At 42.8% G+C, this 1,127,315-nt stretch overlaps 9 protein-coding genes, 2 long non-coding RNA genes and 1 pseudogene across 21 annotated transcripts; 7 read left to right on the plus strand and 5 right to left on the minus strand.

Annotated features, from left to right (window-relative positions):
* Window positions 1–279: 279 nt before the first annotated feature.
* Window positions 280–57,880, minus strand: UVSSA (UV stimulated scaffold protein A). The gene is made up of 13 exons (XM_081911748.1): window positions 57,734–57,880; window positions 56,288–56,618; window positions 55,560–55,680; window positions 54,632–55,048; window positions 53,573–53,682; window positions 49,571–49,699; window positions 29,275–29,377; window positions 16,180–16,345; window positions 13,164–13,289; window positions 12,434–12,617; window positions 9,848–9,959; window positions 5,364–5,547; window positions 280–679 (listed from the first exon to the last, which is right to left on the minus strand). Exons 1-13 carry the CDS (start codon window positions 57,829–57,831, stop codon window positions 586–588), a joined length of 2,175 nt encoding a protein of 724 aa, XP_081767874.1. The 5' UTR covers window positions 57,832–57,880; the 3' UTR covers window positions 280–585.
* Window positions 57,881–65,769: 7,889 nt separating this feature from the next.
* On the minus strand, window positions 65,770–141,466 carry MAEA (macrophage erythroblast attacher, E3 ubiquitin ligase). 3 transcript variants are annotated; one of them, XM_081911822.1, is made up of 11 exons: window positions 141,462–141,466; window positions 93,830–93,929; window positions 83,543–83,725; window positions 81,281–81,484; window positions 78,133–78,255; window positions 77,584–77,595; window positions 73,111–73,187; window positions 70,967–71,075; window positions 70,464–70,597; window positions 69,117–69,312; window positions 65,770–67,110 (listed from the first exon to the last, which is right to left on the minus strand). In XM_081911822.1, exons 2-11 carry the CDS (start codon window positions 93,896–93,898, stop codon window positions 67,015–67,017), a joined length of 1,203 nt encoding a protein of 400 aa, XP_081767948.1. In that variant the 5' UTR covers window positions 93,899–93,929; window positions 141,462–141,466; the 3' UTR covers window positions 65,770–67,014. The 3 variants fall into 3 exon arrangements, with proteins under 3 accessions (XP_081767948.1, XP_081767950.1, XP_081767949.1); XM_081911824.1 differs by lacking the exons at window positions 93,830–93,929; window positions 141,462–141,466 and adding an exon at window positions 86,559–86,668; XM_081911823.1 differs by lacking the exons at window positions 77,584–77,595; window positions 141,462–141,466 and having other exon boundaries at window positions 93,830–94,303.
* On the plus strand, window positions 78,262–80,522 carry LOC309370293 (peptidyl-prolyl cis-trans isomerase-like 3; annotated as a pseudogene). Its single transcript has 2 exons — window positions 78,262–79,878; window positions 80,086–80,522. The product of its transcript is annotated as a peptidyl-prolyl cis-trans isomerase-like 3 (transcript).
* CTBP1 (C-terminal binding protein 1) lies at window positions 141,403–199,116 on the plus strand. Of its 5 annotated transcripts, XM_081911801.1 has the most exons (11): window positions 141,408–141,574; window positions 163,637–163,719; window positions 167,774–167,994; window positions 175,694–175,848; window positions 183,657–183,801; window positions 187,086–187,292; window positions 189,100–189,314; window positions 192,283–192,413; window positions 194,676–194,803; window positions 196,209–196,326; window positions 198,034–199,116. In XM_081911801.1, exons 3-11 carry the CDS (start codon window positions 167,988–167,990, stop codon window positions 198,218–198,220), a joined length of 1,293 nt encoding a protein of 430 aa, XP_081767927.1. In that variant the 5' UTR covers window positions 141,408–141,574; window positions 163,637–163,719; window positions 167,774–167,987; the 3' UTR covers window positions 198,221–199,116. The 5 variants fall into 5 exon arrangements, with proteins under 5 accessions (XP_081767925.1, XP_081767926.1, XP_081767929.1 ...); XM_081911803.1 differs by lacking the exon at window positions 167,774–167,994 and having other exon boundaries at window positions 141,407–141,574; XM_081911802.1 differs by lacking the exon at window positions 163,637–163,719.
* Window positions 199,117–235,342: 36,226 nt separating this feature from the next.
* SPON2 (spondin 2) lies at window positions 235,343–829,928 on the plus strand. 4 transcript variants are annotated; one of them, XR_014168480.1, is made up of 7 exons: window positions 235,343–235,670; window positions 236,281–236,539; window positions 236,885–237,108; window positions 239,521–239,712; window positions 245,992–246,166; window positions 252,489–252,792; window positions 829,779–829,928. XR_014168480.1 is itself a non-coding variant. In XM_081911861.1 (6 exons), exons 2-6 carry the CDS (start codon window positions 236,317–236,319, stop codon window positions 252,665–252,667), a joined length of 993 nt encoding a protein of 330 aa, XP_081767987.1. In that variant the 5' UTR covers window positions 235,343–235,670; window positions 236,281–236,316; the 3' UTR covers window positions 252,668–252,943. The 4 variants fall into 4 exon arrangements, 1 of the variants encoding a protein (XP_081767987.1); XR_014168481.1 differs by lacking the exon at window positions 829,779–829,928 and adding an exon at window positions 805,974–806,088; XM_081911861.1 differs by lacking the exon at window positions 829,779–829,928 and having other exon boundaries at window positions 252,489–252,943.
* On the minus strand, window positions 782,506–948,493 carry FGFRL1 (fibroblast growth factor receptor like 1). Its single transcript, XM_081911793.1, has 7 exons — window positions 948,407–948,493; window positions 947,098–947,206; window positions 867,908–868,180; window positions 798,831–798,911; window positions 792,206–792,490; window positions 786,797–787,150; window positions 782,506–784,094 (listed from the first exon to the last, which is right to left on the minus strand). The coding sequence occupies exons 2-7, from the start codon at window positions 947,156–947,158 to the stop codon at window positions 783,673–783,675; spliced, it is 1,476 nt and encodes a 491-aa protein (XP_081767919.1). The 5' UTR covers window positions 947,159–947,206; window positions 948,407–948,493; the 3' UTR covers window positions 782,506–783,672.
* A 54,335-nt stretch (window positions 948,494–1,002,828) lies between these two features.
* ATOH8 (atonal bHLH transcription factor 8) lies at window positions 1,002,829–1,034,664 on the plus strand. Its single transcript, XM_081911896.1, has 3 exons — window positions 1,002,829–1,003,583; window positions 1,016,551–1,016,742; window positions 1,031,659–1,034,664. The coding sequence occupies exons 1-3, from the start codon at window positions 1,003,065–1,003,067 to the stop codon at window positions 1,031,662–1,031,664; spliced, it is 717 nt and encodes a 238-aa protein (XP_081768022.1). The 5' UTR covers window positions 1,002,829–1,003,064; the 3' UTR covers window positions 1,031,665–1,034,664.
* Window positions 1,034,665–1,042,753: 8,089 nt separating this feature from the next.
* LOC309370299 lies at window positions 1,042,754–1,044,729 on the minus strand. Its single transcript, XR_014168498.1, has 2 exons — window positions 1,044,601–1,044,729; window positions 1,042,754–1,042,945 (listed from the first exon to the last, which is right to left on the minus strand). It is a non-coding gene; the product is annotated as an uncharacterized lncRNA (long non-coding RNA).
* A 2,948-nt stretch (window positions 1,044,730–1,047,677) lies between these two features.
* Window positions 1,047,678–1,053,523, plus strand: TPT1 (tumor protein, translationally-controlled 1). Its single transcript, XM_081911910.1, has 6 exons — window positions 1,047,678–1,047,827; window positions 1,048,366–1,048,439; window positions 1,048,844–1,049,034; window positions 1,051,015–1,051,120; window positions 1,051,318–1,051,434; window positions 1,053,298–1,053,523. Exons 1-6 carry the CDS (start codon window positions 1,047,800–1,047,802, stop codon window positions 1,053,298–1,053,300), a joined length of 519 nt encoding a protein of 172 aa, XP_081768036.1. The 5' UTR covers window positions 1,047,678–1,047,799; the 3' UTR covers window positions 1,053,301–1,053,523.
* Window positions 1,053,524–1,056,239: 2,716 nt separating this feature from the next.
* Window positions 1,056,240–1,057,353, plus strand: LOC309370298. The gene is made up of 2 exons (XR_014168497.1): window positions 1,056,240–1,056,572; window positions 1,056,854–1,057,353. It is a non-coding gene; the product is annotated as an uncharacterized lncRNA (long non-coding RNA).
* On the minus strand, window positions 1,057,007–1,116,234 carry GTF2F2 (general transcription factor IIF subunit 2). The gene is made up of 9 exons (XM_081911848.1): window positions 1,116,046–1,116,234; window positions 1,108,820–1,108,893; window positions 1,106,883–1,106,901; window positions 1,105,198–1,105,342; window positions 1,101,786–1,101,824; window positions 1,087,398–1,087,479; window positions 1,073,577–1,073,676; window positions 1,070,663–1,070,806; window positions 1,057,007–1,057,657 (listed from the first exon to the last, which is right to left on the minus strand). Exons 1-9 carry the CDS (start codon window positions 1,116,109–1,116,111, stop codon window positions 1,057,538–1,057,540), a joined length of 789 nt encoding a protein of 262 aa, XP_081767974.1. The 5' UTR covers window positions 1,116,112–1,116,234; the 3' UTR covers window positions 1,057,007–1,057,537.
* Window positions 1,089,955–1,091,330, plus strand: KCTD4 (potassium channel tetramerization domain containing 4). Its single transcript, XM_081911862.1, has one exon. It carries the CDS (start codon window positions 1,090,123–1,090,125, stop codon window positions 1,091,101–1,091,103), a length of 981 nt encoding a protein of 326 aa, XP_081767988.1. The 5' UTR covers window positions 1,089,955–1,090,122; the 3' UTR covers window positions 1,091,104–1,091,330.
* Window positions 1,116,235–1,127,315: the final 11,081 nt, after the last annotated feature.

Consider the following 1,127,315-nt stretch of genomic DNA (forward strand, 5'->3'; position numbering starts at 1 on the left):
AGCACTGCAAAGCGCTTGTATTCTCAGTTAGTCACAAGTGTGCTGACTACAGAAGAACACCTTCTCACCTACTGGACAACTGGACAATTGCCGAATCGCAGGAATGAACTCACACATCCAGAAAGACATAAAAGCTGCTCAAGGGGAGTTTGTCCTTTGTTGCCAGATGTTATTCTTTCAGGAAAAGTAAATGCAGGTGTTGGAAAAGGAATGTACCAAAAGAAAAAAGGGGGGAGTGTGGGCCCTGTAGCAGAGGGTGGGGAACATGTGGGGTGCTAGACTACAACTCCCATCATCTGTGACCATTGAGTCAAGGTATTAAAAGCTGAAAATGTGCAGTCCACCAAAAAGTAAAAAATCTAGAGTGGTGTTAGAATATAAACAAACCACAAGTCTTCTGTTTAAAATGAGATCAGAACAGTTATCAATATAAGCACACACAAAATTATGTGTACAATTCATCTTCATTGTAAAATGTATTAGATTACGCCAGTTGATCCTAAGTAAACTAGTCCAATAAAATGCTTTGCTCTACAGAGTGGCAGTACTGGCAAACGTCCTTGCAGTTTTGCCATTGACGGCAACTCAGTTTAGTGCATAGTTAAACTGGTTTGCAAACTTTTCGTGTTTTCTTTGATCCATTTGATTCATCGCTTTCACCACCCGCTTCATGGCTGTTCTGTAAGAAGAAAACAAGACAAGATGAAAAGGAGAGAACGAAACTGAGGTTACGCACAAATGTGAGCAGCATTTATGAACATGTGAGCAAATATAAGGAAGTGGGATGTGAATAATTGCTAATCAAGCCTCCACAACACTGCACTGATGACGAAGCCGAGCAAATTTATAATCTTAATTAAATTAGCTACAGAAATAAGTTTTAATTTAGCAATGGGCTCATTATGAGAAATAAACAAAGCAAAGTCCTTCACTGTAATGATCGCACACCACACCTTTTATGGCCACATTCATTTTTACACAACTGCTTTAGTGAAATTTTAAACACCGAAGTGGGAATATACGGAACATGTACCTCTAGGGGGCAATGTTTGCGATCTTCTGCAGTGAGCAGAAAGCGTTTTGCACATTAAAAAGGAATTAACCAGAGCAATATAAACAAACAGCAACTATTTTGAAACAATCAAATTAGTTTAACGGGGCCCCTAAACCACAAAGTCTTAACAACAGGCACTGTGCATGCATGCGTCCATTCAATTCATCCCACAAACCTGCAAATAGCTGTTTTTAACAGAACTCAAAACATCTGCATAAAATCATTTCTGGAAACAAATTTTGTTTCACCCCCCGCCCCCAAGCATAAACTGAAAAGAGTTGTTCAGATCAGAGGGAAGGGCTTTAGCAGCCCTGAGCCCGACTCTGGCCAGGGAGAGTGTGGTACAAATAAAAATGTATTATTTATTATTATTATTATTCTACAGACCACACAAAGGGAAGGATCTCAATCCATTTCAATAAACTGAAGCCACTGAATCTTATTGCCATACTTATTCTATATGTGTTAAACTACACAAATTACAGACCGGGTGTGGTCTAGCAGTTAGAGGGACAAAAATCCCACTCAGTCCTAAAGCTCACTTGATGAACTAGGGCAAATCACACTCTCTCAGTCAAATCGACTTCACAAAACTCCTGGCTCCTACATTTCATGTGGTTTTTTTCAAGTATAGGCTCGAAGATAAAAATTACTGTATATATGTCAACCCTTCACCAAGTCAGCTTTAGAATTTCTGGAAATCTCTAGTTTTTGAGACAGGTGCCTAGTTTTCCTACTTGCCTGAAACAGGATGCCCCTAAAGTTTAGCTTCTCCAATCTGCAAATAAGGTAACAGAGACAATTTTTCTATGAACCTGTACTGTAATATTCCAGCACAACCATCCCCTCCAGTTGCAAGATGCCTGGCAGCTGTATGGGCGTAGACACCATATGCCCAAGTGTGCTGTTCACATGCATCTTGGCTGAATTCTCACACCCAACTAACTGATGGCACCAATTAGCCATCAGTCACTGACGACAGTCAATCTGCAGATGCCCCAAACCTTGCACACTTCGTTATTCATAGAATCACAGAACTGTAGAGTTTGAAGTGATCCCAAGGGTGATCTAGTCCATTCCCCTGCAATGCAGGAATCTCAACTAAAGCATCCCTGACAGATAGCCACCCAGCCTCTGCTTAAAAAGCTCCCTGTTAGATACCACCAGCTACTGAGCTTGCCATCATATTTCCTGGAAACTAGAACAACAATGGAGATAGCTTTGGGCACGTTTTTGCTTTAAACCTTTTAAAGTTGTCTAAGGGCAGAGGATGCATGGAGCAAATACAACAGATTAAAAGAGGTGCCCCTTTAAGCGAAACTCCTCTGGCTTGAGGAGTTTACAGGAGGCACTGCTATAAAAGAACGACAACTATGTGGTCATGGTTTTGGAGCGGGAATGATATTTAATTGGCAGGAGAAAAGTGAGTCTTTAGCACGGCACAATGGCCTTGGCACTTTCATGTCATGTAGGTTTTACATTAGCAGCACTAGCTTGTGAGATACTGTAAATGAAATGAGATCCCACTCTGATGATCTGTGTGCAATTTCACTTAACTTTATTGGCAGACTAGAGCCTGGGTTTATCACCTGTACATTTCAAGTAATTTGGGACTGTTATATAAAGCCAAGGTTATCATCTTGTTTAGTGCTGCAAACTATGAAACCTATTAAAACATGACAGATTGAATTCCCACGCCTGGCACTAACACACATTCAAAATCATTAGCACGAAGCACAGTAAACTAAAAACAACTTTTAAAATTTATTTTCTAAAGCTGATGTGAAATTCTGCTTATTAGAACTTTATGGCTTATTGACTCCTCAAAATAAGACCAGATAATACAAGATTGTCATGGACAATGTGTTGTTCTGCGAGGAGAAGAAAAGCAAGGCGAGTTTTCATTACTCATAACAACCATTACATCAAGACAAGGAAAGCAACACCATTTTAAAATAATGAACATCCCTCAAAACTGGCTCATTCGGGCTTTTGAGGTTATATAATATTGTAAACACTAGTATTTTTGTTGCAAACAAAAAGTGTTTTGCTTCTCGATTTCATAGCATTTGTTTTGCTCCACTTGGATTGATCACACTTGCTGTTGTTCTGTCACACGGAGGTTGGCTTCAAACAGTCACTGTGGCACAGCTGGAACATGCACTGGTTGCAACATGCAACCAAGGCAGATCTGTACGTCTGGGAATGAAGCTTTCATGTCACCAGCCCACATTTGTGGTGGTATTGGCTGGCACAGCTGTGGAATGAGATGTGGGTACTCAGGCACAGGCCCATAGCCACAAGGATGTCATTTCAAATCACAGACACTGTGGATGTGTGTGTTGTTTGAAAACAGCCGCTGTTTACATATTGGTGCTACTTTAATGTTTGTTGCGCTGGACTCCTTTTAGGAATAAGAGCGGGATAAATAGTAATAGGAAGATGCTGAAACATTAGCGATACATTTTGAATGTATGAATAAATTGTGTTAAAACAACAGGTCAGACAAATGATACATTGCGCACCAGGGCTTCGTTGCAGAAAATGCAATGCCAGATTCCTTGAACAAGAGTGAGCTGGAGAAGAGGGAAATCCCATTTGAGAAAATGTCTGGTGTGCACTGCTCATGCAACTAGATATTTCACACATAATGGACCCAATTCAAAGGGTATGAAAAGTCTCAAAGTTTCCTAACTTTTTTACTCTGAAGAAAGATGGATAGAAGGCCTTTCCTTACTCCATCTCATGTGCAGAGCACTCTAGAACGTTCTTGGCTTTGGCCTGTATATGCCTGTTCCCAAAATATAGGGAAGAAGCAAGAATGGGAAAAAATGGAAAATGATCGAGGTCCCAACTAAACAGGAATGGCAACTTAAACTGATGGAATATGTGCAGCTTGCGGACCTATAATATAGAATAAGAGAACAAGAAGAAAAGATGTTTAAAGAAGATTGGAAAATGTTTGCTGAATATATGGAGGGAAATATTTGAAAACGTGGGCAGCATTAAGATTAAATTCAACAGTGTAAGTAAGTTTTGATGGATGTAATAATGGAATACTGAATGGTTTAGTTTATATAAAATATGCCGGGATTTATGTTATGCAAAATGAACCATGGAAAAAGAAGAATGGGTCACTGATATTTTAAGGTTGTTTAAATGAATATTCTAAAATATAAAACAGAAAATTTAATAAAAATTATAGAAAACAAAAAAAGGAGAAAGAATTCTTATTTAGTGACAGACATGAAGCATATATTTTCTGCACAAACATGCTACAGTTTCAGACTTGTTGCTGCCTATTTCTTGGGACCAGATTTCTAAATGATCAGCGCCCAGGCACTGAGCAGGTAGTTGCCCTTGTGTATAGTCAGATTTGCAGAGGGGTTCAACATACTGGCTTGCACAGGATTACAGTTTTGAATTGGGAGCGCTTAGCTATTTCGTAAGCATAGATTCCTGTGATCTAAAGAACAGACTCCTCACACAAAGAAGCAATCTATACAACCAGCAAAGCTGTTAGCTGACCAGTTTGGGAATAAGGAAGAGAGGTTGGAATCCAACCCTAACACTTAATAGCTCTGTTGGGTATAAATGAAAATAGAAATATGAGCATGTGCCATATTATTCTTAATATCTCTTATGCTCCATCCCATTTTCCTTTAAAAAAGTAGCATGTTTTATGTAATCAATGAATGTTATTGTATTTATTATGTATCTTATGCAACTGAATATCAGATGTATGCATAAGCTGCTACTTTCTTCTGTAACACTGTCAAGGAAACCCAGCACTTCCACAGTCTTTTGTAGTAGAAATAATGCTTGATAAAAATGTGTATTAAAAACAGATATCCATTACTTTAAGCCAAACACAAAGCACAGAGATATGGAATACATACAATGTGCAATAAAGTCCAATCACCACTGTTCAAATGATGACAATGATGTTACCAGTAACATACCTAATATGGACAGCACAAAAACTAGCTGTTCTTATGTAGCAATATTCTATGAATCAACACAAATAATTTTGAAATAAATATTATCGTTAACAGTTTTAATACTGTGTGTAACTTCATATTTTTGACTCAAGTGACATAATTTCAGATTTCCAGCAACAGCGTTTCTGGTACCAAAACCTGTATTTTCCTTGCGAATGTATATAAAAGGCACACTCTAAAGAAGTAATTGCATTTCAGGGGGTTGGACTAGATGACCCTTGGTGTCCCTTCCAATTCTATGATAAAAACAAAACTAAATTAGCAGAGCAACAAACAAGATAGGCATTATAAGCAAAGTAGCCTCTTACTTATCAAAAACTTTCTTTTCCAGGCGGGAGCGAGAAGTGTTTGCCTGCTGCTTCAGGTCTGTAAGGTTTGCATATTTCTTTTTCTTCCCTTTCTTTTTTCCTCCTTTTCCACTGTACCGAGAGGATCCAAGATCAGCCCCAGTGGCTGCTTCAACTTCTCTCATGAACTCTGGGTCTTGCCACTCTAGACAAAGGCAAAAACGCCAACAAGCGTTTTATTGCTGAATTTTCAGAATGGCAGAACCGAATTCAAAATGGAGGCTGAGTCAGAAAAAAAATCAAACCATTCCACACTGAAGAGATGTCATCTAGAGCAGCTTCCCTCAACTTGTTGCCCTCCAGGTGTTTTTGGTGAATGACGTCCATCAGCGCAGCTGGTGTGAGCTACATCCCAAACATCTGAAGGGCACCAGGTTGGGGAGCGCAGATGAACCTTTGCATTAAGTGCAAATGGAGCTCTAGAAAAATTCCAAGGCAAGAAGCCTAGAAGGGCAAAATTAAAGCACTCACTTGCAGCAGATGGATGACACAGTTTACTTTTTTTGAAGTAAAGGAATACAAAGCAGAACAATTCAGATACAGGAACTATTAATCCAAGATTAACAAAAACTAAACAGTTTATCTCCCAGTAAATAAGAAGGCAGCACAGACACACAGTTTAGGAACCCTGTGAATGGAGCGATTGTTTAAACACAACAAAAAATCGCTGGCGTTCAGTAGAGATGAAATGAGCATTTGAGTAAAATGAAGGAGCAATTTAAAAGCCTTTGAGAAAAATCGATAGCGTGCCAGGAAGAGCAGCCTTTTTGAGCACTGATGGGCCCCTAAAGCTCTTCATACATTGTTACTGGTTTAGCAGCAGGGAAAAGAAAATTACACAGTTTGCAAGGGGTAGGGCGGAATCAATACTGTAGTTAGTAAAGAGATACTATTTCACATCTGACTGGCCAGGGGCTGCCTTCACTACCTTGTCCTGATACCTGTTTGTTAACAAGTCACTAAGGGTTGGAAAACCAGATATTCTTCAGGGCTGACAGAAAAAATAGGCACTTAATTTGCTCCTCTGTGTGAACTATTGTAAAAGGATGAACACTGCAGATTAGCAGGTCAGCCTAATCCCTCATGATTCGTCGTTTCAGGAGAGCCTGAAGCTCCGTGGACACTTGGGCTAGGATGTAATATTTTTAAAGAGTCAAGAAACAGAAATCAAGGCTTCATCACTATTAGACTGCAGCATGAGAATCGCTTTTGCTTTCAGTTACCTGGACGGGAAGATATAAAGGGCACAAGAGGGGCCTCAGAAGGCTTCGCCTTTTACTTTGCCTTACGTCCCAGCTCTCTATTTCTAGTACTGCAAACATGGCAGATGCCATTATTTTCAGGGGACCCAGATTCTGAAAAAAGGGGATACGCTTTGTGAACCCTTGAGGCCAGTGTCCATTTGAGGGAGGGTCAGGTGTCTTAACAGGTGGAGCAGAGCCAGCTGATTCTATTTTGCTAGACATTCTCCTCCCTTGCAAAGACACCAAGGACCACGTAGAACAATTGCTGCCTTATTCTTGCCAAACCATCCCTTTAATTGGCCCGATTGCACTGGCTGCCAATTAGTTTCAGGGGCCCATTTCCAAGCGTTGGTTTTGACCGATAAAGCCTCAAGGGGCTCATGACCTCACTACTTCAAGGACTGCCTCTCAATCAATCGACGTATGAACTGACCTGGCCCCTGAGATCCATCTTCAGAGGCCCTTCTTTGTGTGCCCTCACCACAAGAGGTCCGGAGGGTGGCAATACGATGATGGGCCTTTTTTTGCAGCGGCTCCACATTTGTGAAATTCTCTCCCCAGGGAGGCTTGCCTGGCGCCTTCCTTACACACCTTCAGGAACCAGGCGAAAACATTCCTCTTCAACCGGGCCTTGGGCTGACTAACATCCTATATCCTTCTAAATGTGTTTGTCGGAGGGGTTTGATTTTGTTCTTGCTTTTATTATGCATTTTGTGTTTTTATCTTTACGCTCAGAACCACCCGAGATACAAGGATGAAAGGCAGTAAAGGTAAAGGGACCCCTGACCATTAGGTCCAGTCGTGACCGACTCTGGGGTTGCGGCGCTCATCTCACTTTACTGGCCAAGGGAGCTGGTGTACAGCTTCCAGGTCATGTGGCCAGCAGGACTAAGCCGCTTCTGGCGAACCGGAGCAGTGCACGGAAACGCCGTTTACCTTCCCGCCGGAGCGGTACCTATTTATCTACTTGCACTTTGACGTGCTTTCGGACTGCTAGGTGGGCAGGAGCTGGGACCGAGCAACGGGAGCTCACCCCGTCGCGGTGATTCGAACCGCCAACCTTCTGATCGGCAAGTCCTAGGCTCTGTGGTTTAACCCACAGCGCCACTCGTGTCCCTTGAAAGGCGGTAGGCAACTTTTTTAAAAAAACAGAGAAACAATCCAGGAGTGGGAAACCTTTTTGGCTCCGTAGGTGACATTCCTATCAAGAACTGCCTCATAGGCCAAATTTGACAGGTGGCGTCACCACAGAGCACCTCTCAATCAATTGACATCACAAATGATTTCAGAGGATTTGGTAGTGGTCACCACGGCAGTGCTGAAGGGAAGTTTCTTTCCTTCCTTTCAAGGGGAAAAAACCTTCCCGTTGGCAATGTCTTGCTTTATTTCTGCAATTGTGCAGCCAAACAGATCAGTCTGGGTGCACAGGGGGAAAAAAACAGATTAAAAAAAAAAGGATTTTTTTTTATTTAAATAGGATTTTAAAAATAAAATGCTTTTGGAAGAAAAATCTTTCTAAAGATAGTTTTCTATTTAGGTTACATTATAGTCCAAAGGCTATTCATCAGGGAATAAGGATTTGTTTTAAGCTTTTCATGTGTGCTAAAACTCAGTCTAAGTTTTTGTTTTTTAAAAAAGTTAACCACATCAGTTAATAAACATGGATACATATGCCATAATGTTATTGCTTTAGCTAAATAAATTGTTTAAACTGTTATGAAGGAAATGATTGTTTTTTCTCCTTCCACTAAAGTACAGCAGAAAAGTTGTCCAAATATAAACAAACTTATTGAACCTCACAATAATTTCATAATTATCTGTCTATGTATTTCTAATGGCATAAGCAAATCAGTAATTTTTGATGGAACTGTAAAAACTGCTCTGAAAATTTATTATTCCAAAAATGAAACTATCATCTGGTTGTAAATATTAAGATTATAGAGCAAGAATGAATCTTTCCGTAAATAAAAAAAAATGATTTAAATCAAGTCTTACTGACTAGTGATTTAAATCCAGTCTTACTGACTAGTGATTTAAATCAATTTGATTTAAATCAAATCCACCCTGCTGGGTAGCGAAGGTTTCCTGCTAGGTTTGGGGGTGTGACCAAGCTCTCTGAAGAGAGCTCTCTTGGGCACCTGGACCAAACAGGATTGAGCTCCTGCAATATCACTCAGTGGGAAGAGGGAAGAGAACCTGCTTTGTGCTTGAAGCATTTTGCAAGTGTTTCTGCAAACAGCTTGTATCTCTCCTTTAGGTGACTGGGTGGCCAGAGGCAGAGGGGTGCTGAGAGAGAGGCGTGAGGTGCTTCAAACGGTGCTTTTGCTAAGGAGCATGTGTTAAATCCTGCTGGGGAACAAGGTGTAAAAGCCAATGCAGGATTAAACCCTCTCCTCCCGCCCAATCAGCTAACACAGGCATAGGCAAACTCAGCCCTCCAGATGTTTTGGGACTACAACTCCCATGATCCCTGGCTAACAGGACCAGTGGTCAGGGATGATGGGAATTGTAGTCCCAAAAAAAAAATATCTGGAGGGCCAAGTTTGGGGATGCCTGAGCTAATGTCACTAGCGATGAGAAGTTGGGTGTGGTTTGGGGGAAATAGCCTCACGGGCCAAACTAGACCTTCTGGCAGGCCAAAACTGGCCTGGGGGGCCAGAGGTTTCCCACTCCTACTTTAATCCAGATCTGAATGGCATTTGTGCTGCAAGGCCTCAGGCACAGGGACCTTTTCAATTCTGCTACTGAGGATCTGATAATTTAGTTTCTTTCTTGTTCCAATTATGACTTTGACGGTAGCTATACTTAGGCTATGAAGTGTAGGAAGGTAACATTTCACCCGAAATTAATTTGTTGACGTTTGTGCACTATTATCTGAAAGCAGCAAAATAGTCATTTCCTTTGGAATTTAGAAAATGGCTTATTGCTACACAAAATATAGAGCTTTCATTTATGAAAAGCATTTTGGGTACAACCAAAAGGCTGTCAAAAAAGGTATCAGTAAAGATTACTTGTCCTTTCTAGCACCAGGAATAATCTATTTTTTCTCTAAATTTCCACCAAGGATAAATTCATGCTTTAATTTATAAATTAATATTGTCTGGCTTCTTCTCCTTACTCCCCATGGTTATAGTCATATTCAAAGGTAACTTTGCACATATTTTAAACTCAATAATCACAGATTTCATTAAACATACAAACCTGGTTGCTTTTCTTTTTTCTCAAACTCTTGCTTTGCTTCTCTCTCTCTGTCTTCTTGATCAATAGGAGTCCCGGAATCATCCCGGGGGATTATTTTTCCATGAAATGGGCACTTCAGAAAGAAACAATGATATTTGTGCTGTTACACAAACATTCTCTCTCTCTCTCTATATATATATTTATAACAAGTTAGGCCTGATTAGGAACATTTTTTGTAACTTATCGACAGAACAGAGAAGCTGCAAGTGGGTTTATTTGAGATACACGGCTGTGCTGACTGATTCATATCATTCTGGATATGGGAATATCCCAACAGCAGGTGGTCATGAAATCCAGGGAACTTTGCTCTGCTATCACTGGAACCACAGTTCACCTCAGTTCTGAAAACTCCTATTTGTAGTTCTCTGAAATGTTTATTTGAGCCTAGGGTTTGGTACAAATTCTCCGCACTCAACATACATGTAAGCTCCAAGCTTTTTCATCCACCTGCAAATTCCCAATATACAAAAACCACTGAGAAAGTGATAGTGAAATGAAAGGGGTTTTTTTTAGTATCTTTAGAAGATAGAGAGGTAGCTTTGAGAGATATGAATTTGTGGATTCACTTAATCGCCTTCCTTCCTTCCTTCCTTCCTTCCTTCCTTCCTTCCTTCCTTCCTTCCTTTCCTTCTTTCATCTTACTCATATGTGCATTTTCTTTGGAGTATGTTGCCTGCCTTAACACAAAGTACTTTCTGCTTGAAAAAGTAAGAATGGTCTTAGTGGATCAGGCCAAATATCCAACCTACAACCTATAAATGTGTCTGTTCCTTCTGGGGAAAAAATCTGGTCATCCCGATTTGAAGGGCAAGGCTAAAGCATTTGCTCTACAAAGAAAGGCCTTAAATTATTTGTGTTCTTAGTTTTGGGGTGGGGGAAAGGATGTTTAAAATGAGATTATACTGCAATGAACATCAATGTGGAAAATCTGAATACAAACTATTATCATAGTAAATGTGCAATCATGTGCCTACTCAGAAGAAAGTTCAACCAAGTTCAATAGGATTTAGTCCCAGGCAAACAAGTACAGGATTGCAGCTGTAGTCTTTAAGGAGTGATCGGACCCTTCATTGTTTTGCTGCTGCAGAGCATAGCTATCCTCCCAGAATAGTTTTTTATTTTAAAAAACTACCTTGCTTTTCCTTCTGCAAGAATGCTAAAAGTACCTACATTTCAAAAAAACAAACACCCCACAAAAGCTACACTCATCAACAAAATGCAACCCCAAACTCCAAGATTAAAACAACTACAGTGGTGCCCCGCAAGACGAATGCCTCGCAAGACGAAAAACCCGCTAGACGAAAGGGTTTCCCATTTTTCGATGCACTTCGCAAGACAAATTTCCTTATGGGCTTGCTTCACAAGACGAAAACGTCTTGCGAGTCTTGCGATTTTTTTCGCTCCCCCCCCCCGCCTTTTTCTAGGCCGCTAAACCGCTAATAGCCTTTTAGCCGCTGAGCCGCTAAGCCTTTAATAGCCGCTAAGCCGCTAATAGCGCTAATCCGCTAATAGGGTTGCTTCCCAAGACGAAAAAACCGCTAGACGAAGAGACTCGCGGAACGGATTATTTTTGTCTTGCGAGGCACCACTGTAATGGAATTCCTTCACTATTTCAGAGCAGTAGAACTTGAGGTCATTCCCTCTTTTAGGAAAACAGAGAAGCATTTCTTCAAACAGTTCTTTTACGGCTGGTTTTAAGTTTAATATACCAAACTGAGGACTTGAAATTCTTCATATTCAAAGTCCATTTTCGCATTCTCAGTGATCTTACACCACAAATCCTATGGTCAGAAATATCCTGAGTAGACATTATAGTGGTACTGAATTATTCAGCATCAAACTGTTAAAACCCTGTGCCCAGGCCCCCAGTCCTTTCCATTCTGCAAGTCTAATTTTGCTCCATGCTGGTCTGGCAGCAACAAGATTATTTTCCATCATTTAATCATGAATTACGAAGGCAGGCCTTTAGAGAAAGGAGACCTAATTCAATTCCAAGTAATGCAACAGGTGTACTATGTGGGACTTCATTTTGGATTACATTCAATTCTTCCTTTCTGGAGTTTCCCTCAAACTGCTGCCTCATATCTCTGGCCAAGAACATTAAAGTTAAAGGTAAAGGGACCCTTGACCATTAGGTCCAGTCATGACTGACTCTGGGGTTGCAGCACTCATCTCGCTTTATTGGCCGAGGGAGCCGGTGTACAGCTTCCGGGTCATGTGGCCAGCATGACTAAGCCGCTTCTGGTGAATCAGAGCAGCGCACGGAAACGCCGTTTACCTTCCCACCGGAGTGGTACCTATTTATCTACTTGAACTTTGACGTGCTTTTGAACTGCTAGGTTGGCAGGAGCAGGGACTGAGCAACGGGAGCTCACCCCATCGCGCGGATTCGAACCACCGACCTTCTGATCGGCAAGTCCTAGGCTCTGTGGTTTAACCCACGGCGCCACCTGCGTCCCCTGCCAAGCACATTACAGTATTAATATTTTAAAGAAATGGCAAAATAGGACCAAGTGGAATGCTCTAGAGGTGTTATTAAGCACCCACCTTAAATCTATCCTGCCTTTCACAAAGTCCTCCATTAGGCATTGGTGCCCGGCATTTGTGTTTCACTGGCTCAAACTTGCCAGCAAACGTTATACACCTGCTCTTCAGCATCTCTGCAACTTCTTTGTTTTCCACTTCCTCTTCCATTTCGCTGGGTGCCCAGAAGCGATGCTGAGAAGAACATCTAGAAAACAGAACAGTTACATCAGTGTTTGGCCATGAATATAAACATAAATTCTAGAGAGACATTTTAACACTTTCTCCTGATATATGACATACGCTTTTAAAATATCTAAACACTGCTTGGGCTCAAATTCCTAAACCACTTTGATTTTTTAAAATATCGAATATATTTAATTCAGCTGCAAGCTAAAAAATATATAATGAAACTACTATCTCAAGAGGATTGCAAGTGATTCACTTCTCCATAAGCAGCTTCATCACATATTTTGTAAGGTCAATTTATCATTTTGTGTTTTTACGTTGTAAATAGCCTTGTGATCTTTGGATGAAGCATGGTGTATAAATTAAATAAAATGAATTCTAGAAATGGATCAGGTTATGTCAGAAACGCTGTCTGTCATCAGACGGCTCACAAAATTTGCAAGTGTGCAGAAAGTTTTTACATTTCAAGGTTTCAGTAAAAATGAGCAGATAAGGCTTGATGCGTCACAATTTAAGACAGGAATTTTTTTTACATATTTTAAAAGAAAACATGCAGTATATTTACTTAATAATCTTCCCAGAACCTGGTTGCTCTTGGCCCCAGTAGAAAAGATCTAACCCAAATGGTACGACCGGGGCCTTGGCTTTTTCTTCTTCAGACGTATTGTTGGGTGCCGCTGGTTCAGAATTTCTAGATTTGTAGGATAAAATACAAATGATGAAGAGACAACAGTTACTATCCAGAACAACAAGAAACATTCAACAATTGGCATCCACTTCACGTTAGGCCTACTTCAACTTTTAGCAGGTCAAAATGCTGTGAAAAGCAAATACTTTACTATGACAAGGAATTAACGATTCATGAGAAGATGTGCATAACTCTTAGATGATTTTCCAAGGTACTTGAACAAGAAAAGCTAGGAACAATACAACACAAACCGAGCAAGAACCGCGATGCTGATTAAATATTGCCTTTGTCTTTAGAAGTCTAAAACAGTGTTATACCACTTTAAGCAGCCATGAGTTCCCCCAAAGAGTTATGGGAACTGTAGTTTGGGCTGGGAGTTGTTCAGAGACTCCTATTCCCCTCATGGAGCTACAATTCCCAGAGTTCCCTGGAAAGAGGAAATGACTTTTAAATCACTCTGTGAATTGTAGTGCTTTGAGGGGAATACAACCAGTGTTAGAAACTGAGATATGAAAGCTAGGAGCTGAATGGCACCTTAAAACTGAGTTATGGGTGCAATAATGGAATGTCAAGATCTTGTCCAAGTCTTGTCCAAATGAAGAGAACAAAAAGAAACATAACCTTTGGCAAAAAGAAAAGTGGAAGCCGACAGTAAAGCTAAAGGGACCCCTGACCATTAGGTCCAGTCGTGGCCGACTCTGGGGCTGCGGCGCTCATCTCGCTTTACTGGCCGAGGGAGCCGGCGTACAGCTTCCGGGTCATGTGGCCAGCATGACTAAGCTGCTTCTGGAAACCAGAGCAGTGCACGGAAACGCTGTTTACCTTCCCGCCAGAGTTGTATCTATTTATCTACTTGCACTTTTTAAAGTTCTTTCGAACTGCTAGGTTGGCAGGAGCAGGGACCGAGCAACGGGAGCTCAGCCCGTCGCGGGGATTCGAACCGCCGACCTTCTGATCGGCAAGTCCTAGGCTCTGTGGTTTAACCCACAGCACCACCCGCGTCCCTTAGACAGTAAGGGATGCTAAAGAATAATTTGAGGAACAAATTGCTAAAAACATTGAGACCATCAACAATAAGTTCTTTAAATATACAGTGGTACCTCAGGTTAAGTACTTAATTCATTCCGGAGGTCCATACTTAACCTGAAACTGTTCTTAACCTGAAGAACCACTTTAGCTAATGGAGCCTCCTGCTGCTGCTGTGCCGCCAGAGCCTGATTTCTGTTCTCATCCTGAAGCAAAGTTCTTAACCTGAAGCACTATTTCTGGGTTAGCGGAGTCTGTAACCTGAAGCGTATGTAACCTGAGGTACCACTGTATTAGTAGGGGTGTGTGTGGAGCAGTTGGACCTTAGGATGACAAGAGAGTCAAAGGTGTGCTAGATGAGGTTAGGGAGATTGCAGAACTGAATCAATTCTTTGTGTCTGCCTTTACTATTGGAGCCAGAGTATATCCTAGTGCTTGAACTAACTTTTGTAGAAGAGTCCGAGAAATTAAGTTCTGGAACTAACAGGCAAAATAAAAGCATTCACCTGGACGTTCTCGGAGAACTCAAATGTATAACAGTTCATCTTCTAACAAAAACATGTAACTTGTCCCTCAGACCAGCCCCCATACCCAAGGACCGGAAAGTAGCCAATGTAACACAGTTAACACATAGTTAAACCATTGAACTTGCTCCAAAAAGAGGCAGTAAAGAATACATTACTGGAAACCAGAGGAGGGGCAGAGTGCTCTCGTGCTCAGCCTTTGCTCAAGGGTTTCCCAGAAGCATATGGGTAGACCCTTTGAGAACAGCATGCTGGACTAGGTAGGCCACAGGCCTGATCCAGAACGCTCTTATGTTTTTATAATACAGCTAAGGGTATGTGTGATGCTGTACAAGGACTGCAAAATTAACAAAAAGTTGTATGTGCTACTCAGACGGTATGGCATGAGGCCTCGAAGGTGGGGGGCGGGAGATTCAACAGCGTATGCATTCCATGCTGGAAATTGCGGCAGAGCTGAGGAGAATTGGGGAGGAACCCAAAGACAAACATGTTGCGGCCCTACTGCTGTGCTGCCTCTATGACTCATGCAATGCCCTAAATGGCCTCAGCCCAGTATACCTGAAGGAGCGTCTCCACACCCATCATTCAGCCCAGACACTGAGGTCTAGCGCCGAGGGCCTTCTGGCAGTTCCCTCACTGCAAGAAGCAAAGCTACAGGGAACCAGGCAGAGGGCCTTCTCAGTAGTGGCGCCCGCCCTGTGGAACGCCCTCCCATCAGATGTCAAAGAGATAAACAACTACCTGACATTTAGAAGACATCTGAAGGCAGCCCTGTTCAGGGAAGTTTTTAATGTGTGACATTTTAATGTATTTTTAATCTTTGTTGGAAGCCGCCCAGAGAGGCTGGGGAAACCCAGCCAGATGGGTGGGGTACAAATAAATTATTATTATTATACCTGTGAAACCAGACCTGATCCAAGAATACGTTCAAGGCAGGCTGATTGATGAGTACAGCCACAGGAGGGAAAAAAGGGCAGGCAAGAAGACTGAGGGACTAGAGACAGTTCAGAGGATCCCCTTCCTCTCAAAAAAGGGAGACAGACTGCCTCCTCCCTGGATCAACAGCATCTTCTCCACAGCTTTACCCAAAGTCTCCTCCTCTGCCATGAGGGTGAGCTTGGTGTAGCAGCTCAAACTTGACCTTGCCCTTTTGGTGGTGGCAATCACTAGCTCCCGGAGGCATCCTAGTTGGTGAGGGCAACCAGGGCAAAAATCCCAAACACTAAATAAAACCTCTTCTCTGCAGGAGAGAAGCAAGGTTAATGCTCTGTAAGTATTAAGGCCTTTGTTTTGGACGTGAAATGCAAAGGGTAAGATTGCCAACGGAATATTGGTCTCCTTACAAGCTGGCAGCTGGAAGATGTAATCTAGGCAGTTTATCTTGCATCATTTTCCATGTTGCAGCTGCACAGGTTGGGTCAAGTTCCTCATCGTTTCTTTTAGGTTGGGAGGTTGCTGCAGATGCTCTTCCTGTCGCAAAGGGTTTTGAAGGTGGTACTGGTTCCAACCCTACCAAAGATAAGAAAAGTTGGGGTAAGCACACTTTTGCTGACACATACTTTATGAAGGAAACCTATATCTCTGAAAAGTAACAGCTGGTCAGTTTGTACAGCACGTTTCAGAAATGGAATACTGATTAAGGCAAAATTCTGGTCTTCACCAAAATGCTAACTCTAGCTGTATAGGACAAAATTTCATTTGTACCCCCATTTCTTTAGAAAGTCCAAGAAAAAGCACCACTGCCCAATTTAGACTCCACATTAACAAATGTCTCCAACCAAATACTTTCCCCTCTCTGTCAGCAGCAGAAAATACAGAAATACAGCGTCTGATCTAGCATATCTGAGAACTTGTGACACTGTTAGAGGAATGGAAATAGAATTGGAAGAGGCCAACCCAGGGGACACTCCTAACAGAACCCTCTTGTTATACAGTGATGGGACAACAGTTAGTGTTCCAAGACCTGTATTTGCCACTGTGGTTGCAGCTCCAATAATAAGGAAGCCAAATGATAGCGCCAAGGAGTCCTGAACTTTGTCTTCTGCCAGTTATGGAGCTGGTCTGGCCACCATATTCTGTTGGCTATTGTTAGTAGGTTAAGCATTTTGTGATTTTCTATGCCAGGCAAAGGCAAACTCGGCCCTCCAGATGTTCTGGGACTACCACACCTATCATCCCTGACCACTGGTCCTGTTAGCTAGGGATGATGGGAGTTCTAGTCCCTACACATCTGGAGGGCCAAGTTTGCCTATGCCTGTTCTATCCAATCCTTGTTTCACTGCATATAGTGAGACTGCCCACAACAATATCCCTTTTGTTGCTTTGGTAGGAGAGTCCCATGGACTGCAAGAAGATCAAACCTCTCCATTCTGAAGGAAATCAGCCCTGAGTGCTCACTGGAAGGACAGATCCTGAAGCTGAGGCTCCAATACTTTGGCCACCTCCTGAGAAGAGAAGACTCCCTGGAAAAGACCCTGATGTTGGGAAAGATGGAGGCCACAAGGAAAAGGGGATGACAGAGGACGAGATGGTTGGACAGTGTTCTCGAAGCTACCAACATGAGTCTGACCAAACTGCAGGAGGCAGTAGAAGACAGGAGTGCCTGGCGTGCTCTGGTCCAGGGGGTCACGAAGAGTCGGACACGACTAAAAGACTAAACAACAACAAACCCAACTCTCTTCAAAACAATGGGCTCTTCTTTGCTACCTATTATCATTTCCCCGCCCCCCCAACTTTTCAACTTCTGCTAAGTTTGAAAGTGTTGTTTATGCAATGAGATGGGGTGGGAGACGCTGACATGCAACTCTTTTCTCTCCAAGGATGAATCTACAGGTAATACTGACCCACCCACCCCCAACCACCTGCTACTGTTCAGGACACACTACAATCCCACATATGGGATCTACTCATGAGTAGGTCAAGTCACTGGATCTTCTAGAGCTTGGAGCCCCCCTCCCTTTAACTGATGATTGCTTTGGTATCAGAGACCTCAGCTGAAGGGCCAGGTCACCACCTCCCCTCCCCCCAGACACCACTAAGGTCAAGTTCAAATGAGAGAAGACTCTATGGGGAGGAAGTCAAATGGGCTGCAGAAAGACTTTCAAAGACCAGCAAGTTACATGTAAGTGAAATAATTTTCTCTTTCATGGGCTTTGGCAGTCTCATAATTTTTTGGGGGGTGGGGGGAGACTAGAGAACTTTTAGCTAATGGAGGGGTAGAGGCTCGGTCAGTTGAAGATAATCTGTTTCCAGTAAATTAAACCAAATACCTTCTAATAATTAGGCATCAAATTAATTTTGATTACATAGAGAAAAAGCAAATACTCAAAGAAAAATACTCTTTTGGGGCAGAAAGCATGTCTGTACCAGAAACAGAACAAAGCTTGATAGCTAAAACTAATCCCCCATCCAAACCCCTCCGTTTTCAAATATCCTTTATATTATCACTACTACAATACCCTGGTTCAAATTTATTGCAATACTTGGTTTTAGGAAGATTTTTTTTTTAAGTCCAATCTCCTGGTGGTGTTTGTTGTTGTTTAAATTGACCAAATGGCACCTATTTGCCTGAAGCAATAAAGTAGACAGCGTTAAAGAGATAAATCAATAGTAGGAAATAGAGAGGCTGGGATTTCAGCTGAAAGTTAGGCTGCTGAATGCTGACATTATTGATTTTAGCTAGTTCAGCTGGCCTTGTAATTAAAATGTAAATTTGAGAAAGAGATTGTGTCCTGACAGAAATGGTGGGATTAAGGGGAGATAAAAGCTCCTCAATGAAAATTCAGAGAAAGTAAAAGAACAGGTTTCATCAGCCATTTGGACTTAGGAGAATCAGAAGTAGGTAGCAGTATATATTTAATTGAAAAGGGGGGGGAATCCCACCGAACTAGAATGTAAATAATATGAACAAAAAGATTTGAAGAACAGGTTTTGCTCCCTTTCCCCCATTCTGTTCTGCGCATAGCCCTTGCTAATCCAAAATACATGTCTATCAACACAACACGGCACACAAATGACTACTTCAGGCATGCCGAAGGGCAAGCGTGTGCTGAAGAGAATTTTTATTACCTTTTTCCTTTTAACATAAACATGTACGCACACACATGCACACACACTCCTTACCAGAAATGGATTTTCATACTTCCCATGAAGCTAGTTACATTTTTCTTTGGCTCTTGCCCACAGTTGTCATTTTATCCTAAACGATTTGGGTGATGAGTTTTGATGACTGTGTAACCAAAACTGGGCTACTGAGGCAAGAAAGGGATATCACTATGCTCAGGGAAGTCCCAATGCATTACTACTACTACTACTACTACTACTAGGTAAAGGTAAAGGGACCCCTGACCATTAGGTCCAGTCGTGACCGACTCTGGGGTTGCAGCGCTCATCTCGCTTTATTGGCCAAGGGAGCCAGCGTACAGCTTCCGGGTCATGTGGCCAACATGACGAAGCCGCTTCTGGCGAACCAGAGCAGCGCACGGAAACACCGTTTACCTTCCCGCTGGAGCGGTACCTATTTATCTACTTGCACTTTGACGTGCTTTCGAACTGCTAGGTTGGCAGGAGCAGGAACTCAACAACGGGAGCTCACCCCGTCACAGGGATTTGAACTGCCAACCTTATGATCGTCAAGTCCTAGGCTCTGTGGTTTAACCCACAGCACCACCCGCGTCCCTATATAATGATAATGTTTGCCGAAAGAGGGGGGAAATAGGAAGAACAAAACTAAAGGAGGAAACCAGCCCCCCACACCCCCCCTCCCCAAAAAATCCATGTATAATGGTGATTGGGTATTCTGTGGTCACAGAATGCTGAGTATCTGGTGAGGGACAGGAGGAACAGAACAGAGTGGACTTTCTCCAAAAAGGCATGGCTGGCCGGCTGACGTTCTCAACAGAAGCACTCGACACTGTAACCGTTCCTTGCAGCTCCCGCTATAGTTTGGTTAAAAATGTTCTGTTGGGAAAATCTTGTTTGTATGTGCATGCACGAACACACCATGTGGTATTATATTTACTGAAATCATCATTCCTAGGGAGGGGCAGATGGGGCTCGACCATCTTGAAGGTGGCCCATCTTGGAGAAGGAAAACTGTGATCCTAAACCTCTGCTATGAGGGAGGCAGGTGGCGCTGTGGTCTAAACCACTGAGCCTAGGGCTTGCCAATCAGAAGGTCGGCGGTTCAAATGCCCACAACAGGTTGAGCTCCCGTTGCTCAGTCCCAGCTCCTGCCCACCTAGCAGTTTGAAAGCACATCAAGTGCAAGTAGATAAATAGGTACCGCTCCGGCAGGAAGGTAAACGGCGTTTCCGTGCGCTGCTCTGGTTTCGCCAGAAACAGCTTAATCATGCTGGCCACATGACCTGGAAGCTGTCTGCGGACAAATGCCGGCTCCCTCGGCCTATAGAGCGAGATGAGCGCGCAACCCCAGAGTCGTCCACGACTGGACCTAACGGTCAGGGGTACCTTTACCTTTTTCAACCTCTGCTGTCTTGCATGATATCTTCAGGAGAAGGAAAGGCTAAGGTAAGGGTAGGCAACCTAAGGCCCGTGGGCTGGATGCGGCCCAATCACCTTCTCAATCCGGCCTGTGGACAGTCCAGGAATCAGAGTGTTTTTACATGAGTAAAATGTGTCATTTTATTTAAAATGCATCTCTGGGTTATTTGTGGGGCCTGCCTGTTGTTTTTACATGAGTAAAATGTGTCATTTTATTTAAAATGCATCTCTGGGTTATTTGTGGGGCCTGCCTGTTGTTTTTACATGAGTAGAATGTGTCCTTTTATTTAAAATGCATCTCTGGGTTATTTGTGGAGCCTGCCTGGTGTTTTGACATGAGTAGAATGTGTCCTTTTATTTGAAATGCATCTCTGGGTTATCTGTGGGGCATAGGAATTCATTCATTCCCCCCTCCCAAATATAGTCCGGCCCACCACATGGTCTGAGGGACGGTGGACTGGCCCACGGCTGTAAAAGGTTGCTGACCCTTGGGCTAAGGAGCAAACCCTACACAAATCCAGAGTGGAGTCCCTAAGAGGGTTGGATGGCACCTTGTATGCCTCCTTCCAGCAATTCCTGAAGCCAAGATGGTGCCAAATGTCTTGTTCTGCTTTACTTTGGATCATATCAATGGGGCAGAGGGGGATCTTGTTGTCTTGACAGCTCAGGACCCCCATATACACTGCCCAGGCTTATGGCTTGGGGAGGCCACTTCACTGCTGCTAACACAGTGGTCTGGCTTCACCCCCAGAGGTGCACTCCGTGGTCTCTCAAGACAGACAGATGCCAACAATCATAATCTATTAATGACTGGAAAGTGGCCAATGTAACACCAATTTTAAAAAAGGGATCTGGTGTGTGGCGAGGTCCTGGAAATTACAACCAGGAAGCTTCAAGTTTCTTCTGGGATAATTCGTGGTAAGCCTTCTTAAAGATAGAATTACCAAGCATATAGAAGAACAAGTCTCACTAAAGCAGAACCAGTAGGGCTCCTGTCTCACTAACCTAATTGAAGTATTTGTCAAGAAGCAGTTAGATAGAGGTGATCTGGCTGATAAAAGTATACTTGGACTTTTAAAAAGCATTTGACAAAATACATCACCATATATTTCATCCGACTCCTGAATAAGCTTAGTAGTCATGGAATAAGAGGAGAGAGTTTCTTGTGTATCAGTGAAGAACCAGGAAACAGAGAGTATGAATAAATGGATAAGTCTCCCATTGGTGGGATGCAGAAAGTTGAGTTCCTCCGGATTTAGGTTTGATGAGGCCCTAAGCTGCTGAAGGTAATGGGGCCCTTTATATGTCCAGCTGTCCTTTGTCAACAACAAATTGTTGCTGTTTTTTTGTGTTGAACATATGCTATATAGTAATTTATGGACCTAATAGGTATCTAAAGCCATTTGCACATATCAAAGTAATTTGTTTTTTTATCTTATATTTTGGAAATGGCCATTCAGTTTTTGTTTTCCTTTGAATTTTTGGGGGGGACCCCAAGAGAGTGGGGACCTAAGCTGTAGCTTGTTTAGCTTATATGTAAATCCAGCACTGCCCTCAAGGATTCATATTGGGACCTATGCTTTTACATAAATGATCTAGTTAAAGGTGCCAAGGCACCCAAATTTGCAGCTAATAATGCATTGTTCAGGGTGGTTAAAACAAAAAGGGTCTGTGAGGAGCTCCAAACAGATCCCTCCAAACTGGGTGAATGGGAAGTAACACGGCATATGCAATTCAATACAAGCAAGTTTAAAATGACGTACACTGTGACATAAAATCCTATTGTCACATATATACACTAATGGTGCCTGAAAGAGAAGTAACTGACCAGGAAACAGATTTGGTGATTGTATTGGATAGCTTTGATGAAAATGCCAATCCAGTGTGTGGCAGCTGTAAAAGAGGTGCAGCACTGACAATGAAGTGGAGACATCAGGATCATACTCCACCCAAACAGTTTTTGGCAACAATACATGTTTAATGGATAGTGCACTCTGAGCACGCAATTGGTCCACCATGCAGAAATTATTTATCAAGTAGCACCTGAATGAGTCCCGTCCCCCCTTATACATGGTTCTCTTGTAATTTCCAGCCTATTTGTTTTAATTACTTTGACAGAAGTTTTATTCTTTATACAATGTCCTTAATCATATGTTCTCCTTTGTATGTCTACAAAACCGTGTCTGTACATCACATTGTTTTGTAGCTATACAAAGGAGTATACATGTTTAGGGAAGTTTTTAATATTTAATGCTGTATTGTTTTTAACACTTGATTGGAAGCCGCCCAGAGTGGCTGGGGAAACTCAGCCAGATGGGTGGGGTATAAATAATAAATTATTATTATTATTATTATTATTATTATTATTATTATTATTATTATTATTATTATTATTAGATTAAGGACATTGTATAAAGAATAAAACTTTTGCCAATGTAATTAAAACAAATAGGCTAGAAATTACAATTCCAACAGAACCGCATGTAAGGGGGGGGATCTGCAAGAAAATGTTGCAATGGATCTTCTCCTCTCATAGGAATATGAGGGAGTTGCCCTACTAGGTTTATTATTTAGTGAATTTCTGCAACCCTAGAAATTTCTCCAGGCATTCTGACCTTTCAGTCTTGCTTATCAGTGGCCCCTTTTTGGTTCCATTTCTGCCTTCACCTGTCACCTGAGTTTGCTAGTGAGAAGAAGTGATAGTCTGCACCCTGGAAAATTATTGATCTACTATTGCATATTCAGTATTGCATTACATACAGAGGTACATATTTTTTTTTACACACAACAGTTTTTTGCCTGAGAACATATCCATCTATTGTTGTTACAACTGTTGCCTGCATGCTCTTTAAAACCACTCTTTCACAAGTCAAATCTCTCTTGGTGTCCATTTACGTATGCATTCCAGACAGAGGAAGACTGGGGTGTCAGCTCATATGATACAGGCATACAAAACAACAAGCAAACTGCAACACTTCAAAATGGTTGCCACCCTGAGAGATCAGGTGCAAGTGTAAATAAGGATTATACAAATGAGAGGTCATTAAAAACCCTGGTAATGTTAATTTGGCATGACACCCCTTAATGGGTTATGTCTTCACACTTCAGTTGTCTAATCACCTAAATTCTTTTACAAATTTACATTTTATCTTGCACATGGAAACTCACTCCTCCTCTCTCTCTTATTATAATATCTATTCAAACTCTCAATTCTTGCCTTAAATTGCTGTTAGAATGTACTTTTTGACATCTTAAAAACTATGTAACTATTTACCTTAGTGGGGGGGAAAACCCCAGTGCAAAGCAAAAAATAACCAAATCAAAACATATATTTTGTCCATTAAATTAAGACTCTGACTTGGCGTATTTGAACACTGACTCACTAAGAAAGTATTGCATAGGTCTGTGGGTTTGTGCATGTGTGAATTGGGATTGGTTAGTACAGGGATTGTGAACTGATGGCTTTAGACACCAACACAACCCCCGCCCACTGATTGCACAAAGAGCCCAACCATTTTTAATTCATTTATTTTTTAAATGGTTTAAGTTGTAAATAAAACTTGCCTGCTTGGTATCTCATCTTGAGTCTTTTCTAATGCTTGGGCAACAATAAGTACCGTATTTGAAGCAGGGGTGGATAGCCTGTCTCTGCTCCATACGCTGCTGGATTGCAACTCGCATTAGTCCTGAGCACTGAACATGCTGGGTGGCAATGGCGGGAGCTTCAGTCCAGCAGGTATGGAGGGCCATCCCTTATTTAACGTACTGAGCCACTAACTCTATATTCCCTGGCTAATAAAACTTGTTTCCCCATGGTTCAGGAGCCCTGCCCAATTAAGTTAAGGTAAAGGTAAAGGTACCCCTGACCATTAGGTCCAGTCGTGACCGACTCTGGGGTTGCGGCTTTATTGGCCGAGAGAGCCGGCGTACAGCTTCCGGGTTATGTGACCAGCATGACTAAGCTGCTTCGGGTGAACCAGAGCAGTGCATGGAAACGCTGTTTACCTTCCCAACGGAGCGATACCTATTTATCTACTTGCACTTTGACGTGCTTTCGAACTGCTAGGTTGGCAGGAGCAGGGACTGAGCAACGGGAGCTCACCCTGTCGCGGGGCTCGAACCGCCGATCTTCTGATTGGCAAGCCCTAGGTTCTGTGGTTTAACCCACAGCGCCATCCATGTCCCCAAGCACCACCTGCGTCCCCTTCCCTCTTATTTGTGTTCCCTTAAAGAAGTCCTAAGCACATTCTTTCTTAAAATATTCCATGTTCTATTCAAGGATTAGAAGAATGAATTTCGAAGAATCCTGTTTCAATATAGATTGTGGTCATATAATGCTAGTCCTTGGAATCATAATACAGTGGTACCTTGGGTTAAGTACAAAATTCGTTCCGGAGGTCCATTCTTAACCTGAAACTGTTCTTAACCTGAAGCACCACTTTAGCTAATGGGGCCTCGTGCAGCTGCCGTGCCGCCACATGATTTGTGTTCTCATCCTGAAGCCAAGTTCTTAACCTGAGGTACTATTTCTAGGTTAGCGGAGTCTGTAACCTGAAGCGTATGTAACCTGAGGTACCACTGTACATGTACTTTAATATTCTATCTTTTATTGTAATTTGGGACATCACCTTCTTCTGATCAGTTTACTGGGGTATTCAGATGAGACTTTGGTTATGAACTGTTTACCATACAAGGTCCTATATATTACTGAGCAAATGGCTTTTTTTTATTATTGCTATGTGTACTGAGCTCATTTTCTTTGGATAAACTGCAGGGTCCACTTGCCTACTTTGTTGTTGTTTATTTGCATTATGTGTTCCAATCTGAAGACCATGATGAAGATATTTCATTCATTTAGAAAATAGTCCATACTTTATTGTACATGTCACATGTCTTGTTTATAACTCTCATGTGCGTACACAGTGTGCAATGCTGTGCATGACTACATTCGGTCCTAATTAATGCTTGATGGCGGTAACTTTATTAAAACAGTCAGTTTGCGCAACACATTTCCAACACCCATACCAATGAAAACTCAATATATCTCGATGGAGGGTGTAACTGAGAAACTATATATATATATAGAGAGAGAGAGAGAGAGAGAGAGAGAGAGAAATAATAATAAAAAAAGAATAAATCAACATATCAGCCATCTAGACATGAAGCAGAATTCACTGATTGAAAAATCACAATGAAACAAAGACTAACACTGATTTAAATCAAGTTTCCCATTATTATTGTTTACTGAATTTATATACTGCCCTATACCCGGAGGTCTCAGGGCAGTTCCTATAGGGTGGTATTCACTGTGAGGAGAAGCCCTTCACAAGAACTACCACCTGAGCTTTGCCCCCTTTCCCCACACTCCCTGGAATTGGCTCGAGGCGGTGGGGGTTGGAGAACCCCCAGATCACTGTTGGGAGGGGGTGGGAAGGACAGGGAGACAGTTTCATCTGGCAAGCTCAGTGGTAAAGTCTGCTTTTGATGAACAAATTCCTATTCCCCACAAATAACCCAGAGACGCATTTTAAATAAAAGCACACATTCTACACATGTAAAAACACCAGGCAGGCCCCACAAATAACCCAGCAATGTATTTTAAATAAAAGGACACTTACTACTCATGTAAAAACACGCTGATTCCCGGACCGTCCGCGGGCTGGATTTAGAAGGCGATTGGGCCGGATCTGGCCCCTGGGCCTTAGTTTGCCTACCCATGGTCCACTTGATGGAGTACTCTAGGAATAATCACTGTCACTTGAAGTCCAGGTGATCTCAATGGCTAGGAGTGCCTACATCTACTTTGGTTGGTGAGTCACCTATGGTCCTTTCTGAACACAGATAGCCTAGCTACACATCCATTATTTATTATTTATTTCATAAAATTTAGGGAAGCTTTTAATGTTTAATAGGTTATTGTATTTTAGTGTTCTGTTGGAAGCCGCCCAGAGTGGCTGAGGAAAACCCACCCAGATGGGCGGGGTATAAATAATAATAATAATAATAATAATAATAATAATAATAATTATTATTATTATTATTATTATTATTATTATACACCGCTTGATTGGAAGAAACCTCTATGTGGTTTACAAAAGCAGTTTCTACTGAACTGCTTTCAACAGAAGTACAAAAACCAAGACTATCGTGATTTCATGTATGTGTGCATATGTTTCAGTCACTATCATGTGCCACTTCGACGCACAAACCACTTGTTAAAAATCAGCACACATAAGTGAATACGAGTCTTATTTTGGTTAACGTGCCCTTGGAAACAGCCCTATTTCTTCAAATGGGTTTCTAAGCTTAGACTGCTAGATATATAAAGCACAGGGGATGTCAGCCAGAATCTTGACTAAGCTCTAAGAACAGGAAAGGGCTGATGAGTGTGAAAGCAAAGATTTCATGGAGGTAGAAAGCTCTAAATGTCATTGTTAAATTAGGGCTGCAGGCTTTAATTGATTAATTGGTGTCATCAATCAATGAAAGCCTTAAGCACACCTTAAAAATGTCCTCAGATTAATCAGTGAAGCTGAGAATAAAGATTATGGACTCTTCAAGGGCCTGCCATATTGCTGTCTTCCTCATACCACTACCAAATTTGAAAAAAAATTAATTAATTAAAAGCAGCCTTTTTCTTCAAGTCTGTATCCAAAGTAATCGGGAATATTATCCAATTAAGTGATTAAGTATTAAATATCACCTTTAATGCCAAAAAGCTTTTGCGCAATACACTGCAAGTTTTCACCCTTAAGAGAAATCTCAATTTCTTCTAGAATCTTCAAAACAAACCTTAATTGAAAAAAATCTTAGTGTGTATACTCATTTAAATGTGATTCATTAATCAATCAACTGGTTGGAAACAAAGGCAAGAAAGCATTTAAAAGTTCTTTATGCAGCTGATATCCACATATTAAATATGAACACTTATCAGAACAAGAATATTGGAGCTTAACTCCAATATTGGTGCTTACTCCAATCCTATGCACACTTACCTGGAATTAAGTATCACTGAATAGAGTGGGATGGAAGTGAGAGCTGAACCATAAAGAAGGCTGATCGCCGAAGAATTGATGCTTTTGAATTATGGTGCTAGAGGAGACTCTTGAGAGTCCCATGGACTGCAAGAAGAACAAACCCATCCATTCTGAAGGAAATCAGCCCTGAGTGCTCACTGGAAGGACAGATCCTGAAGCTGAGGCTCCAATACTTTGGCCACCTCATGAGAAGAGAAGACTCCCTGGAAAAGACCCTGATGTTGGGAAAGATGGAGGGCACAAGGAGAAGGGGATGACAGAGGACGAGATGGTTGGATAGTGTCTTCGAAGCTACAAACATGAGTCTGACCAAACTGCGGGAGGCGGTGGAAGACAGAAGTGCCTGGCGTGCTCTGGTCCAGGGGGTCACGAAGAGTCGGACACGACTAAACGACTAAACAACAACAACAACGAATAGAGTGGGACTTACTTCTGAGTAAAAATGCACAAAAATGTGCTCTGAAGATTCCACAAGGGAACAATAAGAAAGATTGAAATTTTACAAAGAAGAGTAGCAAACATTCCAGAGAGCAGAGAGAGCCGGCTAGGCTTTGGAACGAGTGGCAAATTTAAACTGAATTTATCATTTTTACTATTCTAAAATTGCAGTCACAAAAACTGAATGGCATGTGATTAATAGAACTCAGGTCACTAAGAAGCTTTTGGAGACCATATAGTTGGAATAAAGACAGAGGAGTTAAGGTTATTTTGGAAGTTAATTTTAGACAGATAAAGAATCAAGTATATAGAATTTTAAGGATCATTAATAAACATGCACATCTTAATGGCAATTCCATTCTGACTGGAATCTGAAGACATGCATGAGAGCGAAAGAAGCTGTATTAACTCACATTTCACATTGGGGTGGGATAATTAACTCCTTGGGTTTGGGGGGCTATGACATCTGGAGATTTTCCTGAGCCAAATAATTTGAGCAAATGTGGTGCCAAACTCTGGCATATTAAAGATTGACAAAACATGGCTTGCTTATGCATGACCAGGCTTGAGATCACTCTGAATAGATGCTTAGGTGACAAACAGTCAAAGATTGCTGCTGCTCACAATGTCACTATGAAATGTTGCAGCCTGTCCTTTCTGCAGTTATGTTACAAACATCCCTGAAAAAACACTCGTTACTGGAAGAAGTTGTTTCAGTTTATCATAGCATTGTTTCAGCAAGTCCCACGGTATTCTAAAATATGAACCAAAAACACGCTCAGCAGTCAAAGCTCTAACTGTTTCCAGATTAAAACATTTTCTTCCTCTGTGATATACCGAAAGCTGCTAGGCTTTGAGAAGCCACAGACCCACGGAAAAAGAAGATTACAAATAACTGGGGATAAACACAAACAGTGGCCTTATACAATGAGGGATGTGATCTAAAATGCATGTGACTTTAAAAAAAAACAAGGCTTTAAAATAAAGGCCAGGAGAATATTTTTCTTCTCAACCTTTGTATGAAGTTTTGTACAGACACCCTGGTTTATTGGTCCCCTGAAAAAGTGGCATGACCTGCAAAAAGTAATACAAATTCTACACTGCTCAATCAGATGGTTGTATCCTGTTCTGTGCACCTGAGTAAACAGTTATCCTGTGCATGGACACACACACACACACACAGGTGCACACACGTACGTACGCTGCAATTCTTGGTTCAAAGCTACAGTGAAATATGAGTGAATAAAATAAGCCTCCTGGCCTGACCAAAGTTGACTCCTAGAGGATTTCTGTTTTTGTAAAGTCGGTCTTGCTCCCCCTATCTATGTACTGATTTCCTCACGGCAGTCGGAAAGATTACCCACCCCACTGATCGCTTTATTACCTTGTAATGGCTGTTTATTTGCTTTAGCGCAGTAGTAACATGCAGTGATGAAGCTTTTCACAGCTGAGCAAACTCACCGTATTCATTACGAAGGTGGTCTGGAATGTAGGGCTCATAGCCCTCCTTTTCAGGCACGTCGACAAACTCATCCTCCTCGTCACTGTCATCTGTTGCTTTCATCTATGAAGAAGAGTCAAAAGCACTGAAGAAACACGGAAAACACCCAGCGGCCACCCCATGTGAACATCCCTCACATAAACGCTTCAGCTACAACAGGCACCTCTGAAGATCTGCCATCTGGTTTTATTTTCAGCGTTAACCAGAACACTGTATGGAACATACAAAGCACTGTTAAAAAGAACATTTCAAGTACAGTATTTACTGCCTTCTCCTGTAAGGGGATGAAATCTTCCATCCTACTTAGGCATGAACTTTACTGCTGCTTCGTGTTTTGTCAGGAACTGGGTTTCCTCAATAAGCAATGTAACATAAACAAAGCCTGAGGTGAAGGTACCCCATACCGTTTGGTCCAGTCGCGGACGACTCTGAGGCTGCGCGCTCATCTCGCTCTATAGGCCAAGGGAGCCAGCGTTTGTCCGCAGACAGTTTTCCCGGGACATGTGGCCAGCATGACAAAGACGCCTCTGGCGAACCAGAACAGCGCACGAAAATGCTGTTTACCTTCCCGCCAGAGTGGTACCTATTTATCTAATTGCACTTTGATGTGCTTTTGAACTGCTAGGTGGGCAGGAGCTGGGACCGAACAATGGGATTCGAACCACCAACCTTCTTATCGGCAAGCCCTAGGCTCTGTGGTTTAGACCACCGCGCCATCCGCGTCCCTCAAACAAAGCCTGAACCATCAATTTGATTGTGTGGGGCTTCGTGCACCTACCTTGCAAAAGCAGCCTTAGGAAATCATTTACAAGCAACATTTTACTCCGGTGTATTCCCATTACATCTTTTAACTACAAAAAAATTACTTAAGCACTGCACAAGAACGCATGCCTGCAAGGAGTTTCTGACTCTGAGATTTCATTTTTTAAAAGTCTGTCTATTGGCTTCCTAGAAATAAAGTGAGGAAGAAGCAGGTAAATTAGCTCGGCTGCTCCTGCCTTTCACTGATTTTAGCCAATGAGAGAAGTCAAAGTCGTGATTGACAAGTTAGCTGTTTCAGTATCAGGCGATAGGAAACCCCAATTTCGGAAGAGCTGCTATTTCCCCCTCCTTTTTTGTGCAGTTTCTATCTCTGTTTTTGGCACATGGAATCTGTAGTTTGCCCAAGCCCAGCACATCTGTCAGCCAGGTCAGGGAAAACTATGTACATTTGTAATTAATATAGTACAACTTTATTTATTCTAAAGGTTTTGGGTATCACTCCACAGAAAAGCAATATAATAAATGGGGAGAAAGTTTGGAGGTGGGAGAACAGGAGAGAGGCACAAATACAAGATGGGTGACACCTGGCTTGAGAGCAGTACATGTGAAAAGGATCTAGGAGTCTTGGTTGACCACAAACTTGATATGAGCCAACAGTGTGACGCGGCAGCTAAAAAAGCCAATGCAATTCTGGGCTGCATCAATAGGAGTATAGCATCTAGAGGAAGTAATAGTGCCACTGTATTCTGCTCTGGTCAGACCTCACCTGGAGTACTGTGTCCAGTTCTGGGCACCACAGTTCAAGAAGGACACTGACAAACTGGAACGTGTCCAGAGGAGGGCAACCAAAATGGTCAAAGGCCTGGAAACGATGCCTTATGAGGAACGGCTAAGGGAGCTGGGCATGTTTAGCCTGGAGAAGAGGAGGTTAAGGGGTGATATGATAGCCATGTTCAAATATATAAAAGGATGTCACATAGAGGAGGGAGAAAGGTTGTTTTCTGCTGCTCCAGAGAAGCGGACACGGAGCAATGGATCCAAACTACAAGAAAGAAGATTCCACCTAAACATTAGGAAGAACTTCCTGACAGTAAGAGCTGTTCGACAGTGGAATTTGCTGCCAAGGAGTGTGGTGGAGTCTCCTTCTTTGGAGGTCTTTAAGCAGAGGCTTGACAACCATATGTCAGGAGTGCTCAGATGGTGTTTCCTGCTTGGCAGGGGGTTGGACTCGATGGCCCTTGTGGTCTCTTCCAACTCTATGATTCTATGATTCTATGATTCTAAGTGATTTTGAGTATTCTGGGCAAGCAAAGTTTAAGAGTTTGGCTAAGTATAATCTGGACAGAGTTAGGCTTTGCCTCTTAACTTTGTATTGGGCTTCTAAGAAAATTGATAAAAGTGAGAAGTGTGTAGAAAACAGAGGGTTATTTCTAAAACATTTAAGGTTTTCATTATTATGATTTTCTTGTGACTAATCTCTGGAAGCCTTTTCTGGCTGAAGAGTGGTATAAAAATGTTTTATTTTTCTGCTAGTTATGTAGTATGCCAAAAATATTGCTGCTTGAGAACAGTGGAGTTTGCTTGGGTTCTTGAGGCAATGAGATGTATTCACAGGTTCGTAAAAAATTGGACTCAAGAAACCAAAAACAATAAATCTTATTTTAAAAAAAAATAGGTGGGGCAGCGCTGGGAAAGTCTCCCTTTGAATATAAGAGCAACCTAACTGGATCAAGCCAAAGGTCCATCTGCTCTAACATCTTGCTTTGTACAATGGCAGCCAGAAGCACCAGGAAACCCTGTTATCTGTCTCTCCTACTTCAGCATACTCAGATAGACTGCCCCCAAACCTGAAGTATAAAAGGTGTCCATCAATGGATATTTAGCAAATGTTGCTACATAGAACCTCAAGGTTCACAGGCAGTCTACTACTGAAAAAGCTGAAGCTGTTGAGGCTAATGGCAGGAAAATGCACAGTGTAAAGAATTATTTTCTCTTAATCTATTGCTCCTTTTCATTGGAGGATCCAGAGTTCTAACATTGCAGAAATTAAGAAAACTTAAAGAGTACCATTAAAACATTTGCACAAGGTAGTGCTTAGAAAGATATCCAAAATGTAATCTCATATATACCCAAATCTGTGCCATGCAAACCTTTGTATGTTTACTCAGAATTCAGACCCACTAAGTTCAATGTGGGAGTTTGCTTCATATTACAGTGGTACCTCTGGTTGCGGACGGGATCCGGAGTTCCGGTCAGATCCCGAGGTTTCTGCAACCAGAGGTGCACATTCTGCGCATGCACGCTGCGTGCAGAGCGCTTCTGCCCATGTGGCGAAACCCAGAAAAATACTTCTGGGTTTGCTGTTTTTGCAACCCGAAGTTTACGTTACCCAAGTGTAACATAAGCCCAGGTGCTACTGTAATTGTGTTTGGAATGTACGGTTGAATCTGGATAGTTTGAAGGCTATCAGCACAAATTCAGCACAATCAATGGATCAATACAATTTCACAGTTTTGTATACACTTTGGTTCAAGCCCCACTAATACTTGATTAACAAAAACCTAGAGCTGCCTCCAAGTTTTCCCCTCCTTTCATCCTAGCAGCCATGAGGCATCTTTCCTGTGGTGGGTTCAGCTGATATCAGGTACTCCCTAAAACTTATTTTCTGCAAACTATTACATAAATTAAAAAATTAAAACATTGTCCAGTAGCACCTTAGAGACCAAAGCCTCTCCTCCTCCCAGGAGGGAAGGAATTGTGAGCGGGAGACGATTCCCGCGTTTTGCAGGGGCCTCTCTGCCCCCTGCTTCAACTCCAGGGCTGGCGTGCCACGCCCCTCCCCGGTTGGGCACCCAATAGGGAAGCTCGGCGGGGGCGTGGCTTGCTGCTCAAACACAGCCGCACCAGCCATCCCCGCCATTGCACACACATTTTCTTCAAGTCTCCCACCCTCCACTCCCTTTAGATTAGCTGTTCCTGAGACTTTGCTATGGACCTCTGGTTGGTCGCCCTGTTTAACCAGGGGGCCTGGTAGGAGTTTTTTCCAATTGGCTAAATTGGCCCAGCCTCTTGGTTTTTTTCGCCTACCTCGTAGCAACCGTCACAACTTTTTCGTGATATTTGGCGGTTAGGCATTGGAATGTGTTGTTGGTGTTTCGGGGGGCTAGGTGTGGCCATCGCCTTCCCCGACAATTTTGGGTATTCCGCTAAAGGAATCCGGCGGTCGTGGATCCTGTCCGATGCCCATGTGGCGGGGGGCCATGGCACGACCCTCGGTGAGATCAGGAAAGAGCCTATAGTTGGATTAGCATCAACAGGCTCCGCCTCCTGGTGGTTAACCCTTCCTCAGACTCACCCCTCTTCGAGTGGGTGGAGTCTAATGTTCCGTGGTCCAATGCCTAAGCCAATACCTTCTCACATGCTGTAATCAATAAAGTTGTGGCCTTTACCTTACCCATTAACCTTACATTCTGTGTCCACGTGTCTTTATTCCCCAAGCAGGGATCGGGTCCTCGAATCACAACTAAATTTGTTCTGGGTATAAGCTTTCGTGTGCATGCACACTTCTTCAGATACTCTCTTATTACACAATAAGTGCAAATACAAAATGTGAAAGCTTTCCAAAAAGGCAAAGGCATGTCTCCTGCTGTGCAGGAACTAAAGTCCAGGCACTCATTAAGAATTTACTGTACTTAAAGTACAACTCTATACATTTTTACTCAAAAGTAAGTCCCTTTGTGTTTAATGGAGCTTACTCTCAGGTAAGTGGGTACAAGATTGCAGCCTTGACTTTCTTGTGAGGAAGAAGAAGAACTTAAATACTGGCAGTCCACCGCGTTTAATGTCATTTTATAACAGAGGGGTATAAAAACCAAAAGTTAACACACTAAATTAAATTATTATCATTAAAATAAAATATATTTTATAACATTTTAAAACCCTGTTAATATAATTCAGTGATTTTGCTGCTGGGGCAGAAACTGGAAAGTGGCAGTAAGCTTTATTATTTTACTGAGCTATTAAGGAAAATACTAACTGTATGTTTTTCCTTACTACTTTACCTGTAAAAGTAAAAAAGTAAAACACGAATAAATAAAACTTAAGGAATTTTAAAAATGAAAACAAGTCATTCTGCTTTTTGCAGTCCCTCACCCCCAGTGGTAACAGGCCTAAAGTAACTCCTTAAGAATTTCCAACCACCATAGAAAAGTCTTGCAGGAAGAATATATACAAGAGGCATACTGTACATTGATTAAACTGAATTGGGGAAAAATGTAGCTGATAGGTAAATCTTATATCCACTGGTTATCACTTTGTGAACTCACTGTGTCTCCCTGGGAAACATCCAGTGCAAAAATAGAAAGAAACATACAGTAGTGCCTTTTAAGTCTCTAACCCAGAGAATTCTAAGCAATATGCAAGTTCAGGAATTATGCAATTTAAAATATATATAAAACTAGGGGCAGCCTCCCATCCTCTGCCAAGTCCCCACCTCTCCCTTAACACTTCACCTAAGTCCACATTCCTTCATAGCTCCTTTGTATCCCTCAGCCCATGACTTATTCCAACTTTTGCTGTCGTTTAAATTAACCTGCCTTCTCTTTTGCTCCCCTGCCCATACTAAATAGTAGGCTGCTAAACTCTCAGGCTAACATTCATGCCAACTGTTAGTCCTTAAATTGCAAGAGGAAGACGGGATTTCCCACTGCTGCAGGGTCTGAGACCACTGAGGCTGAACTATGATACCTAGTCGATGTGGGACGGCCCTTGAAGAATATTCAGGAACAACAGTTGGTTCCCATGGTTGCTGCTGGGCTGTTGATAAGAGCCTGTTATTTCATCGGTATTTGATAGGCATTTACTCCCAGTAGGTTTCCAAGTCCATATCAAAGCTCGAGTTATCACTTTTATCCTCTCCCTGCCCCCATTATTATTTTTTAAAAAAACCCGACCAAAATTCTGACAATATAAACAACAGTGCTCAGTTATGTTTATTTGACTTACAGCATACAAGGAAAGCTAGAAATTGCACATGGAAGCTTAAGCCCTTGCTCTGAGGCCCTTTGTAGACTTAGCTTACAGTTGCAGAGGACTCTTTACTTCTGTATCTAATAAAGGCAAAGGAACCCCTGACCATTAGGTCCAGTCAGGGACGACTGTGGGGTTGCGGTGCTCATCTCGCTTTACTAGCCGAGGGAGCTGGCGTACAGCTTCCGGGAGCATGACTAAGCCACTTCTGGCAAAACAGAGCAGCGAAAGGAAACGCCATTTACCTTCCCGCAGGAGCGGTACCTATTTATCTACTTACACTTTGACATGTTTTCAAACTGCTAGGTTGGCAGGAGCAGGGACCAAGCAACGGGAGCTCACCCCGTTGCGGGGATTCGAACCGCCGACCTTCTGATCAGCAAGCCTTAGGCTCTGTGGTTTAGACCACAGAGCCACCCACATTCCTTCCATATCTAATAAATGGTAGTAATTGATTGTGACTAGTCTCTCCTCTGCATAGACTGTGGTGCAGAGTTACTTTTTCAGACAGTGATCTGCCATATTCTAGCTGTCCAGCCTAGGAATGCATCTAATTGTGCATGCAGAGGCAGCCTTACTTACACACTTACACTTATACACACACACACACACACACACACACACACACACACACACACCTACCTTTCATTTCCTACACTGGATCAAGCCCCTGAGCTGCTGCATTACTCATGAACCAACAACTAACCCACACTTTTATAAAACATACTGTGTTTTTAGAGAGAGAGAGGAAGATTTTTGGGAAGAGGATGTTTAGAGACTTTTATATAACAGTAACTTAAGACAAAAAGTAAGGCGTGGTTTAACACTAGATTCAGAAGGCGTTCTTTCCTACTCTCTTTTAAACATTTTAACTTTTACCTGGTGATGAGAGAAAGGCAATTCACCTATAACAGTTATCAAAGTTTCTCCTAGCTTAACTAATTATAGGGTCGACATTAAACTCCAGTGCTGAGTACATTACTTTTTCCCAACTAGTTGAGAAGACTATATATCGAGATGTAACAGCTTCTGTCAAATAAATTAGAAAATAGAACTCTTAGGGACATAATTACTAGGCAATTCTTTTATAGGCAAATGTGGTTTTTTAGTGCATTTCATAGGAAAAGTTTTAACTCAGAAGTATAAAAACCCCCTTTCAAACCAAAAGCAAAAACAGTCAAATTCTCCTTTATTAAGGACCACTGGCAAGCAAAGCATCCATGTATGATGGCAGAATACAAATAATTTAAATTGTGTACGGTTTTGGGGAATACGGCAAATGTCTTTTTTAAGGTTGCCTGTTCTGTAATTGGTGGGTAAATGTGAAAAAGTCAACGCAACGTTTCTAAAGACGTTCCCAGATTTTATTTCACATGGACACACAGAGAAGCCAGGCTAAAGAGGCCTCAGTCAAATTCCTAGTGCAAGAACCTGATCGGAAACCAGAGGCGTCAACACTGCTGCACACTTGAGGGTTCCCAAACTTTGAGACCCTCGCAGAGCTCTGCTGAGAAGAGAAATAATAAGATGCAAAGTCACTTTGTTTAGGCACAATCCATGAGCAGTGCATTTAGGCACTATAGGAAGCATTAATCATAGGAAACTGTAATTTTTGTTATCAGTCCAACACTAATCAAAAGGGAAACCTGTCACTAGCACTGACCTGTGAAACGTCCCAATTATACTCTTTGGAAATGACAGGAGCACTTAACTTCCTCACTGAGTAAATGACGACAATCAATCACGTTTGAATAACAATGAGCCACGGAGCTGAAAATTATTTTTTGTATAGAATCTACCCAGGAATTTATGAAAGGTGAAAAGCAACCCAAGGTTTTAGGGCCATTATAGCTTTCAGCTAGTGCAGTGCATATCAAACACTAAACAGAATTTATGTGTTTTAATTTTCTAAAAGGTAGATGTGGACTTGGTGCTACAATGCATAACATATAATGCCAGGTTTTAAATATGAGGGTCATTTTCATAAAATATTATGCTTATTGTCTGCACCCTTGAATTCACTGAGGAATTTATTAAATTCATATTTCCTCTAAAAAATATTTAACTGCTTAGCTAACTATGAGAAATTAAGCCTCAGCTCCTAGATAGGAAAAGATTCGTTTTTGTATCTTTTTAAAACAAGTCACATTTTTCTTCATTTGTAAGTAAGCAAAGATAAGTGCTTAAAAGAGGCACGTAAAAGGAGGTAGTAATGAACAAAGCTACTTTACTATTTCAGTTTGCAGCATCAAGTTCCCTTTCTTTCCATAAAAATCTGCTTACTTGATGCAAAATCCTGTACTGTGTAGCCAGAAAAACCTAATGCCTAGGATTCCAGCCCTAAACAGCAGGTTTGTGTCAACAAACACTCATAGGGCTTCAGTTTCCCTCTGCTAACTCACTGTACTTCAGCCAGCCCAGCACTCCAGTTCTGACTCTCTCCACCGAAAGCACACACTTGGCAGCCACCCTTGAGGGCCAGTAAATCCTTAGCAATAGTCCCTTAAAAAGTAGTCCCCAAATCCATTAAGAAGCACTAAGTAATGAAGTAAGTAAAGCTCACACTCCATCCAGCTAAGATGAATAAGCAGGATTTAGCTGGGGCATCCCTTGCGGTACAACAAACATGGCTGAAGCTCACCCAATGCACATCAGAATCCACATTCAGCTGTCAATTCTGCCAATCCACACAGCATTCTTTTAACGAGGAAGTGCGCTCCCACCTTGAGGCAGCTAGTTAACACATAAATGCCTTTTTAAGACAACTACAGTGGTACCTCGGGTTACAGACGCTTCAGGTTACAGACTCCGCTAACCCAGAAATAGTACATCGGGTTAAGAACTTTGCTTCAGGATGAGAACAGAAATCGCACAGCTGCGGCGGCGCGGGAGGCCCCATTAGCTAAAGTGGTACCTCAGGTTAAGAACAGTTTCAGGTTAAGAATGGACCTCCAGAACGAATTAAGTTCATAACCCGAGGTACTACTGTGTTGTGGAGCACTGGGACAGTCACTTTAAAATGCCCCTATTGTACATTTACTTTCAAATATAAACCAATAAAAATTATGGTTCAGGTGACACTCATTTAGTTTCAAACCATTATGCTTGCCAGTATAAGGTTCAATTTGGCCACTTGCAATTTTCAGCTTTTACAAACAACTCGTGTGTGTGTGTGTGTACATACACACACATATCTCCTGGGTTTTGTCCTACTCCTAGAAAAACACAACTGTTTAAGGAATTATTTCCACTCCTTAAAACCACTATCCAGAATGAGGATGGAAAGCAAATCACAACTCATATAGAGACTAAACTGTGGACGTGCCCAAGGATTAAGGTTTTCTGGGAAATGATCTATAATGAATTGAAAAAGGTACTTAAGTACACGTTCCTTAAGAAACCAGAGGCCTTTCCTCTGGGCATAGTTGGCCAATTGGTGTCAAAGAAGGATAGAACTTTCTTTATGTATGCTACAACAGCAGCAAGAATACTCATCGCAAAGTACTGGAAGACGCAAGATCTACCCACCGTGGAAGAATGGCAGATGAAGGTGATAGACTATATGGGACTGGCAGAGATGACGAGCAGAATCCGGGACCAGAGAAGAGATACGGCGGAAGAGGATTGGGGAAAATTTAAAGAATATCTAAAGAAATACTGTAAAATTAATGAATGTTAGAAAGATGCTGGATTATAAATTAAGGGGTTAAGTGTGGCAAAGGAAAATTTAAAGAAATTAAATAATATTAAAATTAAGTCAAAAGTAAGGGAAGAATTTGCTGACAATTTAATCAGAAATTAGAATACAGAAAGGGGAGGTATGAGGAAGTCGGGAAAGTAAGTTATAAGAAAGGAAAATCAGAATTTATACGTGTTTTATGTTTGTATTTTTCTTCTATATTGTCTTTCTATTTTGTTTTCTTTTTATGTGTGTTGTGTATAAACTTGTGAAAATCTGAATAAAAAATTATTTTTAAAAAAAACATATAGAGACTAAACTGGTTGTTCTCATCACATTACTTGTGAACAAAACAAGCAGCTGGGATCCATCGAAGCAGTTCAGTTAGTGCATGGACTTCTGGCTGTGCAACTGAACTCGCCCCAGGTCTGTTCTGGGGTTTTCCCCAACCTCCCAAATCAGATTTGGAGAGGACCTGGTGGCAGGTGGTAGAAGAGAGAGAGAAATTTCCATAGCACAGTCAGAATTCCTTGCACTAATGAAACTGCTTCGTCAAATACAGCCCTTTATAATTTTTAGTGGAGAGCTATTTAAATATAAAATACATTTCTCCTATATATTTAGCAACATTTCTTTTCAAATATCCACAACCTAGCTCAAACCTTACTGTTTTCTGCTAATCAAGCTTCGGAGGTTTTCTAGCCCACCAACTTATTATTGCATCCTCCTTTGGAATCTTAATAATATTTCCCCAAATGTTAATATAATCTCATTATGTGTTCTTCCCACTGAATAACCAGGCACCTCCTACAATTATTTCCTGTGATCTTCCCGCACCATCCATGGCAGCTGGTGCTACTGGGGGGCATGTCCAATGAGAGGTGGCAGGGCCGTGGCCAAGTTCTTCTGGTTTTCTACCCATCCTCCTTTGCAAAAATACTGTGAACATAACATTGCAGTTTTGCAAACAGCAGTTAACTGAACTACAGGGTTTTACTTTGCTTCAGAAGAGGGTCTCCAATGACACAATCTTCCAGTGTGGTTTCATGCCACAATAACTGTACATTGCTCAGAAGTAAGCCAAACTGAACTCAATGGGGACCGCTCATAAGTATGTAAAAGATTGCAGCCTGAATTGGTTAGTCTTAATGGAGCTACACATGGGGCGTGGGTGGCGCTGTGGGTTAAATCACAGAGCCTAGGACTTGCCGATCAGAAGGTCGGCGGTTCGAATCCCCGCGACGGGGTGACCTCCCGTTGCTCAGTCCCTGCTCCTGCCAACCTAGCAGTTCGAAAGCACGTCAAAGTGCAAGTAGATAAATAGGTACCACTCCAGCGGGAAGGTAAACGGCGTTTCCGTGCGCTGCTCTGGTTCGCCAGAAGCGGCTTAGTCATGCTGGCCACACGCCCCGGAAGCTGTACACCGGTTCCCTCGGCCAATAAAGCGAGATAAGCGCTGCAACCCCGGAGTCGGTCACGACTGGACCTATAATGGCGCTACACAAGATGGTTAACAAGGGGCCTAATAAATTTCTAGACTTATGGGGGCAATATTATGCCCCTTCCCTAGCTTATTAACTTTTTCAATAATGTGAAATAAAATGGAGAGGTATTAAGTACACTAGAACCCGGAACACCACGGTTAAAATCAGCTATGCCCCCGAGCACAGCTGAAACCAACCACCACCTGATGGCAAACAGAGTCTCTCTCCCTTCCTAGTTCTTCCTCTGAAAATAGCTCCCTCATGAAGAGACTAGGGCTAGAGGGTGGAGCCTATGATCAATCTTTTGATCAATGTGCAGTGGCCATATTGCCAGAGACATAGCATTTCAATATTCACTTTTCTTTCTACTGCAAATAACTCTGCTTCTGGAGCCGACTCTGGAAAAAACTGTATTATACAAGCAAAAGAAATGGCCAAGAATTCACAGATCTGGTGAGGTGCATGTGTATATAACAAGAAGCTACAGCTAATTGTTCACTGCATCTGGGCTCATTAACATTTTGTTGCCAGATTTCTTGTTCTGCCTTTCTGAGCACTTTTCATTCCTTTCCCCCCAGCCCGAGAAATCTCTTTCTTTCAGGTATGGCTATGTGGCAGGCTTGGTTTTCCTTCCTCTAACATGATGTAAGGCCTCCTCAGATAAGTGAACTCTAAACTTCATTTGTCTTTCAGCAGGCTTGATGACTATGCATTTAAAAACCCATTTTATCTTATAAACTAAAAATTAAATGTACTCAGCTGTGATGGTCATCATTGCATCTGCTATTTATATGCTAATACCCTCACTGGAAGATCTTGCAAATTATTCCACCTACCAATATTTCATGTGCATCTACTCACAGTCAACTAAATATTTTTTCCAAGAGGAGAGAGGATTTTTTTTTTACCAAGGAATTAATACTTACTGCAGTGGAACCAATTTATATGGGCAACTTTATGTGAATGCATTTTGAATTCAGCCATGATGTAAAATATAGTCAAGTCATCTTAAATGAAGGAAAACTACAATTTGTGTAACCAAATCACGTAGTGTTCATTAGCAGAGTATAAAAGCCTTTTGGAATGACTGACAATATAGGGCAAAACAAGGTACCTTGCTGGAAATGAGATTTTTACAACTTCTACACCTGTTAAATCATAAATGTAAATGTCACATTAACCAATCTGTAAACAATTTGCTTTTCTCTTTCTTAAAACTGCAGTAAAACACTGGGCTAGGAATTCGCTGTGAATTCAGAATACTACCTACTGTATTTGTATGCTGCTTTTCTTGTACAAAATTAAAAGACTGCTCTCTTAAAGAGCTCTTTATCTGCATAGGCAACCCCCAATTTGCACCTGGGTTGCATTCCAGGTCATCGCGCACAACAGCGAAGCCCCCATAAGCTGGTTCCACCTCCTTTTCCAGCCACTTCCAAGTTTCTGCGATGCACACGTCTGCGGTCGTGCATCAATTGGAGGCACGTATATCTGTTGTTGCCTGTAGTATATATCAACAATGTATGGAGAAGGGTGGTGATGGTTGCAGAACTTCCAGGTCGGCTTTATGGTACTAGAGCTTGTTCCTCTCAATGGGCAATCAGTGTCTGACCATTACAGTGGTACCTCCGGTTGCGGGTGGGATCCATTCCGGACATCCAGCCGGATCCTGAGGTTTTCGCAACCGGAGAGACCGCTTCTGCGCACGCGGTAGTAGAGCGCTTCTGCACATGCGCGTGTGGCAAAAACCCGGAAATATACTTCTGGGTTTGCTGCTTACGTATCCTGAAGTTTACGTAACCGGAGGGCTACATAAGCAGAGGTACGATGGTATTTCCCTTTCCCCTTCCCTTTCCTTCCCTATTAAGTAGCTCCAAATTTGTCCAACAAGATCCTGTTGGGAACAATTTTATTGCTTACTGAGATAAAGGAGTATTGTATGCACTACCTTGCTTAAACACAAAGCGCTAAAAAGTATTGTTACTCCTCCTCCTTTTTGCTATGAGTTAGTTCTATGGTGGAGTTCTAATTTTTATCAGACAAAAAATATATAACTTTCTTGATCATCCATGTAACCAGGAAAAATGAGGTTGTATCCAATTAAGTTCTACTCAAGAGAAGGCCCACTGAAATTAATGAACCTAAGTCAGTCATGCCCATTAATTTCAATAGGTCTATTTTGAGTAGGACTAGCATGGAAGACCGGGCACGATCCAGCAAAAAGTGACCCACTTATACCCATGTTGAGATGAGCAAGATGTTTAAGCAACATCCTGAAATTCTGTTTCACACAAATGTTGCTTTGCCTAATTATTTCCCTAGGCATGTTATGTTGCATAAATGTTTTGATTTGGCAAGCTTTAATTACCAACAACATCGTTTAAGTCAGAAAGAGAAGACTGCCTAGAACTGGAATGTAGGCAACTTTGGTTAATGTGAAACAGACAAGAGGCTGGTTTTGAGATCTGAGCTAGAAGGAGGATAGGAATGTTGGGACCTCTATGATGTACTTTAAATTATTCCCATAGTCAACCCCTGCCGTTTACTCCTATGAAAAAAAGTGTAGCAGTTGAGGACACCACTGTAATTAGGCAAGATCTCTTCCCTCATCTCTAACAGGGAAAGAAGGGTGGTCTCTACTGAGAACATACCTGGACTGTTTCTTTAATCTATCCATCACAGAGACAAGCATCTTAATAATTTTCTTTAAAAGTAGACTGCAGTGGGAATCATCTGCTGTAAAAGGCAGTTAGGGCTATGATCTGCCCCCTGAATATTAGTTCCCTAAAATGGACCGCGAAGTTGAGCAGTGTAATGGGGTACTGTAAGTTCTCCCATCCACCCAACTTGATTCAGGTTGCCCAAGATGGCAACTCCTCCCTGGGCCAACACTCTCCTCACTGAAGAAAAACCACCTGCAGCCAAAAGAAAAAGGAAGGGGGGGCAGTCAAAATGAACCTGTTTCCTTCACAGAGGAGCAGCTTCTAGAGACTGTTAGGTAGAGAGAAACAGGTTTCAGCAGCGACCCAAGCAAGGAGGAAAGTCATCAGCCCCGGAAAGCTACGGACTGAGATGCCACCAAAATTCAAGTCTCCATTCTTTGGGAAAGAGAGCCAGACCACAAGGCGAAAGGGCAGGGGGAGCAAGACTCTAACCTAGGAATAAAGAAACTTCCATTACTCCCCCTCCCAAATTAAAAAAAAAAATGCTTTATTTTTCTTGCCTTTGCCTACCCTCTAGTGGACACTGCCACAGTAACTCCAAGTTCTTTTATAGCCAAGGCTTATTTTTTGGGATTAAACAGCTTTTGCCTGCTGCCCCCTTTCTCTGGAGAATGAGGGAAGACCACCCCTTGTTTTCCTCTTGCTGCATTATTAAATGCTGTGCACCACTGGCTTAAGAGTCAAACAAAGGCTAGCCTTCTGGAGCCAAGAGCCCAGCAGAGCCCTACAGAGCTATCTGCTCTGGCCCTGCCTGTGACCTCTGACCCTTCAGAGGTAGCATGCTACATAAAAAATGGGTGGAGAATGTCAGCAAAACCACACAACCAGTTCACGGAAACGAAGGCGCAAGGCACACCTAGAACCATCCTCTACCACAAATACAAACCCATCCAAGCCATGATGTGCTACAAGCAGACAAATAATTCTAGTTCACTGATACAACACAGCCAAATCACAGGCTTCAAAAGAAGGTACCCACACATACAGACAGTATAAACTTGCCAAGCGCTTAGACAAGCTTTGAAGACAGATGCTTCTTAGGAACTACAAACCTGGGCAGAATGCCACCTTCATGCATCTATTTAGCTGTGCCACACTTTCTTCCAAGGAAAAGCTTTTATGCTCAGAACATCTTAAACCTCTTTCCAGTATGGATGTAGGCGAGTATTACTTACTAACCAAATACCCCTATGTGATTCAACGCAGCTACATAGCAGTGAAATTGTATTTCACCTGGCCATTCTAGAGTCAGGGTGGCATAATGGTTAGAGTGTTGGACTAGGACCTGGGAGACCAGGGTTCAAATCCCCCCTCAGCCATGAAACTCACCGGGTGACCTTGGGCCAGTCACCATCTCTTAGCCTAACCTACCTCACAGGATTGTTGTAGGATGAAATGGGGAGGAGAACCACCTTGAGCTCCTTGGAAGAAGAGGTGGTATATAAATATAAATAATAATGATGATGATGATGATAATTCCATAGCAATGATAAAAAGCCTGATCTGCAATCTAGCAAGCCAGATTTTAATAGAATAATAGAATCACTTATTTTGAGCATATAACAGAAAACTGGCCTGTAAAAGCAATATTCAAAGCATCTTACAAAAGATAAACAAAAAATCTAAAAATCTAAAAAAAGAGAAAAAAGACCAGAGAAGAAAGACCATTTTTTCTCTGGGAATTATAATAATGCTATTATTCCTCTGCTGTACCTGATGCAATATGCTAGTAAGTTACATGGTACCTTCAGAACAGTGTAGTAAAAAAAAAAAACGCTTCGAAATCTGACACAAATCTTAGCAATCTTAGTTCTATGAATGTTTTGTGGGGGAAGGACTGTAATTTATCCATATGAGTATTACAAAATAAGTGAGGGGTAACTATTAAGGGATATACTTTTGCCAAATTATTAAGTGACACAACCTCATTTCTAATCACCCCAAGACAATCCCTCCCTCTATGTATTAAAATGCCTTTTAATCTCATTTCCACCCCTGATTGCACTCATTCTTGTACCATCATATTTCTGACCTGTACTGTACTAAGACTACCAATATTCCTTAGAGCCAGTTTGCACATTACACAGGAGTGGGGAGAAGAGACGTCTCATTGGTTCACCCTTTGCCTTGTTCTACCTTTGCTGGGACTGATGAGGACAGCTGGACCAGTCACACCTGCACTGAAAGCATCTTTGAAATTTAGAGATCACATTTCTCCCCAAGGGCAGAGAAAGAGCTGCCCAAGAACCCTGAAATTCTCATGTTATAGCCTATATTATGCAGAGAATTCGCAGAAAATAGGTGGCACCCCTTTTATGTACTAAACCAACAGCAACCAGCAACAACAGCAACATTAATCGATATCTTGACCAGGGAAAAAGTTGCCATTTCCCCTAAGTTTATACTACATGTGTGAGTGGATATGGAGGAAAAATGTAAAAATACAGTGGTGCCTCGCAAGACGAAATTAATTCGTTCCGCAAGTCTTTTCGTCTTGCGAGTTTTTCGTCTTGCGAAGCACGGTTTCGCATAGGAATGCATTGAAAATCAATCAATGCGTTCCTATGGAAACCGCCTTCAGACCAGGTCCGGGGACAATCTGTCCCCCGACCTCTTCTGAAGGCCGGCGGGGGGCGAAAGTCTTTGCTCCCCCCCCCTGCCTTCCCGGGACAGCGGAGACTTCTCCCCTGTCCCGGGGCGATTTTAAAATGCTGGCGGGCGGCAGCGAAGTCCTGGACCTCTTCTAGAGGCTGGCGGGGGGCAAAAGTCTTTGCTCCCCCCACCTGCCTTCAAAAGCCGTCCGGGATAACGGGAAGCGCTTCCCTGCTATCCCGGACTGCTTTTAAAATGCTGGCGGTGGGGAGCAAAGCCTTTCGGCCCCCGCCGGCCTTCCTGGACCTCTTCTGAAGTCCGGAGGGGGGGGGGAAGGCTTTGCTCCCCACCGCCAGCATTTAAAAGAGGTCCCCGGAGATTTCCCTATGGGCTTTCTTCTTGCGAAGCAAGCCCATAGGGAAAATCGTCTAGCGAAGCGACGCAAAAACCGAAAAACCCTTTCGTCTTGCGGTTTTTTCGTCTTGCGAGGCATTCGTCTTGCGGGGCACCACTGTATGCACTTCTTTGCAGAACTTTCATGTAACGTTAAAACATAGTTTAATAAACTATAGGTAATAAACCATGGGTGGAATTCAACATCCCACTCTACTGAATATCAGCTTGCCAGATGAAACAAATCTTCCACTTCTGCCAATTGGCAGATTAATATTCTACAGTCTTTTAAATGAAGCTGTGGGAAGAAGGAGAGGCATTGCTTAGTTTTAATTATTTACTTGTGTTTTTATGTTGCATTTTATTCTGAGAACCACCCTGAGATCTTTCGATGAAGGGTGGTATATAAATTTAAATAACAACAGCAATTATTACAGTCAGCACGGGGGTGGGGGGGAGCTTCTGCATATGGGTTTTTTTGGACTAGGACTTGCCAATCATAAGGTCGGCGGTTCGAATCCCCGCAATGGGGTGAGCTCCCGTTGCTCGGTCCCTGCTCCTGCCAACCTAGCAGTTTGAAAGCATGTCAAAGTGCAAGTAGATAAATAGGTACCGCTCCGGCGGGAAGGTAAACGGCGTTTCCGTGCGCTGCTCTGTTTCGCCAGAAGCGGCTTAGTCATGCTGGCCACATGACCCAGAAGCTGTACGCCGGCTCCCTCGGCCAATAAAGCGAGATGAGCGCCGCAACCCCAGAGTCGGCCACGACTGGACCTAATGGTCAGGGGTCCCTTTACCTTTACCACATGCTTAACATTATGTGTACACTAGGTCAGTTCAATGTGACAGCTTTTTATGTGTGCCTTCATTTGTAAACTATTCTTCAGCTCTTATTTACAGAATTTGTGGATTATCAATGCTTCATAACACAATTTTTGATAAGAAGATTACTCTTAACAATATCCTTCACAAAACTAAAGCTGGGGAAGAGAAATACTGCTATTTTTATTTTAAGCTACAAAAGCCGATTTCTTTTGTGTTTTTATGCACTGGAAATGAATTAGATGATAAGTAAGCATAACTACCGAGAAATGTAGCACAGGTAAAAAATACTAGGCAGTTATGAGATATTTTGCATTTAACACTTTAGCCTCATGAAGATCTTTGGGGAAAGATTCATGCCATACATAAAGATAAGAACATTAGTTAAGAACGGCTAATTTAAGGTACTGTCTAGAAATGAGTGCATTTTCAATTTAAATATTGATGGGAGCTATAATATTCTATTCACCACAAACACACACATTCAAATCATGTGGGCAGAAGCAGCTCCCAGAATGCTGGATGTGCTCCCTCTACTGGCCACCTGAAATAATTTTAGCTACATATTCAGATAGAAGTTGCATTGATTTCAACAGGATCTACTGCCAAATTAAGTGTGCTCTGAATTGCCTTAGAAGCAAACGAAAACAAAAATCCAGTTCCCAGAAAAATTGAGAGGGAGAAAAAAGCACAATGTAGCTTTGGGGTGGGGGAAGGATTCAAGTCAAATTTAAAACATCTTCAAAAATACAGCTCTCAGCAAATGCTAATATTTATTTTCACTAAGAGTATATGAATTCATGCCAGTGTTCACATATGCCCAGATAGAAACTTGAAATCTAGTGCTGGCCTGACCTGATCATGCTTTGCAGAATCTTATTGTATATAAGTCTAAGGACCTAGAGCCAACACAGTTCTGGCATATGAAGTGCCAATTTAAAAAGATAGGTAAGGTTCAGTTCAGACATTTCAACAGATAATGGTTAAGAAAAGTTAACCATGGCTTAGCATAGGGCCCAAATTGACAACCTAAAATTATGAGCATTGCTTCATCTGCCATGACATTTTACCATCCAGATTGCCAGATGGGCGGGGTAGAAGTAATAAATTATTATTATTATTATTATTGAGACCTTTGTGAATCTTGAACTTAATACTCTGTTTACAACATACGGACTTGTCAAATGTGTTCTTATAAAGATCTCTGTGGCATCACTGTACGGGCAACTGATGGCAAGAATGATCCACCATTGCATGTGTTCTGTTTTCACCACTGTCATAACTGCACCCCTTCATTCTGCAGTTTCTCTTTGCTAGTGAACAAATAGTAGTATTGCCCTGCATGTGAAGAGGGGTTCCTCAGTCGAATTCCCTTTTGCTGGAGACTCAAATGTCTGAACATTTTTTGGGTAGATCATAACTTCTTTCATAAGCCAGTGAGAACTTAGTGCTTTCTATATTTTCTTAGACTTGCTGATCAGAAGGTTGGTGGTTCGAATACCCGCAATGGGGTGAGCTCCCGATGCTCAGTCCCAGCTCCTGCCAACCTAGCAGTTCGAAAGCACGTCAAAGTGCAAGTAGATAAATAGGTACCGCTCCAGCAGGAAGGTAAATGGCGTTTCTGTGCACTGCTCTGGTTCGCCAGAAGCGGCTTAGTCATGCTGGCCACATGACCCGGAAGCTGTATGCCGGCTCCCTCGGCCAATAAAGCGAGATGAGCGCCGCAACCCCAGAGTCGGTCACGATTGGACCTAATGGTCAGGGGTCCCTTTACCTTTACACTGTACCTCTCTATGCGTATACCAAACAGGTGGGAAGAGGGAAGTAGGACTGCAGCTACTGGCCTCAAACCCACCCACCCCATACCCACATGTTCAATATGTAAGCGCATAGGCTCTCCTTTCCTACGCCCTGTCTAATCTGTGTTACTCAGAAGTGACTTCAAACTTATTTTAGACATAGAGGACTAGTGTGTCAACGGCTCCTCAATTTTAGGACCAAGCTCAATTGGTCCTAAATTGGCTGACCATAGCCCTCTCTAGGCATTGTGGCCCCTCATATAATGACAGGTAGAATGTGGGTACAAAAATGTGGAAGCAAAAGTAGAAGTTATTAAAATGTAGTTTTAATAATCATGGAACATTATTCTTTAAGATTTCACACTATGGGAAACCCTTCACTAAAAGACTAACTATACTGCGTGTTGACTAGGACTAATGCATGGCTGATTTTATGATATGTGAAATTACCCAATACAGCAGCTTTAGGGGACAAGTGAAATCAGTTACCCCAAGAAAAGCAATTTGATAAAAAGATGAGACGACTTTGATTTTTCTACAGCAATCTCTCACCCCATCTCGGTTACCACTGTGTTCAGTATATATTGCTCTGTGTTCAGTATATATTGTTCAGTATATAAATGCTCTGTTATTTAAAGACACAGCAAGCTATGAAGCTCAGAGAGAAATCTAGATAATTAATACAAAGCAGGTTCAAAGATATTAAGTTTTATGAAAAGTTTAAAGAGATTTTTAAAAATGATTTGCATGTTAAATTTATAATCCCGCCTTTTATTGCAGCATGATTCTGGCATGAGTTACAAACAGTTCAAGACAATGAAAGATCCTGGTCTCTAGAAAGGAAACCCCCCCCCCCCGGAACCAAGGTATATATACAAGACTACGATATGCCATATTGAGGCCATATTGTGACATTATGTTCTAAATTCAGGTCACGTATTCCTCAAACTATACCAGAAATATTTAACTTAACTCACCATTGTCATCTTCCTGTCTTTAAAACCAATATTCATTTCCTTACATTTCTCTGTTGCACGCTCCAATTTGTTTTTAAGATCAATGGCTTGTCTTAGATGTTCATCATTTATTCCAGCCCTTGTGAACAACTATAAAATAAAAACCTCAACATTAGCTGACTCAGCATTCACATACATGCCAAAATTTCATGCACATTTTGCATGCCACAGGAATTTGTAATACAGATAACTCACAACTTTTGCACATTTAATTTGTGTGCCATTCAGCTTCACACACCGCTGGTTAATAAAAAGTAAAGGTAGCCACCACCAAACTCATATTAGGGAAATACATTTATTAGATGAGATGGCAAATAATGTGGGGGGTAGGATCTGGTTGCTTATAATGTTGTGATTTTAGATGAAGATATTGGCAGGATGCTCATCCAATGTGCAGATGACTCCTAACTGGGAGGGGTAGCTAATGCTGCAGAAGACAGAACTGGGATTCAAGATGACCTTAACTGATTGGAGAACTGGGCCCAAACTCACAAAATGAATTTCAGTAGGGACAAATGTAAGGTTCTGCACTTAGGCAGGAAGAACCAGCTGCAGAAATATAGGATGGGAGACACCTGGCTTGCCAGTAGTACATGTGAAAAGGATCTAGGGGTCTTAATAGACCACAAGTTGAACGTAAGTCAACAGTGTGATGCAGAAGGGGAAAGCTAATGTTATTCTAGGCTGCATCAACAGAAGTCTAGTGTCCAGGTCAAGGGAAGTACAGTGGTGCCTCGCAAGAAATAATTAATCCATTCCGCGAGTCTCTTCGTCTTGCGGGTTTCTTCGTCTTGCGAAGCACGGCTATTAGCGGCTTAGCGGCTACAGGTATAAACTCGTTCCCGCAACTGCAAGCCTCGACCCCTAGGGAGCATCTGGCCATTGCATAAGCCTCGTCTGGCCTCTTAAGCAGTCCCTCCTGATGCGCTTACATAACACAAGCCCTGACCGCCGCCATCCCAGCGACCCCGGAAGATAAGATCTGCAGCAAGCACCCCGCACCTCCGATCCCGGGGCGCGCTCAGCCAAAGCGTCCCCGGACAGGGAGAGAGCAAGGCCCAGAGGGAGGAGTCTCCGGCAATGCCATCAACGGCTCCGCCGCAGCTCCGGGTCCTGGAGCCCACCGGCTGCCGACTGCCTTTACTGTATTTTGCTGCAGGAGCCTCCTCTGCACCGGGATCCTGGCGCGCTCCCTCCGTCTCTCCATGCCTTTTTGGTGAGTGGCATGCTCGGGCTGACTTTAGACGACCCACAGCGGGGCTTCCCTCGGCCGCGCGACCGGAGCTCGCCTTTGCGGTCACTTTGACAGGCGATGGCGCCACCCTCAGCCTCGGTTCGGGGGCACCGGCTGCTGGCAAATGGGTGCCCCCTTCTTCCCTTGACAGGGATCATCTCCCCCCGCTTCCTCGGAGATGGGCAGGCAAAACTTTTCATGTCCCCCCCCCCGCCCAGTCTGCCGTCCTCGGGATCTAGCGGTCGCCGCGCGCGCTAAGAGCGCATATGGGGAAATCCCACCCCGAGCCGGGTGTCGCCGCCAGGTCCCCTCCCAGTTCTAAGGCTGAAGCCTGGGAACTTTTCGAAGCGGCGCAGGGCAGCATCACCACCGGCGGTGTTTCCGGACGCTAATACTGTAATGTATCGATTGCTATTACAGTAACGGCTTAGCGGCTTTAAGAAAAACGAAACGTCTTGCGAAGCAAGCCCATAGGGAAAATCGTCTTGCGAAGTGACGCAAAAACCGAAAAACCCTTTCGTCTTGCGCGTTTTTCGTTTTGCGAGGCATTCGTCTTGCGGGGCACCACTGTAATAGTACCACTCTATTCTGCTTTGGTCAAACCACACCTGGAGTCCTGTGTCCAGTGCTGGGCACCACAATTTAAGAAGGATATTGACAAGTTTGAATATGGGCAGAAGAGGGTGATCAAGATGATAAAGGGTCTGGAAACTAAGTCTTATGAGGAACGGTTGAGGAAGTTGCTGAGACTGAGACTGAGATGTGATATAACAGCCACCTTCAAATATCTAAAGTGCTGCAGATGAAAAAGCAAACCAATGTCTTCAAGTTACAAGAAATGAGATTCCAGTTAAACATTAGGAAGTACTTTATGACAGTAAGAGCTGTTCACCAGTGGAGCAGACTCCCTCAAGAGGTTGTGTATTGGAGGTTTTTTATGCAGAGGTTAGATGGCCATATGTCATCTATGCTCTAGTTGGGATTCTTGGATTGCAGGGGGTTGGACTAGATGACCCCTGAGATCCCTTCCAACTCTGCAGTTCTGATTCTATGTAATGCCAGTCCTCCAACAGTGATTTCCAAAGCAGAAGTATTCTGATATCAAGAATTTTTAGAAAGGAAAGGCTTACCTTCAGGTCCAGTATACCTGAAGGAGCGTCTTCACCCCCATCGTTCTGCCCGGACGCTGAGGTCCAGCGCCGAGGGCCTTCTGGTGGTTCCCTCATTGCGAGAAGCAAAGCTACAGGGAACCAGGCAGAGGGTCTTCTCGGTAGTGGCGCCCGCCCTGTGGAACGCCCTTCCAGCAGATGTCAAAGCGATAAACAACTACCTGACATTCAGAAGACATCTTAAGGCAGCCCTGTTCAGGGAAGTTTTTAACGTGTGGTATTTTACTGTATTTTTGGTTTCTATGGAAGCCGCCCAGAGTGGCTGGGGAGGCCCAGCCAGATGGGCGGGGTATAAATTATTATTATTATTATTATTATTATTATTACCTAAGATTAACTATATTACAAGCATCCTGGAAACCACCCAAACCCTATTCTCGTCAATCAAAATACAACAGAGTAGGGGCCAAGTAACTCTGTCTTACCACCAGTGCTTACTTTTCCCAATCCAAAAGAACGATGACTGGCTAGATTTTCCTGTTGCATCTGATTAAGATCCTAGTACCAAGGATTACAATAAATGTCCATTTTCTGCCTTAACTAGCGTTACTGTACTTGTCAGGGAAACTATAACGCTGACTGCACCATTAAGAAAGCGCACACACACAGAATCTTCTCTCCACTGGGTTAACTTTTTGAATAGAAATTTATGAAAGCTTTTTAAACCGTGAGATTATGAAAGTTTTGGTTGAAATCCGAGGAGATGGAAATAAAGGAATGTGTGACACCTCCCTCGAATACTGAACACAGCTCAGAAATAAAACATCAGTACAGTGGTGCCTCGCAAGACGAAATTAATTCGTTCTGCAAGTCTTTTCGTCTTGCGAGTTTTTCGTCTTGCGAAGCACGGTTTCCCATAGGAATGCATTAAAAATCAATTAATGTGTTCCTATGGAAACCGCCTTCAGACCAGGTCCGGGGACAGTCTGTCCCCCGACCTCTTCTGAAGGCCGGCGGGGGGCGAAAGTCTTTGCTCCCCCCTGCCTGCCTTCCCGGGAGAGCGGAAAACACAGCGCTGCCTTCCCGCTCTCCCGGGAAGGCAGGCGGGGGGAGCAAAGACTTTTGCCCCCCGCCGGCCTTCAGAAGAGGTCCCCTGCTATCCCGGACCGCTTTTAAAATGCTGGCGGTGGGGAGCAAAGCCTTTCGGCCCCCGCCGGCCTTCCTGGACCTCTTCTGAAGGCCGGAGGGGGGGGAAGGCTTTGCTCCCCACCGCCAGCATTTAAAAGAGGTCCCCAGAGATTTCCCTATGGGCTTTCTTCTTGCGAAGCAAGCCCATAGGGAAATTCGTCTTCCGAAGCAACTCGCAAACGGAAAACCCTTTCGTCTTGCGGGTTTTTCGTCTTGCGAGGCATTCGTCTTGCGGGGCACCACTGTATAAGTTTGCAAGGCTCCAAGTTCACAAAAAACAATGCTAAATGTGCTTTCAATTCAAGAATGCTGAAGTTAGTGTAGAGCCCAGGGGAACTAAAACACCACATGAGCATATTAGCATTTTGACACACAGAGAATAAACAAAATACAGAATTTATTTTTATTCTCAATGGAAGAGTTTTTCCTCACCTGAATCCATGACTGAACAGAAGGCATGAATTTGTTTCTGATGAGCTTATAAGCGTCTGTAGCGTTATTTATTATAGCTGTATTGTCTTCATTCTCCTGCAATTTCACATCTAGCAGGGGAAAAACAGACAATGAGCAAATGCATATCAGATTCACAGAATGTTTTGGTACTGTATTAATTTATTTACTTATTTATTACATTTATATCTCACCTACCCTCTAACCTCAAGGTGGCATACATGGTTCTCTTATCTTAGCAGCCTCCAACTTAGTAGGTTCACCTAAAAGCAATAGGATATTTCTCCACACAATCTCTCCTCCCACCAATCTGGTTTTATAATTCAGTGGCTGCCACCACAAGAGTTTAGTGAGTAACTAGACGCTTAAATAACTATTAGTAATACTAATGCATCACCTTCCACACATTTCTCAAGGCAATGTACAAAGTACAGTAAACAACAAAAAACAACAAAGAAAACAGCAGCAGATATTTTTTTAAAAAGCAATACGAAGTAGACACTCATGCTATGGTGCTAAGCTATGACCTATTCTGCTATGACTAGACACTTGAAATAAGGAAGATACTGAAAAACAGTAGAAAAAAGGCCGAATGATCTCTTGATAGGTCTTAATTTGAAATCTGTGACTTCCAACCTTTTTTTCAAGCCCTACTCGCAAAAATCAACAGTCAGAGGAAAGCAGGCCAGGAGAAATATATTTTCCACCCAGGAACGGCAACATACAGTGGTACCTCTGGATACGAACGGGTTCAGTTCTGGAGCCCCGTTCGCCTCCTGAAGTAAACGTAACAAGTGTCTGCGCGTCTCCAAGCATGACATCATTTTGAGCGTCTGCTCAAACATGCTCCGTTACTTCCACGTCGCCGCAGAGCACAACCCAAAAATATTTAACTTGAAGCTACTTCAACCCAAGGTATGACTGTACTTATAACAGATTCTAAATACTTGGTTATTAGCTGACCAGTGAAGATGATCATTTAAACTTTAATTAAAAGCAGTGTATTGTAATTAATGATTACGTTCCACAGAATCCCAATACCTGTGGCTATTTCAAGATTGAGACTGTATTTATGAGATCCAAGACCATGGCTCCGAACAAAGGTGGCATAGTCATCTTCTCCACTGGCGGCAGCAGAAGTCAATTCGGAATTTAAAGAGTCTTCCATGCCTCCATTCTCCTCCATTTCGCTATTCAAGTCTTTTTTGTTACCAGCTTTCGGAACCAGAGAGATGGAAGGAAGGTCCTTGCTGCAGCAAGGCTGCTCATTATCGTCAAGGAAATGTGCCTGTTGAGCTGCCCTCTCCACAGAAGAGCAGGAAACAGTTTTGTCCAGTTCAGCCGTCCTCCAATTGACTGTTTCCGTGTCATTTGCCATGAAGTCAAAGGGATCTGGCATCAGAAGCTGAAAACAATTCTCCATCTCGGTCAGCACAGCTTCGATTTCTTGTGACATATCTGTCAAGTGGTGGTAGTTTTAAAATACTGCCATAAAAATACAGAAATATCACATACACCAAAATAAGCTTGTTCCCACAGAAGTTATTTTTGGACAGAGTTTAGTCTACTTTTTGCCTATGAAACTCTTTCATAACGCTATTAAATGTTTTCATATGTATTTTTTTTATCTTGTATTTTTATTATGTGAACCGCCCTGATATCTACGGATGAAGGGCGATATACCAATTTAATACATAATAATATAAATAAATAACCACTTTCCTTATTAAAATTACTAGTACAGTCGAACCTCGAAAGTCGAACGCCTTGCGAGACGAACATTTTGGCTCCCGAACAGTTTGTGCTTCCTGCAGCCAATCGGAAGCAGCACCTTGGTTCCTGAACATTTCGGAAATCGAACAGACTTCCGGAATGGATTGCATTCGACTTCCAAGGTACGACTGTATTGACATCTTCAAATGAAATTAGGACTAATGAACCACCCATTAAGGCACTAAACTCCACTCACCTGCCATTTCCCTCTCAGCTTTTTTGGCTTTTTCTTTGTAAATATTATCCAACCTTTTTTGTTTCTCTTCATCTCTCTTCCTTTCTGCTAGAGTTCTGGCATTTGTATCTTGAAAATCTACCTACAGAATTGTAGAATATGTTTCATTATTTTTGCCGTTGCTGAAAACGTATCGTGCATGTCAAGGCAAATTTTCTTCGGTGGTCAACATCTGAAAGGAACCGACTGCACAAAATAATACTTTCAGATGTTTCTAAAGCATCTGTTTTTGAGCTAACAATAAAAGCTTCTTCTCAGAAGCTTAGGGCAAATCTCACAGCAAGTCCTTACTAGAAGTAGCACAACGTGATACTAATACGGATTGTGTTCTATGATTTTCTGTTCACAGATTTTCTTAAGCCATTCCGGTTTAAGAATACTTACCTTTTTTGTTTCAAATACTTAAACGATGCAAACTTTCAGTAGAAACACACATCTGATGCAGGAAATTCATTTTTCAGTGTCGTGTTTGTTAAATAATGAGTATTTTAGTATTACCAATCAGTCTATGTGCAGCAGCACTTTAAAGTAATATAATATGGGTCTTTCGTCTACTTATTTATAAAGAACCATTTTTTTTTGTTCACATTTAACATATTTACGTCTGCTAGCAATGAACTAAACATTTCCAACACTTTATTCGTATAAAGCCACTAAGCACTCAGTCAAGAAAGTGAATATTTAAGTACCTTCTTATTCTGTTTTAGGAAATGGAATCCTAGTGAAAGTTTCTTGTAGGCCTCTCCATATTTCTCATGCCACTCCTGTACAGATTTAATGGCAGCTCTTTTTAGCTTTTGTGCCACTTCAACCGGTGGGGGAAGTGGCTGATCATAGTCTGTTTCCACTGTGAGCTCCAAGAACTCTTGGAAGTTTGAAATGATTAAAGTCCTAAACTGATGGGAACGGGTGAAGAGTTCATCCACAACTTGAAATGCTGACAGCCGAATCTCTGCGTGCTCTTGATTCAGCTGTGTCATCAACAAGTGATAAACATGAGTAATATGCTCATCGGAGGACCTTTGGGAAAGTAACCAGCATGATTAGCAGGAAAGCAAATACAGTACCGTCAACAGTGAAGTTTTTGTTTTTTTTAAAGTAACACCCGGCACAAGAAGAAAACTAATTCTCCCCAATTGCTTAACTTACTTCTGAACAAGCATGCGCAGGATTGCACCGCCCTCTCCAAATAATAATATAAAGAACAGCAGACAGCCACCATGGAAACGTTTGTTTTTAAAAGAAAGATTCCCAGATTTGCTTTTTATCATATTCTTTTTAAAAGAAAGGTTCCCAAATTTGCTTTTTACAGCAGCTGAGATTCTTTATGCACAAAAAACGGAAAGATGAAGAAGTTCCCACCAAAGGAGGACGGATAAGTAAAGAGAAGGACTATGTGGAATCGGCAAATTTAACAGCTAAAATAAGAGAACTCAACAACGATTGCTTTATGAAAGAACAGAAGCCCTTTTTGGACCATTTAAAGAAATATTATAGTATGATGAATTCGCGAGCAGGGTTTGGACCACAAGTAACAGAACTGGATGAGAGATTGTTGCGTTATTGTGATGATAATAAAAGAGGGGAGACAAGGTGCAGTAAAGAGGAGGAATAAAACACACCATGGAAAAATTACGGTAGATGGGAAGCAGAGAACAAGAAAATAAACGTATTGGAATGATGTGAACTTTTTGGAAATTTAATAAAAATATATCCTAAAAGGAAAAAAAGAAAGAAGAGGAAGGAAAGGTTCCCAGATGAAAATGATGGACTTTGCAAAACTGGCCAAACTGACAGGAAAAATCCCAAACCAGCATGATCAAGTATTCCAAAAGGACTGGAGTAAATTGTAATTAACCATTGTAAGCAATTAACATCGCTAGTAGGGGTTGTAATGAGGATTTTCCTACCATGCTATATTTAAATTTTGAGTTCTTCTGCAATGAGTGCAATTAGAATTGGGAAAGGTACAAAAGGCAAGGATTATAGTGTAAAGGTTGATTTTGAAAGCCATGAGGCGGGAGGGAAATAGGCTTTACAGGGAAGTAAAGTGGATAATAATGATGCGAATGTATATTATTAAATGGAAATATAATAAAATAAAGGGGGGATATTCTACATCGAGAGGTTCCTACTTGCACATCTTCTTCAGCTCCTTGAGCTTGGCGGGGTCCAGGCGCGGCTCCCCCGACGTCGTGAGCTCCTCCACCAGCTGAGGCAGCTTGCCGTCCATTTCTGAAGGGGAAACGCGGCTGCCCGAAGGGACGAGGGCGAAGAGACGGGCGCCTTTGCTAAGGCAACGAAGCCGCGGCTCTCTCTCGCCCGGAGCCCATTCCTTTCTGCGCTGGGAGACGCAGGCCGCGGAAGGAGCCGGAGGAAGGCCTCGGCCTCTCCCAGCCGCCGAGCCCGCCCCCTTCGTCAGGCTGCCGGGAGAGGAAGGCGGGGAGGAGTCCGGAGGGGAAGGGGAGAAGGGAAGGGCTGCCCCCGCCCTACGGTCGAGCCGCGGCGGCCTCAAAGCAGCCGGGCGAGCGCCGGGAAGGACGGGGGGCTTCTTCTTCTTCTGCCGGCTGGCTTCACTTCAGCTTCGCACGGCTCGCCGGCTGCGGCTGTTGCCGGGCGGAGATAGTCGTGTCCCTTTATCGGCAACTTTGAGGCTGGATTACAGCCGCACGTTCTGTTTGGGCTGCCCTTGCCGCAGAAATTCCAGTTCCAGGAAGGTGGAAGCTAAGGCTGTTGCCCCCCTAATCCATAATTCAGTTGCTAAGGCTGGTGCCCCCTAATCAATAATTCTATTGCTAAGGCTGGTGCCCCCCAATCCAGAATTCTGTTGCTAAGGCTGATGCGCCCTAATCCATAATTCTGTTGCTAAGGCTGATGCCCCCTAATCCATAATTCTGTTGCTAAGGCTGATGCCCCCTAATCCATAATTCTGTTGCTAAGGCTGATGCCCCCTAATCCATAATTCTGTTGCTGAGGCTGATGCCCCCCCTAATCAATAATTCTGTTGCTAAGGCTGATGCCCCCTAATCAATAATTCTGTTGCTAAGGCTGGTGCCCCCCTAATCAACAATTCTGTTGCTAAGGCTGATGCCCCACAATCCATAATTCTGTTGCTAAGGCTGGTGCCCCCCTAATCAATAATTCTGTTGCTAAGGCTGGTGCCCCCTAATCAATAATTCTGTTGCTAAGGCTGGTGCCCCACAATCCATAATTCTGTTGCTAAGGCTGGTGCCTCCCCAATCCATAATTCTGTTGCTAAGGCTGATGCCCCACAATCAATAATTCTGTTGCTAAGGCTGATGCCCCCTAATCAATAATTCTGTTGCTAAGGCTGGTGCCCCACAATCCATAATTCTGTTGCTAAGGCTGGTGCCCCACAATCAATAATTCTGTTGCTAAGGCTGATGCCCCCCTAATCAATAATTCTGTTGCTAAGGCTGATGCCCCCTAATCAATAATTCTGTTGCTAAGGCTGATGCCCCCTAATCAATAATTCTGTTGCTAAGGCTGGTGCCCCCCTAATCAATAATTCTGTTGCTAAGGCTGATTCCCCCTAATCAATAATGCTGTTGCTAAGGCTGGTGCCCCACAGTCAATAATTCTGTTGCTAAGGCTGATGCCCCCTAATCCATAATTCTGTTGCTAAGGCTGATGCCCCACAATCAATAATTCTGTTGCTAAGGCTGATGCCCCCTAATCAATAATTCTGTTGCTAAGGCTGGTGCCCCACAATCCATAATTCTGTTGCTAAGGCTGGTGCCCCACAATCAATAATTCTGTTGCTAAGGCTGATGCCCCCCTAATCAATAATTCTGTTGCTAAGGCTGATGCCCCCTAATCAATAATTCTGTTGCTAAGGCTGGTGCCACCCTAATCCATAATTCTGTTGCTGAGGCTGATGCCCCCCCTAATCAATAATTCTGTTGCTAAGGCTGATGCCCCCTAATCAATAATTCTGTTGCTAAGGCTGGTGCCCCCCTAATCAACAATTCTGTTGCTAAGGCTGATGCCCCACAATCCATAATTCTGTTGCTAAGGCTGGTGCCCCCCTAATCAATAATTCTGTTGCTAAGGCTGGTGCCCCCTAATCAATAATTCTGTTGCTAAGGCTGGTGCCCCACAATCCATAATTCTGTTGCTAAGGCTGGTGCCTCCCCAATCCATAATTCTGTTGCTAAGGCTGATGCCCCACAATCAATAATTCTGTTGCTAAGGCTGATGCCCCCTAATCAATAATTCTGTTGCTAAGGCTGATGCCCCCTAATCAATAATTCTGTTGCTAAGACTGGTGCCCCACAATCAATAATTCTGTTGCTAAGGCTGATGCCCCACAATCCATAATTCTGTTGCTAAGTCTGATGCCCCCTAATCAATAATTCTGTTGCTAAGGCTGGTGCCCCCTAATCAATAATTCTGTTGCTAAGGCTGATGCCCCCACTAATCAATAATTCTGTTGCTAAGACTGGTGCCCCACAATCAATAATTCTGTTGCTAAGGCCGATGCCCCACAATCCATAATTCTGTTGCTAAGGCTGATGCCCCCTAATCCATCATTCTGTTGCTAAGGCTGGTGCCCCCTAATCAATAATTCTGTTGCTAAGGCTGATGCCCCCACTAATCAATAATTCTGTTGCTAAGGCTGGTGCCCCCTAATCCATAATTCTGTTGCTAAGGCTGATGCCTCCCTAATCAATAATTCTGTTGCTAAGGCTGATGCCCCACAATCCATAATTCTGTTGCTAAGGCTGTTGCTCCACAATCCATAATTCTGTTGCTAAGGCTGTTGCCCCACAATCAATAATTCTGTTGCTAAGGCTGATGCCCCCCTAATCAATAATTCTGTTGCTAAGGCTGATGCCCCACAATCCACAATTCTGTTGCTAAGGCTGTTGCCCCCTAATCCATAATTCTGTTGCTAAGGCTGACGCCCCACAATCAATAATGATGCAGGCCTTCCAAGTATCCCTATTTTCCAGGGGCAGTCCCAGATTTGCAGAATCCATCCCGGTTTCTGATTTGATCCTGGAATGCCCTGCTTTTCCTTAGGACGTCCCTATTTTCATCAGAGGACGTTTGGAGGGTTTGGTGGGATGTCCCTATTTTCATTGGAGAAATGTTGGAGGGAACATCTATATTCATCAAGGAAATGTTGGAGGGTATAAACCAGGTTGCGCAATGTCATAAATCATGCTTGCTCTCAACTTACCCTCCATGCTGCTCCCACACTTCCCCTCAGTCCTTCAGGCCCAAATCCCAATGGGGAGAATGGGGTGCCTGGACCAGCAATAAAGCCTCATGTTGTACTGGCCCTATATTGCCTTATTGCTAGAGAAATCCTCTTGTGTTGACTCATGCTTGTTTGCAGGCTAGTTAAACCAGACTTTCTTGTCCTTGATGTTCTCCATTGTGTTAAGACTGTGGCTCCCATGCCAGCTGCGGATGATGGGAGTTGTTATCCAATATTTCTGGAGAGCAGTAGCATTGAGAAAGTCTTCACTAAACAGTGTTCCACCAGGCCGGAGCCAGAGTTGAAAAGGCCCTGGCTCTGGTTGAAGCTAATCGAATTTCCTTAGGGCCCGGGACCACTTTGTTGTTGTTTAGTCGTTTAGTCGTGTCCGACTCTTCGTGACCCCATGGACCAGAGCACACCAGGCACTTCTGTCTTCCACTGCCTCCCGCAGTTTGGTCAAACTCTTTTTTTTTATATATAAAAGTTTTTATTAATTTTTCCAACACATAATAAAAGACAAACACATTACAAAACAAAGACATACACCACATTAAACATATACTGACTTCCCCATACCTCCCTTTCGCTGCATCCTTGTTCCAAAGTTCTTTAGCAACCCTTTAATCAGTTTATCTATTAGTTCCCTTTCATTAAATTTCTTTAAACTTAATATTTACAGCTGTATTTCTCTACTTCTTACCCCTTGACATCTCAACACTCCTCAATTTTACAACAGTTTTTAAGATATAGTTTAAACTTCTTCCAGTCCTCTTCCACTGTCTCTTTCCCCTGATCTCGGATTCTGCCGGTCATCTCTGCTAGTCCCATGAAGTCTGTCACCTTCGTCTGCCATTCTTCCAGAGTAGGTAGTTCTTGCATCTTCCAATACTTTGCCAGAAGAATTCTTGCTGCTGTGGTAGCATACATAAAAAAGGTTCTGTCCTTCTTTGGCACCAATTGGCCAACCATGCCCAGGAGAAAAGCCTCAGGTTTCTTAGGAAAAGTCCATTTAAGGACCTTCTTAATTTCATTATAGATCATTTCCCAGAAGGCTTTAATCTTTGGGCAGGTCCACCAAAGGTGGTAAAAGGTACCTTCAGTCTCATTACATTTCCAACATTTATTATTGGGCAAATGATATATTTTTGCTAGTTTGACTGGGGTCATGTACCACCTGTAAATCATTTTCATTATGTTCTCTTTTAAGGCATTACATGCCGTGAATTTAACACCGGTGGTCCATAACTGTTCCCAGTCAGCAAACATAATGTCATGACCGATATCCTGTGCCCATTTAATCATAGCTGATTTCACCGTTTCATCCTGTGTGTTCCATTTCAACAGCAAATTGTACATTCTAGACAAGTTCTTAGTATTGGGTTCTAACAGTCCTGTTTCTAACTTTGACCTCTCCTTCTGAAATCCTATTTTCCTGTCCTGCTTAAATGTCTCATTTATCTGACGGTAATGTAACCAATCTCGAACTTTGGACTTTAGTCTCTCAAAACTCTGAAGTTTAAACTTCTCACCATCTTGTTCTAGGATTTCACAGTATTTTGGCCATTTAGAATCCATATTAAGTTTTTTCACCGCCTTAGCTTCCATTGGTCAAACTCATGCTGGTAGTTTCAAGAACACTGCCCAACCATCTCGTCCTCTGTTGTCCCCTTCTTCTTGTGCCCTCCATCTTTCCCAACATCAGGGTCTTTTCCAGGGAGTCTTCTCATGAGGTGGCCAAAGTATTGGAGTCTCAGCTTCACGATCTGTTCTTCCAGTGAGCACCCAGGGCTGATTTCCTTCAGAATGGGGAGGTTTGATCTTCTTGCAGTCCATAGGACTCTCAAGAGTCTCCTCCAGCACCAGAATTCAAAAGCATCAATTCTTCGGCGAACAGACTTCTTTATGGTCCAGCTTTCACTTCCATACATCGCTACTGGGAAAACCATAGCTTTTACTATACAGTCCATTCCCAGGACCACTAGGGTGTTGCTATTTATGGACCTTGAGGCTCTCCGTGGGGCATACCGGGAGAGGCGGTCCCGTAGGTACAAGGGTCCTAGGCCGTGAAGGGCTTTAAAGGTCAAAACCAGCTGGAAAAGCACTGGGTGAATATGCTCCCATGGCAGATACCCCGTGAGGAGCCTTGCTGCAGCATTCTGCACCCGCTGGAGTTTCTGGGACAGCTTCAAGGGCAGCCCTGCGTAGAGCGAATTACAGTAGTCAAGCCTGGAGGTGCCCGTCGCATGGATCACTGTGGCCAGGTCGGGGCGGGAAAGGTAAGGGACGAACTGCTTGATGCGGCGAAGGTGGAAAAATTTCGCCTTGGCTGTTGCTGTAACCTGCGCCTCCATGGAAAGGGAGGCATCAAGGATTACACCCAAACTCTTAACGGAAGGCAATGGCACTAATTGGGCCCCTGCAAGAGAAGGGAGTTGGTCTCTCATCCCCATGCCATTCCTACCCAGCCATAGGACCTCTGTCTTCGAAGGATTTAGTTTCAATTGGCTCCCACAAAACCATCCAGCCACAGCTTCCAAGCATCTGGTCAGTGATGAAGTAGGGAGTGCTAATGACATGGGATGTGGGGGTTGTAAACACAATTGTGACCGATGATGGTTCCAGTATTGAAAAACGTCAAAGCAAGTTTCGAAAAAAATAATCCTGTTGCACAGATTTTGAAAAGGCACCCTGGGCTCCTTTAGGAGGAAGGGTGGAATATTGATTTAAATAAACTTAACGGGTACATCTCAACAGTGTACGGTGAGGAGCATACCGATTCTGAGCAGGAATGGGCTGCTAAATTATTTGTATTTCAGTGCATATCGAAGGTCAGTGCTGCTTCCCCTTTAAACGATGCTCACCTGGATTTCAGTGGAATATAAAGCAGAGTTCACAAATCTTCACCCACTTTTTTCCCCACTGCAAATTGGCACTGAGTGGACACAATTTGAAGCAAAGAGCAATCTTGAACCGTCTATTCATCACTTCTTTTCAACTACAACACCATGCCACCCAGCCTGTTTTATCCCCAACAAACATCTCAGGTTCCAAAGTAACCACAGATGTCTTGCAGCATACCTGCTGGGGGAAATTTCAACATGTCAGTGAATGAGTATTGTCTCCTTAATCACGCTGCAATTCCAAACTCGTAAGAAGAAACTTGAACTTTTAAGTTATTCAGTCTTACTCTGGTGACACACAAAAACCTCCCCTGTGCTGCACCAGTATTAAAGATGGCGAATGGCTCCTGTCTCCCAGTTTAACCTACCCCAAATGCATGCAGTGGAACTGAATAGCACCAACTGTTCTAAGAAATGGCTGCTATAATACACCAAGATGCATGTTTTATACTTACATGGCACTGAGGTTAACAGCAGACCTTTAACTTGCAGTTTATCCTTACGTTCTTGGTGCATGATTAATCTAAAATTCCTGACCCTTCAGGCCAAGGAACACAATGTGCCTTCACTAAAATGCTTTAATTCTTTAAAAAATAGCAAAAACTTTTGAAGGCAGAGTTAGGGAGCCCATAGATCATAGATGTCAACTTTCCTTTTTTAAAAGGGAAATTTCCTTATTCCGAATAGGATTCCTCGCAAGGGAAAAGTTGACAGCTATGCCATAGACAGCCCTCTAGGTATTTTTAGACCTCAGGGATAATGAGAGCTCTAATCCAGGTACAACTGGAGGGAAACAGGTTCCCTCACCTGAAAGTACTTTGTACATGGTCTTGCAAGCTTATGACAGAAATAATGGTGATTAAAAATGGCCTATAATCTTCACGGGTTCGTTCAAAAGCCCTGTTAAGACATTCAGTAGTCCTTCACTCAGAGGGGTGTGTCTGCAAAGCTGGGTGTTTTAAAAACAAGAATGTAGCCAACTCTTATCTATCGATTTGCGATTTGTTATAACAGATAAATCTCAAGAGATGCAGAGCAATTGAGCTAAGCCAGGCTGCAAGATAAGTGAAATTGTGGAATTTCGCCCCCTTTCACAGGTAGATGTACCTGGAGCAGTGCCCCTTCTCATTCTGTAAAATATTACATAGCTACAGTCCGTTCCCTCCAGCAGCAAATGTTGTTTCCCCCTGTGGGGAAACAATGTTTATCAGAGATGCTTCACTGCCAGAGAAACACCAGTTGAGCTACTTGTTTTTAATTAACAGGTTTAAAATGGGAACTTTTAAAATCTTGAAACTTTAAAAGTGTTGAAATTATGAACTTTCACCAAAACAGCCAAAAGCATAGCATTGCGATACTGTGACTTCAACCATCTGAACTGCCAAAAAGAAAGATTTCAGCTAAGTTTTGGGTGACCAGCATTTGTAAACATAAGACTTGGGCCTTCCAATGCAAAAAAATTCAAAACTGTTTAACTCAGCCATTTTTCATGAGAGTTTTCTGGCTTAGGGTTACATTCAGATCTGGGCTTGTGGCTTATCTGACCTGAGACAAATCACAAGCTGTAGCCAAATATTAAAGCTAAAGATCAAAGCTGCATCAAGTGTGTTCTATTTGTTTAAATCACTGCTTGTCTATGATAATTAGAAAATCAAGTCTCCCTACATTAGTCTTTCACTTAGAAACATAGATTCTGTATTTAATTTTGTGATCATGTGAGTATCCCAATCCCACATCTAAATGTATCTCCTAGCCCTTCCCAGAATTTTGAAGGTGTACTGGATCAAGTGTTTAGAAGAGATGAGCACATCTCTCCCTTTACTTATTGATAGCTGTTCAGATTTCAAAAATACAGTATCTGTATAATCCAATAATCAGACAAGTATCCAGAAAATACTGAGTTGTCACCAGTATTAGATAAAATATCTATAATGTGACCATTTTAGTAGTGAAGGTTAACTCCCCGCACCAATTCCTAGTTTCAAGAACAAATTAACATTCCACTGTCAACTAAGGAAAAGAAACAATGATTATAAAAGGGTTTGTGTTTACAGTCTTTATTAGCTAATCAACATCAACATGCAAAAATAAATGCTAAATACAAACTTCTACCATATGGTTTTTTCCAACTACAATGGTTTTATTTGGAGAGTGATAAGGATGTGATTTGCAGCTGTTAAAACTGAACTAATCTCTTGTGTAATGAATACCCTAAAATTACATAATTAATCCTGCAAGGCATCTTCAAAATTTGCCCAACACTTAAGGTTACCAGCTGATCTTTATGTGAGTACATTCTCAAAGTAAGAAATAAGGCAGTAGCACTAATGGTTTGATATTGAATCCTATGCACATAGTAACTAATAAATGAAGAATTTTAACACTATGGTCAACTGGAAGGACAGACATACAAGCAGTGCATTGTGCCTGTAATGTTTTCAGTTACTTCGTATTTATGCAGTCTTCCCAAGATGGTCAATGTGTGGAGGGTTTTTGGAAGAGAATAAACCCTTGCAGTACTTTTCAAAGAACTCCTAACTGATCCAGTTAAATCAGCCTTGTGTTAGTGTTGTCGTCAAGCATCTACTATGGCCCATGGGATCATTTCAAAGGCAGAATGGAAGAGGATTTCAAACAAAAGGGTCTTAGCCAATTGCTAACACAGAAAAAGGAAGCACACGGACCTACATCACACTTTGACATTGCAAATCTATTTCCAGTTTATGTGTCTCATGCTGACAACCACATTTGAAGGGGAGATGCACGTGTGTGCGTGCGTGCACACACTTGAGGCCACAAGGTCGACACACATTCAGAGGCCGTGACTGGCCCCAGTTCCCTGGTGCATGTATCACAGTTTTGCATATTTGGCCCCTTCAAATAATAAGTTCTTCCATACATGGGCACATATTGGTGATGTTGAAAACAGGTCTGGAAGTGTGAAATGGCCCTTTGAGGTTCACTGTAACTTTTTTTCTCATGTGAAACTGTCCATTTTTTGAGCTGAGTTTTTGCTGGATGATTATTTGAGAAAAGTCCAATTACTGTAACAAAATCCAAACATTCAATATTTGTTCCCTCCAAGTACAACCTTTTAGTCACACTTCCTCAGTTTCTAAGAGTGTATATTGTTGTTCATTGATCTTTGGTCGCAATAAAAAAATGCCACCAACCAATCTGATTCCCACCCCAGCTCTCTTAGCCACACTCAAGATCTTTCTCTACAAGTCATGCCAAAATATATTATGTCAAATTCCAGCGGCACTTCATTGTATGTACGAGGGAATTACATAATGTAGACCTTCTCAGCTTGTGAGAAGTTGAAGACTTCTTTGGTTCTTGGGCAAACTACTTTATCATCTTGACGAACAGAAAGCAAAGACTGAAACAAAAAGAAGAGAGATTAATTATGATAGTCCCAGAGTGAAATAAAGTGTTTATCCATTCTTCAGTTTCTGTTATCTTAACTGCAAAGTTTTAAGAGCTGACAACAGCTATACACAATCCATGACTCCACACTGCTATATACACACACTAGCCAATGTCTGTTCAGCCTTTTTTGTAATCCTATTTTGACTGATTTTTTATTATTATATACAATATTTATATATTGTCTAATAAAGTTTATTTGGGTGGTTTAAAGGTTTAAAACAAGTAAGAGACATGCTAACACAGAATAAAACTAGGAAATACATAAAACCCATCTAAAAATTTGCAACAAGTTAACATTAACATAAGAATCTAAAAAGCAATAAAATATAAATATTTAAAAGCTCAGGAATATTTTTAAAAGGTTTCACAATGTAGGCACCAGGCAAGTTTCTCTATGGAGGGCATCCCACAGTTTCCTTTGATAGGAATCTAGGGAAGGGCATTGAAATATGATTTTAAGTTCTGGAATAGGTACATGTAGGAAAAGGTGATCTTTCTGGTAAACTGTCAGCCAAAGCCAATCAGAGCTTAAAATGGTTCCTAACAACCCTTTGAACTGGACCTGAAAATGGACTATAAAGCTGGTGAAGTCGGTGAAGCACTGGTATATGAGCATTATCAATCTGTCTCAGTTGCTTGCTGCTCTGTGTTGGAGCAACTGAAGATGCAAGACAAACTGAAGTTTGTGGACCATCTTCAAAAAAATCCCCATGTACAATGCATTCAGCAATCCAAACAGGAGGTTAACAGGTATCAAAAGTTGTAGCAAAGCTATCTTTGTCCACATCAGCTTAAGCTAATAAAAGGTTTCTGAGCTAGAGTCTACTTATGCCTCTAGTGACGATGAAAGTGTAAACCAAAACTGCATGTGAGCCCTTAAGGCAGGCATGGCCAAACTTGGCCCTCCAGTTGTTTTGGGACTACAACTCCCATCATCCCTAGCTAACAGGACCAGTGGACGGAATGATGGGAATTGTAGTCCCAAAACAGCTGGAGGGCCAAGTTTGGCCATGCCTGCCTTAAGGGGAATGTAACCACCTGTAGCCCACATGAGCACCACTCAGCCAGGCAGACAAACCACCCTATCACAGCATTCAGTGTTGGTTAGATTGAGTCTGAGGTCTCAGGGCCCATTACTGTGCTCAAAACCAAAAAGACAACTAGATGCAGGAGAAAACCCAGAGAGAATAAATTCTCAAAGTGCCAAAATGTTTTTATTATGCTCAACATATTCATTAAGAAGTTATTTCATCCGGAGTGTCTTAAACTTTTTAACATTAACCCGCAAAGATAATTTTCTGAAGCTTTGTCCTCTGCTGAATTCAACTAAAGGCCTAAGCAAATTATTGAAGGCTTTTGTAGAATTCAGCAAAGCAGAAAGCTGTACAAGTTAAAGTTGGAAGGTTCAGTAAGTTCCTACATTGGCTCCCAGTTGTTTCCGAGCACAGTTCAAAGTGTTGGTGTTGACCTTTAAAGCCCTAAAGGGCCTCAGCCCAGTATACCCGAAGGAGCATCTCCACACCCATCGTTCAGCCTGAACACTGAGGTCTAGCGCCGAGGGCCTTCTGGCAGTTCCCTCACTGCAAGAAGCAAAGCTACAGGGAACCAGGCAGAGGGCCTTCTCGGGAGTGGCACCCGCCCTGTTGAATGCCCTCCAAACAGATGTAAAAGAGATAAACAACTACCTGACATTTAGAAGACATCTGAAGGCAGCCCTGTTCAGGGAAGTTTTTAATGTGTGATATTTTAATGTATTTTTAATCTTTGTTGGAAGCTGCCCAGAGAGGCTGGGGAAACCCAGCCAGATATGCGGGGTACAAATAAATAAATTATTATTATTATTATTATTATTATTATTATTATTATTATTATTTCCAAACCAATTTAACGCCATTATCTGTTTTAGGAAGCTACATATATCACAGTAGTTTGAAATATCTATGGAAATACACTTACATTGTATCCATACACATATCCATTTGGAAGCATCATGGGAGGATTATTTTCATTCATCACATCTCCTGAAATCTTGCAGACTAGTCGGGAGTTGGCACAATGTGCCATTGGCAGAGGCTGAGCCAGCTTATTTAGGGATTTGCTACAAACAGGGCAGTCAGGGTTTTTGGAACTGCCATCCTCTTTATAACATTGTCTATTTAAAAGTGAGTTAAAGGATAATAGATAAATTACATATTTGAATAACAGACACTGAACAGAGAACTCATTTGTTACAGAAGACGGCTTTTAGGCTTATATGAAGAAAGTGGATCTACAGGTGCAGATGTTGATTTCAAGGACAACCAGTTTTATTTTTGTGTACTTCTGAGCCTCCTAAACCTGTTAAATTTTCAGCTCACAAAAACAGCGGTCAAGACACCCGATGGCTCAGGCTTGCTCGATTTTTTTTACCGAACGCGTAAAAATGCACGAGTCTTTTCTGAATTCTGATATTACAAAAAAATTAAATAAAATCCCAATTTATATCAAGATTAAGAGTCTGTGTGTCATGCAATCTGCATTTTGGAGAACACAAACAATGAAAGATGGCTGCTGTTTTTTAAAAAAAAGTATTCAAGGCATAAACATATGTCTTAAATTTGGGCATAAATTTGCCAAATGCAGATAGTCTACAAAAAACTGAACTATTTAATTGCTCATTGTCTAACATTGTGTATGCCATCAAATGCCAACAGTGTCCTTCAGCTCTCTATATTGGACAAACAGGCCAGACCTTACGCCAAAGAATAAACGGACATAAATCGGACATCAGGAATCACAAGACAGAGAAACCAGTAGGAGAACACTTCAATCTCCCAGGACATTCTATACAAGATCTCAAAGTAGCTGTTTTACCACAAAGGAATTTCAGAAATAGACTGGAAAGAGAAGCTGCTGAATTGCAACTTATCACCAAACTTAAAACCATGGAGAGTCCTGGTCTGAACAAAGACCTTGGATTCTTATCTCATTATACATGACAAAGCCATTTTTCACCTTCTCACCCCTTGCTTTTTCCTGTAAGACCTATTGCAGTTGTTAAGAGTCGTCAACAGGCTCATCACAGCTATCTGCCAATCACCCATTCCCACCACCCTTCTGAGTATACCCCTCCCCACCTTCTCACTATATAGAAGGGTCTGGTGACTTCTGTTTCAGTGTATCTGAAGAAGTGTGCATGCACACGAAAGCTCATACCAAGAACTGACTTAGTTGGTCTTTAAGGTGCTACTGGAAGGAATTTTTTTTGTTTTGAATTTTTAAGGACCAAGTTTCAGCATCCCACTGTGATGCACTGAAGGATACGGTGTTTTTATAGCTGAAAGCCCGGCCTGGAGTGTTATAGTAAAGACAGAGTTGTTCCCCAGCTGATGCAGCCTGTAGTTATCATATCTAAACTGCTGGATTAGCATCCTCCACCGGGCAGGGTCCAGAAGATCCTGTGGGGGGAACACAGAGACACAAAAATGCAAAAGGCAGACTGTGATATTTCAATAGTTTCAAAGTATTGGGAATGTAATTATGCAACCAGTTGAACCTGGAATTTTTTTTGTGCATCTCAGTTTTAATACTTTCAAATATTCCAGCGGGGAATCACAACCGTTCCCAGCTGTCAATATCGAGAAGCAGATTAACAGAACATTTTGCCAATAGCAACAAGCAGGTTAAATGCATGTTTGAAATCCTCAATATTTAATAATGGGCATCAATTTAGAGTCAGTAAGCATTGGCGCATCAGTACACTGCAAAAAAAAGAAAAGAAAAAAATCCTCTGCCCATCTTTTTAGCTTAATTAAATTGACACATACCTTGTAAGGAGAGATATGAGTATCTGAAGGGAAGGCCAACATTCCCATCACCTGTCGTACCTCGTCCAGTTGATTTCCTTCAGCCTGGCTGAAATGCTTCCTTGCATGTCTGTAATTCAGAACGCAAAATTACTCTGCTTGCATCTCAACATTTGCTTTATGTTCTTTTTAAGAAGTACCAACCCTTACCTGCAAAGAGAAACATTTTTCGAAGCAAATCTTACAACCCCAGGAAGTTTTCTCACTTATCTATGAAAGTACTACATTTCTGAGCCACAAAGTTTATTCCAGAAGAGAATCCATGATCATCCATCAAAACACAATTTTTGTTGCAAGTCCTAGGGAGTGTCTGATGCAAATCTAGTGCTAAACATTGTCAAGAGACTGAGGGGTGTGTACACCCCTCATCTACAATGTCACCACCATAGCAAGAATGGTGTGGAAACACTTTTGATTTTCCTGTAGCAGTGTTAGGGCTGATGAGGACCAACATGCTGTCAAGTCTGCTGTTGCAAGAACAGCAAGAATTGCTGTTGTGGCAACAATCAGATGCCAGAAGAAGAGTTCTGGCATTCGGAACATCAGCTGGTCCATTCAATGCAATCATCTCACAACCTCTGCTTTTGATTCTGTGTGACCAACACAGCTAGTATGTCACCAGTCTTCTTCCTTGCAGCACCCCTTGTCCTGGAATAAGACGGTGTTGAGTAAGAAAAACAAAAATTTGCTGAATACAGCTACAGGGAACTCACAATATAGGCGCATTTAACCTGCACACATTCAACTTTATTGTCATTTTTTAAAAAAAATTAAAAGAGGGCAGAAAGAGGGTGGGTGTCTGGGAAAACAGACTTTGGCAATCCCAACTGCAATTGAACAAAACGTGTTTTGGTTTTTACACACTATCCTTGGAACATACCCCCATGTAAGTTGAGAGTTGCCTGTATTTTAAGGGATTAGTTTAGAGACACAACATGTCAGTTTGACAAAGCAGTAACGGTGCTGTACAACAGCTCTAAAATGGTCTAAAGGGGAAAAAAATCTAAGAACACAGAGTTACACTAATACACAGTGAGTCGTTTATCTAACTCCAAAAAGCAGGACTCCCTCAATACAAGGCCCGATAGGTGTTTAGCTAAGGTTATCTGAGCAAATTCATTCTATCTGCTGGCTTGCAGCTAGAAAAGTCACATATTCTAATGACTCCTCCTAATAGTCTACTGTATTGTGCCTATTCAATGACTCATCATGCAAACTGAGCTCTACACATTCATATCAAAGTTCCAAGAGTTATATCATACAACTCCAACAAATGGCAAAGAGGGAAGAGTGATGATAGAGACTGGATCAATTCTCAATGGTTCCCACAGTTTACTTTTATCGTATTTAAATCAATCTGCAACCTGAGATACAATTGAGAAGGGGAAAATATTGATCCTCATCACAGTTTGAGTAACTTGGGATAGTTAAACACTAGCCCAATGGTGTTCAAGTGTAGTAGCTGACACCTTCTTTGACATCATGTTCTATGATGGAACTTATTTCTACCTCATCGCCTTTACATTATCCTACCATCTACAACACTACTAACACCAACACTGTCCCTAGCAGAAAAATATGATGGCAAGTCTTAACGTATCATGCAGCAAAGGCCTTTCTAGCTATCTATTATTTCCAGTTTAGGTTTGGAAAAGTGTAGCTTCTTGGACCATCGTCTCTGCTTCCTTAAGGAAGGATTTTTGGAAAGAGATGGGTTGCACCTTGAAGTGGTTGGCAAGAATATATTTGCTAAGAGTCTCACAAAGCTGATCAGGAGAGCTTTAAACTAAATCCTATGGGGGAAGAGGACAATAGTTGGTCGACGGGAACACTTGGTACTGGGGATAATAGCTTCACTGACGCACATGAAACTGAGGTTGTGCTCCAGAAACCTGCTAAAGGGCAGGAAGCTACAAGGAGGAAGCAGCTGGAGGGAATGACTTGTATCTATATTAACGCACAGGGTATAGGAACCAAGCAAAACAATTTTGAGCAAATATGGTCTAATAGGCATCACTGAAACCTAGTGGGATGAGACTCATGACTGGAATGTAGAAATTGAGGATTATAACCAGTACAAAATTCTGCACATCCTATTTCCATACCTGACAGCATCCAGTCTCTTGTTCTGTCGGATAAGTTCAATGAACTCCTGAATCCTTAGGCTGAACTCCAGACAGCTCTAAGATTAAAGATAAGACAGGATCTTAGATGTGGCCACATTTAAGCTGTGATCTTAGACATACTTACTTTACATTATGTTACACTGAAATCAATAGGAATTTTGAGTTAATATCTTTAGGATTAAGGTGTATGCAGTTCTATTTGTTGGTGTTTATGTCAATAATGATGTGCCACTAGATTACAATAATATAATATAATATAATATAATATAATATAATATAATATAATATAATATAATATAATTAATATAATATAATAATATAGGTTTGAGTTGCATAAAAACAAATCTATTTGCACCTCAGAATTGAATGCTATTAAAAATCCTGTTACTATGACTAAGGTCTCATTTCTAGCCAGTGTTACCTCTCTGCATTTTAAATTTGAATTTTGTGCCATAACTGAAAATACTTTCTGAGAAGCAACAATCAGAAATAGGAGGATCTGCATCTTTCAGCGAGACCTCTTTGAACAGGAATAAGTTATTATTCCACACTACTTAATTAAGTTTAAAGAAAACCAAAAGGCATTTGTTCATCGGGGGGGGGGGGATTAGATGGACTGAGGTCATCCGCAGGTTAAATGTTTACAGTACTTGGTGATAACAGATCAAATTACTTCGTACTGAAGTTCCCTTAACATTTGTTCATTGTAATGCGAAGGGCTTGTATTAAAACTAACCTTCACTTAAAACTGATCCTAATGTTCTCTTTTTATATACAATCATTAATCAATTGCACTGCAATATTATCCATGTGGCTAAAGTTTTTTTAAAATATCAGTAAATGGGGGCGGGGTGCTTTTTTTTAAAGTTTCTTTCAGTTTAAAAATGCAATCTGCTTACATCAAGGCAAAGTTAAAACACCCTTCCCCAACCTAATGCCCTCTGCATGTTCTGGACTATAACCTGTACGTGCCCTATCTGCTGACTATGCTGTATGGAGCTGATAGGAGTTGCATTACAAAACATCTGAAGGGCACCAAGTTGCAGAAGGAAGAGTTAAGGAACACATTGCAACGTGTGTGAAAACTTAAAGGGATCCCTGACCATTAGGTCCAGTCGTGGCCGACTCTGGGGTTGCGGCGCTCATCTCGCTTTCTTGGCCGAGGGAGCCGGCGTACAGCTTCCAGGTCATGTGGCCAGCATGACTAAGCCGCTTCTGGCGAACCAGAGCAGTGCACGGAAACGCCATTTACCTTCCCACTGGAGTGGTACCTATTTATCTACTTGCACTTTGACGTGCATTCGAACTGCTAGGTTGGCAGGAGCAGGGACCGAGCAACGGGAGCTCACCCCGTCGCGGGGATTCAAACCGCCGACCTTCTGATCGGCAAGTCCTAGGTTCTGTGGTTTAACCCACAGCGCCACCTGCGTCCCATTTTAGCAACGTGTGTATTTATGCATAAATGCTACAACTTGCACTGCACCAGACATTATCACTATGGCAGCTCTCCTCCTTCACACCACTGCGGCAAGTTAAAGTTTCAGGATCACATATCTTGCAATTTTATAGTTAACTGCACTATAGTTAACTGCATACTGCACTATAAAGAGGTCCCCTCCCCCTATGAATTTAAAGGACACTACACATTCATATTCTGCTCTCTTCTGCTTATCTTGTAGTAAACCTTTTCCAATAAAACATTACGTAACGATTGTATGCCACTGAAATCCTATACGCCAAAGTCGACAGGACCTTGGGCAGTAAGGTTTCTGCATGCAACTAGACTGCACCGAGAATTTGCAAAACAAAGAGCTGGTGTGGCAAAGCAAATGTTGGCACTTACCATGGCAAGTTCCTTCTCTGGAGGGAGAAAGGGGATCCTGTGTGGGTTATCACTGCCCACTCCTCCACTGGCAGGAACTCACCCTTTTGAGAGGGCACGCCTGGTGGGCGGGAAAACCCCCTCACCAGTTCAATTTGTGCTTAAGAAAGTAACTGTATAGCCAAAAATTAAACAACTTAACAGGACAGGGAGGGAAAGGAACACAACTTGTCAGGAGAAAGGAACTCAGCTGTCCCACAGTGGGATATACCACTCTGTTCCTGAGGCCCAAGAAGAAGAAGAAGAAGTTTGGATTTGATATCCCGCTTTATCACTACCCTAGGGAGTCTCAAAGCGGCTAACATTTTCCTTTCCCTTCCTCCCCCACAACAAACACTCTGTGAGGTGAGCGAGGCTGAGAGCCTTCAGAGAAGTGTGACTAGCCCAAGGTCACCCAGCAGCTGCATGTGGAGGAGCAGGGAATCAAACCTGGTTCACCAGATTATGAGTCCACTGCTCTTGTAAGGCAGCCCAGGTGAAGAAGAGATTAATGGTATGGGCTAAAGAATAAGCGAAGGGAAAACCAGGGTGGAGGGAGAGGGAGAGAGAAGAGGCCCCGGAACATTGGTGGTGGGGGGCCCCAAACCCCCGTTTATCCTCAGCTCAGTGACAGTGGTCACTTGGGAAGACTGGATCCCCTTCCTCCCTACAGAGAAGGAACTTAACACGGTAAGTACCTGAACTAGATCCTGATGGGCCTGCACACATCTAGAGAGCATCATTCCTTCTCCCTAGTGGACCTGGGCTTTGAGCAGAAGGGAGGGAGGACCACCTCTTGAGCCTTGTGGAGGTTGGAGTTAACCTTTGGGATGAAGGTCTAATCACAGCGTGGCAGACTCCTTCGGAATAATACATAACTCCTTGTGGACAGAAAGGGCTGCAATCTACAATACCTGCCGGGCTGAGGTGATAGCAACTAGGAAGAGAACCTTCCAGCTCAGGAACTTCAGAGGTACCACCTGCAGGTGCTCAAAGGGGTGGGGGAGACCAGTGAGCACCTTCAGTACCATATGGAGGTCCTAGGTGGGGAACCTGTGCACTTTAGTAGTACAGTGGTACCTCTGGTTACGTACTTACCATATTTTTCGCTCTATAAGACGCACCAGACCACAAGACGCACCTAGTTTTTGGAGGAGGAAAACAAGAAAAAAAATATTCTGAATCACAGAAGCCAGAACAGCAAGAGGGATCGCTGCGCAGTGAAAGCAGCAATCCCTCTTGCTGTTCTAGCTTCTGTGATAGCTGCGCAGCCTGCATTCGCTCCATAAGACGCACACACATTTCCCCTTACTTTTTAGGAGGGAAAAAGTGAGTCTTATAGAGCAAAAAATACGGTAGTTCGAGGTCCGTTCTTAACCTGAGGTACCACTTTAGCTAATGGAGCCTCCTGCTGCCGCCGTTCTCATCCTGTTCTCTGTTCTCATCCTTAAGCAGAGTCTGTAACATGAAGTGTATGTAACCCGAGGTACCACTGTAGTAGTAGTAGGAGGAGTAGTAGTATACCACCCTTCATCCAAAGATCCCAGGGCAGTATTAGCAGCACTGCCAAGAAGCATTTGACCAAGGAGAAGGAACTCAGAGGGGCTCCTGCTGACCTAAACACTGAGGCCAAGGCTGCTACTTGTCTGCCAAGGGTGGAAGAGTCCTCTTCCAGGCTACAATGTCCATTGTCTGCCCTGCCCGGGTTCCCAACGACTCTTCTGATGAGTCCACAGAGAGCTTCATCCTCCTAAGCAGCTCTCCTCCTGGGCAAAAAACCCTTCCATCACTTTTCACCGCTTTCTGAAACCTTCTCCCCATCATGGAAGGTCCAGAAGCCTCCAAGGGCTGTAGGCCTGAAAGGAAAAGAAAAGGGATACCCGAAGGAAGAAGAGGAGAGATCGATGGTGCTAGGAGTAAGCGAAAAAGAGGCAGGCAGAAGAGGAGCGGGAGTAGAAAGATGATCCAGGAGCAAAGCAAACAAAAGATCAAAGGGAAATGCCTTTCAAAATGGTGTTCCCACCTTCTCTCTTTTGCAGTGCCTGGAGCTCCCGGCAGGAGCAACCTTCAGTGGAGCTAGCAGGAAGTTGAATTGACTGGGGGGGGGGTGCCCTGCCTGCCCACCAGGTGTACCCCTCAAAAATTTGACTTTCTGCCAGTGGAGAGGTGGGCGGTAACAACCCACACAGGATCCTTTTCCTCCTCTACAGAGGAAGAACTTATCATGGCAAGTACCAATGTTTGCTTTACACCACACCAGCATGTGGTGGGGCAGAGCCGCCCTGCTAACTTAGCACTGCTACTTTTTACCTAGATGGTGCTGGGACGGAGTGGAGGCTGTGTGTGAACACCAGCAGCCTCACTGGTAAAACTGCCTTGCCACATTCCCATCCAGGTAAAGAACAGGGGTGCCGGTACTGGGATCTTGGCTCTGCAGCACCACAAACACCACTTCTGGCTAAGACACAGCCATGGATCAAGAGGTACCTGGTTTCAATCATCGTCTCTGCCAAGAACTCCTTAGGTGGCCTTAGGGAGCTGAAGTAGACAGTGGCTTGCCTATCTGCAATGTGTAGATAATGTTGACTTACCTTAGAGGAATGCTGTAAAAACAAGGATTACCTATGTTAAGTGCACTCAACACTTTTTAAAGCACTATAATTATTTTAAAGCAAGGAAATGTAACTGCATGTGGTTATGCTGCCCAGAAACGAACTTCTACCAAAGACACCTTTCCCCAATATGAAATTACATTCAATTTTCCTACTATAAAATTTGAGCTTTGCTTACAGAAAGCTTCTCAGTAGAATACAAAATTGTAGCTATGTAAGCCCTGTACTTCTCCATATACTTGCCCAAGTTATTTTTACACACAGGATTTATAAAACTTGTTTTGTTAGGTAAAGGTAATTTAGTAAGTATACTTTAATCAACTGGAAACAAATTTTGCCCATGAAACAGCTTCATCACATGGGACAACCTCTAAGAATCAAGCTAGTTTACATTAAATGCATTTTTTACCAATACAGTTCCTGGTGGTAGTGATTATTGTTTATCCATTCACCTCTGCTCATTCAGGCATAATTTTTTTGCAACCTATAAAGGTTACATTAAATTAAAGCATCATCCAGTTTGCATACCTTCATCTTCCTGAGCCTAGATTTGTTATCATGACACCAAGCTAAGCAAGTCATTGTTTCTTGTCTTTCCAAGGATTCCTCTACTTCTTTGGCAGTCAGGAACATCTCAATATTTACCAGATCCTAAACAGAGATAGGAGTGTGGGAGAGAGAAAGAAAAAGTGAGACGACGTAGTTACTCACCAGAGCCAGAAGAATGACACTATTTACAGCTTTCGTTAATATAACTAACAAGCTTTTAAAGATGACCCAAACATTGAGGTTTTTCCTTTTTGTGGGGACAAGGGAGGGATTTGCAGAGCACCAACATAAAGACAGTCAAACTCCTTTTCCTTAATGAAGAAAGATTTTTATCCAAATTCTAGTCGTCTATGAAATAAAAAAATTATACTGGGCAAAATCTGAAGAGCTATTTTAAGTACACTCAAGGGCTTGGATGTGTCTAGGGAATCTTAGCTTTTTCCCTTTGAGGAATAGACCCCAATAATCTGTCACAAACTGCTTTTCAAAACTTCTTCAGTGTCAAAGAATGTTTGCCATGTACAGTGGGGGGGCCTGCTGTTCAAGAAGCATAGCTAAAGTTCCCTTAACATGTGGAACTAGTTGTGCAGTGCTTTGGTTCCAAGCTTTTAAGTATTTCCTTTTAAAATAACCTGATTTAAAATACTGGAATTCAATACATACGGAAGTCTACATCCAAACAAAAGGAATCCCTGCCTCTCTATCAAACACGTTGAGTTAGTCTGCTTTCCTGTACAAAAGAACAGAGGCAAAGATGTGCGACTTGGAAGTCAAGCACTGCAAATTACACAATACAATGTGCATTTCTTAATGCCAAAAGCATATTTTCATTGCATGGAAAAATAACCCTGCTTCTGGCAAGTTTGGGGCACTTTACCTTCAAGTCCTGACCTGTGTCTAGAGGACCATACAAAATCTTAATTCCACAACTGTTCACCAAAGAAGAGAAATTTTGTAAATTGGAAGCATGTGAATCAGAAGATTAAAGACTTTGGATTTTTCTCCAGAGTGTCTTCAGCAGCAGAAGGTTTGAAATAATTAAGCTATAAGATACTACAGGTGCAACAAACAAGTTATTAATACAAGTACTGTTATATAGTTACTGCTTAAAGAAAAAATAAAGAAAAACAATAATGAGGTTTAGAGATCTCCTCTTTGAGAGCACTTTTCAACTCTTCCCCTTCTTTGACCTTGGGGTTGTCGACACTGTATAGGCCAATGAGAATTTTTATATATACTGTATATTTTGGAAACTTGTTTGTTTTCTAGGCATTTGGACTCCTCTTATGATATTGAAACCAAATTTTTGCATGATGATTCCTGAGACCAAGAAGCAGGTTTTTGTCTAAGTGGATACAATTGGATTCCATACTGAATCAAGATGGCAGAATGAGCCTTTCAAAGAGGAGCAAAGGCGTGGCAAGGCTGCCTGGAGTCCCATCTGCACCTTTTTAGAGCTGTGAAATCTTGAAAGATTCAAATGGTGTTGCCCCTTCTGACTGATATGCTCTGCATTCCTAGTCAGCAAAGATGACTGTGACCCTACATACCAATGTGGGAGAAATTAAAAGAGAGCTATTCTGTGGAAAAAGCACCTAAGGCTTGTGAAAATTTTCTGGCACTCTGCACTAGTAACTACTACAACAGCTGTTTTTTTCACTGGAATATCAAAGGATTTATGGTGCAGACCAAAGATCCAACAGGTTCTGGAAAAGGAGGAACTATGTTAATAACCAAAATCAAGACCTTGTACCAACCACTCAATATTCTCAGTGGAAAGGTTACGTTAAGTAATTTGTTTGAATGTTGAATTTGTCTGGAGACAATGGATAAAACTGACACCATTAGATATACTGCTGGATAAGTGTTGAATGGATATTGTATTTGTATAAAAACCATTAAAAATTTGTTTAAAAGAAAAGGAAGAAAGAGCTTTTGGGGCATAAGATTTGAAGATGAATAGAGTGAATACTTAAAACACAGTATTCATGGAATTGTTTCCATGGCAAATAATGGTCCCAATTCTTCATCACCTATGACAAACAGCCACACCTGGACAAGAAATACACTATTTGGGAAGGTAATCAAATTGCCAGTGAGCAAGAATACATTCCACCCCCTTAACGACATGTTAAAGATGTTACAATTCATGCTAATTCCTCTGCTCAATAGCTAAAAATGCCAATGTAGATTTCTGAAGGACTGGCTTGAAAAACTGCTGGTAAGTCTTTGAAGACAGATGGAGCTTGTGCATTTTCTCTTGGGATTATGGACTTCCCAAGCTTTTCAAATTTCAACATTTCACAGGACAAAAAGCCACTTTTTGATGTGTGAAATTGTACACACTTAAGAAAGCTGGGTTCACTTTTAAAAAATAAAAGAAAGAAAGAAAGAAAGAAAGAAAGAAAACGAGCCTTTCAAAACTGCCGATTCTTTTTGGTTTCTTAGAATTCCCAATGCCCAAGTAAGAAGCTGCTACTATTTTATATCCGATACATAGTCAGATACAGCATCGGTACTTAAAATGGTATATGAACTGCAGTTTCAAGCAGCAAGCCAGGAAAATGTACAATTTCTCTCCAGTATAAAACCTTCCTGTTCTTGGAAACCGAAGGACAGAGAGGAAGACGCAAGCTTATTACTCTCTTTGATATGCTGTAGTCTTCCATTTGTTGGTTATGTTTGGTTTTTGATAGCTGATCCCGTCAGGCATAGGGTCAAATACAGAGTGAAGAATGGGGGAAGAGGCATGATCGCAGGATTGCAGAGTTGGAAGCAACCCTGTGGGTCCTCTAGTCCAACCCCCAGCAATATAGGAATAACAGAAGGCAGTGAACATAGTTTGCTTCCGCCTTGTGGTTTACCATGCTTTACCATGCCTGACCCTGACAGGAAGCTGCCTAAGGCTTAAAGACTCAGCAGGCACCCCAGCACTGAACGATTGCCTTTGAGGTCTCCACGACAACCTTTCATTTCTCAAGGAAAGTGATGTCTTCCAGATAAGCAGTAGTAATAACAATCTAATAACTGGAAGTAGCCGGGGGGGGGGGGGGAGCAGATAGCTATCTAGATTCCAGACAGTAGCAAATAAAGCAGCCTTTTGTACTTCATCACAGCAAATACCAACCTCAATACCGCTTTGCCTGGCCAGCTTTACAGCTGTATTGTAATAGCCACATCGCAAGAGATGCTCCACCATCATACGATCCATGCGTTTTTTCTTCCACATGTTAGCAGCAGCTGGTTGGTCACTGCTGTGCTCCTTGAGATGCTCAATCCTGCGCTTGCATAGTTTTGCACTCTCGTCTTCAGCCTGGATTGATTCCACTGCCTATATCAAGAAACCCCTCGTTCAGTCAGAAGTTACATTGAACAGGTCGGTACTCCACATTTCACATTTTCTACCATGTAAATGTAGAAAAATATATACAACCTACTAAGAAATACAACACCAAATACAACACCCTCACCCCACCCTGGCAACTGTTAGAATTCCTGCTCCATGATTGCAGTCATGGGATTTTTGTCTATCACATGACGGTGTATGTTTTGACTCCACAGAGTGGGAAGTGACGGAGACAGGATGTTTGTGTCATTGTGTTCCATGAAGTGGGACTATCATCCTTTGTTCTTTTTCTCTTTGCTGTCTGATGCTAGAGGGGGGGGGGAGCCATGTTGCAGTGCTCCATGTGTGTTTATATGTAAATAAGGTAGATTAGCCAAAATGCTGAGTTGCTGAGGTCTGTTACGCAAGCTGCGAAGACTCTGCGGATCCCTAAGAGTGCCGATGTCTGTTAGCATTGGTCGCTGTGATGTTCGGGCAGAAGAAAGCTTTTGAAGCTCCCGAACGATCGACCAGGATAGAGAGAACATGCCAGTCGGGCATGTGTCTCTGCCAGGGTCCTACTCGAGAGTAGGATGAGCTCCTGACAGCAACAGTCAAGTCACAGTATTAATGCATAGCTGAAACATATACTATTCTACCCAGGACTATGGGACACACACAAACAGCCATTATAACCATTTACCACTTATTTGTTAACATCCTTGTAGTTAACGAAGATACTGGAGGAATCAACTGTCATACCATGAACGTACAACTGTTTAACAAAGGAAGATGAGGCTTCTGACAAAGGGCAGAACATGACTTTTCAGTAACACACGGTGCTTATTTTGCAGTCATCATACACATATAGTTAAAATATTGGTGGGACCAGAACCTCGTGAAATGTTCCCATCAAAAATTTACAACCCGAATCTAATACAATGGTAGACACATCTCACTTAAATCAATGGGCTTAACTACAGCCACAATTGTGCTAAATTATGGTCCAGAACCTGTGCAACACTATGTACAGTCGACTCACAATCTGCACACATTTAACTTGCACGACTGCAACTTCAGTGCTTGGTGGCCAACCAGCTGATATCGCACAAATTAAGCACACGGAAGGACGAGAGCTTAAAAGCTCTCAGGCTTGCATACTGTGTTCTGGGAAGGTACCACATGGGCTCTGGAAGGCTCCTGCAAGACCTCGCAGGAGCCCCCCAGAGCCTGGTAAGCAGGCAGAAGAGCTTAAAATCTTTAAAACTCTCCACCTTGCTAGGGTGGGGGTAAGCAAAGCCAATACATGATTTTGGTTTTATGTGCAAAAAGGATTTGCATTTTTCCAACCTGGTTTGCTCCTCATTTTTTCTGCATAATGTTACTTCTACGTTGAGCTCCTTGTTAGGTCATTTGGGGGCTGAAGAATATTAAGCTTTTTAAACAAACATTTAGAAGTTACCGCATTTTTTGCTCTATAAGACTCGCTTTTTCCCTCCTAAAAAGTAAGGGGAAATGTGTGTGCGTCTTATGGAGCGAATGCAGGCTGCGCAGCTATCCCAGAAGCCAGAACAGCAAGAGGGATTGCTGCTTTCACTGCGCAGCGATCCCTCTTGCTGTTCTGGCTTCTGAGATTCAGAATAATTTTTTTCTTGTTTTCCGCCTCCAAAAACTAGGTGCGTCTTATGGTCTGGTGCGTCTTATAGAGCGAAAAATGCGGTAAGTTTTCATCGAAAATAAATCTGTAGCTTCCTAGACCTTTTAAAAGATGACACCTCTTAGTTAAGTCCTTGTGTTTATGATGTAATCTCTTTCTTGGCATAACTCTAAAGAACATAAGAGAAGCCTGCAGGATCAGGCCAATGGCCTCTCTAATCCAGCATCCTGTTCTCACAGTGGCCAACCAGACGTCTTATCCTCCCATGGTTCCCAGCAACTGGCATTCAGAAGCTTTGCTGCTTCTGACTGTAGAGGAAGAGCACAGCCATTGTAGCTTGTAGCAGCTGAGAGCCCTCTCCTTCTTCACGAATTTGTCTAATCCTTTTTTAAAGCCACCCAACTTACCTTTCTTTTCAGAACACTGAGTTTTTCAACTACTCCGTCAAGGAGACTAACCACAGAATCCACAGCTGGGCAGCTGCTCAGCGTCTTCTCCAGCTCTGCTACAACCATAGTTACGTGGCTAGTCTCTCGGTCAATGTTTTTCTGAGCAGCTCGGAAACGTTTGTTCAGCGTTTCGTATGGCACCTTTAAGAAGAAGAGAAATTAAAACAGTGTAAAAAGTGTTTACATCAAAACTCTTGTGCTTTCTATTTCTGTTTAGGAAGACAGGAAGCATCCATTGGCCCACTGGTCACACCATTGGCCCACTGAGCTCATTACACCAGCCTTTGCCCAGTAAATTTCCGAGCACAATTCAAAGTGTTGGTGCTGACCTTTAAAGCCCTAAACGGCCTCGGTCCAGTATACCTGAAGGAGCGTCTCCACCCCCATCATTCTGCCTTGACGCTGAGGTCCAGCGCCGAGGGCCTTCTGGCAGTTCCCTCATTGCGAGAAGCAAAGCTACAGGGAACCAGGCAGAGGGCCTTCTCGGTAGTGGCGCCCGCTCTGTGGAACGCCCTTCCAGCAGATGTCAAAGCGATAAACAACTACCTGACCTTCAGAAGATATCTTAAAGCAGCCCTGTTCAGGGAAGTTTTTAACGTGTGATATTTTACTGTATTTTTGGTTTCTATGGAAGCTGCCCAGAGTGGCTGGGGAGGCCCAGCCAGATGGGCAGGGTATAAATAATAAATTTATTATTATTATTATTATTATTATTATTGCACATATTCCAAGCTGGAGAAGCCTGGTCTCCACTCATAGACAACAACTTTCCATAGATTTGAAGGTGTGTTTTCCAGTCCTACTTGGAGATGTTTACTGTATCTTATGTGGAAAACTCTCAACAAAAATTTTAAAATAGATTTTTAAAAAACCCAGTTGGCTCTCCCTCCATAAAGGTGTTCTAATAACTGTATCTCTAGCTGCAGGTCTCACTCAATATGTCAAAGTACTTAAAGCACTCAGGCGTTTGATATGTTCTATGTAGTATCCTTTGCTGTATTAGTCTTGATCAAGTATCTAATTAAGCAGATATAAATGTCTGTAAAGCTGCCTTCCAATCCAGAAGCTGCAATCTGAGTTTAAATTTTGTGTTCCACTTACTTCTGATAGTCTAAATTAGGTGTTTCTATTCCTCAGCATATGAAATGCTAACATTTAAGACTTATTGTGAAAACCACAGTGCAGGCCTCCTGCAGCACGTCAAGTGGGTCTACCACAGTGAGCACACATCTGGACCAGATTTTGCCTCAAGCTATATGCATTGCTTGAGAACGCGGGTGGCGCTGTGGGTTAAACCACAGAACCTAGGACTTGCCAATCAGAAGGTCGGCGGTTCGAATCCCCGCAACGGGGTGAGCTCCTGTTGCTCGGTCCCAGCTCCTGCCAACCTAGCAGTTCGAAAGCACGTCAAAGTGCAAGTAGATAAATAGGTACCGCTCCGGCGGGAAGGTAAACGGCGTTTCCATGCGCTGCTCTGGTTCGCCAGAAGCGGCTTAGTCTTGCTGGCCACATGACCCAGAAGCTGTATGCCGGCTCCTTCAGCCAGTAAAGCAAGATGAGCGCCGCAACCCCAGAGTCGGTCACGACTCGACCTAATGGTCAGGGGTCCCTTTACCTTTACATGCATTGCTATGCTACCTCGGGGGCAGGAATTGAATGCCTCCCAAAAGGCTACAATGCTATAAATGCTTTAAATTTATTGCTTTCACTCTGAATTTATGGGAGATTTAGAACAACTTTATATAACATCCACAGGAATGGTTTGCTTGCTAGTTAAACATGAGATGCCACAAATGATTAAACAGGCATGAGCATAAGAGTCAAAATGAAGTTGGACCACAATCAACATCTAGGCTTGTACAGCAGCTTTTGTAGGAGCATAATGTGCAGGGCACCTTAAATGCTTAGAGCCTAGAGCTACTTAGCAGGGATACTAAAAATAGAGACTAGGTAGATAAAACATAGGTATTGCCCTTATGACCCAACTGTGATATATTAGAACAAAAGAGACAAAAGATGCGATATTTTTTTCAGAAGTTGGAATCCTCTTATTTAATAGTGTTTGAAAATAAATTCAGTGCTCTTTATTCAAAGTTTTGATTCAAATTGTAAGTAACTGCAACTATAAAACCACAATTAAACAGTACATTTTTTACATTTAATATATTTACATTTACTGTATCTTTTAAAAGTATGCATTGATAGAAAACTAATAAACTTCCCCTCCATTCATATTTGAAAAACAATACAGACCATTCTTTCTTTATTTGCTTCCTGAAATCCAACACACTCTAAAGAATTCTTTGTATTTATTCGTCTTGACCTTGTCGCTCAATAATCCCAGCCTTCAGAAATTTGTCTAGCTGAAGGGCAGTATGAACTACGCAAACTATTATGCTAGTACAGAAGTGCCAGCAAATACCTTTTCCTCCAACTGTTATAAAACAGTTGCCTGTGGGTATAACACAGCAGACATAAGAAACCTAACCCCTCCCTCCTTATGGTCTACGGCCACAATAAAGTAGTGTTGTTTTTGTTGTAACCAAGTATTTGCCTATATAATCAACATTTAGCCAGATTTTTGAATAGTGCTTCAGATAAGCACCATTATATATCGAGGGGGAAATGGGATGGGATGGCACAGAGAAGCGATTTCCCTCCAGGGCATCAGATGGCCACCTACTTATGGTGGCTGTGAATTCGGCCTCTGCGTGAAAGGAAGCCTACACATGTACAATGTTGTCACAGAGCTGCCTCCCCTTCATAGACACAAGGCCATGGGAGAGGGGAATGGCTAGTGGGAGCATGAAGAATGGTTTCTGAGCACAATCTCACTATTCCTCCTATGTTCACCCACTGCACAAGGTCACCCATCTAAATATCCCTATTATTCTTTTCAGAGTGGATTAAAACACCATAATACCACTGCTGAGCAAAAAATGGGAGAGAGGATTTCCAGTTCCTCGACACAAACCCAGAAGCTGTTCCAACTGTCTTACAATCCACCTTAGTGCAAATCCCAGAGGATTCAAAAATATTCCACACGCCAAGACAACCAACATCAAGTAGCGCCATCTCTGTTTTCCCAGTACAATGATTTTTGCATCACAATGCAATTGTTTCATATCAATGGGTGTAGCTGAGCCTCTCTCTATCTGCTGTTAAGACAAGACCTCACACAGGCTGGGCAGAACCTCTGCACCCTTAAAATGCTTCTGTCAACTTGAGTAGAGGTTAAACTACAGGGAGCCCACTGAGCAGCATATGCAATCTGAAGGCAGCGGGATCTGGAGAACAGAGAGAATGGACTATGCTGCCATGGGAAAGGAGGTAATAGGATCACACAATGAATAGGATCAGCCCTACAAGCTGTTTTATCTATTTATTTAATGTATTTTTTTCTTAACCACCCTTCATCAGAGGATTATACTGCAGTGCACACAGCGTTCGAAACTCCCATTGTTCTAGGCGCATTTTGCGACAGGGAATTACATAAACGCAAGCAGTTTCTGAGCTCTGGGCGCAGTACTGCGCCTAAGATTTCAGATTAAAATTGCCACTGTGACTCAGAAGTAAATCCCAACCAAGTTCAATGGGGCTTCCTCCCAAGTAAAACGTGCATGGATTGGGAACCTGAACACTTTCTTTTCTTTTAAACCCAACATGCCTTGTTTAGGTTTTAGTTGCCTTGTTTAATGTACTTTAAATGTATGGTGTGCTTTTAATTTGAAATATACTAGCCAGTTAGTTATGATGGTCTAAGTAGTGCATGTTCAAGTGTTATCTACCTCAGTCACATAAAAGGTAAAGGGACCCCTGACCATTAGGTCCAGTCGTGACCGACTATGGGGTTGCGGCACTCATCTCGCTTTATTGGCCGAGGGAGCCGGTGTACAGCTTCCGGGTCATGTGGCCAGCATGACTAAGCCGCTTCTGGCGAACCAGAGCAGCGCACGTAAACGCCGTTTACCTTCCCGCCAGAGCGGTACCTATTTATCTACTTGCACTTTGAAGTGCTTTCAAACTGCTAGGTTGGCAGGAGCAGGGACTGAGCAACGGGAGCTCGCCCCGTCGCAGGGATTCGAACCGCCAACCTTCTGATCGGCAAGTCCTAGGCTCTGTGGTTTAACCCACAGCGCCACCCGCGTCCCCTCGGTCACATAGCGATGCTTAAAATCAAAACAAATTTTGGAGCGGGATCATTGAAAGGCCCTTAAATCTTAGGTTTGTTTACTGGACCCTCAAGGTGGGTGCCTCTGCCATTAGTTGCACAGGCCTTTAATATGTGTTAATTGTGGTGCCAAAAAGATATGTTTATATGCAGTGCTTTTTTTCTGGGGGGACGCGGAGAGATGCATACCGCTAAACATTTTATGAATCTAAGTTTGGCCTCACTGAGGGGCAGTATTTCAATATGAGTGGGAAAATGAGAGTACCCCTAAACATTTTTTAAGGGGGGAAAAGCACCGTTTATATGAAGGAAAGGGTGTGTGGGGAGAATCGAGGGCTTCTCTGCAGAGTGGAAGAAAAGGAGGGCCTTTTGCTGCCTCCCCACTTCCAGCCACTCTCTGAAGACTGCAGAAGGGACCCCCTTAAGAATATGGCGGGGGGCGGCGGCAGGGGAAGCATAACTTTTGAAGATGAGGACTAGACCATGTGAAAAACAAACATAATATTTTAGCTGCAGTTCATTCATTTTCAGCTTTGTATTCTTGTTATAAAAAAGGGTGACTAGACATTCCATTGTTGCACCCATAACCTAGGTTTAAGGTGCCATTTGGCTCCTAGCTTTCATATCTCAGTTTCTAATACAGAGTGCACAGTATGAATAAAAATATTCACACAACCTATGAATACAATTAGTAAAGTGCAGAGGATTCCCCTGCCATAAAGATGGACATTAACAGTTCAAATAATTTTAAAATATTGTCATTATAGGAACAAAGATAAAAAAATTATATGATATACACACCCTGAATAAATTTGCTAGCTGTTACTGCTAAATTTCATTTTTAAAAAGCATAACAAATGTTTTTACCTTTTTATTCAGCCATTCTCCAAGACGTTCAGAACAACATACACAGTTATCTGAGTGATTTTATACCAACAGCATGGTGAGAATGAGAACATGACTGCCCCAACATTACCTAATGAGTTTATTGTCAAACAAGGATTCGAATTTGGGTCTCCTAGACTTGGTTCATTCAACTATACCAGGGAATGAAAATCTGTGGCTCCCAGGATGCTGCTCAACAACATCTCGAGGGCCACAGATTATCCACCCATGAACACACTGATAATGTAAAGGGGGTGGGGAGGAGATGAACAAAGCAATTGATTACTCAACTTCCAAGAACTGGGTGAGATGGGAATCAGCTAAAACAACCTAACATCTGGATAGGGTGGTGCCACTCCAGAGCAGTACTACACAGTTGATGGGATATAGGCAGCACTAATTTAATTGTATTTCATTATTTTATATGTAAGCTGGCTTCCAGAGCTTACATATAAAGACATGCTTGATCAAATAAATGTAGATTCAGCATTCTACCCATAAACCTGGACCAAAAGACCCCCTCATGAAGCAAAATATCTGGTAATAAAACTGAATTTCCTTTGATTAATCTTTTTTTACATAAAAAAATCCAAAAAATGGCATCACAAATATTGCCATTATCAAAGATAAAGTAAAACCTATACATAAGATAAGCAAGAAAGGGAAATCTACAAAGACAATAAAATCAGTGCTATATATGTAAGTAAATAAATAAAATTACAGACCAAGTATGACTAATGCTCCAAGCATTCATGCCACTTCTATCAAGAAGAGAGATTGCTGGGTACCAGCTTGGGGGAGTGCAATGACCTACAATGTTTTGCTTCCATCCACACAACTGGTTTGTCAGAAGGAAACGGTATTGTATTCCTTTCATTGCTTTCTTCAAACCACTAGGCCTGATTGTCCACCACCATTTTCTTAATTTCTGCTCCAGATAGACAGATCAAACTAAGTTTCTAGACATATGTAACATTTTTAAATTTCAATATATCATTACCACTAAACCTTTTATATTTTATACACTGTTGGGCATTTCACTCGTTTCACACAATCCTCTTGAGATTCTGGAACATACTGCAGCATGTCATCAACTGAGATCACTATAGGAACCTAAGGAGCATTGACGAACGTACTAGAACTGTATTAGTCAAGTAACTGACAACACAGATGAAAAACCAGGAAAGATGTAAAATGAACTGAGTTCCTTTATGTGTGGACTGTTCAAAGAAAATGCCCAAAGCGGAGATGTTTCAACTGCTGCTTGCTGGATGGACCACGAAAAGGATATTGCTTTGCTTTCTGCCTACTTACTCCTCCTTGCCCTTTTCTACCTAACCGTAAAGTATAATTAACAAGAATTACCTATTGTCTGATTATTTTATGATGTTTGTTGCCTTATTTTAATGCTGGAAACCATTTTGTGATTTCATTTTATTTGTAAAACTAAAAAAGCAACGCATCAGTGGAAATATGTATATGTGTGTGTGTACACACACACACACACACACACACATATATATATATATATACACACACACACACACACACTCAGCAATCCCATTGTGCTTTGTTTTTACTTCTGAATAGTTTTCTATAATATAGTACAGTACTGTAAATAAATAAATGGTGGTATTCATCAATAGAAAATCTGAACGATATAAACAGCAATTCTAACAGTAACCGATGATAACCACCAAGTAAGCAGGTTTGAATTGTTCAGAGTTCATTTCCTTAAATGTAAACAGCAGCTTAAACCAGGGCAGTCCAACAAACTGCCCAAGGGCTGCATGCAGCTTTCGGCAACTTTTGGCACATGCCCCAGAGCCCTCGTGCTGCCTTCCCAAAGCCAGGTAAGCAAGGCTCTGGGCTTTGGGAAGGAGGTGAGAGGAATCTAGGACACTGTTAGAGCCCTCCCACCTCTTCCCCAGAGGCCTCTCACCTCCTTCCCAAGCCTAATTAGCAGTTTCCCAGCTTTGGGAATAAGTTGGAAGAGCTCTAGGACACGTTTCCTTCCAAAGATCCCACATCTTGCTTAGCTGGCTTTGGGAAAGCACCATGAGGGCTTGCAGTAAAGGTAAAGGGACCCCTGACCATTAGGTCCAGTCGTGGCCGACTCTGGGGTTGAGGTGCTCATCTCGCTCTATAGGCTGAGGGAGCCGGCATTTGTCTGCAGACAGCTTCCAGGTCATGTGGGCAGCATGACTAAGCCGCTTCTGGTGAACCAGAGCAGCGCACGGAAACGCCGTTTACCTTCCCGCCGGAGCGGTACCTATTTATCTACTTGCACTTTGATGTGCTTTCGAACTGCTAGGTTGGCAGGAGAAGGGACCGAACAATGGGAGCTCACTCTGTTGCGGGGATTCGAACCGCCGACCTTCTGATCGGCAAGCCCTAGGCTCTGTGGTTTAACCCACAGCTCCACCCGCATCCCTGAGGGCTTGCAGGGAGGTTATCAAATTTTGGCCTCAGTCCTCCCCCCCCCCCTTTGCATATGACAAGGCCCATGGGTTCCATGGTGTTGGGTCACCATTAAACTGTTCTCACTAAGCCAACACTGCAATAACTGAAAAAGTGTATTAATTCTGATGTTTAATTCATTAGCTGGAATAGACAACTAAAAATCCTTAGTAAAAGGGGTATTTTAGAAAAGCCTTATACAAACAAATAAGTATACCTGGTTTTAAATTGACTTCACTCAACATTCATAACCCCACTACGAAATAAAAACACATGTCCTCTGGAGCTAAAACACAATGACCAATATCTTTAAAATGGACTGTAGTTCTTCAATTTCCCTTCTGTTCCTAATGGACATGGATTTTAAAAAGTTTGTAAAGCTCAAGCAGGAGATCATGTTGATTCAGCTATATGCTTTAAAAAAGAGGAAAGGTGCAGAAGAAAGGGAAAGCAGACAGATGATGTTATCAATATATGAGAAGTTCAAAGAGAAAAATGAGGCTTGTTTTTTTCCAGTCAATTGTGCAATTTTTACTACACATACCTAAGAGATGAGGCCTTTCCAGTTTTCATTTTCTATCACTAATCATGACGGAATTATTTCCATCCCAGCTATAAGGCTCCTATATACAATATACAATTTGATTTACTCACCTTATGACTATACTATGATTCAAGCCAACATACTTTTGACATCACTATTGTGTACTAGGAAGAGCTACACCTTTTATTAATAGCTCTCTTCCATTAAAATGTTTGTGCCTTGTTATCAAGATCCTCCGTTTAGGCTTTAAGACAAAGGCCATGCCAATGAATCATTTGCCTCTTTTCTGCATCAGTTTAGTTCTAAGGAGCTTTCCCCAGGTAGCCCTTGGCCTCCCTTTCTGTATATCAACACAAGAAACATGCTCTTGGAAGCAACCTTTTATTTCCCCCCTCTAATTTATATTTATTCTTCTTCTAGTCTGTCCCTGCCTCTATGGAACCCTCAAGATTATTCCAAGCATTAGCTGGTCAAAAATAAAGCCTTTGGGAAAAAAGGTGCTCATTGAGCAGGTGGTTACACTTGGATTTTGGAATTTTCCATAATCTGATTTCCAGCTGCATTTTGTTACTGAAACAGTATTCAACATCCTGGTGTAGGCAAATAAACGTCCTATTAATGCTTCTGGACCTCCTGGTAGTTTTTGGCAACTATCAAACTGGTATCCTGCTCAATGTTTAAAGTGAGGAGTAGAGGTACTACATCTACATCAGCAATGGGGACCCTGTAACCCTCCATATGTTGTAGGATTTAACTCCTAGCAAGCGTGTCCTATGGTAAGGAACATCAGGAACCACGGTCCAACATCTGGATGGCCATATGTTCCTCCTAATCGTAATGAAAGCACTGAAGGTCATCTAGGGGTTTGGGGGCCAGACTCACCAGTGCTCTAATGGCACCATATCCACTTCTTTGTTTCATCAAATTCAGAGGATGCTGTGAAAATTTGAAATGGATATTCAAACCTCGGTTGTTGAACGTAAGCCTTTTTGGCTTCCGAAATGTTCAACAACCAAGGCGCAGCTTCCAATTGGTTGCAGGAACTTCCTGCACGCAAGTGGAAGCCGTGTTGGATGTTTTGTGTGTGTGATTTTTTGTGTGTGTGGTTTTTTTTAAAGGTAACCTAGCAAGATAAATACCATGAATAGCAAAGACAAGGCTGCATGGGTGAAGCCTCTCGCCACATCACATACACACACAAAATGAAGATTAAATCTCTCACCATATGTGTGTGTGTGTGTGTGTGTATATGGGGGTGTTTATGTGTGTGTGTGTGTGTATCATGGGGGTGGGGTGTATATACAAATGTATATATTCTTTTGTGTGTGTGCACATTGTATATGTGTGTGTGTATATAAGAAAAGGTAAAGGGACCCCTGACCATTAGGTCCAGTCGTGACCGACTTTGGGGTTATGGCGCTCATCTTGCTTTACTGGCCAAGGGAGCTGGCGTACAGCTTCCGGGTCATGTGGCCAGCATGCCTAAGCCGCTTCTGGTGAACCAGAGCAGTGCACGGAAACACTGTTTACCTTCCCGCCAGAGCGGTACCTATTTATCTACTTGCACTTTGACGTGCTTTCGAACTGCTAGGTTGGCAGGAGCTGGTGACCGAGCAACGGGAGCTCACCCTGTTGCGGGGATTCGAACCGCCGACCTTCTGATCGGCAAGTCCTAGGCTCTGTGGTTTAACCCACAGCGCCACCCGCATACACACATATACACTGTATATACACACACACTGTATATCATGTGTATATGTACATGTATATAGTGTATACATATATATAAAATCATATATATATATATATATATATATATATATATATATATATGCACACACACACATATATATACACACACACAATGTATACACACACACACATTGTATATTAGATTTTATATATATATGTGCGTGTGTATATATTTGTATATGTGTGTGTGTATATTTGTACATATATACACACATCCGTATCTAAATACGTATACACCCCCCCCCCCACGATAACAAGAGAGGCGTCTCTCGTTCTCTGGCCCCCCTTTCCCCCCGCTCCTCTCGGGAGCGCCTCGGAGGCCCCCGGCCGCGTTGGTGCGAAATGCCGGGAGGCGTCTCCCCCCCCCCCCGCCAGCCAGGGAACGGAGGCCTGGGAGGAAGCGGGGCCTCGCCGCGGAGAGCGGCCCACCCACCTTGAGCGTCGGGTACTCCTGCACCTTCAGAGTCATCGAGAGCTGAGCGGCCGACTCCTGCACCGCCATCTTGGACCGAGCACCAAACGCCGCCGCCGCCGCCGCCACGGCGCCGCCTCCGCCCGCCCGCGCCGCTCCTTCTCCTCACAGAATCCTGAGGGAGCCTTCGGTACCCCCTCGCGAACTGCACCCTGGGAGAGAAAGCGCTTCCGCCTCCCCCCCCCTCCGGCCTTCGGATGACAGACGAGTCCAGACCAAGGGCCCTCGCTCGCTTCCTTCCTTCCTTCCGCTCCCCCCCTTTCCCCCCCTCAAATGGTTCGTGCCACCAGCGCGACGCGCTGACGCAAGGAAGCAAAGCAGCCAATCAGAGCGCTCCTCCGACACCCGTTCTTCTCTTCTCTTCTCCGTCTCTCTCTGTTTGCGATCTTTTTCGCTTTCCGAGCAGGGATCTGTAAAAGCAGGTTGGGTTGGGGAGGAAGTGACGCGATGGGAGGGGCTTAACGAATCGAGGCGAGGCTTCGGGTTCGACCTGATTGACATCTTCCGGTCGCTGCGCGCCGTCGGCCAATCCAAGCCGGCGGTGGGCGGGACTTTCTAGACGTGGAGTCTGAGGCGGCGCTTTCGAGTTCAGTTTGGCGGCGGCCGCTCAGCGAGCGAGGCGGCTCCCTCGATGGTCTCCTTCGTCGAGCAGCAAGGACAGCGGGCCTGGTTTGTTCCACAATTGTTTCTTCTGGTTGGCGCGACGGGAGTGTTTCTGAGCGTGTACAGAGTTGTTTTCTTTCTAGGCTGGGGGAGGGGAGAGTTTCTTTGTGTGTTTAATGGCCTTAATGGGTTTATTAAACTTATATACTGCTTTCTCATAGTGATTGGTGTGTGTGTGTTTGTGTGTGTGTGTAAAATGAAGTCAATTTTTTTTTAAAAAAAATACTTTATTAAAACCTTGTCATAGTTCAGTAAGATGAAAGAAACAAATCGAAATAAAATGAAATGAAAACACAGAGAAAGAAGAAACAGCGAAGGGAAGAAAAGAGGAAAAATAAAAAGGACTTCTGATTTTCTGTCTATTGGTTACATAAATGAAATTGTTCCAAATGCTCACTTTAGAATGATATCCAACAGATCTACTTTCTGTTAGTTCTTATTGGGTCTCCGTAAAAGGCGGATCTACACGGATCCTCGTGGATCCTCCACTTTTTAAAAAATAATTCCAACAAATGCAATGTCAAATCACACCTAGAAGGCACGCCTACAAACTGGACTAGAAAAAACGTGGATCCAACACTTTGTCGCGCTGCAGCACCACAAAAACATGGATCCGAGGCACGGATCCTCATGAATTCATATGATTTTTATATTGAAACAAAATAAAAACACCATGCTACTGTAGACCACATCTTAGTCTGTAGGAGGAACCAAAAAAATCACGCATCCACTGTTTCGTGGTCCCGCAATGGCGCAAAAACATGGTTAAAAAACACGGATCCTCATGAATCCTAATGATTTTTGCACTAGATCAGCCCAAACTCACTGTCAAATAACACATCATGTCCAGGGGCACAGCATCCACCACAGAAATCACGGGTCCATGGCTTCCTGACCATACCGTGGCCCAAAAACGTGGTTTTCAAGAACAGATCCTCATGGATCCTCACACTTTTTGCATTGGGCAAACCCAAAGTCACTGTCAAATCACACATCATAGCCAGGGGCACAGCCTACACCACAGAAAACTCGGATCCACTCCTGCCTGGCCATACTGTGGCCCAAAAACGTGGTTCCGAAGCACAGATCCTAATGGATCCCCATGATTTTTGCACTAGATCAGCCGAAAGTCACCACCAGATCAAACATCATGGCCAGGAGCACAGCATGCAACACAAAAAACTCAGATCCACGGCTTCCTGGCCACTCCATGGAACAAAAACGTGGTTTTCAAGCACGGATCCCCATGGATCCTCACGCTTTTTGCGTTGGGCCAACCCAAACTCACCGTCAAATCACACATCATGTCCGGAGGCACAGCCTGCACCACAAACAACTCGGATCCACGGCTTCCTGGACACTCCATGGCCCAAAAACGTGGTTTTCAAGCACGGATCCTCATGGATCCTTACGCTTTTTGCATTGGGCCAACCCAAATGCACCGTTAAATCACACATTCTGTCCAGGGGCACAGCCTGCACGACGAAAATCACGGATCCAAGGCTTCCTGGCCACTCCGTGGCCCAAAAACGTGGTTTTGAAGCACGGATCCTCATGGATCCTCACGCTTTTTGCATTGGGCCAACCCAAACTCACTGTCAAATCACATATCATAGCCAGGGGCACAGCATCCACCACATAAATCACGGATCCACGGCTTCCTGGCCATACCGTGGCCCAGAAACGTGGTTTTGAAACACGGATCCTCATGGATCCTCACACTTTTTGCATTGGGCCAACCCAAACGCACTGTTAAATCACACATCCTGTCCAGGGGCACAGCCTGCACGACGAAAATCACGGATCCAAGGCTTCCTGGCCACTCCGTGGCCCAAAAATGTGGTTTTCAAGCACGGATCCTCATGGATCCTCACGCTTTTTGCATTGGGCCAACCCAAACTCACTGTCAAATCACATATCATAGCCAGGGGCACAGCATCCACCACAAAAAACTCAGATCCACGCCTGCCTGGCCATACCGTGGCCCAAAAACGTGGTTTTGAAGCACGGATCCTCATGGATCCTCACACTTTTTTCATTGGGCCAACCGAAAGTCACCATCAGATCAAACATCATGTCCAGGGGCACAGCCTGCACCAAAAAATCACGGATCCACGGTTTCCTGGCCATACCGTGGCCCAAAAACGTGGTTTTGAAGCACGGATCCTCATGGATCCTCACGCTTTTTGCATTGCGCCAACCCAAACTCACCGTCAAATCACACATCATTCCCAGGGGACAGCCTGCACCACAAAAATCACGGATCCACGGCTTCCTGGCCATACCGTGGCCCAAAAACGTGGTTTTCAAGCACGGATCCTCATGCTTTTTGCATTGGGCCAACCCAAACTCACCGTCAAATCACACATCATTCCCAGGGGCACAGCTTACACCAAAAAATACTCGGATCCACAGCTTCCTGGCCACTCCATGGCCCAAAAACGTGGTTTTCAAGCACGGATCCTCATGGATCCTCACGCTTTTTGCATTGGGCCAACCCAAATGCACCGTTAAATCACACATCCTGTCCAGGGGCACAGCACCCACCATATAAATCACGGATCCACGGTTATCTGGCAATGGCATGGCCCAAAAACATGGTTTCGAAGCATGGATCCTCATGGATCCTCACGCTTTTTGCATTGGGCTACCCCAAACTCACTATCACATCACATATCATGGCCAGGGGCACAGCATCCACCACAAAAATCACGGATCCACAGCTTCCTGGCCATACCGTGGCCCAAAAACGTGGTTCCGAAGCACGGATCCTCATGGATCCTCACGCTTTTTGCATTGGGCCAAACCAAACTCCCTGTCAAATCACACATCATAGCCAGGGGCACAGCCTACACCACAAAAAACTCGGATCCACGCCTGCCTGGCCATACCATGGCCCAAAAACGTGGTGCCGAAGCATGGATCCTCATGGATCCTCATGATTTTTGCACAAGCCCAGCCCAAAGTCACCTTTAGATCAAACATCATGGCCATGGGCACAGCATCCACAAAAAAATCACGGATCCACGGCTTCCTGGCCATACCGTGGCCCAAAAACGTGGTTTTGAAGCATGGATCATCATGGATCCCCACGCTTTTTGCGTTGGGCCAACCCAAATGCACCGTTAAATCACACATCCTGTCCAGGGGCACAGCACCCACCATATAAATCACGGATCCACGGTTATCTGGCAATGGCATGGCCCAAAAACATGGTTTCGAAGCATGGATCCTCATGGATCCTCACGCTTTTTGCATTGGGCCAACCCAAATGCACCGTTAAATCACACATCCTGTCCAGGGGCACAGCACCCACCATATAAATCACGGATCCACGGTTATCTGGCAATGGCATGGCCCAAAAACATGGTTTCGAAGCATGGATCCTCATGGATCCTCACGCTTTTTGCATTGGGCTACCCCAAACTCACTATCACATCACATATCATGGCCAGGGGCACAGCATCCACCACAAAAATCACGGATCCACAGCTTCCTGGCCATACCGTGGCCCAAAAACGTGGTTCCGAAGCACGGATCCTCATGGATCCTCACGCTTTTTGCATTGGGCCAAACCAAACTCACTGTCAAATCACACATCATAGCCAGGGGCACAGCCTACACCACAAAAAACTCGGATCCACGCCTGCCTGGCCATACCATGGCCCAAAAACGTGGTGCCGAAGCATGGATCCTCATGGATCCTCATGATTTTTGCACAAGCCCAGCCCAAAGTCACCTTTAGATCAAACATCATGGCCATGGGCACAGCATCCACAAAAAAATCACGGATCCACGGCTTCCTGGCCATACCGTGGCCCAAAAACGTGGTTTTGAAGCATGGATCATCATGGATCCCCACGCTTTTTGCGTTGGGCCAACCCAAACTCACTGTCAAATCACATATCATGGCCAGGGGCACAGCATCCACCACAAAAATCACGGATCCACGGCTTCCTGGCCATACCGTGGCCCAAAAACGTGGTTATGAAGCACGGATCCTCATGGGTCCTCAAGCTTTTTGCACTAGATCAGACCAAACTCACTCTAAGGGGGTATGGGGTTGCTTGTGCGTAAAGCGCAAACTGCACCGAGCTGTGTAGTTTGGACAAAACTTTCACCCCAGGCTGGACAGTCAGTACACCAGGACTGTCTCAATCACTGGAAGAATCCGTCAGTGGGCGTTTCCTGAATTTCTTCCAACATAAGAGTTCTTTCACACCCAATCATCGTCTCCCTTCTCTGCGCGAAAGCTGTCTGCGCAGAGTGGGCGTCCCCAGAGGAGGTCCTGTGCTCTCCCCGCTGGTTTCACTGGCAGAGTCCTGGAGCCTTCTCTCCGCAGCTCCCTCGGACTCCCCTTTCTCTCTGGTGTCACCTCTATCTCCTTCCCCAGCGGAAGCGTCCTTTCTCCCTCTGCTGGTTCCCTCTCCAGCGTCATCATTTGGGAGCCTCAGCGCCACCCTTGGCTCCGATGGCAGTTCCCTGACAGTCACCATCAAATCACACATCATGGCCAGCGGCACAGCCTGCACCACAAAAATATAGGATCCACGGCTTCCTGGCCACTCCATGGCCAAAAAACGTGGTTTTGAAGCACGGAACCTCATGGATCCTCAAGCTTTTTGCATTGGGCCAACCCAAACTCACTGTCAAATCAGACATCATGTTCATGGGCACAGCCTGCACCAAAAAAAAAACCCCGGATCCACGGCTTCCTGGACACTCCATGGCCCAAAAACGTGGTTTTCAAGCACGGATCCTCATGGATCATCACACTTTTTGCATTGGGGAACCCCAAATTCACCCTTTATTCAAATATCTTGTACATAACTACAGATCTGACCACAAACATCATGGATCTACTGCTTCATGACCCTGGCCAAATGCTACCCTGGATATATTGGCCAATTTTTAGGTGGTTGTGCTGGGATGGAGGAAACGGAGTCGGCTGAATCTCTATCCATTAAAGATGGGCGTCCAATGGCTGGGCCAGAATAATTTCAGTTTGGTTTGCCAGCTCCCAGCTCTTCATGTGGTGCAATAGTCACCTGTAGCTGCCATCAGGAGTCCCGGTGTGATCCTGGATGCTTCTGTCTCTATGGAGGCAATGGTCACAAATTTAGCCAAACTGGAATTTTTGAATCTATGTCAGGTTAGGCGATCGGTACTGTACCTGTCCCTTTCCAACCTAGCCATGGTGATCCATGCAGTAGTCACTTGCAGACTAGACTACTTTAACTTGCATTACACCTGAGCCGGGGAGGGCAGGGTATAAATGCGAGAGAGAGAGAGAGAGAGAGAGAGAGAGAGAGAGAGAGAGAGAGATATGCAGGCTACCCTTGATATCCAGAAACTCCAAATGGTCTAAAATGCAGATGCATGAGTTCTTACTTGGACTTTGTGGAGAGCCCACATTCAGTTGGTTGTTCATCAGCTGGATTGGCTCCAGTTGGAGTATCGAATCAGGTTCAATGTTTTTGTGCTAATCTTTAAAGCTCTAAACAGTCTGTGACCTTTCTTATCTGTGGGAATTATCTTCCAATACAACCCCCATGAGTGTGACGCTCATCTAACAGCAACCTACTGGTGGTCCCTGGCCCAAAACATATCCAGCTGTCCTCAACCAGAGCCAGAGCCTTTTTGGTGGAATGCTTTGTCTAATGAGACCAGGGCTCAGTGCAATCTATCTCGGTTCTCTCACTTGTCATGGTGAGTGGGCTTGCACATTCCTATGACCCTTGTGAGCGAAGCCGTTGGGAATCTCGTACTCCCAGCAGGGTCACCCAAGGTGGTAAGGTCAAAGAAAATTAAGTATGCTCAGAGTCCTGTAGTGATTTCATGCTCTTTATTGCAGCTTGTAAAACAGTGATTGAATTTCCCCCCCAAACCTCAGGCTTTTATATACATTATTTACACAATGAGTCCCGTCTGACTGGCTGATTCTGCTTCCCTCCAGGAGCCTGATTGATCTTTTCCTGCAAGCCAATCAGTTCTTGCGTTCTAGGATCCTACTTGCCTATTGTTCTAGGATCCAAGCTTAGTACATAACAGGGAAGGAGCTAGACAAAGAATGATCCAAGAAGTCCTCAACGGCAGAACAGGCGGGTGATAACAAGCAGTGTGTTACAACGGTTCTGAAGGCGGATGAAGGCTGCAGCAGATAGGATCCACCAGTTTGTCGTGACTACTCATGCCATCAGAACAGAGCCCTACTGCGAAGGCTGTGCGTTGGTCAGCGTGCACTGATCCACACACATAAAACAAATTCACGCACAGGCGTCTCCCAAAAACCCAACCCAAGCCCCCCAAACCCTCCCCCCATGGCGATCACTAAATGGCTACGGGGGCAGGAATGTGAAGCCCCTAGTCATGAACCGACACATGGGCAGTCAGTCGTTCTGACTCAAGGAATGAGGCAGTTGAGCAGCTGAGCAGCTGTATCCATGACTGAGCAGCCCTTTTTAGGATCCACTATGCTCACCCCGAAAAGGGGAAGGGGCTGGAAACGGTGCCCTAAACATAGTATGCCTCCCTTTTTCCCTGACTGGATTACGGCGCCTGGGTGGAATCTCTTTTCCCATAGTTTGAATCCATTATTCTGCATCCTAGTCTCTAGAACAGCAGAAAACAAGCTTGCTCCCTCTTCAACATGACATCCCTTCAAATATTTAAAAATGGCTATCATGTCACTCCTTAATCTTCTCTTCTCTAGATTAAACAAATCCAGCTCCCTAAGTCTCTCCTCATAGGGCTTGGATTCCAGACCTTTTACATTTTGGTCACCCTCCTCTGGACATGCTCCAGTTTGACAATATCCTTCTTTAACTGTGGTGCCCAGAACTGGACACAGTATTTCAGGTGTGGTCTGACCAACCAGAATAGTGTGGTAGCATTCCTTCACTTGATCTAGACACTATACTCCTATTGATGCAGCCCAGAATCGCATTGGCATTCTTAGCTGCCACATCAGACTGTTGACTCATATTCAGCTTGTGGTCGACTAAGACTCCCAGATCCCTTTCACAGGTACTGTTGTCAAGCCAAGTGCCCCCCACCTGTGCATTTCATTTTTTCTATCCAGGTGGAGTACCTTACATTTCTCCCTATTGAACTCCATATTGTTGGTTTTGGCCCAGCTCTCTAGGCTATTCAGGTCATTTTGAATTCTGACTCTGTCCTCTGGTGTATTAGCAACCCCTCCCAGTTTGCAGTCATTTGCAAATTTGATTAGCACACCCTCTATTCCATCATCCAAATCATTTATAAAAATATTGAATAGCACCAGGCCCAGGACAGAACCTTGTGGAACCCCAATAGTCATTTTTTTTCAAGGATGAAGGGGAGCCACTGATGAGCACTCTTTGGGTTCAGCCCGTCAACCAATTACAAATCCACCTAACAGTAGCTTTGTCTAGCCCACATTTTACTAGCTTTTTTGCAATAATATTATGGGGGACCTTTTCAAAGGCCTTACTGAAGTCAAGGTAAGCTGGTACAAGGGAAAGCAGGATTGTAATTACCATAAAAATTACTGATCACTTTGGATCAGCAGTCTCAACCTAACCCGCTATGTGGGGAGAGCCACGTATTCCTTTGGAAGGCAAGTGGAATACAGTGTGATATACTGACAGCTGTTTTAAAAGATGTAACTGTAACTTTAAATCCAGTATCAGAAAAAAATAAAAATAGATGGTCCCTGTGTGGATAGTCATGTTTGCATGATGGGGCCACCTCTAGTGACCATGTGGCCTGATATAAGAGTGTTCTAAAATCATTCCTGAAAGTAGACTGATTGAGAATGACACACGCATAGCTTTTGCTCTTCCATTATCAGGGTGAGCTGAAGCAAATTCTTTGGGCTTAGCAATATTTCCTACAGCATTCTTGCTGAAGGACATTGGAGAGTTAGGTGAGGGTCACTTTTCTGTTTTTCCATCAAGCCCCCAGACAAGAATGCTACAGCATCAGCCCCAAACACTCAGTCTCATAACAAAAAATACTCAACGGGGTTAGGGCTGAGGGTAGGGGAAGTACAATCATGATCTTTCCAGTCCTCTAGAAGCTGACCCTTTTGGTCATTTTGGTCATGGAGCCAAATATCTGTTCCCAAGTTTAAAGATCTAAACAAGTAAAGAACAAGCTTGCCCTTTACATGCAAAAGCCCTGAAATTCAGCCCATTGGGCAACGGATCATGGGGCTGGGAGGAGGGAGGTAAGGACTAGCACCTTCTCTGCCCTCCAACTCCCACAGCTACACCTGAAAGTTTCATGATGGAGTTCTATTTGAGAAGCTGAATGTTTATAAAGGCACTTAGCCAATTTCTGCCACGGAAATTCTGAACAGAAACACTCTGCAGGTTCAGCCCCCAAAAGAAACTGCTCTATGGTCTCTGTGTTGGGAAATGGGAAAGGATCTTGCTCATCACCAACCTTCCCTCCACAAATCAGTATCACTATGAGGCTGAACTGAACAGCTTGCTCCAGAGTTTTAAGAGATACGTTTCTGTGGTGTAGTGGTTAAGAGCAGTGGACTCTAATCTGGTGAGCTGGGTTCGCTTCCCCGCTCCTTCACATGCAGGCTGCTGGGTGACCTTAGGCCAGTCACACTTCTCTCTGAACTCTCTCAGCCCCACCTACCACACAAGGTGTCTGTTGTGGGGGTGGAAGGGAAAGGAGATTTTTAGCCACTTTGAGACTCCTTCAAGTAGAGAAAAGCAGGATATAAAAACCAACTCCATGAATAAGAATTCGATGGAAAAGGACCATCCCTGCCATGATGATGAAAACTATATGTTTGGATTTTGCTGTATTATACCAACCTGTGGAATATGACAGTTTGCAGTTTCAAAATCTATTTGGCCACAGTGGATTGACAGTCTGGACACACGAAAACCTCTGGAAAATCTTTTGAATCAATGCCTATGCGAAAGCAGTGGTACCAGTCCTTGCAGTTTCCTTCACAGTAAACCATAGTTAGGTCACCACTGGGCCTCCTGCACTCTTCCTTCAAGAAACATAGTGACCAGCAGCCTTCAAACAAGGAAGGTAAAATATCTGAGCAATAGGTTAGTGGGCATGATCGAGACACAGTAATGTGACTCTCTTTCAATATTTGTCTCTTCTTGGGAGGAACAGCATCAATTTCCACTTGAAAATATTTGTCTTGTCCTTCAAAATAGGTTTTCCCACAGTACTGTATTATTTCTTTTGCAAGCCAGGGTCTAGTGGCAGCCATATCCTTTTGTATGAACTGTAATTGGGCAGCAGAAGCAATCAGATGGGCAATGGTACATGTGAAAGGACTGTAGTCACTGGAATTACCTTGCCTGGGTATATCAGTTGGTGTAAAAAATGACCAATCCACAAAACTATAGGGATATTTTGAATCCATCTCATACAGACATGCTAAGAAGGATGTTATTGCATCAATCACAGAGTGGTTCAATCCGTGTTTGGAATCTAGATAGAGCATGGTCTTCCTTTTAAAAATGATTACTATCAGTATCCAGTGGACTTCTCTGTCATCTACTGAAATAATCAAAACATCTTTCTTTAGCACTCCAAATCTCAAACAGTTCTTCAGAGCTTGCACTGGCAATCTTTGACATATCTGCATGAAGTGGCAAGTACGGTAAGTGGGAAAATTGTTCCATTGTGACCCAGCTCTTTGGCCATGATCACCCTGGAGGCAAGAAAGGCATCTATTATGCGATCATTTTTCCAGTTTGATCCTTTCAGTGTGGTTATGTCATAGTCATACACACAGATGTTGCCAACTGAACCCACAAGTCCCATGGTTTGTAGACTGAGTGTGGGGAAGGTACAGTTGTGCCATGGGGGAACTGATGTACAAATCAGAGATTTGTCCAAACACTTCTCACTTTGTGTTGAGAATATGGGGCTGCTATCAAAAGAATCAATATTGGTCACTGTCAAATCCTCTTCCCACTTTGTGGAGTGGAGGTCATCTGAGGTTGAGTGCTTTCCGGGTGTCTCATAGTCAGTTGGTGATCTTAAGGAGTCCAACCCCTCAGCAGCCTGCACTGAATTAGATGCTGGAGCTACTGTTATCTTTTCCTGCAGTCTGGGGAACTTTCTTCCTGATCTACTCTTCTGTCTTTTATTTCATTTCAACTGTGTAAGCTGCAACTGGCAAGGCTTCCTTGGTTCTGGTGGCATGCCGATAGATTTTGTGGCAGCTATAATATGGTAACAAGTCCTGGATGATGAGTGTGCACACAATGTCCTGTACGGACTATGCATGCATGGCAGCCCATATGGTTGCCAGGAGAGCGGCTGCCCATACAGCCTGTACGGCCGCCGTGAGAGGGGCTGCCTGTATGGACGCTACACGAGCAGCAGCCTGTACAGTCGCTGCGAGATCAGCTGCCCGTACTGCCCATACAGTCGCTGCGAGAGGGGCTGCCTGTACAGTTGCCGCAAGAGCGGCAGCCCACACAGACGCCACACAAGCGGCAGCCAGTACAGCGACCGTACTGTCACCCTCCCCCCAGCATGGCCCCTTCGTATGCCCCTGCAGTCAATCAAATGTACTATAAACAATCTGAAGTCATGCTGGGCACAATTCACCACTAATCCCGTTCTTTTTCTAAAAACACGTGGTGGACTCCAGGAAAGCTGTCAGCAGGCACCATGATGCCCATGGGCACCACGTTGGAAACCCCCTATTCCAAAGTTTGCACTGACAAAATCTGTTGGCAAGAAAACTTGCAGTTAAACCTCCATTTATAATTACCACCCCCGCAAAGCATCCAACTTTTGTCCCAAAACCATTTGTAGCTGAATTGACGCTAGACATGTGATTGTTTTTCATGGTTACTTTGGTGGTCTCCACCAGGTTGGTTTGATAATTTACATTCACAGGTAAGATCATCACAATCTCTGCCTTGGATATTCTTGAGGTTTAGCAGCATCAAAAATTTCCAGGTGCAGTTCTTCACACTGGAAGCTATGGATATGAATGTCATTTTAATTCAATGTTCTTGGTAATGCAGAACCATTTCAGATAGTGTTTGTATGAATATGGGGTGACCCAGAAAACTGTGGAGCCTTAAATTATATATATATATATATATATATATATATATATATATATATATATATATATATATATATATGCAGGTTTTGGTGTCCTCGGGTGTCTTCCCGTGTAAAAGTTGGGGTGTCTAGGCGACGTTTCGACGAGGTCTCACTCGTCATCTTCAGGCTGGTGCTTTCGGCTTCTTGTTATTGGAACAGAGCAGGATCTCAGTGTTTGAGTTCCTATAAATACTGTTGAGGGGGTGTGGTGTATAGCCTCCAATGTTCTGGGCAGAGAGGAAGTTCCCAGGCTAGTGTGCCTTTTCTTCTTTTGTTCCTTAATTACTTGAGGGATATCTTGAGTGATTTCTTGAGTGATATCCTGAGTACCACTTAGGTGGGTCATTAGGTGTGGATTAGTTGCTAAAGTCTTTGTGTCTTGACCTCTTGAACTTTGTGAAGAGTTTTTCTGAGAAGATGGCTGTACTGCACTTAGTTGTGCTCTGGCTTGGCTTCGTGTATAGGGGCGAGCTGTGGTTTTGTGGCCTGTGTCAGCCAGAAACACCCTCACAACATGAACAAGCGTGACGACACATCCCGCTTGCCAGACATCTGGAAATTAGCCCTCCCCACAAAAACTGACACCAGATCCAGAGGCACACAGAACGCTATCACCAATCAACCACACCAGACCCAAACCCAGACCCTCTCCACAGATAAATTACAGACACCATCCAGTAGCCAAACCATGGTGGCACCTCCGGATGCTGCACCCCCCTGCAATCCCTACACAGATCTGGCTGACACAGGCCACAAAACCACAGCTCGCCCCTATACACGAAGCCAAGCCAGAGCACAACTAAGTGCAGTACAGCCATCTTCTCAGAAAAACTCTTCACAAAGTTCAAGAGGTCAAGACACAAAGACTTTAGCAACTAATCCACACCTAATGACCCACCTAAGTGGTACTCAGGATATCACTCAAGAAATCACTCAAGATATCCCTCAAGTAATTAAGGAACAAAAGAAGAAAAGGCACACTAGCCTGGGAACTTCCTCTCTGCCCAGAACATTGGAGGCTATACACCACACCCCCTCAACAGTATTTATAGGAACTCAAACACTGAGATCCTGCTCTGTTCCAGTAACAAGAAGCCGAAAGCACCAGCCTGAAGATGACGAGTGAGACCTCGTCGAAACGTCGCCTAGACACCCCAACTTTTACACGGGAAGACACCCGAGGACACCAAAACCTGCATTCCTGTACCCGTGAAAATCTACGAAAGCATATATATATATATATATATATGCAGGTTTTGGTGTCCTCGGGTGTCTTCCCGTGTAAAAGTTGGGGTGTCTAGGCCAGTGTTTCCCAACCGGTGTTCCGCGGCACACCAGTGTGCCATGGAACTTTGCCTCGTGTTCCGTGGCGGCGGGCGAGTCGGGCAGTGAGAGGCGGGGCGGCGGCGGCGAGCACACGCGGTGCGGCGAGCGAGCGAGCTCCCACATCCCATTGCCGCTCGCTACTGGGCCTGCGCATCCGCTCGCTACTGGGCCTGCCCTTCCCCACGTGAGCGGGGATTCTCTTCCGCCCCCACGTCAGCGGGGAATCCCATCTCAGCCCCCGCGAGAGCAGGGGAATCCCATCCGGCCACGCCTCCTGGCCAGGCAATCGGCTGGCTGGAGGGGGCGTGGCTTGCCCTTTTTAGGGCCGGAGCGGAGGGGGCTCGCCCTCTCCGGCGAGCCCCATCGCCGCTCGCTACATCCGATCGCCGCTCGCTACTGGGCCTGTGCATGCTCGGTGAGCACACGCGGGGCGGCGAGCGAGCGAGCTCCCACAGCCGACGGCACCAAGCAGGGGCCCTTGGCCGTGCCGGTGCCCACCGTGCCCGCCTCCACCCAGGAGGGCGGCAAGCAGCCACCGCCACCACCACCCCCGCTGCCCGGCAACCGCGCCGCCGCCCCCGGCTCCCCGCGGCGGGTGATCGTGCAGCAGCCACCGTGCAGGCTTCGACGGGCGAGCTGCTCCGCTGCCTGGGGGATTCCCTTCAACAGGCATCAAGCAGCCTGCCTCCCTGCTTTTTCCAATTAAGGGAACCTCCACTCTCCTGCCCCTCCGTGTTTCTCACCCCAAAGCCTTGTGGGCAGCAGGAAGTGGGGCCGTCCTGCGCCGGGTGGCTGCTGACACGTCCCTTGGGCAGGAGAGGCATCCGGCTGGATGAAGGCAGCGACGCCGGGGGAACGAAAAAGCACGGCAGGTCTGAGTTGGTGCCTGGAAGGACACAGACTGCTTCATGTCGCTGCATTCCACAGCTCCGAGGCTGGCAGGTGAGTGCGTGCACTCCTCTCTCTCATTTTATTTAATGTGCATTTTTGAAGCATGTGGAAATATCCTGCGTCATCAACCACTTTGGGGAAAGTGTGCGTGTGTGTGTTTGGGGCTAGATTTCATGCATGCCTTTTTTTTTTTAAGTTCTCTTCCTGCTTCATCCACATTCACCCCCCAAAAGGCCATTTTCTGTGTGCTGAATAAATTCTGCAACTCAAACGGCACGAGGTGCCAATGCATCGGGGCTGTGGAATTTATTCTGCTTGCAGAATTCTGCAACTCAACCGCATTTTGATGTTTAAATGTTGTATTTTAATCTTGTTTTTAAGTTATATTTCAATCAACTTGTTTTATTATTTTTTTTTATTTCAATCAACTTGTTTTTTATTTTTTAAACATTTGCTAATGGTGGTGTGCCTCGAGATTTTTTTCATGAAACAGGTGTGCCTTTGCCCAAAAAAGGTTGGGAAACACTGGTCTAGGCGACGTTTCGACGAGGTCTCACTCGTCATCTTCAGGCTGGTGCTTTCGGCTTCTTGTTACTGGAACAGAAGACACCCGAGGACACCAAAACCTGCATTCCTGTACCCGTGAAAATCTACGAAAGCATATATATATATATATATATACCGGTATATTCAATTTTATAAGGATAGGGAAGTACAGAAAGGGAAATGGGGGAGGGGATAGATAGATAGATCGATTAGAAAATTAAAAGACCTATAAAGAATATCAAATCCTACAAAGTACTACTACTACTACAATACTACTACTATATTTGTACCCTGCCCATCTGGCTGTGTTTCCCCAGCCACTCTGGGTGGCTTCCAAAAAAAGGAAATAAAAATACATTAAAAAGTCACACATTAAAAACATCCCTAAACAGGGCTACCGTCAGATGTCTTCTAAATGTCAGGTAGTTGTTTATCTCTTTGACATCTAATGGGAGGGCGTTCCACAGGGCGGGCACCACTACCAAGAAGGCCCTCTGCCTGGTTCCTTGTCGCTTTGCTTCTCGCAGTGAGGGAACCACCAGAAGGCCCTTGGTGCTGGACATCAGTGTCTGGGCAGAATGATGGGCGTGGAGATGCTCCTTCAGGTTTACTGGGCCGAGGCCATTTAGGGCTTTAAAGGTCAGCACCAAAACTTTGAATTGTGCTTGGAAATGTACTGGGAGCCAATGTAAGTCTTTCAGGACATGTGTTATATGTTCTTGGTGGCCACTCTCAGTCACCAGACTAGCTGCCGCGTTCTGGATTTGTTGTAGTTTCCTGGTCACCTTCAAAGGTAGCCCCACGTAGAGCACATTGCAGTAGTCCAAGCGGAAGATAACAAGAGCATGCACCACTCTAGTGAGTCAGTCTCCGGGCATGTAGGGTCTCAGCCTGCGTACCAGATGGAGCTGGTAGACAGCTGCCCTGGATACAGAATTGACCTGTGCGTCCATGGACAGCTGTGAGTCCAAAATGACTCCCAGGCTGCACACCTGGTCCTTCAGGGGCACAGTTACCCCATTCAGGACCAGGGAGTCCTTCACACCATCCCACCCCCTGTCCCCCAAGAACAGAACTTCCATATTGTCAGGATTCAACCTCAATCCATTAGCTGCCATCCATCCTCCAACCGCCTCCAAGCACTCACACAGGACCTTCACCGCCTTCACTGGTTCTGAGTTGAAAGAGAGGTAGAGCTGGGTATCATCCGCATATTAATGGACACCAAGCCCAAACCCCCTGATGATCCCTCCCAGCAGCTTCATGTAGATGTTAAAAAGCATGGAGGGGAGGACGGAACCCCGAGGCACCCCACAAGTAAGTCTGAACACTCATCCCCCACCACCACTTTCTGGACACAGCCCAGGAGGAAGGAGCAGAACCACTGTATAACAGTGCCCTCAGCTCCCAGCTCCTCTAGACGGTCCAGAAGGATGTTTTGATCGATTGTATCAAAAGCCGCTGAGAGATCCAGCAGAACTAGGAAACAGCTCTCACCTTTGTCCCTAGCCCCCCGGAGATCATCAACCAGTGTGACCAAGGCAGTTTCAGTCCCATGGTGAGGCCTGAATCCCGATTGGAAGGGATCCAAATGGTCGGTTTCACGCATCCAAGCAACCTGCCCACATTCTCGGGAGTAACGGATTGAAATTCGTTCCATGCAACTTGACCAGACAGGGCTCTAGCACTCTCCTGCCCCGACCCTGCTACCTCCTTCCGAATATTAGCAACTTTATCTGCATAGAAATTTGAAAAATCGTTGCAGGAGATCTTGGGGTCTTTACAAGGCCCCAGTGGTAAAGGTGGTTCCGTTAAATTGCAAACCACCTGAAAGAGTCTCCAGTACTATTTTCTACAGATGCAATAGAGGCGGTGAAGAAAGTCTTCTTCGCCGTCGCTATCGCCACTTCGTAGGCCCGACATTGAGCTCTAACCTGTGTCCGGTCCAATTCAGAATGAGTTTTCTGCCACCGGCGCTCTAGCCGTCTCAGCAATTGTTTCCTCACCCACCGCTCCAAACAAAACCACGGGGCTGTCCGGGCTCCATGCAGTCGGAGAGGGCGCTTCGGAGCCAGACAGTCGATAGCCCTGGTTAACTCCGCATTCCAGCGTGCCACCAGGGAATCAGCTGAAAGGCCATCAACATGGGATAAAGCATCCCCTACCACTCTCTGGAAACCATTTGGATCCATTAAGTGGCAGGGGCGGACCATCCGCATTGGTCCCACCTCCCTGCAGAGGAGAAGGGTCACGGAGAAGTCCAGTTGCACCAGGAAGTGATCTGACCATGGCACTTCTTTGTTTCACTTTTACCTAGTGTCACATCACCCACGTCACTAGAGGTGAACACTAGGTCTAAGGCATGTCTGTGACTATGAGTTGGGCCAAACTTAATCAGGGACAGCCCCATGGGGGCCATGCTTTCCACAAAGTCCCAAGCAACCCCTTGTAAGGTTATGTTGGCATAGATGTTAAAATCCCCTAGGACAACCAAACTAGGTATCTCCAGGAGAACATCCGCCATGACCTGGAGCAGCTCGGGCAGGGAATCCTTGGTGCAGTGGGGAGGTCGGTACACCAAAAGGAATCCTGTACTGCCCCTATTGCCCAACTTCCAGAACATGCACTCAGAGAACTGGGTCTTCCCAGTAGGACGCCTGATGCAAGCTAGTGACTTCCTAAAAATCACTGCAACCCACCACCCCTGCCCACATGACCTGGGTTGCTGTGTGTAAGAGAAACCGGGTGGACAAGCAGCAGCTAGGACAGGACCATCTGCTTCATCCAACCAAGTCTCTTACACATGCGAGGTCAAGTCCTCCATCCACGATCAAGTCATGGATGGCAGTGGTCTTATGAATCATTGACCTAGCATTGCACAGCAACACCTTCAGGTCATGTGGGTTTCCCTTGTTGAGCGCAAATATAACATTGAATCACAATCGTACAAAATAACTCAGCAAGCTGACATTTATCAAGAGTTAATCAAAGGTTAGTGTACTAAATATTATTTCCAATTCTAGGTAGTTTGCTATTGGAGAAATACCATATATGATTATAAAAATCTAAAGCAAGAATTATTTTAAAATATGATTTCATTTCTAGATCAGACAGACAAGATTTGTTCTACTATATATTTCTTTCTTTATCATATACACACAAAGCTTCTATTTTTAAACAGGAAATATTTTTGTAACTAAGGTCTATTATACAAATCCTTACAGACGTGGCACTTCAGGATGTGAATGCTGTGGGTTGCGGACGTGCCTCATTCACGGGTTATGTCTGCAACCCGAGGTTCCACTTTACCAATTTTGATTTAGGGCTTAACTTGCAGTAAATTTTATTCCTTTATTCATAATTGTTCTCATTGTTCCACTGTGAACTGCTCTTAAAATTTTTGCATCCATTGTGTCATATAAGGTTTTGCTTGTTCGGGCTTGGTGTCATATTTGAGTAATAGTTTATAAATTTTACTCGAAAGGTAGAACTCTGTTATGATCGACTCAAATTCTGTCTTTTCACTGATTTAAATGTTTGCCATACAGTCTTTCTTGAATCCGTATATTAGTTGACAGTATGTAAACAGTTTCATATTTTTTCTACTCTTTAATGCTTTGGCATGTATTTGATTTGTTCTTGAAGATGAACCATATCTTGGTACAATATATACCGTATTTTTCGCTATATAGGACGCACCAAACCATAGGAGGGGGAGAACAGGGGGGGGAATTCTCCCCCTATCCGCTCAGCGCCTCTCCAGCGAAGCAAAGCCTGGAGAGCAAGATGGATCGGTGTGCACCGACACCTCTCATTCTCCAGGCTTCAGTTGGCTATCTGAAAGCTTGTGCTGCACTCCAAAGGCTTCAGGCAGCTATCCCTGAAGCTTGGATAGCGAGAGGGGTCGGTGCGCACCAACCCCTCTCGCTCTCCAGGCTTCAGCGAAAGCAACGCGTAGCCTCTGGAGGGCGGAGGGAGCGCTCCCTCTGCGCTTCAGGGGCTTCATGCTGCTTTTTCTGAAGCCACGTTTTTGGGCCACGGTATGGCCAGGAAACCGTGGATCCGTGATTTTTGGGTGCAGGCTGTGCCCCTGTACATGATGTTTGATCTGATGGTGACTTTGGGTTGGCCCAATGCAAAAAGTGTGAGGATCCATGAGGATCCGTGCTTGAAAACCACGTTTTTGGGCCACGGTGTGGCCAGGAAGCCGTGGATCCGTGTTTTTTGTGGTGCAGACTGTGCCCCTGGCCATGATGTGTGATTTGACAGTAATTTTGGGGTGGCCCAATGCAAAGAGCGTGAGGATCCATGAGGATCCGTGCTTCGAAACCACGTTTTTGGGCCACGGTATCGCCAGGAAGCCATGGATCCGTGATTTTGTGGTGGATGCTGTGCCGCTGGCCATGATGTGTGATTTGACGGTGAATTTGGGCTGATCTAGTGCAAAAAGTGTGATGATCCATGAGGATCCGTGCTTCAAAACCACGTTTTTGGGCCACGGTATGGCCAGGAAACCGTGGATCCGTGATTTTTGGGTGCAGGCTGTGCCCCTGTACATGATGTTTGATCTGATGGTGACTTTGGGTTGGCCCAATGAAAAAAGTGTGAGGATCCATGAGGATCCGTGCTTCAAAACCACGTTTTTGGGCCACGGTGTAGCCAGGCAGGCGTGGATCTGAGTTTTTTGTGGTGGATGCTGTTCCCCTGGCTATGATATGTGATTTGACATTGAGTTTGGGTTGGCCCAATGCAAAAAGTGTGAGGATCCATGAGGATCCGTGCTTGAAAACCACATTTTTGGGCCACGGAGTGGCCAGGAAGCCTTGGATCTGTGATTTTTGTGGTGCAGGCTGTGCCCCTGGCCATGATGTTTGATCTGATGGTGACTTTGGGCTGGTCTTGTGCAAAAATCATGAGGATCCATGAGGATCCGTGTTTTTTAACCATGTTTTTGCGCCCCTGCGGCCCCACGAAATAGTGGATGCGTGATTTTTTTGATGCTGTCTACAGAGTAGGACATGGTCTACAGTATCATGGTGGTTTTATTTAATTTGAATGAAAAAATCATATGAATTCACGAGGATCCGTGTAGATCCGCCTTTTACCTTTTTCCGTTCTTATTTGCCCAGTCTTCCAGCCCAAATGACTCAGATTAGTTCATTTTTCTTTTTACACAAAAAATCCAAAAGGGGGTTCTCTATCGTTATTAATACATTTCAACAGTGGTTTTTCTGTAATCAAAATTAATTAATTTGTATACTTCCCTATAGACCTGTAGTTCTCAGTGTGGTTGCAACATAAAATCACAACATAAAAACACAAAATGCATAATATCAAGAGCCCACTGTGAGTGTATATTAAAATAAGATTCCACAATTCTCTTATTTATTCATTAATTTGAATCCAGTGCCATATCTTCCATTCCCATTTCCTGTTGCATTTCCTGTGGTTTTCCATCCTGTTTTTTAAAATCCCTTCCATTTATGTTTCTTCCATTTCCCTTCCCCTAAAAAGTGCTAGAGGTTTGATAGCTTTTTCCTCTGAATTCACTCCAAGTCGTGCACAGAGTACTTTCTCTCTCAACTCTGTCTCTGCCAGATCAGTATATCTCTTCCGCTCCCCATCCATCGCTTCTTTCCACCTCTGCAACATCACAACTCTCATTTCTCTAAGCACCTGTGTGAAGGACTTTTCCACTTCACCTGCTGTTGCCTCCAACTCTACCATTTCATGTTCCTGTTCTGGCACTCCTTTTTCCATATTGAGCTTTGAAGTCTTGGTGTCCTCTTTTCGCCTTCATCCAGGCCTGGGCAATGGATCACAGCTTGTCTGCCTACTTGGCCAATGGCAGGTGCGCTGTGATCTCTACCCCTGGCTTCACTCTGGTCCTCATCTGCCCCATGGGCTTACTTATGTAACAAAGAGTTAAGTGTAGTGGTTACTTTATTTTCCAAGTAAACACACTGATCAGTGGTCAGGTTCGCTGACAGGGCTTAGCAAGCAAGTGTTGGCAAGTGAGTATGTCGGACATTGTCAGGAAGTCCAGCATGCATCAGCAGGAATGTGTTGCGTGTAATGACTTGTTTATGGGACATGGGTGGCGCTGTGGGTTAAACCAAAGAGCCTATGGCTTGCCGATCAGAAGGTCGGTGGTTTGAATCTCTTGACGGGGTGAACTACTGTTGCTCAGTCCCAGCTCCTGCCAACCTAGCAGTTCGAAAGCACGTCAAAGTGCAAGTAGATAAATAAGTACCGCTCCGGCGGGAAGGTAAACAGCATTTCCGTGCGCTGCTCTGGTTCGCCAGAAGCAGCTTAGTCATGCTGGCCACATGACCCGGAAGCTGTACGCTGGCTGCCTCGGCCAATAAAGCGAGATGAGCGCTGCAACCCCAGAGTCGTCCGCGACTGGACCTAATGATTGGGTCCCTTTACCTTTAATGACTTGTTTACAATATAATACTATAAATAGGCAACACACATGGAATCTAATTAAGATTGTTTCTGAATTGTGTGACAAGCAGTTAACAGTTCTGCAAGTGCAATAAATTTTTAAAAATTAATTCATATTTGATACCTTTTATCTTTACGGATTACAGAGCACATGCAAATTGTATTATTATTGTCTCAATAAAATAGCAATTTACGCTTGAGTATTTTTATACATTTTCTTACACATCTACCATATCCTTCCCCCGAGACACATCCTAACTATGGAAAGCTCTGCAAAACAAAATATATTACAGTGTGGTCCCATCTCATGTGAGGGTTCTGCCCCAGAAGCAGTACGTATTTGCAAAACCACACATAGCCAAAAACTGCTGGCTCTCAAGGGAGGGAACCATGACACCGAGGCCCTCCCCGTGTCTCCACTTTCCTCACTCCTCCATAAACAGTTAGCAGCATTGAGAGGACCATAGCAGATTGATTTTCCTCTTTTCCTCCTGTAAAATTAGCAGCCTCCTACAGCTGTGAGATGAGCAGGGAAGCAGTGCAACGCAGACAGAGGGGGAAAGAAATCTGGCTCTCTTGGCTGCAGTAGGGAGGAGAGAAGCGTGCAGAAGCTACAGCTCCACTGCAGATCCATGGTGTCAAGCTCAGTACCAAGGAAAGCAAGTTATGGGGCCTCAAATATCCAGATAGCTAATCAGGCCTGCGGGACGCGGGTGGCGCTGTGGGTAAAAGCCTCAGCGCCTAGGGCTTGCCGATCGAAAGGTCGGCGGTTCGAATCCCCGCGGCGGGGTGCGCTCCCGCTGCTCGGTCCCAGCGCCTGCCAACCTAGCAGTTCGAAAGCACCCTCGGGTGCAAGAAGATAAATAGGGACCGCTTTCTAGCGGGAAGGTAAACGGCATTTCCGTGTGCAGCTCTGGCTCGCCAGAGCAGCGATGTCACGCTGGCCACGTGACCCGGAAGTGTCTTCGGACAGCGCTGGCCACTGGCCTCTTGAGTGAGATGGGCGCATAACCCCAGAGTCTGGCAAGACTGGCCCGTACGGGCAGGGGTACCTTTACCTTTACCTTTAATCAGGCCTGCAGAACCAAGTGTGCACACTGACAAGGCTATCCAGATAACAGGCCTGGCTAAACCCTCACCACCCATTCAAGGAAAATAAAGCCCTTGAAGGCTGAACAGGAGGCAGAGCAGCTCATGAGCATAGCTCTGTCAATAGTACTGACCTTGAAACAGGACGTCCGACAGGTCCCTGGCTCGTGGGTGCACAGGCAGCAGCTGAGAGGCTGGCTTGATGTCACCTTTTGCCAGCAGCACGCCCCTTCTGAACCGCACAACCCCCACTGCCTCCTCAAAGGGTATGTATTTCACAGAGACCATTTCCTGTGCAACCCCTTTAGGGAAGGAAAGAATATGAATGAGTGGGTAAAACCTCAGCACCTAGGACTTGCCGATCATATGGTCGGCGGTTCGAATCCCCGCGGCGGGGTGAGCTCCCGTCGTTCGGTCCCAGCTCCTGCCCACCTAGCAGTTCGAAAGCACACTTAAGTGCAAGTAGATAAATAGGTACCGCTTTATAGCGGGAAGGTAAACGCTGTTTCCGTGTGCTGCGCTGGTGCAGGCTCGCCAGAGCAGCTTCGGCACGCTGGCCACGTGACCCAGAAGTGTCTTCAGACAGCGCTGGCCCCCGGCCTCTTAAGCGAGATGGGCGCGCAACCCCAGAGTCGGTCACGACTGGCCCGTATGGGCAGGGGTACCTTTACCTTTTATATTCCCCAGGCAGGAGGGAGGAAAAGGGTCCAGAGTTCCTATCCAGGTAAGGACCTTGGCTTCTGTCCCCTATACATGGGACACCAAGAGGGCACCAAACACAGCCCTGCTTTAATAGTGGGAACAACATTCCCTAGGCAGTCTTGATACAGCCACATGACCATGTGCTGTCTATCACATTTGAATAATTTAGTAATATTTATTTCTGCTTTCAGTAAGCAAAAGCAGCTGCATCTTAACTATCTGCATCTGTATGAATACAGAGACTGAAAAGCATTGATGACAAATGCAAATATTCAAATATTTCCAAACTGGAGTTACGGGCATGCAAGTTGCAATGGCATTGTTATGTGTGGAAACAATATAATAACAATGAAATCATTTTCTTGATAGCTTATTTGTTCTAATAATGTGGTAAGACATTGAATAGATGGCGCTCTAATAGGAAGAGTAGGAGTTTATAATTAGGCTGTGCGTTTTCATGTTGCTCAAGATAGGATAGTTACTTCATGTTTAGTTAAAATGTACCAATATTGTCAATAAAATATTGTCTTGTTTAGCATATCTAGGACATTATTTTGATTTCCCTACAGAAACATAGTGATTGTTTTAAAAAGAGCAGCAGGCTGTTTATACTGGCCGAATCTGACAATATAATTGATGTTTCACATTTATAGCTTGGTATTTGGGGCTCAATAAATCATCTTCAAAATGTTGCCGGTAAGATTGGGAAAATGAGAAACAGAACCTGAAATTGATAGGTTTATCTATTTCTCCCTGTGCCGTCCCCAGGTTCCTGACTGGCCACAATTCAAAGTTTTCCGCCCTCTTGGCAATGTGTTCAGTTCCTTGGCTAAGTAGCGGAACCACATGCTGTGCTAAGGTGATACCAACCTCTAAGTTTTGATTACTTAGATCACCTGCCTTTCCGTGCCTTCCATTAACTGTGTATTGCCTGCTGTCCACCAATCTCAACATTAAAGGCTTTGGAAAGAATCCTCCTTTGAGTTCTTGTTCTTTTGCAACTGGCAGCCAGGACTTTAACTCAGAACTTGAGATTCTGGCCATGCATGGACCTCCCCCCACTTTCTCAACCAAGCCTGGAGATTTTTATCCTGACTTTGGGGAGCGGGGAGTGCTTGACCAAATAACAACTATGAGCTGCTTCTTCCTCTAATATCCAGCAGATGGTGCTGGAATAACATAACTCAGGTGACTTAGTTTTTTAAAAGGGCAGGCTCAGCCTTCTTTCAAAATCCACAAACCCCAAAGACTCTCTTTTCCTAGATCATAAAGATTAAGCTGTTGTCAGTGGGGGGGGGGGGGGGGAGCTGAAAGTTTCAGCTGTCAGTGCAGATTTAAAATGTCTAAAATCTAGGCTACTTGGGGTAAAGTGCAAGGTAGTGCACAAATCTATAGGGTAACTGGCACTTTTAAAAGTGTGCCCTTGCCAGTAAATGAAACAGAAATAAAGTAATAATAATAAATTTTATTTATATCCCGCCCTCCCCAGCCAAAGCCGGTCTCAGGGCAGCTAACAACAATAAAACGGTACAACAGTACAACACAACACTCTAAAATCATTCATTATAAAATTAATTCAAATCAAACCAATGGCAACCATAGGGCCAGAGCTCTGCGAAAATTGCCAGAGGAGGGAGTCAGGCTGTGCTCTGGCCAAAGGCCTGGTGGAACAGCTCTGTCTTGCAGGCCCTGCGGAAAGATGTCAAGTCCACACACCAAGGAGTGACGCGTTGACAATTCCCCCCAAGCGCCACCCTCTGTCCCCGACCAGAGAGAAACGAGCGCAGCCATTGAAGGACTGTGCCCTGGATCCCCACGTCGGCAAGGCGGTGGTCCAGGAGTTCATGATCGACCATGTCAAAGGCTGCTGACAGGTCTAGAAGAATCAGCAGCCCCAACCCGCCTCAATCCTGCTGCCTGCGGAGATCATCTGTTAGGGAGACCAGAGCCGTCTCAGTCCCATGACCTGAGCGGAAGCCGGACTGGAATGGATCCAGAGCCGATGTTTCATCCAGAAACCCACCAAGCTGTTCAGCAACCACTCTCTCAATCACCTTACCCAGGAACAGAAGATTCAAAACCGGGCGGTAATTGGTTAGATCTAAGGGATCTAATGATGTTTTCTTTAAGAGTGGGCGCTCTTAAAAGCTTTTCAGTAGCATTACTAAGAGTGATGACCATCCAAGTGTCCCTGTTCTCCAGAGACAGTCCCAGATTTACAGAAGCCACCCCAGTTTCTGATCTGATCCCAGAATGTCCCGCTTTTCCCTATTTTCATCAGAATTTGGTTTTTCTCGATGTTGCAGGGTGTGGAGTTATGTGACCCCCGAGCCAAGGAGATAAGTAACTATACAACCTTTAGAAGACATCTGAAGGCAGCCCTGTATAGGGAAGTTTTTTTCGTGTGTTATGTTTTTTATATGTTGGAAGCCGCCCAGAGTGGCTGGGACAACCCAGTCAGATGGGTGGGGTATAAATAAAAAAGTTGTTGAATAGGATATCCCTGTTCAACTGGACACTGAGGTCCAGCACCGATGGCATTCAAGCGGTTCCCTCGCTGCGAGAAGCCAAGTTACAGGGAACCAGGCAGAGGGCCTTCTTGGTAGTGGCACCCGCCCTGTGGAACGTCCTCCCACCAGATGTCAAAGAGAAAAATAACTACCAAACGTTTAGAAGACATCTGAAGGCAGCCCTGTTTAGGGAAGCTTTTAATGTTTAATAGGTTATTGTATTTTAGTGTTTGTTGAAAGCCGCCCAGAGTGGCTGGGGAAACCCAGCCAGATGGGTGGGGTATAAATAATAAATTATTAATATTAATATTATTGTTATTATTTTCATCGGAGAAATGTTGGAGGGTATGTGAGTGTACAAAACTGGACTCTCAGGAAGAAAAGCAAGTTGATTGAATTTGAGCCACGCCTCTTGGCTCAAATTGGCTCCTACAGAAGCTAGAGTGAATTATAAAGGTAAAGGGACCCCTGACCATTAGGTCCAGTCGTGACCGACTCTGGGGTTGTGGCGCTCATCTCGCTTTATTGGCCGAGGGAGCCGGCGTACAGCTTCCGGGTCATGTGGCCAGCATGCCTAAGCCGCTTCTGGTGAACCAGAGCAGTGCATGGAAACGCCATTTAGCTTCCCGCCGGAGCGGTACCTATTTATCTACTTGCACTTTGACGTGCTTTCGAACTGCTAGGTGGGCAGGAGCAGGGACCAAGCAACAGGAGCTCACCGCGTTGTGGGGATTCGAACCGCCGACCTTCTGATCGGCACATCTTAGGCTCTGTGGTTTAACCCACAGCGCCACCCGCGTCCCTATAGGGTGAATTAGCCAGGCATATAAATTTGGAGCCAGCTGCACCGAGAGCTAGGAGGAGCCCCAGCTGACAGAGCTTCTTGGCACCAGCCGACAATGCGTAAAGCGGGGTAAGCAGTTGTGCGAGTTTGGTAGCAGAGCAAAGAGGTCAGGGCACCCCACTCTGCCCCTTCTTTCTTTGACATTGAGAAAAACCAAACCCTCAATAAAGTCAGTTATACTACAAAAACAATCGTGCAGGTAGAAAGCCAGCAAGGGTGTGGGGACTTTCCAGTGTTTTGCATTGTCAGTCACAAGTTGAACTATCACCTTTTTGGCAAACTCCACAGCTGTGCTTAAGAGACAGCGAGTGCCACACTCTCCGGGTACAAGCTTGTTTGCTTGGGGGCTTGGCACTGTCAGATTCACGTATAAGCTAAACAAGCTATAGCTTAGGACCCCATTCTCTTGGGGGTCCCCAAAAAATTAAAGGGAAAAAACCTGGAAATGTACATTTCCAAAATATAAGATAAAAAACAAATAACATAAAACCGACATACAGCAACAGGGTTTTGTGTTGCGTAGGCTCCTATGATGTAAGTCATGGGCCCTGCCTGCTAGCCTGCTCCCTAAAATATCACTGGTTTGCTCATTTCTATATATCAGGTGCCTACATTCTGCATGTGCAGATGGCTTTACGATACGATAATCTTTATTGTCATTGTCCCATGCAGAACAACGAAATTCAAAAATCTACTTAAGACATTCAAAACCCCAAAAACTTGCTATCCCAGCTATCCCAACCTGGTTAGCCCCCTAAAAACTCTGATACCCCATTTTTAAATACAATGTACTTCCATACAGACTCCTTACACTGCGTTTAAAACCAAAATTGCATTTGGGTTTCTCAGGCTGCTAGTCCTAGTCTTTATAACCCTGTACCTTCTTCCAGAAGGCAGAAGCTGATAGCTAATAGGTCCATAAATTACCATATAGCATATATTCAACACACAAAAACAGTGACAATTTGTTGTTGACAAAGGACAGCTGGACATATAAAGGGCCCCGTTACCTTCAGTAGCTTAGGGCCTCATCAAACCTAAATCTGGCCCTGGGAAAGCTAACACAGGTGTTGAGAAGGCAGGTGATTATCCTGACCTGCCTGCTCCACCCCACCGACTGCTGCTGAAGATGGGAAAGTTGACTTCCATATTCCTGACAGCTTTTTGTCTCCCTCCCAAAAAAATCAGTGCAGAGTAGTCTTAGTGATTTTACACACAAATTATTCTTACATTATTTTTTTGAAGTTGTTTGGGCATAAACAGACATTGTGAAGGCCTCTAGCATTTTTAAGTAAATATGGTGCTGGATTTTTCAAAATACCATGATCAAATAAACAATATGGTATGTTGGAGGATGACGACAAGGTGTTGACAGATGAGGAGGATGAGGAGTTAGCAGATGTTCATGGCACTTTTGGCAGGAGAGGGATAGAAAGAAGAACAAAATATTACTCAGGCTTCATGGTAACAGAGACCCTATTCAATAAACGTTGCATAGCTTTTTATGGCTTTAAATGTTCTGAAGGAAGCAGTTTGGATCTGAGCCCTTGGCCTTGATCTTCAGATACTTATGAGATGTTTCATGTAACTCAGACAACAGTAAATAAATCCAGAAATAATGCTTCAGGTTAAGAACTTTGCTTCAGGATGAGAACAGAAATTGTGCTCCGGAGGCACGGCAGCAGTGGGAGGCCCCATTACCTAAAGTGGTGCTTCAGGCAAAGAACAGTTTCAGGTTAAGAACGGATCTCCAGAACGAATTAAGTACTTAACCCGAGGTACCACTCTACATCATAACCTATCCTGTCTGCGGGTACCCTTCTATTCTGCCTTGGTCAAACCACACCTGGAGTCCTGTGTCCAGTTCTGGGCGCCACAATTTAAAAAGGATATGGACAAGCTGGAACATGTGCAGATGAGAATGAACGAGATGGTCAAGGGTCTGGAAACCAATGAGGAACGGTTGAAGGAGCTGGGTAAGTTTAGCCTAGAAAAGAGGAGACTGGGAGGAGATATGATGGTCATCTTCAATTACAGTCATACCTCCGGTTGCGAACGCGATCCGTGCAGGAGGCACGTTCGCAACCCGCAAAGTTTGTAGTCTGAAGCGCTGCGTCTGTGCATGTACGCGACGCGATTCAGCACTTCTGCACACGCGTGTGATGTCATTTTGCACTTCTGCGCATGTGTAAGTGCCGAAACCCAGAAGTAACCCGTTCCGGTACTTCCAGGTTCAGCGTGGTCCGCAACCTGAAAACACGCAACCCACAGCGTTCGTAACCCGAGGTATGACTGTATCTCAAGAGCTGCCACATGGAAGATGGAGCAAGCTTGTTTTCTCCTGCTCTGGAGGGTAGGAACTAAACTAATGGCTTTAAAAGAAAGGAAGATTTTTCTGATGATAAGAGTTGTTTGACAGTAGAACGGACTCCATTGGAAGGTATTGAAGAAGAAGAAGAAGAAGAAGAAGAAGAAGAAGAAGAAGAAGAAGAAGAAGAAGAGTTTGGATTTGATATCCCGCTTTATCACTATCCGAAGGAGTCTCAAAGCGGCTAACATTCTCCTTTCCCTTCCTCCCCCACAACCAACACTCTGTGAGGTGAGTGGGGCTGAGAGACTTCAGAGCAGTGTGAATAGCCCAAGGTCACTCAGCAGCTCCATGTGGAGGAGCGGAGACACGAACCCGGTTCACCAGATTACAAGTCTACCGCTCTTAACCACTACACCACACGGGATTCCTTTCTTGGAGGTTTTTAAGCAGAGGTTGGATATCATCTGTCATGGATGCTGTTATGTACTGAAGTTCTCACCCTGGGCCAGCAGGGAGATACTGCAGATAGTTCAGGTCCACATATGCAAATAAGGGATTGACAGTGACGTTCAGTGATTGGATAGTTACAGAAAATGGTTACTGTTGCGTTCTAGTGGAGCTCTATATAAGCAGGCTGGCTGAACCCTTCAGTTCAGTTCTGTTCTGGCCTGTGAATAAACAAGAGCTGTTTGAAGAATTGCTGTGTCGTCTGATATGTTTACCCACAACTTAACAGATGCTTTAGTTGAGATTCCTGCCTTGCAGAGGGATGGACCAAATGATCCTAGGGGTCACTTCCAACTCTACAATTCTAATACTATTCTTATGTAAAACTGAGCTTTTTTTTTTTTATTTGCAAATAAAAGTTAAGTCTGCACTTCTGTGGTTCTCTACTAGTTTAGAGCTGTTTTCAGTGTTTTTATTGCAAGTACACAGATGGTGATATTTGATTTCCTGTCAGATTTAATGAACACAAGACAGGAGGAATAAGAACATTTGTTTGTTCAGCAAAGTTCATTTTGTGACTTTTGATTCATAAATTGCTTACCGTTGTGTTGCTGTTTTATTTGTACAATGTAGTTATATGTTTAACCAAATACAGATGTTAATCATGAGGAATTTTGCAAATTACAGATTGCTAGGTTTTTGTAGCAGGTTTACTCAATAATTTTTAATGATATTGTATATTTTGTATTGTGTATTTCATTGTTGTACACCACCTAGAAATGTGAGCATGATAGGTGGTATATATATATATTCCAAACATTTTATTGGTTTTTACAATATTATAAACAAACAAACAAACAAGCACACAAGACAAACATAAATCATAGCCTTATTGAAAATTACAGTTATTACCTTTGTTAAATGACTCCCTCGCTTCCCCTTGGTTGAATTTCATTGCATGTCCTTTTAACGGTTTTCCAAATCCCAATTTTTTTGAAATTTAAACTTAAACATTAACATTCTTAAATCTTCTCCTTATAGAGTTAAACATATTAATTAATCACTTAACATAAATAAAAAGCCCATTAAGCATCTGCAAGCTATCTCCGGTTGGTTTAACAAGAGGTGGTATATAAATATCCCTAAAGAAATATATGCAATGTCCACAACAAAACATCATTGAACAATACTTTCCTTTTTTAAGCCCCTCAGCTGCAAAAAACCTGTGTCTCCCAGTTGCCTGGCAGTGACACAGCAGGCAAAGTCAATGTTTTTTGACCCCTTAGCCCTTGCCCAGTTGAAAAGAAAGGCCCTGTTAAAATTAGATGCTGAGCAGGTCCTTAGGAGCGTTTTCCCTAATGTTTTACTGTAAACTAAGGGGAAGGTGATGTTGAAGCAATTGCTTCTTATTCTGCTCTCCCTGGTCCAGGTAAGCAATAGTTTGTCTTTCTTTTTTCAAATCTGCTTTGCAGTTATTATTACTGAAAACCATTGTTCCTAAATTTTCTTTAGGGGGTAATGCTCAGTGGGTCAACCTTTCTTTCCTTTATTCCTTTTGCACAGGAGAATCTCTTTTTCCACAACCATGGCTACTCCAAGAGATGCAAATTAATGGATACATAACAAGAAAAGTAACATGGAATAATATCTCAAAATAGGATCACAGCAAAGACACTCTGATATGGACAAAGACAAAAACATTTATTATTGTGTAAGATGGAGGAATGTTTGTTGATGTTTTTTTAAAAAAGTGTTTCTGCATTTTTAATAATTTGATACATCCACTTACATCTCTGGGTTATTTGTGGAGCCTGCCTGGTGTTTTTACACAAGTAGAATGTGTGCTTTTATTTAAAATGCATCCCTGGGTTATTTGTGGGGCATAGGAATTTGTTCAATTCCCCCCCCCCCGAAAAAAAAATATAGTCTGGCTCACCACATGGTCTGAGGGACGGCGGACCAGCCCAAGGCTTGGAAAAGGTTGCTGATCCCTGCCTTAAGATGTCCACAGCCAGAATCAGAATGAGATAGACTGGGATAGATTTGTCCATTCCTAGCGACGCATGGAACTTCCTCTTTTGTTTTTTCTTGTGGAATGAACACTGTATCTTCAGAAGCCCAAGAGTGTAGGATTGTTTGTGTACCGTATTTTTCGCTCTATAAGACGCACTTTTGCCCTCCTAAAAAGTAGAATCATAGAATCATAGAGTTGGAAGAGACCACAAGGGCCATCGAGTCCAACTCCCTGCCAAGCAGGAAACACCATCAGAGCACTCCTGACATATGGTTGTCAAGCCTCTGCTTAAAGACCTCCAAAGAAGGAGACTCCACCACACTCCTTGGCAGCAAATTCCACTGTCAAACAGCTCTTACTGTCAGGACGTTCTTCCTAATGTTTAGGTGGAATCTTCTTTCTTGTAGTTTGGATTCATTGCTCCGTGTCCACTTCTCTGGAGCAGCAGAAAACAACCTTTCTCCCTCCTCTATGTGACATCCTTTTATATATTTGAACATGGCTATCATATCACCCCTTAACCTCCTCTTCTCCAGGCTAAACATGCCCAGCTCCCTTAGCTGGGAAATGTGTGCGTCTTATGAAGCGAATGCAGGTGGCTCGGCGCTCCCTTTAAAGAGCCACGTGGAGCGTGTGTGCGGCTCTTTGGGGCTTCTTCCCAAGGCTGCCCTTCTCCCTCCTGTGGAAAAGCCCCCTAAAGCTACATACCTGCCACACGCTCTTTAAAAGGAGCGCGGTTCTTGGGGGAGCCTTAGCCGTGCCCAGCCTCTCCCAGGCAGGGGATGAAGGGTCCCCTTGCCCGGGAGACGCTGTGCGCAGCTAAGCCAGAAGCCAGGCTTCTTGTTTAACCGTGCACAGCCTTCGCAGGCCAGCGGGGAGCCTTCATCCCGCTGCCCTGCGGAGGCTTCGTGCGGCTATCCCTAACTTTTGCGGGAGGTGGGGGAAGGGACAGAGTGTGTGGCTCTGTCCTGCCCCCACCTCCCAGAAAAGCCCCCAAGTGCCGGGGAAAAGCCTGCAAGCGCCGCACACATGCTCCACGCGGCTCGTGAAAGAGAGCACTGAGCGGAGCCTGGGATGCATACAGGCTCTGCTCAGCGCTCCCTTTAAAAAATACTTTTTTTTCTTGCATTCCCCCTCTAAAAACTAGGTGCGCCTTATCGTTCGGTGCGTCTAATAGAGCGGAAAATACAGTATGTGTAGTGGAGCAGAGTATCAAAGCACAATCCGTAGGACATTGAGTTATCTAATCATAACTCTAATGTCGGCTATCACCAACCATTTGCTTTTGACTTGCCTAGTGAATAAAAAATCTAGATGTAGAGTAAGAAAAGAACAAAAATAATAGTGACGTAGATTTAATTTTTAATTTAGCAGAAAAAAGATGTGCACGTAAGCACAGAAGTCACTGAACAAAGAAGTATTAATTGCTCTCCTTTAACAAAACTCTTCGGCATTTATCTGCACTTACGGAGGAAGACAGCAAGTGCATTTGATGTGGTTAATGACAACCGATTGTATAACAAAGTTGCTTATTTCGTGCTATATAAATGCTGTTTACTATTAAGCCTGGATAGATTGTAACTCAGTAGGTAAAAGTCCTTTTGAGATTTATCCAGTTATTAATTTTGTCTCACTAATTATTCTCGTTGAGCATATTGCACATATAAAGGTTGCATGATTTCTCTTTTGTCTTTTGCACAGTACCTTAGAAAGGTGTTTAGACTGGGCTTGGTTCCTTTGTGTTATGCCTGATATAATATGTTGTCATGATAGGAAAAGGAGGAACATTTTGTACAGCTTCCGCTGGCCCAGCCAGGAATGCAAAGATGACGATCCAGTTAGTCTGGCATCTATTCCAATGGTTAGAATATCACACTATTGCTTTCTGAGGCTAAGATTATATGTCACTCAGTCTTGTCAAAAATTCTATGAATATTCAATGAGGATTTTAATGTATTGTAATCAAGGAAGCAATTTCAGTAGAGAAATATTAAATAAGTTGTCATCTCCTCACTTTAAATGCATTGTTTTGCCCATGAAGTGACCTTAGGCAATTTTTAAACAGTGTTTCTCTTCTCTGTTTGGCTTGCACCAAATAAATTATTTTTACCTAATGGGAATAAATTCTGATTTAATACATTCATAAAGGACGAGGTAGTTTTCTAATAAAACCAGGTTTTAATATCTCAGTTTGTTTTTGCAATTTACACTGAAACAAAAATGTAAGTCCGTATATTTAGTCTGACACTTGGATAGCTGAAGCTTGCAGTGTTGTGCTTCCTTCCTTCATCCCAGCATTGCTTCAATGACATTTGCATATTTAAGCGTACATGATGTTTTTTTTAAAAATATATATGTTAAATTGTACCTCTTCCAATGGAGTATAGCTTAGCTTTCCTTTAAATTTTGCTTCCTGGTTTTCATATAAAAGGGTGGAATTTTGCTCAACAATATTCATTCTGTTAATTTTCAACATACAGTGGTACCTCGGGTTAAGTACTTAATTCGTTCCAGAGGTCCGTTCTTAACCTGAAACTGTTCTTAACCTGAAGCACCACTTTAGCTAATAGGGCCTCCTGCTGCTGCCGCACCACCAGAGGACGATTTCTGTTCTCATCCTGAAGCCAAGTTCTTAACCCAAGGTACTATTTCTGGGTTAGCAGAGTCTGTAACCTGAATCGTATGTAACCTGAAGCGTATGTAACCTGAGGTACCACTGTATAATGATTTTTAAAAAGGGAAGATTTGTGTATTGAAGCTCTCTTAGAATATTTGGATTTCCCACTAAATGTACATATGCTTTATGGTTATGTAAGCCAAAATGGCAGGCTATAAATAGATATATAAATGCATATGATTCTTTTGCAGTATTTGGCCATTTCCCCCCCCTACGTAATTACGCCCGACCACACCAGCTTGGATGCTGAGTTAGTGGATAGGTAGTGGGACGGGGCGGCACTGCGGTCTAAATCACTCAGCCTCTTGGGCTTGCAGATCAGAAGGTCAGCGGTTCGAATCCCCGCAACGGAGCGAGCTCCCATTGCTCAGTCCCGGCTCCTGCCAACCTAGCAGTTCAAAAGCACGTCAAAGTGCAAGTAGATAAATAGGTACCGCTCCGGCGGGAAGGTAAACGGCGTTTCCGTGTGCTGCTCTGGTTCGCCAGAAGCGGCTTGGTCATGCTGGCCACATGACCTGGAAGCTGTACGCCGGCTCCCTTGGCCAATAAAGCAAGATGAGCGTCGGTCACGACTGGACCTAATGGTCAGGGGTCCCTTTACCTTAGAACTCCCTCTGGAGATGCATCGAGAAGCACCTACAAATGAAGATGATGATAAATCTGGAGGTGTATCAGATGGCAGCTAGGAGGAAACTCTGTGCTCAACACTCAGTAAATAGCAGCGCTGGATCTACTTGCACCGCATAGTGATCCCACACAACTCTTTGCCACTTCTGTGGTGAATCATTAGACTGGATGCTTTCCATTCAAGTGGGAGGTGGGTCAGTGCCATCACAGGGGAAGTGGAGGTATCAGAGGAGATATCTCCAGATGGCACTGATGGAGAGTCTGCTTGCCCTGATGCCCAGGAGCTTAAGATAGCCTCAGCCAAGCTGAAAATAGCAGGCAGAGAGTCAGAGATGCCAGTCTCCATCACCAGGCCGGTCTCCTCCTCCACCACAAGGGATATCCCTCACAGACTACTGCCACTCAAGTAGCCCCCTGGAAGTTGGAGCTGGCTTGCTCCTACCACCACCACAAGCAGTAGGACAGACTAGCCTGACTAGGAGTAAAGCAGAGCAGTTGTGTTGCTGCTACTGCCAGCACCTCTACCAATTATTGGGGCACCACGGCTGCATAGATGTCTCCTGCTGGTGCTCATCTTATCACTGTATGTGTCCTTGTGCACTGTGTATTACCGTATTTTTCGCCCTATAGGACGCACTTTTCCCCCTCCAAAAATGAAGGGGAAATGTGTGTGCATCCTATGGGCGAATGCAGGCTTTCGCTGAAGCCTGGAGAGGCTCCGCAAGCCTTGGGAGCCCGCAGGAGTTCCCGCCAGGCTCCCACAGCTTGCGGAGAGCGCCTCTATCCCGAAGCCTGGGGCGCGCTGAGCAGTCGCGCCCCGGGCTTCGGGTAGCTCTCCCACGGCTTGCGGAGAGCAGCCTGTTCCGGGGGGGGGAAAATAAAATTTCCCCCCTTTATTTCCCCCCAAAAAAACTAGGTGCGCCCTATGGGCCGGTGCACCCTATGGGGCAAAAAATACGGTATATTATTATTATTATTATTATTATTATTATTATTATTATTATTATTATATTTATTTATATATACGTACATACCCCACCCATCTGGCTGTGTTTCCCCAGCCACTCTGGGCAGCTTCCAACAAAAGATTAAAAATACATTAAAATATCAGTCATTTAAAACTCCCCTAAACAGGGCTGCCTTCAGATGTCTTCTAAATGTCATATAGTAGTTTATTTCTTTGACATTTGGTGGGAGGGCATAACACAGGGCAGGTGCCACTACTGAGAAGGCCCTTGGTGTATGCATGCTGCTTGTGGACTGTGTACAATGTACTTTTTGACATTGTACAATGTACTTAAAAGATGTATACACTCACGCACTCACAAAAGACAAAGTACTACTACACAAAGACACACAAACATGGAAGATATACCTGAAAAATAAGGGCCATTTTTTTGGGGGGGGGGGGAAATCAGAGGATTAGGCTTAGGGTTAACACACATCCAAGAAACATTTTTTATATAAATACAAGCTGAATACAACTTTGTTGTTGTCGTTTAGTCGTGTCCGACAATTCGTGACCCCATGGACCAGAGCACGCCAGGCACCCCTGTCTTCCACTGCCTCCCGCAGTTTGGTCAGACTCCTGTTTGTAGCTTTGAGAACACTGTCCAACCATCTCGTCCTCTGTTGTCCCTTTCTCCTTGTGCCCTCCATCTTTCCCAACATCAGGGTCTTTTCCAGGGAGTCTTCTCTTCTCATGAGGTGGCCAAAGTCTTGGAGCCTCAGCTTCAGGATCTGTCCTTCCAGTGAGCACTCAGGGCTGATTTCCTTGAGAATGGATAGGTTTGATCTTCTTGCAGTCCATGGGACTCTCAAGAGTCTCCTCCAGCACCATAAATACAACTAGCTCCAAGCTATTTTTAATGTTCAATGAACCAACAAAAGAATGGAGCCACTGGGAGAGGCCTGTGATTTTTAAAGTCTTCACCAGCCTTGCCCTCCTGATTGAAGAGTGCTGAATGAGATTCTAGTCCTTAATTTGGAAGTTAGATCTGTCAGTGCTCAGAGTCTGGCTCTCTTCCTCCAGGCATCCTTCTTTATAGTATTGCAATTAATAACGGAAGATAGGTTGTCTTGCTTTCTTTACAGAGTGCTTTGAACTCTGGGTGACTTTCAAGAACTCTGGGTGGATCCAAATTGCTCTGGAGCAATCCAAGGCAGCCTCAATCCACTCTGGAACAGCCCCGGTTTGGTCCACATCATCCAATTTAATTCGCGATTCAGCTGCACAACCCTGTCTTATTTGTATAGTTTTTGTTTGTGCATTTGATTTTGTTTGATGAAAACAATAAAACAGCAACTTAAAATGGTTCCATTTGTTTCCTCAGTCAAATGAGAAAATTACGAAAAGTTAATGTGGAAAATGCTCAAAGCAAATGTTCTTATTAGAGGGTTTTAAAAGTACTCAGAGAAATCTCGATCCATGAGTGATTTGATAGTAATTCACTTTGACAGATTTTTCTCATTTGCCAAAAGGCAAATGGAAGCTACTCAAATAAACCTTTTATGTAAGAAACCAGAGAGCTCTTGAGCAAAATTAACTGAAGAAGACTGATAGTTCTGTCCCATCCTGAAGTTATAGCAACTGGACAAGATAACATTAAAAAGGCAGGGAAAGTGTCTAATAGGGGTGTAAGAAGACTGCAGCTTTAATTCTGACCTGTCTTTGACACAAGCAGTGCTGTTTCAGTTTCTACCGCAGGAAATATTGGCAATAATTTGCATCTGGTTCCTGCTGGGCCAAAACTTGCAAACTGCAAACAGAGCCCTCTTTTTTTGAGGTGCTCTTGCTCACCTGAGATTCAAGCCCTTCTCCTGGCCACCATATTCCTGGCGTACTACTTTTTTGAGTCTTCATATTAACTGTTTAATTTTCCCTGTTGTTATGTTGTGTAACACGCTCAGTATTGAGACTCAAGGCCCTTTTGTCTAATGTTCAAAAAAGTGTTCCTTAATTTATAATGCAAGTGTTAGTCCCTGTTATGATATTAAAGTAGTTACAGCACTCAAGTCCAGGCAAAAATTATGGTTAGGTGTTTAAGGCTGAAGCCTACTTAATGGGGAGCCCAAAATGATTATGTTCTTCCCTTAAACTCAGTTAAAAAGACGACCTATGCATGAAATTCAACAGTGATAGCAATCAGTTTTATGCAGGGGGATGCAAAAAAATATGTGGTGGACATGCAGTAAAGTAAAAGGCTTTTGGGAACTGATTTACAACGAACTTTAAAAAAAATTAAGTATACTTTTCCCAAAAAGCCTGAAGCCTGCTAGGAATAGTTGGCAAGGAAATAAAAAAGAGGACAAAAATCTGTTTCTATATGCCACAACGGCCGCTAGAACTATGTTAGCCCAAAGCTGGAAAATGGAATGAATACCTACTATAAATGACTGGCAGATCAAGATGATAAATTATGCTGAACTAGCTAGAATAACAGGAAGACTAAGAGACCAGGATGACCAGAAGTTTCATTAAAATTGGAACAAATATCTGACGTATATAAGAGATAAGTATAGAGCTTCGATGACTCTGGCAGGGTTGGAACAACTCTAACAGTGTTTGGTAAATATGTAAAGGAGATAAAACACATAACTTTAGAAATTATCTGATACTTACCAATGAAGTGAAGGGAAGTCCGAGGCTCGGCAGAGCCCAAAATAACTGTGTACTATATATATGATTCTTGTAACAGCTATGTTATATGCAACTTATGTAATCTAGACTGTATATATTTATAATCAATGGAAAACCAATAAAAAATTATATGAAAAGAAAGAAAGAAAATGTAATGTTTACAGACGTTTTATTGCATCGTTACATAAAACCCATATTGCCGTTACTATTTTATGTTGATTAAACAATTTCCTCATTAGTGCTAGAGTGTTTTCTAATTAAGCATTAATTAAGCTATTTGTTTTTAATCTCATTGTTCAGGGGTAATGGCTTAAATTACTGAATTGCTGAAAAAGTACAAGAGATTTTGGTAACACATAAAGTGAACATAGTTGGTCTGTGAAATATCTCTAACTGTACATTTATTTCACCATGCCAATTCAAAGATGAATAGTAATAAGTCAACAATGTCTCATTGTTGTCCAAGAATAAAACTGGAATGACTTCACATTGCTATTGGGTTGTGTTCCGTGTAAGTCAGTGGTGGCCAAACTTGGCCCTCCAGCTGTTTTGGGACTACAACTCCCATCATCCCTAGCTAACAGGACCAGTGGTCAGGGATGATGGGAATTGTAATCCCAAAACAACTGAATGGCTAAGTTTGGTCACCAATGATGTAAGTCCTACTCAGAGTAAACCCATTCACATTCATAGGCATGACTTTGAGCCATCAATTTCAATGGGTCTAGTCTGAGAAAAGGTTGAAGGCAGTGGGTGTGAAAAAGCAGAGACATCACCTTGCCAACAAAGGTCCATATAGTAAAAGCTATGGTTTTCCCAGTAGTGATGTATGGAAGTGAGAGCTGGACCATAAAGAAGGCTGATTGCCGAAGAATCGAAGCTTTTGAATTATGGTACTGGAGGAGATTCTTGAGAGTCCCATGGACTGCAAGAAGATCAAACCTATCCATTCTGAAGGAAATCAGCCCTGAGTGCTCACTGGAAGTACAGATCCTGAAGCTGAGGCTCCAATACTTTGGCCACCTCATGAGAAGAGAAGACTCCCTGGAAAAGACCCTGATGTTGGGAAAGATGGAGGGCACAAGGAGAAGGGGACGACAGAGGACGAGATGGTGGGACAGTGTTCTCGAAGCTACCAACATGAGTTGACCAAACTGCGGGAGGCAGTGGAAGACAGGAGGGCCTGGCGTGCTCTGGTCCATGGAGTCATGAAGAGTCGGACACAACTAAACGACTAAACAACAACAATGAAGAGAAGCTAGACATCCTCTTGATTGCTCAGTTTAGAACATCTGATCAGCTCCTCAAGAAGTACAGAAAGGTATTGATGAGGTAAATCTTAAGAAAGCAGTGATGGGAGGTATGGAGCACACGATGTTAAGAGATAACTGGAGGAACCTAACACACCCTATAAGGGCCCAGTCGCCAGTGCCAGTTTTGTCCTGGGAGGACTAGGATCAGCCAAGACATCAGCTTCATCCATTGGGTTCCTCTAAACCAGGCATGGCCAAACTCAGCCCTTCAGCCGTTTTGGGACTACAACTCCCATCATCCCTAACTAATAGAACCAATGGTCAGGGATGATGGGAATTGTAGTCCCAAAAACATCTGGCGAGCCAAGTTTGGCCATGCCTGCAAACAGTGGGCTTCTCTGATTTTGTGAATGGAGTGCAACAACAACAACAGCAAAGAGAAAGTGTGCCCCAAAATGAAATGATTAGTAAAAACAACATACAAAATGCATTGCCTGTGGAAATGTGTATATTGCAGGAGAAACGCAAATTGAAGAGCTGCAGAATTTTTGTGAGGACTTCCTCCCCCACTTTTAATGGCAAACTGCTGTGGAAAAGCAGCAAACAGAACTGGAAAAATTAGAAATGGAGAAAGGCCAAATTTGAGAGATTCATCCATACCTAATTGCAAAAGCTGCAAACAGTGTATTTTACCAGCTCCTTGTGTGCTGGGGGACGCGGCTTAATTTAGGATGCTGGGTGTCAGATTGTAGTTTTAAATGTAGTATTTTTAAAATATTTAAATATTTAGTATTATATATGTGTGTGTGTGTGTGTGAAAGAGAGAGAGAAATTTAATTTTTAAAATGTTTTACTGATGTACATTCTTCAACGTAAACTACTTTGAGAGACAGTCTTGCCTGAAAAGCTGTAAAGTTGTATAGCACCCTTTAATTTTTTATTTTATTTTATATACATGCATATTTATGTATAGGGTACATAAGGATAATCCACTGGCTCTTCTTTGCTCTTTGCTAGTTTCTGGATTATACGATACTACACTACACTAGCTAACATGATGCATAATCTATCACATGTTCTCTTTAAGAATCATTTTGCTACAAATCTGCTAAATACGCAACTCTTCAGTGAATTTATGCAGATAATTTTTTGCAGAGCACTTTCTTGTGACTGGGTCTTCTGCTTAATTCATACATATAGCGGTATGACAGCCCCTTTCAACACTGTATATAAACTCTTGTCAGAGCATTGAGCCATTCAGAAATCAAGGAATTCCAAAGGGGCTGCGGAGAGAATCCATTACCGATAATACAAAAGTATTTTCAGTGCTACTGCAGTGTTCTGGCAGATATAGAATCACCTCACCCCGTCAGATTATCTTCCTTGCTTGAAGATTTCACCGACGGAATTAGACAGATTGGACGGAAAGCTCAAAATCGAGGTGTTGGATTTGTCAGGTACTGATGTCAAGCAATACAACCGTTTATTCTCATGTGCCATTTTTAGAGCCTTTTGTTGTTATTTTCGGATTTTTGCATGTTTCTCCAGTCCTCAAAATCATTGGTGGCTAAAAGGGCATAGCCAGGATTTGGGGAGGGGGCAGAACTTCAGATTTCTATTGATTTTTATTGATTTAGGGAGGCAGCTCCTCCCCTTGGCTACGCCCATGGGATGCTATCCATTTTTAACCCCCCCTTTTGTTTTTAAAGAGGACATTTCTAGCCTGATAAAGGAATGGAAACTGTAGAAGAGGCGAGGACTCCGTTTTTGTACAAGGAAGTTGGAAGGTGTGCCCTGATCAGAGGAGTAGTTCATTAAACAAAGCAAAGTAAGAAAGTAAAAGTAAAGGGACCCCTGACCGCTAGGTCCAGTCGTGGACGACTCTGAGGTTGCAGCGCTCATCTTGCTCTATAGGCCAAGGGAGCCGGCATTTGTCTGCAGACAACTTCTGAGTCGTGTGGCCAGCATGACTAAGCCACTTCTGGTGAACCAGAGCAGCGCACGGAAACACCGTTTACCTTCCCGCCGGAGCGGTACCTATTTATATAACTTGCACTTTGACGTGCTTTGGAACTGCTAGTTTGGCAGGAGCTGGGACTGAGCAACAGGAGCTCACCCCGTCGTGGGGCCTTGAACTGCTGACCTTCCAATCGGCAAGCCCTAGGCTCTGTGATTTACATCACAGCGCTACCCTAGTTAGTTAGGCAGATAGCAAAGGGGAAGTTCCTGAAGGGATTCCTGTATGAACCTCCTTTGTGTTAATTGTGTTAAAATAGATGTTTCTTCTTGGTTCTGGATCTCTCCTAGCTCCTTGCAAGGGGGGGGGGGGACACTCTGTTGCAACAGAAAAATAAAGATCTGCCTTGCTTTCACTGCATCCTGCCTCCATTCATCTCTGACCGATCATGGACTTAGGGCAGGGCTTGGCCCATGGGGGTCCTTTAACCAGCCCATGGACCCCTGCCACCCGCTCAGTCAGCTCCCACGCGTCGCGCTAAACCGGCGTGGAGCAGAGGGGGACTGCCTTCTGCGACGCTGGCCGGCTTCCCACTGGGAAGCTCTACACTCCTCCTCCACACCAGAAATAGCATTTGCGCAGTAAAACTAGCAAAGATTTATCACAAGAGTGATAGCCTCTGCTGGAAATGTAAAGAAAAAGAAGGTACTTTTTTCCATATGTGGTGGACTTGTCCCAAGGTGAAAGATTTCTGGGAGAAGATTTATAATGAACTGAAAAAAATGTTGAAATATACATTTATTAAGAAACCAGAGGCCTTTCTTCTTGAAATAACAGGTTTAGAATTTCCCAAGAAAGATGTTAAATTATTTTTGTATGCCACAACGGCGGCTCGAATATTACTTGCTAAAAATTGGAAAACACAAGAACTACCAACAGTGGAAGAATGGCAGATGAAGATGATGGACTTTTCGGAGCTAGCTGACCTGGCTGGAAGAATCCGCGACCAGAAAGAAGAAGAGTTCCAAGATTATTTTTTTTAATCATTCATATGAATTTCTGTACCCACTCTAGTCTCTGCTTCTCAATTTGTATTGTATTATTTTATGTACTGTGGCTTGCCGTTGTTTTATTGATTATAGTTTAGAAATTATTTATTGTAACTGTTGAGTGGATTTCTGTTCAACTTTTATATGTTGATATTATTATTATTTTATACTATCCTAATGATTTTTGAATGTCACTTTTGTGATGTAGGTTGTTTGTTCTAAAGTTATGTTTTATTATCACATGTACTATTGCATTAGATTGTTATAAGATGTACATTTGTTTGTTTGTTCAGCTTGTAAACCAACTTGAGTGTTGTAAGACAGAAAGATGGTAAACAAATTAAAAATGAGGAGGAGGAGGAGGAGGAAGGACAGGGTATAAATTTTAATAACAGCAATGGTAGCAATGATGATGGTGATGATAACCGCAATTGCCAGGGTGTTTAAGGAGCTGGATCTTGAAGTTAGTTAATTCCACTCTGAGGGCGGGGTGGCTCCCCACTCCTCAGTCAGTGAAGAGAACATTGCTTGAATCCATTGATTTGTGATAACTATAATCAAACCTGCCATTCTCTCAACTTAAGTTGGTCTTGGAGAACAGTGATATTTGGATCCCTTCCAATCTACGTAGTTTGTGGCCACAGCAATTTTAATATACTCAACAAATTATTCAGATTAATGATTTTTTGGGTTTTCTTCCTTCAGATTCCTTTGTGCATGAACTGATTTTTAAAAAAAAAAAACCCACACAAAACTCAATTCAGTAGAAAGGTTTGCAAAAGAGACCCTTTCAACAAATTGTGGCCAATTAGGAATTTTGAGGCTGACTGGAATGTAAACAGTATTCTGTTAAATTGAATAGCATAATTAGTCGGTGAATCTTTGGGCACCTCAAGAGTGAAATGGTCTCTGATGGTGAATGACGAAATACATAAGATCCTGGAGTGTGACTTAATGAAGAACCTACGACATCGCCCCATAAACATCTCAACAAACCCAGTTTCGGATATTCTACAAATCAGCATGCTCCTCAGACCTTATCTAGGTAAAGGTAAAGGGACCCCTGACCGTTAGGTCCAGTCGTGGACGACTCTGGGGTTGTGGCGCTCATCTTGCTCTATAGGCCAAGGGAGCCGGCATTTGTCCGCAGACAGCTTCTGGGTCATGTGGCCAACATGACTAAGCTGCTTCTGGCGAACCAGAGCAGCGCACCGAAACGCCGTTTACCCTCCCGCCAGAGCGGTACCTATTTATCTACTTGCACTTTGACGTGCTTTCAAACTGCTAGGTTGGCAGGAGCAGGGACTGAGCAACAGGAGCTCACCCCGTTGTGGGGATTCGAACCACCGACCTTCTAATCGGTAAGCTCTAGGCTCTGTGGTTTATCTAGTCAAGCACAATACCACAAATAGCATACAAGAGAAATCAAAGAGGCTGGTTCGATGGGCAATGTAAGGATGCAAAGAGTGATCTGCTAAGGGCTATTAGAATCTATCGGGGGAAATCTTCCCTATTCGCCATTTATTGTGGCTGTGTGCATGTGTGTGTGCGTGCACATATTAAATAATACCATTTCCCCTTTCAAATAAGAGAATTTTACTCCCTTTTTTCCAGACCTTTAAGGGCAATGCCTACTGCATATTCAAAATGTCTGTTACTTTATGATGACTGAACACTGAGATAAATGACACATTAGAATGCTCCAAAATGGCTCCAATGAAGGATCATGAGAAATATATCTGGTGACAGGCAAAGAAAAGGTTTGGGGATATATGAAGCACTGGCTTTATGGCACTGCATCTAGGTTATAGCTAGCTTTCTGGCTATCAAAACATGAATGGCAGAACGAAAATAGCCATTCAGGGAGCGAACCTGTCACAGTTTAAGCCCTTGTAACTCTAATTTTATCAGTGTAGTCCTACACATTTTTCTGGGAACAAATGCCCTGAACTCAATGGAACTTACTCCTGAGTAGACATGTCTAAACTTGGTCTACAAGTTATGCTGTATAGGATTGCACCTTAATAATGTTTAACTCAATGTGGATCATTAATTTGCAACAGTGTAACTTAATGCAGTGGCGTAGCGTGGGTTATCAGCACCCGGGGCAAGGCAAGTAATTTGCGCCCCCTAACCCATGGATTTGCGCCCCCTAACCCGTGGATTTCCCTAACCCCCAGATGTTGCGCCCGGTGCGGCCGGACCCCCCTGCACCCCCCACGCTACGCCACTGACTTAATGCAGAGACAGTGGAAGACAGGAGTGCCTGGCGTGCTCTGGTCCAGGGGGTCACAAAGAGTCAGACACGACTAAATGACTAAACAACAACAAATTTAATGCAGGATTGTTTCTTTCCTATAGTACAGTGGTACCTCCGGTTCATACGTTTCAGGTTACATACGCTTCAGGTTACAGACTCCGCTAACCCAGAAATATTACCTCGGGTTAAGAACTTTGCATCAGGATGAGAACAGAAATTGTGCAGCAGCGGCACAGTGGCAGCAGGAAGCCCCATTAGCTAAAGTGGTGCTTCAGGTTAAGAACAGTTTCAGGTAAAGAACAGACCTCCAGAACAAATTAAGTTCTTAACCCGAAGTACCACTGTAGTGATAAACCTTTTAAACTAAAGGTTGTCTCTATAATAGGAAGTATAATCTATTCCTATTTGCAATGGCCTGACTAGTGGTAGATCAAAGGAGACCTGAATCCCTTAGTCAATTAAAAAAATAAAAAATAATTAGATGATCCCCTATTCATTATTATTCCCAAAATTTGTAATACTATGTGTTCTGGAGAGTATTGTGAAATCTGGTGATTGATATTGCTGGAACTCTTTTTGCCCTAACACAAATTTATTGACATAATTAAAAAAAAAAAAAACCTGCCTCTTCCTGGCTATCTAACAAAAACTGCTTTCTCAAGCTTTTGTTTTGCATAACAGCAAATGAGAGGCACTTTGGAGGGTGTGAGTGTGTGGGTTTGTGGGTGTGTACAGAGTCAGGTTTTATTGATGAATAGCAAAAAAAATACACGTTTTGATTTCCTTTATTGCTGTCTCCTGATTGAAACTGAAAGCAATACAAAGGTATTTTAAAGCTGTTGACTTGACTGATCCTGCTCCGATACTCGTGCAACAAATGTGAGAAGCTTCCTGAAAGCATCAGATTAGAAATCAATGGCTACATCTCCAGTCAGGTAAATTATTAGGCCTTGAAGTGCACAGCCATTCTGAGAGTTAATTGTATTCTTCTATAGTATAGTGTGTACTGCATTATGCGTCAGCTGACCCAGCCAGGCAGCGGAGCTGAACTGAATACTTTGTTTGACATCCACCTCCTCAGCTTTTCTCATAAAGCCCATACAATCTAATTGGAGGCAGTTTTGCTTTTCTTAATATATATATATTTACATACTTTTTACATACATAACTGATGCTCTAGGGAACACAAAAGGTCTCCTGATTAGAGTTGTCTTGCAGTCCTCTTACTAGTTGTCCTAGAACAAAAGCAATCTCTTACTTAGAACATTGTAGTTGCCTTAATAATAAATGAAAAGAAATGACTGCACTTTTAGCAGAAAATATAATTAAAATCTAGTAGGGTGATTTGAGCAAAGGGCTTCCCCCCCCCCTTTTTAATTTGGAGCTGGTAAGACTGATACATTTTTATGTGTAGACCTTGCCAAAGCACTTTTTATATTTCTCAAATTTATCTCTTTCCCTTAAATGACCTATAAGTGGTTCCTTAGGAATGTGGAAAGGAGTTTGCTTCTCTCTTAGAAATTTCTCTTACCGGATGCCAACTTTGTGGCATTGTCTAGTATTTGGCTTTTTGGTGCATTCATACGATTGCACTGAGATAATTTATTACGGTCGGAGACCAGCTTATAAAACACACTTGGGGGTACAGTCACAGGAGAAAAATAGACAATTAAAACAATGTACAACAATAAATTTAAAAACAATGTACAACAATAAACTATCCCATGGAGTTGACCCAGAGTCACCCATGGAACCGAGTTTGGGGATTTTCATGACGGGCTATTTTGAGTTGGGAGATGGTCTGCGCCTACAGATCTGTACACAGAATCTGGCGACCATCCAGGTCATCTTCTGATCTTTGCCTGACCGGAAGAGGTCAAATTTTTGCTTTTGCGGGAGGTCGGCGAGCCTCACCAGTAGGGGATCAATCATCTTACTACGTGCCTCTTCATAAAAGGGACATCTAAAGAACAAGTGTTCTGGGCTTCCTATCTCTCCCAATGGACAGGTGCAAAGTCTCTGAGCATATGGTACTTATAGGTGGTCCACGTTTCACAAGCACACAGCAAGGCCGGTAGTACAATAGCTTTGTAAACAAGCATTTCGGTTTCCCTGCTGCGAATGCCCCGGTCCTCACCCTGCGCTTCAATCGTTGCACTCGCAATTTCGGCATCAATGTCGGCCCTTGTGGGAAGATAACTGCCCTGGTTGTTGTTGTTTAGTCGTATCTGACTTCATGACCCCCTGGACCAGAGCACGCCAGGCACTTCTGTCTTCCACTGCCTCCCACAGTTTGGTCAAACTCATGTTGGTAGCTTCGAGAATACTGTCCAACCATCTCGTCCTCTGTCGTCCCCTTCTCCTTGTGCCCTCCATCTTTCCCAACATCAGGGTCTTTTCAGGGAGTATCTCTTCGCATGAGGTGGCCAAAGTATTGGAGCCTCAGCTTCAGGGTCTGTCCTTCCAGTGAGCACTCAGGGCTGATTTCCTTCAGAATGGGTTTGATCTTCTTGCAGTCCATGGGACTCTCAAGAGTCTCCTCCAACACCATAATTTAAACGCATCAATTCTTCGGCGATCAGACTTCCATACATCACTACTGGGAAAACCATAGCTTTAACTACACGGACCTTTGTTGGCAAGCTGATGGGCTTTATGTGTGTTTATGTACGGAATGATATGTTTTTTTTTCTGTAGATGTGTGCTTTTTCGTTTTTGTTTAGTTTAGTTTAGTTTCCTTTGTTGTTTTTTCCCCCTTTTCTTTTCTGGGTTTTTTTTTGTATGTTCCGGGGTTTTTTTTGGTATAGTATTATTTTGGATTCAATGTTTGTAATTTTTGTTATGATTCTGCACTGAAAATAAAAAAATTCAAAAAAACACACAAAAAACTACACGGACCTTTGTTGGCAAGCTGATGTCTCTGCTTTTTAAGATGCTGAACTGCCCTGATAGGAGAAGTGTATGCGTGTGACTGCGCCCGCGGCGAGCCTCTTGCGCTTGCCAACGGGACGCTTGGGGTCGAAGAGCGCCTCCCCTGCGCGCGCTCCCCTGCGCGCGCTCCCGCCTTCCCGCGCTCCCTCCCGCCCCTTCTGCTTTCCGGGGACTTTGGCGAGGCAGGAACCAGAAGACCAACGCCTGCCTGGAGCTCCTCCCGCGCCGCCGCCGCCGCCGCCTCCTCCTCCTCCCGGCCTCCGTTCTTGGCGAAGCGTCTGGGCCGCTTGGCGAGCGGGGAGAGCGACGGCGCCGCCATATGCGCCGCACTGCGCCCCAGACGCCGCCGGAGGAGCCGTGCCCCTGACAGCGCGGTTCAATGGGCAGCTCCCACCTCCTCAACAAGGGCTTGCCGCTCGGTAAGGACCCGCCCGGCCAGGCCCGGCCTTGCCTTTGCCCTGCCTTGCTTGCCCGGCCTGCCTGGGTCGTGGCGCGGCCGGCGCGCGCTTGGAGAGGCCGGCGAGGCTCCCTCTTGCCTTCCCTTCCCTTCCCCCCCTCGCTGCCGCCGCGCGCGCGCCCGCCGCCCGCCGGGCTTTGTGCTGCGCGGCATTGTGCGTCTCGGGGCGCCTTTCGGAGGCGCCAGCCAGGCCCCCCTGCGCCTCTCCGCCGGGCGCGCGCCGGCGCGCAAAAGGGGGGACTTGGAGAGGCTCCAGCGCGCGCGCGCGGGGCTGGTCTGCGCGGTAAGAGGGGGAGGCGGCGAGGAGGGGCGGGTGGGGAGGCGGCCCTGGCTTCCCCCAGGGCGGGCGAGGGGGTCGGGGCCGCGGCTGGAGCGGGAGAACAAGGCCCACCCGCCGCCTTGCCCGGCCAGGCTGCTTCTCCGCGCGCGCAGAGGTTGCCAGGCGCGGCGGGGAGGAGGAAGGAAGGAAGTTGAGCGGGGACGCCGTGTCCCTGTTATTACAGCCTCACGGACGGGAAAGGGTGGTTCAAGGCCTTTGGGGTGGCCTTCTGGAGTGGGTGGGCGGGCGGGCGGCCCCGCGTGTGCGTGTGTATGCGTGGACCCGCGTGCAGCCGGCGGGCTTCTGGTCCGCCGACGTTCCGGAGGATGCGTTTGTTGTGAAAGGGCCGCGATGGCAACCTGCGCCAGTGGCGTAGCGTGGGTTGTCAGCACGCGGGGCAAGGCAAGTAATTTGCGCCCCCTAACCCGTGGATTTGCGCCCCCTAACCCATGGATTTGCGCCCCCTAACCCGTGGATTTGCGCCCCCTAACCCGTGGATTTGCGCCCCCTAACCCATGGATTTGCGCCCCCTAAACCGTGGATTTGTGCCCCCTAACCCCCAGATGTTGCGCCCGGTGCGACCGGCCCCCCCTGCACCCCCAAGCTACGCCACTGACCTGCGCCCCCAAGCCCCACTGGCTGGGCTGGCCTCCATCTCTGCTGGGATGCTCCGCTCTTCCTAACCCTGCAGCTAGGATGAGATCTTGACACCGCATGGATGGAAAGGGGCTGTAGAATGGAAAGGGGTACCATTCCCGACTCGTAACTCTTTGTAATAGATGGCATGCTGTAAAAAGGCAACGAGGGGCTGGCGCTGCCCTTTTGGTTAGGGAACAAGGCAGGAACCGTGCTTTGAAAATAGGGTTTTGTGAGATACTTTTGCCAGAAAGACATTTGCTTTCCTGCCGAGATGGAGAAACTGCAAGCAAATCAATCCCCGTTTAGTTAGTTTTCAAAAATGAAGCATGATGAATCGGGTGGAGGGGTGTTGTTGTTGCGTGCCGCCGTCCCCTTCTGTTTTTTGCAATGAAGCAAAAGAAATTTGGTGATGGTGTTTTTGGCTGCTTATGATATGATTCATGCACCTTATACTCAGCAGGGCCTGTGTTCTGTGATATTATCGAGTTCAGCCTCTTCGCAAAGCGAAGGAACAGAAAGAGCCACGCTGCTTTAAACAAATAATTCGCAGCAGTTTGGAAGGATCTCCTAGCATGGCATACTTTCAGGCTGTTCAGTAAATAACAGTTGAGGAACTCCTCCAGCTGACAAGAGAGTGCTTGTCTAATTCTCATCTGATTAAGTGGTGTATCTGCACTGTTACACCGCTAACAGAGCACAAGGCTAATATTAGCAACACAGTCGGCATAGCTGCTTTAAAAATACTGCTCTCTATAAACAATTCTGATCAATCGCTGCAATGAACATATTTTATACTATTTGTGTGTTAACAAGCTTTGTTATTTATTAGATAAACTGGACAGATTTATCTACTACCTTTTTTGCACATTAGCAGCTTCCTATATCAAATAATGCGCTTTTGTTTATTTATGTTCTAATAGAGAAAGTAATCTTCATGCAGTGATTTAAAATTCAGACTTTGCCCTAGCACTCGTTTTATTTTATAAAATGTAGACACTTGTTATATTAGGTTGGGTTATTATTGATTAAACATAGGCCAGTATCTCCACAGAAACATCTGATCTGACGCTTTTGCAGTTATATACAGCTTCATTTTAAAAGCAAGTTTCAAGAACTGCTTTTTTAAAAAAAAATTACATATGGCATAGTTATAAATGCATAACACAACAGAATCAAGCTGCTTTTTATAAATTCTTGCTCCAAGAATATTATTTTTTTAAAAATTACTATTGAAATGCAGATTCTGATCTTTTTAAAGGAGATATGTCATAATTGCTCATTTTTACATGAAATATGGTGTCTAGGATTAAAATTATTAATATGCAGATGCCATGGGTAAACTACTAATGGTTTTCGTGTTGCAACCAATTTGTCACATTCACAAGAAGAAAATCTGTCTTCATTTATGTTTAAGCAGATCGCCCCAAGAATACCTTAGGAAAGGATTCCATATATCTTACTATTTATTGGGTAGTTGTTACCTAAATACTCAACGTTCCCATTTATTTTGTAACTTATAAGAACAAGTTAATAGTTTCATATTTTAATTGGTGCATTAAATTACAAAAGGAAATCCCCTATTCACTACAGTAAAATGGCCTGGAAACATAAAATATGAATGCTAGAACAACTCATTGCTTTATCCAGGATTGTATTAGCCGATGAAGTTGTCAAGAACGATCCAGATGTTAAAGGATGACAAAGCATCTTGTATAAGGTAGCACTAAAAAAGGAGAAGGAAATAAATGCAGAAAGGGAAAGAAATATAGTTTGGTATAATAAAGGAAATCTAAATCAATGCAATGAAAAGCATTCGAAGAAGGGTGACTCCACTATTATTATTTTTTAGAACAGGCCCACATTTTCTTTACAGCTAAGGTCGGTTCTTCTAACTAGTCAAATATTTTGATGATGTGCAGAGCACGAAAATCTTGGTTTCTGGAGGTTATGTTCAGCCACCCTTTTACACAACCAGCTTGATGTAGTCTGCCTCTAGAATTAAACTGGCATATCTATTATAGCCGAAAGAAATTGTTGAACATCGTTAGAATTGGTTTCAAACCTTTACCACTGATCAGAAGATAACCCACATCCTTTTTAGTTGCTGAATTGGCTGAAGTTGGATGCACCCCACCCCCGAGACTGAATCAATCTTAAGAATGACTTTCACTGCCTTGATGTAAGGATTCTAGACATTGTGCAGGGTTTTGAAACTCTCTAGCATAACCATGGATCTGGAAAGGCGGGCTGAATTTCTAAAGCAAACCAGATTGGGAGTAGAGTAGCTCTTGCATCAAATATATTAACTAAAATTTCATTTGCAAGATTACCATTCCTACTTTAAATGCATGCTCTTGTCCTAATGCAGAAAACGAATTATTTGACCACATAATAAGTAGGACACTGGTGGTTTTCAGACTCTGCTCCTTAGAAGCTTATCAAGGGTTCTAAATTGGCAATGGCAGACAAGTTGCTCAAAAGAGAGCTTTTCCGTCATTACCAATATTCTTTGCAATGTGCAGTCATGTGGGGGCAGTGGGGTTAGGAGCAGAACACCCTCTCAGTTGTGTTGAAAAGGCTCCTGGAAAATACTTCAGAATCTTTACAAGCAGGGATTCTGTGGGGTTACTCAGCAGAAGAATTACTGTGCAAAGATTTACTGTATTTTTTGCTCTATAAGACTCACTTTTCCCCTCCCAAAAAGTAAGGGGAAATGTGTGTGCATCTTATGGAGCGAATACAGGCTGTGCAGCTATCCCAGAAGCCAGAACAGCAAGAGGGATCGCTGTGCACCGATCCTTCTTGCTGTTCTGGCTTCTGAGATTCAGAATATTATCTTTTCTTGTTTTCCTCCTCCAAAAACTAGGTGCGTCTTATAGAGCGAAAAATACGGTACTTGGTCATTTGAGTTTTGAAAGCCATTTATGCAGGGCGTGAATGTTTTTTCTAGCAAGACCTAGAACAATATTGTCCCAAGTCAAGGTCAGTAGATCCATAGTGGACTGCCATGAAAATCTATGCAAAACAGACTTTTGATTGGAATTTGGATTTTCAGTGGGACTGGACTGGTTTTCAAAAGAGCTGGCCAACCCAGCTGAATTGTAAATTTCCAACAACAATAACAAAAACCGAATTTCCCAAGGGGCAAGGTGAACTGTGCAACTTCCAAAAGGAAATGATTATTTTGGAATCTTACTATTCCTGTGGAATTTCTGGAGAAATCTGCATTCGAAATCCGGAGTGGAGACTACATTTCCACAGAACTCATGGATCATTTTCTGCTCTTCTCTTTTTTGCCAGACACTCCCAGCTGTGGCTGCAGTTAGAGAGCTCCAAAAATCAGCAGCAGGTCTGAATAGCTTGAGTCGGGACAGATAATGAATAATAGTCCATTTTTAAAAACTGCATTTTTGCGCTGATGGTCAGTTGCGCACTAGGGACTTGTAAGTCAAGGGTGATAACGTTTGGGCTTTTATTTCACGGTCCAGAACACTGATGTGGTGATGCGCTTGGCCACTAGGCTTGCAGCATTTCAAGATTGTAAAATCCTGCAGTAGTTGGCAGCGGAAGGAGCACCGCAGTCAAAACCAAGAGCTTCTTAAAACCTCCTGTGCCCGGCCAACATTTGTTTAACGAAAATGTAGTAAAGCGTTACCCATGCAGGTTGCAGCAGAGTCTAGAGCAGGAGGAGAACATGAAAATCCAAAGTTGGAACAATAACTGTAGTCAGTTGATTCTATATTGCAGAACAAGGTCATTTGCATTTGGGACGGCTTCCAGCTGAACATGAGAAACGAGTCTCTGATAAATCCTCATAAGCCTTATGGGGAAAATGTCTTTAAAATGTTAACATAATAAAAGTACTAAGAATTATTCCCATTCCTTCTCCTGTTTTGGGATGGAAGAAGTGGATGAATGCCTTACAGTCGTACCTCGGGTTAAGTACTTAATTCGTTCCGGAGGTCCGTACTTAACCTGAAACTGTTCTTAACCTGAAGCACCACTTTAGCTAATGAAGCGCTATTTCTGGGTTAGTGGAGTCTGTAACCTGAAGCGAATGTAACCTGAAGCGTATGTAACCCGAGGTACCACTGTACTTACTTGGCCAAACCTTTTATTAAGCATTACAAATACAGGCCATCATAAAACAGCCATATATACAATTTTAAAATATATATAAATAAACAGCCACGTAAAAATATGTAACAACAAGGATATTCATTGGAGTGGAGGATGAAAACCAACTTTTGAATATGTGCTTTATTGTGGAGTCATAATCTTGTTTTAAAAATGTTTAGGAAAATGAATCGAAGGCCTGGATCTAGATTTTAAAAGCATTTCTTTTACCTTGGCATTTTATAAAAAAGATACCTTGTATTGGATATGAACTTTTGTATATCTTTGGATAAGTACTAATTTAAAAAATGGCATTTAAAATAAAAGGGAAGTGGGCATGATAGAGGTCTATACAGTTATGCATGGTTGGGAAGAAATTGGCGGATAATACCAGAACCTGGGGTCATCAAAACACATCGATTGACCGCAGTTTCATAAAAAAGGAACAACTTTTTCCAATGTTTCCAAATTCTGGAAATATTTGCTATAGGATGTGGTGATGTCAATTAGCTTAGATAACTTTTAACTGGGCAACTGGGCAAGTCCAGCTGCAGTGTGCAGTTCAATTGCTGAAGAACAACAGTCGGACAGGACTTTTGCCCTTTTTCAGGTTCCTGAACGCATCTGGTTGGGCCACCGTGGGAAAGAGGAAGCTGGACTGGATAGACCTTTTGGCTCCAGCAGGGTTTTCCCCTACGTTCATGGCATGCGATGTGACGTGGGGTTGGGAGAGGCCTGCCATTCAAAGGAGGAAAGTATCCATTCCACTTGGCACAGCACAAACTAAGTAGTTCGCTTTGACTACTGCAATGTGCTCTATGTGGGGCTACCTTTGAAGGTGACTCGGAAACTGCAATTAATCCAAAATGCGGCAGCTAGACTGGTGACTGGGAGTTGCCGCCGAGACCATATAATACTGGTCCTGAAAGATCTGCATTGGCTCCCAGTACATTTCCGAGCAGAATTCAAAGTGTTGGTCCTGACCTTTAAAGCCCTAAACGGCCTCAGTCCTGTATGCCTGAAGGAGCATCTCCACCCCCATCGTCCAGCCCAGACACTGAGGTCCAGCTCTGAGGGTCTTCTGGCGCTTCCCTCGCTGCGAGAAGTGAGGTTACAGGGAACCAGACAGAGGGCCTTCTCGGTAATGGCACCCGCCCTGTGGAATGCCCTCCCAGCAGATGTCAAGGCGATAAACAACTATTTTAATGTCTGACGCTGTATTGTTTTTAATATTCGGTTGGAAGCCGCCCAGAGTGGCTGGGGAAACCCAGCCAGATGGGCAGGGTATAAATAATAAATTATGATGATGATGATGATTATTATTAACCTTGAACATGTCTGAAGTAGCACTCTGGGTCCTGTAAAAAAAATGCAGCGTCCTTCAACAATTATGGCTAGTACAGTTGTACCTCTGGTTACGAACTTAATTCGTTCCGGAGGTCCGTTCTTAAGCTGAAACTGTTCTTACACTGAGGTTCGCTTTTGCTAATGGGGTCCGGCGCACAATTTCCGTTCGCATCCTGGGACAAAGTTCGCAACCAGGAGCAGCTACTTCCAGGTTAGCGGAGCTCGTAACCTGAAGCGTTTGTAACCAGAAGCGTCCGTAACCAGAGGTACCACTGTATTGCAGTGCTTGGATTCCCAACTGGGATGTGCGAATGTACTGCCATCTGATAGGACAGAGATGAATTCACAGCCTGCCAGTAATTTCAGCACCTGATTTCTGCAGGTGGTGTGGCCATTGGTGATGCATGCAACCACAAATGCCCCTTCATTCATTCCCTAACCCACGCAACATGTTTTGCTCTCTTTTCAGAGTTCACTGGCATTGAACCTCAACAGATTTCCAGGTAGCATGTGCGCCGTGCCATATTCTTTTCATCAGTATTTTAGCTAAGGAGAGAGAGGAAGGCTGAGTGGGTTATGTCCGAGAAAAAGAAACCTACCTGCATAGCAGTCTTTTTTATACATCATTAGTTTCCTCTCTCTTAAGATGGAGGGATACACGGGGAATGCCAGATTTCGGGGGCACAGTGCTGGGATAAAACTGCCACAAGAATAAGTATTTTCCCTATCCAGATTGGCCTCTGTCTGTGGGGAAAATGGTGCCTACGGCAGCATCAGCTTGCAGTGCAATGTGCTGTGACTCATTTTTCGAGCAGCTGATGGAGAGCAGTCTGCAGCAGCGTTGCTGCTGGTCCATATCCAATGGAGCAGCTGGCACAGAGAGAAGGCAACAGTACTGCATCTGTCCTATGTGCTCAGAGCAGCTGCCTTGGATTGAAGAATGCAACATGTTGGCCTGCATGAATTCTGATATCAGTTTTTGAGTTCCCAAACCAGACAGCTTGCCTGCTTTGTCATATAGACGTTTTGTCAGGACTGTAACCTTAGCCCAGGGGTCGGCAACGTTTTTGGGGCATGGGCCGGTTTGCGATCCTGCAGACGTCATGGTGGGCCGGTCTGCGTGTGTGTGCGCACTCATGCATGCACGCATGCACAGTAGCCATTTCCAGCACTCCTGGGGCAGAGGAGGCAGGCGCAGCTTCCCATTGGCTGGAGGAGCTTCCTGCAGCCAATGGGAAGCCGCCCAGCTTCGCGGAAGGCGGTCCTGGCTCTGCTTTGCGCCGGTTTTTTGCGCGGCACACGGGAACCGACCGAGCGGGCGGCAGGGGTCCATGGGCCTTAGGTTGCCTATGCCTGCCTTAGCCGAAGCAACATGGTTTAGCACTGATAAAAAGCCTGTCTTCGGATTATTCTGACATTAAAAATATAATAATTAAATTAACAGAGATTAAATGTGTTATCTTCGGCTTAATGTTGTACATGTGTGCCATTATTACCAATTCCCTTCATTCATTTAATCTACTTTGCAAATAACTTTAATGTTTGCTGCTGCACATCTCTTCTCATATCATTGCCTTTCCTGTTTATAAGATGAGATAAATAATTGGATTTGCTGGTATAAATTTTATGTGTGTTTTTATGCATATTCTGGAGGAATATTCAAACTGGTACAAATGGAGGTGGTGCCAGCTGGTCACTAGATCTGGAGTTGATGATTGCTGCTGCTTTTTGATGGTGGTAGTTTTATCTGCGCGATTTGGTTTTTAGTGCTTTAAAACCAAGAAAGTTAGTTGAATGCAGCCCAATGTATTTTCTTAGGGGAAGAGAACATTTGAGAATTCCAGAGGGGAAAGCTTAACGATAATGGGTTCATTGTACTGTTTGTGTAGGAAATAACTAATTCAGGACGAGGCTGTTTGGGAGTGCAGTAGATAATCTTCTTGATTCTCCAGTGTACTGTAAAGTTTCTGAAACATTCTCAATGGGATTAGATTCACCTCAGCATTTTCAAAGGATCACGTATTAGTTTCCAGTAGCTTAACCTTTCTGCTGTTTTGTCTGTTCTGACCAAGATGAAACTTTTTTTTATTTAAAAAAAAACCTGTTTTCTTTGTAAACAAAGGAAAACATCTCTCCTGTGAAAGTGGAAAGATGAGAACTTGGCTATATATCCACACATGCCTTCATTCATTCATTCATTCATTCCGATAGTATAGCACTTTCCTGCCAAGTCTTCACCTACATTTCTGCAAGGCTATTCCATCCAGGAACATTTTCCTTGTTCTAAGCATCCCCTGAGAGTGAGATTGACTAGATCAAAAGCTTGTATATGGTCTAGTCCGGTAATGGCCAAACTTGGCCCTCCAGCTGTTTTGGGACTATAGTTCCCATCATCCTAGACCACTGGTCCTATGGGAGTTGTAGTCCCAAAACAGCTGGAGGGCCAACTTTGGCCATCACTAGTCTAGTCAACTTTGCACTCTACTTAGTACTTATTGTTGTTGTTGTTTAGTCGTTTAGTCCTGTCCGATTCTTTGTGACCCCATGGACCAGAGCACGCCAGGCACTCCTGTCTTCCACTGCCTTCTGCAGTTTGGTCAAACTCATGCTGGTAGCTTCAAGAACACTATCCAACCATCTCATCCTCTGTCGTCCCCTTCTCCTTGTGCCCTCCATTTTTTCCCTCTGTTTCTTTGCATTGCTCGTTTAAGAAGGCCTTCTTGTCTCCTTGCTATTTTTGGGAAATCTGCATTCAATTTCCTGTATCTTTCGCTATCTCCCTCGCATTTTGCTTGCCTTCTCTCCTCCGCTATTTGTAAGGCCTCGTTGGACAGCCACTTTGCTTTCTTGCATTTCCTTTTCATTGGGATGGTTTTCGTTGTTGCCTCCTGTACAATGTTACGAGCCTCCATCCATAGTTCTTCAGGCACTCTGTCCACCAAATCTAAATCCTTAAACCTGTTCCTCACTTCCACTGTGTATTCATAAGGGATTTGACTTAGATTATATCTTACCGGCCCAGTGGTTTTTCCTACTTTCTTCAGTTTAAGCTTGAATTTTGCTATAAGAAGCTGATGATCTGAGCCACAGTCAGCTCCAGGTCTTGTTTTTGCTGACTGTATAGAGCGTCTCCATCTTTGGCTGCAGAGAATATAATCAATCTGATTTTGATGCTGCCCATCTGGTGATGTCCATGTGTAGAGTTGTCTCTTGTATTGTTGGAGAAGCGTGTTTGTGATGACCAGCTTGTTCTCTTGACAGAACTCTATTAGCCTTTGCCCTGCTTCGTTTTGATCTCCAAGGCCAAACTTGCCAGTTGTTCCTTTTATCTCTTGATTCCCTACTTTAGCATTCCAATCCCCTATAATGAGAAGAACATCCTTCTTTGGTGTCACTTCTATAAGGTGTTGTAAGTCTTCATAGAATTGGTCAATTTCAGTTTCTTCAGCACCAGTGGTTGGTGCATAAACTTGGATTACTGTGATGTTAAAAGGTCTGCCTTAGATTTGTATCGAGATCATTCTATCATTTTTGAGATTGCATCCCAGTCTCAATCTTAGTACTTATAACGAACTGCAATGGGATGTTAAGACAGGAACAGCCTCTTTCCGACAGACGGTGGTATCCATCTGTCTCAAGAGACAATGGAGGGCGTGTGCCTTCAGGGATTGAGAGTTGCAGGACCTGCTGTGGCCGTAGGGCCAACACAAGGGAGACCTGTTTTGTTGCAGTGGGGCAGATGAAGGGTGTGCTGGTGCAGGTGGACTATGGCTTTTCTTCTGCGCTCCTCCTAGTGGTCATTTCTCCTCTGCTTACTGCTGCGGATACACAACCTGACGTGAGGGAGGCACCAATTTTCTGCATAATGTCTCCATGGTTGTTAAGCTAAATTGGAGCATTAAGGAGGAATTTATGCCTGTTGCATCGGTCCTGTATTCCACCCCCTTGTTCTGCCCGGACACTGAGGTCCAGCGCTGAGGGCCTTCTGCTGGTTCCCTCATTGTGAGAAGTGAAGTTACAGAGAAGCAGGCAGAGGGCCTTCTCGGTAGTGGCACCCACCCTGTGGAACGCCCTCTGGTGAGATGTCAAAGATGTCAAAAATAAATAACTAGCTGACTTTCAGAAGACATCTGAAGGCAGCCCTCTATCAGGAAGCTTTTAATGTGTGATGTTTTACTGTGGTTTTATAATTTGTCACTGGGGCAACCCAATCACTTGGGTGCCCTATAAATTATCGTTATTATTTATGGATGGAATAATAATAATAATACAGTCATACCTCGGGTTACAGACGCTTCAGGTTGTGTTTTTTTCGGGTTGTGGACCGCCGAAACCCAGAAATACTGGAACGGGTTACTTCCGGGTTTCGGCGGTCGTGCATGCGCAGAAGTGCTAAATTGCGCTATGCATAGAAGCGACGAATTGCAACGTGCGCAGACGTGTCGCTGCAGGTTGAGGACGCTGCAGGTTGCGAATGTGCATCCCGCATGGATCACATTTGCAACCCAAGCATCCACTTTAATGATAATAATAGTTTTTATTATTAATCTGTGCACAACCAGGTGGGAAGGTAACTTTACTGTTTCAGTGATGCTCAGTGTTTCTCAAGCTGTGTTTTCGGTTACTTTACTGAGGAATGAGAGCACATAATTAGTTGACACTTAGAATAATAAAATTGTAGAGTTCTGGGCACTTAGAATAATAAAATTGTAGAGTTCTGGGCACCACAGTTCAAGAAGGACCCTGACAAACTGGAACGTGTCCAGAGGAGGGCAACCAAAATGGTCAAAGGCCTGGAAACGATGCCTTATGAGGAACGGCTAAGGGAGCTGGGCATGTTTAGCCTGGAGAAGAGGAGGTTAAGGGGTGATGTGATAGCTATGTTCAAATATATAAAAGGATGTCACATAGAGGAGGGAGAAAGGTTGTTTTCTGCTGCTCCAGAGAAGCGGACACGGAGCAATGGATCCAAACTACAAGAAAGAAGATTCCACTTAAACATTAGGAAGAACTTCCTGACAGTAAGAGCTGGAATTTGCTGCCAAGGAGTGTGGTGGAGTCTCCTTCTTTGGAGGTCTTTAAACAGAGGCTTGACAACCATATGTCAGGAGTGCTCTGATGGTGTTTCCTGCTTGGCAGGGGGTTGGACTTGATGATCTCTATGATTCTATGAAAGAACCACGAAGACCCCCTGCGATCCAGGAAACTCTGCAAAAGCCACCCAGCCTCTGCTTGCAAACCTCCAAGGAGAATCCATCGCCCCCCCCAAGGGTACCCAGTTCCACACTTGAACCGCTCTTGCTGTCAGAAAGTATTTCCTGATGTTTAGTTGGGAATCTCCTTTCTTGTAACTTGAATCCCTTGGTTTAGGTCCTCCCCTCCAGAGCAGGAGGAAACCAGCTTGTTCCATGCGACAGCCCTTTTGGATATTTGAAGATGGCTATCGGTGCATGTTATTCCCCAACTAAAAAAACGCAAAACAACAACGATGATGTCACCTTTCCCCATATCTTTGTAGCCTGGGGCAATTGGTAATTAGCCCAGACAAAGATATGAATGATGTATTACATGGTTGTAACAGTCAGTTTGAACTTTCTAAAGTATGCGTGAGAGATGAGAAGGCCGGTTTTTTCCCCCCTTTGCCGGAAGAGCCCAAAATTGCTTCTTCCTTTTACAATCAATGCTTTTGATGGCTCTGAGGCTGATCATAGAGTTGTAGAGTTAGAAGGGACCCCTAGGGGTCATCTAGCCCAACCCCCTACTCCGTTGGAAATACATAGGTGTCGTACCCAAGTTACACTGAAGTTATACTGTGGGGTGGAGAATCACCTCAGCCCTGAACAGATGGCTGGTTTCGAAGTCTGATAGTGTCCGTTGTGTCTGTAGATGCATGCTTGAAGTTGCTGCATTATTAAACATTCTTCTCATAGTCTTAATAGATAAGAACTTCTTTTTTTGTGTGTGAACGCTGTGAATTCAAAGAAAGCTATGCATATTGGGAGGGCAAAGGTGCCTTTATGATTCCAGAGAAGCTGAAGTAGTCAGTGCTGCAGTAGTTATCAGTGATGTTGATTCAGAGCCTGCCTGAAAAGTGTAGCAGGATAGAGCATGGCCCATGTACTGAGTCAGATTTTGGCCCAGCTAGCCTAGGGGTGTCTGTTCTGCCTGGCAACAGCTCTAAAAGGTCTCGGGCAGAGCTTGGTACTGGCAAAATGTGTATCATCATCAACCTTTTATTTGACCGTCAGTCAGATTTGTCAATACACAGTTAAAAACATCCAGGAAGATTTTAGAACTTAGCCAGCACTAAAATGGGCTAAACAGATAGCCCCATATCTATACAGTCAATTATAGTCTTGCGACGCTTAAAAGCTAAAAAGAGAAATTTGGCCACCAAGGAAGGTGTAGCTCTAGTGACATTATTCAGCAAGTGTAAAACCTGGTTTTCTCCGGGTAGGAAGCTAAATTGACATAGGAGTGGGTCTATAAAATTTTGTCTAAGCTCTGCATAAGAAGGTCAAGTCAAGAGAATGTGTTCGGTGGACTCAACCACACCCATGGCACAATGACAGGTTCTCTGGGCATATGGTACTCCCCTGTACCTTCCCCACAATATCGCAGAGTGAAGGACATTTAATCTAGCCGCTGTAAGAAGTCTGCGGTATTCCACATAGTGGATTTCTGCAAGGTAGGGGGCTGGTATGGTCCGAAAAATCTGGTCCCCTAGGAACATCCATGGTTTTACCTGGGCTATGTCCTCTTGTCTGGCAATGTCACTCAGTCTCCGGGAGATCACAGCTCTAGCTTGATTGTACGTCATAGACTCAAAGTGTGGCAAAATGTGTAGTAGACCTCTGTGTGTTCGTTATTGGGGGCTGCGGTCCTGTGTTCTGTAAGGTGCAGGATCCCCTGGTTATTTATAAAGGGTGATATATAAATGTAATATATAAAATAAATGGAACACAGGTGGACGTAGGAGTAAAAATACCTAGTTCTGTGCATAGTTGGAGAAATTTAATAACGTCTTAACACAAATAACATTTAAACTACAGTGGTACCTTGGGTTAAGTACTTAATTCGTTCCGGAGGTCCGTTCTTAACCTGAAACTGTTCTTCACCTGAAGCATTACTTTAGCTAATGGGGCCTCCTGTTGCCACCGCGCCGCCAGAGCACCATTTCTGTTCTCATCCTGAAGCAAAGTTCTTAACTCGAGGTACTATTTCTGGGTTAGCTGAGTGTGTAACCTGAAGTACCACTGTATAGCTAAATTATTCCTAAACTTTGTTCTACCGAGAATCACTTTTCTGGTGTCCATCCTTTGCAAACCACCAGATTTTCCCCCACTCCCACACAGGAGAATGTCTAAAAGCCTGTTGAACAAATATGCTGCTTTCTATTCTGGTGCAGCTTCACTGTACAGTGGTACCTCTGGTTACGAACTAATTTGTTCCGGAGGTCCGTTCTTAACCTGAAACCGTTCTTAACCTAAGGTACCACTTTAGCTAATGTGGCCTCCTGCTGCCGTCACACGATTTCTGTTCTCATCCTGAGGTAAAGTTCTTAACCCAAGGTACAATTTTTGGGTTAGCGGAGTCTGTAACCCAAGGTGTTTGTAACCCGAGGTACCACTGTACACTGAAAGAACAAAATGAACGGAAAGTGGACTCAGTAGCAGATAGACACAGTCAGGTTTGTTGCTGCTGCAGTTCTCCGAAATGCTTGCTGTAGTTGGTCTCGTGACGAACTAAGTGGATGGGTGCTTTAATGGCCTCTAGGCGATACCTATATTGTTGGTGTGGCCAGTAGTGCTGGAATATACACCTGTACCACTGCCAGACTCAAAAGAAACCTTCAGACCACCAGCGTCTTACCACATTCGTCTTTTTAATAAAGTATTGCCGAAGAATTGATGCTTTTGAATTATGGTGCTGGAGGAGACTCTTGAGAGTCCCATGGACTGCAAGAAGATCAAACCTCTCCATTCTGAAGGCAATCAGCCCTGAGTGCTCACTGGAAGGACAGATCCTGAAGCTGAGGCTCCAATACTGTGGCCACCTCATGACAAGAGAAGACTCCCTGGAAAAGACCCTGATGTTGGGAAAGATGGAGGGCACAAGGAGAAGGGGACGACAGAGGACAAGATGGCTGTACAGTGTTCTTGAAGTTACCAGCATGAGTTTGACCAAACTGCGGGAGGCAGTGGAAGACAGAAGTGCCTGGCGTGCTCTGGTCCATGGGGTCATGACGAGTGGTCATGACTAAACGACTAAACAACAACATTGTACATTGGGGTGGCTTACTCTCAAGAGACTACGATCTACTTTCAGAATTAAAAAGGGGGGTCAGCTCTAAGTTGCTGAGCTTTATTTAGGGAGGAGAAAGGCCCTTTTTAAGGGGTTAAAAAAAAAGCTTTGGGGGGTGGATTTAAGGCAAGGGACAAGGGGGTAAAGTCACTTACAAAAAAGATCACTATGGATCAAAACAGCAGCACAGAGAAAGCTCCGTCTTCCCTTCCAGAGAACATACAACAATGGAGGGCAGGGTGAGGGAGCAGGGCAGGAGTCAGTTTTAGCGACACTAAGGAAAGGGAGCCAGAGATCGACTGTGATCTACCATAACCTGGTGGGGATCTACCAGTAGATAGCGATCCACCTGTTGGACATCCCTGTTGTGGATCATCTGAAAGCATTCTGAGGATGCTGATCTGAGCTAAACAAGCGATATCTAAATTTGGTCTTAGCCAAAAGACCGGGAAGCATTGAGTAACCCACAGCAAGTCCTTAAAGCAAACAGATACCATTGTGGCCTTTCTTTGAAGATGCTGCACAATTTCCTGATGTTTATGAAATACTTACCTCCCTTTATGTTAAGCCTCTTTCTTTCTGTCCAAAGGGGAAAGATTATGGCCAGCCGAGTTAAAATTATGCTGTTTTTTTTTGGGGGGGGGGAGCAAAATATTAATTCCCTGACAAGCTTTCTCATACAGTGGTGCCCCGCAAGACGAATGCCTCGCAAGACGAAAAACCCGCTAGACGATGAAAATGTCTTGCGAGTCTTGTGATTTTTTCCCGCTTCCCCCCCCTTTTCTAAGCCGCTAATAGCCTTTTAGCCGCTAAGCCACTAAGCCTTTAATGCTAAGCCGCTAAGCGGGTTGCTTCGCAAGACGAAAATACCGCTAGACGAAGAGACTCGCGGAACGGATTATTTTCATCTTGCGAGTCTTGCGATTTTTTTCACTCCCCCCCCTTCTAAGCCGCTAATAGCCTTTAAGCCGCTAAGCCTTTAATAGCCGCTAATAGCGCTAAGCCGCTAATAGGGTTGCTTCACAAGACGAAAAAACCGCTAGACGAAGAGACTCGTGGAACGGATTATTTTCGTCTTGCGAGGCACCACTGTAGCTATATAAATCAATTCCTGGATTTGGGGGTGGGTGTTGACTAGATGAGCCTTGGGACTCCTTCCATCTCTACAGTTTTATGATCCTAAGTTTCCCAAAAGGAAACTGTGCTGTAATTAATAGCAGAGCCTGAAGAGGTTTTTATAAGGAGCTTGATTTGAGATGTCAGATTGCTTCTTACGTGAAGGTAACAGGCAGTTCTGCAATGCATCGGCCGATGGTTAGGTCTCCATGTGCCAAGCTAAGCTACTCTTCAGCCACCGCAACCGGCAAGAAGAAAGTAACAACAACAATTTATTTATACCCCGCCCATCTGGCTGGGTTTCCCTAGCCACTCTGGGTGGCTTCCAACAAAACACGAAAATACAATAATATATTAAACATTAAAAGCTTCCTTAAACAGGGCTGCCTTTGGATGTCTTCTAAAGGTCACCTATAAATGGGTAAATAAGCAAATTTTGCAACCAGAGTTGCACTCTTTTTATACATCTACTAAGAGGTTAGCAGCCCACATTTTCACAGCCAGAATGGAAATGTAGGATACCGGCTTTTTAACAGGCAAAAGCCTTCTGCCGGACTTGACATCTTTCCGCAGGGCCTGGAAGACAGAGCTGTTCCACCAGGCCTTTGGCCAGGGCACAGCCTGACTCCCTCCTTTGGCAATCCTCACAGAACTCTAGCCCAGTGGTTGCCATTAATTTGATTTGAACTGATTTTATAATGAATTGATTTTAGAATGCTGTATTATTTTACTGTTGTTAGCCGCTCTGAGCCCGGCTTCGGCCGGGGAGGGCGGGATATAAATAAAACTTTATTATTATTTGTTACTCTACCGATCAGGCTGGCGGATGAGGAAAGTCTTCCCCTCTTTTGCAGCGAACATGGAAAACCCAAGTTGACTGATGCCAGTGGAATGGAGAGATCCACTCCTCTTCCACCAGCAAACTCGCTTGCATGGGATTCCTTGTTGCCTGTGGCTACCAGGTTAAAGGGGGGGGGGGGAAATCTCTGCTTATGTGGGGCTTCCGTTCCCAACCACTTCACATGTCAGCAGGGCGCATGCAAGTCTGTCCTGTCCCCTTTCAGTGCTGAAAACAGTTGTGCTTGTGTTGATCAGGCGCAAATGGAGAGGTACCTATGGAAGTCTGCTTAGACGTCAACACTGAACTGAAGGCGTCTGAATGGAATATGCAGCAGCCAGACCTCCTCTAAATGTCCATGTGTGGGGATGAGGATGCACAATCACATAGAACCATAGCTGTTTGTGCAAAGGCAGGGCCAATGTAGTTCATGTGACGTAGGGATGTGGTCAGCAGCGTTTTCCCCCTCCCCACCTTCTTTTACTTATGGGAAATTGCTGATCAGGGCTCATGCAGATCAAAGAATTCCAATTTAAGTAAAGGTAAAGGGACCCCTGACCATTGGGTCCAGTCGTGGCCGACTCTAGGGTTGCGGCGCTCATCTCGCTTTATTGGCCAAGGGAGCCGGCGTACAGCTTCCGGGTCATGTGGCCAGCATGACTAAGCCGCTTCTGGCGAACCAGAGCAGCGCACGGAAATGCCGTTTACCTTCCTGCCTGAGTGGTACCTATTTATCTACTTGCACTTTCACGTGCTTTCGAACTGCTAGGTTGGCAGGAGCAGGGACCGAGCAACGGGAGCTCACCCCGTCGCGGGGATTCGAACCGGCAACCTTCTGATCGGCAAGTCCTAGGCTCTGTGGTTTAACCCACAGCGCCACCCGCGTCCCTAAAGAATTCCAATTAGCTTTGTCTAAAACGGCCTGACAAGATACCTCTTTGCAGCTGTGACGTATCTGAATAAGAACACAAGCTGTCAAGTTTCTTTAGAGTTTAGATTTTAAATGCATTAAAATCTTTGGAGTGTCTTAGCAGATGTGGCACAAACAATCAGCGTGCTTGGATTTTGAGACCCCCCCCCAGCAAAACAGAATATACGTTTTGATGATTACATAATCATAAATGGGCACAGAAAGTAAATAGGTCAGCGCTATATTCAGGGTTGGCTGATTTTAATCAAGGAGAATTACTTAGGTTATTTCAATAAGAAAATAGAATTAAATAATGAATTTAAATCATTTCACGTACAATAATATGTATTGCTTGCTTGCTACGGCAATGAAGATGTATTAGTTTACTAGTGTAAACTAATACATTTTCGTTGCCGTAGCAAGCAATTAATACATATATTATTGTACATGAAGTGGTTTAAATGCATTATTTAATTCTATCTAGAAGCATAATGCAAAATCTCTGGTCTGCAGCAAACCTTGTGTAATGCACAGTTATATGTGATGTAGAGAAAGGAAGGAGGTGTGAGATGGAGAGTTTTCTGTCTGGTTTTCTTTGAACATACAAGGACATCAAGCCAGATCGCTGACTTGAAGAGCCAGAACATAGCACAGTTAAATGTGTTGGATAGTGCATTGAGTGCCTGTAACTTCCCCAGAGGGAGGCTGGTAATTACTAGGTAAAAGCCGTCCTTCAATATGAAATGCAGTTGCTTGGAGAAATATTCCCCCCACAGCGTTTTTTCCCCTCTTGCGCAAAGCAAGCATTAATGCAGCATGTTTGATAGAGCTTGGTTGAAGAGATGAATTGTGGATTTAATAAAGGGTCATGAGCCCATATAGCAGAATGGTTCCAAACATTTCTTTTCTGATGCCCTCTCTTAATAGATTTACGGTGGTTTAGATTGATTATGAGTTAAACATCTGGCTAGTTCAGATGAAAACTTTGAGCTAGGCTAAGAACTTTGAGAACTGAAAGAAGAAAAGTCACTTGATCCACATACATATTGACTAGTATTCTGACCTCTTTTTCTTAATGGCGACGGGAACCATTCATAATGTAAGAATATTCTTCATAACTGTTAGCAGGGCAGTGGGGTGGGGTAAGTGAAGAGAAGCGACAACAGTTAACTAGAACATTGTTCACCACTCCTGCTCAGATTGCACAGAAAAAGCATTTTGGTTCCTGAAATTCATCCTGGGGCCCAGGCATCATCACTTGGCTGCAAATGGCTGCACAAGGGGCAAAATGCGCCTTGCTAATTTCGAACAGTGATTAGATGGCACATACGACAGCAGCCTCCGTCAACCTGGTGCCATCCAGATGTTTTGGGATGCAGCTCCCATCAACCCTGACCCTTGGTGGCTGTGGTTGATGGGGGAAGATGGGAAATACAGTCCAAAACATCTGGAGGGCACAATGTTTACAAAGGCTAGTAAAGGTAAAGAGACCCCTGTCAATTAGGTCCAGTCGTGGCCGACTCTGGGGTTGCGGCGCTCATCTCGCTTTATTGGCTGAGGGAGCCGATGTACAGCTTCCGGATCATGTGGCCAGCATGACTAAGCCGCTTCTGGTGAACCAGAGCAGCGCACGGAAACGCCATTTACCTTCCCGCCGGAGCGGTACCTATTTATCTACTTGCACTTTGACGTGCTTTCGAACTGCTAGGTTGGCAGGAGCAGGGACCAAGCAACAGGAGCTCACCTCTTCGCGGGGATTCGAACCGCCGACCTTCTGATCGGCAAGCCCTAGGCTCTGTGGTTTAACCCAAAGCGCCACCCGTGGTGTTCCATAGTAAATTCTAGTGCCTTTCCATTTCGTACATGGCTGCCTGGCTCTACCCCACTTCCTTTGATTTGCAGCATTGCAGGGCCCAGTTTCACAAGAATAACCTGTAGCACTTAATCACAGAAAGCTTCGGAAAGCTGGGCTGTAAGTGATTTTAATAGGCTCAGATGGCATCAGGGACTAATGGTGGGAGGGGGATACTAGATGATTTTAAACGTAACATTTTTCTTTTTATCTATTCTGCCACAAATAGCAAGTTTAGCTAAGGGGGAGATGAATCACAGCGAAAGCTTTACTACAGAGAAAACCTTCAGAAGTTGATGTCTCAAGAAAAGGAAAGTTTGTCTCCCTCAGATCAGATGAATTAGCTCTGAGGTGGCTTCCGAATGTGCCGCTCAAAATCACAAGTACAGAACAGGTTTGATTTTGGGAAAACGCAGATTTTATTTTATTTTTTTGTAAAACAAGCTAGGATTGGCCTGTGTAATAATAATATGATCCTTCAAGATGCCATTCCGCTGCTCCCTAGCATTTCTGCTCGAGTCATGGATGTAGAAACCCAGGTGTAGACCCTGATCGAACTGTGCAGCTCTAAAACCAGTTTGCATGTCTGAAACCATTTCAGGCATTGCAGTTTAGCCGTCATTATTCAAATCAGCTGATTGACGGGAAAAGCGTTGAGCAGGTGGGGACTTAATTCCCTTTTCTGAATAGTTGGTGGATGCCATTATTCCTCACAGTGAAAACAAATAGTTCAATATGTTTAAAGTTATTCATATATATATTTAAAAAAAAACAACCCTCTGTTCAAGGTGTGTCCGAACTTGTTCTGAGGTGATAGGATGAACGCCGGTTTTTAGGAAATGATGCCAACAGAAACAAAAAGAGTGCAGTGATTGACGGGTATGGATATATGAAAGTCATGCCCTCTCCTTTTGTTGGCAATAGAGGGGAAAACTTTGCTTCTTTTTATTTATCTCTTCTTGGTTCCTTTGTGCTATTTATCTGAAAATTTTGGGAAGGAATTTGGAATACCCTTGAAGATACCCTGCTTTCATGTGGCCGTATGTTAGCCAAAACATAAATGTAAGTAAAATTATACTTGTGCTTTTCAGTCTTTTATTCAAAAATCTGTGCAAGTAGATTGGAGATCTGAGCTGAACTTTCAAAGGATCAGTAAGACCATGACTTCTCCTTACTTGCAGTGATAAATGCCTTTGTAGTGTTTTCCATATTTTAGTGGGATGGCAGAAGAAACCTTACAAGTGTGTTCTCCTGCATGGTATTGTGTGTTGTGAAGCTCTGTGTCGGGAGTCGCAAACTTTTTTTTGGACCGGTGGGCACATTGTGAATTTTGAGAATGCTTTGGGTGCCAGTCACAAATGCGGGGCATGGCAGAACTAAATTAGATAAGAGTACAGTCATTGACTTGGGTGGCACTGTGGTCTAAACCACTGAGCTCATGGCTTGCCAATCGGAAGGTCGGTGGTTTGAATCCCTGTGACGGGGTAAGCTCCCGTTGCTCGGTCCAAGCTCCTGCCAACCTAGCAGTTCGAAAGCATGCCAGTGCAAGTAGATAAATAGGTACCACTCAAGTGCCTTTGCAGGCAACTTGCAAGACAGACACTCACAAGACAGGTGTCAACTGTGCCGGTTGCGCTGCTTGCTTGCTGCTAACATGAACACAATGACAGGGTCAGTGTTGGGGCAAAACCATCAAGTACCTCCTAGGCTCGGTAACAACAAGTATCTTGTCCGTTAGCTGTTTTCCTACGTTTTGTGGAGCTTTTGCAAAAGAGGAAGCTAACATCCGGAGCGCTTTAAACAACCACCGTATTTTTCGCTCTATAAGACGCACCAGACCATAAGATGCACCTCGTTTTTGGAGGAGAAAAACAAGGGGGAAAAAAATTCTGAATCTCAGAAGCCAGAACAGCAAGAGGGATCGCTGCGCAGTGAAAGCAGCAATCCCTCTTGCTGTTCTGGCTTCTGGGATAGCTGTGCAGCCTGCATTCGCTCCATAACACACACACACATTTCCCCTTACTTTTTAGGAGGAAAAAAGTGAGTCATATAGAGCAAAAAATACGGTACTTGGAATAAGAGATTCACCCAGGTAATCATTGTTTTTAAAGCACCCAGACGTATAAGCAGCAAATGATAAATGATTTACAACCTTCAGGTGCCTGGAAGAATTGGTAGCTTAGTGGGATGAAATTAAGAGATCACAGGGAACATATTACAAGTTGGAGTGCAAGACTTTTCTAAGTGTCTAGCATATGTTCTGTGCCAGCAATGCCATCTCTAAAAAGTATTTGTTTTTAAATGTTTGCATAATGCATGTTAATTTCAAAAAAAAAAAAACCATAGTTCATTTCATGTTAAAGCAAAAGTAAACTAAAATTCAGCCTCTTAAAAAAGCAGTGCCCACAAGGAAGATTATGAAGATTAAGAATCCTAAAACATTTGTGCACGATAACTTCTATAGAAGTGAAAACATGGGACTCCGTTCTGTTATGTTACCCTTCATTTCACACACTTGCTGGTTTGTAATTTATAGGGTTACTCATAAGTGTTGTGCTTTTTTGGCATTTATATATTTTTCAGAAAAAGGAGAATTCAAGCATTTGTTTTGAGGAAAAAAGAAAAAAATTCTTTGGACTTTGCAAACAGATGTTAGAAAATGAAAGGTAGGTCAAATGTTGGGCCTCCAAATCATGGATTTGCAGAGGGATGCAGTGAGCTATGTAATTATAGTGGTCTGTGGAGAAGTGGCGTACAAATCAATTTAAAATTTAACTCTAAATTGTGCATTTCATTCCATTCAGACATGGGTTGAAATGATAGTGGCCAAATCCAGAGAAAGTCACTCAAAGCAATAGGACCAGTTAGTTGCAACTAATTTATGCCCCATTAATTTCAATGGAACTTAATATAACCATATAATCCTATTCATATTTACTCAGATAAGCTTGCATATTTCACATAGAGGGCGCCACTACCGAGAAGGCCCTCTGCCTGGTTCCCACTTCTCACAGTGAGGGAACTGTCAGGAGGCCCTCAGAGCTGGACCTCAGGGTCTAGGCTGAACAATGGGGTGGAGATGCTTCTTTAGGTATACAGAGCCGAGGCCATTTAGGGCTTTAAAGGTTAGTACCAACACTTTGAATTGTGCTCGGAAACATACCGGGAGCCAAAGTAGATCTTTCAGAAACTGTGTTATATGGTCCCAGTGGCTGCTCCCAGTCACTAGTCTGGCAGCTGCCACATTCTGGATTAGTGGTAGTTTCCGAGTCACCTTCAAAGGTAGCCCCACATAGAGCGCATTGCAGTAGTCCAAGCAGAAGATAACCAGAGCTTGTATCACTCTGGCAAAACAGTGTGCAAGAGGTAGGGTCTCAGTACCAGATGGAGCTGGTAGACTGCCGCCCTGGAAACAGAATTGACCTGCGCCTCCATGGACAGCTGTGAGTCCAAAATGACCCCAAGGCTGTGCACCTGGTTCTTTAGGGGCACAGTTGCCCATTTCAGGACCAGGGAGTCCCTCACGCCTGTCCGCCCCCTGTCTCCCAGAAACAGTAATTCTGTATTGTTGGGATTCAACCTCAATCCATTGACCACCCTCCAACCATCTCCAGACACTCACACAGGATGTTCACCGCCTTCACTGGTTCCGATTAAAACCAGAGCTGGAGCTGGGTGTCATCCGCATATTGGTGGACACCCAGCCCAACCCTCCTGATGATCTCTCCCAGCAGTTTCATATAGATATTAAAAAGCATGGGGGAGAGGACGGAGCCCTGAGCATACATATACCAACCTGCCATTACCACTTTCTGGACATGGCTCAAGAGTAAGGAACGGAAGTCCAATTCCCAACCCTCCTAGATGGTAGGATACCGTGGTTGAAATGTAGTAGGATTGCATCCTATCTCCCTCTGGATTTGTGCTATTATTAAGAGAAAACTACATTTTAAATAAAAAAAAATATGATTTTCAGTATTCAAATTTTAAATATTTAGAATAGCGCCTAAAACATTTGCTAAAGAGCCTTGCGATTATGCCTTTAATGCACTGTTCAGAATTTAATCGGAATATAATAAAATATAATAAAACCATCCAATGTGCTACATTAAAACTAAGCAATAGCATAAGGGGTGCTATCGTCAGATCAAGGTGTGGTGGGGATTTTGTTGTGAAGAGGTTTTGCTTCAGGAATTTGTTGATTTATCTGTTCTGTATCAGAAAAGAAAATCATTGCTATGAGCCCACAAAATTTATTGTAATTCCACTCACCCTTAATTCCCTGGCAGGGGGGATGGGGCGCACAATTTTGTGGTTTATCTCGGGTGCCAAAATGTTTTGGGCCGTCCCTGTATATTGGTGAAAAATTGTTCTGGTCCTTGATTTTTACCAAATATCACATATCAAGAAAAGTTTTTAATTTTTTTTTAATCTGTTAAATGGTTAACAGTAGGACGGTTTGCAGAATATCTTGAATAGGCTGACAGTGCCCTAAACACTGCAAAAGAATGTGAGAGTGGTTAAATATTACCCTTGGATCATAAACACATGCATGGTAGGGCTGTGCTAGTGGTCTGCTTCATCAGTGGTCAGTAGACTAAAGGCTGTTTAATAATTGCATTGTTAGATACATAATTAAAAATACATTTGGAAGACATTAAGGGTTTAACTCAGGCATAGGCAAACTCCGGCCCTCCAGATGTTTGGGAGTACAATTCCCATCACCCCTAGCTAACAGGACCAGTGGTCAGGGATGATGGGAATTGTAGTCCCAAACATCTGGAGGGCCGGAGTTTGCCTATGCCTGGTTTAACTTCATTCCCTATGTACAGGAAATTCAAAGTTAAGCCTTCTCACTGGATCTTTAGTTCCTACAGCTGCAGTAAAGTTACGAAGGTCATGTGCTGTATCTTTACGTTCCTCCCAGTTCGTACGGCACGTTTTAGTGCATTTATGACATCGCTACCCAGCCCCTCCATATATATATATTCTGTTGAGTCCATAGGCGCCGACTCCATGGGGCCTGAGGGGGCCCGAGCCTCCTCAAAAATTCGTTTGGGGGGGCTCTGCCCCCCCAATAATTTAAGGAAATTATTAGTTATATTATGCTTTGTAAAATCACAAAATTATGTTGGTATTTTTTATTTTCCTTGTTTGACAATAGTTACCTTTTAAAATACATTCAGTAATGAGTTAAAACAAAGCCACTCCCGATCTAGAGAGGGGGTGGGGTTGCGGGCTCTCGACCCATCAACAATCTTGCGGGGCTGGCGTCAGCCCCGCGAGAAGCGGGGATTCCCCCTAGCTCATTAATATTCACCGCCCACGGCGGCAGCCAATCGGCTGCTGCAAAGGGCGGACCCTCACAGGTTCACTTAAGGTCGGGGCAGCCCGGGGCCCGCCCCTTTTGTTCCCCCAGCAGCAGCGGTTTGGAGGTCTTGGGCCCCCCAATATTTTTTATAAGTCGGTATGGGCCCCCACCCCCCCCCAATATTTTTTATAAGTCGGCGCCCCTGTGTATATATTTATAAACGTACACACATGCACACGCTACGTCATTCTTAAACATCGCTGTTGCTCCTCCCAAATGTGTTCTACAGACCTTACAAAGATATTGCTTTTCAGATGATAACATAAGCGAATGCCACCCTCTGCTGTCAATCACAGTTTGCTCCTCTTGGTGAGTGTGGGCTATTCAGCCGTTCTTGCCTTGCACTGTTTTCCTTTCTGCTTTCCTTCTATAACAGGGGTGTCAAACTCAAATTCATCGGGGGCCGCATCAGCAGTTTAGTCACCCTCAAAGGGCCGGTTGTATCTGTGGGACTCAATATAAAAACAAGTGGAGGTTTCCTGAATGCATGTAAAGTGGAGGTTTCCTGTGTAGAACAGCCGGCGCTGCTAGAGGGCAGACGTTCTCTGGCTTGTAGGCTGCCGCGCATGCGCTGAAGGGGTGACTTTCTTGTGTCAAAAAAAGAAAGAAAGCGAGAATAAAAGGTGAAGGCCGGCGGTGGCTACACGGGCCACGTGACGAGGTCTGGCGGGCCGGATTCGACCCGTGGGCCTTGTGTTTGACACCCGTGTTCTAGAAGGTAGGCTCAAGTGCACTGGCAACAATTTTCGACCAACATGAAAAAGTGTGTGTGTGTTGTTTCTAACTTTTGTCTTTAATAATAATAATAATAACAACAAATTTTTATTTATAACCCGCCCTTCCCGGTTTAAAAATCGGGCTCAGGGAGGCTAACAGCAAATATAAAACATTGATTAAAATGCGACTTAAAAACAGCATAAAATGCAACATAAAATGCAGCATCAATATCAATACAATTCAAAAATTCAGGGGGCATTGGGGGGGGGGGAATTAGCTCACTCTATGGATAGGTGTTAACTTAACCTAAAGCAGCAGGGACTAAACCAGGCATAGGCAAATTCCAGCCCTCCAGATGTTTGGGACTACAATTCCCATCATCCCCAGCTAACGACCAGTGGTCAGGGATGATGGGAATTGTAGTCCCAAACATCTGGAGGGCTGGAATTTGCCTATGCCTGAGCTAAACAATGCCATGTTACCATCAGCACTTAATTTGTCTTCCTGTTCTGCTCATTTGCAGTTGGAAAGTAGATTCAGTGAGAACTTTTTAAGTTTGAACTTGCTGGCTTTTGCAGTTGTCAGACCCTTAATGTTGTCTTACTGTATTTTTTTGTTTTTTAATTTTTTAGTAAAAATTTGAACCCGAGCCCAAGATACAGAGCTTGCACAGTGGATAAGAAGTTTTAAAAGCTTTGGTTCAAGATTGCAGGAGGCTGAAAGAAAAATTAAAGACATGAGAAGGAGGATCAAATGACAGGTTGCTGTGTTGACTTCCAGCACTGAAGATTGTAAATAGCTGAGAAGTGGAATTAATGACTCTGAAACTGAAACCCAGTTTAAGAAATGTCAGGTTGGTAGGGGTTCCTAGAACTCTGGAACTAGCTTACAACTGTTTTTAATCAACTTTTGACTTTGTTTTTAAGGAAATGCTTGTCCAGCTATGGAAACTTAAATGCTTGCTTGTGGCTAAAGTTCTATTTTTAATTTAATTTGATTTTCGGTTCTTGCAAGTTGTGTTGCAGTGAGGGTTTGATCTGCATCCTATTTATGGCCATTGTTGTGTTGGGGACTTTTCAGACACAACCCTAAGCTTACTGGAGTTCCCTGCTACATCTGAACGTAGAGGAACTCTGGTTAGCTCAAACTGGTTTGTTCAAACAAATGAGGATAAATCCATGGTTAATTTTCATCACGGGCTATAATTGAAACCAGCAGTGGGAAATAGTTTTTTGTCAAGCACCACATTCCCTTGGGGTAATTTTGTTTGGGGGCTTTGGAGCCAAAAGTGATTGCGCACCCCATTTCCTTTCTCTTAAATAAATGTATTGATACTTATTCAAAGATATACAAAAACACCCCCCATTACAAAGTATCTTTGCATGATATACAGAGATAAAGCAGCTGCTTAGTCAAAAAGAGAGCAAAGTCAGAAGGAAGAAAAGACGAGAGGAGAATACTAAGGAAACAGAAAGCAAGAGAAAAGGAAAAGAAAGAAAAAAACTAAAGGATAAAGAAGAAAATTAAAGGACTTCTGGCTCTCTGTCCTGCAGCTACATATGATATTCATTCTTTAAGACCCAACCAGTACTAGTGTTCAAAACTTCCCTTGTTCTAGGCACATTTTGCAACAGGGATTTTCATTAGGGCAAGCAGTTTTTGAGCTCCGGGCGCAGTACTGCGCCGAAGATTTCAGATTAAAACTGCAGAGTGGAAGGAAAGGGCGATCTTTTTCTGCCTCCCCACTTCCAGCTACTCTGAAGACTGGAGAAGAGACCCTCTTAAGAATATTAGGGGGGTGGGCAGGAGAAGGACTGGGCCATGTGAAAAACGAACATAATATTTTTGCTGCAGTTTATTCATTTTCAGCTTTGTATTCTTATAAAAAAGTGTGCCTGGACATTCCGTTGCTGTGCCCATAACCTCGGTTTAAGGTGCCATTTAGCTTCTAATTTTCCTATCTCAGTTTCTAACACTGAACCATTCTATCTTCTATAAACCAGTCTTTTTTCAATCTTCAAATCCAGATATTACAAGTTCATTTTCTCTTCTGAGCAAAAAAGTCCATAAGAAAATTCCAATCCTTAACAAATGTCCGTAATGATTTTTCTCTTAATTAAACATGTTGACTTTGCCGTCTCAGCCAATTCCGGTAGTTTTAACAGCCATTCTTTTATAGCGGAGTAGGGTTGTGTCTTTCCATCTTGGCTCATACAGTGGTATCTCAGGTTACATATGCTTCAGCTTACATATGCTTCAGGTTACAGACTCCGATAACCCAGAAATAGTGCTTCAGGTTAAGAACTTTGCTTCAGGATGAGAACAGAAATCGTGCTCTGGTGGCGCGGCAGCAGCAGGAGGCCCCATTAGCTAAAGTGGTGCTTCAGGTTAAGAACAGTTTCAGGTTAAGAACGGACCTCCGGAACGAATTAAGTACTTAACCCGAGGTACCACTGTATAGCAGTCTCACCACTGTAACCTAAACCTTTTCCTCTCTCAATGTAGTCCTCCCTCTTCTATCTCACCCCCCTGCCCATGAGATTAGGCCAAGGGGGGCAGTTGAGCCACTTCTGGCTTAAGTGAACTACGGTTCCCAGAGTTCAAATGTAAAATAATATGGGATTGTGGTTAGTTTAACATTAGAAGCAGATGATTCAGATCTGCTCATGGCTACTACAAGACAGGGGATGCAGTAGAACAGAAGCCCACAGCTTTGGGCAAGATTGTTCGCATAATTTGTGTAACTCGATGAAGATGTCAGCCCAGGATGTGGCAGCTGTGAAAAGGGAAAATTCCATTCTGGGGATTGTCAGGGAAAGGAATCAGAAATAAAATTGCCAATATCCTAATGCCATTATACAAAACTATATACAGTTCTAGTCGCCTCTTCTCAAAAAGGAGCTGGAAAAGTTTCTGGGAAAAAGGCCAGCAAAACGATGAAGGGCAGAAAGGGACTTTTGGGGGACTTTTCAGTTTTAGAGAAAAGACAAGTGAGAGGCAACACGATAGACGTTTATACAATTGAGCCTGGCTTTGAGAAAGTGGATAGAGAAAGGGGGGCAAATTGGGATTTGTATTTAATCAGTTTTTCTTTTAAAGAAAAGAACCAAAGGAGAAAATATTTGCGCTGGGAGTGGGGAATGGAGAGATTGATGCAGTGGATAATTTTGTGGGGAAAGTATTCCACAAAAAGCGCACTAGCCTCATTTCCCAGTATATTACTTAGATTGGGAATTAATGGCACACTGATAACCCGGGGGGTGGGTGAGAAACTATGCAAGTCCTTTCCACTTTGCAGAAACTTCCCTGTATAGGTTTGTGGCTATTTACAAGGTTTATGTTAAGAAAAATGGTAACTGTTTCGTGGAAAGAACCTGTTACATTCTTTGTGCTCTTTTCGGCAACCCAGGTGCTAGACAAACCCAGGTTTTAAATTGTCAGTGGTGAATGAGTAAAGGTAAAGGTAAAGGGACCCCTGACCATTAGGTCCAGTCGTGGCCGACTCTGGGGTTGCGGCGCTCATCTCGCTTTACTAGCCAAGGGAGCCAGCGTACAGCTTCCGGGTCATGTGGCCAGCATGACAAAGCCGCTTCTGGCGAACCAGAGCAGCGCACGGAAACGCTGTTGACCTTCCCGCCAGAGCGGTACCTATTTATCTACTTGCACTGGCGTGCTTTCGAACTGCTAGGTTGGCAGGAGCAGGGACCGAGCAACGGTACCCAGATTCTTTTCCCTTCTACCTGCTTCTGAGAAAATGAATCACCCAGGGATGGTGATTTGGTCCTCTAAATCAGTGTTTTTCAACCACTGTTCCGTGGCACACTAGTGTGCTGCGAGATGTTGCCTGGTGTGCCGTGGGAAAAATGGGAAAATTCGAAAGATTAAAAAAAAAAGTCAAATTTTCGGCCACTAGGCTGGCGCCAGACTGTGTCCACCCTATTTTCCATCCGTCCTGGGTGGGGATCAGATCGGATGGGATCGGATGAGAGCGAACAGGCGGTCCGCTCTCAGCCGATTCCCCATAGAGAGCAGCGGGGCTCTGACATCTCCCTCTCCACACACAGTGGTGGTGTGCCCCGTGATTTTTTTCATGAAACAAGTGTGCCTTTGCCCAAAATAGGTTGAAAAACACTGCTCTAAATGTTGCTGGACTACAACTCCCATCATGCTGCCAAGGGCTGATGAAAGATGTAGTCGAAGGATATCTGGGGGGGGGAGGCGCAGATTCCCCATCCCCACTTTAGCCCAAGGGTTGCAGAATAATAACAACCCTGAGGGATAGGATGGACTAAGAGACACAGAGATATTCAAGGTTGTGCACTGTCAGAGGTGGGATTCGAACTTGCCTTTCCCCGTTTTGCGCAAGTCTGCAATAGCTATATTGTTGGTCTTCAACAGGTGGGTCACTCTGATTGACACCACAACCTCCTTTTAGAGCGAGAGGGAGACAAAGGGGAGCGTCATTCTAACTGGGTTCCGTATTTTAGATTTGTTCGTCGGCCGTTAAAACCCTGGGTTTTAGTTTTGAATGGTTGAATTATTGCTAGGCTCTTGGGCCGTAAGTTATTCCTGTGTCCCTTATGGTCCTCCAGCACTGTCTGTTCTTGCTGATAGCACTGTGCTCCTGCTACTGAAGGCAGCTGTTTCTTAGGCAGCCTGTATCCTCCATGTTGCTGTTTGTAAGTTCAATGTGTCTGGACAGTCCTAGACTAGAGCCTGTGATATGCAACTTTCCATGATGCTGTCTGTTCCACAGATCTTTGCGGGACTTCTTACCTGAATGACTGTGAACAAAACTCAGTAATTTTGTGTGTGTGTGTGTGTGAGAGAGAGCACACCATCTGTACAAACTTTGACAACTAAATAGGAAAATAACTATTAAAAACTTCCAGTGAAGGAGACAAAACACCCGGGTTGCAGTACCCACTACTGCCCCATCAAGCCAATCCTGGGGTAATTGGAGGTCATCCCTGACCTCCTTTTGCTTTGCCGACTCTGGGGTTGCAGCGCTCGTCTCGCTTTATTGGCCAAGGGAGCCGGCGTACAGCTTCCGGGTCATGTGGCCAGCATGACTAAGCCGCTTCTGGCGAACCAGAGCAGCGCATGGAAACGCCATTTACCTTCCCGCCGGAGTGGTACCTATTTATCTACTTGCACTTTGGCGTGCTTTCGAACTCCTAGGTGGGCAGGAGCAGGGACTGAACAATGGGAGCTCACCCTGTCGGGACTCGAACCGCCGACCTTCCGATCGGCAAGTCCTAGGCTCTGTGGTTTAACCCACAGCGCCACCTGCATCCCCCACCTACCCTCGTGCATATCCCAGGCATTAGCCTATATTGAGTCATAAGTCGTCTTTATTGTAAATTGAACTCTTGGGATATTTGGCAAACTGACATTCTTTTGACAGAAGGATTCTTGGTCATTGACATGTGTTACCCATCCTAAACATGGCAAATTGCAGAATACGAATCGCATTTACAAGGTTTGCCCAGGTATCTTAACAGCCGTCAAATCTAGCTAGGTTCCGAAAGCACTGTTAAGAATCCACGATTAGCTCTGCTTAACCCAGAATTGCATGTTTAAACTATATTAAACTGAAACTATGTTGAAAAAATTCCCCAAACCTAGCTCTGGGAATGACAGATTGAGGAACTACCTCTGCTCACTTGGCTTCATGTCCAGCTGAGGTGGTTATTATTATTATTATTATTAATCTCTATGCTGCTTCTTATTCAAATAAATCCCAAAGCAGCTTACAAACAAAAGATAAAAATAACATAATGGAACATCACGAATACAGCATAAATTGTATAGAATACTGAACACATCATCAGTAAAACATTCACAAATCACAAATAAAACAATTGACCATCTTTTTAACACTATTAACAAAACAACTAAAAAATTAGCTAAACATCACAGTTACACCAAAAATCATAGTGTAAGATTCACAAAGCACGACAGCATTCATATCTATAAAACAACGTTAACATAATATCAACAAAACAAACAAAGCCCTGTTGAATTTGTACCTTATCAACCTGTTGAATTTGTATCTAATCAACCTCTTCAGTTGATTAGAGCCTGGTGCTGAGAACGCCAAGGTTGCAGGTTCGATCCCCGGATGGGATAGTGGCATATTCCTGCATTTCAGGGGGTTGGACTAGATGATCCTTGGGTTCCCTTCCAACTCTACAGTTCTATGATTCTGTTATTCTCAGGAGCTCAATGAAATTGGGAAAGTTGGGCATGGTTGGGTGCGGTGCTGATTCTGACCATCTGTTGCCTCTGGTTCCGTAAGCTTCATCAACCATACCTGCTTTTTCCCTATCAGAGTGTGATTGTAGAAGACCCATAAAACCGCTTGTGCCTGGAGTGTTCTTTCTTTTTACAAATAAGCAAAATAAATTTTGTTCTTATTTAATTAGGCTGGTTTTTATATCGTAGTGCCACAGATCAGTGCATTATAGCACTGCAGGAAAATCTCCCCTCTGGTCATAAGAATTCAAAATGAAGCTTTTAAAGTGAATAGTCTTCACTAATTAAATGTAATATAACCACAAACAGGAATATCACCAATTGTCCTCTTTGGTTATTCATTTTTCTTCATTCTGTCATGTGTGCCAGCTTATTGTGCGGCAAAGTATGTCCGTGGGTTTGGGGGGAGGGCAGTGAGTGTTAAATAACGACTAGGTAATCTCTCATGACAGGAATCCTACTAAAATATCATTTACAAGAGCTGAAGCATCTCTTTATTGCGAGGCTTGTAAATAAGTCCACCCAAGTCCCTAGCCTGCTTGCCCATATGTGCCATTATGGACAATGTTTCAATGTCTAGTCACCTGAAGGGAATTTTTAGTTCTCCAGTTGTTGGGGAGAGCAGGGCTGGGTTTAGGTTTGATGAGGCCCTAAGCTACTGAAGGAAATGGGGCCCTTTATATGTCCAGCTGTCCTTTGTCAACAACAAAACAACTACAAAACTATGCTACATGGAGGGACGCTGGTGGCGCTGTGGGTTAAACCACAGAGCCTAGGACTTGCCAATCAGAAGGTCGGCGGTTTGAATCCCCGCGACGGGGTGAGCTCCCGTTGCTCGGTCCCCGCTCCTGCCAACCTAGCAGTTCGAAAGCACGTCAAAGTGCAGGTAGATAAATAGGTACCGCTCCGGCGGGAAGGTAAACGGCGTTTCCGTGTGCTGCTCTGGTTCGCCAGAAGTGGCTTAGTCCTACTGGCCACATGACCTGGAAGCTCCCTCGGCCAATAAAGCGAGATGAGCGCCGCAACCCCAGAGTCGGTCACGACTGGACCTAATGGTCAGGGGTCCCTTTACCTTTATATGCTATTTGGTAATTTATGGACCTAATAGGTATCTAAAGCCATTTGCTTGTAACAAAATATGTATTTTATCAAAGTAATCTTATTTTATTTGTTTTTTATCTTCTATTTTGGAAATGTACATCCAGGTTTTTTTCCTTTAAATTTTTTCGGACCCCCCAAGAGAGTGGGGCCTTAAGTTATAGCTTGTTTTGGTTATACAGTCATACCTCAGGTTACAGACGCTTCAGGTTGCGCACTCTTGGGTTATGGACACGCCGAAACCAGGAAGTACCGGAATGGGTTACTTCCGGGTTTCGGCGCTCACGCATGCACAGAAGCGCTAAATCGCGCTATGCGCAGAAGTGCCGAATCGCAACCCACTCGCGCGCAGACGCGGCGCTGCAGGTTGCGGGCGCTGCGGGTTGCGAATGCACCTCCTGCACGGATCGCGTTTGCAACCCGAGCGTCCACTGTACGTAAATCCGGCACTGGGGGCGAGTGGCTCTGTACACGTCATAAGTGCAACAAAAGAATATTCTTGGTGACTCTTTGTATCGTGTCTTTGCAATTTCACTATCCTGAAGCACATAGTCTGGGATTTGAGGTGATTCGGTTATTACCATTTTCTCTCTCCTTTTTTTAAAATAAAATTTTATTAAGATTTTTGCATTACAGAAAATGAAAGAAAGGAAAAAATACAAAATACAAAATAAAAATTGTTAAAAATATTCAATCTTTCCATCACATTATTTTTCATTTACTTGTTTCTCGGACCTCCTCATACCTCCCTTTTTTGTATTCCAATTCGATTTATTAGCTCAGCAGTTTCTTTCCCTCTTTATTCTACCCAAGTCTTTATTTTTGAATTTATTACACTCTTAAATTTTTACTTATATAAACCCATTTTTTTCATATTCTTTTAACCCATTAGAGCTAGAAACCACTTAATTTCAATCCAACATTATTCTAAAATTCATTAATTTTACAGTATCTCTGTAAATAGTCTCGGTTATTACCATTTTCTCATATGGCTTCAAAAGAAGTCGCTTTTAAAGGTCTGCCAGCGACTAAATGCCTTTTTTCTGTGCTTCAGCTAGTCAGATTTCAGTCTCTCTGCCACCGCTTTACTTCCGATGACCTGTAAGCTGCTCAAGAAAGATATTTTGTTTACATTATTTCACTTGGAGATGTAACTTAGCATGTGTATAAAGCACCGTTTCCCCTTTTTGTTTCAGGCATTCGACCACCAATCATGAATGGGCCCATGCACCCGCGTCCCTTGGTAGCACTGCTGGATGGCCGGGACTGCACAGTGGAAATGCCAATCCTGAAGGACGTCGCCACTGTTGCGTTTTGTGATGCACAGTCCACGCAAGAAATTCATGAAAAGGTGCAGCTGAACATTTATTTAAATTACCCGTCTAGGAAGTACCACATTTTTTGCTCTATAGGACGCACCGGCCCATAGGAGGGGGAGAACAGGGGGGGGGAATTCTCCCCCTCTCTGCTCAGCACCCCTTCAGCGAAGCGAAGCCTGGAGAGCAAGAGGGATCGGTGTGCACCGACCCCTCTCGCTCCTCAGGCAGCCATCCGCAAGCCTTCACAGCGCAGCGGGAACTCCTGCTGCACTCCAAAGGCTTGCGGATAGCTGCCTGAAGCCCCTGGAGTGCAGCAGGAGTTCCCGCTGCGCTCCGGGGGCTTCAGGTGGCTTCAGCGAAAGCAACGTGAAGCCTCCGGAGCGCGGGGGGAGCTCCCTCTGCGCTTCGGAGGCTTCACGTTGCTTTCGCTGAAGCCAAGGAGCCTGCATTCACTCCATAGGACGCACACACATTTCCCCTTCATTTTTGCAGGGGAAAAAGTGTTTCCTATAGAGCGAAAAATACGGTATTGTGAACACCGTGTACCACTACCACTTTCCCTATATTCTGCGCGGCACCTGAAAGGATAATCTGAAATGGCAAGCTGTTTTACTGATAATGCGTAGAGGAGTATACAGCCCTGCACTGTGTTCATCCTGGCAAATCTCAAACATGGTAAAAAACAACAACAACCTTAAGCAGGCTTCCTCAACCTCGGCCCTCCAGATGTTTTTGACCTACAACTCCCATGATCCCTAGCTAGCAGGAACAGTGGTCAGGGATGATGGGAATTGTAGTCTCAAAACATCTGGAGGGCCAAGTTGAGGAAGCCTGACCTTAAGCTTAACTAATACAGGCGTACCTTGGAAGTTGAACGGAATCCTTTCTGGAAGTCCGTTCGACTTCCGAAACCTTCAGAAAACAAAGTGCGGCTTCTGGTTGGCTGCAGGAAGCTCCAATCGGACATTCGGCTTCCAAAAATAGTTTGCAAACAGGAACAGTCACTTCCGGCTGCTTGGGTGACAAAATGTCCGAGTACCAAGGCATTCAAGATCCAAGGTACGACTGTAAATATTTAGGACTCTCAGATATCTGGGCTCTGGTGGCATGCCCTTTCAGACTGGGGAAACCAGTACCAGGTGCTTTGTTTCCTAGTTGGTTGGTTGGATGGTTTGGTGATTGCTCCAACCATTTGCAACAATAACAGGAGAAGGGTTTTAAACTGAGCTAGGGGTTATGAGTGCAAAATCAGTAAGTCTGCTTTGTTGATGATCCCTCTAGTTCTTCCAAGAGTCATGTATGTGCTTGATGGGCAGATGGGCGGGGTATGAATAATAAATTCTATTCTATTCTATTCTATTCTATTCTATTCTATTCTATTCTATTCTATTCTATTCTATTCTATTCTATTCTTCTCAACTCTCCTCAGGCCACAGCCACTCTCAGCACCCTCTTGTAGTGCATTTGCTTTCCCAGAATGCATTCCTGAACTGTGATTAGGGCCTGTTACTTGCCTGGATAAAAGGGATGCGGGTGGCGCTGTGGTCTAAACCACAGAGCCTCTGGGCTTGCTAATCAGAAGGTCGGCGGTTTGAATCCCTGTGACGGGGTGAACTCCCGTTGCTCGGTCCCTGCTCCTTCCCGCCTAGCAGTTCGAAAGCATGCCAAAGTGCAAGTAGATTAATAGGTACCACTCCAGTGGGAAGGTAAACGGTGTTTCCGTGCGCTGCTCTGGTTTGCCAGAAGCGGCTTACTCATGCTGGCCACATGACCTGGAAGCTGTACGCCGGCTCCCTCGGCCAATAAAGTGAGATGAGCGCCGCAACCCCAGAGTCGGCCACGACTGGACTTAATGGTCAGGGGTCCCTTTACCTTTACCTTACTTGCCTGGATGGAGGATAGAGGATGGAAATGGGGTTTTGTGTTTATAAACCTATGACTTCTGTGTGGCTGGAATATAGCCCACTCTACATATATCAGCGCCGCATGGTCCCTCTGTGTTCCTTTTTTTTGCCTTTGGCACTGCTCACCACTAGCCTGCAACTCCCAGAAGCTTGCCTTTCAGGAAGACAGTTGCCCTCAGGCTGAAAATAAGACCCATCCCGATTTATAGCAATGCTGGCCTTGCAGAGAGTTTCTTAGAGGCTATTGGGACAGTGTACATTTTTTAAACAGATGAAAAAAAGCTAAACATTTGCTTTTTGGAACAGCCCAACACAGAAATGGCTAGTGTCTCTGCAGAATAAATTTGAACTAGTATTGAACTATAGATCCGGATCTATCTGTGAAGTCTCATAAAAATAAAAATAAAATTGGTTCCCTACCAAATAAATTAGTGTAATTTCTATAAACTGCTAATGGCTGACCTTTTCAGAGAAATGTCAGGTTTGTTTCCTCTAATAGATGGAAGATTTCACCAGAGATGTTGGCAGCATCTCACAGGATAACTTGCTTCAGATTATAGCTCGTCAGAAACACTCAGATGTTTCCACTCCAATATGGGCGACTGACCTTTAAATCCAAGGTTACCATAGGTCAGACCTCATTTTTTCTGAAGATAAGCACATTCAGTTTCCTAATTCAGTGAAGGGAGAATGTTCAGCACTGCGCTATTTCTCCTATCTAGCTTTTTTATTTGGGCGGGCAGGGGTGTGTGTGCAGGGAATCAGGGCCTTTCAGACGAGATGCTGCTTCAAAGTCGTAGAATTGTAGAGTTGGAAGGAATCCCTTCTAGACCAACCCCCTGCAATGCTGGGGTGTAGACAATAGACTCACTTTCAGGTCCACTAACACGGTTGCTGCTAAATACCCTTTCCTGATCGCCAAAGAATTGATGCTTTTGAACTATGGTGCTGGAGGAGACTTTTGAGAGTACCATGGACTGCAAGAAGATCAAACCTCTCCATTCTGAAGGAAATCAGCCTTGAGTGCTCACTGGAAGGACAGATCCTGAAGCTGAGGCTCCAATACTTTGGCCACCTCATGAGAAGAGAAGACTCCCTGGAAAAGACCCTGATGTTGGGAAAGATGGAGGGCACAAGGAGAAGGGGACGACAGAGGACGAGATGGTTGGACAGTGTTATGGAAGCTACCAGCATGACTTTGACCAAACTGCGGGAGGCAGTGGAAGACAGGAGTGCCTGGCGTGCTCTGGTCCATGGGGTCACAAAGAGTCGGACAGGACTAAACAACAACAACCCTTTCCTACATGCGACTCATGGCCTACAGAGGAACTGGGTTCAAAAATGTTAAAAAAGCTTTGGTCAGATTTCATTACAAGTCTCTGGAATGTTGCAACCCATTGCTTTCAGGAAGTGGTAGAGTTTGGGACGTGGTGGAATAGCAAAGGCCATAGGTGGCAGACGGCCAATATTTGTATAGAGCTTCTGGGCGAGATCACCCATGGCTACAGCGTGTGATAGCTTTGATCTGTTAATGACAATACATTATTACCCTAGGAGCACGGGTGGCGCTGTGGTCTAAACCACTGAGCCTCTTGGGCTTGCCGAACGGAAAGTTGGCGGTTCAAATCCCTGTGATGGAGTGAGCTCCCATTGCTCGGTCCCTGCTCCTGCCAACCTAGCAGTTAGCAGTTCAAAAGCACACCAGTGCAAGTAGATAAATAGGCACTGCTGTCGCTGGAAGGTAAACGGCGTTTCTGTGCGCTCTGGCTTACATCACAGTGTTCAGTTGTGCCAGTAGTGGAAAGAAGCCACATGACCCAGAAAGCTGTCTGTGGACAAACGCCGGCTCCCTCGGCCTGTAGAGCAAGATGAACGCCGCAATCCCATAGTCACCTTTGACTGGACTTAACCATCCAGGGGTCCTTTACCACCTGGTATCTGGTACCAGTGTACTGGGACCTGGGACCAGTGAATGCTGCCTATTGTTAGTGGACAATAACAGCTTATCTCCCTCCCCATGTGTGTGTGTGTTTGTCACACAAATATTGTGTGATTGTCACAAACACAGGACACAGCACTGACTTCCCATGGTAAACATGAGATTGGGCGAAGGCAATCAGCAGGAACTCTCTAATTTTGTGCAATGCTTTGCCTTCACAGAAGACACACCCTTCAGTGGCCTTTTTGTGACCGGTGCCCTTGGCACTATTCACAGTTTTTAATTCTTTTAAAGCAATAAACACGGTGCAAAAAATGTTAACCATTTCGGGTTTTATTTCGTAATTTTGATTTTTATTATTCACATTTTAATTAAACGTTTGTCACAAATTCAGTAGGGAAGGGAAGAGAGGCATTTTATAATTTATCAAAATGTGAGGACTGGCACCCCCTCCAAAAAAAAGCACTGCCCTTAATATGGTACATTATTTTCATGTGTTTTGTACGCCATCTCAGGAGCTTTTAGTGAGCCATCTGGGAGCTTAGGGCTAAAATGTGAAGAAATGAGGCCTGTGCAGATTTGAAAAGTGCTCCTTTAATGCACGTCCTGCTGGGCAGAAGTCCCTGGGGGAAAAGAGTTAATATTTTGGGGGAGCTCCCATGCTATGCTTTCCTTTGTTTTTCTGAAACAAGCTGTAGGCTTTCTTCAGCCTCTTGGATGCAGGTAGAGTTGGCAGCCAAAAGAAGAGGCAAAGGAGAACTTATGCTGAAGAATGGAGAGCAGCCAGAGGTGTGCATTAAGCCTAGCAGCTGATCCTATTCATCTCTTCTGTCTCTGCACAGTGGCTGCAGCAACAGTGTGATGGGAACAAGGTGGAATTGTTGTTTAGTCATGTCCGACTCTTCATGACCCCAAGAACCAGAGCACGCCAGGCACTCCTGTCTTCCACTGCCTCCTGCAGTTTGGTCAAACTCATGCTGGTAGCTTCGAGAACACTGCCCAACCATCTCATCCTCTGTCATCCCCTTCTCCTTGTGCCCTCCAACTTTCCCAACTTCAGGGTCTTTTCCAGGGAGTCTTCTCCTCCCATGAGGTGGCCAAAGTATTGGAGCCTCAGCTTCACGATCTGTCCTTCCAGTCAGCAGTCAGGGCTGATTTCCTTAAGAATGGAGAGGTTTGATCTTCTTGCAGTCCATGGGACTCTCAAGAGTCTCCTCCAGCACCATGCTTCAAAAGTATCAATTCTTTGGCGATCAGCCTTCTTTATGGTCCAGCTCTCACTTCCATACATCACTACTGGGAAAACCATAGCTTTTACTATATGGACCTTCGTTGGCAAGGGGATGTCTCTGCTTTTTAAGATGCTGTCTAGGTTTGTCATTGCTTTTCTCCCAAGAAGCAGGCGTCTTTTAATTTCGTGGCTGCTGTCACCATCTGCAGTGATCATGGAGCCCAAGATTTTGGATTGGATTGATCTTTATTACGGCCATTGGCCCGTCACACGACAGTTTCCCATACCACCATAATGTACTTGAACCTCCAAATTTAAAACTGCCAAAACTTAGAAAAAAACAGACAAGAACCAAAGCAAAACAAAAACAAAAGACCAACATCATACATTACAATAAATTTGTAACATAAACATCGCCCTCTGCTCATAAATTAATAGAAGACATCAATGGTGATATCACCTAATTACATCCTAAAACATAGATCATGGTTTAAAGGGATTATCCGAGCCACACAAGAGTCCGTTTCTCTTCTTTAGGGATAGGACGCTGATCAAGAATCTGGCAACCATGAGTGATCTTAGGGGGTCATCATCATTTAATAGATATCTCAGTTTGGCTTCAGTCATATCATCGGCAATTCCCTTAAGATATTGAGCAAGATAAGTGAAAAGCACAATCAAGAATTATGTGATGCAACGATTCCGGTGCCCCACAGAAAGTAAAATCTCTCACTGCCTCCATTTCTTCCCCTTCTATTTGCCAGGAGGTGATGGGACCAGTGGCCATGATCTTACTTTTTTTGATGTTGAGCTTCAGACCATATTTTGCGCTCTCCTCTTTCACCCTCATTAAAAGGTTCTTTAATTCCTCCTCACTTTCTGCCATCAAGGTTGTGTCATCTGCATTCCACAAGGTGGAATGGGAGATGGCAAAACCCCAATTGGTACCAGTTGTGCCATTGGATGTGCTTATGGCAATTTTGATCCTTATAGAGGTGTGGTTTCTTTTTGTTACTCTTTTCGAGAAATAAGGAAACTATTGACAGCAAGAGAAACTCTTGCCAGCCGACCACTTATTGGAGAGCTGATGGGAAATTCTTCGTGACCTTAGATGCCTCTTGTATAAATTGACACCAGATGATGTTTTGGAACATAAAATCTTGGCTCGCTTTGGAGCTCTTTGCATAATGCCTATCTCTAGAGTTATTTTACTTCGAAGGATAGGTAGGGATGGGACCTGCCTTTCAGTTGTTTTATTTGTGTTATGCTTTTTAGTAAAAGTTAAAGGATCAGAAAGGAACAACCGTTCTCCACAGTGCTAATAGCTCCACAAGAAAACACTTCGGTTGCTTTGCTCTATTTTTCTATTTTGCTTTATTTCCCCAAAGGCTTTTTTCTTGCCTTAAACAACTGATAAATGTCTTGAGATTTGCCATGATGCTAAAAACAAAACCTGCACCTCAGACTGTTGGTGGGCACCGGGTCCAGAGCAGTCAGATTACCAAGTACGTAACATCTTAATCCATGGTATTTTGCCAGGTTAAAGGTAAGGGGGCCCCTGACCATTAGGTCCAGTCGTGACCGACTCTGGGGTTGCGGTGCTCATCTCGTTCTATAGGCCGAGGGAGCCGGCGTACAGCTTCCGGGTCATGTGGCCAGCATAACTAACCCGCTTCTGGCGAACCAGAGCAGCGCACGGAAATGCTGTTTACCTTCCTGCCAGAGCGGTACCTATTTAACTACTTGCACTTTGACGTGCTTTTGAACTGCTAGGTTGGCAGGAGCCGGGACCGAGCTCACCACGTCGCAGGGATTCGAACCGCCGACCTTCTGATCGGCTAGTCCTAGGCTCTGTGGTTTAACCCACAGCGCCATCCACGTCCCTATTTTACCAGGTTAAAACGGCACAAAGAAAGTAAGTGTAAATCCTGTACACTGTCTCTTCAGAAATAAGCTCCGTTGCATTCAGAGGAGCTTACTCTGACGTGTATGAGCACATTGCGTTGCAGCCTGGTTTTCCCATTGAAGTGTCAGGGCTGAGAGTGTGTTCAGCCGTTGGCTAAACTCTTACGCTTCGGTTTTACTTGTGCAGGTGGCGCTGTGGGTTAAAGCCTCAGCGCCTAGGACTTGCCGATCGAAAGGTCGGCGGTTCGAATCCCTGCGGCGGGGTGCGCTCCCGCTGCTCGGTCCCAGCACCTGCCAACCTAGCAGTTCGAAAGCACTTCAAAGTGCAAGTAGATAAATAGGGACCGCTTACCAGCGGGAAGGTAAACGGCGTTTCCGTGTGCGGCTCTGGCTCGCCAGATGCAGCTTTGTCACGCTGGCCACGTGACCCGGAAGTGTCTCCGGACAGCGCTGGCCCCTGGCCTCTTAAGTGAGATGGGCGCACAACCCCAGAGTCTGGCAAGACTGGCCCGTACGGGCAGGGGTACCTTTACCTTTACCTTTAACAATGAATAATAAGTAAGGGCCCATTCACACTGCCATTTTATTATGGGTGTATGCAGCGACATGCCATTGATGCTCCTGCCTGGTGTACCTCCCAGGGGGAACTAGCAAAATATAGTAGCATTTGTGAACAGGTTTCTCAAGTGAACAGTAAGTCTCAGGCAATCATTTTGCTATCCATTCTGCTGCAACCGCACCTTGAAATTCTCCCTTGAGAGATGACCAGACTATTGGAGGCGATGGCATGTACCCCAGGAATTGGGATTCTGGAGGGCGTGTTGAGAACGTAACCAAATTGTGTTTGCCTTTGTTTTCCAGGTACTAAATGAAGCAGTGGGCGCCCTGATGTACCACACCATCACTTTAACCCGTGAAGACCTGGAGAAGTTTAAAGCACTTCGAATAATCGTTAGAATTGGAAGTGGTTTTGATAACATTGATATTAAATCTGCTGGCGATTTAGGTATGTCATTAATTCACGTCTGTGAAATTTTATGTAGAAACTCAAAGGGGGTTGGTGTTCAAACTTTGCTGACGTGTTTGAAGGTTGCACTTAAGTGTGGTACTCTTGAAATTAATTAAATAACTCAAGTAAGGGTACTCCAGTTGGTGCTCACAAAAATAAATAAATCAAAATAAATTTTTATTTATATCCTGCCCTCCCCAGCCGAAGCCGGGCTCAGGGCAGCTAACAACCGTAAAATAATACAACATTCTAAAATCATTTCATTATAAAATCAGTTCAAATCAGATTAATGGCAACCATTGGGCTAGAGTTCTGTGAGGATAGCCAAAGGAGGGGGTCAGGCTGTGCCCTGGCCAAAGGCCTGGTGGAACAGCTCTGTCTTGCAGGCCCTGCGGAAAGATGTCAAGTCCCGCAGGGCCCTAGTCTCTTGTGACAGAGTGTTCCACCAGATCGGGGCCACAGCTGAAAAGGCCCTGGCTCTGGTTGAGGCCAGCCTAACCTCTCTGTGGCCTGGGACCTTCAGGATGTTTTTGTTTGAAGACTGTAAGTTCCTCTGTGGGACATACCAGGAGAGGCGGTCCCGTAGGTACGAGGGTCCTAGGCCGTATAGGGCTTTAAAGGTTAAAACCAGCACCTTAAACCTGATCCTGTACTCCACCGGGAGCCAGTGCAGCTGGTATAGCACCGGGTGGATGTGATCTCGCAGCGAAGACCCCGTAAGAAGTCTCGCCACGGCATTCTGCACCCCTGGAGTTTCTGGGTCAGTCTCAAGGGCAGCCCCACGTAGAGCCAGTTACAATAATCCAGTCTGGAGGTGACCGTCACGTAGATAACAGTGGCTAGGTCAGGGCGAGAGAGGTAAGGAGCAAACGGTTTAGCTTGGCGGAGGTGAAAAAATGCTGCCTTTTTTATAGCTGCAATCTGCGGCTCCATGGAAAGGGAGGTGTCGAAGATTACACCCAAACTCTTAACGGATGGTGCTGGCACTAATTGCGCCCCCGCAAGAGATGGGAATTGCCCCCCAATCTCATATCATCCCAACCCAGCCAAAGGACTTTTGACCCAACGTAAAGGTAAAGGGACCCCTGACCATTAGGTCCAGTCGTGACCGACTCGGGGGTTGCGCGCTCATTTCGCTCTATAGGCCGAGGGAGCCGGCGTTTGTCCGCAAACAGCTTCTGGGTCATGTGGCCAGCATGACTAAGCCGCTTCTGGTGAAACAGAGCAGCGCACAGAAACACCGTTTACCTTCCCGCCGGAGTGGTACCTATTTATCTACTTGCACTTTGACATGCTTTCGAACGGCTAGGTTGGCAGGAGCAGGGACCGAACAACGGGACCTCACCCCGTCGCGGGGATTCAAACCGCCGACCTTCTGATTGGCAAGTCCTAGGCTCAGTGGTAAAACCCACAGCGCCACCCGCTAATGGAAGAGGAGGGGAGGGGGATTTTTGCCAGTTTGTCCTTTCCCCCCCCCAGCCATGGCACCTTCCATCCTGTTGGAGGATCCCCCCACTCTGGAGCAAGTCTTCAGCGTTTGATGTGAGCTGGAGGTTACAGAAGGGAAGGGGGAATATTCTTCCTTTCTTCTGTTAATGGAGGCATGCACTGGATCAAAAGCACATCTGTGAACACAAGGGGCTTGCACTATTTATATTTAGGCGTTGACTTAGGCTGCCCCCTCCCAGCGCACTCTTGCACCAAAATCTCTGGCTGTGGACATTGACTCAAAAACTTATGGAAGGTTTTGCTGTGGTAACGTTGCTGTGAAGCGTAGCCCAGCTTCATTGCATGTTTGTGTCATCTCTGTTGCAGACAGTGAAGGTATAGGTGGTTAACTTGTGGCCTTGCCTCCCAGCTCCTGCTGGGCTGCACTGCCCCATTAATCCTGACCATAAGTCATGCCGGCTGCGGCTGGTAGAGCATTATTATTATTTATTTATTTATTACAGAGGTACCTCGGGTTACATACGCTTCAGGTTACATACACTTCAGGTTACAGACTCTGCTAACCCAGAAATAGTAATTCGGGTTAAGGACTTTGCTTCAGGATGAGAACAGAAATCGTGCTCCGACGGCGCAGCGGCAGCAGGAGGCCCCATAAGCTAAAGTGGTGCTTCAGGTTAAGAACAGTTTCAGGTTAAGTACGGACCTCCGGACCAAATTAAGTACTTAACCCGAGGCACCACTGTATTTATACCCTGCCTGTCTGGCTCGGTTTCCCCAGCCACTCTGGGCGGCTTCCAACAGAATATTAAAATACATTAACCTATTAAACATTAAAAGCTGCCCTAAACAGGGCTGCCTTCAGATGTCTTCTAAAAGTCTGGTAGTTGTTTATCGCTTTGATATCTGCTGGGAGGGCGTTCCACAGGGTGGGTGCCACCACCGAGAAGGCCCTCTGCCTGGTTTCCTATAACATGGCTTCTTGCAGTGAGGGAACTGCCAGAAGGCCCTCAGCGCTGGACCTCAGTGTCTGGGCAGAATAATGGGGATGGAGACACTCCTTCAGGTATACAGGGCCGAGCATGAGATTCTTAACCCAGGGCTGTAGATTCGAGCCCCACATTGGGCAAAAGATTCTTGCACTCTGGGGGATTGAAGTAAATGATCTTTGTGGTCCCTCCCAAACTCTTATGATCTGTAGCAGTGTTGGCTCTGGGTTTTGAAGGGCTCTTGGTCAAGGCATCTTCCATGCCACCTCCCATCCACCTCCATGACTCCCAGCTCCTCACAGCCCCACGTCATGGAGGGTTCTTGAGCCCTCAGCAGATGGCTGAGCATGCTGACCATGCCTGGTCTGGAGGACCACAGGTCAGCTACGCCTGGATCACAACCTTGGAGCATCCTAGAAACTAAATTCTGTCAAGTGAGTCTTGGTCCCATCCCTGGAGCAACTGTTTATATCTGGCTCCACTCTCCCCTGCCCTTCCCAAAGCAAGAGTTTATTTCTTAATCGTTGGAAAGGTGCATAGTTTTGCTTTAGGTCAGGCATCAGAAAACTCGGCCCTCCAGCTGTTTTGGGACTACAACTCCCATCATCCCTAGCTAACTGGACCAGTGGTCAGGGATGATGGGAACTGTAGTCCCAAAACAGCTGGAGGGCCGAGTTTGCCTATGCCTGCTTTAGGTGGTTAATAGTATATGCCTTTCCAAACATCTCTGAGGGCCAGGGGCTGGTTGAATTCATAAAGATGCTGGGGCGGTGTGTGTGTTTCCGTGGCATTCTGGAGCCACCCTAGGATTCAACACATTGTGTTTTTTTCTAATTATTATTTAAGGGATTGCAGTGTGCAATGTTCCGGCTGCATCCGTGGAAGAGACAGCAGACTCTACAATGTGCCACATCTTGAACCTGTACAGACGAACCACCTGGCTTCATCAGGCCTTGCGAGAAGGCACGAGGGTGCAGAGCGTGGAGCAGATCCGGGAAGTGGCTTCTGGGGCTGCAAGAATCCGAGGGGAGACCTTGGGCATTATAGGGTTAGGTAGGCCAGCCCTGTTGTCTTGCTCTCTGCTCTTTGCATATAAAGTCTGTCTGTTATTTAAATGCATCCACTGTTGTGGCTTGAGGCTAATCGGGACCCTAACAAACTGCTAGGGATGATGGTATCCTATTTAGAATCGCTGCCCTGGGTTAGCTAGTGCCCTAAGATGCTCCAAACCTATTGTCTGCGTTACCAAGACCAGGTATCTACCCCTCTACAGTGGTACCTCAGTTTAAGAATAGTCCTGTTTATGAACGATTCGGTTTACGAACTCTGCAAAACCGGAAGTAGTGTCCCGGTTTGTGAACTTTACCTTGGTCTACAAACAGAAACCGAACTGTGGAAGGGCACTGGCGGCGGGAGGCCTCATTAGGGAAAGTGCGCCTCGGTTTAAGAACGGATTCAGTTTAAGAACAGACTTCAGGAATGGAGTAAGTTCGTAAACCGAGGTGCCACTGTATTTTGCTCAGTAAGGTAAAGGGACCCCTGACCATTAGGTCCAGTTGCGGACGACTCTGGGGTTGCGGCGCTCATATCACTCTATAGGCCGAGGGAGCCGGCATCCAGCTTCCGGGTCATGTGGCCAGCATGACTAAGCCACTTCTGGCGAACCAGAGCAGCGCACAGAAACGCCGTTTACCTTCCCGCCAGAGCGGTACCTATTTATCTACTTGCACTTTGACGTGCTTTGGAACTGCTAGGTTGGCAGGAGCTGGGACCGAGCAACAGGAGCTTACGCCGTCGTGGGGATTCAAACCACCGACCTTCTGTTCAGCAAGTCCCAGGCTCTGTGGTTTAACCCACAGCGCCACCCGCGTCCCATTTTGCTCAGTAGTTCATTTCTAAAATGTATTCCAGAACCGCCCTGTCACTCTGTAGCAGAAATAAGTTTGTTGAACCATAGTGGGCAAAAGTCTACACAAAGTTTGGGGAGGGGTGGAAGAGTAACAGTGATGTTTTCCTAATGGAACTGGAAATTTCTCTTCTCCATTCCCTGCCCCTATGTTTCATTAGAACTCTTTAAGTTGGACTACTGTGTACGTACTCTGTGACCTCATTCTGACGTAACACTAAACTATGGCTTAGCATAATACGAATGGTCCTCTTCTTTGTGAGCTCCCTTCTCTTCTTCCGCTGCAACCATGAGGAGGAGTAGATGAGAAGGGTTTGCTTCCACTTCCAACTAATTATGTCCACGCGTTATCCTTGGACCCAGATAAACTGGATATTCTTAACTATGGTTTAGGGAAAGAAGCAAACGTCAAACCCTGGTTTACGATTCTGCTAAACCAGTGTTCTTCAGCCAGATGTTGTTGGACAATATCCTCGGCCAGCTTACCCTCAGGTGGGACCCACAATCGAAGAACACTGTCCTAAACCATATTTAAGATCCAGCTTTGGGGATGATGATAATAAACCATGGTTAATTGAAAGCAGAAGCAAAAGCTTTTCCTTATAAGACTCACTTTTTCCCTCCTAAAAAGTAAGGGGAAATGTGTGTGCGTCTAATGGAGCGAATGCAGGCTGCGCAGCTATCACAGAAGCCAGAACAGCAAGAGGGATTGCTGCTTTCGCTGCGCAGCGATCCCTCTTGCTCTTCTGGCTTCTGAGATTCAGAATATTTTTTTTCTTGTTTTCCTTCTCCAAAGAACTAGGTGCGTTTTGTGGTCTGGTGCGTCTTATAGAGTGAAAAATACAGTAGTTTAACATTGCATCCAAGCCCCATCTGCATGAATGGGTGGGTTTGTTTATACCTGCCTCAACAATATTTGTTGTAAGACAAAACAAATTCTCCCCCTCCCCGCAGGACGAGTTGGCCAAGCGGTTGCACTACGTGCAAAAGCCTTCGGCTTCAATGTCATTTTCTACGACCCGTACCTCTCAGATGGCATGGAACGCGCTCTTGGACTTCAGCGGGTGACGACTTTGCAGGATTTGTTGTTCCACAGTGACTGCGTCACCCTTCACTGCAGCCTAAACGAACACAACCATCACCTTATTAACGACTTCACCATTAAACAGGTATGTTTCGGATAATGTCACAGTGACGTTAAGAGTTAACACTTACATAGCAATTTTTGTGTGTTCTAAGAACTTCACAAACATCGCCTTAGAGATACTTACTTACTTACTTGCAGATATATTGTGACAGTGTATATTGAGAGGCGGGCGGTTCTGCCAGGCAACCAGGTATCAATTTTGTCTGCCGTCTGTCCTATTAATAGGTTCTACTTAGTGAAGAAATGTCACATCCTACCACTGCAGTTTAATCATGTGGATCTTTGTTTACTCGTGAACCGAAAAGTTGCCTTCTGATAAAATTTCTGCACATCTCAATTCGTAGATTAAGTGGCTACTGCCCCCTTGTGTTCAGTGCTAATATTTGCCAGGCTACTGGCGGAGGAGAGTACTTGAAATAATTTTGGACTTTCACCTGAAACGTTTGCAGATCACCCATACCATTTACAGCCGTAATTTTGTTTTTATTGAACTTACATTATCAGAAGTGGATGCTTGCCAATCAAAACAACCATTTCTTAAAAAGCAGATACATCCCCTTGCCAACGAAGGTCCGTATAGTTAAAGCTATGGTTTCCCCAGTGGTGATGTATGGAAGTGAGAGCTGGACCATAAAGAAGGCTGATCGCCAAAGAATTGATGCTTTTGAATTATGGTGCTGGAGGAGACTCTTGAGAGTCCCATGGACTGCAAGAAGATCAAACCCATTCTGAAGGAAATCAGCCCTGAGTGCTCACTGGAAGGACAGATCCTGAAGCTGAGGCTCCAATACTTTGGCCACCTCATGAGAAGAGAAGACTCCCTGGAAAAGACCCTGATGTTGGGAAAGATGGAGGGCACAAGGAGAAGGGGACGACAGAGGACGAGATGGTTGGACAGTGTTCTCAAAGCTACCAGCATGAGTTTGACCAAACTGCGGGAGGCAGTGGAAGACGGGAGTGCCTGGCGTGCTCTGGTCCATGGGGTCACGAAGAGTCGGACACGGCTAAACGACTAAACAACAACAACAATTGTTGTATTATGCAGCCACTTCTCTGAGGTTTGGTGATCAGACCATCCACTTGATGCATTGGCACCTAGTTCATGGAAACTCGTGCTGCAATAATTCCAAGAATCTCTTTTTCATCTGTGAACCTGCACGAGAACATGAGAATTCAATCCATTTCTGGGTGCCCCCCCCCCCCGCTTTAAGAGGTCTGGTGACTGGGCAGAAGGGCTTTTCAGCTGTGATGAACAGAATATGGAATAGCCGCAGGCAACCTCTATTTAGGCAGGTTGCAAAACCACCTTGATCTCAGCAGGCATTTTCAGGGCACATTAGTTTTTCCACTGATTTTTAGAGTTGTGCTTTGATTCCCAGAAAACGGGGTATTAACATTTAGAAAAGCTGCTCTGAGATGTCTTGAGCCCGTGGGACAGAGCAGGATGTCAGATAAAGAAATATAAAGGCATTAGTTAACCTGTTGCTATCTTGCTGCTCCTGCAATCATATGAGGTACTTCAAATTGTCGTTTTATTCTTTTTTTTATATTAATTACAGTGTCAATTCTGTGCTGCAGAAATGTTGGTATGAATGAATGCTCTGATCTTTAAGGTGCCATAAACCTTTTCTTTTCTTTATTTCAACCAGCAGAATTAGCTGCGCAGCTAATTCTATGGATTCTCTGTTGAAGCAGTTCATGATTTGTCTTTTATCTAGTCATACGCTTCACATAAACTGGTTTCTACAGCTTTCTGGGTTTCAGGTTAATTGGGTTTCAGCAAGCAAGAAATCTCAACATTATGGGCTGGCCATTTGTTGAATCACATTAACATAGTTTTATGGATATGTTTGCTTGCAAGTTACTGAAAGCCGTGAAACTTCTTGATGAAACAGGAAATCGACATAAGCGTATTACTGAAAACTACAATTGTCTGTGTCAGTTTTATAATTTATTAAATATTTCCACTTTCCTAAAGGATCTTGGAATGCAAAGGTGTTCTGATAAGTTATTAATATGTCGCTTATTTTTATGTCGACAGCTGTGCTGTTCTACTTGGTACAACTTTTAAGTGTTTCCATTGATATGTTAAGGCAAGTAGAAAATTACATTGTTGCCTCAGTAAGCAAACACATTTTGTTTGCTAATGGGTGCTTGTTTTCACACGTCTCGTTTTTAGTAATTTCTATTCACTTTACCTTAAAAAATGTTGGTTTTTTTGCAGTAAATCGGTTCAGTTTCTTGTGAAAGGTAGAGGAAACAGCCTGTGCACTTTCTCCAAAGCCACGGCAGTTCCTTTCAGCGATTCAGTCTTAAATTTCATAAATTGTCATCTGACTTCAGTGCAGTACAACAGGGCACACATTTTAAAAGTCCTGTTAACTAGACGGAAAGTATTTTTAAAGCATCAAACTGCCCATATTTTTAAGGTTTGCTTTCAGTATTGCCTTAGGCAGAGAAGAAGAGTTTGGATTTGATATCCCGCTTTATCACTACCCGAAGGAGTCTCAAAGCGGCTAACATTCTCCTTTCCCTTCCTCCCCCACAACAAACACTCTGTGGGGTGAGTGGGGCTGAGAGACTTCAGAGAAGTGTGACTGGCCCAAGGTCACCCAGCAGCTGCATGTGGAGGAGCGGGGAATTGAACCCGGTTCACCAGATTACAAGTCCACCGCTCTTAACCACTACACCACACTGGCTACATTATAGCATTTAAACATCTATCAAATGCAAAAATTAATCTGTTTGATGCTCCTACTCCTCACCCCCCCGGGCCTTGTTCAGTTTAACCATGATAAAGATGCAGTTTCGCTTGGCTATTTTCACCTTTTAAGCTTGGTTTATAAGAAGATTTTTGTAGCATTTTTCCAGCGTGTAGTAAGGCGAGTGGTCCACTTTGGGGTGTAGGCTGTTCCAATGACGGCTGGTTCCTCTACTAACATCAACTTTATTTCGCGCGTTTTTAATCTTGGCATTTTAACTTCCCGCAGATGCGACAGGGAGCCTTCCTTGTGAACATGGCTCGAGGAGGGCTAGTAGATGAAAAAGCACTTGCACAGGCCCTGAAGGAAGGAAGGATACGAGGGGCAGCCTTGGATGTACACGAGTCAGAACCATTCAGGTGATTCGGTTTCCTGTTTAGTGCCTGTTCTATTGCTAAACAAAAATAAAATTTAAAGGGACCCCTGACCATTAGGTCCAGCCGTGGCCGATTCTGGGGTTGCGGCGCTCATCTCGCTTTATTGGCCGAGGGAGCCTGCGTACAGCTTCCGGGTCATGTGGCCAGCATGACTAAGCCACTTCTGGCGAACCAGAGCAGCGCACGGAAACGCCGTTTACCTTCCCGCCGGAGCGGTGCCTATTTATCTACTTGCACTGGTGTGCTTTCGAACTGCTAGATTGGCAGGAGCGGGGACCGAGCAACGGGAGTTCACCCCATCGCGGGGATTCAAACCGCCGACCTTCTGATCAGCAAGTCCTAGGCTCTGTGGTTTAACCCACAACGCCACTTTCCAAATGAAGATTTTCTGGTCCTTCCTAGAGTGTCTCCTATACTTGCATCTCTGGATTATTATCAGAATATGCAGTGACCCAGAATATGTTGTTTCCTGCTATTTATTAAAAAGAAAATATCAATTATGTGCCCCTGGTGACCAGTCTTTGCTCACCTTTGGCCCACTGGTTCGAGTAGCAGCAGCTTCAACTCGCCCTTGCTAATGATTAGTAGGAAATTAATGGTTCTACACAATCTTCCAAGGGTAAAAGGTGTATTTCGTAGCAAATGGCTTGGCCTGTCCTCCATCCATATTCTCTGTCCTGCAGGGCTCTGAGATACTGGTAGTGTTTTTGGCTGATGCGTGAGCACCTAACAGCTCCACACAAAAGTTTAGACAACACCTTGATAGCTTCCATGGATTCAGTCAGCAGTGAGGTCGTGAGGAACAGATACTTCAGAGATGCCGTTTGATCCCTTTCCACCCACGCCAGTATACAGCTCACTCATACTTTCAAAATCTGTTTGGGGTGCCAAGATATTGACCTGGTTGAGACTTGATATGAAGGCAAGGAGAAGCTGTTCAAATGAACCATGTTCCTCTCATATTACCACAGAACCAGCAACTCCAGAACTAACTCTCCCCAAAGTTTACCACAAATACAGTATTTTTCGCTCTATAAGACGCACCAGACCACAAGACGCACCTAGTTTTTGGAGGAGGAAAACAAGAAAAATAAATAAATCTGAATCTCAGAAGCCAGAACAGCAAGAGGGATCGCTGCGCAGTGAAAGCAGCAATCCCTCTTGCTGTTCTGGCTTCTGGGATAGCCTGCATTCACTCCATAAGACGCACACACATTTCCCCTTACTTTTTAGGAGGGGAAAAATGAGTCTTATAGAGCAAAAAATACGGTAATTATGCTAAATAACCAGGCATCAATATAACTAATAGCACACATAATAAAAGATAAAGGTAAAGGGACTCCTGACCATTAAGTCCAGGGCTGCCCTCCTCCCTCCTCAGGGAAAAGCCCCCAAGAGCCACACACACACTCCATGTGGCTCTTTAAAGGGAGCGCTGAGCAGAGCCGCCCACCTGCATTCGCTCCATAAGACGTACACACATTTCCCCTTACTTTTTAGGAGGGAAAAAGTGAGTCTTATATAGCAAAAAATACGGTACTTCTCTGTATATCTAGGCAAATGGCTGTCTTACTGTTTTATTACATATATCTTCCTCCAGCGAACTCTACGGAAGCATCTACTCTGGGCTTTCAAACCCCGTCTCAATACTGTTTCCTCAAATGCACATGTTGTTGTTCCCATTGTCCTCAGCACTGGCTGTGCTGTTGAGAAATGGAAGTCGTGGGTGTTTGCCGTTCATTTCTGGCTGTGTATACTTATTCTTGGGGACGCGGGTGGCGCTGTGGGTTAAACCACAGAGCCTGGGACTTGCCGATCAGAAGGTCGGCGGTTCGAATCCCCGCCACAGAGTGAGCTCCCATTGCTCGGTCCCTGCTCCTGCCAACCTAGCAGTTCGAAAGCACGTCAAAGTGCAAGTAGATAAATAGGTACCACTCTGGCGGGAAGGTCAACGGCGTTTCCGTGCACTGCTCTGGTTCGCCAGAAGCGGCTTAGTCATGCTGGCCACATGACTTGGAAGCTGTCTGTGGACAAACGCCGGCTCCCTCGGCCTATAGAGCAAGATGAGCGCCGCAACCCCAGAGTTGGTCATGACTGGACTTAGCTGTCAGGGATCCCTTTACCTTTTTATACTTATTCCTAGTAAACACACAAAAGCCTCTGTTCAGGAAGATGATGATGATGATGATTAATTACAGTATAAGATGTACAGTATATGAGACCTTTCTTTCCTTTTTCTCTCAGCTTTAGTCAGGGTCCCCTGAAGGATGCGCCAAATCTGATCTGTACCCCCCACGCTGCGTGGTACAGTGAGCAGGCCTCAATAGAGATGCGGGAAGAAGCAGCCCGAGAGATCCGGAAAGCTATCACAGGTGCCAGCCATGTTCCCCTCAGTGTTCGTTTACCGACTGTTTTACTGACTGTTCCTTTGGCTTAACAGAGCATGCCGTTCTTCTGTATGTAGAACATCAGTAGTACAGTGGTGCCTCGGGTTAAGTACTTAATTCATTCCGGAGGTCCGTACTTAACCTGAAACTGTTCTTAACCTGAAGCACCACTTTAGCTAATGGGGACTCCTGCTGCTGCTGCCGCGCTGCCGGAGCACGATTTATGTTCTCATCCTGAAGCAAAGTTCTTAACCTGAAGCACTATTTCTGGGTTAGCGGAGTCTGTAACCTGAAGCGTATGTCACCTGAAGCGTATGTAACCCGAGGTACCACTGTACAAAGGATACCAAACTGGCTCGGAATAACATTTGCTAAGTGTGGCACTACTAACTTTGCAAACGTTGACTTTTAAGCACGACTCTGAATGGGAACTGAACACCGCTGAGGTTACAAAGCTGGTGGAGCCTCACCAAAGTCAGGTTGTGTGGGGTCATTTTGTTGCGGCAGGTGGTGTGGACCAGGTGCACACCTGATCCTAGGTGTATTACAGTGGTACCTCTAGTTACAAACGTTCCGGAGGTCCGTTCTTAACCTGAAACTGTTCTTAACCAGAGGTGTGCTTTCGCTAATGGGGCCTCTTGCTGTTCGTGCGCGGCTGGTACACGATTTTCGTTCTTATCCTGGGGTAAAGTTCTCAACTTTAGGTAACTCTTCCAGGTTAGCGGCGTTTGTCACCTGAGGCGTTTGTAACTCAAGGTACCACTTCATAGCGATTAATATCAAACGCAGGAGAGAACTTGCCAAATAATAATAATAATAATAATAATTTTTATTTATACCTCACCCTCCCCAGCCAAGGCCGGGCTCAGGGCGGCTAACAAGCAATAATAAAAACAAGTTGAATTAATACAACTTAAAAACAAAATTAAAATACAACATTAAAATATTGAAACATTAAAATATTAAAATGCAGCCTCATCACAGGAGGAGAAAAGGAAAAAGGAAAAAGAAAGAGGGGGAGAGAATCAAATTGGCTCCAAGCCAAAGGCCAGGCGGAACAACTCTGTCTTACAGGCCCTTCGGAAAGAAATCAGATCCTGCAGGGCCCTGGTCTCATGAGGCAGAGTATTCCACCAGACCGGAGCCAATGTTGAGAAGGCCCTGGCTCTGGTTGAAGCTAATCTAACTTCCTTAGGGCCCGGGACCTCTAGGGTGTTGCTATTTATGGACCTTCAGGCTCTCCGTGGGGCATACCGGGTGACTGATAACAGCCAATGAAAAACGGCCATTATTAACGTGTCGCACACATTTGCGTGCATTTTATTTTTAACCTGACGTTATTTGCACATGCGAAGTTTACTTACGCTGCAATATTTAACTGTCTGGCTAGGTCGCATTCCAGACAACCTGAGGAACTGTGTCAACAAAGAACATTTGACTGCAGCTACACATTGGGCCAGCATGGACCCAGGAGTTGTTCACCCAGAGCTCAATGGCGCTGCATACAGGTAAGAAGGTTATCTCGCAGCCAGTTTAATGGCGTTCCCTTTTGTCACCTCTAGACAGTATCCACTATGTATATCTGTTGACATGCTGACGGTGAGGTTTCATTGTGAAGCGTCAACTCGGGGAGAAGAGATTCAAAAGGTTTTAACATTTTGAGTCAAATGCCACTCCCATCAAATGCTATTGCTATAACTACCAAATCTCTTGTGGACATGTGGGGGTGGGGGTGGGGCAGCTGGTACTCCACAATAACCAGATTTTATCGGGGGAGGCTCTAGTGCAGGGGTCTGCAAACTTTTTCAGCAGGGGGCCGGTCCACTGTCCCTCACACCTTGTGGGGTGCCGGACTATATTTTGGAAAAGAAAAAAAAATTGAACGAATTCCTATGCCCCACAAATAACCCAGTGATGCATTTTAAATAAAAGGACACATTCTACTCATGTAAAAACACACTGATTCCCGGACCGTCCGTGGGCCGGATTTGGAAGGTGATTGGACCGAATCTGGCCCTCGGGCCTTAGTTTGCCTCCTCATGCTCTAGTGACTGATCTCCCATGTAGTTGCTGCTAAATTGGGGGGGGGGGGGACACTCCATAACCTCCCCTCTCCCGAGAGGCAGCAACATTATCTGCAAGAGTGTCAGAATAGTTAACAGCCCTCCTTTAGTAAGCGAGCTATTAAATGTGGTATTAAGCTACTTTTTCCTTTTTTAATGGGATTTCTACTTCTGGCTACCTATGTACACAGTTGCACTCCTTTGCAAGATTTCATTTCTGATTAAAAGCTTAAAAGTTGCCGGTTGGAGATCTTTTGTTCATGTTCATGCAGTCAGTGAATCTGACTTCCAGGTCGATAGATATGCCTTAGACAACAGTTGTCATGTGCTACAAGTTAAAGGTAAAGGGACCCCTGACCATAAGGTCCAGTCATGACCGACTCTGGGGTTGCGGTGCTCATCTTGCTATATTGGCCGTGGGAGATGGCGTTTGTCCGCAGAGTTTTTCCGGGTCATGGGCCAGCATGACTAAGCCGCTTCTGGCAAACCAGAGCAGCACACGGAAACGCCGTTTACCTTCCCGCTGGAGCGATACTTATTTATCTACTTGCACTTTGACGTGCTTTCGAACTGCTAGGTTGGCAGGAGCAGGGACTGAGCAATGGGAGCTCACTCCGTCGCGGGGATTCAAACCGCCGACCTTCTGATCAGCAAGCTCTAGGCTCTGGTTTAACCCACAGCGCCACCCGCGTCCCTGTGCTACAAGTTACCGTATTTTTCGCCCTATAGGACGCACCGTCCCATAAGGCGCACCTAATTTGGCCCGAGCTTCCCCCAACCCCAGCCCCCAAACAGGCAGCTCTCTGCAAGCCGTGGGAAAGGTCCGTGAAGTCTGGACGCGCTGAGCTCAGCGCGCGCAGGCTTCGGCATGCAGGCAACTCTCCGCGAAGGCTGGAGAGCGAGAGGGGTCGGTGCGCACCGACTCCTCTCGCTCTCCAGGCTTCAGCGAAAGCCTGCATTCGCCACATAGGACGCACACACATTTCCCCTTCATTTTTGGAGGGGGGAAAAGTGTGTCCTATAGGGCGAAAAATACGGTACTCTTCCTTAAATTTTGTAGGAAAGCTTCTTCACCCACACGCACAATAAAATAAAATAAAAAGTCACACTGGGTCTCAACAGATCTCTGACGCGTGCTCTCCTTTCTCTCAGCAGGTATCCTCCCGGGGTCGTCAGCGTGGCTCCACCTGGCCTACCTACCGCCGTAGAAGGAATAGTCCCCAACGCCATGTCCTTATCGCATGGGCTTCCTCCTGTTGCCCACCCTCCCCACGCTCCTTCTCCGGGCCAGACAGTCAAACCGGAAGCTGATAGAGACCACCCTAACGACCAGTTGTAGCCTAAGAAAACATCATTCCCAGCACGGGCAACTGTGGAAAGCGTGCGGAAAACCGATTGGACTTTGAATAGATGCAAAATCATGAACATACAGAGAGGAGGCCATATTATGTTTTAGAAAGTGGTCCAAAATGCAGTATAACGAGAAATGGTGGGAGATGAAAGATTTGAAAACTTTATTCCTCCATATAAAAATGTAGTTTGTCCCTGTTCAGTGACCTGACTCACTGTTTCTGTGTCCTATGGGTTCTTTGTTAAGCCAGAGAAGTTAGTAGTTTAATTATATCATGAATGTACTTGTCTGTGTACAGTTTTTAGAACATTAACAAGGGTTTGTTTGCTTAGTTGTCAACAAGAAAAAAATATATATATAAGGGAGGCATTCGACAAACCATTTTTGAGATTTGGGATCCTTTTTTTTTTATATGTTTAAAAATGCCTAAAAGCGAAGCAGTTGGTGAACTTCTCAGGACAACGATTTTTCCCATTTTTCTTTCTATGCCACGCAGTGCATTGTTTTTTCTACCTTCTTGTCTTATTTTTTTAGAATAATTTAATAAAGTAAAAACAGTTTCTCCTAATTTCGGCACAAATTCCCCTTATTTCAGAATGAAGACATTTCAAAGAGATTTTGAGGTGCAAAATAAAGTTTTTTTTATAAACGAGCATTATGCTTTTTGTCACCGGTTAATATATATTATTGGTGGGATGCAGAGAGAGAAAGAGAGAGCGATTGAGAGAGGCACTAGACTACTGAAAAGTAGCTGCATTTCATTGCCTACATGGATTCCTTCCTGGTAATGTGGTAGGCTAGCAATATTTTGGGTTAAAATCATGTTTGTGACTGTGTCCATTTGTATGAATTATTATTTTCAAGAAATAAAAATTCCAAACAAATACCCTGTGCACCATATATATGTATATATACATATTTATTTCTGGGTGATTGTTTATCTTTTATGAGGATTAAGGGATACTTCACGCCTAGGTTTATTTTGCTCTGATTATTGTAATGCTTTCTCAGAAGAACAACAACATCATTAAAAGCAGTTCTTTTAAATACAGTATTTTACAGCAAGGATAGGAATATGTTTGGTCTTTAGCTCGGACTCCCCGTACTTTGCAGCCGTTGTCAATGGTTAAGGAAAACGGAAGCTGAAATCTAACAGCAAATGGAAAATGACTGCTTCTACATCCCTGTTTTTACTGACTGGAAAGCTGGAAATGATGTATTGGAAAAGAACAGCTTTCGTTTCATTTTTTCCAACTACGCGAATCGGTTTTCTTACATCTTGGGACATAAAGTTTTGGTTTTGAAAGAGCATTAAATATGGAACACAATCCTACTGGAAATATTTCCATATTTCATACACTCTTCCCCGCCATCCTTTCTTCACCTCAATCAGCCACTGAAGCAAATTATGGTGAAGTAAAAACCTGGTGAAAGGATCACTCTTTATTTTACACTATTTTCTGCAAAAGGAGCAGCCTGCAATACTGTTGGGTTTTGAATATGCTCTGTTGATGCCCATAAATTTTCATTTTTCTTCTTCCCCTTAGATCTCGTAATTACATTCCTATCTTTTGATTAAATGATGGCTTCCACATTTTCGTATCATGGCTTTGTCCCTCCCTTTCCTAACTCCCTCTTAACCCTCATCCCTCCAGATTATTTAGATTTCAGACAATCTACTATATATTTGGGAAGCGGCTTGTCTGCCTGCCTGTCTTATTTTCTACAGGCTTGGCTGCCTCTCAAGATATTGCCAGCAAACTCAGCTCAGGGTTCATCACCATTTCTATGCATGGTGCCATTTGGTGTCAAGATGGCGGCCCCAAACGTCACTTTGGTGTGACTTTGCCCGTTTTCGGTCATAGGTTCAACCGTCTCTCAATATATTGTCACCAGGCTTGGCACAAGGGTCCCCAAGTTGGGGGTAGCAAGCATTTGGACACTGGCCCCGTTTTGAACCAAGATGGTAGACCAAAATGTCGCTTTGGCCAAACTCTGCAGACGGGTACCCAAAGTGGGGGCAGCAGAGGGCTTTGTTGCCACATGGATGCCAGGTGCCATTTTGATTCAAGTTGGCAAACCGAAACATGAGTTTGGCACAGCACCACCTGATTTTTGACATGACCAGTCCAAACTCACAAATTATACTACCTGTTGGAAACAAAAAACAAAACCCTCAAATGTCTTTTGCTTTCTACAGATTCCCCAGGCAGCCCAGTCACTCCCTAAGGTAAAGGGACCCCTGACCATTAGGTCCAGTCGGGACCAACTCTGGGGTTCCGGCACTCATCTTGCTTTATTGGCCGAGGGAGCCAGCGTTTGTCCGCAGACAGCTTCCGGGTCAGCATGACTAAGCCGCTTCTAGCAAATCAGAGCAGCGCACGGAAACGCCGTTTACCTTCCCGCCGGAGCGGTACCTATTTATCTACTTGCACTTTGACGTGCTTTCGAACTGCTAGGTTGGCAGGAGCAGGGACCGAGCAATGGGAGTTCACCCCCTTGCGGGGATTTGAACCGCCGACCTTCTGATCGGCAAGTACTAGGCTCTGTAGTTTAACCCACAGCGCCACCCGCGTCCCTACCCAGTCACTCCCTACTAGTCCTTTTATATCGGGAAGTGTGGAACTGGTTATCATTACACCCCAGAGTCAGCTAAGAAATGGTTTCGTTTGATTCTGAGTGATGGATCGTGTGGTGGTCCCGAAGCTTGTCTGAAAAAAATACTGAACTTTGGCAGGATCTTGCCACATATTTCCCATGTTTCCCGTAAAGGTGGAGATGCTAAAAATATTTAAGCTACTGGTAGTTACCACTAGGTGGCAAAAATACTGTATTAATGTATTGATGCTGAGATACGTTACAAAATCATCTGATTTTGGGGTGCGACACACAACCTATAATTAGAATACAGTATATTCTTTGCAGCCGGCATTTTGCATGTTACGATGCCCAAGACCTATAGAGACAAGAAGGCAGATTTACTGTTATCGTTCATTAGCAACTTGACAAAAGAGAGACTAACCTTTCTTCTGTCCTGATGTGATTTTGCACGTCTTGGAAGCTTGATAGATTTCCCCACCTTATCCAGAGCGGGAGAAGCAAAATCACCTAATTTCTAGGGACTGGCTTAACTGTTAAAGGAGAAAAAGACCAACATGTGAAAGTGTTCCATACCCTTGTACTTCTTTAGATACCTTTAAGCATTTTTCTTCTTTCCCATTTAACTTAAAGATACCGTATTTTTCGCTCTATAAGACGCACCAGACCATAAGACGCACCTAGTTTTTGGAGGAGGAAAACAAGAAAAAAAATATTCTGAATCTCAGAAGCCGGAACAGCAAGAGGGATCGCTGCGCAGTGAAAGCAGCAATCCCTCTTGCTGTTCTGGCTTCTGGGATAGCTGCGCAGCCTGCATTCGCTCCATAAGACGCACACACATTTCCCCTTACTTTTTAGGAGGGAAAAAGTGAGTCATATAGAGCAAAAAATACGGTATGTTAAGAGTAAACCTGTCCCAGCTTGTGTGGCTGCAGCAACAACGACGACAACAATAAATCAAGATAGTGATCAAGGCTAAGTGAGAAAGTACTGCACAATTCTTTTGGTACGGGTGCCAGCAGCGGACCAAGCCGATCGGGCGCCTAGGATGGCACACCTGCCCTGCGCCCAGGGGCAGGGCAGCCATCCTTGGGGCGGGGCCAGCGAGGCAGCACACTCTGTGGGGCCTCTGAGGAGTCTGCCTGCCTCCTCCCACTCAGCTGCCCTACAGCTGGGGTGAAGGCGGGCGGACCGTTTGGGGCAGCACAGAGCCTGCAGGCACTCAAGCCACCACGTCACTCCCAGGAGAGACACGTGGTTCGGGCGCGCTGCAAGCCCCGCAGTGAGTGTCGCCCTGGCATGTTGTCACCCCCTCTGTGGTGACACCTGGGGCAACCCACCCCCACCGCACCCCCTTCCTCCGCCACGACTGGAACTGCATTCAAGGAAAAGGAGGATATTAAAGACATAGGAAGTCAACAAATCGTCTAAGCAGCACAATGCCTTGGGCCCGCTGAATGGTGTTGAGTATGCCATTGCTAATCCCTGCTTAATGGTAAAGGTAAAGGGACCCCTGACCATTAGGTCCAGTCCTGACTGACTCTGGGGTTGCGGCTCATCTTGCTTTATTGGCTGAGGGAGCCGGTGTACAGCTTCCGGGTCATGTGTCCAGCATGACGAAGCAGCTTCTGGTGAACCAGAGCAGCACACGGAAACGCCGTTTACCTTCCCGCCGGAGTGGTACCTATTTATCTACTTGCACTTTGACGTGCTTTCAAACTGCTAGGTTGGCAGGAGCAGGGACCGAGCAACGGGAGCTCACCCTTTCTCTGGGATTCGAACCGCCGACCTTCTGATCGGCAAGCCCTAGGCTCTGTGGTTTAACCCACAGCGCCACCTGCGTCCCTACAGCACCACCCGCATCCCTGATACCTTCTTATTGTGTATGAATTGCCAAAGAGCAAGCAGTAATGGGGGGGGGGGGGAATTAAATGCAAAGACTGCAACCTGAAAATGGATATTTTTTATTTATTTAAAAATTATGAATGTGTACGCGAATGTTCATGTTGCCAAGTCACACAGCATTCGCATCTGGCTCCGTGATTTCCAGCTGCTGGAAAAGACACACACTCATTTGTCACAGAAACGGCTCCTGCTTCACACAAACTGTTCTCCCAGCAGACCTGGGAACACGGAATTTGTGAGAGAGGCAGAGCTCAGCATTCCCTTCCTCTGATTCTTCCTCTGTTTTTCCTTAATTGAAAAAGTATAGTTTTAGTTCCACAGGACATTATCGCCATAGCTGTTTCATTTGAGCTAAGCAAGGAAGAGGATGAACTATCGCCCTGCGGGATGACGCATAAAAGCCACCACCATCTGGGACTTCTCTGCTCTTTGCTTAAGACAGAAAACTGGTCATGTAAAACAGTTCTCCCCAACCTTTTTATCGCCGTGGACCGGTAAACGTTTGATAATTTTTCCATGGCCCGCTTGTTTTGATTTAATAATTTTAATTTAATTGTATTTAAACATGCCTTCAAAATAAAATACAGCTACACCAAAAAATGAATATAAAGTGATTTATTTTATTTAACTCACTAGAATGCCAAATCAATGAGAACCCTGATCTTTGCAACGAGACGGTTCCATCTGGGGGTAAAAGGAGACAATGACACCCGAAGTATAATGAGATAAGAATCCAATGTCTTTGTTCAGACCAGGTCTCTCCATGGTTTAAAACAATGGAGAGACCTGGTCTGAACAAAGACATTGGATTCTTATCTCATTGGATTCTTATCTCATTGGACATTGGATTCTTATCTCATTATACATGACAAAGCCATTTTTCACCTTCTCACCCCTTGGTTTTCCTGTAAGACCTATTGCAGTCGTTAAGAGTCGTCAACAGGCTCATCAGAGCTATCTGCCAATCATCCATTCCCACCACCCTTCTGAGTAATACCCCTCCCCATCTTCTCACTATATAGAAGGGTCTGGTAACTTCTGTTTCAGTGTATCTGAAGAAGTGTGCATGCACACGAAAGCTCATACCAAGAACTAACTTAGTTGGTCTTTAAGGTGCTACTGGAAGGATTTTTTTTTGTTTTGACTATGGCAGACCAACACGGCTACCTATATATATTTTATTTGTTAGCCGTCGCCTGGCAGCAGTCATTCCATCAGGCTGCAGCAGAGGAAGGCAGGCAGGCCTGCGGAGAAACCAGCAATGTTTGATGCTTTATCTGCTTGAACTTTCTATCCCAGCTGGTCATTAGAGGATAGGGTTGTACTCCTGTACGTTTCCAAGCTCAATTCAAAGTGAAGGAGCGTCTCCACCCCCATCGTCCAGCCTGGACACTGAGGTCCAGCTCTGAGGGCCTTCTGGCGGTTCCCTCGCTGCGAGAAGCCAAGTTACAGGGAACCAGGCAGAGGGCCTTCTCGGTAGTGGCACCCGCCCTATGGAATGCCCTCCCACCAGGTGTCAAGGAAATAAACAACTACCTGACTTTTAGAAGACATCTGAAGGGAAGTTTTTAATTTTTGAACTTTTATTGTGTTTTATTGGCCGGGAGGCCCGGCCAGATGGGAATGGTATAAGTAATATTATTATTATCATTCAACTTTGTTGCTTGTGGCTCAGATTACCTCAGAGGTTGGTGTGCATTATTACCAGTTTCGACTCGTGTGTCTGTCAGTTATGACTGCAACTGGACTGGGATAGCTTGATGACGGGCTCAACCCACTGGTGACCTGAAGGAGACATTGATGTGACCAGATGACGCTTTGGGTCTCTTCCAATTCTACAATTCTGTGATTCTATGTGAAGCTGCAGCTGGTGGAGAAGTCCAACTGCTGTTAGGCATTGACTACCGACTGCCGGATTGGCCAGATGAGGAAGAATAGTGGGAGACCGCCTCCCTATCCTGACCCTCCCAGGGAGGAGGAAGAGGAAGACAGTATAGATTTACAACAGGGGTTTGAGGGGCGGTCACAGCTCAGAGGCAGATGAGGGGGAAAGTTAGGGAATCATAGGAGAGCCAGAAGAATACCCAGCTGACACGTTGTCATTAGAAAGCATTCGAGACCATCCATCTCCCAGGACCCGGCGAGCCTTAAAAGTAGGAGAGTAAAGAGCTCAAAGACAGAGGGCACGTAGCAGTACCCGTAGAGGAGAGGATGAGAATGACGAATGAAGACATGGGAGAGATGGGGGTGTGATTCACTCGGGACGCCATTATCCAAGAGGCTATAGTCCAGGCTTCCTCAGCCTCGGCCCTCCAGATGTTTTGAGACTACAACTCCCAGCATCCCTGACCACTGGTCCTGATAGCTAGGACTCATGGGAGTTGTAGGCCAAAAACATCTGAAGGGCTGAGGTTGAGGAAGGCTGCTATAGCCTCTCTCTGTATCAATTGAAATAAAAAATGACTGTAAGAAACTTTTCCTTGTTTTTATAATTCCTGGGCAACCAGCCGGGAGCCGCTGACAGCATCCTGACACCGACAACATGTAATACCAGGGTTGTGGGAGCTGCACTGGCTCTCTAAAAGGTTATGGGAGAACAGGAGACTAACGTCCAATACTAAGATGAAGGTCTACCAGACTTGCTGCTTTATGGAAGTGAGCCACAGGCAATTTACAACCGGCAGGAGTGACATCTCATTGCTTTCTACATGCGCTGTGTCAGGAAGATTTTGGGCATCACATGGCAGGACAGAGTCTCAAACAAAGATGTGCTCTTCCAAGCCCAGCATGTTGGCACTCCTGTCTCACTGCCTATACTGGCTGGTCATATACACAGAATGGAAGACGGCTGGCACCCCAAGGATGTGCTCTATGGAGAGTTCAGGCCTCAGGCCTGTTGGCAGACCAACTCTGTGTTGCACGAGACATCTGCAAACATGACATGAAGGCTGGCAACACAAACCCTGCATCAGCAGAGCCAGACACCTTCACCAGCTGCAACAAAACATGTCTCTCCCATATCAATCTCTACAGCCACAGGAACTGCAACCTTCAAAACAGTTTGACTTTACCACCAAAGGCGCAGTCCTCCATTGTTCTGCCCAGACACTGAGGTCCAGCACCGAGAGCCTTCTGGCAGTTCCCTCACTATGAGAAGCCAAGGAAACCAGGCAGAGGGCCTTCTCGGTAGTGGCCCCTGCCCTGTGGAACACCCTCCCATCAGATGTCAAAGAGAAAAATAACTACCAAACTATTAGAAGACATCTGAAGGCAGTTCTGTTTAGGGAAGCTTTTAATGTTTAATAGGTCATTGTATTTTAGTGTTTTGTTCAAAGCCACGCAGAGTGGCTGGGGAAACCCAGCCAGATGGGCGGGGTATAAATAATAAGTTGTTGTTGTTGTCTCCCAAGACAGACGGATAGTGACAGCTGGCTGATAGGACTCCACTATACATACGAGTATGAAGACCTAAACAACCTTGGCTCTGTGTACCCAAATGATTGCCTTATTCACTCTGCCCTGTCCGATAATTGTGATTTGCCACTGAGGCACATTTAACAGTGGTGGAACTGGTTTCTTTCCACCTAATGGGATCGGGCTGATTCCCTCTATAATGAGCCTTAGGTGCCAGCTTAAGACTGTATTGTTCCAGCAAGCTTTCTTATAAAAACAATGTTTTTAATAATATTGTCAGAGGACCCATTTTGTACTTCTGTTTCTTTAATATATTTTACTGTGACTTTATTTGTTATGTACTTTTGGTCTGAGGTTCAGAGTGCTGCACTGCATAGATATATTTGCATGTGCATTTGTGATATAGAAATGAAAAAACCAAAAAACCAAAAGACAAATAAAACCTGTAACTAAGAACTTGTTTACTCCCTCCACAATCTGTTTTCCTTCTGTGTCATGGCTATAATCATGAGGGCAGGGACTGACTTTCTTTTGTGACCCATAAGCCTTTCTTGGCTGAAGAGTGGTATAAAAACTCTTTAGATAACAATAACAACAACAACAATAATAATAATGTATAGCATGTTACATGTCCAGCAGAAAAGCACCTATCATTTAAAGGTGGATTGTTGCTATGGCTTGGAAATTATTTCAGTAGGTCACTCTCTCCCTGGAGTGGAATCACTTTCCTCTTTCAAGTATTTTAGGGGAAAATCCACCTAGGCTTTTCTCTGTTTTTCATGGCATGAAAAAGTGAACTTAGAGGTGAAACCTCCTCAGCACTCAGCAATGCTCTCAATGTCATTTGCATCTGGAGAGCACATTGGAGGGCCTGCCCCTGGGGCAGTCAGCCTTGACTAAAGACATAATTGTAAGATGAACCTTGCTCTGGAAACCTACTCCGGACACAATTGCCAATTGGCCTTTCGCTGCTCAGAGACTTACAACGTCTCCTCCTTAGTATATGATTAGAAAAACAGTCCAGCAGCAACATTTAAGGCACGGCTGCACAGACTAAAGTTTACCTGGGTTTACTAAGACCGTTACGCATAGTTTCAGTGGCTCACCTTGTAGCAGAAAGGGACGCCACAGCAATAGAAAAGGGGCAATGTTTTTAAATTAAAGCTGATTTCACCTTCTGCAAACCCAGTCCTTGCTCGTTCAGTCAGCTGCCCTTCCAGAACCGCTGAAGTTGGATCTTTTTCTTTCTTTAGTCTTATTTTCTTTTCTTTCTCCAAGTATGACTGGGAGCCCTCAAATCCCTTCTTTGCCTTTTATGTTTATTCATTTATGCGCTTCAATCAAAGGTTGTCACAAAAGCAACAGGACAGGGGGGAAATGGCACATCCTTTACTGTTGTAGGTCAGCATGTAAGGGTTGCAGTCATAGAATCAGGGAATCACTTAATCATAGAGTTGGAAGGGACCGCAAGGGCCATCTAGTTCATTGGTAGGGAAACTAAGGCCGGGGGCCTGATGCGGCCCAGTCGCCTTCTAAATCCGGCCCGCGGACGGTCCAGGAATCAGCGTGTTTTTACACGAGTAGAATGCGTTTAACATGCATCTCTGGGTTATTTGTGGGGCCTGCCTGGTGTTCTTACACGAGTAGAATGTGTCCTTTTATTTAAAATGCATCTCTAGGTTATTTGTGGGGCATAGGAATTCGTTCTTTTTTCCTTCTTTCCAAAATATAGTCCGGCCCCCCACAAGGTCTGAGGGACAGTGGACCGGCCCCCTGCTGAAAGAGTTTGCTGATCCCTGATAGTTCAACTCCCTACAATGCAGAAATCTCTGCTAAAGCATTGATTGCAGGTGGCCATATAACCTCTGCTTAAAAATCTTGAAGGAAGGAGAGTCCACAACCCCCTAAGAGAGTCCATTCCACTTTCAAACAGCTCTTACCGTCAGAAGTTATTCCTGATGTTTAGTCAGTTTCTTGTAACTTGAAGCCATTGGTTTGAGTCCTACCTTCTAGAGCAGGAAAAAAGATGCTTGCTCCATCTTTTGTGGCAGCCCTTTAGATATTTGAAGATAGCTATTGTATCTCCTCTCAGTCTCCAATCTTCCAGGCTAAACCTGCCCAGCTCCTTCTCCCCCCTTCTTTTTTTCTCTTCGTTTTTCTTTTCTTTTCTTTTTTAAAACTTTTTAAATTCAAAATTAAAACAAAACATATTATCCAGAAACATATCGTCCTTATTTCCCCCCCATTTTTCCGCCCTCCCCCTCCCCCACAAAACCCACCCACCCCACCCCACCCCCCGACTTCCCTCACTTCCAGTCTTTGATTTCTCTAAGAATGCTGTTTTCTGCATGTTACACAGTTGTATAGATCCTCAAACTGTTTAGCTGATTATTATCAATAAAAAGTTTGTCAATGTTTATTCAAAACCTGCCAAGGAGTCCAGTTCGCTTTGTTGCATCTTCAAATACTTTGGTAAAGGGTTCCCATTCATCTTTAAAGTCACAGCTATCCTTGTCCAGTAGCTTGTACGTCAGTTTTGCCAGTTCTGCATAGTCCATCAATTTTCCTTGCCATAATTCTTTACCCAACTAAACATGCCCAGCTCCTTCAACTGTTCCTCATAAGGCTTCATTTCCAGACCCTTGATCATCTTGGTCGCCTTCTTGCTGCACATGTACCAGTCCATAAGGAAAATGGGAAATCACTACATTTTGATAATGATGGAAACAGCAAACTAAAAAAAAGAAGATTTCCATTTGCAATAATATAATGGATTGGGGCATTTATTTAAGGAGTCAAGTTGTGCTTGCTTGTTGCAGGAGCTGGTCTCACCACCTGGTGGCTGTGCACATAAACAGCACATAAACAGGCCTGATGCATATACCACTGTTTGCATCTAGGTGTTCCTCCATAGGAAAAGGTACACAGGCCAATGTCCTTGCTCATCTAGTGGACCCGATACACACAACTGATGATGTTAAGTGCATAACTGCAGGGTGTGGGGCTAGGCCCAGGGTCACTGTCAGGGACCGTGCTGAGGAGGGCTGCACTGAGGAAGAATGGTGGGAGCCACCCCCTCCCCCGATCCTAAACCTTCCCAGGAGCAGGAGGACAGTATAGTCTTGGAACAGCGGTTTGCAGAGGGGCACAGTTCAGAAGGCAGAAGCTGGGAAATACTGGATGGGGAACAGCTAGGAGAAGAAACGCTGGAAGAGAGCGAGAGTTAGCAGATACACAGTCTCTGGACAGCATTCCTCCGCTCAGCGCAAGGTCAAGGAGAGCGCAGAAAGTCTCAGAACAGAAAGTGCAGAGGGTATAAATTCAGATTACAAGAGTGACGTAGGTTAATAAGGGGGGGGGGAGTGAGCCTCAATTGGGAGCACCGCCATTTCTAGGGAGACGTGTTCTTTTCTCTCTCACTGTGATTATTAAAGAATCTAACTGGTAAGACGTTCCTTTTGTTTGATCTTCTTGTTTACTGCCACGAGGGAGGAAGCCAATTCCCCGAAGCCTGACACTCACTGACTAGACGATGCGATCCTATTTCCTGCCCACCATGCATTCCATGCCAACATGGGCAATCGATTCCCCTATAAAATTCTTATACTAAAACTATTAATTATTATTGTTATTGATTGTTGTTGTTGTTGTTGTTGTTGTTGTTATTTATTACATCTATCCATTGCTTAAACAAAACAAAACAAAGTCTCAGAGTGACAAGCAAAAGCAATTTTAAACCAGAAAACTTTAAAACAAATGAACAATTACAAATTAAATTGTTCTGGAGGTCTGTTCTTAACCTGAAACTGTTCTTAACCTGAGGTACCACTTTAGCTAATGGGGACTCCCGCTGCCGCCGCCACACGATTTCTGTTCTCATCCTGAAGCAAAGTTCTTAACCCGAGGTACTATTTCTGGGTTAGTGGAGTCTGTAACCTGAAGCGTCTGTAACCCGAGGTACCACTGTACCTCCGGTTAGGAACTTGATTCGTTCTGCAGGTTCGTTCTTAAGCCGAAACCGTTCTTAACATGAAGCACGCTTATGCCGCCGCTGCCACGCAACTTCTGCTCGCATCCCGGGGCAAAGTTCGCAACTGGGAGCATCTACTTCCGGGTTACCGGAGCTCATAACCCAAAGTGTTCACAAGGAGGACGGTACGTAACAAGAGGTTCCACTGTAACACATTAATACAGAAATCTTCTCAGCGGCAGAACATCTGCTTTCAATGCCTGGCCAGTGTGGTGTAGTGGTTAAGAGCGGTGGACTCGTAATCTGGGGAACCGGGTTCGCTTCCCCGCTCCTCCACATGCAGCTGCTGGGTGGCCTTGGGCTAGTCCTACTTCTCTGAAGTCTCTCAGCCCCACTCACCTCACAGAGTGTTTGTTGTGGGGGAGGAAGGGAAAGGAGAATGTTAGCCGCTTTGAGACTCCTTCGGGTAGTGATAAAGCGGGGTATAAAATCCAAACTCCTCCTCCTCCTCCTGGCATCTCCAGGTTGATTGCTTTCCTGAAAGCCTGGAGAGCAACCAGCCAGTGTCGACTATACTGAGCGAAATGGACCAATGGCCAGGCAACTTTTTGTGTCCCTATGGTCTACCCACCCCACTAAAAGATTATCACCACTGCGGGAGGACTGAGCACACACAAATGTCTTAGCTTGGCTCCTGAAGACTGACAAGGTTGGTGGCAGGAGCGTCTCCCGGGGGAGAACATTCGCTAGGCCATGTGCTTGAGCAATCTATGTGAGGGGAAAACAATGTTTGTGCAATCTTTATTGCAGTGAATGATTTAGGGTTGCTCCATCGCCTATTGCAGTCACAGAGCAAAGGCCCCCACTTCCCAAAAATTGTTAGCTCAGCAGCTGAAAGTTATTCTCTTGAAGGTGTCCATGGCCGGATTTAGGTTTGTTGTGGCCCTAAGCTACTGGAGGTAATGGGGCCCTTTATATGTCCAGCTCTCCTTTGTCAACAACAAATTGTCACTATTTTTTGTGTTGAATATATGCTATATGGTAATTTATGGACCTAATAGGTATCTAAAGCCATTTGCACATAACAAAATAGAAGCCTACATAACACAAAACACTGTTGCTATGTGTAGGTTTTATTTTATTTGTTTTTTATCTTATATTTTGGAAACGTACATCCAGTTTTTTCCCTTTAAATTTTTTTGGGGCCCCCAAAGCTATAGCTAGGGACACAGGTGGCGCTGTGGGTTAAAGCCTCAGCGCCTAGGACTTGCTGATCGAAAGGTCGGCGGTTCGAATCCCTACGGCGGGGTGCGCTCCCGCTGCTCGGTCCCAGCGCTTGCCAACCTAGCAGTTCGAAAGCACCTCCGGGTGCAAGTAGATAAATAGGGACCGCTTACCAGCGGGAAGGTAAACGGCGTTTCCGTGTGCAGCTCTGGCTCACCAGAGCAGCGATGTCACACTGGCCATGTGACCCGGAAGTGTCTCTGGACAGCGCTGGCCCCTGGCCTCTTAAGTGAGATGGGCGCACAACCCCAGAGTCTGTCAAGACTGGCCCGTACGGGCAGGGGTACCTTTACCTTTAAAGCTATAGCTATAGCTTGTTTAGCTTATACATAAATCCAGCACTGAAGGTGTTTTGTGCCAATAGTGTCCTGCCTCAATGACTTCCTGCTCTCACTTGCTTTTACAGTCATACCTCGGGTTGTGAACGCTGCGGGTTGTGGGTTTTCAGGTTACGGACCGCGCTGAACCCGGAAGTACCAGAATGGGTTACTTCCGGGTTTTGGCACTTGAACATGCTCAAAAGCACAAAAATGACGTCACGCGCAGAAGCGCCAAATCGCTTCACGCATGTGCGCAAACGCAGCACTGCGGGTTGCGAACGTGCCTCCCGCATGGATCACGTCCGCAACCCGAGGTATGGCTGTACTGTATTTGCAACATCTCATCCCATTGAGCCATTTCCCCCATTAAGTTTCTCTGACCTCAGACTTTTGGGGAAGACAAGCTTTAAAGTCAGGCAAGGTTAGAAGCACGTTGTCTGCATATAAAATCAGTTTATTGTGCCGGTTACTTCACAATTTCTACATGCCAAGCACTTGTAGGCCAAATCAAACAATAATACGAGCAATGGGGTGTGTGCACAGAGTGTGCGCACTAGCGGGGGGGGGGGGGGAGAGAGACCATCCATAACAAATGGGGTGATTAGGGGGCTTTAACCCTTTGCCCCCTGCTGTGGTTCAGATCCAGTGCAGTATACAGTGCTACTCCTGAAACCCTGCCAACTCTTGCCTGCTACACTAGGGTGGGGAAGTGGATTTTTAAATATTAAAAAAAGGCTTTTTATTAATTTTTTCACTGAAAAAACAAACATACAAAATAAGATCACCAAGATAAAAAAATGACAACTACAAACGAAGATATAAAAAAAATAAGGAAAAAATAAGAAAGGGGAAAAAATAAGAAAAAAACATACGTACAACCATAAATCCGTAAGTTCTTGCATATGGACTTATGCCACCATATTCTTTAAAGCTAATTCCTTTTCTTCTCAAACAGACTTCCATCTTCCTCTAAATGGGTCTATTTTAACTACTTGTTAAACTGCTCCTTTTGTGGATTTTTTTCTTTGGCTGTGTCGGCTCCAAGCTTTCACAGCTGAACAATCCAAAGATACAGTCCGTATCTAAATCCTCTGGTGCGCTGTCCTGAAATGCCCTGTTTCAGCGTTTTTTTGTCCACCTTCACCATAAGACTCCCCCCTCCCCATCCTCCGGGAGAGAGGTGAGAGCACTGCATCCTAACTGCCCCCCCAAGTCCTTGACATTGGGGAGTCGGAACTGCAGGCTTATGAAACCTTTTCGGCAGAAGCCCTCGAAGCAAGCTATTGTGAAGGCAGAACTATTTATATCTTCAATGTAACAAAGGCAGAAAAAGCATCCATCAGCTCCAAGTCTATTTTCTAGCAACAAACTCTTGCTAACTTTTATGTCACATTAAGGGAGCTAGTTACATAATTAAAAACAAAACAAACCATAACAAAAATGTTAAAAAAAACACCATGTAACTCATTGTGAATACTGGTTAGCTGCATCAGGTGACTAAATATAAAGCTGGTTTCAAAGTCAAGATAGACAGACTGTAAAATGCTGAAAGTCCCAACATACCGTATTTTTGCTCTATGAGACGCACCTAGTTTTTGGAAGAGGAAAACATGAAAAAAAAAATCTGAATCCCAGAAGCCAAGACAGCCAGAGGTATCACTGGGCTGCGATCCGGCTTGCTCTTCTGGCTTCTGACTTACCATATTTTTCGCTCCATAAGATGCACTTTTCCCCTCCTAAAAAGTAAGGGGAAATGTGTGTGCGTCTTACGGAGCGAATGCAGGGGGGAGGCAGGCGGGAAAAGCCCCCAAGAGCCGCACACAAGCTCCGCGTGGCTCTTGCAGGCTTTTCCCCAGGAGGGAGAAGGGGCTGACGCGGCCAGTCAGTCCCTTCTCCCTCCTCGCAGAAAAGCCTTATGGTCTGATGCGCCTTATGGAGCGAAAAATACGGTAGCCACACGCAGCCTCTCCCGGGCAGGGGGAGCCTTCTTCCCCCTGCCCAGGAGAGGCTGCGCATGGCTAGGCTCCCCCAAGAGCCATGCTCCCTTTAAACAGCCCTTCTCCCTCCTCGGGGAAAAGCCCCCAAGAGCCGCACACACGCTCCATGCAGCTCTTTAAAGGGAGCTCTGAGGAGAGTCTCCCACCTGCATTCGCTCCATAAGCCAGTGCCACTGACTGGACTCATCCACTTCAGCCCCGACTGGGCTAGGCGAGCTGGGTAGCACTTCCAGAGACCACCTTCTGCACAGGAACGGATCAAAGTGCTGTGGACTCACAGCTTAGAGTTGTGAGCACCGGATTCACTCCAACAAGTAGACAGTCGCACAGCAGAGTATAGCAGAGCATAAACGACTCGGAGAGCAGCTCTGTAGAATATCTTCTTTTATTTTATCTACAACTATAATACACAACTATGTACAGAGTTAAACGAGGTCTAAACGAAAATGCTGAACTGCACTGAGTGTCTGCAGCTGCTCTTAGCAGCGACCTTATCTATACACACGATCTCTAACACTCAGTCTCTCTCTCTCTCTCTCTCTCTCTCTCTCTCTCTCTCTCTCTCTCTCTCTCTCTCTCATTGATGTGAGGCTGGAGCGGAATAAGTAGAGAGTAGAAACCACCCCCTCCTCTCTGGAGAATCAGCAGAGAACATCAGCAGATTCTTGGACATGGGAGGGGTGAAATCTCCTCAGTAACACTCTTTTTTCAGGATTCTCCCCTTCGTCCATTTGATATACAAAATCCTTTTAAACCTCAGGTCACCTGTGAGCTTCTGCTGCAGCCACACGTGTTTCTTCAAATGCCTCCCCCTTTTCTTTCTTGTTGGAACGGCTTGCAGTTGTTCCTTAAATATCTCACCTTTGGAAACTGCCATCCATCTTGGTCTCCCTTCTCTTTGGGTACTTTGGCCACCTCATGAGAAGAGAAGATTCCCTGGAAAAGACCCTGATGTTGGGAAAGATGGAGGGCACAAGGAGAAGGGGACGACAGAGGACGAGATGGTGGGACAGTGTTCTCAAAGCTACCAGCATGAGTTTGACCAAACTGCGGGAGGCAGTGGAAGACAGGATTGCCTGGCGTGCTCTGGTCTATGGGGTCACGAAGAGTCGGACACGACTAAACGACAACAAAGGCATGGGATCTCACTCAGTAGTTCCTTGAGCTTTCTGAAATCAGTTTGTTGAGCAGTGAGGAGCTGCTACACTGTGTGCTCCCATCCCACCCACCATGTTATCTGTTTCTAAAAGCTTGCTACAGCTAGGATGCCTGCATCTGTTTGAAAATTAAACCCTCAAAAGATCTCCTGCGCTCTTTCACAAGTCAAATGGTGTGTTTGTTTGTGTTTGCTTTTTGTTTTTCGTTCGCGGTCTACATTCTCCTCTTGTCCCGATTAAGCAGTCAAGCTTCACATCCATTTCTGTAGGTTTATATATATGAAAAAAATTGCATGTGACATACATCTTCCTTAATTTTGGGGGTGATACATTTCTGATACAAGATTAATCCCTGAAACAGAATTCCCATAGGAAGTGAACTTTCTTGGGCTTGCAGATCAACATGAGCAAGGTTCTTGCTAGGGAGAGATTGTGTTCTTCAGGAAAAGCTCAACAGATTTTACAAGCTATGACGCAAGCGACAAAGAATTTTAGCAGTGGTACAACACAGACAGATTTATGGAAGCTGGAGGAATCAAGGATTAAACCCTCTTCTGGCTGGTGTAAAACAGCCTGATCTTTCCCGCCAGCTGGAAAGGGAGATTGTGGTAATGTCCAACCAAAGAAAATTAATCTATTTTCATAGTGCAGTGCAGTCTAGAGATGACGACAGGCAGCAGTTGTGGAGACAAACAAATGGAGTTTATTGCTTATATGCACAGAGGTCAACAAAAAAACAAGGTTCATGAGGACAGAGGGCCACATGTGTTAATTTTATTATATTGGCGGTGGTGGGAACCAGAAAATGGAATGTAAGTAATGTCTTCACTGACTGGGGTGTATTGGGGGAGGGCAGAATCTCTGCTGTGGGGGACAGACACATCGTGCTTCTTCTAGAGTAGTTCCTCCATCTTTGATCCCCACCCTGCTCTCAGCTCGCATTTGTGGCTCCTGGCAGCCACATCCTGAGAAACAGCTTTGACTGGCTGTCTAAACCAGGTGAGCGTAGCTGATGAGTTAAGGACTTGCCAGTGAGTTAGGGACTTGTCCATCCCCTGGATGTGAAGACAGGATCTGGCAGATTGAGCAGGTGAGACCAATAGTGGGCCCAATGGTCCAGAAGGAGGGGGAAATGAGGGGCAGGTGGGGTTTGTCCCATAGCTGTCAACTTACAGATTTGAAAATAAGGGACCAGCAGCCTCGAAAATAAGGGATCAGCAGCCAAAATAAGGGATCAACAATTACTTTGATAAAATACATATTTTGTTGCGTGCAAATGGCTTTAGATACCTATTAGGTCCATAAATTACCATATGGCATATATTCAACACAAAAAAACAGCAACAATTTGTTGTTGACAAAGGACAGCTGGACATAGAAAGGGCCCCATTACCTTCAGTAGCTTATTAAAGGGACATCATCAATAAGGGACAGCAGCGGGACATGGCGCTGGGATAAGGGACTGTCCCGCCAAATAAGGGACGCTTGACAGCTATGGTTTGTCCACCTGGAAATGTAGCCCATCTAGGAGAAAGAATATTCTGATCCTAAATCTCCGCTGCCTTCCGGATATTCGCATTCTCGGCAAAGGCTTCAGGAATAAACCCTGAGGAACAATCCATACTCGCTGCCGTGTGGGGCATCATCAGGAGAAGAAAAGGCCAGAGTGGAGTCCCTAAGGCTGTTGGGTGATGCCTTGCCTACCTCCTTCCAGAAACTCCTGCAGCCAAGCTGGGGCTAAATGTTTTGCTTTCCTTTGGACCACATCAGCAAGGCCGAGAGGGGCATCTGGGCAGCCCCAGGACTGCCGCACACACTGCCCAGGTTTGCGTCCCAAAGAAGTCACTTCAGTGTTGCTAATGCAGCAAAAACAATGTGGGAGGTAGAAGTTATGAGCTCGACCCAATTGGCATAAAGTATGAGCACTAGAGGTTGCCTTTATTATTATTCACTTTTTCCAATCAATACAAACACCAAACTAAAAAGATACGTACAACAAAAAACCATAATAACAATAATAACACAAATTGACAACACAAATTTAAATACAGTAATATCCCTATGCCTACTCCTTGTTTATCACCACTCTCTCCCCCCTCTATTTCCCACTGTTATCCTCCTTGTCACTTAGATATTTGTTCCATTTATATTTATCCATTTATATTTTGCATCGACAAGCAATTCTTTTGTATGAAGCTAATCTGTCCATATTCTCAATCCATATGCTCAGTGGAATCTTTTTGCGACTCTTCCAATTCATCAAAACAAGTTTTTTTTTGCTTCTAATATAGTGTAATACAACCACTTTTTTTGCCCTTTGAGATCTTCCAAGTTTTTGGAATATAATTTAGAATTGAATTCAGTTCCCCTAAATAACAATCAGAACCAGTGAAGGCGGTGAAGGTCCTGTGTGAGTGCCTGGAGGCGGTTGGAGGTTGGATGGCGGCTAACAGATTGAGGTTGAATCCTGAGAAGACAGAAGTACTGTTTTTGGGGGACAGGAGGCGGGCTGGTGTGGAGGATTCCCTGGTCCTGAATGGGGTAACTGTGCCCCTGAAGGACCAGGTGCGCAGCCTGGGAGTCATTTTGGACTCACAGCTGTCCATGGAGGCGCAGGTTAACTCTGTGTCCAGGGCAGCTGTCTACCAGCTCCACCTGGTACGCAGGCTAAGACCCTACCTCCCCGCGGACTGTCTCACCAGAGTGGTGCATGCTCTAGTTATCTCACGCTTGGACTACTGCAACGCGCTCTACGTGGGGCTACCTTTGAAGGTGACCCGGAAACTGCAATTAATCCAGAATGCGGCAGCTAGACTGGTGACTGGGAGTGGCCGCCGGGACTACATAACACCGGTTCTGAGAGATCTGCATTGGCTCCCAGTACGTTTCCGAGCACAATTCAAAGTGTTGGTGCTGACCTTTAAAGCCCCAAACGGCCTCGGTCCTGTATACCTGAAGGAGCGTCTCCACCCCCATCGTTCAGCCCGGACACTGAGATCCAGCGCCGAGGGCCTTCTGGCGGTTCCCTCATTGCGAGAAGTGAGGCTACAGGGAACCAGACAGAGGGCCTTCTCGGTAGTGGCACCCGCCCTGTGGAACGCCCTCCCATCAGATGTCAAAGAGATAAAGAATTATCTGACATTCAGAAGACATCTTAAGGCAGCCCTGTTCAGGGAACTTTTTAATATGTAATGGTGTACTGTTTTTAACACTGATTGGGAGCCGCCCAGAGTGGCTGGGGAAACTCAGCCAGATGGGCGGGGTATAAATAATAAATTATTATTATTATTATTATCTTACTGCCTCCATTTCTTCCCCTTCTATTTGCCAGGAGGTGATGGGACCAGTGGCCATGATCTTCGTTTTTTTGATGTTGAGCTTCAGACCATATTTTGCGCTCTCCTCTTTCACCCTCATTAAAAGGATCTTTAATTCCTCCTCACTTTCTGCCATCAAGGTTGTGTCATCTGCATATCTGAGGTTGTGGATATTTCTTCCGGCAATCTTAATTCCGGTTTGGGATTCATCCAGCCCTGCCTTTCACATGATGAATTCTGCATATAAATTAAATAAGCAGGGAGACAAAATACAGCCTTGTTGTACTCCTTTCCCAATTTTGAACCAATCAGTTGTTCCATATCCAGTTCTAACTGCAGCTTCTTGTCCCACATAGAGATTTCTCAGGAGACAGATGAGGTGATCAGGCACTCCCATTTCTTTAAGAACTTGCCATAGTTTGCTGTGGTCGACACAGTCAAAGGCTTTTGCATAGTCAATGAAGCAGAAGTAGACATGGAGGCTGGCAATAGCAACCGCCGTCTGTGGAAATCCCTTGCGGATGACTGCCATGCCTGGAGGTAGTGTACCCATGGCAGTGATCAGAGGAGGAATAACTTCTAGGAGGAGCACAGAGAGAAGAAATGCCATGGTACAGATGCATCAGCATAACTGGACGCCTTCATTTGCCCCAGCTGCAACAAAACATGTCTCTTCTGTATTGGTTTCTACAGCCACAGCAGGAGATTATGTAGAGGGCAAAGGAAGAAAGATAAGATGGATCGGGTGGAGGGGTGGAGAAGGGGAATACCTTCTTCTGGAGGAAGTCACAGTGCACCTGATAATGATAAAAGCTTTGGGGGTAATTTATGTGTTATATACTGAAGTTCTCACCCTGGGCCATCAGGGGGATACTGTAGATGGTTATGCAAATGAAGGATCCAAAGTGACGTTCAGTGATTGGATAGTTTTAGAAAGTTGTTACAGTTATGCTGTACTGGAGCTCTATATAAGCAGGCTGACTGAACCCTTCAGTTCAGTTCTGTTCTGGCCTCTGAATAAAGAAGAGCTGTTTGAAGAATTGCTGTGTCGTCTGATATGTTCACTCACAACTTAAGATTATGGATCTAGCTCTGCCACTGAATGATAGGGAACCACCCAGTTTCCCGGGGCTACATGCAGCGTCTTGCTCTGAACATCAGCTGTAAAAAGCACAGTAACTTGGAGCAGGCATTTTCAGTAGTGGCAAAGAAACTCCCTTTCATTTCCAGGTGAGGTCAGAAGGCTGGTAAAAGACCTTCCTGTTTTAGAACCACCTTTGCACATTAATTCCAGGTCTCTGTGTTATCGGTCTATCTTGTTCATCAGTGGTCTTTTCTGTTTTCTGTTTTCTTCTTCTCTTCTTCTTCTTCTTCTTCTTCTTCTTCGGCCTGTCTAGGGTGCCGTTGCAGCCAGAATTTTTATACCATGGTTACAGAAATCCTAGACGGACTCTGCTTTTGCAATATGGTAGATTGCATAATCTTTTCCCGACACAATCATTTCTCCTGATGTGCTTGGACTTCTTCTGTTCATTAATGTGTTCCTTTCACAAAATGGCTTCTTCTAAAAAACAATAATAATACTATAAACACTTCGCCAGCCAGTTTACAAACTGTGACTGTCACTCATTCAAACTGCTCTCTGTGTATTTGGCTGAAGTTTTCCGGAGATTTATTTGACTTCCCCTGAAATAACCTTTACTTTCTCTTGGTACTCCTCTAGAGAAAAAGATTAGTGACAGACTGACACCATGTAGTGTAACAGAGGCATTTGCCACCATGATCAGAAACAGGAAATAGAGAGTGACTTCTGACCTGCAAGTCCTTTGGAATATAACACTAGGATCATTCCACAACAGGCTTCACCACACTAAAGCAGAGATAACAGTGTTCAGCTTGTTGATGATAAATTATGAAATATACTCAGAGTCGAGAGTGGATTTCATGCTCTTTATTCAGCTCATAGTGGTGAGGAGGAATGGAAGTTCCCCCACAATATCTGCTTTATATATATTATTTACACAATGGGCTGCATGTGATTGGCTAATTCCGGGATTCTCCTGTAGGCCAATCAGGTTGTGGATTCACTTCCACCTGGAGCTGGATTGGGTGGCTCCTGCAGACCAATCATACTGCTGCATTGTTCTAGGACCAATCAGACTGCTGCATTCTGAATCCTATTGTTCTAGGACCAGTCAGACTGCTGCATTCTGAATTCTATTGTTCTAGGACCAATCAGACTGCTGCACTTTGGATCCTATTGTTCTAGGACCAATCAGACTGCTGCACTTTGGATCCTATTGTTCTAGGACCAATCAGACTGCTGCATTTTGGATCCTATTCAACTCAGTACATAACAAAATCGGTCTGATGAGCTGCATGTCCTTTATGGATTTCGCCTTTCCCCAGAAGCTCTGTATCCTTCAGTCACACCCCAAACCTATGAAACCCTTTCTGTGAAGCTGAATTGGCATGACAGCATATTTTAATCTTAATTGAAGAGTTAGTTTTCCTTGCCATCTGCTCTTCTATCATTTATGATGGCACAAGGAACATATTTCGCAACCACGTCAGTAAAATAAAGCCTAAACGTCTGAAGTAACGCAATTTTGATTTTGTGCGTCTTCATAAAGAGCATCATCCAGATGCCAATAAGGACTATTTACTCATTCCTTCAGGCAGAAATGGAAACTTTCTGAAGCTTCAGATATCACCAGGGCTGTTAATTTATTGCGGCAAAAAAGGTTGTTCATAGGGAAACTTCCACTGAATGTAAAACTATCTGCTGCAGCAAGCTAAAAACTGAAGCTTTAACATTACAAAATATTGGAGGGCAGAGGAAACCATCCTTCTTTTCAAACGACTTTGGGAAACAAATACTTCCTATGTCTCCTTGTCTGGTTTCTAAGAGCCAAAGCAGCAGAACCGAACTTGGTGGGATTGGAAGAAGGCGCAGAGTCAGGTGTTCTTGTTTGAGCAATCATGGAGGGTCAGGAGGAGGTGGGTCTTCCAGGACAGGGTTAGAGGCTGAGAGTCACAGGCTGAACACAGACGCAGACAGAGAGGGATCAGAGGTTGCCCTTGCGCCCCACCAGCAAGACCAGGGCTGGATTTAGGTTTGATGATGCCCTAAGCTACTGAAGGTAATGGGGCCCTTTATATGTTCAGCTGTCCTTTGTGTGTTGAATATATGCTATATGGTAATTTATGGACCTAATAGCTTTCAGCTTCTGCCTTCTGGAAGAAGGTACAGGGTTATAAAGACTAGGACTAGCAGCCTGAGAAACAGTTTCTACCCAAATGCAATTTTGGTTTTAAATGCATTGTAAGGAGTCTGTTAGGGACGCGGGTGGCGCTGTGGGTTAAACCACAGAGCCTAGGCCTTGCCGATCAGAAGGTTGGCGGTTCAAATCCCCGCGACGGAGTGAGCTCCCGTTGCTCGGTCCCTGCTCCTGCCAACCTAGCAGTTCGAAAGCACGTCAAAGTGCAAGTAGATAAATAGGTACCGCTCCGGCGGGAAGGTAAACGGCATTTCCTTGTGCTGCTCTGGTTCGCCGGAAGCGGCTTTGTCATGATGGCCACATGACCCGGAAGCTGTACGCCGGCTCCCTCGGCCAGTAAAGCGAGATGAGTGCCGCAACCCCAGAGTCGTCCACGACTGGACCTAATGGTCAGGGGTCCCTTTACCTTTACTAAGGAGTCTGTATGGGAGTATATTGTATTTAAAAATGGGGTATCACTTTTTAGGGGGCTAACCATGTTGGGATAGCTGGGATAGCAAGCTGGTTGGGTTTTGACTATCTTATGTAGATTTTTCAATTTCGTTGTTCTGTATGGGACAATGGCAATAAAGATTATTGTATCGTAAAGCCATCTGCACATGCAGAATGTAGGCATCCGATATACAGAAATGAGCAAACCAGTGATATTTTAGGGAGCAGGCTAGCAGGCGGAGCCCATTACTTACATCATAGGAGCCTAAGCAACACAAAACACTGTTGCTGTATGTAGATTTTATTTTATTTGTTTTTTCTCTTATATGTTGGAAATGTACATCCAGGGTTTTTTCCCTTTAATTTTTTGGGGGGCCCTCAAGAGAGTGGGGCCCTAAGCTATAGCTTGCTTAGCTTATACGTAAATCTGGCACTGAGAAGGACAGTGCCAGCCCTGCTGGCTCTGCCCCCCCTCTGACACCCCCACTGAGGAGAGCGCTGCATGTTGCTGAGCAACAGACCAGACAGGCCCAGAGGAGGATCCCACCCCCTCAAAGCAGACTTCCTCTGCTTGGGAGAGACCCAGAGTGAGAGGCTAGAGGGGAAGGGTGGAGCTACTGGTCAGTTTCAGTTAATATCTCATCTGGAGGACTGAGCTGTGTTGTTTTTCTCCTTGACACCATGCAACATACTGATGTCTGGGTCTTTTGTTTTCAGTAATATTCCTCCTCTTTTATGCTGTAGTAATATTGCTATTAAGGGACGTGGGTGGAGCTGTGGTCTAAACCACAGAGCCTAGGGCTTGCCGAGCAGAAGGTCGGCGGTTCGAATCCCAGGGTGAGCTCCAGTTGCTCTGTCCCAGCTCCTGCCAACCTAGCAGTTCGAAAGCACGTCAAAGTGCAAGTAGATAAATAGGTACCACTCTGGCGGGAAGGTAAATGGCATTTCCATGCGCTGCTCTGGTTCGCCAGAAGTGGCTTAGTCATGCTGGCCACATGACCCGGAAGCTGTCTGCAAACAAACGGCGACCTATAGAGTGAGATGAGTGCTCAACCCCTGAGTCGTCTGTGACTGGACCTAACGGTCAGGGGTACCTTTACCTTTAATATTGCTATGAGTTGGGGGTGTAGGTTGTATATGCCTGAACTGCCTCCTAATTCCTGGATCCAGTGCCGATTTAACTGTCGGAATAGCCAGGCTAGCTCCCTGGAGAGGAAACAGCCCTCTAAATATGGGCCATTAAGATAACAAAGGAAGTGGCTCTGAGCCAGAAAACAAATGGGTGTTCCCCGCTCCCTCAGCTCGATGCTAGTTAGAAAGACAATGACCAGAGCTGAAAGTTGAGGTATGTAAACTAGAAGCTGGCAGGCTGCAGGCTGGGCAGCTGGGAGACAGAGCTCTGCATGATTTCTGTTGGAATCCAATGCTGTCACTATGGGAGAAGCAAGACCCCCTTAGGGTGTTAAGGCTGTGAACCTTTCTATTGTAGGCTCAGTGTAAATAAGCCATATATCACAAAGACACCACAGTCTCTGCTGTGCCTCATTCCCGAAAGGAAAGATGAGCCCCGGGTAAGCGCATGGAACCTTTGGAGTCTCGCATCGCTCAGAGATTGGGGTGCCATGCAGAAATATGTTTAAAATTGGCTTATGTTTAAAATATGTTTAAAATCCTGCTTTGGGCTGTCACTGTCAATGCACTTCATCAGTCAGTGAAAATACACTTACGGAGCAAGAGAATGTAAGGAACCTGGGCAGATACCAAGTGGTATATTAATTGTTTGAAATTTGATAATATTTTTATGTTGTGTTATCTAAGCTGCCTTGAATTCACTTGGTTAAGCAAAGTGGGCTGAAATTTTTAAAATTAATGAATACATTCTATCCCCTCCATGCATATAAGAGCCTCACGTTTATTTTAAATCACCCTATTGAATATTTGCAGCCCTCGTTTAATTTGTACATGATCTTACATGTTTCCCAACCACTCCTTTATTCAAGTAATCAATAAAGGGATAAAAGCTGCTATATAGTAAATATGTTTTGAAATCAGTATTGTCCTGCTATTCCCTTTAAGGGACAGCAAGGGGGTTCTATGAATTCTGTAAAAGGCAGCCATGCAATGAGAACTGCCAAGTGATGTGTTAATCTGTTTCAAAGATGTCAGCTGCTGAACAGAATGGAATATAATGGGCAATTTTCCTACTCTGAAAACTAAGAAGTAGGGCAGCTTAGCTTTACCCTATATGCATGAGGGCGGGGGTGTTGAAATTTGTGGATACTCTGTTATTTTGCTGGCTTGCTTAATATTCTGCCTTTACATAATTGCTCAAGGCAGCTCACAATATTGATGAAAACAATTTATAAACAAATAAATTAAACTAAATAGACTCAAAAACCGGAAATATTAAAACAAAAACATTAGAAACCAGAGTACATTCTTCCTTGCCTCTAACTATAAAGGGTTTCCAAGCGGGGTAGTCCTTGAGAGACACCTAAAATCACAAAGAGGGAAAGACTTCTCCAGAAGTGGGGCAGCCACCAAGAAAGCCCTGCTCCTAATTGACAACTTAACAGGTAAAGGTAAAGGGACCCCTGACCGTTAGGTCCAGTTGTGGATGACTCTGGGGTTGCGGCGCTCATCTCGCTCTATAGGCTGAGGGAGCTGGCGTTTGTCCGCAGACAGCTTCCGGGTCATGTGGCCAGCATTACTAAGCCGCTTCTGGCGAACCAGAGCAGCGCACGGAAACGCCGTTTACCTTCCCACCGGAGTGGTACCTATTTATCTACTTGCACTTTGACGTGCTTTCAAACTGCTAGGTGGGTAGGAGCTGGGACCGAACAACAGGAGCTCACCCTGGGATTCGAACTGCCGACCTTCTGATCGGCAAGCCCTAGGCTCTGTGGTTTAGACCACAGCACCACCCGCGTCCCTCTAATTGACAACTTAGCTCCCCCCAAAGGAGGCATGCAGGGTAGAGAAGTCTCAGTGCATTAAAAAGGTGGGTAGGCTCATATCAATAGCTGGACTTTCTAAGATCATTTGGTCAAACTTGTGGAAGGATTTAAAGATAAGAACCAGCACCTTAAACGAGACCAAGAAATGGAACGGCAGCTAGTTGGCATAAGAGCCAACTCCTAGGGTCCCTTCAGCCTCCTCCAATAAAATATCCCCCCCCCCCCGTTTATGGGCATTGCTATTCAAATGGTGTCTATGTGCCATGTCATGTGATTGATTTTGCAGGGTGGGGCTTACCTGCCCCCCCATATTTTATTCAATTTAGCCCCCCTGCTAGCTGGATATGTTCCCACATGGCAATGCCCACCAACTACCAAAGCATTCCTTGTATAATAGGCCAAGGAGAAGATTCTTGGAAATTCTTGTTTAATTTACCAACCTGTTCAGCTCAGGAAATTCATCACTGTTTCCTAGAAGATTACTAAAGGCAGGGTTGCCATACGTCTGGAATTTCCTGGACTACTGTATCCGAAAACAGTGTCCAAGCGGAAATCAACTAGATATCCAGGAAAATCCATAGGCAGTGTCGCTTTTGCCGATTTTCCTAAAAAGTAGCCAAAAAACGCCCAACTTTGCCCCCCAAATAAAACATCAACAAGTGTGCACCTCCCCCCCCAGAAAAAAGCTCAAAAATTTTGCAAAAAAAAAAGGCTTTTCTGTCCAGATTTTCACTTTTTGAAATATGGCAACCTGACTAAAGGGTTCTGATAACATGGGGAGTCTGCACAAGCACAGTAGACTCTCTATTGCAAACTTTTGGCCTGAATATATGTCAGGAGTCTTGCAGCAACAGAGGGTGGGCTAAAGTCATGGTCCCTTGGGATTTAACTGAATATCGTTGAGAAGGGCAAGAAGTTATTCCAGATACTGAACCCCGCATCCTATTTTCATTTGGCTACCTCTCTGGTTCCTTAGATTTCAACAGGCATTGCCCACACAATCTCAGGCGTATCTTCAGAGCCCATAAAAGCTAGAAAACCCATTTGTTTTTAATGAAGGCTGAGATTGTCTGCTCTTTTCTTTGTCCTGTAACACATTCTACGCTGTTTCAGCACAGTCGAGGAATAACGATATATGCAACAGTTCTGCCTGTTAGTTCCTTAAAAAAAAAAATCCATTTCCTTTACTTTCTATAATGACAAAAAAGAGTTATGGATGCGTGAACCTCCCTTAGCTACATTCAGAACTGGGCTTTCACAAATTATTGCACACAGAAGGAGGCAGGGAGGCAGCGATAGAGCACAGTATTCAACCAAGTTTTACACAGAGCAGACACACTGGAATTAATTAACATGGGTAACTTAGGTCCCATTTACTTAACTGCACTTCCTGTTACATCATATATCAGTGCAATGAGCCAGTTTTCTGCTCCTAGTGCCCTACCTGTTTCTCCCTGGCGGTAACAGTGGCAGTAAAGCATAGGCAGATTTATTTCCAATAGTAACACAAGCTGTCTTGATATAATTATTAGGATAGCACAGCTCCAAGGATCACATCGCAACAGGCACATAAATAGTTTTAGAATGTCCATATCATTACGTTATAAGGGACAACAGTGACTCAATTTCTGTAGAACTGAAAACAAATGCTTTCTGAATCTGGTCCAGTTAAGCAAAACATTGCTGTAGAAAAATTTATTGCGGAAAACGTTCAAACCTCTTTGATGAATAGCAAAGTTCAAGGGGCTATAAAATAACTCATTTTCTGGAACACTGACACTGTTAAGCTTTTGTTACAGATGCAATTTTGAAGATTATATAAAACCAGTGCTTTTTTCCTGGGGGTATTCAAGGGTACGCAGCACCGGCACCTTTTTTTTCTAGAAGAAAAGCCCTGTGTGATGGCCTGGGATCTGGACTCAGAGGCTGAACCCGAGGAATCCCAGCCTGCACAGGAGTCCCCGCCTCCAGAACCAGCTGAGCCGGGGCTGGGGCTTGAGCCTGAAGGGTCCTCACCTGTGCTGAATCCTCAGGTGCAGGCATCAGCTGAGTCTGCTCTGGCTCCTGAGGTGATGGAGGACCCATTGCCTGCAGGTGCTCCACTCTCAGCCCCGTCACAGGAAGCTGAGGTTGCCTCTTGGTCCGGTAACCCTCCAGCCTCTCCTGAGTTGCAGAGGCTCAGGGCAGAAAGGCGGAGGGAACTAAGTTCCCGCAGGAGGAGTGCTCGCCTCCAGGCCAGGAGAGGCGAGTCACCTGTGGACCGGGGCCGCCCTATGCCTTGGGGCAGATAAAAGCCAGCCAGCCCAGTCCCAGGTTGCGGGAGCAACATTGTTGGTAGCCTGTTCCTGCCTGCACCCTGTCCTTCTCTCCTGCCAGAGTTCCTGACCTCACCCGACTCCCTGGCTTGGACCCAGCCACAGCTTTGACGGACAGCCTCCATACCATACCATTGACCTCGGACTGGACTCGGATCCCGCCTCTTGGTTAGCCCCCAGGACCAGCACACCCTGGTTAAAAGTGTGGCCAGCGCAGGCTTTAGCATATGCGCCACCGGGGTGCAAAGATCTGCCCAGCGCCCCCAAATTTAGTTTAGCCCCCAAATTAACTTTATTATGCTTATGCCAGACACCACGCTTACGCCTTATCTCTTGTTTACCAAAGAAGGGAGGAAAAATGAAAGAAACTTTTTTATTTGCTCATTTATTTACAATACACTTATACTTAAGTATGCAACACCACGACACTTAGGCACCTACTTAGGAGAAACATCAGTCGTGTCAAAGGTGCCGCTGACACCGCTGCCTCATAGCAGCGCAGCTCAATGCAATACCTAATATTTTGACATAAGAGTTAATTTTGCATGCATGGCACCGTTGTGCACGACAAGTGCCGTCACTGAGTCAGACCCCGTTGTGAATGACAAGCACCACCGCTGTTGCGGTGCGTCTTTCGTAAATGAGCGCACAAAGTCGAAAGTGAAACAGTAGGCATACATTTCGGTAATACCTAGGTATATATGCATTTTGTCTTTCTAGCTTGATCAAAACTGTTTATTATTTCGTAACAAGTAGATAGTTAAGAGCTTAGGCAGCTTCAGCGGCGGACGCCTGGTGCCCCCTCCTGAATTTGGCACCCGGGTGCCCTGCACTCTTTGCACCCCCAGGTAAAGACGGCCCTGAGTGTGGCAACTACTGTAACAACATCATGGTGAGGTACCAGCACCATTTTCTAGAAGAAAAGCACTGTATAAAACATACACGATTGCTGAATTCTGACATTTTGCAGAATCATTCAGATCAGGCCTATTTCTGTCCTGGGTCAATGAAATCTTGAGTAGCTCACTGTTCTGTACATGTTCATCTTTTGATCACATTATTGCGTGTCGAGGTCCCCAAGCCACCCCCCAATAACTCACACATCACACATCAATTTTGATTTGGGTTTTTGGCACGATTTTGGCCACAATTTTATTTAAATACACACAAGTGAGTGGTTGCTTAGGCATTGGTTCTGACTATCTGTCCTTGCCCAGGGACAGAATTGACTTCTGGATTCCAGCGGAAGCCAGTGAGGGAAACAATTTTGGGGAGAAAATGAAGCTGGGCCTCAGTCCCTCACTTCTCACCCTCATGCTCCTGGTGGCTTGCACGGCCCAAGTCCGATGCCAGGGACAAGGACAAAAAGAATGGCAAGCCCCTGGATTCCTTTAACGGAATTCCCTTTCTGCACCACCATTGGAGGGGTAGGCACTTACTCCTCCACCAACCAATTTGAACCAATGCCTAAAAACCAAATGGCACCAGCCAGTCAGCCAAATGGACAAAATTCCTACCAGGCTCCTGCCTCAAAGCTGACGACCCCATGACAGGCATAGCAAGGTCAAGCGAACAACCCCCCCCCCCAATTCAGGGAGGGTGGGCGGGTGATTTGGTGCAAGCAGCCAAGAGGACGCCCAAAGTTGGGCGTCCAATATTTAAAACCTCTGACCCCTCCTTCAAAATTGGCAACAAGCAATTCTCCCCAGCGACCCAATTAACCAGTGGCGTAGCGTGAGGGGTGCGGGGGGGGGGGGGGCGGCTGCACCGGGTGCAACATCTGGGAGTTAGGGGGCGCAAATCCACGGGTTAGGGGGCGCAAATTACTTGCCTTGCCCCGGGTGCTGGCAACCCACGCTATGCCACTGCAATTAACCAATTCACTGCCTGGGTCAGTCCGCAAATCCGCCCAGCAACACTGGGGTGGCTTGTATCCCCCACCGCAAGACGTGCTCTCTGCTAGGGAGAACATGTTTTGTCATTCAAACTCTGTCCACTGTGGTTTGCATTCTGCTGAATCTGTATGATCATGACCCACTATAGCAATTTGCAAAAATAATGTTATTCTGTTTGAATCTATAGAGGATGGCACAATCACCTGTTACATATTATTATATCCCTTTCTTTATTTTCTTTGCTATTTACCGTGCTGCCGCTGCTATCGAGTGCCCCATCATCAAGTAGCTATCTGCCCCCAGGGCAGTTTTTAAGCCTTATTTACTTGGGGAGGGAAATGAAAAGAAAAAACTTGAAATCGTTGTGTGAATGACGCAGATCAAGGCAGCCCCGTGGGGGGGAAACATTGCAACACAGCAACAGATCCTTCTTGCACAGCTTTCAATGGACACATGTAGATGAAAGGTTGCCATGGGCAATTGCTGCAAGAGGACTGCAGCATTTTAAAAACAGACCTATATTTTGGATTATGTTGTGTGTGTGAGTCTGGGACAGGATGATGCTCATGAATGACGATGATGGTGGGAAGGACATGAAACACATGGTTCAGATTACATCTGCCCCCAGCCCCCAAAACCCACAATGAAATGATGCAGAGGTTTGATTAACTGGACTGGCTGATTTTTTCCACAGTATTTTTCAATGAGGAAACCAACATAGTTTTTGTTATGAGACTCTGACTCTGAGAATGCATTTATAAAAAGCACAGTGACTTCACCTTTCCCCCTATTGAAAACTTTCAATAATATATATATATTAAAAAATCTAGCTCCCCCAAAAATTCAAGAACCTTTTTCTCCCCCCGCCAAAGTCAGTAATTGAAATATATGCAAAAGAAGAAAAAAAGTTTGCTTTTTACAGGCTGATTACAGCAACACATTCAATACTGTGTGGATTTATTTAGTTTTATATGGTGTATTGGAATAATTGTCTGCTGCAATCTATGGTTTCATGACAGGGGGCAGAGAACAGAGACCTGCTGTTCAAAAACCGAGACCCCTGCTCTTAGAGGGGACAGTGCTCCTTTGGGGCATAAGATTACCTCCTGTCTGACTATATCAAATGGGTCTGCTCTTGTTGCCTCCATCTTTTCCGTGGGAGCACCCCAGTTGAATATAAACCTTCCTTCTGAGTTGGTTAGCATATTCACTTCATTGATAACTCCTTATATGGCCTAACATTCTGTTCCTGCATTGGCCAGTCTGATGTGTATAAGCCACAGGGACATGAGCAGTTCTATTTTTCTAGAAAAAGAGGTGCCAGAACTCACCACGAACTCACCCTTGTTCTCTTATACAGTGGTACCTCCAGTTATGAACGGGATCCATTCCGGAGGCCCGGCCGTATCCCGAAATCTTTGTAACCGGAGGCACCCTTCTGCGGACAGGAGTGGTGCAATTGAGTGCTTCTGCGTTCGCAACCTGAAAGTTACTTTACCCAAAGGTAATGTAACCCAAGGGTTCAATGTAATGGCAATGGCGCTCACTTGAGAGGTGCCAGAACTGAGTTCCGGCGAGTTTCGGCTGGACAGGAGCACAACATTCTCCCAGTCAGTGCTGCCTCTGAAATGGGAGGTGGTATAAAGCTAACTGGACTGGAATCTGTTGATAGGCTTTCCCTCCATTCAATTCTCTAATCCACTTTAAAAACCAGTGCTTTTTTTCCCTTAAAAAAATGTTTAAGGGTATTCTCATCTTGACTTATGAAAATCACCATTTTATAGTTCAAATCAGGGAAAATAAATACAGTAAATACAACGAAACAGACGGATCACCATGCTAGATTCCAACTCCTACTTCACACATTAAACGCTCGCTTCCATCTAAGATTCAGGAAACACCGTGACAAGAAATGAGGCCGCCATCAAAGGAACTGACGATTCACCGTGCTAGAAAAGAAACTAAATATATATATATATATATTAGTTTCTTCTCCCGTTAGATTCACAAAATGTTTAGGGGTACCGTCCCAATTTGGAGTCCTCGCTACGTCTTGTGAGAGTGAATCCCATCATTCAGGAGTGGGGAATTGGTTTCAGTTGGATCCAGACTTTACCCAACCGTGTGGGCAATTTTGAAAGGCGGATGGGCTGCCTGCCTGCCATCGCTATGGCATTAGGTGAAACCTTCTCATTTGCCAGGCAGGGTTTGCAGGGGCCAGCAATCAGCTGATTGGTGGTCCTTGCCAACACCACTTCCTGCCCCTGGGTGGGCCGTTTAGAATCAAACTACTGTACAAAGATAAATAAGCATCACTTCCATTACTAAGCCCACTTCACTCACTTTGTCTCTGGCCCCACCGACCACAGCAAATAATAATAATAATAATAATAATAATAATAATAATAATAATAATAATAATATTTATATCCCGCCCTCCCCAGCCGAAGCTGGGCTCAGAGTGGCTAACAACAGTAAAAAATAACACCGTTTACATAAAATCATAATCAATTAATTGAAATACATTCTAAAATCAACTCATTCTAAAATCAATTCAAAATCAAATTAATGGCAACCATTGGGCTAGAGTTCTGTGAGGATTGCCAAAGGAAGGGGTCAGACTGTTCCTTGGCCAAAGGCCTGGTGGAACAGCTCTGTCTTGCAGGCCCTGCGGAAAGATGTCAAGTCCCGCAGGCCCCTAGTCTCTTGTGACAGAGCGTTCCACCAGATCGGGGCCACAGCCGAAAAACCCCCGGCTCTGGAAGGATGTCCATGAGGGTCTGTGGCCCTTTGGTTCCCCACTCTTACTTTATCAGATGTTTTCAGCCCTACACAGGTGAGACAGGAATGATCTAGGGCTGCTGCATCCTTAGGAAAATGTTGTGATCCTGGAAATGCCATGTGCACCGACGGTAATTTTCACAGGGGGCCCTCAAACCATAGCTGTCAACTTACAGATTTGAAAATAAGGGACCAACAGCCTTGAAAATAAGGGACCAGCAGCCAAAATAAGGGATTTTAGTCAACCAGCTGAAATACGAAGTTAAAAGGGACCAGATAATTTGGGAGAGCAGCGCCGGTTTTTAGCCCTTCGTTTCCAGAGGTTGCTGCTCAAGACAGCCGCCGATGAAACACTGCAATTAAATAACTACAAGTAGCAACCACTTTTCGCGCAAAACAAAGTCCAAGCTACGAAGATGCTGCTGCAGTTCTGTATCTTTTCTCTTGTACTCCATCTGCAGCTCTCAATTCCATCAGGTGGGGCGGGAGGAAGGGGGGGGGGAAATAGCGCCCGAAGTAAACCCGCAGATCAGACCATCTATGCTAGTCTACCACTACAAATCTGTGGGAGAAGCGCTTGCGGTCCTTCCCTTGTAGCCCTTGGAACACCTGCCCGCGCCTCCGCCTCCTCCTCCTCCTCTTCCTCCTCTCTCTGAATTGCTTTCTCTGTGGTTGCCCTCACTCTCCTCTCAGCTCCTCATCAATTCATAGGCCATGTCAGGCTGCCCATCTCATCTGGGTCCTTCGGCGGCACAGCCGCAGTATGGCCTAGCGGGAGCGGGACCAGCGGTGACGGGCAGAGGGGAGGTCCCAGGCAGAGACGCTCAGTTCAGCGGCCGAGAGGAGGATGGCGGCGGAAGGGTCCGAGGCTCTCGCCAGTCCCGGCGGGGGTGAGAGGAGGCTGGAGGGGGGCAGGCTGGGCAGCCAAGCAACACAGTTGGAGCCTCCCTCCCTAGCCGGCAGAGAGGGAGGGAGAGGAGCTGCTTCCTTTGAAACCCGGGAAATTTAAGGGACAACCACCAATAAGGGAGAGCCTTCAATAAGGGACAGTCAACCTTAGTATCAGCCCCCTGGTATTATCCACATACAACACAAGGATAATTTGCCTCCTAGAGTGCAGAAACCTCAGGATATACCCACAGAGGGAGAGCAAATAAGCTTGGCTTCAATACCTGCAGTAAAAAGCTCCAACCAAAGATGTTCTGTGCTAGCAACCATAGAAGAAGAATGCATAAAGTCTGTTGAAAAAGTATAATTTGCTCTTGGAGTGGCATACAAAAGATGAACAGCTTAAATCTGTAATGATACAATGGGCAAAAGACTTGGGAAATAATATAGAAATTGCAGATTGAGAGAGGCTATGGAAAACAGTACCGGAATTCACAGCATGTTGTCCACTGAAAGAAAATTATATGAAAATGATGTGTGGGTGGTATCTGACACCTGACAAGTTAGCAAAAATGTACAGAACAAGTTCAAATATTTGCTGGAAATGTAAAGAAAATGAAGGTACATTTTAACATAAAGTAACTAAAGTAAAGTAAACTAAAGTACCGGTAACTAACAATTTCTGAGAGATGGTATATAATGAAATGAAAAAAATGTTTAAAATAACTTTTGTTAAAAAACCAGAAGCTTTTTTTTACTAGGAATTATAGGTACTGAGATACCAAGGGACCATAAAAGATTGTTTATGTATGTGACAACAGCTGCACAGATGCTACTAGCCCAGAGATGGAAGGAAGAAACTACCCCAACCAGAAAAAAATGGCAAACCAAGTTGATGGACTATGCTGAAATGGCAAAATTAACTGGGAAGCTCAGAAATCAAGAAGTCAAGAACTTGAATAAAGAACGGGGAAAGTTTACAATTTGTTTACGGGACCACTGTAAGCAGGTTAAAACATTAGCAGGATTTTAACCACACTTGTAAAGTAATGAAAAGTATGGATAATTTAGAAGGATTAAAAATTTGGATAAATATTGATAAGGTAAAGGTAAAGGGACCCCTGACCATTAGGTCCAGTCGTGGCTGACTCTGGGGTTGCGGCGCTCATCTCGCTTTACTGGCTGAGGGAGCCGGCGTACAGCTTCCGGGTCATGTGGCCAGCATGACTAAGCCACTTCTGGCAAACCAGAGCAGCGCATGGAAACGCCGTTTACCTTCCCGCCGGAGCAGTACCTATTGATCTACTTGCACTTTGATGTGCTTTCGAACTGCTAGGTTGGCAGGAGCAGGGACCGAGCAACGGGAGCTCACCCCGTTGCGGGGATTTGAACCGCCGACCTTCTGATCGGCAAGTCCTAGGCTCTGTGGTTTAACCCACAGCACCACCTGTGTCCCAAATATTGATATGCAGTTGTAAATAATACTGTTAGGACCCATGGAAGGGATGGGGGGAAGTCAGGAGATTCAGAGTAATCTCGATATTTGGATAGGGAATTGTTTTCTTGTTCTATGTTTATACTTTTTAAAACCAAATAAAAAAATTGTATTGAAGTGCTATACGTTCAGCCTCCTTGGACTTCGGCTCCTCCCTCTCCTCTGCTTTCCTTCAATCTCCAAAGACATAGATGGGTGGAAAGAAGCTTGGCTTAATGAGATGACATTATTAGCAATTAATGGGTGTAACAGGCAACCTGTTTAAACCAATGGGAGGAGTTACATGGGTTTTTAATGAACGTAAGTTATAGTAAACGTTTGTATATAATTTATTTATTTTTCTGTTACAAGTTTATTTGAAACATGACAACTGTGACACTTTTTCCAGAGGGGCGTCCTAGTGGCACCTTGTCAAACAAGGATGTCTTATAGAGCTTCTCCAGATAAGGTAAAGTAAAGGGACCCCTGACCATTAGGTCCAGTTGTGACCGACTCTGGGGTTGCGGCGCTCATCTCGCTCTATAGGCCGAGGGAGCTGGCGTTGGTCCGCAGACAGCTTCCGGGTCATGTGGCCAGAATGACCAAGGCGCTTCTGGCGAAACCAGAGCAGCGCATGGAAACGCCGTTTACCTTCCTGCCAGAGCGGTACCTATTTATCTACTTGGACTTTGATGTGCTTTTGAACTGCTAGGTTGGCAGGAGCAGGGACCGAGCAACGGGAGCTCACCCCATCGTGGGGATTTGAACCGCCGACCTTCTGATTGGCAAGTCCTAGGCTCTGTGGTTTAACCCACAGCGCCACCCGCATCCCATGCTTCTCCAGATAGTGTACAGCAATTAAAATGTACACAGTGTATAATTGCTTTCCTAAAGCATATTTGTAGTGACAATATTTTCCCTAGGCACCTTTGGTTTTCTTCTTCCAGCTGAGACGTGCGCATATGGGTGAATTAGAGGGGAGTGCTTTCAGTCAATACTTCAAAAAGCCATCTGTCAAACAATAAAACTTACAAAAATGTGCTTCTCATCTAAAACTCTTCCACGAGAAAGGTTTTGTCTTGGAAGCAGTTTGTCCTTAGCTTCGGGGCATGAAACCAAGAACAAAGACATGTGCAGTCTTCAGAAACCTTGAACTGATGGCAATAACGTAAGGTTCTCTAAAATCTTGTTTTATCTGTTCGGCACCACAATTTTAATAGGGTTTTTTTTTTATTAATTCTCATGAAACAGTGAAAACGTTTCAAACAAGGACAAGATGCATTCGGCTCATCTAGTCTAAAGGTTGCAATCAGCCTTGGACCAAAGGGACCTAACTTCTGGCATAAATAGCAGCAAGCACTCTGGTTTCTTCCTTTTCTGTGGCAGAACAGCTCAGCTGCGAGAACAAGCAAGGACTCTCAACTTTCCAGGGCTTCACAGGAAACACCACCCAGTAAGTGTGAAATATTTGTAAGTATTACTAATGTACATTCCTGCTATCTTAGCTGCTGTTTTTAATTCTGTCCAATTCTTAAAGTAAAGAAGTTTTTAAAAATAATGTTAAAAGTTATTGTTTAAAACAATCATAGTTTGGTGTTTTATTATCAAATACCTTGTAAAATGTGCCCTAATTTCTACATCGTGGGACCTAGCAGCTAGATTATGCCTTAAATTTGCATGTACTAACTCCAACCCACAGTGTTGTGTGCCAAGAAGCAGTTTTTAAACTCTATTTTCAAGGGAAGTATGTCTCTGGGCAAAATGACATGCAACTTAATATTTTAAAACATATATACCATACGCACCGAAACAATTGCTAACATAATTGGGCCAAGATGTGATTCCAATAAGACTGAAAAGGCAAAACTGTAAACGGATCTTGAAAAAACACGTCACCAGAAACATGTTTCATTTTCCAATCGGAAACATTTGTTTGGGGTACTATTACAACTTCAGCTTATTTGAAAGTCTTACGATTCTTAAATGCAGCAGAGTTTTTGGCAGTTGACTTCCTGCATGCTCAGAGTCTAACTGTATCAAGCTTTCATTTATTTAACCCACAGAGACGAACGTGGAGGGTTTTCCGCACGGGCGAGGAAATGGAAAACTTGACGGCTGTCTCCAGCTCCTATAGAATCATCATAGCATTGCTCTTCACTGTTCTGAGCTTTGTTAATTGTTTGCCTCTTGAGGAAGACTCTGTCTGCACAGCAGAAGAACTTGCAAGGTACACCATTGTTTTCACAGGAAAGTGGAGCCAAGCATCGTTCCCTAAGCAGTACCCTCTGTACAGGCCTCCAGCACAATGGTCGTCACTTCTGGGTAAGTCAAGCTCGTGCAGTTACTAAAGGCAAGCTAACTCTCTAAAAACCGTACCATCTTTTCTTAATTAATTTATTTATTTTGTAATCAAGTTACGTCTAAGTTCCTATGACTGAGAGACCCAAACGTGCACTCTCAGCATGCTCCGTGTTATACAATGTAGGGCTGGTTTCTCCGGCTAGCTTCTGTTTCCAATTTTGCTGCAGCTAAAGTAAACAACATACCTTACTTCTTTAAACATAGCTTGTTCCACTTCAGAAAGCGAGGAGAAGGAACAGAATACAGTATATTATTAAGCAAATCTAAACCAGACTCCTGCCTGCTGCAATGTCTTCCCTTCCACAGGAGCTGCCCATAACTCAGACTATAACATGTGGAAAATGAACGAGTTTGCCAGCAACGGGATGCGTGACTTTGCCGAAAGAGGTGAACCCTGGGCATTAATGAAGGAAATAGAAGCAGCTGGGGAAAAAATCCAAAGCATTCACGGAATATTCTCCGCTCCTGCCATTGCCACTGGCACGGGGCAAACGGCCGCAGACCTGGAGGTCCACCCTCGACACCCGCTGGTAAGTAGGGAAAATGCTCATTGGCCTATTTTTTGGTAAAAAGATAAATTTAAAAATAGAGCCATCACCTGATTAAAGAAATGGAAGTCGGTTACTTAAAACAAGTGTGTTATTCAATCAGTTGCTTTCCACCCAAAATTGCATGCAATTAAAACAATAAGCGGGCATCCTTCAATTTTAGATGTGTACGTCACAGAAAGCACCTTTGAGGAGAGGCATGTCGTTGTGTGGCTGTCCGCAGGGGGAATGCCTTTTTTAAGATGGTTCCTGCCACCTTCATGTGTTTTTTAAAAAATATAAGTAGTTATGAAATATACGCGGAGTTGAGTGTGGATTTCATGCTCTATATTCAGCTCATAGTGGGGAGGAGGAAAATGAAAGTTCCCCCAAACTGCTTTATATACATTATTTACACAATGGGCTGCACATGATTGGCTAATTCCGGAATTCTCCTGTAGGCCAATCAGGTTGTGGATTCACTTCCATCTGGAGCTGGATTGGGTGGCTCCTGCAGACCAATCATACTGCTGCATTGTTCTAGGACCAATCAGACTGCTGCATTCTGAATCCTATTGTTCTAGGACCAGTCAAACTGCTGCATTCTGGACCCTATTGTTCTAGGACCAATCAGACTGCTACATTCTGAATCCTATTGTTCTAGGACCAATCAGACTGCTGCATTTTGGATCCTATTGTTCTAGGACCAATCAGACTGCTGCATTTTGGATCCTATTAATTGGGGTGTCAACAGCCCGTGCAGAGCTTGTGTGATGCCCGGGGCAAGAGTCTTGTTAGAATAAAGTTATAAACTCAAACAAAAAAAGCAGCCTGCTTGGTCACATAAGAGCAAGGTAGCTCAGATAAACCAGTTTGTTGCACCAGTCATGTGGCTCCGACAGCCCAGGACATGCGCCACTGTGGTGGCGGCAGCGCCTAATCAGATCCTAAACTGCTAGTACGCAGTAACGCAGGTCCAGATTTTACTATCAAAGTCTTGCAGCACATAAAGTCCCCAGTCAGCTGGGAGGTACGGGTCCAGTGGAAGACTGAAAGTGCAACCAGATTGGTCATGCTAGGCATAGAGCCTTGGGGTGGCGCTGTGGTCTAAACCACTGAGCCTCTTGGGCTTTCCGATCGGAAGGTTGGTGGCTCGAATCCCCATGACGGGGTGAACTCCTGTTGCTCTGTTCTAGCTCCTGCCAACCTAGCAGTCTGAAAGCACACCAGTGCAAGTAGATGAATAGGTACCGCTGCGGCGGGCATTTCCATGCGCTCTGGTTTCTATCACTGTGTCCCGTTGCTCCAGAAGCGGTTTAGTCCTGCTGGCCACATGACCCAGAATGCTATCTGTGGACAAATGCCGGCTCCCTCGGCCTGAAAGCCAGATGAGTGCCACAACCCCATAGTCGCATTTGCCTGGATTTAACTGTCCGGGGGTCCTTTACCTTCACCTTTTTTTACCTTGGGGGTGCCGCAACTACGACCACCTCTGACAGGGTGCTCTTGGCATGACAGCCTAAGTTTGGCAGGTCGCTGGCAGGGCCCCCCCAACCAACTTAGCCCTCCAAGGCCTATCACAAATGTATCCAGCTGCCCCCCTCCCCCTGCATAGGCCTGAGGGTCAATTGAGCCATCTAACTGATTTGTCAATCAAAGGTTGCAGCTCTTGGAAGCATGGGTGGAACTGCGTGAGCAGATGCCACCTTCCTCTTTTCACCCACTGCAGATTTTGAGGGTGGAGCAGAGACTGCCAGGGGGAGGAGAGGAAGGAAATGTCCCATTGCATTAGAAGTCTGCTCTACTCTTGCACAAATAGATTTGTACACAGCCCAATATGCGCATGACTGAAACTATTTGAAGAAGAGTCTCTTATATAAGCACCGCAGAGTTTAATATATTTTGCTCAAGAGGCCGCCAAGTGTGATGTGGGAAAGGGCCGTATTGTGCGATAATAAATAAAAATAAATAAAGTAGATTATTTCTAAAACAGGATTACGACAGACCCTCCAAGTGTCCCTGTTTTTCAGTGACAGTCCTGGATTTACAGAAGGCGTCCTGGGTTCTGATATGATCCCAGAATGTCCCGCTTTTCCTTTTCCCTATTTTCATCAGAGAAATGTTGGGGGTATGGAGTTCTGCGACTCCTGAGCCAAGGAGATGCAACCTTTAGAAGCCTGTATCGGGATTTTTTAAAATGTTTAATGGGTGGCATATAAATAATCAACTTTTTATGATTATTGAATAGGACATCCCTATTTCCATTGGAGAAACTTTGGAGGATATGTTATGATATTACTGTTACACTGGTTTATTTACATGTGAAGTTGTGGTGCAATAATCTAAGGAGGCCTAATCTAACGTGCTTAATTCGGGTTCTGAAGTAAGCCTTTTCTCTTTTTTTTTAATTGCTAGGTGTCCATTGCGGTGCGAATTGTGCCCAGCCCTGACTGGTTCGTGGGCATTGACAGTTTAAATCTGTGTGAAAAAGACCACTGGAAACAGAAAGTATCTTTGGACCTTTTCCCGTATGATGCTGGCACTGACAGCGGCTTCACGTTTTCCTCCCCCAATTTTGCCACTATCCCACAGGATCCTGTCACAGAGGTAAGTTTCTAAGACGTGCCTTGACTGGTCAAACACACAATTCCATTCAACATTAGTGTGATCATTATTTTATATCACAGCCGTAATTGTGATGGTAGCATAGGGACACGGGTGGCGCTGTGGGTTAAACCACAGAGCCTAGGGCTTGCCAATCAGAAGGTTGGCTGTTCAAATCCCCGCAACGGGGTGAGCTCCCGTTGTTTGGTCCCTGCTCCTGCCCACCTAGCTGTTCGAAAGCATGTCAAAGTACAAGTAGATAGATAGGTACCACTCCGGCGGGAAGGTAAACAGCATTTCCGTGTGCTGCTCTGGTTCGCCAGAAGCGGCTTAGTCATGCTGGCCACATAACCCGGAAGGACATGCTGTGCCATAACTTTATTATTCCACATTTCAGCTGAACCATGCTCTGCTGTATTGTTTTGTAGTGGGGACGTTCCGTCAAAGAAGTGTGAAGCGACCCAATCAAAATTATTGTTTAATTGATTAATCTACATTAATCAATTCTACTTACTCAATTAATTCAACTTAGTTACGTAATAATGAATTCTAGCGAAAAGAAAGCTAATATGGAAATTAAATTTGCTGGCATTATTTGACTGTTGGCTTATATTTTGAAAAATTATTTATATAGAAACCTTAACGTTTAATGATACAGGGACTCTGCTTTTCATCCAATTATTTTTCTATAAGACCTTGATGGTGTAATCAGGGGTGTCTCCCCGCCCCCCTCCCCGCCTTCCCAGTTCCATCTTTTCCATTATAGATGCATCGTAATAAAATTTTAAAATCCCCAAAACACACAAGAGCAGATTTGACTTAAGCCAGGGAGGTTGGGATCATGGCTGTTTCCTCTGTCCCTCAGTCTCTACGTTGTCTATATTTTGGGCAGGTTCTGCATGTGTTGTAGAGGGAAGTGTGGGGCAGATGGGGCTCATCAACAGGGGAAGGTAACTCATTTGGGAGAGGGAAAACTCTAGTTCTAAACCTCCGCTGCCTTAAGAGATATCTTTGGGATGTTGTCATGTGGGCGGCTCAGGATCTCCATACACACTGCTCAGGAAGTGACCTGGCAGGTCACTTTGGCGCACTAATCCAGCAAACACAATGCAGGAGGGAGCAGTTATGAGTTACTGCTGGTCTCTGCAGCCACAGCAAGTGCTGTGAATCTCAGTGGTTCGACTTCACCCCCACAGGCGCACTCCATTGTCTCTCGAGACAGACGGATGCCAACGACAACAAGAGACGTTCATTGGACATCTGTTTAGAGGTCAAATCACATAAGCCTCTTTCACAAGAGCACTACCTCCTGATTTTAAGAGTTAGCAATTGAGGGCATCAAGCGATGCACACAACTCTGTGTATGTAGGCTCCCAGTCAAATGTGATGTCATAAAGTATGGGTTTTTTTTAGTTACAGATAGGTAGCCGTGTTGGTCTGCCATAGTCAAAACAAAAAAAATTCCTTCCAGTAGCACCTTAAAGACCAACTAAGTTAGTTCTTGGTATGAGCTTTCGTGTGCATGCACACTTCTTCAGATATCTGATATGGGTTCTTCAGATATGGGTTTTTTTGTGACTCCAGAACAAGTTGATCACTATCCCAACTCTCAAACCCAGTGCATATTCTGCAGTTGGCACCTTGTCTGCTGACAGCTAAGTTGCAGCAGTTCTTGTTGTTGTTGTTTAGTCATTTAGTCGTGTCCGACTCTTCGTGACCCCCTGGACCAGAGCATGCCAGGCACTCCTGTCTTCCACTGCCTCCCGCAGTTTGGTCAAACTCATGCTGGTAGCTTTGAGAACACTGTCCAACCATCTTGTCCTCTGTCGTCCCCTTCTCCTTGTGCCCTCCATCTTTCCCAATATCAGGGTCTTTTCCAGGGAGTCTTCTCTTCTCATGAGGTGGCCAAAGTATTGGAGCCTCAGCTTCAGGATCTGTCCTTCCAGTGAGCACTCAGGGCTGATTTCCTTAAGAATGGATTGGTTTGATCTTCTTGCAGTCCATGGGACTCTCAAGAGTCTCCTCCAACACCAGAATTCAAAAGCATCAATTCTTTGGCGATCAGCCTTCTTCATGGTCCAGCTCTCACTTCCATACATCTCTACTGGGAAAACCATAGCTCTAACTATACAGACCTTTGTTGGCAAGGGGATGTCTCTGCTTTTTAAGATGCTGTCTAGGTTTGTCATTGCTTTTCTCCCAAGAAGCAGGCATCGTTTAATTTCGTGGCTGCTGTCACCATCTGCAGTGATCATGGAGCCCAAGAAAGTAAAATCTCTCACTGCCTCCATTTCTTCCCCTTCTATTTCCCAAGAGGTGATGGGACCAGTGGCCATGATCTTCATTTTTTTGATGTTGAGCTTCAAACCATATTTTGCACTCTCCTCTTTCACCCTCATTAAAAGGTTCTTTAATTCCTCCTCACTTTCTGAGTTAGCAATCGAGGGCATCAAGCGATGCACACAACTCTGTGTATTTGGGCTCCCAGTCAAATGTGATGTCATAAAGTATGGGGTTTTTTTGTGACTCCAGAGCAAGTTGATCACTATCCTAACTCTCAAACCCAGTGCATATTCTGCAGTTGGCACCTTGTCTGCTGATAGCTAAGTTGCGGCAGTTCTTACTCCTTGCCAAGATCCCAAATCTGGTGTTTCAGACCACACTGGTCTTTGTTTTTACAAACCTATGGATTATAGCCGCCCTTCTAAACCCCTTTGCAGTTATCTGAATCCTTTTGCATCTTGCTGTCTAAAACTGCCTAGTATCTCTTTGGAGAGCATGCTATGCTGCTTACGATCAATAATCTCTCTTCCTGTCCCTACCAAATTCTACCCCTCTTTTCACATTTCTCTAATGCTGTTTTTAAAAGAGCATTCCAGAGGCAAGAGCTTTTTTGCCGCAACAAATAGGTGCAATTAATTTTTTTTCTTTCTACATAGTGCTCCCTGCCATGCACAGAGGTCTGCACATTGATACCAGTTTTTAGGGAAACAGCAAAATTTCACATCTAAAGCCATTCTTAGGCTGTAACATGCAACCCATCCATAGGATACAATGTGAGGGGGAGCTTTATTGGTGTTTTTGAATTATTAAAATTCATGGCACTTCCCCCCCCAAAAAAATTCAATTTGTTTATGTAGGTGTGAACCCTTTACTAATGGCCTTGGAATGCACATACTTAATAGTGTTTTTCTTAGCACTTTTGCCTTCTTGAAAAACCTTCAACTGCTGACTGGCCTCCTACAGGTGAGAAACGAACCATGTTACAGCATGGTTTGTTGCTCAGACAAACCATAATCAATAAGTCAAGAATTTACTTTAACTACAGATCATGGTTTGTACAGAGTGTAACAAACCATGATCTCCAGTTCAGACAGAATACTAAGCATGGTTTGTTTCACTTGTACTCTAACAGGCAGGAACAGAGTGGTTAAGATTGACATTAATATGGTTTACTGTGATGTGTGAACAAGGCCACTCAGACATTGCCCTACTATGGGAAAGAAGCAGGCAACTTTGTCAATAGCTGCCGGCTAATTCGGAGAAGGTGTAACCTCAGGTACAGCTTTGCTATTGGTTAAAAACTGTTTTATATATTTATTGAAACACTTTCACAAAGCTTCACACACACATTGCACCAAGCAACAAAAAACAATCGTAAAACCACAATAAAACCACTAGGGCTGTGTAGACATCCCTGATCTGATTTATAACCCTGATTTGTAAATCTGGATTGGGCCAGATTTCGTCCAGACCAGATTCAGCCAATCCCAGAACTGAACCCAGCTTGTGATCCAGAAATGACAGATTCCCCAGAAATCTTATTGCAAAACAAGAGCTTTCTTGTTTCTTCACATAGAGCAGTGATGGCCAAACCTGGCCCTCCAGCTGTTTTGGGACTACAGTTCCCATCATCCCTGACCACTGGTCCTGTTAGCTAGGGATGATGGGAGTTGTAGTCCCAAAACAGCTGGAGGGCCAGGTTTGGCCACCACTGACATAGAGGCATGAATTGTGGAGCTGTGTTTGCTGCAACAGAGGCACAGATGAATAGCTGTAGGGCATAGCTGTCAACTTACAGATTTGAAAATAAGGGAGCAGCAGCCAAAATAAGGGACCTGCAGCCTCACCTGTTCCAGGCACTCCAGTCTTCCTGTCCTCCTACAGTCTGGTCAAACTCATGCTGGTAGCTTCGAGAACACTGTCCAACCAACTTTGTAACCAGAGATTCAACTGAATAGAATCTGAATCACATGCTTCACAAGGCCTATGCAGCCTCAACTTAAGATGGCTCCCCGGCCTGGCTTTGCACTGCAAAGTTTGCAGCAGCATGTGCAACAAAATGGCATCCAGCATTCAAAAAACCCCTCAGCTTGCATTAACTAGCCACACACAAGGCATGCAAGCTTCACCCCCCCCAGTCGTTCTTAGACTTCTTATTGGGTGAGCAACACAGCCAAGCAACACAGTTGGAGTCTCCCTCCTCCCTGGCGGGCAGAGAGGGAGGGAGAGGAGCTGTTTCCTTTGAAATTTAAGGGACATCATTTAAGGGACATTTAAGGGACATCCATCAATAAGGGACAGCAGCGGGACATGGCACTGGAATAAGGGACTGTCCCTTCAAATAAGGGACACTTGACAGCTATGGCTGTAGGGGGTTGCATTCTAGCTCCTACGACTGCTCCCCGCCCTCTGCTTTTGATAGTTCTGGATTACCCTGGGTGGATCTGCCACAGGGCCATCCTGGGCTCCTGCTATCCACACTGGTACAGTTCCTGGTTCAGTTCAAATTGGTACAATTTGGTTCACTGGCATTTGTTGGCATGTTGAGATTGTGGGCATCTGTCTGTCTCGGGAGACAATGAAAGGGTGCACCTTTGGGGGTGACGTCAACTAGCTGGAGACTCTGAACTCCAAGCACCCACTGAAGTAGGTGGACAGTGGTGGGTCAGCACTGTGTTGACCAGGGTCTGCCTGGCTTAACGAGGGCAGTAGCTGAACAGTGAAACACAATCATCTCTCTCACTGATGGAAGGCAACCTGTAGTGCTCATCTCTTACGCCAATCAAGTTGAGCTTAAGGTAAAGGGACCCCTGACCATTAGGTCCAGTCGTGACCGACTCTGGGGTTGCGGCGCTCATCTCGCTTTATTGGCCGAGGGAGCCAGCGTAGAGCTTCCGTGTCATGTGGCCAGCATGACTAAGCCACTTCTGGCGAACCAGAGCAGCGCACGGAAACGCCGTTTAGCTTCCCACCGGAGTGGTACCTATTTATCTACTTGCACTTTGACGTGCTTTTGAACTGCTAGGTTGGCAGGAGCTGGGACCGAGCAACTTGTCCCAAGACTTGAGGAATGAGATTATTACCTCTCTTTTATTGTCCATTCCAGGTCACCCAACCACTGCCACAGTGTCCTTTCTCTTTGCATATCAAGATGAGCAGGTGACAGCAAAGGTTGCAAGGTTTTTAGCCGGGGCAATCAGAATAAGATCCACCATTTGACTAGTGATTCAAAACCCCAAAATGTATTTTATATAATTGACTTTTTATTTCTATCCTTTGTATATCGTAACTTTGTTTTATTGCTATGGCTGATGGCTGACGCAAATAAAGATTCATTCATTCATTCATTCATTCATTGGGGCACAAGCCTGGGCAGTGAGCATGGAGGTTGTTAAGTTGTGGGTGAACATATCAGACGACACAGCGATTCTTCAAACAACTCTTGTTTATTCACAGGCCAGAACAGAACTGAACTGAAGGGTTCAGTCAGCCTGCTTATATAGAGCTCCAGTACAACGTAACTGTAACAATTTTCTAAAACTATCCAATCACTGAATGTCACTTTCGATCCCTTATTTGCATAACTATCTACAGTATCCCCCTTGCTGGCCCAGGGTGAGAACTTCAGTACATAACAGAGGTTTTGGGCTCCCCAAACCACAAGACTGGCATATATCTGGCCAGAGCCAGTGCACTCTCCTATTCTATACTGAGAGCTATACTAATAGTTCTCTCACTGCTTGTATTTATGCAGCCCAAACGTGCCATCTATTCACCAGCAGATTTGATGGAACCCCAAGATTTGTAAAAGATCAAAAAGAAACCTTTAGGGGAAAATGAGAACTGAGCGTGTTCAATGGGTGCAGATCTATGATGGATGGTGATGGGACAGAAAATGGAAGTGGTGGAACCCTGCACAGGAGCAACCCACGCTGCAACATTTTGCTGCAGATTCCCTTTGTAAATTGGTATCTTTTGTATATGTGTTTCAATTCACAGATCACTTCTTCCTCTCCAAGTCACCCAGCAAACTCGTTTTATTACCCCAAGCTTAAAAAATTGCCACCTATCGCTCGAGTAACCATGATAAAAGTGAAAAGAGGCAAACTAGGATTTCCTCCTGCTCAGCCCAATGTGACTTCAATCAGGAATGAAATTGATGATTCTGTTTCAGGTAAGTGTTTAACACTTTGATAACGTGGACTGTTTTGGTGTAGTGGTTAAGAGCGGTGGACTCGTAATCTGGTGAACCGGGTTCGATTCTTCGCTCCTCCACATGCAGCTGCTGGGTGACCTTGGGCCAGTCACACTTCTCTGAAGTCTCTCAGCCCCACTCACCTCACAGAGTGTTTGTTGTGGGGGAGGAAGGGAAAGGATAATGTTAGCTGCTTTGAGACTCCTTCGGGTAGTGATAAAGCGGGATATCAAATCCAAACTCTTCTTCTTATAAGTATGTATGTAATGTGAAAAAAATGAATGCACAGGGAGATCATATGGAGAAATGGCAAAAATAGATTTATATAGATAATCCTTGTGGGATAATTAATAAAAGCATTGGCTGGATCCCTAGATCCAAAGTGCAAGGCTAAACATAAAGGTAAAGGTAAAGGGACCCCTGACCATTAGGTCCAGTGATGGCCGACTCTGGGGTTGTGGCACTCATCTTGCTTTACTGGCCAAGGGAGCCGGCGTACAGCTCCTGGGTCATGTGGCCAGCATGACTAAGCCGCTTCTGGCGAACCAGAGCAGCACACGGAAACGCCGTTTAGCTTCCCGCCGGAACGGTACCTATTTATCTACTTGGCATGCTTTCGAACTGTTAGGTTGGCAGGAGCAGAGACCGAGCAACGGGAGCTCACCTCGTTGTGGGGATTAGAACCGCCAACCTTCTGATAGGCAAGTCCTAGGCTCTGTGGTTTAACCACAGCACCACCCACGTCCCTTAAGGCTAAACATACTCTCCAGCAAAAAAAGAGCCCCCAACAGACTTTAAAAACACAGAATCATGCAGCAAAGTTAAGCAATGGAATAATAGACCTTTTAAATATTCTGTTCTAGCTGCTTATTATGCTTCCCCTTTCTATCCCTCTCACAATGAACAGACCATACCATTAGTAAGTTTGAATGCTTTACTTACAAACACTGAAGGTCAGAAGGTCAGATTCATGTGTTATTCCATGCAGTGGCGGGTTGGCAGAAATCTTGGGGTACAAAATATAGTGAAATAGCTCTAAGTACGTGGTCTGAGCTTGTAGTGAGCTATCTTGGTGAGTTCACATGGTGAAAAAAGAACAAAGAAAGGAGGGGACTTAACTTCCTTCCAGTGAGGGATGTTACCCAGCTGAGCCTAGGAATGCAATTTTGTGGCCTTAACCCCTTCATGCATTAACCAGCCCTCAGCTTGCTAGTTATGCTTGACTACAGTTTCCCACACAATTTCCCTTCTGCAAGTGGTAGTGAAGTTTACTTCCAAAGGAGTACAGTGGTACCTTGGGTCTCAAACTTAATCTGGAAGTCCGTTCCAAAACCAAAGCGTTCCAAAACCAAGGCACACTTTCTCAAAGATAATGCAAAACGAATTAATCCAGGCTTTTAAAAACAACCCCTAAAACAGTAATTTAACATGAATTTTACTATCTTAACAAAACCATTGAGCCATAAAATGGAAGCACTAATCAATGTACTGTGCTATAAAATAAATAAGACTGTATTGTAGATGATAAAAAATAAAATTATTATTTTTTCCTTACCTGCACTGATAGTCAATGTTTGGATGGGGGGCTTTTATCCACTTCCGCAGTCACACAGTCAATCTATCAATAGCTGCATAGCTGTCAACTTTTCCCTTTTCTTGCGAGGAATCCTATTCGGAATAAGGAAATTTCCCTTAAAAAAAAGGAAAACGTTGACAGCTATGGTAGCTGAACTGGGTTCCACAGTCACAAAAAACAAATTAACCAAAAAAGCCTCAAAAGCCAAAATGCAAAATAAATAGCAATAACAAAAGCACCAAACTTAATCCGTTTGACTTCTGAAATGTTCAGAAACCAAGGTTCTGATTGGTGCGGGTGTTCCAGAAACAATAGCCAACAACTGCATCGGATGTTCGGCTTCCGAAAAATGTTCGAAAACTGGAACACTTCTAGGTTTCTGGCGTTTGAGTACCCAGGCGTTTGAGAACCAAGGCATTTGAGAACCAAGGTACCACTGTACTGGCTAGAGTGGAATTTCATCAGGCAGATCACATGAAGTCCTTTATGCTGATGCCACACATCTGCTGGCAGATTGCTGCCACTGCCCGCTGGACATTCATATGACCAGCCACAACAAAGCTGATTTTAAAAAGCTGCAGGTTGTGCAATGGTACCACAGGCATGTGGAAGGATGGCTTTTCTGCAACCAGCCCTCACCGAGTGTGTTAAATTATTTGACTAGATGAAAGAGTGACCATTAGTGCCTCTGCTTTACTTTGGTTAAAAACTGTGCAGACTACTGCTTCATTCATACCTTAGGGCAGAGGTCCTCTCACAAACACCCCTGGTCCATCTGAGAAGTTTCTTTTACCTTCAGCTAGTAAGTGTTTGGGGATGCATAAACCACAGAGCTTAGGGCTTGCCGATCAGAAGGTCGGCGGTTCGAATCTGCGCGAAAGGATGAGCTCCCATTGCTCAGATCCTGCTCCTGCCAACCTAGCAGTTCAAAAGCATGTCAAAGTAGATAAATAGGTACCACTCTGCAATAAATAGTGGTAGATAAATAGGTACCACTGTTGGATAAATAAATAAATAGATAAATAGGTACCACTGTTGCTTGGTCCCAGCTCCTGCCAACCTAGCAGTTCAAAAGCACGTCAAAGTGCAAGTAGATAAATAGGTACCACTCCAGCGAGAAGCTAAACGGTGTTTCCGTGCACTGCTCTGGTTTCGCCAGAAGCGGCTTAGGCATGCTGGCCACATGTCCTGGAAGCTGTATGCTGGCTCCCTTGGCCAGTAAAGCGAGATGAGCGCCACAAGCCGAGAGTCGTCCGTAACTGGACCTAACGGTCAGGGGTCCCTTTACTTTTTAGTAAGTGTTTAGTTAAGGTGCTTACAAATTCACCCACATGTTAAACAGCATGGAAATTGTAATCACCACCAAGGTGATTAGCATATTTTGCAACACGTCATGTACACTTTCCCTTGGACTTTCAGCCCCAGTGCTGCTTATGTTCAGTCAGAGTTAGCCAAAACTGGCATCATAATTTATCATTCCCATGCATTCTGGTGCTTGAGTGAACTTTCAAGGGCCTTAACTCTTTCCTTACACCAATGGTTGTTTGAGCCTAGGATTTCCATGCCTAGGAATTTCCTAAAAGGAAATTCAAGGCAATCATTTATGCATATTATACCTTTAGAAAGTGAAAGCATTTAGCACACATTCTCTTAGGAATCTTCATAGTTTGCCAAGTAGTTCATAACAGCAACAGCAACAGCAACAGCAACAGCAACAGCAACAGCAACAGCAACAGCAACAGCAACAGCAACAACAATTTATTATTTATACCCTGTCCATCTGGCTGGGTTTCCCCAGCCACTCTGGGAGGCTCCCAACAGAATATTAAAAATGCAATAAAACATCAAAACTTAAAAACTTCCCTCAACAGGGCTGCCTTCAGATGTCTTCTAAAAGTCAGATAGTTGTTAATTTCATTGACATCTGATAGGAGGGCATTCCACAGGGCGGGCGCCACTATCGAGAAGGCCCTCTGCCTGGTTCCCCGTAAGCTCACTTCTCGCAGGGAGGGAACTGCCAGAAGGCCCTCGGTGCTGGACCTCAGTGTGTGGGCTGAACGATAGGGGTGGAGACGCTCCTTCGGGTATACTAGGCTGAGTGTTATATGGTCTCGGCGGCCACTCCCAGTCACCAGTCTAGCTGCCGCATTCTGGATTAGTTGTATTTTCTGGGTCACCTTCAAAGGTAGCCCCACGTAGAGCGCATTGCAGTAGTCCAAGTGGGAAATAACCAGAGCATGCACCACTCTGGCGAGGCAGTCCACGGGCAGGTAGGGTCTCAGCCGGTGGTCCAGATGGAGCTGGTAGACAGCTGCCTTAGACACAGTATTGACCTGTGCCTCCATGGACAGCTGTGAGTCCAAAATGACTCTCAGGCTGCGTACCTGATCCTTCAGAGGCACAGTTACCCCGTTCAGCACCAGGGAATCCCCCACACCTGCCCACCCCCTGTCCCCCAAAACAGTACTTCTGTCTTGTCAGGATTCAACCTCAAAAAAACTTTCTGAGCCTACAATGTATTCCATTGTTGCTTAACTTTGAGAGTGAAGGAGAAGCTAAGATAGGAAGCCTGATGCAAACCTTGGACTATAGACCACTGCTATCAGAAACAGTGAACTGAGAGATCAAAAGAGATGTTAGAACAGATCACTAGAGCAGGGGTAGGCAATCTAAGGCCCGGGTGCCGGATCTGGCCCAATGACCTTCTAAATCCGGCCCATGGACGGTCCGGGAATCAGTATGTTTTTACATGAGTAGAATGTGTCCTTTTATTTAAAATGCATCTCTGGGTTATTTGTGGGGCATAGGAATTCGTTCATTCCCCCCCCCCCAATATAGTCCAGCCCGCCACATGGTCTGAGGGACGGTGGACCGGCTCTCTCTCTCCTCTCTCTCCATAGACAGACTATTTCATTCATATATATATATATATATATATATATATATATATATATATATGCAGGTTTTGGTGTCCTCGGGTGTCTTCCCGTGTAAAAGTTGGGGTGTCTAGGCGACGTTTCGACGAGTGTCGCCTAGACACCCCAACTTTTACACGGGAAGACACCCGAGGACACCAAAACCTGCATTCCTGTACCCGTGAAAATCTACGAAAGCAAATATATATATATATATATATATATCACGGGACGCAGGTGGCGCTGTGGGTAAAACCTCAGCGCCTAGGACTTGCCGATTTCATGGTCGGTGGTTCGAATCCACGCGGCGGGGTGCGCTCCCGTCGCTCGGTCCCAGTGCCTGCCAACCTAGCAGTTCGAAAGCACCCCCGAGTGCAAGTAGATAAATAGGGACCGCTTACCAGCGGGAAGGTAAACGGCGTTCCGTGTGCTGCGCTGGCTCACCAGATGCAGCTTGTCACGCTGGCCACGTGACCCGGAAGTGTCTGCGGACAGCGCTGGCTCCCGGCCTGAGATGAGCGCACAACCCTACAGTCTGTCAAGACTGGCCCCTACGGGCAGGGGTACCTTTACCTTTACTATATATAGCACAATTTTTATTAGTTTAAAAAGACTACCAGCTTTTAGTACAGTTCCATGCAGTAGCTTCAATACAGGTGTACAGTAACAGACAATCTCATAAAGTTGAGAAAGATTGCAGAGGAGGGTTGTGGTTTTTGTTTCTTTTGAAAGAGTAAGAAGAAAGCAAGATGAGCTGGGAATGTATCAAGTTGTTTAAATCACAGTTCTCCAGAGCTTTTGTTTTAGTTTAAACAAAACCTATGCAACCATACATTGTGACATTATGTTAGGGAAAATAGGGGGAAACACTATGGAAAACACTTGTTGCGAATTCTGACTGGAAAGACTATTTCATATATGTGGAAATTTCAGTTAGTTTAATACAAGTCACCAGATCTTGAATTTTATGGTCTTAGATATATGGTAATGTTCATAAGTGTACCAACCAAGCACGTACATAGATCAGCACAGGAAGACCGACCTGGAACCATTTTGATTCCTAAACTGAGCAAATGTTTTCTCTGCAAGGTCAAAGTGGGAAACCTCCCCATTGTCTCTTTCCTCACAAATCCTGTCTTAAGGGCACATTTAAGAAATGAACAGGGTGTGAGTCTATGACCTGGCCCAGGAACTAAGTATTTATCATTACAAAAGACTGGCAATCCAATCAATTAACCTGCCAGACAGGAGATAAACAAGGACAGGAGAAAAACAACATTCAAATTTCTGTTTTAAGACCGCCTTTTCTGTGATGTAGATATGATGTATCTGAGGGGTGGTCTTAGGTTACACCCCTTCTGTGATGTATGTATGATGTTTCTGGGGGTGGTCTTGATCTACAGGGTGGCAATTTCAAAAGTCCATATAAGGCCTTGCGCGCCATTGTTCTGGGTCCTCCTCCTCTCCTGCGAGTGAGGGGAGCACCCTGTTGCAACAGATCAATAAAGATCAAGCTTACTAGCTGCTTTGCTTCTCAATATTCTCTGGTTGGCCTCTGTTATTCTCTCCTACCAATAGGGAACCTATGTAAGGACTCTCTATGGGCTCTTGGATACCCCATAAGGGAAAAGGGCAATTTTTGTTTACAACAACATCATACCATAGCTGAGGAAAGCAGGAAGCTTCCATCGCCTTCTCCTGGCCTCGAGGGACAAGGATGGAGGCAGGATGCTTGATATTGTTCATGTAAACTTGGCTACTGGATCTGAAGCAGACGCCTATTGCTTTATCAATTTCCTGTATATTGCAGAAACTCCCCTGGATTGTGAGACATCGCTGTGGTCTTCTTGGGGCCTCTGTAGAGGCACGTGTGGACATTTAGGAACTAAAAGACGAACTCGGTATATACGCCTACAGCCGGCCAATAATGGAATACCCTGCCCAGAGCTGAATGAAGAAAAAGAATGCGACCCGGATAACTGCGTGTGAGGGGGACAATAATTTAGATAATTTAAATATAGGATACACTTGGTTAACACCACCTATTCCGGTTAATATTCCTTATTTTTCAGAATAGTTGTAATATTTTGTTGAAATGTTTTTGCTAAACTTGAGTTGCTAGATAGAAAACAGCCTTTTTATTATGGACTACTGCAGTGCCACCTGGTGGCAGAAACATTTCTCAAACGTATGTACATCAATTATCAGACATGCATATCTGTAAAAAACAAAAAAAGTAAAGGTCACTACCTTTAAGAATTAGAATGTGTTCTTTTGACATGTATTTATATTCACTGTACTCCTCTGAATTATTTTGCTGGGATTTTTGAGATTTATGGTGTGTTATTTGCAAACATATTTAATGCACACTTGAGAAAACAAAGCAAAAAACCAGACAGGAAAGGCAGAGAATAAAATACAAGACCAGTATCCTCGTTGGTGTACAAAATAAGAGGCGTGAATTTCTCAGGGATAAGAAGAATGCCCCGTGACAAAATAACTTGGCTAGCCATTATCACATGTTTATGTGTGGAGAGAGACAAATACTATGGTCTGAATGCCGCAACAAACCATAATTCTCTTGTTTGGCTGCTGGCTGGCATTGGTTTGCTAAATCGCCTAGCACCAGCCAACTCCTCCAAGCCATCACTGGACTGCCATTTTTATTCATTTCATTCATTTGGAAACCATACCTCATCAGGTAAGATCCTCAGGTGTTTTCAAGAATTACATTAAAGCATCGAAATAACACATCTCATATTAAGACCCTTTGAACTGTCAAACAACAATCTATACAACAGAACATCAACTGCTACATCAATTTCTAGGGCTCAATTCAGCAAACCCAACCCTAGAATCTCCAGACCCAATCTGACCCCCAAACCCAAATTGCAATCCGGAGGAGGGGGGAATCTTTGGAAATCCAACCGGCTTGTATTAGGAAACCCAAAATGGCTGCAGCTTCCTTGGTCCCCCCCCCCCCCACATGGGGACACGGGATTTGGAAGCAAACTGCTCTGGTGGGGTGCTTCTATCTTGCTCGCCACAGAAAACATCCTCCCAGTTGAGACATTGGTTGATGGACAAGAAAGCCTTTCCTGGACAACCTGAGGCAGATCCTGCCAAACAGGCCACAGGCTGACCAGAAGGCCAGGGGGTCGGAGGACAGCTCCTGGCACTCAGGGTTTTGGTGGTCTTTGGAAAGGACATGAGGAGCACTGCAAGCTGAGAAGTGGTGCCCTATTGCTCTCTGGCCAATAGGCCAATTTTTCCATCAATGGAGATTTCATTCTTTTGTTCTATCATATGCTCACGCAAGAGTTGGGTAGTGTTCCAGAATCCTACAAGAAAGAAAGCAAAATGAAGAGAAAGTGGGGGGTGGGGAAGAGAAGAGAAAAATAATCCAATAGGTTTGAGGTTAGGTTTACGTGTTAGGGTTAGATTTAAGCTTAGGGTTAGTTATGTGTTAGGTTTAAGGGGCTAGGGGATAGGCTTAGTGCTAGGGAATAGAGTTAGGGTTAGTGGTTAGGGTTATGTTCTTGGGTTAAGTGTAGGGTTGGGGCTTTGGATTAAGGTTTGTGGCTGGGGCTGAGGACTGTGGTTCATGTTAGGTTTAAGACTAGGTTTAGAGTTGGGGTTAGGGTCAGGATTATAGGTTGGGTTAGGGAACAGGCTAGCATGAGGATTTGGGGGTAGGTTTAGGGCATGGGCTGGCCCTGGCCCAATTGCCTTCTAAATCCGGCCTGCGGATGGTCCAGGAATCAGTGTGTTTTTACACGAGTAGAACGTGTGCTTTTATTTAAAATGCATCTCTGGGTTATTTGTGGGGCAAAGGAATTCGTTCATATATTTTTTTCAAAGTATAGTCCGGCCCACCACAAGGTCTGAGGGACAGTGTGTGTTGGTGGGCAAAAACAAGAAGGGTTTGGGATTTAAAATCTGGATGATGTAGCTGGAGGAAACAGTTTTCACTGGGTTAACTGTTAAGTTGTGGGTGAACATAGCAGACTATTAAGTTGGGGGTTGACATAGCAGCCGGCACAGCGATTTCTTCAAGTAGCTCTTTATTTTGTAAGCTGGAATAGAACTGACTGCAAACAGCTCAGCCGGCCTGCTTTTATAGGCAGCCGGCTGTCAACATTGTAACAACCACAGCCCAGAGTTCCCGCCTAAAATAACTGCTGCGGACCTGAGTGAAAACTATCTACAGACCTGAGTGAAAACTATATACAGTATCCCCCTGTTGGCCCAGGGTGAAACTACACTACATAACACCCCTCCCCACCGAGATAAGGCGTTAGTTACAATCGTAATGGTTTCCTTATATACAGCACTACGCGTAATGGTTCAATTAGGCACAAAAGCATATCGGTTACATTTACCATACTTAGACCAACAGTGATACATGTCCAACAACATAGTCCTTTAAATAAGTTGGGCGCTTGGAAACTCTGCCAGACCGCCGGGGACTGGTAGCCAAGTCCGGAGGGCCACACAGTTCTCGCTGAGGCTGTGGTGCGACCCTAGGTGGCGTTGGGACCAACTCCCCTGGATCCGCTGCTGTGGGTGGAGCCTCCGCAAGTGGAGTGGTCTGAGTCTGTTCTGAAGCGGCTTGGTTCGGCTCCACGCTGGTAGTTTGCGAGGGAGGTGTAGGTGGGGCCTCGCCATCTGTACGTGTCTCTTCTGGAGCTGCAAGCACAGTTGGGGGCACCTCGGTAGTGTCCAAGTTCCCAACCCTGCGCCTAAGCTGGTCTATGTGCCGTCGCCACAAGCGTCCATCTTCGAGTGCCACCTGGTACGAGCGAGGTCCAGTGACTCCCACTACTGTGGCTGGCACCCAAGGAATGTCCCCCACATAGTTCCGGGCAAAGACCTGGTTTCCTGGGACAAATGACCGTGGCGCGTTGGCACAGCCTGGGGGTTCAGCCACGGCAAAGTCCGGGTGTAGCCGGTCGAGCGGTGACCTGAGGCGGCGGCCCATAAGCAGTTCAGCAGGACTCCTCCCTGTGGCCGCATGAGGGGTGATGTGTTGCACGAACAAGTATTCGGCGACCCGCTCATGCCAGTCTCCCCGGTCCAGGCGCGCCAGTGCCTCTTTTGCCGAGCGCACCATTCTTTCCGCTTGCCCGTTGCTGGATGGATGAAAGGGTGCCGTTAGGGCATGGCGGATGCCCAGTCCCAAAAGATACCGCTCAAAGGTGCCTGACGTGAACTGCGGTCCGTTGTCAGAGACAAGGACATCAGGACACCCATGCGTTGCAAACAGGCCTCGCAACACCCGGATGACAGCTTCGGTAGTGGTGGTGGAGGACACAGCGATTCTTCAAACAGCTCTTGTTTATTCACAGGCCAGAACAGAACTGAAGGGTTCAGCCAGCCTGCTTATATAGAGCTCCACTAGAACGCAACAGTAACCATTTTCTGTAACTATCCAATCACTGAACATCACTTTCAATCCCTTATTTGCATATGTGGACCTGAGTGAAAACTATCTACAGTATCCCCCTGCTGGCCCAGGGTGAGAACTTCAGTACATAACAATAACAGTGAGGGAAAGAAGGCAAGGCCCTCTTAGGCTGTGGCTGCTCTGCACTCCCTCCATCTAGACTAAGATTGTATATATATGTAAATAAAGCCATATGTCATAAGCACACCACAGTCTCTGCTGCACCTCATATGGAATCTGGGAACCCTGGAATCTTGCACCGCTGTGGAGACAGGGGTGGCGTGTAAGAATATCATTTCTCAATATGGCTTTCTCTTAAACTTTGGCTTCAGAATACGAGTGTATGTGTACTAGGGGTGCAAATACATTTAACCAGGAAGCAACCCCTCCTTAATTGAATGCGAATTCTGCTTAATATTTATTTTTTTGAGACATGGCTTTCCCAGTATGCTTTCCGTCAGATTTATTTTTTTAACCACAGTGGAGATACAGCAGAGGGCGCCATGTTACCTTAAAATCAATACCCTTTTGCGGTAGACTCGATGCAGACCTTCATAACTGCGAGAGACATTCTGATCTCATTTCTGGAGTCATGTAGTAAATCTTCGCTGTTTAATATCCAGGGGAAAGGGTAAACTGAAGCTACAGGATACGTTGTGTTTAGAGTCTGTGAACATTTCTAAAAGGTCACTTCCCCAAACTAGCTATTGTAGAATGGGCAATCTAACCCAACTGTCTGCATTGCATGAAGCACAGCTAAATCAGTTTGCATGTAGAGAACTCCATAGCTGCAAATTATTTCTTTTCTTTATTTAAAGGAAGTGAAGCAAGTGCTCCTTTGCATGTATGTATTTACTTCTTGTGAGAGATTGTACTTTCTTGGGCTCCGTGATCACTGCAGAAGGTGACAGCGGCCACGAAATTAAAAGACGCCTGCTTCTTGGAAGAAAAGCAATGACAAACCTAGACAGCATCTTAAAAAGCAGAGACATCACCTTGCTAACAAAGGTCCGTATAGCTATGGTTTTCCCAGTAGTGATGTATGGAAGTGAGAGCTGGACCATAAAGAAGGCTGATCGCCAAAGAATTGATGCTTTTGAATTATGGTGCTGGAGGAGACTCTTGAGAGTCCCATGGACTGCAAGAAGATCAAACCTCTCCATTCTCAAGGAAATCAGCCCTGAGTGCTCACTGGAAGTACAGATCGTGAAGCTGAGGCTCCAATACTTTGGCCACCTCATGAGAAGAGAAGACTCCCTGGAAAAGACCCTGATGTTGGGAAAGATGGAGGGCACAAGGAGAAGGGGACAACAGATGACGAGATGGTTCGGTGGTGTTCTCGAAGCTATGAACATGAGTTTGACCAAAGTGCGGGAGGCAGTGGAAGACAGGAGTGCCTGGCCTGCTCTGGTCCATGGGGTCCTGAAGAGTCAGACACGACTAAATAACTAAACAACAACAAATTTACTTCATCCTTTGGCAATAAAAACAAAGATTGCTTGTACTAGAACCACAGCTGTATTAAATACGACAAGGGCCAAGCACACAGTGCTGCCTTGTCTCAGACTGCCATTTCTGTTCTTAGGTGAAGTGTTACATTTTACCGGGAAGCAGGGCAGAGAACAGATCAGTCACCCTTGGCCTAAAACATCAGACTCCCAGCTTGGGACCATCCTTTGTTCCACTCCTGTGCTCCAGCAGCCTCTTTGGCACCGAACACTTTTCTCCCGTTGTGGCTGATAACTCTGATAACATCTTGCTTAGGCTACTGCATATTGGAGCTGGAAAAGATGGAAGCAGCCTTATATGGAGTCATGCCACAGAGAATAATAAATGAAAACAATACACCATGTGGCCATTATCTTTATATGTGGCCTGGAACATATAAAGAAACATTTCCCACTTATCCGTTCCTTGTCTGCACCACCTGGGAATGAGCACAAAATAGTGTTTAAACTCATGGCAGAGTGGAAAAGACAAATCTCAGGAACACAAGTTGTCTTTCTGTTGGAAAAGCAAGGCACAGTGGAGTCTGCACCGTCTTAGAAATATGATTTTTATTAGGAATTATAGCTTCGGATATTCCAAGGGAGCAGAAAAGACTTTTTATGTATGTGACGGCAGCTGCCGGGATGTTTTTAAGCTGAGAAATGGAAAGAAGAGAAAGTCCCTTCCAGAGACGAATGGCAAATTAAATTGTTGGACTATGTCGAAATGGCGAAACTGACCGGAAAGCTCAGGGACCAAGGAAACCAAAACTTTCATAAAGAATGGGAAAAATTTATAATTTATCTTAGAGACTACTGTAAGCAGATGAAAACAATGGCAGGATTGCAATAACACTTGTAATGTAGCAAGTACTAATGGAGTTATATAAAATATGGATTATTGAAAAAGATGCAGTCGAAAAGGTTGTTGTTGTTTTAAAACACCTTTATTGAAAGTTCAAAAAGCACATAACCATATGTGTGGCAGACATGGTGAGACGCAAACAAAAAAGAGAAAAAGAAAATAAAAGTGGGAGGAAACCCAAAACGGTATATCTTACAAGGTTGTTTTTTGTACTTGACCAGATCTTAACCTATTACAGCATTTGTAAGAATGGATTCCAAATATCTTTTTTTTTAAAAAAAATAATTTTTATTAACCGGCCAATCAAATCAAATCAAATCAAATCACATCACATAAATTCTGAATTACAAAGCCGAATTTTAAATTTTGTTGAGGGGACCTATATTTCAAGATCCGAAGGGGGATTCTGATCATCTTCTTGCTACTGTGTTAATGTCCAAATCAGTCCAAACAAAGTTCATAATTCTATCCAGTCTTACCTTGCTGTTTCCACATGACATCTTGTTCATATATTTTCTCTTTTTTCTTTATGATCTCTTCTGATAATCTCCTTAAGCCGATAAACACCAATAATAATCCTGTGTGAATTTTTCCGTTCTTCCAATCCTCAAATCGAAATGGTTTCCATATATCATCACCTTCATAGATAACATCGCTCTTTCCATCATTGATCTCGTAAAACTGTCGCTCTTAAGTCCCACTGAGGAGTTTCACCCACAATATAAAGACAGCTCTATTTCTCTATTTCTCCTCCCAGACTTAAGTCCTCCGACAGAACTTCCCAATATGGCGACGGTATTTTTAACTGCGTCATTCCAAAGCCCTTATACATTCCACGCTCTTCTTAAAACATGCTTTGGTTAGAAAGTTTATCTCCACACAGCCTTAAATCCACAGTTTAAGTCATTAAAATGACATTTCTGACTTGTGAGGGGGGGGGATTCTTGTTTAATCACATAAAGGAAAGAAAGGAAAGTTTTTTCCCCCTCCCCCATCAGTCCCTTTGCCATACCGAGTCTTGGCGTATCTTCTCATGATTTCTCTTGTTCCTCCGACTCGTTTTGTTTTATCAGAGATCTCTTCTGTTAGCAGTCCCCCCCCTTCTTCCTTGAAATATGTGCATTTGCTTCATCCAAATTGTTTCTTTTGAAGTTCTTGCAGCTAGTAGCGTGGATCAGAGACGGCATCCAGGAGCGCCGAAATCCCACAGGAGGGCATTGAGCCTAATGCCCCCATCCCCACAAATTTGGGGGTGGTATAGGGCACAGCAGGCAAGGACAGCCCCTCCACAATCCTGGGTGGGTAGGGAGGCTATTTACTCCCATCACAGCCTTCAAATTACCTCGTGTGGGTCGGAGAGATGTTATTGTCAGCCATCTTCTGATGCGCCCCTAGTGGCCCCCGGGATTCCAAATATCATTGAGTTTGTCCATGGCAAGTCTGTGTTTATATGCAAGTTGTTCATATGTTGCAAAAGATGCTGCAGAAAAGGTTAATAATAGGGCCCATGGAGGGGAGGAAGGTGGGAAGTCTAGAGATTAGGAGGAATCTTTAAATGTGGATGTATATGGTTGTATTGTTGTAATTTTATACTTGTAAAATCAAACAAAAATTATTTTTAAAAAAGAAAAGGAAGAAAAGAAATATGTTTTTTTTCTCACACACATTTACACCTGGAAGCCTTCAGTGAGGTGTATATGTGTGTGTGTGTGCGCGCGCGAGCATAACATTATGTCCCAAGAGTGTCTCTCACTGCCCTGATCAGTGAGCCTGGGTCCAAAACAGCAGCCTGGCCTGGCCCCTGGTCTCTCAGTGCAGCCTCTTCCTGCTGGCATGGCATGGAGTTCTAACTACCGTATTTTTTGCTCCATAAGACGCACTTCTTCCCTCCTAAAAAGTAAGGGAAAATGTGTGTGGGTCTTATGGAGCGAATGCAGGGGGGAGGCAGGCAGGAAAAGCCCCCAAGAGCTGCACACAAGCTCTGCGTGGCTCTTGCGGGCTATTCCCCAGGAGGGAGAAGGGACTGACGCAGCCAGTCAGTCCCTTCTCCCTCCTCGTAGAAAAGCCCACAGGAGCCGTGCGCTCCTTAAAGGGTGCGTGGCTCCTGTGAGCTTTTGCGGGAGGTGGGAGAATTGCCATAGCAGCGCAGCCTCCCTGGCCGGGAGAAACTGTGCGCGGCTATGGCAGAAGCCAAGACAGCCAGTGGGATGGATCCCGCTTGCTGTCTTGGCTTCTTTGCTCTTTGGGGCTGGGGGGGGGGAATAAATTATTATTTTTTTATTTCCCCCTCTAAAAACTAGGTGCGCCTTATGGTCTGGTGCACCTTATGGAGCAAAAAATACAGTGATTCAGTGGCGTAGTGTGGGGGGTGCAGGGGGGGTCGGTCGCACCGGGCGCAACATCTGGGGGGGGCGCTCGCACTCGCAGCTCTCTGCCCCTACCTGCCCCTACCTGGGTTAGGGGGCGCAAATTACTTGCCTTGCCCCGGGTGCTGACAACCCACGCTACACCACTGCAGTAATATCCTCCTCTTTGTTCCCAGAACATCTTGCTAAAACCTCTGGGCAAAAGGACATCTTTTTTTTCTGTGTGACATCACTCCCACATCCCCCTCCTTTACTGGTAGGGTCTTTAGTCTTGTAGATGGCTTTTGCAATGGGTTAATGGCAGGGGCATATTCTCCCTCTGCCCCTCTGTCTGGCAAGAAAAACAAGCCCAGCCTGTCAGCTCTCCTTGATTATCAAAGAGGTCAATTTCTATTGACCTTATAGACCTTATTTCCACCGTATCAAAACTAAACATAAAAAAATGATTTACACAAACTATCTACCTGGTCAGATGGTGACAGCAGTCATGAAATTACAAGATGCCTGCTTCTTGGGAGAAAAGCAATGACAAACCTAGACAGCATCTTAAAAAGCAGAGACATCACCTTGCCAACAAAGGTCCGTATAGTTAAAGCTATGGACCATGAAGAAGGCTGATCACCGAAGAATTGATGCTTTTGAAGTCTGGTGCTGGAGGAGACTCTTGAGAGTCCCATGGACTGTAAGAAGATCAAACCTCTCCATTCTGAAGGAAATCAGCCCAGAGTGCTCACTGGAAGGACAGATCGTGAAGTTGAGGCTCCAATACTTTGGCCACCTCATGAGAAGAGAAGACTCCCTCGAAAAGACCCTGATGTTGGGAAAGATGGAGGGCACAAGGAGAAGGGGACGACAGAGGATGAGATTTTTGGACAGTGTTCTCGAAGCTACCAGCATGAGTTTGACCAAACTGTGGGAGGCAGTGGAAGACAGGAGTGCCTGGCGTGCTCTGGTCCATGGGGTCACAAAGAGTCGGACATGACTAAGCGACTAAACAAAACCTGGTCACCAATTTATGTTAGGCTATACCATTAGACCAGATGCAAATGATATAATAGCAGACTCATCTCAACACTTGCACTTTAAGGATCAAGGTGTAAAAATCGGAGGTTGTGAAGTGATGAAAATTTATGAATTCTGAGCTGAGCAAAACTACCATTTTGTTACAAGGTTTGAGCCTTAAAAAAACCAAAACAACTTCCAAACTTAAAATAGGCTCAGTATAATGATTAATTCAGGTTACTTTCCAAAGATATCTGGCTTTGAATATAATCACACATTAGACTTGTAAAGCTGGAGGAAATGTGATTCTGTTTCTTTCAGCCAATGGCCACTTCATCACTTTGTATGGCAGCTTTTCCATGTTGAGAGATGGAAGCTGCCTTTTTCTAAGAGGATTGTTGGTCAGTTGAAGGCAAAGCCAAGCAACCCCACATGCATTTAAGTGTGGAACAGACACAGAGGCCTGATTGTCATAATTCTGAGAATCGGGCCTCTGGGCGGAGTGCTCAACTTGTTTGTGCCCAGTTGGCTTTGTAGGTGTTTAAACTGGCCCATATCATGAGGGGAAACAGAATAGGACCTCACACAACACCAGCTCTCCACGCTAACATGCTTCAGAAACACCGAATCAAAATTTGGAGTATTGTCAAGTGGTATGAAGATCAATAAAAAGGTAAATACATATTTTATAGATAAAGATCCCTCTCCAAAGCAATTTTCTTTTCTCCTGGTTGGCTTGGCAAGGTATTGAAGGGATATTGTAAACACGAAAGGGGGGTGGGAATGGATTTATTTCTGCCCAGACTAAAGGAACTACATTTCTGTAGCTGCAATCTGGTATTCATGGTAAGGATGGCCAATTATTGCACATAATCTAAATGATTATGTCTAATAAAGTCCAAATAAAACAAACCATTTCTATTTCTGAGAATCCTTACAAGGCTTTTATTGTCTCACATAACTAACATTTTATATAAGGCTCCTTGGGAATGAATTATTAAAACAACTCTGACCTATTTTCTAATAATGTATGAGATTACAGTCTTGACTAGGGAGCTAGCCATTACTTATTTTCTTTATCTTTATGTTGTATTAATATTCGCCAACTAATTTTCTTGTCTGTTGTACAAACAGGTCCCTGTGTCCTGCACTTTTTGCCGTCATGCTTCCTTTCGCTTTCTGCTTCTCATCCAAAGCCCCCAGCTCCGTACACTTCCCCTAAAAAAAGGTAAAGGACCTCTGACAGTTAAGTCCAGTCACAGACGACTCTGGGGTTGCAGCGCTCATCTCACTTTACAGGCCGAGGGAGCCATCATTTGTCTGCAGACAGTTTTCTTGGGTCATGTGGCCAGCATGACTAAACCGCTTCTGAGCAGTTCACGGAAACGCCGTTTACCTTCCCACTGGAGTGGTACCTATTTATCTACTTGCACTTTTTGCCGTGCTTTCGAACTGCTAGGTTGGCAGGAGCAGGGACCGAGCAACGGGAGCTCACCCTGTTGTGAGGATTTGAACCGCTGACCTTCTGATCAGCAAGCCCAAGAGGCTCAGTGGTTTCGACCACAGCACCACTCACGTCTGCTCTACACTTCCCCTATTCAAGCCTAATATAAATTTTGCAATGCAAACATTGCCAGTAATATACACTGGTGATCAACCAGACCTTCCATCATCTACATGGTGGTCCAGTCCGTGACCAGCCTCACCACAGCTAAGCATGGTGGGGCAAGGAACTGGTGTGGTAATGGATGCTGCTCTCTGAGCATCTTGGCGCACACCGAAGGCCAAGCGTGAAATCCTTTTGTAGAAGGGCAGAGAGAAAGAATACTGCAATGGAGATATACAGAAGAGGGAACTGACGGGGGCAAATCTAGGGGAAGCTACAGTTCCCACCTGCATGATCATTCTGATCTTGGGCAACACCCAAGCAAGGTTTGATCATTGTGCCCAGAGAAACATCCCACACTGATGGGGCGAGTCCTTTGTGTTCTGCCATAACATGGTGGCTAAAACTCAGAAGCTGCTCTTATGTGTCACTCTCACTAGGGCATAAACATGAACGTTTGTGCAATGGCTCTCAACTGATAAGACACTTTTTTATCCCTTTTGTAAAATAATTTTTATTTGGTTAAAAAAAATATAAACCTATAACAAAATCAATTACAAATCCATATGAAGAGATTACTCTGAATCTCAAGACTTCCCCTCATCCCCTCTATGGGTCCTAATTTCAATGCTTACAACTGCCTATCAGTTCATTATCCACATTTTTAAAAAATTTGAATTATCCATAGTCTTTGTTACCTTACAGGTGAGATTAAAATCCTGCTAATGTTTTCATCTGCTTACAATGGTCTCCTAAATAAATTATATTTTTTCCCCCATTTTTTTTTTAAAGTTGTTGTCCTCTTGGTTCCTGAACTTTCCATCTGAAGAATTGTGCATGCACACGAAAGCTCATACCAAGAACTAACTTAGTTGGTCTTTAAGGTGCTACTGGAAGGAATTTTTTCCATCAACTTGGTTTGCCATTCTTCTTCGGTCAGGGACACTTTTATTTTCCAATGATATTTGGTTGTAACTGATTAAGAAGCACTCTTTGTATGTCCCAGAGAGAGGTTCTGCCTTTGTACAGAAATTCCTTTGGGAGCAACTGTTTGTAATAAACGTGTCAGGATCTTTTCGTAAATACTGGGAGCATCAATTTTAGGGTGGGCTTTTGTGCATTGTAGGAATGAAAATCACGGGAGACGAGTAGTAGGTGTCATGTGAGAGGCGTCTGCCGGGGAAGTCCCGGGAACTCTCTTTTATTGAATATTACAAGCATTGCCACAGGTGTGGTTGTGGCTGATTGGTTGATACAAACACAAAGAAACTCATTGCCTATTGGTTAATGCAAATGCAAGGTGGGAATTACATGTGAGGGGTGGGAATTACATGTGAACATTAATCACTGGTAGATTAAAGGCTGGGAAACGAGGTTGGGACTAGGCAAGTATGAAACCTCCTAATTAATTATATGGCATAAAACAATTACTAATGATTGATCATAACACGAAAGAATACAACAATCAAGTTCTATAGATGTGCTCGGCTATGCATGGAGAACAGGTCAACATGAACTTAAGATGAATTGAGCAAAGGAAAGAATGTCTTGGTGTTTGGAACAGGTTCGTACAGTGTGTGCAGAAACAGAGAAAAGATCATGAGGGAGAGTTCCCAGAATGCAAGAGAAAAGAAGCAATGCTTCCCATAGCAAGACTTCCCATAAGGCCACAGTTATGTGTAGAAAGAGATGCAATGCTTTCCTATAATGCAACAATTATGTGCAGAGGGAAAACATATGTGCAGAAGGAAAACTTCCCTTTATCTCCCCCTTTCTTTTCTTTTTTGCGAGGCGTACTGGGTAAATAAGGCAAAAATATTTCGGGATTAGTGGTGTGCCAGCAAATGCCCAAAATAAGTTCGCCAGGGAGGATGGGACAGAAGATACTACGAGATACGTGGTTTGCCAACGCATGCTCGAAATAAATCTGCCCATATCTCCCCTTTGGTTTACTGTTGGTGTTGCCATTTCACAAAATAAGCAGCAAGGATTTTATTGGGTGGCTGAGGGGGAGAGAGAAACCGAGAGAAAAGACTTATGAGGCCAGGAATGCATTGGAGGAAGCAGCATAGTAGAATCAATATACAAATTATGACAATAGCATATTGAAAGAGATTACGAAGCTAAGTAAGGTTTGGCAGCCAAGCGGTAAGCCACTGGGTGAAAGAATCCCAGAAAGCAGGAAAACCAACATCCTGTTTGATGTGATGTGTGAGATTTTGCAAATGAGAGATTTGTTTTTGAATAGCCTTAGAGTTGTCAGTGATGTTAAAGCAGCACATGTTTTCCACTTGTTCGCATCCGTAGTGATGGAGCATCAATAGATAATCGATAGCAGCGCGGTTCTGCAAGACGCCATGCTGGAGTTCACTCTGCTCCTTATTCAAAAGATGAAGGGCTTGTGATGTAAAGTTCAGAGCCTTTGCTGCGGAGCAAGCTAAAGAGTTAATATTTCTGCTATTCCGGACAGCCAATCCAGGAACTCCTAAAAGAGAGACAGCTAGAGAAATATATTCAGATCTGCTAGGGAGAGAGACAGCATCATCACAATCATTATTTAATTCTACAGCACGTCGATATCGAGAGCGGGATAAATGATGCTTCTTGGGTAAAATAATAGACATACGGCTTAAGCAGCAGGGCGTGCCATGGCTGATGTTTGCAGGAATGTAATTAAACGTGAAGCCTGGACACGACCAGAACCAGCCTTCAGGCATATATATATGAAATATTTACATAATCAGAACAATTGAAGTTATCCTTGCCCATTTTTACACTGTTGGTTTTTGTGCAGTTCACCATACGGGCACAAGTAACATTAAAGGAAGCCACGTATGGGGTCATGGAATTGGCTGCGTGGAGAAATGATGCAAAACTTTAACAGCAGCTGCCAGCTCAGAATGCTGGGCAAACTTCTGTAGAAGAATGTAGAGGCTGTGCCATTTATCATTTTGTAGCCATGCAACGACCCCCCTGGAGGGGGCTCCATTAGTAAACACAGTAAGGGCATCCAACGGGACAGAGCTACTGCGCTATGCTTAAATTCACTTTGGTTGGCTGCCAAATTTGGATTGGCTCTGGCAAGCAAGGACATGGCATGGCTCTGACTAATCTGTGCCAGAGCATATTTAGGACCGTTAATAATTGACTGCAAAGCCTTCTTTGCATTTTCAAAAGCCAATTTTTTCATCAGTTCATTCTGGGCGGTAGTATTATCAACCTGCCTGGTGACTGCTTCTTTCAATCTATCTATAAATTGATGGTAGGGCTCTGAATGTTGTTGTTTAATATTAACAAAAGAGCTAATAGGGAAAGCAGAAGGCAATTCCCCAGCCCACACAGATTCCTCCTCTAAGGACAGAATTCCTTTCTGCCTAGCCAGGGAAAGTGAGGTGCGCACAGCTCCTGTAGGAGAGCACGCAGGGGTTGTGGCAGGCAAAGCAGGCAAAGGAGGAAGGGGAGGGGTGGATGGGTTTGTGGGCTGAGGTGTAGGGAGGGGTTGGCAAGGCTGCAATGGAGGCAAAAGCTTAGGATAAGGAGGGGAGGGATTGTCTGCAACAGCCAGAAGGGCAGGAGCCGAAGGAGACGCCTGGGGTCCTAATTTAGCAACGGCAGCTGCACATTTCTGCCAGGTGAGCAGACAATGAATTGAAGCCCTCGGTTCTGCAAAGAGGGTCTTCCCGATCTTTTGCCAAGTCCCCACCTCAAGGGACCCCCTTTCAGGGTAGGAGGGAAATTGGCAACTGATCTCGCCAAGCAGTTGTTCAATTTCTTTTAAGGAAACATTGACACCCACAACCCGCTGTTTAACTAGAGAAAATAATTCCCTGGCATGTTCTTTCTGCAATTTTGTCAAATCGCCCCCCATACTCACGAAGTAAGCGCGCTGAGACTTTTCCAGTCGAGTGAAGTACAGGGGCTTGGCTGCGTAAGGGATCTGGCACGTCGGGGTCACCAGATGTAGGAATGAAAATCACGGGAGACGAGTAGTAGGTGTCATGTGAGAGGCGTCTGCCGGGGAAGTCCCGGGAACTCTCTTTTATTGAATATCACAAAGCATTGCCACAGGTGTGGTTGTGGCTGATTGGTTGATACAAACACAAAGAAACTCATTGCCTATTGGTTAATGCAAATGCAAGGTGGGAATTACATGTGAGGGGTGGGAATTACATGTGAACATTAATCACTGGTAGATTAAAGGCTGGGAAACGAGGTTGGGACTAGGCAAGTATGAAACCTCCTAATTAATTATATGGCATAAAACAATTACTAATGATTGATCATAACACGAAAGAATACAACAATCAAGTTCTATAGATGTGCTCGGCTATGCATGGAGAACAGGTCAACATGAACGTAAGATGAATTGAGCAAAGGAAAGAATGTCTTGGTGTTTGGAACAGGTTCGTACAGTGTGTGCAGAAACAGAGAAAAGATCATGAGGGAGAGTTCCCAGAATGCAAGAGAAAAGAAGCAATGCTTCCCATAGCAAGACTTCCCATAAGGCCACAGTTATGTGTAGAAAGAGATGCAATGCTTTCCTATAATGCAACAATTATGTGCAGAGGGAAAACATATGTGCAGAAGGAAAACTTCCCTTTAGTGCATGCCTAAATTGCGGGTGGCACTGTGATCTAAACCACTGAGCCTAGGGCTTGCCAATGGGAAGGTCAGCGGATCGAATCCCCGCGACTGGATCAGCTCCCGTTGCTCGGTCCCAGCTCCTGCCAACCTAGCAGTTCGAAAGCACGTCAAAGTGCAAGTAGATAAATAGGTACCGCTCCAGCGGGAAGGTAAACGGCATTTCCGTGCGCTGCTCTGGTTCGCCAGAAGCGGCTTAGTCATGCTGGCCACATGACCCGGAAGCTGCATGCTGGCTCCCTTGGCCAATAAAGCGAGATGAGCGCCACAACCCCAGAGTCGGTCATGACTGGACCTAATGGTCAGCGGTCCCTTTACCTTTACCTAACTTCCCTGAGCTGTCAAGTCGAAAGGATACATTTATGCATAATATTTGTAACATTTAACAATTTTAAAGAAGTGCCCCCCCACCCGTAATTTCCGTAACAAACACAAAACAGGATCAGAGGAAGGGCAACAAAAACAGTAGCGGGTTATGCAAGGGTAAGGCACCTTTTCAGGTGTGCTACTCATGTGAAACGGCTGAACAAGAGGAGGGGGGGGGTGAGGAAGCAAGCCCCTCACTTTCCATGAGTCTGTAAGGGGAGGCTGAGATCTCCCCACACAATTCAGGACACTTGCATGTAGCCTTTGCATGCCAGCAGCATGGCGAAACCGGGCTAAGATGCCCATAATCCAATAAAATGGAATAAATCCAGCCTACTGAAATAGAAAATACATTATTTCTTGTGCAATAATTGTTCTCACAACGAGCCCTCCTAGAACTGCATGCCTGAATATCAGTTTCACATGGTCCCCTTTGATTTATTACCATTTTGGAATGGTTCATTAAACTCATACTGGTGGAACAGATCTGTCCATTTCTACGCACAGGAGAAGCCTTTGTCCCTCATATCTTTGATCACTAGTTTGAATGGGTGCAGGGCGACAGAGAGATAACAGGTTTTTTTTCCTGGCTGCTCTAAATGCTTCAGCCTCTCTTTCCTCTTTGTGATTGGCACATCCAGGAGTGAATGTTACTGTGAACACCGTTCAGTTTTCTCCGCTTCTAGATAGCATCAGAAAAGCAATCCTTAAAGTGGTCTGCAATCGCTGCAGTGAAAATTTATATACAGTATTTCAGCTGAAAAGCAGAAGGGGGTCTGGATAGAAGGCTGAATCCTCTGCTAAAGAAAACCCACGCTTTTTAGTCACACCAGGGAAAGCAGATCCAATGTTATTCAAAGGCTTTCCATAGAAGTTCAGTTTCTCAGGCATATATTCCTTCAGACTGGACCCCATGAATAGCTAGGAGTCTTATCCCACAAAAAGTGACAGATTCCTATCTAGGTTATAAACATTACAAACCCCATTTTGCTTCTCTGCACAAGTTGTATAAAAAGCTGGCAATTGTGTTAGACAAGCGAAAAGTAATTTGCTTCATTTTGCCAAACAATGAGGCTTTGTGGTACGGAAATGTAGATATGTATGTTTTGGAAATGTGAATGAGTCTTGTGTTCTGTAAGTCGACGATTGGATGAAGCAATAATAGAATTTGGAATGGTTTGCATTGCAGAAATGTTGTGTGTTCCCAATGAGCCTGATACTTATCAAAAACTCTGACCACTCAGTATTGTACACTGAATACGCAATTTCATTGGACAAGTATACTTTGATCTGTGTTGAATTGTGGTCATACTGTATTGAGAAGGAGTTCATGGTCATTTATCTTGGCAAATTTGTTGAGGGATCTTCCTGGAAAATAAATGTAGATGAGAAGATAAAACCAGAGCTTATGAACTAGCATTTTCAGAAATGATTTGTGTGGTAGAGATATGTACAGTCATACCTCAGAAGTCAAACAGAATCCGTTCTGGAAGTTCATTCGACTTCCGAAACGTTTGACTTCCAAAGCGTGGCTTCTGATTGGCTGCAGGAAGCTGCCGCAGCCAATCAAAAGCTGCGGAAGCCCCGTCGGATGTTTGGCTTCCAAAAGAATGTTCGAAAACTGGAACACTCACTTCGGTTTTTAATCGTTCAGGAGCCAGAACGTTCAACTCCCAGGGCATTTGGGAACCGAGGTACGACTGTATATTTGGAAGAACCGAATGTGCGGATGAGATATAATGATTTGGATTTGTTAGACACTGAGGAAGAGTTTAACAGCTCTCCTTGAAGTTTAAAGAGACCCAACTGCCGGCAATTACAATAATAAGGGCCGGAGAGCATTGTTTACCTTTGCTAAAAAGTGTTTGTTATAGATGGAGAGGCATAACGAATGACCTAAAAGTGAGAATTGCATAGAAATAGAAAACAAGCAGAGAAGAATACAAAAACCCCAATGAGAGCCATTTGGGACACTTATAATGTCACAGGAAAGATTACATGCAACAAAGACATATTAAAAAGGGAAATGGATTTATAAAGATGCCAGAAGCTATGAAGCTACATTGATTAATTCAAGGTACTGGAAGTAAGTGAACCTGCATCTGTACCTTCCAGGTAGATGTAAAATTCAGGCTTTTTTCTTTTCTTTTGTGAGCTCCAGTGCAACTCAATTTAAAAGGTAAAGGTAAAGGACCCCTGACAGTTAAGTCGTGTCGCAAACGACTCTGGGGTTGCGGCGCTCATCTCATTTTACTGACTGAGGGAGCTGATGTTTGTCCGCAGACAGTTTTTCCGGGTCATGTGGCCAGCCTGACTAAGCTGCTTCTGGTGAAACCAGAGCAGCACACGGAAACAGGGAGCAGGGACCGAGCAACGGGAGCTCACCCCGTCACGGGGATTCGAACTGCCGACCTTCTGATCGGCAAGTCCTAGGCTCTGTGGTTTAACCTAGCTTTAAAAATCATATAAAATCAACTCCTTTGCTAGTTTCCTTCATTCCACCGCCAATTTGCTTCATTGGCCAAGGACTTGGAAACCACTCGGTCCCGCCATAATCCCTCAAGTGGGAGGTCACTGTACTCACAGGAAGGTACTCATAGGTGTCAATCGCTGGGCAAAGGCACTCCTCTGGACTTGCCCAGGTGGCAGACTATGCAAACCAAGGTTCTATTCTCCCTTTGTAGTAGGTGCTTAGAATATACTTCCCAATACATATCCTGTATCCGCCTGTTGCCCCAACACATTCCTGTTAATCATGTATAACCCTCCGCTTTTCTGATGTAGCAATGATGTAGTGATGATGCTTAATGAACTGTATGCTGGGATAAGATAGAAACTTTTAAAAGTCCTTGTCACCCCATCCTCGGGGTTCAAATTCCTCTTTGAACCTGTTGCGCAATAAACTTTGGTCTACAGCTGTTTGCTCCAGTTGGTGGCTGGGCTCCTTCCTTTATTCCGCAGGGACCCGCGGGCTTTGCCCGACGAGCTGGGTGACTGAGCAGCCTCACACCTAGATTTTTCCGTAACAGTGTTTAACTGTATTCTCACATTAATTATAATTATACTTATTTAGACTTGTCAGTGGATGGTTACCCAAAGGTTTCCAAGTGATGAACACATTTGAAAACCTAAACGGCAGCACACTGGTATAAAAAAACAATTATCAGTCTATCAAAAGCCTGGGGAAAACAACAGCTAGAATGGTAATAGCAAGAACTTGGAAAACCTTGCAATGAATGAATATTGATCAGCGGTATAATAAAGTCTGGCAAACTGCCATAAGGGAAAAGCTGTAGCAAAAACTGAAGATGGCAAGGAGAGAGGGGAAAAACCAGAAGATTTCTACAAAGTACGGTGTGATTAAATATACAAATGAAACAACATGCGCATGAGAAATAGCTACAACATATATTGCAATAAGGTGTAGATAAGCAAGTAGTATTCTCTTGTTCACTTCTATTCCTGTGTTTTCCAAGATGACTTATTGAAGAACTTGCTCTATTGGTAATCACCTCATTGTGATGCACTGTAAAATTAACGGTTTAGTATTTTTGCCTCCCTAGTGACCCGTTTTTTTTTTTTGTTAGTCATGTCATGCTTTATGATTTATATGTGTATATATGTGTATAATTTTTTTTTAAAGGCCTGGAGGAAGGTAAGTTTTTACCTGTGCCAAAAAGAATTCAGTGAAAGCAGCCGGTGGACTTCATTGGGGAGAACATTCCACATAGGAGGAACCACAACAGAGAAGGCCCTCTTCCTTAGAACATAAATTGCTGCATTCCTGGAGCACTTTATTCCATTTCCCCAGTGTTTCCTTACCTAATAATTTTCATGTTTTATTTGATCTTTCACACAATGCAAAAGCCAATCTTAGAAATTTAGCAGGATCTAGTAGAATTTTAGTGTTTCATTTCCCCCAAAAAATCTGTTTGCGAGTTTTGCATTCTACAAGTGTAGACTCTTCCTCATGGATAGCTGAACACATCCAGTCATGGATTATTTAATGGCTGAAGGCCTGTGTAAGGATGAATGGCTCCTAAAGACATGTCATGATGGTGCCAGGCGATCCTGTCTGGGGAGAGCTTTCCACAGATGGGGAGCCACAGTATTGGCACTCCAAGAGGGTCTTGCTTCACCCATCGCCACAGCCTTGGATGTGAGCAGAAATCAGGCATGTCTCTCCCTTACAGGCTCCAGCCTGCTTCTTCCTCCATCTTCTAGCTTACACACACACACACACACACAACTCAGCTCTGGTCATTGTCTTTTCTAACTACCGGCGAGTTGAGGGAAGGGTTGAGGGTTATCTGGCCCATATTTTGTTGTTGTTTAGTCGTTTAGTCGTGTCCAACTCTTTGTGACCCCATGGACCAGAGCACGCCAGGCACTTCTGTCTTCCACTGCCTCCCGCAGTTTGGTCAAACTCATGCTGGTAGCTTCGTGAACACTGTCCAACCATCTCGTCCTCTGTCGTCCCCTTCTCCTTGTGCCCTCCATCTTTCCCAACATGAGGGTCTTTTCCAGGGAGTCTTCTCTTCTCATGAGGTGGCCAAAGTATTAGAGCCTCAGCTTCAATACTTCCAGTGAGCACTTAGGGCTGATTTCCTTAAGAATGGAGAGGTTTGATCTTCTTGCAGTCCATGGGACTCTCAAGAGTCTCCTCCAGCACCATAATTCCAATGCATTAATTCTTCTTATCACATCAGGGAGCTAGCCTGACTATTCCTGGAATCAGATTATATCTTAGATTTTATCACTTGCTGCATCCAGGAATTAGAAGGCTCTCGGCCTATGGTCTACTCCCCTCCACATCTCATAACAGTATCTTTCTGATGAGAAACAGGGAAAGGGTATCCGGTGTGAATTGCAGGTGACTGTATATACCTCTTTCCTTTTCCCACCAGCTGCAGGTTAACTGTCTATGAAATCCTTATGAGTCACTCCCTGTCCTGTTCCCCATTCCTCACGGTAAAATACAAAAAGCAAGTCTTTTATCATTGCCTGCATACAATACAAAGTGAGACAGCCTGCCTGCCTTCACAGAAAAAATGTATATATTTCTTTGTAGGGAAAAAGTTTTCTCAGCTTTTGATCTCCTGTTCCTGAGAAGTAAGGTTCCGAGCGAGTAACAATGTGTGTTTATATAACTTTGTGTTGCTGAATAGCTCCACTGCCAGTGAAAAGGTGCACCTGGTTCTACATGAAATGCACACAAGCCTGAAAGGTGCATACAAAATGCCATATAGTCTCTGAGGTCAGAGTCAGGTTCTAGGGCTCAGAGAAAGAAGGAAGGAAGGAAGGGCTCAGCACCAGAAGTTTGTCATTGTCTCCTCCTGCTGCTCCCTTCCTCCTTTTCTTAGCTGATGATGAATATTTGAGTAGATCTAGTTCTACTCAACTTAGCATTTGCCTAGCAAATTGACTAAAGGTGTTGATTCACATTACACCAGTCTTGCAACAGCTGCCCTGCTTACCAATCTGCTTCTGAGTTGGAGAATTCAAAGTGTTGGTGATTTCTGTCCAGGGTACCTTGTCCTCTGTAGCCAGAAGGAGGGACCTCCTCTGTGTCCCCTCTAGCATGGGAGTGTGCTTGAGTAGGACAATAGCGAGAGCCATTTCAGTTGCCACACCTAAATTATGAACACCCTCCTCTTAAAGTAAGGGATGTGGGTGGTGCTGTGAGTTAAACCACAGAGCTGATCAGAAGGTTGGCAGTTCGAATCCCCACGATGGGGTGAGCTCCCGTTGCTTGGCCCCTGCTCCTGCCAACCTAACAGTTCGAAAGCATGCCAGAAAGTGCAAGTAGATAAATAGGTACCGCTCCGGCGGGAAGATAAACGCCGGCTCCCTCGGCCAATAAAGCGAGATGAGCACCGCAACCCCAGAGTCGGTCACAACTGGACCTAATGGTCAGGGGTCCCTTTACCTTTACCTTTACGTTTAGCCTTGCACTTTGGATCTATGGATCCAGCCAATTATTTTATTAATTATCCCACAGGGATTATCTATATAAATCTATTTTTGCCATTTCTCCATATGATCTCCCTGTGCATTCATTTTTTCACGTTACATACTTACTTATAGCAAAACAGTCACAATGGGCTGAGGAGGAGGAAATCCTAGTTTGCCTCTTTTCACTTTTCCCGAAGTCTATTTTATTTCAGCTTTTGAAATGCACCGCAGATTATTTCATTATGTTTTTGGTTCCAACTGATGTTCTTTCTTTGGTTTGTTGTTTTATTTTGCTGTTTTTATAGAATCACAATTTTAGATGTAAGAAGCCCTGAGTCGTGCTTTTGCAACAGAAAACTGGGATAAGAATTATTTAAATAAAAATAATCGTATTCTTACACCCAGGACTAATTTCTCCAAGGTGCCTTACAACTTGCTACTATTACTAATTACCTGCCCATCACCTTAAGGTCCCAGGGCAGGTCTCAACAATTAAAACACAATGTTAAAAATAGTTGAAAAGAAATAAGGTGGGTCCTAAAAATATAGGGGACGCGGGTGGCACTGTGGGTTAAAGCACAGAGCTTAGGACTTGCTGATCATGAAGGTTGGCGGTTCAAATCCCCACCACGGGGTGAGCTCCCGTTGCTCGGTCCCTGCTCCTGCCAACCTAGCAGTTCGAAAGCACGTCAAAGTACAAGTAGATAAATAGGTACCACTCCGGCGGGAAGGTAAGCGGCGTTTCCGTGCACTGCTCTGGTTCGCCAGAAGCGGCTTAGTCATGCTGGCCACATGACCCAGAAGCTGTACGCCGGCTCCCTCGGCCAATAAAGCGAGATGAGCGCCGCAACCCCAGAGTCAGGCACGACTGGACCTAATGGTCAGGGGTCCCTTTACCTTTACCTTTAAAAATATACATTTCAAGTGTCAAAAGCCAGCCTAAAGATGTGCGTCTTCAGCATTCACTGGAAGGTGTATCATGAAGATGTCAGGCACACTGGTGTGGGGAGGTAATACTACAACTTACAGGCTGTCCCAGGGAGTGCCCTCTCCTAGGTTCCTTCTAAGCACCTGAGGATGGTGGAACAGCCAAAAGGACCACTCCACCAATCCTAATACCCAGGAAGATCTGTAGGGAAGGAGGCGATTTGGGGCCTGAGTCATTTAGAGCTTCAAACATTAACGTGAGCCCCTTAAATTGGCCTCGGAAATGAACCAGGAAACCAATGCAGCTGTTTTAAAGCAGGGGTTACGTGAGATCTAAAGGTGCGCAGTAATCTGGCCACTGCATTTTGACCCAACTGCAATTTGTGAGTGGTCTTCTAGGCAATTGTCTGTAGAGCACATTGCAATAATCCAATCTGGAAGGTACCAGAGTATGGAGTACAGTGGCCAACTCATTTCCACCCAAAACAGGCCATCGCTGGTGAACCAGCAAGAGCTGGGAAAAAAGGGCATTCCTAGCAACCAGTCACCTGAGCCTTCAGGGCCAGTGATCAATCCAGAGAATGGCTACAATCAGTAGACCTGCTCTTTCTAAGGGAGTGCAGCCCCATCCAAGACACATAACATCTCTGACTCTCAGGATTCAGCTTCAGTTTCTTGGCCCACATCCATCTCTAAGCAGCAGTCTTAACTCCTCGACGATCCCTTCCGATTCAGATGAACAGAGAGACAGAACTGGGCGCTACCTGTATATTGGTGGCACTTCTGACAAGACAGAAGTACTGTTTTGGGGGGACAGGGGGTGTGGGGGATTCCCTGGTCCTGAATGGGGTAACTGTGCCACTGAAGGACCAGGTGCGCAGCCTGGGAGTCATTTTGGACTCACAGCTGTCCATGGAGGCACAGGTAAATTCTGCGTCCAGGGCAGCTGTCTACCCGCTCCATCTGGTACTCAGGGTAAAACCCTACCTGCCCGCGGACTGTCTCACCAGAGTGGTGCATGCTCTGGTTATCTCCCACTTGGACTACTGCAATGCGCTCTACGTGGGGCTACCTTTGAAGGTGACCCGGAAACTACAGCTAATCCAGAATGCAGCAGCTAGACTGGTGACTGGGAGTGGCCACCGGGACCACATAACACCGGTTCTGAGAGATCTGCATTGGCTCACAGTACGTTTCTGAGCACAATTCAAAGTGTTGGTGCTGACCTTTAAAGCCCTAAATGGCCTCGGTCCTGTATACCTGAAGGAGCATCTCCACCCCCATCGTTCAGCCCACACACTGAGATCCAGCGCCGAGGGCCTTCTGGCGGTTCCCTCATTGCGAGAAGTGAGGTTACAGGGAACCAGGCAGAGGGCCTTCTCGGTAGTGGCCCTGTGGAAACCCTCCCTTCAGATGTGAAGGAAATAAGTAGCTATCCTATCTTTAAAAGACATCTGAAGGCAGCCCTGTTCAGGGACGTTTTTAATATTTAACGCTGTACTGTTTTTAACACTTGATTGGGAGCCGCCCAGAGTGGCTGGGGAAACTCAGCCAGATGGGTGGGGTATAAATAATAAATCATTATTATTATTATATTCACTCCAAATATCTTGATAGCACAAGGGACAGCACAGGATAACTCTGAGGGTGCCAAACAGTAGTCTTGCATAACTACTTCCTGGAAACTGCCTTGGAGGCCACAGCAGAACCATTGAAGTACAGCATCCACCATCTTTAAGGTAGCATTTAATCTAACAATCTGAGACTGAATGATATAAGGTTTAACAGATTGCTTCTCAAGAAAACCAATGAATAAGAGGCATTTTAAGCAGACCAAGTGCCCTGCTCACAGACCAGAACCTTATCTAGCTCTGCAGCTGCGGAATAATGAAATAGAAAGGTCTAAAGAAAAAAAAAATGTTGAGAGAAGATTTCTATCTTCAGTCCAGCTTTGGAAGATGAGCCCTGAAAGGGCCAAGAAAAACACTTGGGCTGCTGTTGTTTTAGCTCAGTGGAAGACTTTAAAGTCTTGGCAGGGAGCCAAGGTAGAATACTAGATGTTTTGGACTGTCTGTCTCTCTCACTAGCACTGAAACATAGTGAGAAAGGGATAATGTCAATGAAAAGGTGCACACCTTGCTTTCATTTGTCAGTTCTTCATGACTTCTATCATCGTCCAAAAGTGACACCATTAGAAATTCAGCTCGGCAACATATCACTTCATAAGAAGGCTGCGAAAGAAACTTGTGTTCCACAGATGCACCCAAGCGTATATATTTCTGTTTCGGAATTTCTTGAGCAGTTTTGCCTCTGAGAAAACAATTAGAGAGAAGACCATGGCTTTTTCCTTCACTGGGAAAGCTTTGTTGAGCTAAACTGGGGCGGGACATTCATCAAAGAAATCTTCTCTTGATAAACCTGCACTTGTGAGCAGCTGTTCAGTCTTCATTTTTCTTTTATCTAAAAAGTGCCACAATTTATTGTGCCCAAAGTGCACTTCAAGGCCAACCTGACCAGGTGCCAATTGTGCCATGCCATTCAGTATGTTCCCTATTGATCTAGCTGGGCAATACAGGAAACACAAAAAAGGTGGGCATGTATTGTTACAACTGGTCAAACAAAACAGCTTTTTAAAAAACCACTGAGTGACAGGTGTGCTTCCTTAAACCATTTAATATTGACGCTGTAGGCTTTTACGGATATAACTGGGGGATGAATCAGCGAAAGTGGGAACAAATTTTAAGAGGCAGGGCAGCACACACATATTTTTAAAAGTTATTTTGAATTTTATTTGTTCCTACAGAATATAAAACAATATCGTTCCCTTCTAATTACATGCTAGATTGCATTTATTAAATTTTAAAATGTCAGTTTCTTCCTAAATCATAGTTATAGTAAGGTATATATAAAGCATAACTGTCACCCCTGTAGAATCATTGGAAGAAATGATTCTTTGAAGGATAGCGTGTTATTCTGAAGCTACCATAGTGAGAAATAATTCACCTTTCAAAATGCTCAGACAGTTACACTTTGTGGCTGTATTGATGTGAAGGTTAATGGAGGGAAAATGAACCTTTAATAAAATATAAAGTAAGCTTACACAATATTTCAGTTCCTGTTTGTAAAAGACATTTGATTTGGCAGATCTCAGAAGCACAAGCTGTGCCGTTTTAAAACGAAGTTAGCTTCACTCACGGAAAGTTTTATTTTTAAAAAGGAACAGAAATATTGTAATATGCACTATGAGTCAATAAAGACATCCTCAGACGACGAACTGGCAGTGGGCAGCATTTTTACCCCGGTAGAAGTTAACCTCTGGGAATTCTAGCTGTGTAACTCAAAATGACATGCCTCCAGCACTTACTTTGTCTTAAAATAAAAAAGAGAAGTTATGTCCACTTAAGTATCTTTTTTCCTTCCTTGAGCTGCTGTAATCAGAAACAGTCGCCTGCAAAAAATAAATAAAGCATAAAATGATTCATTTCGGAGTACAATCCATACGCCGTTGCATGAAGGAAAACTTCCGCCTCCACAAAAACCTTTAAGAATTCCTGGGAGAAATGGAACGGAAAATGAACTGGAACTAGAAATGTGCAGAAGCTGTTACCACGTTAAGTGGCAGTTCTTTCTAACCTGGTCAACCTCACTGTGTTTGAGAAAGGCTTTTTAAATCTTTGAAAATTAGCCTGCAGTCCGAACCCCTCTCTTATCTGAGAGTAAGCCCTATTGAATTAAATAGTACTTGCTTCTGAGTAGACATGGTTAGTAGGATTGCACTGTTAATCACCAAGTGTCAGGGACTGGCTGGATGATGGAAAGCATAGCTGTCAACTTACAGATTTGAAAATAAGGGACCAGCAGCCTCGAAAATAAGGGATCAGCAGCCAAAATAAGGGATTTTCCCAGCACAGGTATGTTCAACTTCTGAGCCCCTCCAAGCCAAAGGCAGAAAGCCCAGCCAGCAGCCAAACGAAGCCTCAAGCGGTGGTTCCCACAGCGCAGCAACCTGGCAAAGGGGATGCAGCAAGGAAAACCACCGTCACCTCTCCGCTGGGAAGCGCTGAGCAAAGGCGAGTCCCCAGGCAACGTGGCCGATTTGATCGGTGCAAGGCATGCAAGCTCCACCCCCCAGTCATTCTTAGACTCCTTATTGGGTGAGCAACGCAGCCAAGCAATGCAGTCGAGGAGCCTCCCTCCTCCCTGGCCGGCAGGGAGGGAGAGAGAGGAGCTGCTTCCTTTGAAACCCAGGAAATTTAAGGGACATCATCAATAAGGGACAGCAGCAGGACACAGCGCTGGGATAAGGGACTTTCCCGCCAAATAAGGGACGTTTGACAGCTATGATGGAAAGGGGTGAGAGGCTCCAGCTGAGGAACCTCCAAGTGAAGCCACAGAGAATGAAGGCTCAGATCCAGGGGGGTGGGGGTGGGACACAGACCAGAGGAGGGAGGAAGACAATGGGGTGGGAGAAACAGGGGCTTGAGTGAACAAGAAGAGCCAAAGGCAGAGAGCTCTCCTAGGACAAGACTGGAGGCAGAGGGACACACTTCGAATTCAGAATCTGAAGGAGAGGACAGAGAAAGGCCAGACACTGCTACAGCTTCTGTCTTGAGCTCCCTTCACCCTTTGAGTCAGGTCTCGCAGAGCTAAGCGGGGCGGCATCTCTTCCTCAGAGTGTGTGTCTGCTTGGAAGACACCACCATCATCATAATTTATAATAATGATTTATTATTTATACCCCGCCCATCTGGCTGGGTTTCTCCAGCCACTCTGGGCGGCTCCCAATAGAATATGAAAAACATCAAACATTAAAAACTTCCCTAAACATGGTTGCCTTCAGATGTCTTCTAAAGCTTACGTAGTTACTCATACTTGACATCTGATGGTAGGGCGTTCCACAGGGCAGGTGCCACTACTGAGAAGGCCCTTTTGCCTGGTTCACTGTAACCTCACTTCTTGCAGTGAGGGAACCGCCAGAAGGCTCTCAGCACTGGACCTCAGTGTCCGGGCTGAACGATGGGGGTGGAGACGCTCCTTCAGGAAGAGGAGGGGTAGCAGGAAGAGGAGGTTCCAAGAGCCAGTCTTGGCAATGTCTTTATGGAGGCAGCCGTGCTTGTGTGATCTCTATTGTGAACTAATCTCCTAAATAAAACATCTAACTTTACTTCAAGTCCCTGAGTCTCCCTTCTAGCCTGTTGAGGAACCTGCTCCCCGTGATAGCTCTCTGACACCAAGACACAACATTCAGACTCAGTTGAGAATCCTATAACCAAAATGTTTTCTATCACTTGCAAATATTGGCCACCATTTAGTACAAGTACTAAAATTCATCATCGGTAACTGCAGAAGCCAGAGACATTTTATTTGAGCGGATATGACTTTGTTACACATGTAAATGATGCACAAATGCAATCTAACAAAGCAACTTGGGGCGCTTGGGAATGCAAAGACCAAAGACGATTTTGAAAAGTTTATGCATAGTTTATTCATAAACTTACTTCATGTTTGACTGTATTAAATACATTACATATGCATGGCATATTTCTTGGGGGTGGAGGTAAATGTGGATTATTTGTATATGTGTTTTTAGTAACTGAAAAACAAAGAAGGAGTTGTGTCTGCCATTGCAGCCAATAACTGCCCCTTCTCATTTTGTGTGTTGGATTGCAGAGATGTTGTGCAGTCCAAATCACACCTAAGGTTGAGATTTCCTTTTAAGTAAACATAATACTAAAGCTGCAATCCTAAACCCACTTACTTGGAGGTAACCCCTTTTTTAATTCAATGGCACTTACTTCTGAGTAAACACATTTAGGATCCTGTCCAACAAAGACTCCCGTTAGGACCTATATCTAAGGAGACATGGTTAGGATTGTGCTGTAAGGCTACACATGCCATATGCAGCAATTAGGCAATAGTTATTCACTGTGTTGAACAGTAGGACTATAGGTGAAAAGGCTTACCTGGAAGTAAGACTCACTGAATTGAGTGGGACTCCTTTGAGTTGACATGGTTAGGATTCAGGCAGGTGGAGGCTTCACCTCACTCGCATAGGGCCCCTGAGGGGATAAGGCGCAGCTACTTCTAGAACAAAATGGAAAGTTGATTAAAGACTAAAAACCTGTGCAGCAGAGGGCGACCGTGATGATCAGGGGTCTGGAAACCAAGCCTTATGAGGAACGGTTGAAGGAGTTGGGTGTGTTTAGCCTGCAAAAGAGGAGACAGAAAGGAGTTGTGATATCCATCTTCAAATATCTTAAGGGCTGTCACATTGAAGAAGGAGCAAGCTTGTTTCCTCCTCCTCTGGAGAATAGGACCCAAACAAATGATTCCCATTACATGACTGGAGATTCCAACTAAACATCAGAAAGAACTTTCTGGTGGCAAGAGCTGTTTGACAGTGAGAACTCCCTCAGGAGGTGGTGGACTCTCCTTCCTTGGAGGTTTTTGAAGAAGGGTCGCTCCCAACTCTACAACTCTATGAAACTATGACCAGCCATTGAGAAACACACCGATTCAATTGTGTCCTGTTATGCAAAATGGTTTTCCCAGTAGTGATGTATGGAAGTGAGAGCTGGACCATAAAGAAGGCTGATCGCCAAAGAATTGATGCTTTTGGATTATGGTGCTGGAGGAGACTCTTGAGAGTCCCATGGACTGCAAGAAGATCAAACCTCTCCATTCTCAAGGAAATCAGCCCTGAGTGCTCACTGGAAGGACAGATCGTGAAGCTGAGGCTCCAGTACTTTGGCCACCTCATGAGAAGAGAAGACTCCCTGGAAAAGACCCTGATGTTGGGAAAGATGGAGGGCACAAGGAGAAGGGGACGACAGAGGACGAGATGGTTGGATAGTGTTCTCGAAGCTACAAACATGAGTCTGACCAAACTGCGGGAGGCAGTGGAAGACAGGAGGGCCTGGCGTGCTCTGGTCCATGGGGTCACGAAGAGTCGGACACGACTAAACGACTAAACAACAACAACAAATGCAAAATGTTAGAACAATAAAATGGGAATGACCTTTTCAGGACAAAATTGACAACGTCTTAAATTCCTAGCTAAGTATTTGATCAATTCTGGGAAGGAATGGAAGAGAACTTCTGGGCAGAGAATGAAAGTACAGGAAGCAGAGGCCAAGGGAGAAAGTCAGGCAGAGACTTAGTTCCACAGTCTGAGGCAGCTGAAACTTCACCTCACCATCGCTTTTTGTATGTTATGTCTTTTCTTTGATAACTATGAGTGCTAGAAACATGCAGTGTTTTGAACTAACAGAAGCTGGAATTCTAGTGCCATTTATATCAGCTGCTTCAGAAAGTCTACAATTGCTCCTGGAGAAATAGCTTAAGCTCCAAACTACATTGAGCTACAATGCCCTAATAGTTGGCAGTTTTAAGCACCATTCTCCATTTTGCATTATTCCATCTGTGCCAGACACAGCCTACAGCCAGGCTATTTAAGACTTTTCTGTTGGCTTAAAGCTAAAACAAACCGAGAGAGAGCAGAGTCGAAACTAGTTATGTTGTCTTTCCTTCCTAACTATCTTTCCATCGCAGTTTCTACCAAAGCTATATCCTGCTCTTAAACATAACTTCTAAAATAAAAAGGGTGATCGAGACTAAAAAATTAAAACCCTTGGGGGGAAATGGAATAAAAACAGAAACAACTTCAAAGGCTTATAAAATCCAAAATCTGGCAATCGACTTGTTTTTCATGGAACGGGGATTCGTATAGTTTTCGGTTCAGAACAGTAATGAATGGACTTTGGTTTCCATCCATGGATTTCTGCCTTGAATTCAACCTTCTAGTGTAGCTCAGATGTGAGTCCACAGTCAAATAGGCTATTACTGAAGAATCTTAGACTACAAAATGCCCCTTCTTCAGCTGGAAGGAATTTGAGTAGTAATCATGCAATGAAATGCAAAGGCAAAAATGTCTATTCATAGGCTAAATGGGTATCGCAGGTATAGCTATGATGCAGTCATTATCCGAAACAATTAATGCTCAGTATCAGCATTACATTCTCTTATTCTCCCCTCTTATTCTCTCTCAGGTGCTTCATATTCTTACAATATTTGAAGAGTTCAATGGGAGCCCGTGTGATATATCAGCTAGGGTGCTGGACTTGCACGGATGAAAACTGGGGAACGGCAGGGCCTGAGCTATGAAGATCACTGGATAATCTCAGGCTAGTAACTCTCATAGTCTCACCTACTTCACAGGTCTTTTGTAAGAGTATCATAGAACAACCCCACATACACTGCTCTGAGTTCCCAAGCTACAAATGTGTGTGTGTGTGTTTGCGGGGGGAATCACAATCAAATAAAAATACCAAAGGAAAAAATAAAATGTCATTTCTAGACCTGGTAGATTTGGGGTGTTAAGTTGTGGGTGAACATATCAGACGGCACAGCGATTCTTCAAACAGCTCTTGTTTATTCACAGGCCAGAACAGAACTGAACTGAAAGGGTTCAGCCAGCCTGCTTATATAGAGCTCCACTAGAACGCAACAGTAACCACTTTCTGTAACTATCCAATCACTGAACATCACTTTCAATCCCTTATTTGCATATGTGGACCTGAGTGAAAACTATCTACAGTATCCCCCTGCTGGACCAGGGTGAGAACTTCAGTACATAACATGGGGGACAGGGGTCTCCTTACCGAATAATCCCCTTTGTGCATAAGGACAATAAGAAGAATTGCAGCAGATTGCCACCAGACACGATGAGCCCTGTGTGCTCTGTCTCTTGGGGTTTCTGAACCCTATTATGTAGCTCCCCTCACTTCCGCCCAACATATATAAAAACATGAAACATTAGAACACTTCCCTAGACAGGGCTGCCTTCAGATGTCTTCTAAGGGTTGTATAGTTCCTCATCTCCTTGGCTCAGGGGTCACATAACTTCATACACTCCCCAACATTTCTGCAATGAAAACAGGGACGTCCTAAGGAAAAGCAGGACATTTAGGGATCAAACCAGAAACCGGGACGGCTTCTGCAAATCTGGGACTGTCCCTGGAAAACAGGGACACTTGGAGGGTCTGTGATCTTTAGTGGCATATAAATCATCACCATATTATTAACAGCAATGCATTATTATTATTATTATTAGTAGTAGTAGTAGTAGTACCCATGCAGTCTAATTCTCTGGGAGGACCTATATAGGCTGGATCTACCCATCAAAATGTATTGTAACCCTCATAGTGGGAAACCACATTGGAGAAAGATGGGAGTCCACAGCTCCATTATAACAGTGTTATAACGTGTATAAAACACTTCTCCTTTACTAATGTAGAAGAGTCTACAATTTTCATTTAAAACCATTTGCCTTCCACTTTGCATGCAAGAGGAAAGCCCCCGCTGACAGCATTATTATTATTATTATTATTATTATTATTATTATTATTATTATTATTTATCATCACAATAAGCAAGTGAGTTTGACAGTTGTGGAAGGAAAAGGTAAGTACGCCCCATCCCATTTATATGTTAAAGCATCCACTGAAACCGTAACAAGGACACAGCAAACCAGGAACTCAGGCTCTGGGGCCGAATCCTGCATACATGTGCAGTTAGGGAACTGAATGCCAGGCAGCAAGCCTGCAGTGTAGATCTAGTTAGTGGAAGCGTCACTTTGAAACGAAAAATAGTCTAGACGTTGCTTTCCGTTCCAACACGGTATATGCCTCAGTGCTGGGTTATAAAAAGCAGCATTTAGATATACTCCAGGTCTAGGTCTAGGCCTCGGTCCTGGTTAAAAAAGTTCAGTTTTAAAAACAATTAAAACTAGCTCAGCTTTTTTTTAAAAAAAAATCAACTGTTGTGGGTTTTTTTTTACTGCTTTGAGGCTATTTTGGTATAAATTTTATGAAACAAAATGTATAAGTTATAACACAACACTTGAGGTAATTCACACTTTTTAAAAAAAGCCTCAGTTCAAGCTCAGTGTACGTTTGGGTTTGTTAACCAAAGCAAATAAACTAAAGGGCAAAGACAGGCTTCAGTCCACTTCAGAAGGTCAACTTTTGGTTCAAGTTTTATTTTATTTTATTTTATTTAAAAAAAAAAACTTCCACTGGGAGTTAGGCCCTTGTGTTACCAGAATGGCCACAACTTCCCACTTATGGACCTTAATCCCACTTAATTGTCTTCTTAATCCCACTTAATTGCGGAACCCTGCTCCTCCTGGTGACTCATTAGATGACCTTGTTGAGGACTGGAATAACCGGCTCTTGGCAGCCATTGATGAGATCGCGCCTAAGCGCCTTCTGCGACCCCGTCGAAACCGGGCCCCTTGGTTTACTGAGGAGCTCCGGAAAATGAAGCGGGATCTCAGATGGCTAGAGCGAGTATGGCGACGGACTCGTGACGGAACCTCAAGAACATCTTATAGGACGCTTATGAAAGCCTATGAGATGGCTATGAAAGCTGCTAAGAAATCTTACTTTGCAGCTTCCATTGCATCCGCTAGCTCTCACCCGGCACAACTTTTTAAAATAATTAGGTCAATAACGTCCTTAGGAGGACAACCAAATTTAAGCACAAATTCGACCCACAGCTGTGAGGCATTCACGAGTTTTTTTGCGGAGAAAGTCCTGTTGCTCCGCCGTGACCTCCCTGCCAATTTAGATACAGTGACTGAACTGGAGGCCCCTCGACTGACTTCAGGTCCAGTGTTGGACCATTTCGATCGGATACTCCCTACTGATGTGGATAAATTCCTCCAAGTTGGTAGGCCCACCACCTGCCTCCTTGATCCGTGCCCGTCTTGGCTGATTAGGGAGTGTCCAGATGTTGTGCGGACCCCCCTGGTTGAAATTATCAATTTGTCCCTTGACACGAGGACATTCCCAGGGGAATTGAAGGAAGCAGTGGTGTGTCCACTCTTAAAAAAAACTTCATTAGATCCCTTAGACCTATCCAATTACCGCCCAGTTTCAAATCTTCCATACCTGGGTAAGGTAATTGAGAGAGCGGTTGCTGAACAGCTTGGTAGGTTTCTGGAGGAAACATCGGCATTAGATCCATTTCAGTCCGGTTTCCGTCCTGGTTTTGGGACGGAGACGGCTCTGGTTGCCCTAACAGATGATCTCCGTAGACAACTGGATCGAGGCGGGTCAGGACTGCTGATCCTTTTAGATTTGTCAGCAGCCTTTGACATGGTCGATCATGATCTTCTGGACCACCGCCTTGCAGACGTGGGGATACAGGGCATAGCCCGTAACTGGTTGTGCTCTTTTATCTCTGGTCGGGGACAGAGGGTGGCACTAGGGAGGGAAATGTCGTCGCGCCACTCCTTGGTGTGTGGAGTGCCGCAGGGCGCAATTCTCTCCCCAATGCTTTTTAACATCTTTACGCGCCCCCTTGCCCAGATTATCTGGAGCTTTAGGCTGGGCTGTCACCAATATGCTGATGACACTCAGCTCTATCTGCTGATGGATGGCCACACTGACTCGGCCCCGAACACACTGACCAGATGCTTGGAAGCTGTGGCTAGATGGTTTCGTGCGAGCCGATTGAAACTAAATCCTTCGAAGACAGAGGTCCTATGGCTAGGTCGGGATGGCATGGGGATGAGGGACCAACTCCCTTCTCTTGCGGGGGCCCAATTAGTGCCATTGCCTTCCGTTAAGAGTTTGGGTGTAATCCTTGATGCCTCCCTTTCCATGGAGGCGCAAGTTACAGCAACAGCCAAGGCGACATTTTTCCACCTTCGCCACATCAAGCAGTTGGTCCCTTACCTTTCCCACCCCGACCTGGCCACAGTGATCCATGCTTGACTACTGTAATTCGCTCTACGCGGGGCTGCCCTTGAAGCTGACCCAGAAACTCCAGCGGGTACAGAATGCTGCAGCGAGGCTCCTCACGGGGTCTCTGCCATGGGAGCATAGTCACACAGTGCTTTTCCAGCTGCACTGGCTCCCGGTGGAGTACAGGATCAGATTTAAGGTGCTGCTTTTGACCTTTAAAGCCCTTCATGGCCTAGGACCCTCGTACCTATGGGACCGCCTCTCCTGGTATGCCCCACGGAGAGCCTCAAGGTCCATAAATGGCAACACCCTGGTGGTCCCGGGCCCTAAGGAAGTTAGATTAACCAGAGCCAGGGCCTTTTCAACTCTGGCCCCGGTCTGGTGGAACGCTCTGCCTCATGAGACCAGGGCCCTGTAGGATCTGATTTCTTTCCGCAGGGCCTGTAAGACAGAGTTATTCCGCCTGGCCTTTGGCTTGGAGCCAATTTGATTCCCTCCCTCTCTTTTTCCTTTTCCTTCTCCTCCTGCGATGAGGCTACATTTTAATATTTTAATGTTCCATTATTTTAATGTTGTATTTTATTTTTGATTTTAAGTTGTAATCATTCATCTTGTTTTTATTATTGCTTGTAAGCCGCTCTGAGCCCGGCCTTGGCTGGGGAGGGCGGGGTATAAATAAAAAAAATATTATTATTATTATTATTCTCGCCTGGCAAAAATCTGCATCCTTGGGGGCTAAACTGACTGAAATCAAAGACAAGAATTTGGCAGAACCCAAATGCCTCCTTCAAGTTTTCAAAAGTGAGGTTCTGACAATCTACTTACCCGCAACAACATGGATATAAATTTAGGGCAGCTTTGAAAGGGGAACGTCTGCTCTCTGCGCCAAAGGAAGTGCCTCAGGCCTGTGGGCAAATTATCAGGGTCGCAAATGAATTATCAGCTGTGCAAGTTCAGCATCAGGGTGAGGCCAGGGGCAGCTGGCGGCATTTTGACTTGTGCATTTTAATCTCGCTGTTTCCCCCACAATAGAACTTGTGGAGCATTTATTTAAGGAAATGCAATGGTTGAAGGGGAGAGAGAAAACTTCTCTCTGTCTGACCAAGTTTGCCCATTGCTTTAATTTAGAGAAAGAAGCGTTGTTATTCTTATTTATTAAATTTGTACATTGCCCTCCACCTGAAGATCTTAGGGCAGTTCAAAATAGGAATAGTGAAAAGCCAAAGCCGTTTTTATTTTTTATTGCTGTGGAGGGAAAATGAAAACTGTGTTTAACGGGAAACAGGTGTTCCGTCCATTTTAAACATTTGTGTGTGTTTGTTTAGGTTTCCTTTTTCTCCCCAATGGACGTGTAGGTGTATTTAATATATGAATTAAAACATGTATGTCACATGTAATTTCTAAGTGAGAAAATGGAGTCAACTATGTCAGCAAATCATAAAGGTAAAGGGACCCCTGACCATTAGGTCCAGTCGTGACCGACTCTGGGGTTGTGGCGCTCATCTCGCTTTATTGGGCGAGGGAGCCGGCGTACAGCTTCCGGGTCATGTGGCCAGCATGACTAAGCTGCTTCTGGTGAACCAGAGCAGCGCACGGAAACGCCGTTTACCTTCCCGCCGGAGTGGTACCTATTTATCTACTTGCACTTTGACGTGTTTTCGAACTGCTAGGTTGGCAGGAGCAGGGACTGAGCAACGGGAGCTCACCCCGTCGCGGGGATTCGAACCACCAACCTTCTGATCGGCAAGTCCTAGGCTCTGTGGTTTAACCCACAGCACCACCCGCGTTCCTGCAAATCATACTTGGACCCTATTCCCTGCAAACTCTTACCCAGTGCTTTTTTTTGCTAGAAAAATAGGTCCCGCACTCACCATGAAGTTGTTACAGTAAGCGCCACACTTTTTAACAACAAACAAAGAGGTGCTGGTACCTTTGAGCATCCCCTGGGGGGGAAAGCACTGTTTTTACCATGGGTAGGCAATCTAAGGCCCAGGGGCCGAATGCGGCCCAATCGCCTTTTCAATCAGCCCCATGGACGGTCTGGGAATCAGTGTGTTTTTACATGAATAGAATGTGCCCTTTTATTTACAATGTATCTCAGGGTTGTTTGTGGGGCATAGGAATTCGTTCATTATTATTTCCCCCCAAAATATAGTCCGGCCCCCCACAAGGTCTGAGGGACAGCGGAGCGGCCCCCTGTGGGAAAAGTGTGCTGACCCCTGGACTTTTTACCCTATCCACAGATAGGTAGAGAATAATTGGGTGACCCCCCCTCCATGTGGAGACAATGAGATTCTGTACATATGTAATGAATGACACACTTTCCTAAACAATTGTTTCCTCATCTCTCTAACATGCAGTCAGAACCCCCCATTTCTCCCTCTATTGCGCATGTGTGTGCACAGACATTATGTTGAGCAAGTTGACAAAGCGTGTTCTCCTTCATGGAGAGCACGTGTTGCGGTGGGGGCCGCCAGGACACTCCAAAGTTGGGGGCGGGCTAATTGACCATTGGCCACTGATGCGATTGGGGCTTCCCTTGTTGTTGGGAAGAAGTTAATGTTGCCATTTATTGATTGACAGCCAGAAATACTAAAACTCCTTGCACGAGGCTAGGGCTTCCTCTTTTCGCCCGTGCAGCGGATTGCCCGTCCCTCCCTCCCTAGAATTAGGGTTGTTTGCTTTGACCTTGCTATGCCTGTCATGGGGTCGTCTGCTTTAGAGCGGCGGCCTGATAGGAATTTTGTCCATCTGACTGATTGGCTGGGGCCATTTGGTTTTTGCCTACTATGTAGCAAATCGTCACAACTTGTAAGGTTGCGGTTAGGCATTGGTTTATGGTCTGGTTGGTTGAGGGGCATGGATTGGCTGTGCCCGCCCCTCTAATGCTGCTGCTGCAAGGGATTCCGTTAAAGGAATTGGGGGCTAACTGTTGCTTGTCCACCCTATCAAGGGGGCTCGGGCCATAGCAATGAGCTCCTGGCTGCATTTGGGGTGAGGGCAAGTTCCCTGCTCCGCGTAACCCCCAAGTGTATTCCCCTATTCTGACTTTCGCAGGCGTGCGGAATGTCAGTCTGTCCCCCATGGTGGGGGCAGATAGTCGCAACCAATGCCTACGCAACCATTCACAAATTTGTATTTTAATAAAGTTGTGGCCAAAATTATGCCAAAAATCTTAAACAAAAAATTCTGTGTGATGTGTGAGTTATTGGGGTGGAGCTGGGGACCTCGACACGCAACACCAATGCTCTGTACTAAGACATGCCGGGGGGTGCATCAGGAAATAAGAGGCAAGCCCACTTTAGACTCATGGTTATCCCAGTAGTGATATATGGAAGTGAGAGCTGGACCATAAAGAAGGCTGATCTCCGAAGAATTGATGCTTTTGAATTATGGTGCTGGAGGAGACTCTTGAGAGTCCCATGGACTGCAAGAAGATCAAACCTCTCCATTCTTAAGGAAATCAGCCCTGAGTGCTCACTGGAAGGACAGATCATGAAGCTGAGACTCCAATACTTTGGCCACCTCATGAGAAGAGAAGACTCCCTGGAAAAGGGAAAGATGGAGGGCACAAGGAGAAGGGGACGACAGAGGACGAGATGGTTGGACAGTGTTCTCGAAGCTACCAGCATGAGTTTGACCAAACTGCGGGAGGCAGTGGAAGACAGGAGTGCCTGGCGTGCTCTGGTCCATGGGGTCACGAAAAGTCGGACATGACTAAACGACTGAAAAACAACAGCCATATGGACCAGACAAGTGGACTGTTGTCCAACTGTCCATGTGCAATTTCAAGTCCACACTTCAGATGTTCAGCCGCCACCATGTGCGTACAGTGGCGGACCAGAGTCATGACAGCAGGGCTTATTCCATGAGAAAACTTGGAGACTGCTTGCTCAACAAAACCAAAATACCTCACCCTCCAATGGTAGGGTGTTGTTGCAGATGTATGAGTGATGGAATACCCCAAAAGAGTTACATATATAGTACATTGTGTGTGGTGTGTTATGCCTAATAAAGGATTTTGAATTGAATTGAATAGTACATTCCCTCTGCCATGCACACACACTAACACCAGTTCCTGTTAACCTGGATGGGGAAAACCAGCTTTGGAGTGGCATCGATGCAGCAGGCTGGAGGAACTCTAACCATCGTTTTCTTGTGATCCACTTGCATTTAGACGATGGTCCTGTATGAACACTTTACCTGCAACTTTGCCTCTTTCAATGTTGACAAACTATTCTAATTAGCAGAATCTTATTTTAAATGAAATCTTTATTAGAACAGTGTTCCAGATGGAGCTTTATAAGCCATGGAAATGTTTATTGAGTACACTCAAATATTTAATATGAACACTGACTCATCCACAGAAGAACTGAGTCATACTGTGCGTTTTATAAATCAAGATGTTGTTAATAAATAGGTGACTTAATTTGCAGCAGTTGAAGTGAATGCTGGGGTCTGATCCTGGCATCAGTCGGTTGCTTACTGGAAAGTGCTGGGAAACTTTTCAGCAGAATATAGAGGGCACATTCCCTCAGGATGCAGTGATGGCCAAGGTGGAAAATTCAGCTAGCAACACCCGTTTTTACTAATTAATACGGGCAATAATCCACTGGAAAATTCTGCGCAAGGTTCATTGAAATGAATGAGATATTTTACATGGTTTTCATTAAGTTCAGGGAAGAGTGTTTAGGACAAGTTCCCAGTGGATTGCGCCTCATGGGTCCAATCTGTGCATCTTCCTTGTGCTAGCCTTGATGTTGTGATACCTCTGCTAAAACGAAGAGAGGATCACCAATTGTGCAAAAGAAAACAGGCAAAGTATTTATGAGTATACAACCATTATGTGAAATGAACGCACACATGAGTGACAGCCACAATACACAGCCACCCACACAACCATAATCCAATTGTGACATTTTCAAAAAAGAAAATTATTCAAATAATATACAAATACTGTAATGTGACTTGAGATCTTATATAGGGTGATGGAAATCAGCTGTCAACCTATAATAAGGTGTAATCCTCAAAAAATGGCTATTACTTTTGAGTAGAACAATTGCCAAGAATCCTGTATCATAGAATCATAGAGTTGGAAGGGACAACGACGATCATCTAAGTCCACTCCCCTGCTATGCAGAAATCTTTTGCCTAATGTGTGGCGTGAACCCACAACCCTGAAATTAAGAGTCTCATGCTGTACTGAATGAGCTAACCCAGCTGTTATACAATTCTTTAATTCTTGGATTTAATGTCCTCCAATGCAGGAATTTCAGCTAGAGCATTATTGACAGATGGCCATCTAACTTCTGCTTTAAAATCTCCGGTGAAGGAGACTCTACCATCTTCCAAGGGAGCCCATTCCACTGTTAAACAGCTCTTGACAAGCTTGATCCATCTTCCATGTGACAGCCCTTTATAGCTTTGCAGCATCTTGCTCTTTTTTCCAAGATGATGAGAAACCATTCATGAGCATTTCAGCTAAAAATCCACCTAACAGTTACCTTGTCAAAAGCCTTACTGAAATCAAGATCCACTACAGCATCAAACTTGAAGCTCTTATATATATATATAAAAGTAATTTCTCTGGCATGATTTGTTTTTGAGAAACTCATGCTGGGTCTTCATAATTACAACATCCTTTTCTAAGTGCCTGGTACCTTCATTATACACCTTTGGGCGCCAGACAAAAAAAATGTTCCTTTTTAACCAGGCCTTTGGTTGACCTGATCAACATCATATACCCTTTAAAATGTGGCTCTTTGGGGAGCGGGGATGTCATTGATTATTGTTTTTATTTTTATTTTATATATTGTGATCTTTTTGTGAACCACCCTGAGACCTCCAGGTATAGGGCGGAATATAAATTCAATAAATGAATGAAACCAACCATTTATTATCTGTTCTAGGACCTTTCCTGGTATTGACGTCAAGCTAACAAGTCGGTAGCTACCTAGATCTTATTTTTCCCCCTTTATGAAGATGGGGACAACACATGCCTGTCTCTGGTCTGCAGGGACCTCACTTGTTCTCCAAGAATTCTCAAATTTCCCACTTAAGATAATATGGATATAATGGTTTTTCTTCTTATTATTTCCTTATCGCCCAGGCTTTTCTAGATGACCAGGCTAGACTTCCCAGATGCTCAGGCTCAAATGTGATCTTTCAGCCTTAACATTTATTGGGGCAGGGATGTTATTTCAAGGCTGGATTACTGCAATGCTAAGTGAACTTCATCACAACTTTGGCGGGTATGGCCTTGGGTGGAATCCTTTAGTCTTTTCTTCCCTATATTGGGGGGGGCGTGAAGTGGTGACTCACCCCCCTGCGGCAGTGATTCCAGGATCCCCTCTTAAAGGGGTTATATATATGGGTGTCACTGGCCATATGCTGAAAGGTCATCAGTGAACTACCCTGCGTGCGGGGATATGGGCTGGGCTGCCTGCTACGTCTCGCAGATCACCCACATATCCATAGCTGTCAACTTACAGATTTGAAAATAAGGGACCAGCAGCCTCGAAAATAAGGGATCAGCAGCCAAAATAAGGGATTTTAGTCAACCAGCAGCCAAACGAAGCCTCAAGCGGTGGTTCCCACAGCGCAGCAACCTGGCAAAGGGGATGCAGTAAGGAAAACCACCGTCACCTCCCCGCTGGGAAGCGCTGAGCAAAGGCGAATCCCCAGGCAACGCGGCTGATTTGATGGGCACAAGGCATGCAAGCTCCACCCCCCTGTCGCTCTTAGACTCCTTATTGGGTGAGCAACGCAGCCAAGCAACACAGTTGGAGCCTCCCTTCTCCCTGGCTGGCAGGGAGGGAGGGAGGGAGGGAGATCCTTGGGGGCTGGGGTTGTCGCCGTCTGGTCACGCAATGCTCTCTAAGTGCACTTGATCCAGAAACTGCAGACAGGGAGAACTAGGAATCGACCCGAAGAAAAATACCAAAAGGACTGGAGCAAATTTATTTATTATTTGAAAGAAAATTGTACTTATATGAAAACGTTTGTAGCATTAACGTGATATGTTTTGTAATGAGGAATTAAGATGCTGATTTATAAACAAGAATGTGATTTCTTAAGGCTAATATATGATAAAGAAGTGATGATGAGAATGCGATAGATATGTTAAATGTTATAGGGATGTCAGAAAGAGAGACGGAAGGAACTCAAAGCTCATTTTGAGCAAATAATATAAGTTGTGAATATGTGTATGGAATTAAGATGAAATACAGAAAAAATCAATAAAAGTATGTTAAAAAACAACAACAAACGGTAGTTAGTGCTGAATGTTAGTGCACGATTGCTGACTGGGGTGAGATCTTGTCAGCATATAACACCTTTGTTTAGAGATCTTCATTGCTTGCCAATTCGCTGTCACGCCAAGTTCAAGGTGTTACTATTAGTATATAAAGCCCTTAACAAATTGGGACCAGTTTACCTGTGATATTGCCTTACCCCAGATATGCCCACTCTACTGCTTCAATCTATGAAACTGGCACTATTACAGATGCCACATAATACCCCTTCCGCATTTGTAAGAAATTAGTCTTTTAGCGTCGCCGCACCTATTGAAATCAGGTAGCCATTTTCACTGATCTCTTTTCAGCGCCTGCTAAAAGCATTTTTGTTCAGACAAACCTGCCCAGATATGTAGAACGTTGATATGTGTTTTGATCTAGTTTTAGTTTATTGCTGCTTTTTAAAAATTGTTTTTACTTTTTAAAAAATCAACTTTGTGGCAGGTTTTGAACCTATGATACACTAAAAAGCAAAGCTAATATCTAAAGCGGGCAAAATAATCAAAAGGGAAAGAAAAGGGAGAGGCAAAACAAAGAAGAAAAAAGAAACAGAGACACAAAGCTCTACATTCTATCAACCTTCTATCTTAATCTTCATTTCACAGACACAAATCAACGTCTTCCCAGCTTCCACCTGGGACAGCTCCAATCTTTCTCAGCCTCACACCCTGAGAAAAATCACTTTGTCTCTCGCACAGATCTCTTCTATCAATCTTCTCTCTGTGTCTCTTCATATCATACGATTCATATCATACTTATAAATAACATTAATACAAAACTATCAAAAAGTAAACAGGAAGCAGAAAAACAAAAAAGATGAAAAAGAGGTCTTTCCACTCTCCTATCTGCCAATTATATATAATACAGTTATATTTGGCAAATTGCTTTTACTGATAATTTTATAGTTTTATTCTCTTCGTAAACCACCTTGACATTTCTTTAATGATCAAGCAGCATATGAGATTTATGGAATAAATAAAATAAAACCACTCTCAGTTCCAGCCTTAGCTGTGGCCTTGTTAGGTAATGTGTAATATCCTTTCCTTTTATCTTCTGAAATTTGACGTCTCCAAAATAGTGGTGCCATTTGAGATGATGCAACCTTCCTAAAACACCTGCTGGAGAGCGCATCAAATCTTTTTTTGTCGGCTTGCATAATGCTCCAGGTCTCTGCAGCGCCAGGGAGGAGCTGACACCACACAGCTGTTACCAGAATCCCATCTTTTCGTTTTGCGAACATGTCGCTACCTCACACTTTCCCCTTTGATTCATCCACATCGCTCTTCAACCTCGGCCAGCCATGCCCTTGATGGCATCACACTAAGTAAAAGAAAACCAGCCCCAAACTTCTACTGGAGAAATGGGAGAAAAATGCTATTCAATTCACATTTGAAGACAAACCTACCAAATTTACACTTAGCTCAGTTGGTTAGAGTCTGGTGCTGATAACCCCAAGGTTGCAGGTTCGATTCCCATATGGGAAACTAAATGATTCTCAGGGACCCTTGCAACTCCACAATTCTATGAAGCTAAATAAAGTTCTGTCTCCATTAAACTTCCCAGTATGTGAACGGAAATACAGCCATCCTTTGAAATTTGCACTTTTCAGAATCTCGTAATTCAGGTCAGCAACCAAGTAATGTACAGAAATAAATAGGGCCAGGTAAAGGGTACATAAAAATGCATAGATTAGTGGAAATTGCAGGCAAATATGGAAGATATTGGGGGAAATTGCTTTGCCAAACGGTGTTTATTACAAGTAATATGCACTTCTAATATGTTAAGAAGAGGAATCAGAAGAATCTTTATTTGCATCAACCACTAGCCATAGCAATAAAATAAAATAAAATAAATAAAATAAAATAAAATAAATAAAATAAAATAAAATAAATAAAATAAAATAAAATATAAAATAAAATAAAATAATAAAATAAAATAAAATAAATAAAAAAGATAGATGTAAAAACTTAACTATAGAAAATACATTTTGGGGGTTTACATCAATGATCAAATAATAGATCTTATTCTAATGTTGATCTTAATTCTAATGTTATTCTTCTAGATCTTATTCTAATGTTGAGAAATTTTCATGAGGATTCTTTTAAAAATGTATTGCAAATTGCTGCAGTAATGTAGAGAAGAGAATTTAAGATTGGGGGAAAATGAGAAAGTGGGAGAACCGAAACAGACAGATTCAAGCACTCCTACAAGATATTCACCAGAAACTCTTATAATGATGGGACAGAGTATGAAAATAAAGTGAGAAATGTCTGGAGTAGATCAACTAAGGGATCAAGCAAGACTTACGTATGATAAAAACGTATGCCATATTGAGACCACACCAATATTTTGAGTTTAGCTATTTTGACGTAACAGTAAAGCATTACAAAAGAGGAAGAAACATAGAGAAATATTGGTGTGCAGAATTAATTTCAGAAAGAAAAAAATACTGAATATTTTAATATATATATATATTGATTGATTTTTCCTATAATTCACAGTGTAGAGCAACAACAGCATGCAGCTTCTATCCTATTACACACATTTCCACATGAGAATTTGACAGGATCGTGAGGGGACAAAATAACAAACCGAACTAACCCTTTGGTTAAATATCTACCTGATATTGTATAAAAATATAAACATAATTTAAATGTAATGCTCATTGCCATGTTTTTGAAATGTTTCCCTTGTACTCCTTCTTGAAACAATTGTAAACTGAATCCTAGAATGAGGATTATAATTAAAAAAATATTTTATTAATTGTGCAACTTATTTAATTATCTTACAGATATTTACAAAAATACACATTTCTTAATATTCTAAATCAAGAAGGTCTAAGCAAATTTTCAAACTTTATCCCTGACAAAATAAGACCGGCTGTCAAGAGAGAAATCAGCAGCCCAGTTCTTTGCATATTTATTAAGAAGAAAGTTCTGTTATGTTGGCCTCACTTGCAATTCAGTCAACACAGAATTATAGCCTTTAGTGTGAGTAAATATTTAGATGCCGAATACATGTTTATGCATACATATTAATGCAGGTACGCAAAAACCGTCTTGTTGTTCCATTAGATAAATGCTGAAAGCTTCGGGCAATACCTGCCACAAATTAGTGAATAAGCTTTTGGATTCTTCAGACTGAATGTTATGCAAAACAGTAGGTATTAGCTACATATTTAGGGTAATCTGTAGTTTGACCCCAATATTGGGCTCTGCAAGATACAAAACTTCCAGGTTCCCCTGTTTTAGTTGTTCCTTAGAGCTCTTTCCATCGTGAACACTTACGTCTCTTTTAAGGCAGAGTGATGCAGTAAAGAGAAGCGTGGAACTTGCAACTGTACATACAAATAAATTTTGATAGAATGCAGAACTCTTCGGTCAAATAATCTGAACAGGAATCTGAAAATTCAGTACGAATAAAGCCTTCTGTGGGAATGCAGTCACTGAGCTGTGAAAAATGCTTTCAAAAGCATCAGTTTCGATTCCATTAAAAATAATAATAATCCGACAGTCAGTCTTTAATATTTCTTTCCATCAAGTCTGGACTCTCCATATTCAGGTTATTAACATCAATAACTGCATTTTAATATTATGCTGACTTGCCGAAATATTTCTAGATTCATCCTGGTTTTGTTCCTGATAAAGTAATACCCGTTTGTAAAGAGTTTACAGTAAAACATGGCAGCTGAACAAAACTATTGCAAAATATATTTTGAGGTATTTCGGTTGTTTTATCTTGATCGAACCCAAATCTTTGCCTCCTCAAAAAATCTAGAGAAAGACTTTCCTCTTAGCAATTTCAGCATTTACTTGGCAATTTCTCAACATTTTCAGCTTAGTGACAACTCCAAGCACCTATTTCTGAAAAGAAAAACAGGATCCCTCACTCAATAACTTTCCCATCATTTAATTACTTGAGGTTCATAGGATGATTCCCCAGAATAATAATAATAATAATAATAATAATAATAATAATAATAATAATAATAATAATATGAATATCTATGCTGCACTTCAACTGAAAACCACAGTCTGGTTTACAATATAAAATACCATAATAACAAACTAAATCAATACCCCCCTACACATTATTATCATAGTTTTTCTATAATTGTATAGCTGTTATTTTCTGAGAAATCAGCCCAACGCTCTCATCTTGAGCCTACTTATACAGATAGCAACCACATCGGATCACTGGCATACAGCAGGAAAATAAGGAAAATTTAGTAAATTAGGACTAAATTGTTGGCCCCCAATACGTAACCAGAGAGCTAAAAAGTGCTGCTTTCACTACCTTTAGTGAAGATTGTTCGAGACGGAGTTGATTATTGTTTCCCTATACTCTTGATCTATGGAGCTCTCTTTTCAAGATGAAAAAGCTTCTGTCAGAGCAACACACACGTTCCTAACGAAGGCAGAAGCACTAATAAAATAATGTCATGCTTATATATGTTCTGTCAGTCAGATGTGTACAGAATTATACATAGATTTCTATGCTCAACTGCATCTTTCTAGGTCGTCTCGTCAAATACAGTGATAAGTTGGGTTGTGGCCTTTTTTTATGTGCACCATTTTGTAGTTATCCTTTTTCTATTTCCCCCACTCATATATGTCATTAAATTGCTGATTTGTTTTCTGATGTATAAATTATTAAGAAGCGAAACAAATAAGAAAAAAGAAGTAATATTAGTGGGGTGGATTATTGTTCTAAATAATTCTGGAGCCCAAACAAAAAATTAACTGTTTTTTGGGGCTCTCAAGCAATAGTCTTCTTGTTCTCTTAGAATGGCAATGGCGCCCACCTGAGGTGTCGGAACTGCTCCCCACATTAAATGGGGGCGCCCTTTGCTCAGCCCCCTGGACCTATGCGGCACCATTAGCACAGGCTTGGCTTTGCCTTCTCCAGGTGGGGTACCTGGAGGTCTCCGCCTACCTCAGCCAGTTGCCCAATCCCACCTGGGGAGGCGTTGCCAAGGTGATCAGACCAGGTAGGGGGTGGGACCACCCTGCCCACACAATAGGGGGAGGATCTTACCTGGGAATCGTCAGTTGGCTCCAGAGCTTCTCCCACCCTACCCACCCTCAGTTAAGAATTCTTTTAGAGGGACGCGGGTGGCACTGTGGGTTAAACCACCGAGCCTAGGACTTCCTGATCAGAAGGTTGGTGGTTCAAATCCCCGCAACGGGGTGAGCTCCCGTTGCTCGGTCCCTGCTCCTGCCAACCTAGCAGTTCGAAAGCCTGTCAAAGTGCAAGTAGATAAATAGGTACCACTCCGGCGGGAAGGTAAACGGCGTTTCTGTGCACTGCTCTGGTTTCGCCAGAAGCGGCTTAGTCATGCTGACCACATGACCCGGAAGCTGTACATCGGCTCCCTCTGTCAATAAAGCGAGATGAGCACCGCAACCCCAGAGTCGGTGACGACTGGACCTAATGGTCAGGGGTCCCTTTACCTTTACCTTTTTAAGACTTCTTTTGTAGGTTAACCTTTTCTCCACAGGTACACGGGCGCTGCTACATCAAGGTCGCCAATGAAAGGAATTCTCCTGCATTGGCAGGTTTGCCTTTCCCGTAGCAAAACGTCACAACTTTGGCGGTATCAGGCCTTGGGCAGAATCCTTTAGTCTATCTTCCTTAAATGGGGGTGGGTGTGTAGCAGTGGCTCACGCCCCCCTTCTCTTTGCAGCGGTGATACGAGGGTTCCCCATTAAAGGAGTTTTGAGGAGGTTTTGACCATATGCCCAGAGGTTGTGATGGCGGCATAACAGGGGCTGCTCTCTTTGCTTGAACATGTGTTCTCCAGAGCGAGCCCATCCCCCCCCCCACTGAATAACCCTGATGTTCCCCAGATCCCTGGGGGGGGGACTGGGAGGGATAATCGCCCAATGCCTGAGCCAAGGTCTACCCACATCTGAAACATAATAAAATTGTGGCCAATTTTAATCCCATAGCATGTTGTCTTGAGTCGTTATTCCACACGGGGGCCTCCCAGGGTTTGGGGGACTCTGCCTGTCCACACAAAAAAGCCCTTAATATTTATATAAGTTGCTTTGAGTCATTTTTAGAAGTGAAGCGACTAATAAATATAAATGATTCATAGAAGAGAAACTTTTTGAAATTCTTTTTAGGTAATAAATAACTTCCTGGTTCTCCAGACCCTCAATTATTTTGGTCACCCTCAATAACAACAACAACAACAACAACAACAACAACAACAAGTCAGTGTCGGTTAAGTCGCCATGGCGTTATACCAGATGCAACCCCCCCTCCATCAGTGCTACTGCTTCTCTGCTGAAGCCCGAGAGAGGGAAATTATCGCTCACCCCCTCCAAGAGGTGGGCGGGGTTTGTGACACTGCGCAGGGCTTCCTGGGACCAGGGTGCCACTCACCTTGACTACAGGGTGGCCATCGCCCCATCCCCATCTCAGCGGGCCAATGGGCTGCAGGCTGGGGGCGGGATGAGGGCCGGAAAAGGGCTGATGCTCCTCGGCCCAGGCTCACGTTGTTCTCTTTCCAGGTTCTCCCACCCAACCCACCCCAAAATATAACACGGTCTTCTTGGGCAGACTAAACTCAGGTTACCATATTTTTTTTTCAATGAATCTGGGGACACTTTTCAACTTCAGTAGGAATGATAGGATTTTGTCAGGGGACTGGTTTGTAAATCCAGAGAATGTCCCCTGGAAATGGGGACGTCTGGTAACCTTAGGCCAGGAGTGTCCAGCTCCCAAGAGACTGCAGTCTACTCACAGAGTTAAAAGTTGTTGAGTTTTTTTTAGGAAGGAAAGCCCTGCTTTTTGGGGTTCAGATCAAAATTGTTGAGCTTTTTTGGGGGGAGTCAAAGTTGTTGAGCTTCTTTGGGGGGAGCCAGTGAGCTGCCAGTGATCTACCACAGACGTCCAGTCATCTACCAGTACTTCCTAGGTCAGTGGGCGCTACTATGTTTGCAAGATGGTTGCTGTGTTCAGAGCCGGGAAGGAATTTCCCTGCATTGGCAGGTCTTGCCTTCCCCATAGCATTTCGTCACCACTTTGGCGGTTTTAGGCTTTGGTCGGTATTCTATAGTCTATCTTTGAGATGGGGCGACTCAGCTGGCTGAAGAAGAAGAAGAGTTTGGATTTGATATCCCGCTTTATCACTACCCAAAGAAGTCTCAAAGCAGCTAACAATCTCCTTTCCCTTCCTCCCCCTACAACAAACACTCTGTGAGGTGAGTGAGGCTGAGAGAGTTCACAGAAGTGTGACTAGCCCAAGGTCACCCAGCAACTGCATGCGGAGGAGCGGAGAAGCGAACCCGGTTCACCAGATTACGAGTCTACCACTCTTAACCACTACACCACACTGAACCTTGGTGAGCTCCATTGAGCAAGTTCTGTCGGTGTATCTTTAGCTGAGCCAGGGTTAGGGATTGACTTCACCCCAGCAGAGCCTAGCTGAGCTGGAAATCAGCAAGCTATGTCAGAGCGCCATTGAGTCGTAGGGTTGCTATTGGTTTCTCCCCCCTTGGAATAATGAGCAATATTATAGGAGTGGCAGTTGAGTGTTGGTCAACACAAAGTCATTGGCAGCATTGCCAATAATATAAGACTAGCCATGAATTTTTCACAGTTAGTAATACAATATGAACATGGGTGTTATGCTACTTAATTTTTATTTTAACTAATATTATATATGGATGCTGCAATGCTTTTTTTTCTTTAAAAAAATGTTTAAGGGTACTCTCATTTCCCTACTCATATTGAAATACTGCCCCTCAATGAGGCCAAACCTAGATTCGCAAAATGTTTAGGGGTATGCGTACCCCTGCGTCCCCCCCAGAAAAAAAGCACCAAAATGAACATACAGTATACAATCATACAAGTGACATACAATTTAACACTTAATGAAGTGAGGCCAGATCGTTTCCTGTTTAAGCAAGAAAATGAATAGTCCTGACTTTCAAGAACAGGAAACCCAACAAACCCTCTGAGCAAGAATTGTAACCTTTCTGTCCGTTTGATAAAGTAACAGGCTCAGTGTGGATATCCGCAAGCAAATTAATTCGGGTTGATGGATGGAATGTGAAGTGGCAGAATAACTGACAACACATGATTTAGAAAGCGTATTTCTCTTATAAAAACCTGTTCAAAGTCTATGATTTAAGATGAAGATTTAATTTGTCACCTTTGTTCTTCTGAAACTGATTTTCTTTTTTTATATATTTTACTGTATAGGCTACTTCTTAAGTGGCTGGTTGACTGTAATAAACATTTGCTTGCTTGCTTGCTTGCTTAAAATGTTTCATTTTTAAATCCCAATAAATGCCATTGATAACAGCTGTTTAATGAGCACATTATCTTTATATATAAGTGTGTGTGTGTGTGTGTGTGTGTGTAATTTTATTTCTTTAGTGATCTAATTATTTGCAACCTCTATAATTTTCTCTCTTTACCAGACTTCCCACTCACTCTTTACCATAAGATCCCAGGGTTAAAACCATAAACTTATAAATTAGATAATACAGTTAATTATTTGCTTATTTTTATAGTTGTAAGTAAAAACTAAGTGAGACTGTTCTGGCCAGTACAGAATAGTAAAAATTCGACATAAGAGGTGGGCCTTAACAAAATACCTTAACTGGCAATGGCAAAAAGGTATGCTATAGACCACTTCTGTGGGGAGAGAGTTTATAATTTAGGGGTGAATGGATGACCAGTCTCAGCCCCACCCTAATCACGTCTGCTGAGTTCAATGAGACTTACTTCCAGGTAAATTTGTGTGGGATCACAGCCTTATCATCTTTTAAACATCACCAAATATGCAAGAAATCTGCCCCCTCTTGCTATGTTTGTGTTTTACAGTGTGTATCTTTCTCCCATTTTGCAAATCTACCGATCTCTCGAAATAACAGTTTGCAGATCCTTCACCTATTCTTATATTTACTATTTCAAAGTATTCCATTGGTGCTAAAGAAGGATAGAACTTTCTTTATGTATGCTACAGCAGCAGCAAGAATACTCATCGCAAAGCATTGGAAGACACAAGATTTACCCACCTTGGAAGAATGGCAGATGCAAGTAATGGACTATATGGAAATGGCGGAAATGACTGGGAGAATCCGAGATCAGGGAGAAGAGTCAGTGGAAGAAGACTGGAGGAAATTTAAAATTTATTTACAGAAACATTGTAAAATTTTTGAATGTTGATGACATTGGAATGAAATGAAGGGGTTCTAGTAATAAGGTAAAAGATTATGCAAGAGTGGATTGATATTAGATGAAAGTTAAAAGTTAAATATGTGATGAAAAACAAGTAAAGATAGACCAATAGGATGAATTTGCTGAACTAAGTTCTTAAATGGAATACAAAAAAGGGAGGCGTGAGGAAGTCAGGAAAACAAGTTAATCAAAGAAGAGAGATTAAAAAGTGGGATTTTTTGTTATTCTTTTTTCTTTTTCTTCTTTTTTTCTCTATTATGTTAATTGTCTGTATTTTTCTATTTTTCTATTTTTGTGTTTTTGTGTTTTTTCTTGTGTTTCCCCCCGGTTATTGTCTTATTTTGAAAACTTTAATAAAATATCATTAAAAACACACACAAAGTATTCCATTGGAATTACTATGTACTGTAGAGAGAAGACACTTAGGTTTGTGTGTTGTAAAAATAAGTCGTTTCTTCCTTTGTGAGCTACTTTGTACCTTGGTAGTCAGCACTTAATTTTTATAATGATATGGTTTATGATTATTATTGTTTCATCAGCCTACATTGTTGTCCTTAAGAATACAGGTAATGACGAATATGTGTCTGTAATATACATATGTCCCATTTAATTTATTGGTAGTAATTTCTGGTTCTAGGCATATTCGATTTAGGGGCAATATTTCTACTAAGAGATATGCAGCTGGAATCAGAAGATGAAAGAAGAAGCTACTTTTGTTACAGATCAACATATGATTATAATGTAGTCTACGTTATCACATAAATTTGTGTGATCATCTTGGCATTTTTATGTCCTTAAATATTTGGGAATGGACGTCAAAATATCTCCTAAAAACGCTACTATACCTTTCTATCAAAAACAGTTTTAATAATAGTAAGCAATTAATATAAAATTCAGCAAGAAGAATTAAGGAGGGCACTCATAATAATTGTGAAACAGGAGGCTGCAAAAAAGTCTACAACTGGTTGATGATTTTCCTTTACGTGGGTGCTGAATATTTAGAATCTGAATATTGCAATGCTTGGTCTTAAAAAGAAAAAGAAATAAAGAAAAACCCAGACCCAGTTTAAGAATATTGAGATTTAAACTACAAGGAAAAAAAAGGGGGGGGGGAATTATGGCATCTAGAACCAAACAGAAAGATATGCAGAAAACAGCTATGAAAAGAAAATAACTTTAACCAATGAAGCAAGTAAGGTTTAAGTATTCTAATAAAGGGTTTCACAGTTCATTTTGCCTGTGAACATAGGTCAATATTGCTATGTGGCAGCATGAAGCTATAAGGGGAAAATAAAAGGTTTTTAGAAGTTTCTTGGTAAAAAGTCTTTCTTCAATTCTATTCATTAAGTTGTAAAGACATATGAATAAGGACTGCAAGTTCAGATGCTCGGACCCATTAGATAAGGAAACATCATTTAACGTTTTACTGGATCGGTGATGAAAAAATATATTCTTGAAATCTTATGAAAAGTAAATATTTAAATTTTCTGAATAGGATTTCTTCCCAGAATTACAGTAGCATTCTAATGAAACGGGGCATTTTAATAGCTGCAGAGCAATGTCTGGATATTATAAATGTGTGATTTTATAGCAACAATGACCTCAGATGAAGGGGCTTACGAACTGTCCTTCCAAGCCAAGATTATGTCAAAAACAACCCAAAAGAGATATTTTGATGATGAACATGTATATGCATGCCTGAGATCATTATTTTGGATAATGAGGTAACCAACTTCCCTGGGAGCAGTTACCTGGCCTGCAATGCAGAACGAGCGTAAAATACCAGCGAAACCAAGACGCTTTCACTGGCCATGTGCAACTTTGCTTTCATTTAAATCATGCATATTTCTCGAAAGCACAGTAACAGTGCCAGAACTTCAGAGTCGTTCACAATTGCTGTAACTAAGCTTAAATGTACTGGAACATTGAACTTTGAATCAGAAGAATTAGACTGGGGAAAGGTCTGGAACATTTTGCATTTAAGCTTCGAAACATAACCATTTGCAGTGACAGAACACTGCAGTGCAGTTTCCTGCACTAGTTGCCATAAACCGGTCCCCAATGAAATTTAAAATTAAATAGGCGAAGGCTGGAAGAGAGTAAATAAATGCTTGAACAAGTTTGGTGAACTCAGTAGACTGATGATTCCACAATGTGAAGCCACATTTTCTCGCTCCTCAGTCCTCATGTTAGACCTCAGCACTAAAAGAAATTGTACAACAGCAGCAATTGGGGAGTGTTTTTTAAACCAGACCTGCTATTTGGATGATCATTTTAGGCTACTCAAAACTCTATGTGATAAAAATGTTTTCTGAGCTTCTAGCTCTTGTTTCTGATGCCTACATATACAAGCTGAAAAAAATGCAAAACAAGCTTTCGAAATATAACTGAACGATACGAATATGCATCTATTCTTTTTGTGGGGCTAACAGAAAACAGTAAACAACCCCCCCAAATAACAAATAATAGTAATAATTGCAATTTAAAGTGCTCTTCCAGGCCTACTCATGCATTAACAGCGCTGGCTATAAGGTTCGGGTGCCTAGCATTAAGCAAGTACAAAGAACCTAGAGTTATTTTGCCCACTGCAAATTGACTGCCACTCTCCAACGTTAATAAATCTGATTACATGGATTCTACAAAATGCATTCTCCACCTTCAGTTGGCATTTGTGTTAGGTCAGACATTCTAATCTTAAGCAGCCCAGGAATTAATTCAGTTTCTCAAAAAGCCACCTACCATGGCCAGCGTCTGCCTAGGTTTTCTGTGAGCTTTCCTCACATCCCACTAGCCCTGGGTAATGATCTGAAATGTGGCCACAAGTTATTGCTCCAAATTACTCATGTGTGCTCACAAGCAAATTCTTTCCCAGAGATGCATTTTAAATAAAATCACACATTCTACTCATGTAAAAACACCAGGCAAAAACCCAGAGATACATTTTAAATAAAAGGACACATTCTACTCATGTAAAAACACGCTGATTCCTGGACCATCCACAAGCCGGATTTAGAAGGCGATTGGGCCGTATCCAGCCCCAGGGCCTTAGTTTGCCTAACCCTGGCATTAGATTGACACCTACTTTTTCCTTGCAGGTCTTAACACCCACACCAAAACACTGGAGAAGACAGTTTTGTCCTCCATTTCAAGCTCAACTCCCCTCCCTTGAAGCCAAGGGAGTATGATATGAGCTGCTGGCTGAGCCTTTTGCTGCACCCTCTACACCAGGGGTAGGCAAACTAAGGCCCGGGGGCTGGATTTGGCCCAATTGTCTTCTAAATCCAGCCTGCAGACGGTCTGGGAATCAGTGTGTTTTTACATGAGTAGGAAGTATCCTTAAAATGCTTCTCTGGATTATTTGTGGGGCCTGCCTGGTGTTTTTACATGAGTAGAATGTGTGCTTTTATTTAAAATGCATCTCTGGATTATTTGTGGGGCATAGGAATTTGTTCATTATTATTTTTTCCAAAATATAGTCCGGCCCCCCACAAGGTCTGAGGGACAGTGGACCGGCCCCCTGCTGAAAACGTTTGCTGACCCCTGCTCTACACAATGGTGTAGAAACAAGATCCCACCTGTGAAAAAAAAGCTTTTGGATCAGGACCACAGCTTTTGATTATGAAAGTAAGATGATGGGTAAATGTTAAGTGTCATTCCCCTACTTTTCAGTGCTTGCTTAAGGATATCAAATCCAGAGTATTTCACAAATTGGATGCAAGATTTATATCCATCATTATGTTTATCATCTTTTCTTTCTCAGCTGTCTTGGATGCTGTTCTCCATATTGCATACGTATAAGAGACAGAGAGAAAGAGACACAGATATACACAGAGAGATTATTCTGTTTCGTTAACGGGTGGTTAAGTTAAGTACCATTTAAAATAATTCCCTGTAGCCTCATTTCCTGACATTCTTTACTATAAGATCGTCATATATTGAATCCTTCTACGAAGATTTCACTTTGAATAGTCCTGTCACACGTCCTGCCTGCCTGTTCCTCTTCCTGAACCTGAACATATAAGACGGTCAGAAACATTAGGCATTTCTGACTTCTCAGTGTTTCCTTGCTCACGTTTATGTGAACAATATTTTGCAAATTTCAGTTAGTTTAAAATGATATATTTTAAAATGAGGATTTTAAGTTACTAACGTAGGCAACATAAGAGTAGCAGGCTGGAGGTGGGCCTCTTTCAACCTTAAAAGTATGAAATGTTTTGGTGTTTTTTTTTTGGAAGTTAGGAAAATGTTAAAATCAGGAAATTGTGGAAAACTCTAAATGGAATTCAAGAAAAGAATGGCATTTCTGGGTGGCATTTGAACCCACAATGCTTGCTGCAGCAAACCGTCCAATTAACTACAATTAATGTTCCAATTCAAGGTAGTGGCTTTAGAATCTTAAGGAAAATTACCAACTCATGCTCAGTTCGTAGGTCATTTTTTTCAGTGTATTCAAGTCACATAAAGCGATTGAACGTTTTCCACAATGCTTAACATTTTCCATAACACGCAGGCTTTATTTCTGGGCAGCAGTAATTCTGTCATGTAAACAGGCTGATACAGAACTCTGTTTTTATTAAATAATTTGTGTTGAGTTTATGAAAATGCTCAATGCTGAATTTGGCGCTATTCTAATTACAACTGTAAGCTTGGGAAGAATTAAGTAACTAACATGAACAACAGGTTGAAAATAGGCTGAACATGGTGGTTCCCATGTTTGAGGTTGCACTCCCTCCGAAGGAGCAACTTTGTAGCTTGGGGGTAACTCCTGAACGCATCTCTGTCTCTAGAGGCCCAAGTATCTTCTGTGGCTTTATATTATATTTGAAAGACAACTGTAAGCGATTAACTGAAAATTTATACAGTGGTACCTCGCAAGACGAATTCCTCGTAAGACGAAAAACTCGCAAGACGAAAGAGTTTTTCGTTTTTTGAGTTGCTTCGCAAGACGAATTTCCCTATGGGCTTGCTTCGCAAGACAAAAACGTCTTGCAAGTTTGATTTTCAATGCATTCCTGTGGGAATCCGTGCTTCGCAAGACGAAAAATTCGCAAGACGAAAAAACTCGCAGAACGTAAGATGAAATTGCTACCTATTCAGGTTGAGTAATTTTAGGTAATGATACAACAAGGATAGGAAATGAAGCGAAATGTAAAAATGTAAAGTTTAATTTTGTAAATCATCAGGCGGGAGGGAGGGAAGACAGTTGAGCCAAAGAGATAAAATAAGAGGGTACGATGTTACGTAATGTGATTATATGTAAAACCAATAAAAATCATGTATTAAAAAAAGACGCTGGAACAGACCTCCCCCCCTCCGCAAAAAGTGTCTTCTATGGCTAGGAGTCCCTTTTACCAGCCTCGTCTGGTTCATCTTTGATAAAGGGATAACTTGTGGGTCTAATGTTATTCAACATTTGTACCACTAACCTGCAGAAAGATTAAACAGTAAAGGGACCCCTGACCATTAGGTCCAGTCATGACCGACTCTGGGGTTGCAGTGCTCATTTCACTTTATCGGCCGATGGAGCCGGCGTACAGCTTCCGGGTTATGTGGCCAGCATGACTAAGCCACTTCTGGCGAACCAGAGCAGCACATGGAAACACCGTTTACCTTCCCGCCAGAGTGGTACCTATTTATCTACTTGCACTTTGACATGCTTTCGAACCGCTAGGTTGGCAGGAGCAGGGAACGAGCAATGGGAGCTCACGCCGGCAATTCGAACCGCCGACCTTCGGCAAGCCCTGGCCAAGTGTCCAAACTTTTTTCAAAGAGGGCCAGATTTGATGAAGGGCCGTGAGGGCCTACCAAAGAACCTACCAAAGGATCGATGTTGTCCACAGGGGCTGGATTAAACCAACTGGTGGATTAGGCCCCCAAAACAGACTTTGGACATGCCTGGATTAGACGGTAACCTAATCACAGCCGGATATTCTTGTTATTGCTATTTACCATTACCCATTACTTGTAAAAATTATATAAAATGAATAGCCAATCTATGTCTCTGGAGCTAAAAAGCACAGAACTATTTTGCCCTTGCACCCACCCAGTGGATTTTTTTGTTTCTTTTTAATCATTGATATCCAGTTTGCCACAAATCATAGGCTACCACCATTTAATAAAAGCTAGCTGCTTAACGTCATGGAACTGGTTCCACGGAAGTTTGGGTGTGGGCCAGACAGTAAACAATAATCTGCAAAATATATGAACAAAATGTGATTTGATTCTTTGAGTGAGATGCACTTTGCTGCAACTTAAAAACAGGGTGGGAAAGCTCACCAGAATAAGGAAACTTGCAAAGTAGTTCATTGTGATACTCACTTACCTGGGAGTAAGTAGACACGGTTGGGATTGTACTGTAAATCACAGAGGAATAACCTACAGTATGTAGAGATTTCTGCCTACCAAACACTTAAAAAAGGAAAGGGGGGGACCAGCAAAATAATCTGCTGTGCTTCAAACATATCACATTATTCTGAGGACCAAATCAAAAACAAGGAAGAAAACAGTGTTAGTATGGTTTGTAGAAATGAGGGGGAAATTTGGTTCATATGTTGTCTTCAAAAGAATACATGAATTAAATGCAGCTGCCCTTTGGAACTGGCACTTCTCCGAATTTTGCTATACAGTTTTCTAACCAAAATTTGTGCATATTAGGGGAAAGTGCAAATAATAATAATAATAATAATAATAATAATAATAATAATAATAATAATTACTACTGCTACCACCCTTCATCCGTAGATCTCAGGCTATTCACAGCATAAAAATACAAGATAACACCACAAAATACAGAATAAAAACAAGAACAAACCAATAACCAATGAAAATGCATATATCAATGAAAATAACTTACAACTTACATTATATTAGGGGAAATTGCTTGCAAAAATGTGCTTATTAGAACAAATGCTCAGTAAAATGTTGACTTCTTAAAAAAACCAAAACTTTCACAAACAGCTACGGAAATGTGGTGAAGTGAATTTAAGATGAGAAATTGAGAGAAAGTGAGAACCACAGATTTGTACATCCCTAATTTGAGAAACATTTCTCTGCCACAACTGACAGTATTGTGTAGTGTGATGCATGCACTCAGACTGCTTGGAACACCTGAATTTGTGAATTTGTATCTGGTTTTCGTTTTGTTACAGAACAGTAAAGTCCTCTAAGGGCTCCCCAGTACTTACCATTGTTCTGAGTTTCTAGGCAGGTCTGGGATTCCCAGCTTCCAATGTCAGAGCTCCCCCAGTTCCTGCTTTCCTCTGAAAACCCACTCTTGACGACTGAATCGGAAAACCCGAATTGCCATTTGCTCTGATTCAGCAGTGAAGATTAGGTTTTCCTGGGGAAAGCAGTGGGGACAAAACAAACATGTTCAGACACGGAGAAGGAAAGCGCAGGCGTGTACCTAGAAAGCATTGGGCAAAAGGTAATTGTGGATAAACCCAAAAACAAGTAAGTTTTTTTGGGGGGAGGGAGGAAAAATCCCATTTGTTCCACTGGGAAGCATCAGGGTTCCAGTGTGCAATATTCACAGATAGCCTGCTTTTGGCTTTCTGAAAAGGCGAAGCAGTGTGTTAGTATATTTCAGTGCAGAGCTGTGAACCACAGGCAGACAACATTTCATTTATCAAATATGTTATGTGACTCAGTCCTGACTGAGTGTTCCCTGGCCCCGTTCTGTCCCAGATTAAAACTGACTCACAAAAAAATATGATGTGTTTTTTTCCTCATTCAGAGAACAAACTACTAGTACTAGTCATTCTTCTAGAGAATATCAACAGGAATTCTAATCATCAGGGTCTTATATTCTGCAATGCATAACTCGAATGCATGTGAGAGACATCGTTTTACTTCTCTATCCATAAATTATGAGCATAATAGCAGCAGAAAGTGACAGTTTAATGAGCAACATGTTTTTAAACGACTTTCTTCAGTCTTTGATGTGTCTATTTCACTGTAGTCAGCAGCCCAATTGCAAACACGCTTTCGCTTTGACTGCTGGCCGGGCAGGAAGGCATGGGGTTTTTAAAAAGGTGTTCTTGGCATTGTTTATTAATAAATAACATCATTCGAGTCTGTTGGCATTGCGGCATTGCACTGATAAACGCACGTATTTCTTGTGAAGCAGTGTTGAGAATGCATCGCGCTGCCCAGAGTAATACTGATATTGCTAACAGTCATGATAACATGTTTGGGGTTCCTTATTTTTGGTGGATTCTATGATTCAGGATGATTCCCCGTGGGCTCTGACTTAGCAGCAGCTTTCCTGCTACCTAAGATCTTTACCTGGATATGTCAAACGACGGAACCCAGGATCTTCTGTTTACACTCTACCATGTTTTTTCACATTTTCTCACTCTTCCAAATCACCACGCTGCCATCTTTTCAAATACAAACAGCATGGTTTAAGTTTTCGTATTTTTGCAAGCATGGCAGTTTTCACTCTACTTTCTGCACCCGTAATCAAGGGACCTGAGTCAAAGGGGGAAGGGAGAATTCAAAAAATGGTAGACCGTTGTGAAAGTGACCCTCTGTAGTTTGCAAATATAAAGTTTGTAGATTTGCAGTGTCCTATTTCACAGCCATACAGGAATGTAACTTTTAGGAACTGTCAACATATTGGCTGGGGTATCAAAAGTGAGCACTGCAAATTCATGCATACACACATACATACATGGGGAGAGGGATGTACAGTAGTTTCTAGGCTTCCGGAAAACAGGGCCAGATTCTGGGAACTACTGCTAGCAGAGAGGGAATTGTCTTCCTGCAACCTTTGAGTGGTTTGACGCTTGAGTAATGGTGCAGGATAAACCACTGGGCTACTATGCCAAAAGGTAACTGCCGTCTATATTGTGTGTAATGGAGGAAAGAGATAAATGGCAAGTACTCCCGGAGAAATTCAGACCCTAAGGGAAAGCTTACATACAAGACAATAATGACTGGGTGTGTGTGTAAATATGTCACCAACCATCCAAGCCTTCGGAAGCCCTCTGATTTTTATAGAGGTTATTTGAGCTAGTGACCAACTTTCTGAGTTTTCAGCAAAGAAAAACATAGTTAAATATCAGACTGGGAGAGGAATCTGTTTTTGACACCTAAATTACCTTCTCGGGAGAAAGGTAGGCATTTTTTTGAAGGGCGCATTCCACCAGGAAGCTCTGCTGTGGGTGCAGAACTTCAACTGGAATTCGTGTCTATTTTATTTATTAATTTGCAATAATTTGAATACATTTGCCTCCACGCTTTTTCACAATTCCACTTCCCAAACACCCAAGACGGCATGTGTGTGGTTCACAGGCAGTCGGACCAACTTAGTGGTGGCTCCTCGTATATGTCATTTCCTTCCCAAGGAGGCTTACCTGACACTTTCCGTTATTAACTTTTGTGTACCTGATGAAAACACTCTCTCTCTCTCTCTCTCTCTCTCTCTCTCTCTCTCTCTCTCTCTCTCTCTCTCTCTCTCTCTCTGTCTCTCTCTCTCTCTCTCTCTTAATTCTCCAAACTGGTTTTAGCTGCTGCTTTTAGTGCTCTTATGATCTTATGAACACAATATGCTTGCCATTGTCTTTCCCTCCCCACTGAGGCTGCATATTCCCACTGTGTCATTCAGATATTGCAAAAGGTGCACTGGCAGCAGTGTTTTCATGAGGGTTTTTCTCAGATTTCACCCAGAGAGGGCAAATAAATCTAAACAGACTGGAATATGGGGTGGCATGTTTATGCTGTCAATGCCCTATGAATGTTGTGAAAAGCTTCCATGCGTGAGTTGCACCGACCCACAACAAAACCTGCATGGAAGTACCCTCAATTGCCAACATCCAGCCCTTAAGAGGGTGGGGTTTCCTGGCAGCTTGACTGCAGCCCTTCTCTTCCGAAAGATCAAATGAAATATCATCATCATAAAATTTTATTTGCGCTAGCCATGGGCCATGGCATCATTCAGAAAAATAACAAAAGGAAAAACAGCAGTAACCATAAAAATCATCAGGCACCACACATAAAGTGGCACCTCGGGTTACATACGCTTCAGGTGACAGACTCCGTTAACCCAGAAATAGTACCTCAGGTTAAGAACTTTGCTTCAGGATGAGAACAGAAATCGCATGGTGGCGGTGCGGCAGCAGCAGGAGGCCCCATTAGCTAAAGTGGTGCTTCAGGTTAAGAACAGTTTCAGGTTAAGAACGGATCTCCGGAACGAATTAAGTACGTAACCCAAGGTACCACTGTACAATATAAACCACGGTCATAACTACTAAAATTGTTTGTTGCATAAAATAGAATAGCAGAAGATTCTCTAATAAAATTAAATATCCGAATCTCCTTTGCAGTTGACCGCTATTTTATCTAGTTCTTTCCTCCTGATCTTCTTAGCTGCCAATGCATAGAGTGCTACTTTATAAGTTACAAAGTCATCAGTATTGTTCAGCAGCCATTTCACCCTTTCCACCCTATTCAAGTGAGTTCCATTCAGAAACAGGGCTTTTATGAATCGGTCTCTTGGGTCTATATATAACGGGCACTGCAATAAATAGTGGCGCAGGTCCTCCACACAGGGTTGCCCACACAGACAAAGTCTGTCTTCATAATGTACTTTGCTGTAGCGTCCATCCAACACCGCCGAGGGCATCAATTGGAATCGTAATTCTGTGAAAGCGATTCTAAGCACTCCAGGTGGGAGCTTTGACAGGTAAGTTGCTACCCAAGCTGCTGTGAACTCAATGTTGCCTGAAGATGAGGCTCATCTGCCACTCAGCTGCATTTCCTGACTCCCGCAGGGACCCAGAACTGTGTCCTCCCTCCCTTTAACCAAATTTGGGAGTGGGAAGGGGCAAAAGAGCGCCTTGGGACTGCCCCTGCTCCTCATTGGTAGGATTCGGAGCTCAATTTGCATTACTATGGCTTCTGGCTCAGGAGGGAAGGAGGGATGGCACCCTTGAATAAGAAAATAAACTTCAAGTGTGAACAGACCATGGGAGCAGAGTAATTTCTAGCTCCCTCCTCTCAGAAAAAAAAAATTAAGTGTGTGTGGCTGTGCTGCCTCAGCCTATGCTGCTGTTTTTGTGTTGAAAAATCAGTGATATTGACTGCATTCAACAGCAATATGTTCACATTCATCCAAGTTGCTTGAACTAATGCAAACTGATCTGCAGAACCAGAGTTAATTGCCACTAAGCATGATTTTAATATTTCACTATTACCAAATTTATTGTCTTGAAAAGTTGAAGGGAAAGTACTGAATTATGATCAAACAGGGCCTTTTTCCAAATTTGCAGCAGCAAGACTACATCTGTCTGTCTCCTATCGCTCCCTAACTTTGATGTACTTCACAATAAAGTCTATTTCTGTAACTAATTCCGTCTCAATACATGATTAATAATGGTGACAGGGAGCTTCTGTGCCTCACAGATTTCACTGAAAATATGCTGGTTCCGTCTATCAGTCTTCCGATTTAAAAGGCAGGATGCCAGCAGACTTTGTCCCAGGGCTGTGCAGCTCCTGCTGAGTTTTAGAACAGCCAATTCTGAACTGCTCTCTGATGCATTCAGTCCTCAGTCTCAACAGTGACATTTCCTCTGGCATAATTAGAAGAGGTGAGTCGGGAGTACTATCTATACAGAATCCCAAACCAACTTCTCAGTGAAGTTATGAGCGTATACTGTCTCTTTTAACAGCAAAGCACACCAGTTGGTCCTGAGCAGAATCAAGATCTCTCCCCTAGTAGAATTCTTCACATCTTAATCAACGCTGGACCTGACTGGGCTACAACTAGATGAAATCCTGCACACAGGTTGTTTAAATCCCATGGGGATTTAAACAACTGGAAAGCATGCAGAATTGCAGCCTCTCTTTCTTAGGTTTTCAACCACAATTAAGATCATACCCCTACCCTACCTAGTAAATTCTTTTAATGAAACACTTGCTCTTTAAACCAATGCCCAATAAATTTCCTGCAAGGGGTTATTCGCAATAAGCAGAGCATGTTCACATGGACACACATTAAGTTAGCAAGTATAAATGCATTAAAATTAATATTTAGTAGGTGTTACATCTGAAATGTAAAGAAAAATATAGCCAGGAATATACTTGCTTGAGCCGCACATGGATCATCTAAACGTCTGTGGTTCTTGGGGGAGCGAAATGACCTCTTTCTACAGATAGTAAGATCAAAGCACTCAGTTTAGCTACTCCAGCTGTCTTTCCCATTGGCATTTGACATGTAACGGCCGTTTAAATTCAGGGGGTATGTAAACATTTTAACCCTTGGCAGTGGCATCTGAAAAACACGCAGCCAGTAAATGGACGCTGGCTACCCTGGGCTGCCTACATGCTTGGTGCGCCTCCTTTGAAGTCTAAGGAATGACGCCAGCCAGTGAGCTTGGCTAAATGACTTGAATGGAAACTATCTGATAACAAAGTGCCTCCTTGCAAACTGAAACACTGACATTTGGAAAGGGCTCCCACTCCTGCTGTCTCCGTGGTGCTGAGAAAGGGAGATGTAGGGCTTCTGATACTGCCTTGAAGCCAGTGGCGATCAAATTCAGGCATTGATTGGACGCCAGGCAACAGAATTTGTAAATCTAGTTAAGCAGTCTGAGCCCGTTTCCTGGAGGGCAAAGAAGCAAGAAAGTAAACAAACAAACATGAGGTCACTGTTGGGAAATGCCCCCCCCCCTTGTTTTATACGGCCTACTTAAAGACCAAAGGTGGAATTTGCTATAGAGGCAAGAAAGAGGGCAGTTCCTCGGAAACTTTGCTTCCAGTACAGTACTTTTGAAATAATCCTCATGGAGGCAGGATTGATCTACTAGAATAGGTCTTCTTTGCAGATTTTTTTCTTCTTTCTGGAGTGACCTCTGGAAAGAGCAGTAAATACATACTGACTCTTTCTTAAAAATATTTCCTCAAGAACCTGTTCCAAAATAATTTTTCACGTATTATTTTCCACCCTCTGAAGGCAAGATCCGGAGATGCAAGGCCTTTGCGCCTTTGCAGGCAATTGGCCCTGTAGACTGAATACCTACCATAACTATGATTGAATTGCCCACTACCACGATCCTGCACCCCCAAAGAATGTTTCTCTCTTCCTCAAAGCAGTTCTCTTCTACTCTGAGACCTTCATCTCCTCAATATTTTGTTTTGGGGGGGGGGACTATTACTGTGAGAGATTTTACTTTCTTGGGCTCCATGATCACTGCAGATGGTGACAGCGGTCATGAAATTAAAAGACGCCTGCTTCTTGGGAGAAAAGCAATGAGAAACCTAGACAGCATCTTAAAAAGCAGAGACATCACCTTGCCGACAAAGGTCCGTATAGTCAAAGCTATGGTTTTCCCAGTAGTAATGTATGGAAGTGAGAGCTGGACCATAAAGAAGGCTGATCGCCAAAGAATTGATGTTTTTGAATTCTGGTGCTGGAGGAGACTCTTGAGAGTCCCATGGACTGCAAGAAGATCAAACCTCTCCATTCTGAAGGAAATCAGCCCTGAGTGCTCACTGGAAGGACAGACCCTGAAGCTGAGGCTCCAATACTTTGGCCACCTCATGAGAAGAGAAGACTCCCTGGAAAAGACCCTGATGTTGGGAAAGATGGAGGGCACAAGGAGAAGGGGACGACAGAGGATGAGATGGTTGGATAGTGTTCTCGAAGCTACCAGCATGAGTTTGACCAAACTGTGGGAGGCAGTGGACAGGAGTGCCTGGTGTGCTCTGGTCCATGGGGTCACAAAGAGTCGGACACGACTAAATGACTAAACAACAACAATTACTGTGAGAGTGGAATGCAGCTATAATGTCCCCGAAGGCCTCACCCCCCTCTCTGCTGTTTCCAAGGAAGGGAGCAGGACCAACAAGTCCAGAAGCCTAGAGTGCTCTTAGCAATGTTGGTTTTTTTTTTTGGGGGGGGATATCCCCACAGTAACCCTGTAAGGAAGATTAGGCTGAGAGGCATTGACAGGCCCAAGGTCAACCAGTGAGCTTCATGTCTGAATGGGGTTTTGAACCCGGGTCTGATACTCTAACCACCATACAACACTAGCCTAGAGCGGACAAAGAAATGAGAAAGAGGGTTTCAGGGCAAAAAGAAAATGTGCGCAAGTATGGCCCCACTAAACAATGAAAGCTGGGATTTTGCAAGAAAGCGTGGGTTGGCCCTCAAAGAACCCAGACCTTTGCCTTTGGCCTATATCAGATGTTCAGTTATTTTTCCTTTCTGAATGGAGACAAGTTGTGGTTGTTTTCTTCCTTGTCAAGGTTATGGAAAGAATCAACACTGAAAATCTATTAGTGTCCTTATTGCTCCATGCCTCAGTTATTTCAACCAGTCTGCTCCAACTGTTCAACTTTTGCGTCTTCAAAATTACACTCAAAGACAAGTGGGTGGCATTTAATCTAAAGAGACCTCAATCAACTTCTGCTATATTTGAATTTTAAAGGCAATGACAGCCCCTATTAACTATAAATAAAGCTGTTATTGCTATCATAAGTGCTGGAGAATGTATTTGCATTCAGAGTCTATCATCAGTAATACAGAAACTATTTTATACTGACAAATGATCATGGGGAAACATGATACATGAATGGCTGATAGTTTGAATGGATATGATGGTAAAATATTATCAATTTATGGAGTTCTTTGGTTTTTGACTCCGAATAATTGGAGTTATAAAATGACTTCTTTAGATGAACAAACTTCTAAATCCATTTACACTCAGTTACATTTTACACAAATTTCAGTAACGATCACAATAATCACTTGTAAAAATAAAACATGATTATCAGCTTACAGACGCTGATCAGATTAAGATATTTTTCAGCAATAATTGTGTCCTAATTGACCTAATAATGTTTTACATCTATGAAGGTAGCTAGTATGTCAGCTGAATAGAATTTATGGCTTGGTAAGTGGAAATGCACGTGATGGATGGATGGGAGAGGAATTCGTTTGATCTGCTTCACACAGCAAACCGATCTGATTTCACACTCCCAAACTTGAATTTGGATTGTAACACAATATCCAGTTGGATGACAACACTTATCCAGAGTTTGCAATGCATTTTTGGTTGTGTAAAAAGAGCACACAAAAATATAATTTTGTATATGTGTGCAAAATGCATGTTGTTGTTGTTGTTGTTGTTTAGTCGTTTAGTCGTGTCCGACTCTTCGTGACCCCATGGACCAGAGAACGCCAGGCACCTCTGTCCTCCACTGCCTCCCGCAGTTTGGTCAAACTCATGCTGGTAACCTCGAAAACACTATCCAAAAATGCATGTTATAGGTGAACAAATGGGAAAGCACTGAAAACTGCATGTTTTACATTAAAAGGCCGCACAGAATGGCTGGGTCCATTGCTTGGTGCCCAGCAAGATGTGCAGTCAAATTAACTGACCTTTCAACTGATTATGTCCTTTCCCCAAAAGAGGTCACGCCGGAGTCTAGGATTCAAAATAGTTAAATCTTAGGATGGCCTGGATTCTGTTACAAAAGACACAGGTCTGATAACATCCTGTGTACCTTCCCTTTTACTCTACCTGCTACCTAATTCCTACTTTGGATAAACAATAACATGAGAGAGAGAAGGGAACAGCAGAAAGTGCGAGGGCATCAAGTACAGTGGAACCTCGGTTTTCGAATGTAATCTGTTCTGGAAGACCGTTCGACTTCCGGAATGTTCAAAAACCGAGGAGCAATGGGTGGTTAGCAAAATCCATTGAGAAAAAAGAAAAACACGCAGCGGAATCCGTTTGACTTCTGAGACACCTTCGAAAATGGAAGCAAAAAGCCTTTGACTGTGTCAACCACTGCAAACTATGGCAAGTTCTTAAAGAAATGGGAGTGCCTGATCACCTCATCTGTCTCCTGAGAAATCTCTATGTGGGACAAGAAGCTACAGTTAGAACTGGATATGGAACAATTGATTGGTTCAAAATTGGGAAAGGAGTACGACAAGGCTGTATATTGTCTCCCTGCTCATTCAACTTATATGCAGAATTCATCATCCGAAAGGCTGGGCTGGATGAATCCCTAGCCGGAATTAAGATTGCCGGAAGAAATATCAGCAACCTCAGATATGCAGATAACACAACATTGATGGCAGAAAGTGAGGAGAAATTAAATAGCGTATTTTTCATCCTATAGGGCGCACCGGCCCATAGGACGCACCTCATTTTTTTGGGGGGGGGGAAATGAATAATAAAAAAAATTATTTCCCCCCCAGCCGCAGCTGCTGCCCCAAGCCTTACGCATACCTGCCCGAAGCATGGGGCACCCTCCGGAGGGCTCCACGTGCTTCGGGCTGCAGGCTGCCACCCCAAGCCTCGCGCGCCCGGCAGGAGGTCCCGCCGGGCGCGCAAGGCTTGAAGACACTCGCCCGAAGCCTGGCGCGCTTGGCAGGACCTCCTGCCGGGCGCGCGAGGCTTGCGGACACTCGCCGGGGCTACAGGCTGCTGCCCGCAAGCCTTGTGAGCCCACGGGAACTCCCACCGGGCGTGCAAGGCTTGCGGATAGCTTCCTGAAGCCTGGAGAGCGAGAGGGGTCAGTGTGCACTGATTCCTCTCACTCTACAGGCATCAGCGAAAGCCTGAATTTGCCCCATAGGACGCACACACATTTCCCCTTCATTTTTGGAGGGGAAAAAGTGCATCCAATGGGGCGAAAAATACGGTAACCTTTTAATGAGGGTGAAAGAGGAGAGTGCAAAATATGGTTTGAAGCTCAACAACAAAAAAATGAAGATCATGTCCACCCGGCCCATCACCTCCTGGCAAATAGAAGGGGAATAAATTAAGGCAGTGAGAGATTTTACTTTCTTCGGATCCACGATCACTGCAGATGGTGACAGCAGTCACGAAATTAAAAGACGCCTGCTTTTGGGGAGAAAAGTGATGACAATCCTAGGCAGCATATTAAAAAGCAGAGAAATCACCTTGCCAACGAAGGTCCATATAGGTAAAGCTATGGTTTTCCCAGTAGTGATGTATGGAAGTGAGAGCTGGACCATAAAGCGAGCTAATCACTGAAGAATTGATGCTTTTGAATTATGTAGGAGACTCCTGAGAGTCCCATGGACTGTAAGAAGATCAAACCTCTCCATTCTGAAGGAAATCAGCCCTGAGTGTTTACTTGAAGGACAGGTCCTCAAGCTGAGACTAAAATAGTTCAGCCACCTCATGGCTGAAGACTCCCTGGAAAAGACCCTGGTGTTGGGAAAGATTTCAACAAAATTCCTGACGTTCTGCAATTCACTCAAAAATGGTCCCAAACTGTTGCAAACGATCCCCTGAAAGGTTTTTCGGTGGAAAAAGATGCATTTTTATCATCGGAAACAGAACTAGCCCTCAACGTCTGAACAACTTTTTTTGAAAAAATCCCTAAGCCGCGCGGTCACAATTTCAGCAAAAATCTGACATTCTGCCATTCTTTCAAAAATGGTGCTGAACTGTTGCAAACCATCCCCTGAAAGGTTTTTCGGTGGAAACAGGTGGGTTTTTATCATCGGAAACAGAATTAGACCTCGATGTCTGAACAACTTTTTTTTGCAAAAATCCCTAAGCCGCGTGGTCACAATTTCAGCAAAAATCTGACGTTCTGCAATTCACTCAAAAATGGTGCTGAACTGTTGCAAACGATCCCCTGAAAGGTTTTTCTGTGGAAAAAGATGCATTTTTATCATCGGAAACAGAATTAGCCCTCAACGTCTGAACAACTTTTTTTTGAAAAAAATCATTAAGCCGCGCGGTCACAATTTCAGCAAAAATCTTCCGTTCTGCAATTCACTCAAAAATGGTGCCAAACTGTTGCAAACGATCCCCTGAAGGGTTTTTCTGTGGAAACAGGTGCGTTTTTATCATCGGAAACAGAATTAGCCCTCAACGTGTGAACAACTTTTTTTTGAAAAAAATCCCTAACCCGCGCGGTCAGTATTTCAACAAAATTCCTGACGTTCTGCAATTCACTCAAAAATGGTGCCAAACTGTTGAAAACGATCGCCTGAAAGGTTTTTCGGTGGAAACAGGTGGGTTTTTATCATGGGAAACAGAATTAGACCTCGACGTCTGAACAACTTTTTAATGAAAAAATCCCTAAAAATTTCAGCAAAAATTTGACCTTCTTCAATTCACTCAAAAATGGTGACAAACTGTTGCAAACGATCCCCTGAAAGGTTTTTCTGTGGAAACAGATACATTTTTATCATCGGAAACAGAATTAGACCTCGACGTCTGAACACCTTTTTTTTGCAAAAATACCTAAGCCGCGCGGTCACATTTTCAGCAACAATCTGACGTTCTGCAATTCATTCAAAAATGGTGCTGAACTGTTGGATACGATCCCCTGAAAGGTTATTCGGTGGAAACAGGTGGGTTTTTATCATGGGAAACAGAATTAGACCTCGACGTCTGAAAAACTTTTTTTTGAAAAAATCCCTAAGCCGCGCGGTCACAATTTCAGCAAAAAGCTGACGTTCTGCAATTCTTTCAAAAATGGTGCTGAACTGTTGCAAACGATCCCCTGAAAGGTTTTTCGGTGGAAACAGGTGGGTTTTTATCATGGGAAACAGAATTAGACCTCGACGTCTGAACAACTTTTTTTGAAAAAATCCCTAAAAATTTCAGCAAAAATTTGACCTTCTTCAATTCACTCAAAAATGGTGCCAAATTGTTGCAAACGAACTCCTGAAAGGTTTTACGGTGGAAACAGATACATTTTTATAATCGGAAACAGAATTAGACCTCGACATCTGAACGACATTTTTTTGCAAAAATACCTAAGCCGCGCGGTCACATTTTCAGCAAAAAGCTGACGTTCTGCAATTCATTCAAAAATGGTGCTGAACTGTTGCAAACGATCCCCTGAAAGGTTTTTCAGTGGAAACAGGTGGGTTTTTATCATGGGAAACAGAATTACCCCTCGACGTCTGAACAACTTTTTTTTTGAAAAAATCCCTAAGCCGCGCGGTCACAATTTCAGCAACAATCTGACGTTCTGCAATTCATTCAAAAATGGTGCTGAACTGTTGCAAATGATCCCCTGAAAGGTTTTTCGGTGGAAACAGGTGGGTTTTTATCATGGGAAACAGAATTAGACCTCGTCGTCTGAACAACTTTTTCTGTACAAATCCCTAAGCCGCGCGGTCACAATTTCAGCAAAAATCTTACGTTCTGCAATTCTTTCAAAAATGGTCCTAAACTGTTGAAAACGATCCCCTGAAAGGTTTTTCGGTGGAAACAGGTGGGTTTTTATCATCGGAAACAGAATTAGCCCACGACGTCTGAACAACTTTTTTTTGGAAAAAAATCCCTAAACCACGCGGTCACAATTTCAGCAACAATCTGACGTTCTGCAATTCATTCAAAAATGGTGCTGAACTGTTGCAAATGATCCCCTGAAAGGTTTTTCGGTGGAAACAGGTGGGTTTTTATCATGGGAAACAGAATTAGACCTCGTCGTCTGAACAACTTTTTTTGAACAAATCCCTAAGCCGCGCGGTCACAATTCCAGCAAAAATCTGACATTCTGCCATTCTTTCAAAAATGGTCCTAAACTGTTGAAAACGATCCCCTGAAAGGTTTTTCGGTGGAAACAGGTGGGTTTTTATCATCGGAAACAGAATTAGCCCTCGACGTCTGAACAACTTTTTTTTGGAAAAAAATCCCTAAACCGCGTGGTCACAATTTCAGCAAAAAGCGGACGTTCTGCAATTTATTCAAAAATGGTGCTGAACTGTTGGATACGATCCCCTGAAAGGTTTTTCGGTGTAAACAGATGCGTTTTTATCATCGGAAACAGAATTAGACCTCGACCTCTGAACAACCCTTTTTTAAAAAAAATCCCTAAGCCGCGCGGTCACAATTTCAGCAAAAATCTGACGTTCTGCAATTCACTCAAAAATGGTGCCAAACAGTTGAAAACTATCCCCTGAAAGGTTTTTCGGTGGAAACAGGTGGGTTTTTATCATGGGAAACAGAATTAGACCTCGATGTCTAAACAACTTTTTTTTGAAAAAATCCCTAAGCCGCGCGGTCACAATTTCAGCAAAAAGCTGACGTTCTGCAATTCACTCAAAAATGGTGCCAAACTGTTGAAAACGATCCCCTGAAAGGTTTTTCAGTGGAAACAGGTGGGGTTTTATCATGGGAAACAGAATTAGCCCTCGACGTCTGAACAACTTTTTTTTTGAAAAAATCCCTAAGCCGCGCGGTCACAATTTCAGCAAAAAGCTGACGTTCTGCAATTCATTCAAAAATGGTGCTTAACTATTACAAACGATCCCCTGAAAGGGTTTTCGTTGGAAACAGGTGGGTTTTTATCATGGGAAACAGAATTAGACCTCGACGTCTGAACAACATTTTTTGAAAAAATCCCAAAGCCGCGCGGTCACAATTTCAGCAAAAATCTGATCTTCTTCAATTCACTCAAAAATGGTGCCAAACTGTTGAAAACGATCCCCTGAAAGGTATTACGGTGGAAACAGATACATTTTTATCATCGGAAACAGATTTAGACCTCGACGTCTGAAATACTTTTTTTTAAAAAAATCCCTAAGCCGCGCGGTCACAATTTCAGCAAAAATCTGATCTTCTTCAATTCACTCAAAAATGGTGCCAAACTGTTGAAAACGATCCCCTGAAAGGTTTTACGGTGGAAACAGATACATTTTTATAATCGGAAACAGAATTAGACCTCGACATCTGAACGACGTTTTTTTGCAAAAATACCTAAGCCGCGCGGTCACATTTTCAGCAAAAAGCTGACGTTCTGCAATTCATTCAAAAATGGTGCTGAACTGTTGCAAACGATCCCCTGAAAGGTTTTTCAGTGGAAACAGGTGGGTTTTTATCATGGGAAACAGAATTAGCCCTCGACGTCTGAACAACTTTTTTTTTGAAAAAATCCCTAAGCCGCGCGGTCACAATTTCAGCAACAATCTGACGTTCTGCAATTCATTCAAAAATGGTGCTGAACTGTTGCAAATGATCCCCTGAAAGGTTTTTCGGTGGAAACAGGTGGGTTTTTATCATGGGAAACAGAATTAGACCTCGTCGTCTGAACAACTTTTTTTGTACAAATCCCTAAGCCGCGCGGTCACAATTTCAGCAAAAATCTTACGTTCTGCAATTCTTTCAAATATGGTCCTAAACTGTTGAAAACGATCCCCTGAAAGGTTTTTCGGTGGAAACAGGTGGGTTTTTATCATCGGAAACAGAATTAGCCCACGACGTCTGAACAACTTTTTTTTGGAAAAAAATCCCTAAACCACGCGGTCACAATTTCAGCAACAATCTGATGTTCTGCAATTCATTCAAAAATGGTGCTGAACTGTTGCAAATGATCCCCTGAAAGGTTTTTCGGTGGAAACAGGTGGGTTTTTATCATGGGAAACAGAATTAGACCTCGTCGTCTGAACAATTTTTTTTGAACAAATCCCTAAGCCGCGCGGTCACAATTCCAGCAAAAATCTTAGGTTCTGCAATTCACTCAAAAATGGTCCTAAACTGTTGAAAACGATCCCCTGAAAGGTTTTTCGGTGGAAACAGGTGGGTTTTTATCATTGGAAACAGAATTAGCCCTCGACGTCTGAACAACTTTTTTTGGGAAAAAAATCCCTAAACCGCGTGGTCACAATTTCAGCAAAAAGCGGACGTTCTGCAATTTATTCAAAAATGGTGCTGAACTGTTGGATACGATCCCCTGAAAGGTTTTTCGGTGTAAACAGATGCGTTTTTATCATCGGAAACAGAATTAGACCTCGACCTCTGAACAACCCTTTTTTAAAAAAAATCCCTAAGCCGCGCGGTCAAAATTTCAGCAAAAAGCTGACGTTCTGCAATTCATTCTAAAATGGTGCTTAACTATTGCAAACGATCCCCTGAATGGTTTTTCATTGGAAACAGGTGGGTTTTTATCATGGGAAACAGAATTAGACCTCGACGTCTGAACAACATTTTTTGAAAAAATTCCTAAGCCGCGCGGTCACAATTTCAGCAAAAATCTGACGTTCTGCAATTCACTCAAAAATGGTGCCAAATTGTTGAAAACGATCCCCTGAATGGTTTTTCAGTGGAAACAGGTGGGTTTTTATCATGGGAAACAGATTTAGACCTCGACGTCTGAAATACTTTTTTTTGAAAAAATCCCTAAGCCGCGCGGTCACAATTTCAGCAAAAATCTGACGTTCTGCAATTCACTCAAAAATGGTGCAAAATTGTTGAAAACGATCCCCTGAATGGTTTTTCAGTGGAAACAGGTGGGCTTTTATCATGGGAAACAGAATTAGACCTTGACGTCTGAATAAATTTTTTTTTTGAAAAAATCCCTAAGCCGCGCGGTCACAATTTCAGCAAAAATCTAATCTTCTTCAATTCACTCAAAGATGGTGCCAAACTGTTGAAAACGATCCCCTGAAAGGTTTTACGGTGGAAACAGATAAATTTTTATCATCGGAAACAGATTTAGACCACGACGTCTGAACAACTTTTTTTGGAAAAAAATCCCTAAACCGCGCGGTCACAATTTGAGCATAAATCGGACGTTCTGCAATTCATTCAAAAATGGTGCTGAACTATTGAAAACTATCCCCTGAAAGGTTTTTCGGTGGAAACAGGTGGGTTTTTATCATGGGAAACAGAATTAGACCTCGACGTCTAAACAACTTTTTTTTGAAAAAATCCCTAAGCCGCGCGGTCACAATTTCAGCAAAAAGCTGACGTTCTGCAATTCACTCAAAAATGGTGCCAAACTGTTGAAAACGATCCCCTGAAAGGTTTTTCAGTGGAAACAGGTGGGGTTTTATCGTGGGAAACAGAATTAGCCCTCGACGTCTGAACAACTTTTTTTTTGAAAAAATCCCTAAGCCGCGCGGTCACAATTTCAGCAAAAAGCTGACGTTCTGCAATTCATTCTAAAATGGTGCTTAACTATTGCAAACGATCCCCTGAAAGGTTTTTCATTGGAAACAGGTCGGTTTTTATCATGGGAAACAGAATTAGACCTCGACGTCTGAACAACATTTTTTGAAAAAATCCCTAAGCCGCGCGGTCACAATTTCAGCAAAAATCTGACGTTCTGCAATTCACTCAAAAATGGTGCCAAATTGTTGAAAACGATCCCCTGAATGGTTTTTCAGTGGAAACAGGTAGGTTTTTATCATGGGAAACAGATTTAGACCTCGACGTCTGAAATACTTTTTTTTGAAAAAATCCCTAAGCCGCGCGGTCACAATTTCAGCAAAAATCTGACGTTCTGCAATTCACTCAAAAATGGTGCCAAATTGTTGAAAACGATCCCCTGAATGGTTTTTCAGTGGAAACAGGTGGGCTTTTATCATGGGAAACAGAATTAGACCTTGACGTCTGAATAAATTTTTTTTTTTGAAAAAATCCCTAAGCCGCGCGGTCACAATTTCAGCAAAAATCTGATCTTCTTCAATTCACTCAAAAATGGTGCCAAACTGTTGAAAACGATCCCCTGAAAGGTTTTACGGTGGAAACAGATACATTTTTATCATCGGAAACAGATTTAGACCTCGACGTCTGAACAACTTTTTTTGGAAAAAAATCCCTAAACCGCGCGGTCACAATTTCAGCATAAATCGGACGTTCTGCAATTCATTCAAAAATGGTGCTGAACTATTGAAAACGATCCCCTGAAAGGTTTTTCGATGTAAACAGATGCGTTTTTATCATCGGAAACAGAATTAGACCTCGACGTCTGAAATACTTTTTTTTGAAAAAATCCCTAAGCCGCGCGGTCACAATTTCAGCAAAAATCTGACGTTCTGCAATTCACTCAAAAATGGTGCCAAACTGTTGAAAACTACCCCTGAAAGGTTTTACGGTGGAAACAGATACATTTTTATCATCGGAAACCGATTTAGACCTCGACGTCTGAACAACTTTTTTTGGAAAAAAATCCCTAAACCGCGCGGTCACAATTTCAGTATAAATCGGACGTTCTGCAATTCATTCAAAAATGGTGCTGAACTATTGAAAACGATCCCCTGAAAGGTTTTTCGGTGTAAACAGATGCGTTTTTATCATCGGAAACAGAATAAGACCTCGACGTCTGAACAACTTTTTTTTTGAAAAAATCCCTAAGCCGCGCGGTCACAATTTCAGCAAAAAGCTGACGTTCTGCAATTCATTCTAAAATGGTGCTTAACTATTGCAAACGATCCCCTGAAAGGTTTTTCATTGGAAACAGGTCGGTTTTTATCATGGGAAACAGAATTAGACCTCGACGTCTGAACAACATTTTTTGAAAAAATCCCTAAGCCGCGCGGTCACAATTTCAGCAAAAATCTGACGTTCTGCAATTCACTCAAAAATGGTGCCAAATTGTTGAAAACGATCCCCTGAATGGTTTTTCAGTGGAAACAGGTAGGTTTTTATCATGGGAAACAGATTTAGACCTCGACGTCTGAAATACTTTTTTTTGAAAAAATCCCTAAGCCGCGCGGTCACAATTTCAGCAAAAATCTGACGTTCTGCAATTCACTCAAAAATGGTGCCAAATTGTTGAAAACGATCCCCTGAATGGTTTTTCAGTGGAAACAGGTGGGCTTTTATCATGGGAAACAGAATTAGACCTTGACGTCTGAATAAATTTTTTTTTTTGAAAAAATCCCTAAGCCGCGCGGTCACAATTTCAGCAAAAATCTGATCTTCTTCAATTCACTCAAAAATGGTGCCAAACTGTTGAAAACGATCCCCTGAAAGGTTTTACGGTGGAAACAGATACATTTTTATCATCGGAAACAGATTTAGACCTCGACGTCTGAACAACTTTTTTTGGAAAAAAATCCCTAAACCGCGCGGTCACAATTTCAGCATAAATCGGACGTTCTGCAATTCATTCAAAAATGGTGCTGAACTATTGAAAACGATCCCCTGAAAGGTTTTTCGATGTAAACAGATGCGTTTTTATCATCGGAAACAGAATTAGACCTCGACGTCTGAAATACTTTTTTTTGAAAAAATCCCTAAGCCGCGCGGTCACAATTTCAGCAAAAATCTGACGTTCTGCAATTCACTCAAAAATGGTGCCAAACTGTTGAAAACTACCCCTGAAAGGTTTTACGGTGGAAACAGATACATTTTTATCATCGGAAACCGATTTAGACCTCGACGTCTGAACAACTTTTTTTGGAAAAAAATCCCTAAACCGCGCGGTCACAATTTCAGTATAAATCGGACGTTCTGCAATTCATTCAAAAATGGTGCTGAACTATTGAAAACGATCCCCTGAAAGGTTTTTCGGTGTAAACAGATGCGTTTTTATCATCGGAAACAGAATAAGACCTCGTCGTCTGAACAACTTTTTTTGAACAAATCCCTAAGCCGCGCGGTCACAATTTCAGCAAAAATCTTACGTTCTGCAATTCTTTCAAAAATGGTCCTAAACTGTTGAAAACGATCCCCTGAAAGGTTTTTCGGTGGAAACAGGTGGGTTTTTATCATCGGAAACAGAATTAGCCCTCGACGTCTGAACAACTTTTTTTTGGAAAAAAATCCCTAAACCGCGCGGTCACAATTTCAGCAAAAAGCGGACGTTCTGCAATTTATTCAAAAATGGTGCTGAACTGTTGGATACGATCCCCTGAAAGGTTTTTCGGTGTAAACAGATGCGTTTTTATCATCGGAAACAGAATTAGACCTCGACCTCTGAACAACCCTTTTTTTAAAAAAATCCCTAAGCCGCGCGGTCACAATTTCAGCAAAAATCTGACGTTCTGCAATTCACTCAAAAATGGTGCCAAAGAGTTGAAAACTATCCCCTGAAAGGTTTTTCGGTGGAAACAGGTGGGTTTTTATCATGGGAAACAGAATTAGACCTCGACGTCTAAACAACTTTTTTTTGAAAAAATCCCTAAGCCGCGCGGTCACAATTTCAGCAAAAAGCTGACGTTCTGCAATTCACTCAAAAATGGTGCCAAACTGTTGAAAACGATCCCCTGAAAGGTTTTTCATTGGAAACAGGTGGGGTTTTATCATGGGAAACAGAATTAGCCCTCGACGTCTGAACAACTTTTTTTTTGAAAAAATCCCTAAGCCGCGCGGTCACAATTTCAGCAACAATCTGACGTTCTGCAATTCATTCAAAAATGGTGCTGAACTGTTGAAAACGATCCCCTGAAAGGTTTTTCGTTGGAAACAGGTGGGTTTTTATCATGGGAAACAAAATTAGACCTCGACGTCTGAACAACATTTTTTGAAAAAATCCCAAAGCCGCGCGGTCACAATTTCAGCAAAAATCTGATCTTCTTCAATTCACTCAAAAATGGTGCCAAACTGTTGAAAACGATCCCCTGAAAGGTATTACGGTGGAAACAGATACATTTTTATCATCGGAAACAGATTTAGACCTCGACGTCTGAAATACTTTTTTTAAAAAAATCCCTAAGCCGTGCGGTCACAATTTCAGCAAAAATCTGATCTTCTTCAATTCACTCAAAAATGGTGCCAAACTGTTGAAAACGATCCCCTGAAAGGTTTTTCGGTGGAAACAGATACATTTTTTTCATTGGAAACAGAATTAGACCTCGACGTCTGAACAACTTTTTTTTGAAAAAATCCCTAAACCGCACGGTCAGAATTTCAGCAAAAATCTTACGTTCTGCAATTTATTCAAAAATGGTGCTGAACTGTTGGATACGATCCCCTGAAAGGTTTTTCGGTGTAAACAGATGCGTTTTTATCATGGGAAACAGAATTAGACCTCGACGTCTAAACAACTTTTTTTTGAAAAAATCCCTAAGCCGCGCGGTCACAATTTCAGCAAAAATCTGACCTTTTTCAATTCACTCAAAAATGGTGGCAAACTGTTGCAAACGAACCCCTGAAAGCTTTTTCGGTGGAAACAGATACATTTTTATAATCGGAAACAGAATTAGACCTCGACATCTGAACGACGTTTTTTTGCAAAAATACCTAAGCCGCGCGGTCACATTTTCAGCAAAAAGCTGACGTTCTGCAATTCATTCAAAAATGGTGCTGAACTGTTGCAAACGATCCCCTGAAAGGTTTTTCAGTGGGAACAGGTGGGTTTTTATCATGGGAAACAGAATTAGCCCTCGACGTCTGAACAACTTTTTTTTTGAAAAAATCCCTAAGCCGCGCGGTCAAAATTTCAGCAACAATCTGACGTTCTGCAATTCATTCAAAAATGGTGCTGAACCGTTGCAAATGATCCCCTGAAAGGTTTTTCGGTGGAAACAGGTGGGTTTTTATCATGGGAAACAGAATTAGACCTCGTCGTCTGAACAACTTTTTTTGAACAAATCCCTAAGCCGGCGCGGTCACAATTTCAGCAAAAATCTTACGTTCTGCAATTCTTTCAAAAATGGTCCTAAACTGTTGAAAACGATCCCCTGAAAGGTTTTTCGATGGAAACAGATGGGTTTTTATCATCGGAAACAGAATTAGCCCACGACGTCTGAACAACTTTTTTTTGGAAAAAAATCCCTAAACCACGCGGTCACAATTTCAGCAAAAAGCGGACGTTCTGCAATTTATTCAAAAATGGTGCTGAACTGTTGGATACGATCCCCTGGAAGTTTTTTCGGTGTAAACAGATGCGTTTTTATCATCGGAAACAGAATTAGACCTCGACCTCTGAACAACCCTTTTTTTGAAAAAATCCGTAAGCCGCGCGGTCACAATTTCAGCAAAAAGCTGACGTTCTGCAATTCACTCAAAAATGGTGCCAAACTGTTGAAAACTACCCCTGAAAGGTTTTACGGTGGAAACAGATACATTTTTATCATCGGAAACCGATTTAGACCTCGACGTCTGAACAACTTTTTTTGGAAAAAAATCCCTAAACCGCGCGGTCACAATTTCAGTATAAATCGGACGTTCTGCAATTCATTCAAAAATGGTGCTGAACTATTGAAAACGATCCCCTGAAAGGTTTTTCGGTGTAAACAGATGCGTTTTTATCATCGGAAACAGAATAAGACCTCGACGTCTGAACAACTTTTTTTTTGAAAAAATCCCTAAGCCGCGCGGTCACAATTTCAGCAAAAAGCTGACGTTCTGCAATTCATTCTAAAATGGTGCTTAACTATTGCAAACGATCCCCTGAAAGGTTTTTCATTGGAAACAGGTCGGTTTTTATCATGGGAAACAGAATTAGACCTCGACGTCTGAACAACATTTTTTGAAAAAATCCCTAAGCCGCGCGGTCACAATTTCAGCAAAAATCTGACGTTCTGCAATTCACTCAAAAATGGTGCCAAATTGTTGAAAACGATCCCCTGAATGGTTTTTCAGTGGAAACAGGTAGGTTTTTATCATGGGAAACAGATTTAGACCTCGACGTCTGAAATACTTTTTTTTGAAAAAATCCCTAAGCCGCGCGGTCACAATTTCAGCAAAAATCTGACGTTCTGCAATTCACTCAAAAATGGTGCCAAATTGTTGAAAACGATCCCCTGAATGGTTTTTCAGTGGAAACAGGTGGGCTTTTATCATGGGAAACAGAATTAGACCTTGACGTCTGAATAAATTTTTTTTTTTGAAAAAATCCCTAAGCCGCGCGGTCACAATTTCAGCAAAAATCTGACGTTCTGCAATTCACTCAAAAATGGTGCCAAACTGTTGAAAACTACCCCTGAAAGGTTTTACGGTGGAAACAGATACATTTTTATCATCGGAAACCGATTTAGACCTCGACGTCTGAACAACTTTTTTTGGAAAAAAATCCCTAAACCGCGCGGTCACAATTTCAGTATAAATCGGACGTTCTGCAATTCATTCAAAAATGGTGCTGAACTATTGAAAACGATCCCCTGAAAGGTTTTTCGGTGTAAACAGATGCGTTTTTATCATCGGAAACAGAATAAGACCTCGACGTCTGAACAACTTTTTTTTTGAAAAAATCCCTAAGCCGCGCGGTCACAATTTCAGCAAAAAGCTGACGTTCTGCAATTCATTCTAAAATGGTGCTTAACTATTGCAAACGATCCCCTGAAAGGTTTTTCATTGGAAACAGGTCGGTTTTTATCATGGGAAACAGAATTAGACCTCGACGTCTGAACAACATTTTTTGAAAAAATCCCTAAGCCGCGCGGTCACAATTTCAGCAAAAATCTGACGTTCTGCAATTCACTCAAAAATGGTGCCAAATTGTTGAAAACGATCCCCTGAATGGTTTTTCAGTGGAAACAGGTAGGTTTTTATCATGGGAAACAGATTTAGACCTCGACGTCTGAAATACTTTTTTTTGAAAAAATCCCTAAGCCGCGCGGTCACAATTTCAGCAAAAATCTGACGTTCTGCAATTCACTCAAAAATGGTGCCAAATTGTTGAAAACGATCCCCTGAATGGTTTTTCAGTGGAAACAGGTGGGCTTTTATCATGGGAAACAGAATTAGACCTTGACGTCTGAATAAATTTTTTTTTTTGAAAAAATCCCTAAGCCGCGCGGTCACAATTTCAGCAAAAATCTGATCTTCTTCAATTCACTCAAAAATGGTGCCAAACTGTTGAAAACGATCCCCTGAAAGGTTTTACGGTGGAAACAGATACATTTTTATCATCGGAAACAGATTTAGACCTCGACGTCTGAACAACTTTTTTTGGAAAAAAATCCCTAAACCGCGCGGTCACAATTTCAGCATAAATCGGACGTTCTGCAATTCATTCAAAAATGGTGCTGAACTATTGAAAACGATCCCCTGAAAGGTTTTTCGATGTAAACAGATGCGTTTTTATCATCGGAAACAGAATTAGACCTCGACGTCTGAAATACTTTTTTTTGAAAAAATCCCTAAGCCGCGCGGTCACAATTTCAGCAAAAATCTGACGTTCTGCAATTCACTCAAAAATGGTGCCAAACTGTTGAAAACTACCCCTGAAAGGTTTTACGGTGGAAACAGATACATTTTTATCATCGGAAACCGATTTAGACCTCGACGTCTGAACAACTTTTTTTGGAAAAAAATCCCTAAACCGCGCGGTCACAATTTCAGTATAAATCGGACGTTCTGCAATTCATTCAAAAATGGTGCTGAACTATTGAAAACGATCCCCTGAAAGGTTTTTCGGTGTAAACAGATGCGTTTTTATCATCGGAAACAGAATAAGACCTCGTCGTCTGAACAACTTTTTTTGAACAAATCCCTAAGCCGCGCGGTCACAATTTCAGCAAAAATCTTACGTTCTGCAATTCTTTCAAAAATGGTCCTAAACTGTTGAAAACGATCCCCTGAAAGGTTTTTCGGTGGAAACAGGTGGGTTTTTATCATCGGAAACAGAATTAGCCCTCGACGTCTGAACAACTTTTTTTTGGAAAAAAATCCCTAAACCGCGCGGTCACAATTTCAGCAAAAAGCGGACGTTCTGCAATTTATTCAAAAATGGTGCTGAACTGTTGGATACGATCCCCTGAAAGGTTTTTCGGTGTAAACAGATGCGTTTTTATCATCGGAAACAGAATTAGACCTCGACCTCTGAACAACCCTTTTTTTAAAAAAATCCCTAAGCCGCGCGGTCACAATTTCAGCAAAAATCTGACGTTCTGCAATTCACTCAAAAATGGTGCCAAAGAGTTGAAAACTATCCCCTGAAAGGTTTTTCGGTGGAAACAGGTGGGTTTTTATCATGGGAAACAGAATTAGACCTCGACGTCTAAACAACTTTTTTTTGAAAAAATCCCTAAGCCGCGCGGTCACAATTTCAGCAAAAAGCTGACGTTCTGCAATTCACTCAAAAATGGTGCCAAACTGTTGAAAACGATCCCCTGAAAGGTTTTTCATTGGAAACAGGTGGGGTTTTATCATGGGAAACAGAATTAGCCCTCGACGTCTGAACAACTTTTTTTTTGAAAAAATCCCTAAGCCGCGCGGTCACAATTTCAGCAACAATCTGACGTTCTGCAATTCATTCAAAAATGGTGCTGAACTGTTGAAAACGATCCCCTGAAAGGTTTTTCGTTGGAAACAGGTGGGTTTTTATCATGGGAAACAAAATTAGACCTCGACGTCTGAACAACATTTTTTGAAAAAATCCCAAAGCCGCGCGGTCACAATTTCAGCAAAAATCTGATCTTCTTCAATTCACTCAAAAATGGTGCCAAACTGTTGAAAACGATCCCCTGAAAGGTATTACGGTGGAAACAGATACATTTTTATCATCGGAAACAGATTTAGACCTCGACGTCTGAAATACTTTTTTTAAAAAAATCCCTAAGCCGTGCGGTCACAATTTCAGCAAAAATCTGATCTTCTTCAATTCACTCAAAAATGGTGCCAAACTGTTGAAAACGATCCCCTGAAAGGTTTTTCGGTGGAAACAGATACATTTTTTTCATTGGAAACAGAATTAGACCTCGACGTCTGAACAACTTTTTTTTGAAAAAATCCCTAAACCGCACGGTCAGAATTTCAGCAAAAATCTTACGTTCTGCAATTTATTCAAAAATGGTGCTGAACTGTTGGATACGATCCCCTGAAAGGTTTTTCGGTGTAAACAGATGCGTTTTTATCATGGGAAACAGAATTAGACCTCGACGTCTAAACAACTTTTTTTTGAAAAAATCCCTAAGCCGCGCGGTCACAATTTCAGCAAAAATCTGACCTTTTTCAATTCACTCAAAAATGGTGGCAAACTGTTGCAAACGAACCCCTGAAAGCTTTTTCGGTGGAAACAGATACATTTTTATAATCGGAAACAGAATTAGACCTCGACATCTGAACGACGTTTTTTTGCAAAAATACCTAAGCCGCGCGGTCACATTTTCAGCAAAAAGCTGACGTTCTGCAATTCATTCAAAAATGGTGCTGAACTGTTGCAAACGATCCCCTGAAAGGTTTTTCAGTGGGAACAGGTGGGTTTTTATCATGGGAAACAGAATTAGCCCTCGACGTCTGAACAACTTTTTTTTTGAAAAAATCCCTAAGCCGCGCGGTCAAAATTTCAGCAACAATCTGACGTTCTGCAATTCATTCAAAAATGGTGCTGAACCGTTGCAAATGATCCCCTGAAAGGTTTTTCGGTGGAAACAGGTGGGTTTTTATCATGGGAAACAGAATTAGACCTCGTCGTCTGAACAACTTTTTTTGAACAAATCCCTAAGCCGGCGCGGTCACAATTTCAGCAAAAATCTTACGTTCTGCAATTCTTTCAAAAATGGTCCTAAACTGTTGAAAACGATCCCCTGAAAGGTTTTTCGATGGAAACAGATGGGTTTTTATCATCGGAAACAGAATTAGCCCACGACGTCTGAACAACTTTTTTTTGGAAAAAAATCCCTAAACCACGCGGTCACAATTTCAGCAAAAAGCGGACGTTCTGCAATTTATTCAAAAATGGTGCTGAACTGTTGGATACGATCCCCTGGAAGTTTTTTCGGTGTAAACAGATGCGTTTTTATCATCGGAAACAGAATTAGACCTCGACCTCTGAACAACCCTTTTTTTGAAAAAATCCGTAAGCCGCGCGGTCACAATTTCAGCAAAAAGCTGACGTTCTGAAATTCACTCAAAAATGGTGCCAAACTGTTGAAAACGATCCCCTGAAAGGTTTTTCAGTGGAAACAGGTGGGGTTTTCTCGTGGGAAACAGAATTAGCCCTCGACGTCTGAACAACTTTTTTTTTGAAAAAATCCCTAAGCCGCGCGGTCACAATTTCAGCAAAAAGCTGACGTTCTGCAATTCACTCAAAAATGGTGCCAAATTGTTGAAAACGATCCCCTGAATGGTTTTTCAGTGGAAACAGGTGGGTTTTTATCATGGGAAACAGAATTAGACCTTGACGTCTGAACAACTTTTTTTTGAAAAAATCCCTAAGCCGCGCGGTCACAATTTCAGCAAAAATCTGACGTTCTGCAATTCACTCAAAAATGGTGCCAAATTGTTGAAAACGATCCCCTGAATGGTTTTTCAGTGGAGACAGATGCGTTTTTTTCATCGGAAACAGAATTAGACCTCGACGTCTGAAATACTTTTTTTTGAAAAAATCCCTAAGCCGCGCGGTCACCATTTCAGCAAAAATCTGACGTTCTGCAATTCACTCAAAAATGGTGCCAAACTGTTGAAAACGATCCCCTGAAAGGTTTTACGGTGGAAAGAGATACATTTTTATCATCTGAAACAGATTTAGACCTCGACGTCTGAACAACTTTTTTTGGAAAAAAATCCCTAAACCGCGCGGTCACAATTTCAGTATAAATCGGACGTTCTGCAATTCATTCAAAAATGGTGCTGAACTATTGAAAACGATCCCCTGAAAGGTTTTTCGGTGTAAACAGATGCGTTTTTATCATCGGAAACAGAATAAGACCTCGACGTCTGAAATACTTTTTTTTGAAAAAATCCCTAAGCCGCGCAGTCACAATTTCAGCAAAAATCTGACCTTCTTCAATTCACTCAATAATGGTGCCAAACTGTTGAAAACTATCCCCTGAAAAGTCTTTCGGTGGAAACAGGTGGGTTTTTATCATGGGAAAGAGAATTAGACCTCGACGTCTGAACAACTTTTTTTGAAAAAATCCCTAAGCCGCGCACTCACAATTTCAGCAAAAATCTGACCTTCTTCAATTCACACAAAAATGGTGCCAAACTGTTGAAAACTATCCCCTGAAAAGTCTTTCGGTGGAAACAGGTGGGTTTTTATCATGGGAAAGAGAATTCGACCTCGACATCTGAACATCTTTTTTTGAAAAAATCCCTAAAAATTTCAGCAAAAAATTGACCTTCTTCAATTCACTCAAAAATGGTGCCAAACTGTTGCAAACGATCCCCTGAAAGGTTTTTCTGTGGAAACAGAAACATTTTTATCATCGGAAACAGAATTAGCCCTCGATGTCTGATCAACTTTTTTTTGAAAAAATCCCTAAGCCGCGCGGTCACAATTTCAGCAACAATCTGACGTTCTGCAATTCATTCAAAAATGGTGCTGAACTGTTGCAAACGATCCCCTCAAAGGTTTTTCGGTGGAAACAGGTGGGTTTTTATCATGGGAAACAGAATTAGACCTCGTCGTCTGAACAACTTTTTTTTGAAAAAATCCCTAAGCCGCGCGGTCACAATTTCAGCAAAAATCTTACGTTCTGCAATTATTTCAAAAATGGTGCTAAACTGTTGAAAACGATCCCCTGAAAGGTTTTTCGGTGGAAACAGGTGGGTTTTTATCATCGGAAACAGAATTAGCCCTCGACTTCTGAACAACTATTTTGAAAAAATCCCTAAACCGCGCGGTCACAATTTCAGCAAAAAGCTGACGTTCTGCAATTCACTCAAAAATGGTGCTAAACTGTTGAAAACGATCCCCTGAAAAGTTTTTCGGTGGAAACAGGTGGGTTTTTATCATGGGAAACAGAATTAGCCCTCGACTTCTGAACAAGTTTTTTTTGAAAAAATCCCTAAGCCGCGCAGTCACAATTTCAGCAAAAATCTGACCTTCTTCAATTCACTCAAAAATGGTGCCAAACTGTTGCAAACGATCCCCTGAAAGGTTTTTCGGTGGAAACAGGTGGGTTTTTATCATGGGAAACAGAATTAGCCCTCGACGTCTGAACAACTCTTTTTGTGAAAAAATCCCTAAGCCGCGCGGTCACAATTTCAGCAACAATCTGACGTTCTGCAATTCATTAAAAAATGGTGCTGAACTGTTGAAAACGATCCCCTGAAAGGTTTTTCGGTGGAAACAGGTGGGTTTTTATCATCGGAAACAGAATTAGCCCTCGACCTCTGAACAACTGTTTTTTGAAAAAATCCCTAAGCCGCGCGGTCACAATTTCAGCAAAAATCTCACGTTCTGCAATTCTTTCAAAAATGGTGCTAAACTGTTGAAAACGATCCCCTGAAAGGTTTTTCGGTGGAAACAGGTGGATTTTTATCATGGGAAACAGAATTAGCCCTCGACTTCTGAACAACTTTTTTTTGAAAAAATCCCTAAGCCGCGCAGTCACAATTTCAGCAAAAATCTGACCTTCTTCAATTCACTCAAAAATGGTGCCAAACTGTTGCAAACGATCCCCTGAAAGGTTTTTCGGTGGAAACAGGTGGGTTTTTATCATGGGAAACAGAATTAGCCCTCGACGTCTGAACAACTTTTTTTTTGAAAAAATCCCTAAGCCGCGCGGTCACAATTTCAGCAAAAAGCTGACGTTCTGCAATTCACTCAAAAATGGTGCCGAACTGTTGAAAACGATCCCCTGAAAGGTTTTTCAGTGGAAACAGGTGGGGTTTTATCGTGGGAAACAGAATTAGCCCTCGACGTCTGAACAACTTTTTTTTTTAAAAAATCCCTAAGACGCGCGGTCACAATTTCAGCAAAAAGCTGACGTTCTGCAATTCTTTCAAAAATGGTGCTAAACTGTTGAAAACGATCCCCTGAAAGGTTTTTCGGTGGAAACAGGTGGGTTTTTATCATCGGAAACAGAATTAGACCTCGACTTCTGAACAACTTTTTTTTGAAAAAATCCCTAAGCCGCGCGGTCACAATTTCAGCAAAAATCTGACGTTCTGCAATGCACTCATAAATGGTGCCAAACTGTTGAAAACGATCCCCTGAAAGGTTTTTCGGTGTAAACAGATGCGTTTTTATCATGGGAAAGAGAATTAGACCTCGACGTCTGAACAACTTTTTTTGAAAAAATCCCTAAGCCGCGCGGTCACAATTTCAGCAACAATCTGACGTTCTGCAATTCACTCAAAAATGGTGCCAAACAGTTGAAAACTATCCCCTGAAAGGTTTTTCGGTGGAAACAGGTGGGTTTTTATCATGGGAAACAGAATTAGACTTCGACGTCTAAACAACTTTTTTTTGAAAAAATCCCTAAGCCGCGCGGTCACAATTTCAGCAAAAAGCTGACGTTCTGCAATTCACTCAAAAATGGTGCCGAACTGTTGAAAGCGATCCCCTGAAAGGTTTTTCAGTGGAAACATGTGGGGTTTTATCGTGGGAAACAGAATTAGCCCTCGACGTCTGAACAACTTTTTTTTGAAAAAATCCCTAAGCCGCACGGTCAGAATTTCAGCAAAAATCTTACGTTCTGCAATTTATTCAAAAATGCTGCTGAACTGTTGGATACGATCCCCTGAATGGTTTTTCAGTGGAGACAGATGCGTTTTTTTCATCGGAAACAGAATTAGACCTCGACGTCTGAAATACTTTTTTTTGAAAAAATCCCTAAGCCGCGCGGTCACAATTTCAGCAAAAATCTGACGTTCTGCAATTCACTCAAAAATGGTGCCAAACTGTTGAAAACGATCCCCTGAAAGGTTTTACGGTGGAAACAGATACATTTTTATCATCTGAAACAGATTTAGACCTCGACGTCTAACAACTTTTTTTGGAAAAAAATCCCTAAACCGCGCGGTCACAATTTCAGTATAAATCGGACGTTCTGCAATTCATTCAAAAATGGTGCTGAACTATTGAAAACGATCCCCTGAAAGGTTTTTCGGTGTAAACAGATGCGTTTTTATCATCGGAAACAGAATAAGACCTCGACGTCTGAAATACTTTTTTTTGAAAAAATCCCTAAGCCGCGCGGTCACAATTTCAGCAAAAATCTGACGTTCTGCAATTCACTCAAAAATGGTGCCAAACTGTTGAAAACGATCCCCTGAAAGGTTTTTCGGTGGAAACAGGTGGGTTTTTATCATTGGAAACAGAATTAGACCTCGACGTCTGAACAACTTTTTTTTGAAAAAATCCCTAAGCCGCACGGTCAGAATTTCAGCAAAAATCTTACGTTCTGCAATTCTTTCAAGAAATGGTGCTAAACTGTTGAAAACGATCCCCTGAAAGGTTTTTCGGTGGAAACAGGTGGGTTTTTATCATCGGAAACAGAATTAGACCTCGACTTCTGAACAACTTTTTTTTGAAAAAATCCCTAAGCCGCGCGGTCACAATTTCAGCAAAAATCTGACGTTCTGCAATGCACTCATAAATGGTGCCAAACTGTTGAAAACGATCCCCTGAAAGGTTTTTCGGTGTAAACAGATGCGTTTTTATCATGGGAAAGAGAATTAGACCTCGACGTCTGAACACCTTTTTTTGAAAAAATCACTAAGCCGCGCACTCACAATTTCAGCAAAAATCTGACCTTCTTCCATTCACACAAAAATGGTGCCAAACTGTTGAAAACTATCCCCTGAAAAGTCTTTCGGTGGAAACAGGTGGGTTTTTATCATGGGAAAGAGAATTAGACCTCGACGTCTGAACAACTTTTTTTGAAAAAATCCCTAAAAATTTCAGCAAAAAATTGACCTTCTTCAATTCACTCAAAAATGGTGCCAAACTGTTGCAAACGATCCCCTGAAAGGTTTTTCTGTGGAAACAGAAACATTTTTATCATCGGAAACAGAATTAGCCCTCGATGTCTGAACAACTTTTTTTTGAAAAAATCCCTAAGCCGCGCGGTCACAATTTCAGCAACAATCTGACGTTCTGCAATTCATTCAAAAATGGTGCTGAACTGTTGCAAACGATCCCCTCAAAGGTTTTTCGGTGGAAACAGGTGGGTTTTTATCATGGGAAACAGAATTAGACCTCTTCGTCTGAACAACTTTTTTTGGAAAAAATCCCTAAGCCGCGCGGTCACAATTTCAGCAAAAATCTTACGTTCTGCAATTATTTCAAAAATGGTGCTAAACTGTTGAAAACGATCCCCTGAAAGGTTTTTCGGTGGAAACAGGTGGGGTTTTATCGTGGGAAACAGAATTAGCCCTCGACGTCTGAACAACTTTTTTTTTGAAAAAATCCCTAAGACGCGCGGTCACAATTTCAGCAAAAAGCTGACGTTCTGCAATTCATTCTAAAATGGTGCTTAACTATTGCAAACGATCCCCTGAAAGGTTTTTCGTTGGAAACAGGTGGGTTTTTATCATGGGAAACAGAATTAGACCTCGACGTCTGAACAACATTTTTTGAAAAAATCCCTAAGCCGCGCGGTCACAATTTCAGCAAAAATCTGACGTTCTGCAATTTATTCAAAAATGGTGCTGAACTGTTGGATACGATCCCCTGAAAGGTTTTTCGGTGTAAACAGATGCGTTTTTATCATGGGAAACAGAATTAGACCTCGACGTCTAAACAACTTTTTTTTGAAAAAATCCCTAAGCCGCGCGGTCACAATTTCAGCAAAAATCTGATCTTCTTCAATTCACTCAAAAATGGTGCCAAACTGTTGAAAACGATCCCCTGAAAGGTTTTACGGTGGAAACAGATACATTTTTATCATCGGAAACAGATTTAGACCTCGACGTCTGAACAACTTTTTTTGGAAAAAAATCCCTAAACCGCGCGGTCACAATTTCAGCATAAATCGGACGTTCTGCAATTCATTCAAAAATGGTGCTGAACTATTGAAAACGATCCCCTGAAAGGTTTTTCGGTGTAAACAGATGCGTTTTTATCATCGGAAACAGAATTAGACCTCGACGTCTGAAATACTTTTTTTTGAAAAAATCCCTAAGCCGCGCGGTCACAATTTCAGCAAAAATCTGACGTTCTGCAATTCACTCAAAAATGGTGCCAAACTGTTGAAAACTACCCTTGAAAGGATTTACGGTGGAAACAGATACATTTTTATCATCGGAAACAGATTTAGACCTCGACGTCTGAACAACTTTTTTTGGAAAAAAATCCCTAAACCGCGCGGTCACAATTTCAGTATAAATCGGACGTTCTGCTATTCATTCAAAAATGGTGCTGAACTATTGAAAACGATCCCCTGAAAGGTTTTTCGGTGTAAACAGATGTGTTTTTATCATCGGAAACAGAATAAGACCTCGTCGTCTGAACAACTTTTTTTGAACAAATCCCTAAGCCGCGCGGTCACAATTTCAGCAAAAATCTTACGTTCTGCAATTCTTTCAAAAATGGTCCTAAACTGTTGAAAACGATCCCCTGAAAGGTTTTTCGGTGGAAACAGGTGGGTGTTTATCATCGGAAACAGAATTAGCCCTCGACGTCTGAACAACTTTTTTTTGGAAAAAAATCCCTAAACCGCGCGGTCACAATTTCAGCAAAAAGCGGACGTTCTGCAATTTATTCAAAAATGGTGCTGAACTGTTGGATACGATCCCCTGGAAGGTTTTTCGGTGGAAACAGATACATTTTTATCATTGGAAACAGAATTAGACCTCGACGTCTGAACAACTTTTTTTTGAAAAAATCCCTAAGCCGCACGGTCAGAATTTCAGCAAAAATCTTACGTTCTGCAATTTATTCAAAAATGCTGCTGAACTGTTGGATACGATCCCCTGAATGGTTTTTCAGTGGAGACAGATGCGTTTTTTTCATCGGAAACAGAATTAGACCTCGACGTCTGAAATACTTTTTTTTGAAAAAATCCCTAAGCCGCGCGGTCACAATTTCAGCAAAAATCTGACGTTCTGCAATTCACTCAAAAATGGTGCCAAACTGTTGAAAACGATCCCCTGAAAGGTTTTACGGTGGAAACAGATACATTTTTATCATCTGAAACAGATTTAGACCTCGACGTCTAACAACTTTTTTTGGAAAAAAATCCTTAAACCGCGCGGTCACAATTTCAGTATAAATCGGACGTTCTGCAATTCATTCAAAAATGGTGCTGAACTATTGAAAACGATCCCCTGAAAGGTTTTTCGGTGTAAACAGATGCGTTTTTATCATCGGAAACAGAATAAGACCTCGACGTCTGAAATACTTTTTTTTGAAAAAATCCCTAAGCCGCGCGGTCACAATTTCAGCAAAAATCTGACGTTCTGCAATTCACTCAAAAATGGTGCCAAACTGTTGAAAACGATCCCCTGAAAGGTTTTTCGGTGGAAACAGGTGGGTTTTTATCATTGGAAACAGAATTAGACCTCGACGTCTGAACAACTTTTTTTTGAAAAAATCCCTAAGCCGCACGGTCAGAATTTCAGCAAAAATCTTACGTTCTGCAATTCTTTCAAGAAATGGTGCTAAACTGTTGAAAACGATCCCCTGAAAGGTTTTTCGGTGGAAACAGGTGGGTTTTTATCATCGGAAACAGAATTAGACCTCGACTTCTGAACAACTTTTTTTTGAAAAAATCCCTAAGCCGCGCGGTCACAATTTCAGCAAAAATCTGACGTTCTGCAATGCACTCATAAATGGTGCCAAACTGTTGAAAACGATCCCCTGAAAGGTTTTTCGGTGTAAACAGATGCGTTTTTATCATGGGAAAGAGAATTAGACCTCGACGTCTGAACACCTTTTTTTGAAAAAATCACTAAGCCGCGCACTCACAATTTCAGCAAAAATCTGACCTTCTTCCATTCACACAAAAATGGTGCCAAACTGTTGAAAACTATCCCCTGAAAAGTCTTTCGGTGGAAACAGGTGGGTTTTTATCATGGGAAAGAGAATTAGACCTCGACGTCTGAACAACTTTTTTTGAAAAAATCCCTAAAAATTTCAGCAAAAAATTGACCTTCTTCAATTCACTCAAAAATGGTGCCAAACTGTTGCAAACGATCCCCTGAAAGGTTTTTCTGTGGAAACAGAAACATTTTTATCATCGGAAACAGAATTAGCCCTCGATGTCTGAACAACTTTTTTTTGAAAAAATCCCTAAGCCGCGCGGTCACAATTTCAGCAACAATCTGACGTTCTGCAATTCATTCAAAAATGGTGCTGAACTGTTGCAAACGATCCCCTCAAAGGTTTTTCGGTGGAAACAGGTGGGTTTTTATCATGGGAAACAGAATTAGACCTCTTCGTCTGAACAACTTTTTTTGGAAAAAATCCCTAAGCCGCGCGGTCACAATTTCAGCAAAAATCTTACGTTCTGCAATTATTTCAAAAATGGTGCTAAACTGTTGAAAACGATCCCCTGAAAGGTTTTTCGGTGGAAACAGGTGGGTTTTTATCATTGGAAACAGAATTAGACCTCGACGTCTGAACAACTTTTTTTTGAAAAAATCCCTAAGCCGCGCGGTCACAATTTCAGCAAAAAGCTGACGTTCTGCAATTCTTTCAAGAAATGGTGCTAAACTGTTGAAAACGATCCCCTGAAAGGTTTTTCGGTGGAAACAGGTGGGTTTTTATCATCGGAAACAGAATTAGACCTCGACTTCTGAACAACTTTTTTTTGAAAAAATCCCTAAGCCGCGCGGTCACAATTTCAGCAAAAATCTGACGTTCTGCAATGCACTCATAAATGGTGCCAAACTGTTGAAAACGATCCCCTGAAAGGTTTTTCGGTGTAAACAGATGCGTTTTTATCATGGGAAAGAGAATTAGACCTCGACGTCTGAACAACTTTTTTTGAAAAAATCCCTAAGCCGCGCACTCACAATTTCAGCAAAAATCTGACCTTCTTCAATTCACTCAAAAATGGTGCCAAACTGTTGCAAACGATCCCCTGAAAGGTTTTTCGGTGGAAACAGGTGGGTTTTTATCATGGGAAACAGAATTAGCCCTCGACGTCTGAACAACTTTTTTTTTGAAAAAATCCCTAAGCCGCGCGGTCACAATTTCAGCAAAAAGCTGACGTTCTGCAATTCACTCAAAAATGGTGCCGAACTGTTGAAAACGATCCCCTGAAAGGTTTTTCAGTGGAAACAGGTGGGGTTTTATCGTGGGAAACAGAATTAGCCCTCGACGTCTGAACAACTTTTTTTTTTAAAAAATCCCTAAGACGCGCGGTCACAATTTCAGCAAAAAGCTGACGTTCTGCAATTCTTTCAAAAATGGTGCTAAACTGTTGAAAACGATCCCCTGAAAGGTTTTTCGGTGGAAACAGGTGGGTTTTTATCATCGGAAACAGAATTAGACCTCGACTTCTGAACAACTTTTTTTTGAAAAAATCCCTAAGCCGCGCGGTCACAATTTCAGCAAAAATCTGACGTTCTGCAATGCACTCATAAATGGTGCCAAACTGTTGAAAACGATCCCCTGAAAGGTTTTTCGGTGTAAACAGATGCGTTTTTATCATGGGAAAGAGAATTAGACCTCGACGTCTGAACAACTTTTTTTGAAAAAATCCCTAAGCCGCGCGGTCACAATTTCAGCAACAATCTGACGTTCTGCAATTCACTCAAAAATGGTGCCAAACAGTTGAAAACTATCCCCTGAAAGGTTTTTCGGTGGAAACAGGTGGGTTTTTATCATGGGAAACAGAATTAGACTTCGACGTCTAAACAACTTTTTTTTGAAAAAATCCCTAAGCCGCGCGGTCACAATTTCAGCAAAAAGCTGACGTTCTGCAATTCACTCAAAAATGGTGCCGAACTGTTGAAAGCGATCCCCTGAAAGGTTTTTCAGTGGAAACATGTGGGGTTTTATCGTGGGAAACAGAATTAGCCCTCGACGTCTGAACAACTTTTTTTTGAAAAAATCCCTAAGCCGCACGGTCAGAATTTCAGCAAAAATCTTACGTTCTGCAATTTATTCAAAAATGCTGCTGAACTGTTGGATACGATCCCCTGAATGGTTTTTCAGTGGAGACAGATGCGTTTTTTTCATCGGAAACAGAATTAGACCTCGACGTCTGAAATACTTTTTTTTGAAAAAATCCCTAAGCCGCGCGGTCACAATTTCAGCAAAAATCTGACGTTCTGCAATTCACTCAAAAATGGTGCCAAACTGTTGAAAACGATCCCCTGAAAGGTTTTACGGTGGAAACAGATACATTTTTATCATCTGAAACAGATTTAGACCTCGACGTCTAACAACTTTTTTTGGAAAAAAATCCCTAAACCGCGCGGTCACAATTTCAGTATAAATCGGACGTTCTGCAATTCATTCAAAAATGGTGCTGAACTATTGAAAACGATCCCCTGAAAGGTTTTTCGGTGTAAACAGATGCGTTTTTATCATCGGAAACAGAATAAGACCTCGACGTCTGAAATACTTTTTTTTGAAAAAATCCCTAAGCCGCGCGGTCACAATTTCAGCAAAAATCTGACGTTCTGCAATTCACTCAAAAATGGTGCCAAACTGTTGAAAACGATCCCCTGAAAGGTTTTTCGGTGGAAACAGGTGGGTTTTTATCATTGGAAACAGAATTAGACCTCGACGTCTGAACAACTTTTTTTTGAAAAAATCCCTAAGCCGCACGGTCAGAATTTCAGCAAAAATCTTACGTTCTGCAATTCTTTCAAGAAATGGTGCTAAACTGTTGAAAACGATCCCCTGAAAGGTTTTTCGGTGGAAACAGGTGGGTTTTTATCATCGGAAACAGAATTAGACCTCGACTTCTGAACAACTTTTTTTTGAAAAAATCCCTAAGCCGCGCGGTCACAATTTCAGCAAAAATCTGACGTTCTGCAATGCACTCATAAATGGTGCCAAACTGTTGAAAACGATCCCCTGAAAGGTTTTTCGGTGTAAACAGATGCGTTTTTATCATGGGAAAGAGAATTAGACCTCGACGTCTGAACACCTTTTTTTGAAAAAATCACTAAGCCGCGCACTCACAATTTCAGCAAAAATCTGACCTTCTTCCATTCACACAAAAATGGTGCCAAACTGTTGAAAACTATCCCCTGAAAAGTCTTTCGGTGGAAACAGGTGGGTTTTTATCATGGGAAAGAGAATTAGACCTCGACGTCTGAACAACTTTTTTTGAAAAAATCCCTAAAAATTTCAGCAAAAAATTGACCTTCTTCAATTCACTCAAAAATGGTGCCAAACTGTTGCAAACGATCCCCTGAAAGGTTTTTCTGTGGAAACAGAAACATTTTTATCATCGGAAACAGAATTAGCCCTCGATGTCTGAACAACTTTTTTTTGAAAAAATCCCTAAGCCGCGCGGTCACAATTTCAGCAACAATCTGACGTTCTGCAATTCATTCAAAAATGGTGCTGAACTGTTGCAAACGATCCCCTCAAAGGTTTTTCGGTGGAAACAGGTGGGTTTTTATCATGGGAAACAGAATTAGACCTCTTCGTCTGAACAACTTTTTTTGGAAAAAATCCCTAAGCCGCGCGGTCACAATTTCAGCAAAAATCTTACGTTCTGCAATTATTTCAAAAATGGTGCTAAACTGTTGAAAACGATCCCCTGAAAGGTTTTTCGGTGGAAACAGGTGGGGTTTTATCGTGGGAAACAGAATTAGCCCTCGACGTCTGAACAACTTTTTTTTTGAAAAAATCCCTAAGACGCGCGGTCACAATTTCAGCAAAAAGCTGACGTTCTGCAATTCATTCTAAAATGGTGCTTAACTATTGCAAACGATCCCCTGAAAGGTTTTTCGTTGGAAACAGGTGGGTTTTTATCATGGGAAACAGAATTAGACCTCGACGTCTGAACAACATTTTTTGAAAAAATCCCTAAGCCGCGCGGTCACAATTTCAGCAAAAATCTGACGTTCTGCAATTTATTCAAAAATGGTGCTGAACTGTTGGATACGATCCCCTGAAAGGTTTTTCGGTGTAAACAGATGCGTTTTTATCATGGGAAACAGAATTAGACCTCGACGTCTAAACAACTTTTTTTTGAAAAAATCCCTAAGCCGCGCGGTCACAATTTCAGCAAAAATCTGATCTTCTTCAATTCACTCAAAAATGGTGCCAAACTGTTGAAAACGATCCCCTGAAAGGTTTTACGGTGGAAACAGATACATTTTTATCATCGGAAACAGATTTAGACCTCGACGTCTGAACAACTTTTTTTGGAAAAAAATCCCTAAACCGCGCGGTCACAATTTCAGCATAAATCGGACGTTCTGCAATTCATTCAAAAATGGTGCTGAACTATTGAAAACGATCCCCTGAAAGGTTTTTCGGTGTAAACAGATGCGTTTTTATCATCGGAAACAGAATTAGACCTCGACGTCTGAAATACTTTTTTTTGAAAAAATCCCTAAGCCGCGCGGTCACAATTTCAGCAAAAATCTGACGTTCTGCAATTCACTCAAAAATGGTGCCAAACTGTTGAAAACTACCCTTGAAAGGATTTACGGTGGAAACAGATACATTTTTATCATCGGAAACAGATTTAGACCTCGACGTCTGAACAACTTTTTTTGGAAAAAAATCCCTAAACCGCGCGGTCACAATTTCAGTATAAATCGGACGTTCTGCTATTCATTCAAAAATGGTGCTGAACTATTGAAAACGATCCCCTGAAAGGTTTTTCGGTGTAAACAGATGTGTTTTTATCATCGGAAACAGAATAAGACCTCGTCGTCTTAACAACTTTTTTTGAACAAATCCCTAAGCCGCGCGGTCACAATTTCAGCAAAAATCTTACGTTCTGCAATTCTTTCAAAAATGGTCCTAAACTGTTGAAAACGATCCCCTGAAAGGTTTTTCGGTGGAAACAGGTGGGTGTTTATCATCGGAAACAGAATTAGCCCTCGACGTCTGAACAACTTTTTTTTGGAAAAAAATCCCTAAACCGCGCGGTCACAATTTCAGCAAAAAGCGGACGTTCTGCAATTTATTCAAAAATGGTGCTGAACTGTTGGATACGATCCCCTGGAAGGTTTTTCGGTGGAAACAGATACATTTTTATCATTGGAAACAGAATTAGACCTCGACGTCTGAACAACTTTTTTTTGAAAAAATCCCTAAGCCGCACGGTCAGAATTTCAGCAAAAATCTTACGTTCTGCAATTTATTCAAAAATGCTGCTGAACTGTTGGATACGATCCCCTGAATGGTTTTTCAGTGGAGACAGATGCGTTTTTTTCATCGGAAACAGAATTAGACCTCGACGTCTGAAATACTTTTTTTTGAAAAAATCCCTAAGCCGCGCGGTCACAATTTCAGCAAAAATCTGACGTTCTGCAATTCACTCAAAAATGGTGCCAAACTGTTGAAAACGATCCCCTGAAAGGTTTTACGGTGGAAACAGATACATTTTTATCATCTGAAACAGATTTAGACCTCGACGTCTAACAACTTTTTTTGGAAAAAAATCCCTAAACCGCGCGGTCACAATTTCAGTATAAATCGGACGTTCTGCAATTCATTCAAAAATGGTGCTGAACTATTGAAAACGATCCCCTGAAAGGTTTTTCGGTGTAAACAGATGCGTTTTTATCATCGGAAACAGAATAAGACCTCGACGTCTGAAATACTTTTTTTTGAAAAAATCCCTAAGCCGCGCGGTCACAATTTCAGCAAAAATCTGACGTTCTGCAATTCACTCAAAAATGGTGCCAAACTGTTGAAAACGATCCCCTGAAAGGTTTTTCGGTGGAAACAGGTGGGTTTTTATCATTGGAAACAGAATTAGACCTCGACGTCTGAACAACTTTTTTTTGAAAAAATCCCTAAGCCGCACGGTCAGAATTTCAGCAAAAATCTTACGTTCTGCAATTCTTTCAAGAAATGGTGCTAAACTGTTGAAAACGATCCCCTGAAAGGTTTTTCGGTGGAAACAGGTGGGTTTTTATCATCGGAAACAGAATTAGACCTCGACTTCTGAACAACTTTTTTTTGAAAAAATCCCTAAGCCGCGCGGTCACAATTTCAGCAAAAATCTGACGTTCTGCAATGCACTCATAAATGGTGCCAAACTGTTGAAAACGATCCCCTGAAAGGTTTTTCGGTGTAAACAGATGCGTTTTTATCATGGGAAAGAGAATTAGACCTCGACGTCTGAACACCTTTTTTTGAAAAAATCACTAAGCCGCGCACTCACAATTTCAGCAAAAATCTGACCTTCTTCCATTCACACAAAAATGGTGCCAAACTGTTGAAAACTATCCCCTGAAAAGTCTTTCGGTGGAAACAGGTGGGTTTTTATCATGGGAAAGAGAATTAGACCTCGACGTCTGAACAACTTTTTTTGAAAAAATCCCTAAAAATTTCAGCAAAAAATTGACCTTCTTCAATTCACTCAAAAATGGTGCCAAACTGTTGCAAACGATCCCCTGAAAGGTTTTTCTGTGGAAACAGAAACATTTTTATCATCGGAAACAGAATTAGCCCTCGATGTCTGAACAACTTTTTTTTGAAAAAATCCCTAAGCCGCGCGGTCACAATTTCAGCAACAATCTGACGTTCTGCAATTCATTCAAAAATGGTGCTGAACTGTTGCAAACGATCCCCTCAAAGGTTTTTCGGTGGAAACAGGTGGGTTTTTATCATGGGAAACAGAATTAGACCTCTTCGTCTGAACAACTTTTTTTGGAAAAAATCCCTAAGCCGCGCGGTCACAATTTCAGCAAAAATCTTACGTTCTGCAATTATTTCAAAAATGGTGCTAAACTGTTGAAAACGATCCCCTGAAAGGTTTTTCGGTGGAAACAGGTGGGTTTTTATCATTGGAAACAGAATTAGACCTCGACATCTGAACAACTTTTTTTTGAAAAAATCCCTAAGCCGCGCGGTCACAATTTCAGCAAAAAGCTGACGTTCTGCAATTCTTTCAAGAAATGGTGCTAAACTGTTGAAAACGATCCCCTGAAAGGTTTTTCGGTGGAAACAGGTGGGTTTTTATCATCGGAAACAGAATTAGACCTCGACTTCTGAACAACTTTTTTTTGAAAAAATCCCTAAGCCGCGCGGTCACAATTTCAGCAAAAATCTGACGTTCTGCAATGCACTCATAAATGGTGCCAAACTGTTGAAAACGATCCCCTGAAAGGTTTTTCGGTGTAAACAGATGCGTTTTTATCATGGGAAAGAGAATTAGACCTCGACGTCTGAACAACTTTTTTTGAAAAAATCCCTAAGCCGCGCACTCACAATTTCAGCAAAAATCTGACCTTCTTCCATTCACACAAAAATGGTGCCAAACTGTTGAAAACTATCCCCTGAAAAGTCTTTCGGTGGAAACAGGTGGGTTTTTATCATGGGAAAGAGAATTAGACCTCGACGTCTGAACAACTTTTTTTGAAAAAATCCCTAAAAATTTCAGCAAAAAATTGACCTTCTTCAATTCACTCAAAAATGGTGCCAAACTGTTGCAAACGATCCCCTGAAAGGTTTTTCTGTGGAAACAGAAACATTTTTATCATCGGAAACAGAATTAGCCCTCGATGTCTGAACAACTTTTTTTTGAAAAAATCCCTAAGCCGCGCGGTCACAATTTCAGCAACAATCTGACGTTCTGCAATTCATTCAAAAATGGTGCTGAACTGTTGCAAACGATCCCCTCAAAGGTTTTTCGGTGGAAACAGGTGGGTTTTTATCATGGGAAACAGAATTAGACCTCTTCGTCTGAACAACTTTTTTTTGAAAAAATCCCTAAGCCGCGCGGTCACAATTTCAGCAAAAATCTTACGTTCTGCAATTATTTCAAAAATGGTGCTAAACTGTTGAAAACGATCCCCTGAAAGGTTTTTCGGTGGAAACAGGTGGGTTTTTATCATCGGAAACAGAATTAGCCCTCGACTTCTGAACAACTATTTTGAAAAAATCCCTAAGCCGCGCGGTCACAATTTCAGCAAAAAGCTGACGTTCTGCAATTCACTCAAAAATGGTGCTAAACTGTTGAAAACGATCGCCTGAAAAGTTTTTCGGTGGAAACAGGTGGGTTTTTATCATGGGAAACAGAATTAGCCCTCGACTTCTGAACAAGTTTTTTTTGAAAAAATCCCTAAGCCGCGCAGTCACAATTTCAGCAAAAATCTGACCTTCTTCAATTCACTCAAAAATGGTGCCAAACTGTTGCAAACGATCCCCTGAAAGGTTTTTCGGTGGAAACAGGTGGGTTTTTATCATGGGAAACAGAATTAGCCCTCAACGTCTGAACAACTCTTTTTTTGAAAAAATCCCTAAGCCGCGCGGTCACAATTTCAGCAACAATCTGACGTTCTGCAATTCATTCAAAAATGGTGCTGAACTGTTGAAAACGATCCCCTGAAAGGTTTTTCGGTGGAAACAGGTGGGTTTTTATCATCGGAAACAGAATTAGCCCTCGACCTCTGAACAACTGTTTTTTGAAAAAATCCCTAAGCCGCGCGGTCACAATTTCAGCAAAAATCTTATGTTCTGCAATTCTTTCAAAAATGGTGCTAAACTGTTGAAAACGATCCCCTGAAAGGTTTTTCGGTGGAAACAGGTGGGTTTTTATCATGAGAAACAGAATTAGCCCTCGACGTCTGAACAACTTTTTTTTTGAAAAAATCCCTAAGCCGCGCGGTCACAATTTCAGCAACAATCTGACGTTCTGCAATTCACTCAAAAATGGTGCCAAACAGTTGAAAACTATCCCCTGAAAGGTTTTTCGGTGGAAACAGGTGGGTTTTTATCATGGGAAACAGAATTAGACTTCGACGTCTAAACAACTTTTTTTTGAAAAAATCCCTAAGCCGCGCGGTCACAATTTCAGCAAAAAGCTGACGTTCTGCAATTCACTCAAAAATGGTGCCGAACTGTTGAAAACGATCCCCTGAAAGGTTTTTCAGTGGAAACAGGTGGGGTTTTATCGTGGGAAACAGAATTAGCCCTCGACGTCTGAACAATTTTTTTTTAAAAAAATCCCTAAGACGCGCGGTCACAATCTCAGCAAAGAGCTGACGTTCTGCAATTCATTCTAAAATGGTGCTTAACTATTGCAAACGATCCCCTGAAAGGTTTTTCGTTGGAAACAGGTGGGTTTTTATCATGGGAAACAGAATTAGACCTCGACGTCTGAACAACATTTTTTGAAAAAATCCCTAAGCTGCGCGGTCACAATTTCAGCAAAAATCTGACGTTCTGCAATTCACTCAAAAATGGTGCCAAATTGTTGAAAACGATCCCCTGAATGGTTTTTCAGTGGAAACAGGTGGGTGTTTATCATGGGAAACAGAATTAGACCTTGACGTCTGAACAACTTTTTTTTGAAAAAATCCCTAAGCCGCGCGGTCACAATTTCAGCAAAAATCTGACGTTCTGCAATTCACTCAAAAATGGTGCCAAATTGTTGAAAACGATCCCCTGAATGGTTTTTCAGTGGAAACAGGTGGGTGTTTATCATGGGAAACAGAATTAGCCCTCGACGTCTGAACAACTTTTTTTTGAAAAAATCCCTAAGCCGCGCGGTCACAATTTCAGCAAAAGTCTGACGTTCTGCAATTCACTCAAAAATGGTGCCAAACTGTTGAAAACTACCCCTGAAAGGTTTTACGGTGGAAACAGATACATTTTTATCATCGGAAACAGATTTAGACCTCGACGTCTGAACAACTTTTTTTGGAAAAAAATCCCTAAACCGCGCGGTCACAATTTCAGTATAAATCGGACGTTCTGCTATTCATTCAAAAATGGTGCTGAACTATTGAAAACGATCCCCTGAAAGGTTTTTCGGTGTAAACAGATGCGTTTTTATCATCGGAAACAGAATAAGACCTCGTCGTCTGAACAACTTTTTTTGAACAAATCCCTAAGCCGCGCGGTCACAATTTCAGCAAAAATCTTACGTTCTGCAATTCTTTCAAAAATGGTCCTAAACTGTTGAAAACGATCCCCTGAAAGGTTTTTCGGTGGAAACAGGTGGGTTTTTATCATCGGAAACAGAATTAGCCCTCGACGTCTGAACAACTTTTTTTTGGAAAAAAATCCCTAAACCGCGCGGTCACAATTTCAGCAAAAAGCGGACGTTCTGCAATTTATTCAAAAATGGTGCTGAACTGTTGGATACGATCCCCTGAAAGGTTTTTCGGTGTAAACAGATGCGTTTTTATCATCGGAAACAGAATTAGACCTCGACCTCTGAACAACCCTTTTTTTAAAAAAATCCCTAAGCCGCGCGGTCACAATTTCAGCAAAAATCTGACGTTCTGCAATTCACTCAAAAATGGTGCCAAACTGTTGAAAACGATCCCCTGAAAGGTTTTACGGTGGAAACAGATACATTTTTATCATCGGAAACAGAATTAGACCTCGACTTCTGAACAACTTTTTTTTGAAAAAATCCCTAAGCCGCGCGGTCACAATTTCAGCAAAAATCTGACGTTCTGCAATGCACTCATAAATGGTGCCAAACTGTTGAAAACGATCCCCTGAAAGGTTTTTCGGTGTAAACAGATGCGTTTTTATCATGGGAAAGAGAATTAGACCTCGACGTCTGAACAACTTTTTTTGAAAAAATCCCTAAGCCGCGCGGTCACAATTTCAGCAACAATCTGACGTTCTGCAATTCACTCAAAAATGGTGCCAAACAGTTGAAAACTATCCCCTGAAAGGTTTTTCGGTGGAAACAGGTGGGTTTTTATCATGGGAAACAGAATTAGACTTCGACGTCTAAACAACTTTTTTTTGAAAAAATCCCTAAGCCGCGCGGTCACAATTTCAGCAAAAAGCTGACGTTCTGCAATTCACTCAAAAATGGTGCCGAACTGTTGAAAACGATCCCCTGAAAGGTTTTTCAGTCGAAACAGGTGGGGTTTTATCGTGGGAAACAGAATTAGCCCTCGACGTCTGAACAACTTTTTTTTTGAAAAAATCCCTAAGACGCGCGGTCACAATTTCAGCAAAAAGCTGACGTTCTGCAATTCATTCTAAAATGGTGCTTAACTATTGCAAACGATCCCCTGAAAGGTTTTTCGTTGGAAACAGGTGGGTTTTTATCATGGGAAACAGAATTAGACCTCGACGTCTGAACAACATTTTTTGAAAAAATCCCTAAGCCGCGCGGTCACAATTTCAGCAAAAATCTGACGTTCTGCAATTTATTCAAAAATGGTGCTGAACTGTTGGATACGATCCCCTGAAAGGTTTTTCGGTGTAAACAGATGCGTTTTTATCATGGGAAACAGAATTAGACCTCGACGTCTAAACAACTTTTTTTTGAAAAAATCCCTAAGCCGCGCGGTCACAATTTCAGCAAAAATCTGATCTTCTTCAATTCACTCAAAAATGGTGCCAAACTGTTGAAAACGATCCCCTGAAAGGTTTTACGGTGGAAACAGATACATTTTTATCATCGGAAACAGATTTAGACCTCGACGTCTGAACAACTTTTTTTGGAAAAAAATCCCTAAACCGCGCGGTCACAATTTCAGCATAAATCGGACGTTCTGCAATTCATTCAAAAATGGTGCTGAACTATTGAAAACGATCCCCTGAAAGGTTTTTCGGTGTAAACAGATGCGTTTTTATCATCGGAAACAGAATTAGACCTCGACGTCTGAAATACTTTTTTTTGAAAAAATCCCTAAGCCGCGCGGTCACAATTTCAGCAAAAATCTGACGTTCTGCAATTCACTCAAAAATGGTGCCAAACTGTTGAAAACTACCCTTGAAAGGATTTACGGTGGAAACAGATACATTTTTATCATCGGAAACAGATTTAGACCTCGACGTCTGAACAACTTTTTTTGGAAAAAAATCCCTAAACCGCGCGGTCACAATTTCAGTATAAATCGGACGTTCTGCTATTCATTCAAAAATGGTGCTGAACTATTGAAAACGATCCCCTGAAAGGTTTTTCGGTGTAAACAGATGTGTTTTTATCATCGGAAACAGAATAAGACCTCGTCGTCTGAACAACTTTTTTTGAACAAATCCCTAAGCCGCGCGGTCACAATTTCAGCAAAAATCTTACGTTCTGCAATTCTTTCAAAAATGGTCCTAAACTGTTGAAAACGATCCCCTGAAAGGTTTTTCGGTGGAAACAGGTGGGTGTTTATCATCGGAAACAGAATTAGCCCTCGACGTCTGAACAACTTTTTTTTGGAAAAAAATCCCTAAACCGCGCGGTCACAATTTCAGCAAAAAGCGGACGTTCTGCAATTTATTCAAAAATGGTGCTGAACTGTTGGATACGATCCCCTGGAAGGTTTTTCGGTGGAAACAGATACATTTTTATCATTGGAAACAGAATTAGACCTCGACGTCTGAACAACTTTTTTTTGAAAAAATCCCTAAGCCGCACGGTCAGAATTTCAGCAAAAATCTTACGTTCTGCAATTTATTCAAAAATGCTGCTGAACTGTTGGATACGATCCCCTGAATGGTTTTTCAGTGGAGACAGATGCGTTTTTTTCATCGGAAACAGAATTAGACCTCGACGTCTGAAATACTTTTTTTTGAAAAAATCCCTAAGCCGCGCGGTCACAATTTCAGCAAAAATCTGACGTTCTGCAATTCACTCAAAAATGGTGCCAAACTGTTGAAAACGATCCCCTGAAAGGTTTTACGGTGGAAACAGATACATTTTTATCATCGGAAACAGATTTAGACCTCGACGTCTGAACAACTTTTTTTGGAAAAAAATCCCTAAACCGCGCGGTCACAATTTCAGCATAAATCGGACGTTCTGCAATTCATTCAAAAATGGTGCTGAACTATTGAAAACGATCCCCTGAAAGGTTTTTCGGTGTAAACAGATGCGTTTTTATCATCGGAAACAGAATTAGACCTCGACGTCTGAAATACTTTTTTTTGAAAAAATCCCTAAGCCGCGCGGTCACAATTTCAGCAAAAATCTGACGTTCTGCAATTCACTCAAAAATGGTGCCAAACTGTTGAAAACTACCCTTGAAAGGATTTACGGTGGAAACAGATACATTTTTATCATCGGAAACAGATTTAGACCTCGACGTCTGAACAACTTTTTTTGGAAAAAAATCCCTAAACCGCGCGGTCACAATTTCAGTATAAATCGGACGTTCTGCTATTCATTCAAAAATGGTGCTGAACTATTGAAAACGATCCCCTGAAAGGTTTTTCGGTGTAAACAGATGTGTTTTTATCATCGGAAACAGAATAAGACCTCGTCGTCTGAACAACTTTTTTTGAACAAATCCCTAAGCCGCGCGGTCACAATTTCAGCAAAAATCTTACGTTCTGCAATTCTTTCAAAAATGGTCCTAAACTGTTGAAAACGATCCCCTGAAAGGTTTTTCGGTGGAAACAGGTGGGTGTTTATCATCGGAAACAGAATTAGCCCTCGACGTCTGAACAACTTTTTTTTGGAAAAAAATCCCTAAACCGCGCGGTCACAATTTCAGCAAAAAGCGGACGTTCTGCAATTTATTCAAAAATGGTGCTGAACTGTTGGATACGATCCCCTGGAAGGTTTTTCGGTGGAAACAGATACATTTTTATCATTGGAAACAGAATTAGACCTCGACGTCTGAACAACTTTTTTTTGAAAAAATCCCTAAGCCGCACGGTCAGAATTTCAGCAAAAATCTTACGTTCTGCAATTTATTCAAAAATGCTGCTGAACTGTTGGATACGATCCCCTGAATGGTTTTTCAGTGGAGACAGATGCGTTTTTTTCATCGGAAACAGAATTAGACCTCGACGTCTGAAATACTTTTTTTTGAAAAAATCCCTAAGCCGCGCGGTCACAATTTCAGCAAAAATCTGACGTTCTGCAATTCACTCAAAAATGGTGCCAAACTGTTGAAAACGATCCCCTGAAAGGTTTTACGGTGGAAACAGATACATTTTTATCATCTGAAACAGATTTAGACCTCGACGTCTAACAACTTTTTTTGGAAAAAAATCCCTAAACCGCGCGGTCACAATTTCAGTATAAATCGGACGTTCTGCAATTCATTCAAAAATGGTGCTGAACTATTGAAAACGATCCCCTGAAAGGTTTTTCGGTGTAAACAGATGCGTTTTTATCATCGGAAACAGAATAAGACCTCGACGTCTGAAATACTTTTTTTTGAAAAAATCCCTAAGCCGCGCGGTCACAATTTCAGCAAAAATCTGACGTTCTGCAATTCACTCAAAAATGGTGCCAAACTGTTGAAAACGATCCCCTGAAAGGTTTTTCGGTGGAAACAGGTGGGTTTTTATCATTGGAAACAGAATTAGACCTCGACGTCTGAACAACTTTTTTTTGAAAAAATCCCTAAGCCGCACGGTCAGAATTTCAGCAAAAATCTTACGTTCTGCAATTCTTTCAAGAAATGGTGCTAAACTGTTGAAAACGATCCCCTGAAAGGTTTTTCGGTGGAAACAGGTGGGTTTTTATCATCGGAAACAGAATTAGACCTCGACTTCTGAACAACTTTTTTTTGAAAAAATCCCTAAGCCGCGCGGTCACAATTTCAGCAAAAATCTGACGTTCTGCAATGCACTCATAAATGGTGCCAAACTGTTGAAAACGATCCCCTGAAAGGTTTTTCGGTGTAAACAGATGCGTTTTTATCATGGGAAAGAGAATTAGACCTCGACGTCTGAACAACTTTTTTTGAAAAAATCCCTAAGCCGCGCACTCACAATTTCAGCAAAAATCTGACCTTCTTCCATTCACACAAAAATGGTGCCAAACTGTTGAAAACTATCCCCTGAAAAGTCTTTCGGTGGAAACAGGTGGGTTTTTATCATGGGAAAGAGAATTAGACCTCGACGTCTGAACAACTTTTTTTGAAAAAATCCCTAAAAATTTCAGCAAAAAATTGACCTTCTTCAATTCACTCAAAAATGGTGCCAAACTGTTGCAAACGATCCCCTGAAAGGTTTTTCTGTGGAAACAGAAACATTTTTATCATCGGAAACAGAATTAGCCCTCGATGTCTGAACAACTTTTTTTTGAAAAAATCCCTAAGCCGCGCGGTCACAATTTCAGCAACAATCTGACGTTCTGCAATTCATTCAAAAATGGTGCTGAACTGTTGCAAACGATCCCCTCAAAGGTTTTTCGGTGGAAACAGGTGGGTTTTTATCATGGGAAACAGAATTAGACCTCTTCGTCTGAACAACTTTTTTTGGAAAAAATCCCTAAGCCGCGCGGTCACAATTTCAGCAAAAATCTTACGTTCTGCAATTATTTCAAAAATGGTGCTAAACTGTTGAAAACGATCCCCTGAAAGGTTTTTCGGTGGAAACAGGTGGGTTTTTATCATTGGAAACAGAATTAGACCTCGACGTCTGAACAACTTTTTTTTGAAAAAATCCCTAAGCCGCGCGGTCACAATTTCAGCAAAAAGCTGACGTTCTGCAATTCTTTCAAGAAATGGTGCTAAACTGTTGAAAACGATCCCCTGAAAGGTTTTTCGGTGGAAACAGGTGGGTTTTTATCATCGGAAACAGAATTAGACCTCGACTTCTGAACAACTTTTTTTTGAAAAAATCCCTAAGCCGCGCGGTCACAATTTCAGCAAAAATCTGACGTTCTGCAATGCACTCATAAATGGTGCCAAACTGTTGAAAACGATCCCCTGAAAGGTTTTTCGGTGTAAACAGATGCGTTTTTATCATGGGAAAGAGAATTAGACCTCGACGTCTGAACAACTTTTTTTGAAAAAATCCCTAAGCCGCGCACTCACAATTTCAGCAAAAATCTGACCTTCTTCCATTCACACAAAAATGGTGCCAAACTGTTGAAAACTATCCCCTGAAAAGTCTTTCGGTGGAAACAGGTGGGTTTTTATCATGGGAAAGAGAATTAGACCTCGACGTCTGAACAACTTTTTTTGAAAAAATCCCTAAAAATTTCAGCAAAAAATTGACCTTCTTCAATTCACTCAAAAATGGTGCCAAACTGTTGCAAACGATCCCCTGAAAGGTTTTTCTGTGGAAACAGAAACATTTTTATCATCGGAAACAGAATTAGCCCTCGATGTCTGAACAACTTTTTTTTTTGAAAAAATCCCTAAGCCGCGCGGTCACAATTTCAGCAACAATCTGACGTTCTGCAATTCATTCAAAAATGGTGCTGAACTGTTGCAAACGATCCCCTCAAAGGTTTTTCGGTGGAAACAGGTGGGTTTTTATCATGGGAAACAGAATTAGACCTCTTCGTCTGAACAACTTTTTTTGGAAAAAATCCCTAAGCCGCGCGGTCACAATTTCAGCAAAAATCTTACGTTCTGCAATTATTTCAAAAATGGTGCTAAACTGTTGAAAACGATCCCCTGAAAGGTTTTTCGGTGGAAACAGGTGGGTTTTTATCATCGGAAACAGAATTAGCCCTCGACTTCTGAACAACTATTTTGAAAAAATCCCTAAGCCGCGCGGTCACAATTTCAGCAAAAAGCTGACGTTCTGCAATTCACTCAAAAATGGTGCTAAACTGTTGAAAACGATCGCCTGAAAAGTTTTTCGGTGGAAACAGGTGGGTTTTTATCATGGGAAACAGAATTAGCCCTCGACTTCTGAACAAGTTTTTTTTGAAAAAATCCCTAAGCCGCGCAGTCACAATTTCAGCAAAAATCTGACCTTCTTCAATTCACTCAAAAATGGTGCCAAACTGTTGCAAACGATCCCCTGAAAGGTTTTTCGGTGGAAACAGGTGGGTTTTTATCATGGGAAACAAAATTAGCCCTCAACGTCTGAACAACTCTTTTTTTGAAAAAATCCCTAAGCCGCGCGGTCACAATTTCAGCAACAATCTGACGTTCTGCAATTCATTCAAAAATGGTGCTGAACTGTTGAAAACGATCCCCTGAAAGGTTTTTCGGTGGAAACAGGTGGGTTTTTATCATCGGAAACAGAATTAGCCCTCGACCTCTGAACAACTGTTTTTTGAAAAAATCCCTAAGCCGCGCGGTCACAATTTCAGCAAAAATCTTATGTTCTGCAATTCTTTCAAAAATGGTGCTAAACTGTTGAAAACGTTCCTTTGAAAGGTTTTTCGGTGGAAACAGGTGGGTTTTTATCATGGGAAACAGAATTAGCCCTCGACGTCTGAACAACTTTTTTTTTGAAAAAATCCCTAAGCCGCGCGGTCACAATTTCAGCAACAATCTGACGTTCTGCAATTCACTCAAAAATGGTGCCAAACAGTTGAAAACTATCCCCTGAAAGGTTTTTCGGTGGAAACAGGTGGGTTTTTATCATGGGAAACAGAATTAGACTTCGACGTCTAAACAACTTTTTTTTGAAAAAATCCCTAAGCCGCGCGGTCACAATTTCAGCAAAAAGCTGACGTTCTGCAATTCACTCAAAAATGGTGCCGAACTGTTGAAAACGATCCCCTGAAAGGTTTTTCAGTGAAAACAGGTGGGGTTTTATCGTGGGAAACAGAATTAGCCCTCGACGTCTGAACAATTTTTTTTTAAAAAAATCCCTAAGACGCGCGGTCACAATCTCAGCAAAGAGCTGACGTTCTGCAATTCATTCTAAAATGGTGCTTAACTATTGCAAACGATCCCCTGAAAGGTTTTTCGTTGGAAACAGGTGGGTTTTTATCATGGGAAACAGAATTAGACCTCGACGTCTGAACAACATTTTTTGAAAAAATCCCTAAGCCGCGCGGTCACAATTTCAGCAAAAATCTGACGTTCTGCAATTCACTCAAAAATGGTGCCAAATTGTTGAAAACGATCCCCTGAATGGTTTTTCAGTGGAAACAGGTGGGTGTTTATCATGGGAAACAGAATTAGACCTTGACGTCTGAACAACTTTTTTTTGAAAAAATCCCTAAGCCGCGCGGTCACAATTTCAGCAAAAATCTGACGTTCTGCAATTCACTCAAAAATGGTGCCAAATTGTTGAAAACGATCCCCTGAATGGTTTTTCAGTGGAAACAGGTGGGTGTTTATCATGGGAAACAGAATTAGCCCTCGACGTCTGAACAACTTTTTTTTGAAAAAATCCCTAAGCCGCGCGGTCACAATTTCAGCGAAAGTCTGACGTTCTGCAATTCACTCAAAAATGGTGCCAAACTGTTGAAAACTACCCCTGAAAGGTTTTACGGTGGAAACAGATACATTTTTATCATCGGAAACAGATTTAGACCTCGACGTCTGAACAACTTTTTTTGGAAAAAAATCCCTAAACCGCGCGGTCACAATTTCAGTATAAATCGGACGTTCTGCTATTCATTCAAAAATGGTGCTGAACTATTGAAAACGATCCCCTGAAAGGTTTTTCGGTGTAAACAGATGCGTTTTTATCATCGGAAACAGAATAAGACCTCGTCGTCTGAACAACTTTTTTTGAACAAATCCGTAAGCCGCGCGGTCACAATTTCAGCAAAAATCTGACGTTCTGCAATTCACTCAAAAATGGTGCCAAATTGTTGAAAACGATCCCCTGAATGGTTTTTCAGTGGAAACAGGTGGGTGTTTATCATGGGAAACAGAATTAGACCTTGACGTCTGAACAAATTTTTTTTGAAAAAATCCCTAAGCCGCGCGGTCACAATTTCAGCAAAAATCTGACGTTCTGCAATTCACTCAAAAATGGTGCCAAATTGTTGAAAACGATCCCCTGAATGGTTTTTCAGTGGAAACAGGTGGGTGTTTATCATGGGAAACAGAATTAGCCCTCGACGTCTGAACAACTTTTTTTTGAAAAAATCCCTAAGCCGCGCGGTCACAATTTCAGCGAAAGTCTGACGTTCTGCAATTCACTCAAAAATGGTGCCAAACTGTTGAAAACTACCCCTGAAAGGTTTTACGGTGGAAACAGATACATTTTTATCATCGGAAACAGATTTAGACCTCGACGTCTGAACAACTTTTTTTGGAAAAAAATCCCTAAACCGCGCGGTCACAATTTCAGTATAAATCGGACGTTCTGCTATTCATTCAAAAATGGTGCTGAACTATTGAAAACGATCCCCTGAAAGGTTTTTCGGTGTAAACAGATGCGTTTTTATCATCGGAAACAGAATAAGACCTCGTCGTCTGAACAACTTTTTTTGAACAAATCCGTAAGCCGCGCGGTCACAATTTCAGCAAAAATCTTACGTTCTGCAATTCTTTCAAAAATGGTCCTAAACTGTTGAAAACGATCCCCTGAAAGGTTTTTCGGTGGAAACAGGTGGGTTTTTATCATCGGAAACAGAATTAGCCCTCGACGTCTGAACAACTTTTTTTTGGAAAAAAATCCCTAAGCCGCGCGGTCACAATTTCAGCAAAAAGCGGACGTTCTGCAATTTATTCAAAAATGGTGCTGAACTGTTGGATACGATCCCCTGAAAGGTTTTTCGGTGTAAACAGATGCGTTTTTATCATCGGAAACAGAATTAGACCTCGACCTCTGAACAACCCTTTTTTTAAAAAAATCCCTAAGCCGCGCGGTCACAATTTCAGCAAAAATCTGACGTTCTGCAATTCACTCAAAAATGGTGCCAAACTGTTGAAAACGATCCCCTGAAAGGTTTTACGGTGGAAACAGATACATTTTTATCATCGGAAACAGATTTAGACCTCGACGTCTGAAATCCTTTTTTTTGAAAAAATCCCTAAGCCGCGTGGTCACAATTTCAGCAAAAATCTGACGTTCTGCAATTCACTCAAAAATGGTGCCAAACTGTTGAAAACGATCCCCTGAAAGGTTTTTCGGTGGAAACAGGTGGGTTTTTATCATTGGAAACAGAATTAGACCTCGACGTCTGAACAACTTTTTTTTGAAAAAATCCCTAAGCCGCACGGCCAGAATTTCAGCAAAAATCTTACGTTCTGCAATTCTTTCAAAAAATGGTGCTAAACTGTTGAAAACGATCCCCTGAAAGGTTTTTCGGTGGAAACAGGTGGGTTTTTATCATCGGAAACAGAATTAGTCCTCGACTTCTGAACAACTTTTTTTTGAAAAAATCCCTAAGCCGCGCGGTCACAATTTCAGCAAAAATCTGACGTTCTGCAATTTATTCAAAAATGGTGCTGAACTGTTGGATACGATCCCCTGAAAGGTTTTTCGGTGTAAACAGATGCGTTTTTATCATGGGAAACAGAATTAGACCTCGACGTCTAAACAACTTTTTTTTGAAAAAATCCCTAAGCCGCGCGGTCACAATTTCAGCAAAAATCTGACCTTTTTCAATTCACTCAAAAATAGTGGCAAACTGTTGCAAACGAACCCCTGAAAGCTTTTTCGGTGGAAACAGATACATTTTTATAATCGGAAACAGAATTAGACCTCGACATCTGAACGACGGTTTTTTGCAAAAATACCTAAGCCGCGCGGTCACATTTTCAGCAAAAAGCTGACGTTCTGCAATTCATTCAAAAATGGTGCTGAACTGTTGCAAACGATCCCCTGAAAGGTTTTTCAGTGGAAACAGGTGGGTTTTTATCATGGGAAACAGAATTAGCCCTCGACGTCTGAAATCCTTTTTTTTGAAAAAATCCCTAAGCCGCGCGGTCACAATTTCAGCAAAAATCTGACGTTCTGCAATTCACTCAAAAATGGTGCCAAACTGTTGAAAACGATCCCCTGAAAGGTTTTTCGGTGGAAACAGGTGGGTTTTTATCATTGGAAACAGAATTAGACCTCGACGTCTGAACAACTTTTTTTTGAAAAAATCCCTAAGCCGCACGGCCAGAATTTCAGCAAAAATCTTACGTTCTGCAATTCTTTCAAAAAATGGTGCTAAACTGTTGAAAACGATCCCCTGAAAGGTTTTTCGGTGGAAACAGGTGGGTTTTTATCATCGGAAACAGAATTAGTCCTCGACTTCTGAACAACTTTTTTTTGAAAAAATCCCTAAGCCGCGCGGTCACAATTTCAGCAAAAATCTGACGTTCTGCAATTTATTCAAAAATGGTGCTGAACTGTTGGATACGATCCCCTGAAAGGTTTTTCGGTGTAAACAGATGCGTTTTTATCATGGGAAACAGAATTAGACCTCGACGTCTAAACAACTTTTTTTTGAAAAAATCCCTAAGCCGCGCGGTCACAATTTCAGCAAAAATCTGACCTTTTTCAATTCACTCAAAAATAGTGGCAAACTGTTGCAAACGAACCCCTGAAAGCTTTTTCGGTGGAAACAGATACATTTTTATAATCGGAAACAGAATTAGACCTCGACATCTGAACGACGGTTTTTTGCAAAAATACCTAAGCCGCGCGGTCACATTTTCAGCAAAAAGCTGACGTTCTGCAATTCATTCAAAAATGGTGCTGAACTGTTGCAAACGATCCCCTGAAAGGTTTTTCAGTGGAAACAGGTGGGTTTTTATCATGGGAAACAGAATTAGCCCTCGACGTCTGAACAACTTTTTTTTTGAAAAAATCCCTAAGCCGCGCGGTCACAATTTCAGCAACAATCTGACGTTCTGCAATTCATTCAAAAATGGTGCTGAACTGTTGCAAATGATCCCCTGAAAGGTTTTTCGGTGGAAACAGGTGGGTTTTTATCATGGGAAACAGAATTAGACCTCGTCGTCTGAACAACTTTTTTTGAACAAATCCCTAAGCCGCGCGGTCACAATTTCAGCAAAAATCTTACGTTCTGCAATTCTTTCAAAAATGGTCCTAAACTGTTGAAAACGATCCCCTGAAAGGTTTTTCGGTGGAAACAGGTGGGTTTTTATCATCGGAAACAGAATTAGCCCACGACGTCTGAACAACTTTTTTTTGGAAAAAAAATCCCTAAACCACGCGGTCACAATTTCAGCAAAAAGCGGACGTTCTGCAATTTATTCAAAAATGGTGCTGAACTGTTGGATACGATCCCCTGGAAGTTTTTTCGGTGTAAACAGATGCGTTTTTATCATCGGAAACAGAATTAGACCTCGACCTCTGAACAACCCTTTTTTTGAAAAAATCCGTAAGCCGCGCGGTCACAATTTCAGCAAAAAGCTGACGTTCTGCAATTCATTCTAAAATGGTGCTTAACTATTGCAAACGATCCCCTGAAAGGTTTTTCGTTGGAAACAGGTGGGTTTTTATCATGGGAAACAGAATTAGACCTCGACGTCTGAACAACATTTTTTGAAAAAATCCCTAAGCCGCGCGGTCACAATTTCAGCAAAAATCTGACGTTCTGCAATTCACTCAAAAATGGTGCCAAATTGTTGAAAACGATCCCCTGAATGGTTTTTCAGTGGAAACAGGTGCGTTTTTATCATGGGAAACAGAATTAGACCTCGACGTCTGAAATACTTTTTTTGAAAAAATCCCTAAGCCGCGCGGTCACAATTTCAGCAAAAATCTGACGTTCTGCAATTCACTCAAAAATGGTGCCAAACTGTTGAAAACGATCCCCTGAAAGGTTTTTCGGTGGAAACAGGTGGGTTTTTATCATTGGAAACAGAATTAGACCTCGACGTCTGAACAACATTTTTTTGAAAAAATCCCTAAGCCGCACGGTCAGAATTTCAGCAAAAATCTTACGTTCTGCAATTCTTTCAAGAAATGGTGCTAAACTGTTGAAAACGATCCCCTGAAAGGTTTTTCGGTGGAAACAGGTGGGTTTTTATCATCGGAAACAGAATTAGACCTCGACTTCTGAACAACTTTTTTTTGAAAAAATCCCTAAGCCGCGCGGTCACAATTTCAGCAAAAATCTGTCGTTCTGCAATGCACTCATAAATGGTGCCAAACTGTTGAAAACGATCCCATGAAAGGTTTTTCGGTGTAAACAGATGCGTTTTTATCATGGGAAACAGAATTAGCCCTCCATTTCTGAACAACTTTTTTTTGAAAAAATCCCTAAGCCGCGCACTCACAATTTCAGCAAAAATCTGACCTTCTTCAATTCACACAAAAATGGTGCCAAACTGTTGAAAACTATCCCCTGAAAAGTCTTTCGGTGGAAACAGGTGGGTTTTTATCATGGGAAAGAGAATTCGACCTCGACGTCTGAACAACTTTTTTTGAAAAAATCCCTAAAAATTTCAGCAAAAAATTGACCTTCTTCAATTCATTCAAAAATGGTGCCAAACTGTTGCAAACGATCCCCTGAAAGGTTTTTCTGTGGAAACAGAAACATTTTTATCATCGGAAACAGAATTAGACATCAATGTCTGAGCAACTTTTTTTTGAAAAAATCCCTAAGCCGCGCGGTCACAATTTCAGCAACAATCTGACGTTCTGCAATTCATTCAAAAATGGTGCTGAACTGTTGCAAACGATCCCCTCAAAGGTTTTTCGGTGGAAACAGGTGGGTTTTTATCATGGGAAACAGAATTAGACCTCGTCGTCTGAACAACTTTTTTTTGAAAAAATCCCTAAGCCGCGCGGTCACAATTTCAGCAAAAATCTTACGTTCTGCAATTATTTCAAAAATGGTGCTAAACTGTTGAAAACGATCCCCTGAAAGGTTTTTCGGTGGAAACAGGTGGGTTTTTATCATCGGAAACAGAATTAGCCCTCGACTTCTGAACAACTATTTTGAAAAAATCCCTAAGCCGCGCGGTCACAATTTCAGCAAAAATCTTACGTTCTGCAATTCTTTCAAAAATGGTGCTAAACTGTTGCAAACGATCCCCTGAAAGGTTTTTCGGTGGAAACAGGTGGGTTTTTATCATGGGAAACAGAATTAGCCCTCGACTTCTGAAAAACTTTTTTTTGAAAAAATCCCTAAGCCGCGCAGTCACAATTTCAGCAAAAATCTGACCTTCTTCAATTCACTCAAAAATGGTGCCAAACTGTTGCAAACGATCCCCTGAAAGGTTTTTCGGTGGAAACAGGTGGGTTTTTATCATGGGAAACAGAATTAGCCCTCGACGTCTGAACAACTCTTTTTTTGAAAAAATCCCTAAGCCGCGCGGTCACAATTTCAGCAACAATCTGACGTTCTGCAATTCATTCAAAAATGGTGCTGAACTGTTGAAAACGATCCCCTGAAAGGTTTTTCGGTGGAAACAGGTGGGTTTTTATCATCGGAAACAGAATTAGCCCTCGACCTCTGAACAACTGTTTTTTGAAAAAATCCCTAAGCCGCGCGGTCACAATTTCAGCAAAAATCTTATGTTCTGCAATTCTTTCAAAAATGGTGCTAAACTGTTGAAAACGATCCCCTGAAAGGTTTTTCGGTGGAAACAGGTGGGTTTTTATCATGGGAAACAGAATTAGCCCTCGACTTCTGAACAACTTTTTTTTGAAAAAATCCCTAAGCCGCGCAGTCACAATTTCAGCAAAAATCTGACCTTCTTCAATTCACTCAAAAATGGTGCCAAACTGTTGCAAACGATCCCCTGAAAGGTTTTTCGGTGGAAACAGGTGGGTTTTTATCATGGGAAACAGAATTAGACCTCGTCGTCCGAACAACTTCTTTTTTGAAAAAATCCATAAGCCGCGCGGTCACAATTTCAGCAAAAATCTTACGGTCTGCAATTCACTCAAAAATGGTGTTGAACTGTTGGAAACGATCCCCTGAAAGGTTTTTTGGTGGATACAGGTGGGTTTTTATCATGGGAAACAGAATTAGACCTCAACGTCTGAACAACTTTTTTGAAAAAGTCCCTAAGCCGCGCGGTCCCAATTTCAGTAAAAATCTGACATTCTGCAATTCACTCAAAAATGGTGCTAAACGGTTGAAAACGACCCCCTGAAAGGTTTTTCGGTGGGAACAGGTGGGTTTTTATCATGGGAAACAGAATTAGACCTCGACGTCTGAACAACTTTTTTTTGCAAAAATCCCTAAGCCGCGCGGTCAGAATTTCAGCAAAAATCTGACCTTCTTCAATTCACTCAAAAATGGTGCCAAACTGTTGCAAAAGATCCCCTGAAAGGTTTTTCGGTGGAAACAGATACCATCGGAAACAGAATTACCATCGGAAACAGAATTAGACCTTGACGTCTGAACAACTTTTTTTTGCAAAAATACCTAAGCAATTTCAGAAAAAATCTGACGTTCTGCAATTCTTTCAAAAATGGTGCTGAACTTTTGCAAACGATCCCCTGAAATGTTTTTTGGTGGAAACAGGTGGGTTTTTATCATGGGAAACAGAATTAGACCTCGACGTCTGAACAATTTTTTTAAAAAAAAATCCCTAAGCCGCGCGGTCACAATTTCAGTAAAAATCTGACCTTCTTCAATTCACTCAAAAATGTTGCCAAACTGTTGCAAACGATCCCCTTAAAGGTTTTTCGGTGGAAACAGATACATTTTTATCATCGGAAACAGAATTAGACCTCGACGTCTGAACAACTTTTTTTTGAAAAAATCCCTAAGCCGCGCGGTCACAATTTCAGCAGCAATCTGACGTTCTGCAATTCATTCAAAAATGGTGCTGAACTGTTGCAAACGATCCCCTGAAAGGTTTCTCGGTGGAAACAGGTGGGTTTTTATCATGGGAAACAGAATTAGACCTCGACGTCTGAACAACTTTTTTTTGAAAAAATCCCTAAGCCGCGCGGTCACAATTTCAGCAAAAATCTTACGTTCTGCAATTCACTCAAAAATGGTGCCGAACTCTTGGAAACGATCCCCTGAAAGGTTTTTCGGTGGAAACAGGTGGGTTTTTATCATGGGAAACAGAATTAGACCTCGGCGTCTGAACAACTTTTTTGAAAAAATCCCTAAGCCGCGCGGTCACAATTTCTGCAAAAATCTGACGTTCTGCAATTCACTCAAAAATGGTGCTGAACTGTTGCAAACGATCCCCTGAAAGGTTTTTCGGTGGAAACAGGTGGGTTTTTATCATGGGAAACAGAATTAGACCTCGACGTTTGAACAACTTTTTTGAAAAAATCCCTAAGCCGCGCGGTCACAATTTCTGCAAAAATCTGACGTTCTGCAATTCACTCAAAAATGGTGCTGAACTGTTGCAAACGATCCCCTGAAAGGTTTTTCGGTGGAAACAGGTGGGTTTTTATCATGGGAAACAGAATTAGACCTCGACGTCTGAACAACTTTTTTGAAAAAATCCCTAAGCCGCGCGGTCACAATTTCTGCAAAAATCTGACGTTCTGCAATTCACTCAAAAATGGTGTTGAACTGTTGGAAACGATCCCCTGAAAGGTTTTTCGGTGGAAACAGGTGGGTTTTTATCATGTGAAACAGAATTAGACCTCGACGTCTGAACAATTTTCTTTAAAAAAAATCCCTAAGCCGCGCGGTCACAATTTCAGCAAAAATCTGACCTTCTTCAATTCACTCAAAAATGGTGCCAAACTGTTGCAAACGATCCCCTGAAAGGTTTTTCGGTGGAAACAGATACCATCGGAAACAGAATTACCATCGGAAACAGAATTAGACCTTGACGTCTGAACAACTTTTTTTTGCAAAAATACCTAAGCAATTTCAGAAAAAATCTGACGTTCTGCAATTCTTCAAAAATGGTGCTGAACTTTTGCAAACGATCCCCTGAAATGTTTTTTGGTGGAAACAGGTGGGTTTTTATCATGGGAAACAGAATTAGACCTCGACGTCTGAACAATTTTTTTTTAAAAAAATCCCTAAGCCGCGCGGTCACAATTTCAGTAAAAATCTGACCTTCTTCAATTCACTCAAAAATGTTGCCAAACTGTTGCAAACGATCCCCTTAAAGGTTTTTCGGTGGAAACAGATACATTTTTATCATCGGAAACAGAATTAGACCTCGACGTCTGAACAACTTTTTTTTGAAAAAATCCCTAAGCCGCGCGGTCACAATTTCAGCAACAATCTGACGTTCTGCAATTCATTCAAAAATGGTGCTGAACTGTTGCAAACGATCCCCTGAAAGGTTTCTCGGTGGAAACAGGTGGGTTTTTATCATGGGAAACAGAATTAGACCTCGACGTCTGAACAACTTTTTTTTGAAAAAATCCCTAAGCCGCGCGGTCACAATTTCAGCAAAAATCTTACGTTCTGCAATTCACTCAAAAATGGTGCCGAACTCTTGGAAACGATCCCCTGAAAGGTTTTTCGGTGGAAACAGGTGGGTTTTTATCATGGGAAACAGAATTAGACCTCGGCGTCTGAACAACTTTTTTGAAAAAATCCCTAAGCCGCGCGGTCACAATTTCTGCAAAAATCTGACGTTCTGCAATTCACTCAAAAATGGTGCTGAACTGTTGCAAACGATCCCCTGAAATGTTTTTCGGTGGAAACAGGTGGGTTTTTATCATGGGAAACAGAATTAGACCTCGACGTTTGAACAACTTTTTTGAAAAAATCCCTAAGCCGCGCGGTCACAATTTCTGCAAAAATCTGACGTTCTGCAATTCACTCAAAAATGGTGTTGAACTGTTGGAAACGATCCCCTGAAAGGTTTTTCGGTGGAAACAGGTGGGTTTTTATCATGGGAAACAGAATTAGACCTCGACGTCTGAACAATTTTCTTTAAAAAAAATCCCTAAGCCGCGCGGTCACAATTTCAGTAAAAATCTGACCTTCTTCAATTCACTCAAAAATGTTGCCAAACTGTTGCAAACGATCCCCTTAAAGGTTTTTCGGTGGAAACAGATACATTTTTATCATCGGAAACAGAATTAGACCTCGACGTCTGAACAACTTTTTTTTGAAAAAATCCCTAAGCCGCGCGGTCACAATTTCAGCAACAATCTGACGTTCTGCAATTCACTCAAAAATGGTGCTAAACTGTTGAAAACGATCCCCTGAAAGGTTTTTCGGTGGAAACAGGTGGGTTTTTATCATGGGAAACAGAATTAGCCCTCGACTTCTGAACAACTTTTTTTTGAAAAAATCCCTAAGCCGCGCAGTCACAATTTCAGCAAAAATCTGACCTTCTTCAATTCACTCAAAAATGGTGCCAAACTGTTGCAAACGATCCCCTGAAAGGTTTTTCGGTGGAAACAGGTGGGTTTTTATCATGGGAAACAGAATTAGACCTCGTCGTCCGAACAACTTCTTTTTTGAAAAAATCCATAAGCCGCGCGGTCACAATTTCAGCAAAAATCTTACGGTCTGCAATTCTTTCAAAAATGGTGCTGAACTGTTGCAAACGATCCTCTGAAAGGTTTTTCGGTGGAAACAGGTGGGTTTTTATCATCGGAAACAGAATTAGACCTCGACGTCTGAACAACTTTTTTTGAAAAAATCCCTAAGACGCACGGTCACAATTTCAGCAAAAATCTTACGTTCTGCAATTCACTCAAAAATGGTGTTGAACTGTTGGAAACGATCCCCTGAAAGGTTTTTTGGTGGATACAGGTGGGTTTTTATCATGGGAAACAGAATTAGACCTCAACGTCTGAACAACTTTTTTGAAAAAATCCCTAAGCCGCGCGGTCCCAATTTCAGTAAAAATCTGACATTCTGCAATTCACTCAAAAATGGTGCTAAACGGTTGAAAACGACCCCCTGAAAGGTTTTTCGGTGGGAACAGGTGGGTTTTTATCATGGGAAACAGAATTAGACCTCGACGTCTGAACAACTTTTTTTTGCAAAAATCCCTAAGCCGCGCGGTCAGAATTTCAGCAAAAATCTGACCTTCTTCAATTCACTCAAAAATGGTGCCAAACTGTTGCAAAAGATCCCCTGAAAGGTTTTTCGGTGGAAACAGATACCATCGGAAACAGAATTACCATCGGAAACAGAATTAGACCTTGACGTCTGAACAACTTTTTTTTGCAAAAATACCTAAGCAATTTCAGAAAAAATCTGACGTTCTGCAATTCTTTCAAAAATGGTGCTGAACTTTTGCAAACGATCCCCTGAAATGTTTTTTGGTGGAAACAGGTGGGTTTTTATCATGGGAAACAGAATTAGACCTCGACGTCTGAACAATTTTTTTTAAAAAAAATCCCTAAGCCGCGCGGTCACAATTTCAGTAAAAATCTGACCTTCTTCAATTCACTCAAAAATGTTGCCAAACTGTTGCAAACGATCCCCTTAAAGGTTTTTCGGTGGAAACAGATACATTTTTATCATCGGAAACAGAATTAGACCTCGACGTCTGAACAACTTTTTTTTGAAAAAATCCCTAAGCCGCGCGGTCACAATTTCAGCAACAATCTGACGTTCTGCAATTCATTCAAAAATGGTGCTGAACTGTTGCAAACGATCCCCTGAAAGGTTTCTCGGTGGAAACAGGTGGGTTTTTATCATGGGAAACAGAATTAGACCTCGACGTCTGAACAACTTTTTTTTGAAAAAATCCCTAAGCCGCGCGGTCACAATTTCAGCAAAAATCTTACGTTCTGCAATTCACTCAAAAATGGTGCCGAACTCTTGGAAACGATCCCCTGAAAGGTTTTTCGGTGGAAACAGGTGGGTTTTTATCATGGGAAACAGAATTAGACCTCGGCGTCTGAACAACTTTTTTGAAAAAATCCCTAAGCCGCGCGGTCACAATTTCTGCAAAAATCTGACGTTCTGCAATTCACTCAAAAATGGTGCTGAACTGTTGCAAACGATCCCCTGAAAGGTTTTTCGGTGGAAACAGGTGGGTTTTTATCATGGGAAACAGAATTAGACCTCGACGTTTGAACAACTTTTTTGAAAAAATCCCTAAGCCGCGCGGTCACAATTTCTGCAAAAATCTGACGTTCTGCAATTCACTCAAAAATGGTGCTGAACTGTTGCAAACGATCCCCTGAAAGGTTTTTCGGTGGAAACAGGTGGGTTTTTATCATGGGAAACAGAATTAGACCTCGACGTCTGAACAACTTTTTTGAAAAAATCCCTAAGCCGCGCGGTCACAATTTCTGCAAAAATCTGACGTTCTGCAATTCACTCAAAAATGGTGTTGAACTGTTGGAAACGATCCCCTGAAAGGTTTTTCGGTGGAAACAGGTGGGTTTTTATCATGGGAAACAGAATTAGACCTCGACGTCTGAACAATTTTCTTTAAAAAAAATCCCTAAGCCGCGCGGTCACAATTTCAGCAAAAATCTGACCTTCTTCAATTCACTCAAAAATGGTGCCAAACTGTTGCAAACGATCCCCTGAAAGGTTTTTCGGTGGAAACAGATACCATCGGAAACAGAATTACCATCGGAAACAGAATTAGACCTTGACGTCTGAACAACTTTTTTTTGCAAAAATACCTAAGCAATTTCAGAAAAAATCTGACGTTCTGCAATTCTTCAAAAATGGTGCTGAACTTTTGCAAACGATCCCCTGAAATGTTTTTTGGTGGAAACAGGTGGGTTTTTATCATGGGAAACAGAATTAGACCTCGACGTCTGAACAATTTTTTTTTAAAAAAATCCCTAAGCCGCGCGGTCACAATTTCAGTAAAAATCTGACCTTCTTCAATTCACTCAAAAATGTTGCCAAACTGTTGCAAACGATCCCCTTAAAGGTTTTTCGGTGGAAACAGATACATTTTTATCATCGGAAACAGAATTAGACCTCGACGTCTGAACAACTTTTTTTTGAAAAAATCCCTAAGCCGCGCGGTCACAATTTCAGCAACAATCTGACGTTCTGCAATTCATTCAAAAATGGTGCTGAACTGTTGCAAACGATCCCCTGAAAGGTTTCTCGGTGGAAACAGGTGGGTTTTTATCATGGGAAACAGAATTAGACCTCGACGTCTGAACAACTTTTTTTTGAAAAAATCCCTAAGCCGCGCGGTCACAATTTCAGCAAAAATCTTACGTTCTGCAATTCACTCAAAAATGGTGCCGAACTCTTGGAAACGATCCCCTGAAAGGTTTTTCGGTGGAAACAGGTGGGTTTTTATCATGGGAAACAGAATTAGACCTCGGCGTCTGAACAACTTTTTTGAAAAAATCCCTAAGCCGCGCGGTCACAATTTCTGCAAAAATCTGACGTTCTGCAATTCACTCAAAAATGGTGCTGAACTGTTGCAAACGATCCCCTGAAATGTTTTTCGGTGGAAACAGGTGGGTTTTTATCATGGGAAACAGAATTAGACCTCGACGTTTGAACAACTTTTTTGAAAAAATCCCTAAGCCGCGCGGTCACAATTTCTGCAAAAATCTGACGTTCTGCAATTCACTCAAAAATGGTGTTGAACTGTTGGAAACGATCCCCTGAAAGGTTTTTCGGTGGAAACAGGTGGGTTTTTATCATGGGAAACAGAATTAGACCTCGACGTCTGAACAATTTTCTTTAAAAAAAATCCCTAAGCCGCGCGGTCACAATTTCAGTAAAAATCTGACCTTCTTCAATTCACTCAAAAATGTTGCCAAACTGTTGCAAACGATCCCCTTAAAGGTTTTTCGGTGGAAACAGATACATTTTTATCATCGGAAACAGAATTAGACCTCGACGTCTGAACAACTTTTTTTTGAAAAAATCCCTAAGCCGCGCGGTCACAATTTCAGCAACAATCTGACGTTCTGCAATTCACTCAAAAATGGTGCTAAACTGTTGAAAACGATCCCCTGAAAGGTTTTTCGGTGGAAACAGGTGGGTTTTTATCATGGGAAACAGAATTAGCCCTCGACTTCTGAACAACTTTTTTTTGAAAAAATCCCTAAGCCGCGCAGTCACAATTTCAGCAAAAATCTGACCTTCTTCAATTCACTCAAAAATGGTGCCAAACTGTTGCAAACGATCCCCTGAAAGGTTTTTCGGTGGAAACAGGTGGGTTTTTATCATGGGAAACAGAATTAGACCTCGTCGTCCGAACAACTTCTTTTTTGAAAAAATCCATAAGCCGCGCGGTCACAATTTCAGCAAAAATCTTACGGTCTGCAATTCTTTCAAAAATGGTGCTGAACTGTTGCAAACGATCCTCTGAAAGGTTTTTCGGTGGAAACAGGTGGGTTTTTATCATCGGAAACAGAATTAGACCTCGACGTCTGAACAACTTTTTTTGAAAAAATCCCTAAGACGCACGGTCACAATTTCAGCAAAAATCTTACGTTCTGCAATTCACTCAAAAATGGTGTTGAACTGTTGGAAACGATCCCCTGAAAGGTTTTTTGGTGGATACAGGTGGGTTTTTATCATGGGAAACAGAATTAGACCTCAACGTCTGAACAACTTTTTTGAAAAAATCCCTAAGCCGCGCGGTCCCAATTTCAGTAAAAATCTGACATTCTGCAATTCACTCAAAAATGGTGCTAAACGGTTGAAAACGACCCCCTGAAAGGTTTTTCGGTGGGAACAGGTGGGTTTTTATCATGGGAAACAGAATTAGACCTCGACGTCTGAACAACTTTTTTTTGCAAAAATCCCTAAGCCGCGCGGTCAGAATTTCAGCAAAAATCTGACCTTCTTCAATTCACTCAAAAATGGTGCCAAACTGTTGCAAAAGATCCCCTGAAAGGTTTTTCGGTGGAAACAGATACCATCGGAAACAGAATTACCATCGGAAACAGAATTAGACCTTGACGTCTGAACAACTTTTTTTTGCAAAAATACCTAAGCAATTTCAGAAAAAATCTGACGTTCTGCAATTCTTTCAAAAATGGTGCTGAACTTTTGCAAACGATCCCCTGAAATGTTTTTTGGTGGAAACAGGTGGGTTTTTATCATGGGAAACAGAATTAGACCTCGACGTCTGAACAATTTTTTTTAAAAAAAATCCCTAAGCCGCGCGGTCACAATTTCAGTAAAAATCTGACCTTCTTCAATTCACTCAAAAATGTTGCCAAACTGTTGCAAACGATCCCCTTAAAGGTTTTTCGGTGGAAACAGATACATTTTTATCATCGGAAACAGAATTAGACCTCGACGTCTGAACAACTTTTTTTTGAAAAAATCCCTAAGCCGCGCGGTCACAATTTCAGCAACAATCTGACGTTCTGCAATTCATTCAAAAATGGTGCTGAACTGTTGCAAACGATCCCCTGAAAGGTTTCTCGGTGGAAACAGGTGGGTTTTTATCATGGGAAACAGAATTAGACCTCGACGTCTGAACAACTTTTTTTTGAAAAAATCCCTAAGCCGCGCGGTCACAATTTCAGCAAAAATCTTACGTTCTGCAATTCACTCAAAAATGGTGCCGAACTCTTGGAAACGATCCCCTGAAAGGTTTTTCGGTGGAAACAGGTGGGTTTTTATCATGGGAAACAGAATTAGACCTCGGCGTCTGAACAACTTTTTTGAAAAAATCCCTAAGCCGCGCGGTCACAATTTCTGCAAAAATCTGACGTTCTGCAATTCACTCAAAAATGGTGCTGAACTGTTGCAAACGATCCCCTGAAAGGTTTTTCGGTGGAAACAGGTGGGTTTTTATCATGGGAAACAGAATTAGACCTCGACGTTTGAACAACTTTTTTGAAAAAATCCCTAAGCCGCGCGGTCACAATTTCTGCAAAAATCTGACGTTCTGCAATTCACTCAAAAATGGTGCTGAACTGTTGCAAACGATCCCCTGAAAGGTTTTTCGGTGGAAACAGGTGGGTTTTTATCATGGGAAACAGAATTAGACCTCGACGTCTGAACAACTTTTTTGAAAAAATCCCTAAGCCGCGCGGTCACAATTTCTGCAAAAATCTGACGTTCTGCAATTCACTCAAAAATGGTGCTGAACTGTTGCAAACGATCCCCTGAAAGGTTTTTCGGTGGAAACAGGTGGGTTTTTATCATGGGAAACAGAATTAGACCTCGACGTTTGAACAACTTTTTTGAAAAAATCCCTAAGCCGCGCGGTCACAATTTCTGCAAAAATCTGACGTTCTGCAATTCACTCAAAAATGGTGCTGAACTGTTGCAAACGATCCCCTGAAAGGTTTTTCGGTGGAAACAGGTGGGTTTTTATCATGGGAAACAGAATTAGACCTCGACGTCTGAACAACTTTTTTGAAAAAATCCCTAAGCCGCGCGGTCACAATTTCTGCAAAAATCTGACGTTCTGCAATTCACTCAAAAATGGTGTTGAACTGTTGGAAACGATCCCCTGAAAGGTTTTTCGGTGGAAACAGATGGGTTTTTATCATGTGAAACAGAATTAGACCTCGACGTCTGAAAAATTTTCTTTAAAAAAAATCCCTAAGCCGCGCGGTCACAATTTCAGCAAAAATCTGACCTTCTTCAATTCACTCAAAAATGGTGCCAAACTGTTGCAAACGATCCCCTGAAAGGTTTTTCGGTGGAAACAGATACCATCGGAAACAGAATTACCATCGGAAACAGAATTAGACCTTGACCCTCTGAACAACTTTTTTTTGCAAAAATACCTAAGCAATTTCAGAAAAAATCTGACGTTCTGCAATTCTTTCAAAAATGGTGCTGAACTTTTGCAAACGATCCCCTGAAATGTTTTTTGGTGGAAACAGGTGGGTTTTTATCATGGGAAACAGAATTAGACCTCGACGTCTGAACAATTTTTTTTTAAAAAAATCCCTAAGCCGCGCGGTCACAATTTCAGTAAAAATCTGACCTTCTTCAATTCACTCAAAAATGTTGCCAAACTGTTGCAAACGATCCCCTTAAAGGTTTTTCGGTGGAAACAGATACATTTTTATCATCGGAAACAGAATTAGACCTCGACGTCTGAACAACTTTTTTTTGAAAAAATCCCTAAGCCGCGCGGTCACAATTTCAGCAACAATCTGACGTTCTGCAATTCATTCAAAAATGGTGCTGAACTGTTGCAAACGATCCCCTGAAAGGTTTCTCGGTGGATACAGGTGGGTTTTTATCATGGGAAACAGAATTAGACCTCAACGTCTGAACAACTTTTTTGAAAAAATCCCTAAGCCGCGCGGTCCCAATTTCAGTAAAAATCTGACATTCTGCAATTCACTCAAAAATGGTGCTAAACGGTTGAAAACGACCCCCTGAAAGGTTTTTCGGTGGGAACAGGTGGGTTTTTATCATGGGAAACAGAATTAGACCTCGACGTCTGAACAACTTTTTTTTGCAAAAATCCCTAAGCCGCGCGGTCAGAATTTCAGCAAAAATCTGACCTTCTTCAATTCACTCAAAAATGGTGCCAAACTGTTGCAAAAGATCCCCTGAAAGGTTTTTCGGTGGAAACAGATACCATCGGAAACAGAATTACCATCGGAAACAGAATTAGACCTTGACGTCTGAACAACTTTTTTTTGCAAAAATACCTAAGCAATTTCAGAAAAAATCTGACGTTCTGCAATTCTTTCAAAAATGGTGCTGAACTTTTGCAAACGATCCCCTGAAATGTTTTTTGGTGGAAACAGGTGGGTTTTTATCATGGGAAACAGAATTAGACCTCGACGTCTGAACAATTTTTTTTTAAAAAAATCCCTAAGCCGCGCGGTCACAATTTCAGTAAAAATCTGACCTTCTTCAATTCACTCAAAAATGTTGCCAAACTGTTGCAAACGATCCCCTTAAAGGTTTTTCGGTGGAAACAGATACATTTTTATCATCGGAAACAGAATTAGACCTCGACGTCTGAACAACTTTTTTTTGAAAAAATCCCTAAGCCGCGCGGTCACAATTTCAGCAACAATCTGACGTTCTGCAATTCATTCAAAAATGGTGCTGAACTGTTGCAAACGATCCCCTGAAAGGTTTCTCGGTGGAAACAGGTGGGTTTTTATCATGGGAAACAGAATTAGACCTCGACGTCTGAACACCTTTTTTTTGAAAAAATCCCTAAGCCGCGCGGTCACAATTTCAGCAAAAATCTTACGTTCTGCAATTCACTCAAAAATGGTGCCGAACTCTTGGAAACGATCCCCTGAAAGGTTTTTCGGTGGAAACAGGTGGGTTTTTATCATGGGAAACAGAATTAGACCTCGGCGTCTGAACAACTTTTTTGAAAAAATCCCTAAGCCGCGCGGTCACAATTTCTGCAAAAATCTGACGTTCTGCAATTCACTCAAAAATGGTGCTGAACTGTTGCAAACGATCCCCTGAAAGGTTTTTCGGTGGAAACAGGTGGGTTTTTATCATGGGAAACAGAATTAGACCTCGACGTTTGAACAACTTTTTTGAAAAAATCCCTAAGCCGCGCGGTCACAATTTCTGCAAAAATCTGACGTTCTGCAATTCACTCAAAAATGGTGCTGAACTGTTGCAAACGATCCCCTGAAAGGTTTTTCGGTGGAAACAGGTGGGTTTTTATCATGGGAAACAGAATTAGACCTCGACGTCTGAACAACTTTTTTGAAAAAATCCCTAAGCCGCGCGGTCACAATTTCTGCAAAAATCTGACGTTCTGCAATTCACTCAAAAATGGTGTTGAACTGTTGGAAACGATCCCCTGAAAGGTTTTTCGGTGGAAACAGGTGGGTTTTTATCATGTGAAACAGAATTAGACCTCGACGTCTGAACAATTTTCTTTAAAAAAAATCCCTAAGCCGCGCGGTCACAATTTCAGCAAAAATCTGACCTTCTTCAATTCACTCAAAAATGGTGCCAAACTGTTGCAAACGATCCCCTGAAAGGTTTTTCGGTGGAAACAGATACCATCGGAAACAGAATTACCATCGGAAACAGAATTAGACCTTGACGTCTGAACAACTTTTTTTTGCAAAAATACCTAAGCAATTTCAGAAAAAATCTGACGTTCTGCAATTCTTTCAAAAATGGTGCTGAACTTTTGCAAACGATCCCCTGAAATGTTTTTCGGTGGAAACAGGTGGGTTTTTATCATGGGAAACAGAATTAGACCTCGACGTCTGAACAATTTTTTTTTAAAAAAATCCCTAAGCCGCGCGGTCACAATTTCAGTAAAAATCGGACCTTCTTCAATTCACTCAAAAATGTTGCCAAACTGTTGCAAACGATCCCCTTAAAGGTTTTTCGGTGGAAACAGATACATTTTTATCATTGGAAACAGAATTAGACCTCGACGTCTGAACAACTTTTTTTTGAAAAAATCCCTAAGCCGCGCGGTCACCATTTCAGCAACAATCTGACGTTCTGCAATTCATTCAAAAATGGTGCTGAACTGTTGCAAACGATCCCCTGAAAGGTTTTTCGGTGGAAACAGGTGGGTTTTTATCATGGGAAACAGAATTAGACCTCGACGTCTGAACAACTTTTTTTTGAAAAAATCCCTAAGCCGCGCGGTCACAATTTCAGCAAAAATCTTACGTTCTGCAATTCACTCAAAAATGGTGCCGAACTCTTGGAAACGATCCCCTGAAAGGTTTTTCGGTGGAAACAGGTGGGTTTTTATCATGGGAAACAGAATTAGACCTCGGCGTCTGAACAACTTTTTTGAAAAAATCCCTAAGCCGCGCGGTCACAATTTCTGCAAAAATCTGACGTTCTGCAATTCACTCAAAAATGGTGCTGAACTGTTGCAAACGATCCCCTGAAAGGTTTTTCGGTGGAAACAGGTGGGTTTTTATCATGGGAAACAGAATTAGACCTCGACGTTTGAACAACTTTTTTGAAAAAATCCCTAAGCCGCGCGGTCACAATTTCTGCAAAAATCTGACGTTCTGCAATTCACTCAAAAATGGTGTTGAACTGTTGGAAACGATCCCCTGAAAGGTTTTTCGGTGGAAACAGGTGGGTTTTTATCATGGGAAACAGAATTAGACCTCGACGTCTGAACAATTTTCTTTAAAAAAAATCCCTAAGCCGCGCGGTCACAATTTCAGCAAAAATCTGACCTTCTTCAATTCACTCAAAAATGGTGCCAAACTGTTGCAAACGATCCCCTGAAAGGTTTTTCAGTGGAAACAGATACATTTTTATCATGGGAAACAGAATTAGACCTCGACGTCTGAACAACTTTTTTTTGAAAAAATCCCTAAGCCGCACGGTCACAATTTCAGCAAAAAGCTGACGTTCTGCAATTCATTCAAAAATGGTGCTTAACTGTTGCAAACGATCCCCTGAAAGGTTTTTCGGTGGAAACAGGTGGGTTTTTATCGTGGGAAACAGAATTAGACCTCGACGTCTGAACAACTTTTTTTTGAAAAAATCCCTAAGCCGCGCGGTCACAATTTCAGCAAAAATCTTACGTTCTGCAATTCACTCAAAAATGGTGCCGAACTGTTGGAAAGGTTCCCCTGAAAGGTTTTTCGGTGGAAACAGGTGGGTTTTTATCATGGGAAACAGAATTAGACCTCGACGTCTGAACAACTTTTTTGAAAAAATCCCTAAGCCCCGCGGTCACAATTTCTGCAAAAATCTGACGTTCTGCAATTCACTCAAAAATGGTGCTGAACTGTTGCAAACGATCCCCTGAAAGGTTTTTCGGTGGAAACAGGTGGGTTTTTATCATGGGAAACAGAATTAGACCTCGACGTCTGAACAACTTTTTTGAAGAAATCCCTAAGCCGCGAGGTCACAATTTCTGCAAAAATCTGACGTTCTGCAATTCACTCAAAAATGGTGCTGAACTGTTGCAAACGATCCCCTGAAAGGTTTTTCGGTGGAAACAGGTGGGTTTTTATCATGGGAAACAGAATTAGACCTCGACGTCTGAACAATTTTTTTTTTAAAAAATCCCTAAGCCGCGCGGTCACAATTTCAGTAAAAATCTGACCTTCTTCAATTCACTCAAAAATGTTGCCAAACTGTTGCAAACGATCCCCTTAAAGGTTTTTCGGTGGAAACAGATACATTTTTATCATCGGAAACAGAATTAGACCTCGACGTCTGAACAACTTTTTTTTGAAAAAATCCCTAAGCCGCGCGGTCACCATTTCAGCAACAATCTGACGTTCTGCAATTCATTCAAAAATGGTGCTGAACTGTTGAAAACGATCCCCTGAAAGGTTTTTCGGTGGAAACAGGTGGGTTTTTATCATGGGAAACAGAATTAGACCTCGACGTCTGAACAACTTTTTTTTGAAAAAATCCCTAAGCCGCGCGGTCAAAATTTCAGCAAAAATCTTACGTTCTGCAATTCACTCAAAAATGGTGCCGAACTCTTGGAAACAATCCCCTGAAAGGTTTTTCGGTGGAAACAGGTGGGTTTTTATCATGGGAAACAGAATTAGACCTCGGCGTCTGAACAACTTTTTTGAAAAAATCCCTAAGCCGCGCGGTCACAATTTCTGCAAAAATCTGACGTTCTGCAATTCACTCAAAAATGGTGCTGAACTGTTGCAAACGATCCCCTGAAAGGTTTTTCGGTGGAAACAGGTGGGTTTTTATCATGGGAAACAGAATTAGACCTCGACGTCTGAACAACTTTTTTTTGAAAAAATCCCTAAGCCGCGCGGTCACCATTTCAGCAACAATCTGACGTTCTGCAATTCATTCAAAAATGGTGCTGAACTGTTGCAAACGATCCCCTGAAAGGTTTCTCGGTGGAAACAGGTGGGTTTTTATCATGGGAAACAGAATTAGACCTCGACGTCTGAACAACTTTTTTTTGAAAAAATCCCTAAGCCGCGCGGTCACAATTTCAGCAAAAATCTTACGTTCTGCAATTCACTCAAAAATGGTGCCGAACTCTTGGAAACAATCCCCTGAAAGGTTTTTCGGTGGAAACAGGTGGGTTTTTATCATGGGAAACAGAATTAGACCTCGGCGTCTGAACAACTTTTTTGAAAAAATCCCTAAGCCGCGCGGTCACAATTTCTGCAAAAATCTGACGTTCTGCAATTCACTCAAAAATGGTGCTGAACTGTTGCAAACGATCCCCTGAAAGGTTTTTCGGTGGAAACAGGTGGGTTTTTATCATGGGAAACAGAATTAGACCTCGACGTTTGAACAACTTTTTTGAAAAAATCCCTAAGCCGCGCGGTCACAATTTCTGCAAAAATCTGACGTTCTGCAATTCACTCAAAAATGGTGCTGAACTGTTGCAAACGATCCCCTGAAAGGTTTTTCGGTGGAAACAGGTGGGTTTTTATCATGGGAAACAGAATTAGACCTCGACGTCTGAACAACTTTTTTGAAAAAATCCCTAAGCCGCGCGGTCACAATTTCTGCAAAAATCTGACATTCTGCAATTCACTCAAAAATGGTGTTGAACTGTTGGAAACGATCCCCTGAAAGGTTTTTCGGTGGAAACAGGTGGGTTTTTATCATGTGAAACAGAATTAGACCTCGACGTCTGAACAATTTTCGTTAAAAAAAATCCCTAAGCCGCGCGGTCACAATTTCAGCAAAAATCTGACCTTCTTCAATTCACTCAAAAATGGTGCCAAACTGTTGCAAACGATCCCCTGAAAGGTTTTTCGGTGGAAACAGATACCATCGGAAACAGAATTACCATCGGAAACAGAATTAGACCTTGACCCTCTGAACAACTTTTTTTTGCAAAAATACCTAAGCAATTTCAGAAAAAATCTGACGTTCTGCAATTCTTTCAAAAATGGTGCTGAACTTTTGCAAACGATCCCCTGAAATGTTTTTTGGTGGAAACAGGTGGGTTTTTATCATGGGAAACAGAATTAGACCTCGACGTCTGAACAATTTTTTTTTAAAAAAATCCCTAAGCCGCGCGGTCACAATTTCAGTAAAAATCTGACCTTCTTCAATTCACTCAAAAATGTTGCCAAACTGTTGCAAACGATCCCCTTAAAGGTTTTTCGGTGGAAACAGATACATTTTTATCATCGGAAACAGAATTAGACCTCGACGTCTGAACAACTTTTTTTTGAAAAAATCCCTAAGCCGCGCGGTCACAATTTCAGCAACAATCTGACGTTCTGCAATTCATTCAAAAATGGTGCTGAACTGTTGCAAACGATCCCCTGAAAGGTTTTTCGGTGGAAACAGGTGGGTTTTTATCGTGGGAAACAGAATTAGACCTCGACGTCTGAACAACTTTTTTTTGAAAAAATCCCTAAGCCGCGCGGTCACAATTTCAGCAAAAATCTTACGTTCTGCAATTCACTCAAAAATGGTGCCGAACTGTTGGAAAGGTTCCCCTGAAAGGTTTTTCGGTGGAAACAGGTGGGTTTTTATCATGGGAAACAGAATTAGACCTCGACGTCTGAACAACTTTTTTGAAAAAATCCCTAAGCCCCGCGGTCACAATTTCTGCAAAAATCTGACGTTCTGCAATTCACTCAAAAATGGTGCTGAACTGTTGCAAACGATCCCCTGAAAGGTTTTTCGGTGGAAACAGGTGGGTTTTTATCATGGGAAACAGAATTAGACCTCGACGTCTGAACAACTTTTTTGAAGAAATCCCTAAGCCGCGAGGTCACAATTTCTGCAAAAATCTGACGTTCTGCAATTCACTCAAAAATGGTGCTGAACTGTTGCAAACGATCCCCTGAAAGGTTTTTCGGTGGAAACAGGTGGGTTTTTATCATGGGAAACAGAATTAGACCTCGACGTCTGAACAATTTTTTTTTTAAAAAATCCCTAAGCCGCGCGGTCACAATTTCAGTAAAAATCTGACCTTCTTCAATTCACTCAAAAATGTTGCCAAACTGTTGCAAACGATCCCCTTAAAGGTTTTTCGGTGGAAACAGATACATTTTTATCATCGGAAACAGAATTAGACCTCGACGTCTGAACAACTTTTTTTTGAAAAAATCCCTAAGCCGCGCGGTCACCATTTCAGCAACAATCTGACGTTCTGCAATTCATTCAAAAATGGTGCTGAACTGTTGCAAACGATCCCCTGAAAGGTTTCTCGGTGGAAACAGGTGGGTTTTTATCATGGGAAACAGAATTAGACCTCGACGTCTGAACAACTTTTTTTTGAAAAAATCCCTAAGCCGCGCGGTCACAATTTCTGCAAAAATCTGACGTTCTGCAATTCACTCAAAAATGGTGCCGAACTCTTGGAAACAATCCCCTGAAAGGTTTTTCGGTGGAAACAGGTGGGTTTTTATCATGGGAAACAGAATTAGACCTCGGCGTCTGAACAACTTTTTTGAAAAAATCCCTAAGCCGCGCGGTCACAATTTCTGCAAAAATCTGACGTTCTGCAATTCACTCAAAAATGGTGCTGAACTGTTGCAAACGATCCCCTGAAAGGTTTTTCGGTGGAAACAGGTGGGTTTTTATCATGGGAAACAGAATTAGACCTCGACGTTTGAACAACTTTTTTGAAAAAATCCCTAAGCCGCGCGGTCACAATTTCTGCAAAAATCTGACGTTCTGCAATTCACTCAAAAATGGTGCTGAACTGTTGCAAACGATCCCCTGAAAGGTTTTTCGGTGGAAACAGGTGGGTTTTTATCATGGGAAACAGAATTAGACCTCGACGTCTGAACAACTTTTTTGAAAAAATCCCTAAGCCGCGCGGTCACAATTTCTGCAAAAATCTGACATTCTGCAATTCACTCAAAAATGGTGTTGAACTGTTGGAAACGATCCCCTGAAAGGTTTTTCGGTGGAAACAGGTGGGTTTTTATCATGTGAAACAGAATTAGACCTCGACGTCTGAACAATTTTCGTTAAAAAAAATCCCTAAGCCGCGCGGTCACAATTTCAGCAAAAATCTGACCTTCTTCAATTCACTCAAAAATGGTGCCAAACTGTTGCAAACGATCCCCTGAAAGGTTTTTCGGTGGAAACAGATACCATCGGAAACAGAATTACCATCGGAAACAGAATTAGACCTTGACCCTCTGAACAACTTTTTTTTGCAAAAATACCTAAGCAATTTCAGAAAAAATCTGACGTTCTGCAATTCTTTCAAAAATGGTGCTGAACTTTTGCAAACGATCCCCTGAAATGTTTTTTGGTGGAAACAGGTGGGTTTTTATCATGGGAAACAGAATTAGACCTCGACGTCTGAACAATTTTTTTTAAAAAAAATCCCTAAGCCGCGCGGTCACAATTTCAGTAAAAATCTGACCTTCTTCAATTCACTCAAAAATGTTGCCAAACTGTTGCAAACGATCCCCTTAAAGGTTTTTCGGTGGAAACAGATACATTTTTATCATCGGAAACAGAATTAGACCTCGACGTCTGAACAACTTTTTTTTGAAAAAATCCCTAAGCCGCGCGGTCACAATTTCAGCAACAATCTGACGTTCTGCAATTCATTCAAAAATGGTGCTGAACTGTTGCAAACGATCCCCTGAAAGGTTTCTCGGTGGAAACAGGTGGGTTTTTATCATGGGAAACAGAATTAGACCTCGACGTCTGAACAACTTTTTTTTGAAAAAATCCCTAAGCCGCGCGGTCACAATTTCAGCAAAAATCTTACGTTCTGCAATTCACTCAAAAATGGTGCCGAACTCTTGGAAACGATCCCCTGAAAGGTTTTTCGGTGGAAACAGGTGGGTTTTTATCATGGGAAACAGAATTAGACCTCGGCGTCTGAACAACTTTTTTGAAAAAATCCCTAAGCCGCGCGGTCACAATTTCTGCAAAAATCTGACGTTCTGCAATTCACTCAAAAATGGTGCTGAACTGTTGCAAACGATCCCCTGAAAGGTTTTTCGGTGGAAACAGGTGGGTTTTTATCATGGGAAACAGAATTAGACCTCGACGTTTGAACAACTTTTTTGAAAAAATCCCTAAGCCGCGCGGTCACAATTTCTGCAAAAATCTGACGTTCTGCAATTCACTCAAAAATGGTGTTGAACTGTTGGAAACGATCCCCTGAAAGGTTTTTCGGTGGAAACAGGTGGGTTTTTATCATGGGAAACAGAATTAGACCTCGACGTCTGAACAATTTTCTTTAAAAAAAATCCCTAAGCCGCGCGGTCACAATTTCAGCAAAAATCTGACCTTCTTCAATTCACTCAAAAATGGTGCCAAACTGTTGCAAACGATCCCCTGAAAGGTTTTTCAGTGGAAACAGATACATTTTTATCATGGGAAACAGAATTAGACCTCGACGTCTGAACAACTTTTTTTTGAAAAAATCCCTAAGCCGCACGGTCACAATTTCAGCAAAAAGCTGACGTTCTGCAATTCATTCAAAAATGGTGCTTAACTGTTGCAAACGATCCCCTGAAAGGTTTTTCGGTGGAAACAGGTGGGTTTTTATCGTTGGAAACAGAATTAGACCTCGACGTCTGAACAACTTTATTTTGAAAAAATCCCTAAGCCGCGCGGTCACAATTTCAGCAAAAATCTTACGTTCTGCAATTCACTCAAAAATGGTGCCGAACTGTTGGAAAGGTTCCCCTGAAAGGTTTTTCGGTGGAAACAGGTGGGTTTTTATCATGGGAAACAGAATTAGACCTCGACGTCTGAACAACTTTTTTGAAAAAATCCCTAAGCCCCGCGGTCACAATTTCTGCAAAAATCTGACGTTCTGCAATTCACTCAAAAATGGTGCTGAACTGTTGCAAACGATCCCCTGAAAGGTTTTTCGGTGGAAACAGGTGGGTTTTTATCATGGGAAACAGAATTAGACCTCGACGTCTGAACAACTTTTTTGAAGAAATCCCTAAGCCGCGAGGTCACAATTTCTGCAAAAATCTGACGTTCTGCAATTCACTCAAAAATGGTGCTGAACTGTTGCAAACGATCCCCTGAAAGGTTTTTCGGTGGAAACAGGTGGGTTTTTATCATGGGAAACAGAATTAGACCTCGACGTCTGAACAATTTTTTTTTAAAAAAATCCCTAAGCCGCGCGGTCACAATTTCAGTAAAAATCTGACCTTCTTCAATTCACTCAAAAATGTTGCCAAACTGTTGCAAACGATCCCCTTAAAGGTTTTTCGGTGGAAACAGATACATTTTTATCATCGGAAACAGAATTAGACCTCGACGTCTGAACAACTTTTTTTTGAAAAAATCCCTAAGCCGCGCGGTCACCATTTCAGCAACAATCTGACGTTCTGCAATTCATTCAAAAATGGTGCGGAACTGTTGGAAACGATCCCCTGAAAGGTTTTTCGGTGGAAACAGGTGGGTTTTTATCATGGGAAACAGAATTAGACCTCGACGTCTGAACAACTTTTTTGAAAAAATCCCTAAGCCGCGCGGTCACAATTTCTGCAAAAATCTGACGTTCTGCAATTCACGCAAAAATGGTGCTGAACTGTTGCAAACGATCCCCTGAAAGGTTTTTCGGTGGAAACAGGTGGGTTTTTATCATGGGAAACAGAATTAGACCTCGACGTCTGAACAACTTTTTTGAAAAAATCCCTAAGCCTCGCGGTCACAATTTCTGCAAAAATCTGACGTTCTGCAATTCACTCAAAAATGGTGTTGAACTGTTGGAAAAGATCCCCTGAAAGGTTTTTCGGTGGAAACAGGTGGGTTTTTATCGTGGGAAACAGAATTAGACCTCGACGTCTGAACAACTTTTTTTTGAAAAAATCCCTAAGCCGCGCGGTCACAATTTCAGCAAAAATCTTACGTTCTGCAATTCACTCAAAAATGTTGCCAAACTGTTGCAAACGATCCCCTTAAAGGTTTTTCGGTGGAAACAGATACATTTTTATCATGGGAAACAGAATTAGACCTCGACGTCTGAACAACTTTTTTGAAAAAATCCCTAAGCCGCGCGGTCACAATTTCTGCAAAAATCTGACGTTCTGCAATTCACTCAAAAATGGTGCTGAACTGTTGCAAACGATCCCCTGAAAGGTTTTTCGGTGGAAACAGGTGGGTTTTTATCATGGGAAACAGAATTACACCTCGACGTCTGATCAACTTTTTTTTGAAAAAATCCGTAAGCCGCGCGGTCCCAATTTCAGTAAAAATCTGACATTCTGCAATTCACTCAAAAATGGTGCTAAACGGTTGAAAACGACCCCCTGAAAGGTTTTTCGGTGGGAACAGGTGGGTTCTTATCATGGGAAACAGAATTAGACCTCGACGTCTGAACAACTTTTTTTTGAAAAAATCCCTAAGCCGCGCGGCCACAATTTCAGCAAAAATCTTACGTTCTGCAATTCTTTCAAAAATGGTGCTGAACTGTTGCAAACAATCCCCTGAAAGGTTCTTCGGTGGAAACAGGTGGGTTTTTATCATCGGAAACAGAATTAGCCCTCGACGTCTGAACAACTTTTTTTTGAAAAAATCCCTAAACCGCGCGGTCACAATTTCAGCAAAAAGCTGACGTTCTGCAATTCACTCAAAAATGGTGCCGAACTGTTGAAAACGATCCCCTGAAAGGTTTTTCGGTGGAAACAGGTGGGTTTTTATCATGAGAAACAGAATTAGACCTCGACGTCTGAACAACTTTTTTTTGAAAAAATCCCTAAGACGCGTGGTCACAATTTCAGCAAAAATCTTACGTTCTGCAATTCTTTCAAAAATGGTGCTGAACTGTTGCAAACGATCCCCTGAAAGGTTTTTCGGTGGAAACAGATACATTTTTATCATGGGAAACAGAATTAGACCTCGACGTCTGAAGACCTTTTTTTTTCAAAATCCCTAAGCCGCGCAGTCACAATTTCAGCAAAAATCTGACGTTTTGCAATTCACTCAAAAATGGTGCTATACGGTTGAAAACGACCCCCTGAAAGGTTTTTCGGTGGGAACAGGTGGGTTTTTATCATGGGAAACAGAATTAGACCTCGACGTCTGAACAACTTTTTTTTGCAAAAATCCCTAAGCCGCGCGGTCAGAATTTCAGCAAAAATCTGACCTTCTTCAATTCACTCAAAAATGGTGCCAAACTGTTGCAAACGATCCCCTGAAAGGTTTTTCGGTGGAAACAGATACCATCGGAAACAGAATTACCATCGGAAACAGAATTAGACCTCGACGTCTGAACAACTTTTTTTTGCAAAAATACCTAAGCCGCGCTGTGACAATTTCAGAAAAAACCTGACGTTCTGCAATTCTTTCAAAAATGGTCCGGAACTTTTGCAAACGATCCCCTGAAAGGTTTTTCGGTGGAAACAGGTGGGTTTTTATCATTGGAAACAGAATTAGCCCTCGATGTCTGAACAATTTTTTTTTGAAAAAATCCCTAAACCGCGCGGTCACAATTTCAGCAAAAATCTTAAGTTCTGCAATTCTTTCAAAAATGGTGCTAAACTGTTGCAAACGATCCCCCGAAAGGTTTTTCGGTGGAAACAGGTGGGTTTTTATCATCGGAAACAGAATTACCCTTCAACGTCTGAACAACTTTTTTTTGAAAAAATCCCTAAGCCGCGCGGTCACAATTTCAGCAAAAAGCTGACGTTCTGCAATTCATTCAAAAATGGTGCTGAACTATTGCAAACGATCCACTGAAAGGTTTTTCGGTGGAAACAGGTGGGTTTTTATAATGGGAAACAGAATTAGACCTCGACGTCTGAACAACTTTTTTTTGAAAAAATCCCTAAGCCGCGCGGTCACAATTTCAGCAAAAAGCTGACGTTCTGCAATTCATTCAAAAATGTTGCTGAACTATTGCAAACGATCCACTGAAAGGTTTTTCGGTGGAAACAGGTGGGTTTTTATCATGGGAAACAGAATTCGACCTCGACGTCTGAACAACTTTTTTTTGAAAAAATCCCTAAGCCGCGCGGACACAATTTCAGCAAAAAGCTGACGTTCCGCAATTCACTCAAAAATGGTGCCGAACTGTTGAAAACGATCCCCTGAAAGGTTTTTTGGTGGAAACAGGTGGGTTTTTATCATGGGAAACAGAATTAGACCTCGACGTCTGAACAACTTTTTTTAAAAAAATCCCTAAGGCGCGCGGTCACAATTTCAGCAAAAATCTGCCCTTCTTCAATTCACTTAAAAATGGTGCCAAACTGTTGCAAACGATCTCCTCAAAGGTTTCTCGGTGGAAACAGATACATTTTTATCATCGTAAACAGAATTAGATCTCGACGTCTGAACAACTTTTTTTTGCAAAAATACCTAAGCCGCGCGGTCACAATTTCAGCAACAATCTGACGTTCTGCAATTCATTCAAAAATGGTGCCAAACTGTTGAAAACGATCCCCTGAAAGGTTTTTCAGTGCAAACAGTTGGGTTTTTAGCATGGGAAACAGAATTAGCCATCAACGTCTGAACAACTTTTTAAAAAAAAAATCCCTAAGCCGCGCGGTCACATTTTCAGCAAAAAGCTGCCCTTCTTCAATTCACTCAAAAATGGTGCCAAACTGTTGCAAACGATCCCCTGAAAGGTTTTTCGGTGGAAACAGATACATTTTTATCATCGGAAACAGAATTAGACCTCGACGTCTAAACAACTTTTTTTTGCAAAAATACCTAAGCCGCGCGGTCACATTTTCAGCAAAAAGTTGACGTTCTGCAATTCATTCCAAAATGGTGCTGAACTGTTGAAAACGATCCCCTGAAAGGTTTTTCGGTGGAAACAGGTGGGTTTTTATCATCGGAAACAGAATTAGACCTCAACGTCTGAACAACTTTTTTTTGAAAAAATCCCTAAGCTGCGCGGTCACAATTTCAGCAAAAAGCTGACATTCTGCAATTCACTCAAAAATGGTGCCAAACTGTTGAAAACGATCCCCTGAAAGGTTTTTCGGTGGAAACAGGTGGGTTTTTATCGTGGGAAACAGAATTAGACCTCGACGTCTGAACAACTTTTTTTTGAAAAAATCCCTAAGCCGCGCGGTCACAATTTCAGCAAAAATCTTACGTTCTGCAATTCACTCAAAAATGTTGCCAAACTGTTGCAAACGATCCCCTTAAAGGTTTTTCGGTGGAAACAGATACATTTTTATCATGGGAAACAGAATTAGACCTCGACGTCTGAACAACTTTTTTGAAAAAATCCCTAAGCCGCGCGGTCACAATTTCTGCAAAAATCTGACGTTCTGCAATTCACTCAAAAATGGTGCTGAACTGTTGCAAACGATCCCCTGGAAGGTTTTTCGGTGGAAACAGGTGGGTTTTTATCATGGGAAACAGAATTACACCTCGACGTCTGATCAACTTTTTTTTGAAAAAATCCGTAAGCCGCGCGGTCCCAATTTCAGTAAAAATCTGACATTCTGCAATTCACTCAAAAATGGTGCTAAACGGTTGAAAACGACCCCCTGAAAGGTTTTTCGGTGGGAACAGGTGGGTTCTTATCATGGGAAACAGAATTAGACCTCGACGTCTGAATAACTTTTTTTTGCAAAAGTCCCTAGACCGCGCGGTCACAATTTCAGCAACAATCTGAGGTTCTGCAATTCATTCAAAAATGGTGCCAAACTGTTGAAAACGATCCCCTGAAAGGTTTTTCAGGGCAAACAGGTGGGTTTTTATCATGGGAAACAGAAATAGCCCTCAACGTCTGAACAACTTTTTTTTGAAAAAATCCCTAAGCCGCGCGGTCACATTTTCAGCAAAAAGCTGACCTTCTGCAATTCATTGAAAAATGGTTCTGAACTGTTGAAAACGATCCCCTGAAAGGTTTTTCGGTGGAAACAGGTGGGTTTTTATAATGGGAAACAGAATTAGACCTCGACGTCTGAAGACCTTTTTTTTTCAAAATCCCTAAGCCGCGCAGTCACAATTTCAGCAAAAATCTGACGTTTTGCAATTCACTCAAAAATGGTGCTATACGGTTGAAAACGACCCCCTGAAAGGTTTTTCGGTGGGAACAGGTGGGTTTTTATCATGGGAAACAGAATTAGACCTCGACGTCTGAACAACTTTTTTTTGCAAAAATCCCTAAGCCGCGCGGTCAGAATTTCAGCAAAAATCTGACCTTCTTCAATTCACTCAAAAATGGTGCCAAACTGTTGCAAACGATCCCCTGAAAGGTTTTTCGGTGGAAACAGATACCATCGGAAACAGAATTACCATCGGAAACAGAATTAGACCTCGACGTCTGAACAACTTTTTTTTGCAAAAATACCTAAGCCGCGCTGTGACAATTTCAGAAAAAACCTGACGTTCTGCAATTCTTTCAAAAATGGTCCGGAACTTTTGCAAACGATCCCCTGAAAGGTTTTTCGGTGGAAACAGGTGGGTTTTTATCATTGGAAACAGAATTAGCCCTCGATGTCTGAACAATTTTTTTTTGAAAAAATCCCTAAACCGCGCGGTCACAATTTCAGCAAAAATCTTAAGTTCTGCAATTCTTTCAAAAACGGTGCTAAACTGTTGCAAACGATCCCCCGAAAGGTTTTTCGGTGGAAACAGGTGGGTTTTTATCATCGGAAACAGAATTACCCTTCAACGTCTGAACAACTTTTTTTTGGAAAAATCCCTAAGCCGCGCGGTCACAATTTCAGCAAAAAGCTGACGTTCTGCAATTCATTCAAAAATGGTGCTGAACTATTGCAAACGATCCACTGAAAGGTTTTTCGGTGGAAACAGGTGGGTTTTTATAATGGGAAACAGAATTAGACCTCGACGTCTGAACAACTTTTTTTTGAAAAAATCCCTAAGCCGCGCGGTCACAATTTCAGCAAAAAGCTGACGTTCTGCAATTCATTCAAAAATGGTGCTGAACTATTGCAAACGATCCACTGAAAGGTTTTTCGGTGGAAACAGGTGGGTTTTTATAATGGGAAACAGAATTAGACCTCGACGTCTGAACAACTTTTTTTTGAAAAAATCCCTAAGCCGCGCGGTCACAATTTCAGCAAAAAGCTGACGTTCTGCAATTCATTCAAAAATGTTGCTGAACTATTGCAAACGATCCACTGAAAGGTTTTTCGGTGGAAACAGGTGGGTTTTTATCATGGGAAACAGAATTCGACCTCGACGTCTGAACAACTTTTTTTTGAAAAAATCCCTAAGCCGCGCGGACACAATTTCAGCAAAAAGCTGACGTTCCGCAATTCACTCAAAAATGGTGCCGAACTGTTGAAAACGATCCCCTGAAAGGTTTTTTGGTGGAAACAGGTGGGTTTTTATCATGGGAAACAGAATTAGACCTCGACGTCTGAACAACTTTTTTTAAAAAAATCCCTAAGCCGCGCGGTCACAATTTCAGCAAAAATCTGCCCTTCTTCAATTCACTTAAAAATGGTGCCAAACTGTTGCAAACGATCTCCTCAAAGGTTTCTCGGTGGAAACAGATACATTTTTATCATCGTAAACAGAATTAGATCTCGACGTCTGAACAACTTTTTTTTGCAAAAATACCTAAGCCGCGCGGTCACAATTTCAGCAACAATCTGACGTTCTGCAATTCATTCAAAAATGGTGCCAAACTGTTGAAAACGATCCCCTGAAAGGTTTTTCAGTGCAAACAGTTGGGTTTTTAGCATGGGAAACAGAATTAGCCATCAACGTCTGAACAACTTTTTTTTAAAAAAATCCCTAAGCCGCGCGGTCACATTTTCAGCAAAAAGCTGCCCTTCTTCAATTCACTCAAAAATGGTGCCAAACTGTTGCAAACGATCCCCTGAAAGGTTTTTCGGTGGAAACAGATACATTTTTATCATCGGAAACAGAATTAGACCTCGACGTCTAAACAACTTTTTTTTGCAAAAATACCTAAGCCGCGCGGTCACATTTTCAGCAAAAAGTGGACGTTCTGCAATTCATTCCAAAATGGTGCTGAACTGTTGAAAACGATCCCCTGAAAGGTTTTTCGGTGGAAACAGGTGGGTTTTTATCATCGGAAACAGAATTAGACCTCAACGTCTGAACAACTTTTTTTTGAAAAAATCCCTAAGCTGCGCGGTCACAATTTCAGCAAAAATCTGACATTCTGCAATTCACTCAAAAATGGTGCCAAACTGTTGAAAACGATCCCCTGAAAGGTTTTTCGGTGGAAACAGGTGGGTTTTTATCATGGGAAACAGACTTAAACCTCGACGTCTGAACAACTTTTTTTTGAAAAAAACCAAAGCCGCGCGGCCACAATTTCAGCAAAAATCTTACGTTCTGCAATTCTTTCAAAAATGGTGCTGAACTGTTGCAAACAATCCCCTGAAAGGTTTTTCGGTGGAAACAGGTGGGTTTTTATCATCGGAAACAGAATTAGCCCTCGACGTCTGAACAACTTTTTTTTGAAAAAATCCCTAAACCGCGCGGTCACAATTTCAGCTAAAATCTTACGATCTGCAATTCTTTCAAAAATGGTGCTGAACTGTTGCAAACGATCCCCTGAAAGGTTTTTCGGTGGAAACAGATACATTTTTATCATGGGAAACAGAATTAGACCTCGACGTCTGAAGAAATTTTTTTTTCAAAATCCCTAAGCCGCGCAGTCACAATTTCAGCAAAAATCTGACGTTTCGCAATTCACTCAAAAATGGTGCTAAACGGTTGAAAACGACCCCCTGAAAGGTTTTTCGGTGGGAACAGGTGGGTTTTTATCATGGGAAACAGAATTAGACCTAGACGTCTGAACAACTTTTTTTTGCAAAAATCCCTAAGCCGCGCGGTCAGAATTTCAGCAAAAATCTGACCTTCTTCAATTCACTCAAAAATGGTGCCAAACTGTTGCAAACGATCCCCTGAAAGGTTTTTCGGTGGAAACAGATACCATCGGAAACAGAATTAGCCATCAACGTCTGAACAACTTTTTTTAAAAAAAATCCCTAAGCCGCGCTGTCACATTTTCAGCAACAATCTGACGTTCTGCAATTCATTCAAAAATGGTGCCAAACTGTTGAAAACGATCCCCTGAAAGGTTTTTCAGTGCAAACAGTTGGGTTTTTATCATGGGAAACAGAATTAGCCATCAACGTCTGAACAACTTTTTTTTAAAAAAATCCCTAAGCCGCGCGGTCACATTTTCAGCAAAAAGCTGCCCTTCTTCAATTCACTCAAAAATGGTGCCAAACTGTTGAAAACGATCCCCTGAAAGGTTTTTCGGTGAAAACAGGTGGGTTTTTATCATGGGAAACAGACTTAAACCTCGACGTCTGAACAACTTTTTTTTGAAAAAATCCCTAAACCGCGCGGCCACAATTTCAGCAAAAATCTTACGTTCTGCAATTCTTTCAAAAATGGTGCTGAACTGTTGCAAACAATCCCCTGAAAGGTTTTTCGGTGGAAACAGGTGGGTTTTTATCATCGGAAACAGAATTAGCCCTCGACGTCTGAACAACTTTTTTTTGAAAAAATCCCTAAACCGCGCGGTCACAATTTCAGCAAAAAGCTGACGTTCTGCAATTCACTCAAAAATGGTGCCGAACTGTTGAAAACGATCCCCTGAAAGGTTTTTCGGTGGAAACAGGTGGGTTTTTATCATGAGAAACAGAATTAGACCTCGACGTCTGAACAACTTTTTTTTGAAAAAATCCCTAAGACGCGTGGTCACAATTTCAGCTAAAATCTTACGTTCTGCAATTCTTTCAAAAATGGTGCTGAACTGTTGCAAACGATCCCCTGAAAGGTTTTTCGGTGGAAACAGGTGGGTTTTTATCATCGGAAACAGAATTAGACCTTGACGTCTGAACAACGTTTTTTTTTAAAAATCCCTAAGCCGCGCGGTCACAATTTCAGCAACAATCTGAGGTTCTGCAATTCATTCAAAAATGGTGCCAAACTGTTGAAAACGATCCCCTGAAAGGTTTTTCAGGGCAAACAGGTGGGTTTTTATCATGGGAAACAGAAATAGCCCTCAACGTCTGAACAACTTTTTTTTGAAAAAATCCCTAAGCCGCGCGGTCACATTTTCAGCAAAAAGCTGACCTTCTGCAATTCATTGAAAAATGGTTCTGAACTGTTGAAAACGATCCCCTGAAAGGTTTTTCGGTGGAAACAGGTGGGTTTTTATCATGGGAAACAGAATTAGACCTCAACGTCTGAACAACTTTTTTTTGAAAAAATCCCTAAGCTGCGCGGTCACAATTTCAGCAAAAATCTGACATTCTGCAATTCACTCAAAAATGGTGCCAAACTGTTGAAAACGATCCTCTGAAAGGTTTTTCGGTGGAAACAGGTGGGTTTTTATCATGGGAAACAGACTTAAACCTCGACGTCTGAACAACTTTTTTTTGAAAAAATCCCTAAGACGCGTGGTCACAATTTCAGCTAAAATCTTACGTTCTGCAATTCTTTCAAAAATGGTGCTGAAATGTTGCAAACGATCCCCTGAAAGATTTTTCGGTGGAAACAGATACATTTTTATCATGGGAAACAGAATTAGACCTCGACGTCTGAACAACTTTTTTTTGAAAAAATCCCTAAACCGCGCGGTCACAATTTCAGCAAAAAGCTGACGTTCTGCAATTCACTCAAAAATGGTGCCGAACTGTTGAAAACGATCCCCTGAAAGGTTTTTCGGTGGAAACAGGTGGGTTTTTATCATGAGAAACAGAATTAGACCTCGACGTCTGAACAACTTTTTTTTGAAAAAATCCCTAAGACGCGTGGTCACAATTTCAGCTAAAATCTTACGTTCTGCAATTCTTTCAAAAATGGTGCTGAACTGTTGCAAACGATCCCCTGAAAGGTTTTTCGGTGGAAACAGATACATTTCTATCATGGGAAACAGAATTAGACCTCGACGTCTGAAGAACTTTTTTTTTCAAAATCCCTAAGCCGCGCAGTCACAATTTCAGCAAAAATCTGACGTTTTGCAATTCACACAAAAATAGTGCTAAACGGTTGAAAACGACCCCCTGAAAGGTTTTTCGGTGGGAACAGGTGGGTTTTTATCATGGGAAACAGAATTAGACCTAGACGTCTGAACAACTTTTTTTTGCAAAAATCCCTAAGCCGCGCGGTCAGAATTTCAGCAAAAATCTGACCTTCTTCAATTCACTCAAAAATGGTGCCAAACTGTTGCAAACGATCCCCTGAAAGGTTTTTTGGTGGAAACAGATACCATCGGAAACAGAATTAGCCATCAACGTCTGAACAACTTTTTTTAAAAAAAATTCCTAAGCCGCGCGGTCACATTTTCAGCAACAATCTGACGTTCTGCAATTCATTCAAAAATGGTGCCAAACTGTTGAAAACGATCCCCTGAAAGGTTTTTCGGTGGAAACAGGTGGGTTTTTATCATCGGAAACAGAATTAGACCTTGACGTCTGAAAAACTTTTTTTTAAAAAAAAAACCTAAGCCGCGCGGTCACATTTTCAGCAACAATCTGAGGTTCTGCAATTCATTCAAAAATCGTGCCAAACTGTTGAAAACGATCCCCTGAAAGGTTTTTCAGTGCAAACAGGTGGGTTTTTATCATGGGAAACAGAAATAGCCCTCAACGTCTGAACAACTTTTTTTTTGAAAAAATCCCTAAGCCGCGCGGTCACATTTTCAGCAAAAAGCTGACGTTCTGCAATTCATTCCAAAATGGTGCTGAACTGTTGAAAACGATCCCCTGAAAGGTTTTTCGGTGGAAACAGGTGGGTTTTTATCATGGGAAACAGAATTAGACCTCAACGTCTGAACAACTTTTTTTTGAAAAAATCCCTAAGCTGCGCGTTCACAATTTCAGCAAAAATCTGACATTCTGCAATTCTTTCAAAAATGGTGCCGAACTGTTGAAACCGATCCCCTGAAAGGTTTTTCGGTGGAAACAGGTGGGTTTTTATCATGGGAAACAGACTTAGACCTCGACGTCTGAACAATTCTTTTTTGAAAAAATCCCTAAGTCGCGCGGCCACAATTTCAGCAAAAATCTTACGTTCTGCAATTCTTTCAAAAATGATGCTGAACTGTTGAAAACGATCCCATGAAAGGTTTTTCGGTGGAAACAGGTGGGTTTTTATCATCGGAAACAAAATTAGCCCTCGACGTCTGAACAACTTTTTTGTGAAAAAATCCCTAAACCGCGTGGTCACAATTTCAGCAAAAAGCTGACGTTCTGCAATTCACTCAAAAATGGTGCCGAACTGTTGAAAACAATCCCCTGAAAGGTTTTTCGGTGGAAACAGGTGCGTTTTTATCATGAGAAACAGAACTAGACCTTGACCTCTAAACAATTTTTTTTTGAAAAAATCCCTAAGCCGCGTGGTCACAATTTCAGCAAAAATCTTACGTTCTGCAATTCTTTCAAAAATGGTGCTGAACTATTGCAAATGATCCCCGGAAAGGTTTTTCGGTGGAAACAGGTGGGTTTTTATCATCGGAAACAGAATTAGCCCTCGACGTCTGAACAACTTTTTTTTGAAAAAATCCCTAAGCCGCACGGTCACAATTTCAGCAAAAATCTGACGTTCTGCAATTCACTCAAAAATGGTGCCGAACTGTTGAAAACGATCCCCTGAAAGGTTTTTCGGTGGAAACAGGTGGGTTTTTATCATGGGAAACAGAATTAGACCTTGACGTCTGAACAACTTTTTTTTGCAAAAATCCCTAAGCCGCGCGGTCACAATTTCAGCAAAAATCTGACCTTCTTCAATTCACTCAAAAATGGTGCCAAACTGTTGCACACGATCCCCTGAAAGGTTTTTCGGTGGAAACAGATACCATCGGAAACAGAATTACCATCGGAAACAGAATTAGACCTCGACGTCTGAACAACTTTTTTTTGCAAAAATACCTAAGCCGCGCGGTGACAATTTCAGCAAAAATCTGACGTTCTGCAATTCTTTCAAAAATGGTGCTGAACTTTTGCAAACGATCCCCTGAAAGGTTTTTCGGTGGAAACAGGTGGGTTTTTATCATCGGAAACAGAATTAGCCCTCGATGTCTGAACAACTTTTTTTTGAAAAAATCCCTAAACCGCGCGGTCACAATTTCAGCAAAAATCTTAAGTTCTGCAATTCTTTCAAAAATGGTGCTAAACTGTTGCAAACGATCCCCCGAAAGGTTTTTCGGTGGAAACAGGTGGGTTTTTATCATCAGAAACAGAATTACCCCTCAACGTCTGAACAACTTTTTTTTGAAAAAATCCCTAAGCCGCGCGGTCACAATTTCAGCAAAAAGCTGACGTTCTGCAATTCATTCAAAAATGGTGCTGAACTATTGCAAACGATCCACTGAAAGGTTTTTCGGTGGAAACAGGTGGGTTTTTATCATGGGAAACAGAATTAGACCTCGACGTCTGAACAACATTTTTTTGAAAAAATCCCTAAGCCGCGCGATCACAATTTCAGCAAAAAGCTGACGTTCTGCAATTCATTCAAAAATGGTGCTGAACTATTGCAAACGATCCACTGAAAGGTTTTTCGGTGGAAACAGGTGGGTTTTTATCATGGGAAACAGAATTAGACCTCGACGTCTGAACAACATTTTTTTGAAAAAATCCCTAAGCCGCGCGATCACAATTTCAGCAAAAAGCTGACGTTCTGCAATTCATTCAAAAATGGTGCTGAACTATTGCAAACGATCCACTGAAAGGTTTTTCGGTGGAAACAGGTGGGTTTTTATCAGGGGAAACAGAATTAGACCTCGACGTCTGAACAACTTTTTTTACAAAAATCCCTAAGCCGCGGGGTCACAATTTCAGTAAAAATCTGCCCTTCTTCAATTCACTCAAAAATGGTGCCAAACTGTTGCAAACGATCCCCTGAAAGGTTTTTCGGTGGAAACAGATACATTTTTATCATCGGAAACAGAATTAGACCTCGACGTCTAAACAACTTTTTTTTGCAAAAATACCTAAGCCGCGCTGTCACAATTTCAGCAAAAAGCTGACGTTCTGCAATGCACTCATAAATGGTGCCAAACTGTTGAAAACGATCCCCTGGAAGGTTTTTCAGGGGAAACAGGTGGGTTTTTATCATGGGAAACAGAATTAGACCTCGACTTCTGAAAAACTTTTTTTAAAAAAAATCCCTAAGCCGCTCGGTCACAATTTCAGCAAAAAGCTGACTTTCTGCAATTCACTCAAAAATGGTGCCGAACTGTTGAAAACGATCCCCTGAAGGCAACTTCCGGTGGAGCGCGATGTCGTTGCAAGCGGGGATTTTTCCGTGAGTAGAATCCCGGGCTATTTTGGAGGTTTAAGGGGTGCTACAGGGCGCGGTGGCCCCCCAAATACCCCCTGGTGGGTGTCCAGAGGGTCAAGATCCCAGCGGGACCAGGAGCGATCAGCCCGGCCGTCAGGTAGCCTCGAAAGAGGCGAAGAGAACGGCGGAGCCGATCGGCGGTCGAGGGAAGCCATTATCTGCCTCCAAATAGCGAAGCCCCGAGCTTGCCGAAGAAGCGCTACGCTCTCAAAACCAAAGAAATCCGGCTCCAAGCAAGGTAAAATCAGGAGATAAAAAATAAGGGAGTCCTGGAGCGTAAGGAGAGGTGTGCGGAGCTCAGCTGTCAGCCGAAATCAGCTCCGACACAGCATTAACTACAGGGCTGAGGAAAGTGAAAGTGAGTCGCCCTAGCGGAAGCCGTTTTTTCCCCTTTTCTGAACTCTGCTAAAAAGTAACTTTCTAGGAAGATACATTATATTAAAGATACTACTTCAGTGAAAGGGGGACAGAAGATTAATTGTTGCAAGCTGCAGTTCTGGGTGCAACGGAGGGTGTGAGTGATAAGAAGGAGCGCTTCTCTACTTTCACTTAAGAACAAAGGGGACAGCGGAACGGAAGAGAAGGCTCCGACGCCATTAAGATATTTCAAGCGTTCACGTACTGACACAGCAGTCTAATACATTTGAGTATTATTACTTGACTGGTACAAGCCGTCTTTTTTTTTTTTCTATATAGATATTTCCTCCTTCGCTTTTTTTCCCCTTCTTTTACATAGTTTTTTTTCCTCACGGATTGGCTTTTTTCTGGATTCTGGGGGTATGGAGACTGACAGAGACTGATACATTTTGTTACACCTTCTGCTCCATTTTTTTTCTTTTCTCTCTCACTGAAGATAACGCCACACTATTACCCCTAGGAGTCAAAGAGAGACTGCACAAATCTTCTCCTTCTCTTTCCCTGGGGAGTTTTGTTTTATACTCCTTTTTGAAGGGTTTTGATGGCAGATTACTGGATTTAAACCTAATATTGGATATTTAAATTTTAGTAACTCTCACGGAACGTCTAACTGCTCTACTGTTTATAACAAGTGAAGAGGGCCTGGAAAACAGCTTTCCTGCTATTTCCCAACAGAACTTGGAGAACCAACCCTCAACTGGAAGGACAAATACTTTATTTCCTTTTCTCTTGTCTGATTAGACCCCACTAAGAGAACAACTTTACAAAAAGGATTAGCCTGAGTGGAGGCAAGAAGATCACAGTCGTAAATTTAAGTAACTGTATAATTTGTAACAAGTGAAGAGGGTCTTGTAAATAGTCTTCTTGCTATTTTCCAACGGAACTTGGAGAACTAACCTCCAACTGGACGGACAAATACCTTATTTCTCTTTCTCTTGTCTGACTAGATCCCACTAAGAGAACAATTTCACAAAAAGGATTAGCCTGAGTGGAGGCAAGAAGATCACAGTCGACCCTTATGAACATTTGGTGATAAATATAGGTTACAAAGACTATACAAATTTGAATAACTGTATAATTTATATTAACTGCGGAGTAACGGGGAAAGGGTAAAACTGATAAATTTGATAAACCTCGGAGGGTGGGGGGAGTGGTAGGGGTTTGACAAGAGGTTGCTGTTGAGCGGAAAATAACTGGGTAAAATGTCAAATCCAACAAAGAAAGGGGTGGATGGTGGGACACCCGCCGAGAGGAAAGGATCTAAACAAGAGACAGATTTTAAGGCAGACATTTTAAGGATGTTTGCGGAAATTAGGCAGAGTGAAAAGAACTTAGAGTCTAGATTAGAACAAGTGGATAATAAGATTGGAAAAATGGATAAAAAAATGGATGAAACAGTAAATGAGCTGAAAGGGCAAATAAAAGAAGCGTTCAGAAGAACGCAATCTGTAGAAGAGGGACTGAAGAAGACAAAATTAGAAATAAAAGAGGTCAAACGGGAGGAAGAGAAATTAAAAGTTGAAATATTGGAACTAAATAAAGCTCAGGAAGAGATGAAGGATGTAATTGCGATGAATGAACTCCGGCAGCGGGAGGTGAATCTGAGATTCAGAGCGGTACCAGAAACTCAAGGAGAAAACATTAAAGATAAGTTGATAATAGAATTGGCAAAATGGCTAGAATTGCCTACAGAAGAAATGGCAAAGGCGGTACAAAATGCATTTAGAATGAAAGTGAAAACAACTAAAGCAAAAAGATTTACAGGGGATTGCCTGATCACATTTAGAGATAGACATATGAGAAATATGATCTTACAGAGGAACAGAGAAAAAAGATTGAACATAGATGGGAACTTCATTATTATTTTTAAAGATATACCGATTAGATTGCTTAAGCGAAGAGACCCTTATAAACTGTTGATTCAGACGTTGAAGAGAAACAACATTGAGTTCAGGTGGGAGTTCCCAGAAGGAATTTCATTCATGTACAGGGGCAAGAGGCATAGATTGACAAATCCAGAGGAAACCGGGAAATTTTTGAGGAAATACAAAGAACTAAAAACAGACCAGGAGGAATCTAAAGGAGCAGAAGGAAGAACACCAGGAGAACAAAAACCAGAAGAGGAGGAAGGAGAGAACGGCAAGACAACGGAAGAAGAGGAAGACGAAGAAGGAGAGACTGATAAATTATAGGAAAACAACCAAATCTTACTTAAATTAAGACACCATGGCGTTAAAAATTTGGAATTGGAACATAAATGGGATGAACGAAAAAAGGAAGAGGAATAAAATCGAACAGTTCCTAAAAAAGAGAAACTTAGATATCATCTGCCTACAAGAGACACACGTAGCCAGAAGACACAAAAAAATATTAATCAACAAAAGATTGGGAAACGAATTCGTATCTTTGGATAAGGTGAAAAAAAGAGGAGTGGTTATATATATTAGAAATCAAATTGAAGCCCAACAAATTTTTAAAGACGAAGAGGGGAGGATAATAGCGGTTAGAATCAACTGGCAAGGAGAAAAATTGATAATAGTCGGGATCTATGCACCGAATGGAAATAAGACAGAATTCTTCAGAGTTTTAGAAGAAAAACTATTTGAATATGCAGACCAGAAAATCATCTTAATGGGTGACATGAATGGAGTGATCTCATCAGAAATGGACAGACTTAGGGAAGGAACAAGTAAAGATGGAAAATTACCAAAATCTTTTTTTTCAATGATAAAAAGTTGTAATTTGATAGACATCTGGCGATTCAAGCACCCACTAGAAAAACAATTTACGTACTACTCCGAACCAAATCAGTCAATGTCTAGGATAGACCAGATCTGGATCTCAAGCGAATTGACAGTAAGAACACAGCAGATAGAAATTCAACCGAAAGTAATCTCTGATCACAACCCAATAGAATTTGAATTAAGAAGCCTTGAAGAAAGAACTTTCAGATGGAGAATGAAAGATTACCTCTTAGATGACCAGAAAATAGTTGAAAAAGCACAAAAAAAACTAACAGAATATTTTGTAGATAACTGTGACAAAGGTACAGAGGCTAAAGTAGTGTGGGACGCCAGCAAGGCAGTAATGAGAGGATTCTTCATTCAGCAAAATACAATTAAAAATAAAAATAGAGAAAAAGGAACAAAAGAAATTTTGGATCAAATAATGGTAAATGAACAAAAACTAATTAAAAAACCAAACAATGGGAAGATAAAAGAAAGGATCAAAGCCCTACAAGCACAGTTTGCTATCATAATTAATAGAGAAGTAGAATGGAATATAAAGAAATTGAGACAGAAAAATTTTGAATTTGCGAATAAATCAGGAAAATGGCTTGCATGGCAATTAAAAAAAAGGAAAGAACAGAGCACAATAAACAAGATTATAGTAGAAGGAGAAGAGGTAACCAACCCGAAGGGAATCAGAAAGGGGTTTTTGGATTACTACAGAAGACTTTACAAAAAAGGAGAAAGAAATAATCTGAGGAAGATAGAGAGATATCTAAGAGATAAAAAGGTGCAAAAGATCCCGACTAGAAAAAAAGAGCAATTGAATACCCCAATTGAGATAGAGGAGATAAGAGAGGCGATTAAGGAATTAAAAAGGGGGAAAGCTCCAGGACCGGATGGATTCACCGCCTGTTACTATAAAGAAATGGAATCTATTTTAGTAACGCCACTGAAAGAAGTGATGAACAACATCTTAAGAAAAGGAGAAATCCCGGAAACATGGAAGGAGGCATTCATCACTTTTATCCCAAAACAGGACTCAGATTCAACCCAAGTCAAAAACTACAGGCCGATTTCACTCCTCAACTCAGACTACAAGATATTTGCTGCGATCCTTGCAAAGAGGATGAAAAAGATCTTATCAGAAATTATACACAAAGATCAGGCGGGCTTCCTTCCAAACAGACAGATGAAGGACAATATAAGAAATATAATCAATATGATGGAATACCTGTCTGTTAGGATTGACAAACAAGCTACAATGATGTTTGTCGATGCCGAAAAGGCATTCGACAACATATCATGGGACTTCATGCTGAGGAACTTGGAACATATGGAAATTGGTAAAGAGTTTTTTAACGGAATAAAAGCAATTTACACAGAACAAAAAGCCAAATTAATCATAAACAATGTAGTCACAGAAGAAATAAGGATACAAAAGGGAACAAGACAGGGGTGCCCGCTCTCACCGCTACTTTTTATAACGGTATTAGAAGTTCTTTTGAATTCGATTAGACAAAACAAGAAAATAAAGGGGGTGACACTTGGTCAGAACGAATATAAGATCAAAGCGTTCGCAGATGACTTGGTAATAATGATTGAAGAACCAATAAATACGGTAAAGGAGGTTTTGGAGGAAATGGAACAGTTTGGAAGTGTGACAGGTTTCAAATTAAATAGGGAAAAAACAAAAATGATTGTGAAGAATATGGATCAAGACCAAATAGAAATAATGCAACAACAAACACAAATAGAGGTGGTTAAAAAGGTGAAATACCTGGGAATATGGATAACTCCCAAGAATATAGACTTATTTAAAAACAACTACGAACCAGCGTGGAAGGAAATAAAAAGGGACATGGAGGTGTGGGGGAGGTTGAAATTGTCATTTTGGGGAAGGATCTCCACGATCAAAATGAATGTCCTTCCAAAGATATTATTTTTATTTCAGAGTATCCCTATAATTAAAGGGAATAAGATCTTTAAAGAGTGGCAGAGAGTGATCTCTAGGTACATCTGGCAGGGCAAAAAACCGAGAATCCAATTTAAATTATTAACAGACCTAAAAGAAAGAGGAGGCTTTGCCCTGCCAGATCTGAAACTGTATTATGAGGCATCATGTCTCTGCTGGGTGAAGGAGTGGATTAAGCTAGAGAATAACAAATTGTTGGACTTAGAGGGATACGAAAATAGATTTGGATGGCATGCCTATCTATGGCAGGAGAAAAAGAGAGTCCATAAAGGCTTCGAGAACCACATCCTCCGAGGTCCCTTAATAGAGGTCTGGGACAGGTATAAAAATCTATTAGAACCTAGAACACCACGTTGGCTATCACCTCTAGAAGTCATGAGTGTAAAGGGAATCAATATGAGAAATACTTGGATAACATATGGCCAATTGCTATTTAAAGAGGGGGGAAAGTGGAAAATAAAACCGTATGAGCAGGTAAAAGAACATGTATATGATTGGCTGCACTACTTCCAAATAAATGAGATGTTTAAGAAAGATGCTAAAGATCGAGGCTTTGCGGATAAGGAATCGAAATTTCAAAGTGAGATTATTGATAACGATGGCAAAAATTTATCTAAAATGTATAAGCTGTTGTTACATTGGAATCTGGAAGACGAAGAAGTTAAGTCGGTGATGATCAGCTGGGCCAGGGATGTGGGTCATAATATACAATTCGAAGATTGGGAGAAACTGTGGAACGAGGGATTAAAATTCACTGCTTGTATGACGTTAAAAGAAAACACGATGAAGATGTTTTATAGATGGTACATGACGCCGGTAAAACTGGCAAAAATGTACAAGACATGCAATCGGTGCTGGAAATGCAGGGATAAAGAGGGCACTTTCTTCCATTTGTGGTGGGATTGTAAGAAAGTGAAAGACTTCTGGGAGAAAATATACAATGAGTTAAAGAAGATTTTAAAATACACATTCACGAAAAAACCAGAAGTCTTTCTGTTGGGAATGGTAGGAAACGAGATAAAAAGGGAAGACTGCAAATTCTTTAGATACGCAATTACAGCTGCAAGAGTGTTGCTGGCCCAGAGTTGGAAACAGCAAGAAATACCGACCATAGAAGAGTGGAGAATAAAATTGTTAGATTACGCAGAGCTAGACAAATTGACAGGAAAGATCAGATACTTAAGAGACCAAAAGTTCATCGAGAACTGGGGGAAATTTGTGGAATATCTGGAATGTTTAAGTGAAGGACAGATGACGCTTAAGGGATTTAAAGAAGCTCTGTAAGAAAAGTAAGAAGTATTGTCTAAAGGGAATAAGAAAAAAAGAGATAAATAATGTCAATACAAATTTGAGAAATGTGTAATTAGAACTACGACTATGAATGATTTACGGAACAGTTGAGGGAAGTCTAAAAGAGAAATAAGTAATGGAAAAGATGTAAAACTTATGCATTTTATTTTGTATTATTTGTGGATTAATAAAAATTATATGCAAAAAAAAAAAAAAAAAAAAAGAAAACGATCCCCTGAAAGGTTTTTCGGTGGAAACAGGTGGGTTTTTATCATGGGAAACAGAAATAGCCCTCAACGTCTGAACAACTTTTTTTTGAAAAAAACCCTAATCCGCGCGGTCACAATTTCAGCAAAAATCTGACCTTCTTCAATTCACTCAAAAATGGTGCCAAACTGTTGCAAACGATCCCCTCAAAGGTTTTTCGGTGGAAACAGATACATTTTTATCATCGGAAACAGAATTAGCCATCAACGTCTGAACAACTTTTTTTAAAAAAAATCCCTAAGCCGCGCGGTCACATTTTCAGCAACAATCTGACGTTCTGCAATTCATTCAAAAATGGTGCCAAACTGTTGAAAACGATCCCCTGAAAGGTTTTTCGGTGGAAACAGGTGGGTTTTTATCATCGGAAACAGAATTAGCCCTTGACGTCTGAACAACTTTTTTTTGAAAAAATCCCTAAACCGCGCGGTCACAATTTCAGCAAAAAGCTGACGTTCTGCAATTCACTCAAAAATGGTTGCGAACTGCTGAAAACGATCCCCTGAAAGGTTTTTCGGTGGAAACAGGTGGGTTTTTATCATGAGAAACAGAATTAGACCTCGACGTCTGAACAACTTTTTTTTGAAAAAATCCCTAAGCCGCGCGGTCACAATTTCAGCAAAAATCTTACGTTCTGCAATTCTTTCAAAAATGGTGCTGAACTGTTGAAAACGATCCCCTGAAAGGTTTTTCGGTGGAAACAGGTGGGTTTTTATCATCGGAAACAAAATTAGTCCTCGACGTCTGAACAATTTTTTTGTGAAAAAATCCCTAAACCGCGCGGTCACAATTTCAGCAAAAAGCTGACGTTCTGCAATTCACTCAAAAATGGTGCCGAACTGTTGAAAACAATCCCCTGAAAGGTTTTTCGGTGGAAACAGGTGCGTTTTTATCATGAGAAACAGAATTAGACCTCGGCGTCTGAACAATTTTTTTGTGAAAAAATCCCTAAGCAGCGTGGTCACAATTTCAGCAAAAATCTTACGTTCTGCAATTCTTTCAAAAATGGTGCTGAACTGTTGCAAATGATCCCCGGAAAGGTTCTTCGGTGGAAACAGGTGGGTTTTTATCATCAGAAACAGAATTAGCCCTCGACGTCTGAACAACTTTTTTTTGAAAAAATCCCTAAGCCGCGCGGTCACAATTTCAGCAAAAATCTGACGTTCTGCAATTCACTCAAAAATGGTGCTGAACTGTTGGAAACGATCCCCTGAAAGGTTTTTCGGTGGAAACAGGTGGGTTTTTATCATGGGAAACAGAATTAGACCTTGACGTCTGAACAACTTTTTTTTAAAAAAATACCTAAGCCGCGCGGTCACAATTTCAGGAAAAAGCTGACGTTCTGCAATTCATTCAAAAATGGTGCCAAACTGTTGCAAACGATCCCCTGAAAGGTTTTTCAGTGCAAACAGGTGGGTTTTTATCATGGGAAACAGAAATAGCCCTCAACGTCTGAACAACTTTTTTTTGAAAAAATCCCTAAGCCGCGCGGTCACATTTTCAGCAAAAAGCTGACGTTCTGCAATTCATTCAAAAATGGTGCTGAACTGTTGAAAACGATCCCCTGAAAGGTTTTTCGGTGGAAACAGGTGGGTTTTTATCATGGGAAACAGAATTAGCCCTCGACGTCTGAACAAATTTTTTTTGAAAAAATCCCTAAGCCGCGCGGTCACAATTTCAGCAAAAATCTGACATTCTGCAATTCTTTCAAAAATGGTGCTGAACTGTGGAAAACGATCCCCTGAAAGGTTTTTCGGTGGAAACAGGTGGGTTTTTATCATGGGAAACAGAATTAGACCTTGACGTCTGAACAACTTTTTTTTGCAAAAATCCCTAAGCCGCGCGGTCACAATTTCAGCAAAAATCTGACGTTCTGCAATGCACTCATAAATGGTGCCAAACTATTGCACACGATCCCCTGAAAGGTTTTTCGGTGGAAACAGATACCATCGGAAACAGAATTACCATCGGAAACAGAATTAGACCTCGACGTCTGAACAACTTTTTTTTGCAAAAATACCTAAGCCGCGCGGTGACAATTTCAGCAAAAATCTGACGTTCTGCAATTCTTTCAAAAATGGTGCTGAACTTTTGCAAACGATCCCCTGAAAGGTTTTTCGGTGGAAACAGGTGGGTTTTTATCATCGGAAACAGAATTAGCCCTCGATGTCTGAAGAACTTTTTTTTGAAAAAATCCCTAAACCGCGCGGTCACAATTTCAGCAAAAATCTTAAGTTCTGCAATTCTTTCAAAAATGGTGCTAAACTGTTGCAAACGATCCCCCGAAAGGTTTTTCGGTGGAAACAGGTGGGTTTTTATCATCGAAAACAGAATTACCCCTCAACGTCTGAACAACTTTTTTTTGAAAAAATCCCTAAGCCGCGCGGTCACAATTTCAGCAAAAAGCTGACGTTCTGCAATTCATTCAAAAATGGTGCTGAACTATTGCAAACGATCCACTGAAAGGTTTTTCGGTGGAAACAGGTGGGTTTTTATCATGGGAAACAGAATTAGACCTTGACGTCTGAACAACTTTTTTTACAAAAATCCCTAAGCCGCGGGGTCACAATTTCAGCAAAAATATGCCCTTCTTCAATTCACTCAAACATGGTGCCAAACTGTTGCAAACGATCCCCTGAAAGGTTTTTCGGTGGAAACAGATACATTTTTATCATCGGAAACAGAATTAGACCTCGACGTCTAAACAACTTTTTTTTGCAAAAATACCTAAGCCGCGCGGTCACAATTTCAGCAAAAATCTGACGTTCTGCAATGCACTCATAAATGGTGCCAAACTGTTGAAAACGATCCCCTGGAAGGTTTTTCAGGGGAAACAGGTGGGTTTTTATCATGGGAAACAGAATTAGACCTCGACTTCTGAAAAACTTTTTTTTAAAAAAATCCCTAAGCCGCTCGGTCACAATTTCAGCAAAAAGCTGACTTTCTGCAATTCACTCAAAAATGGTGCCGAACTGTTGAAAACGATCCCCTGAAAGGTTTTTCGGTGGAAACAGGTGGGTTTTTATCATGGGAAACAGAAATAGCCCTCAACGTCTGAACAACTTTTTTTTGAAAAAAACCCTAATCCGCGCGGTCACAATTTCAGCAAAAATCTGACCTTCTTCAATTCACTCAAAAATGGTGCCAAACTGTTGCAAACGATCCCCTCAAAGGTTTTTCGGTGGAAACAGATACATTTTTATCATCGGAAACAGAATTAGCCATCAACGTCTGAACAACTTTTTTTTTAAAAAATCCCTAAGCCGCGCGGTCACATTTTCAGCAACAATCTGACGTTCTGCAATTCATTCAAAAATGGTGCCAAACTGTTGAAAACGATCCCCTGAAAGGTTTTTCGGTGGAAACAGGTGGGTTTTTATCATCAGAAACAGAATTAGACCTTGACGTCTGAACAACTTTTTTTTGAAAAAATCCCTAAGCCGCGCGGTCACATTTTCAGCAAAAAGCTGACGTTCTGCAATTCATTCAAAAATGGTGCTGAACTGTTGAAAATGATCCCCTGAAAGGTTTTTCGGTGGAAACAGGTGGGTTTTTATCATGGGAAACAGAATTAGACCTCAACGTCTGAACAACTTTTTTTTGAAAAAATCCCTAAGCTGCGCGGTCACAATTTCAGCAAAAATCTGACATTCTGCAATTCTTTCAAAAATGGTGCTGAACTGTTGCAAACGATCCCCTGAAAGGTTTTTCGGTGGAAACAGGTGGGTTTTTATCATGGGAAACAGAATTAGCCCTCGACGTCTGAACAACTTTTTTTTGAAAAAATCCCTAAACCGCGCGGTCACAATTTCAGCAAAAAGCTGACGTTCTGCAATTCACTCAAAAATGGTTGCGAACTGCTGAAAACGATCCCCTGAAAGGTTTTTCGGTGGAAACAGGTGGGTTTTTATCATGAGAAACAGAATTAGACCTCGACGTCTGAACAACTTTTTTTTGAAAAAATCCCTAAGCCGCGCGGTCACAATTTCAGCAAAAATCTTACGTTCTGCAATTCTTTCAAAAATGGTGCTGAACTGTTGAAAACGATCCCCTGAAAGGTTTTTCGGTGGAAACAGGTGGGTTTTTATCATCGGAAACAAAATTAGCCCTCGACGTCTGAACAACTTTTTTGTGAAAAAATCCCTAAACCGCGCGGTCACAATTTCAGCAAAAAGCTGACGTTCTGCAATTCACTCAAAAATGGTGCCGAACTGTTGAAAACAATCCCCTGAAAGGTTTTTCGGTGGAAACAGGTGCGTTTTTATCATGAGAAACAGAATTAGACCTCGACGTCTGAACAATCTTTTTGTGAAAAAATCCCTAAGCAGCGTGGTCACAATTTCAGCAAAAATCTTACGTTCTGCAATTCTTTCAAAAATGGTGCTGAACTATTGCAAATGATCCCCGGAAAGGTTCTTCGGTGGAAACAGGTGGGTTTTTATCATCAGAAACAGAATTAGCCCTCGACGTCTGAACAACTTTTTTTTGAAAAAATCCCTAAGCCGCGCGGTCACAATTTCAGCAAAAATCTGACGTTCTGCAATTCACTCAAAAATGGTGCTGAACTGTTGGAAACGATCCCCTGAAAGGTTTTTCGGTGGAAACAGGTGGGTTTTTATCATGGGAAACAGAATTAGACCTTGACGTCTGAACAACTTTATTTAAAAAAAATACCTAAGCCGCGCGGTCACAATTTCAGGAAAAAGCTGACGTTCTGCAATTCATTCAAAAATGGTGCCAAACTGTTGAAAACGATCCCCTGAAAGGTTTTTCAGTGCAAACAGGTGGGTTTTTATCATGGGAAACAGAAATAGCCCTCAACGTCTGAACAACTTTTTTTTGAAAAAATCCCTAAGCCGCGCGGTCACATTTTCAGCAAAAAGCTGACGTTCTGCAATTCATTCAAAAATGGTGCTGAACTGTTGAAAACGATCCCCTGAAAGGTTTTTCGGTGGAAACAGGTGGGTTTTTATCATGGGAAACAGAATTAGACCTCAACGTCTGAACAACTTTTTTTTGAAAAAATCCCTAAGCTGCGCGGTCACAATTTCAGCAAAAATCTGACATTCTGCAATTCTTTCAAAAATGGTGCTGAACTGTTGAAAACGATCCGCTGAAAGGTTTTTCGGTGGAAACAGGTGGGTTTTTATCATGGGAAACAGACTTAGACCTCAACGTCTGAACAACTTTTTTTTGAAAAAATCCCTAAGTCGCGCGGCCACAATTTCAGCAAAAATCTTACGTTCTGCATATCTTTTAAAAATGATGCTGAATTGTTGCAAACGATCCCCTGAAAGGTTTTTCGGTGGAAACAGGTGGGTTTTTATCATGAGAAACAGAATTAGACCTCGACGTCTGAACAACTTTTTTTTGAAAAAATCCCTAAGCCGCGTGGTCACAATTTCAGCAAAAATCTTACGTTCTGCAATTCTTTCAAAAATGGTGCTGAACTATTGCAAATGATCCCCGGAAAGGTTTTTCGGTGGAAACAGGTGGGTTTTTATCATCGGAAACAGAATTAGCCCTAGACGTCTGAACAACTTTTTTTTGAAAAAATCCCTAAGCCGCGCGGACACAATTTCAGCAAAAAGCTGAAGTTCTGCAATTCACTCAAAAATGGTGCCGATCTGTTGAAAACGATCCCCTGAAAGGTTTTTCGGTGGAAACAGGTGGGTTTTTATCATCGGAAACAGAATTAGACCTCGACGTCTGAACAACTTTTTTTTGAAAAAATCCCTAAGCCGCGCGGTCACAATTTCAGCAAAAATCTGACGTTCTACAATTCACTCAAAAATGGTGCTGAACTGTTGGAAACGATCCCCTGAAAGGTTTTTCGGTGGAAACAGGTGGGTTTTTATCATGGGAAACAGAAGTAGACCTCGACGTCTGAACAACTTTTTTTTGCAAAAATACCTAAGCCGCGCGGCCACATTTTCAGCAAAAAGCTGACGTTCTGCAATTCATTCAAAAATGGTGCTGAACTATTGCAAACGATCCACTGAAAGGTTTTTCGGTGGAAACAGGTGGGTTTTTATCAGGGGAAACAGAATTAGACCTCGACGTCTGAACAACTTTTTTTTGAAAAAATCCCTAAGCCGCGCGGACACAGTTTCAGCAAAAAGCTGAAGTTTTGCAATTCACTCAAAAATGGTGCCGAACTGTTGAAAACGATCCCCTGAAAGGTTTTTCGGTGGAAACAGGTGGGTTTTTATCATGGGAAACAGAATTAGACCTCGACGTCTGAACAACTTTTTTTTGAAAAAACCCCTAATCCGCGCGGTCACAATTTCAGCAAAAATCTGACCTTCTTCAATTCACTCAAAAATGGTGCCAAACTGTTGAAAACAATCCCCTGAAAGGTTTTTCGGTGGAAACAGGTGCGTTTTTATCATGAGAAACAGAATTAGACCTCGACGTCTAAACAATTTTTTTGTGAAAAAATCCCTAAGCAGCGTGGTCACAATTTCAGCAAAAATCTTACGTTCTGCAATTCTTTCAAAAATGGTGCTGAACTATTGCAAATGATCCCCGGAAAGGTTCTTCGGTGGAAACAGGTGGGTTTTTATCATCGGAAACAGAATTAGCCCTCGACGTCTGAACAACTTTTTTTTGAAAAAATCCCTAAGCCGCGCGGTCACAATTTCAGCAAAAATCGGACGTTCTGCAGTTCACTCAAAAATGGTGCTGAACTGTTGGAAACGATCCCCTGAAAGGTTTTTCGGTGGAAACAGGTGGGTTTTTATCATGGGAAACAGAATTAGACCTTGACGTCTGAACAACTTTTTTTTTAAAAAATACCTAAGCCGCGCGGTCACAATTTCAGGAAAAAGCTGACGTTCTGCAATTCATTCAAAAATGGTGCCAAACTGTTGAAAACGATCCCCTGAAAGGTTTTTCAGTGCAAACAGGTGGGTTTTTATCATCAGAAACAGAATTAGACCTTGACGTCTGAACAACTTTTTTTTGAAAAAATCCCTAAGCCGCGCGGTCACATTTTCAGCAAAAAGCTGACGTTCTGCAATTCATTCAAAAATGGTGCTGAACTGTTGAAAACGATCCCCTGAAAGGTTTTTCGGTGGAAACAGATACATTTTTATCATCGGAAACAGAATTAGACCTCGACGTCTGAACAACTTTTTTTTTGCAAAAATACCTAAGCCGCGCGGTCAAATTTTCAGCAAAAATCTGACATTCTGCAATTCTTTCAAAAATGGTGCTGAACTGTTGAAAACGATCCGCTGAAAGGTTTTTCGGTGGAAACAGGTGGGTTTTTATCATGGGAAACAGACTTAGACCTCGACGTCTGAACAACTTTTTTTTAAAAAAATCCCTAAGTCGCGCGGCCACAATTTCAGCAAAAATCTTACGTTCTGCAATTCTTTCAAAAATGATGCTGAACTGTTGCAAACGATCCCCTGAAAGGTTTTTCGGTGGAAACAGGTGGGTTTTTATCATCGGAAACAGAATTAGCCCTCGACGTCTGAACAACTTTTTTTTGAAAAAATCCCTAAACCGCGCGGTCACAATTTCAGCAATAAGCTGACGTTCTGCAATTCACTCAAAAATGGTGCCGAACTGTTGAAAACGATCCCCTGAAAGGTTTTTCGGTTGAAACAGGTGGGTTTTTATCATGAGAAACAGAATTAGACCTCGACGTCTCAACAACTTTTTTTTGAAAAAATCCCTAAGCCGCGCGGTCACAATTTCAGCAAAAATCTTACGTTCTGCAATTCTTTCAAAAATGGTGCTGAACTGTTGAAAACGATCCCCTGAAAGGTTTTTCGGTGGAAACAGGTTGGTTTTTATCATCGGAAACAAAATTAGCCCTCGACGTCTGAAGAACTTTTTTGTGAAAAAATCCCTAAACCGCGCGGTCACAATTTCAGCAAAAAGCTGACGTTCTGCAATTCACTAAAAAATGGTGCCGAACTGCTGAAAACGATCCCCTGAAAGGTTTTTCGGTGGAAACAGGTGCGTTTTTATCATGAGAAACAGAATTAGACCTCGACGTCTGAACAATTTTTTTGTGAAAAAATCCCTAAGCAGCGTGGTCACAATTTCAGCAAAAATCTTACGTTCTGCAATTCTTTCAAAAATGGTGCTGAACTGTTGCAAATGATCCCCGGAAAGGTTCTTCGGTGGAAACAGGTGGGTTTTTATCATCAGAAACAGAATTAGCCCTCGACGTCTGAACAACTTTTTTTTGAAAAAATCCCTAAGCCGCGCGGTCACAATTTCAGCAAAAATCTGACGTTCTGCAATTCACTCAAAAATGGTGCTGAACTGTTGGAAACGATCCCCTGAAAGGTTTTTCGGTGGAAACAGGTGGGTTTTTATCATGGGAAACAGAATTAGACCTTGACGTCTGAACAACTTTTTTTTAAAAAAATACCTAAGCCGCGCGGTCACAATTTCAGGAAAAAGCTGACGTTCTGCAATTCATTCAAAAATGGTGCCAAACTGTTGCAAACGATCCCCTGAAAGGTTTTTCAGTGCAAACAGGTGGGTTTTTATCATGGGAAACAGAAATAGCCCTCAACGTCTGAACAACTTTTTTTTGAAAAAATCCCTAAGCCGCGCGGTCACATTTTCAGCAAAAAGCTGACGTTCTGCAATTCATTCAAAAATGGTGCTGAACTGTTGAAAACGATCCCCTGAAAGGTTTTTCGGTGGAAACAGGTGGGTTTTTATCATGGGAAACAGAATTAGCCCTCGACGTCTGAACAAATTTTTTTTGAAAAAATCCCTAAGCCGCGCGGTCACAATTTCAGCAAAAATCTGACATTCTGCAATTCTTTCAAAAATGGTGCTGAACTGTGGAAAACGATCCCCTGAAAGGTTTTTCGGTGGAAACAGGTGGGTTTTTATCATGGGAAACAGAATTAGACCTTGACGTCTGAACAACTTTTTTTTGCAAAAATCCCTAAGCCGCGCGGTCACAATTTCAGCAAAAATCTGACGTTCTGCAATGCACTCATAAATGGTGCCAAACTATTGCACACGATCCCCTGAAAGGTTTTTCGGTGGAAACAGATACCATCGGAAACAGAATTACCATCGGAAACAGAATTAGACCTCGACGTCTGAACAACTTTTTTTTGCAAAAATACCTAAGCCGCGCGGTGACAATTTCAGCAAAAATCTGACGTTCTGCAATTCTTTCAAAAATGGTGCTGAACTTTTGCAAACGATCCCCTGAAAGGTTTTTCGGTGGAAACAGGTGGGTTTTTATCATCGGAAACAGAATTAGCCCTCGATGTCTGAAGAACTTTTTTTTGAAAAAATCCCTAAACCGCGCGGTCACAATTTCAGCAAAAATCTTAAGTTCTGCAATTCTTTCAAAAATGGTGCTAAACTGTTGCAAACGATCCCCCGAAAGGTTTTTCGGTGGAAACAGGTGGGTTTTTATCATCGAAAACAGAATTACCCCTCAACGTCTGAACAACTTTTTTTTGAAAAAATCCCTAAGCCGCGCGGTCACAATTTCAGCAAAAAGCTGACGTTCTGCAATTCATTCAAAAATGGTGCTGAACTATTGCAAACGATCCACTGAAAGGTTTTTCGGTGGAAACAGGTGGGTTTTTATCATGGGAAACAGAATTAGACCTTGACGTCTGAACAACTTTTTTTACAAAAATCCCTAAGCCGCGGGGTCACAATTTCAGCAAAAATATGCCCTTCTTCAATTCACTCAAACATGGTGCCAAACTGTTGCAAACGATCCCCTGAAAGGTTTTTCGGTGGAAACAGATACATTTTTATCATCGGAAACAGAATTAGACCTCGACGTCTAAACAACTTTTTTTTGCAAAAATACCTAAGCCGCGCGGTCACAATTTCAGCAAAAATCTGACGTTCTGCAATGCACTCATAAATGGTGCCAAACTGTTGAAAACGATCCCCTGGAAGGTTTTTCAGGGGAAACAGGTGGGTTTTTATCATGGGAAACAGAATTAGACCTCGACTTCTGAAAAACTTTTTTTTAAAAAAATCCCTAAGCCGCTCGGTCACAATTTCAGCAAAAAGCTGACTTTCTGCAATTCACTCAAAAATGGTGCCGAACTGTTGAAAACGATCCCCTGAAAGGTTTTTCGGTGGAAACAGGTGGGTTTTTATCATGGGAAACAGAAATAGCCCTCAACGTCTGAACAACTTTTTTTTGAAAAAAACCCTAATCCGCGCGGTCACAATTTCAGCAAAAATCTGACCTTCTTCAATTCACTCAAAAATGGTGCCAAACTGTTGCAAACGATCCCCTCAAAGGTTTTTCGGTGGAAACAGATACATTTTTATCATCGGAAACAGAATTAGCCATCAACGTCTGAACAACTTTTTTTTTAAAAAATCCCTAAGCCGCGCGGTCACATTTTCAGCAACAATCTGACGTTCTGCAATTCATTCAAAAATGGTGCCAAACTGTTGAAAACGATCCCCTGAAAGGTTTTTCGGTGGAAACAGGTGGGTTTTTATCATCAGAAACAGAATTAGACCTTGACGTCTGAACAACTTTTTTTTGAAAAAATCCCTAAGCCGCGCGGTCACATTTTCAGCAAAAAGCTGACGTTCTGCAATTCATTCAAAAATGGTGCTGAACTGTTGAAAACGATCCCCTGAAAGGTTTTTCGGTGGAAACAGGTGGGTTTTTATCATGGGAAACAGAATTAGACCTCAACGTCTGAACAACTTTTTTTTGAAAAAATCCCTAAGCTGCGCGGTCACAATTTCAGCAAAAATCTGACATTCTGCAATTCTTTCAAAAATGGTGCTGAACTGTTGCAAACGATCCCCTGAAAGGTTTTTCGGTGGAAACAGGTGGGTTTTTATCATGGGAAACAGAATTAGCCCTCGACGTCTGAACAACTTTTTTTTGAAAAAATCCCTAAACCGCGCGGTCACAATTTCAGCAAAAAGCTGACGTTCTGCAATTCACTCAAAAATGGTTGCGAACTGCTGAAAACGATCCCCTGAAAGGTTTTTCGGTGGAAACAGGTGGGTTTTTATCATGAGAAACAGAATTAGACCTCGACGTCTGAACAACTTTTTTTTGAAAAAATCCCTAAGCCGCGCGGTCACAATTTCAGCAAAAATCTTACGTTCTGCAATTCTTTCAAAAATGGTGCTGAACTGTTGAAAACGATCCCCTGAAAGGTTTTTCGGTGGAAACAGGTGGGTTTTTATCATCGGAAACAAAATTAGCCCTCGACGTCTGAACAACTTTTTTGTGAAAAAATCCCTAAACCGCGCGGTCACAATTTCAGCAAAAAGCTGACGTTCTGCAATTCACTCAAAAATGGTGCCGAACTGTTGAAAACAATCCCCTGAAAGGTTTTTCGGTGGAAACAGGTGCGTTTTTATCATGAGAAACAGAATTAGACCTCGACGTCTGAACAATCTTTTTGTGAAAAAATCCCTAAGCAGCGTGGTCACAATTTCAGCAAAAATCTTACGTTCTGCAATTCTTTCAAAAATGGTGCTGAACTATTGCAAATGATCCCCGGAAAGGTTCTTCGGTGGAAACAGGTGGGTTTTTATCATCAGAAACAGAATTAGCCCTCGACGTCTGAACAACTTTTTTTTGAAAAAATCCCTAAGCCGCGCGGTCACAATTTCAGCAAAAATCTGACGTTCTGCAATTCACTCAAAAATGGTGCTGAACTGTTGGAAACGATCCCCTGAAAGGTTTTTCGGTGGAAACAGGTGGGTTTTTATCATGGGAAACAGAATTAGACCTTGACGTCTGAACAACTTTATTTAAAAAAAATACCTAAGCCGCGCGGTCACAATTTCAGGAAAAAGCTGACGTTCTGCAATTCATTCAAAAATGGTGCCAAACTGTTGAAAACGATCCCCTGAAAGGTTTTTCAGTGCAAACAGGTGGGTTTTTATCATGGGAAACAGAAATAGCCCTCAACGTCTGAACAACTTTTTTTTGAAAAAATCCCTAAGCCGCGCGGTCACATTTTCAGCAAAAAGCTGACGTTCTGCAATTCATTCAAAAATGGTGCTGAACTGTTGAAAACGATCCCCTGAAAGGTTTTTCGGTGGAAACAGGTGGGTTTTTATCATGGGAAACAGAATTAGACCTCAACGTCTGAACAACTTTTTTTTGAAAAAATCCCTAAGCTGCGCGGTCACAATTTCAGCAAAAATCTGACATTCTGCAATTCTTTCAAAAATGGTGCTGAACTGTTGAAAACGATCCGCTGAAAGGTTTTTCGGTGGAAACAGGTGGGTTTTTATCATGGGAAACAGACTTAGACCTCAACGTCTGAACAACTTTTTTTTGAAAAAATCCCTAAGTCGCGCGGCCACAATTTCAGCAAAAATCTTACGTTCTGCATATCTTTTAAAAATGATGCTGAATTGTTGCAAACGATCCCCTGAAAGGTTTTTCGGTGGAAACAGGTGGGTTTTTATCATGAGAAACAGAATTAGACCTCGACGTCTGAACAACTTTTTTTTGAAAAAATCCCTAAGCCGCGTGGTCACAATTTCAGCAAAAATCTTACGTTCTGCAATTCTTTCAAAAATGGTGCTGAACTATTGCAAATGATCCCCGGAAAGGTTTTTCGGTGGAAACAGGTGGGTTTTTATCATCGGAAACAGAATTAGCCCTCGACGTCTGAACAACTTTTTTTTGAAAAAATCCCTAAGCCGCGCGGACACAATTTCAGCAAAAAGCTGAAGTTCTGCAATTCACTCAAAAATGGTGCCGATCTGTTGAAAACGATCCCCTGAAAGGTTTTTCGGTGGAAACAGGTGGGTTTTTATCATCGGAAACAGAATTAGACCTCGACGTCTGAACAACTTTTTTTTGAAAAAATCCCTAAGCCGCGCGGCCACATTTTCAGCAAAAAGCTGACGTTCTGCAATTCATTCAAAAATGGTGCTGAACTATTGCAAACGATCCACTGAAAGGTTTTTCGGTGGAAACAGGTGGGTTTTTATCAGGGGAAACAGAATTAGACCTCGACGTCTGAACAACTTTTTTTTGAAAAAATCCCTAAGCCGCGCGGACACAGTTTCAGCAAAAAGCTGAAGTTTTGCAATTCACTCAAAAATGGTGCCGAACTGTTGAAAACGATCCCCTGAAAGGTTTTTCGGTGGAAACAGGTGGGTTTTTATCATGGGAAACAGAATTAGACCTCGACGTCTGAACAACTTTTTTTTGAAAAAACCCCTAATCCGCGCGGTCACAATTTCAGCAAAAATCTGACCTTCTTCAATTCACTCAAAAATGGTGCCAAACTGTTGCAAACGATCCCCTCAAAGGTTTTTCGGTGGAAACAGATACATTTTTATCATCGGAAACAGAATTAGCCATCAACGTCTGAACAACTTTTTTTTTTAAAAAATCCATAAGCCGCGCGGTCACATTTTCAGCAACAATCTGACGTTCTGCAATTCATTCAAAAATGGTGCCAAACTGTTGAAAACGATCCCCTGAAAGGTTTTTCGGTGGAAACAGGTGGGTTTTTATCATGGGAAACAGAATTAGACCTTGACGTCTGAACAACTTTATTTAAAAAAAATACCTAAGCCGCGCGGTCACAATTTCAGGAAAAAGCTGACGTTCTGCAATTCATTCAAAAATGGTGCCAAACTGTTGAAAACGATCCCCTGAAAGGTTTTTCAGTGCAAACAGGTGGGTTTTTATCATGGGAAACAGAAATAGCCCTCAACGTCTGAACAACTTTTTTTTGAAAAAATCCCTAAGCCGCGCGGTCACATTTTCAGCAAAAAGCTGACGTTCTGCAATTCATTCAAAAATGGTGCTGAACTGTTGAAAACGATCCCCTGAAAGGTTTTTCGGTGGAAACAGGTGGGTTTTTATCATGGGAAACAGAATTAGACCTCAACGTCTGAACAACTTTTTTTTGAAAAAATCCCTAAGCTGCGCGGTCACAATTTCAGCAAAAAGCTGACGTTCTGCAATTCACTCAAAAATGGTGCCGAACTGTTGAAAACGATCCCCTGAAAGGTTTTTCGGTGGAAACAGGTGGGTTTTTATCATGAGAAACAGAATTAGACATCGACGTCTCAACAACTTTTTTTTGAAAAAATCCCTAAGCCGCGCGGTCACAATTTCAGCAAAAATCTTACGTTCTGCAATTCTTTCAAAAATGGTGCTGAACTGTTGAAAACGATCCCCTGAAAGGTTTTTCGGTGGAAACAGGTGGGTTTTTATCATCGGAAACAAAATTAGCCCTCGACGTCTGAACAACTTTTTTGTGAAAAAATCCCTAAACCGCGCGGTCACAATTTCAGCAAAAAGCTGACGTTCTGCAATTCACTCAAAAATGGTGCCGAACTGTTGAAAACAATCCCCTGAAAGGTTTTTCGGTGGAAACAGGTGCGTTTTTATCATGAGAAACAGAATTAGACCTCGACGTCTAAACAATTTTTTTGTGAAAAAATCCCTAAGCAGCGTGGTCACAATTTCAGCAAAAATCTTACGTTCTGCAATTCTTTCAAAAATGGTGCTGAACTATTGCAAATGATCCCCGGAAAGGTTCTTCGGTGGAAACAGGTGGGTTTTTATCATCGGAAACAGAATTAGCCCTCGACGTCTGAACAACTTTTTTTTGAAAAAATCCCTAAGCCGCGCGGTCACAATTTCAGCAAAAATCGGACGTTCTGCAGTTCACTCAAAAATGGTGCTGAACTGTTGGAAACGATCCCCTGAAAGGTTTTTCGGTGGAAACAGGTGGGTTTTTATCATGGGAAACAGAATTAGACCTTGACGTCTGAACAACTTTTTTTTTAAAAAATACCTAAGCCGCGCGGTCACAATTTCAGGAAAAAGCTGACGTTCTGCAATTCATTCAAAAATGGTGCCAAACTGTTGAAAACGATCCCCTGAAAGGTTTTTCAGTGCAAACAGGTGGGTTTTTATCATCAGAAACAGAATTAGACCTTGACGTCTGAACAACTTTTTTTTGAAAAAATCCCTAAGCCGCGCGGTCACATTTTCAGCAAAAAGCTGACGTTCTGCAATTCATTCAAAAATGGTGCTGAACTGTTGAAAACGATCCCCTGAAAGGTTTTTCGGTGGAAACAGATACATTTTTATCATCGGAAACAGAATTAGACCTCGACGTCTGAACAACTTTTTTTTTGCAAAAATACCTAAGCCGCGCGGTCAAATTTTCAGCAAAAATCTGACATTCTGCAATTCTTTCAAAAATGGTGCTGAACTGTTGAAAACGATCCGCTGAAAGGTTTTTCGGTGGAAACAGGTGGGTTTTTATCATGGGAAACAGACTTAGACCTCGACGTCTGAACAACTTTTTTTTAAAAAAATCCCTAAGTCGCGCGGCCACAATTTCAGCAAAAATCTTACGTTCTGCAATTCTTTCAAAAATGATGCTGAACTGTTGCAAACGATCCCCTGAAAGGTTTTTCGGTGGAAACAGGTGGGTTTTTATCATCGGAAACAGAATTAGCCCTCGACGTCTGAACAACTTTTTTTTGAAAAAATCCCTAAACCGCGCGGTCACAATTTCAGCAATAAGCTGACGTTCTGCAATTCACTCAAAAATGGTGCCGAACTGTTGAAAACGATCCCCTGAAAGGTTTTTCGGTTGAAACAGGTGGGTTTTTATCATGAGAAACAGAATTAGACCTCGACGTCTCAACAACTTTTTTTTGAAAAAATCCCTAAGCAGCGTGGTCACAATTTCAGCAAAAATCTTACGTTCTGCAATTCTTTCAAAAATGGTGCTGAACTATTGCAAATGATCCCCGGAAAGGTTCTTCGGTGGAAACAGGTGGGTTTTTATCATCGGAAACAGAATTAGCCCTCGACGTCTGAACAACTTTTTTTTGAAAAAATCCCTAAGCCGCGCGGTCACAATTTCAGCAAAAATCGGACGTTCTGCAGTTCACTCAAAAATGGTGCTGAACTGTTGGAAACGATCCCCTGAAAGGTTTTTCGGTGGAAACAGGTGGGTTTTTATCATGGGAAACAGAATTAGACCTTGACGTCTGAACAACTTTTTTTTTAAAAAATACCTAAGCCGCGCGGTCACAATTTCAGGAAAAAGCTGACGTTCTGCAATTCATTCAAAAATGGTGCCAAACTGTTGAAAACGATCCCCTGAAAGGTTTTTCAGTGCAAACAGGTGGGTTTTTATCATCAGAAACAGAATTAGACCTTGACGTCTGAACAACTTTTTTTTGAAAAAATCCCTAAGCCGCGCGGTCACATTTTCAGCAAAAAGCTGACGTTCTGCAATTCATTCAAAAATGGTGCTGAACTGTTGAAAACGATCCCCTGAAAGGTTTTTCGGTGGAAACAGATACATTTTTATCATCGGAAACAGAATTAGACCTCGACGTCTGAACAACTTTTTTTTTGCAAAAATACCTAAGCCGCGCGGTCAAATTTTCAGCAAAAATCTGACATTCTGCAATTCTTTCAAAAATGGTGCTGAACTGTTGAAAACGATCCGCTGAAAGGTTTTTCGGTGGAAACAGGTGGGTTTTTATCATGGGAAACAGACTTAGACCTCGACGTCTGAACAACTTTTTTTTAAAAAAATCCCTAAGTCGCGCGGCCACAATTTCAGCAAAAATCTTACGTTCTGCAATTCTTTCAAAAATGATGCTGAACTGTTGCAAACGATCCCCTGAAAGGTTTTTCGGTGGAAACAGGTGGGTTTTTATCATCGGAAACAGAATTAGCCCTCGACGTCTGAACAACTTTTTTTTGAAAAAATCCCTAAACCGCGCGGTCACAATTTCAGCAATAAGCTGACGTTCTGCAATTCACTCAAAAATGGTGCCGAACTGTTGAAAACGATCCCCTGAAAGGTTTTTCGGTTGAAACAGGTGGGTTTTTATCATGAGAAACAGAATTAGACCTCGACGTCTCAACAACTTTTTTTTGAAAAAATCCCTAAGCCGCGCGGTCACAATTTCAGCAAAAATCTTACGTTCTGCAATTCTTTCAAAAATGGTGCTGAACTGTTGAAAACGATCCCCTGAAAGGTTTTTCGGTGGAAACAGGTTGGTTTTTATCATCGGAAACAAAATTAGCCCTCGACGTCTGAACAACTTTTTTGTGAAAAAATCCCTAAACCGCGCGGTCACAATTTCAGCAAAAAGCTGACGTTCTGCAATTCACTAAAAAATGGTGCCGAACTGCTGAAAACGATCCCCTGAAAGGTTTTTCGGTGGAAACAGGTGCGTTTTTATCATGAGAAACAGAATTAGACCTCGACGTCTAAACAATTTTTTTGTGAAAAAATCCCTAAGCAGCGTGGTCACAATTTCAGCAAAAATCTTACGTTCTGCAATTCTTTCAAAAATGGTGCTGAACTATTGCAAATGATCCCCGGAAAGGTTCTTCGGTGGAAACAGGTGGGTTTTTATCATCGGAAACAGAATTAGCCCTCGACGTCTGAACAACTTTTTTTTGAAAAAATCCCTAAGCCGCGCGGTCACAATTTCAGCAAAAATCGGACGTTCTGCAGTTCACTGAAAAATGGTGCTGAACTGTTGGAAACGATCCCCTGAAAGGTTTTTCGGTGGAAACAGGTGGGTTTTTATCATGGGAAACAGAATTAGACCTTGACGTCTGAACAACTTTTTTTAAAAAAAATACCTAAGCCGCGCGGTCACAATTTCAGGAAAAAGCTGACGTTCTGCAATTCATTCAAAAATGGTGCCAAACTGTTGAAAACGATCCCCTGAAAGGTTTTTCAGTGCAAACAGGTGGGTTTTTATCATCAGAAACAGAATTAGACCTTGACGTCTGAACAACTTTTTTTTGAAAAAATCCCTAAGCCGCGCGGTCACATTTTCAGCAAAAAGCTGACGTTCTGCAATTCATTCAAAAATGGTGCTGAACTGTTGAAAACGATCCCCTGAAAGGTTTTTCGGTGGAAACAGATACATTTTTATCATCGGAAACAGAATTAGACCTCGACGTCTGAACAACTTTTTTTTGCAAAAATACCTAAGCCGCGCGGTCAAATTTTCAGCAAAAAGTTGACGTTCTGCTATTCATTCAAAAATGGTGCTGAACTGTTGCAAACGATCCCCTGAAAGGTTTTTCGGTGGAAACAGGTGGGTTTTTATCATGGGAAACAGAATTAGACTTCGACGTCTGAACAACTTTTTTTTGAAAAAATCCCTAAGCCGCGCGGTCACAATTTCAGCAAAAAGCTGACGTTCTGCAATTCACTCAAAAATGGTGCTGAACTGTTGCAAACGATCCCCTGAAAGGTTTTTCGGTGGAAACAGGTGGGTTTTTATCATGGGAAACAGAATAAGACCTCGACGTCTGAACAACTTTTTTTTTGAAAGAATCCCTAAGCCGCGCGGTCACAATTTCAGCAAAAAGCTGACGTTCTGCAATTCACTCAAAAATGGTGCCGAACTGTTGAAAACGTTCCCCTGAAAGGTTTTTCGGTGGAAACAGGTGGGTTTTTATCATGGGAAACAGAATTAGACCTCGACGTCTGAACAATTTTTTTTGAAAAAACCCCTAATCCGCGCGGTCACAATTTCAGCAAAAATCTGACCTTTTTCAATTCACTCAAAAATGGTGCCAAACTGTTGCAAACGATCCCCTCAAAGGTTTTTCAGTGGAAACAGATACATTTTTATCATCGGAAACAGAATTAGCCATCAACGTCTGAACAACTTTTTTTTAAAAAAATCCCTAAGCCGCGCGGTCACATTTTCAGCAACAATCTGACGTTCTGCAATTCATTCAAAAATGGTGCCAAACTGTTGAAAACGATCCCCTGAAAGGTTTTTCGGTGGAAACAGGTGGGTTTTTATCATCGGAAACAGAATTAGACTTTGACGTCTGAAAAACTTTTTTTAAAAAAAAAACCTAAGCCGCGCGGTCACATTTTCAGCAACAATCTGAGGTTCTGCAATTCATTCAAAAATGGTGCCAAACTGTTGAAAACGATCCCCTGAAAGGTTTTTCAGTGCAAACAGGTGGGTTTTTATCATGGGAAACAGAAATAGCCCTCAACGTCTGAACAACTTTTTTTTGAAAAAATCCCTAAGCCGCGCGGTCACATTTTCAGCAAAAAGCTGACGTTCTGCAATTCATTCAAAAATGGTGCTGAACTGTTGAAAACGATCCCCTGAAAGGTTTTTCGGTGGAAACAGGTGGGTTTTTATCATGGGAAACAGAATTAGACCTCAACGTCTGAACAACTTTTTTTTGAAAAAATCCCTAAGCCGCGCGGACACAATTTCAGCAAAAAGCTGAAGTTCTGCAATTCACTCAAAAATGGTGCCGAACTGTTGGAAACGATCCCCTGAAAGGTTTTTCGGTGGAAACAGGTGGGTTTTTATCATGGGATACAGAATTAGACCTCGACGTCTGAACAACTTTTTTTACAAAAATCCCTAAGCCGCGCGGACACAATTTCAGCAAAAAGCTGCCCTTCTTCAATTCACTCAAAAATGGTGCCAAACTGTTGCAAACGATCCCTTGAAAGGTTTTTCGGTGGAAACAGATACATTTTTATCATCGGAAACAGAATTAGACCTCGACGTCTCAACAACTTTTTTTTGCAAAAATACCTAAGCCGCGCGGTCAAATTTTCAGCAAAAAGTTGACGTTCTGCAATTCATTCAAAAATGGTGCTGAACTGTTGCAAACGATCCCCTGAAAGGTTTTTCGGTGGAAACAGGTGGGTTTTTATCATGGGAAACAGAATTAGACCTCGACGTCTGAACAACTTTTTTTTGAAAAAATCCCTAAGCCGCGCGGTCACAATTTCAGCAAAAAGCTGACTTTCTGCAATCCACTCAAAAATGGTGCCAAACTGTTGCAAACGATCCCCTCAAAGGTTTTTCGGTGGAAACAGATACATTTTTATCATCGTAAACAGAATTAGATCCTGACGTCTGAACAACTTTTTTTTGCAAAAATACCTAAGCCGCATGGTCACAATTTCAGCAAAAATCTGACGTTCTGCAATTCATTCAAAAATGGTGCCAAACTGTTGCAAACGATCCCCTGAAAGGTTTTTCGGTGGAAATAGGTGGGTTTTTATCATTGGAAACAGAATTAGACCTTAACGCCTGAACAACTTTTTTTTAAAAAAAAACCTAAGCCGCGCGGTCACATTTTCAGCAAAAAGCTGACGTTCTGCAATTCATTCAAAAATGGTGCTGAACTGTTGAAAACGATCCCCTGAAAGGTTTTTCGGTGGAAACAGGTGGGTTTTTATCATGGGAAACAGAATTAGACCTCAACGTCTGAACAACTTTTTTTTAAAAAAATCCCTAAGCTGCGCGGTCACAATTTCAGCAAAAATCTGACATTCTGCAATTCTTTCAAAAATGGTGCTGAACTGTTGAAAACGATCCGCTGAAAGGTTTTTGGGCGGAAACAGGTGGGTTTTTATCATGGGAAACAGACTTAGACCTCAACGTCTGAACAACTTTTTTTTGAAAAAATCCCTAAGTCGCGCGGCTACAATTTCAGCAAAAATCTTACGTTCTGCAATTCTTTCAAAAATGATGCTGAACTGTTGCAAACGATCCCCTGAAAGGTTTTTCGGTGGAAACAGGTGGGTTTTTATCATGGATAACAGAATTAGACCTCGACGGCTGAACAACTTTTTTTTGCAAAAATACCTAAGTCGCGCGGTCACATTTTCAGCAAAAAGCTGACGTTCTGCAATTCATTCAAAAATGGTGCTGAACTATTGCAAACGATCCACTGAAAGGTTTTTCAGTGGAAACAGGTGGGTTTTTATCAGGGGAAACAGAATTAGACCTCGACGTCTGAACAACTTTTTTTTGAAAAAATCCCTAAGCCGCGCGGACACAATTTCAGCAAAAAGCTGAAGTTCTGCAATTCACTCAAAAATGGTGCCGAACTGTTGAAAACGATCGCCTGAAAGGTTTTTCGGTGGAAACAGGTGGGTTTTTATCATGGGAAACAGAATTAGACCTCGACGTCTGAACAACTTTTTTTACAAAAATCCCTAAGCCGCGGGGTCACAATTTCAGCAAAAATCTGCCCTTCTTCAATTCACTCAAAAATGGTGCCAAACTGTTGCAAACGATCCCCTCAAAGGTTTTTCGGTGGAAACAGGTGGGTTTTTATCATGGGAAACATAATTAGACCTCGACGTCTGAACAACTTTTTTTAAAAAAAATACCTAAGCCGCGCGGTCACAATTTCAGCAAAAATCTTACGTTCTGCAATTCTTTCAAAAATGGTGCTAAACTGTTGAAAACGATCCCCTGAAAGGTTTTTCGGTGGAAACAGGTGGGTTTTTATCATGGGAAACAGAATTAGACCTCGACGTCTGAACAACGTTTTTGTGAAAAAAACCCTAAACCGCGCGGTCACAATTTCAGCAAAAAGCTGACGTTCTGCAATTCACCCAAAGTGGTGCCGAACTGTTGAAAACAATCCCCTGAAAGGTTTTTCGGTGGAAACAGGTGGGTTTTTATCATGAGAAACAGAATTAGACCTCGACGTCTGAACAACTTTTTTTTGAAAAAATCCCTAAGCCGCGTGGTCACAATTTCAGCAAAAATCTTACGTTCTGCAATTCTTTCAAAAATGGTGCTGAACTATTGCAAATGATCCCCGGAAAGGTTTTTCAGTGGAAACAGGTGGGTTTTTATCATGGGAAACAGAATTAGACCTCGACGTCTGAACAACTTTTTTTTGAAAAAATCCCTAAGCCGCGCGGTCACAATTTCAGCAAAAATCTGACCTTCAATTCACTCAAAAATGGTGGCAAACTGTTGCAAACGATCCCCTGAAAGGTTTTTCGGTGGAAACAGATACATTTTTATCATGGGAAACAGAATTAGACCTCGACGTCTGAACAACTTTCTTTTGAAAAAATCCCTAAGCCGCGCGGTCACAATTTCAGCAAAAAGCTAACGTTCTGCAATTCATTCAAAAATGGTGCTGAACTATTGCAAACGATCCCCTGAAAGGTTTTTCGGTGGAAACAGGTGGGTTTTTATCATGGGAAACATAATTAGACCTCGACGTCTGAACAACTTTTTTTAAAAAAAATACCTAAGCCGCGCGGTCACAATTTCTGCAAAAATCTTACGTTCTGCAATTCTTTCAAAAATGGTGCTAAACTGTTGAAAACGATCCCCTGAAAGGTTTTTCGGTGGAAACAGGTGGGTTTTTATCATGGGAAACAGAATTAGACCTCGACGTCTGAACAACTTTATTTTGAAAAAATCCCTAAGCCGCGCGGTCACAATTTCAGCAAAAAGCTGACGTTCTGCTATTCACTCAAAAATGGTGCCGAACTGTTGCAAACGATCCCCTGAAAGGTTTTTCAGTGGAAACAGATACATTTTTATCATCGGAAACAGAATTAGACCTCGACGTCTGAACAACTTTATTTTGAAAAAATCCCTAAGCCGCGCGGTCACAATTTCAGCAAAAAGCTGACGTTCTGCTATTCACTCAAAAATGGTGCCGAACTGTTGCAAACGATCCCCTGAAAGGTTTTTCAGTGGAAACAGATACATTTTTATCATCGGAAACAGAATTAGACCTCGACGTCTGAACAACTTTTTTTTGAAAAAATCCCTAAACCGCGCGGTCACAATTTCAGCAAAAAGCTGACGTTCTGCAATTCACTCAAAAATGTTGCCGAATTGTTGAAAACGATCCCCTGAAAGGTTTTTCGTTGGAAAAAGGTGGGTTTTTATCATGAGAAACAGAATTCGACCTCAACGTCTGATCAACTTTTTTTTAAAAAAATACCTAAGCCGCCGCGTGGTCACAATTTCACAAAAATCTTACGTTCTGCAATTCTTTCAAAAATGGTGCTGAACTGTTCCAAACGATCCCCTGAAAGGTTTTTCGGTGGAAACAGCTCGGTTTTTATCATGGGAAACAGAATTAGACCTTGACGTCTGAACAACCTTTTTTTGAAAAAATACCTAAGCCGCGCGGTCACAATTTCAGCAAAAATCTGACGTTCTGCAATTCACTCAAAAATGGTGCCAAACTGTTGAAAACTATCCCCTGAAAGGTTTTTCGGTGGAAACAGGTGGGTTTTTATCATGGGAAACAGAATTAGACCTCAACGTCTGAACAACTTTTTTTTGAAAAAATCCCTAAACTGCGCGGTCACAATTTCAGCAAAAATCTGACATTCTGCAATTCTTTCAAAAATGGTGCTGAACTGTTGAAAACGATCCGCTAAAGGTTTTTCGGTGGAAACAGGTGGGTTTTTATCATGGGAAACAGACTTAGACCTCAACGTCTGAACTACTTTTTTTTGAAAAAATCCCTAAGTCGCGCGGCCACAATTTCAGCAAAAATCTTACGTTCTGCAATTCTTTCAAAAATGATGCTGAACTGTTGCAAACGATCCCCTGAAAGGTTTTTCGGTGGAAACAGGTGGGTTTTTATCATCGGAAACAGAATTAGCCCTCGACGTCTGAACAACTTTTTTTTGAAAAAATCCCTAAACCGCGCGGTCACAATTTCAGCAAAAATCTGACGTTCTGCAATTCACTCAAAAATGGTGCTGAACTGTTGGAAACGATCCCCTGAAAGGTTTTTCGGTGGAAACAGGTGGGTTTTTATCATGGGAAACAGAATTAGACCTCGACGTCTGAACAACTTTTTTTTGCAAAAATACCTAAGTCGCGCGGTCACATTTTCAGCAAAAAGCTGACGTTCTGCAATTCATTCAAAAATGGTGCTGAACTATTGCAAACGATCCACTGAAAGGTTTTTCAGTGGAAACAGGTGGGTTTTTATCAGGGGAAACAGAATTAGACCTCGACGTCTGAACAACTTTTTTTTGAAAAAATCCCTAAGCTGCGCGGACACAATTTCAGCAAAAAGCTGAAGTTCTGCAATTCACTCAAAAATGGTGCCGAACTGTTGAAAACGATCCCCTGAAAGGTTTTTCGGTGGAAACAGGTGGGTTTTTATCATGGGAAACAGAATTAGACCTCGACGTCTGAACAACTTTTTTTACAAAAATCCCTAAGCCGCGGGGTCACAATTTCAGCAAAAATCTGCCCTTCTTCAATTCACTCAAAAATGGTGCCAAACTGTTGCAAACGATCCCCTGAAAGGTTTTTCGGTCAAAACAGGTGGGTTTTTATCATGGGAAACAGAATTAGACCTCAACGTCTGAACAACTTTCTTTTGAAAAAATCCCTAAGCCGCGCGGTCACAATTTCAGCAAAAATCTTACGTTCTGCAATTCTTTCAAAAATGGTGCCAAACTGTTGCAAACGATCCCCTGAAAGGTTTTTCGGTGGAAACAGGTGGGTTTTTATCATCGGAAACAAAATTAGCCCTCGACGTCTGAACAACTTTTTTGTGAAAAAATCCCTAAACCGCGCGGTCACAATTTCAGCAAAAAGCTGACGTTCTGCAATTCACTCAAAAATGGTGCCGAACTGTTGAAAACAATCCCCTGAAAGGTTTTTCGGTGGAAACAGGTGGGTTTTTATCATGAGAAACAGAATTAGACCTCGACGTGTGAACAACTTTTTTTTGAAAAAATCCCTAAACCGCGTGGTCACAATTTCAGCAAAAATCTTACGTTCTGCAATTCTTTCAAAAATGGTGCTGAACTGTTGCAAACGATCCCCTGAAAGGTTTTTCGGTGGAAACAGGTGGGTTTTTATCATGGGAAACAGAATTAGACCTCGACGTCTGAACAACGTTTTTGTGAAAAAAACCCTAAACCGCGCGGTCACAATTTCAGCAAAAAGCTGACGTTCTGCAATTCACCCAAAGTGGTGCCGAACTGTTGAAAACAATCCCCTGAAAGGTTTTTCGGTGGAAACAGGTGGGTTTTTATCATGAGAAACAGAATTAGACCTCGACGTCTGAACAACTTTTTTTTGAAAAAATCCCTAAGCCGCGTGGTCACAATTTCAGCAAAAATCTTACGTTCTGCAATTCTTTCAAAAATGGTGCTGAACTATTGCAAATGATCCCCGGAAAGGTTTTTCAGTGGAAACAGGTGGGTTTTTATCATGGGTAACAGAATTAGACCTCGACGTCTGAACAACTTTTTTTTGAAAAAATCCCTAAGCCGCGCGGTCACAATTTCAGCAAAAATCTGACCTTCAATTCACTCAAAAATGGTGGCAAACTGTTGCAAACGATCCCCTGAAAGGTTTTTCGGTGGAAACAGATACATTTTTATCATGGGAAACAGAATTAGACCTCGACGTCTGAACAACTTTCTTTTGAAAAAATCCCTAAGCCGCGCGGTCACAATTTCAGCAAAAAGCTAACGTTCTGCAATTCATTCAAAAATGGTGCTGAACTATTGCAAACGATCCCCTGAAAGGTTTTTCGGTGGAAACAGGTGGGTTTTTATCATGGGAAACATAATTAGACCTCGACGTCTGAACAACTTTTTTTAAAAAAAATACCTAAGCCGCGCGGTCACAATTTCTGCAAAAATCTTACGTTCTGCAATTCTTTCAAAAATGGTGCTAAACTGTTGAAAACGATCCCCTGAAAGGTTTTTCGGTGGAAACAGGTGGGTTTTTATCATGGGAAACAGAATTAGACCTCGACGTCTGAACAACTTTATTTTGAAAAAATCCCTAAGCCGCGCGGTCACAATTTCAGCAAAAAGCTGACGTTCTGCTATTCACTCAAAAATGGTGCCGAACTGTTGCAAACGATCCCCTGAAAGGTTTTTCAGTGGAAACAGATACATTTTTATCATCGGAAACAGAATTAGACCTCGACGTCTGAACAACTTTATTTTGAAAAAATCCCTAAGCCGCGCGGTCACAATTTCAGCAAAAAGCTGACGTTCTGCTATTCACTCAAAAATGGTGCCGAACTGTTGCAAACGATCCCCTGAAAGGTTTTTCAGTGGAAACAGATACATTTTTATCATCGGAAACAGAATTAGACCTCGACGTCTGAACAACTTTTTTTTGAAAAAATCCCTAAACCGCGCGGTCACAATTTCAGCAAAAAGCTGACGTTCTGCAATTCACTCAAAAATGTTGCCGAATTGTTGAAAACGATCCCCTGAAAGGTTTTTCGTTGGAAAAAGGTGGGTTTTTATCATGAGAAACAGAATTCGACCTCAACGTCTGAACAACTTTTTTTTAAAAAAATACCTAAGCCGCCGCGTGGTCACAATTTCACAAAAATCTTACGTTCTGCAATTCTTTCAAAAATGGTGCTGAACTGTTCCAAACGATCCCCTGAAAGGTTTTTCGGTGGAAACAGCTCGGTTTTTATCATGGGAAACAGAATTAGACCTTGACGTCTGAACAACCTTTTTTTGAAAAAATACCTAAGCCGCGCGGTCACAATTTCAGCAAAAATCTGACGTTCTGCAATTCACTCAAAAATGGTGCCAAACTGTTGAAAACTATCCCCTGAAAGGTTTTTCGGTGGAAACAGGTGGGTTTTTATCATGGGAAACAGAATTAGACCTCAACGTCTGAACAACTTTTTTTTGAAAAAATCCCTAAACTGCGCGGTCACAATTTCAGCAAAAATCTGACATTCTGCAATTCTTTCAAAAATGGTGCTGAACTGTTGAAAACGATCCGCTAAAGGTTTTTCGGTGGAAACAGGTGGGTTTTTATCATGGGAAACAGACTTAGACCTCAACGTCTGAACTACTTTTTTTTGAAAAAATCCCTAAGTCGCGCGGCCACAATTTCAGCAAAAATCTTACGTTCTGCAATTCTTTCAAAAATGATGCTGAACTGTTGCAAACGATCCCCTGAAAGGTTTTTCGGTGGAAACAGGTGGGTTTTTATCATCGGAAACAGAATTAGCCCTCGACGTCTGAACAACTTTTTTTTGAAAAAATCCCTAAACCGCGCGGTCACAATTTCAGCAAAAATCTGACGTTCTGCAATTCACTCAAAAATGGTGCTGAACTGTTGGAAACGATCCCCTGAAAGGTTTTTCGGTGGAAACAGGTGGGTTTTTATCATGGGAAACAGAATTAGACCTCGACGTCTGAACAACTTTTTTTTGCAAAAATACCTAAGTCGCGCGGTCACATTTTCAGCAAAAAGCTGACGTTCTGCAATTCATTCAAAAATGGTGCTGAACTATTGCAAACGATCCACTGAAAGGTTTTTCAGTGGAAACAGGTGGGTTTTTATCAGGGGAAACAGAATTAGACCTCGACGTCTGAACAACTTTTTTTTGAAAAAATCCCTAAGCTGCGCGGACACAATTTCAGCAAAAAGCTGAAGTTCTGCAATTCACTCAAAAATGGTGCCGAACTGTTGAAAACGATCCCCTGAAAGGTTTTTCGGTGGAAACAGGTGGGTTTTTATCATGGGAAACAGAATTAGACCTCGACGTCTGAACAACTTTTTTTACAAAAATCCCTAAGCCGCGGGGTCACAATTTCAGCAAAAATCTGCCCTTCTTCAATTCACTCAAAAATGGTGCCAAACTGTTGCAAACGATCCCCTGAAAGGTTTTTCGGTCAAAACAGGTGGGTTTTTATCATGGGAAACAGAATTAGACCTCAACGTCTGAACAACTTTCTTTTGAAAAAATCCCTAAGCCGCGCGGTCACAATTTCAGCAAAAATCTTACGTTCTGCAATTCTTTCAAAAATGGTGCCAAACTGTTGCAAACGATCCCCTGAAAGGTTTTTCGGTGGAAACAGGTGGGTTTTTATCATCGGAAACAAAATTAGCCCTCGACGTCTGAACAACTTTTTTGTGAAAAAATCCCTAAACCGCGCGGTCACAATTTCAGCAAAAAGCTGACGTTCTGCAATTCACTCAAAAATGGTGCCGAACTGTTGAAAACAATCCCCTGAAAGGTTTTTCGGTGGAAACAGGTGGGTTTTTATCATGAGAAACAGAATTAGACCTCGACGTGTGAACAACTTTTTTTTGAAAAAATCCCTAAACCGCGTGGTCACAATTTCAGCAAAAATCTTACGTTCTGCAATTCTTTCAAAAATGGTGCTGAACTGTTGCAAACGATCCCCTGAAAGGTTTTTCGGTGGAAACAGGTGGGTTTTTATCATCGGAAACAAAATTAGCCATCGACGTCTGAACAACTTTTTTGTGAAAAAATCCCTAAACCGCGCGGTCACAATTTCAGCAAAAAGCTGACGTTCTGCAATTCACTCAAAAATGGTGCCGAACTGTTGAAAACAATCCCCTGAAAGGTTTTTCGGTGGAAACAGGTGCGTTTTTATCATGAGAAACAGAATTAGACCTCGACGTCTGAACAACTTTTTTTTGAAAAAATCCCTAAGCCGCGCGGTCACAATTTCAGCAAAAATCTGACGTTCTGCAATTCACTCAAAAATGGTTCTGAACTGTTGGAAACGATCCCCTGAAAGGTTTTTCGGTGGAAACAGGTGGGTTTTTATCATGGATAACAGAATTAGACCTCGACGTCTGAACAACTTTTTTTTGCAAAAATACCTAAGTCGCGCGGTCACATTTTCAGCAAAAAGCTGACGTTCTGCAATTCATTCAAAAATGGTGCTGAACTATTGCAAACGATCCACTGAAAGGTTTTTCAGTGGAAACAGGTGGGTTTTTATCAGGGGAAACAGAATTAGACCTCGTCGTCTGAACAACTTTTTTTTGAAAAAATCCCTAAGCCGCGCGGACACAATTTCAGCAAAAAGCTGAAGTTCTGCAATTCACTCAAAAATGGTGCCGAACTGTTGAAAACGAACCCCTGAAAGGTTTTTCGGTGGAAACAGGTGGGTTTTTATCATGGGAAACAGAATTAGACCTCGACGTCTGAACAACTTTTTTTACAAAAATCCCTAAGCCGCGCGGACACAATTTCAGCAAAAAGCTGCCCTTCTTCAATTCACTCAAAAATGGTGCCAAACTGTTGCAAACGATCCCTTGAAAGGTTTTTCGGTGGAAACAGATACATTTTTATCATCGGAAACAGAATTAGACCTCGACGTCTAAACAACTTTTTTTTGCAAAAATACCTAAGCCGCGCGGTCAAATTTTCAGCAAAAAGTTGACGTTCTGCAATTCATTCAAAAATGGTGCTGAACTATTGCAAACGATCCCCTGAAAGGTTTTTCGGTGGAAACAGGTGGGTTTTTATCATGGGAAACAGAATTAGACCTCGACGTCTGAACAACTTTTTTTTGAAAAAATCCCTAAGCCGCGCGGTCACAATTTCAGCAAAAAGCTGACGTTCCGCAATCCACTCAAAAATGGTGCCGAACTGTTGAAAACGATCCCCTGAAAGGTTTTTCGGTGAAAACAGGTGGGTTTTTATCATGGGAAACAGAATTAGACCTCGACGTCTGAACAACTTTTTTTTGAAAAAACCCCTAATCCGCGCGGTCACAATTTCAGCAAAAATCTGACCTTCTTCAATTCACTCATAAATGGTGCCAAACTGTTGCAAATGATCCCCTCAAAGGTTTTTCGGTGGAAACAGATACATTTTTATCATCGTAAACAGAACTAGATCCTGACGTCTGAACAACTTTTTTTTGCAAAAATACCTAAGCCGCATGGTCACAATTTCAGCAAAAATCTGACGTTCTGCAATTCATTCAAAAATGGTGCCAAACTGTTGAAAACGATCCCCTGAAAGGTTTTTCGGTGGAAACAGGTGGGTTTTTATCATCGGAAACAGAATTAGACCTCAACGTCTGAACAACTTTTTTTTGAAAAAATCCCTAAACCGCGCGGTCACAATTTCAGCAAAAATCTGACGTTCTGCAATTCACTCAAAAATGGTGCTGAACTGTTGGAAACGATCCCCTGAAAGGTTTTTCGGTGGAAACAGGTGGGTTTTTATCATGGATAACAGAATTAGACCTCGACGTCTGAACAACTTTTTTTTGCAAAAATACCTAAGTCGCGCGGTCACATTTTCAGCAAAAAGCTGACGTTCTGCAATTCATTCAAAAATGGTGCTGAACTATTGCAAACGATCCACTGAAAGGTTTTTCAGTGGAAACAGGTGGGTTTTTATCAGGGGAAACAGAATTAGACCTCGACGTCTGAACAACTTTTTTTTGAAAAAATCCCTAAGCCGCGCGGACACAATTTCAGCAAAAAGCTGAAGTTCTGCAATTCACTCAAAAATGGTGCCGAACTGTTGAAAACGATCCCCTGAAAGGTTTTTCGGTGGAAACAGGTGGGTTTTTATCATGGGAAACAGAATTAGACCTCGACGTCTGAACAACTTTTTTTACAAAAATCCCTAAGCCGCGGGGTCACAATTTCAGCAAAAATCTGCCCTTCTTCAATTCACTCAAAAATGGTGCCAAACTGTTGCAAACGATCCCCTGAAAGGTTTTTCGGTGGAAACAGATACATTTTTATCATCGGAAACAGAATTAGACCTCGACGTCTAAACAACTTTTTTTTGCAAAAATACCTAAGCCGCGCGGTCAAATTTTCAGCAAAAAGTTGACGTTCTGCAATTCATTCAAAAATGGTGCTGAACTGTTGCAAACGATCCCCTGAAAGGTTTTTCGGTGGAAACAGGTGGGTTTTTATCATGGGAAACAGAATTAGACCTCGACGTCTGAACAACTTTTTTTTGAAAAAATCCCTAAGCCGCGCGGTCACAATTTCAGCAAAAAGCTGACGTTCTGCAATTCACTCAAAAATGGTGCCGAACTGTTGCAAACGATCCCCTGAAAGGTTTTTCGGTCAAAACAGGTGGGTTTTTATCATGGGAAACAGAATTAGACCTCAACGTCTGAACAACTTTCTTTTGAAAAAATCCCTAAGCCGCGCGGTCACAATTTCAGCAAAAATCTTACGTTCTGCAATTCTTTCAAAAATGGTGCCAAACTGTTGCAAACGATCCCCTGAAAGGTTTTTCGGTGGAAACAGGTGGGTTTTTATCATCGGAAACAAAATTAGCCCTCGACGTCTGAACAACTTTTTTGTGAAAAAATCCCTAAACCGCGCGGTCACAATTTCAGCAAAAAGCTGACGTTCTGCAATTCACTCAAAAATGGTGCCGAACTGTTGAAAACAATCCCCTGAAAGGTTTTTCGGTGGAAACAGGTGGGTTTTTATCATGAGAAACAGAATTAGACCTCGACGTGTGAACAACTTTTTTTTGAAAAAATCCCTAAACCGCGTGGTCACAATTTCAGCAAAAATCTTACGTTCTGCAATTCTTTCAAAAATGGTGCTGAACTGTTGCAAACGATCCCCTGAAAGGTTTTTCGGTGGAAACAGGTGGGTTTTTATCATCGGAAACAAAATTAGCCATCGACGTCTGAACAACTTTTTTGTGAAAAAATCCCTAAACCGCGCGGTCACAATTTCAGCAAAAAGCTGACGTTCTGCAATTCTTTCAAAAATGGTGCTGAACTGTTGAAAACAATCCCCTGAAAGGTTTTTCGGTGGAAACAGGTGCGTTTTTATCATGAGAAACAGAATTAGACCTCGACGTCTGAACAACTTTTTTTTGAAAAAATCCCTAAGCCGCGCGGTCACAATTTCAGCAAAAATCTGACGTTCTGCAATTCACTCAAAAATGGTTCTGAACTGTTGGAAACGATCCCCTGAAAGGTTTTTCGGTGGAAACAGGTGGGTTTTTATCATGGGAAACAGAATTAGACCTCAACGTCTGAACAACTTTTTTTTGAAAAAATCCCTAAACTGCGCGGTCACAATTTCAGCAAAAATCTGACATTCTGCAATTCTTTCAAAAATGGTGCTGAACTGTTGAAAACGATCCGCTAAAGGTTTTTCGGTGGAAACAGGTGGGTTTTTATCATGGGAAACAGACTTAGACCTCAACGTCTGAACTACTTTTTTTTGAAAAAATCCCTAAGTCGCGCGGCCACAATTTCAGCAAAAATCTTACGTTCTGCAATTCTTTCAAAAATGATGCTGAACTGTTGCAAACGATCCCCTGAAAGGTTTTTCGGTGGAAACAGGTGGGTTTTTATCATCGGAAACAGAATTAGCCCTCGACGTCTGAACAACTTTTTTTTGAAAAAATCCCTAAACCGCGCGGTCACAATTTCAGCAAAAATCTGACGTTCTGCAATTCACTCAAAAATGGTGCTGAACTGTTGGAAACGATCCCCTGAAAGGTTTTTCGGTGGAAACAGGTGGGTTTTTATCATGGGAAACAGAATTAGACCTCGACGTCTGAACAACTTTTTTTTGGAAAAATACCTAAGTCGCGCGGTCACATTTTCAGCAAAAAGCTGACGTTCTGCAATTCATTCAAAAATGGTGCTGAACTATTGCAAACGATCCACTGAAAGGTTTTTCAGTGGAAACAGGTGGGTTTTTATCAGGGGAAACAGAATTAGACCTCGACGTCTGAACAACTTTTTTTTGAAAAAATCCCTAAGCCGCGCGGTCACAATTTCAGCAAAAATCTGACGTTCTGCAATTCACTCAAAAATGGTTCTGAACTGTTGGAAACGATCCCCTGAAAGGTTTTTCGGTGGAAACAGGTGGGTTTTTATCATGGGAAACAGAATTAGACCTCAACGTCTGAACAACTTTTTTTTGAAAAAATCCCTAAACTACGCGGTCACAATTTCAGCAAAAATCTGACATTCTGCAATTCTTTCAAAAATGGTGCTGAACTGTTGAAAACGATCCGCTAAAGGTTTTTCGGTGGAAACAGGTGGGTTTTTATCATGGGAAACAGACTTAGACCTCAACGTCTGAAGTACTTTTTTTTGAAAAAATCCCTAAGTCGCGCGGCCACAATTTCAGCAAAAATCTTACGTTCTGCAATTCTTTCAAAAATGATGCTGAACTGTTGCAAACGATCCCCTGAAAGGTTTTTCGGTGGAAACAGGTGGGTTTTTATCATCGGAAACAGAATTAGCCCTCGACGTCTGAACAACTTTTTTTTGAAAAAATCCCTAAACCGCGCGGTCACAATTTCAGCAAAAATCTGACGTTCTGCAATTCACTCAAAAATGGTGCTGAACTGTTGGAAACGATCCCCTGAAAGGTTTTTCGGTGGAAACAGGTGGGTTTTTATCATGGGAAACAGAATTATACCTCGACGTCTGAACAACTTTTTTTTGCAAAAATACCTAAGTCGCGCGGTCACATTTTCAGCAAAAAGCTGACGTTCTGCAATTCATTCAAAAATGGTGCTGAACTATTGCAAACGATCCACTGAAAGGTTTTTCAGTGGAAACAGGTGGGTTTTTATCAGGGGAAACAGAATTAGACCTCGACGTCTGAACAACTTTTTTTTGAAAAAATCCCTAAGCCGCGCGGACACAATTTCAGCAAAAAGCTGAAGTTCTGCAATTCACTCAAAAATGGTGCCGAACTGTTGAAAACGATCCCCTGAAAGGTTTTTCGGTGGAAACAGGTGGGTTTTTATCATGGGAAACAGAATTAGACCTCGACGTCTGAACAACTTTTTTTACAAAAATCCCTAAGCCGCGGGGTCACAATTTCAGCAAAAATCTGCCCTTCTTCAATTCACTCAAAAATGGTGCCAAACTGTTGCAAACGATCCCCTGAAAGGTTTTTCGGTCAAAACAGGTGGGTTTTTATCATGGGAAACAGAATTAGACCTCAACGTCTGAACAACTTTCTTTTGAAAAAATCCCTAAGCCGCGCGGTCACAATTTCAGCAAAAATCTTACGTTCTGCAATTCTTTCAAAAATGGTGCCAAACTGTTGCAAACGATCCCCTGAAAGGTTTTTCGGTGGAAACAGGTGGGTTTTTATCATCGGAAACAAAATTAGCCCTCGACGTCTGAACAACTTTTTTGTGAAAAAATCCCTAAACCGCGCGGTCACAATTTCAGCAAAAAGCTGACGTTCTGCAATTCACTCAAAAATGGTGCCGAACTGTTGAAAACAATCCCCTGAAAGGTTTTTCGGTGGAAACAGGTGGGTTTTTATCATGAGAAACAGAATTAGACCTCGACGTGTGAACAACTTTTTTTTGAAAAAATCCCTAAACCGCGTGGTCACAATTTCAGCAAAAATCTTACGTTCTGCAATTCTTTCAAAAATGGTGCTGAACTGTTGCAAACGATCCCCTGAAAGGTTTTTCGGTGGAAACAGGTGGGTTTTTATCATCGGAAACAAAATTAGCCATCGACGTCTGAACAACTTTTTTGTGAAAAAATCCCTAAACCGCGCGGTCACAATTTCAGCAAAAAGCTGACGTTCTGCAATTCACTCAAAAATGGTGCCGAACTGTTGAAAACAATCCCCTGAAAGGTTTTTCGGTGGAAACAGGTGCGTTTTTATCATGAGAAACAGAATTAGACCTCGACGTCTGAACAACTTTTTTTTGAAAAAATCCCTAAGCCGCGCGGTCACAATTTCAGCAAAAATCTGACGTTCTGCAATTCACTCAAAAATGGTTCTGAACTGTTGGAAACGATCCCCTGAAAGGTTTTTCGGTGGAAACAGGTGGGTTTTTATCATGGATAACAGAATTAGACCTCGACGTCTGAACAACTTTTTTTTGCAAAAATACCTAAGTCGCGCGGTCACATTTTCAGCAAAAAGCTGACGTTCTGCAATTCATTCAAAAATGGTGCTGAACTATTGCAAACGATCCACTGAAAGGTTTTTCAGTGGAAACAGGTGGGTTTTTATCAGGGGAAACAGAATTAGACCTCGTCGTCTGAACAACTTTTTTTTGAAAAAATCCCTAAGCCGCGCGGACACAATTTCAGCAAAAAGCTGAAGTTCTGCAATTCACTCAAAAATGGTGCCGAACTGTTGAAAACGAACCCCTGAAAGGTTTTTCGGTGGAAACAGGTGGGTTTTTATCATGGGAAACAGAATTAGACCTCGACGTCTGAACAACTTTTTTTACAAAAATCCCTAAGCCGCGCGGACACAATTTCAGCAAAAAGCTGCCCTTCTTCAATTCACTCAAAAATGGTGCCAAACTGTTGCAAACGATCCCTTGAAAGGTTTTTCGGTGGAAACAGATACATTTTTATCATCGGAAACAGAATTAGACCTCGACGTCTAAACAACTTTTTTTTGCAAAAATACCTAAGCCGCGCGGTCAAATTTTCAGCAAAAAGTTGACGTTCTGCAATTCATTCAAAAATGGTGCTGAACTATTGCAAACGATCCCCTGAAAGGTTTTTCGGTGGAAACAGGTGGGTTTTTATCATGGGAAACAGAATTAGACCTCGACGTCTGAACAACTTTTTTTTGAAAAAATCCCTAAGCCGCGCGGTCACAATTTCAGCAAAAAGCTGACGTTCCGCAATCCACTCAAAAATGGTGCCGAACTGTTGAAAACGATCCCCTGAAAGGTTTTTCGGTGAAAACAGGTGGGTTTTTATCATGGGAAACAGAATTAGACCTCGACGTCTGAACAACTTTTTTTTGAAAAAACCCCTAATCCGCGCGGTCACAATTTCAGCAAAAATCTGACCTTCTTCAATTCACTCATAAATGGTGCCAAACTGTTGCAAATGATCCCCTCAAAGGTTTTTCGGTGGAAACAGATACATTTTTATCATCGTAAACAGAACTAGATCCTGACGTCTGAACAACTTTTTTTTGCAAAAATACCTAAGCCGCATGGTCACAATTTCAGCAAAAATCTGACGTTCTGCAATTCATTCAAAAATGGTGCCAAACTGTTGAAAACGATCCCCTGAAAGGTTTTTCGGTGGAAACAGGTGGGTTTTTATCATCGGAAACAGAATTAGACCTCAACGTCTGAACAACTTTTTTTTGAAAAAATCCCTAAACCGCGCGGTCACAATTTCAGCAAAAATCTGACGTTCTGCAATTCACTCAAAAATGGTGCTGAACTGTTGGAAACGATCCCCTGAAAGGTTTTTCGGTGGAAACAGGTGGGTTTTTATCATGGATAACAGAATTAGACCTCGACGTCTGAACAACTTTTTTTTGCAAAAATACCTAAGTCGCGCGGTCACATTTTCAGCAAAAAGCTGACGTTCTGCAATTCATTCAAAAATGGTGCTGAACTATTGCAAACGATCCACTGAAAGGTTTTTCAGTGGAAACAGGTGGGTTTTTATCAGGGGAAACAGAATTAGACCTCGACGTCTGAACAACTTTTTTTTGAAAAAATCCCTAAGCCGCGCGGACACAATTTCAGCAAAAAGCTGAAGTTCTGCAATTCACTCAAAAATGGTGCCGAACTGTTGAAAACGATCCCCTGAAAGGTTTTTCGGTGGAAACAGGTGGGTTTTTATCATGGGAAACAGAATTAGACCTCGACGTCTGAACAACTTTTTTTACAAAAATCCCTAAGCCGCGGGGTCACAATTTCAGCAAAAATCTGCCCTTCTTCAATTCACTCAAAAATGGTGCCAAACTGTTGCAAACGATCCCCTGAAAGGTTTTTCGGTGGAAACAGATACATTTTTATCATCGGAAACAGAATTAGACCTCGACGTCTAAACAACTTTTTTTTGCAAAAATACCTAAGCCGCGCGGTCAAATTTTCAGCAAAAAGTTGACGTTCTGCAATTCATTCAAAAATGGTGCTGAACTGTTGCAAACGATCCCCTGAAAGGTTTTTCGGTGGAAACAGGTGGGTTTTTATCATGGGAAACAGAATTAGACCTCGACGTCTGAACAACTTTTTTTTGAAAAAATCCCTAAGCCGCGCGGTCACAATTTCAGCAAAAAGCTGACGTTCTGCAATTCACTCAAAAATGGTGCCGAACTGTTGCAAACGATCCCCTGAAAGGTTTTTCGGTCAAAACAGGTGGGTTTTTATCATGGGAAACAGAATTAGACCTCAACGTCTGAACAACTTTCTTTTGAAAAAATCCCTAAGCCGCGCGGTCACAATTTCAGCAAAAATCTTACGTTCTGCAATTCTTTCAAAAATGGTGCCAAACTGTTGCAAACGATCCCCTGAAAGGTTTTTCGGTGGAAACAGGTGGGTTTTTATCATCGGAAACAAAATTAGCCCTCGACGTCTGAACAACTTTTTTGTGAAAAAATCCCTAAACCGCGCGGTCACAATTTCAGCAAAAAGCTGACGTTCTGCAATTCACTCAAAAATGGTGCCGAACTGTTGAAAACAATCCCCTGAAAGGTTTTTCGGTGGAAACAGGTGGGTTTTTATCATGAGAAACAGAATTAGACCTCGACGTGTGAACAACTTTTTTTTGAAAAAATCCCTAAACCGCGTGGTCACAATTTCAGCAAAAATCTTACGTTCTGCAATTCTTTCAAAAATGGTGCTGAACTGTTGCAAACGATCCCCTGAAAGGTTTTTCGGTGGAAACAGGTGGGTTTTTATCATCGGAAACAAAATTAGCCATCGACGTCTGAACAACTTTTTTGTGAAAAAATCCCTAAACCGCGCGGTCACAATTTCAGCAAAAAGCTGACGTTCTGCAATTCACTCAAAAATGGTGCCGAACTGTTGAAAACAATCCCCTGAAAGGTTTTTCGGTGGAAACAGGTGCGTTTTTATCATGAGAAACAGAATTAGACCTCGACGTCTGAACAACTTTTTTTTGAAAAAATCCCTAAGCCGCGCGGTCACAATTTCAGCAAAAAGCTGACGTTCTGCAATTCACTCAAAAATGGTGCCGAACTGTTGAAAACAATCCCCTGAAAGGTTTTTCGGTGGAAACAGGTGGGTTTTTATCATGAGAAACAGAATTAGACCTCGACGTGTGAACAACTTTTTTTTGAAAAAATCCCTAAACCGCGTGGTCACAATTTCAGCAAAAATCTTACGTTCTGCAATTCTTTCAAAAATGGTGCTGAACTGTTGCAAACGATCCCCTGAAAGGTTTTTCGGTGGAAACAGGTGGGTTTTTATCATCGGAAACAAAATTAGCCATCGACGTCTGAACAACTTTTTTGTGAAAAAATCCCTAAACCGCGCGGTCACAATTTCAGCAAAAAGCTGACGTTCTGCAATTCACTCAAAAATGGTGCCGAACTGTTGAAAACAATCCCCTGAAAGGTTTTTCGGTGGAAACAGGTGCGTTTTTATCATGAGAAACAGAATTAGACCTCGACGTCTGAACAACTTTTTTTTGAAAAAATCCCTAAGCCGCGCGGTCACAATTTCAGCAAAAATCTGACGTTCTGCAATTCACTCAAAAATGGTTCTGAACTGTTGGAAACGATCCCCTGAAAGGTTTTTCGGTGGAAACAGGTGGGTTTTTATCATGGATAACAGAATTAGACCTCGACGTCTGAACAACTTTTTTTTGCAAAAATACCTAAGTCGCGCGGTCACATTTTCAGCAAAAAGCTGACGTTCTGCAATTCATTCAAAAATGGTGCTGAACTATTGCAAACGATCCACTGAAAGGTTTTTCAGTGGAAACAGGTGGGTTTTTATCAGGGGAAACAGAATTAGACCTCGTCGTCTGAACAACTTTTTTTTGAAAAAATCCCTAAGCCGCGCGGACACAATTTCAGCAAAAAGCTGAAGTTCTGCAATTCACTCAAAAATGGTGCCGAACTGTTGAAAACGAACCCCTGAAAGGTTTTTCGGTGGAAACAGGTGGGTTTTTATCATGGGAAACAGAATTAGACCTTGACGTCTGAACAACTTTTTTTTGAAAAATCCCTAAGCCGCGCGGACACAATTTCAGCAAAAAGCTGCCCTTCTTCAATTCACTCAAAAATGGTGCCAAACTGTTGCAAACGATCCCTTGAAAGGTTTTTCGGTGGAAACAGATACATTTTTATCATCGGAAACAGAATTAGACCTCGACGTCTAAACAACTTTTTTTTGCAAAAATACCTAAGCCGCGCGGTCAAATTTTCAGCAAAAAGTTGACGTTCTGCAATTCATTCAAAAATGGTGCTGAACTGTTGCAAACGATCCACTGAAAGGTTTTTTGGTGAAAACAGGTGGGTTTTTATCATGGGAAACAGAATTAGACCTCGACGTCTGAACAACTTTTTTTTGAAAAAACCCCTAATCCGCGCGGTCACAATTTCAGCAAAAAACTGACCTTCTTCAATTCACTCATAAATGGTGCCAAACTGTTGCAAATGATCCCCTCAAAGGTTTTTCGGTGGAAACAGATACATTTTTATCATCGTAAACAGAATTAGATCCTGACGTCTGAACAACTTTTTTTTGCAAAAATACCTAAGCCGCATGGTCACAATTTCAGCAAAAATCTGACGTTCTGCAATTCATTCAAAAATGGTGCCAAACTGTTGAAAACGATCTCCTGAAAGGTTTTTCGGTGGAAACAGGTGGGTTTTTATCATCGGAAACAGAATTAGACCTCAACGTCTGAACAACTTTTTTTTGAAAAAATCCCTAAACCGCGCGGTCACAATTTCAGCAAAAATCTGACGTTCTGCAATTCACTCAAAAATGGTGCTGAACTGTTGGAAACGATCCCCTGAAAGGTTTTTCGGTGGAAACAGGTGGGTTTTTATCATGGATAACAGAATTAGACCTCGACGTCTGAACAACTTTTTTTTGCAAAAATACCTAAGTCGCGCGGTCACATTTTCAGCAAAAAGCTGACGTTCTGCAATTCATTCAAAAATGGTGCTGAACTATTGCAAACGATCCACTGAAAGGTTTTTCAGTGGAAACAGGTGGGTTTTTATCAGGGGAAACAGAATTAGACCTCGACGTCTGAACAACTTTTTTTTGAAAAAATCCCTAAGCCGCGCGGACACAATTTCAGCAAAAAGCTGAAGTTCTGCAATTCACTCAAAAATGGTGCCGAACTGTTGAAAACGATCCCCTGAAAGGTTTTTCGGTGGAAACAGGTGGGTTTTTATCATGGGAAACAGAATTAGACCTCGACGTCTGAACAACTTTTTTTACAAAAATCCCTAAGCCGCGGGGTCACAATTTCAGCAAAAATCTGCCCTTCTTCAATTCACTCAAAAATGGTGCTAAACTGTTGCAAACGATCCCCTCAAAGGTTTTTCGGTGGAAACAGGTGGATTTTTATCATGGGAAACATAATTAGACCTCGACGTCTGAACAACTTTTTTTAAAAAAAATACCTAAGCCGCGCGGTCACAATTTCAGCAAAAATCTTGCGTTCTGCAATTCTTTCAAAAATGGTGCTAAACTGTTGAAAACGATCCCCTGAAAGGTTTTTCGGTGGAAACAGGTGGGTTTTTATCATGGGAAACAGAATTAGACCTCGACGTCTGAACAACGTTTTTGTGAAAAAAACCCTAAACCGCGCGGTCACAATTTCAGCAAAAAGCTGACGTTCTGCAATTCACCCAAAGTGGTGCCGAACTGTTGAAAACAATCCCCTGAAAGGTTTTTCGGTGGAAACAGGTGGGTTTTTATCATGAGAAACAGAATTAGACCTCGACGTCTGAACAACTTTTTTTTGAAAAAATCCCTAAGCCGCGTGGTCACAATTTCAGCAAAAATCTTACGTTCTGCAATTCTTTCAAAAATGGTGCTGAACTATTGCAAATGATCCCCGGAAAGGTTTTTCAGTGGAAACAGGTGGGTTTTTATCATGGGAAACAGAATTAGACCTCGACGTCTGAACAACTTTTTTTTGAAAAAATCCCTAAGCCGCGCGGTCACAATTTCAGCAAAAATCTGACCTTCAATTCACTCAAAAATGGTGGCAAACTGTTGCAAACGATCCCCTGAAAGGTTTTTCGGTGGAAACAGATACATTTTTATCATGGGAAACAGAATTAGACCTCGACGTCTGAACAACTTTCTTTTGAAAAAATCCCTAAGCCGCGCGGTCACAATTTCAGCAAAAAGCTAACGTTCTGCAATTCATTCAAAAATGGTGCTGAACTATTGCAAACGATCCCCTGAAAGGTTTTTCGGTGGAAACAGGTGGGTTTTTATCATGGGAAACATAATTAGACCTCGACGTCTGAACAACTTTTTTTAAAAAAAATACCTAAGCCGCGCGGTCACAATTTCTGCAAAAATCTTACGTTCTGCAATTCTTTCAAAAATGGTGCTAAACTGTTGAAAACGATCCCCTGAAAGGTTTTTCGGTGGAAACAGGTGGGTTTTTATCATGGGAAACAGAATTAGACCTCGACGTCTGAACAACTTTTTTTACAAAAATCCCTAAGCCGCGGGGTCACAATTTCAGCAAAAATCTGCCCTTCTTCAATTCACTCAAAAATGGTGCTAAACTGTTGCAAACGATCCCCTCAAAGGTTTTTCGGTGGAAACAGGTGGATTTTTATCATGGGAAACATAATTAGACCTCGACGTCTGAACAACTTTTTTTAAAAAAAATACCTAAGCCGCGCGGTCACAATTTCAGCAAAAATCTTACGTTCTGCAATTCTTTCAAAAATGGTGCTAAACTGTTGAAAACGATCCCCTGAAAGGTTTTTCGGTGGAAACAGGTGGGTTTTTATCATGGGAAACAGAATTAGACCTCGACGTCTGAACAACGTTTTTGTGAAAAAAACCCTAAACCGCGCGGTCACAATTTCAGCAAAAAGCTGACGTTCTGCAATTCACCCAAAGTGGTGCCGAACTGTTGAAAACAATCCCCTGAAAGGTTTTTCGGTGGAAACAGGTGGGTTTTTATCATGAGAAACAGAATTAGACCTCGACGTCTGAACAACTTTTTTTTGAAAAAATCCCTAAGCCGCGTGGTCACAATTTCAGCAAAAATCTTACGTTCTGCAATTCTTTCAAAAATGGTGCTGAACTATTGCAAATGATCCCCGGAAAGGTTTTTCAGTGGAAACAGGTGGGTTTTTATCATGGGAAACAGAATTAGACCTCGACGTCTGAACAACTTTTTTTTGAAAAAATCCCTAAGCCGCGCGGTCACAATTTCAGCAAAAATCTGACCTTCAATTCACTCAAAAATGGTGGCAAACTGTTGCAAACGATCCCCTGAAAGGTTTTTCGGTGGAAACAGATACATTTTTATCATGGGAAACAGAATTAGACCTCGACGTCTGAACAACTTTCTTTTGAAAAAATCCCTAAGCCGCGCGGTCACAATTTCAGCAAAAAGCTAACGTTCTGCAATTCATTCAAAAATGGTGCTGAACTATTGCAAACGATCCCCTGAAAGGTTTTTCGGTGGAAACAGGTGGGTTTTTATCATGGGAAACATAATTAGACCTCGACGTCTGAACAACTTTTTTTAAAAAAAATACCTAAGCCGCGCGGTCACAATTTCTGCAAAAATCTTACGTTCTGCAATTCTTTCAAAAATGGTGCTAAACTGTTGAAAACGATCCCCTGAAAGGTTTTTCGGTGGAAACAGGTGGGTTTTTATCATGGGAAACAGAATTAGACCTCGACGTCTGAACAACTTTTTTTACAAAAATCCCTAAGCCGCGGGGTCACAATTTCAGCAAAAATCTGCCCTTCTTCAATTCACTCAAAAATGGTGCTAAACTGTTGCAAACGATCCCCTCAAAGGTTTTTCGGTGGAAACAGGTGGATTTTTATCATGGGAAACATAATTAGACCTCGACGTCTGAACAACTTTTTTTAAAAAAAATACCTAAGCCGCGCGGTCACAATTTCAGCAAAAATCTTACGTTCTGCAATTCTTTCAAAAATGGTGCTAAACTGTTGAAAACGATCCCCTGAAAGGTTTTTCGGTGGAAACAGGTGGGTTTTTATCATGGGAAACAGAATTAGACCTCGACGTCTGAACAACGTTTTTGTGAAAAAAACCCTAAACCGCGCGGTCACAATTTCAGCAAAAAGCTGACGTTCTGCAATTCACCCAAAGTGGTGCCGAACTGTTGAAAACAATCCCCTGAAAGGTTTTTCGGTGGAAACAGGTGGGTTTTTATCATGAGAAACAGAATTAGACCTCGACGTCTGAACAACTTTTTTTTGAAAAAATCCCTAAGCCGCGTGGTCACAATTTCAGCAAAAATCTTACGTTCTGCAATTCTTTCAAAAATGGTGCTGAACTATTGCAAATGATCCCCGGAAAGGTTTTTCAGTGGAAACAGGTGGGTTTTTATCATGGGAAACAGAATTAGACCTCGACGTCTGAACAACTTTTTTTTGAAAAAATCCCTAAGCCGCGCGGTCACAATTTCAGCAAAAATCTGACCTTCAATTCACTCAAAAATGGTGGCAAACTGTTGCAAACGATCCCCTGAAAGGTTTTTCGGTGGAAACAGATACATTTTTATCATGGGAAACAGAATTAGACCTCGACGTCTGAACAACTTTCTTTTGAAAAAATCCCTAAGCCGCGCGGTCACAATTTCAGCAAAAAGCTAACGTTCTGCAATTCATTCAAAAATGGTGCTGAACTATTGCAAACGATCCCCTGAAAGGTTTTTCGGTGGAAACAGGTGGGTTTTTATCATGGGAAACATAATTAGACCTCGACGTCTGAACAACTTTTTTTTAAAAAAATACCTAAGCCGCGCGGTCACAATTTCTGCAAAAATCTTACGTTCTGCAATTCTTTCAAAAATGGTGCTAAACTGTTGAAAACGATCCCCTGAAAGGTTTTTCGGTGGAAACAGGTGGGTTTTTATCATGGGAAACAGAATTAGACCTCGACGTCTGAACAACTTTATTTTGAAAAAATCCCTAAGCCGCGCGGTCACAATTGCAGCAAAAAGCTGCCGTTCTGCTATTCACTCAAAAATGGTGCCGAACTGTTGCAAACGATCCCCTGAAAGGTTTTTCAGTGGAAACAGATACATTTTTATCATCGGAAACAGAATTAGACCTCGACGTCTGAACAACTTTTTTTTGAAAAAATCCCTAAACCGCGCGGTCACAATTTCAGCAAAAAGCTGACGTTCTGCAATTCACTCAAAAATGTTGCCGAATTGTTGAAAACGATCCCCTGAAAGGTTTTTCAGTGGAAAAAGGTGGGTTTTTATCATGAGAAACAGAATTCGACCTCAACGTCTGAACAACTTTTTTTTGAAAAAATACCTAAGCCGCCGCGTGGTCACAATTTCACAAAAATCTTACGTTCTGCAATTCTTTCAAAAATGGTGCTGAACTGTTCCAAACGATCCCCTGAAAGGTTTTTCGGTGGAAACAGCTCGGTTTTTATCATGGGAAACAGAATTAGACCTTGACGTCTGAACAACCTTTTTTTGAAAAAATACCTAAGCCGCGCGGTCACAATTTCAGCAAAAATCTGACGTTCTGCAATTCACTCAAAAATGGTGCCAAACTGTTGAAAACTATCCCCTGAAAGGTTTTTCGGTGGAAACAGGTGGGTTTTTATCATGGGAAACAGAATTAGACCTCAACGTCTGAACAACTTTTTTTTGAAAAAATCCCTAAGCTGCGCGGTCACAATTTCAGCAAAAATCTGACATTCTGCAATTCTTTCAAAAATGGTGCTGAACTGTTGAAAACGATCCGCTAAAGGTTTTTCGGTGGAAACAGGTGGGTTTTTATCATGGGAAACATAATTAGACCTCGACGTCTGAACAACTTTTTTTTAAAAAAATACCTAAGCCGCGCGGTCACAATTTCAGCAAAAATCTTACGTTCTGCAATTCTTTCAAAAATGGTGCTAAACTGTTGAAAACGATCCCCTGAAATGTTTTTCGGTGGAAACAGGTGGGTTTTTATCATCGGAAACAGAATTAGCCCTCGACGTCTGAACAACTTTTTTTTGAAAAAATCCCTAAACCGCACGGTCACAATTTCAGCAAAAGTCTGACGTTCTGCAAGTCACTCAAAAATGGTGCTGAACTGTTGGAAACGATCCCCTGAAAGGTTTTTCGGTGGAAACAGGTGGGTTTTTATCATGGATAACAGAATTAGACCTCGACGTCTGAACAACTTTTTTTTGGAAAAATACCTAAGTCGCGCGGTCACATTTTCAGCAAAAAGCTGACGTTCTGCAATTCATTCAAAAATGGTGCTGAATTATTGAAAACGATCCACTGAAAGGTTTTTCAGTGGAAACAGGTGGGTTTTTATCAGGGGAAACAGAATTAGACCTCGACGTCTGAACAACTTTTTTTTGAAAAAATCCCTAAGCCGCGCGGACACAATTTCAGCAAAAAGCTGAAGTTCTGCAATTCACTCAAAAATGGTGCCGAACTGTTGAAAACGATCCCCTGAAAGGTTTTTCGGTGGAAACAGGTGGGTTTTTATCATGGGAAACAGAATTAGACCTCGACATCTGAACAACTTTTTTTACAAAAATCCCTAAGCCGCGGGGTCACAATTTCAGCAAAAATCTGCCCTTCTTCAATTCACTCAAAAATGGTGCCAAACTGTTGCAAACGATCCCCTGAAAGGTTTTTCGGTGGAAACAGATACATTTTTATCATCGGAAACAGAATTAGACCTCGACGTCTAAACAACTTTTTTTTGCAAAAATACCTAAGCCGCGCGGTCAAATTTTCAGCAAAAAGTTGACGTTCTGCAATTCATTCAAAAATGGTGCTGAACTGTTGCAAACGATCCCCTGAAAGGTTTTTCGGTGGAAACAGGTGGGTTTTTATCATGGGAAACAGAATTAGACCTCGACGTCTGAACAACTTTTTTGTGAAAAAAACCCTAAACCGCGCGGTCACAATTTCAGCAAAAAGCTGACGTTCTGCAATTCACCGAAAGTGGTGCCGAACTGTTGAAAACAATCCCCTGAAAGGTTTTTCGGTGGAAACAGGTGGGTTTTTATCATGAGAAACAGAATTAGACCTCGACGTCTGAACAACTTTTTTTTGAAAAAATCCGAAAGCCGCGTGGTCACAATTTCAGCAAAAATCTTACGTTCTGCAATTCTTTCAAAAATGGTGCTGAACTATTGCAAATGATCCCCGGAAAGGTTTTACAGTGGAAACAGGTGGGTTTTTATCATGGGAAACAGAATTAGACCTTGACGTCTGAACAACTTTTTTTTGAAAAAATCCCTAAGCCGCGCGGTCACAATTTCAGCAAAAATCTGAAGTTCTGCAATTCACTCAAAAATGGTGGCAAACTGTTGCAAACGATCCCCTGAAAGGTTTTTCGGTGGAAACAGATACATTTTTATCATGGGAAACAGAATTAGACCTCGACGTCTGAACAACTTTCTTTTGAAAAAATCCCTAAGCCGCGCGGTCACAATTTCAGCAAAAAGCTAACGTTCTGCAATTCATTCAAAAATGGTGCTGAACTATTGCAAACGATCCCCTGAAAGGTTTTTCGGTGGAAACAGGTGGGTTTTTATCATGGGAAACATAATTAGACCTCGACGTCTGAACAACTTTTTTTTAAAAAATACCTAAGCCGCGCGGTCACAATTTCAGCAAAAATCTTACGTTCTGCAATTCTTTCAAAAATGGTGCTAAACTGTTGAAAACGATCCCCTGAAAGGTTTTTCGGTGGAAACAGGTGGGTTTTTATCATGGGAAACAGAATTAGACCTCGACGTCTGAACAACTTTATTTTGAAAAAATCCCTAAGCCGCGCGGTCACAATTTCAGCAAAAAGCTGACGTTCTGCTATTCACTCAAAAATGGTGCCGAACTGTTGCAAACGATCCCCTGAAATGTTTTTCAGTGGAAACAGATACATTTTTATCATCGGAAACAGTATTAGACCTCGACGTCTGAACAACTTTTTTTTGAAAAAATCCCTAAACCGCGCGGTCACAATTTCAGCAAAAAGCTGACGTTCTGCAATTCACTCAAAAATGTTGCCGAATTGTTGAAAACGATCCCCTGAAAGGTTTTTCGGTGGAAAAAGGTGGGTTTTTATCATGAGAAACAGCATTCGACCTCAACGTCTGAACAACTTTTTTTTGAAAAAATACCTAAGCCGCCGCGTGGTCACAATTTCACAAAAATCTTACGTTCTGCAATTCTTTCAAAAATGGTGCTGAACTGTTCCAAACGATCCCCTGAAAGGTTTTTCGGTGGAAACAGCTCGGTTTTTATCATGGGAAACAGAATTAGACCTTGACGTCTGAACAACCTTTTTTTGAAAAAATACCTAAGCCGTGCGGTCACAATTTCAGCAAAAATCTGACGTTCTGCAATTCACTCAAAAATGGTGCCAAACTGTTGAAAACTATCCCCTGAAAGGTTTTTCGGTGGAAACAGGTGGGTTTTTATCATGGGAAACAGAACTCAACCTCAACGTATGAACAACTTTTTTTGAAAAAATCCCTAAAAATTTCAGCAAAAATTTGACCTTCTTCAATTCACTCAAAAATGGTGACAAACTGTTGCAAACGATCCCCTCAAAGGTTTTTCGGTGGAAACAGATACATTTTTATCATCGTAAACAGAATTAGATCCCGATGTCTGAACAACTTTTTTTTAAAAAAATCCCTAAGCCGCGCGGTCACAATTTCAGCAAAAAGCTGACGTTCTGCTATTCATTCAAAAATGGTGCTGAACTATTGTAAACGATCCCCTCAAAGGTTTTTCTGTGGAAACAGATACATTTTTATCATTGGAAACAGAATTAGACCTCGACGTCTGAACAACTTTTTTTTGAAAAAATCCCTAAGCCGCGCGGTCACAATTTCAGCAAAAAGCTGACGTTCTGCAATTCATTCAAAAATGGTGCTGAACTATTGTAAACGATCCCCTGAAAGGTTTTTCGGTGGAAACAGGTGGGTTTTTATCATGGGAAACAGAATTAGACCTCGATGTCTGAACAACTTTTTTTTTTAAAAAAATACCTAAGCCGCTCGGTCACAATTTCAGCAAAAATCTGACCTTCTTCAATTCACTCAAAAATGGTGGCAAACTGTTGCAAACGAACCCCTGAAAGGTTTTTTGGTGGAAACAGATACATTTTTATCATCGGAAACAGAATTAGACCTCGACATCTGAACAACTTTTTTTAGCAAAAATACCTAAGCCGCGCGGTCACATTTTCAGCAAAAAGCTGACGTTCTGCAATTCATTCAAAAATGGTGCTGAACAGTTGCAAACGATCCCCTGAAAGGTTTTTCAGTGGAAACAGATACATTTTTATCATGGGAAACAGACTTAGCCCTCGACGTCTGAACAACTTTTTTTTGAAAAAATCCCTAAGCCGCGCGGTCACATTTTCAGCAAAAAGCTGACGTTCTGCAATTCTTTCAAAAATGGTGCTGAACTGTTGCAAACGATCGCCTGAAAGGTTTTTCGGTGGAAACAGGTGGGTTTTTATCATCGGAAACAGAATTAGACCTCGACGTCTGAACAACTTTTTTTTGAAAAAATCCCTAAGCCGCGCGGTCACATTTTCAGCAAAAAGCTGACGTCTGCAATTCACTCAAAAATAGTGCCAAACTGTTGGAAACGATCCCCTGAAAGGTTTTTCGGTGGAAACCGGTGGGTTTTTATCATCCGAAACAGAATTAGACCTTGACGTCTGAATAACTTTTTTTTGCAAAAATCCCTAAGCCGTGCGGTCACAATTTCAGCAAAAATCTTACGTTCTGCAATTCACTCAAAAATGGTGCCGAACTGTTGGAAAGGTTCCCCTGAAAGGTTTTTCGGTGGAAACAGGTGGGTTTTTATCATGGGAAACAGAATTAGACCTCGACGTCTGAACAACTTTTTTGAAAAAATCCCTAAGCCCCGCGGTCACAATTTCTGCAAAAATCTGACGTTCTGCAATTCACTCAAAAATGGTGCTGAACTGTTGCAAACGATCCCCTGAAAGGTTTTTCGGTGGAAACAGGTGGGTTTTTATCATGGGAAACAGAATTAGACCTCGACGTCTGAACAACTTTATTTTGAAAAAATCCCTAAGCCGCGCGGTCACAATTGCAGCAAAAAGCTGCCGTTCTGCTATTCACTCAAAAATGGTGCCGAACTGTTGCAAACGATCCCCTGAAAGGTTTTTCAGTGGAAACAGATACATTTTTATCATCGGAAACAGAATTAGACCTCGACGTCTGAACAACTTTTTTTTGAAAAAATCCCTAAACCGCGCGGTCACAATTTCAGCAAAAAGCTGACGTTCTGCAATTCACTCAAAAATGTTGCCGAATTGTTGAAAACGATCCCCTGAAAGGTTTTTCAGTGGAAAAAGGTGGGTTTTTATCATGAGAAACAGAATTCGACCTCAACGTCTGAACAACTTTTTTTTGAAAAAATACCTAAGCCGCCGCGTGGTCACAATTTCACAAAAATCTTACGTTCTGCAATTCTTTCAAAAATGGTGCTGAACTGTTCCAAACGATCCCCTGAAAGGTTTTTCGGTGGAAACAGCTCGGTTTTTATCATGGGAAACAGAATTAGACCTTGACGTCTGAACAACCTTTTTTTGAAAAAATACCTAAGCCGCGCGGTCACAATTTCAGCAAAAATCTGACGTTCTGCAATTCACTCAAAAATGGTGCCAAACTGTTGAAAACTATCCCCTGAAAGGTTTTTCGGTGGAAACAGGTGGGTTTTTATCATGGGAAACAGAATTAGACCTCAACGTCTGAACAACTTTTTTTTGAAAAAATCCCTAAGCTGCGCGGTCACAATTTCAGCAAAAATCTGACATTCTGCAATTCTTTCAAAAATGGTGCTGAACTGTTGAAAACGATCCGCTAAAGGTTTTTCGGTGGAAACAGGTGGGTTTTTATCATGGGAAACATAATTAGACCTCGACGTCTGAACAACTTTTTTTTAAAAAAATACCTAAGCCGCGCGGTCACAATTTCAGCAAAAATCTTACGTTCTGCAATTCTTTCAAAAATGGTGCTAAACTGTTGAAAACGATCCCCTGAAATGTTTTTCGGTGGAAACAGGTGGGTTTTTATCATCGGAAACAGAATTAGCCCTCGACGTCTGAACAACTTTTTTTTGAAAAAATCCCTAAACCGCACGGTCACAATTTCAGCAAAAGTCTGACGTTCTGCAAGTCACTCAAAAATGGTGCTGAACTGTTGGAAACGATCCCCTGAAAGGTTTTTCGGTGGAAACAGGTGGGTTTTTATCATGGATAACAGAATTAGACCTCGACGTCTGAACAACTTTTTTTTGGAAAAATACCTAAGTCGCGCGGTCACATTTTCAGCAAAAAGCTGACGTTCTGCAATTCATTCAAAAATGGTGCTGAATTATTGAAAACGATCCACTGAAAGGTTTTTCAGTGGAAACAGGTGGGTTTTTATCAGGGGAAACAGAATTAGACCTCGACGTCTGAACAACTTTTTTTTGAAAAAATCCCTAAGCCGCGCGGACACAATTTCAGCAAAAAGCTGAAGTTCTGCAATTCACTCAAAAATGGTGCCGAACTGTTGAAAACGATCCCCTGAAAGGTTTTTCGGTGGAAACAGGTGGGTTTTTATCATGGGAAACAGAATTAGACCTCGACATCTGAACAACTTTTTTTACAAAAATCCCTAAGCCGCGGGGTCACAATTTCAGCAAAAATCTGCCCTTCTTCAATTCACTCAAAAATGGTGCCAAACTGTTGCAAACGATCCCCTGAAAGGTTTTTCGGTGGAAACAGATACATTTTTATCATCGGAAACAGAATTAGACCTCGACGTCTAAACAACTTTTTTTTGCAAAAATACCTAAGCCGCGCGGTCAAATTTTCAGCAAAAAGTTGACGTTCTGCAATTCATTCAAAAATGGTGCTGAACTGTTGCAAACGATCCCCTGAAAGGTTTTTCGGTGGAAACAGGTGGGTTTTTATCATGGGAAACAGAATTAGACCTCGACGTCTGAACAACTTTTTTGTGAAAAAAACCCTAAACCGCGCGGTCACAATTTCAGCAAAAAGCTGACGTTCTGCAATTCACCGAAAGTGGTGCCGAACTGTTGAAAACAATCCCCTGAAAGGTTTTTCGGTGGAAACAGGTGGGTTTTTATCATGAGAAACAGAATTAGACCTCGACGTCTGAACAACTTTTTTTTGAAAAAATCCGAAAGCCGCGTGGTCACAATTTCAGCAAAAATCTTACGTTCTGCAATTCTTTCAAAAATGGTGCTGAACTATTGCAAATGATCCCCGGAAAGGTTTTACAGTGGAAACAGGTGGGTTTTTATCATGGGAAACAGAATTAGACCTTGACGTCTGAACAACTTTTTTTTGAAAAAATCCCTAAGCCGCGCGGTCACAATTTCAGCAAAAATCTGAAGTTCTGCAATTCACTCAAAAATGGTGGCAAACTGTTGCAAACGATCCCCTGAAAGGTTTTTCGGTGGAAACAGATACATTTTTATCATGGGAAACAGAATTAGACCTCGACGTCTGAACAACTTTCTTTTGAAAAAATCCCTAAGCCGCGCGGTCACAATTTCAGCAAAAAGCTAACGTTCTGCAATTCATTCAAAAATGGTGCTGAACTATTGCAAACGATCCCCTGAAAGGTTTTTCGGTGGAAACAGGTGGGTTTTTATCATGGGAAACATAATTAGACCTCGACGTCTGAACAACTTTTTTTTTTAAAAATACCTAAGCCGCGCGGTCACAATTTCAGCAAAAATCTTACGTTCTGCAATTCTTTCAAAAATGGTGCTAAACTGTTGAAAACGATCCCCTGAAAGGTTTTTCGGTGGAAACAGGTGGGTTTTTATCATGGGAAACAGAATTAGACCTCGACGTCTGAACAACTTTATTTTGAAAAAATCCCTAAGCCGCGCGGTCACAATTTCAGCAAAAAGCTGACGTTCTGCTATTCACTCAAAAATGGTGCCGAACTGTTGCAAACGATCCCCTGAAAGGTTTTTCGGTGGAAAAAGGTGGGTTTTTATCATGAGAAACAGCATTCGACCTCAACGTCTGAACAACTTTTTTTTGAAAAAATACCTAAGCCGCCGCGTGGTCACAATTTCACAAAAATCTTACGTTCTGCAATTCTTTCAAAAATGGTGCTGAACTGTTCCAAACGATCCCCTGAAAGGTTTTTCGGTGGAAACAGCTCGGTTTTTATCATGGGAAACAGAATTAGACCTTGACGTCTGAACAACCTTTTTTTGAAAAAATACCTAAGCCGTGCGGTCACAATTTCAGCAAAAATCTGACGTTCTGCAATTCACTCAAAAATGGTGCCAAACTGTTGAAAACTATCCCCTGAAAGGTTTTTCGGTGGAAACAGGTGGGTTTTTATCATGGGAAACAGAACTCAACCTCAACGTATGAACAACTTTTTTTGAAAAAATCCCTAAAAATTTCAGCAAAAATTTGACCTTCTTCAATTCACTCAAAAATGGTGACAAACTGTTGCAAACGATCCCCTCAAAGGTTTTTCGGTGGAAACAGATACATTTTTATCATCGTAAACAGAATTAGATCCCGATGTCTGAACAACTTTTTTTTAAAAAAATCCCTAAGCCGCGCGGTCACAATTTCAGCAAAAAGCTGACGTTCTGCTATTCATTCAAAAATGGTGCTGAACTATTGTAAACGATCCCCTCAAAGGTTTTTCTGTGGAAACAGATACATTTTTATCATTGGAAACAGAATTAGACCTCGACGTCTGAACAACTTTTTTTTGAAAAAATCCCTAAGCCGCGCGGTCACAATTTCAGCAAAAAGCTGACGTTCTGCAATTCATTCAAAAATGGTGCTGAACTATTGTAAACGATCCCCTGAAAGGTTTTTCGGTGGAAACAGGTGGGTTTTTATCATGGGAAACAGAATTAGACCTCGATGTCTGAACAACTTTTTTTTTTAAAAAAATACCTAAGCCGCTCGGTCACAATTTCAGCAAAAATCTGACCTTCTTCAATTCACTCAAAAATGGTGGCAAACTGTTGCAAACGAACCCCTGAAAGGTTTTTTGGTGGAAACAGATACATTTTTATCATCGGAAACAGAATTAGACCTCGACATCTGAACAACTTTTTTTAGCAAAAATACCTAAGCCGCGCGGTCACATTTTCAGCAAAAAGCTGACGTTCTGCAATTCATTCAAAAATGGTGCTGAACAGTTGCAAACGATCCCCTGAAAGGTTTTTCAGTGGAAACAGATACATTTTTATCATGGGAAACAGACTTAGCCCTCGACGTCTGAACAACTTTTTTTTGAAAAAATCCCTAAGCCGCGCGGTCACATTTTCAGCAAAAAGCTGACGTTCTGCAATTCTTTCAAAAATGGTGCTGAACTGTTGCAAACGATCGCCTGAAAGGTTTTTCGGTGGAAACAGGTGGGTTTTTATCATCGGAAACAGAATTAGACCTCGACGTCTGAACAACTTTTTTTTGAAAAAATCCCTAAGCCGCGCGGTCACATTTTCAGCAAAAAGCTGACGTCTGCAATTCACTCAAAAATAGTGCCAAACTGTTGGAAACGATCCCCTGAAAGGTTTTTCGGTGGAAACCGGTGGGTTTTTATCATCCGAAACAGAATTAGACCTTGACGTCTGAATAACTTTTTTTTGCAAAAATCCCTAAGCCGTGCGGTCACAATTTCAGCAAAAATCTGATGTTCTGCAATTCACTCAAAAATGGTGCCAAACTGTTGAAAACGATCCCCTGAAAGGTTTTTCGGTGGAAACAGGTGGGTTTTTATCATGGGAAACAGAATTAGACCTCGACGTCTGAACAACTTTTTTTTGAAAAAATCCCTAAGCCGCGCGGACACAATTTCAGCAAAAAGCTGAAGTTCTGCAATTCACTCAAAAATGGTGCCGAACTGTTGAAAACGATCCCCTGAAAGGTTTTTCGGTGGAAACAGGTGGGTTTTTATCATGGGAAACAGAATTAGACCTCGACATCTGAACAACTTTTTTTACAAAAATCCCTAAGCCGCGGGGTCACAATTTCAGCAAAAATCTGCCCTTCTTCAATTCACTCAAAAATGGTGCCAAACTGTTGCAAACGATCCCCTGAAAGGTTTTTCGGTGGAAACAGATACATTTTTATCATCGGAAACAGAATTAGACCTCGACGTCTAAACAACTTTTTTTTGCAAAAATACCTAAGCCGCGCGGTCAAATTTTCAGCAAAAAGTTGACGTTCTGCAATTCATTCAAAAATGGTGCTGAACTGTTGCAAACGATCCCCTGAAAGGTTTTTCGGTGGAAACAGGTGGGTTTTTATCATGGGAAACAGAATTAGACCTCGACGTCTGAACAACTTTTTTGTGAAAAAAACCCTAAACCGCGCGGTCACAATTTCAGCAAAAAGCTGACGTTCTGCAATTCACCGAAAGTGGTGCCGAACTGTTGAAAACAATCCCCTGAAAGGTTTTTCGGTGGAAACAGGTGGGTTTTTATCATGAGAAACAGAATTAGACCTCGACGTCTGAACAACTTTTTTTTGAAAAAATCCCAAAGCCGCGTGGTCACAATTTCAGCAAAAATCTTACGTTCTGCAATTCTTTCAAAAATGGTGCTGAACTATTGCAAATGATCCCCGGAAAGGTTTTACAGTGGAAACAGGTGGGTTTTTATCATGGGAAACAGAATTAGACCTTGACGTCTGAACAACTTTTTTTTGAAAAAATCCCTAAGCCGCGCGGTCACAATTTCAGCAAAAATCTGACCTTCAATTCACTCAAAAATGGTGGCAAACAATTGCAAACGATCCCCTGAAAGGTTTTTCGGTGGAAACAGATACATTTTTATCATGGGAAACAGAATTAGACCTCGACGTCTGAACAACTTTTTTTTGAAAAAATCCCTAAGCCGCGCGGTCAGAATTTCAGCAAAAATCTTCCGTTCTGTAATTCTTTCAAAAATGGTGCTGAACTGTTGCAAACGATCCCCTGAAAGGTTTTTTGGTGGAAACAGGTGGGTTTTTATCATCGGAAACAGAATTAGCCCTCGACGTCTGAACAACCTTTTTTTGAAAAAATCCCTAATCCGCGCGGTCACAATTTCAGCAAAAATCTGACGTTCTGCAATTGATTAAAAAATGGTGCTGAACTATTGCAAACGATCCCGTGAAAGGTTTTTCTGTGGAAACAGGTGGGTTTTTATCATGGGAAGCAGAATTAGACCTCGACGTCTGAACAACTTTTATTAAAAAAAATCCCTAAGCCGCGCGGTCACAATTTCATCAAAAATCTGACGTTCTGCAATTCATTAAAAAATGGTGCTGAACTATTGCAAACGATCCCCTGAAAGGTTTTTCGGTGGAAACAGGTGGGTTTTTATCATCGGAAACAGAATTAGCCCTCGGCGTCTGAACAACTTTTTTTAAAAAAAATCCCTAAGCCACGCAGTCACACTTTCAGCAAAAATCTTCCCTTCTGTAATTATTTCAAAAATGGTGCTTAACTGTTGCAAACGATCCCCTGAAAGGTTTTTTGGTGCAAACAGGTGTGTTTTTATCATGGGAAGCAGAATTAGACCTCAACGTCTGAACAACTTTTTTTAAAAAAAATCCCTAAGCCGCGCGGTCACAATTTCATCAAAAATCTGACGTTCTGCAATTCACTCAAAAATGGTACCAAACTGTTGAAAACGATCCCCTGAAAGGTTTTTCGGTGGAATCAGGTGGGTTTTTATCATGGGAAAAAGAATTAGACCTCGACGTCTGAACAACTTTTTCTTTAAAAAATCCCTAAGCCGCACGGTCAGAATTTCAGCCAAAATCTGACCTTCTTCAATTCACTCAAAAATGGTGCCAAACTGTTGCAAACGATCCCCTGAAGGGTTTTTCGGTGGAAACAGATACATTTTTATCATCGTAAACAGAATTTGCCCTCGACGTCTGAACAACTTTTTAAAAAAAAAATACCTAAGCCGCGCGGTCACAATTTCAGCAAGAATCTGACCTTCTTCAATTCACTCAAAAATGGTGCCAAACTATTGCAAACGATCCCCTGAAAGGTTTTTCGGTGGAAACAGATACATTTTTATCATCGGAAACAGAATTAGACCTCGACGTCTGAACAACTTTTTCTTTAAGAAATCCCTAAGCCGCGCGGTCACAATTTCAGCAAAAATCTGACGTTCTGTAATTCTTTCAAAAATGGTGCTGAACTGTTGCAAACGATCCCCTGAAAGGTTTTTCGGTGGAAACAGGTGGGTTTTTAACATCGGAAACAGAATTAGCCCTCGACGTCTGAACAACTTTTTTTTGAAAAAATCCCTAAGCCGCACTGTAACAATTTCAGCAAAAATCTGACGTTCTGCAATTCACTCAAAAATGGTGCCAAACAGTTGAAAACGATCCCCTGAAAGGTTTTTCGGTTGAAAAAGGTGGGTTTTTATCATGGGAAACAGACTCAGAACTCGACATCTGAACAAGTCTTTTTGAAAAAATCCCTAAGCCGCGCGGTCACAATTTCAGAAAAAATCTGACGTTCTGCAATTCTTTCAAAAATGGTGCTGAACTGTTGCAAACGATCCCCTGAAAGGTTTTTCGGTGGAAACAGGTGGGTTTTTATCATCGGAAACAGAATTAGCCCTCGACGTCTGAACAACCTTTTTTTGAAAAAATCCCTAAGCCGCGCGGTCACAATTTCAGCAAAAATCTGACGTTCTGCAATTGATTAAAAAATGGTGCTGAACTATTGCAAACGATCCCGTGAAAGGTTTTTCTGTGGAAACAGGTGGGTTTTTATCATGGGAAGCAGAATTAGACCTCGACGTCTGAACAACTTTTATTAAAAAAAATCCCTAAGCCGCGCGGTCACAATTTCATCAAAAATCTGACGTTCTGCAATTCATTCAAAAATGGTGCTGAACTATTGCAAACGATCCCCTGAAAGGTTTTTCGGTGGAAACAGGTGGGTTTTTATCATCGGAAACAGAATTAGCCCTCGGCGTCTGAACAACTTTTTTTTAAAAAAATCCCTAAGCCACGCAGTCACAATTTCAGCAAAAATCTTCCGTTCTGTAATTATTTCAAAATTGGTGCTTAACTGTTGCAAACGATCCCCTGAAAGGTTTTTCGGTGCAAACAGGTGGGTTTTTATCATGGGAAGCAGAATTAGACCTCAACGTCTGAACAACTTTTTTTAAAAAAAATCCCTAAGCCGCGCGGTCACAATTTCATCAAAAATCTGACGTTCTGCAATTCACTCAAAAATGGTACCAAACTGTTGAAAATGATCCCCTGAAAGGTTTTTCGGTGGAATCAGGTGGGTTTTTATCATGGGAAAAAGAATTAGACCTCGGCGTCTGAACAACTTTTTTTTAAAAAAATACCTAAGCCGCGCGGTCACAATTTCAGCAAGAATCTGACCTTCTTCAATTCACTCAAAAATGGTGCCAAACTATTGCAAACGATCCCCTGAAAGGTTTTTCGGTGGAAACAGATACATTTTTATCATCGGAAACAGAATTAGACCTCGACGTCTGAACAACTTTTTCTTTAAGAAATCCCTAAGCCGCGCGGTCACAATTTCAGCAAAAATCTGACGTTCTGTAATTCTTTCAAAAATGGTGCTGAACTGTTGCAAACGATCCCCTGAAAGGTTTTTCGGTGGAAACAGGTGGGTTTTTAACATCGGAAACAGAATTAGCCCTCGACGTCTGAACAACTTTTTTTTGAAAAAATCCCTAAGCCGCACTGTAACAATTTCAGCAAAAATCTGACGTTCTGCAATTCACTCAAAAATGGTGCCAAACAGTTGAAAACGATCCCCTGAAAGGTTTTTCGGTTGAAAAAGGTGGGTTTTTATCATGGGAAACAGACTCAGAACTCGACATCTGAACAAGTCTTTTTGAAAAAATCCCTAAGCCGCGCGGTCACAATTTCAGAAAAAATCTGACGTTCTGCAATTCTTTCAAAAATGGTGCTGAACTGTTGCAAACGATCCCCTGAAAGGTTTTTCGGTGGAAACAGGTGGGTTTTTATCATGGGAAGCAGAATTAGACCTCGACGTCTGAACAACTTTTATTAAAAAAAATCCCTAAGCCGCGCGGTCACAATTTCATCAAAAATCTGACGTTCTGCAATTCATTCAAAAATGGTGCTGAACTATTGCAAACGATCCCCTGAAAGGTTTTTCGGTGGAAACAGGTGGGTTTTTATCATCGGAAACAGAATTAGCCCTCGGCGTCTGAACAACTTTTTTTAAAAAAAATCCCTAAGCCACGCAGTCACAATTTCAGCAACAATCTTCCGTTCTGTAATTCTTTCAAAAATGGTGCTGAACTGTTGCAAACGATCCCCTGAAAGGTTTTTCGGTGGAAACAGGTGGGTTTTTATCATGGGAAGCAGAATTAGACCTCGACGTCTGAACAACTTTTATTAAAAAAAATCCCTAAGCCGCGCGGTCACAATTTCATAAAAAATCTGACGTTCTGCAATTGATTAAAAAATGGTGCTGAACTATTGCAAACAATTCCCTGAAAGGTTTTTCGGTGGAAACAGTTGGGTTTTTATCATGGGAAACAGACTTAGATCTCGACATCTGAACAACTTTTTTTTGAAAAAATCCCTAAGCCGCGCGGTCACAATTTCAGCAAAAATCTGACGTTCTGCAATTCATTCAAAAATGGTGCTGAACTATTGCAAACGATCCCCTGAAAGGTTTTTCGGTGGAAACAGGTGGGTTTTTATCATCGGAAACAGAATTAGCCCTCGACGTCTGAACAACTTTTTTTTGAAAAAATCCCTAAGCCGCGCGGTCACAATTTCAGCAAAAATCTGATGTTCTGCAATTCTTTCAAAAATGGTGCTGAACTATTGCAAACGATCCCCTGAAAGGTTTTTCGGTGGAAACAGGTGGGTTTTTATCATCGGAAACAGAATTAGCCCTCGGCGTCTGAACAACTTTTTTTAAAAAAAATCCCTAAGCCACGCAGTCACAATTTCAGCAAAAATCTTCCGTTCTGTAATTATTTGAAAAATGGTGCTTAACTGTTGCAAACGATCCCCTGAAAGGTTTTTCGGTGCAAACAGGTGGGTTTTTATCATGGGAAGCAGAATTAGACCTCAACGTCTGAACAACTTTTTTAAAAAAAATCCCTAAGCCGCGCGGTCACAATTTCATCAAAAATCTGACGTTCTGCAATTCACTCAAAAATGGTACCAAACTGTTGAAAACGATCCCCTGAAAGGTTTTTCGGTGGAATCAGGTGGGTTTTTATCATGGGAAACAGAATTAGACCTCGACGTCTGAACAACTTTTTCTTTAAAAAATCCCTAAGCCGCACGGGCAGAATTTCAGCCAAAATCTGACCTTCTTCAATTCACTCAAAAATGGTGCCAAACTGTTGCAAACGATCCCCTGAAGGGTTTATCGGTGGAAACAGATACATTTTTATCATCGTAAACAGAATTTGCCCTCGACGTCTGAACAACTTTTTTTTGTAAAAATACCTAAGCCGCGCGGTCACAATTTCAGCAAAAATCTGATGTTCTGCAATTCACTCAAAAATGGTGACAAACTGTTGCAAACGATCCCCTCAAAGTTTGTTCGGAGGAAACAGATGGGTTTTTATCATCGGAAACAGAATTAGCCCTCGACGTCTGAATAACTTTTTTTTGAAAAAATCCCTAAGCCGCGCGGTCACAATTTCAGCAAAAATCTGACGTTCTGCAATTCATTCAAAAATGGTGCTGAACTAATGCAAACGATCCGCTGAAAGGTTTTTCAGTGGAAACAGCTGGGTTTTTATCATCGGAAACAGAATTAGCCCTCGACGTCTGAACAACTTTTTTTTGAAAAAATCCCTAAGCCGCGCAATCACAATTTCAGCAACAATCTGACGTTCTGCAATTCATTCAAAAATGGTGCCAAACTGTTGAAAACGATCCCCTGAAAGGTTTTTCAGTGCAAACAGGTGGGCTTTTATCATGGGAAACAGACTTAGCCCTCGACGTCTGAACAACTTTTTTTTGAAAAAATCCCTAAGCCGCGCGGTCACATTTTCAGCAAAAAGCTGACGTTCTGCAATTCTTTCAAAAATGGTGCTGAACTGTTGCAAACGATCGCCTGAAAGGTTTTTCGGTGGAAACAGGTGGGTTTTTATCATCGGAAACAGAATTAGACCTCGACGTCTGAACAACTTTTTTTTGAAAAAATCCCTAAACCGCGCGGTCACAATTTCAGCAAAAATCTGATGTTCTGCAATTCACTCAAAAATGGTGCCAAACTGTTGAAAACGATCCCCTGAAAGGTTTTTCGGTGGAAACAGGTGGGTTTTTATCATGGGAAACAGAATTAGACCTCGACGTCTGAACAACTTTTTTTTGAAAAAATCCCTAAGCTGCGCGGTCACAATTTCTGCAAAAATCTGACCTTCTGCAATTCACTCAAAAATGGTGCCCAAGTGTTGCAAATGATCCCCTGAAAGGTTTTTCTGTGGAAACAGATACATTTTTATCATCGGAAACAGAATTAGCCCTCGATGTCTGAACAACATGTTTGAAAAACTCTCTAAGCCGCGCGGTCACAATTTCAGCAAAAAGCTGACGTTCTGCAATTCTTTCAAAAATGATGCTGAACTGTTGCAAACAATACCGTGAAAGGTTTTTCGGTGGAAACAGCTGGGTTTTTATCATGGGAAACAGAATTAGCCCTCGATGTCTGAATAACTTTTTTTTGAAAAAATCCCTAAGCCGCGCGGTCACAATTTCAGCAAAAATCTTCCGTTCTGTAATTGTTTCAAAAATGGTGCTGAACTGTTGCAAACGATCCCCTGAAAGGTTTTTCGGTGGAAACAGGTGGGTTTTTATCATGGGAAGCAGAATTAGACCTCGACGTCTGAACAACTTTTTTTTTTAAAAAACCCCTAAGCCGCGCGGTCACAATTTAATCAAAAAATCTGACCTTCTCCAATTCACTCAAAAATGGTGCCAAACTGTTGCAAACGATCCCCTGAAAGGTTTTTTGGTGGAAACAGATACATTTTTATCATCGTAAAAAGAATTTGCCCTCGACGTCTGAACAACTTTTTTTTAAAAAAATACCTAAGCCGCGCGGTCACAATTTCAGCAAGAATCTGACCTTCTTCAATTCACTCAAAAATGGTGCCAAACTATTGCAAATGATCCCCTGAAAGGTTTTTCGGTGGAAACAGGTGGGTTTTTAACATCGGAAACAGAATTAGCCCTCGACGTCTGAAAAACTTTTTTTTGAAAAAATCCCTAAGCCGCGCGGTCACAATTTCAGCAAAAATCTGATGTTCTGCAATTCTTTCAAAAATGGTGCTGAACTATTGCAAACGATCCCCTGAAAGGTTTTTCGGTGGAAACAGGTGGGTTTTTATCATCGGAAACAGAATTAGCCCTCGGCGTCTGAACAACTTTTTTTTAAAAAAATCCCTAAGCCACGCAGTCACAATTTCAGCAAAAATATCCGTTCTGTAATTATTTCAAAAATGGTGCTTAACTGTTGCAAACGATCCCCTGAAAGGTTTTTCGGTGCAAACAGGTGGGTTTTTATCATGGGAAGCAGAATTAGACCTCAACGTCTGAACAACTTTTTTTAAAAAAAATCCCTAAGCCGCGCGGTCACAATTTCATCAAAAATCTGACGTTCTGCAATTCACTCAAAAATGGTACCAAACTGTTGAAAACGATCCCCTGAAAGGTTTTTCGGTGGAATCAGGTGGGTTTTTATCATGGGAAACAGAATTAGACCTCGACGTCTGAACAACTTTTTCTTTAAAAAATCCCTAAGCCGCACGGGCAGAATTTCAGCCAAAATCTGACCTTCTTCAATTCACTCAAAAATGGTGCCAAACTGTTGCAAACGATCCCCTGAAGGGTTTATCGGTGGAAACAGATACATTTTTATCATCGTAAACAGAATTTGCCCTCGACGTCTGAACAACTTTTTTTTGTAAAAATACCTAAGCCGCGCGGTCACAATTTCAGCAAAAATCTGATGTTCTGCAATTCACTCAAAAATGGTGACAAACTGTTGCAAACGATCCCCTCAAAGTTTGTTCGGAGGAAACAGATGGGTTTTTATCATCGGAAACAGAATTAGCCCTCGACGTCTGAATAACTTTTTTTTGAAAAAATCCCTAAGCCGCGCGGTCACAATTTCAGCAAAAATCTGACGTTCTGCAATTCATTCAAAAATGGTGCTGAACTAATGCAAACGATCCGCTGAAAGGTTTTTCAGTGGAAACAGCTGGGTTTTTATCATCGGAAACAGAATTAGCCCTCGACGTCTGAACAACTTTTTTTTGAAAAAATCCCTAAGCCGCGCAATCACAATTTCAGCAACAATCTGACGTTCTGCAATTCATTCAAAAATGGTGCCAAACTGTTGAAAACGATCCCCTGAAAGGTTTTTCAGTGCAAACAGGTGGGCTTTTATCATGGGAAACAGACTTAGCCCTCGACGTCTGAACAACTTTTTTTTGAAAAAATCCCTAAGCCGCGCGGTCACATTTTCAGCAAAAAGCTGACGTTCTGCAATTCTTTCAAAAATGGTGCTGAACTGTTGCAAACGATCGCCTGAAAGGTTTTTCGGTGGAAACAGGTGGGTTTTTATCATCGGAAACAGAATTAGACCTCGACGTCTGAACAACTTTTTTTTGAAAAAATCCCTAAGCCGCGCGGTCACATTTTCAGCAAAAAGCTGACGTCTGCAATTCACTCAAAAATAGTGCCAAACTGTTGGAAACGATCCCCTGAAAGGTTTTTCGGTGGAAACCGGTGTGTTTTTATCATCCGAAACAGAATTAGACCTCGACGTCTGAACAACTTTTTTTTGAAAAAATCCCTAAGCCGCGCGGTCACAATTTCAGCAAAAATCTGATGTTCTGCAATTCACTCAAAAATGGTGCCAAACTGTTGAAAACGATCCCCTGAAAGGTTTTTCGGTGGAAACAGGTGGGTTTTTATCATGGGAAACAGAATTAGACCTCGACGTCTGAACAACTTTTTTTTGAAAAAATCCCTAAGCTGCGCGGTCACAATTTCTGCAAAAATCTGACCTTCTTCAATTCACTCAAAAATGGTGCCCAAGTGTTGCAAATGATCCCCTGAAAGGTTTTTCTGTGGAAACAGATACATTTTTATCATCGGAAACAGAATTAGCCCTCGATGTCTGAACAACATGTTTGAAAAACTCTCTAAGCCGCGCGGTCACAATTTCAGCAAAAAGCTGACTTTCTGCAATTCTTTCAAAAATGATGCTGAACTGTTGCAAACAATACCGTGAAAGGTTTTTCGGTGGAAACAGCTGGGTTTTTATCATGGGAAACAGAATTAGCCCTCGATGTCTGAATAACTTTTTTTTGAAAAAATCCCTAAGCCGCGCGGTCACAATTTCAGCAAAAATCTTCCGTTCTGTAATTGTTTCAAAAATGGTGCTGAACTGTTGCAAACGATCCCCTGAAAGGTTTTTCGGTGGAAACAGGTGGGTTTTTATCATGGGAAGCAGAATTAGACCTCGACGTCTGAACAACTTTTTTTTAAAAAAAACCCCTAAGCCGCACGGTCACAATTTAATCAAAAAATCTGACCTTCTTCAATTCACTCAAAAATGGTGCCAAACTGTTGCAAACGATCCCCTGAAAGGTTTTTTGGTGGAAACAGATACATTTTTACCATCGTAAAAAGAATTTGCCCTCGACGTCTGAACAACTTTTTTTTAAAAAAATACCTAAGCCGCGCGGTCACAATTTCAGCAAGAATCTGACCTTCTTCAATTCACTCAAAAATGGTGCCAAACTATTGCAAATGATCCCCTGAAAGGTTTTTCGGTGGAAACAGGTGGGTTTTTAACATCGGAAACAGAATTAGCCCTCGACGTCTGAAAAACTTTTTTTTGAAAAAATCCCTAAGCCGCACTGTAACAATTTCAGCAAAAATCTGACGTTCTGCAATTCACTCAAAAATGGTGCCAAACAGTTGAAAACGATCCCCTGAAAGGTTTTCCGGTTAAAAAAGGTGGGTTTTTATCATGGGAAACAGACTTAGAACTCGACATCTGAACAAGTCTTTTTGAAAAAATCCCTAAGCCGCGCGGTCACAATTTCAGAAAAAATCTGACGTTCTGCAATTCATTCAAAAATGGTGCTGAACTATTGCAAATGATCCGCTGTAATGTTTTTCGGTGGAAACAGGCGGGTTTTTATCATGGGAAACAGAATTAGCCCTCGGCGTCTGAACAACTTTTTTTTGAAAAAATCCCTAAGCCGCGCGGTCACAATTTCAGCAAAAATCTGACGTTCTGCAATTCATTCAAAAATGGTGCCAAACTGTTGAAAACGATCCCCTGAAAGGTTTTTCAGTGCAAACAGGTGGGTTTTTATCATGGGAAACAGACTTAGCCCTCGACGTCTGAACAACTTTTTTTTGAAAAAATCCCTAAGCCGCGCGGTCACATTTTCAGCAAAAAGCTGACGTTCTGCAATTCTTTCAAAAATGGTGCTGAACTGTTGCAAACGATCGCCTGAAAGGTTTTTCGGTGGAAACAGGTGGGTTTTTATCATCGGAAACAGAATTAGACCTCGACGTCTGAACAACTTTTTTTTGAAAAAATCCCTAAGCCGCGCGGTCACATTTTCAGCAAAAAGCTGACGTCTGCAATTCACTCAAAAATAGTGCCAAACTGTTGGAAACGATCCCCTGAAAGGTTTTTCGGTGGAAACCGGTGTGTTTTTATCATCCGAAACAGAATTAGACCTCGACGTCTGAACAACTTTTTTTTGAAAAAATCCCTAAGCCGCGCGGTCACAATTTCAGCAAAAATCTGATGTTCTGCAATTCACTCAAAAATGGTGCCAAACTGTTGAAAACGATCCCCTGAAAGGTTTTTCGGTGGAAACAGGTGGGTTTTTATCATGGGAAACAGAATTAGACCTCGACGTCTGAACAACTTTTTTTTGAAAAAATCCCTAAGCTGCGCGGTCACAATTTCTGCAAAAATCTGACCTTCTTCAATTCACTCTAAAATGGTGCCCAAGTGTTGCAAATGATCCCCTGAAAGGTTTTTCTGTGGAAACAGATACATTTTTATCATCGGAAACAGAATTAGCCCTCGATGTCTGAACAACATGTTTGAAAAACTCTCTAAGCCGCGCGGTCACAATTTCAGCAAAAAGCTGACTTTCTGCAATTCTTTCAAAAATGATGCTGAACTGTTGCAAACAATACCGTGAAAGGTTTTTCGGTGGAAACAGCTGGGTTTTTATCATGGGAAACAGAATTAGCCCTCGATGTCTGAATAACTTTTTTTTGAAAAAATCCCTAAGCCGCGCGGTCACAATTTCAGCAAAAATCTTCCGTTCTGTAATTGTTTCAAAAATGGTGCTGAACTGTTGCAAACGATCCCCTGAAAGGTTTTTCGGTGGAAACAGGTGGGTTTTTATCATGGGAAGCAGAATTAGACCTCGACGTCTGAACAACTTTTTTTTTAAAAAAAACCCCTAAGCCGCGCGGTCACAATTTAATCAAAAATCTGACCTTCTTCAATTCACTCAAACATGGTGCCAAACTGTTGCAAACGATCCCCTGAAAGGTTTTTTGGTGGAAACAGATACATTTTTATCATCGTAAAAAGAATTTGCCCTCGACGTCTGAACAACTTTTTTTTAAAAAAATACCTAAGCCGCGCGGTCACAATTTCAGCAAGAATCTGACCTTCTTCAATTCACTCAAAAATGGTGCCAAACTATTGCAAACGATCCCCTGAAAGGTTTTTCGGTGGAAACCGGTGGGTTTTTAACATCGGAAACAGAATTAGCCCTCGACGTCTGAAAAACTTTTTTTTGAAAAAATCCCTAAGCCGCACTGTAACAATTTCAGCAAAAATCTGACGTTCTGCAATTCACTCAAAAATGGTGCCAAACAGTTGAAAACGATCCCCTGAAAGGTTTTCCGGTTGAAAAAGGTGGGTTTTTATCATGGGAAACAGACTTAGAACTCGACATCTGAACAAGTCTTTTTGAAAAAATCCCTAAGCCGCGCGGTCACAATTTCAGAAAAAATCTGACGTTCTGCAATTCATTCAAAAATGGTGCTGAACTATTGCAAATGATCCCCTGTAATGTTTTTCGGTGGAAACAGGCGGGTTTTTATCATGGGAAACAGAATTAGCCCTCGGCGTCTGAACAACTTTTTTTTGAAAAAATCCCTAAGCCGCGCGGTCACAATTTCAGCAAAAATCTGACCTTCAATTCACTCAAAAATGGTGGCAAACAATTGCAAACGATCCCCTGAAAGGTTTTTGGGTGGAAACAGATACATTTTTATCATGGGAAACAGAATTTGACCTCGACGTCTGAACAACTTTTTTTTGAAAAAATCCCTAAGCCGCGCGGTCAGAATTTCAGCAAAAATCTTCCGTTCTGTAATTCTTTCAAAAATGGTGCTGAACTGTTGCAAACGATCCCCTGAAAGGTTTTTCAGTGGAAACAGGTGGGTTTTTATCATGGGAAGCAGAATTAGACCTCGACGTCTGAACAACTTTTATTAAAAAAAATCCCTAAACCGCCCGGTCACAATTTCATCAAAAATCTGACGTTCTGCAATTCATTCAAAAATGGTGCTGTCCTATTGCAAACGATCCCCTGAAAGGTTTTTCAGTGGAAACAGCTGGGTTTTTATCATCGGAAACAGAATTAGACCTCAACGTCTGAACAACTTTTTTTTGAAAAAATCCCTAAGCCGCGCGGTCACAATTTCAGCAAAAATCTGACGTTCTGCAATTCATTCAAAAATGGTGCTGAACTAATGCAAACGATCCGCTGAAAGGTTTTTCATTGGAAACAGCTGGGTTTTTATCATCGGAAACAGAATTAGCCCTCGACGTCTGAACAACTTTTTTTTGAAAAAATCCTTAAGCCGCGCGGTCACAATTTCAGCAAAAGTCTGATGTTCTGCAATTCACTCAAAAATGGTGCCAAACTGTTGAAAACGATCCCCTGAAAGGTTTTTCGGAGGAAACAGGTGGGTTTTTATCATGGGAAACAGAATTAGCCCTCGACGTCTGAAGAACTTTTTTTTGAAAAAAATCCCTAAGCCGCTCGGTCACAATTTCAGCAAAAATCTTCCGTTCTGTAATTCTTTCAAAAATGGTGCTGAACTGTTGCAAACGATCCCCTGAAAGGTTTTTCGGTGGAAACAGGTGGGTTTTTATCATGGGAAGCAGAATTAGACCTCGACGTCTGAACAACTTTTATTTAAAAAAATCCCTAAGCCGCGCGGTCACAATTTCATCAAAAATCTGACGTTCTGCAATTGATTAAAAAATGGTGCTGAACTATTGCAAACAATTCCCTGAAAGGTTTTTCGGTGGAAACAGTTGGGTTTTTATCATGGGAAACAGACTTAGATCTCGACATCTGAACAACTTTTTGTTGAAAAAATCCCTAAGCCGCGCGGTCACAATTTCAGCAAAAATCTGACGTTCTGCAATTCATTCAAAAATGGTGCTGAACTATTGCAAACGATCCCCTGAAAGGTTTTTCGGTGGAAACAGGTGGGTTTTTATCATCGGAAACAGAATTAGCCCTCGACGTCTGAACAACTTTTTTTTGAAAAAATACCTAAGCCGCGCGGTCACAATTTCAGCAAAAATCTGATGTTCTCCAATTCACTCAAAAATGGTGCCAAACTGTTGAAAACGATCCCCTGAAAGGTTTTTCGGTGGAAACACGTGGGTTTTTATCATGGGAAGCAGAATTAGACCTCGACGTCTGAACAACCTTTTTTTGAAAAAATCCCTAAGCCGCGCGGTCACAATTTCAGCAAAAATCTGACGTTCTGCAATTCATTCAAAAATGGTGCTGAACTAATGCAAACGATCCGCTGAAAGGTTTTTCATTGGAAACAGCTGGGTTTTTATCATCCGAAACAGAATTAGCCCTCGACGTCTGAACAACTTTTTTTTGAAAAAATCCTTAAGCCGCGCGGTCACAATTTCAGCAAAAGTCTGATGTTCTGCAATTCACTCAAAAATGGTGCCAAACTGTTGAAAACGATCCCCTGAAAGGTTTTTCGGAGGAAACAGGTGGGTTTTTATCATGGGAAACAGAATTAGCCCTCGACGTCTGAAGAACTTTTTTTTGAAAAAAATCCCTAAGCCGCTCGGTCACAATTTCAGCAAAAATCTTCCGTTCTGTAATTCTTTCAAAAATGGTGCTGAACTGTTGCAAACGATCCCCTGAAAGGTTTTTCGGTGGAAACAGGTGGGTTTTTATCATGGGAAGCAGAATTAGACCTCGACGTCTGAACAACTTTTATTTAAAAAAATCCCTAAGCCGCGCGGTCACAATTTCATCAAAAATCTGACGTTCTGCAATTGATTAAAAAATGGTGCTGAACTATTGCAAACAATTCCCTGAAAGGTTTTTCGGTGGAAACAGTTGGGTTTTTATCATGGGAAACAGACTTAGATCTCGACATCTGAACAACTTTTTGTTGAAAAAATCCCTAAGCCGCGCGGTCACAATTTCAGCAAAAATCTGACGTTCTGCAATTCATTCAAAAATGGTGCTGAACTATTGCAAACGATCCCCTGAAAGGTTTTTCGGTGGAAACAGGTGGGTTTTTATCATCGGAAACAGAATTAGCCCTCGACGTCTGAACAACTTTTTTTTGAAAAAATACCTAAGCCGCGCGGTCACAATTTCAGCAAAAATCTGATGTTCTCCAATTCACTCAAAAATGGTGCCAAACTGTTGAAAACGATCCCCTGAAAGGTTTTTCGGTGGAAACACGTGGGTTTTTATCATGGGAAGCAGAATTAGACCTCGACGTCTGAACAACCTTTTTTTGAAAAAATCCCTAAGCCGCGCGGTCACAATTTCAGCAAAAATCTGACGTTCTGCAATTCATTCAAAAATGCTGCTGAACTATTGCAAACGATCCCCTGAAAGGTTTTTCGGTGGAAACAGGTGGGTTTTTATCATGGGAAGCAGAATTAGACCTCGACGTCTGAACAACTTTTATTAAAAAAAATCCCTAAGCCGCGCGGTCACAATTTCATCAAAAATCTGACGTTCTGCAATTGATTAAAAAATGGTGCTGAACTATTGCAAACAATTCCCTGAAAGGTTTTTCGGTGGAAACAGTTGGGTTTTTATCATGGGAAACAGACTTAGATCTCGACATCTGAACAACTTTTTTTTGAAAAAATCCCTAAGCCGCGCGGTCACAATTTCAGCAAAAATCTGACGTTCTGCAATTCATTCAAAAATGGTGCTGAACTATTGCAAACGATCCCCTGAAAGGTTTTTCGGTGGAAACAGGTGGGTTTTTATCATCGGAAACAGAATTAGCCCTCGACGTCTGAACAACTTTTTTTTGAAAAAATCCCTAAGCCGCGCGGTCACAATTTCAGCAAAAATCTGATGTTCTCCAATTCACTCAACAATGGTGCCAAACTTTTGAAAACGATCCCCTGAAAGGTTTTTCGGTGGAAACAGGTGGGTTTTTATCATGGGAAGCAGAATTAGACCTCGACGTCTGAATAACCTTTTTTTGAAAAAATCCCTAAGCCGCGCGGTCACAATTTCAGCAAAAATCTGACGTTCTGCAATTCATTCAAAAATGGTGCTGAACTATTGCAAACGATCCCCTGAAAGGTTTTTCGGTGGAAACAGGTGGGTTTTTATCATGGGAAGCAGAATTAGACCTCGACGTCTGAACAACTTTTATTAAAAAAAATCCCTAAGCCGCGCGGTCACAATTTCATCAAAAATCTGACGTTCTGGAATTCACTCAAAAATGGTACCAAACTGTTGCAAACGATTCCCTGAAAGTTTTTTCAGTGGAAACAGGTAGGTTTTTATCATCGGAAACAGAATTAGACCTCGACGTCCGAACAACTTTTTTTTGAAAAAATCCCTAAGCCGCGCGGTCACAATTTCAGCAAAAATCTGACGTTCTGCAATTCATTCAAAAATGGTGCTGAACTAATGCAAACGATCCCCTGAAAGGTTTTTCAGTGGAAACAGCTGGGTTTTTATCATGGGAAACAGAATTAGCCCTCGACGTCTGAACAACTTTTTTTTGAAAAAATCCCTAAGCCGCGCGGTCACAATTTCAGCAAAAATCTTCCCTTCTGTAATTCTTCCAAAAATGGTGCTGAACTGTTGCAAGCGATCCCCTGAAAGGTTTTTCGGTGGAAACAGGTGGGTTTTTATCATCGGAAACTGAATTAGCCCTCGGCGTCTGAACAACTTTTTTTAAAAAAAATCTCTAAGCCGCGCGGTCACATTTTCAGCAAAAAGCTGACGTTCTGCAATTCACTCAAAAATGGTGCCAAACTGTTGGATACGATCCCCTGAAAGGTTTTTCGGTGGAAACCGGTGTGTTTTTATCATCCGAAACAGAATTAGACCTTGACGTCTGAACAACTTTTTTTTGCAAAAATCCCTAAGCCGCCCGGTCACAATTTCAGAAAAAATCTGACGTTCTGCAATTCACTCAAAAAAGGTGCCAAACTGTTGAAAACGATCCCCTGAAAGGTTTTTCGGTTGAAAAAGTTGGGTTTTTATCATCGGAAACAGACTTAGACCTCGACATATGAATAAGTTTTTTTGAAAAAATCCCTAAGCCGCGCGGTCACAATTTCAGCAAAAATCTGATGTTCTGCAATTCACTCAAAAATGGTGCCAAACTGTTGGATACGATCCCCTGAAAGGTTTTTCGGTGGAAACCGGTGTGTTTTTATCATCCGAAACAGAATTAGACCTTGACGTCTGAACAACTTTTTTTTGCAAAAATCCCTAAGCCGCCCGGTCACAATTTCAGAAAAAATCTGACGTTCTGCAATTCACGCAAAAAAGGTGCCAAACTGTTGAAAACGATCCCCTGAAAGGTTTTTCGGTTGAAAAAGTTGGGTTTTTATCATCGGAAACAGACTTAGACCTCGACATATGAATAAGTTTTTTTGAAAAAATCCCTAAGCCGCGCGGTCACAATTTCAGCAAAAATCTGATGTTCTGCAATTCACTCAAAAATGGTGCCAAACTGTTGAAAACGATCCCCTGAAAGGTTTTTCGGTGGAAACAGGTGGGTTTTTATCATGGGAAACAGAATTAGCCCTCGACGTCTGAACAACTTTTTTTTGAAAAATTCCCTAAGCCGCGCGGTCACAATTTCAGCAAAAATCTTCCGTTCTGTAATTCTTTCAAAAATGGTGCTGAACTGTTGCAAACGATCCCCTGAAAGGTTTTTTGGTGGAAACAGGTGGGTTTTTATCATCGGAAACAGAATTAGCCCTCGGCGTCTGAACAACCTTTTTTTGAAAAAATCCCTAAGCCGCGCGGTCACAATTTCAGCAAAAATCTGACGTTCTGCAATTGATTCAAAAACGGTGCTGAACTATTGCAAACGATCCCCTGAAAGGTTTTTCGGTGGAAACAGGTGGGTTTTTATCATGGGAAGCAGAATTAGACCTCGACGTCTGAACAACTTTTATTTAAAAAAATCCCTAAGCCGCGCGGTCACAATTTCATCAAAAATCTGACGTTCTGGAATTCACTCAAAAATGGTACCAAACTGTTGCAAACGATTCCCTGAAAGTTTTTGCAGTGGAAACAGGTAGGTTTTTATCATCGGAAACAGAATTAGACCTCGACGTCTGAACAACTTTTTTTCGAAAAAATCCCTAAGCCGCGCGGTCACAATTTCAGCAAAAATCTGACGTTCTGCAATTCATTCAAAAATGGTGCTGAACTATTGCAAACGATCCCCTGAAAGGTTTTTCGGTGGAATCAGGTGGGTTTTTATCATGGGAAACAGAATTAGACCTCGACGTCTGAAGAACTTTTTTAAAAAAAAATCCCTAAGCCGCGCGGTCACAATTTCATCAAAAATCTGACGTTCTGCAATTCACTCAAAAATGGTGCTTAACTGTTGAAAACGATCCCCTGAAAGGTTTTTCGGTGGAATCAGGTGGGTTTTTATCATGGGAAACAGAATTAGACCTCGACGTCTGAAGAACTTTTTCTTTAAAAAATACCTAAGCCGCGCGGTCACAATTTCATAAAAAATCTGACGTTCTGCAATTGATTAAAAAATGGTGCTGAACTATTGCAAACAATTCCCTGAAAGGTTTTTCGGTGGAAACAGTTGGGTTTTTATCATGGGAAACAGACTTAGATCTCGACATCTGAACAACTTTTTTTTGAAAAAATCCCTAAGCCTCGCGGTCACAATTTCAGCAAAAATCTGACGTTCTGCAATTCATTCAAAAATGGTGCTGAACTATTGCAAACGATCCCCTGAAAGGTTTTTCGGTGGAAACAGTTGGGTTTTTATCATAGGAAACAGAATTAGACCTCAACGTCTGAACAACTTTTTTTAAAAAAAATCCCTAAGCCGCGCGGTCACAATTTCATCAAAAATCTGACGTTCTTCAATTCAATCAAAAATGGTACCAAACTGTTGAAAACGATCCCCTGAAAGGTTTTTCGGTGGAATCAGGTGGGTTTTTATCATGGGAAACAGAATTAGAGCTCGACGTCTGAACAACTTTTTCTTTAAAAAATCCCTAAGCCGCACGGTCAGAATTTCAGCCAAAATCTGACCTTCTTCAATTCACTCAAAAATGGTGCCAAACTGTTGCAAACGATTCCCTGAAAGTTTTTGCAGTGGAAACAGGTAGGTTTTTATCATCGGAAACAGAATTAGACCTCGACGTCTGAACAACTTTTTTTCGAAAAAATCCCTAAGCCGCGCGGTCACAATTTCAGCAAAAATCTGACGTTCTGCAATTCATTCAAAAATGTTGCTGAACTATTGTAAACGATCCCCTGAAAGGTTTTTCGGTGGAAACAGGTGGGTTTTTATCATCGGAAACAGAATTAGCCCTCGGCGTCTGAACAACTTTTTTAAAAAAAAATCCCTAAGCCACGCAGTCACAATTTCAGCAAAAATCTTCCGTGCTGTAATTATTTCAAAAATGGTGCTTAACTGTTGCAAACGATCCCCTGAAAGGTTTTTCGGTGCGAACAGGTGGGTTTTTATCATGGGAAGCAGAATTAGACCTCAACGTCTGAACAACTTTTTTTAAAAAAAATTCCTAAGCCGCGCGGTCACAATTTCATCAAAAATCTGACGTTCTGCAATTCACTCAAAAATGGTACCAAACTGTTGAAAACGATCCCCTGAAAGGTTTTTCGGTGGAATCAGGTGGGTTTTTATCATGGGAAACAGAATTAGACCTCGACGTCTGAACAACTTTTTCTTTAAAAAATCCCTAAGCCGCACGGTCAGAATTTCAGCCAAAATCTGACCTTCTTCAATTCACTCAAAAATGGTGCCAAACTGTTTCAAACGATCCCCTGAAGGGTTTTTCGGTGGAAACAGATACATTTTTATCATCGTAAACAGAATTTGCCCTCGACGTCTGAACAACTTTTTTTTGTAAAAATACCTAAGCCGCGCGGTCACAATTTCAGCAAAAATCTGATGTTCTGCAATTCACTCAAAAATGGTGCCAAACTGTTGCAAACGATCCCCTCAAAGTTTGTTCGGAGGAAACAGATGGGTTTTTATCATCGGAAACAGAATTAGCCCTCGACGTTTGAATAACTTTTTTTTGAAAAAATCCCTAAGCCGCGCGGTCACAATTTCAGAAAAAATCTGACGTTCTGCAATTCATTCAAAAATGGTGCTGTCCTATTGAAAACGATCCCCTGAAAGGTTTTTCAGTGGAAACAGCTGGGTTTTTATCATCGGAAACAGAATTAGACCTCGACGTCTGAACAACTTTTTTTTGAAAAAATCCCTAAGCCGCGCGGTCACAATTTCAGCAAAAATCTGACGTTCTGCAATTCATTCAAAAATGGTGCTGAACTAATGCAAACGATCCGCTGAAAGGTTTTTCATTGGAAACAGCTGGGTTTTTATCATCGGAAACAGAATTAGCCCTCGACGTCTGAACAACTTTTTTTTGAAAAAATCCCTAAGCCGCGCGGTCACAATTTCAGCAAAAATCTGACGTTCTGCAATTCATTCAAAAATGGTGCTGAACTATTGCAAACGATCCCCTGAAAGGTTTTTCGGTGGAAACAGTTGGGTTTTTATCATAGGAAACAGAATTAGACCTCAACGTCTGAACAACTTTTTTTAAAAAAAATCCCTAAGCCGCGCGGTCACAATTTCATCAAAAATCTGACGTTCTTCAATTCAATCAAAAATGGTACCAAACTGTTGAAAACGATCCCCTGAAAGGTTTTTCGGTGGAATCAGGTGGGTTTTTATCATGGGAAACAGAATTAGAGCTCGACGTCTGAACAACTTTTTCTTTAAAAAATCCCTAAGCCGCACGGTCAGAATTTCAGCCAAAATCTGACCTTCTTCAATTCACTCAAAAATGGTGCCAAACTGTTGCAAACGATTCCCTGAAAGTTTTTGCAGTGGAAACAGGTAGGTTTTTATCATCGGAAACAGAATTAGACCTCGACGTCTGAACAACTTTTTTTCGAAAAAATCCCTAAGCCGCGCGGTCACAATTTCAGCAAAAATCTGACGTTCTGCAATTCATTCAAAAATGTTGCTGAACTATTGTAAACGATCCCCTGAAAGGTTTTTCGGTGGAAACAGGTGGGTTTTTATCATCGGAAACAGAATTAGCCCTCGGCGTCTGAACAACTTTTTTTTAAAAAAATCCCTAAGCCACGCAGTCACAATTTCAGCAAAAATCTTCCGTGCTGTAATTATTTCAAAAATGGTGCTTAACTGTTGCAAACGATCCCCTGAAAGGTTTTTCGGTGCGAACAGGTGGGTTTTTATCATGGGAAGCAGAATTAGACCTCAACGTCTGAACAACTTTTTTTAAAAAAAATTCCTAAGCCGCGCGGTCACAATTTCATCAAAAATCTGACGTTCTGCAATTCACTCAAAAATGGTACCAAACTGTTGAAAACGATCCCCTGAAAGGTTTTTCGGTGGAATCAGGTGGGTTTTTATCATGGGAAACAGAATTAGACCTCGACGTCTGAACAACTTTTTCTTTAAAAAATCCCTAAGCCGCACGGTCAGAATTTCAGCCAAAATCTGACCTTCTTCAATTCACTCAAAAATGGTGCCAAACTGTTTCAAACGATCCCCTGAAGGGTTTTTCGGTGGAAACAGATACATTTTTATCATCGTAAACAGAATTTGCCCTCGACGTCTGAACAACTTTTTTTTGTAAAAATACCTAAGCCGCGCGGTCACAATTTCAGCAAAAATCTGATGTTCTGCAATTCACTCAAAAATGGTGCCAAACTGTTGCAAACGATCCCCTCAAAGTTTGTTCGGAGGAAACAGATGGGTTTTTATCATCGGAAACAGAATTAGCCCTCGACGTTTGAATAACTTTTTTTTGAAAAAATCCCTAAGCCGCGCGGTCACAATTTCAGAAAAAATCTGACGTTCTGCAATTCATTCAAAAATGGTGCTGTCCTATTGAAAACGATCCCCTGAAAGGTTTTTCAGTGGAAACAGCTGGGTTTTTATCATCGGAAACCGAATTAGACCTCGACGTCTGAACAACTTTTTTTTGAAAAAATCCCTAAGCCGCGCGGTCACAATTTCAGCAAAAATCTGACGTTCTGCAATTCATTCAAAAATGGTGCTGAACTAATGCAAACGATCCGCTGAAAGGTTTTTCATTGGAAACAGCTGGGTTTTTATCATCGGAAACAGAATTAGCCCTCGACGTCTGAACAACTTTTTTTTGAAAAAATCCCTAAGCCGCGCGGTCACAATTTCAGCAAAAATCTGACGTTCTGCAATTCATTCAAAAATGGTGCTGAACTAATGCAAACGATCCGCTGAAAGGTTTTTCATTGGAAACAGCTGGGTTTTTATCATCGGAAACAGAATTAGCCCTCGACGTCTGAACAACTTTTTTTTGAAAAAATCCCTAAGCCGCGCGGTCACAATTTCAGCAAAAATCTGACGTTCTGCAATTCATTCAAAAATGGTGCTGAACTAATGCAAACGATCCCCTGAAAGGTTTTTCAGTGGAAACAGCTGGGTTTTTATCATGGGAAACAGAATTAGCCCTCGACGTCTGAACAACTTTTTTTTGAAAAAAACCCTAAGCCGCGCGGTCACAATTTCAGCAAAAATCTTCCGTTCTGTAATTCTTTCAAAAATGGTGCTGAACTGTTGGAAACGATCCCCTGAAAGGTTTTTTGGTGGAAACAGGTGGGTTTTTATCATCGGAAACAGAGTTAGCCCTCGACGTCTGAACAACCTTTTTTTGAAAAAATCCCTAAGCCGCGCGGTCACAATTTCAGCAAAAATCTGACGTTCTGCAATTGATTCAAAAATGGTGCTGAACTATTGCAAACGATCCCCTGAAAGGTTTTTCGGTGGAAACAGGTGGGTTTTTATCATGGGAAGCAGAATTAGACCTCGACGTCTGAACAACTTTTATTTAAAAAAATCCCTAAGCCGCGCGGTCACAATTTCATCAAAAATCTGACGTTCTGGAATTCACTCAAAAATGGTACCAAACTGTTGCAAACGATTCCCTGAAAGTTTTTGCAGTGGAAACAGGTAGGTTTTTATCATCGGAAACAGAATTAGACCTCGACGTCTGAACAACTTTTTTTTGAAAAAATCCCTAAGCCGCGCGGTCACAATTTCAGCAAAAATCTGACGTTTTGCAATTCATTCAAAAATGGTGCTGAACTAATGCAAACGATCCCCTGAAAGGTTTTTCAGTGGAAACAGTTGGGTTTTTATCATGGGAAACAGAATTAGACCTCGACATCTGAACAAGTTCTTTTGAAAAAATACCTAAGCCGCGCGGTCACAATTTCAGCAAAAATCTGATGTTCTGCAATTTACTCAAAAATGGTGCCAAACTGTTGAAAACGATCCCCTGAAAGGTTTTTCGGTGGAAACAGGTGGGTTTTTATCATCGGAAACAGAATTAGCTCTCGACGTCTGAACAACCTTTTTTTGAAAAAATCCCTAAGCCGCGCGGTCACAATTTCAGCAAAAATCTGACGTTCTGCAATTCATTCAAAAATGGTGCTGAACTATTGCAAACGATCCCCTGAAAGGTTTTTCGGTGGAAACAGGTGGGTTTTTATCATGGGAAACAGACTTAGATCTCCACATCTGAAAAAGTTTTTTTGAAAAAATCCCTAAGCCGCGCGGTCACAATTTCAGCAAAAATCTGATGTTCTGCAATTCATTCAAAAATGGTGCTGAACTATTGCAAACGATCCCCTGAAAGGTTTTTCGGTGGAAACAGGTGGGTTTTTATCATGGGAAGCAGAATTAGACCTCGACGTCTGAACAACTTTTATTTAAAAAAATCCCTAAGCTGCGCGGTCACAATTTCATCAAAAATCTGACGTTCTGCAATTCACTCAAAAATGGTACCAAACTATTGCAAACGATTCCCTGAAAGTTTTTTCAGTGGAAACAGGTAGGTTTTTATCATCGGAAACAGAAGTAGACCTCGATGTCTGAACAACTTTTTTTAAAAAAAATCCCTAAGCCGCGCGGTCACAATTTCAGCAAAAATCTGACGTTCTGCAATTCATTCAAAAATGGTGCTGAACTAATGCAAACGATCCCCTGAAAGGTTTTTCAGTGGAAACAGCTGGGTTTTTATCATGGGAAACAGAATTAGCCCTCGACGTCTGCAGAACTTTTTTTTGAAAAAAACCCTAAGCCGCGCGGTCACAATTTCAGCAAAAATCTTCCGTTCTGTAATTCTTTCAAAAATGGTGCTGAACTGTTGCACACAATCCCCTGAAAGGTTTTTCGGTGGAACCAGGTGGGTTTTTATCATGGGAAACAGAATTAGACCTCGACGTCTGAACAACTTTTTTTAAAAAAAATCCCTAAGCCGCGCGGTCACAATTTCAGCAAAAATCTTCCGTTCTGTAATTCTTTCAAAAATGGTGCTGAACTGTTGCAAACGATCCCCTGAAAGGTTTTTTGGTGGAAACAGGTGGGTTTTTATCATCGGAAACAGAATTAGCCCTCGACGTCTGAACAACCTTTTTTTGAAAAAATCCCTAAGCCGCGCGGTCACAATTTCAGCAAAAATCGTCCGTTCTGCAATTGATTCAAAAATGGTGCTGAACTATTGCAAACGATCCCCTGAAAGGTTTTTCGGTGGAAACAGGTGGGTTTTTATCATGGGAAGCAGAATTAGACCTCGACGTCTAAACAACTTTTATTTAAAAAAATCCCTAAGCCGCGCGGTCACATTTTCAGCAAAAAGCTGACGTTCTGCAATTCACTCAAAAATGGTGCCAAACTGTTGGATACGATCCCCTGAAAGGTTTTTCGGTGGAAACCGGTGTGTTTTTATCATCCGAAACAGAATTAGACCTTGACGTCTGAACAACTTTTTTTTGAAAAATTCCCTAAGCCGCGCGGTCACAATTTCAGCAAAAATCTTCCGTTCTGTAATTCTTTCAAAAATGGTGCTGAACTGTTGCAAACGATCCCCTGAAAGGTTTTTTGGTGGAAACAGGTGGGTTTTTATCATCGGAAACAGAATTAGCCCTCGACGTCTGAACAACCTTTTTTTGAAAAAATCCCTAAGCCGCGCGGTCACAATTTCAGCAAAAATCTGACGTTCTGCAATTGATTCAAAAATGGTGCTGAACTATTGCAAACGATCCCCTGAAAGGTTTTTCGGTGGAAACAGGTGGGTTTTTATCATGGGAAACAGATTTGGACCTCGACGTCTGAACAACTTTTATTTAAAAAAATCCCTAAGCCGCGCGGTCACAATTTCATCAAAAATCTGACGTTCTGGAATTCACTCAAAAATGGTACCAAACTGTTGCAAACGATTCCCTGAAAGTTTTTGCAGTGGAAACAGGTAGGTTTTTATCATCGGAAACAGAATTAGACCTCGACGTCTGAACAACTTTTTTTCGAAAAAATCCCTAAGCCGCGCGGTCACAATTTCAGCAAAAATCTGACTTTCTGCAATTCATTCAAAAATGGTGCTGAACTATTGCAAACGATCCCCTGAAAGGTTTTTCGGTGGAAACAGGTGGGTTTTTATCATCGGAAACAGAATTAGCCCTCGGCGTCTGAACAACTTTTTTTAAAAAAAATCCCTAAGCCACGCAGTCACAATTTCAGCAAAAATCTTCCGTTCTGTAATTATTTCAAAAATGGTGCTTAACTGTTGCAAACGATCCCCTGAAAGGTTTTTCGGTGCGAACAGGTGGGTTTTTATCATGGGAAGCAGAATTAGACCTCAACGTCTGAACAACTTTTTTTAAAAAAAATCCCTAAGCCGCGCGGTCACAATTTCATCAAAAATCTGACGTTCTGCAATTCACTCAAAAATGGTACCAAACTGTTGAAAACGATCCCCTGAAAGGTTTTTCGGTGGAATCAGGTGGGTTTTTATCATGGGAAACAGAATTAGACCTCGACGTCTGAACAACTTTTTCTTTAAAAAATCCCTAAGCCGCACGGTCAAAATTTCAGCCAAAATCTGACCTTCTTCAATTCACTCAAAAATGGTGCCAAACTGTTTCAAACGATCCCCTGAAGGGTTTTTCGGTGGAAACAGATACATTTTTATCATCGTAAACAGAATTTGCCCTCGATGTCTGAACAACTTTTTTTTGTAAAAATACCTAAGCCGCGCGGTCACAATTTCAGCAAAAATCTGATGTTCTGCAATTCACTCAAAAATGGTGCCAAACTGTTGCAAACGATCCCCTCAAAGTTTGTTCGGAGGAAAGAGATGGGTTTTTATCATCGGAAACAGAATTAGCCCTCGACGTTTGAATAACTTTTTTTTGAAAAAATCCCTAAGCCGCGCGGTCACAATTTCAGAAAAAATCTGACGTTCTGCAATTCATTCAAAAATGGTGCTGAACTAATGCAAACAATCCGTTGAAAGGTTTTTCATTGGAAACAGCTGGGTTTTTATCATCGGAAACAGAATTAGCCCTCGACGTCTGAACAACTTTTTTTTGAAAAAATCCCTAAGCCGCGCGGTCACAATTTCAGCAAAAGTCTGATGTTCTGCAATTCACTTAAAAATGGTGCCAAACTGTTGAAAACGATCCCCTGAAAGGTTTTTCGGAGGAAACAGGTGGGTTTTTATCATGGGAAACAGAATTAGCCCTCGACGTCTGAAGAACTTTTTTTTGAAAAAATCCCTAAGCCGCGCGGTCACAATTTCAGCAAAAATCTTCCGTTCTGTAATTCTTTCAAAAATGGTGCTGAACTGTTGCAAACGATCCCCTGAAAGGTTTTTTGGTGGAAACAGGTGGGTTTTTATCATCGGAAACAGAATTAGCCCTCGACGTCTGAACAACCTTTTTTTGAAAAAATCCCTAAGCCGCGCGGTCACAATTTCAGCAAAAATCTGACGTTCTGCAATTGATTCAAAAATGGTGCTGAACTATTGCAAACGATCCCCTGAAAGGTTTTTCGGTGGAAACAGGTGGGTTTTTATCATGGGAAGCAGAATTAGACCTCGACGTCTGAACAACTTTTATTTTAAAAAATCCCTAAGCCGCGCGGTCACAATTTCAGCAAAAAGCTGACGTTCTGGAATTCACTCAAAAATGGTACCAAACTGTTGCAAACGATTCCCTGAAAGTTTTTGCAGTGGAAACAGGTAGGTTTTTATCATCGGAAACAGAATTAGACCTCGACGTCTGAACAACTTTTTTTTTAAAAAATACCTAAGCCGCGCGGTCACAATTTCAGCAAAAATCTTACGTTCTGCAATTCTTTCAAAAATGGTGCTAAACTGTTGCAAACGATCCCCTGAAAGGTTTTTTGGTGGAAACAGGTGGGTTTTTATCATGGGAAGCAGAATTAGACCTCGACGTCTGAACAACTTTTTTTCGAAAAAATCCCTAAGCCGCGCGGTCACAATTTCAGCAAAAATCTGACGTTCTGCAATTCATTCAAAAATGGTGCTGAACTATTGCAAACGATCCCCTGAAAGGTTTTTCGGTGGAAACAGGTGGGTTTTTATCATCGGAAACAGAATTAGCCCTCGGCGTCTGAACAAATTTTTTTAAAAAATATCCCTAAGCCACGCAGTCACAATTTCAGCAAAAATCTTCCGTTCTGTAATTATTTCAAAAATGGTGCTTAACTGTTGCAAACGATCCCCTGAAAGGTTTTTCGGTGCGAACAGGTGGGTTTTTATCATGGGAAGCAGAATTAGACCTCAACGTCTGAACAACTTTAAAAAAAAAAAATCCCTAAGCCGCGCGGTCACAATTTCATCAAAAATCTGACGTTCTGCAATTCACTCAAAAATGGTACCAAACTGTTGAAAACGATCCCCTGAAAGGTTTTTCGGTGGAATCAGGTGGGTTTTTATCATGGGAAACAGAATTAGACCTCGACGTCTGAACAACTTTTTCTTTAAAAAATCCCTAAGCCGCACGGTCAGAATTTCAGCCAAAATCTGACCTTCTTCAATTCACTCAAAAATGGTGCCAAACTGTTTCAAACGATCCCCTGAAGGGTTTTTCGGTGGAAACAGATACATTTTTATCATCGTAAACAGAATTTGCCCTCGACGTCTGAACAACTTTTTTTTGTAAAAATACCTAAGCCGCGCGGTCACAATTTCAGCAAAAATCTGATGTTCTGCAATTCACTCAAAAATGGTGCCAAACTGTTGCAAACGATCCCCTCAAAGTTTGTTCGGAGGAAACAGATGGGTTTTTATCATCGGAAACAGAATTAGCCCTCGACGTTTGAATAACTTTTTTTTGAAAAAATCCCTAAGCCGCGCGGTCACAATTTCAGAAAAAATCTGACGTTCTGCAATTCATTCAAAAATGGTGCTGTCCTATTGCAAACGATCCCCTGAAAGGTTTTTCAGTGGAAACAGCTGGGTTTTTATCATCGGAAACAGAATTTGACCTCAACGTCTGAACAACTTTTTTTTGAAAAAATCCCTAAGCCGCGCGGTCACAATTTCAGCAAAAATCTGACGTTCTGCAATTCATTCAATAATGGTGCTGAACTAATGCAAACGATCCGCTGAAAGGTTTTTCATTGGAAACAGCTGGGTTTTTATTATCGGAAACAGAATTAACCCTCGACGTCTGAACAACTTTTTTTTGAAAAAATCCCTAAGCCGCGCAGTCACAATTTCAGCAAAAGTCTGATGTTCTGCAATTCACTCAAAAATGGTGCCAAACTGTTGAAAACGATCCCCTGAAAGGTTTTTCGGAGGAAACAGGTGGGTTTTTATCATGGGAAACAGAATTAGCCCTCGACGTCTGAAGAACTTTTTTTTGAAAAAATCCCTAAGCCGCGCGGTCACAATTTCAGCAAAAATCTTCCGTTCTGTCATTCTTTCAAAAATGGTGCTGAACTGTTGCAAACGATCCCCTGAAAGGTTTTTCGGTGGAAACAGGTGGGTTTTTATCATGGGAAGCAGAATTAGACCTCGACGTCTGAACAACTTTTATTAAAAAAAATCCCTAAGCCGCGCGGTCACAATTTCATAAAAAATCTGACGTTCTGCAATTGATTCAAAAATGGTGCTGAACTATTGCAAACAATTCCCTGAAAGGTTCTTCGGTGGAAACAGTTGGGTTTTTATCATGGGAAACAGACTTAGATCTCGACATCTGAACAACTTTTTTTTGAAAAAATCCCTAAGCCGCGCGGTCACAATTTCAGCAAAAATCTGACGTTCTGCAATTCATTCAAAAATGGTGCTGAACTATTGCAAACGATCCCCTGAAAGGTTTTTCGGTGGAAACAGGTGGGTTTTTATCATCGGAAACAGAATTAGCCCTCGACGTCTGAACAACTTTTTTTTGAAAAAATCCCTAAGCCGCGCGGTCACAATTTCAGCAAAAATCTGATGTTCTGCAATTCACTCAAAAATGGTGCCAAACTGTTGAAAACGATCCCCTGAAAGGTTTTTCGGTGGAAACAGGTGGGTTTTTATCATGGGAAGCAGAATTAGACCTCGACGTCTGAACAACCTTTTTTTGAAAAAATCCCTAAGCCGCGCGGTCACAATTTCAGCAAAAATCTGACGTTCTGTAATTGATTCAAAAATGGTGCTGAACTATTGCAAACGATCCCCTGAAAGGTTTTTCGGTGGAAACAGGTGGGTTTTTATCATGGGAAGCAGAATTAGACCTCGACGTCTGAACAACTTTTATTAAAAAAAATCCCTAAGCCGCGCGGTCACAATTTCATCAAAAATCTGACGTTCTGGAATTCACTCAAAAATGGTACCAAACTGTTGCAAACGATTCCCTGAAAGTTTTTTCAGTGGAAACAGGTAGGTTTTTATCATCGGAAACAGAATTAGACCTCGACGTCCGAACACCTTTTTTTTGAAAAAATCCCTAAGCCGCGCGGTCACAATTTCAGCAAAAATCTGACGTTCTGCAATTCATTCAAAAATGGTGCTGAACTAATGCAAACGATCCCCTGAAAGGTTTTTCAGTGGATACAGCTGGGTTTTTATCATGGGAAACAGTATTAGCCCTCGACGTCTGAACAACTTTTTTCTGAAAAAAACCCTAAGCCGCGCGGTCACAATTTCAGCAAAAATCTTCCGTTCTGTAATTCTTTCAAAAATGGTGCTGAAGTGTTGCAAGCGATCCCCTGAAAGGTTTTTTGGTGGAAACAGGTGGGTTTTTATCATCGGAAACAGAGTTAGCCCTCGACGTCTGAACAACCTTTTTTTGAAAAAATCCCTAAGCCGCGCGGTCACAATTTCAGCAAAAATCTGACGTTCTGCAATTGATTCAAAAATGGTGCTGAACTATTGCAAACGATCCCCTGAAAGGTTTTTCGGTGGAAACAGGTGGGTTTTTATCATGGGAAGCAGAATTAGACCTCGACGTCTGAACAACTTTTATTTAAAAAAATCCCTAAGCCGCGCGGTCACAATTTCATCAAAAATCTGACGTTCTGGAATTCACTCAAAAATGGTACCAAACTGTTGCAAACGATTCCCTGAAAGTTTTTGCAGTGGAAACAGGTAGGTTTTTATCATCGGAAACAGAATTGGACCTCGACGTCTGAACAACTTTTTTTCGAAAAAATCCCTAAGCCGCGCGGTCACAATTTCAGCAAAAATCTGACGTTCTGCAATTCATTCAAAAATGGTGCTGAACTAATGCAAACGATCCCCTGAAAGGTTTTTCAGTGGAAACAGCTGGGGTTTTATCATGGGAAACAGAATTAGCCCTCGACGTCTGAACAACTTTTTTTTTAAAAAAACCCCAAGCCGCGCGGTCACAATTTCAGCAAAAATCTTCCCTTCTGTAATTCTTCCAAAAATGGTGCTGAACTGTTGCAAACGATCCCCTGAAAGGTTTTTCGGTGGAAACAGGTGGGTTTTTATCATCGGAAACTGAATTACACCTCGACGTCTGAACAACTTTTTTTAAAAAAAATCCCTAAGCCACGCGGTCACATTTTCAGCAAAAATCTGACGTTCTGCAATTCACTCAAAAATGGTGCCAAACTGTTGGATACGATCCCCTGAAAGGTTTTTCGGTGGAAACCGGTGTGTTTTTATCATCCGAAACAGAATTAGACCTTGACGTCTGAACAACTTTTTTTTGCAAAAATCCCTAAGCCGCGCGGTCACAATTTCAGAAAAAAACTGACGTTCTGCAATTCACTCAAAAAACGTGCCAAACTGTTGAAAACGATCCACTGAAAGGTTTTTCGGTTGAAAAAGGTGGGTTTTTATCATCGGAAACAGACTTAGACCTCGACATCTGAATAGGTTTTTTTGAAAAAATCCCTAAGCCGCGCGGTCACAATTTCAGCAAAAATCTGATGTTCTGCAATTCACTCAAAAATGGTACCAAACTGTTGCAAACGATTCCCTGAAAGTTTTTTCTGTGGAAACATGTAGGTTTTTATCATCGGAAACAGAATTAGACCTCGACGTCTGAACAACTTTTTTTTGAAAAAATCCCTAAGCCGCGCGGTCACAATTTCAGCAAAAATATGACGTTTTGCAATTCATTCAAAAATGGTGCTGAACTAATGCAAACGAACCCCTGAAAGGTTTTTCAGTGGAAACAGCTGGGTTTTTATCATGGGAAACAGAATTAGACCTCGACATCTGAACAAGTTTTTTTGAAAAAATCCCTAAGCCGCGCGGTCACAATTTCAGCAAAAATCTGATGTTCTGCAATTTACTCAAAAATGGTGCCAAACTGTTGAAAACGATCCCCTGAAAGGTTTTTCGGTGGAAACAGGTGGGTTTTTATCATCGGAAACAGAATTAGCCCTCGACGTCTGAACAACCTTTTTTTGAAAAAATCCCTAAGCCGCGCGGACACAATTTCAGCAAAAATCTGACGTTCTGCAATTCATTCAAAAATGGTGCCAAACTGTTGAAAACGATCCCCTGAAAGGTTTTTCGGTGGAAACAGGTGGGTTTTTATCATGGGAAACAGACTTAGATCTCCACATCTGAAAAAGTTTTTTTGAAAAAATCCCTAAGCCGCGCGGTCACAATTTCAGCAAAAATTTGATGTTCTGCAATTCATTCATAAATGGTGCTGAACTATTGCAAACGATCCCCTGAAAGGTTTTTCGGTGGAAACAGGTGGGTTTTTATCATGGGAAGCAGAATTAGACCTCGACGTCTGAACAACTTTTATTAAAAAAAATCCCTAAGCTGCGCGGTCACAATTTCATCAAAAATCTGACGTTCTGCAATTCACTCAAAAATGGTACCAAACTGTTGCAAACGATTCCCTGAAAGTTTTTTCAGTGGAAACAGGTAGGTTTTTATCATCGGAAACAGAATTAGACCTCGACGTCTGAACAACTTTTTTTAAAAAAAATCCCTAAGCCACGCGGTCACAATTTCAGCAAAAATCTGACGTTCTGCAATTCATTCAAAAATGGTGCTGAACTAATGCAAACGATCCCCTGAAAGGTTTTTCAGTGGAAACAGCTGGGTTTTTATCATGGGAAACAGAATTAGCCCACGACGTCTGAAGAACTTTTTTTTGAAAAAAACCCTAAGCCGCGCGGTCACAATTTCAGCAAAAATCTTCCGTTCTGTAATTCTTTCAAAAATGGTGCTGAACTCTTGCAAACAATCCCCTGAAAGGTTTTTCGGTGGAAACAGGTGGGTTTTTATCATGGGAAACAGAATTAGACCTCGACGTCTGAACAACTTTTTTTTAAAAAAATCCCTAAGCCGCGCGGTCACAATTTCAGCAAAAATCTTCCGTTCTGTAATTCTTTCAAAAATGGTGCTGAACTGTTGCAAACGATCCCCTGAAAGGTTTTTTGGTGGAAACAGGTGGGTTTTTATCATCGGAAACAGAATTAACCCTCGACGTCTGAACAACCTTTTTTTGAAAAAATCTCTAAGCCGCGCGGTCACAATTTCAGCAAAAATCTGACGTTCTGCAATTCATTCAAAAATGGTGCTGAACTATTGCAAACGATCCCCTGAAAGGTTTTTCGGTGGAAACAGGTGGGTTTTTATCATGGGAAGCAGAATTAGACCTCGACGTCTAAAGAACTTTTATTTTAAAAAATCCCTAAGCCACGCGGTCACAATTTCATCAAAAATCTCACGTTCTGCAATTCACTCAAAAATGGTACCAAACTGTTGCAAACGATCCCCTGAAAGGTTTTTCAGTGGAAACAGCTGGGTTTTTATCATCGGAAACAGAATTTGACCTCAACGTCTGAACAACTTTTTTTTGAAAAAATCCCTAAGCCGCGCGGTCACAATTTCAGCAAAAATCTGACGTTCTGCAATTCATTCAAAAATGGTGCTGAACTAATGCAAACGATCCCCTGAAAGGTTTTTCAGTGGAAACAGCTGGGGTTTTATCATGGGAAACAGAATTAGCCCTCGACGTCTGAACAACTTTTTTTTTAAAAAAACCCCAAGCCGCGCGGTCACAATTTCAGCAAAAATCTTCCCTTCTGTAATTCTTCCAAAAATGGTGCTGAACTGTTGCAAACGATCCCCTGAAAGGTTTTTCGGTGGAAACAGGTGGGTTTTTATCATCGGAAACTGAATTACACCTCGACGTCTGAACAACTTTTTTTAAAAAAAATCCCTAAGCCACGCGGTCACATTTTCAGCAAAAATCTGACGTTCTGCAATTCACTCAAAAATGGTGCCAAACTGTTGGATACGATCCCCTGAAAGGTTTTTCGGTGGAAACCGGTGTGTTTTTATCATCCGAAACAGAATTAGACCTTGACGTCTGAACAACTTTTTTTTGCAAAAATCCCTAAGCCGCGCGGTCACAATTTCAGAAAAAAACTGACGTTCTGCAATTCACTCAAAAAACGTGCCAAACTGTTGAAAACGATCCACTGAAAGGTTTTTCGGTTGAAAAAGGTGGGTTTTTATCATCGGAAACAGACTTAGACCTCGACATCTGAATAGGTTTTTTTGAAAAAATCCCTAAGCCGCGCGGTCACAATTTCAGCAAAAATCTGATGTTCTGCAATTCACTCAAAAATGGTACCAAACTGTTGCAAACGATTCCCTGAAAGTTTTTTCTGTGGAAACATGTAGGTTTTTATCATCGGAAACAGAATTAGACCTCGACGTCTGAACAACTTTTTTTTGAAAAAATCCCTAAGCCGCGCGGTCACAATTTCAGCAAAAATATGACGTTTTGCAATTCATTCAAAAATGGTGCTGAACTAATGCAAACGAACCCCTGAAAGGTTTTTCAGTGGAAACAGCTGGGTTTTTATCATGGGAAACAGAATTAGACCTCGACATCTGAACAAGTTTTTTTGAAAAAATCCCTAAGCCGCGCGGTCACAATTTCAGCAAAAATCTGATGTTCTGCAATTTACTCAAAAATGGTGCCAAACTGTTGAAAACGATCCCCTGAAAGGTTTTTCGGTGGAAACAGGTGGGTTTTTATCATCGGAAACAGAATTAGCCCTCGACGTCTGAACAACCTTTTTTTGAAAAAATCCCTAAGCCGCGCGGACACAATTTCAGCAAAAATCTGACGTTCTGCAATTCATTCAAAAATGGTGCCAAACTGTTGAAAACGATCCCCTGAAAGGTTTTTCGGTGGAAACAGGTGGGTTTTTATCATGGGAAACAGACTTAGATCTCCACATCTGAAAAAGTTTTTTTGAAAAAATCCCTAAGCCGCGCGGTCACAATTTCAGCAAAAATTTGATGTTCTGCAATTCATTCATAAATGGTGCTGAACTATTGCAAACGATCCCCTGAAAGGTTTTTCGGTGGAAACAGGTGGGTTTTTATCATGGGAAGCAGAATTAGACCTCGACGTCTGAACAACTTTTATTTAAAAAAATCCCTAAGCTGCGCGGTCACAATTTCATCAAAAATCTGACGTTCTGCAATTCACTCAAAAATGGTACCAAACTGTTGCAAACGATTCCCTGAAAGTTTTTTCAGTGGAAACAGGTAGGTTTTTATCATCGGAAACAGAATTAGACCTCGACGTCTGAACAACTTTTTTAAAAAAAAATCCCTAAGCCACGCGGTCACAATTTCAGCAAAAATCTGACGTTCTGCAATTCATTCAAAAATGGTGCTGAACTAATGCAAACGATCCCCTGAAAGGTTTTTCAGTGGAAACAGCTGGGTTTTTATCATGGGAAACAGAATTAGCCCACGACGTCTGAAGAACTTTTTTTTGAAAAAAACCCTAAGCCGCGCGGTCACAATTTCAGCAAAAATCTTCCGTTCTGTAATTCTTTCAAAAATGGTGCTGAACTCTTGCAAACAATCCCCTGAAAGGTTTTTCGGTGGAAACAGGTGGGTTTTTATCATGGGAAACAGAATTAGACCTCGACGTCTGAACAACTTTTTTTAAAAAAAATCCCTAAGCCGCGCGGTCACAATTTCAGCAAAAATCTTCCGTTCTGTAATTCTTTCAAAAATGGAGCTGAACTGTTGCAAACGATCCCCTGAAAGGTTTTTTGGTGGAAACAGGTGGGTTTTTATCATCGGAAACAGAATTAACCCTCGACGTCTGAACAACCTTTTTTTGAAAAAATCCCTAAGCCGCGCGCGGTCACAATTTCAGCAAAAATCTGACGTTCTGCAATTCATTCAAAAATGGTGCTGAACTATTGCAAACGATCCCCTGAAAGGTTTTTCGGTGGAAACAGGTGGGTTTTTATCATGGGAAGCAGAATTAGACCTCGACGTCTAAAGAACTTTTATTTTAAAAAATCCCTAAGCCACGCGGTCACAATTTCATCAAAAATCTCACGTTCTGCAATTCACTCAAAAATGGTACCAAACTGTTGCAAACGATCCCCTGAAAGGTTTTTCAGTGGAAACAGCTGGGTTTTTATCATCGGAAACAGAATTTGACCTCAACGTCTGAACAACTTTTTTTTGAAAAAATCCCTAAGCCGCGCGGTCACAATTTCAGCAAAAATCTTTCGTTCTGCAATTCATTCAATAATGGTGCTGAACTAATGCAAACGATCCGCTGAAAGGTTTTTCATTGGAAACAGCTGGGTTTTTATTATCGGAAACAGAATTAGCCCTCGACGTCTGAACAACTTTTTTTTGAAAAAATCCCTAAGCCGCGCAGTCACAATTTCAGCAAAAGTCTGATGTTCTGCAATTCACTCAAAAATGGTGCCAAACTGTTGAAAACGATCCCCTGAAAGGTTTTTCGGAGGAAACAGGTGGGTTTTTATCATGGGAAACAGAATTAGCCCTCGACGTCTGAAGAACTTTTTTTTGAAAAAATCCCTAAGCCGCGCGGTCACAATTTCAGCAAAAATCTTCCGTTCTGTCATTCTTTCAAAAATGGTGCTGAACTGTTGCAAACGATCCCCTGAAAGGTTTTTCGGTGGAAACAGGTGGGTTTTTATCATGGGAAGCAGAATTAGACCTCGACGTCTGAACAACTTTTATTAAAAAAAATCCCTAAGCCGCGCGGTCACAATTTCATAAAAAATCTGACGTTCTGCAATTGATTCAAAAATGGTGCTGAACTATTGCAAACAATTCCCTGAAAGGTTCTTCGGTGGAAACAGTTGGGTTTTTATCATGGGAAACAGACTTAGATCTCGACATCTGAACAACTTTTTTTTGAAAAAATCCCTAAGCCGCGCGGTCACAATTTCAGCAAAAATCTGACGTTCTGCAATTCATTCAAAAATGGTGCTGAACTATTGCAAACGATCCCCTGAAAGGTTTTTCGGTGGAAACAGGTGGGTTTTTATCATCGGAAACAGAATTAGCCCTCGACGTCTGAACAACTTTTTTTTGAAAAAATCCCTACGCTGCGCGGTCACAATTTCAGCAAAAATCTGATGTTCTGCAATTCACTCAAAAATGGTGCCAAACTGTTGAAAACGATCACCTGAAAGGTTTTTCGGTGGAAACAGGTGGGTTTTTATCATGGGAAGCAGAATTAGACCTCGACGTCTGAACAACCTTTTTTTGAAAAAATCCCTAAGCCGCGCGGTCACAATTTCAGCAAAAATCTGACGTTCTGTAATTGATTCAAAAATGGTGCTGAACTATTGCAAACGATCCCCTGAAAGGTTTTTCGGTGGAAACAGGTGGGTTTTTATCATGGGAAGCAGAATTAGACCTCGACGTCTGAACAACTTTTATTAAAAAAAATCCCTAAGCCGCGCGGTCACAATTTCAGAAAAAAACTGACGTTCTGCAATTCACTCAAAAAACGTGCCAAACTGTTGAAAACGATCCACTGAAAGGTTTTTCGGTTGAAAAAGGTGGGTTTTTATCATCGGAAACAGACTTAGACCTCGACATCTGAATAGGTTTTTTTGAAAAAATCCCTAAGCCGCGCGGTCACAATTTCAGCAAAAATCTGATGTTCTGCAATTCACTCAAAAATGGTACCAAACTGTTGCAAACGATTCCCTGAAAGTTTTTTCTGTGGAAACATGTAGGTTTTTATCATCGGAAACAGAATTAGACCTCGACGTCTGAACAACTTTTTTTTGAAAAAATCCCTAAGCCGCGCGGTCACAATTTCAGCAAAAATATGACGTTTTGCAATTCATTCAAAAATGGTGCTGAACTAATGCAAACGAACCCCTGAAAGGTTTTTCAGTGGAAACAGCTGGGTTTTTATCATGGGAAACAGAATTAGACCTCGACATCTGAACAAGTTTTTTTGAAAAAATCCCTAAGCCGCGCGGTCACAATTTCAGCAAAAATCTGATGTTCTGCAATTTACTCAAAAATGGTGCCAAACTGTTGAAAACGATCCCCTGAAAGGTTTTTCGGTGGAAACAGGTGGGTTTTTATCATCGGAAACAGAATTAGCCCTCGACGTCTGAACAACCTTTTTTTGAAAAAATCCCTAAGCCGCGCGGACACAATTTCAGCAAAAATCTGACGTTCTGCAATTCATTCAAAAATGGTGCCAAACTGTTGAAAACGATCCCCTGAAAGGTTTTTCGGTGGAAACAGGTGGGTTTTTATCATGGGAAACAGACTTAGATCTCCACATCTGAAAAAGTTTTTTTGAAAAAATCCCTAAGCCGCGCGGTCACAATTTCAGCAAAAATTTGATGTTCTGCAATTCATTCATAAATGGTGCTGAACTATTGCAAACGATCCCCTGAAAGGTTTTTCGGTGGAAACAGGTGGGTTTTTATCATGGGAAGCAGAATTAGACCTCGACGTCTGAACAACTTTTATTAAAAAAAATCCCTAAGCTGCGCGGTCACAATTTCATCAAATATCTGACGTTCTGCAATTCACTCAAAAATGGTACCAAACTGTTGCAAACGATTCCCTGAAAGTTTTTTCAGTGGAAACAGGTAGGTTTTTATCATCGGAAACAGAATTAGACCTCGACGTCTGAACAACTTTTTTTAAAAAAAATCCCTAAGCCACGCGGTCACAATTTCAGCAAAAATCTGACGTTCTGCAATTCATTCAAAAATGGTGCTGAACTAATGCAAACGATCCCCTGAAAGGTTTTTCAGTGGAAACAGCTGGGTTTTTATCATGGGAAACAGAATTAGCCCTCGACGTCTGAAGAACTTTTTTTTGAAAAAAACCCTAAGCCGCGCGGTCACAATTTCAGCAAAAATCTTCCGTTCTGTAATTCTTTCAAAAATGGTGCTGAACTCTTGCAAACAATCCCCTGAAAGGTTTTTCGGTGGAAACAGGTGGGTTTTTATCATGGGAAACAGAATTAGACCTCGACGTCTGAACAACTTTTTTTTAAAAAAATCCCTAAGCCGCGCGGTCACAATTTCAGCAAAAATCTTCCGTTCTGTAATTCTTTCAAAAATGGTGCTGAACTGTTGCAAACGATCCCCTGAAAGGTTTTTTGGTGGAAACAGGTGGGTTTTTATCATCGGAAACAGAATTAGCCCTCGACGTCTGAACAACCTTTTTTTGAAAAAATCCCTAAGCCGCGCTGTCACAATTTAAGCAAAAATCTGACGTTCTGCAATTCATTCAAAAATGGTGCTGAACTATTGCAAACGATCCCCTGAAAGGTTTTTCGGTGGAAACAGGTGGGTTTTTATCATGGGAAGCAGAATTAGACCTCGACGTCTAAACAACTTTTATTTTAAAAAATCCCTAAGCCGCGCGGTCACAATTTCATCAAAAATCTCACGTTCTGCAATTCACTCAAAAATGGTACCAAACTGTTGCAAACGATCCCCTGAAAGGTTTTTCAGTGGAAACAGCTGGGTTTTTATCATCGGAAACAGAATTTGACCTCAATGTCTGAACAACTTTTTTTTGAAAAAATCCCTAAGCCGCGCGGTCACAATTTCAGCAAAAATCTGACGTTCTGCAATTCATTCAATAATGGTGCTGAACTAATGCAAACGATCCGCTGAAAGGTTTTTCATTGGAAACAGCTGGGTTTTTATTATCGGAAACAGAATTAGCCCTCGACGTCTGAACAACTTTTTTTTGAAAAAATCCCTAAGCCGCGCAGTCACAATTTCAGCAAAAGTCTGATGTTCTGCAATTCACTCAAAAATGGTGCCAAACTGTTGAAAACGATCCCCTGAAAGGTTTTTCGGAGGAAACAGGTGGGTTTTTATCGTGGGAAACAGAATTAGCCCTCGACGTCTGAAGAACTTTTTTTTGAAAAAATCCCTAAGCCGCGCGGTCACAATTTCAGCAAAAATCTTCCGTTCTGTCATTCTTTCAAAAATGGTGCTGAACTGTTGCAAACGATCCCCTGAAAGGTTTTTCGGTGGAAACAGGTGGGTTTTTATCATGGGAAGCAGAATTAGACCTCGACGTCTGAACAACTTTTATTAAAAAAAATCCCTAAGCCGCGCGGTCACAATTTCATAAAAAATCTGACGTTCTGCAATTGATTCAAAAATGGTGCTGAACTATTGCAAACAATTCCCTGAAAGGTTCTTCGGTGGAAACAGTTGGGTTTTTATCATGGGAAACAGACTTAGATCTCGACATCTGAACACCTTTTTTTTTAAAAAATCCCTAAGCCGCGCGGTCACAATTTCAGCAAAAATCTGACGTTCTGCAATTCATTCAAAAATGGTGCTGAACTATTGCAAACGATCCCCTGAAAGGTTTTTCGGTGGAAACAGGTGGGTTTTTATCATCGGAAACAGAATTAGCCCTCGACGTCTGAACAACTTTTTTTTGAAAAAATCCCTAAGCCGCGCGGTCACAATTTCAGCAAAAATCTGATGTTCTGCAATTCACTCAAAAATGGTGCCAAAGTGTTGAAAACGATCCCCTGAAAGTTTTTTCGGTGGAAACAGGTGGGTTTTTATCATGGGAAGCAGAATTAGACCTCGACGTCTGAACAACCTTTTTTGGAAAAAATCCCTAAGCCGCGCGGTCACAATTTCAGCAAAAATCTTCCGTTCTGTAATTCTTTCAAAAATGGTGCTGAAGTGTTGCAAGCGATCCCCTGAAAGGTTTTTTGGTGGAAACAGGTGGGTTTTTATCATCGGAAACAGAGTTAGCCCTCGACGTCTGAACAACCTTTTTTTGAAAAAATCCCTAAGCCGCGCGGTCACAATTTCAGCAAAAATCTGACGTTCTGGAATTCACTCAAAAATGGTACCAAACTGTTGCAAACGATTCCCTGAAAGTTTTTGCAGTGGAAACAGGTAGGTTTTTATCATCGGAAACAGAATTGGACCTCGACGTCTGAACAACTTTTTTTCGAAAAAATCCCTAAGCCGCGCGGTCACAATTTCAGCAAAAATCTGACGTTCTGCAATTCATTCAAAAATGGTGCTGAACTAATGCAGACGATCCCCTGAAAGGTTTTTCAGTGGAAACAGCTGGGGTTTTATCATGGGAAACAGAATTAGCCCTCGACGTCTGAACAACTTTTTTTTTAAAAAAACCCCAAGCCGCGCGGTCACAATTTCAGCAAAAATCTTCCCTTCTGTAATTCTTCCAAAAATGGTGCTGAACTGTTGCAAACGATCCCCTGAAAGGTTTTTCGGTGGAAACAGGTGGGTTTTTATCATCGGAAACTGAATTACACCTCGACGTCTGAACAACTTTTTTTAAAAAAAATCCCTAAGCCACGCGGTCACATTTTCAGCAAAAATCTGACGTTCTGCAATTCACTCAAAAATGATGCCAAACTGTTGGATACGATCCCCTGAAAGGTTTTTCGGTGGAAACCGGTGTGTTTTTATCATCCGAAACAGAATTAGACCTTGACGTCTGAACAACTTTTTTTTGCAAAAATCCCTAAACCGCGCGGTCACAATTTCAGAAAAAAACTGACGTTCTGCAATTCACTCAAAAAACGTGCCAAACTGTTGAAAACGATCCCCTGAAAGGTTTTTCGGTTGAAAAAGGTGGGTTTTTATCATGGAAACAGACTTAGACCTCGACATCTGAATAGGTTTTTTTGAAAAAATCCCTAAGCCGCGCGGTCACAATTTCAGCAAAAATCTGATGTTCTGCAATTCACTCAAAAATGGTACCAAACTGTTGCAAACGATTCCCTGAAAGTTTTTTCAGTGGAAACAGGTAGGTTTTTATCATCGGAAACAGAATTAGACCTCGACGTCTGAACAACTTTTTTTTGAAAAAATCCCTAAGCCGCGCGGTCACAATTTCAGCAAAAATATGACGTTTTGCAATTCATTCAAAAATGGTGCTGAACTAATGCAAACGAACCCCTGAAAGGTTTTTCAGTAGAAACAGCTGGGTTTTTATCATGGGAAACAGAATTAGACCTCGACATCTGAACAAGTTTTTTTGAAAAAATCCCTAAGCCGCGCGGTCACAATTTCAGCAAAAATCTGATGTTCTGCAATTTACTCAAAAATGGTGCCAAACTGTTGAAAACGATCCCCTGAAAGGTTTTTCGGTGGAAACAGGTGGGTTTTTATCATCGGAAACAGAATTAGCCCTCGACGTCTGAACAACCTTTTTTTGAAAAAATCCCTAAGCCGCGCGGACACAATTTCAGCAAAAATCTGACGTTCTGCAATTCATTCAAAAATGGTGCTGAACTATTGCAAACGATCCCCTGAAAGGTTTTTCGGTGGAAACAGGTGGGTTTTTATCATGGGAAACAGACTTAGATCTCCACATCTGAAAAAGTTTTTTTGAAAAAATCCCTAAGCTGCGCGGTCACAATTTCATCAAAAATCTGACGTTCTGCAATTCACTCAAAAATGGTACCAAACTGTTGCAAACGATTCCCTGAAAGTTTTTTCAGTGGAAACAGGTAGGTTTTTATCATCGGAAACAGAATTAGACCTCGACGTCTGAACAACTTTTTTTAAAAAAAATCCCTAAGCCACGCGGTCACAATTTCAGCAAAAATCTGACGTTCTGCAATTCATTCAAAAATGGTGCTGAACTAATGCAAACGATCCCCTGAAAGGTTTTTCAGTGGAAACAGCTGGGTTTTTATCATGGGAAACAGAATTAGCCCTCGACGTCTGAAGAACTTTTTTTTGAAAAAAACCCTAAGCCGCGCGGTCACAATTTCAGCAAAAATCTTCCGTTCTGTAATTCTTTCAAAAATGGTGCTGAACTCTTGCAAACAATCCCCTGAAAGGTTTTTCGGTGGAAACAGGTGGGTTTTTATCATGGGAAACAGAATTAGACCTCGACGTCTGAACAACTTTTTTTAAAAAAAATCCCTAAGCCGCGCGGTCACAATTTCAGCAAAAATCTTCCGTTCTGTAATTCTTTCAAAAATGGTGCTGAACTGTTGCAAACGATCCCCTGAAAGGTTTTTTGGTGGAAACAGGTGGGTTTTTATCATCGGAAACAGAATTAGCCCTCGACGTCTGAACAACCTTTTTTTGAAAAAATCCCTAAGCCGCGCGGTCACAATTTCAGCAAAAATCTGACGTTCTGCAATTGATTCAAAAATGGTGCTGAACTATTGCAAACGATCCCCTGAAAGGTTTTTCGGTGGAAACAGGTGGGTTTTTATCATGGGAAGCAGAATTAGACCTCGACGTCTGAACAACTTTTATTTTAAAAAATCCCTAAGCCGCGCGGTCACAATTTCATCAAAAATCTGACGTTCTGGAATTCACTCAAAAATGGTGCTGACCTATTGCAAACGATCCCCTGAAAGGTTTTTCAGTGGAAACAGCTGGGTTTTTATCATCGGAAACAGAATTAGACCTCAACGTCTGAACAACTTTTTTTTGGAAAAAGTCCCTAAGCCGCGCGGTCACAATTTCAGCAAAAATCTGACGTTCTGCAATTCATTCAAAAATGGTGCTGAACTAATGCAAACGATCCCCTGAAAGGTTTTTCAGTGGAAACAGCTGGGTTTTTATCATGGGAAACAGAATTAGCCCTTGACGTCTGAACAACTTTTTTTCGAAAAAAAACCCTAAGCCGCGCGGTCACAATTTCAGCAAAAATCTTCCGTTCTGTAATTCTTTCAAAAATGGTGCTGAACTGTTGCAAACGATCCCCTGAAAGGTTTTTCGGTGGAAACAGGTGGGTTTTTATCATCGGAAACAGAATTAGCCCTCGACGTCTGAACAACCTTTTTTTGAAAAAATCCCTAAGCCGCGCGGTCACAATTTCAGCAAAAATCTGACGTTCTGCAATTGAATCAAAAATGGTGCTGAACTATTGCAAACGATCCCCTGAAAGGTTTTTCGGTGGAAACAGGTGGGTTTTTATCATGGGAAGGAGACTTAGACCTCGACGTCTAAATAACTTTTATTTAAAAAAAATCCCTAAGCCGCGCGGTCACAATTTCATCAAAAATCTGACGTTCTGCAATTCACTCAAAAATAGTACCAAACTGTTGAAAACGATTCCCTGAAAGTTTTTTCAGTGGAAACAGGTAGGTTTTTATCATCGGAAACAGAATTAGACCTCGAAGTCTGAACAACTTTTTTTTGAAAAAATCCCTAAGCCACGCGGTCACAATTTCAGCAAAAATCTGACGTTCTGCAATTCATTCAAAAATGGTGCTGAACTAATGCAAACGATCCCCTGAAAGGTTTTTCAGTGGAAACAGCTGGGTTTCTATCATGGGAAACAGAATTAGCCCTCGACGTCTGAACAACTTTTTTTTGAAAAAAAACCCTAAGCCGCGCGGTCACAATTTCAGCAAAAATCTTCCGTTCTGTAATTCTTTCAAAAATGGTGCTGAACTGTTGCGAACGATCCCGTGAAAGGTTTTTCGGTGGAAAGAGGTGGGTTTTTATCATCGGAAACTGAATTACACCTCGACGTCTGAACAACTTTTTTTAAAAAAAATTCCTAAGCCGCGCGGTCACATTTTCAGCAAAAAGCTGACGTTCTGCAATTCACTCAAAAATGGTGCCAAACTGTTGGAAACGATCCCCTGAAAGGTTTTTCGGTGGAAACCGGTGTGTTTTTATCATCCAAAACAGAATTAGACCTTGACGTCTGAACAACTTTTTTTTGCAAAAATCCCTAAGCCGCGCGGTCACAATTTCAGAAAAAATCTGACGTTCTGCAATTCATTCAAAAATGGTGCTGAACTAATGCAAACGATCCCCTGAAAGGTTTTTCAGTGGAAACAGCTGGGTTTTTATCATGGGAAACAGAATTAGCCCTTGACGTCTGAACAACTTTTTTTCGAAAAAAAACCCTAAGCCGCGCGGTCACAATTTCAGCAAAAATCTTCCGTTCTGTAATTCTTTCAAAAATGGTGCTGAACTGTTGCAAACGATCCCCTGAAAGGTTTTTCGGTGGAAACAGGTGGGTTTTTATCATCGGAAACTGAATTACACCTCGACGTCTGAACAACTTTTTTTTGAAAAAATCCCTAAGCCGCGCGGTCACATTTTCAGCAAAAAGCTGACGTTCTGCAATTCACTCAAAAATGGTGCCAAACTGTTGGAAACGATCCCCTGAAAGGTTTTTTGGTGGAAACCGGTGGGTTTTTATCATACGAAACAGAATTAGACCTTGACGTCTGAACAACTTTTTTTTGCAAAAATCCCTAAGCCGCGCGGTCACAATTTCAGAATAAATCTGACGTTCTGCAATTCATTCAAAAATGGTGCTGACCTATTGCAAACGATCCCCTGAAAGGTTTTTCAGTGGAAACAGCTGGGTTTTTATCATCGGAAACAGAATTAGAGCTCAACGTCTGAACAACTTTTTTTTGAAAAAATCCCTAAGCCGCGCGGTCACAATTTCAGCAAAAATCTGACGTTCTGCAATTCATTCAAAAATGGTGCTGAACTAATGCAAACGATCCCCTGAAAGGTTTTTCGGTGGAAACAGGTGGGTTTTTATCATCGGAAACTGAATTACACCTCGACGTCTGAACAACTTTTTTTTGAAAAAATCCCTAAGCCGCGCGGTCACATTTTCAGCAAAAAGCTGACGTTCTGCAATTCACTCAAAAATGGTGCCAAACTGTTGGAAACGATCCACTGAAAGGTTTTTCGGTGGAAACCGGTGGGTTTTTATCATCCGAAACAGAATTAGACCTTGACGTCTGAACAACTTTTTTTTGCAAAAATCCCTAAGCCGCGCGGTCAAAATTTCAGAATAAATCTGACGTTCTGCAATTCATTCAAAAATGGTGCTGACCTATTGCAAACGATCCCCTGAAAGGTTTTTCAGTGGAAACAGCTGGGTTTTTATCATCGGAAACAGAATTAGACCTCAACGTCTGAACAACTTTTTTTTGAAAAAATACCTAAGCCGCGCGGTCACAATTTCAGCAAAAATCTGACGTTCTGCAATTCATTCAAAAATGGTGCTGAACTAATGCAAACGATCCGCTGAAAGGTTTTTCATTGGAAACAGCTGGGTTTTTATCATCGGAAACAGAATTAGACCTTGACGTCTGAACAACTTTTTTTTTAAAAAAAACCTAAGCCGTGAGGTCACAATTTCAGAAAAAATCTGACGTTCTGCAATTCACTCAAAAATGGTGCCAAACTGTTGAAAACGATCCCCTGAAAGGTTTTTCGGTTGAAAAAGGTGGGTTTTTATCATGGGAAACAGACTTAGACCTCGACATCTGAACAAGTTTTTTTGAAAAAATCCCTAAGCCGCTCGGTCACAATTTCAGCAAAAATCTGACGTTTTGCAATTCATTCAAAAATGGTACTGAACTATTGCAAACGATCCCCTGAAAGGTTTTTCGGTGGAAACAGGTGGGTTTTTATCATCGGAAACAGAATTAGACCTCGACGTCTGAACAACTTTTTTTTGAAAAAATCCCTAAGCCGCGCGGTCACAATTTCAGCAAAAATCTGATATTCTGCAATTCACTCAAAAATGGTGCCAAACTGTTGAAAACGATCCCCTGAAAGGTTTTTCGGTGGAAACAGGTGGGTTTTTATCATGGGAAACAGAATTAGCCCTCGACGTCTGAACAACTTTTTTTTGAAAAAACCCTAAGCCGCGCGGTCACAATTTCAGCAAAAATCTTCCGTTCTGTAATTCTTTCAAAAATGGTGCTGAACTGTTGCAAACGATTCCCTGAAAGGTTTTTCGGTGGAAACAGGTGGGTTTTTATCATCGGAAACAGAATTAGCCCTCGACGTCTGAACAACCTTTTTTTGAAAAAATCCCTAAGCCGCGCGGTCACAATTTCAGCAAAAATCTGACGTTCTACAATTCATTCAAAAATGGTGCTGAACTATTGCAAACGATCCCCTGAAAGGTTTTTCGGTGGAAACAGGTGGGTTTTTATCATGGGAAGCAGAATTAGACCTCAACGTCTGAACAACTTTTATTAAAAAAAATCCCTAAGCCGCGCGGTCACAATTTCATCAATAATCTGACGTTCTGCAATTGATTCAAAAATGGTGCTGAACTATTGCAAACGATCCCCTGAAAGGTTTTTCGGTGGAAACAGGTGGGTTTTTATCATGGGAAACAGACTTAGATCTCGACATGTGAACAAGTTTTTTTGAAAAAATCCCTAAGCCGCACGGTCACAAATTCAGCAAAAATCTGATGTTCTGCAATTCACTCAAAAATGGTGCCAAACTGTTGAAAACGATCCCCTGAAAGGTTTTTTGGTGGAAACAGGTGGGTTTTTATCATCGGAAACAGAATTAGCCCTCGACGTCTGAACAACTTTTTTTTGAAAAAATCCCTAAGCCGCGCGGTCACAATTTCAGCAAAAATCTGACGTTCTGCAATTGATTCAAAAATGGTGCTGAACTATTGCAAACGATCCCCTGAAAGGTTTTTCGGTGGAAACAGGTGGGTTTTTATCATGGGAAGCAGAATTAGACCTCGACGTCTGAACAACTTTTATTTAAAAAAATCCCTAAGCCGCGCGGTCACAATTTCATCAAAAATCTGACGTTCTGGAATTCACTCAAAAATGGTACCAAACTGTTGCAAACGATTCTCTGAAAGTTTTTTCAGTGGAAACAGGTAGGTTTTTATCATCGGAAACAGAATTAGACCTCGACGTCTGAACAACTTTTTTTCGAAAAAATCCCTAAGCCGCGCGGTCACAATTTCAGCAAAAATCTGACGTTCTGCAATTCATTCAAAAATGGTGCTGAACTGTTGCAAACGATCCCCTGAAAGGTTTTTCGGTGGAAACAGGTGGGTTTTTATCATGGGAAGCAGAATTAGACCTCGACGTCTGAACAACTTTTATTTAAAAAAATCCCTAAGCCGCGCGGTCACAATTTCAGCAATAATCTGACGTTCTGCAATTCATTCAAAAATGGTGCTGAACTAATGCAAACGATCCCCTGAAAGGTTTTTCAGTGGAAACAGCTGGGTTTTTATCATGGGAAACAGAATTAGACCTCGACATCTGAACAAGTTTTTTTGAAAAAATCCCTAAGCCGCGCGGTCACAATTTCAGCAAAAATCTGATGTTCTGCAATTCACTCAAAAATGGTGCCAAACTGTTGAAAACGATCCCCTGAAAGGTTTTTCGGTGGAAACAGGTGGGTTTTTATCATCGGAAACAGAATTAGCCCTCGACGTCTGAACAACCTTTTTTTGAAAAAATCCCTAAGCCGCGCGGTCACAATTTCAGCAAAAATCTGACGTTCTGCAATTCATTCAAAAATGGTGCTGAACTATTGCAAACGATCCCCTGAAAGGTTTTTCGGTGGAAACAGGTGGGTTTTTATCATGGGAAACAGACTTAGATCTCCACATCTGAAAAAGTTTTTTTGAAAAAATCCCTAAGCCGCGCGGTCACAATTTCAGCAAAAATCTGATGTTCTGCAATTCATTCAAAAATGGTGCTGAACTATTGCAAACGATCCCCTGAAAGGTTTTTCGGTGGAAACAGGTGGGTTTTTATCATGGGAAGCAGAATTAGACCTCGACGTCTGAACAACTTTTATTAAAAAAAATCCCTAAGCCGCGCGGTCACAATTTCATCAAAAATCTGACTTTCTGGAATTCACTCAAAAATTGTACCAAACTGTTGCAAACGATTCCCTGAAAGGTTTTCCGGTGGAAACAGGTGGGTTTTTATCATCGGAAACAGAATTAGCCCTCGACGTCTGAACAACCTTTTTTTGAAAAAATCCCTAAGCCGCGCGGTCACAATTTCATCAAAAATCTGACGTTCTGCAATTCACTCAAAAATGGTACCAAACTGTTGAAAACGATCCCCTGAAAGGTTTTTCGGTGGAATCAGTTGGGTTTTTATCATGGGAAACAGAATTAGACCTCGACTTCTGAACAACTTTTTCTTTAAAAAATCCCTAAGCCGCACGGTCAGAATTTCAGCCAAAATCTGACCTTCTTCAATTCACTCAAAAATGGTGCCAAACTGTTTCAAACGATCCCCTGAAGGGTTTTTCGGTGGAAACAGATACATTTTTATCATCGTAAACAGAATTTGCCCTCGACGTCTGAACAACTTTTTTTTGTAAAAATACCTAAGCCGCGCGGTCACAATTTCAGCAAAAATCTGATGTTCTGCAATTCACTCAAAAATGGTGCCAAACTGTTGCAAACGATCCCCTCAAAGTTTGTTCGGAGGAAACAGATGGGTTTTTATCATCGGAAACAGAATTAGCCCTCGACGTTTGAATAACTTTTTTTTGAAAAAATCCCTAAGCCGCGCGGTCACAATTTCAGAAAAAACCTGACGTTCTGCAATTCATTCAAAAATGGTGCTGTCCTATTGCAAACGATCCCCTGAAAGGTTTTTCAGTGGAAACAGCTGGGTTTTTATCATCGGAAACAGAATTAGACCTCAACGTCTGAACAACTTTTTTTTGAAAAAATCCCTAAGCCGCGCGGTCACAATTTCAGCAAAAGTCTGATGTTCTGCAATTCACTCAAAAATGGTGCCAAACTGTTGAAAACGATCCCCTGAAAGGTTTTTCGGAGGAAACAGGTGGGTTTTTATCATGGGAAACAGAATTAGCCCTCGACGTCTGAAGAACTTTTTTTTTGAAAAAATCCCCAAGCCGCGCGGTCACAATTTCAGCAAAAATCTTCCGTTCTGTCATTCTTTCAAAAATGGTGCTGAACTGTTGCAAACGATCCCCTGAAAGGTTTTTCGGTGGAAACAGGTGGGTTTTTATCATGGGAAGCAGAATTAGACCTCGACGTCTGAACAACTTTTATTAAAAAAAATCCCTAAACCGCGCGGTCACAATTTCATAAAAAATCTGACGTTCTGCAATTGATTCAAAAATGGTGCTGAACTATTGCATACAATTCCCTGAAAGGTTTTTCGGTGGAAACAGTTGGGTTTTTATCATGGGAAACAGACTTAGATCTCGACATCTGAACAACTTTTATTAAAAAAAATCCCTAAGCCGCGCGGTCACAATTTCATAAAAAATCTGACGTTCTGCAATTGATTAAAAAATGGTGCTGAACTATTGCAAACTATTCCCTGAAAGGTTTTTCGGTGGAAACAGTTGGGTTTTTATCATGGGAAACAGACTTAGATCTCGACATCTGAACAACTTTTTTTTGAAAAAATCCCTAAGCCGCGCGGTCACAATTTCAGCAAAAATCTGACGTTCTGCAATTCATTCAAAAATGGTGCTGAACTATTACAAACGATCCCGAAAGGTTTTTCGGTGGAAACAGGTGGGTTTTTATCATCGGAAGCAGAATTAGACCTCGACGTCTGAACAACTTTTATTTAAAAAAATCCCTAAGCCGCGCGGTCAGAATTTCAGCAAAAATCTGACGTTCTGCAATTCATTCAAAAATGGTGCTGAACTAATGCAAACGATCCCCTGAAAGGTTTTTCAGTGGAAACAGCTGGGTTTTTATCATGGGAAACAGAATTAGACCTCGACATCTGAACAAGTTTTTTTGAAAAAATCCCTAAGCCGCGCGGTCACAATTTCAGCAAAAATCTGATGTTCTGCAATTCACTCAAAAATGGTGCCAAACTGTTGAAAACGATCCCCTGAAAGGTTTTTCGGTGGAAACAGGTGGGTTTTTATCATGGGAAACAGACTTAGATCTCCACATCTGAAAAAGTTTTTTTGAAAAAATCCCTAAGCCGCGCGGTCACAATTTCAGCAAAAATCTGACGTTCTGCAATTCATTCAAAAATGGTGCTGAACTATTGCAAACGATCCCCTGAAAGGTTTTTCGGTGGAAACAGGTGGGTTTTAATCATGGGAAACAGACTTAGATCTCCACATCTGAAAAAGTTTTTTTGAAAAAATCCCTAAGCCGCGCGGTCACAATTTCAGCAAAAATCTGATGTTCTGCAATTCATTCAAAAATGGTGCTGAACTATTGCAAACGATCCCCTGAAAGGTTTTTCGGTGGAAACAGGTGGGTTTTTATCATGGGAAGCAGAATTAGACCTCGACGTCTGAACAACTTTTATTAAAAAAAATCCCTAAGCCGCGCGGTCACAATTTCATCAAAAATCTGACTTTCTGGAATTCACTCAAAAATTGTACCAAACTGTTGCAAACGATTCCCTGAAAGGTTTTCCGGTGGAAACAGGTGGGTTTTTATCATCGGAAACAGAATTAGCCCTCGACGTCTGAACAACCTTTTTTTGAAAAAATCCCTAAGCCGCGCGGTCACAATTTCATCAAAAATCTGATGTTCTGCAATTCACTCAAAAATGGTACCAAACTGTTGAAAACGATCCCCTGAAAGGTTTTTCGGTGGAATCAGGTGGGTTTTTATCATGGGAAACAGAATTAGACCTCGACGTCTGAACAACTTTTTCTTTAAAAAATCCCTAAGCCGCACGGTCAGAATTTCAGCCAAAATCTGACCTTCTTCAATTCACTCAAAAATGGTGCCAAACTGTTTCAAACGATCCCCTGAAGGGTTTTTCGGTGGAAACAGATACATTTTTATCATCGTAAACAGAATTTGCCCTCGACGTCTGAACAACTTTTTTTTGTAAAAATACCTAAGCCGCGCGGTCACAATTTCAGAAAAAACCTGACGTTCTGCAATTCATTCAAAAATGGTGCTGTCCTATTGCAAACGATCCCCTGAAAGGTTTTTCAGTGGAAACAGCTGGGTTTTTATCATCGGAAACAGAATTAGACCTCAACGTCTGAACAACTTTTTTTTGAAAAAATCCCTAAGCCGCGCGGTCACAATTTCAGCAAAAATCTGACGTTCTGCAATTCATTCAAAAATGCTGCTGAACTAATGCAAACGATCCGCTGAAAGGTTTTTCATTGGAAACAGCTGGGTTTTTATCATCGGAAACAGAATTAGCCCTCGACGTCTGAACAACTTTTTTTTGAAAAAATCCCTAAGCCGCGCGGTCACAATTTCAGCAAAAGTCTGATGTTCTGCAATTCACTCAAAAATGGTGCCAAACTGTTGAAAACGATCCCCTGAAAGGTTTTTCGGAGGAAACAGGTGGGTTTTTATCATGGGAAACAGAATTAGCCCTCGACGTCTGAAGAACTTTTTTTTGAAAAAATCCCCAAGCCGCGCGGTCACAATTTCAGCAAAAATCTTCCGTTCTGTCATTCTTTCAAAAATGGTGCTGAACTGTTGCAAACGATCCCCTGAAAGGTTTTTCGGTGGAAACAGGTGGGTTTTTATCATGGGAAGCAGAATTAGACCTCGACGTCTGAACAACTTTTATTAAAAAAAATCCCTAAGCCGCGCGGTCACAATTTCATAAAAAATCTGACGTTCTGCAATTGATTCAAAAATGGTGCTGAACTATTGCATACAATTCCCTGAAAGGTTTTTCGGTGGAAACAGTTGGGTTTTTATCATGGGAAACAGACTTAGATCTCGACATCTGAACAACTTTTATTAAAAAAAATCCCTAAGCCGCGCGGTCACAATTTCAGCAAAAATCTGATGTTCTGCAATTCACTCAAAAATCGTGCCAAACTGTTGAAAACGATCCCCTGAAAGGTTTTTCGGTGGAAACAGGTGGGTTTTTATCATGGGAAGCAGAATTAGACCTCGACGTCTGAACAACCTTTTTTTGAAAAAATCCCTAAGCCGCGCGGTCACAATTTCAGAAAAAATCTGACGTTCTGCAATTGATTCAAAAATGGTGCTGAACTATTGCAAACGATCCCCTGAAAGGTTTTTCGGTGGAAACAGGTGGGTTTTTATCATGGGAAGCAGAATTAGACCTCGACGTCTGAACAACTTTTATTAAAAAAAATCCCTAAGCCGCGCGGTCACAATTTCATCAAAAATCTGACGTTCTGGAATTCACTCAAAAATGGTACCAAACTGTTGCAAACGATTCCCTGAAAGTTTTTTCAGTGGAAACAGGTAGGTTTTTATCATCGGAAACAGAATTAGACCTCGACGTCCGAACAACTTTTTTTTGAAAAAATCCCTAAGCCGCGCGGTCACAATTTCAGCAAAAATCTTCCGTTCTGTAATTCTTTCAAAAATGGTGCTGAAGTGTTGCAAGCGATCCCCTGAAAGGTTTTTTGGTGGAAACAGGTGGGTTTTTATCATCGGAAACAGAGTTAGCCCTCGACGTCTGAACAACCTTTTTTTGAAAAAATCCCTAAGCCGCGCGGTCACATTTTCAGAAAAAAGCTGACGTTCTGCAATTCACTCAAAAATGGTGCCAAACTGTTGGAAACGATCCCCTGAAAGGTTTTTCGGTGGAAACCGGTGGGTTTTTATCATCCGAAACAGAATTAGACCTTGACGTCTGAACAACTTTTTTTGAAAAAACCCTAAGCCGCGCGGTCACAATTTCAGCAAAAATCTGATGTTCTGCAATTCTTTCAAAAATGGTACTGAACTGTTGCAAACGATTCCCTGAAAGGTTTTTCGGTGGAAACAGGTGGGTTTTTATCATCGGAAACAGAATTAGCCCTCGACGTCTGAACAACCTGTTTTTGAAAAAATCCCTAAGCCGCGCGGTCACAATTTCAGCAAAAATCTGACGTTCTGCAATTGATTCAAAAATGGTGCTGAACTATTGCAAACGATCCCCTGAAAGGTTTTTCGGTGGAAACAGGTGGGTTTTTATCATGGGAAGCAGAATTAGACCTCGACGTCTGAACAACTTTTATTTAAAAAAATCCCTAAGCCGCGCGGTCACAATTTCATCAAAAATCTGACGTTCTGGAATTCACTCAAAAATGGTACCAAACTGTTGCAAACGATTCCCTGAAAGTTTTTTCAGTGGAAACAGGTAGGTTTTTATCATCGGAAACAGAATTAGACCTCGACGTCTGAAAAACTTTTTTTTGAAAAAATCCCTAAGCCGCGCGGTCACAATTTCAGCAAAAATCTGACGTTCTGCAATTCATTCAAAAATGGTGCTGAACTAATGCAAACGATCCCCTGAAAGGTTTTTCAGTGGAAACAGCTGGGTTTTTATCATGGGAAACAGAATTAGACCTCGACATCTGAACAAGTTTTTTTGAAAAAATCCCTAAGCCGCGCGGTCAAAATTTCAGCAAAAATCTGATGTTCTGCAATTCACTCAAAAATGGTGCCAAACTGTTGAAAACGATCCCCTGAAAGGTTTTTCGGTGGAAACAGGTGGGTTTTTATCATCGGAAACAGAATTAGCCCTCAACGTCTGAACAACCTTTTTTTGAAAAAATCCCTAAGCCGCGCGGTCACAATTTCAGCAAAAATCTGACGTTCTGCAATTCATTCAAAAATGGTGCTGAACTATTGCAAACGATCCCCTGAAAGGTTTTTCGGTGGAAACAGGTGGGTTTTTATCATCGGAAACAGACTTGGATCTCCACATCTGAAAAAGTTTTTTTGAAAAAATCCCTAAGCCGCGCGGTCACAATTTCAGCAAAAATCTGTTGTTCTGCAATTCATTCAAAAATGGTGCTGAACTATTGCAAACGATCCCCTGAAAGGTTTTTCGGTGGAAACAGGTGGGTTTTTATCATGGGAAACAGACTTAGATCTCCACATCTGAAAAAGTTTTTTTGAAAAAATCCCTAAGCCGCGCGGTCACAATTTCAGCAAAAATCTGATGTTCTGCAATTCATTCAAAAATGGTGCTGAACTATTGCAAACGATCCCCTGAAAGGTTTTTCGGTGGAAACAGGTGGGTTTTTATCATGGGAAACAGACTTATATCTCCACATCTGAAAAAGTTTTTTTGAAAAAATCTCTAAGCCGCGCGGTCACAATTTCATCAAAAATCTGACTTTCTGGAATTCACTCAAAAATGGTACCAAACTGTTGCAAACGATTCCCTGAAAGGTTTTTCGGTGGAAACAGGTGGGTTTTTATCATCGGAAACAGAATTAGCCCTCGACGTCTGAACAACCTTTTTTTGAAAAAATCCCTAAGCCGCGCGGTCACAATTTCAGCAAAAATCTTCCGTTCTGTAATTCTTTCAAAAATGGTGCTGAACTGTTGCAAACGATTCCCTGAATGGTTTTTCGGTGGAAACAGGTGGGTTTTTATCATCGGAAACAGAATTAGCCCTCGACGTCTGAACAACCTTTTTTTGAAAAAATCCCTAAGCCGCGCGCTCACAATTTCAGCAAAAATCTGACGTTCTGCAATTCATTCAAAAATGGTGCTGAACTATTGCAAACGATCCCCTGAAAGGTTTTTCGGTGGAAACAGGTGGGTTTTTATCATGGGAAGCAGAATTAGACCTCAACGTCTGAACAACTTTTATTAAAAAAAATCCCTAAGCCGCGCGGTCACAATTTCATCAAAAAACTGACGTTCTGCAATTGATTCAAAAATGGTGCTGAACTATTGCAAACGATCCCCTGAAAGGTTTTTCGGTGGAAACAGGTGGGTTTTTATCATGGGAAACAGACTTAGATCTCGACATGTGAACAACTTTTTTTTGAAAAAATCTTTAAGCCGCACGGTCACAATTTCAGCAAAAATCTGATGTTCTGCAATTCACTCAAAAATGGTGCCAAACTGTTGCAAACGATTCCCTGAAAGTTTTTTCAGTGGAAACAGCTGGGTTTTTATCATGTGAAACAGAATTAGACCTCGACATCTGAACAAGTTTTTTTGAAAAAATCCCTAAGCCGCGCGGTCACAATTTCAGCAAAAATCTGATGTTCTGCAATTCACTCAAAAATGGTGCCAAACTGTTGAAAACGATCCCCTGAAAGGTTTTTCGGTGGAAACAGGTGGGTTTTTATCATCGGAAACAGAATTAGCCCTCGACGTCTGAACAACCTTTTTTTGAAAAAATCCCTAAGCCGCGCGGTCACAATTTCAGCAAAAATCTGACGTTCTTCAATTCAATCAAAAAATGGTGCTGAACTATTGCAAACGATCCCCTGAAAGGTTTTTCGGTGGAAACAGGTGGGTTTTTATCATGGGAAACAGACTTAGATCTCCACATCTGAAAAAGTTTTTTTGAAAAAATCCCTAAGCCGCGCGGTCACAATTTCAGCAAAAATCTGTTGTTCTGCAATTCATTCAAAAATGGTGCTGAACTATTGCAAACGATCCCCTGAAAGGTTTTTCGGTGGAAACAGGTGGGTTTTTATCATGGGAAGGAGAATTAGACCTCGACGTCTAAATAACTTTTATTTAAAAAAATCCCTAAGCTGCGCGGTCACAATTTCATCAAAAATCTGACGTTCTGCAATTCACTCAAAAATGGTACCAAACTGTTGCAAACGATTCCCTGAAAGTTTTTTCAGTGGAAACAGGTAGGTTTTTATCATCGGAAACAGAATTAGACCTCGACGTCTGAACAACTTTAAAAAAAAAAAATCCCTAAGCCGCGCGGTCACAATTTCAGCAAAAATCTGACGTTCTGCAATTCATTCAAAAATGGTGCTGAACTATTGCAAACGATCCCCTGAAAGGTTTTTCGGTGGAAACAGGTGGGTTTTTATCATCGGAAACAGACTTGGATCTCCACATCTGAAAAAGTTTTTTTGAAAAAATCCCTAAGCCGCGCGGTCACAATTTCAGCAAAAATCTGTTGTTCTGCAATTCATTCAAAAATGGTGCTGAACTATTGCAAACGATCCCCTGAAAGGTTTTTCGGTGGAAACAGGTGGGTTTTTATCATGGGAAACAGACTTAGATCTCCACATCTGAAAAAGTTTTTTTGAAAAAATCCCTAAGCCGCGCGGTCACAATTTCAGCAAAAATCTGATGTTCTGCAATTCATTCAAAAATGGTGCTGAACTATTGCAAACGATCCCCTGAAAGGTTTTTCGGTGGAAACAGGTGGGTTTTTATCATGGGAAACAGACTTAGATGTCCACATCTGAAAAAGTTTTTTTGAAAAAATCCCTAAGCCGCGCGGTCACAATTTCATCAAAAATCTGACTTTCTGGAATTCACTCAAAAATGGTACCAAACTGTTGCAAACGATTCCCTGAAAGGTTTTTCGGTGGAAACAGGTGGGTTTTTATCATCGGAAACAGAATTAGCCCTCGACGTCTGAACAACCTTTTTTTGAAAAAATCCCTAAGCCGCGCGGTCACAATTTCAGCAAAAATCTTCCGTTCTGTAATTCTTTCAAAAATGGTGCTGAACTGTTGCAAACGATTCCCTGAAAGGTTTTTCGGTGGAAACAGGTGGGTTTTTATCATCGGAAACAGAATTAGCCCTCGACGTCTGAACAACCTTTTTTTGAAAAAATCCCTAAGCCGCGCGGTCACAATTTCAGCAAAAATCTGACGATCTGCAATTCACTCAAAAATGGTACCAAACTGTTGCAAACGATTCCCTGAAAGTTTTTGCAGTGGAAACAGGTAGGTTTTTATCATCGGAAACAGAATTAGACCTCGACGTCTGAACAACTTTTTTTTGAAAAAATCCCTAAGCCGCGCGGTCACAATTTCAGCAAAAATCTGACGTTCTGCAATTCATTCAAAAATGGTGCTGAACTAATGCAAACGATCCCCTGAAAGGTTTTTCAGTGGAAACAGCTGGGTTTTTATCATGTGAAACAGAATTAGACCTCGACATCTGAACAAGTTTTTTTGAAAAAATCCCTAAGCCGCGCGGTCACAATTTCAGCAAAAATCTGATGTTCTGCAATTCACTCAAAAATGGTGCCAAACTGTTGAAAACGATCCCCTGAAAGGTTTTTCGGTGGAAACAGGTGGGTTTTTATCATCGGAAACAGAATTAGCCCTCGACGTCTGAACAACCTTTTTTTGAAAAAATCCCTAAGCCGCGCGGTCACAATTTCAGCAAAAATCTGACGTTCTTCAATTCAATCAAAAAATGGTGCTGAACTATTGCAAACGATCCCCTGAAAGGTTTTTCGGTGGAAACAGGTGGGTTTTTATCATGGGAAACAGACTTAGATCTCCACATCTGAAAAAGTTTTTTTGAAAAAATCCCTAAGCCGCGCGGTCACAATTTCAGCAAAAATCTGTTGTTCTGCAATTCATTCAAAAATGGTGCTGAACTATTGCAAACGATCCCCTGAAAGGTTTTTCGGTGGAAACAGGTGGGTTTTTATCATGGGAAGGAGAATTAGACCTCGACGTCTAAATAACTTTTATTTAAAAAAATCCCTAAGCTGCGCGGTCACAATTTCATCAAAAATCTGACGTTCTGCAATTCACTCAAAAATGGTACCAAACTGTTGCAAACGATTCCCTGAAAGTTTTTTCAGTGGAAACAGGTAGGTTTTTATCATCGGAAACAGAATTAGACCTCGACGTCTGAACAACTTTTTTTAAAAAAAATCCCTAAGCCGCGCGGTCACAATTTCAGCAAAAATCTGTTGTTCTGCAATTCATTCAAAAATGGTGCTGAACTATTGCAAACGATCCCCTGAAAGGTTTTTCGGTGGAAACAGGTGGGTTTTTATCATGGGAAACAGTCTTAGATCTCCACATCTGAAAAAGTTTTTTTGAAAAAATCCCTAAGCCGCGCGGTCACAATTTCAGCAAAAATCTGATGTTCTGCAATTCATTCAAAAATGGTGCTGAACTATTGCAAACGATCCCCTGAAAGGTTTTTCGGTGGAAACAGGTGGGTTTTTATCATGGGAAACAGACTTAGATCTCCACATCTGAAAAAGTTTTTTTGAAAAAATCCCTAAGCCGCGCGGTCACAATTTCATCAAAAATCTGACTTTCTGGAATTCACTCAAAAATGGTACCAAACTGTTGCAAACGATTCCCTGAAAGGTTTTTCGGTGGAAACAGGTGGGTTTTTATCATCGGAAACAGAATTAGCCCTCGACGTCTGAACAACCTTTTTTTGAAAAAATCCCTAAGCCGCGCGGTCACAATTTCAGCAAAAATCTTCCGTTCTGTAATTCTTTCAAAAATGGTGCTGAACTGTTGCAAACGATTCCCTGAAAGGTTTTTCGGTGGAAACAGGTGAGTTTTTATCACCGGAAACAGAATTAGCCCTCGACGTCTGAACAACCTTTTTTTGAAAAAATCCCTAAGCCGCGCGGTCACAATTTCAGCAAAAATCTTCCGTTCTGTAATTCTTTCAAAAATGGTGCTGAACTGTTGCAAACAATCCCCTGAAAGGTTTTTCGGTGGAAACAGGTGGGTTTTTATCATGGGAAACAGAATTAGCCCTCGACGTCTGAACAACCTTTCTTTGAAAAAATCCCTAAGCCGCGCGGTCACAATTTCATCAAAAATCTGATGTTCTGCAATTGATTCAAAAATGGTGCTGAACTATTGCAAACGATCCCCTGAAAGGTTTTTCGGTGGAAACAGGTGGGTTTTTATCATGGGAAACAGACTTAGATCTCGACATGTGAACAACTTTTTTTTGAAAAAATCTTTAAGCCGCACGGTCACAATTTCAGCAAAAATCTGATGTTCTGCAATTCACTCAAAAATGGTGCCAAACTGTTGAAAACGATCCCCTGAAAGGTTTTTTTGGTGGAAACAGGTGGGTTTTTATCATCGGAAACAGAATTAGCCCTCGACGTCTGAACAACTTTTTTTTGAAAAAATCCCTAAGCCGCGCGGTCACAATTTCAGCAAAAATCTGACGTTCTGCAATTGATTCAAAAATGGTGCTGAACTATTGCAAACGATCCCCTGAAAGGTTTTTCGGTGGAAACAGGTGGGTTTTTATCATCGGAAACAGAATTAGCCCTCGACGTCTGAACAACCTTTTTTTGAAAAAATCCCTAAGCCGCGCGGTCACAATTTCAGCAAAAATCTGACGTTCTGCAATTGATTCAAAAATGGTGCTGAACTATTGCAAACGATTCCCTGAAAGGTTTTTCGGTGGAAACAGGTGGGTTTTTATCATGGGAAACAGACTTAGATCTCGACATGTGAACAACTTTTTTTTGAAAAAATCTTTAAGCCGCACGGTCACAATTTCAGCAAAAATCTGATGTTCTGCAATTCACTCAAAAATGGTGCCAAACTGTTGAAAACGATCCCCTGAAAGGTTTTTTTGGTGGAAACAGGTGGGTTTTTATCATCGGAAACAGAATTAGCCCTCGACGTCTGAACAACCTTTTTTTGAAAAAATCCCTAAGCCGCGCGGTCACAATTTCAGCAAAAATCTGACGTTCTGCAATTGATTCAAAAATGGTGCTGAACTATTGCAAACGATCCCCTGAAAGGTTTTTCGGTGGAAACAGGTGGGTTTTTATCATCGGAAACAGAATTAGCCCTCGACGTCTGAACAACCTTTTTTTGAAAAAATCCCTAAGCCGCGCGGTCACAATTTCATCAAAAATCTGACGTTCTGCAATTGATTCAAAAATGGTGCTGAACTATTGCAAACGATCCCCTGAAAGGTTTTTCGGTGGAAACAGGTGGGTTTTTATCATGGGAAACAGACTTAGATCTCGACATGTGAACAACTTTTTTTTGAAAAAATCTTTAAGCCGCACGGTCACAATTTCAGCAAAAATCTGATGTTCTGCAATTCACTCAAAAATGGTGCCAAACTGTTGAAAACGATCCCCTGAAAGGTTTTTTTGGTGGAAACAGGTGGGTTTTTATCATCGGAAACAGAATTAGCTCTCGACGTCTGAACAACTTTTTTTTGAAAAAATCCCTAAGCCGCGCGGTCACAATTTCAGCAAAAATCTGACGTTCTGCAATTGATTCAAAAATGGTGCTGAACTATTGCAAACGATCCCCTGAAAGGTTTTTCGGTGGAAACAGGTGGGTTTTTATCATGGGAAGCAGAATTAGACCTCGACGTCTGAACAACTTTTATTTAAAAAAATCCCTAAGCCGCGCGGTCACAATTTCAGCAAAAATCTGATGTTCTGCAATTCACTCAAAAATGGTGCCAAACTGTTGAAAACGATCCCCTGAAAGGTTTTTCGGTGGAAACAGGTGGGTTTTTATCATCGGAAACAGAATTAGCCCTCGACGTCTGAACAACCTTTTTTGAAAAAATCCCTAAGCCGCGCGGTCACAATTTCAGCAAAAATCTGACGTTCTTGAATTCAATCAAAAAATGGTGCTGAACTATTGCAAACGATCCCCTGAAAGGTTTTTCGGTGGAAACAGGTGGGTTTTTATCATGGGAAACAGACTTAGATCTCCACATCTGAAAAAGTTTTTTTGAAAAAATCCCTAAGCCGCGCGGTCACAATTTCAGCAAAAATCTGTTGTTCTGCAATTCATTCAAAAATGGTGCTGAACTATTGCAAACGATCCCCTGAAAGGTTTTTCGGTGGAAACAGGTGGGTTTTTATCATGGGAAGCAGAATTAGACCTCGACGTCTGAACAACTTTTATTTAAAAAAATCCCTAAGCTGCGCGGTCACAATTTCATCAAAAATCTGACGTTCTGCAATTCACTCAAAAATGGTACCAAACTGTTGCAAACGATTCCCTGAAAGTTTTTTCAGTGGAAACAGGTAGGTTTTTATCATCGGAAACAGAATTAGACCTCGACGTCTGAACAACTTTTTTTAAAAAAAATCCCTAAGCCGCGCGGTCACAATTTCAGCAAAAATCTTCCGTTCTGTAATTCTTTCAAAAATGGTGCTGAACTGTTGCAAACAATCCCCTGAAAGGTTTTTCGGTGGAAACAGGTGGGTTTTTATCATGGGAAACAGAATTAGACCTCGACGTCTGAACAACTTTTTTTAAAAAAAATTCCTAAGCCGCGCGGTCACAATTTCAGCAAAAATCTGATGTTCTGCAATTCACTCAAAAATGGTGCCAAACTGTTGAAAACGATCCCCTGAAAGGTTTTTCGGTGGAAATATGTGGGTTTTAATCATGGGAAAGAGAATTAGCCCTCGACGTCTGAACAACTTTTTTTTGAAAAATTCCCTAAGCCGCGCGGTCACAATTTCAGCAAAAATCTTCCGTTCTGTAATTCTTTCAAAAATGGTGCTGAACTGTTGCAAACGATCCCCTGAAAGGTTTTTTGGTGGAAACAGGTGGGTTTTTATCATCGGAAACAGAATTAGCCCTCGACGTCTGAACAACCTTTTTTTGAAAAAATCCCTAAGCCGCGCGGTCACAATTTCAGCAAAAATCTGACGTTCTGCAATTGATTCAAAAATGGTGCTGAACTATTGCAAACGATCCCCTGAAAGGTTTTTCGGTGGAAACAGGTGGGTTTTTATCATCGGAAACAGAATTAGCCCTCGACGTCTGAACAACCTTTTTTTGAAAAAATCCCTAAGCCGCGCGGTCACAATTTCAGCAAAAATCTGACGTTCTGCAATTGATTCAAAAATGGTGCTGAACTATTGCAAACGATTCCCTGAAAGGTTTTTCGGTGGAAACAGGTGGGTTTTTATCATGGGAAACAGACTTAGATCTCGACATGTGAACAACTTTTTTTTGAAAAAATCTTTAAGCCGCACGGTCACAATTTCAGCAAAAATCTGATGTTCTGCAATTCACTCAAAAATGGTGCCAAACTGTTGAAAACGATCCCCTGAAAGGTTTTTTTGGTGGAAACAGGTGGGTTTTTATCATCGGAAACAGAATTAGCCCTCGACGTCTGAACAACTTTTTTTTGAAAAAATCCCTAAGCCGCGCGGTCACAATTTCAGCAAAAATCTGACGTTCTGCAATTGATTCAAAAATCGTGCTGAACTATTGCAAACGATCCCCTGAAAGGTTTTTCGGTGGAAACAGGTGGGTTTTTATCATCGGAAACAGAATTAGCCCTCGACGTCTGAACAACCTTTCTTTGAAAAAATCTCTAAGCCGCGCGGTCACAATTTCATCAAAAATCTGATGTTCTGCAATTGATTCAAAAATGGTGCTGAACTATTGCAAACGATCCCCTGAAAGGTTTTTCGGTGGAAACAGGTGGGTTTTTATCATGGGAAACAGACTTAGATCTCGACATGTGAACAACTTTTTTTTGAAAAAATCTTTAAGCCGCACGGTCACAATTTCAGCAGAAATCTGATGTTCTGCAATTCACTCAAAAATGGTGCCAAACTGTTGAAAACGATCCCCTGAAAGGTTTTTTTGGTGGAAACAGGTGGGTTTTTATCATCGGAAACAGAATTAGCCCTCGACGTCTGAACAACTTTTTTTTGAAAAAATCCCTAAGCCGCGCGGTCACAATTTCAGCAAAAACCTGACGTTCTGCAATTGATTCAAAAATGGTGCTGAACTATTGCAAACGATCCCCTGAAAGGTTTTTCGGTGGAAACAGGTGGGTTTTTATCATCGGAAACAGAATTAGCCCTCGACGTCTGAACAACCTTTTTTTGAAAAAATCCCTAAGCCGCGCGGTCACAATTTCAGCAAAAATCTGACGTTCTGCAATTGATTCAAAAATGGTGCTGAACTATTGCAAACGATTCCCTGAAAGGTTTTTCGGTGGAAACAGGTGGGTTTTTATCATGGGAAACAGACTTAGATCTCGACATGTGAACAACTTTTTTTTGAAAAAATCTTTAAGCCGCACGGTCACAATTTCAGCAAAAATCTGATGTTCTGCAATTCACTCAAAAATGGTGCCAAACTGTTGAAAACGATCCCCTGAAAGGTTTTTTTGGTGGAAACAGGTGGGTTTTTATCATCGGAAACAGAATTAGCCCTCGACGTCTGAACAACCTTTTTTTGAAAAAATCCCTAAGCCGCGCGGTCACAATTTCAGCAAAAATCTGACGTTCTGCAATTGATTCAAAAATCGTGCTGAACTATTGCAAACGATCCCCTGAAAGGTTTTTCGGTGGAAACAGGTGGGTTTTTATCATCGGAAACAGAATTAGCCCTCGACGTCTGAACAACCTTTTTTTGAAAAAATCCCTAAGCCGCGCGGTCACAATTTCATCAAAAATCTCACGTTCTGCAATTGATTCAAAAATGGTGCTGAACTATTGCAAACGATCCCCTGAAAGGTTTTTCGGTGGAAACAGGTGGGTTTTTATCATGGGAAACAGACTTAGATCTCGACATGTGAAGAACTTTTTTTTGAAAAAATCTTTAAGCCGCACGGTCACAATTTCAGCAAAAAACTGATGTTCTGCAATTCACTCAAAAATGGTGCCAAACTGTTGAAAACGATCCCCTGAAAGGTTTTTTTGGTGGAAACAGGTGGGTTTTTATCATCGGAAACAGAATTAGCCCTCGACGTCTGAACAACTTTTTTTTGAAAAAATCCCTAAGCCGCGCGGTCACAATTTCAGCAAAAATCTGACGTTCTGCAATTGATTCAAAAATGGTGCTGAACTATTGCAAACGATCCCCTGAAAGGTTTTTCGGTGGAAACAGGTGGGTTTTTATCATGGGAAGCAGAATTAGACCTCGACGTCTGAACAACTTTTATTTAAAAAAATCCCTAAGCCGCGCGGTCACAATTTCAGCAAAAATCTGATGTTCTGCAATTCACTCAAAAATGGTGCCAAACTGTTGAAAACGATCCCCTGAAAGGTTTTTCGGTGGAAACAGGTGGGTTTTTATGATCGGAAACAGAATTAGCCCTCGACGTCTGAACAGCCTTTTTTTGAAAAAATCCCTAAGCCGCGCGGTCACAATTTCAGCAAAAATCTGACGTTCTTCAATTCAATCAAAAAATGGTGCTGAACTATTGCAAACGATCCCCTGAAAGGTTTTTCGGTGGAAACAGGTGGGTTTTTATCATGGGAAACAGACTTAGATCTCCACATCTGAAAAAGTTTTTTTGAAAAAATCCCTAAGCCGCGCGGTCACAATTTCAGCAAAAATCTGTTGTTCTGCAATTCATTCAAAAATGGTGCTGAACTATTGCAAACGATCCCCTGAAAGGTTTTTCGGTGGAAACAGGTGGGTTTTTATCATGGGAAGCAGAATTAGACCTCGACGTCTGAACAACTTTTATTTAAAAAAATCCCTAAGCTGCGCGGTCACAATTTCATCAAAAATCTGACGTTCTGCAATTCACTCAAAAATGGTACCAAACTGTTGCAAACGATTCCCTGAAAGTTTTTTCAGTGGAAACAGGTAGGTTTTTATCATCGGAAACAGAATTAGACCTCGACGTCTGAACAACTTTTTTTAAAAAAAAATCCCTAAGCCGCGCGGTCACAATTTCAGCAAAAATCTGACGTTCTGCAATTCATTCAAAAATGGTGCTGAACTAATGCAAACGATCCCCTGAAAGGTTTTTCAGTGGAAACAGCTGGGTTTTTATCATGGGAAACAGAATTAGCCCTCGACGTCTGAAGAACTTTTTTTTGAAAAAAACCCTAAGCCGCGCGGTCACAATTTCAGCAAAAATCTGATGTTCTGCAATTCACTCAAAAATGGTGCCAAACTGTTGAAAACGATCCCCTGAAAGGTTTTTCGGTGGAAATATGTGGGTTTTAATCATGGGAAAGAGAATTAGCCCTCGACGTCTGAACAACTTTTTTTTGAAAAATTCCCTAAGCCGCGCGGTCACAATTTCAGCAAAAATCTTCCGTTCTGTAATTCTTTCAAAAATGGTGCTGAACTGTTGCAAACGATCCCCTGAAAGGTTTTTTGGTGGAAACAGGTGGGTTTTTATCATCGGAAACAGAATTAGCCCTCGACGTCTGAACAACCTTTTTTTGAAAAAATCCCTAAGCCGCGCGGTCACAATTTCAGCAAAAATCTGACGTTCTGCAATTGATTCAAAAATGGTGCTGAACTATTGCAAACGATCCCCTGAAAGGTTTTTCGGTGGAAACAGGTGGGTTTTTATCATGGGAAACAGACTTAGATCTCCACATCTGAAAAAGTTTTTTTGAAAAAATCCCTAAGCCGCGCGGTCACAATTTCAGCAAAAATCTGTTGTTCTGCAATTCATTCAAAAATGGTGCTGAACTATTGCAAACGATCCCCTGAAAGGTTTTTCGGTGGAAACAGGTGGGTTTTTATCATGGGAAGCAGAATTAGACCTCGACGTCTGAACAACTTTTATTTAAAAAAATCCCTAAGCTGCGCGGTCACAATTTCATCAAAAATCTGACGTTCTGCAATTCACTCAAAAATGGTACCAAACTGTTGCAAACGATTCCCTGAAAGTTTTTTCAGTGGAAACAGGTAGGTTTTTATCATCGGAAACAGAATTAGACCTCGACGTCTGAACAACTTTTTTAAAAAAAAATCCCTAAGCCGCGCGGTCACAATTTCAGCAAAAATCTTCCGTTCTGTAATTCTTTCAAAAATGGTGCTGAACTGTTGCAAACAATCCCCTGAAAGGTTTTTCGGTGGAAACAGGTGGGTTTTTATCATGGGAAACAGAATTAGACCTCGACGTCTGAACAACTTTTTTTAAAAAAAATTCCTAAGCCGCGCGGTCACAATTTCAGCAAAAATCTGATGTTCTGCAATTCACTCAAAAATGGTGCCAAACTGTTGAAAACGATCCCCTGAAAGGTTTTTCGGTGGAAATATGTGGGTTTTAATCATGGGAAAGAGAATTAGCCCTCGACGTCTGAACAACTTTTTTTTGAAAAATTCCCTAAGCCGCGCGGTCACAATTTCAGCAAAAATCTTCCGTTCTGTAATTCTTTCAAAAATGGTGCTGAACTGTTGCAAACGATCCCCTGAAAGGTTTTTTGGTGGAAACAGGTGGGTTTTTATCATCGGAAACAGAATTAGCCCTCGACGTCTGAACAACCTTTTTTTGAAAAAATCCCTAAGCCGCGCGGTCACAATTTCAGCAAAAATCTGACGTTCTGCAATTGATTCAAAAATCGTGCTGAACTATTGCAAACGATCCCCTGAAAGGTTTTTCGGTGGAAACAGGTGGGTTTTTATCATCGGAAACAGAATTAGCCCTCGACGTCTGAACAACCTTTTTTTGAAAAAATCCCTAAGCCGCGCGGTCACAATTTCAGCAAAAATCTGACGTTCTGCAATTGATTCAAAAATGGTGCTGAACTATTGCAAACGATCCCCTGAAAGGTTTTTCGGTGGAAACAGGTGGGTTTTTATCATGGGAAACAGACTTAGATCTCGACATGTGAACAACTTTTTTTTGAAAAAATCTTTAAGCCGCACGGTCACAATTTCAGCAAAAATCTGATGTTCTGCAATTCACTCAAAAATGGTGCCAAACTGTTGAAAACGATCCCCTGAAAGGTTTTTTGGGTGGAAACAGGTGGGTTTTTATCATCGGAAACAGAATTAGCCCTCGACGTCTGAACAACTTTTTTTTGAAAAAATCCCTAAGCCGCGCGATCACAATTTCAGCAAAAATCTGACGTTCTGCAATTGATTCAAAAATCGTGCTGAACTATTGCAAACGATCCCCTGAAAGGTTTTTCGGTGGAAACAGGTGGGTTTTTATCATCGGAAACAGAATTAGCCCTCGACGTCTGAACAACCTTTCTTTGAAAAAATCTCTAAGCCGCGCGGTCACAATTTCATCAAAAATCTGATGTTCTGCAATTGATTCAAAAATGGTGCTGAACTATTGCAAACGATCCCCTGAAAGGTTTTTCGGTGGAAACAGGTGGGTTTTTATCATGGGAAACAGACTTAGATCTCGACATGTGAACAACTTTTTTTTGAAAAAATCTTTAAGCCGCACGGTCACAATTTCAGCAGAAATCTGATGTTCTGCAATTCACTCAAAAATGGTGCCAAACTGTTGAAAACGATCCCCTGAAAGGTTTTTTTGGTGGAAACAGGTGGGTTTTTATCATCGGAAACAGAATTAGCCCTCGACGTCTGAACAACTTTTTTTTGAAAAAATCCCTAAGCCGCGCGGTCACAATTTCAGCAAAAACCTGACGTTCTGCAATTGATTCAAAAATGGTGCTGAACTATTGCAAACGATCCCCTGAAAGGTTTTTCGGTGGAAACAGGTGGGTTTTTATCATCGGAAACAGAATTAGCCCTCGACGTCTGAACAACCTTTTTTTGAAAAAATCCCTAAGCCGCGCGGTCACAATTTCAGCAAAAATCTGACGTTCTGCAATTGATTCAAAAATGGTGCTGAACTATTGCAAACGATTCCCTGAAAGGTTTTTCGGTGGAAACAGGTGGGTTTTTATCATGGGAAACAGACTTAGATCTCGACATGTGAACAACTTTTTTTTGAAAAAATCTTTAAGCCGCACGGTCACAATTTCAGCAAAAATCTGATGTTCTGCAATTCACTCAAAAATGGTGCCAAACTGTTGAAAACGATCCCCTGAAAGGTTTTTTTGGTGGAAACAGGTGGGTTTTTATCATCGGAAACAGAATTAGCCCTCGACGTCTGAACAACCTTTTTTTGAAAAAATCCCTAAGCCGCGCGGTCACAATTTCAGCAAAAATCTGACGTTCTGCAATTGATTCAAAAATCGTGCTGAACTATTGCAAACGATCCCCTGAAAGGTTTTTCGGTGGAAACAGGTGGGTTTTTATCATCGGAAACAGAATTAGCCCTCGACGTCTGAACAACCTTTTTTTGAAAAAATCCCTAAGCCGCGCGGTCACAATTTCATCAAAAATCTCACGTTCTGCAATTGATTCAAAAATGGTGCTGAACTATTGCAAACGATCCCCTGAAAGGTTTTTCGGTGGAAACAGGTGGGTTTTTATCATGGGAAACAGACTTAGATCTCGACATGTGAAGAACTTTTTTTTGAAAAAATCTTTAAGCCGCACGGTCACAATTTCAGCAAAAAACTGATGTTCTGCAATTCACTCAAAAATGGTGCCAAACTGTTGAAAACGATCCCCTGAAAGGTTTTTTTGGTGGATACAGGTGGGTTTTTATCATCGGAAACAGAATTAGCCCTCGACGTCTGAACAACTTTTTTTTGAAAAAATCCCTAAGCCGCGCGGTCACAATTTCAGCAAAAATCTGACGTTCTGCAATTGATTCAAAAATGGTGCTGAACTATTGCAAACGATCCCCTGAAAGGTTTTTCGGTGGAAACAGGTGGGTTTTTATCATCGGAAACAGAATTAGCCCTCGACGTCTGAACAACCTTTTTTTGAAAAAATCCCTAAGCCGCGCGGTCACAATTTCAGCAAAAATCTGACGTTCTGCAATTGATTCAAAAATGGTGCTGAACTATTGCAAACGATTCCCTGAAAGGTTTTTCGGTGGAAACAGGTGGGTTTTTATCATGGGAAACAGACTTAGATCTCGACATGTGAACAACTTTTTTTTGAAAAAATCTTTAAGCCGCACGGTCACAATTTCAGCAAAAATCTGATGTTCTGCAATTCACTCAAAAATGGTGCCAAACTGTTGAAAACGATCCCCTGAAAGGTTTTTTTGGTGGAAACAGGTGGGTTTTTATCATCGGAAACAGAATTAGCCCTCGACGTCTGAACAACCTTTTTTTGAAAAAATCCCTAAGCCGCGCGGTCACAATTTCAGCAAAAATCTGACGTTCTGCAATTGATTCAAAAATCGTGCTGAACTATTGCAAACGATCCCCTGAAAGGTTTTTCGGTGGAAACAGGTGGGTTTTTATCATCGGAAACAGAATTAGCCCTCGACGTCTGAACAACCTTTTTTTGAAAAAATCCCTAAGCCGCGCGGTCACAATTTCATCAAAAATCTGACGTTCTGCAATTGATTCAAAAATGGTGCTGAACTATTGCAAACGATCCCCTGAAAGGTTTTTCGGTGGAAACAGGTGGGTTTTTATCATGGGAAACAGACTTAGATCTCGACATGTGAACAACTTTTTTTTGAAAAAATCTTTAAGCCGCACGGTCACAATTTCAGCAAAAATCTGATGTTCTGCAATTCACTCAAAAATGGTGCCAAACTGTTGAAAACGATCCCCTGAAAGGTTTTTTTGGTGGAAACAGGTGGGTTTTTATCATCGGAAACAGAATTAGCCCTCGACGTCTGAACAACTTTTTTTTGAAAAAATCCCTAAGCCGCGCGGTCACAATTTCAGCAAAAATCTGACGTTCTGCAATTGATTCAAAAATGGTGCTGAACTATTGCAAACGATCCCCTGAAAGGTTTTTCGGTGGAAACAGGTGGGTTTTTATCATGGGAAACAGACTTAGATCTCCACATCTGAAAAAGTTTTTTTGAAAAAATCCCTAAGCCGCGCGGTCACAATTTCAGCAAAAATCTGTTGTTCTGCAATTCATTCAAAAATGGTGCTGAACTATTGCAAACGATCCCCTGAAAGGTTTTTCGGTGGAAACAGGTGGGTTTTTATCATGGGAAGCAGAATTAGACCTCGACGTCTGAACAACTTTTATTTAAAAAAATCCCTAAGCTGCGCGGTCACAATTTCATCAAAAATCTGACGTTCTGCAATTCACTCAAAAATGGTACCAAACTGTTGCAAACGATTCCCTGAAAGTTTTTTCAGTGGAAACAGGTAGGTTTTTATCATCGGAAACAGAATTAGACCTCGACGTCTGAACAACTTTTTTAAAAAAAAATCCCTAAGCCGCGCGGTCACAATTTCAGCAAAAATCTTCCGTTCTGTAATTCTTTCAAAAATGGTGCTGAACTGTTGCAAACAATCCCCTGAAAGGTTTTTCGGTGGAAACAGGTGGGTTTTTATCATGGGAAACAGAATTAGACCTCGACGTCTGAACAACTTTTTTTAAAAAAAATTCCTAAGCCGCGCGGTCACAATTTCAGCAAAAATCTGATGTTCTGCAATTCACTCAAAAATGGTGCCAAACTGTTGAAAACGATCCCCTGAAAGGTTTTTCGGTGGAAATATGTGGGTTTTAATCATGGGAAAGAGAATTAGCCCTCGACGTCTGAACAACTTTTTTTTGAAAAATTCCCTAAGCCGCGCGGTCACAATTTCAGCAAAAATCTTCCGTTCTGTAATTCTTTCAAAAATGGTGCTGAACTGTTGCAAACGATCCCCTGAAAGGTTTTTTGGTGGAAACAGGTGGGTTTTTATCATCGGAAACAGAATTAGCCCTCGACGTCTGAACAACCTTTTTTTGAAAAAATCCCTAAGCCGCGCGGTCACAATTTCAGCAAAAATCTGACGTTCTGCAATTGATTCAAAAATCGTGCTGAACTATTGCAAACGATCCCCTGAAAGGTTTTTCGGTGGAAACAGGTGGGTTTTTATCATCGGAAACAGAATTAGCCCTCGACGTCTGAACAACCTTTTTTTGAAAAAATCCCTAAGCCGCGCGGTCACAATTTCAGCAAAAATCTGACGTTCTGCAATTGATTCAAAAATGGTGCTGAACTATTGCAAACGATCCCCTGAAAGGTTTTTCGGTGGAAACAGGTGGGTTTTTATCATGGGAAACAGACTTAGATCTCGACATGTGAAGAACTTTTTTTTGAAAAAATCTTTAAGCCGCACGGTCACAATTTCAGCAAAAAACTGATGTTCTGCAATTCACTCAAAAATGGTGCCAAACTGTTGAAAACGATCCCCTGAAAGGTTTTTTTGGTGGATACAGGTGGGTTTTTATCATCGGAAACAGAATTAGCCCTCGACGTCTGAACAACTTTTTTTTGAAAAAATCCCTAAGCCGCGCGGTCACAATTTCAGCAAAAATCTGACGTTCTGCAATTGATTCAAAAATGGTGCTGAACTATTGCAAACGATCCCCTGAAAGGTTTTTCGGTGGAAACAGGTGGGTTTTTATCATCGGAAACAGAATTAGCCCTCGACGTCTGAACAACCTTTTTTTGAAAAAATCCCTAAGCCGCGCGGTCACAATTTCAGCAAAAATCTGACGTTCTGCAATTGATTCAAAAATGGTGCTGAACTATTGCAAACGATTCCCTGAAAGGTTTTTCGGTGGAAACAGGTGGGTTTTTATCATGGGAAACAGACTTAGATCTCGACATGTGAACAACTTTTTTTTGAAAAAATCTTTAAGCCGCACGGTCACAATTTCAGCAAAAATCTGATGTTCTGCAATTCACTCAAAAATGGTGCCAAACTGTTGAAAACGATCCCCTGAAAGGTTTTTTTGGTGGAAACAGGTGGGTTTTTATCATCGGAAACAGAATTAGCCCTCGACGTCTGAACAACCTTTTTTTGAAAAAATCCCTAAGCCGCGCGGTCACAATTTCAGCAAAAATCTGACGTTCTGCAATTGATTCAAAAATGGTGCTGAACTATTGCAAACGATCCCCTGAAAGGTTTTTCGGTGGAAACAGGTGGGTTTTTATCATCGGAAACAGAATTAGCCCTCGACGTCTGAACAACCTTTTTTTGAAAAAATCCCTAAGCCGCGCGGTCACAATTTCATCAAAAATCTGACGTTCTGCAATTGATTCAAAAATGGTGCTGAACTATTGCAAACGATCCCCTGAAAGGTTTTTCGGTGGAAACAGGTGGGTTTTTATCATGGGAAACAGACTTAGATCTCGACATGTGAACAACTTTTTTTTGAAAAAATCTTTAAGCCGCACGGTCACAATTTCAGCAAAAATCTGATGTTCTGCAATTCACTCAAAAATGGTGCCAAACTGTTGAAAACGATCCCCTGAAAGGTTTTTTTGGTGGAAACAGGTGGGTTTTTATCATCGGAAACAGAATTAGCCCTCGACGTCTGAACAACTTTTTTTTGAAAAAATCCCTAAGCCGCGCGGTCACAATTTCAGCAAAAATCTGACGTTCTGCAATTGATTCAAAAATGGTGCTGAACTATTGCAAACGATCCCCTGAAAGGTTTTTCGGTGGAAACAGGTGGGTTTTTATCATGGGAAACAGACTTAGATCTCCACATCTGAAAAAGTTTTTTTGAAAAAATCCCTAAGCCGCGCGGTCACAATTTCAGCAAAAATCTGTTGTTCTGCAATTCATTCAAAAATGGTGCTGAACTATTGCAAACGATCCCCTGAAAGGTTTTTCGGTGGAAACAGGTGGGTTTTTATCATGGGAAGCAGAATTAGACCTCGACGTCTGAACAACTTTTATTTAAAAAAATCCCTAAGCTGCGCGGTCACAATTTCATCAAAAATCTGACGTTCTGCAATTCACTCAAAAATGGTACCAAACTGTTGCAAACGATTCCCTGAAAGTTTTTTCAGTGGAAACAGGTAGGTTTTTATCATCGGAAACAGAATTAGACCTCGACGTCTGAACAACTTTTTTAAAAAAAAATCCCTAAGCCGCGCGGTCACAATTTCAGCAAAAATCTTCCGTTCTGTAATTCTTTCAAAAATGGTGCTGAACTGTTGCAAACAATCCCCTGAAAGGTTTTTCGGTGGAAACAGGTGGGTTTTTATCATGGGAAACAGAATTAGACCTCGACGTCTGAACAACTTTTTTTAAAAAAAATTCCTAAGCCGCGCGGTCACAATTTCAGCAAAAATCTGATGTTCTGCAATTCACTCAAAAATGGTGCCAAACTGTTGAAAACGATCCCCTGAAAGGTTTTTCGGTGGAAATATGTGGGTTTTAATCATGGGAAAGAGAATTAGCCCTCGACGTCTGAACAACTTTTTTTTGAAAAATTCCCTAAGCCGCGCGGTCACAATTTCAGCAAAAATCTTCCGTTCTGTAATTCTTTCAAAAATGGTGCTGAACTGTTGCAAACGATCCCCTGAAAGGTTTTTTGGTGGAAACAGGTGGGTTTTTATCATCGGAAACAGAATTAGCCCTCGACGTCTGAACAACCTTTTTTTGAAAAAATCCCTAAGCCGCGCGGTCACAATTTCAGCAAAAATCTGACGTTCTGCAATTGATTCAAAAATGGTGCTGAACTATTGCAAACGATCCCCTGAAAGGTTTTTCGGTGGAAACAGGTGGGTTTTTATCATGGGAAACAGACTTAGATCTCGACATGTGAACAACTTTTTTTTGAAAAAATCTTTAAGCCGCACGGTCACAATTTCAGCAAAAATCTGATGTTCTGCAATTCACTCAAAAATGGTGCCAAACTGTTGAAAACGATCCCCTGAAAGGTTTTTTGGGTGGAAACAGGTGGGTTTTTATCATCGGAAACAGAATTAGCCCTCGACGTCTGAACAACTTTTTTTTGAAAAAATCCCTAAGCCGCGCGGTCACAATTTCAGCAAAAATCTGACGTTCTGCAATTGATTCAAAAATCGTGCTGAACTATTGCAAACGATCCCCTGAAAGGTTTTTCGGTGGAAACAGGTGGGTTTTTATCATCGGAAACAGAATTAGCCCTCGACGTCTGAACAACCTTTCTTTGAAAAAATCTCTAAGCCGCGCGGTCACAATTTCATCAAAAATCTGATGTTCTGCAATTGATTCAAAAATGGTGCTGAACTATTGCAAACGATCCCCTGAAAGGTTTTTCGGTGGAAACAGGTGGGTTTTTATCATGGGAAACAGACTTAGATCTCGACATGTGAACAACTTTTTTTTGAAAAAATCTTTAAGCCGCACGGTCACAATTTCAGCAAAAATCTGATGTTCTGCAATTCACTCAAAAATGGTGCCAAACTGTTGAAAACGATCCCCTGAAAGGTTTTTTTGGTGGAAACAGGTGGGTTTTTATCATCGGAAACAGAATTAGCCCTCGACGTCTGAACAACTTTTTTTTGAAAAAATCCCTAAGCCGCGCGGTCACAATTTCAGCAAAAACCTGACGTTCTGCAATTGATTCAAAAATGGTGCTGAACTATTGCAAACGATCCCCTGAAAGGTTTTTCGGTGGAAACAGGTGGGTTTTTATCATCGGAAACAGAATTAGCCCTCGACGTCTGAACAACCTTTTTTTGAAAAAATCCCTAAGCCGCGCGGTCACAATTTCAGCAAAAATCTGACGTTCTGCAATTGATTCAAAAATGGTGCTGAACTATTGCAAACGATTCCCTGAAAGGTTTTTCGGTGGAAACAGGTGGGTTTTTATCATGGGAAACAGACTTAGATCTCGACATGTGAACAACTTTTTTTTGAAAAAATCTTTAAGCCGCACGGTCACAATTTCAGCAAAAATCTGATGTTCTGCAATTCACTCAAAAATGGTGCCAAACTGTTGAAAACGATCCCCTGAAAGGTTTTTTTGGTGGAAACAGGTGGGTTTTTATCATCGGAAACAGAATTAGCCCTCGACGTCTGAACAACCTTTTTTTGAAAAAATCCCTAAGCCGCGCGGTCACAATTTCAGCAAAAATCTGACGTTCTGCAATTGATTCAAAAATCGTGCTGAACTATTGCAAACGATCCCCTGAAAGGTTTTTCGGTGGAAACAGGTGGGTTTTTATCATCGGAAACAGAATTAGCCCTCGACGTCTGAACAACCTTTTTTTGAAAAAATCCCTAAGCCGCGCGGTCACAATTTCATCAAAAATCTCACGTTCTGCAATTGATTCAAAAATGGTGCTGAACTATTGCAAACGATCCCCTGAAAGGTTTTTCGGTGGAAACAGGTGGGTTTTTATCATGGGAAACAGACTTAGATCTCGACATGTGAAGAACTTTTTTTTGAAAAAATCTTTAAGCCGCACGGTCACAATTTCAGCAAAAAACTGATGTTCTGCAATTCACTCAAAAATGGTGCCAAACTGTTGAAAACGATCCCCTGAAAGGTTTTTTTGGTGGAAACAGGTGGGTTTTTATCATCGGAAACAGAATTAGCCCTCGACGTCTGAACAACTTTTTTTTGAAAAAATCCCTAAGCCGCGCGGTCACAATTTCAGCAAAAATCTGACGTTCTGCAATTGATTCAAAAATGGTGCTGAACTATTGCAAACGATCCCCTGAAAGGTTTTTCGGTGGAAACAGGTGGGTTTTTATCATGGGAAGCAGAATTAGACCTCGACGTCTGAACAACTTTTATTTAAAAAAATCCCTAAGCCGCGCGGTCACAATTTCAGCAAAAATCTGATGTTCTGCAATTCACTCAAAAATGGTGCCAAACTGTTGAAAACGATCCCCTGAAAGGTTTTTCGGTGGAAACAGGTGGGTTTTTATGATCGGAAACAGAATTAGCCCTCGACGTCTGAACAGCCTTTTTTTGAAAAAATCCCTAAGCCGCGCGGTCACAATTTCAGCAAAAATCTGACGTTCTTCAATTCAATCAAAAAATGGTGCTGAACTATTGCAAACGATCCCCTGAAAGGTTTTTCGGTGGAAACAGGTGGGTTTTTATCATGGGAAACAGACTTAGATCTCCACATCTGAAAAAGTTTTTTTGAAAAAATCCCTAAGCCGCGCGGTCACAATTTCAGCAAAAATCTGTTGTTCTGCAATTCATTCAAAAATGGTGCTGAACTATTGCAAACGATCCCCTGAAAGGTTTTTCGGTGGAAACAGGTGGGTTTTTATCATGGGAAGCAGAATTAGACCTCGACGTCTGAACAACTTTTATTTAAAAAAATCCCTAAGCTGCGCGGTCACAATTTCATCAAAAATCTGACGTTCTGCAATTCACTCAAAAATGGTACCAAACTGTTGCAAACGATTCCCTGAAAGTTTTTTCAGTGGAAACAGGTAGGTTTTTATCATCGGAAACAGAATTAGACCTCGACGTCTGAACAACTTTTTTTAAAAAAAATCCCTAAGCCGCGCGGTCACAATTTCAGCAAAAATCTGACGTTCTGCAATTCATTCAAAAATGGTGCTGAACTAATGCAAACGATCCCCTGAAAGGTTTTTCAGTGGAAACAGCTGGGTTTTTATCATGGGAAACAGAATTAGCCCTCGACGTCTGAAGAACTTTTTTTTGAAAAAAACCCTAAGCCGCGCGGTCACAATTTCAGCAAAAATCTGATGTTCTGCAATTCACTCAAAAATGGTGCCAAACTGTTGAAAACGATCCCCTGAAAGGTTTTTCGGTGGAAATATGTGGGTTTTAATCATGGGAAAGAGAATTAGCCCTCGACGTCTGAACAACTTTTTTTTGAAAAATTCCCTAAGCCGCGCGGTCACAATTTCAGCAAAAATCTTCCGTTCTGTAATTCTTTCAAAAATGGTGCTGAACTGTTGCAAACGATCCCCTGAAAGGTTTTTTGGTGGAAACAGGTGGGTTTTTATCATCGGAAACAGAATTAGCCCTCGACGTCTGAACAACCTTTTTTTGAAAAAATCCCTAAGCCGCGCGGTCACAATTTCAGCAAAAATCTTCCGTTCTGTAATTCTTTCAAAGATGGTGCTGAACTGTTGCAAACGATCCCCTGAAAGGTTTTTCGGTGGAAACAGGTGGGTTTTTATCATGGGAAGCAGAATTAGACCTCGACGTCTGAACAACTTTTATTTAAAAAAATCCCTAAGCCGCGCGGTCACAATTTCAGCAAAAATCTGATGTTCTGCAATTCACTCAAAAATGGTGCCAAACTGTTGAAAACGATCCCCTGAAAGGTTTTTCGGTGGAAACAGGTGGGTTTTTATGATCGGAAACAGAATTAGCCCTCGACGTCTGAACAGCCTTTTTTTGAAAAAATCCCTAAGCCGCGCGGTCACAATTTCAGCAAAAATCTGACGTTCTTCAATTCAATCAAAAAATGGTGCTGAACTATTGCAAACGATCCCCTGAAAGGTTTTTCGGTGGAAACAGGTGGGTTTTTATCATGGGAAACAGACTTAGATCTCCACATCTGAAAAAGTTTTTTTGAAAAAATCCCTAAGCCGCGCGGTCACAATTTCAGCAAAAATCTGTTGTTCTGCAATTCATTCAAAAATGGTGCTGAACTATTGCAAACGATCCCCTGAAAGGTTTTTCGGTGGAAACAGGTGGGTTTTTATCATGGGAAGCAGAATTAGACCTCGACGTCTGAACAACTTTTATTTAAAAAAATCCCTAAGCTGCGCGGTCACAATTTCATCAAAAATCTGACGTTCTGCAATTCACTCAAAAATGGTACCAAACTGTTGCAAACGATTCCCTGAAAGTTTTTTCAGTGGAAACAGGTAGGTTTTTATCATCGGAAACAGAATTAGACCTCGACGTCTGAACAACTTTTTTTAAAAAAAATCCCTAAGCCGCGCGGTCACAATTTCAGCAAAAATCTGACGTTCTGCAATTCATTCAAAAATGGTGCTGAACTAATGCAAACGATCCCCTGAAAGGTTTTTCAGTGGAAACAGCTGGGTTTTTATCATGGGAAACAGAATTAGCCCTCGACGTCTGAAGAACTTTTTTTTGAAAAAAACCCTAAGCCGCGCGGTCACAATTTCAGCAAAAATCTGATGTTCTGCAATTCACTCAAAAATGGTGCCAAACTGTTGAAAACGATCCCCTGAAAGGTTTTTCGGTGGAAATATGTGGGTTTTAATCATGGGAAAGAGAATTAGCCCTCGACGTCTGAACAACTTTTTTTTGAAAAATTCCCTAAGCCGCGCGGTCACAATTTCAGCAAAAATCTTCCGTTCTGTAATTCTTTCAAAAATGGTGCTGAACTGTTGCAAACGATCCCCTGAAAGGTTTTTTGGTGGAAACAGGTGGGTTTTTATCATCGGAAACAGAATTAGCCCTCGACGTCTGAACAACCTTTTTTTGAAAAAATCCCTAAGCCGCGCGGTCACAATTTCAGCAAAAATCTGACGTTCTGCAATTGATTCAAAAATCGTGCTGAACTATTGCAAACGATCCCCTGAAAGGTTTTTCGGTGGAAACAGGTGGGTTTTTATCATCGGAAACAGAATTAGCCCTCGACGTCTGAACAACCTTTTTTTGAAAAAATCCCTAAGCCGCGCGGTCACAATTTCAGCAAAAATCTGACGTTCTGCAATTGATTCAAAAATGGTGCTGAACTATTGCAAACGATCCCCTGAAAGGTTTTTCGGTGGAAACAGGTGGGTTTTTATCATGGGAAACAGACTTAGATCTCGACATGTGAACAACTTTTTTTTGAAAAAATCTTTAAGCCGCACGGTCACAATTTCAGCAAAAATCTGATGTTCTGCAATTCACTCAAAAATGGTGCCAAACTGTTGAAAACGATCCCCTGAAAGGTTTTTTTGGTGGAAACAGGTGGGTTTTTATCATCGGAAACAGAATTAGCCCTCGACGTCTGAACAACTTTTTTTTGAAAAAATCCCTAAGCCGCGCGGTCACAATTTCAGCAAAAATCTGACGTTCTGCAATTGATTCAAAAATCGTGCTGAACTATTGCAAACGATCCCCTGAAAGGTTTTTCGGTGGAAACAGGTGGGTTTTTATCATCGGAAACAGAATTAGCCCTCGACGTCTGAACAACCTTTCTTTGAAAAAATCTCTAAGCCGCGCGGTTACAATTTCATCAAAAATCTGATGTTCTGCAATTGATTCAAAAATGGTGCTGAACTATTGCAAACGATCCCCTGAAAGGTTTTTCGGTGGAAACAGGTGGGTTTTTATCATGGGAAACAGACTTAGATCTCGACATGTGAACAACTTTTTTTTGAAAAAATCTTTAAGCCGCACGGTCACAATTTCAGCAAAAATCTGATGTTCTGCAATTCACTCAAAAATGGTGCCAAACTGTTGAAAACGATCCCCTGAAAGGTTTTTTTGGTGGAAACAGGTGGGTTTTTATCATCGGAAACAGAATTAGCCCTCGACGTCTGAACAACCTTTTTTTGAAAAAATCCCTAAGCCGCGCGGTCACAATTTCAGCAAAAATCTGACGTTCTGCAATTGATTCAAAAATCGTGCTGAACTATTGCAAACGATCCCCTGAAAGGTTTTTCGGTGGAAACAGGTGGGTTTTTATCATCGGAAACAGAATTAGCCCTCGACGTCTGAACAACCTTTTTTTGAAAAAATCCCTAAGCCGCGCGGTCACAATTTCATCAAAAATCTCACGTTCTGCAATTGATTCAAAAATGGTGCTGAACTATTGCAAACGATCCCCTGAAAGGTTTTTCGGTGGAAACAGGTGGGTTTTTATCATGGGAAACAGACTTAGATCTCGACATGTGAACAACTTTTTTTTGAAAAAATCTTTAAGCCGCACGGTCACAATTTCAGCAAAAAACTGATGTTCTGCAATTCACTCAAAAATGGTGCCAAACTGTTGAAAACGATCCCCTGAAAGGTTTTTTTGGTGGAAACAGGTGGGTTTTTATCATCGGAAACAGAATTAGCCCTCGACGTCTGAACAACTTTTTTTTGAAAAAATCCCTAAGCCGCGCGGTCACAATTTCAGCAAAAATCTGACGTTCTGCAATTGATTCAAAAATGGTGCTGAACTATTGCAAACGATCCCCTGAAAGGTTTTTCGGTGGAAACAGGTGGGTTTTTATCATCGGAAACAGAATTAGCCCTCGACGTCTGAACAGCCTTTTTTTGAAAAAATCCCTAAGCCGCGCGGTCACAATTTCAGCAAAAATCTGACGTTCTTCAATTCAATCAAAAAATGGTGCTGAACTATTGCAAACGATCCCCTGAAAGGTTTTTCGGTGGAAACAGGTGGGTTTTTATCATGGGAAACAGACTTAGATCTCCACATCTGAAAAAGTTTTTTTGAAAAAATCCCTAAGCCGCGCGGTCACAATTTCAGCAAAAATCTGTTGTTCTGCAATTCATTCAAAAATGGTGCTGAACTATTGCAAACGATCCCCTGAAAGGTTTTTCGGTGGAAACAGGTGGGTTTTTATCATGGGAAGCAGAATTAGACCTCGACGTCTGAACAACTTTTATTTAAAAAAATCCCTAAGCTGCGCGGTCACAATTTCATCAAAAATCTGACGTTCTGCAATTCACTCAAAAATGGTACCAAACTGTTGCAAACGATTCCCTGAAAGTTTTTTCAGTGGAAACAGGTAGGTTTTTATCATCGGAAACAGAATTAGACCTCGACGTCTGAAGAACTTTTTTTAAAAAAAATCCCTAAGCCGCGCGGTCACAATTTCAGCAAAAATCTGACGTTCTGCAATTCATTCAAAAATGGTGCTGAACTAATGCAAACGATCCCCTGAAAGGTTTTTCAGTGGAAACAGCTGGGTTTTTATCATGGGAAACAGAATTAGCCCTCGACGTCTGAAGAACTTTTTTTTGAAAAAAACCCTAAGCCGCGCGGTCACAATTTCAGCAAAAATCTGATGTTCTGCAATTCACTCAAAAATGGTGCCAAACTGTTGAAAACGATCCCCTGAAAGGTTTTTCGGTGGAAATATGTGGGTTTTAATCATGGGAAAGAGAATTAGCCCTCGACGTCTGAACAACTTTTTTTTGAAAAATTCCCTAAGCCGCGCGGTCACAATTTCAGCAAAAATCTTCCGTTCTGTAATTCTTTCAAAAATGGTGCTGAACTGTTGCAAACGATCCCCTGAAAGGTTTTTTTGGTGGAAACAGGTGGGTTTTTATCATCGGAAACAGAATTAGCCCTCGACGTCTGAACAACCTTTTTTTGAAAAAATCCCTAAGCCGCGCGGTCACAATTTCAGCAAAAATCTGACGTTCTGCAATTGATTCAAAAATCGTGCTGAACTATTGCAAACGATCCCCTGAAAGGTTTTTCGGTGGAAACAGGTGGGTTTTTATCATCGGAAACAGAATTAGCCCTCGACGTCTGAACAACCTTTTTTTGAAAAAATCCCTAAGCCGCGTGGTCACAATTTCAGAAAAAATCTGACGTTCTGCAATTCACTCAAAAATGGTGCCAAACTGTTGAAAACGATCCCCTGAAAGGTTTTTCGGTTGAAAAAGGTGGGTTTTTATCATCCGAAACAGAATTAGACCTCGACGTCTGAACAACTTTTTTTGAAAAAATCCCTAAGCCGCGCGGTCACAATTTCAGCAAAAATCTGATGTTCTGCAATTGATTCAAAAATGGTGCTGAACTATTGCAAACGATCCCCTGAAAGGTTTTTCGGTGGAAACAGGTGGGTTTTTATCATGGGAAACAGACTTAGATCTCGACATGTGAACAACTTTTTTTTGAAAAAATCTTTAAGCCGCACGGTCACAATTTCAGCAAAAAACTGATGTTCTGCAATTCACTCAAAAATGGTGCCAAACTGTTGAAAACGATCCCCTGAAAGGTTTTTTTGGTGGAAACAGGTGGGTTTTTATCATCGGAAACAGAATTAGCCCTCGACGTCTGAACAACTTTTTTTTGAAAAAATCCCTAAGCCGCGCGGTCACAATTTCAGCAAAAATCTGACGTTCTGCAATTGATTCAAAAATGGTGCTGAACTATTGCAAACGATCCCCTGAAAGGTTTTTCGGTGGAAACAGGTGGGTTTTTATCATCGGAAACAGAATTAGCCCTCGACGTCTGAACAACCTTTTTTTGAAAAAATCCCTAAGCCGCGCGGTCACAATTTCAGCAAAAATCTGACGTTCTGCAATTGATTCAAAAATGGTGCTGAACTATTGCAAACGATTCCCTGAAAGGTTTTTCGGTGGAAACAGGTGGGTTTTTATCATGGGAAACAGACTTAGATCTCGACATGTGAACAACTTTTTTTTGAAAAAATCTTTAAGCCGCACGGTCACAATTTCAGCAAAAATCTGATGTTCTGCAATTCACTCAAAAATGGTGCCAAACTGTTGAAAACGATCCCCTGAAAGGTTTTTTTGGTGGAAACAGGTGGGTTTTTATCATCGGAAACAGAATTAGCCCTCGACATCTGAACAACCTTTTTTTGAAAAAATCCCTAAGCCGCGCGGTCACAATTTCAGCAAAAATCTGACGTTCTGCAATTGATTCAAAAATCGTGCTGAACTATTGCAAACGATCCCCTGAAAGGTTTTTCGGTGGAAACAGGTGGGTTTTTATCATCGGAAACAGAATTAGCCCTCGACGTCTGAACAACCTTTTTTTGAAAAAATCCCTAAGCCGCGCGGTCACAATTTCATCAAAAATCTGACGTTCTGCAATTGATTCAAAAATGGTGCTGAACTATTGCAAACGATCCCCTGAAAGGTTTTTCGGTGGAAACAGGTGGGTTTTTATCATGGGAAACAGACTTAGATCTCGACATGTGAACAACTTTTTTTTGAAAAAATCTTTAAGCCGCACGGTCACAATTTCAGCAAAAAACTGATGTTCTGCAATTCACTCAAAAATGGTGCCAAACTGTTGAAAACGATCCCCTGAAAGGTTTTTTTGGTGGAAACAGGTGGGTTTTTATCATCGGAAACAGAATTAGCCCTCGACGTCTGAACAACTTTTTTTTGAAAAAATTCCTAAGCCGCGCGGTCACAATTTCAGCAAAAATCTGACGTTCTGCAATTGATTCAAAAATGGTGCTGAACTATTGCAAACGATCCCATGAAAGGTTTTTCGGTGGAAACAGGTGGGTTTTTATCATGGGAAGCAGAATTAGACCTCGACGTCTGAACAACTTTTATTTAAAAAAATCCCTAAGCCGCGCGGTCACAATTTCAGCAAAAATCTGATGTTCTGCAATTCACTCAAAAATGGTGCCAAACTGTTGAAAACGATCCCCTGAAAGGTTTTTCGGTGGAAACAGGTGGGTTTTTATCATCGGAAACAGAATTAGCCCTCGACGTCTGAACAGCCTTTTTTTGAAAAAATCCCTAAGCCGCGCGGTCACAATTTCAGCAAAAATCTTCCGTTCTGTAATTCTTTCAAAAATGGTGCTGAACTGTTGCAAACGATCCCCTGAAAGGTTTTTTGGTGGAAACAGGTGGGTTTTTATCATCGGAAACAGAATTAGCCCTCGACGTCTGAACAACCTTTTTTTGAAAAAATCCCTAAGCCGCGCGGTCACAATTTCAGCAAAAATCTGACGTTCTGCAATTGATTCAAAAATCGTGCTGAACTATTGCAAACGATCCCCTGAAAGGTTTTTCGGTGGAAACAGGTGGGTTTTTATCATCGGAAACAGAATTAGCCCTCGACATCTGAACAACCTTTTTTTGAAAAAATCCCTAAGCCGCGTGGTCACAATTTCAGAAAAAATCTGACGTTCTGCATTTCACTCAAAAATGGTGCCAAACTGTTGAAAACGATCCCCTGAAAGGTTTTTCGGTTGAAAAAGGTGGGTTTTTATCATCCGAAACAGAATTAGACCTCGACGTCTGAACAACTTTTTTTGAAAAAATCCCTAAGCCGCGCGGTCACAATTTCAGCAAAAATCTGATGTTCTGCAATTGATTCAAAAATGGTGCTGAACTATTGCAAACGATCCCCTGAAAGGTTTTTCGGTGGAAACAGGTGGGTTTTTATCATGGGAAACAGACTTAGATCTCGACATGTGAACAACTTTTTTTTGAAAAAATCTTTAAGCCGCACGGTCACAATTTCAGCAAAAATCTGATGTTCTGCAATTCACTCAAAAATGGTGCCAAACTGTTGAAAACGATCCCCTGAAAGGTTTTTTTGGTGGAAACAGGTGGGTTTTTATCATCGGAAACAGAATTAGCCCTCGACGTCTGAACAACTTTTTTTTGAAAAAATCCCTAAGCCGCGCGGTCACAATTTCAGCAAAAATCTGACGTTCTGCAATTGATTCAAAAATGGTGCTGAACTATTGCAAACGATCCCCTGAAAGGTTTTTCGGTGGAAACAGGTGGGTTTTTATCATCGGAAACAGAATTAGCCCTCGACGTCTGAACAACCTTTTTTTGAAAAAATCCCTAAGCCGCGCGGTCACAATTTCAGCAAAAATCTGACGTTCTGCAATTGATTCAAAAATGGTGCTGAACTATTGCAAACGATTCCCTGAAAGGTTTTTCGGTGGAAACAGGTGGGTTTTTATCATGGGAAACAGACTTAGATCTCGACATGTGAACAACTTTTTTTTGAAAAAATCTTTAAGCCGCACGGTCACAATTTCAGCAAAAATCTGATGTTCTGCAATTCACTCAAAAATGGTGCCAAACTGTTGAAAACGATCCCCTGAAAGGTTTTTTTGGTGGAAACAGGTGGGTTTTTATCATCGGAAACAGAATTAGCCCTCGACGTCTGAACAACTTTTTTTTGAAAAAATCCCTAAGCCGCGCGGTCACAATTTCAGCAAAAATCTGACGTTCTGCAATTGATTCAAAAATGGTGCTGAACTATTGCAAACGATCCCCTGAAAGGTTTTTCGGTGGAAACAGGTGGGTTTTTATCATCGGAAACAGAATTAGCCCTCGACGTCTGAACAGCCTTTTTTTGAAAAAATCCCTAAGCCGCGCGGTCACAATTTCAGCAAAAATCTGACGTTCTTCAATTCAATCAAAAAATGGTGCTGAACTATTGCAAACGATCCCCTGAAAGGTTTTTCGGTGGAAACAGGTGGGTTTTTATCATGGGAAACAGACTTAGATCTCCACATCTGAAAAAGTTTTTTTGAAAAAATCCCTAAGCCGCGCGGTCACAATTTCAGCAAAAATCTGTTGTTCTGCAATTCATTCAAAAATGGTGCTGAACTATTGCAAACGATCCCCTGAAAGGTTTTTCGGTGGAAACAGGTGGGTTTTTATCATGGGAAGCAGAATTAGACCTCGACGTCTGAACAACTTTTATTTAAAAAAATCCCTAAGCTGCGCGGTCACAATTTCATCAAAAATCTGACGTTCTGCAATTCACTCAAAAATGGTACCAAACTGTTGCAAACGATTCCCTGAAAGTTTTTTCAGTGGAAACAGGTAGGTTTTTATCATCGGAAACAGAATTAGACCTCGACGTCTGAAGAACTTTTTTTAAAAAAAATCCCTAAGCCGCGCGGTCACAATTTCAGCAAAAATCTGACGTTCTGCAATTCATTCAAAAATGGTGCTGAACTAATGCAAACGATCCCCTGAAAGGTTTTTCAGTGGAAACAGCTGGGTTTTTATCATGGGAAACAGAATTAGCCCTCGACGTCTGAAGAACTTTTTTTTGAAAAAAACCCTAAGCCGCGCGGTCACAATTTCAGCAAAAATCTGATGTTCTGCAATTCACTCAAAAATGGTGCCAAACTGTTGAAAACGATCCCCTGAAAGGTTTTTCGGTGGAAATATGTGGGTTTTAATCATGGGAAAGAGAATTAGCCCTCGACGTCTGAACAACTTTTTTTTGAAAAATTCCCTAAGCCGCGCGGTCACAATTTCAGCAAAAATCTTCCGTTCTGTAATTCTTTCAAAAATGGTGCTGAACTGTTGCAAACGATCCCCTGAAAGGTTTTTTGGTGGAAACAGGTGGGTTTTTATCATCGGAAACAGAATTAGCCCTCGACGTCTGAACAACCTTTTTTTGAAAAAATCCCTAAGCCGCGCGGTCACAATTTCAGCAAAAATCTGACGTTCTGCAATTGATTCAAAAATCGTGCTGAACTATTGCAAACGATCCCCTGAAAGGTTTTTCGGTGGAAACAGGTGGGTTTTTATCATCGGAAACAGAATTAGCCCTCGACGTCTGAACAACCTTTTTTTGAAAAAATCCCTAAGCCGCGTGGTCACAATTTCAGAAAAAATCTGACGTTCTGCAATTCACTCAAAAATGGTGCCAAACTGTTGAAAACGATCCCCTGAAAGGTTTTTCGGTTGAAAAAGGTGGGTTTTTATCATCCGAAACAGAATTAGACCTCGACGTCTGAACAACTTTTTTTGAAAAAATCCCTAAGCCGCGCGGTCACAATTTCAGCAAAAATCTGATGTTCTGCAATTGATTCAAAAATGGTGCTGAACTATTGCAAACGATCCCCTGAAAGGTTTTTCGGTGGAAACAGGTGGGTTTTTATCATGGGAAACAGACTTAGATCTCGACATGTGAACAACTTTTTTTTGAAAAAATCTTTAAGCCGCACGGTCACAATTTCAGCAAAAATCTGATGTTCTGCAATTCACTCAAAAATGGTGCCAAACTGTTGAAAACGATCCCCTGAAAGGTTTTTTTGGTGGAAACAGGTGGGTTTTTATCATCGGAAACAGAATTAGCCCTCGACGTCTGAACAACTTTTTTTTGAAAAAATCCCTAAGCCGCGCGGTCACAATTTCAGCAAAAATCTGACGTTCTGCAATTGATTCAAAAATGGTGCTGAACTATTGCAAACGATCCCCTGAAAGGTTTTTCGGTGGAAACAGGTGGGTTTTTATCATCGGAAACAGAATTAGCCCTCGACGTCTGAACAACCTTTTTTTGAAAAAATCCCTAAGCCGCGCGGTCACAATTTCAGCAAAAATCTGACGTTCTGCAATTGATTCAAAAATGGTGCTGAACTATTGCAAACGATTCCCTGAAAGGTTTTTCGGTGGAAACAGGTGGGTTTTTATCATGGGAAACAGACTTAGATCTCGACATGTGAACAACTTTTTTTTGAAAAAATCTTTAAGCCGCACGGTCACAATTTCAGCAAAAATCTGATGTTCTGCAATTCACTCAAAAATGGTGCCAAACTGTTGAAAACGATCCCCTGAAAGGTTTTTTTGGTGGAAACAGGTGGGTTTTTATCATCGGAAACAGAATTAGCCCTCGACATCTGAACAACCTTTTTTTGAAAAAATCCCTAAGCCGCGCGGTCACAATTTCAGCAAAAATCTGACGTTCTGCAATTGATTCAAAAATCGTGCTGAACTATTGCAAACGATCCCCTGAAAGGTTTTTCGGTGGAAACAGGTGGGTTTTTATCATCGGAAACAGAATTAGCCCTCGACGTCTGAACAACCTTTTTTTGAAAAAATCCCTAAGCCGCGCGGTCACAATTTCATCAAAAATCTGACGTTCTGCAATTGATTCAAAAATGGTGCTGAACTATTGCAAACGATCCCCTGAAAGGTTTTTCGGTGGAAACAGGTGGGTTTTTATCATGGGAAACAGACTTAGATCTCGACATGTGAACAACTTTTTTTTGAAAAAATCTTTAAGCCGCACGGTCACAATTTCAGCAAAAAACTGATGTTCTGCAATTCACTCAAAAATGGTGCCAAACTGTTGAAAACGATCCCCTGAAAGGTTTTTTTGGTGGAAACAGGTGGGTTTTTATCATCGGAAACAGAATTAGCCCTCGACGTCTGAACAACTTTTTTTTGAAAAAATCCCTAAGCCGCGCGGTCACAATTTCAGCAAAAATCTGACGTTCTGCAATTGATTCAAAAATGGTGCTGAACTATTGCAAACGATCCCATGAAAGGTTTTTCGGTGGAAACAGGTGGGTTTTTATCATGGGAAGCAGAATTAGACCTCGACGTCTGAACAACTTTTATTTAAAAAAATCCCTAAGCCGCGCGGTCACAATTTCAGCAAAAATCTGATGTTCTGCAATTCACTCAAAAATGGTGCCAAACTGTTGAAAACGATCCCCTGAAAGGTTTTTCGGTGGAAACAGGTGGGTTTTTATCATCGGAAACAGAATTAGCCCTCGACGTCTGAACAGCCTTTTTTTGAAAAAATCCCTAAGCCGCGCGGTCACAATTTCAGCAAAAATCGTCCGTTCTGTAATTCTTTCAAAAATGGTGCTGAACTGTTGCAAACGATCCCCTGAAAGGTTTTTTGGTGGAAACAGGTGGGTTTTTATCATCGGAAACAGAATTAGCCCTCGACGTCTGAACAACCTTTTTTTGAAAAAATCCCTAAGCCGCGCGGTCACAATTTCAGCAAAAATCTGACGTTCTGCAATTGATTCAAAAATCGTGCTGAACTATTGCAAACGATCCCCTGAAAGGTTTTTCGGTGGAAACAGGTGGGTTTTTATCATCGGAAACAGAATTAGCCCTCGACGTCTGAACAACCTTTTTTTGAAAAAATCCCTAAGCCGCGTGGTCACAATTTCAGAAAAAATCTGACGTTCTGCATTTCACTCAAAAATGGTGCCAAACTGTTGAAAACGATCCCCTGAAAGGTTTTTCGGTTGAAAAAGGTGGGTTTTTATCATCCGAAACAGAATTAGACCTCGACGTCTGAACAACTTTTTTTGAAAAAATCCCTAAGCCGCGCGGTCACAATTTCAGCAAAAATCTGATGTTCTGCAATTGATTCAAAAATGGTGCTGAACTATTGCAAACGATCCCCTGAAAGGTTTTTCGGTGGAAACAGGTGGGTTTTTATCATGGGAAACAGACTTAGATCTCGACATGTGAACAACTTTTTTTTGAAAAAATCTTTAAGCCGCACGGTCACAATTTCAGCAAAAATCTGATGTTCTGCAATTCACTCAAAAATGGTGCCAAACTGTTGAAAACGATCCCCTGAAAGGTTTTTTTGGTGGAAACAGGTGAGTTTTTATCATCGGAAACAGAATTAGCCCTCGACGTCTGAACAACTTTTTTTTGAAAAAATCCCTAAGCCGCGCGGTCACAATTTCAGCAAAAATCTGACGTTCTGCAATTGATTCAAAAATGGTGCTGAACTATTGCAAACGATCCCCTGAAAGGTTTTTCGGTGGAAACAGGTGGGTTTTTATCATCGGAAACAGAATTAGCCCTCGACGTCTGAACAACCTTTTTTTGAAAAAATCCCTAAGCCGCGCGGTCACAATTTCAGCAAAAATCTGACGTTCTGCAATTGATTCAAAAATGGTGCTGAACTATTGCAAACGATTCCCTGAAAGGTTTTTCGGTGGAAACAGGTGGGTTTTTATCATGGGAAACAGACTTAGATCTCGACATGTGAACAACTTTTTTTTGAAAAAATCTTTAAGCCGCACGGTCACAATTTCAGCAAAAATCTGATGTTCTGCAATTCACTCAAAAATGGTGCCAAACTGTTGAAAACGATCCCCTGAAAGGTTTTTTTGGTGGAAACAGGTGGGTTTTTATCATCGGAAACAGAATTAGCCCTCGACGTCTGAACAACCTTTTTTTGAAAAAATCCCTAAGCCGCGCGGTCACAATTTCAGCAAAAATCTGACGTTCTGCAATTGATTCAAAAATCGTGCTGAACTATTGCAAACGATCCCCTGAAAGGTTTTTCGGTGGAAACAGGTGGGTTTTTATCATCGGAAACAGAATTAGCCCTCGACGTCTGAACAACCTTTTTTTGAAAAAATCCCTAAGCCGCGCGGTCACAATTTCATCAAAAATCTGACGTTCTGCAATTGATTCAAAAATGGTGCTGAACTATTGCAAACGATCCCCTGAAAGGTTTTTCGGTGGAAACAGGTGGGTTTTTATCATGGGAAACAGACTTAGATCTCGACATGTGAACAACTTTTTTTTGAAAAAATCTTTAAGCCGCACGGTCACAATTTCAGCAAAAAACTGATGTTCTGCAATTCACTCAAAAATGGTGCCAAACTGTTGAAAACGATCCCCTGAAAGGTTTTTTTGGTGGAAACAGGTGGGTTTTTATCATCGGAAACAGAATTAGCCCTCGACGTCTGAACAACTTTTTTTTGAAAAAATCCCTAAGCCGCGCGGTCACAATTTCAGCAAAAATCTGACGTTCTGCAATTGATTCAAAAATGGTGCTGAACTATTGCAAACGATCCCCTGAAAGGTTTTTCGGTGGAAACAGGTGGGTTTTTATCATGGGAAGCAGAATTAGACCTCGACGTCTGAACAACTTTTATTTAAAAAAATCCCTAAGCCGCGCGGTCACAATTTCAGCAAACATCTGATGTTCTGCAATTCACTCAAAAATGGTGCCAAACTGTTGAAAACGATCCCCTGAAAGGTTTTTCGGTGGAAACAGGTGGGTTTTTATCATCGGAAACAGAATTAGCCCTCGACGTCTGAACAGCCTTTTTTTGAAAAAATCCCTAAGCCGCGCGGTCACAATTTCAGCAAAAATCTGACGTTCTTCAATTCAATCAAAAAATGGTGCTGAACTATTGCAAACGATCCCCTGAAAGGTTTTTCGGTGGAAACAGGTGGGTTTTTATCATGGGAAACAGACTTAGATCTCCACATCTGAAAAAGTTTTTTTGAAAAAATCCCTAAGCCGCGCGGTCACAATTTCAGCAAAAATCTGTTGTTCTGCAATTCATTCAAAAATGGTGCTGAACTATTGCAAACGATCCCCTGAAAGGTTTTTCGGTGGAAACAGGTGGGGTTTTATCATGGGAAGCAGAATTAGACCTCGACGTCTGAACAACTTTTATTTAAAAAAATCCCTAAGCTGCGCGGTCACAATTTCATCAAAAATCTGACGTTCTGCAATTCACTCAAAAATGGTACCAAACTGTTGCAAAGGATTCCCTGAAAGTTTTTTCAGTGGAAACAGGTAGGTTTTTATCATCGGAAACAGAATTAGACCTCGACGTCTGAACAACTTTTTTTAAAAAAAATCCCAAAGCCGCGCGGTCACAATTTCAGCAAAAATATGACGTTCTGCAATTCATTCAAAAATGGTGCTGAACTAATGCAAACGATCCCCTGAAAGGTTTTTCAGTGGAAACAGCTGGGTTTTTATCATGGGAAACAGAATTAGCCCTCGACGTCTGAAGAACTTTTTTTTGAAAAAAACCCTAAGCCGCGCGGTCACAATTTCAGCAAAAATCTTCCGTTCTGTAATTCTTTCAAAAATGGTGCTGAACTGTTGCAAACAATCCCCTGAAAGGTTTTTCGGTGGAAACAGGTGGGTTTTTATCATGGGAAACAGAATTAGACCTCGACGTCTGAACAACTTTTTTTTAAAAAAATTCCTAAGCCGCGCGGTCACAATTTCAGCAAAAATCTGATGTTCTGCAATTCACTCAAAAATGGTGCCAAACTGTTGAAAACGATCCCCTGAAAGGTTTTTCGGTGGAAATATGTGGGTTTTAATCATGGGAAAGAGAATTAGCCCTCGACGTCTGAACAACTTTTTTTTGAAAAATTCCCTAAGCCGCGCGGTCACAATTTCAGCAAAAATCTTCCGTTCTGTAATTCTTTCAAAAATGGTGCTGAACTGTTGCAAACGATCCCCTGAAAGGTTTTTTGGTGGAAACAGGTGGGTTTTTATCATCGGAAACAGAATTAGCCCTCGACGTCTGAACAACCTTTTTTTGAAAAAATCCCTAAGCCGCGCGGTCACAATTTCAGCAAAAATCTGACGTTCTGCAATTGATTCAAAAATCGTGCTGAACTATTGCAAACGATCCCCTGAAAGGTTTTTCGGTGGAAACAGGTGGGTTTTTATCATCGGAAACAGAATTAGCCCTCGACGTCTCAACAACCTTTTTTTGAAAAAATCCCTAAGCCGCGTGGTCACAATTTCAGAAAAAATCTGACGTTCTGCAATTCACTCAAAAATGGTGCCAAACTGTTGAAAACGATCCCCTGAAAGGTTTTTCGGTTGAAAAAGGTGGGTTTTTATCATCCGAAACAGAATTAGACCTCGACGTCTGAACAACTTTTTTTGAAAAAATCCCTAAGCCGCGCGGTCACAATTTCAGCAAAAATCTGACGTTCTGCAATTAATTCAAAAATGGTGCTGAACCATTGCAAATGATCCCCTGAAAGGTTTTTCGGTGGAAACAGGTGGGTTTTTATCATCGGAAACTGAATTACACCTCGACGTCTGAACAACTTTTTTTTAAAAAAATTCCTAAGCCGCGCGGTCACATTTTCAGCAAAAAGCTGACGTTCTGCAATTCACTCAAAAATGGTGCCAAACTGTTGGAAACGATCCCCTGAAAGGTTTTTCGGTGGAAACCGGTGTGTTTTTATCATCCGAAACAGAATTAGCCCTCGACGTCTGAACAACCTTTTTTTGAAAAAATCCCTAAGCCGCGCGGTCACAATTTCAGCAAAAATCTGACGTTCTGCAATTGATTCAAAAATCGTGCTGAACTATTGCAAACGATCCCCTGAAAGGTTTTTCGGTGGAAACAGCTGGGTTTTTATCATCGGAAACAGAATTAGCCCTCGACGTCTGAACAACCTTTTTTTGAAAAAATCCCTAAGCCGCGTGGTCACAATTTCAGAAAAAATCTGACGTTCTGCAATTCACTCAAAAATGGTGCCAAACTGTTGAAAACGATCCCCTGAAAGGTTTTTCGGTTGAAAAAGGTGGGTTTTTATCATCCGAAACAGAATTAGACCTCGACGTCTGAACAACTTTTTTTGAAAAAATCCCTAAGCCGCGCGGTCACAATTTCAGCAAAAATCTGACGTTCTGCAATTAATTCAAAAATGGTGCTGAACCATTGCAAATGATCCCCTGAAAGGTTTTTCGGTGGAAACAGGTGGGTTTTTATCATCGGAAACTGAATTACACCTCGACGTCTGAACAACTTTTTTTAAAAAAAATTCCTAAGCCGCGCGGTCACATTTTCAGCAAAAAGCTGACGTTCTGCAATTCACTCAAAAATGGTGCCAAACTGTTGGAAACGATCCCCTGAAAGGTTTTTCGGTGGAAACCGGTGTGTTTTTATCATCCGAAACAGAATTAGACCTTGACGTCTGAACAACTTTTTTTTGCAAAAATCCCTAAGCCGCGCGGTCACAATTTCAGAAAAAATCTGACGTTCTGCAATTCATTAAAAAATGGTGCTGACCTATTGCAAACGATCCCCTGAAAGGTTTTTCAGTGGAAACAGCTGGGTTTTTATCATCGGAAACAGAATTAGACCTCAACGTCTGAACAACTTTTTTTTGAAAAAATCCCTAAGCCGCGTGGTCACAATTTCAGAAAAAATCTGACGTTCTGCAATTCACTCAAAAATGGTGCCAAACTGTTGAAAACGATCCCCTGAAAGATTTTTCGGTTGAAAAAGGTGGGTTTTTATCATCCGAAACAGAATTAGACCTCGACGTCTGAACAACTTTTTTTGAAAAAATCCCTAAGCCGCGCGGTCACAATTTCAGCAAAAATCTGACGTTCTGCAATTAATTCAAAAATGGTGCTGAACCATTGCAAATGATCCCCTGAAAGGTTTTTCGGTGGAAACAGGTGGGTTTTTATCATCGGAAACTGAATTACACCTCGACGTCTGAACAACTTTTTTTAAAAAAAATTCCTAAGCCGCGCGGTCACATTTTCAGCAAAAAGCTGACGTTCTGCAATTCACTCAAAAATGGTGCCAAACTGTTGGAAACGATCCCCTGAAAGGTTTTTCGGTGGAAACCGGTGTGTTTTTATCATCCGAAACAGAATTAGACCTTGACGTCTGAACAACTTTTTTTTGCAAAAATCCCTAAGCCGCGCGGTCACAATTTCAGAAAAAATCTGACGTTCTGCAATTCATTAAAAAATGGTGCTGACCTATTGCAAACGATCCCCTGAAAGGTTTTTCAGTGGAAACAGCTGGGTTTTTATCATCGGAAACAGAATTAGACCTCAACGTCTGAACAACTTTTTTTTGAAAAAATCCCTAAGCCGCGCGGTCACAATCTCAGCAAAAATCTGACGTTCTGCAATTCATTCAAAAATGGTGCTGAACTAATGCAAACGATCCCCTGAAAGGTTTTTCAGTGGAAACAGCTGGGTTTTTATCATGGGAAACAGAATTAGCCCTCGACGTCTGAACAACATTTTTTTGAAAAAAACCCTAAGCCGCGCAGTCACAATTTCAGCAGAAATCTTCCGTTCTGTAATTCTTTCAAAAATGGTGCTGAACTGTTGCAAACGATCCCCTGAAAGGTTTTTCGGTGGAAACAGGTGGGTTTTTATCATCGGAAACTGAATTACACCTCGACGTCTGAACAACTTTTTTAAAAAAAAAATCCCTAAGCCGGGCGGTCACATTTTCAGCAAAAAGCTGACGTTCTGCAATTCACTCAAAAATGGTGCCAAACTGTTGGAAACGATCCCCTGAAAGGTTTTTCGGTGGAAACCGGTGTGTTTTTATCATCCGAAACAGAATTAGACCTTGACGTCTGAACAACTTTTTTTTGCAAAAATCCCTAAGCCGCGCGGTCACAATTTCAGAAAAAATCTGACATTCTGCAATTCATTCAAAAATGGTGCTGACCTATTGCAAACGATCCCCTGAAAGGTTTTTCAGTGGAAACAGCTGGGATTTTATCATCGGAAACAGAATTAGACCTTGACGTCTGAACAACTTTTTTTAAAAAAAAAACCTAAGCCGCGAGGTCACAATTTCAGCAAAAATCTGACGTTCTGCAATTGATTCAAAAATCGTGCTGAACTATTGCAAACGATCCCCTGAAAGGTTTTTCGGTGGAAACAGGTGGGTTTTTATCATCGGAAACAGAATTAGCCCTCGACGTCTGAACAACCTTTTTTTGAAAAAATCCCTAAGCCGCGTGGTCACAATTTCAGAAAAAATCTGACGTTCTGCAATTCACTCAAAAATGGTGCCAAACTGTTGAAAACGATCCCCTGAAAGGTTTTTCGGTTGAAAAAGGTGGGTTTTTATCATCCGAAACAGAATTAGACCTCGACGTCTGAACAACTTTTTTTGAAAAAATCCCTAAGCCGCGCGGTCACAATTTCAGCAAAAATCTGACGTTCTGCAATTAATTCAAAAATGGTGCTGAACCATTGCAAATGATCCCCTGAAAGGTTTTTCGGTGGAAACAGGTGGGTTTTTATCATCGGAAACTGAATTACACCTCGACGTCTGAACAACTTTTTTTAAAAAAAATTCCTAAGCCGCGCGGTCACATTTTCAGCAAAAAGCTGACGTTCTGCAATTCACTCAAAAATGGTGCCAAACTGTTGGAAACGATCCCCTGAAAGGTTTTTCGGTGGAAACCGGTGTGTTTTTATCATCCGAAACAGAATTAGACCTTGACGTCTGAACAACTTTTTTTTGCAAAAATCCCTAAGCCGCGCGGTCACAATTTCAGAAAAAATCTGACGTTCTGCAATTCATTAAAAAATGGTGCTGACCTATTGCAAACGATCCCCTGAAAGGTTTTTCAGTGGAAACAGCTGGGTTTTTATCATCGGAAACAGAATTAGACCTCAACGTCTGAACAACTTTTTTTTGAAAAAATCCCCAAGCCTCGTGGTCACAATTTCAGAAAAAATCTGACGTTCTGCAATTCACTCAAAAATGGTGCCAAACTGTTGAAAACGAACCCCTGAAAGGTTTTTCGGTTGAAAAAGGTGGGTTTTTATCATCCGAAACAGAATTAGACCTCGACGTCTGAACAACTTTTTTTGAAAAAATCCCTAAGCCGCGCGGTCACAATTTCAGCAAAAATCTGACGTTCTGCAATTAATTCAAAAATGGTGCTGAACCATTGCAAATGATCCCCTGAAAGGTTTTTCGGTGGAAACAGGTGGGTTTTTATCATCGGAAACTGAATTACACCTCGACGTCTGAACAACTTTTTTTAAAAAAAATTCCTAAGCCGCGCGGTCACATTTTCAGCAAAAAGCTGACGTTCTGCAATTCACTCAAAAATGGTGCCAAACTGTTGGAAACGATCCCCTGAAAGGTTTTTCGGTGGAAACCGGTGTGTTTTTATCATCCGAAACAGAATTAGACCTTGACGTCTGAACAACTTTTTTTTGCAAAAATCCCTAAGCCGCGCGGTCACAATTTCAGAAAAAATCTGACGTTCTGCAATTCATTAAAAAATGGTGCTGACCTATTGCAAACGATCCCCTGAAAGGTTTTTCAGTGGAAACAGCTGGGTTTTTATCATCGGAAACAGAATTAGACCTCAACGTCTGAACAACTTTTTTTTGAAAAAATCCCTAAGCCGCGCGGTCACAATCTCAGCAAAAATCTGACGTTCTGCAATTCATTCAAAAATGGTGCTGAACTAATGCAAACGATCCCCTGAAAGGTTTTTCAGTGGAAACAGCTGGGTTTTTATCATGGGAAACAGAATTAGCCCTCGACGTCTGAACAACTTTTTTTTGAAAAAAACCCTAAGCCGCGCAGTCACAATTTCAGCAGAAATCTTCCGTTCTGTAATTCTTTCAAAAATGGTGCTGAACTGTTGCAAACGATCCCCTGAAAGGTTTTTCGGTGGAAACAGGTGGGTTTTTATCATCGGAAACTGAATTACACCTCGACGTCTGAACAACTTTTTTTTAAAAAAAATCCCTAAGCCGCGCGGTCACATTTTCAGCAAAAAGCTGACGTTCTGCAATTCACTCAAAAATGGTGCCAAACTGTTGGAAACGATCCCCTGAAAGGTTTTTCGGTGGAAACCGGTGTGTTTTTATCATCCGAAACAGAATTAGACCTTGACGTCTGAACAACTTTTTTTTGCAAAAATCCCTAAGCCGCGCGGTCACAATTTCAGAAAAAATCTGACATTCTGCAATTCATTCAAAAATGGTGCTGACCTATTGCAAACGATCCCCTGAAAGGTTTTTCAGTGGAAACAGCTGGGATTTTATCATCGGAAACAGAATTAGACCTTGACGTCTGAACAACTTTTTTTTAAAAAAAAACCTAAGCCGCGAGGTCACAATTTCAGAAAAAATCTGACGTTTTGCAATTCATTCAAAAATGGTACTGAACTATTGCAAACGATCCCCTGAAAGGTTTTTCGGTGGAAACACGTGGGTTTTTATCATCAGAAACTGAATTACACCTCGACGTCTGAACAACCTTTTTTTGAAAAAATCCCTAAGCCGCGCGGTCACAATTTCATCAAAAATCTGACGTTCTGCAATTCATTCAAAAATGGTGCTGAACTAATGCAAACGATCCCCTGAAAGGTTTTTCAGTGGAAACAGCTGGGTTTTTATCATGGGAAACAGAATTAGCCCTCGACGTCTGAACAACTTTTTTTTGAAAAAAACCCTAAGCCGCGCGGTCACAATTTCAGCAAAAATCTTCCGTTCTGTAATTCTTTCAAAAATGGTGCTGAACTGTTGCAAACGATCCCCTGAAAGGTTTTTCGGTGGAAACAGGTGGGTTTTTATCATCGGAAACTGAATTACACCTCGACGTCTGAACAACTTTTTTTAAAAAAAATCCCTAAGCCGCGCGGTCACATTTTCAGCAAAAATCTGACGTTCTGCAATTCATTCAAAAATGGTGCTGAACTAATGCAAACAATCCCCTGAACGGTTTTTCAGTGGAAACAGCTGGGTTTTTATCATGGGAAACAGAATTAGCCCTCGACGTCTGAACAACTTTTTTTTGAAAAAATCCCATGCCGCGTGGTCACAATTTCAGAAAAAATCTGACGTTCTGCAATTCACTCAAAAATGGTGCCAAACTGTTGAAAACGATCCCCTGAAAGGTTTTTCGGTTGAAAAAGGTGGGTTTTTATCATGGGAAACAGACTTAGACCTCGACATCTGAACAAGTTTTTTTGAAAAAAATCCCTAAGCCGCGCGGTCACAATTTCAGCAAAAATCTGACGTTCTGCAATTAATTCAAAAATGGTGCTGAACCATTGCAAATGATCCCCTGAAAGGTTTTTCGGTGGAAACAGGTGGGTTTTTATCATCGGAAACTGAATTACACCTCGACGTCTGAACAACTTTTTTTTAAAAAAATTCCTAAGCCGCGCGGTCACATTTTCAGCAAAAAGCTGACGTTCTGCAATTCACTCAAAAATGGTGCCAAACTTTTGGAAACGATCCCCTGAAAGGTTTTTCAGCGGAAACAGCTGGGTTTTTATCATGGGAAACAGAATTAGCCCTCGACGTCTGAACAACTTTTTTTTGAAAAAAACCCTAAGCCGCGCGGTCACATTTTCAGCAAAAAGCTGACGTTCTGCAATTCACTCAAAAATGGTGCCAAACTGTTGGAAACGATCCCCTGAAAGGTTTTTCGGTGGAAACCGGTGTGTTTTTATCATCCGAAACAGAATTAGACCTTGACGTCTGAACAACTTTTTTTTGCAAAAATCCCTAAGCCGCGCGGTCACAATTTCAGAAAAAATCTGACATTCTGCAATTCATTCAAAAATGGTGCTGACCTATTGCAAACGATCCCCTGAAAGGTTTTTCAGTGGAAACAGCTGGGTTTTTATCATCGGAAACAGAATTAGACCTTGACGTCTGAACAACTTTTTTTTAAAAAAAAAACCTAAGCCGCGAGGTCACAATTTCAGAAAAAATCTGACGTTCTGCAATTCACTCAAAAATGGTGCCAAACTGTTGAAAACGATCCCCTGAAAGGTTTTTCGGTTGAAAAAGGTGGGTTTTTATCATGGGACACAGACTTAGACCTCGACATCTGAACAAGTTTTTTTGAAAATATCCCTAAGCCGCTCGGTCACAATTTCAGCAAAAATCTGACGTTCTGCAATTCACTCAAAAATGGTGCCAAACTGTTGAAAACGATGCCCTGAAAGGTTTTTCGGTGGAAACAGGTGGGTTTTTATCATGGGAAACAGAATTAGCCCTCGACGTCTGAACAACTTTTTTTTGAAAAAACCCTAAGCCGCGCGGTCACAATTTCAGCAAAAATCTTCCGTTCTGTAATTCTTTCAAAAATGGTGCTGAACTGTTGCAAACGATTCCCTGAAAGGTTTTTTGGTGGAAACAGATGGGTTTTTATCATGGGAAGCAGAATTAGACCTCACGTCTGAACAACTTTTATTAAAAAAAATCCCTAAGCCGCGCGGTCACAATTTCATCAAAAATCTGACGTTCTGCAATTGATTCAAAAATGGTGCTGAACTATTGCAAACGATCCCCTGAAAGGTTTTTCGGTGGAAACAGGTGGGTTTTTATCATGGGAAACAGACTTAGATCTCGACATGTGAACAAGTTTTTTTGAAAAAATCCCTAAGCCGCGCGGTCACAATTTCAGCAAAAATCTGATGTTCTGCAATTCATTCAAAAATGGTGCTGAACTATTGCAAACGATCCCCTGAAAGGTTTTTCGGTGGAAACAGGTGGGTTTTATCATCGGAAACAGAATTAGCCCTCGACGTCTGAACAACCTTTTTTTGAAAAAATCCCTAAGCCGCGCGGTCACAATTTCATCAAAAATCTTCCGTTCTGTAATTCTTTCAAAAATGGTGCTGAACTAATGCAAACGATCCCCTGAAAGGTTTTTCAGTGGAAACAGCTGGGTTTTTATCATGGGAAACAGAATTAGCCCTCGACGTCTGAACAACCTTTTTTTGAAAAAATCCCTAAGCCGCGTGGTCACAATTTCAGAAAAAATCTGACGTTCTGCAATTCACTCAAAAATGGTGCCAAACTGTTGAAAACGATCCCCTGAAAGGTTTTTCGGTTGAAAAAGGTGGGTTTTTATCATGGGAAACAGACTTAGACCTCGACATCTGAACAAGTTTTTTTGAACAAATCCCAAAGCCGCACGGTCACAATTTCAGCAAAAATCTGACGTTCTGCAATTCATTCAAAAATGGTGCTGAACCATTGCAAACGATCCCCTGAAAGGTTTTTCGGTGGAAACAGGTGGGTTTTTATCATCGGAAACAGAATTAGCCCTCGACGTCTGAACAACTTTTTTTTGAAAAAATCCCTAAGCCGCGGGGTCACAATTTCAGCAAAAATCTGATGTTCTGCAATCGATTCAAAAATGGTGCCAAACTGTTGAAAACGATCCCCTGAAAGGTTTTTCGGTGGAAACAGGTGGGTTTTTATCATCGGAAACAGAATTAGCCCTCGACGTCTGAACAACCTTTTTTTGAAAAAATCCCTAAGCCGCGCGGTCACAATTTCATCAAAAATCTGACGTTCTGCAATTCATTCAAAAATGGTGCTGAACTATTGCAAACGATCCCCTGAAAGGTTTTTCGGTGGAAACAGGTGGGTTTTTATCATGGGAAGCAGAATTAGACCTCGAGGTCTGAACAACGTTTATTAAAAAAAATCCCTAAGCCGCGCGGTCACAATTTCATCAAAAATCTGACGTTCTGCAATTCACCCAAAAATGGTACCAAACTGTTGCAAACGATTCCCTGAAAGTTTTTTCAGTGGAAACAGGTAGGTTTTTATCATCGGAAACAGAATTAGACCTCGACGTCTGAACAACTTTTTTTAAAAAAAATCCCTAAGCCGCGCGTCACAATTTCAGCAAAAATTTGACGTTCTGCAATTCATTCAAAAATGGTGCTGAACTAATGCAAACGATCCCCTGAAAGGTTTTTCAGTGGAAACAGCTGGGTTTTTTCATCGGAAACAGAATTAGCCCTCGACGTCTGAAGAACTTTTTTTTGAAAAAATCCCTAAGCCGCGCGGTCACAATTTCAGCAAAAATCTTCCGTTCTGTAATTCTTTCAAAAATGGTGCTGAACTGTTGCAAACGATCCCCTGAATGGTTTTTCGGTGGAAACAGGTGGGTTTTTATCATCGGAAACTGAATTACACCTCGACGTCTGAACAACTTTTTTTAAAAAAAATCCCTAAGCCGCGCGGTCACATTTTCAGTAAAAAGCTGACGTTCTGCAATTCACTCAAAAATGGTGCCAAACTGTTGGAAACGATCCCCTGAAAGGTTTTCCGGTGGAAACCGGTGTGTTTTTATCATCCGAAACAGAATTAGACCTTGACGTCTGAACAACTTTTTTTTGCAAAAATCCCTAAGCCGCGCGGTCACAATTTCAGCAAAAATCTGATGTTCTGCAATTCACTCAAAAATGGTGCCAAACTGTTGAAAACGATCCCCTGAAAGGTTTTTCGGTGGAAATAGGTCGGTTTTTATCATGGGAAACAGAATTAGCCCTCGACGTCTGAACAACCTTTTTTTGAAAAAATCCCTAAGCCGCGCGGTCACAATTTCAGCAAAAATCTGACGTTCTGCAATTGATTCAAATATGGTGCTGAACTATTGCAAACGATCCCCTGAAAGGTTTTTCGGTGGAAACAGGTGGGTTTTTATCATGGGAAGCAGAATTAGACCTCGACGTCTGAACAACTTTTATTAAAAAAAATCCCTAAGCCGCGCGGTCACAATTTCATCAAAAATCTGACGTTCTGGAATTCGCTCAAAAATGGTACCAAACTGTTGCAATCGATTCCCTGAAAGTTTTTTCAGTAGAAACAGGTAGGTTTTTATCATCGGAAATAGAATTAGACCTCGACGTCTGAACAACTTTTTTTTGAAAAAATCCCTAAGCCGCGCGGTCACAATTTCAGCAAAAATCTGACGTTCTGCAATTCATTCAAAAATGGTGCTGAACTAATGCAAACGATCCCCTGAAAGGTTTTTCAGTGGAAACAGCTGGGTTTTTATCATGGGAAACAGAATTAGCCCTCGACGTCTGAACAACTTTTTTTTAAAAAAAACCCTAAGCCGCGCGGTCACAATTTCAGCAAAAATCTTCCGTTCTGTAATTCTTTCAAAAAATGGTGCTGAACTGTTGCAAACGATCCCCTGAAAGGTTTTTCGGTGGAAACAGGTGGGTTATTATCATCGGAAACTGAATTACACCTCGACGTCTGAACAACTTTTTTTAAAAAAAATCCCTAAGCCGCGCGGTCACATTTTCAGCAAAAAGCTGGCGTTCTGCAATTCACTCAAAAATGGTGCCAAACTGTTGAAAACGATCCCCTGAAAGGTTTTTCGGTTGAAAAAGGTGGGTTTTTATCATCGGAAACAGACTTAGACCTCGACATCTGAACAAGTTTTTTTGAAAAAATCCCTAAGCCGCGCGGTCACAATTTCAGCAAAAATCTGATGTTCTGCAATTCACTCAAAAATGGTGCCAAACTGTTGAAAACGATCCCCTGAAAGGTTTTTCGGTGGAAATAGGTCGGTTTTTATCATGGGAAACAGAATTAGCCCTCGACGTCTGAACAACCTTTTTTTGAAAAAATCCCTAAGCCGCGCGGTCACAATTTCAGCAAAAATCTGACGTTCTGCAATTGATTCAAAAATGGTGCTGAACTATTGCAAACGATCCCCTGAAAGGTTTTTCGGTGGAAACAGGTGGGTTTTTATCATGGGAAGCAGAATTAGACCTCGACGTCTGAACAACTTTTATTAAAAAAAATCCCTAAGCCGCGCGGTCACAATTTCATCAAAAATCTGACGTTCTGGAATTCGCTCAAAAATGGTACCAAACTGTTGCAAACGATTCCCTGAAAGTTTTTTCAGTAGAAACAGGTAGGTTTTTATCATCGGAAATAGAATTAGACCTCGACGTCTGAACAACTTTTTTTTAAAAAAATCCCTAAGCCGCGCGGTCACAATTTCAGCAAAAATCTGACGTTCTGCAATTCATTCAAATTGGTGCTGAACTAATGCAAACGATCCCCTGAAAGGTTTTTCAGTGGAAACACCTGGGTTTTTATCATGGGAAACAGAATTAGCCCTCGACGTCTGAACAACTTTTTTTAAAAAAAAAACCTAAGCCGCGCGGTCACAATTTCAGCAAAAATCTTCCGTTCTGTAATTCTTTCAAAAAATGGTGCTGAACTGTTGCAAACGATCCCCTGAAAGGTTTTTCCGTGGAAACAGGTGGGTTTTTATCATCGGAAACTGAATTACACCTCGACGTCTGAACAACTTTTAAAAAAAAAAAATCGCTAAGCCGCGCAGTCACATTTTCAGCAAAAAGCTGACGTTCTGCAATTCACTCAAAAATGGTGCCAAACTGTTGGAAACGATCCCCTGAAAGGTTTTCCGGTGGAAACCGGTGTGCTTTTATCATCCGAAACAGAATTAGACCTTGACGTCTGAACAACTTTTTTTTGAAAAAATCCCTAAGCCGCGCGGTCACAATTTCAGCAAAAATCTGACGTTCTGCAATTGATTCAAAAATGGTGCTGAACTATTGCAAACGATCCCCTGAAAGGTTTTTCGGTGGAAACAGGTGGGTTTTTATCATGGGAAGCAGAATTAGACCTCGACGTCTGAACAACTTTTTTTAAAAAAAATTCCTAAGCCGCGCGGTCACAATTTCATCAAAAATCTGACGTTCTGGAATTCGCTCAAAAATGGTACCAAACTGTTGCAAACGATTCCCTGAAAGTTTTTTCAGTAGAAACAGGTAGGTTTTTATCATCGGAAATAGAATTAGACCTCGACGTCTGAACAACTTTTTTCTGAAAAAATCCCTAAGCCGCGCGGTCACAATTTCAGCAAAAATCTGACGTTCTGCAATTCATTCAAAAATGGTGCTGAACTAATGCAAACGATCCCCTGAAAGGTTTTTCAGTGGAAACAGCTGGGTTTTTATCATGGGAAACAGAATTAGCCCTCGACGTCTGAACAACTTTTTTTTTAAAAAAACCCTAAGCCGCGCGGTCACAATTTCAGCAAAAATCTTCCGTTCTGTAATTCTTTCAAAAAATGGTGCTGAACTGTTGCAAACGATCCCCTGAAAGGTTTTTCGGTGGAAACAGGTGGGTTTTTATCATCGGAAACTGAATTACACCTCGACGTCTGAACAACTTTTTAAAAAAAAAAATCCCTAAGCCGCGCGGTCACATTTACAGCAAAAAGCTGACGTTCTGCAATTCACTCAAAAATGGTGCCAAACTGTTGGAAACGATCCCCTGAAAGGTTTTCCGGTGGAAACCGGTGTGCTTTTATCATCCGAAACAGAATTAGACCTTGACGTCTGAACAACTTTTTTTTGAAAAAATCCCTAAGCCGCGCGGTCACAATTTCAGCAAAAATCTGACGTTCTGCAATTCATTCAAAAATGGTGCTGAACTAATGCAAACGATCCCCTGAAAGGTTTTTCAGTGGAAACAGCTGGGTTTTTATCATGGGAAACAGAATTTGCCCTCGACGTCTGAACAACTTTTTTTTTAAAAAAACCCTAAGCCGCGCGGTCACAATTTCAGCAAAAATCTTCCGTTCTGTAATTCTTTCAAAAAATGGTGCTGAACTGTTGCAAACGATCCCCTGAAAGGTTTTTCGGTGGAAACAGGTGGGTTTTTATCATCGGAAACTGAATTACACCTCGACGTCTGAACAACTTTTTTTAAAAAAAATCCCTAAGCCGCGCGGTCACATTTTCAGCAAAAAGCTGACGTTCTGCAATTCACTCAAAAATGGTGCCAAACTGTTGGAAACGATCCCCTGAAAGGTTTTCCGGTGGAAACCGGTGTGCTTTTATCATCCGAAACAGAATTAGACCTTGACGTCTGAACAACCTTTTTTTGAAAAAATCCCTAAGCCGCGCGGTCACAATTTCAGCAAAAATCTTCCGTTCTGTAATTCTTTCAAAAAATGGTGCTGAACTGTTGCAAACGATCCCCTGAAAGGTTTTTCGGTGGAAACAGGTGGGTTTTTATCATCGGAAACTGAATTACACCTCGACGTCTGAACAACTTTTTTAAAAAAAAAATCCCTAAGCCGCGCAGTCACATTTTCAGCAAAAAGCTGACGTTCTGCAATTCACTCAAAAATGGTGCCAAACTGTTGGAAACGATCCCCTCAAAGGTTTTCCGGTGGAAACCGGTGTGCTTTTATCATCCGAAACAGAATTAGACCTTGACGTCTGAACAACTTTTTTTTGAAAAAATCCCTAAGCCGCGCGGTCACAATTTCAGCAAAAATCTGACGTTCTGCAATTCATTCAAAAATGGTGCTGAACTAATGCAAACGATCCCCTGAAAGGTTTTTCAGTGGAAACAGCTGGGTTTTTATCATGGGAAACAGAATTAGCCCTCGACGTCTGAACAACTTTTTTTTAAAAAAAACCCTAAGCCGCGCGGTCACAATTTCAGCAAAAATCTTCCGTTCTGTAATTCTTTCAAAAAATGGTGCTGAACTGTTGCAAACGATCCCCTGAAAGGTTTTTCGGTGGAAACAGGTGGGTTTTTATCATCGGAAACTGAATTACACCTCGACGTCTGAACAACTTTTTTAAAAAAAAATCCCTAAGCCGCGCGGTCACATTTTCAGCAAAAAGCTGACGTTCTGCAATTCACTCAAAAATGGTGCCAAACTGTTGGAAACGATCCCCTGAAAGGTTTTCCGGTGGAAACCGGTGTGCTTTTATCATCCGAAACAGAATTAGACCTTGACGTCTGAACAACCTTTTTTTGAAAAAATCCCTAAGCCGCGCGGTCACAATTTCAGCAAAAATCTGACGTTCTGCAATTGATTCAAAAATGGTGCTGAACTATTGCAAACGATCCCCTGAAAGGTTTTTCAGTGGAAACAGGTGGGTTTTTATCATGGGAAGCAGAATTAGACCTCGACGTCTGAACAACTTTTATTTAAAAAAATCCCTAAGCCCCGCGGTCACAATTTCATCAAAAATCTGACGTTCTGGAATTCGCTCAAAAATGGTACCAAACTGTTGCAAACGATTCCCTGAAAGTTTTTTCAGTAGAAACAGGTAGGTTTTTATCATCGGAAATAGAATTAGACCTCGACGTCTGAACAACTTTTATTAAAAAAAATCCCTAAGCCGCGCGGTCACAATTTCATCAAAAATCTGACGTTCTGGAATTCGCTCAAAAATGGTACCAAACTGTTGCAAACGATTCTCTGAAAGTTTTTTCAGTAGAAACAGGTAGGTTTTTATCATCGGAAATAGAATTAGCCCTCGACGTCTGAACAACCTTTTTTTGAAAAAATCCCTAAGCCGCGCGGTCACAATTTCAGCAAAAATCTGACGTTCTGCAATTGATTCAAAAATGGTGCTGAACTATTGCAAACGATCCCCTGAAAGGTTTTTCGGTGGAAACAGGTGGGTTTTTATCATGGGAAGCAGAATTAGACCTCGACGTCTGAACAACTTTTTTTAAAAAAAATTCCTAAGCCGCGCGGTCACAATTTCATCAAAAATCTGACGTTCTGGAATTCGCTCAAAAATGGTACCAAACTGTTGCAAACGATTCCCTGAAAGTTTTTTCAGTAGAAACAGGTAGGTTTTTATCATCGGAAATAGAATTAGACCTCGACGTCTGAACAACTTTTTTTTGAAAAAATCCCTAAGCCGCGCGGTCACAATTTCAGCAAAAATCTGACGTTCTGCAATTCATTCAAAAATGGTGCTGAACTAATGCAAACGATCCCCTGAAAGGTTTTTCAGTGGAAACAGCTGGGTTTTTATCATGGGAAACAGAATTAGCCCTCGACGTCTGAACAACTTTTTTTTAAAAAAAACCCTAAGCCGCGCGGTCACAATTTCAGCAAAAATCTTCCGTTCTGTAATTCTTTCAAAAAATGGTGCTGAACTGTTGCAAACGATCCCCTGAAAGGTTTTTCGGTGGAAACAGGTGGGTTTTTATCATCGGAAACTGAATTACACCTCGACGTCTGAACAACTTTTTAAAAAAAAAAATCCCTAAGCCGCGCGGTCACATTTTCAGCAAAAAGCTGACGTTCTGCAATTCACTCAAAAATGGTGCCAAACTGTTGGAAACGATCCCCTGAAAGGTTTTCCGGTGGAAACCGGTGTGCTTTTATCATCCGAAACAGAATTAGACCTTGACGTCTGAACAACTTTTTTTTGAAAAAATCCCTAAGCCGCGCGGTCACAATTTCAGCAAAAATCTGACGTTCTGCAATTCATTCAAAAATGGTGCTGAACTAATGCAAACGATCCCCTGAAAGGTTTTTCAGTGGAAACAGCTGGGTTTTTATCATGAAACAGAATTTGCCCTCGACGTCTGAACAACTTTTTTTTTAAAAAAACCCTAAGCCGCGTGGTCACAATTTCAGCAAAAATCTTCCGTTCTGTAATTCTTTCAAAAAATGGTGCTGAACTGTTGCAAACGATCCCCTGAAAGGTTTTTCGGTGGAAACAGGTGGGTTTTTATCATCGGAAACTGAATTACGCCTCGACGTCTGAACAACTTTTTTTTAAAAAAATCCCTAAGCCGCGCGGTCACATTTTCAGCAAAAAGCTGACGTTCTGCAATTCACTCAAAAATGGTGCCAAACTGTTGGAAACGATCCCCTGAAAGGTTTTCCGGTGGAAACCGGTGTGCTTTTATCATCCGAAACAGAATTAGACCTTGACGTCTGAACAACCTTTTTTTGAAAAAATCCCTAAGCCGCGCGGTCACAATTTCAGCAAAAATCTGACGTACTTCAATTGATTCAAAAATGGTGCTGAACTATTGCAAACGATCCCCTGAAAGGTTTTTCGGTGGAAACAGGTGGGTTTTCATCATGGGAAGCAGAATTAGACCTCGACGTCTGAACAACTTTTATTTAAAAAAATCCCTAAGCCGCGCGGTCACAATTTCATCAAAAATCTGACGTTCTGGAATTCGCTCAAAAATGGTACCAAACTGTTGCAAACGATTCCCTGAAAGTTTTTTCAGTAGAAACAGGTAGGTTTTTATCATCGGAAATAGAATTAGACCTCGACGTCTGAACAACTTTTTTTTGAAAAAATCCCTAAGCCGCGCGGTCACAATTTCAGCAAAAATCGGACGTTCTGCAATTCATTCAAAAATGGTGCTGAACTAATGCAAACGATCCCCTGAAAGGTTTTTCAGTGGAAACAGCTGGGTTTTTATCATGGGAAACAGAATTAGCCCTCGACGTCTGAACAACTTTTTTAAAAAAAAAAACCCTAAGCCGCGCGGTCACAATTTCAGCAAAAATCTTCCGTTCTGTAATTCTTTCAAAAAATGGTGCTGAACTGTTGCAAACGATCCCCTGAAAGGTTTTTCGGTGGAAACAGGTGGGTTTTTATCATCGGAAACAGAATTACACCTCGACGTCTGAACAACTTTTTTAAAAAAAAAATCCCTAAGCCGCGCGGTCACATTTTCAGCAAAAAGCTGACGTTCTGCAATTCACTCAAAAATGGTGCCAAACTGTTGGAAACGATCCCCTGAAAGGTTTTCCGGTGGAAACCGGTGTGCTTTTATCATCCGAAACAGAATTAGACCTTGACGTCTGAACAACTTTTTTTTGCAAAAATCCCTAAGCCGCGCGGTCACAATTTCAGCAAAAATCTGACGTTCTGCAATTCACTCAAAAATGGTGCCAAACTGTTGAAAACGATCCCCTGAAAGGTTTTTCGGTGGAAACAGGTGGGTTTTTATCATGGGAAACAGACTTAGATCTCGACATCTGAACAAGTTTTTTTGAAAAAATCCCTAAGCCGCGCGGTCACAATTTCAGCAAAAATCTGATGTTCTGCAATTCATTCAAAAATGGTGCTGAACTATTGCAAACGATCCCCTGAAAGGTTTTTCGGTGGAAACAGGTGGGTTTTTATCATCGGAAACAGAATTAGCCCTCGACGTCTGAACAACCTTTTTTTGAAAAAATCCCTAAGCCGCGCGGTCACAATTTCAGCAAAAATCTGACATTCTGCAATTCATTCAAAAATGGTGCTGAACTATTGCAAACGATCCCCTGAAAGGTTTTTCGGTGGAAATAGGTCGGTTTTTATCATGGGAAACAGAATTAGCCCTCGACGTCTGAACAACCTTTTTTTGAAAAAATCCCTAAGCCGCGCGGTCACAATTTCATCAAAAATCTGACGTTCTGGAATTCGCTCAAAAATGGTACCAAACTGTTGCAAACGATTCCCTGAAAGTTTTTTCAGTAGAAACAGGTAGGTTTTTATCATCGGAAATAGAATTAGCCCTCGACGTCTGAACAACCTTTTTTTGAAAAAATCCCTAAGCCGCGCGGTCACAATTTCAGCAAAAATCTGACGTTCTGCAATTGATTCAAAAATGGTGCTGAACTATTGCAAACGATCCCCTGAAAGGTTTTTCGGTGGAAACAGTTGGGTTTTTATCATGGGAAGCAGAATTAGACCTCGACGTCTGAACAACTTTTTTTAAAAAAAATTCCTAAGCCGCGCGGTCACAATTTCATCAAAAATCTGACGTTCTGGAATTCGCTCAAAAATGGTACCAAACTGTTCCAAACGATTCCCTGAAAGTTTTTTCAGTAGAAACAGGTAGGTTTTTATCATCGGAAATAGAATTAGACCTCGACGTCTGAACAACTTTTTTTTTAAAAAATCCCTAAGCCGCGCGGTCACAATTTCAGCAAAAATCTGACGTTCTGCAATTCATTCAAAAATGGTGCTGAACTAATGCAAACGATCCCCTGAAAGGTTTTTCAGTGGAAACAGCTGGGTTTTTATCATGGGAAACAGAATTAGCCCTCGACGTCTGAACAACTTTTTTTTTAAAAAAACCCTAAGCCGCGCGGTCACAATTTCAGCAAAAATCTTCCGTTCTGTAATTCTTTCAAAAAATGGTGCTGAACTGTTGCAAACGATCCCCTGAAAGGTTTTTCGGTGGAAACAGGTGGGTTTTTATCATCGGAAACTGAATTACACCTCGACGTCTGAACAACTTTTTAAAAAAAAAAAATCCCTAAGCCGCGCGGTCACATTTTCAGCAAAAAGCTGACGTTCTGCAATTCACTCAAAAATGGTGCCAAACTGTTGGAAACGATCCCCTGAAAGGTTTTCCGGTGGAAACCGGTGTGCTTTTATCATCCGAAACAGAATTAGACCTTGACGTCTGAACAACTTTTTTTTGAAAAAATCCCTAAGCCGCGCGGTCACAATTTCAGCAAAAATCTGACGTTCTGCAATTCATTCAAAAATGGTGCTGAACTAATGCAAACGATCCCCTGAAAGGTTTTTCAGTGGAAACAGCTGGGTTTTTATCATGGGAAACAGAATTTGCCCTCGACGTCTGAACAACTTTTTTTTAAAAAAAACCCTAAGCCGCGCGGTCACAATTTCAGCAAAAATCTTCCGTTCTGTAATTCTTTCAAAAAATGGTGCTGAACTGTTGCAAACGATCCCCTGAAAGGTTTTTCGGTGGAAACAGGTGGGTTTTTATCATCGGAAACTGAATTACACCTCGACGTCTGAACAACTTTTTTTTAAAAAAATCCCTAAGCCGCGCGGTCACATTTTCAGCAAAAAGCTGACGTTCTGCAATTCACTCAAAAATGGTGCCAAACTGTTGGAAACGATCCCCTGAAAGGTTTTCCGGTGGAAACCGGTGTGCTTTTATCATCCGAAACAGAATTAGACCTTGACGTCTGAACAACCTTTTTTTGAAAAAATCCCTAAGCCGCGCGGTCACAATTTCAGCAAAAATCTGACGTTCTGCAATTGATTCAAAAATGGTGCTGAACTATTGCAAACGATCCCCTGAAAGGTTTTTCGGTGGAAACAGGTGGGTTTTTATCATGGGAAGCAGAATTAGACCTCGACGTCTGAACAACTTTTATTTAAAAAAATCCCTAAGCCGCGCGGTCACAATTTCATCAAAAATCTGACGTTCTGGAATTCGCTCAAAAATGGTACCAAACTGTTGCAAACGATTCCCTGAAAGTTTTTTCAGTAGAAACAGGTAGGTTTTTATCATCGGAAATAGAATTAGACCTCGACGTCTGAACAACTTTTTTTTGAAAAAATCCCTAAGCCGCGCGGTCACAATTTCAGCAAAAATCGGACGTTCTGCAATTCATTCAAAAATGGTGCTGAACTAATGCAAACGATCCCCTGAAAGGTTTTTCAGTGGAAACAGCTGGGTTTTTATCATGGGAAACAGAATTAGCCCTCGACGTCTGAACAACTTTTTTTAAAAAAAAACCCTAAGCCGCGCGGTCACAATTTCAGCAAAAATCTTCCGTTCTGTAATTCTTTCAAAAAATGGTGCTGAACTGTTGCAAACGATCCCCTGAAAGGTTTTTCGGTGGAAACAGGTGGGTTTTTATCATCGGAAACTGAATTACACCTCGACGTCTGAACAACTTTTTTAAAAAAGAAATCCCTAAGCCGCGCGGTCACATTTTCAGCAAAAAGCTGACGTTCTGCAATTCACTCAAAAATGGTGCCAAACTGTTGGAAACGATCCCCTGAAAGGTTTTCCGGTGGAAACCGGTGTGCTTTTATCATCCGAAACAGAATTAGACCTTGACGTCTGAACAACCTTTTTTTGAAAAAATCCCTAAGCCGCGCGGTCACAATTTCAGCAAAAATGTGACGTTCTGCAATTCACTCAAAAATGGTGCCAAACTGTTGAAAACGATCCCCTGAAAGGTTTTTCGGTGGAAACAGGTGGGTTTTTATCATGGGAAACAGACTTAGATCTCGACATCTGAACAAGTTTTTTTGAAAAAATCCCTAAGCCGCGCGGTCACAATTTCAGCAAAAATCTGATGTTCTGCAATTCATTCAAAAATGGTGCTGAACTATTGCAAACGATCCCCTGAAAGGTTTTTCAGTGGAAACAGGTAGGTTTTTATCATCGGAAATAGAATTAGACCTCGACGTCTGAACAACTTTTTTTTGAAAAAATCCCTAAGCCGCGCGGTCACAATTTCAGCAAAAATCGGACGTTCTGCAATTCATTCAAAAATGGTGCTGAACTAATGCAAACGATCCCCTGAAAGGTTTTTCAGTGGAAACAGCTGGGTTTTTATCATGGGAAACAGAATTAGCCCTCGACGTCTGAACAACTTTTTTTTTAAAAAAACCCTAAGCCGCGCGGTCACAATTTCAGCAAAAATCTTCCGTTCTGTAATTCTTTCAAAAAATGGTGCTGAACTGTTGCAAACGATCCCCTGAAAGGTTTTTCGGTGGAAACAGGTGGGTTTTTATCATCGGAAACTGAATTACACCTCGACGTCTGAACAACTTTTAAAAAAAAAAAATCCCTAAGCCGCGCGGTCACATTTTCAGCAAAAAGCTGACGTTCTGCAATTCACTCAAAAATGGTGCCAAACTGTTGGAAACGATCCCCTGAAATGTTTTCCCGTGGAAACCGGTGTGCTTTTATCATCCGAAACAGAATTAGACCTTGACGTCTGAACAACTTTTTTTTGCAAAAATCCCTAAGCCGCGCGGTCACAATTTCAGCAAAAATCTGACGTTCTGCAATTCACTCAAAAATGGTGCCAAACTGTTGAAAACGATCCCCTGAAAGGTTTTTCGGTGGAAACAGGTGGGTTTTTATCATGGGAAACAGACTTAGATCTCGACATCTGAACAAGTTTTTTTGAAAAAATCCCTAAGCCGCGCGGTCACAATTTCAGCAAAAATCTGATGTTCTGCAATTCATTCAAAAATGGTGCTGAACTATTGCAAACGATCCCCTGAAAGGTTTTTCAGTGGAAACAGCTGGGTTTTTATCATGGGAAACAGAATTAGCCCTCGACGTCTGAACAACTTTTTTTTAAAAAAAACCCTAAGCCGCGCGGTCACAATTTCAGCAAAAATCTTCCGTTCTGTAATTCTTTCAAAAAATGGTGCTGAACTGTTGCAAACGATCCCCTGAAAGGTTTTTCGGTGGAAACAGGTGGGTTTTTATCATCGGAAACTGAATTACACCTCGACGTCTGAACAACTTTTTTTAAAAAAAAATCCCTAAGCCGCGCGGTCACATTTTCAGCAAATAGCTGACGTTCTGCAATTCACTCAAAAATGGTGCCAAACTGTTGGAAACGATCCCCTGAAAGGTTTTCCGGTGGAAACCGGTGTGCTTTTATCATCCGAAACAGAATTAGACCTTGACGTCTGAACAACTTTTTTTTGAAAAAATCCCTAAGCCGCGCGGTCACAATTTCAGCAAAAATCTGACGTTCTGCAATTCATTCAAAAATGGTGCTGAACTAATGCAAACGATCCCCTGAAAGGTTTTTCAGTGGGAACAGCTGGGTTTTTATCATGGGAAACAGAATTTGCCCTCGACGTCTGAACAACTTTTTTTTAAAAAAAACCCTAAGCCGCGCGGTCACAATTTCAGCAAAAATCTTCCGTTCTGTAATTCTTTCAAAAAATGGTGCTGAACTGTTGCAAACGATCCCCTGAAAGGTTTTTCGGTGGAAACAGGTGGGTTTTTATCATCGGAAACTGAATTACACCTCGACGTCTGAACAACTTTTTTTAAAAAAAATCCCTAAGCCGCGCGGTCACATTTTCAGCAAAAAGCTGACGTTCTGCAATTCACTCAAAAATGGTGCCAAACTGTTGGAAACGATCCCCTGAAAGGTTTTCCGGTGGAAACCGGTGTGCTTTTATCATCCGAAACAGAATTAGACCTTGACGTCTGAACAACCTTTTTTTGAAAAAATCCCTAAGCCGCGCGGTCACAATTTCAGCAAAAATCTGACGTTCTGCAATTGATTCAAAAATGGTGCTGAACTATTGCAAACGATCCCCTGAAAGGTTTTTCGGTGGAAACAGGTGGGTTTTTATCATGGGAAGCAGAATTAGACCTCGACGTCTGAACAACTTTTATTTAAAAAAATCCCTAAGCCGCGCGGTCACAATTTCATCAAAAATCTGACGTTCTGGAATTCGCTCAAAAATGGTACCAAACTGTTGCAAAGGATTCCCTGAAAGTTTTTTCAGTAGAAACAGGTAGGTTTTTATCATCGGAAATAGAATTAGACCTCGACGTCTGAACAACTTTTTTTTGAAAAAATCCCTAAGCCGCGCGGTCACAATTTCAGCAAAAATCGGACGTTCTGCAATTCATTCAAAAATGGTGCTGAACTAATGCAAACGATCCCCTGAAAGGTTTTTCAGTGGAAACAGCTGGGTTTTTATCATGGGAAACAGAATTAGCCCTCGACGTCTGAACAACTTTTTTTTAAAAAAAACCCTAAGCCGCGCGGTCACAATTTCAGCAAAAATCTTCCGTTCTGTAATTCTTTCAAAAAATGGTGCTGAACTGTTGCAAACGATCCCCTGAAAGGTTTTTCGGTGGAAACAGGTGGGTTTTTATCATCGGAAACTGAATTACACCTCGACGTCTGAACAACTTTTTTAAAAAAAAAATCCCTAAGCCGCGCGGTCACATTTTCAGCAAAAAGCTGACGTTCTGCAATTCACTCAAAAATGGTGCCAAACTGTTGGAAACGATCCCCTGAAAGGTTTTCCGGTGGAAACCGGTGTGCTTTTATCATCCGAAACAGAATTAGACCTTGACGTCTGAACAACTTTTTTTTGCAAAAATCCCTAAGCCGCGCGGTCACAATTTCAGCAAAAATCTGACGTTCTGCAATTCACTCAAAAATGGTGCCAAACTGTTGAAAACGATCCCCTGAAAGGTTTTTCGGTGGAAACAGGTGGGTTTTTATCATGGGAAACAGACTTAGATCTCGACATCTGAACAAGTTTTTTTGAAAAAATCCCTAAGCCGCGCGGTCACAATTTCAGCAAAAATCTGATGTTCTGCAATTCATTCAAAAATGGTGCTGAACTATTGCAAACGATCCCCTGAAAGGTTTTTCGGTGGAAACAGGTGGGTTTTTATCATCGGAAACTGAATTACACCTCGACGTCTGAACAACTTTTTTAAAAAAAAAATCCCTAAGCCGCGCGGTCACAATTTCATCAAAAATCTGACGTTCTGCAATTCATTCAAAAATGGTGCTGAACTAATGCAAACGATCCCCTGAAAGGTTTTTCAGTGGAAACAGCTGGGTTTTTATCATGGGAAACAGAATTAGCCCTCGACGTCTGAACAACTTTTTTTTGAAAAAATCCCTAAGCCGCCAGGTCACAATTTCAGAAAAAATCTGACGTTCTGCAATTCACTCAAAAATGGTGCCAAACTGTTGAAAACGATCCCCTGAAAGGTTTTTCGGTTGAAAAAGGTGGGTTTTTATCATGGCAAACAGACTTAGACCTCGACATCTGAACAAGTTTTTTTGAAAAATTCCCTAAGCCGCGCGGTCATAATTTCAGCAAAAATCTGACGTTCTGCAATTCATTCAAAAATGGTGCTGAACCATTGCAAACGATCCCCTGAAAGGTTTTTCGGTGGAAACAGGTGGGTTTTTATCATCGGAAACAGAATTAGCCCTCGACGTCTGAACAACTTTTTTTTTAAAAAAATCCCTAAGCCGCGCGGTCACAATTTCAGCAAAAATCTTCCGTTCTGTAATTCTTTCAAAAATGGTGCTGAACTGTTGCAAACGATTCCCTGAAAGGTTTTTTGGTGGAAACAGGTGGGTTTTTATCATCGGAAACAGAATTAGACCTCGACGTCTGAAGAACTTTTTTTTGAAAAAAACCCTAAGCCGCGCGGTCACAATTTCAGCAAAAATCTTCCGTTCTGTAATTCTTTCAAAAATGGTGCTGAACTGTTGCAAACGATCCCCTGAAAGGTTTTTTGGTGGAAACAGGTGGGTTTTTATCATCGGAAACAGAATTAGCCCTCGACGTCTGAACAAGCTTTTTTTGAAAAAATCCCTAAGCCGCGCGGTCACAATTTCATCAAAAATCTGACATTCTGGAATTCACTCAAAAATGGTACCAAACTGTTGCAAACGATTCCCTGAAAGTTTTTTCAGTGGAAACAGGTAGGTTTTTATCATCGGAAACAGAATTAGACCTCGACGTCTGAACAACTTTTTTTTGAAAAAATCCCTAAGCCGCGAGGTCACAATTTCAGCAAAAATCTGACGTTCTGCAATTCATTCAAAAATGGTGCTGAACTAATGCAAACGATCCACTGAGAGGTTTTTCAGTGGAAACAGCTGGGTTTTTATCATGGGAAACAGAATTAGCCCTCGACGTCTGAACAACTTTTTTTTGAAAAAACCCTAAGCCGCGCGGTCACAATTTCAGCAAAAATCTTCCGTTCTGTAATTCCTTCAAAAATGGTGCTGAACTGTTGCAAACGATCTGCTGAAAGGTTTTTCGGTGGAAACAGGTGGGTTTTTATCATCGGAAACTGAATTACACCTCGACGTCTGAACAACTTTTTTTAAAAAAAATCCCTAAGCCGCGCGGTCACATTTTCAGCAAAAAGCTGACGTTCTGCAATTCACTCAAAAATGGTGCCAAACTGTTGGAAACGATCCATTGAAACGTTTTTCGGTGGAAACCGGTGTGTTTTTATCATCCGAAACAGAATTAGACCTTGACGTCTGAACAACTTTTTTTTGCAAAAATCCCTAAGCCGCCCGGTCACAATTGCAGAAAAAATCTGACGTTCTGCAATTCACTCAAAAATGGTGCCAAACTGTTGAAAACGATCCCCTGAAAGGTTTTTCGGTTGAAAAAGGTGGGTTTTTTCATGGGAAACAGACTTAGACCTCGACATCTGAACAAGTTTTTTTGAAAAAATCCCTAAGCCGCGCGGTCACAATTTCAGCAAAAATCTGATGTTCTGCAATTCATTCAAAAATGGTGCTGAACTATTGCAAACGATCCCCTGAAAGGTTTTTCGGTGGAAACAGGTGGGTTTTTATCATCGGAAACAGAATTAGCCCTCGACGTCTGAACAACCTTCTTTTGAAAAAATCCCTAAGCCGCCCGGTCACAATTTCAGAAAAAATCTGACGTTCTGCAATTCACTCAAAAATGGTGCCAAACTGTTGAAAACCATCCCCTGAAAGGTTTTTCGGTTGAAAAAGGTGGGTTTTGATCATGGCAAACAGACTTAGACCTCGACATCTGAACAAGTTTTTTTGAAAAAAACCCTAAGCCGCGCGGTCACAATTTCAGCAAAAATCTGATGTTCTGCAATTGATTCAAAAATGGTGCTGAACTATTGCAAACGATCCCCTGAAAGGTTTTTCGGTGGAAACAGGTGGGTTTTTATCATGGGAAGCAGAATTAGACCTCGACGTCTGAACAACTTTTATTAAAAAAAATCCCTAAGCCGCGCGGTCACAATTTCATCAAAAATCTGACGTTCTGCAATTCACTCAAAAATGGTACCAAACTGTTGCAAACGATTCCCTGAAAGTTTTTTCAGTGGAAACAGGTAGGTTTTTATCATCGGGAACAGAATTAGACCTCGACGTCTGAACAACTTTTTTTTAAAAAAATCCCTAAGCCGCGCGGTCACAATTTCAGCAAAAATCTGACGTTCTGCAATTCATTCAAAAATGGTGCTGAACTAATGCAAACGATCCCCTGAAAGGTTTTTCAGTTGAAACAGCTCGGTTTTTATCATGGGAAACAGAATTAGCTCTCGACGTCTGAAGAACTTTTTTTTGAAAAAAACCCTAAGCCGCGCGGTCACAATTTCAGCAAAAATCTTCCGTTCTGTAATTCTTTCAAAAATGGTGCTGAACTGTTGCAAACGATCCCCTGAAAGGTTTTTTGGTGGAAACAGGTGGGTTTTTATCATCGGAAACAGAATTAGCCCTCAACGTCTGAGCAACCTTTTTTTGAAAAAATCCCTAAGCCGCGCGGTCACAATTTCAGCAAAAATCTGACGTTCTGCAATTGATTCAAAAATGGTGCTGAACTATTGCAAACGATCCCCTGAAAGGTTTTTCGGTGGAAACAGGTGGGTTTTTATCATGGGAAGCAGAATTAGACCTCGACGTCTGAACAACTTTTATTTAAAAAAATCCCTAAGCCGCGCGGTCACAATTTCATCAAAAATCTGACTTTCTGGAATTCATTCAAAAATGGTACCAAACTGTTGCAAACGATTCCCTGAAAGTTTTTTCAGTGGAAACAGGTAGGTTTTTATGATCGGAAACAGAATTAGACCTCGACGTCTGAAAAACTTTTTTTTGAAAAAATCCCTAAGCCGCGCGGTCACAATTTTAGCAAAAATCTGAACTTCTGCAATTCATTCAAAAATGGTGCTGAACTAATGCAAACGATCCCCTGAAATGTTTTTCGGTGGAAACAGGTGGGTTTTTATCATCGGAAACAGAATTAGCCCTCGACGTCTGAACAACCTTTTTTTGAAAAAATCCCTAAGCAGCGCGGTCACAATTTCAGCAAAAATATGACGTTCTGCAATTCATTCAAAAATGGTGCTGAACTATTGCAAACGATCCCCTGAAAGGTTTTTCGGTGGAAACAGGTGGCTTTTTATCATCGGAAACAGAATTAGACCTCGACGTCTGAACAACATTTTTTTGAAAAAATCCCTAAGCCGCGCGGTCACAATTTCAGCAAAAATCTGATGTTCTGCAATTCACTCAAAAATGGTGCCAAACTGTTGAAAACGATCCCCTGAAAGGTTTTTCGGTGGAAATAGGTCGGTTTTTATCATGGGAAACAGAATTAGCCCTCGACGTCTGAACAACCTTTTTTTGAAAAAATCCCTAAGCCGCGCGGTCACAATTTCAGCAAAAATCTGACGTTCTGCAATTGATTCAAAAATGGTGCCAAACTGTTGGAAACGATCCCCTGAAAGGTTTTTCGGTGGAAACAGGTGGGTTTTTATCATGGGAAACAGACTTAGACCTCGACGTCTGAACAACCTTTTTTTGAAAAAATCCCTAAGCCGCGCGGTCACATTTTCAGCAAAAAGCTGACGTTCTGCAATTCACTCAAAAATGGTGCCAAACTGTTGGAAACGATCCCCTGAAAGGTTTTTCGGTTGAAAAGGGTGGGTTTTTATCATGGGAAACAGACTTAGACCTCGACGTCTGAACAACCTTTTTTTGAAAAAATCCCTAAGCCGCGCGGTCACATTTTCAGCAAAAAGCTGACGTTCTGCAATTCACTCAAAAATGGTGCCAAAGTGTTGGAAACGATCCCCTGAAAGGTTTTCAGTGGAAACCGGTGTGTTTTTATCATCCGAAACAGAATTAGACCTTGAAGTCTGAACAACTTTTTTTTGCAAAAATCCCTAAACCGCGCAGTCACAATTTCAGAAAAAATCTGATGTTCTGCAATTCACTCAAAAATGGTGCCAAACTGTTGAAAACGATCCCCTGAAAGGTTTTTCGGTGGAAACAGGTGGGTTTTTATCATGGGAAACAGAATTAGCCCTCGACGTCTGAACAACTTTTTTTTGAAAAATTCCCTAAGCCGCGCGGTCACAATTTCAGCAAAAATCTTCCGTTCTGTAATTCTTTCAAAAATGGTGCTGAACTGTTGCAAACGATCCCCTGAAAGGTTTTTTGGTGGAAACAGGTGGGTTTTTATCATCGGAAACAGAATTAGCCCTCAACGTCTGAACAACCTTTTTTTGAAAAAATCCCTAAGCCGCGCGGTGACAATTTCAGCAAAAATCTGACGTTCTGCAATTGATTCAAAAATGGTGCTGAACTATTGCAAACGATCCCCTGAAAGGTTTTTCGGTGGAAACAGGTGGGTTTTTATCATGGGAAGCAGAATTAGACCTCGACGTCTGAACAACTTTTATTTAAAAAAATCCCTAAGCCGCGCGGTCACAATTTCATCAAAAATCTGACTTTCTGGAATTCACTCAAAAATGGTACCAAACTGTTGCAAACGATTCCCTGAAAGTTTTTTCAGTGGAAACAGGTAGGTTTTTATCATCGGAAACAGAATTAGACCTCGACGTCTGAACAACTTTTTTTTGAAAAAATCCCTAAGCCGCGCGGTCACAATTTCAGCAAAATTCTGATGTTCTGCAATTCACTCAAAAATGGTGCCAAACTGTTTAAAACGATCCCCTGAAAGTTTTTTCTGTGGAAACAGATACATTTTTATCATCGGAAACAGAATTAGCCCTCGACGTCTGAACAACTTTTTTTAAAAAAAATCCCTAAGCCGCGCGGTCACATTTTCAGCAAAAATCTGACGTTCTGCAATTCACTCAAAAATGGTGCCAAACTGTTGGAAACGATCCCCTGAAAGGTTTTTCAGTGGAAACCGGTGTGTTTTTATCATCCGAAACAGAATTAGACCTTGACGTCTGAACAACTTTTTTTTGCAAAAATCCCTAAGCCGCGCGGTCACAATTTCAGCAAAAATCTTCCATTCTGTAATTCTTTCAAAAATTGTGCTGAACTGTTGCAAACGATCCCCTGAAAGGTTTTTCGGTGGAAACCGGTGTGTTTTTATCATCCAAAACAGAATTAGACCTTGACGTCTGAACAACTTTTTTTTGCAAAAATCAGTAAGCCGCTCGGTCACAATTTCAAAAAAAATCTGACGTTCTGCAATTCACTCAAAAATGGTGCCAAGCTGTTGAAAACGATCCCCTGAAAGGTTTTTCGGTTGAAAAAGGTGGGTTTTTATCATGGGAAACAGACTTAGACCTCGACATCTGAACAAGTTTTTTTGAAAAAAATCCCTAAGCCGCGCGGTCCCAATTTCAGCGAAAATCTGACGTTCTGCAATTCATTCAAAAATGGTGCTGAACTATTGCAAACGATCCCCTGAAAGGTTTTTCGGTGGAAACAGGTGGGTTTTTATCATGGGAAGCAGAATTAGACCTCGACGTCTGAAAAACTTTTATTAAAAAAAATCCCTAAGCCGCGCGGTCACAATTTCATCAAAAATCTGACGTTCTGCAATTCACTCAAAAATGGTACCAAACTGTTGCAAACGATTCCCTGAAAGTTTTTTCAGTGGAAACAGGTAGGTTTTTATCATCGGAAACAGAATTAGACCTCGACGCCTGAACAACTTTTATTTAAAAAAATCCCTAAGCCGCCCGGTCACAATTTCATCAAAAATCTGACGTTCTGCAATTAACTATAAAATGGTGCCAAACTGTTTAAAACGATCCCCTGAAAGGTTTTTCAGTGGAAACCGGTGTGTTTTTATCATCCGAAACAGAATTAGACCTTGACGTCTGAACAACTTTTTTTTGCAAAAATCCCTAAGCCGCGCGGTCACAATTTCAGCAAAAATCTTCCATTCTTTAATTCTTTCAAAAATTGTGCTGAACTGTTGCAAACGATCCCCTGAAAGGTTTTTCGGTGGAAACCGGTTTGTTTTTATCATCCAAAACAGAATTAGACCTTGACGTCTGAACAACTTTTTTTTGCAAAAATCAGTAAGCCGCTCGGTCACAATTTCAAAAAAAATCTGACGTTCTGCAATTCACTCAAAAATGGTGCCAAACTGTTGAAGACGATCCCCTGAAAGGTTTTTCGGTTGAAAAAGGTGGGTTTTTATCATGGGAAACAGACTTAGACCTCGACATCTGAACAAGTTTTTTTTGAAAAAAATCCCTAAGCCGCGCGGTCCCAATTTCAGCGAAAATCTGACGTTCTGCAATTCATTCAAAAATGGTGCTGAACTATTGCAAACGATCCGCTGAAAGGTTTTTCGGTGGATACAGGTGGGTTTTTATCATCGGAAACAGAATTAGCCCTCGACGTCTGAACAACCTTTTTTTGAAAAAATCCCTAAGCCGCGCGGTCACAATTTCAGCAAAAATCTGACGTTCTGCAATTCATTCAAAAATGGTGCTGAACTATTGCAAACGATCCCCTGAAAGGTTTTTCGGTGGAAACAGGTGGGTTTTTATCATGGGAAGCAGAATTAGACCTCGATGTCTGAACAACTTTTATTTAAAAAAATCCCTAAGCCGCGCGGTCACAATTTCATCAAAAATCTGACTTTCTGGAATTCACTCAAAAATGGTAGCAAACTGTTGCAAACGATTCCCTGAAAGTTTTTTCAGTGGAAACAGGTAGGTTTTTATCATCGAAAACAGAATTAGACCTCGACGTCTGAACAACTTTTTTTTGAAAAAATCCCTAAGCCGTGCGGTCACAATTTCAGCAAAAATCTGATGTTCTGCAATTCACTCAAAAATGGTGCCAAACTGTTGAAAACGATCCCCTGAAAGGTTTTTCTGTGGAAACAGATACATTTTTATCATCGGAAACAGAATTAGCCCTCGACGTCTGAACAACTTTTTTAAAAAAAAATCCCTAAGCCGCGCGGTCACATTTTCAGCAAAAAGCTGACGTTCTGCAATTCACTCAAAAATGGTGCCAAACTGTTGGAAACGATCCCCTGAAAGGTTTTTCAGTGGAGACCGGTGTGTTTTTATCATCCGAAACAGAATTAGACCTTGACGTCTGAACAACTTTTTTTTGCAAAAATCCCTAAGCCGCGCGGTCACAATTTCAGCAAAAATCTTCCATTCTGTAATTCTTTCAAAAATTGTGCTGAACTGTTGCAAACGATCCCCTGAAAGGTTTTTCGGTGGAAACCGGTGTGTTTTTATCATCCAAAACAGAATTAGACCTTGACGTCTGAACAACTTTTTTTTGCAAAAATCAGTAAGCCGCTCGGTCACAATTTCAAAAAAAATCTGATGTTCTGCAATTCACTCAAAAATGGTGCCAAGCTGTTGAAAACGATCCCCTGAAAGGTTTTTCGGTGGAAACAGCTGGGTTTTTATCACGGGAAACAGAATTAGCCCTCGACGTCTGAACAACTTTTTTTTGAAAAAAACCCTAAGCCGCGCGGTCACAATTTCAGCAAAAATCTTCCGTTCTGTAATTTTTCAAAAATTGTGCTGAACTGTTGCAAACGATAACCTGAAAGGTTTTTCGGTGGAAACAGGTGGGTTTTTATCATCGCAAACAGAATTAGACTTCGACGTCTGAACAACTTTTTTTAAAAAAAATCCCTAAGCCGCGCGGTCACATTTTCAGCAAAAAGCTGACGTTCTGCAATTCACTCAAAAATGGTGCCAAACTGTTGGAAACGATCCCCTGAAAGGTTTTTCGGTGGAAACAGGTGGGTTTTTATCATGGGAAACAGAATTAGACCTCGACGTCTGAACAACCTTTTTTTGAAAAAATCCCTAAGCCGCGCGGTCACAATTTCAGCAAAAATCTGACGTTCTGCAATTCATTCAAAAATGGTGCTGAACTATTGCAAACGATCCCCTGAAAGGTTTTTCGGTGGAAACAGGTGGGTTTTTATCATGGGAAACAGAATTAGACCTCGACGTCTAAACAACTTTTTTTTGAAAAAATCCCTAAGCCGCGCGGTCACAATTTCATCAAAAATCTGACGTTCTGCAATTCACTCAAAAATGGTACCAAACTGTTGCAAACGATTCCCTGAAAGTTTTTTCAGTGGAAACAGGTAGGTTTTTATCATGGGAAACAGAATTAGCCCTCGACGTCTGAACAACTTTTTTTTGAAAAAAACCCTAAGCCGCGCGGTCACAATTTCAGCAAAAATCTTCCGTTCTGTAATTCTTTCAAAAATGGTGCTGAACTGTTGCAAACAATCCCCTGAAAGGTTTTTCGGTGGAAACAAGTGGGTTTTTATCACCGGAAACAGAATTAGCCCTCGACGTCTGAACAACTTTTTTTTAAAAAAATCCCTAAGCCGCGCGGTCACATTTTCAGCAAAAAGCTGACGTTCTGCAATTCACTCAAAAATGGTGCCAAACTGTTGGAAACGATCCCCTGAAAGGTTTTCAGTGGAAACCGGTGTGTTTTTATCATCCGAAACAGAATTAGACCTTGAAGTCTGAACAACTTTTTTTTGCAAAAATCCCTAAACCGCGCAGTCACAATTTCAGAAAAAATCTGACGTTCTGCAATTCACTCAAAAATGGTGCCAAACTGTTGAAAACGATCCCCTGAAAGGTTTTTCGGTTGAAAAAGGTGGGTTTTTATCATCGGAAACAGACTTAGACCTCGACATCTGAACAAGTTTTTTTGAAAAAATCCCTAAGCCGCGCGGTCACAATTTCAGTAAAAATCTGATGTTCTGCAATTCACTCAAAAATGGTGCCAAACTGTTGAAAACGATCCCCTGAAAGGTTTTTCGGTGGAAACAGGTGGGTTTTTATCATGGGAAACAGAATTAGCCCTCGACGTCTGAACAACTTTTTTTTGAAAAATTCCCTAAGCCGCGCGGTCACAATTTCAGCAAAAATCTTCCGTTCTGTAATTCTTTCAAAAATGGTGCTGAACTGTTGCAAACGATCCCCTGAAAGGTTTTTTGGTGGAAACAGGTGGGTTTTTATCATCGGAAACAGAATTAGCCCTCAACGTCTGAACAACCTTTTTTTGAAAAAATCCCTAAGCCGCGCGGTGACAATTTCAGCAAAAATCTGACGTTCTGCAATTGATTCAAAAATGGTGCTGAACTATTGCAAACGATCCCCTGAAAGGTTTTTCGGTGGAAACAGGTGGGTTTTTATCATGGGAAACAGAATTAGACCTCGACGTCTAAACAACTTTTTTTTGAAAAAATCCCTAAGCCGCGCGGTCACAATTTCATCAAAAATCTGACGTTCTGCAATTCACTCAAAAATGGTACCAAACTGTTGCAAACGATTCCCTGAAAGTTTTTTCAGTGGAAACAGGTAGGTTTTTATCATGGGAAACAGAATTAGCCCTCGACGTCTGAACAACTTTTTTTTGAAAAAAACCCTAAGCCGCGCGGTCACAATTTCAGCAAAAATCTTCCGTTCTGTAATTCTTTCAAAAATGGTGCTGAACTGTTGCAAACAATCCCCTGAAAGGTTTTTCGGTGGAAACAAGTGGGTTTTTATCACCGGAAACAGAATTAGCCCTCGACGTCTGAACAACTTTTTTTAAAAAAAATCCCTAAGCCGCGCGGTCACATTTTCAGCAAAAAGCTGACGTTCTGCAATTCACTCAAAAATGGTGCCAAACTGTTGGAAACGATCCCCTGAAAGGTTTTCAGTGGAAACCGGTGTGTTTTTATCATCCGAAACAGAATTAGACCTTGAAGTCTGAACAACTTTTTTTTGCAAAAATCCCTAAACCGCGCAGTCACAATTTCAGAAAAAATCTGACGTTCTGCAATTCACTCAAAAATGGTGCCAAACTGTTGAAAACGATCCCCTGAAAGGTTTTTCGGTTGAAAAAGGTGGGTTTTTATCATCGGAAACAGACTTAGACCTCGACATCTGAACAAGTTTTTTTGAAAAAATCCCTAAGCCGCGCGGTCACAATTTCAGTAAAAATCTGATGTTCTGCAATTCACTCAAAAATGGTGCCAAACTGTTGAAAACGATCCCCTGAAAGGTTTTTCGGTGGAAACAGGTGGGTTTTTATCATGGGAAACAGAATTAGCCCTCGACGTCTGAACAACTTTTTTTTGAAAAATTCCCTAAGCCGCGCGGTCACAATTTCAGCAAAAATCTTCCGTTCTGTAATTCTTTCAAAAATGGTGCTGAACTGTTGCAAACGATCCCCTGAAAGGTTTTTTGGTGGAAACAGGTGGGTTTTTATCATCGGAAACAGAATTAGCCCTCAACGTCTGAACAACCTTTTTTTGAAAAAATCCCTAAGCCGCGCGGTGACAATTTCAGCAAAAATCTGACGTTCTGCAATTGATTCAAAAATGGTGCTGAACTATTGCAAACGATCCCCTGAAAGGTTTTTCGGTGGAAACAGGTGGGTTTTTATCATGGGAAGCAGAATTAGACCTCGACGTCTGAACAACTTTTATTTAAAAAAATCCCTAAGCCGCGCGGTCACAATTTCATCAAAAATCTGACTTTCTGGAATTCACTCAAAAATGGTACCAAACTGTTGCAAACGATTCCCTGAAAGTTTTTTCAGTGGAAACAGGTAGGTTTTTATCATCGGAAACAGAATTAGACCTCGACGTCTGAACAACTTTTTTTTGAAAAAATCCCTAAGCCGCGCGGTCACAATTTCAGCAAAATTCTGATGTTCTGCAATTCACTCAAAAATGGTGCCAAACTGTTTAAAACGATCCCCTGAAAGTTTTTTCTGTGGAAACAGATACATTTTTATCATCGGAAACAGAATTAGCCCTCGACGTCTGAACAACTTTTTTTTAAAAAAATCCCTAAGCCGCGCGGTCACATTTTCAGCAAAAATCTGACGTTCTGCAATTCACTCAAAAATGGTGCCAAACTGTTGGAAACGATCCCCTGAAAGGTTTTTCAGTGGAAACCGGTGTGTTTTTATCATCCGAAACAGAATTAGACCTTGACGTCTGAATAACTTTTTTTTGCAAAAATCCCTAAGCCGCGCGGTCACAATTTCAGCAAAAATCTTCCGTTCTGTAATTTTTCAAAAATTGTGCTGAACTGTTGCAAACGATAACCTGAAAGGTTTTTCGGTGGAAACAGGTGGGTTTTTATCATCGCAAACAGAATTAGACTTCGACGTCTGAACAACTTTTTTTAAAAAAAATCCCTAAGCCGCGCGGTCACATTTTCAGCAAAAAGCTGACGTTCTGCAATTCACTCAAAAATGGTGCCAAACTGTTGGAAACGATCCCCTGAAAGGTTTTTCGGTTGAAAAGGGTGGGTTTTTATCATGGGAAACAGACTTAGACCTCGACGTCTGAACAACCTTTTTTTGAAAAAATCCCTAAGCCGCGCGGTCACAATTTCAGCAAAAATCTGACGTTCTGCAATTCATTCAAAAATGGTGCTGAACTATTGCAAACGATCCCCTGAAAGGTTTTTCGGTGGAAACAGGTGGGTTTTTATCATGGGAAACAGAATTAGACCTCGACGTCTAAACAACTTTTTTTTGAAAAAATCCCTAAGCCGCGCGGTCACAATTTCATCAAAAATCTGACGTTCTGCAATTCACTCAAAAATGGTACCAAACTGTTGCAAACGATTCCCTGAAAGTTTTTTCAGTGGAAACAGGTAGGTTTTTATCATGGGAAACAGAATTAGCCCTCGACGTCTGAACAACTTTTTTTTGAAAAAAACCCTAAGCCGCGCGGTCACAATTTCAGCAAAAATCTTCCGTTCTGTAATTCTTTCAAAAATGGTGCTGAACTGTTGCAAACAATCCCCTGAAAGGTTTTTCGGTGGAAACAAGTGGGTTTTTATCACCGGAAACAGAATTAGCCCTCGACGTCTGAACAACTTTTTTTAAAAAAAATCCCTAAGCCGCGCGGTCACATTTTCAGCAAAAAGCTGACGTTCTGCAATTCACTCAAAAATGGTGCCAAACTGTTGGAAACGATCCCCTGAAAGGTTTTCAGTGGAAACCGGTGTGTTTTTATCATCCGAAACAGAATTAGACCTTGAAGTCTGTACAACTTTTTTTTGCAAAAATCCCTAAACCGCGCAGTCACAATTTCAGAAAAAATCTGACGTTCTGCAATTCACTCAAAAATGGTGCCAAACTGTTGAAAACGATCCCCTGAAAGGTTTTTCGGTTGAAAAAGGTGGGTTTTTATCATCGGAAACAGACTTAGACCTCGACATCTGAACAAGTTTTTTTTGAAAAAAACCCTAAGCCGCGCGGTCACAATTTCAGTAAAAATCTGATGTTCTGCAATTCACTCAAAAATGGTGCCAAACTGTTGAAAACGATCCCCTGAAAGGTTTTTCGGTGGAAACAGGTGGGTTTTTATCATGGGAAACAGAATTAGCCCTCGACGTCTGAACAACTTTTTTTTGAAAAATTCCCTAAGCCGCGCGGTCACAATTTCAGCAAAAATCTTCCGTTCTGTAATTCTTTCAAAAATGGTGCTGAACTGTTGCAAACGATCCCCTGAAAGGTTTTTTGGTGGAAACAGGTGGGTTTTTATCATCGGAAACAGAATTAGCCCTCAACGTCTGAACAACCTTTTTTTGAAAAAATCCCTAAGCCGCGCGGTGACAATTTCAGCAAAAATCTGACGTTCTGCAATTGATTCAAAAATGGTGCTGAACTATTGCAAACGATCCCCTGAAAGGTTTTTCGGTGGAAACAGGTGGGTTTTTATCATGGGAAGCAGAATTAGACCTCGACGTCTGAACAACTTTTATTTAAAAAAATCCCTAAGCCGCGCGGTCACAATTTCATCAAAAATCTGACTTTCTGGAATTCACTCAAAAATGGTACCAAACTGTTGCAAACGATTCCCTGAAAGTTTTTTCAGTGGAAACAGGTAGGTTTTTATCATCGGAAACAGAATTAGACCTCGACGTCTGAACAACTTTTTTTTGAAAAAATCCCTAAGCCGCGCGGTCACAATTTCAGCAAAATTCTGATGTTCTGCAATTCACTCAAAAATGGTGCCAAACTGTTTAAAACGATCCCCTGAAAGTTTTTTCTGTGGAAACAGATACATTTTTATCATCGGAAACAGAATTAGCCCTCGACGTCTGAACAACTTTTTTTTAAAAAAATCCCTAAGCCGCGCGGTCACATTTTCAGCAAAAATCTGACGTTCTGCAATTCACTCAAAAATGGTGCCAAACTGTTGGAAACGATCCCCTGAAAGGTTTTTCAGTGGAAACCGGTGTGTTTTTATCATCCGAAACAGAATTAGACCTTGACGTCTGAACAACTTTTTTTTGCAAAAATCCCTAAGCCGCGCGGTCACAATTTCAGCAAAAATCTTCCATTCTGTAATTCTTTCAAAAATTGTGCTGAACTGTTGCAAACGATCCCCTGAAAGGTTTTTCGGTGGAAACCGGTGTGTTTTTATCATCCAAAACAGAATTAGACCTTGACGTCTGAACAACTTTTTTTTGCAAAAATCAGTAAGCCGCTCGGTCACAATTTCAAAAAAAATCTGACGTTCTGCAATTCACTCAAAAATGGTGCCAAGCTGTTGAAAACGATCCCCTGAAAGGTTTTTCGGTTGAAAAAGGTGGGTTTTTATCATGGGAAACAGACTTAGACCTCGACATCTGAACAAGTTTTTTTGAAAAAAATCCCTAAGCCGCGCGGTCCCAATTTCAGCGAAAATCTGACGTTCTGCAATTCATTCAAAAATGGTGCTGAACTATTGCAAACGATCCCCTGAAAGTTTTTTCGGTGGATACAGGTGGGTTTTTATCATCAGAAACAGAATTAGCCCTCGACGTCTGAACAACCTTTTTTTGAAAAGATCCCTAAGCCGCGCGGTCACAATTTCAGCAAAAATCTGACGTTCTGCAATTCATTCAAAAATGGTGCTGAACTATTGCAAACGATCCCCTGAAAGGTTTTTCGGTGGAAACAGGTGGGTTTTTATCATGGGAAGCAGAATTAGACCTCGACGTCTGAAAAACTTTTATTAAAAAAAATCCCTAAGCCGCGCGGTCACAATTTCATCAAAAATCTGACGTTCTGCAATTCACTCAAAAATGGTACCAAACTGTTGCAAACGAGTCCCTGAAAGTTTTTTCAGTGGAAACAGGTAGGTTTTTATCATCGGAAACAGAATTAGACCTCGACGCCTGAACAACTTTTATTAAAAAAAATCCCTAAGCCGCCCGGTCACAATTTCATCAAAAATCTGACGTTCTGCAATTAACTCAAAAATGGTGCCAAACTGTTTAAAACGATCCCCTGAAAGGTTTTTCAGTGGAAACCGGTGTGTTTTTATCATCCGAAACAGAATTAGACATTGACGTCTGAACAACTTTTTTTTGCAAAAATCCCTAAGCCGCGCGGTCACAATTTCAGCAAAAATCTTCCATTCTTTAATTCTTTCAAAAATTGTGCTGAACTGTTGCAAACGATCCCCTGAAAGGTTTTTCGGTGGAAACCGGTTTGTTTTTATCATCCAAAACAGAATTAGACCTTGACGTCTGAACAACTTTTTTTTGCAAAAATCAGTAAGCCGCTCGGTCACAATTTCAAAAAAAATCTGACGTTCTGCAATTCACTCAAAAATGGTGCCAAACTGTTGAAGACGATCCCCTGAAAGGTTTTTCGGTGGATACAGGTGGGTTTTTATCATCGGAAACAGAATTAGCCCTCGACGTCTGAACAACCTTTTTTTGAAAAAATCCCTAAGCCGCGCGGTCACAATTTCAGCAAAAATCTGACGTTCTGCAATTCATTCAAAAATGGTGCTGAACTATTGCAAACGATCCCCTGAAAGGTTTTTCGGTGGAAACAGGTGGGTTTTTATCATGGGAAGCAGAATTAGACCTCGATGTCTGAACAACTTTTATTTAAAAAAATCCCTAAGCCGCGCGGTCACAATTTCATCAAAAATCTGACTTTCTGGAATTCACTCAAAAATGGTACCAAACTGTTGCAAACGATTCCCTGAAAGTTTTTTCAGTGGAAACAGGTAGGTTTTTATCATCGAAAACAGAATTAGACCTCGACGTCTGAACAACTTTTTTTTGAAAAAATCCCTAAGCCGTGCGGTCACAATTTCAGCAAAAATCTGATGTTCTGCAATTCACTCAAAAATGGTGCCAAACTGTTGAAAACGATCCCCTGAAAGGTTTTTCTGTGGAAACAGATACATTTTTATCATCGGAAACAGAATTAGCCCTCGACGTCTGAACAACTTTTTTTAAAAAAAATCCCTAAGCCGCGCGGTCACATTTTCAGCAAAAAGCTGACGTTCTGCAATTCACTCAAAAATGGTGCCAAACTGTTGGAAACGATCCCCTGAAAGGTTTTTCAGTGGAGACCGGTGTGTTTTTATCATCCGAAACAGAATTAGACCTTGACGTCTGAACAACTTTTTTTTGCAAAAATCCCTAAGCCGCGCGGTCACAATTTCAGCAAAAATCTTCCATTCTGTAATTCTTTCAAAAATTGTGCTGAACTGTTGCAAACGATCCCCTGAAAGGTTTTTCGGTGGAAACCGGTGTGTTTTTATCATCCAAAACAGAATTAGACCTTGACGTCTGAACAACTTTTTTTTGCAAAAATCAGTAAGCCGCTCGGTCACAATTTCAAAAAAAATCTGACGTTCTGCAATTCACTCAAAAATGGTGCCAAGCTGTTGAAAACGATCCCCTGAAAGGTTTTTCGGTTGAAAAAGGTGGGTTTTTATCATGGGAAACAGACTTAGACCTCGACATCTGAACAAGTTTTTTTGAAAAAAATCCCTAAGCCGCGCGGTCCCAATTTCAGCGAAAATCTGACGTTCTGCAATTCATTCAAAAATGGTGCTGAACTATTGCAAACGATCCCCTGAAAGGTTTTTCGGTGGAAACAGGTGGGTTTTTATCATGGGAAGCAGAATTAGACCTCGACGTCTGAAAAACTTTTATTAAAAAAAATCCCTAAGCCGCGCGGTCACAATTTCATCAAAAATCTGACGTTCTGCAATTCACTCAAAAATGGTACCAAACTGTTGCAAACGATTCCCTGAAAGTTTTTTCAGTGGAAACAGGTAGGTTTTTATCATCGGAAACAGAATTAGACCTCGACGCCTGAACAACTTTTATTAAAAAAAATCCCTAAGCCGCCCGGTCACAATTTCATCAAAAATCTGACGTTCTGCAATTAACTCAAAAATGGTGCCAAACTGTTTAAAACGATCCCCTGAAAGGTTTTTCAGTGGAAACCGGTGTGTTTTTATCATCCGAAACAGAATTAGACATTGACGTCTGAACAACTTTTTTTTGCAAAAATCCCTAAGCCGCGCGGTCACAATTTCAGCAAAAATCTTCCATTCTTTAATTCTTTCAAAAATTGTGCTGAACTGTTGCAAACGATCCCCTGAAAGGTTTTTCGGTGGAAACCGGTTTGTTTTTATCATCCAAAACAGAATTAGACCTTGACGTCTGAACAACTTTTTTTTGCAAAAATCAGTAAGCCGCTCGGTCACAATTTCAAAAAAAATCTGACGTTCTGCAATTCACTCAAAAATGGTGCCAAACTGTTGAAGACGATCCCCTGAAAGGTTTTTCGGTGGAAACAGCTGGGTTTTTATCACGGGAAACAGAATTAGCCCTCGACGTCTGAACAACTTTTTTTTGAAAAAAACCCTAAGCCGCGCGGTCACAATTTCAGCAAAAATCTTCCGTTCTGTAATTTTTCAAAAATTGTGCTGAACTGTTGCAAACGATAACCTGAAAGGTTTTTCGGTGGAAACAGGTGGGTTTTTATCATCGCAAACAGAATTAGACTTCGACGTCTGAACAACTTTTTTTAAAAAAAATCCCTAAGCCGCGCGGTCACATTTTCAGCAAAAAGCTGACGTTCTGCATTTCACTCAAAAATGGTGCCAAACTGTTGGAAACGATCCCCTGAAAGGTTTTTCGGTTGAAAAGGGTGGGTTTTTATCATGGGAAACAGACTTAGACCTCGACGTCTGAACAACCTTTTTTTGAAAAAATCCCTAAGCCGCGCGGTCACAATTTCAGCAAAAATCTGACGTTCTGCAATTCATTCAAAAATGGTGCTGAACTATTGCAAACGATCCCCTGAAAGGTTTTTCGGTGGAAACAGGTGGGTTTTTATCATGGGAAACAGAATTAGACCTCGACGTCTGAACAACTTTTTTTTGAAAAAATCCCTAAGCTGCGCGGTCACAATTTCATCAAAAATCTGACGTTCTGCAATTCACTCAAAAATGGTACCAAACTGTTACAAACGATTCCCTGAAAGTTTTTTCAGTGGAAACAGGTAGGTTTTTATCATGGGAAACAGAATTAGCCCTCGACGTCTGAAGAACTTTTTTTTGAAAAAAACCCTAAGCCGCGCGGCCACAATTTCAGCAAAAATCTTCCGTTCTGTAATTCTTTCAAAAATGGTGCTGAACTGTTGCAAACAATCCCCTGAAAGTTTTTTCAGTGGAAACAGGTGGGATTTTATCACCGGAAACAGAATTAGCCCTCGACGTCTGAACAACTTTTTTTAAAAAAAATCCCTAAGCCGCGCGGTCACATTTTCAGCAAAAAGCTGACGTTCTGCAATTCACTCAAAAATGGTGCCAAACTGTTGGAAACGATCCCCTGAAAGGTTTTCAGTGGAAACCGGTGTGTTTTTATCATCCGAAACAGAATTAGACCTTGACGTCTGAACAACTTTTTTTTGCAAAAATCCCTAAACCGCGCAGTCACAATTTCAGAAAAAATCTGACGTTCTGCAATTCACTCAAAAATGGTGCCAAACTGTTGAAAACGATCCCCTGAAAGGTTTTTCGGTGGAAACAGGTGGGTTTTTATCATGGGAAACAGAATTAGCCCTCGACGTCTGAACAGCTTTTTTTTGAAAAATTCCCTAAGCCGCGCGGTCACAATTTCAGCAAAAATCTTCCGTTCTGTAATTCTTTCAAAAATTGTGATGAACTGTTGCAAACGATCCCCTGAAAGGTTTTTCGGTGGAAACAGGTGGGTTTTTATCATCGGAAACAGAATTAGCCCTCAACGTCTGAACAACCTTTTTTTGAAAAAATCCCTAAGCCGCGCGGTGACAATTTCAGCAAAAATCTGACGTTCTGCAATTGATTCAAAAATGGTGCTGAACTATTGCAAACGATCCCCTGAAAGGTTTTTCGGTGGAAACAGGTGGGTTTTTATCATGGGAAGCAGAATTAGACCTCGATGTCTGAACAACTTTTATTTAAAAAAATCCCTAAGCCGCGCGGTCACAATTTCATCAAAAATCTGACTTTCTGGAATTCACTCAAAAATGGTACCAAACTGTTGCAAACGATTCCCTGAAAGTTTTTTCAGTGGAAACAGGTAGGTTTTTATCATCGGAAACAGAATTAGACCTCGACGTCTGAACAACTTTTTTTTGAAAAAATCCCTAAGCCGTGCGGTCACAATTTCAGCAAAAATCTGATGTTCTGCAATTCACTCAAAAATGGTGCCAAACTGTTGAAAACGATCCCCTGAAAGGTTTTTCTGTGGAAACAGATACATTTTTATCATCGGAAACAGAATTAGCCCTCGACGTCTGAACAACTTTTTTTAAAAAAAATCCCTAAGCCGCGCGGTCACATTTTCAGCAAAAAGCTGACGTTCTGCAATTCACTCAAAAATGGTGCCAAACTGTTGGAAACGATCCCCTGAAAGGTTTTTCAGTGGAAACCGGTGTGTTTTTATCATCCGAAACAGAATTAGACCTTGACGTCTTAACAACTTTTTTTTGCAAAAATCCCTAAGCCGCGCGGTCACAATTTCAGCAAAAATCTTCCATTCTGTAATTCTTTCAAAAATTGTGCTGAACTGTTGCAAACGATCCCCTGAAAGGTTTTTTGGTGGAAACCGGTGTGTTTTTATCATCCAAAACAGAATTAGACCTTGACGTCTGAACAACTTTTTTTTGCAAAAATCAGTAAGCCGCTCGGTTACAATTTCAAAAAAAATCTGACGTTCTGCAATTCACTCAAAAATGGTGCCAAGCTGTTGAAAACGATCCCCTGAAAGGTTTTTCGGTTGAAAAAGGTGGGTTTTTATCATGGGAAACAGACTTAGACCTCGACATCTGAACAACTTTTTTTTGAAAAAAATTCCTAAGCCGCGCGGTCCCAATTTCAGCGAAAATCTGACGTTCTGCAATTCATTCAAAAATGGTGCTGAACTATTGCAAACGATCCCCTGAAAGGTTTTTCGGTGGAAACAGGTGGGTTTTTATCATGGGAAGCAGAATTAGACCTCGACGTCTGAAAAACTTTTATTAAAAAAAATCCCTAAGCCGCGCGGTCACAATTTCATCAAAAATCTGACGTTCTGCAATTCACTCAAAAATGGTACCAAACTGTTGCAAACGATTCCCTGAAAGTTTTTTCAGTGGAAACAGGTAGGTTTTTATCATCGGAAACAGAATTAGACCTCGACGCCTGAACAACTTTTATTAAAAAAAATCCCTAAGCCGCCCGGTCACAATTTCATCAAAAATCTGACGTTCTGCAATTAACTCAAAAATGGTGCCAAACTGTTTAAAACGATCCCCTGAAAGGTTTTTCAGTGGAAACCGGTGTGTTTTTATCATCCGAAACAGAATTAGACATTGACGTCTGAACAACTTTTTTTTGCAAAAATCCCTAAGCCGCGCGGTCACAATTTCAGCAAAAATCTTCCATTCTTTAATTCTTTCAAAAATTGTGCTGAACTGTTGCAAACGATCCCCTGAAAGGTTTTTCGGTGGAAACCGGTTTGTTTTTATCATCCAAAACAGAATTAGACCTTGACGTCTGAACAACTTTTTTTTGCAAAAATCAGTAAGCCGCTCGGTCACAATTTCAAAAAAAATCTGACGTTCTGCAATTCACTCAAAAATGGTGCCAAACTGTTGAAGACGATCCCCTGAAAGGTTTTTCGGTGGAAACAGCTGGGTTTTTATCACGGGAAACAGAATTAGCCCTCGACGTCTGAACAACTTTTTTTTGAAAAAAACCCTAAGCCGCGCGGTCACAATTTCAGCAAAAATCTTCCGTTCTGTAATTTTTCAAAAATTGTGCTGAACTGTTGCAAACGATAACCTGAAAGGTTTTTCGGTGGAAACAGGTGGGTTTTTATCATCGCAAACAGAATTAGACTTCGACGTCTGAACAACTTTTTTTAAAAAAAATCCCTAAGCCGCGCGGTCACATTTTCAGCAAAAAGCTGACGTTCTGCATTTCACTCAAAAATGGTGCCAAACTGTTGGAAACGATCCCCTGAAAGGTTTTTCGGTTGAAAAGGGTGGGTTTTTATCATGGGAAACAGACTTAGACCTCGACGTCTGAACAACCTTTTTTTGAAAAAATCCCTAAGCCGCGCGGTCACAATTTCAGCAAAAATCTGACGTTCTGCAATTCATTCAAAAATGGTGCTGAACTATTGCAAACGATCCCCTGAAAGGTTTTTCGGTGGAAACAGGTGGGTTTTTATCATGGGAAACAGAATTAGACCTCGACGTCTGAACAACTTTTTTTTGAAAAAATCCCTAAGCTGCGCGGTCACAATTTCATCAAAAATCTGACGTTCTGCAATTCACTCAAAAATGGTACCAAACTGTTACAAACGATTCCCTGAAAGTTTTTTCAGTGGAAACAGGTAGGTTTTTATCATGGGAAACAGAATTAGCCCTCGACGTCTGAAGAACTTTTTTTTGAAAAAAACCCTAAGCCGCGCGGCCACAATTTCAGCAAAAATCTTCCGTTCTGTAATTCTTTCAAAAATGGTGCTGAACTGTTGCAAACAATCCCCTGAAAGTTTTTTCAGTGGAAACAGGTGGGATTTTATCACCGGAAACAGAATTAGCCCTCGACGTCTGAACAACTTTTTTTAAAAAAAATCCCTAAGCCGCGCGGTCACATTTTCAGCAAAAAGCTGACGTTCTGCAATTCACTCAAAAATGGTGCCAAACTGTTGGAAACGATCCCCTGAAAGGTTTTCAGTGGAAACCGGTGTGTTTTTATCATCCGAAACAGAATTAGACCTTGACGTCTGAAAAACTTTTTTTTGCAAAAATCCCTAAACCGCGCAGTCACAATTTCAGAAAAAATCTGACGTTCTGCAATTCACTCAAAAATGGTGCCAAACTGTTGAAAACGATCCCCTGAAAGGTTTTTCGGTGGAAACAGGTGGGTTTTTATCATGGGAAACAGAATTAGCCCTCGACGTCTGAACAGCTTTTTTTTGAAAAATTCCCTAAGCCGCGCGGTCACAATTTCAGCAAAAATCTTCCGTTCTGTAATTCTTTCAAAAATTGTGATGAACTGTTGCAAACGATCCCCTGAAAGGTTTTTTGGTGGAAACAGGTGGGTTTTTATCATCGGAAACAGAATTAGCCCTCAACGTCTGAACAACCTTTTTTTGAAAAAATCCCTAAGCCGCGCGGTGACAATTTCAGCAAAAATCTGACGTTCTGCAATTGATTCAAAAATGGTGCTGAACTATTGCAAACGATCCCCTGAAAGGTTTTTCGGTGGAAACAGGTGGGTTTTTATCATGGGAAGCAGAATTAGACCTCGATGTCTGAACAACTTTTATTTAAAAAAATCCCTAAGCCGCGCGGTCACAATTTCATCAAAAATCTGACTTTCTGGAATTCACTCAAAAATGGTACCAAACTGTTGCAAACGATTCCCTGAAAGTTTTTTCAGTGGAAACAGGTAGGTTTTTATCATCGGAAACAGAATTAGACCTCGACGTCTGAACAACTTTTTTTTGAAAAAATCCCTAAGCCGTGCGGTCACAATTTCAGCAAAAATCTGATGTTCTGCAATTCACTCAAAAATGGTGCCAAACTGTTGAAAACGATCCCCTGAAAGGTTTTTCTGTGGAAACAGATACATTTTTATCATCGGAAACAGAATTAGCCCTCGACGTCTGAACAACTTTTTTTAAAAAAAATCCCTAAGCCGCGCGGTCACATTTTCAGCAAAAAGCTGACGTTCTGCAATTCACTCAAAAATGGTGCCAAACTGTTGGAAACGATCCCCTGAAAGGTTTTTCAGTGGAAACCGGTGTGTTTTTATCATCCGAAACAGAATTAGACCTTGACGTCTTAACAACTTTTTTTTGCAAAAATCCCTAAGCCGCGCGGTCACAATTTCAGCAAAAATCTTCCATTCTGTAATTCTTTCAAAAATTGTGCTGAACTGTTGCAAACGATCCCCTGAAAGGTTTTTTGGTGGAAACCGGTGTGTTTTTATCATCCAAAACAGAATTAGACCTTGACGTCTGAACAACTTTTTTTTGCAAAAATCAGTAAGCCGCTCGGTTACAATTTCAAAAAAAATCTGATGTTCTGCAATTCACTCAAAAATGGTGCCAAACTGTTGAAAACGATCGCCTGAAAGGTTTTTCGGTGGAAACTGCTGGGTTTTTATCACGGGAAACAGAATTAGCCCTCGACGTCTGAACAACTTTTTTTTGAAAAAAACCCTAAGCCGCGCGGTCACAATTTCAGCAAAAATCTTCCGTTCTGTAATTTTTCAAAAATTGTGCTGAACTGTTGCAAACGATCCCCTGAAAGGTTTTTCGGTTGAAAAGGGTGGGTTTTTATCATGGTAAACAGACTTAGACCTCGACGTCTGAACAACCTTTTTTTGAAAAAATCCCTAAGCCGCGCGGTCACATTTTCAGCAAAAAGCTGACGTTCTGCAATTCACTCAAAAATGGTGCCAAACTGTTGGAAACGATCCCCTGAAAGGTTTTTCGGTTGAAAAGGGTGGGTTTTTATCATGGGAAACAGACTTAGACCTCGACGTCTGAACAACCTTTTTTTGAAAAAATCCCTAAGCCGCGCGGTCACAATTTCAGCAAAAATCTGACGTTCTGCAATTCATTCAAAAATGGTGCTGAACTATTGCAAACGATCCCCTGAAAGGTTTTTCGGTGGAAACAGGTGGGTTTTTATCATGGGAAACAGAATTAGACCTCGACGTCTGAACAACTTTTTTTTGAAAAAATCCCTAAGCCGCGCGGTCACAATTTCATCAAAAATCTGACGTTCTGCAATTCACTCAAAAATGGTACCAAACTGTTGCAAACGATTCCCTGAAAGTTTTTTCAGTGGAAACAGGTAGGTTTTTATCATGGGAAACAGAATTAGCCCTCGACGTCTGAACAACTTTTTTTTGAAAAAAACCCTAAGCCGCGCGGTCACAATTTCAGCAAAAATCTTCCGTTCTGTAATTCTTTCAAAAATGGTGCTGAACTGTTGCAAACAATCCCCTGAAAGGTTTTTCGGTGGAAACAAGTGGGTTTTTATCACCGGAAACAGAATTAGCCCTCGACGTCTGAACAACTTTTTTTAAAAAAAATCCCTAAGCCGCGCGGTCACATTTTCAGCAAAAAGCTGACGTTCTGCAATTCACTCAAAAATGGTGCCAAACTGTTGGAAACGATCCCCTGAAAGGTTTTCAGTGGAAACCGGTGTGTTTTTATCATCCGAAACAGAATTAGACCTTGAAGTCTGAACAACTTTTTTTTGCAAAAATCCCTAAACCGCGCAGTCACAATTTCAGAAAAAATCTGACGTTCTGCAATTCACTCAAAAATGGTGCCAAACTGTTGAAAACGATCCCCTGAAAGGTTTTTCGGTTGAAAAAGGTTGGTTTTTATCGTCGGAAACAGACTTAGACCTCGACATCTGAACAAGTTTTTTTGAAAAAATCCCTAAGCCGCGCGGTCACAATTTCAGCAAAAATCTGATGTTCTGCAATTCACTCAAAAATGGTGCCAAACTGTTGAAAACGATCCCCTGAAAGGTTTTTCGGTGGAAACAGGTGGGTTTTTATCATGGGAAACAGAATTAGCCCTCGACGTCTGAACAACTTTTTTTTGAAAAATTCCCTAAGCCGCGCGGTCACAATTTCAGCAAAAATCTTCCGTTCTGTAATTCTTTCAAAAATGGTGCTGAACTGTTGCAAACGATCCCCTGAAAGGTTTTTTGGTGGAAACAGGTGGGTTTTTATCATCGGAAACAGAATTAGCCCTCAACGTCTGAACAACCTTTTTTTGAAAAAATCCCTAAGCCGCGCGGTGACAATTTCAGCAAAAATCTGACGTTCTGCAATTGATTCAAAAATGGTGCTGAACTATTGCAAACGATCCCCTGAAAGGTTTTTCGGTGGAAACAGGTGGGTTTTTATCATGGGAAGCAGAATTAGACCTCGACGTCTGAACAACTTTTATTTAAAAAAATCCCTAAGCCGCGCGGTCACAATTTCATCAAAAATCTGACTTTCTGGAATTCACTCAAAAATGGTACCAAACTGTTGCAAACGATTCCCTGAAAGTTTTTTCAGTGGAAACAGGTAGGTTTTTATCATCGGAAACAGAATTAGACCTCGACGTCTGAACAACTTTTTTTTGAAAAAATCCCTAAGCCGCGCGGTCACAATTTCAGCAAAATTCTGATGTTCTGCAATTCACTCAAAAATGGTGCCAAACTGTTTAAAACGATCCCCTGAAAGTTTTTTCTGTGGAAACAGATACATTTTTATCATCGGAAACAGAATTAGCCCTCGACGTCTGAACAACTTTTTTTAAAAAAAATCCCTAAGCCGCGCGGTCACATTTTCAGCAAAAAGCTGACGTTCTGCAATTCACTCAAAAATGGTGCCAAACTGTTGGAAACGATCCCCTGAAAGCTTTTTCAGTGGAAACCGGTGTGTTTTTATCATCCGAAACAGAATTAGACCTTGACGTCTGAACAACTTTTTTTTGCAAAAATCCCTAAGCCGCGCGGTCACAATTTCAGCAAAAATCTTCCATTCTGTAATTCTTTCAAAAATTGTGCTGAACTGTTGCAAACGATCCCCTGAAAGGTTTTTCGGTGGAAACCGGTGTGTTTTTATAATCCAAAACAGAATTAGACCTTGACGTCTGAACAACTTTTTTTTGCAAAAATCAGTAAGCCGCGCGGTCACAATTTCAGCAAAAATCTGACGTTCTGCAATTCATTCAAAAATGGTGCTGAACTATTGCAAACGATCCCCTGAAAGGTTTTTCGGTGGAAACAGGTGGGTTTTTATCATGGGAAGCAGAATTAGACCTCGACGTCTGAAAAACTTTTATTAAAAAAAATCCCTAAGCCGCGCGGTCACAATTTCATCAAAAATCTGACGTTCTGCAATTCACTCAAAAATGGTACCAAACTGTTGCAAACGATTCCCTGAAAGTTTTTTCAGTGGAAACAGGTAGGTTTTTATCATCGGAAACAGAATTAGACCTCGACGCCTGAACAACTTTTATTAAAAAAAATCCCTAAGCCGCCCGGTCACAATTTCATCAAAAATCTGACGTTCTGCAATTCACTCAAAAATGGTGCCAAACTGTTTAAAACGATCCCCTGAAAGGTTTTTCAGTGGAAACCGGTGTGTTTTTATCATCCGAAACAGAATTAGATCTTGACGTCTGAACAACTTTTTTTTGCAAAAATCCCTAAGCCGCGCGGTCACAATTTCAGCAAAAATCTTCCATTCTTTAATTCTTTCAAAAATTGTGCTGAACTGTTGCAAACGATCCCCTGAAAGGTTTTTCGGTGGAAACCGGTTTGTTTTTATCATCCAAAACAGAATTAGACCTTGACGTCTGAACAACTTTTTTTTGCAAAAATCAGTAAGCCGCTCGGTCACAATTTCAAAAAAAATCTGACGTTCTGCAATTCACTCAAAAATGGTGCCAAACTGTTGAAGACGATCCCCTGAAAGGTTTTTCGGTTGAAAAAGGTGGGTTTTTATCATGGGAAACAGACTTAGACCTCGACATCTGAACAAGTTTTTTTTGAAAAAAATCCCTAAGCCGCGCGGTCCCAATGTCAGCGAAAATCTGACGTTCTGCAATTCATTCAAAAATGGTGCTGAACTATTGCAAACGATCCGCTGAAAGGTTTTTCGGTGGATACAGGTGGGTTTTTATCATCGGAAACAGAATTAGCCCTCGACGTCTGAACAACCTTTTTTTGAAAAAATCCCTAAGCCGCGCGGTCACAATTTCAGCAAAAATCTGACGTTCTGCAATTCATTCAAAAATGGTGCTGAACTATTGCAAACGATCCCCTGAAAGGTTTTTTGGTGGAAACAGGTGGGTTTTTATCATCGGAAACAGAATTAGCCCTGGACGTCTGAACAACCTTTTTTTGAAAAAATCCCTAAGCCGCGCGGTCACAATTTCAGCAAAAATCTGACGTTCTGCAATTCATTCAAAAATGGTGCTGAACTATTGCAAACGATCCCCTGAAAGGTTTTTCGGTGGAAACAGGTGGGTTTTTATCATGGGAAACAGAATTAGACCTCGACGTCTGAACAACTTTTTTTTGAAAAAATCCCTAAGCCGCGCGGTCACAATTTCAGCAAAAAACTGACGTTCTGCAATTCATTCAAAAATGGTGCTGAACTAATGCAAACGATCCCCTGAAAGGTTTTTCAGTGGAAACAGCTGGGTTTTTATCATGGGAAACAGAATTAGCCCTCGACATCTGAACAACTTTTTTTTGAAAAAAAACCCTAAGCCGCGCGGTCACAATTTCAGCAAAAATCTTCCGTTCTGTAATTCTTTCAAAAATGGTGCTGAACTGTTGCAAACGATCCCCTGAAAGGTTTTTCGGTGAAAACAGGTGGGTTTTTATCATCCGAAACAGAATTAGACCTCGATGTCTGAACAACTTTTTTTAAAAAAAATCCCTAAGTTGCGCGGTCACAATTTCAGAAAAAATCTGACGTTCTGCAACTCATTCAAAAATGGTGCTGAACTATTGCAAACGATCCCCTGAAAGGTTTTTCGCTGGAAACAGGTGGGTTTTTATCATCGGAAACAGAATTCGCCCTCGACGTCTGAACAACTGTTTTTTGAAAAAATCCCTAAGCCGCGCGCTCACAATTTCAGCAAAAATCTGATGTTCTGCAATTCACTCAAAAATGGTGCCAAACTGTTGAACACGATCCCCTGAACTGTTTTTCGGTGGAAACAGGTGGTTTTTTATCATGGGAAACAGAATTAGCCCTCGACGTCTGAACAACTTTTTTTTGAAAAAATCCCTAAGCCGCGCGGTCACAATTTCAGCAAAAATCTTCCGTTCTGTAATTCTTTCAAAAATTGTGCTGAACTGTTGCAAACGAACCCCTGAAAGGTTTTTCGGTGGAAACAGGTGGGTTTTTATCATCGGAAACAGAATTACCCCTCGACGTCTGAACAACTTTTTTAAAAAATAATCCCTAAGCCGCGCGGTCACATTTTCAGCAAAAAGCTGACGTTCTGCAATTCACTCAAAAATGGTGCCAAACTGTTGGAAACGATCCCCTGAAAGGTTTTTCAGTGGAAACCGGTGTGTTTTTATCATGGGAAACAGAATTAGACCTTGACGTCTGAACAACTTTTTTTTGCAAAAATCCCTAAGCCGCGCGGTCACAATTTCAGAAAAAATCTGACGTTCTGCAATTCATTCAAAAATGGTGCTGAACTATTGCAAACGATCCCCTGAAAGGTTTTTCGGTGGAAACAGGTGGGTTTTTATCATCGGAAACAGAATTAGCCCTCGACGTCTGAACAACTTTTTTTTGAAAAAATCCCTAAGCCGCGCGGTCACAATTTCAGCAAAAATCTGATGTTCTGCAATTCACTCAAAAATGGTGCCAAACTGTTGAAAACGATCCCCTGAATGGTTTTTCGGTGGAAACAGGTGGGTTTTTATCATGGGAAACAGAATTAGCCCTCGACGTCTGAACAACTTTTTTTTGAAAAAATCCCTAAGCCGCGCGGTCACAATTTCAGCAAAAAGCTGACGTTCTGCAATTCAATCAAAAATGGTGCCAAACTGTTGGAAACGATCCCCTGAAAGTTTTTTCAGTGGAAACAGGTAGGTTTTTATCATCGGAAACAGAATTAGCCCTCGACGTCTGAACAACTTTTTTTTTGAAAAAAAACCTAAGCCGCGCGGTCACATTTTCATCAAAAATATGACGTTCTGCAATTCACTCAAAAATGGTGCCAAAATGTTGAAAACGATCCCCTGAAAGGTTTTTCGGTGGAAACAGGTGGGTTTTTATCATCGGAAACAGAATTAAACCTCGACGTCTGAACAACTTTTTTTAAAAAAAATCCCTAAGCCGCGCGGTCACATTTTCAGCAAAAAGCTGACGTTCCTCAATTCACTCAAAAATGGTGCCAAACTGTTGGAAACGATCCTCTGAAAGTTTTTTCACTGGAAACAGGTAGGTTTTTATCATCGGAAACAGAATTAGCCCTCGACGTCTGAACAACTTTTTTTTTGAAAAAAAACCTAAGCCGCGCGGTCACATTTTCATCAAAAATATGACGTTCTGCAATTCACTCAAAAATGGTGCCAAAATGTTGAAAACGATCCCCTGAAAGGTTTTTCGGTGGAAACAGGTGGGTTTTTATCATCGGAAACAGAATTAAACCTCGACGTCTGAACAACTTTTTTAAAAAAAAATCCCTAAGCCGCGCGGTCACATTTTCAGCAAAAAGCTGACGTTCCTCAATTCACTCAAAAATGGTGCCAAACTGTTGGAAACGATCCTCTGAAAGTTTTTTCACTGGAAACAGGTAGGTTTTTATCATCGGAAACAGAATTAGCCCTCGACGTCTGAACAACTTTTTTTTTGAAAAAAACCCTAAGCCGCGCGGTCACATTTTCATCAAAAATCTAACGTTCTGTAATTCATTCAAAAATGGTGCTGAACTGTTGAAAACGATCCCCTGAAAGGTTTTTCGGTGGAAACAGGTGGGTTTTTATCATGGGAAACAGACTTAGACCTTGACGTCTGAACAACTTTTTTTTGAAAAAATCCCTAAGCCGCGCGGTCACAATTTCAGAAAAAATCTGACGTTCTGCAATTCATTCAAAAATGGTTCTGACCTATTGCAAACGATCCCCTGAAAGGTTTTTCAGTGGAAACAGCTGGGTTTTTATCATGGGAAACAGAATTAGACCTCGACGTCTGAACAGCTTTTTTTTAAAAAAAACCCAAAGCCGCGCGGTCACAATTTCAGCAAAAATTTGATGTTCTGCAATTCACTCAAAAATGGTGCCAAACTGTTGAAAACGATCCCCTGAAAGGTTTTTCGGTGGAAACAGGTGGGTTTTTATCATCCGAAACAGAATTAGACCTCGACATCTGAACAAGTTTTTTTGAAAAAATGCGTAACCCGCGCTGTCACAATTTCAGCAAAATTCTTCCGTTCTGTAATTCTTTCAAAAATTGTGCTGAACTGTTGCAAACGATCCCCTGAAAGGTTTTTCGGTGGAAACAGGTGGGTTTTTATCATCGGAAACAGAATTAGACCTCGACGTCTGAACAACTTTTTTTTAAAAAAATCCCTAAGCCGCGCGGTCACATTTTCAGCAAAAAGCTGACGTTCTGCAATTCACTCAAAAATGGTGCCAAACTGTTGAAAACGATCCCCTGAAAGGTTTTTCGGTGGAAACAGGTGGGTTGTTATCATGGGAAACAGAATTAGCCCTCGACGTCTGAACAACTTTTTTTTGAAAAAATCCCTAAGCCGCGCGGTCACAATTTCAGCAAAAATCTGATGTTCTGCAATTCACTCAAAAATGGTGCCAAACTGTTGAAAACGATCCCCTGAATGGTTTTTCGGTGGAAACAGGTGGGTTTTTATCATGGGAAACAGAATTAGCCCTCGACGTCTGAACAACTTTTTTTTGAAAAAATCCCTAAGCCGCGCGGTCACAATTTCAGCAAAAAGCTGACGTTCTGCAATTCAATCAAAAATGGTGCCAAACTGTTGGAAACGATCCCCTGAAAGTTTTTTCAGTGGAAACAGGTAGGTTTTTATCATCGGAAACAGAATTAGCCCTCGACGTCTGAACAACTTTTTTTTTGAAAAAAAACCTAAGCCGCGCGGTCACATTTTCATCAAAAATATGACGTTCTGCAATTCACTCAAAAATGGTGCCAAAATGTTGAAAACAATCCCCTGAAAGGTTTTTCGGTGGAAACAGGTGGGTTTTTATCATCGGAAAAAGAATTAAACCTCGACGTCTGAACAACTTTTTTTAAAAAAAATCCCTAAGCCGCGCGGTCACATTTTCAGCAAAAAGCTGACGTTCCTCAATTCACTCAAAAATGGTGCCAAACTGTTGGAAACGATCCTCTGAAAGTTTTTTCAGTGGAAACAGGTAGGTTTTTATCATCGGAAACAGAATTAGCCCTCGACGTCTGAACAACTTTTTTTTTGAAAAAAAACCTAAGCCGCGCGGTCACATTTTCATCAAAAATCTAACGTTCTGTAATTCATTCAAAAATGGTGCTGAACTGTTGAAAACGATCCCCTGAAAGGTTTTTCGGTGGAAACAGGTGGGTTTTTATCATGGGAAACAGACTTAGACCTTGACGTCTGAACAACTTTTTTTTGAAAAAATCCCTAAGCCGCGCGGTCACAATTTCAGAAAAAATCTGACGTTCTGCAATTCATTCAAAAATGGTTCTGACCTATTGCAAACGATCCCCTGAAAGGTTTTTCAGTGGAAACAGCTGGGTTTTTATCATGGGAAACAGAATTAGACCTCGACGTCTGAACAGCTTTTTTTTAAAAAAAACCCAAAGCCGCGCGGTCACAATTTCACCAAAAATTTGATGTTCTGCAATTCACTCAAAAATGGTGCCAAACTGTTGAAAACGATCCCCTGAAAGGTTTTTCGGTGGAAACAGGTGGGTTTTTATCATCCGAAACAGAATTAGACCTCGGCATCTGAACAAGTTTTTTTGAAAAAATGCCTAACCCGCGCTGTCACAATTTCAGCAAAATTCTTCCGTTCTGTAATTCTTTCAAAAATTGTGCTGAACTGTTGCAAACGATCCCCTGAAAGGTTTTTCGGTGGAAAGAGGTGGGTTTTTATCATCGGAAACAGAATTAGACCTCGACGTCTGAACAACTTTTTTTTAAAAAAATCCCTAAGCCGCGCGGTCACATTTTCAGCAAAAAGCTGACGTTCTGCAATTCACTCAAAAATGGTGCCAAACTGTTGAAAACGATCCCCTGAAAGGTTTTTCGGTGGAAACAGGTGGGTTGTTATCATGGGAAACAGAATTAGCCCTCGAGGTCTGAACAATTTTTTTAAAAAAAAATCCCTAAGCCGCGCGGTCACAATTTCAGCAAAAATCTGACGTTCTGCAATTCATTCAAAAATGGTGCTGAACTATTGCAAACGATCCCCTGAAAGGTTTTTCGGTGGAAACAGGTGGGCTTTTATCATGGGAAGCAGAATTAGACCTCGACGTCTGAACAACTTTTATTTTAAAAAATCCCTAAGCCGCGCGGTCACAATTTCATCAAAAATCTGACGTTCTGCAATTCATTCAAAAATGGTGCTGAACTAATGCAAACGATCCCCTGAAAGGTTTTTCAGTGGAAACAGCTGGGTTTTTATCATGGGAAACAGAATTAGCCCTCGACGTCTGAACAACTTTTTTTAAAAAAAACCCAAAGCCGCGCGGTCACAATTTCAGCAAAAATCTGATGTTCTGCAATTCACTCAAAAATGGTGCCAAACTGTTGGAAACGATCCCCTGAGAGGTTTTTCAGTGGAAACCGGTGTGTTTTTATCATGGGAAACAGAATTAGACCTTGACGTCTGAACAACTTTTTTTTGCAAAAATCCCTAAGCCGCGCGGTCACAATTTCAGAAAAAATCTGACGTTCTGCAATACATTCAAAAATGGTGCTGAACTATTGCAAATGATCCCTTGAAAGGTTTTTCGGTGGAAACAGGTGGGTTTTTATCATCGGAAACAGAATTAGCCCTCGACGTCTGAACAACTTTTTTTGAAAAAATCCCTAAGCCGCGCGGTCACAATTTCAGCAAAAATCTGATGTTCTGCAATTCACTCAGAAATGGTGCCAAACTGTTGAAAACGATCCCCTGAAAGGTTTTTCGGTGGAAACAGGTGGGTTTTTATCATGGGAACAGAATTAGCCCTCGACGTCTGAACAACTTTTTTTTGAAAAAATCCCTAAGCCGCGCGGTCACAATTTCAGCAAAATTCTTCCGTTCTGTAATTCTTTCAAAAATTGTGATGAACTGTTGCAAACGATCCCCTGAAAGGTTTTTCGGTGAAAACAGGTGGGTTTTTATCATCGGAAACAGAATTAGACCTCGACGTCTGAACAACTTTTTTTTAAAAAAATCCCTAAGCCGCGCGGTCACATTTTCAGCAAAAAGCTGACGTTCTGCAATTCAATCAAAAATGGTGCCAAACTGTTGGAAACGATCCCCTGAAAGTTTTTTCAGTGCAAACAGGTAGGTTTTTATCATCGGAAACAGAATTAGCCCTCGACGTCTGAACAACTTTTTTTTTGAAAAAAAACCTAAGCCGCGCGGTCACATTTTCATCAAAAATCTGACGTTCTGCAATTCACTCAAAAATGGTGCCAAAATGTTGAAAACGATCCCCTGAAAGGTTTTTCGGTGGAAACAGGTGGGTTTTTATCATGGGAAACAGAATTAGACCTCGACGTCTGAACAACTTTTTTAAAAAAAAATCCCTAAGCCGCGCGGTCACATTTTCAGCAAAAATCTGACGTTCCTCAATTCACTCAAAAATGGTGCCAAACTGTTGGAAACGATCCTCTGAAAGTTTTTTCAGTGGAAACAGGTAGGTTTTTATCATCGGAAACAGAATTAGCCCTCGACGTCTGAACAACTTTTTTTTTGAAAAAAAACCTAAGCCGCGCGGTCACATTTTCATCAAAAATCTGACGTTCTGTAATTCATTCAAAAATGGTGCTGAACGGTTGAAAACGATCCCCTGAAAGGTTTTTCGGTGGAAACAGGTGGGTTTTTATCATGGGAAACAGACTTAGACCTTGACGTCTGAACAACTTTTTTTTGAAAAAATCCCTAAGCCGCGCGGTCACAATTTCAGAAAAAATCTGACGTTCTGCAATTCATTCAAAAATGGTGCTGACCTATTGCAAACGATCCCCTGAAACGTTTTTCAGTGGAAACAGCTGGGTTTTTATCATGGGAAACAGAATTAGACCTCGACGTCTGAACAACTTTTATTAAAAAAAATCCCTAAGCCGCGCGGTCACAATTTCAGCAAAAATCTGACGTTCTGCAATTCATTCAAAAATGGTGCTGAACTAATGCAAACGATCCCCTGCAAGGTTTTTCAGTGGAAACAGCTGGGTTTTTATCATGGGAAACAGAATTAGCCCTCGACGTCTGAACAACTTTTTTTTAAAAAAAACCCAAAGCCGCGCGGTCACAATTTCAGCAAAAATCTGATGTTCTGCAATTCACTCAAAAATGGTGCCAAACTGTTGAAAGCGATCCCCTGAAAGGTTTTTCGGTGGAAACAGGTGGGTTTTTATCATCGGAAACAGAATTAGACCTCGACGTCTGAACAACTTTTAAAAAAAATATCCCTAAGCCGCGCGGTCACATTTTCAGCAAAAAGCTGACGTTCTGCAATTCACTCAAAAATGGTGCCAAACTGTTGGAAACGATCCCCTGAAAGGTTTTTCAGTGGAAACCGGTGTGTTTTTATCATCCGAAACAGAATTAGACCTCGACATCTCAACAAGTTTTTTTGAAAAAATGCCTAACCCGCGCTGTCACAATTTCAGCAAAATTCTTCCGTTCTGTAATTCTTTCAAAAATTGTACTGAACTGTTGCAAACGATCCCCTGAAAGGTTTTTCAGTGGAAACAGCTGGGTTTTTATCATGGGAAACAGAATTAGCCCTCGACGTCTGAACAACTTTTTTTTAAAAAAAACCCAAAGCCGCGCGGTCACAATTTCAGCAAAAATCTGATGTTCTGCAATTCACTCAAAAATGGTGCCAAACTGTTGAAAACGATCCCCTGAAAGGTTTTTCGGTGGAAACAGGTGGGTTTTTATCATTGGAAACAGAATTAGACCTCGACGTCTGAACAACTTTTTTTTAAAAAAATCCCTAAGCTGCGCGGTCACATTTTCAGCAAAAAGCTGACGTTCTGCAATTCACTCAAAAATGGTGCCAAACTGTTGGAAACGATCCCCTGAAAGGTTTTTCGGTGGAAACCGGTGTGTTTTTATCATCCGAAACAGAATTAGACCTTGACGTCTGAACAACTTTTTTTTGCAAAAATCCCTAAGCCGCGTGGTCACAATTTCAGAAAAAATCTGACGTTCTGCAATTCACTCAAAAATGGTGCCAAACTGTTGAAAACGATCCCCTGAAAGGTTTTTCGGTTGAAAAAGGTGGGTTTTTATCATGGGAAACAGACTTAGACCTCGACATCTGAACAAGTTTTTTTGAAAAAATCCCTAACCCTTGCTGTCACAATTTCAGCAAAATTCTTCCGTTCTGTAATTCTTTCAAAAATTGTGCTGAACTGTTGCAAACGATCCCCTGAAAGGTTTTTCGGTTGAAACAGGTGGGTTTTTATCATCGGAAACAGAATTAGACCTCGACGTCTGAACAACTTTTTTTAAAAAAAATCCCTAAGCCGCGCGGTCACATTTTCAGCAAAAAGCTGACGTTCTGCAATTCACTCAAAAATGGTGCCAAACTGTTGAAAACGATCCCCTGAAAGGTTTTTCGGTGGAAACAGGTGGGTTTTTATCATGGGAAACAGAATTAGCCCTCGAGGTCTGAACAATTTTTTTTAAAAAAAATCCCTAAGCCGCGCGGTCACAATTTCAGCAAAAATCTGACGTTCTGCAATTCATTCAAAAATGGTGCTGAACTATTGCAAACGATCCCCTGAACGGTTTTTCGGTGGAAACAGGTGGGCTTTTATCATGGGAAGCAGAATTAGACCTCGACGTCTGAACAACTTTTATTTAAAAAAATCCCTAAGCCGCGCGGTCACAATTTCATCAAAAATCTGACGTTCTGCAATTCATTCAAAAATGGTGCTGAACTAATGCAAACGATCCCCTGAAAGGTTTTTCAGTGGAAACAGCTGGGTTTTTATCATGGGAAACAGAATTAGCCCTCGACGTCTGAACAACTTTTTTTTAAAAAAACCCAAAGCCGCGCGGTCACAATTTCAGCAAAAATCTGATGTTCTGCAATTCACTCAAAAATGGTGCCAAACTGTTGGAAACGATCCCCTGAAAGGTTTTTCGGTGGAAACAGGTGGGTTTTTATCATCGGAAACAGAATTAGACCTCGACGTCTGAACAACTTTTTTTTAAAAAAATCCCTAAGCTGCGCGGTCACAATTTCAGAAAAAATCTGACGTTCTGCAATTCACTCAAAAATGGTGCCAAACTGTTGAAAACGATCCCCTGAAAGGTTTTTCGGTTGAAAATGGTGGGTTTTTATCATGGGAAACAGACTTAGACCTCGACATCTGAACAAGTTTTTTTGAAAAAATCCCTAAGCCGCGCTGTCACAATTTCAGCAACAACAATAATATTTATTACGGCCATAGGCCCATACAGGTAAAAACAACACATAAATAACAGCTTGTGCACATAGGGGGGAAAAAACAGTCGCTAAAACACCACAGTAACAATAAAATACTATAAAATGGAATGGCATACTACGCCTTAGTTAGCTTGTAGTGCTCCTTGGCGTCGCTTTTGGGTAAGGACAGCGACCAGGAACCTAGCCACATTCAGGGTCGTATCGGTATCCTTATCCTGCAAAATTTGAGCAAGGTGGAATTTTGGTGGGGTACCCTCTAGTTTCTGTATGATTGATCCCAACAAATTTGCCCGTGGCACATTGAACAGGGGGCAAGTGAACATGATGTGCTGGAGCGACTCCAGCGTCTCCTTATCACATTCGCACGCGGCGGGGGCTTGGCCCTTTGAGAATCTATGTCTCAGGACGTTGGAGGGAAAAACGTTGAACCTCGCTTTGGTGAAGGCCAGTCTATGGGCAACAGTCGAAAGGGAGGAGAGGTATGATGGAACACAGTAAGTTAAAGTGATACCAATGTTCTGGGGCGAACAAACACCTCCCCCCAGCATATAATTTCGCTGTAGATCGATGTCATCCAGTCTTTGGCGGATCAGTCTTTGAGCAGTAATTTGGTCTAATTTTAGGGAATCTGAAGGAGAGATTCCATAGCTCAGGAGTTTGGCATGAATTCTACTAGTCCAAAGGCTAGCGAATTCATCTCGCCATAAGCACTGGACAAGGTAGTGGTTTGGTAATCTATGCCACAATGATAACCAATAATTGAAGACTTGCTTCCACAGGCAAGTTTCTAAGGATGCGATCTTCAGTTCTAGTCGCATGGCTGCGTTGCTTACGCACAGGGGGAGCATTAGCAGCCGCCGCAGGAATTGATTTTGCAGTGTCTCAAGAGGAGCAAGATCTGTCATCACGGCCCAAAGCGGGGCAGCATAAGCTAGCACGGCAACCACTTTTGCCTTGAACACCTTTAGGGCCGAGGGAACATGCAAAGCTCCATCCGAAAAAAAGAATTGGAGGAGCGCATATGACAAAGTTTTGGCCTTGTTAAGTAGGTGTTGAATTTGAGCTTTCCACCCCAAGTTGTGTTGAAAAATAACTCCTAGGTATTGAAATTTTAGGACTTGCTCTATTTTTGCTCCACCAAGCTTCCATTCGTATAATCTCTGGCTTCTGGAGAAAATCAGAATCTTGGATTTAGCATGGTTGATGGTTAATTGGTTGAGTTGACAATACGTGGCAAGGATCTTCAAAGCTCTGGTTAGTCCAACACGTGTATAGGATAGAATTACCGCGTCGTCCGCATATAAAAGGAGTGGGCAGCGATAGTCCGCAAGTCTAGGCGCGTGTGTACTTGGAGATGAGTTAACTAGGGGTGCTCGCATGTCGCTGATGAATAGGTTGAATAGACAGGGAGCCAATATGCATCCTTGGCGCACTCCCTTGTTTATTGGTATCGAATTTGTGAGGTCGCCCGCAGGGGTAAGTCTCACTCTAGCAAGGGTACCTTCATGGAGCTGACTTATAAGCCATAGGAGTCTTCTATCGATGCCCTGTTTCGCAAGTTTCTCCCATAGAATATTTCTAGGAACGCTGTCAAAGGCTGCCTTTAGGTCTAAGAAGGCAGCACAGAGGTAGCCCCGGGGGGGAGAGGAGTACTTTCGTGCCAGATGGTAAAGAACTATCGCATGATCGGTTGTAGAGCGTTTAATTCTGAACCCTGCTTGTTCGTGGCCAATCTGATTAGTCTCATCTACCCATCGCAATAGTTTAGTCAGCAAAAAGCTGGCATAAACTTTCCCTATGATCGAAAGGAGGCTGATGTTACGGTAGTTTTCCGGCTCCATTGGAGAACCTTTTTTATGAATTGGTACTATAATGGCCTCCTTCCATATTTTGGGGATGAGGCCAGAAGCGTTGATTGCATCAAAGGTTTTGGCCAAGATGCCAGCCCACCATTTTGGGTGTAGTTTAATGGCTTCAGCAGGGATCAGATCGGGCCCTGGGGCTTTACCCGGTTTCAGCTGAGCTATTAGCTTGGCTATTTCATCCGGATCGGTGGGAGGCCAAATAGGTAGGTGGGTAAACAGGTGCGTCAGGTGGTCGGAGGGAGCATCTGCCTGTGAGAAGCATTTCTTCAGGAACAATTCCCATGTCGGTGCAGGGATGACTGCCCTTGGGTATTTCCTCACCCTTCTGTTGATCAAAGACCAGAATTCCCTGGATCTGTGTGATTTTGAAGCAGTAATCAAAGCCTGCCAGCGATTGTGTTGCCACCCACGTTTGGCAATTTTCTGCGTGCGTTTGTAAGCTAGCTTGGCTTGTGCATAACTAGCTGGCAGAGTAGCTGCATCAGAGGTCTTATATACATTATATATAGCACGGAGGCGCTGTCTTGCTTGTTTACACTGAGAATTATACCAGGGGGCACCGTAAGTATATTCATTTCGATTTAATATTTTGGGTGGTAATCTGAAGAAGGACGTAAGATCAGTCGTATGATGGTGGAAGCGTTTCAGCACTATGCTATGCTCGTCTGAGGCAGAGCCTATGTTAGGATGGGGCCCGAGGATTACTTTTTGAAAGAATTCCTGGTACCTTTGAGCCTGGGTCTCCGACCATTTGATTCCTCTTACTTGGAGAGATTCGTTGGTTACCATCTGGGTCGCATGTCTATGGGCCTTCGACTGCCAGTTCAGGGAGAGCTTGGCTACAAGGGGAAGATGATCACTAGATTGTATATTCTCGATCTTAAAGGTGGAAATGCACTTAAGTAGATCCCTGGAGACCAACAGGTAATCGAGGACGCTGTTTGATTTAACGCTCAGGTGGGTAAAATCCCCAGGAATGTCAGGGAGACATGTGCCATTTAAGGGGACCAGATTTAAACGGATGGCCATTTGATAGAGGAGTACTCCAGCCTCATTTGCTCTGTGGTCTTTAGAAGTTCTCCTCATGATATGATCCAGATCATAATTATCAATTTTTAAAAAAAAAAATCCCTAAGCCGCGCGGTCACAATTTCAGCAAAAATCTGACGTTCTGCAATTCATTCAAAAATGGTGCTGAACTATTGCAAACGATCCCCTGAAAGGTTTTTCGGTGGAAACAGGTGGGCTTTTATCATGGGAAGCAGAATTAGACCTCGACGTCTGAACAACTTTTTTTTGAAAAAATCCCTAAGCCGCGCGGTCACAATTTCAGAAAAAATCTGACGTTCTGCAATTCACTCAAAAATGGTGCTGACCTATTGCAAACGATCCCCTGAAAGGTTTTTCAGTGGAAACAGCTGGGTTTTTATCATGGGAAACAGAATTAGACCTCGACGTCTGAACAACTTTTTTTTGAAAAAATCCCTAAGCCGCGCGGTCAAAATTTCAGCAAAAATCTGACGTTCTGCAATTCATTCAAAAATGGTGCTGAACTAATGCAAACGATCCCCTGAACGGTTTTTTGGTGGAAACAGGTGGGTTTTTATCATCGGAAACAGAATTAGACCTCGACGTCTCAACAACTTTTATTAAAAAAAATCCCGAAGCCGCGCGGTCACAATTTCAGCAAAAATCTGACGTTCTGCAATTCACTCAAAAATGGTGCCAAACTGTTGAAAACGATCCCCTGAAAGGTTTTTCGGTGGAAACAGGTGGGTTTTTATCATGGGAAACAGACTTAGACCTTGACGTCTGAACAACTTTTTTTTGAAAAAATCCCTAAGCCGCGCGGTCACAATTTCAGAAAAAATCTTCCGTTCTGTAATTCTTTCAAAAATGGTGCTGAACTGTTGCAAACGATCCCCTGAAAGGTTTTTTGGTGGAAACAGGTGGGTTTTTATCATCGGAAACAGAATTAGCCCTCGACTTCTGAAAAACCTTTTTTTGAAAAAATCCCTAAGCCGCGTGGTCACAATTTCAGCAAAAATCTGACGTTCTGCAATTCAATCAAAAATGGTGCTGAACTATTGCAAACGATCCCCTGAAAGGTTTTTCGGTGGAAACAGGTGGGTTTTTATCATGAGAAGCAGAATTAGACCTCGACGTCTGAACAACTTTTATTAAAAAAAATCCCTAAGCCGCCCGGTCACAATTTCATCAAAAATCTGACGTTCTGCAATTCACTCAAAAATGGTACCAAACTGTTGCAAACGATTCCCTGAAAGTTTTTTCAGTGGAAACAGGTAGGTTTTTATCATCGGAAACAGAATTAGACCTCGACGTCTGAACAACTTTTTTTTGAAAAAATCCCTAAGCCGCGCTGTCACAATTTCAGCAAAAATCTGACGTTCTGCAATTCATTCAAAAATGGTGCTGAACTAATGCAAACGATCCCCTGAAAGGTTTTTCAGTGGAAACAGCTGGGTTTTTATCATGGGAAACAGAATTAGACCTCGACGTCTGAACAACTTTTTTTAAAAAAAATCCCAAAGCCGCGCGGTCACATTTTCAGCAAAAAGCTGACGTTCTGCAATTCACTCAAAAATGGTGCCAAACTGTTGGAAACGATCCCCTGAAAGGTTTTTCGGTGGAAACCGGTGTGTTTTTATCATCCGAAACCGAATTAGACCTTGACGTCTGAACAACTTTTTTTTGCAAAAATTCCTAAGCCGCGCGGTCACAATTTCAGAGAAAATCTGACGTTCTGCAATTCACTCAAAAATGGTGCCAAACTGTTGAAAACGATCCCCTGAAAGGTTTTACGGTTGAAAAAGGTGGGTTTTTATCATGGGAAACAGACTTAGACCTCTACATCTGAACAAGTTTTTTTGAAAAAATCCCTACGCGCTGTCACAATTTCAGCAAAAATCGGATGTTCTGCAATTCACTCAAAAATGGTGCCAAACTGTTGAAAACGATCCCCTGAAAGGTTTTTCGGTGGAAACAGGTGGGTTTTTATCATGGGAAACAGAATTAGCCCTCGACGTCTGAACAACTTTTTTTTGAAAAAATCCCTAAGCCGCGCGGTCACAATTTCAGCAAAATTCTTCCGTTCTGTAATTCTTTCAAAAATTGTGCTGAACTGTTGCAAACGATCCCCTGAAATGTTTTTCGGTGGAAACAGGTGGGTTTTTATCATCGGAAACAGAATTAGACCTCGACGTCTGAACAACTTTTTTTAAAAAAAATCCCTAAGCCGCGCGGTCACATTTTCAGCAAAAAGCTGACATTCTGCAATTCACTCAAAAATGGTGCCAAACTGTTGAAAACGATCCCCTGAAAGGTTTTTCGGTGGAAACAGGTGGGTTTTTATCATGGGAAACAGAATTAGCCCTCGACGTCTGAACAACTTTTTTTAAAAAAAATCCCTAAGCCGCGCGGTCACAATTTCAGAAAAAATCTGACGTTCTGCAATTCATTCAAAAATGGTGCTGAACTATTGCAAACGATCCCCTGAAAGGTTTTTCAGTGGAAACAGGTGGGCTTTTATCATGGGAAGCAGAATTAGACCTCGACGTCTGAACAACTTTTTTTTGAAAAAATCCCTAAGCCGCGCGGTCACAATTTCAGAAAAAATCTGACGTTCTGCAATTCACTCAAAAATGGTGCTGACCTATTGCAAACGATCCCCTGAAAGGTTTTTCAGTGGAAACAGCTGGGTTTTTATCATGGGAAACAGAATTAGACCTCGACGTCTGAACAACTTTTTTTTGAAAAAATCCCTAAGCTGCGCGGTCAAAATTTCAGCAAAAATCTGACGTTCTGCAATTCATTCAAAAATGGTGCTGAACTAATGCAAACGATCCCCTGAACGGTTTTTTGGTGGAAACAGGTGGGTTTTTATCATCGGAAACAGAATTAGACCTCGACGTCTCAACAACTTTTATTAAAAAAAATCCCAAAGCCGCGCGGTCACAATTTCAGCAAAAATCTGACGTTCTGCAATTCACTCAAAAATGGTGCCAAACTGTTGAAAACGATCCCCTGAAAGGTTTTTCGGTGGAAACAGGTGGGTTTTTATCATGGGAAACAGACTTAGACCTTGACGTCTGAACAACTTTTTTTTGAAAAAATCCCTAAGCCGCGCGGTCACAATTTCAGAAAAAATCTGACGTTCTGCAATTCATTCAAAAATGGTGCTGACCTATTGCAAACGATCCCCTGAAAGGTTTTTCAGTGGAAACAGCTGGGTTTTTATCATGGGAAACAGAATTAGACCTCGACGTCTGAACAACTTTTTTTTGAAAAATTCCCTAAGCCGCGCGGTCACAATTTCAGCAAAAATCTTCCGTTCTGTAATTCTTTCAAAAATGGTGCTGAACTGTTGCAAACGATCCCCTGAAAGGTTTTTTGGTGGAAACAGGTGGGTTTTTATCATCGGAAACAGAATTAGCCCTCGACTTCTGAAAAACCTTTTTTTGAAAAAATCCCTAAGCCGCGTGGTCACAATTTCATCAAAAATCTGACGTTCTGCAATTCATTCAAAAATGGTGCTGAACTATTGCAAACGATCCCCTGAAAGGTTTTTCGGTGGAAACAGGTGGGTTTTTATCATGAGAAGCAGAATTAGACCTCGACGTCTGAACAACTTTTATTAAAAAAAATACCTAAGCCGCCCGGTCACAATTTCATCAAAAATATGACGTTCTGCAATTCACTCAAAAATGGTACCAAACTGTTGCAAACGATTCCCTGAAAGTTTTTTCAGTGGAAACAGGTAGGTTTTTATCATCGGAAACAGAATTAGACCTCGACGTCTGAACAACTTTTTTTTGAAAAAATCCCTAAGCCGCGCTGTCACAATTTCAGCAAAAATCTGACGTTCTGCAATTCATTCAAAAATGGTGCTGAACTAATGCAAACGATCCCCTGAAAGGTTTTTCAGTGGAAACAGCTGGGTTTTTATCATGGGAAACAGAATTAGACCTCGACGTCTGAACAACTTTTTTTAAAAAAAATCCCTAAGCCGCGCGGTCACATTTTCAGCAAAAAACTGACGTTCTGCAATTCACTCAAAAATGGTGCCAAACTGTTGGAAACGATCCCCTGAAAGGTTTTTCGGTGGAAACCGGTGTGTTTTTATCATCCGAAACAGAATTAGACCTTGACGTCTGAACAACTTTTTTTTGCAAAAATCCCTAAGCCGCGCGGTCACAATTTCAGAGAAAATCTGACGTTCTGCAATTCACTCAAAAATGGTGCCAAACTGTTGAAAACGATCCCCTGAAAGGTTTTTCGGTGGAAACAGGTGGGTTTTTATCATGGGAAACAGAATTATCCCTCGACGTCTGAACAACTTTTTTTTGAAAAAATCCCTAAGCCGCGCGGTCACAATTTCAGCAAAATTCTTCCGTTCTGTAATTCTTTCAAAAATTGTGCTGAACTGTTGCAAACGAGCCCCTGAAATGTTTTTCGGTGGAAACAGGTGGGTTTTTATCATCGGAAACAGAATTAGACCTCGACGTCTGAACAACTTTTTTTAAAAAAAATCCCTAAGACGCGCGGTCACATTTTCAGCAAAAAGCTGACGTTCTGCAATTCACTCAAAAATGGTGCCAAACTGTTGGAAACGATCCCCTGAAAGGTTTTTCGGTGGAAACCGGTGTGTTTTTATCATCCCAAACAGAATTAGACCTTGACGTCTGAACAACTTTTTTTTGAAAAAATCCCTAAGCCGCGCGGTCACAATTTCAGAAAAAATCTGACGTTCTGCAATTCACTCAAAAATGGTGCCAAACTGTTGAAAACGATCCCCTGAAAGGTTTTACGGTTGAAAAAGGTGGGTTTTTATCATGGGAAACAGACTTAGACCTCGACATCTGAACAAGTTTTTTTGAAAAAATCCCTAAGCCGCGCTGTCACAATTTCAGCAAAAAGCTGACGTTCTGCAATTCATTCAAAAATGGTGCTGAACTATTGCAAACGATCTCCTGAAAGGTTTTTCGGTGGAAACAGGTGGGTTTTTATCATCGGAAACAGAATTAGCCCTCGACGTCTGAACAACTTTTTTTTGAAAAAATCCCTAAGCCGCGCGGTCACAATTTCAGCAAAAATCTGATGTTCTGCAATTCACTCAAAAATGGTGCCAAACTGTTGAAAACGATCCCCTGAAAGGTTTTTCGGTGGAAACAGGTGGGTTTTTATCATCGGAAACAGAATTAGACCTCGACGTCTGAACAACTTTTTTTTTAAAAAATCCCTAAGCCGCGCGGTCACAATTTCAGCAAAAATCTGACGTTCTGCAATTCATTCAAAAATGGTGCTGAACTATTGCAAACGATCCCCTGAAAGGTTTTTCGGTGGAAACTGGTGGGTTTTTATCATGGGAAGCACAATTAGACCTCGACGTCTGAACAACTTTTTTTAAAAAAATCCCTAAGCCGCGCGGTCACAATTTCATAAAAAATCTGACGTTCTGCAATTCACTCAAAAATGCTACCAAACTGTTGCAAACGATTCCCTGAAAGTTGTTTCAGTGGAAACAGGTAGGTTTTTATCATCGGAAACAGAATTAGCCCTCAACGTCTGAACAACTTTTTCTTGAAAAAATCCCTAAGCAGCGCGGTCACAATTTCAGCAAAAATCTGATGTTCTGCAATTCACTCAAAAATGGTGCCAAACTGTTGAAAACGATCCCCTGAAAGGTTTTTCGGTGGAAACAGGTGGGTTTTTATCATGGGAAACAGACTTAGACCTTGACGTCTGAAAAACTTTTTTTTGAAAAAATCCCTAAGCCGCGCGGTCACAATTTCAGCAAAAATCTGATGTTCTGCAATTCACTCAAAAATGGTGCCAAACTGTTGAGAACGATCCCCTGAAAGGTTTTTCGGTGGAAACAGGTGGGTTTTTATCATGGGAAACAGAATTAGACCTCGACGTCTGAAGAACTTTTTTTTGAAAAAATCCCTAAGCCGCGCGGTCACAATTTCAGCAAAATTCTTCCGTTCTGTAATTCTTTCAAAAATTGTGCTGAACTGTTGCAAACGATCCCCTGAAATGTTTTTCGGTGGAAACAGGTGGGTTTTTATCATCGGAAACAGAATTAGACCTCGACGTCTGAACAACTTTTTTTTGAAAAAATCCCTAAGCCGCGCGGTCACATTTTCAGCAAAAAGCTGACGTTCTGCAATTCACTCAAAAATGGTGCCAAACTGTTGAAAACGATCCCCTGAAAGGTTTTTCGGTGGAAACAGGTGGGTTTTTATCATGGGAAACAGAATTAGCCCTCGACGTCTGAACAACTTTTTTTAAAAAAATCCCTAAGCCGCGCGGTCACAATTTCAGCAAAAATCTGACGTTCTGCAATTCATTCAAAAATGGTGCTGAACTATTGCAAACGATCCCCTGAAAGGTTTTTCGGTGGAAACAGGTGGGTTTTTATCATGGGAAGCAGAATTAGACCTTGACGTCTGAACAACTTTTTTTTGCAAAAATCCCTAAGCCGCGCGGTCACAATTTCAGAAAAAATCTGACGTTCTGCAATTCACTCAAAAATGGTGCCAAACTGTTCAAAACGATCCCCTGAAAGGTTTTTCGGTGGAAACCGGTGTTTTTTTATCATCGGAAACAGAATTAGACCTTGACGTCTGAACAACTTTTTTTTGCAAAAACCCCTAAGCCGCGCGGTGACAATTTCAGAAAAAATCTGACGTTCTGCAATTCACTCAAAAATGGTGCCAAACTGTTGAAAACGATCCCCTGAAAGGTTTTTCGGTTGAAACAGGTGGGTTTTTATCATGGGAAACAGACTTAGACCTCGACATCTGAACAAGTTTTTTTGAAAAAATCCCTAAGCCGCGCGGTCACAATTTCATCAAAAATCTGACGTTCTGCAATTCATTCAAAAATGGTGCTGAACTATTGCAAACGATCCCCTGAAAGGTTTTTCGGTGGAAACAGGTGGGTTTTTATCATCGGAAACAGAATTAGCCCTCGACGTCTGAACAACTTTTTTTTGAAAAAATCCCTAAGCCGCGCGGTCACAATTTCATCAAAAATCTGACGTTCTGCAATTCACTCAAAAATGGTGCCAAACTGTTGCAAACGATTCCCTGGAAGTTTTTTCAGTGGAAACAGGTAGGTTTTTATCATCGGAAACAGAATTAGCCCTCGACGTCTGAACAATCTTTTTTTGAAAAAATCCCTAAGCCGCGCGGTCACATTTTCATCAAAAATCTGACGTTCTGTAATTCTTTCAAAAATGGTGCTGAACTGTTGCAAACGATCCCCTGAAAGGTTTTTCGGTGGAAACCGGTGTGTTTTTATCATCAGAAACAGAATTAGACCTCGACGTCTGAACAACTTTTTAAAAAAAAAATCCCTAAGCCGCGCGGTCACATTTTCAGCAAAAATCTGACGTTCTGTAATTCACTCAAAAATGGTGCCAAACTGTTGGAAACGATCCCCTGAAAGGTTTTTCGGTGGAAACCGGTGTGTTTTTATCATCCCAAACAGAATTAGACCTTGACGTCTGAACAACTTTTTTTTGAAAAAATCCCTAAGCCGCGCGGTCACAATTTCAGAAAAAATCTGACGTTCTGCAATTCACTCAAAAATGGTGCCAAACTGTTGAAAACGATCCCCTGAAAGGTTTTACGGTTGAAAAAGGTGGGTTTTTATCATGGGAAACAGACTTAGACCTCGACATCTGAACAAGTTTTTTTGAAAAAATCCCTAAGCCGCGCTGTCACAATTTCAGCAAAAAGCTGACGTTCTGCAATTCATTCAAAAATGGTGCTGAACTATTGCAAACGATCCACTGAAAGGTTTTTCGGTGGAAACAGGTGGGTTTTTATCATGGGAAACAGAATTAGACCTCGACGTCTGAAGAACTTTTTTTTGAAAAAATCCCTAAGCCGCGCGGTCACAATTTCAGCAAAAATCTGATGTTCTGCAATTCACTCAAAAATGGTGCCAAACTGTTGAGAACGATCCCCTGAAAGGTTTTTCGGTGGAAACAGGTGGGTTTTTATCATGGGAAACAGAATTAGACCTCGACGTCTGAAGAACTTTTTTTTGAAAAAATCCCTAAGCCGCGCGGTCACAATTTCAGCAAAATTCTTCCGTTCTGTAATTCTTTCAAAAATTGTGCTGAACTGTTGCAAACGATCCCCTGAAATGTTTTTCGGTGGAAACAGGTGGGTTTTTATCATCGGAAACAGAATTAGACCTCGACGTCTGAAGAACTTTTTTTTGAAAAAATCCCTAAGCCGCGCGGTCACATTTTCAGCAAAAAGCTGACGTTCTGCAATTCACTCAAAAATGGTGCCAAACTGTTGAAAACGATCCCCTGAAAGGTTTTTCGGTGGAAACAGGTGGGTTTTTATCATGGGAAACAGAATTAGCCCTCGACGTCTGAACAACTTTTTTTAAAAAAATCCCTAAGCCGCGCGGTCACAATTTCAGCAAAAATCTGACGTTCTGCAATTCATTCAAAAATGGTGCTGAACTATTGCAAACGATCCCCTGAAAGGTTTTTCGGTGGAAACAGGTGGGTTTTTATCATGGGAAGCAGAATTAGACCTTGACGTCTGAACAACTTTTTTTTGCAAAAATCCCTAAGCCGCGCGGTCACAATTTCAGAAAAAATCTGACGTTCTGCAATTCACTCAAAAATGGTGCCAAACTGTTCAAAACGATCCCCTGAAAGGTTTTTCGGTGGAAACCGGTGTTTTTTTATCATCGGAAACAGAATTAGACCTTGACGTCTGAACAACTTTTTTTTGCAAAAACCCCTAAGCCGCGCGGTGACAATTTCAGAAAAAATCTGACGTTCTGCAATTCACTCAAAAATGGTGCCAAACTGTTGAAAACGATCCCCTGAAAGGTTTTTCGGTTGAAACAGGTGGGTTTTTATCATGGGAAACAGACTTAGACCTCGACATCTGAACAAGTTTTTTTGAAAAAATCCCTAAGCCGCGCGGTCACAATTTCATCAAAAATCTGACGTTCTGCAATTCATTCAAAAATGGTGCTGAACTATTGCAAACGATCCCCTGAAAGGTTTTTCGGTGGAAACAGGTGGGTTTTTATCATCGGAAACAGAATTAGCCCTCGACGTCTGAACAACTTTTTTTTGAAAAAATCCCTAAGCCGCGCGGTCACAATTTCATCAAAAATCTGACGTTCTGCTATTCACTCAAAAATGGTGCCAAACTGTTGCAAACGATTCCCTGGAAGTTTTTTCAGTGGAAACAGGTAGGTTTTTATCATCGGAAACAGAATTAGCCCTCGACGTCTGAACAATCTTTTTTTGAAAAAATCCCTAAGCCGCGCGGTCACATTTTCATCAAAAATCTGACGTTCTGTAATTCTTTCAAAAATGGTGCTGAACTGTTGCAAACGATCCCCTGAAAGGTTTTTCGGTGGAAACCGGTGTGTTTTTATCATCAGAAACAGAATTAGACCTCGACGTCTGAACAACTTTTTAAAAAAAAAATCCCTAAGCCGCGCGGTCACATTTTCAGCAAAAATCTGACGTTCTGTAATTCACTCAAAAATGGTGCCAAACTGTTGGAAACGATCCCCTGAAAGGTTTTTCGGTGGAAACCGGTGTGTTTTTATCATCCCAAACAGAATTAGACCTTGACGTCTGAACAACTTTTTTTTGAAAAAATCCCTAAGCCGCGCGGTCACAATTTCAGAAAAAATCTGACGTTCTGCAATTCACTCAAAAATGGTGCCAAACTGTTGAAAACGATCCCCTGAAAGGTTTTACGGTTGAAAAAGGTGGGTTTTTATCATGGGAAACAGACTTAGACCTCGACATCTGAACAAGTTTTTTTGAAAAAATCCCTAAGCCGCGCTGTCACAATTTCAGCAAAAAGCTGACGTTCTGCAATTCATTCAAAAATGGTGCTGAACTATTGCAAACGATCCACTGAAAGGTTTTTCGGTGGAAACAGGTGGGTTTTTATCATGGGAAACAGAATTAGACCTCGACGTCTGAAGAACTTTTTTTTGAAAAAATCCCTAAGCCGCGCGGTCACATTTTCAGCAAAAAGCTGACGTTCTGCAATTCACTCAAAAATGGTGCCAAACTGTTGAAAACGATCCCCTGAAAGGTTTTTCGGTGGAAACAGGTGGGTTTTTATCATGGGAAACAGAATTAGCCCTCGACGTCTGAACAACTTTTTTTAAAAAAATCCCTAAGCCGCGCGGTCACAATTTCAGCAAAAATCTGACGTTCTGCAATTCATTCAAAAATGGTGCTGAACTATTGCAAACGATCCCCTGAAAGGTTTTTCGGTGGAAACAGGTGGGTTTTTATCATGGGAAGCAGAATTAGACCTTGACGTCTGAACAACTTTTTTTTGCAAAAATCCCTAAGCCGCGCGGTCACAATTTCAGAAAAAATCTGACGTTCTGCAATTCACTCAAAAATGGTGCCAAACTGTTCAAAACGATCCCCTGAAAGGTTTTTCGGTGGAAACCGGTGTTTTTTTATCATCGGAAACAGAATTAGACCTTGACGTCTGAACAACTTTTTTTTGCAAAAACCCCTAAGCCGCGCGGTGACAATTTCAGAAAAAATCTGACGTTCTGCAATTCACTCAAAAATGGTGCCAAACTGTTGAAAACGATCCCCTGAAAGGTTTTTCGGTTGAAACAGGTGGGTTTTTATCATGGGAAACAGACTTAGACCTCGACATCTGAACAAGTTTTTTTGAAAAAATCCCTAAGCCGCGCGGTCACAATTTCATCAAAAATCTGACGTTCTGCAATTCATTCAAAAATGGTGCTGAACTATTGCAAACGATCCCCTGAAAGGTTTTTCGGTGGAAACAGGTAGGTTTTTATCATCGGAAACAGAATTAGCCCTCGACGTCTGAACAACTTTTTTTTGAAAAAATCCCTAAGCCGCGCGGTCACATTTTCATCAAAAATCTGACGTTCTGTAATTCTTTCAAAAATGGTGCTGAACTGTTGCAAACGATCCCCTGAAAGGTTTTTCGGTGGAAACCGGTGTGTTTTTATCATCAGAAACAGAATTAGACCTCGACGTCTGAACAACTTTTTAAAAAAAAAATCCCTAAGCCGCGCGGTCACATTTTCAGCAAAAATCTGACGTTCTGCAATTCACTCAAAAATGGTGCCAAACTGTTGGAAACGATCCCCTGAAAGGTTTTTCGGTGGAAACCGGTGTGTTTTTATCATCCCAAACAGAATTAGACCTTGACGTCTGAACAACTTTTTTTTGAAAAAATCCCTAAGCCGCGCGGTCACAATTTCAGAAAAAATCTGACGTTCTGCAATTCACTCAAAAATGGTGCCAAACTGTTGAAAACGATCCCCTGAAAGGTTTTACGGTTGAAAAAGGTGGGTTTTTATCATGGGAAACAGACTTAGACCTCGACATCTGAACAAGTTTTTTTGAAAAAATCCCTAAGCCGCGCTGTCACAATTTCAGCAAAAAGCTGACGTTCTGCAATTCATTCAAAAATGGTGCTGAACTATTGCAAACGATCCCCTGAAAGGTTTTTCGGTGGAAACAGGTGGGTTTTTATCATCGGAAACAGAATTAGCCCTCGACGTCTGAACAACTTTTTTTTGAAAAAATCCCTAAGCCGCGCGGTCACAATTTCAGCAAAAATCTGATGTTCTGCAATTCACTCAAAAATGGTGCCAAACTGTTGAAAACGATCCCCTGAAAGGTTTTTCGGTGGAAACAGGTGGGTTTTTATCATGGGAAACAGAATTAGCCCTCGACATCTGAACAACTTTTTTTTGAAAAAATCCCTAAGCCGCGCGGTCACAATTTCAGCAACATTCTTCCGTTCTGTAATTCTTTCAAAAATTGTGCTGAACTGTTGCAAACGATCCCCTGAAAGGTTTTTCGGTGGAAAAAGGTAGGTTTTTATCATCGGAAACAGAATTAGACCTCGACGTCTGAACAACTTTTTTTAAAAAAAATCCCTAAGCCGCGCGGTCACAATTTCAGCAAAAATCTGACGTTCTGCAATTCATTCAAAAATGGTGCTGAACTATTGCAAACGATTCCCTGAAAGGTTTTTCGGTGGAAACTGGTGGGTTTTTATCATGGGAAGCACAATTAGACCTCGACGTCTGAACAACTTTTTTTAAAAAAATCCCTAAGCCGCGCGGTCACAATTTCATAAAAAATCTGACGTTCTGCAATTCACTCAAAAATGCTACCAAACTGTTGCAAACGATTCCCTGAAAGTTGTTTCAGTGGAAACAGGTAGGTTTTTATCATCGGAAACAGAATTAGCCCTCAACGTCTGAACAACTTTTTTTTGAAAAAATCCCTAAGCAGCGCGGTCACAATTTCAGCAAAAATCTGATGTTCTGCAATTCACTCAAAAATGGTGCCAAACTGTTGAAAACGATCCCCTGAAAGGTTTTTCGGTGGAAACAGGTGGGTTTTTATCATGGGAAACAGACTTAGACCTTGACGTCTGAACAACTTTTTTTTGAAAAAATCCCTAAGCCGCGCTGTCACAATTTCAGCAAAAATCTGACGTTCTGCAATTCATTCAAAAATGGTGCTGAACTAATGCAAACGATCCCCTGAAAGGTTTTTCAGTGGAAACAGCTGGGTTTTTATCATGGGAAACAGAATTAGACCTCGACGTCTGAACAACTTTTTTTAAAAAAAATCCCTAAGCCGCGCGGTCACATTTTCAGCAAAAAACTGACGTTCTGCAATTCACTCAAAAATGGTGCCAAACTGTTGGAAACGATCCCCTGAAAGGTTTTTCGGTGGAAACCGGTGTGTTTTTATCATCCGAAACAGAATTAGACCTTGACGTCTGAACAACTTTTTTTTGCAAAAATCCCTAAGCCGCGCGGTCACAATTTCAGAGAAAATCTGACGTTCTGCAATTCACTCAAAAATGGTGCCAAACTGTTGAAAACGATCCCCTGAAAGGTTTTTCGGTGGAAACAGGTGGGTTTTTATCATGGGAAACAGAATTATCCCTCGACGTCTGAACAACTTTTTTTTGAAAAAATCCCTAAGCCGCGCGGTCACAATTTCAGCAAAATTCTTCCGTTCTGTAATTCTTTCAAAAATTGTGCTGAACTGTTGCAAACGAGCCCCTGAAATGTTTTTCGGTGGAAACAGGTGGGTTTTTATCATCGGAAACAGAATTAGACCTCGACGTCTGAACAACTTTTTTTAAAAAAAATCCCTAAGACGCGCGGTCACATTTTCAGCAAAAAGCTGACGTTCTGCAATTCACTCAAAAATGGTGCCAAACTGTTGGAAACGATCCCCTGAAAGGTTTTTCGGTGGAAACCGGTGTGTTTTTATCATCCCAAACAGAATTAGACCTTGACGTCTGAACAACTTTTTTTTGAAAAAATCCCTAAGCCGCGCGGTCACAATTTCAGAAAAAATCTGACGTTCTGCAATTCACTCAAAAATGGTGCCAAACTGTTGAAAACGATCCCCTGAAAGGTTTTACGGTTGAAAAAGGTGGGTTTTTATCATGGGAAACAGACTTAGACCTCGACATCTGAACAAGTTTTTTTGAAAAAATCCCTAAGCCGCGCTGTCACAATTTCAGCAAAAAGCTGACGTTCTGCAATTCATTCAAAAATGGTGCTGAACTATTGCAAACGATCTCCTGAAAGGTTTTTCGGTGGAAACAGGTGGGTTTTTATCATCGGAAACAGAATTAGCCCTCGACGTCTGAACAACTTTTTTTTGAAAAAATCCCTAAGCCGCGCGGTCACAATTTCAGCAAAAATCTGATGTTCTGCAATTCACTCAAAAATGGTGCCAAACTGTTGAAAACGATCCCCTGAAAGGTTTTTCGGTGGAAACAGGTGGGTTTTTATCATCGGAAACAGAATTAGACCTCGACGTCTGAACAACTTTTTTTTTAAAAAATCCCTAAGCCGCGCGGTCACAATTTCAGCAAAAATCTGACGTTCTGCAATTCATTCAAAAATGGTGCTGAACTATTGCAAACGATCCCCTGAAAGGTTTTTCGGTGGAAACTGGTGGGTTTTTATCATGGGAAGCACAATTAGACCTCGACGTCTGAACAACTTTTTTTAAAAAAATCCCTAAGCCGCGCGGTCACAATTTCATAAAAAATCTGACGTTCTGCAATTCACTCAAAAATGCTACCAAACTGTTGCAAACGATTCCCTGAAAGTTGTTTCAGTGGAAACAGGTAGGTTTTTATCATCGGAAACAGAATTAGCCCTCAACGTCTGAACAACTTTTTCTTGAAAAAATCCCTAAGCAGCGCGGTCACAATTTCAGCAAAAATCTGATGTTCTGCAATTCACTCAAAAATGGTGCCAAACTGTTGAAAACGATCCCCTGAAAGGTTTTTCGGTGGAAACAGGTGGGTTTTTATCATGGGAAACAGACTTAGACCTTGACGTCTGAAAAACTTTTTTTTGAAAAAATCCCTAAGCCGCGCGGTCACAATTTCAGCAAAAATCTGATGTTCTGCAATTCACTCAAAAATGGTGCCAAACTGTTGAGAACGATCCCCTGAAAGGTTTTTCGGTGGAAACAGGTGGGTTTTTATCATGGGAAACAGAATTAGACCTCGACGTCTGAAGAACTTTTTTTTGAAAAAATCCCTAAGCCGCGCGGTCACAATTTCAGCAAAATTCTTCCGTTCTGTAATTCTTTCAAAAATTGTGCTGAACTGTTGCAAACGATCCCCTGAAATGTTTTTCGGTGGAAACAGGTGGGTTTTTATCATCGGAAACAGAATTAGACCTCGACGTCTGAACAACTTTTTTTTGAAAAAATCCCTAAGCCGCGCGGTCACATTTTCAGCAAAAAGCTGACGTTCTGCAATTCACTCAAAAATGGTGCCAAACTGTTGAAAACGATCCCCTGAAAGGTTTTTCGGTGGAAACAGGTGGGTTTTTATCATGGGAAACAGAATTAGCCCTCGACGTCTGAACAACTTTTTTTAAAAAAATCCCTAAGCCGCGCGGTCACAATTTCAGCAAAAATCTGACGTTCTGCAATTCATTCAAAAATGGTGCTGAACTATTGCAAACGATCCCCTGAAAGGTTTTTCGGTGGAAACAGGTGGGTTTTTATCATGGGAAGCAGAATTAGACCTTGACGTCTGAACAACTTTTTTTTGCAAAAATCCCTAAGCCGCGCGGTCACAATTTCAGAAAAAATCTGACGTTCTGCAATTCACTCAAAAATGGTGCCAAACTGTTCAAAACGATCCCCTGAAAGGTTTTTCGGTGGAAACCGGTGTTTTTTTATCATCGGAAACAGAATTAGACCTTGACGTCTGAACAACTTTTTTTTGCAAAAACCCCTAAGCCGCGCGGTGACAATTTCAGAAAAAATCTGACGTTCTGCAATTCACTCAAAAATGGTGCCAAACTGTTGAAAACGATCCCCTGAAAGGTTTTTCGGTTGAAACAGGTGGGTTTTTATCATGGGAAACAGACTTAGACCTCGACATCTGAACAAGTTTTTTTGAAAAAATCCCTAAGCCGCGCGGTCACAATTTCATCAAAAATCTGACGTTCTGCAATTCATTCAAAAATGGTGCTGAACTATTGCAAACGATCCCCTGAAAGGTTTTTCGGTGGAAACAGGTGGGTTTTTATCATCGGAAACAGAATTAGCCCTCGACGTCTGAACAACTTTTTTTTGAAAAAATCCCTAAGCCGCGCGGTCACAATTTCATCAAAAATCTGACGTTCTGCAATTCACTCAAAAATGGTGCCAAACTGTTGCAAACGATTCCCTGGAAGTTTTTTCAGTGGAAACAGGTAGGTTTTTATCATCGGAAACAGAATTAGCCCTCGACGTCTGAACAATCTTTTTTTGAAAAAATCCCTAAGCCGCGCGGTCACATTTTCATCAAAAATCTGACGTTCTGTAATTCTTTCAAAAATGGTGCTGAACTGTTGCAAACGATCCCCTGAAAGGTTTTTCGGTGGAAACCGGTGTGTTTTTATCATCAGAAACAGAATTAGACCTCGACGTCTGAACAACTTTTTAAAAAAAAAATCCCTAAGCCGCGCGGTCACATTTTCAGCAAAAATCTGACGTTCTGTAATTCACTCAAAAATGGTGCCAAACTGTTGGAAACGATCCCCTGAAAGGTTTTTCGGTGGAAACCGGTGTGTTTTTATCATCCCAAACAGAATTAGACCTTGACGTCTGAACAACTTTTTTTTGAAAAAATCCCTAAGCCGCGCGGTCACAATTTCAGAAAAAATCTGACGTTCTGCAATTCACTCAAAAATGGTGCCAAACTGTTGAAAACGATCCCCTGAAAGGTTTTACGGTTGAAAAAGGTGGGTTTTTATCATGGGAAACAGACTTAGACCTCGACATCTGAACAAGTTTTTTTGAAAAAATCCCTAAGCCGCGCTGTCACAATTTCAGCAAAAAGCTGACGTTCTGCAATTCATTCAAAAATGGTGCTGAACTATTGCAAACGATCCACTGAAAGGTTTTTCGGTGGAAACAGGTGGGTTTTTATCATGGGAAACAGAATTAGACCTCGACGTCTGAAGAACTTTTTTTTGAAAAAATCCCTAAGCCGCGCGGTCACAATTTCAGCAAAAATCTGATGTTCTGCAATTCACTCAAAAATGGTGCCAAACTGTTGAGAACGATCCCCTGAAAGGTTTTTCGGTGGAAACAGGTGGGTTTTTATCATGGGAAACAGAATTAGACCTCGACGTCTGAAGAACTTTTTTTTGAAAAAATCCCTAAGCCGCGCGGTCACAATTTCAGCAAAATTCTTCCGTTCTGTAATTCTTTCAAAAATTGTGCTGAACTGTTGCAAACGATCCCCTGAAATGTTTTTCGGTGGAAACAGGTGGGTTTTTATCATCGGAAACAGAATTAGACCTCGACGTCTGAAGAACTTTTTTTTGAAAAAATCCCTAAGCCGCGCGGTCACATTTTCAGCAAAAAGCTGACGTTCTGCAATTCACTCAAAAATGGTGCCAAACTGTTGAAAACGATCCCCTGAAAGGTTTTTCGGTGGAAACAGGTGGGTTTTTATCATGGGAAACAGAATTAGCCCTCGACGTCTGAACAACTTTTTTTAAAAAAATCCCTAAGCCGCGCGGTCACAATTTCAGCAAAAATCTGACGTTCTGCAATTCATTCAAAAATGGTGCTGAACTATTGCAAACGATCCCCTGAAAGGTTTTTCGGTGGAAACAGGTGGGTTTTTATCATGGGAAGCAGAATTAGACCTTGACGTCTGAACAACTTTTTTTTGCAAAAATCCCTAAGCCGCGCGGTCACAATTTCAGAAAAAATCTGACGTTCTGCAATTCACTCAAAAATGGTGCCAAACTGTTCAAAACGATCCCCTGAAAGGTTTTTCGGTGGAAACCGGTGTTTTTTTATCATCGGAAACAGAATTAGACCTTGACGTCTGAACAACTTTTTTTTGCAAAAACCCCTAAGCCGCGCGGTGACAATTTCAGAAAAAATCTGACGTTCTGCAATTCACTCAAAAATGGTGCCAAACTGTTGAAAACGATCCCCTGAAAGGTTTTTCGGTTGAAACAGGTGGGTTTTTATCATGGGAAACAGACTTAGACCTCGACATCTGAACAAGTTTTTTTGAAAAAATCCCTAAGCCGCGCGGTCACAATTTCATCAAAAATCTGACGTTCTGCAATTCATTCAAAAATGGTGCTGAACTATTGCAAACGATCCCCTGAAAGGTTTTTCGGTGGAAACAGGTGGGTTTTTATCATCGGAAACAGAATTAGCCCTCGACGTCTGAACAACTTTTTTTTGAAAAAATCCCTAAGCCGCGCGGTCACAATTTCATCAAAAATCTGACGTTCTGCAATTCACTCAAAAATGGTGCCAAACTGTTGCAAACGATTCCCTGGAAGTTTTTTCAGTGGAAACAGGTAGGTTTTTATCATCGGAAACAGAATTAGCCCTCGACGTCTGAACAATCTTTTTTTGAAAAAATCCCTAAGCCGCGCGGTCACATTTTCATCAAAAATCTGACGTTCTGTAATTCTTTCAAAAATGGTGCTGAACTGTTGCAAACGATCCCCTGAAAGGTTTTTCGGTGGAAACCGGTGTGTTTTTATCATCAGAAACAGAATTAGACCTCGACGTCTGAACAACTTTTTAAAAAAAAAATCCCTAAGCCGCGCGGTCACATTTTCAGCAAAAATCTGACGTTCTGTAATTCACTCAAAAATGGTGCCAAACTGTTGGAAACGATCCCCTGAAAGGTTTTTCGGTGGAAACCGGTGTGTTTTTATCATCCCAAACAGAATTAGACCTTGACGTCTGAACAACTTTTTTTTGAAAAAATCCCTAAGCCGCGCGGTCACAATTTCAGAAAAAATCTGACGTTCTGCAATTCACTCAAAAATGGTGCCAAACTGTTGAAAACGATCCCCTGAAAGGTTTTACGGTTGAAAAAGGTGGGTTTTTATCATGGGAAACAGACTTAGACCTCGACATCTGAACAAGTTTTTTTGAAAAAATCCCTAAGCCGCGCTGTCACAATTTCAGCAAAAAGCTGACGTTCTGCAATTCATTCAAAAATGGTGCTGAACTATTGCAAACGATCCACTGAAAGGTTTTTCGGTGGAAACAGGTGGGTTTTTATCATGGGAAACAGAATTAGACCTCGACGTCTGAAGAACTTTTTTTTGAAAAAATCCCTAAGCCGCGCGGTCACAATTTCAGCAAAAATCTGATGTTCTGCAATTCACTCAAAAATGGTGCCAAACTGTTGAGAACGATCCCCTGAAAGGTTTTTCGGTGGAAACAGGTGGGTTTTTATCATGGGAAACAGAATTAGACCTCGACGTCTGAAGAACTTTTTTTTGAAAAAATCCCTAAGCCGCGCGGTCACAATTTCAGCAAAATTCTTCCGTTCTGTAATTCTTTCAAAAATTGTGCTGAACTGTTGCAAACGATCCCCTGAAATGTTTTTCGGTGGAAACAGGTGGGTTTTTATCATCGGAAACAGAATTAGACCTCGACGTCTGAACAACTTTTTTTTGAAAAAATCCCTAAGCCGCGCGGTCACATTTTCAGCAAAAAGCTGACGTTCTGCAATTCACTCAAAAATGGTGCCAAACTGTTGAAAACGATCCCCTGAAAGGTTTTTCGGTGGAAACAGGTGGGTTTTTATCATGGGAAACAGAATTAGCCCTCGACGTCTGAACAACTTTTTTTAAAAAAATCCCTAAGCCGCGCGGTCACAATTTCAGCAAAAATCTGACGTTCTGCAATTCATTCAAAAATGGTGCTGAACTATTGCAAACGATCCCCTGAAAGGTTTTTCGGTGGAAACAGGTGGGTTTTTATCATGGGAAGCAGAATTAGACCTTGACGTCTGAACAACTTTTTTTTGCAAAAATCCCTAAGCCGCGCGGTCACAATTTCAGAAAAAATCTGACGTTCTGCAATTCACTCAAAAATGGTGCCAAACTGTTCAAAACGATCCCCTGAAAGGTTTTTCGGTGGAAACCGGTGTTTTTTTATCATCGGAAACAGAATTAGACCTTGACGTCTGAACAACTTTTTTTTGCAAAAACCCCTAAGCCGCGCGGTGACAATTTCAGAAAAAATCTGACGTTCTGCAATTCACTCAAAAATGGTGCCAAACTGTTGAAAACGATCCCCTGAAAGGTTTTTCGGTTGAAACAGGTGGGTTTTTATCATGGGAAACAGACTTAGACCTCGACATCTGAACAAGTTTTTTTGAAAAAATCCCTAAGCCGCGCGGTCACAATTTCATCAAAAATCTGACGTTCTGCAATTCATTCAAAAATGGTGCTGAACTATTGCAAACGATCCCCTGAAAGGTTTTTCGGTGGAAACAGGTAGGTTTTTATCATCGGAAACAGAATTAGCCCTCGACGTCTGAACAACTTTTTTTTGAAAAAATCCCTAAGCCGCGCGGTCACATTTTCATCAAAAATCTGACGTTCTGTAATTCTTTCAAAAATGGTGCTGAACTGTTGCAAACGATCCCCTGAAAGGTTTTTCGGTGGAAACCGGTGTGTTTTTATCATCAGAAACAGAATTAGACCTCGACGTCTGAACAACTTTTTAAAAAAAAAATCCCTAAGCCGCGCGGTCACATTTTCAGCAAAAATCTGACGTTCTGCAATTCACTCAAAAATGGTGCCAAACTGTTGGAAACGATCCCCTGAAAGGTTTTTCGGTGGAAACCGGTGTGTTTTTATCATCCCAAACAGAATTAGACCTTGACGTCTGAACAACTTTTTTTTGAAAAAATCCCTAAGCCGCGCGGTCACAATTTCAGAAAAAATCTGACGTTCTGCAATTCACTCAAAAATGGTGCCAAACTGTTGAAAACGATCCCCTGAAAGGTTTTACGGTTGAAAAAGGTGGGTTTTTATCATGGGAAACAGACTTAGACCTCGACATCTGAACAAGTTTTTTTGAAAAAATCCCTAAGCCGCGCTGTCACAATTTCAGCAAAAAGCTGACGTTCTGCAATTCATTCAAAAATGGTGCTGAACTATTGCAAACGATCCCCTGAAAGGTTTTTCGGTGGAAACAGGTGGGTTTTTATCATCGGAAACAGAATTAGCCCTCGACGTCTGAACAACTTTTTTTTGAAAAAATCCCTAAGCCGCGCGGTCACAATTTCAGCAAAAATCTGATGTTCTGCAATTCACTCAAAAATGGTGCCAAACTGTTGAAAACGATCCCCTGAAAGGTTTTTCGGTGGAAACAGGTGGGTTTTTATCATGGGAAACAGAATTAGCCCTCGACATCTGAACAACTTTTTTTTGAAAAAATCCCTAAGCCGCGCGGTCACAATTTCAGCAACATTCTTCCGTTCTGTAATTCTTTCAAAAATTGTGCTGAACTGTTGCAAACGATCCCCTGAAAGGTTTTTCGGTGGAAAAAGGTAGGTTTTTATCATCGGAAACAGAATTAGACCTCGACGTCTGAACAACTTTTTTTAAAAAAAATCCCTAAGCCGCGCGGTCACAATTTCAGCAAAAATCTGACGTTCTGCAATTCATTCAAAAATGGTGCTGAACTATTGCAAACGATCCCCTGAAAGGTTTTTCGGTGGAAACTGGTGGGTTTTTATCATGGGAAGCACAATTAGACCTCGACGTCTGAACAACTTTTTTTAAAAAAATCCCTAAGCCGCGCGGTCACAATTTCATAAAAAATCTGACGTTCTGCAATTCACTCAAAAATGCTACCAAACTGTTGCAAACGATTCCCTGAAAGTTGTTTCAGTGGAAACAGGTAGGTTTTTATCATCGGAAACAGAATTAGCCCTCAACGTCTGAACAACTTTTTTTTGAAAAAATCCCTAAGCAGCGCGGTCACAATTTCAGCAAAAATCTGATGTTCTGCAATTCACTCAAAAATGGTGCCAAACTGTTGAAAACGATCCCCTGAAAGGTTTTTCGGTGGAAACAGGTGGGTTTTTATCATGGGAAACAGACTTAGACCTTGACGTCTGAAAAACTTTTTTTTGAAAAAATCCCTAAGCCGCGCGGTCACAATTTCAGAAAAAATCTGACGTTCTGCAATTCACTCAAAAATGGTGCCAAACTGTTGAAAACGATCCCCTGAAAGGTTTTACGGTTGAAAAAGGTGGGTTTTTATCATGGGAAACAGACTTAGACCTCGACATCTGAACAAGTTTTTTTGAAAAAAAACCCTAAGCCGCGCTGTCACAATTTCAGCAAAAAGCTGACGTTCTGCAATTCATTCAAAAATGGTGCTGAACTATTGCAAACGATCCCCTGAAAGGTTTTTCGGTGGAAACAGGTGAGTTTTTATCATCGGAAACAGAATTAGCCCTCGACGTCTGAACAACTTTTTTTTGAAAAAATCCCTAAGCCGCGCGGTCACAATTTCAGCAAAAATCTGATGTTCTGCAATTCACTCAAAAATGGTGCCAAACTGTTGAAAACGATCCCCTGAAAGGTTTTTCGGTGGAAACAGGTGGGTTTTTATCATGGGAAACAGAATTAGCCCTCGACATCTGAACAACTTTTTTTTGAAAAAATCCCTAAGCCGCGCGGTCACAATTTCAGCAACATTCTTCCGTTCTGTAATTCTTTCAAAAATTGTGCTGAACTGTTGCAAACGATCCCCTGAAAGGTTTTTCGGTGGAAAAAGGTAGTTTTTTATCATCGGAAACAGAATTAGACCTCGACGTCTGAACAACTTTTTTTTAAAAAAATCCCTAAGCCGCGCGGTCACAATTTCAGCAAAAATCTGACGTTCTGCAATTCATTCAAAAATGGTGCTGAACTATTGCAAACGATCCCCTGAAAGGTTTTTCGGTGGAAACTGGTGGGTTTTTATCATGGGAAGCACAATTAGACCTCGACGTCTGAACAACTTTTTTTAAAAAAATCCCTAAGCCGCGCGGTCACAATTTCATAAAAAATCTGACGTTCTGCAATTCACTCAAAAATGCTACCAAACTGTTGCAAACGATTCCCTGAAAGTTGTTTCAGTGGAAACAGGTAGGTTTTTATCATCGGAAACAGAATTAGCCCTCAACGTCTGAACACCTTTTTTTTGAAAAAATCCCTTAGCAGCGCGGTCACAATTTCAGCAAAAATCTGATGTTCTGCAATTCACTCAAAAATGGTGCCAAACTGTTGAAAACGATCCCCTGAAAGGTTTTTCGGTGGAAACAGGTGGGTTTTTATCATGGGAAACAGACTTAGACCTTGACGTCTGAAAAACTTTTTTTTGAAAAAATCCCTAAGCCGCGCGGTCAAAATTTCAGCAAAAATCTGACGTTCTGCAATTCTTTCAAAAATGGTGCTGAACTAATGCAAACGATCCCCTGAAAGGTTTTTTGGTGGAAACAGGTGGGTTTTTATCATGGGAAACAGAATTAGCCCTGGACGTCTGAACAACCTTTTTTTGAAAAAATCCCTAAGCCGCGCGGTCACAATTTCAGCAAAAATCTGATGTTCTGCAATTCACTCAAAAATGGTGCCAAACTGTTGAGAACGATCCCCTGAAAGGTTTTTCGGTGGAAACAGGTGGGTTTTTATCATGGGAAACAGAATTAGACCTCGACGTCTGAAGAACTTTTTTTTGAAAAAATCCCTAAGCCGCGCGGTCACAATTTCAGCAAAATTCTTCCGTTCTGTAATTCTTTCAAAAATTGTGCTGAACTGTTGCAAACGATCCCCTGAAATGTTTTTCGGTGGAAACAGGTGGGTTTTTATCATGGGAAACAGAATTAGCCCTCGACGTCTGAACAACTTTTTTTAAAAAAATCCCTAAGCCGCGCGGTCACAATTTCAGCAAAAATCTGACGTTCTGCAATTCATTCAAAAATGGTGCTGAACTATTGCAAACGATCCCCTGAAAGGTTTTTCGGTGGAAACAGGTGGGTTTTTATCATGGGAAGCAGAATTAGACCTTGACGTCTGAACAACTTTTTTTTGCAAAAATCCCTAAGCCGCGCGGTCACAATTTCAGAAAAAATCTGACGTTCTGCAATTCACTCAAAAATGGTGCCAAACTGTTGAAAACGATCCCCTGAAAGGTTTTTCGGTGGAAACCGGTGTTTTTTTATCATCGGAAACAGAATTAGACCTTGACGTCTGAACAACTTTTTTTTGCAAAAACCCCTAAGCCGCGCGGTGACAATTTCAGAAAAAATCTGACGTTCTGCAATTCACTCAAAAATGGTGCCAAACTGTTGAAAACGATCCCCTGAAAGGTTTTACGGTTGAAAAAGGTGGGTTTTTATCATGGGAAACAGACTTAGACCTCGACATCTGAACAAGTTTTTTTGAAAAAATCCCTAAGCCGCGCTGTCACAATTTCAGCAAAAATCTGACGTTCTGCAATTCACTCAAAAATGGTGCCAAACTGTTGAAAACGATCCCCTGAAAGGTTTTACGGTTGAAAAAGGTGGGTTTTTATCATGGGAAACAGACTTAGACCTCGACATCTGAACAAGTTTTTTTGAAAAAAAACCCTAAGCCGCGCTGTCACAATTTCAGCAAAAAGCTGACGTTCTGCAATTCATTCAAAAATGGTGCTGAACTATTGCAAACGATCCCCTGAAAGGTTTTTCGGTGGAAACAGGTGGGTTTTTATCATCGGAAACAGAATTAGCCCTCGACGTCTGAACAACTTTTTTTTGAAAAAATCCCTAAGCCGCGCGGTCACAATTTCAGCAAAAATCTGATGTTCTGCAATTCACTCAAAAATGGTGCCAAACTGTTGAAAACGATCCCCTGAAAGGTTTTTCGGTGGAAACAGGTGGGTTTTTATCATGGGAAACAGAATTAGCCCTCGACATCTGAACAACTTTTTTTTGAAAAAATCCCTAAGCCGCGCGGTCACAATTTCAGCAACATTCTTCCGTTCTGTAATTCTTTCAAAAATTGTGCTGAACTGTTGCAAACGATCCCCTGAAAGGTTTTTCGGTGGAAAAAGGTAGGTTTTTATCATCGGAAACAGAATTAGACCTCGACGTCTGAACAACTTTTTTTAAAAAAAATCCCTAAGCCGCGCGGTCACAATTTCAGCAAAAATCTGACGTTCTGCAATTCATTCAAAAATGGTGCTGAACTATTGCAAACGATCCCCTGAAAGGTTTTTCGGTGGAAACTGGTGGGTTTTTATCATGGGAAGCACAATTAGACCTCGACGTCTGAACAACTTTTTTTAAAAAAATCCCTAAGCCGCGCGGTCACAATTTCATAAAAAATCTGACGTTCTGCAATTCACTCAAAAATGCTACCAAACTGTTGCAAACGATTCCCTGAAAGTTGTTTCAGTGGAAACAGGTAGGTTTTTATCATCGGAAACAGAATTAGCCCTCAACGTCTGAACACCTTTTTTTTGAAAAAATCCCTTAGCAGCGCGGTCACAATTTCAGCAAAAATCTGATGTTCTGCAATTCACTCAAAAATGGTGCCAAACTGTTGAAAACGATCCCCTGAAAGGTTTTTCGGTGGAAACAGGTGGGTTTTTATCATGGGAAACAGACTTAGACCTTGACGTCTGAAAAACTTTTTTTTGAAAAAATCCCTAAGCCGCGCGGTCAAAATTTCAGCAAAAATCTGACGTTCTGCAATTCTTTCAAAAATGGTGCTGAACTAATGCAAACGATCCCCTGAAAGGTTTTTTGGTGGAAACAGGTGGGTTTTTATCATCGGAAACAGAATTAGCCCTGGACGTCTGAACAACCTTTTTTTGAAAAAATCCCTAAGCCGCGCGGTCACAATTTCAGCAAAAATCTGATGTTCTGCAATTCACTCAAAAATGGTGCCAAACTGTTGAGAACGATCCCCTGAAAGGTTTTTCGGTGGAAACAGGTGGGTTTTTATCATGGGAAACAGAATTAGACCTCGACGTCTGAAGAACTTTTTTTTGAAAAAATCCCTAAGCCGCGCGGTCACAATTTCAGCAAAATTCTTCCGTTCTGTAATTCTTTCAAAAATTGTGCTGAACTGTTGCAAACGATCCCCTGAAATGTTTTTCGGTGGAAACAGGTGGGTTTTTATCATGGGAAACAGAATTAGCCCTCGACGTCTGAACAACTTTTTTTAAAAAAATCCCTAAGCCGCGCGGTCACAATTTCAGCAAAAATCTGACGTTCTGCAATTCATTCAAAAATGGTGCTGAACTATTGCAAACGATCCCCTGAAAGGTTTTTCGGTGGAAACAGGTGGGTTTTTATCATGGGAAGCAGAATTAGACCTTGACGTCTGAACAACTTTTTTTTGCAAAAATCCCTAAGCCGCGCGGTCACAATTTCAGAAAAAATCTGACGTTCTGCAATTCACTCAAAAATGGTGCCAAACTGTTGAAAACGATCCCCTGAAAGGTTTTTCGGTGGAAACCGGTGTTTTTTTATCATCGGAAACAGAATTAGACCTTGACGTCTGAACAACTTTTTTTTGCAAAAACCCCTAAGCCGCGCGGTGACAATTTCAGAAAAAATCTGACGTTCTGCAATTCACTCAAAAATGGTGCCAAACTGTTGAAAACGATCCCCTGAAAGGTTTTACGGTTGAAAAAGGTGGGTTTTTATCATGGGAAACAGACTTAGACCTCGACATCTGAACAAGTTTTTTTGAAAAAATCCCTAAGCCGCGCTGTCACAATTTCAGCAAAAAGCTGACGTTCTGCAATTCATTCAAAAATGGTGCTGAACTATTGCAAACGATCCCCTGAAAGGTTTTTCGGTGGAAACAGGTGGGTTTTTATCATCGGAAACAGAATTAGCCCTCGACGTCTGAACAACTTTTTTTTGAAAAAATCCCTAAGCCGCGCGGTCACAATTTCAGCAAAAATCTGATGTTCTGCAATTCACTCAAAAATGGTGCCAAACTGTTGAAAACGATCCCCTGAAAGGTTTTTCGGTGGAAACAGGTGGGTTTTTATCATGGGAAACAGAATTAGCCCTCGACATCTGAACAACTTTTTTTTGAAAAAATCCCTAAGCCGCGCGGTCACAATTTCAGCAACATTCTTCCGTTCTGTAATTCTTTCAAAAATTGTGCTGAACTGTTGCAAACGATCCCCTGAAAGGTTTTTCGGTGGAAAAAGGTAGGTTTTTATCATCGGAAACAGAATTAGACCTCGACGTCTGAACAACTTTTTTTAAAAAAAATCCCTAAGCCGCGAGGTCACAATTTCAGCAAAAATCTGACGTTCTGCAATTCATTCAAAAATGGTGCTGAACTATTGCAAACGATCCCCTGAAAGGTTTTTCGGTGGAAACTGGTGGGTTTTTATCATGGGAAGCACAATTAGACCTCGACGTCTGAACAACTTTTTTTAAAAAAATCCCTAAGCCGCGCGGTCACAATTTCATAAAAAATCTGACGTTCTGCAATTCACTCAAAAATGCTACCAAACTGTTGCAAACGATTCCCTGAAAGTTGTTTCAGTGGAAACAGGTAGGTTTTTATCATCGGAAACAGAATTAGCCCTCAACGTCTGAACAACTTTTTTTTGAAAAAATCCCTAAGCAGCGCGGTCACAATTTCAGCAAAAATCTGATGTTCTGCAATTCACTCAAAAATGGTGCCAAACTGTTGAAAACAATCATCTGAAAGGTTTTTCGGTGGAAACAGGTGGGTTTTTATCATGGGAAACAGACTTAGACCTTGACGTCTGAAAAACTTTTTTTTGAAAAAATCCCTAAGCCGCGCGGTCAAAATTTCAGCAAAAATCTGACGTTCTGCAATTCTTTCAAAAATGGTGCTGAACTAATGCAAACGATCCCCTGAAAGGTTTTTTGGTGGAAACAGGTGGGTTTTTATCATCGGAAACAGAATTAGCCCTGGACGTCTGAACAACCTTTTTTTGAAAAAATCCCTAAGCCGCGCGGTCACAATTTCAGCAAAAATCTGATGTTCTGCAATTCACTCAAAAATGGTGCCAAACTGTTGAGAACGATCCCCTGAAAGGTTTTTCGGTGGAAACAGGTGGGTTTTTATCATGGGAAACAGAATTAGACCTCGACGTCTGAACAACTTTTTTTTGAAAAAATCCCTAAGCCGCGCGGTCACAATTTCAGCAAAATTCTTCCGTTCTGTAATTCTTTCAAAAATTGTGCTGAACTGTTGCAAACGATCCCCTGAAATGTTTTTCGGTGGAAACAGGTGGGTTTTTATCATGGGAAACAGAATTAGCCCTCGACGTCTGAACAACTTTTTTTAAAAAAATCCCTAAGCCGCGCGGTCACAATTTCAGCAAAAATCTGACGTTCTGCAATTCATTCAAAAATGGTGCTGAACTATTGCAAACGATCCCCTGAAAGGTTTTTCGGTGGAAACAGGTGGGTTTTTATCATGGGAAGCAGAATTAGACCTTGACGTCTGAACAACTTTTTTTTGCAAAAATCCCTAAGCCGCGCGGTCACAATTTCAGAAAAAATCTGACGTTCTGCAATTCACTCAAAAATGGTGCCAAACTGTTGAAAACGATCCCCTGAAAGGTTTTTCGGTGGAAACCGGTGTTTTTTTATCATCGGAAACAGAATTAGACCTTGACGTCTGAACAACTTTTTTTTGCAAAAACCCCTAAGCCGCGCGGTGACAATTTCAGAAAAAATCTGACGTTCTGCAATTCACTCAAAAATGGTGCCAAACTGTTGAAAACGATCCCCTGAAAGGTTTTACGGTTGAAAAAGGTGGGTTTTTATCATGGGAAACAGACTTAGACCTCGACATCTGAACAAGTTTTTTTGAAAAAATCCCTAAGCCGCGCTGTCACAATTTCAGCAAAAATCTGACGTTCTGCAATTCACTCAAAAATGGTGCCAAACTGTTGAAAACGATCCCCTGAAAGGTTTTACGGTTGAAAAAGGTGGGTTTTTATCATGGGAAACAGACTTAGACCTCGACATCTGAACAAGTTTTTTTGAAAAAAAACCCTAAGCCGCGCTGTCACAATTTCAGCAAAAAGCTGACGTTCTGCAATTCATTCAAAAATGGTGCTGAACTATTGCAAACGATCCCCTGAAAGGTTTTTCGGTGGAAACAGGTGGGTTTTTATCATCGGAAACAGAATTAGCCCTCGACGTCTGAACAACTTTTTTTTGAAAAAATCCCTAAGCCGCGCGGTCACAATTTCAGCAAAAATCTGATGTTCTGCAATTCACTCAAAAATGGTGCCAAACTGTTGAAAACGATCCCCTGAAAGGTTTTTCGGTGGAAACAGGTGGGTTTTTATCATGGGAAACAGAATTAGCCCTCGACGTCTGAACAACCTTTTTTTGAAAAAATCCCTAAGCCGCGCGGTCACATTTTCATCAAAAATCTGACGTTCTGTAATTCTTTCAAAAATGGTGCTGAACTGTTGCAAACGATCCCCTGAAAGGTTTTTCGGTGGAAACCGGTGTGTTTTTATCATCAGAAACAGAATTAGACCTCGACGTCTGAACCACTTTTAAAAAAAAAAATCCCTAAGCCGCGCGGTCACATTTTCAGCAAAAATCTGACGTTCTGCAATTCACTCAAAAATGGTGCCAAACTGTTGAAAACGATCCCCTGAAACATTTTTCGGTGGAAACAGGTGGGTTTTTATCATGGGAAACAGACTTAGACCTTGACGTCTGAACAACTTTTTTTTGAAAAAATCCCTAAGCCGCGCTGTCACAATTTCAGCAAAAATCTGACGTTCTGCAATTCATTCAAAAATGGTGCTGAACTATTGCAAACGATCCCCTGAAAGGTTTTTCGGTGGAAACAGGTGGGATTTTATCATCGGAAACAGAATTAGCCCTCGACGTCTGAACAACTTTTTTTTGAAAAAATCCCTAAGCCGCGCGGTCACAATTTCAGCAAAAATCTGATGTTCTGCAATTCACTCAAAAATGGTGCCAAACTGTTGAGAACGATCCCCTGAAAGGTTTTTCGGTGGAAACAGGTGGGTTTTTATCATGGGAAACAGAATTAGACCTCGACGTCTGAAGAACTTTTTTTTGAAAAAATCCCTAAGCCGCGCGGTCACAATTTCAGCAAAATTCTTCCGTTCTGTAATTCTTTCAAAAATTGTGCTGAACTGTTGCAAACGATCCCCTGAAATGTTTTTCGGTGGAAACAGGTGGGTTTTTATCATCGGAAACAGAATTAGACCTCGACGTCTGAACAACTTTTTTTTGAAAAAATCCCTAAGCCGCGCGGTCACATTTTCAGCAAAAAGCTGACGTTCTGCAATTCACTCAAAAATGGTGCCAAACTGTTGAAAACGATCCCCTGAAAGGTTTCTCGGTGGAAACAGGTGGGTTTTTATCATGGGAAACAGAATTAGCCCTCGACGTCTGAACAACTTTTTTTAAAAAAATCCCTAAGCCGCGCGGTCACAATTTCAGCAAAAATCTGACGTTCTGCAATTCATTCAAAAATGGTGCTGAACTATTGCAAACGATCCCCTGAAAGGTTTTTCGGTGGAAACAGGTGGGTTTTTATCATGGGAAGCAGAATTAGACCTTGACGTCTGAACAACTTTTTTTTGCAAAAATCCCTAAGCCGCGCGGTCACAATTTCAGAAAAAATCTTCCGTTCTGTAATTCTTTCAAAAATGGTGCTGAACTGTTGCAAACGATCCCCTGAAACGTTTTTCGGTGGAAACAGGTGGGTTTTTATCATCGGAAACAGAATTAGCCCTCGACGTCTGAACAACTTTTTTTTGAAAAAATCCCTAAGCCGCGCGGTCAAAATTTCAGCAAAAATCTGATGTTCTGCAATTCACTCAAAAATGGTGCCAAACTGTTGAAAACGATCCCCTGAAAGGTTTTTCGGTGGAAACAGGTGGGTTTTTATCATGGGAAACAGAATTAGCCCTCGACGTCTGAACAACCTTATTTTGAAAAAATCCCTAAGCAGCGCGGTCACAATTTCAGCAAAATTCTTCCGTTCTGTAATTCTTTCAAAAATTGTGCTGAACTGTTGCAAACGATCCGCTGAAAGGTTTTTCAGTGGAAACCGGTGTTTTTTTATCATCGGAAAGAGAATTAGACCTTGACGTCTGAACAACTTTTTTTTGCAAAAACCCCTAAGCCGCGCGGTGACAATTTCAGAAAAAATCTGACGTTCTGCAATTCACTCAAAAATGGTGCCAAACTGTTGAAAACGATCCCCTGAAAGGTTTTTCGGTTGAAATAGGTGGGTTTTTATCATGGGAAACAGACTTAGACCTCGACATCTGAACAAGTTTTTTTGAAAAAATCCCTAAGCCGCGCGGTCACAATTTCATCAAAAATCTGACGTTCTGCAATTCATTCAAAAATGGTGCTGAACTATTGCAAACGATCCCCTGAAAGGTTTTTCGGTGGAAACAGGTGGGTTTTTATCATCGAAAACAGAATTAGCCCTAGACGTCTGAACAACTTTTTTTTGAAAAAATCCCTAAGCCGCGCGGTCACAATTTCATCAAAAATCTGACTTTCTGCAATTCACTCAAAAATGGTGCCAAACTGTTGCAAACGATTCCCTGGAAGTTTTTTCAGTGGAAACAGGTAGGTTTTTATCATCGGAAACAGAATTAGCCCTCGACGTCTGAACAACCTTTTTTTGAAAAAATCCCTAAGCCGCGCGGTCACAATTTCAGCAAAAATCTTCCGTTCTGTAATTCTTTCAAAAATGGTGCTGAACTGTTGCAAACGATCCCCTGAAAGGTTTTTCGGTGGAAACAGGTGGGTTTTTATCATCGGAAACAGAATTAGCCCTCGACGTCTGAACAACTTTTTTTTGAAAAAAACCCTAAGCCGCGCGGTCACAATTTCAGCAAAAATCTTCCGTTCTGTAATTCTTTCAAAAATGGTGCTGAACTGTTGCAAACGATCCCCTGAAAGGTTTTTCGGTGGAAACCGGTGTGTTTTTATCATCAGAAACAGAATTAGACCTCGACGTCTGAACAACTTTTTAAAAAAAAATCCCTAAGCCGCGCGGTCACATTTTCAGCAAAAATCTGACGTTCTGCAATTCACTCAAAAATGGTGCCAAACTGTTGAAAACGATCCCCTGAAACGTTTTTCGGTGGAAACAGGTGGGTTTTTATCATGGGAAACAGACTTAGACCTTGACGTCTGAACAACTTTTTTTTGAAAAAATCCCTAAGCCGCGCGGTCACAATTTCAGAAAAAATCTGACGTTCTGCAATTCACTCAAAAATGGTGCTGACCTATTGCAAACGATCCCCTGAAAGGTTTTTCGGTGGGAAAAGGTGGGTTTTTATAATCGGAAACAGAACAACTTTTTTTAAAAAAAATCCCTAAGCCGCGCGGTGACAATTTCAGACAAAAGCTGACGTTCTGCAATTCACTCAAAAATGGTGCCAAACTATTGGAAACGATCCCCTGAAAGGTTTTTCGGTTGAAATAGGTGGGTTTTTATCATGGGAAACAGACTTAGACCTCGACATCTGAACAAGTTTTTTTGAAAAAATCCCTAAGCCGCGCGGTCACAATTTCATCAAAAATCTGACGTTCTGCAATTCATTCAAAAATGGTGCTGAACTAATGCAAACAATCCGCTGAAAGTTTTTTCAGTGGAAACAGCTGGGTTTTTATCATGGGAAACAGAATTAGCCCTCGACGTCTGAACAACTTTTTTTTGAAAAAAACCCTAAGCCACGCGGTCACAATTTCAGCAAAAATCTGAGGTTCTGCAATTCATTCAAAAATGGTGCTGAACTAATGCAAACGATCCCCTGAAAGGTTATTTGGTGGAAACAGGTGGGTTTTTATCATCGGAAACAGAATTAGCCCTCGACGTCTGAACAACCTTTTTTTGAAAAAATCCCTAAGCCGCGCGGTCACAATTTCAGCAAAATTCTTCCGTTCTGTAATTCTTTCAAAAATTGTACTGAACTGTTGCAAACGATCCCCTGAAAGGTTTTTCGGTGGAAACAGGTGGGTTTTTATCATGGGAAACAGAATTAGCCCTCGACGTCGGAACAACTTTATTTTGAAAAAATCCCTAAGCCGCGCGGTCACAATTTCAGCAAAATTCTTCCGTTCTGTAATTCTTTCAAAAATTGTGCTGAACTGTTGCAAACGATCCCCTGAAAGGTTTTTCGGTGGAAACAGGTGGGTTTTTATCATCGGAAACAGAATTAGACCTCGACGTCTGAACAACTTTTTTTAAAAAAAATCCCTAAGCCGCGCGGTCACATTTTCAGCAAAAAGCTGACGTTCTGCAATTCACTCAAAAATGGTGCCGAACTGTTGGAAACGATCCCCTGAAAGGTTTTTCGGTGGAAACCGGTGTTTTTTTATCATCGGAAACAGAATTAGACCTTGACGTCTGAACAACTTTTTTTTGCAAAAATCCCTAAGCCGCGCGGTGACAATTTCAGAAAAAATCTGACGTTCTGCAATTCACTCAAAAATGGTGCCAAACTGTTGAAAACGATCCCCTGAAAGGTTTTTCGGTTGAAATAGGTGGGTTTTTATCATGGGAAACAGACTTAGACCTCGACATCTGAACAAGTTTTTTTGAAAAAATCCCTAATCCGCGCGGTCACGATTTCATAAAAAATCTGACGTTCTGCAATTCACTCAAAAATGGTGCCAAACTGTTGCAAACGATTCCCTGAAAGTTTTTTCAGTGGAAACAGGTAGGTTTTTATCATCGGAAACAGAATTAGACCTCGACGTCTGAACAACTTTTTTTTGAAAAAATCCCTAAGCCGCGCTGTCACAATTTCAGCAAAAATCTGACGTTCTGCAATTCATTAAAAAATGGTGCTGAACTAATGCAAACGATCCCCTGAAAGGTTTTTCAGTGGAAACAGCTGGGTTTTTATCATGGGAAACAGAATTAGCCCTCGACGTCTGAAGAACTTTTTTTTGAAAAAAACCCTAAGCCACGCGGTCACAATTTCAGCAAAAATCTTCCGTTCTGTAATTCTTTCAAAAATGGTGCTGAACTGTTGCAAACGATCCCCTGAAACGTTTTTCGGTGAAAACAGGTGGGTTTTTATCATCGGAAACAGAATTAGCCCTCGACGTCTGAACAACTTTTTTTTGAAAAAATCCCTAAGCCGCGCGGTCAAAATTTCAGCAAAAATCTGATGTTCTGCAATTCACTCAAAAATGGTGCCAAACTGTTGAAAACAATCCCCTGAAAGGGTTTTCGGTGGAAACAGGTGGGTTTTTATCATGGGAAACAGAATTAGCCCTCGACGTCTGAACAACCTTATTTTGAAAAAATCCCTAAGCCGCGCGGTCACAATTTCAGCAAAATTCTTCCGTTCTGTAATTCTTTCAAAAATGGTGCTGAACTGTTGCAAACGATCCCCTGAAAGGTTTTTCGGTGGAAACCGGTGTGTTTTTATCATCAGAAACAGAATTAGACCTCGACGTCTGAACAACTTTTTAAAAAAAAAATCCCTAAGCCGCGCGGTCACATTTTCAGCAAAAATCTGACGTTCTGCAATTCACTCAAAAATGGTGCCAAACTGTTGGAAACGATCCCCTGAAAGGTTTTTCGGTGGAAACAGGTGGGTTTTTATCATGGGAAACAGACTTAGCCCTCGACGTCAGAACAACTTTTTTTTGAAAAAATCCCTAAGCCGCGCGGTCACAATTTCATCAAAAATCTGACGTTCTGCAATTCAGTCAAAAATGGTGCCAAACTGTTGCAAACGATTCCCTGGAAGTTTTTTCAGTGGAAACAGGTATGTTTTTATCATCGGAAACAGAATTAGCCCTCGACGTCTGAACAACCTTTTTTTGAAAAAATCCCTAAGCCGCGCGGTCACATTTTCATCAAAAATCTGACGTTCTGTAATTCTTTCAAAAATGGTGCTGAACTGTTGCAAACGATCCCCTGAAAGGTTTTTCGGTGGAAACAGGTGGGTTTTTATCATCGGAAACAGAATTAGCCCTCGACGTCTGAACAACTTTTTTTGAAAAAAACACTAAGCCGCGCGGTCACAATTTCAGCAAAAATCTTCCGTTCTGTAATTCTTTCAAAAATGGTGCTGAACTGTTGCAAACGATCCCCTGAAAGGTTTTTCGGTGGAAACCGGTGTGTTTTTATCATCAGAAACAGAATTAGACCTCGACGTCTGAACAACTTTTTTTAAAAAAAATCCCCAAGCCGCGCGGTCACATTTTCAGCAAAAATCTGACGTTCTGCAATTCACTCAAAAATGGTGCCAAACTGTTGAAAACGATCCCCTGAAAGGTTTTTCGGTGGAAACAGGTGGGTTTTTATCATGGGAAACAGACTTAGACCTTGACGTCTGAACAACTTTTTTTTGAAAAAATCCCTAAGCCGCGCGGTCACAATTTCAGAAAAAATCTGACGTTCTGCAATTCACTCAAAAATGGTGCTGACCTATTGCAAACGATCCCCTGAAAGGTTTTTCGGTGGGAAAAGGTGGGTTTTTATAATCGGAAACAGAACAACTTTTTTAAAAAAAAATCCCTAAGCCGCGCGGTGACAATTTCAGACAAAAGCTGACGTTCTGCAATTCACTCAAAAATGGTGCCAAACTGTTGGAAACGATCCCCTGAAAGGTTTTTCGGTTGAAATAGGTGGGTTTTTATCATGGGAAACAGACTTAGACCTCGACATCTGAACAACCTTTTTTTGAAAAAATCCCTAAGCCGCGCGGTCACAATTTCATCAAAAATCTGACGTTCTGCAATTCATTCAAAAATGGTGCTGAACTAATGCAAACAATCCGCTGAAAGTTTTTTCAGTGGAAACAGCTGGGTTTTTATCATGGGAAACAGAATTAGCCCTCGACGTCTGAACAACTTTTTTTTGAAAAAAACCCTAAGCCACGCGGTCACAATTTCAGCAAAAATCTGACGTTCTGCAATTCATTCAAAAATGGTGCTGAACTAATGCAAACGATCCCCTGAAAGGTTATTTGGTGGAAACAGGTGGGTTTTTATCATCGGAAACAGAATTAGCCCCGACGTCTGAACAACCTTTTTTTGAAAAAATCCCTAAGCCGCGCGGTCACAATTTCAGCAAAATTCTTCCGTTCTGTAATTCTTTCAAAAATTGTACTGAACTGTTGCAAATGATCCCCTGAAAGGTTTTTCGGTGGAAACAGGTGGGTTTTTATCATGGGAAACAGAATTAGCCCTCGACGTCGGAACAACTTTATTTTGAAAAAATCCCTAAGCCGCGCGGTCGCAATTTCAGCAAAATTCTTCCGTTCTGTAATTCTTTCAAAAATGGTGCTGAACTGTTGCAAACGATCCCCTGAAAGGTTTTTCGGTGGAAACAGGTGGGTTTTTATCATCGGAAACAGAATTAGAGCTCGACGTCTGAACAACTTTTTTTAAAAAAAATCCCTAAGCCGCGCGGTCACATTTTCAGCAAAAAGCTGACGTTCTGCAATTCACTCAAAAATGGTGCCAAACTGTTGGAAACGATCGCCTGAAAGGTTTTTAGGTGGAAACCGGTGTTTTTTTATCATCGGAAACAGAATTAGACCTTGACGTCTGAACAACTTTTTTTTGCAAAAATCCCTAAGCCGCGCGGTGACAATTTCAGAAAAAATCTGACGTTCTGCAATTCACTCAAAAATGGTGCCAAACTGTTGAAAACGATCCCCTGAAAGGTTTTTCGGTTGAAATAGGTGGGTTTTTGTCATGGGAAACAGACTTAGACCTCGACATCTGAACAAGTTTTTTCGAAAAAATCCCTAATCCGCGCGGTCACGATTTCATAAAAAATCTGACGTTCTGCAATTCACTCAAAAATGGTGCCAAACTGTTGCAAACGATTCCCTGAAAGTTTTTTCAGTGGAAACAGGTAGGTTTTTATCATCGGAAACAGAATTAGCCCTCGACGTCTGAACAACCTTTTTTTGAAAAAATCCCTAAGCCGCGCGGTCACATTTTCATCAAAAATCTGCCGTTCTGTAATTCTTTCAAAAATGGTGCTGAACTGTTGCAAACGATCCCCTGAAAGGTTTTTCGGTGGAAACAGGTGGGTTTTTATCATGGGAAGCAGAATTAGACGTCGACGTCTGAACAACTTTTTTTAAAAAAAATACCTAAGCCGCGCGGTCACAATTTCAGCAAAAATCTGACGTTCTGCAATTCATTCAAAAATGGTGCTGAACTGTTGCAAACGATCCCCTGAAATGTTTTTCGGTGGAAACAGGTGGGTTTTTATCATGGGAAGCAGAATTAGACCTCGACGTCTGAGCAACTTTTTTTAAAAAAAATCCCTAAGCCGCGCGGTCACAATTTCATAAAAAATCTGACGTTCTGCAATTCACTCAAAAATGGTGCCAAACTGTTGCAAACGATTCCCTGAAAGTTTTTTCAGTGGAAACAGGTAGGTTTTTATCATCGGAAACAGAATTAGAGCTCGACGTCTGAACAACTTTTTTTTGAAAAAATCCCTAAGCCGCGCTGTCACAATTTCAGCAAAAATCTGACGTTCTGCAATTCATTAAAAAATGGTGCTGAACTAATGCAAACGATCCCCTGAAAGGTTTTTCAGTGGAAACAGCTGGGTTTTTATCATGGGAAACAGAATTAGCCCTCGACGTCTGAAGAACTTTTTTTTGAAAAAAACCCTAAGCCGCGTGGTCACAATTTCAGCAAAAATCTTCCGTTCTGTAATTCTTTCAAAAATGGTGCTGAACTGTTGCAAACGATCCCCTGAAACGTTTTTCGGTGGAAACAGGTGGGTTTTTATCATCGGAAACAGAATTAGACCTCGACGTCTGAACAACTTTTAAAAAAAAAAATCCCTAAGCCGCGCGGTCACATTTTCAGCAAAAAGCTGACGTTCTGCAATTCACTCAAAAATGGTGCCAAACTGTTGGAAACGATCCCCTGAAAGGTTTTTCGGTGGAAACCGGTGTGTTTTTATCATCGGAAACAGAATTAGACCTTGACGTCTGAACAACTTTTTTTTGAAAAAATCCCTAAGCCGCGCTGTCACAATTTCAGCAAAAATCTGACGTTCTGCAATTCATTAAAAAATGGTGCTGAACTAATGCAAACGATCCCCTGAAAGGTTTTTCAGTGGAAACAGCTGGGTTTTTATCATGGGAAACAGAATTAGCCCTCGACGTCTGAAGAACTTTTTTTTGAAAAAATCCCTAAGCCGCGCGGTCAAAATTTCAGCAAAAATCTGATGTTCTGCAATTCACTCAAAAATGGTGCCAAACTGTTGAAAACGATCCCCTGAAATGTTTTTCGGTGGAAACAGGTGGATTTTTATCATGGGAAGCAGAATTAGACCTCGACGTCTGAGCAACTTTTTTTAAAAAAAATCCCTAAGCCGCGCGGTCACAATTTCATAAAAAATCTGACATTCTGCAATTCACTCAAAAATGGTACCAAACTGTTGCAAACGATTCCCTGACTGTTTTTTCAGTGGAAACAGGTAGGTTTTTATCATCGGAAACAGAATTAGACCTCGACGTCTGAACAACGTTTTTTTGAAAAAATCCCTAAGCCGCGCGGTAACAATTTCAGCAAAAATCTGACGTTCTGCAATTCATTCAAAAATGGTGCTGAACTAATGCAAACGATCCCCTGAAAGGTTTTTCAATGGAAACAGCTGGGTTTTTATCATGGGAAACAGAATTAGCCCTCGACGTCTGAACAACTTTTTTTTGAAAAAACCCCTAAGCCGCGCGGTCACAATTTCAGCAAAAATCTTCCATTCTGTAATTCTTTCAAAAATGGTGCTGAACTGTTGCAAACGATCCCCTGAAAGGTTTTTCGGTGGAAACAGGTGGGTTTTTATCATCGGAAAGAGAATTAGACCTCGACGTCTGAACAACTTTTTTTAAAAAAAATCCCTAAGCCGCGCGGTCACATTTTCAGCAAAAAGCTAACGTTCTGCAACTCACTCAAAAATGGTGACAAACTGTTGGAAACGATCCCCTGAAAGGTTTTTCGGTTGAAAAAGGTGGGTTTTTATCATGGGAAACAGACTTAGACCTCGACATCTGAACAAGTTTTATTGAAAAAATCCCTAATCCGCGCGGTCACGATTTCATAAAAAATCTGACGTTCTGCAATTCACTCAAAAATGGTGCCAAACTGTTGCAAACGATTCCCTGAAAGTTTTTTCAGTGGAAACAGGTAGGTTTTTATCATCGGAAACAGAATTAGACCTCGACGTCTGAACAACTTTTTTTTGAAAAAATCCCTAAGCCGCGCTGTCACAATTTCAGCAAAAATCTGACGTTCTGCAATTCATTAAAAAATGGTGCTGAACTAATGCAAACGATCCCCTGAAAGGTTTTTCAGTGGAAACAGCTGGGTTTTTCTCATGGGAAACAGAATTAGCCCTCGACGTCTGAAGAACTTTTTTTTGAAAAAAACCGTAAGCCGCGCGGTCACAATTTCAGCAAAAATCTTCCGTTCTGTAATTCTTTCAAAAATGGTGCTGAACTGTTGCAAACGATCCCCTGAAACGTTTTTCGGTGGAAACAGGTGGGTTTTTATCATCGGAAACAGAATTAGCCCTCGACGTCTGAACAACTTTTTTTTGAAAAAATCCCTAAGCCGCGCGGTCAAAATTTCAGCAAAAATCTGATGTTCTGCAATTCACTCAAAAATGGTGCCAAACTGTTGAAAACAATCCCCTGAAAGGTTTTTCGGTGGAAACAGGTGGGTTTTTATCATGGGAAACAGAATTAGCCCTCGACGTCTGAACAACCTTATTTTGAAAAAATCCCTAAGCCGCGCGGTCACAATTTCAGCAAAATTCTTACGTTCTGTAATTCGTTCAAAAATTGTGCTGAACTGTTGCAAACGATCCCCTGAAAGGTTTTTCGGTGGAAACAGGTGGGTTTTTATCATCGGAAACAGAATTAGACCTCGACGTCTGAACAACTTTTTTTAAACAAAATCCCTAAGCCGTGCGGTCACATTTTCAGCAAAAAGCTGACGTTCTGCAATTCATTCAAAAATGGTGCCGAACTGTTCGAAATGATCCCCTGAAAGGTTTTTCGGTGGAAACCGGTGTTTTTTTATCATCGGAAACAGAATTAGACCTTGACGTCTGAACAACTTTTTTTTGCAAAAACCCCTAAGCCGCGCGTTGACAATTTCAGAAAAAATCTGACGTTCTGCAATTCACTCAAAAATGGTGCCAAACTTTTGAAAACGATCCCCTGAAAGGTTTTTCGGTTGAAATAGGTGGGTTTTTATCATGGGAAACAGACTTAGACCTCGACATCTGAACAAGTTTTTTTGAAAAAATCCCTAAGCCGCGCGGTCACAATTTCATCAAAAATCTGACGTTCTGCAATTCACTCAAAAATGGTGCCAAACTGTTGCAAACGATTCCCTGGAAGTTTTTTCAGTGGAAACAGGTAGGTTTTTATCATCGGAAACAGAATTAGCCCTCGACGTCTGAAAAACCTTTTTTTGAAAAAATCCCTAAGCCGCGCGGTCACATTTTCATCAAAAATCTTCCGTTCTGTAATTCTTTCAAAAATGGTGCTGAACTGTTGCAAACGATCCCCTGAAAGGTTTTTCGGTGGAAACCGGTGTGTTTTTATCATCAGAAACAGAATTAGACCTCGACGTCTGAACAACTTTTTTTTGAAAAAATCCCTAAGCCGCGCGGTCACATTTTCAGCAAAAATCTGACGTTCTGCAATTCACTCAAAAATGGTGCCAAACTGTTGAAAACGATCCCCTGAAAGGTTTTTCAGTGGAAACAGGTGGGTTTTTATCATGGGAAACAGACTTAGACCTTGACGTCTGAACAACTTTTTTTTGAAAAAATCCATAAGCCGCGCGGTCACAATTTCATCAAAAATCTGACGTTCTGCAATTCACTCAAAAATGGTGCCAAACTGTTGCAAACGATTCCCTGAAAGTTTTTTCAGTGGAAACAGGTAGGTTTTTATCATCGGAAACAGAATTAGACCTCGACGTCTGAACAACTTTTTTTTGAAAAAATCCCTAAGCCGCGCTGTCACAATTTCAGCAAAAATCTGACGTTCTGCAATTCATTAAAAAATGGTGCTGAACTAATGCAAACGATCCCCTGAAAGGTTTTTCAGTGGAAACAGCTGGGTTTTTATCATGGGAAACAGAATTAGCCCTCGACGTCTGAAGAACTTTTTCACAATTTCAGCAAAAATCTTCCGTTCTGTAATTCTTTCAAAAATGGTGCTGAACTGTTGCAAACGATCCCCTGAAACGTTTTTCGGTGGAAACAGGTGGGTTTTTATCATCGGAAACAGAATTAGCCCTCGACGTCTGAACAACTTTTTTTTGAAAAAATCCCTAAGCCACGCGGTCAAAATTTCAGCAAAAATCTGATGTTCTGCAATTCACTCAAAAATGGTGCCAAACTGTTGAAAACAATCCCCTGAAAGGTTTTTCGGTGGAAACAGGTGGGTTTTTATCATGGGAAACAGAATTAGCCCTCGACGTCTGAACAACCTAATTTTGAAAAAATCCCTAAGCCGCGCGGTCACAATTTCAGCAAAATTCTTCCGTTCTGTAATTCTTTCAAAAATTGTGCTGAACTGTTGCAAACGATCCCCTGAAAGGTTTTTCGGTGGAAACAGGTGGGTTTTTATCATCGGAAACAGAATTAGACCTCGACGTCTGAACAACTTTTTTTAAACAAAATCCCTAAGCCGCGCGGTCACATTTTCAGCAAAAAGCTGACGTTCTGCAATTCATTCAAAAATGGTGCCGAACTGTTGGAAACGATCCCCTGAAAGGTTTTTCGGTGGAAACCGGTGTTTTTTTATCATCGGAAACAGAATTAGACCTTGACGTCTGAACAACTTTTTTTTTGCAAAAACCCCTAAGCCGAGCGGTGACAATTTCAGAAAAAATCTGACGTTCTGCAATTCACTCAAAAATGGTGCCAAACTGTTGAAAACGATCCCCTGAAAGGTTTTTCGGTTGAAATAGGTGGGTTTTTATCATGGGAAACAGACTTAGACCTCGACATCTGAACAAGTTTTTTTGAAAAAATCCCTAAGCCGCGCGGTCACAATTTCATCAAAAATCTGACGTTCTGCAATTCATTCAAAAATGGTGCTGAACTATTGCAAACGATCCCCTGAAAGGTTTTTCGGTGGAAACAGGTGGGTTTTTATCATCGGAAACAGAATTAGCCCTCGACGTCTGAACAACTTTTTTTTGAAAAAATCCCTAAGCCGCGCGGTCACAATTTCATCAAAAATCTGACGTTCTGCAATTCACTCAAAAATGGTGCCAAACTGTTGCAAACGATTCCCTGGAAGTTTTTTCAGTGGAAACAGGTAGGTTTTTATCATCGGAAACAGAATTAGCCCTCGACGTCTGAACAACCTTTTTTTGAAAAAATCCCTAAGCCGCGCGGTCACATTTTCATCAAAAATCTGACGTTATGTAATTCTTTCAAAAATGGTGCTGAACTGTTGCAAACGATCCCCTGAAAGGTTTTTCGGTGGAAACAGGTGGGTTTTTATCATCGGAAACAGAATTAGCCCTCGACGTCTGAACAACTTTTTTTTGAAAAAAACCCTAAGCCGCGCGGTCACAATTTCAGCAAAAATCTTCCGTTCTGTAATTCTTTCAAAAATCGTGCTGAACTGTTGCAAACGATCCCCTGAAAGGTTTTTCGGTTGAAACCGGTGTGTTTTTATCATCAGAAACAGAATTAGACCTCGACGTCTGAACAACTTTTTTTAAAAAAAATCCCTAAGCCGCGCGGTCACATTTTCAGCAAAAATCTGACGTTCTGCAATTCACTCAAAAATGGTGCCAAACTGTTGAAAACGATCCCCTGAAAGGTTTTTCGGTGGAAACAGGTGGGTTTTTATCATGGGAAACAGACTTAGACCTTGACGTCTGAACAACTTTTTTTTGAAGAAATCCCTAATCCGCGCGGTCACAATTTCAGAAAAAATCTGACGTTCTGCAATTCACTCAAAAATGGTGCTGACCTATTGCAAACGATCCCCTGAAAGGTTTTTCGGTGGGAAAAGGTGGGTTTTTATAATCGGAAACAGAACAACTTTTTTTAAAAAAAATCCCTAAGCCGCGCGGTGACAATTTCAGACAAAAGCTGACGTTCTGCAATTCACTCAAAAATGGTGCCAAACTGTTGGAAACGATCCCCTGAAAGGTTTTTCGGTTGAAATAGGTGGGTTTTTATCATGGGAAACAGACTTAGACCTCGACATCTGAACAAGTTTTTTTGAAAAAATCCCTAAGCCGCGCGGTCACAATTTCATCAAAAATCTGACATTCTGCAATTCATTCAAAAATGGTGCTGAACTAATGCAAACAATCCGCTGAAAGTTTTTTCAGTGGAAACAGCTGGGTTTTGATCATGGGAAACAGAATTAGCCCTCGACGTCTGAACAACTTTTTTTTGAAAAAAACCCTAAGCCACGCGGTCACAATTTCAGCAAAAATCTGACGTTCTGCAATTCATTCAAAAATGGTGCTGAACTAATGCAAACGATCCCCTGAAAGGTTATTTGGTGGAAACAGGTGGGTTTTTATCATCGGAAACAGAATTAGCCCTCGACGTCTGAACAACCTTTTTTTGAAAAAATCCCTAAGCCGCGCGGTCACAATTTCAGCAAAATTCTTCCGTTCTGTAATTCTTTCAAAAATTGTACTGAACTGTTGCAAACGATCCCCTGAAAGGTTTTTCGGTGGAAACAGGTGGGTTTTTATCATGGGAAACAGAATTAGCCCTCGACGTCGGAACAACTTTATTTTGAAAAAATCCCTAAGCCGCGCGGTCACAATTTCAGCAAAATTCTTCCGTTCTGTAATTCTTTCAAAAATTGTGCTGAACTGTTGCAAACGATCCCCTGAAAGGTTTTTCGGTGGAAACAGGTGGGTTTTTATCATCGGAAACAGAATTAGACCTCGACGTCTGAACAACTTTTTTTAAAAAAAATCCCTAAGCCGCGCGGTCACATTTTCAGCAAAAAGCTGACGTTCTGCAATTCACTCAAAAATGGTGCCGAACTGTTGGAAACGATCCCCTGAAAGGTTTTTCGGTGGAAACCGGTGTTTTTTTATCATCGGAAACAGAATTAGACCTTGACGTCTGAACAACTTTTTTTTGCAAAAATCCCTAAGCCGCGCGGTGACAATTTCAGAAAAAATCTGACGTTCTGCAATTCACTCAAAAATGGTGCCAAACTGTTGAAAACGATCCCCTGAAAGGTTTTTCGGTTGAAATAGGTGGGTTTTTATCATGGGAAACAGACTTAGACCTCGACATCTGAACAAGTTTTTTTGAAAAAATCCCTAATCCGCGCGGTCACGATTTCATAAAAAATCTGACGTTCTGCAATTCACTCAAAAATGGTGCCAAACTGTTGCAAACGATTCCCTGAAAGTTTTTTCAGTGGAAACAGGTAGGTTTTTATCATCGGAAACAGAATTAGACCTCGACGTCTGAACAACTTTTTTTTGAAAAAATCCCTAAGCCGCGCTGTCACAATTTCAGCAAAAATCTGACGTTCTGCAATTCATTAAAAAATGGTGCTGAACTAATGCAAACGATCCCCTGAAAGGTTTTTCAGTGGAAACAGCTGGGTTTTTATCATGGGAAACAGAATTAGCCCTCGACGTCTGAAGAACTTTTTTTTGAAAAAAACCCTAAGCCACGCGGTCACAATTTCAGCAAAAATCTTCCGTTCTGTAATTCTTTCAAAAATGGTGCTGAACTGTTGCAAACGATCCCCTGAAACGTTTTTCGGTGGAAACAGGTGGGTTTTTATCATCGGAAACAGAATTAGCCCTCGACGTCTGAACAACTTTTTTTTGAAAAAATCCCTAAGCCGCGCGGTCAAAATTTCAGCAAAAATCTGATGTTCTGCAATTCACTCAAAAATGGTGCCAAACTGTTGAAAACAATCCCCTGAAAGGTTTTTCGGTGGAAACAGGTGGGTTTTTATCATGGGAAACAGAATTAGCCCTCGACGTCTGAACAACCTTATTTTGAAAAAATCCCTAAGCCGCGCGGTCACAATTTCAGCAAAATTCTTCCGTTCTGTAATTCTTTCAAAAATTGTGCTGAACTGTTGCAAACGATCCCCTGAAAGGTTTTTCGGTGGAAACAGTTGGGTTTTTATCATCGGAAACAGAATTAGACCTCGACGTCTGAACAACTTTTTTTAAACAAAATCCCTAAGCCGCGCGGTCACATTTTCAGCAAAAAGCTGACGTTCTGCAATTCATTCAAAAATGGTGCCGAACTGTTGGAAATGATCCCCTGAAAGGTTTTTCGGTGGAAACCGGTGTTTTTTTATCATCGGAAACAGAATTAGACCTTGACGTCTGAACAACTTTTTTTTGCAAAAACCCCTAAGCCGCGCGTTGACAATTTCAGAAAAAATCTGACGTTCTGCAATTCACTCAAAAATGGTGCCAAACTTTTGAAAATGATCCCCTGAAAGGTTTTTCGGTTGAAATAGGTGGGTTTTTATCATGGGAAACAGACTTAGACCTCGACATCTGAACAAGTTTTTTTGAAAAAATCCCTAAGCCGCGCGGTCACAATTTCATCAAAAATCTGACGTTCTGCAATTCACTCAAAAATGGTGCCAAACTGTTGCAAACGATTCCCTGGAAGTTTTTTCGGTGGAAACAGGTAGGTTTTTATCATCGGAAACAGAATTAGCCCTCGACGTCTGAAAAACCTTTTTTTGAAAAAATCCCTAAGCCGCGCGGTCACATTTTCATCAAAAATCTTCCGTTCTGTAATTCTTTCAAAAATGGTGCTGAACTGTTGCAAACGATCCCCTGAAAGGTTTTTCGGTGGAAACCGGTGTGTTTTTATCATCAGAAACAGAATTAGACCTCGACGTCTGAACAACTTTTTTTTGAAAAAATCCCTAAGCCGCGCGGTCACATTTTCAGCAAAAATCTGACGTTCTGCAATTCACTCAAAAATGGTGCCAAACTGTTGAAAACGATCCCCTGAAAGGTTTTTCAGTGGAAACAGGTGGGTTTTTATCATGGGAAACAGACTTAGACCTTGACGTCTGAACAACTTTTTTTTGAAAAAATCCCTAAGCCGCGCGGTCACAATTTCATCAAAAATCTGACGTTCTGCAATTCACTCAAAAATGGTGCCAAACTGTTGCAAACGATTCCCTGAAAGTTTTTTCAGTGGAAACAGGTAGGTTTTTATCATCGGAAACAGAATTAGACCTCGACGTCTGAACAACTTTTTTTTGAAAAAATCCCTAAGCCGCGCTGTCACAATTTCAGCAAAAATCTGACGTTCTGCAATTCATTAAAAAATGGTGCTGAACTAATGCAAACGATCCCCTGAAAGGTTTTTCAGTGGAAACAGCTGGGTTTTTATCATGGGAAACAGAATTAGCCCTCGACGTCTGAAGAACTTTTTCACAATTTCAGCAAAAATCTTCCGTTCTGTAATTCTTTCAAAAATGGTGCTGAACTGTTGCAAACGATCCCCTGAAACGTTTTTCGGTGGAAACAGGTGGGTTTTTATCATCGGAAACAGAATTAGCCCTCGACGTCTGAACAACTTTTTTTTGAAAAAATCCCTAAGCCACGCGGTCAAAATTTCAGCAAAAATCTGATGTTCTGCAATTCACTCAAAAATGGTGCCAAACTGTTGAAAACAATCCCCTGAAAGGTTTTTCGGTGGAAACAGGTGGGTTTTTATCATGGGAAACAGAATTAGCCCTCGACGTCTGAACAACCTTATTTTGAAAAAATCCCTAAGCCGCGCGGTCACAATTTCAGCAAAATTCTTCCGTTCTGTAATTCTTTCAAAAATTGTGCTGAACTGTTGCAAACGATCCCCTGAAAGGTTTTTCGGTGGAAACAGGTGGGTTTTTATCATCGGAAACAGAATTAGACCTCGACGTCTGAACAACTTTTTTTAAACAAAATCCCTAAGCCGCGCGGTCACATTTTCAGCAAAAAGCTGACGTTCTGCAATTCATTCAAAAATGGTGCCGAACTGTTGGAAACGATCCCCTGAAAGGTTTTTCGGTGGAAACCGGTGTTTTTTTATCATCGGAAACAGAATTAGACCTTGACGTCTGAACAACTTTTTTTTTGCAAAAACCCCTAAGCCGAGCGGTGACAATTTCAGAAAAAATCTGACGTTCTGCAATTCACTCAAAAATGGTGCCAAACTGTTGAAAACGATCCCCTGAAAGGTTTTTCGGTTGAAATAGGTGGGTTTTTATCATGGGAAACAGACTTAGACCTCGACATCTGAACAAGTTTTTTTGAAAAAATCCCTAAGCCGCGCGGTCACAATTTCATCAAAAATCTGACGTTCTGCAATTCATTCAAAAATGGTGCTGAACTATTGCAAACGATCCCCTGAAAGGTTTTTCGGTGGAAACAGGTGGGTTTTTATCATCGGAAACAGAATTAGCCCTCGACGTCTGAACAACTTTTTTTTGAAAAAATCCCTAAGCCGCGCGGTCACAATTTCATCAAAAATCTGACGTTCTGCAATTCACTCAAAAATGGTGCCAAACTGTTGCAAACGATTCCCTGGAAGTTTTTTCAGTGGAAACAGGTAGGTTTTTATCATCGGAAACAGAATTAGCCCTCGACGTCTGAACAACCTTTTTTTGAAAAAATCCCTAAGCCGCGCGGTCACATTTTCATCAAAAATCTGACGTTATGTAATTCTTTCAAAAATGGTGCTGAACTGTTGCAAACGATCCCCTGAAAGGTTTTTCGGTGGAAACAGGTGGGTTTTTATCATCGGAAACAGAATTAGCCCTCGACGTCTGAACAACTTTTTTTTGAAAAAAACCCTAAGCCGCGCGGTCACAATTTCAGCAAAAATCTTCCGTTCTGTAATTCTTTCAAAAATGGTGCTGACCTATTGCAAACGATCCCCTGAAAGGTTTTTCGGTGGGAAAAGGTGGGTTTTTATAATCGGAAACAGAACAACTTTTTTTAAAAAAAATCCCTAAGCCGCGCGGTGACAATTTCAGACAAAAGCTGACGTTCTGCAATTCACTCAAAAATGGTGCCAAACTGTTGGAAACGATCCCCTGAAAGGTTTTTCGGTTGAAATAGGTGGGTTTTTATCATCGGAAACAGAATTAGCCCTCGACGTCTGAACAACTTTTTTTTGAAAAAATCCCTAAGCCGCGCGGTCACAATTTCATCAAAAATCTGACATTCTGCAATTCATTCAAAAATGGTGCTGAACTAATGCAAACAATCCGCTGAAAGTTTTTTCAGTGGAAACAGCTGGGTTTTTATCATGGGAAACAGAATTAGCCCTCGACGTCTGAACAACTTTTTTTTGAAAAAAACCCTAAGCCACGCGGTCACAATTTCAGCAAAAATCTGACGTTCTGCAATTCATTCAAAAATGGTGCTGAACTAATGCAAACGATCCCCTGAAAGGTTATTTGGTGGAAACAGGTGGGTTTTTATCATCGGAAACAGAATTAGCCCTCGACGTCTGAACAACCTTTTTTTGAAAAAATCCCTAAGCCGCGCGGTCACAATTTCAGCAAAATTCTTCCGTTCTGTAATTCTTTCAAAAATTGTACTGAACTGTTGCAAACGATCCCCTGAAAGGTTTTTCGGTGGAAACAGGTGGGTTTTTATCATGGGAAACAGAATTAGCCCTCGACGTCGGAACAACTTTATTTTGAAAAAATCCCTAAGCCGCGCGGTCACAATTTCAGCAAAATTCTTCCGTTCTGTAATTCTTTCAAAAATTGTGCTGAACTGTTGCAAACGATCCCCTGAAAGGTTTTTCGGTGGAAACAGGTGGGTTTTTATCATCGGAAACAGAATTAGACCTCGACGTCTGAACAACTTTTTTTAAAAAAAATCCCTAAGCCGCGCGGTCACATTTTCAGCAAAAAGCTGACGTTCTGCAATTCACTCAAAAATGGTGCCGAACTGTTGGAAACGATCCCCTGAAAGGTTTTTCGGTGGAAACCGGTGATTTTTATCATCGGAAACAGAATTAGACCTTGACGTCTGAACAAGTTTTTTTTTGCAAAAATCCCTAAGCCGCGCGGTGACAATTTCAGAAAAAATCTGACGTTCTGCAATTCACTCAAAAATGGTGCCAAACTGTTGCAAACGATTCCCTGAAAGTTTTTTCAGTGGAAACAGGTAGGTTTTTATCATCGGAAACAGAATTAGACCTCGACGTCTGAACAACTTTTTTTTGAAAAAATCCCTAAGCCGCGCTGTCACAATTTCAGCAAAAATCTGACGTTCTGCAATTCATTAAAAAATGGTGCTGAACTAATGCAAACGATCCCCTGAAAGGTTTTTCAGTGGAAACAGCTGGGTTTTTATCATGGGAAACAGAATTAGCCCTCGACGTCTGAAGAACTTTTTTTTGAAAAAAACCCTAAGCCACGCGGTCACAATTTCAGCAAAAATCTTCCGTTCTGTAATTCTTTCAAAAATGGTGCTGAACTGTTGCAAACGATCCCCTGAAACGTTTTTCGGTGGAAACAGGTGGGTTTTTATCATGGGAAACAGAATTAGCCCTCGACGTCTGAAGAACTTTTTTTTGAAAAAAACCCTAAGCCACGCGGTCACAATTTCAGCAAAAATCTTCCGTTCTGTAATTCTTTCAAAAATGGTGCTGAACTGTTGCAAACGATCCCCTGAAACGTTTTTCGGTGGAAACAGGTGGGTTTTTATCATCGGAAACAGAATTAGACGTCGATGTCTGAACAACTTTTTTTAAAAAAAATCCCTAAGCCGCGCGGTCACAATTTCAGCAAAAATCTGATGTTCTGCAATTCACTCAAAAATGGTGCCAAACTGTTGAAAACAATCCCCTGAAAGGTTTTTCGGTGGAAACAGGTGGGTTTTTATCATGGGAAACAGAATTAGCCCTCGACGTCTGAACAACCTTATTTTGAAAAAATCCCTAAGCCGCGCGGTCACAATTTCAGCAAAATTCTTCCGTTCTGTAATTCTTTCAAAAATTGTGCTGAACTGTTGCAAACGATCCCCTGAAAGGTTTTTCGGTGGAAACAGGTGGGTTTTTATCATCGGAAACAGAATTAGACCTCGACGTCTGAACAACTTTTTTTTGAAAAAAACACTAAGCCGCGCGGTCACAATTTCAGCAAAATTCTTCCGTTCTGTAATTCTTTCAAAAATGGTGCTGAACTGTTGCAAACGATCCCCTGAAAGGTTTTTCGATGGAAACCGGTGTGTTTTTATCATCAGAAACAGAATTAGACCTCTACGTCTGAACAACTTTTTTAAAAAAAAATCCCTAAGCCGCGCGGTCACATTTTCAGCAAAAATCTGACGTTCTGCAATTCACTCAAAAATGGTGCCAAACTGTTGAAAACGATCCCCTGAAAGGTTTTTCGGTGGAAACAGGTGGGTTTTTATCATGGGAAACAGACTTAGACCTTGACGTCTGAACAACTTTTTTTTGAAAAAATCCCTAAGCCGCGCGGTCACAATTTCAGAAAAAATCTGACGTTCTGCAATTCACTCAAAAATGGTGCTGACCTATTGCAAACGATCCCCTGAAAGGTTTTTCGGTGGGAAAAGGTGGGTTTTTATAATCGGAAACAGAACAACTTTTTTAAAAAAAATCCCTAAGCCGCGCGGTGACAATTTCAGACAAAAGCTGACGTTCTGCAATTCACTCAAAAATGGTGCCAAACTGTTGGAAACGATCCCCTGAAAGGTTTTTCGGTTGAAATAGGTGGGTTTTTATCATCGGAAACAGAATTAGCCCTCGACGTCTGAACAACCTTTTTTTGAAAAAAATCCCTAAGCCGCGCGGTCACATTTTCATCAAAAATCTGACGTTCTGTAATTCTTTCAAAAATGGTGCTGAACTGTTGCAAACGATCCCCTGAAAGGTTTTTCGGTGGAAACAGGTGGGTTTTTATCATCGGAAACAGAATTAGCCCTCGACGTCTGAACAACTTTTTTTTGAAAAAAACACTAAGCCGCGCGGTCACAATTTCAGCAAAAATCTTCCGTTCTGTAATTCTTTCAAAAATGGTGCTGAACTGTTGCAAACGATCCCCTGAAAGGTTTTTCGGTGGAAACCGGTGTGTTTTTATCATCAGAAACAGAATTAGACCTCGACGTCTGAACAACTTTTTTTAAAAAAAATCCCCAAGCCGCGCGGTCACATTTTCAGCAAAAATCTGACGTTCTGCAATTCACTCAAAAATGGTGCCAAACTGTTGAAAACGATCCCCTGAAAGGTTTTTCGGTGGAAACAGGTGGGTTTTTATCATGGGAAACAGACTTAGACCTTGACGTCTGAACAACTTTTTTTTGAAAAAATCCCTAAGCCGCGCGGTCACAATTTCAGAAAAAATCTGACGTTCTGCAATTCACTCAAAAATGGTGCTGACCTATTGCAAACGATCCCCTGAAAGGTTTTTCGGTGGGAAAAGGTGGGTTTTTATAATCGGAAACAGAACAACTTTTTTTAAAAAAAATCCCTAAGCCGCGCGGTGACAATTTCAGACAAAAGCTGACGTTCTGCAATTCACTCAAAAATGGTGCCACACTGTTGGAAACGATCCCCTGAAAGGTTTTTCGGTTGAAATAGGTGGGTTTTTATCATGGGAAACAGACTTAGACCTCGACATCTGAACAACCTTTTTTTGAAAAAATCCCTAAGCCGCGCGGTCACAATTTCATCAAAAATCTGACGTTCTGCAATTCATTCAAAAATGGTGCTGAACTAATGCAAACAATCCGCTGAAAGTTTTTTCAGTGGAAACAGCTGGGTTTTTATCATGGGAAACAGAATTAGCCCTCGACGTCTGAACAACTTTTTTTTGAAAAAAACCCTAAGCCACGCGGTCACAATTTCAGCAAAAATCTGACGTTCTGCAATTCATTCAAAAATGGTGCTGAACTAATGCAAACGATCCCCTGAAAGGTTATTTGGTGGAAACAGGTGGGTTTTTATCATCGGAAACAGAATTAGCCCCGACGTCTGAACAACCTTTTTTTGAAAAAATCCCTAAGCCGCGCGGTCACAATTTCAGCAAAATTCTTCCGTTCTGTAATTCTTTCAAAAATTGTACTGAACTGTTGCAAACGATCCCCTGAAAGGTTTTTCGGTGGAAACAGGTGGGTTTTTATCATGGGAAACAGAATTAGCCCTCGACGTCGGAACAACTTTATTTTGAAAAAATCCCTAAGCCGCGCGGTCGCAATTTCAGCAAAATTCTTCCGTTCTGTAATTCTTTCAAAAATTGTGCTGAACTGTTGCAAACGATCCCCTGAAAGGTTTTTCGGTGGAAACAGGTGGGTTTTTATCATCGGAAACAGAATTAGACCTCGACGTCTGAACAACTTTTTTTTGAAAAAAACACTAAGCCGCGCGGTCACAATTTCAGCAAAATTCTTCCGTTCTGTAATTCTTTCAAAAATGGTGCTGCACTGTTGCAAACGATCCCCTGAAAGGTTTTTCGGTGGAAACCGGTGTGTTTTTATCATCAGAAACAGAATTAGACCTCTACGTCTGAACAACTTTTTTAAAAAAAAATCCCTAAGCCGCGCGGTCACATTTTCAGCAAAAATCTGACGTTCTGCAATTCACTCAAAAATGGTGCCAAACTGTTGAAAACGATCCCCTGAAAGGTTTTTCGGTGGAAACAGGTGGGTTTTTATCATGGGAAACAGACTTAGACCTTGACGTCTGAACAACTTTTTTTTGAAAAAATCCCTAAGCCGCGCGGTCACAATTTCAGAAAAAATCTGACGTTCTGCAATTCACTCAAAAATGGTGCTGACCTATTGCAAACGATCCCCTGAAAGGTTTTTCGGTGGGAAAAGGTGGGTTTTTATAATCGGAAACAGAACAACTTTTTTTAAAAAAATCCCTAAGCCGCGCGGTGACAATTTCAGACAAAAGCTGACGTTCTGCAATTCACTCAAAAATGGTGCCAAACTGTTGGAAACGATCCCCTGAAAGGTTTTTCGGTTGAAATAGGTGGGTTTTTATCATCGGAAACAGAATTAGCCCTCGACGTCTGAACAACCTTTTTTTGAAAAAATCCCTAAGCCGCGCGGTCACATTTTCATCAAAAATCTGACGTTCTGTAATTCTTTCAAAAATGGTGCTGAACTGTTGCAAACGATCCCCTGAAAGGTTTTTCGGTGGAAACAGGTGGGTTTTTATCATCGGAAACAGAATTAGCCCTCGACGTCTGAACAACTTTTTTTTGAAAAAAACACTAAGCCGCGCGGTCACAATTTCAGCAAAAATCTTCCGTTCTGTAATTCTTTCAAAAATGGTGCTGAACTGTTGCAAACGATCCCCTGAAAGGTTTTTCGGTGGAAACCGGTGTGTTTTTATCATCAGAAACAGAATTAGACCTCGACGTCTGAACAACTTTTTTTAAAAAAAATCCCCAAGCCGCGCGGTCACATTTTCAGCAAAAATCTGACGTACTGCAATTCACTCAAAAATGGTGCCAAACTGTTGAAAACGATCCCCTGAAAGGTTTTTCGGTGGAAACAGGTGGGTTTTTATCATGGGAAACAGACTTAGACCTTGACGTCTGAACAACTTTTTTTTGAAAAAATCCCTAAGCCGCGCGGTCACAATTTCAGAAAAAATCTGACGTTCTGCAATTCACTCAAAAATGGTGCTGACCTATTGCAAACGATCCCCTGAAAGGTTTTTCGGTGGGAAAAGGTGGGTTTTTATAATCGGAAACAGAACAACTTTTTTTAAAAAAAATCCCTAAGCCGCGCGGTGACAATTTCAGACAAAAGCTGACGTTCTGCAATTCACTCAAAAATGGTGCCAAACTGTTGGAAACGATCCCCTGAAAGGTTTTTCGGTTGAAATAGGTGGGTTTTTATCATGGGAAACAGACTTAGACCTCGACATCTGAACAACCTTTTTTTGAAAAAATCCCTAAGCCGCGCGGTCACAATTTCATCAAAAATCTGACGTTCTGCAATTCATTCAAAAATGGTGCTGAACTAATGCAAACAATCCGCTGAAAGTTTTTTCAGTGGAAACAGCTGGGTTTTTATCATGGGAAACAGAATTAGCCCTCGACGTCTGAACAACTTTTTTTTGAAAAAAACCCTAAGCCACGCGGTCACAATTTCAGCAAAAATCTGACGTTCTGCAATTCATTCAAAAATGGTGCTGAACTAATGCAAACGATCCCCTGAAAGGTTATTTGGTGGAAACAGGTGGGTTTTTATCATCGGAAACAGAATTAGCCCCGACGTCTGAACAACCTTTTTTTGAAAAAATCCCTAAGCCGCGCGGTCACAATTTCAGCAAAATTCTTCCGTTCTGTAATTCTTTCAAAAATTGTACTGAACTGTTGCAAACGATCCCCTGAAAGGTTTTTCGGTGGAAACAGGTGGGTTTTTATCATGGGAAACAGAATTAGCCCTCGACGTCGGAACAACTTTATTTTGAAAAAATCCCTAAGCCGCGCGGTCGCAATTTCAGCAAAATTCTTCCGTTCTGTAATTCTTTCAAAAATGGTGCTGAACTGTTGCAAACGATCCCCTGAAAGGTTTTTCGGTGGAAACAGGTGGGTTTTTATCATCGGAAACAGAATTAGAGCTCGACGTCTGAACAACTTTTTTTAAAAAAAATCCCTAAGCCGCGCGGTCACATTTTCAGCAAAAAGCTGACGTTCTGCAATTCACTCAAAAATGGTGCCAAACTGTTGGAAACGATCCCCTGAAAGGTTTTTAGGTGGAAACCGGTGTTTTTTTATCATCGGAAACAGAATTAAACCTTGACGTCTGAACAACTTTTTTTTGCAAAAATCCCTAAGCCGCGCGGTGACAATTTCAGAAAAAATCTGACGTTCTGCAATTCACTCAAAAATGGTGCCAAACTGTTGAAAACGATCCCCTGAAAGGTTTTTCGGTTGAAATAGGTGGGTTTTTGTCATGGGAAACAGACTTAGACCTCGACATCTGAACAAGTTTTTTTGAAAAAATCCCTAATCCGCGCGGTCACGATTTCATAAAAAATCTGACGTTCTGCAATTCACTCAAAAATGGTGCACAACTGTTGCAAACGATTCCCTGAAAGTTTTTTCAGTGGAAACAGGTAGGTTTTTATCATCGGAAACAGAATTAGCCCTCGACGTCTGAACAACCTTTTTTTGAAAAAATCCCTAAGCCGCGCGGTCACATTTTCATCAAAAATCTGACGTTCTGTAATTCTTTCAAAAATGGTGCTGAACTGTTGCAAACGATCCCCTGAAAGGTTTTTCGGTGGAAACAGGTGGGTTTTTATCATGGGAAGCAGAATTAGACGTCGACGTCTGAACAACTTTTTTTAAAAAAAATCCCTAAGCCGCGCGGTCACAATTTCAGCAAAAATCTGACGTTCTGCAATTCATTCAAAAATGGTGCTGAACTGTTGCAAACGATCCCCTGAAATGTTTTTCGGTGGAAACAGGTGGGTTTTTATCATGGGAAGCAGAATTAGACCTCGACGTCTGAGCAACTTTTTTTAAAAAAAATCCCTAAGCCGCGCGGTCACAATTTCATAAAAAATCTGACGTTCTGCAATTCACTCAAAAATGGTGCCAAACTGTTGCAAACGATTCCCTGAAAGTTTTTTCAGTGGAAACAGGTAGGTTTTTATAATCGGAAACAGAATTAGACCTCGACGTCTGAACAACTTTTTTTTGAAAAAATCCCTAAGCCGCGCTGTCACAATTTCAGCAAAAATCTGACGTTCTGCAATTCATTAAAAAATGGTGCTGAACTAATGCAAACGATCCCCTTAAAGGTTTTTCAGTGGAAACAGCTGGGTTTTTATCATGTGAAACAGAATTAGCCCTCGACGTCTGAAGAACTTTTTTTTGAAAAAAACCCTAAGCCGCGTGGTCACAATTTCAGCAAAAATCTTCCGTTCTGTAATTCTTTCAAAAATGGTGCTGAACTGTTGCAAACGATCCCCTGAAACGTTTTTCGGTGGAAACAGGTGGGTTTTTATCATCGGAAACAGAATTAGACCTCGACGTCTGAACAACTTTAAAAAAAAAAAATCCCTAAGCCGCGCGGTCACATTTTCAGCAAAAAGCTGACGTTCTGCAATTCACTCAAAAATGGTGCCAAACTGTTGGAAACGATCCCCTGAAAGATTTTTCGGTGGAAACCGGTGTGTTTTTATCATCGGAAACAGAATTAGACCTTGACGTCTGAACAACTTTTTTTTGAAAAAATCCCTAAGCCGCGCTGTCACAATTTCAGCAAAAGTCTGACGTTCTGCAATTATTTAAAAAATGGTGCTGAACTAATGCAAACGATCCCCTGAAAGGTTTTTCAGTGGAAACAGCTGGGTTTTTATCATGGGAAACAGAATTAGCCCTCGACGTCTGAAGAACTTTTTTTTGAAAAAAACCCTAAGCCACGCGGTCACAATTTCAGCAAAAATCTTCCGTTCTGTAATTCTTTCAAAAATGGTGCTGAACTGTTGCAAACGATCCCCTGAAACGTTTTTCGGTGGAAACGGGTGGGTTTTTATCATCGGAAACAGAATTAGCCCTCGACGTCTGAACAACTTTTTTTTGAAAAAATCCCTAAGCCGCGCGGTCAAAATTTCAGCAAAAATCTGATGTTCTGCAATTCACTCAAAAATGGTGCCAAACTGTTGAAAACGATCCCCTGAAATGTTTTTCGGTGGAAACAGGTGGATTTTTATCATGGGAAGCAGAATTAGACCTCGACGTCTGAGCAACTTTTTAAAAAAAAAATCCCTAAGCCGCGCGGTCACAATTTCATAAAAAATCTGACGTTCTGCAATTCACTCAAAAATGGTACCAAACTGTTGCAAACGATTCCCTGACTGTTTTTTCAGTGGAAACAGGTAGGTTTTTATCATCGGAAACAGAATTAGACCTCGACGTCTGAACAACGTTTTTTTGAAAAAATCCCTAAGCCGCGCGGTAACAATTTCAGCAAAAATCTGACGTTCTGCAATTCATTCAAAAATGGTGCTGAACTAATGCAAACGATCCCCTGAAAGGTTTTTCAATGGAAACAGCTGGGTTTTTATCATGGGAAACAGAATTAGCCCTCGACGTCTGAACAACTTTTTTTTGAAAAAACCCCTAAGCCGCGCGGTCACAATTTCAGCAAAAATCTTCCATTCTGTAATTCTTTCAAAAATGGTGCTGAACTGTTGCAAACGATCCCCTGAAAGGTTTTTCGGTGGAAACAGGTGGGTTTTTATCATCGGAAAGAGAATTAGACCTCGACGTCTGAACAACTTTTTAAAAAAAAAATCCCTAAGCCGCGCGGTCACATTTTCAGCAAAAAGCTGACGTTCTGCAATTCACTCAAAAATGGTGACAAACTGTTGGAAACGATCCCCTGAAAGGTTTTTCGGTTGAAAAAGGTGGGTTTTTATCATGGGAAACAGACTTAGACCTCGACATCTGAACAAGTTTTTTTGAAAAAATCCCTAAGCCGCGCGGACACAATTTCAGCAAAAATCTGACGTTCTACAATTAATTCAAAAATGGTGCTGAACTTTTGCAAACGATCCCCTGAAAGGTTTTTCGGTGGAAACAGGTGGGTTTTTATCATCGGAAACAGAATTAGCCCTCGACGTCTGAACAACTTTTTTTTGAAAAAATCCCTAAGCCGCGCGGTCACAATTTCAGCAAAAATCTGATATTCTGCAATTCACTCAAAAATGGTGCCAAACTGTTGAAAACGATCCCCTGAAAGGTTTTTCGGTGGAAACAGGTGGGTTTTTATCATGTGAAACAGATTTAGCCCTCGACGTCTGAACAACTTTTTTTTGAAAAAATCCCTAAGCCACGTGGTCACAATTTCAGTAAAATTCTTCCGTTCTGTAATTCTTTCAAAAATGGTGCTGAACTATTGCAAACGATCCCCTTAAAGGTTTTTCAGTGGAAACAGGTAGGTTTTTATCATCGGAAACAGAATTAGACCTCGACGTCTGAACAACTTTTTTTTTAAAAAATCCCTAAGCCGCGCGGTCACAATTTCAGCAAAAAGCTGACGTTCTGCAATTCACTCAAAAATGGTGCTGAACTAATGCAAACAATCCGCTGAAAGTTTTTTCAGTGGAAACAGCTGGGTTTTTATCATGGGAAACAGAATTAGCCCTCGACGTCTGAACAACTTTTTTTTGAAAAAAACCCTAAGCCACGCGGTCACAATTTCAGCAAAAATCTGACGTTCTGCAATTCATTCAAAAATGGTGCTGAACTAATGCAAACGATCCCCTGAAAGGTTATTTGGTGGAAACAGGTGGGTTTTTATCATCGAAAACAGAATTAGCCCTCGACGTCTGAACAACCTTTTTTTGAAAAATTCCCTAAGCCGCGCGGTCACAATTACAGCAAAATTCTTCCGTTCTGTAATTCTTTCAAAAATTGTACTGAACTGTTGCAAACGATCCCCTGAAAGGTTTTTCGGTGGAAACGGGTGGGTTTTTATCATCGGAAACAGAATTAGCCCTCGACGTCGGAACAACTTTATTTTGAAAAAATCCCTAAGCCGCGCGGTCGCAATTTCAGCAAAATTCTTCCGTTCTGTAATTCTTTCAAAAATTGTGCTGAACTGTTGCAAACGATCCCCTGAAAGGTTTTTCGGTGGAAACAGGTGGGTTTTTATCATCGGAAACATTATTAGACCTCGACGTCTGAACAACTTTTTTAAAAAAAAATCCCTAAGCCGCGCGGTCACAATTTCATAAAAAATCTGACGTTCTGCAATTCACTCAAAAATGGTACCAAACTGTGGAAATGATTCCCTGAATGTTTTTTCAGTGGAAACAGGTAGGTTTTTATCATCGGAAACAGAATTAGACCTCGACGTCTGAACAACGTTTTTTTGAAAAAATCCCTAAGCCGCGCGGTAACAATTTCAGCAAAAATCTGACGTTCTGCAATTCATTCAAAAATGGTGCTGAACTAATGCAAACGATCCCCTGAAAGGTTTTTCAATGGAAACAGCTGGGTTTTTATCATGGGAAACAGAATTAGCCCTCGACGTCTGAACAACTTTTTTTTGAAAAAAACCCTAAGCCGCGCGGTCACAATTTCAGCAAAAATCTTCCATTCTGTAATTCTTTCAAAAATGGTGCTGAACTGTTGCAAACGATCCCCTGAAAGGTTTTTCGGTGGAAACAGGTGGGTTTTTATCATCGGAAAGAGAATTAGACCTCGACGTCTGAACAACTTTTTTTAAAAAAAATCCCTAAGCCGCGCGGTCACATTTTCAGCAAAAAGCTGACGTTCTGCAATTCACTCAAAAATGGTGACAAACTGTTGGAAACGATCCCCTGAAAGGTTTTTCGGTTGAAAAAGGTGGGTTTTTATCATGGGAAACAGACTTAGACCTCGACATCTGAACAAGTTTTTTTGAAAAAATCCCTAAGCCGCGCGGACACAATTTCAGCAAAAATCTGACGTTCTGCAATTAATTCAAACATGGTGCTGAACTTTTGCAAACGATCCCCTTAAAGGTTTTTCGGTGGAAACAGGTGGGTTTTTATCATCGGAAACAGAATTAGCCCTCGACGTCTGAACAACTTTTTTTTGAAAAAATCCCTAAGCCGCGCGGTCACAATTTCAGCAAAAATCTGATATTCTGCAATTCACTCAAAAATGGTGCCAAACTGTTGAAAACGATCCCCTGAAAGGTTTTTCGGTGGAAACAGGTGGGTTTTTATCATGGGAAACAGAATTAGCCCTCGACGTCTGAACAACTTTTTTTTGAAAAAATCCCTAAGCCGCGCGGTCACAATTTCAGCAAAATTCTTCCGTTCTGTAATTCTTTCAAAAATGGTGCTGAACTATTGCAAACGATCCCCTTAAAGGTTTTTCAGTGGAAACAGGTAGGTTTTTATCATCGGAAACAGAATTAGACCTCGACGTCTGAACAACTTTTTTTTGAAAAAATCCCTAAGCCGCGCGGTCACAATTTCAGCAAAAAGCTGACGTTCTGCAATTCACTCAAAAATGGTACCAAACTGTTGCAAACGATTCCCTGAAAGTTTTTTCCGTGGAAACAGGTAGGTTTTTATCATCGGAAACAGAATTAGCCCTCGACGTCTGAACAACTTTTTTTTGAAAAAACCCTAAGCCGCGCGGTCACAATTTCAGCAAAAATCTTCCGTTCTGTAATTCTTTCAAAAATGGTGCTGAACTGTTGAAAACGATCCCCTGAAATGTTTTTCGGTGGAAACAGGTGGATTTTTATCATGGGAAGCAGAATTAGACCTCGACGTCTGAGCAACTTTTTTAAAAAAAAATCCCTAAGCCGCGCGGTCACAATTTCATAAAAAATCTGACGTTCTGCAATTCACTCAAAAATGGTACCAAACTGTTGCAAACGATTCCCTGACTGTTTTTTCAGTGGAAACAGGTAGGTTTTTATCATCGGAAACAGAATTAGACCTCGACGTCTGAACAACGTTTTTTTGAAAAAATCCCTAAGCCGCGCGGTAACAATTTCAGCAAAAATCTGACGTTCTGCAATTCATTCAAAAATGGTGCTGAACTAATGCAAACGATCCCCTGAAAGGTTTTTCAATGGAAACAGCTGGGTTTTTATCATGGGAAACAGAATTAGCCCTCGACGTCTGAACAACTTTTTTTTGAAAAAACCCCTAAGCCGCGCGGTCACAATTTCAGCAAAAATCTTCCATTCTGTAATTCTTTCAAAAATGGTGCTGAACTGTTGCAAACGATCCCCTGAAAGGTTTTTCGGTGGAAACAGGTGGGTTTTTATCATCGGAAAGAGAATTAGACCTCGACGTCTGAACAACTTTTTAAAAAAAAAATCCCTAAGCCGCGCGGTCACATTTTCAGCAAAAAGCTGACGTTCTGCAATTCACTCAAAAATGGTGACAAACTGTTGGAAACGATCCCCTGAAAGGTTTTTCGGTTGAAAAAGGTGGGTTTTTATCATGGGAAACAGACTTAGACCTCGACATCTGAACAAGTTTTTTTGAAAAAATCCCTAAGCCGCGCGGACACAATTTCAGCAAAAATCTGACGTTCTACAATTAATTCAAAAATGGTGCTGAACTTTTGCAAACGATCCCCTGAAAGGTTTTTCGGTGGAAACAGGTGGGTTTTTATCATCGGAAACAGAATTAGCCCTCGACGTCTGAACAACTTTTTTTTGAAAAAATCCCTAAGCCGCGCGGTCACAATTTCAGCAAAAATCTGATATTCTGCAATTCACTCAAAAATGGTGCCAAACTGTTGAAAACGATCCCCTGAAAGGTTTTTCGGTGGAAACAGGTGGGTTTTTATCATGTGAAACAGATTTAGCCCTCGACGTCTGAACAACTTTTTTTTGAAAAAATCCCTAAGCCACGCGGTCACAATTTCAGTAAAATTCTTCCGTTCTGTAATTCTTTCAAAAATGGTGCTGAACTATTGCAAACGATCCCCTTAAAGGTTTTTCAGTGGAAACAGGTAGGTTTTTATCATCGGAAACAGAATTAGACCTCGACGTCTGAACAACTTTTTTTTGAAAAAATCCCTAAGCCGCGCGGTCACAATTTCAGCAAAAAGCTGACGTTCTGCAATTCACTCAAAAATGGTGCTGAACTAATGCAAACAATCCGCTGAAAGTTTTTTCAGTGGAAACAGCTGGGTTTTTATCATGGGAAACAGAATTAGCCCTCGACCTCTGAACAACTTTTTTTTGAAAAAAACCCTAAGCCACGCGGTCACAATTTCAGCAAAAATCTGACGTTCTGCAATTCATTCAAAAATGGTGCTGAACTAATGCAAACGATCCCCTGAAAGGTTATTTGGTGGAAACAGGTGGGTTTTTATCATCGAAAACAGAATTAGCCCTCGACGTCTGAACAACCTTTTTTTGAAAAATTCCCTAAGCCGCGCGGTCACAATTACAGCAAAATTCTTCCGTTCTGTAATTCTTTCAAAAATTGTACTGAACTGTTGCAAACGATCCCCTGAAAGGTTTTTCGGTGGAAACAGGTGGGTTTTTATCATGGGAAACAGAATTAGCCCTCGACGTCGGAACAACTTTATTTTGAAAAAATCCCTAAGCCGCGCGGTCGCAATTTCAGCAAAATTCTTCCGTTCTGTAATTCTTTCAAAAATTGTGCTGAACTGTTGCAAACGATCCCCTGAAAGGTTTTTCGGTGGAAACAGGTGGGTTTTTATCATCGGAAACATTATTAGACCTCGACGTCTGAACAACTTTTTTAAAAAAAAATCCCTAAGCCGCGCGGTCACAATTTCATAAAAAATCGGACGTTCTGCAATTCACTCAAAAATGGTACCAAACTGTGGAAACGATTCCCTGAATGTTTTTTCAGTGGAAACAGGTAGGTTTTTATCATCGGAAACAGAATTAGACCTCGACGTCTGAACAACGTTTTTTTGAAAAAATCCCTAAGCCGCGCGGTAACAATTTCAGCAAAAATCTGACGTTCTGCAATTCATTCAAAAATGGTGCTGAACTAATGCAAACGATCCCCTGAAAGGTTTTTCAATGGAAACAGCTGGGTTTTTATCATGGGAAACAGAATTAGCCCTCGACGTCTGAACAACTTTTTTTTGAAAAAAACCCTAAGCCGCGCGGTCACAATTTCAGCAAAAATCTTCCATTCTGTAATTCTTTCAAAAATGGTGCTGAACTGTTGCAAACGATCCCCTGAAAGGTTTTTCGGTGGAAACAGGTGGGTTTTTATCATCGGAAAGAGAATTAGACCTCGACGTCTGAACAACTTTTTTAAAAAAAAATCCCTAAGCCGCGCGGTCACATTTTCAGCAAAAAGCTGACGTTCTGCAATTCACTCAAAAATGGTGACAAACTGTTGGAAACGATCCCCTGAAAGGTTTTTCGGTTGAAAAAGGTGGGTTTTTATCATGGGAAACAGACTTAGACCTCGACATCTGAACAAGTTTTTTTGAAAAAATCCCTAAGCCGCGCGGACACAATTTCAGCAAAAATCTGACGTTCTACAATTAATTCAAAAATGGTGCTGAACTTTTGCAAACGATCCCCTGAAAGGTTTTTCGGTGGAAACAGGTGGGTTTTTATCATCGGAAACAGAATTAGCCCTCGACGTCTGAACAACTTTTTTTTGAAAAAATCCCTAAGCCGCGCGGTCACAATTTCAGCAAAAATCTGATATTCTGCAATTCACTCAAAAATGGTGCCAAACTGTTGAAAACGATCCCCTGAAAGGTTTTTCGGTGGAAACAGGTGGGTTTTTATCATGTGAAACAGATTTAGCCCTCGACGTCTGAACAACTTTTTTTTGAAAAAATCCCTAAGCCACGCGGTCACAATTTCAGTAAAATTCTTCCGTTCTGTAATTCTTTCAAAAATGGTGCTGAACTATTGCAAACGATCCCCTTAAAGGTTTTTCAGTGGAAACAGGTAGGTTTTTATCATCGGAAACAGAATTAGACCTCGACGTCTGAACAACTTTTTTTTGAAAAAATCCCTAAGCCGCGCGGTCACAATTTCAGCAAAAAGCTGACGTTCTGCAATTCACTCAAAAATGGTGCTGAACTAATGCAAACAATCCGCTGAAAGTTTTTTCAGTGGAAACAGCTGGGTTTTTATCATGGGAAACAGAATTAGCCCTCGACGTCTGAACAACTTTTTTTTGAAAAAAACCCTAAGCCACGCGGTCACAATTTCAGCAAAAATCTGACGTTCTGCAATTCATTCAAAAATGGTGCTGAACTAATGCAAACGATCCCCTGAAAGGTTATTTGGTGGAAACAGGTGGGTTTTTATCATCGAAAACAGAATTAGCCCTCGACGTCTGAACAACCTTTTTTTGAAAAATTCCCTAAGCCGCGCGGTCACAATTACAGCAAAATTCTTCCGTTCTGTAATTCTTTCAAAAATTGTACTGAACTGTTGCAAACGATCCCCTGAAAGGTTTTTCGGTGGAAACAGGTGGGTTTTTATCATGGGAAACAGAATTAGCCCTCGACGTCGGAACAACTTTATTTTGAAAAAATCCCTAAGCCGCGCGGTCGCAATTTCAGCAAAATTCTTCCGTTCTGTAATTCTTTCAAAAATTGTGCTGAACTGTTGCAAACGATCCCCTGAAAGGTTTTTCGGTGGAAACAGGTGGGTTTTTATCATCGGAAACATTATTAGACCTCGACGTCTGAACAACTTTTTTTAAAAAAAATCCCTAAGCCGCGCGGTCACAATTTCATAAAAAATCTGACGTTCTGCAATTCACTCAAAAATGGTACCAAACTGTGGAAACGATTCCCTGAATGTTTTTTCAGTGGAAACAGGTAGGTTTTTATCATCGGAAACAGAATTAGACCTCGACGTCTGAACAACGTTTTTTTGAAAAAATCCCTAAGCCGCGCGGTAACAATTTCAGCAAAAATCTGACGTTCTGCAATTCATTCAAAAATGGTGCTGAACTAATGCAAACGATCCCCTGAAAGGTTTTTCAATGGAAACAGCTGGGTTTTTATCATGGGAAACAGAATTAGCCCTCGACGTCTGAACAACTTTTTTTTGAAAAAAACCCTAAGCCGCGCGGTCACAATTTCAGCAAAAATCTTCCATTCTGTAATTCTTTCAAAAATGGTGCTGAACTGTTGCAAACGATCCCCTGAAAGGTTTTTCGGTGGAAACAGGTGGGTTTTTATCATCGGAAAGAGAATTAGACCTCGACGTCTGAACAACTTTTTAAAAAAAAAATCCCTAAGCCGCGCGGTCACATTTTCAGCAAAAAGCTGACGTTCTGCAATTCACTCAAAAATGGTGACAAACTGTTGGAAACGATCCCCTGAAAGGTTTTTCGGTTGAAAAAGGTGGGTTTTTATCATGGGAAACAGACTTAGACCTCGACATCTGAACAAGTTTTTTTGAAAAAATCCCTAAGCCGCGCGGACACAATTTCAGCAAAAATCTGACGTTCTGCAATTAATTCAAAAATGGTGCTGAACTTTTGCAAACGATCCCCTTAAAGGTTTTTCGGTGGAAACAGGTGGGTTTTTATCATCGGAAACAGAATTAGCCCTCGACGTCTGAACAACTTTTTTTTGAAAAAATCCCTAAGCCGCGCGGTCACAATTTCAGCAAAAATCTGATATTCTGCAATTCACTCAAAAATGGTGCCAAACTGTTGAAAACGATCCCCTGAAAGGTTTTTCGGTGGAAACAGGTGGGTTTTTATCATGGGAAACAGATTTAGCCCTCGACGTCTGAACAACTTTTTTTTGAAAAAATCCCTAAGCCGCGCGGTCACAATTTCAGCAAAATTCTTCCGTTCTGTAATTCTTTCAAAAATGGTGCTGAACTATTGCAAACGATCCCCTTAAAGGTTTTTCAGTGGAAACAGGTAGGTTTTTATCATCGGAAACAGAATTAGACCTCGACGTCTGAACAACTTTTTTTTGAAAAAATCCCTAAGCCGCGCGGTCACAATTTCAGCAAAAAGCTGACGTTCTGCAATTCACTCAAAAATGGTACCAAACTGTTGCAAACGATTCCCTGAAAGTTTTTTCCGTGGAAACAGGTAGGTTTTTATCATCGGAAACAGAATTAGCCCTCGACGTCTGAACAACTTTTTTTTGAAAAAACCCTAAGCCGCGCGGTCACAATTTCAGCAAAAATCTTCCGTTCTGTAATTCTTTCAAAAATGGTGCTGAACTGTTGCAAACGATCCCCTGAAAGGTTTTTCGGTGGAAACAGGTGGGTTTTTATCATCGGAAAAAGAATTAGACCTCGACGTCTGAACAACTTTTTTTAAAAAAAATCCCTAAGCCGCGCGGTCACATTTTCAGCAAAAAGCTGACGTTCTGCAATTCACTCAAAAATGATGACAAACTGTTGGAAACGATCCCCTGAAAGGTTTTTCGGTTGAAAAAGGTGGGTTTTTATCATGGGAAACAGACTTAGACCTCGACATCTGAACAAGTTTTTTTGAAAAAATCCCTAAGCCGCGAGGTCACAATTTCAGCAAAAATCTGACGTTCTGCAATTAATTCAAAAATGGTGCTGAACTATTGCAAACGATCCCCTGAAAGGTTTTCCGTGGAAACAGGTGGGTTTTTATCATCGGAAACAGAATTAGCCCTCGACGTCTGAACAACATTTTTTTTGAAAAAATCCCTAAGACGCGCGGTCACATTTTCAGCAAAAAGATGACGTTCTGCAAGTCACTCAAAAATGGTGCCAAACTGTTGAAAACGATCCCCTGAAAGGTTTTTAAGTGGAAACAGCTGGGTTTTTATCATGGGAAACAGAATTAGCCCTCGACGTCTGAACAACTTTTTTTAAAAAAAAACCCTAAGCCGCGCGGTCACAATTTCAGCAAAAATCTTCCGTTCTGTAATTCTTTCAAAAATGGTGCTGAAGTGTTGCAAACGATCCCCTGAAAGGTTTTTCGGTGGATACAGGTGGGTTTTTATCATGGGCAGCAGAATTAGACGTCGACGTCTGAACAACTTTAATTAAAAAAAATCCCTAACCTGCCCGGTCACAATTTCAGCAAAAATCTGATATTCTGCAATTCACTCAAAAATGGTGCCAAACTGTTGAAAACGATCCCCTGAAAGGTTTTTCGGTGGAAACAGGTGGGTTTTTATCATGGGAAACAGATTTAGCCCTCGACGTCTGAACAACTTTTTTTTGAAAAAATCCCTAAGCCGCGCGGTAACAATTTCAGCAAAAATCTGACGTTCTGCAATTCATTCAAAAATGGTGCTGAACTAATGCAAACGATCCCCTGAAAGGTTTTTCAATGGAAACAGCTGGGTTTTTATCATGGGAAACAGAATTAGCCCTCGACGTCTGAACAACTTTTTTTTGAAAAAAACCCTAAGCCGCGCGGTCACAATTTCAGCAAAAATCTTCCATTCTGTAATTCTTTCAAAAATGGTGCTGAACTGTTGCAAACGATCCCCTGAAAGGTTTTTCGGTGGAAACAGGTGGGTTTTTATCATCGGAAAGAGAATTAGACCTCGACGTCTGAACAACTTTTTTTTAAAAAAATCCCTAAGCCGCGCGGTCACATTTTCAGCAAAAAGCTGACGTTCTGCAATTCACTCAAAAATGGTGACAAACTGTTGGAAACGATCCCCTGAAAGGTTTTTCGGTTGAAAAAGGTGGGTTTTTATCATGGGAAACAAACTTAGACCTCGACATCTGAACAAGTTTTTTTGAAAAAATCCCTAAGCCGCGCGGACACAATTTCAGCAAAAATCTGACGTTCTGCAATTAATTCAAAAATGGTGCTGAACTTTTGCAAACGATCCCCTTAAAGGTTTTTCGGTGGAAACAGGTGGGTTTTTATCATCGGAAACAGAATTAGCCCTCGACGTCTGAACAACTTTTTTTTGAAAAAATCCCTAAGCCGCGCGGTCACAATTTCAGCAAAAATCTGATATTCTGCAATTCACTCAAAAATGGTGCCAAACTGTTGAAAACGATCCCCTGAAAGGTTTTTCGGTGGAAACAGGTGGGTTTTTATCATGGGAAACAGATTTAGCCCTCGACGTCTGAACAACTTTTTTTTGAAAAAATCCCTAAGCCGCGCGGTCACAATTTCAGCAAAATTCTTCCGTTCTGTAATTCTTTCAAAAATGGTGCTGAACTATTGCAAACGATCCCCTTAAAGGTTTTTCAGTGGAAACAGGTAGGTTTTTATCATCGGAAACAGAATTAGACCTCGACGTCTGAACAACTTTTTTTTGAAAAAATCCCTAAGCCGCGCGGTCACAATTTCAGCAAAAAGCTGACGTTCTGCAATTCACTCAAAAATGGTACCAAACTGTTGCAAACGATTCCCTGAAAGTTTTTTCCGTGGAAACAGGTAGGTTTTTATCATGGGAAACAGAATTAGCCCTCGACGTCTGAACAACTTTTTTTTGAAAAAACCCTAAGCCGCGCGGTCACAATTTCAGCAAAAATCTTCCGTTCTGTAATTCTTTCAAAAATGGTGCTGAACTGTTGCAAACGATCCCCTGAAAGGTTTTTCGGTGGAAACAGGTGGGTTTTTATCATCGGAAAAAGAATTAGACCTCGACGTCTGAACAACTTTTTTAAAAAAAAATCCCTAAGCCGCGCGGTCACATTTTCAGCAAAAAGCTGACGTTCTGCAATTCACTCAAAAATGATGACAAACTGTTGGAAACGATCCCCTGAAAGGTTTTTCGGTTGAAAAAGGTGGGTTTTTATCATGGGAAACAGACTTAGACCTCGACATCTGAACAAGTTTTTTTGAAAAAATCCCTAAGCCGCGAGGTCACAATTTCAGCAAAAATCTGACGTTCTGCAATTAATTCAAAAATGGTGCTGAACTATTGCAAACGATCCCCTTAAAGGTTTTTCGGTGGAAACAGGTGGGTTTTTATCATCGGAAACAGAATTAGCCCTCGACGTCTGAACAACTTTTTTTTGAAAAAATCCCTAAGCCGCGCGGTCACAATTTCAGCAAAAATCTGATATTCTGCAATTCACTCAAAAATGGTGCCAAACTGTTGAAAACGATCCCCTGAAAGGTTTTTCGGTGGAAACAGGTGGGTTTTTATCATGGGAAACAGATTTAGCCCTCGACGTCTGAACAACTTTTTTTTGAAAAAATCCCTAAGCCGCGCGGTCACAATTTCAGCAAAATTCTTCCGTTCTGTAATTCTTTCAAAAATGGTGCTGAACTATTGCAAACGATCCCCTTAAAGGTTTTTCAGTGGAAACAGGTAGGTTTTTATCATCGGAAACAGAATTAGACCTCGACGTCTGAACAACTTTTTTTTGAAAAAATCCCTAAGCCGCGCGGTCACAATTTCAGCAAAAAGCTGACGTTCTGCAATTCACTCAAAAATGGTACCAAACTGTTGCAAACGATTCCCTGAAAGTTTTTTCCGTGGAAACAGGTAGGTTTTTATCATGGGAAACAGAATTAGCCCTCGACGTCTGAACAACTTTTTTTTGAAAAAACCCTAAGCCGCGCGGTCACAATTTCAGCAAAAATCTTCCGTTCTGTAATTCTTTCAAAAATGGTGCTGAACTGTTGCAAACGATCCCCTGAAAGGTTTTTCGGTGGAAACAGGTGGGTTTTTATCATCGGAAAAAGAATTAGACCTCGACGTCTGAACAACTTTTTTTAAAAAAAATCCCTAAGCCGCGCGGTCACATTTTCAGCAAAAAGCTGACGTTCTGCAATTCACTCAAAAATGATGACAAACTGTTGGAAACGATCCCCTGAAAGGTTTTTCGGTTGAAAAAGGTGGGTTTTTATCATGGGAAACAGACTTAGACCTCGACATCTGAACAAGTTTTTTTGAAAAAATCCCTAAGCCGCGAGGTCACAATTTCAGCAAAAATCTGACGTTCTGCAATTAATTCAAAAATGGTGCTGAACTATTGCAAACGATCCCCTGAAAGGTTTTCCGTGGAAACAGGTGGGTTTTTATCATCGGAAACAGAATTAGCCCTCGACGTCTGAACAACATTTTTTTTGAAAAAATCCCTAAGACGCGCGGTCACATTTTCAGCAAAAAGATGACGTTCTGCAAGTCACTCAAAAATGGTGCCAAACTGTTGAAAACGATCCCCTGAAAGGTTTTTAAGTGGAAACAGGTGGGTTTTTATCAACGGAAACAGAATTAGCCCTCGACGTCTGAACAACTTTTTTTTAAAAAAAACCCTAAGCCGCGCGGTCACAATTTCAGCAAAAATCTTCCGTTCTGTAATTCTTTCAAAAATGGTGCTGAAGTGTTGCAAACGATCCCCTGAAAGGTTTTTCGGTGGATACAGGTGGGTTTTTATCATGGGAAGCAGAATTAGACGTCGACGTCTGAACAACTTTAATTAAAAAAAATCCCTAACCTGCCCGGTCACAATTTCAGCAAAAATCTGACGTTCTGCAATTCACTCAAAAATGGTACCAAACTGTTGCAAACGATTCCCTGAAAGTTTTTTTAGTGGAAACAGGTAGGTTTTTATCATCGGAAACAGAATTAGACCTCGACGTCTGAACAACTTTTTTTTGAAAAAATCCCTAAGCCGCGCGGTCACAATTTCAGCAAAAATCTTCCGTTCTGTAATTCTTTCAAAAATGGTGCTGAACTGTTGCAAACGATCCCCTGAAAGGTTTTTCGGTGGAAACAGGTGGGTTTTTATCATCGGAAACAGAATTAGCCCTCGACGTCTGAACAACTTTTTTTAAAAAAAATCCCTAAGACGCGCGGTCACATTTTCAGCAAAAAGCTGACGTTCTGCAATTCTTTCAAAAATGGTGCTGAACTGTTGCAAACGATTCCCTGAAAGTTTTTTCAGTGGAAACAGGTAGGTTTTTATCATGGGAAACAGAATTAGCCCTCGACGTCTGAACAACTTTTTTTTAAAAAAAACCCTAAGCCGCGCGGTCACAATTTCAGCAAAAATCTTCCGTTCTGTAATTAATTCAAAAATGGTGCTGAACTATTGCAAACGATCCCCTGAAAGGTTTTTAAGTGGAAACAGCTGGGTTTTTATCATGGGAAACTGAATTAGCCCTCGACGTCTGAACAACATTTTTTTTGAAAAAATCCCTAAGACGCGCGGTCACATTTTCAGCAAAAAGATGACGTTCTGCAAGTCACTCAAAAATGGTGCCAAACTGTTGAAAACGATCCCCTCAAAGGTTTTTAAGTGGAAACAGGTAGGTTTTTATCATCGGAAACAGAATTAGACCTCGACGTCTGAACAACTTTTTTTTGAAAAAATCCCTAAGCCGCGCGGTCACAATTTCAGCAAAAATCTTCCGTTCTGTAATTCTTTCAAAAATGGTGCTGAAGTGTTGCAAACGATCCCCTGAAAGGTTTTTCGGTGGATACAGGTGGGTTTTTATCATGGGAAGCAGATTTAGCCCTCGACGTCTGAACAACTTTTTTTTAAAAAAATCCCTAACCTGCCCGGTCACAATTTCAGCAAAAATCTGACGTTCTGCAATTCACTCAAAAATGGTACCAAACTGTTGCAAACGATTCCCTGAAAGTTTTTTTAGTGGAAACAGGTAGGTTTTTATCATCGGAAACAGAATTAGACCTCGACGTCTGAACAACTTTTTTTTGAAAGAATCCCTAAGCCGCGCGGTCACATTTTCAGCAAAAAGCTGACGTTCTGTAATTCTTTCAAAAATGGTGCTGAACTGTTGCAAACGATCCCCTGAAAGGTTTTTCGGTGGAAAAAGGTGGGTTTTTATCATGGGAAACAGACTTAGACCTCGACATCTGAACAACTTTTTTAAAAAAAAATCCCTAAGACGCGCGGTCACATTTTCAGCAAAAAGCTGACGTTCTGCAAGTCACTCAAAAATGGTGCCAAACTGTTGAAAACGATCCCCTCAAAGGTTTTTAAGTGGAAACAGCTGGGTTTTTATCATGGGAAACTGAATTAGCCCTCGACGTCTGAACAACATTTTTTTTGAAAAAATCCCTAAGACGCGCGGTCACATTTTCAGCAAAAAGATGACGTTCTGCAAGTCACTCAAAAATGGTGCCAAACTGTTGAAAACGATCCCCTGAAAGGTTTTTAAGTGGAAACAGCTGGGTTTTTATCATGGGAAACAGAATTAGCCCTCGACGTCTGAACAACTTTTTTTAAAAAAAAACCCTAAGCCGCGCGGTCACAATTTCAGCAAAAATCTTCCGTTCTGTAATTCTTTCAAAAATGGTGCTGAAGTGTTGCAAACGATCCCCTGAAAGGTTTTTCGGTGGAAACAGGTGGGTTTTTATCATCGGAAACAGAATTAGCCCTCGACGTCTGAACAACTTTTTTAAAAAAAAATCCCTAAGACGCGCGGTCACATTTTCAGCAAAAAGCTGACGTTCTGCAATTCACTCAAAAATGGTGCCAAACTGTTGCAAACGATTCCCTGAATGTTTTTTCAGTGGAAACAGGTAGGTTTTTATCATCGGAAACAGAATTAGCCCTCGACGTCTGAACAACTTTTTTTTAAAAAAATCCCTAAGCCGCGCGGTCACAATTTCAGAAAAAATCTGACGTTCTGCAATTCACTCAAAAATGGTGCTGATCTATTGCAAACGATCCCCTGAAAGGTTTTTCGGTGGAAACAGGTGGGTTTTTATCATGGGAAGCAGAATTAGACGTCGACGTCTGAACAACTTTTTTTTTAAAAAATCCCTAAGCCGCGCGGTCACAATTTCAGCAAAAATCTGACGTTCTGCAATTCATTCAAAAATGGTGCTGAACTGTTGCAAACGATCCCCTGAAATGTTTTTCGGTGGAAACAGGTGGATTTTTATCATGGGAAGCAGAATTAGACCTCTACGTCTGAGCAACTTTTTTTTAAAAAAATCCCTAAGCCGCGCGGTCACAATTTCATAAAAAATCTGACGTTCTGCAATTCACTCAAAAATGGTACCAAACTGTTGCAAACGATTCCCTGAATGTTTTTTCAGTGGAAACAGGTAGGTTTTTATCATCGGAAACAGAATTAGACCTCGACGTCTGAACAACGTTTTTTGGAAAAAATCCCTAAGCCGCGCGGTCACAATTTCAGCAAAAATCTTCCATTCTGTAATTCTTTCAAAAATGGTGCTGAACTGTTGCAAACGATCCCCTGAAAGGTTTTTCGGTGGAAACAGGTGGGTTTTTATCATCGGAAAGAGAATTAGACCTCGACGTCTGAACAACTTTTTTTAAAAAAAATCCCTAAGCCGCGCGGTCACATTTTCAGCAAAAAGCTGACGTTCTGCAATTCACTCAAAAATGGTGACAAACTGTTGGAAACGATCCCCTGAAAGGTTTTTCGGTTGAAAAAGGTGGGTTTTTATCATGGGAAACAGACTTAGACCTCGACATCTGAACAAGTTTTTTTGAAGAAATCCCTAAGCCGCGCGGTCACAATTTCAGCAAAAATCTGATATTCTGCAATTCACTCAAAAATGGTGCCAAACTGTTGAAAACGATCCCCTGAAAGGTTTTTCGGTGGAAACAGGTGGGTTTTTATCATGGGAAACAGATTTAGCCCTCGACGTCTGAACAACTTTTTTTTGAAAAAATCCCTAAGCCGCGCGGTCACAATTTCAGCAAAATTCTTCCGTTCTGTAATTCTTTCAAAAATGGTGCTGAACTATTGCAAACGATCCCCTTAAAGGTTTTTCAGTGGAAACAGGTAGGTTTTTATCATCGGAAACAGAATTAGACCTTGACGTCTGAACAACTTTTTTTTGAAAAAATCCCTAAGCCGCGCGGTCACAATTTCAGCAAAAAGCTGACGTTCTGCAATTCACTCAAAACTGGTACCAAACTGTTGCAAACAATTCCCTGAAAGTTTTTTCCGTGGAAACAGGTAGGTTTTTATCATCGGAAACAGAATTAGACCTCGACGTCTGAACAACTTTTTTTTGAAAAAATCCCTAAGCCGCGCGGTCACAATTTCAGCAAAAATCTGACGTTCTTCAATTCATTCAAAAATGGTGCTGAACTAATGCAAACGATCCCCTGAAAGGTTTTTCGGTGGAAACAGGTGGGTTTTTATCAGGGGAAACAGAATTAGCCCTCGACGTCTAAACAACTTTTTTTTGAAAAAACCCTAAGCCGCGCGGTCACAATTTCAGCAAAAAACGTCCGTTCTGTAATTCTTTCAAAAATGGTGCTGAACTGTTGCAAACGATCCCCTGAAAGGTTTTTCGGTGGAAACAGGTGGGTTTTTATCATCGGGAAAAGAATTAGACCTCGACGTCTGAACAACTTTTTTTAAAAAAAATCCCTAAGCCGCGCGGTCACATTTTCAGCAAAAAGCTGACGTTCTGCAATTCACTCAAAAATGATGACAAACTGTTGGAAACGATCCCCTGAAAGGTTTTTCGGTTGAAAAAGGTGGGTTTTTATCATGGGAAACAGACTTAGACCTCGACATCTGAACAAGTTTTTTTGAAAAAATCCCTAAGCCGCGAGGTCACAATTTCAGCAAAAATCTGACGTTCTGCAATTAATTCAAAAATGGTGCTGAACTATTGCAAACGATCCCCTGAAAGGTTTTCCGTGGAAACAGGTGAGTTTTTATCATCGGAAACAGAATTAGCCCTCGACGTCTGAACAACATTTTTTTTGAAAAAATCCCTAAGACGCGCGGTCACATTTTCAGCAAAAAGCTGACGTTCTGCACGTCACTCAAAAATGGTGCCAAACTGTTGAAAACGATCCCCTGAAAGGTTTTTAAGTGGAAACAGCTGGGTTTTTATCATGGGAAACAGAATTAGCCCTCGACGTCTGAACAACTTTTTTTTAAAAAAAACCCTAAGCCGCGCGGTCACAATTTCAGCAAAAATCATCCGTTCTGTAATTCTTTCAAAAATGGTGCTGAAGTGTTGCAAACGATCCCCTGAAAGGTTTTTCGGTGGATACAGGTGGGTTTTTATCATGGGAAGCAGAATTAGACGTCGACGTCTGAACAACTTTAATTAAAAAAAATCCCTAACCTGCCCGGTCACAATTTCAGCAAAAATCTGACGTTCTGCAATTCACTCAAAAATGGTACCAAACTGTTGCAAACGATTCCCTGAAAGTTTTTTTAGTGGAAACAGGTAGGTTTTTATCATCGGAAACAGAATTAGACCTCGACGTCTGAACAACTTTTTTTTGAAAAAATCCCTAAGCCGCGCGGTCACAATTTCAGCAAAAATCTTCCGTTCTGTAATTCTTTCAAAAATGGTGCTGAACTGTTGCAAACGATCCCCTGAAAGGTTTTTCGGTGGAAACAGGTGGATTTTTATCATCGGAAACAGAATTAGCCCTCGACGTCTGAACAACTTTTTTTTGCAAAAATCCCTAAGCCGCGCGGTCACAATTTCAGAAAAAATCTGACGTTCTGCAATTCACTCAAAAATGGTGCCAAACTGTTGAAAACGATCCCCTGAAAGGTTTTTCAGTTGAAAAAGGTGGGTTTTTATCATGGGAAACAGACTTAGACCTCGACATCTGAACAAGTTTTTTTGAAAAAATCCCTAAGCCGCGCTGTCACAATTTCAGCAAAAATCTGACGTTCTGCAATTCATTCAAAAATGGTGCTGAACTATTGCAAACGATCCCCTTAAAGGTTTTTCGGTGGAAACAGGTGGGTTTTTATCATCGGAAACAGAATTAGCCCTCGACGTCTGAACAACTTTTTTTTGAAAAAATCCCTAAGCCGCGCGGTCACAATTTCAGCAAAAATCTGATGTTCTGCAATTCACTCAAAAATGGTGCCAAACTGTTGAAAACGATCCCCTGAAAGGTTTTTCGGTAGAAACAGGTGGGTTTTTATCATCGGAAACAGAATTACCCCTCGACGTCTGAACAACTTTTTTTTGAAAAAAACCCTAAGCCGCGCGGTCACAATTTCAGCAAAAGTCTTCCGTTCTGTAATTCTTTCAAAAATTGTGCTGAACTGTTGCAAACGATCCCCTGAAAGGTTTTTCGGTGGAAACAGGTGGGTTTTTATCATCGGAACCAGAATTAGACCTAGACGTCTGAACAACTTTTTTTAAAAAAAAAACCCTAAGACGCGCGGTCAAATTTTCAGCAAAAAGCTGACGTTCTGCAATTCACTCAAAAATGGTGACAAACTGTTGGAAACGATCCCCTGAAAGGTTTTTCGGTGGAAACCGGTGTGTTTTTATCATCCGAAACAGAATTAGACCTTGACGTCTGAAGAACTTTTTTTTGCAAAAATCCCTAAGCCGCGCGGTCACAATTTCAGAAAAAATCTGAGGTTCTGCAATTCACTCAAAAATGGTGCCAAACTGTTGAAAACGATCCCCTCAAAGGTTTTTCAGTTGAAAAAGGTGGGTTTTTATCATGGGAAGCAGACTTAGACCTCGAGATCTGAACAAGTTTTTTTGAAAAAATCCCTAAGCCGCGCGGTCACAATTTCAGCAAAAATCTGATGTTCTGCAATTCACTCAAAAATTGTGCTGAACTGTTGCAAACGATCCCCTGAAAGGTTTTTCGGTGGAAACAGGTGGGTTTTTATCATCGGAAACAGAATTAGCCCTCGACGTCTGAACAACTTTTTTTTGCAAAAATCCCTAAGCCGCGCGGTCACAATTTCAGCAAAAATCTGACATTCTGCAATTCATTCAAAAATGGTGCTGAACTATTGCAAACGATCCCCTGAAAGGTTTTTCGGTGGAAACAGGTGGGTTTTTATCATCGGAAACAGAATTAGCCCTCGACGTCTGAACAACTTTTTTTTGAAAAAATCCCTAAGCCGCGCGGTCACAATTTCTGCAAAAATCTGATGTTCTGCAATTCACTCAAAAATTGTGCTGAACTGTTGCAAACGATCCCCTGAAAGGTTTTTCGGTGGAAACAGGTGGGTTTTTATTATCGGAAACAGAATTAGACCTCGACGTCTGAACAACTTTTTCTTAAAAAAAACCCTAAGACGCGCGGTCAAATTTTCAGCAAAAAGCTGACGTTCTGCAATTCACTCAAAAATGGTGACAAACTGTTGGAAACGATCCCCTGAAAGGTTTTTCGGTGGAAACCGGTGTGTTTTTATCATCCAAAACAGAATTAGACCTTGACGTCTGAACAACTTTTTTTTGAAAAAATCCCTAAGCCGCGCGGTCACAATTTCAGCAAAAATCTGACGTTCCGCAATTCATTCAAAAATGGTGCTGAACTAATGCAAACGATCCCCTGAAAGGTTTTTCAGTGGAAACAGCTGGGTTTTTATCATGGGAAACAGAATTAGCCCTCGACGTCTGAACAACTTTTTTTTGAAAAAAACCCTAAGCCGCGTGGTCACAATTTCAGCAAAAATCTTCCGTTCTGTAATTCTTTCAAAAATGGTGCTGAACTGTTGCAAACGATCCCCTGAAAGGTTTTTGGGTGGAAACAGGTGGGTTTTTATCATCGGAAACAGAATTAGACCTCGACGTCTGAACAACTTTTTTTTGAAAAAATCCCTAAGCCGCGCGGTCACAATTTCAGCAAAAATCTGATGTTCTGCAATTCACTCAAAAATGGTGCCAAACTGTTGAAAACGATCCCCTGAAAGGTTTTTCGGTGGAAACAGGTGGGTTTTTATCATCGGAAACAGAATTAGCCCTCGACGTCTGAACAACTTTTTTTTGAAAAAATCCCTAAGCCGCGCGGTCACAATTTCATCAAAAATCTGACGTTCTGCAATTCACTCAAAAATGGTGCCAAACTGTTGAAAACGATCCCCTGAAAGGTTTTTCAGTTGAAAAAGGTGGGTTTTTATCATGGGAAACAGACTTAGACCTCGACATCTGAACAAGTTTTTTTGAAAAAATCCCTAAGCCGCGCTGTCACAATTTCAGCAAAAATCTGACGTTCTGCAATTCACTCAAAAATGGTGACAAACTGTTGGAAACGATCCCCTGAAAGGTTTTTCGGTGGAAACAGGTGGGTTTTTATCATCGGAAACAGAATTAGCCCTCGACGTCTGAACAACTTTTTTTTGAAAAAATCCCTAAGCCGCGCGGTCACAATTTCAGCAAAAATCTGATGTTCTGCAATTCACTCAAAAATGGTGCCAAACTGTTGAAAACGATCCCCTGAAAGGTTTTTCGGTGGAAACAGGTGGGTTTTTATCATCGGAAACAGAATTAGCCCTCGACGTCTGAACAACTTTTTTTTGAAAAAATCCCTAAGCCGCGCGGTCACAATTTCATCAAAAATCTGACGTTCTGCAATTCACTCAAAAATGGTGCCAAACTGTTGAAAACGATCCCCTGAAAGGTTTTTCAGTTGAAAAAGGTGGGTTTTTATCATGGGAAACAGACTTAGACCTCGACATCTGAACAAGTTTTTTTGAAAAAATCCCTAAGCCGCGCTGTCACAATTTCAGCAAAAATCTGACATTCTGCAATTCATTCAAAAATGGTGCTGAACTATTGCAAACGATCCCCTGAAAGGTTTTTCGGTGGAAACAGGTGGGTTTTTATCATCGGAAACAGAATTAGCCCTCGACATCTGAACAACTTTTTTTTGAAAAAATCCCTAAGCCGCGCGGTCACAATTTCAGCAAAAATCTGATGTTCTGCAATTCACTCAAAAATGGTGCCAAACTGTTGAAAACGATCCCCTGAAAGGTTTTTCGGTGGAAACAGGTGGGTTTTTATCATCGGAAACAGAATTACCCCTCAACGTCTGAACAACTTTTTTTTTGAAAAAAACCCTAAGCCGCGCGGTCACAATTTCAGCAAAAATCTTCCGTTCTGTAATTCTTTCAAAAATTGTGCTGAACTGTTGCAAACGATCCCCTGAAAGGTTTTTCGGTGGAAACAGGTGGGTTTTTATCATTGGAAACAGAATTAGACCTCGACGTCTGAACAACTTTTTTTTAAAAAAAACCCTAAGACGCGCGGTCAAATTTTCAGCAAAAAGCTGACGTTCTGCAATTCACTCAAAAATGGTGACAAACTGTTGGAAACGATCCCCTGAAAGGTTTTTCGGTGGAAACCGGTGTGTTTTTATCATCCAAAACAGAATTAGACCTTGACGTCTGAACAACTTTCTTTTGCAAAAATCCCTAAGCCGCACGGTCACAATTTCAGCAAAAATCTGACGTTCTGCAATTCATTCAAAAATGGTGCCAAACTGTTGCAAACGATTCCCTGAAAGTTTTTTCAGTGGAAACAGGTAGGTTTTTATCATCGGAAACAGAATTAGCCTTCGACGTCTGAACAACTTTTTTTTGAAAAAATCCCTAAGCCGCGCGGTCACAATTTCAGCAAAAATCTGACGTTCCGCAATTCATTCAAAAATGGTGCTGAACTAATGCAAACGATCCCCTGAAAGGTTTTTCAGTGGAAACAGCTGGGTTTTTATCATGGGAAACAGAATTAGCCCTCGACGTCTGAACAACTTTTTTTTGAAAAAAACCCTAAGCCGCGTGGTCACAATTTCAGCAAAAATCTTCCGTTCTGTAATTCTTTCAAAAATGGTGCTGAACTGTTGCAAACGATCCCCTGAAAGGTTTTTGGGTGGAAACAGGTGGGTTTTTATCATCGGATACAGAATTAGACCTCGACGTCTGAACAACTTTTAAAAAAAAAAATCCCTAAGCCGCGCGGTCACATTTTCAGCAAAAAGCTGACGTTCTGCAATTCACTCAAAAATGGTGACAAACTGTTGGAAACGATACCCTGAAAGGTTTTTCGGTGGAAACAGGTGGGTTTTTATCATCGGAAACAGAATTAGCCCTCGACGTCTGAACAACTTTTTTGTGAAAAAATCCCTAAGCCGCGCGGTCACAATTTCATCAAAAATCTGACGTTCTGCAATTCACTCAAAAATGGTGCCAAACTGTTGAAAACGATCCCCTGAAAGGTTTTTCAGTTGAAAAAGGTGGGTTTTTATCATGGGAAACAGACTTAGACCTCGACATCTGAACAAGTTTTTTTGAAGAAATCCCTAAGCCGCGCTGTCACAATTTCAGCAAAAATCTGACATTCTGCAATTCATTCAAAAATGGTGCTGAACTATTGCAAACGATCCCCTGAAAGGTTTTTCGGTGGAAACAGGTGGGTTTTTATCATCGGAAACAGAATTAGCCCTCGACGTCTGAACAACTTTTTTTTGCAAAAATCCCTAAGCCGCGCGGTCACAATTTCAGCAAAAATCTGTTGTTCTGCAATTCACTCAAAAATGGTGCCAAACTGTTGAAAACGATCCCCTGAAAGGTTTTTCGGTGGAAACAGGTGGGTTTTTATCATCGGAAACAGAATTACCCCTCGACGTCTGAACAACTTTTTTTTGAAAAAAACCCTAAGCCGCGCGGTCACAATTTCAGCAAAAATCTTCCGTTCTGTAATTCTTTCAAAAATTGTGCTGAACTGTTGCAAACGATCCCCTGAAAGGTTTTTCGGTGGAAACAGGTGCGTTTTTATCATTGGAAACAGAATTAGACCTCGACGTCTGAACAACTTTTTTAAAAAAAAAACCCTAAGACGCGCGGTCAAATTTTCAGCAAAAAGCTGACGTTCTGCAATTCACTCAAAAATGGTGACAAACTGTTGGAAACGATCCCCTGAAAGGTTTTTCGGTGGAAACCGGTGTGTTTTTATCATCCAAAACAGAATTAGACCTTGACGTCTGAACAACTTTCTTTTGCAAAAATCCCTAAGCCGCACGGTCACAATTTCAGCAAAAATCTGACGTTCTGCAATTCATTCAAAAATGGTGCCAAACTGTTGCAAACGATTCCCTGAAAGTTTTTTCAGTGGAAACAGGTAGGTTTTTATCATCGGAAACAGAATTAGCCCTCGACGTCTGAACAACTTTTTTTTGAAAAAATCCCTAAGCCGCGCGGTCACAATTTCAGCAAAAATCTGACGTTCCGCAATTCATTCAAAAATGGTGCTGAACTAATGCAAACGATCCCCTGAAAGGTTTTTCAGTGGAAACAGCTGGGTTTTTATCATGGGAAACAGAATTAGCCCTCGACGTCTGAACAACTTTTTTTTGAAAAAAACCCTAAGCCGCGTGGTCACAATTTCAGCAAAAATCTTCCGTTCTGTAATTCTTTCAAAAATGGTGCTGAACTGTTGCAAACGATCCCCTGAAAGGTTTTTGGGTGGAAACAGGTGGGTTTTTATCATCGGAAACAGAATTAGACCTCGACGTCTGAACAACATTTAAAAAAAAAAATCCCTAAGCCGCGCGGTCACATTTTCAGCAAAAAGCTGACGTTCTGCAATTCACTCAAAAATGGTGACAAACTGTTGGAAACGATCCCCTGAAAGGTTTTTCGGTGGAAACAGGTGGGTTTTTATCATCGGAAACAGAATTAGCCCTCGACGTCTGAACAACTTTTTTTTGAAAAAATCCCTAAGCCGCGCGGTCACAATTTCAGCAAAAATCTGATGTTCTGCAATTCACTCAAAAATGGTGCCAAACTGTTGAAAACGATCCCCTGAAAGGTTTTTCGGTGGAAACAGGTGGGTTTTTATCATCGGAAACAGAATTAGCCCTCGACGTCTGAACAACTTTTTTTTGAAAAAATCCCTAAGCCGCGCGGTCACAATTTCAGAAAAAATCTGACGTTCTGCAATTCATTCAAAAATGGTGCTGAACTATTGCAAACGATCCCCTGAAAGGTTTTTCGGTGGAAACAGGTGGGTTTTTATCATCGGAAACAGAATTAGCCCTCGACGTCTGAACAACTTTTTTTTGAAAAAATCCCTAAGCCGCGCGGTCAAAATTTCATCAAAAATCTGACGTTCTGCAATTCAGTCAAAAATGGTGCCAAACTGTTGCAAACGATTCCCTGAAAGTTTTTTCAGTGGAAACAGGTAGGTTTTTATCATCGGAAACAGAATTAGCCCTCGACGTCAAAACATCTTTTTTTTGAAAAAATCCCTAAGCCGCGCGGTCACATTCTCAGCAAAAAGGTGACGTTCTGCAATTGACTCAAAAATGGTGCCAAACTGCTGGAAACGATCCCCTGAAAGGTTTTTCGGTGGAAACCGGTTTGTTTTTATCATCCGAAACAGAATTAGACCTTGACTTCTGAACAACTTTTTTTTGCAAAAATCCCTAAGCCGCGCGGTCACAATTTCAGAAAAAATTTGACGTTCTGCAATTCACTCAAAAATGGTGCCAAACTGTTGAAAACGATCCCCTGAAAGGCTTTTCGGTTGAAAAAGGTGGGTTTTTATCATGGGAAACAGACTTAGACCTCGACATCTGAACAAGTTTTTTTGAAAAAATCCCTAAGCCGCGCTGTCACAATTTCAGCAAAAATCTGACTTTCTGCAATTCATTCAAAAATGGTGCTGAACTATTGCAAACGATCCCCTGAAAGGTTTTTCGGTGGAAACAGGTGGGTTTTTATCATCGGAAACAGAATTAGCCCTCGACGTCTGAACAACTTTTTTTTGAAAAAATCCCTAAGCCGCGCGGTCACAATTTCAGCAAAAATCTGATATTCTGCAATTCACTCAAAAATGGTGCCAAACTGTTGAAAACGATCCCCTGAAAGGCTTTTCGGTGGAAACAGGTGGGTTTTTATCATGGGAAACAGAATTAGCCCTCGACGTCTGAACAACTTTTTTTTCAAAAAATCCCTAAGCCGCGCGGTCACAATTTCAGCAAAAATCTGACGTTCTGCAATTCATTCAAAAATGGTGCTGAACTAATGCAAACGATCCCCTGAATTTTTTTCAGTGGAAACAGCTGGGTTTTTATCATGGGAAACAGAATTAGCCCTCGACGTCTGAACAACTTTTTTTTGAAAAAACCCTAAGCCGCGCGGTCACAATTTCAGCAAAAATCTTCCGTTCTGTAATTCTTTTAAAAATGGTGCTGAACTGTTGCAAACGATCCCCTGAAAGGTTTTTGGGTGGAAACAGGTGGGTTTTTATCATGGGAAACAGACTTAGACCTCGACATCTGAACAAGTTTTTTTGAAAAAATCCCTAAGCCGCGCTGTCACAATTTCAGCAAAAATCTGACGTTCTGCAATTCATTCAAAAATGGTGCTGAACTATTGCAAACGATCCCCTGAAAGGTTTTTCGGTGGAAACAGGTGGGTTTTTATCATCGGAAACAGAATTAGCCCTCGACGTATGAACAACTTTTTTTTGAAAAAATCCCTAAGCCGCGCGGTCACAATTTCAGCAAAAATCTGATGTTCTGCAATTCACTCAAAAATGGTGCCAAACTGTTGAAAACGATCCCCTGAAAAGTTTTTCGGTGGAAACAGGTGGGTTTTTATCATCGGAAACAGAATTAGCCCTCGACGTCTGAACAACATTTTTTTGAAAAAATCCCTAAGCCGCCCGGTCAAAATTTCATCAAAAATCTGACGTTCTGCAATTCAGTCAAAAATGGTGCCAAACTGTTGCAAACGATTCCCTGAAAGTTTTTTCAGTGGAAACAGGTGGGTTTTTATCATCGGAAACAGAATTAGCCCTCGACGTCTGAACAACATTTTTTTGAAAAAAACCCTAAGCCGCCCGGTCAAAATTTCATCAAAAATCTGACGTTCTGCAATTCAGTCAAAAATGGTGCCAAACTGTTGCAAACGATTCCCTGAAAGTTTTTTCAGTGGAAACAGGTGGGTTTTTATCATCGGAAACAGAATTAGACCTCGACGTCTGAACAACTTTAAAAAAAAAAAAACCCTAAGCCGCGCAGTCACATTCTCAGCAAAAAGCTGACGTTCTGCAATTGACTCAAAAATGGTGCCAAACTGCTGGAAACGATCCCCTGAAAGGTTTTTCGGTGGAAACCGGTGTGTTTTTATCATCCGAAACAGAATTAGACCTTGACGTCTGAACAACTTTTTTTTGCAAAAATCCCTAAGCCGCGCGGTCACAATTTCAGCAAAAATCTGACGTTCTGCAATTCACTCAAAAATGTTGCCAAACTGTTGAAAACGATCCCCTGAAAGGTTTTTCGGTTGAAAAAGGTGGGTTTTTATCATGGGAAACAGAATTAGCCCTCGACGTCTGAACAACTTTTTTTTCAAAAAATCCCTAAGCCGCGCGGTCACAATTTCAGAAAAAATCTGACGTTCTGCAATTCACTCAAAAATGGTGCTGAACTATTGCAAACGATCCGCTGAAAGGTTTTTCAGTGGAAACAGCTGGGTTTTTATCATGGGAAACAGAATTAGCCCTCGACGTCTGAACAACTTTTTTTAAAAAAAAACCCTAAGCCGCGCGGTCACAATTTCAGCAAAAATCTTCCGTTCTGTAATTATTTCAAAAATGGTGCTGAACTGTTGCAAACGATCCCCTGAAAGGTTTTTCGGTGGAAACAGGTGGATTTTATCATCGGAAACAGAATTAGACCTCGACGTCTGAACAACTTTTTTTTGAAAAAATCCCTAAGCCGCGCGGTCACAATTTCAGCAAAATTCTTCCGTTCTGTAATTCTTTCAAAAATTGTGCTGAACTGTTGCAAACGATCCCCTGAAAGGTTTTTCGGTGGAAACAGGTGGGTTTTTATCATCGGAAACAGAATTAGACCTCGACGACTGAACAACTTTAAAAAAAAAAAATCCCTAAGCCGCGCGGTCACATTTTCAGCAAAAAGCTGACGTTCTGCAATTCACTCAAAAATGGTGACAAACTGTTGGAAACGATCCCCTGAAAGGTTTCTCGGTGGAAACCGGTGTGTTTTAATTATCCGAAACAGAATTAGACCTTGACGTCTGAACAACTTTTTTTTGCAAAAATCCCTAAGCCGCGCGGTCACAATTTCAGCAAAAATCTGATGTTCTGCAATTCACTCAAAAATGGTGCCAAACTGTTGCAAACGATCCCCTGAAAGGTTTTTCGGTGGAAACAGGTGGGTTTTTATCATCGGAAACAGAATTAGCCCTCGACGTCTGAACAACTTTTTTTTGCAAAAATCCCTAAGCCGCGCGGTCACAATTTCAGCAAAAATCTGACATTCTGCAATTCATTCAAAAATGGTGCTGAACTATTGCAAACGATCCCCTGAAAGGTTTTTCGGTGGAAACAGGTGGGTTTTTATCATCGGAAACAGAATTAGCCCTCGACGTCTGAACAACTTTTTTTTGCAAAAATCCCTAAGCCACGCGGTCACAATTTCAGCAAAAATCTGACATTCTGCAATTCATTCAAAAATGGTGCTGAACTATTGCAAACGATCCCCTGAAAGGTTTTTCGGTGGAAACAGGTGGGTTTTTATCATCGGAAACAGAATTAGCCCTCGACGTCTGAAAAACTTTTTTTTGAAAAAATCCCTAAGCCGCGCGGTCACAATTTCAGCAAAAATCTGATGTTCTGCAATTCACTCAAAAATTGTGCTGAACTGTTGCAAACGATCCCCTGAAAGGTTTTTCGGTGGAAACAGGTGGGTTTTTATTATCGGAAACAGAATTAGACCTCGACGTCTGAACAACTTTTTTTTTAAAAAAACCCTAAGACGCGCGGTCAAATTTTCAGCAAAAAGCTGACGTTCTGCAATTCACTCAAAAATGGTGACAAACTGTTGGAAACGATCCCCTGAAAGGTTTTTCGGTGGAAACCGGTGTGTTTTTATCATCCAAAACAGAATTAGACCTTGACGTCTGAACAACTTTCTTTTGCAAAAATCCCTAAGCCGCACGGTCACAATTTCAGCAAAAATCTGACGTTCTGCAATTCATTCAAAAATGGTGCCAAACTGTTGCAAACGATTCCCTGAAAGTTTTTTCAGTGGAAACAGGTAGGTTTTTATCATCGGAAACAGAATTAGCCCTCGACGTCTGAACAACTTTTTTTTAAAAAAATCCCTAAGCTGCGCGGTCACAATTTCAGCAAAAATCTGACGTTCCGCAATTCATTCAAAAATGGTGCTGAACTAATGCAAACGATCCCCTGAAAGGTTTTTGGGTGGAAACAGGTGGGTTTTTATCAACGGAAACAGAATTAGACCTCGACGTCTGAACAACTTTTAAAAAAAAAAATCCCTAAGCCGCGCGGTCACATTTTCAGCAAAAAGCTGACGTTCTGCAATTCACTCAAAAATGGTGCCAAACTGTTGGAAACGATCCCCTGAAAGGTTTTTCGGTGGAAACAGGTGGGTTTTTATCATCGGAAACAGAATTACCCCTCGACGTCTGAACAACTTTTTTTTGAAAAAAACCCTAAGCCGCGCGGTCACAATTTCAGCAAAAATCTTCCGTTCTGTAATTCTTTCAAAAATGGTGCTGAACTGTTGCAAACGATCCCCTGAAAGGTTTTTGGGTGGAAACAGGTGGGTTTTTATCATCGGAAACAGAATTAGACCTCGACGTCTGAACAACTTTAAAAAAAAAAAATCCCTAAGCCGCGCGGTCACATTTTCAGCAAAAAGCTGACGTTCTGCAATTCACTCAAAAATGGTGACAAACTGTTGGAAACGATCCCCTGAAAGGTTTTTCGGTGGAAACAGGTGGGTTTTTATCATCGGAAACAGAATTAGCCCTCGACGTCTGAACAACTTTTTTGTGAAAAAATCCCTAAGCCGCGCGGTCACAATTTCATCAAAAATCTGACGTTCTGCAATTCACTCAAAAATGGTGCCAAACTGTTGAAAACGATCCCCTGAAAGGTTTTTCAGTTGAAAAAGGTGGGTTTTTATCATGGGAAACAGACTTAGACCTCGACATCTGAACAAGTTTTTTTGAAAAAATCCCTAAGCCGCGCTGTCACAATTTCAGCAAAAATCTGACATTCTGCAATTCATTCAAAAATGGTGCTGAACTATTGCAAACGATCCCCTGAAAGGTTTTTCGGGGGAAACAGGTGGGTTTTTATCATCGGAAACAGAATTAGCCCTCGACGTCTGAACAACTTTTTTTTGCAAAAATCCCTAAGCCGCGCGGTCACAATTTCAGCAAAAATCTGTTGTTCTGCAATTCACTCAAAAATGGTGCCAAACTGTTGAAAACGATCCCCTGAAAGGTTTTTCGGTGGAAACAGGTGGGTTTTTATCATCGGAAACAGAATTACCCCTCGACGTCTGAACAACTTTTTTTTGAAAAAAACCCTAAGCCGCGCGGTCACAATTTCAGCAAAAATCTTCCGTTCTGTAATTCTTTCAAAAATTGTGCTGAACTGTTGCAAACGATCCCCTGAAAGGTTTTTCGGTGGAAACAGGTGCGTTTTTATCATTGGAAACAGAATTAGACCTCGACGTCTGAACAACTTTTTTTTAAAAAAAACCCTAAGACGCGCGGTCAAATTTTCAGCAAAAAGCTGACGTTCTGCAATTCACTCAAAAATGGTGACAAACTGTTGGAAACGATCCCCTGAAAGGTTTTTCGGTGGAAACCGGTGTGTTTTTATCATCCAAAACAGAATTAGACCTTGACGTCTGAACAACTTTCTTTTGCAAAAATCCCTAAGCCGCACGGTCACAATTTCAGCAAAAATCTGACGTTCTGCAATTCATTCAAAAATGGTGCCAAACTGTTGCAAACGATTCCCTGAAAGTTTTTTCAGTGGAAACAGGTAGGTTTTTATCATCGGAAACAGAATTAGCCCTCGACGTCTGAACAACTTTTTTTTGAAAAAATCCCTAAGCCGCGCGGTCACAATTTCAGCAAAAATCTGACGTTCCGCAATTCATTCAAAAATGGTGCTGAACTAATGCAAACGATCCCCTGAAAGGTTTTTCAGTGGAAACAGCTGGGTTTTTATCATGGGAAACAGAATTAGCCCTCGACGTCTGAACAACTTTTTTTTGAAAAAAACCCTAAGCCGCGTGGTCACAATTTCAGCAAAAATCTTCCGTTCTGTAATTCTTTCAAAAATGGTGCTGAACTGTTGCAAACGATCCCCTGAAAGGTTTTTGGGTGGAAACAGGTGGGTTTTTATCATCGGAAACAGAATTAGACCTCGACGTCTGAACAACTTTCTTTTAAAAAAAACCCTAAGACGCGCGGTCAAATTTTCAGCAAAAAGCTGACGTTCTGCAATTCACTCAAAAATGGTGACAAACTGTTGCAAACGATCCCCTGAAAGGTTTTTGGGTGGAAACAGGTGGGTTTTTATCATCGGAAACAGAATTAGACCTTGACGTCTGAACAACTTTCTTTTGCAAAAATCCCTAAGCCGCACGGTCACAATTTCAGCAAAAATCTGACGTTCTGCAATTCATTCAAAAATGGTGCCAAACTGTTGCAAACGATTCCCTGAAAGTTTTTTCAGTGGAAACAGGTAGGTTTTTATCATCGGAAACAGAATTAGCCCTCGACGTCTGAACAACTTTTTTTTGAAAAAATCCCTAAGCCGCGCGGTCACAATTTCAGCAAAAATCTGATGTTCTGCAATTCACTCAAAAATGGTGCCAAACTGTTGCAAACGATCCCCTGAAAGGTTTTTGGGTGGAAACAGGTGGGTTTTTATCATCGGAAACAGAATTAGACCTCGACGTCTGAACAACTTTAAAAAAAAAAAATCCCTAAGCCGCGCGGTCACATTTTCAGCAAAAAGCTGACGTTCTGCAATTCACTCAAAAATGGTGACAAACTGTTGGAAACGATCCCCTGAAAGGTTTTTCGGTGGAAACAGGTGGGTTTTTATCATCGGAAACAGAATTAGCCCTCGACGTCTGAACAACTTTTTTGTGAAAAAATCCCTAAGCCGCGCGGTCACAATTTCATCAAAAATCTGACGTTCTGCAATTCACTCAAAAATGGTGCCAAACTGTTGAAAACGATCCCCTGAAAGGTTTTTCAGTTGAAAAAGGTGGGTTTTTATCATGGGAAACAGACTTAGACCTCGACATCTGAACAAGTTTTTTTGAAAAAATCCCTAAGCCGCGCTGTCACAATTTCAGCAAAAATCTGACATTCTGCAATTCATTCAAAAATGGTGCTGAACTATTGCAAACGATCCCCTGAAAGGTTTTTCGGGGGAAACAGGTGGGTTTTTATCATCGGAAACAGAATTAGCCCTCGACGTCTGAACAACTTTTTTTTGCAAAAATCCCTAAGCCGCGCGGTCACAATTTCAGCAAAAATCTGTTGTTCTGCAATTCACTCAAAAATGGTGCCAAACTGTTGAAAACGATCCCCTGAAAGGTTTTTCGGTGGAAACAGGTGGGTTTTTATCATCGGAAACAGAATTACCCCTCGACGTCTGAACAACTTTTTTTTGAAAAAAACCCTAAGCCGCGCGGTCACAATTTCAGCAAAAATCTTCCGTTCTGTAATTCTTTCAAAAATTGTGCTGAACTGTTGCAAACGATCCCCTGAAAGGTTTTTCGGTGGAAACAGGTGCGTTTTTATCATTGGAAACAGAATTAGACCTCGACGTCTGAACAACTTTTTTTAAAAAAAAACCCTAAGACGCGCGGTCAAATTTTCAGCAAAAAGCTGACGTTCTGCAATTCACTCAAAAATGGTGACAAACTGTTGGAAACGATCCCCTGAAAGGTTTTTCGGTGGAAACCGGTGTGTTTTTATCATCCAAAACAGAATTAGACCTTGACGTCTGAACAACTTTCTTTTGCAAAAATCCCTAAGCCGCACGGTCACAATTTCAGCAAAAATCTGACGTTCTGCAATTCATTCAAAAATGGTGCCAAACTGTTGCAAACGATTCCCTGAAAGTTTTTTCAGTGGAAACAGGTAGGTTTTTATCATCGGAAACAGAATTAGCCCTCGACGTCTGAACAACTTTTTTTTGAAAAAATCCCTAAGCCGCGCGGTCACAATTTCAGCAAAAATCTGACGTTCCGCAATTCATTCAAAAATGGTGCTGAACTAATGCAAACGATCCCCTGAAAGGTTTTTCAGTGGAAACAGCTGGGTTTTTATCATGGGAAACAGAATTAGCCCTCGACGTCTGAACAACTTTTTTTTGAAAAAAACCCTAAGCCGCGTGGTCACAATTTCAGCAAAAATCTTCCGTTCTGTAATTCTTTCAAAAATGGTGCTGAACTGTTGCAAACGATCCCCTGAAAGGTTTTTGGGTGGAAACAGGTGGGTTTTTATCATCGGAAACAGAATTAGACCTCGACGTCTGAACAACTTTTTTTTAAAAAAAAACCCTAAGACGCGCGGTCAAATTTTCAGCAAAAAGCTGACGTTCTGCAATTCACTCAAAAATGGTGACAAACTGTTGGAAACGATCCCCTGAAAGGTTTTTCGGTGGAAACCGGTGTGTTTTTATCATCCAAAACAGAATTAGACCTTGACGTCTGAACAACTTTCTTTTGCAAAAATCCCTAAGCCGCACGGTCACAATTTCAGCAAAAATCTGACGTTCTGCAATTCATTCAAAAATGGTGCCAAACTGTTGCAAACGATTCCCTGAAAGTTTTTTCAGTGGAAACAGGTAGGTTTTTATCATCGGAAACAGAATTAGCCCTCGACGTCTGAACAACTTTTTTTTGAAAAAAACCCTAAGCCGCGCGGTCACAATTTCAGCAAAAATCTGACGTTCCGCAATTCATTCAAAAATGGTGCTGAACTAATGCAAACGATCCCCTGAAAGGTTTTTCAGTGGAAACAGCTGGGTTTTTATCATGGGAAACAGAATTAGCCCTCGACGTCTGAACAACTTTTTTTTGAAAAAAACCCTAAGCCGCGTGGTCACAATTTCAGCAAAAATCTTCCGTTCTGTAATTCTTTCAAAAATGGTGCTGAACTGTTGCAAACGATCCCCTGAAAGGTTTTTGGGTGGAAACAGGTGGGTTTTTATCATCGGAAACAGAATTAGACCTCGACGTCTGAACAACTTTTAAAAAAAAAAATCCCTAAGCCGCGCGGTCACATTTTCAGCAAAAAGCTGACGTTCTGCAATTCACTCAAAAATGGTGACAAACTGTTGGAAACGATCCCCTGAAAGGTTTTTCGGTGGAAACAGGTGGGTTTTTATCATCGGAAACAGAATCAGCCCTCGACGTCTGAACAACTTTTTTTTGAAAAAATCCCTAAGCCGCGCGGTCACAATTTCAGCAAAAATCTGATGTTCTGCAATTCACTCAAAAATGGTGCCAAACTGTTGAAAACGATCCCCTGAAAGGTTTTTCGGTGGAAACAGGTGGGTTTTTATCATCGGAAACAGAATTAGCCCTCGACGTCTGAACAACTTTTTTGTGAAAAAATCCCTAAGCCGCGCGGTCACAATTTCATCAAAAATCTGACGTTCTGCAATTCATTCAAAAATGGTGCTGAACTATTGCAAACGATCCCCTGAAAGGTTTTTCGGTGGAAACAGGTGGGTTTTTATCATCGGAAACAGAATTAGCCCTCGACGTCTGAACAACTTTTTTTTGAAAAAATCCCTAAGCCGCGCGGTCAAAATTTCATCAAAAATCTGACGTTCTGCAATTCAGTCAAAAATGGTGCCAAACTGTTGCAAACGATTCCCTGAATGTTTTTTCAGTGGAAACAGGTAGGTTTTTATCATCGGAAACAGAATTAGCCCTCGACGTCAAAACATCTTTTTTTTGAAAAAATCCCTAAGCCGCGCGGTCACAATTTCAGCAAAAATCTGACGTTCTGCAATTCATTCAAAAATGGTGCTGAACTGTTGCGAACGATCCCCTGAAAGGTTTTTCGGTGGAAACAGGTGGGTTTTTATCATCGGAAACAGAATTAGACCTCGACGTCTGAACAACTTTAAAAAAAAAAATCCCTAAGCCGCGCGGTCACATTCTCAGCAAAAAGGTGACGTTCTGCAATTGACTCAAAAATGGTGCCAAACTGCTGGAAACGATCCCCTGAAAGGTTTTTCGGTGGAAACCGGTTTGTTTTTATCATCCGAAACAGAATTAGACCTTGACTTCTGAACAACTTTTTTTTGCAAAAATCCCTAAGCCGCGCGGTCACAATTTCAGAAAAAATTTGACGTTCTGCAATTCACTCAAAAATGGTGCCAAACTGTTGAAAACGATCCCCTGAAAGGCTTTTCGGTTGAAAAAGGTGGGTTTTTATCATGGGAAACAGACTTAGACCTCGACATCTGAACAAGTTTTTTTGAAAAAAATCCCTAAGCCGCGCTGTCACAATTTCAGCAAAAATCTGACGTTCTGCAATTCATTCAAAAATGGTGCTGAACTGTTGCAAACGATCCCCTGAAAGGTTTTTGGGTGGAAACAGGTGGGTTTTTATCATGGGAAACAGACTTAGACCTCGACATCTGAACAAGTTTTTTTGAAAAAATCCCTAAGCCGCGCGGTCACAATTTCAGCAAAAATCTGACGTTCTGCAATTCATTCAAAAATGGTGCTGAACTATTGCAAACGATCCCCTGAAAGGTTTTTCGGTGGAAACAGGTGGGTTTTTATCATCGGAAACAGAATTAGCCCTCGACGTCTGAACAACTTTTTTTTGAAAAAATCCCTAAGCCGCGCGGTCACAATTTCAGCAAAAATCTGATGTTCTGCAATTCACTCAAAAATGGTGCCAAACTGTTGAAAACGATCCCCTGAAAAGTTTTTCGGTGGAAACAGGTGGGTTTTTATCATCGGAAACAGAATTAGCCCTCGACGTCTGAACAACATTTTTTTGAAAAAATCCCTAAGCCGCCCGGTCAAAATTTCATCAAAAATCTGACGTTCTGCAATTCAGTCAAAAATGGTGCCAAACTGTTGCAAACGATTCCCAGAAAGTTTTTTCAGTGGAAACAGGTGGGTTTTTATCATCGGAAACAGAATTAGCCCTCGACGTCTGAACAACATTTTTTTGAAAAAAACCCTAAGCCGCCCGGTCAAAATTTCATCAAAAATCTGACGTTCTGCAATTCAGTCAAAAATGGTGCCAAACTGTTGCAAACGATTCCCTGAAAGTTTTTTCAGTGGAAACAGGTGGGTTTTTATCATCGGAAACAGAATTAGACCTCGACGTCTGAACAACTTTTAAAAAAAAAAAAACCCTAAGCCGCGCAGTCACATTCTCAGCAAAAAGCTGACGTTCTGCAATTGACTCAAAAATGGTGCCAAACTGCTGGAAACGATCCCCTGAAAGGTTTTTCGGTGGAAACCGGTGTGTTTTTATCATCCGAAACAGAATTAGACCTTGACGTCTGAACAACTTTTTTTTGCAAAAATCCCTAAGCCGCGCGGTCACAATTTCAGCAAAAATCTGACGTTCTGCAATTCACTCAAAAATGTTGCCAAACTGTTGAAAACGATCCCCTGAAAGGTTTTTCGGTTGAAAAAGGTGGGTTTTTATCATGGGAAACAGAATTAGCCCTCGACGTCTGAACAACTTTTTTTTCAAAAAATCCCTAAGCCGCGCGGTCACAATTTCAGAAAAAATCTGACGTTCTGCAATTCACTCAAAAATGGTGCTGAACTATTGCAAACGATCCGCTGAAAGGTTTTTCAGTGGAAACAGCTGGGTTTTTATCATGGGAAACAGAATTAGCCCTCGACGTCTGAACAACTTTTTTTTAAAAAAAACCCTAAGCCGCGCGGTCACAATTTCAGCAAAAATTTTCCGTTCTGTAATTATTTCAAAAATGGTGCTGAACTGTTGCAAACGATCCCCTGAAAGGTTTTTCGGTGGAAACAGGTGGATTTTATCATCGGAAACAGAATTAGACCTCGACGTCTGAACAACTTTTTTTTGAAAAAATCCCTAAGCCGCGCGGTCACAATTTCAGCAAAATTCTTCCGTTCTGTATTTCTTTCAAAAATTGTGCTGAACTGTTGCAAACGATCCCCTGAAAGGTTTTTCGGTGGAAACAGGTGGGTTTTTATCATCGGAAACAGAATTAGACCTCGACGACTGAACAACTTTAAAAAAAAAAAATCCCTAAGCCGCGCGGTCACATTTTCAGCAAAAAGCTGACGTTCTGCAATTCACTCAAAAATGGTGCCAAACTGTTGAAAACGATCCCCTGAAAGGTTTCTCGGTGGAAACCGGTGTGTTTTAATTATCCGAAACAGAATTAGACCTTGACGTCTGAACAACTTTTTTTTGCAAAAATCCCTAAGCCGCGCGGTCACAATTTCAGCAAAAATCTGATGTTCTGCAATTCACTCAAAAATGGTGCCAAACTGTTGCAAACGATCCCCTGAAAGGTTTTTCGGTGGAAACAGGTGGGTTTTTATCATCGGAAACAGAATTAGCCCTCGACGTCTGAACAACTTTTTTTTGCAAAAATCCCTAAGCCGCGCGGTCACAATTTCAGCAAAAATCTGACATTCTGCAATTCATTCAAAAATGGTGCTGAACTATTGCAAACGATCCCCTGAAAAGTTTTTCGGTGGAAACAGGTGGGTTTTTATCATCGGAAACAGAATTAGCCCTCGACGTCTGAACAACTTTTTTTTGAAAAAATCCCTAAGCCGCGCGGTCACAATTTCAGCAAAAATCTGATGTTCTGCAATTCACTCAAAAATTGTGCTGAACTGTTGCAAACGATCCCCTGAAAGGTTTTTCGGTGGAAACAGGTAGGTTTTTATCATCGGAAACAGAATTAGACCTCGTCGTCTGAACAACTTTTTTTTGAAAAAATCCCTAAGCCGCGCGGTCACAATTTCAGCAAAAATCTGATGTTCTGCAATTCACTCAAAAATGGTGCCAAACTGTTGAAAACGATCCCCTGAAAGGTTTTTCGGTGGAAACAGGTGGGTTTTTATCATCGGAAACAGAATTAGCCCTCGACGTCTGAACAACTTTTTTTTGAAAAAATCCCTAAGCCGCGCGGTCACAATTTCAGAAAAAATCTGACGTTCTGCAATTCATTCAAAAATGCTGCTGAACTAATGCAAACGATCCCCTGAAAGGTTTTTCAGTGGAAACAGCTGGGTTTTTATCATGGGAAACAGAATTAGCCCTCGACGTCTGATCAACTTTTTTTTGAAAAAATCCCTAAGCCGCGCGGTCACGATTTCAGCAAAAATCTGATGTTCTGCAATTCACTCAAAAATTGTGCTGAACTGTTGCAAACGATCCCCTGAAAGGTTTTTCGGTGGAAACAGGTAGGTTTTTATCATCGGAAACAGAATTAGACCTCGTCGTCTGAACAACTTTTTTTTGAAAAAATCCCTAAGCCGCGCGGTCACAATTTCAGCAAAAATCTGACGTTCTGCAATTCACTCAAAAATGTTGCCAAACTGTTGAAAACGATCCCCTGAAAGGTTTTTCGGTTGAAAAAGGTGGGTTTTTATCATGGGAAACAGAATTAGCCCTCGACGTCTGAACAACTTTTTTTTCAAAAAATCCCTAAGCCGCGCGGTCACAATTTCAGAAAAAATCTGACGTTCTGCAATTCACTCAAAAATGGTGCTGAACTATTGCAAACGATCCGCTGAAAGGTTTTTCAGTGGAAACAGCTGGGTTTTTATCATGGGAAACAGAATTAGCCCTCGACGTCTGAACAACTTTTTTTTAAAAAAAACCCTAAGCCGCGCGGTCACAATTTCAGCAAAAATTTTCCGTTCTGTAATTATTTCAAAAATGGTGCTGAACTGTTGCAAACGATCCCCTGAAAGGTTTTTCGGTGGAAACAGGTGGATTTTATCATCGGAAACAGAATTAGACCTCGACGTCTGAACAACTTTTTTTTGAAAAAATCCCTAAGCCGCGCGGTCACAATTTCAGCAAAATTCTTCCGTTCTGTAATTCTTTCAAAAATTGTGCTGAACTGTTGCAAACGATCCCCTGAAAGGTTTTTCGGTGGAAACAGGTGGGGTTTTATCATCGGAAACAGAATTAGACCTCGACGACTGAACAACTTTAAAAAAAAAAAACCCTAAGACGCGCGGTCAAATTTTCAGCAAAAAGCTGACGTTCTGCAATTCACTCAAAAATGGTGACAAACTGTTGGAAACGATCCCCTGAAAGGTTTTTCGGTGGAAACCGGTGTGTTTTTATCATCCAAAACAGAATTAGACCTTGACGTCTGAACAACTTTCTTTTGCAAAAATCCCTAAGCCGCACGGTCACAATTTCAGCAAAAATCTGACGTTCTGCAATTCATTCAAAAATGGTGCCAAACTGTTGCAAACGATTCCCTGAAAGTTTTTTCAGTGGAAACAGGTAGGTTTTTATCATCGGAAACAGAATTAGCCCTCGACGTCTGAACAACTTTTTTTTGAAAAAAACCCTAAGCCGCGCGGTCACAATTTCAGCAAAAATCTGACGTTCCGCAATTCATTCAAAAATGGTGCTGAACTAATGCAAACGATCCCCTGAAAGGTTTTTCAGTGGAAACAGCTGGGTTTTTATCATGGGAAACAGAATTAGCCCTCGACGTCTGAACAACTTTTTTTTGAAAAAAACCCTAAGCCGCGTGGTCACAATTTCAGCAAAAATCTTCCGTTCTGTAATTCTTTCAAAAATGGTGCTGAACTGTTGCAAACGATCCCCTGAAAGGTTTTTGGGTGGAAACAGGTGGGTTTTTATCATCGGAAACAGAATTAGACCTCGACGTCTGAACAACTTTTAAAAAAAAAAATCCCTAAGCCGCGCGGTCACATTTTCAGCAAAAAGCTGACGTTCTGCAATTCACTCAAAAATGGTGACAAACTGTTGGAAACGATCCCCTGAAAGGTTTTTCGGTGGAAACAGGTGGGTTTTTATCATCGGAAACAGAATCAGCCCTCGACGTCTGAACAACTTTTTTTTGAAAAAATCCCTAAGCCGCGCGGTCACAATTTCAGCAAAAATCTGATGTTCTGCAATTCACTCAAAAATGGTGCCAAACTGTTGAAAACGATCCCCTGAAAGGTTTTTCGGTGGAAACAGGTGGGTTTTTATCATCGGAAACAGAATTAGCCCTCGACGTCTGAACAACTTTTTTGTGAAAAAATCCCTAAGCCGCGCGGTCACAATTTCATCAAAAATCTGACGTTCTGCAATTCATTCAAAAATGGTGCTGAACTATTGCAAACGATCCCCTGAAAGGTTTTTCGGTGGAAACAGGTGGGTTTTTATCATCGGAAACAGAATTAGCCCTCGACGTCTGAACAACTTTTTTTTGAAAAAATCCCTAAGCCGCGCGGTCAAAATTTCATCAAAAATCTGACGTTCTGCAATTCAGTCAAAAATGGTGCCAAACTGTTGCAAACGATTCCCTGAATGTTTTTTCAGTGGAAACAGGTAGGTTTTTATCATCGGAAACAGAATTAGCCCTCGACGTCAAAACATCTTTTTTTTGAAAAAATCCCTAAGCCGCGCGGTCACAATTTCAGCAAAAATCTGACGTTCTGCAATTCATTCAAAAATGGTGCTGAACTGTTGCGAACGATCCCCTGAAAGGTTTTTCGGTGGAAACAGGTGGGTTTTTATCATCGGAAACAGAATTAGACCTCGACGTCTGAACAACTTTAAAAAAAAAAATCCCTAAGCCGCGCGGTCACATTCTCAGCAAAAAGGTGACGTTCTGCAATTGACTCAAAAATGGTGCCAAACTGCTGGAAACGATCCCCTGAAAGGTTTTTCGGTGGAAACCGGTTTGTTTTTATCATCCGAAACAGAATTAGACCTTGACTTCTGAACAACTTTTTTTTGCAAAAATCCCTAAGCCGCGCGGTCACAATTTCAGAAAAAATTTGACGTTCTGCAATTCACTCAAAAATGGTGCCAAACTGTTGAAAACGATCCCCTGAAAGGCTTTTCGGTTGAAAAAGGTGGGTTTTTATCATGGGAAACAGACTTAGACCTCGACATCTGAACAAGTTTTTTTGAAAAAAATCCCTAAGCCGCGCTGTCACAATTTCAGCAAAAATCTGACGTTCTGCAATTCATTCAAAAATGGTGCTGAACTATTGCAAACGATCCCCTGAAAGGCTTTTCGGTGGAAACAGGTGGGTTTTTATCATGGGAAACAGAATTAGCCCTCGACGTCTGAACAACTTTTTTTTCAAAAAATCCCTAAGCCGCGCGGTCACAATTTCAGAAAAAATCTGACGTTCTGCAATTCACTCAAAAATGGTGCTGAACTGTTGCAAACGATCCCTTGAAAGGTTTTTCGGTTGAAAAAGGTGGGTTTTTATCATGGGAAGCAGAATTAGACGTCGACGTCTGAACAACTTTTATTAAAAAAAATCCCTAACCCTGCCCGGTCACAATTTCAGCAAAAATCTGACGTTCTGCAATTCACTCAAAAATGGTACCAAACTGTTGCAAACGATTCCCTGAAAGTTTTTTTAGTGGAAACAGGTAGGTTTTTATCATCGGAAACAGAATTAGACCTCGACGTCTGAACAACTTTTTTTTGAAAAAATCCCTAAGCCGCACGGTCACAATTTCAGCAAAAATCTGACGTTCTGCAATTCATTCAAAAATGGTGCTGAACTAATGCAAACGATCCCCTGAAATGTTTTTCAGTGGAAACATTTGGGTTTTTATCATGGGAAACAGAATTAGCCCTCGACGTCTGAACAACTTTTTTTTGAAAAAACCCTAAGCCGCGCGGTCACAATTTCAGCAAAAATCTTCCGTTCTGTAATTCTTTTAAAAATGGTGCTGAACTGTTGCAAACGATCCCCTGAAAGGTTTTTGGGTGGAAACAGGTGGGTTTTTATCATGGGAAACAGACTTAGACCTCGACATCTGAACAAGTTTTTTTGAAAAAATCCCTAAGCCGCGCGGTCACAATTTCAGCAAAAATCTGACGTTCTGCAATTCATTCAAAAATGGTGCTGAACTATTGCAAACGATCCCCTGAAAGGTTTTTCGGTGGAAACAGGTGGGTTTTTATCATCGGAAACAGAATTAGCCCTCGACGTATGAACAACTTTTTTTTGAAAAAATCCCTAAGCCGCGCGGTCACAATTTCAGCAAAAATCTGATGTTCTGCAATTCACTCAAAAATGGTGCCAAACTGTTGAAAACGATCCCCTGAAAAGTTTTTCGGTGGAAACAGGTGGGTTTTTATCATCGGAAACAGAATTAGCCCTCGACGTCTGAACAACATTTTTTTGAAAAAATCCCTAAGCCTCCCGGTCACAATTTCAGCAAAAATCTGATGTTCTGCAATTCACTCAAAAATGGTGCCAAACTGTTGAAAACGATCCCCTGAAAAGCTTTTCGGTGGAAACAGGTGGGTTTTTATCATCGGAAACAGAATTAGCCCTCGACGTCTGAACAACATTTTTTTGAAAAAATCCCTAAGCCGCCCGGTCAAAATTTCATCAAAAATCTGACGTTCTGCAATTCAGTCAAAAATGGTGCCAAACTGTTGCAAACGATTCCCTGAAAGTTTTTTCAGTGGAAACAGGTGGGTTTTTATCATCGGAAACAGAATTAGCCCTCGACGTCTGAACAACATTTTTTTGAAAAAAACCCTAAGCCGCCCGGTCAAAATTTCATCAAAAATCTGACGTTCTGCAATTCAGTCAAAAATGGTGCCAAACTGTTGCAAACGATTCCCTGAAAGTTTTTTCAGTGGAAACAGGTGGGTTTTTATCATCGGAAACAGAATTAGACCTCGACGTCTGAACAACTTTAAAAAAAAAAAAAACCCTAAGCCGCGCAGTCACATTCTCAGCAAAAAGCTGACGTTCTGCAATTGACTCAAAAATGGTGCCAAACTGCTGGAAACGATCCCCTGAAAGGTTTTTCGGTGGAAACCGGTGTGTTTTTATCATCCGAAACAGAATTAGACCTTGACGTCTGAACAACTTTTTTTTGCAAAAATCCCTAAGCCGCGCGGTCACAATTTCAGCAAAAATCTGACGTTCTGCAATTCACTCAAAAATGTTGCCAAACTGTTGAAAACGATCCCCTGAAAGGTTTTTCGGTTGAAAAAGGTGGGTTTTTATCATGGGAAACAGAATTAGCCCTCGACGTCTGAACAACTTTTTTTTCAAAAAATCCCTAAGTCGCGCGGTCACAATTTCAGCAAAAATTTTCCGTTCTGTAATTATTTCAAAAATGGTGCTGAACTGTTGCAAACGATCCCCTGAAAGGTTTTTCGGTGGAAACAGGTGGATTTTATCATCGGAAACAGAATTAGCCCTCGACGTCTGAACAACTTTTTTTTAAAAAAAACCCTAAGCCGCGCGGTCACAATTTCAGCAAAAATTTTCCGTTCTGTAATTATTTCAAAAATGGTGCTGAACTGTTGCAAACGATCCCCTGAAAGGTTTTTCGGTGGAAACAGGTGGATTTTATCATCGGAAACAGAATTAGACCTCGACGTCTGAACAACTTTTTTTTGAAAAAATCCCTAAGACGCGCGGTCACAATTTCAGCAAAATTCTTCCGTTCTGTAATTCTTTCAAAAATTGTGCTGAACTGTTGCAAACGATCCCCTGAAAGGTTTTTCGGTGGAAACAGGTGGGTTTTTATCATCGGAAACAGAATTAGACCTCGACGACTGAACAACTTTAAAAAAAAAAAATCCCTAAGCCGCGCGGTCACATTTTCAGCAAAAAGCTGACGTTCTGCAATTCACTCAAAAATGGTGCCAAACTGTTGAAAACGATCCCCTGAAAGGTTTCTCGGTGGAAACCGGTGTGTTTTAATTATCCGAAACAGAATTAGACCTTGACGTCTGAACAACTTTTTTTTGCAAAAATCCCTAAGCCGCGCGGTCACAATTTCAGCAAAAATCTGATGTTCTGCAATTCACTCAAAAATGGTGCCAAACTGTTGCAAACGATCCCCTGAAAGGTTTTTCGGTGGAAACAGGTGGGTTTTTATCATCGGAAACAGAATTAGCCCTCACCGTCTGAACAACTTTTTTTTGCAAAAATCCCTACGCCGCGCGGTCACAATTTCAGCAAAAATCTGACATTCTGCAATTCATTCAAAAATGGTGCTGAACTATTGCAAACGATCCCCTGAAAGGTTTTTCGGTGGAAACAGGTGGGTTTTTATCATCGGAAACAGAATTAGCCCTCGACGTCTGAACAACTTTTTTTTGAAAAAATCCCTAAGCCGCACGGTCACAATTTCAGCAAAAATCTGACGTTCTGCAATTCATTCAAAAATGGTGCCAAACTGTTGCAAACGATTCCCTGAAAGTTTTTTCAGTGGAAACAGGTAGGTTTTTATCATCGGAAACAGAATTAGCCCTCGACGTCTGAACAACTTTTTTTTGAAAAAAACCCTAAGCCGCGCGGTCACAATTTCAGCAAAAATCTGACGTTCCGCAATTCATTCAAAAATGGTGCTGAACTAATGCAAACGATCCCCTGAAAGGTTTTTCAGTGGAAACAGCTGGGTTTTTATCATGGGAAACAGAATTAGCCCTCGACGTCTGAACAACTTTTTTTTGAAAAAAACCCTAAGCCGCGTGGTCACAATTTCAGCAAAAATCTTCCGTTCTGTAATTCTTTCAAAAATGGTGCTGAACTGTTGCAAACGATCCCTTGAAAGGTTTTTGGGTGGAAACAGGTGGGTTTTTATCATCGGAAACAGAATTAAACCTCGACGTCTGAACAACTTTTAAAAAAAAAAATCCCTAAGCCGCGCGGTCACATTTTCAGCAAAAAGCTGACGTTCTGCAATTCACTCAAAAATGGTGACAAACTGTTGGAAACGATCCCCTGAAAGGTTTTTCGGTGGAAACAGGTGGGTTTTTATCATCGGAAACAGAATTAGCCCTCGACGTCTGAACAACTTTTTTTTGAAAAAATCCCTAAGCCGCGCGGTCACAATTTCAGCAAAAATCTGATGTTCTGCAATTCACTCAAAAATGGTGCCAAACTGTTGCAAACGATCCCCTGAAAGGTTTTTCGGTGGAAACAGGTGGGTTTTTATCATCGGAAACAGAATTAGCCCTCGACGTCTGAACAACTTTTTTTTGCAAAAATCCCTAAGCCGCGCGGTCACAATTTCAGCAAAAATCTGACATTCTGCAATTCATTCAAAAATGGTGCTGAACTATTGCAAACGATCCCCTGAAAGGTTTTTCGGTGGAAACAGGTGGGTTTTTATCATCGGAAACAGAATTAGCCCTCGACGTCTGAACAACTTTTTTTTGAAAAAATCCCTAAGCCGCACGGTCACAATTTCAGCAAAAATCTGACGTTCTGCAATTCATTCAAAAATGGTGCCAAACTGTTGCAAACGATTCCCTGAAAGTTTTTTCAGTGGAAACAGGTAGGTTTTTATCATCGGAAACAGAATTAGCCCTCGACGTCTGAACAACTTTTTTTTGAAAAAAACCCTAAGCCGCGCGGTCACAATTTCAGCAAAAATCTGACGTTCCGCAATTCATTCAAAAATGGTGCTGAACTAATGCAAACGATCCCCTGAAAGGTTTTTCAGTGGAAACAGCTGGGTTTTTATCATGGGAAACAGAATTAGCCCTCGACGTCTGAACAACTTTTTTTTGAAAAAAACCCTAAGCCGCGTGGTCACAATTTCAGCAAAAATCTTCCGTTCTGTAATTCTTTCAAAAATGGTGCTGAACTGTTGCAAACGATCCCCTGAAAGGTTTTTGGGTGGAAACAGGTGGGTTTTTATCATCGGAAACAGAATTAGACCTCGACGTCTGAACAACTTTTAAAAAAAAAAATCCCTAAGCCGCGCGGTCACATTTTCAGCAAAAAGCTGACGTTCTGCAATTCACTCAAAAATGGTGACAAACTGTTGGAAACGATCCCCTGAAAGGTTTTTCGGTGGAAACAGGTGGGTTTTTATCATCGGAAACAGAATTAGCCCTCGACGTCTGAACAACTTTTTTTTGAAAAAATCCCTAAGCCGCGCGGTCACAATTTCAGCAAAAATCTGATGTTCTGCAATTCACTCAAAAATGGTGCCAAACTGTTGAAAACGATCCCCTGAAAGGTTTTTCGGTGGAAACAGGTGGGTTTTTATCATCGGAAACAGAATTAGCCCTCGACGTCTGAACAACTTTTTTGTGAAAAAATCCCTAAGCCGCGCGGTCACAATTTCATCAAAAATCTGACGTTCTGCAATTCATTCAAAAATGGTGCTGAACTATTGCAAACGATCCCCTGAAAGGTTTTTCGGTGGAAACAGGTGGGTTTTTATCATCGGAAACAGAATTAGCCCTCGACGTCTGAACAACTTTTTTTTGAAAAAATCCCTAAGCCGCGCGGTCAAAATTTCATCAAAAATCTGACGTTCTGCAATTCAGTCAAAAATGGTGCCAAACTGTTGCAAACGATTCCCTGAAAGTTTTTTCAGTGGAAACAGGTAGGTTTTTATCATCGGAAACAGAATTAGCCCTCGACGTCTAAACATCTTTTTTTTGAAAAAATCCCTAAGCCGCGCGGTCACAATTTCAGCAAAAATCTGACGTTCTGCAATTCATTCAAAAATGGTGCTGAACTGTTGCAAACGATCCCCTGAAAGGTTTTTCGGTGGAAACAGGTGGGTTTTTATCATCGGAAACAGAATTAGACCTCGACGTCTGAACAACTTTAAAAAAAAAAAATCCCTAAGCTGCGCGGTCACAATTTCAGCAAAAATCTGACGTTCCGCAATTCATTCAAAAATGGTGCTGAACTAATGCAAACGATCCCCTGAAAGGTTTTTCAGTGGAAACAGCTGGGTTTTTATCATGGGAAACAGAATTAGCCCTCGACGTCTGAACAACTTTTTTTTGAAAAAAACCCTAAGCCGCGTGGTCACAATTTCAGCAAAAATCTTCCGTTCTGTAATTCTTTCAAAAATGGTGCTGAACTGTTGCAAACGATCCCCTGAAAGGTTTTTGGGTGGAAACAGGTGGGTTTTTATCATCGGAAACAGAATTAGACCTCGACGTCTGAACAACTTTTAAAAAAAAAAATCCCTAAGCCGCGCGGTCACATTTTCAGCAAAAAGCTGACGTTCTGCAATTCACTCAAAAATGGTGACAAACTGTTGGAAACGATCCCCTGAAAGGTTTTTCGGTGGAAACAGGTGGGTTTTTATCATCGGAAACAGAATTAGCCCTCGACGTCTGAACAACTTTTTTTTGAAAAAATCCCTAAGCCGCGCGGTCACAATTTCAGCAAAAATCTGATGTTCTGCAATTCACTCAAAAATGGTGCCAAACTGTTGAAAACGATCCCCTGAAAGGTTTTTCGGTGGAAACAGGTGGGTTTTTATCATCGGAAACAGAATTAGCCCTCGACGTCTGAACAACTTTTTTGTGAAAAAATCCCTAAGCCGCGCGGTCACAATTTCATCAAAAATCTGACGTTCTGCAATTCATTCAAAAATGGTGCTGAACTATTGCAAACGATCCCCTGAAAGGTTTTTCGGTGGAAACAGGTGGGTTTTTATCATCGGAAACAGAATTAGCCCTCGACGTCTGAACAACTTTTTTTTGAAAAAATCCCTAAGCCGCGCGGTCAAAATTTCATCAAAAATCTGACGTTCTGCAATTCAGTCAAAAATGGTGCCAAACTGTTGCAAACGATTCCCTGAAAGTTTTTTCAGTGGAAACAGGTAGGTTTTTATCATCGGAAACAGAATTAGCCCTCGACGTCTAAACATCTTTTTTTTGAAAAAATCCCTAAGCCGCGCGGTCACAATTTCAGCAAAAATCTGACGTTCTGCAATTCATTCAAAAATGGTGCTGAACTGTTGCAAACGATCCCCTGAAAGGTTTTTCGGTGGAAACAGGTGGGTTTTTATCATCGGAAACAGAATTAGACCTCGACGTCTGAACAACTTTAAAAAAAAAAAATCCCTAAGCCGCGCGGTCACATTCTCAGCAAAAAGGTGACGTTCTGCAATTGACTCAAAAATGGTGCCAAACTGCTGGAAACGATCCCCTGAAAGGTTTTTCGGTGGAAACCGGTTTGTTTTTATCATCCGAAACAGAATTAGACCTTGACTTCTGAACAACTTTTTTTTGCAAAAATCCCTAAGCCGCGCGGTCACAATTTCAGAAAAAATTTGACGTTCTGCAATTCACTCAAAAATGGTGCCAAACTGTTGAAAACGATCCCCTGAAAGGCTTTTCGGTTGAAAAAGGTGGGTTTTTATCATGGGAAACAGACTTAGACCTCGACATCTGAACAAGTTTTTTTGAAAAAATCCCTAAGCCGCGCTGTCACAATTTCAGCAAAAATCTGACGTTCTGCAATTCATTCAAAAATGGTGCTGAACTATTGCAAACGATCCCCTGAAAGGCTTTTCGGTGGAAACAGGTGGGTTTTTATCATGGGAAACAGAATTAGCCCTCGACGTCTGAACAACTTTTTTTTCAAAAAATCCCTAAGCCGCGCGGTCACAATTTCAGAAAAAATCTGACGTTCTGCAATTCACTCAAAAATGGTGCTGAACTGTTGCAAACGATCCCTTGAAAGGTTTTTCGGTTGAAAAAGGTGGGTTTTTATCATGGGAGCAGAATTAGACGTCGACGTCTGAACAACTTTTATTAAAAAAAATCCCTAACCCTGCCCGGTCACAATTTCAGCAAAAATCTGACGTTCTGCAATTCACTCAAAAATGGTACCAAACTGTTGCAAACGATTCCCTGAAAGTTTTTTTAGTGGAAACAGGTAGGTTTTTATCATCGGAAACAGAATTAGACCTCGACGTCTGAACAACTTTTTTTTGAAAAAATCCCTAAGCCGCGCGGTCACAATTTCAGCAAAAATCTGACGTTCTGCAATTCATTCAAAAATGGTGCTGAACTAATGCAAACGATCCCCTGAAAGGTTTTTCAGTGGAAACATTTGGGTTTTTATCATGGGAAACAGAATTAGCCCTCGACGTTTGAACAACTTTTTTTTGAAAAAACCCTAAGCCGCGCGGTCACAATTTCAGCAAAAATCTTCCGTTCTGTAATTCTTTTAAAAATGGTGCTGAACTGTTGCAAACGATCCCCTGAAAGGTTTTTGGGTGGAAACAGGTGGGTTTTTATCATGGGAAACAGACTTAGACCTCGACATCTGAACAAGTTTTTTTGAAAAAATCCCTAAGCCGCGCGGTCACAATTTCAGCAAAAATCTGACGTTCTGCAATTCATTCAAAAATGGTGCTGAACTATTGCAAACGATCCCCTGAAAGGTTTTTCGGTGGAAACAGGTGGGTTTTTATCATCGGAAACAGAATTAGCCCTCGACGTCTGAACAACTTTTTTTTGAAAAAATCCCTAAGCCGCGCGGTCACAATTTCAGCAAAAATCTGATGTTCTGCAATTCACTCAAAAATGGTGCCAAACTGTTGAAAACGATCCCCTGAAAAGTTTTTCGGTGGAAACAGGTGGGTTTTTATCATCGGAAACAGAATTAGCCCTCGACGTCTGAACAACATTTTTTTGAAAAAATCCCTAAGCCGCCCGGTCAAAATTTCATCAAAAATCTGACGTTCTGCAATTCAGTCAAAAATGGTGCCAAACTGTTGCAAACGATTCCCAGAAAGTTTTTTCAGTGGAAACAGGTGGGTTTTTATCATCGGAAACAGAATTAGCCCTCGACGTCTGAACAACATTTTTTTGAAAAAAACCCTAAGCCGCCCGGTCAAAATTTCATCAAAAATCTGACGTTCTGCAATTCAGTCAAAAATGGTGCCAAACTGTTGCAAACGATTCCCTGAAAGTTTTTTCAGTGGAAACAGGTGGGTTTTTATCATCGGAAACAGAATTAGACCTCGACGTCTGAACAACTTTTAAAAAAAAAAAAACCCTAAGCCGCGCAGTCACATTCTCAGCAAAAAGCTGACGTTCTGCAATTGACTCAAAAATGGTGCCAAACTGCTGGAAACGATCCCCTGAAAGGTTTTTCGGTGGAAACCGGTGTGTTTTTATCATCCGAAACAGAATTAGACCTTGACGTCTGAACAACTTTTTTTTGCAAAAATCCCTAAGCCGCGCGGTCACAATTTCAGCAAAAATCTGACGTTCTGCAATTCACTCAAAAATGTTGCCAAACTGTTGAAAACGATCCCCTGAAAGGTTTTTCGGTTGAAAAAGGTGGGTTTTTATCATGGGAAACAGAATTAGCCCTCGACGTCTGAACAACTTTTTTTTCAAAAAATCCCTAAGCCGCGCGGTCACAATTTCAGAAAAAATCTGACGTTCTGCAATTCACTCAAAAATGGTGCTGAACTATTGCAAACGATCCGCTGAAAGGTTTTTCAGTGGAAACAGCTGGGTTTTTATCATGGGAAACAGAATTAGCCCTCGACGTCTGAACAACTTTTTTTTAAAAAAAACCCTAAGCCGCGCGGTCACAATTTCAGCAAAAATTTTCCGTTCTGTAATTATTTCAAAAATGGTGCTGAACTGTTGCAAACGATCCCCTGAAAGGTTTTTCGGTGGAAACAGGTGGATTTTATCATCGGAAACAGAATTAGACCTCGACGTCTGAACAACTTTTTTTTGAAAAAATCCCTAAGCCGCGCGGTCACAATTTCAGCAAAATTCTTCCGTTCTGTATTTCTTTCAAAAATTGTGCTGAACTGTTGCAAACGATCCCCTGAAAGGTTTTTCGGTGGAAACAGGTGGGTTTTTATCATCGGAAACAGAATTAGACCTCGACGACTGAACAACTTTAAAAAAAAAAAATCCCTAAGCCGCGCGGTCACATTTTCAGCAAAAAGCTGACGTTCTGCAATTCACTCAAAAATGGTGCCAAACTGTTGAAAACGATCCCCTGAAAGGTTTCTCGGTGGAAACCGGTGTGTTTTAATTATCCGAAACAGAATTAGACCTTGACGTCTGAACAACTTTTTTTTGCAAAAATCCCTAAGCCGCGCGGTCACAATTTCAGCAAAAATCTGATGTTCTGCAATTCACTCAAAAATGGTGCCAAACTGTTGCAAACGATCCCCTGAAAGGTTTTTCGGTGGAAACAGGTGGGTTTTTATCATCGGAAACAGAATTAGCCCTCGACGTCTGAACAACTTTTTTTTGCAAAAATCCCTAAGCCGCGCGGTCACAATTTCAGCAAAAATCTGACATTCTGCAATTCATTCAAAAATGGTGCTGAACTATTGCAAACGATCCCCTGAAAGGTTTTTCGGTGGAAACAGGTGGGTTTTTATCATCGGAAACAGAATTAGCCCTCGACGTCTGAACAACTTTTTTTTGAAAAAATCCCTAAGCCGCGCGGTCACAATTTCAGCAAAAATCTGATGTTCTGCAATTCACTCAAAAATTGTGCTGAACTGTTGCAAACGATCCCCTGAAAGGTTTTTCGGTGGAAACAGGTAGGTTTTTATCATCGGAAACAGAATTAGACCTCGTCGTCTGAACAACTTTTTTTTGAAAAAATCCCTAAGCCGCGCGGTCACAATTTCAGCAAAAATCTGATGTTCTGCAATTCACTCAAAAATGGTGCCAAACTGTTGAAAACGATCCCCTGAAAGGTTTTTCGGTGGAAACAGGTGGGTTTTTATCATCGGAAACAGAATTAGCCCTCGACGTCTGAACAACTTTTTTTTGAAAAAATCCCTAAGCCGCGCGGTCACAATTTCAGAAAAAATCTGACGTTCTGCAATTCATTCAAAAATGCTGCTGAACTAATGCAAACGATCCCCTGAAAGGTTTTTCAGTGGAAACAGCTGGGTTTTTATCATGGGAAACAGAATTAGCCCTCGACGTCTGATCAACTTTTTTTTGAAAAAATCCCTAAGCCGCGCGGTCACGATTTCAGCAAAAATCTGATGTTCTGCAATTCACTCAAAAATTGTGCTGAACTGTTGCAAACGATCCCCTGAAAGGTTTTTCGGTGGAAACAGGTAGGTTTTTATCATCGGAAACAGAATTAGACCTCGTCGTCTGAACAACTTTTTTTTGAAAAAATCCCTAAGCCGCGCGGTCACAATTTCAGCAAAAATCTGACGTTCTGCAATTCACTCAAAAATGTTGCCAAACTGTTGAAAACGATCCCCTGAAAGGTTTTTCGGTTGAAAAAGGTGGGTTTTTATCATGGGAAACAGAATTAGCCCTCGACGTCTGAACAACTTTTTTTTCAAAAAATCCCTAAGCCGCGCGGTCACAATTTCAGAAAAAATCTGACGTTCTGCAATTCACTCAAAAATGGTGCTGAACTATTGCAAACGATCCGCTGAAAGGTTTTTCAGTGGAAACAGCTGGGTTTTTATCATGGGAAACAGAATTAGCCCTCGACGTCTGAACAACTTTTTTTTAAAAAAAACCCTAAGCCGCGCGGTCACAATTTCAGCAAAAATTTTCCGTTCTGTAATTATTTCAAAAATGGTGCTGAACTGTTGCAAACGATCCCCTGAAAGGTTTTTCGGTGGAAACAGGTGGATTTTATCATCGGAAACAGAATTAGACCTCGACGTCTGAACAACTTTTTTTTGAAAAAATCCCTAAGCCGCGCGGTCACAATTTCAGCAAAATTCTTCCGTTCTGTAATTCTTTCAAAAATTGTGCTGAACTGTTGCAAACGATCCCCTGAAAGGTTTTTCGGTGGAAACAGGTGGGGTTTTATCATCGGAAACAGAATTAGACCTCGACGACTGAACAACTTTAAAAAAAAAAAATCCCTAAGCCGCGCGGTCACATTTTCAGCAAAAAGCTGACGTTCTGCAATTCACTCAAAAATGGTGCCAAACTGTTGAAAACGATCCCCTGAAAGGTTTCTCGGTGGAAACCGGTGTGTTTTAATTATCCGAAACAGAATTAGACCTTGACGTCTGAACAACTTTTTTTTGCAAAAATCCCTAAGCCGCGCGGTCACAATTTCAGCAAAAATCTGATGTTCTGCAATTCACTCAAAAATGGTGCCAAACTGTTGCAAACGATCCCCTGAAAGGTTTTTCGGTGGAAACAGGTGGGTTTTTATCATCGGAAACAGAATTAGCCCTCGACGTCTGAACAACTTTTTTTTGCAAAAATCCCTAAGCCGCGCGGTCACAATTTCAGCAAAAATCTGATGTTCTGCAATTCACTCAAAAATTGTGCTGAACTGTTGCAAACGATCCCCTGAAAGGTTTTTCGGTGGAAACAGGTAGGTTTTTATCATCGGAAACAGAATTAGACCTCGTCGTCTGAACAACTTTTTTTTGAAAAAATCCCTAAGCCGCGCGGTCACAATTTCAGCAAAAATCTGATGTTCTGCAATTCACTCAAAAATGGTGCCAAACTGTTGAAAACGATCCCCTGAAAGGTTTTTCGGTGGAAACAGGTGGGTTTTTATCATCGGAAACAGAATTAGCCCTCGACGTCTGAACAACTTTTTTTTGAAAAAATCCCTAAGCCGCGCGGTCACAATTTCAGAAAAAATCTGACGTTCTGCAATTCATTCAAAAATGCTGCTGAACTAATGCAAACGATCCCCTGAAAGGTTTTTCAGTGGAAACAGCTGGGTTTTTATCATGGGAAACAGAATTAGCCCTCGACGTCTGATCAACTTTTTTTTGAAAAAATCCCTAAGCCGCGCGGTCACGATTTCAGCAAAAATCTGATGTTCTGCAATTCACTCAAAAATGGTGCCAAACTGTTGCAAACGATCCCCTGAAAGGTTTTTCGGTGGAAACCGGTGTGTTTTTATCATCCGAAACAGAATTAGACCTTGACGTCTGAACAACTTTTTTTTGCAAAAATCCCTAAGCCGCGCGGTCACAATTTCAGCAAAAATCTGACGTTCTGCAATTCACTCAAAAATGTTGCCAAACTGTTGAAAACGATCCCCTGAAAGGTTTTTCGGTTGAAAAAGGTGGGTTTTTATCATGGGAAACAGAATTAGCCCTCGACGTCTGAACAACTTTTTTTTCAAAAAATCCCTAAGCCGCGCGGTCACAATTTCAGAAAAAATCTGACGTTCTGCAATTCACTCAAAAATGGTGCTGAACTATTGCAAACGATCCGCTGAAAGGTTTTTCAGTGGAAACAGCTGGGTTTTTATCATGGGAAACAGAATTAGCCCTCGACGTCTGAACAACTTTTTTTTAAAAAAAACCCTAAGCCGCGCGGTCACAATTTCAGCAAAAATTTTCCGTTCTGTAATTATTTCAAAAATGGTGCTGAACTGTTGCAAACGATCCCCTGAAAGGTTTTTCGGTGGAAACAGGTGGATTTTATCATCGGAAACAGAATTAGACCTCGACGTCTGAACAACTTTTTTTTGAAAAAATCCCTAAGCCGCGCGGTCACAATTTCAGCAAAATTCTTCCGTTCTGTAATTCTTTCAAAAATTGTGCTGAACTGTTGCAAACGATCCCCTGAAAGGTTTTTCGGTGGAAACAGGTGGGTTTTTATCATCGGAAACAGAATTAGACCTCGACGACTGAACAACTTTAAAAAAAAAAAATCCCTAAGCCGCGCGGTCACATTTTCAGCAAAAAGCTGACGTTCTGCAATTCACTCAAAAATGGTGCCAAACTGTTGAAAACGATCCCCTGAAAGGTTTCTCGGTGGAAACCGGTGTGTTTTAATTATCCGAAACAGAATTAGACCTTGACGTCTGAACAACTTTTTTTTGCAAAAATCCCTAAGCCGCGCGGTCACAATTTCAGCAAAAATCTGATGTTCTGCAATTCACTCAAAAATGGTGCCAAACTGTTGCAAACGATCCCCTGAAAGGTTTTTCGGTGGAAACAGGTGGGTTTTTATCATCGGAAACAGAATTAGCCCTCGACGTCTGAACAACTTTTTTTTGCAAAAATCCCTAAGCCGCGCGGTCACAATTTCAGCAAAAATCTGACATTCTGCAATTCATTCAAAAATGGTGCTGAACTATTGCAAACGATCCCCTGAAAGGTTTTTCGGTGGAAACAGGTGGGTTTTTATCATCGGAAACAGAATTAGCCCTCGACGTCTGAACAACTTTTTTTTGAAAAAATCCCTAAGCCGCGCGGTCACAATTTCAGCAAAAATCTGATGTTCTGCAATTCACTCAAAAATTGTGCTGAACTGTTGCAAACGATCCCCTGAAAGGTTTTTCGGTGGAAACAGGTAGGTTTTTATCATCGGAAACAGAATTAGACCTCGTCGTCTGAACAACTTTTTTTTGAAAAAATCCCTAAGCCGCGCGGTCACAATTTCAGCAAAAATCTGATGTTCTGCAATTCACTCAAAAATGGTGCCAAACTGTTGAAAACGATCCCCTGAAAGGTTTTTCGGTGGAAACAGGTGGGTTTTTATCATCGGAAACAGAATTAGCCCTCGACGTCTGAACAACTTTTTTTTGAAAAAATCCCTAAGCCGCGCGGTCACAATTTCAGAAAAAATCTGACGTTCTGCAATTCATTCAAAAATGCTGCTGAACTAATGCAAACGATCCCCTGAAAGGTTTTTCAGTGGAAACAGCTGGGTTTTTATCATGGGAAACAGAATTAGCCCTCGACGTCTGATCAACTTTTTTTTGAAAAAATCCCTAAGCCGCGCGGTCACGATTTCAGCAAAAATCTGATGTTCTGCAATTCACTCAAAAATGGTGCCAAACTGTTGAAAACGATCCCCTGAAAGGTTTTTCGGTGGAAACAGGTGGGTTTTTATCATGGGAAACAGAATTAGCCCTCGACGTCTGAACAACTTTTTTTTGAAAAAATCCCTAAGCCGCGCGGTCACAATTACATCAAAAATCTGACGTTCTGCAATTCATTCAAAAATGGTGCTGAACTATTGCAAACGATCCCCTGAAAGGTTTTTCAGTGGAAACAGGTGGGTTTTTATCATCGGAAACAGAATTAGCCCTCGACGTCTGAACAACTTTTTTTTGAAAAAATCCCTAAGCCGCGCGGTCACAATTTCAGCAAAATTCTTCCGTTCTGTAATTCTTTCAAAAATTGTGCTGAACTGTTGCAAACGATCCCCTGAAAGGTTTTTCGGTGGAAACAGGTGGGTTTTTATCATCGGAAACAGAATTAGACCTCGACGACTGAACAACTTTAAAAAAAAAAAATCCCTAAGCCGCGCGGTCACATTTTCAGCAAAAAGCTGACGTTCTGCAATTCACTCAAAAATGGTGCCAAACTGTTGAAAACGATCCCCTGAAAGGTTTCTCGGTGGAAACCGGTGTGTTTTAATTATCCGAAACAGAATTAGACCTTGACGTCTGAACAACTTTTTTTTGCAAAAATCCCTAAGCCGCGCGGTCACAATTTCAGCAAAAATCTGATGTTCTGCAATTCACTCAAAAATGGTGCCAAACTGTTGCAAACGATCCCCTGAAAGGTTTTTCGGTGGAAACAGGTGGGTTTTTATCATCGGAAACAGAATTAGCCCTCGACGTCTGAACAACTTTTTTTTGCAAAAATCCCTAAGCCGCGCGGTCACAATTTCAGCAAAAATCTGACATTCTGCAATTCATTCAAAAATGGTGCTGAACTATTGCAAACGATCCCCTGAAAGGTTTTTCGGTGGAAACAGGTGGGTTTTTATCATCGGAAACAGAATTAGCCCTCGACGTCTGAACAACTTTTTTTTGAAAAAATCCCTAAGCCGCGCGGTCACAATTTCAGCAAAAATCTGATGTTCTGCAATTCACTCAAAAATTGTGCTGAACTGTTGCAAACGATCCCCTGAAAGGTTTTTCGGTGGAAACAGGTAGGTTTTTATCATCGGAAACAGAATTAGACCTCGTCGTCTGAACAACTTTTTTTTGAAAAAATCCCTAAGCCGCGCGGTCACAATTTCAGCAAAAATCTGATGTTCTGCAATTCACTCAAAAATGGTGCCAAACTGTTGAAAACGATCCCCTGAAAGGTTTTTCGGTGGAAACAGGTGGGTTTTTATCATCGGAAACAGAATTAGCCCTCGACGTCTGAACAACTTTTTTTTGAAAAAATCCCTAAGCCGCGCGGTCACAATTTCAGAAAAAATCTGACGTTCTGCAATTCATTCAAAAATGCTGCTGAACTAATGCAAACGATCCCCTGAAAGGTTTTTCAGTGGAAACAGCTGGGTTTTTATCATGGGAAACAGAATTAGCCCTCGACGTCTGATCAACTTTTTTTTGAAAAAATCCCTAAGCCGCGCGGTCACGATTTCAGCAAAAATCTGATGTTCTGCAATTCACTCAAAAATGGTGCCAAACTGTTGAAAACGATCCCCTGAAAGGTTTTTCGGTGGAAACAGGTGGGTTTTTATCATGGGAAACAGAATTAGCCCTCGACGTCTGAACAACTTTTTTTTCAAAAAATCCCTAAGCCGCGCGGTCACAATTTCATCAAAAATCTGACGTTCTGCAATTCATTCAAAAATGGTGCTGAACTATTGCAAACGATCCCCTGAAAGGTTTTTCAGTGGAAACAGGTGGGTTTTTATCATCGGAAACAGAATTAGCCCTCGACGTCTGAACAACTTTTTTTTGAAAAAATCCCTAAGCCGCGCGGTCAAAATTTCACCAAAAATCTGACGTTCTGCAATTCAGTCAAAGATGGTGCCAAACTGTTGCAAACGATTCCCTGAAAGTTTTTTCAGTGGAAACAGGTAGGTTTTTATCATCGGAAACAGAATTAGCCCTCGACGTCTGAACAACTTTTTTTTGAAAAAATCCCTAAGCCGCGCGGTCACAATTTCAGCAAAAATCTGACGTTCTGCAATTCATTCAAAAATGGTGCTGAACTGTTGCAAACGATCCCCTGAAAGGTTTTTCGGTGGAAACAGGTGGGTTTTTATCATCGGAAACAGAATTAGACCTCGACGTCTGAACAACTTTTAAAAAAAAAAATCCCTAAGCCGCACGGTCACATTCTCAGCAAAAAGGTGACGTTCTGCAATTGACTCAAAAATGGTGCCAAACTGCTGGAAACGATCCCCTGAAAGGTTTTTCGGTGGAAACCGGTGTGTTTTTATCATCCGAAACAGAATTAGACCTTGACGTCTGAACAACTTTTTTTTGCAAAAATCCCTAAGCCGCGCGCTCACAATTTCAGAAAAAATCTGACGTTCTGCAATTCACTCAAAAATGGTGCCAAACTGTTGAAAACGATCCCCTGAAAGGCTTTTCGGTTGAAAAAGGTGGGTTTTTATCATGGGAAACAGACTTAGACCTCGACATCTGAACAAGTTTTTTTGAAAAAATCCCTAAGCCGCGCTGTCACAATTTCAGCAAAAATCTGACGTTCTGCAATTCATTCAAAAATGGTGCTGAACTATTGCAAACGATCCCCTGAAAGGTTTTTCGGTGGAAACAGGTGGGATTTTATCATCGGAAACAGAATTAGCCCTCGACGTCTGAACAACTTTTTTTTGAAAAAATCCCTAAGCCGCGCGGTCACAATTTCAGCAAAAATCTGATATTCTGCAATTCACTCAAAAATGGTGCCAAACTGTTGAAAACGATCCCCTGAAAGGCTTTTCGGTGGAAACAGGTGGGTTTTTATCATGGGAAACAGAATTAGCCCTCGACGTCTGAACAACTTTTTTTTCAAAAAATCCCTAAGCTGCGCGGTCACAATTTCAGCAAAAATCTGACGTTCTGCAATTCACTCAAAAATGGTGCTGAACTGTTGCAAACGATCCCCTGAAAGGTTTTTCGGTTGAAAAAGGTGGGTTTTTATCATGGGAAGCAGAATTAGACGTCGACGTCTGAACAACTTTTATTAAAAAAAATCCCTAACCCTGCCCGGTCACAATTTCAGCAAAAATCTGACGTTCTGCAATTCACTCAAAAATGGTACCAAACTGTTGCAAACGATTCCCTGAAAGTTTTTTTAGTGGAAACAGGTAGGTTTTTATCATCGGAAACAGAATTAGACCTCGACGTCTGAACAACTTTTTTTTGAAAAAATCCCTAAGCCGCGCGGTCACAATTTCAGCAGAAATCTGACGTTCTGCAATTCATTCAAAAATGGTGCTGAACTAATGCAAACGATCCCCTGAAAGGTTTTTGGGTGGAAACAGGTGGGTTTTTATCATGGGAAACAGACTTAGACCTCGACATCTGAACAAGTTTTTTTGAAAAAATCCCTAAGCCGCGCTGTCACAATTTCAGCAAAAATCTGATGTTCTGCAATTCACTCAAAAATGGTGCCAAACTGTTGAAAACGATCCCCTGAAAAGTTTTTCGGTGGAAACAGGTGGGTTTTTATCATCGGAAACAGAATTAGCCCTCGACGTCTGAACAACATTTTTTTGAAAAAATCCCTAAGCCGCCCGGTCAAAATTTCATCAAAAATCTGACGTTCTGCAATTCAGTCAAAAATGGTGCCAAACTGTTGCAAACGATTCCCTGAAAGTTTTTTCAGTGGAAACAGGTGGGTTTTTATCATCGGAAACAGAATTAGCCCTCGACGTCTGAACAACATTTTTTTGAAAAAATCCCTAAGCCGCCCGGTCAAAATTTCATCAAAAATCTGACGTTCTGCAATTCAGTAAAAAATGGTGCCAAACTGTTGCAAACGATTCCCTGAAAGTTTTTTCATTGGAAACAGGTGGGTTTTTATCATCGGAAACAGAATTAGACCTCGACGTCTGAACAACTTTAAAAAAAAAAAAAACCCTAAGCCGCGCAGTCGCATTCTCAGCAAAAAGCTGACGTTCTGCAATTGACTCAAAAATGGTGCCAAACTGCTGGAAACGATCCCCTGAAAGGTTTTTCGGTGGAAACCGGTGTGTTTTTATCATCCGAAACAGAATTAGACCTTGACGTCTGAACAACTTTTTTTTGCAAAAATCCCTAAGCCGCGCGGTCACAATTTCAGCAAAAATCTGACGTTCTGCAATTCACTCAAAAATGTTGCCAAACTGTTGAAAACGATCCCCTGAAAGGTTTTTCGGTTGAAAAAGGTGGGTTTTTATCATGGGAAACAGAATTAGCCCTCGACGTCTGAACAACTTTTTTTTCAAAAAATCCCTAAGCCGCGCGGTCACAATTTCAGAAAAAATCTGACGTTCTGCAATTCACTCAAAAATGGTGCTGAACTATTGCAAACGATCTGCTGAAAGGTTTTTCAGTGGAAACAGCTGGGTTTTTATCATGGGAAACAGAATTAGCCCTCGACGTCTGAACAACTGTTTTTTTAAAAAAAACCCTAAGCCGCGCGGTCACAATTTCAGCAAAAATCTTCCGTTCTGCAATTCACTCAAAAATGGTGCCGAACTGTTGAAAACGATCCCCTGAAAGGTTTTTCGGTGGAAACAGGTGGGTTTTTATCATCGGAAACAGAATTAGACCTCGACGTCTGAACAACTTTTTTTTAAAAAAATCCCTAAGCCGCGCGGTCACAATTTCAGCAAAATTCTTCCGTTCTGTAATTCTTTCAAAAATTGTGCTGAACTGTTGCAAACGATCCCCTGAAAGGTTTTTCGGTGGAAACAGGTGGGTTTTTATCATCGGAAACAGAATTAGACCTCGACGACTGAACAACTTTAAAAAAAAAAAATCCCTAAGCCGCGCGGTCACATTTTCAGCAAAAAGCTGACGTTCTGCAATTCACTCAAAAATGGTGACAAACTGTTGGAAACGATCCCCTGAAAGGTTTTTCGGTGGAAACAGGTGGGTTTTTATCATGGGAAACAGAATTAGCCCTCGACGTCTGAACACCTTTTATTTGAAAAAATCCCTAAGCCGCGCGGTCACAATTTCAGCAAAAATCTGACGTTCTGCAATTCATTCAAAAATGGTGCTGAACTAATGCAAACGACTCCCTGAAAGGTTTTTCAGTGGAAACAGCTGGGTTTTTATCATGGGAAACAGAATTAGCCCTCGACGTCTGAACAACTTTTTTTTGAAAAAATCCCTAAGGCGCGCGGTCACAATTTCAGCAAAAATCTGATGTTCTGCAATTCACTCAAAAATGGTGCCAAACTGTTGAAAACGATCCCCTGAAAGGTTTTTCGGTGGAAACAGGTGGGTTTTTATCATCGGAAACAGAATTAGCCCTCGACGTCTGAACAACTTTTTTTTGAAAAAATCCCTAAGCCGCGCCCTCGCAATTCTAGAAAAAATCTGACGTTCTGCAATTCATTCAAAAATGGTGCTGAACTAATGCAAACGATCCCCTGAAAGGTTTTTCAGTGGAAACAGCTGGGTTTTTATCATGGGAAACAGAATTAGCCCTCGACGTCTGATCAACTTTTTTTTGAAAAAATCCCTAAGCCGCGCGGTCACAATTTCAGCAAAAATCTGATGTTCTGCAATTGACTCAAAAATGGTGCCAAACTGTTGAAAACGATCCCCTGAAAGGTTTTTCGGTGGAAACAGGTGGGTTTTTATCATGGGAAACAGAATTAGCCCTCAACGTCTGAACAACTTTTTTTTGAAAAAATCCCTAAGACGCGCGGTCACAATTTCATCAAAAATCTGACGTTCTGCAATTCATTCAAAAATGGTGCTGAACTATTGCAAACGATCCCCTGAAAGGTTTTTCGGTGGAAACAGGTGGGTTTTTATCATCGGAAACAGAATTAGCCCTCGACGTCTGAACAACTTTTTTTTGAAAAAATCCCTAAGCCGCGCGGTCACAATTTCACCAAAAATCTGACGTTCTGCAATTCAGTCAAAGATGGTGCCAAACTGTTGCAAACGATTCCCTGAAAGTTTTTTCAGTGGAAACAGGTAGGTTTTTATCATCGGAAACAGAATTAGACCTCGACGTCTGAACAACTTTTTTTTAAAAAAATCCCTAAGCCGCGCGGTCACAATTTCAGCAAAATTCTTCCGTTCTGTAATTCTTTCAAAAATTGTGCTGAACTGTTGCAAACGATCCCCTGAAAGGTTTTTCGGTGGAAACAGGTGGGTTTTTATCATCGGAAACAGAATTAGACCTCGACGACTGAACAACTTTAAAAAAAAAAAATCCCTAAGCCGCGCGGTCACATTTTCAGCAAAAAGCTGACGTTCTGCAATTCACTCAAAAATGGTGACAAACTGTTGGAAACGATCCCCTGAAAGGTTTTTCGGTGGAAACAGGTGGGTTTTTATCATGGGAAACAGAATTAGCCCTCGACGTCTGAACACCTTTTATTTGAAAAAATCCCTAAGCCGCGCGGTCACAATTTCAGCAAAAATCTGACGTTCTGCAATTCATTCAAAAATGGTGCTGAACTAATGCAAACGACTCCCTGAAAGGTTTTTCAGTGGAAACAGCTGGGTTTTTATCATGGGAAACAGAATTAGCCCTCGACGTCTGAACAACTTTTTTTTGAAAAAATCCCTAAGGCGCGCGGTCACAATTTCAGCAAAAATCTGATGTTCTGCAATTCACTCAAAAATGGTGCCAAACTGTTGAAAACGATCCCCTGAAAGGTTTTTCGGTGGAAACAGGTGGGTTTTTATCATCGGAAACAGAATTAGCCCTCGACGTCTGAACAACTTTTTTTTGAAAAAATCCCTAAGCCGCGCCCTCGCAATTCTAGAAAAAATCTGACGTTCTGCAATTCATTCAAAAATGGTGCTGAACTAATGCAAACGATCCCCTGAAAGGTTTTTCAGTGGAAACAGCTGGGTTTTTATCATGGGAAACAGAATTAGCCCTCGACGTCTGATCAACTTTTTTTTGAAAAAATCCCTAAGCCGCGCGGTCACAATTTCAGCAAAAATCTGATGTTCTGCAATTGACTCAAAAATGGTGCCAAACTGTTGAAAACGATCCCCTGAAAGGTTTTTCGGTGGAAACAGGTGGGTTTTTATCATGGGAAACAGAATTAGCCCTCGACGTCTGAACACCTTTTTTTTGAAAAAATCCCTAAGCCGCGCTGTCACAATTTCAGCAAAAATCTGACGTTCTGCAATTCATTCAAAAATGGTGCTGAACTAATGCAAACGATCCCCTGAAAGGTTTTTCAGTGGAAACAGCTGGGTTTTTATCATGGGAAACAGAATTAGCCCTCGACGTCTGAACAACTTTTTTTTGAAAAAATCCCTAAGCCGCGCGGTCACAATTTCAGCAAAAATCTGATGTTCTGCAATTCACTCAAAAATGGTGCCAAACTGTTGAAAACGATCCCCTGAAAGGTTTTTCGGTGGAAACAGGTGGGTTTTTATCATCGGAAACAGAATTAGCCCTCGACGTCTGAACAACTTTTTTTTGAAAAAATCCCTAAGCCGCGCCGTCGCAATTTCAGAAAAAATCTGACGTTCTGCAATTCATTCAAAAATGGTGCTGAACTAATGCAAACGATCCCCTGAAAGGTTTTTCGGTGGAAACAGCTGGGTTTTTATCATGGGAAACAGAATTAGCCCTCGACGTCTGATCAACTTTTTTTTGAAAAAATCCCTAAGCCGCGCGGTCACAATTTCAGCAAAAATCTGATGTTCTGCAATTCACTCAAAAATGGTGCCAAACTGTTGAAAACGATCCCCTGAAAGGTTTTTCGGTGGAAACAGGTGGGTTTTTATCATGGGAAACAGAATTAGCCCTCGACGTCTGAACAACTTTTTTTTGAAAAAATCCCTAAGACGCGCGGTCACAATTTCATCAAAAATCTGACGTTCTGCAATTCATTCAAAAATGGTGCTGAACTATTGCAAACGATCCCCTGAAAGGTTTTTCGGTGGAAACAGGTGGGTTTTTCTCATCGGAAACAGAATTAGCCCTCGACGTCTGAACAACTTTTTTTTGAAAAAATCCCTAAGCCGCGCGGTCAAAATTTCACCAAAAATCTGACGTTCTGCAATTCAGTCAAAGATGGTGCCAAACTGTTCCAAACGATTCCCTGAAAGTTTTTTCAGTGGAAACAGGTAGGTTTTTATCATCGGAAACAGAATTAGCCCTCGACGTCTGAACAACTTTTTTTTGAAAAAATCCCTAAGCCGCGCGGTCACAATTTCAGCAAAAATCTGACGTTCTGCAATTCATTCAAAAATGGTGCTGAACTGTTGCAAACGATCCCCTGAAAGGTTTTTCGGTGGAAACAGGTGGGTTTTTATCATCGGAAACAGAATTAGACCTCGACGTCTGAACAACTTTTAAAAAAAAAAATCCCTAAGCCGCACGGTCACATTCTCAGCAAAAAGGTGACGTTCTGCAATTGACTCAAAAATGGTGCCAAACTGCTGGAAACGATCCCCTGAAAGGTTTTTCGGTGGAAACCGGTGTGTTTTTATCATCCGAAACAGAATTAGACCTTGACGTCTGAACAACTTTTTTTTGCAAAAATCCCTAAGCCGCGCGGTCACAATTTCAGAAAAAATCTGACGTTCTGCAATTCACTCAAAAATGGTGCCAAACTGTTGAAAACGATCCCCTGAAAGGCTTTTCGGTTGAAAAAGGTGGGTTTTTATCATGGGAAACAGACTTAGACCTCGACATCTGAACAAGTTTTTTTGAAAAAATCCCTAAGCCGCGCTGTCACAATTTCAGCAAAAATCTGACGTTCTGCAATTCATTCAAAAATGGTGCTGAACTATTGCAAACGATCCCCTGAAAGGTTTTTCGGTGGAAACAGGTGGGTTCTTATCATCGGAAACAGAATTAGACCTCGACGTCTGAACAACTTTAAAAAAAAAAATCCCTAAGCCGCGCGGTCACATTCTCAGCAAAAAGGTGACGTTCTGCAATTGACTCAAAAATGGTGCCAAACTGCTGGAAACGATCCCCTGAAAGGTTTTTCGGTGGAAACCGGTGTGTTTTTATCATCCGAAACAGAATTAGACCTTGACGTCTGAACAACTTTTTTTTGCAAAAATCCCTAAGCCGCGCGGTCACAATTTCAGAAAAAATCTGACGTTCTGCAATTCACTCAAAAATGGTGCCAAACTGTTGAAAATGATCCCCTGAAATGCTTTTCGGTTGAAAAAGGTGGGTTTTTATCATGGGAAACAGACTTAGACCTCGACATCTGAACAAGTTTTTTTGAAAAAATCCCTAAGCCGCGCTGTCACAATTTCAGCAAAAATCTGACGTTCTGCAATTCATTCAAAAATGGTGCTGAACTATTGCAAACGATCCCCTGAAAGGTTTTTCGGTGGAAACAGGTGGGATTTTATCATCGGAAACAGAATTAGCCCTCGACGTCTGAACAACTTTTTTTTGAAAAAATCCCTAAGCCGCGCGGTCACAATTTCAGCAAAAATCTGACGTTCTGCAATTCACTCAAAAAAGGTACCAAACTGTTGCAAACGATTCCCTGAAAGTTTTTTTAGTGGAAACAGGTAGGTTTTTATCATCGGAAACAGAATTAGACCTCGATGTCTGAACAACTTTTTTTTGAAAAAATCCCTAAGCGCGGTCACAATTTCAGCAAAAATCTGACGTTCTGCAATTCTTTCAAAAATGGTGCTGAACTAATGCAGACGATCCCCTGAAAGGTTTTTCAGTGGAAACAGCTGGGTTTTTATCATGGGAAACAGAATTAGCCCTCGACGTCTGAACAACTTTTTTTTGAAAAAATCCCTAAACCGCGCGGTCACAATTTCAGAAAAAATCTGACGTTCTGCAATTCACTCAAAAATGGTGCCAAACTGTTGAAAACGATCCCCTGAAAGGTTTTTCGGTTGAAAAAGGTGGGTTTTTATTATGGGAAACAGACTTAGACCTCGACATCTGAACAAGTTTTTTTGAAAAAATCCCTAAGCCGCGCGGTCACAATTTCATCAAAAATCTGACGTTCTGCAATTCATTCAAATATGGTGCTGAACTATTGCAAACGATCCGCTGAAAGGTTTTTCAGTGGAAACAGGTGGGTTTTTATCATGGGAAACAGAGTTAGCCCTCAACGTCTGAACAACTTTTTTTTAAAAAAAAAACCTAAGCCGTGCGGTCACAATTTCAGCAAAAATCTTCCGTTCTGTAATTCTTTCAAAAATGGTGCTGAACTGTTGCAAACGATCCCCTGAAAGGTTTTTCGGTGGAAACAGGTGGATTTTATCATCGGAAACAGAATTAGACCTCGACGTCTGAACAACTTTTTTTTGAAAAAATCCCTAAGCCGCGCGGTCACAATTTCAGCAAAATTCTTCCGTTCTGTTATTCTTTCAAAAATTGTGCTGAACTGTTGCAAACGATCCCCTGAAAGGTTTTTCGGTGGAAACAGGTGGGTTTTTATCATCGGAAACAGGATTAGACCTCGACGTCTGAGCACCTTTTTTTACTAAAAATCCCCAAGCCGCGCGGTCACAATTTCAGCAAAAATCTGACGTTCTGCAATTCATTCAAAAATGGTGCTGAACTATTGCAAACGATCCCCTGAAAGGTTTTTCGGTGGAAACAGGTGGGTTCTTATCATCGGAAACAGAATTAGACCTCGACGTCTGAACAACTTTAAAAAAAAAAAATCCCTAAGCCGCGCGGTCACATTCTCAGCAAAAAGGTGACGTTCTGCAATTGACTCAAAAATGGTGCCAAACTGCTGGAAACGATCCCCTGAAAGGTTTTTCGGTGGAAACCGGTGTGTTTTTATCATCCGAAACAGAATTAGACCTTGACGTCTGAACAACTTTTTTTTACAAAAATCCCTAAGCCGCGCGGTCACAATTTCAGAAAAAATCTGACGTTCTGCAATTCACTCAAAAATGGTGCCAAACTGTTGAAAATGATCCCCTGAAAGGCTTTTCGGTTGAAAAAGGTGGGTTTTTATCATGGGAAACAGACTTAGACCTCGACATCTGAACAAGTTTTTTTGAAAAAATCCCTAAGCCGCGCTGTCACAATTTCAGCAAAAATCTGACGTTCTGCAATTCATTCAAAAATGGTGCTGAACTATTGCAAACGATCCCCTGAAAGGTTTTTCGGGGGAAACAGGTGGGATTTTATCATCGGAAACAGAATTAGCCCTCGACGTCTGAACAACTTTTTTTTGAAAAAATCCCTAAGCCGCGCGGTCACAATTTCAGCAAAAATCTGATATTCTGCAATTCACTCAAAAATGGTGCCAAACTGTTGAAAACGATCCCCTGAAAGGCTTTTCGGTGGAAACAGGTGGGTTTTTATCATGGGAAACAGAATTAGCCCTCGACGTTTGAACAACTTTTTTTTCAAAAAATCCCTAAGCCGCGCGGTCACAATTTCAGAAAAAATCTGACGTTCTGCAATTCACTCAAAAATGGTGCTGAACTGTTGCAAACGATCCCCTGAAAGGTTTTTCGGTTGAAAAAGGTGGGTTTTTATCATGGGAAGCAGAATTAGACGTCGACGTCTGAACAACTTTTATTAAAAAAAATCCCTAACCCTGCCCGGTCACAATTTCAGCAAAAATCTGACGTTCTGCAATTCACTCAAAAATGGTACCAAACTGTTGCAAACGATTCCCTGAAAGTTTTTTTAGTGGAAACAGGTAGGTTTTTATCATCGGAAACAGAATTAGACCTCGACGTCTGAACAACTTTTTTTTGAAAAAATCCCTAAGCCGCGCGGTCACAATTTCAGCAGAAATCTGACGTTCTGCAATTCATTCAAAAATGGTGCTGAACTAATGCAAACGATCCCCTGAAAGGTTTTTCAGTGGAAACAGCTGGGTTTTTATCATGGGAAACAGAATTAGCCCTCGACGTCTGAACAACTTTTTTTTGAAAAAAACCCTAAGCCGCGCGGTCACAATTTCAGCAAAAATCTTCCGTTCTGTAATTCTTTTAAAAATGGTGCTGAACTGTTGCAAACGATCCCCTGAAAGGTTTTTGGGTGGAAACAGGTGGGTTTTTATCATGGGAAACAGACTTAGACCTCGACATCTGAACAAGTTTTTTTGAAAAAATCCCTAAGCCGCGCTGTCACAATTTCAGCAAAAATCTGACGTTCTGCAATTCATTCAAAAATGGTGCTGAACTATTGCAAACGATCCCCTGAAAGGTTTTTCGGTGGAAACAGGTGGGTTTTTATCATCGGAAACAGAATTAGCCCTCGACGTATGAACAACTTTTTTTTGAAAAAATCCCTAAGCCGCGCGGTCACAATTTCAGCAAAAATCTGATATTCTGCAATTCACTCAAAAATGGTGCCAAACTGTTGAAAACGATCCCCTGAAAAGTTTTTCGGTGGAAACAGGTGGGTTTTTATCATCGGAAACAGAATTAGCCCTCGACGTCTGAACAACATTTTTTTGAAAAAATCCCTAAGCCGCCCGGTCAAAATTTCATCAAAAATCTGACGTTCTGCAATTCAGTCAAAAATGGTGCCAAACTGTTGCAAACGATTCCCTGAAAGTTTTTTCAGTGGAAACAGGTGGGTTTTTATCATCGGTAACAGAATTAGCTCTCGACGTCTGAACAACATTTTTTTGAAAAAATCCCTAAGCCGCCCGGTCAAAATTTCATCAAAAATCTGACGTTCTGCAATTCAGTAAAAAATGGTGCCAAACTGTTGCAAACGATTCCCTGAAAGTTTTTTCATTGGAAACAGGTGGGTTTTTATCATCGGAAACAGAATTAGACCTCGACGTCTGAACAACTTTAAAAAAAAAAAAACCCTAAGCCGCGCAGTCACATTCTCAGCAAAAAGCTGACGTTCTGCAATTGACTCAAAAATGGTGCCAAACTGCTGGAAACGATCCCCTGAAAGGTTTTTCGGTGGAAACAGGTGGGTTTTTATCATGGGAAACAGAATTAGCCCTCGACGTTTGAACAACTTTTTTTTCAAAAAATCCCTAAGCCGCGCGGTCACAATTTCAGAAAAAATCTGACGTTCTGCAATTCACTCAAAAATGGTGCTGAACTGTTGCAAACGATCCCCTGAAAGGTTTTTCGGTTGAAAAAGGTGGGTTTTTATCATGGGAAGCAGAATTAGACGTCGACGTCTGAACAACTTTTATTAAAAAAAATCCCTAACCCTGCCCGGTCACAATTTCAGCAAAAATCTGACGTTCTGCAATTCACTCAAAAATGGTACCAAACTGTTGCAAACGATTCCCTGAAAGTTTTTTTAGTGGAAACAGGTAGGTTTTTATCATCGGAAACAGAATTAGACCTCGACGTCTGAACAACTTTTTTTTGAAAAAATCCCTAAGCCGCGCGGTCACAATTTCAGCAGAAATCTGACGTTCTGCAATTCATTCAAAAATGGTGCTGAACTAATGCAAACGATCCCCTGAAAGGTTTTTCAGTGGAAACAGCTGGGTTTTTATCATGGGAAACAGAATTAGCCCTCGACGTCTGAACAACTTTTTTTTGAAAAAAACCCTAAGCCGCGCGGTCACAATTTCAGCAAAAATCTTCCGTTCTGTAATTCTTTTAAAAATGGTGCTGAACTGTTGCAAACGATCCCCTGAAAGGTTTTTGGGTGGAAACAGGTGGGTTTTTATCATGGGAAACAGACTTAGACCTCGACATCTGAACAAGTTTTTTTGAAAAAATCCCTAAGCCGCGCTGTCACAATTTCAGCAAAAATCTGACGTTCTGCAATTCATTCAAAAATGGTGCTGAACTATTGCAAACGATCCCCTGAAAGGTTTTTCGGTGGAAACAGGTGGGTTTTTATCATCGGAAACAGAATTAGCCCTCGACGTATGAACAACTTTTTTTTGAAAAAATCCCTAAGCCGCGCGGTCACAATTTCAGCAAAAATCTGATATTCTGCAATTCACTCAAAAATGGTGCCAAACTGTTGAAAACGATCCCCTGAAAAGTTTTTCGGTGGAAACAGGTGGGTTTTTATCATCGGAAACAGAATTAGCCCTCGACGTCTGAACAACATTTTTTTGAAAAAATCCCTAAGCCGCCCGGTCAAAATTTCATCAAAAATCTGACGTTCTGCAATTCAGTCAAAAATGGTGCCAAACTGTTGCAAACGATTCCCTGAAAGTTTTTTCAGTGGAAACAGGTGGGTTTTTATCATCGGTAACAGAATTAGCTCTCGACGTCTGAACAACATTTTTTTGAAAAAATCCCTAAGCCGCCCGGTCAAAATTTCATCAAAAATCTGACGTTCTGCAATTCAGTAAAAAATGGTGCCAAACTGTTGCAAACGATTCCCTGAAAGTTTTTTCATTGGAAACAGGTGGGTTTTTATCATCGGAAACAGAATTAGACCTCGACGTCTGAACAACTTTAAAAAAAAAAAAACCCTAAGCCGCGCAGTCACATTCTCAGCAAAAAGCTGACGTTCTGCAATTGACTCAAAAATGGTGCCAAACTGCTGGAAACGATCCCCTGAAAGGTTTTTCGGTGGAAACCGGTGTGTTTTTATCATCCGAAACAGAATTAGACCTTGACGTCTGAACAACTTTTTTTTGCAAAAATCCCTAAGCCGCGCGGTCACAATTTCAGCAAAAATCTGACGTTCTGCAATTCACTCAAAAATGGTGCTGAACTATTGCAAACGATCTGCTGAAAGGTTTTTCAGTGGAAACAGCTGGGTTTTTATCATGGGAAACAGAATTAGCCCTCGACGTCTGAACAACTGTTTTTTTAAAAAAAACCCTAAGCCGCGCGGTCACAATTTCAGCAAAAATCTTCCGTTCTGTAATTCTTTCAAAAATGGTCCTGAACTGTTGCAAACGATCCCCTGAAAGTTTTCTCGGTGGAAACCGGTGTGTTTTAATTATCCGAAACAGAATTAGACCTTGACGTCTGAACAACTTTTTTTTGCAAAAATCCCTAAGCCGCGCGGTCACATTTTCAGCAAAATTCTTCCGTTCTGTAATTCACTCAAAAATGGTGACAAACTGTTGGAAACGATCCCCTGAAAGTTTTCTCGGTGGAAACCGGTGTGTTTTAATTATCCGAAACAGAATTAGACCTTGACGTCTGAACAACTTTTTTTTGCAAAAATCCCTAAGCCGCGCGGTCACAATTTCAGCAAAAATCTGATGTTCTGCAATTCACTCAAAAATGGTGCCAAACTGTTGAAAACGATCCCCTGAAAGGTTTTTCGGTGGAAACAGCTGGGTTTTTATCATGGGAAACAGAATTAGCCCTCGACGTCTGAACACCTTTTTTTACAAAAAATCCCTAAGCCGCGCGGTCACAATTTCAGCAAAAATCTTCCGTTCTGTAATTCTTTCAAAAATGGTGCTGAACTGTTGCAAACGATCCCCTGAAAGGTTTTTCGGTGGAAACAGCTGGGTTTTTATCATGGGAAGCAGAATTAGCCCTCGACGTCTGAACAACTTTTATTAAAAAAAATCCCTAACCCTGCCCGGTCACAATTTCAGCAAAAATCTGACGTTCTGCAATTCACTCAAAAATGGTACCAAACTGTTGCAAACGATTCCCTGAAAGTTTTTTTAGTGGAAACAGGTAGGTTTTTATCATCGGAAACAGAATTAGACCTCGTCGTCTGAACAACTTTTTTTTGAAAAAATCCCTAAGCCGCGCGGTCACAATTTCAGCAAAAATCTGACGTTCTGCAATTCATTCAAAAATGGTGCTGAACTAATGCAAACGATCCCCTGAAAGGTTTTTCAGTGGAAACAGCTGGGTTTTTATCATGGGAAACAGAATTAGCCCTCGACGTCTGAACAACTTTTTTTTGAAAAAATCCCTAAGCCGCGCGGTCACAATTTCAGCAAAAATCTGATGTTCTGCAATTCACTCAAAAATGGTGCCAAACTGTTGAAATCGATCCCCTGAAAGGTTTTTCGGTGGAAACAGGTGGGTTTTTATCATCGGAAACAGAATTAGCCCTCGACGTCTGAACAACTTTTTTTTGAAAAAATCCCTAAGCCGCGCGGTCACAATTTCAGAAAAAATCTGACGTTCTGCAATTCATTCAAAAATGGTGCTGAACTAATGCAAACGATCCCCTGAAAGGTTTTTCAGTGGAAACAGCTGGGTTTTTATCATGGGAAACAGAATTAGCCCTCGACGTCTGATCAACTTTTTTTTGAAAAAATCCCTAAGCCGCGCGGTCACAATTTCAGCAAAAATCTGATGTTCTGCAATTCACTCAAAAATGGTGCCAAACTGTTGAAAACGATCCCCTGAAAGGTTTTTCGGTGGAAACAGGTGGGTTTTCATCATGGGAAACAGAATTAGCCCTCGACGTCTGAACAACTTTTTTTTGAAAAAATCCCTAAGCCGCGCGGTCACAATTTCATCAAAAATCTGACGTTCTGCAATTCATTCAAAAATGGTGCTGAACTATTGCAAACGATCCCCTGAAATGTTTTTCGGTGGAAACAGGTGGGTTTTTATCATCGGAAACAGAATTAGCCCTCGACGTCTGAACAACTTTTTTTTGAAAAAATCCCTAAGCCGCGCGGTCACAATTTCACCAAAAATCTGACGTTCTGCAATTCAGTCAAAGATGGTGCCAAACTGTTGCAAACGATTCCCTGAAAGTTTTTTCAGTGGAAACAGGTAGGTTTTTATCATCGGAAACAGAATTAGCCCTCGACGTCTGAACAACTTTTTTTTGAAAAAATCCCTAAGCCGCGCGGTCACAATTTCAGCAAAAATCTGACGTTCTGCAATTCATTCAAAAATGGTGCTGAACTGTTGCAAACGATCCCCTGAAAGGTTTTTCGGTGGAAACAGGTGGGTTTTTATCATCGGAAACAGAATTAGACCTTGACGTCTGAACAACTTTTAAAAAAAAAAATCCCTAAGCCGCACGGTCACATTCTCAGCAAAAAGGTGACGTTCTGCAATTGACTCAAAAATGGTGCCAAACTGCTGGAAACGATCCCCTGAAAGGTTTTTCGGTGGAAACCGGTGTGTTTTTATCATCCGAAACAGAATTAGACCTTGACGTCTGAACAACTTTTTTTTGCAAAAATCCCTAACCCGCGCGGTCACAATTTCAGAAAAAATCTGACGTTCTACAATTCACTCAAAAATGGTGCCAAACTGTTGAAAACGATCCCCTGAAAGGCTTTTCGGTTGAAAAAGGTGGGTTTTTATCATGGGAAACAGACTTAGACCTCGACATCTGAACAGGTTTTTTTGAAAAAATCCCTAAGCCGCGCTGTCACAATTTCAGCAAAAATCTGACGTTCTGCAATTCATTCAAAAATGGTGCTGAACTATTGCAAACGATCCCCTGAAAGGTTTTTCGGTGGAAACAGGTGGGTTCTTATCATCGGAAACAGAATTAGACCTCGACGTCTGAACAACTTTAAAAAAAAAAATCCCTAAGCCGCGCGGTCACATTCTGAGCAAAAAGGTGACGTTCTGCAATTGACTCAAAAATGGTGCCAAACTGCTGGAAACGATCCGCTGAAAGGTTTTTCAGTGGAAACAGCTGGGTTTTTATCATGGGAAACAGAGTTAGCCCTCAACGTCTGAACAACTTTTTTTTTTAAAAAAAACCTAAGCCGCGCGGTCACAATTTCAGCAAAAATCTTCCGTTCTGTAATTCTTTCGAAAATGGTGCTGAACTGTTGCAAACGATCCCCTGAAAGGTTTTTCGGTGGAAACAGGTGGATTTTATCATCGGAAACAGAATTAGACCTCGACGTCTGAACAACTTTTTTTTGAAAAAATCCCTAAGCCGCGCGGTCACAATTTCAGCAAAATTCTTCCGTTCTGTAATTCTTTCAAAAATTGTGCTGAACTGTTGCAAACGATCCCCTGAAAGGTTTTTCGGTGGAAACAGGTGGGTTTTTATCATCGGAAACAGAATTAGACCTCGACGACTGAACAACTTAAAAAAAAAAAAATCCCTAAGCCGCGCGGTCACATTTTCAGCAAAAAGCTGACGTTCTGCAATTCACTCAAAAATGGTGACAAACTGTTGGAAACGATCCCCTGAAAGGTTTTTCAGTGGAAACAGGAGGGATTTTATCATCCGAAACAGAATTAGACCTTGACGTCTGAACAACTTTTTTTTGCAAAAATCCCTAAGCCGCGCGGTCACAATTTCAGCAAAAATCTGATGTTCTGCAATTCATTCAAAAATGGTGCCAAACTGTTGAAAACGATCCCCTGAAAGGTTTTTCGGTGGAAACAGGTGGGTTTTTATCATGGGAAACAGAATTAGCCCTCGACGTCTGAGCACCTTTTTTTACAAAAAATCCCCAAGCCGCGCGGTCACAATTTCAGCAAAAATCTTCCGTTCTGTAATTCTTTCAAAAATGGTGCTGAACTGTTGCAAACGATCCCCTGAAAGGTTTTTCGGTGGAAACAGGTGGGTTTTTATCATGGGAAGCAGAATTAAACGTCGTCGTCTGAACAACTTTTTTTTGAAAAAATCCCTAAGCCGCACGGTCACAATTTCAGCAAAAATCTGACGTTCTGCAATTCACTCAAAAATGGTGCCAAACTGTTGAAAACGATCCCCTGAAAGGTTTTTCGGTGGAAACAGGTGGGTTTTTATCATGGGAAACAGAATTAGCCCTCGACGTCTGAACACCTTTTTTTACAAAAAATCCCTAAGCCGCGCGGTCACAATTTCAGCAAAAATCTTCCGTTCTGTAATTCTTTCAAAAATGGTGCTGAACTGTTGCAAACGATCCCCTGAAAGGTTTTTCGGTGGAAACAGGTGGGTTTTTATCATGGGAAGCAGAATTAGACGTCGACGTCTGAACAACTTTTATTAAAAAAAATCCCTAACCCTGCCCGGTCACAATTTCAGCAAAAATCTGACGTTCTGCAATTCACTCAAAAATGGTACCAAACTGTTGCAAACGATTCCCTGAAAGTTTTTTTAGTGGAAACAGGTAGGTTTTTATCATCGGAAACAGAATTAGACCTCGACGTCTGAAAAACTTTTTTTTGAAAAAATCCCTAAGCCGCGCGGTCACAATTTCAGCAAAAATCTGACGTTCTGCAATTCATTCAAAAATGGTGCTGAACTAATGCAAACGATCCCCTGAAAGGTTTTTCAGTGGAAACAGCTGGGTTTTTATCATGGGAAACAGAATTAGCCCTCGACGTCTGAACAACTTTTTTCTGAAAAAATCCCTAAGCCGCGCGGTCACAATTTCAGCAAAAATCTGATTTTCTGCAATTCACTCAAAAATGGTGCCAAACTGTTGAAAACGATCCCCTGAAAGGTTTTTCGGTGGAAACAGGTGGGTTTTTAGCATCGGAAACAGAATTAGCCCTCGACGTCTGAACAACTTTTTTTTGAAAAAATCCCTAAGCCGCGCGGTCACAATTTCATCAAAAATCTGACGTTCTGCAATTCATTCAAAAATGGTGCTGAACTGTTGCAAACGATCCCCTGAAAGGTTTTTCGGTGGAAACAGGTGGGATTTTATCATCGGAAACAGAATTAGCCCTCGACGTCTGAACAACTTTTTTTTGAAAAAAATCCCTAAGCCGCGCGGTCACAACTTCAGCAAAAATCTGATGTTCTGCAATTCACTCAAAAATGGTGCCAAACTGTTGAAAACGATCCCCTGAAAGGTTTTTCGGTGGAAACAGGTGGGTTTTTATCATGGGAAACAGAATTAGCCCTCGACGTCTGAACAACTTTTTTTTCAAAAAATCCCTAAGCCGCGCGGTCACAATTTCAGCAAAAATCTGACGTTCTGCAATTCGCTCAAAAATGGTACCAAACTGTTGCAAACGATTCCCTGAAAGTTTTTTTAGTGGAAACAGGTAGGTTTTTATCATCGGAAACAGAATTAGACCTCGACGTCTGAAAAACTTTTTTTTGAAAAAATCTCTAAGCCGCGCGGTCACAATTTCAGCAAAAATCTGACGTTCTGCAATTCATTCAAAAATGGTGCTGAACTAATGCAAACGATCCCCTGAAAGGTTTTTCAGTGGAAACAGGTGGGTTTTTATCATGGGAAACAGAATTAGCCCTCGACGTCTGAACAACTTTTTTCTGAAAAAATCCCTAAGCCGCGCGGTCACAATTTCAGCAAAAATCTGATTTTCTGCAATTCACTCAAAAATGGTGCCAAACTGTTGAAAACGATCCCCTGAAAGGTTTTTCGGTGGAAACAGGTGGGTTTTTAGCATCGGAAACAGAATTAGCCCTCGACGTCTGAACAACTTTTTTTTGAAAAAATCCCTAAGCCGCGCGGTCACATTCTCAGCAAAAAGGTGACGTTCTGCAATTGACTCAAAAATGGTGCCAAACTGCTGAAAACGATCCCCTGAAAGGTTTTTCGGTGGAAACCGGTGTGTTTTTATCATCCGAAACAGAATTAGACCTTGACGTCTGAACAACTTTTTTTTGCAAAAATCCCTAAGCCGCGCGGTCACAATTTCATCAAAAATCTGACGTTCTGCAATTCATTCAAATATGGTGCTGAACTATTGCAAACGATCCGCTGAAAGGTTTTTCAGTGGAAACAGCTGGGTTTTTATCATGGGAAACAGAGTTAGCCCTCAACGTCTGAACAACTTTTTTTTAAAAAAAAAACCTAAGCCGCGCGGTCACAATTTCAGCAAAAATCTTCCGTTCTGTAATTCTTTCAAAAATGGTGCTGAACTGTTGCAAACGATCCCCTGAAAGGTTTTTCGGTGGAAACAGGTGGATTTTATCATCGGAAACAGAATTAGACCTCGACGTCTGAACAACTTTTTTTTGAAAAAATCCCTAAGCCGCGCGGTCACAATTTCAGCAAAATTCTTCCGTTCTGTAATTCTTTCAAAAATTGTGCTGAACTGTTGCAAACGATCCCCTGAAAGGTTTTTCGGTGGAAACAGGTGGGTTTTTATCATCGGAAACAGAATTAGACCTCGACGACTGAACAACTTAAAAAAAAAAAATCCCTAAGCCGCGCGGTCACATTTTCAGCAAAAAGCTGACGTTCTGCAATTCACTCAAAAATGGTGACAAACTGTTGGAAACGATCCCCTGAAAGGTTTTTCAGTGGAAACAGGAGGGATTTAATCATCCGAAACAGAATTAGACCTTGACGTCTGAACAACTTTTTTTTGCAAAAATCCCTAAGCCGCGCGGTCACAATTTCAGCAAAAATCTGATGTTCTGCAATTCATTCAAAAATGGTGCCAAACTGTTGAAAACGATCCCCAGAAAGGTTTTTCGGTGGAAACAGGTGGGTTTTTATCATGGGAAACAGAATTAGCCCTCGACGTCTGAGCACCTTTTTTTACAAAAAATCCCCAAGCCGCGCGGTCACAATTTCAGCAAAAATCTTCCGTTCTGTAATTCTTTCAAAAATGGTGCTGAACTGTTGCAAACGATCCCCTGAAAGGTTTTTCGGTGGAAACAGGTGGGTTTTTATCATGGGAAGCAGAATTAGACGTCGTCGTCTGAACAACTTTTTTTTGAAAAAATCCCTAAGCCGCACGGTCACAATTTCAGCGAAAATCTGACGTTCTGCAATTCACTCAAAAATGGTGCCAAACTGTTGAAAACGATCCCCTGAAAGGTTTTTCGGTGGAAACAGGTGGGTTTTTATCATGGGAAACAGAATTAGCCCTCGACGTCTGAACACCTTTTTTTACAAAAAATCCCTAAGCCGCGCGGTCACAATTTCAGCAAAAATCTTCCGTTCTGTAATTCTTTCAAAAATGGTGCTGAACTGTTGCAAACGATCCCCTGAAAGGTTTTTCAGTGGAAACAGGTGGGTTTTTATCATGGGAAGCAGAATTAGACGTCGACGTCTGAACAACTTTTATTAAAAAAAATCCCTAACCCTGCCCGGTCACAATTTCAGCAAAAATCTGACGTTCTGCAATTCACTCAAAAATGGTACCAAACTGTTGCAAACGATTCCCTGAAAGTTTTTTTAGTGGAAACAGGTAGGTTTTTATCATCGGAAACAGAATTAGACCTCGACGTCTGAAAAACTTTTTTTTGAAAAAATCCCTAAGCCGCGCGGTCACAATTTCAGCAAAAATCTGACGTTCTGCAATTCATTCAAAAATGGTGCTGAACTAATGCAAACGATCCCCTGAAAGGTTTTTCAGTGGAAACAGCTGGGTTTTTATCATGGGAAACAGAATTAGCCCTCGACGTCTGAACAACTTTTTTCTGAAAAAATCCCTAAGCCGCGCGGTCACAATTTCAGCAAAAATCTGATTTTCTGCAATTCACTCAAAAATGGTGCCAAACTGTTGAAAACGATCCCCTGAAAGGTTTTTCGGTGGAAACAGGTGGGTTTTTAGCATCGGAAACAGAATTAGCCCTCGACGTCTGAACAACTTTTTTTTGAAAAAATCCCTAAGCCGCGCGGTCACAATTTCATCAAAAATCTGACGTTCTGCAATTCATTCAAAAATGGTGCTGAACTGTTGCAAACGATCCCCTGAAAGGTTTTTCGGTGGAAACAGGTGGGATTTTATCATCGGAAACAGAATTAGCCCTCGACGTCTGAACAACTTTTTTTTGAAAAAAATCCCTAAGCCGCGCGGTCACAACTTCAGCAAAAATCTGATGTTCTGCAATTCACTCAAAAATGGTGCCAAACTGTTGAAAACGATCCCCTGAAAGGTTTTTCGGTGGAAACAGGTGGGTTTTTATCATGGGAAACAGAATTAGCCCTCGACGTCTGAACAACTTTTTTTTCAAAAAATCCCTAAGCCGCGCGGTCACAATTTCAGCAAAAATCTGACGTTCTGCAATTCGCTCAAAAATGGTACCAAACTGTTGCAAACGATTCCCTGAAAGTTTTTTTAGTGGAAACAGGTAGGTTTTTATCATCGGAAACAGAATTAGACCTCGACGTCTGAAAAACTTTTTTTTGAAAAAATCCCTAAGCCGCGCGGTCACAATTTCAGCAAAAATCTGACGTTCTGCAATTCATTCAAAAATGGTGCTGAACTAATGCAAACGATCCCCTGAAAGGTTTTTCAGTGGAAACAGCTGGGTTTTTATCATGGGAAACAGAATTAGCCCTCGACGTCTGAACAACTTTTTTCTGAAAAAATCCCTAAGCCGCGCGGTCACAATTTCAGCAAAAATCTGATTTTCTGCAATTCACTCAAAAATGGTGCCAAACTGTTGAAAACGATCCCCTGAAAGGTTTTTCGGTGGAAACAGGTGGGTTTTTAGCATCGGAAACAGAATTAGCCCTCGACGTCTGAACAACTTTTTTTTGAAAAAATCCCTAAGCCGCGCGGTCACAATTTCAGAAAAAATCTGACGTTCTGCAATTCACTCAAAAATGGTGCCAAACTGTTGAAAATGATCCCCTGAAAGGCTTTTCGGTTGAAAAAGGTGGGTTTTTATCATGGGAAACAGACTTAGACCTCGACATCTGAACAAGTTTTTTTGAAAAAATCCCTAAGCCGCGCTGTCACAATTTCAGCAAAAATCTGACGTTCTGCAATTCATTCAAAAATGGTGCTGAACTATTGCAAACGATCCCCTGAAAGGTTTTTCGGTGGAAACAGGTGGGATTTTATCATCGGAAACAGAATTAGCCCTCGACGTCTGAACAACTTTTTTTTGAAAAAATCCCTAAGCCGCGCAGTCACAATTTCAGCAAAAATCTGATGTTCTGCAATTCACTCAAAAATGGTGCCAAACTGTTGAAAACGATCCCCTGAAAGGTTTTTCGGTGGAAACAGGTGGGTTTTTATCATGGGAAACAGAATTAGCCCTCGACGTCTGAACAACTTTTTTTTCAAAAAATCCCTAAGCCGCGCGGTCACAATTTCAGAAAAAATCTGACGTTCTGCAATTCACTCAAAAATGGTGCTGAACTGTTGCAAACGATCCCCTGAAAGGTTTTTCGGTTGAAAAAGGTGGGTTTTTATCATGGGAAGCAGAATTAGACGTCGACGTCTGAACAACTTTTATTAAAAAAAATCCCTAACCCTGCCCGGTCACAATTTCAGCAAAAATCTGACGTTCTGCATTTCACTCAAAAATGGTACCAAACTGTTGCAAACGATTCCCTGAAAGTTTTTTTAGTGGAAACAGGTAGGTTTTTATCATCGGAAACAGAATTAGACCTCGACGTCTGAACAACTTTTTTTTGAAAAAATCCCTAAGCGCGGTCACAATTTCAGCAAAAATCTGACGTTCTGCAATTCTTTCAAAAATGGTGCTGAACTAATGCAGACGATCCCCTGAAAGGTTTTTCAGTGGAAACAGCTGGGTTTTTATCATGGGAAACAGAATTAGCCCTCGACGTCTGAACAACTTTTTTTTGAAAAAATCTCTACGCCGCGCGGTCACAATTTCAGCAAAATTCTTCCGTTCTGTAATTCTTTCAAAAATTGTGCTGAACTGTTGCAAACGATCCCCTGAAAGGTTTTTCGGTGGAAACAGGTGGGTTTTTATCATCGGAAACAGAATTAGACCTCGACGACTGAACAACTTAAAAAAAAAAAAATCCCTAAGCCGCGCGGTCACATTTTCAGCAAAAAGCTGACGTTCTGCAATTCACTCAAAAATGGTGACAAACTGTTGGAAACGATCCCCTGAAAGGTATTTCAGTGGAAACAGGTGGGATTTTATCATCCGAAACAGAATTAGACCTTGACGTCTGAACAACTTTTTTTTGCAAAAATCCCTAAGCCGCGCGGTCACAATTTCAGCAAAAATCTGATGTTCTGCAATTCATTCAAAAATGGTGCCAAACTGTTGAAAACGATCCCCTGAAAGGCTTTTCGGTGGAAACAGGTGGGTTTTTATCATGGGAAACAGAATTAGCCCTCGACGTCTGAGCACCTTTTTTTACAAAAAATCCCCAAGCCGCGCGGTCACAATTTCAGCAAAAATCTTCCGTTCTGTAATTCTTTCAAAAATGGTGCTGAACTGTTGCAAACGATCCCCTGAAAGGTTTTTCGGTGGAAACAGGTGGGTTTTTATCATGGGAAGCAGAATTAGACGTCGACGTCTGAACAACTTTTTTTTGAAAAAATCCCTAAGCCGCATGGTCACAATTTCAGCAAAAATCTGACGTTCTGCAATTCACTCAAAAATGGTGCCAAACTGTTGAAAACGATCCCCTGAAAGGTTTTTCGGTGGAAACAGGTGGGTTTTTATCATGGGAAACAGAATTAGCCCTCGACGTCTGAACACCTTTTTTTACAAAAAATCCCTAAGCCGCGCGGTCACAATTTCAGCAAAAATCTTCCGTTCTGTAATTCTTTCAAAAATGGTGCTGAACTGTTGCAAACGATCCCCTGAAAGGTTTTTCGGTGGAAACAGGTGGGTTTTTATCATGGGAAGCAGAATTAGACGTCGACGTCTGAACAACTTTTATTAAAAAAAATCCCTAACCCTGCCCGGTCACAATTTCAGCAAAAATCTGACGTTCTGCAATTCTTTCAAAAATGGTGCTGAACTGTTGCAAACGATCCCCTGAAAGGTTTTTCGGTGGAAACAGGTGGGTTTTTATCATGGGAAGCAGAATTAGACGTCGACGTCTGAACAACTTTTATTAAAAAAAATCCCTAACCCTGCCCGGTCACAATTTCAGCAAAAATCTGACGTTCTGCAATTCACTCAAAAATGGTACCAAACTCTTGCAAACGATTCCCTGAAAGTTTTTTTAGTGGAAACAGGTAGGTTTTTATCATCGGAAACAGAATTAGACCTCGACGTCTGAAAAACTTTTTTTTGAAAAAATCCCTAAGCCGCGCGGTCACAATTTCAGCAAAAATCTGACGTTCTACAATTCATTCAAAAATGGTGCTGAACTAATGCAAACGATCCCCTGAAAGGTTTTTCAGTGGAAACAGCTGGGTTTTTATCATGGGAAACAGAATTAGCCCTCGACGTCTGAACAACTTTTTTCTGAAAAAATCCCTAAGCCGCGCGGTCACAATTTCAGCAAAAATCTGATTTTCTGCAATTCACTCAAAAATGGTGCCAAACTGTTGAAAACGATCCCCTGAAAGGTTTTTCGGTGGAAACAGGTGGGTTTTTAGCATCGGAAACAGAATTAGCCCTCGACGTCTGAACAACTTTTTTTTGAAAAAATCCCTAAGCCGCGCGGTCACAATTTCATCAAAAATCTGACGTTCTGCAATTCATTCAAAAATGGTGCTGAACTGTTGCAAACGATCCCCTGAAAGGTTTTTCGGTGGAAACAGGTGGGTTTTTATCATCGGAAACAGAATTAGACCTCGACGTCTGAACAACTTTTAAAAAAAAATCCCTAAGCCGCGCGGTCACATTCTCAGCAAAAAGGTGACGTTCTGCAATTGACTCAAAAATGGTGCCAAACTGCTGAAAACGATCCCCTGAAAGGTTTTTCGGTGGAAACAGGTGTGTTTTTATCATCCGAAACTGAATTAGACCTTGACGTCTGAACAACTTTTTTTTGCAAAAATCCCTAAGCCGCGCGGTCACAATTTCAGAAAAAATCTGACGTTCTGCAATTCACTCAAAAATGGTGCCAAACTGTTGAAAACGATCCCCTGAAAGGCTTTTCGGTTGAAAAAGGTGGGTTTTTATCATGGGAAACAGACTTAGACCTCGACATCTGAACAAGTTTTTTTGAAAAAATCCCTAAGCCGCGCTGTCACAATTTCAGCAAAAATCTGACGTTCTGCAATTCATTCAAAAATGGTGCTAAACTATTGCAAACGATCCCCTGAAAGGTTTTTCGGTGGAAACAGGTGGGATTTTATCATGGGAAACAGAATTAGACCTCGACGTCTGAACAACTTTTTTTTGAAAAAATCCCTAAGCCGCGCGGTCACAATTTCAGCAAAAATCTGACGTTCTGCAATTCATTCAAAAATGGTGCTGAACTAATGCAAACGATCCCCTGAAAGGTTTTTCAGTGGAAACAGCTGGGTTTTTATCATGGGAAACAGAATTAGCCCTCGACGTCTGAACAACTTTTTTTTGAAAAAATCCCTAAGTCGCGCGGTCACAATTTCAGCAAAAATCTGATGTTCTGCAATTCACTCAAAAATGGTGCCAAACTGTTGAAAACGATCCCCTGAAAGGTTTTTCGGTGGAAACAGGTGGGTTTTTATCATCGGAAACAGAATTAGCCCTCGACGTCTGAACAACTTTTTTTTGAAAAAATCCCTAAGCCGCGCGGTCACAATTTCAGAAAAAATCTGACGTTCTGCAATTCACTCAAAAATGGTGCCAAACTGTTGAAAACGATCCCCTGAAAGGTTTTTCGGTTGAAAAAGGTGGGTTTTTATCATGGGAAACAGACTTAGACCTCGACGTCTGAACAACTTTTTTTTAAAAAAAACCCTAAGCCGCGCGGTCACAATTTCAGCAAAAATCTTCCGTTCTGTAATTCTTTCAAAAATGGTGCTGAACTGTTGCAAACGATCCCCTGTAAGGTTTTTCGGTGGAAACAGGTGGATTTTATCATCGGAAACAGAATTAGACCTCGACGTCTGAACAACTTTTTTTTGAAAAAATCCCTAAGCCGCGCGGTCACAATTTCAGCAAAATTCTTCCGTTCTGTAATTCTTTCAAAAATTGTGCTGAACTGTTGCAAACGATCCGCTGAAAGGTTTTTCGGTGGAAACAGGTGGGTTTTTATCATCGGAAACAGAATTAGACCTCGACGACTGAACAACTTTTAAAAAAAAAAATCCCTAAGCCGCGCGGTCACATTTTCAGCAAAAAGCTGACGTTCTGCAATTCACTCAAAAATGGTGACAAACTGTTGGAAACGATCCCCTGAAAGGTTTTTCGGTGGAAACCGGTGTGTTTTTATCATCCGAAACAGAATTAGACCTTGACGTCTGAACAACTTTTTTTTGCAAAAATCCCTAAGCCGCGCGGTCACAATTTCAGCAAAAATCTTCCGTTCTGTAATTCTTTCAAAAATGGTGCTGATCTGTTGCAAACAATCCCCTGAAAGGTTTTTCGGTGGAAACAGGTGGGTTTTTTATCATCGGAAACAGAATTAGACCTTGACGTCTGAACAACTTTTTTTTGAAAAAAACCCTATGCCGCGCGGTCACAATTTCAGCAAAAATCTTCCGTGCCCAGCCAGCAGCCAAACGAAGCCTCAAGCGGTGGCTCCCACAGCGCAGCAACCCAGCAAAGGGGATGCAGCAAGAAAAACCACCATCACCTCTCTGCTAGGAAGTGCTGAGCAAAGGCGAGTCCCCAGGCAACGCGGCCGATTTGATCGGCACAAGGCATGCAAGCTCCACCCCCCCAGTCGTTCTTAGACTCCTTATTGGGTGAGCAACGCAGCCAAGCAACACAGTTGGAGCCTCCCTCCTCCCTGGCCGGCAGGGAGGGAGGGAGAGGAGCTGCTTCCTTTGAAACCCAGGAAATTTAAGGGACAGCAGCAATAAGGGACACAGCGCTGGGATAAGGGACTTTCCCGCCAAATAAGGGACAGTTGACAGCTATGGTTCAGGTATGGTTTTCGTACTGACTCAGCCTTTGTCGCCCTTGCAGATGACCTGTACCAAAAGCTGGAGAGGGCCAATGGAACTCTTCTATTGGATTCCTCGATTGCTTGGATACTATTGACTAAGGTACCCTCTAAGTATCCTGCTTCACTCCTTCCTAAAAAGTCATCTGCAGAGAGTAGACTGCATTTTGGCCGGCTACAGTCTTTTCCCTATTGCTGTTCAGCATCTATATCAGTGGCTCTCACAAGGCGTGGTGCAGCACACTGTTGTGGCAGGAAAGCATGGCAAGGATGGCAGAAAGATTCAAGGACAATCAAAGAAACATTTAAACATTTCGGTGTGGTATAGGAAGGTATCGTATCAAATTCTCTCCCTCCACACCAAAAAAATACGGATAGACATTTTTTCAGAACGTGAGCATCAAGTGAAACTGAGGGCAGTCCTAGCTGTGTTCCAGAATCACCATTTGAACGGAGTGTTGGAGAAAATTATATTTGGGGGGTGATTCATGTTCTTCCGTAGCTGCATTGCTTTATAGTTTCTCATTCCTTTGCTTGTGCAAGAGTTTACACAGCAGGTAACAGAATCATAGACTTGGAAGGTACCTCAAGCTCCATCTAGTCCAACTCCTGCAATGTAGGAATCCTTTTTCTGGTATTGGTGTCAGTAATTACCTGGGTCTTCTCCCCACCCCCACCCCCCTTTTGAAGATGGAAGCAGGACACTTTGATTTAGCTTTATTTTTCTGGTGTAGATTATAAAGCAACCCTAGTGTTTTATCAGCTGAAATGGATCCAGTCAAGAAAACTGCTCTACAATTGATTCCCACTATTTATTATTTATTTATTTTTTCACAATATATTCTTTCCCTTTATTCTCTCCCCCCCACCACCACCCTTCTAACCCTTTGGATGAGTTCAATTTCAGATAATATGCTAACAAGTGTGTTTGCTATAATTACCTTTGTACTTCAAAAATCACTAATCCAGCACCAGGGGATCGTTTGCAACAGTTTGGCACCATTTTTGAGTGAATTGCAGAACGTCAGATTTTTGCTGAAATTGTGACCGAGCGGCTTAGGGATTTCTTCAAAAAAAAGTTGTTCAGACGTCGAGGTCTAATTCTGTTTCCCATGATAAAAACCCACCTGTTTCCACCGAAAAACCTTTCAGGGGATTGTTTTCAACAGTTCGGCACCATTTTTGAGTGAATTGCAGAACGTCAGATTTTTGCTGAAATACTGACCGCGGGGGTTAGGGATTTTTTTCAAAAAAAAGTTGTTCAGACGTTGAGGGCTAATTCTGTTTCCGATGATAAAAACGCATCTGTTTACACCGAAAAACCTTTCAGGGGATCGTTTTCAACAGTTCGGCACCATTTTTGAGTGAATTGCAGAACGTCAGCTTTTTGCTGAAATTGTGACCGCGCGGCTTAGGGATTTTTTTAAAAAAAAGTTGTTCAGACGTTGAGGGCTAATTCTGTTTCCGATGATAAAAACACACCTGTTTCCACTGAAAAACCTTTCAGGGGATCGTTTGCAACAGTTTGGCACCGTTTTTGAGTGAATTGCAGAACGTCAGATTTTTGCTGAAAATTTGACCGCACGGCTTAGGGATTTCTTCAAAAAAAAGGTGTTCAGACATCGAGGTCTAATTCTGTTTCCAATGATAAAAACCCACCTGTTTCCACCAAAAACCCTTTCAGGTGATCGTTTGCAACAGTTCAGCACCATTTTTGAATGAAATGCAGAACGTCAGATTGTTGCTGAAAATGTGACCGCGCGGCTTAGGTATTTTTGCAAAATAAAGTTGTTCAGACGTCGAGGTCTAATTCTGTTTTGATGATAAAAATGTATCTGTTTCCACCGAAAAACCTTTCAGGGGATCGTTTGCAACCGTTCAGCACCATTTTTGAATGAATTGCAGAACATCAGATTTTGCTGAATTCTGACCGCGCGGCTTAGGGATTTTTGCAAAAAAAAGTTGTTCAGACGTCGAGGGCTAATTCTGTTTCCCATGATAAACACCCACCTGTTTCCACTGAAAAACCTTTCAGGGGATCGTTTGCAACAGTTCAGCACCATTTTTGAATGAATTGCAGAACGGCAGATTGTTGCTGAAAATGTGACCGCGCGGCTTAGGGATTTTTGCAAAAAAAAGTTGTTCAGACATCGAGGTCTAATTCTGTTTCCGATGATAAAAACACATCTGTTTCCACTGAAAAACCTTTCAGGGGATCGTTTGCAACAGTTTGGCACCGTTTTTGAGTGAATTGCAGAACGTCAGATTTTTGCTGAAAATGTGACCGCGCGGCTTGGGGATTTTTGCAAAAAAAAGTTGTTTAGACGTCGAGGTCTAATTCTGTTCCCCATGATAAAAACCCACCTGTTTCCAGCGAAAAGCCTTTCAGGGGATCGTTTGCAACAGTTTGGCATTGTTTTTGAGTGAATTGCGGAACGTCAGATTTTTGCTGAAAATGTGACCGCGCGGCTTAGGGATTTTTTCAAAAAAAAGTTGTTCAGACGTCGAGGTCTAATTCTGTTTCCGATGATAAAAACCCACTTTTTTCCACCGAAAAACCTTTCAGGGGATCGTTTGCAACTGTTCAGCACCATTTTTGAGTGAATTGCAGAACGTCAGAAATTTTGAAGAAATTGTGACCTCACGGCTTAGGGATTTTTTCAAAAAAAAGTTGTTCAGACGTCGAGCTCCAATTCTGTTCCCCATGATAAAAACCCACCTGTTTCCACCGAAAAACCTTTCAGGGGATCGTTTGCAACATTTTGGCACTGTTTTTGAGTGAATTGCAGAACGTCAGATTGTTGCTGAAAATGTGACCGTGCGGCTTAGGCATTTTTTCAAAAAAAAGTTGTTCAGACATTGAGGTCTAATTCTGTTTCCAATGATAAAAACCCACCTGTTTCCACCGAAAAACCTTTCAGGGGATCGTTTGCAAGCATTCAGCACCATTTTTGAATGAATTGCAGAACGTCAGCCTTTTGCTGAAATTCTGACCGCGTGGCTTAGGGATTTTTTCAAAAAAAAGTTGTTCAGACATCGAGGTCTAATTCTGTTTCCAATGATAAAAACCTACCTGTTTCCACCAAAAAACCTTTCAGGGGATCGTTTGCAACCATTCAGCACCATTTTTGAATGAATTGCAGAACGTAAGCTTTTGCTGAAAATGTGACCGCGCGGCTTAGGGATTTTTGAAAAAAAAAGTTGTTCAGACGACGAGGGCTAATTCTGTTTCCCATGATAAAAACCCACCTGTTTTCACCAAAAAACCTTTCAGGGGATCGTTTGCAACCGTTCAGCACCATTTTTTAATGAATTGCAGAACGTCAGCTTTTGCTGAAAATGTGACCGCGCGGCTTAGGGATTTTTGCAAAAAAAAGTTGTTCAGACGTTGAGGGCTAATTCTGTTTCCCATGATAAATACCCACCTGTTTCCACTGAAAAACCTTTCAGGGGATCGTTTGCAACAGTTCAGCACCATTTTTGAATGAATTGCAGAACGGCAGATTGTTGCTGAAAATGTGACCGCGCGGCTTAGGGATTTTTGCAAAAAAAAGTTGTTCAGACATCGAGGTCTAATTCTGTTTCCGATGATAAAAACACATCTGTTTCCACTGAAAAACCTTTCAGGGGATCGTTTGCAACAGTTTGGCACCGTTTTTGAGTGAATTGCAGAACGTCAGATTTTTGCTGAAAATGTGACCGCGCGGCTTGGGGATTTTTGCAAAAAAAAGTTGTTTAGACGTCGAGGTCTAATTCTGTTCCCCATGATAAAAACCCACCTGTTTCCAGCGAAAAGCCTTTCAGGGGATCGTTTGCAACAGTTTGGCATTGTTTTTGAGTGAATTGCGGAACGTCAGATTTTTGCTGAAAATGTGACCGCGCGGCTTAGGGATTTTTTCAAAAAAAAGTTGTTCAGACGTCGAGGTCTAATTCTGTTTCCGATGATAAAAACCCACTTTTTTCCACCGAAAAACCTTTCAGGGGATCGTTTGCAACTGTTCAGCACCATTTTTGAGTGAATTGCAGAACGTCAGAAATTTTGAAGAAATTGTGACCTCACGGCTTAGGGATTTTTTCAAAAAAAAGTTGTTCAGACGTCGAGCTCCAATTCTGTTCCCCATGATAAAAACCCACCTGTTTCCACCGAAAAACCTTTCAGGGGATCGTTTGCAACATTTTGGCACTGTTTTTGAGTGAATTGCAGAACGTCAGATTGTTGCTGAAAATGTGACCGTGCGGCTTAGGCATTTTTTCAAAAAAAAGTTGTTCAGACATTGAGGTCTAATTCTGTTTCCAATGATAAAAACCCACCTGTTTCCACCGAAAAACCTTTCAGGGGATCGTTTGCAAGCATTCAGCACCATTTTTGAATGAATTGCAGAACGTCAGCCTTTTGCTGAAATTCTGACCGCGTGGCTTAGGGATTTTTTCAAAAAAAAGTTGTTCAGACATCGAGGTCTAATTCTGTTTCCAATGATAAAAACCTACCTGTTTCCACCAAAAAACCTTTCAGGGGATCGTTTGCAACCATTCAGCACCATTTTTGAATGAATTGCAGAACGTAAGCTTTTGCTGAAAATGTGACCGCGCGGCTTAGGGATTTTTGAAAAAAAAAGTTGTTCAGACGACGAGGGCTAATTCTGTTTCCCATGATAAAAACCCACCTGTTTCCACCGAAAAACCTTTCAGGGGATCGTTTTCAACAGTTCGGCACCATTTTTGAGTGAATTGCAGAACGTCAGCTTTTTGGTGAAATTGTGACCGCGCGGCTTAGGTATTTTTGCAAAAAAAAGTTTATCAGACGTTGAGGGCTAATTCTGTTTCCGATGATAAAAACACATCTGTTTCCACAGAAAAACCTTTCAAGGGATCGTTCGCAACAGTTTGGCACTGTTTTTGAGTGAATTGCAGAACGGCAGATTTTTGCTGAAAATGTGACCGCGCGGCTTAGGGATTTTTTTCAAAAAAAAGTTGTTCAGACTTCGAGGTAAATTCTGTTTCCCATGACAAAAATCCACCAGTTTTCACCAAAAAACCTTTCAGGGGATCGTTTGCAACCGTTCAGCACCATTTTTTAATGAATTGCAGAACGTCAGCTTTTGCTGAAAATGTGACCGCGCGGCTTAGGGATTTTTGAAAAAAAAAAGTTGTTCAGACGTTGAGGGCTAATTCTGTTTCCCATGATAAATACCCACCTGTTTCCACCGAAAAACCTTACAGGGGATCGTTTGCAACAGTTCAGCACCATTTTTGAATGGATTGCAGAACGTCAGATTTTTGCTGAAATTGTGACCGCGAGGCTTAGGGATTTTTTCAAAAAAAAGTTGTTGAGACGTCGAGGTCTAATTCTGTTTCCGATGATAAAAACGCATCTGTTTACACCGAAAAACCTTTCAGGGCATCGTTTGCAAGAGTTCAGCACCGTTTTTGAATGAATTGCAGAACTTCAGCTTTTTGCTGAAAATGTGACCACGCGGCTTAGGGATTTTTTCAAAAAAAAGGTGTTCAGACCTTGAGGGCTAATTCTGTTTCCCATGATAAAAACGCATCTGTTTCCACCGAAAAACCTATCAGGGGATCGTTTGCAACATTATGACACTGTTTTTGAGTGAATTGCAGAACGTCAGAAATTTTGAAAAAATTGTTACCTCACGGATTACGCACTTTTTCAAAAAAAAAAGGTGTTCAGACGTCGAGGTATAATTCTGTTTCTGATGATAAAAACGCATCTGTTTCCACCGAAAAACCTTTCAGGTCATCGTTTGCAACTGTTCAGCACCATTTCTGAGTGAATTGCAGTACGTCAGAAATTTTGAAGAAATTGTGACCTCACGGCTTAGGGATTTTTTTAAAAAAAAGTTGTTCAGACGCCGAGGTCTACTTCTGTTTCCGATGATAAAAATGTATCTGTTTCCACCGAAAAACCTTTCAGGGGATCGTTTGCAACAGTTGGGCACCGTTTTTGAGTGAATTGCAGAACGTCAGATTTTTTCTGAAATTGTGACCGCGCGGCTTAGGGATTTTTTCCAAAAAAAGTTGTTGAGACGTCGAGGTCTAATTCTGTTTCCCATGATAAAAACCCACCTGTTTCCACCGAAAAACCTTTCAGGGGATCGTTTGCAATAGTTTGGCACCATTTTTGAGTGAATTGAAGAAGGTCAGATTTTTGCTGAAATTGTGACCGCGCGGCTTAGGGATTTTTACCAAAAAAAGTTGTTCAGACGTCGAGGGATAATTCTGTTTACGATGATAAAAACCCAGCTGTTTCCACTGAAAAACCTTTCAGGGGATCGGTTGCCTTAGTTCAGAACCATTTTTGAATGAATTGCAGAACGTCAGATTTTTGCTGAAATTGTGACCGCGCGGCTTAGGGATTTTTTCAAAAAAAAGTTGTTCAGACGTCGAGGTCTAATTCTGTTTCCCATGATAAAAAACCAGCTGTTTCCACTGAAAAACCTTTCAGGGTATTGTTTGCAACAGTTCAGCACCATTTTTGAATGAATTGCAGAACGTCAGATTTTTGCTGAAATTGTGACCGCGCGGCTTAGGGATTTTTTCAAAAAAAAGTTGTTCAGACATCGAGGTCTAATTCTGTTTCCCATGATAAAAACCCACCTGTTTCCACCGAAAAACCTTTCAGGGGATCGTTTGCAATAGTTTGGCACCATTTTTGAGTGAATTGAAGAAGGTCAGATTTTTGCTGAAATTGTGACCGCGCGGCTTAGGGATTTTTTCAAAAAAAAGTGGTTCAGACGTCGAGGTCTAGTTCTGTTTCCCATGATAAAAACCCACCTGTTTCCACCGAAAAACCGTTCAGGGGATTGTTTGCAACAGATCAGCACCATTTTTGAAAGAATTACAGAACGGAAGATTTTTGCTGAAATTGTGACCGCGCGGCTTAGGGTTTTTTTCAAAAAAAAGTTGTTCAGACGTCGAGGGCTAATTCTGTTTCCGATTATAAAAATGTATCTGTTTCCACCGAAAAACCTTTCAGGGGATCGTTTGCAACAGTTGGGCACCGTTTTTGAGTGAATTGCAGAACGTCAGATTTTTTCTGAAATTGTGACCGCGCGGCTTAGGGATTTTTTCCAAAAAAAGTTGTTGAGACGTCGAGGTCTAATTCTGTTTCCCATGATAAAAACCCACCTGTTTCCAACGAAAAACCTTTCAGGGGATCGTTTGCAATAGTTTGGCACCATTTTTGAGTGAATTGAAGAAGGTCAGATTTTTGCTGAAATTGTGACCGCGCGGCTTAGGTATTTTTACCAAAAAATGTTGATCAGACGTCGAGGGCAAATTCTGTTTACGATGATAAAAATGTATCTGTTTCCACCGAAAAACCTTTCAGGGGATCGTTTGCAACCGTTTGGCACCATTTTTGAGTAAATTGAAGAAGGTGAGATTTTGGTTGAAATTCTGACCGCGCGGCTTAGGGATTTTTTAAAGAAAAAGTTTTTCAGACGTCGAGGTCTAATTCTGTTTCCGATGATAAAGACCCACCGGTTTCCACCGAAAAACCTTTCAGGGGATCGTTTGCAACAGATCAGCACCATTTTTGAAAGAATTACAGAACGGAAGATTCTTGCTGAAATTGTGACTGCGCGGCTTAGGGTTTTTTTTAAAAAAAAGTTGTTCAGACGTCGAGGGCTAATTCTGTTTCCCATGATAAAAACCCAGCTGTTTCCACTGAAAAACCTTTCAGGGGATCGGTTGCATTAGTTCAGAACCATTTTTGAATGAATTGCAGAACGTCAGATTTTTGCTGAAATTGTGACCGCGCGGCTTAGGGATTTTTTCAAAAAAAAGTTGTTCAGACGTCGAGGTCTAATTCTGTTTCCCATGATAAAAACCCACCTGTTTCCACCGAAAAACCTTTCAGGGGATCGTTTGCAATAGTTTGGCACCATTTTTGAGTGAATTGAAGAAGGTCAGATTTTTGATGAAATTGTGACCGCGCGGCTTAGGGATTTTTTCAAAAAAAAGTTGTTCAGACGTCGAGCTCCAATTCTGTTCCCCATGATAAAAACCCACCTGTTTCCACCGAAAAACCTTTCAGGGGATCGTTTGCAACATTTTGGCACTGTTTTTGAGTGAATTGCAGAACGTCAGATTGTTGCTGAAAATGTGACCGTGCGGCTTAGGCATTTTTTCAAAAAAAAGTTGTTCAGACATTGAGGTCTAATTCTGTTTCCAATGATAAAAACCCACATGTTTCCACCGAAAAACCTTTCAGGGGATCGTTTGCAAGCATTCAGCACCATTTTTGAATGAATTGCAGAACGTCAGCCTTTTGCTGAAATTCTGACCGCGTGGCTTAGGGATTTTTTCAAAAAAAAGTTGTTCAGACATCGAGGTCTAATTCTGTTTCCAATGATAAAAACCTACCTGTTTCCACCAAAAAACCTTTCAGGGGATCGTTTGCAACCATTCAGCACCATTTTTGAATGAATTGCAGAACGTAAGCTTTTGCTGAAAATGTGACCGCGCGGCTTAGGGATTTTTGAAAAAAAAAGTTGTTCAGACGACGAGGGCTAATTCTGTTTCCCATGATAAAAACCCACCTGTTTCCACCGAAAAACCTTTCAGGGGATCGTTTTCAACAGTTCGGCACCATTTTTGAGTGAATTGCAGAACGTCAGCTTTTTGGTGAAATTGTGACCGCGCGGCTTAGGTATTTTTGCAAAAAAAAGTTTATCAGACGTCGAGGTCTAATTCTGTTTTGATGATAAAAATGTATCTGTTTCCACCGAAAAACCTTTCAAGGGATCGTTTGCAACAGTTTGGCACCATTTTTGAGTGAATTGCAGAACGGCAGATTTTTGCTGAAAATGTGACCGCGCGGCTTAGGGATTTTTTTCAAAAAAACGTTGTTCAGACTTCGAGGTAAATTCTGTTTCCCATGACAAAAATCCACCAGTTTTCACCAAAAAACCTTTCAGGGGATCGTTTGCAACTGTTCAGCACCATTTTTTAATGAATTGCAGAACGTCAGCTTTTGCTGAAAATGTGACCGCGCGGCTTAGGGATTTTTGAAAAAAAAAAGTTGTTCAGACGTTGAGGGCTAATTCTGTTTCCCATGATAAATACCCACCTGTTTCCACCGAAAAACCTTACAGGGGATCGTTTGCAACAGTTCAGCACCATTTTTGAATGGATTGCAGAACGTCAGATTTTTGCTGAAATTGTGACCGCGAGGCTTAGGGATTTTTTCAAAAAAAAGTTGTTGAGACGTCGAGGTCTAATTCTGTTTCCGATGATAAAAACGCATCTGTTTACACCGAAAAACCTTTCAGGGCATCGTTTGCAAGAGTTCAGCACCATTTTTGAATGAATTGCAGAACTTCAGCTTTTTGCTAAAAATGTGACCACGCGGGTTAGGGATTTTTTCAAAAAAAAGGTGTTCATACGTTGAGGGCTAATTCTCTTTCCCATGATAAAAACGCATCTGTTTCCACCGGACAACATTTCAGGGGATCGTTTGCAACAGTTCAGCACCATTTTTGAGTGAATTGCAGAACGTCAGATTTTTGCTGAAATTGTGACCGCGCGGCTTAGGTATTTTTTCAAAAAAAACGTTGTTCAGACATCGAGGTCTAATTCTGTTTCTGATGATAAAAACGCATCTGTTTCCACCGAAAAACCTTTCAGGGCATCGTTTGCAACCGTTCAGCACCATTTTTGAATGAATTGCAGAACGTCAGCTTTTTGCTGAAAATGTGACCGCGCGGCTTAGGGATTTTTTCAAAAAAAGTTGTTCAGACATCGAGGTCTAATTCAGTTTCCGATGATAAAAATCCACCTGTTTCCACCGAAAAACCGTCCAGGGGATCGTTTGCAACAGTTCAGCACCATTTTTGAATGAATTGCAGAACGTCAGATTGTTGCTGTGTTTTTATCATGGGAAACAGAATTAGACCTCGACGTCTGAACAACTTTTTTTTGAAAAAATCCCTAAGCCGTGAGGTCACAATTTCTTCAAAATTTCTGACGTTCTGCAATTCACTCAAAAATGGTGCTGAACAGTTGCAAACGATCCTCTGAAAGGTTTTTTGGTGGAAAAAAGTGGGTTTTTATCATCGGAAACAGAATTAGACCTCGACGTCTGAACAACTTTTTTTTGAAAAAATCCCTAAGCCGCGCGGTCACAATTTCAGCAAAAATCTTACGTTCTGCAATTCATTCAATAATGGTGCTGAACTGTTGCAAAAGATCCCCTGAAAGGTTTTTCGGTGGAAACAGGTGGGTTTTTATCATCGGAAACAGAATTAGACCTCGACGTCTGAACAACTTTTTTTTTCAAAAATCCCTAAGCCGCGCGGTCACAATTTCAGCAAAAATCTGACGTTCTGAAATTCATTCAAAAATGGTGCTGAACTGTTCAAACGATATCCTGAAAGGTTTTTTGGTGGAAAAAGGTGGGTTTTTATCATCGGAAACAGAATTAGACCTCGACGTCTGAACAACTTTTTTTTGAAAAAATACCTAAGCCGCGCGGTCACAATTTCAGCAATAATCTGACGTTCTGCAATTCACTCAAAAATGCTGCCAAACTGTTGCAAAGGATCCCCTGAAAGGTTTTTCGGTGGAAACAGGTGGGTTTTTATCATGTGAAAAAGAATTAGCCCTCAACGTCTGAACAACTTATTTTTTCAAAAATCCTTAAGCCGCGCGGTCACATTTTCAGCAAAAGCAAAAGCTGACGTTCTGCAATTCATTCAAAAATGGTGCTGAACTATTGCAAACGATCCCCTGAAAGGTTTTTCGGTGGAAACAGATTTGTTTTTATCATCGGAAACAGAAGTTGTTCAGACGTCGAGGTCTAATTTTGTGTCCGATGATAAAAACGCATCTGTTTACACCGAAAAACCTTTCAGGGGATGGTTTCCAAGAGTTCAGCACCATTTTTGAGTGAATTGCAAAACGTCAGGTTTTGCTGAAAATGTGACCGTGCGGCTTAGCGATTTTTGAAAAAATAAGTTGTTCAGACGTTGAGGGCTAATTCTTTTTCCCATGATAAAAACCCGCCTGTTTCCACCGAAAAATCTTTCAGGGGATCCTTTGCAACAGTTCAGAACCATTTTTGAGTGAATTGCAGAACGTCAGCTTTTTGCTGAAAATGAGACCGTGCGGCTTAGGGATTTTTTCAAAAAAAAGTTGTTCTGACATCGAGGTCTAATTCTGTTTCCAATGATAAAAATGTATCTGTTTCCACCGAAAAACCTTTCAAGGGATCGTTTGCAACAGTTTGGCACCGTTTTTGAGTGAATTGCAGAACGTCAGATTTTTGCTGAAATTGTGACCACACGGCTTAGGCATTTTTTCAGGGGATCGTTTGCAACAGTTTGGCACCATTTTTGAGTGAATTGCAGAACGTCAGATTTTTGCTGAAATACTGACCGCGCGGGTTAGGGATTTTTTCAAAAAAAGGTTGTTCAGACGTCGAGGGCTATTTCTGTTTCCGATGATAAAAACCCACCTGTTTCCACTGAAAAACCTTTCAGGGGATCGTTCGCAACAGTTTTGCACGATTTTTGAAATAATTACAGAACGGAAGATTTTTGCTGAAATTGTGACCGCGCGGCTTAGGGATTTTTTCAAAAAAAAGTTGTTAAGACGTCAAGGGCTAATTCTGTTTCCGATGATAAAAACCCAGCTGTTTCCACCGAAAAACCTTTCAGGGGATCGTTTGCAACAGTTTGGCACCATTTTTGAGTGAATTGCAGAACGTCAGATTTTTGCTGAAATACTGACCGCGCGGGTTAGGGATTGTTTTCAAAAAAAAGTTGTTCAGACGTTGAGGGCTAATTCTGTTTCCCATGATAAAAACCCAGCTGTTTCCACCGAAAAACCTTCCAGGGGATCGTTTGCAACAGTTTGGCACCATTTCTGAGTGAATTGAAGAAGGTCAGATTTTTGCTGAAATTGTGACCGCGCGGCTTAGGGATTTTTGCAAAAAAAAGTTGTTCAGACCTCAAGGTCTAATTCTGTTTCTGATGATAAAAACGCATCTGTTTCCACCGAAAAACCTTTCAGGGGATCGTTTGCAACAGTTTGGCACCATTTTTGAGTGAATTGCAGAACGTCAGAAATTTTGAAGAAATTGTGACCGCGCGGCTTAGGGATTTTTGCAAAAAAAAGTTGTTAAGCGACGTCGAGGTCTAATTCTGTTTCCCTTGATAAAAACCCACCTGTTTCCACCGAAAAACCTTTCAGGGGATCCTTTGCAACAGTTCCACACCATTTTTGAGTGAATTGCAGAACGTCAGCTTTTTGCTGAAAATGTGACCGCGCGGCTTAGGGATTTTTTTTAAAAAAAGATGTTCAGACGTTAAGGGCTAATTCTGTTTCCCATGATAAAAACGCATCTGTTTCCACCGAAAAACCTATCAGGGGATCGTTTGCAACAGTTTGGCACTGTTTTTGAGTGAATTGCAGAACGTCAGAAATTTTGAAAAAATTGTTACCTCACGGCTTAGGCATTTTTTCAAAATAATGTTGTTCAGACGTCGAGGTATAATTCTGTTTCTGATGATAAAAACGCATCTGTTTCCACCGAAAAACGTTTCAGGGGATCGTTTGCAATAGTTTGGCACCATTTTTGAGTGAATTGCAGAACGTCAGATTTTTTCTGAAATTGTGACCGCGCGGCTTAGGGATTTTTTCCAAAAAAAGTTGTTCAGACGTCGAGGTCTAATTCTGTTTCCCATGATAAAAACCCACCTGTTTCCACCGAAAAACCTTTCAGGGGATCGTTTGCAATAGTTTGGCACCATTTTTGAGTGAATTGAAGAAGGTCAGATTTTTGCTGAAATTGTGACCGCGCGGCTTAGGGATTTTTTCAAAAAAAAGATGTTCAGACGTTGAGGGCTAATTCTGTTTCCCATGATAAAAACGCATCTGTTTCCACCGAAAAACCTATCAGGGGATCGTTTGCAACATTATGACACTGTTTTTGAGTGAATTGCAGAACGTCAGAAATTTTGAAAAAATTGTTACCTCACGGATTACGCACTTTTTCAAAAAAAAAGGTGTTCAGACGTCGAGGTATAATTCTGTTTCTGATGATAAAAACGCATCTGTTTCCACCGAAAAACCTTTCAGGTCATCGTTTGCAACTGTTCAGCACCATTTCTGAGTGAATTGCAGTACGTCAGAAATTTTGAAGAAATTGTGACCTCACGGCTTAGGGATTTTTTTAAAAAAAAGTTGTTCAGACGCCGAGGTCTAATTCTGTTTCCGATGATAAAAATGTATCTGTTTCCACCGAAAAACCTTTCAGGGGATCGTTTGCAACAGTTGGGCACCGTTTTTGAGTGAATTGCAGAACGTCAGATTTTTTCTGAAATTGTGACCGCGCGGCTTAGGGATTTTTTCCAAAAATGTTGTTGAGACGTCGAGGTCTAATTCTGTTTCCCATGATAAAAACCCACCTGTTTCCACCGAAAAACCTTTCAGGGGATCGTTTGCAATAGTTTGGCACCATTTTTGAGTGAATTGAAGAAGGTCAGATTTTTGCTGAAATTGTGACCGCGCGGCTTAGGGATTTTTACCAAAAAAAGTTGTTCAGACGTCGAGGGATAATTCTGTTTACGATGATAAAAACCCAGCTGTTTCCACTGAAAAACCTTTCAGGGGATCGGTTGCCTTAGTTCAGAACCATTTTTGAATGAATTGCAGAACGTCAGATTTTTGCTGAAATTGTGACCGCGCGGCTTAGGGATTTTTTCAAAAAAAAAGTTGTTCAGACATCGAGGTCTAATTCTGTTTCCCATGATAAAAACCCACCTGTTTCCACCGAAAAACCTTTCAGGGGATCGTTTGCAATAGTTTGGCACCATTTTTGAGTGAATTGAAGAAGGTCAGATTTTTGCTGAAATTGTGACCGCGCGGCTTAGGGATTTTTTCAAAAAAAAGTGGTTCAGACGTCGAGGTCTAGTTCTGTTTCCCATGATAAAAACCCACCTGTTTCCACCGAAAAACCGTTCAGGGGATTGTTTGCAACAGATCAGCACCATTTTTGAAAGAATTACAGAACGGAAGATTTTTGCTGAAATTGTGACCGCGCGGCTTAGGGTTTTTTTCAAAAAAAAGTTGTTCAGACGTCGAGGGCTAATTCTGTTTCCGATTATAAAAATGTATCTGTTTCCACCGAAAAACCTTTCAGGGGATCGTTTGCAACAGTTCGGCACCGTTTTTGAGTGAATTGCAGAACGTCAGATTTTTTCTGAAATTGTGACCGCGCGGCTTAGGGATTTTTTCCAAAAAAAGTTGTTGAGACGTCGAGGTCTAATTCTGTTTCCCATGATAAAAACCCACCTGTTTCCACCGAAAAACCTTTCAGGGGATCGTTTGCAATAGTTTGGCACCATTTTTGAGTGAATTGAAGAAGGTCAGATTTTTGCTGAAATTGTGACCGCGCGGCTTAGGTATTTTTACCAAAAAATGTTGATCAGACGTCGAGGGCAAATTCTGTTTACGATGATAAAAATGTATCTGTTTCCACCGAAAAACCTTTCAGGGGATCGTTTGCAACAGTTTGGCACCATTTTTGAGTAAATTGAAGAAGGTGAGATTTTGGTTGAAATTCTGACCGCGCGGCTTAGGGATTTTTTAAAGAAAAAGTTGTTCAGACGTCGAGGTCTAATTCTGTTTCCGATGATAAAGACCCACCGGTTTCCACCGAAAAACCTTTCAGGGGATCGTTTGCAACAGATCAGCACCATTTTTGAAAGAATTACAGAACGGAAGATTCTTGCTGAAATTGTGACTGCGCGGCTTAGGGTTTTTTTAAAAAAAAAGTTGTTCAGACGTCGAGGGCTAATTCTGTTTCCCATGATAAAAACCCAGCTGTTTCCACTGAAAAACCTTTCAGGGGATCGGTTGCATTAGTTCAGAACCATTTTTGAATGAATTGCAGAACGTCAGATTTTTGCTGAAATTGTGACCGCGCGGCTTAGGGATTTTTTCAAAAAAAAGTTGTTCAGACGTCGAGGTCTAATTCTGTTTCCCATGATAAAAAACCAGCTGTTTCCACTGAAAAACCTTTCAGGGTATTGTTTGCAACAGTTCAGCACCATTTTTGAAAAAATTGCAGAACGTCAGCTTTATGCTGAAATTGTGACCGCGCGGCTTAGAGAGTTTTTCAAAAATGTTGTTCAGACATCGAGGTCTAATTCTGTTTCCCATGATAAAAACCCACCTGTTTCCACCGAAAAACCTTTCTGTGGATCGTTTGCAATAGTTTGGCACCATTTTTGAGTGAATTGAAGAAGGTCTATCTATCTATCTATCTATCATCTATCTATCTATCTATCTATCTATCTATCTATCTATCTATCTATCATCTATAATCTATCATCTATATCTATCTATCATCTATCTATCTATCTATCTATCTATCATCTATCATCTATCTATCATCTATCTATCATCTATCTATCATCTATCTATCTATCTATCTATCATCTATCTATCTATCATCTATCTATCTATCTATCTATCTATCTATCTATCTATCTATCATCTATCTATCATCTATCTATCTATCTATCTATCTATCTATCTATCTATATCTATCTATCTATCTATCATCTATCTATCTATCATCTATCTATCTATCTATCTATCTATCTATCTATCTATCTATCTATCATCTATCTATCATCTATCTATCTATCTATCTATCTATCTATCATCTATCTATTCCCCTTCATGGATCACTGCCTTGCCGTGGCGAAGGGGCTTGAATAACTCAGAGAAGCTATGAACTATGCCGAGCAGGGCACCCAAGAAGGACAGGTCATAGTGGAGAGTTTTGACCAAATGTGATCAAAATGGTGACAGCAACCACGAAAGTAAAAGATTCCTGCTTCTTGGGAGAAAAGCAATGACAAACCTAGACAGCATCTTAAAAGGCAGAGACATCACCTTGCCAACAAAGGTCCATATAGTTAAAGCTGTGGTTTTCCTAGTGGTGAAGTATGGAAGTGAGAGCTGGACCATAAAGAATGCTGATCGCCGAAGAATTGATGCTTTTGAATTATGGTGCTGCAGAAGACTCTTGAGGGAAATCAGTCCTGACTGCTCACTGGAAGGACAGATCCTGAAGCTGAGGCTCCAAGACTTTGGCCACCTCATGAGAAGAGAAGACTCCCTGGAAAAGACCCTGATGTGGGGAAAGACTGAGGGCACAAGGAGAAGGGGACGACAGAGGACAAGATGGTTGGACAGTGTTCTCGAAGCTACAAACATGAGTCTGACCAAACTGCGGGAGGCAGTGGAAGACAGGAGGGCCTGGCGTGCTCTGGTCCATGGGGTCACGAAGAGTCGGACATGACTCAACGACTAAACAACAACAACAAATCTATATATTATAATAACAGTAAAATTTGGAGGTGTTCTGCATGCTTCTAGATCCAGCACAGTCACTGGAATCCCCAGTGTTGTCACTGGTGAGGAGAACCGGCCACAAGCTATGGTGTACCTGGGCAGACGTTGCTTCATCTGAAATATCAACTCTCACTGCCGCCAACTCCAAAGCGGTTTTCTGTACATTTTTGCATGACTAACTTGGACATTCCTTTATTGTGGGGAAGGGGGAGGAAAGGAAAATTCCATTGTGATTCTTAGGCAACCTGGCTGCAGGTGCAGAGAAATGAACTTCAGAATCTCTAACTGGATAACATTAATAACACATATGTGCAGTTTGTGTGTCTGTGTGTGTGTGTGTGTGCGCGCGCGGCCAATGAAATAGTTTCCTCTTAAGAAGGAAAGGCTCCTGGGAATATCCCTTCCCATACACTTTTATTTATGCAAAATTCCTCACGGGCTCATCAGTATTTGTTCCTAAGTTAAGAGCACAAAATACAGTTTTACATGAGCCAAAATATAACAGAGTGGGGGGCGGGGGGGTTAAGGAGATCCCACTACGTGATTATCCTTTAGACTCTCCTGGAAAAGGAACATAGGAAATTTATTGGCCATAAATTTCTGTCATATGGCTTGTGCCCAGACATTGCACATATCCTTGAAAAGAATAAGATTGAATTGGGGAGGAACTGGGTAACTTTTAAAGGGAATTAGTGTTTCTGATCCGCAAACTTGATCCATTTCCTAATACCGAGCTTTTAGAAAGCCGCTGTTTGGGTCCCCGGTGTGTTTGGTTTCTTCAAACATTAACACACTGCTGAGAAATGAACCAGAAGTTATCTTTACTACGACTCTAGGGAGCATGTATATGAAGTGAGGCTGTCCATGAAATTGGCATATTCAAAATAGAAAGATAGTAATACTGCCAAAAATAACATTCAATGCTTAACACATCTGTGGGCATTAGTCTCTGGGAAGGACACTAATAATCACATTGTCAACATAGATACCAACTGAATAAGCCACTAATGATTTGGTGCGCAGCTTCCCAATAAATGTATAGAATGTAAAAAGCAAAACATCATTGGCACATGAAGGAAGTACTGTATTTTTCACTCTATAAGATGCACCAGACTATAAGACGCACCTAGTTTTTGGAGGAGGAAAACAAGAAAATAATTATTCTGAATCTCAGAAGCCAGAACAGCAAGAGGGATCGCTGCGCAGCGAAAGCAGCAATCCCTCTTGCTGTTCTGACTTCTGGGATAGCTGCGCAGCCTGCATTCGCTCCATAAGACGCACACACATTTCCCCTTTTTAGGAGGGAAAAAGTGAGTCTTATAGAGCAAAAAATACGGTACTAGGATTCTTCTGGTACATTATGTTCCTTCCCCCTTACCAAGGTATTTGCAAATGAACACCACTGTGCTGGGATACAAGAATCTGAATCTCTCCTCTGATAAAATCTTAAGTCTTTCACATGCAATGCAGTGATCAGTGCTCTGCAAGTGGAAATGTGTCACAGCCTCTGGTGCTTTTAAGTTGCATAACATCACAAGTTTTCCATGCTGAACATAGGAGCCAATTCCTAGCAGCCGAGGTCCCTTCGACCCTCCCCAAAGTTGATGGGCATTGCCATTCAAACAGTGTGGGCGCACCACATCATGTGACCGATTATGTTCCTCAACCCCCAATATTTTATTTAAGTTGGCACCCTTGATGCTGATGTTTCAGCACAAAATGCCTTTGAACCCTTCCAACATTTCTGGATGCTCCAAGGCTTTCATGTACTTTGTGTTCATGAGAGATCCTTTCTGTCCCTCTGGCCCTGTTCTACCAAGAACTGGCTTGGGGGAAATGCTTCTGTCATGGAGTTTCCACTTGAACCGCTCCTGAAAGGTAAGTGGGGGCACTGAAAGGTTCTCCTAAAGCCCATTTACACACTTGACTCCCTCAGCTTAAAGTGGGTCCAAAGCTCTCCTTCTGTGGCGGGGAAAGCTATTTATACGTTTCTGAAAGTTTAAACCCGCTCTGAAGTTGGATTAGCAGTGGCAGATCCCTCACTAAACTGTAGGCATCTGAACTAAGGATAGACAGCTGTTCTTGGCTGGGAATCCAGCTCTGAAATACACTTGATGTACATACATGGCTTCTTGGCTACCTCATGGATGCCCATCTGTTACGCTGGCACTGTGCTTGCTTAGGCGCTGGTCAGTCCTTTGCCCTTGGGTAATGAACAAAGCATTCACTGATGCCTAAGGCCAAGCAGTGTCACATGGCAGGAGATGTCTCCTTGAAGAAGTCTTCACATCTTTTCTTGGTGAATATGGCTAAAGCAATGCCTTCTTGCATTCCAGCCACACCTGCTCACGACAAATCACCAAAATATAGGGGCAAACAAACAATAGAAGCTGTGGAATCCATGGAAACTCATGGCTGTCAACAATCGGACAGGTTCTGTTACACTGCATTCTTGAAATACATATGATTACCAATGGCGATATTAACATGAAAGGGCCCGCCCTCGGTCAGGCACCGGGACCAGCAGGACAAATCAAATTTCAAAGGAGTGAATGCAGCTGACACTCAAGATATCACTTGTAGAGGCGGCTCAAGAAGAGAAGGAGGGAACCTATGCCTAACAGGCCCTTTTGCATAGCAGGAAAAAATGGCTTTAGATTATCTAGGGAGAGATAAAAGAGAGCGAGCAGAATTAGCGCACCTTTAAAGGGAGAGAAGTGTTAGAGATGAATCTATTTTCATCATTTAGGACCTGATCCAAAGCCCAACAAAGCTAACATATTTAGCGCTAAATTTACTGGGCTTTGAAGAAAATGACAACCTTGTATGCCCTCTTAAAATAGATACAGAGTGCTTAACGAAGACACTAACGGCAACCTCATGAGCTCTATAAATAGAGAGATGTAAAACAGGGTAGATTTGTGTTTGTTGGCATTGTGGTGCACTATTGCACACCTGAGGGATTCGGGTGGTGCTGTGGGATAAACCACAGAGCCTGGGGCTTGCCGATCAGAAGGTTGGCGGTTCGAATCCCCGCGACGGGGTGAGCTCCCGTTGCTCGGTCCCTGCTCCTGCCAACCTAGCAGTTCGAAAGCACGTCAAAGTGCAAGTAGGTAAATAGGTACCGCTCCAGCGGGAAGGTAAACAGCGTTTCCATGCACTGCTGTGGTTCGCCAGAAGCGACTCAGTCATGCTGGCCACATGACCCGGAAGCTGTACGCCGGCTCCCTCGGCCAATAAAGCAAGATGAGCGCCACAACCCCAGAGTCGGTCACGACTGGACCTAATGGGCAGGGGTCCCTTTACCTTTACTGCACACCAGCTGAAATAGTCTTTCCTGCTGCAGGGCATGCTTTATTTTCTATCTGCTGCATTTAGGGAAAGAGGAGGAAGTTGTTAGCATGCTTTTCATAATGGGAGAACTGAACCTGGTGCTCCTGAACTTGCTTGCAGGTCAGGACACAATATCCCATCAGACTATGTACTGTTATGCATTTTGTTATCATAGAGTTGGAAGGAATCCTAAGGGTCCAATGCAGGAATCTCAACTAAAGCATCCATGACAGATGGCTACCCAACCTCTGTTTAGAAACCTGCAAGGAAGGAGAGTCCACCCCCATACCCAGCTCCTTCAACCATACCTCATAAGGCTTGGTTTCCAGCCCTTTGATCATCTTGGTTGCCCTTCTCTGCACACATTCCAGCTTGTCAATACAGTGGTACCTCAGGTTACATACGCTTCAGGTTACAGACTCCGCTAACCCAGAAATAGTGCTTCAGGTTAAGAACTTTGCTTCAGGATGAGAACAGAAATCGTGTGGCGGCAGCAGGAGGCCCATTAGCTAAAGTGGTGCTTCAGGTTAAGAACAGTTTCAGGTTAAGAACGGACCTCCAGAATGAATTAATACTTAACCCGAAGTACTACTGTATTCTTCTTAAATTGTGGCGCCCAGAACTGGACACAATATTCCAGGTGTGGTCTGACCAAGGCAGAATTGTGTGGTACTATTACTTCCCGTGGTCTGGACACTTTGCTCTGGGTCAGGTGGCTTCCACCACTCCTCCTCATCCAGCCAGTCTCTGACATTTGTGAAAGAGCCAAACTGTATGCAAGAAAGCTCTGAGCATGCATTTGAGGACCCTTGAATAGGGAGGGAAGCGTCAATGCGAGCATTTGCTCAGACATAGCGACTTCATGCAAGTGGAGTGTTTTGCTTACATACTGCATTCAGCTCACATGAAGCATGTTCTCAACAACTCAGTCTCAACAACTGATCCACTGGGTAAGAGCTGTGTAGCTCATCTGGGCTGACGCTTCACCAAGTCTGTGGAGATTATGTTCTTGCTCATAGTTTACTGCTCCTGACAACTAGACTGAATTTTGAGCTGAACCATCAGGGTTTTGAAGGCTCCAGCAATGAATATCGAGATGAAGGTCTCTTGTATCGAGCGGAACACATGTTTGCTACTGCCGCTGTTCCTTACCTTGGTTTCTTTTTCAGTATTGATAAAGGAGCTTGATCAGTTGTGCCTTGGCAGACTTTGGCCCCTGCTCTAATCCAATAGGAATTCATATATGGACAAGCAGTTGTTGTTTGCGTTCTCCTGGGAGGAAAAGTTGAACCCTAGCTTTCAATACAGGGCCAGCCCACCCGTGAGGCAGGTTGAGGCAGCTGCCTTGGGTGGCGGAATGAGAGGGGGCAGAGGAGCAGTAGGGGCTTCTCTGCACGCTGCCTCTGCCACTGGCAGTGGCTTCCAGTGAGATCTCATTAAATCTCAGCAAAATCTCACTAGAGCTCATCAGAACCTGCTATCACCACCACTGCTTTGCAGGCACTGCCATGTGACCCAAGTAAGGGAGGCTTCCTCAGGCAGCAAAATGGGACATCCTGCCCCCCCCCCCATTTCAACAACAGAGCTCACCATCTGTTTAGGGAGATGTAGCAGAGCCTCTCTGATTATCAGGGCTGTTGGAGACAATAGCTGAAATGGGAAATCTCAATATTTAAATAAAGGTAAAGGTAAAGGGACCCCTGACAATTAAGTCCAGTCGTGAACGACTCTGGGGTTGTGGCGCTCATCTCACTTTAAAGGCCGAGGGAGTTGGCATCTGTCCGCTTCCACAGTTTTTCTGGGTCATGTGGCCAGCATGACGAAGCTGCTTCTGGCAGTGCATGGAAACACCATTTACCTTCCCACCAGTATGCATAAATAAACGATGTCTGTGTAAACTTCAGTATGAGCATTTATTCAACAGTTTGAAGCTACTAATAGTACTGGCTATACTATTGGTGTTTCTTCCAACCTGAGCAGCCCAATCCTTTGCATTTTTACTCAAGAGTTTGCTCAATAAGTCTTGATCTCAAAAACATGGGGGCCAGAACTCAGCAGCAGAAGATGCTTGGGGTGTAGCAAGTCCCAGGTTCAACCCTTCAGCTTCATAGTTAAAAGCATCTCAGCCAGCATTAGAGATCTTGGAGTCTCACTTCTGCAGTAGACCAAGCGGCCAAGATCAATCAGTGGTCCGACTTGGTAGTAGGCAGAGTCTAATGGACACAAAGCTGGAGGCAGGCAGAGCATTCAATAGTCACATTTTCATGGGGTGGAGACCTGCTCATAGTGATGTCTGCATTAATGCCCACTGCATTCAATCCAGCCCCAGCTTGGAAGTGGTACAACAAAAAGTGGTGGAAAGCAATCCTTTCCTTCCCCACTGGACTCAAAAAAGGAGGGGAATTACTTATGCCCGGTCTTGTCCTGGTGTAGATTTCCTGTATTTGTGGGGATGTTTGAGAAATGGGGGAGATGGGATTCAATGAAGGCTACAACGTTTCTGCGCACAATTTAACGTGTTGGCGCTGACCTTCAAAGCTCTAAACAACCTCAGTCCTATACATGTGAAGGAGTGTCTCCACCCCCATCGTTCAGCCTGGATGCTGAGGTCCAGCTCTGAGGGCCTTCTGGCAGTTCCCTCATTGTGAGAAGTGAGGTTACAGGGAAGCAGGCAGAGGGCCTTCTCCATAGTGGTACCCACCCTGTAGAACGCCGTGTCAGATGACAAGGAAATGAACAACTGACATTTAGAAGACACCTGAAGGCAGCCCTTTATAGGGAAGTTTTTAATGTTTGAAGTTCTACTGTGTTTAATGAGCGTGGGTGGCGCTGTGGGTTAAACCACTGAGCCTAGGGCTTGCCGATCAGAAGGTCAGCAGTTCAAATCCACACGACAGGGTGAGCTCCCGTTGCTCAGTCCCTGCTCCTGCCAACCTAGCAGTTCGAAAGCATATCAAAGTGCAAGTAAATAAATAGGTACCGCTCCGGCGGTAAGGTAAACGCCGTTTCCATGCGCTGCTCTGGTTCGCTAGAAGTGGCTTAGTCCTGCTGGCCACATGACCCGGAAGCTGTACGCCGGCTCCCTCGGCCAATAAAGTGAGATGAGCACTGCAACCCCAGAGTCGGTCAGGACTGGACCTAATGGTCAGGGGTCCCTTTACCTTTAAGCTGCCCAGAGTGGTTGGGGAAACCCAGTCAGGTGGGTGTCTTCTGATGATGATGCTCCTCCCCCGGGCTACCCATGTCCCATCCAGAATTTTACCCTGTTTAGGGGTGGAACTGTGGGCAGACCTCTGCTAAAGGAGGTCTTAGCTGACAGAGCCTTTACACAGAGAATGGAGGCATCTCTGATGTTTTCAGAAATGGTGGATTTGAATTCTGGTGACATCAAGTCGTTTCATCTCAACCCAATGCCCATCCATCAATTACCTAGTGAGTGCAGAACCATTAACTATTTATTCAGCAGTTAACTATTCAAATACATGCTCTTCTGAGCAAGAAAACAACTGGTGTACAAAATGTGGCCAATGGAATATGATAATCAGAACAGGCAGTGTTACAAAGGTACTGCTCTTTAGCATGGAAACGAGCCAGAGGTACGGTAATAAAACCACCATAAAAACGTCAATATGACATATGGCACAAGCGTTGGCTTTTTATGGCTACAACTTGTAATGAACTGGAAAACAACCCAAGCTGCCATTTTTACTTACGACTCTTGTTAAGTGGATCTTCAGCTTGCTTTAATATGAAAGCAATTGATGAAAATGTGATTAATGTGACAAAAGCCACATGGGAAGGTATATGCCTGTTTGTAGATCAACCCCCAATTAAAATAAAACTGAACTAAAAAGCGTTATGATGGCGGAAGTAATGTATGAATTTACCAAAGTGTGTTGTAACATTTCAGCATAGCTTTTGAACTAAATGGCTGAAAGCGAGTGTCACCCAAGTCTTTCCTGAAGTGATTATTTAATAATAATAATAATAATAATAATAATAATAATAATAATAATAATAATAATAATAATTTATTATTTGTACCCTGCCCATCTGGCTGGATTTCCCCAGCCACTCTGGGCGGCTTCCAACAAAGATGAAAAATACACTAAAATGTCACATATTAAAAACTTCCCTGAACAGGGCTGCCTTCAGATGTCTTCTGAATGTCAGGTAGTTGTTTATCGCTTTGACATCTGATGGGAGGGCGTTCCACAGGGTGGGCGCCACTACCAAGAAGGCCCTCTGCCTGGTTCCCTGTAGCTTTGCTTCTCACAATGAGGGAACCGCCAGAAGGCCCTCGGCGCTGGACCTCAGTGTCCGGGCAGAACGATGGGGGTGGAGACGCTCCTTCAGGTATACTGGACCGAGGCCGTTTAGGGCTTTAAAGGTCAGCATCAACACTTTGAATTGTGCTCACAATTCTCCAGTTCTGAAGTTTAAAGCACCAGAGGGGAAAACCCTTTCAACATCTGTGTTCAAGTGAGCTGAGAGCCTGAGAGTGATTTAAGGTAACAGTGTGGAAAGGAAGACTGCTCACCTGGCAACCTCTTCCTTCACACTGCCAGCCCATTCATAAAGGCAGCTCTGGTGTGGCCAGATAATTCACCCATTTTGCCAAAGGAAAAGCAACAGTGGCCCCTTTTCTCCCCCCCCCCCCCAAAAAAAACCATCTGGTTGTGAACCCATGAATACTGATTCTGCATATGGCAGAAAATGTATGGATCCACAGAGGATTCTGGGTAAATACACATTAATAACAGTACTGGTGTCACAAAGATTTTCCTGGCTATTATCTCTCTCACTGATCAGAAATTTTCAAAAATTGCCTTAATTAGAACCAGCAAAGGCTGCATCTCTGACAATCTGTAGCAGTGTAAATATGTTACATTCAATTATTATTATTATAATTATTAAAGATGAGTTTTTAAAACGGAATTTTCAAGTTTATGCCAAAATCCTCATTTCCCCCATATTTCATACCACTTCACAACTTGATTACCGATCCCACACTTTTAAAAACTGCAATATTTTGATAAAGTTCTCACTTTGAGAAGGCTGAAAAGTACAAGGCGGGGGGGCAGTTTAGAAACACTTTGAACTTTTGACATTTGAGGCCAAGGTCACAGGTCAGATTGACAAGGGATTTTTGTTTCTGCTACACTAATGCCACTTCTGTGACTGTAGTTCACCATATAGCTGAAGTTCCTATATCCATTAAGAGTTTCTGGTAACTTTTAGCAGAACCCTTGGCCTGAACAATATTATTTTTGTTAAAATAAATGAAGTCGCAGTCTGTTGTCTTGTATCATTAGTTCAGGAAAATGCGTATCAAAATTTGGTAGAACACAGGCTGCATATACACTACAAATAATCCTGGGAACTGTAATTTATCCATCACATAGCTAAACCCCCAGCACTGTTAACAATATTCTTTGGGGGAAGTTATGTGCTTTAACACATAAATGGGACGCGGGTGGCGCTGTGGGTTAAACCACAGAGCCTAGGACTTGCCGATCAGAAGGTTGGCGGTTTGAATCCCTGCAATGGGGTGAGCTCCCGTTGCTCGGTCCCTGCTCCTGCCAACCTAGAAGTTCGAAAGCATGTCAAAGTGCAAGTAGATACATAGGTACCACTCCGGTGGGTAGGTAAACAGCGTTTCTGTGTGCTGCTCTGGTTCACCAGAAGCGGCTTAGTCATGCTGGCCACATGACCCGGAAGCTGTACGCCGCTCCCTTGGCCAATAAAGCGAGACGAGCGCCGCAACCCCAGAGTCGGTCACGACTGGACCTAATGGTCAGGGGTCCCTTTACCTTTACCTTTATGTGCTTTAAAAGAATGGTGAGTACGCTTCCACATTCTGCTTTTTTAAATTCAATAGGAATAGTGGATACGGAGATCATATTCCCTGCTGTCCTGAGCCACATAGAGACAACATACACCTGAAGGTGTGGAGTGGAGTCAACTATTTGCAGTAAATCTAAGTGCAATCCTAACTGTTCAGTGGGATGTACTTGCTAGGAACTGTGCTTGAGACTGGCACATAAACCTCCGTCCCACACAAAATTCACCTAGATTTCATTAGCACTCACCTTTGAGAATGGCCGATTGAATGGTGGAACTTATTTCTGAATAATCACACCCAGAATCAAGGCTGTATTCACTAAGCCAGCTGGCACAGGGACGAGTTGCTGCTTATGGCTGCTCAAATTATGTCAATGACCAATAAATCAAATGAATACATAAATACATAATTTGCATTGGGAAACACCTGTCATTGGTAACTTCAAAGGCCTCTGCCAGATTATCAGGGGCAGGTGGCACGCGTAAGACTCGCCCTGAATCCGTCTTCTCACAAAACCTTTATGGTGTCCATGTTAACACACAACCATCAGAGCAGAAGGGTTTATTGCATTTGTAGTAGAAATGTTTCAAATAACAGCTGTGGCACTTTAGGAATAGAAAACATATGCTCAGTAGATATTTTGCTGTGTCAACCTGAGGTGTGCAGCTACAATACTGGTGACAGACAAACCAAACCTACCTGGCAAAATTCAATCGTGGTTTCACCTTCGATTCACAGCACGTATCCTTTGCTCATGTAGAAGCCTGATTGATTTCTCCAAATTGACACCACCATTTTGTAATCTATAGAACATCTCCGGTGACAACCCCATACCATGTAAACAAAACTCCTTGGGCACAATTTGGTGTAAGCTCCATTGGAATGAATGAGAGACATGTCAGAGCATCGCCATTCTGAAGTGTGTTCCAAGATACAGGTACCCAGATATTGGTATCAAATCTAGTGATCTTGGGTATTCAGGTATCCAGAAAAGCTAAGGAGGAGATTCAAAATTAAATGGGAGTGCCCATGTCCGATGTATTTGGCAGTCTCACCGAGACTGGTGAGCAATCCAGGTGAGCAAAGAATTTGTAAGGTTTGTGGCAAGTAAGTTGGGGCAGCCAGCATCTACGTGGAAATACGTTCCTCTGAATTCAATGGGATTTAAACACATTAAACATGCTTATAATTTATATTTATTTATTTATAAAATTTATATCCCGCTCAAATTTAGACTATGCCTATTGCAGATAACGTGGAGGTACATGAAAATCCCTCGGCAATAATTAAGAAAGGCCAAATTCTTCAAACCATGAGCTAATACACAGGCAAAAAAAAATTTACACACCGATAATGGTAAAAAAAGAACAAAGGCCTTAATAAGACAGACTGTGAATGGAAAATGTCGTCCTTCCATCACACGTCAGTTTGCGTTCTATCATGCGAGGAGGATGGCAAAGTACTGTCGTTTTTGTTTCATTTTTCGACCCACTTCCCATAGAACACCAATGCTCATCACTTCTTTCGGTGACTTTTACCATTGAACACTCAGCACGCCTGCATTATCCTATGTGCAGCACTGGCATACCTGTGGTTAGGAATGACCATTTAAGAGATGTGGCTATAATAGGTCACATTTCTAACCCCAAATCCTATTGCTCAGGGTTACCGTATTTTTCGCTCTATAGGATGCACTTTTCCCCCTCCAAAAATGAAGGGGAAATGTGTGTGCGCCCTATGGAGTGAATGCAGGCTCCTTGGCTTCAGTGATAGCAACGCGAAGCCTCCGGAGCGCAGAGGGAGCACTCCCTCCGTGCTCCTTGGCTTCGCGTTGCTTTCGCTGAAGCCGGGAGAGCGAGAGGGGTTGGTGCGCACCGACCCCTCTCGCTTTCCAGGCTTCAGGGATAGCCGCCTGAAGCCTTTGGAGCGCAGCGGGAACTCGCGCCGTGCTCCGAAGGCTTCGGGTTCCTTTCGCTGAAGCCAGGAGAGCAAGACTCTCTTGGCTTCAGCAGAGAGGGAGAGCTGTGCAGTGCCCCTTCAGCGAAGCGGGAGGAGAAATGGAAGGGGCTCCGTTTCACCTGCCACTTCGCTGAAGGGGCGCTGAGCAGAGAGGGGAAGATTTTTTTTTCCTGTTCTCCCACTCCTATGGTCCGGTGTGTCCCATAGAGTGAAAAATATGGTAATTGGGTATCATGGAGGTAACTGGGTATCGTGGAGGTGAGTAGAGTTCTGCCTCCCTCTTCCCCTACCCCCTCTCGGGGCAACTATCTCGCGCAGCTTACTGATGGGTTTCTGCACAGGCCTTGGAACTGAGACAAAAAGAGCATGTGCACCTCTAGTGCGGTGGTGCCGATATAGCTTGGCTGTTTTGCCCCACCATTTTGCATTAGTTTTACAGTGGTGCCCCGCAAGACGAACGCCTCGCAAGACGGAAAACCCGCTAGACGAAAGGGTTTTCCATTTTGGAGGCGCTTCGCAAAACGAATTTCCCTATGGGGTTGCTTCGCAAGACGAAAAAATCTTGCATCCCCCCGCTTTTCCCCGCCCTTTTCCTAAGCCGCTAAGCCGCTTATCAGCTGTTCCGCTGATAAGCCGCTTAACAGCTGATCACTAGAAGCCGCTAGACAGCTGTAGTGCTAATCCGCTAAGCTGTCAATGGGCTTGCTTCGCAAGACGAAAAAACCGCTAGACGAAGAGAATTGCGGAACGGATTCTTTTCGTCTAGCAAGGCACCACTGTATCTGAAGCTACAGTATTACCCGTGCAACAGGATCACACAGAAAGGGAGCACAGAGCTTTTGATGCCTGTTTAAAAATAACCCTAAAAGAGGTCACAACAAGCCACAGACCTAAGTGAGGGAGTTGTGTCACTAGTGGCATTTCACCTGGCACACCTGACATTTCACCTGGCACGCACAAATGAATCTCACATGGAGGAAACTGCACTTCCCCAGCAATTAAAAAGAATTATGTTGCATAGTTTGAATCCTAGAAAAATGCACTGTTTATAGACAACAGATTTGCTACTCTGAGGAGGGGACTGGATGGATTCTCTGCATCACGTGAGTAATGGCTGCACACTTTTTGTGCAAAAAAGGGTCTTCTGGAAAGACTATCCATGCAGGGGGCGTGATCTCAAATGTAAGCTCTCCTTCAGAAGTAAACTTAACCACTGTTGCATATTTGATTTTTGGCAGTTTCATGAGTGAAATCAATAAGCACCAGCTATTTGTTTAAAGTCCCTTCTTGTTGGAAAATAATCTGTGATTTCTTTTGCAAAGAACAAGATTTGTTGAACAATCTTGAGAACAAAGACAGAAAGAAACACAGGAGAGGAGCCTGGAAAAGAAGAGGAGCAGAAAGCCATTGTAACAAACCAAACAAATATATGACATTCAAGATCCTAAATAAAGTACTGTTAAAAGCTATATTTCTTATATTTGAGAACCTAGCATCTATAACAACCTGGAAAAAAATCTTTATTTTTTGATCAAAAATATGTATAGAAATGCCTGTTTTTGAGACAAATATCATACATTTTTTTTCTTTTAAAAAATAAATTAAATATACATGTCTTCTGTTAAAACTCTATATAGATTTTAAAAGGTTTAGATCATTGGAAAATATGGTCCAGTTTTGCTGTATCCCCACCCCACCCCAAACTGAAATGAATTAAATAACAAAATTACCCCCCTTTCCCCTACCTCCTCTCCCCCCATGCCCACAAGTGCATATTCAGCATATTCATAATTCCCTGGAGTCCATTTTTATTCTTCTTTTAAGAACCGTCTTTAACTTCTTTTGTATTATCAATTGTCAGCTCAGAGGCACACCGCTCTAAATCTTGAAAAATCTGACAATCGCAGACGAGGGCAGCATAACGGGATTGTGTTTCTTCCTTTCTTTCGTGTTCACAAAAACCAGCATGATTATCCTTATTATAATTAAATATAAATATAGCGAGTTGTACAACATTGTCCTTTGCTTTGGGGGCAACTGGGGGAAAGGGGAGCCGAGTCCTTTAAAAGGAAGCCCCCCCCCCCCCGGGCCAAAGAGTGTCACTCAGTCACAACTAGCTTGTTTATTGCTAACTATCAGGCAGCATTACACAACTTTAAATAGAACTCTCTCCCCCGGAACCGGCCACAGTGGCCTTTTTCGTCTTTTGCACTGTCACTCAAATGCTTCTGTGTCTAAGTTCTGCTTTGCCATCGGGCCTTCTCTGCGTGTGCCCAAGGAAGGAGCCACGCTGTCCTCGGGCTTCCACAGGCGGCTGAAGGACAGAAGCAGCGACCAAGGTTGTAGGTGGGCGGACAGGGTTAGGCCCAGCTTCCCTTTCCCTTCTCCCTCTGGCTTTTGCAACAGGACTTTCCCGTTTTCCAGGGACGCAAGCATTTGCCTTTGGGAATTCCTTCATCATTCCTTTGTCACAGTAACAACAAACGGCAACAGCAGCAACAACAAAACCCTTTCTCCGCATTTCTCTCCAAAATCGCTTCTTCTTTTTTTGGGAATCAATGGTTTTGTTCAATTTGGTTTCTTTTCTCTCCCCCCCCCCCCACACCTTTCTGACTCAAAGAAGTCTGCATAGAGTGTACCGCAGGATAAACTCCGCGTAGCCTTTTAGCACTGGTAATGAATGTGCTGGTGTTGGTGAACTTTGCCTTCGATGTGTGAATGCGTGTGAGTGTGGATGTCCGTGTAAATCTTTGGGTACATTTTGGAACCCATGTTTGGGGCCAGGGCAGACCCTTGGCTCAGCAGCTGCTGCTGTTGCTGCTGCTGCTGGGCTCCTACATATTCCTCGTAGTTTATGGAGGAGATGCAGTCTTTGTCGGGGACTTGCGGCACACAGACCCGGTCCCGGGGGTGCGGCCTGTGCATAGGCGCTGCCGCAGGAGGAGAGCATGGCTTCTTCTTGGTCTGGCAGAGCCACAGAAGGATTGTTCCAAAGATGAAGACAGCTCCAGCTGGGATTCCAATGATCACAGGCCACGGAAGGCTGGTGGCAGAAGGAGCCACGGGAGGGTTGGGTGGCTTAGGATCTGGATGGGAACAGAAAGAGAGCAAGAGAGCAAAAAGGTTAATTAGAAGCAGGCCAGGGAGATTCAGATCAGATGTCAGGAACACAGAAGCTTGCACACGCTCTCCTGAATTGTGTTTTACCTACATTGGCTCCCAGTACATTTCCGAGCACAATTCAAAGTGTTGGTGCTGACCTTTAAAGCCCTAAATGGCCTCAGTCCTGTATACCTGAAGAAGCGGCTCCACCCCCATCGTTCTACCCGGATACTGAGGTCCAGCTCCGAGGGCCTTCTGGCAGTTCCCTCACTGCAAGAAGCCAAGTTACAGGGAACCAGGCAGAGGGCCTTCTCGGTGGTGGCACCCGCCCTGTGGAACGCCCTCCCACCAGATGTCAAAGAGAACAACAACTTTCTGACTTTTAGAAGACATCTGAAGACAGCCCTGTTTAGGGAAGCTTTTAATGTTTGATGTATTACAGTATTTTAATATTTTTTGGGAAGCCGCCCAGAGTGGCTGGGGAAGCCCAGCCAGATATAAATACTATATTATTATTATTATTATTAACACATAAGGATGGTTTCCTAACACCAGCGCTTGGTAATAAGGCAGCTCAGAGCAGATAGAGAAATGAAGCTCCTGTCAACAATGCCTTCTTCTCATCAACACGCCAGGAGCCGGGACTTGAGCTATGCGACTTAGTTATGCACTTCAGCCTAGATGCAGCTCAGCTGCAAAGGCTGGTTTTGTTCACCGCTGAATTCTGCTGCAATGCAGAGTATCTGGGCTGCAGTACACCAAGCATTTTACCGGGACTCAACCTTCGGTTAACACAGAAGGAGGTTCTCAATGCTGCTTTTGCCATGTTACTGATAAACATGGGTCAGGGGTCAGCTGAATAAGGCAGAGTTGCAGCACCCCTCACCTCACCAGTCAAGACTCCACCAATCTCAACATTGCCGGAAAGGTCTGCCAGAGGAAGGAGTAATTTTTAAACCAGTGAGGGAAGGGAGGAAGCTAAGAATGATATGAGGAAACAGTCACCCCTGTGCTCCTGATTTAAAGCCTGGTAACTTATTAATTTTTATTGCTTTTCTCTTTTTTGTGAGTTTATCGATGGATTTCTAAAATGAAGAGTTTTGGTTCTAAACTCGTCTGGCTATATATCACATTGACTGACTCCCATCCTTCCCTAAGCCTGGAAGTTATTCCCATCCTCCCCTTCTCAAATTCCAAATCACTTTCCCCAGAAGCTTCTTTTAATTAATAAATAGTGACACTTGGGTATTTGCTACGCGCTTGCACAATCAATAGAATAAAAAATGTGACAAGGAATGTCCCATGTAACCACTGTTGTGCCTGTGAGGACAAATTAAGGACTTTGTCAATTGGACAGGTGGAAGAAAGCATGTTCTGCGATGTTTTTACCATTGCAACACCCAAGGGGTCATGTAGGGAGTTCAGTGTGCATTATAGGCTCATGTATGTGGGTGTGTCCACCAGAAAAATTAAAAAGAGGGTATTAGAGCATAAAAGCTGCACTCGGTAATCATAGAATGCAGGTCCCTTTGGCGAAACACTTTACTGAATATGGACTTACGTAGGTCTCGGACCCTACGTAGAACAAATTGAGAAGTTGGTAACTGGATTGGGTAGTCACCCTGAAGATCTTAATATGCCAGGTGGATTAAATGAAAAGTGAAACTGATCTCCTATACTACAGCTTATAGTGAATTTGTTTGCTATGTGCATAATGATAGGATGTCAGTTATTTTAATAACTGGCCGTTGAGGACCTTTGAGTTATTGTATACAGTGGTATCTCGGGTTACAGACGCTTCAGGTTACGTGTTTTCGGGTTGTGCACTGCGCCGAACCCGGAAGTACTGGAACGGGTTACTTCCGGGTTTCGGGGCTCACGCATGCGCAGAAGCACTAAATCACACTTTGAGCATGCACAGAAGCGCCGAATCGTGACCCACGCGTGCACAGACGTGGCGCTGCGGGTTGTGAATGTGCCTCCCGCACGGATCACGTTCGTAACCCGAGGTTCCACTGTACTTTCTATGGCTAGAAGGTTAAGCACCCTGGAAGAGATCATCTTCACCTAGCAGTTTTAGAGCTGTGGGAGGATTTTCCACTGTGTTCAAAGTTAACTGATAACACCGTTGCGAAAAGGGTGGACTGGGAGGTAGCTCTGTGTCCTCCTCTGACAGTTCCAGGGGTCCTTCGTCAGGTTTAATGATTTTAGGTGATGATTCATGGCAATGTCTTCTTAATGGTTTTTAGAATTAATCATAATCTTCAGATGCCTGTAGCAGAACTAGAGACTAAAGGGGCAACTAGAGACTAAAGGGGCAATTGTTACAGTTACGTCGTACTGGAGCTCTATATAAGCAGGCTGGCTGAACCCTTCAGTTCAGTTCTGTTCTGGCCTGTGAATAAAAAAGAGCTGTTTGAAGAATCGCTGTGTCGTCTGATATGTTCACCCACATCTTAACACATGGAATATTAGAAATTATCTTCACGTTTCTGACCTACAGTTGAGTATTTTACCTCAGCTTTGTCTTTTTGAAGTGGTGTTCTGTACAGGAGAGTGGAACTTTCTGTGTATGCTTTGCCTTAGAACTCAGCCAGCCCATTTTAATGGCCACAACAATAAACTCCAGGAACGAATGAAGGACAGGTTAATGCTCAATAAACAAGGGAACAACCTAGCACCTCACCTGGTAGCACTGTGAGAAATGCACTTCGGAAGCTGTATCCCATGGTGTTTGCCCCGAGGCAGATGTACATTCCAGCATCCTCTTCCTTAGCCCTTGTGATCATGAGCTTGTTCAGGTAGGAGCCATCAGGACGGGACCAGACCTCTCCCGTAGGCAGCACCACAAACTTCTGCCCCCCGACATCGATGGTGGAATTGTACTTGTTCTCGGTGCCATACTCCACTCTCTTTAGCCACTGAATAACAGGCTTGACGTCACTCCTCACCTTACACTGAAACGAGGTTGTCCCCCCATAGTCTACCGTTGTGTTCACAGGATGTGTCCCGGTAAGAATTGGCTTGGATCTTGTTCTCTCTGGAAGCAAGAACATACCAATCAACTTTTTTTAATGCATTCAGAAATCTTCCTTCTGATGGACTATGATGGACTGTTAACAAAACTCTGGATTCCCCCTTACCTTTAGGCACAGTATGCTTTTAAGCTGCTTCACATATGCACCGAGCATGCAGACTGTGGGGCTGCTTTACATGTGAGGAGTCATCTGACCCTTCCTTCCTTCCTTCCTTCCTTCCTTCCTTCCTTCCTTCCTTCCTTCCTTCCTTCCTTCCTTCCTTTATAATGCTGTTAAATCAGCCATACTTGTATATGGTCCATTACCAGCAAAATCCAACACTGTCACATTTCACTTCAAAAGGGGAAACATCCCCAAAATGTGGGGAATGGTAAAAAGAGGCCGAAAGGTAAAATCACAAGAGTCAAACCTCTGCAAAACTCTTGGGAGTTGTTTAAAACCAGAATATTAGAAGCACAAAGGTCAAGAAAATGCCAGTATGGTTAATGAGCAGTGCCAAAATAGCTATAAGAGGAAAGAAGGCTTCTATTGAAAAATGGAAACCTTTTCTGTTTCTGTTTAGATTAGTTTGTTTTTTATTGTTTTGTATTGTATTGTTTTGTATTGTATTATGAAAAGCCTTAATAAAATCTTACTACTACTAATAGAAATCTTGTCTGAATGAGAACTAAAAGTAATGTAAATGTTGACAAAGGAAATGCAAGCAGACAATAAGGGATGCTTTTTTTAAAAAAGAGAGAGAGAATACATTAGTAGCAGGAGACTGGCTAGGGGGGCATTTGGACCTTTGGATGACAAGAGAGTCAAAGATGTGCTAAAGGAAGATAAGGAGATTACAGAGAGGATGAATGAATTCTATGCATGTCTTCAGAGTGGAAGATACAGGTCAGATCCCTGTGGCTGAACTAATTTTCACAATAAGGGAGTCTGAGGAACTCAGACAAATATTGGTGCTGAGACACAAAGTTCTGGCCTTGTTGACAAAAGCAAAACTGACAAATTACCAGGTTTGGATGGCATCCAGCTGATAGTGCTCAAAGAACTCAATTACGAAATTCCTAATCTTCTAACAAAAACATGCAACTTGTCTCTAAGATCAGCCTCCGCATCTGAGGACAGGAAAATGTCCAACATAACACCAATTTTTAAAAAGGGTATCCAAAGGAGGGGGGGGAGGCTGGCTGGAAATTGCAGGCCAGTTACCGTATTTTTCGCCCTATAGGACGCACTGTCCCATAAGGCACACCTAGTTTTTTGGGGGGGAAATAAAGGGGGGGAAATTATTTTTCCCCCCAGGCGCGGGGCTGGGGAGGCCCGAGCTTCCCCCGACCCCAGCCCCCAAACAGGCAGCTCTCTGCAAGCCATGGGAGCCCAGCGCTGGCTCCCACTGCTTGCGGAGAGGTCCGCGAAACCTGGATGCGCTGAGCTCAGCACGTGCAGGCTTCAGCATGCAGGCAAGTTTCCGCAAGCAGTGGGAGTGCTCCCGCTGCTTGCGGAGAGGTCCACGAAGCCTGGAGAGCGAGAGGGGTCAGTGCGCACCGACCCCTCTCGCTCTCCAGGCTTTAGCGAAAGCCTGCATTCACCCTATAAGACGCACACACATTTCCCCTTCATTTTTGGAGGGGAAAAAGTGCGTCCTATAGGGCGAAAAATACGGTAGCTTAACATCCATCCTGGGAAAACTGGTGGGAACTATTGTTAAAGATAAAACAACCAACCATATAGAAGAGCAAGCCTCACAGGAACCACATTGGTTCTACTTCACACCCTCCCCAAGTGCCTTGCACTGCGATAATGCTGCTTGCTTGCTTGCCTGAATGAATGGAGGATGGAAAAGAATGTGCAGGAACCTGCTTTTTGCATGGCTGAAATGTGGCCTACAAAAGTACAGTATTTTTCGCTCTATAACACGCACTTTTTCCCCCCTCCAAAAATGAAGGGGAAATGTGTGTGCGTCCTATGGAGCGAATGCAGGCTCCTTGGCTTCAGCGATAGCAACACGAAGCCTCCGGAACGCAGAGGGAGCACTCCCTCCACGCTCCGGAGGCTTTGTGTTGCTTTCGCTGAAGCCTGGAGAGCGAGAGGGGTCGGTGCGCACCGACCCCTCTCGCTCTCCAGGCTTCAGGAATAGCTGCCTGAAGCCTCCGGGACGCAGCAGAAGGTCCCACTGCGCTCTGGAGGCTTCGGGTTCCATTTGCTGAAGCCAGGAGAGCAAGACTCTCCTGGCTTCAGCAGAGAGGGAGAGTTGCGCAGCGCCCCTTCAGCGACGCGGGAGGAGAAATGGAAGGGGCTCCTTTTCTCCTGCTGCTTCGCTGAAGGAGCGCTGAGCAGGGAGGGGGAGAAATTGTTTTCTTGTTCTCCCCCTCTAAAGCAAGGTGCGTCCTATGGCCGGGTGCATCCTATAGAGTGAAAAATATGGTAAGCATTTCCTCTGTTGCCCACTTATATTTGGTCTCTGGTCCTGCCCAACCCTGCCAGGTGGCTCCTAAAAGGTTATCCATGCAGCCCTCAGGCTGTTAAAAGGTCCCCCATCCCTGCCGTAAATTATACTAACACGTTTGTGGCAGACACAAGCTGGAAAGAGTTAAATTTTGATAAGCAGGTGACAAGTGACCAGTAGCTTAGAGAGAAGGGTTAAGTGAGGAAATGGAGTAAATCCTGAACTACCCCACAGCCTTCTGCCAAAATATTAAGAAACCCTTCAAACCTTTATCTGCCTAAGTCTGGCAACTTTCATTCTTAGCCTGCCAAAGCTCATGAAAACAAAGGATAGATACATCTTTGGCTTGATAAAAGCCAAGATAAATGGGGGCAGAAGAGAACTTGTTACAAGTGCTGCCTGGTTTTGATGAAGTAAAAATGCCGCCTCTGACATTAAGATGAGGCTTGATTCATTTCCATGTCTCTGCTCCCGGTTTTAATGTAAACACATGTTTTTATTGCCTCCACAGAGCTGCCTTTTTATCATTACCAGATGTCCAGCAGGTTTGTATACTCAACACAAAACAGAATTCTGCCACATGTGCTTTTCATTCACATTTTTACACAGAAAAAGAGTTATCATTGAGCAGATGATTCCCTTTGGATGTGGGAATTTCCACAGCAGAACTAATTTTATTACGCCAAAAACCAAGGGGTACAAATCAGAACTATTAAATCAATGAGAGTGGTGGTGCTCACTTCAGTGGATGTAACCTGGACCTACATATTGTCGAAGCAGACAATATAATGGCACTACATAAGGTCACATTGTGCATAGTACTGCAGGTTAGTAACTGTTATGTTCCATCCTAAGCAACACCTAGGAAAAGCACGTAGCAGATAGCAGATACCATGTGGCCCATGGGTTATTGGACAGAACATCTGAGCTTTCCTCCTGCAGTCTCTCTTCTAGTATAATAATAATAATAGTCTTCTGAGTCAACACAGAGTAATGTTGTAACACCAGATCTTGATCTGGCACAGAAAACAAATGAGATGGAGGAGACAGTTCACAAAATCTCAAGGGAAGGCAGTGATAGTGGCGACGTGGGAATGATCTAATCACCCACAAGCCTTACATTTTCAATAATTCAAGTGATGAGATTCTACCATTTCTCTTCAGTGACTTTGAGCTGCCCCAATTATTTGCAATTCTGTCACTGAGCCCAAAACACAAAGCACTGCCGAATATGAAAAAGGAACGTTTTCCGCTGTTCCTTTACGTGATAAAAACGTCAATGCACAATTACCACCTCTTCAAATTCTTTTCATTTTGACAAATTATAGCTTTCTGTTAGAGTGGATCTCTACCCATCAACTCTCCTGACAGCAAAGTATCCGTTTAGGGTTAGTATATCTGTCCCAAGAGTTCTGCTGCTAAGATTTTGTAATCGTTTTATGGGTCCAAAATCAGGAACAGTTCCAGACATCCCAGGTCTTCCCAATTGCTTGGCCTCTTTTTACAGACTCGACCCAGTCAGATAGCTGTGAAAAGTTCTGATTAGCTTCATTCTACATTTCCAGTCTATATCTGAGCCAAAACTTATCTCTGTGCACACACTACCTCTCTAAATGTTGTTGGGTCCACTACAGTATTTACATCACAAAGAGGTGTAGAGTTTGGGGACCATCACTGTATGTGTTTCATTTCTGAGTCCTAAGCCTGGAAGCAAACCCATCTGATTTAAGTGGAACTTACCGTATTTTTCGCTCTATAGGACACACTTTCCCCCCTCCAAAAATTAAGGGGAAATGTGTGTGTGTCCTATGGAGCGAATGCAGGCTCCTTGGCTTCAACGATAGCAACACTAAGCCTCCGAAGGGCAGAGGGAGCACTCCCTCCGCGCTCCGGAGGCTACGTGTTGCTTTCGCTGAAGCCTGGAGAGCGAGAGGCGTCGGTGCTCACCAACCCCTCTCGCTCTCCAGGCTTCAGAGATAGCCGTGTGCAGCCCCTCTGGCGGGGAGAGGCTGCACGTGGCTATGGCTTCTTTAGAAGGCTAAAGAGGAAGCCAAAACAGCCAGTGGACTGAATGCTGTGGGACGGACTTTTGAGTAAGCACGAATATACGGTATTTTTTGCTCTATTGGACGCAGTTTTCCCCCTCCAAAAATTGAGGGGAAATGTGTGTGCGTCCTATGGAGCGAATGCAGGCTTGTGCCATAGCTGTGCGCAACCCCTCCGGCAGGGAGAGGCTGCACGGGGCTAAAGGGGAAGCCAAAACAGCAAACGGGATCCATCCCGCTCACTGCCTTGCCTTCTTCCATAGCTGCGCGCAACCCCTCCGCAAGGAGAGGCTCCACAGGGCTATGGATTCTTTAGCCCTGTGCAGTGTCTCCTGGCAAGGAGAGGCTGCACGGGGCTAAAGGGGAAGCCAAAACAGCGAGTGGGCTTGTTCCATAGCTGCGCGCAGGGAGAGGTTGCGCGCATCCTGTACGCTGCTCTTTGGGGCTGGGGAGGAAAATAAGATTATTTTTCTTGATTCCCCCCCCCTAAAAACTGGGTGCGCCCTATGGTCTGGTGCGCCCTATGGAGCGAAAAATACGGTACATCCAGGTGTGGATGCTTCAGTACTTACGTATCACTTCAACTTTGTAGGTAGCGTTGATTTCCCCAATTCTGTTGAATACTCGGCAGGTGTACTTCCCACTGTCCTCTGGCTTCAGGTTCTTCAAATTCAGCGTCCACTTCTTCCTTTTGTTCTCACCCATCGCCTGCGGCATAAGAGGCTTGTTGTCTTTTAACCAGCTGATGTCCGGTCGAGGATTCCCGCTAGCCATGCATTTCAAGCGGACCGAACTCCCGACAGGTCGGGCAATCACTCTCCTTCTCATTTTGGCCGGCTGAGTGAACCGAGGGCGAACTGCAAAAGCAAGCAAGGCATCAAGGGGGGGAAGAAAACTGCCAAAACGGTATAATAATAATAATAATAATAATAATAATAATAATAATAATAATTTATTATTTATACCCTGCCCATCTGGCTGAGTTTCCCCAGCCACTCTGGGCGGCTCCCAATCAAGTGTTAAAAACAATACAGCGTTACATATTAAAAACGTCCCTGAACAGGGCTGCCTTAAGATGTCTTCTGAATGCCAGGTAATTGTTTATCTCTTTGACATCTGATGGGAGGGCGTTCCACAGGGCGGGTGCCACCACCGAGAAGGCCCTCTGTCTGGTTCCCTGTAGCCTCACTTCTCACAATGAGGGAACCGCCAGAAGGCCCTCGGCGCTGGATCTCAGTGTCCGGGCTGAACGATGGGGGTGGAGACGCTCCTTCAGGTATACTGGACCGAGGCCGTTTAGGGCTTTCAAGGTCAGCACCAACACTTTGAATCGTGCTCGGAAACGTACTGGGTATACAGTGAGTCAGAGGGTTATGCCCATGAGCAACAAAAGCCAAATCTATAAGACACTAAGTGACACAGGTGATGCAGAGTCGATCATCCAGTACAGCACCCTACAAATCTTACAGTTCTTTAGTGCTAATGTTTGGGAACCTTCCAAAACTATCAACACAAGGAAGAATCAGAAGCACACAGAATAGTATGAGATAGGTATTATTGTTATACATGTGCACATTGCATTTTACCAAGTTCCTGTTTATCGCAGCTTCTTTCTCCTAACAAGAATTACAGTGGTACCTCGGGTTAAGTACTTAATTCGTTCCAGAGGTCTGTACTTAACCTGAAACTGTTCTTAACCTGAAGCACCACTTTAGCTAATGGGGCCTCCTGCTGCCGCCACACCGCCACCGCACGATTTCTGTTCTCATCCTGAAGCAAAGTTCTTAACCTGAAGCACTATTTCTGGGTTGGCGGAGTCTGTAACCTGAAGCGTATGTAACCCGATGTACCACTGTACCAGGCTTCCCACCAAGTGCCAAGCTTGCTTTGAAAAGCACCCCATTTGCCTGAGCTACCTCACAGAACCGTGTGTGTGTGTGTGTGTGCGCGCGCACACACACAGATTGTATCAAAGCTTTTTCAAAGAAAGCTAATAAAAACCCATGGACTACACCTTTACCCTTTTCAAAAATCTATCTGTGATACTCCAGATCCATTTGAATCAGGGTTTAGGCCTGGTTTTGGTATGGGAAATTCCTTGATCACCCTGTATGATCATCTCTGTTGGGAGAGAGACAGGAACCGTGTGCCCTTGTTAATTCTCCCTGATATCTAAGCAGCCTTCGATACTGTCGACTGTGGCATTCTTCTGCAGTGACTGTCCAAGCTGGGTTGGGTGGCACCAATCCAGTTCTACTTGGGTTATTTTCTGAGGGTGTTGCCATGAGGTTTGTTTTTATCCCCCATGCTTTTTGAACACCTACATGAAACCAGTGAGTGGCATCATCTGGAGTTGGAAAGTTGTCAACAATACACTGATGATATAGAGCTTTTCTTTGCACCTGCCATCTTATAACATAAGTGCTCTTAAAACTAAACACTCTGAATGTACTAATTTTAATTACTGAGATATGTTGATATGTGTGCATTCTATAAAGGTAAAGGACCCCTGGGGGTTAAGTCCAGTCAAAGGAGATTATGAAGTGTGGCACTCATCTCGCTTTAGGCCGAGGGAGCCGGCATTTGTCCACAGACAGCTTTCCAGGTCATGTGGCCAGCAGGACTAAACCGCTTCTGGCACAACGGAACACCGTGACGGAAACCAGAGCACACAGAAATGCTGTTTACCTTCCAGCCACAGTGGTACCTATTTATCTACTTGCACTGGCGTGCTTTCAAACTGCTAGGTTGGCAGGAGCTGGGACAGAGCAACAGAAGCTCACTCCGTCGCAGGGATTCAAACCACCAACCTTCCGATCAGCAAGCCCAAGAGGCTCAGTGGTTTAGACCACAGTGCCACCTGCTTCCCTACACATTGATACCTCACTGGATCACTTACTTTACAAAGATGGGCTGAAAAATTTCGAATGAAGAGATGAATAGATCTTTTTCTGATCAATAAAGCAATCCATAGGTGTGTGCTACAGGGAAAGGTGGACAGTGCTAAGTTCATTCCCATAGGGGCTTCTGGCAATTCCAGCATGCAGCTGGGCAAATGTAATCTGCCTACATGCAGGGGACGGATTGGAGACAGATATGCCCTCCTCCCAGCCATTCTTCCTTATCTTCAGGCCAAACAACAAAACAGAGTGCGACGGCTCCTCTTTCCCAACACACAACGTGGAAACGGAAAGGATATGCGTAGCTCTCACTATGTGAGCAGGCTTTAAAGTGCAGACTTTCCCTCATAACCTCATCTCCATTCCCCCTCCTGTTCAGCCTGTCCATCTATTCTCACACACTGACCTCATATTTCGGATACATCTGATGGGGGAATCTAGCTCAAACATCTCCCTTATGTACATTGTACCTCCAGGAACATTTTTAGCCAGAGCAGCAAGTGTCCCCTTCTCTACCCCACCCTGACATTCTGGGTCTCGGCCACGTCAGGATATTTTATTTCAAACTCTTTCTTGCGCAGCACAGAAATGCTTTGCTCTCTGCTCATGGGCTTTCATGTGTAACCCAATGAACGGGAGTGACTCCGGCATTCAGCGACCTAGCAGACAGCTGGAGTGACAAGTGTGATATCCTAGCTCATTCTGTAGGGACTGGTGTGTAAATGTGTAGGTATTCCCCAGATCATCTCCCTGAAAGCGGGAGGCATCCCTTGCAGTGAAAACAATCACGCTCCATGGGAGCTTCAAAAGACAACCCCGTTTGTCAGCAGAGCTATTAGGTGTCTGAGCAACACCACACCAACCAATCTAGAAGGTAAAAATCCCAGCCTTGCTAAAGCAACTGTTAAGGAAAAGGTCCTTAAGGAAAAAGAGGTCCAAACTGCTCACTCTCACGACTTACTCTCAGTCTAGCGCCATTCCTTTCACTTCTAATCTATCAATCTACCTTGCCACACACGGGTGCCATTTTGAGGCATTTGCTCCTGCACCGATTCATTCAGATTTGCCATGTTGCTTTTATTGCAATTGCTACTACAGTGGTTCCTCGGGTTGCATACGCTTCGGGTTACAGACTCTGCTCACCCAGAAATAGTACCTCAGGTTAAGAACTTTGCTTCAGGATGAAAACAAAAAATCATGCTCCGGCGGCAGGAGGCCCCATTAGCTAAAGTGGTGCTTCAGGTTAAGAACAGATTCAGGTTAAGAACAGACCTCCAGAACGAATTAAGTTCTTAACCCGAGGTACCACTGTACAATAAAATCCAAAGAACAGGTAACTCTGAAAAAGCTAACTTTGCTGGCTTACATAGTGTTGCCCCCAATATGTAATCCATGGTCTGTAGTTTGCCTCCTCCCATCTTCCCCTCATTTCTGCCCCGGGCATATAGTTTAGTCAAGTTTTAAGGTGCTGGTTTTAACCTTTAAAGCCCTATACGGCCTAGGACCCTCGTACCTACGGGACCACCTCCTCTGATATGTCCCACGGAGGACCATACGGTCATCAAATAAAAACATCTTGGAGATCCCAGGCCACAGGGAGGTTAGGCTGGCCTCAACCAAAGCCAGGGTTTTTTCAGCCATGACCCTGATCTGGTGGAACGCTCTGTAACAAGAGACTAGGGCCCTGCGGGACTTGACATCTTTCCACAGGGCTTGCAAGACAGAGCTGTTCCACCAGGCCTTTGGCCAAGACACAGTCTAACCCCCCTCTCTCCTTCTGTAATCCTCATAGAACTTTAGCCCAATGGTTGCCATTAATTTGATTCTGAATTGATTTTAGAATGTATTTCAATTAATTGACTGTGATTTTATGTAAACTGTGCTATTTTTACTGTTGTTAGCTGCTCTGAGCCTGGCTTTGGCTGGGAAGGGCGGGATATAAATAAAATATTAGTAGTAGTAGTAGTAGTAGTACTCATGTTGCTCACAACAATCAGTAAGGAAAGAAATACTTTTGGAGTGTGCTTGCGCTCTCTCTCTCTCTCCCTCTCAAATAGGTAAAGTGATTACCTGCCTCACCTAAGCTGCTCTCCATTTCTCTGTATGTTACACTGAAGCCAGATCAAACAGTTGTGAAATTTCTCCCCCAGAAAAAAAAAATTGGAATGCAAATGGGGGTGGGGCAAAGAAAGGATGCCAAGTTAACAAATGAGAAAGAAAGAAAGAAAGAAAGAAAGAAAGAAAGAAAGAAAGAAAGAAAGAAAGAAAGAAAGGCAATGAAAGGGGGAGTTATCTTTCTTTTCTGTAAACACCTGCTCCAAAATCTGTATAATTTGCTGAAGCTTTGCTAGCTAGACTGAAAGGGTCAAAGGATTTTTGCACAAAGCACCTCGTATTTCATCTTCTTTTTTTCAAGTGTTCCACTACACATCCCTGGGAATTTGCTTTGTAATCCAGAATGCGGCAGCCAGGCTGGTGACTGGGAGTGGCTGCCGGGACCATATAACACTGGTCCTAAAGAATCTCCACTGGCTCACAGTATGTTTCCGAGCACAAGTCAAAAGTGTTGGTGCTGACCTAAATGGCCTTGGCCCAGTGTACCTGAAGGAGCGTCTTCACCCCCATTGTTCAGCCCAGATCATGGGAAGCCAAATAATTTAAACAACTAAAAGATGCCGTGTGCTAACATGGTATGCCATATGTGTTTCCTGACTAGCTGTTAGATCCCTGTATATAAGCAATATATTCTCGCTCTATAAGACACACCAGACCACAAGATGCACCTAGTTTTTGGAGGAGGAAAACAAGAAAAAAAATATTCTGAATCTCAGAAGCCAGAACAGCAAGAGGGATCGCTGCGCAGCAAAAGCAGCAATCCCTCTTGCTGTTCTGGCTTCTGGGATAGCTGCACAGCCTGCATTCACTCCATAAGAAACACACATTTCCCTTTACTTTTTAGGAGGGGAAAGGTGAGTCTTATAGAGCAAAAAATACGGTATCTGACAAAAGCAAAGGATAACATTTAGAAATACAAAGTTGTGATTGTTTTTCTAGTTCAGAGTAGCATTATTACATTTTATTTCATTGGTGATTGCTCATGCCATGACTTGACTTTATAAAATCTGTTGTGCTATTTTAAAACAAGTGTTTCTAAGAGAAAAAAAGACAGCAAACACAGATGTTACGTTGCGAAGCGTGTGGTGGTTCTTAGTTATCTGCAAAACCAGCTGGAGGATTTCCACTTTGCAATAGTGTCTCTCATATTTTTGTGTTGTTTTTGTGTGTGTGGAAAACTCATCTGTCAGTTTGAACTGTAGCAGGTATTGATTGCACACCAATTTAAACAATTACTCAGCTTAGATAAATAGTCTTGATGTATTTGTCCCTCTGTGTTTACCTTACTACTGCAGTGCATCATGGGTTAGAAACTTCAAGGTTGTTTAAAGAGTCATTGAACAAGACACAGAGGTGAACTGATGTTACAGGTTAAAGTGTCACAAAAATACAGATAGAAAGAAAGATCACCCTATTGCAACGACGCAGATATTTTGGCAAGAAGAGTTTGAAATATGAGAATGAAGATTCTGCCAAAAATACAAGGTGCGAGCATGATGCCGTTAAATGGTCAGACATTGAAATGGCCACCCGAACTGTCAAAAGGAAGATTACCATCAACTACCATATTTTTCGCCCTATAGGGCGCACCGGCCCATAGGACGCACCTAGTTTTTTTGGGGGGGAATAAAGAAAAATCAATTATTTTCCGCCCCCCAGGTGCGGGGCTGGGGTGGGGGAAGCCCGAGCTTCCCCCAACCCCAGCCCCCAGAACAGGCTGCTATCCGCAAGCCTTGGGAGCCCGGCAGGAACTCCCGCCAGTCTCCCCAGGCTTGCGGATATCTGCCCGAAGCCCGGGGCACACTCCGCTGCGCTCCCCAGGTTTCGGGCTGCAGGCTGTTGTCTGCAAGCCTTGGGTGCCCGGCGGTGCGCACCAACCCCTCTTGCTCTCCAGGCTTTAGCGAAAGCCTGCATTCGCCCCATAGGACGCACACACATTTCTCCTTCATTTTTGGAGGGGGAAAGTGCGTCCTATAAAGCGAAAAATACGGTAATTATTTACAATAATAAATCTTAACTACATTAAAAAAAACCATCAGTCGAACTCTATTTGGCTGCAATATGTGTTTGTTCCACAGGAATAATATCTTGCCAGTGAAGTCCCTGTTAACTGGAACTGTGTTCCGTCTTCTTATCCTCTAGCCATAACATAGCTAGTAAAATTGAATGTGTCTTTGCTTACCCCAGAGCTTTCCAGAATGATCTTCAGATTCACTATTGGGAACTTCGGGCGCTAGACTCTCTCTTCCTGAACTTGCATCATCTAGATTCAACGACAGGGAAAGGAGGAACACAGTTTAAAACATCATAAAGCAGCATCTGAACTGGAAGGCAGCTGTGCTTTTGCAGGAACTGAATTAAATGGCACATTCCAACACGCTGAATATGTTTTTGCTACCTACTGCCAGTTCAGTTTCTTTCCTGTTTTTTTAGCTTTTCAGCTGGCTACTAACATGATGGGAGATTAATTAATGCTTCCATTAATAGCGAACCAAAGCCCTTTTGTTTATGTTTACCGACTGGCGTTCCCAAGGAGGAGATGGAACTGTTTTACACTCCTTGCAAATGATGGCATAAATCAAAATTATAGCTGAGGAGGCAACTGAGACTTCTGGGAACCGGCCATGTTGGAGGCAACATTTCACAGAATTCAGGAAAATCCAGGAAGTGAAAAACTGCTTTATTTATTTTGAAGCTTACATGGTGCCTTTCTATAAATCGGTGCTTATTTGGGCCAATGAAACTGTTTGGGAGACCAGCAGTGGGGAAAGCTGTGGTGAACGGAAAGCATCAGTGCTGAATGTTACTTTATTAAGGACAAAGCAGATGTTGTTGTGCTTATGAGTATTAGACAAGATGTGGGGAGACCTCGCTTCAAATCCTTGCTCAGACATAACACTCTCTCGGTGACCCTTGGCCACTTCACCACCTTTGTGCTTGACCTACTTCACAGGTGGTTGGGAGAATAACATGGGGAACCGTGTATGTTATCTTGAGCTGCCCGGAAAAGTAATGTAATAAATTACTAAGAAAGAAAGCACCACCCCACTGTTGCTGTTCCCCTGCTCTGTTCCATCTTGGTAAGGGGGATGGCTGCTACTGTTTTTAGGCCATCTCTGTGGCACCAACACAGACATGCCGACTGCTCCTGAGCCTAGTGAGCTGACTAGGTAACTGGTGCCTCGGTCTACCCTTCTGTATGTCCCATGCAAGGGCAACTCTGACAAGACCTGCATCTTGTACTTTGTCCTTCTAAAATCAGGCTGCAGTGGAGGTTCTAAAAGGAAGAACAAGCAACCAGGTGCATCCCACAGCAAAGATACAATGGCCTAGTGTTCTTGAGGATGCTGTGGAAAATGCTCCCAACCCGGAGCAGCAGAGTTCTGCCTACTTCACTTCTCAAAACTGGAAATTGCTTGCAGATTTTACCACTGCAAGTTTCTGCAACTCAAAAAGAAATTTATAAGGAACCATTCGGGGTATATTTGGAGCTATTTGTTAACAGGTAGCTAGTAGCAAAGCAAAGCGACATATGGCAATAATATGCTGGAAACGAGGATTTTGAAAACGCAGCGCCGAGCCCTGAAATCCTACAGGGGAAGACAGTAAAAAGATCCATTAAATGCCCACAGGACTTCCTTGCAGATTTTAAGCAGAGGTTTTGTCAATTAGAACTTAATCCTGCCCAGCCCTGTATAGCAAGGCTGGTCTCCCCTCTTTTGTCTCCAGCCTCATGTTACAGTATGCCCACCAGAGTGCAGCCCCCTCCCGCCCCCAACTCCACTCATGCACACCAACTAATTGGCATTCTCAGCTGCACTTGACAGGCTGCCAAGCCTTTCATGTGAACCAAATTGCTGTGAATGCGCCAGATCCTTTGAAGATCGCTGCTCGTTACCCAGCCAAATCCTCAAACTGTGGAGCTGCATGCAAGAATCAGGAAAGCTCTCCCCCAAAAATAAAAAAGTTTGAAGGATGGGCGTGGGTGAATTAAAAAAATGCAGATAAGGTGAATATATTGAACAGAAGGGTTTCAGAAAACATCATGGCCAGCATTCGGCGGAGTGGGGGAGGGATTGTGCCAGAGGTGAATGCTGAAATGTAGAGAGGGTGAACACTGTTGCTGCGTAAAAATAAAGAAATCTACAATCTCACTTTTATGCTCATTTACAGGGTGGACGGATTTAAATCACTGCAAGAAGGGAATGAAGTCAATTTTGATTTTGCAGCACTGTATACAGACAATTACACATATTTATTGGTTATGGTAGCAACTGAAACATAATCAGTTTGCATGCAGTAGACTTTTGCACTACATAATTGGATCAGCTTAAAGACAAGGGAGCAGTTGTCAAACTCATGGATTTATCTGTGCCTGTATGAAATCCGCAGAATGTTTCAGAAGGTGCTCATAGTTATTGAGAAGTGTGGTGTTTCCCCATGAAAGTAAATTTCCACATTGTTCTGTTAGTAGAGTTATCATACCAGATTCCTAGGAAAAGGAACTCAATGCAAATCTCAGTCAAGCAGTTTGGGGTTTTTAAATTGGAATAAATGATTGTGGAGGTGGGATCAGCTGATTGTTCTGATAAAATACAACACTGTGTTTCCTGGATCCTACTTGTCAGCCTGGGAAGGAAAACTCTGATCCTAAACCTCTGCTGCCTTGCAGCTATACTCATTCAAGAGAAAGTTTTTGGGAGAAGAAGGGGCTAAAGAGTAAGCCCTACACAAATCTGGAGTCCCTAAGGTGGTTGGATGGCTCCTTGTACGTCTCCTTCTAGAAACTTTTTCAGCCAAGCTGGTGTCAAACGCATCACTCTGCTTTCCTTGGGACCACATCGGCAAGGCCGAGAAGGGGGTGGTCTTGTCTTCTGGGCAGCCTAGGACCTCCATACACACTGCCTAGATCTGTGCCCCAGGGAGATCACTGTGGTACTGCTAACACAGCAGTATGACTTCATCCCTGGAGGAGCACCCCATTGTCTCTTGGGACAGGCAGATGCCAGCAACAACAACCACCTGTGATGGCTTAGGTCTCATAGGAAACCACAGTAAATACTGTGTGCACTGGGGCTAAAGAATGAAGTGAATCATGGCGATTTGGAGTGAGTTTATCCTTATCCATGTTGAGCCATTAAGAAAACAAAGCATCCCGAGTTAGATCAAAGTTCCCACAAAGCTTGGTGTTGCTCTGTTTTTCTGTCCACGATCTCTCTATGTTTTTGTCTGTCTCTGTTTCTCTACTGTAGTTCCATGGGCTTTTTTGAAAAAAAACAAGGTAGACTCAGGAGGCTAGGCCTAGAGAGCACAACAACTCGTCCTGGTAGATACTGCCCCTATGAGGCAGTTATGGGGACTAAGGCCCCTACTTTCCCACAGCTGTCTTAAGTTTCCTCCTCCCCTGGGTCCTTCCCAAGCAATCTGAGACTATGCCGCCATGCCTGTCTTTGCCCCGCCCTCTTCATACCTCTGCGGGTTCTGGGAGACATGGGGGGAGGAGGGGAGCTGGTCACAGCAGGAAAGGGAGACACCCCCCCAGCTTCTTCACCAGCCTGATTCATCCCTGCCTCTTGCTCCCCCTGCTTTCCAGCCTCCACTTTTGCCTCTGCTTCTGCTCCTCCCTCTGGCACAGATTCCTCCTGCTCACAAAACCCGGTTACTTCTACAGCTTCCAACACCTCCTCCTCCCAGTCTTCTCCATCTTCTCCCTCTGACCATTCATCATCCCACCACCAACATCCAAGCTCTGAGCCTTCTTCCCTTGAGGGCTCCTCAGTTGGCATCTCCCACCACTACTCAGAAGCCAGCCAGTCAATGACATCATGTGGAACGAGAGGCGGAGGAAGAATGAGGCAAAGGCTAATATCTCCACATATTTGATACAAAACAACAAAAAGGCCATCCCAAAGGAGCAGCTCTCTGCCATCAAGAGATCTAGTCTTGTTTAAAGTATTTCCCTAAACATTTTTAGTGGTCTTCCTTTCATGTGAAAAGTGTGTGAAATTAGGGTGCCCCCTCCCTCAGTTTTTTAAATCTTTTTTTAAGGAAACGTAGTAGGGAATTCCATGTCCATTACACATTGTGTGAAATAATGCCAATCCAACTCACGACGACATCATTTTATAAAGCTGCCTCATGCCTTCCCCAAACATCATTCTTCCCATCCTCAGCCCACAAAGTTAAAGAGCTCTAAAACACATTAAGCCTTCTCTATTGGGCAAATACTCTGGCTTATTCTGAACCACTTAAAGCCCTTCACAGTTTAAAGCAGCACAGTAAATCAGAAATTATGAGTCTTCATGCATGCATTTTCCAAACCACAGCTACTACCACTTTTTCCCAGGAACTTTAAAAGATATGCATCTAATTAAACTGGCTGCCTATCCTTCACTCCCTTGCTATCAAACTGGATGTTCACTTGGATGTAAATGCAAATGTGCATTCTAATCCCTATCAAGATAAACACCTGGACAGGGCCGTCTTTAGCATATGCATATGGGGTGCAACAATCCATCCAGCGCCCCTCAAATTTAGTTTAGCTGCCCCCAGATTTTTTAGAGAGGGGGTGAACTCACTGTTTGGCTCCCCCCCCAAAAAAAAGCTCAAGTTGTTCACTTGGGGGGGGAATTGCTCACCTGTAACAACGACGCAGCGGAAATAACTGCTTTTGTTTCCTGACTCGTCAGGAATATTTGACGCTATGGAGTAGCAGAGCGAAGGAAGAGCGGGGGGGGGGGGAGGACTTTCGCTCCATTGCTTTTCACTGCCACCAATCGAGAGGGACCGGTATACAGTAGGTATACATTTAGCGTCCCCCAGAATTTGGCACCCAGGTGCACTGCACCCCTTGCGCCCCCGGGTGGCCTGCACCTGGATGCACACCCCAGTGTTCCATTGAAGCAAAGTATCACAGATAAGACAGAATCTGTGCTTAAATATGCATTTAGATGCACATCTGGTTGGGCCCACAGAAAGCCCAACAATACAGACCAATCTAGTGAGTTATATGCATGCAGAAGAAGGTGGCTAGCTGTCCGCAAAGCTCCTTAGATGGTTTCGGTGAGAAAGCTCTGGGTGTGGGAACTGGTAAGAGGCATACGAAAGGGATGGGGAAAGGGGATATTACATGGGAGGAAGAAAACGCACAACAGCAAACATTCACACTTGCATGTTTTCATTACTCATTTTGGCAGCTGGGATAATGGGATGTGTTTTCAGGGTGGTATCTCAAGAGAGTCCATTGATGCCCTGATTGAAACTGATGCAATTGCCACAGTTGAGACGCCTAGATCCTAGAAAAACAAACAGGGCAGATCAACCAATGTGAAGTGCTGCAATAACTTTGTGCTTAACATTCAGAAACCATGTTTGCAGAATTGGTTGTCTCCCTAATATTAAGTTAATTGAGGTGTTTGCTTGTTTTTGGTTTGAGACTCAAGTTACATTTTCTAGTGCACTCTCTGCAGTTGGTTTCTAGTTCTTCTGCCTTTGAATCTCATCAGTTTATTGCAAAACAAAGAATGGCAGATTTAGCTGCAAATGCAGGCCTTACAGAAAGGCAAACCAGCTGTCTTTTCTGGCTAGCAACTAACTTTCCATAGCTTTAGTGGCAGTATAATGGAGGCACCAGCTTGTTCGTTGCTTCTTCTTTTCTCCCTTGAATTCCAAGTAGTCACAAAGAACCCTGCTAGGAAAAGCAATAAAATTCTGCCAAACAGATAAATTTTGACTTCCACTGAAAACTAACAGGAGGAAAGCAAAGACCCCAGAATACCCTGAGGACAAAGCTTAATACGCCAGAATTAACATTACAAAATCGATATATCTTAGTTGAATCCCATGTGCAAATTAGAAGAGAAATGGGGGGGATTTGAGAGGACAGTAGAAATCGCTCTCCTTGTTGAAAGAATGTGTGTTGGGGAGGTGAGGGTCAACCAGTTCCTTCTCCTTGCCCCAAATCCTCCTACAGCCATACTTTCTATGGAAAAGGCAGAAGATGAATTGCCTGGAATCATCTGATGGATTGCTTGGCTTGGTCTTAGAGCAACTGTGCTGATGTTATGTTTTGCTGTTGTTGTTTAGTCGTTTAGTCGTATCCGACTCTTCGTGACCCCATGGACCAGAGCACGCCAGGCCCTCCTGTCTTCCACTGCCTCCCGCAGTTTGGTCAAACTCATGCTGGTAGCTTTGAGAACATTATCCAGCCATCTCGTCCTCTGTCGTCCCCTTCTCCTTGTGCCCTCCATCTTTCCCAACATCAGGGTCTTTTCCAGAGAGTCTTCTCTTCTCATGAGGTGGCCAAAGTATTGGAGCCTCAGCTTCAGGATCTGTCCTTCCAGTGAGCACTCAGGGCTGATTTCCTGAAGAATGGAGAGGTTTGATCTTCTTACAGTCCATGGGACTCCCAAGAGTCTCCTCCAGCACCATCATTCAAAAGCATCAATTCTTCGACGATCAGCCTTCTTTATGGTCCAGCTCTCACTTCCATGCATCACTATGGGGAAAACCATAGCTTTAACTATACGGACCTTTGTTGTTATATACTGTACTTCATAGGTGAACATCCTAGTCCATCCACATCTTAGACCTCAGCTAGCTAGGCATCTTCAACTGGCCTTGTATCCATAAGAAATCGATGTGTACTCATCTCAGGTGAGGCAGCAGAGTAGGCAAGCCGGTGGTTAACTTCTCCAGTAGTAGTGTATGGGCCAGGTGTCTAAAAATGGGATGGTCCTTACCATCTGAGATGAATAGATGGCGTCAACTTGGAGGAACATATTAAAATTATCAGTCTTGTTGGCCGTCAATAAGGAGTAGCTTTAAGATGGTGGTGACATTTAGAGGTCTACATATTTGGAAGGCAGGATGCTGACCGGAGTAGCGCTATTGATTTATAATAGGAATGCTACCTCAAAAGAGATATGATTGATCAGTATCAGATAGCAGGCTTAATGAAGAAAATTTTAGTATACAGTGGTACCTCGGGTTAAGTACTTCATTCGTTCCGGAGGTCCGTACTTAACCCGAAACTGTTCTTAACCTGAAGCACCACTTTAGCTAATGGGGCCTCCTGCTGCTGCCATGCTGCTGGAGCCCGATTTCTGTTCTCATCCTGAAGCAAAGTTCTTAACCTGAAGCACTATTTCAGGGTTAGCGGAGTCTGTAAACTGAAGCGTATGTAACCTGAAGTGTATGTAACCCAAAGTACCACTGGGCACCACAGTTCAAGAAGGACACTGACAAACTGGAACGTGTCCAGAGGAGGGCAACCAAAATGGTCAAAGGCCTGGAAACGATGCCTTATGAGGAACGGCTAAGGGAGCTGGGCATGTTTAGCCTGGAGAAGAGGAGGTTAAGAGGTGATATGATAGCCATGTTCAAATATATAAAAGGATGTCACATAGAGGAGGGAGAAAGGTTGTTTTCTGCTGCTTCAGAGAAGCGGACACGAAGCAATGGATCCAAACTACAAGAAAGAAGATTCCACCTAAACATTAGGAAGAAGTTCCTGACAGTAAGAGCTGTTTGACAGTGGAATTTGCTGCCAAGGAGTGTGGTGGAGTCTCCTTCTTTGGAGGTCTTTAAGCAGAGGCTTGACAACCATATGTCAGGAGTGCTCTGATGGTGTTTCCTGCTTGGCAGGGAGTTGGACTCGATGGCCCTTGTGGTCTCTTCCAACTCTAGGATTCTATGATTATACACATTTTATCCTCTATGAACACATACCACACTTTGGCCTTTATGAACAATTTTATCCACAATTAAAATCAAAAGTACAGTGGAACCTCTACCTGCGACTATAATCCGTTCTGGAGGTCCATCCAGAGGTCGAAACGGGTCGCTGGGAGAGGCGCCGTTGTGCGCAGGTGCAGGCGGCAATTGCCCACTTCTGCGCATGTATGAACGCCGCTTCTGCATATGCACGGTGATCACCGCTCTTGCACATGCGCAGTTGGCGGCAAACCCGCCAGTTACTTCCGGGTTTGCAGTGGACGTTGGGCGAAATGGACACAAGCAGAGGCAGATGTAAGAAGAGGTTTGACTGTAATATCTGATCTGCACCTTTTCAGCCATGCTTCCGTAAATTATGGATCTTTTCTGGTCATTAAATTTGAGTACTCCTGGGCCCAAATTAAGCAAAAAATGTGAAGCATATAGCCTCAAAAATGGATATTATTATTAGTAGTAGTAGTAGTAGTATACATAATTAAGCCCATGTATACCGTATTTTTCGCACCATAGGACACACTTTTCCCCCTCCAAAAATGAAGGGGAAATGTGTGTGCGTCCTATGGTGCGAATGCAGGCTTTCGCTGAAGCCTGGAGAGTGAGAGGGGTCGGTGCGCACCGACCCCTCACGCTCTCCAGGCTTCGCACACCTCTCCGCAAGCAGCGGGAGCCCAGCGCTGGGCTCCCGCTGCTTGCGGAGAGTTGCCAGCATGCCGAAGTCTGTGCGCGCTGAGCTCAGCGCGCCCAGGCTTCGCGGACCTCTCCACAAGCAGCGGGAGTGCTCCCACGGCTTGCAGAGAGCTGCCTGTTTGGGGGCTGGGGTCGGGGGAAGCTCGAGCTTCCCCCGCCCCAGCCCCGCGCCTGGGGGGGAAATAATTTTTTCCCCTTTATTTCCCCCCCCCCCAAAAAAAGCTGGGTGCGCCCTATGGTCCGGTGCGCCCTATGGTGCGAAAAATACGGTACATGTGTGGGAGAAAATTAGTCATTACCACTGGCCAATGTGGCTTCTTACCAGGGTCACAGGCTATCAAAAAAATATTATGGTTTATCCATTCATTCTGGAGGATATAGCGACAAAGCCAGTAATCCCGATGCCACTTTTGGAGGCGAGAAGACTCCCAAGTTTGAGGGCAGCAAAGAAAGAAAGAAACCCCCTAGAGGAGATTCCAAAGGAGTCCCTAACTAATCCTGCTCTGGAAGAGATTGTGCAAAAAAGCCCAAGGGAATATCATTGAGAATCGCTCTGCCTGCACTTTTGCTTACTGACCAGAAGACGACCTCATCCTGGAACAATCTGCTGCAGAACCCTCCACACCTTATGCCAGGCATCCTGAAATTTCACCCTCCAGCTGTTTTAGGACTACAACTCCCATCATCCCTAGCTAACAGGACCAGTGGTCAGGGATGATGGGAATTGTAGTCCCAAAACAGCTGGAGGGCCGAGTTTCAGGATGCCTGCCTTATGCAAATGGGCGGAGTGGCCCACATAGCTGCTGTTGTACAGATAGGGGAGTGCTGGTCTTCAGCAGCAGTAATGGTGTACTTGAGTGCAAGCCTTTACTTTCTCCCATATCAGCTAATGGCTGCCATTCTGGAGTGTCTGGAGGCGGTTTGAGGATGGATGGCGGCTAACAGATTGAGGTTGAATCCTGACAAGACAGAAGTACTGTTTTGGGGGGACAGGAGGCGGGCGGGTGTGGAGGACTCCCTGTTCCTGAATGGGGTAACTGTGCCCCTGAAGGACCAGGTGTGCAGCCTGGGAGTCATTCTGGACTCTCAGCTGTCCATGGAGGTCAATTCTGACCTCCATCAGGTCAATTCTGTGTCCAGGGCGGCTGTTTACCAGCTCCATCTGGTACGCAGGCTGAGACCCTACCTGCCCGCAGACTGTCTCGCCAGAGTGGTACATGCTCTGGTTCTCTCTCGCTTGGATTACTGCAATGCGCTCTATGTGGGGCTACCTTTAAAGGTGACCCGGATACCACAACTAATCCAGAATGCGGCAGCTAGACTGGTGACTGGGAGCGGCCGCCAAGACCATATAACACCGGTCTTGAAAGACCTACATTGGCTCCTAGTATGTTTCTGAGCACAATTCAAAGTGTTGGTGCTGGCCTTTAAAGCCCTAAACGGCCTCGGTCCAGTATATCTGAAGGAACGTGTCCACCTCCATCGTTCTGCCCGGACACTGAGGTCCAATGCCGAGAGCCTTCTGGCGGTTCCCTCGCTGCGAGAAGCCAAGTTACAGGGAACCAGGCAGAGGGCCTTCTCGATAGTGGTGCCCTCCCTGTGGAACGCTCTCCCACCAGATGCCAAAGAGAAAAATAACTACCAAACTTTTAGAAGACATCTGAAGGCAGCCCTGTTTAGGGAAGCTTTTAATGTTTAATAGGTTATTGTATTTTAGTGTTTTGTTGGAAGCCGCCCAGAGTGGCTGGGGAAACCCAGCCAGATGGGCGGGGTATATTATTATTATTATTATTATTATTATTATTATTATTATTATTCACTCCTATGGGGGAAAGGAACACACTGCACTTAACAGTATTGCGGCTGGAACAAATCCTACCCTTTACTGGCCCAGACCCACTGACAGGGGTCCTGCAAGGAGATCTCACACAGATCTGACCATGGTGCACCCAGAAGCTAGGGTCTCTATAGGCTGTTCCTCCAAGATGCACAAGACCCTCCAAGTGTCCCTATTTTCCAGGGACAGTTTCAAAGAAGTTACAAAAATAAAAATAAAAAAGAGAAGAAAAAAAGAAAACAAAAAATACAAAATACAGAAAAATAAAAAACAATTAAAAACAAATCAGTCTTTCCATGTCTTGTCTTTCATTTGCTTGTTTCCCTGACCTCCTCACACCTCCCTTTTTTGTATTCTAGTTCAGTAGTTGTTTCAGCAAGTCCTTGCCCTTTTTGCTTTTATCTTGATATTTTATCTTAATATATTGTAACTTTACATTTTCAGCTGTTAACCATGCATTTTTACATACCCCTTTATAACATTATTGCTAAAACCACATAACTTCATTCCAGCATCCCTCTAACATTCCTTAATTTTACAGTGTTTCTGTAAATAGTCTTTAAATTTCTTCCAATCTTCTTCTACCGACTCTTCTCCCAGGTCTCGGATTCCTTATTTTCATCAGAGAAATGTTGGGAGGGTATGGAGTCATCTGACCCCAGAGCCATTTGAAGGCAGTCCTGCATAGGGAAGCTTTTAAATGTTTAATGTTTTGTTATGTTTTTATATATGCTGGAAGTCACCCAGAATGGCTGGGGCAACCCAGTAATGGGCGGGGCATAAATAGTAAAAAGATGTTGTTGATGATGATGATGATGGAATAGGATGTTACTATTTTCAGCGGAGAAATGTTGCGGGGTATGCGTCATATTGACAGGTATTGTGCTAGCTGTTTTGAACAGGAAAAAAACAACAACACGTGTTTGGTTTTGGATAAATCTGAACAAAAAAAGTTTGTAAGCTATTCCTGAGTGTGGAACAGAAATATTTGTACTTGGCTTTCAGAAGATCTTTGCTTTAGACAGCAGTGAGCAACTTGGTTTAAGCTAGCAACAGATTCTCGTCAGGACTCGTTTATTCGGTTAAAAACACAACCCCTGCATTTCTCTGCAGTCCACATAGTAGTTCAGATTTGTAATGGGACAATGCCAGTCCCTGCACTGACGGGCTTGTGGCTGGCTTTGGCGCTTTTGATGTCAGGGACCTTGAAAGCCCCATTTCACAGATGAACCAGCTTTGCATAAATAAACAAAGTGACCTTTGAACTAAAGCCTGAGACCTGAGCGCACTTCAAAGACCGTGTGTGTGTGTGTGTGTGTGTGTGTGTGTGTGTGTGTAGAATGAAGCAATCAGCAAGCATCATTAATGCAGCTGCTGGCTCAAAGCACAACTCCTTGGGATAGCGCAACTCTTTAAAAGAAGAAGGGGTGTGAGCGAATAAAGAAGGGAAGGAGAAAGGGTGGGCAAGGAATGAGAGGAGAGGGAAAGTGACGTAATCTGGTCAGGCTTGAAAAACCTTAATGAGGATTTCTCTCAGGAATAAATGAAAGATCTAGCACTTAGACATTTGTTAGGAAACCTCAAAGCAAGGTCCAAATCATACTTTGCTTCCTACTGCAATCATAGCAAGATCTTGAAACCTCTCCTCTTTGCTTATGTTCAATTTACATTAGCCTGACATACAAGGCCAAGATCTCTGGATCCCTTGGTGGGCCAATTAAGAATGGGCCTGCACTGAAGAATGTGGGTATCTTGTCAAGGTGTATTGTTTCATTATACCTACACACCTTGCCTTATTGTGCTCTCCCTGTGGCTTCATCTTGAACCCATTAATTTTTTGAACAATGGAACCACATCTCTTTTAAGAAAAGGCTGTGCTGCAGAAAAAAAGCCCCCTTAATAGCGTCCAGGTCAAGGGAAGTAACAGTACCGTGGTACCTCTGGTTGCGAACGGGATCCATTCCAGAGCCCCATTCATAACATGAGCAGAATGCAACCTGCGTCTGTGCATGCACGGGTTGCAATTTGCTGCTTCTGCACATGCACGTGACATCATTTTGTGAGTCTGTGCATGCATGAGCGGCAAAACCTGGAAGTAACCCTTTCCAGTACTTCCGGGTCGCCGCGGGACATAACCGGAAAACACTCAACCTGAAGCAAACGTAAAATGAGGTAAATTGGCCTTGGTCAGACCACACCTGGAATGCTGCATCCAGTTCTGGACACTACAATTTAAGAAGGATGTTGACAAGCTGCAAGGTGTGCAGAGGTGGGCAACCAAGATGATCAAAGTTCTGGAAACCTAGTCTTACTGGGAACAGTTGAGGGAACTGGGTATATTTAGCCCGGAAATGAGGAGAATGAGAGGAGATATGATAGCCATCTTCAAATATCTGAAGGGCTGTCACATGAAAGACAGAGCAAACTTGTTTTCTCCTGCTCTGGAGGGTAGGACTGGAACCAATGGATTCAAGTTACAAGAAAGGAGATTTTGACTCAACATCAGGTAGAACTTTCTGGCTGCTAAGAGCTGTTCAACAGTGGATCGGACTCTTTCAGAAGGTGGTAGACTCTCCTTCCTAGGAGTTTTTTAAGCAGAGGTTGGATGGTCATCTGTTGTGGATGCTTTAGTTGAGATTCCTGCATCTCAGGGGGTAGGACTAGATGACACTCAAGGTCCCTTCCAACTGTACTATTCTATGATTCTATGGCTCATAGGTGTGGTAGCCCTAAAGGGCCACAGATTCCCCTTGCCTGGCCTAAAGGAGTCCCACGGTCCTTCTACAGACCCAACATATGCAACAGAAAAGGGAAGCAGTATCTTGTCATAACTTGCCATAGCCACAAGAACACTTTCTTTGGCCCTGAACTCTTTCCATTACAGATAACAATTCCGCAGAGAAAAAGATTTATGCTATACTGAGACAAAAAACACAAGCAGGGCCTTTTAAATACTGTGTTATGAATGAAGTGGTATATAGTGAAAACATTCCGAATAATGCCACCTGTTTTTATTAATAATATTAAATTTCCTGCTTCTGGGATTGCAATCTATTTTAATAAACATTTTTTTTTTTTTTGCCTACTCTTCTGCGAGAAGTTGACTACTATGGTATATTATTACGCGCTAACTGCTGAAGTTTTAAATGGATAAGGGATCTGTATCCAAAAACAGCAATTTGTAAGCCATAATCTCATACCAATCTAATTAATGTGATACCTGAGATGTGTTTCTTTTGAGACACAGGAGTCCAAGTGGCTGAAATTGCCAGAAACACTGAAGGGTGAAACTCGGGGCAAAAGGATGTTTACCACCATTTTTAAAAGGCATTGGTGCAAGTCACAAAGACAGTCCAATGAACTGGTTTCCGCAGGGGTATCATAGCTTCAAAGCCAGGTTAAGGTGGGTTGGGGCCACCACTAAAAGGGGGTTAAAAACATCGACTTTTTAAGACCTCGGGGACTGCTACAGCCTGCTATCCAAACAACTAACTCATCAACTGTTCTGACTTGAAAGGTCATTGAAAAACACTGAGAAACAGAAGCAGCCATGCTGGTTCACAAAAATTGCTTAGCACAGGAATCACCAATCCAATGACCCTCATGATTTTGGGGGGGTTATATGGCAGGCCCTACTTTTGCATGTGTCCTGTATGAGAATGGGAGAGAGGGTGAGGAGTGAGAGGGAGGTATGTAGAGATGAGTTGTCTGCAAGGAAAAGCTGCAGAATTACCGTATTTTTCGCTCTATAACACGCACCCGACCATAACACGCACGTAGTTTTTAGAGGAGGAAAATCCGTAGGCATGCCACTCGTAGGCATTCCCTCCATAACACGCACAGACATTTCCCCTTACTTTCTAGGAAGAAAAAAGTGAGTGTTATGGTGCAAAAAATACGGTAATATTGGCTTGTGTGCTTTTTAACTTGTTCATAAATATTCTAAAGTTAGGACTGAGCAGTGAGGCGGGCAGGTTTGAGGGTGATGCTAAATTGTCCAGGGTTGTTAAAACAAAATGGGAATTGTGAAGAGCTCCGGTAAGATTTCTCCAAACTGGGTGGGGAAATGGCAAATGCCATCCAATCTGAACAAGTATAAAGGGATGCATGTGAGGGCAAAATTTCACATATGTCACAGGGTCTGAACTGGCGGTGACTGACCAGGAACAAGGGTTGTAGTGGAGAGCCTGACAAAGATGTTGACCCAGTGTGTGGCAGCTGTGAAAAATGCAAATTCCATGTTAGGGATTATAAGGAAAATGAAAGCTGTCCATGTCATAAGGGCATTAGGCAAATCTATGGTGTAACTGAACTTGTTAGCACAAGTTGCTTGATCCCACCCACTGACCCCATGGCAGCAATTTTGTGACTGGCAACCACAGCAGTTTATCAAAATTCAGAATGTGCTCACTGGTCCAAAAATGTGGCCTCTGGCTTTCGAAGGTTGCCTGTACATTTTGCTTCATAACTCTTCTCCTAGGAGAGTTAAGAGGCGAGACAGACAGGCAGATAGACAGACAGACAGACAGACAGACAGACAGACAGACAGCAAGTGTAATCACTCCAATTGTACCATTATAATCTGACTCTGCATAGTTTAAAACACACTTTGGTTTAATGAGCATGAACGCACTCCTAGCTGTGCCGTGTAGGGGAAGAAATATGCCAGGAACCAAAATGCTAGAGTTTGGCTTTTTGCTGGGCTTACGGTTTGTTTTCACTCATTTGTCTGGAGAGATGTATGTGAACCCAGGTTCACATACAGTGGCAAGCCAGAGTCTATTTGTTTCTGGTTTGTTTCAGCACCTGGAACATAGTCCAGAGTGTGGAAAGAGCAAAGGTAAGTTTATTTTAAGCTACAATTTAGTATTGCCGGCAAACATGGCAACACACTTAATTCATAGGATTCTGAAATCCAACGAAACTGACATTAGATTAACATAGGCTAAATTTATTCATTAATCTATTTTTGTGAATCCAGAACCCATATGCATTCTCTGGCTAGCTCGAACTCAAATAATTGAAGGTCAGGCCAATTTTCTGCTCTACAGTTCATATGGCTCATTACTTGAACTTCAGCATTGTTCCTTCTCTGCAGGGGGTGCTTGCAGTGCAATTGTTATTTTATTTATGATACGCAGCAACAAGCCCATTACACTGTCATTGCAGAAGGTAAAGGTAAAGGGACCTCTGACCGTTAAGTCCAGTCATGAACGACTCTGGGGTTGCGGCGCTCATCTCGCTTTACTGGCCGAGGGAGTTGGCGTTTATCTGCAGACCGTTTTTCCGGGTCATGTGGCGAACCAGAACAGCTCATGGAAAGACCGTTTACCTTCCCGCTGGAGCGGTACCTATTTATCTACTTGCACTTTGACGTGCTTTCAAACTGCTAGGTTGGCAGGAGCTGGGACTGAGCAATAGGAGCTCACCCCGTCGCGGGGATTCGAGCCGCCGACCTTCTGAGCGGCAAGCCCTAGGCTCTGTGGTTTAGACCACAGCGCCACCCACTGCAGAAGGAGAGCATAAATTCTTCAAGAGGAGGAAAATACCAGGTTGTTCAACTTTCTTACGGATGCAGAATATTGCAACCATGCGGGAAATAGTACTGGGCAAAATAGGGAGCGCTAATAATTGCAATGATACATAAACTGAATAGTTTGTGTGTGTGTGTGTGTGTGTGTGTGTGTGTGTGTGTGTGTGGAGGCAACAGGTGGTGCCTTGTGCTATTCCTGAGCCCTAGGTGTGCTAGCATTAACTGAAATGAGTGCCAATTCCATATTCTGTTATTGTTGCTGTTAAGTTAATGTTATATGATCAAGGTTGCTTGCAGTTTGCATATTTCGTGGTTTTAGAATCTTTCCAGTGCAGATCTGTATCTCTTTTCACTTCTTAATTACATATTTGTGCCCAAATAAATGTATGCATAGGGACACGGTGGCGCTGTGGGTTAAACCACAGAGCCTAGGGCTTGCGGATCAGAAGGTCGGCGGTTCGAATCCCCGCGACGGGGTGAGCTCCCGTTACTCGGTCCCTGCTGCTGCCAACCTAGCAGTTCAAAAGCATGCCAAAACGTACAAGTAGATAAACAGGTACCGCTCCGGCAGGTTGGTAAACAGTGTTTCCGTGCGCTGCTCTGGTTCGCCAGAAGCAGCTTAGTCATGCTGGCCACATGACCCGGAAGCTGTACGCCGGCTCCCTCGGCCAATAAAGCGAGATGAGTGCCGCAACCCCAGAGTCGGCCACGACTGGACCTAATGGTCAGGGGTCCCTTTACCTTTACCTTTTATATAAAATAGTACTACTGCCTGTTTCTTCCTAGATATATACAAATGCATCATGCTGCAGCTTGCATGGCTGACACCACCTGCCAAGCTGCCCAATGCTGTCACTGCCACAGTTTACCTAAAACTGGACCTAATGGTCAGGGGTCCCTTTACCTTTACCTAAATGTATGCATATCACTGACCAAGGGGCTCCATGCACTGCACACCCTCTTATGGGCTCTTCCCCAGTCATTAGTACCATGCCAGCAATGAGAGCACTGGGACCCACCAGGTGAGGCCGGGCAGTCCACTGAAAGGAGATGCCAAGGTTTTGCCCCTCGTGTGTTGAGGCTGCAGTGGGCACTACAGGGGGAAGTGACTGCAGAAAAGTCTGTAGCCTTGCACAAATTCAGAGAAACCACAATGCCTTTCTTGAATTCTTTCTAAGCAGTGTGAGAGGGTTTGGCCTAGAGAGGCCCTTTGCGAGTACACTCATAGAAAGACTGGAACATGCTTTTAGGTGGGAGGATTGGCCCTTACAAATGGATCCTATTGAAAAACAAATGGCAATCTACGTGAAAGCTCAGCACTTGGCAAAGGTTTTTTACAGGGCGGAATGAAAATAGCTTCCCACACAGTGTAAAATAACAAATTTGAATCTTGAGCTATGAAAATAAGGGCACCACATGGCTATAGTTTAAAATAAAACCCAAGCCATAAAAAGCAAAGGGAGACACATGCACAATGTTACACTTAAAAATACTGTACCCACAGTAGCAAAAATAAAGAGGGTTGTCTTTTCATGGAACTTTCATAACCATTACTACATGGCAGATTAAGAGCTTTATAAATGTAAAGACCGTTTGCCTGCTCACATCCAGTCTTCTCAGCACTGACAAATGGAAGAGCAATACACATAAAGGGATTCCTTAGAATTATATAAAGTGGTGCAACGCAAAGAACAGAGATTATGCTACAAAAAGATTTCCAAGCATTATTTCTAGGTAAAGGGACTCCTGACCATTAGTCCAGTCGTGGCCCACTATGGGGTTGCGGCGCTCATCTCGCTTTACTGGCCGAGGGAGCCAGCGTACAGCTTCCGGGTCATGTGGCCAGCATGACTAAGCCGCTTCTGGCGAACCAGAGCAGCGCACGGAAACACCATTTACCTTCCCGCCAGAGCGGTACCTATTTATCTACTTGCACTTTGATGTGTTTTCGAACTGCTAGGTTGGCAGGAGCTGGGACCGAGCAACGGGAGCTCACCCCATCGCGGAGATTCGAACCACCGACCTTCTGATCGGCAAGTCCTAGGCTCTGTGGTTTAACCCACAGCGCCACCCATGTCCCTATAATGACATTTCAGACTATTGGTAGCCCCTCGTTCGTATGCCATATTAAAGAACAGCATTACAGAATACTTTCTCTAGCCCTGAGCGATTCTCTTCCTTGGTGTTTCTCAAACTTGAATCCCCAGCTGTTGTTGGACTACAACTCCCAACATCCCTAGCTAGCAGGACCAGTAGTCAGGGATGATGGGAGTTGTGGTGAGAGCATCGTGGACACTGCTGCTGGCCACGGGTGGATCTTCCTCATGGCCTGCATGGAATGGGGTATAGGAAGCAACCCAGACGCTGTTGAGGAAGAAAAGTGCCACCTGTGAGTTCTGCCAGGGCTTTCCTTCACCTGCATCCCTGGGGATTGCAAGGGCGCACTGCTCCAGGTGTCCAAGCCATGTCCTTTCAAGGCAATGTGCTCCTGGGCAATGGCAATGATTGGAGGAACACCTGCCTGAGAGGTTATTCAGAGAGCTTGACCTCTGAATGGTGGCCAAGTGCCCACCATGTGTGGGAGACACTGCTATTGGCTGATGGGAGAACAGAGTAGTGCAGGAATATAGCTTCTGCAAGACTCACTATTTGCAGCTGATATACCGTATTTTTCGCTCTATAAGACGCACCAGACCACAAGATGCACCTAGTTTTTGGAGGAGGAAAACAAGAAAAAAAATATTCGGAATCTCAGAAGCCAGAACAGCAAGAGGGATCGCTGCGCAGTGAAAGCAGCAATCCCTCTTGCTGTTCTGGCTTCTGGGATAGCTGCGCAGCCTGCATTCGCTCCATAAGACACACACACATTTCCCCTTACTTTTTAGGAGGGGAAAAGTGAGTCTTATAGAGCAAAAAATACGGTAACAAAGGGCTGGGGAGGAGACTGGAGACAGTTGTGGCAGCTACACCTTGTGGCACAGTTGCCTCGTCCCCTAGCTCACCCATGCTGGGTGCTCTGTCCTGGTATTCTGAGTTGTGGCACAGGGAGCAGTGCTGACTTTTCAGCCTTTGCATCTTGAATCCCAGGGCGAAGTATCTGTTAAGAGTTCTAGCCAAAGCCTGTTGTCTATGTGCTTCACCTTCCTATGCATGTTCTGGAGATGGGCTGCTTTGTGTGAAGTGCCTCCTCTCTCCCCCTCCAGTGTGTGTGTGTGTGTGTGCACGCACGCGCGCCTTGTTACTGGGGTCAAGTTCAGTGTTTACATGGGTACAGTATTTGGTGCAACATCTCCATCCCATTTTGGCTGCTATGATGCAGAGCAGAGCCATCTCTCCTATAGGGCTTACTGGCACATTGCGCCAGGGCGCTTGCCTCTCAGGGGCGCCCCAGCTAGTGGGGGAGCCGCGCGGCTTTGCCGGCAGCCTCCCCTTTCCCTGCACGACCGCCAGCTGTGCCCCATCAACCATATGGCTGGTGAGCATGCAGCTTCCGTCCCAATCCTCCACGGGAGGAGAGCAATCCCCGCAGAGGCTTGGGGAAAGGTCGACAACTCTGGGGAAAGGGGGGACACCGGAGGGATCTTTGAACCACGGCACCGGATATGCTTAAGACGGCCCTGCTGCAGGGTTGTGCAAAGGAAATATGCTGGCCTGGACTGGTGGCACCATATCTTCCCAGCAGTGTCCATCTACCTCGCATGGCGGTAGTGTAGGGTAGTTTCAGCCATTTGTTAGAGCCCCTCAGTCAGCACAACTGAGGTACAGGGCTGTCCTTTAAATTCTCCCCAAGATCCACCAGTAGATTCCTATCCACCTTCTGCTCATCCTGACTCTACAACAAACACTTCTCATCAAACATTTGGTGCTGCAGACCAAAGCAAGGAGTGCCCGGCGCTAAGTGCCTACTCAGCGCTGAGATTTATGGGTCAGGCAACAGGAGGAAGGACACAGGATTCTCCTTCAGTTCCTCGTACGCATTCTCTTCTACAGCTGCTGGGAGTAACTTTAGCAAACATCAAGGAGAACAGGAGGTTTACTGAATTAAAATATTTAACATACTGGCTAGTCATCATTCCCTTTGAAACCAATATCCATCTGGGATTTGACTGGATGAAGGCTGTAGCAGTCTTGCCATACCATGTCCCAAAAAAGTTCAGAAGGGAAGCACATTGTTGTATACTACATGCGAATTCCATGGAGGAAGAGGGCCAGAGTGCAGATGTATGTAAAAGTCGTTCATCTTTCAGGACCTCACCTCTGACAGCAATCAGACATGTGTTGCTTATTTAAATAACCCTGAATGCTAATAACGTTATCACTGTCTGTTTTATTTAAATCAATCACTATCTTATTCATATTTGCCAAAGAGCACCCACCACTGGTTCCGATTCAGGATACTGTCAGAAAACAGAAATTAGATCTCAGGACCAGGCATGCATTTTGATTGAGCAGCTGTTGTCAAAATATGATATCACCCAATCATTATCCAATAACTGTAATATTTACATCAGGAATGGGGAACCTACCGTATTTTTTGCTCTATAAGACGCACCAAACCGCAAGATGCACCTAGTTTTTGGAGGAGGAAAACAAGAAAAAAAAATATTCTGAATCTCAGAAGCCAGAACAACAAGAGGGATCACTGCACAATGAAAGCAGCAACCCCTCTTGCTGTTCTGGCTTCTGGGATAGCTGCGCAGCCTGCATTCGCTCCATAAGACGCACATACATTTCCCCTTACTTTTTAGGAGGGAAAAAAGTGAGTCTTATAGAGCAAAAAATATGGTATGTTGCTGGACTCTAGTTCCTACCAGGCCTTGTCAGCATGGAAAATGCTCAGGGATAATGAGAGTCCGCAAGTTCTCCATCCCTGACCTAAATAAGGCTATATTAGTTAGGACCACTTCTTTTAGTTGCATATAAACTCAGTCCCCCTCTCATGTTCGAATTCTAAGACACACACGCCAGCTTTCTTGTAATTGCCATCCTTTTCAAAAAGATATTTTGGGGGAAAGAGAATCCAGGTACCTGAGAATGGCTGCCTGGACTTCTCAGTCTCTCTACAGTGGCAACACACCAAGCGTGAATTTTGTGCTTGTGTATCTTAGCACCTGTCCAGGACGATAAAACTGAAGTCTGGAAATGTGCTCAAATGTTTAAAAACAATAAAAATGGCCAACTCGCTCCTTTATTTTCCAGAAATATTAGCCATTTCCCCCTCCGTTCCAGCCATGGTAATTCAGGTAACTGAAGCTTCAAAGTAGGTTTAATGAAGACAAGCTTGCCAAAAATGACAAAACCCTTTGGTATTCCTCCCAGCTTCTTATGTGCTTGAGCTTTTCATAAATTCAACTTCCTTCCAAGCTGTTAAAAAAAATAACAATAGCTAGGTGCTTTTTTCATTTTTTAAAAATGAACAAAACGGTTTGCATTGTCCCAAGCCAAAACGTAACTTTACAAAATCCATTCTCTTATTACAAAACTAAAGATGGAATGGAAGTAGCAGGTTTGAAGCAAGACTAGAATCTTCCCTAACCTACCACACATTTTGCAACTACCACATTTTGCAACTAACATGTACAAACACATTCTGTGGTTTACTGTCACAGCTGGGTTTTTCAACCACAAAAGAAAGAGTAGTGTTTCTATTCACATTTTTATTTGTGGGGGGAAAGAATGAAGTATTGCTGTTACTTGTGACATGTCAAAAGTGACATTCTAAGGAAGAAAACCACTGTTACCCAGGCCAGGATAAGTTGTTTTCCATTTAAGTTTTCACTTTGAAAGGTCTCTGGGACAGCAGGAACACCAAAAACAGAGTACCGTATTTTTTGCTCTATAAGACGCACCAAACCGCAAGATGCACCTAGTTTTTGGAGGAGGAAAACAAGAAAAAAAAATATTCTGAATCTCAGAAGCCAGAACAACAAGAGGGATCACTGCACAATGAAAGCAGCAACCCCTCTTGCTGTTCTGGCTTCTGGGATAGCTGCGCAGCCTGCATTCGCTCCATAAGACGCACACACATTTCCCCTTACTTTTTAGGAGGGAAAAAGTGAGTCTTATAGAGCAAAAAATATGGTACATTGTGGTGCAGCAGTTATAGAATGTCAGGCTAGCAGGCCTAAGTTCAAATCCCCACCTAACTATGAAATGCTCTGTGTGACTTTAAACCAACACACACACACACACACTCATTCTCTCTCAACCCAGTCTACAGCAGCAGGTTGTTGTGGAGAGATCACTCCAAGTTTCTTAGAGGAGGGATAAAACTGGCGTGTATAAATATCTCAAGAAGAGAATCAGCATCCACTTTCCCCCCTTGAGCCCTAAAAGCTATCTTGTGATCCACTCTACAACTGGCACCTGCTGCTTGTGTTGCAGCACCTACCAATTCCCAATGGGCAGCTGCTGCAGCAGCTGCACTTTAAGAGCCAGTGTGGTGTAGTGGTTAAGAGCGGTGGACTCGTAATCTGGTGAACCGGGCTCGATTCCCCGCTCCTCCACATGCAGCTGCTGGGTGACCTTGGGCTAGTCACACTTTTTGGAAGTCTCTTAGCCCCACTCACCTCACAGAGTGTTTGCTGTGGGGGAGGAAGGGAAAAGGAGATTGTTAGCCGCTTTGAGACTCCTTAAAGGGTAGTGAAAGGCGGGATATCAAGTCCAAACTCTTCTACTTCTTTAAAAGTTACTGTGGGGTACAGTCTACGGTACATCCAGGGTGCCAATGCCTAGATGTCAGAACCAACCAAAGGAAGGGCTTATCCACCTTTTTCAAACACTCCTGAGGACTCCCGGAAGAAGTTCAAGCACAGCTTAGTTGTGAAGCCTGCCCTGCTTCCATTAAGTCCACATGGTTGCAAACCTATTGCCACAAACTTCTTGCTTTGAGTTTTGAATTGCTTTCTTGCAAACTGCAAATTTCAGAGGCAGATTATAATATGGAAAACTGGTCTTAATATAGAAAAGTAGTTTAAAATGAATTTGGGCCACACTTTAATTTTGATGACCAATAGTATCCTGGCTGTGGGTAGGGATGTCAATTTAAAGTATAACAAGGTGCAAAGGAAAGAGGAGGGTTAGGTGTGCCAAATCTACAATTTTATTTTGCATCCTGTTGTCTAATGTGGATAAGGGAATGGTTGACACTGAGAAATGAGAGGACTTTAGAAATAGAAGTACTAAGGTTTGGGTGGCATTGATATCTGTGGTAGGTAAAGGTAAAGGGACCCCTGACCATTAGGTCCAGTCGTGACCGACTCTGGGGTTGCGGCGCTCATCTCGCTTTATTGGCCGAGGGAGCTGGCGTACAGCTTCCAGGTCATGTGGTCAGCATGACTTAGCCGCTTCTGACGAACCAGAGCAGAGCACGGAAATGCCGTTTACCTTCCCGCCGGAGTGGTACCTATTTATCTACTTGCACTTTGACGTGCTTTCGAACGGCTAGGTTGGCAGGAGCAGGGACCGAGCCGCTTCTGATGAACCAGCGCAGAGCACAGAAACGCCGTTTACCTTCCCGTCGGAGTGGTAACTATTTATCTACTTGCACTTTGATGTGCTTTCAAACTGCTAGGTTGGCAGGAGCTGGGACAGAGTAATGGGAGCTCACCCCATCGCAGGGATTCAAACCGCCAACCTTCTGATTGGCAAGGCCTAGGCTCTGTGGTTTAACCCACAGTGCCACCCGCGTCCCACCTTCTATGCTACTTCCCAGTTAATAATTTCAGGAAGAATCTGGCCGTTCCCCTTCACCCCAGCAGAGCTTGAGCAAGATAACTTCTTGGTGGGTCATATTCTTACCATACAACAGGGGTCAGCAAACTTTTTCAGCAGGGGGCTGGTCCACTGTCCTCAGCCCTTGGGAGACGGACGGACTATATTGGGGGGGGGGGTGAACGAATTCCTATGCCCCACAAATAACCCAGAGATGCATTTTTAATAAAAGCACACATTCTACTCATGTAAAAACACCAGGCAAGCCCCACAAATAACCCAGAGATGCATTTTAAAGACAAGCACACATTCTACTCAGGTTAAAAAAAAAAATTCCTGGACCGTCCGCGGGCCAGATTTAGAAGGCAATTGGGCCGGATCCGGTCCCCGGGCTTTAGTTTGCCTACCCATGCTATACAGCCTATAGTGATACTTATGGAAGAAGACCTACTGCAGCCAACCATCAAGGCAACTTATTTTGGGCTTCATTTTATGAGAGGCTCTATACTAAAAGCCTTAAAAGCATGTAGAAGCATCCCACGAATAAAAGCAAAAATAAGATTTGTAAAATCAAATCATACAGAATTTTGGGCAACAGTAGCAGGAACATGAAAGAAAACATGTCCTTTCCTTTCCATGCTGTGCATGTTTCTTCTCATCAGGGTTATGTACTCAGGTATGAATACTTTTTTGGGATGCAGGTGGCGCTGTGGTCTAAACCACAGAGCCTAGGGCTTGCCGATCAGAAGGTTGGCGGTTCGAATCCCCGCGACGGGGCTGAGCTCCCATTGCTCGGTCCCAGCTCCTGCCAACCTAGCAGTTTGAAAGCACATCAAAGTGCAAGTAGATAAATAGGTACCACTCCGGCGGGAAGGTAAACGGCGTTTCCGTGCGCTGCTCTGGTTCGCCAGAAGTGGCTTTGTCATGCTGGCCACATGACCCAGAAGCTGTACACCGGCTCCCTTGGCCAGTAAAGCGAGATGAACGCCAAAACCCCAGAGTCGTCCACGACTGGATCTAATGGTCAGGGGTCCCTTTACCTTATGAATACTTTTAATTTATTTTTGTTCGGAAAGTTATCTTCCACACTCCCTTCTCCCCCCCGCCAGCTTAATTGCATTCCATAATGAACTAGTGTGGAGGACCAGGTGGGGAGAGAAGCCAGACCAGCCCCCCCATCCCCAAATCGGAAAAGAATCTTGTAACGACATGCTCCTCTTCAGGCAACCATTAAAAAACTACAGGAGAGAGTATGAATGAAGTTCATCTCAGAGATAGGGCCAGCAGCTATCCCTAGTCCCTTCTTCAAGCAGGGTGCTCAGCAGAACTACAATCTGCTGCCACTTAATGAACTACAAGTTTTCTTTTATTTGGGACAAAGGCTTCTTTCCTTTCTTGAGCATGTTGTTGTTGTTGTTTAGTCGTTTAGTCGTGTCCGACTCTTCGTGACCCCATGGACCAGAGAACGCCAGGCACCTCTGTCCTCCACTACCTCCCGCAGTTTGGTCAAACTCATGCTGGTAACCTCGAAAACACTATCCAACCATCTCGTCCTCTGCCGTCCCCTTCTCCTTGTGCCCTCCATCTTTCCCAACATCAGGGTCTTTTCCAGGGAGTCTTCTCTTCTCATGAGGTGGCCAAAGTACTGGAGCCTCAGCTTCACAATCTGTCCTTCCAGTGAACACTCAGGGTTGATTTCCTTCAGTATGGAGAGGTTTGATCTTCTTGCAGTCCATGGGACTCTCAAGAGTCTCCTCCAGCACCATAATTCAAAAGCATCAATTCTTCGGCGATCAGCCTTCTTTATGGTCCAGCTCTCACTTCCATACATCACTACTGGGAAAACCATAGCTTTAACTATACGAACCTTTGTTGGCAAGGTGATGTCTCTACTTCTCAAGATGCTGTCTAGGCCTGTCATTGCCCTTCTTGAGCATAGTCGCAGGCAAATGAATCCCAGCCCCAATGTCTGTTAAAACCCCATTCCCTTTTCTGATGCTAAAAAGCAGGAGAAAAGGCATCATCAAGAAGAGGCACTCTTGAATGGAGAGCCATCAGGAGATAAGCTCCTTCAGGCTACATCTCTCTTGTCTTGGTATCATTACCACTTTTATTAGTTTTACAGTACATTTAAAATGCAATTTTGCTTAAATAAAAATCCTTATTCCCCACCCTTCCTGGATGGATGAAGTACCTATCTTCATTTTGGGTGGTTTCTTTATTATTATTATTATTATTATTATTATTACCTACTAGTTTGACTTACTACAAAAAAAGTCTCTTAAGTAATTTACAAAACATTAAGAGCCAAAATTGGGATAGCATAAAATCAACATGTTATTATCAAAACAGTTGCAATAACCCATAAACAGACCCAGCAAATCAACAAAAACTTCAGCAATACAGGAAAAAAATAATAAACAGCATCAAAAACAGAAAAACTTCAGCAACAGGAAAAAATAATAAACAGCATCAAATGACATTTTTATCAGGCACTGAAAGGACATTGACAACTCCACTCCTAGCCTTATTAGGTTATTTCATTAGCTACCAGGAAAAAATACCAGGAAAAACCCCAATGAAAATGGCATCTAGAATTGTTTTTATTAGTAACTACAAAACCTTTTGTCTGGTTTAATTTGTTTTGGCATCGTGGTAGGTAATAATCTTACTTATTAGGTTATCTAGACCTACTTTGGAATATATATAAAAATATTTGTGGAGTACTGAAATATCCTGAATCTATGGTCTAGAATAGAACTCCACATTCCGACCTCTTTGTGACCCATTGTATTTCTTAGTGTGCTTTGAGTATTACAGACATGCTACTATTTTAACAGCCTCAATTACCGTATTTTTCGCACCATAGGGTGCACCGGACCATAGGGCGCACCCAGTTTTTAGGGGGGGAAATCAAGAAGAAAAAAAATTCCCCCCCCCAGCCTCAAAGTGCAGCGTACAGGCTGCACACAACCTCTCCCTGCCAGAGGGGTTGCGTGCAGCTATGGAACAAGCCCGCTCGCTGTTTTGGCTAGCCCTTTAGCCCCGTGCAGCCTCTCCTTGCCGGGAGATGCTGCGCAGGGCTAAAGAAGCCATAGCTCCGTGCAGCCTCTCCCTGCCGGAGGGGTTGCACGCGGCTACCTCACAAGCCTGCATTCGCTCCATAGGACGCACACACATTTCCCCTCAATTTTTGGAGGGGGAAAACTGCGTCCAATAGAGCGAAAAATACGGTATATTCGTGCTTACTCAAAAGTCCGTCCCACAACATTCAGTGATGCTTACTCCCAGGTAACTATGTGCAAAACTGCAAACTGATGCTCACTGAATTTTCCTCTTCACAAGTCTGAAGTGCTGTTCAGCAAGATAAAATGGGGTGCAATACAAAAATGCTAGTTTCTAGAAATCAAATTGACCTGGAATCCAGTAGCACTGCTGTGAGACCAGGGGGCTTAACAGTGGAAGGGACAACGGGGGTGTCAGGGAACTGACATCGGAGCCGAGTGGAGAGGTAAGGCACCCTAATGATGCCAGAGAGGGAACCAGCAAGGAGAGAGAGAGAGCTTCCACTGGGGAAGGTAACCAAGGTGACACCAGGAAGAAAGGAGAGGCTGAGAGTACTTCGGAGGGGAGGCTCCGAGACTCTTCCAGTGAGATCAGTGAGGAGAGTGCAGGACCACCGCTTGGCACGCCCACTCTGCGCAGAAGGCTTCCGCGCAGAGAAGCGAGGAGGAGATTGGCTGTTAAGGAATTCTTATGTTGGAAGAAGTTTAGGGAACGCCCACTGACGGATTCTGCCAGTGACTGAGACAGTCGCGCTGTTAGGGCTGTCAAACCAGGGAAAGGTCCAGCTATACAACCAGCTCGGAGCAGTTTGGAATTTACGCACAAGCAACCCCAATTCCCATTACAGGGGGTAACTGTGTTCTAATAAGGGGAATTTCCTTCATTGTTGTGGGGTTGGACTAGATGACCCTCAAGGACCCTTCCGATTCTACTCTGCCCACCATCATGGCCATAGGTGCAACATTTGCCTTGTGGGCTGCCAATACACCATGAAGCCATATCGTGCTTTCTAACAACCAACACAGACATGCACACTCCTCCAGGCAATTTAAACCCATTCTCACTCCTCATTCAACCCACTATTGTAGACACATCCCCACCACAGTTATAAGGGTCTGTAATTGGCTTGATATGAATTTTCAAAGCTTTCGAACTGTCGACCTTCTGATCAGCAAGCTCAAGAGGCTCAGTGGTTTAGACCACAGCGCCACCCGCGTCCCTTTTAAGGCACCAAGGTAGGTGTTAAGAATTGCAGATGAATAAGTAGTCAAGTGTCCACTGTTAAGAATTGCAGATGAATAAGTAGTCAAGTGTCCACTGTTAAGAATTGCAGATGAATAAGTAGTCAAGTGTCCACTGTTATTATTGTTTTGCAGAGGAAGAGGAATGGAAGAGAGCCAGAACAGGTGGAGGCCACAAAATGTTTCCCCCAGCAGAGAAGCAACCCCTTCTGAACCAAAGGAGGACACTTTTCGGTTGAGTTAGGGGTTAAATGCTACTTCAGTGCTTAAACATCCACAGCACCTTTGCAAGAGAGGTGGATGGGAAGAAGACCAGAACAGCTCAAGGCAGTCTCAAGCTGAGAACATCAGCCTCCACTGGATAAGCATGTGAGTATGATACGCAAGTCATAGACTGCAGTCCAATTCCTAACCTTTGCAGAGGCTATTTGCACAGCTAATTGAGCAGCCAGAAAACAAAAGGAATTCTGGTTATTTCCTGCCTGAAGATTAAGCAATGAAAGTGACACGTGAGGCTTTTGTGTAGTATTTCATGCAATTACTTCATTTTTCCTGGTGTCAATACTGCACTATTTGAAAGTGAATATTTTTGCCTAGTAATGCACAAACAGGACAAACGGGGAATGTTTATTCTTCACCTGGAGCCAAAGGCAAAGCGGGGGGGGGGGGGTAAGCAATGTGCTCTTTGAAAGATATTATATATTATGGGGAAAGCCAGCAGTACATTCTTTCAGGCTACCAGAGAGGGCAATCAAGTTCGCTCCACACTCTTGCCCATTAACTGTCCCGACTCAGCAGGAACAGCTGTGGTTTTCAGAGCTCTGTTCTGGAGGAAAATCGAACCTCAAATTGTCCTGATTTTAAAGCAGTGGCTATGGTTTGGTTGGTTGGTGGCCATTACATATCTGATGCTGCTTTTTTAAAAAAATAAATGTGAAATGAATCCATTCATTCATATGTGGAAATGAAGAAAACTACCAGCTCCGCCCCCTGAAGGTTCTGCACATTAAACTCTATGACTCTATGGCTCACAATGTAAGGGATGTCTGCTTACCATGAACTTCTGCTCCCAGTGCACATGGAGGGCACTCTTTCATATGGGGCTTCTACATATATGTTTGCAAAGTTTTAAAGTAGTACAACCAGATGTAGCTGTTAGTTGTGGGTGAACATATCAGACGACACAGCGATTCTTCAAACAGCTCTTGTTTATTCACAGGCCAGAACTGAACTGAAGGGTTCAGCCAGCCTGTTTATATAGAGCTCCACTAAAATGCAACAGTAACCATTTTCTGTAACTATCCAATCACTGAACGTCACTTTCGATCCCTTATTTGCATATGTGGACCTAAACTATCTACAGTATCCCCCTGCTGGCCCAGGGTGAGAACTTCAGTACATAACAGTAGCAGTGTTTAATCTGAGGTGCACAGGACCAGTACTGACACGAGGAAACTGATAAGTGTTATTGTTGGGCCTTGAAACATACAGTACATTTTGCACATTGTAAACAATACAACCCATTATTTTCCTTTTGGAGTTCCAAGGCAGAAAATTCAATCTAGTTATGAACTTTCTGTGTGCCTTGATGCAGACCAGGAAATGCTAAACACTTGCAACTTGCCACTGGCTCTGCACCTATAATCCCAGCAACAAACACTCTTATATTTCAATACCCTAGCGGGGGATGAACAAACTGGAAATGCAAGCAACGATCTTATTCCTTCAGTGGCGTAGCGTGGGGGGTGCAGGGGAGGCTGGCCGCACCTGGCGCAACATCTGGGGGTTAGGGTTAGTGGGCGCAAATCCACGGGTTAGGGGGTGCAAATCCACGGGTTAGGGGGTGCAAATTACTTGCCTTGCCCCGGGTGCTTAACACCCACGCTACGCCACTGTATTCCTTTGCAGGACAGCTTCTGAGCTCATTGAGCAGCATGCTACAGAAGTTAACTTGCAGTTTTTTAAAAATTGTACACTTCTTTACAAAGGTAACCTCTCTGACGGTTGGGCAATCCTTTGGAATTTGGATAATATCAGGTCCTGCTCTGCATACAGGAGTGGCTGAGCCCATGGACCATCTGTCGCTCTACATAGGGCTGCCCTTGAAGACAGTCTGAATGCTGCACTTAGTGAAGAAGGCAACTGGTAGGTTGGGAAGTATTATATTAGTGGAATATAGTGGAATCAGTAGAAGGATTATATTGAGACCCAGGTGGACATACCACACTATTCTGGTGTGTTAAAGAAAAGTTTCTGTACAAATTTCCTAAACTACACCTTATATGTCAGGATCAAGGAACACTCTCCAACTCTGACCCTCCTTACAGCAACTACTTTCAGTCCAACCCACTATTGCCAGCGACAAAGGTGTTTCCACATGTTGCATCTGAGTACTTAAACATTAAGTAAAACTCTCCTGTAGCAGTTGCTTTCAGTAAAAGCTGTGGCTGGAGCTCTCATCCCCTGCGTCCATGTGCTTTAAAGTGATAATAAAAATAAACCAGTTGCTGAGTTCTCTGCAGGAGCATCTACTCTCAGCTGAGGGCTCAACCCCATAATCCAGATTTTCAGTCCATGGCTCCCTTGACCAACTACCTTCTTCCTGTGGCACCCCTGTGGGGCTCAGGAGCCCAGTTATGTCACCCCTTGCCTGCAGAGCAGGCAGCCTCTCACCCTTTTTTGAAGACCCTCCCTTGTGGAGGGTTCCCTCAGCCTCCTCTCCTCTCTCCTCTCCTTGGGAGTCCTCTGGGCAGCCACTGCCACCTCTGGTCTCTGAGCTGCCTCCTGGCCAGCCCCAGAGGAACCATTCGCTTGCGGAGCTTGTAGCCAGGGCTGCTGCAACAAACAGCTGTGCAAGCCTTTGGGAGGAAGATGCGCAAAAAGGCATCAGAGGAGGGAGAGAAGGAAAGAGGGACAGAGGCCAGTGTTGCCCGCACCCCTGACCATCATTCAAAGCACCCCAAAGTGCCAGGGCACGCTGGTTTAAATGGCAGGATGCTGAGGTGTGTGCAGAGGTGGGTGGGAGGCTGAAGTCTGACTCAGAAAAGGGGACCAGTTATTTGTGGGGACCAGTGCCAGGAAGCCACGGCCGGAGGCAGGGAAAGCTTCCGAGCGGGAGGGTGGGGCACAGGAGGAAGAGGCAAGTCAGGCAAGTGAAGGGCCAGGTGCTTCCCCGTCCTCTCCTGTACTACTGCTTCTCAGGACCAGGAGGAGATTGAAGCAGGAACAGCAAAGGAAGCTTCCATGCATGCACAGGTGCTGGCTATGCGCATGGTCAAAGGCCTGGAAACGATGCCTTATGAGGAACGGCTAAGGGAGCTGGGCATGTTTAGCCTGGAGAAGAGGAGGTTAAGGGGTGATATGATAGCCATGTTCAAATATATAAAAGGATGTCACATAGAGGAGGGAGAAAGTTTGTTTTCTGCTGCTCCAGAGAAGCGGACACGGAGCAATGGATCCAAACTACAAGAAAGAAGATTCCACCTAAACATTAGGAAGAACCTCCTGACAGTAAGAGCTGTTTGACAGTGGAATTTGCTGCCAAGGAGTGTGGTGGAGTCTCCTTCTTTGGAGGTCTTTAAGCAGAGGCTTGACAACCATATGTCAGGAGTGCTCTGATGGTGTTTCCTGCTTGGCAGGGGGTTGGACTCGATGGCCCTTGTGGTCTCTTCCAACTCTATGATTCTATGTGCATGCCCATTGTGGGAAGGTACATAAACCAGTGGAGGGGGCACAGCCCCCTGTTGCTGCAACTGTTCAATAGAGCACAGATTGGGGAACAGCTGCCTAGATACTAGGATGGTGTGCATGGCTCCTGAGAGCCCTGGAAACTACTGCAAGTGTCAGCTTTGACGATAAAAGTGTCACCTATCAGCATTCCTTTGGCCCTTGACATTAGACCCTAGCATTTACCAGGTTGGTCCACTATAACTGAAGCTTCCTTTAAAAGCCTACTGTTCATGTCTTGCGCAACCTCTTTCTTCTCCAAACAATTGCAGAGAGAACATGACCTTCTGTTGATTTTCCAACCATTATTTTTATTCCAAACAATCTAAGCAGGATCACCTGACCAGGGAACACGCTGACTTTGTTCTGCCTCCTTCTATTGTTTTATGCAACGCGCCAACACTTTCTTCTTTAGCAATTAAACTGAGTACATAGAAAGCAACATGTCACACCTTCTTGGAACCTTCACGTCAAGAGTCCTGAACACCAAAGCAATTCCAAATTACTGAAAAGAGCCTGAGTAGATTCAAACTGAGTTCACCTGTGGCCAGCCCAGCTTCCATAGATCAAGGGAGCCCCATAGGCTGCAGAACTGGCCTAAATGCTGTCACAGAATCATAGATGTGTAGAGATGGAAGGGACCATGAGTGTCATCTAGTCCAACCCCTTGCAACACAAGAATCTCAACAAAACATCCAGGACAGAAGGCCATCCGACCTCTGCTTAAAAACCTCTAAGGTACCTCCCAAGGGAGACTGTTCCACTGTCAAACAACTCTTACTGTCATAAACTTTTTCTCGTCTAGTGGGAATCTCCTTTCTTGTAACTTGAATCCATGGATTCGAGTCCTACTCTCTGGCGCAGGAGAAAACAAGCTTGCTCCATCATCCATGTGACAGCCCTTCTTTTGGCTCGCTCAACCCTACATCCAGGGCTTATGGATGAAAAAGAATTTGAAGCAAAGTTCTCTCAAGTCTGTGCTGGGCTCATCAAATGATCTATCACTGGTGGAAGCGCTACATTGAGAGGTATCAACTGCAATATTAGACAGTGCCAAACCTTTGGGATTATCTACAGGTATCCACGGGAAATTGAGGTGTCAATATTCTCCAGACATACCGTATTTTTTCGCCCTATAGGACACACTTTTTCCCCTCCAAAAATGAAGGGGAAATGTGTGTGTGTCCTATGGGGCGAATGCAGGCTTTCGCTGAAGCCTGGAGAGCGAGAGGGGTCAGTGCGCACCAACCCCTCTCGCTCTCCAGGCTTCAGGAAGACATCCGCAAGCCTTGGGAGCTCCGCGGGAGTTCCCGCCGGTCTCCCCAGGCTTGCGGATAGCAGCCTGCATCCCGAAGCCTGGGGTGCGTTGAGCAGCGCGCCCCGGGCTTCGGGCAAATATCTGCAAGCCGGGGGAGACCGGCGAGAGTTCCCACCGGGCTCCCAAGGCTTGCGGATAGCAGCCTGTTCTGGGGGCTGGGGAAGCCCTGCACCTGGGGGGGGAGCAAAAAAAATTTCTTTACCCCCCCCCAAAAAAAACCCTAGCTGCACCCTATAGGGCAGCTATTCCAAGTCAAAGCTGTTTCAGATTTACCCGTTATTGTGCTTTTTTCATAAAACTAATCCTCACCCATCTTGGCTGTAAAACTCATTCCACTAGTCCAGAGTGGAAGCTGTTAATCCCAGGTGTACAGGACAGTGTAAAAAATCTGGAAATAGCTGGTTCCTTTTAAAGACAAAACAATTTATATTTAGAGAGACAGGGGGGAAAGAACCCTATGTAAATTAAAGTCCCACTTACAATGGGTTTTTTAAAACATCAAAAGAGACCTAAGCAAGTGGCTTTATAACATTCACAATAAAGAAAAGCAAATCATTTCTTAGCAAACACAAATTAAATATTTGCCCAAGCAGCTGACAGAAAGGGTGAGGTTTCTCTCACCTGCTATACTGGCAATTTGTACAGCCTCTTTCCTCGTGTAATTTTATCCTACTCTCCCAAAGTAATGTGAGTAAATCTTGCTTAACTTCCAAACATATCTTCCGAGCAGGAGTTTTTGTCTTTGGATATAATTTCGCTTCAAATCCCTATTTCTATTTCCAAGTGAATACGACAAAAACATAAAGGGTATTGTTTAACGGAAAAACAACAACCCACAACTGTTAAACCACTACTGTGTTGTCATTTATGTTTCTTTATCCTAAAGATTTATATAGAAGGAATAATTCACCTCTAGGTTAATTTAGACATCTGTTAAATAATGTGCAGGTTTTTAAAATGCAAATAAGCAGGGTGCAAGGATGGTTTTCAGGATCATAGCAGGCAGAGAAGAAGAATATAACCCTTTCATCTTTGGCTATTTGTCCCAAGCTTTGAACATCAATGATCCCAAAAATTATAACTCCCCCAAACCTGATGCTATTTGATATAATTGTTTTAGCACTGCCTTTTACTGTGGGTATTTCACATCCGTTACCCAGAGAAGACATGGAGTTCAAGGAACTGACTGCCACACACAGCACTTGGCTTCCGCTGTCCTTTGCTCTTGGGCTGCAGGGCTGAAGGCAAACACACAGCTTGCGTTGACCAGGGGACTTGGGGCTGCAGAGAAGACGCACCGCTGGCCACAAGAACATCCCTGCAAGGGGAAGACCCCATCCACCAGCCCAAATGAGGAGAGATGCAAGGAGCTCCCCTCTCCCTCTGAAAGAGCGCTTTACTCCAGCTGCCAGTTGCCTTGAGGATGCAGAGCTAAGAGGAAGCTCACTTGGCCCCATCAATTAGCCCAGGGAAGAAGGGTTGCTGGACTGAAATTGTGATCTATTGCAAACCACTTAAGGCTCATTAGATCAAAAGGTGGGGCGTCCATCTTCTTAATACAAATACAGTCGTACCTTGGCTGTTGAATGCCTTGCAACTCGAAGGTTTTAGTTCCCGAATGCCGCAAGACCGGAAGTACGTGTTCCGGTTTGCGAAGCTTTTTCAGAAGCTGAATGTCCAACACAGCTTCCAATTGAGTGCAGGAAGTTCCTGCAGCCAATCGGAAGCCATGCCTTGGTTTTTGAACGGTTTCGGAAGTCGAAGGGACTTCTAGAACGGATTCCATTCGACAGTCAAGGTATGACTGTACTACTAATTTCATGACACGCATTTGGTATTTGTGTTTTGTAACTGGAACTTGAGAAAACAAGTTGTATATAACTTTACTACAGTTACATTACAGCCAGTTACATTACACAACCACATTTCAAGACTACAGTGGTACCCCAGGTTACATACACTTCAGGTTACATACACTTCAGGTTACATACGCTTCAGGTTACAGACTCTGCTAACCCAGAAATAGTGCTTCAGGTTAAGAACTTTGCTTCAGGATGAGAACAGAAATCGTGCTTTGGCGGCGCGGTGGCAGCAGGAGGTCCTATTAGCTAAAGTGGTGCTTCAAGTTAAGAACAGTTTCAGGTTAAGTACGGATCTCCGGAACGAATTAAGTACTTAACCCGAGGTACCACTGTATTATCTTGGTATCTCACTAGTCAATAGCTTTCTCTATGATCTGTCAGGACTCAAGTATAGAAATCAATTGCAGTCGATTGGCACCTTCTCCACTTGTTCCAGGAAGCACAAAGAGGAAAGACTGAGAAACAAGGGGAAGCCGAGGAAGCCGAGAATCTGCTAAGCTATATCCACAGGCAACTTGAGCTCAGGTTAACCCTTTCATGCACACAAGCGTAAGTCAGTAAGTGTATATTACAACAAAACTGTCCATCCAGTAATTCAAAAACATGGCAGCCACAGCAGTTAGGGCACAGATTTAAGACAGCAGGCAGGATAAAGGAGGCACCTCAAAGAGGTCACTGAACTGTACTGTTGTTTAATTTGCCTTGAGAGCACATACCTCATCCAGTGTCTTCCCTCCTAAAATTCCCTTGCGCAGAATGAGAGCTATAAATGTATGCTTTAATCAGGAAAGCCAATTAGCCAAGATTCCCTTGGAATAAGTACTTCCTATACCTAGGGTCATTTATTTCCCACTGCAATTGCCCATTGTGATTTTAGAGTAACTAAAATGCAGCCTTGTTACATGGGAATTAGCATTAGACTGGACAGCACTTCAGTGTCATTGGTCATCAGATTATTTCAACTGCCTCATTAAAATGGTATAAACAGGATTCTTTTTCGTTGTTGTTAAAGAGAACTTTTAATTAAAAACGAGGGCAAATCAGCTATCAGCCGGCTCCTTTGATCTGAAGGGTCGGCTAGTTTACACCTGTGGCTGGCGCCATCCCAGGTTCTCACAGCACTCTTGGACAGAACTGACAGTGAAGAAAAAGGGGCAGGCGAGGAAGAATCTCAGCCACAATCCAGATGTGAGACAGCAAATTGGCAAAACCCATCGTAATTTGACTGAGCCCTGTAAAGAGAAGCCTAATCTCGTATTACAAATCTTCAACCTTTACTGCTTTGGACAGTAAGCCCTGTGAAATGTTTCAAAGGTGGCTGGAAGAAACATAAACAAGTCCACACTGTCGTGGCTGCCATGCTAAAGAGAACAGATCTGATGGCCATGTGGCTGCAGATGCGCAACGTGGTGTTTTCTAAGTGGCCTCTTGGCTGGTTTTGCATAGCCTGGTGGCATCATAAAACACACTAGTAATTTACAGCCTTGTAGTACCGTATTTTTCACTCCACAGGGCGCACCGGACCATAGGGTGCACCTAGTTTTTTTGGGGGGGAAACAAAGAAAAAAAATTATTTCCGCCCCCCCAGCCCCAAAGAGCAAAGAAGCCAAGACAGCGAGCGGGATCCATCCCGCTGGCTGTCTTGGCTTCCTCTTTAGCTGCGCGCAACCTCTCCAGCCAGGATGGATCCCGCTAGATGTCTTGGCTTTGTTTTAAGCCGCGGGGCTGGGGCAGGCTTCCCCCGACCCCAGCCCCCAGAACGGGTCCAGGAGTGGCGGCCAGGTTGCACGCAACCTCGCCTTCGCTCCAAGAGCTTGCTGCTATCCGCAAGCCTTCGGAACCCAGCGGGAACTCCCACCGCGCTCCGAAGGCTTGCGGATAGCTGCCTGAAGCCTGGAGAGCAAAAGCTCGCTCTCCAGGCTTCAGCGAAAGCCTGCATTCGCTCCATAGGACACATACACATTTCCCCTTCATTTTTGGAGAGGGAAAAGTGTGTCCTATAGAGCGAAAAATACGGTAATTACTCTCACAGCGCCAATATACCATATTTTTTCGTGTATAACATGCACCCGTGTATAAGATGCCCGCTATATTTGGGACTCCAAAATAAGAAAATGGGGGGGGGGATTGCCAAGAGTTGTTAAGTTTTTTGGGGGGGGGATTGCCCAGACTTGTTGAGCTTTGGGGGAGGGGGATTGCCGAAAATCACTCACCCACCTGACCAACGCTGCCAATCACACGCGTTGCTAAAGGCACCAATCGTTTGACTGCTCACACTCAGCAGCCGCCAATTGCCTGCCCAGATGCCGCAGTGGCAGCCAATCAACAGCAGCCCTTGCCGCAGCCACCAATCATACTGACAATCTCCTGCTCACGGCTGCAACCAATTGCTTGTCCCTCCTCTGCACTATCCGTGTATAAGTCAACCCCCCATTTTTAACATTATTTTATAATTAAAAAAACTCGTCTTATACACGGAAAAATATGGTAATTGTTCACGAATGGCATATGGTGTACATCCCCTTATCTAGTCAGTAGAGCCTGAAAAGGGCAGCCCCATACTCCAGAGTTCACCTATTGCTGAAGCAGAGGGTTGTAAAAATTCTGGAATGTGGAAAACTTATGTGTGGAAATCTTAGAGAAAATTGAAATATATGCACTACTGACTTATCAAACCTAAACTGTATTTCAGAACAGGCAATGAATTCTGTATAATTTAGCATCAAATATATAAAATAGTGAAGGGACGCGGGTGGCGCTGTGGGTTAAACCACAGAGCCTAGGACTTGCCGATCAGAAGGTTGGCGGTTCGAAGCTGACAAAAGTTGGCCAGCCACTGTTTCTGGGTGTCCTGCAATCTACATTCTGCCCAGCCTAGCTCTACGGTATATTCCTTAAGTGAAAAGGAAAACTTCATTCATTTGACCCATCAAAACAGCCGACAATTTGGAAGTTTTATTTCAAATCAGAGTTTGAACATTAAATGTTAAAGTCAATTTTTGACCAGAATTTAGCAGTGCGAATTCACAGAATTTTGAAAAAATGTTGTTTTAGTCCTACTAGACATGAGTATTTCTCTCTCCCCCCCTTCTATTGTGAGTGTTAGCCATGAAAATAATTTAAGTGGCTTTACTTCCCAGAATTTCAAACAGCAACATTCTCTGTTGCTGAATAACTACTCTAGATATCACAGTTTCAGGTGTGGTTTCCTCTACCAACCTCCTTATTTTTTACTTTTAGAAACAGACCATACTGTTTACTCTAGGGCTTTATCTTTTGCTGTTGTCTTTGTCATCAAGCAAATCATTGTGTCTGTAACTGAAATGATAGATGGAACTTTAGTGAGGAAGAATGCACAGGTTTGTAAAAGAAGAAGGAGAGATAGATTTATCCTAGAACATTTGTGCTAGCTGCTCTAGGTTTTGTGGGTTGTTGTTTTTTTTTAAAAAAAAGAATGTTATGTGAGCAGGGTTTGGTTTTATGTTTCATCCAAAAGACTGATGAATCATAGAAGTCAGATGGAAAAGGCATCTAATCTATTACCAAGAAGGACAAACATACAGATATTTCAAGGGTGCAGAAGTCGAAGAAATGTGTCTATATGGTTGTGTCCTGCTTTGTTCCTTGTAGACTTGGTTTTTTTGTTTTTTTGTCCCAGTACATTTCTTAAAAATAAAAGGGGAAATGTAACCTTTGGTGGTGATGGCGTTAGGCAGAAAAGTACTGTTGAACTGTGGCATGGCCAGCTACTAATTTGAGCCCAAACATATACCGTGTTTTGCCAGTCAAGAAAAAATTTATTGGTTTGTGTATTTTGCAAGATAGCAACTGCTCAGTCAGCCATCTGTGTGTTGTGCCAGGAAAATACGACATTGGCTTTTATTACCCAGACTGAAAAATAAGCCCTGGGGGTAGTTTCCTTTAGTCAACATTTAGGGAAAGGAATATATGCTAAAGAAAGATGCATAAAATAGTATTGCTGGAGTGCTGTCCTCATAGGAATCCTCATGCAAATCCCGAACCAAATATATTAATTCAGGATATAATCTGGTCTCCTTTTGTAAACTTTCTTAATAAGTAAACTACAGATTACCATCCTTTAAAGATGCATTTTTCTTTCTGGAAAGGCTTTAGTTCTCCTCATTAAAACAACTGAATTGCTGTATATTGGTTTTATTGCCTTTTTGGTGACAATTCTACATTCTGCACCTCTGATTCCGTGTCACATGAACTGCTGTTTTTTTAAAAAATTAAGATTTTATTAAAACATTTTCATAATACAGTAAGATAAAAGAAATAAATCTTAATATAAACAAAAACATGTAGACAAAGAGAAAACATAAACAAACAAAAAAATTAAACAATATTAAACAGTAATAAATCTTTCCATCTTTGCCCAAACAGGAGTCTCTCCACTGTGATTATATATTAAAATAAGATTCCATAATTCTTATTATATAGTCATTAAGGTAAAGGGTAAAGGGACCCCTGACCATTAGGTCCAGTCGTGACCGACTCTGGGGTTGCGGTGCTCATCTCGCTTTATTGGCCGAGGGAGCTGGCGTACAGCTTCCGGGTCATGTGGCCAGCATGACTAAGCCGCTTCTGGCGAACCAGAGCAGCACACGGAAAAGCCATTTACCTTCCTGCCGGAGCGGTACCTATGATGTGCTTTTGAACTGCTAAGAGGGCAGGAGCAGGGACTGAGCAACGGGAGCTCACCCCGTCGCGGGGATTTGAACTGCCAACCTTCTGATCAGCAAGCCCTAGGCTCTGTGGTTTAACCCACAGCGCCACCTATTTCTGTATTTTCATTCCCATTTCCTGCTGTATTTGCTGTGATTTTCCACCCTGATTTAAAGAAAATTACGGTACCTCTTCCATTTACTCTTCTTCTATTCTTTTTCCAAAAAACCCACAACCCTCCAAGTTGTACACAGAGTGCTTTCTCTCTTAGCTCTAGGATAGCTCAGTCTGTAGAGCATGAGACTCTTAATCTCAGGGTTGTGGTCAACAAAGTGCTGACCCGCCACTGTCCACCTGCATCAATGGGTGCTTGAAGCTCAGAGTACCACTAGATAAGCGGAACGAACTATTGAATCAGGCATGCAAGTTACAGAAGAGCATTTATGGATTGAAACAGGGAGCAAGAGATGGAGTGGAAAGCTGAACCAAGCACTCTCGTGTTAAGTTGTGGGTGAACATATCAGACGACACAGCGATTCTTCAAACAGCTCTTGTTTATTCACAGGCCAGAACAGAACTGAACTGAACTGAAGGGTTCAGTCAGCCTGCTTATATAGAGCTCCACTAGAATGCAACAGTAACCATTTTCTGTAACTATCCAATCACTGAACGTCACTTTCGATCCCTTATTTGCATATGTGGACCTGAGTGAAAACTATCTACAGTATCCCCCTGCTGGCCCAGGGTGAGAACTTCAGTACATAACATCTCGAAATAAGTCTTTGTACAAGGTAAAGCAGACTCTTGCCTGTACAGCAGATCCAAAAACAACAGGTGAACACACATTCTGACCTAGGCAGATGATCTGGTCCTAGCTTATGAAAGTCCAGATGCCAGCATGGAACTAGTGAGTCGTCTAAACAAAGGAGATGTAAAATGTCTGGTAGACATCACATTCTGCCTTGGCACACAAGCTGAAAGAGATCCTTTTTAGTAAACCAAAGGCAAAAGATTCAAGCACAACCTGAATGCCTAAAGTGAAGGCAAAGAGGTTTTGTTTTTTAAGTGAGCTGTAAGGAGAAGCAGGGTTGGGGGCAAGGTGGAAGAGGGAGTTTGGCAAAGTGTAAGGGGGGGGTTGGTCGGGCGTAAAGGGAAGGGGGGGTGTTGCCAGTGGGATAGGGAGTTTGTTGAGGTGGTTGGCAAGTGAAGTGCGCAGGGGCAGCACCCCCTAGTAGTCAGATAAAAAGGTACTGAGAGATCTCATGGATCTCCCTAGTTATGTCCAGTACTGCAAAAATGTATCCAAGTGAAGGCTAAAAAACCAGTAAACTGTGTACAGTGGTACCTCGGGTTACATACGCTTCAGGTTACAGATTCTGCTAACCCAGAAATATTACCTCGGGTTAAGAACTTTGCTTCAGGACGAGAACAAAAATAGAGTTCCGGCGGCGCAGCGGCAGGGGGAAGCCCCATTAGCTAAAGTGGTGCTTCAGGTTAAGAACAGTTTCAGGTTAAGAACGGAACTCCAGAATGAATTAAGTACTTAACCCGAGGTACCGCTGTAACCCCCACATCAATACAAGACCCAGTGATTTATTCACTTGATTCAGATTATAAAATTCAGAACTAGGGAATCAAACTATATGCTAGGAAGATTAAGAAAATTCTGCTTCCCTAAATTTGTTCTACAACACTTACTATTTTTCATGTTCCGAGTTTTGCCAGCCCTTCGGAAGGATTGATGCGGGGCATTAAAGCCCAGCCCAAATAACTAGAAATTTTCTCCAAACAACCCTCTGTCTGCCTTGATTTCAGCAGGCATGGCCCAATACTTTCAACCACCAGCCCCCCACAATTCTGTCCACCCCACAATCCACCACTGCAAGTGTTATAGTGCTCTCTAGCAACTTTCCAGCCAACCCTGGAGCTGGCAAAGGGGATTATGCCGGCAGCCTCACTGTGCTTTAGAAGTGTTGGGTTTCCATGGTATTCTGAGCACCTCAAAACTACAGTGCCAAAACTACAAGCCCTGACCTTCCTCTCCAGCTGCGATTGTCCAGCTGGCTTGTCATTCTGGTACAAAACCCTTTGAGTGTCTGGGGAACAAAGCTCCCAAAACAACCTTCAACTCTTCTTTCCAGCTTGGAACTGGGGGGCTGCCCTAGCAATTGTCCACTGAAGCTCAACACAACTTTAGGGGAGATCTTTGCTCCCTCTCACGATCAAACTGTAAAGCAGAACTGGAGCTGAAGGGCAGACTGGAGGATTGATCCCCCAGCCCTTTTCTCCACTCCAGGGTTGTTGGTGAGGAGAGTGATCAGGAACTGTCCATGACAGGGCTATCTTTAGCATATGTGCTGCCGGGGTGCAATGATCCACCCAGCACCCCCAAATTTAGTTAATTTCGTGTGCACGGCGCCACTGAGTCTGACAAGCACCGCCATTGTGAATTGGTAAATGAGCGCACAAAGTCGAAAGTCCTTTAGTGAAACAGTAGGTATATATTTTGGTAATACCTAGGTTTATATGTACAGTGGTACCTCGGGTTAAAAAGCAGAGATATCACCTTGCCAACAAAGGTCCGTATAGTTAAAGCCATGGTTTTCCCAGTAGTGATGTACGGAAGTGAGAGCTGGACCATAAAGAAGGCTGATCGCCAAAGAATTGATGCTTTTGAATTATGGTGCTGGAGGAGACTCTCGAGAGTCCCATGGAATGCAAGAAGATCAAACCTCTCCATTCTGAAGGAAATCAGCCCTGAGTGCTCACTGGAAGGACAGATCCTGAAGCTGAGGCTCCAATACTTTGGCCACCTCATGAGAAGAGAAGACTCCCTGGAAAAGACCCTGATGTTGGGAAAGATGGAGGGCACAAGAAGAAGGGGACGACAGAGGATGAGATGGTTGGACAGTGTTCTTGAAGCCACAAACATGAGTCTGACCAAACTGCGGGAGGCAGTGGAAGACAGGACTAAACAACAACAACAACAACCTCGGGTTACTTACGCTTCAGCTTACAGACTCTGCTGACCCATAAATAGTGCTTCAGGTTAAGAACTTTGCTTCAGGATAAGAACAGAAATCGGGCTCCAGCAGCACGGCAGCAGCAGGAGGCTCCATTAGCTAAAATGGTGCTTCAGGTTATGACAGTTTCAGGTTAAGAACAGACCTCTGGAACGAATTAAGTACTTAACCCGAGGTACCACTGTATTTTGTTTTTCTAGCTTGATCAAAATTATTTATTATTTCACAACAGGTAGATAGTTAAGAGCTTAGGCGGCTTCAGCAGCGGGTGCCTGGCACCCCCCAGAATTCGACACCCAGGTGCCCCACAACCCCTTGCACCCCCGAGTAAAGATGGCCCTGATCCCTGACCTTGCATTGCACAGAGGTGCAGCACATGATCCAAAAGAAGTGGAAAGGGGGCATGTGTTCTGGTGACCTCGAATTTTGCCTCAGCTACCAAGACCTGTCAAAATGCAAAGGACACCGTTCAAACATTTATTCACACCAATTAAAGGCTAGAAGTTTGTATTTTTAAAAAGTCACTTGAGATTTTAAAGGAAATCAATTCTGTTTCTAATACTATATGCTGCAGTTCCTTTCCTTGTGTTCCTATGAGACGCATTCCACCTTTACACCAGAGCTAGAGTTAATGCGCATTGTCTCCAGGTGTTCGTCTAAATGAGCTGCATATCAAAATCAAACGCTGTGATAGGTGTTTTGGTGTGCGGCAGTGTGAGGAACCTAGAATCAGAACCCAAATTACAAGCAACTCAAGACTCCCTGCTGCCCCTTCCACCTCCTCTCTGCGGGAAGGCAGACAGCCAAGATGCTCTAAGCATGGCTTTGCTTTTGTTCGCATTTACACAAGGTAAACACAAGGATGTAGATTTGGACCCTCAGACAGAAACCCAAATATACAGACCCAAATCTTGCAATATTAGGTAGTGGCTTCAGAGCAGGTGGTTTATTTTTCGAAAAGGAAATCTGCTTAAAGGGGGTTCTCAGCGGGTATAAACATGTCACAACAACAATAACACTGCAAATTATTTCAGCACTTCCTTATATTGCCGTGCCTGCTCTGTTACGCAGCTGCGGCAGGGGAAATCTGTTCAGAGTATTCCTACATAATAGCATTTCCCCCTTCACATGTATGTGTGTGCGCACACTGAGCAGTCTCTCTTCCTGCAAAGCTCTGAAAGGTGCTCACTTCTACTTTTCTGGAACCAAAGCAGGTCCTATAAGACTTCCCTGGATCTAGATGTGTTAAGCGGCAAAAAACACCACCAACAAAGAACACCTTTCTGGGCAAGGTGCTTGAAGGGGTGGTGGTGGCCCTACTCCAGGTATGTTTAAAGAAAACAGATTACAGTGGTGCCTTGAGTTACAAACACCTCAGGTTACAAACGCTTCTAACCTGGAAGAGTTACCTCAAGTTGAGAACTTTGCCCCAGGATGAGAATGGAAATTGTGTGCCGGCAGCATAGCGGCAGCAAGAGGCTCCATTAGCGAAAGCACGCCTCTAGTTAAGAACAGTTTCAGGTCAAGAACAGACCTCCGGAACGAATTAAGTTCGTAACTAGAGATACCGCTGTACCTCTAGTTACATACGCTTCAGGTTACAGACTCCGCTAACCCAGAAATAGTGCCTCGGGTTAAGAACTTTGCTTCAGGATGAGAACAGAAATTGTGCTCTGGCAGCACGGCGGCAGCGCGAGGCCCCATTAGTTAAAATAGTGCTTCAGGTTAAGAACAGTTTCAGGTTAAGAACAGACCTCTGGAACGAATTAAGCACTTAACCCGAGGTACCACTGTACTTGGGTCCGTGCTCTCAATGTAAATGCTACATATCATTGTCAATGTTATATTATGTACTACGTTGGTCTCCAACTGGTGGGTCAAGACCCACTACCAGGTTGTAGTATGATATTATGGGGCTTTACCATACAAATAAATATTAAAACATTAAGGAATTTGTCCCCAAATGTCTGTTTGGGTGAAAGGTCGGTCCCAGGTATGAAAACACTGAAGCATTTTGCAGCAGCATTGCTATAGCTGGTGAAAAAGATACTGCTATGTTTCACAGGCCCACATGCACATTTAAAACAGTATCATCCCACTTTAAACAGCCATGGCTTCCCCAAAGAACTGTGGGAAGTGTGGTCAGTTAAAGATACCAAGAGTAGTTGTAAAGGTAAAGGGACCCCTGACCATTAGGTCCAGTCGTGACCGACTCTGGGGTTGCAGCGTTCATCTTGCTTTATTGGCCAAGGGAGCCAGTGTACAGCTTCCGAGTCATGTGGTCAGCATGACTAAGCCGCTTCTGGCGAACCAGAGCAGCGCATGGAAACGCCGTTTACCTTCCCGCCAGAGCGGTACCTATTTATCTACTTGCACTTTGATGTGCTTTCGAACTGCTAGGTTGGCAGGAGCAGGGACCGAGCAAAGGGAGCTCACCCCATTGCGGGGATTCAAACTGCCAACATTCTGATCGGCAAGTCCTAGGCTCTGTGGTTTAACCCACAGCGCCACTTGCGTCCCCAATCCAAGAGTAGTTAGAAGCCCCATATTCTTCTCAGAGAGCGACAATTCCCAGAGTTCCCTGAGAAGAGGGATTAACGGTTAAACCGCTGAGGGAGTTTCAACCCTCAGTGCCCTTTAACAAAAGTACATTTCCCAGAATACTTTGGAGGAATCCATGGCTGTTTAAAGTGGGGCGATACTGCTTTAAACGACTACTGCAGAAAGGGCCACAGCCATCCTCTTCCCTTCATAAGGAAATAGGTTGCCTTCAATGCAATGTTTTCCTGACCCAGAATTTAGGTCTCAGCGCTCTTATGAATCACATAGATGGGTCACGTCAAGAAACATTCCAGCCTGTTTCATTCCTTCTTTTTGAAAACAGAAGTCCTGGAATATTTCTTAGAGAAAAGCAACTGTATTGACATTCCTACTGATGAGCACATCAGAAGTGCATCAACGGAACGTCCACTCGTATTCCAGACAGAATTCTGGCTTCTAGCCCAGTGCTGTATCCCCTCAAGACCAGTCGGCCTCGATAGAGGAAATGAGGTTGTCTTCTTTTCTTGCCAACTGCTCACTGTTGTTGTAAGCCGGGAGAGAAGGAAGGCCCTGATTTGTTTCTTAAAGGGGGAAGGAATTGAACAAGCACCATCTATTTTGCTAGAAATCTAAAGTATAAAACAGCATGCTAAAACGAACATGCATCTCTGGACAAAAAGCCTTAAGATCAACTAAAAAAGGATCAGGATTGCACAGCAGGTTACCGGGGGGGGGGGGTTGGGGTGTATGACTTAAATAAAAGCATCTGTGGCGTTTTGTTTGCTTGTTTGAAGTCAAAGCAAGCTTTCAAGATGCTAGGTTCCATTGACGCAAAAGATGGATTTTAACACAAGTGTCTTAGCTACCCACTCACCTCTCGGAAACTACAGAACTTTCTTTGTCCTTCCCCCTCCACCAGGAAAAGGAATGACATCATTGCCACTTAAGGGGTTCTATGGGCCAATAAAAATAACAGTTACTGACCAAGAGCACTAGGGCAGGAATATTTTTGGAACCATAGGCTGCATTCCTAAAAGTCCCCTGCTCCCTAGTCCAAACATATCATGGACTAAAAATTCCTCACATTTTCTTAACCAGTGTTTCTTTTGGGTTTGCACAATGGTACAGTTCTTTTCCTGAACTGTGCTTGTGTTTGGAAATGGAAAGAAAGGGAGCCCACATTACTAAATAACCCGTAAGTGAAACGCAGGAACCACACTTTTATTTTTAAAAAGAAGAAGGAAGGCAGTAAAGAAGCAAAGATTTGCCTTATAATAATACAGTTGCCCCACTGTTCTCTGGAGATATTCTCCCTGCTTCACACATTCACAGAGGGGGAGTGGCAGGGGAAAAGTTGCCAGAGCAGAGCCTCATTCCTCCTGCTTTCCATATTGTCTGAAACACAACTTCCACTTCTTCACATATCACATGCACACCTCACCCCCTTTTGCTGGAGCTTGCTTGTTTCCCTTTGGCAATAGAAGTGCGAGTTGTCTCATGGATGGCACAAAAGAGAATGATGACAGAAAGCACAAGGCGCTTGCATTTCCTGTCACCCGGCCTGCTTCCCAAAATGTCAAACTCTAGCCACAAGGAGCCATGGCTCTCAGCTTTAACACCCACTTAGGATACCCAGTCCTTGCAAACTCCAATGCATGGGGAATAGGAACCATCAAGGCCAGTGGCGTAGCGTGGGGGGTGCAGGGGGGGCCGGCCGCACCGGGCGCAAAATCTGGGGGTTAGGGTTAGGGGGGGCAAATCCACGGGTTAGGGGGCGCAAATTACTTGCCTTGCCCCGGGTGCTGACAACCCACGCTACGCCACTGATCAAGGCACCCTAAGAACATGGCCACACTGTATGTAAGGTAAAGGTAAAGGGACCCCTGACTATTAGGTCCAGTCATGGCTGACTCTGGGGTTGCGGCGCTCATCTTGCTTTACTGACAGAGGGAGCCGGCGTACAGCTTCCGGGTCATGTGGCCATCATGACTAAGCCTCTTCTGGCGAACCAGAGCAGCACACGGAAACGCCGTTTACCTTCCCGCTGAAGTGGTACCTATTTATCTATTTGTACTTTGACGTGCTTTCGAACTGCTAGGTTGGCAGGAGCAGGGACCAAGCAACGGGAGCTCACCCCGTCGTGGGGATTCAAACCGCCAACCTTCTGATTGGAATGTCCTGGGCTCTGTGGTTTAACCCACAGCGCCACCCACATCCCTACACTGTATGTACATGTGTATAATTGGCTCTCATAATGATGAAGTCTCAAATTCAGAAATTCCAAGAGCCACACAGGTTGTGACCAGCCTACATGAATATCCGACTGACCAAAGAACCAATGAGAAATCCCAAACAAGACATAGTGGGTAAAGGCCACACTCATCAGTTTATGCTTTTTCTTGTTCTTAAAGTATTTCATCCTTACCCTTACAGCTCCAAGCCTACAGCTGTCAGTGTCATGTCACTGTGGTTCTAATATCAACTTGTACTTAAAGATGCACTGTAAGACAATTACCTTACAATTTCTACTCCGTACAGCTACAAAGTGTAGAGGACCAGGGCTGCAGAATCAGGAGTTTGTATGTTGTTCTGACAGGGGCGAACAGCTTTAGAGCTTCCCCAAAGCACACTAATGCAAGTATGGCAGGCTAGAAAAGGAAAAAGTTATAAGTGTTAGAACATAAAAAACTTGTCTTTAATTTTGCATTTTTTTCAAGCTACTCTTTTGAACCACATCGGACTCAAAGAGAAGGCCAGTCCTGACTTAATAACTTGCAACCACTGGATTTTGGGGGTATTGTTTCTCGTAGACATATTCTCGTGTAAATGGTTCATCAGTTCACACCATTCACTTCCTCAGAGGCTACTAAGAATTCAGAATCCATTTTATCTCTGAATAATTTCTATGGATAACGGTCCTAGGAAACAACTGCATGTGTACACTTCTACAGGAATTAGTTCAGAAGACATCACATAGGGTCTTAGTCATAAGCATACCTTTTTCAGAAAAATTAAAGGCCTGGAAATAATTTAGACTAAGTTAAACTTTGCAAAAATGCTCTTATCAGTAACCTTCCATTCCTTCCTCATCCTGTGGTTTTCTGAAGATTTTTTTTATTTTATTACAGTGGTACCTCTGGATACGAACGGGATCCGTTCCAGATCTCCGTTCACATCCTGAGGTGAACGCAACCTGCGTCCGCATATCTGCGCATGTGTGGGTCGCGATTCACCGCTTCTGCACATGACGTCATTTTGACCATCTGCGCATGTGCGAGCGACGGAACCCGGAAGTAACGCGTTCCGTTATTTCCGGGTCGCCACAGAGCGCAACCCGAGGCATGAATGTAATAATAAAAAAGTTTGAAGGTACATTTCATCATCCTTTGTTTAAAGAGACATGCCTTGGTCTTCTGAAATCCAGTCTCTTACACTGTCACCTGTAAGAGCAGCTCTAAAAGTTTAGACTGAAACATGGGGGATGCTCTGTATTTATAGAGCCTATCTCTTAAAACTCACATTTCACCTGTCAGAGTGGGACTGCTTTTCCGTAAAGGGCTGGTTCTGTGTTGTTTTTATTGTAATTATCTGCATGTTTTTCCCCTTCCAGAGAAAAGGTAGTCAGTCAGTCAGTCAGTCAGTCAGTGTGTATTTGGAGAAAATTAAGAAAAAAATATGTTAAGAAATGGAGTGTTTTTGTTGTACAGATATCAAGAAAATGCAAGAAAATGCTTGGATACACTGTGAATTAGTTTGTATTTTTTATTAACTATATATGAATATGGATATGTATACATATATCATTTTTCTCTCCTTTTCTTATTATGCTGAAACAGTAGGGATGAAGAACGGGAGGAAATGGTTAAAACAGCTACTACCACTCATTTCTGTTCTCTGGGAGTGCAGGATGAGGCAGCATTAAGCCAGTTCCTGAACTCTGCCAGCATCAGATGACTCTTCTCTCAGTCATAATTCAAAAATGCAAAGGACAATAATGGTGCCTTTCCACACCGGAACGGCAGCTTACACAACAATCCCTGTATTACAGAACCAGTATGGTTGCTACTTTCCATTGGCTGCTGCATCTCGTGTCGTTTCAGTACTGCTTGAAAAATGTTCCGTGGGCTGGGCAGATCATGTGGGACGTGACAACCATAGCTGTCAACTTACAGATTTGAAAATAAGGGACCAGCAGCCTCTAAAATAAGGGATCAACAGCCAAAATAAGAGATTTTAGTCAACCAGCAGCCAAATGAAGCCTCAGGCGGTGGTTCCCATAGCGCAGCAACCCGGCAAAGGGGATGCAGCAAGGAAAACCACCGTCACCTCTCCGCTGGGAAGCGCTGAGCAAAGGCGAGTCCCCAGGCAACGCGGCCGATTGGATCAGCACAAGGCATGCAAGCTCCACCCCCCAGTCGTTCTTAGACTCCTAATTGGGTGAGCAACGCAGCCAAGCAACACAGCTGGAGCCTCCCTCCTCCCTGGCCAGCAGGGAGGGAGGGAGAGGAGCTGCTTCCTTTGAAACCCAGGAAATTTAAGGGACATCATCAATAAGGGATAGCAGCAGGACATGGCGATGGGATAAGGGAGTTTCCCGCCAAATAAGGGACGCTTGACAGCTATGGTGACAACCCCATTGCTACATCTGCTGGGGAAGGGCGACAGCACTGCCCACAGAACAGCTCCTGCGATTCTGGTGTTCAGACAGGATCAGAAGGGTATGGGACCCAGCCATGGGAAGCAGAAGCCACGCCTCTCTGGTTACAGGAATATTCAAGGTAGGAAAACTCATGGCGCACGGCAAGACCACAACTGTGTGCGCATGTGTGTGCTGAACCTTACATGGCAAAAAAAAAACCAAACCCATGATACAGATTGTTAAAGGGAGATGGTGCAAACAGGCCTGGATTACAACTCTTGCATTTGCTCTGCTTTTATCATTAGCCCTATCTGACAGGACAACACTAGTTAAGCTGTGGTAGCAAGAGGAAATCCAGCGCCGAGGAAATCAACAGTGCTATAATGTTTACTTAGGATCTGCTGCAGCAATGAATTCCAGATGTTGGCTTAATTGTCACATTCTGGTATGTTGGAGCAGAATGAATCTGTAAGAGTGCTTTGTAAATCAATCTGCCAGACTCACATTAAATCTTGCAGTTGGCTGGCTATTGTAAGAAAAAAAGATGTTCCGAAAATACTAACCATTCAGTGTCTCTCTCTCTGTGGTGCTGGAAAGCTACATGCGATTTTAGCTTCCGGCTAAAAGCGAAGCCAAAAATTGTCAGCCTCTCTCCTCTGTTTAATCCTACTTTCTCTCAGCATACTGTGGCTAAAGTTAGACATCGCAGAGGCATGACCCCGGCGCGACATTGTGGACTGAGCCAAACTACGATAAAATTGAAGCATGGAACTCCCTGTCTATTGAGATCAAGCAGGAACCTTCATTGTATTCCTTTCGGAGCCTGATAAAAACATTCCTGTTTAGACAAGCCTATGCAGATGCTTAGCATTTTAACTTTTTATGTTTTAAAGTAGGACAGCAGTGCACCGAAGACATCAACAGCCAGGTGGACAAAGGTGAAAGCAGAATGGTACTGTAAAAGATAAAGGCCATCGCGCACCTGCCCAGGTAGACTGCTGCAGTGCTGCATTTTACCATGCGCTTCCTAGGTTCTACCTGTTGGGACTGCTAAAGGCTCTGGGAAACTGAGGGGGCAGGTTCACTGCAGGACTAAGTCCTGAAACCAGATCGTCACAAACTGGTTGGATGCAGAGAAATGGTGAGAGGAACCAGCTGAGAATCCCCCAAGAGAAGAAGGCTCAGTACCAGGGGATTGGTGGTGGAACGATGATGAGTAGTCAGAGGGAGAAAAGGGGGCAGACTGGGAGGAGGAGGTATCAGAGGCTGAAGAGGTAACAGGGCTTAATCCAACACTACATGAGCAGGTCAAATGCCTGCTGTAGCTTTGCTCACATCTAACCCTATAAAAGGTAAAGGTAAGGTAAAGGACGCCTGGACGGTTAAGTCCAGTTAAAGGCGACTATGGGGTTGCGGCACTCATCTCGCTTTCAGGCTTAGGGAGCCAGCGTTTGTCCACAGACAGCTTTCCGGGTCATGTGGTCAGCATGACTAAACCGCTTCTGGAGCAACAGAACACCGTGACTGAAACCAGAGTGCATGGAACTGCTGTTTACCTTCCCACCACAGTAGTACCTATTTATCTACTTGCACTGGTATGCTTTTGAACTGCTAAGTTGGTAGGAGCTGGGACAGAGCAACGGGAGCTCACTCCGTTGCGGCCCAAGAGGCTCAGTGGTTTTAGACCACAGCGCTAACGAAAGCCCTGTGCCTGCTCTCAACTCAGCGGTTCTATATTATGTAGCATACTAAGATTTATGGCCACACAAATATTCTGCCTCCTCTGCACACAAGAGAGGTTCCCAGTGGCTGGTGGGTTCTTTTTACACCAGCAACTACGGCAAGACGTGTGTCCTTAACCAGAATGAGCTGTACATATTGACTTTCCAATTTTCATTTTCAGTACTATCAGGTCACCTTGAGAGACACTTGCTCTTTTCCCCAAGGGACATATTTACTGCATGCGACACAATGAGAAAGGCAACCATTCTTAGAGCAGATGTTCTGCATACTCCAAGTTTCAACCCAGTTACAGGATCTCAGGTAGCAAAAGGATGGAGAGGCGGCACAGGTAGGGCAGCACTGTATACCTGGTTTCCCAATGGTGAGCATCACTGCCGCTTACCAACTGGGAGGAGAAGGAGAAGAGTGGGGAGCTCAGCGCAGGGTCAGATTGGCTCCTACCACCACACCTGGAGAGCAGAGGTCCCAAGGGCTTGCCCCTCACTCTCCCAGTAAGCAGCAACAATGCTCAGCATCAGGAAGCCAGGTGTGCAGTGCTGCAATGACTGTACTGCACTCTGACCACTGCTCCCCCACTCTTTGGAGACTCCAATGCAGCCACTACCAGTCAAACCAACTTACGGTGTAAAAGCAGGTGTGTGAAGCAGTTCTGAGCAAGAACAAACTAGATGTTGTGGTGTTAGCTGTCAAAATATATATATAAAAGGCCCTATATCCTCCTCCCCCTCCCCCTCCCCCTTTGGTGATCACTCGTAGCTGAGTAAGATTGTCTTCCATAAGCACAGATTTAACAGTGAGTCTGTAAGTGACTGTGGAGACAATTCATTCTGGATCCACACGTATTTCCACAGTGGTGACATAGGTTTCTGGGCAGAAGTTGATCACGGTGTGGATTTGCTAAGCGTGTCTTCCTCTTAGCACGTTTTTCCCTTTTGTCCTGAGTTTGAGTGTCTTTCAAAGCCCATGACACCTTTGGTAAAGGCTGTTCTCCAATTGGAGCACTTCGCAGGCCAATGTTTCCCAGTTGTCAGTGTTTATACTACATTTTTAAGATTTGCCTTGAGAGAGTCTTTAAATCTCTTTTGTTGACCACTAGCATTACGTTTTCCACTTCAGAGGAGAGTAGTTGCTTTGGAAGACGATAATCAGGCATCCGCACAACATGACCAGTCCAATGAAGTTGATGTTGAAGCATCATCGCTTCGATACTGGTGATCTTTGCTTCTTCCAGTACACTGGCATTAGTTTGCCTGTCTTCCCAAGTGATGTGTAAAAAATTTAGGAGACAATCTTTTGAGGAGCTGGAGCTGGTGTTTATAAGTGTTCCACGTTTCACAAACACGTTTCTCAATGGGCATAAAGGTAAAGGGTAAAGGGACCCCTGACCATTAGGTCCAGTCGTTGCTGACTCTGGGGTTGCAGCGCTCATCTCGCTTTATTGGCTGAGGGAGTAGGCGTACAGCTTCTGGGTCATGTGAAAGCCGCTTCTGGCGAACCAGAGCAGCACACGGAAATGCTGTTTACCTTCCTGCCAGAGCAGTACCTATTTATCTACTTGCACTTTGACGTGCTTTCGAACTGCTAGGTTGGCAGGAGCAGGGACCGAGCAACGGGAGCTCACCCCTTCGCGGGGATTGAAACTGCCGACCTTCTGATCGGCAAGCCCTAGGCTCTGTGGTTTAACCCACAGCGCCACCCGTGTCCCTCTCCATGGGCATATGAGAAGGCAAAACATGTGGGTCAACATGTGTTGTTGTTGTTGTTGTTGTTTAGTCGTTTAGTCGTGACCGGCTCTTCGTGACCCCATGGACCAGAGCACGCCAGGCACTGACATGGCTGTTACCTCCAGATATAATGGCAATAGGTCCACACTGTTAAACTTGGGTGTCCCCATTCACTTCTCAGGATGGGAATTATTTCAAGGGCCAAAGGGCATGTGAGTGAATGCAGTGAAACCTCCTTCCAATCTTGGAGCTGCAGGTGCTTTTCTCCTAGCCAAGCTCTGTTCGCATAAGTGAACTGCTTTGGCGTAAAGCACTGGGGGGAGGTGGGGAGAAATCACACACACATATGCCCACGCGCACACACACACACACATGAGAGAGAGCTTTTCCTTCCTAACGGGAGACAAATATATAAAATAGATTCATTTTCGTTAATAGCTCTCTAACTTATGCGAGCCCATTTTAAATGCACAAGGAGCTGCAAATTAAGATCATTGCTCTCTGGACTTATTCCTTAAATAATTCTCTACAAAGGTTCTTTTCATACATGAACTACTGCTTGCATTTGCCTCAATTCAACTACTGTTGAGCTTCCAGAATGGACTGCCTATGTCTCATTTCGGAAACAAAATTACCCAAGGTAACCCTCCTGACCAGACATGGAAATTTTTATGGGTTCTAAATCATCTCCACTCCCAAATGACAAGTGCCTCAAGGTGTTATAGGACCATCAGGAAGGATATTTAAAGCATTCACCAAGAAGCCAAACTGCTATTCCATAAAGTATATACCGTATTTTTTGCTCTATAAGACTCACTTTTCCCTTCTAAAAAGTAAGGGGAAATGTGTGTGCGTCTTATGGGGCGAATGCAGGCTGCGCAGCTATCCCAGAAGCCAGAACAGCAAGAGGGATTGCTACTTTCACGGCACAGTGATCCCTCTTGCTGTTCTGGCTTCTGAGATTCAGAATTTTTTTTCTTGTTTTCCTCCTCCAAAAACTAGGTGCGTCTTGTGGTCTGGTGCGTATTATAGAGCGATATATATATATATATATATATATATATATATATATATATATATGCTTTCGTAGATATATATATATATATATATATATATACACCTTTTTACAATTTATCTTGCACGTGGGAAAAATTACACCAATGGATTGAGGTTTTTCCCTTTTGAAAACCTTTTCACGCTTTTACTTCTCCTACCCTAAGCTCTACCTGATCAGAACTGAGCAGTACTGAAAATACATATTTTGACATATATTTCAGTGGTATTTTAGTGGGGATTTTAGACTTCCTTTTACTCACCAAGTTTGGAAAACAGCAAGCCTTGTCAAGCAAGCCAGATTCCAAGGGGCCAAAGTAAGTGTTAATCCAATTGTCTGGATAGCAGCCATGGGTTTTGTAAACCGAAATTTTAGTCAGAGGGGGTAACATTTACTTGGACTGAAATTGACAAGGTGTGGAGGTTTAACTCTTCCATCCCCAGAGGCAACCCCAATACAGCTGGAAGTCATCCCTGCTCAACTATTAACTACCATTGGGATAATGCTTGGTTAATCTTCACCTCCCTATGGGCTGCTTTCCTGGTGGTGGGGAAATGGGAGTTTGGTGTTCCTGATCTTTGCTTTAGATTTTTTTCCAAAACCCAGACATGGTTGCAATTAGAGGAACATCTAATCTGACATTGAGAAGTCGGTTGTATGCAGAGAGCTGGTAAATAATCCGTCACTCTATGGGATCCTGTAAAACAATTCTACATAGTGTAAATGAAAGACAGTACATGAAGTAATTAAAAGTATGATAAAAGCTTTTCTCGTGTAGTGCTCCTATAACCTGTCCCACCTCACAACACAACAAAAGCAGAAAATATTATGCAACCTTTTGTCCATACACATACAATTTGCACATGGCATAATGCTGTACTGTTTTTAACATTTGATTGGGAGCCGCCCAGAGTGGCTGGGGAAACTCAGCCAGATGGGCGGGGTATAAATAAATTATTATTATTATTATTATTATTATTATTATTATTATTATTATTATTATGCAGCTCACATCATTCATTTTTTTTAGTGGCTTGTTTGTGTGTTTGTTTGTTTGTTTGGTTGGTTGGCTGGTTGGTTTGCCATCCACTTCCTTTTAACGGCACACATGTATTGCCCAGCCGGGCCATCATGCAACCTGGTGCCATCCAGATGTTTTAGACCACAACGCCCATCAGCCTCACCCAGCAAAGTTGTGCTGACTCAGGATGATGAAAGTTAATCTCCAGAACACCTAGAAGGCAGCAGGTTGGCAAAGGGTTGATCCAACCATCTGAAAAAGAAAATGATTGATCACACCTCCTTCATTCAGTCCAACTTTATTGAGAACTATAGCCCAGGTTTCGTCCAGAGTCACTTTCCCTGTCAAAGTACTGGCTAAAAAGAAAAGGCGAGAATGGGCTTGCAGCTGGCAGGAGACACTACTGCAGGACAAGCCCAGCACAGTGAACGGTACTAGGAATTGGTGCGGCGCTCTTACTTGTCTTGGAAAGATTCCTAGGGTCTCCCTAGAGAGAGCAAGATGAAGGTCAGGCCCCTTCCCTGTCAAGAGAATTGTCTATCCCTTCCCAGCCGATTGTGTGAGCACCTGATGTCATTGTGATATCAGTGACTGGTAGATCGGCAGCCCCAGCCTACTGCCAGACTTGGCCCAGATGTTGAAATATACATTTTTTAAAAAAAAAAACCAGAAGCATTTTTACTTGGTATTGTAGGTCAGGACATTAATAGGCAAGATGTTAAATTGTTTTTATATGCAACAACTGCGGCAAGAGTATTGTTAGCCCAGAAATGGAAACAAGAAGAAATTTCCGACGAAAGAAGAATGGCAGACGAAATTAATGGACTAGGCAGAATTGGACAAAATGACAGGAACGATTCGAAACCTGCGGGACCAGAGATTGACAGAAGATTGGAAGAAGTATATGAATTATTTGAAGAGCAACCGTAATCAACAAATTACGCTAGTAGGACTACAAGAAGTTTTGTAAGGAGAAGTATAGGAAGTGTTACAAAGTAGAAAAAGATAGAGATATTGGTTATGAGTTTGAAATGTAATAGGGAATATAAGAAATGCATACTGAGAGATTAGACTGGAAAATTTTCAGACAGGATTGATGGAAGCCAAAAATTTGAATAAGATGTAAAAGTATGTTTAATTACTGTTGAAAATGATATGTTAAAAAAACCTATGGCCCAGTGGCGTGGGGGAGATAAGGATCTGACTCACTGCTTGTGAAGAAAGGTCCTGAGGTGCCCATCGTTTCCCCAAGTCTAGTAGGCACATATCTCCTACCAAGGTATGTCAAGATTAGGGTCCCCCCTCCCATGAGATAGGCTTTAAAAAAGCTGAGATGTTTCTTGCAGCGTGTTCCCCTCCCAACCTGAGGGGGATCCACTTCCCTTTCTAGCACCAGGATTCCAAGCTGTATCTTCCACGATGCTCACCAGCCTTCCTGATTCTTTGCGCTCGAGCTTGAAGAACGAGTGCAGTGCGTAAGCTAGGTTTAGAGTCACAGTGCTCGGTTTTATTTTGCATTATGTTTGGACCTTCTGCCTGCTTTCCCCCCAAAGTTCCTTAATATGACTGCTGAGGAGTGTGTGGTTGCCAATCTCAGGGTTTCAGAATCCCCATGTGCCCATATGCTTGGCATTCGGGCTCCTGGGAGTTTAGGGTTGGCATTGCAAGTCGCCAGCGCATTCTTCTGAGGTCTGGGAGAGACTCAGAGAGCAGGCTGCTGTTACACTCCAAATGAACCAAAACGCTGTAGGCTGAAGTGAGGAGTGCTGGTGCACTGGCTCAGAACCTTTTAAAAAGGAATTGCTTTAGTAGGCCCTCATACCTACGGGACCGCCTCTCCCAGTATGCCCCACAGAGGACCTTAAGGTCCATAAATAGCAAAACCCTAGAGGTCCCAGGCCCTAAGGAAGTTAGATTACCGTATTTTTCGCTCTATAGGACGCACTTTCCCCCCCCAAAAAATGAAGGGGAAATGTGTGTGCGTCCTATGGAGCAAATGCAGGCTCCTTGGCTTCGCCGTGACGCGCCTGTCCTGGAAGCCAGAGGAGGAACAGAAGGGTCTCCTTCTGTTCCTTCTCCAGCCTCGCTGAAGGGCGCTGCCCCTTCTCCCTCTCTGCGCAGCACCTCTCCTGTGAAGGAGGGGTGCTGCGCAGAGAGAGAGAAGGCACAGTGCCCCTTCAGCGACGCGTCTGTCCTGGCTTCTGCTTTAGCCCTGCGCAGCCTCTTTGGGCAGGGGGAGCCTTCATCCCGCTGCCTGAAGAGGCTTGGCGCGGTTACCCCAGAAGCCAGAACAGCCACACGGTATCCCAGAAGCCAGATCCCTCTTGCTGTTCTGGCTTCTGGGGTTCAGAATATTTTTTTCTTGTTTTCCGCCTCCCAAAACTAGGTGCGCCCTATGGTGCGAAAAATACGGTAGCTTCAACCAGAGCCAGGGCCTTCTCAACACTGGCTCCAGCCTGGTGGAACGCTCTGTCTCATGAGACCAGGGCCCTGTGGGATCTGATTTCTTTCCGCAGGGCCTGTAAGACAGAGTTGTTCTACCTGGCCTTTGGCTTACAATCAGTTTGATTCCCTCCCCCTCTTTCTTTTTCCTTTCTCCTCCTGTGAAGAGGCTGCATCCTAATGTTTTAATGTTGCATTTTAATCTTTTAAATTGTATTTTAACCAATTTGTTTTTATTATTGGTTGTTAGCTGCCCTGAGCCCGATCTTGGCTGGGGAGGGCGGGGTATAAATAAAAATTTATTATTATTATTGTTATTAGTACATCCCAGATTCCTTCCCCATCTGAGGCTACAGGAGTAAGTAGGCGGGTGGTGGCAGCAACGACCAGACGCGCTGGCAGCTGTACAAGGCTGTTGTGTTGCATTTGGGCAACAAAGAGGGTATAAGTGGACTGTCTTGGGCTTCATCACACTGGCTGGATTCACTTCTCTACCCCTTCTGTAGAATGACTGCATCAGGTAGAAGCACATCCCTCCTTCTCTCCATACATCATGACATTGTGAATAGCATTCCACCCTTTGCAAATGGTGTAGAAATGCACGAATGTTTGCAAAGCACCCCCCTCCTTATTTCAACACTGGGCTAATTTAAATCCTTAAAGCTATGAGAATTTTCCATCTTTTCCCCTGGCACAACTTGCTTTGAGCTTCTAATTTTCCATGAAGAGGGAACATGTGTTTGAGAAAAAAGCTAAAAGAAAGCAGGGAAGAGACTCTAGTTGAGGGTCTTCTGGGATGGAAAAGCACTGGCTTATCTTACTGGATTCGATTTTATGAAAGAACTGCCAGCCATTTAGTTAAGTGTTCAAAACAATCACATTGTTTTCACTGTTCTTCTTATTGTACAGGAACACGAAATCACAGCAGTGGAACAAGGAGAAAGATGGAGGCTTTCTCACAAAAGAAAACGTTGGCCAATGTAATTTTCTAACAGGATTGATTTCTCTTCTTCCAGCATTCTGACTTAAAGATGTACCCTCTTAAACACCCCAGGCTTATCTTGGAAGATGTAAAAAGGTGGGACATTTCTTAATGCACATCTGCTTACTTCTCTTACAAGTTTTATTTATTTATTTATCTTGCTTGGGTAGAGGGTTGGGGGCAGCCTGCTACTCTGAGGAATTGAAACAACGAAAGCTGACACCTTATGGGTGGAGGCAGATGGTGCCCCCATGCTTTTAACATCTTGACATCTCAGCCTCCTTGTTGTGCAACAAAACCACAATTGCGGGATACCTTACAAGCAGTGAAGCTGACAACAAACAGAAACCTGCAGTCACAGAGTCTCTGGAGCTGGGCAGATACTAATGAATGCAGCACATTTGGGGTGAACACGTTAAAAAATCTGTTGCTGGCAGGTTAAAAAGGTCATCTCTTTCAACCTTGTCTTCCTTTCCACCCCACCCCACCCGAAATGGTATGTTCCTAAGGGTAGGAAGTTTGTTAATGTCCATAAAGCATCATGCGCACTGGTGTTTCTGTATCATTAAAAACTGTCACTTGCTGTCTTTGATTAATAATAATAATAATAATAATAATAATAATAATAATAATAATAATAATATATTATTTATACCCCGCGCATCTGGCTGGGCAGCTTCCAACAAAAACACTAAAATACAATAACCTATTAAACATTAAAAACAGGGCTGCCTTTAGATGTCTTCTAAAAGTTTGGTAGTTATTTTTCTCTTTGACATCTCCTGGGAGGGTGTTCCACAGGGCGGGTGCCACTACCAAGAAGGCCCTCCGCCTGGTTCCCTGGAACTTGGCTTCTCACAGCGAGGGAACCACCAGAAGGCCCTTGGTGTTGGAACTCAGTGTCCGGGCAGAACGATGGAGGTGGAGACGCTCCTTCAGGTATAGCGGACTGAGGCTGTTTAGGGCTTTAAAGCTTTGATGGTAGTAAACTGAGAGGGCCCGGAAATCTTCTGCAACTGAAAGCACATATTGTTGAAGGACAATGTCTTTTGCGTCGCATAAAAGAAATGCACACAACAGAAAAGAGTTTGGCCTAGAAGAGAGTGGGGAGCCTGTGGCTTCACTACAAGTGACCATTGGCCATGCTGGCTAGTGCTGGTGGGAGGGGCCACAGGTTTCCAAACCCCGCCCCCCTGCAGTTGATTCAGTTCCTCTCACCTAATGAAAGGAAGCCATTTATGAACCAGGTCAAATGTCAGACCAGTTGACATGTTGCGTTGCTTTCCTTCAAAATAATACTATTAATAATAAATGTAATTATTAAAATATGCAGGCCTGATAGTTGCATAGATGTAACAGCCGCCGCCACACACACTCCAAATCATCTGCAAGGAATTGTGGGTTAAGCATATCCAGATGTCTTCAAGGGTTTTAATTGACACTGGCAGTAATTCTGGTTTGCATTTGTGTACCACAGGACGGAGTACGTTGGTGAAACTGTATATGCATACGTATGTGTATGAATTTCATGCTTATAGCCATGGAAAAAGTATCTTTTCATTTCCTTTAAATTGCAAACAGGTGTTGTCACCTTCTGAACTTAACTCCTATGTTACAACTTCATGGGGTGAGGAGGAGAAGGCTGCTTCTAAACTGAGGGTCTTTTGTTGGCCGGTTCATGGCATGTTGATAAACCCAACAGTTGAACATGGTAGAAAATCAAATGAAACCAAGAAAACTTTTTTGGGGGGTGGGGGGAGGGAGAATCTCGTTAAAGGAAAGAAGGGGAAAGAAGAACATAACGATTAATTTAACACTGGGGCAGGCAGTGAAAGTTGACATCACCACTGGCCACGTTTGATCCCCGCTTACACTAAAGGAATCAAATCCTGTTCCTACCAGTTCCACCCTTTCTCTTTTAAATACCGTATTTTTCGCTCTATAAGACGCACCAGACCACAAGACGGACCTAGTTTTTGGAGGAGGAAAACAAGAAAAAAAATATTCTGAATCTCAGAAGCCAGAACAGCAAGAAGGATCGCTGCGCAGTGAAAGCAGCAATCCCTCTTGCTGTTCTGGCTTCTGGAATAGCTGTGCAGCCTGCATTCGCTCCATAAGATGCGCACACATTTCCCCTTACTTTTTAGGAGGATAAAAAGTGAGTCTTATAGAGCAAAAAATATGTTACATCTCTACAAAGTGTGCAGGCTATAACAGGTAACAGATGCTGGATGCCATGAAGGATGACAAGAATGGGAGAAGACAGGTTTGATCCCACTGGGCATTATCCAATAGGACACCCTCTGACACAAGTCCCATTTAAATTAATGGGCGCTACACAAGAAAACCACTATACACTAGGGCAGCTCCCATTACAGGCAGTATCCTGTTTATGTGTGTTCAATACGTGTGTGACCATCTATACGTGCATCACGTCGAACCCAGAAGTGGCCCGGAAACATCATAAAGATGTCACTGAAATGCCACTAAAAAGGGCAGAATGGAGACAGAGCAGGGTGTTTGCAGGTTTTTTCAGTGGGTTTCCATTATACCCCATTTCACCAATGGATGAAATAAAAAACAAAGGGGCTGCCTGTAATATCCCAGTGTATTGTGCACCATCTTTATTAATGGGTGGAAAGTCATCATGTGGACATTCAGGCACCATACTAAAGGTAAAGGTAAAGGACCCCTGACAGTTAAGTCCAGTCGCAGACGACTCTGGGGTTGCGGCACTCATCTCGCTTTACAGGCCGAGGGAGCTGGCGTTTGTCCACAGAAAGTTTTACCGTGTCATGTAGCCAGCATGACTAAGCCGCTTCTGGCGCAAGGGAACAGCAAAACCAGAGCAGCGCACAGAAACACTGTTTACCTTCCCACTGGAGTGGTACCTATTTATCTACTTGCATTTTTTCGGCGTGCTTTCAAACTGCTAGGTTGGCAGGAGCTGGGACTGAGCAACGGGAGCTCACCCCATTGTGGGGATTCGAACCGCTGACCTTCTGATCAGCAAGCCCAGAAGGCTCAGTGGTTTAGACCACAGCACCACTCGTGTCCCTTATGCACCATACTTGTTGTTGTTTAGTCGTTCAGTCGTGTCTGACTCTTCATGACCCCATGGACCAGAGCATGCCAGGCCCTCCTGTCTTCCACTGCCTCCCGCAGTTTGGTCAAACTCATGTTGGTAGCTTCAAGAACACTGTCCAACCATCTTGTCCTCTGTTGTTCCCTTCTCCTTATGCCCTCCATCTTTCCCAACATCAGGGTCTTTTCCAGGGAGTCTTCTCTTCTCATGACGTAGCCAAAGTATTGGAGCCTCAGCTTCAGGATCTGTCCTTCTAGTGAGCACTCAGGGCTGATTTCCTTCAGAATGGAAAGGTTTGATCTTCTTGCAGTCCATGGGACTCTCAAGAGTCTCCTCCAGCACCAGAATTCAAATGCATCAATTCTTCGGCAATCAGCCTTTTTTATGGTCCAGGTCTCACTTCCATACCTCACTATTGGGAAAACCACCATACTACCTTGGGCTAATCCTGAACCTAGTTACTAATATTGGGGGTATCAGTGAGTGACGAAGGGCGGTAGCAACCAGTGTGGGCATTGCTGGCCTGATTTCCCAAAGCCATGTGTCATTGTCAGTTACATAGGCAGCCCTGTTCAGGGAAGTTTTTAATGTGTGACATTTTAGTGTATTTTTTATCTTTGTTGGAAGCCGCCCAGAGTGGCTAGGGAAACCCAGCCAGATGGGCGGGGTACAAATAATAAATTATTATTATTATTATTATTATTATTATTACTACTACTACTACTACTACTACACAGAGGATGCGGGGAAGACAGCAGGGATCTTGGTGCTGTGGGGAGGAACATAATACTAATACTAATACTAATAATACTAATACTAATACAAATACTAATATCTTATCTGTAGTGGTTTACAGGTTGGCAGGTGCTAGGAATGAGACGTACTTGCAGCGCAAGCCTAAACACACCAGGGTTTGGAATGACATGAGAAAGGCAGAGGTAGGAAGATGGAGAAAAACACTGTTAAGTACCCGTCCTGAGAAAGGTATAATTGCACAGAATCAGTCTCCTGAACTTTACCATGAACTACGGGTCTACAACTGTGTCTGAGTCAGAAGTTTCTGACAGCAACTAAAGAAACAGGTGGCGGGCCCTTTGCAGACAGATGGAGAATACTTTTATGTGCCCTCACCATTTATTTTTTTAAAGGGGGGAATCCACTCCACGTTTCCAAAAATAGAAAAAGGGTTTTTCTTTGGGAACACTTCCTGCAAGGGTCTTGACTAATCTGAAGTAAACAACAAACACAGCTGGGAGTCAGGGTGATGGGGAGAAGAGGCCTGGGTGAGGGTTCTAGCTGGAAGCAGAAGTCTTTTTCCCCTGTAAGAGTCTGCAGAGTGAGACTGAGCTTGGGAAAGGGAGTGTGGAGGACTGAACAATGGGGTGACTGAGAAGTGTTCAGTTACAGGAAAGAGAGTTCTGATGGGCATTAGCTCTAACTACTCAACAAGTGAACTCATTGACAGAACTGGATGAGAAAGTGACATAAAATGACAAAGGACCATTTTCCTTCCACAGAGATGCAGGGAGGTCATGAAAGGGACTCTGAACAACCAGAACTCGTGGCCAGGTGACGGAAGAGTCCCTCGTGGGAAAGGGTGGTGACATTTCCCAGAATACGGAAATTTAGAGTTGATTAAATGATGAGTGGAAGATGCTTGCTAGAGGAAGCCCTTTTTGTTTCGTTCCCCAAAGTTAATTAATAGCCATCAGCTTGCCACAGACATGGCAAAAGTCACAGGGACTAATCAAGACAACAAGATGGTTCATGGCTGCTGCTAAGGGTAAAAGGTAAAGGTAAAGGGACCCCTGACTATTAGGTCCAGTCGTGGCCGACTCTGGGGTTGCAACGCTCATCTCGCTTTATTGGCCGAGGGAGCCAGCGTACAGCTTCCGGGTCATGTGGCCAGCATGACTAAGCCGCTTCTGGCGAACCAGAGCAGCGCACGGAAACGCCATTTACCTTCCCGCTGGAGCGGTACCTATTTATCTACTTGCTCTTTGACATGCTTTTGAACTGGTAGGTAGGCAGGAGCAGGGACCAAGCAACGGGAGCTCACCCCATCACGGGGATTTGAACCGCCAACTTTCTGATCGGCAAGTCCTAGGCTCTGTGGTTTAACCCAGAGCGCCACCCGCGTCCCGCTGCTATGGGAGGTTTGGCCTAAACCACTATAGCTTGCTCCGATTCCTTTGCAATGCCACCATGTTCATTTCCAAGAAGAAAGCCAAAACAGACACATCTTTTGAGGGCGTATGTAGATTGCCATCTGAAACAAGTGTCTTGGTTACACGAACTACAGTTACCTATTATGTCTGAACTAGGAAACTAGAGTTGATGTCTTCCAAACGAGCTAGGATATAAAGCCATGATTTAAAGTTGGCTTAATATCCTGGCTTGTTCAGAAGCTGTTAACCAAAGATTCTCAGTTCATTCAGACATAACAGGAAATGATAATATTCTGGCTTGAGTATTGGGAAGAATGAAGGAGCACAAGGCTTGTTCAAACCTTGCTTTATTAAGCTGCAATATAATAGTCTGAATGTGGCCAATGCATTAGAAACAAAGTAGCAGCTCTGCGTTTTTTCTTAAAACTGTAGTTTTATTCTTTTTCATGTACACAAAGTGAACTATTTACAACCACCAGGAGGAATTTCAACACAGAAATGCTGCCAAAACACTGAAAGAAAGCAACCCCAGTAAGTAGAATTATGTATTTCCATAGCTTCTCAAAAGTAAAAGGCTTCGTCATCCCAGAATGTCCTTCTACAAAGATCCATGTGCACCAGGTATATATGTCATGCTCTGCAACCCTAGCATATTGAACAAAGCTGGCCCATAAGTCAGAAAAGCTGTCCATCTGCCCTCCGTTTATCCATGCATGTTTTGTTAACTGTTCCTTCAGTGCCACCTGCAATAACTATTGATGCCAGTTCTCTTAGAAAGTGTAGACTTAGCTTCGTCCAATGCTGGGTGAGCTGCTACCACAAGAAAAGTCAGAAATTCTTTATAATGGATATATGTTGCTTCCACCTCAAACAGAGATAATGCTGATCTAAGGTCAACCCAATAATTTTTCCTGACTAAGATAAAAGCAGCAAATGCTCCCCCCACACTACCCCCAAAATGTACCTAAAGCCAGCCAAGTTATTGTGGAACCTGCAGCAGAAAATCATACACGCACCTCCCCACAACCCCTGGCAATTAAAATACAGGAACAATAAAATAAATAGCCATCAATACATTGCTCTTTCATGGCACCTAAAGCCAGCTGTTTCACTCTGCCAAAGGTATATTCATTGAACAGGATCAGAGAGTTTCATTCTTACCTATTTTTGTTTGCTTTTTAATTTGTTCTGAAGTCTCAAAATTTTTGTTCCATTGGTTCTGGACAAATAGCAAAGGCCAAAACTGAAGCAAATCCATGCAGATAAATGTTTGCTTAGAAGCCAGCAGTGTAAACAGAGATGTCAGATGCCACCTACATTTCTCATTTCATGTGCTTCCACAGCTTTTTAATACTAAAAATGATGTTTTGAGATACCAAGTAATGAGATCACCAGAGACCTGTCATACAGACCATCTTTTATGCACACAGAAGACATTTTGGGCTCTAAGTATGTCAGGAAACATACTGAATAAACAAAAAATGGCGGCCAAAGTATCTCTCTGTGGGTATATATGCTGAATCTTATTTTTTAAAAAAATAGATTCTTATTACAAATTTTAATATATATGCCAAAGTATCAAAGATTGTACTTCATAGAACTTGTAAAATACAATCAAGCAATAACCAGTTTAGCAAGAAAAGGCTATTTTGAAGGTAATGTTGTGCACAGTAGACATTGTACTATTGCCTTCAAGAGCTACACTTTTGGTAAAATAGGAGCTCTAATAAACAACATTCCCCATCAGAGTATTTAAAGAGTTAGGTGCTTTTGTGGATGATATCCTCAGCTGCACTCTGCAGATGAAATACACCTACACATGAATTCACAAACTGTGGTTCTTAAGGACGGCACATGCCCTGTGGATGACTTAGGGTAAGGCAACGCGTGTCTTGAGTGAAAGCACTTTTGCAAGCTGCAGACAAGAAGTAAAATACAACAACCCAAGCATCACTTAAGATATTATTGCAGAAAGAGGCAAAATTCCTTCAGGCTCCTGAAAATGGTTACATTCTCTGTACAGAAACTACTTTTGTAAGATAGTACCTGCACGGGCAAAAGGGACGCAGGTGGCGCTGTGGGTTAAAGCCTCAGCGCCTAGGACTTGCCGATCGAAAGGTCGGCGGTTCGAATCCCTGCAGCGGGGTGCGCTCCCGCTGCTCGGTCCCAGCGCCTGCCAACCTAGCAGTTCGAAAGCACCTCCGGGTGCAAGTAGATAAATAGGGACCGCTTACCAGCGGGAAGGTAAACGGCGTTTCCGTGTGCGGCTCTGGCTCGCCAGAGCAGCGATGTCACGCTGGCCACGTGACCCGGAAGTGTCTCCGGACAGCGCTGGCCCCTGGCCTCTTAAGTGAGATGGGCGCACAACCCCAGAGTCTGTCAAGACTGGCCCGTACGGGCAGGGGTACCTTTACCTTTACCTTACCTGCACGGGCTCTTCATTTTTAAGCGATTAAAGAGCTACATATTAGGGCCTCTGCTTACTTTTAATACTTGTATTTAGTTGCTGAATGACCAGTGGTATTAAAAGAAAAGAAAAGAATAAGAAATAAGCATTCAGTGGCAGCTGAAGAGAAGAGCTTCGTGCAAAGATTTTTATGCAGAAGATATACAAAATATACCGCACCACTGTTTTTCTGGACTACAGATGACTCTCTAGCAGGGGATGCCAATTGGGGGTCCATTGATCCTAAGGAATCCATTTAGGGCAGGCATGTCCAAAGTCCATTTTGGGGCCTAATCCAGCCCGCCGGTCGGTTTAATCTGGCCCTGTGACAGTTTGGCCCTCACAGCCCTTCACTTCATCAAATCTGGCCCTCTTTGAAAAAAGCTTGGACACCACTGATGTAGGGGGTCCGGGGCACCATTCACATACCAAAAACTACAACAACTACAACAAAGGTATCAAAAATTTTCAAAAATGGCTTGGCTTTTGAAAAACAGGGGGGCCGCTGTATATAGCTAATTGGGAACCGCTGCTCTAACAGATAAGCAACTCTTGTACTTAATCATTGGAATGTGAATTTGGATTAAAAGCTGTCTCTTCGCTGTAATTAGCATCCAAAACCTTGTGGTAAGCCACAAAACCTTTTAAGCTCAGCTATGGGAGGAAACTGTACATTCTACTTAACACTGGTTTTTGGTTTAGCTTACAGGTTTGCTTGTGTTTTTTTATTTTTTGCAGAGGTAAAGAAGAAAAGGATCCTTGGATTGTAAGGCCCTGAGAGCAGATGGCAACAGAAACTACGTAAAAACAGAAGAATGGAATATAAGCATTGCCAGTTCTCGTAAGAAGGCTAATTCAGTTAGAAACGTTAGAAATATTCAGGTGTTTTAAAAAGCCTGGAGGAAGTTGGATGAGAGAACTTGTCACAAGTTCCTTCTGCACCTCATGTGAGAGGATGGGTGCTTTGTTGAGACTAGAGGAGATGTACAGTGGTACCTCGGTTTACAAACTTAATCCGTTCTGGAAGTCCATTCTTAAACCAAAACCGTTCTTAAATCAAGGCGCGCTTTCCCTAATGAGGCCTCCTGCAGCCGGTGCCCTTCCACCGTTCGGATTACATTCTTAGATCAAGGTAAAGTTATCAAACCGGGACACTATTTCTAGTTTTGCAGAGCTTGTAAGCCGAATCGTTCCTAAACCGGACTGTTCTTAAACTGAGGTACCAATGTAATAGAAACAGATCTGCATCCTGAGATCCAAAAGAAATGGATTTATTTCCCATCTATTCTACAGAATCCTAGGGTTTCTGAAATAGGGGTTGGTCCTGGCTCTCACATCATCATGTACTGTATAAAAAAATAATATATCCCAGAACTTCACACAAAATGAGTAGCTTTCAAAAAAGGGCATTTTCCCTAACACCCAGCCTTTGCCACATGTACTTTAAATGTGGAGTCAAGTGAAACTTTTGTAAGCGCCAGACAGTCACCCCTTGTGCTCGCTTGGAACCCCTGACAGAAAATATAAACAGAGTTTAAATAGAAACAGCATTAGTGAGCCACAAATCTGAGGCACCAGGAGGAATAGTACTTTCACACAGAAACTATCCAAGTGAGTGGTAGCTATTGTACAAACGAGAAACACGTTCTAGAACACTGAAGAGATGCTATTTTTAGCAAGGATTAGCTCAGACAGAAGCAATTTACCTTGTAGCAAGTATATCAATACCTAAACCCATCAGTCTCCACCTACCGTATTTTTTGCTCTATAAGACTCACTTTTTCCCTCCTAAAAAGTAAGGGGAAATGTGTGTGCGTCTTATGGACTGAATGCAGGCTGCGCAGCTATCCCAGAAGCCAGAACAGCAAGAGGGATCGCTGCTTTCACTGCACAGCGATCCCTCTTGCTGTTCTGGCTTCTGAGATTCAGAATTTTTTTTTTTCTTGTTTTCCTCCTCCAAAAACTAGGTGCGTCTTGTGGTCTGGTGTGTCTTATAAAGCGAAAAATACGGTACATAGTATTAGGTGCCATTTTCAGATGAATATTATAAATCATCATAATCTACAAACTGCCATCACTGTGCATGGCCCGTTTGATCAGTTTGAATCAGCTTTTTCCTTTATGAATTTGGATGATCAAACCTATGCTCTCCCCAAGGGGATGATTTCTGAAACAGAGCTAAAAAATCTGTTTTCAAGAAGAAAGGCAGGTCACGAAGAGAAAAGTTATTTTGCAAAGATGATGAGAAAAAGAAAAGACTACAAAGAAGGCTTTATCCAGCTAACCTAACCTGGATCTGGTCCCAAATTAATTTGGGGGGCAAAGCTAGTCTATTCAAACCCTGCCACTCTGTGTTCTCCTTTGTGGCTGTAGACCACCTATGTCTTCATTCAGAATATTATGGTGAAATGCACAGGCAGAATAGATTCTCCCCACCCCGTATTTTTAAGCCACCAGTAAAACTTTATAATATACATAGCTCAGTTGGTAGAGCATGAGACTCATGGGTTCAAACCCCACATTGGGCAAAATATTCCTTCATCACAGAAAATGACCCTCATGGTCCCTTTCCAACGCTACAATTCTATGATTTATGGCACCTGCCGCTATTCTTGACAATAATGGTAGCCCCCTGCCTTGCTACCCAAGGTGAAACATGGGTTTGAAGAAAGAGTTGTTTTGAGAACAATTATGTACCAGCAGCAACCACAAAGGCTGGTGTGACCTCCCCTTATCACTCAACCTTTCCTGTGTGGAACTCGCTGTGATCAGCTATTATTGCATCACTCCCGTCTGTTTGCAACCTTTGGCACAAGGCTGGCTAATCTTATCTTGAAGCTGCTGGCTGCAACACAGAGACATGCAGCGCCGCAAACGCTTGTAAATATTGGGACAGACTAGTTTAACTAGAGGCTGGTAGATTATTTACAGAGCAGATTTGCAGCCCTCAAAGGCTCACATCTCTGAAGAGCACTCTTGGTACTCACCAATCACAATCAGAGTGTAGTTCACATTCATGCTGCCAAAACCATTGGTGGCTTTGCAGATGTATGTTCCGGCATCCTCGCTTTCCACTTCTTTGATTTTCAACCCTTGTTGGAGGACCCTGAAGCGCGTCCAACCACTGTGGATGGTTCTTCCATCCTTCATCCACATAGTAAGGGGTGGGGGGTCACCCTCCACGGGGCAAGGGAGCTTGATGGTTCTTCCTAATCTCACAGACTGCCGATGGATCACTTTATCAGAAATTCTGGGTGGGCCTAGGCAAGGGAAGAAAGAAAAGAAAAGTAACATGTTTAACTTTCTTGATTAAAGTTTGAGACACTGTCAAAGAATACGACACTTTATATGGACTGTATAACAATAGTCTTTTTTGGGGGGGGTGAAACATGAGGTGCCAGTACGCACATCTTGATAAATGGTAAAATTCCTCTCCCACCAATCTTTTCTCCCTGTGCCCCCTTCCCATATCTCTGCTGAATTTGTGGTAACCATTAAAAAATGATGATAAAATCAATTTGTAAACATTTTCTAGATGCTTATTAAAAAAAAACCTGGAAGGAAAGTGGGATACAAATGTAATAGTAAAGCAATTTAATTAATAACAGGCAGCAAACAGCTAGACAAAGTTATAAATGACAAACCTGAAAGCCAAAATTAGTAACAGCGTTGGCAGTTAAAGCGATACATTCTAGCCTCTTGCATAACATACTAGCTTTCTGCATGCAAAGAGCTGCTGGAGAGCATTCAAAGAAATAATTTCCCCAACTTGCACCCTAAGGTGATGAATTTTCTCTCATTGAAGAGAAACAAGAATCTAGTACTCAACCAGATGGTTATGAAGCGAGTCCATTGTGCTATGTGATGTTAAATATTAGGACACCATGGAACAAGTACAGGGAAAAACTGAGCACAAACCCAATGTTATATTCCAAAGGTTTTGGAATGCTCAGCTAAACGCTCTCTACCACCCTTGAAAGGACTTGAAGTTCAGTTTGGTAATGCGTTTATCTTGGCATTTGCAATTTTAACAGCAACATGTTCCCAATCATATTTCCAAACAAAATAAAATGAGATGTCTTCCAGTAATTCATAGATTCTGCACTCTCATACGCAGGTGTCCAGGACCCAGTACTTCAGACAGCTGATGCTTTCACTCCAGTACCCTTTATGCCAGGGTTTCAAACATGCGCCCTTGGTTATGAATACAAAGAATAATAGAATTGTAGAGATGGAAGGGACCCTGAGAAACATCTAGTCCAACCCATTGCAATGCAGCTGACCCATATGGGAAATGAACCTGAAACCTTCATGTTATCAGCACCACCCACTGAGCTATTCAGGCTGAGTATATGAGCCTCTTGGGCTTTTCGATCAGAAGGTCAGCGGTTCGAATCCCCGCAATGGGGTGAGCTCCCGTTGCTCGGTCCCTGCTCCTGCCAACCTAGCAGTTCAAAAGCACACCCCCAAAAAAGTGCAAGTACAGTGGTACCTCGGGTTACATACGCTTCAAGTTACATACGCTTTAGGTTACAGACTCTGCTAACCCAGAAATAGTACCTCAGGTTAAGAACTTTGCTTCAGGATGAGAACAGAAATCGCGTGATGGTGGTGCGGCAGCAGCGGGAGGCCCCATTAGCTAAATGGTGCTTCAGGTTAAGAACAGTTTCAGGTTAAGAACGGACCTGAGGAACGAATTAAGTATGTAACCAGAGGTACCACTGTAGATAAACAGGCACCGCTCTGGCGGGAAGGTAAACAGTGTTTCCGTGTGCTGCTCTGGTTTCGCCAGAAGTGGCTTAGTCATGCTGGCCACATGACCCGGAAAAACTGCCTGCGGACAAATGTCGGCTCCCTCGGCCAGTAAAGCAAGATGAGTGCCACAACCCCAGAGTCATTTGCGAATGGACTTAGCTGTCAGGGGTCCTTTACCTTTTCATATACACAGCACATATATAAACAAACATCACCAGTGGGTATGCAATTTTCAACACCCCAGGCCCAGAACAGCAACTTACCACAGGGATGTTGGCCTGTTCTCCGATTAGCACAGAAAAAAATATATCAGTAGATTTGGGGACAGCAGCATTTTAGTTTACTGCGAAACACCAAAAGGGGTCACAGGCAGCAAAAGTGCCAAAGTAAAATGCATGCATTAATTTCTTATGCATCACCCTTCCCAAAAAAAGCGTACAGCTGGATAAAGAGATAGATTTGGCAGGGAATATTTCAGTAGCCATATAAGGAGTGGAGACTGATGAGCTACAATCGAGGCCTAAGCGCAAAGAGGAAAACTCAAATGCAAAGGACAGGAGGCAGAAAGGACAGTGAGAAGAGAAGAGAAGTACTGATGGAAGAGTTCAAACTATTGTCTATTCCCGGGCAAAAAGAACAGGAGCAAATGTCCTGTTGGTTCAGAGAGACTTGAGAATCTGTGGTGGATATTACCCGAGCGAGCAACCTCCTAGAAAACTCCCGCAATGGTGAAAAAGTAGGAAATGGAAGGATATGTGCGTGGAAAGCCCCACACGAAGTTCCTAACAGCACCAAAGGGGTGGGGAGGGATACAGAGGGGCAGCAAGGGGACAGGATGGAGGAGATAGAAATGAGAGATGGGTGGTGCTGTAGCAGATTGTCCTGGAATATCCCCATGGTGGCCAGGCTCACTGAATAACATTGTTCCTTGGAGTGATGGCTTGAAAGCAATGTCTTATAAAATATTTTCAGGCGTATTAGTCTGGGAGTGGGACCAGGTGGAGTGTTTCTTGTTTGACAACCGCTGAGCAGCCTCTTCGGTCCACTTAGGGACCTAAGGGCAGGGCTGCCAGAGGCAAAGTGTGCACTTGGGAGCAAATTTCAAGTTGCACTGATTATTTTTTTAGAAAAAGAGAGAGAGAAAACGTACAGAAAAATAATGAAAAGCCATTTTTTTGTATCCAATTAGTGAAAAATATGGTGCCATAATAATCATCATCATCACCATCATCATCATCATCATAAATATTTATTTATACCCTGGACTACCCAGCCAAGACCGGGCTCAGGGCGGCTAAAATAAAAAGCCCACCTGTATCTCCCTCTGAATCAATTTTAGCTGAGCTGCATTTCAATATCAGAAGTCAAACAAAAAAGAGTCATCCATTTAGGTACAAAATGTTATTAAAAACGCAAAAACTATTGATTATGCCAGATTAAACAACAAACGATACCCTAAGAATCTGGAATGGTTTGGGTATTTTCAAATGACACTTGCTGTTCTGAAATATTTAAATGCAATCAGAATGTGAACAGAATTTGAAGAAACCCTATTTTTAAAGGAAAGAGCGGATTATCTAAGAATTTACCATTTGTTAGGCTGTCAGTCAGTATGCTTTTTACTATGTTTTTACCACTGATGCTTTGTGTTTCTAATGCCGTACACCGCCCTGAGATCTTTTGATAAAAGGGCGGCATATAAACTGAATTAACCACAAGAGCAATGTGAATTCATAAGGGCATTTGTAGCGAATAAATCAGTTATGACAACTTTTGTTTGTTGAAGTACTTCAGATCACACACACACACACAAACACACATACAGAGATAAATGTGCTGATGTAATTCCCTTGCATCGAACTACAAGCAACTGGAATCCCCATTCTGTTTGGATATAAAAAGAGATCAGGGATCCTACACCTGTCCTACTGAGCAGCTGAGTTATCTTCAGTTTAGATCCCAGGGCAGAGGCTCTTTTATCAGATATCATTGGGGGTGGGGGCGGGGGGGGTGGACTTCTGGCTGCTACCCTGTTAAAACCTTAAAAATATACAGTTGTCTTTCCCCTTCACTCCCTTCCCCCTACGTTGCCTCAGCAAGTAGACTCATTTCTTAGTGACAATATAAATTTAGAAAGCATTCATAACCGTCAGGGAGGGTTGATTTTAATTAAGTCATGGTTTAAATCACCCAGGAAAAAATTCTAATTGGAACCATTGACCTCCTGCCCCTCTCATATTTTATTTTTGTTGGGTGGGGTGTTATTGTCTGAGTACAAATTACCATTTTGTATTTGTAGGTGCGCTGGGGGTGTTTTTTTGCCATCGCCACTTGTTTTTCTTCTGGGAAACTAATGTTTTGTGATACCCGCGGCAAGTTTCTTAAGATTTCAAAATGTGCCGCAGGCCCAAAAAGATTGAAGGCCTCTGATATAACCATCAAAATACACTATCTGAAGAAGTGTGCATGCACACGAAAGCTTATACCCAGAACAAACTTAGTTGGTCTCTAAGGTGCTACTGGACAATTTATTTTATTTTATTTCTATATTTCATCAAAATACAGTGATTCATGAGCAGATAACACCCCTTGCTCTGAGGATTATCTTGCACTGACACTGCAGAAACTCCAGGCTCCAGTTAAAAGCCTCTCTCTCGCTTTCTGCAGTTCTTTGTAATTAAGATGTTGGGCTGATTAGTGGTAGTTTACAGATGGCTGGTTGGTTTTGTTTTGTGCAGTTTTAATTATTTGTCTTATCTGCTTCGTTATTGAAAGCCATGCTGGAGTTGTAAGGTAAAAGCTACAGTACAAGTTTAATTATTTTGTTGCATAGTTAATTAATGTTTTGTCTATTATAATATGCCAGATGTACTCTGGAAGCTAGCGGCAGATAGTAAACATGTCATCGAAATCAAACGAATTTCTACTACTCAGAAGAATGTTGATGTGCGATTTCTTATGTTCACATTTTAAACAATATTTTTACCATTTTAGAATCTAGTACGTGTTACAATGCTTTTATAGAAAACCTGTTATTGCCTGGCAATTTGGGTCCGCGCAAACAGAAAGCAAGCTATTTTTTTTGTTTCAATCACGAATTATTCTTGCTTCTCTCCATACAGATAAAAGAACTTTGAGAAAGGGCTTTTGTTTGGAGGGCAAAGAACAAATGGCTTTGGAAGAAGAGCTTAGCCCTTACTATCTAGAACAAGATTTTGCCCAGGAGATGGCAATTAATTCGTTATCAAGAGTATCTAACTAGTCTCTGGGGTTGCGTGCTCATCAGCTTCCGGGTCATGTGGCCAGCATGACTAAGCCGCTTCTGGTGAAACCAGAGCAGCGCATGGAAATGCTGTTGACCTTCCCGCCAGAGTGGTACCTATTTATCTGCTTGCACTTTGACGTGCTTTCGAACTGCTAGGTTGGCAGGAGCAGGGACCGAGCAACGGGAGCTCACCCCATCGCGGGGATTCAGACCACCAACCTTCTGATCGGCAAGCCCTGGGCTCTGTGGTTTAGACCACAGCGCCACCCTTCTTAATTTACAGAGTAGATAAGAAACAAAAGCAAGAGATTGTCCAGGTGGGCTTAGTGGAGCATGTGCTGAGATATAGGGTGGTCCCTGCTGTTCTGCCCTTGGAAAGGGCTGCCCTTCTGACTATGGATAAAAGGAGGAAGAGGAGTCACCACAATGCAGATGTGTGACGTCACATGCAAACACCTGCACGTAGTGTGTGCAATGTCACAGGCACTGCATGCAGGCATGTGCGTGTGACGTTGCATGTCCACGTTGCGGCGGTGGGCACCCAAAATCCTGAGGGCGAGATAGAGCCCCCAACACATGCTGATTTGGACAGATGTTTCTGTGAAGCCATATGTCAGGCATGTCCAGCTCCCAAAAGACTGAGATCTACTCCCACTATAAAAAAAAACTGATTGCTATCTACCCATTGAATTGACCAAAGTTGTTGAGCTTTTTTTGGGGGGAGGACCCAAAGTTGTAAGTTGTTGAGCTTTTCGCGATCAGCATGTTTAACATGCCTGCCATATGTGAATCAGCAGAGCAGGTCCAAGGTCTCAGAACACAAGCACAACCATTTTAGGGACTCCACTCTGGATTGTGTAGGGTTCGCTCCTTAGCCCATGCGTAGGCAAACTAAGGCCCGTGGGCCGGATCTGGCCCAATCGCCTTCTAAATCCGGTCCACAGACAATCTGGGACTCAGCGTGTTTTTGCATGAGTGGAATGTGTCCTTTTATTTAAAATGCATCTCTGGGTTATTTGCGGGGCATAGGAATTCATTTTCAAAATACAGTCTGCCCCCCCAAGGTCTGAGGGACAGTGGACCAGCCCCCTGCTGAAAAAGTTTGCTGACCCTTGCCTTAAAGGTAAAGGTAAAGGTACCCCTGTTTGTACGGGCCAGTCGTGTCCGACTCTAGGGTTGTGCGCCCATCTCACTTAAGAGGCCGGGGGCCAGCGCTGTCTGCAGACACTTCATGTGGCCAGCGTGACGCTGCTCTGGCGAGCCTGCACCAGCGCAGCACACGGAAACGCCATTTACCTTCCCACTATAAAGCGGTACCTATTTATCTACTTGCACTTAGGGGTGCTTTCGAACTGCTAGGTGGGCAGGAGCTGGGACCGAAAGATGGGAGCTCACCCCGCCATGAGGATTCGAACCGCCGACCATACGATCGGCAAGTCCTAGGCACTGAAGTTTTACCCACAGCGCCACCCGCGTCCCTGACCCTTGCCTTAGCCTCTTCTAAAACATCATGGACTTGGGTTTTTATTTTAAGATATAGGCATAATCTTTGTTTCAAGCTGCTTGACAAATTCAGATCTTACTTTAAACTTGGCTGCTTACAAACAGAAACTAGCTTCGAGTTTAATTAAAAATACAACATCTATAATCTTCCCCACTACCCGTCCTGCTCTCAGTTAACAAGAACTCACGTGATCTCAACATATATTTTCTGTGCAGAATTACAGAGGTCGTGCTGCCATTCAGTACGCAAGTATATACAAATCAGATTTATGATTCTTCAGGAAAAATCCTCAGATGTATGGCATTTTGACTGTGACTTGAACAGAATAATACAATGTAGTAACACCACTAAAACTGAAGGTTAAGTGCTTTCCCACACCACACATTCCAGAGTGTGCACAGATCTTTTATTGCTCAATTGAGGCAGACAGGCAGAAGGAAATTTCGCCAACAATTGTTTAGATTCAGCCTTGTTATTTTTGAGCTAAGGAGTAGTTATCTGGCTCGAGATTCACACAGGGCCTTTCCAGAATTGTTGAACCATGTCCTGGGAGACCATTTGGTCACAGTCATCTTTATTAACACACTAAATATAATTGCAAAAAATTCCAAAGAGCGTCAACTAGCTTGGACAATTTCCCAAAATGGAAAAGTAATATATATATTGGATCGTAACGTTTATTAAGCAGTTAAATAATTTTTAGTAGCCCCCTGGGTCGCATTTATTTTATTATTTAATACCAAACATGTTGACTTTCTACAAAGATAAGATTTCTTTTGAACTAACGTTTGCAACACAGAAACTCTGCTTCATTCATGAACCATGTGTGGAGTCCACATTTTCAGGTAGTACAAGAAAAGTACAAAATGGTTAACATTGATGAACCAGCTAAACATTTTCCTACAAGTTCCATAGGTTTCCATCTCATCAGGAGGCATTAAGGGGATGTCTTTGGTGAATGCTTCTGGGTGAAGAAAGGAAAACTGGTTCCTTACATGTTGGCCAGCAACTATTGGCTTTTTCCACCTGCCTTGCCCCACCCTCCAACCATAGGGGCCTTCATAAGGGAGTTGTTTCCAGAAGAAGAGCTGTGAGCGGAGAGCTTCCAATTCTTGTTGCGCTGAGCTGTACTTTCAGTAATGGGGATGACAAGAGGGTTTGTCCAGATAGCTGTCGTGCCTAGCTCTGAGCTGGTACTAGATACAGCATCCACAGAGGATGAACAAGACACTCCATAGGTCATGGACGTGGCCAGACAACTGGGTCCCCTGGAACCAGTGCTGAGAATATCATTGAAAGGCTCTTTGAGGTGAGATCTGCTGAAGAACACTTGAGAGCCACCAGAGGAGCCACAAACTGTGGACCACCAAGCAACAACATAGCATGCATCTACCAACTCAAGAGTGATTGCACAGCCCACGAGTATGGGGCCACCTTGTAAGCTAACCAGGTCTCTCTCTTGAGCTTTCCAGCTGCTGAATATGACATCGAGGTCTGGATCTTGGACTTTTGCCTGATCCTGCTTCTGGATCACATTTTGGGACTAGACTGATTCTCTGTACTTGACTTTGGGCTACACTGCGGCTGCAAACCTGTCCTTCTTGGTGACTATTTTGGACAGTGGCATACACCACCTAGAACTGGGACTCAAGCCACCCACAGGAGTGTGACAGCTGCAGTATCTGATCCACCACAGGTGTAATGTGAACAGAGAATCATCTCATTCTGCTCCACCTGGCACCTATTTTTCAGGTTAATCTTCTGGCTTTGTGCTAATGCTACAACAAAACCCTGGGGACAAATGATTATGCTTCATCTACAAGAGCCCAATATTTAGTAGAACAGCAGCTAAACTTTCCATTGGATGTAGTTGCCAGTTATATCTGTATAACATACAGAAAATTGCATGGGCAGAGGATGAATATGTAGTCTCTTCCCTGTGCTTTCCCTTTTTCCCCACCATGGTCAGTCCAAGAACTAAGATTGAGCAAAAGAGACCTTGCTTTCTTGAAATCCAGTTCCTCATCTTGACTAGCGTGACACTAGAATTTGGACAAAGTTATAATGCTGGGCACCAACAGATAGACAAGACAACTTGCATAAAACCCTTCCGTGTCGTGTGCTAGATGAATTCAAGCAAGCGCTCCTCCTTCTCAGATACAACTGATCCAAGTTACCAATTCCATCAAACCTAGTAGAATTTCATCATGTCACTACACTGGCAGAAAATAAAAGGGGACGTGCCTACCTGATGAATACGGAGATACAGGGAAACTGGAATACCATTTAGCATAGCTCAGTTACCTCACAGTCTAGTAATGCGAAATCCCTGGAGCTCCTTCTCAATGAGGTACAGGAAGTTTGTAGCAAAAAGCTTTCAAAAATTCATCTGGAAACCTTAGAAAGAGCTTCAAGTATGACTAAGTATATGAATATATACACATAATTTCATTTAGGCAAATAAGTTTATAAAAGCAAGTGAGCCTGCTTACATCAGCTACAAGAAACCTTTAACCAGATTATTGGAGGCTGAACAAAGATAAATTCATGCGTGTAGCCAGGATTTATGCTGGGGGAGGGGACAGGCTTTATGTTGGAGTGGGCAGAACCTATGTTAAGTATTTTTATTGATTTACTTAATTTGGGTGGCAGCTGCGCCCTGCCTCCCTCCCCAGCTATGCCCATGGCTAAAATCCTACCTTTTCTTCATTAATACACAATTCCTAGCATTGTTTATTTGGTTGTTTCCACATTGGTTTAAACCACCATGACTCAGGATTGATTCTCTTGGGTCATTCTGGGTGTAATGGACAGAAAGGTGTTAATTTCGATAACAGCAGCTTTATTGGGTAGGCAAAGTCTGGACTTTTACTACGAAAAATGCAGCAAAAATTGCCAACCCTGCAATAATGGATTTCCAGTATTGATAGCCTTGTGTTGGTTAGAAAAATGCTAGAAAACTGATAATGCTTATAAAAATAAAACACCGTCACAGTTCTTCATTTCCCTTACATCATTCTTCTGCAATACCTGGAGCGTTGTAATTCAATTCATTAAGACAAGGGTGATGGGGAAAATCTACCGATACTGATGTACATGCCAAGTTGTGTGCACTGAACATTTGGAGAAACTGCTGTGTGATTATTCTGGCACACCCAGCAAAACTGGAACCATGGTCATGTCATGTCCTGATAGACTCTGTGCCAATTTGTGGCATGGCATGGCAAGTGCCAGTTTGGTCATGTGAGACCTTGGGACGAACACCTGGAGCATCTCCTTTGGCCTCAAGGTACTCTGCAGAGCTACAGCTGGATAGTACCCTAAAATGTGGAAGAGTGTGAGGAATCACAATCATCCTCCCTTCTGTAGGCATCCATCACTGACTAATAATAATAAATAATAATTTATTATTTCTACCCTGCCCATCTGGCTGGGTTTCCCCAGCCACTCTGGGCGGCTCCCAACAGAATATTAATGATAATAATAAAAAGCAACAACATCAAACATTAAAAACTTCCCTAAACAGGGCTGCCTTCAGATGTCTTCTAAAAAGCAGATGCAGTGGACCTCTGGTTACATACACTTCAGGTTACATATGCTTCAGGTTACAGACTCCGCTAACCCAGAAATAGTACCTCAGGTTAAAAACTTTGCTTCAGGATGAGAACAGAAATTGTGCTCCGGCAGCATGGCAACAGCGGGAGGCCCCATTAGCTAAAGTGGTGCTTCAGGTTAAGAACAGTTTCTGGTTAAGAACGGACCTCCAGAACGAATTATGTACTTAACCCAAGGTACCACTGTACAGTCATACCTCGGGTTACAGACGCTTCAGGTTGCATTTTTTGGGGGGTTGTGGAACTGCCGAAACCCGGAAGTACCGGAACAGGTTACTTCCGGGTTTTGGCGATCACACATGTGCAGAAGCGCCGAATCGCAACCCGTGGGTTGAGAATGCTGCGGGTTGCGAACGTGCATCCCAAATGGATCACGTTCGCAACCCGAGCATCCACTGTAGTTGTTTATTTCCTGGACATCTGATGGGAGGGTGTTCCACAGGGAAGGTGCCACTACCAAGAAGGCCCTGTGCCTGGTTCCTTGTAGCTACACTTCTCGCAGCGAGGGAACCGCCAGAAGGACCTCGGAGCTGGACCTCAGTGTCTAGGCTGAACAATGGGGTGGAGATGCTCCTTCAAGTATACTGGGCCGAGGACACAACATGAAAAAAAATACTGGTCATTTAACTGTACCAACATGTCCAAAAAGCTTAATCTTTATTTCAAAACCCAGCTTTGTTTGTAAAACTGCTACAGGATTGTGTGAATCAGGATTAAGCTGCACATTTTGTGCTTGCTGCTTTCTTTTTTAGAGACAAAGCAGCTGTGCTAGGCCCCACACCAGACTAGGAAACCACAGGCACTGAAAATCTCCCCAGCTGTTATTTTAACCCTGAAACTTCCATTTACAGAAACTTCAGGGGAAATAGGGGGGGGGTGTGATTTTGGAAATGGGAGGGGAGGGGGCTTAACCTTTCTCTTCACAGTCTGTATCCAGTTGAGCCCCTTCCCCACAGATGCTTTTTCTCAAAAGAAAGAAAGTGGTCAGTGCTAAACATGATTTGATAAAAAGCAAACATGGGGTAATATAAAGTTTAACCATCAAACTCGAAATGTTCAGTTTGCTTGTTGCCCTATTGATGCTGGGTGCTTTTCTAAAAGTATATTGCACTAAACAACAAAAGCACTTTATGGGGACACAGGTGACGCTGTGGGGTTAAACCACAGAGCCTAGGACTTGCCGATCAGTAGGTCGGCGGTTCGAATCCCTGTGGCGGGGTGAGCTCCCGTTGTTCGGTCCCTGCTCCTGCCAACCTAGCAGGTTGAAAGCATGTCAAAGTGCAAGTAGATAAGTAGGTACCACTCTGCTGGGAAGGTAAACGGCGTTTCCGTGCGCTGCTCTGGTTCGCCAGAAGCGGCTTACTCATCCTGGCCACATGACCCAGAAGCTGTACGCCGGCTCCCTCGGCCAATAAAGCGAGATGAGCGCCGCAACCCCTGAGTCGGTCACGACTGGACCTAATGGTCAGGGGTCCCTTTACCTTTACCTTCTCCACTTGATAGTAGTACATCACAGTAACTGGCATGATATCTCCTAACTACCAGCTATTTGGGAAAAGGAAAGAATAGGAGGCCATTGAGTAGTCAGGCCAATTGTCAGCTGCAGCAAGAAAGGCTATAGTGCCAAAAAAAAAAAAAAAAAGATTTTGCTCACCTCTCTGAAACCAGAAGCCTGCTTACTCAGCAATTTTTCCCTGCTGCTGAACAAGGTGTAGAGCAAACTTCCGAAGATCAAAGCAGCCCCCTCCCATTTAAACATGTCCAAGTACACAATCAGATCATCTGTTTATTTTGGATTCCTACCTACCAAGCACATTGCTTTCTGTCAGCTCTCTCCACCCCAATTCATTCTTCTCTGAGTGGGTAGGGAGAAAGGAGAGTAAACACCGAGGGCTTTTAGTAGGGTCACAGAGAGGTAACCTGTGGCAAAGCATAGCACAGGACCCTACAGTAGGTAACGTAGGTGCCTTTATGTGCATGGATCACCAACACACAACTGCATTATGTAGTTTTTAGTATGCAATATCCCCTGATGATAAAAGTCACTAACAGCCATGTACATAAGGGATGCGGGTGGCGCTGTGGGTTAAACCACAGAGCCTAGGACTTGCTGATCAGAAGGTCAGCGGTTCGAATCCCCGCGACGGAGTGAGCTCCCGTTGCTCGGTCCCTGCTCTTGACAACCTAGCAGTTTGAAAGCATGTCAAAGTGCAAGTAGATAAAGAGGTACCGCTCCGGCGGGAAGGTAAACGGCGTTTCCGTGCTCTGCTCTGGTTTGCCAGACGTGGCTTAGTCATGCTGGCCAATGACCCATAAGCTGTACGCCGGCTCCCTCGGCCAATAAAGCAAGATGGGCACCACAACCCCAGAGTCAGTCACGACTGGACCTAATGGTCAGGGGGTCACCTTTACCTTTATCCCATGATGATAAAAGTCACTAACAGCCATGTACATAAAACTGTAGAACTGGAAGGGACCCCAAGGTACATCTAGTCCAACCCCCTGCAATGCAAGAATCTCAACTAAACCATCCATGGCAGATGGCCATCCAACCTCTGCTTTAAAATCTCCAAGGAAGTAAAGTCTACCACTGTTGAGGGAGGCCATTCCACTGTTGAACAGCTCCTAATGTCAGAAGGTTCTTGTACTTGCAACTTGAAGTTCAAGTCCTACCCTCCAGAGCAGGAGAAAACAAGTTTGCTCCATATCCCATGTGACAGCCCCTAAGATATTTGAAAATGGCTTTCATATTTCCTCTCAGTCTCCTCTTTTGCAGGCTAAAGGTAAAGGTAAAGGGACCCCTGACCGTTAAGTCCAATGGCGGACGACTCTGGGGTTGCGGCGCTCATCTCACTTTACTGGCTGAGGGAGCTGGCGTTTTTCCGCAGACAGCTTCCGGGTCATGTGGCCAGCATGACTAAGCCGCTTCTGGTGAAACCACTGGAGCGGTACCTATTTATCTACTTGCACTTTGACGTGCTTTTGAACTGCTAGGTTGGCAGGAGCTGGGACCAAGCAACAGGAGCTAACCCCATTGTAGGGATTCGAACCGCCAACCTTCTGATCGGCAAGCCCTAGGCTCAGTGGTTTAGACCACAGCGCCACCTGCGTCCTTTTGCAGGCTAAACATACCCAATTCCCTCAACCATTCCTCATCAGGCTTGGTTTCCAGACCCTTCAGGGTTACCATACGTCCAGGGCAAACAACCTTGCCAAAAAAAGTTCAACAACTCTTGTGTCCGCACTTTCACTTTTTGAAATATGGAAACCCTAAGACACTTGATCATCTTGGTTGCCCTCCTCTGCACAGGTTCCAGCTTGTCAATATCCTTAAATTGTGGTACCCAGAATAGGATGCAGCTTACCAGGTGTGGTCTTACCAAGGCAGAATAGAGTGGTATTATTACTACCCTTGACCTGGACTCTATTAAGGGGATTTTGTTTTTCTGCAGCACAGCCTTTCTGAAAAAGAGATGTGGTTCCATTGTTCAAAAAATTAATGGGTTTAAGATGAAGCCACAGAGAGAGCACAATAAGGCTCAATAAGGCAATATGGGCATAAAGAAACACATTCTGCCAAGATTCTCCTGCACATGGTTCCTTGAAATAAATATACTCTTGCCCAGCTGAGCTTTCACAGCGAACTTTCAAGTGGATTGAGCAACAAATAGGCAGGTCTTTCAGCTTAGTCATCTAAATTTCTAGCAGCGGGAGACACCCTTAAGGGCCTTTTTGGGGAGTTTTATATTCACAAATCCTTTTTCAGCAATCTATGGATTCCCCTCTATGTTTACTTCATTCTCATAAAAGCTTTTAGTCTCTGTATTTTTAGTAGTTCCTTTATAATCTGAAAATGTTTTTCCTTCCTCCTAGAGCTATGAATCAAGCCTGCCAGTTGTTCTGTATCTTTCTAGTCCTCCCGCTGTGAAAGAAATCAAACAACCTTACAGACAACTAAAGGTTTCGAAGAAGTAGCCCCGGGGCCCAAACAGATGTCATGAGCCACTTCCTACAAATTAGAAAAGGAAAGTAGACCCTCAGGTTAATTGCTAGGAGAGGCCACACACACAGCAAGCAAGGAGGTGAGCCTGGCACACACAGAAACTAAGTGCTTGTTATTTTATTGCAGGAGATGAAGCATGAAGTCTATCATTACCAATTTATATGATTTCTCTTTTTAGTGAAAACTCAGTTGGACATCCCTTCTCACTTGTGCATTTTGTAATCCTGGAGAGATTGTCACCATTTCACTTTCCCCTGGTTGTCCAGCCACACTGGGCTTAGCATGTCATCCAAACCCAGGCTCATGGTTTAGCTCTCTTGGATGAACAAGGAGCTGTAAACCATAGAGCAAACCTTTGTTAGTCTGGTAGTGAAGCCACCTCTGGTAGACTGAACGCATGCTGAGCAAAGCAGGGGCACCAAAATAAAATTGGTGTGTGTTTGTGTGTTTTAAGGATCTGATATTTATTTTTATATATATATAAAAACAGGTCACAAAACCACAGGACACAGGCCACAAAACCACAGCTCGCCCCTATACACGAAGCCAAGCCAGAGCACAACTAAGTGCAGTACAGCCATCTTCTCAGAAAAACTCTTCACAAAGTTCAAGAGGTCAAGACACAAAGACTTTAGCAACTAATCCACACCTAATGACCCACCTAAGTGGTACTCAGGATATCACTCAAGAAATCACTCAAGATATCCCTCAAGTAATTAAGGAACAAAAGAAGAAAAGGCACACTAGCCTGGGAACTTCCTCTCTGCCCAGAACATTGGAGGCTATACACCACACCCCCTCAACAGTATTTATAGGAACTCAAACACTGAGATCCTGCTCTGTTCCAGTAACAAGAAGCCGAAAGCACCAGCCTGAAGATGACGAGTGAGACCTCGTCGAAACGTCGCCTAGACACCCCAACTTTTACACGGGAAGACACCCGAGGACACCAAAACCTGCATATATATATATATGTGTGTGTGTGTGTGTGTGTGTGTGTATGTATGTATGTAATCATGGGAAAAATCAGAACTTTGTTAGACTTCCTTATACTAGACTTCTCATGCTTTTGCCCTACTAGTAAATGTTAAGGGACCCCTGCCCATTAGGTCCAGTCATGACCGACTCTGGGGGTGCAGCGCTCATTTCGCTTTATTGGCCGAGGGAGCCGGCGTACAGCTTCCGGGTCATGTGGCCAGCATGACTAAGCCACTTCTGGCGAACCAGAGCAGCGCACGGAAACACCATTTACCTTCCCGACAGAGCGGTACCTATTTTTCTACTTGCACTTTGACGTGCTTTCGAACTGCTAGGTTGGCAGGAGCAGGGACCGAGCAACGGGGGCTCACCCTGTCGCGGGGATTCGAACCGCCAACCTTCTGATCATCAAGTCCTAGGCTCTGTGGTTTAACCCACAGCGCCACCTGCGTCCCTTTTTATGTCCTACTAACGCAGATCAAAATAATGCATGAAAATCAGATCCTTCATATGCTTCAATAAATCTATGTTTTATTATTGATATATTCTTCTGAATTATGTGTACTTGATTTGTTTTTTCTTTCTACACACACACACACCAGTGCACGTTGTTTGAACTGCAAATGGTGGGCACCATAATCTTTTCAGTGCTTAAGGTCTCTAAATATCTTAATCCGACCCTGAGTGAAGCAGCCACAATCTTCTCCCAGAGCTCACATATTGCGTTAAGCAATCGTATGGATCAGCCTATAGCCACAACATTTGATTTTAACATGCTAGTAATTATCTTCAGCATGTTATTTCCTCCAGTGTTTTCTCCCGACTTCTCTAGCCTTCCTCAGGCTCCTAAACTTTAACATCTCCTTTGTGGGTATTATCAAGTGGTTGTTGAAGCAGCAGTACAACTGGGTGCAGAGAAAGGAGGGGTGTCTTCTTCTTGCATTTGTGTTTACAAAGGAGGAAGTTGGTTGCCAAGGAATTAACATCTTTTCCAGAATTCAGTACATGGGATGGCAAGCACATCCAAAGAGTTGTAGAACAAAATACGGACTAAGTACCGTATTTTTCGCCCTATAGGACGCACTTTTCCCCCTCCAAAAATGAAGGGGAAATCTGGGTGCGTCCTATGGGGCGAATGCAGGCTTTTGCTGAAGCTTGGAGAGCGAGAGGGGTCGGTGAGCACCAACCCCTCTCACTCTCCAGGCTTCAGGAAGACATCCACAGCCTAGCCAGCCCTGCGGGAACTCCCACAGGGCTGTCTAGGCTGCGGTTAGCAGCCTGCTTCCCCGAGTGCCAGGCGCGCAGAAAGCAGAGCACCCGGCGCTTCGGGAACACATCCACAGCCCACGCTGCGGATAGCAGCCTGCCGCCCGGTGCGCAGGACACCCTGAAGCAGAGCGCCCCATGCGCCGGACAGACATCCGTAGCATGGGGAGCCCTGCAGGAGTTCCCCGCAGGGCTCCCCACGCTGTGGATAGAAGCCTGCCGCCCGGCGGGCAAGGTGCCCTGAAGCAGAGCACCCCTCGTGCCGGGCAGACATCGGCCAGCCCCACAAGCTCGGGGGACAGCAGGGAGGCGCAGCGCCGCCATCCTGCTGTTCCTCGACCTGGTTCGGTTTCCCCGCCTGCTTTTGGGGGGGAATAAAGGGGGGAAACTAGGTGTGTCCTATGGGACGGAGCATCCTATGGGACGAAAAATACAGTAAGTGTAACAGTGTTGTTAAACACATGAATTTTCCCAAGTAAACAGCAACCACCACCAAAATATATCGCGAGAGATTTAAAGCAAGGGTGAAAGGAATTCAGAAACCCTCATTCTCTGCTTTTGAAAAGAGCCTGGGTAATACATCTAGAACAAACAACCCAACCCAGCAATTCTTAAGACCAAAATAAAAATGGCTGACAAATAAGAAATACAGTCGTACCTTGGTTCTCAAACGGAATCCGTTCCAGAAGTCTAAAACATACAGAAACCAAGGCACGGCTTCCGATTGGCTGCAGGAAGCACCGTTGGACATTCGGCTTCCAAAAATAGTTCGCAAACCAGAACACTCCCAGGTTTGTGGCATTCGGGAGCCAAAACATTCGAGAACCAGGCTGTTCAAAAGCCAAAGTACGACTGTACGTCTCTCCCCATTAGACTCCTAAGTGGTGACTGGTGCCCATAGCGACTGGCAAGGCAGAAGACAGAAAAGCCAACCGGAGTTGGAACCAGCCAATGGCAGGCAGAGCCAGCAAATTATAGTTTTGCCCCATCCTCTTCCCTGCCAAGTTCTACGAGGGTGAAGCTGAGACTAAGGAGGAGACAGGAGAAAGCCAAGAGCCCCCTTGGACTGGCTGTTAGCAAGTACGGCAGGCAGGCAGGTGGGGGGCAGGCTGTGATTGGTGGGGCAAGGTGCCTTTTGCCCTAGTAGACCAGCCTCCACTGACACTTCTATTACAAAGATCATACTTTGGCTGGAGGCAGAAAGAGAGAGAGATTGCTCAGAGCACTTTAAAGGTAAAGGGACCCCTGACCATTAGGTCCAGTCGTGGCCAACTCTGTGGTTGCAGCGCTCATCTCGCCTTATTGGCCGAGGGAGCCGGCGCACAGCTTCTGGGTCATGTGGCCAGCATGACTAATTCACTTCTGGCGAACCAGAGCAGCGCATGGAAACGCTGTTTACCTTCCCACCAGAGTGGTGCCTATTTATCTACTTGCACTTTGACGTGCTTTCGAACTGCTAGGTTGGCAGGAGGAGGGACTGAGCAACGGGAGCTCACCCCGTTGCGGGGATTCGAACCGCAGACCTTCTGATCGGCAAGTCCTAGGCTCTGTGGTTTAGACCACAGCGCCACCCGCATCCCTTCAGAGCACTTTACCAATACGCTAATCCCACTTTCCACTGCACATTTGAACGCTACCTGAAGTCCACCATTCTCCAACTGGCTTTTGAAAAGTCAGCTGGAGTTGTTGGCCCTTTTGCAACTTTTGCTCACGAGGAGGTTGTTCCTTCTCCTAGACAGGTTGGACTTTGCTATGTTAATCAACACTTCTCTTCACTTCCAAGCCTGATTATTGTGATGCTTCAAAATGCTGCCCTTAAGGTTGACTTGGAAGATTCAGCTGGTGCCAACCTTCAGTGCTGAACCAGACAACCACACTTGCTATTTTCTGCGCTAGCTACAGATAACTACCAATTTGCTTCTGGCCATGATTCAAGGTGCTTGTTTTAATCTTTAAGGCTCTGCACGGCCTGGGGAGCTTCCTCGCTCAGGGACCACCTCTCTCCACGTAAATCCACTCACATGTTGAGGTTCAGTCGGTCAGCTTGATTCTTTGGAATTTGCAAACATCAAGAGCTCAGTTTAATTTGATTGTGGGGTTTTGTTGGTGTTTTCGTTCTTGTGTCTATTTTATTTGCACTTTTATATGAACAATTAGAAAGTTATGCTAAAGGTAAAGGTAAAGGTACCCCTGCCCGTACGGGCCAGTCTTGACAGACTCTAGGGTTGTGTGTTCATCTCACTCTAGAGGCCGGGAGCCAGCGCTGTCCGCAGACACTTCCGGGTCACGTGGCCAGCGTGACAAGCTGCATCTGGTGAGCCAGCGCAGCACACGGAACGCCGTTTACCTTCCCGCTGGTAAGCGGTCCCTATTTATCTACTTGCACCCGGAGGTGCTTTCGAACTGCAAGGTTGGCAGGCGCTGGGACCGAACGACGGGAGCGCACCCCGCCGCGGGGATTCGAACCGCCGACCATGCGATCGGCAAGTCCTAGGCGCTGAGGTTTTACCCACAGCGCCACCCGCGTCCCTATAGAAAGTTATGCTATATAATATTTATTTAAATTAAATAAACGCATGCGTACAGTTACATGGAGGTGGGTCGTGTACCTATTTTGCCTGTTCATCCAAGAGATTACTTTGGAGGCAAAGCTGCCTCTTGCCATAAGGTCGTAGGGTGTGGTGGTTGTTCAAGGCAGGTTTAAGGAGGGCAATCTTATTACATCGTATACTCAAGCAGAAATATCTGACAGCAGAAATAAAGCTTTTTTCCACTGGGTTTCTATTTTTAAAAATCCTATTTCATACATTATAAGAAGTGGTTCCCATGTTGTTGCAGGTAATGCGTATACCGGACTTTTAGTAATGAACTTATCTGACAAAGCCACTTGACGTGGGTAATTGTGGCAATGGCTGCCCCACTTCAGAGGAGGCAATGAACGGTTCTTGTTTGTGACAATTTAGCTCACATTCAAAAGGCGCGGAGATAAGGGCAACCCAAACCAGTTTCTCTGCTTGTGCAGTTGTCTTACCTGCGCTAACCAATTGAAGCAACCCTGACCCAAAACAAGACCGAGTGACTGAAAGGAGCGGGGTGGAGACCCTTCCATTTCAGTCTGCTTGCCTTGCAGTTACGCATTACTCACACAAAAAGAGAAAGGGGGTGAATGTGGAATGTGGAGCTGGGGGCACTGCTATACAGTGGTTTCGCTCCTTCCTCCTGGGCCGTGTTCAGAAAGTGGTGGGGGGGATGAGTGTTCAGACCCCTGGGCCCTCACTTGTGGGGTGCCTCAGGGTTCCGTCCTCTCCCCCATGCATTTTAACATCTATATGAAGCCGCTGGGAGAGATCATCAGGGGGTTTGGACTGGGTGTGCATCAATATGCAGATGATACCCAACTCTACCTCTCTTTCAAATCAGAACCAGTGAAGGTGGTGAAGGTCCTGTGTGAGTGCCTGGAGGCGGTTGGAGGATGGATGGCAGATTGAGGTTGAATTCTGACAAGACAGAACTACTGTTTTGGGGGGACAGGGGTGGGCAGGTGTGGAGGACTCCCTGGTCCTGAATGGGGTAACTGTGCCCCTGAAGGACCAGGTGCGCAGCCTGGGAGTCATTTTGGACTCACAGCTGTCCATGGAGGCGCAGGTCAATTCTGTGTCCAGGGCAGCTGTCTACCAACTTCACCTGGTACGCAGGCTGAGACCCTACCTGCCCGTGGACTGTCTTGCCAGAGTGGTGCATGCTCTAGTTATCTCCCACTTGGACTACTGCAATGCACTCTACGTGGGGCTATCTTTGAAGGTGACCTGGAAACTACAAGTAATCCAGAATGCGGCAGCTAGACTGGTGAATGGGGGCACCTGCCGAGACCACATAACACCGGTCTTGAAAGACCTACATTGGCTCCCAGTACGTTTCCGAGCACAATTCAAAGTGTTGATGTTGACCTTTAAAGCCCTAAACGGCCTCGGTCCTGTATACCTGAAGGAGCATCTCCACCCCCATCGTTCTGCCCGGATGCTGAGGTCCAACACCGAGGGCCTTCTGGTGGTTCCCTCATTGCGAGAAGCAAAGCTACAGGGAACCAGGCAGAGGGCCTTCTTGGTAGTGGCGCCCGCCCTGTGGAACGCCCTCCCATCAGATGTCAAAGTGATAAACAACTTCCTAACATTCAGAAGACATCTTAATGCAGCCCTGTTCAGGGAAGTTTTTAATGGGTGACATTTTAGAGTATTTTTGGTCTCTGTGGAAGCCGCCCAGAGTGGCTGGGGAAACCCAGCCAGATGGGCGGGGTACAAATAAATTATTACTACTATATTATTATTATTACTCTTTGGGCCCCCACCAAAACATGCAGCTTCCCTCCTTAAGCATCACCTGCACCATCCAGGCATCAGAACGGCTTTCAGAGGCAAGAAACTGCTCAGGGTTTCCGGTTATGGGAAGAAGAAAACACATAAAGACTTATTCACTTCAGGCTGTGAGGATTCGTGTGCCACGGGGCAGGACCAAAACTCATCCCAATCTGGGTTCAGGCCTAGCCAAGGGAACGATTCTACCGGCCGCCGTGAGAAACTGCCTTCGGAAGAGTGTTTCTGTGAAGTTGTGGGCGAACATATCAGACGACACAGCGATTCTTCCAAAGCAGCTCTTTATTTGTAAGCTGGAACAGAACTGAGCTGAGGAACTCAGTCAGCCTGCTTATATAGAGCTCCAGAACAATGTAACCGTTGCCATTTTCTAAAACTATCCAATCACTGAACGTCACTTTCGATCCTTCATTTGCATACAAACTATCCAATCATTGAATGTCGCTTTCGATCCTTCATTTGCATAACTATCTACAGTATCCCCCTGCTGGCCCAGGGTGAGAACTTCAGTACATAACAGTTTCAGTGTGTCCTGTGAAGCCAGTTATAGAGGAGTTCCCTCAATATAAAGACTTTCATGAAAAATATCTGTCTGAGTTTAGCTGTAGGGAATTGTTACCCCGTGTGAGTTTGTGTACTTCTTGCTGTTGGATAAGGGAAATTACGTTACCTCACGTGTTTCTCTATTTGTGTCGACTGCCAGGAAACTAAAAGCCAATTTTGTGGCTCGACTCTGAATGCCGTTTTGCTTTGCTTTGGGCTTACAGCTAAGCAAACAAAGTTGTCCTCAACTCTGCCTTAGACCTCCGGGTAGGTGACCTTTACAAAAGGGGAGCGAGACTTTCCTCCTGCTTCTCAATCTCTCTGCAGATTTCAACACCTTTGGCCACAGGGATCCTCCTAGACTGTATTACAGAGGTTCTGGTCCTATTTATGGGGCCAAGTCCAGAAAGTAGCACTGGGAGACAGCTTTTTAGCCTCTGGCAGTTACACTGTGGGCTGCCACAGGGCCCGATTCTAACCCTAATGCTATTTAATGCTGGGAGAGAGAAGTCATTGGGAGTTGGGGGACAATGAGAGTGAGCTCTCTATTTCGGTGCAACATCTGCATCGGCTGTGGACCATGTCCCTAAGTGTACTGGTAGGGCAGGTTAGGGAAAATAAGCTGAGCTTGGATCCTGACAAGACAGAAGCACTGTGTGTGAGTTGTTCCCGTGTCCAAGAAATTGGTCAACTGCCTGCCCTAGATGGTGCAGAATTCACCCTCGACGGAGCATTTGTAAATGATTGCGTCTGAATCCAACTCTGTCGTCAGAGGCCCAGGTAGCCTTGATGGTTAGAAGACCCTTTAGCCAGCTGTGACTTGTCCAATAGCGACAGCTATTCCTGGCCAGGAAAAGATTGGCCTCAGTAGCTCAGCCACTGGCGACTTCGAGATTAGATTACAGCGATGCACTCTGTGTGGGATTTCCCTTGCACTTGACCCAGAACCTGCAGTTAGTGCAAAATGCTGCAGCACAGTTGCTAACAGGATCGAGACCCTGTCTGCACAGAACAGCTCTGCTTAGAGATCCGCATTGGTTGACCTTTTGCTACCATGCCAAGCGCAAGGTGTTACCATTAGTATATAAAGTTCTTAATGGCTTAGGACAAATTTGACTGTGGGATTGCCTTACACTATACAGTGGTAACTCGGGTTACATATGCTTCAGGTTACATACGCTTCAGGTTACAGACTCTGCTAACCCAGAAACATTACCTCGGGTTAAGAACTTTGCTTCAGGATGAGAAAAGAAATCGTGCAGCAGAGAGGCAGCGGGAGGCCCCATTAGCTAAAGTGGTGCTTCAGGTTAAGAACAGTTTCAGGTTAAGAACGGACCTACAGAACAAATTAAGTTCTTAACCTGAGGTACTACTGTATATGCTAACAAATTAAGGAGTAACACTTCTTCTTGATTTACCCCCCCAAAAAAAAAATTTCTACTATATCCTAAAAGTCTCAAAGGGCTTTACAGAATAAAAATGTAAAACCATACAATAAAAACAATTGAAAAGCTAAAAACAGTTAAAAACAAGACATCGGTAACCATTGTGGAGGTGGGGTATACTCTTGATTGCCTGCATAGGCCTGGTGGAATAGAAAAGTTTTCATCAGGTATTTAAAAGTTGGCACAGAAGAGGTCCAAGGAATCTCTGTTGGCAGGGAGTTCCACAGAACTGGGCTGACGACACTAAAAGCTCAATTTCTTGTTGTCAAACAAGCCTCACCAACTCAGCGAATGACAACCTCAGCGATCAAGAAATAGAAGGGTTCAGGCAATTCCAGAGGTATCCTGGACCCAAGTTGTTCAGGGCTTTGTAAGGTAACGCAAGAACCTTGAACCTAGTTTGGTAACAGATGGGCAGCCAGTGGTGTCATGTGACATGACCAGCAGCTCCCAGCAGCAATCTGGCTGCATCATTCTGCACCAGCTGGAGCTTCCAAACCAAATCCAAGGGCAGCCTTAGATAGGGTGCATTATAGTAACCTATTCTCAAGGTTACCAATGCATGAACTACAGTGGTAAGGCTCTCCCTGTCCGGGAATGGCCGTAGTTAGCCAACCAGAAGAAGCTGGTAAAAGACCCTCCTAGCCACAGAAGACACTTGGGTCTCTAGAGACAGAGATGAATCCAGGAGTACCCCCAAGCTATGCAGTTGCTCCTTCAGAGGGAGTGCAACCTCATGCATGACAGGTAGCTTGCCAATTTCTCAAACATGAGAACCACCCACCCAGAGAGCCTCCGTCTTTCCCAGGATTCACAGGATTCAAACACAGTTTATCCTGATGAAACCAGAGGCCTTTCTCTTGGGCATGGTTGGCCAATTGGTGTTAAAGAAGGATAGAACTTTTTTTATGTATGCTACAACAGCAGCAAGAATACTCATTGCAAAGTATTGGAAGACACAAGATCTACCCACTCTGGAAGAATGGCAGATGAAGGTGATGGACTATATGGGACTGGCAGAGATGACCGGCAGAATCCGAGACCAGGGAGAAGAGTTGGTGGAAGAAGATTGGAAGAAATTTAAAGACTACCTACATAAACACTGCAAAATTAATGAATGTTAGAATGATGTTGGCATGAAGTTAAGTGGTTCTAGCAGCAATGTTATAAAGGAGTATGCAAAAATGGGTTGTTATCAAGTGAGAATGTAAAGATATAATACATTAAGGTAGAGGAATAAGATAAAAACAAGGCGGGAAAGGATTTGCTGATTTAACTAACTGAATTGGAATACAAAAAAGGGAGGTGTGAGGAGGTCAGGGAAACAAGTAAACGAAAGATAAGATACGAAAAGATTGATTTGATTTTAATTGTTTTTCGCTTTTCTGTATTTTGTAATTTTTTATTTTTTTTCTCTTCTTTTTTTATTTTGCAACTTTTTTGTAATCTTTCTTGAAAGTTTAATAAATATCTTTTAAAAAAAAAACACAGTTTATTGGCCCTCTTCCAGCCCACCACTGCATGCATATGGTTTGTATTTCTAATCAAAGCTTAATTTTGCATTTCAGCTTTGTTAAAGCCCAAGAGCGGTTCACAAGTTGAGCCTATGCATTCATAAGCAGCACCACCATGAATGATGCTTACTCCCAGGAAAGTAAGCATAGGACTACAGTCATGCCCCAAACAAGTTTTGGAAGGTATCACTATCTCCCAGTTTTGTAGTAAAAATTCTTAGAAAATTAAAACTGGCAACCTTATTAGCCAAAATCCATATTTTCCCAGTTTTTGAACTAGAAAATAACAAAAAAGTAGCTTTTGCTTAATATTTAAAGGGACTATCAAAAGCTGTGGAATGAATCAATGATGATGATGATGACGATGAAGTAATTTTGTGGGTTCATCAACCTATACAAATCCTTGACAGTGCAATCTTATTAGTGTCTACACAGAAGCAAATATTAAGTTAAATGGGGCTTACTCGCAGGTAAATGTGCAGAGCAGGGGTAAGGAATCTGTGTCCCTCATAATGTTGCTGAATTTCAACAGCCATCAGCTTCAATTGTCATGGCCAACAAAGAAGAGGAGGAGGACCCCCCCAAACCTGAAGGATATGGAGTCATACAATTTCATCAGTGTGTTTTGAGAAGTGTAGATAATACTGTTACACTATCGTGTCAGGACTGAGTTTCACAGGTAGATAGTAGAAACTAATGCTGTAAACCTCCAAATTTATCCACAACAAAATGAGGGTGGGAGAGAGAGAGATGGAGGAGCGAGATGGCACCAATTGTGGTTTATAGGCTGTTTAAATTATAACTGATACTTACTAGCTTCCAAGCTGCTAATGTTACGTTCTAAAAAAAATCCATAAGTCAGAATTACAAATTGGTAAGTTTCAAATGATTCCACATGCAGATTCTGTAGGTTATCAGTTCTTTGCCTTCCTGATGGTAATCAATCCTGGTCCCTGATTAGTTTCACGGGATGGACCCAACAGCAGAACAAAAAGACCTTTATTCCTTTTGCTTATTATTATAAAACCTAATTCACTGGGAAGGGCAAGGTGGAGCTGGACGTCAGTCCTATCAAGTAACATTAATGTTCAGCCAAGATATGGACCCTCTGTTTGAACAAGAGAGACAGTCTTTGAAGAACATAATCTGAGCTGCCACAATGGCTAATGGAAAATTAGCTGCTCCAGTTACCTTATGGGATGGGGTCTAGTAAAGTGTATCTGGGCTTTCTTTTATCAAGATGCTGGATTTTTATTGATTCAAATGGTAATTGCAGAGAATACAAAATGCATCGTCTTCAAAGGGTAGGAAACAAGGAGAGAGGTTAGGTTTCTTCAGTTCACATTAAGGTTGCACATTTCTGCTCATTGCCATGGGTAAAAAATCCCAAACCATTTACTGTTTTATTCTCCCTTCCCCTCTCATTTCCTAATTACAGTTTTAAGGAAGCCCTATTCAGGAGCTCGATCCTCACACGGTTAGATTTGTGGGATGGGAAGAGCAGGGCTGTGCTGAATTGTCCCTGTCCCTCCACTGTACTCCCCTTCACCTGGCTACCCCAATTCTTGGTACACAGGCAGAAAAGCAGAGGGACGGCTATAGGCATCTGGGCTCCTCAAGCAACTCCAAACCCTGGTTGCCCAAGGTTCAAAATTGTGTTGGGCAGCCTACATGTGTACACACCTTCCCACCAACAGGCTGAGGGTGGCAGGACCAGAAAGGATGAATTCCCCCTGTCCAGTTTCTGGACACCCACTGCCACATCATAGAACACGGCCCACAATGTCCAGCAGGTCTCCCAACTCTCTGGAGGAGCTTTCCAGTGGATACAGGAGGAAGGTAAAAATCAGTCTGGTCCTTCATCTGTGCAGCCACTGAATACAGTGTCATCTCAAGCCCTTCCCTTTGTTATATTTTGCCTACCTTGAAGTCACCAGGACCATTGTTTTAGATGTGGTTTTCACTAAAGAAACACAGCAGGTCAGAAATGTCTCATCATATTTCTCATCTTGACTTGCATCCCCCAACACAAATTATGAACACAAGCAGCCTTGAATCTCAGACTTGCACCGTCTCTTCTTATCTAGATGTGCAAAGGATGGAAGGCTGGTTACAAATCGTAAGCCACATTCAGGCATTATAAGGGATAATATGAAGGTGAGGGTGCAGTGGGGGTCAAGCACACTAGCTAAGCCCAACCTTCATCGCTATTTCTATCACCTTCCAACTCATGAAAGGCAACCATCTGAAGTTGGAAAATTGGGGTTCTGAACAGGGCTATGGCTTTGCCTGTTGCCCAAACCCAGCAAAAATATATCTTCTATTGTGCATTTCTCCCTACCCCCATCCTTAGTGTGTGCATGGATTAGTGTGCTAGTCGGACAAGTCCTTCTCTCCCATCTATATTTTCCTTCCCCACTCCACTTCAATGCATCATTTGTGAACTTCTCTCTTATAGAGGGAAACCAGACTGTGACTGCAGAACAAAGAGAGGACAGAAGGTCACGATGATGACCACCATTCAATTTTCCAAGCACGTTTGTGGGGTGCAGAACCAAGTGGTGATAATAACAAAATGTTTTTGAGGCCTGCACACCTGCACGGAGCTGAAGATGGCAACAGAAGGCTCGGAAGCGCATTTCATTTTGACGATGCCATTACATCAGTGGGTCAGTATTGCATGGAAGCGGTTTCCACTTGCATGGATGGGTGTGCAAAGGAACCACCATGTCCCATCAAGAAACAGTTTATGGGACCTGAGGTGGCTTCTGTTCCAGACCCTATGCTTAGCTGTGACTTGAAGCACATCTTTCAGATCCTAGGCCAACACTGGTTTTCTAACCACAAGAGAAACATCAAATTATTTTTTACACTGCAGAACTGTTTTAACAATAAAGAACTCTCCAGACTAGCCCCTATCATTTTATAGCAGCTTGGCAACTCTAGACTATTTCTGAAATAAAGCCTAAGGAGAAACAGGAGACTCAAATAAAAGACAATGCGATTTCCTACATTATATAGGGAGGAAATATCATAAATGATCTCTTCCATACAGAAGAATGGTCAGCAGTTTTTCCATTTATTTCTATAATGCTCTAAAGCAGGCTAAGAACACTAACCAGACTAGGAACCTGGAGAACACCAGACTGTTGTAGGAACTAACTCCACAACTCTAGCTTGTTTTCAGGGAAGAAACCTATTTCTTTGGAGGCCACCACTATATGCAACACCAAAGGGTAACAATTCCTTTGGGCTGGCCCTACTTGTAGGATTTCTCCATGTGCCATTTCCAGAAAGCATAATACAGTCGTACCTTGGCAGTCAAATGGAATCCGTTCCGGAAGTCTGTTCAACTTCCAAAATGTTCAGAAACCAAAGCACAGCTTCTGATTGGCTGCAGGAAGCTCCTGCAGCCAATCGGAAGCCCCATCGGACATTCAGGTTCCAAAGAACGTTCTCAAACCGGAACACTCCCTTCCAGGTTTGCGGCATTCGGGAGCCAAAATGTCCGAGTACCAAGGTGTTCGGGATGCAAGGTACGACTGTATTTGGTTGTGAGGCTCAGCATTCTTCCAGCTCCCGCCTTCCCACTGCACACCTTCAGACATCACCCAACTATTAGCAAATCAGAAATCTGGCATCTGTTTTTTTCGTTGCCTGCTAATTCTATGCTGCTTTATTCCTGGCCAGATCCTTCTTGCACTCCAAAGTGGAGGAAATTCTTCCAAAGGACTACATCTAAATCCTGGAGCTTTTCCTAAACACTTTTCTAATTTTAATTGCCGGGGGTGGGGCAGGTAGCTGATGATTCATCCGCATCTAAGCCATCACATGAGCAGTCAGGTTCTTCAACATGCTGCCCAAAGAGATGTTTTATTATCTTTCAGAACCAGCTTCCACAGATTTAAATTTCCATTGCTCCTCCGAAAAGACATGCTACGTATCCCTCACATCTAAATTATGATTGGTGCTCACTTTAAACTATGGCCTTTATCTTGCTGCGTTTCAGCTGATAACTAAACTATGTAAAACAGACTTGCTGGAATCCAGGCAATGACAAAGTTATCAGGCGCAAAAGAGCATGAGGCTTGGGAACTCAGTGGAAACCTTCGGGGCTGGAAGAGATTAAACAGGGTTTGTTGAGGCTGCAAGAATGCCAGTAATTCAGGCATCCCTCTCTCTCTCTCTCTCTCTCTCTCTCTCTCTCTCTCTCTCTCTCACACACACACACACACACACACACACACCCTCTTTGCTGCTGCACATTATGGTCACTTTAGTCTAAAAGCTGAAATCACTAAGAGGCATTCTGGTTTTATGAAACTCGTAACAAGTTGTCTCCCTCGCCCCTCTAAATCTAGTGGATAGACACAAGAGGCAAGTTGTAAGAATGGCTGACCTTGCTAAACCATATAATTTACTGGGCGACGGTGGGTTATAGGCACATGTGCATGCAAAGACACACACACACACACATGCAAAAAGGCACCCTCCTTTCCTAAAAGTGTCAAGAGACAACAAAGGAACCAGGAACACCTTCACTTGGACAGTACTTCTGGAACTTGTAAGTCACAGTGCTTGTAAGGCCACAGTCCTAGAATCTACCAGACACAGTCCTGCTGAAATAAATTAAATTATTCCAGAGTGAGAACCAGTTTGTACATTCAGCAGGAGTGTACTGTTTCAGCCCAAGTGAGGGGAAGGAAAGAGCATGCCTGAATGCTCCCCAGGGGAGAGGGGGGAACCCGACTCCATGCATATAGGAAAATCCTGTCAGAGAGAAGAATTCAACCCAGTTTTATCTGTTGGGTAAACATTCAAGCATGCAATCCTTTAAGTACTCTTTGTGGTTCCTTATCCCTCCTCAAGATTAGCAAAATGAGAAGGAACCATGTAGAGCAGGGGTAGGCAAATTAAGGCCCATGGGCCAGGTGCGGGACAATCCCCTTCTCAATCCGGCCTGTGGACGGTCCAGGAATCAGCGTGTTTTTACATGAGTAGAGTGTGCCCTTTTATTTAAAATGCATCTCTGGGTTATTTGTGGGGCCTGCCTGGTGTTTTTTACATGAGTAGAATGTGTGCTTTTATTTAAATTGCATCTCTGGGTTATTTGTGGGGCGTAGGAATTTGTTCATATTTTTTCCCCACATGGTCTGAGGGATGGTAGATCAGCCCATGGCTGAGAAAGGTTGTTGACTCCTGATGTAGAGCAAAATTTGGAATTATTTACGGGAAATGAATTATGCAAACTGATCATATCAAGTGATCCAACTTTTTCACCTCAATTCACCAAATTTTCTAAGTATTTTGTAGATTTGTTGAATGATCAAAACTAAGCTTAAATATAAAAAAGTTATTTTACTATTTCTCAGAGACTAGTCTACATTCATATTTGGGACCTCATGCATGCAAGTTCTGTGCCTTTCCACATAATGTTTTTTTAATATTTGAATTTTTTTTCAAACAAAAAAAAATCTCACTTGTGATGATGGGAAGCAAGACTTAATATTTTTGCATATTATCTCATTGAATGAGGAGAAATAATACCCTTTTGAGCTCATGCTGAAAACTATTTGAAGGTGAGTAACATCTGGTCTGAAATTGGGAAACTGAACTTTATTATTCCATCTTCTTATATTCATAAATAAAGATGAAGTCGAGATCCCTTATGAATAATTTTAGTAGAGTCTATACACCTGAAAAGAAAATGGCTTTTCCAACTAATTGCTAAAATATGAAGGAACTGAGGCTACTTTATGCTGGGACAAAATATCATCCATGGCTCCCTTTCCTGGTCTTCTACCACTGCATCTTCCAGCAGAGCGAAAGCAAGAAGACTTCTGGCCCTGCCAGCATAGCATGCAGCCCTACCTCCAGGCAGTTAGGGTTCCAAGGATGTAACCAAAGGAAGGGGTAAATGCACCAAGATTCCTTCACCTCAGGTGGCCATGCTAAAATGTGGGTTGCAGAGCAGAGCTGACGTTCACAAGGTGCTTGTTATCTCCTGGAAGGCTGGTCCTGACATGCCACCTTTGCCAGCTCAATGTATCAATACTGAAGGAGCTCTTTATATGAAGCTGCAGTTTGCAAGGGCAACTGGTGCCCATTGGGTTGGTGGGGCAGAAGGGACACCAACAGAAGAATGACCATCGGAGTCAACTTTCCCCAGGTTTGTTCCCATCCTCCCTGCCGCTGACTTCCACAAGGGCAACACTGAGGCGAAGGACGAGAAACAGCCAGCAACACTGGATGCAAGTAAGAAAGCAGTGGGCGGGCAGACTGAGGGCAGGTTTGATGGGGCAATGTTCCACTTGCCCCAACAGACCAGCCACCCAACCTCCAGGGGGAGTTCTGTGGAAAGGCACAGACCTTGCATACATGAGGTCCAGAATATGAATGGAGACCAGTCTCTGAGAAATAAGCCTAAAAAGACACACACGCAAACACCCCTGAAACAGTACAGTGCCATTAACAAGAACTACCTCCAGGTATAGGGACACGGGTGGCACTGTGGGTTAAACCACAGAGCCTAGGACTTGCCGATCAGAAGGTCGGTGGTTCGAATCCCCGCGACGGGGTGAGCTCCCGTTGCTCGGTCCCTGCTCCTGCCAACCTAGCAGTTTGAAAGCACGTCAAAGTGCAAGTAGATAAATAGGTACCGCTCTGGCGGGAAGGTAAACGGTGTTTCTGTGCGCTGCTCTGGTTTGCTAGAAGCAGCTTAGGCATGCTGGCCACATGACCCGGAAGCTGTATGCCGGCTCCCCTGGCCAATAAAGCGAGATGAGTGCCGCAACCCCAGAGTCGGTCACGACTGGACCTAATGGTCAGGGGTCCCTTTACCTTTACCTCCAGGTATACATGCATAGGAATTTACTATGAAGCATCCCTAGTGAATTAAGGAAAGTTCCGTAGAAACATCTACCCACATCGTTACAAGGAGAATGTCTGACTCATAGGTGAAAATTCAGCTTTTCTAACTGCTCCACTGTATCCTCCTTTCCTAAACATTCTGTGTGAAATAGAGATACTATGTGAAAATAACACTTTGGTAGAATCATACTTTTCATAATAATGATTCCTGTTAACAAAGAAACACTTGATTTAGTCCACAGCTTGAAGTATGCACAGGGAATGCAATGCTATGCATGTCAACCAAGATAAAAGTGCCACTAAGTTCAGTTGGATTTGCTCCCAGGTAACACTCCGGGAGGCAGTGGAAGACAGGAGGGCCTGGCGTGCTCTGGTCCATGGGGTCACGAAGAGTCAGACATGACTAAACAACTAAACAACAACAAGTATATATAATATTGAAGCTTCAGACAGGTAAATACTTCAAGAGCAGCTCCTTTCCTGTGTGCCATTCAAGAGCTTCGCTGTCTCTCACATCAGGAGTTGTGGCCACCTCACATTTTGATGCAACCATCATTCACAATTGTCAGGAAAGAGTGCTTGTGCTGGACATTTTATGACAAAAAAAATTAAATTATTGCTAGTAATAAGAAATAAATGTGGATCTGAGTGAGTATGTGGCAACAACCCAATCTACTAATAGTTCCATGCAGAATCAATTCAGGCAAAATAAGACAAGTTTGTTTAGAATGGAAGCTTTGCTTCCATTTTTAAACTAACCCAAGTTCTCTGTTACATCCAAATTTAGGGAACTCCACTATAATTAGTAAATAAAAATTAGATAATAAAACAAGGGTTGACCCTGGCTTTCTTGAACAAGTCATTGTTTTATGCTATTCTAAGTTCCCCAAGTCCATAAATAACAGAGAACTCTGGTTAATTTAGAAGTGAAAGCTTTTATTCTCCTCACAACCAAACCACAGAAGGGGAAGGAGGGAGGACAAGAACCCAAGACTCATATGTGTAATGCTAAACCAACCATAGTTTATTATTTGAAAAAGCGCTGCACAGGAATGAATCTCTGAAGGCAGGCGGCGGGGAGGAGAGCAGACTCGACCTGTATTTTATGAAGACGTTTCTGAACGTCTGGAGTCGGCTCTGGGAGTGCCTCTTAAAGTGATGCCATGTTTCTGCTGAGGGCAGTTATCATTTTCCTCCTGGGCAGTTTCTCCATGCCTCTCCTGCTGAAGGAATTGCACCGCAATTAATTTCACTCTGACCATTTCAGGCCTTCATCTCTGCAGTCGCCTGTTTTAATATGATGGTGGTGGCGGCGGCGGCAGCAACCGCCCACATGCTTGGATTCTTTTCTCATTAGTCAGGTGACCTTCATGTTGATTTAACTTTTTCTCTTTTTTTACAGTCTCCCAAGATTGATCTTTCCAACACAGGCCCCATTCACCTTTAATCTCAGCCTCTGTTTAACTTGTCAAGATTTCTAGTAAATCCAGACAGCCCGAGCAGTGTCTTTGCAGTATGTTACTCTTGCTTAAAGTTACTCCTCTTTGGCACTGAACCATGTACTCAAAGCAAACTTCATGAATGCACACAGAGCACATTCAAACTCCTAAGTTCCCTCCAAAGTAACTAATGGCAAAAAGTAAGGTCCGTTTACCTTGCATCTGAAGTTCATTAACGTAACATATCTGAGGGCAGATCCTTTATCAATAATTCTGGGGCTCTGCTCCTTTGGGCATGTAACTTGCTTGTTGATTGGTATATAAACCAAAATCATGATTTGCCTCAGTATCCGTCAGCCGTATTTATCTCTGGCTGCAAAGCAGCAGCTCCAGTGCCAGACAAATGAGAGGAACAAGCAAAGTTCACTGCGCATCTCTTTAATAAGGAAGAGGGTGGCTCGGGTTACTACAATACATAAGACCACGATGATAACCAAGTTGCAGTCCTGCCTCTTCAGTGCAGAGTGCAGTACTGCACATCAACACATGCCCTTTGTACAACAGCATCATGCAGGACTAAGAACTGCAGCCTCACTCACATGACCAACTCAATTCCTCATTCCTAGCTCAATGGCAATGAGTAGTCTTGGAATACTGTCTGATTGATTTTGCACCTGGACCTCTGCTACCTGCCATCACTTCCTTTTTTTAATAAAAAAATAATATTTATTGAAGTTTTAAGGTTACAAAAAGAAAAGAGGAAAAAACACCAAATTAAACAAAAACAAGACAATACATCACAATAAAAAACAGAAAAATAGAAACAATTTAAAAAAACAAATCGAACCTTCCCATAACTTGTCTTTCATTTGCTTGTTTCCTTGACCTCCTCACACATCCCTTTTTTTGTATTCTAGTTCAGTTAGCTATTTCAGCAAATCCTTCCCATCTTTTCCAATTTTTGTCCTGTAATTTATCTTAATATTAATGTAGCTTTACTTTCCCTCCTTTCACCAATTAACAGTCTGTTTTTTCCTAAACCTTTGTAACATTTCTGCTAAAATCACATAAATTCATTCCAACATCATTCTAACATTCATTAATTTTACAATGTTTCTGTAAATAGTCTTTAAATTTCTTCCAATCTTCCTCCACCAACTCTTCTCCCTGGTCTCGGATTCTGCCGCTACCTGCCATCACTTCCTGCTTCTCAAGAGGTACAAGTAGCAAATGTGAACCAAGTTACAGTGGTACCTTGGGTTAAGTACTTAATTCGTTCCGGAGGTCCGTTCTTAACCTGAAACTGTTCTTTACCTGAAGCACCACTTTAGCTAATGGGGCCTCCTGCTGCTGCCGCGCCGCCGGAGCACGATTTCTGTTCTCATCCTGAAGCAAAGTTCTTAACCTGAAGCACTATTTCTGGGTTAGCGGAGCCTGTAACCTGAAGCGTATGTGACCTGAAGCGTATGTAACCCGAGGTACCACTGTATTCTCTAAGCAGTAACCTTAATCAGAGGGTCAGAACAGGGACTCTGCAGTGAGGCAAAACCGAAAGGCCTCTTCTGTCTGAGCTGCCAATCTCTGCTCCCCCACTTACTTCAATTAAGTGTTTATCAGTATGATGGGCGTGTGGGGAGACAGCCACCACCAAACCCTATGATCAGGTTGTTCAGAATTATCTGAAGAAAGGGGAGTTGTATTTCTTGAAAGCTCTTCTGTCAAGTGCTTCACTGCTACCCAGGCAAATAATATTGCCCCAAACTTGGCCACATTTCTTCATGTCCTCAAACTTGCTTCTCTGCCAACTTTTGAAAAGGACTCAACTTTGAATGCAGCATTTTCAGGGCAGCTTTGACAGTGGCGTAGCATTGGGGGTGCAGGGGGGGCCCGGCTGCACCGGGCACAACATCTGGGGGTTAGGGTTAGGAGGCGCAAATCCACGGGTTAGGGGGCGCAAATCCATGGGTTAGGGGGCGCAAATTACTTGCCTTGCCCCGGTTGCTGACAACCCACGCTACGCCACTGAGCTTTGATTGTGTACAGGTAAATCCACCCCTTATTTTACCAATTCCAATGTCATGGGCTCCCTTGCCATTCTTTCCTCACACTGAAAGCAGAAGGTGGGAGGGTAGAATCCTTGTTTGCAGCTCAGAGCTGTCAGAGACTCGGTTGAAACACAGGAAAGTCTCCACACCAGCCCCACATCTACATGTGATGGGCAGACTTGCATGTCTTGCAGTGGCTGAATGGAGCACTCTCTGGGTAGAATTGCTTTTCACTGACAGTTGAATGGGGCTGTGACAGGAGCCCTGAGGATGAGTCCTATGGCTGAGATATATGTATATGCTGAACTATGTTGGTCAGCTTGTCAGCAGGGTTGGGAAATTGCCAGGCACATTTTGCACCTAGCTACCAGCCTCTTCTCGGGACGCGGGTGGCGCTGTGGGTTAAACCACAGAGCCTAGGGCTTGCTGATCAGAAGGTTGGCGGTTCAAATCCCCACAATGGGGTGAGCTCCCATTGTTCGATCCCCGCTCCTGCCAACCTAGCAGTTTAAAAGCAGTAAAAGTGCAAGTAAATCAATAGGTACCGCTCTGGCGGCAAGGTAAATGGTGTTTCCGTGTGCTGCTCTGGTTCACCAGAAGCGGCTTAGTCATGCTGGCCACATGACCCAGAAGCTGTACGCCTGCTCCCTCGGCCAGTAAAGCAAGATAAGCGCTGCAACCCGAGTCGTCCACAACTGGACCTAATGGTCAGGGGTCCCTTTACCAGCCTCTTGCAACCAAGTGAAGATGCCCAGGAGACAGGATAGCACCTGACATCTCCACCATCTGGATGTGCATGCCTGGGCATCTTTGGCACTCGACTGTTTTCACACACTAGCAACCCATCCTGTAGAATTCTATTCATTATATTTCATCTACATGATCAGAATGCATTTCAGGAACCAGAAAGTTCTATTGAAAATTTGACTTCTGAGTCATCTGGCCCCATAATGGCAACATGGCATTCCATTTTGGCAACCCTGGTTTAAGGAGCCATTTGATGCCTGGCTTATAGATCTGAATTTCTAACACAGCTTGTCAGGGGCTGGAAGTGTCCTGGTTCAGTTCTCATTTCCAAGATGTCAGTACATAGCAACTTCAGTTGCAACACCAACAGAACTCAACATGCTGTAACAGGAGAACTCAGTATGGTGAAATTTCAACTCACTGTCTTTAACAAACAACACAAAATCTTTCTCCAGAATCCCAGCATTTATTACTATGGAAAACCTATCAGCTAATGTAATCTAAGAACCTGGGTCCACAGTCTGCTAATCTAGCATGTTGTGAAGCCATTGATGGACAGGTAAAGATAAAGGGACCCCTGACCATTAGGTCCAGTTGTGACCGACTCTGGGGTTGCGGTGCTCATCTCGCTTTATTGGCCGAGGGAGACGGCGTACAGCTTCCGGGTCATGGGGCCAGCATGACTAAGCCGCTTCTGGCGAACCAGAGCAGAGCACAGAAAGGCCGTTTACCTTCCCGCTATAAAGCGGTACCTATTGATCTACTTGCACTTTGACGTGCTTTCAAACTGCTAGGTTGGCAGGAGCTGGGACCGAGCAACGGGAGCTCACCCCGTCGTGGGGATTCGAATCACTGATCTTCTGATTGGCAAGTCCTAGGCTCTGTGGTTTAATCCACAGTGCCACCCGTGTCCCTTTATTGATGGACAACAGGACATTATTTCTGCAAGCAAATTCAAAGCACTCTCATGGCTCAAGGCATGAAGGTCCAGGGGCTGATGAGCACAGTCTAGGACAGAAGCAATTCGCTGTGAAAATCAGCAGGACAAAATTCATCTGAAGCCATCCTTTGCTAGGATCACATCCCACTCTGAATTTATTCTTGCATCCTCCTCATGCTCTAGTAGTGCCCGGCTGAAGAATTCATTTATATTTTACATGAACTGGGGCAGAAACAGATAATTTTTAAAGCTAATGTTTTTGCCCTGCACACTCTGTAATTATGGAAAGTAGTTTGTAAGGTCTAACATTAGAGAAGGACCGCAAAATTACAGAGGGTTTGTGGGCAACCGAAGATGAGCCCACCAAAGCAGAAACCAACGTGGTTCTGAACAACAGAAGAAAATTCCCAGTGAACCTCAAAGCCTATCAGAAAAGCAACGTGTGTGTGCTTTCGACAGTCAACTAGAGCAGACGTTTTGCACTGCTTCATCCCTAAGAACAAAGAATCTTAGAGCTGGAGCTCAAGTCTGTGTAAGTGGTTTCCAAAAATTCCAATGTCAGAGGATAATCTGGCTGTTCTGAGTTGAGTGTGCGGGGTTTCTTTTTCTGAAAATTTGGAACTGTATAGGAAGCCCTAAGCTGCTTGCCCACACTTCACAACCAATTTTGTCAGCTTTAATTTTAAGCATATTCACCACGAAGCAAGTGCCACTGATTTCAACTGAACTTTCTTCCAAATAGTGAGTTTAGGATTGCACTTTTCATGCACCTCATGGTTTTCTTTTCTTGAGTCTCACTGCATCACCAGCAGAGGAGTGAAAAGCGAATCTTAATTTCAGCAATTCCCTCAAGAAGAGAAATAGTGTGCCAGCTAGATTTTCTCAAAGAACTGCTTTTAGCCTTTGTGGAGTACCACTTAAAAGATGCTTTTTATGATGATGACGATGATGATGATGATTACTACTACGACGACGACTATTATATAACACTCTTCATTCAAAGGTCACAGGGAAGTTCACAACATAAAAACACAAAACAAAAACGCAAAATAAATAATAATACCATTAACAAAAGCAAGACAAACCAATCTGAAGAAGTGTGCATGCACACGAAAGCTCATACCAAGAACAAACTTAATTGGTCTCTAAGGTGCTACTAGAAAATTTATTTATTTATTTTATATATTTCTACTGCATCAGACCAACATGGCTACCTACCTGAATCAGTAACCTCCTTATCATAGATCACCTGTACAAACAAATTATTTGGATGTCGCTGGTGCACATTTTAAAACACTAAGGGATATAACACAAGCTAACTATTTGCCTGAGAGGAGAACACTGTTTTGTTTGCTTAAATAACGTGTGACTGTTATTCATAAGCAAATTGAATCAAGTACAGTGGAACCTCTGGTTATGAACGTCATTCGTTTCAGAGGTCTGTTCTTAAGCTGAAACCGTTCTTACCCTGAGGCGCGCTTTCGCTAATGGGGCCTCCGGCGCGTGAATTCTGTTCGCATCCTGGGGCAAAGTTCGCAACCAGGAGCAGCTACTTCCGGGTTAGCGGAGCTCATAACCTGAAGCGTTCGTAACCAGTAGTGTTTGTAACCAGAGGTACTACCGTATTGGCGCTTCTGCGCAAAGTTGCAAATGCAGAAAATGCAAAGAGCAATTTAAAAGACTGCTTGTGAAAATGCCCTTTCTCTCTATATAGTAACAAGTTCCAAAGCCAAATAAATGAACAAATAATACCTGTAACTGCACAGCAAGAGAAAATGCCAGCAGGAGTGATCAGTAATGAATTCCCTGAGAGCCAGAGTGAATGCGGCAAGTTTAAGTAGTTTTTGGGGCAACGGAAATTCTGTTTCATCAAATTCTCTCTTTCACAAAACAAAACAGCACAAGTATACAAGTGGGTGGGCTCACACCCACAGCACCAAGTCCCACAGAGCCTTCTGAAAGCAACACCAGCCCAGCTGGTGTCAGGTCCATCATGTGTCTTGATGACATCACCAACAGCCACATTGCTCTAGTGAACTGGAAGGGCCAGCTATAGAGGAAATTGCAGAATCTGTCCCTTTGTCTGCCAAATCTGCGGATAAAAGCTCTGCCACCCCTGGCAGCTGGTGGAAGGAAGAGAGCTAGCATCTAGGATGGAGGAGCCCAGGAACCAAAGATCCCACAAGCAACCAGGGAGCTTAAACTATCTCACTTTCATTTCCCCAGTTTCTGAAGCTCAGCACGATGCCAGAAGCCTCAGCACACATTTGGCATGCGAGAGACATACACTTCCCCACATGGCTATTTTAACTCTCTTAAGCAGAGAAGCCCATTCAAATATGCCTTTGACCAGGGCAAAAGCACAACACATGTGCCCACCAGCAGTCATTAAACAGTAAAATCCTAATGGCATTTAACATTCCGAATTAAAACACATGTGCTTGGAGCTCATTCTGTGCACCTGGGATCTCAGAAAAATATAAAGGTGTTCTTTGGGGGAAGGGCACAGCTAGGAACTGAAAATTAAATAATTTCAGATAATAATTAAATAACTAATTAATTCCCTGCCTGCTCCAATACCAGAGATCCAGTAGCTGTTAGGGACAGAACTGTGGGCCTTCTTCTATGCAGTGCTTCCATTCTACTGCTGTTGAAAATACCTGAAGGTTGTCAGACTTTTGATAGAGGATGGAAATTCAACCTATCAATTTATTGAAGCTTGCCTGCCTGAACATAAAAGACTCTAAGAATGCAACAGTGAGGATGTAAAAGACACAAGAAAGCAGGCTACAATGTAGCATTATTGGTTGATTTTTTTTGGGGGGGGGGGACATAAAACAATAATTGTACCAAGGAAGGGAAAAGTTAAATGAATTGATTTTTCTTAATTTTTGGAGAAATAATCTCTTAACAGAGCTGCAAGGATTAGACAATCAAACTACATTTTCAGTTAAACGCATGCAAATTTCAAGTAGACGAAGTCTGTACGCTAAAAACCAGAAAAAAATCACACACACATAAAACTGCATATAGAATTACATACAGCACCAAACAAGCCAAACCAACCCTTCAGAAACTAGGAAGAGAAGCTGAGTTCCCTCACTCTTTTATTTTCGTGGGCAAATTTTGCTTCCCAACTTTGATGGGGGAAACCACACTCATTCATTCATTCAATAAAAGGGTATCCACCATTAAACGTGGAGGTGCGTGAAATGTTTTAATCTTCCTTTAAACCCACTTACTATCACCTGGAAGTGGAACAGGTGTCCACATCTCTATGACAATCCTTAGCTCTTGAGTGAAGTGTCAAGGACCAAAAGGAAGATGAACACAAATAAGGCTGCTTGCCTTTGTTCATTTAGAAAACCCAAAAGATTGTGCGAAGGTGCATAGGAGGTTCATGCAAAGCAATGAGAATCTGCATACAGGGCTACAGCGAAAAACAGAGGAGAAACAGGAGTGGCCAAACACATTAAGCACTAATGCTAAATTTGCAGGATCTTCATAATTTGAGGTGCAAGAGGAGGTTGCCCTTGTGCAGACCACCTGGACCTCTATCCCCACCTTGCTTTTCCTGTAATTCACATCAAATTTTTAACAAAGACTACAGCTGCTCCCAAAGCACCACTTAATACTGTCATACAAACCGCTAGCATGAGTCACTATGGGTTACAAACTGGAACTGCTAGACATAGCATTGAAGTTTCACCCCTGGCCTGCCTGGCTCCAGAAGGCTTTCCTCAAGGACACTGATCCAATCCCCCTCCCCTGGGGCCTGAATGCCGCCAGGCCGGGCTAGGAGACTAGCCCGGTTCCTGTGGCTGTACCCACCTCCCCTGGATTGCAAGCTTGGTCTGAGACCCACGCTAACAAGGCGTATCTGGTTTCTCCCCCATGTGCTGATTGAAACGACATGGTGCTTTGCACGGCCTTTCACAGACTCCTTATCTTTGCAAAGGGAGGGAGTGAAAACACAAGGACAACCCAGAGTGCAGCAGGACTGTCTGGCCGCCTCTTGGATATATTTTTTTCCTTAGACATTAAGTGTGAATGCAGGCAAGCCAACACAACTGTGGCGGGGAACACTGGAAAACTGTGGCAGAGTTCAGCAAGACAGAGGCACGCCGCTCCAGACACATGGGGAACTGCAAAGGTTTGTTGCTTTAAAGTTGAAAAAAATGATATGTTTGAAATGGAAACGCTGTTTTCCAAAGAGGAGCTGGGAAGCAGGTTCCTTTAAGGGGGTTGGGCAGCAAGATGCTCTTAGCGTATGGCTCTGAATAAAATCTGCTTCACAATCTTAAAGCGTTTTTAAATAGCAGGAAAACTCAAGAGCATGTACAGAAGTCAAGGTAAAACACACAAGCTACTTCTAGTGCTTAGCACCAACCCCAAAAGGTGTGAGCAACTACAGCAAACCACGGAACCAAGCCCTATTTAGTACCATGCAAGTCAGACACTGTGCACAAGGAAATGGCTACAACATTCACACCTAAACCAGAACAGAGAACCTTGGTTGCTTGGACCATACATTTAACATCCTGATGGAGCAAAATCCATGGCTCTGCTTAGGACTTTCTGGGTTCTAGAATGACCTTAAATGGGTCTGTTGTAAAAAAAGGTAAAGGGACCCCTGACCATTAGGTCCAGTCGTGACCGACTCTGGGGTTGCGGTGCTCATCTCGCTTTATTGGCCCGGCGTACAGCTTCCAGCTGTATGTGGCCAGCATGACTAAGCCGCTTCTGGCGAACCAGAGCAGTGCACAGAAACGCCGTTTACCTTCCCGGCGGAGTGATACCTATTTATCTACTTGCACTTTGACGTGTTTTCGAACTCCTAGGTTGGCAGGAGCAGGGACCAAGCAACGGGAGCTCACCCCGTTGCGGGGATTTGAACCGCCGACCTTCTGATCGGCAAGCCCTAGGCTCTGTGGTTTAACCCACAGCGCCACCCGCATCCCTTGACTTTGGACACTAGGAGGGCAGCAATCCAGTAGCTCCACTGAAGCTAGTAATGATGAAAGTAAAAGCCTTACCAGGAAGAGAAGAATCGTGTCATTCTCAAAATACCTATGTTTAATGAGTCTAAATACCATATTTTTCGCTCTATAAGATGCACCAGACCACAAGACGCACCTAGTTTTTGGAGGAGGAAAACAAGAAAAAAAGTATTCTGAATCTCAGAAGCCAGAACAGCAAGAGGGATCGCTGCGCAGTGAAAGCTTCTGGGATAGCTGCGCAGCCCGCATTCGCTCTATAAGAAGCACACACACTTCACCTTACTTTTTAGGAGGGAAACAGTGAGTCTTATAGAGCAAAAAATACGGTACCTGGTTGGATCAAATCATAGTTTGTAAAACCGAGATTGCAAACCAGAATTGGACTGCAATATGCAATCCTGCTTTGGAGGACTTGCTGGTTGGAATGATCAAACCAGGAAGTTATTTGTTAAGCCAAGCATAAGAGCAGCGAAAGGGAGGGGAGAGTTCTGTTTTAACTATCCCAAGAACTCAGCCTGGAAAGGGTGCCTCCCCCATTAACAGACAAACCAAACAGAGGTTCCTACTCCTGCTCTCCACTCACACACAAATTCCACCCACAGCAAGCTTCTGAATACTAGAACTGGGAAATGGGTGTACAAACAGTTCATCTTTTAAGACTGTTTGTGGACTTTACCGCTTCAGGTGGCAGGTGAGGAGGATTACACAGCTGGATGCTCCCCTATGTGAGGGGTTGGGGACCACTGGAGCATGCTATGAGCCACAGCTAACCAAGTTAACTGTTGTTTTCACACACACACACACACACACACACACACACAGGGCTAATGGGCTGCATTCTAAGCCCCAGGCCAGCTTCACAGGAGCAGCAAAGTTGCAATCGTATGTTTCTCATGGAAGAGAGAAGTCAAAATGTGCTATTCCCACAGGCAGATCTGAACCCCAAGGCTGCTAGCCTAACAGTATGGCAGGCTCACATTTTCAATAGACAGAATTTTGTGCACTGAACACCCTTGGAAAAGATACACTCTTCTGGCCTTGAGATAAAATCGTTCCGTTGAGATAAACAGCCTTGCATCACTCTGTTGATTAAAAAAGGCTACGGCTGTGGAACAGCATAATAACAAAGAATCTGAGGGGGTTTGGCACTGATCCCCATGTTTTTTCCGAGGACTTCAGGTGTTTCTAGTTATTATTTCCTTTTTTCCTCCCATCAGCCCTATGAAGGTCAGCTATGGTTGAAGCAGCGGTCTGAACTCAGGTATCCTCGGTCCACATCAGACATTCTGCCTCCCCCTCCCAGTATTATCTTCCAATATAATAAAAATGTAATGCTGTCAGCATGTAGTCTCCACTGTAGGATATGTAGTAACACATCCAATCCTGGATTTGCATGAAGTTGGGCAGAGGAGGGAAGCAAAATAAGGAGATAGGTTGCACAAAAGCAATGGCCATGACATGGGAGAGAGAAGCGATGAAGAGAGGATTGGGAAAGGGGTTTGAAACAACAGCAGAGGTTTGAGTAAAGTGCTATGGAATATCTGAGGGCTCTGTATCCTTTATCTCTCATGGAAGAGGGAGAAATCTGAGTACAGTGGTACCTTGGTTCTCAAACTTAATCCGTTGCGGAAATCCATTCCAAAACAAAAGCGTTCCAAAACCAAGGTGCGCTTTCCCATAGAAAGTAATTCAAAATGAATTCATCGTTCCAGACTTTTAAAAACAACCCCTAAAACAGCAATTTAACGTGAATTTTACTTTCTAACGAGATCATTGATCCATAAAATGAAAGCAATGATCAATGTACTGTACTATAAAATAAATAAGACAGTATTGTAGATGGTTTTTTTAAAAAAAAAACTTATCTGCATAATAGTCATTGTTTGGATGTGGGGCTTTTATCCATTTCCGCAGTCACACAACCAATCAATCAATTAATAGCTGAACTGGGTTCCACAAAGTCACAAAAACAAATTAACTGAAAAAGCCTCAAAAATGCAAAATAAACAGCAAAAAACAAAAGTGCCAAACTTAATCCGCTCCGGAAGTCCGTTTGACTTCCGAAATGTTCGAAAACCAAGGCGCAGCTTCTGATTGGTGCAGGCGCCTTGGAAACAATAGCCGACAGCCACATCAGAAGTTCGGCTTCTGAATTTTTTTTGGGAAACTGGAACACTTCTGGGTTTTTGGCGTTTGAGAACCAATGCGTTTGAGAACCAAGGTACCACTGTACAGAGACAAGGGAGAGACAATGAAAGGAAGGAAAGTGGCTGTTTTAAAGAACAGCATATGTTTGAATAAACCAGGCATGGAGACAATCAAAGGGAGGTGGTGGCAGTTTTAAACAGTGTCAAAGGCTTGAATACAGTAAGCAGGGAGTGATATTTGGGCGGGAGGAGAGGGGCAATTTAAAACAAGATTTTTGAGCACTGTGAGAAGGGAGTTGGAAAAAGTTCTGTTGTGTCATCTTTTTCGTGTGTGCTTAAGTGTTGTATGCCCCTTTGCCATTTCTCCTTGTTAAAACTGGTTGGGTGGTTTAGAAAAGCAAACAAACTTCAGTGACACTCCATCCCTGCTTTTCTGAAACCTCTGCCATTGTTTAAAATCACAATTTTCATCTCAGTGTCTCTCCACGTGCACTGAACAGTAATACCGCCATGAATATCTGCCTCGCCTAGTATGCATTCCGGTGAATGTCCACTGCAAACCCGGAAGTACTGGAACGGGTTACTTCTGGGTTTGCCGCTCGCGCATGCGCAAAAGCGCAAACCGCTCCACACACGTGTGCAGATGCAGCACTTTGCCCTGCGTCCTTTTTGGCTAGCGGTTGGGGCTCCGGAACGGATCCTAGTTGCAAAACAAGGTATGACTGTACACAAACTTCTGTCAATGTCTGTATACAGCAATAAGGGAAGAGACACTGAAAGGTGGAGGGAGGGAGGGGTGCTGTTTTAAACTTCTACCACTACTATTCCTCAGCTGCTTCATGTGTGAGAGATAAGAAATTCCTCAAATTTCCCACAGTACCTTTCCACAATGTTATTTCCCTTCTACTACCATGTATTGTCTTGTCTGTAGCATGAACTTCCAGAATCAACATAGTAATATAGAAGAGATATTTTATTAACACCCATATATATACAACATCCGGAAACTGAACTAAGCTTTCTCTAACCTAACAAGCTGACAGCCTTGTTCTGAAAATTCTAGTCATCTTTAAAGTACAGTAATGTATATCAGGGACGCGGGTGGCGCTGTGGGTTAAACCACAGAGCCTAGGACTTGCTGATCAGAAGGTCGGCGGTTCGAATCCCCGCGACGGGGTGAGCTCCCATTGCTTGGCCCCTGCTCCTGCCAACCTAGCAGTTCGAAAGCACGTCAAAGTGCAAGTAGATAAATAGGTACCACTCTGGTGGGAAGGTAAACGGTGTTTTCATGTGCTGCTCTGGTTCGCCAGAAGCGGCTTAGTCATGCTGGCCACATGACCCGGAAGCTGTACGCCAGCTCCCTCGGCCAGTAAAGCGAGATGAGCGCCGCAACCCCAGGGTCGGTCACGACTGGACCTAATGGTCAGGGACCCCTTTACCTTTACCTTTTATGTATATCAGCATTTGGGGGGGGGGAAGGCAGCTAAAATATAGGAGAGAGGTGGAGGCATGGAAATGGGGATGGTCTGTGTGTAAGGGAGCTGAAAAGGGGGAGAAAATGTAAAAAAAAGAAGGTGCAAAAGGGGTTGAAAAAATCAGGGAGTGGATGAGGACAAGTCTGAAAATGAAAATAGGGGCATTAAAGAATCTGGAGGAGCCAGCAGCTTTATAATTGGGCAGAGGATGACATGGGTGCTTAGAAGATGAAATGTATGGGAGGAAAAAGCTACAGGAGATCACCATGAGGTGGTTTGTGTGTGAAGATGAGCACTGGGCAATATCTGGTATTCAACTTTGTGATATATCACCAGCTAAATATTGTGATATACTGATATATCATTATGTCTGTAGAGGCACTGGCTGGCTTCACAGTTTTTCCCACATCGTGATTTTTGCATAGTGCGTACACACATAAACACCATGATTCACACTACATGGCCAGGTCAAAAATTATGAAACTGATGCCATGGTATGGACTTCAAACAGGTTTTGGACAATATATTGATCTATCGCCCAGCTCTAGCATGGGCATGGGGTAGAGGTGAAAACAGTTGCAAAAGCAGGGCTGCAGAATAGAAGAGAGAAGTGGCTTCAGAAATGAGTCTGGAAAGGTGAAAAGGGGGGTGAGTAGTTGCCCCTTAGTGTTGGGCATAAACCTGGTCAGCAACAACCTGCAAAACATGCAAGCTAGAGCCCAAATTAAGATCAATTCACTTAAGTAGATCCAAATTCCCTCTTTTCCTCCTGACTCAGCTCCCAATCTGGCAGGTAGGTGTCACCTACATTCCTGGCTCTAGGAACATCAATTAGCCATTGATGCCTATTAGACATGCACCCTTAGCTGCCAAGCTGTATGAAAGGTAGGGAGAAGGTTACTTGCCCAGAAAAGCATGCAGAAGTCACTTTCAAGTAACAACAGCAGCCTGGTAGCTTTGCAGCAGTGCTCTTCAACAGTAGCCCTAGACACCAGAGGCATGAATCATGTCAGCAGCAGTGTGCTGGGCCAGGATTGGAGCCTGTGGCTGCACCAAATATGGAAGCCAAACAAGCAGTCCAGGGGACGGGAGGCTCTTATACATGGGCTGGAAAAGGAACTGATAATGATTCATGGAGGAGACCTGTGTACAGCTGTAGTAGTCTCAGTATGACAGGCCAGGAGGCAAGGACTGAGGAGGAGACAACAGCTGGACAGGAAGCATGCCAAATAATCAGAGTATTAGGAGAACAGAAGCAATGTGACTATTTTTACATACATAGCATTTTCCTGAAGATTAAGCACAATGAAGAGACATTACATGCTCAACTTGTTGATTTCATGGCCGCACTCCGTAAAACGACATTGCCCTGTTCCAATCATGTTCAAGGGAAGCAAGCAAACCGGGTACCACCAGGTACGCTGGTCTTCACGAATTTAGATCTTGGAAATTTCTGGACTGGATAAGAATGGCAGCTTCAATACGTTCCGAAAGAAACTTGTTTGGATCTAGTTTTTCGAAGTGTGGATTGTGTCACCCAGGAGAAATAAAGGCATGGGATGCGGGTGACGCTGTGGGTTAAACCACTGAGCCTAGGACTTGCCGACCAGAAGGTCAGCGGTTCGAATCCCAGCGACAGGGTGAGCTCCCGTTGCTCGGTCCCTGCTCTGCCAACCTAGCAGTTCAAAAGCACGTCAAAGTGCAAGTAGATAAATAGGTAGGCGGGAAGTTAAACTGCGTTTCCGTGCGCTGCTCTGGTTCACCAGAAGCGGCTTAGTCATGCTGGCCGCATGACCCGGAAGCTGTACACCGGCTCCCTCAGCCAGTAAAGCAAGATGAGCGCCACAACCCCAGAGTCAGCCACAACTGGACCTAATGGTCAGGGGTCCCTTTACCTTTAAGGAGAAGGGAGAAGATGAAGAAAATAAAGCAATGTTACTTAACACTGCCTGTTCGTGGACACCTCAGTGTGGGCACCCTCATAGAATTGTGGAGTTGGAAGGGACCCTCAGGGTCATCTAATCCTACCCTCTGCAACGCAGGAAACTCAACGAAAGCATCCATGGCAGATGGTCATCTAACCACTGCTTCGAAACTTCCAGGGAAGGAGAGTCCACCACTTCCCAAGGCAGTCTGTTGCATTGTCAAACAGCTCTTACTGTCAGAAAGTTTTTCCTGATGTTTAGTCGGAATCTCCTTTCTTATAACTTGAGAATCCATTGGTTCAAGTCCTATCCTCCAGAACCCCATGCCCACAAACATAATATAAACTCATGTACAGTACTGTTTGTTTACAGAGGAACTACACAACTTATTTAAGAAAGGGGTGTGCTTGTTTCATAATGCATTTAGAAACCGCACCATTTAGCCCTCTACATGTGACCTTTGGAAGCAGAGAGCCTCCTCTATCTCTGTAGACTTTCCTGAATGGTTTTAGAAACCCTGGAAATTGAGGGTTCTTGCTTGGGAAATGGGATGAAGCTCACATGTCAAGTTAACCCATTTTCCAAATGCCTGAAGAGGACTTACCAAAACACTCATATTAGGCCAATACTTATCAATATTAAAATATCATCATCAAAACTTTATTGCGGTCCAAAGACCCTCAAAACTAGATACAGTTAAAAATGGCCAGACAGACAGATGGAATATTAAAATATAAAATATAAAAACAGCAGAACATTCTGGGAGCAAATGAGGCAATTATTCAAAGCCACAGAAACCCAGAGGCAGGAAAGTCTAAACAAACAAACAAACAAACATGGCTAAATAGCCCATTGTTTCTAATGAGCACCACAGTGCGTTTAGGATCAGGCTTGAGTTGGCAGGCACTGACCTGTGTCAGGAAGAAACAGGGTGGGGGTGATGAATGGTGTGAACCTGAGTTGGAGAAGGGGAGATCTCCCCTTACCACCCTGGCTTCAGTCACCCGGGATGAGGGAGTGGGAATTCCAGGTCTCCACCCACCCCACACCTTTCTGCAGGGCAGAGAGCCTCAGTAGGGGCTGGTGTGGGCTTGAAGAAGCCAAGGGAGAAGGTAGAACCAGAGGCAGCAAGCATTCTTTAAAGGGAGTGTTTCAAAAAACCAGCAGCCCTTCCCTTTGTTGTTGTTTAGTCATTTAGTCGTGCCGACTCTTCGTGGGTGTTATGTAGTGTAGTTTCACCCTGGGCCAACAGGGGGATACTGTATATAGTTTTCACTCAGGTCTGTAGATAGTTTTCACTCAGGTCCGCGGCAGTTATTTTAGGCGGGAACTCTGGGCTGTTGTTGTTACAATGTTGACAGCCGGCTGCCTATAAAAGCAGGCCAGCTGAGCTGTTTGCAGTCAGTTCTATTCCAGCTTACAAAATAAAGAGCTACTTGAAGAAATCGCTGTGCCGGCTGCTATGTCAACCCACAACTTAACACTGGCGACGAGGATGGGATTACAGCCAGCTCGACAAGGAGGCATTGGCACTTGTGGCTGGAGTGAAGAGGTTCCATGAATACCACTATGGCAGGACTTTTGACCTCATCACTGACCACAAGCCACTCCTGGGCCTCCTCGCCGGTGATCGTCCAACTCCACCGGTCCTCTCGCCACGCATGCTGCGATGGACTGTTTTCCTGGCTGCCTACCCCTACCGGCTCATCCATCGCCCGGGGAAATCGATGGGCCATGCCGACGCCCTCAGCCGTTGCCCTCTTCCAGCATTTGTGGAAGACCCGGCTCCAGCTTCATCGCTCCTTCTGATTGAGGATCTTCCGGCAGCGCCTGATTCGGCTGCCACTGTGGCCTCCGCGTCTGCCCAGGATCGCACCATCAGCCGGGTGCTCAACTGGGTGTGGAGAGGGTGGCCACAAGGGCCTTTTGCATCGGAGTTCCAGCCCTTCGCAACCAGACAACATGAACTCTCAGCTCATCGCGGCTGTCTGCTGTGGGGAGACCGCGTCGTGATTCCCCAGGGACTCCGTCAGCGCGTCCTGGAGGCTCTGCACGTTGGCCACCCGGGAATTGTCAAAATGAAGGCGTTGGCTCGGTGTTACGTCTGGTGGCCTAATATGGACGATGCCATCACTGCCTGGGTGTCCGCCTGTCAAGCGTGCCAAGAGTCAAGGCCTGCACCACCGGCAGCTAAGGGACACACCTGGGAGACGCCAAAGACACCCTGGTCGAGGGTGCACATCGATCTGGCTGGCCCCTTTCACGGCCGGACCTTTATGGTAGTGGTGGACGCCTATTCCAAATGGCTGGAGGTCGCCCTGATGCCCTCCACCACTATCGAAGCTGTCATCCGGGTGCTGCGAGGCCTGTTTGCAACGCATGGGTGTCCTGATGTCCTTGTCTCTGACAACGGACCGCAGTTCACGTCAGGCACGTTTGAGCGGTATCTTTTGGGACTGGGCATCCGCCATGCCCTAACGGCACCCTTTCATCCATCCAGCAACGGGCAAGCGGAAAGAATGGTACGCTCGGCAAAAGAGGCACTGGTGCGCCTGGACCGGGGAGACTGGCATGAGCCGGTCGCCGAATACTTGTTCGTGCAACACATCACCCCTCATGCGGCCACAGGGAGGAGTCCTGCTGAACTGCTTATGGGCCGCCGCCTCAGGTCACCGCTCGACCGGCTTCACCCGGACTTTGCCATGGCTGAACCCCCAGGCTGTGCCAACGCGCCACGGTCATTTGTCCCAGGAAACCAGGTCTTTGCCCGGAACTATGTGGGGGACATTCCTTGGGTGCCAGCCACAGTAGTGGGAGTCACTGGACCTCGCTCGTACCAGGTGGCACTCGAAGACGGACGCTTGTGGCGACGGCACATAGACCAGCTTAGGCGCAGGGTTGGGGACTTGGACACTACCGAGGTGCCCCCAACTGCGCTTGCGGCTCCAGAAGAGACACGTACAGATGGCGAGGCCCCACCTACACCTCCCTCGCAAACTGCCAGCGTGGAGCCGAACCAAGCCGCTTCAGAACAGACTCAGACCACTCCACTTGCAGAGGCTCCACCCACAGCAGCGGATCCAGGGGAGTTGGTTCCAACGCCACCTAGGGTCGCACCACAGCCTCAGCGAGAACTGTGTGGCCCTCCGGACTTGGCTACCAGTCCCCGGCGGTCTGGCAGAGTTTCCAAGCGCCCAACTTATTTAAAGGACTGTTGTTGGACATGTATCACTGTTGGTATAAGTATGGGAAATGTAACCGATATGCTTTTGTGCCTAATTGAACCATTACGCGTAGTGCTGTATATAAGGAAGCCATTACGATTGTAACTAACGCCTTATCTCGGTGGGGAGGGGTGTTATGTAGTGTAGTTTCACCCTGGGCCAACAGGGGGATACTGTATATAGTTTTCACTCAGGTCTGTAGATAGTTTGTGACCCCATGGACCAGACCACGCCAGGCACTTCTGTCTTCCACTGCCTCCCGCAGTTTAGTCAAACTCATGCTGGTAGCTTCGAGAACACTATCCTACCATCTCATCCTCTGTCATCCCCTTCTCCTTGTGCCCTCCATCTTTCCCAACATCAGGGTCTTTTCCAGGGAGTCTTCTCTTCTCATGAGGTGGCCAAAGTATTGGAGTCTCAGCTTCAGGATCTGTCCTTCCAGTGAGCACTCAGGGCTGATTTCCTTAAGAATGGATAGGTTTGATCTTCTTGCAGTCCATGGGACTCTCAAGAGTCTCCTCCAGCACCAGAATTCAAAAGCATCCATTCTTCGGCGATCAGCCTTCTTTATGGTCCAGCTCTCACTTCCATACATCACTTGCCCTTCCCTTATTAACAGCTAAAACATCACACGAAATGTTGCATTTTTATTCATCAATCATGGCTGTAAAATTCTAATGCTTTTATTGCAAAGAATACTGTCTCCCCTGTTAAAAGATACTGACATAGCACATACACATAGAGGTTCTTGCTACCTATAACTGCTAATAGGGAGATAATGGAGGCTTCTTTCAAACGAAGCATCTAAATGGGTGCACAGTGTTTTCTCCAAGTGCAGCCAGGCATTACTGCTGCTCCAGACATTTTCAGTCAAGCTTTTACTGTGAAACAAAACAATGGAGGAAGTTAAGTCCATGGAAAGCTTCCAATGCATACTTAAAACTCCTTTCTGGAGGTAGAGAGGGAGGGGGCAGAAGAGGGGACCTCTGAAATTTCTTACCAGCCTTTCATTAGCTTGTCCCTGGTACTACTCTGTGACGCAAATTGAATACGTAAACACCAAGTTTCTTTGGAGACAAACAATGCGTGTTACTCATATCTTGTCACCTAAAGTGCTAAGACACATAAAGTTTATAGGCACACATCTTCATGTCCATTTGAATTCAGTTTGCATGAAAGCAAGTCTAACATAGGCCTCACTGTGAATAAGACTTTTCAAAGTCTGTACATGCCAACTATAATGAATGTTGTGTTTCTATGATGTAACTGCATGACTGGATGTTAGAGAGGGAGAGATTTTAATGCTACATAAATATGGCACCACCTCATAGGACTATTTACATAGAGCAGTGCTGGAGGAGAGTTATTTTAATTATGCACTTTAAATTATATCACCAAGAGTCTTCTCAAAGGCTTGCACTGTATGGATTAAGAAAATAAAATTCTGCATTTAGCATCACACATCTGACAGGTGGAAACTGTCATCTTGTTGACTTACTGGTAAAAGTTTGTTATCAGAGAGATACAAACAGAGTGATAAATACACTTATTCTCTTAGCCCTCATTCCCAGATGTAGCCAATTTTTAAGTCTGTGCACATGGAAATGCCCACATTCACCCCTTCATACTTTTGACTCTTTTCCTGTTTTCGCCATTGTCCAGTTTAGATTGGAAACACAATATGCTCACAAAACTCTCTAAAGACATCATCACACTAATGATGCTGTATTGTGTGTGTGTTTGTAAAGTACTTAAAGTACCCTGCAAACAAGCAATCACTTTTTCATGTCAAAATGCACAGAGATGGAAACCTAGCATTTAAAATGTAATTTTCATTAAAGACATGCAGCATGTCTCTAAGTGACGGAAACTACCAAGAAGCTATTGAGGTAAGTGAATTTACTTCGGATTACAAGCAAGAGAATTTACTTTTCAGTAAGTATGTCTCAAATAATTGATTAATGCCCTGGTCTTACTTCATTATCTGCCTACCCAAAAACCAAGTTCTTCTGAAAGCCTCTAAGTACATGAATTATCTTACCCCCACCAAAACACTGCCTTTTCAAATCTGCAAAACGAAACAAAAAAACCCCACAGCTAACCTCAGGCTGTCTCATCATAACAACTCCAAGACAGACATGTTTATTTCTGTGGCTGAACCACAATGTGTGTTCCTCTGCCTCTCATTAAGATTAGGAAAATGGTGAGGCTGGTTCTGCTCTCAAGAACTCCTGCATTAATCAATAATGCTTCTACTACTAAAGGGGAAGGCGCCCGTATCTGAATGTAAGGAGATGCCTCAAAATGCTCTCTTCTTTCATTTTCCATTCTTCCACATTCTTAGAAAGTTGCAAGGCCAATTTCCTCCTTGAAAAATTGAATCCTTCAAATGCTGGATTGGTAGCTGAATTGATCCTGCTGAAATATAATAATAGTAGTAGTAGTAATTTATTATTTATACCCCGCCCATCTAGCTGGGTTTCCTCAGCCACTCTGGGTGGCTTCCAACAAAAGATTAAAAATACATTAAAACATCAGTCATTAAAAACTTCCCTAAACAGGGCTACCTTCAGATGTCTTCTAAATGTCAGACAATTGTTTACTTCTTTGACATCTGATGGGAGGGCGTTCCACAGGGTGGGGGCCGCTGCCCTAGAACTGAATTACCTGTAGATCCTAGAACTGAACTCACTGCAACATGGTTGCGATTTCTTCACCAAAAAGTTAACATCAAGCCCAAAAAAACAGCTTCACGTTGGTCAGCATAATCTTCCTCAGATACTGACGCCACAATGTTTATCCAAGGCTCCTAAATTTATTATACAGAGAATATTTTGACACTGTTTGCACTAATGTTTAAAGCCATGAGGTGGAGAGGTTCAAAGCAAGCTGTTATTACATGGTATGTAATAGACCAGGCATAGGCAAACTTGGTCCTCCATATGTTTTTGGGACTACAACTCCCATCATCCCTAGCTAACAGGACCAGTGATCAGGGATGTAGTCCCAAAACATCTGGAGGGCTGAGTTTGTCTATGCCTGTAATAGACCAATATCTCTGCTTGGGCAGCAGCAATCAATGAAATATTAGACGGCTGTTGAAAAATCTTCCTTAAAAGCAACATGAAGTACTCAAGAGAAGTTATTTCCCCGTTGTTTCGAAATATGCTGTACGAATGGGACCAGCACTGTCCAATGCAAAATAACATGGATTTTCTCACTTGAAGCAATATTGTTTGCCTCAGGATGGAACTCCACAGTTGCTACGATATCTGTTGCCAAACACTTCCCAAAAAAGCCCCCAAGAGGTCATTTTTTAACACAAATTTAATGGGGCCTTGGAAGATTTTTTTGAGCCCAAAATATATCTCTCAAGAGAGCAAAAGTACTATATTCCTCCTTCCAGTAGTTATCACACATAAAAAAGATGCCATAAAATTGTTTAACGGAACACACATTCAAATCACTTCAAATCAGTTCATTATTGCTCTACCTTCATTATCATTTATCTTTCAAAGCTTACAAGATGGAAGCAAAGAGTCATTTCACATGGTCTGCATTTATATGGTTTGCAGATAATGTTTCATGTCACGAATGAGCTGGTTCTCTTGGCCCTTTATCAACTGTTACTGAAAAGCAGCACAATATGAATAGACCTTTCATGCGCAGGGCTTTACACTAAAGCTTCACTGTGAAACAATAACTCACGGTTTTCACTACTTCACACACAGCAGAGGCAAACCAGGTTTTCCTCCTAGCGTACTCAGCAGGGAACTGGTATCTTGACATTTCCACACACTACCTCTTTTGGAGTAACTTAAAACATAGCAGGGGTTCACCTAAAATGTAATGTGGAAAAAACACATGCCCTCTTACATTTAATTTATCTTCCAGTGGTCTCCTATGCATCTTGGAAACCTCACTGGGTATTCCTGCCCATCTCCTGTTGTTGTTGTTTAGTCGTTTAGTCATGTCCGACTCTTCGTGACCCCATGGACCAGAGAACGCCAGGCACTCCTATCTTCCACCGCCTCCCACACTTTGGTCAAACTCATGCTGGTAGCTTCGAGAACACTGTCCAACCATCTCGTCCTCTGTCGTCCCCTTCTCCTTGTGCCCTCCATCTTTCCCAGCATCAGGGTCTTCTCCAGGGAGTCTTCTCTTCTCAAGAGGTGGCCAAAGTACTGGAGCCTCAGCTTCACAATCTGTCCTTCCAGTGAGCACTCAGGGTTGATTTCCTTCAGTATGGAGAGGTTTGATCTTCTTGCAGTCCATGGGACTCTCAAGAGTCTCCTCCAGCACCATAATTCAAAAGCATCAATTCTTCGGCGATCAGCCTTCTTTATGGTCCAGCTCTCACTTCCATACATCGCTACTGGGAAAACCATAGCTTTAACTATACGAACCTTTGTTAGCAAGGTGATGTCTCTACTTCTCAAGATGCTGTCTAGGCCTGTCATTGCCCTTCTCCCAAGAAGCAGGCGTCTTTTAATTTCGTGGCTGCTGTCACCATCTGCAGTGATCATGGAGCCCAAGAAAGTAAAATCTCTCACTACCTCCATTTCTTCCCCTTCTATTTGCCAGCAAAATATGGTCTGAAGCTCAACATCAAAAAAACGAAGATCATGGCCACTGGACCCATCACCTCCTGGCAAATAGAAGGGGAAGAAATTAAGGCAGTGAGAGATTTTACTTTCTTGGGCTCCATGATCACTGCAGATGGTGACAGCAGCCGCGAAATTAAAAGACGCCTGCTTCTTGGGAGAAAAGCAAGGGCAAACCTAGACAGCATCTTAAAAAGCAGAGAATTCACCTTGCCAACAAAGGTCCGTATAGTTAAAGCTATGGTTTTCCCAGTAATGATGTATGGAAGTGAGAGCTGGACCATAAAGAAGGCTGATCGCCGAAGAATTGATGCTTTTGGATTATGGTGCTGGAGGAGACTCTTGAGAGTCCCATGGACTGCAAGAAGATCAAACCTCTCCATTCTTAAGGAAATCAGGCCTGAGTGCTGACTGGAAGGACAGATCCTGAAGCTGATGCTCCAATACTTTGGCCACCTCATGAGAAGATAAGACTCCCTGGAAAAGACCCTGATGTTGGGAAAGATGGAGGGCACAAGGAGAAGGGGACGACAGAGGACGAGATGGTTGGACAGTGTTCTCGAAGCTACCAGCATGAGTTTGACCAAACTGCGGGAGGCAGTTGAAGACAGGAGTGCCTGGCGTGCTTCCACCTTCCCAGGGTTCAAACTCAGTTGATCAGCTCTCATTCATTTCACAGCTCCATCCCTGACAATTTTGCTTCTCCTGGCTCAGATGTCAAGGTGAAACAGAGCTGCGTATCATTAGCATACTGGTGACGCTTTCCCCCCACCCCAAAGCCTAATGACTGCTACCAACGGCTTCATGTAGATGTTAAACAGCACCATGGACAGGATCGTGCATTGCAGCACACCAAAGCACAAGGAATGTGAAGTTGAGACACAATCCCTGATGCTGTGGTTTCTCCTGCAGAGGATAAGAGGAAACAGTCCTTGGGATAAGTTGGTGCTAAGCCGGTTACTGTAAGAGCATTTCGCTAAAGGCAGGGATCCTTAAACAGTCTGGAAATGATATCAGGATGCTCAAAGATCTGGACCATCCTGTCTCTAGGTCCCAAATATACTTTACAAGACTCAACATTATGAGGCCGGCTTTTGTGGCTCTGCAGCATGCCTACATTGTGATGCAGTGGCTGGCTGCAAAATGTCAAACCCAACTAACGTCAGATTCCTTTATGTGTTATTGTTCCTCTTTCAAAAGGTAAAGGGACCCCTGACCATTAGGTCCAGTCTTGACCGACTCTGGGGTTGCGGTGCTCATCTCGCTTTACTGGCCAAGGGAGCCGGCGTTTCTCCACAGACAGCTTCCGGGTCATGTGGTCAGCATGACTAAGCCGCTTCTGGCAAAACCAGAGCAGCGCACGGAAACGCACTTCCCGCCAGAGCGGTACCTATTTATCTACTTGCACTTTGACATGCACCCGTTCCAGCTTCAATCCTTTTTAAATGGTGGTGTCCAGAACTTGCCTATTGTAATAGGTTCCCTTATGACTCAAGTACTTCTTACACCTTTCTCTCAACTTGCCTTTTCCAGACTGCAGTTCCCTTTCTCTGAGATCATTTCCTTGGAAGGTAGCAAGTGGGTTATCAGCATACCCATCTAAAATCAGTATCCTTGGATGGGAAGGGGTTGGGTCAAGAATGGATAATGACTCCTCCTAGTTCTTCCTCCTCTGTGGGGTGGCAGGAATCATCCTGCGCACTGTAACTTCCACAGCCACCTCACGAGTGTTCTGAGGTCGGAGACTCCTCTGGCCACATTCAGACACCTTCCCTGAGGTTCCCCATTCCTGAATGATGTTCCCCATTCCTGAATACAAGGAGGGATGCTGTTGTTTCCACTACCTTTACATAGAAAACAGCATTCCTCTTCCTCTTGATATACAAAAGCTGAGCATATGGGATATACAATCCCGGTGAGAAATGGCTAGCTGCAAAAACCACAGTGCATTCTGGTCCGTGCCTCAAATCCTTCCTTTTTTGTTTGAAGCCTCAGTAGAAACCTTCCTGCTAATCTTTTTCCATTTCATTAAAATAACACAGACTGTCTGTCTCCAGAGAAAGACTGACACAGGATGTAGAAAGAAATCTATCATTAGTAATACATGGAAGCATAATTTATATATGTGTCAAAGCCATTTTCTGAAGGAAAAAAATTATAGACCAACCCCCGACCCTTTAGGCTACCATACTGTAGTAAGCAGTCAGACATAACCCAATTAACTTGATTTGGAGATCTCGGAGATTAGCGAGTGGGCTCCGACGGAAAACCTCAAAGAACAACTTCGTTTATTTATATTTTGGCCAGTCTAGTCTTCTGTTACCAGAAAACTCAGTGGCATCAACATTAATCCCTCCATGAAACACGCAACAACAATGCCCATGTTTGCCTCTTTTCTCTAAGAATCTTAGATGATATAACAATGCTTTCTGAACTTTGTCTAATGTTCCTAGGCGGTGGAAAAGTGGCACCCCTCTTTTCCAGGCGGGGAGAAACGAGTTACAAACGGATTAAAGGATTACATACACATTCAAACAAACTATCCTTATCTCAGCATCTCTGTGGAGTGCTTCCACTCAACAAGTTACTTGAATTTAACTCTCTTCCTGTTTTAACTCCTAAGACAGGAAGTTGAATAAAAGAGATCCTTCAAAAAAGGAGGAAGGGACATAGAGAGGGAAAAGGTTTGTGTTGCCCACATGTTTCAGTTTGGGGCTTTGTTTTAAGGAGTTTCAGTTCTTCTGGTCTAAGATCCACAAAGCTGCAAAAAACAACAACAAGCCAATTACTTCAGCAAGAAATGTAAGATTTTGTGGGAGTCATAACCCTCTGTATAACACAAGGTTGGTGGTGCTTATTTCCAATGTCAACTATTTCCATTCCTTGAAACAGAGAATATTTTAGCTCTCTGAGCGGCAGAAGGTCAAAGTGACGTCAATGGTGGGGAAATTAGTACGTTCTGGTAGCTTACAAAATACATTTTGTGAACTGCAAGGAAAACAGATAAATTACTGTATTTCTACAAACATCTACACAACCTATAGAATTTTGTGGCCACACCACCACTGTGGTCGGTTTCCTACGAATACAGACATCCAGAACTCACTTTTCTGTTCCTCGCTCCCATTACTGAACACAGTTGTCAAGAGATGTGTATTTGAAGTTTATTTCAAATACTGAAAGTTGAATAACTGTCAGAACAAAACATTTTACTTGCTGGAAATTGGAGAAACAAGAAAGGAACCTCGGTTAAAACGAAGTCTTAAGACCATTGGTGCAGAATTAATCCATAGGTCCCATTGCTGCTGTATCTGCCAATTAGTGCTCTCAAAAGAGCTAGGATGGTTAAATGGCAAGACATTTTTTTTCCCAACAGATGACAAGGCAGGCTCATCAATTTTATTATAAAGCACAAATTATACACCCCGTAGAGGCATTAAACAATAAGACAACCCTCGCTTTGAATTTTACAGACGCAATACTAAAGGGGGGAAAGAATAAAAAGAGAAAAAGCAAGCCAGCTACTGTGTTTTTTGCTCTATAAGACTCACTTTTTCACTCCTAAAAAGTAAGGGGAAATGCGTGTGCGTCTTATGGAGCGAATGCAGGCTGCGCGGCTATCCCGGAAGCCAGAACAGCAAGAGGGATCGCTGCTTTCGCTGTGCAGCGATCCCTCTTGCTGTTCTGGCTTCTGGGATTCAGAATATTTTTTTTCTTGTTTTCCTCCTCCAAAAACTAGGTGCGTTTTATGATCTGGTCCGTCTTATAGAGCGAAAAATGTGGTGCTTTCCCTAGAGGAAAGGAGCTTGTGCTACTTTTAAACAATACAGGTGCCAAGCCCACCACAAACAGCAAATAGCACTCTACCAAGCAGCCAGGAAAGATTCAACACTCCAGGGCCCTAACCCGCTTTAAAAAATGTTTCTGACACAGGGGCGCTTGAGGGCATTACAGGAAATTCAAATGTAGCCCTCTACATGTTTCAGATTCATATTACTGCTGCTGCTGTCACCTCCTCCCTCTGGGAGCCCCGGATATAGGAGGGGGCATTAGGCTGAGGACCCTTTCAAATCTGGCAGCATCCAAAATGTGATTTTCCCTGCTGACAGGCTAAAGTGTAAAAGTTTGGGGAGAACGCTAGCGTAATACTGTACATTACACATCTCTCTGTTCCCAGGTATCCCTACAACAGGTACACCGGACAGCATTTCTGTTTCCTGCATTAAGGGGAACTGAAACTGAGAAAATCTGGCCCCTATGAGGCCACGGCTGAGGTTCAAACTGGGAACTGGCAGCTCATCACTCACTCTTAACCCAATATGTCGCAGCTTCAACAAGTACTGCAGCCCCAGCCAGCTAAATAGGTCTATTGTATCAAAAGTCTTGGAAGAACGGGGCTAACAGCACAATCCTAACCATTTCTCCACCGAAATAGATCTCAATGGAATTGCAACCTAATTCATTATTTTTGAGCAGCACCTCTGTCCAGCAACCTGCTTGTGAATACTCCATTTACAAGATAACATGTTTTGCAGGACTGCCAGTAGAGCTGAACCTTCAAAATCCTGCAACATGAAAGGTTCTGGGTACCACTAGGATGCCACAGTTACTGTGGCAAGCTAACTATGTAAATGTTAATGCATTTTGCAAACCTTCCTTTTAATATACAGAATTTCAGAATCCCTTAAAACATTGATGGCAGCCAAGTTTCAAGAGTGTTTTATTGCGTAAATACAGCTAAGGGATTCCAGTATTGAGGATTGATTCATCACAATAAAACAAGAAGGCGGTATCAGAGTTACACCAGTGTGGCATTAAAAAAATAAGCATTTGAAGTCTACAGCCGCCTTCATCAGGTGCATACATCTGTCTGACAAAGTGGGCTTGTAAGTGTTAAGTCTTAAGGCTTTCTGGGAAATGATCTATAATGAAATGAAAAAGGTATTTAAGTATACCTTCCTGAAGAAACCAGAGGCCTTTCTCCTGGGCATGGTCGGCCAATTGGTGCCAAAGAAGGACAGAACCTTTTTAATGTATGCTACAACAGCAGCAAGAATACTCATCGCGAAGTATTGGAAGACACATGATCTACCCACCTTGGAAGAGTGGCAGATGAAAGTGATAGACTATATGGAATTGGCGGAAATCACTGGCAGAATCCGCGACCAGGGAGAAGAGTTGGTGGAAGAAAATTGGAAGAAATTTAAAGACTATCTGCAGAAACACTGTAAAATTAATGAATGTTAAAATGATGCAGGATTGAAATGAGATGGTTTTAGTAACAAAGTTAAAAGAATAGGCAAAAAAGGATTGATCATGCCACGTCCATTTGGAAGAAAGAAAAACTGCAGAACAGAAATTGGTTTTTAAAAACCCACTATCACTAGGCAAGCGGATATCTCTCAGAATGCCCATTCTGAATTCAAGCTTTTCAGTTTATCAGCTGTGAACGAAAGGTAAGTAACATGTTCTGGATAACTTTCTGCAGGGGACGGCAAAGCTTACTGGGCATGGGCCAGATCACTCCCACGGAGATCCTCCATGGGCCAGAACGGCACAGCGTGACACCAGAAATCGCTTCTACGCATGCCCAGATGCCAAAAATTGCACCTGCGCAGAAGCAATTTTCGGCATCTGGACGATTTCTGGAGCCGCAGTTCGGGGGTGGCTTGTGGGCCGGTTAAACAGCCTCCATGGGCCTTAGGTTGCCTACTCCTGACTTTCTGGGTATAGGATTGCCATCTTTTTCCCAGTGAGCACCTATGGCTGCAGCATATGCACATCAGACAGAAATTCAACAGGTGATGTTTATTTGATCGCGGTATGTCTGAAGTGGGGAGGTCCCAGCATTTTGACTTCTGATTTCTGCCTGTCATCAAGCTGTCAAAGGTACATAAACCCTGTCATTATAAAGTTGTAATTCTTGGGTGGGAGCTTGTTTGTCAAATAAGAACAAACACAGAGCAAATAAAGTTGCTATCATACCTTTTACTATGTTTAATGGTTTTCTAAATGTAATTTCAAAGTCTTGATTCAATTCATTTCATGCTTTTTGCCTCTTGGGAACCTGTGAGTGACAGGCAAAAGCAACTGGCAAAAACGGATGATAGGCAGAGATTTTTAGAAGGTGGGAGTCAGTTTTTTATTATTCTAATGTATACTTTCAGCTATTTCAATTTATAAGAATGAATACAGACAATGAGATTCTTAGTTGTTCTAAACTGCTGTGTTTAGATGCTCACAAAAGTTTACATTATATGAAAACACTTAAGACTCTTGCTTGCTTAGCTCAAATGCCCATGTTTCTCGATGGAGCCAGCCAGCTGTTTTCAGGAAGTGCATAAGCATAGAATGAAGACAAAAGCTCTCTCCTGTCTGCTCCCCCCAACCAGTGGTATTCACAGGTATATTTGCTCTGAGCAAGAAGATTCCCATTTAACAACCATTGACAGACCAATCCTCCGCAGATTTGTCTCATTTCCTTTTAAAGCCCCCTAAACCATTTTGTATTGAAGTGAGAGCTGGACCATAAAGAAGGCTGAAGAATGGATGCTTTTGAATTCTGGTGCTGGAGGAGACTCTTGAGAGTCCCATGGACTGCAAGAAGATCAGACCTATCCCTTCTGAAGGAAACCAGTCCTGAGTGCTCACTGGAAGGACAGATCCTGAAGCTGAGGCTCCAATACTTTGGCCACCTCATGAGAAGAGAAGACAACCTGGAAAAGACCCTGATGTTGGGAAAGATGGAGGGCACAAGGAGAAGGGGGCGACAGAGGACGAGATGGTTGGACAGTGTTCTCTAAGCTACCAGCATGAGTTTGACCAAACTGTGGGAGGCAATGGAAGACAGAAGTGCCGGGCGTGCTCTGGTCCATGGGGTCAAGAAGAGTCGGACACGACTAAACAACTAAACAACAACAACAACTATTTTGCAGCAATGAATTCCACTTTTTGGGTAGCTACTGCACACTGAGTTGGTGTTTTCTTTGGTCGCAAGATCTCTTTCCTACTTAGTCATCACCACTAATTGAGACCCTATCAGTGTATATGCAAAGTAAGGATTTTATTTTTTATTTTTTTGCCCCAATGCACCTCACTTTACACATTACCTTGAACATCATGTAAAGTGAGGTGTTATTTGGGCCATTATTTTGGCTGTTTTAATGCCAATTCACACAGTCTGGATCCTTTTTCAGTCTTTGCCATCCTGAAATTTGATGCCATAAGCAAACTTAGTTTCCTCACTTTTCACTCTTGGTTTCAGCTCATTTATGAATAAATGAAAGAGCACCAAATACAGATATTTGGGGAACTTCACAACTTTCTTCTCTCCATTGCAAGAAGTATTGTTGGGTTTTTTTAATTATTATTCCTACCTACTACTTTCTGTTGTTTAACCACAGGGACTCCGGTCCTGTTCTGCCACAACTGCTACATTTACTTTCAGGGAATCCAGGAGACCAAAGAGAACAGCTTTTATTAGCTACTCCCCACATAAACAATTTTCCAGTTTCTTTCTCCACAACTCCTGCTCAACTTACTGCACACCATATAAGCTTAGCTTTTCCTGCTCAGAGGAAAGATATAAAATAGTTATAAAACAGCATTGTTTGGCAGTAACTGACAAGCAGAATGAAATGGAAAGAGAAAAGCTATCTGCGGCCCAAAAGTTGCCTTTCAACATCTCATTTGTAATGTGACAGAAGGAACAGCTGGGGGCAGGCAATCTTCTTTTTGTCAATGGGAAAGTGACAAGAGGACAGAAGGAACCCTCACTAGGAATCTGCCCTGTTATTTCAAAACCCTCCAGTAAAGGTTGTCTCGGCTTCTACCTCTGACCTGACCCCCCACCCTTAAGAAGCCTCGCAATCTTCCTCAGCAACTGTACAGCATCACCTCACCACTTCTGCGCCTCAAGTGCACCCCAGTCCATTTCTCTTGCATTGAGGAATGTGCACAAACGGTTCCAAGAAGCTATAAGCAAGATGCGAGGGGAGCTGACCTTGTTCCTTTGCATGTAGCAAAGCCACCTCAGCAATTAGTGGCCCTGATTTGAGAAAGCCACAATGAATGGACACATGTCAGGATAGGATATAGGGCAAGGAGACAGACGGCTGGATACTGGGTTGCTGAAAGAGAGCTACAACCAGTTTAAGTGGTACAACAGTGGGGAATGTGATAGGCAACTGGGCAGCTGTGACATCGAAAACCTTTGAGGTTCTCATCAGGTGCCTAAGAGACATCAAAAAATGCTTTAATGCCAACCCTTCTGGAGACTACTGTTCAAATTTGTCAGGCACACTTTGCACCTGGCTATCGGCCACTTACGACCAAGTTAAGTTGTGCAGGTGTCTGGATGGCACCTGATATCTCCACCATCTGGAGGTGCACACCTGGAAGCCCTCGGGTATTGCCTGTTTTCACACACTAACCTCACATTCTGGAGAATTCTATCTGCGATGTTTTATCCACTCAATCAGAACACATTTCAGGAACCAAAGAGTTGCCTTGAAAAATACGGCTTTTGAGCTGTCTGGCCCCCCAAATGGCAGCTAGACGTTCCGTTCTGGCAATGGTAACCCTGGCTTAAAGAGTGGTTTGGCACCTACCTTATATATCTGAGTTTCTAACTTTTTGGAGACAATTATATACAGTGGAACCTCTTGGTACGTACTGTCCTCCTTGCGAATGCTTCAGTTTATGAGCTCCACTAACCTGGAAGTAGATGCTCCCGGTTGGAAACTTTGCCCCGGGATGCGAGCGGAAGTTGCGCGCCAGCGGGGCAGCAGGAAACGCCATTAGCGAAAGTGTACCTCATGTTAAGAATGGTTTCCAGTTACGAACGGACCTCTGGAATGAATTAAGTTCGTAACCAGAGGGTACCACTGTATTGGAACGCATTAGGCCTAGCCATGTACCACAAGACACTGTTCTGCATTGTTCTGAAGCATTGTCTCCCTGGCCTTTCCTCCGCTGCTCCCACCACACATGGAGCAATCTCCTACACAATCTTTGAATATTTGCCATGCTCAGTTTAGGGACTGATGGGCTTCCCATGGACCAGGAAGCACAGAAAAGAGTGCTGGAAAATGGCAGCATGGGACGTTGTGAGAAGCTGCCAAAATTCCCTGAACTGTGCTGCAACCTGCCGCTTCAAAGAACTAAACAACTCTTCATAAGTCCCTACAATCATCTGATTATGGGAGCTTCAAAGCACTGAGTCACCGGATGTGTGTGTTTCCAGGTGATTGACAGGTCCTGTCCACATGCCAAATTCATTGTGTTCTGTCAGCCACCATTGCCTAGCATTGTCCGAGGCAAATTCATTGTCGCTTCTCCCGTTCTGCCGCTCCCACTCTGCAATTTAGCAGCCATTGCTTGCACTTTACAATTCGTCTAGAAATCTTGACAAAGCTTTGCCTGACTTGGCACGGCCTGTGCTCAAGCCACCCTCGCTCCCCACCTACCGTCCCTCCCCAAAACCAACTTCCAGCAAGAACAATGACTTCCAGTTTAGTGTCAACAACAGTTGGGGTTTTTACAGCTCATGCTACATGTACCTCGCAAAAAGGGCAGTAGCTACTTTTAAAACCATAATCAGGGTATTGTTCTCTCTAAATGGACCCAGACTCTGCAAACATGCGTCTCAGCACAGTGCCAGAGAAGGGTGTGTGTGTCTTGTTTTTAAAACAGTAAATTATGTTAATTCATTTCCTCTGGCCAAACAGCGGTAATAAACTTGGGGGAGGGAGAACAGGAAAAGTAAACAGGAGTCGATTACAAGGAGGAGGAGGGGTGATAACATGACCAAACGCCTCTTTAGAAAAGGACGTTATTTCATGGTGCAGAATTATTCCTTGTAGTCTACCGTTGCTTCAACTAAATGCATAAAAGTAACTTTCCCCGCTTATTTTTCAGCTTGATAGACAGCTGGTAAATTCACAAGATCCAGGAAATCAGCCGGCATTATCTACAAGCTGCCCTCTTCATCCCAGCAGCTATCTCCCACATGCTATTTGAGTCTCAAGAGCTACCGCAGCCAACATGTGGACCTGGAGCCAGTTTGTTGTTTTCTATCAGCAAAATAAATTCCTTAGTGTGCTACCTAGTTTGGACTCCCAACAGCTTGATCAGCACAGTTTGGGGAAAGGGCAGGCATACAGTCATGGGAATTAGCTCGCCCAGCCCCCCACTTTCTAATACATATACAGCATGGTTAAAAATTCTTGGAAGACTGCACTGGAAGAATTTAGTGGCTTTAGACGGATAAAGAAAAAATAAGCCTCAGATTCCACTTACTGAGGCCTTATTCTTCAAAGCAACAAAAAATTCCCCTGGCTTTATCTAGGGTGAGAAGACAGCAGTAGCTGGTGTTCCATACTGGTCACCCCCTACAAATGAATTAAATTATCCCATACTGTTACAAAAATATGCAGGCCAGAGTATGCCAAACTTACCGTATTTTTCGCTCTATAGGACACACTTTTTCCCCTCCAAAAATTGAGGGGAAATGTGTGTGCGTCCTATGGAGCGAATGCAGGCTCCTTGGCTTCAGCGATAGCAACGCAAAACCTCCGAAGCGCAGAGGGAGCGCTCCCTCCCCATTCCGGAGGCTTCGCGTTGCTTTCGCTGAAGCCTGGAGAGCGAGAGGCGTAGGTGCGCACTGACCCCTCTCGCTCTCCAGGCTTCAGGGATATAGCTGCCTGAAGGCCTTCGGAGTGCAGCGCAAGTTCCTGCTGCGTTCTGGGGGCTTCAGGTTCCTTTCGCTGAAACCAGGAGAGTCTTGCTCTCCCGGCTTCAGCAAAAGGAACCCTAAGCCTGAGGAGCGCAGCGGGAACCTGCACTGCACTTGGAAGGCTTCAGGGATAGCCGCACGCAGCCCCTCAGGCAGGGAGAGACTGCACGTGGCTATGGCTTCTTAGCCGCACGCAACCCCTCCGGCAGGGAGAGGTTGCGCGGGGCTAAACAGGAAGCCAAAACAGCGAGCGGGATCCATCCCACTCGCTGTCTTGGCTTGTGCCATAGCCGTGCGCAACCCCTCCGGCGGGGGGAGGTTGCATGCAGCCTGTATGCTGCTCTTTGGGGCTGGGGGGGAAATAAGCTTTTTTTTCTTGATTTCCCCCTCTAAAAACTAGGTGCGCCCTATGGTCCGGTGCGCCTTATGGAGTGAAAAATATGATAATTCTTGTGGGAGTAACACTGCCACCCCTATTTTTCCTCTTAGCAGAGTCTTCACACGCCTTCTTACCCTGTTTGACAAAGACTCAACAGGGTTCAGTTCTCTTCAATGGCAAACTGTGTTTCAAATCCAATTCACACAGAAGGAGCATCCAATACCCTAGAATTACAGATAGTGCAGATGCTACCCAAATTTCTGAGTTATTGTTTCTTTCCTCCTGATGAAACATGGGACAAATCCCAAGCACACTGTGCAAGAAGCAGAGCTGTGAACTTGTGGTTGTATTAAAACTGGCTGTAATTGCACAATGTGGAAAACCCAAAGCCAAGTACAATAGTAGTGTTGGAAAGTACCCAAAGGGTCACCTGGTCACACCCCATGCAATGCTACCGTAAGATATTGTTATGAACACTGACTTAACCTTAACCTTGGAAAACCAGTGATTGTCCACAAATGTTTACTTGGCATTAGGTAAAGGTAAAGGGACCCCTGACCGCTTGGTCAAGTCACAGATGACTCTGGGGTTGTGGTGTTCATCTCACTTTACTACCCGAGGGAGCTGGCGTTTGTCTGCAGGCAGTTTTTCCAGGTCATGTTGCCAGCAGGACTAAGCCACTTCTGGCGAAACCAGAGCAGCGCATGGAAACACCGTTTACCTTCCCGCCAGAGTGGTACATATTTATCTACTTGCACTTTGATGTGCTTTCAAACTGCTAGGTTGGCGGGAACTGGGACTGAGCAACGGGAGCTCACCCCATCGCAGCGATTTGAACCGCCAACCTCCTGATCAGCATTACATACGTTATAAATCGGTTGCCAAAATTGTGTACTCAGAGCCAACCCTACCTTTAGGAATGGTGGGCCTCTGGTTTCAGATAGCAGGTGGTGCAGCAGAATGAGCGTGTGCCCCCACATGCCCCCACTGCACCAGCAAATGAATGCATGCAGACCCCGCCAGCTACTGCCATGCCACTTAGCCTCTAACCAATGCTCCATGGTCAAGCAAACTCCCAGCTGGGCTCAATAACACTGCCCCAACCACCCCATCACCTGAGCTTCTACCAAGCTGCTTCATTCCCCACAGCTGCCAGGTCACCTTCTTGCTCTTTTTGACCTGCATCAGCATCAGCAGCTGCACTTCAAATAAAAGAGAAAGCTAGCAATGGTAACTACCTGGTTGGACACTCAATAGCCCCTTGGTATATACCTACACCAAGGACGTGGGTGGCGCTGTGGGTTAAACCACAGAGCCTAGGACTTGCTGATCAGAAGGTCAGCGGTTCGAATCCCCATGACAGGGTGAGCTCCCGTTGCTCGTCCCTGCTCCTGCCAACCTAGCAGTTCAAAAGCACATCAAAGTGCAAGTAGATAAATAGGTACCACTCCGGTGGGAAAGTAAACGGCATTTCCGTGCGCTGCTCTGGTTCGCCAGAAGCGGCTTAGTCATGCTGGCCACATGACCCGGAAGCTGTACGCCGGCTCCATCGGCCAGTAAAGCGAGATGAGCGCCGCAACCCCAAAGTCGGTCACGACTGGACCTAGTGGTCAGGGGTCCCTTTACCTTTATATACCTACACCAATCAAGAGCTAGAGCACTAGACTGGGCAGCACCCACTTGCATGCAGAGACACCTTATATAGGCCTCCCACAAGTCTTGCCTGGCCAGATCTCCCAATCTGGGGTGGCTTCTCTGGGGTGGTGCAACATCTAGGGTAAGTGGTGACTGACAGTGAGGAGGGAAGTGGGTTCTGCCTCAGGCAGAAAAACGGCTTGGGCTTGCCCTGTGTGCGTTCTCATCCATCGGAGTAAAAAACCTGACCAACTATTCAACTGAGTGAATAGTAGAAGGATCTGGAGCACAAAAACTCCATTTTTTGTCATTTTGGGCAAAACTAAAAAAAAAAAAAGCTAAACAACATTTGTGTCCGGATTTTAACTTTTTGAAATATGTCAACCCTAGTTTTTCTGCCAATCTGAACTGGAAATAAAAGCAGGAACTGTTACCCATTTGTTGTTAATTGCAAAAAGTGCATATGAGTGTAGGTCCATGTTTAGCACTGTAATCAATGTGAGAAGAATCAGGCCTTGGACCAGTCATTTTTAAATTGCAATCTGAGGAAACCTGATGTTCCTTTAAAGTTTATTATGGAGACCTCAATGAAAGCTAGGAAGTTTGAAAACCACTATTAAAAATTAACTCCTCAGACCAAATAACAGCAACTTCTGAGTGTGAGCTTAGGATCCAGAAATGGCATGTCTGTTTTCATCCTTTGGTGGCAAGGACTGCATAAATGGCAAATGTTTAACACAGGAAGAACCAGAGTAAAACACGCTCAGATGAGACATCTGATTAAATTCTCCTAAGCCAATTTCACACATTGAGCGGGGGAGGGACAGACGTTTTTCTGTGTCTTACTAAGCAGGAAACCCCAATCCCATTAATCCTTGATGAAATTAGTCTGGACAATGCAGCACTTCCGATTGACTCAACAACTTCTATTGACATGCATAGCCAGCCAACAAATGGAGATTGGTGCAGGTCTATACTGTTAGTACCACAGGGCCTGGTCTATTTCTCTGTAACCAAGTAACAGAGAGCTGAGGATGAAACCATATTTGGCGGTTGCTTTTCAGCAGAGTTCAGAAGGAAAATGTTGCAGAAAGTCATAGCTCCTAAACCAACCTTCCCATGTGCATCGAACAATGACTTAAAATATTTATTTGGGAAGGAATGTACACTAAATATTATTGCGTAATCTGAGCTGCAAGTTGCTCATGGTCTGAAAAGATCTCTCTGTTTCCATGTTGCCGAGGGTCCCAACTTTCCAGGCTTACATTAATATGCCTTTGACACCTTCCTAATATTAGTTTTCCAATTCAGCTTCAGTTGCAGTGGGAAAGAAAATGTGTTTATTATTATTTAACAGGTGGTCCAAATAAATGAGCTACAAGGGCACGTGATCCACCAGGCAGCGGAGTAACAGCATCATTCATTCATTCAATTTATATACTGCCCTATACCAGGAGGTCTCAGGCCAGTTCGCAGAATAAGGGTGGCCCTGTGGGTTAAACCACAGACCCTAGGACTTGCTGATCAGAAGGTTGGTGGTTCGAATCCCCGTGATGGGTGAGCTCCCGTTGCTCGGTCCCAGCTCCTGCCAACCTAGCAGTTCAAAAGCATGTCAAAGTGCAAGTAGATAAATAGGTACCGTTCCAGCGGGAAGGTAAACAGCGTTTCCGCGTGCTGCTCTGGTTCGCCAGAAGCGGCTTAGTCATGCTGGCCACATGACCCGGAAGCTGTACGCTGGCTCCCTCGGCCAATAAAGCGAGATGAGCGTCGCAACCCCAGAGTTGGTCACGACTGGACCTAATGGTCAGGAGTCCCTTTACCTTTACTTTATACCAGGAGGTCACAGGCCGGTTCACAGAATAAAATCAAAATATAAAACCACAAAATGCACAATTGAAACAAAAACAACAACCCAAGTCATTTTAAAACGGCATCGGATGTCAATCAATCAAAGGCCTGGTTAAAAAGGAACATTTTTGCCTGGCACCTAAAGGTGTTTAATGAAGGCACCAGGCGAACTTCCCTGGGGAGAGCATCCCACAGATGCAGAGAAGGCCTGTTCTCTTGTTGCCACCCTCTGGACCTCTCGAAGAAGAGGCACACTAAGAAGGGCCTCAAAAGATGATCTCAGGGTCTGGGTAGGTTCATATGGAAAGTTTAGTGCCAGAGGATAGGTTTTACAGTGAAAAAGGCCCAAGGTTCAATTTCAGTCAAGGACTCTATGGTAGAAGGGCTGGGAATAATTTCTGAGGCCTTGGGAGAGCAGCAACCAGGAAGGTAAGAAGATAGGAGTCTAGATGAATTCATCTGTTGTAAGGTTTGCACTTAAGGGACACAGGTGGCGCTGTGGGTTAAAGCCTCAGCGCCTAGGACTTGCTGATCGAAAGGTCGGCGGTTCGAATCCCTGCTGCGGGGTGCGCTCCCGCTGCTTGGTCCCAGCGCCTGCCAACCTAGCAGTTCGAAAGCACCTCCGGGTGCAAGTAGATAAATAGGGACCGCTTACCAGCGGGAAGGTAAACGGCGTTTCCGTGTGCAGCTCTGGCTCGCCAGAGCAGCGATGTCACACTGGCCATGTGACCCGGAAGTGTCTCCTGACAGCGCTGGCCCCTGGCCTCTTAAGTGAGATGGGCGTACAACCCCAGAGTCTGTCAAGACTGGCCCGTACGGGCAGGGGTACCTTTACCTTTACCTTTTAAGGTTTGCACTTGCTGTGCGTGAGATGAAGGACGTCAGCCCTGCTCTCTGCTGGGGTCAGCTGTACGAAGCAGTTTCCCAAAGGGGCCTTGGCCACACAGCCAGTCCGGCCATGTCTCTACCTGCGTTCAGGTCTGACATCACATATGTGGGGCAAGTAGGTACGGTTTGAGGGAAATGGCCTTGCAGACCCAATTGGTGGGCCTAATCTGGACCGCAGGCTAGAGATTTCTCCACCTCTGATGCAACACATCATACCTAGTCATTGATCTGATTGATTTTCCCTCCCGGCCCCACAGAAACCTTAATCTGGTACTGCTCCTATGGATCACCTCCATCTCTCATTCTTCATAATTTGGCCTTAATGCATCAACATTTCACAGGGCCAAGGACAGAAGTTTGTATCTTAGATTCAGATAGGTGCAAGGAACCATCACAACCTGGTTTGTCAGCTACTTTTCAGAACAATTAAACTGCACTCTACATGAACGGATGTGTAATGGAAGGAATGTGATCCAAGCAACACAACATAGTACTTTTCTTGAATTTCCATGGGGGCCTTTTCACTGCTAACACGAAATACCATTAAACTAGGCAAGTATAACTTGACAACCCATTTTGAAACTGCCCTGATAGGCGTGGGGGACAGCTACGGCATTCCCCCACCAAAAGTTAAAAACAACCACTGCCCAAATTTTTCTTCTTTCTGGAATTATCAGCTCTCCAGTTCTTCATGTACAAATACGGACAGTTCCAAAAATACCCATTAAAAAAGCGACAGAACCTGAGAGGCATCTAGCTTGTGACACATCTTCCATTACTACTTCCACAGTCACTTGACAGGATACCTAAGATTGTGTAAATCTTTCATGAAATAAATTTAACAGGCATGAAAAGAAATCACTTTGTTTCCTGCCAAGAGTGAAACTTTTCTTCAGCAATTATGAGAGGGGAGGGGGGGCTGGAGACTCAAAAAGGACAAAAATCAAGACAAATCTAAGTTTTCTCCAAGAGGTCTCTGTTCCCAATTTACATTTTTCTTCCTTTACTAACGTTCAAAATTAAGTTTGAGCACTTAATATAAGAAGTAGCCTAGAGTTATTGGCTGGATTTCTTCCTGAAAATTGGATGGGTTCTGATGAAATAAAACTTAGGTTATTCAGAGCACTGCTGGATACCATGTTTCTACAAAAACACAATGGGGAGACTGTATAATCAGGGCAACTAACCAAAATGCAAGGCAGCGATGTTTATCTGACTTGTGAAGGGGGGGGGGAATCGGAGAGGGGCTTGGATTTTGAGGGTAGGCAGTTTGCATTAACTCATAAAATGCAAGCTTTGAACCAGTATAGTAACACAGACACTGCACTCGCTTTAGAAAGCAGCAACAATTTGCATGGTTCAGCTACAAAGATCCCTGCAAAAGACTCCAGTCTGGATTTCCAAGGTTCTCTTGGGGCTGTGTCCTAGCCCCTGTTTCCCACCCTCATGCTTTTGTCCCTGTCCAGTTAATGACTAATTCTAAGGCCTTTTGATGTCTTCACCTATTTTCAAAATTGTGAAGGTGGCGAAGCTGGGGTTTGGAAATAAAGGCACCCTCATCGGAGAGCCAGGGGTGACTGCAGCTTTCGGCTGAGTGAACATTCAGTGAAAAATACTGGTTGGTTGCCATGTAATGTATAAAACAGTTCTTAGGCTTGCAATAACCACATCACAAAGTGACACTAAAAAACGGGGGGGGGGGTTACTTTGTCTCAACTGCAGGCAAATTTACTAGGCCAGATGTTTAGAACAGACCAACTTACTTGCAACAGATGCAATAGGCCAGAGAAAAGTTGGTGAGGATTGTGGGCAGGGAACAAAGACTGTGTAACTTCCAGAATATGGAAGAAGAGTTACTACATCTTCATAAAACACTCACTTTATAACCAAGAGGCTAATACTATACTAGCAGTGATCTATGAAAGAGTCTTCACAGCACCACAAGAGATAAATAAATGCCTGTGACCTAAAGGGGTCAACAAATACACTACCAGATTAGAACTGCTGTGGATAATCACTTTTGTTAACTCTTCCAACGGAGCTCATAGTAGCATATAGGTCATCCCATTTTACCCTCACGACAAACCTGTCAGGTAGGTTAGATGAAGAGACAGGGCCAAGGTCACCTGCAAGCTCCATTGCTGAGCAGATATCAAAACCTAGGTTCTGTACTCCTCTTGTTCCTTGCACAAAAGGATTTTATTTTGCCACCAGGGAACAGAGATATTTTGGTCTTGCTCCACCATCGTCCTTCATCTTCCTTGCTCAAGGGCTGTTTCATTTCTCCCAACATGTTTTTAAGTCAATGTGATATACCGTATTTTTTGCTCTATAGGATGCACCAGACCACAAGACGCACCTAGTTTTTGGAGGAGGAAAACAAGAAAAAAAATATTCTGAATCTCAGAAGCCAGAACAGCAAGAGGGATCGCTGCGCAGTGAAAGCAGCAATCCCTCTTGCTGTTCTGGCTTCTGGGATAGCTGCGCAGCCTGCATTCGCTCCATAAGATGCACACACATTTCCCCTTTTTAGGAGGGAAAAAGTGGGTCTTATCGAGCAAAAAATACGGTATTCAACTAAACCATCTCAGCACTGCAAGTATTTCCACTTGTGCCCTTCTCCTCCCACCACTGCTCTACGCTCTCCCCAAATCTTCTCCAAAGAGTTGGGGAAATCCATAGACCAGATTTAGGGGGTACAAAAGGGGAGGAGAATGTTCCACTGAGGAAGCAGGAAATATTGCACTGATAGAACACTCACCTTGCGCCATGTTGGGATTACACCCATTACCTTGTCTTCAGGGGCAAAGTTTTATTTATTTTGTTTGTTTGTTTAAACAATTTGTATACCACTTACTCATGGTTATCTCTAAGCAGTGTACACAACCCAATACAATAAGACCAAAATCATGAAATAAAGCTATAAAATCAGAGTTCAGTTAAAAAGCTTGCTGGGATAATAACAGTGAATGCTGGTAGTTCAACAAAGAAGGGGGCCTGTCACTTCAACTAGAAGGGACCTCCACAAAATTGGGCCCACTCAGACCTTGCAGATTTGAGCCACAGGGAACCACTAACAGTGGCTCCCGCAAAGACCTCAGTGGCTGGGTTGGAATATAAACTGTGCCAGAGGTATCCAGTTGGTAAGGGCCTTGTAAATTAATACAAGAACCCTGAACCTGGTCAGGTAGCATATGGATCCAAGCTTTTGAGCCCAGGACTTATGTGCTGGCTATGGTCTGTCCCCATCGACAGCCGAGCCACAATGTTCTGCACCAGCTGGAGCCTTCGGATCAGGCCAAAGGGTAGCTCCACACAGACTGCACTGCAATAATCGACTCTTAAGGCTACTAATGAATCACTGTCCGCTATACTGTGGCAGAGCAATTCTCTTGCTCTTTCTGCACTGGTGCCCTCCCTCCTTCCCAGGACTAAAAGCAACAGTGAACTTTGCCTGACGAACCATCTATTTTCTTTTAGTTACACTTCAAAAGGATTTTACTTGCCATGCCAAAAATCGTGAATCGCTGCAATACAGATTAAGAATGAAGGTCTTAATTCCAGTGACCCCTCTCACATAAGCACAATTGCAGTTTTTCACTGCAGAAGTCCAACATTTTCACCTTTTGACTACATTTAAACGATAAGATTCCTCATGAAAGGAAATAGGTCAGAAGCTTTGAACGAATCCCCAAACATGGCAGGAAAAGTACAGTGGTAGCTCGGGTTACAAACACCTCAGGTTACAGACTCTGCTAACCCAGAAGTAGTACCTTGGGTTAAAAACTTTACCTCAGGATGAGAACAGAAATCGCGCGGTGGCAGCGGGAGGCCCCATTAGCTAAAGTTAAGGTTAAGAATAGTTTCAGGTTAAGAACGAACCTCCGTAACCAATTAAGTTCATAACCCGAGGTACCACTATAATAGGAAAACCCAATCCAGGTCAAAAATAGTCCTTCAAAATTTACCATGATCCCCTGGAAAATGAAAGAACTAAACTATTTGGGTATATTGGGTGGTATCCCATGTAGCACTCATTTGAAGTCTCTCAGTGGTATATTTGTTAAAATGGATTTTAATAATTGCGTGAAATTAACCATTAAGTGACCTGGAAGAACATAGCTTCTCATTCCCTAACCACTGGACATGCTGGCTTGGTCCAAGAATATTTGGAGTGCACCACATTGGCTCTTCCTGCTATAGACCATGAGAGGAACAAGAGACTGCCCTGTGTTTTCACACTGCAGGGAAAAACCAAGAACTCCTGACTAAAGAGCAATCTACACAAAGAACTATTCCAGCTGAAACTAAACACATGCTCCTTGATGTAAAAGTGAAACAGAAGGCAAGCATTTTGACATGAAATAAAACAATCATTTTTTTCATATAACCAAAGGAAAAGAGTTTCCACTAAGCACTGCAACACTGGGATTAATTTGAAAGCAGACCATTTGAAGGGGAAGAAACCATGATTTTACAAGTCAATGCAGACCAGGTTGGGTGCTACAAATTTATGGAGAAGGAGAAAGCTTCATTGATAACTCTCAAACTCAATAGGTAAAAGGCGGCATTCAGGATATTCCCCCAACCCAAGGCAAACTAAAAGGTCTTTGTGTGACTATCATGGAGTTTACATACAATGTAAAAAAACCTAAACCAGTCAAATATCAGATTCACTCGATTCATTTTTCTGTGAATACCATAGACAAAGCTGATTTAGGTAGCAATAATATACATGGGTGGCGCTGTGGTCTAAACCACAGAGCCTAGAGCTTGCTGATCAGAAGGTCGGCGGTTTGAATCCCCGCAACGGGGTGAGCTCCTGTTGCTCAGTCCCAGCTCTTGCCAACCTAGCAGTTCAAAAGCACGTCAAAGTGCAAGTAGATAAATAGGTACCACTCCGGCGGGAAGCTAAACGGCGTTTCCATGTGCTGCTCTGGTTCGCCAGAAGTGGCTTAGTCATGCTGGCCACATGACCCAAAAGCTCCCTGGGTGAATAAAGCAAGATGAGCCCCGCAACCCCAGAGTCGTCTGCGACCGGACCTAATGATCAGGAGTCCCTTTACCTTTTTAAGATACACGCTTACCTAGGACTAAGTCTCAAAGTCAATAGGGTGTGCACCTGAGAAGACAACCTAGATTGTACTGCAGAAACACACACACAAATATGTTACAGTGATTGTTAATACACACGAAATATTTGTTAATCTTATTTGCTGCCATAGTGTTCTGTCTAGTCAAGTTGTATGGGATCAATTTCAACCTGTTACCTCTGAGGATGTGGACAGGCTGCATGGACGAGTAAAACCAAACCACCTGTCTTCTTAACACTTGCCCATGCTGGCTCAGATAACGGATTGAGGTTGAATCCCAACAAGACAGAAGTACTGTTTTGGGGTTACAGATGGCAGGCAGGTATGAGGGACTCCCTGGTCCTGAATGGGGTAACTGTGCCGCTAAAGGACAAGGTGGCCTTGGGGTCATTTTGGACTCACAGCTGTCCATAAAGGAGTTTAATTCTGTGTCCAGAGTGGCTGTTTTAGCAGCTGCATCTGGTACACCACCTGAGACCCTACCTGCCTCCACACTGTCTCGCCAGAGTGGTGGATGCTCTGGTTATCTCCCACTTGGACTACTGCAATGCACTTTATGTTGGGTTGCCTTTGAAGGTGACTCAAAAACCACAACTAATCCAGAATGCAGCTGCCAGACTGGTGACTGGGACTAGTTCTGAGTGCCATTCACAAAGACAGATGCCCAGTTTAATCTAAGCACATGCACATGTGATCACCTGACCATGGAAACTCCACAGGATTGTTATCCCAGAATGACTCCTTGTGATGTCAGCCCTCTGGGACATTTGAAGGCTCAGGGATGAAACAAATTCTTGGAGTCTCTTGCAACACCTGTCCTATTATACTTCCAAATTTTCCAGCCCAATATAATCTGGTGTATCATCCAGTAGCCCGAAACTGATGCAAAAGCTTGCCCAGGGAATCTCGAATGCTTGTGTAATCCTTTCAGATTAGAGGAAAATAATGTACAGGATCCAGGAATTTTAGAGCACGTCCAAATACACATGGAAAAGAATATCACACTCCCTTCATCCCATCATCTGGCAATACTCTTAATTTTACTTGAATCGACATTTCTGAGTTTAATTCTGTTTCATACAGAGAAATCCCATTTTGTTTTCAAATCTGTATTTTGCAGCTCAGTGCAAATGTTCTGACCCACAAAGTCCAAAAGGATTGTCAGATTGCGCAAATCAAGTGCTGAGAGTCTAGTTCTACATCATTCTTCTTCCCAAATCTTCATATCTCAACATTCCAGAATCCTGGATTTATTATTTATACGTCGATGCATCTCTATGCTGAGGCCACAAGGTACATTACAGAGAACATTCAAAAACTACAGGGCATTGAATCATAGAACTGTTGGAAGGAACCACAAAGGTCATCTGGTCCAACCCCCTGCAGTGCAGGATCTCTCATTTACTCAGCTGTGTCTCCCATAATGCAACCATCTCGTCCAAAACAAGCCCGAGAGCTGCCACTCTCCATCCTCATTCCCAAATTAGTTTTACCCCAATCCCTCCTTTCGTCTCCATCCTTCCTACCCCTAATAAACAATTCCTGTTTATTAAGCCCACGAATGGGCAGCTACTGCATATTTGTAGGTGACTCTGTTCTCCAGACACAACTGCAGTGAGTGGGAATACGGTTTGTCACTCAAACCAACCTATTAATGTATGGTCAAGTTGCAAAATAAAATTTACATTATCTAGTAAGAGCTTCATAATTATGACACATACTTAAGACAGTGTGGACTCTTAATGTCTTAACAATTGGGGAGCAAGAAATCTCATTTTCCTTACGTCTGGAAGTGGAGCAAACGTTTTACCATTCCATTATTAAAATCTGGCAGGGCCACAAATAACCAAATATAAGAGGCAGCTCTACCCTGCAAGCTGCCACTTAGATGTTCCTCTTCTAACCCACCCAGTTATTCCTCCTTAACACAAATTAACCATGTGACTTCACCCAAAGCCTGAGTGGTTGAAATAGGAAACTCTTATATAATTGCAGTGAACATCTACCTGGACCTATGGGGGAAGGAACACACCACAAGCACACTTTAGAAACTGACACTTTCTAGCACAAAACGATTCTCCATTCATTTTGAAACATACTAAAGCTTTTTTTCAGACTGCAACAAAGCAGTGATCTTTAAGCCTGCCACTTTATCACACTTACATGACATACCGTGTTCCATCAACACTGCATCGTGGAGCTGTAATTATAGCTTTTTCTTTTAAAAAATCACAAACCTATTCTTAGCAATCAAAAGTTCACAAATGTTCATCATTTGTCTCAGGTATCACATTTCCTCTGCAGACAAAGCCCAAAAGAAAAGCCATTATGCTCTTAGTTTAATAAAATATCATTACTCGGGAGACCTGAATGCAAGTGCCACATTGCATTTTGAACATTCGGTTAAACAACTGACAAATAATATTTCAAATCAGTTTCACATTCAAAGTAAACACAACACCCTTATTGCCTGTAAGTCATTCTGGATCCTTCCTTGAGTTCTGCATGATATATGGATCTAAATGTATGACATTGTCTCAGTTCATTCCGTACTGTGAATGGACCTTCAGGTCTTTCAAAGTCATATACTATTTTCTTTTCATAAGGCATGCAGCATAAATGGCAGATATATGCTAGGGAATGAGCACAATAGAGGAAACACACATTAATCAAGTGGACACTAATTCTTGGAGCAAGGCTTTGACTGCCTTCCTCCCCAAGTCATATCTGGTTCACAGTGGTACCTTGGGTTAAGTACTTAATTCGTTCCGGAGGTCCGTACTTAACCTGAAACTGTTCTTAACCTGAAGCACCACATTAGCTAACGGGGCCTCCTGCTGCTGCCGCACCCAGAGCACGATTTCTGTTCTCATCCTGAAGCAAAGTTCTTAACCAGAAGCAGTATTTCTGGGTTAGCAGAGCCTGTAACCTGAAGCGTATGTAACCTGAGGTACCACTGTACTTCCAAATTCACTGGCAGTGGTTCTTCAAAGTTTAGGCAGTTTCCCCCCATCCCTACCCTTCGAGATGCTTCCATTAAGCTATGACTCTTCCCTATTTCCGCAGCTCACGGGTGCAGTCCAGAACTATCAACATCTATCAGAGTTCTGGCACCTACCTTGAAATGGTATGAACCAGTCCTTGTACCCATCGTCAAAAGTACACTAAGTAAAATACCTAGTTAAGGTGGCTTTAATTGAACAGTGCTCTCAACAGGGGATTTTATGTGTCAAATGAGAAAAACATTTTTTGGTTTCTTAGCGTCAACACGACTGCTCCAGCCCTCTGATAAGGAAGAGACAGCAACAGCTCCCCTAACTGTTCCTCTGTTAAGTTCTATTCTTTATAAGGAATTATACACTCTACTTCCTTGGTTATTGCTTTTCCTCGGCCTCCCTCTGGTAATGCAACCTGTTTAAGGGAATTTGATCACACACTGAAACCCCAGTGCTAAAATATGTGCTAGCTGTTGAGAACTGTCATTTGCCTGTCACTTGGGTGAACTTAATGGATTTGTTTGTTTAGTTTAGTGCTATTGGGAATACACAGAGCCCGGCTGGGAGAGATTACAGAAGGGGAGAGGCTCTCCTGATCCACCGAGGAATGCAATTGTTTTCCTTTTACTCCAGACTGAAAACTGGAAGCCAACTGCGTATTTTCACACCTAAGAAATAACAGCAACTGGAAAGCCCCCCCAGAGCACACCTGCCTGGCAGGAAAGAAGGACCAAGAGAGAGTATAATAGTTCTGTGACACAGAATGCCCCATTTGCAAAGAGGAAGAAAGCTTTCTATGCAACAAGGAACATTATATTATTAGAGGGTCTCTGGAAGGAATTCAAATGCACACAGACAGAATGTATTCCAATGGGGCAAAAATACAGAGCGCGAACCATTTGCAGGCAGCCCGAGGCTCTCTCTGCTTACCTCTCACAGAATCAGCAAACACAAGAACTCCCACAAAAAGCAGCACAAACTGAATTTCCATTTCAAAAGCTGGATTGTCTCTAGTTTCCAATTCGTTCTTCTTTCCAACCTGGAAAAAGGGGAGCAGGGAAAGTGGGGGGGGGGAGAGAGAGAGAGAGAGCTGTAAATATCTAATACCCAACTCAAAACTTGATATCAGAATTAAAAAGAACGAAAGTGGTCAGCAGTAAAGATCAAAACGCACCGCCGTGGTTTTAGAAACACACAATCCATGAAACTGTATGTGTGTTTTTTTCAAAAAGAATTACAATAATAATCAGCGCTGCCCTTAAAAAGATCCCTTCTTGCGCTTCTTAAAAGAGAAGAGGGGTATCCGTAAAGCTGTTTTTTCTGCATAACTGTTAATAGTGCAGCTTTGCATCCGACGGTCTTCAGCAGTGAGTAACGCGCGGATTCTCTGAAGCTCGAAGCGCCCCGATTTAAATCGTTTCTTTTCTTAAGTACTTCTCCAGCAGTAGTACTCTGGTTTTTGAAAGACCAACGCGCATCCACGGCCGCGAATCCCGCCCGCTTCGCCCGCTCCTGCTCCGGCTCCGGCTCTCCCAACACGCGCCGAATTCCTCCCTCTTGTAAACTCCCCGATTTAAACGTTCTCTGCCCTCGGGACACACAACACCACTCCGGGTCGAGCCTCCGACAAAGCAAATAATTACACGCTGCCATTACCTTACAAATTTGTAACGCCGGCGGGGCCGCGCGGGGAGGGGGAGGGTGCCGGGGGCGAAGATACACGTGTGCGCAGCATCCCCACGACAGTAAGAACACGTGTCTTGGGCGAGGGGGGGGCAATTCCAGGCTGGCTGGCTGGCATGATCGAATTAAAAGCCTGATCCAAATTTGCTGCAGCTCGAAGACCCTCGCATCTACACGGCGGGGGTGGGGACGATCAAGCGAGAACAGCCTCGCCGCTCCGATGCCCCGCGGAGTCCGGACACTGCCCCGATCCGCAACCGGCATCGCCCCGCGATCGGCGCCGCCTCCTGCCTGCCCTTCCCGCCCGGCAGCGGGCAGTTCCGACGGCGCCGCTCGCTCGCTCGCCCGTCGCCGCCGCCCTCCCGCTTTCCCAGCCAGGGGACTCCGCTTCCCCTCGGAAAGGAGGCTGCCGCCGTAGCGCGCGTTTTCCCGACGGGAGCAGCCCGGGGCTGGGCAGCCGCGAGCCGGCAGCGGCGGCGGACACCTGGGACACCGCGGGCAGCCGCTGCCTCCCTCCCCTGGAGGCGCTGCAGCTCCCCGGGCTCCGGACTCGTACCTGGCGACGGCGGGGTCTCCTCACGCCTCGGGGCGCCGGGGCTGCCGCGCCGCTGGGCCGCCGGCGCGCGCTCCGCCTCCCGCTCGCCCCATGTGCCGCGACGCCGAGCGGGCAGCCCGGAGTCCCCTCAGCCGCCGGACTTGGCGCGCACTTGTCGGAGGCGCCCAGGCTGCTCTCCTCACAAAGGAGCCGGGAGGGCGGCTCGGGGCGCTGGGACCGAGGGGGCGGCGGCGGCGGCGGAGGAGGAGGAGGCGCAGGCTCGGGCTGCCGGTCCCTGCGAGCGAGCGAGCGAGGGTCGGAGGGAGCGATGCCGCCGCCGCCCGGGCTGCCTCCGCCTCAGGGTCCCGTCGCGGGGGGGGGGCGGGGCTTGGCTTCCCCTCCAGGCTGCGCGATTCTGGACCGCCCCGCCCACCCCCAAACTTCGCACCAATCGCGCCGCCGCCCCGCCCCGCGCTTAACCCTTCGCGTGCCGCGCCCAGAGGACCCTGGCTGGCCGGCCTTCGCGGCCAGGAAGATGCCGCGTCTGTTCCTCGCGGCCCGGGAAGGAGCCTCTCTCTCTTCTGCTAGTGCGGCTGCGAAGAGGCGATGCCCCCCCCCAGGAAGGAACCACGCCCCCCTCCCCCGGGGCTGGCGACCCACCTGGGCAAAAGGCGCCCCCGGGCACCACGTTGGCGATCAAGAGCTTTCTCTTGGTCCAGGCTTCCTCCATCCCTGCCGCGCCGTCTGGGCTTCTGCGGTGCCAGTCCGGGGGCGGCGGGGGAGGTTGTATTCATTTGATTTTCTGATTCGCTCCGGTACATTTGCATTGTTGTGCGTCTGCTGAAATGCAATCCTGGACCTAGAAGTTCATTGCAAACTCATTGGAGTTTGCAATCCAAACCCTTTTCCAATCGGGGAGGAAGGCAGCTGCGCGCCCCTCGGAGATCCTCAGTCTCACCCCCAAGACCGTGAGCCGCTCTTCGTTGCCAACACAAGAAAAACAAATGGGAGGGAAATTCTGTTTCTCAGCAACTCAAATATCGGTCTTACCTTTGCGAAAGCCGCAGCAGCAGCAGCAGCTCCCTTGCTCCTCCTGGGGCGCAATCACACGCGCAGTGAAATAGCGCCGCGGGCTGTGCCGAAGGCATTCTTGGTATCAGTTTTAATCTGCGTTCAAACGCTTAATAAGGCTAAGTAATTTGTGCTGGCAAATCACGAGCATCAACAGCAGAGCGGTAACTTGGGCCGAGCATTTTTTTTCCCCTTCTCAAACCATTTATCCTTTTCTCTGTGACACTTCTCACTCTTTGTATTTTCCTGAATGGCTTTGGATAGGAAAGTGGATTGCTATTGTCTGCTGCTTTTTCCCATGATCTTCAGGAATTCAGAGAAGATGTTATCATACCCATTTAGTCTCTTTTCAGGAGTTGATCGCCCCTTTTCTATTTCATCCTCATAGAATGACTGACCATTTACCTTGGCTTCTGGCATGCAGACCATTCATTGATTAAGTTCCTTCTCCACCTGGTTCTAAAGTTTTAGCCTTCTATTATCTGCCATTGCAACTTATCTCAAGAAGGAGGAGAGAATTGCCTGGGCAATGCTAAAATACGAAATACTTCTTGTGATAAAGGAACGGATACAGCTTGCATTTCTCTTCTCGTACATTTCAAAAGGAGTTTGAAATGGATGGCTGTCACTAGTGTGTGTCAGATCAAGTTATAAAGTAATTTCTACTTTCTTTGAGGTGTTGAACCAATAGTGCTATAACACTCCGTGTTGTGTTGCAAGCATCTTTGGGCCATGTATTTTTGGGCAAAGGAAAAATAAAACTTCCAACCGTGGCTGTGGGACTTGGTTATGGAAACACTCCCGTGGGAATTAGCAATGCTAGAGGCATATCACTAATGATAGGGACACGTGTTCCATAATAGTCCATTCCCATTTTGGCTGACATTTCATCGCTGGTGTTCTGTGCATTCGGCATCAAGCTGGTCAACAAGAACTACCACTCTCCCTATATGACCAATATGAAGAAAAGTAATTAGTAACATCACAAGGGACACGGGTGGCGCTGTGAGTTAAACCACTGAGCCTAGGACTTGCCGATCAGAAGGTCAGCGGTTCAAATCCCCATGACGGGGTGAGCTCCCATTGCTCGGTCCCTGCTCCTGCCAACCTACCAGTTCGAAACACATCAAAGTGCAAATAGATAAATAGGTACCACTCCGGCGGGAAGGTAAACGGCGTTTCCATGCGCTGCTCTGGTTCGCCAGAAGGGGCTTAGTCATGCTGGCCACATGACCCGGAAGCTGTATGCCGGCTCCCTTGGCCAATAAAGTGAGCGCCACAACCCCAGAGTCGGCCATGACTGGACCTAATGGTCAGGGGTCCCTTTACCTTTACCTAATTAGTAACATGGAGGGCAATGTAACGGAAATGTTGTATTTGGCTATAAACCTTCAGATTCTAGCTATTTCTTTGAAGAACTCACTTGTTACCTTATGGCTGCCCCAATGTGCACCAAGAGAAGCATCCAAAATAGGCACCTAAAACATGGCGCATGCTTAACTAACACATCCATTCAGAGCCTCAGTGGGTCATAGTTAATCAACTGCTTTCCTAGCAGCCTTGGTTCAGTTTACAGTGGTACCTCAGGTTACATACGCCTCAGGTTACATACACTTCAGGTTACAGACTCTGCTAACCCAGAAATAGTGCTTCAGGTTAAGAACTTTGCTTCAGGATGAGAACAGAAATGGTGCTCCGGTGATGCAGCGGCAGCAGGAGGCCCCATTAGCTAAAGTGGTGCTTCAGGTTAAGAACAGTCTCAGGTTAAGAACGGACCTCCAGAATGAATTAAGTACTTAACCTGAGGTACCACTGTATATCACTTTTGCTGAAAAGTCTGACTCCACCAAGGGCAACCCAGGAACCTGTTTCACTGCTGGGGAATATATGGAACACTGAGGATGTTTTTTTCAGTCCAGTTGTACAGCACAGACACACTTAGCCCCGGTCACTTCTATTGCTCCAAACTATTGACAATTCCACTTGCCAGAGTTCCTTACCTCGGAGGACAGGCGCACCACAGAAGACCTTCAATATATGTGCAGGCACATATGGTGACAGGTGGTTCTTCAGGTGCCCTGGTCCTAAGCCTTTAAAGGCTTTGAATTGGGCTCAGAAATAGACAGAGCAACTGGTTCAGGAGTAGCAGCATGCATGCTGGGCTAGTTGCAGTTTCCAAAGAGACTTCAAAGTCAGCACATCTAAAGAATCATTGAAAGGTCCAACCTCCTGCTGATGCGGGGAATCCGCTACTGCAGCATTTCTGATAGGTGGTCATCCAGCCTCTGTTTAAAAAAATGTCTGACAAATGTCAGTCCCTCACCTTCCTGTTCCACTGTCAAACAACTTGTGCTAGGAAATTTTTGCTAATCTGAGCCCATTGGTTCTGTTCCTCCAGGTTGTTGTTTTTCCCCCTTCAATATTTATCAAGATTTTTTAAAGTATTACAATAAAAATGAAAAAATAACAAAAATACAAAATAAAAATAGTTTAAAAACATACAGATTTTCTATTGCTAGTTTTCCTTTAGCTTGTTTCCTGGACCTCCTCATACCTCCCTTTTTTGTACAATATTCCACTTCAAATTGTTGGTTCAGCAAATCCTTACCATTAGATTTTTTACCTGTTTATAACCCTTTTTTCATATTCCCTTAAAGCATTACAGCTGGAAACCACTTAATTTCTATCCAACATCAATCTAACATTCATTAATTTTACAATATTTCTGTAAATAGTCTTTAAATTTCTTCCAATCTTCTTCCACTGACTCTTCTCCCTGGTCTCGGATTCTGCCAGTCATTTCTGCCAATGTTCCTCCAGGTTGTTGATGTCAGTTGTATTCAACCCACTTTTACTCAAAGAAGACCAATTTAAATGACCAGCCGTGGTCATTAATGTCAATGGCTCAGCTCTGCGTAATCTTTCATTGAATACAACCCAGCCTTTCCCAACTGCCTTTGCTCTGCACTGGACACAGCGGTTTAGGTGAGGCCTGAACATCTTGTGATCTGGACACTTGAGAGGGTTTTTTAACGGAATTTTTAAATTAAAGGTCCACAAAATATCAACAAAACATAGTTTCTCCCCTCTCCCCAATAAAAGATTAGTTTATCAGAATTTGCCATAAGCTTATTGGCAAGTTTGGTGGATGCCTGTCAGTGGAAGCTTCACTTGAGTATCAACAAAATTGTCCGCATCATTTGCACTACTCAAAGCATGCACACTTTTTGTTATTTTTTTCAGATAAGGCAATTGCCCATGCATTCGGTTGCCATCATGTGCATAGGTGCTTAAGTCCATCCTGTTGTTGTTGTTGTTTAGTCATTTAGTCGTGTCCGACTCTTCGTGACCCCATGGACCAGAGCACGCCAGGCACTCCTGTCTTCCACTGCCTCCTGCAGTTTGGTCAAACTCATGCTGGTAGCTTCAGGAACACTGTCCAACCATCTCGTCCTCTGTCGTCCCCTTCTCCTTGTGCCCTCTATCTTTCCCAACATCAGGGGCTTTTCCAGGGAGTCTTCTCTTCTCATGAGGTGGCCAAAGTACTGGAGCCTCAGCTTCAGGATCTGTCCTTCCAGTGAGCACTCAGGGCTGATTTCCTTGAGAATGGAGAGGTTTGATCTTCTTGCAGTCCATGGAACTCTCAAGAGTCTCCTCCAGCACCATAATTCAAAAGCATCCATCCTAGTTCTGTACAATGAAAAGTTGTGCAGTTTGACCTGATCTCCTTTATTATGAACAAACCCAGAATATTCTACTGTTCACATGCCAATTTGCAATGTTGCTTATTTCCTCAAATGCTCTTTCCCAGAATGGCTGTGCAAGTTCACATAAGCACCACATGCAGAAGGTTGTACCAACTTCTCCAGCACAATAATGAGGATGCTTTGCCTATGTAGCTATATCTTAAAGGTGTCAAAGGCTGTCTATAAATTAATTTAAAATGGTTTTTTCCTAATATGGGTTGACACTGAACTTAAAGGATTTTTTTGCCCATAAATTGTCCCGGGCAGCCTCTTCAATTTCAGTACCTAAGTCTGTTTCCTGTAATTGTTTGATGAGAACTGTCAAATAGATCATTGAGTATTTTGTACAATATTGACAAAGAAATGGTTGAAACCTCAGTTATGTTCAAAATTGAATTTTCAAAAGATGTCAGTAGCAGGAGAGCTTGTGACTTAACTGCAGAGTTTGAAATGAAGTGAATAATTAACCCATCGGGACACTATTCCTGATGTACCCTAGAATTGCATAACTTATTTTTAAAAAATCACTCCACATCACATTGCTGACTCATGTTTCATTGATGGTGTCACCAGTATATGCAAATGTCTGGCTCATCTAAGACTTTATTGAACCTTTGTTCTCATTAATGATGGAACTCACAGGTGGGTAATATTTTTATATTTCTTTCTTGTTTGTAAAGGAACTCTTTGTATGAGTTAATGCTATATTATCTGAACCCAAAGAATACTCATTGATGATTCCTCATAATTCTGGGGGAAAGAAACAAGTGAGGAACTGCAGTTTTCTGTCCTGGGCCCGTTGTTCAATGTGTTTATAAATGACTTGGATGAAGGAATTGAGGGGGTGCTCATCAAATCAGGAATATCTGGCAATCTGGGCAGCTTAGTCATATTGTGTAGCAGACAGCTATTCAGGTAACTGCTAGAGAGACATTATCCTAAATATGATGAGTCAGCTGTAAACCTATCTGAAGTAAGAGGAAAATATCCTTGTTATATTGTAAGAAAGTATTATAGTGAAGCATAATAAAATATTTCATTTTAATTTAGTGTTGTGTACTACGAGGCTGAAATGTTCCATCTGATCAAAAATGATGCAAACCAATCTGAAAACACTCACAAAATAGACTAAATACAAGAAAAGGGTCCCTGCCTAAGCATCTGCTACTAATAACAGTATTTCTTATTTTGTTTTTTGCTGATACAGAACATGCACAGCTAATTTAACACCACCACCCGAAATCATATTGCCGTGGCAATTGCTCTGAATAGGAAATCTCACTCACACGTTCTTTATTCATCTCAGCTCATAAGTTTTCCACTGTTTCTATATACAAAATTCATTTGAGAAGCATCCAAGAAACAGACTAAACAAGAAACAGGAAACCAAAAATAAAATTGTTGAAGTTTTCTATAAACACATGTCATAATATTATTACAACAATTTCAGTGGCACATTACACTAAATTTGTATTGCAATAAGGTTTGCACCACTCCCTACCAACCAACCATGAAGCAAGGTGAGTCCAGCGTCCCAGGCAGCAGGATCCACAGGGCCAGCAGATCCCAATGTAGATCTTCACAGCATCATAGAATTGTAGAGTTGAAGGATTTCTCCCTTGTTTCTGATGTAGATCTTCACTCACCCCTTCTTCCCTGTTGGGAAGGGCGCTGCCGTTCCGCAGTTCACCTCAGGCGGCAAAATGTCTTGGGCCAGCCTTCTCCCTAGTGTGGATTAGAGCCTTGAAGCAACTACCTCTATCTACAAAGGTCATTTGTTGTTGTTGTTTAGTCGTTTAGTTGTGTCCGACTTTTCGTGACCCCATGGACCAGAGCACACCAGGCACTCCTGTATTCCACTGCCTCCCGCAGTTTGATCAAACTCATGCTGGTAGCTTCGCAAACACTATCCAATCATCTCGTCCTCCGTCGTCCCCTTCTCCTTGTGCCCTCCATCTTTCCCAACATCAGGGTCTTTTCCAGGGAGTCTTCTCTTCCCATGAGGTGGCCAAAGTACTGGAGCCTCAGCTTCAGGATCTGTCCTTCCAGTGAGCACTCAGGGCTGATTTCCTTAAGAATGGATCGGTTTGATCTTCTTGCAGTCCATGGGACTCTCAAGAGTCTCCTCCAGCACCATAATTCAAAAGCATCAATTCTTCGGCGATCAGCCTTCTTTATGGTCCAGCTCTTACTTCCATACATCACTGCTGGGAAAACCATAGCTTGAACTATACGGACCTTTGTTGGCAAGGTGATGTCTCCACTTTTTAAGATGCTGTCTAGGTTTGTCATTGCTTTTCTCCCAAGAAAGTTACAAAGGTCATGGACCTGTTTAAATTATTTCCCCTCTCCCCTGGCTGGTGGATCTGGGTCATGTGAGGAACTCAACATGGAGATTGTTCTGTCAGGGCAAGAATTTAAGTTGACCAGATGGAAGCATCTCCTCTCTCCTCCCTGCATGTCTTTGTTGCAGAGGTTCTCCTGACCATCACCACCCAAGCCAGGTTTGTGGGGAAGGGGCAGGAAAAGGGATGCATGGGGGAAGAGAGGGTCAGGAAGCCCCCTTGCACTAGTGGAAGGCTTGGTTCTGACTTCTGCTAGTAGCTCAAACCAGCCCGAGTGGTTTTCAGTTGACGCAAATGGTGCTTCTGTCAAAGCCCCAGTCCTTCTGTGAGATACTTCTACTAGGTCTCTACACAGCCAAACCCAAGACCTACACAGTGGTCCCATACTGTGCATCTCTGAACTATGTCTTATTACTATAGGCATAGTTTGTGTGGGATTTTGAATACTACATGTTTGTTGCCACCTAGTGGCCAGAAGGAGGGAAACTGCTAAATGTGCTTCTCAAAGTTGGTGCTTGCCAAAGATTGCTAGGCTGAAGTTTCTGATAATACATCATTTTTTTAAAAAAAAATGCCTAGCATTTCTGTTGCAGCGTCTATATGTATTTGATGTGTGTCTTCCAGGAAGCAGTAAATTAAAAATAGTGGGCTGGCCTCCTGCCTTAAGGTTTATAGAATGCATTCTGAGATCTTTGGACTGTTCGAATTGTGTTTGTGTGTCCTCAAAAATTGTAGAAGGAGCTTCTGAGATTACATCTGCAAGCTCTTTTAGTACAACTTTAGTCTCTTGGATACAGCACATCAGGCCCTGAGGATCTGAATTCATTTAAAGTAGCTAACTGTTCCCTTACCACCTCTTTTCATCTCTTGGGCTACAGATCCCCAATCCTTGCATTGTTTATTCTGTTATCATCGGGCTGGGCACTGCTTTCCTTTCGGGTGAAGACAGAGGCAAACTAGATGTTGAGCAGGTCTGCCTTCTCTCCAGTGACGTAGCGTGGGTTGTCAGCACCCGGGGCAAGGCAAGTAATTTGCGCCCCCTAACCTGTGGATTTGCGCCCCTAACCCGTGGATTTGCGCCCCCTAACCCGTGGATTTTCACCCCCTAACCCGTGGATTTGCGCCCCCTATCCCCTAACCCCCAGATGTTGCGCCCGGTGCGGCCGGCCCCCCCTGCACCCCCCACACTACGCCACTGCCTCTCTCTGCCCATGGGATTTAACCCAGTACAGTCGTACCTTGGAAGTCGAATGGAATCTGTTCCGGAAGTCCGTTCGACTTCCAAAACGTTCAGAAACCAAAGCGCGGCTTCTGATTGGCTGCAGGAAGCTCCTGCAGCCAATCAGAAGCTGCAGAAGCCCCATTGGACGTTCGGCTTCCAGAAATAGTTTGCAAACCGGAACAATCACTTCCGGGGTTGTGGTGTTCGGGAGCCAAAACGTCCGAGCTCCAGGGCTTTCGGGATCCAAGGTACAACTATATTTCCTTAAGCTTCTTTGAAATTAAAATTTACTGACAGAATTGCAGGTTTGCCTGAGTGGCAGATAGATGATAGATGATAGATAGATGATAGATAGATAGATAGATAGATAGATAGATAGATAGATGATAGATAGATGATAGATAGATAGATAGATAGATAGATAGATAGATAGATAGATAGATGATAGATAGATATAGATGATAGATAGATAGATGATAGATAGATAGATAGATAGATAGATAGATAGATGATAGATAGATAGATAGATAGATGATGATAGATATATGATAGATAGATGATAGATAGATAGATAGATAGATAGATGATAGAGATAGATAGATGATAGATAATGATGATAGATATAGATATAGATGATATAGATATAGATATAGATATAGATAGATAGATGATGATAAATAGATAGATGATAGATAGATAGATGATAGATGATGATAGATAGATAGATAGATATAGATAGATAGGTGATAGATAGATAGATAGATAGATAGATAGATAGATAGATAGATAGATAGATATAGATAGGTGATATAGATAATAGATAATAGATGATAATAGATAATAGATAGGTGATTGATAGATAGATGATAGATAGATAGATAGATAGATAGATAGATAGATAGATAGATAGATGATAGATAGATAGATGATAGATAGATTAGATAGATAGATAGATAGATAGATAGATATAGATAGATAGATAGATAGATAGATAGATAGATGATAGATAGATAGATAGATAGATAGATGATAGATAGATAGATAGATGATAGATAGATGATAGATAGATGATAGAGATAGATGATAGAGATAGATGATAGATAGATGATAGATAGATAGATAGATGATAGATAGATAGATAGATGGATAGATAGATAGATATAGATAGGTGATATAGATAATAGATAATAGATGATAATAGATAATAGATAATAGATAGGTGATTGATAGATAGATGATAGATAGATAGATATAGATGATAGATAGAAAGATAGATAGATAGATAGATAGATAGATAGATAGATAGATAGATAGATAGATAGATGATAGATAGATAGATGATAGATGATAGATGATAGATGATAGATAGATGATAGATAGATAGATAGATAGATAGATAGATAGATAGATAGATAGATGATAGATAGATAGATGATAGATGATAGATAAATAGATGATAGATATAGATAGATGATAGAGAGTAGAGGGTGGGGAGAGAAAGATTGGCCCTGGATTGGAAGAAGGATAAGTACAGAAATCGGGCTCCAGCGGCGCAGCAGCAGCAGGAGGCCCCATTAGCTAAAGTGATGCTTCAGGTTAAAAATAGTTTCAGGTTAAGAATGGACCTCCGGAACAAATTAAGTATTTAACCCGAGGTACCACTGTAGCCAGTGCCTTCTCAGAAGCAAGTCTCACTGCTCATTTCCATCTTCAGGGGGTCAAGAAGTTTCCCAACCCCTGTAGGCCTTAGTAATTTTTTTGGAAAAACAACTGTTCTTGTCCCCTTGCCTGAGAACCAATGTGTATTCTGGCCAGCATTTAAAATGTTAAAAGAAGCAGAGAAACATTTGGAACATAGGAGATGCCAGGGTTTGAGAGGGGGAAAATTTGGCTGCTTTTTATGTAACCAAAGAAGTGAATTTCAAAAGCTATATATGTGTTTCCTGCTTTATATTTCAGTGGCCAGTTTTTCAGCATATCTTGGCATGCTGAGAAAATGCGAACAGAGAGCTTTTAAACGCACAACCTGCAGTGTCAGCACTGAAATAGCTGCTCTTAATAAACAACGCGGCCACATTCTCTCCTTTCCTCCTTGTTTTCTTTTATCTTTCACACAGACAGGCCTCAGGCATTTAACACATAAGGTATGGGCTTATAACCATGTGGTGACAGAAAATTGATTTTAATTTTGTGGTGTAACGACCAAGAAGCTGCTTTATAACTGAGTCAGATCGATGGTCCATGTAGCTTGGCACTGCCAGCGTTGATCACAGGGCCATCTTAAGCATATCAGGCGCCATAGTGCAAAGATCCCTCCGGCGCCATTTGGTCCATTCTTCCTGATACTCCTCCTCCGCGACCAGAAGGAGGAGGCGTATCAGGAAGAATGGACCAAATTTAATGATTACTTAGTTAAATAAGTTAACTGGAAACAGCTTGCAGTTACTCAATTGGCTTAGGATTTTATATAAGTTAAGTGATGAATTAATACGTTTAATTTCAAAACGAAAAGATCTAAGGATGTTTATGTTCAAGTTAAACTTAGTAAGAACTGTGATTTGGAAAACCGCTACAGTGGTACCTCAGGTTACATACGCTTCAGGTTACATACGCTTCAGGTTACAGACTCCGCTAACCCAGAAATAGTGCTTCAGGTTAAAAACTTTGCTTCAGGATGAGAACAGAAATCGTGCTCCAGCGGCGCGGTGGCAGCAGGAGGCCCCATTAGCTAAAGTGGTGCTTCAGGTTAAGAACAGTTTCAGGTTAAGAACGGACCTCTGGAACAAATTAAGTACTTAACCTGAGGCAGTGGCGTAGCGTGGGTTGTCAGCACCCGGGGCAAGGGAAGTAATTTGCACCCCCTAACCCTTAGTGAGCCAGGTAGGGGCAGAGAGCTGCGAGTGCGAGCGTGCGCCCCCCCCCGATGTTGCACCCGGTGCGGCCGGCCCCCCCCTGCACCCCCCACGCTACGCCACTGACCTGAGGTACGACTGTAAAAGGATATGCATTGAAATTCAACCAAGGGGAAGCGAGGAAGTCACTTAACAATGTTAATAAGTGTAATTTTTAACAAGGTTATGATTTATGTTTGTTTGTTTTATGTGTTTGTTTATAATTTTGTGAAAAGAATAAAAATGGGGGGGTGATCCCTCCGGCGCCCGGCCCCCCACTGTTTCCCAGAGTTGTTGACCTTTTCCCAAGCCTCTGCGGGAATTGGCTCTCCTCCCACAGAGGCTTGGGAAGGAAACTCCCTGCCCACCAGCCGTATACAGTGGTACCTCGCAAAACGAAATTAATTCGTTTTGCGAGTTTTTTTGTCTTGTGAATTTTTCGTCTTGCGAAGCACGGATTCCCATAGGAATGCATTGAAAATCAATTAATGCGTTCCTATGGTCAAAAAAAGTTTAAAAATCACCAAAGTGTACAGTACTGTACATACATTTTCTAAGACTCTGGGGGACAACTCAAAGAAGGTTCCTCTTCCACTCTTTGCTTCTTGCTGAAGAACCTGTCCATGGTCTGCTGCTTCATCCGCCTTTTCAGGACCTCCCTGAAAGACGACATGACCCTCGTATCAAAAGTGTTCGCAAGGTCACGTGTCAGGTCCTTCTCAGGGTGGTGCCGCTGTGCAAAAGCCTGCACATCTTTCCACTTCTGGCAAATGTCCCTCAGTTCTTTCTTCTCCCTCTTCCTCTCGCCAGCCTCTGCAGCAGCAGTCTTCTTGGGCCCCATGGCAGCACATCTCCTACCTTCGCAACCCCCCCAAAAAAACCCCAGTGCTTCACATCCAAAAAATTCAAAAGCACCAAACCTCCTAGAAAACACCCCAACCCAAAATCCAAAAAAAACCCAAAAAGTTTTAAAAGTTTAACTTACCAAATGGCTGCAAAAGAAGTTATGAGTTGCTATGAGTTGCTCCTCGAAGTCAAGTCGCAACTGCACCTCTTCAAGCAATGCACCCTGGGTATTAACGGTTTTAAGAAAAAGGAAACAAACTTGCAAGACGTTTTCGTCTTGCGAAGCAAGCCCATAGGGAAAGTCGTCTTGCGAAGCAACTCAAAAAACGAAAAACTCTTTCGTCTTGCGAGTTTTTCGTCTTACGAGGCATTCGTCTTGCGAGGTACCATTGTAGTTGGTGGGGTGCAGCTTCCATCCTACGCCTCTGCAGGGATCGCTCTCCTCCTGCGGAGGCTTAGGATGCAAGCTGCATGCCCGCTAGTCTTATGGTTGACGGGGCACGGCTGGCAGGCATGCAGGGAAAGGGGAGGCCTCCCGCAAAGCCTCACAGCTCCGCCACTCACTGGGGCTCCCCTGAGAGGCCAGCACCCTGGCGCCATGTGCCAGCAAGCCCAATAGGAAAGATGGCAGCCGGATTTCACAACTCAGTCTGGGGACGCGAGTGGCGCTGTGGTGTAAACCACTGAGCCTCTCGGGCTTGCTGATTGGAAGGTCGGCGGTTTGAAGCCCTGCAACGGGGTGAGCTCCCGTTGCTCTGCCCCAGCTACTGCCAACCTAGCAGTTTGAAAGCACGTCAAAGTGCAAGTAGATAAATAGGTACCACTCTGGCGGGAAGGTAAAAGGCCTTTCTGTGCGCTCTGGCACTCGTCATTGTGCGCCAGTAGTCAGGCTGGCCACATGACCTGGAAAACTGTCTGTGGACAAACGGCGAGATGAGCGCCGCAACTCCATAGTTGCCTTTGACTGGACTTAATTGTCCAGGGGTCCTTTACCTTTTTACCCTTTGCTAGGGCTTGAGCCTGGGACATTCTGTATGAAAAGATCGTGTGTTCAACCACTGAGCTATGTTTATTTCAATTCTGTAATAATAATAATAATAATAAGAAGAAGAAGAAGAAGAAGAAGAAGAAGAAGAAGAAGAAGAAGAAGAAGAAGAATCCTTATTTATTAAAATGTGCGTTTCTCCACAAAAAACTGAGTTAGTGTTTTACAGTATTTGTGTAATTTCCCCTCTCAAACTTTTTGAAAATTACTGGATCCATTTGTTTCAATGGCATCCGTACAACTAATCTATTTGTACACTTCTTTATGAAATGACTGTTGCACTTATTTCCCCCCTCGGTTATCCTTTCCTCCTTATCTAGACATTCTTTGTTGTTAAACCTACTGGATCATAATCCAAATGGGTGACCATGTTAAAACAGCAAAAACAGTGTCATGTGATATATTAACTGCCAGCAATGAGTCTAGTTTGTGAAATGCATGGAGTGCCCTTTTAAGTTGGTGGCCTTACACCATGGGCCAAAATACAAAGGTAACTCAAGAAATAGCAGTAGCTATTTGCCCCATAGATGCTTTTAATTATGGTGCTGGAGGAGACTCTTGAGAGTCCCATGGACTGCAAGAAGATCAAACCTCTCCATTCTGAAGGAAATCAGCCCTGAGTGCTCACTGGAAGGACAGATCCTGAAGCTGAGGCTCCAATACTTTGGCCACCTCATGAGAAGAGAAGACTCCCTGGGAAAGACCCTGATGTTGGGAAAGATGGAGGGCACAAGGAGAAGGGAACAACAGAGGACGAGATGGTGGGACAGTGTTCTCGAAGCTACCAGCATGAGTTTGACCAAACTGCGGGAGGCAGTGGAAGACAGGAGTGCCTGGCGTGCTCTGGTCCAGGGGGTCACGAAGAGTTGGACACAACTAAACAACTAAACAACATTTGCTCCACAAATGAATACAAAAGCCAGCCAACGAGGGGTTGACTGATCTGCAACTAGTGGTGTTGAAGGTAGCAAACGCTGAGAAGTAGGAACATTTATTCTTTAATGAAAAAGCTAGTTCCAGTCCTAGCTGACGCCAAGTTGTAGCTTTAAAGCCAAAAATAAATAAAAAATAGTCCAAGATGAAAACAAAACAGCTGCCCACTCAGCTTGGATCTGCCTTTGAAGTGCCGGGAAGAATTCTGAGCGGACGAATCTGGGTGGTATTTATTGGGACACAGTTTTCCTACCAAGGACATAGCAAAGCCCCGGCACAAAAATAAAAATAAAATAAAAATAAAATAAAGCACTACTTGGGTGAAATGTCTGTCATTCTTCTGGGCTGGTTCAAATGTCAGTCATAACCAGGATCGTTATTTATAGCCAGCAATTCCATAGATGAAAGTTGAAATGCGGCGCAGCCAGGATCAAAATGAGCTACGCACATGGTGTGAAGTGCTTCTTAACAATGCAAAGGAATGATGATGCCATCCATAACATTGGCAGATTCTACCCCAGGGATGCATAAAGCTTGCAAGGTTCAGCTAAGCCCCATCAGTTTCATATCAGCAGTGGCCCACCGTCGCATCGAGTTTGGCCCTAGATCTGAACTCATCCAGAGCTAAGAGATCAAGGGAGGCTATAGTGATCTTCAGATACATGCTAAGCCAACATTTCTTGGTGCTAAAATTCTTGGTCCTGGTTCAGAGTATCCATCTTTAGTTTAGATACTTATCTGAATCCTTTGAAGTCTACCCCATGCAGCAAGCAAACATCTCATTTCCACTCTAACCATGGCAGCTACAAAACATGAACAGAACACATTGCATGCAGTCTTAAAGAGCAGAGACAGAGCCGTGTAGTGGCTAAAATAAAGGCTTTGGCTATGTGAAAAATGGGTCACTTGAACTTCTTCAGCTTAGCAGAGCTGCCTTGCACCTCCATTGTGAAGACAAAACCCTGCTATGGCATTGTAGTGGGGTGTGGCAATTTGAACCTTTTCTATGCTTTATTTCTGTAAATCATGGCATGAGCAAGATTGGCATAATTTGTGCTATAGACAGACCATGGACCATCTCTCTGGACACCCTGCATCCAATCAGGGCCAGGCAGGGCGTCATCCATTCAGGAAGGAGCGGAGAGGAGAAAGAGACAACCTGACTACTGTATGTAACTTTTAGATGGGGGTTGGATTTGGTTTGGAAAGGGTTTGGCCAAGGAATTCGCTGGATGGTTAGTGTTGGATTGTGGGTGAACATATCAGACGACACAGCGATTCTTCAAACAGCTCTTGTTTATTCACAGGCCAGAACAGAACTGAACTGAAGGGTTCAGCCAGCCTGCTTATATAGAGCTCCACTAGAACGCAACGGTAACCACTTGCTGTAACTATCCAATCACTGAACGTCACTTTCAATCCCTTATTTGCATATTTGGACCTGAGTGAAAACTATCTACAGTATCCCCCTGCTGGACCAGGGTGAGAACTTCAGTACATAACACCTAAGGCTTGCTAGGCAGGGGAAACCAGATTGCTTCCCTCAAAGGAAAATTTCCTAGAAAGGGGCTGGAAGCGTTCTACTGAATTCAAAGCTATTCTAGAAGGAAATCATTTAATTAGGAAAACTCATAAAGTTCTTCATCACTTCTGTAAAAGTGATTCTGACTGAGAAGAAGCCTTGTGCCTAATCAGAGTACAGTCCTATCTCGTGTTGCGTCCGCTTCATGTTGCGTCTTTTCATGTTACATCTTGCAGCAACCCAGAAGTACTGGAACGGATTACTTCCGGGTTTCATCGCTTGCACCTGCACAGAAATACTAAATTGCGCTTCATGCCTGCACAGAAGCGCCGCCACTCGTCTGCGCAGATGTAGCACTTCGAGTTGTGGGCATTTCACTTTACAGACGGACCTCCGGAACGGATCCCGTCCGTAACATGAGGTACCACTGTAATCAGAATAATCTTTTTTTTTTAATAAATAATTTTTATTAATTTTCCAACATACATTTATAATATCCAATCTAAATTTATCACATATTTTCTCTTTTGGGCTTCCTTCAGCCTCTCTAACAATCATCCATTATTCAATTTTTTAATTACACATTTCCTAATTTTTATATTGCATTTTATATACCTTCACCCTCTTATTTTTCTTCAACACAATATTCCTCAAACATTCACAGAGCTTCTTGAAATCCCACTAGCTTTGTTTGCTCATCACATATACATTTCAAATAATCTGAAAATTTTCCCCAATCTTCGATGAACTTTTGGTCACGTAGATATCTGATCTTCCCCGTTAGTTTATCTAATTCTGCATAGTCCATCAGTTTCATTCTCCATTCTTCTAGTGTCGGTAGTTGTTCCTGTTTCCATTTTGGGGCCAGTAGTATTCTCGCTGCAGTTACTGCGTATTGGAAAAGTTTACAGTCCTTTTTATTTATCTCATTTCCTACTATTCCTAAAAGAAAGGCTTCTGGTTTCTTAACAAATGTATATTTCAACATCTTTTTCAACTCATTATATATCAATTCCCAGAAACCCTTCACCTTCTTACAATCCCACCACATATGGTAAAATGTTCCCTCTTTTTCTTTACATTTCCAACACTTATTACATGTTTTATACATTTTTGCCAATTTTACGGGTGTAATATACCATCTATAAACCATTTTCATAACATTTTCCTTTAACGTAGTGCATGCCGTAAATTTTATATTTTCATTCCATAATTTTATCCAGTCATTGAACTGTATATTATGACCCAAATCTCTGGCCCAGTGTATCATAACCGATTTAACTTCCTCATCTTTTGTGTACCATTCCAGCAACATTTTATACATTTTAGATAAAATTTTGTACTCATTATTTATTATTTCCTTTTGAAATTTTGATTCTTTTTCATCAAAACCTCTTTCTTTAAACTCCTTTTTAAACATTTCATTAACCTGATAATAATGCAACCAGTCATATACGTGCTCCTTCACTTCTTCATAAGGTTTCATTTTCCAATTTCCTCCTTCTTTTACTATCAGTTCTTTATATGTAATCCAGTTCCCCCTCATATTGACTTTCTTAAGACTCATAACTTCTAACGGTGATAGCCAGTGACTGTAATCAGAATAATCATTATGTTTTAGTCCCCATTGAGTGTGTAAAATACAATTCCAGTTTCGTTTACCATCTGCCTCATCCTGCTCTCCATTGGTCGCAGGTTTCCCTTGCTGCTGGAGATCAACTTATCAAGGAGTTTCTAAGTTTTGAAGTTACCTCACTCCCATGTTTATTGAGGGAGCTTGCCACAACTCAGTATAAAATATACCGTATTTTTTGCACCATAACACTCACTTTTTTCCTCCTAAAAAGTAAGGGGAAATGTCTGTGCGTGTTATGGAGGGAATGCCTACGGGTGGCATGCCTACGGATTTTCCTCCTCTAAAAACTATGTGCGTGTTATGGTCGGGTGCGTGTTATAGAGCGAAAAATACGGTACCTCATTGTGACCTAGGGATGTACGAGATGTTAGGAGGGGGCAGTACCTCTGGTGGGGAACACGTCGTTCTCCTTCTGAAGTAGTTTGTCCACCTCTGGTCCCCACCCAGACCTCAGCCCTCCCTCTTGGCTCCTAGAAGCTGTCAGTAGGTGACCTAGTATGAGTGTTGCTGGCACTGAGCAATTGGGACAGATTAGAGCATGGGTAGGCAAACTAAGGCCCGGGGGCCAGATCCGGCCCAATCGCCTTCTCAATCCGGCCTGCGTACGGTCCGGGAATCAGCGTGTTTTTACATGAGTAGAATGTGTCCTTTTACAGTGGTACCTCTTGTTACGTACTTAATTCATTCCGGAGGTCTGTTCTTAACCTGAAAGTGTTCTTAACCTGAAGCACCATTTTAGCTAATGGGGCCTCCCACTGCTGCTGTGCCATCACCACACGATTTCTGTTCTCATCCTGAAGCAAAGTTCTTAACCTGGGGTACTATTTCTGGGTTAGTGGAGTCTGTAACCTGAAGTGGATGTAACCTGAAGTGGATGTAACACGAGGTACCACTGTATTTAAAATGCATCTCTGGGTTATTTGTGGGGCTTGCCTGGTGTTTTTACATGAGTAGAACATGTGCTTTTATGCATCTCTGGGTTTTTTGTGGGGCATAGGAGACATCCCCTTGCCAACAAAGGTCCGTATAGTAAAAGCTATGGTTTTCCCAGTAGTGATGTATGGAAGTGAGAGCTGGACAATAAAGAAGGCTGATCGCCGAAGAATTGATGCTTTTGAATTCTGGTGCTGGAGGAGACTCTTGAGAGTCCCATGGACTGCAAGAAGATCAAACCTCTCCATTCTGAAGGAAATCAGCCCTGAGTGCTCACTGGAAGGACAGATCCTGAAGCTGAGGCTCCAATACTTTGGCCACCTCATGAGAAGAGAAGACTCCCTGGAAAAGAATCTGATGTTGGGAAATATGGAGGGCACAAGGAGAAGGGGATGGCAGAGGACGAGATGGTTGGATAGTGTTCTCGAAGATAGCAGCATGAGTTTGACCAAACTGTGGGAGGCAATGGAAGACGTGCCTGGCGTGCTCTGGTCCTTGGGGTCACCAAGAGTCAGACACGACTAAACGAGTAAACAACAACAACAGGAATTTGTTCAATTTTTTCTTTCTATAGTCCGGCCCCCCACAAGGTCTGCGGGACAGTGGACCGGCCCCCTGCTGAAAAGCTTTGCTGAGCCCTGGATTAGGGATTCTGCTGGTTTACCGCCCACCTCGATGGCCAGCAGTTTCCCTGCCTGAGCTGGCCAAGCTGGTCTCAGAGGCTGCTGGTTCTGTGAGACTTCAACATCCACACTGAGGCAACTGGCTCAGGATTTCATGGCTGCCATTACAACCATGGGGCTGCCTCAACATGTCACTGGCCCAATCCATGTGGCAGGCCACACCCTGGACCTTGCTTTCTCAACTGGACAGGAAGAGGGGGGTTTGAAAGTGGGGGATATTGACATCACTCCCTTATTGTGGTCAGATCACTTGATTTAGGCTTTTAGCACCTTTTCTCTGCTGCAGAGGTGGGGGACCTATCAAGACGGCCTTCCTTTGGAGGCTGATGGATCCAATGGGTTTTGTTAAGTTGTGGGTGAACATATCAGACGGCACAGCGATTCTTCAAACAGCTCTTGTTTATTCACAGGCCAGAACAGAACTGAACTGAAGGGTTCAGCCAGCCTGCTTATATAGAGCTCCACTAGAACGCAACGGTAACCACTTGCTGTAACTATCCAATCACTGAACGTCACTTTCAATCCCTTATTTGCATAACTATCTACAGTATCCCCCTGTTGGCCCAGGGTGAGAACTTCAGTACATAACAGGTTTCCAGACAGCTTGGGGGGGGGGGTTCTGGCTGATATGACTGCCGCTCCTGTTAAATGTTTTGGTGGGGGAGAAGTAGTGGCTTATTTGCCCAGGTATGTCACAACCCAAAGGCTGTATTATAGGAGATTGCTGTCTTTGGAAGAAGATTTACCTGAGGTGTTTTACTGGTTAACCCCTTCGTCCCACCCATTCTGTCAATTTCTGCACCACTGCAACATACTCTGGAATTCACATCAATGTGTAAGCGAGGGTTTCCAACATAAGCCACTGATCTCCCTGATTTCCCAGTTCAGTGTCTGGAGACTGAGAAAGGGCATGTTTGCAAGCATAAAGTTGGGGGGGAACATCCAATCTTCCTATCAAGCTTAATCCAACACCTGGAAGATGCTGTTCAAAACCCTTAAATCAAACTCGGTGTACTCCTTTGTTTCTGGCAACAACACACCTGTAGAACATATATCACTTTATACTGATTCACAGTTACAAGATCTAATTAAATAACCTACCACGAAAGAGCATGTGGGTCATCTTGGAGATCCTGAAATCCTAAATAATAATAGTGGTACCTCGGGTTACATACACTTTAGGTTACATATGCTTCAGGTTACAGACTCTGCTAACCCAGAAATAGTGCTTCAGGTTAAGAACTTTGCTTCAGGATGAGAACAGAAATCGTGCTCCGGTGATGCAGCGGCAGCAGGAGGCCCCATTAGCTTCAGGTTAAGAACAGTTTCAGGTTAAGTACGAATTAAGTTCTTAACCCGAGGTACCACTGTAATTTTTCCAACAGTGAATAGAAATACTTTTGAATGTTTTTTCAGAGTCCATGAAGAAGAAGGATGGTTCAGTTTTATAACAACTTTCATTGATTAAACTCTGCACTCTTCTTCTATCATCTGATATTAAATGGCCCATAATAAAACTGTTCTGGGTACGTATATATAGATATAATTCTATTTAATCTCCATGTGGCATGACATTTATGATCTTGATTTAACAAGGATACTGATCTGTAACAATATTTTCTTTTCTTATACAGTGATACCTCAGTTTACGAACTTAATCCGTTCCAGAAGTCCATTCTTAAACCAAAACAATTCTTAAACCGAGGCATGCTTCCCCCAATGAGGCCTCCCGCTGCCGGTGCCCTTCCACCGTTCAGATTCCATTCTTAGACCGAGGTAAAGTTCGCAAACCAGGACACTACTGGTTTTGCAGAGTTTGTAAACCGAATCGTTCGTAAGCAGGACTGTTCTTAAACCGAGGTACCACTGTAAATTTGTGTTATTTTTGCACTTTTCCAAGATTTTCCAAGAATCTACATTATCTAAATAAATGTGCCCATCAATGTATCTTAGAAAGCTTTTTTAAAAAATCCTGCAGCTATTCCATCCAGACCAGGTGTTTTATTATTTTGAGGGTGATCTCATTGTGTCCTGTATTTCTTTAGTGCTGAAGTCTAGTCTGCCATCTTCCTCCCCGGAAGTCCTAAATGATTGAGTTCTTACAGATGCAGAACAGGTATGAAGAGGCACCTATAGCAGTGCCGATTCCAACCAAAGCAGCCAATACTTATATACTTATAAAGTTTATTTTTAAAAAAATAATATTTATTCAAATTTTAAAGATTACAAGGAAAATATTAAAAAACAAAACCAAAAAAATACAGAAAAAATGCAAACCGTAAACAAACAAACAAACAAAAAAACCCAGCTCAAACCTTTACATAGCTTTCTTTCCTTTGTTTACTCCCTTGACCTCCTCACACCTCCCTTTTTTGTATTCTAGTTCAATTAAGTATTTCAGCAAATCCTTTCCAACTTTGTTTTTATCCTAGTAATTTATCTTAATATACTGTAATTTTACATTCTCATCTTTCACCAGTTAAAAAGTCAATTTTTACCTAATCCTTTATATCATTTCTGCTAAAATCACATTACTTCATTCCAACATCCTTCTAGCATTCCTGGATTTTACAATATTTCTGTAAATAAACTTTGAATTTTTTCCAATCTTCTTTATCCTAATAATTTATCTTAATATACTGTAATTTTACATTCTCTTCTTTCACCAATTAGGCATCCATTTTTACTTTATTTAATCTTACTTCTCCTTAAAACTGATATATTTAAACTTAATCTCTTAAGACATTTCCCCTAGGGTCATAAAAATTTCATTCCACGATTTTTCCAACTCTCATCAATTTTTATTTTTTTTTAATCTCCATATATACATTTTAAACTCCCAGTTTTCTTCCACCGTTCCCCCTCCCCGGTTTAACCACAGCAACAGGAAACAGCCACAGATTTTACTCTAATTCATGCTGTCTGGAAGTACCTGTGAATGAAAATGGATGCAAAGCAAACAGATACAAGGAAGACAATGTGATTTTTCTTCAGTTGAAAGCATTTTGAACACAGGTGCAGTTTATAGCGTCGGAAGTGGCATCTGGAGCCCTAGGAATATCACAAGAGATTGGACAAGTCTATGATTCTTGGTTCTATGAATAGGACTACTTTCAGTGAGCACAGCTATCCCTGACTCTACGGTGATTAGTGTCTCTAAACATCAATTGCTATGTAGCTTAATGATTTCTGATCAGTAAACTGTGGATCCATGTTAAGATAAGAGCTCAAAGCCAATTGGCTACCCTTCTGGATTTGCAGACGTTTGTGGAGGTGACGCACTTGTGTGTTTTTTTCTCTCTTTTTGGTGTTGTTCATTCAAGTTAACTTTATGATGAAGTGACCCTTAACCCTCAGGGATTGCAGAAGGCTTCAACAGGTGTTCAGCGTGGAATGTGAGAGCTGAACAAGCTCCCATCTGTTGCACACCGAAGTTCAAGGAAATTGATTCCAAATGTGCTTTGGCGGTCCAGGCTTTTGTATTCATCCGTCTTGCGTGTATCGTTTCTGCATCAGTAAAATGCCATTTGCTATCTCCACAAAGTTAGCATCTGGGGAGAAAAGCCAGCCTAAGAAAATGATCTCATTTTTTCCCTGAACTATCAGGATTTGGTCTATCTAAGCTATCTGGACGCCACATCTCAAAAAGGATACTGTAGAGTTGGAAAAGGGCAAGCTGAATGATCAACTATGAAACTAGGTGTTAAGTTGTGAACATATCAGACGACACAGCAATTCTTCAAACAGCTCTTGTTTATTCACAGGCCAGAACAGAACTGAACTGAAGGGTTCAGCCAGCCTGCTTATATAGAGCTCCACTAGAACGCAATACTTTGACCACCTCATGAGAAGAGAAGACTCCCTGGAAAAGACCCTGATGTTGGGAAAGATCACACAAGGAGAAGGGGACGACAGAGGACAAGATGGTTGGACAGTGTTCTCGAAGCTACAAACATGAGTCTGACCAAATTGCGGGAGGCAGTGGAAGACAGGAGTGCCTGGCGTGCTCTGGTCCATGGGGTCACGAAGAGTCGGACACGACTAAATAACAACAAGAACGCAACAGTAACCACTTTCTGTAACTATCCAATCACTGAACGTCACTTTCAATCCCTTATTTGCATATGTGGATCTGAGTGAAAACTATCTACAGTATCCCCTTGCTAGCCCAGGGTGAGAACTTCAGTACATAACACTAGGTTGCAGCATTTGGGACAGTTTACTTTAGAGAAAAGACAACTAAGAGGTGACATGCTAGAAGTATATAAAATTATGTATGAGATTGAAAAGGTTTTTCTCTCTGTTTCAAAACACCAGCCACCGGAATCGTTGCATCACATAATTCTTGATTGTGCTTTTCACTTATCGGCCAGGAGTAAGTTTCTTGCTCAATATCTTAAGGGAATTGCCGATGATACGACTGAAGCCAAACTGAGATATCTATTAAATGATGATGACCCCCTAAGATCACTCATGGTTGCCAGATTCTTGGTCAGCGTCCTATCCCTAAAGAAGAGAAACGGACTCTTGTGTGGCTCAGATAATCCCTTTAAACCATGATCTATGTTTAGGATGTAATTAGGTGATATCACCATTGATGTCTTCTATTAATTTATGAGCAGAGGGCGATGTTTATGCTACAAATTTGTTGTAATGTATGATGTTGGCCTTTTGTTTTTGTTTTGCTTTGGTTCTTGTCTGTTTTTTTGTAAGTTTTGGCGGTTTTAAAATTGGAGGTTCAAGTACATTATGGTGGTGTGACGGGCCAATGGCCGTAATAGAGATCAATCAATCAATCAATCAAAACACCAGAACTCATGGAGAGCCAAAGAAACTCATTGTTGGTCTTCATTCAGCACATAGTTAAACTATAAGATATAAACAGTCTATAAACAAGCAACTTTGCTGGAGAAAGGGCCTGGATGTAAACAATCCTGTTTTTTTCCTAAAAGGAAAATGCACTCAGTGTGCACCTAACTGCTCCCCTACTACTTGTGCCTGAACACCCTCTCTTCTGTTAAGGCATTTTTGCTCCCCCAAAAATCCTGGCTGTACAGAAAATCCTCTTAGAACAAATGTAAAGGCCTGCAGAGGTATACAATAGCTTTTCAATGGAAAGCTAAAACTGTTCCTTGACTCATTTCAGAAGCCTAGTTCGGTGGAACAGCACAATGAAGAGCAAATGAAGTTTGGAATTTATGTGAGGGAACATGCATAGGGCTGGGTTGCAAGTGATCTAGATTCCTTACACGCAACAGCAATGGAATTGGGGCCAGGTTGCAACCAGCATCGGGCATGAAACTGCATTGTGCAATTATTCATCGAGCAGAGTGTTCTAAATGTACAAATGGTTCTAATTAGAGCTGATAATAAACCTGCATAAAGCTATGGGAATAACATTTGAAAACGTTCCTGTTGAGAGTGAGCAAAAGAAGGCTACCCCTAGACAGTAGACTGCAGCAAATGTTTAATTAAATTAGACATTTTTTTCACTCCCAGAACCCTGTGAAGAAGAAGAAGAAGAAGAAGAAGAAGAAGAAGAAGAAGAAGAAGAAGAAGAAGAAGAAGAAGAAGAAGAAGAAGAAGAAGAAAAAGAAGAAGAAGAATTTATTATTGTTTATTATTTCCTCCCTCTAGAGCTGCAATAGTGGGAGGCTGATGGGCACTCCTCTTTCTGTCCTATTTTTTATCACCTTGCCATAGAACATGGGTAGGCAAACTAAGGCCCAGAGGCCGGATCTGGCCCAATCACCTTCTCAATCCGGCCTGCGGACAGTCCGGGAATCAGCATGTTTTTACATGAGTAGAATGTGCCCTTTTATTTAAAATGCACCTCTGGGTTATTTGTGGGGCATAGGAATTTGTTCACTCCCCCCCAAAAAAATATAGTCTGGCCCCCCACAAGGTCTGAGGGACAGTAGACCGGCCCCCTGCTGAAAAGTTTGCTGACTCCTGCCATAGAACATGCCTGATCCTGGTGCACCCTTCTTTTAGAGAGCCATTTAGCATACAAGGACCAGGTCTGGCAGGAATGGGGGTTATTTCTCATGTAAACTATTTAAGTGTCTCAAATGTGTCTTCATTTATATGATAGATGAAGATAAACAACTCAATTGACAGAGAAATATAGTCATACCTTGGGTTACAGCCACTTCAGGTGGCGTTTTTTTTGGGTTACGCACCCGCCAAAACCCAGAAGTATCGGAATGGGTTACTTCCGGATTTCAATGGATGTGCATGTGCAGAAGCACTAAATTGCGCTTTGTGCATGCGCAGAAGCACCGAATCGCAACCCGCATGTGCGCAGATGCGCCACTGCAGGTTGCGAACATGCATCCCGCCCAGATCACATTCGCAACCCGAGCGTCCTCTGTATCTCTAAAACTGTGTGGATAGTGTCATTATATAATTTAGTCACTAGATGGCACTAGACTGTTAGTGTTCTGTTTTTGTTTAAGCAGAATAACTATAAAACTGTCGTCTAGCTTCTTGCTGATGTGCTCTCTAAGCCTTCCATTCAAAAAGTCTATAGCCTCTTCTTATTAAAGCTCAATCCAGAATAAATAACCCTGAATTACAAAATGCCGTGACAAATATACCGTATTTTGTGCTCTATGAGATGCCCCAGACCACAAGACACACCTAGTTTTTGGAGGAGGAAAACAAGAAAAAAATATTCTGAATCTCAGAAGCCAGAATAGCAAGAGGGATCGCTGCGCAGTGAAAGCAGCGATCCCTCTTGCTGTTCTGGCTTCTGTGATAGCTGCGCAGCCTGCATTCGCTCCATAAGACGCGCACACATTTCCCCTTACTGTTTAGGAGGGGGAAAGTGAGTCTTATAGAGCAAAAAATACGGTAATACCAATCATTCAAGGCTCCATAATCCTGATATCTTAAATTCAGTTTATGGTTTCTTTTGTTATAACAACTTTTGCACATGCACACAAAGCAACTTAAAAAAAAATAACAAGGCAGCTAAAGTATGTAGTTATTTCTGTCGTCCCTGTAACTGTGGCTCTATTAAAACATTGAGAACTATGATAGCTCAATTGGCAGAGCATGCAGCTCTTAATCTCAGGGTTTTGCCCCACGTTGGGCAAAAAGATCCCTGCATTGCAGAGGCTAGACTAGATGACAGAGGCTCAGGGACGCGGACTTATAAAAAATATTGGGGGGGCCCGGGAAAGCTCATGAATAATAAATAAGCTCATGAATATGCAAATAAAGTGGCACCGCCTCCTCGTGAGCGAATAGGGGAGAGCGTGCTGCGCCTATTAATCAGCTCCAAAGGAAATTGGGTGGAGCTTTTGCTCGGGAGGGAGGGCAGGAGGCATGCAGCCCGCCCCTCCCTGTGCATTTTGGGCTGGGGGAGGGGCGGCGATGGCGCTCTGCTGGAGGGGCGCCGGAGATTATTGGGGGGGCGGAGCCCCCCCAAACGAATTTTTGAGGGGGCTCGGGCCCCCTCAAGCCCCATGGAGTCGGCGCCTATGCAGAGGCTAGACTAGTCCCTTCCAACTCTCCAGTTCTATGGTTCTGTGTCCATCGCTGCTACAGAAAATCATCAAGATTCAGCAGCAATGGGGATGGAAGGGACCTTGAAGCTCTTTCACATTAATATACAGTGGTACCTTGGGTTACAGACGCTTCAGGTTACAGACACTTCAGGTTACAGACTCCACTAATCCAGAAATAGTACCTCGGGTTAAGAACTTTGCTTCAGGATGAGAACAGAAATCGTGTGGTGGCCGCACAGCGGCAGCTGGAGCCCCATTAGCTATAGTGGTACCTGAGGTTAAGAACAGTTTCAGGTTAAGAATGGACCTCCAGAGGTTTGGAATTGCCCAAGAAAGATGTTAAATTATTTTTGTATGCCACAACCGCTGCTCGTATTTTGTTAGCTAAAAAGTGGAAAACCCAAGAATTACCAGCGATAGAAGAATGGCAGATGAAGATGATGGATTTTTCAGAGCTAGCCGACCTAACAGGAAGAGTCCGCGACCAGAAGGAGGAGGAGGAGTATCAGGAAGAGTGGAATAAATTTAATGATTATCTAGTTTAATTTGTTAAATTAACTCAAAACAGCTTGTAGATACTTAATTGGCTTAGGATTTTATTTATGTTAAGTGATGAATTAATATGTTTAATTCCATAAGGTGAAGATTTAAGGATGTTAATGTTTAAGTTAAATTTCATAAGAATTGGGATTTGGAAAACCGTTAAAAGGACATGCAATGAAATTCAACCAAGGGGAAGCGAGGAAGTCGCTTAACAAAGTTAATAAGTGTAATTTTCAATAAGGCTATGATTTGTGTTTGTTTGTTTATAATATTGTGAAAACTAATAAAATTTTTGAAGGAAAAAAAAAAAGAATGGACCTCCAGAACGTGGTACCCGAGGTACCACTGTATTGGAAATAGTGCTTGAAGAATGAGGGGAAAGGAATTGTGATGGTTTTAGGTATATCTGAAAGGAATTAGGATAGCCTCTCCCTTACGCCCCTCTCTTGCAGTACTGTGAGGGACTCACCTTTCGGAATAAGGAAAGAGTCGGTGCTACCATTGCAGTGTTTTTGACTGGCTCATAGTTCCCCATGTATCATCATCAGCTGAATATTGGGATTTTTAGCGAGCAATTTTTTTCCTAGCATGAAGATGGAATTGGAAAATGTGCACCAGCTAAATATCTGTGTGTAGATCCAAGAGAGGGGAGTTGTTGCTGTTGTTGTTGTTTAAAAAAGGTTCCACTGCAGCTGTTTATCCTTTGTTTGAAAATAACAGAATATGTGAAATAATCTTTTGGGTTTTCAGTTAGATGTGCCTTAATGACTCTGACATCTAGCTAGACAGCGGCTTCTTATTTAACAAAATGGAAATGCAGCAAACATTCATATAATCAATGGAATGAAGGAACTGACCTCCCCCTATTACACCAGCAAGAGGCTCAAAATCTAGCTAAATATTGCCACCTGCAGGAGGATTAGTGGCAGAGGGCATTTTCACATCTTGGGGGCTTAATTTAAGTAATGTTTGATTTCCCGTTGCTTGTTGAACACACAGAAGCCTTGTCTGAGATGAATTAGGATTGCAACCTGCCTGTATATATGTTGTTGTTGTTGTTGAGTCGTTTAGTTGTGTCTGACTCTTCGTGACCCCCTGGACCAGAGCACGCCAGGCACTCCTGTCTTCTACTGCCTCTATGGAAGTGAGAGCTGGACCATAAAGAAGGCTGATCGCCGAAGAATTGATGCTTTTGAATTATGGCGCTGGAGGAGACTCTTGAGAGTCCCATGGACTGCAAGAAGATCAAACCCATCCATTCTGAAGGAAATCAGCCCTGAGTGCTCACTGGAAGGACAGATCCTGAAGCTGAGGCTCCAATACTTTGGCCACCTCATGAGAAGAGAAGACTCCCTGGAAAAGACCCTGATGTTGGGAAAGATGGAGGGCACAAGGAGAAGGGGACGACAGAGGACGAGATGGTTGGACAGTGTTGTTGAAGCTACCAGCATGAGTTTGACCAAACTGCGGGAGGCAATGGAAGACAGAAGTGCCTGGCGTGCTCTGGTCCATGGGGTCACGAAGAGTCGGACACAACTAAGCGACTAAACAACAACAACATTAAATAACTTAGCACTGCTGTGGGCCCCTCAAGGACTGTAGTCAAGAATGGGCAAGTTTGAAGTGTGCTTGAGGAAGGAGTATCTCCCAGAACAAAAGCGGTATCCAGGCTGATCACAGAATTGTAGAGTTTGAAGGGACCCTGGGAGTCATCTAGTCCAAATTCTGCAATGCAGCTGCCTCATATGGGGATCAAACCGTCAATCTTGACATTTATCAGCACCACTCTCTAACCAACTGAGCGATTCAGGCTGTTGAACCTTTGCCCACCCAGCTCAAAGAGAAATCATCACTATGCCTCCTGGATCCAGCAAGTGTTAAAATATTAGCCAGGCTAGCTTCTTGTGTTGAGGCGATAGCCTGGGTGATGGGCCATTAAGGGAAACAAAGGGAAAGGGCTAAAGGCTTTTAAACGATTAAGGCTCATGAAATTTCCCCTTGGGGGACAGGACATACAGTGGTAGCTCAGGTTAAGTACTTAATTTGTTCTGGAGGTCCGTACGTAACCTAAAACTGTTCTTAACCTGAAGCACCACTTTAGCTAATGGGGCCTCCTGCTGCTGCCATGCCGCCGGAGCACAATTTCTGTTCTCATCCTGAAGCAAAGTTCTTAACCTGAAGCACTATTTCTGGGTTAGCAGAGTATGTAACCTGAAGCGTATGTAACCCGAGATGCCACTGTAGTGTCTTTAGTCATCTGTGCACACTGGGATACAGGAGACAGGAATAGAAACCTAACCATCTCTCAGTTAAAAGATGTGGAGCTGGCTATAAAGACGGTGAAAACACACAGCAAATTCTGTGTGTTTCAGCATAAAGTTTTGTTCTGTGTGGACACAAAGTAAACACTGCTTGTGTTTTTTAAACTAGTTTATTTTGCAGTTAGAAGCAGAAGCTGGCTGTGCACTGTATCGATTGGCACCTTGAGATCGCAATGCCTCATCTCTCTGGAACAGTTATCCCGCATGAGTCTTAGGGCAAATTTTATAAAAACAACTAATAGTAGTGTAATGGTTCTAGGGGTTGTCGCCACACCTGGCTGGGCTACCTGGGTGAACCCTTTCTGTCCGGACAGCCACCCATCCGTGGCTGTCTCAATCGCTGGCAGAATCCGTCAGTGGGCGTTTCTTGAACTTCTTCCAGCAAAGAAGTTCTTTGACGCCTAGTCTCCTCCTACTCTCCCTGCGCGGGAGTCTTCTGCTCAGGGAGGGTGTGGGCAGCGGAGGACCCGTACTCTCCCCGCTGGTCTCCGGTGAAGAGTCCTTGAGCCCCCTCGCCGATTCCCCCATCTGCCCCCCTTCTCCACTGGTGCTACGCTGATTTCCTTCCCCAGCAGATGGGCTGCCTCTCTCCCTGCTGGGACCCTCTCCGGCATCCCTCTGGAGCCTTCCCTCCGCCTCTGGCTCCGATGGCAGTTCCCTGACAAGTAGCTTTAAAAACAGTACAAAAACAACTAAAGATAGGTTTTTATTCTGTATTGTTTTTAAACCCAAGGCAGAGACCTTTACATCCAGCTGGAAAAGCCGATCAAAACAAAACTGTCTTCAATTCTTTTCGGAAAGAAAATATAGTGAAATAGCTCTAAGCACACAGTCTGAGCTTGGAGAAACCAAGCCCAGGAGCGTCCTAGCTTGGTGAGTTCATGTGGTAAAAAAGAATAAACAGAGGAGGAAAGTGAACTTACTTCCTTCATTCCAGCTAGGACGTGACCTAGCTGATTCTAGCAATACAGGTCTGTGGTCTTAACCCCTTCATGCATTAACTAGCCCTAAGATTACTAGTTCTGTTTGACTGCAACTTGCCACAAATCTCTTCTCAGGCAAGTAAAACAATTGCATGCACAAATGAATAAGCCACCCAGGGTCCCATCTTGACTCAAAGGTTCTCAAAACCGTCTCTTGTCCACATTCACATTTGAACTTATTTTAGGATAATTATGAAAAATGTTGGATTGAAGTGAAAAAGGATTTAGAAATATGGACAAATTTGAAGTTATCATTGTTAGGCCGAATTGCTGTGATAAAAATGAATGTGTTGCCAAGGATGTTGTTTTTGTTTCAAACATTGCAAATTTTGGATAAGATGGATTGTTTCAAGAAGTGGCAGAAAGATACTTCCAGATTTGTTTGGCAGGGCAAGAAGCCTCGAATAAAATTTAAGATATTAACTGATGCCAAAGAAAGAGGTGGATTTGCCCTGCCAGACCTTAAACTTTATTATGAATCAGCTGCTTTTTGCTGGCTGAGAGAATGGCTGCTTCTTGAAAACACTGACGTGTTGGATTTAGAAGGCTTCAATAATGCATTTGGCTGGCATGCATATTTGTGGTATGATAAGGTAAAAGTACATAAAGCGTTTAAAAATCATATTGTTAGAAAAGCATTGTTTAATGTTTGGATAAGATATAAGGATTTGTTAGGAAAGAAAACCCCAAGATGGTTGTCACCAATGGAAGCGAAGGCGCAGAAAAAACTCAATATGGAGGCCAAATGGCCAAAATATTGGGAAATTCTGGAACAAGATGGAGACAGAATAAAACTGCAGAGCTTTGAAAAATTGAAAAACAAAGTGCGAGATTGGCTCCATTATTACCAAATAATGGAGGCATACAATTTGGACAAAAAGTTGGTTTCCAGGTGGAAAAATCAAAATTGGAAACAGAATTGTTAGATTCAAAAATCAAGAATTTGTCAAGAATGTATAACTTGCTGTTGAAATGGAACACTCAGGACGAAATGGTGAAATCAGCTATGATTAAATGGGCACAAGACGTTGGACATAACATAATGATGGCTGACTGGGAACAGTTATGGACCACAGGTATGAAATTCATGGCATGTAATGCCCTAAGAGAAAAATTAATGGAAATGATTTATAGGTGGTACATGACACCAGTCAAGCTTGCAAAAATTTACAATTTACCCGACAATAAATGTTGGAAATGTAATGAGACAGAAGGTACATTCTTTCACCTTTGGTGGACATGCCCAAGGATTAAGACATTCTGGGAGATGATTTATAACGAAATGAAAAAGGTATTTAAATATACCTTCCTGAAGAAACCAGAGGCCTTTCTCCTGGGCATGGTCGGCCAATTGGTGCCAAAGAAGGACAGAACTTTTTTTATGTATACAACAACAGCAGCAAGAATACTCATCGCGAAGTATTGGAAGACACAAGATTTACCCACCCAGGAAGAATGGCAGATGAAGTTGATGGACTATATGGAACTGGCGGAAATGACTGGCAGAATCCGAGACCAGGGAGAAGAGTCGGTGGAAGAAGACTGGAAAAAGTTTAAAGACTATTTACAGAAATAATGTAAAATCAGTGAATGTTAGAAAAATGTTGGAATGAACTTATATGGCTTTAGAAGAAATGTTATAAGGAATTAAGTATAAATAGATTATTAGAGTATTAAAGGAAACAATAAGGTTAGAATATGTTAAGATAATTATAGGATAGAAAACAGAGGAAGATGGAAAGGAATTGCTGAAACAATTAACAGAAGTGGAATACAAAAAGGGAGGTGTGAGGAGGTCATTGAAATAAGTGAATGAAAGATAAGATATTGAAATTGTTTGATGTGTTTTAAACTGTTTTTGGTTTTGTTTTGTTAGTTTAATGTGTTAGTGTTATGTAGTGTTTTTGTATTGTATTGTACTGTTTATTTTTGTTGTTGTTGTAGTGTTTAAATTGTTGGAAAAGTAATAAATATTATTTTTTAAAAAAAATCAAAACCATCTCTTGTCTCAATCCTCCAGTCCTTGTGCTATGGGCACGATCCTGTTGTTGGTGCTGTTGGGAGTAGACATTATGCATTTGGGGGCAAAGTATCAGTAGTACAGTGGTACCTCGGGTTACAAAACCTCGGGTTACAAACACTTCGGGTTACAGACTCCGCTAACCCGGAAGTAGTACCTCGGGTTAAGAACTTTACCTCAGGATGAGAACAGAAATCACGCACCGGTGGCATGGTGACAGCGGGAGGCCCCGTTAGCTAAAGTGGTACCTCGGGTTAAGAACGGTTTCAGGTTAAGACTGGACCTCCGGAACGAATTAAGTTCATAACGAGAGGTACCACTGTATGTTGATACGCAGCTCTATTTCACAGTAACACCTGAGCTAGGAGAGGCTCTGTATGGTCCAGAACATTGAAGGGATGGTGTTGTGAGAGCTGATAAACTGAGCTTGAACCCTGGTGAGGTGGAAACGTTGTGGGTGGGTGGATATTTTGTCTCTCTGATAACTTGCGGACTGTCTCGCCAGAGTGGTGCATGCTCTGGTTATCTCCCGCTTGGACTACTGCAATGCACTCTACGTGGGGCTACCTTTGAAGGTGACTCGGAAACTACAACTAATCCAGAATGCGGCAGCTAGACTGGTGACTGGGAGCGGCTGCCGAGACCATATAACACCGGTCACGTTTGCTTTATCAGCAAGACGACCTACATTGGCTCCCAGTATGTTTCCAAGCACAATTCAAAGTGTTGGTGTTGACCTTTAAAGCCCTAAACGGCCTCGGTCCAGTATACCTGAAGGAGCGTTTCCACCCCCATCATTCTGCCCGGACGCTGAGGTCCAGCGCCGAGGGCCTTCTGGCGGTTCCCTCATTGCGAGAAGCAAAGCTACAGGGAACCAGGCAGAGGGCCTTCTCGGTAGTGGCGCCCACCCTGTGGAACGCCCTTCCAGCAGATGTCAAAGCGATAAACAACTACCTGACATTCAGAAGACATCTTAAGGCAGCCCTGTTCAGGGACGTTTTTAACGTGTGATATTTTATTGTATTTTTGGTTTTTATGGAAGTGGCCCAGAGTGGCTGGGGAGGCCCAGCCAGATGGGCGGGGTATAAATAATAAATTATTATTATTATTGTTGTTGTTTTGTTGTTGTTGTTGTTGTTGTTTCTGCTGCATCTTCAAAACTTCCCTTCTCCAGTTTTTGCTGCATTCACTTTGCATTTCAGCTTTGAAATTTGGTTTCAAATGTACATCTCTGCGGAGTTATAGCACATCTAAAAAAATTAAACAATGTTTTGCTTGGATTTGACTTTAAATCTTCCGAGCTGGCCGCTGCCTCATGCATGCACTGAGCACAAATATGCTTGTCAAAACATTGCTCCAAAGACAGTTTGGTAAATCAGAAAAGGTCTGATGAATTACTTCAGCCTAAAGCACTAGAGGGCAGCACAGAATGGTTTTTAAAAACTTGGGCATCTTGCCTCTTTTCCCTTAGCGTTTTGACGGCTATCTGAAACACATTTTGGTGCTTGAATTAGGCTGTTTCTAAACTGAAACTGAAACCTGTACCTGCCATCAGTTTGTGGGAAAGCTTTCATGCGCCCTGGCCTAAACATGCAGCAGAATGGTGAGGAGCAAACTTCCATTGGTAAAATGGATTATGCCATTTCTGGCTGCAGGAGGGCATCATATTGTGGAATGCTCTGCCATAAAAAAAAATATCAGTGCCACTGAGAAAGTCCTAGTTTCCCTATTTAACTGGGAGGTTTTTAAAAAATCTTGTTCTGGAGCATATGTCAGTCACACTGCCACTGTTGACAACACCACAATCACCACTAGATACAGTAGTTTCTGGACAAGGCAAACTCAGTTTTTTCAGCTGCAGGAAAGACTATAAAAGGAGACAAGTATTACTTGGCTGGTCACCTTTCTGCTCACCTGGCTAGTCCAGCTCCCACTCCCTTGCCCGTCTCCCTTTGCCCGCAGTACCAACAACAGAGTAGTCTCTTCTTTGTTGTTTAGTTGTCTTAGTCGTGTTCGACTCTCCGTGACCCCGTGGACCAGAGCATGCCTCGGAAACTCTCAATTTCTTCCCGTTTTTATGTCCATGGAGTTTTCTTGGCAAAATACTGGAGTGGTTTGCCAGTTCCTTCTCCAGGTGGATCACATTTAGTCTAAACTCTCGGCTATGACCTGTCCGTCTTGGGTGGCCCTGCACGGCATCAGAGCTCAGAGCTTCTCTGAGTTATTCAAGCCCCTTCGCCACGACAAGGCAGTGATCCATGAAGGGGAGTTTCTTATTAAAAGGACCCCTGACCATTAGGTCCAGTCGTGACCGACTCTGGGGTTGCAGCGCTCATCTCGCTTTATTGGCCGAGGGAGCCGGCATACAGCTTCCAGGTCATGTGGCCAGCATGACTAAGCCGCTTCTGGCGAACCAGAGCAGTGCACGGAAACGCCGTTTACCTTCCTGCCGGAGCGGTACCTATTTATCTACTTGCACTTTGATGTGCTTTCAAACTGCTAGATTGGCAGGAGCTGGGACCGAGCAACGGGAGCTCACCCCGTCGCGGGGATTCGACCGGTCGACCTTCTGATCGGCAAGCCCTAGGCTCTGTGGTTTAACCCACAGCGCCACCCGCGTCCCTTGAGTCTCTTATTACCTCTTCCCTAAAGACAGAGGGTTGCCAGCTTGAAGGCCAGAGGTGGCATGGCACCTGCAAGCACCCATTTTGATGCTTGCGGAAGGTTCACATTTGAAGATCTGGCTAGAAACCAGGCTCCAGCATTATTTGAGCACAAACCCCTTTCCAAAGTCAGTTCCACTTGTTTCTCTTCTGGACAGGAAGAGTACAGGCAACACTTTGCAACTGGTGGTATAGGTATAAGGTATAGGGACTGTTGTTAGCCGCCCTGAGCCCAACTTCGGCTGGGGAGGGCGGGGTATAAATAAAATTATTTATTTATTTATTTTTTATTATTATTATTATTATTATTATTATTATTATTATTAATGATGGTGGTGGCGGCGGCAGTGATGATGATGATGGTGATGCTTTTATATGCCACCCATCTGACTGGGTTCCCCCAACACAATACAGTGGTACCTCGGGTTAAGTACTTAAGTACTTAATTCGTTCCGGAGGTCCGTACTTAATCTGAAACTGTTCTTAACCTGAAGCACCACTTTAGCTAATGGGGCCTCCTGCTGCTGCCGCGCCGCTGGAGCACAATTTCTGTTCTCATCCTGAAGCAAAGTTCTTAACCTGAAGCACTATTTCTCAGTTAGCGGAGTCTGTAACCTGAAGCGTATGTAACCTGAAGCGTATGTAACCCGAGGTACCACTGTATTAAAACCACAGTGAAACATCAAACATTAAAAACTTCCTGATCCAGGGCTGCCTTCAGATGTCTTCTAAAAATCAAATAGTTGTTTATTTCCTTGACATCTGATGGGAGGGTGTTCCACAAGCCAGGTGCCACTACCGAGAAGGCCCTCTGCCTGGTTCCCCGTAACTTCACTTCTTGCAGTGAGGAAACCGCCAGAAGGCTCTAGGAGCTGGACTTCTGTGTCCAGGCTGAATGATGGGGGTAGAGAAGCTCCTTCAGGAACACACGTCCAAAGCTCTTCAGGGCTTTGAAGGTCAGCACCAATACTTTGAATTGTGCTTGGAAACATACTGGGCGCTGATGTAGATCTTTTAGGACCAGTGTTATATGGTCTCAGTCACCAGTTTAGCTGCCACATTCTGGATTAGTTGTAGGTTCTGAGTCACTTTCAAAAGTAGCCCCACATAGAGCACATTGCAGTAGTCCAAGTGGGAGATAACTAGAGCATGCACCACTCTGGCAAGACAGTCTGCGGGCAGGTAGGGTCTCAGCCTGCGTACCAGATGGAGCTGGTAGACTGCCGCCCTGGACACAGAGTTGACCTGCACCTCCATGGACAGCTGCAAGTCCAAAATGACCCCAAGGCTGCTTACCTGGTCCTTTAGGGGCACAGTTGCCCCATTCAGAACCAGGAAGTTCCTCAGACCTGTGCATCCCCTGTCCTCCAGAAAAAGTACTTTTGTCTTGTTGGGATTCCACCTCAATCCATTAACAGCCATCCATTCTTCAACCGCCTCCAGACACTCACACAGGATGTTCGCTGTCTTCACTGGTTCCAAAAGGTTGCTAAACCTTTTCTGGTCAGGGTAGTATGAAGAAATTCTTTGGCTTGAATGGGAAATCTCTGGGCCATAATAATAATAATAATAATAATAATAATAATAATAATAATAATAATAATAATTTATTCTTTGTACCCCGCCCATCTGGCTGGGTTTCCCCAGCCACTCTGGGCGGCTTCCACAGAGACCAAAAATACACTAAGATGTCACACATTAAAAACTTCCCTGAACAGGGCTGCCTTAAGATGTCTTCTGAATGTCAGGTAGTTGTTTATCGCTTTGGCGCCACTACCAAGAAGGCCCTCTGCCTGGTTCCCTGTAGCTTTGCTTCTCGCAATGAGGGAACCACCAGAAGGCCCTTGGTGCTGGACCTCAGTGTCTGGGCAGAACGATAGGGGTGGAGATGCTCCTTCAGGTATACAGGACCGAGGCTGTTTAGGGCTTTAAAGGTCAACACCAGCACTTTGAACTGTGCTCAGAAACATACTGGGAGCCAATGTAGGTCTTTCATAGAGGCTACTTTTCCAACCCCTCCTTTTGGAGGGTTTTTCCTTTCAGAACTACGAGAGGGGCACTGTCCTTTCTCTCGCCAGGGACCCCGCCTCATGATTGTGGGCTTGTGGGGGGGCACTCTTTCTGTGTTTGGGGTCTACTAATTTTCTGTTTGTATTGGAGGTGGGGGTTCTTTTCTGCAGGGATGTTTTTCGCTTTGTTGACCAACTGACTTTCCCCTGGACTTGAAACATGCTGCTTGATGAGTCTTTTCTACAAATTGCAGATGACCTTTAGCCTCAGTCATCACACTAGTGTTTCCTAACCACGACTCAGGAGTTGTCTCTGGTGAGTTGTTCCTTTCTACTGTACTCTATATTTTTGTTACAAAGAACCTCTATGTGCATTTGCTTATTTCCTTCTCCCTCCCAATACATTCTCCTTTTGTGTCATGTCTTTTCAGACTGTAAACTGGGGCACAGAGACTGTCTCTTTGTTACCGACATCCTCAGACATTCTCTCTCTCTCTTAAGTTGTAAGTTGTCCTGTTCCAAAGATAACTCAGAAAGGGAGGCATTTGTGGTCCCAGGGTCCATAACGGAACTGCAGTGTGGTTTGGGCAGGATGAAAGACCTTGACTTCCAGTCCCTCAATGCACAGGGCAGGAAAACAGCCCCCTGACAATCTCACTGTCCTGCAAATAGCAACATTTCAAAGCAACAAGAGGTCCATCCCTTCGTTCCAACTTCTTTTTGGAAGTGAAAATTGACAGCCAAATTTGTGTCTGGCTATCACGGAACCCCACACTATCTCTGTTGGTAAAGAGCCAATGAGAGACCTTCAATCTGCCATGATAGCAGTTAAAGGTAAAGGTACCCCTGACTGTTAGGTCCAGTCACGAACGACTCTGGGGTTGCGGCACTCATCTTCCTCTATAGGCCGAGGGAGCCGGCATTTGTCCTCAGACAGTTTTTCCGGGTCATGTGGCCAGCATGACTAAACCACTTCTGGCGAACCAGAACAGCGCACGGAAACACTGTTTACCTTCCCTCCGGAGTGGTACCTATTTATCTAATTGCACTTTGACATGCTTTTGAACTGCTGGGTTAGCAGGAGCAGGGACTGAGCAACGGGAGCTCACCCTGTCGCGGGGATTCGAACTGCTGACCTTCTGATCAGCAAGCCCTAGACTCTGTAGTTTAGACGACAGCTCCACCTGTGTCCCCTTACGACATCAGTTAGCATATGACAAAGTATTGTCCAGGTGTATTCCTGTCCACAACGCTGCCATTCCTAGAGAGATCCTCACATCTTAGCTGGCTTAGCCCTTGGCTTTCTTCCCAACCCGGTTATACCTCCATCAGACCAAGTCAGCACAGAGCAATGCTGTCCTTTCCCTCACTCCCCTTGAGCAGGCAAGAACATTGTGTTCTCAGCAGTCATTCTTTCCGTGGTATGAAAAAAATAAGGCAACATGTATACTCCTCACAAAAAAATATCCCCACAGGATTTAAAATCCAAATAATTCTATGTGTCTCATGTGTGTTTTAGGTGCTATCTCTAAATGGGAGAAATGAACCTGACCATAAGAGAAGCTGAAAACTCTTAGTTGTGACCCGTTTTGTGTGTGCTCACTGTGTCTTTTCGTTTGTTTGTTTGTTTGTTTTGTTTTGTTTTTCTCCAGGTCATTTTAGTCGATCGAAGGGGCGGACTGTGTCCCTCGGGGAACAATTATTCCTGAATTAGAAACAGAATTTTAAAAGAAATCGTTGGAGATACTCAGGGAAAAACTTTTGAGATAGTCTTACAAAACTCAGTAGCAGTTCCCCTGCGACTCCTGCTCACAACCCTTCAAATCCCACCCACCCCCTTTCCCCTTTTTCAACTAAAAGAACCGTGAATGAGTTCCTCAGAAAAACAAGGCAAGGATGCCAACTGGAAATGTTTGCTTTGGGGGTGAGATGTGAGGCTGGCGTCAGTCAGGGCAACAGACATGCCAGCGGAATGTAATATTGAGAGGAAGCAGCAGGTCACTCAATCACTGGCAGAATGCCTGGAAGCAACTGGATGCCTTCAGTCTCTCCCCTCCCCCCCCCCCCCGCGGCCGCTTTTCTTTAATTGGTGGGTTGTAAATTTTTCTTGTTCTTAAACAGAACCCTATTACTCTGGGAGATGGAAAAGAAGAGATATGTCCCAGAAAGGCATGAGTCTCTGTAGAGAGAGCACGCAGTACTATGCTTCATGATCTTTCCATTTGAATGGCTAGTCCTAAACTTTGGCCAGATCTACGCCAAAGTCTAAGGGACGCGGGTGGCGCTGTGGTCTAAACCACAGAGCCTAGGACTTGACGACCAGAAGGTCGGCGGTTCGAATCCCCACGACGGGGTGAGCTCCCGTTGCTCGGTCCCTGCTCCTGCCCACCTAGCAGTTCGAAAGCACGTCAAAGTGCAAGTAGATAAATAGGTACCACTCCGGCGGGAAGGTAAACGGCGTTTCCGTGTGCTGCTCTGGTTCGCCAGAAGCGGCTTAGTCATGCTGGCCACATGACCCGGAAGCTGTACGCCGGCTCCCTCGGCCAATAAAGCGAGATGAGCGCCGCGAGATGAGCGCCCACCCCAGAGTCGGCCACGACTGGACCTAATGGTCAGGGGTCCCTTTACCTTTACACCAAAGTCTTCAAGTGCTTTAACAGTAAATGGTCAGCCGTGGGAACTGTAGTTCCGAATGGAAGGGTGGGGATCCACTAACAGATTTCTCAGCACCTTTCCCAAACCGTAATTCAAAGGATTCTTGGGGTGTGAGTCGTGTCAACTAAAGTAATATAAACTAATTGACATTTCTTGGGGAGATCTGCCAGAGATAGTGCGGGATTTTTATTATGGGCGTAACTGATGCAAATAAGCAAAGGATATGCCTGTGGACAAATGAGATCAACAAAAGAGTGATCACTTTTCTCTTAGGCTATCATAGAACCATAGGGTTCGGAGGGATCCCAAGGATCATCTAGTCCAACCCCCTGCAATGCAGGAATCTCAACTGCACCATCCATGACAGTTGGCCATCCAACCTCTGCTTAAAAACTCCAATCTCCGGAGTGACACCGTTCCATTATCGAGCAGCTCTTACTGTCAGAAAGTTCTTCCTTTCAGCAGCAAGAATTCTACTGGCCCAGAAATGGAAACAAGAGGAGATACCGACAATAGAAGAATGGAGACTGAAGCTGACTGACTATGCAGAATTGGACAGATTAACCGGAAAAATTAGATATTTTCAAGACCAAAAGTTCATCGAGGACTGGGGAAAATTTGTTGAATATCTGAAAAGAACATGTGATGTGCAAACAACACTGGTGGGATTTCAAGAAGCACTGTGAAAGCAGAGATATATTTTTAAAAGCAAATAGGAGTGGGAGGGAAGTTTAGTGGCAATATAAACAGAGAAATGCGTAAACTGAGAAGCATCATCGTGGTTGCCCTCCTCTGCACACATTCAAGCTTATCAATATCCTTCTTAAATTGTGGTGCCCAGAACTGAACATGGTATTTCAGGTGTGGTCTGACCAAGGCAGAATAGAGTGATACAATTACCGTATTTTTTGCTCCATAAGACTCACTTTTCTCCTCCTAAAAAGTAAGGGGAAATGTGTGTGCGTCTTATGGAGTGAATGCAGGCTGCGCAGCTATCCCAGAAGCCAGAACAGCAAGAGGGATTGTTGCTTTCACTGCACAGCGATCCCTCTTGCTGTTCTGGTTTCTGAGATTCAGAATATTTTTTTTCTTGTTTTCCGCCTCCAAAAACTAGGTGCGTCTTGTGGTCTGGTGCGTCTTATAGAGTGAAAATTACGGTATTTCCCTCAATCTGCACACCATACCTCTGTTGATGCAGCCTAGAATAGCATTAGCTTTTTTGCTGCTGCATCACACTCTTGGCTCATGTTTAGCTTGTGGTCTACTAAGACCACTAGATCCTAATCACTTGTACAATTTGTGATCCAGGTGTCCCCCATCTTATATTTGATCCTGATCATGATTCTTGTGATGAAGTTTCCCCCTTCCTGATTCACACAGAGAGAAATGCACAAAGAAGATAAATTCATCTGTGTTGCCAAAAGGTATTGCTTGCTTCCCAACAGGGAAACAAAATATGCAGGCAAAGGAACATTGTAGGACTTCTGACCATTTCCTATATTTATCCAGTATATTTAGAAGCTTTCTATTATTATTTTAGTAATAATAAACCACTCAAAATTTTTGAAATATCTACACAGTATACAAGATAAAAACAATAAACAATATCCTCAGAAGAAAAATATGACATAAAACCAGTAAAACAGTAGTATGAAGGAATATAAAAACAATGATCCAATCTTATGGGTCAATGAAGAGCTTGAGCAAAAATATACTCCTTTATAAGTCAGGTATAATTAACAAAGCAGTTTACTGTATACTGTAAGTTAACTATACAGTGAATTCTAAATGAGTGGCTGGTTTTGGTCTTACACAGCAGGAGACATGCCTAAAATTATTTGCAAAGTTTTCACATTTTTCATTTGCCGTCCGGTGAGAGGACTCGTCTAACATTTGCATTTGCTAACATCCACATAAAATACTCCTGTGTACAGTGGTACCTGGGGTTACATACGCTTCAGGTTACATACGCTTCAGGTTACAGACTCCGCTAACCCAGAAATATTGCTTCAGGTTAAGAACTTTGCTTCAGGATAAGAACAGAAATCGTGCTCCGGTGGCATGGTGGCATCAGGAGGCCCCATTAGCTAAAGTGGTGCTTCAGGTTAAGAACAGTTTCAGGTTAAGAACGGACCTCCAGAACGAATTAAGTACTTAACCTGCAGAAACTAACTTCTAGCAAGGACCTGATCTCAGACAAACCCACCACAGGAAGAAATTGCATTCCTGCTTGCTGTGAAAAGGGAAGGGAAAAGTATGGCGATTCTAAGAATTACAGAAGTAGGAAAAGTGTACTAAACTGAAGGGGGAAACAGCAGATCTTTAGGCCCCCAAGGATTCCTAATGTTCAAACAACTCACTTACCAATCACAGCTCCGACTTCACCGGTTGGCTAAATATACGGGCAGGCAGGATCAAGCAGTCTGGTTCATTTCACAGGTGGTGATTAGAAGGTACCTGAACATTTTGCTTCATAACTTTCTAGGATGTGTAGAGACTTACCGTATTTTTCGTTCCATAAGACGCACTTTTTTCTTCCTAAAAAGTAAGGGCAAATGTCTGCGCGTCTTATGGAGCGAATGCGTGGTCCCTGGAGCCAAATTTGTTGTTGTTGTTGTTGTTTAGTCGTTCAGTCGTGTCCGACTCTTCGTGACCCCATGGACCAGAGAACGCCAGGCACCTCTGTCCTCCACTGCCTCCCGCAGTTTGGTCAGACTCATGCTGGTAACCTCGAAAACACTATCCAACCATCTCGTCCTCTGTCGCCCCCTTCTCCTTGTGCCCTCCATCTTTCCCAACATCAGGGTCTTCTCCAGGGAGTCTTCTCTTCTCATGAGGTGGCCAAAGTACTGGAGCCTCAGCTTCACAATCTGTCCTTCCAGTGAGCACTCAGGGTTGATTTCCTTCAGTATGGAGAGGTTTGATCTTCTTGCAGTCCATGGGACTCTCAAGAGTCTCCTCCAGCACCATAATTCAAAAGCATCAATTCTTCGGCGATCAGCCTTCTTTATGGTCCAGCTCTCACTTCCATACATTACTACTGGGAAAACCATAGCTTTAACTATACGAACCTTTGTTGGCAAGGTGATGTCTCTACTTCTCAAGATGCTGTCTAGGCCTGTCATTGCCCTTCTCCCAAGAAGAAGGCGTCTTTTAATTTCGTGGCTGCTGTCACCATCTGCAGTGATCATGGAGCCCAAGAAAGTAAAATCTCTCACTACCTCCATTTCTTCCCCTTCTATTTGCCAGGAGGTGATGGGACCAGTGGCCATGATCTTCGTTTTTTTGATGTTGAGTTTCAGACCATATTTTGCGCTCTCCTCTTTCACCCTCATTAAAAGGTTCTTTAATTCCTCCTCATTTTCTGCCATCAAGGTTGTGTCATCTGCATATCTGAGGTTGTTGATATTTCTTCCGGCGATCTTAATTCCGGCTGGGGATTCATCCAGCCCAGCCTTTCGCATGATGAATTCTGCATATAAGTTAAATAAGCAGGGAGACAAAATACAGCCTTGTCGTACTCCTTTCCCAATTTTGAACCAATCAGTTGTTCCATATCCAGTTCTAACTGTAGCTTCTTGTCCCACATAGAGATTTCTCAGGAGACAGATGAGGTGATCAGGCACTCCCATTTCTTTAAGAACTTGCCATAGTTTGCCGTGGTCGACACAGTCAAAGGCTTTTGCATAGTCAATGAAGCAGAAGTAGATGTCTTTCTGGAACTCTCTAGCTTTCTCCATAATCCAGCGCATGTTTGCAATTTGGTCTCTGGTTCCTCTGCCTCTTCTAAATCCAGCTTGCACTTCTGGGAGTTCTCAGTCCACATACTGCTTGAGCCTTCCTTGTAGAATTTTAAGCATAACCTTGCTAGCGTGTGAAATGAGTGCAATTGTGCGGTAGTTGGAGCATTCTTTGGCACTGCCCTTCTTTGGGATTGGGATGTAGACTGATCTTCTCCAATCTTCTGGCCACTGCTGAGTTTTCCAAACTTGCTGGCATATTGAGTGTAGCACCTTAACAGCATCATCTTTTAAAATTTTAAATAGTTCAGTTGGAATACCATCACTTCCACTGGCCTTGTTATTTGCAGTGCTTTCTAAGGCCCATTTGACTTCACTTTCCAGGATGTCTGGCTCAAGGTCAGCAACCACACTACCTGGGGTATACGAGACATCCATTTCTTTCTGGTATAATTCTTCTGTGTATTCTTGCCACCTCTTCTTGATGTCTTCTGCTTCTGTTAGGTCCTTTCCACTTTTGTCCTTTATTATGGAAATCTTTGCACGAAATGTTCCTTTCATATCTCCAATTTTCTTGAACAGATCTCTGGTTCTTCCCATTCTATTGCTTTCCTCTATTTCTTTGCATTGCTCGTTTAAGAAGGCCTTCTTGTCTCTCCTTGCTATTCTTTGGAAATCTGCATTCAATTTCCTGTATCTTTCACCATCTCCCTCGCATTTTGCTTGCCTTCTCTCCCCCGCTATTTGTAAGGCCTCATCGGACAGCCACTTTGCTTTCTTGCATTTCCTTTTCATTGGGATGGTTTTCGTTGCTGCCTCCTGTATAATGTTACGAGCCTCCATCCATAGTTCTTCAGGCACTCTGTCCACCAAATCTAAATCCTTAAACCTGTTCGTCACTTCCCCTGTGTATTCATAAGGGATTTGACTTAGATTATATCTTACCGGCCCAGTGGTTTTTCCTACTTTCTTCAGTTTAAGCTTGAATTTTGCTATAAGAAGCTGATGATCTGAGCCACAGTCAGCTCCAGGTCTTGTTTTTGCTGACTGTATAGAGCTTCTCCATCTTTGGCTGCAGAGAATATAATCAATCTGATTTCGATGCTGCCCATCTGGTGATGTCCATGTGTAGAGTCGTCTCTTGTGTTGTTGGAAAAGCGTGTTTGTGATGACCAGCTTGTTCTCTTGACAGAACTCTATTAGCCTTTGCCCTGCTTCGTTTTGATCTCCAAGGCCAAACTTGCCAGTTGTTCCTTTTATCTCTTGACTCCCTACTTTAGCATTCCAATCCCCTATGATGAGAAGAACATCCTTCTTTGGTGTCACTTCTATAAGGTGTTGTAAGTCTTCATAGAATTGGTCAATTTCAGTTTCTTCAGCACCAGTAGTTGGTGCATAAACTTGGATTACTGTGATGTTAAAAGGTCTGCCTTGGATTCGTATCGAGAGCATTCTATCATTTTTGAGATTGCATCCCAGTACAGCCTTCGCCACTCTTTTGTTGACTATGAGGGCCACTCCATTTCTTTTACGGGTTTCTTGCCCACAGTAGTAGATATGATGGTCATCCGAACTGAATTCACCCATTCCCGTCCATTTTAGTTCACTGATGCCCAGGATGTCAATATTTATTCTTGCCATCTCATTTTTTACCACCTCCAACTTACCCAGGTTCATGGTTCTTACATTCCAGGTTCCTATGCAATATTTTTCTTTACAGCATTGGACTTTCCTTTCGCTTCCAGGCATATCCGCAACTGAGCGTCCTTTCGGCTTTGGCCCAGCCGCTTCATCAGCTCTGGATCTACTTGTACTTGCCCTCCGCTCTTCCCCAGTAGCATGTTGGACGCCTTCTGACCTGAGGGGCTCATCTTCCAGCGTCATAACTTTTATATGCCTGTTGTCTTTGTCCATGGAGTTTTCTTGGCAGGGATACTGGAGTGGCTTGCCGGTTCCTCCTCCAGGTGGATCACGTTTGGTCAAAACTCTCCACTATGACCTGTTCATCTTGGGTGCCCTGCTCGGCATAGTTCATAGCTTCTCTGAGTTCTTCAAGCCCCTTCGCCACGGCAAGGCAGTGATCCATGAAGGGGGGAGCCAAATTGCCCAGGGGCAAAAAGCAGATCATGCTTTTTATTTTGAAAGAGGGAAGTGGCTGTTGAAACAAAGCCGTTAATCGGCAAGTGATCAGGAGGGAGATAAGGGACGCTAGAGATAAAGGAGGCTGCCTGGGAGGGGGGAGGTAAAGAGCAAACTTGCAAGGAGAGGAGACAGGAAGACTAAAACAATGAGGAGAGAAATTAGGAGAAAAGATGAAGCAAAAAAACTGCTCCAGCTAAGGAAAAGACACTAAGGCAAACAAGACGGAAGGGGGTGTTGAAAGGAAGTAGCTGATCAGCAAGCAATTCGGAGAGAGATAAGGGATGCGATAAAGGAGGCTGCCTGGGAGGGGAGAGGTAAAACCCCATGGATCCTCAGGGTTTTTGCATTGCGCTACCCCAAACTCACCGTCAAATCACATGTCTGTGGCCACAGCATGAACCATAAAATTCATACATCCACTGTTTCGTTCAGAATATTTTTTTTCTTGTTTTCCTCCTCTAAAAACTAGGTGCGTCTTATGGTCAGGTGCGTCTCATGGAGCGAAAAATACGGTACTTTAAGGGAGAAGAAGTATTAGCTCAGTACTGTACTTAGAATCCCTGCCTGGAGGCACCAATGAAGGCTAGGTGAGCAGCTGCCATCCTACACCTTCTGCTGTGCCCTCACACATTATTCTGAACACCTATATAACACTGCTATTTGCTTACTGTGCAATGGCACAACACTGACGATACACACACACATATCTTGGAGCTTTTCACTAAAAAGGAATTAACTGCGCTTGCTGCTTATGAAATGGGAGGACTGCTGGCCCCGCTCAATATATATTGGGTAGGGAAAGACTCGTTTCGTACTTTGTTTTACCAGCCATATTCCATTCCAAGTGAATTCTCTTATAATCCTGCCTGTATATGCTTTCTAAGTCTCCAAATAGCTTTAAAAACCACCAGTGAGAGACCACCAACTTCATATTCTAGCAACTCTCAGTGTACATTTTAGGCAATGCTACAGGCTACATTAATCCTAACACTGGGGAAAATATTTTTATTAATACTATATGTTGTCTTCTCATATTCTTTATATTATCAATCTGCTGATTTTTATAAATGTAGTTTTATGGAAATGCTTTTTTTAAGCATAGAAATTGGGACTGATGTACGCATGCCAAATTATTATTTTTTTATGTTATCTCAATACAGTGGTACCTCAGGTTAAGTACTTAATTCGTTCCGGAGGTCCATTCTTAACCATAGGCGCCGACTCCATGGGGCTTGAGGGGGCCCGAGCCCCCTCAAAAATTCGTTTGGGGGGGCTCCGCCCCCCCAATAATCTCCGGCGCCCCTCCAGCAGAGCGCCATCGCCGCCCCTCCCCCAGCCCAAAATGCACAGGGAGGGGCGGGCTGCATGCCTCCTGCCCTCCCTCCCGAGCAAAAGCTCCACCCAATTTCCTTTGGAGCTGATTAATAGGCGCAGCACGCTCTCCCCTATTCGCTCACGAGGAGGCGGCGCCACTTTATTTGCATATTCATGAGCTTATTTATTATTCATGAGCTTTCCCGGGGCCCCCCAATATTTTTTATAAGTCCGCGTCCCTGTTCTTAACCTGAAACTGTTCTTAACCTGAAGCACCACTTTAGCTAATGGGGCCTCCTGCTGCTGCTGTGCCGCTGGAGCACAATTTCTGTTCTCATCTTGAAGCAAAGTTCTTAACCTGAAGCACTATTTCTGGGTTAGCGGAGTCTGTAACCTGAAGCGTATGTAACCCGAGGTACCACTGTATTTCGTAATAAAATTATTCCTGTAGGACTAGCTCATTGCTTCTTCCATATGAATGATTTTCACTATGTGCATTTACACGTTGCAACATACCTACAAAATAAATTTCAACTATATCTCTTGCAAGCAAATGATTAAAATTGAAATGCTTATGCTGCCTTATGGTTAATTGTGGCACCATAATTAAAATGAAGGCCGTAATACAAGATCAAGTCTCAGCTTCATTTTCATGGCCAAGCTATGTACCCACTGGACTTGTTCTGTCTTTGCTCCTTAACATTTAGTTTTGCTTTTGTTTTTTAAATGCATCTGAAAAAGCTGGTTGCAGATGGAAGTGGAGGACTCAAAACATCAGAAGGGTACCAAGTTGGTAAAAGCTGTTCTAGGATATGAAACTGCTAGTAGAGATCAACCGGGTCCTTGGTCTGCGGTGCTACTAGAATGAGAATGACTTCCAGTTCTATTCCATTTTTTTCATTGCCTCCCATTCTGGAGGGGTTGTTGAGGGGAATAGCTTTTCTTGGATAATGTAGCACCATCCACAACAATATGCCGGAATCCCTGGAAGCCCAAACCCAAGACTGGGGTGAGTACTCTTTGGTGAGAGAGCCCATGCAGAGATTTAACATGGCAAAACCTGCAGCAAAGAGAAGCATGGAAGTATAGGCTGTAAAACCTTTAAAATGTGCCTTTTCCAGTGAATCCTAAAGTATCCCACTTCCCTAGCACACAGGCCACACGCTTGGTAAGTTATAAAAAGGTTTACTTACAAAATTCTTCAAAGGTCACATTCATGTGTTTTTCCATACAGCAGTTTAAAAAACTTGCACGGGCAGTAAAATGTTGCTTGGTTACAAAACGGGAAGAGTTCCTAAACTACAGTGGTACCTCGGGATGCGAACGGGATCTGTTCCGGAGCCCCGTTCACATCCAGAAGCAAACGTAACTAGCGACCGCACGTCTGCGCACACACGCGTCGCTTTTCGCTGCTTCTGCAAATGTGCATGATGTCATTTTGAGCATCTGCGCATGCACGAGCGGTGGAACCCGGAAGTAATGCACTCTGTTACTTCTGTGTTGCCGCGGAGCGCAACTCGAACGCGCTCAACATATTCAACCCGAGGTATGACTATATTGGTATAGAAAAATGCTAGTTACAGACTCCATTCCTGTTTGGAACAAAAGATGCCGGTTAAAGCCATGTGGGTGGAGGGAGCAACTCAGAGCTCCTCACACACCAAATTTGCATGTAAATTAAGCACAACAAAAGGCTTGGTGGCCCATTTCCTCCCAAGGTGATGGGAAGTGACATAGGCTAAGCCTGGCAGGACAGCTTGTTGTTGTTGTTTAGTCATTTAGTCATGTCTGACTCTTCGTGACCCCCTGGACCAAAGCCCGCCAGGCACTCCTGTCTTCCACTGCCTCCCGCAGTTTGGTCAAACTCATGTTCGTAGCTTTGAGAACACCGTCCAACGATCTCGTCCTCTGTCATCCCCTTCTCCTTGTGCCCTCCATCTTTCCCAACATCAGGGTCTTTTCCAGGGAGTCTTCTCTTCTCATGAGGTGGCCAAAGTATTGGAGCCTCAGCTTCATGATCTGTCCTTCTAGTGAGCACTCAGGGCTGATTTCCTTCAGAATGGAGAGGTTTGATCTTCTTGCAGTCCATGGGACTCTCAAGAGTCTCCTCCAGCACCATACGGTAATTCAAAAGCATCAGTTCTTCGGTGATCAGCCTTCTTTCTCTCACTTCCATACATCACTACTGGGAAAACCATGGCTTTAACTATACAGACCTTTGTTGGCAAGGTGATGTCTCTGCTTTTTAAGTTGCTGTCTAGGTTTGTCATTGCTTTTCTCCCAAGAAGCAGGCATCTTTTAATCTCGTGACTGCTGTCACCATCTGCAGTGATCATGGCATTAGCCCCTTCATGCATTAATTAGACTCAAGCATTCTGGCTACAAGAGGCTGCTTGCCCTACCTACACATGGACCTGGCCTTGAACCTAGATGCATAGTTGGCAGATGTGTCCAATTGTGTCTATTTCTAGAAAAGGCCAATCTGGCATGATGCTACATGCCTTGGTTATTTTATGGTTGTATTACTTCTGGAGAGTTGCTTCTTCGTGTCCTACAAAACTCTAAATTTTAAGCAACATGAGAGCCAGAATGAAACCTGTGGGGCATCAGAGGACAAAAGCCATGGGGTCAAACGGGATTCTCACAGCACCATCTATGCTTGGATTCAGGTGGAAGCTGTTTGGAATAAAAATGGCTGACCTTACTGTTCTAATCTGCGCTGAATTGGATGCCTCTTAAATATCACCGGCCAATATCACTGGTGATGATTCGATGGTCCCAAACTGTGCCAGTTTGGTGCTCTCTGAAGATATTGTCATTTCAATTTGCTGTGACAGTTCCCAAGATTGAAGAATACATTTTGGTCGATGTTTGGAAACAGTTTGACACCATCTTGATTTAAGATGGCAGGCAGAACCATTCCAAGTTGCACTGATTAGGATGCTGGTGAAGATGTCATTGCTCAATTTGGTGTGATGATTGACAGCTGTGCCAATTCTGACACCTCTGAAGATATTGTCACCCTCTTCGGTGTGACGGTTCCTGACCTCAAGGAGGGATTTTTGGCCTATCTCCGGAAGCGGTTGAATGCCATTTGAAATCAAGATGACTGGCCAAATCGTTCCAAACTGCATGGACTTGAATGTTTCTGAAAATTTTGTTCCTCCACTTTGGCATCATAGTTTCAAATACTGGAATATCCTGTTATATGGTTTGTGGTGCCCCAAAGCATATTTTGGGGCAGGCGCCCACAGTTACCTATTTTTTCTTTCTGCACGGTTTGTCTGCATAGCTGCCATCGGCTGTGCACTGGCATCCCATAGGCGAGGTATCTTCAACCTTTTCAGACCCAGGAAGCACTTTTAACCCAAACATTCATTTGGGCACCCAGATCTTCATCTTTCTCCTTATATTTGAATGGTGAGGGTGTTCCTGGTGCGATCCACTTTGGATCAGGCTGTGACCCACAGGTTGAAGACCAGTGTCATAGAAGACAACTGCCTATTTGTTTAGATGTATGATTTGTCCTGGTTCGAAGCACATTTTGGTTCGGGGCACCCCCCAGTAACTCCCCCCCTACATATATTGGCTATTGATTGTTGTGCGAAAACCTTGGCTGTGCCCTATGCTCACAGAAAGTTTTGGTCTAGGAGGGCTGCGTTGGCATCTTATAGAGGACATTCTTCCCTTTGTGCGTGTGATTTGTCCTGGCCTGAAACAAGGTTTGCTGTGGGCACCCTTAATGAATTATTGCTTTTAATGATATTATGGTGTCCTGTTGCATTTGTGATCATTTCAGAAGCGTGATCATTTTGACTGAGGAACTTGGTTGTGCTTTAAGGTGATGAGTTCCCCAATTGCAGGTATGTATGATATGGGATAGGGATGTGGGTGGCGCTCTGGGTTAAACCACAGAGCCTAGGGCTTGCCAATCAGAAGGTCGGCAGTTTGAATCCCCACGACAGGGTGAGCTCCCATTGCTCGGTCCCTGCTCCTGACCACCTAACAGTTTGAAAGCAAGTCAAAGTCAAGTAGATAAATAGGTACCACTCCAGCGGGAAGGTAAACGGCGTTTCCGTGTGCTGCTCTGGTTCGCCAGAAGCGATTTAGTCATGCTGGCCACATGGCCCAGAAGCTGTACACCGGCTCCCTCGGCCAATAAAGTGAGATGTGCACCGCAACCCCAGAGTCAGTCACAACTGGACCTAATGGTCAGGGGTCCCTTTACCTTTACCTTTATGATATGGGACAGCCCAATGTTTATTTAGGGGTTCAGGGATTTTCCTTTAGTGCTTCAAACTTTTGAGAGAACTGGGAAGTAGTAACCAACGTCAGTATTGTCCCCAGTGTGTTCTGCCAGATGCACATACAGCCCCCTCCCCTTTCAGACCTCCACCTCCCAGCCAGCACAGCAAGGGGGGGTGGAGGGGCAGGGGCACCCAGCCAGCCCCACACCTCCCACATGCTTCCAATGTTAAAAGGTAAATATAAAGAGGGCTTTTTGTGTCGCTCTGCAGCGAGCTTTGTGGGGCAAGGGAAGCAAACACCTCAAAAATGGTTCAGCCTTCTTTTATTCTCCTGATGTAGGCATTTTCATCTCCCTGGCATGTGGAGAATGAAGGAAAATATATTCTCTCCTGTTACAGATAGGTAGCCGTGTTGGTCTGCCATAGTCAAAACAAAAAAAATTCCTTCCAGTAGCACCTTAAAGACCAACTAAGTTAGTTCTTGGTATGAGCTTTCGTGTGCATGCACACTTCTTCAGATACACTGAAACAGAAGTTACCAGACCCTTCTATATAGTGAGAAGGTGGGGAGGGGTATTACTCAGAAGGGTGGTGGGAATGGGTGATTGGCAGATAGCTGTGATGAGCCTGTTGACGACTCTTAACGACTGCAATAGGTCTTACAGGAAAAAGCAAGGGGTGAGAAGGTGAAAAATGGCTTCGTCATGTATAATGAGATAAGAATCCAATGTCTTTGTTCAGACCAGGTCTCTCCATGGTTTTAAGTTTGGTGATAAGTTGCAATTCAGCAGCTTCTCTTTCCAGTCTATTTCTGAAATTCCTTTGTAGTAAAACAGCTACTTTGAGATCTTGTATAGAATGTCCTGGGAGATTGAAGTGTTCTCCTACTGGTTTATCTGACATCAGGAATCACAAGACAGAGAAACCAGTAGGAGAACACTAACTTAGTTGGTCTTTAAGGTGCTACTGGAAGGATTTTTTTTATATTCTCTCCTGTTACCCAAGATGGGAAACTTCACTTGACTAATGAATCTAGTCCAACCCCCTACAATACAGGATTTTCAGCTAAAGCATCCATGACAGATGGCCATCCAACCTCTGCTTAAAAACCTCCAATGAAGGAGTTTTGATTGCTTCATTACATGCTTATCCATTTGAATGTAAATAGAAGAGTAGGGAAGTAGACTTGGGTTTTTTTTAAGGTTCTCCACATCTCTGAAGAAATATTTGTGTGGGAGATTAGCCGCCAAACCCAACAAATGCATATTCTTGCTAATTAGCATGAGAAGGGGCTAAGTTCACAGAGCTGTATTACAGATAGGCAGAAATTCAGACCATAGAAATACAGTTGGTAGAGAGGGCTCTGTGTGATGTCATTTCCCTTCCTCTCTTGGAGAGGAAGCATATAGTACTTCCTGTTCCCCCTCTTCCTTTGACCAGTGAGATGCAGACATGCCTCTGCTTGTTTGCAGCTCAGGCTGATGTGTGATGCTGGTTATGCTGTAAATGTAAGTATTTTGCTTCCTTGGCTTTTACTGCTGCCATTGCTGCGAAGCAATGCAAGATTATAAGTAATTAAATTAGATTTTTAAACATACTTCTCAAGTTGTGGCCTGAGTCATTGTTAAGCGGGGTAAGAAAGGGAGAGCCAGCTTCCTTCATAGCTGGACTTGCTCAAAAATTAGGCAGTATAGCCTAATTCCTAGGCTTTTAATTTTGCAGAAAGGCTTTTGAAGCTCTCAACCCACACACGTGGACGTCTGGAAGGATCAATTGCAATTACAGTCATACCTTGGTTCTCAAACGCCTTGGTACTCATAGAACTTGGAACCCAAACACTGCAAACCCATAAGTAAGTGTTCTGGTTTGCAAACTTTTTTCAGAAGCGGAACATGCTCTGTTTTGAGTGTTCCGCTTCCGCTTTGAGTGCCACACTTCCACTTTGAGTGTTATGCTGACGTCTATCTGTCTTTGCTATTTATTTTGTGTTTTTGTGTCTCTTTTTGTGTGTGTGTGACTGTGTGGAACCCAGTTCAGCTACTGATTGTGTGACTGCAGTACATTTTTTGTGTTTTGTTTTTATTAGACATTTTTATTAGTTTTTACATACATTTTCCAAACAGAACAGAACATCTCCTCTCATCCTAGACAACATTTTGGCTATAGGCCTGAGACTTCCATCAACCACGTCTAATGATTTTCAAACCTCATGACTACAGTACATTTTTTATTGCTTTCATTTGACGGATCAAAGTTCTTCTTCGATAGTACAAATCATGTTAAATTGCTGTTTGAGGGGTTGTTTTTAAAAGTCCGGAACGGATTAATCCGTTTTGCATTCCTTTCTATGGGAAAGCGCGCCTCAGTTTTGGAACGCTTTGGTTTTGGGACGGATTAAGTTTGAGAACCAAGGTACGGCTGTCAACAGTGGCGTAGCGTGGGGGGTGCAGGGGGGGCCGGCCGCACCGGGCGCAACATCTGGGGGTTAGGGTTAGGGGGTGCAAATCCACGGGTTAGGGGGCGCAAATCCACGGGGTAGGGGGTGCAAATCCACGGGTTAGGGGGCGCAAATCCACGGGTTAGGGGGCGCAAATCCACGGGTTAGGGGGTGCAAATCCATGGGTTAGGGTGCGCAAATCCACGGGTTAGGGGGCGCAAATCCACGGGTTAGGGGGTGCAAATCCACGGGTTAGGGTGCGCAAATCCACGGGTTAGGGTGCGCAAATCCACGGGTTAGGGGGCGCAAATCCACGGGTTAGGGGGCGCAAATCCACGGGTTAGGGGGTGCAAATCCACGGGTTGGGGGTGCAAATCCACGGGTTAGGGTGCGCAAATCCACGGGTTAGGGTGCGCAAATCCACGGGTTAGGGGGTGCAAATCCACGGGTTGGGGGTGCAAATCCACGGGTTAGGGGGCGCAAATCCACGGGTTAGGATGCACAAATCCACAGGTTAGGGGGCGCAAATCCACGGGTTAGGGGGTGCAAATCCACGGGTTAGGGGGCGCAAATCCACGGGTTAGGGGGTGCAAATCCACGGGTTGGGGGGCGCAAATCCACGGGTTAGGGGGTGCAAATCCACGGGTTAGGGGGCGCAAATTACTTGCCTTGCCCCGGGTGCTGACAACCCACGCTACGCCACTGGCTGTCAAACACCCCCTCCCACCTCTTACAGCCCACCCCCCAGTTTGCAGCCCACCCTGGGCGACCCCGGCCATCTGCCATTCATTCTTATCAGCCCTTGGACCTTGAAAAAGGGAGATGATTCGGCGGCGGCGGGGCGGGAATCCCAGGGAGCGGCGGGGAGGCGCCTGCCTTTAATCGGCGCGCTGCAATAACATGAGCCCAAAGCGGGAGAGCGACGGGCAGCGCAGCTGTTCGGGCAGCGCTTCCTGCTCCTTCGGGCACCGGCAGGGCAGCGCGGGCGGGCGGGCGGGCGTCCTGCTGGCCCGAGGCCGCCGGCGAGCCGACTGCTCCCGCCCGAGGGGCTCCTGTGTCACCGGCGGCTAAGCAAACACAGATGGGTCTCTCCGCCGCGGCGCGCATTCCGCAGCGAGGCTGGCGGCGCGGCGGGGACTCCAGATGACGCGCTGATCCGGCTGGGGCTCGGGCACCGCAGCGTCGCCGGGCAGAGCGCGAGGCGAGGCGGCTCCCGCCATGAGGAACCTGCCGCTGGCCGGCGACGAGGAGCGCTGGGGGCGCCTCTGCGTCCAGAAGCTCCACAGGAAGAGGAGCAAAGAGCCCGCCAAGCAGCGCCTCAGCGCCGGACGGAGCTCCCGCGCGGCTCCGGACGGGGGCGGCGAGGCGAGCGCTGAGGCGAGGAAAGGCGCCTTCCCCGCGGGGCTGCTGGCGCCTCACGCGCGCCCGTCGAGGGAAGACGTCGAGGGGCCGCTCCGTCTGGGGGGCGGCGGCCAGCCTTTCGCCGACCCCGGCTTGCCGCCGACCCGGGTTATGGCGTGCCGGCCGCTCGAGAGCCCCTTCCCGCCCGTTTCGCGCGTCCCGATTTATGGCGGTGGCGGCGAGGCGTCGCTGTCGCCCGGGCGGCGGGCGGGCGAGGCGGCGGGAGCGTCCCCGGAGATCCGCGCCATCCAGCAGACGAGGCGGCTGCTGGCCAACGCCCGCGAGAGGACCCGCGTGCACACCATCAGCGCCGCCTTCGAGGCTCTGAGGAAACAGGTAAGCGGCAGGGACCCCCCCCCCCTCGGGTGCACGAGGCGAGACCCCAGGCTGAGAAGCAGCGGGCGCTCTGCGTATGCTCAGAGGAACGCTTGTCGTCTCTGTGCGCCTTTGAAGGGCAAAGCCCTAACCTTAAAACCAGGGTCCAGAGAGCCCTGAAATTGGAAGGGGGGAAAAACAAAAACGGGAAATCCCATACCACTAACTAAGATAGAGCGCTTTGGCGTGACAACCCTATGGAACTAAGTGCCTTGCTTATTTCAGCTTATTTTTCTTGGGGGTGGGTGCAGTGGCGTAGCGTGGGTTGTCAGCACCCGGGGCAAGGCAAGTAATTTGCACCCCCTAACCCGTGGATTTGCGCCCCCTAACCCGTGAATTTGCGCCCCCTAACCGGTGAATTTGCGCCCCCTAACCCGTGAATTTGACCCCCTAACCCATGGATTTGCGCCCCCTAACCCGTGGATTTGCGCCCCCTAACCCATGGATTTGCGCCCCCTAACCCGTGGATTTGCGCCCCCTAACCCGTGGATTTGCGCCCCCTAACCCATGGATTTGCGCCCCCTAACCCGTGGATTTGCGCCCCCTAACCCGTGGATTTGCGCCCCCTAACCCTAACCCCCAGATGTTGCGCCCGGTGTGGCCGGCCCCCCCTGCACCCCCCACGCTACGCCACTGGGGGGGTGTACACCTTGGGTCAGAGCTCTCTTCCCAAGCTCCTCCCTGCAGGATAGCGCCCAAATCCTGACCCCTCTGCTAGGGTCCTGGTAAACTCAGGTTGGACCCTACAGCACATAGGAGTCAGCTCCTAGGAGCTGAGGCCCTTCTGGTCCCCCCAATAAAATATTTGAGGGGGCCTCTCCCCCAAAACAGTTCATTCATATGGTGTCGATGCACCCCGTCATGTGATTATGTGGGGTAGGACTTACTTCCCCCTCCCAATATTTTATTCAACTTAGCACCCCTGTTACAGCAGTTGCCAAGCTGTGCTCAAATCAGTCCAACTTCCATAATTGGTTCTTTTTTTAAAGAGATGTAAGAGTGAAACGCAGAAGCAGATTACTCGTTGGTGACCTTTACAACACGCAACGTCGCCCAAGGGCCGTTCAACGTTTTGCTCACGAGATGTTGGTCTTAATTCTTAATCTGATTACTGTATTGGGTTGCAGGGAAGGGGCTGTTTTGCTTGGGTAGAAAGCTCCGAAAGAACGTTGGGTTCTCTCCTAGGATGCTTGAACAATGAATGGTATGTGGCTCTCGGCTTGACACTGTGATTTGCGTTGACCTGTAATTGCCTTCCCCCCCCCCCCATCCCATGCCAAAAAACTCAACTTGGATGAAGCATTGCTATTATCAAAAGTTCACACGGGTCTCATGCTAGGTGAAAATTATATTTTCCTGTTAATCAAATACACTTTCCTGTCAGTTGGCCAGCTCTGTGCTCATAACATGTTTTCCAAGGGTGTGTGTTTGTGTGTGTGTGTGAGAGAGGGGGGCAAGCTAGGAAATCCAAGTTGTATTTGTTAAAAATCCTGTCTCCCCCTTGGATTGTGTGTGTAGGTGTGTGTTTGGATTTGAGTTTGGATTTGATAACCCGCTTTATCACTACCCGAAGGAGTCTCAAAGCGGCTAACATTCTCCTTTCCCTTCCTCCCCCACAACAAACACTCTGTGTGGTGAGTGAGGCTGAGAGACTTCAGAGAAGTGTGACTGGCCCAAGGTCACCCAGCAACTGAATGTGGAGGAGCGGGGAAGCGAACCCGGTTCACCAGATTACGAGTCCACCGCTCTTAACCACTACACTACACTGGCTCCAACATGGTGCCCTCCAGGATATTATTGGCCTCATCCACTCCAGCCAATATGGCCAATGGTCAGGGATGATGGGAGATCATAGAATTGTAGAGTTAGAAGGGCCTCCAAGGGTCATCTAGTCCAACCCCCTGCAAAGCAGGAATCTTAGCCAAAGTATCCAAGACAGATGGCCATCTGACCTCTGCTTAAAAACCTCCAAGGAAGGAGAGACCACAACCTTCTCTTGGAGACCGTTTCACCTTGGAACAGGTCTTACTGTCAGAAAGTTCTTCCTGATGTTTCTTCAGAAACTCCCTTATTGTAACTTGAAGCCATCCTACCCTCCAGAGCAGGAGAAAACAAGCTTGTTCCCTCTGCTTGTCTCCCACACAATTTTAGGAAGTATTGTTTAGAACCAGGCTGTTCGACACCATCTCCTACCAGTCCTCGCAGACAATGGCCAAGGCTTAATATCAGTATCTGTATTGGTCATTAATTGCATTTTTGCGACTTGTGCCACGAAAACAGAGCTCGTGTGGACATTTAAAACCTGGTATTTTAGACTACAGCTCCTGTACTGTGCTAGAGTTGATGGGGAAGTTTAGTTCAAAACAGCCACATTCCCCGGGGCAGACGGGAGTTTTATTTATTTATGAAAATATTGATGTACCACCATGTGATAAGAAATATCGCAGTGGTGTACAATATAGAAACAAAACCAAACAATAGCATAATAATAAGATAGAAACACAAGTTAAAAGCAAAGAAAAAATAAATGTAAGACTGAACTGCATACATTGAATTTCAGCCAAATTCTCTGTTTATAAGAGCCTCTTGACACCAGAAAACAGATTTCCATTCCCTCTTGGATGGGATCCTCAAGTTAAAATGAAGATCCTAAATGAGAAAGAGATATCCAACACTTTGGATAGCATTTGAAGTGGTACTCACTGCCTGGTCAAAGACCACAAATGTCATGTCCAGTCACCACATTAAGTTATTAAAATCCAAAAATGACCAAAAGGAATGCTGTGATCCACATTTACTGCTATTCTGCCTTGGTCAGACCCGAGCTGGAGTCATGTGCACGGTTCTGGGCACCACAATCCAAGAAGGATATTCACAAGCTAGAGTGTGTGCAAAGATGATCAAGGGTGTGGAAACCAAGCCTTATGAGGAACAGTTGAAGGAGTTTGGTATGTTTAGCTTGATAAAGGGTTTTCCCAGTAGTGATGTATGGAAGTGAAAGCTGGACCATAAAGAAGGCTGATCACCGAAGAATGGATGCTTTTGAATTATGGTGCTGGAGGAGACTCTTGAGAGTCCCATGGATTGCAAGCAGATCAAACCTCTCCATTCTTAAGGAAATCAGCCCTGAGTGCTCACTGGAAGGACAGATCCTGAAGCTGAGGCTCCAATACTTTGGCCCCCTCATGAGAAGAGAAGACTCCCTGGAAAAGACCCTGATGTTGGGAAAGATGGAGGGCACAAGGAGAAGGGGACGACAGAGGACAAGATGGTTGGACAGTGTTCTCGAAGCTACCAGCATGAGTTTGACCAAACTGCGGGAGGCAGTGGAAGACAGGAGTGCCTGGCGTGCTCTGGTCCATGGGGTCACGAAGAGTTGGACACAACTAAACAACAACAACAAGCTTGATAAAGAGGAGACTAAAAGGAGATGTGAGAGCCATCTTCAAATATCTAAAGGGCTGCCAGATGGAAGATGGAGTAAGCTTGTTCCGTCTTGCTCTGAAGGGTAGAACCCAAGCCAGTGGATTCAAGTTACAAGAAAGGAGATTCGACTAAACATCAGAATGAACTTTCTGGCAGCAAGAGCTGTTCAACAGTGCAACGGACTCCCTCGGGAGGTGGTGGACTCTCCCTCCTTTGAGGTTTTTAAGCAGAGGTTGGATGGCCACATGTCATGGATGATTTAGTTGAGATTCCTGCATTGTAGGGGGTTGGACTTGATGACCCTCAGGGTTCCTTCCAATCAGTCCTGTGATTCTATTTTTCTGCTTCTCAGCAGATAGGTAAAAGCATAACTGCTGAGGATGAGGAACATTTGTATTGACTTTTTCTGTCAATATACTTTAGCTGTTGCCTAACACTGACTGCAAGAATGACAATTCATGTGCCATTGAAAAGCAGGATCTCTGATGGGACATTGTATTATGCTTGCTAATAATAATAATCATAATCATAATAATTTATTTATACCCCGCCCATCTGGCTGAGTTTCCCTAGCCACTCTGGGCGGCTTCCAATCAAGTGTTAAAAACAATACAGCATTAAATAGTATGCTTCCCTAAACCTCCCTAAACAGGGCTGCCTTCTGATGTCTTTTAAAGATAGGATAGCTGCTTATTTCCTTCACATCTGAAGGGAGTGTGGGCGCCACTACTGAGAAGGCCCTCTGCCTGGTTCCCTGTAACCTCACTTCTCGCAATGAGGGAACCGCCAGAAGGCCCTTGGAGCTGGATCTCAGTGTCTGGGCTGAACGATGGGGGTGGAGACGTTCCTGTGGGCATCAATGAACACTCATTGAACAATTGAACACTCAAATGACTTCTCTTGCTATCTCATCACCTGTAGGAGGAAGTGGCTTGATAAATTGCCTTCAGCACTGGGACTTTCGGAGCACCTGATTCTGAAGCATTTTTGAAGCTCTGAAATTATGATCCTGTACCTTGGTGGAGATTTCTGGGATTAAGCTCCATTCAAGGCAAGGATGGGGAACCTGTGGCCTCCTGGTGTCATTGGACTACAGTATCCATCATCCTTGGTCACACAGGCTGGGGTTGATGGGAATTGGATGTCCAATGCCTGGAGAGCTGCAGGTTTTTCACCCTCGATGTAAACCATATTTGAGCTTCCAAAGAAAGACCCAGCCACAAGCCTAAACAAGAAATAAATCCCAAGGCGAAATAGGAAATTTGTTCCTATTTAAGACACAATATCACATAGTAAACTTTTCTGAATGAACACTGTCTGAGAGAGTAGCGTGAATCCAGCTCATAAAGGTCACCAAGCTGTCCTGAAGTTTAACCTGCTGGTCTTAGACCCATACTCTTGAAAAAGGTATACCTGCTTCCTGTGAACCTCAAAAAGACTTAAGTTCCTCCTCCCTATCTCTCTCCCTGTCTCCCTCCCTTCTTATTTTAAATTGTCTGAAAGCAGTGAGCCTTTGTGGGGTGGGGGGCAGGGAATTGCTGTTTAGTGGGGGTTTTTTGCAAAGTCTTTTGCAAACTTTGGTCATATGTTATGCTTGGCTCTGTGCGAAGTGTGGATACAAATATATATGTGGATATATTGGAAGGAAGTGTAAGGAAAGAAGAGCCAAGAACATTATCATTCTGTCTGTAGTCAGTACCTATACTGTGGTGTACAGGCTTTGGCAAAGACAAACTTCAGCAGTGAAGAACAGCAAATTCTTCCAGGGAAAGAACCCCGCTGCAACTGAATGTTGCAAATTTCCCTAGTATATCAGTAGATGAATGCTCATTCAGACAGCAGGCTTGCCTGTTCCCTCTACTTTATCTGCTTTTATCTGCTTGGACATGGTACATGCACAATCGTTTTGCTAAGAAGACTGATTGGTTGTCATGAAGATGATTACTGCTTGAATGCTTCTCCCTAAGTCAGTGGTTGAGGGACATGGGTGGCACTGTGGTCTAAACCACAGAGCCTAGGGCTTGCCGGTCAGAAGCTTGGCGGTTCGAATCCCCACGACAGGGTGAGCTCCTGTTGCTTGGTCTCTTCTGCTGCCAATCTAGCAGTTTGAAAGCACATCAAAGTGCAAGTAGATAAATAGGTACCACTCTGGCAGGAAGGTAAACGGCGTTTCCGTGCACTGCTCTGGTTCGCCAGAAGCAGCTTAGTCATGCTGGCCACATGACCCGGAAACTGTACTCCGGCCCCCTCGGCCAATAAAGCGAGATGAGTGCCGCAACCCCAGAGTCATCTGCGACTGGACCTAATGGTCAGGGGTCCCTTTACCTTTTATAGAATGAACATTCTGGAAATAGTTGCAGATGTGCCCCAGCAGTTTGGCAGTACCGTTGGCACTAGCTTTTTACTGCCAACCACAGCCGACTTCTCTTTATTCAGACTGAAGCATTCTGAAAAGCTGCAAAAACTGCATGGCAAAAACTGACTTAGCAACACTATGCTATGGTGGTTTCAGTCGTTACTTGAAATTGGTTCTACAAGATTGACATGGACTGTTGGTCTGGGGACTTTTAAATTAAAGATGAGGAACCTTTGTGGCCCAGCAGGCCAAATCTTTGTCATCCCCTGTGGACTAATTCTGACAACTTTGCATTATCAGCTATCACAATGACATCAGGTGATGATTGGCACGTGGGTGAACGTGCCCATCTGGTAAAGTTGGCCAGCACGGGTGGGCTAGATAGTAACCAAGCAGGATAGACCCCCCCACACACACACACATCAGTTGATGCTCAATGCTGGGATGACTGGAAAGCCTACCCCCACAACAAGGAGGTTCTGTGCTTCGTGTGAATGGGAAATGAGGGGCAAGTGAGTGCAGCCCCACACTTGCTCTCACACAACTGTTTTTTTGTGTGACAGGAGAATCACTGAAGGAGGTTAGTTGTGGGAAGGAGCCGATGTTGCCTTTGAAGGCGGTCCCTGTCCAACAAGGAGACATATTGGGGAAGATCTGACTTGGCTACAGCTATACAGACCCCATAACATCTAAGAAGAGCCATCATTTAGTTCTATTTTGCAAAGGTTGAAACACATCTTACTTGTTGTTGTGTAATATGGCAGATGTTCACCTTTAGCCACATCAGAATTAAGGTTTTGTTGCATAAACAGAAAAAGCAGTTAAACAACCTAATATAGTAAGTAGAATGGCTGCTTTATCTCAGTTTAGTAACATTTCAATGTTTTAATCACATCAAGGACTTTATAAACAACCCTGTGTATAAACCTTGTGAAAAACCAAGAACAATGAGCTGAATAGGAATCTTGGCTTGTTACAACAGTAATTAATACCCTACTGACTTAAGTACAGCTTTTGATGTGCTAAATGGTTTGTGGTCTAGCTATTTTCTTGGAAGTATTTACATGTGCATGGATGTTGCTTTGCTGTATTCATAACTGAGCACAAATTACCTGTCCTTTCTACTACTGTGTCCAGGGCAGCTGTTTACCAGCTCCATCTGGTACATAGGCTGAGACCCTATCTGCCTGCGGACTGTCTCGCCAGAGTGGTGCATGCTCTGGTTATCTCCCGCTTGGACTACTGCAATGCACTCTACGTGGGGCTACCTTTGAAGGTGACTCGGAAACTACAACTAATCCAGAATGCGGCAGCTAGACTGGTGACTGGGAGCGGCCGCCGAGACCATATAACACCGGTCTTGAAAGACCTACATTGGCTCCCAGTATGTTTCCGAGCACAATTCAAAGTGTTGATGTTGACCTTTAAAGCCCTAAACGGCCTCGGTCCAGTATACCTGAAGGAGCGTCTCTACCCCCATCATTCTGCCCGGACGCTGAGGTCCAGCGCCGAGGGCCTTCTGGCGGTTCCCTCATTGCGAGAAGCAAAGCTACAGGGAACCAGGCAGAGGGCCTTCTCGGTAGTGGCGCCCACCCTGTGGAACGCCCTTCCAGCAGATGTCAAAGCGATAAACAACTACCTGACATTCAGAAGACATCTTAAGGCAGCCCTGTTCAGGGAAGTTTTTAACGTGTGCTATTTTACTGTATTTTTGGTTTTTATGGAAGCCGCCCAGAGTGGCTGGGGAGGCCCAGCCAGATGGGCGGGGTATAAATAATAAATTATTATTATTATTATTATTATTATTATTATTATTACTGTTTCTGTAGCTTCAAATCTTGCATATTCTTTCAACAGTTTAATATACCTCTTACCTATTTTGACTCTGCAGAGTCAACTCTGAAGTTGCTAGAAGATTGCCTTCCAAATGTTGTTGAGCAGCAGATCCCATGGGACCTTGCCAGCTTGGCCAGTGTTTGGGAATAATGGGAGTTGTGGTCAGACAACATCCTGAGAGCCACAAGTTCCCTGCTCTGCATAAGAGAGGCTCTCCAGAAAGAGCAGAAGCTCAGCATGGGATTTTGATGTTGTGACTGATTTTTTTTTTCTGTGACAACTTGTTGTTGTTGTTTAGTCGTGTCCGACTCTTTGTGACCCCATGGACAAGAGCACGCCAGGCCCTCCTGTCTTCCACTGCCTCCCACAGTTTGGTCAAACTCATGCTGGTAGCTTCGAGAACACTATCCAACCATCTCGTCCTCTGTCGTCCCTTTCTCCTTGTGCCCTCCATCTTTCCCAACATCAGGGTCTTTTCCAGGGAGTCTTCTCTTCTCATGAGGTGGCCAAAGTATTGGAGCCTCAGCTTCAGGATCTGTCCTTCCAGTGAGCACTCAGGGCTGATTTCCTTAAGAATGGATAGGTTGGATCTTCTTGCAGTCCATGGGACTCTCAAGAGTCTCCTCCAGCACCATAATTCGAAAGCATCAATTCTTTGGCGACCAGCCTTCTTTATGGTCCAGCTCTCACTTCCATACATCTCTACTGGGAAAACCATGGCTTTTACTATGCGGACCTTTGTCGGCAAGGTGATGTCTCTGCTTTTTAAGATGCTGTCTAGGTTTGTCATTGCTTTTCTCCCAAGAAGCAGGCGTCTTTTAATTCCGTGGCTGCTGTCACCATCTGCAGTGATCATGGAGCCCAAGAAAGTAAAATCTCTCACTGCCTCCATTTCTTCCCCTTCTACTTTCCAGGAGGTGATGGGACCAGTGGCCATGATCTTACTTACCAATTAAAGCAGATTATGATAAAATTGCCACAAAACTCTAGCCCTGTCTCCTTGTCCATGCCTGTCAAGTGATTTTCTACATCCCCTGTAGCAGAAGGAATATTCCATACAGTTTGATAAACTGTTGATGTTGCTGGCTGGAAGGGAGATACTAACCAAATTTACGCATCATGGAAAGTCATAAACAAGGGATGGAGAAGCTTCTTCAGTCTGGGGAGGTCACATTCCCTTCTGTGCAATCTTCGCAGGCCATGGGACAGCGGTGGACGGAGTCACCAAGCGCACATTTTACTTTCGTACAATGGGCAAGTCTCCACATCCGCTGACACTCCCCTCTCTATCTCCCATCTAGAGAAGCAAGAGCATTATCAGAGTTCAGGAGCAGGGTGAGTGAGAAGCAGGGCCGGTGAGAAGTGTGGTGTGGGAAGAGTTCCAAGTGCCATAGAAAGATAAACTGGGGGGAGGCAGTTTTGGCCCCTGGATTTGAGGTTCTCCATCCCTCCCAGTAGTGATGTGTGGAAGTGAGAGCTGGACCATCAAGAAGGCTGATCGCCGAAGAATTGATGCTTTTGAATTATGGTGCTGGAGGAGACTCTTGAGAGTCCCATGGACTGCAAGAAGATCCAACCTCTCCATTCTGAAGGAAATCAGCCCTGAGTGCTCACTGGAAGGACAGATCGTGAAGCTGAGGCTCCAATACTTTGGCCACCTCATGAGAAGAGGAGACTCCCTGGGAAAGACCCTGATGTTGGGAAAGATGGAGGGCACAAGGAGAAAGGGACGACAGAGGACGAGATGGTTGGGCAGTGTTCTCGAAGCTACCAGCATGAGTTTGACCAAACTGCGGGAGGCAGTGGAAGACAGGAGTGCCTGGTGTGCTCTGGTCCATGGGGTAATGAAGAGTCGGACACGACGAAACGACTAAAGAACAACAACATCCCTGCCAAAAACCATGGCTTACTGTGAACATGGCTTACAGTGCGCGACTGCATGCTGCTGAACTCCTCATGTTTTGCTTTGCACTTCAAGCCAGGAGCAACAAACCATAAGTCTAAGCTTGGCATCATATGCAAACAAATCTTCATGGTTTGTTTCTCTCCAGATAAACCAAGATTTGTGTTGGAAGCTAAGATTTGTTTTGGAAGACTTCATTTGCAGAACAACAACATTATTTGTTTTGAGCACATTGCTGCATGCTTCCCCCCCCCCACCCCTTTGAGTATTTTCAGCATACCTACTTTGTGGGTTCCTTCAAATTTTTAGATATGGTGAATTTCCTGCACAGATAACATGTCTATGTAGGGGGGGGGGGGAATGCAAACCATGTGTTTCAAATCTTCTGTAAGAAACTCATGTAGAGTAAGCTTCAAAGACTTGATTTAATTCATCTCCAAAGGAGGAAATTCGGAGAGCTGAACTAGATGTTACATATTCAGATATGTAACTCTCCCTGAAAAAGCTTCCCCACCCACCCAAAAAAAAAATCAGTAGCAGACCAGTATGGAACAGAGAAGCTTTGGCAGCAGGGAATGCTTAATTCTTCCCCTGTGGTCACTTTCCCACTTGATATACCATTGTCCAACCTACGTCTTCCCCACAGGGTTCCAGATGTATGTCTGCTCTCCCATTCATTCATCTGGGCCCCTGGAGGGGGAAATTACTTTCAAAGGAAACCTGCAGTAAAAAAACTAACACCCACCAGGTAGGAACAGGTTAAGTATCTCTTCACTGCTCTGAATTACTCCCTCCCAGTATAAAGAAAAACTCACAAGAAAAAGTAATAATAATTACTTTTTATGCTAGAGGAGCAGAACCAAGTTACCTGTGACACAGTCGGTCAGTTAGTTAAGTATTTTTTATTTATTTACTTGATGTGGGGGGACAGCTGCTCTCTCTCTCCCCCCCCCCCCGTTACGCCCATGTACCAGTTTCCCTCCTCCCTGGTCCTTTTACATTCACTTCTTCCTCCTGTAGCATCTTTCATATTCATTCCCAGTTTATGAATTCATTTGTTGTTAATAAATACTAACCTTGGATCTCACTTTCTAATCTCCTTCAACACCTCCTTTGGTCCTCCTGTCGGTGGGATGCTAGCATCTAAAATGCACATGTGAAGCATTCATTGCAAGAGCTGTCGAACTCTGTGATGTCTTGCGCTCTGTGGCAGCTATGGCAATTGGTACAGTTGTGCCAGTTAACAGTAAGAGCAGCAGGCATGTTATGTTGTGCCACTGTCTGCCTCAGAGTACCAGCCAGTCTGTAAATGCCAGTCTTGGCGCTGTGGGTAAAACCTCAGTGCCTAGGACTTGCTGATCGTAAGGTCGGTGGTTCGAATCCCCACGGCGGGGTGAGCTCCTGTCTTTCGGTCCCAGCTCCTGCCCACCTAGCAGTTTGAAAGCACCCCTAAGTGCAAGTAGATAAATAGGTACCGCTTTATAGCGGGAAGGTAAATGGCATTTCCGTGTGCTGCGCTGGTGCTGGCTCGCCAGCTGCAGCTTTGTCACGCTGGCCACGTGACCCAGAAGTGTCTTCGGACAGCGCCGGCTCCCGGCCTCTTGAGCGAGATGAGCGCGCAACCCTAGAGTCGGACACGACTGGCCCGTACGGGCAGGGGTACCTTTACCTTTACCTTTTTACCTGCATATTTTTAATCTGCAACTGCAAGTACACTAAGTAAAGGTTATTTGTTCTTTAAACTTTAAAAGAGACTGTCTTGCATGGTTTTTATAGGAGGAGAAAAGAGAACTAATTGAAGGGTCAAAGGACCCAGGGCTGTCTTCCTCTGCAAATGGGAACTAGAGTCTGATTCCCACACTTTCTCCCCCTCTGAACATCTTTCCCCAAGACACCTTTACTCAGCATGCAAGTAGTTACTCGTGTTGACACTGGACATGTTTAGGAGTTTGGGCAGGCAAGTGAGGAGGCTCTGGGCAGGCTTTGGCACTGAGGCCCACTGCCCACTGTTTGAGAAACACAAATGTACACAGCAATCCTCCAAGTAGCAGTTAATCTGTGGTAGTCCCTGTTGTTAAGGGTGCAACTGTGTACTTTCAAGATTTTCCCTTTTATGTACAGAGCTCTAGCATCCAAAGGTGGTCATTTGTATCAGTCCATCATTAAAGGCCAATGGAGATTTGGAATTCCTTCAGAACAAGCTGGAGGGAATACAAGGCCAAGCTCAGGACAGTTATGAGGGTCAGGCAGGCAAGCCTTGATGAACTCTGAAGAGGCACGAAGAAGCCTGGAGAGGAAGAGTCGGAAGCAGCAAAGGCTGGCAGCTCATGAAGACTGAGTAGCCAACCTGAAAGCTGCGAATGCTTGCGGGAGAGGACTCCAGTAGCAGTCTTTGGTAGAGCCGAGGCCACAGTGACAGTGGAGTGGAGGAAACAAGTCACAGTCTAGACTTCTGGTGAAGACCCCAGAAACCCTGAACAATGGAACAAGGGACTCCACCTGAACACACCTGTGAGCTAGCTATGGTGGCGTTAGGAAATGAAATTGGCTATGGTCAGGGAAAGGAACTAGAGTAGCCACTTAAGACACCTTCAAGCAGCAGTAACACCACCAACGTTTATGTGAAATCTACTTAAGAAACCTAAAGCATCATCTTGTATAGCCCAGCTATTATGCAGCTGCAAATGATCATATTATTGTGTTAATGTGCATAGAGACAGACAACAGGTCTGGGGAGAGCTGAAAGTTGTCTGAGAGATTTTGCTTTTCACTTTATTTCTTTTGCCCTGTTGCCTCCCTCGGTCAGTTATGCAGACTTCTGAAAGAAGTGCTTGAGAACTGCTGTGGCTGTTGTTTTTGATCACGCAGTGGCATCAACACATTTAGGTTGATCTCGTGGCTTCACCATGGTAGCATCTGTAGCAGTTGGCAGATGTCTGCAGCTGCAAGCCTGGAATGATGTAGGTCAATCAATGGTTTCCACAGCAGTCCCATCTGAGTTTTATGCATGGACAATAGCTTGAGTTCCATACATTCAGTAGAATATGCAACATCTGACTATTTATTTATACATGTAATGTTTGTCCTATATAACAAGTGGTAGTTGTTCTCCAGGAAAATAGCAAGAACAGGATTGTTACCCCTTTGCAAATAAAAGGAGCAAGAAATGTGATTATTATTTATTCATTTATTTATTTACCAACAGCTGCATGTTGTATAACACAGAGGTTCGACATCTGAGGTTTTATTATTGCTATCTATGGTAATGTTACAGTTTCACATCTGCAGTTGTTGCATGCCCATCGATATTTTGCAAGATGAAACAGGAGCAAACAGGTGTACCTGGTAGCCTTTCAAGTGTTGAGTTTTGATGATCCGCCCTAATTTGCTCTTCTTGGTCTTTCTAGGTTCCCTGCTATTCCTATGGACAGAAGCTATCCAAACTGGCCATATTGAGGATAGCATGTAACTATATACTCTCCTTGGCTAGACTAGCCAACCTGGATTACAGTGCCGACCACAGTAACATGAGCTTCTCGGAATGTGTGGAGCAGTGCACTAGGACCTTGCAAGCGGAAGGGAGGTCTAAAAAAAGGAAGGTATGTTTCGGGAGGATAAAATGACAGCCGGTTATAAATGGATGTGTCGCCTCTTTAGTCTTACCAACATTTGCTGGTTCTTTTTGCTGTTGGTTGTCTACGCTTATGCCTTTCTCCAATCTTCTGCATCCTTTCAGCTTTTTATTTACGTTCTAATGGAAGTTTATCTACATGCTTCACTTGCATTCCTTTCTATCTTCGAATACACAAGTAATATTGATGAAGCTATGCTGCTGTATTCCCTGAAAACAGCCATCTCTAGGACACTATTTGCAAACCATAAAAACACAGTTATTCAACTATCTTTTTCAGTGTTGTTTAATGTAATCTTTGAGGAGGGGAGCATAAGGCAACAAGACAAGGTAATTAATCTCTCTCTGAACCAACTCTCACCGCCAGTGGTAGAAATGCAGTTTTTAACACCACCCTATTCCCCTTACTGAGACTTGAACACCTGATTGGCTTGAGAGTATCGCAACTTTGCGTATTTGCCAGGGCTTCAAACCACACACAAACACACACCCCAGGTTGGGCCGCTGTTCTCACTTCCCTGGCACCTGAGAAGGTTGGAGGCAGTGAGAAAGAATTGTGGGTTCTGCCTCTGGAGGATTTAGGAGGCCCCCACTGTGGCCTTGCCTTCCTATCTTCAGAATGACTGGGTAACTTCTTTCTGATGGAATAGCAGCAAACAGAGGGCAATTAGTGTAATTTAGGGTGTGAGATAATGAATACTCAGGGCTTGAAAGGGAAAGCTAAAGTTTTATGGTGAGTGAAGCAGCACTACTTGTAGGGCACTAATAAAGGAACAAATGCTTTTAAACATGGAGTGAGTGCTCTGGTGTCTCCACTTAGAAATATCAACACCTTCACCCCCATGAACAGAGAGTGTGCTTCCATGCAGGAGGCCATGAGAATGACTTCCAAACCAAGGATGCTCCCAGGGGTCATCAAAATGTTGTCTTTCTGTGTTTCCCAGCTTTTATCAGACTACAGAAAATCCATTTAATGTGCCAAAAAAAATAATCAGAATTAGCAGGTTGCAATCTTGAATTAGCATTTCCCCCTTCTGACAAGAAGGCTTCCCACTGGCTTTCCCCACACTTTTGTCTATCATCCTGGAGCTACCCTATGCTTGTCTTTTTGTGCACCCATATGATTTATATGGGGATGCGGGTGGCACTGTGGTCTAAAGCACGGAGCCTAGGGCTTGCAGATCAGAAGGTTGGTGGTTCGAATCCCCACGACAGGGTGAGCTCCCGTTGCTCGGTCTCTGCTCCTGCCAACCTAGCAGTTCAAAAGCACTTCAAAGTGCAAGTAGATAAATAGGTACCACTCTGGCGGGAAGGTAAACAGCGTTACTTGTGCTGCTCTGGTTTCACCAGAAGTGGCTTAGTCATGCTGGCCACATGACTCGGAAGCTGTCAGTGGACAAACGCCGGCTCCCTCGGCCAGTAAAGCGAGATAAGCATCGCAATCCCAGAGTCGTCCATGACTGGACCTAACGGTCGGGGTCCCTTTACCTTTACCTATGATTTATAGGACTCTCACAGGGATCTAAAAACACACAAGGGCAAGTTATGCGTGAACTAGGTTTCCCAGACATAGGGCACAGTTCTGTAATAGCATGCTGGGAAGTATCAAGCAATCATCTGGAGGCTTTTAGAAATATTGATATCCTGCCTTTAATACCAGGAGCTTAAGGCTGCATCCTTATTCCATTTTCATTCTCGGAACAACCCCCTGAGACAGATAATGCTGACAGGAATGACTGGCCCAGAATTACCCAGTGAGTTTCATTGGTGAAAGGGGATTTGAATGGAGATCTCTCCTCTCTTAGCCTGACACTAGGCTAACTACCACACAACATTGCCATGTGAACAGACACTTAAAAGAGAGGTGCAAATGCCAATATTAAAGAAAAACAAGAAACCTTTCATGCACTGCATTCGTTTAGGTTAACTTAAAACCCTTAGCCAATTAGTTGAAATCTTCATCAAACTGTGCTAAGGAGGAAACCAATTCTTCCGCCAGTTTTCCGCCCAGAAAGTGACATGGATAAATTAGAGGAGAGATTGATTCCTATGCTCAGGGTTTTATGACAAAAAGAGATCTGTAAACTACGAGTGAACTTCCTGTCTGCATTTCAGACTCTGTTGCATGCAGGGTAATAAATCAGTTGGGTTTTAATGGACAAATGGATAGCTAAGCTTGAGGGATACTTCTTGACTCTTAAGAGTTACCTGCTCCGCAGAACAATGTGATTTCTGTTTATCCTAGCAATCATTTCATCAAAATGTAGTTTATAAATAGACACAGCAATACGACCCCATTCTTCTCCATCAGAGACTTACTGGTAGATCAGCATGGCTAAATCAGAGGATTGTGGAGAGAATGTAAATCAGGATCAGGGCCAGAAACTTTGTTCTGTACATTTGCAGCCGTAGTCAAGCACATGGATCCCTGGCGGATGGGTTCACCTCTGTGACGTCACAAAGTTGCCACAAAGCAATTTGTTAGCTTTGAAAAATTGGCAAAAGAAAAGAAGAGAAGAGAAGAAAAAGGCTTTCAGGGGTGCCCAAACTTCTTTCAAAGAGGGCCAGATTTGATGAACTCAACATGCATAAGGGCCGACCAAAGTTGTTGATATTTTTTTAGGATTGAAGTTGCTGAGCTTTTTTAAGGATTTTATCCCGGGACATATACTGCCACAGGGGCCGGATTAAATTGACCGACAGGCCAGATTAGGCCCTCAAAACGGACTTTGGACATGCCTGGCTGAATTGAATAAATGTACATATGGGGTAAGCCAATAGCAGAATCAGCATTGATTTGCAGGCAGGTGCAACAGCCGTTTTTCACAGCGAGGTTAGGTCAAAAAATGAATTTACCCCATAAATTGAGGGGAAGGGGCTTGGATCAGGAGAGCAAGCTGGATACTTCTCTCCCTGATGGGTCAAGTTTGACAGGTGAATTTTAAACTGTATGGATGAAACTTGATGTCAGGTTTAAAATTAAAGCGGGCAGGTTGAAGCACGCTGTGGAAGGAGCCTAGGGATGGGTGTGTGCCCCCCCCGCCCCGGGTGTCATCCCTGAGGGGGTGACAAAATGGCACACCGTGGGGGGCAGCATTTACCACGGGGCCTAGCCTGCAGGCCACGCGTCTCTCCTGGGAGTGGCGCGGTGGCTCGCGGCCCCGTGCTGCCAGAAACAGCAGCGTGGGGTTTACGTCATCCAGGCAGACTCCATGCACAGATTGCCATGGTGCCCCCATAGGCGGATCACCCCGCCCACACCGCTCCGGGTGCCAGAATAGCTAGCTACGTCCCTGCACTGTGGATGACCTTTTCAAACCCTAATTTCAAAGTGCCGGGTGCAGCTCTCTGCAGAGGTTTTGAACAGGCTTTGCAGATGCCACCAATCGGCTGATCAGCAGTGCTTGCAAATCCCTTTTGTCACCCAGCTACATCTTTGCGTGGACCATTAGATACAATGCATTTTTCAAAAGTAAAGGGTGGCCTGGGAAGGGCTGTAGCTCAGTGCCAGAGTGCATGCTTTGCTTGCAGAAGGTCCTAGGTTTAACCCCCAGCAGCCACAGGCGTGTGTGGCAAAGATTCCCGTCGGAGACACTAAAGAGCCTTGGCCAGTCCATGTTGACAACTCTGAGTTAAGACGAACCAATGGGCTGTCTCCATATAAGGCAGCTTCCTATGTTCCTGTCTCTAAATATATAATTTAAAAGTAGCTTCATATTTTATATAATCTGTGTCCACTGCATGGCTGTCAACTTACAGATTTGAAAATAAGGGACCAGCAGCCTCGAAAATAAGGGATCAGCAGCCAAAATAAGGGATTTTCAGAGCACAGGTACGTTCAACTTCTGAGCCCCTCCGAGCCAAAGGCAGAAAGCCCAGCCAGCAGCCAAACGAAGCCTCAAGTGGTGGTTCCCACAGTGCAGCAACCCAGCAAAGGGGATGCAGCAAGGAAAACCATCGTCACCTCTCCACTGGGAAGCGCTGAGCAAAGGCGAGTCCCCAGGCAACACGGCCAATTTGATTGGCACAAGGCATGCAAGTTCCACCCCCCCAGTCGTTCTTAGACTCCTTATTGGGTGAGCAATGCAGCCAAGCAACACAGTTGGAGCCTCCCTCCTCCCTGGCCGGCAGGGAGGGAGGGAGAGGAGCTGCTTCCTTTGAAACCCGGGAAATTTAAGGGACATCATCAATAAGGAACAGCAGCGGGACACAGTGCTGGGATAAGGGAGTTTGCCGCCAAATAAGGGACGGTTGACAGCTATTTTCCGCTGTCCATATTAGATGTAAAGCCCTGTTAAAGAGGTGTGATATCTATCCATTTTATCTTTGATTGTACAACAGCATTTCTGTACTGGCTGAGAGACTTAGTCCTACGGTTTGATTATTTAAACAAACCCTCTCTTTTCCACCTGGAAACTAACATGCTTTCTGTGTGGTGTGTGTTTTTATCCTGCTGTTCACTAAGTAGCCATAGGAAATTATTTGATTGCGGATTGAAAGATTCAGTGAGCCAATATAATCAGTCTCCAGCAAGCCCACCTGACTGCAGTATGCAACACTACAGTCTGCTCCCTCTTTCTCCCTCCCTGTGTCACTTTCAGACTTGTTCCAGTTTTCCACTGCGGGGCAAGCTTTTCACACTCCCCAGATGTAGCTGGTTGGAGCTTGTTCTGGCAGGCAGAGTCTCCAGATGTTACACTTACCGGCTTGTGTATAACCTTTGTGTTCGATCATCTATATGATGTTCCTAGCATGGAAATACTGTTTCCCATCCCTGTTCCATTTTGCTATTACAGCAGGAAATCGTGGATAAATGTTGTGCTCCATCTTTCACTTCTTCCAGTGCTAAAATGTTGAGCTCTATGGGTGAGTTCAGTATGGGTGAATGTTTAATTGAGTGCTGGAGGTAGTTTGGGAATTAAAAAACAAGGAGTTTAATAAGCTACTAAAAAAGGTATGTTTTTTATGCTTCTCTCTCTTAGAGGGCCATCATTCAGTCAACTTTGACAAGCTTGCTACCTGCCCTCCGTAGGAGAAAATTGAACATAAGAACTCTGCTGAATTAGACCAAAGGCCATCAATTCCAGCATCCTATTCTTACCAGTGTTCGAAACTCCCATTGTTCTAGGCGCATTTTGCGACAGGGAATTTCATTAGCGTGAGCAGTTTCTGAGCTCCGGGCGCAGTACTGTGCCTAAGATTTCAGATTAAAACTGCAGAGTGGAAGGAAAGGACGATCTTTTTCTGCCTCCCCACTTCCAGCTACTCTCTGAAGGCTGGAGAAGAGACCCTCTTAAGAATATTAGGGGCGTGGGCAGGAGAAGGACTGGGCCATGTGAAAAATGAACATAATATTTTAGCTGCAGTTCATTCATTTTCAGCTTTGTATTCTTGTTATAAAAAAGTGTGCCTAGACATTCAGTTGTTGAGCCCCCAACCTAGGTTTTAAGGTGCCATTTAGCTCCTACCTTTCCTATCTCAGTTTCTAAGAGATTCTTACAGTGGCCAACCAGAAGCCCACAAACAGGAACTGTCCCCACTTGTGATTCCCAACAACACTTCTTCAGAGGCATAATGCCTCCAGCTGTAGAGGTAGAACATAGAAACACTAGCCAAGACGGATCCTATGTTTCTGATTTGAATCTGAGGCCCATTTCACTCTGAGCCAGTGTGGTGTAGTGGTTAAGAGCGGTGGACTCGTAATCTGGTGAACCGGGTTCGCGTCTCCGCTCCTCCACATGCAGCTGCTGGGTGGCCTTGGGCTAGTCACACTTCTCTGAAGTCTCTCAGCCCCACTCTCCTCACAGAGTGTTTGTTGTGGAGGAGGAAGGGAAAGGAGAATGTTAGCCACTTTGAGATTCCTTTGGGTAGTGATAACGCAGGATATCAAATCCAAACTCTTCTTCTTCTAATGCTCAGAAAAAAAGTTTACTTCTGATGATATAAAAATAAGCATTGTCTGCTCTAGAAAAAGTTGCTGGTTTTGGTGGCTCATCTATCAGGACAGGACACAAATCCTGGCCAATTAACTGTGTGGCATTCAGCTTCCTCTGAGTGCAGAAAAATTCATGGGGGTAGCTGAAAATTTCCAATTGTAGCTCCTGCCGCCAGATTATCTACTTACTCTTAGGGGAGGCCGGTGCGTAGGAGGCAAGGTAAATTGTGCAGAGATGCAGCTTTTGAGGATTATGGGAGACTTCCACTATTTCATTTGCTTTATCTCTCACAGCACACACAAGAACTTCTCTTGCAGCAGGAATGATGGCTGAGAAGAAGCAGATCATTGATAAAGTAGACTAAATGAAATGTGGCTTTTTCCTGGTAACGTAGGAAGCCAACTTGTACTAAGTCAGACCCTTGGTACATCGGCTCAGTATAATCTATGAATGGCACCAGCTCTCCAGGTTTTTCCCAGGCATATGTCCTTCCCAGGCTTATCTGAAGACACTGGGGATCATACTTGGGACCTTGTAGATGAAAAATATCTGCTCTGCCACTGAGCTTTGGCCTCGCTTCCTTGCCTACTGCATAGTTCCCTTGAGCATTCAGAGCATAGCAAAAAAGTTTCTGGAATTATTGACCTCACACTTTTCATCCTCTTTGAACCCTCAGGGGACCTTGCAGTACAAAACAATGTAAAATAGCAGTCAGACTGTTACAACAAGTTAATAAGCGACTGGTCACCAGCAGTAATAAATGCTAAGAACAACCAGCCAGATCAACAAACCTGAGCAGTCAGAATTTGCAAGCATTTCCATAAAATGCACACCTAAAGTGCTTTTGTCTGCAGCTCAATAAAAGCACACAGTGAGGTGGTGTGCTGTATTTCCTGCAGCAGTTTTACAGTTTGGGGGGCCACAGACAAGAAGGTGCTCTCCTGTGCTTTGAAGGTAAGGAACAGCACCTTGAATTGAGCCTGGGAACAAGGTGGGAGCCAGTGCAACTAATGTAATATCCGTGTGATCTGCGTTCAAACAAATAGGCTCCTGTCAGCAGTCAGCTGCTGCATTTGTAGTCTGAACGCGCAGCTGCTGTGCTTCAATGGATATCTTTAGCTCTTAAAATTCTGACCACAAAGCTGACCCTGCTGTTTGTAGGACTGAGGTAAAGGATATTGTTCCCCTAGGCCAGCTGGAATATTCCTGGAGGCCACACTGCTTTGATGGCCAACTCTGCCTGAGATAGTTGCATAGTTTCATGCAGGGTGAGGCAAATTCCCTTAGGACTCCTGCAGGAAACACCAGCCTTTCTCACAGCAAATATGTAAAGGGTGAAGGTAATAAATGCATGCCCATACGTCTTTAAGCAAGCATGTAGAGAGGTCTGGGAATCTCAATTAGACCAAGGTTTCAAGGGGTGGGTGGGTGGGTGTATAATTTTATGTATTTGCTGTAGGAAAACTGGTGTAACATGGTTGTTTCCTTGAGTTATCGTAATGTGCAGAACTGCTTAGATATTTGCCCATGAGAAGACGCCAGATTCATTCCCCGAGGTACTCATAGCATAATGGTTAATCGTTCCCTGATTCTCAGATATTTGCCCTAGATATTTACTAGGGGCCCTTCGTATGCATGATATCTAATTCTGCCCCGACGCCTACCTTCAGACCCTTAATTGGCAATACAGTGCTACCTCAGGTTAAGTACTTAATTCATTCTGGAGGTCCGTTCTTAACCCGAAGCACCATTTTAGCTGATGGGGCCTCCCGCTGCTGCCGCGCCGCCGGAGCACAATTTCTGTTCTCATCCTGAAGCAAAGTTCTTAACCCGAGGTTTCTGGGTTGGCGGAGTCTGTAACCTGAAGCGTATGTAACCCGAGGCACCACTGTACAAAGGTTTGCCATATATCAACTCTGTGTGTACAACAAACAAACAAGACACAGGACACAAAGGCTACTAGAATAGAAACAAAATAAAAAAATTCCTTCCAGGAGCACCTTAGAGACCAACAAAGTTTGTTATTGGTATGAGATTTTGTGTGCATGCACACTTCTTCATGTACATGCACACGAAAGCTCATACAACAAGCTTAGTTGGTCTCTAAGGTGCTACTGGAAGGATTTTTTTTGTTTTGTTTCGACTATGGCAGACCAACACAGCTCCTGTAACTGCTACTAGAATAGGTTCATTTTGACACTATATGGTTTGTGTCACCTTTTTGAAAACCCAGCAGCATCCTGAGAATTGCGTCCAAATTTCTTTGTGAAATGGAGCAATAAAGGAGCAGAATGTGATCCTCGGAAAGTATCTCATGTGCATCACAATCAGAGAGAAGCTAGATGTTTCTTGGCTGCCCTTTCCCTTCTCTGTAGCACCCAGCCACTCTGACTCCAGTGCTGGAAAGGCAATATTGCTAGCTGCTTTAGTTTTCTGAATGTGACAGTGACTAGCCGTTGGGGGAGGTTGTTGACCTGTGGCTGGTTAACTTTCAAGTGTGTGTGTTTGTTTGTGTGATGTGTTGTGTGTTGTTTGTGTACCCACATGTGTGCTCCTTTTTTGTTCTTCTTAGTTGTTCTGTGCGCGAGCAACACTGTTGAGTAGATGGAAGCTGAGCTGGAGCAGGAAGGGTTTTCCTCCCCCCTCCTCCTCCCCCCGCCTCTCTTGCTCTCCTGGCAGTCCCAGACTCCAGATGTTCAGAATGCTAGTTGGGAAGTCCTGCTGGCGCCACTCAGGGCAGAGGGCAGGGGAAAGGCACGCGAGCTGGAACCCAAAGCACTCAGTCACTGCAGGATTTGGCACACCCCCAACTTTCTGCTGGCACATTCCCCAGCACTCTCCTAGCCATCTGTTCCAAAAAAACACTTTCAGAACCTCATCATCACTCAGGATACAACATTGAGAGCAGCTGTTAGGGAGGCAGGAGGGGGAGGGAACCCTGCAAAAGGTCTCTTTGTGAGAGAGGAAACGGGCTTATAAATAACAGAATAGTTGCTGCTCAATAAAAGCTTTCTGCTAAAATTTGTTTCTGTTTATAATTACGTGTGTGTGTGTTTGTGTGTGTGTACATGCAGAGAATTAAAAATAAAAGGATTATAATGTAAAATGCTGTACAATATTGGTGTACCAATACTTTGTTGCTCCTCGTTAGTGGTCAGATTGAAATAAAATCAAGCACAAAGAACAAAACATGTTTTTCACTCAAGGTTGCCGTGACAGCCTTTTTTGAAGGTTGCAAGCTTTTACGTTTATATTGCAAAAGAAGGACATGAGACAAATGTTTCATGACAATAAGATTGCCTATAATCTAAGTTAGAAGGTGATGAATAAATCAATGGCGATAATAACCAATTTGGTTGCAGTTGGTTGAACTACCCGCCCCCCCTCAACACAACCCCCCCTCCTGCATTGTTGCAATGGTCATGGATCCTGATCATAGAACTAAGCCCTACTGAGCTTAATGTAGCCCTATTCCCAAATAGCTGTGTGTAATATTGCAGTTTTAAGTGCCAAGGAGTGTTTAGGAGATTTCAGGATTTAAACTTCTGGGTCCATGAGCAATTTTTCTTAAACAACTACTATGCAGTTTACTCTGTAAGGTTTGGAATTGCAGATTGCTTGTGCAAATTGGAGGGACGTGGGTGGCGCTGTGGTCTAAACCACTAAGCCTCGTGGGCTTGCCGAGCAGAAGGTCGGCGGTTCAAATCCCCGCAACGGGGTGAGCTCCCATTGCTCTGTCACAGCTCCTGCCAACCTAGCAGTTCGAAAGCACGCTCCGGCGGGAAGGTAAACAGCATTTCCATGTGCTGCTCTGGACTTGGTGTTCCTTTGCGCCAGAAGCGGCTTAGTCGTGCTGGTCACATGACCCGGAAAAACTGTCTGCGGACAAACGCCGGCTCCCTCAGCCTGTAAAGAGAGATGAGCACCACAACCCCAGAGTTGTTTGCGACTGGACTTAACTGTCAGAGATCTTTTACATTTACCTTTTACCTTGTGCAAATTGGTCAAGCAGCTCTTTTTGCATATGTACATGACAGTTACAAGAGCCACACAATTCTTGTGTAGCACCAGTTATATAAAAGTAGCACCCAATGAAGTAATTTAATATTTTTGAAATTTAGGGTACAACCATGGTATAGATGTTGGGACACAGGTGGTGCTGTGCGTTAAACCACAGAGCCTAGGATTTGACAATCAGAAGGTCGGCGGTTCGAATCCCTGTGACGGGGTGAGCTCCCGTTGTTCAGTCCCTGCTCCTGCCAACCTAGCAGTTTGAAAGCATGTCAAAGTGCAAGTAGATAAATAGGTGCCGCTCCTGCGGGAAGGTAAACGGCGTTTCCGTGTGCTGCTCTGGTTCGCCAGAAGCGGCTGTCATGCTGGCCACATGACCCGGAAGCTGTACGCCGGCTCCCTCGGCCAATAAAGCGAGATGAGCGCCGCAACCCCAGAGTCGTCCATGACTCGACCTAATGGTCAGGGGTCCCTTTACCTTTACCCTATGGTATATATATGCGCTGGGATTCAGTTGTGGCAGACCTCGGCACCTCATGTTTCATGGATGACTCCAAAATCTGCTGCCACTGCCGCCTCTCACCTTCCATTGGAATAATAGTGGCAAAGCCTACTCGGGCATCCCATAAGCTCTTAGCCCGGTGTAACTGCAACAGGCGCACTCCCCATGAGCCATCTCTGTTCAGTGTTGTGCTGTTGTGATAATTACATCAGCATCTCTGCTTGCCAGACAGAACAACCTGCCATTTCCTCTGCCAGCATGCTGTTCTGAAGGTTTTCCTGACCCCCACTTCCCAAGGCAGTTGAGGGGCACTGGGGGAGGGGGAGGAAGCCTCGTCGACCTAGTGGGACTCATTGCAGTAGCTGTTACTAGCAGAAATAAACAGCTGAATCTGGCCCACCATATCCATAACCATACTTGCTTACTGATGACCAAAAATGTTAAGTGATTTAATGGGGTGGCATTTAACTATAGATTCATGGGAGAAAAGTTTGAAGGGAGTTGGGTATGTTTAGCCTGGAAAAGCATGGAGTGAGACGCAATATAATGTCCATCTCAAATATTAGAAGGGGTAAGACCCAGGCCAATCGGTACAAATTCCAACACACACACACACAAAGATTTGAAACTTCCTTGTGATATGAGCAGCTGAACAGTGGAACAGACTGCCTTAGGAGGTCTCATTCAATAGAGGGTTTTTTTTAAGCAGAGGCTGACCCATCTAGCAGGGATACTAGTGGATTTCCTTCAGCAGCAGGGAGCTGGACTATAGATGACCTTTGAGATTCCTTGCCCCTCTATGATCCTTTAATGTGAGCAATCCAGCAAAAGTTAATTGGGAATGAATCCTGCAGGAGTATATAGCACGAGCATTTGCATGTTTAGTCAAAAGTTGTTCAATAGGACAAGTGCATGGGATTGTGTGCATGGGATTAGAGCCTTATAGCACATTCCTATATGTGCCTACAGCTGTGGCATCCTGGGCCAGCATCTTTATTGAGGTCTTGTGCATGGTTAGTTCAGACTCCATTAGCTCATTGGCATTTTACGTGCCTTTCTTCTTCTTTTGCTCAGTATGAACAGCATTCAGATGGTCAGGTAGATAGCACTAGAGATGCCCGAAAGTGGTTTTAAGCATTACACGTGACTATGACCTTCATCACAAACTAATGTTTGCTAGATCAGTCACAGTACTGTTACATGCACACCAGTGTCCAAGCAGACATATTTCAAGGATGCATATTTCAAGTCTGCATTCCTTAGAATGAAGGTTATTGGCAACTGTGCTGTATATGGTTTTATTTACACATATATACAGGCTGGGCATAAGCTGGAAGGTGTTGCAGCATCAACACTCCAACAGATCTTTCTCCCCCATTAGTTTTGGAGGCTTGGGGGCAAAGTTGTAACTTCAGATTGAGCATACAGAGGGAGTAAGCCCAGCCCAAGACAAAAACTACCTTCAGGTCTGCTGTTCTCTTATCTTCACCAGTGACATCACCTCCATCCAGCCAAGAGGGGACCATCTGGAAGTGTCTCTAGCTGGTAGTTTTTGTGCTAACCAATCACCTATATTATATGGTCACGCAAAGTGATACTTAACGAAGAGACTGGTTGCAACATGGCTTGGCTGTAAACCAAGATGGATGCATGAATCCTTTGATCTCTTCAGACTTCTTGGAGGAAGAAGAAAGGTCTGTGATGGCGGAAGGCCCAGGGAAGGTGTCAAAGCCCACTAAAACAGTGGCCCAAGCCAGTGACAGTTCTGAACTGAGTACTTCCAGCTTTCTCACCTGCTCTCAACCCAAAACATTTATAGTTCATTTTTTATTGCTGTGCAGTGAGAGAGGTGTGCAGACCTTGAGCATCGTGCAGAATCTTAATTGTCAGAGCCAAGGACTGCACATCCATCAGAATTTGAGCCAAGAGACACTTGAGCATGAGAAGTCCTCCTAGATCATAGGTGCTTAGAAGGCAGGCATTGTCATGAACAGTCAGATACAACTAAACGACAACAACAACAAACATGGTCAGGCCTGTGCAGAGCTTGTCTGAGGCCTGGGGCAGGAGTCTTCTTGGTTATCCACAAGGCCTTTGATAGTCTTGAATGGCCCTTTTTTCTTAAACTGCTGGAAAAATTGTGATTTGGTCAGAGGTTTTTAGATCTAGTAAAGCAATGTGTTCCCATTTGGTCAATTAGGGTCAAGGTGCTGGACTTGTGGTTGCAGTGAGGAGGGTGACGAAGCAGGATTGTCTCCTTGCCCCTTCCTCTTTACAATTGTGGCTGAGGCTTTAGCATATAAGATAAGCGCCAGTTATGACATCAAAGGAATTAAGATCAGCAATGAAAAACAGGCCCTAAGTTTTTTTGCTGATGATACCTTAATAATATCAGATTCAGAGGCAGGGATTTCAGAACTGACAGTGGAACTTGCTAATTTGCAGGTTACTGCTTTAGAGGTAAACTATGCAAAATCCTTTCTTGCATACCTTAATCTACTGTGGCAGGTGTCTTGTGGCACTTATGGCCGATACAGGTCTACAGGGAGCATGCTTTAAATATTTAGGAGTAATGGCAACAAAATGTTTAGCAGAGCTGAGGCAGTGCAACTCTAGCTGCTGCTAAAGTCATGGCAAGCCCTTACTCTCGCTCGGTATGGCTGATTATTGCCGTTAAGATTATGTTCCTGCCAAAGCTTTTATTTATGTTTCTAACATTGCATACAGAGTTCCACCTTGCCCTCTTGCAGTGGTGGCAAAGGTGTATTGAAGACTTCTGCCACGGGGAAAGCAAGCTAGAGCAAGCAAAACAGTGCCATGCACCAAGCCTTGGTCTGTGAGGAAGTCATTGCCTGAATGTCAGTGGCCACAAGGCCACTGGCCAGGCAGCTGGTTCTGTGTTGCAGCTGCTGCACTTAAAACAAAATAGAGGGTGACACAGCAGTGGTCAGGCAGCTGCAACTCATTCTTCAACTGGAGCAAGAGGCTCAGTGTGTCTAGCCTTGAGAAGATAGTAAGTGCGTGCTTGCGACCACATGAGCACGCAGTGAGTTGTGACCAATCCCACTTTCCCAGTTCATGCAACCCTATAGTACATATTTGCAGAATGTGTTCGCTTCATTCCTGCATGCACCTAGTATGTATGGTGGAAAGTGGTTTGTCTGTCTGCCTATTCTCTATGGGTTCTGTTGCCTCCCAAGATATCATTGCCCAATTTGGCATGTTGCCCAATATAGCAGGATAGAAGATGTGTTGAAGTGCTTTGTCTGTCTTGAATCTTCCAACTTTCATCTTCACTGGATGTATATAAGTTCTAGTGTTAGGAGATAGGGAGGGAAAATGTCTCTCCATCCATTTTCTTCACACTATACCTTATCTCTAAACTAAACCTCCTCCCCTGAAAAAATGTTGAAACCTTTGCTCATAGGGTAGCTGCTGCATTCTAGTTTTGAAACATTTTCCAACTCCACAATATCATTTTGGGAGTGAGACAACCAGAACTGTACAGTATTCTAAGTGTTGTTGTACCATAGATTTCTATCATCGTATTATGATAGTGGCAATTTATTTCTCATTAAACTTCTTTTGAGCTTTTTGTTTACAATCAAGAGATATATAAATATTGTGAAATAACCAAATTAATATTTAAATCCTCAATGATCCCTAGTATGGAATTCACCTTTATTTAAGCAGCTACTGCAAACTGGGTTGACATCTTCTTGGAGATATCCACTATGACCCTGAGGTCTCATTCCTGGTCGTTCAATGGCAGTTTAGACCCCAATAGCATATACATAAGATTAAGAGAATAGTGTATATTAACAATGTGTTTGACCCCCAACGTGATACCACTTTACACTTGTTTACATTGAATTGCATTTACCATTTTATTACCCATTCACTCACTTTTGAGCTCTTTGCAATCTCTTTTTCTTTTAAACATCCGGAACAAATTGATATCATCATCAAACTTGGCTACCTCACTCCTCACTCTTAACTCCAGATCAGTGGTTCCCAATTAGCTAATGACCCCCTATTTTTCAAAAGCTGAGCCATGGATCCCCTACTTTTGAAAATGTTGATAACTCTATGGTAGTTACCTGTGCAAAGCAATTTTTTGAAGAAAATGTGGGGTAGCCCCTAATAAGCAAAGGATTTTTGGTATACTAAAAAAACACACCATAAAATTTGTGATATTACCACAAATTGCCATTTGTGACCATAATCATTTTTTACTTTTCTTCCTGGGCCACCATAATATTTCTTCTTAGATGCTTGTCTAGGCAGCATTCAGTTCTGTGGGATGTTACGTCTACCTGCACACACTGTAATCAAAATTATCACTTAGGAAAATAATCCTTCTAGTCAATCGAAGAATCAAGAGTGATTCCTACTTGGTTGTCAGATGTTCTAATAAAATGTCTTTTTTTCTTAGGAGTAACAACTGAACAGGGTGAATCCAGTGACCGTCCCATCCCATGTTGTCATAGTACACATTGTCCAACTGAAAACACAACCTTTCCTTAAGATGAAGACTGCCAACGAGAACTCTCTGGATGTGAGAAACCCATCCCAGAAGTTGCAGATGCTCTCTTCTTACGTCATTCTCTTCTTAAGCCAACCACAGTCTAGTATGTGCAATGTATTGAGCACTTTCCCCCTTTGCTTCCATAGGAATTATTACCCCCAGCAATATAGTGTACTGCGATTTCACTGTAAATGCCAAAGATCTGGTGGAGATTATACACTTGTCACTCAATATAATATGATCCACTAGCAAAAGCAGTCCTCTGCATGTATCAGGAGCCATCAGCATGAACCAGATTTGCTGTGGGAGTCGTTGATTACTTTCAATGGAAATCACATTGAAATGCGTCTTCCGTCTGCATTTGGAAGTGAATGGAGATTTAAATCCCAGTGGAAGCGATGAAATGCAGACAAATGGGTACATTCGGATGATGTACATCTGATGTATGCTTGTGATTCCTGATGTGTGTGGACACGTGCTTTGGGCTGTGACATCAGGGTCTTGTTTTTTTACTTATATGACACCGTCCTGGAGTAGAAAAATTCCCAACATTCCCTTATATAATGTCATTATCACTCCCAGATCATACTTCATAAATCTTTCTTTATTATTTTTTAATCATCCATTTGAATGGATTTTTCTGAAGCACTGAAACCAGGATTTGAAGGAGGAAACAGCTAAGACATACCAACATTTGTTCCAAAATTATTGGTTTTTCTTACTTTCAGCAGGAAAGTTCTGTTTCTTTGATAGTTTTTCACACAAAGACACACACAGGGAGTAAAATAGTGACAAAAAAGAGAACTGCTAACTACAGGAAACATATTTTCATATTTTAAACATGTCATTTAACCCAATGTATTAACCTTTATACCAAAAAAAGAAGAAAAGAAAAGAAAAGAAAAGAAAAGAAAAGGAAGGATAAAGAGCAAGAATGTAAAGTAGCAGAACTATTCCAAAACTGTTTGTCAAGTCCTATTTTGGAATGTAGCAATGTTTAAAAACACATGTAATGCAAAGGCATTTGAATTCTATATTGTATCTTTCACTTCAAATTGAAGTAAAAAAAAAGGTATAGAAAAAGCTCACTTGGAGTAAGCAGGCATTATAAATAGTTCATGTCACACATAAGGCGTCTGCTAAAAAGGAAGAATATAATTCAGTCTCAGTCAAATAATATGGCCTTTTGAAGTCAAATGAAATGGTTGTACGAAGTAGTTAAATTTGGGTTTCTGTTATTTCAGTATAAATTGGGTATTGATTTACAAAATGCAATGGGTTTGAAACTAGCCTTTTTGTACCTACCAGGCTGGGAGACATCACCAAGTAAGTTACTCTTATCTTATTATATGTATTAGAACAAGACTATATCCTACACTTTAAGCCTAAGCTAAAATGCAGAATTCTGGACTATTCAGTTGATGTCCACCACTTTCACTGCACTGAAGGGCTTCTACATACTTTCTCCCTCTGGCGTGGTGATGGTGGGTTAATACTAGAGATAAACCCCTGGAGGAATAGGACAAAAAAGCTGGACTGTCAGGAGTGTCTCTGGAGCTACAAAAGTGATTCCAAGCCCTCACCTTGGACACCAGTTCTCAGCCAGAGGAGCAAGTACAGCAGTTGCAGACCTCAGAACACACCAAGGTGGCAGCTGAAGGTTCAGTGTGATTTCTGCTGCTTCCCAGAGAAGGAAAAGAGACATGTGGTAGTGGCAGGTGACTCCCTATGGAGGAGGAAGCAGTGTGCAGAGGAATGACTCATGGTTTATGTTGTCTCTGCACAAATGCAGAGAGTATGGGAAACAAGCAAGAAGAACTTGAGCTCTTAATACTGAATGGTAAATATGGCCCAGAAGACACTACTGAAACCTAGTGGGATGAGACTCAGGACTGGAATGTAGAAACTGAGGAGTACAAGCTGCTCAAATGGAACTGATCAAACAGGAAGGGAGGAGGGGAGATATTGTAGCAATAGTAAACTTCAACTATTTTGATATCTGTTGGAACTCAAACGCAGCCAAGAATGTAAGGTCCAACAAATTCCTCAGTTGCCTTGCTAACGATTTCCCAGAATTTGGAAGAAGCAACAAGGGGGTCATCTCTCTTGGACCTGGTCCTCACCAACAGGAAGGAACTGACTGATAAGCTAAAAGTAGACAGAACCTTGGGAGAAAGTGATCGTGTCTTCTTGAGTTTCCCTGTACACAGGCAAGGGAAAACTGAATGTAGTCAGACATGCACCCTGGAGTTTGAAGAGGCTGATTTCAAAAAGCTTAAGGAACTATAGGGTGAAGTCCCATGGTCAGAAATACTCAAAAGAGAAGGGGGTTGAAGATGGATGGGAGTTTCTTAAAGGTGAGATATTGAAGTCATAAATGCAGACAATTCCCGTGAGAAAGAAAAGTGGTAGGTCCCTAAAGAAACCAGTGTTGCTGTATAAAGAGCTTACAGGTGGACTAAGATGTAAGGAGGGCATGTATAAGAAATGGAAGAAAGGGTTAAATCATGATGGAAGAGTACACACGAGTAGCAAACAGTTGCAGGCAGGCCAAAGCTAAGAATGAACTCAAGCTTGTAAGAGAGGTTAAACATAATTTAAAAGGTTTCTTTGGCAATGTTCAAAACAAGAGAAACCAGCAAGTATTAGGTCCTCTGTGTGGAGAAGATGGACAAATACTATTGAGTGACAGAGAGAAGGTGGAACTGCAAAACACTTACTTTGCCTGCTTCCGTTCCTTCCAAAAGGAAAGCAATGCCCAACCAGATAACATAGTAAATGATGCAAGGAGCGACCTGAAACCCAAAATAGGAAGAGAGGTGGTAAGGAAACATCTGGCTACTTTAAATGAATTCATATCTCCAGGGCCTGATGAGCTGCACCCAAGGGTAATAAAAGAGCTTGCGGATGTAATCTCAGAGCCTATGTCCATAATTTTTGATAATTCTTGAAGAACAGGAGGCAGGCAAGTGTTGTCCTCATCTTCAAAGTGGAGGGGGGAGAAGACTCTGCACATATATAAATTTTAATAATAATAACTCCTCCTACTCCTACCTATAGTCAGCTTAATGTCAATACCAAGAAAGGTCCTAGAATAGATAATTAAACAGTGAACACTTAGAAAAGGATGCGAAATCACAGCATGGGTTTCTGAATAACAGGTCATGTCAGATGAAACTCATTTCTTTTTTTGACATAGTTATAAGCTTGGTGGATCTGGGGAATGCTATGGGTGTAGGGTATCAAGTCCCCCATGATACTATTGTGGAAAAGCTGGTAAAATGTGGGTTGAACAACTGTTAGGTGGATTTGTAACTGGTTGACTGACCAAACCCAGAGAGTGCTCATTAATGGTTCCTCATCATTCTGCAAAAGAGTGGCAAGTGGGGAGCAGCAGGGTTCTGTCCTGGGCCTCTTGTTGTTCAACATCTTTATAAATGACTTGGACAAAGGAATTGAGGGGATGCTCGGCAAATTTGCAGATGACACCAAACTGGGAGGGGTAGTTAATACCACAGAAGACAGAATTGGGATTCAAGATGCCCTTAACAGATTGGAGAGCTGGGTCCAAACTAACAGAATGAATTTCAAGACATAAATGTACAGTTCTGCCCTTAGGCAGGAAGAACCAGCTGCACAAATATAAGATGGAGGACATCTGGCTTGCCAGTAGTACATGTGAAAAGGATCAAGGGATCTCAGTAAACCACAAACTGAGCATGAGACAACAAAAGCAGCAGCAAAAAAAGTGAATACTATTCTAGGCTGCATCAACAGAAGTAGTGTCCAAATCAAGGGAAGCAGTAATCCTGCTCTATTTTGCCTTGAACAGACTTTGCCTGTAATGCTGTGTCCAGTTCTGGGCACTACAATTTAAGATGAATATTGATAAGCTGGAATGTGTGCAGAAGAGGGCAACAAATATGATCAAGGGCCTGGAAACCAAGCTTTATGAGGAATATAGCCAAAATTCTATACTACCAGGTCATGGCAATCTGTGCTTGAACTTGATTCAATTACTATGTTCTCAAAGAAGTTTGATTCTGATAAACCATATAGAATGGCATTTGTCCACCTGATGCAGCAGACAAAATCACTGAAAACAGACTGCTGGGTCACACAGCCTGAGCAGTTTGGGTGAGGATCTCAGGTGAGTGCGGACCCACTTTTTGAAGATTGCACCGTCCTCATTGACTTCTACTGTAAATTACATTTTTTTTCTGGGCTGCCAGGCCATAGAACCAATATGAATGGGCTCAGGATTCCCAGTAAGTGCCCCTCTTCTGGTCCTGCCCCACCAGTCCCCCAGAACACACTTTTCCCCAGGTTTAAACCAGTAGCACCTTAGAGACCAACTAAGTTTGTTCTTGTGCAGGCACACTTCCTCAGATACACTGAAACAGAAGTCACCAGACCCTTATATCTAGTGGGAGGGTGGGGTGGGTTTTTTTCAGGAGGGTAGTATGAGATGGGTATGGTAAGCCTGTTGACGACTGTTAACGACTGCAAGTAGACCTACAGGAAAAAGCAAGGGATAGTATGCAGATGATTAGCTTATGTAATGAGACAGAAATCCAATATCTCTGTTCAGACCAGATCTCTCCATAGTTTTCAGTACCGTACCAAGAACAAACTTAGTTGGTCTTTAAGGTGCTACTGGACAATTTTTAAAATATATTTCGACTGCTTCAGACCAACACGGCTACCTACCTGACGGTTTAAACCAGTTGAAGATTATGTATTGTAGCACATATTTCAAACGTAATCCATTCACAAGTTCACACTCGGCTCAAAGATAAGCACTGTGCATATTTTACAAACTGGTAATGCTTAGGTTTGGTTGCATTGCTCCTTGTTTCTTTCAATACTGCACTTTAAAAAACAACAACAAAGCAAACTAATTTAAAACTTAAATATGGTTGGTTTCTCAAGCAAGCTGTGTATTTCTTTTCATTAAGGTAAGTGCTGTGTGTTTTCAAAGTGTTTTCCAGGGGGGGAAGTCAGATTTTGGAGCCTAATGAAAAAGACGGGGTGGGATGAATCCAGTTCATCACAAGACATGGCAGATGAGGCACAAAAACTCAGTCCAGCTCCATACCAGCCGTGCCTAGCTGGGGCCAGCCCTAGCTGATGCTAGCTTGTTACAAAGAAGGATGAGCAAATTGCACTGTTCACATGCAAGGGCCACTGGTTTCTATGCAACATTAAATAGGTCTCTTTACTGGAGGCTTCCTGAATTTGAAACTCCAACTCAGTTCTGTTCAAAGAAAGGAAACGCTCCTCTTGAAGATTTACAGCATGCCTGTTAATATGTGGCTTGCTTTGCCTCTGCTGCATAGCAGAGGCCAGCAAACCATGCACAACTGGAACCCAGTCAAACTTTTATAGTCTTTCAAATTGAAGTTGGAGCCGGAGAGGAAATACTAAAATCCTGCATATACAACTTCTGTCTCTGTGTGAGAGAGAAATTCCATGAAAATCAGTGCAGTGATGAATAAAGTCATATCCCATTTAAATGGATCGTTTCTTTCTTTCTTGAACTCCTTTAGAAATATGGAACCTTTAAATATTATTGAAAAATGAGCTTTCGTTACAGGGCAAGGACTTAATTAGCACACAACTCATAGTTTATGAAGGCTAGTCCAGTCAAACGTGTTTGCTTACAAAGATAAAACCCATTTAATACTTTTAAATAGCACATCCTATACACATTCAGTTAAAATTCTGAAATCAACAGATCCAGTCTACTGCCTTACTGGTTGTTTTTAAAACACAGGAAAAATCAGGAAAAGCTGCCATATCTAAGTGTCACTCCAGTCAGTTCAGAGGTGCAGAAAAGACATGTCAAGCCATTTTGCCGCCTGCAACAGAACCCCCCCCCACACACACACCATGGAGTGGCAGCAGTCAATGCTTATTGCACCCACTGTATTGTCAGAGTAGTGGCCCAAAGTCCTGTGAGACTTGTAGAAGACCTCTCCCTTGCACGGCCAGCTCTTTACTGCTCCAATGCTGCTGGCTAGTCTAGCTGAATGCCAATGGCTGGGCAGCTGATTCTGTATGACAGCTACAGCACTTAAAAGACAAGTGACCTACCGGTGGTCTTCCACAGTCTGACACGGTGCCAGCCAGCCAGCTGCAACTACCAGGGACTTAAGTAGCAGCAGCAGAATCCTTCCACTACCTTCCCCAATCTACTGTCAGAGGCGAAAAGCTCAATATGCCTCATAGTAACATCGGTCCCAAAAGGACCTATAGCTACGCATCTGGAGAGGGGGTGGATAGAAAGTCACTAACTGGGGCTTTGCAAGGCTTTGCAACTCATGTCACAGTTCTCTTGGAGAGAAAGATGAATGCAAGAGATAAGACAATCTTGAATATCTCTTTTATTTATTTATAAATACATTTACTTGCCGCCATTCATAAAAAATTAGAGCCCATTACAACAACCACGCATAAAACCATAAAATAAAAACATATAAAAATTGAAAACCAGAGATCAAATATTGCAAAGGGATATTTCAATTGCCAGTGTAAGCCTGGCAGCATAGAAAGGTTTTCAACAGGCATTTAGAGGTTAGAACTGAAGGCGCCTGCTGAATCTCTGTTGGCAGAGCATCCCTCGACTGGACTGGTGACACTAAAGACACAGTTTCTTGTTGCTGTCCAATGAGCCTTGCCAGTTTTTTTTTTTTGGGGGGGGGGGGGAATCAACAGTGATCCTGTAAATGACTCCTTATTTAAAAAAAAATAAAAAAATAAAAAAATATTTAAAGATACATTATAATCTTTAGCTGTTCTTAAGTGAATGGAAGCTGGAGTCAGCTCAAAAATTGTCAAACTCCTACTCGTTTCAGTAAGTGTTATATGTGGTAGGTTTGCTGCTGGTTCCTAAGAGTGGAGCAAGGCATAGGAGATCAGTGTGGTGCTTATACAATGTGGCTTCAATCACATTGCGCTGACCTCCCCACACCTCACCTCTGCCTCTCAGAAACCGGGAGCAACCCTCTGCGTTGAAGAGGCATGTGAGCAAACCCCATTTTGCCAGGACCACACAACTGATCGCTACTGGTTCTAGGGCTGGTTAACACTTGCATTTAAAAAACCATCACTTGATAACTTCCACCCAAATAAGTTACCTCCATTGAAAAATACTGCATTTTCAAGTGATAGGGAAGTTTTGTCTATGTCTCAGCCACACAGGACGATGCAAACGATTCAAACTTGCATATGTAAAACTACATTAAAACATCCCACCCGTACAAAACGGCCGTAGATGGTTAAAAGGCAAAGGCCTGGTTTAAAAGGGATGTTTTTGCCTGGTGCCTAAAGTGAGCTTCCCGGAGGCGTGTTCCAGAAATGGGAAGCCATTGCAGAAAGTGCCTGAGCGTGTGTTGCCACCTATCTGGACTCAGATTCTGTTTGCCATTAGCTGCAATCCCAACTAATTTTTCCTATGGCTCAACAGTATCAGAGAAAGCAAAGTGTTCTAGTGGCTCATTGATGTATTTCAAAAACAGTTTGATCCCACAAAGGGAGTTATTTCAATTGTTATAATTAAGTAAACATTTTGGATTAATGATCTGGGGTGACTGACTTGCCACTAGCGAATGTGGGAGAAATTTGACTCATTTCACATTTAAAGGCAAACCAACTTAATTCACTTTTCAAAACAAGATATGAACCGAAACACAGCATTTCTTTGAAATTCAGTTCTCCCTATTTTGCAATGTACCGGTAGTTCTCCATCCCAAGTAAAGTATGCATAAAAAGGAAATTATTAGCAAAAGCAGCATTAAAAAAAAATATAGTTAGGAAAAATATGATTTGCATATTTGTTTTAAGGGGGGAATCTCTCTAATAGTGATGAATTTTCATGAGACCTTTCTTTAAAAAAAAAATGCAAACTGATTTGGAAATGTGGGGAAATGAACTTAAGACTGGAAAACTGATAAAGTGAGAAAATCACGTAAGAAAAATGTACTGAGAAATAACTTTATGCAAGAAGTTTTTTGATCCCATACTTTCCTTCTTCAAATAATTTGGACTATGCGTAGAAACCTGATGCATCACTGTTGCCTGTTTTTACTATTTTGATGTCCGTAACCACGAATATGGTTTGCCAAGTGAGGAGAAAACTTCATACATCTGACAAAGTGGTCCAAATCTGAAATACCACATAACTTGTTTTGTTATTTAATCTTTGGTTATAAAGAGAAAAAGTAAGGTAATTTAGGGAAACACTCTTAACATTATAAAATACAAAAATTAAAATTAACAATCTTGTAGTTTTCATATCTGTAGTATTTAAGTTTGCTGTAATTTTTAGGTTTGTTCAGAGATGGTGTATTACAGTGCCACCTGGTGGCATTTGCTAAATATAAAAGCGCTCCTGCAAGAGGAAAATTTGATTGGAAAGGAAAACCCTGAAAAATAATTAATGCCGGGGTGGGCAATATGAGATCCTAAGGAACTTGTGTGTAATCCCAGAGTTAACCTCTGGCTCCTTTACATATTATTGTGGAAATTATGTGTAAATTTCCAGGACTATGTTTCATTGCAGAGGAAATCTAATGTGTGGGTGGGTAGGATTATATTTAAATCGCAGTGTAATGTGAACACTGCAAAATTTACATGCATGGCATGAATTCCAATGTGGGAGCACCCTCAGATTATTTCAGAATAGTTATAATGCCATAATTGTTTTTAGATATTTGAACTCATTTCCGTGTCTGCTGGTCTGTACCGGAAACCCCTGTACTCTCTCTGTCTCTCAGAGGAAGGATGGAATATTAATTTAATAAATTAAAAATAAATTCACCCATTAACAAAACTTATCCACCTCTTTTATGAGTTGTATACGCTTCCCAAATATTTTCCTTTGCTACAGGGTCTAAACTTCAATCCCATATTGTGATGGGTGGACCTTGGGTCAGCCTCCTGTAGATCTTGAAACTAATCAGAGCTGGGTAGTGTTCCATCCAGTCAGGAGGAAGGAGAGTTAAAAGTTAGACCCTGGCAGTTAAAACTGTTAGATAGGGTTCGGTTAGGGCCGAGATAGGTCTTGACAGTCAGATAGGGAACACACAGGGATTAGGGACCCTGAGGGTCATCGAGTTCAAGCCCCTGAAATGCAGAAATCTCAACTAAAGCATCAGTGACTATCCAACCTCTCCTTTAAAACCTCCAAAGAGAGCCCACAGCCTCTTGAGGGAGACCATTCCAAGCTATTGGTTTGTGTCCGGCCCTCCAGAGCATGAGAACACAAGGCTGGTACAGTGGTGCCCCGCAAGACGAATGCCTCGCAAGACGGAAAACCCGCAAGACGAAAGGGTTTTCCGTTTGCGAGTTGCTTCGCAAGACGAATTTCCCTATGGGCTTGCTTCGCAAGAAGAAAGCCCATAGGGAAATCTCCGGGGACCTCTTTTAAATGCTGGCGGTGGGGAGCAAAGCCCTTCCCCCCCTCCGGCCTTCAGAAGAGGTCCAGGAAGGCCGGCGGGGGCCGAAAGGCTTTGCTCCCCACCGCCAGCATTTTAAAAGCAGTCCGGGATAGCAGGGAAGCGCTTCCCGCTATCTCGGACGGCTTTTGAAGGCAGGCGGGGGGGAGCAAAGACTTTCGCCCCCCGCCGGCCTTCAGAAGAGGTCCAGGACCTCTTCTGAAGGCTGGCGGGGGGCGAAAGTCTTTGTCCCCCCCTGCCTGCCTTCCGGGGGGCTTTTAAATCGCCCCGGGAAGTCCTCCGCTGTCCCAGGGGGATTTTTAAATGCTGGCGGGCGGCAGCGAAGGCTTCGCTGCCGCCCGCCAGCATTTTAAGATCGCCCCGGACAGCGGAGAAGTCCTCCGCTGTCCTGGGGTTTTTTAAAATGCTGGGGGTGGGAAGAAAAGCCCTTGCCCCCCCAGCCTTCAGAAGAGGTCGGGGGACAGACTGTCCCCGGACCTGGTCTGAAGGTGGTTTCCATAGGAACGCATTGATTGATTTTCAATGCATTCCTATAGGAAACCGTGCTTCGCAAGACGAAAAACTCGCAAGAAGAAAATCTTGCAGAACGAATTAATTTCGTCTTGCGAGGCACCACTGTATATTAAATTTATATATTAAGTGTAATTAAATTAAATAAATAAGCATGAAGCAACCAGAATTTATTAACCCCTAATTTACAACTGAATACTTCCATTCAGCGGGTGGCGCTGTGGGTTAAACCACAGAGCCTAGGACTTGCCGATCAGTAGGTCAGCGTTTCGAATCCCCTCGACGGAGTGAGCTCCCGTTGCTCGGACCCTGCTCCTGCCAACCTAGCAGTTTGAAAGCACATCAAAGTGCAAGTAGATAAATAGGTACCACTCCGGCGGGAAGGTAAACGGCGTTTCCGTGCGCTGCTCTGGTTCGCCAGAAGCGGCTTAGTCATGCTGGCCACATGACCCGGAAGCTGTACGCCAGCTCCCTCGGCCAATGAAGCGATATGAGCGCTGCAACCCCAGAGTCGGCCACGACTGGACCTAATGGTCAGGGGTCCCTTTACCTTACTTCCATTGTAACCAGGCCTTTGGCCTTGAATTATCTGTGGCCTTTTAGAAGCAGGTGGAATGTTTTGTTGTTGTTTATTTCATAAAATTTGAACACCGCTTGATTGTAAGAAAACCTCAAAGCCGTTTACAAGAAAGATACAACATAGAATCACAGAATTGTTGAGTTGGAAGATACCACGAAAGTCATTTAGTCCAACCCTCTCCAATGCAAGAAGACCGTAAAATAAAATAATAAAACCCACAATCCCATTTACTAATAGAGATTAAAATGACCCTGACTTTGGCACCTACATAATGTCAACAGGCAGGGAGTTCCAGAGTGCAGCCGCTGCCACACTAAACATAGAAATATGGGAAACGGGAATCATGCAGCACATGTAATAGCGCCATCTGTGCACTAGAGCATTTCCCCCTTGGCTTTAATTGTAGCTGGGGCATGGGAGTAGCCATGGCAGAACCAAGCTATCTCCTATGCAATTGGCCAGTTAAGTATTTTTATTTATTTTCGTTGTAGAAACAAAATGGGGGGTTGGCTTTTGCTACCTAACTCCCCAAAGGGACTTGATGAGTCCCCTAAGTCCATGATCAGTCAGAGAAGAATGGGTGGAGGCAGGATCCAGTGGAAAGCAAGACAGATCTTTATTTTCCTGTTGCAACAGTTTCCCCACCCTGCAAGGAGGTGGGAGAGACCAAGAACAAAGTGTGCAGGAATCTTTTACATTCTTTACAAAGACTTCCTTTTTTTTCCAAAAAAAATTTTGCTGGTTTTCAAAACATTACAAACAAACACATAAGACAAACATAAATCATAGCCAAAACAAAAAAAATCCTTCCAGTAGCACCTTAAAAACCAACTAAGTCAGTTCTTGGTATGAGCTTTCGTGTGCATGCACACTTCTTCAGATACCAACACAGCTACCTATCTGTAAATAAATCATAGCCTTATTGAAAATTACACTTATTAACATTGTTATGTGACTTCCTCGCTTTCCCTTGGCTGAATTTCATTGCATGTCCTTTTAACGGTTTTCCAAATCACCGTTCTTATAAAATTTAACTTAAACATCAACATCCTTAGATCTTCACATTATGAAATTAAACATATTACTTCATCACTAAACATAAATAAAATCCTAAGCCATTTAAGTATCTGAAGCTGTTTTCAGTTAATTTAACTCAACATATTTAACTAAGTAATCATTAAATTTAATCCACTCTTCCTGCTACTCCTCCTGGTCACGGACTCTTCCGGTTAGGTCGGCTAGCTCCGAAAAATCCATCATCTTCATCTGCCATTCTTCTATCGTTGGTAATTCTTGGGTCTTTACAAAGTAGACTTTTGGCGTTGCTCAACCCCTTAGCCAAAGGCCACCCTAAAAGCATCACAGGTACGTCAATGATGACGTTACACGGATTGAGTTACCTGGGCAGCCTAGCCCATTCTTTTGTGATGGTAAACACCTTAGTCTGTGAATCCAGGTCATTCATGCACAAAATATGCCCTTAAGGCAGGATTTGCTAAGGGAAAGAACTATGGGCAAAGGTTTCTGAAGGCAGCCCTGTTTAATAATAAAATAATAAATTTTATTTATATCCCGCCCTCCCCAGTACAAAGTACAGTACATACAACACTCTAAAATCAGGGGAAGTTTTTACTATTTAATGCTGTATCATTTTTAACACTCGATTGGGAGCTGCCCAGAGTGGCTGGGGAGATTCAGCCAGATGGGTGGGGCATAAATAAATTATTATTATTATTATTATTATTATTATTATTATTATTATTATTATTATTATTATTATTTCTTCCAGGAGATCTCCTCCTTCAGAGGAAATAATCCATTAGGAGAGCCAAGACGTGTGTGTGTGTTTTTTTTTGGGGGGGGGAATGGTTCTGTGGGCTAAAATAATATGCAATTTTCTGGAGGAAACATTTCCTCCATCTTAGGAGGCTGGGAAGACTGAAGCGTGCGTCTGCTATGTGCGTTCACCCTAAAATTTTATAACCATTTACTTGATTAAAAGGGGGGCGGGCAACGACACACCCCCCCCCCCGCCGGCTGCTTGTCGCGTGTCTGCTTTACCCTTTAACTTTTAGCAAATGACAAGAGTTTTCCGCCTTCGGGGTGTAGGGGGGACTTCACCGCCCCATGGACCAGGTCCCCCCCCCGAAAAAAAAAGTCAAGGGGGGAGTTTTCCCCTCACAGAAAAGCGCGGGAAAGAAGAGACTGTCTCCCCCTCACATTATCCGCCCCTCCCCCTCAGGCGTTTCAGCCCGGCCACCCCGGAGAGGCCCAAAAGGGACGGCGTGAGAGGAGCCAAACCTGAGCCGCCTCCCGCTTCTGCCCCTGCCCGGGCGGGAGACGACGAACCGCCGCAGCGTCGGCGCCGAAAGAGCCGGGCGGGCGAGAGAAGGGAAGCCCGCAAGAGCGCATGCGCCAGTCTCTGTCTCTCAGCAGCCAGCGTCCCTCGCGGCTCAGCCAATGGGAAAAGCTCCGTCCACCAGCGCCGGAGAAGCCCCGCCTTTCCTCTCCCCCCTCCCCCTGAGTATGTGTCTGACGTCAACGGGGCTTATGTCCAAAATTACGGTGGGAGGTGAATGCGGGAGAACGAGTTACCGAATTGTAATAACACTTACTTATTCATTCATTCATTCATTTACCCCTCACCTGGCCAACAAAGGTCCGTATAGTTAAAGCTATGGTTTTCCCAGTAGTGATGTGTGGAAGTGAGAGCTGATAAAGAAGGCTGATTGCCAAAGAATGGATGCTTTTGAATTGTGGTGGTGGAGGAGACTCTTGAGAGTCCCATGGACTGCAAGAAGATCAAACCTCTCCATTCTGAAGGAAATCAGCCCTGAGTGCTCACTGGAAGGACAGATCCTGAAGCTGAGGCTCCAAGACTTTGGCCCCCTCATGAGAAGAGAAGACTCCCTGGAAAAGACCCTGATGTTGGGAAAGATGGAGGGCACAAGGAGAAGGGGAGGACAGAGGACAAGATGGTTGGATAGTGTTCTTGAAGCTACCAGCATGAGTTTGACCAAACTGCGGGAGGCAGTGGAAGACAGCAGTGCCTGGCGTGCTCTGGTCCAGGGGGACACAGAGTTGGACACGACTAAACAACAACAATAACACTCACTTACTTACTTACTTACTTACTCATTCATTTATTTACCCCTAAAAGGGGCTCAAAGCAGCTTACAGATTAAAAATAAAAGCAGCTTAAAAAAACATACAAGTGGTTGTGTGTGGAGAAAAATCATTAAAAAATATACTGATAGAATTCAAACGAAATAGGTATAGATCAAAATCATACAAATAATGAGACTAAAGAGTGATGGAGATCACTCAGTGAACACTGAAATAGCATGTATAGAATTTAAATAATAAATAGGGAAAATAATAATTGATGTGCCCTCCTTTACTGAATGTGGTTTGCAAGCTTATCAGTAGTCATACCTCATGTTACGTTTGCTTCATGTTACGTTCTTTCAGGTTACATCCCGTGGCGACCCAGAAGTACCGAAAGGGTTACTTCCGGGTTTTGCTGCTTGCACATGCACAGACACGCAAAATGATGGCATGCGCAGAAGCGCTGAATCGCAACCTGCGCATGCTGAGGGTTTTGCTATTTTTATGTTGCGAACGCGCCTCCAGAATGGATCCCATTTGCAACCAGAGGTACCACTGTACTGAATCTTGTTCAGCCAAATTTTTGGTTGGTGGGTCAAATACATGTTTGTAGTACTGTTGCTATTTTTGCAGCTATACGTTTTATGCTTGTCTACTCAATGGGTCTTACTCCCAGGTACTTGGGTATAGGAATGTGGCCCAACAGCCTGATTCTAAGCATGTTTGCTTGGAGGATCAGTGTCAGTGAATTAAGTAAGGAGAGAAGCTGGGGACAAAAGCCATGGAAAAGTTCTACTGCATAAAAAGAACCACACAAGAATATGCATAAATTGTACAGTAATGGAATAATGATTTTTTTACTTATTTTATTACATTTTATCCCACATTTTTTTCCGTTATGGAACTCAGGGTGATGTTGTTTTAAGCATCACCCAACCAGGGAGGGAGTGAATGATGCAAAGGTACAAATTATGATGTTGCCAAACAGTTACCCTAGCTGGACTCCTGTGTTGTTTGACAACCCTGCAGAGGAGCAGCTGGAAATTTTGTGTGCCACATCAGCATAAAATCTGGAGTGACCACACCAGCATAGGGTGACCTGATTTTAGATAGAAATTAGCTGGATAGGACTGCATGCAGACTCTATGGCTGTGTACACAATATAACGTTCAAGCACATTTTAAAGAATATTCTTTCCCTCAAAGAATTCTGGGCACTGTAGTTTGAGACGTGCTGGGAATTATAACTGTGCATTGTAAACTACGGTGCTCAGCAGGGTTGGCCCACCCACAGGGCAAGAGTCCTATGCCCAGTTCTGAGCACCACAATTTAAGGATGTTGACAAACTGGAATGTGTGCAGAGGAGTGCAACTAGGGTGATCAAGGGTCTAGGAGCTAGAAGTTAGGAGAAAAACTGCTCCCTTTCCCTTATGGGGTATTCTGGAGCCCATATAGAGTCCTTAAGTAGGTTCACTATCGGTAGGAGAAAACACAGGTCAACCAGAGTATATTGAGAAGCAAAGTGGCTAGTAAGCCTGATCTTTATTTGAGGAACTGTTGCAACAGGGTCCCCACTCACAGAGGAGAGAGAAGAACCCTGAACAATGGTGCGCAAGCCCTTGTATAGACATTTGAAATTGTCCACCCTGTAGCCCAAGACCACCCCTCAATACATCATACATACATCACAGACGCAGGCGGTTTACAGCAGAAATCCTGCCCGCCAGGATACCTAATAATGGTCACTGATTGCATTACCTGGGCAGTCTGGCCATTCTTTTGTTAATACTTTAGTTCTGGAATCCGGGTCACAGGCTCATCCTATTCATACACAAATATGCCCTTAAGACAGGATTTGCAAGGGGAAAAAACCAATGGGAAGGCTTTCCCCATTTGCCTCCCTTACTGCAGAGGAATATTTGAGGTCATTGGGAGAGTCAAAATGGCTTCAGGATTGCATTCCCATACTATTTCAGACACATGGTTCATATACAGTGGTACCTCAGGATTCCTCGCAAGAAAAGGGAAAAGTTGACAGCGTTGTTTCCTATTGGCGGAGGCGGGAAGAGAAGGAACCCGGAAGTTCTACCTCCTGCCCTCAGAGAGCAGCTCTGCTCGTTCTTACCTCTACGTGCGCGCGGGGAGGCGGGGCGGCGGCCTGCGGGCGCGCTTGCGTCACAGCTCCGTGCGTGGCGGGGAGCGCAGGGATTGGTGACGCACGGATGGCAGGGACGTGCCCCGCTGGCTATATGAGCTCAGTGGCAGCGCCGCCTCGGCCTTTCTCCGCCTCGCTCCTTGCTCTCGCCGGGAGTCGCCGCCCAGCCGCTCCGCTCCCCGAGGCCGCCAGCCCGCCCGCCCGCTCGACCCACCGCCGCCCGACGACGCCTCAGCCATGATCATCTACCGCGACTGCATCAGCCGTAAGCGAATCTCCCTCAGCGCCATCGAGGTCGGGCCCCCCGCGGAGCCCCCACAGCGGCGCCCTACTGCGCTTGCGCGGCTCCGCGGCCCGGGCTAGGCACCTCGCGCGCCCTCCCGCTACACTGCGCCTGCGCGGCACAGAAGAGAGGGGGAAGGGAGACTGGTTCGCGGGGCGGGGGGGGAGAGAGCGCGAAGACTGGCGGCCCGGGCATTCTATTCACTGCGCATGCGTCTTTTTGCCGCGGCCACCGCGCTTGCGTGAGCGGGGCTGCCGAAGGGGCCGTGGGGCTGGAGGCCTTGGGCGGCGCTTCCGGCGTTGTTCCCTCTTGGCTTCCGGCGCAGCCTTCCCGAGGCCTTTTCCCGTTCCGGGAGGCGGCGGCAGCGCCGCATCTACCCCTGGGGCCTGGCAAGGCCTGGACCGGAAGGGAGGGGAAGAGGGGCGACCCCTGAGAGGAGGGTGGGGTTTGGGGGAGGGAGAACGGCCGGCCGACCATGGGGAGCCCCCCTCACGCGCTCTCCTCCTTCCTCTGCCCGCAGAAGACGAGATGTTCTCGGACATCTACAAGGTCAAAGAAGTGGCCAGCGGACTCTGCCTGGAAGTGGAAGGGAAGGTAGGCTTTGTTTGTAAATCTACTCATTTTATGTAGGTGGGGCGGGGTTCGAACCCTCGCCATAGTATAGGTCAACTGTGCTTTGGCCCTTCTTTTAGCAGTTGCTACCCTTCACAGGCACTCCATCAACTTCTGTTATGGGGGGGGGGGAGAGATTTGGCAATATCTGAGACCAACTGGGAAATTAGAGTCTTTATCATAAAGACTTCCGATTTAAGATTCTCTGGGCAGTTTATTTTCCCTTTGGTGACAAATTCCACTTGGATGGCTTTGCTCATAACTGAACTAGTTATGACTTAAAACTCTGCTATTAAGCTTTGAGTAGATTAATGAACAGGAGCAGATCATTTTACAATTAGATTTTGCTTTTCAGTGGTGGTATTTTTCTTCAATGAATGGTTTAGATGGTGAGCAGGAAAGAAGGTGAAATAGATGATGCTTTAATTGGTGGAAATGCGTCGGCTGAAGGTCCAGATGGTGAAGGGGCAGAGGCTACCGTTGTCACCGGTGTTGACATTGTAATGAACCACCACCTTCAGGAAACAAGCTTCACTAAAGAGTCTTACAAGAAGTACATCAAGGACTACATGAAAGCGTAAGTTAGCCTGGTGTCTGTCATTTCAAGGCTAGAAGACAGTTACGATGAGGGTTACATAGCAAACACATAGCAAAAACTCCATAAGGTTTCAGCACTGCCTTCTGATGGAGATGGGCTGCTGGGATCCAGTTGTGGGGATGATTACAATGGTGCTCTTATTCTGAAAGATCTATAATTTAAAGCCATAACCACCTGCATACACATTTTGCTAAGATACTGCTTCTTTCCACATATCCTGTTATAGTATTGGATATCTGAAGGATGTCCTCTTACATATACTAGGTTTGGTACATTATGTTTAAGTCATCGAGGTCAAAAGGAAAATGCTACTAGTGAGAACCCTAAATCTTAAGGTTAATTTAAGGCCGCATTTCTGATATGGTAACAATGCGCATAGTGATTGCATTGCTGATGTAAGCATACCTCAGCCTTTCCTCATAAGGCTTGGCTTCCAGACCTGTGATCCTCTTGGTTGCCATCCTCTGTACACATATCCTTAAATTATGGTGCCCAGAACTGGACATACGACTGCATGTGTGGTTTGACTACGGCAGAATAGTGTGATATACCTTCCCTAGATCTGGACACTACGCTGCATCATTCTGTTGGGCCCTGGATCTTTTTCACATGTAAGCTGGGTGTCCCCCATCTTACATTTGTGCATCTGATTCTTCCTGCCTAAGTTCAGAACCTTACATTTGTCCCTGGTGAAATTCATTTTGTTACTTTGCGCCCAATTCTCCAATCTGTAAAGGTCATTTTGAATCCCAATTCTGTTTTCTGTGGCATTAGCTACCCCTCCCAATTTGGTATCATCTTCAAATTTGATGTGGATCGCCTCAATTCCATCATTGAAGTCATTTATGTTGAACAACAGTGGGCGCAGGATAGAACTCTGTCACCCCACGTCACTTTTTCCTAGGATGACTAGGAACTATTAATGAGTTTTTGAGTTCTGTCAGTCAACCAGCTACACATTTTACCAGCTTCTCCACAAGAATGTCATGGGGAACTTTGTCAAAAGCATTACTGAAATCAAGATACACTATGTCCATAGCATTCCCCAGATCCACCAAGCTTGTGTATGCTTCTTATAAAGCCACACAAGTTTATTTAGGTGCCTCCCACTTTTCTTTCTGGAATTGTCTGCATTTCTGCCTTCATTATTTCACCTTTAACAAACTCCCATCTTGGGCTCCCTTTTCTTGACGATTTCTGACGATGAGATCTCACCCGGTACTTCAGGCATAGGCAGACTCAGCCCTCCAGATGTTTTGGGACTACAACGCCCATCACCCCTAGCTAAGAGGACCAGTGGTCAGGGATGATGGGAGTCCCAAAACATCTGGAGGGCCGAGTCTGCCTATGCCTGAAGTAGTTCCTTAAGCTTCCAGAAATCAGCCTTCTTAAAGTCTACGACCGATTACACTCAGTTTTCCCTTTCCCTGTATCATGAAATCCAAGGCGACGCAATCACTTTCTCTTAAAATTCCCAGTAAGGACCAGCTGGGATGCAAACAACTCAAAGAGAGGTGCAACCAAAAGATCTGGTTATTGGCAGAACTGATCAGTGGCTGTGCTTTTTGCTGTAGCTTCATGGAGTTATTAAGGCTCTGTATTACAGATATGTTGTAAGAGTTGCTTTATATTTAGAGACCAGATATCTGGGCCAAAGGCAACCCCTTCTTTTGATACAATATTGTCTATTCTGCTATTTTACTGTTGCCTCAATGGAGGCGCATACAGAAATCATCTGGCATATTTTACCATGCCAGTTTATGTGGCCTTGTGTATAATAAAAATGTTCCCAAGAAATATAATTTAAAACTGGCAGGTAAAATAAAGCACTATCCATGCAGGGGAGCAGTAAAAAGCAATTCAGTGTTTTCCTTTCAGATCAGCTATTAGAAACTTTTGGGTACAATCCTCAAACTTGTTAAATTGCAGCTGTTAGAATTCTTGTTGTTTTCCCCCTAGAATCAAAGCAAGACTTGAGGAAACAAAGCCAGAGAGAGTAAAGCCGTTCATGACTGGAGCAGCTGAACAAGTCAAACATATCCTTGCAAACTTCAAAAATTACCAGGTAAGTTCCAAAGCTTCCTCTCTTTTTTTGTAACGTATTTTCAGTACTTGCATACTGTGAAGTAGCTTTTGCTGCTTGTTTTAAGACTGGCATTCTGTGGGAAGTGCCTGATGCTTGAGCCAAGGAAATGTGCATTGTTATGTTAGTGCTTTCTAAGAACTTATTTGCATCAACCGATTTTTTTTTTCTTCTGAAAGTTTTTTGTAGGCGAGAACATGAATCCAGATGGAATGGTGGCGTTGCTGGATTTCCGTGAGGATGGTATCACTCCTTATATGATTTTCTTTAAGGATGGATTAGAAATGGAGAAATGTGTAAGTATAAATTCCCGAGAGAACTTGCCAAGATTAAAATCTTGTGTGGTTTCAAATTTTGCTTGCTGATGAATGGGGGGTGATTTGCTGCAGAAACAAAACCCTGTGCCCATCTAGTCCAGCATTTTCAATTAACCAGCCAGGTACATGAGGGAACAGCCCTTGTTCTCCCAGCAACTTGTGTTCTGTGGCAGCCTACCTCTGAACCTGGAGATTTGACTTACCTAATTGCATTTTAATAGCCATTGTTCTCTGCTTCAGGAGTTCACCTAATCCAGGGGTGCCCAAACTTTTTTCAAAGAGGGCCAGCTTTGATTAAGTGAACATGTGTGAGGGCGGACCAGCTTTTTTTAGGATTGAAGTTGTGGGCCTTTTTTTACAATTTTACACCAAAGTTGTGGAGCTTCTTTAAGATTTTACCCCAGGACATATACTGCCATGGGGCCAGATTAGGCCCCCAAAATAGACTTTGGACATGCCTGAAAAGCCATCTAAGCTTCTGGTAATCATAATATCTGGTGGGAGGAAATTTCAGAGTGTTGTAAGTAGTAGCTTTTGTCTGCATACAGCTGGTGAATTGTGTGGGCAAGGACTTGTGCTGTAAGAGGGAGAAAAAATAAGTATGCTTTCTCCACACCATTCACTCATCTCTGAAATCCTAACATCTTTCCTGCATTTTCCATGGGGAAAAAAGAAAAGCCCAAATGTTACTGCATTTTCTATCAACTTTCCTAGCTTTGTAGTATCCTTTTTGAGATTGTGCAACCAGAGGTTTGTACACCTTTGTGAGTGAGGCTGAGGACACATCCTTTGTCACAGCCAATTTACTCTCCCATCAGTTTGTATGAAGCTGGGATGGTTATTTGCCCTGAATGCAGTGTTTTTTAAGTCTTACTCTGAACCTCATTGTCCATTTTTTAATTTTTGCTTATTCATCTAGCTTGGAGATCCCTTTTCAACTTTTTTGCAGTTTGGGTTTTCAGTATCCCGAATAATTTGGTGTCTGCTACAAACTAGGCTACCTTGTTGCTTACTATTGATTCTCTGTTCGTGTGTGAACAAGTTCAATAGCCTCTTAGTTTAACTTTCTAGATCTCCCCAGAGTTCCATTAAAAAAATCTTTCATTTCTCAGTTAACAATGCTGATAGAAGACAAACTATTGAGCTATTGACTAGTCTTCCATACAGCTTAGCATATGCATTTTCTGCCCTTCTGGTGGGAGATTCTTTAGGGAAGATAGTGGCTGGACTCCCACCCAATGAAGTGCTTGGGTTCGCTCTTCAGTTTTTAAGCTAACTAGTCAGGAGTGTGGCTCTCCTGCCAATGGCTTAAATAGAAGACCAAATCATTCAGGCAGGCAGGTGTAAGAACAGAAAATGCAAATGGTGTGGATTTATTTTTTTGTAATGCTATTGCTAGATTTAAATCTTGGGAGGTATTTAATCAGACATGCTCATTAATTTCAGTAGGTCTACTCTGGGTAAAGCTTGGTTGACCACACTTGGCTTAATATCAAACCAAAACATTTATTGGCTGTATTTTGATATGGCTGTTGAAGCTACTACCCCCTTTCCGTGAATGAAAGGGTGCTAATCAAGACTGGTACCCTCTCAAACAGTGCCTTAGGGAAGGAGTTGAGATGCAAGTTCGGAATGTTAAGCATCTGCTGATAGGCTGGGAACAACTACTTTTGCTCTCTAGCTTGCATAAAGATGCAACAGCAATTTCCTTGCGCTTTCTGTGTGCCTGGTAAACGTGGCAACTCAGATTGAATAAGGGAGAACATTTAAGAGAGTGAATATTTAATGATGACATAAGGAATTGCTACAAGCATAGGCTAACTCTCATTAATTTCTTAACAGTAACAAGAGACCAACCCTTCTGGATCATCTATCATCATCATAATTGGCTGCTGTTCTTTATTCATCAACAAAACATCATGACTCAGCATTGTTTGAAAACTGGACTGATGCCATCTTGAGCTTAATTTGATTTATTTTGACCCTGAATTAATTGGAGTGGAGGCATTGGTTTTTAAAAACTTGTCATGTAGGCTGTCTAAAATAAAGAAAAACTCATTTAAACCCAGCATAGATAATGCCTCTTGGTTTAATGCATTCAGCAGGGTTCTTCAGCAAGCTTCTTGTAGCTTGGATTTTTGACTTCAATAGCATAGCCTGGCCTAATGCATGTGTCAGACTGTCGTGCGATACTGGTGACCTAGAACTGGAAGATCAGCCGACTACAACTGACTTGCTCCTAAACACCTGAAAATGATTAGTAGAGAAGAAGGCTTTCATTCTGAAATGGACCGAGTTTCTTGCTGTTCCACAAACCACAATAGCTAGCTGGAGGACAGAATTGGAAGACTGAATACAGACTGCTGATTAGAGTTCTGAACCAGTCAAGGAGAGATGGATTTCATCAGTTTATCATGGCAAATTATGACTAAGGCAGAAGAAGTGGAAAAGCAATCTTTGGTGGCAGAAACAAGCATTTTAGGCAGGGAGTCTGCACACAAGAGGCTGTAGTTCAAAGTAATTATAACTTAAAATGGAAAAGTAATACTGGTTTAATCACAGGACATTAATAATCTTTGTGGTTTATCAAAGCCTAAATTGGTTAGTTGTGGTGGTAATGGCACCCTTAAGCACTAGTCCAAAGAATTAGTGTAGACAACATGTGCATCATACTGTTTTTGCTGATGTTTGCAAAGTCCTGAAGTATATTTTATGGGCTGTCCCAGGAGACGTTTGCTTGACAGGCCATGATAAAGTAAATTGGTTCCCGTAGGATGCAAAAATGAGAGCTCTGTGCCTTTTCCATCGTTCCACCTTCTGCTCCCCTGACATGACATTGTTCAAAGCATAATACGAAGTGAACTTTGCACTTGGAGCAAGGTTAAAGAAGCGTGTCAAAGCCAAGTAAATGCAACATGGTTTTTAAAGCAGGAGGGCTGCTATGATCTCAAAATGGCAAAAGCTACAAAATTTGCTACAAATTAATACTGGTAGTAGAAGCCATAAAGATTGTTGGTTTGCATCCTAATAGACAAAAGAACAGGAAGTGTCTTTGAGAGACTTGGCGTGCAACAAATACTGATAGCAGTAGTTTGGGAATCTCCCTGGTTGGCACTGTGAGCCTAGAGCAGTTTTTGATCTTTGTTTCCAAAAAGATCGGAAACCTGGTGTGTAAAGGAAGTAGCCAAGCAGCTATTTGACCGCTTGCTGTGCTGTGTATCAAGAGTGTATTAAGAAAGATACTTAGGCTGTGTATTCCTGAGACTTCTACATAGTCTTGCATGTGTGTTACGGTTTAGTAGTACAGTTTTGTTATCCTTTCTAAGTTTTCCATTTTGGTTCCCCTTTGATGCTTCAGTGCTTGTTCTACCCTTCTTTCCCATCTAGCAGCTTCATCCTGTGAATGAAAAAAACAGTGTAACACCAGAATGCTTGCTGCTCAGAGCAAAATCGTTGTTTTTTGGGGAGGAATGGAAAAGAGGGTTGCAGATACTGTGTACATCTTGTGGTCTATTTTTGTTGATGTATCACTGATACTACTTTTACATCAAAACGAAATTTGACCAATTATCTGCTGAAGCAAGCAGAGTTTTGTCAGGCAGTGTGGAGTGATTCATTCTCTCCCCCCCATCATGTTTAACTTGATTTTGAGAAACTGATCCCTAAAAGGATGTCTGTTTTCCCCCAAAAAATGAATTATTCTGCAAGGAATTCAGTTACTGGCTCACTATGCTTTTGTTACTCTGCCCCTTACAGCTTCCTGTAACCTCAAAATCTGTTCTGGAAGGTTGAGGGGAGCCTCCAGGGCATTGGGGGGCGGGGGGGGGGGGAGAAGGCACTAGTTTTGTTCCATGAGTGAAGTTCCACTTCACTCCAGAGGATAGCTTGTAGCAGGTAGGAGCTGGAAAAGGTTTTCCACCATTATGGCTTCTCTTATAGGCTGGTATAATCCCAAAATGAACAAAATTAGTGTATTAAAAAGAGTGCCAAAGTACTGGTATATTTGACAGGCAAAACTTTGTAGTTTTTTTTTGTACCCCTGAATCTGAAACTTTCCTATATTGCCTATGCTAAGTTTTCCAGAAATTTATATGAACATCCTGTGGGCAACCCTCACCATATTGCAGGAAATGGCTTTTTCCCCCTTATTAACAAGTTTCAGGTAGTTCAAAATGTAAGTGAATGTTTAAATTCTGGGTTGTGTGATTATTTGGTTATTTCCAGCTGTGTTGAAAGATAACCTTAAGGTGCCAGACTGAAGCCAAGGCCATTATTTAAAAGCAGTGGCTGGTGCAACAAACAAGCAAACTGCTACCATACTAGTTTGTGGTATGTGTTATTTGTTGCAAATTACATCAATCTCTGCTCAGCCCTGGACACTTTCAGATACAGCCTTGGCCAGGGTTCTCAATTTCCTTTTCCCACATCTCTTTTGCCATTTTTGCAGTTGATTCATATTTGTTACCCACATCTGTGAGCCTCTGCACACACATTTTGCAAACTGCTTCAGTTGCCACCATCTTTAGTTTTTTGCGGTACCCTAAACAATTCAGTTCCCCAAGGTAGCAGATGCTCAAAGCAGCTTTTCTACAAGAGAGATTCAAGGCAGCTGAACGAATTTCAAAAGCCTACATAAACTAACAACTTTGATTGCAGGTAGAACAGTAGACTATGAAGATAAGCACAAGCTTTTTAACCTGTCTCTCCAAAAGCCTGAGCCATGAGGGCACTGTGGACATGTTTGTAACAGCACCTTGGTGTGTAAATACATCTGGCAATCAGCTGATTTATGCAAACTAGGGTACTGTGACCCAGGATAAAGATTAAAAAGTGCACTTGTCTCTTGTCCCAGGTTACTGAAGAGGGCACATAACGTGGCTTCTTCCCTTGCTGTCGGACACTGTTACGAACAGGAGACAGTTACCCTCCAACTCTTCCTTCTATAGTTAAATCTGCAGCTGCTCAAAGAAAAATAAATTAAGTGAAAAATCCCTCTGCTTATCGATCTTTTACCTCCTAAACTGGTTCTTAAGGAAGGTCTGATTGGCTCCTAAATTTTGTAAAAAGAACGTTTGCACTACTGAAAAAGTGCAGGATTTTGAAGGTCCCACAGTACCGTATTTTTTGCACCATAACACTCCCTTTTTTTCCTCCTAGAAAGTAAGGGGAAATGTCATGAGCAGAGGATCCATGGTTCCCCTTCCTTCCCTCCTCCGTGGTTACAAAGCATGGATCCACATGGATTGGGCTACTCCAAACTCAATGTCAGATCACATGTCTGTGGCCACAGCATGAACCACAAAAATCATATATCCACTATTTCATTTAGAATATTTTTTTACTTGTTTTCCTCCTCTAAAAACTACGTGTGTGTTATGGTCTGGTGCGTGTTATAGAGTGAAAAATACAGTAAACTCGGGAACTGAGTAATGCTTAGCAGCACTTGCCTCTTCCTAATTTCTAGAATGGCTGGTCATGTAGAGTACTGATCAGCTGACCCTTGTGGCATCAAGCCACCATGAACGTTTTAAATCTAAAAGCAGAACAAGCATTTTGTGTTTGTACAAATTAGAAACTGCTTTTATTAATACAGAAACAAAATAATTTTAATACAAAGAAGTCATTTTTACTTACTGTATTTAAATGCTTTCGTGTTGTATTAATTTCCTCTTCCCATCATTTCAGGAGCTATTCAAACTATGTTCCACTTCTATTTCTTAATAAGGCATAATTCAAAAAGTTGGACAGCAACCCATAATATGGTCAGGACCATACAGAATTTTAGTAATGAAATAAACAGATCTCTGCAATAAATAATACCAGTCCTTACTAACATCGTTATATTTTTACAAAATGTAAAAAAATAAAAATGATAAAAGGCCAATTATTACAAAGAAACCTAATGCATGTTTATTCTTTAAATAATATGTTTGCAGAACCAAAATATGTTTCTTGCAGAATCTTTTTTTAATGAAGCTAGACTTCTTAAAAATTATCAACACTTAGCATTTTAAGGGTGAACAGTTCAGCAACTCTTCCTGCTCCCACAGTTGACAACTTTCTTGCTGGCTTAACAATTATGCTAATCGCTCTTATCTTCTCCTTGGTAATGCCTGTATTCTGGCTTAAGTTCCCACGTGTTTTTGTGTGTTCCCTTAACGTTGTAGATGCCTATTTCTCTTAAAATTTCTTTCAAGTAGCTCTGAAAAAAAGGAAAAGAAAACATTTAATTTGTTATTAATATCAGGCTATTTTATATTAGTAATAAAGATGGTACTAAAATAAACTAGCCTAGGCCAGAAATTGCTGCTTAACAGTTTAATAATGGAATATTCATCTGCACGCAGAATTAGGCTCGGCTTACCTTCCATGTAAATCCTTTAATTGCAATGGTTTTGTTTAAGAGTATCAAGCATATGTTCATGGGAAGAACAGAACTGCAGAGCCACAAAAGATGAAGATTCTTAAACACAGGTAATATGCTCTGGAATGCAGACTAAGGTAGTTCAGGTGTTGCAATGATAAGGCAACAGCTGTTCCACAGGGCTGTTTGTGTTTTTGACAAATGACTTTTAACAGCCTGTGGGCTTTATCAGGTGCACCAGGCCTCTGAATTTGGCCCACAAGGCCATTTGGGGCAAACCACACCCACCTGAAGTTCATATGCAGTTAAGTACAGAGAGATGTTATCGCTTATCTAAGCATAACAGCAAAGAGGAAGGAGAGCCTCTGCCTGCTGCCTTTTTGCAAGCAGAGCTTAATCGCCAAGAGGGATGCAGGTGGCGCTGTGGGTTAAACCACAGAGCCTAGGGCTTGCCGATCAGAAGGTCGGCGGTTCGAATCCCCACGACGGGGTGAGCTCCCGTGGCTCCTGCCAACCTAGCAGTTCGAAAGCACGTCAAAATGCAAGTAGATAAATAGGTAGCGCTCCAGCGGGAAGGTGAACGGCGTTTCCGTGTGTTGTTCTGGTTCGCCAGAAGCGGCTTAGTCATGCTGGCCACATGACCCGAAAGCTGTCTGGACAAACGCCAGCTCCCTCTGCCTATAGAGCTAGATGAGTGCGCAACCCCAGAGTTGGTCACGACTGGACCTAATGGTCAGGCGTCCCTTTACCTTTTATAATCACCAAGAGCAGGCAGAGGTGCAACTCTGGCCTTAGTGCTGTGAAGGCTACAGCTCTGTGATGGGGCATCTGCAGAAGGTACCAAGTTCAGTCCCCAGCACCACTAAGCAGGACTGGGGGAAATTCCTGTCTGAAATCCTCAAGAGGGGCTGCTGTTCATTGTCTGCACGATACAATTGCTCTAGCTACAGTTTGAAAGGAAACTGCATCATGGCGGACAGAAGCTTGTAAACCCTTCCTGCACCATTTTCCTTATCACCTCCTCCTCTGGGCAAAAAGATGAGCTCATGTTTCTAGACTTTCCTTCAAAATTACAGTCATGGTAACTTCAGTGTATAAATAAAATATTTAGTTCTAACCTTTAGGCTGCAAACCTATGAATATAGTGAGATAACTTCCGAGTAAACATGCTTAGGATCAGGTAATGTTTCCTTTAGTCTTGGAAAACGATAAAAAGAAAATATGAGAAACAGAAAACATATTGCAAAGTGAATTAATGTAGGGTATCTGAAGGATCTCCAGTCTAGTCTTCTAATGGGGTTGGGGGCAGTTGTTAACCCAGGTTACCCCATAAGTGTCAAGGTGGTGGTTGGAGAGACTGGGTGACCAACATCTTGGGTCAGGACATTGCCAGCACTCCATGCGTCAGCTTTGGTGATCACACGCTTGAGGTGACAGACAATTTTGTCTACCTGGGCTCCACCATAACCAGAAACCTCTCCACTGATGCTGAGCTGGACAAGTGTATTGGCAAGGCAGCTCCGGCAATGGCTCACCTCTCCAAAAGGGTCTGGGAGAATGTGATGCTAACGACCAAAACCAATATGAAGGTATAGCAAGCTTGTGTGTTGAGTGCACTGCTTTATGGAAGTGAGTCCCGGGCAACTTACAACCGACAGGAGCGATGCCTCAGTGCCTTCCATAAGCACTGTGTCAAGAAGATTTTGGCACAACAGACTCAAAAATATGTGCTCTTCCAAGCCCACATTCCCAGCATGGTCACACTTCGGCCTCAGTAATGTCTACACTGGCTTGGCCATGTCCACAGAATGGAAGATGGCAGGATCCCCAAGGATGTGCTCTACGGGGAGCTGGCTTCAGGCCCCAGGTGAAACAATGGTAAAAAAGAGAAGCAATTGTGCCTCATGAAACTTGAAAAAACACATGGTCATCTTGGTGCTCTACAAAGAGCAGCCCTTCAACTCTCTGATGAATGCTTACTGCAATTCTATTGATTCATTCATTTTGAACTGCAGCTGTTCAAGAAAGCAAATTTGGGTGCTGTGATACCCCTGGAAATGCCTCCAAATAAATAGTCAAAGAAGCAGAGTGTAGAATGAGAAGATTGTGTTACCCGTAGAACTTTCCAAGATGCACATTTTATTCTCTTGCTTTGCAATATATTAGCTGTGTTGACCCTCCCAGCTTCCCCTGTCAAAAATCAGCAACTGGAGTCTACCACTCAAAGTCAGAAAGAGCTGTCACTCCAGTCTATTATCATGTGACTAATCATGTAATATACAGTAGAACAGAGACTATACACTCACTCTGACACTGACTAACATAAGGAGGCACAAATAACCATTAACAATTCTGATTGTGGACTGTTGGGAAGATTAAGAACACACAGCCACTCTGGGCCAAGACAAGAAATGGACTGAGGCGTTGGCTGATGGTTACTGACAAAGATCTTACTGCATCTCCTGCCTTCAGGCACAAGAGGGCAGTATAACCCCACCATGCCATTGTTTACTGCCTCTGAATAGGCATGACTAATATTGGTCTATGAGAAGAGATTAACTGGATGCAATCCAAAGACTGCAGTAATATTATGAACACTTATTTGGTAGTAAATCCCAATGAAATCAATAGGATTAACAGGATCTGCTAACTGGGCCCCAAGTGTTGATCTTTATGTGCAGTGGAAGCACACTGATACAAATTCTGTTGGGTGACATTTTTCAACAACAACAACAACAGACTGGGTTGTCCCAGCCAATCTGGGTGGCTTTCAACAAATTATAAAATCACAATAAAGCATCAAACTTCCCTAAACGGGGCTGACTTCAGATGTCTTCTAAAAGTCATCAGTTTATTTGTTTGACATCTGATGGGAAGGTATTCCACAGGGTAGGTACCACTACTGAGAAGGCCCTCTGCCTGGTTCCCTATAACTTCACATCTCACTGTGAGAGGACCACCAGAAGGCCCTCGGTGCTGGACCTCAAGTGTCCGGGCTGAGGTATACAGGGCCCTTCAAGTATACAAGGCCAAAGCCATTTAGAGCTTTAAAGGTCAGCGCCAACACTTTAAATTGTGCTTGGAAGCGTACTGGGAGTCAATGTGGATCTTTCAGGACCAGTGTTATATGGTCCCAGCAGCCACTACCAGTCACCAGTCTGACAGCCACATTCTGGGTTGGTTGTTTCTCTTGAAAGGTAGTCCCATGTGGAGTGCATTGCATAAGTTCAAGAGATAACCAGGGCATGTACCACTCTCAACTCCATCGGTATGCCGGGTGTCAGCTGGCATACCAGATGGAACTGGTAGACAGTTGCCCTATGCCACAATGGACAGCTGTGAGTCCAGAATGACTCCCAGGCTTCACATCTGGTCTTTCAGGGGCACAGTTACCCCATTCAGGACCAGGGAATCCCCTGCACCTGTTTGTTCTCTGTCTCCAAGAAACAGTACTTCTGTTTTGTTGTGATTCAACCTCCATCAACGAACCTCCATCCTCCAACTGCCGCCAGACACCCACACAGGACGTTCCCATGATTGGGCCTGAAACCTGATTTTGTTGTTGTTGTTGTTGTTGTTGTTTAGTCGTGTCCGACTCTTCGTGAGCCCATAGAGCAGAGCACGCCAGACACTCCTGTCTTCCACTGCCTCCCACAGTTTGGTCAAACTCATGCTGGTAGCTTCAAGAACACTATCCAACCATCTCGTCCTCTGTCGTCCCCTTCTCCTTGTGCCCTCCATCTTTCCCAACATCAGGGTCTTTTCCAGAGAGTCTTCTCTTCTCATGAGGTGGCCAAAGTATTGGAGCCTCAGCTTCACGATCTGTCCTTCCAGTAAGCACTCAGGGCTGATTTCCTTAAGAATGGATAGGTTTGTTCTTCTTGCAGTCCATGAGACTCTCAAGAGTCTCCTCCAGCACCATAATTCAAAAGCATCAATTCAATTCAAAGCAGGCATCTTTTAATTTCGTGGCTGCTGTCACCGTCTGCAGTGATCATGGAGCCCAAGAAAGTAAAATCTCTCACTGCCTCCATTTCTTCCCCTTCTATTTCCCAGGAGGTGATGGGACCAGTGGCCATGATCTTCGTTTTTTTGATGTTGAGCTTCAAACCATATTTTGCGCTCTCCTCTTTCACCCTCATTAAAAGGTTCTTTAATTCCCTACAACTTGACTAGACAGAGAGCTGGCACTCTCCCGCCCTGGCCTTGCTACCATGGTAGAATTTACCACCTTCCAGATTCAACCAATTTTATCTGCAAAAAACTTTGCAAAATCATTGCAGGAGTACTTGGAGTTCTTACTGGACCCTGATGACGAAGGTGGTTCTACGAACTACCGGAAAGAGTCTCCTGCAACTGTTTTCTGCTGATGCAATGGGGGCAGCAATGAAGGTGTTCTTTGCCTTTGTCATTGCCACTTGGTAAGCCCGATGTTCAGTTCAATTCAGAATGAGTCTTTCACTACTGTCACTCTAGCCATCTCAGTGATTATCTCATTGCCCTCAGACCTGGGCAATACCACAGAACCGTTCGAGCTCCATGCAATCGGAGAGGGCGCTTTAGAGCCAGACAGTCGATAGCCCTGGTTAACTCTGTGAAGAGAATCAGAACTTACAGGGTTAAACAGTTCTGAGTGACGTCTCACATTCTGAGGTGTGGCTATGTTCACAGAGGGGAGTGTTTCCCTGTGTGTTTTTTCCTTTCGCTTTTGCGGCGAGGCAGCAATATGTGCGCTCTTTCGCCGGGCTGATTTATGAGGTTTTTCTATACGATTAAAGACTATTGAAGTTAAGGAAGAACGCTTGTGTGCAGTCTGATTCATTACACACACATAGCAACAGTTTCTACCGCTGCGACGACTCTGCTACAGGAAGCTGACGGAGAGCTATCCACGGGAGTCCAGTGGGGCACAGGGAAGCCTGCCGGACCCCATCCAACAGCCACAAACTCCACATTCCAGTGGGCCACCAGGGAATCAGCTGAGAGGCTACCACTCTCTGGAAGCCATTTGGATCCGTTAAGTGGCAGGGGCGGACCATCAAACTGGTCCCACCTCCCTGCAGAGAAGTCTAGTTGCACCAGGAAGTAATTTGACCATGGCACTTCTTTTGTTCCACTGGAACTTAGTGTCAGATCACGCACGCCGACAGGGGTAAACACCAGATCCAAGCCACTGGCTTAGGGCCAGATTTATTCAGGGAGAGCCCCGTGGAGGCCATGCTTTCCACAAAGTCCTGAGCTGTCAGGAACAAATGCTGCCAAAGTAAAATTGCCCAAGAGGACCATTAAAAATGCCTAAATGAAATTAACCTAGTCTGTCAAGCTGCCAGCTTTACAAGCTAATTACTGACATCTAGTAATCAACAGACAGTCAAGCACAAAGCAGCCAAATCAGGTCCTTTGCAGAGATGAAAAAGAATACAAAGATAAAGCTAACAAACTGCCAGCAGAAAAGGGCACATTTTGAGTAGCTAAATTGGGAAAAGCAAGTACTTAGAAATTAATTTTAATACAGTACTGAAAGGGCTTGGAAAACTGGCTAAGCAAAAGCCTTGAATACTAAGATTAATTTCACCTTGTTTAACAAGTGCTGAGAAAACTTTCAATCAGAAGAAAAGCAATGAACTTGTCTCAACATGACCCAACCTTCCTTTCTCTAATCCGGGGGTGGCCAACTTCCAAGAGACTGTGATCTACTCACAGAATTAAAAACTGGCAGTGATCTATCCCCATTTTTAGGGGCTCAGGTCAAAGTTTTTTTTAGGGGGTTCAGGAAGCATAAGTTGCTTAGCTTTTTGGGGGGCGCAACATTTTTACATTATTTTGGGGGTCAAAGAGAAACAGCAACTTACCGAAGGATCGCTGGGGGGGGGACAGCCTCAGTTTGCAAACTCTGTCTTCCCTTCTCCAACAATGATGGAAGGCGGGGCAGGGCGAGGGGGAAGGGCCAGCGATCGACCGTGATCAACCAAAGCCTCACAGGGATCGACCAGTAGATTGCGATCAACCTGTTGGACATCCCTGCTCTAATCCACTCACTTGGTTCTACATAACTGTTCTCAGTAGGCTTCCTCAAACTCGGCCCTCCAGATGTTTTTAGCCTACAACTCCCATCATCCCTAGCTAGCAGGACCAGTGGTCAGGGATGATGGGAATTGTAGTCTCAAAACATCTGGAGGGCCGAGGTTGAGGAAGCCTGGTTCTCAGTCTCTGGGAGCTGGCAAACAGGGCCAGTAAACTAGAAGATTTGAGAGGCATTGGTGGAAAAGACAGAACAAAGTGAGCTTGTGCCTTTGGAGCTAAGGCTGGTTGCTTATCTAAGGCTGGTTGCTTGCTGTTAGAAGGCTTACTTGTGTGCTTTTGTGTGTTCTTGGCCATGTGCTGTATTACAGCACATGGTCTGAGGGAGAGGAACTACTGCTGAGAAAGGAAGTGAGATGGAGCTAGCAAACCCCATTTCTACATCATTGGGAGATTGCAAACAGGGGTGTTTGTGAAGGTGTTTTGCAGGAAAAAGCTGAAGTGTTGTGTTGGAGTGCATAGGAGCAAGGGACATGGATAGCGAGAGCTGCTGCAGTGACCAGCCGTGCCAGTGGCTTGTTTGTTTTTCTATCTGAGGAATTACACAGTTTTACCTGCAGCAAGTGGCTGCCCTGCTGGAGGAAAAGGCACAACTCCTTGAGGCACTTTGAGCTATCAGGGAAGATGAAAAATTTCTGGACAGAGCAGAGCAGGCTGTTCTGGGAGAGCAAAAGATGAGGAGTGCTGTACGAAATTGCTGTCAAACATAACTATGCATGAGTGTTAGTTAGTGCATGAAGGGGTTAAGACCACAGAGTTGCGTTGCTAGACTCAGGTCATGCTTCTTATTCACTTTACTTTCCTCACTCTTCATGCCATATAACCAACCAGAAAGGACATGTCTGAATTTGCTCCAAGTTCAGAACACATGCTTGTAATAATCTTTCTGTATTCTGTACCTGTGTTCTTCTTGCTGCTACATGGAATAACACGTGAACCAGACCTTTGGATTTTGTCAGTAAAGCTTTTAAACTTACTTAACAGTTGTGTGGTCTGTTCACTGTCAGAGGGGTAGAGAGAGGGACAACCACTAGAAGTGAAACAAGATATGAAAAGGGGTCTAACAACCTACATTCCCAAGCTATGCTTCTGCTGAACTCTGCAACTGTTTTAAACTTTGCTGCAGCCTCTCTCCTGCTGGAGAGAATCCAGGAATCTGGCCAATTCTGTTGTTAATTACCCATATTGGGGTCACAGATCTTATTTCCCCCCAACAGATGCCTCTAGAGAGGAAGATCACCACATGCAGCAAACAAACATGTGGAAGAACATGGCCTTTATCATGTGAGGTGAATTATATGTGATACAATTCATTTTACACACATATGTCTGTGATCTAAACTCTGGTATTAACACCAGGCTTATGGATAATGACAATACTTTGCCATTTTCCATGGAAACTTGGCACGACAGCTTTTTAGTCCCTTTCCATTTGGTATTCTGGGGACAATTCTCACTCCAGGGAAACGTTCTCTGGAATTCTCCAAGGACAAAAAGTGTGAACTGGGAGGCCCAGAAGAACCTGGCCAGGATAGAACCCCATAATGTCTATCCTGCGGTTCCTGAATTTGCCACCAAACCAATTCCCAACATTTTTGTAAATGCTGGCTTAAGAGTTAACCACAAGATTTGTTATTTCTTCAAATCCATAGAAATGTATTTTCACACTCTTGCTTTTAAAACGATGCTTGTTAAATTGTTCCTGCTTAAATTGTTCACTTGAGAGTTAGGTTTTGTTTTTTTCGAGAAAACAGATTGGTGATAATGGCAATAAGATTGCACTTGCAGCACAGAAGACTGCCCAAAATGCATTTTATAAAAATGCATTTGGTTACAAGAAAGCTATTAATGATCCTCAATACAGATTTTTAAATAAAGTGTAAGCTGTTCATACAGCATAATAAGAGCATATTCTGGGGAGCTAAAGAGTTCATAAACATTCAAGCCCTGAGTATTACTTTTCTGATATTACAAGGATGATAAATACAAGTAAGAAATATAAATGTCTCAGGATGACAGAAGGATTCACAGAAGCGTTTGGACACACTTTGGAGTACTCAAAGCATTTATCACAGAATCAAAGAATTACAGAACTGTAGGGTTGATGACAACAAAGGTCCGTATAGTTAAAGCTATGGTTTTCCCAGTAGCGATGTATGAAAGTGAGAGCTGGACCATCAAGAAGGCTGATCACCGAAGAATTGATGCATTTGAATTCTGGTGCTGGAGGATACTCTTGAGAGTCCCATGGACTGCAAGAAGATCAAACCTCTCCATTCTGAAGGAAATCAGCCCTGAGTGCTCACTGGAAGGACAGATCCTGAAGATGAGGCTCCAAGACTTTGGCCACCTCATGAGAAGAGAAGACTCCCTGGAAAAGACCCTGATGTTGGGAAAGATGGAGGGCACAAGGAGAAGGGGACGACACAGGACGAGATGGTTGGACAGTGTTCTTGAAGCTACCAGCATGAGTTTGACTAAACTGTGGGAGGCAGTGGAAGACAGAAGTGCCTGGCGTGCTCTGGTCCATGGGGTCACAAAGAGTCGGACACGACTAAACGACTAAACAACAACAACAACAACAACAAGGGTTGATGAATTGGAAGGGATCCCAAGGGGCATCTTGTCCAACCCCCCACAATGCAGGAATCTCAACTACACCATCCATGGCATGCGGCCATCCAACCTCTGCTTAAAAACCTCCAAGGAAGGAGAGTCCACAACCTCCTGAGGGAGTCTGTTCCACTGTCAAACAGCTCTTCCTGTCAGAAGTTCTCCCTGATGTTTACTCAGAATCTCCCTTCTTGTAACTTGAAGCCATTGGTTCAAGTCCTACCCTCCAGAGCAGGAGAAAAAAAAGTGTGTTCCCTCTTCCATGTGACAGCCCTTAAGATATCTGAAGATGGTTATCATGTGTCCTCTCACGTTCCTCTTTTCTAGGCTAAATATACCTCCTTCAACCACTGCTCATAAGGCTTGTTTTCCATACCCTCGATCATTTTGGTTGCCCTCCTTGGCACATGTTGCAGCTTGTCAACATCTTTCTTAAATTGTGGTGCCCAGAACTGGACACAGTATCCCAGGTATGGTCAAAGGTGGAACGGAGCGGTACTATCACTTCCCTTGATCTGGACACTAGACTTTTGTTGAAGCAGCTGAGAATAGCATTAGCCTTTTTTGCTGCTGCATCACACTGATGACTCATGTTAAGCTTGTGGTCTACCAAAACCCCTCGATCCTTTTCACATGTACTACTAGCAAGCCAGGTGTCCCCCATATTATATTTGTGCAGCTGGTTCTTCTTGCCTAAGTGCAGAACCTTACATTTGTCCCTACTGAAATTCATTCCGTTAGCTTGGGCCCAGCTCTCCAATCCGTTAAGGTCATTTTGAATCCTGGTTCTGTCTTCTGTGGTCTTAGCTACAACTTCCCAGTTTGGTGTCATCTGCAAATTTGAGAAGCATCACCTCAATTCCTTCATCCAAGTCATTTATATAGGCGTTGAACAACAATGGGCCCAGGACAGAACGCTGCTGTACCCCACTTGTCACTTTTTTCCAAGATGACAAGGATGTCTGTCTGTCTGTATGCCATCTGCCATGTTTGCTTTAGTTGAGATTCCCACATTGTAGGGGTTTGGACTAGATGGACCTTTGGTTTCCCTTCCAACTCTACAGTTCTGTGATACTCAATAGCTCCAGGTGGGCTATGAGCTGTAGAATCCAAGAATTACAAAACAACACTGTGGACGACTGATTTTCACTTCCGTCTCACACTACTGAAGAACCGCAATAACAGGCCTCTGTCAAGCCCAATATGGTGACGCAGCCTCAGCATAATGAAAACAACAACCCAGAGAGCCTGGAAGGCGCAATTGACACAGCAGCCTTGATTGCTTTAATTAAAAAAGAATTAGCTGACGACTGGGATAAGGCATTAAAACCACTAAGAATATTTTTCACTTCACCCAGTGTATCCACAACAGCAAATAAAGACATGGAATTCAGTGTGAAGAACAGAGCCATCTGACAAAGTTGCAGCTTGAAGATGTGCAGGATCAGAATCACTGTCAAAATTTGCACTTTAGAGTGGGCCTAATGGGAAATTTTTCTTAAAGGCCTAATACACAACTCCTGGCTGACAAATGGTTCAATTCATAAAACAAATATCTATATAGCATTTCCTAATAGATGAGGCTGCAATACAATATTGGGAGGGTCAGTTACGTTCAGAACCTACTGTTATATTAACTTGAGATGCAGTTAATGCATTTGATTGCTTGAACTGACAATCTCTTTTTGCAGTTTTATGTTCCTTTGATGTAAGCACATCTCGGGTCAATATGGTGCAACACACAGGCCCAAGGTTTGGTGGGACTGAATGGGACACGTTCTTCAGCATTTCTCATTCTCAAAGCTCATTCAGCACTTACTAACAGCAGTTAAATTAGTGATAGCAAAATACTGGAAATCTCTAGGTACAAACCTGTTTGAAGCCTGGTTCTCACAAGAATGGGACATTTATGGACAAATTAACCGTTCTACAAAGGAAGCACCGCACTAGGGAAAAAACCAACACTTTCTACACAGCATGGCATCCCTTTATTGACTTTGTAAAATTGACTGAGCATGGTTTCCAACAGCCAACATCACATGGAAGAAAAACTATGGAACAACACCTTTCTTTGACTGCCTATATTGGAATTGAGGAGACTACAATCCTTATGTGATACTTACCTTTTACACTTGCCAAAGCTCCACATTTCATATTTAGTAAGTGTTTCTAGGTTTTTTGTGTTCAGTATTGTTAACTGACATTTTTTTAAAAATCCAATAATATACATTTTTTAAAAAGAGGCCATGAATGCCTATTTTTACAGAAGGCAAACCGTTTCAAAAGAGATCATGAATGAGAATGAAAGCGTTGCTCTTCCTGCAAAGCACAACTTTATGAGGAAGTCCCATAGAATCATGAAATTAGAGAGTTAGAAGGGACCACGAGGATCATCTAATCTAGGCACCCCCAAACTCGGCCCTCCAGCTGTTTTGGGACTGCAGTTCCCATCATCCCTGACCACTGGTCCTGTTAGCTAGGGATCATGGGAGTTGTAGTCCCAAAACATCTGGCGGGCTGAGTCTGGGGATGCCTGATCTAATCCAACCCCCTACAATGCAGGAATATTTTGCCCAACGTGGGGCACAAACCCATGACCCAGAGATTAAGCGTCTCATGCTATCTGAGCTATCCCAGGTTTGTTGATGTTGTACATCAGGCACAAACTTGGCCAGGGCTATTATTGTGGCTCCTTACTGATTCTCTTGCAGACCATTCAAGCTCTGTTGACCCTATTATATCTGCTCAGTACCTGATTCCCAACTCCAAGGTCTTTCAGATTCTGTAACTATTATTAGCTAGTGACATACCTGCAATCATTATGGGCAGTAAGTGCTAGTGGAGGTCTTGCAACAATAATCCCAAGTGCAGTAACTCAAGTTTTCCCCACAAGGGGGTGGGAGAGGAGAAAGGCTCAATTCCCCTCCTCCAGCTGTCTTCAAGGAGCAAATGGCAAACTTTGCTCTTAGAAACAGTCTCACCTACAGTCCATGTGCTGCAGAATCTGTCCATTATGGGTGGAATTTGGCTTTGACAGAAATGGGAATCATCATGGATGCTTTAGTTGAGTTTTCAACTTCCTTTTTATACCTTTCCCGTGTCAGTACCAAAATTCTTAAAAGTTTAGCTCCAATTAATCCTTTAATCCTACTCACGGGTAGTTGCTTTTAAGTCCAATTCTCAGGAAGAAATCAGCGCTCTCCGATAATGGCGATGCGGCTTCACTCCACGGACTGGGTAAACAACTCTCAGCACCCCGCCGCTCACCCGCTGCTGTTCCGAAGCCTTTAAAAAGACTCCTTCACAGTTTTGGGGGGGCGCAAAAGGTGCCCGCCGAGTCTCCTCGTTCACAGGCTTCACTACCTGTGATTTTTGGGGGTCCCCGCTTCGCCGTAGCGGCAGGACCCGAACCCGTGGAGCAGACTCCCTCCAGAGCTCAGAGGGAAATCCGCCATTAATCGCTGGCGCTGACCGGAAGTCTCCGCTAGCAACAAATTCTAAAAGGCTTGAAATCTGAATCTAAACGTTGAATGGGGCACAGGGATTATTAATCATTAAATGCCAAGTAGTCAAACGCTTCCAACTGTTCCATTACACAAGAAGCATCTCAGTTTTCTTTTCTTTTCTCACTTAATCCCCGATATGTGAAGAGTTACTTTGTTGTGTTTCAGAACTTGCGGTTTATACAGTGGTACCTCTGGTTACGTACTTAATTCGTTCCGGAGGTCCGTACTTAACCTGAAACAGTTCTTAACCTGAAGCACCACTTTAGCTAATGGGGCCTCCTGCTGCCGCTGCGCCGCCGGAGCACGATTTCTGTTCTCGTCCTGAAGCAAAGTTCTTAACCTGAAGCGCTATTTCTGGGTTAGCGGAGTCTGTAACCTGAAGTGTATGTAACCTGAAGCGTATGTAACCTGAGGTACCACTGTACACCGATCAGGAAGAACAACAAAACGTAACCAATTTGCAGGGCTTTGGTTATTTTTAAACATGCAGTTGCAATGTCTATTATTGGAAACAAACCAACCTGTATGTGCCGATTCGTTTAAAATGCATGTTATGCACATGTTACATACTAAAGAATTTGTCTTAATAAGTTAATGTATTTATCAGTGACAAACGGCATCCATTTTCAGAACAAGCACTTACCACCGGCTGTTTCGTTATGTCCACTAAGTCCTTAATGTTGTAATACTGATGTTTTTCAAAGGCTGAAAAAAGCATGTCCAGTACTTGCTGCTTTTCAGCCCGAGCCCTCTTTCCATCTTCCTTTTTCTTCTTTTCATAATCAATCTGTTAATCCAAATGGCATAATTTTAAAATGGTGTTTTTAACCCACTCCAGGACAACCACCATATGAATTTGTAGCTGCAAGGAACAAAGGGTGGGGTGGGGGATCGAATCAGTTCTGCTTTGGTATAAATAAGAATCTTCTTAACTCTTAGTTGAGGCACAATGAAAGATAAACCAAATTATAAAACAGAGTGAAGTCCCCCAAAGTACCGTATTTTTCGCTCTAGAAGACGCAGCAGACCATAAGACGCACCTAGTCTTTGGAGGAGGAAAACAAGAAAAAAATATTCTGAATCTCAGAAGCCAGAACAGCAAGAGGGATCGCTGTGCAGTGAAAGCAGCGATCCCTCTTGCTGTTCTGGCTTCTGGGATAGCTGTGCAGCCTGCATTCACTCCATAAGACGCACACACATTTCCCCTTACTTTTTAGGAGGGAAAAAGTGAGTCTTATAGAGCAAAAAATACGGTACTTCATCCCATATATGCTTTGCACTGTCATTCCTTGAATCTGAGAGCAGCCAATTGCCTAGGGCCTCTAGCTGACCATTTTAATGTGTTTCTAGTTCCACAGAAGAATTATTTTACTATTAGAAGTGGCAATCACAATGACCACAGGGTCCCTACAATTCTACTGGATTCAAGTTTACAAGAAATGAGATTCTAACTAAACACCAGAAAGAACTTTTTGACAGCAAGAGCTGTTCAACAGTGGGAGTCTCCCTTGGGAGGTTGTGTATTCTCCTTCCTTGGAGGTTTTTAAGCAGAGGTTGGATTCAAGGCTCATCACAGCTTTAGGAACATAAGATTAAAGGACTTGACACGTACGCAAGAGAGGATTATGTTCTCCTGTCTCATGAACCCACTGGATTTCTTTGAAAGAGTTAACAAGCATATAGCAGTGATCTCCAGTTGACATTGTGTACTTGGACATTCAAAAAGCTCACCACAGTTCCTCCCCCCCCCCTCAAAATATCATTTTAAGTGGGGGGGGGAGAAGGACTGTGGTGTGAATTGACCTTGTAGATGGCTTTATTTCATGTCCTCTTAAAACTGTGAATTCAGGAAGAGAATTGCATGCACAGTCAGTATTTTTTGCTGGCAGGAGCATAGAAAGATCAAAATGCATATATAAAGTGATATTTTAGTTCTAAGTCGATGGTGATAAAAGGCCAGCATCTGCCAACATTATTTTATTTCTTCAATGATGTCTCTTCTTGTGGTGTGTTCATCTTCAGGCAATGCTCAGGAAACAAAAAACATTTACCTAATGAAAACAGATATATCCCTGCATCAGCTCGCTTGAGCCTTCTCCTAAGAAAATGACTGTGCTGGCCATTTTCTCTTTTATGTATTTGGAGAGCAGATACACGCCCACGCAAGGAGAGCTTAAGTCCCGGTGAGAGCTTATGACGTCACCTACTGAGTGTTCCTGGCAGAGGCAAGATTTGAACTGGGGATTTCCCTATTACCGCACGGTTCAGCCTCCCGGCCACTATGCTACATTAGCTCTGAGACACTGCCTCTGTCTCATGTTCCATCATGGTCTCTATTATCACACAAATTCCTTATTAAGTAGGGACTGCACAGATGCACAGAAAACATGTATATAGAGGCTGCCCCTCAACTCTATAATGCACTGGGGACTGCCAAACACCTACCTACCTATATAATCCAGAATGCGGCAGCTAGTCTGGTGACTAGGAGCGGCCGCCGAGACCATATAACACCGGTCCTGAGAGATCTGCACTGGCTCCCAGTACGTTTCCGAGCACAATTCAAAGTGTTGGTGCTGACCTTTAAAGCCCTAAACGGCCTCGGTCCAGTATATCTGAAGGAGCGTCTCCACCTCCATCGTTCTGCCCGGACGCTGAGGTCCAGCGCCGAGGGCCTTCTGGCGATTCCCTCATTGCGAGAGGCCAAGTTACAGGGAACCAGGCAGAGGGCCTTCTCGGTAGTGGCACCCGCCCTGTGGAACACCCTCCCACCAGGTGTCAAAGGAAAAAACAACTACCAGACTTTTAGAAGACATCTGAAGGCAGCCCTGTTTAGGGAAGCTTTTAACGTTTGATGTATTACAGTATTTTAATATTTTTTTTGGAAGCTGCCCAGAGTGGCTGGGGAAGCCCAGCCAGATGGGCGGGGTAGAAATAAATAATAATAATAATAATTATTATTATTATTATTATTATTATTATTATTATTATACATTTGGAAGGAATATTTTTTCAGCAGCAGCATCCCATTATGCTTTTGAGCATGTTCAGATGGCAGGTCAAAACAGTTCTATTTGATCATGTGTTTTACAGTCGTATTATTTTGGGGGGGAAAATTCATTCCTGCCACTTCGCTGGGTGTTTCATTGCACTAACTGTTGCTGAAATATTCTTTAATCCAATCATTTGCTTTATTGCTTTAATGTTCTTTTATTGTGCCACTAGGCTGACCCGCCGTTGTGCCGATTATACCTCTCCTTCAATTAAAACGTGTTGAGGTATTTGCTAACAGTAAAAATCAACTGACCCTCTTCCAATAACAATTTGAAAGCAAAAAAAAAGGGGGGTATGCACAGGATCTGGACCTTTTAAAATAGATTTATAGAAGTATGCTCTTACGCTGTTGTATAATACAGAAGACTTAACAGGTCAACTTAAACACATATTACAGTTGGACCGAGTACTGAATTTCATCTCTTGAGTTGAACTAACCACCTAGTGATTTGGCAATATTAGTTTAAGAACTACAATAAAGGCTAGCATGAAAAGTAACTCACATTATATTGATGATTGGCCACAGGTTTGTAGTTAGTGGTTACAGCTTTGTCCAGCTGCATAGTCCAGCTTACAGGTTTGGAAGACTCTTCAATCTGAAGCCTAAAAGAGAGACAAAAGAAATTAAAAAGCAGTAAAAACAACATATGCTCATAATAGTTTGGTTGTATTACATATCCTGTCAGAGGTGCCAACTTGAATAAAATATTGGGGGGGGGGGCAGGTAAGCCCTACCCTGTATAACTGATCACATGATGTTGCGCATGCACACCATTTGAATGGCAATGCCCATCAACTGGGGGGAGGCTGGCCCCCTCAAATATTTTAACGGGGGACAAAGAATCCTCAGCCCCTAGGTGTTGGCTCTGTACAGTTCTTATCAACCCCACCTAAAAAGGATATAGTACAGGTCGACAAGCAAAGTGAATGCAAACTTCTAGGGTCAAATTTGTTCCCTAGAATTTTAATTTTTTTAAAAAACACACACCAAGAAATGATTTTAAAGAAACAATTACAAATCAAGGTGTAAATAACTTTCTTGCAAGCCTGAGCTCATCCTGAGCTTAAGCCTGCCTGATATCCACCCTTCTAGATTCAGATAGGTAGCCGTGTTGGTCTGACGCAGTCGAAATATATTAAAAAATTGCCCAGTAGCACCTTAGAGACTAACTAAGTTTGTTCTTAGTACAGTATAAGCTTTTGTGTGCATGCACACTTCTTCAGATACCTGTGGTGGCACATATGTGGCTAGGAGCACTGATGGCATACGGTTTCAGATCAGAGTCCATATATCCAGAAACACCTACTGTGATAGTGTCATTACCTGAGATGATGAGGTGTCCTGGATTTCCTGGTTTGTGTATTTTGGGTAGAAGATAGAAGGTTCCTGGTTGAGGTTCTGTTGGTGTGTTTGAGAGGATCTGTTCTTGGATGTTTGGGGGTAGATCTTTAACTATCTTGTTCTTTTTTGTATTCCTGTGTGGGGTCTGAGTCCAGTTTTTTATAAAAGGCCCTATTGGAGAGTTGTCTGTGAACCTCCTGGATGTAATCAGTTTCGTTCATGATGACCTCAGCTCCACCCTGAAGAAGTGTGCATCTGAAGAAGTGTGCATGCACACAAAAGCTTATACCAAGCTCAAACTTAGTTGGTCTCTAAGGTGCTACTAGACAATTTTTAATTTTTTAAATATATTTTGATATTCATCCTGCAATTGTTGGCTCCTCTGGGATTCCCCCTTTCTTCCGTTTCTTACACATGCCCATCTTAAATCTCAGCTCATCTGCCAGCTCCTTGTCCAGTCACACCAGTTTCTTTAGATGCCTCTCACTTTCCTTTCTTGTTGGAACTGTCTGCCTTTGGGCCTTCAATATTTCACCCTTAATAAACTCTTATCCATCTTGGACAGCACCTGGAATGCAGAGGAATGAGCTCCATCAGCCCTAGCCCTGCAAGACACCAATGGCTGATAAAGGTCATTCTTCTGCGGACCAGACACTGTCAGTGAAGGGAGTCCCTCTGCCACCAGCACCCGGTGCACCGAGGGAAAAACGTGTTCCATCGGCTCTGGTGCCACACAATCATGACTTCCTTGGTTTGAGGACCAGAGCACAATGGCACCTTAGGAGTGGCAATGGTTTCACACGTGGTATACCACCGAGTGAAGGCGCCATCATGCTCTGGCCCTCACACCGGTCCAGGACGATGTATCGCTACATCACCCAGGCCTAAGATAAAAATTGCTGCTACCAAGTCTGAAAACAGGTCGAGGTAAATATATTTCTGACAGTTATTGTAAGTTAGTTCTCAAAACTCGCCAGGAGAGGGACATTTGTGTACCCCTCCCGTATAATGTTCATAGGTATTGAACATATATAAAGAAGCTTGTGTGCTAGCGGAGAATCAAGGTCAGAAGCATAGATGCAATTTCCCTTTTTTGTATCACACGTTGGCCCTAATGAACTTTGGCTAAGAGCAGATCACTCAAAGTCTATTTAGTATAGGAAACTGTCGTTCCACCAGGAAATTTTAGAGAATTATTATTTCTAAAAGCACAATGTCTCCAAAAGCATGCTGTTACCACATTATGTTCCTTACACCTACGAGTGGAGTTTTTCTTCTAGGCTAGCATCTCATGCACATTCCAGATTGAACGGTGAGTCATGAAACTCTTATTATTTTCCTGACTTTTATTATAATGACAATATGCATCCAACAAGCATGACTGATTTCTCCATATGATACATAAGATAGAATGGAATCAAACAGGGATAGCTATATAAAGATACGGTTATGTGAAAGGTTCATTTAGTTCTACATTGGGGAAGTTTCTGAGACCGCTTAATGTTGTACCTGGGGTTATTAACAGCCTAAATTTCTCAAGCAAGAGGATTAAGCATCAATAATAGTTTATGCAAAGAAAAACAAAACAAACAAAACAGGAGCAGCAGCTAAAGAATAAAATGTCCAAGGTTCAAATTTCATGTCAGCCAGAAACTCTCAACTTCATCCACCAACTATCCCAATCTGTAATATGGCTGCTATAAGAATTTTCTGGTTTTAGGTTTTTCTATTCTATCTGTGCTTTTGTGGTTTTATCTTTAACTTGCCTTGAGTCCCAGTCTGGGGAAAAGGTGGAATATAAATATATATAATAAATGTTTTGGATGCTTAAAAACTCTATATACATAATTGCTAGGTGTGATTATTCAATAAATAATACAACGAGCTTTTGCAGTACAAAAATAAAACTGTGATATCTTTGTAACTCTCTGATCTTCGCCATCTGGATCCCAATTTATCTGGGTACTGAAGTACTTGGACATAAGCATATGAGCAATCTGGAGAGTTGAGTTGGAATATAGCGACTGCTGCAGTCAGGTATGCAACTTAACCCCCTCATCCCCATCATACTGAACAGAAGCATGAAAAAGAGCAAACGGGATGGAAGAGCAAAATGCACAAGTTATCATCCAAGCAGAAAAAAGGAAAACAAAGGAGGAGGGAAATAAAGGCATAATCATGGCCACTGGTCCCCTCACCTTCTGGCAAATAGAAGGGGAAGAAATGGAGGCAGTGAGAGATTTTACTTTCTTGGGCTCCATGATCACTGCAGATGGTGACAGCAGCAACAAAATTATAAGACGCCTACTTCTTGGGAGGAAAGCAATGACAAACCTAGACAGCATCTTAAAAAGCAGAGACATCACCTTGCCAACAAAGTTCCTTACAGTTAAAGCTATGGTTTTCCCAGTAGTGATGTATGGAAGTGAGAACTGGACCATAAAGAAGGCTGATCGCCGAAGAATTGATGCTTTTGAATTCTGGTGCTGGAGGAGACTCTTGAGAGTCCCATGGACTGCAAGAAGATCAAACCTCTCCATTCTTAAGGAAATCAGCCCTGAGTGCTCACTGGAAGGACAGATCCTGAAGCTGAGGCTCCAATACTTTGGCCATCTCATGAGAAGAGAAAACTCCCTGGAAAAGACCCTGATGTTGGGAAAAATGGAGGGCACAAGGAGAAGGGAACGACAGAGGATGAGATGGTTGGATAGTGTTCTCGAAGCTACCAGTATGAGTTTGACCAAGCTGCGGGAGGCAGTGGAAGACAGGAGTGCCTGGCGTGCTCTGGTCCATGGGGTCACGAAGAGTCGGACACGAATAAACAACAACAATTGCTGTCAGGGCTATCACCAACCACCCCAGGAAGGTGCAACATCCACCAAAGGATGGAGCTGCCGAAAGGGCCGGGAGGACCCCCTCTCCTTGGCCTGGCACAAACCCGTTCCAGGCTTGGAATGTCCCATGGGCCTCCACCCTCCAGCGCTGCTCCTAGCATCCTCCCTGTCCCCTTGGCAGCAGAGTTGAAGGGGAGGAAAGCCCTGTGAGTGCTGGGTGGGGCCCCCTTGCCCAGCCTCTGCCATGTCCCTTGTTGGGATGGTGGCAGCGAGGCAAGCCCAGTTCTGCCGCCTTCCCCACCCCAGCCCAATCATCTGCAGACCACTTTGCCTTGCATAGCCTCACCGATACCCAGCAGGCTTGCTGCCAAGGTGCAAGGTGAGCCCCCAGGCACACAGGTGGGCAAGCAGCCCTCTCTGCCTCTCTCTCTCTCCTCCTTCTTCCTCCTCCCCCTCCATCACCACAGCTGCCTCCACCTCCCCTCTTGCCGGAAATGCCCATGGCACCATTTTCTTCTAGAAAAAAAGCACTGACCTTAAGTATGCATACAAACTCAATGAGAGGTGTGAGCTTGATTTTGCCATGTAATCTCATTTATAATTATCTAATTTGAGACAAATTCCCATCTCCTCATCAACACAGAGAAGCCTTTCTCTTTTCTGAGCTTTCATATTTGTCAGAGTTGAAGGTCCTTGTTCACAACAATATATCATGAAGAACTGTAGAAGAATAGCCAATGCTCTTGGAGAGACATTTTTTCTGGTTGTATAGCCAAAAAAAATTATTCTGATACTATACCATAGTGAAATGTTTAACTGTTTCTTCAATTCTCCATGAACCTTCCCACCACACTTGCCAACCTTTGCTGCCACACCAATGTGGTGTACTACACACTTTGAAAACCCACTGGTATATAAATTTGAGGTCTTAGCTGATCATTGGTCCAGGAGTTGGAGAAGCCTCAAAATTCCTTTCTTAAGAAAGTATTTCCTTTACCTGTTGGTACCAATGCAGCATATGGCAGTGCAGAAGTGGGCTGAAACAGGCTAGAATACAAGTTCAACTCTTAAATTTCTAGAGCAGAATGTAAACTCTCCCATTTTCATGTCTGCTTTCTATAGCTTATGGCTCACTCTCAAAAGTCAATTGCTGCTTTGCCTACACTTGCTTGTTGTTGTTGTTTTGTCGTTTAGTTGTGTCCGACTCTTCGTGACCCCCTGGACCAGAACACGCCAGGCACTCCTGTCTTCCACTGCCTCCCGCAGTTTGGTCAAACTCATGCTGGTAGCTTCAAGAACACTGTCCAACCATCTTGTCCTCTGTTGTCCCCTTCTCCTTGTGACATCAGGGTCTTTTCCAGGGAGTCTTCTCTTCTCATGAGGTGGCCAAAGTATTGGAGTCTCAGCTTCACGATCTGTCTTTCCAGTGAGCGCTCAGGGCTGATTTCCTTAAGAATCGATAGGTTTGATCTTCTTCCATGGGACTCTCAAGAGTCTCCTCCAGAACCAGCACCATAATTGAAAACTACACTTGCTAGAGAACTTGATAGTGAGCTGACTAAGATCCAGTCACGGTCTAAATTGCAGTTATGGTTTCTTGTGTATGAGAAAGCTTCTTTGATATGCCATTTATCCATTCTTTTGAAATTTTCTAGCTGCGTCCACATATTAAGACAGTTAATCAGAAAGCTAACTGTTTGGAGGCAGTTACCTTAGCTTCACAGAGAATTGCTTTTACAGAATTAAAACTCAGTGTTATGCCTTGTGCCTTTCTGGATAGATGCTACAAGAAATTACCATTGGAACAGCATTTCTGTGTCTTCTGCAAGGCAGCTATAAAGGACATAGTTCACTGTATTGTTCACCAACGTCCTCTCTATAAAGATCCTCATGGAATTTCTCAATCTTTGTTTAGCCTCAGGAAGAATTTTGTTACACTAAGTGAATTTGGGTACATTTTGCTATTAGGCAAGGAAGATGGTGTTACATTGCCTGCTTCCTTATTTATGTTGGCAGCCAAGGAATTGGGAACCAAATTGGTGTTCAACTCTGAATGTCTATGTTTGTTATGTCTTAAAAGGTAAAGGTAAAGGTAAAGGGAGCCCTGACCATTAGGTCCAGTCATGGCTGACTCTGGGGTTGCGGCGCTCATCTCGCTTTATTGGCCGAGGGGGCCGGCGTACAGCTTCCGGGTCATGTGGCCAGCATGGCGAACCAGAGAAGCACACAGAAATGCCCTTTACCTTCCCGCCAGAGCGGTACCTATTTATCTACTTGCACTTTGACGGGCTTTTGAACTGCTAGGTTGGCAGGAGCAGGGACCGAGCAACAGGAGCTCACCCCGTTGTGGGGATTAAAACCGCCGACCTTCTGATCAGCAAGTCCTAGGCTCTGTAGTTTAACCCACAGTGCCACCCGCTTCCCTTTGTTAGGCCTTATAATTAAGCAAATACCATGATTACTGCATTGGCGGGGCTTGATGGGAATTGCAGCCCCCCCTCTGGAAGGCCCCGCAAATGTTACCCCTGCCCTATGCCATGGGCCCAGGATCTCTTACTCTTAAGCTGCAAGTCTACAGACAGGGTTTGTTCTTTTAACTCAAGCACTAGCTTCCGAAGCATGCTATTTACCGGTAATTGCATACGCTTCCATATACAGTGCTACTTCGGGTTGAGAACTTAATTCATTCTGGAGGTCCGCTCTTAACCTGAAACTGTTCTTAACCTGAAGCATCACTTTAGCTAATGGGGCCTCCTGCTGCTGCTGCGCAGCCACCGAATGATTTCTGATCTCATCCTGAAGCAAAGTTCTTAATCCGAGGTACTATTTCTGGGTTAGCGGAGTCTGTAACCTGAAGTGTCTGTAACCTGAAGCATCTGTAACACGCGGTACCACTGTACACAACGCCGTCAGACAGCCAGGGGTCCTTTAGATGTTGTAGGTATCCAGCTTTTCTAAAACCTCACCAAGTGAAACAAACCAATGGTTACCAGGGAAGCAAGCACACCAGCGGGAACTGGGAAAGGCAAGACGCAGCACCAAGGGCAACAAGGTGCTAAGATGTAAGTGGTAGCAATATGCTGTTACTTTGGTAGCTCTGTGTGAAAGCTGTCAATACTTGGCCTCTAAGAGAGGTTATAATTAACAGATGCAGCGATGAAGCATGTCAGCTAGCTTGTTTCTGATCATGTCACCACCGCAGGCTCCCAGAAAACACTGGCACCTTCACTGCTTAACTATAACACTGTACGTTCAGGTATTAAGCATACGTTAAGCCCACTCACAAATAGCCATATGCCAAACACCCATGAGCACGCGAAGCAGCCATGCAGGTAGTCTCCTGTCTCCACAATCCTAAAATGCACAGTAACTGCTCCTCACGCTTTGCAGGTTTTACTAGTGTATTACGTTTTTTTAAAAAACAGCTAGAAACACAGCTCCACTCTCCCACAACAAGGTAAGGAGCTTGTGGGAAGTGTTTAAAGGATTCCAGAATCTGAGCAAGACAAGCACACACCCACAATCAGTCTAATTTAAATGAAAATCAAGTGCAGTAGCACTAGTCCTGCAGCAATTGTGTTTAGTGGCAATAGTCAAACAGAAACCATTAAAACATGCTGCAATGGAAGGGGGATAGGTCTCTCTCTCCCCCACCCCCCATTCCATCCTCCTTGGCAGTCTGGGTAAGTCAAGCAGGCTGCCATCACACCCCCATTTAGACCCCCTCTATTCCCCAGACAGGGATTCAAAGCACATCTTTAGGGAGGGAGACAGAGAGATCACCAAGCCTACCTGGTTTCTTTCTGAGCCCCAGGCAGTTTGCGTTCTCTGTCAGATTATTAAAACACATACCGTATTTTTTGCTCTATAACATGCACCAGATCATAACATGCACATAGTTTTTAGAGGAGGAAAACAACAACAAAAATATTCTAAACGAAATAGTGGATATATGTTTTTTGTGATTCATGCTGTGGCCACAGACATGTGATCTGACAGTGAGTTTGGAGTAGCCCAATGCAAAAATCCTGAGGATCCATGTGGATCCATGCTTTGTAACCACGGAGGAGGGAAGGAAGGGGAACCATGGATCCTCTGCTCACGACTGCAGCAGATCCCCCCCGCCACCCGCAGGCATTCGCTCCATAACACGCACAGACATTTCCCCTTACTTTCTAGGAGGAAAGAAGTGAGTGTTATGGTGCAAAAAATACGGTATACAAATTTATCTCCAGTTACCCCTTGACGAAATATGTGGACAGACACCATGAAGACATTTCATCAAAGGCAACTTTTTGTTACTATTTTGTCTGCTCAGCAACATGGATGCGGGCAGCTTCCAGAATCTCTATAGCATATAGCAGGTGAATATTAATAAGAAATCGTTTAAGAATAGATAATCCATGAGAAAAAATAAGATTAGTTTGGTGTTCCACTTAGAGATGAATAAATTTAACACAAAGCCAAGTGTAATAAAACATTACAACTTGACTCTCTTCCCCATGATTAGATACTTCAATGGAAAAGGCGCAGCGATCTGAACTGGATGTTTTGATTCAAGTTTTTCAAAACACATCTGTGCCATTATTTAATAGCACAAGAAGATGATTTGATTTCAAATTCATTTCTTTGTAAGAGATTCTCAAACACAATCTTAGAAAATGGCTGGTTTCCTAAAGAGGAAGCTGTATAAGTGTGGGTGTGAGAGCAAATGTGTGAATGTACCTTCCATGATTAGCCCCCTCCTATCTGCTGTAGTCTGATATTTAAGGATTTAAGCATTTTGGAATATGTGCACTTGAGTGGAACCTGCACATTTCCCGAACTGGAAAGCCTCCTTGTCTGCCACACTTTCTCTCTCTTCCCCATCCCTTTGATACTAGTCTTCCAGATTTCTCCAAAGCTAGTCAGAAATATATGAATACAGCAAATCTCGGTATTGCTAAATTTTGGAAGAGTAAAAAATCCTCCAGCAATGACACAATGGCTGAAGAAAACTTGGGCAATTGTCTTGCTGATAAAGCAAACGTGATTAGGGAAGCAATAGGTAACAATTATCAAAACATATTTGATGAAAGATTATCCATGTTTATTCAATTTTGGAATGACAAAGTAAATAGCAGATGAGTAACTCTGGGACTGGGAAAGACCCAAGTGTTAAAGAATATGAGAGGCTCTGAGAGTAGTGTCAGCATGGCCTATAAGTGAACTGCTGCTGAATAATTGAGATCTTCCGGACACATTAATATGATCTATATACTGGACCTAGCACACGAGCAAGTGCAAACCCAGGGTGTCTGGTCTTTGTATGCTAAGCCAAGAAGAAGAAGCGGTTTGTTTCCTATAATAAGAACGACAAACCTGTTGTAATGTCCAAAAGGTCACCTTAAATAGCTGGTATTAAATAGCCTCTGCCTTGATGTCCTTTATTTAGGACATTTCATTTGAAATTGGTTAGAGGCCTAGTAGCATATATTTGCAAACACTGATGCAAGGTTTAAATTGATGAGCCTGTAGCCAATTGAACCCATGGTCCCACACCTTCAAGGCAAATTGTTCCATGAATATAGGATTACAATTAATGTAGAAATCTTGTAAATTAAACACAATTTTTCTTTTCCCAAGAAAAAATGGGTTTTCTATGAAGGAGAATCAACAACCTGAGGATAATATCTCAGTGGAAACAGACGGGAACATACTGGAGAAAATGACCCTGCAATGACTTTCCATATCCTGATCCAATTGAAAGTATATGGCTTGTGATTTTTTTGTATCTAAACCACAGAGCCTAGGGCTTGCCGAACAGAAGGTCAGCAGTTCGAATCCCTGCGAGGGGGTGAGTTCCTGTTATTCAGTCCCAGCTCCTGCCCACCTAGCAGTTCGAAAGCACACCAAAAGTGCAAGTAGATAAATAGGTACTACTCCAGCGGGAAGGTAAACGGCGTTTCCGTGCGTTGCTCTGGTTTCGCCAGAAGTGGCTTAGTCATGCTGGCCACATACCTGGAAGCTGCCTGCGGACAAACGCCAGCTCCCTCGGCCAGTAAAGCAAGATGAGCACCGCAACCCCAAAGTCATCCGCAACTGGACCTAACGGTCAGGGGCACCTTTACCTTTACCTAATACCTCTAAATCCATATGTGGTAACATCTCATGCTGCAACACAATCCATTTTTAAGCAATCTTTCTCAAAATAAAACTAAGCTGCCCCAAATGAAAAGCATCATAGTACGACGAAAATGGAGGAATTTCCCATCTACCCCCTGCCCCAGTTTTCTAGAATCATGGCCAACCTGGGTTTCTTTTTCTGAAATCCAAACACAGATACCTCTTTTTTGGCCATTTTTTCAAAATACTTGTTTGAAGATGGATGGGGAGAACTCAAAATAATAATATATTTTTTGGAAGTATCACCATTTGTGCCATTACAGTTCTTCCTAACACCTGTGATTGTAATTTATTCTGTCTGCCTATGTCCTTTTTTAATTTTTTCACTAAGGGAACATAATTGAAAGCATACAATTTATTCATGTTTCGGGGTATCCAGATTCCTAGGTTTTGGTACCTTTTAACTTGGTGGAACATTTACCAATTATTTTAGGCACAGTTGATCATTTTGGGTACACTGAAATACATTATTAAAGATTATCCAGATTAGTTCTAAGGCCTGCTACCCTTTCATATTTACAAAGTTCTTTTGACAATGCTGGTAAGGTTATACCATCTGCTCAGAGGCTCTTCTTCCATCTGCCCCCCAGAAAACCACACAGATTTCAATTATTACGTATTACTGTCACCAGGGGGTTCAGAGAGAGGGCAAAGAGCAATTGGACAAGGGGCAACCCTGCTCTGTGCCCCTTCTGTCAAAAGGGGATTCACATCTTAGGCTGAACTATTGCAAAACTGGCAGCCTATAAAGCTTTGATTGTTGCTATAAATAGAGTTATAATACTCAAGTGAAGGAGCCACACCTCAACTAATGGAAATGGTGGAAACAGAATATAACAAATCATAGAATTATAGAGTTGGACGGGATTATAAGGGTTATCCAGTCCAGCCCCCTGCAATGAAATAAGATTGTGCACTACAGATTGCACATTACCGAGAAATACGGTATAGTGAAATGGATGAAATATAAATACTTAAGTGCTATAATTCAACCCCTAGCTAATCTTACAGTTCATATTGTGATAGCCCATACAAAAATTAAAACAAAAAACAAAAAACAACCCAGTGAATTATTCTTCCAGTAATTTTTTTGGCCAAATAAAAGATAAATGCTCAGGTTTAAGAGAATAATTATTCTGAGAAAACTTTGGTTCCAAGGATATGATCGCTAAGAAAATAATAACTTTGATTCTTCTGCCATCAGGCTCTCACTATTAAGCCATGAAAGTGAAAGGTCTCTCATTTTCAGATTTTTTTTAAAATGCAACTTTTCAACAGAAAGCTCTCCTCCAACCTCAGAAAGTTTCTCACTATTATTCTATGTATTTCTGTAGCATATGTGCTAAAATTAAAAGTTGGAGCAAGTTTTCTTTTGCTCTCTCCCTGTCTTCTTGGCAAAGATGCAATTTCTCAGCTCAGGTGATGTTTACCTCTTCTCCAAACAAAATAATGTGTCATAAGTGCTAGGCCTCTGTGAACACCATGGAGAGCTTTTATAGCCCCGAGGAATACATTTGCAAAGACCCTGCAACACAAATAAAAACAGGAGCCAAAGCCAGTTTTCATTTTAAAGGACCACATAACAAACATCAGGTGGGTTGCTTTTTTTGTCCTCTATAGTTGCTGAAATTGAAAAATCAAGGCCTATTTGTGGATGAACCAGCTACAGATCCCAACCTTGTTACGTTTAAAAAGCAACAACAAATCTTACAAACTTAATTGTCTTAAAACTATTAGATTTTGCAGTCCTGTAGCCACTTACCTAGGAGCAGGTAATCACAAAGAGATTTACTTCAGAGTAGACATGTTTACCATTGTATGCTGCCTATAAAGTGAATTCTTTATGAATGCCTGGACTTCAGCTTCTGCACAGCAAGAGACATACCTAAGCCTCTTATTTTCACATTTTTCTTTCGCCATTTTGTCAGAGGCAGGGATTCTTTTAACCTCCTCCTGCACTTACTGTATAGTAGGATTTGCAGGAAATATTTTTGGTAGTATCCAGTGAAGTAGCTCCACAACCACAATAATTTCTGGCTGAACAATGGAACTGCCCCTCCCTCTTCTCTCCCTGTGGATCCCCTAAATCTGTTCAAAGTTCAGTGGTACCTCGATCTACGAACTATTCGGTGAACGAACTCTGCAAAACCGGAAGTAGGTGCTCCGGTTAGCGAACTTTGCCCCGGAAGACGAACAGAAGATGAATGGTGGAAGGGCACCAGTGACGGGAGGCCTCAGTAGGGAAAGTGCGCCTCGGTTTAAGAATGCTTTGCTTTAAGAATGGACTTCCCGAACGAATTATGGTAAGTTCATAAACCGAGGTATCACTGTATTCCCCCAACCCTCCAGAGCAGATTTGGAGAGGATATGGGGCAATTAGAAGGGGAAGATCTACGGTGCAAACAGAAGTCCTTGCACTAATGCAACTACCGCATTGGAAACTGTTTCTGCTTTGGGAATTGTAGAGCGTCCATTCTGTTACTGGCTGAACCCCTAGTTCTGCTTTCTTTGAACAAAATTGGAAGGATGCTAGTTAAATTTGATCAACTGTGTAAAAAACAACATCTAAAAGGAAATTATGCTAAAACCCAAAGTTGTCACGTTGAGTAAGAGGGTTACTAAGTCCAAGTGGTCATTCGATCGTCATATACTTGAATGAGTACATATGTTTAAATATCCAGGATTGCTAATTGATGAAAAGCTTTCATGGAAATGCCAAATGAATGCAATTAAGTTATCACCTGCCTGTTCTACTGGCCAGTTAGTTATACAGGTTTTTTCCATTTGAAAGGTGGCAGCTAATCAATTCTGCCCTCAAGATCTATGCGCACAAATGCTTTACGGGGCTGAAATTTGGGGAACTGGTGTCAAATATGAACAAAAAGTTCTACAAAATAGATTTATGAGGCAAATACTAGGGTTTCCTCCAGGGACTCCATCGGCTCATCTTAGAGCTGTTGGGTCTCCCCTTGATAGCAGCCAGATTTGATCTAGCCTACCTTAGATACTGGGGTAGACTAAATGCCTTTGAGGACCATATTCTCACCAAGCTCTGTTGGTTGGAGCAATTAAGGACAGGAAGTTGGGCACAAATTGTCTAGACAAGCTTTCGGCTTATAATCTCCAAATGGAGAACTTAGAAATTGGATCTTCTACCATGACACCAACCAGAATCTATTATTCTATCTGGTATCCTCAAATCAAGGACAACTATTCAAGGCCTCACTACCTTGAGACACTGACTTTTCCACAATTATACGGGGCCTTTGTTGAACAGCTCTACTCTCTCATTTGCTGAACTGAAAATAAGTTTTACCTAAGAAACAAAACCAAATGATCTTAGGACAATAAAACATACATTGATTAAGTGTGTTGCATTGCTCACAATGTGTTGCATTGGTGTGTTACATTGGTCACAAAAACACATGCATCCCCCTGCATGAAATGAAATGGAAAAAACAGGTTTGAACTTTATTGTCTTCTTTGAGGTTTTCAGCATTAAAAGAAAATGTGATGAGATGCTTGTGGCCAATCTACTGCCACAGAATGCAAGTTGCATAGCATAAATTTGTTGCCATGGTGTCCCTTAAAATGAATAGTGTAAGGAATTGGTGGGTAACCTATAGTTCTCCAGATGTTGCCGGACAACATATCCCACCATCCCAGGCCACTGACAATGTTTGCTGGGGCTGATGAATCTGAGAGTCCAAAGCAAAAAGAAAGAAAAAAGGGGGGAAGTTGTGCTGCCAGTGACCGATACAGGATTCTATTTTAATAATAATAGAATACCTGAATAAATAATGAAACATGATCATCCCAATGTGTTTCAAATATCACCTTTCTTCAAGGGATCGACTGAAAATTATGATACACTCAATTTAACAACCATCCATGTATAGGCATCACTGTAGCCATGTGAAATACAATGTTATACCAAGCTACCATACAACAGATTTAATAAAAAAACAGAAAGAAAGGCTCACCTTTTCAACTTCATGTAATTTTCATTGGCTGCAGGTCTGCACTCTGCACGCTGGACTACTATTCCTTCCAGAGACAGTTTTTCTGAAATAGAAGCAAACCCAGATTACCAGCAAAAGTCATATGAGTATGAACGGTAGCCATTTTCATAAGTTGTATTTTTATTTATGCTTTGAGTGTGATAAAGCACTTGATATGCCCAAGATTTTTTCAAAACGTTTTTACTTCTGTAGTAGAATCAGTCCAATCAACAGTTCTAACAAAACAAACCATCAGGCTATTGACAGCACATGCTCTTGTCCTATTCCAGTACAGTGGTACCTCGGGTTAAGAACTTAATTTGTTCTGGAGATCCGTTCTTAACCTGAAACTGTTCTTAACCATAAGACCACTTTAGCTAATGGGGCCTCCCGCTGCTGCCACGCAATTTCTATTCTCATCCTGAAGCAAAGTTCTTAACCCGAGATACTATTTCTGGGTTAGCAGAGTCTGTAACCTGAAGCGTCTGTAACCCGAGGTACCACTGTATATGAGGAAATTGTTGTCAAACATCTTCAAAGACTGCATCCTTTCCCCCATACACAGGTGTGTTCCTCTAGTATATGGGTATTGCCAAGGATACCCTACAACCAGGTTATAGTTATGCTTTTGTAGATTCACAACAGCAGCATACAATTTTGTTCAGTCGGCACAGGGGGATTTAGTAGCAATTTCATCCTCGGGAAAGAATAACTCAAAAACACAATGTACAGGTAACCCCAACACTGTATCAGCTCTATCCACTAAAGGTAAAGGTAAAGGGATAAAGGGAACACTGACCACTAGGTCCAGTTGCAGATGACTCTGGGGTTGTGGCGCTCATCTCGCTTTATTGGCCGAGGGAGACGGCGTTTGTCCGCAGACAGCTTCCGGGTCATGTGGCCAGCATGACTAAGCCGCTTCTGGCGAACCAGAGCAGCGCATGGAAATGCCATTTACCTTCCCGCCGGAGTGGTACCTATTTATCTACTTGCACTTTGATGTGCTTTCAAACTGCTAGGTGGGCAGGAGCAGGGACCGAGCAACAGGAGCTCACCCCATTGCGGGGATTCGAACCGCCAACCTTCTGATCAGCAAGTCCTAGGCTCTGTGGTTTAACCCACAGCGCCACCCGCGTCCCATCCACTAGGTATACTGATATAAATATAAAATATGGACAAACCATTTGCACACTTAGATGTAATCTTTGAAGTACAGTCTATTAAGCTGTTGGTTCCTATCTGTTCCTATTTTAGACTCATGCAAACATAATAAATAACTAGCATATGACTAAGCCTCATGGTTATGGAGAACTGTCTGAAAATGTGGCGATAATACCTAGATTCCGAAACTAGGCTATGAGAAGAAAATGCCCAGCCCAGGTGGCAGTATTCTTAAGACATCCTGGCTAGCTCTCTGTCCATCCTTGCAGCTCCTAATCCTGTTGTGCAAGCATTGCCCTCGCTTGTACGCAGGAGGAAAAGCTAACTTCTTTTTTGGCATGTACATGGCGAGAGCAAATGCACCTCTAAAACCTGTAAAAAGATTAGCGTTGCTTGTTGTATGACAGTGGATTCGGCACTAGCGGAAACTGTGTGGATAACACCTGAATTATATGAGTCATGGACCCCAGAGGGTCATCTAGTCCAACCCTTTGCAAATGCAGGAATCTCAAACGTGAATACATTTTGGCATGGATCGGGCAGCCTAAACATTAAAAAGAATTAAAGTTAATATACTGCTTGATTCTTGTCTATAGAAATCTTCCTTAATGCTGTAGCTATGCCACAGCAAATAGCAAATAGCAAGTAGATGATGTTGAAAGAGTTAATCCCCCCCCCTCCTCTTGCTGTGGAATACAAATCTGCAGACCCAACCTTTCTTACACGAAGTAGACATCCATACTTGCACAGCTTTCCTTGTCATCTACCTTTTTTGCAAATATTTGCAAAGGGAGAATCAGTTGTTTAAGATCTGAGACTGAAAGCCATGGCTGCTACAAGAAGAAACAGTGCTGCTGTTTCAGTGCCATGTTGTGGTCATTTTCTCATCGCTGAAGTGTTGCTAAGCTGTAATATTGTGTGGTATATACAAAGATTTGTGACAAACCTACCAGCTTGCTTTCACATTGCAACAGCAGTGTCATTTTAACCAGAAACTGAACTGATCTGTCAAATATAGCCATATAAATTCAAACCAATTAAGTCATCTCTACTAGCAAAATTTTTGCCAATAAAATTATTTTCTATTGAAGGGGGGGGGGGAATCCCAGACTGCTTTATATGGTTAAAAAGCAGGTTCACCCTAGAAATCCATTTTATATAAAACACTGTTTTTTTAACACTACGTTTAATTTTATGACAATATTATCAACTGTTGCGTTTCAGAGCAAGGTGCACGAGCAAAATGCAACAGGATGACGAAAAGCTTTAAAAATGGTTGAAAAACATAAATATTAAAGGTTTTTGAGGTTACTGTTTGGTAACCCTTTTTGAAAAGTATTTTACAACAAATAGCTAGGATTCCTCCACCATTTCATAATTTTCAATATACTATGTTTCCACTTAATACCAAGATGCAGACAAACAGCTAATTTCTTTCTGCATAAACAAAGGACACTTCTTAATCATTTAAACTTCAGAGTCTTCAAGAGGAAAAATAACTAAGACGCCTTTCTCGCCTGCCATCCTCTTGCCCTTATACGGTTAAATGCAAATTGCATCTTCCAGTCATATTCCCAGTATCACACTGCATACATATAGCTTCTACGCCACCTACTGCAAGGCTGTTGCCGAGAAGCTCATGCAATGCTTCCAGCACTCCCATTCTATCATTGTTCTAGAGCTAAATAACGGTGCCTTTTTGACGAAATCTCCATACAAAGCAAAAGGAGGACAAAGCAAGAAAGGCGTCTTAAAGAGCGGAGCACAAAACGGGCGTGAAATGGAGAGCAACAAAAAATGCAACGACTCGGAAGGCACCGATCAAGGCAAGAATTGTAAAATGTCTCCAATTACTCTCAACGTTGGTGGATATTTGTACGTTACGCAAAAGCAAACACTAACCAAGTATCCAGACTCTTTTTTGGAAAGAGTTGTCAATGGAAAGGTTCTCTGTCCGTCTGATGCAGATGGCCATTATTTTATAGACAGGGATGGGCTGCTCTTTAGGCACGTTCTGAACTTCCTACGGAATGGAGAATTGCTTCTACCAGAGGGATTTAAAGAAAACCATCTTCTGGCAAGAGAGGCAGATTTTTTCCAGCTTAAAGTGTTAGCTGATGCAGTGAAAATAAGGTGGGAAAAGGAGCAGCTCGCAGCCAGAGAGACTACCTTTCTGGAGATAACAGACAGCCACGACCGTTCGCAGGGCCTTCGGATTTTTTGCAATGCTCCTGATTTCATAACAAAAATAAAATCGCGCATTGTTTTGGTATCCAAAAGCAGGCTGGATGGCTTTCCAGAAGAGTTTTCAATCTCTTCCAACATTATCCAGTTCAAATACTTCATAAAGTCAGAAAATGGGACTCGGCTTGTTTTGAAGGAAGACAATACTTTCGTGTGCACCTTGGAAACTCTTAAGTTTGAAGCTATAATGATGGCACTGAAATGTGGATTTCGGTTGCTGACCAGCCTGGACTGTTCCAAAGGGTCAATTGTTCACAGTGATGCACTTCATTTTATCAAGTAATTACTTCTTCTCTCAATAGACAAAAGGCCACAAGCATGCAGCCTGTAAATCTAATTAAACTTCAAGACATCGCAAAATGATTTATTCAACTCTGTACACCACAGAGCACTGCTGCTAATGAATAAATGTGAGCTAATGGTATGTAAACTGTAACATCCATCTATGAGTTCTTTGTGCCTAAATTTATTAATAAAAGAGATACTTACTAAACATGATTTAAAAAATCAGACTGAATGCTGAAGCAATTTACATCTCTGTCTCCTCTCTCCTGTCTCTTTACCACAGAATCTAGCTAAAATATTAGTATGTGATTTTGTGGCTAATATGCAGTACATCCTATTTCACTCAAGAATGATAAAAGTGTTTTCTTTTCAACATACACAGTTTTCTAACTAAATACATCCTGGTTTTCAAATACCAATTAAGTTTCAGTTTTTACTTGCTGGTTTAAATGCAAGTCATACTGAATAATTACAGAAGATATATAAACATGCCCACTCCATTTCAAAAAGCTATACAGGAGATTTTTATCTTGTACTTCGAAAATATGATTTATTATAAAGGAACCCAGTTTTGTTGTTTGCTGTAAAGATTATATATTTTGCGATGTAAGTGATGAGTAAAATGCGATTACGCTGTTTCTATCTTGCTTACTAATTTCACATAGCTATTGAACTAAAAAAAATATTCAAACTTCATTTCCACAAAACCCTGCTTTTTAGGATCCTGTATTGCAGGTCTTCCTTAAATCAACATATCAACATTGCAGTGGTTTGGTAGAAAACATGTTCTGGCTAGAGGAGGAAAGAAATGTAGGCAGATGCTCTACAAATTTTAAATTCTGAACTATAACCACAAGCGTTAGTTATGCCCATCTTGACTAAAACAATGAGCTGTACTTTAAGTATATAATGATAAATCTTTGAACAAAATAAGATGATGATGACAATTATGTCTAGAGGTTTTTTGCACTTCTACGAGTGAGAAAATGACATACAGAACCCAGTGATGTCACACAGAATTTTGATCTCCAGCAAGTTTAACACTAACAGCCACTTAGTATTTGTAGAGGCCTTTTCAAAGCTCTACAAATATGCAAAATATGCCCTAGTATACTGAGTATATAGTGTGAGAGTATGAGCAGAGTATGAGAAATAATGGTTTGTCTAAAAGCTAAGCAGCAAGTGTATGCAAGAGGAGAGGTTCATACTGGGGACTTTCCAATTTGTAGCTCAGTCTCTGATCAAAAGAGAGGTGCAACACACCAGATTGTCAATAATAAAGTTTTCATTTACCAACAAGGATATAGAAATATCAGTTCTTATAACCTGCCAATGCTTCTGAAGCGTATGTCCCCCAATAAGCGCACTACAACTACTTTTCATGTCTTTGGAATCACAAAATAGATATAGTGGGTGCTTTGCAGAACATCAAATGGATGTGGTCCCAGGTTGGTATGCAGTGATCGGGACCCTGTTCCAGAGGAACAGCTATCAGTCCGCAAAAGAGGGCTCTGTCCTTACTTTACCAATCATCAGCTGCAAGCACAAATCACAAAATGCTTCTTAAACCCCCAGAATTATTTTTTTTTAAAAACCCACTTGTGATGCAATGGAGAAAGAGGTGATTTGCTAAAGATCAAAAAGATGGGGAAGTCTGTACAGTGGTGCCTCGCAAGACGAAAATAATCCGTTCCGCGAGTCTCTTCGTCTTGCGGTTTTTTCGTCTTGCGAAGCAAGCCCATTAGCGGCTTAGCGGATTAGCGGATCAGTTGATAAGCGGCTTAGCGGATCAGCTGTTAAGCGGCTTAGCGGATCAGCTGTTAAGCGGCTTAGCGGATCAGCTGGTAAGCGGCTTAGCGGCTTGGGGAAAAGGGGGGGGACCCCGCAGGAACTCGCAAGACATTTTCGTCTTGCGAAGCAAGCCCATAGGAAATTCGTTTTGCGAAGCACCTCCAAAAAGGAAAACCCTTTCGTCTAGCGGGTTTTCTGTCTTGCGAGGCATTCGTCTTGCGGGGCACCACTGTACAAGTTTGTCTGTATATGTGCATTAGGTCTCTCTTGCCCCCCGCCCCCCATTTTCTGGATTTCATTTGACAGAGAGGTAGTTCCTAACTTGTGGGTTATGGACCCCTGAGGGCCCATGGAGTTATCCCAAGGGGTCCACAAGTAATGATCCTCCAGCTAGCACTTGACTGATTCCCGCTGCCTCTTCATAGCAGCATCCCTAGGAGCCCTGCATGATCACTGGGAGGCTTGCAGTTGCTGAAAGGGACTGGTTGTTGGTGTGGGTGTGGCCTGTGCCTTCCTCACTTTCCTTGGTTGGTGCTTGGTATGAGATGCACCTGAAGAACCTGGGGGCAAGGCACAGGAATGCAGTGGTTTCTAGCACTGCTTCCCCTCCTTGCTGCTTTGCCTGAAGAAGCGTTTTGCACTGGGGGTTTCTGGCCTTTAGGTAAAGGTAAAGGGACCCCTGACCATTATGTCCAGTCGTGACCGACTCTGGGGTTGCGACACTCATCTCGCTTTATTGGCCAAGGCAGCCGGCGTACAGCTTCCAGGTCATGTGGCCAGAATGACTAAGCCACTTCTGGCGAACCAGAGCAGCGCACGGAAACGCCGTTTACCTTCCCGCCGAAGTGGTACCTATTTATCTACTTGCACTTTGACATGCTTTCGAACTGCTAGGTTGGCAGGAGAAGGGACTGAGCAATGGGAGCTCACCCCGTTGCGGGGATTCGAACCACCGACCTTCTGATCGGCAAGTCCTAGGCTCTGTGGTTTAACCCACAGCACCACCCGTGCCTTTACATTGCCCTATACACGGGGATTTCTGGTAGGAGGCAGAATGAAAGTCTTCAATTTGATTTTAGTGGTTATGGCATGGACCATAAGTGGGGGGGGGGTTGCCTCTTAACTACTGACTATATTCATGTTCATTAGTTTTGGTGATATTGGGGGTTCCTTTTGTTGCTTTATTGGGATACAGTCCAGGGATAGGTAAAGGTACCCCTGACCGTTAGGTCCAGTCGCGGACGACTCTGGGGTTGCGGTGCTCATCTCGCTCTATAGGCTGAGGGAGCCGGCGTTTGTCCGCAGACAGCTTCTGGGTCATGTGGCCAGCATGACTAAGCCGCTTCTGGCGAACCAGAGCAGCGCACAGAAACGCCGTTTACCTTCCCGCCGGAGCGGTACCTATTTATCTACTTGCACTTTGATGTGCTTTCGAACTGCTAGGTTGGCAAGAGCTGGGACCGAGCAACGGGAGCTCACCCCGTCATAGGGATTCAAACCACCGACCTTCCGATCAGCAAGCCCTAGGCTCTGTGGTTTAGACCACAGCACCACCCGCCTTCCCATTCCAGGTTTAAGGTAAAGGTAAAGGTACCCCTGCCCGTACGGGCCAGTCTTGCCAGACTCTGGGGTTGTGCGCCCATCTCACTCAAGAGGCCAGGGGCCAGCGCTGTCCGAAGACACTTCCGGGTCACATGACCAGCGTGACATCGCTGCTCTGGCGAGCCAGAGCTGCACACCGAAACGCCGTTTACCTTCCCCCTAGAAAGCAGTCCCTATTTATCTACTTGCACCCGAGGGTGCTTTCGAACTGCTAGGTTGGCAGGCGCTGGGACCGAGCAACGGGAGCGCACCCCGCCGCGGGGATTCGAACCGCGACCTTTCGATCGGCAAGCCCTAGGCGCTGAGGCTTTTACCCACAGTGCCACCCGCATCCAGGTTTAGGAGTTGCCTAATTCCTGGGCTGGGGGCTGGCTTAGTTCATTTGAGCTGTCTGCTGTTCTGAGTTGCATTTGCTGCTCATGCCAGTTGGCTTATAAAAAAAACAGGAATGAATAAAATGTTAAGTATAAATAAAATAGAATCAAATTAGCTATGTTGTGTAGCTTTATTCACAGTGACAGGGATTCATTGAAGTGTACAATTGATAGCTCTGATTTGACACAAAGGAACATATTATATTAGTGGCAATGCAAGTTCTCCTTTTCATCCTTTTGGGGATTGTTTCAATTGAGTTCACTGGGGGGGAAATTAGTATTTAGTTCGGTATGATTGATTTCTTGGGATTGCTGACCACTATAATGGATAAATAAATGAATAAATTTATAATTATAAATAAAAATGGTATTTCATACCTTTTGAATAAATTGGGTTAATCAGTGGGTACATTGGGGGTCAAACAGATTTATATTTATGATTACATTTATATTTAATACCTTTTGGAATTAATCCTTGGATTGTTAGTTGCTGAGTATGATGGGGAAATAAATGATTTTTTCCCTGCTTTCTTTGATTTTGGCACATTTTATTATAAGTTTTTTGTCATTATGTATTTTCACAATTAACAGAGCCTAAAATCACAACAATTAGAATGTGAGGGGTCCACATTTCTTAAAAGGTGGTATTCATACTCATAAAGTTGGGAACCACCATATTAGAGGACTGAGAAAGGTTTGAGCATGGGAGAAAATTGTCAGGGATCAAAGAATGAAATCTAGTAGAGGTGCAATATTGGCTTCCCACAAGCTATGCTTGTAAATTCAGTAAATAAAGATTCAGTAAATAAAATTCAGTAAATAATGAAAGTTTACTCCCCCTCTACATATCCAGTGCAAATTCCTTCAAATGTTGTGCTACTCTTAACTGTAGGGTTCAATGTTATATTTTTTGCCATGGTTAAAGTCGAAAAAGGAAAAAAGGGGGACATCTTTCTAGGAAGGAAGGAAGGAAGGAAGGAAGGAAGGAAGGAAGGAAGGAAGGAAGGAAGGAAGGAAGGAAGGAAGGAAGGAAGGAAGGGAGGGACACGTTCCCAAGACCGATCCAGATTTATATATTTTGCAGGTAGCCAGGGTACTCTCAAGACAAGTATTTCTACTCCTAAATAACTGAAATTTCAGCTTTTCGTTTCCATCCATCAAAGCCCCAGGGCCATATGGGGCCCATTGCCTGTTCTAGTAAGAACAGAACAGTTTCTGGGATTATTGCCAGACAGCAGAATTGGATTCCAATGGGAACTATGATTCTCAAAAGATAGATGCAGGACTACATCAGATGGCACAGGAAAGTGTGATGCGTACATGGCTCTCTGACATACAAATCTCAAGGGCACAGCTTCATGTTTACTTACCACTTAACGTGCTAGACCTTGGATTATGCCCACACTTTAAAGGATTAAAGGCTGGTTATAAATATTTTTACAACATTAGCTTGATCTTTCCTATTTGTTTCTAATCTGCTAATAATTTTGGTCATTACATTGTTCCAATAAGGTCCAAAAGAATTTCTAAAAAGTGAAGCATGGGGTTCTTTGGATTCTTTCAGCAGCTCCTGCTGAAATTAATTAAGGAGTAGCACCAGCCCACATGTCATACAGACTACAGACTTGGCCTTTTCAGATATCTCTTATGTCTGGGTAGGGCTAGAAACAGTGTGAGCCTGATAACTTCCATTGATAGCCACCAACCACTTTCATGAATATGATATCTAAATGGGATGAAGCCACATGAAGCTATTCTATTTGAGTTGTCCCAGGTTTTGCAATAAGAAAATACATACCAGATAAAGCAAAGATTTCCTTTGATATTTAAATCCAATGCTTAAAGAATAGGATATCTGGCAGCCGGCAGCCTCATTAACTGCCCTAACAAATCAGAAATGGCTCTGCTTCCCATGCTGTCAAAAATACAATTCTGTAACCATAAAATATGGAGGAGGCTATTGCTCACAAAGTGTCACATCAAACATTTTCTCCGAACAAGTTTGCACTAAACCATCAGTTACCATGACTGTGTGATTAGTTTTTTAAGTAACTGCAGAGCATTAAGACAATGACTGAAGCTTGCTATTAAGTCATTATATTAGAAGGCAAGCATTCTCAGAATTGAACTGATATACCTGAGGGTTAGCTTCTCATGCCATAGCATCATGGAAGAAGCTAGCATCATAGTAGGAGCTCTTTTGGCAACATGAGAAACTATGGGTTGTAACAATGGGAATGAGTCTTGGGCTCATGGTCTCCTGCTCTCCTCTCCTTCCCCAGTGTGAAAGTGAAGAGATCAAAAGCTTTCGCTTCCATTTTTTCCATTTCTTTTTCATTTAAATACAACAACATATACTGTATTTTTTGCTCAATAAGACGCACTTTTTCCCTCCTAAAAAGTAAGGGGAAATGTGTGTGCGTCTTATGGAGCGAATGCAGGCTGCTCAGCTAAGCCAGAAGCCAGAACAGGGAGAGGGTGCCTTCATCCCGCTGCCCTATGCAGGCTTCACGCAGCTCTTGCGGGAGGTGGGGGGGAAGGGCCAGAGTACAGGGCTCTGTCCCTTCCCCCACCTCCCAGAAAAGCCCCCAAGAGCCGCGCTGTTTAAAGAGCCGTGCCTAGCATGTGTGCAGCTCTTGGGGGCTTTTCCCCAAGGAGGGAGAAGGGACTGACGCAGCCCATCAGACCCTTCTCCCTCCTCTGGGAAAAGCCCCCAAGAGCCGCAAACACGCTCCACGCGCTCTTTAAAGGGAGCGCGGCTCTTGCGGGCTTTTCCCCGAGGAGGGAGAAGGGCAGCCCATCACTGACAGGCTGTCCTTCTCCCACCTCATAGAAAAGCCCACAAGAGCCACACTCCCTTTAAAGAGTGTGCAGCTCTTGGCTGGCTTTTGCGGGAGGTGGGGGAAGGGTCATCCCCCTGCCTGGGAGAGGCTTCAGTGGCTATCCCAGAAGCCAGAACAGCAAGAGGCTGTCCCAGAAGCCAGATCCCTCTTGCTGTTGTGGCTTCTGGGATTCAGAATATTATTTTTTTCTTGTTCTCCTCCTCCAAAAACTAGGTGCGTCTTATAGAACAAAAAATATGCGTCTTATAGAACAAAAAATATGGTAACTACAGTAACCTGTCCAGTGGTACATTTTATTCACTTTCTTATGCAGTACATAGTAAACAAGCAATACATTTATTTATGCATTATCAACTCAAGTAGCCTCTCCACAGAGATTCTAGTGTTGAGGGTGGAATCAAAGTATATTTCATCTCATTTATAAAGGAAAAACAAGCCAAGTTTCACCAAAAGTGTCCATCCTTGAATTGCTTTTAATTACCCTTCTGTGGCAAGTAGCGCATTGCAACAGAGCCACATTCCAAATATTTTTTAACCAGATTTCAATGGGGATTTCTACAGACTGTGTATTGGGCTATTGTTAATTGGGCTGCTGATAACAGATAAAATACATGGGAAACTAAAGATGAAGAGGTAAAAGCAGTAATAATTCACTGGGCAAAAGATGTGGGGTATAATATACAGCTTGCAGATTGGGAAAGACTGTGGAAGGAGGACTTGAAATTTACAGCATGCTGTACGTTAAAAGAGAACTATATTAAAATGATGTATAGATGGTATTTAACTCCGGTAAGACTAGCAAAAATGTATAAAAATAATACTAACATATTCTGGAAGTGTAAAGAGAAAGAAGGCACGTTTTACCATATGTGGTAGACGTTCAAAAAGGTAAAGGCATTCTGGGAAATGACATATAATGAATTGAAAAAAAAAATGTTTAAGATAACTTTTGTTAAAAAACAAGAAGCCTTTTAAATAGATATAATAGGAGAAGAATTACCAAAGGATATGGAAAGACTGTTCATGTATATGCCGACAGCTGCGAGAATGCTTTACGCGCAGGCATGGAAGGAAGAGAAAACACCAACTAAAGAAGAGTGGATTATGAAGTGGATTATGAAGACAATGGAATATGCTGAAATGGCAAAGATGACTGGAAGAGGACAACAAATTTAATACAAAATAGAAAAAAATACATAGACTATATTAAAGAACACTGTAAACACTTGAAGATGTTAGCAGGATTTTTATAACACTTGTAATTTGCAAAAACCAAAAGTCTAAAAACAAAAAAGGGTTAAATTAAACTTAGATAAATGTAATCAAATGTGGTAAAGAAAAAAATGTACATTTTGAAAACCGGGGTGGGAGGGAGAGTCCGGGGGTTCAGAGAACCCCAAGGTTGTATCAGTGTTATTTTGTTTAAATGGATGTTTGTAATGTTAAAAAATAAAATAAAATAAAGATAACAGATAAAATACTAAATATCTGCATTTAAGGTCATTGTTAAATTTGGGTCTAATGATAAGACGGCGAGAGCTGAATTTGGTGGGAAGAGTTGTTGCATAATTTTGGAAATAACATAAAACACCCTTTCCCAAAAGGAGTATACCAACATGCAATTCCACCATGCATGACAATATGAGCCTATCTCTCCACAGCCTTTCCAGTATAGGGGAGAGAACCAGGATCAGAAGAGAATTCATGTGCTGTGGGATTTACTGTAATTTTCCATGTATAAGACTATGTTTTTTCCCTTAAAAATACAGTGGTACCTCGCAAGACGAATGCCTCGCAAGACGAAAAACGCGCAAGACGAAAGAGTTTTCCGTTTTTTGAGTCGTTCCGCAAGACGAATTTCCCTATGGGCTTGCTTCGCAGGACGAAACGTCTTGCGAGTTCTTGCGAGTTTGTTTCCTTTTTCTTAAAGCCGCTAAGCCGCTAATAGCCGTGCTTCACAAGACGAAAAAACCGTAAGACGAAGAGACTCGTGGAACGGATTAATTTCGTCTTGCGAGGCAGCACTGTAATGTCAAAAATTAGGGGGCGTCTTATACACAAATACATCTCCCTCCCCCCCCCCCATTTTCCTAAATCTGAGTCCCCCAAAATAGGGGGCGTCTTATACATGGGGGCGTATTATAGACGAGAAAATATGATAGATGTCTCCAAGTGTCTGTTAGGCCCCAGTAGGCAATTATGCTCTGCAACTGATTATCTTGGCTGCTTCTTAAAGAACAGGAAGAGCTGCGATCTATGAAGTCGTTAGGGCAGCAGTTAATGTCACCTCCAATTACAACTGAGCTTTCTTTGAAGGCATTCAGTATTTTGCAAAGTGTCCTTAAGAAACGCATGTTGGCTGGAATTTGGTGCATATATGCAAGCCAGAAGGGATGCGGGTGGTGCTGTGGGTTAAACCACAGAGCCTAAGACTTGCCAATCAGAAGGTTGGCGGTTCGAATCCCCGTGATGGGGTGAGCTCCCGTTGTTCGGTCCCTGCTCTTGCCAACCTAGCAGTTTGAAAGCACATCAAAGTGCAAGTAGATAAATAGGTACCGCTCCGACGGGAAGGTAAACGGCGTTTCCGTGCACTGCTCTGGTTCGCCAGAAGCAGCTTAGTCATGATGGCCACATGACCCGGAAGCTGTACGCTGGCTCCCTCGGCCAATAAAGCGAGATGAGCGCCGCAACCCCAGAGTCGGTCATGACTGGACCTAATGGTCAGGGGTCCCTTTACCTTTACCTAATTACAAAAAGAAACCTGCCATTTAGGTCTGCTAGATTTTCCCATCTGAAATGGCCATTGCTTAGTGAAGAGGGAAGCCCCATCCCTGGCTTTGAAGAGGCAGGTGTGCACAGTTGCTCACTGAGCCATCAACCCTTAGGTAAAGGTGACTTGGAGGATTTGTGTCGATGAGATTCCTGCAACACAATTGTGTCTGGGTAATCTCACTGTATGGCAGCCTCAGTTCAAGTTCTTTTAAGTGCTGAGTCCAAGTTTTTGTCATGGAAATGAGATAATTTTTAAGGAGGACTGGGTAGTGGTCATGCCTGTACTGGGAGATCAGCAAACTGGTTTGTGACTGTGACTGCATGGAACAGCCTTCCAAGCTTACAAACATGGGTCTTCCTGGAGGCTTTTGTTAAACACCAGATTAAGATAATTGGTAAGGGACGCGGGTGGCGCTGTGGTCTAAACCACTGAGCTGCTTGGGTTTGCCGATCAGAAGGTTGGCGGTTCGAATCCCCACGGTGGGGTGAGCTCCTGTTGCTCGGTCGCAGCTCCTGCCAACCTAGTAGTTCAAAAGCACACCAAAAGTGCAAGTAGATAAATAGGTACCACTCTGGCGGGAAGGTAAACAGCATTTCCGTGTGCTGCTCTGATTCACCAGAAGTGGCTTAGACATGCTGGCCACATGACCCGGAAGCTGTACGCTGGCTCCCTTGGCCAATAAAGCGAGATGAGCGCCGCAACCCCAGAGTCATCTGCGACTGGACTTAATTGTTAGGGGTCCTTTACCTTTATGGTAACTATAAAAAAATAAAACAGAACCAACCTTGCCAAACAGGCAACCTTTAACTGCCTTGGGAGCAGGAAGCCACACATCCATGGAATAATACCAGCAAGAAAATAGCCCCCACCCTAAATTATATGGCTGCAATGAAGAGAGTTTGAGGTATCCACAACTGGATGTGTTTATTAGAGTTTTGATACACACAAATCCTTGGACTCAGATTTATGGAATTCTCTGTCTTTTGCACTAGATCATGCAAGTCTGCCCATCCCCTACAATTGTGATTATTTGTTATATATCACAAAACCTGAAGTGGTTTTTTGAAATGAAGACGATCATAACTAGCTTGCGAAATTCCCTCACCAAGCATTTGCAAACTGCAATGATATTAAGTAGCCAAAGGAAAGCAGAAATACATCCAAACGATTTTAAAGTTTCAATGTAACCACCTGCATAAAGTCTAGATTTTGAACAATTCAAGGAATTTGTAGCAATGAATCAGTTAGTGTTGTTTTTTATTATCTCCGTAAACAAGTTATTGCAGCCAACACTTACCACTGTTGCTGATTTCAGGTTTTTCATCTGTCTGACTTTCTGTAAATGACAATAAAATAAGGTTTAGGACTTTACAATTCAATATTAAGAGTGTTCCTATTTGTAACTCAACGTTATGGAATGCTATAAACTCCCTGTAGTCCAATCCTGAACAACATAAGGCTTTTCAGTCAATCGTGATCTACTGTTTGAAGCTCTTCCACGCCTCTTTCTAAAACCATCTGTCCCACTCAAGCTATAAAATTGGGGTTTAGAGTAGGAGAATCAGCACCCAGACTGGATTATGAGGAGTGTAGTGGAGATGGCACCACTTTCCCCCATTTTAATGCTAACAGCCCCATGATTAAGAGTGAAATTACATGCAACATTACATGTGAATTTAACATCACACAGAGTTTGGCTCTAAGAGATAACTTGCCAAAGTCCAACCATGCCAGAAAACTGATTCTCAAATGTAAAATTTTGTGTAGTAATAGTAGTAGTATTTATACCCCGCCCATCTGGTTGGGTTTCCCCAGCCACTCTGGGTGGGTCCCAACAGAACATTAAAAACAGAATAAAACTTCAAACATTAAAAACTTCCCTAAACAGGGCTGCCTTCAGATGTCTTCTAAATGTCATATGGTTGCTCTTCTCACTGACATCGGATGGGAAGGCGTTCCACAGGGCGGGTGCCACTACCGAGAAGGCCCTCTGACTGGTTCCCTGTAACCTCACTTCTTGCAGTAAGGGAATCGCCAGAAGGACCTGGGCGCTGGACCTCAGTGTCTGGGCAGAACAATGGGGGGGAAGAGACGCTCCTTCAGATATACTGGACCGAGGCCATTTAGGGCTTTAAAGGTCAGCACCAACACTTTGAATTATCCTCACAAACGACTGTGCAGTAGCTTAGGCAGAGAGAGAGTAAGTACAAGGTCACCAAACAGGCTTCATGGCTGAGTAAGGATTTGAACCCTGGTCTTCAAGGTCCTAGTCCAACACTCTAACCACTACAAGACACTGGCAAAAGCAGTAAAAGTTACTGCTTATGCCATTATGTGGGTTTAGAGGGAGAGAGATATAGAGCTATATTTTTCTTCTAACGCTAGCATGAGATTACTTCTTATCCACAGATTCTTAAACACAATACACATTGCTTTGTGAAAGGATCTCTCCCGTGGAACAGACAACTGATCCTGGATGGCTGGTCCATAGAAAGCAGATTGGAACAGGTGTGCTAAATTTGGAAGTCTTAAAACACTACTTTAATTGAAAGTTCTGAGAACTGAATCCGAAATCTTTAAATGCAAAACATGTGATCTACCAAGCTGTCACTTTACTCATATCTGAAAACTGCAGCAATGAACCACCATTGTGTCTGCTTTTTTTTTTTACTCTACAGCAGCATTTTACTGCTGTTAGGCTGATAAAAATGCCAGTCTTAATTTAAAATAGTGTGTAATTGTTCACTAGGTTACACAGTAAGTGTATATTTGGGAAAAGAAACACCTAATTTGCTCATGGTGGCCTATTAATATTGAAATATATGCAAGAGACGTAGAACTGGGACAGCAATAAAGACAAAACAATGGGTAGCACAAATTGCACTGTTGCATGGCAACCAGTTATGTACATATGGCAATGTTTACAGAACAAAATGTAGTTTATATTTCATGCACAAACAACAACAAAAAATAGCTCAGCAAAGTCAAATAACTAGGGCTCGCATTTACCAGCCAACTAAGCAGCACCCCCCTTTTAAAGAGATATTCCAGCTCTGAGAACAATAGACAACAGTCAAACTTAAAATCAACCATATAAATAAATCAAATCAAAGTCTGTAGAGGCAGGCAAGGATCAGAATAATAAGGCCAAAGCATCTGGTCCCTGTTAACAATCTAGCTGTCATTTTCCAGGACCGTTGTAGTTTACAGACCATTTTCAAAAGGTAGCCCCACATATACTGTATATTACCTTGAATCAAATGCATGGAATTGATAGCCAAATGGCACCACACATGGGAGGGGGTACTAGGCACCAAAGGCTTCGAAGAAACAGAAACATTTTATATGATTCCTTCTCATAACTTATGTGACCCAACATCAGGGTTCGATTCTTCCACCCACTGTCCATACTAGACCCGGCCTCTTCCCATCCAAGGCTACTGAACATGAATGAGTATGCCGATAACCCATTTGCTACATTCCAAGCCAATGATTTCAGAGGAAGGTCCAACAAATTCCTCCATTGCCTCCCACATTTTGCTTCCCAAAAAGTGGAAGAAGCAACAAGGGGATCATCTGTCTTGGACCTGGTCCTCACCAATAGGGAAGAATTGATCAACAAAGTGGAAGTACTGGGAAATTTGGGGGGAAGTGATCATGTCCTCCTGGGATGTAGAGGCAAGGGAAAGCTGAGTGGAGTCAGACATGTACCCTGGACTTTAGGAAGCCCAATTTCAAAAAGCTTAAGAAGCTGCTGCTTCTTTTTTAATGGAGAAAGACTGTTTTCTCCTGCTCCCAAGGGTAGGATTCGAACCAAGTTACAAGAAGAGAGAGTCTGAGAAAACATCAGGGAGAACTTTCTGGCAGTAAGAGCTGTTCAACAGTAGAAAAGACTCCCTCAGGAGGTTGTGGACTCTCCTCCCTTGAAGGCTTTTAGCAGAGGTTGGATGGCCCTCTGCCATGGATGCTTTAGTTGAAACTCCTGCATTGCATAACCCTCTGGATCCCTTTCAACTCCACAGTTCTGTGATCTGGTGGGCCACCATGAGAACAGGACAATGGGTTAGATAGACCATTTGCCTAATTCACCCGGCTCTTCTTATGTTCTTATGACATTTTAATACAAAAGAATCTGCCTACAAAAACGTTCAGAGTTAAAAATTTTAGAATTCTGGCAATTACCATCATTTTGTTCCATACTAATTGTTTATGCTGGGACGCGGGTGGCGCTGTGGGTTAAACCACAGAGCCTAGGACTTGCTGATCAGAAGGTCATCGGTTTGAATCCCCGCGATGGGGTGAGCTCCTGTTGCTCAGTCCCTGCTTCTGCCAATGTAGCAGTTCAGAAGCACGTCAAAGTGCAAGTAGATAAATAGGTACCACTCCGGTGGGAAAGGCAACGGAGTTTCCATGTGGTGCTCTGGTTCGCCAGAAGTGGCTTAGTCATGCTGGCCACATGACCCGGAAGCTGTACGCCAGCTCCCTCGGCCAGAAAGCGAGATAAGCGCCGCAACCCCAGAGTTGACCACGACTGGACCTAATAGTCAGGGGTCGCTTTTAATTGTTTATGCTACACCACAAGAATCAAAACAGAAAAAAGTCCAAACCAAAGAAACCATCTCAAAAAAATCTGGATGTAGAAGTTCAATTTAGCAAACACCTCTCATTTTGCAAAACTTTAGTTAACTATCAATTTTCCTCCAACTTACCCAGTGAACTCTCTGTGAACACAGTTAACATCTGTCCTCCGACACTTTGTAAGAGAAAAGGGTGTTCTCTGGGTGCACTGATGGAAGTTGGCTTCCCACCAATATCATCAATGTTGGCAAGATCTTCATTCAAAGTGAAAGATACCTGAAAACCAAACACTGCAATAAATATTTCTTATGGAAAAGGAACTGTCGACTGCTTTGGAGAATTAATTCATTGTTCAATGTTGTTGGCATCAGTCTGTCACGAGAGACAAGGGAAGAGTGTGCCATCAGGAGTAAAGTGCTGCTTCCTGCATTGTTTTTGCTGCATTACCAACACCAACATAACCTCTCCAGGGCACAAGCCTGTATATATGGAAGTCCTGGGCTGCCCAGACAACAACAACAACAATTTATTATTATTATTATTATTATTAATAATAATAATAATAATTTTTATTTATACCCCGCCCTCCCCAGCCAAGGCCGGGCTCAGGGCGGCTAACAAGCAATAATAAAAACAAGTTGAATGAATAGAACTTAAAAAACAAGATTAAAATACAACTTTAAAATATTTAAACATTAAAATATTAAAATGCAGCCTCATCACAGGAGGAGAAAGGAAAAGAAAGAGGGGGAGGGAATCAAATTGGCTCCAAGCCTAAGGCCAGGCGGAACAACTCTGTCTTACAGGCCCTGCGGAAAGAAATCAGATTCTGCAGGACCCTGGTCTCATGAGACAGAGCGTTCCACCAGGCAGGAGCCAGCGCTGAAAAGGCCCTGGTTCTGGTTGAAGCTAATCTAACTTCCTTAGGGTCCGGGACCACTAAGGTGTTGCTATTTATGGACCTTAAGGTCCTCCGTGGGGCATACTGGGAGAAACCCACCTATCTGGCTGGGTTTCCCCAGCTCCCCCTCAGTCTTGCTGATATACTACTTTGCTTTCCTTTGGACTACATTTGACACCAGCTTGGCTGCAGGAGTTGCCAGAAGGAAAAGTACAAGATGCCTAGGGACTCCAGTAGGGTTTACAGTGAGACATGAGCATCCAAGATGCTATGTAATGGGTGAATACTCACAAGGATTGCAACATTCTAAGAAAGAATCTTGTGAGGACATATACCTTGTGCCTGAGACAGCTGTGTAAGGTAGTACAGTTATGTCAGTTAATAATAATCTTTAATAACAGCCTTTTTGTGCTGTTAGAGCAGCTGAGCAGGGGGTCTGTTCTGTTCTGCTGCTGTCTGCCTTAGAGTTAGTCAGAGTCTGCAAGAGTTTTAGTCTTAGCGATAAATTTATGTAATACATTAGTAACATAAGTAATACCTGCCTGTCTTGTACATATGCACTTAATCTAACAAGTGCAAGGACACAGTAGATAAGAGTTATTGTTATTTAAACATTAAAATAGTGTCTTGCATGCTTTTTATAGGAGGGAAAAGGGAATAAACAAAAGGGTTAAGCACCCCAATGTCAAGCTTTGACACAAGCTCTGTTAAAGGGAATTAATAAATGTTAATTTATTTAGCAATTATGTTTAAGTATCACAAGTGTGAAACAGAAAAGATAACATGTACCTTCTCAGAAAAGGTTTATACTGTTAGATGAAATACAACACAGAACATGAAAATATGTAACCCACCTATTCTAATATACTCCAATACAAAATATACTTTCATAATATTTGTATTTTATCTACTTACTTCTGTTCTTCCTTGATTCCTATGAAAAAAGCAAAAGGATACAGTATTTTAATTATTTCTTGTAACTGCTGGAGTACAAGGAATAAAAACAAATCCCTCCTGAGGAATCTAAATGCTATATAACTGGGGAATCATTGTGGTATTTTCAGGGCTCTCCCCTCACTCTGCTGCCTAGGTTTCAACTCCAACAAAGAGAAACCAACCAGTTCTGTGATACCAGCAGCACTGGAGCCAGCGAGTCCCAAATTGGGACAGCCAGAATTCACACGCTCTGAGCCTGTACCCAGCTAAGGAACTGAAAGCCCTCCACATCAGGGCATCAACAGAGGCAATAAGCCTGGAGGGAAATGACGAAAGGCCATTTAAGGATGCAATAGGTAGGACAAATGCACACATGTATTTCAATACTATAGATCAGGGATGTCCAACCAGTAGATTGTGATCTACTGGTAGATCCCCGGCTGATCGTAGTAGATCGCAGGATCCTTATCGTGTACAAAAGGTTACGGGGGAAAAGCTAAAAAAACTGTGCAATCCAGCCACCATCCTCCTCTCTCCAATGACGATGGGTAATCACTGCCAGTTTTTTAATACTGGGAGTAGATCACTGTCTCTTGGGAGTTGGACATGCCTGCTATAGATGGTTTGAGCTCCAGTTCCATGTGCAGAACATAGTTTCACCACAGAACTGGGGTTTTTTGGTTTTCCTATTCACTTTGCATCGCCTTGTTCCCTCCCACTAAATCTGCTCCTGATGACTGGGGCACTCTCACATGCGGTGAGAGAAGTTGCAGCAAGAGGAGGACTCAATCTGAAGTAGAAGTACATTTCAGTTCACACAGAACCCATTTGGATCCAAGGGAATGAGACTAGGCTAGGCTTTGGTATCTGAGATGGACTTGCAATTAGACTATTGTCAGAATCTAAATCAGCACCATGATGGTTACAAAAAAAGGGGGGGATGACCCAAAGACTTACACGCTGAAAAGAATGCAATCGGTGTGTCCCACTCAGCACCGTATAGAACAACCCTGTCCAATTTGGGTCACTGTGTTCGAAGTAAGATGGATTCAAACCAGGAAGGATTCAGAGTGTTCAAAACGGATAAAATGTGTGAAATGTAAGGCATGTGACATCAGAGCAAAGAACCAGGAATATTTAGCTCCAAGGAAAGATGAGAGCCAGAGTGGTAGCACTTAGATCGCTGGACTAAGACCAGGGAGACCAGGCTTCAAATCTCTTGGTAGCCATGAAGCTCTCTCTCACTCACTCACCCTCAGTCTAACCTACCTCACAGGGTGGTTGTGAGGATAAAATGAGGAGGAGAACTATGAATGCCACCCTAGGCTCCTTTGAGGAACGATGGGATATAAATAAAAAAATAATTTGAGGATATGTCAATGTCTTACTTTCTGTTTGCTTGGGAAGTGGCACATTCATATTTATTGAAGGAAGCAAGCCACGCTATTAGTTTAGGGAACTGTTCTGTTATATGAAGTTGGGGGGGGGGGAGCCTATTATAACTCTGTGGGGTCAGTGATCTCTCGAAGCAAGATCAAATATTCCCTCTCGATACTGCCGTCCATTTGTACATCTGAAGTATACAATTTCTCCAAAAGGACCATATCCAGAACCAAATGGAAAGGCAGAAATATAAAATCCAGCACCTGGCTTATATGGGCAGGATTCTAGGCCTCACAGGGCATATTAAAATGCCTCATCTCAAAGGCTGTATTTAGAGCCAGACTGTCTTATTGCAAAGCGGTGCCTGAGTATCACACACAATTATAATGATTCAGGAGCAAGAGCAACTATACTATCAGATGTGTCTCAAATAAGAAAAAAAACTGTAAGCCAAAAAGGTTCCACAGTAGTTCCTTCTCCACCCTACCCCATCCACAAAAGAAAACCTGAATGCAACATATAAGCACTCTTACTTGGCAATTCTTAGCTTCCCAACTTCACCTCTTCCTGAAGCTTTATTCCACTGTTGTGATAAGTATTTTGGAACCTATAACAAAAGGCAACAAAATGAAATAAAATCCAGTGAGGACAGAAAAGAAACATGTACTTTAATTTTCTCTCTCTTCCCCCACTCTTTAAATCCTGAGACAGGAAGAACTACTTATTCCAGGATGTAGAAGAAAGCAACACTAAATCAAAATATATTATAGCTTGCTTTCTTAAGCAGTAAAGAACAAAGAGAACATCAGCATTACAATAGAATCATGTTCATGAATTTCAAACAATATAATTACAAATCAAACAAAGCACTGATCACAATTTGTAGCACTATTGTTTTAAAATGATTTACAAGAGGGAGAACAGGATATACATCACCTTTACTTTTTATTAATATTATAATGATTGGCACACTAGTAGTAAGAGAGTTTTCAAACATAATACATTTGTCTACAGACTACTAACACTGCAGAAATTAATAGAGGTTTTTTAAAATTAAATAAATACCATCTTGGTATCTTTTCCCTGAAAGTGATATAATTCATTATTTTTCCATGATAATGCTATAGCATATTCCCACTACACTACCAAATTTGTTTAGAAACATGGGCTAAGTTCTGTTCTGCCAAGCTTGATCTTTTCTCTCTTCCCAACCATCACCCTAATTTACAAACCCAGTAAAAAAGAAAAAGAATGTTTAGGAAAAAAGATTGATGATGGGAGAGACAAGAAGACAAAGGAAAGTGCAAGTGGTGAGAGAAAGACTGCCAGAGGTTCTTCGAAAATTCACCCAGGTTGTTTTGTTGTTGTTGTTTTTCTTTGATGGGAGTATAGAAAGTTGGAAATTAAGTTTTTAAAAGGAGCAAACAGAGCAGTTTAGCACCCAAGTACCGTAATTTTCGCTCCATAACACGCAGTTTTTCCTCCTAGAAAGTAAGGGGAAATGTCTGTGCGTGTTATGGCGCGAATGCCTACGGATGGCAGGGGAATCTGCTGCAGTCCGTGGCTCGCTTTGAAACAGCAAAGCGGGTGTAAGCGGCTCCTGTCAGCGAGCCCAGCCGGGGAGGAAGGAGAGAAGCAGAGCGGGGTTGACTGCTTTAAAGCAACCCCATGCTCTCTGTCCCTGCCTGCAGTTTTTTGCTGTCCGATTTTGGATTAGCCACTGTAGGGGCTGTGTGTGTGTGTGTGCTTGAGCTATCGTTCTCCTCCTCCTGCTTCCTGTTCACTCTCCCAGCGCCCCTGCGACTTTAGGATTGATACTCTGTGTGTGTGTGTGAGAGAGAGAGAGAGAGAGAGGGGGGGGGACCGTTCTCCTTCTCTTGCTTCCCGTTCACTCCCCCAGCGCCCCTGCGACTTCCAGCGCCCCTGCGACTTTAGGGCGACTTTAGCATGGATCCACATGGATCCTCAGGATTTTTGCATTGGGCTACCCCAAACTCACCGCCAGATCACATGTCTGTGGCCACAGCATGAACCACAAAAATCATACATCCACTGTTTCGTTTAGAATATTTTTTTCTTGTTTTCCTCCTCTAAAAACTACGTGCGTGTTATGGTCTGGTGCGTGTTATAGAGCGGAAAATACGGTAATCAAAGTCCATAGCCAAGATTCTTCATAATCCAAAAAAGAAAGCAGAAGCACATGGGGAGAGTTGCTCTGGCCAGGTATGCTCCCTCCTATATTCATTCATTTACTCACTCACTCACTCACTCACTCTCTCTCACACACACACTTTCTCCCTCCCCTTTAAATTCTCTCTCCCAGGAGCTTCCTAACAGAGCAGAAAAGCCTCATTGGTCATGCTCTCATTTCATTTCTCCCCACCACCACCTCCTATTCCCATGTTTTTGTCCTCAGAAGAGGTTGAAAAGCCTTCTGCCATGCATGTGTGTGCACACTTTCTCCTACCCATCCAGGCTTCTCCTTCCCCCAACACAAAAAAGCAGACCCTCAAAAACTATCAGGTGCTGTGGTGACGGATAAGGAGGGCAGGAAAACCAGTGGCAAGGAGGCTACAATAGCTCCCTTCCCCACTAATTCAAGCGCCACACTTCAGTAAAAGAGAAAACTAACAGAACCTGGCTCCCATTGCCGAAATGAGGCAGGGAGGTGAGTTCAGGCTCCCTTCTCCTTGCATAGAAATGAACAAAATCATACCCCCGCCTTCTTCATTTAGCAAAGCAAAATGTCAGTAACAGCATCCATGGTCAGAAAGCCTGCCACAGTCAGAAACACAAAGTGTTTCACGGCCAGAAAACACACCAGTGTTAAGAAGCTCTGCCAGATCTGCCACTGTTGCTCAGTCCGTGTATTGTCCCCACTACAATATTTTTTGCCAGAGCCAGAATTTACTTATATTATTAAATTTACTAGCTGAATGTGCCCAGCCTTACCAGGGAATGCTAAGATACCAAATAAAAGAGAGATTTTTAAACAGATAGTGCAATTTGTTAGTTTTAAGGCTGTCCATGCGCACATCAACCCACGGCCATAGTGACCTGGGGAACACCTGACCCAGATACAGCCTCAAATCAATCTGGGAGTGTGGCTTATGTAGGGATTTATAAAACCTATCTAGTCAGGAAAAGGGCCGGGCAAGCAGATGCTACCTCTCCTTTCCTCTTTGTCTGACTACACTGCAGAGAGTAGGAGGCTTCACTTCTGCTGGTGCTGCTTTGTCAATGCATTCTTTGCAGAAAACATGCTGGTGAAACACACCTGCAGCCAGGACTGCACCCTTGGAGTGCGATTTCTACAAGCTGCTGCATATGGTTGTCTGCTATGCCAGGCCTGCCGGGCCTGGTGTAGTGTGGTGTAGTGGTTAAGAGCGGTAGTCTCGTAATCTGGGGAACCGGGTTCGCGTCTCCTCTCCTCCACATGCAGCTGCTGGGTGACCTTGGGCCAGTCACACTTCTTTGAAGTCTCTCAGCCTCACTCACCTCACAGAGTGTTTGTTGTGGGGGAGGAAGGGAAAGGAGAATGTTAGCCGCTTTGAGACTCCTTAAAGGGAGTGAAAGGCGGGATATCAAATCCAAACTCTTCTTCTTCTTCTTCTCCCCATTCTGCCGTTCCTTCCACCCAGATATTAAAAGCTTCCCAATACTAGGCTGCCTTCAGATGTCTACAGAAGGTTGTATAATTGTTATCTCTTTGACATCTGATGGGAGGGTGCACCACAGAGTGGGCACCACTACCAAGGACCTCTGCCTGGTTCCCTGCAACTTCACTTCTCGCAGTGAGGGCCCTCAGAACTGGGCCTCAGTGTCCAGACTGAACACTGTGGGTGGAGACACTCCTTCAGGTATACAGGACCAAAGTGATTTGTCTTTGGAAGCATACTGGGAGTCAATGTAGATCTTTCAGGACCAGTGTCATATGGTCTCGGTGGCCACTCATAGTCACCAATCTGACAGCCACATTCTGGATTAGTTGTAGCTTCCAAGTCACCTTCAAAGGTAGCCCCATGCAGAGCACATTGCAATAGTTCAATCAGGAGATAACCAGAACATGCACCACTCTGGCAAGACAGTGTGCAGGCAGGTAGGGTCTCAGCTGGCATACCATATGGAGCTGGAAAATAACCACTCTGGACACAGAATTAAATTCTGCCTCCATGAACAGCTGTGAGTCCAAAATGACCCCAAGGCTGCACATCTTGTCCTTCAGAGGCACAGTTACCCATTCAAAACCCAGGAGTCCCCCACACCTGCTCGCCCCCTGTCCTCCAGAAACAGTATTTCTGTCTCGTTGGGTTTCAACCTCAATCCGTTAACCGCCATACATCCTTCAACTGCCTCCAGACACTCACACAAGATGTTCAATGCCTTCACTGATTCCAATTTAAACAATGGGTAGAGATTAGTATCATCCACATATTGGTGAACAACCAGCCCACCCCCCCACTGATGATTCCTCCCAACAGTTTCATATAGATATTGAAAAGAATGGAGAGAGACACCCCACAAGGGCCCTGGCCCCGAAGGCACTGTGGACGATGAAGCATTTTTTCCTTGGCGCATCGGGCACTGACAGTGGAGGGACACCCTCTGCCACCAGCACCCGGCGTGTGGAGGAACAAACTCCATTGGCTATGGCCCTCCAAGGTGCTGGGGTGAAACTGCCGCTGCTCCTGCCAAGTGAGCTGAGGTGGTTTCACCCTGGCACCTTGTGGAGCCGGGCCCGATGTAGCTTGTTCCTCCCTCCACTTTTCAACATTGCAATGTATCGCTATATCATGATGGTTGGCTGGTGATACATCACAATGTTGAAAAGCTGATATCATCCAGTCCTAGCGAGGACCCTGCAGACTGGAGGCAGGCAACTGTTGTCTCCATCTTCAAAAGGGGAGAAAATGAAGACCCAGGTAACTACTGACTGGTGAGCTTGACGCTGATACTAGGAAAGACCCTAGAACAGATAATTCAACTGTTGGTCTGTGAGCCCTTAGAAAAGGATGCTGTGATTACTAAGAATCCAGTATGGATTTCTCAAAAACATGTCATGCCAGTAGAATCTCATTTTTTTTAAATACAGTTGCAAGTTTGGTGGATCAGGGGGACGCTGTGGATGTAGTATATCTTGTCTTCAGTAAGGCTTTTGACATTATATTATTGCGAGGTAGCTGATAAAATGTGGGCTAGACAAGGTAACTGTTAGGTGAATCTGTAGCTGGTTGACTGACTGAACCCAAAGAGTGCTCACTAATACAGTGGTACCTCGGGTTACATACGCTTCAGGTTACAGACTCCGCTAACCCAGAAATAGTACCTCGGGTTAAGAACTTTGCTTCAGGATGAGAACAGAAATCATGCTCCGGCGGCGCAGCAGCAGCAGGAGGCCCCATTAGCTAAAGTGGTGCTTCAGGTTAAGAACAGTTTCAGGTTAAGAACGGACCTCCAGAACGAATTAAGTACTTAAACCGAGGTACCACTGTAGTTCCTCATCACCCTGGTAAAACTTGACAAGTGGAGTGCTGCAGCGTTCTGTCCTGGGCCTGTTGTTCAACATCTCTATGACTGGATTGGATGACAGAACTGAGCGGATGCTCATCAGATTTGCACATGAGACAAAACTGGGAGGGGCAGCTAAAGGTTCAGAAGACAGAATTGGGATTCAAGATGACCGTAACAGATTTGAGAACTGAGCCCAAACAAATTGAATTTCAACAGGGACAAATGTCAGGTTCTACACCTACACAGGAATAATCAGCTGCACAAATATAAGATGGGGTTCACCTGGGTTGCAAGCAGGGCTTGTGAAAAGGATCTAGATGTCTTAGCATACCACAAGCTGAACATGAGTCAACATCACACAACAGTGTGATGCAGCAACAACAAAAAAGCTAATGATATTCTAGGCTGCATCAACAGCCTGATGAAGTAACAGCACTGCTCTATTTCACTTTGATCAGACCACAACTGTAATACTGTGTCCAATTCTGGGCACCACAGTTTAAGAAGTATATTGAAAAACTGGAACATGTGCAGAGGAGGGTGAGCAAGATGATCAAGGGTCTGGAAACCAAGCCTGAAGAGCAGGGGTCCACAAACTAAGGCCTGGATAAGGCCTGAGGGACTCGTTTATCCGGCCCACGGCAACCCCCACCGCCTGCTGCAACCACCCGTTCTTACCGATGCTGCGCTGTGTGGCTGCCCACTTCTGAATCGGAGGAGCACCAGAAATAGCTTGTGCGCATGTGCAAGCGTTATTTGTGCATGCGCAAGCGTTATTTCCGGTACACATCCGGGTCGGAGGAGGCCTGTGCACACGCACACAAGCTATTTCTGGTGCTCCTCTGACCCGGAAGTGCGCCAGAAATAGCGTGTGCACACCCGTATGGGCACGCGCTACCCTGCCCTCCGGCCCGCCGCATGATCGGCGTTGGAGACACCGGCCTGAGGCGCACTTCCGACCACTGTCTTAAAGTTGGGACACTGAGGTCCAGCTCTAAGGGCCTTCTGGCAGTTCCCTCACTGTGAGAAGCCAAGTTACAGGGAACCAGGCAGAGGACCTTCTCAGTAGTGGCACCCGCCCTGTGGAACGCCTTCCCATCAGATGTCAATGAGAAGAGCAGCCATATGACATTTAGAAGACATCTGAAGGCAGCCCTGTTAGGGAAGTTTTTAATGTTTGAAGTTTTATTCTGTTTTTAATGTTCTGTTGGTACCCACCCAGAGTGGCTGGGGAAACCCAACCAGATGGGCGGGGTATAAATACTACTACTATTACTACACAGATGTCAAGGAAATAAGCAACTAGCTGACTTTTAGAAGACATTTGAAGGCAGCCCTGTTTAGGGAAGTTTTTAATGTTTGATGTTTTATCATGTTTTTAATATTCTGTTGGGAGTCGCCCAAAGTGGCTGGGGTATAAATAATAAATTACTATTATATTATTATCCCGACTAAACATCAGGACGTGGGTGGCGTTGTGGGTTAAACCACAGAGCCTAGGACTTGCCGATCAGAAGGTCGGCGGTTCGAATCCCCGCGATGGGGTGAGCTCCCGTTGCTCAGTCCCTGCTCCTGCCAACCTAGCAGTTCAAAAGCATGTCAAAGTGCAAGCAGATAAATAGGTACCACTCCGGCGGGAAGGTAAACGGCGTTTCCGTGTGCTTCTCTGGTTCGCCAGAAGCGGCTTAGTCATGCTGGCCACATGACCCGGAAGCTGTACGCCGGCTCCTTCGGCCAATAAAGCAAGATGAGCACCGCAACCCCAGAGTCGGCCACGACTGGACCTAATAGTCAGGGGTCCCTTTGCCTTTAAACATCAGGAAGAGCTTTCTGGCGCTAACTGGCTCCCTCGGGAGGTGGCAGGAGTCTCTTTCCTTGGTGGGTTTTTAAGCTGAGGCTGGATGGCCACCTCTCATGGATGATAGGTGGGGGGGGGGAGAGATCTAGTTGAGACCCCCGAGTTGCAGAGGGTTGGGCTAGATGACCCACGGGGTCCCTTCCATCTCTGCAATTCTATGAGGGGGTGGGGTCGTCAACCAGCAGACGCCCTCTTTCCCCCCCCGGCCCCCCAAGCTCCGTTGGTCAGAGGGGGGGTCGTGGGCCTGACGCCCCTCAGAAGGCCGGGGGGAGGGGCGAGGGCGCTTCAAACCTCCCTGTTTCCCTCAGTTTTCGTGGGGGGCGGGGGCGCTTCTGACGGCGACCCTCTGAGGTGAATAACCTGGTGTCCGTATCGATAGCCGGGGCTCACCTTGACGAGCCACATGCCCGTGTTCTGCTTGGCCCCGGCCAGGTCCAGCTCCCCCTTGTCGCTCATCGCGGCCTCGCAGCGAGAGCGCCCTGAGGGGAAACGGCAGGAACCGGCGGCGCACTCGCAGCTACGGAAGCCCGCAGAGGCCAAACGTCCTCGGGCCGGCGGCCGCTTCCCTACGCCCGCCCCTTTTTCGTGCACGCTGCACGAACGCCTCGCCGGCAGAACGCGCGCGGCGACGTCACCCGAGGGGCGGGGACTGTCCCGCGTCAAGCTCCGCCCACTGGAGAAGAATGGAAATGTAAATTGCATTGCGTTGTATTGCATTGTATATAAAATAAAATAAAAACATAAAATAAAATAATAACATAAAATAAAATAATAAAATATAATAAAATAATAACATAAAATAATAACATAAAATAAAATAATAAAATAATAACATAAAATAATAACATAAAATAAAATAAAATAAAAACATAAAATAAAATAATAAAATAAAATAAAATTTGTTTTAGGGACTCTAAAGAAAACTGCTCTTCCTAGGAACGGAAAGGTGTTGTTGTTTTTGCAAACGGCACCCGCCTCTCGAGGAAACATGCAATAGTAGGGATCGTTATTGATCCTGCTTGAAAAGCTCCACAAAGGTGGGGAAATAGCTCGCCCCCTCCTCTGCTGCCTAGCAACCAGGACCAGGTAGCGCCAGATATTTTTGGGCGCAGCTTTTCCTCATCCCCCTTGCAGATGGACGGGCTGCGGCTCTTGGCTCTTCTCAGCAACAGCGATGATGGTCTGTGTATGATCAAGGATGTAAAAAGCAGCCTCTCCCCTTCTTGCCTTTGGTGCTTGCTGCTAATGGGGCTTGTGAATCAAGTGCCTTCTGTTTCCAGTGCTCTCAGCAGACCCCAAGCAATGCCCGTGTACTGTTTCACTATTCAGAAGTGGGAAGCATGGAACCAATAATTCTCACGTGGAACACAGCAGCTGAAAAATAGATGGCAAATTTGGAACGGATTCAGGTTCCAGAGCAATCTCATGATAATACAGTACAAATGCCAACTAGTTAAAACAACACACACATCCATTTCATTTAGCCACAAAGAGATTGACTGATCTACTAGATTTCATACAATGGATCTTGCAGCTCGAAGTGAGTTTTTGACTTCAGTTAAATATATCTTAGGAAATAAATGAATCTTAGATCTATAGATTTCACTATTTATACCCACACACATCCTTGTTCTTATTTATTTGTCTGCCAGGAAAACCTATGTACAGTATCTATCTGCTGCAGAGTTATGTGTGTGATTCTGGGCACTTTCTATAAGACATACATTGGAATGACTGATAATCTGTTTAACAACAAACTCTAAACCTTCTCAGCATTCACTGGTGGTTAGGCTTGTTCATTTGAACCAAAAGGGTGTATTCTGCTGGCTCCATAGTGTGGGACATTAGTGCAGTCAAGCCAATAATTCATGTTTTGCCAGATAGGCTGCAGGTTTCTCACATATCCAATTGCATTTGATTGATGACAAATTCATTTAAGTCACAACTGAAAGGCGCAACATTACTCTACAGATTCCCAAGTGAGCTCTCTCTAATCAGCTTTCAGGAATACCGTAATCACATTCCCCGCATTGAAGGAATGCCAATTAGTAGCCAAAGAGTAATTGAATTTTAAATTGGGATACCCAAAGCAGATTTTGCTAAACACCTGTAGAAATTAGTTCCTAGTTATCCAGTTTTTATGCATAACTAATGCCTTGGTACAAAAAAAAAAAATCCACTGTCTTTACAGATGATAAACTATTGCTGACAGCTATCAGGCATTTTATGCTTTAGCTCCCAACATGTAGGTTAGCTGGAAATGTTGATTGTTTATACACTGGATGGAAACCACTAGGCTATGAAACTCTTAACAAGGCTGGCATTTAATGTGATAGAAAAATATCCTCCACAAAATGATCCTATAAGCCCCCTCCCTTAAACAAACAACAACCCAGAATTGTGCCACACTTAGAAAAATAGTAGAAGTGCAGGCTTTTATGTCTCCTGCAATGTTAATAAAATTAAAAGAGTAGAGAAAATAGCAGCTTGATTTCTTTTAGGATAGGGAGGTATAAAGGCACTTCAAAGTTTATATTCATTCCTTTTGTAAAACACTTCACAGCATCCAAACATCTCCTCATACATTCAGAAGGATCAGTCTCCCTATATAACAGGGTCACAAAGAGTCGGAAATGACTAATTGACTAAACAACAAACCACTGCCAAATATGGCCAAAAACAAAGGTTGCAGAAAAGCTTGAAAAAGGTATCACTGAATTCAGAGGGTGAGCCAAGGCAGTTCATCCTGCTAATGTATGACAAGTACAGCACAATAAACATCTGGGAGCAAAGCAACTTGCACACAGAGGTCTTTTCAGATCCCCTTGTCCAGTGACAACCCAAATGTTAACCCCCCCGAAGATCAAGGCCTCCTTTAAGTAGCACCCAACAAGGAAATTCAGGCACCCCCTCCCTTTGAACCAAATTTCAAAGGATTAATATTTAAAATATTGCTTTAAGTGTATCTGCCCGCTTTCGTGACTCCACTTGTCCCTATTCCCTTCTTCAATGCTGATTCTGTAAGACACATTAGCAGAAGTCCCTGTGATTTTTAATTGCTTGCTGGAGAAACAAACAGCATTTGACCCATGCAGCCTGATGCATTAATAGCTCTCCAGATGCCTTCTGCTAGCGAGATATTTCCCCCGCCACCCAATGGTTGCTAGGGAGACTATGCGCCCGTCTCATGCTGCTGACACCAAGCTTTGGCAGCCTTGACTGCTTTCTTCCCTTTGAGACCTACTGAAATCCTAGTCAACGCTTCAACACTTTTCTACGGAGAACTTTGTCTGCATTCTGGTAGATTAATAAGCAGTGCTATTTTTCTAGAAAAAGAGGTGCCGCAACTCACCACAAACACCTTCCTTATTCTCTTATAATGGCAATAGTGCCCACCTAAGAGGTTCCGGAACCGAATTACGGCTGTGGGGGGAAAAGCCCTGTTAATAAGAAAGCAGACAGAGTAATGAAATTTCCAGAGTCGTAAACACATAAGGGGGGCGCGGGTGGCGCTGTGGGTAAAACCTCAGCTCCTAGGACTTGCCAATCGTATGGTCGGCGGTTAGAATCCCCGCGGCAGGGTGAAATCACTCTTAAGTGCAAGTAGATAAATAGGTACCGCTTTATAGCGGGAAGGTAACGCTGGCCACGTGACCCGGAAGTGTCTCCGGACAGCGCCGCACCCCGGCCTCTTAAGTGAGATGGACGCACAACCCTAGAGTCGGACACGACTGGCCCGTACGGGCAGGGGTACCTTTACCTTTTAAACACATAAGAGTCAAGCACCAAATGTTCTCATTGCTCAACAGTTTATTTATGAATGAGGGACAAGAGGAGACCGTGGTGTCTTTATGATATATGGTTTGTTTACACATATATACAACCTGAGCCTACTGTTGAGGGACTCACAGCATTAACACCCCAAGCAGGTCTTGCTTCTCCCACAGCCGCAGCCTTGGATTCCAACAGAAATCAGGCATGTCTCTTCTTCACAGATGTCATCCTGCAGCCTGCTTCTAGCTCCTAGCTGTCACACACCTCTTTTGCCCTTCTAACTGCCAGCCAGTTGGGCCCACCCATTTGCTCACTAGCACAGAGCCACTTCCTTTGTTACCTTTATGATCCATAATTAGGGATTGTCATGGACTGACGCAGGGGTCAGCAAACCTTTTCAGCAGGGGGCCGGTCCACTGTCACTCAGACCTTGTGGAGGGCCAGACTATATTTTGAAAAAAATAATAATGAACGAATTCCTATGCCCCACAAATAACCCAGAGATGCATTTTAAATAAAAGGACACATTCTACTCATGTAAAAACACACTGATTCCCAGACCATCCGCGGGCCGGATTGAGAAGGCGATTGGGCCGGATCCACCCCCCGGACCTTAGTTTGCCTACCCATGGACTGACGGGTGCAGAGGAGCGGTGGAAGGCACCAGTTGTGAAACCCCCAAGGAACCCCCGGGGGAAGAAGGTTCAGAGCCAGGGAATTGGTGGTGGGACTAGGATGAATGGTCAGAGGGAGAAGAAGGAAGAGAATGGGAAGAGGTGGTGTTGGAAGCTAAAGAGGCAACAGGGTTTCGTGAGCAGGAAGAGGCTGGGGCAGAGAGCAGTCTATGCTCAGAGGCAGAAGCAGAGGCTGGAGAGGAGAGGGGGAGGAGGCAGAGATGAGGTAGGCTGCTGAACATAGCTGTCAAGTGTCCCTTATTTGAAGGGACAGTCCCTTATTCCAGTGCCATGTCCCGCTGCTGTCCCTTATTGATGGATGTCCCTTAAATGATGTCCCTTAAATTTCAAAGGAAGCAGCTCCTCTCCCTCCCTCTCTGCCCGCCAGGGAGGAGGGAGACTCCAACTGTGTTGCTTGGCTGTGTTGCTCACCCAATAAGAAGTCTAAGAATGACTGGGGGGTGGAGCTTGCATGCCTTGTGTGTGGCTAGTTAATGCAAGCTGAGGAGGGTTTTGAATGCTGGACGCCATTTTGTTGCACGTGCTGCAGCAAACTTTGTAGTGCAAAGCCAGGCTGGGGAGCCATCTTAAGTTGAGGCTGCATAGGCCTTGTGGTGCATGTGATTCAGATTCTATTCAGTTGAACCTCTGGTTACAAAGTTGGTTGGACAGTGTTCTCGAAGCTACCAGCATGAGTTTGACCAGACTGCAGGAGGACAGGAAGACTGGAGTGCCTGGAACAGGTGAGGCTGCAGGTCCCTTATTTTGGCTGTTGATCCCTTATTTTCAAGGCTGCTGGTCCCTTATTTTCAAATCTGTAAGTTGACAGCTATACTGCTGAAGAATCCTGGGAGTCTCCCTATCCTGTTCCCCCGCAACTTGCAGATAAATGAAGAGAGCAGAGGAAAGTGACAAGACAAAGGAGCCTTGGGATTCTGGGAAAGGAACCTTAGAGGGAGAGGCATTAGAGAGCAGTGGGAAGGCAGGGACCTTCAGTCCTCACAACTGCTTCATTGGGGCAAGAGCTGCTGGAAAGGGCTACTGTGACCACTAGGGCTGAGCTGTTTTGTTTCTTTGATTAAAGAGTTGACTTCACTGACATCGGGTGCTTTATTGTCTTATTGCTGACCTGCAAGTGATTCCAGCTCCTGCCGGGGGCCATTACCTCATAAAGGGACGCGGGTGGCGCTGTGGCCACAGAGCCTCTTGGGCTTGCTGATCAGAAAGTCGGCGGTTTGAATCCCCACGACAGGGTGAGCTCCCGTTGTTCAGTCCCAGCTCCTGCCAATCTAGCAGTTCAAAATCACTATTAAGTGCAAGTAGATAAAATAGGTACTGCTAAAGCGGGAAGGTAAACGGCGTTTCCGTGTGCTCTGGCTTACGTCACAGTGTCCCGTTGCACCAGAAGCGGTTTAGTCATGCTAGCTACATGACCCTGTGGACAAACGCTGGCTCTCTCAGCCTGAAAGCAAGATGACCACTGCAACCCAATAGTCTCCTTTGACTGGACTTAACTGTCCAGGAGTCCTTTACCTTTACCTCAAAAAGAAGCTGGCCTGGCTATTCCAGTAATTGAATTCTTGTCAGATCCAGAAATTAGCAGGGGACTCGGGTATACAGTACAGTGGTACCTCGGGTTAAGAACTTAATTCGTTCCGGAGGTCCGTTCTTAACCTGAAACTGTTCTTAACCTGAAACACCACTTTAGCTAACGGGGCCTCCCGCTGCCACAGCACTGCTGATGCGCGATTTCTGTTTTCATCCTGAAGCAAAGTTCTTAACCCGAGGTAATATTTCTGGGTTAGCGGAGTCTGTAACCTGAAGCGTCTGTAACCCGAGGTACCACTGTATACCCTAAATGCCCTCCCCCACCTCGCCCACCAAACTCACAATATTTCACCCCACATTTTGTCAGGGCCCATGTATCTTGCTGCTTGGAGGAATGCAATCTTCACCTCACAGCTAGCGTTTCTATTGTTCTGAGGATGTTGTGTTGAACAACATGGCTTGTCTCACAGACAGCTGTTGAATGGCATCCAAGTCCTTACTATTCATGACTGACGCAAGTATCATGTGAGCAGGAGAGGAGGGAGGCCAAGAGGCAAAGTTGAGTCCAGCTAGTGAAGAGATAAACATGTCTTCCTCTCCTGATGCAAAAACTTCCCTTCCATGCCGATTTCCCAGAACCAGGAGAGGCATGAAGAGGGCGGTGGAGAAGTAGCTTCACACAGGTGTAGTCTCAGATTGCTTAGGGATAAACCAGGAGAATAGGGGACTTAAGGCAGCTGTGGGGAGGCAGGGACCTTCAATCTCAGCAGCTGCTTCATGGGGGCAAGACCTACAAGGGATGAGTGGTAGTGCTCATTGGGCCTGACACTCCTGTGCCGATCCTGATTTTGCTAATAAAGAGTTAACTCCAACTTGCTGGTGTGATTTAGTGCTGGCTAGCTCCTGTCAGCTGGTTTGCATAAGCCAGCTCAGGGATTCCTTGTGTGGCACAGCTTTGAAGCCTGTATTTTCCCTTCCTATCCCAAGTATCAGCTAGATTTTGACATTCAGGGCCTTCTTGGCAGTGGCGCCCTCCCTGTGGAACGCCCTCCCACCAGATGTCAAAGAGAACAACAACTACCAGACTTTTAGAAGACATCTGAAGGCAGCCCTGTTTAGGGAAGCTTTTAATGTTTGATGTACAGTATTACAGTATTTCAATATTTTTTTGGAAGCCGCCCAGAGTGGCTGGGGAAGCCCAGCCAGATGGGCTGGGTATAAATAAATTATTATTATTATTATTATTATTATTATTATTATTATTATTATTATTATTTGGCTTTAGGGTATGTCTTCCACCCCACCCCACCACAATTTATTACAATACCATCCTCTATTATAATTCCCTTGCTTTTGATATTTAAGTTGTAACTACATCCCTTAAATCTGCAATTAATGGGCTAACATTGCGGGTGATACCCAACAAAATAGTTATTTGGGCTTCTTGTTGTGCCATGGAATTACCTTCCCTCTCCTTTCCTGCTCCCTCACCCTATATCTGTTATTGATTCTTCCTACCCCCCAGCCTTCCAGAGCAGATTTTCTTTGTGGGGACACTATGGGAAGAGTAGAGGGAGGCAAAATTCTGATTCACGAATGGAACTAAGAGTATTTTGTTGGGTACTGTCCTGGACATGCATTCAGTTTAACCTGCAACACGGAAAATATGTTGCCTTGGCAACTGAAGGGAAACTGTTGGGTGCTTAAAATAAATTGTCCATGCATGCAGGGCTAACCCAAGGCATTTTGGTATCTGAGGAATAATATCCACAAGAAGTCCCTCCCCAATTAAAATAGATGACCATTTGCCATTTTCTAATTAACCTGTTAGTTTTGGAACCTAATAGTAAGGTCAGCCCTTGTATACACAAAAGTATACACCAAGAAGTGCTTCAGACATAATACAGTGGTACCTCGGGTTACATACGCTTCAGGTTACATACGCTTCAGGTTACAGACTCTGCTAACCGAGAAATAGTGCTTCAGGTTAAGAACTTTGCTTCAGGATGAGAACAGAAATCGTGCTCCGGCGGCACGGCAGCAGCAGGAGGCCCCATTAGCTAAAGTGGTGCTTCAGGTTAAGAACAGTTTCAGGTTAAGTACGGACCTCCGGAACAAATTGTAAGTACTTAACCCGAGGTACCACTGTAGTTAGCATTATGTGAACAGATGTAGATGGACCCTTACGCTCACAAACTCCTATTCCTTTCCATGGAACAATCCTTTCTTTCCATTTGAGGCAAATTATTCTTCAACATTCAGATGAACTTGGCGCTGTGGGTTAAACCACAGAGCCTAGGACTTGCCGATCAGAAGGTCGGTGGTTCAAATCCCCGCGACGGGGTGAGCTCCCCTTGCTCGGTCCCTGCTCCTGCCAACCTAGCAGTTCGAAAGCACGTCAAAGTGCAAGTAGATAAATAGGTACCACTCCGGCGGGAAGGTAAACGGCGTTTCCATGTGCTGCTCTGGTTTGCCAGAAGTGGCTTAGGCATGCTGGGCACATGACCCGGAAGCTGTACGCCGGCTCCCTCGGCCAATAAAGCGAGATGAGCGCCGCAACACCAGAGTCAGTCACGACTAGACCTAGCGGTCAGGGGTCCCGTTACCTTTACCATTACTTATCAGTCCCAGTTTCAGGTTTGAACAAAGGAAGAAGCGAGATGCTGCCTCCAAGGCCAACACGAAGTACACAAGTCCAAGGCTCCAGTACATTAATGTGAAACCACAAGTTGGGAGTTATCTCCCCAAGAAAACAATCGAAGTCCTCTTAGGTCTTGGACTCATACATTTCCAGTTGCCCTTGGAGGCAGCAATTCACCTCTTCCTAGGAAAAGTGTGAATTGATTTGTGGTTGGAATAGTCTGGTCTAGCAATTTTGGTAATATATTATCGTTATTGACATCTAGCTTAGGCTGAACTTCATTAAATGTATATACCACCCTTCACCCCTATTAAATTTCTATGCCACCTTTCATTTATAGGTCAAAACCAGCACTTTGAATGGGAAAACTAATTGGCAGCCAGTGCGGTCAAGCCAGGATTGACATTATAGGCTCAAACCGTTTTGCCCTGGTGACCAACCTGGCCACTGAATTCTGCACCAGCTGAAGTTTCTGAGCCATTTTGAGGCGGCCCCACATGTAACATGTTGCAGCATTCTCACCTAGAGGTTTTGTTGTTGTTGTTTAGTCGTTTAGTCGTGTCCAACTCTTTGTGACCCCATGGACCAGAGCACGCCAGGCACTCCGTCTTCCACTGCCTCCCGCAGTTTGGTCAAACTCATGCTGGTAGCTTTAAGAACACTGTCCAACCATCTCATCCTCTGTCTTCCCCTTCTCCTTGTGCCCTCCATCTTTCCCAACATCAGGGTCTTTTCCAGGGAGTCTTCTCTTCTCATGAGGTGGCCAAAGTATTGGAGCCTCAGCTTCACGATCTGTCCTTCCAGTGAGCACTCAGGGTTGATTTCCTTCAGAATGGATAGGTTTGATCTTCTTGCAGTCCATGGGACTCTCAAGAGTCTCCTCCAGCACCATAATTCAAAAGCATCAATTCTTCGGCGATCGGCTTTCTTTATGGTCCAGCTTTCACTTCCATACATCACTACTGGGAAAACCATAGCTTTTACTATACGGACCTTTGTTGGCAAGGTGATGTCTCTGCTTTTTAAGATGCTGTCTAGGTTTGTCATTGCTTTTCTCCCAAGAAGCAGGCGTCTTTTAATTTCGTGGCTGCTAGAGGTTAAAGGTAAAGGTAAAGGTACCCCTGCCCGTACGGGCCAGTCTTGACAGACTCTGGGGTTGTGCGCCCATCTCACTTAAGAGGCCAGGGGCCAGCGCTGTCCGGAGACACTTCCGGGTCACGTGGCCAGCGTGACATCGCTGCTCTGGTGAGCCAGAGCTGCACACGGAAACGCCGTTTACCTTCCCGCTGGTAAGCGGTCCCTATTTATCTACTTGCACCCGGACGTGCTTTCGAACTGCTAGGTTGGCAGGCGCTGGGACCGAGCAGCGGGAGCGCACCCCGCAGCAGGGATTCGAACCGCCGACCTTTCGATCAGCAAGTCCTAGGCGCTGAGGCTTTAACCCACAGCGCCACCTGTGTCCCTGCTAGAGGTTACTAGAGCATAAAACAATAAGGGTGCAGCTGGGCCACCAACTGAAGCTGATGGAAGGCACTCCTTACCAGCAAGGCCACCTGAACCTCAAGCAACAGCAATGGAACCAGGACCCCCAAGCTGCGTACACCCTCCTTCAGAGGGATGTGTAACCCCATCAAGAGCAGGGCACTTCCCATCCATCCAGTCTAGGGAACCACCCGCTAACCATGAATTGGACTTCACCTTATTGGCTCTCATCCAGTCCATTACTGAGGCAAGGCAGCCGTCCAGTACATACACATGAATATATAAAGTAGAGCTGTGTGTCATCAGCATATTGCTGACAACACATTCCAAAACTCCGGATGACTTCAGCCTTTCACCCAAGTGTCAGGAGACCTCTTGGCCATTGTCTTCCTCAGCAACACAATTTCGGCAGCACGTAATTGACTTTTTCTTGCTCTGCATTTTATTTTCTCTGGTCACTTGCTGTGCTAGTGAACTAGGTAAAGGTAAAGGGACCCCTGACCATTAGGTCCAGTGGTGGCCGACTCTGGGGTTGTGGCACTCATCTCGCTTTATTGGACGAGGGAGCCGGCATACAGCTTCCGGGTCATGTGGCCAGCATGACTAAGCCGCTTCTGGCGAACCAGAACAGCGCATGGAAATATTGTTTACCCTCCTGCCGGAGCAGTACCTATTTATCTACTTGCACTTTGACGTGCTTTCAAACTGCTAGGTTGGCAGGAGCAGGGACCGAGCAATAGGAGCTCACCCCATTGCGGGGATTTGAACTGCCGACCTTCTGATCGGCAAGTCCTAGGCTCTGTGGTTTAACCCACAGCGCCACCTGCGTCCCTGTGCTAGAGAACCAGGGGACCTTATTTTCCCCCACCCATGAAGTAAGGGATTTATTGAATCCATATTGATTTGATGTTGTGCAGATATGTTGACAGAGAAGGAAGTGAACCCTTTGGAGAAAGAGAATTGCCTCTAATCCTTTGCTGGTTGTTTGGAAAGCCTTACCACTTTCAGTTTTCTTGACTGTCTCCTCATCTTGGCCCAGATGACTGTTCCAACTTCGCTAACATTTAGGGTGCATATTTGCCGAGTCTCCTCCCATCATCTCGCAGATTGAATTAATTTGTTTTGAAATCAATTTCAGTATTTTCTCTATTTACATATTGTTTGTGGCACAGAAACTCATATGGCATGTGTTTCATACTCAGAAGGAATATATCAGTTAGGTTCTCTGTATCTTTAAGAAGACTGTATGGGATTGAAATTTTGCTCCCATTACCTCCTCTTTTTTATGGGGATACTAATACAGTGGTACCTCGGGTTACATACGCTTCAAGTTACAGATGCTTCAGGTTACAGACTCCGCTAACCCAGAAATAGTACCTCGGGTTAAGAACCTTGCTTCAGGATGAGAACAGAAATTGTGCTCCGGCGGCATGGCGGCAGCAGCAGGAGGCCCCATTAGCTAAAGTGGTGCTTCAGGTTAAGAACAATTTCAGCTTAAGTACTGACCTCCGGAATGAATTATGTACTTAACCCAAGGTACC

This window comes from Podarcis melisellensis (genome assembly GCF_964234715.1).
Source record: "Podarcis melisellensis genome assembly, chromosome: 5".
NCBI lineage: Eukaryota > Metazoa > Chordata > Lepidosauria > Squamata > Lacertidae > Podarcis > Podarcis melisellensis.

Coding starts and splice junctions, on each gene's coding strand:
- KCTD4 (XM_081911862.1), top strand. CDS start 1,090,123: ATGCAAATTGCATCTTCCAGTCATATTCCCAGTATCACACTGCATACA.
- MAEA (XM_081911822.1), bottom strand. CDS start 93,898: ATGGCGGTGCAGGAGTCGGCCGCTCAGCTCTCGATGACTCTGAAGGTG. Junction 78,256..81,280: donor CCAGGCAAAGCGGTATTGAG/GTTGGTATTTGC, acceptor ATCTCTGTTTAG/GATCTGGTAAATATTGAGAT. Junction 69,313..70,463: donor CTTTCAGCTATAAAAACACC/GTATCCTTCAGT, acceptor ACTTTTAAATAG/ACAATGTTATAAAGAGGATG.
- UVSSA (XM_081911748.1), bottom strand. CDS start 57,831: ATGGACGGCAAGCTGCCTCAGCTGGTGGAGGAGCTCACGACGTCGGGG. Junction 53,683..54,631: donor CAATCTTGAAATAGCCACAG/GTATTGGGATTC, acceptor TTCCCCTGCTAG/ATGTGAAATTGCAGGAGAAT. Junction 12,618..13,163: donor GGTTCTGGGAAGATTATTAA/GTAAATATACTG, acceptor TCTGTTTTCTAG/ATGTTCTTCTCAGCATCGCT.
- TPT1 (XM_081911910.1), top strand. CDS start 1,047,800: ATGATCATCTACCGCGACTGCATCAGCC. Junction 1,049,035..1,051,014: donor ATCAAGGACTACATGAAAGC/GTAAGTTAGCCT, acceptor TTTTCCCCCTAG/AATCAAAGCAAGACTTGAGG. Junction 1,051,121..1,051,317: donor CAAACTTCAAAAATTACCAG/GTAAGTTCCAAA, acceptor TTCTTCTGAAAG/TTTTTTGTAGGCGAGAACAT.
- FGFRL1 (XM_081911793.1), bottom strand. CDS start 947,158: ATGGAAATTCAGTTTGTGCTGCTTTTTGTGGGAGTTCTTGTGTTTGCT. Junction 792,491..798,830: donor TCATTCTGGAAAGCTCTGGG/GTAAGCAAAGAC, acceptor TTGCTTTTGCAG/TTCGCCCTCGGTTCACTCAG. Junction 787,151..792,205: donor CTACAAAGTTGAAGTGATAC/GTAAGTACTGAA, acceptor TCTTGCTTCCAG/AGAGAACAAGATCCAAGCCA.
- SPON2 (XM_081911861.1), top strand. CDS start 236,317: ATGGAAAACTTGACGGCTGTCTCCAGCTCCTATAGAATCATCATAGCA. Junction 237,109..239,520: donor TCCACCCTCGACACCCGCTG/GTAAGTAGGGAA, acceptor TTTAATTGCTAG/GTGTCCATTGCGGTGCGAAT. Junction 246,167..252,488: donor AATTGATGATTCTGTTTCAG/GTAAGTGTTTAA, acceptor TGTATATTGCAG/AAACTCCCCTGGATTGTGAG.
- CTBP1 (XM_081911799.1), top strand. CDS start 141,535: ATGGGCAGCTCCCACCTCCTCAACAAGGGCTTGCCGCTCG. Junction 175,849..183,656: donor CGCAAGAAATTCATGAAAAG/GTGCAGCTGAAC, acceptor TTTGTTTTCCAG/GTACTAAATGAAGCAGTGGG. Junction 196,327..198,033: donor CTCAATGGCGCTGCATACAG/GTAAGAAGGTTA, acceptor CCTTTCTCTCAG/CAGGTATCCTCCCGGGGTCG.
- GTF2F2 (XM_081911848.1), bottom strand. CDS start 1,116,111: ATGAGCGACAAGGGGGAGCTGGACCTGGCCGGGGCCAAGCAGAACACG. Junction 1,073,677..1,087,397: donor AATTACATGAAGTTGAAAAG/GTGAGCCTTTCT, acceptor TCTCTCTTTTAG/GCTTCAGATTGAAGAGTCTT. Junction 1,057,658..1,070,662: donor ACATAACGAAACAGCCGGTG/GTAAGTGCTTGT, acceptor CCTTTTTTTCAG/AGCTACTTGAAAGAAATTTT.
- ATOH8 (XM_081911896.1), top strand. CDS start 1,003,065: ATGAGGAACCTGCCGCTGGCCGGCGACGAGGAGCGCTGGGGGCGCCTC. Junction 1,003,584..1,016,550: donor TCGAGGCTCTGAGGAAACAG/GTAAGCGGCAGG, acceptor TGGTCTTTCTAG/GTTCCCTGCTATTCCTATGG.